The sequence below is a fragment of the Trachypithecus francoisi genome, unplaced genomic scaffold, assembly GCF_009764315.1.
Source record: "Trachypithecus francoisi isolate TF-2019V2 unplaced genomic scaffold, Tfra_2.0 Lachesis_group0, whole genome shotgun sequence".
Taxonomy (NCBI): Eukaryota; Metazoa; Chordata; class Mammalia; order Primates; family Cercopithecidae; genus Trachypithecus; species Trachypithecus francoisi.
The window spans coordinates 149783040-150936472 of record NW_022681453.1 but is presented as its reverse complement, the minus strand read 5'-3'; the positions used below and the strand labels follow the sequence as shown (position 1 = coordinate 150936472).

Genomic DNA, 1153433 nt, shown 5'->3' with positions numbered 1-1153433 from the left:
GTCCTACCCTTTTGCAGTGCCCACTCTGACACAACTTAGGGTCCATATATATGATGGCAGCAGTGGCCCATTTGGAGGCAGCTGCTGCAAAGACGCTGGCTGCAGCAGTGGAGGCATAGACAGGGCTGTGCACTTAGCAGAGCCAATGGGAGCCCTGTCCCCTTTCAAGTTGCTGGGGCAGGAGCCCTGCATTCCTGGGTGCAACTGCAGCCATCCAGCTGTGGCTGCAGACTCAAGCATCCCTGTGCTCTCGGGGGCCTGGGAAGATTCCTGGTGTTATTGCAGGCTTGGAAGTGCCTGCTCCCCCTGCCTGGACTCTCCCCGCTCCTGGCGCCTGCTCCAGTTTTGAAGCAAAGTTGTGGCCGAGCCTGGGTGCTGTTATGACCCAACTGGGTGTGCAGGTGCTCAGGGTGGCACTGACATGGCAGCCTCCTGCTACTTCGGCCCCTTCTGGATTTTGGGTGCTGACAAGCATGGAAGGGAGGCTGAGATGGAGCTGAGGGCAGCCTGGCATGGACCTGCAGGTGCCCCTCAGCATGAACGGCCTGGGTGCTCTGAATGGTGGCAGGGAGTAGACAGGTTCCTGGATGGAAAGGGGTAGGTCCCCAGTGAAACCCCACCTTCAAGCCAGGGATGGCCTGAAGTTTGGGGGCCAGGCTGCCAGTTCCATGGACTGGCGTGAGAACGTATGGTGCCTTTTCTGGGCCTGCCCATGGCCACCCATGGACCAATCAGCATGTACTTCCTCCCCTCTGAAGCCCATAACAACCCTGGACTTAGCCAGGCTCAAGCAGATGACAGAACAACCTGCCTGTAGAGAAGAGCTACTCACTGTGGGTCGCCTCTCCACTGAGTGCTACAGAGACAATAGGATGACCTGTCTGTGGATAGGAGCTACCTACTCTGGGTCTGCCCTCTTCTGAGGGCTACAGAGCTATTGAGATGTCCTGCCTGCAGATAGGAGCTACCCACTTTGAGTCTCTCGAGAGCTGTACTGTTGCTCAATAAAGCACCTCTTTGCCTTGCTCACCCTCCAGTTTTCTGCATATCTCATTCTTCCTGGACATGGGACAAGAGCTTGGGACCCTCCAAATGGCAGGCCTGAAAGAGCTATAACACAAACAGGGATGAAACACATTCCCCTGCTTACCATATTGCAGGCAATGAGAAGAAGAGAAGATAGAAGGAGAGAAGTGCTGCGGCCCTTTGGGAAGCCAGACCTAGGAGCTCCCCAAGCTAGGGGTGTGACACCCTCTTTGAGGTTCTGTGGTTCCTGGTGTCTCCAAGCTTCTGGGCACCACCACATTACCTGGTGCCCACAGTGGAAGCTGCTTGCAGTATGCCTGGTTCAGCTATAACTCTGCAGGGAGCCGGTACCCATGCCAGTGCCTGGAGCTGCCCACCCCGCCACAGCTGGCATGCCTGGCTGTGTGCAGTAGCCAGACTGCATACTTGCTCACTCACATACCCAGTACTGCCCTATGCCTGGCTTGCCCTTGGCAGGTGTGGGCTCTGGGCTGGTAGTGCAAGCTGAGCACAGCCCACCAGGCTAAGTGGGTGGAATGAGCCCAGTGGACCCAAGGAAAACTCAGACAAATGCGCCACTGGCCACAGAGGTTTCCTGCTGGCAAAGTGACACCCCAAGGATCCTGAGACATATACATGAGTCTGTGATAGAGCTGCCTGGTCTATTCTAGTCCATGGTCAATTTTTTGTTTCTACACTAATGTCATATTGTCTTAATTATGAGAGCTTTATACCAAGTCTTGATATCTGAAAAAGTAAGTTCTCCTACTTTTTTTGTTTTGAGGTTCTCTTGGCTTTTCTTGACCCTTCATGTTATATATCCATTAACTTTTGTAGTCAATGGTATGTTGATCTAAATAGGCAAGTTTGTCATTAGTCAAAGCAGAACATTCTTAGTAAAAAACTTTTAAAGATTTTGGCTGTCATAACAAATGGCTCTCTGGAATAGGTGATACCAGTGTGTACTCCATAAGCAGGTTGTAATAAGATTTGAAATGGAAAATGACTATATCAGGCTAGATGTGTGTTTTATGATTTAATTTGGGGAAAAATGTCTACTTCATGCCTCTAGTATTTCTCAAAAAACATGTTGAATATGAGTCTTACTAGGTTTTGCCTGTTTGGTGAGTAAAAATGCCAAGACTCATGAGAAGCAGAATGTATTTTCTCTTTTATTGTAACTGCATGTACAATACCTGCTATGGACTGAATTGTGTCCCCTCCAAATTCATATGTTGAAGTGCTAACCTCCAATGTGGTAGTATTTGGAGACAGGGCCTCTGGGAGGTAATTAGGGTTAGCTAAGATCATGAGGGTGGGCCCCCATGATGGAATTAATGGCTTTATAAGGAGGGAGGGAGAGAGATAGATCAATCGATTGATAGAGATCGATCAATTGATTGATCAAGAGAGATCTCTGTACCACCTGAGGACAGAGAAGGTGGCTGCCTGCAAGCCACGAAAAGGACTCTTGCCAGGAACTGAATCAGTGAGCAGCTTGATCTTGGACTTCACAGTCTTCAGAACTGTGAGAAATAAGTGCCTGTTGTTGAAATCACCTAGCTTACAGTATTTTGTTAAAGCAGCTCAGGCAGACTAATATAGTACCCGTGTGACTCTGAATTTAGAAAATAATTGATTATAAGTTATTCTGAAAAGAAAGTCTAGATATCCTTAAAAGCAAAGCAAAGTAAGAGTTTTTAAAATTCTTAATAAAAGCAAACTATATACATATGTAGTTTATGTAAACATTTCAAAAGAATTCTCTAGTTTTGGGTGCATAGAGATTGCTATCATATTTTGCAATGCTCATGAGCCAGGAATGGAAATATTTAACATTAAGTTAATAAGAAAATAACATGAAAAAGTTGTTTAGTGAGCTGGAGTCAGAGCTTCAGGTAGAGTGAAACTGCTTTAGGTTTCATAGCTGTAAACACAAACCTTCAGGTACAGAGAAGCTAGTGACTGCAGGATTAATATTAGACATACAACCCTAAACCAAAACCCAAACTTAAAAGCCAACTAGTGGCTCCAGTAAACAGTGTGGTTCATGACCTAGTGTAAACCAAAAGGATGATTTGGCATGCAAGATGGGACGTGTAATAAAAAAACAAAAAATCCACTTCAGCCACCATAAATGACCAAACTGACTGCAATCAAATCACATACAAATCAGGTGCTGTCTACTTGCATTGTGTAATTGGAACGCAGCACATGGGAGAAGGAAATCATAGGGCAGAATTTGTGTTGTGCTAGGGAGACACTGGACTGAACCGCTAGAGGTTAATGGAGCAGTTAGACTGAGAAAAGGTACAAAATCAATTTTACAGCCAGGATGTTTGTACATTCCTTCCTTCATTCCCTCAACAAATATTTGTTCAGTGCACTCCACATGCAAAGCACTCATGCTAAGTCCTGAAGTGGTTTTAAAGATGTACGTGACGGTACTAGAAAATGTCCACATTAATTTGTTATGCAGCAGTATGTCTACCTTTGAATCAGAATAGCTCCCGTAATGCACTACCCTTGTCTGTGAGAAACTTTAAATATCTGGGACAGGGTTTCTTAAAGACTAGGAACCCTACTACTTACTCATGAGGTAATTTTTGGGAGAATGAGAAATGATTTTCAATTTTAGTTTGGGGTATTCTGTCTTTAATGCTTTCTAAAAGCTAATCTCCCCCTCCTTTAAAAAAATAAAACAAGGAACATGTCTAAGCCTTTTATAGGCCATAATCAAACTAGAATTTTATAACTTTTTCATTTTTTGGTTACTTTTCATTTCTGGAACACGAAATGGTTTCAATTAACTGTGGTGGTATATGATTTTTATTTAAGATAAACATAAATTAGGTCTTGAACAGAGTGAGTCAGATGAAAGAAAATACTAAACAATAGGACAAGTGCAGTCTGCTTATGGTGAAAGAGAGTAAAAGTGGTAGAGGAATGAATGAGGTTTAGGAACCCGTATAAAAGGAAATAAGACAAGCACATGCATCTCTATAATATCAGCTAACTCAGTGGTTGAAACGTGAGTTCTGGAAGGAGCTCTGGGCATTAGCTCCTGCTTTTTCCTGTAGTAATTCTGTAAGTCTCCCTGGAGGAGGCTTTCTTTGGGTGGAGATTGGCATGGGACCAAGGGACTTTCCAAATGGGGGAAAAGACCATGAAAAGCTGAGTCAAGGTGTGTGCTGCTGCCACGGACCATGGTTCCTCAACTTAAGTGTGTACCAGAATCAGCTGGAGGGTGTTTCCAACAGGCTCCCAGTACCCAGCCTTGGACATGATGATTTATGGGAGGACGGGGAGTGTTTAAATTTCACTTTAAGAAGGTCTTTGGACCACTTGAAAGAGAGTGTGACTCTGGAGAATAAACACAGAACGCGAGGGCAGAAAGAAGCTCCTGAGTGTGGACTCGGCATTCCTTTTGCTGTCACTGGCTTGCAGTACCACTGGGCTGGGTCAGTTTATGTATCTCAGTTGTTTATGTATCTTATTTGCCATGTTTATGTATCTCTCATGTTGCCCATGAGACTCACCTGCTTATTTGCTACCAACTAGGTGGCATTTCTGTGGGAGAAGTGGGGAGGAGAATGACTGGATGTGGGAGGATAGAGAGGAGATCTTCTTTTCTTTGTTCTCTGTTCAGGTTCTCTGTATGAGCAGTGTTTAGGCATTAAGTAGTCCTTGGGAGACACTGAAATAAAGATGCTAAAATTCTGCTGGACCTAGTTATTTATGGGCAAAATTAGTACCACATGTTCAGTCTTCTTAAAATTTCCATCCTTCTCTCATGGGAGATATAAGGACTAGTATCTGCAAGTTGCTTTGAAAGTAAACCATGCAAGCTGATGACATTATCTGCCTTCCTTTGACAGCAAGAATCAGTGATGTGGGAGGTCTTGTAGGTAAATCAAGACTTTGAATCAGGAGGAACCATGAGATTAGACTAAATGTGAGCCCAAATAAACACAGTGCATATTCAGCACTTTGCCATAAATAACCAGATGGATAATATTCTATTGGGGGATTACAGTGTGGGTTATTTAAAAGGATATAAAAGATTGCTGACCCAGGCTGGGACCATGGGAAAGCTGTGGGCACATCTGCAACTATTGAGCACGTATTTCTAAGGGTTTCCAGCAGAACATAAGTAAATGATTGCCTGCCTGAGTGAAATGGGAGCTTCATAAAGGCCGTAAACACCAAGCTGATGGCCATGATGGCTGGCCAAATCCAGCTGTTTAAGAAACAATGCCATTCACCCAAAACATACCAACTGCCACCGTCTCTCTTAGGTTCCTCTCCAACACAGCACTCTAGCAGAAGGGCACCATTTGAGAAATGGATACCCAAGAGCTGTGATCTGGTGACACCAGCAAAAATGCTCCAAATATGTAAAGATGTTGTGGCTTCCACATTACTGTGGACAGAGCTAAACAAGCCAGAGATCCAAAAGCTTCCAGAGCAGTGCCATGCATATTAACTGAGAAGAATTAATTTTCACCAACAGGATAGTGTTTCCTTCTGTCATCAGTAACTACTATTTGCTTCTTTGATGCTGCCGTTCTGCCAAGCATAACACCACGTGCCATGATGTCGTACATCAAATCTGCATTCTTTGGGCACGGAGTCCAGGCAGTGGCAATGGCTGTACATTTGCATGGCTCACTATAATGAATATACAATGATTAACTACAATGACAGGTCAAAATCACACCAGTCTCCTGGTTCTAGGCAGATGAGATACTGAGGAAAAAAGAAACAAAATATCCAGCATCAAAATAATGATGGGAAAATAAATCTAGATGAACCCAGGTACTTGTCATAAAAATCAAAACAGTATCTCACTACAATAAATTCCTAATTTATGCTGCAAAAAATTTCATTGAGCCAATTAGATCCTGAAATAAATGACAAATGAGACATTGGCTGGAGATTAAGAAAACAACATATTTTCATAGAAAGGCTAGGCGTTTAGGTTATTTGTTTATGGAATTTGACCTGTGGCATTACAATGCAGATTGTCTCCAAAAACTGCTGCTTTCTGGTTAATGCAAGTAAAGCAGCTTTTTGGGGCATGGATTTGCAGAAGATACTTTTCTGCATAATAAGTTGTGTCCTAACAATAAAATCAATGCATAAAAATTGACAGCTAACAAGGCAAAGCAAAGAAACAGTGCATGAAATCAACAAAACATTTTGTGCTCTAGAAATGGATGTGGCAGAAACTGTACTTGAGCTGAAAGGTTGTTCCTTTGAAGTAAGTAGAACTACATGTAATTTTGTGACTGAGAAAAGAGAAACCTATAGAAGGACGAAGATATATCATCTGAAAACTAATGAGATGTTACATTTTGAACCAAAATTGCATCTAACTTTTCAGCGTGTAACTAGGCAAGGTCTCAGCCAAAGTATAAAGAGTTGACATAAAACTTCGGTAATATGGCTGGGTGTGGTGGCTCACACCTAAAATCCCAGCACTTTGGGAGGCCGAGGCAGGCGGATCACCTGAGGTCAGGAGTTCGAGACCAGCCTGGCCAACATGGTGAACCCTCATCTCTACTAAAAATACAAAAATGAGCTGGGCGTGGTGGCACGTACCTCTAGTCCCAGGTACTCAGGAGGCTAAGGCAGGAGAATCACTTGAACCCGGGAGGTTCAAGTGAGCCTGGATCATGCCACTGCAGTCCAGCCTGGGTGACAGTGCAAGACTGTCTCCAAAACAAACAAAAAACAAAAAACTTTGGGAAATCAGAACTCAGCAACTGTGATAGAAGATGAAAGGGGAAAAGAGACTAATAATAGAACTGAGAAGACGCAGAATGAAACCAACTAGATTGAAAGCTACTTTCTTTATTCAGTGTTTTCCCCTGTGGAATTTTTTATCCTGTGATGCCAAATGATATCTGTATGAAATTGTACATTCCACTTCACTCACCAATACACCATAGAAATTACACACACAAGCACAGAGATCACCTGTGGAAAATTCTATGTCTCTGCATAAGAGTTTATAAGTTACAAGAATAAGAGATAATTTTGCCTAGAATAGAATTTGCTTGTGTGTGTGGCAATGTGCACTGTAAGATTCACGACGTGCCCAGAGTGCTTGTCTGTCTTCATAGAGAGCCAGTGTCACAGTGTGTTGCTACTGTAATGAATTATGGCTATAATTTCTTTTTCTTTCTGGTTAATGCAAGCAAAGCAGCTATTTCTGTTGCTTTTGGTACATGTGGAAGTTTAAGGTGATGGGCTAATTTTGGGGAATTTTGAAGCATTATTTAACTTATTTTTATAGGCCCTCATACAGTTGTACAGGTTATATATGGCACCAAATATCCAGTTGTGCCGTGAGTGCCACTGAAATCCATCCTGCATCTGCCCTCTGGCTGTGTACCCTGGTGAGGGGCTGCATAAGAGAGAGGAGGGAGACACATCTCTCTCTCTGTGTCGAAGTATTATGAAGTAATTTATTATTTTATGTTATTATAATGTCATTATTATTATTATTATTTAGATTGAATTTCACTCTGTTGCCCAGGCTGGAGTGCAGTGGTGTGATCTCAGCTCACCACAACCTCCGCCTCCCAGGTCCAAGTGATTCTTCCACCTCAGCCCCCTGAGTAGCTGGGACTACAGGCGCCTGCCACCACACCTGGCTAATTTTTTGTATTTTTGGTAGAGACAGGGTTTCACCATGTTGGCCAAGCTGGTCTCAGACTCTTGACCTCAAGTGATCCACCTGACTTGGCCTCGCAAAGTGTTGAGATTAGAGGTGTGAGCCACCATGCCCAGTCCATTCCTTTTTCATTTCAAGTTTTATTTTAGATGCAGGGGGTACATTTAGGTTTGTTACATGGGTACATTGTGTGATTCTGAGCTTTGGGGTATGAATGATCCCATCACCCAGGTAGTGAGCCTAGTAACCAATAGGTAGTTTTTCAACCCTTGTCTCCCTCTTTCTCTCCCGCCATAGTAGTCCCTAGGACCTACTGTTGCCATCTTCATGTCCATATGTGCCCAGTATTTAGCTTTCACTTGTGAGAGCATGCAGTATTTGGTTTTCTGTTCTTACATTAATTCACTTAAGATAATGGCTTCCAGCTGCCTCCATATTGCTGAAAAAGACATGATTGTGTTATTTTTATGGCTGTGAAGTGTTCCATGGTGTACATGTACCATATTTTCTTTAACCAATCCACTGTTGATAGGTTCCTAGGTTGGTTCCTTGTCTTTGCTTAGTGCTTTGATGAAACATGAGTGCATGTGTCTTTTTGGTAGAATGGTTTATTTTCCTTAGGATATATACCAAGTAATAGGATTGCTGGGTCAAATGGTAGTTCTGTTTCAAGTTACTCGAGAAAGCTCCAAGCTGCTTTCCAGAGTGGCTGAGCTAATTTACACTCCCACTGAGAATGGCAGGAGGCAGTCAAATGCCTAGGCAGAGACGGTTGGGTCTCCGGTGAAACGCTGCCTCCAAGCCAAAGGCATTTTAAAGCCTGAAAGCCAAGCTACAAGTTAAATCCTTGGACCAGATTGAGAATTGTCTCCTTATTTGGCATGCTTTCTTCTAGTTGATCTTCACCCTTCACCTATTTTACATATACTTACCCTTTCCTCATTGGTGTTCTACACAATCATGCCCACCTTTGAGTGGTGTCTTCACTTTAACCATTCTTTTCGCATACTCACAAATCAATCAGCACATACTTCCCATTCTGAGTCCATAAAAGGCCTCAGACCCAGCCACACAGGGGACTTTCCTGCCTTTGTGTCAGGGGCCCACCCCCGCATCCCCTCTTTGCTGAAAGCTGTTTCATCACTTAACAAAATTCTCTGCTGGCTGGGCATGGTGGCTCATGCCTGTAATCCCAGCATTTTGGGAGTCCGAGGTGGGCAGACCATGAGGTCGGGAGTTCAAGACCAGCCTGGCCAACATGGTGAAACACCCTCTCTACTAAAAAAAAAAAAATACAAAAAAATTAGCTGGGCATCGTGGCAGGTGCTTGTAATCCCAGCTACTTGGGAGGCTGAGGCAGGAGAATCGCTTGAACCTGGGAGGCAGAGGTTGTGGTGAACTGAGATTATGCCACTGCACTCCAGCCTGGGCAACAGTGTGAGACTCCATCTCAAATAAATAAATAAATAAATAAAATAAAATAAAATAAAATTAAATTATCTGCCCTCCTCACCCTTCAATGTCAAGCATATTCTCATTCTTCTTGGGTGTGGTGCAAAAGCTTGGGAATCACTGAACATGGGTACAAACTATAACACAGGTGAGCTGGGGCATGCCAGAGTGGCCAAATAGGGCCCAAGTGGGAGGTCCCTGGCTTGCAAAGTGACCAAGAAGAAAAATCCTACATTATTTTGGGGGCTTGTCTGGGGTACCTGAAGAGCGAGTAAATGTGAGCCTAGACTCTTCACTTTTTTCTGAGGCTTCTTGTCCTCAGACATTTTTTCTGAAGGCAGACGAAGTACTGAACCTCTGGTGAGCCCATTAAGAATGAATGGCATAGCTACAGAGGACAGGGTGCTGGAGAGGACCCCAACCTCCCACCCCATTGCTCTCAGGGTTTGGGAATGTTGGCCTTGTTCCAATCCAGCAGTCTTTTCTATGGTATTTTTCTTCTTTTCTGGGGGCTGTCACAGTGCCTATTCTTTTCTAATGTGAAGGGTGTTGCATATTGCAGAGATATTACTACGTAGAATGAACATTTGGCCCAGCCATCAGGTATGCAATTCAGAACAATGTGGTTCCTGCCTGGCAAGGAGGGTACGGTGATTAAGAGTTTTCCCCTGCTGAAGGAACCCATTTTCATAGATCAAGAGGCTTTTTTCCCCAGGCATCTTCCCTGCTGCACTTAAGGTTTTTTTTTTTTCTTTTCTCCACCATGTCAGGACTTCACATAGCCCTGCAAATACAGGGGATTTTCTATATGAGAGGTTTTTACCTTTTGAAAGGTGTCTTACTAGGCCAGGACCCAATTCATGGGATTCCCTAACTTAATGAGTCTATGCACCCTCCTGAGACAACTTTTTGTCCCAAACCCAATTCCAAGCTTCAGGTTGAAGCCCTAGAAAGAAAAGCTGGATCTGAGGGATCCAGAGGCAGACAACAACGGAGGTAAAGGGGAACAGTGCAGGTGAGCATGACTAATTCCTGTTGATTAGGCACCCCCCTCCATTTCATGGATAGAGGTCATGTTAGTATCCATGGCATAAATGAGGTCTGGGGAACTCAAAGGTTACCGACAGTATGGGGTACAGGTAGTGAGTGGGTGAGTGCAGATAATTCCCACCACCTGGGCCTCCTGTTAAGATGAGTGAAAGCTGCATTGGCACCCATGGGCAGCACCCTGACGAGGTTGCCAGGACTCGGGATATAAGGATGGAAGAAAGAAGGGGGATGCCTTTTCTTTCTCTCCCTCACATACCCTGGGTGTTTGCTGGGAAGAGAAAGGAACTAAGGAACAGTTTCCCCTTCCTTTTCAAATGGGTAAGCAATCGTCTTCAGTCTGTATTTCTCTCAAATGCCCCCTGAATCACTGGGACTCCTTTGCAAAAAAGCACTTTTATTTTTTTTCCTTTTCTTCCTCTGTCTTCTCTTTGTGGATAGGTAATTGTGTCCCTGTACCACAGTACACTCCCCTCAGATGCAATTCCCAAACAGGGAAAAGCTGATTTCCCCAAATCTTAAACTGCTTGGCTTAAAATTGAGCTTGAGGGAAGGGAACCCAGAAGCCTGACATGCTGGCAAAGGGTAAAGGGTTTTTTAACAAGTCGGACTTCTGACCTTTCTCTCCCTGTGCAAACTGGTAAAGGAATGGTAAAGATCACTGTAAAGTTTTGAAAAAAACTAGATGAGGTCTCCATCTTGTTTTACATCCTTGGGAGCTTGACCTTGTAACATGTGGCAGTACTTTCTTTTGGTCTCTGCCATTTTACAATGGGAATGAGTACTTTCTGGTTAATATCTCCCCTTCATGAACAACTTCTAACTTCCTTTCTTAAATCTTCCTTTCTCTGAGCTACCTTTAAAGATTTCAGATTTTGTGAAAACTGCTTACCACCTATTTGAAAATACCTTGTATGCTCGCAGTTAAGTCATAACCTTAGTTGAGGCTTGTTGGTTTCACCTGTGAGGTTACTTTTGGTAAACTTCAAAAGCCAGAAATATTGGCCACTTGGCTAAAGTTGGATAGAAAGGGATTTAAAAGTATTTTCTTAAAGAATGTTATAGTTAAAAGCCAGCTTAACTAAAAGTAGATATCCAAGCTATAGGTATATTTAAAAGATCTTCATGTTTTTTTTTTTTCTTCTTATTGGATCTTGTGTTGCTGGAAAACATTTTTTTCTCCTCAGTTGACTGAATTATTTTTCTCCATTTTGTCTTGCCACTCAATGCACACGTAAGAGGCCCTAAGGTAACTTCTGAGAGCATGGGACTCCTTGGGAAAAACAGAGAAGGCACCACAGACTCTGTTTAGGAAAAAAGACCTCTGTTTTCCTCATGAAGCCCCAGGAATTAAAAGCAGATATATCCCTCTCAAAGTCTGTTTTTGTCATCTAGCTATACCTGTTTATTAGGCCCTAGAAACTGCATGTTTTCCTAGCCCTGTTTCTTTAAGGGCTCCACCATGAAACCACTAATCCAATTAGGAGATTGGGGCAAATGAAAAAATCCTACAACTATTGGATCTTCTTCTGTCTGCCTGTGTAATTATATATGTGTTGCATGTGTGATGTTTATTAAAAAAGAGCTCTAATTCATTGGCCTAAAGAAAAATAAGCACTTAGATCAATTTTTTTGAAGAAACAAAATAAAAGCTGTAATGCCTTTTTAGTTCATGTGACTTTCATATTTGAGAAATAAAAACAGCTTTAAAGATAATTGGTAAAAAACAAGTGTCTTCAAAATGTAAATATATGGTGTAGATTATGCAGATCAGACACTAGGTTTGCTAAATGTTTTAAGGTTATAAACTGTTTCTTTGGCTTTTGAAAATTTGTTCAACTTGCCTGCTTTACAGTTTGGTAAGGCCTGGGGGCATATGGAGTTAACTACGCCCCTGACTATGTTGGGAAGTGTCAGACTTTAGCTATACCTAGCACATAATTAAAATAACTTACCAGGTTTTATATTAAAATTAAAAATTGACAAGAGTTACCATTATAACATGTAATTGAGACTACTGAAAATAGATTTACATGCAAGGTGTGTAAGAGAAGTAAAACATGTTTTTAGTAAAAATTATAAGAAGGCATGAAAATGTAAATTTTTGCATAGTTTAGAGGGTTACAAGATTGTTTTAAATTAAATAAGATAAAGCTAAAGGCTTAACCAAGTTGTGGAAAGTTTGTAAAAATTAATCTTGTAAGAGAAACTCTGTGAACATATTGACTAAATTCAAAAGGATATTATATGGTTTTTCCATAAATTGAGCATTGAAATAAAAGCACAACAAGATTTTCTTAAGGCACTAATCTGCTCTTTAACAAAAATTTATCAAGGGTTATAAAAGGTCTATAAGAATCTCACCTCATGGCCAAACTAGTTAAGATTGGATATAATTATTTATAATTCATTAAAAAATGTGGTTGATGTTAATAGCAGACTAACACAAGGGTGACATCAGATTTTCTCTCTTTTGAACAAGATTTTCATATAATAGTAAAGGATAATGAAAGGTTTTTGCCTTTTAAAAAATTCTTGAGTCATCATTTTGGCTAAATAAATGACTTGCGGTAACCTGGAATTTTATTTCATACTATCAAGTGTTTTGAACATTTAGTGTGTTTGATAGGCTTCCCAAAATCAAATTTCAGCTTCAAAATGGTCTTTTCTAATCCCTAACTTTTGGATGCTACAGAGGGCCCCTGGAGCATCCAAAAGAGAGGTAAACAGGATTATTTGACATGTTTATTTATTTGGGATTGCCCAAATAAAAATAAGGTTTAACCTTCAGGTTATATTTCAGTGAATAATATTAATATATGTTCCAAAATTGTATGGGATTTCTAAAATTCTAATATGTGAGTATATGTTATCAATCATGATTAAGGTTATATTATTATAAACCATAGAAATAAGCAAATTCCTTTGTCAGTCATATTTTTGACTGTGACTACCCAAAGACATTTTGTCATTCACAGACAATTGTTGCCTTGTTTTGATCCTCTTCAAACTATGGTTTATAATCAGCTATAGGACTTTGACAGGTGATCTCAAAAGCAGGTTTCTGATAGCTTTGGATATTGTAACATTGGAATAGAGGAAAACATACAGGACTCATGAAGAGCTGAAATGTTCATGAATATCAAGCCAACAAGAGTTAACTGAATGGACTGAACTAACATAAAACTGAAGTAATCTTTTTAAACTTTTCTGCTTAAAACATTGCTGATCTTTGTTTTGTTTTTCAGAGCCAAGGAAACTTTTCTTTTGAGCTATCTACAGCTTTTAACAATTGAGTAAGATAAACTCCTGTGAACAAAATTTGAGGCATATTTGTTTCTCTCTGCCTGGTTTCTCTAGAATTTGGAAACTATGAGTATTCTTAACTTATGGCAACATAGCTATTTGCATCAGTGCAATCAATAAGAATCCATTTTGTTTTGCAGCAGGATACAATTGGAGAAACTGGTTGTTTTATCAAGGCTTGGACTGGAAAGGGCATGCTTCTCTTAAAAAAATCAAGTTTGACTTGCAGAGCCAATAAAAGCCCCTTGGGAAAACCGGCCTCATACCTTGTCTACCTAGTTCCTATACAAGGTTCCTAACCTGTGGTGAGGAAAGAATGTCACTTTCTAACAGGCCCGGGAGCCCCATGTTATCTTGGGACCTCAAGAAGACAGGAATTTAGTCTGGGTGCAGTGGCTCATGCCTGTAATCCCAGCACTTTGGGAGGCCGAGGTAGGTGGATCACTTGAGGCCAGGAGTTTGAGACCAGCCTGGCCCAAATGGTGATATCCCTTCTCTAGTAAAAATAAAAAAAAATTAGCTGGGCATGGCGGCACGTGCCTATAGTCCCAGCTACTCGGGAGACTGAGGCAGGAGAATCGCTTGAACTCGGGAGGCGGAGAGGGCAGTGAGTCGAGATTGTACCACTACACTCTAGCCTGGGCAACAGAGTGAGACTCCATCTCAAAAAAAAAAAAAAAAAAGAGAGGAATTTATCCAACTCATAGGTATTTGAGGGTACAAACCCATGGCTGGGCTCAGCTTTAAAAGGTCTTATCTGAGATTCCTGAACAGAGTTCCATCAAAGCCATTTTTTTTTTTTTTGAGACAGAGTCTTACTCTGTTGCCCAAGCTGGAGTGCAGTGGTATGATCTTGGCTCACTGCAACCTCTGCCTCCCGGGTTCAAGTGATTCTCCTGCCTCAGCCTCCCAAGTAGCTGGGATTACAGGTGCCCATCACTGTGTCTAGCTCATTTTTTTGTAATTTTAGTAGAGATGGGGTTTCACCATGTTGATCAGGCTGGTCTTGAACTCCTGACCTCAGGTGATCCACCCGCCTCGGCCTCCCAAAGTGCTGGGATTACAGGTGTGAGCCACCGTGCCCAGCCCCATCAAAGCCAACTTTAAAAGCCTATGTGAAAAATAATTATTCTTCTTGTGCTTGATGCAAATAATCAGGCCAAGTATAAGACTAAAGCTTATTTTGCAAACAATTCAGTCCTGTCATTTTTTTTTTTTTTTAACTAAAATGACGACTGGAGAGAGAAAAATTATTTTTTTTAAAAGGTATATACTTGTTATTAAATTCTAGTCTTATAAGTTAAAATTTTGCCTACATTTTAGACTAACTCTACCTATTCCTGTGAACCAACCAGTGATCTCCAGCTGCAGCTCAGAAGAAACAGAAAGGGTGGGTAATGTAAAAATCTGGATCAGCCTTCTAGTTCTGGGCAATTATCCTGCAAATCCTGTCGGGTGATAGGTGTAAATAGGGTGCAGTACAAGAGCTCAGGAGTGGCCCAACGCGGGCACAAGCTCTAACACAGGTGAGCTGGGGCATGCCAGCGTGGCCAAGTGGGGCCTGGGAGGGGTATTGCTGGTCAGAAGTCCCTGGCTTGCAAAGTGACCGAGAAGAAAAATCCTACATCACTACCAATAAGCATTCCCTTTTCTCTGAAGCCTTACCAGCATCTGTTATTTTTTTGCCTTTTTAATAACAGCCATTCTGGACCTGGCTCTCTAATTTTCACGAGTGCACTGCATGGGTTAGCAGCTGCTCCAGAAGAAGCCTTTACTATGCACCTGATAATCTCATGCAACAGAAAGGTAGGGGGTCTCAGTTCACCCACATGGACAACACTGAGTTATTTACTGTGGAGGTTTACTCAACATTAAATACTATAGGGGCTGCTACCATGCTTCCCAAACTTGAATGTGAACCAATCACTCAGAGGTCTTGTTAAAATGCAGATTCTGACACAGGAGGTCTAGGCCCTAAGATTCTGCAGGTCTAGCAAGCTCTCAGGTGACTCCAATTCAGCTGATCCACTGACCACACTTTGCACGCAAGACCAAGTGGATGTCAAGACCAATGAAACTCACAGGTGAACTGGCTGTGAAGGGCCCCTTCCTCTCTGTTAATCATCGAAATCTCCTCTCCATCTTTCTTCCCTTACAAACCCCAACCCTCCCTGCCCCGCCAAAGGACTTCACCAAACCAAGTCCCCAATGTCCTTATCAAGAAAGGGGTAAAGAAAGTGCTATAGCATCCTGATTCTTGTAGATCCTGAATTCTCCTTTTAACCGGCTTTATCTCCTCCCCAGGAAAAAGAGGCTCTTAGCCCTGGGCTTTCCCTGGGAGTTGGGGCAGGAATTATTATTTCATAACTAGTCAGTGCTGTGACATGACATATGCTTTACTTCTGAGCTCTCTCCAGGTTTTCCTAGCCATTCTATGAGACAGCTATTAGCTCTGTATTACAGATGGGGAAAACTGAGGCCTGAAGAAATTACACATCTTTTCCAAGAACGTAGCCCTGGAAAGTAAACCTGTAGGGAATTAAATCTAGGGTTGATTCCAAATTCTGTACCAGAGCCGATATTGTTTCTGAATTTCAAGGAACTTAATTTTTTCTGTCAATAAAGAGATTTTCCAATTGGCAACCCTTTAAATCAGATTCTGCAGTACCTGATGTAGAAGTGACATTGAAGGCATGGGGTTATCACAGTAGACATTGCTTTATTTGTTTTAAACCAGATTCTATTACTGCAGAGCCATATGAATGTCTCTTGGAGTTTCTACTAATGTGACATTTTCTCTGCTTCCTCGTGACAGTTGATTTTGGTGACTGGTTACTTATTGTATTTTATTTTATTTTTTTGAGATGGAGTCTTGCTCTATCACCCAGGCTGGAGTGTAGTGGCGTGATCTCGGTTCACTGCAACCTCCGCCTCCCGGGTTCAAGTGATTCTCCTGCCTCAGCCTCCCAAGTAACTGGGAATTACAGGCGCCTGCCACCACACCCGGCTAATTTTTGTATTTTTAGTAGAGACGGGGTTTCACCATGTTGGCCAGGCTGGTCTCAAACTCCTGACCTCAGGTGATCTGCCCGCCTCAGCCTCCCAAAGTGCTGGGATTACAGATGTGAGCTACTGAGCCTGGGCTGGTTACTTATTTTTAAAGCATTTGTGATCACCCACTAAAACCTCAGTATCAAAGCTTCTCCAGGATTTCAAATGTTGTATTTCAAAATACGGCAAGGCTTATCTCTCCTGAGCCATTAGGACCAGGTGGGAGAATAGCCCAGAATGTCCACAGTACATGGGACGGCCATCTCTGTGAGCGGGTACAAGGAGGTCTGGCCTGTAAGCACCCAGTCATCAGGGGCAGGCCCCCATGGAGAGAACAGGCGTGTTCCAGGGAAGAATGAAGCTGGAGCTCCACACAGAGGTGAGGGGCAGTGGTCAGAGCAAGGCACACTGGACAGAGCCGACTTCAATCCTATCTGGTGGGTTCATAACTCATGAATCATGGGAAACTGAGGGGAGAGCCCAGGGGAAAATTGAAATAATTTTCAAAATGCTCCAAGACCACTTTCTATTGAGGGCAGCACAAGATGCAGCTTCTTCTGCTGTTGGGAAGGTTTGGCAGGGAGCTGTGGAAAGAGGTGACAGAAACTAAGTCTCCTGCTTCTCTGCAGGAGTTTCTCCAAGAAGCCTCTTCCTAGAAGCTAGTCATCCCTACTTACTTTGGCATGAAAATAGCTTTGCAAAGCATGCTCAGATGAGTCAGCAGGCCAGACCTTCAGAGTGGTGGATGTAGTCCACACGAAATTGCCTTTGGTGAACTGAGCATTGATGTTATGCCATTTGATTGCACTGATTTTGTTTATAAGAATCAGCACATCCCTAGCTGACTCTACAGTTGTTTTTATTGTAGAGATATATTGAAGGACATAGTCCACTTTCTATAACACATAATTCTTTTATAAGGGGCCAAAGTAAGTCAGTCAATAAATATGTATTGAGCATTTATATACCAGACACTGTGCTATTCCCTTTATTGGGAATAAAGCAGTGAATAAAGAAATAACATGAGCGAAGCTCACATTATTGAAGGAAGATAAGACTTTTTTCTTGAGTCCCTATGTCAGGCAAAGCTGTGAATCTCTTAAGCGATTTTCCCATTTTCTTTCTTTCTTTCTTTTTTTTTTTTTTTTTGAGACGGGGGTCTCACTCCAGCATCCAGGTTGGAGTGCAGTGGTGAGATCTTGGCTCACTGCAACCTCTGCCTCTCACCTCAAGTGGTTCAAGCGATTCTCCCATTTCAGCCTCCTGAGTAGCTGGGGTTATAGGCATGCACCACCACGTCTAACTTTTGTATTTTTTGGTAGAGACAGAGTTTCACCATGTTGGCCAGGCTGGTCTCGCATTCCTGACCTCAAGTGATCTGCTTGCCTTAGCCTCCCAAAATGTTGGGATTACAGGTGTAAGTGACCATGCCCAGCTAATTTTCATTTTTTACTATGATTACTGGGAAACTCAAAGCTGTTTTGTTGTTGTTGTTGTTGTTCACCTCTAGCAAATGCAAAACCTTATGGAATGAATTGTTACACAGACCATACCCCTGGATTTATGTTATTTTCCCTTTAATCAATTTTTTTTTTGTTTTTTTCTTTGTGAACTACCTCACATACCTACTATCTTAAAAAACAAAAGATAGAGGGGGCTATAAATAAATAACAGTAAAAGAACCCAGAAAGTCCTTGGGACAGAAATCAGGAGATAATGATAACGATAATGAGATGTGGTTTTGGAAGTAAATCCAATGAGAAGAGTATACTCGTTATTGTAAAGGCAATCCCGGCTGTCAGGGGTCACAAGGGAGCAGCCCAGCCAGTGATGGTGACAATCAAGTCCAAGGAAAGATGTGAATGATGAGGCCACTGATGTTGATGTGGGGCAGAGATGGAGTTCCTTAGCATGGCTGGCTCTCTAAAAACCAGAATTTAAAAGCGGGGATTCAAAGAGAAAGCCCTGTTGTAAGGACAGATGGAGAACAAGGTACAGTGACAAAAGCATGAATGACACCAGATCTGTAATTAGGCAGCAAGCCAGCCTGTCAATTAGATTTTTTTTTTTTTTTGAGACAGAGTCTTGCTCTGTCACCCAGGCTGGTGTACAGTGGCACAATCTTGGCTCACTGTAACTTCTGCCTCCCGGGTTCAAGCGATTCTCCTGCCTCAGCCTCCCAAGTAACTGGGATTACAGGTACACGCCACCATGTCTGGCTAATTTTTTTGTATTTTTAGCAGAGAAGGGGGGGGTTTCATCGTGTTGACCAGGCTGGTCTTGAACTCCTGACCTCAAGTGTTCCACCCGCCTTGGCCTCCCAAAGTGCTGAGATTACAGGCGTGAGCCACTGCACCCAGCCAGAAATTTTTGATTGTAAATAACAGAAATGGATGGTGGGTAACATAAGCAGGAGGAGAAAGGGGTTTGGGCAAGGATTTGGGTTAGCTCACAGACTTTAAAGAAAGAACAAACAATAGTCTTAAAAAGGGTAGGGTCCCTTGTGAGCGATAATGAGCCATTGCTTTAGGGCTCTGCTGTTGGCCTGAGAGGGCAGCAACCATTTTCCTTCTTATGAATCTCTCTGCTGAAGATTCAGATTGCCTGGCACATGGTGGCAGCTCAATACATATAGCATGACTGAATGAGTGACTGAGTGAATGAATGAATGCAACTTTCATGGAGAGAACATCTAATTGGTTGAGCTTGGGTCAGGTACCTGCCCCTTGGGAGGAGGGAAGAAGCAATTTGGCTGAAGGTCCCACCAAATCCACGTATGATGGGGTGTGTTGGTTCAGACACTGTTACCACAGAAAAGAAGAATGGATGTGGGTCAGGCATAACCCAATAGGATGCCTACAACAGGGAACAGAGCAATGGCTGGCGGGCTAGAGGAGTCAGTGGTTCTAGCTGGGGTGGTGGAGCATCTCCAGCTATAACTGGTCCAGCTAGCTAGCTCCTGTCCTCTAATATCTGGAAGGAAAAAACTGTAAGAAGAAGCCACAGGTTTTGTTACCAACCTTCCAGGCTGGGGTCAGACCCAGGAAGTAGATAGCTGGGCTAGGTCTCAAAGGTGAAGATGCAGAAAGGCTGAGGAAGTCCAGGTGGAGTCTGAGGAGAGAGTGGTGCTCAGACAACACCAGAGTGACACATTTAGAAATTAGCTACATATGTTCTTAGAGAAGCAAACCTGTGTGCCCTTCTCTCATAACATCCTTTTTGTGCTGCTTCTTTTTCTTATTCCCCCTTCCTGTCCCCTGCCACCGCCTCTTCCTCTTTTTTTTTGAGACAGAGTTTTGCTCTATCACTCAGGCTGGAGTGCACTGGCACCAACATAGCTCACTTCAGCCTTGAACTCATGGGCTGAAGTGAGCCTCCCACCTCAGCCTCCAGAGTACCTAGGACTACAGACCTGTACCACTATGCCCAGCTAATTTTTAGTTTTTTTGTGGAGATGGGGGTAAGGGGTAGTGGGAGGGTATTGGGGGGCAGGTCTCACTATGTTGCCCAGGCTGGTCTCAAACTCCTGGACTCAAGTGATCCTACTGCCTTGGTCTCCCGAAGTGCTGGGATTACAGGAGTGGGCCACTGTGCCCAATCTGTGTTTCTCAACAAGTTGCTTTTTAAAGTCTATGTTAAGGAAACCCCTTCAGGTTTTGTAAACCAGGTATACCCCAATCAGGTAGACAGCATAATTGCATTCACTGGGCTAGACCTCATCCCTACTCAAGGCTTCTGCACTTGCAGTATCGTCTGCATGCAATTCTCATCCCTCAGTTTTCATCTGGATGTGTCTTCATTCTTTGCAAAGGTCACCCCTCTCTTTGCAAACCTCACTTTCCCAATTTAAAAATAGCTGCTTCCAGTCACTCTCAATCATTAATATTAATATTTTATTTCCTCTATAGTACTTACCACATATTCCTGGGATAAGCCCAAATTGGTTCTAGTTTATTGTCCTTTCTTCCCCACTTGACTGGATTTGTTTTGCTGATATTTTATTTAAGAGTTTTATGTATATATTAATCAGAACAGGACCAAATTTCTTCTCTGAAATCCCTCTGTAGTTGTTATCCCCTTTGAATGAGTTGGGGGAAATATGCCCTCTTGTTCTCTTTTCTGATAGAGATGAGACTGAAACAATCTAGTTCTTGAAGGTTTGGTGGAACCCTCCTTTAAATCCCTCTGGTAATAGTGTGGTTATAATTTATAAGTACTGTTTTTCTTCTTCTTCTTCTTCTTCTTTTTTTTTGGAGACAGAGCCTCATTCTGTTGCCTAGGCTGGAGTGCAGTGGCGTGATCTTGGCTCACTGCAACCTCTGCCTCCCGGGTTCAAGCGATTCTCCTGCCTCAGCCTCCCGAGTGGCTGGGACTACAGGTGCATACCACCATGCCAGGCTAATTTTTGTATTTTTAGCAGAGACGGGGTTTCAGGCTGGTCTCAAACTCCTGACCTCAGGTGATCTGCCCACCTCGGCCTCCCAAAAGTGCTGGGATTACAGGCGTGAGCGACCGTGCCCAACCTTTTTCTTTTCTTTCCTTTTTTTTTTTGAGACTGGGTCTCACTCTGTTGTCCAGGTTGGAGTGCAGTGGCACCATTATGGCTCATTGCAACCTTGACCTCCTGGGGTGAGGTGATTCTCCCATCTCAGTCTCCTGAGTTGCTGGGACTACAGGTATGCACTGCCACACTCGGCTACTTTTTTTGTAGTTTTTGTAGAGATGGGGTTTTGCCATGTTGCCCAGGCTGGTCTCAAGCTCCTGGGCTCAAGTGACATGCCCACCTCAGCCTCCCAAAGTGTTGGGATTACAGGCGTGAGCCACCGTGCTCGGCCATAAGTAGTCTTCTTTCTTTTTGAGATTGTTAAAGCAAGTTTTTTTTCTTCCTCTTAGAACTTTGTCATCTCATCTAAGTTTCCAAACTAAGTAGAGCGGTTACTCTTGGAGGTTTTTGGGCTGTGTAATGGGTTCATGCATATTCATTATATGAACACATAGGACATTTAAAAGGGCCACCCTTGGACTAACAATGGCAGCATATCTTAAATTAAGGATTATGAGTAACCTGAATCTATAATCTCAAGTTCTACTGAAAATGCATATTTGTTCAAACTATGAGGGAGTGAATCTATCTTGGTGCCCAGGGGCAAACATTTGGAAGAAGATCCTTGAAGATCTCTGTAATTTTCCACAGTCTGGGTACTGGGCCTACAGCACCCCAGAAGGTTAGGCCCCCTATTTGTCCAGGATTAAGAAAAAGCCACAGCAAGTTTCCAATAGAACATAACAGACAGCAGAGAAGACAGAGACTGAAGGAGCTCCTGGGGGAGATGGAGTTGTGACAAACGAAACCAGTGAGCCGAAATCAAGGCTAGCCCTGTGGCATGACTGGCTCTTGAGCAAGTGACATTATTATGTGACGTATTATATGTCTGGATCATTACTATGCTAAAATAAGTAGATTAAAATGAAAGGATTTTCCAAACAAATGCGGGAAAGAAAGCATTATGAAGTTTTCAGATATCATTAGCTATAACAAACTTCAGAATTAATCATGACACCATGCAAAATGGGAAAATATTTGCAAGCAAGGAGAGGGTGGAGATGCCAGAACCTGTAAATGTATGCCAGCTGAGCACTCACTGTGGGGGCACTTGGCAAATGGATTTACTATTTTGCCAACACCAGTAAAGTGTTACAAAATTGCAACAGAATTTCTATGCAAACAACTTTGTAAAAAGGGTCCCTACATCGACTAATGCAATTCAGTCTTTTCCTGGGTAAGCACAAAGCCAGAAACTAAATGAAAAATACTAGAAATTATTTTTCTTGGAAGCATGTTGAATATTAAAATTGAGAATTACTTTCCTCCCCAAATCCCTCTCTCTCCCATCAGTCTTTTCATGCACCAGTGTAACTTTAGTTTTCGTGGGAAAAGTGGTGAGTGAACAAGGGGCATGGGCATTTGAGAGAGCAGGCGAAGAGGAGGCTAGGGGATCCAGAAAAGGAAAAGATGGGGAGTCGTTCAATTGAACTCTGCCACCTTCATCTGTTAACAGGGATTCTTGCCTGTCTCGACCCACTCCCAGAGGCAACGTTACATTATTTGAGAAAGCTGGATATAAAATTTGAGCTCTACTGTCCCTGTCCCAACCCCCCTCCCCAGGAGAAAAAATTAGCTGAACTGTACTCATGACATTATGGGTTTTTCTGGAAAACAAGGATAAATCAAGTTCTTTGAACATTTTTCTCCCCTGAAACTAAATCCATAAAAGGAGTGTTAAAAACCCATGGAAAGCGAGTTAAGTGACTTTTCGTCTTTGTACTCAGGGAATTCTGTAAGACTCACAGAAGAATAATGGCTCAAACAGCAATATTTTAATGTTGGAACCGTCCTCTGAAAAGTCTGCCCAAAATGCTACAAAGATAATTGTGCAGTAACTTTGATAAACTTCTAAAAATTCTGTTGGGACATGAGGCAACAAAACTCCTCCAGATCAGCGAGCGTTCTGTTTATCCGAGGGTGCTGAGCCTGAGGCCCCGCAGCGATTTCGGCACTTGGAGGCCTGAACTCAGGTCTAATCTTCCGTGTGCGCGCTCTGATGACTCAACCACCGTTCAATCTCCGGAGGCTGTTACAACTGTCCCCATTCTACAGATGAAGTTGAGGCTACGGCTTAGTGTTCTTGGGGAGGGAGGGAGTTGCGGGGAGAGAGAGCTTTTCCTCATAACCTTAAACAAAAGTACTTAAACCCAAAGCAACTGAAAAATGATTTTCTTTCAACAACGGTGTTTCCTTTGGGGTCAAGTTCTTTGATCTCATCTACAAAACCAAGAAGCGGGACAAGTATTTTACTACAAATTGGAATGGGGCGTTCCCCTCCCCCATCACCCCAATTCCAGAGGACGTCAATCACAGTGGACGCAGCACCGCGAGCGGAAATGCGGAGAGCATCAGCGTGGGGCACAATGAAACAAGAGCAGCCCCGGCCAGAGGTCCAGTAAAGCGGAAAGACGGCCCCACCCGCATGCCCCTCCGGAAAACTGAAGCGTCTCCTCTGACCCCCAAGGTCAGAAAGATTTATTACTTCCTTCAAGAAGGAGCAGCCACAGACCCGCTAGAGAGGGCTGGCAGGGTGTCGGAAGCCAGAGGACGGCGCTCCGCGTTCTCCCACTGCTCCAGGGCGCGGGGGGTGTCCTCAGTGCCCGGAGAGGCTGGCAGTGTCGGCCCTGAGGGAAGCAAGGAGCGGACGGCCGACGGGATTTCTGCCCAAACTTTATCACCAACTCTTTCTGAGAGCAAAAACATGAGGCCGAGTCCGGCAGCTGCACGCAGAATTCAAGCCTCTGGCAGCTCTCGGCCCCGACGCGCTCCAAATCCCGCGTTCGCATCCCGGCGCTTTGCACGCAGAGAGCTACGTCTTCGGACCCGTGGACTGCAGCCCCAGCGCATCGCGGTAAAGCGGGTCACATTTTCATCCCCGAGGCGGCGGCTGTGGGAGCTGGCGCGGCATTGGGGGCGGGGGCGGGGCCGGCGAAGGGGGTGGGCCGCGCGGCGGAGGGGAGGAGCCGCGGCGACAGACGGCGGCGCGCACCAACCGGGCGCCGGCTGGCAGTAGCCGCGCAGAGGCTGGCCCGAGCGCGTTGCGGTCGCCCGGCGTAGGGGGAGTCGGGTAGCAGCATCCTCCCGGGCGCCGCTTTCGCGCGGCGGCGGCGGCTGCGGCGGGGTCTTTCTTTGCTTAGAGATCTCGTTAGCTAGAACCGGCTGGTACCGGGGGCGGGTCGGGTCGGGCAGTGCTGCCCACCTGGGTTTTCTTGCCTAGCGCTGTGTGTTCAGGGTCCTTTGGGCCAGTCGGAGGCTGCGGAGCGGCGGGGGTTGACTGCGCTGCCCGCCCTGGCATCCTCCCGGTGATGGAAGCAGCTGCCGCCGCCGCTGTGGGGTCGCGCTGTGCCCCATCCACCGCTGCCAGAGAGGTGGGAAAATTCGCCGCACGGAGGCCGAAAGCGAGAAGGGCTGCGCCGCTATGCCGGGAGCTGAGTCCCATATAAGCAGTCCCCAGCCATCGCCCCCAGCCGGCTTCATTCCCCTGAGCGAGGCAGGAAGCTGCGGTCCCGAGAGAGCAGAGGAGACGTCGCTGGAGCCGGGACGCTCCGGGTTCGCTGGAGCGCTGAGCGGGGCTCCGAGCCGGGTGAAAGTTTTTCTTCCCGAGCGGCAGGGCGCCCGCTGCCCGGAAACTCTGCCCAGGGATAAGTCGGCGGACTCCTCCGTCCCCTCGAAGGTGCGGGGACCCCCAGCGGAAGCGAGAGGGAGCGAAATCGAGGAACCAGTGACATCCGGACAGTCCGCCGGGCGGTGATCCGGGGCCGCTCCTGGACGCGCCTTCGGCTGCAGGTAAGTGGAGGAACCGGGCAGAACCGAGGGTGGGCGTTACTTAGGAGGAGAAGGCTGGGAGGGAGATTGGGGCGCATCCGCTCACTCCGCTTCCCCTCGCAGGTCCTTCCCGGAGCCGCTGCCATGGGAGAGCCAGCCTTGGGCGCTGGGGACCAGCCGCCGCACCCGCCTCGGAGTCGCGGCCCGAGTCCCGGCGCCAGCAGCCAGCCCGCTGCGTTGCACCCTTCCCGGGCTGCAGGGCTGCCTCCGCCGCGCCGCCGGCCCGGATTGTGCCTGTGATGAGCCGCAGCCCGCCGCGAGCTCTGCCCCCGGGCGCGCTCCCTCGGCTGCTCCACGCTGCGCCTGCAGCCGCGCCGCGTGCCCTGCTCCCGCAGTGGCCCCGGCGCCCAGGACGCCGCTGGCCCGCGTCCCCTCTCGGAATGAAGGTGTTCCGTAGGAAGGCGCTGGTGTTGTGCGCGGGCTATGCACTGCTGCTGGTGCTCACCATGCTCAACCTCCTGGACTACAAGTGGCACAAGGAGCCGCTGCAGCAGTGCAACCCCGACGGGCCGTTGGGTGCCGCAGCAGGGGCAGCTGGAGGCAGCTGGGGGCGCCCGGGCCCTCCTCCGGCCGCGCCGCCCCGTGCTCATGCCCGTTTGGACCTCCGCACTCCCTACCGCCCTCCTGCTGCCGCCGTCGGGGCGGCTCCTGCAGCCGCGGCAGGGATGGCGGGGTTTGTGGCCCCTCCAGGCAATGGCACTCGGGGCACCGGGAGCGTCGGGGACAAGCGGCAACTGGTGTACGTGTTCACCACGTGGCGCTCTGGCTCGTCGTTCTTCGGCGAGCTATTCAATCAGAATCCCGAGGTGTTCTTTCTCTACGAGCCAGTGTGGCATGTATGGCAAAAACTGTATCCGGGGGACGCCGTTTCCCTGCAGGGGGCAGCGCGGGACATGCTGAGCGCTCTATACCGCTGCGACCTCTCTGTCTTCCAACTGTATAGCCCCGCGGGCAGCGGGGGGCGCAACCTCACCACGCTGGGCATCTTCGGCGCAGCCACCAACAAGGTGGTGTGCTCCTCACCACTCTGCCCCGCCTACCGCAAGGAGGTTGTGGGGTTGGTGGACGACCGCGTGTGCAAGAAGTGCCCGCCGCAGCGCCTGGCGCGTTTCGAGGAGGAGTGCCGCAAGTACCGCACACTAGTCATAAAGGGTGTGCGCGTCTTCGACGTGGCGGTGTTGGCGCCACTGCTGCGAGACCCGGCCCTGGACCTCAAGGTCATCCACCTGGTGCGTGATCCCCGCGCAGTGGCGAGCTCACGGATCCGCTCGCGCCATGGCCTCATCCGTGAGAGCCTACAGGTGGTGCGCAGCCGAGACCCGCGAGCTCACCGCATGCCCTTCCTGGAGGCGGCGGGCCACAAACTTGGCGCCAAGAAGGAGGGCGTGGGCGGCCCCGCGGACTACCACGCTCTGGGCGCTATGGAGGTCATCTGCAATAGTATGGCTAAGACGCTGCAGACGGCCCTCCAGCCCCCTGACTGGCTGCAGGGCCACTACCTGGTGGTGCGGTACGAGGACCTGGTGGGAGACCCCGTCAAGACACTACGGAGAGTGTACGATTTTGTGGGACTGTTGGTGAGCCCTGAAATGGAGCAGTTTGCCCTGAACATGACCAGTGGCTCGGGCTCCTCCTCCAAACCTTTCGTGGTATCTGCACGCAATGCCACGCAGGCCGCCAATGCCTGGCGGACCGCCCTCACCTTCCAGCAGATAAAACAGGTGGAGGAGTTTTGCTACCAGCCCATGGCCGTCCTGGGCTATGAGCGGGTCAACAGCCCTGAAGAGGTCAAAGACCTCAGCAAGACCCTGCTTCGGAAGCCCCGTCTCTGAAAGGGGTTCCCAGGAGACCTGATGCCCTGTGATGATACCTATAAAGAGGATTGTAGTGTGTTTAAACAAACACAGTCCAGACTCAAACGGAGGAAGCCCACATATTCTATTATAGATGTATAAATAATCACACAGACACTTGCTGTCAGTGTTTTGAGTCAGTGCATTTCAAGGAACAGCCACAAAATACACACATACACCCCTCAGAAAAGGCAAGACTTGAACGTTCTGTCCGGGTGCCCCTCTTCTCCTCTCCTTTGCCTTCTCTTGTCCTCTTTCTCCTATTTCTTACCCTGTCCTCCACCTGCCTTCCATTTTGAAGTGGGATGTTCATGAAATCAAGTCCCAGTAACCCAAATCTTGTTTACAAAATTTTCGTGGTATCTGTGAACATGTAAGAGTAATTTGGATGTGGGGGTGGGGGTGGAGAAAGGGGAAGTGGTCCAGAAAGAAAAAGCCCCATTGGGCATGATAAGCCGAGGAGGCATTCTTCTAAAGTCGACTTTTGTGTAAAAAGCAAAGGTTACATGTGAGTATTAATAAAGAAAATAATAAATAATATTCTTTTTTATATTTGCCTCCATTACTTTGGATTCACCTGTGTTACTTGTCCTCAACTTCAGATAGAATCTCCTTCCCCTCCCTTGTTCCCATTTTTCCAGTCTCTTTCCTGAAAGGCAGCTAAACTGGGTGGGAGCAATTTTTGTCTCCTTGGTAATAACCTGGGGGATGTTTTCTCACATGTAAATCTCAGCCTGTTAGGTACCCAGGAATGAAACACATCTTTGAATTCTAAAGGCAGAAACCAAACAGGGCAGTGGAAGAAAAAGCTCACTCTTTTCTTCAACTTTGAACACAGCGAGAAGCAACTCCTTCAGGACTTGAAGGCATTTGGTTTTTCATTCCTCTTCAGTTAAGATGGGGAACCTTGAAGCAGAGACCAATGTTTTGGTGCTGAGGTTGGTTCAGAAAAAGGATCTTTTAAAAAAGTATGTAATTGTTAAAAGTCTGATTATTAGAACACAGACCTCAGGAAGTAGTGTGAACATATTGCTGGCAATGGTAGCAGCTTCTTTGGTTTAGCAAAGTGACAGAAGTATCTGTTTGGAGTGTTTTTCTGACTATGACACGGTGTGTGGAGGTGGATGAAAGCAGCGAAGTTTCATCTGAGAACCGTAAGGGCTTTCCCTTTTCTTCCTTGCTTCCCATTTAAATTAGTGCAGGAGAGAATATGAATTTATAATGTTTTACTTGGGATGCCTGTGGAGTATGTTGCTTTTCTTTATCATGTTTCCTGAAAGTAAATTTGCAAAGAAAGTAACATGCTGCAGACAGTATAAGGCTTCAGCCAAGAGCTTCTTTTAGATATGATAATGAATTGTGGTAAAGAGGAAATGAAAATGAACTAGTGTGTAGGATTTTGAAATTTGGTATTTTCCAAGGAGAAAACCATTAAATTTTCCTGTAGTGGGTATGATGTTGTTGTGTCCTGAACCCATTTGGTACTGAAACATTCTGCGGAATATTATAGTATGAGAAGAAATTATGAAGCCCAAATGGGAACAAGAGACAGTGTAGTTGTATATTACAGTAAATACAGTACAAGTTCATTATCATCATGATTTTATTTTACTATGATTTTTTATGAGATCTCTGAAAACCAACATGTATAGGTTAAATGCTGAGAAATTTATTTTAGGGAAAAGATGATAAAAATAATATGTATGTGGGGAATACTTCAACACATGATGATTCTTAGGTATAATTACCATTGCAATGCGAAATCTAGCTACACTGGTAAGAATTCCAAGATAAAGAAGCATAAAGGTTTAAAAAGGGGTGTATTTAGAAATGAATTTTATAACACAATCTAGAATGGTTATTTCTTAATTTACTGAAATAGTTTTTAGTATTGTGTTTCTGAAGCCAGATTACAGCTCTAATACATTGATCATGTTTTCCATATTTTTGTGGTAGTGCCTATGCTGAATTAGCTTCACCAGCAGTAGAATATTTGTAATAGATTTAATTTAAGAATACTTTAAAATTAAATGAACAAAATAATTAATGTCAAATGACTAGATGAAACAGATTTAACAGGAAATTAAGAGAGCAGCATTAAAAAGCAACCACTCTGAATAAAATAACCATTTATAAACAAATTTTGTGTGGCATTAGAATCAGCTCTTATCAATCACAGTGAAATTCATGCCTAATTGTTGAGTGAAGGATTTTCAAACAGTGAATTCATTCTTCTTTCAGCCTATCTAAGGACTTGGACTGTGTTAAAGTAGAATTATGATGTTTTGGATCTTGTATTTAAAACAATATTAGATGCTAGATAGAGCTTTTGCAGCTGGCAGAGCATTTGTGGCCTCTTCTCAGATGAAATTTTAAGCTAAATACCAACAGATCCTCAGCTTGCTCTGTTTGAACAGGGTTTCTGTTCATAATCTCCTTGTTTTGTAGCAGCTGCATTCTCTCCACTCTGCCACTCCTGTGCTCTGTAATTTGAAAAGGTGAATTGTTGCTCCTGGAGATTTGTACCTAGCTTCCTTCTAGGAAAGTGAGACAGGTGTTGTTCCCACTAAGGGCTGAGCTAGTCATATCAGTGACATTCAGCTTCCGAAGGTTTGAGAAGGAGAGAGTAGCATTTTTGGCGTTAACAAGCTTCTGTCAACCCCTAGTACAAGCAGACCTGTGCTATGACAAATTGCAACAGAGCCTGTGACCATTTTTGAGGCAGCAAATATGAAAGAGATGCTTTCACATTTCCCAAGCTGGCAATATGTCCATCAGCAAGAGAAAATATTCTTTAGAGCAGGTTGTCAGAGTGATTTTCATTTTCAAATTCTGCTCAGCTGATAGCACTCCTGACTTACCCCTTGACTTTGGAATGCCTTTGTTAATGAGGAAGCTGTATTTATAAAACAAAGTTTACGCGGTGCATTTGGTCAACAAATTTGAGTTTGGAACAAGGCAGAGGCACAGGCTGAGAGCTTAAATTTCAATGAGCTCAGAGCCACTCAAAGACCTCATTCAGACTGGCAGTGATACCTTGCAGGCAGGGGCCAGAGCAAATCTATACCCTTCAGTGTCCACCACATAGTGCATGATAAATATTTGTTAAATAAGTGAATGAAATATGCCACTACTAAATTTTGAAAATACTTGGAAGGGAGACAGTGGAAGAATGTATTATGTGTGTGGAGAAAATGCCAGACCGTTCAGTAAAGTTTGCTGAAGGAAATAAGCCATAGGCTCTAATTAGATGTGGGGAGTGAGCAATAGGAATATCTTCAAGATTTCCAGGGCAACTGTTTATAGACTGTTTCCCACCAATGAATTAGAGACAAAATGCAGAATTTCTAAGTGTGGAGAGGTAAATGTTTGAAGTAAGGAATTTGATTGTTACTGTTTTCCCAGTTGCATGAACACCATAAGGGTGGGGATCAGAACCAACCTGCAGAGCAAATGTTGTCCGGGTGTCTAAGGGAGGGCTAAAAAGCTGTTTATTTTTGCAGAAGTCATGTGGCACTTATTGTTTTGAGTGCTGTGAATGTGTAGTTTGATGGACTGTGATGTTGGTGCAAGCATGATTGTGGTTTTTGTCATTGAAAGTAATGGCAAAAACTGCAATTACATTTGCACCCACCTAATAGATTTTCTGCAGGTATAGGGATGGTTACTTTCAGGAAGTTTGTCCTAGTGTGGATGCTGAATGAGACAATGGCTGCCTGTTTCCGTACATTCCCTGCTTGGACACAGCCGGTTCTGTCCAGGATTTCTGTTGCAGACAGTACAGTTGCAGCTGGATTATGTGACTGGTTTAAAATTAATGTGAATTTGGAGGAGGTTATTAAAGTAATATTCCCTGGGTCTTGAAACCCAGACTCTAGAGATGACTAGGAAGAACAACAGGGAAATGAAAAGGCGTGTCTCATCATGTAGGCATGGTAAATAAGGACAAGGTGTCACTTAGCATCCTCCCCCAACTTTCTTTCTTCCCTACACACAACACACATGCACACACACATACAATTGAATTTATGCATTGTCTTAAAGAGATGTGGATGAGAGAATGTTCTAATTCCAGCTAACAGATATGTGATGAGGCACACTTTTGATCTCAGGCTTCTGGAGAGTGAGTGGTCGGCCAGTTGTTATATTAGAAAGCATGACAGTTCTGTGTCAGGATCCAACGGGGATAGGTAGAAAATGACAATCACAATTTGAGGAATGACTTGAGGTGTGTGATGGGATGTCCTGAGGTAAATGCATGGTTTATAGATCTCTTTTGTCCTTCACCTTCAGGAGACCCTTTTCAAATCTGTCACAACTAAGAAAACAGTTCATTCAAATACATTCCCTGCTTTCGGGACATTCAGTTGCTACTTTTGCAGTTCAAGTATGAGCCACTGAGCTGCTCAGGAACAGGCTTTGGTACAAGTATTTAATAATTGAAATTACAGGCCTTGACTTTTATTACATCTGATGCAATTCTGCACATCCTTAATCAAATTATGCTAAGAAAATGTTAAACTTTGCATAACACATTAAGTTTATGGAATTGGAAACTGTATGAACCAGTGTTTGGGGTAGGGGGTGCTGGTATTGTTTCTAAATGAAGGAGCTTTGAAGGAGCAAGAGCCTGTCTGTACACATGGTAACAGGATGATAAAGGATGGCCATGGATAAACCTTAACTTTTGGTCAAACCAGTTTTATCTGTAATCAAGTGTCAAGAGTATTTTTGGGCTGCTTGAACTTTTAGGTTGGTAATAATCAACCTACCAAGTGAATGGCAATAAAAATGACCACTGGGGCTAAAAGCTATACTCAGAACCAGTCTGTAATGGCTCCCATCCCAGGTGTAAAGACAAGGCTTGATGGAAATTCACCTTGAAGCAGTTAGTCTTCTAGACAGGATCAACTACATAATTTGCAGGGCTCAGTGCAAAATGAAAATGCAATGCCCGGCCGGGCGCGGTGGCTCAAGCCTGTAATCCCAGCACTTTGGGAGGCCGAGACGGGTGGATCACAAGGTCAGGAGATCGAGACCATCCTGGCTAACACGGTGAAACCCCGTCTCTACTAAAAATACAAAAACTAGCCGGGCGAGGTGGCGGGCGCCTGTAGTCCCAGCTACTCGGGAGGCTGAGGCAGGAGAATGGCATAAACCCGGGAGGTGGAGCTTGCAGTGAGCTGAGATCTGGCCACTGCACTCCAGTCCCGGCGACAGAGCGAGACTCCGCCTCAAAAAAAAAAAAAAAAAAAAAAAGAAAATGCAATGCCCTTCTTGAAAAAACTATTAAGCCTTTCAAGATGGCAGCAGCAGAGAATGAAACCAAGTATGGTGTCCTTCTGAGTGGGGGGGCCTATGTAACTGTGCAGGTTGTATGTCCCTGAAGCTGGTCCTGTCTCCAGATGCAGAGGATGAAATGACTAGCTATAGGAGACAGCAAATAATGGTGTCCTACAAGTTCTTGGAAAATGAGTGCAAAGGTATGGGTTGTTATGGGTAACTATAATGAAAGCAAACACAATCACACTTTGCATGATGGAATTCCAAAGAGGTCAGTGCATACATGACAAATAATCCTTGATGATTGCAGCAAGAGATTGACAATGCCCCCTCAATCACTGGTTGGGCTTGAGAACACTCAGAACTGATCCGGCTGGAGACTGAGAGAGCATTTGCTGTTCCTGGGATTCCTCTCACAAGAACAGGTCAGATGTCTAGGATGAGGATGAAGAACATGGTGTCCTTGTCCTCTGGCTGTTCCCTTTCTTCTGTAACTTTTGTAAGGCTCTCGCTTGATTTGCATAGTATATAATAGAGACAGAAAGTCTATGCATGAAAAAGCAAAAGGTCAAGTCACAATAAGCTCAAGGAGTAAATGTACAAGATGTGCTAAACAAACACTGATATACCTCTTTATTATGTTAAGTATAGTCAGCTAAGTTTTTTTTATTACAGGCTTGATATGCCCCATTTTCCTCTGAATAACTTCTCTATACTCTGTCTACTGCACCCCCGCCTCCCATTTTCACTTTGTGAATCTCATTATTAAGACCCTGGATCATTTTGAAACTTTTATTCATCAGCCCACTCCAAAATGCAGAAATGCCTTTCAGTCCTCTTATTCCCCCTGACTACCTCCTGCATAGATCTGTCCGTGTGTGCTGCTACAGATTGGAATTGTTTGTTTATAGGCCCATTTCCTCTCATGTCTTGGACTTCATATGTATGGGGCAGACAGAAGCTGAAAAAGCAAGGCAAATTAATATAGACAAAAAGGAATACCAAATAATGCCCATGGAAGGCCTCAAATGTTTTTCCACATTAATGTTTGAAAGAGAGAAACAAACAAATTGAAGGCACCAAATGAAAGGTAACAACTGAATTACACAGTCCAACATATTTTTTGAGTCAAGTAGGAAAATATATTACTGTCATGTTGGCTGAGGCTGTATTTGTTTTTGACACATAGAGGTCATGGCCAGTATGACTGTCTTTTAACCATTTCAGGAACTGAAAAATTTTTAAGAAACAATGTAGAAGTCTAAATATTACATTTCCATTTTCAGATGTCCCAGTTGCTCTGGCAAACTCCCAGTCTTTCTATGAATGAACTAGCTCCTGGGAGGAATTAAAATCTTTCATTTCTTATATTGGTGCTCAGTATTTTTACATGAAGGATGGTGTTATATTATTCCTCTCTAAAGGAAAATAGGAATGAAAACACATCTTCTTTCTGAGATAATGACATTCATATCAATCGTTTTTAGTCCTGTTATTTAACCAGACCTACTTGCTGGTGAAACCAGTATTCTCCCAAGGATGTGAGTTCTGAGTTCACATTATTTAGGTTAGATCTTTACTTCACATAGTTTCTCATTTATATTTTCACATTTCCCAAGTGACCTCTTCATGTGCTGTGCTCTTTATAACTTTCTGTCACCATGTTCATTTCACTTTCAAATGCCCTAATAGCAAGAATGATGATGTACCAGTCAATGTGCAAAGCATTTTATAAGTGTGATTCCATTGGATTCTCATCACAATTCTAAGAAATAGGTATCATTATGGTCCCCATTTTACAGAAGGGAATGTAGAAGGTTCAGATGGGTAATTTTCCTAAGGTCACACAGCTAGTGCATGGCAAAATCTATTTCTTTTTGCTTAGTACATCAGAGACTACCCTATTTCCATTTAAGGGATACCAACAAAATAGCAAACCCTTTTTGTGCCAGTCAGTGCTTTCTGAGAAACTCATCCTAAATGCCTATGGCATTATGCCTTCAGCCAGGGAACAGGTGTTACCGGTATCTTTAGAGATGCATTTCTGTGCAGCAGAAAAAAAAGTAATTGTTAGTTTAAGTGCCTTTGGCCAAAATTCCTCTTAGAATGACTTTTGTTTAGCAAAACACTGTAATAGGCTGTTTTAGTGGTGGAAACAAGCTCTGTAAAGAACCCAAACAGGAAATTTGGGGGTTGTGGGAAAGAAAGCTTGAAAGGAGTGGAGAAGAGGTAAAGGGTGGAATAACAGGGAACAAACAAGACAGGATACTGGAACCCAAGAGGGGAGATCACAGTGGCTCTCCCCAGAAGAGAAGAGAATGGCCAGTGACTGGAAGAGCCAGGGCCCATGGTGGAGTTGTTTGCTCAACTGTGCTGCCATAAAGTCACCTTGGTTGCCCCAAACCTCCAGTAAAGGTTTCCACATACCTAGCCTTGAATGAGTGGTGCCTTGAAAGTTGAAGGGATCAAGGTAGTGCCAAATGGGATGACGTGGGGCAAAAACATGCCAGTTCCTACATGGAGGTGAAAGGTAGAGAGGCGAATGCAAATTCACCAAAAGGAACTCTGGAGGTAGATTTGGTCCATGGAAGTGTTGGTTTACCCCAAGGGGTGTCTGGGAGGGAGAAAAGTTTCTCCCCAACTGTGAGATGATGATTCTAGGCAATCTTGTTTAAATTTTACAGGACAAGGTGGCCTCATCAAAGCTTAAGGAGCAGGGGATGTCCAGGAGGTTAATATATGGCTTGCAACTCTAAAGGCTACACAGGCAGGACTCAGTGAGCAGGTGGAGATGTAGCGAAGTTAGGAAATGTTGGCATGCCATAAAAGCTGTGTGATAGTGTCAGCTCGGTCATGTACAAGTGTGGTGTAGGTGTAGAAAGTGAGGTGTAGAAAGGCTGAATGATGTACTCAATGTCCCATTCCTAGTTAGAGAAAGAGCACAAACTAGAAATTACAGCCTCTGCTTCCCAGTTGGGAGCGCTCTGACATGCTCTCACCCTGAGACTTTTTATTTCCTTGGTTCTTACCAGTCTTTTGGTCATTCCAGTATTTATCAATGTCTTTACAGAATGGGGATCAGAGAAGAAGTGCCCTTTGGGATTCTTGTCAAACTTTAGTAGGAGATGAGGTTGAAACTAAAGCAGACAGCTGAATAGGGTGGTCTGAGAGTGTTAGTTCAGGTTTTTTGGTGCAAAACGTACTCAACTAGATTGAGAAAATCAGGAAATTAGCTGGAAAAGATGGGAAAGCCCACACAATTGGAAGAACAGTTGAAGAACCAGGTGGGATACTCTGGTTTCCTCCCTCCCTCCCCAATCCCTCCATCCCTGCCTTCCCTCTTCCTTCCATGTTTCTTTCCCCTTCCTCCTTCCCTCTCTTTCTTTGTTGTACTTCACACATTTAGAACTCAAAGTCCTGGAAGAGAGAGTTGGATCAGCTGAGGCTGGGTCAGGTGTTTGTGCCTTGGTACCTGAGCAAGGTACCTTGACTAATAGTCCCACAAATCTGCACACAATGTAGACAAGTGATTTTCCATAAGAAAATCAGGCTGCAATGATCAAAAGTAGGAGAAGTGGATGCTGGGTGGTCTTAACCAATAAATGTCTTCTGTATTCATTAATATACTTTATTCTCCTGCTACCTTGACTAATTGGGGGTTATTTTCTTTAGAGTCCACTACATACAAGGTTTTTCACTCTGCATTGCTATGTTAAAATGTGGGCAGAGATGTGCCTTGCCTTAGTAGTTAATTGGGCAACCATGCTTGTTGGATATAAATAAGACCATTCACTTATTTTGTCTTAAGTAATGCAGATAAATGGGACACCAGATGGAATTCATGTAGTGAAATTCATGCAGATACTGTATTTTGTGATATGCTTTCTTTCAGGTTTTAATGATCATGCCGCCTTATACTTTTATAATGCTTTGTAAGTTTACCAAGTATAGCAGACATTGCTGATTTCCCACCCACTGCCCATTCTCCCCTTCTTTCTTATTCACAGAACCTTGATTTTGTTCAAGGAGGCAATATGCTCAGCTAAAAATATTTCCCAGTTTCCCTTGTAGGTAGGAATGATCACGTGACAGCCAATGAGATGTAAATGGAAGTCTGCTGGGGATATCTGGGTAAGTTTTATATATCTGATATAGACAGAGCTTTTTCTTGCCTATTTTGTCCTTTTTCTTTTTTTTCTTTTTTTCTGGCTGGTCTGCAGATTGAGTATGGAAGTGGGGCCTCTACCTTGTGACTGAGAGGGAGCCAGGGGGTAAAAGCTGCTTGCAGAAAGAGGAGCCAGGGATACTGATGACATCATGAAGCCACTTCATCATCGTGGACCACTGGTCTCCAGAATACCTGTGATGTGGGAACAATAAACACCGACTTGTTTAAGCTGTTGCTGCCAACTTTGTTACTCATAGCCAAGTACAGTCCTAATGAATACAGCAAATATTCTCATTAATATTTTATTAGATCATTTGAAACTTATGATTACTGGGCAGAAATAGGATTATGCTCTTTCTCTTATGGAAGAAGCTGAAACTCAGAGAAACTAAGTGACTTGCTCAAGGTCACAAAATATGGTACATATCAGATTTGATGCCCAATTTAATGCTTTTTCTACTCAGCCAGTGGTTCTCAGCTGGATGTGGGACTGTCCCTGCAATCTGGTTGGGGGAAAGATTGGGAGACAACCTTTGGAATTTTTTTTCCCATGACTAGGGAATGGGACTGGCATTTAGTGGGCTGGAAGCAATAATGCTGAATGTTCTGCCTTGCTCAGGACAGTCCCGCATAATGAAGAATTGTCCTGCTCCAAATGTTAATAGTGGTCCCCTTGAGAAATACCAAGCTAAATTAAGCCAAAGGAAATTACGCACTGACTCAGAACTGAGAATAAGGCTGTCTCATAATGATACTCAATAAATGTTAATAAATGATATCACCAAGGTTGTCATCAGAATCATTATTGCTATTTTGGACATTTGTGGCTATAATGAATTTAAAGGTTGCATGATTTTTTTCTAGCTACATTCTGCTGCTTTTGTTCAGGTGTGGAGAAGATCGTTGTATGATGGGTAATGGATGGGGAAAAAGTAGGATGCTGCCCAGCATCCAAGTCCTGATTTTCTTTTGGAAATCTGTCTCCTGCTTCTTTGGTGCATGTGGTTCTGTTGGAGCTAACTGCTGGACTGGACTGGAACTCTCTATGAGATCAGATATTTGAAATATGTATATATGATTATGGTACGATAGAATGCAGAAATGTAGTGGGGTAAGAATTATTGGAACCTACATTTCTGGGGGTGGTGAGGTTGTCACTGATCAAGAACAAGAGTAGCTGTGTTGAATCAGAGCATGAAGATGATAAGAAGCTGAAGGGCCAGGATGTCATATGGGTTCCTAAAATGGATATTGAAGTCATGAATAATGGTAGAAAGGGTCATGGTGGAGAGGAAGTCATTGATCTGGGCACTCACATCTTGCAATTATCCTTGTTTTTGAAGATGGCACTGTCCTATGCTACAACTCGTTTGGTCTTTTCTTGTTCCAGTGCATAAACCATCTCATTATTGCATCTGTTTGTTCAATGCCTGTGGAAGCTTCTATTCTAGCCCACACCATGCCTCCTTTCTCTGAGCACAAATTAGCACTCAGCTGCACAGTCTTTTATATTGACCTCAAATTACTAGATGTGTGTCAGTCTGGTCTATATGGCAATTTAATCATTTTGGGAGCAATTAAACCACACTTTTCACTTCTTATGTCCTGCACAGGAAGTAGTGAATGAACTATTTCTGAAGTGACTGATTTGCACCATGGTGGAGGTAGGGGTGGAGGAGAGTTGACTTAAAAGCCCCCAAGAAACCAATCAGCAGTCCTTTCTAGACTGGCACTGTGTGTACTTTGCCACTTTGCCCTATATCTGGGGACACGCACACACACACACACACACACTCTCTCTCTCTCTCCTCTCTCTCTCTCTCTCTCTCTCTCTCTCTCAGTGTTTATCAGGTACCAGTGTCTTTCTCCATGCCCTCATTGCCCCCTGCTCATGCTTCTAAAACACCTCTTAGCGCTGACTGTGGAACTCTAGCTGCCCAGCATCCAAGTCCTGATTTTCTTTTGGAAATCTATCTCCTGCTTCTTTGGTGCATGTGGTTCTGTTGGAGCTAACTGCACACACAACTCTAGCATTTGCCATTCTGACTTTCCAAGACCAAAATGATTGGCTAAGGACTGAGCACATGACCCAATTAGAGCCAATGAGATATCTTGATATTTTTGCTGAGATTTCGGGGTTAGGCAGGCGTTCTTATTTAAAAAGGAGAAGACATAAGGACTGGTATCCATGGTGCCTCTAGAAGAGAGTCAAATTGTGGAAAGCAGAGCCAAAAAGCATGGAGAGAGAAACCACAGCCTGGTGGACAAAGGGAAGCTAGGTTCTGGTGAAGTCATTTTAGCCCTGCTAAAGTGGATCTGAAGTCAGCCTTACTCTTGGTTTGCAATTAGAGGAGCCAGTTACATTTCCTTTTTGTTTGAGCCACTGTAGATTGGATGTTTTCTTCCTTACAGTGCAAAGAATCTCAACAAATGCAGAATTTACCCAGTGCATTATGAGCTGTTTCTCCTATTATAGGACAAGCTCCTGTAAGGCAGGGCTCTTGTCTTATCTGTGTGCCTCCAGCAGAAGGCACAGTGTCTGGCATGCGGGATGCCTCCAAACCATGTTTATTTCACTGTGTATGGAATGGTCTCACTTTACAACATTGCTCTTCAAAGTGGGGTCCTTGGACCAGCAGTATCAGCCCCTCTCTAGACTGCCAGATCGTAATCTGCATTTATTTATTTATTTATTTTTAGAGATGGGGTCTCTGTCACCTAGGCTGGAGTTCAGTGGCATGAACATAGCTCACTGTAGCCTCCAACCCTTGGGCTCAAGTGATCCTCCCAAGTGATCCTCCCATCTGTGTTTTAATAAGATCCTCAGGTGATTCCTGTGCTTTTGGGAAGGATTGCTCTACAGACTTATAGTCAATTGCATTTTGCGAACATCTGGCCTGGAGTGGTTGTGCTGGCCTAAAGAGCACTGCCTCAGTTCAGTAATTCTGGCTGCATTTCAAGACTCTTCCAGTAGGTATCTTGCCCACAGGATTCCATAAATGTACAGATAAGATGCTCAGAAACCCAGGTGTGGCATCTGCAGTAGTCCAGTCCCACCGAGTGAGGGAGGTGAAAGACCCCCACAGCTTCACCATGGTTGCCTGGATCCCTTCCTGGCACCATGTCCTGGCAGCTTGCCAAAGGACTGAGCATTTGTTTACTTATGAATATGTTAACAACCCACTAGATTCTTGGTTTTGGGAGCCTGGAGAAGGCTAAGTGAAACTTGAATTCTGTCACAGTCTGGGGAATAATACATGTTAAAATGAATTCTGGGCTTCCATCCTGCAGCATTTTACCCATGTGGCTGGGTCCAGAATTCGATTCTTAGAGTCTTTTCGAGCATATAATATTAGGAGGGATGAAGGCAAACAAGCATTGTATAAATCACATAAAAAGACTAATATTTCCATTTCTGAGCTTGTTTTTGGGTGATGAGAAAGTTTGGTTAGTCAGACCCCCTACAAATTACATTAGCTGTAAATGACAAGGTAAATCTATTCTTCTCTGATTTCCGTTTATCCCCTTTAGTAAAAATATATTTCTACCCTAAGAGTTTTACACCCAGCTATAACACATTAATTTTGAGTGAATTTAAAAAACAGGGTCTCATCTAAGGAACATATATGCATGTTTCCATACATATGCATATTGACATAAATGATTTGCATGACTTTTAATAATGTGAGGCAGAAAGAATGAGTCATTTCTTTCCTGTAGCTTAAGAGTTTGCTTAAAAATGCATGTTAGGAAGCTTCAAGCTGGGGGCAGGAGAGGAACACATTCATATCCCTTGTAGCTGTGGTTTGCTGTCCTGGAAGTGGGAGTGATGACTAACAGCATTGTCTCTATGGGGATGTGGTCCCGGCATTGCCATTGACAGTTGCCCTTCCAGCCTTTTCAAACCATCTTCAATAACTTCTGTCTTCTGGTCTTCACTTCTTCCAGTCCCTGTTCTGCAGACTGTGGGTCAGTTCTCTAAGTTACAGTAATGTTGTGATTCCCCTTCTCCCCCCAAAATATCAGAGGACTTCCAGGAGGTCTTAATTGCTTATAGATGGTTACCTCACCACTCTGATGAAAGTATTCCAGTGGTAACTTGCATTTTAATATCCAACACATTACTCTTTCTTTGTTTCTTTGTGGCAGGTTAAGTACCTTCATTTATATAATTTTTGACAGCCAGCGTGGTCTATAACTCCAGTAAATGGCAGAGAACAGAGCTACCACATACTAAATAGAACACATTGTGGAAAACACTAGACTTGGAGTATCCTGGAGGAGCACGCATTGGGCAAGAGTAATTTCTACAGTTGGCCACCCTGGCTGTCACCACTGAGTGTGGGGAAAAGTCCACAGAGCATGGCAATAGATGGTTAGCTATCCATTATATCTAGTTCTCTAGACACACACACACTCATGTGTGCACAAACATGCATGTGTGTGTGTATTTGTAAGGAGGCTGTCTCATAGACAAATAGTATTTTAACGTATCAGAGCTGTGCAAGGTGAGGCTAAACAACAGGGCTCAAGTGCACTTAATGGCCAGCTGGTGCAGATGAATGCAGTTTTGCTCAGGGAGAAGTACCAGCCCTTTTAGATTAGCTAAGATGATGGTTTGTTCACTTTTTTTTTTCCCAGACGGAGTCTCACTCTTGTCACCCATGCTGAAGTGCAATGGCGCAATCTCTGCTCACTGCATCCTCTGCCTCCTAGGTTCAAGCGATTCTCCTGCTTCAGCCTCCCAAGTAGCTGGGATTATAGGTGCCTACCACCAGGCCTGGCTAATTTTGTACTTTTAGTAGAGATGGGGTTTCACCACATTGGCGAGGCTGGTCTCGAACTCCCAACCTCAAGTGATCCGCCTGCCTTGGCCTCCCAAAGTGCTGGGATTACAGGTGTGAGCCACTGCGCCCAGTGGTTTGTTCACTTTTAAAAAGCAACTTTATATTGGCAATGAATGAGTAGAAAATATTTTCCTTCCTTTGACATCCAGAGGATGATTGTTTGCAACCTTGATGTAGCGCCCTGCTCTAGCCACTGTGCTGTGCATATATTTAGTCCTCACAGTGACCCTCTAACATAGCCACTGCTCATATCCTTGTCTACAGATGATGCAGAGAGGAGGAGTAAACTGCTTAAGGTCACACAGCTAGTAATTGGTATAGCCAGTCCATTTCATCCCAGAACACATGCTCTTACTATTCAACTTTATTTCCCTGTTAAAGGGGTTAGGCCAGGCACAGTGGTTTATACCTGTAATCCCAGCACTTTGGGAGGCCAAGGCAGGAGGATCACTGGAGGTCAGGAGTTCAAGACCAGCCTGGCCAACATAGTGAGCCATCATCTCTACAAAAAAAAAAAAGGAGGCCGAGGTGGGAGAATCACTTAAGACTAGGAGTTTGGTGCTGCAGTGAGCTATGATCACATTACTACTGCACTCCAGCCTGGGTGACAGAGTGAGACCCTGACTCTAAAAAGAAAAAAGAAAAAGAGTTTACAGTTGTTCTTATTTTAGATTGACATGGCTGCATTGCCTGTTGTCAAGTTAAAAACCTAGAATAGGTCTGGTTATTTGCCAAGAAGAAAACATCAGAAAATTTCTCATATGTGGATAATACTGAAGAATCTTTGTTTTTCTTTTTTTCAGTTTTTTTCAAGGATACTTTAAGTTATCTAACCCAAATACCCAATTAGGATATAATTTTTTATTTGAATAATTACCACATATCATCTATATTCTAAAACCAGTGAGCAATGTTAATAGAAATGTCCTATCTAGGGGCATGGGGAAAGCAACTATTTCCATTTTGGTAAAATTTAGAATTAGCTGACATGGAATGATTAGGAAGACTATGTGCTTATTTTCTTTTCTTTTTTTTTTATCTGTTCTTTTTGTCTTTTTATTTATTTATTTATTTTATTATTATTATTTTTTATTATACTTTAAGTTCTAGGGTACATGTGCATAACGTGCAGGTTTGTTACATATGTATACTTGTGCCATGTTGGTGGGCTGCACCCATCAACTCGTCAGCACCCATCAATTCGTCATTTATATCAGGTATAACTCCCAATGCAATCCCTCTCCCCTCCCCCCTCCCCATGATAGGCCCCAGTGTGTGATGTTCCCCTTCCCGAGTCCAAGTGATGTCGTTGTTCAGTTCCCACCTATGAGTGAGAACATGCGGTGTTTGGTTTTCTGTTCTTGTGATAGTTTGCTAAGAATGATGGTTTCCAGCTTCATCCATGTCCCTACAAAGGACGCAAACTCATCCTTTTTTATGGCTGCATAGTATTCCATGGTGTATATGTGCCACATTTTCTTAATCCAGTCTGTCACAGATGGACATTTGGGTTGATTCCAAGTCTTTGCTATTGTGAATAGTGCTGCAATAAACATACGTGTGCATGTGTCTTTATAGCAGCATGATTTATAATCCTTGGGTATATACCCAGTAGTGGGATGGCTGGGTCATATGGTACATCTAGTTCTAGATCCTTGAGGAATTGCCATACTGTTTTCCATAATGGTTGAACTAGTTTACAATCCCACCAACAGTGTAAAAGTGTTCCTGTTTCTCCACATCCTCTCCAGCACCTGTTGTTTCCTGACTTTTTAATGATTGCCATTCAAACTGGTGTGAGATGGTATCTCATTGTGGTTTTGATTTGCATTTCTCCGATGGCGAGTGATGATGAGCATTTTTTCATGTGTCTGTTGGCTGTATGAATGTCTTCTTTTGAGAAATGTCTGTTCATATCCTTTGCCCACTTTTTGATGGGGTTGCTTGTTTTTTTCTTGTAAATTTGTTTGAGTTCTTTGCAGATTCTGGATATTAGCCTTTTGTCAGATGAGTAGATTGCAAAAATGTTCTCCCATTCTGTAGGTTGCCTGTTCACTCTGATGGTAGTTTCTTTTGCTGTGCAGAAGCTCTTTAGTTTAATGAGATCCCATTTGTCAATTTTGGCTTTTGCTGCCATTGCTTTTGGTGTTTTAGACATGAAGTCCTTGCCCATGCCTGTGTCCTGAATGGTACCACCTAGGTTTTCTTCTAGGGTTTTTATGGTATTAGGTCTAACATTTAAGTCTCTAATCCATCTTGAATTAATTTTCGTATAAGGAGTAAGGAAAGGATCCAGTTTCAGCTTTCTACTTATGGCACTATGTGCTTATTTTCTTAATCAGAAGTACAGCCATGGGACCTCAGTGACCCCATTGTTAATAAAGATGCATACTTAAAACTTAGTCAAACACGGATATCATTTTTTAGAGATCAGGTCCTCAAGGCATTATGAAGACATCCTGTGATGTTCAGAGTAGGTTGGGGAAAATCCCCCCAAAAAACTCCAAACCTGTCATCTTCCACAGTATCATGTACTTAAAAATAAAGACATTGCTTGTGTGTTTGTGTGACAACTATTACTATTTCATGTAATAATTCTGTGCTCACTGTCAAAGGAGACAGCCACAGAGCACAGAGGTTATGCATCTCTCAGAAAGTACACTGAGCCTCACTGGCCTGTTGAACAGCCAGTAAGAGACAAGAAGTGAGGGAGGTGTTGATGAACAGAAGTGTTACCAGCTGATGACATTGCAGTCTAGTATGGGCCAAGGAACAAGAATGATCTGTGGGCTTTTTAATGTCTTTATGAAAGAGTTCTTGGGTACTCCTTAACTTTCCCTAAGTATTCAGATAAAACATTGTATCTTTTTCTTTTTCTTTTCTTTTCTTTTTTCTTTTTTTTTCTGACTCTGTCGCCAGGCTGGAGTGCAGTGGTGTAATCTAGGCTCACTGCAACCTCTACCTCCTTGGTTCAGGCAATTCTCCTGCCTCAGCCTCCCGAGTAGCTGGGATTACAGGCATGCACCACCACGCCCAGCTAATTTTGTATTTTTAGCAGAGATGGGGTTTCTCCATGTTGGTCAGGCTGGTTTTGAACTCCCAGCCTCAGGTGATCTGCCCACCTCGGCCTCCCAAAGTGTTGGGATTACAGGCGTGAGCCACTGCGCCCGGCTGTATCTTTTTTAATGGCCTCTTTTCCAGATGGTGCTGTCTGATGAGAAGACACTGTCATGTACCAGCTAGTCACTCTGAACCTTGTTTTGTAACCTTTATGTAGTTGGCAAGAAAATTAAATGAGAGGAAACCCCTGACATTGCCCAACACCTAGAATGCTTGGTGTTCTAATATTGAAAGAACTCTACCTTCCTCACACAAACAAGAGCAAACCCTTAATCCACAAACTTTTGTTTAAAATTCTGCTTTGGAAGTGAGGAAAACAGCATTAAGCAAAGAAACGAGAGTAAAATAGAAATTCTAAGCCCAGTAATAGAACTAGGATTAGATTTCGGATTAGATTGCATTGCCTTTAACAGGGCAACTAAGCATATGATTACTTCTCTTTATTCTTCCATATGGGCTTGATATTCTTCTTTCTCTGCCCCTTTGTGGAACTTTGGGTAAGGAAAACAACCAAAAACCATATCCTTCACTCTCCTTACTCAAATAAACAAAAACAAACCTCAAATCCACAAACACAAATTTAAGACTTTGATTTGGAACTAAAGGAAATAGTATTAAGCAAAAAAAAAAAAAAAAAAAAAAAATTAGTGTTTTGGTTGAAATGCTCTTTCTCCTTGGCTCACACAGTTTTGCCTAAGGCTCACAGGGCACCAAAGGATAAATTAATCTGGAAAAAAAAATCAAAGGCTTTTAACATTAAACAGGCTTTTCATGTTCAAAAAGCCATCTGTGCTGTGACTTCAACTGGCACAGTCCTAATGCTGCCACACCAACTCTCCTTGCTCAAGAAGTGCGCAGGTGCCGTCCCGAGTCCAGGGACAGCACCTGGTCTAGCTGATTTCCTTGTGGGAGGTGTCAGTGATGGGTCTCTGTTGTCCTCCAGCTCAGCCAGGCAGAAACATAAGTCAGGAGCAGGAAAATGCCAGGTCCACAACATCTGAAGTCCTTTCTCTCATAAGCCGTGGGTCTGATTTCACAGGTACCTTCTCTGTTACCTGCCTGGATCTGACGTAGAGTGGCCATGTTTATGCTGAGAATATTCTTCCATTGGGCAAAGCTTCAGTAGCTTGGAAATTCAATTACAGATTCTCAAAAGTATGTACTTGATAATTCAGCAGAAATTGAAAGAACTGTAATGTGCAAGGGACACATAGTCTCTGCCCTCTTGGAATGTATGTTGCAGTAGGAGAGACAGACAAACAGTTCAGAGACAGTGTGACAAATGCTACTGTAAGACAAGTTCAAGGAGGGAGGAGGAGCTAATCCCTGCTGGGTGGTTGGGGAGGGATACTCAAGGAGGCTTCACAGAGAAAGTAACATCTCTCCTGGGGCCTGAAGGGGAAACCAGAATTCTCTTAAGTGGTGGGGTTGGGGCCCAGGTAGGGTACCAGACAGAAGGAGCAGCGAGCTCAAAGGCCTGGGAGAAGTCCGGTAGGACTGGCATATAGAATGTGAGTGATCAAGCTGGAGAGATTGGCAGGATTCCTGGTGCCTTCTGAATCGCATTCTTCCCTTCATCTATAGTCACAGGACCACCAAGTTTCAGAGAGGCATGCGACTGCCCAGAATAAAGACTACATTTCCCAGCCTCCCTTGCAACTGGATGTGGTCCATGTCCAAGTTCTGGCTAGTGAGAAGAAAACAGCAGTTATGTGTATATTCTCAGGGCTGTGTCCTTAAAGGGCGTGTCCTTCCTTCTTGTCTTTTCCGCTTCCTGCTGACTGGAATGTGGATGAGGTCAGGAGCCTCTGGGAATGGCCCCACCCAAGACAGGAGCTGGGTCCTGATACTGAAGGCATCTTACAGTCATGGACTGCTCATATTCAGATGTGGTTCTGTGAGAGAGAAATAAACTTCTGCCTTATTTAAGTTACTGGTAATTTGGATCTCTGTTATAGCAGCTAGATCTCTGTCCTAAATAATTCAGCTGGGGCCAGGTATTTTTTTCTTCCATTTGAATAGTGTGCTTGTTGAGTGCCCACTCTGTGAAGGCATTGTGTGAGGGGCCGGGGTTACAGTGGTGACGGCGCTGGACAGAGTGCCTCTGGTGAGGCTCTCTAAGCAAAAAAATAATGGTGAAGAAGAAGAAGATGATGATTAGAGTAGCCAGCGTTTATCAAGAGTTTTCTCTGTGCCAGAAAAGAACCTTACACGTGATTTCAGGTAATCCTCACAATAGCCTTATGACTTAACTGCTATTATTTGCTCTGATTTGTAAATGAAGAATGAAGAAGTTAAGTAACTTATCCAAAACCCCAAGGCTGTTCTCTATTTTGAGAGCAGTTGCAAGTAGGGTGGAGTTGAAGCATCTGTGGGTGATATAGTTTGGCTCTGTATCCCCACCCAAAGCTCACCTCCAATTGTAATCCCCAGGTATGGAGGAGGGGCCTGCAGGGAGGTGATTGGATCATGGGGTTGGTTTCCTCCATGCTGTTCTCATGATAAGTGAGTCAGTTCTCACGAGATCTGAGGGCTTTAAAAATGGCAGTGTTCCCTGCTCTCACGCTCTCTTCCCTGCCACCATGTGAAGACATACCTTGCTTTACCTTTGCCTTCAGCCGTGATTGTAAGTTTCCCGAGGCCTCCCTAGCCATGCGGAACTGTGAGTCAATTAAACCTCTTTTGTTTAGCAATTATCCAGTCTCAGGTGGTAGTCTTTATAGCTGTGTGAAAACTGACTAGTGATCAAAGGTATGGAGTAAAGTTGTCATGTTAGTGCAGGGACTAGGTTTTATCTGAACCCTCAAACCCTCAAGTCACCACTGTCCCCTATTTGTGGCTGACTTCTTAGCTCTATGATGGACCATACGGTCTGATCTCTACACAGCTGGTTCTAATAACACCCTGCCACTAATTGCCAACTCCAAGCATAACCTCAGCCAGAACCACTAGAAACATTTTCTTTATTTTTTAATGCTTGATTTTAAAATAATTTCAGACTTACAAAAAGTTGTGATAGTAAAAAGAATTCTCACATACCTTTCAACCAAGATCCTCCAAATTTAACATTTCATACAACCACAGTAAAACTATAAAATAAAAAAAAAATTGATGTAATACTGTTGTATAATCTGGAGATCTTATTCACATGTCTCCAATTGTCCCTCTAATATCCTTTTTCTGGTCCAGGTTTCAATTCAGGATAACATGTCACATTTATTTGTTATATCTCCTTAGTGTGTCTTTTAATATGTGACAGCCTGCTCCTCAGTCTTTGCCTTTCATGACCTTGACACTTTTGAGAGTACTGGTCAGTTATTTTGTGGAATATCCCTTAATTAGGGTTTGTCTAATGCTTCATAATTATTAAATTCAGGTGATGCATTTTGACAAGAACATCACAGAAGTGATGTTGTCTCCTTCTTTGTGCAACATATGAGGAGGCACATGAGACTGATTTATTCTATAACTGGCAATATGAACTCTGATAATTTGGTTAAGGTGGTGTCTCACAGGGTTCTCCACTGGAAAGTTACTATTTTCCCCTTTGTAATTAAATAGGTATTTTATGGGGAGATACTTTGAGACCATGTAAATATCTTGTTTTTCATACTTGTGCCCATTAGTTTTAGCATCCACTGATACTTCCTGCCTGGAATAATTATTACTGTGATATTTGTCAAATGATAATTTTCTATTTCCATCATTCCTTCTACACTTATTAATTAAAATTCTACTGCAAGGAATAGTTTTCCTTTCTCATTTGTTTATTCAATTATTTAAGTATGGATTAATGTATTTTATTTTATTCTATCCTATCTAATATAATCACCAATTGCTATGATTAGTTCTTTTATTGTTGAAATTGTCCTGAGAGACAGGACTATCTGGATTTCCTGGGCTGACTGAGAATTCCTAAGCCTAGCTAGGGAAGGTGACCGCACCCACCTTTAAACATGGGACTTGTAATTCAGCTCACAGCCGACCAATCAGGTAGTAAAGAGGGCTCACTAAAATACCAATTAAGCTAAAAGCAGGAGGTAAAGAAACAATTTAAATCATCTATCACCTGAGAGCACAGGGGTGGGACAATGATTGGGATATAAACCCAAGGCATTCAAGCTGGCAGTGGCAACCCCCTTTGGGTCCCCTCCCATTGTACGACAGCTCTGTTTTCACTCTATTAAATCTTTTTTTTTTTGTTTTGTTTTGTTTTTGAGACGGAGTCTCGCTGGTTGGCCCAGGCTGGAGTGCAGTGGCGCTATCTCGGCTCACTGCAAGCTCCGCCTCCCGGGTTCACGCCATTCTCCTGCCTTAGCCTCCCGAGTGGCTGGGACTACAGGCGCCCACCACCGCGCTCCACTCATTTTTTTTGTATTTTTAGTAGAGGTGGGGTTTCACTGTGTTAGCCAGGATGGTCTCTATCTCCTGACCTCGTGATCCGCACACCTCGGCCTCCCAAAGTGCTGGGGTTACAGGCGTGAGCCACCACGCCTGGCCCACTCTATTACATCTTGCAACTGCACACTCTTCTGGTCTGTGTTTGTTCCGCCTGGAGCTGAGCTTTTGATCACCATCCACTACTGCTGAACGCAGCTGTTGCAGACCCGCCACTGACTTCCACCCCTCCGGATCCAGTAGGGTGTGCGCTGTGCTTCTGATCCAGTGAGGTGCCCATTGCCGCTCCGGATTGGGCTAGAAGCTCGCCATTGTTCCTGCGTGGCTAAGTGCCTGGGTTGAGGCTCGCCAGTGTTGCTGGGTGGCTAAGTGCCTGGGTTCGTTCTAATCGAGCTGAACATTAGTCGCTGGGTTCCACGGTTCTCTTCCGTAACCCACGGCTTCAATAGAGCTGTAACACTCACCACATGGCCCAAGATTCCATTCCTTGGAATCTATGAGGCCAAGAACCCCAGGTCAGAGAACAAATGGCTTACCCCCATCTTGGGAGCTCTGACAACAAAGACCCACCCTTTAACAGTCCCAGATTTGGCCAGTTGGTTCCTGTGCATTTTGACATACCTCATCATTTTTCAAGCATTTATTTTTAGAAGCATAATATGGTCCAAGGTTATCTTTTCCTTTCCTTTCTTTATTTTAGAATCAGCCATTATTCCAAGGAGCCAGATTCCTTTTTATTGGAGAATGGTATTTAGAAATTAACATCTGGATGCTGTGTCTGGTCATTCAACCAGAACAATTACCTCAATACAAGAGGATTTTGTTAAGGTGTTGCCTTATATTTTTCATTTTTCATTTTCATTCTTTTACATTTTTCATTATTTCTTCTGTTATCTCTTTGTTATCAACTTATTTTTATGGCCTGTAAAGTATCAAGGCGTAAACTACTATTCTAATAGAAATTTCAGTGTGTATATATATATATTTTTTACTTACTGTGTTTTAGCAAACATTTATTGAATATTTACTGTTCTAACAATTCATCTATTTACTTGTGAGTACCAACATTTATTGCTGCCACAGCTGAAAAGAGAACAGATTATGTATAATATAACTCTGATTATATACTTGTATGTTTTGGGGTGAATGTATCTATTCAGTTCCTTCTCAACTGGTTTTCTTAGTCCATTTTCTTAAGCCACTGGTCAGTTTAGTGGAGCAAAAATCAGCTTGGCTAGTTGATTGGCATTGTTAGATCTTAATTAACTATCCTTTTTCATTTTTTAAACCATTGTGCTGTTGTGTACATACGACTTCAGTTAAAGATTCAGTTTCCCAGTTGGTAATACATCTGCCAAGATGGTTGAATCATATCAAATCTCAGCAGAGCTGATATGCTGGAACACCCATTTCTCTGAGGGATATCATAGAGTTATATGCATAGTCAACAGGTAAATTTATGAACTCTAAGGCCAAATCTTCCAGTGCAAAAGCTAATCTGTTCCATTTTGGTGAAGGATGTCTCTCTTTCATTTTCTATGGATTCCTCATCAAAATCACTCTATACATCAAACAGGAGTGCAGTGAGAAACCCTTGGAACAGGATTCAATCATGTTGATTTAGTCAACAACTTCCCCAGGGCTAATGCAGTTAGAGTAATCATATAAATCAAAACACCTAATTCTTCTTATCTAGAATGTCAAAGACTTTTCTACATTGTGTTCGATGTAGTTGGTGCAAATGATAAAGAAGGCAAAATGCAAGATTTCAAGAGAGATGGTAGGAGGAATTCTAAATATTTTCATAACAATGCATTTTCTTTGGCGTTGCTGTTGCCTCCAGCTAGTTCCTCAAAAGGTGAGCAGTTTCTGAAGTGATCAAACTTGCGTTGTTATAATAAAAGTAGTTACTGTTCAAGGGATACATCTGAATTGGATGTATACCAGACTTTACAGTGACACTGTCCTTCCAAAGGGAAGGACATCTACAACAGACTTGGAAAAGACAAACAGATATCTCTATTACTTCTTGTGCATTTTGAATGACTCTTTCAACAGAACCATGCTTCTTATGTAGTTCTGTCCTTATAATTGAAAAAAGTAAGACTCATTCAAGTCTTCCTCTCTAGCCTCTCAACACACAGCATGATATCATTTGGAAGCCAGTTGGGAGCATCATGTCTTCACCCAAGCCCCTGATAAAGAAGTCAACTTCCCTCATCCTACGGAGACTCATCTTCTTATTGGCTCCTGCTGCCCAAACTGGCAGTCCTCAGCTCCAATTTCCCTTTGTAGATTAAGGTACTGTTGCCAGCATAAGAGGTATGGGGCAGGGGAAAGCTTGTGACTGACCCAGATCAGCCTACTTGGCAACAGGGTGTATGATTCTTCAGTATTTCTTAAAAACAAACAACCTGATGTTTGCCAAACACCTTCTCAGAACTCCTTACTGCCCTCCTCCCCACGTATGCTTCTACTTTGATTCTATGTGTGGTTGCTGCTTGTAATTGTCCTGGAGAATTCAAAAGGGTGTTGTTGATTAGTTCTTGCACCTAGAAAACCAGCACTTACATTTCCCTCCTCTCTTGGGATTCTGTGCCCATATGATCCCCTAGCAGAATGTCCATTTCTTCAGTAAGGTGGCCATTTTCTGTAGGAGAAACATGCCCACGTTCTGCCCTGAAGTACTAGACCATCTGTTGGAGAAATGCTGCCGTGAGAAGATCTGATGTGCCATGGACCTACTTTCATGGTGAAGGAAAGGAACGTGGCACAGGCTCATCTCAGGGCCTTTGCACTTGCAGTGCCCTCTGCCTAGAATGCTTTTTACTGAGATCTCTGCATGGCTGTTTCCGTTTTGCCACATGTCTCAACTTAAACATCCTCTCCTCTGAGAGCCTTCTCTGACTACATGGGTACTCTCTTTTCCAACTCCAGTTTTATTTTCTTCGCTGTACTTACCATTATCTGATATTTTGTTGGCTCATTTGCTTACTGGATACATGTGGCTAGAATGGGAGGCCCTTTAGAGCAGGGACTTTGCCCGTTTTGGTCACTAGCATTCCCAGGGTCAGTATAGGAATAACAAATCTGTTTTAGAACAAGTCTGCAATGCCTGTGCCAATTAACATCAACTTTACCTAGAAGAAACAAGTCTAGGCTGGGTGAGGTGGCTCACACCTATAATCCCAACACTTGGGGAGGCCAAAAGGGGAGAATTGCTTGAGGCCAGGAGTTTGAGACCAACCTGGGCAACATAGTGAGACCCCCTTGCTCCCCCCCCAAAAAATTAGCCAGGCATGGTGGCATGTGCCTGGAGGTGTGTGCCTGTGGTCCCAGTTACCCTGGAGGCTGAGGTGAGGGGGTTGCTTAAGCCCAGCGGGTGGAGGCTGCAGTGAGCCATGGTAGTACCACTTCACTCCAGCCTGGGTTACACAGTGAGACCTTGTCTCAAAAAACAAACAACAAAAAAATCCCTAGGTGCTTCTTTATTGGCATGCCAATGGTTTCATATATGTCTCCAAATTGTAAATCTGCACATTCCCATAGCTGTTTGTCTTCTGGAATCTCATTATCATGATCACCTTCTCTAGAGGTTAGAAAAGTTGGATTTTGGTGGCAAGTGAAGAATCATTTGCCTCTTGTAAGTAATTCCATAATGCAGGAGTTCGGATAGGGTTTGCCTTACTATGAAATTCCAGGGCTGGCTGCTGCTTCTGAGGGGACAAGGGGAGTCTGTGCTACTTGGCTGCCTCATCATGCAAGCTGGACTGAGGCCTGCCATCTGACATCTCTCTCTCCCCACCCCAATTAATATCATGAAAGGGCCATGTTTATGCAAAAGCACATGCCGAGAGGCCTTTTGCTCCTAATTTAAACTATTAAAATGCCATTAAGAATTGCACAGCACTGTTTTCCTTCATTATTTCTTGTTGAAGAACAACCATGTGGAAAGGAATGCATTTTGTTTCCATGCAAGTGGGGCTCGTTTTTCAGGACGGTTTACAGTACCTACTGGTAGAATTTATAGTCCGCAGTTCAAGCCCCCTACCCAGAGATGGAGTTAGCAGATACAATTTCTGACAGCAAAAATAAGTACAATCAATACAGATATACCAAGGCATTTATTTTAGACATTTGGCTGAATAAATCATCGTGGCCACCATGCCGAAGATTTCAACCACCTTCATTTCAACCATGGAGCGTTTTTGGAGCCTGTGATATTTCTATTCTATTTGCTTGTTCCTTTTCAATAAAGCATCAGCATTTACTGTACCATGGCAAGTACCTCATCAGAAGTACACTCACCAAGTACCATGGCAAGTACTTACATCTGCTGTCCGGATGCAAGGCTGGTTATCCAAAGACTCGTTCATATGTCATGGGAAACTTTTCATGAGCATAGAGTCTACCCACAAGGCTTGTTATTTTTGAAATTTTGGTCCAATTTACATTTTTTGGAGATTAAAACACACACAGTTTGATCTCAGCTTTGACCTTTTAAATTGCTACAAGTTAATCTTTGACTAAAAGCATGGAGAGCGGGAATAATTATATTTTGTGAAAGAAGCAGGTTATGTGCACAGAGGGTGACCGCAGTTATGGTAATGTGTCTCTTAGACAACGTTTTGATGCTAGAAATGGCATAAACAAAGAAAAACAGTATTTTCATGCATTTTTACTGAAACACTGTATTTAGATTCTAGATGGCTGCTTTGCAAACAAGCTGCTCCTGGGTGTTTTCCTTGGCCTGGCCTTCCTCCGTGAGTGATGCTGTTCCTCGGCAATACTGCCCACGGCTGCTCTGGTGGGACGTGGAGATGCGTCCCAGCTCCTGCACTCTGCATGATTCATTGAGGGAGACCGTGTGGTTCGTTAGGTCTGAAGTCACAGTCCCTTTAGGCAATGTCTTGCTGACCTTTGAAGAAAGAGCAATTTTTGGCTTCTCTGCCCTGTTAACTTTCCACAGCTGGGCGGAAGTTACTCCTCTGGGACCCTCCAGCTGGAAGGGACAGAAATAATGGCTGAGCTTGCTCAGTGCCACCGCTGTGCTCAAGGCTTTGTTTCCATCAGCTCCTCAGGCCCTGATGCCCACCCCTGAGGCATGACCAGTTACCCCCATTTTATTGGTAGGGGAACTGAAGGTATTTACCTGGTAGGTGGCAGAGGTGGGAGTTGGTTCCAGGTCTGTCTGACCCAGAGCAGATTCTGCCATTGTGACAGGCAACCTGTCATCTAAGGGACCCAGAATGTCCTTTAATCCCACCATCTGTTTGATTGAGGAAATGAGCAGAAATTCTAGAAATCTCTAAGTCTCTTATGTCCAGGGAAATCAATTCTACAAAGAGAGTCTGATGTTTTCTCCCTGGGGATAAGAACCACCAAGGTATCACACAATGAAATCTCATGAGTTGTGACTGTGAAGTAAATCAGCTGTTTTTTTAAACACCTGGTGCTGTAGCATCCCCCAAAGTCACACCTGAGCTGATGGGCTTATTCCAGTGGTGCTGCCAATGCCCACCACGTGTTTTCTCTTATTCCTTCATGTCCTGTGCTGGACCATGGAGCTTCTCTTAGAAATGGAGGAAAGAGCACAGTCATAAGATGATGGTTCAAACATGGGCTCCACAGACGACTAAATAAATGACCTCAGGCAATTTACTTAAACTCTGAGTCGTCACTTCCTCTAAATTGGAGATAATTATACTCTTGTCATCGTCTCCAGTGATGGCCCAGTCTTAATCCTTTGAGGGTGGGTTTGATGTTTTGGAAGAGAGTTAAAAACCCTTTGCAGAAAAGAGCTGTTGAATGAGGTGAGAGGTCTGTCTGCGAGAAGTTGGGCTAATTAGATGTGACTACCGAGTCATGATGTTCCTTTCCTCTTGAGATTTGCGAAGTGACTCTGTAATCCCAGTACTTGGGAGGCTGAGGTGGAAGGATTGCTTGAGGCCAGGAGTTTGAGAGCAGCCTGGGCAACATAGCGAGACCTAATCTCTACAAAAAATTAAAAAGTTAACTAGGCATGGTGGTGTGTGCCTGTAGTTCCAGCTACTTGGGAGGCTGAGGTGGGAGGATTGTTTGACCCTGAGAGGTTGGGACTGCAGTGAGCCCTGTTTGCACCACTGCACTCCAGCCTGTGTGACACAGTGGGACCCTGTGTCCAAACTAACAAACAAGGCCAGGCACAGTGGCTCATACCTGTAATCCCACCACTTTGGGAGGCTGAGGTGGGTGGCTCACTTTGCGGTCAGGAATTCGAGACCAGCCTGGCCAACATGGTGAAACCCTATCTCTACTGAAAATGCAAAAATTAGTCAGGTGTGGTGGTGGGCGCCTGTAATCCCAGCTACTCAGGAGGCTGAGGATCTTTATTTTCTTTAAGACCATGGTTGAGAGTTTATTGCCTCTTAAGTTTTCTTTTCTTTTTGAGGACCTCAGCACTGGATAGGTACTTAATTTATCTGAAAAGCATTCAGCACACTGCTGGCATGAAGTAGGTACTCAATAAACAGTAACTAATGGGACCTGTCAAAATTACATCTGTTGTCATTGAAATTCCTGAGCAAAAAAGGTAACCATTTTTCATAGTTGGCTTTAAAATGTATGTTATTTCCAACCAACTATAACTTTTGCAAGAAATTAAGGACTTTAATGCATTTCAAAATAAACCTTTATCAGTGCCTGTTTTGTGCCCAGTTAATGAAGTATTGAAGGAGATCTGAGGTCAGGACAAGTGGTAGGAAAGTGAGGTCAGAGAAAGGAGAAAAAGATTAGTAGGTAAACATAACTGCAGAGCTGGAGAACTATAATAAGTTCCTATGTTAATGTGTCAGGAAGAGTAGACTGCTACAATCCAACCCATTGTGTTGTGGAAACTTCCACAACATGGATGCAGAATAACATAATGGCTAACATCACAGCTCTGGAGCCACTGTCTGAATTTGAACCCCAGCTCTGTGATTCACTGTGCAATCTTAACCTCTTTAAGCCTCAATGTTTTCATCTGAAAAACAGGGTGACAGCATTTGACTTACATGATTGCTATAAGGTTTAAATGAATTAAAATGGTCAAAGCATTTTGAATCATGCCTAGTAATAACTCAACAAATGTTTGCTTAAAAAATCATTGAACTGACATTCATTTAGCATCTTCTGTATGCCAGGCACTGCTCTGGGCACAGGATAGTACTGGCAGAGCACCTGCTGTTATTGAGTTTTAGACACGTAAGAAATACACGTATAGCAGCTCCATGAAGGAAAATAAAGGAGGACAAGAAAGCATTGAATGTGTTAGGGAAGGTGGCCGGGGATGGCCTTCTGAGAAAGTGACATTTAACTTGATGTATGATAAATGCTGGGTGATCTTAGAGCCTATATCAACAGTTGGAGGTTGAGAAAGACTAACTTTAATAGCATTTCAGACCTGTGACACAGTCCTGTGGCCAGGAACTCCAAGGATTATTATGTTGTTCCGTAACCATTCCTGTGAATGGAACTGGAAATTGGGTAATTATGGGAGCAAATAATCACAAGTGGTAGGCTGTGGGTAGCTGAGGAGAAAACTTAAATTAGCTGCACATCCCACATTTTAAGGAATGTTATTTGCCTGTTCTCTCCACCAAATAATTCCAACTCTGCTTAGATCCATTTTATAGATTTGAAAAACTGAACTCCTGACAAGTCTAACCCACATACAAATGTATGAACGTTATACATTTGTATAATACATTAACATAAAGTGCCCGTGTTCTTCACACTGCTGTCCTGTAGATGACAACACCTGCACTGAATGGCAGGCTCATTGTCTTGGCTGCTGCTTGTAGTTGTGTGTGGCATGGTCAGCTCACCTGCTGTGGTGGTCTTGCCAGTTGTCTCTCCAATATATATTTTCACTTTAGTAATAGAATGTTGATTTTGTTAAGGGTTGGCAGTATGTCCAGCTAAAAAGGTACACCTCTCAGACTCTTTCATAGCTAAGAGTAGTCATGCGACAACATTCTGATCACCGAGTTGTAAGTAGAATGCTTCTAAGGGATTTTTGGAAAATTATTTGTTTTCTGGCGTAACAAATGTTATGCCTTTCAATTTCTTTCTTTTCTTCTTGCCTGGATGTAGATGTGATGACTGAAGGTGCAGCAGCTTTTTTGGAAACATGAAGCAATAAGCACGAGGATGGAGGCCTAAAATACAAGGCTCCTGGGGCAGAAAGAAGAGCAGAGCTGGAGCCCTGCTGTCAGTGTTGAGTCTCTGAGCTATTGCTAAGACTGCCAAACCCCAGACTGCTGCTTGCATAAGACCAATACATGTACATTCTTATCTGTTTAAGGCCCTGGAAGTCAGGTTTTCTGTTAGTTGTAGCAGAATACATTTCTAACTGATACAGATAGCTTCCATAACAATGGGCTAGTGAATGCATATAAATTTCTCCTTTCTGAAATGGGCACTAGATTTTATGTGAAAACAGAAGATGTGTGAGCAGATAATGAAAACAATATACTGTCTAGTTCTCTGTAGAACTGGCCTTTCTAGCTACAGCTTTGTCTTAAATTATGGCATCTAGTCTCCTATGTCTTTTGTTTCTTAAAAATTTAAACTGAAGCAATCTATTGTGAAGAAGCAGATGGGCCACTTGTGTCTCTAGATCTGGTTGGCCTTAGTTCTGCTCCTACTTGGCCTGATTTCTTGTCCTGGCTTTTTTTCTTTCTTGGTCACACTCTCCAGTTTCTTCCTGGCTCTATTTGTCATATAAATCAAACACTGCTCTCTCTGTAACTGTGATTTCAGAGCAGTTCTTGCTCCATCATTTTGGCCAAAAGTGACTTGACCTAAAGCTGTGAAAATGGCCAGAGAGAGACCATCCGCAGTACTATTTGCTTGTTCTTGGCCCTTTAGAAAAAAGTTCTTGATCAATGCATCCCAAGGTAATTGTTTTTTCTTACCCCAACTCCCCTGGCTTCAGTCCTCAGTTTACTGGAGGAAGAAAAGGGGCAGGGTTTTAGGCAGTTGCAGCCTGGAATTGGACGCTCCCCTGCTCATCCCTCAGTGTAGCTTGGAGAGAACAATGGAAACAGCACATGCACATCCTTTAGCCATCAGCAAACAAGGACTCTATGTCTGCCAAGATATGACGGAGCCTTCAGGCTCCTCTTTGCTGTGTCCACATCTGCTAGAGATTTCCCAGAGAAAAGAAACTTGGATATTTCTTCTCCCAAAGTGGTGATGGTCTTGTGGAGAGAGCATGGATGAAATGGAGAAGTGAATATGGTAGTCATGAACTGCTCTTGCACCTGGGAAATAATCTCCCTCTGAGTTCTTCCTTTTCCAGTAAACATATAACTACATCCTAAATCAAGAAGTGCCAGTACTGCATACCTGCAAATACCAAAAATGGTAAAAACGTTAAAATGAAAGGGACCTCTCCAAAGCCCTGCTGCTGTCCTGTGTACTCTGGCAACGACTGGCTGCTGCAGGAGAGATCACTGTCTAAACTCCTTGTTGTAAAAAAGAGATATTTTCCCTCCTAGTCTTCAGTTTCATTTTCACCCCTTTGTCCTTGTGTTATTTATGGGACAAGGCCCAGGAGTGAGTTGCTGAGCTACTTTTCTGCATATGCTTCATAAGTTTTATGAACCTCCATTGAATTTGCTTTTTTGTCTCCCCAGTCTAGGCTGAATAACTCCTTTCGGAAATAGAACCCATCAGCCTGCTGAAGACAGTGAATATGAAACCCCAGTCCTCCAGTTAGCCAGCCTAGAGCCTTCTCAGTCATTGATTTACTTCATTTCCTGACATGAGGGGGCACCTGAAATTGGGCACCCTGCTTCAGCTGAGATGAGTGGAAGAGGGCATCTATTGTCTCCTGTGCTTCTCAGCTCATGAATTCTACTGCTCACTCCCTCTTCAGAAGTCAGGCGGCCTCTTCTCTGGGGAGCATCCCTCCCTTACACACTTTGCAAAGTGCTAAGCTAACTCGAAGTGCTCAAAAATCAGGAGCAAGTCCATTTGCTAGACCCAGGCAAATGGACAGGCAGGTTGGGGCTCTTGTTTACGAGTCAGGCAAAATATGGAGCTGAACCATCCAAGTGTCGTTGCCGTTTGTCACTGAGTCCTCTTCTTATTTGATGGAAATGTTACTTTGTTGGGGGATATTAGAGAGAGGCAGGTCCCAGAGACCCTTGATAAAACCAACAAGAGGGGCAGATACATCTTATTCTTTACGCTTTATTTGTTTGGAAAATAAGATGCTTGTTTTAAGATTTGGAATTTTCAGAGAGTCATGCAAGGATACAGGGTCTGCTGGAGGTTAGCTGCAGCAGACAGAACCGTGTGGCACTGGCCGTGCTGGAGATGACCTCATGACACCCTACGTGGGAACTTGGCTGTGCTCATGGCTGCCCGGCCTCCCATTCTCTGGCTGTTTTCAAAGCCTAGATCTTCAGTCTTGCAAACAACTCAAAAAGTGTGCATATCATTTCAATATACCCCCTTTGGTACAGCCTACAACCTTATCTGACACACCAAAGAAAAATTCAGTTCTCTCCTCCCTCCCGCCCCAGTCCTCCAGAGCAAAATTATGAGAAACTGGCCTGCTGTTCCATTTCAGTCATCATCTTACCTGAGAATGGACACCGTTTCATTTCTCATGTGATAGGAATGTCACTACTCCTCCAGCCCCATCATGATCTGAATTAAGTGCAGGTTTGTTCTCTTTAATGCATTTGAGGAAGGAGTTTGAAGGAGGTGACCAGTTACTGATGTTTTTACCACACAAGTTATACATGAATGCATTCTTCTCATGGAAGATTCCAACAAGACAGGAATATTCAGGGGAAAATATGATAGAGTCCTCCACTGCAGGCCCCCATCACTCTTGCTTTACTCCAAGGAGCAAGCACTATGAACACTGTTTTGCATTTGTTTAGTCCATACATGTTTAAAACACATAAATAGGAATACTATGAATTTTGCTTTGTGACTTGTTTTTTCAATGAACAATTTGGGATAACTTTCCATAAAGGTTCAATATATTCTTCTAATGACTGCATAATATTTTTATACTAAATTTTATTTAATCTCTTCCATTTGGGAGTTCCTAATTTTTCATTAGTAGAAAAAATATTCTCATGAACACCTTGAATATTTATGTTCATATGTCAATTTTTTTTCTGGAATATATTTTTCTAAAAATTGAGTTTTTTCTAGAATGCAATTACTGAATCAAATATAATACATGTTTACAGTTTTGATAGATGTCATCCAACAGCTTCCCAAAAAGTCTTCACCAATTTACAATCCCTCTAACAGAATGGCCCAGAGCTCAGTCCTGCAGCCCTTTCCATGACTTTATAGGCATCTAACATTTCTGCTTAAAATTGGCAAAGTGTTTTTGATTTCCTGCAACAGAACTCTGCCCAAGATACTGTGCTATGATCTTATGATTCCTTTGCTTAAAACACTTCTGTGACTACCAAACACAGATCAAACTAAAGCATTATATGCTTACCTTGAGCTCCATCTTTACTTAAGGATCCACCACAGCTGCTCTTGCCTTTGCCATCAAGAATGACTCAGCCTGCCTGCTGCGTATGTGGCTCACACCTGTAATCCTAGCACTATGGGAGGTTGAGGCAGGTGGATCACTTGAGCCCAGGAGTTCAAGAGCAGCCTGGGCAACATAGCGAAACCCTGTCTCTACAAAAATACAAAAATTAGCCGGGTATGGTGGCACACGCCTATAATCCCAGCTCGTTAGGAGGCCGAGTTAGAAGGATTGCTCAAGCCTGGGAGGTCGAGGTTGCAGTGAGCTGTGATGGTGCTGCTGCACTCCAGCCTGGGTGATGGAGCGAGACCTGGTTTACAAGAAAAAAGAATCCCTCAGCCTGTCTTTCAGGTTTTCCAGAATTTGGCTCCATTCCCTGTTAGTCAGTACGGTTCCCCTTGTTCCTCACATCTATTCCATGCTCCAAATGAATGTGTCTCCCACTGGTCTGCTGTATCTGCAGTGTGGAACTATCTGGTACCCACCCAGATATGCTTGTATCTTCAGGTCTCTGCCTCTTCCTGTCCTAGGCTCAAGTGCCTCTCTCAGCCCCCAACCTTTTCCTTTTTTTCTTTTTTCCTTTTTTTTTTTTTGAGATGGAGTCTTGCTCTGTTGCCCAGGCTGGAGTACAGTGGCGTGATCTCGGCTCACTGTAGCCTCTGCCTCCTGGGTTCAAGTGATTCTCCTGCCTCAGCCTCCCGAGTAGCTGGGATTACAGGTGTCTACCACCAGGCCCGGCTAATTTTGTGTATTTTTTAGTAGAGGTGGGGCCTCGCCATGTTGGTCAGGCTGGTCTCCAACGCCTGACCTCAGGTGATCCACCCACCTCAGCCTTCCAAAGTGTTGGGATTATAGGTGTGAGCCACTGCACCGGCCACCCCCAGCGTTTTCTTATCTGTGCACACCAAGCTCAGTACAGTCCCACTCCTTTGAAGGCTGCCCCGGGGATGCCAGCTCACATTTCTCTACTTTTGTGTGTGCTGTGCTCTGCTGCACACTGTCCCACTCACTACTGGATCTTGGCACTTGCTTGTAATAGAATGTAAAGCTATTATTTGATAATTATTTAACATATGTGTACCTTTTGTCCCAATTTAGATTATAAGGCCCTTATGTGAAAGGTACCATATCTTGTTTTCCCTTTGTAGTGTTAAATGTTTAAAACAAGAGAAAGGAAAGGATATTTATTGAATACCTGCCATGGATTAAGTGCTTTTTAAACCATGACCTTATTTAATATTCGTAACAATCCTGGAAAGATATTTTCATATTTCAGAGATGTTAAACAACTTTCCCCTGAGAAATCCCCAAAACTGTTCAGAATTGATTCAGTCCAGTGCCATAGTGCTTCTTAAATGTGATGCCTGGCCAATTACCCTCCAGGCCTTTATCTACCAGAGTGGCAGAAGTGGTGGTCACTTACTATGGGTAATTAACTAATGAAAAGTGAAAGTATGCCTTATTTGTCTAGAAAGATATTTCAGGACTCCCAATGTATTTACTCTATATGCTTTTATTTTCCTTCAGATATTAAAAAAACTTTTATTTTGAGATCATTTTTGATTTACAGACGAGTTATGAAAATAGTACGGAGTTCCCATATACTCCTTACCAAGCTTCCTCTAGCATTAAAATCTTATGTAACTACAGTATAATTATGAAAACTAAGAAATGAACACTAAATACTATTAACTAAACTATAGGCTATATTAGAATTTTCCGAGTTTTTGTTTAACTGTCTATTTCTATTTCAAAATCCAATGCATCATATCAGTCACTCTCACTACTTCTATTTAACACAGTACTGGAAGTCCTAGAGCAATTAGGCAAGCTAGAACAACTAGGTAAGAAAAAGAAATGAAAGGCATTCAAATTGGAAAGGAAGAAGTAAAATTATCTCTGTTCACAGACGACATAAACTTACAGGTAGAAAATTTTAAAGATTGTACAAATAAACTGTTAAGTAATAAATGAATTCTGTAAACTTGCAGGTTACAAAATCACCACACCAAGAAATCAGCTGCATTTTTACAGACTAGCAATGAACGATCTGAAAGGACCATTTATATTAGCATCAAAGAGAATAAAATAGTAGGAATACACTTAACCAAGAAGGTAAAAGATTTGAACATTAAAAACTATGATACATTGCTGAAAGAAATCAAAGAAGATGTAAATAAATGGAAAGATATCCCATGTTAATGAATTGGAAGACTTAATATTGTTAAGATGCCCATACTACCCAAAGTGATCTATGGATTCAAAACAATCCCTATCAAAATCCCAATGGCACTTTCTTCACAGAAATAGAACAATTCCAAAATTTATATAGAACCACAAAAGACTATGAGTAGCCAAGTCAATCTTGAGAAAGAACAATAAAGCTGGAGGTATCCGCTCTGAAATATTTCCTGATATTTTAAAATCAGGAAATACTCCTTACACCTCACACAAAATTTTGAAATCACAAAATACTTCTTACACCCTGCACAAAAATTAACTCAAAATGGATCGAAGACTTAAACATATGAGCTAAAACTATAAAACTCTTAAAAGAAAACACAGGAGAAAAGCTTAGTGTCTGGATTTAGCAATGATTTCTTGGATATTATGCCAAAAATAGATAAATTAGACTTCATCAAAATTTTTTGTGCATCAAAAGATAATATTGAGAAGGTAAAGGCAACCCACAAAATGGGAGAAAACTTTTGCAAATCATATACTGGTAAGATATTAATATCCAGGATGTTTAAAGAACTCCAAAAACTTAGTAAAAACCACCACAACAAAGCAATTCAATTAAACATGAGCAAATGGCTTGATATTGATATTTCTTCAAGGGAGATATACAAATGGCCAAGAAGCACATGAAAAAATACTCAACATCAGAAATCATTAGGGAAATGCAAATCGAAACCCCAATGAGGTACCACATCACACCTCTTAGGATGGCTATTATCCTCAAAACAGAAAACAAGTGCTGGTGAGGATATGGGGAAATTAGAACCCTTGTGGATTGCCCTAGGGAATGTAAAATGGTGCAGTCACTGTGGAAGACAATATGGCAGTCCCTAAAAAAAGTGAAATGTAAAACTACCATATGACTCAGCAATTCCACTTTTATGTATATACCCCAAAGAATCAAAAGCAGATACTTGGCCAGACATTTGTACTGTAAAGTCCATAGTAACATTATTCACAATAGCCAAAAGGTGGTGGAAGAAGCTCAAATGCCTATTAATGGATGAATGGATAAACAAATGTGGCATATGCATACAATGGAATATTATACAATCTTAAGGAATGAAGTTTTTATGCATGCTGCAACATGCATGAACCTTGAAAACATGCAAAGTGAAATAAGCCAGACACAAAAGGACAAATGTTATGTGATCCCACTTACATGAAGTATCTAGAATAGTCAAGTTCATAGAGAAAGAAAGACTGGTGGTTAGTAGGAGCTGGATGGAGGGGACAATGGGGAGTTATTTTTCAAAGGGCATGAGCATTTCAGTTCGGAAGGATAGAAAAATTCTGGAGGTAGATGGTGACAGTTACATAATGATGGGAATGTACTTAATATCACTGAATTGTACACCTAAAAAGGATTAAGATGGTAAGTTTTATGTTATGTATATTTTACCAGAAAAAAATAAAATAACCATAAGTTCACACTGCTACCTCTGGCTCCAATCTAACCCCACAAGGTTGATTCTAGCCATCTCCCTTTCTTTATTGATAATTTCTTCCTCTAACAGAAAGAAACTTGGTTCTCACTATCTATAATATATTTACTTATAATGTTCAGCACTAGCACACATACAAAGTAATTTCAGAATTGCTAACCTGGCACCCCTGTGAGAAACAAATTTACCAACTAGAGTGCAGTATTTATGTACATTCTTTTTGTCTTTAGCCTTATAGTGTCCAGTCAAGTTACTGTTTTCCAAAGTGACTTAGCTCAGATCCTTTCTTCCTCACCTTCTTCAATGTAGTTATGTCATTCATTTGTAATTCAGTTAAGTTCATTTGTCACAGTGCCTACTCGACAGCCAATGAGATCATGCATTTGGAGTGCCTAATGCACTACCTGGCATGGAGCAGGGCCTTAAGAAATATGAGCTGAACCTGAATTTGTGGCACTGATTAGTGCTGTCCATCAGCCTCATTACTTTGGCTCCATGAAATGTCAAAAGAGCTTTAACCAGGTTTCAAGTGTCTGTGACTCAGAACTAAGGTAACTGGCCCACAAGGGTCAAGTCAGAAGTGCTGCCCTCATTAGCATCATGTTCTAGACAGCTGAGTCATTTATCATAGGACAGCAAATCTGGGGGTTTAAATGGTGAATAACAGTGAAAGATGTGAATCATGCAAGGGACAGAAGACTTCAGGGGTGTAAAATTGTGCAGAAACCCAATGCAATCAGAGCTGATTCCCTCATGTCCTTGTCTCCTGAAATAGCCTGCAGTTCTCCTTACATTAGCTGTTCCACATTATAGTCACCTCTTGATTTCTGTAGTGGATTCTGATGCAATTCACCAGTGCCAAATGATGCATCTCTCTGGTCACTTGAGATTCAGTTAGGATTTTTTTGGTTGCAGGCAACAGGAACCAATCCTAGCTAACCTAAGGGGAAAAGGAATGTGCTGGAGGTAATGAGGCAGCTCACAGAATTGAAGGAGCAGCTGTTGGATTTTGTTTTAGAACAACATGACTGGGGAAACCCCAGGAAGCACAGTAGCAGGAACCAGCTATCACTGTGTCCAGGGCATGGCTGCCAGGATGAGTCAAGTCCAGAAACTTCTTTATGTGTCTCTTCCCTCAAGATTCAGTTCTTCAGAGTGTCCCTTGGCCATAGCCTGGGACACATGCTTATCTTTGGTGGGAAGGCAGAACACCTTGAATAGAGAGCCCCCAGTGGGAGCAGTTGGTAAACCCCAAACAGCAGATGTTCACTACACTTTATGAGGTACTCATCTTCCTCCCATTTAATGTGAGAAATAATTTATCAATAAAGCAACAAAGCAATAGATTCTCCTTTTCCTTGTTTCCTACAAGTATTAAATTCCAATCCTCACTGCCAGGGCTGTTATGAGCAGGTGGGGTTGGCTTTGCTGTTGTCTGAGTGCTGCTCTGGGCCATCCTTCAGGGCAGTACAAAACCTATGGTCAGGACAGGTCCCTCAGACATCTATCCCACCTCTTTTCAGCCAGCCCTTTGCCATAGGGCTTGGGTGTTGGTTTGAAGCACTAGGATTTCCCCAATTTCACATTTTATGAAAACCTCAAATAACATCCAACTGGAAATTAGGTTGGATATGAGAGTCAATTGAATCCAATACCAAGCTTAAGAGTGTGAGCTTTGCCAAGTAGAGTGACTGGAGTTCAAATCCTGATGTGGCCACACACCAGCTGTATGTTCTTTGATGTTATTTCACTTCTTTAGGGCTCAATTGCCTAATCTGTAAAATATGGAGAGGGTCTAGCAGAGTCAGAGGCAGGAGCAATGGGTTTGGATGCTTGGGTTGATTCTCTGTTGCACACTCATTAGCTATATGATTGTGGGCAAGTTACTTAGTGTCTTTTCATCTTTTCCTTATCAGTAAAATGGGATAATGGTAGTACCTCCATCCAATATTTGATCTGAGAACTAAATGAAGTAAAGTACATAAGTTGCCAGTGTTGTTATTAACACTGAGTTTTCTGGAGGATTACATGAGCTTCTGTATGTGAGGTGCTTGTTGTAGTCCTTCCTTGCTAGGGCAAGATCTTAGTAAATGGTGGCCACTGATACTGTGTGGCTTTATGGCTGTTTGTGAATTTCCTGTTTTTCCTTACACTGGTAAGGAAAAACAAAATCACATTGGTCTGGGTAACTGAGTTGCTGTGTGTATACATATATATTTTAAGCAATTGCTTCATATCTGCTAGAAGATTCCCTATTGCTGTTGTTTTCTTCAGGTAATTCTAAAAGATTGCAAAGACCTGTGGAGACTTTTAGAAAAAGGTTTATAGACTGATTTGATTTGACAATCAAACTGCTTCTCGAATTTCTGAAATGGTGAGACTTGTCCTTCCCTGCAAGGCTCTTTTTGTTTTTCCAAGGTAGAGCTGAGAATGTATCTCGTAATTGAGATGAAGGAGACAACAGACAGCCCTTTTTGAAAAAGTCCGAGTTCTTTGTCCCTGGTTTCCCAATAGATTTGCTGAATTCTCCACTTAACTTTGCTTGTGGAAACAGAAATTCTTGACTGTGTCCCGATACTAGGGGTCACCCACAGATCCCACGAACAGGATTTGGAAGCTCACCTTCTCATTGGCTGTGGAATCAGGAGGGTTTCTCTTCAGGTGACCTGGATTTCATATCTACATCACATGCTCTGCCATTTCGCTTTTTAATTCCTTCTGAGTTGCCTGATGCTGCTGTCCGTCCTCACCCGGCGTGTTTCTCTATAGGATACCTGACCTCTCCCCGGGGACTTCGGTCTCTCACAACCGCCCCATGATTTCCTGCTGATGGTGTCCTTGGGATGGAGACTGCTCTAAGGGACAAACTGTTTTGCAGAATTACTTTAACCTCTCAGTCACTGTGTTACCCCCTTGGTGGGCCCCAGGCCTGTGGCTTTCTGGACTCCCAGACATTCCCGTCCTCCAAGGGCACTGCTTCTCAGCTGCATTTCCTGGGGTCCTTTGAGCTTCCAGTGTGGACCTCCCCACCCACAGCTCAGCTCTATAAACTTACATCTTCTGGGGAGATTTGCTTTTTAATTATTCAGAACGACATCTTCAGGACTCCTTAGAAGCTGCCTTGTCTGACAGTGCTTCAAGATTCACTCCTCAGTTTCTTTTGTAATTCCTGTGTGTCCAGTAGCTCATACACATTTCATATTTATGACAAAGCTATGGTTTTCTGGCAAATTTAGTTTACAAAGCAGCTTGCACACACTGTCTCCACTGACCCTCATAAGACAGATGTGAAGCAGGCTGAGCAAAGCTGTGTCTTAGGTGAGGGTTCAGATTCTAAATATAGTACATAAGGTGAAAGTGGCACATGTCCAGAATTGCCTTGGAAAATACTGAAATCATCTGTAAAATGTAGCATCCTTGGTTAGGGTATACAACTCTGTGTGGTCATATGTATATATAATTTTGTGTGTGTGTGTGTGTGTGTGTATATATATATATATATATATTTTTTTTTTTTTTTTTTTTTTTTAGACAGAGTTTAGCTCTTGTCACCCAGGCTGGAGTGCAATGGCATGATACTGGCTCACTGAAACCTCCGCCTCCTGGATTCAAATGATTCTCCTGCCTCAGCCTCCCAAGTAACTGGGATTACAGGTGTCCGCCACCACCCCTGGCTAATTTTGTGTTTTTAGTAGAGATGGGGTTTCACCATATTGGTCAGGCTGATCTTGAACTCCTGACCTCGAGTGGTCCATCTGCCTTGGCCTCCCAAAGTGTTGGGATTACAGGCATGAGCCACTGCGCCCGGCCATATATTGTTAAATATAGAAGAGAATCAAAGTACGTATGTAGAATATAAATTTATAGCATTTTAATTTTTAAAAAGTATTATTCTTATTGCTTAACCTATGTAGTTGGAATTGTCTAAGAAGGGCATGATGTGCCTCTCCTAGGTAACAGCTCCTTTATGAAGGAGAAACCTGGAGCGTGGATGGGTTAAGGGACCAGTGCACAGCTCTGCAATGTGGAGTGGGGCCTTGAACTCATGCCTTCTGACTCTGATCCTGGTGTTCTTTTTTTCTTCTCTTGCTGCCTCACTGTGGCTGAAGGGGAGTTAACTATTATTTTCAAACATTCCTTTTCCTTAACCATTTGTTGTCCATTTCCTTGCTTTCCAAGGTTTACATAGGAAAATTCTCCCACATTTGTTGCCAATTTTTCAAAATAAGTCCAGTGTTAGACTTCTGTCCTGAATGCCTCTAAATAGGAAACTGTCTATTAACTTCAGGAAATGTTGTGTTGGTGAAACCCCATCTCTACTAAAAATACAAAATATTAGCTGGGTATGGTGGCACATGCCTGTAGTCCCAGCTATTCGGGTGGCTGAAGCAGGAGAATCGCTTGAACCTGGAAGGCGGAGGTTGCAGTGAGCTGAGATCGCGCCACTGCACTCCAGCCTGGGCAACAGAGTGAGACTCCATCTCAAAAAAACAAACAAACAAAAAACAAAACAAAACAACAACAACAAAACATAGAAAAGGAAAAAAAAAAGAAAAGGAAATGTGTTGTGGGGGAAAAGTCGTATTTGTCAAAATATAACTAACTTTAGTTTTGCTTATGAACTATTTGGCAGTTTGAAAGCTTCTTGAAATTCATTCCCTTGGATTTCAAAAATCCACCATTCTTCTGCTAATCTGTAGTATCACCTGGCTACCCAAACAGCTGGGGACACAAACCTACCTGAACACTTGGGGACTGGGGCAATGAGGGGACTGTGCTCTTGTCTTTGGAAATCCTTTTCTGCATCTCTGCCTCAGAGAGCAGCAACTGTGTTCGTTTCTGGGTGAACTGAGTCTGGATCTGGTGAGACTTAACCTAAAAGTTAAAGTACCTTGAACAAGGTAGGAGGGGCACAAAACTCACTGTTCAAATGAACACTGACTTTCCCATTCAGAAAAAGAATTTATTGAGCACCTACTGTGTACCCAGCACTGTGCTTGGTGATATGGAAGACATAAATTTAAAACCTGGCTTTGCTAACTTCAAAACAATATTGTTGAAAAGGGGAGAATAAATTTTGGGAGTTGACCTAGGAATCAATTAGAAAATGATGTAAGTGGCTGTAATGACCACCATCACTGTAGCTAAATGCAAAGTCTGAGTGCAACTGGAATTTAGAAAAATGAGGTAGAGGAAGAAGAGATATGTTAGGGAAGTCCTCCTGGGTCTTTGAAGGCTGAAGGCTATATAGTATGATGTCTAAAAGGATGGCCTTGATATACAGTAAGACTTGAGTATGAATCACAGCCTCATTTTAGAAGCTGTGTGACATTTGTGAGTCACTTCATCTTTCTGAGCTTCAGTTTCTCAGTATCTAAAACAGGGAGAAGACACTATAGGCTTGCTGTAAAGATTAAGTAGGAAAGCATGGATTGATGGAGGTGCCAAGTTAGTTCAATGGGAGAAAATATGGTGTTTTCAACAAACGGTGCTGTGCATTTTATTGTGTGTAAATTATTCCTAAATAAAAAAAAGACAGCATGGGAAAGTACATAGTACATGGTACCTCCTCATTAATGGTGGCTGTGGGTAATACAGGTGTGAACAACAACACTAGGCGTTTTAGTTTTGACCTCCTACCCCATTAAACCAGTGGCTCCGTCAGCCATCTCTTAGGGGACTCATACAGGACTCTTGCCAGATGCTGTGATGTTCTCATTCTCTTACCCCCAATGATGCACTTTGCCCAGACAGTCTTTCTGGATAATTGCTCAGGAATCAAATCTCTCTCTCATATAGATATATATGCACATAATCATGGATGGTCCTTCCTTCCTTCCTTCCTTCCTTCCTTCCTTCCTTCCTTCCTTCCTCCCTCCCTCCCTCCCTCCCTCCCTCTCTCCCTCCCTCCCTCCCGTCTTCCTGTTTATCTATCATCTTTATCCTATCTCATTCCAAAGCCAGTTTAATGTGGCTTATAAAAATATGCCAGCCTTTAGACAAATTAGTATAGGAAACAAATGTAAAACCAAAACCACAAAGAAAGACACCAGTTGGTCCTGAACCCTTGCTGTAGGCAGGCAACAGATTTGGCTCTGAGCTTCCTAGCCACAGCAACAAAAAAGGGAAGTATGATTAGTTGCTAAACAGATCACAGAGCAGATTCGCTTTATCCCAAAGCAGCATCTTGAGCTGGTATCTGTTATTCAGAGCTCCAGGTTTCCAATTTGTTTGCTTGAGTGGTGGATTAGTGTAAGGAGAGAAGAAACCGGAGGTTTTTTTGTGCTTGGCTCAGTTTTCCTGGCAGGGACACACTGAGAGTTTCCTTCTGGAAGTGAATGGCGCTGGGGTTCTCCCTCCAGCAGAGACAGCATTATTTGTTTTCTGAGCCTCTGTTGTCATCCGTTGTGTGGATTAGCTACCTCACTGCACAGTTCATCCTCATGCTGTTTTTCTGAGATCTCAGTTTTGATGCTGACACCTTTTCTTGAGTTATATTCTGGCAAGACAAGCTTGTCACTGAATGGCCGATCCCAGCAGAGGTCTTTTTCATTCTTCTTGGCTGTTTTTCTTTGAATGTGGTAGACATACTTATTCCCTTCTCCTTCTCAGAGTTATTTTAGACTTTGAAAACTCATCTGAGGGTTTTAACTGGAGCTATCAAGCACATAGATGGAGACACATTTTAGATAGAAAGCCCTTTCCTAGTGACCCTTCTAAAAGTGGGCTACCTAAGTGTAGGCGGTTGCTGGTCTTGCAACGTGTTATAGATCCATCTTCGGCTTGCCTTAAAGAGTCGCTTCCCTTAAGAGTCTGCCATTTGGTAGCTGGAAATGAGATTTTCAGAGAGAGTTCAATGGAATTAAATCTTGACTTCAAAGAAGGGGCAACTTGTAGTATTAAGTACATTGAGGATCAAGCCTGGGTTTTGGGGGAAATGGATTCCAGACTAACTTCTGGATGTTAGGCAGTAAGAGAACCTTTCTGAGCCCTCTTTCCTTACAGTGCAATGGAGGAAGTAATTTCGGAAGATTGATGTGAAGGCCAAACAAGATGTAACACTTGACGGTGCTTTGAAAATCCCAGGGTTTTAAATTGTAAGTGTGTAAGGGAGAAGACAAGAGATAAATATTTTCTAAATTTGAGCACCAGCATTGAATCTATAGTAAAAATGCAAAACATTTACTCGAGACCTATGTGAAGTAAGTGTGTGTGTGTGTGTGTGAAGATTTTTGGGGCTAGAATTGTTCCTTCAATCTTTCTCTAAATACTGAACTTCTTCCTGTTGACACTGATATCAGGGCATTTCGAAAATGTCTCTTTTCTTACCTCCCTTGAGTAATATGTTTCACATAATGAGAGTTTCATAACTCCTCCTGTTTTCCTCTTTGCGTTGGCTACCAGCAACCTCAGAGCTATATTGCTTTTTCTAAATAACCATGATAGCCAAGATGCTTGAAGCATTTCCTTTTTGCATCTTCTTTTTCTTGTCCTTCTGATTTTTTTGTTGTTGGTTTTGCATTTGAATGGCCTTATTGAATATATCTCTTGTTATAAGTTGTTGCAGATCTTTTTTGGAAATAAGTACTTTATATAAATTAACTTGAAAGTGTAAATAATGTCAACAGATAACAGCACATTACAAACCCTGTCCTGTGGGCAAAATGAGTTCTAATTCAATATCGCTTTTCTTGTCTTGGTGGCTGAGAAAAGAGTTCTCTTGAATTCTAAGGCAGCTGTAGCAATCAGTGGCTTCCACTGAAGGAATTGGGTGCCAGGTGGGAGGCAGCAGGCACTTGAAAATTCTCTAGATTTGTAGAGAAGGACAAATTTGGGCCAGTTCCTTACCAGCAGCTTGGAATAGTCTCCTCAAGCAGATTTCCCTGTCTCCTTTTGTAAACATGTGTATAGTAAATGCTTGGCACTGAGACACATACTTCTAAAACTTCAAAATGCATGTAAATCACCTGGGGATCTTGTTAAAATGCAGATTCTGATTCTTATTTCTGGAGTGGGGCTCGAGAATCTGCATTTCTAACAAGTTCCCAGGTAATGCTGATGCTGCTGGTCTGTGGCTCATGCTTCGACTGGCAAGGACCTAGAAATCACTCAGCTCAATCTGTTGAATGGAAGAATCTGACTTGTTCATGAGTCATACTTCCCAGTTTCAGAAGTGGTCATATCAGTGCATCTGCCTTCTCTTAAAAATCTTAATTCTTCATAGTTCCTGATTTCTAATTATCTTCCAAGAATTTTCTGCTAAAAATTTATTATCTCTTCTACCTTGCAATGAGCTTCCTCCTTTCTTTCTCCAGACCCACACCATATTCTGAAGTCCATTCCCAAAGAGGATATGCTTTGAGCTGTAGTATCATTAGATAGGAGATTGCTCCCTAGTCTTGGAAGTCAACTGGCTTGTACTTTATCATAGACCTGGAGGATCTCACAAGGCCTTGCACCTATTGGGTGCTTCTTAGATGTTTATTGACTGACTGATAGACCTGTGATTCCAAATGTTTTCGATACAGTCATGTACTGCAAAACAATATTTCAGTCAACGATAGACCATATATGTAACGGTGTTCTCATAAGATTGTAATGGAACTGAAAAATTATATTGCCTAGTGATGTTGTGGCCATCCTAGGGCCACAGTGCAATGCATGACTCACGTGTTTGCAGTGATGCTGGTGTAAACAAACCTACTGCACTACTAGTCCTATAAAAGTATAGCCTATACAGTTATGTGCAGTACATAATGCCTGACAATGAAAATCAACAACTATGTTACTGGTTTCTGTATTTACTATGCTATACTTGTAATCATTGTTTTAGAGTGTACTTTTACTTATAAAAGAAAGGTTAACTGTAAAACAGCCTCAGGCGGGTCCTTCATGAGGAATTCCGGGAGGCATTGTTATCACAGGAGATGACGGCTCCATGCGTGTTATTGCCCATGAAGACCTTCCAGTGGGACAAGATATGGAGGTGGAAGGCAGTGAAATGGAAGATCCTGACCCTCAATAGGCCTAGGATCATGTGTTTGTTTGTCTTAGTTTTTACTTTTTTTAAAAAGTAAAAAAATAAAAAACAAATCTGAAGTAGAAAAAAACCTGTATAATCAGGATATAAAGAAAGAAAACATCTTTGTACAGCTGTACAATGTGTTTGTGTTTTCAGCTAAGTGTTATTACAAAAGAGTAAAGAAGTTGAAAAAATGGAAAAGTTTGTAAAACAAAAAATTTACGGTAAGCTAAGGTTAACTTGTTATTGAAGAAGGAAAAATATTTTTTATTAATTTCATGTAGCCGAAGTTTACAGTGTTTCTAAAACCTACAGTAGTGTACAGCCATGTCCTAGGTCTTCACAGTCACTCCTCACTCCTTCACTGATCCACTCAGAGCAACTTTCAGTCCTGCAGGCGCCATGCTACCCTACACAGGTGTGCGCCATTTTTAATCTTTTACACTGTATTTTTACTGTGTCTTTTCTATGTTTAGATGTGGTTAGATACACAAATACCATTGTGTTACAGTTGCCTACAGTATTTGGCACAGTAACATGCTGTGCAGATTTGTAGCTCAGGAGCAATAGGCTATATCGTATAGCCTAGGTGTGCACTAGGCTCTACCATCTAGGCTTGTGTAAGTACACTCTATGATGTTTGCCCAGCGACGAAATAGCTTAATGCTGCATTTCTCAGGTTATATCCCCATCATTAAGCAACGCATGACTGTAATTGAGAGGAGTCCAGGAACTTGACAAAAATTGGTGACCCTCCATCAACCTCCCTGGCTTGCAGAAGCACGGTTAATGTATACTGCAGCTGCCCCAATCTTCTAATAATTTACTGTGAAAATTAAGACCCTAATCTTCAAGAGACCAAGAGGTGAAGATGGGTATTTGTGTTCAAGCACTAGTGAATTTGAGGCCAACTTTCAGAAAATGCCCATAATGCTGGTCACCACACATGGGGCAATGGAGACCAAAGGTATTCACAACACAAGGACTGTGGCTGGAAAGTGCTACAAAGTGTGCTGTGGGGTTGCACGTGTGAAGCCACTGGTACCACCCCCATGCCACATGCTCTTTGCTGTTGCCTTTTCCCACTCTCTTGTTCGCCATTGTTTTCCTTCCTGCCTCAGTCAGAGAAGTGAATCAGGGATGCCAGGTGCAATGAGCCAGATTTCTTCCCTGCCCACATTGATAGGAGATTTAGTAATACACAGTATTGCTTAGCACTGACATCCTAGAACTTATATATCCCTATAAATGGACCTCTCTTCCATTATTCCAGTTAGTCACACTGGCATATGATTATAATTGCTTGAGCAAAGGATGGGCTCCATATATGTAGCAAAGCATCACTTGGGAGGTGTGTCAAAAGAAACTTGTTATTTGTCATGCTTCAAGTATCCAAGTTTGTGAATAATATATTTTAAAACATAAATTAGAGTAGATTCAGATTTCTGTATAATAATTTCATTCTCTTTGACTTGCATTTGACATGATTTTATGAATGAAAGGGACAGAAAGGGTTTATTATAAGTAGTGGGTGGTAATCTGTGTATACAACAGATGTTGAATGACACTTTTGCTATCTTGAAATATTCAGTTGAAGCCCCAAAGCCAATAATGATTGGATAAGAAGCTCCCAGGGAATTGGCGCTTGACAGGTCCCTGTAACATCTAAGAGATGACCAAACCAGCCCTGTGATTGTTAGCTCAACAAATATCTCCAACCTGTGCAAAGAGAAGATAAAGATTCAAGGGGCATTATCAAGGAAATGAATCATACACTCTGGGGGAGAAGGCTTTGGTTCTTCCTCCTCAGCCGAGGGTGGGAGCTTCCCGAGGCCACCAAACTGGGTCATAAGAGCACCAGTCAGGAAGCTTGTGTGCCCACTTTGCACCATCATCCTTTTCCCTGCTCCAACCTGGAGGAGGGACAGCTGAAGCTGGAGATGCTGTAAAGGGGCAGTGGAAGTGCAGACCACTCTATCTCCATGCAGGTCAGGGCAAGACTGGGTGGGATAGGTTGGGTGTTGAGGGTGAGGAGGCTGAGCATTGAATCCCATGGGATGGATTCATGGGATGGATATTTTGATTGAGACTGGAACAGGCCTGAGAGTGAGTCTTGATGACCAGAATGAAGCTTGTTTGTTGAACTGACAGTGACTGGAATGTTTTGGGATTTGTGAAGTTGTGGTCCAGGGGCAGAGAAGGGAAATCTGATAGGGCAGGTCTGAAGGCAGTGGCTGGGAGAAAATAATGAACCCTGATTGATTCAGACTGTCTGATAAGCTGGTTGTTCTCATGATCCTGGGTGCACCATGGAGCACATTCTGTTGGGGCCCCCATCTGTGCTGGGTGTCTTAGGGGAAAATGTACTGAGAACCTTTGGGCTACACCTTCTTCACGTGCCCTCAATAAGCCTCAAGAAGTGCCATCTTGGTGTTCAAGGAGTGGTCTGAGGAGTGTCTGGAAGCCCCTGTCCTAGAAATGTCCCTTATTCTCTCATTTAACACTTCTCTCGCTGAATTAGCAGAGATGTTTTGCTTTTAGGAAGTTTTCATTTGCAATATAAATATTTACATTTATATTGAAATAGTCGCTGAGGCTGTATCAGTCAGTGACTTTGTGGGATTGCTTGATGGGATCTAGTCTCTACACCTGCTCAGAAACATTGCTGGCTCCCCAGTGCCTGAGTAATTCACTCTGCACCAGCTAGCCTGGCAGCAGGGCCCTCTGGGAATTGGCCCCACTGTCTTCTCACTGGTCTCCTCCTAATTTCTCCACCCTGCCCCAGACATCAATGTATCCAGCTCTTCTGGAGTCCATGTGCTCTCTGGAGCATGCAGCTCACTCCCTCCATCTATTGCCATCATGCCCTTCTCCCCAGTGCCACATTAGAAGAGTCTACTCTGGGCTGGGTTCTGAGGCCATCTCCTACCATCTTCTGAGGCCGTATTCCTTGAGCCTCCCAACTGATTTTTTTTCTCCCTTAATATCCTTAATGCAGAAACCAGCCCCTGTCTTGATAAGATGACATTACATATCAGGAGTAGGAAAAAGAGATGCGGAATTTAGCAAAATGACAGCTCAGGAAGGTTTTACTGGACAAACTCTGGGACTTCTTTCGAATATATGTTATCAACAACCCCTTCCCCTATTTTTTATTTTTAGGTCTAACATTCGCCTTTCCCTCTCATATTGAGTCTCATGAGATCTTCCCTGAGTGTTGTGAGCCCCTGCTGCTGACCCGCGAGGTCCTCCCTCAACAAGCCTCGTGTGTTCAGGAACTGGCTGATGAACGCTTGCCTCCTTCTTCCTGCCCTGCAGACCTTCATAAACCACAAGGCTTTAAAAAAAATTCCGATGCCTGTAGGCTTAAGCTTTACACCATCCTGTAGCTTTGTCTGTGTACAAATCGAGCATACTGCCAGACTCAGAATTTTCAGTCGGGTCCCACTATAGATTGTATACTTCTTGGCAGTTCCTTCACTTGTTCGTTGGTTTCACACATTCTACTTCATGCAGAGTACTTTATGCTTTGTAGGTGCTTAATAAACATTTGGTGAGTGACAACCCATGACATCTGAACTTACAGAGAAAACATTCCAGAGGGAGGTAAATGAGGATGAAAGGAGGCTGTTGGCAGAGGTGAGGAACTAGGGGCTCTGCAGACCGGCTTCCATGATGCTGCCATTTGGCCTTAGATGGACCTAGAATCAGCTGCACCATTCCCCTTCACATAAGGCTACAAACTTTGGGGAAGGAGAATTCTTCTCCCTGCTTTACCTCTATACATATTCAGGCAGCTCTGTGTGTGTGTGTATGTATGTGTGTGTGTGTGTGTGTTTGTGTAATGGAACAGGCAGCACAGATGAGGGCTTGGCAGTGAGAGAAACTGTAGCTTTGACCTCTTACTACAAAGTGTGATGAAGAAGGCTTGAATTTTCAAAGGATTCAACTGTGTCTAATACCAGGTGTGTGGTACAACATTCTTCCTTGGCTGGGTGGTAAAATGTAACATAAATGCTACACCCAGAGCAAAGGGGTAAAAGAGACACACTAGTGTTTCCAGGGTAAAATTCTCCCTTCTCCACAGAGCCTTCCAGATTCACACAGTCCACTCAAATCTCTCCTTTGTAGAAGATCCTACAGCATTTAATACTGGATGCTGCTCAGTTTAGCCCTCGATGATAGCGTCTTGCTATTTTTGGTTAGTTTATTTACAAATATAACTTCTGTCTTCCATTTACTTAAATCTCTTCCACGGCTTCTTTGCTTCTTGTTACATGAAGCAGTGCTGAACACAGAGGAGGAACTCCGTAACTGTTAATTGTTTTACTCTCTAATTAGGCCCGCTATAGAGTAGATACTATTGGGTGCTGGTCTTTAGGGGTATAGGAAAGGAATCTGGGGAGTCATCTTCGAAGATTAAATGTGCAAATCTTAAAAAAGGCTGCCTCTCTCTAGTGGCCTCAGGGACTTGAAGCAAGATCAACTGACTTTTAAAGAAATAAACCACAAGTAGTTAAGAAACACAAAAGTTCAATTTGCATCCGGTGTAACTCTGTGAGAAAATTTCTGCAGCAGAAGGAAGTCTGTTATTCTTGACCTGAACTTTAGTATTCTGCAATAATGTGGGGCTGCAAAAATACTCCTAATCCTGACAAAGTTACATTCTTATCCATATATCATAAGTGAAATGAGAGGAATTGAGTGATAACAGAGAAAAAATTTCCCCACTTGGCACATACAGACAGTGTATGTATATGTGTATATATATATTTAAATCAAAGTAATTGGTTAGTGTAATGGAAATTTAATCTCACTTTAAAGTGGTGTTTCTTCTTTATTTGATGTGCATTATTTTAAAAACACAGCAGAGACATAGCCTTTAACCACCTCCCCCATGCCTCTGACATGATTCGTACTGAAGTTTTCAACTAGCAGACTTGGAAAGTGCTTTTTAACTACAGCTCATATCATTAGTGTTTCTGCTGTATAAGCAGAAAAAATTGGGATGCAGCTTAGCAAAAGGCTTCAGGAAAACATAAAATACAAAGGGTAGTAGATCTATTTCTCAAACAGTTTTCCTGTGTAATGCACACCCTAATGATTTTTTTTTTTAAATTAAAATATTTTCACCAGTCTCAGAATGAGTAACCCAGGACTATGTTGTTGGGATAGTCTGTGTTTCCTGAGATGTGTTAACTTCAGGGTCACTGGTCTTTATTCACTTCTTGCTCTGCCAGGCCACAGGCTGCCTCTTTCTCTTCTTTGACCTCACAGCTTGGTGTCAGCTCCTGATTTTGCATATGGGCTCTAAACCATCAGCTCCCTGATGGACATTTCAGAAATATTCTATTGATATTTCTAACTCAACAAGCCTCATGATATTATCCTTCTGTTAACATCATTGTGACATCCTCCACACACCCAAGTCAACTTGGACTTATTTTTCTGTCTCCTATAAGTAATGGCTGCTAAGTCCTGTTGATTCTGGCTTTGAAATGTCTAGAGAATACCCTCTTATGTATTCACTTCTATTTCTGTTGCCCTAGTTCAGGTCGCACTCTCTCTTGCTTGCCTGGACCATGACAAGTAGCTGTCTAGTTGGTCTCATGGGCTGCTATCAATTTCTTCTCAAGAGTACCCTCAAAGTTGCCCCAGAGTGCTCTTCCTAAAGAATGACTTGGTGATGTCCCTTTCCTACTGAAAAAACTTGTGGTGAGTCCCAACTGCCTACCAAATCAGTTTCCAACCTTACTCTTCAGCCTCATGTTCTGCAACTCCCTGTCATCTCCCCACACTGAACCCCAAGAGACAACTCACGATTGCTCGAGGAGATGTCTAATTTCATTCCTTTGTGCCGTTGCTTGGGTTATTTCATGCCTAGAAACTTTAGCAAGACAACATGCAAATATTCTGCAGCTTCTCTGTGCCCCCTCACACCTGCCTGCTCCAAGCATCATTTTTCCTTTGCAGTTAAAAAAAAAAAATCCCTTTTGGCAGGCTTTATGCAGAATTTGTTTACATTTCTGTCTCTCCTACACATGAAACTTGAACTGCTAGACAACAGAGATAATGCAATTTATATATTTGTTTCTTTAAAGACTCAAGTTAGTGATAGATACGTGTTAAGTGCCCAATGAATTCTTGTTGAATAAATTAATTGTTGCCTTCTTTGTCAATCTTTATCCAATTATCTGAAGCAAAAATTATTTTGTATTTATCTTCAAGTTTTTTCTCTTTGTATTTGGTTTCCAGCAGATTTCCATGATGTGTGTTGGCATGTTTTTCTTTCTGTTTATCTTCATGGGAATTTAAGGGCTTCTTTTTTTTTTTTTTTTGGCATATACGTTTTATTTTATTTCTTTTTTTAAAATTATACTTTATTTTCTAGGGTACATGTGCACAACGTGCAGGTTTGTTACATATGTATACATGTGCCATGTTGGTGTGCTGCACCCATTAACTCGTCATTTACATTAGATATATCTCCTAATGCTATCCCTCCCTCCCCCGCCCACCCCACAACAGGCCCCGGTGTGTGATGTTCCCCTCCCTGTGTCCAGGTGATCTCATTGTTCAGTTCCCACCTATGAGTGAGAACATGTGGTGTTTGGTTTTCTGTTTTTGTGATAGTTTGCTGAGAATGATGGTTTCCAGCTGTATCCATGTCCCTACAAACGACACGAACTCATCCTTTTTTGTGGCTGCATAGTATTCCATGGTGTCTATGTGCCACATTTTCTTAATCCAGTCTGTCATTGATGGACATTTGGGTTGGTTCCAAGTCTTTGCTATTGTGAATAGTGCCGCAATAAACATACATGTGCATGTGTCTTTATAGCAACCTGATTTATAATCCTTTGGGTATATACCCAGTAATGGGATTGCTGGGTCAAATGGTATTTCTAGTTCTAGATCCTTGAGGAATTGCCACACTGTCTTCCACAATGGTTGAACTAGTTTAGAGTCCCACCAACAGTGTAAAAGTGTTCCTATTTCTCCACATCCTCTCCAGCACCTGTTGTTTCCTGACTTTTGAATGATTGCCATTCTAACTGGTGTAAGATGGTATCTCATTGTGGTTTTGATTTGCATTTCTCTGATGGCTAGTGATGCTAAGCATTTTTTCATGTGTCTGTTGGCTGCATAAATGTCTTCTTTCGAGAAGTGTCTGTTCATATCCTTTGCCCACTTTTTGATGGGGTTTTTTTTTTCTTGTAAATTTGTTTGAGTTCTTTGTAGGTTCTGGATACTAGCCCTTTGTCAGATGAGTAGATTGCAGAAATTTTCTGCCATTCTGTAGGTTGCCTGTTCACTTTGATGGTAGTTTCTTTTGCTGGGCAGAAGCTTTTTAGTTTAATTAGAACCTATTTGTCAATTTTGGCTTTTGTTGCCATTGCTTTTGGTGTTTTAGACATGAAGTCCTTACTGAAGGGCTTCTTGAATCTGTGGCTTGATGTTTGTTTGTCAGTTTTGAAAAATTCTTGGTCATTACCACATATTGCTTTGCCTCCTTTCTTTCCCTCCTCTTTTGGGATTCTAATTCCATATATGTTAAATTTTTAGGTCCCATAGGTCTCCTATATTTTTTTGAATCCTTTTTCTCTGTGCTTATTCTGAATAATTTCCATTGTTTTATCTTCCAAATTGCTAGTCCCTTTTCCAGTTGTGTCTAATCTTCTGTTAAATCTATTGATTGAGTTCTTACTTTATAGTATCAGTTTAGATTTTTCATTTGATTTCTTTTTTGTAGATTCTAATTTTCTGGTGACTTTTTTTTCAATCTTATCTATTTTTATCAACTTTTCAATCACAGGCATTTGAAGGTATCTATGTAACTCCTTGGATTTCTAGAGAGTCTATTTCTATAATCTTAAAAAAAAATTTCTTGGTCGTGTCTCTTGATATGTTTGTTAACATTTTATTGAACACCAAAGGTGTATAAAAATAGCAGAGATTATGAATGGTACTTTCTTCTTCCAGGGAAAATTTAAAAAATATTCCAGCACTATAACACTGCTGATAGTCCTGCCCAGCTTCTTATAGTCTCAGAAGCCACTATATGCCTCTCTATAGGTGCTTCTTATGAATCAGTAAATGCCTCAAGGGGAAAAATGTTTGCCTATATGGTTGGGCTCATTTCTTTCTGCTTCCTTTCTCTCCTGGATCTTGGCCCTTTAAGTCCTGATTATCTTGCTGGCCCTGGACTGTTAGGTGATGAATGATGAAAGTTCCATTCTGCTGGTTTTTTTTTTTTTTTTTTTTTTTTTTTTTTTTTTTTTGCTTCTTAGCAGCTGCTTTCTACTTGGCTTCTCAGTCCTTCCGCACATGCTGCATATGAATCAGAAAATGCTCTGAGGAGAAAAGTGGTGAGTTGGGCTCACCTCAGTGAGTTTCTCTTTACTCTGGACTCCTGGCCCTGAAAATCCTGGCTTCCTTGAGTTTCCAACATCTTCAAAACAGGTTGTTTTTGTTTGTTTGTTTGTTTTCCATTTTATCACACCTTTGTGGTTTGTTCACTGGGATGGTTGCACTGGCATAAAGTAGTTTGCCATGGCTAGATGTGGGAGTCTGTGTGTTCTTCTATTATGATACTTTCTTCTACTATAAATTTCCAGGTGTGTTTCTTTCTTTCATTTGTGAGTTCCGTGAGAGCAAGGATAGTAAATTTATTTCATTTATCTCTTGTAAAATGCCAACTCATTCATTAATTCATTCAACATGGGTTTTGAGCACTTACTATGTTGCCAAGTGCTGAGGACAGAGCAGTGAAGAAGATAGACAAAGTCTCAGCTGTCATAGGGTGCATGTCCCAGCATGGGACAGGGCACACAAACAAACAAATAGCAAGAATATCAAATAGTAAAAGACATTGTGTACAGGATTAAATTCAAATGCTGAGGGAGAAGGTGGGTGACTACTTAAAGCCTTCTCTAAATGGGTAGCCATTAAGTTGAGGTCTGAATGACAAGAAAAAGCCAGTCATGAGGAGATCTAGGGAATTTCCAGGCAGAGAGAGGAGCAAAGGTGAGGGACCAAGGAGTTTGCTAAAGTGGATTAAATTTGTGGGATTCTAAATTAAAAATTTTAACATAAGCTTCTTTTTTTAACCTGTGAGACTATATATGTATATGCAAATATCCTATTTTTGTTTAAAAATGAGAATAATTAGGATTTACATAAAATTGTTGTATTTTTATCAGAGCTCTGTTACCAGTTAAGGTCTTAGCAAGAACCAATCCAGTTCACATAGTTCAAGAGACTGCAAAGAAAAGGCTCCTTAAGGGGTGTAGACAGGGTTAAGAGAACAAGCAGGGTTGCTGAGGCACCCAGAGACTAGCAACAGTGGGAGTCATTACCACCCCAGGCCTGAAGGGATGAAGAACATTGCAAAGTGCTTTACTCCAGTCTGGTGGGAGCTGAAGTCAGGGAGGGATGTAGTTGCTACCAGAAAACATGGTACAGGGCAGGATGCGAGCAGGAAGGCAACATCTTCTCTTCTCTTTCCTCCTGCCTCACCTTGAGGGGTCTTCCTTGGCCAAAACCCAACCAAGAGCCAGCTGGCGGTGGAGCCAGGTTGATGTGGTCCAGTGGAGGCAGTCTCCAAGGCTGCACAGAGAGGGGCAAGAATGGGCCTGGGGAGAGGCGCAAACCAACCACACTAGCAGGTGCATTTTTGAGATGACAAGCGAGAATGAATTTGGAAAGTTTATAGGCTTCTTTTGTAGCTTCAGCCTTACTAGGACTTACATGATATAAGGTGCCTTTCCTACATTGAGAATAGGGGGTCTGAAGGGTTTTCAGTCATTCATTATGTCTCTAAGGACAGAAAATTTTTTTGAGGAAACCTGCAATTAGCTTGGGAGACTATGAGGACATGAGAATATGTGGAGTTTTGAAGGAAAGTTTTAAGGCAGAGTCTGGCATTTGTGCCAGTAGGAGGAAGAGACAGACCCAGAGAGAGACTGGGGACAAAGCTTTAAGTCAGAGAGAGGTCAGAGAAGAAGGTGCCTGTAGTGGAACATGAAATCCTCAGTGTAAATTCACTGATACCCAAAAAGAGTCCTTTAAATCTAGCCATATACTGAAAATCTGTCTGCTAACAAAGGGTTCATGATATCCATGCAAATGTGGTATATGACCCAGAAATAGCTATTTTTTCAATTCAGCAACTTAAAATAGCAAAATCTTGAAATTTTATTGCCCAGGATATGCAAAAGTACTCATACATACTTGTCTGCATACCCACCTACACAAAATGTCAATGTGTCCCCAGGCCTGGAGACCATGTGCGATTAGGCTAAGTTATGTTTAGTTCCTATTTAATATTTTCCCCTAAAATATTCCAAACTGAACAATCCCTCATTTCTACATTTGAATATTGTATAACTCGCCAGTGAATTTTTTTTTGTTACTCTCTAAATTTCCACTGTTTCTTTTTCACATGGAAAATAGGACAGTTCTTAGATGGGGAAAGGCAACAGGATAAATCTGTGGTTCAAAGGATATAAGCACTATTTTATTACTGAAAACTTGAAATGACTTATTATATGGCATATTATTCTTCTCAAAACCCTCGTTAGTATTTACCATTTTAAGAACTTTATACATTTTTAACTTATTAAGTCTCACAGAAACAATGTGAAGCAGATACTAATGTTATTATTGTCATTATACGCAGGGAAAGCTGAGAGCTGTGGCACAGGGAGGTGAAATAACCAGCACAAAGCCATACAGTTGACAAGCGAGGAAGCCAGGATTCAAATCCAGGAAGTCTGGCTCCAGAGTCTGTGGGCTAAACCACTATGCCTAGCATTCAATGGAGACTTGAATTTATGATAATCTCGCTGCTGTAAGGTCCAGATTTGCATATTATGAATAAAAATGTTTATAAATGTTCCAACCAATATTTTCTTTTTTTCTTCTTCAACTTTTATTTTAAACTCAGGGGTACATGTGTAGGATGTACAGGTTTGTTACATGGGTAAATGAGTGCCATGGTGGTTTGCTGCACAGATCATCCCATCACCTAGGTATTAAGCTCAGCATCCATTAGCTATGCTTCCTGATGCTCTCTCTCCACCACCCCCTCCCCTGATAGGCCCCAGTGTGTGTTATTCCCCTCCCCATGTGTCCATGTGTTCTCATCATTCTGCTCCCACTTATAAGTGAGAACATGCAGTGTTTGGTTTGGCTTTCTGTTCCTGTGTTAGTTTGCTAAGGATAATGACCTCCAGCTCCATCTATGTCCTTGCAAAGGACATGATCTCATTCTTTTTTGTAGCTGCATAGTATTCCATGGTGTATATGTACCACATTTTCTTTATCCAATCTATCATTGATGGGCATTTAGGTTGAGTCCATGTCTTTGCTACTGTGAATAGTGCTGCAATGAACATACACATGCACATATCTTTGTAAAAGAATGCTTTATATTCCTTTGGGTATATACCCAGTAATGGGATTGCTGGATCAAATGATATTTCTGCCTCTAGGTCTTTGAGGAATTGCCACATTGTCTTCCACAGTGGTGGAACTAATTTACATTTCTACCAACAGGGTGAAAACACTCCTTTTTCTCTGCAACCTCACCAGCATCTGTTGTTTTTTGACTTTTTAGTAATAGTCATTCTGACTGGTGTGAGATAGTATCTCATTGTGGTTTTGATTTGCATTTCTCTAATGATCAGTGATGCTGAGCTTTTTTTCACGTTTGTTGGCTACATGTATGTCTTCTTTTGAGAAGTGTCTGTTCATGTCTTTTGCCCATTCTTTAGTGGGGTTGTTTGTTTCTTGTAAATATGTTTAAGTTCTGTGTGGGCTCTGAATATTAGACCTTTGTCAGATGGATATATTGCAAAATTTTCTCTCATTCTGTATGTTGCCTATTCACTCTGACAATAGTTTCTTTTGCTGTGCAGAAGCTCTTTAGTTTAATTAGATCCCATTTGTCAATTTTTGCTTTTGTTGCAACTGCTTTTGGCATTGCATTTGTCATGAAATCTTTGCCCCTCTCTATGTCCTGAATGGTATTACCTTAGATTTTCTTCTAGAGTTTTTATGGTTTTGAGTTTTACATTTAAGTCTTTAATCCATCTTGAGTTATTTTTTATATATGGTGTAAGGAAGTAGTCCAGTTTCAATTTTCTGCATATGGCTAGCCAACACTCCAAGCACCATTTCTTAAATAGGGAGTCTTTCCCCATTGCTTGTTTTTGTCAAGTTTGTAGAAGATCAGATGCTTGTAGGTGTGCAGTCTTATTTCTGAATTCTCTATTCTGTTCCATTGGTCTGTTCTTGTACCAGTATCATGCTGTTCTTGTTATTGTAGCCTTGTAGTGTAGTTTGAAGTCAGGTAGCTTGATGCCTCCAGGTTTCTTCTTTTTGCTTAGGATTGTCTTGACTATTTGGGCTCTTTTTTGATTCCATGTGAATTTGAAAATAGTTTTTTTCTAATTCTGTGAAGAATGTCAGTGGTAGTTTAATGGGAATAGTTTAATGGGAATCTGTAAGTTACTTTCGGCAGTATGGCCATTTTCACATATGGATTCTACTTATACATGAGCATGGAATGTTTCTCCATCTGTGTCCTCTGATTTCTTTGAGCAGTGGTTTGTAATTCTCCTTAAAGAGGTCCTTAACTTCCCTTGTTAGCTGTATTCCTAAGTATTTTATTGTTTTTGTAGCAATTGTGAATGTGAGTTTATTCATGATTTGGCTCTGTGTTTGCCTGTTGGTGTAAAATGCTAGCAATGTTTGCACATTGATTTTATATCCTGAGACGTTGCTGCAGTTACTTATCAGCTTAAGAAACTTTTGGGCTGAGATGATGGGATTTTCTAGATATAGGATTATGTCATCTGCAAACAAAGATAATTTGACTTCCTTGTTTGCTATTTCAATACACTTTATTTCTTTCTCTTGCTTGATTGCCCTGGCCAGAACTTCCAATACTATACTGAATAGGAGTGGTGAGGGAGGGCATCCTTGTCTTGTGCTGGTTTACAAGGGGAATGCTTTTGCCCATTCAGTATGATATTGGCTGTAGGTCTGTCATATATAGTTCTTATTATTTTGAGGTATGTTCCTTTAATACCTAGTTTATTGAGAATTTTTAGTATGAAAGGATGTTGAATTTTATCGAAGGCTGTTTCTGCATCTATTGAGATAATCATGTGGTTTTCTCTTTAGTTCTCCAACTAACATTTTCAAAAGTGTCCAAGATACAAGTTTTCAACTTAAAAATATTGTTCAATATTGTGGATAGCATCATAAGAGAATCTATTACTCTTTCTTTGGGTCAATAAAAGGGAAAGATCTAATCTAGCCTTTCTCAAAATATGTTCCCTGAAAAACTGGCCCTGCAGGACATTCCCTCTTAAAAAAGGTTTCCATCATCAAATAACTTTGGAGAATATCACATGCTATGTCCATATATTTGAGAGTCATAACACACATATTTAAAGCACCAAGGCTAGGTGCAGTGGCTAACACCTGCAATCCTAGCACTTTGGGAAGTTGAGGTGGGAGGATTGCTTGAGCCCAGGAGTTCCAGACCAGTCTAGGCAACATGGCGAAACCTTGTCTCTGCAAAACACACACACACACACACACACACACACTAACCAGGCCTGCTGGTGTGTGCTTGTAGTCTTAGTTACTCAGAAGACTAAGATGGGAGGATCACTTGAGCCTGGGGAGCCCAAAGCTTCAGTGAGCCATGATCACTGGATTGTACCACTGCACGCCAGCCTGGGTGACAGAGTAAGATCTTGTTTCAAAAAAAAAAAAAAAGTACAGAAAAGTACTTAAGTGAAGGTGCATGTTTAGCTTTTTTTTCAACCTATAAGTTAAGTTGATAAACTGTAAAAATAATTCCAAATAATTATTTTTCACAAAGCACTTGTTAACATCCTATAGACTAGTGTTGTACAATTTTGACCTGGTTCCTTAAAGTGAAATCATAGGCTCTGAGATATCTAGAAGGCAAGTGGAAAGTGCTGGGAAAAAAAAAAAAAAAAAAAAAAAAGAAAGAAAAAGAACTAACAAGGCAAACAAGGCTATAGACTGTCATTTTCTGTCTATGGTGTCTAAGTTCACCTTTTAAGCTTTACCGTAATCTACTCAATGCATATTTCACACCATTGAATTCCGTTGCCTTGTCAGATTTCCTTTTGATCTTGGGGAACTTGCAAAGTGAGTTTAGAAATACAGTGTTGAGCCTTACTTGCCCTCACGGTGTGTGCTGCGGATGTCTCCTCATATAGCCCTGCTTTGTTTGACATTTTAGAGTGATTTCTGAATGCTCAAAAAGGGCAGATTCTAAATCCAGATCTGGTAAGAAATGCTGTTACTTATCTGAGAAGAGCAGCCATGGGGTGCACACACATACGTGAAAAGGAGATCTTTCAAAAACACAGAAATACGTGAGGGAAGGAGTGAGGGAGGGAGAGAAAGAGAGAGTGAGAGAAACAGAGTAAGGGAGAGAGATAGAAAGAGACAGAGAGGGAGAGACAGAATGAAAGAGAGATAGAGACAGAGAGAGAGAGAGACAGACGGGAGAAGAGAGAGACAGGAGTTCAAGATTGACGTGGGAGTTTATTATTTATTGAAGGCTTTGTAGTCATCGTCATCACTCCATGTGCTGATTTATCTATATCTGGGCTGGGGTTCCCAACCACATCCTATGAATATGGTTAAGCACATTGCATTTCTTCTTCCCCATCATGCCATTCTCTCTCTCTCTCAGTACCAGTCAGGTTTGGTTGATTGTATTTCTGGACAACTGGTTCTGGCTCTGGTATTGGGACTCTGGCTCTGTTCTCTCTTCCCACACCTTCCAAGGTGGCCCTCCCCCCACTTCACTTCCAGTCTTTTGGTTCCTGCTGGACAAGCTAATAGTCCCAAGAGCAACAAGAGAGAACAACTTTGGCTTCTCACAGCCAGTTATTGCTCATGTTTCTCTCTCCCTCAGCTGGGCTCCCGAGGCCCAGGTCTAACAGAAACCACTGTTGCATGGACCCTCAGTACTGTGCTTCAATTTTTCCATTAGACTTGGCCTGCTCTGGTGGGGAGGAAATTGCTCTCTGGAAGTAAACTTGTGACCTGTGCAAAATGAATTCACTCTTCCACGGCACCAGAGGACCATTTAGTAAATTACTTTCATTGCACAGAATACTACCTTGGTGTCCTGGAAGATGGAATTGGTGTCACACGGGTGAGCTATTTTCTCCCTGAGAAAAAGTGTTCTTATACAAAGGGCTCTGGCGTGTCGGCAGAGCCCAAGTCCTGTGGGTGAGTAGACTGAGGGCAGTGTGGCTGAGGGTCTGCTGGCACAGGGCAAGACTGCCTGAGGTATGCTGCTTGTATTGGGGTTGTGTTTTGTCCCTGAAGGTTCTAGAAAGGAATCAGGAGAGTTCTGTGGGTACTCTAAAACTGAATTCCTGACCACAGTTTGCTACAATTGCTATCATTAACATCAATTAACAACAACAACAACAACAACAACTGTTTATTTAGCTCCTATCATGTTCTGGCACAATGGAAGATAGTTCACACATATCATGGCACTTAATTTAGCAACAACAGAATGAGACTTTTTTTTTTTTTAATGTCACCATTTTATCAGTGAAGAAATGTCACTTTAGAGAGTTCAGGTTCCATGTATAAAGTAATACACACAGACCACTGCTATGGATTGAATCTTTGTGTACCCCCAAAGTGATGATATTAGGAGGTAGAGCCTTTAGGAGATGAGTAGGTCATGAAGGCAGAGCCTTGGTGAATGGGATTGGTGTCTTCACAAGAAGAGACATAGAGCTTGCTTGCTCTCTCCCTGTTCTCCACCATGTGAGGGCACAAAAAGAAGATGCAATCTTCAAACAGGGAAGAGGGCCCTCACCAGATACCAGATCTACCGGGCCTTGATCTTGGACTTTTGGTTTCTGGAACTGCGGGAAATAAATATCCAGCATAAGGCATTGTGCTATAGCAGTCTGAATGAATGAAGACACACATGATGGAATGAGCATTCACATTGATTCATTATTCAACAAATACTTATGTTCTAGATATAGTTCTAGATGCTGGGGATAGAGCAGAAAACAAGCCCTTAAAAAAAGGAGTGCAGTGTATCAGGCGATGGGAAGTGTAATAGAGAAAAATAAAGCAAGGTGAGGAGGTAGAAAGCAGCTGTGTGGATGACACTTCTATTTTATGTGGAACAGGCAAGGGAAATCCTCTCTAACAGGTGATATTTAAGTATAGAGATAAAGGTAGTGCATAGGAAGCTGTGTACATATTCCAGAGATAAGGAAACTGTAGGTACCAGAACCCTGTGGTAGGAGGGTTCTTGTCATGGTCAGGGATATCAGGCGATGAGTGTAAATGGAGCAGAGAGGATGAAAGAAAAGGGATAGGAGATGAGGAGATAGGTGGCCAACTCATGCAAGGACTTATGGGGTATTGTGAGGACTTTGGGACTTACTCTGAGTGATATTGAAACCTCTGGAAAGTTCTAGCAGAGGCCTGGTGTTGATTTACCTTACACTGTAAAAAGCGGATGTGTTGAGTATAGATGGTTAGGATGCAGGGCAGGAGCTAAAAGACCTACTATGAAGCTATTGTAACAGTCCAAGCAAGAGACGGTGGTGGGTGAGACCAGGGTGGTAGCACTCAATGTGACGAGAAGTGTACGAAGGCAGAGGCTACAGGATTTGCTGAGGAATGGGAAAGGAGAGGAGTTGAAAATGATGCCAAGGTGTTTGGCCTGGGAAACTGGAGGATGCCACTGTCATATATTGAGTGAAGCAGGAAAGACTATAGAGGATCAGGTTTTGGTGGAGAGAACCTGGGAATGGCAGATAAGGAGTTCAGTTGGACAAATTAAGTTGGAGATGCCTGCTAGACATCCAAGTGGCAAGACTGAGTAGGCAGATGTATGTATGAGTCTGAAGTTCAGGGAAGAAGTCTGAGCTGGAGATAACAAATTCAAGATCTGCAATGTATTTTAAACCACGAGCCAGATGAGATCACAAGGGAGTGATTAGAAATAGAGAAGAGAAGAGGTCCAACGTGAGAGCTCCAAGCTAGGGACATGAGATGGACATGAACACATGAGACAGAGGAGAGCAGCCAGGGGTAGAAGAACCAAGGAAGGGTACTGTCCTGGCAACCAAGAACAAAGATGTATTGAAGAGGAGGGTGGGATCTTCTGTGTTTAATGTTGTTAATAGGTCCAGTCAGATGAGGACTGGAAACTGACCATGGGATTTATTCATTCAACAACCAGTAAATACACTCAATGCAGAAAATATGGGGTAAGTGTTGGATCAATATGCTTGAGTAGGCAGAAAAGGAGGACAATAGTGTGTCCCAGAGGAGAAGCTGGTCTTGGAAATCTGGATGGCTCATCCACTGCAGCAGAAGGAAGGCAGAAAATATGGGTTTGGTGTGGGTATTGATTGGGAGTTATGAGCATGTGGAAATTCTGTGAATGATTCTACTTCCTCAAGGAAATTGTAAGCCAGGTCATCAACAAAGAAGGAGGATGGGGAGGAGGTGCTGGATGTTGGGAGAGAAAAAAGAGGGGAGAAACACAGGAGAGTGGGAGAGTGAGTGGCCTCTGGAAAAGCAGCAGGGATGGCATGGCATCAAAGCCTGTACATAATGGTCTTGACTTTAAAGTGAGACCTATGGCACGGTTGTGTGTTTTTCTCCAGCCACTACCAGGAGAAGTAGTGGTTGGTATAGCTGATGGCATGCCATTCAAAGCTGGGGGTTTTTAGGAAGAAGGGAGATAGCAATGGAGAGCAACCCCCAGACCTCATGATATGAAAATTATGAGAGAAAAAAGCAATCAGTTGTGAGGGCTGGAAGGGAAAATGTGTCCTCAGAAGAGAGTCAGTTCTGGTTGGAGTAGGGAGATGACAAGAAGGCTCAGAAAAGACATTGAGATTCAGAACTTTGTTAATGTGCAGTGAGTCACAGAGGACACAGTGGGAGAGTTCCAGGAGTTGGGGAGGAGTGGGAGAGAGAATCAGACTAGGGGATCCTAGAAAGAGAGCTGGGATGTAAGGAGTGACCTGGAGTCGTGTGTCTTATGGATACAGACAGGGATGAGAGGTGTGAGGGATTAATCCAGATGGCCTCTAAGGCAGCTAAAGAAGTTAAGACTGACAGTGTTGGGGGTGGTAGGAGATGGAAAGGTATGTGGGATCTTTCCTGGAATACTCAGAGCTCTGGGGCCCCCACTTGTTTCCTGTTAGTGAAGCTGGGGAGATATGAAGCTGTTGGCTTCCTTTTCATTCCTGCAAATGGAGGAGATGAACTAGGAGCCAGAGTTTGTGCTTTGCCCTAGGAATGCAAGCTGGATCAGTGGGCTCCTGCCTTACTCCATGGTGAGACTAGACTGTCATATGTGGGTGACCTGGACAGGATAAATCATACCATCTGGGCCAGGCACACTGGCTCATATCTGTAATCCCAGCACTTTGGGAGGCCAAGGTGGGAGGATTGCTTGAGCCCAAGGGTTTGAGACAAGCCTGGGCGACATAGTGAGACCCATCTCTACCAAAAAATTTAAAAAAATTAGCTGAGAATGGGGATATATGCCGGTAGTCCCAGCTACTCAGGAGGCTGAGGTGGGAGGACTGCTTGAGCCTGGGAGGTGGAGGCTGCAGTGAGCCGTGGTTGTGCCACTGCACTCCGGCCTGGGTGACAGAGTGAGAGAACCACCACCACCTCAAAAATATATATATATATCTCATCCGGACACTGTCTCTCTTCATTTGTTGACTCTGCTTTCTTCTAAGTTGTCTGCATTTTCAGGCAGATTCTCTCCATACCATGATGAAGATGGACCTAGCAGTACCAGCCTTACATCCATTCATATAACCACCTCTTAAGAAAGAAACCTTTTCCCAGTGAGTCTCCAGCAAGATACCCTGAGCTCCTCTCTCTGATATGGCTTGGTTCATGTACCCATTGCTGACTCAATCACTCTGGCCAAGAAGATGTGGGGCTGCAATTTTCCAGGTAGGTCCTCATTCTTGGAGTTAGTTTATAAGAGTGAGAGTGTAGGAGGATGGGTGCCCAAAGGAAAAAATTAAAAGGTCTTGTACCAGATTTATTCGGAAGAAATCTGAGTGAGGAGGTGGAGGACATGAGGACAGTGTTTTCAGCCTTCTTCTGTTATCCTGAGTAATTCTACATTGGCCCAGTCTTGCATATATGTTCAGCCAAACAAAAGCCCAGCAGTTAGCCAGGCCCACCCATGGGATATGGGCACCTGGTTGAGTCTGTAGCCAGCTGTGGTATCCTTGGTATGGGCTATGTGTACTAAGAGGAAGTAAAGCCTTTTTATTCCTATAAAACACTGTGTTCTGGTCAAGCCATGTACCTGGGAGGCTGCATCAGCCAGAAATAAGTGTCTTTTCTTGATTTGTATTAAAGCAATGTAAAGGCTAGTAATGGTCCTTTTTCTTACTATGGAAGATGTCGACACCTGGTACCCTTTAATTGCTCAGGGCCAGGTGACCCAGCTTCTTTGCCCCTGGAAGAGAATACTTACCCTTTGGGTTTCCATAAATGGATCACTGATGAATGCTCTAATTCTTCACCTTTACAGCTAGAGATAGATAGGAAAAATACCCCTTTACCAACACCACCTCCCAGATACCTTTTAAAGCTTACCTAGGGAAGTGAATTGTCCAGCAGAATAGCCCTGAAGTGGCTCCCGCCCATCCTCCCTACCCACATACCATGTTTCATCACAAGAATGGACACAGCTCGTCCCAGGTCCTCCCACATTTCCCCTTGGGAGACTTTCTAGACCAACCCCATGTGGGTCATTAAGATTTTTGCCTTAATCCTTAATCCCCATTAGATAACCCAACACTGCATGTTCCCTTATCCTCACACTGCTCTGCACATCCTAAAGTCTAACCTTCTTCCATTCCTTTTCATCTGTCCAAACCCCTCCACTATGTTCTTAGGAGTTCATGGTCTGTCACCAGCAGATGCAAAATCTCATCTCTTTCTCTGAATGTCCCTTTTACCTTCTCACTCCAACTGCAACCTTGCTCTCCCCAAGGACACTGCCTCCCTGCAACCCTTTCAGGTAGACACCTTTGATTTTATACCTCATGGACCTTAAAGCCTGGAAAAAGGGTAAATCTCTTCCTTACTGTCCTTTGCTGCTTCTAATTAATCATTTCTCTTACTTTCAACTTCAAAGACCTCAGCCCCTTTGAAGCACATCATCAGATGTTACCACCTGCTACCCCACCTGGCTGTCATTCACTGACCTTAGTCCTTGGTTCCTCTGGCACTTGCTTGCTGCCTTTATCTCTACTGCCAATGATAATGAGAGTTGGCATTAGTCAAGTGCTTTCTCTTCTCCTGGAACTCTTCTAAGCACTCTGAAAGCATTATTTTGTTTAATTCCTGCAATGCCATGAGATAGTTGCTATCATCCTCATTTTATAGATGTGTAAACTGAGGTGTAGGGGGATAATTTGCCTAATAGCACACACAGTTAGTGACAGGATCAGGGTTGGAAACAGTCTGACCTCACGACATGTATACTATAACACTATATTAAGCTGCTTCCTTGTTGGTGTTCCTGGCAACATTAACATCTATGCAGTTGATACCCTGGCCTCTCTGTCCCGTGACCTCCTGGTTTCTCTGCCCTATTACAGCCACCCAACCCTGTGGTCATACCCATGATCTTGTCATCAGTTACAACAGCACCATCTCAAAATACCAATTTCATGTTTTCTCTCTTTGGTGTCACCTCCTGTCTTTACAACTCTTCAATTGTAGTCCTCCCACTTCAGAAATTCCCTGGCCTTTTTGAAAATCTCAAATCCAACAATTCCATTGATGCTGTCACTATTTCACTTTTATCAACAGCTCTGGAACTCTTCCTTCCCTTTTAGTGGGTGATGGCATCTGAGCGGCGGGAATATTTCCTGATCCAGTTATATATTACTATGTAGCAAATCACCCTGAGGGTGATTCCCAACAACAATTATTTTATTTGCTCACAACTCTATGGGTCAGAAATTTGAGCAAGGCTTGGCTGGATGGTTCTTTTTTTCTCTACATGGCATCAGCTGTGGTGTTTTGTGAGGTTGTAGTCAGATGGTGATTGAAGTTGAAGCATCCAAGATGGTTTCACTTACTTGTCTGGAACCTTGGTGGTGATAGCTGGGATATGTCTCTCTCTGTCACTGTCTTCCTACAGGGCTGCCTCCAAGTGCCTAGCCCGGGCTTCTTCACATGGCACCTAGACCTCAAGAGTGAGTGTTCTAATTATCAAAGGTAGAAGCTGCGGATTGCTTAAGGTCGTTCTCCAGAAGTTACCCAGCATCACTTCTGCTGCATTCTATTTGTCAAAACAGGATACATGTTGAGCCCAGGTCTGAAGAGGGATGAAATATACTCCACCCAAAGACTGTACTGCAAAAGAGCATGTGGAATGATGAGGATTGTTGTGCCATCTTTGGAAACATAATTTAATAGTGACACAGCACTATGATTTCTCCTTGCAAGCACTATATCTCCCTTATCCTCTCCTCTTTCCTACTTATGTGGCAATATTCCTGACCTGGTCAATCCCAACTATCAATGGGCTCCATGCCTGCAATTGAGAAGTTGAATGTTTCTGGAGAAAAATCACACAATTTCCCTAAGTATTCTGACTTTTACATTATTACCAAATAGTCTCTGAAGACTGCTAGACAATCTTACCGGTTTCCTGGATGTTCACTTTCCATTTTACATCTTGTCTCCCTCCTTAAATCCCGAATAGCACTCCACTCCTCTAGCCTATAGTAGTTAACTAGGTAACTAACCCACTCCTCTAGTTAAGCCTACACTGGGGTTAACTTTGTCTCACCATTTATAGAGAAATAGATACAATCAGATTAGAAGTACCTTATTTTTGTACCATTATATCCATCAATTTATGTGACTGCATTTGCAAACTTTGCCTTCTGTTCTGCTGAATGAAGTGGAAACATAATTTCTGATACCATCCAAGGCAAACCCTCCCACTTGAACATGGTATCCTCCATCTTTTCTCATCTGACCAAAAATTTAATTTCTACGAATATCTCTCTTCTCTCCAATATCATCAGTTTGTCTCTATGTAATGGATCATTCTCATTGGCATACACACAGTCTTAATATCATCACTTTAAATGAAACAAATGAGTCAAAATAAAACCCCTCTTTGACACCAAGACATATCTCTTCTTCTCTTCATACAACTTCTCCAAAGAATTATCTATACTTCCTGATTCTAATTTCTCACCTCCTGTTCCCTTTGCAACACTTTCCAATTGAGCTTCTGTCCCCACACTGTGGAAACTGCTTTTATCTTACTGAAGCCTATGGTCAGCCCTGTGTGTTCATGTTACTTGATCTTTCAGCAGTATCCAACAAAACTGACCTTCCTGAAGCATGTTCTCTTGTTTTCAGTGGCACACCAACTCGCCTGGTTGACTTCCTACCTCATCAGTCACTCCATCGGAGTCTTTGTTGATTTCCTGTCCTCTTCTGGGTCTCTGAATGTTGGAGTCTCCCTGGGTTCTCTCTGGGCATGCCTTCTTGTTGGTGCACTCTCATCTTGGTGATCGCGTCTAATCCCATGGCCTTAAATGAAATCCTTCCTCTGATGACTCCTAAATTATATCTCTAGTTAGAGCTTTTCTCCTGAATCCCAGACTTGGCATATTCTGCTGCTTATTTCATGTCTCCTTTTGAATGTCTAACAGGCATTTTAAATTCAACATGGCTAAAACAGAACAATGGGTTTTAGCTCCTATTTATACCCTAAATTGCTGCCTCTCACCTTTTTGCTTGAGCAGAAGGCCCCACCATTCATGTAGTATCTCTCAAAAATCTAGCAGCCACAGTTGATTCCTTGCTGTTCTCAATACTCTGCATCAATCCATTCTCAAGTCATTTTCTTCTACCTCCAAATATATTCTAAATTTGACTGTTTTTCCATCTCCGCTGCTATTGCCCTAGTCCAAACAACCACAATACCTGGCTGTCCATGTTACCTTCACTTTCACTGGTTACAAGTTACTCTGTTACTAATTGGGAAAGACATTAGGAAGTGGTTAAAATCATAGCATGTGGCATAAGACTGCCTGATTCAAATGACAAACTTATTAAAGTGAGAGTCAACTTATTGAAGTGAATATCACATCATAGTACTCTCTTACTTAAAACCCTTTAATGACTTTGCATTGCAATTGAACAAAATAAAATTATTAATCATGGCTTTAAAGAACCAATAACATCTGACTTCCTGCCAAACTTTTTGGATTCCACTATTGCCTCCCCCTTACCCACTCCATTTCAGCCAACCGGCTTTCTTTTGAGCCAGTTGGAGTGTAAACACTCCAAGTTCCTTCTGGTCTCAGGACTTTGAATGTGACACTTTTGCAAAGTTTTGAGTGGCTACTTTCTCTTCATTCACATCTCAGTTCAAATGTCACCTCATCCCAGAGTCTTCTTTTGGTCACCCTGAATAAACTGAATTCCACATGCCCCCTTTTGTAGACACTCTTTATAACATTACCTAGTATTCTTCATAACAATTACTCTCTGAAATTAGTTTACTCAATGATATAGTTTGGCTGTGACCCCACCCAAATCTCATCTTGAATTGTAGCTTCCATAATTCCCACATGTTGTGGGAGGGACCTGGTGGGAGATAACTGAATCATGGGGTTGGTTTCCCCCTTGCTATTCTCATGATAGTGAATAAGTCTCATAAGATCTGATGGTTTTATAAGGGGAACCCCTTTCGCTTGGCACTCAGTTCTCTCTTTGCCTGCCACCATGTAAGACATGCCTTTCACCTTCTGTCTTGATTGTGAGGCCTCCCTAGCCATGTGGAACTGTGAGTCCATTAAACCTCTTTTTCTTTATAAATTACCCAGTCTTGGGTGGCTTTATCAGCAGCATGAAAATAGGCAAATATATTCATCAAATTGTTTCCATGTTTACTGTTAGTCTCACTGACCAGAATGTTACCTTTTTGAAACTAAGGACTGAATTTTGTTAATTCTCAGAACCCCAACAAGGCTGGGCACATAGTAGGTACTCCATAAATATTTACTGAGTGACTGAACCAGTGCCTTTTGATTTTTTGAATACTGTAAATTTCAGTTCAAATTTTCATGAGAAAAATCTCAAATAGAATCAAGGCATAAAATAAAAAGGAAAGTTATAGTTTTGTCTACTTTCAGGACCTCCTTTACCAGGTCCTACTCGCTAGAACCAAGTTGGCTTTAGAAGTTACAGAATTTAGCACTTTACGTTACCCCTCTCTTCTCCTGACATTAAAAACTGTATGTTATTGTTTAAAATGTCTTCTTTGGGTTACTTTATAATCATAAACAGCATGCTTAAACCACTATTTCTTGGATACCTATTATGTAAGAAGAGAACATGTATGCCTCGTACACTTCCTTCTACTCTTCTCTGACCCCTCCCCCTCAGCTTTGATCATTACTTTTACATGATCAAGGTTTATTACATTTATATTCCAATCTGTAACTATAATTAAGTCTTCTGTGCTTTGACGATAGGTTAGTTTCTTAAAATTGAATGCCATTAAATAGCAATTGGAAATTATGATTATGTAAATATTATTCAGTGGAGAACCAAGTAGTTTGATTAGACTTGTAGAGAAGGAAAAATAATCCTAAATCACCAAACCCATGGCATTCATAGGCAAAAACTTCAATCTTCAAGGTCAAATGGATTTTCTATTTTCAGCTTCATATTCCTTCTTCATTTGCTCAAAATCATACTGCATTTTAATTTGCTTTGACTTGACATAATGACATTTCTTGACAGCTTTGTTTTGTTTTTCAAAATCTTGAATTGTCTCTTTTCTTGTTGATACAAAAAATACAATAATAAAAACCAACATTTATAGAGAAGTTACTGAGAACCAGACACTAAATATTTTACATGTATTATTCATTTAATAGCCACAATGACCTTATGAAGTATAAATTATTATTATTATTTTTGAGGCAAAGTCTCACTTTGTTGACCAGGCTAGAGTGGAGTGGCACGATCTTGGCTCATTGCAACCTCCTGGGTTCAAGCAATTGTCCTGCCTCAGCCTCCCAAGTATCTGGTTCTACAGGCATGCACCATCATGCCCGGCTAATTTTTTTTTTTTGTATTTTTAGTAGAGATGGGGTTTCACCATGTTGGCCAGGCTGGTCTTGAACTCCTGGCCTCAGGTTATCTGCCTGCCTTGGCCTCCCAAAGTACTGGGATTGCACATGTGAGCCATTGCACCTAGCCCCGAAGTATAAATTATTTTATACACATTTTTCAAATAAGGAAACCGAGACACAGAAAATTTAAGTAATTGCCTGAGATCACATACGTAGTTTGTGATTTGAGTCAGGCAGTATGGTTCTGGAGCCTGAGATTTTCACCACACTGGGATATCTTTACTTGATTAGTAAGCTTATCAAGCTTCTTAGTTATACTATTATTGAAGTAAATATACTATTATTACTTCAATAATAGTATAGCAAGTATACTATTATTGAAGACCTTTTTAAGGGAGGCTTCTGACTTCCTGTTTAAATTTGTACTTCCAGTTTTGATACTGATGGATGGCTGTCATTGTGAGATTTTATTTTATTACATTTCTGGTCGCATCCATGTCTTTCTCTTTCTTCCATTTTATTTAACTTTTAATGGACATCAAATGACAAATAAGTTTTTCAGAAAGGGTAACTGGGAAGTAAAATTTCCAAGTGCTTGCATGTTTGAAAAGTCATTCTATTGTCCTCACATCTGAAAGATAGTATGGCTAGCTATAGAATTCAGGTTGAAAATGAACTTCTGTCAGAACTCAACCAGCATTGCTTCATCTTCTAACATCCAGTATGATTGATGAAAAATCTGATGCCAGTTCTTTTGCATATACACACACACATATATTAATACACACACATACACATATATATGCAAAAGAGATATGTATCTTGTTAATTCCCAGAGCCTCGACAAGGCTAGGCACCTAGTAGGTACTCCATAGATATTTATTGAGTGCATATATATATATATATATATGAGGCATATATATATGCCCCGCTGGAAGTTTTACTTCTTCTGTTTATCCTTGATGTTTCAAAATCTCGTGAGAATATATTTAGGTGTCGGCCTTTGTGTTCATTAATTGCAGCATCCAAGATGGCCTTGCTACTGCTCTAGGAGTTTTTTTTTTTTTTTCTATGGGTGTTTTGATTATTTCCTTTCTTCCAACTCCTTTTTTTTTCCTCATCTTTTGGAACTCCTGTTGGGTTGGTTTTAGAATTCCTGGAATGAAGTTAGAGCTATGATACAGTTTGGATATTTGTCCCCACCCAAATCTCATGTTGAATTGTAATTCCCCAATGTTGGAGGTGGGGCCTGATGGGAGGTGTTTGGGTCATGGGGGTGGATTCCTCATGGCTAGATGCTGTCGTCCCAGTAGTGAGTGAGTTCTCACAAGATCTTGTTGTTTAAAGTATGTGGCACCTCTCTCACTTTCTCTTGTTCCTGCTTTCACCATGTGATACGCCTGCTCCCACTTTGCCTTCAGCCATGAGTAAAAGCTCCTGAGGCTTCCCTAGAAGCCGAGCAAAGGCAGGCACCATTCGTTACAGCCTGCAGATGTGTGAGCCAATTAAATCTGTTTTCTTTATAAATTACACAGTCTCAGGTATTTCTTTATAGCAATGCAATAATGGCCTTATACAATCTATCATATCATTTACGTTTTTGTCTTCCTTTAAAAAAATTTCTTCCTTTTTTTATTTTTATAATCTGTAATCTTTCTTTGACTTTGTCTTCTAGCTCTTATATAGATTTTTTATTTTTAATTTTTGTGGGTACATAGGTGATATATTTATGGTGATATACTTATTTATATATGTTTGTGGGTAGATAGGTGATATATTTATGGGGTACATGAGATATTTTGATATAGACATACAATGTGTAATAATCACATCAGGGTAAATGGGGTATGTATCATGTCAAGAATTTCTCTCTCCTTTGTGTTACAACAATCTAATTATATTCTTTTAGTTATTTTAAAATATATAATAAATTATTTTTGACTGTAGTCACCCTGTTGTGCTATCAAATACTAGATCTTATTCATTGTATCTAACTATATTTTTGTACCCATGGTTTTTATTTTGACAGTTATTTTTTAATTTGCAAAACATTGTATTTGTTCTCTGTCCTGTGTTGAAGTGTTTGGTTCTGTTTTGATGGTTGTAGTCTCTTTTCAGTCTGTACATGCATCCTTGGTAATCAGTCATTCTTTTTGCCTTACGGATTCACTTATAAGCTGTTGATTTCCCTTAAACGTTTGTTTAGCCTTGGTGGCTTGTTCCTATTTGTAATAAAAGGATTAGAATGATTAATATGGACCACTAAGGCAGTTTTAAGGTTTTCTTCTGTAGCCAAGTTGATCCATTTCCACAGCAAATCTTACCATATTTCCTTTCTTAAAAAATGCTAAAATAGGATGGATGTTATTATGCAGAACCACCACTTATGTGAAAAAGTCAGTGTTCTCAAGGCGCTGTGGTTTCAATATTTTTGCCCCCTCCAAAATTCATGCTGAAATTTGATCCTAAATGTAACAGTATCAAGGTGTTGTGGCCCTTAAGAAGTGATTAGGCCATGAGAGCTCCCCTCTGGTGAAGGGGCGTAGGTGCCTTTATAAGAGGGCTTGATGGAGGGAGTTTGTTCCTTTCTGTCCTTCTGCCTTCTGCCATGTGAGGACACAGCATTCCTCCCCTCTGGAGATCACAGCATTCAAGACACCATTTTGGAAACAGAGACAGGATCCTCAGTAAACATCAAACCTGCCTCTTTGCTCTTGGACTTCCCACCCTCCAGAGCTCGGAGAAATACATCTGTTCTTTATAAATTCCTCAGTCTGAGTCTCAATTTATAAATTACCCAGTTTTTATAGCAGCACAAACAGACTAAGACACAAGGGAAATATTCAACATCTTTATATGACAGAGCATTGGCTTTATGTGGAGGCCAATCACATGACTGACATGTTCACTAATAAACGTGGAAGTGAGAGATGTAGGTTTGGCTGTTTTGTATTCTGCTCTTTAATCACTCTGATTACAGCTCCCAGATACATTTTTGCTCCCTGAACCTTTTACTCTGAGCTTGGAGATTCTCTGCATGTCCTCCAGGAAAAATGGTTCCAACTTCTGCTTGAGCCTTATTTTCTTTGCATTCTGAGATTCAGTTTTCTATGCACCATTAGCTTATTCCCTAATAGAGTCACATCTACTTTTGGCTTATATGATTTCATGAAAGTCTCTGGGCTATATGTATTTGGGGGCCAGTTTCACATTTTATCTAAGTGAAATCAGAATAAAGTGAGTATCATGGGAAGACTTTAGGGGAAGACATCATGGAAAGTCAATATGTAGCTTGAGGAGAAGATGTGAAGGGGAGTCTGTCTTATAGATGATAGTTCTCCCATGGGTTAATGAGGCTGATTGTAAAGATTGTATACATTAAATACCCTACAGAAAGTTTGTCCAAGCTGTGGCCCATGGGGGCTTTGAATGCAGCCCATCACAAATTTATAAACTTTTAAAAAACAGTATGAGATTTTTTTTGCAATTTTTTTTTTTAGCTCATCAGCCATAATTAGTGTTACTGTATTTTATGTGTGGCCCCAGACAATTGTTCTTCTTACAGCGTGGCCTAGGGAAGCCAAAAGATTGGACAGCCCTGCCCTAGAGGGTTTTTAATGGGATAAATTTTATTTTATTTTCTCCCGCAAACACCAGCAACATGAACTATCTCCTTTAGCTGCTGAGTATCTCACAGAGTTATTCCCCAGCCATAACCATTAACGGTCCAGTGGACCTCCAGGACTCACAGCGTAGAACAATTGTTTATATCTATATTGACTAGAGAAGGGGCTGGGCATGCTATGCTTGGACCAGTTCTGACATCTTTCTAACTTGGTATTCTGTGTTTATTTTACAATAACATAGTTTTCTCCTGTAAATATTAGTTTATTGTGAAAATTTGAAAAATTCAGAAGAGCTAAAATATTAAATATCATTCAATATTTCTCCAGTCAGAAAAGGTTAACATTTCAGTGCATGTCTTTCTGACTTTTTGAGAAGAATTGGGTAGCATACAATATATAGTTTTTATTTGACTAAAAAATTTATAGCGCATATCTTTAAATATTCTTCAAAAACATGATCCTTTATGGTTACATGATATTTTTCACATGGCTATTTATAGTTTATTTAACTGTTCTCTCCTTTTGATGTTTGAAATATTCCTGAAGTTTTTCTATTATTAATAATACTATGAGGAATTTCTTACTCATAAAGCTTTTTTGGTACATTTATTAGTTCATTGGATTAATTCTTAAAATGGCAGATATAGGCTAAAGTGTTTCAATACATTTTGGGGCTTTTGATACATAATGCAAATTGCCCATCTGTTGAGAGTATATCACTGGATACCATTTCTGTTAGTGTGTAAGAATCCCCTTTGCCTGAACTAGCATCTAAACTTTATTATCTTAAAAGAAAAGGGCTGGGAAAAAAGATTTTCCATTAGCATGATAGGAGGAAATATTTTTCAATGTTTTCCCCTTGCATTTTTTTGTTCTTAGTGAGATTAAACATCTATCTATTTCATTTGCATTTCTTCTTTTGTGATTTTTCCCTGTTCAGATCTTTTGCCCATTTTTCTGTCAGCATGCTTCTCCTTTACTAATTTATTTGTAAGGCTTTTATAGATGAATAATATTGACTTCTGTTTTATACATACAAATAGCTATAGATATACATGTATTAATAAGTATAAACAATTTTTAAGTCTATGATTTTGCTTAGAATTTTAGAAAATTGATCAGTTTAACATTTTTTTTTTGGCCTAAGTACTTTGTATTATGGATTTATTTGCTTTGGCGTTTTTGACAGTTAAATCTTTAAAACATCTGTAATTTACCTTTGTGCAAGTGTGGTACAGAGATTTAACTTTATTATTTTAACAAATGGCCAGTTGTACAGGTGCTGGAGAGGATGTGGAGAAATAGGCACACTTTTACACTGTTGGTGGGATTGTAAACTAGTTCAACCATTGTGGAAGACAGTGTGGCGATTCCTCAAGGATCTAGAACTAGAAATACCATTTGACCCAGCCATCACATTACTGGGTATATGCCCAAAGGATTATAAATCATGCTGCTATAAAGACACGTGAACACGTATATTTATTGCGGCACTGTTCACAATACCAAAGACTTGGAACCAACCCAAATGTCCATCAATGATAGACTGGATTAAGAAAATGGGGCACATACATATACACCATGGAATACTATGCAGCCATAATAAAGGATGAGTTCGTGTCCTTTGTAGGGACATGGATAAAGCTGGAAACCATCATTCTCAGCAAACTAGTGCAAGAACAGAAAACCAAGCACTGCATGTTCTCACTCATAGATGGGAATTGAACAGTGAGAACAGTTGGACACAGGAAGGGGAACATCACACACCAGGGCCTGTTGTGGGGTCAGGGGAGCTGGGAGGGATAGCATTAGGAGATATACCTAATGTAAATGATGAGTTAATGGGTGCAGCACACCAACATGGCACATGTATACATATGTAACAAACCTGCACGTTGTGCATATGTACCCTAGAACATAAAGTATAATAATAATAAAAAAATAAAAGTCTAAAAAAAAAAACAAATGGCCAGTTGTACCAACATCATCCACTGAATTATATTTTATTTACCCACCAAATTGAAATGTTATTTTTGAAATATAACTGAGCATCAAGATCTGCTTCAGTGATATCAATATTTTCTAACCTATGCACCTGCTTCTTCCTAAAGCAGTACTATAATTAATGTATTTTTATAATTTATTTATAAAAATTTATTAATTTATACTGTATTTTTATAATTTATTCTTACATGTGGAAGACTTACATTTTCCAAAAATTTGAAAGCAATTAGTGACTGCTTATTCTTTTGCATAAACTTCAGAATAATTTAACTGTACTCTTCCCTGTCCCTAATCTATGGAACCTACTAAATTAAGCCTGTAAATTAATTTAAAGAAAAGTAACATGTTTATACTGCTCAGTCTTCTCCGTCCAAAATGGTCTATCTTTTCATTTATTCAGATAGTTAACTTGTTTTTATATAATTAGTAAAATATCTGCAATATAATATATTAAATAAACCCATAGAATAATGCAGCAATGTGGATTGGCCCAAGCAGTCCTGGACTAGAAATCAGAAAACCTGAATTTTTGCCCCAGCTTTACCACCAACTGGCTGTGTGAACTTGGACAGGAAGTATCGTTGGGCCTTTGTGTTTTTGCCTGTAATATGAGGAAGCCTTGATTAAGTTCTCTTAAGATTTCTTCCAGCAACAACAGTCTGTGATTCTATGAATCATGATGCAAAATTTGTATAGCATGTGTCCCCCAAAGGAGGAGTAATGTTACCATAGTTCACTGCACCAACGTCACAGGCATCCACAGAAACTTGATTGGACATATTTACTCCTTAGATGAAATTCACCAAGAAACAGAACTGTATATACGATGGAAATAATTGCATTTCATATATTCAGCTTTCAGTGCAGTAATAAAAACAAATTTAAAACCACCCCACAATGCCATTGTTGCAGTTCCAAACCTTGGGTAAGATGTGAGCTCTCAATGGGAGGAGGTGGGCCTCATGTAGGAGGCGTGAGCTGTCACCATTTTGCAAAGCTCCAGGGAAGCAAAATAAAAGAAACACAACGGCTTTGATGGTCTCTGCCAAACTCTTCTTAAGAGCAATAGAATTAGGAGGAAAATGTAGCTTCTAAGAGCATAACCAAGAATTTAATACTCCCCCTTGGAGCCTACAAAACAAAAATATAATCATCTTCATCTCATGGTTAAAAAAGAAAACATGAAGCACAGTGGCTTTGCTTGATCTCTTTAATTGGATTATAAAGCTGAGATGGAAATTCTTTTGCAATGAAGTGGCCCAAACGTTATGGCCAGGACAGAATAACTCAAAGCAGAGCTTCAGGTCCACCCAGGACTTTTCATTCCTGGAAAAATGGGGTTTAATTTCTACATCGTAAATGGTTTTAATCTGCAAAACTTTTCCTACTGCTTTTTTGAAACAATTCAATTTTAGGAACAATGAAGGCTTGAACTCAGCTTGGTTGTGGCCATTAATAGCTCTCATTTGGATAAATATTTTTGGAAGCTCTTTTTTTCTCTTATAAAAAATGAACTGATGATGCATAAGCAAATACTCAAAGAAGGGTTTAATATATTGGCAGATAGAAACACAGGACACACTGATGGAATGTATTATGGACGTAAGCCATAAAAATGTTTTTAATTTCTTTTGGTGTTAAGATACGGCATAAGAAACTAGTCAATTTCTGGAGTCTCTTGAGGCAATTTGCATATAGAATGTTTATTGCAGGATGGCAGATGTGACTTTGAATAAGTGTAACCAGTTCTGAATTTTGCCTCCCATCTCTGTCCAGGCTACTGGCGTCTGGAGGATGTGGCCATGCTGCATTAAGAAAAATGATTCAAGCGATTGAGAAACAGCATTAGGCCTTCCTCACAAAATTTATATAATTTTAATTTAAGTTGTAGCAAATTGGTGTAACAATGCTGGAGGTTTCTGTGAGATGAGCCCCCTTGAGGAACTCTTTCAAAATCAAAAGAAATTTTTGGTTTTCTTCCAGCCCCAGAAACCTTTAATTTTTTTTAAAAAAGATGGTATAACATAAATTCACTCTGTTTGTATACATTGAGATCTTTTCCCATTTTATTGTGAAAGATAGCTTACTGCGAAGCCTCATTTACAGCCAGATTCTAGGAAAGCATTTAATTATATGCCAAGGGATGAAGTGAGGGTTTATGTGGGTGAAAGAGTGATGAAGATCCTATGAAAAGCAATAAGGATTGAAAGAGATTCATTTGCCAAATTATAAAACCAAACAGATAATTTTCTTCGACTTCCTTCCTACCTAAGAAAGATGGAATGTGAACCAACCTTCCTGTAAACAGAACAATTGTTTTCTCTAGGGGTCCTGGGAAAGGGGAGGAGGGGTAGAGAGAGCTCCACAGGTTACAGTTCATTTCGGACTTTTCATTGTAAATGCAATGGTGGCAGTGGATGAGGTGCACTTTCTCTTCCAGTTGCTTTTGTGGCTATGCCCTAATGCTGCCCATGCCCACCAGCCTCTGCTGTGCTGGTCACTTTTCCAGCCACCTTCCATGGGTTCCTAGTGTTTCTCAAGAGCAAATGTTACCTCCACAGGGAGGCCTTCCATGACCTGGTCATGTAAATGAGATGTACCAGTTGTATACGCTCATGACATTTTGTGGCTGTTTCCTTTTCAGTTCCCACCACTGTCTGTAAATGCGCATTTATTTGTGCGCTTAATTGGCTTTTCTGGCCAGGCTCTACATCCCAGTCAGGGTTCACTGATGCCTTTCCAGCATCTGAAACTGGCCTGCCACAGAGAAAGTGCCCGGTAAATCCTTGGGGACAAATGAGTAAGCCTTGTGACTTTCCAAGGAAGACTGGTCTCTATCCCCCTGCCTTGTCCAGGCAGAATTTGCCCCCAGCTTGATTTCCATCTGTCTCCTTTTGACTTTCTCTTTTCCTTTCTCTGCCTTTCTTTTCTTTCCCATATTCATCTGTAACAACTTTATTGGTTTCCTTGTTTTTTCTCTCATGTTGCTCTAGAAGAAAACAGATGGGTAGAGGATTTCAGATGAATACTGAATATCACATCCCCATTGATGAGATCATTTCAGAATTTTCTAAAATTATTCTTCACGGTCACATGGCCAGGGAGAAAATATGCCTGGGTTTTTGAGAGTTGGGATGTTACTGTCTGGCTTAAATCATTATTAAAGAGACAAAGGCCCACCAGGATAAAATTGTTGGAAAGTTTTCTCTAGCAGGAGAGTACATTCAATAAATAGTTCTCACCTGGAGGAACATGGGGTGAGAGCTCCTTCTTTTGTGTATGTGTATAATTACTTGTCACTTTATCTAAATGTCATATCTGGGAGAGCTTATCTTTCTTTAGACATTTAAAGTAATATTGGCTATGGGACTGCCAACAGATTGCTTGGCCTGGGAAAGACCTTTGAACAGTGCAATGTCAATAGCATGAGATTTTCCACTCTTCCCTTTATAAAAATGTGGGCAAATGTGTCAGAAGGGCAATACCATGGCTTGAGCATAAGAAAGGCATTCCAGGTATGGAATGTTTGCTGTGTTTGATTATCTCCATCCTTACTCTCTGGAAAATGAAGTGCATGTGGATTTGGCTCTTCCAGATAAGCAATCTGATCATTGTCAGGGTTAAGCTCATCAGTTGGCTAGCATGATATGATATTAGAAGCTGAGTTGTTGGATTCACAGAGCAAGCAAACACAGTCATAGTACCTGGAAATTGGCCTCTCTTCCTAGTGATGTCCATAGCTATTTGGCTGTAGGTCAACTCTCTCCCCACCTACATCTCAGCCCGAGAAAGGCTGCCCTGGTGCAAAGCCGCAGCAAGTCTCAGCATCTCAGTGCAGGCAGGGAGGTCTGTCAGTAACCTAGCAACGTGACAACAAAAGCATCCCCGTGCTGTTCAGCTTTCAAATAATGAAATGATAGTCACAACATTTTGCATTTAAACAGCACAGTTTCCAAGGACCTTAATGTCAGCTGTGAATAGAGGAAAGAAATCACAAGAACCTGCTTCTCCAGGGCTGGCCAACTCCATTATACAGACAGGTAAGCAGAAGCAAACAGGGCACAGGGGGCCATACCATGTGAGCAGAATTAGTGAGGAAGTATACAGAAATAATTTCTAACTACTAGAAAAAACTAAAGGAAAAGAGCTGTAAGCTAGCCCATTTTTTTCTCATTAAACTTTACAACTCTAGGGAGCAGAGATTGTGTTCCTCATCCATTCTGAAAAACACTAACCTTACTGATTGTTAAATTATGGATGAATTCAGTGGGTAGGTGGTCTATCTTACAGCCTAGCTACTGAACAGAGAATTAGCTATAGGAGTCTACAAGACATTACTAATTTTCTAAATATGTGATTATTCTGTGATCATTTTCTGAAAATGTAACTAATTTCTGGTCCAAGGGTAGATACTGTTGTGTGTCTAGTCCTTTGATAACAGTGGTGGTTTTAAGAAATAATCAGAATTTTTTGGATACTTTTTCCATTGAGGCATAGGGTCTTTATACTCTCTCCTGGAGTCTGGGTAGGCTTAGGACTAATTCATCCAATAGCTTAGGACTGACTCATCTAACAGAAGTGATGCTATGTAGCTTACTAGGCTGAATTATAAAAGAGGATCCACCTTCTTCCTTCTTCCTTGTTCAATGGAACACTCATATTTGGAGCATGGGGAAGCCATATAAAAAGTCTGATTATCATGAGGTTACTTGCTGTTTGGAAGTCCAAGCCACACAGTGAGGGCATGTGTGGGTGCTCCAGTTAACCATCCCAGCTGAGCTCAGCCTTTGAGTAATTCCCACTCAGGTACTGGACATGCGAGTGAAAAAGCCTTGAATTATTCTGCACCCCCCTAGCCATTTTAATCTTCTGATCTGAATTCCCAGATGTCATAAAACAGATGCCAGCCACCATATGGCCTTGCCAAATGACCTATGAGCATAATTAAATTGTTGTTGTTTTATGCCGCTTAATTTAAGGAATTTTCTTAAGCAACAATAACAACTGGGACACCAACAGAACCCCAATTGTTCACTCTTCTCTGCATGCTTATGTCCTGGAAGAGGGACTGTAGCCCTTTCTCAAATCCTGAGGGCGAAAGTTTATTTGTCTAAGGCAATATGGTCATTTCATTTCTTTTATAACATGTTTATATTGGGTATCAACAGGTGATGCAACTCAGGCCCATAAGACAAGTGAAGAAGTTCATTGGGGCTGCTTTGGGAAAATTCCCTTTGGTCTCAATAAGATTTACAAGGCGGGATAGATTTCAGTGCTACCTTTGAATGTTACTGTTTGCACATAATGTTTATACCTGTGGTACCCATCTTAGGGCTGTCAGGGGAACCACCAGTCTAGGGGACAGGTTGAAGAGAAGAATGGAGAAGCTATGTCCTTGATGTTCAACACTGAGGATGCTCAATCCTGGAACTATCTCCACCTTTGAACTTCTTGCTACATAATACAATATTCTAATTATTTAATCCTTTTTGCAGAGGGTTTAAAGAGATTCAGCCAAAGCTTCATAACTGATCATAGATGTTTCAGAGCATAGGTTCTGGTCCCAGAGATCTAGGTTTAAATTTTGGTTCTGCCACTTATTAGCTATGAAATTTTGAGTTGCTCTGTCTCTGTTTCTTCACCTGCAAAATTAGGATAAGAATGTTTTCATTACTAAACTCTTAGAAAGATAAAATAATTCATTTATTAAGTACTTAATCAGTGCCTGCTATGTGCCAGGCATCATTCTTGGCACTGGGGGAAATAACTTTGAGTGAGACAAGCTTCCAACCCTCATGGTGCCTAGATTTGTATAAGGAAGACATAAAAAATGAGTAAGTGGGCAAAAACAAGATGGCCAAATAAGAACAGCTCCAGTCTACAGCTCCCAGTGTGAGCGATGCAGAAGACAGGTGATTTCTGCATTTCCAACTGAGGTACTAGGTTCATCTCACTGGGACTTGTTGGAGAGTGGGTACAGCCCACAGAGTGTGAGACAAAGCTGGGCGGGGCATCACCTCACCCGGGAAGTGCAAAGGCTCATGGAATTCCCTTTCCTAGCCAAGGGAAGCCATGACAGATGAACCTGGAAAATCGCGTCACTCCCACCCTAATACTGTGCTTTTTCAATGGTCTTAGCAAACGGCACACCAGGAGATTATATGCTGCACCTGGCTTGGAGGGTCCCACATCAATGGAGCCTTGCTCACTGCTAGCACAACAGTCCAAAATTGAACTGCAAGGCTGCAGTGAGGCTGGGGGAGGGGCGTGCACCATTACTGAGGCTTGCGTAGGTAAACAAAGTGGCCTGGAAGTTCGAACTGGGTGGAGCCCACTGCAGCTCAACTAGGCCTGCCTGCCTCTGTAGACTCCACCTCTGGGGGCAGGGCATAGCTGAACAAAAGGCAGCAGAAACTTCTGAAGACTTAAACGTCCCTGTCTAACAGCTTTGAAGAGAGTAGTGGTTCTCCCAGCACAGAGTTTGAGATCTGAAAATGGACAGACAGCCTCCTCAAGTGGGTCCCTGACCCCCAAGTAGCCTAACTCAGAGACACCTCCCAGTAGGAGCTGACTGACACCTCATTCAGCCAGGTGCCCCTCTGAGACGAAGCTTCCAGAGCAAAGGTCAGGCAGCAACATTTGCTGTTCTGCAATATTTGCTGTTCTGCAGCCTCCCTGGTGATAACCAGGAAAACAAAGTCTGGAATGGACCTCCAGCAAACTTCAACAGACCTGCAGCTGAGGGTCCTGATTGTTAGGAGGAAAACTAACAAAAGGAAAGGAATAGCATCAACATCAACAAAAAGGACATCCACACCAAAACCCCATATGTAGGTCACCATCATCAAAGACCAAATGTAGATAAAACCACAAAGTTGGGGAGAAACCAGAGCAGAAAAGCTGAAAATTCTAAAAATCAGAGTGCCTCTCCTCCTCCAAAGGAACACAGCTCCTTGCCAGCAACAGAACAAAGCTGGACAGAGAATGACTTTGATGAGTTGACAGAAGTAGGCTTCAGAAAGATTGGTAATAACAAACTACTCTGAGCTAAAGGAGGATGTCTGAACCCATTGCAAAGAAGCTAAAAACCTTGAAAAAAGATTAGATGAATGGCTAACTAGAATAAACAGTACAGAGAAGACCTTAAATGACCTGATGGAGCTGAAAACCATGGAGCTATGTGACGCATGCACAAGCTTCAGTAGCTGATTTGATCAAGTGGAAGAAAGGATATCAGTGATTGAAGATCAAATGAATGAAATGAAGTAAGAAGAGAAGTTTAGAGAAAAAAGAGTAAAAAGAAACGAACAAAGCCTCCAAGAAATATGGGACTATGTGAAAAGACCAGATCGACATCTGATTGGTGTATGTGAAAGTGGTGGGGAGAATGGAACCAAGTTGGAAAACAGTCTTCAGGATATTATCCAGGAGAATTTCCACAACCTGGCAAGGCAGGCCAACATTCAAATTCAGGAAATAAAGAGAACACCACAAACATACTCCTAGAGAAGAGGAACTCCAAGACACATAATTGTCAGGTTCACCAAGGTTGAAATGAAGGAAAAAATGTTAAGGGCAGACAGAGAGAAAGGTAGGGTCACCCACAAAGGGAAGCCCATCAGACTAACAGTGGATCTTTCAGCAGAAACTCTACAAGCCACAAGACACTGGGGCCAATGTTCAACATTCTTAAAGAAAAGAATTTTCAACCCAGAATTTCATATCCAGCCAAACTAAGCTTCATAAGTGAAGGAGAAATAAAATCCTTTACAGACAAGCAAATGCTGATTTTGTCACCACCAGCCCTGCCTTACAAGAGATCCTGAAGGAAGCACTAAACATGGAAAGGAAAAACCCGTACCCGCCACTGCAAAAACATGCCAAACTGTAAAGACCATCGATGCTAGGAAGAAACTGCATCAACTAACGGGCAAAATAATGAACTAACATCGTAATGACAGGATCAAATTCACACATAACAATATTAACCCTAGATGTAAATGGGCTAAGTGCCCCAATAAAAAGACACAGACTGGCAAATTGGATAAAGAGTCAAGACCCATCAGTGTACTGTATTCAGGAGACCTCTCACATGCAGAGACACATAGGCTCAAAATAAAGGGATGGAGGAAGATCTGCCAAACAAATGGAAAACTAAAAAAGCAGAGGTTGCAATCCTAGTCTCTGATAAAACAAACTTTAAACCAACAAAGATCAAAAGAGACAAAGAACACCATTACATAATGGTAAAAGGATCAATTCAACAAGAAGAGCTAACTATCCTAAATATATATGCACCCAATACAAGAGCACCCAGATTCATGGAACAAGTCCTTAGAGACCTACAAAGAGACTTAGACTCCCACACAATAATAATGGGAGACTTTAACATCCCACTGTTAACATTAGACAGATCAACAAGACAGAAAGTTAACAAGGATATCCAGGACTTGAACTCAGCTCTGCACCAAGTGGACCTAATAGACATCTACAGAACTCTCCACCCCAAATGAACAGAATATACATTCTTCTTCGCACCACATCGCACTTATTCCAAAATTGACCACATAGTTGGAAGTAAAGCACTCCTTAGCAAATGTAGAAGGACAGAAATTATAACAAACTGTCTCGCAGATCACAGTGCAATTAAATTAGAACTCAGGATTAAGAAACTCACTCAAAACGATTCAACTACATGGAAACTGAACAACCTGCTCCTGAATGACTACTGGGTACATAATGAAATGAAGGCAGAAATAAAGATGTTCTTTGAAACCAATGGGAACAAAGACACAACATACCAGAATCTCTGGGACACATTTAAAGCAGTGTGTAGAGGGAAATTTATAGCACTGAATGCCCACAAGAGAAAGCTGGAAAGATCTAAAACTGACACCCTAACATAACAATTAAAACAACTAGAGAAGCTAGAGCAAACACATTCAAAAGCTAGCAGAAAGCAAGAAATAACTAAGATCAGAGCAGAACTGAAGGAGATAGAGACACAAAAAAACCCTTCAAAAAATCAATGAATCCAGAAGATGGCTTTTTGAAAAGATCAACAAAATTGATAGACTGCTAGCAAGACTAATAAAGAAGAAAAGAGAGAAGAATCAAATAGATGCAATAAAAATAATAAAGGGGATATCACTACCGACCCCACAGAAATACAAACTACCATCAGAGAATACTATAAACACCTCTACACAAATAAACTAGAAAACCTAGAAGAAATGGATAAATTCCTGGACACATACACCCTTCCAAGACTAAACCAGGAAGAAGTTGAAACCCTGAATAGACCAATAAGAGGCTCTGAAATTGAGGCAATAATTAATAGCCTACCAACCAAAAAAAGTCCAGGACCAGACAGATTCACAGCCAAATTCTACCAGAGGTACAAAGAGGAGCTGGTACCATTCCTTCTGAAACTATTCCAATCAATAGAAAAAGAGGGAATCCTCCCTAACTTATTTTATGAGGCCAGCATCATCCTGATACCAACGCCTGGCAGAGACACAACAAAAAAAGAGAATTTTAGACCAATATCCCTGATGAACATCGATGCAAAAATCCTCAATAAAATAATGGCAAACTGAATCCAGCAGCACATCAAAAAGCTTATCCACCATGATCAAATGGGCTTCATCCCTGGGATGCAAGGCTGGTTCAACATATGCAAATCAATAAACGTAATCCAGCATATAAACAGAACCAAAGACAAAACCACATGATTATCTCAATAGATGCAGAAAAGGCCTTCCACAAAATTCAACAGCCCTTCATGCTACAAACTCTCAATAAACTAGGTATTGATGGGATATGTCTCAAAATAATAAGAGCTATTCATGACAAACCCACAGCCAATATCATACTGAATGGGTAAAAACTGGAAGCATTTCCTTTGAAAACTGGCACAAGACAGGGATGCCCTCTCTCACCACTCCTATTCAACACAGTGTTGGAAGTTCTGGCCAGGGCAATCAGGCAGGAGAAAGAAATAAAAGGTATTCAATTAGGAAAAGAGGAAGTCAAATTGTCCCTGTTTGCAGATGACATGATTGTATATTTAGAAAACCCCATTGTCTCAGCCTCAAATCTCCTTAAGCTGATGAGCAACTTCAGCAAAGTCTCAGGATACAAAATCAATGTGCAAAAATCACAAGCCTTCCTATACACCAATAACAGACAGAGAGCCAAATCATGAGTCAACTCCCATTCGCAATTGCTGCAAAGAGAATAAAATATCTAGGAATTGAACTTACAAGGGATGTGAAGGTTCTCTTCAAGTAGAACTACAAACCACTGCTCAACAAAATAAGAGGGCACAAATGAAGAACATTCCATGCTCATGGATTTGGAAGAGTCAATATGGTGAAAATGGCCATACTCCCCAAGGTAATTTATAGATTCAATGCCATCCCCATCAAGCTACCAATGACTTTCTTCACAGAATTGGAAAAAACGGCTTTAAAGTTCATATGGAACCCAAAAAGAGCCTGCATTGCCAAGACAATCCTAAGCCAAAAGAACAAAGCTGGAGGCATCACGCTACCTGACTTCAAACTATACTACAAGGCTATAGTAACCAAAACAGCATGGTACTGGTACCAAAACAGAGATATAGACCAATGGAACAGAACAGAGCCCTCAGAAATAATACCACACATCTACAACCATCTGATCTTTGGCAAACCTGACAAAAACAAGAAATAGGGAAAAGATTCCTTATTTAATAAATGGTGCTGGGAAAACTGGCTAGCCATATGTAGAAAGCTGAAACTGGATCCCTTCCTTACACCTTATATAAAAATTAATTCAAGTTGGATTAAAGACTTAAATGTTGGACCTAAAACCATAAAAACCCTTGAAGAAAACCTAGGCAATACCATTCAGGACATAGGCATGGGCAAGGACTTCATAACTAAAACACCAAAAGCAATGGCAACAAAAGCCAAAATAGACAAATGGGATCTAATTAAACTAAAGAGCTTCTGCACAGCAAAAGAAACTACCATCAGAGTGAACAGGCAACCTACAGAATGGGAGAAAATGTTTGCAATCTACCCATCTGACAAAGGGCTGATATCCAGAATCTGCAAAGAACTTAAACAAATTCACAAGAAAAAATCAAACAACCCCATCAAAAAGTGGGCAAAGGATATGAACAGACACTTCTCAAAAGAAGACATTCGTATTGCCAACAGACACATGAAAAAATGCTCATCATCACTCGCCATCAGGGAAATGCAAATCAAAACCACAATGAGATACCATCTCATACCAGTTAGAATGGAGATCATTAAAAAGTCAGGAAACAACAGGTGCTGGAGAGGATGTGGATAAATAGGAATGCTTTTACACTGGTGGTGGGACTGTAAACTAGTTCAACCATTGTGGAAAACAGTGTGGCGATTCCTCAAGGATCTAGAACTAGAAGTACCATATGACCCAGCCATCCCATTACTGGGGATATACCAAAAGGATTATAAATCATGCTGTTATAAAGGCACATGCACACGTATGTTTATTGTGGCACTATTCACAATAGCAAAGACTTGGAACCAACCCAAATGTCCACCAATGATAGACTGGATTAAGAAAATGTGGCATATATACACCAGGGAATACTATGCAGACATAAAAAAGGATGAGCTCATGTCCTTTGTAGGGACATGGATACAGCTGGAAACCATCATTCTCAGCAAACTATCACAAGGACAGGAAACCAAATATTGCATGTTCTCACTCATAGGTGGGAATTGAACAATGAGAACACTTGGACACAGGGTGGGGAACATCACACACCGGGGCCTGTTGTGGGGTGGGGGGAGGGGGGAGAGATAACGTTAGGAGATATACGTAATGTAAATGATGAGTTAATGTGTGCAGCGCAGCAACATGGCACATGTATACATATGTAACAAACCTCCATGTTGTGCACATGTACCCTAGAACTTAAAGTATAAAAAAAAGATGCAAAAACAGCAGAATAATAAAATTATTGAGAATGAGAATAGTTAACACATATTACATTCTTTCAATGTGCAAAAAAATAAATGAGTAAGTGAACGAGAGAATCTTAGATAGTGGCAAGTACTATAAAGATTAAGTGAAGTGAGGTATGCAAAATGCTTAGCATGGGCCTGGCACACAGCAAGCAAGCAGTAATGTAACTTAGTTGGGGCTGCTATAACAAAATGCCATAGACTGAGTATCTTAAACAAAAAATGCATTTATTTCCCACAGTTCTGGAGGCTGGGAAGTCCAAGATCAAGACACTGGCAGAGTTGGTGTTTGTTGAGGGCCTGCTTCCTGGTTTATAGATAGCTATTTTCTTGTTGTGCCCTCACATAGTGGAAAGGCAGTCAGAGAGCTCTCTGGGTTCTCTTACAAAGACACTATTTGCATCCATAAGGTCTCCACCCTCATGATCTAATCACCTCACAAAGGTCCCATCTCCTAATACTATCACATAGGAGATTAGGATTTCAATATATGAACTTTGAGGGGACACAAACATTCAGCCCATAGCATTGTACCCCTAGCTCCCCAAATTCATGTTCTTCTTGCATGCAAAATACATTCATTCCATCCCAACAGCCCCAAAAATCTTAACTCATTCCAGAGACAACACTAAAGTCTAAAGTCCAAAGTCTCATCTAAATATTGTTTAAATCAGATATAGGTGAGACTCAAAGTATGATTCATCCTGAGGCAAAATTCCTCTCCAGCTTCAAACCTGTGAAACCAGACCAATTTTGTGCTTCCCAAATACAATGATAGGACCAATGTAGGCTATTGCATCCCAAAAGGGAGAAATAGGACAGAATAAAGTGGTCATAGGTCCTCTGTAACCTGACAGGGAAAACAACATAAAACCTTAGGGTTTGAGAATAATCCTCTCTGGCCCCATGTTCTACTCTCTGGAACCATAGGGTGGTGGTCCTGCCTCCATGGCTATCCCTCATTGGGGTTGGGAGGGCGATCACAGGCCCCTGGCTCTCCAGGGCTTGGGTCTCAAGATATAAAGGGGTCTATTATTTTTATTGTTAATACTACTCAAGTCATCATTATGGAAAGGGAGTGACAAAGAAGGCATGAGTGAAGTTTGACTTTGGCTTAAGGATGGTAGAAAAATGAAGCATGTTTCCCCTATTTCCACCCATTAGGATTAAGTAGTTGAGGCCTGTCCTCTGTAATGCACTGGTCTGAATTTTTACTGCTTAGGATCACGGAACTGGCTCTTTCTTTGGTTCTGTTCCATCTCAAATAAGCTGGGGGGAGGAGAGGTGTGTGGCTATCATTGGGTGGGGCAGAGCCAAAGAAGGAGCTAATTCATGATTCTAAGCATGTGAGGGCTTTGCTTGTTATAAGACTATTTTAGCCTTTGCAGCAGCAGTAGTTCTAAATATTCCAAATACCTAGAAATTGGAAAATAATGACAAAAATAACTCAGTGTGAATTTTTGTAGGAAGGTATGAGCAAGGCATTTATAAAGTATCTTTAAATTGTAGTGATGTCCAGGAAAGGTTAATGTATGAAATGCCTTGACCCCCAGCTGAAAGGGGTAGAGAAAATCCTTTTGTAAAATGGTCCACTTCTAATCCTCATTATTGACAGAGCCTGGAATCTTTTTTCCCTTTTTTTTTTTTTTCGGCACTGTCTTATTTATTTCTGTAGTAATGTCTCCAGCGATGCTTTTCAGGTTTACTTTTGTTCCCCTGATATTCTCAGCTTGTCAGTGATAAATGGTGCTTAAGAACAATTTTGGTACCCACATACTTCCAGCTGAGAGACTTAGTTGAGGGGTTTCTTTGCCTGTGTGTTTTGAAGCATTGCCTATGCTGTGTGCTGGTTATGCTGAAGAATAACTCGTTCTCACATTTCAGTTCTCTGAACTGGGTTGGAATTCAATCTGGCTGGCTTGCTGGGCAGCCCTTTAGACTGGGCTGAGGTCTTCAGGCTGCTTCAAGCCCATGGACTGAAAACAAAACAAAACAAAAAACAAAACAAAACAAAACAAAAAATCCGAACAACAACAACAACAACAAAAAACAAGTAATGTCTGCCCAGCCCTGGCTGCCAGGCTTTTGAGAACTGCAGCTGTGTGGCCATCATGTCATGAGTGAGAGGCCATGGCCACTGAACTGTGCAAAGTCTCACCTCCAAAACTGCACACACAATCATTTTTTTTTGGTGTGTGCTCTTGATTCTGCTCACTGAGGCATTTCCTTGAAGCTCAAGATGGTGCATTTTTTAAAAAAGGGGATTGCCTTTTCCAAGTGCTTTTTGCAGTTTTGCAAAGAAAACCTGCTGAGTTACCAGGGGTGGGCAAATACTGTGGTCAGAGCTGACATTTGATGGTGGTTTGATGGAGGAGGCCACCTACAGTTTAATCGTTCAGGCCTTTGAGAAGGAGTGAGTGGGTTCTTCCTAAAGAGGAGTAGGTAAGTAGTTGCTTTCTGGGATCCTATCTTTCAACCCATCTTTATCACTTCCCTCTTTTGGTTATCAAGAAAATAAATGGGCTCATGAATCAGAGAGATTTAAGCTGAATTAGCCATTTAGATACTGTTTGACTTTGGACGAGTTACTTAACCTCTCTGAGTCTGCCTTTTTTTTTTTTTTTGTGAAAAATGGAAATGAAATAATACTTAACTCACGAGGTTGTTGGAGGATTAGATGAGCTCACTGCATGGCACAGTGCTCAATAAATGCCTCATTTTAGTTGTCTTCTTAGAAAATGCAAGTGTCACATTAAGGATTCCCCTAATACAATGAGTGCTTATCAATGAGTACTCCCTGCCTTAGTCTGTACAGGTTGCTATAATGAAGTACTATAGACTGGGTGATTTGTAAACAACTCAAATTTTTATCACACAGTTCTGGAGGCTGGATATCTGGGATCGGGGTACCAGCGTGGTCAGATTCTGGTGAGGGTCCCCTTCCAGGTTGCGGACTGCTGACTTCTTGCTGTGTTCTCACATGGTGGAAGGAGCAAGAGGTCTCTTTGGGACCTTTTTTATAAGGGCACTAATCCCATTCATGAGAGCTCCATCTTCATGACCTAATCACCTTTTAAAGGCCCAATCTCCTAACACCATCACCCTGGAGGTTAGAATTTCAACATGTACATTTTCGGGAGACACGTAATGCTCTTTTGTCATCTAATGATAATTAAAACAAGGATTGACAGGAATTGGGTGGAATTCCTAATTAGGTAGAATTAGGGTCCAAGGGGAGAAACAGGATCTTGCAGGGTGATAATACCATATTAGTAATAGTATTATATATTTAAGAGTTCTAAGGTGCATACTTTTTTTTCAGTTTAAAATCTCTGAATTTATGGCATTCATAATTAAAATGTTTAAATGGTCTGTGAAATAAGAATGCATCGTATAACTGATAGCATCTTAGTTTTCATAAATATGCACTACATTTAATAAACAACCATAGTTTCAGGAATCTGGGGTCTTTGTTGGGATTCCTTAGACCTGCACTGTCTAGCCGCGGGCCACACACATGTTTCAAGCACTTGAAATGTGGCTACTTCAAATTGCGATGTGCTACCGTGCAATATACTCACCAGCTTCTGAAGACTTAGTGTGGAAAAATAATGTTAATCTATCTCATTAATACTTCTTTCATTGACTACATGTTGGAATGATAATATTTTGGATGTATTGGATTAAATAAACTATATTATTAAAATTTATTTTACCTGGCTTTAAAAAAATTTTTACTTTTTTATGGTGGCTTCTATTAATGTTTCATGTGTAGCTCACATTACATTTCTCTTGAATGGTGCAGCCTTAGAACACAGATGCCAAAGATTATCTGCAGTCACTGTGTAGAAACTGGATGGATTCTCACCCAAAATTTGGTTTAGATGTCAAGGCTGATATGCTGCACACATATCAATAGTGTAAGAAAAGGTTAGTTTCTTATATAATGAGGCTTTCTGGAGATGGCAGGATAGATCCCCAAGGAGGTCCCAAATGGCTTGAGAGCAGGGAAAGAAGACTAGCTTGAGTTTTTATGGTGATTAGGGGACGGGGCCAGGGCGAGGGTTCTGACATGCTAGCAGGTGCTTGCATTGCTTGAAACTCCAAGGGAGTACCTGGGCTTTCTTACCAGCTTTCTTAGATGGGGGACAGAAGCGCAAGAGGGAGAGGGAGGCTTAAAAGCTGTCAGTTTCAAGGGCTGATAATAAGTAAGTCTTATTACATTATCTAACCCTGTGCCTTCATTTTACCCATGAGAACTCAGAAACAGAGAGGGGATGTGACTTGCCCAAGGTCACATAGCTAGCTAATGCAGTCCTGGTGCTGGAATCCAGGTCTCTGGAGACCAGAGATTTACCCTGTCCTCCACAGCACCGCATGGAAAGCCACTGGGAAGACAAGAAGATTGTTTCTCCAGGGGCTACTTGCCATATTTTGTGAATCTGTTGAGAAGGAGAAAGTGCTGAAGGATGATGGTCAGGCATAGAGCAACCACCAGGGTCTCTCTCTTGCTAGGCAGTCTTGGGTCAACTTTGCTGATACTGATGACAAGGTGGCTCGAGAAAGTGACTTGAAACTTAAAATACTAACTCAACATAAAATGAAAAGGAAGTCAAGAGTCTGAAAAAAAGCAAAAAACAAAAACAAACTTGTGAGAACAGAGTGGGCATTGTGTACTCATTTCTTTTGACATTAAAGTGGCTTTGACTTGAGCCAGGAAGTTCACACATCTACATCTTGCTTGAGGATTAAAAACTTCCAAGAGAGGTTGTTAGTCCAGGGACAGAGATCTCTCATTGCAGGAACAGAGCTTAAATGCTTTACAAAGAAAAGGAAATAAACTCACTGGAATTTGTTTTGATCCTTCCAGGAGAGTCGTTTTGAGAGTACAGTGTGCATTTTGGAAGCCCTGACTGCTTGAAAACATACTTGGGAAGGAATTGGTTTTAAAATCCAAGTCTTTGCCTGGCTCTTGGCTTCTCTGAAGTGTCAGTAGGTTAGTGTTTTGTGTTTATTGTACCACACAAAAATAAATCTGGATTTGTTTTGATTTTTCTGATTTTTTTTCTACCCTGGAAGTAGAGGAGATTTCTCAGTGAAAATGACTTTGGGTAAAGTCTCAAATAATTAATTGCTGGTTCCAGCTGACAGTCGCTGGAATGCTGGAACACACTCTATCCACTGCCTTCCAGGAAGAACAAGGATGGAAGGAGTTGATTGAGAACCAGATAGAGCTTCCTTTACCATGGCCAACCAAGAGAATTTCATAAATACCTGCACATAGGTTCACAATTGTCTGGTGAATGGAACACAATGGACTTAGAAAAGTAAAAGCCATGGACAATACCCAATTATATATATTTAGTTTTGAACTGTCTTTTATTTGGTACTGTCTTTTGAATCTGGGGGATTTTATGTTTAAAATAATACCAACATAAATGAAGTACAGATTCCATGCCAAGCCTGTGTAAGGGAGTTTTGCATTGGTGATATTATCTCTATTGATTCTCTTACTTACTCTCTTTTGTCTTTGGAGGGGAGCACTCACTATTACCTAGCTGTGTCAGTCTGTTTTAGAATTGCTGTAGAGGGTTACCTGAGGCTGGGTAATTTATGAAGAAAAGAGGTTTAATTGGCTCACAGTTTTGCAGGCTGTACAGGCAGGATGGTGCTGCCATCTGCTTCTGGGGAGGACCTCAGGAAACTTCCAGTCATGTCAGAAGGTGAAAGGAGCAGGCGCATCACCTGGCAAGACCAGGAGCAAGAGGTTGGGGGAAGAGTGCGACACTCTTTCTTTTTTTTGAGACAGCGTCTTGCTCTGTTGCCCAGGCTGGAGTACAGTGGCGCTATCACCGCTCACTGCAAGCTTCACCTCCCGGGTTCAAGTCATTCTCCTGCCTCAGCCTCCTGAGTAGCTGGGACTGCAGGCGCCGGCCACCATGCCCAGCTAAGTTTTTGTATTTTTAGTAGAGACGGGGTTTCACCATGTTAGCCAGGATGGTCTCGATCTTCTGACCTCGTGATCTGTCTGCCTCAACCTCCCAAAGTGCTGGGATTACAGGCGTGAGCCACCACGCCTGGCCACCACACTCTTTAATCAACTAGAACTTGCTTGAACCCAGAGCAAGAACTCACTCATTCAGGGAGGGTGCTAACCTATTCCTGAGAGATCTGCCTCATGATCCAGTACCTCCCACTAGGTGCCACCTCCAACATTGAAATTTGCACGGGACAAACATCCAAACTATATCATTAGCTTTCCTCTGATGCTCAGTTTATTCACTTTTTGGGTTTAATGAAACAATAAGCATTTCTTTAATTATTAAATAACTAATATTCCTCTAAATAAACACACTACTTAACACCGAATCTGCCAAAACTTAGGAGTTTGAGATGTTTCTCCCCAAACATTTAAACGCAGATTAGCAATTTATTTAATTAACCCCCTTTCAACAGTTAATTTTCACAGGTCTGATGTATCCCATTCTGTCAAACACTGTAAACACCCTTAAGAAGGAGATAAAGCATGCAGTGACTGAAGATCTTGTGATACGCTTACACAGTGGACTTAAATGTTTTATTATTTCTGTTCTATTTGTGTCCTTATTTTCATTTTCATTCTCACACCTTCTCAGAGTAGCAGTAATTTTACCTTACTAACTTAGACGGTAGATTTCAGGATGTACCAGCTGATTCTTGGTCTGGACATAGGACCTTTTGGTTTTTAAGTTCAAAATCATTTAAACTATAGCCCTGCTTAGTGGCCCTGGCTGGGTTCACTTTTTAAAAAATTTGTTTCTTTTAGTAATCATGAGATTTTAGGTTTTTGAGGTTTTTAGGCTTTTGATACTCGACTTTCTCACTGTCCTCAATTGTCGTATGTTGGCTGGGTCTTTCAGTATTATTGGAAACACAGTTATACTTCCTAGTATCTCATTATTATTAATAAGTCCACTTAGAGGATTAAGCTTGCATAGTAAATTATCTGGGCTATACAGTGGATGCTACACGTGCCTTTCAGCTCCATTCCTCAGGACTGGGCACTTATTCCCCCAGTGGCCCATTGCCTGCTAATCGCTCATAGCGCTGTCCTTTCCCTGAAATTGTCCTAGGATAAAGGGAGCTGCCTTGCAAAGTGACAAGTTGAAGTGGGGGTACAAATGCCGATCCCCTGGCTTCAATATGGGACATCTCTGAAGAGCCATTTCAATTTCAGAGCTCCCTATGGGATCAGCTCAGGGGTCTGTTCCCACTGCATCACCGTTCAGCTTTCCTCTCTGCTCCATCACTGGCTTACAGGAGCTGTTCCCAAGAGGACACACAAGGAAACCTCCATCTCGGAGTTTGCTTTGAGGGAATGCACCTATGAAGGTTGGTGCCAGGTACAATTTTAGGAAGCAAAATCCAAACTAGGATTTTCAAGCTGAACCACTGACTACATGGTGGTAAATGGCTTGCCTTTTTGGTCAGAGGTCTGAAAGAAGAAATATTGGAAGAATGGGGATAAGGAGGTGCAGAAAAGTGGCACATAAATGGACCTATGGGAATGGTCACAAAGTGTAAGCATCTCTTTAATGCATGTTGATGGCAACCAGAGGGTATCCCATGAAAGAAGCACTAAACAACCATGAAGACAGAATGATGTGGTCAGTTGTCACTGGGCATCCTTTTTACTATTTACCTTAGGGCGGACACAATGCTGTCATGTGATTATATCCACAAGGATGGAGTAGCTGTGGTCACTGAAATAGAGGCTTACACATGGGCCCAATGGCAGATATTCCCACTTACCATGGCTGATCTAGCTACTGTCACTACTGAATGTGCTACCCTCCCGCAACAGAGACCAACACTAAGTTCCAATATTGTCCCATCCTTTGCTGGCAAGTTGACTACATTGGGCTGCTTCCACTGTAGAAGAGGTGGAAGTAATTAATTTTAACTAGAATTTACACGTATTCCAGGTACAGGCTTGCATTTCCCACAGGGCTCAGCCAGCATCACTATCCAAGCAAAACTGAGTGTTTTGTTCACTGACATGGGATCTGACATAACAATTCACTGGACTGAGGAGCTCACTTTATAGCAAAGAAAGTATGAGAGTGGGCACATGACCATGGGACCTACTAGTCCCGTTGTGTACTGCATCCTCCAGAAGCTTTTAACCTGATAGAACAACAAAATAGCCTTTTGATGGTACTGCTGAGGTGCTAGCTTCGAGCAGATACCCTAAAAGTATAGGGTGACATCCTCAAGGATAGAGTATATGCCCTAAATCAATAGCCATTATATGCTATTTCCTTAATAGGTAGAGTACATGAGTCTGAGAAGTCAAGGGTACATATCATGGTGGCACAGTTGACTGTCACTTCCAGTGGCCCATCTGAGGGATTTTTGCTTCCATCTCTACTCTAGGTCTACAGGTCCTGAGTTTGTCCACTAGGCAACACTGTATAAGTCCCATTAAACTTTAAACTATGAGTGGCACCTAGTTAGTTGCTTTGGAATCCTTATACCAGGAGACCTGCAAGTAAGGAAAAAGAGTCACCATTTTTGCAGAGTTAATTTACCATAATAACCACGAGGAAGGACTAGTGTTTCACAGCGGGGCAGGAAAGAATATGTTTGGTACCCAAGAAATTGAGTTGGGTGACTCTTGTCTGGCTAATTTTGAGGGTAAGTGGTCAAGTGCAGCTTGATGGCCTAGGAAGAGCATGGTAACCAGGAATTTAGACCTGTCAGGAACAGAGAACTCGAGATTGGCAACATTGCTAGCTGATGGTGTGGGACATCTAGAATAGGAAGTTGAGGTATCAGTTGAAAGGTTCTGCCAAGGTAACAGCCCTCCCAGTTTGCCCCAGACTATCCTGGTTTTATGACTGAAAATTTTGCATCCCAGGAAACCTCTGTGTTCTAGTTGCACACTGGAGACCAGCTGCAGTGATGGGACCTGGTAAGTTTGCCCCACTAACCTTTCCCTTGCAAGCTTTCCCAGGAAAAGAGACCAACTGAAATCCTGGAGGAGTTGCTTCTAAATGGGATAGACTTACAAATATGAAGGGAGTGGATTTGAATGGCACAAGGTGTGGAGTGTAGGGACTGCTGTAGTGCACCCAGATCCTTCCTTCCCTATCAAGGAACTTATTCCCCAGAAATGTTGCCTGCTTGTAGCTCATAGATGAGTCCCTCAAGAATTTCCCTCTGGCAAAGGGAAGCTGCCTTGCCCAAGGTCATGATCTAGGATAAAGCCTGATTTAGTAACTGGTCAATGCAGGGGTAGGAAAGCCTGGCCTATTACTTCACCGTGGGCCACTTGGAGGGCCATCCCAACTTTGTGATTCCCCACCGGATTGCCTATGGCCTTTCTTGCAATTGCATTTCATTTCAATTTCTTCCTCTGTCCTGTTTCTTTCACTCTCTTATGGGAATTGCTCCCAAGAACACTCCACAGTAAACCTCCTGCCTGCCATCTCCACCTCAGAGTTTGTTTCCTGGGAAGGCTAGTCTGCAACATGCCATTTCATCATCTTATTGCACCTAGCTGGACCCTTTGCAATGGGTCACTGTATGTAACCACCATAGTTAACAGATGTGATGTAGAACAGAAGCTCCCCATGTCTCTGGTTATGATGCATGGCCACTGGTCCTGCCCCATCCTTCCTCTTCCTGATCTAGTTTCTAATTTTTCCATTATTTTTTGGCTTACTGACAACTTTTTTTTATGTTCACTATTTCCTGCCAACCCACATTAAGGGAAAAAATGCATGTATAGTTGCCTTATAATCTCCAAAACACATTAAAAACACTCAAAACACATTAAAAACACTCAAAACAATACTTTGGTTTTATACTTGTAATAAATCAATACAGATTAAGCATAATTTATCATGTTCACCTTTCTTTTTCATAACAATTGCCATTTTGAGTAATTTATATTAGCATTTTTGTTTTGAGTGTTATTGAGAGTTCATGGTCTTTCATGTACACACAAAAACTTGTTTAAATTAACTATAAAGTGTGATATCAATCTATGCTCAAATTATCACAAGTTCACCAGTCAGAGTCTCCTCACACAGGTTCCATTTACTTTTAATACTGACCATAACACTCTTTAAAGCTTCCTTACTTATTCCAGACTCGTCTGAATTTCCTTTTCACAAGATATGGAATCTTCTACCCTCAAAGGATCCTGATTCTTCTTATAGACCAAGATTTGAGTGCTAGGGGTAATACCTGAGTTGCTAATTGGCAGGATGCAGCTGTTGCCATTGGACCACTTTCAGAAATGACAACATTGGAGAAGATAAATTTGTGACCTCAACTTGATGTTACAAATTTGACACTTCATATTATTTTACCTTCTTTACTCATGGTTCCATTGATCACTAAGAGTTTCTATCATATTTACAGCCTTATTTAATTTTTATGACAATTCTCTGAGGTAGGCATTGTTATCCCATTTACAGATGAGGAAAACAAGGCCTATAAGTTTAAGTGACTTGTCTAAGGCCAGAGGAACAAGTGGTTGAGCAGAATTGAATCTTAGCTTTTCCAAGTCATACTGTATCTACTGGCTTCTAGCATTCTCCAGTGGCAGGTGTTAGAATTCATAACACTCGACACTAAGAAATGACCTCTTCTTTTGAAATTCCCGCCGTGGGTGCTGGATTACATACCATTTATTTGTTCTAACCAGCCTACCTCCATGCTGGATATGGGAAGTGTCATGGATAAATTCAGTTTTCTTTTTGTTTCCCAAGCTTTTTTTTTGACACAGAGTCTTGATCTGTTGCCCAGGCTAGAGTGCAGTGGTGCCATATTGGCTCACTCCAGCTTCTGCCTCCCAGGTTCAAGCTATTCTCATGCCTCAGCCTCCTGAATAGCTGGGATTACAGGCGTGCACCACCATACCCGGCTAATTTTTCTATTATTAGTAGAGATGGCTTTTCACCATGTTGGCCAGGCTGGTCTTGAACTCCTGATCTGAGGTGATCCGCCTGCCTTGGCCTCCGGAAGTGGTGGGATTACAGGTGTGAGCCACTGCACCTGGCCCTGAGCTGGTTTTTGTCCTGGCTTATGCCTTCCTAGAAGCAGGTAGGCCTTTGTATGCCTAGGGTTAAAATGACTTTCCTGATAGTTTGATCCGAATGTGAGGATAAAACCCCCAGCCTCTCTTCCTGTGGGCTGGGGTAGTGTTCAGATGATTGTAAAATAACTACTCATCTTTTCTTGATCTATTGGCGTTAGTATTAAGGTTTGCCCCATATTGTTGACAAAAGTTGTTGTGTCCATTGTTATTAATCCTCACCTGCATAATCTGAATCTTTAATCTATGAAACATGTCCAGAGATGGCCAGGGTCACCTATATATTTATATTATTTGAGGTAGAATATCTTATCCTTCTTTTATTGAGACTTGAGGAGCTACTTTGTTTCACCATCCTCCCAGCTCACAATAACACACTTTCTTGTAGGACTATACTTTTATTCACAGGGCTGAAGTCCCAGAAGCCAGGTTCCCACTTCCAGACCCTCCCTCTGGTCAGAGTTGATTGAACCAAGAGTGGATACCTCACCCAAGCTGGACCAATTAGATTTGTTTCTTCCAGGAACTCAGAATTAAGGATATGACCTAGTCAGTCTGGGCTAGTCTTTTGGAAAGAGAGGACAGAGTCTTGGGAATTGATATAGTTACCTTCAGCTCATACGTGTACAGAGACGCATTAAGGCTGGCCTGCAGAAAGAAAACAAGAAGCAGATTACCAGATAGATCTGCTCTTTTTGGCTTCCATCCCTCCCTTATTGCACCTTCCTTTTGACTCCTGAGATACTCCTATATCTTCCTAAACTTCTTTTTTTTCCATATTGAAGCCAATTTGAGTTACTTTTCATTACTTACAACCAATGAGACTTAACCAAGACAGACGTCCTCTTGTCTGGTCATATTTCTGGTGCTCAAATATTGCTGCGAAACCTTTTCTCCCTGTCTCCCTCCTCCCTTCCTTCGTCATTTCTCCCTTCTTTCTTCCCCCTTTCCTCTTTTTATTTTTTTCCCCCAAGACTGCGTTGTAATTGTGCATTCAGATTACAGAGAATTCCTGTTCTAACCCAAAGCCATTTTCCTGCCAGGAATCCCAGAGCTATAAACCCTCAGCTTCAGAGGGAAAGTGAAGCTGAAGAGTTTACCTCCCAGAATATAGCTTATAATCTGTTGTCTGAAGAAAATAAGCAAAGTCATTTTTCTTCCCTAAAGGCAGCCTCCTCTTAGTTAAGTAAGTATGTCTAGTTCTATTTATGTGAGCGTCTGCAGCTCCTTTCACGGAGAAGGAAATAACAAGCACCTAGAAGACAAGAGAAAACAAGACAGGATTGTGGCTTTTTACATATGTTTTGTCATCCTTCTTCAAGAGTCTTTAATATAGAAGAAGAGAGACTTGACAGTCCCTCCACCTGTTAGTCAAGAAGAGTTAAAGTGTAGTGGGTTTGTTTAAATGTATTTGGTAATTCCCACTCAATTTCAATACTCTTGCTTGCTGTGGCAAAGGGAAAACAAAAAGAAAACTGGAAATAACCCAGATTTTTGGAAATAGGTGAATGGCTGGGCAAACTATGATACAGCTGCACTTTAGAAAGCTGAGCAGTTATTAAAAAGAATGATTTACAGCAACATGTATTATAGGAGGAGCTCTATCTGGGGCAAAGCCTGCTAGTTACACCTCACCTCCTAGCTCCTCATAAGTCCACCCCTTTCAGTGATTTTTCACTGGGCACACAGCTGCCAGGAAAAAAGATTACACTTCCCAGTTTCCCTTGCAGTCAGCTATAGCCATGTGATCAGCTAATGAGATACGAGGGAAAGTGAGATGAGCAACTTCTCTGCTGTGTTTTTAAAAGGAGGTGGAGAGTGGGGTAGGATGCCCTTTCTTCCCCCTTTCCTCCTCCATCTTATTTCCTGGAACATGGTTGTGATGGAAAACTAACTTACGCCATGTGGATGAGGGGTACTGCTTGGAGAAGGTAAACAATAAAACAGAAAGAGCTTGGATTCTTCAATATATGGCACAGAGTTCCAGAAAGTCCCTGGACTTCTGTTAAGTTAGGCAGAAATACACTCCTTTTTTAGAAAAAAAATTTAATTTTAATTCGAATTTTATTTTTAGAAAAAATTTCTGTCTTGTTCATTTGAATCTGTTACCTGGAACCAAAGCCAGAGTCTAATTAATACCTTATCTAAGTAGAAATAGTAATTTAGTTGTGCAGTAATATGTGTAGTATAGTATCTTTAAAAATATCTGTGAAACAAAGAATCTACTTTGTACATATGCATATATGCCTGTAAACATTGAAATGATCATGAAAATGGTGGAAAAGTATATGGCCAAGTTTCTAACTTTGATACCCTTAGGGGTGGGGAGGGAAGAGGGTGTTCCCATTTTTCTTTGACATCATTTCTTGTTGTTTGACTTGTTATAATAATAAAAGCTCTTTTAAATTTACAGAAAAACATTATTTCAGGTCTTCCTGAAATAGGAGCAGCTAACATGAAGTTGCTTATTTAAACCATGCCGTTGAAGGCTTTGGAGGCAGAGAAGCCCACCCAGCATGTTCTGCTGTGGTAGGGAGCTGCATCTGTCCTAAAGATTTCTATCTGTAAGGTCGTCGTCTCAAACTTGCTTCTAGGTAGAGGTCTTGCTGGTTCTTTTATGTGGTTGGATAAGTGCTATTGGGGGAAGACTGATTATTTTGCATTTTAAAAGAAGAACTATTGTGTTTTTCACAAAATTGTCTCTAGATTTGCTTCCACTGTGTAGCGATTATGGGAAGAGGTGGAGAGAATGAGTGAAGGGAATAATTAAGCTGTGGGAAGGCATCTTTCTAGTGATTCCTGACCAGCTGGCCACATGGCCCAAGCTCAGGGTAAGAAGCTCAGGGTGTGTCACACAGCCTTGCATTTACTGACCATGATGAATACAACATCACCCACAGGGTGCAGAGACAGTTACACCTTTGTTGATACGGCCTCAGTTGGAAATGAAAATTTGGAAATCATAGGCATCTTCCAGGTCAGTGAGCAGCAATAAAAGTTTTCAAATGCCTTTTCCAAGCATTGTTAGAATTGTGTGTGTGTGTGTGTGTGGAGAGAGAGAGAGAAAGAGAGAGAGAAAGAATACATTTCAGACTTTTAAAGTATCAGACTCAGTTCATCTCTCTTAGATCCCAGAAAGACCCAGAAAGGAAAGACCTGGCTGCATTAATGGAGATTCTCTATAGATGCAAATTTTCCCCACAAAAGACAGTTTTGCAAGACCACTTTAGTCTGTTGGCACCCATTTCAAAATATGTCAAAGAAACATGTTTTGGGGTAAAGTATTTTGATTTCTTTCAGTTCCCACTTTGAACTTTAAAAAGTTCCACATATTAAATGCCAACCTGATAGCTTTGGAGAAATTTGAGTTAGAGGTTGTTAGATAATGACAAAGGAATGGAAACAAATTGAGATAAACAAAAAGGAGCAGTTTTTTGCTTTGTTTTGTTTTATTTTTGAGACTGAGTTTTGCTCTGTTGCCCAGGCTGGAGTGCAGTGGCATGATCTTGGCTCACTGCAACCTCCACCTCCCAGTTCAAGCAATTCTCCTGCCTCAGCCTCCCGAGTAGCTGGGATTACAGGTGCCTGTCACCACGCCCAGCTAATTTTTGTATTTTTAGTAGAGACGAGGTTTCACCATGTTGGCCAGGCTGGTCTCGAACTCCTGACCTCAGGTGATCCACCTGCCTCGGCCTCCCAAAGTGCTGGAATCTACAGGCATGAGCCACTACACTTGGCCAAAAGAGCAAATTTTAATATATCATCCCACGTCTTCTTTAGTTGGTCTCTCAGTCCTGATAATAGATCACTTCAGTTAAACAGTTGTATCCCATTCCAGGAGGTGGCATTGCAGATGGGCAAGGCCTTTGTACAGGATGCCGGCAAACAGATCTTTAATAAGAGACGTTTCTATAGAAACAATGTTAATGTCTGGTGAAATCTACAGACTAGTATTTCTAGAGTCTCTGAAGCATCTTCAGATGACAGTGGCAATCTAACAGATTCTTTTTGGATTGGAGTTTGGAATCAGGCGTTCAAGTGAACTTTCTGAGAAGTCCATACATTAGTAGGCAAGAAAGTTGTTTATGTGTAAGTTGCTGTTATTTCTCCTGAAGTTCAAGTTGTCTAGCTTCAGTCTGAGGGTCTTTAAGAAAAGCATAGTTTTAATTTCTAGTGATTCGAAAGGACTATATTTTGACAATGGTTAAAATTGCATTATAGGAGCATAGGAGCGAATTAATTTTCCTCCCACTTTATCAAGGAAAGGGAAACCAATGGCTTCCTTTGGCATTTCGTTCCTTCATAAAGTAGGAAAAAAAAAAAAAACCCTTGATTTCTCTTTTCTTCATAAAGTAGAAAAAAAGACAGTAAGAATGGAAGGGCGTGGCTCATACACATTTGGAGAGGTATCTCTTTTAGGAAAAACAGAAGACTATCAAAAAAGTATTAAATGAATTTGAACTGATATCCTTAATTTTACATTGGTAGAGGTTGTCTGCCATAATAAAAAGAACATGGATTTTAGGATCAGGTAGATCTGGGTCCAAACAGTTAATTTCCAAGCTACATTAGTGTAATAGGATGTAGAAGTAAAATGGTTTTTTTTTTTTTTTGCTATTAGTTTCAGCTAGACCCTCTAGACCACGATATAACTTACATTACAAAGTGAGGTATGAGACTGCCATGCAGGGCTTGAAAAAGGAGGTGTTTAAAACCAGTTTTGGATTTCTTATCTTCTTCAGCCATCAAGATTATAAAAAGGTTAAATAGAAATTAGAAGAAGATTTTTGTTGGGAAAGTTGAAGCATTTTTCTTTTAACTCCAGCCTAGGGAGAAGGTCTTCAATGGGGCAACCAGCGGGCTTGATATGTGGCCCAGTGGACAGGCACGTGAGTCATTTTCGAGGCATCAGAAAGGCAAGAGACTATTGTTGCCTTGCTTCTCTGAGAGAGGAGTGAAAAGATATTGCTGCAAAGGGGATGACTTCACTCCCCAAGTTGACTGGGGCAGAGAATATATGTTTCCTTTTTTTGTTGGTGAAAGAAAATGTTCTACTGATATGCTTCCTTTTGACCAGATGTTGCACAGGAGTGTGAGAAAACTGATGATGCGTTCTCTTAAATAGCAACCAAGAACACTGCCTGGAGGGGCAAGTTGAACCCAGCAGAGAATGCTGTTGGGTGCTGCTGAACTCAGTCTCACAGCAGAAACCCAGTACGGTGGGGGGCGGGGTGTCTCTGAAGAACCCACAAAATGCCCCTCAAAGAGTCAGTTGTTTGTAGCTATTAATCCTAGAAAGCACTGACGTCAATCACACTAATGTGGCCTTTGGGGCTTACTACTAAAGAAGACTCATAGGACCCCAAATGGCAATACCTATGGATCTATATTCTATTATAGGAAAAGGATAAAATATAGCATCAGCATTAAAGCAAGGATGTACATCTCGGGCAAAGGCTACCTCCCAGCAAGGGGTCTAGACACACCAGGGGCAAGCTCCAATTGTCTTCCCTCTGTAAGGCCATGGCAGGCTGCACTTGCTCTCTCAGATCAGGAACCACTGATGTGTTCACAGAATACCTAGTAACCAGGGAGCCCAAAATGGAGTTTCAGCTGGGGTTTCTTATACCCTGCTGATGATACAGGTATATTTTTGCTGTGCAACCAGTTGCAATGGCAGAGGCTTTGGGGTGGGGGGTGGGGGGCACTCTTACTAAGACTGGGTTCAAATAATCAATCCTACTGCTGTCAATAAATAATGCTGACAAGCTGATAAAAAGCACTCCAAAACTCCTTGGACATGTGGTTATAAAGTGACATTATTAATCAGCTGTTGACTGGAATTGTGCCATGCTGGTACAATTCTTGTGTGTAAAACAGCTCAGGCTTACTCCATGGCTGTTGGGGTTAACCTTCATAACTTACTAACTCATGACAGTATCTATTTAGTAAGAACATTTCTGCTCTTTACTTCTTGCTGCTCTCTAAGCCAAAATGAGGTGGAAGTAGCCTAGAGAACAGAGAAGGAGAATAGAAACTCCAAATGGGGAAAGAGAAAAAGAGTTGACCCCACCTATTTTTTTTTTTTTTCTCAAAGCACATCTTATTTGGAGGGCAGGTGGATTTAATTCTAAATGAAGTTAAATCTTGTGACTATTGCATAGGGCTAGGAATAACCCCCCCCCCTTTTTTTTTAACTAAACTGGGGAAGTAGTTTAGTTACAGTCACAAGTAGCTGGAAACTTTTAAAATTAATGATGAATGACCATAAAACCACGAGACTTGCCTTAAATTTCATCTAGAGGGCAGGGGAAAAATTACCCTGACAAAACAGGTTTGAATGGGTAGGAGGAGAAAATGATCAAGCCATTTGTTGATTATATCACAGGAGTTTTATCCTTTGAATATATCGTTTATAAGATACATTGAAGATAAAATTGGAGCAGTGTTAAGGAATGTTCAAGCAAAATTAGAGATGTTAAAAACAAATAAGTAAATAGATAGATAAAACTTCCCCCTTCCTACTCCTAAACCTAACTATAAACAAGCATTGGAATCTTTTTGCTCTCTTAATAAAGCAAAATGTTTATATACATCATTTGGTCTTAGGGTGAAGGATAAGGGATTAAGGTACAAGTTTCATGAGCTTAAGAGCTGATTAGCAGGATTAAGAGATATCTTGCACAGCTGAGAAGATTGCAGGGTTGAGCCCTGAAATATGCTCTTCTGGGCCATTAAGGCAAGCAACCAGAGGAAAATGTCAGCTACTTTTTTTGCAGCTCCCTTACAGTTAGTTTGGGACTATGTGACTGGGTTCTGGCCATCAGATGAAGGCAGAAGTGGTGTAAGCTACAGACCTTGGTTTTTAAAAGCCTGCTGGGTGGACCCTCCAGGTTCCTCTTTCTCTGCCACTGAGACCTCTAAAGGTCATGCTTTTAGATGGAGTAGCTACAAGACAGGAAATTCTGATCTGTATAGGGCTTTCCAAGAGCACGTTAAGCCACAGAAATGTTGGGTTAAACATAGGTTAAACTATCCCGACTATTTCATGGGAAAAGAACGATGAAGAAAAGGAGAAGGAACATGAAACAGTTTTCACAAACAAAAGTCTAAAGGTAGAATCAATATTTCTTTTAGATCAATACTTGATGGAGAGAAAAGGGAACAGGGAAAGAGAGAAGAAAAGACATTAATAACTCTATGGTTGTATTAAAAAATCTTTTAAGGAAGAAAAACATGCACATGCATATATATATATATATATAATTTTCACAAGCTGAACATGTCATGTAACTAGCACATGAGTCAGAAAGCTATAGCCTTACCAGGATCTCAGAAGCTCCCTTCATGGCCCCTTTCAGTCACAGCACCACAGGAGCACCCACCATCCTGACCTCTAATCGCTATGGCCGCAGGTTGACCTTTGCTTGACCATGTGGTTAAAAAAGAATATCACTCTCCAGCTCCACTTAAGTTTCTGTATTACCCAGAAACCAAGCTTCTTGAAATTTCTTAATTTTTCTAGTTTTTTTTTTTATTATTAGTAGAGAATCAAGTAAAGACAATGAGGAATTAAATCAAACAATGATGACACTGATTTTGATTCTTAGCAAATTCTGTTTTAGTTTAATTTTATTTTCTTTGAATAAATCTTATACATTTTTGTGTGTCCATAAGAATTTATAAAATTAGTTATACATATTTCCACAAAAGACCTCTTATTACATTTAAAGTTAGAGATTTTATGAGGCAAGTTGTATGGTCATAATCCAATACAATTATAAACAAACAAATATTGGAAAGTAACCAAAATGCCACTACATGGAGAATAAAAATAAATAGATAATACTTTGTTCAACTGGAAATAAAAATGGAATTTACAATCTATTTAAAAGCAGTAAAAATAATACTTTATATAAAAACTTTAATGATCACTGCAGAAGTTAGTCTCATAAAAAAATTTATAGCCTTACATATCTTTACTATTATAGAAGAAAGACTGCAGCTAAACATATTCCCTATCTTAAAAATAGCAAAAAATATAAAGTAAACCAAGAAGTGAGGATTACCATATCTCATCAATTCAAGGCCTGCTTTATTTTTTATTCTGACATCTCTGAAACCAGGATGTGTCCTCAATTTCTGTTGACCACGTAGCAGTGTGACCTTGTTGTTATTGCCTATGCTTGTAAGAACCTGGCTGTCTTTCCTGGTGACATGATTGAAATCCCTTGGCATGTCAGTCAAAAAACCATTTAAGCACTGTTTGGGGAGGGAGTATGAGTACTGGTTGATGTCTGCAATATTTTGAATGACACTTCCAGAAGGAGATAACTAGCATTGAAACTTACAGAGTAAGTATCAACAGTTTAGAATAAATCTTGGATGCAACAGCATAATACTCTTAAGAAATACTACATCACCAGCACAGAGGACAATATTGTGTGTAAAATATGAACACTGAAGGTTGAATCCACAATGATTTAAAAGAGCTGTACTCTCAAGGAGAAGACATTTTAGAAATACCTTAAGCAAAATTATTTTTTCCTTTTATGGATGCACAAAAGGCATGATTAAAATTCATGCCTAAATACATCTAAAACAGCTCTTCTAATAAGTACAAATAAACATTTTAAATGATAAGAAGGCCTTATGTTCTAGATTATGTGAAAGCACTTTGTCTTTCTAAGCACTATCCAAAATAATGATGAAATGTGATAATATAGCCAAAAGCCATAGTTAAAGAAATAGAACGTTAAAAGAGTGGGATGCATAAATAAATGTGAAAACTAGTGTTTTGAAAAAGTTAGGCTCTTCATGAGTCTGGTTAAGAAAAAAGTGTGGGAGCAAAAACAGATAAGACTAGGAGCAAGAAGAGAGAGCTACAGATAAGGCAAAGATTAAGACTGTGAGAGCATAAGACATGTAGCTCATTGGCAGTCTATTTGAAAATCAAGAACATGGACTGGCACACTTTTTCTGTTGGAGGGTCACGTAGTAAATATATTAGCATTTGTGAGCCAACAGGTAAAATCAAAGCCATTACGTGGTTATTTAAAATGTAATCATTAAACAATTTATAAATCATTCTTAGTTCAGTGGCTGTAGAAAAACAGGTGGTAGGCCTAGACTTGGCCCATGGGTCACTGTTTGCTAACTTGATCCAGAGAAAAACAGTGATTTCCAGATAATTAACATTTCCAAAAATGACTCAAGAAGAGGTAGAAAATTTGAATAGAACAATTACTGTGGAAGAAGTCAGAAAGGCACTTAAAGATTGCCTAGTAAAAACACATCAGGATTGGATGATTTTACAGCTGAATAATATCTAATCTTTAAAGAAAAAATAATGCCAGTGTTACTCCAGATCACAGAAAACTATTAAAGATCATAGAAAAAAGATGAAAATCTCCCAAACTTATTTAATGAAGCCATTAAATTAACATTATATCGAAACGAGTTGTTGCACAAATAGTACACAAAATATATAGACCAATGTTGCTTATGGATAAAGCTGAAAAAAGTAAAAATGAAATATTAGCAAAAAGAATACAGCAAAGTATCAAATGGACGGTACATTATAACCAAGAAGGGAAGGCAAGAGTGATTGGATATCAATAATTGATCATATCAACAAATTGAGAAAAACCATACAGCCAGAGCAATCAGTGCTGAAAGGCATTTGATCAACAAAAACAACAATAAGAATGGTCCACAGCAGTTATTTATACCAAGGAACTCTAAATGGCAATAAAGACAAACTACTTAAATATGATAAAGACTATTTTTGAAAACAAAATAGAAAATACCATTCTAAGTACTGAAATGCTAAAAGCCAATCAATTAAATTCAGAAATGAGACAGTGGTGCCAACTATTACCTTTATTGTTCAATATTGTTTTGGAGGTTCTAGTGAATACACTAAGGCAAAATAAAATAATACACACAAGCATGGTGGAAAAAGCTAAAATGATCATATAATTTTACACCTAGAAAAATAAAGAAACTCTAGTTCTAAACATTTCTGCAACAGTTAAGAGAATTTGAGAATGTTGGATACAAGCTTTTCTTTATTCTAGAAATAAGAACCTAGAAATAGAAAGGGGAAACATTTCACTTACAATGCCAACAAATACGGCATTTTAAAATATGGATAAGAAAGTTCAGAACCTATGTGACATAAATGATAATATCAAAACGGAAGAATATAAATTAACATTTGAATAAATGGAAAAACTTATGTTCTTAGATGGCAAGAGTTAATACCATACAAAATCAATTATGTCAGTATTAATACAGAAATGCCATGGGAGGTGGGTAATTGATGATGATGATCTTAAACTTCATATTAAGAAATTTTTCATCATGGAAGAAAAATGTCTGTGAACAGCCAGTAAAGGTGCAGAAGGAAGCATAATGCAGAGGCACCTGCTTTACTAAGTATTAAAACACTAAGAGCCATCATAATAAATCAATATAGGCACAGGGATAGCTCTATAGATTAGAACACAGGTGGACAATTCAGAAATAGATCCCAAACTGTTATGTTATAGTAATAAAACAGCACCAGACTGCCCATGACAAGAGTTCTCTGAGATATTCAGCCTTCTGCTTGAATAAAGGGAACCTGAATATCCAAAATCCTGATTTTTACCTGGGATATTAATGGTTTCCTTATTTTTTTAAGCCCCCAAATATCTATAATATAACTTTATTACAAATCTCAAACTTACATGAAAATTCTCTATATGAAAATGTGCTGTTTCAATTCAGTAGAAGAAGAATGGTTTATTTAATAAATTATGTGAGTGAAACAGGCTATTCATCTGGAGGACAGTTAAAAATGATTCATGTCTAGTATCATTTATAAAAATAAATTCCAAATAGATGAAAGGAATGAGACTTGTAGGGTCTGTTTAACCTGGTGGACGTCATATCTTGAAAGTCGGCTTTAACTCCCACGTCTCAAGTTATCCTGTCCCAGATCCTCACAGGCAGAAACAAGGGATGCTGGCAGGACAACAAGTGTGGCCAGTCAGAACTGCTTTGCTGTGAGGAGCTTGGAAGTGAAGGGCTTCAACGAGAAGGAGACAAGGAGACTGGATATTGAGTAGGTGACTGGCGGTGTCTGCTAAAGAAAACCAGTTGCAGAGACAGACAGAGAGAAAGAAAGTCTCTATTGGTATATTTTGGGCATTGGCTGGGATCAATTGCTGTTACTACCAGACAGCATGGTTTACACTTGCTTTGATTTGCTTTGGCTCCTAGCCAGCCCTTTACTGTGGTACCTTGCAGCTGCCCCTGGAAGGACAGGAACACAAACTTCTGTCTTAGGGACAGTGGGGAAAAAAAGTCCAAATATATTATCTAGGAATCTCCCCAGCTTTCCAAGTACAGCTCTTTGGCAGGAAAGAAAAAAACCATAATTACAGCTGTCTCTTCACACTTAAGTAATTTTCAAAAAAGAGATGAAAGCTAGAAAATGAAGCAGAAAGGCCAACTGCTTTCTTCACCCACTCTTAACAGACCTTAGCCCTGTTACCAGAGACAGGTGCTGAGGTTCGCACTCATTTCCCAGCAGCCTGTGGAGGAGGACCCTCAGGGAGGGAGTGCTGGGAAGGGAGAAGCTGAGACTGGGGATGGCCTGAGATATGTCCAATTCCCTGTGCTTCTGGTGTCTGGCTCTGCGGGACAGTCAGGCCCACGTGTCACCTGAGAGAAGCAACGGGCGTGCGGAGGATGGCTGTGCGGCAGGGCCCAGGAGGCCTGTTCACTGCCCCTCAGGCCTGGTGCTGGCTGGGGCTGCTGGGAGAAGAGCTGGCCTGAGCTGTGGCCTCCAAGGGAGGAAGTGGCACTTTTCCAAGCTGGCTAGTAAGGTGGGAGACATTGAGCTCCCACCTCAAAGCATCAAGCATCGCTCAGCCACGATGCCCATCGGAAGGAGTAAAAGGTGCTGGGGGGAAGGGGCAGCCATAAGAATGCCCTGCCTCAGAATCCAGGTAACCCTGCCCCAGGCGAGAGAGGTGTTTATTTAAAGGTGAGGTAAGTGAGGATGAAGACAAAGCACATCTAGACCCTTCAAGGCCACTGTCTGGAGTTCTCTGACAGCCAGCTCTGAGTGGGGCTGTGTCCCTGGGTAGTGACAGAGGCATGGTACTAACAGCACAGCCCCGTCTCTCTGGTTCTTGCCAACCACTCCTGTTGACTGAGCTTCCCCAGCATGACATCCTCAGGGTGGCTGTCCCTCAGGAAGGGTGTCTGAAGGAAGAAGTGTGGCTTTGGGGTCAGACAGCCCTGGGCTTGAATCCTAACTGGCTCACTCATGTACGAGCTACCTGACCTTGGGCAGGTGGCCAAGCACTTGAGGTTCAGTTTCCTTGTTGTTGTTTTTTTTTTTTATTTTTATTTTTTTTTTTTTTTATTTTTTATTTTTTTATTTTTTATTTTTTTTATTATACTTTAAGTTCTAGGGTACATGTGCATAACGTTTATATCATGTATAACTCCCCAATGCAATCCCTCCCTCCTCCCCCCTCCCCATGATAGGCCCCAGTGTGTGATGTTCCCCTTCCCGAGTCCAAGTGATCTCATTGTTCAGTTCCCACCTATGAGTGAGAACATGCGGTGTTTGGTTTTCTCTTCTTGTGATAGTTTGCTAAGAATGATGGTTTCCAGCTGCATCCATGTCCCTACAAAGGACGCAAACTCATCCTTTTTGATGGCTGCATAGTATTCCATGGTGTATATGTGCCACATTTTCTTCATCCAGTCTGTCACAGATGGACATTTGGGTTGATTCCAAGTCTTTGCTATTGTGAATAGTGCCGCAATAAACATACGTGTGCATGTGTCTTTGTAGTAGAGTAATTTATAATCCTTGGGTATATACCCAGTAGTGGGATGGCTGGGTCATATGGTACATCTAGTTCTAGATCCTTGAGGAATCGCCATACTGTTTTCCATAATGGTTGAACTAGTTTACAATCCCACCAACAGTGTAAAAGTGTTCCTATTTCTCCACATCCTCTCCAACATCTATTGTTTCCTGACTTCTTAATGATTGCCATTCTAACTGGTGTGAGATGGTATCTCATTGTGGTTTTGATTTGCATTTCTCTGATGGCGAGTGATGACGAGCATTTTTTCATGTGTCTGTTGGCTGTATGGATGTCTTCTTTTGAGAAATGTCTGTTCATATCCTTTCCCCACTTTTTGATGGGGTTGTTTGTTTTTTTCTTGTATATTTGTTTGAGTTCTTTGTAGATTCTGGATATTAGCCCTTTGTCAGATGAGTAGGTTGCAAAAATTTTCTCCCATTCTGTAGGTTGCCTGTTCACTCTGATGGTAGTTTCTTTTGCTGTGCAAAAGCTCTTTAGTTTAATGAGATCGTATTTGTCAATTTTGGCTTTTGCTGCCGTTGCTTTTGGTGTTTTAGACATGAAGTCCTTGCCCATGCCTATGTCCTGAATGGTACTACCTAGATTCTCTTCTAGGGTTTTTATGGTATTAGGTCTAACATTTAAGTCTCTAATCCATCTTGAATTAATTTTCGTATAAGGGGTAAGGAAAGGATCCAGTTTCAGCTTTCTACTTGTGGCTAGCCAATTTTCCCAGCACCATTTATTAAATAGGGAATCCTTTCCCCATTTCTTGTTTTTGTCAGGTTTGTCAAAGATCAGATGGCTGTAGATGTGTGATATTATTTCTGAGGACTCTGTTCTGTTCCACTGGTCAAGACAGGGATGCCCTCTCTCACCACTCCTATTCAACATAGTGTTGGAAGTTCTGGCTAGGGCAATCAGGCAAGAGAAAGAAATCAAGGGTATCCAGTTAGGAAAAGAAGAAGTCAAATTGTCCCTGTTTGCAGATGACATGATTGTATATTTAGAAAAACCCATCGTCTCAGCCCAAAATCTCCTTAAGCTGATAAGCAACTTCAGCAAAGTCTCAGGATACAAAATTAATGTGCAAAAATCACAAGCATTCTTATACACCAGTAACAGACAAGCAGAGAGCCAAGTCAGGAATGAACTTCCATTCACAATTGCTTCAAAGAGAATAAAATACCTAGGAATCCAGCTTACAAGGGATGTCAAGGACCTCTTCAAGGAGAACTACAAACCACTGCTCAGTGAAATCAAAGAGGACACAAACAAATGGAAGAACATACCATGCTCATGGATAGGAAGAATCAATATCGTGAAAATGGCCATACTGCCCAAGGTTATTTATAGATTCAATGCCATCCCCATCAAGCTACCAATGACTTTCTTCACAGAATTGGAAAAAACTGCTTTAAAGTTCATATGGAACCAAAAAAGAGCCCGCATTGCCAAGACAATCCTAGGTCAAAAGGACAAAGCTGGAGGCGTCACGCTACCTGACTTCAAACTATACTACAAGGCTACAGTAACCAAAACAGCATGGTACTGGTACCACAACAGAGAAATAGACCAGTGGAACAGAACAGAGTCCTTGTTGTTAATATAGAAATGACAAGCCCTCAGAAAGCTGTCAGAAGGATTACACAAAACAATGAAATGGGCCAGGCACAGTGGCTCAGGCCTGTAATCCCAGCACTTTGTGAGACTGAGGTAGGCAAATCACTTGAGGTCAGGAGTTTGAGATCAGCCTGTCCAATATGGCAAAACCCTGTCTCTACTAAAAATACAAAAATTAGCTGGGTGTGGTGGTGCGTGCTTGTAATCCCAGCTACTTGGGAGGCTGAGGTGGGAGGATCACTTGAGCCTGGTAAGTGGAGCCTGCAGTGACTTGAGATCGTACCACTGCATTCCAGTCTGGGTGACAGAGTGAGACTCCATCTTAAAAAAAAAAAAAGATAATGAAATAGCCCTAGGCACAGAATTTGGCACAAAGTAGGCCTTGCATCCATGTGAATTTTCTTCATTCTCTGAGGAAGGAAGGGCAGCTCCCAGGAGCCCATGTGGTCTACTTCCCTTCCGTCAGGCTCTCCTGGACGCCCCTCAGGCCAGGGGGTGAGTATGGCTTGGTGAGCTCTATTTTAATTCACTCTTTCATTACACTGGTGTCTGCTACTTTAACTGTTTTACTGCTGTATTCCTTTGCCCAGAATAGTGCCTGGCACATAGTAGGTGCTCAATCAGTATTGCTGAATGAGTGAATTCATTAGTTTCTTTTATCCTTAGACTACTTTGAGTAAAACCCTAAAAAAACTCGTAATTTTCACCTGAACAGTTATTGTCAACTGGACAGTCGTCTCCTTTTTTCAGTTTATAGTTTTTCACAAAGAACTGCCACATTCCAAAGCCAGTGCCAGGCTTCAGAACTCACATCACCTTATATATTATCACCTTATATATGTAGTATCACCTTATATATGTATTAATACACATATAAAGACTGCATCAAAAAGATATATACTTAGATGTAAAATAAGACAAAAATTCTGTATGATTCTTTAGAAATGACTGGCTACTGGAAATTTACTTAATTGGCCATTTGTTATTCTTTCTTGGCAATCATCATAACTCGCTCAGGAGTTTTGGCAAGGTGAGCAAATCTAACTTTAAAATGGTTTTCAGATGTAATGAACTTTTTATAAAAACTAAACTGAACAACTAATGAGGTTAAAATAATATGATATTTTGACAATAAACATTGATTAATTTATATTTTCCTAGTTTATTTTCACATTTGGGAGCCAGTGGTTTTATATTGTGGCCTCAAACATTTTTGTAGGTCCCTGAAGAACTCACACGACATGGGCATTGCACCTAGAGTGCCCTGATGGATAAAATAGTCCCATAGAATTGTAGATGCAGCATGTTCATAATTTATTCTTACATAGAGTGGTTCTAGGTGTTAAGGACATCTGAGGACTCTTCTAGCTCTGGCCTCTTCTCCATTGAGTCCTGATTCTCTTTTTGTGTCCTACTCCCACCTACCATTTTTTAGATTTCACCCTCTATATTGAAACTGTCTAACACATCAAAGGTACAGTTCTCAGTTAATCAGACATACCCATCTGCATTACTAAATCATTCATTTTTGTATTCCCTTAAGGAGGCAGGTTCGTGAATGTAAGCCTAAGGTCAGAAATAGTGGATGAATTCTTCGCGTCACTCAAGGGCATCTTCCTTTCCCAGGTAACCTGACCGTCCCACGTGGCCTCTGGTAAAGGTGCTTTTGTCTGGAAATCCCCTCGGTGTCTCTCCTCCTCATTTGGCACTGGCTTCTCATCTCTCCAGTTCAGAGAGCAGATGGCAGAATGAGGTTGGAAAGGAGTGGTCAAAGGGCAGATATTTAAGACCTGGTTACTAACTTCCTTAGTAGATTTTTGCTACTCAGACTATGGTCTGAGGCTAAAGAACCCCTGTACCACCTGGAAGCTTGTTAGAAAAGCAGAATCTCAGGCCCTGTCCCAGAGCTGCCAAGTTGAAAGCTGCATTTTAACAAGATTTCCAGGTGAATTTGTGTGCACATTAAGGTTGGAGAAGCCCCGTACTAGATAACATCACTTGGCTGTACCTTAGGCACCTCAATATGAATCTGACCCAATCATCTGCTCCTACAGCTTGTCCCTCCTCCTGAGTTTCTTCTCTTCTTCTTCTATCTAGGGTGCCTTAAACATAATTATATCATAGAATTTATTTATTGTATGTTATATTACACTTTTACTGCTTTCTCCTGATTAGGTTATAACCTTCTTGAAGACAGGAATTATGTCTATTAATTTTCTGTCACCAGTGGCTTGCGCTGAGCCTGAAATAAGTTTTTGCTTCTCGGGCCGGGCGCGGTGGCTCAAGCCTGTAATCCCAGCACTTTGGGAGGCCGAGACGGGCGGATCACGAGGTCAGGAGATCGAGACCATCCTGGCGAACACGGTGAAACCTCGTCTCTACTAAAAAATACAAAAAACTAGCCGGGCGAGGTGGCGGGCGCCTGTAGTCCCAGCTACTCGGGAGGCTGAGGCGGGAGAATGGCGTAAACCCGGGAGGCGGAGCTTGCAGTGAGCTGAGATCCGGCCACTGCACTCCAGCCTGGGCGACAGAGCGAGACTCTGTCTCAAAAAAAAAATACAAAAAAAAAAAAAAAAAAAAAAAGTTTTTGCTTCTCTAGACCTCAGTTTTCCTAAGTATAGGGGCTGGGCTTCATCTTAAAGACTCCTTCCAATCTTAAATTCTGTGATTCTATAGAGTGCCTGAAAAAAATCAGAACTTTAAGGTTAAGAAGCACCTTGGAAGTCACCCAGCTCAACACCTTCCTCCACCCATGTCTTGCCTCACAGTACCCTCATTAAAGTGTAAGGCCTTTTGGCCACACCCACATCAAATGATTGTCCAACTTAAGCTTGGACATCCTAGTGATAGAGAATTTAGTACCTTTGTAGCCAATATATTCAATTTTCAGAAGGCTCTACATTTTTAGAAATGTGTTCCTATATTTGTGAGGCTACATTGTCAAACTGAAAGGGAATGGGTATTGAAATAAAATAGAATAAAATTCCACAAGAGCCACTTACCAAGTGTGAGTGGGGCAGACACTAAGGTGACCCCAGGACTTTGGCCCCTGGTGTTCATGCCTTTGTATTATATAATCCTTTTCCTTTGAGTTTAGGTTAAGTCCTATGACTTACTTCTAACCCACAGAATATGGCAAAGGTAATGGATTGTTAATCCATTACTTTGTGATTACATTATATTACGTGGCAAAGATGATGCCATTCCCATAATTATGTTACATTATGTAAGTCTCCATGTCTCTAGTGTATTGTCTTGTTATGTCCAGTGGTGGCTTTAAAGAAGCAAGCTGTCATAACTTCTATAGCCACAGGGAATAAATTCTACCATCAGCCTGAGAGAGCTTGGAAATAGTCCCTTCCCCAGGCAAGTCTCCAGATGAAAACCATCTCTGACTGACACCTTGATTACAGCTTTGCAGAGGACCCACTTAAGCCATTTCTGGCCTTTTGACCCACAGAAACTGTGCAATAATATATGTGTGTTATTTTAAGCTGCTAAATTTGTGTAATTTGTTACACAGCAGAGAAAATGAATATACTGTATAATTTTAGGCATGGTTCTTAACTTCACTGAGTTTCTTTAAACCAGAGATGGTAATATCTACTACCTAGAGTTGTTGTAAAGATTGGAGACAATTTGGTGGCTGATAGTAGAAAATAAACGGCAACTTTTCTGCTTGTTGTTATTGCTATTTTCTCCTTGCATCTCCTGAGCCTCTTCATAGCCAATGTCATGAAAGAGTTGTCCCCATAAGCCATCTCCACTTTCTTGCCACTCAATCACCGGTCAGCCTTCTCCCCTCTAGTCTTGTCTGTACCACTACATTGAAACAGCTCTTGTCAAGGCTACCAGCAACCTCTAGTTTATAAATCCGATGTTACTTTACTCTGTCATCAATTTACTTATCTTTCAAATGATTTTGCTGTAGCTGACAGACCACTCCTTGAAACATCTGGTTGACTTCCATGATAGCATGCACTTCTGGTTTTTCTCTTTGTTGTTCTTTCTTTCTTCTTTTTCTTCTCTCTCTCTTTTTTTTTTAACTGTCTTTGGCTAACATCCTACCTCTACCCAGTCTCTTGGTTCCACAGGGCTTGGTGTTAAACCATCTTTTCCTTACATACTTTTGCCTTATATGAATTCATCCCTTTTTAAAATCCACGTGTTTAAATAGCATCCATAAGTTAATGGATCCCAAGTTTGTAGGTCCTTTTCAGTACACTCTTCTGCGCTCTAGACTCATATATCCAACTGCCATCTGGACTCCTCCAGTTGGCTATTTCACAAGCATCTTAAATTAACATATCTAAAATGGAATACTCCATTCTCCACCCTCCCAGACCTTTTCATTCAGCCTTCTTCTTTGACAAATGGTACCACCTTCTCCCAATTTGTTTCAACCAGAGATTAGGGAATCACCCTTGATTTCTTGCTTTCACTCATTCTGCCTGCCTCTGTCGGCAAGTCCTACATTATAACTAAAAAATATGTCTTGAAACTGTCCATTTTTCTCCATCTCTACTGCCATCACTGCAATTCCTGGAACAGTGATGACATTCCCCTAAGAACTAATTTTCAGACCACAGCCAGTGATCTTTTAAAATTTTAATTTGAATTATTCAACTTTTTAAAGACTTTTCATGGCATGGCTTTCCTTTGTATTTAAAATAAAATTCAAACTTTTAGATGGCTTAAAGCTCTTTACTATGTGGGCTCCCTCACCATTTTCCTGTTCTTTCCTTTCCTCTATGTCCTCATTCAGCCATGCACTCTGGCTGCTTTAGTGTGGCCCAAATGTCAAATGTCAAATTTCCACCCCAGTCCTGTTTTTGTGTGTCTTTTCCACACATGCAGTAGTTCATTGTTTGATTGCCAATATATAGAACAATATTTTTAGGGTCTTATAAATGTCATTGAAACTCAAAACCTATTATTGCAAACACATACTTAACTCAGTTGAAAGGATGACAACATAAACAGTGGTGACCACATTTGCCACTCAGAGGCAACGACAACCATACGACAATTGCCTTGATTCTAAGGCCAGGTTCTTTCTACCTCAGGGCCTTTTTACATGCTGTTACGTCCCCTGAAATGTCCTTCCTGCTCTCTTAGCATCTTTTCATTGTTTAGGTCTCAGTTGAAATATAACTGTCTCAGAAATATCATTTCTTTTCCTTTTCTTTCCTTTTTTTTTTTTTGAGACAGGGTCTCGCTCTTGTCACCCAGGCTGGAGTGCAGTGCTGCAATCTTGGCTTACTGCAACCTCCGCCTCCTGGGTTCAAGCAATTCTCCTGCCTCAGCCTCCCGAGTAATTGGGATTATAGGTGCCCGCCACCATGCCCAGCTAATTTTTGTATTTTTAGTAGAGATGGGGTTTCACCATGTCGGCCAGGCTGATCTCAAACTCCTGATTTCAGGTGATCTGCCTGCCTTGGCCTCCCAAAGTGTTGGGATTACAGGCATGAGTCACCGTGCCCAGTCTAGAAACGTCATTTCTTATTGTGTGATTTACTTTAGAATTCCTTCCCTCTTCTCTCTTACAGCACCTTATTTTATTTCCTCTACACATTACACTTTGTAAGAATTTATTTGCTTGTTTGCTTGTCTTCCATCTGCCCCACCAGATTATAGGTTTCATGAGGGCATGTTCTGACTGTTAGGTCAATAAAACTTTGTTGATAGAATGTATGAATTACTAGGTTGGTGCAAAAGTAATTGTGGTTTTTGCCATTACTTTAATACAAGACTGTATCCTAGTTTTACACGTTGGAGCCATTCAGAAACAATGTCATCCCTCTTATACAGCCTGCTCCTTCAATTCCTGGAAGAGATTCTGCTCCCCTATCCCAAACAAAAGTTGTTTTTCCCACGAGATAAAATATTTTCAACCCTCTCTTTCTCACATGATTTTGATATTACTTTATCATTCTGGCAATTTATTCAACAAATGTATTCAATAAAATTACAAATACCAGATTGTTCTTTTGGACAGGTTCCAGTTGTATTTTGTCAGTGTTTTTCTTAATATGTGACTCCCTCATCCCTCAAGAAATGTGAGGTCCATAGAGTCGAACAAACTCTAGTAGATATTTTTTTTTTTTTTGAGACGGAGTCTCGCTCTGCCGTCCAGGCTGGAGTGCAGTGGCCAGATCTCAGCTCACTGCAAGCTCTGCCTCCCGGGTTCACGCCATTCTCCTGCCTCAGCCTCCCGAGTAGCTGGGACTACAGGCACCCGCCACCTCGCCCGGCTAGTTTTTTGTATTTTTTTAGTAGAGATGGGGTTTCACCATATTAGCCAGGATGGTCTCCATCTCCTGACCTCGTGATCTGCCTGTCTCGGCCTCCCAAAGTGCTGGGATTACAGGCTTGAGCCACCGCGCCCGGCCTCTAGTAGATATTGACTGTCCAGCTCAGTTCAGAGTTGACCATGCTTTCATATTCTTTATTTTAACGTGCATATTTTATTCATTCATCCCAAGTGGGAGTTTCACAAAGTCTAGAGGAGAAGGTGGCTTTGTGGCAGTAGTGGGGACACTGGACTGTATCAATTAAGGGTCTTTGGGTGCAAGCAACACAAAACTCAATTACTAACAATGAGCTGAACAATAAAGATGCTAAGTGTCTCACATAACCAGAAGCTAAGGTTTTAGGCTTGGTTAAAAAGTGGCTTAGTGATGTCATCAAGGATCCAGGTCCCCCCTCTTTTCCCTCTCCGCCGTCTTTAGTGTGTGACTTGTTCTTCAGGTAGCCTCTCTCATAGTTTCAAGCCGGCTAAAGTAGCTCCAGGCATCACCAAGCCCAGAGGTAGAAAAGAGGTTTCTTCTCATGCATCTTTTGTTTTCTTTTTTTAAAGATCCAAGAAATCTTCCCCACCCTCTCACTCTCATCCCTTCTCATCTCATTGCTCAGAACTAGGTTATAGGCCCACTTCTAAAAAACCAGTGGGAAAGAGAAGAGATTGAAATTACCATGATGGGATCAATTCATGAAGAGCCTCTGGGGTGGAGAAAGGCCAAGTCTCCTCTGAAGCACAAGAGCCCTAAGCCTTGAATCAATTCAAAGTTCTGTTAGCAAGAAAGACAGGGTGGGGAATGGCAACCAAGCACATCTGCTACAGGGTGGTGATGCCTTTGGGTGCTCGGAACCTAGCTCTATCTCAATCAAAGTTAGCAAGTGGATACTATCTCATGAATGAGAGTCACCCGTTTACAAATTCTCAAGCACTTTAAAGGGAGTTATGTGTTTTCCTGGGTGTGAAAGTTGTTGTGGTCATACTATATTTCATCAAACCTAAGAAACTATCTAGATGTACTACTACTTTATGAATCTCTAAGATTAAAAAGTTATTTTAAATTCTGACATAATATCTTAACAGTAGTTCTGCATGACTCTTGAGTCCGTAATACGGGCCACTTACTGCTTGGAAATTTCTTTCCTCTCTTGTGAGAGACCTGGCAATTACTCTTACTTTCCGTTGCATTGCTTGATGTGGAGCAAATGTAACTGCTTCATTTTTTGTGGATTTTTTTGTGTTATTAGGTGTTATGAAACCATTTGTTGTCGCTTTGTGAGAAAGTATGAAATTGTATTTGTTCCTATAACAACAAATATTCGCCTCACAAATGTAAAATTTACATCCCAGCCCTGTTCGACTTTCTGCATACACAATAGCTCGTTGTTTGAATGCCAATATGTAGAATAACATTTTGAGGAACTTTTAACCATCACTGAACCTCAACACCCATTTTGTAACCACATATTTAACTCGGTTGAAACTATGACAATATGAACAGCAGTGACCAAGTTTGCCACTCAGAGGCAATGACAACCATACCATGATTGCCTTGATTCTGAAGCATATTGTGATTTTAAAGATGTTAAAATGTGGGCAGAAAAGCTTGTTGTAGAATTGATAAAATATGGTACATCTGACAAGCTTGCAAGTCTGTGGCTTAATGAAAACTATTGATGGCTCCGTGTCCCTCATGAATGCCTGAGAGAGCATGAGCACTGCAGCATGCGGAAAATACAGAAGGCAGGTCGCTCGTGGCATGAGTGGTTCTAATTAGATCAGCGAGACGTGGAGCAAGGCTCTTTGCTGAGCTGGTTGTTCAACATGAGTGGTCACCACCCGTGCTTATAATTTTCTTATTGCTAATTGGACACATGCTTGTGTCGTCTGTCACTTCCTGCATTTGTTTTCAGCTTCACTGCACTCTTCATCAAGGCAGTAAGATTGTGCTAGAAAGGAAGGAGTGTGTGTTCGTGTGTGTGTGTGAGAGAGTGACAGAGAGAAGATGAGACACACATATACACAGAGAATGAGAAAATGAGACACACACAAACAGAGAGAATATTGGTCAGTCTTGTGTTTAGTGAAGAGAAGAAAAACACTCACCTTAAAAAAAACCAAAAAAACCAAGAAACCAGTTCCTGAGCTGATTGGCTCCATGAGCTGATTGGCTCCAGTCAGCCATGTGAAATGAAGGAGGAAAACACAAATCCTTTGTGGGATTCTGTGGAAGGCTGCATCAGCAAGGTTGCCCTCAAGGACCCCCTTTCTGAGATGAGGTCAGGCTCCTGCCGAGCCTGTGTCTGAACACCGCAAGCTGTGGAAAACAAAACCAGGCCCAAGCCCAGACCTCCCTGCTGTGATACAGATTTCCAGGAAATAAAAAAAAAAAAAGGAAAAAACATCTGAGAACCATCTTGTCTGATGTCAAGGAATTGAAAAGGCACTTTCGGCTGGGCGCGGTGGCTCAAGCCTGTAATCCCAGCACTTTGGGAGGCCAAGACGGGCGGATCACGAGGTCAGGAGATGGAGACCACCCTGGCTAACATGGTGAAACCCCGTCTCTACTAAAAATACAAAAAACTAGCCGGGTGAGGTGGCGGGTGCCTGTAGTCCCAGCTACTCGGGAGGCTGAGGCAGGAGAATGGCGTGAACCCGGGAGGCGGAGCTTGCAGTGAGCCGAGATTGCGCCACTGCACTCCAGTCTGGGCGACAGAGCGAGACTCCACCTCAAAAAAAAAAAAAAAAAAAAAAAAAAGAAAAGGCACTTTCTTTTTTGATGATTCACTGAAGAAAATAAGCCCTTTTGGCAAAGTTCCACCCTGCCTTTAAAGTTTATTGTTCTTTGGCATCTTGGTCCCTGGACCACCCATTCTGCATGAGTCTTTCCCATGTGGCATGAACTAGACTAAAATATCATCTTACGCTTGTTACATCTAGAAAGGAAGAATGGTACTGACTGACATCTGTTCTCCACGTTGTCCTTTCCCCCCCAAAACACAGGCAGGCTGTGGCCAAGGCAGTTTCTGATGTGATCTTAGTGAACCATGTCTTTTTTCTTGTTTCTCCTAGCCTTCAAATCATTAAGTTTGTTATTTTAAAGTTTCATTTTAAAAATTATACCACTTTTCTTGGCAAAGAGCAGAGAAAAAGAAAAATTCTTTTTTGTAAGTACTATGTGGTATTGAACCACCACACATTAGTTAAGATTTGTACTCTGCTGAGTGATAAAATGAAGTTTAAAACCTGGCTTCTTCACTTTGGGCCAGTTAATGCATCACTTTGGTTCATTTTGTTAAGCTCTATAAATCTCAGTTTTATTTAACTGAAAAATGGGGATAATAATGGAGGAACCTTCCCCCAACCTTGTTTTGAGGATTAAATGAGGATCACTCATGCACAGCCATGCACTGCCTGGCACCTGAAAAATGTTTCATAAATGCTACCACCACTGGTACATTGAAATGTTTGCTGGGCTTTAAGTTCCTCATTAGGCTTTAGACATTTCATCACTGTCAACCCATATATTCCCAGAAAGAGGATTCTGGCCTTGACCATGTTTCCATCCCACAAACATGACTTCCGTGGGCAATTGCCTCTACCTCCAGCCTGTATCACTAGTCTTGTGCTTGTACTGCTGGTCAAGCTTCACCTCCCAGCCCCAGATTGATAAATTCACTTGCTGATGAAACCCAGCTTACAACTAATACTAAAATTTAACTCATTGATCTTGTCCCAGATGTGGTTTTCCTCTGAGGTTTCTCTCTTTCCATCACTTACCAGTCATTTATTTTTTTTTTAATTTTTTAATTTATTTTAATTTTTATTTTTTACATTTTTTTTAAAATTATACTTTAAGTTCTAGGGTACATGTGTATAACGTGCAGGTTTGTTACATATGTATACTTGTGCCATGTTGGTGTGCTGCACCCATCAACTCGTCAGCACCCATCAACTTGTCATTTACATCAGGTATAACTCCCAATGCAATCCCTCCCCCCTCCCCCCTCCCCATGATAGGCCCCAGTGTGTGATGTTCCCCTTCCCGAGTCCAAGTGATGTCATTGTTCAGTTCCCACCTATGAGTGAGAACATGCGGTGTTTGGTTTTCTGTTCTTGCAATAGTTTGCTGAGAATGATGGTTTCCAGCTGCATCCATGTCCCTACAAAGGACCCAAACTCATCCTTTTTTATGGCTGCATAGTATTCCATGGTGTATATGTGCCACATTTTCTTTTTTTTTTCTTTTTTTATTATTTATTTATTTATTTATTTTTATTATACTTTAAGTTCTAGGGTACAGGTGCATAACGTGCAGGTTTGTTACATATGTATACTTGTGCCATGTTGGTGTGCTGCACCCATCAACTTGTCAGCACCCATCAATTCGTCATTTATATCAGTATAACTCCCAATGCAATCCCTCCCCCCTCCCCCCTCCCCATGATAGGCCCTGATATGTGATGTTCCCCTTCCCAAGTCCAAGTGATGTCATTGTTCAGTTCCCACCTATGAGTGAGAACATGTGGTGTTTGGTTTTCTGTTCTTGTGATAGTTTGCTAAAAATGATGGTTTCCAGCTGCATCCATGTCCCTACAAAGGACGCAAACTCATCCTTTTTTATGGCTGCATAATATTCCATGGTGTATATGTGCCACATTTTCTTAATCCAGTCTGTCACAGATGGATATTTGGGTTGATTCCAAGTCTTTGCTATTGTGAATAGTGCCGCAATAAACATACGTGTGCGTGTGTCTTTATAGCAGCATGATTTGTAATCTTTTGGGTATATACCCAGTAATGGGATGGCTGGGTCATATGGTACATTTAGTTCTAGATCCTTGAGGAATTGCCATACTGTTTTCCACAATGGTTGAACGAGTTTACAATCCCACCAACAGTGTAAAAGTGTTCCTATTTCTCCACATCCTCTCCAGCACCTGTTGTTTCCCGACTTTTTAATGATTGCCATTCTAACTGGTGTGAGATGGTATCTCATTGTGGTTTTGATTTGCATTTCTCTTATGGCGAGTGATGATGAGCATTTTTTCATGTGTCTGTTGGCTGTATGAATGTCTTCTTTTGAGAAATGTCTGTTCGTATCCTTTCCCCACTTTTTGATGGGGTTGTTTGATTTTTTCTTGTGAATGTGTTTAAGTTCTTTGCAGATTCTGGATATTAGCCCTTTGTCAGATGGGTAGATTGCAAACATTTTCTCCCATTCTGTAGGTTGCCTGTTCACTCTGATGGTAGTTTCTTTTGCTGTGCAGAAGCTCTTTAGTTTAATGAGATCTCATTTGTCAATTTTGGCTTTTGTTGCTGTTGCTTTTGGTGTTTTAGACATGAAGTCCTTGCCCATGCCTATGTCCTGAATGGTATTACCTAGGTTTTCTTCTAGGGTTTTTATGGTATTAGGTCTAACATTTAAGTCTCTAATCCATCTTGAATTAATTTTCGTATAAGGAGTAAGGAAAGGATCCAGTTTCAGCTTTCTACTTATGGCTAGCCAATTTTCCCAGCACCATTTACTAAATAGGGAATCCTTTCCCCATTTCTTGTTTCTCTCAGGTTTATCAAAGATCAGATGCTGTAGATGTGTGATATTATTTCTGAGGACTCTGTTCTGTTCCGTTGGTCTATATCTCTGTTTTGGTACCAGTACCATGCTGTTTTGGTTACTGTAGCCTTGTAGTATAGTCTGAAGTCAGGTAGCGTGATGCCTCCAGCTTTGTTCTTTTGACTTAGGATTGTCTTGGCAATGCGGGCTCTTTTTTGGTTCCATATGAACTTTAAAGCAGTTTTTTCCAATTCTGTGAAGAAAGTCATTGGTAGCTTGATGGGGATGGCATTGAATCTATAAATTACCTTGGGCAGTATGGCCATTTTCACGATATTGATTCTTCCTATCCATGAGCATGGTATGTTCTTCCATTTGTTTGTGTCCTCTTTTATTTCGCTGAGCAGTGGTTTGTAGTTCTCCTTGAAGAGGTCCTTTACATCCCTTGTAAGTTGGATTCCTAGGTATTTTATTCTCTTTGAAGCAATTGTGAATGGAAGTTCCTTCCTGATTTGGCTCTCTGTTTGTCTGTTACTGGTGTATAAGAATGCTTGTGATTTTTGCACATTAATTTTATATCCTGAGACTTTGCTGAAGTTGCTTATCAGCTTAAGGAGATTTTGGGCGGAGACATGGGGTTTTCTAAATATACAATCATGTCATCTGCAAACAGGGACAATTTGACTTCTTCTTTTCCTAACTGAATACCCTTGATTTCTTTCTCTTGCCTGATTGCCCTAGCCAGAACTTCCAACACTATGTTGAATAGGAGTAGTGAGAGAGGGCATCCCTGTCTTGTGCCAGTTTTCAAAGGGAATTTTTCCAGTTTTTGCCCATTCAGTATGATATTGGCTGTGGGTTTGTCATAAATAGCTCTTATTATTTTGAGATACGTTCCATCAATACCGAATTTATTGAGAGTTTTTAGCATGAAGGGCTGTTGAATTTTGTCAAAAGCCTTTTCTGTATCTATTGAGATAATCATGTGGTTTTTGTCTTTGGTTCTGTTTATATGCTGGATTATGTTTATTGATTTGCGAATGTTGAACCAGCCTTGCATCCCAGGGATGAAGCCCACTTGATCATGGTGGATAAGCTTTTTGATGTGCTGCTGGATTCAGTTTGCCAGTATTTTATTGAGGATTTTTGCATCGATGTTCATCAGGGATATTGGTCTAAAATTCTTTTTTTGTTGTGTCTCTGCCAGGCTTTGGTATCAAGATGATGTTGGCCTCATAAAATGAGTTAGGGAGGATTCCCTCTTTTTCTATTGATTGGAATAGTTTCAGAAGGAATGGTACCAGCTCCTCCTTGTACCTCTGGTAGAATTCAGCTGTGAATCCATCTGGTCCTGGACTCTTTTTTGTTGGTGGGCTATTAATTATTGCCTCAATTTCAGAGCCTGCTATTGGTCTATTCAGGGATTCAACTTCTTCCTGGTTTAGTCTTGGGAGAGTGTAAGTGTCCAGGAAATTATCCATTTCTTCTAGATTTTCTAGTTGATTTGTGTAGAGGTGTTTATAGTATTCTCTGATGGTAGTTTGTATTTCTGTGGGGTTGGTGGTGATATCCCCTTTATCATTTTTTATTGCATTTATTTGATTCTTCTCTCTTTTCTTCTTTATTAGTCTTGCTAGTGTTTGATCAATTTCGTTGATCTTTTCAAAAAACCAACTCCTGGATTCATTGGTTTTTTGGAGGGTTTTTTTTGTGTCTCTATCTCCTTCAGTTCTGCTCTGATCTTAGTTATTTCTTGCCTTCTGCTAGCTTTTGAATGTGTTTGCTTTTGCTTCTCTAGTTCTTTTAATTGTGATGTTAGAGTGTCAATTTTGGAGCTTTCCTGCTTTCTCTTATGGGCATTTAGAGCTATAAATTTCCCTCTACACACTGCTTTAAATGTGTCCCAGAGATTCTGGTATGTTGTGTCTTTGTTCTCATTGGTTTCAAAGGACACTCTTTTTATTTCTGCCTTCATTTCGTTATGACCCAGTAGTCATTCAGGACCAGGTTATTCAGTTTCCATGTAGTTGAGTGGTTTTGATTGAGTTTCTTAGTCCTGAGTTCTAGTTTGATTGCACTGTGGTCTGAGAGACAGTTTGTTATAATTTCTGTTCTTTTACATTTGCTGAGGAGTGCTTTACTTCCAATTATGTGGTCAATTCTGGAATAAGTGTGATGTGGTGCTGAGAAGAATGTATATTCTGTTGATTTGGGGTGGAGAGTTCTGTAGATGTCTATTAGGTCTGCTTGCTGCAGAGATGAGTTCAATTCCTGTATATCCTTGTTAACTTTCTGTCTCGTTGATCTGTCTAATGTTGACAGTGGGGTGTTGACGTCTCCCATTATTATTGTATGGGAGTCTAAGTCCCTTTGTAAGTCTCCAAGGACTTGCTTTATGAATCTGGGTGCTCCTGTATTGGGTGCATATATATTTAGGATAGTTAGCTCTTCCTGTTGGATTGATCCCTTTACCATTATGTAATGGCCTTCTTTGTCTCTTTTGATCTTTGATGGTTTAAAGTCTGTTTTATCAGAGACTAGGATTGCAACCCCTGCTTTTTTTTGTTCTCCATTTGCTTGGTAGATCTTCCTCCATCCCTTTATTTTGAGCCTATGTATGTCTCTGCATGTGAGATGGGTCTCCTGAATACAGCAGACTGATGGGTCTTGACTCTTGATCCAGTTTGCCAGTCTGTGTCTTTTAATTGGAGCATTTAGTCCATTAACATTTAAGGCTAATATTGTTATGTGTGAACTTGATCCTGCCATTATGATATTAACTGGTTATTTTACTCGTTAGTTGATGCAGTTTCTTCCTAGCATCGATGGTCTTTACATTTTGGCATGTTTTTGCAATGGCTGGTACTGGTTTTTCCTTTCCATGTTTAGGGCTTCCTTCAGGGTCTCTTGTAAGGCACGCCTGGTGGTGACAAAATCTCTTAACATTTGCTTGTCTATAAAGGATTTTATTTCTCCTTCACTTATGAAACTTAGTTTGGCTGGATATGAAATTCTGGGTTGAAAATTATTTTCTTTAAGAATGTTGAATATTGGCCCTCACTCTCTTCTGGCTTGTAGAGTTTCTGCTGAGAGATCTGCTGTTAGTCTGATGGGCTTCCCTTTGTGGGTAACCTGACCTTTCTCTCTGGCTGCCCTTAAGATTTTTTTCTTCATTTCAACTTTGGTGAATCTGGCAATTATGTGTCTTGCAGTTGCTCTTCTGGAGGAGTATCTTTGTGGTGTTCTCTGTATTTCCTGAATTTGAATGTTGGCCTGCCCTACTAGGTTGGGGAAGTTCTCCTGGATGATATCCTGAAGAGTGTTTTCCATTGGTTCCATTTTCCCCCTCACTTTCAGGCACCCCAATCAGACGTAGATTTGGTCTTTTTACATAATCCCATACTTCTTGCAGGCTTTGTTCATTTCTTTTTCTTCATTTTTCTTTAGACTTCTCTTCTTGCTTCCTTTCATTCATTTGAACCTCAATTGCTGATACTCTTTCTTCCAGTTGATCAAGTTGGTTACTGAAGCTTGTGCATTTGTCACGTATTTCTCGTGTCATGGTTTTCATCTCTGTCAGTTCGTTTATGGCCTTCTCTGCATTAATTATTCTGGTTATCAATTCTTCCACTCTTTTTTCAAGATTTTTAGTTTCTTTGCACTGGGTACGTAATTCCTCCTTTAGCTCTGAGAAGTTTGATGGTCTGAAGCCTTCTTCTCTCATCTCGTCCAAGTCATTCTCCGTCTAGCTTTGATCCGTTGCTGGCGATGAGCTGTGTTCCTTTGGAGGGGGAGATGCGCTCTTATTCTTTGAATTTCCAGCTTTTCTGCCCTGCTTTTTCCCCATCTTTGTGGTTTTATCTGTCTCTGGTCTTTGATGATGGTGACGTACTGATGGGGTTTTGGTGTGGGAGTCCTTCCTGTTTGTTAGTTTTCCTTCTAACAGTCAGGACCCTCAGCTGTAGGTCTGTTGGAGATTGCTTGAGGTCCACTGCAGACCCTGTTTGCCTGGGTGTCAGCAGCAGAGGCTGCAGAAGATAGAATACTGCTGAACAGCAAGTGTACCTGTCTGATTCTTGCTTTGGAAGCTTCCTCTCAGGGGTGTACTCTACCGTGTGAGGTGTTGGTTTGCCCCTAGTGGAGGATGTCTCCCAGTTAGGTTACTCAGGGTCAGGCCCACTTGAGCAGGCAGTCTGTCCGATCTCAGATCTCAACCTCCGTGTTGGGAGATCTACTGCTCTCTTCAAAGCTGTCAGACAGAGTCGTTTGCATCTGCAGAGGTTTCTGCTGCTTTTTTTTTTTGTTGTTGTTCTTGTTGTTGTTTAGCTGTGCCCTGTCCCCAGAGGTGGAGTCTACAGAGACTGGCAGGCCTCTTTGAGCTGCTGTGAGCTCCACCCAGTTCGATCTTCCCAGGGCTTTGTTTACCTACTTAAGCCTCAGCAATGGCGGGCAGCCCTCCCCCAGCCTCCCTGCTGCCTTGCAGTTAGATTGCAGACTGCTGTGCTAGCAATGAGGAAGGCTCCGTGGGCGTGGGACCCTCCTGGCCAGGTGTGGGATATAATCTCCTGGTGTGTCCGTTTGCTTAAAGTGCAATATTGGGGTGGGAGTTATGCGATTTTTCAGGTGTTGTGTGTCTGAGTTCCCCTGGCTAGGAAAAGGGATTCCCTTCCCCCTTGCACTTCCCAGGTGAGGCGATGCCTCGCCCTGCTTCAGCTCTTGCTGTTCGGGCTGCAACAGCTGACCAGCACTGATTGTCTGGCACTCCCTAGTGAGATAAACCCAGTACCTCAGTTGAAAATGCAGAAATCACCTGTCTTCTGTGTCACTTGCGCTGGGAGCTGGAGACTGGAGCTGTTCCTATTCGGCCATCTTGCTCTGCCCCCCTACCAGTCATTTAAGGCAGAAGTTGGGCCTTGCCCAGTCCCCCTTCCACTGAGTCTCCATGTGCCGTGTCCCTCTGATTGTCCCCTGCCCCTCTGCTCTACCCTCCTTTCTCCTGTCTTGGAGACCCTCGATTTCCTTGATTACAGTTTTGCTGTAATGAACTTTAAAAAAAAAAACATATATATTTATTTATTTATTTGTTTATGAGATGGAGTCTCGCTCTGTCGCCCAGGCTGGAGTGCAGAGGTGAGATCTCAGCTCACTGCAAGCTCTGCCTCCCGGTTTCACACCATTCTCCTGCCTCAGCCTCCCGAGTAGCTGGGACTACAGGCGCCGGCCACCACGCCCGGCATGCCTGGCTAATTTTTTGTGTTTTTAGTAGAGACGGGGTTTCACCCTGATAGCCAGGATGGTCTCAATCTCCTGACCTTGGGATCCGCCCGCCTCAGCCTCCCAAAGTGCTGGGATTAGAGGCGTGAGCCACCACGCCCAGCCTGTAATGAACATTTTTAACTGGCTCTCCTTTCTATTTTCTCCATCTTCCAATCCATCCCTCACTCCGTGGCTCTATTCCTCACACGATGCTTCAAACCTCCAGTGGCTCCACATTACCTTCAGCTTAAAATCCAAACTCTGTAATAGGCCTGCAAAACCCTTCCTGATTTGGTCCGCCCCTTTAGCTTTGCCCATCTCTCTCACTTTAAGTTCTTCATACTGCAACCGTATTGGAATGCGTGGAAGCTCTTCCCGATCAAAGGACATCCCTTAATATTGTATAAATGCTTCCCTTTAGAATGCACTGTCCCAGTTTTTGGGGGGATGGTATTCATTTCTTCAGTGTTCAGCTCAGTTGATACTTGTGTACAGCCTTTCCTGACCCTCACATGTGTGTTAGGCTTCCCTCTCATTGCATTCTAGGCATTTCTTAATCACAACTCTTACCATACTCCTGGAATGAAGGGAATTTGTTGGTTTTTTAACAACTCTGTATCCATCATACTTTTCTTCAGTCTGTCACACAATAGAAAACAAATGTTTGTTTCCTGAAAGAGTGAATGGAAGAAGGAAGGAAGGAGAGGATAAGATGTTAACCATTGTTTTGATGGGACTAAGTCTAAGAGTTAGATTGTCTACTAAGGTACAATGTCTATACATTGACACTTGACACAGGGGTCTTTAAATTATGAAATGAAATGTCTTTGCTCCATCTCAGTTACCTGCACATGAAGAGAACTCCAGTTGTTCATTATACTTATTAGAATCAAAATAACATTGCCCACTAAGGCTAGGTCCTTAGGCCTAGAAGGAATTAACTAGCTTGCTTCCCAGGTTCTGTCCTTCTGACAATGGAGCTCACATAAAGAGTTTAAGTCCACCGGGTGCAGTGACTCACGCCTGTAATCCCAGCACTTTGGGAGGCTGAGGCAGGCGGATCACTTGAGGTCAGGAATTTAAGACCAACCTGGTCAACATGGTGAAACCCCATCTCTACTAAAAATACAAAAAAAAAAAAAAAAAAAATTAGCCAGGTGTGATGGCAGGCACCTGTCATCTCAGCTACTTGGGAGGCTGAGGCAGGAAAATTGCTTGAACCCAGGAGGTGGAGGTTACCGTGAGCTGAGATCACACCACTGCACTCCAGTCTGGGCAACAAGAGTGAAACTCCATCTCATAGAAAAAAAAAAAAGAGTTTAAGTTCACCTTCTCCACCTTCTCAGCTACTTGTCTTAGGAGTCCTGAAGATTCTGAAAGAATAAATGCCAAGATGCATTGGTATGTCAACCTTGACTCTAGTCTTTCTCACTGTGTATTATTGTTTAGTTTTTTTTTTTTCCCCCCTTGAGATAGAGTCTTACTCTGTTGCCAGGCTGGAGTGTAATGGCATGATCTCGGCTCACTGCAACCTCCACCTCCTGTGTTAAAGTGATTCTTCTGCCTCACCCTCCTGAGTAGCTGGCACTACAGGGACATGCCACCATGCCCAACTAATTTTTGTATTTTTAGTACAAAAATCCAACAGGATTTCACCATGTTGGCCAGGATGCTATCGACCTCTTGACCTTGTGATCCACCAGCCTCAGCCTCCCAAAGTGCTGGGATTACAGGTGTGAGCCACCACGCCCTATAAACTATTGTTTAGTTTTTATGTGCTAGTTTTCATTGTCAAGTGGCTTTGCAGTGGTTAATACCATCTCCTCCACTTCAGTTTCATTATTATTTCCTGTTTCTCTGTAACAAAAAAGAAATTTTGACAACACACAAATACATCTGTAGATCTGGGGTACTCTTTGAAAACTTGTGGGTTTTTACACTTTTTAACAGATTAAGACTTTTGAATTTTCAATTTACCCTGAACATAATTCAGTTCTGAGTATCTCTGATTAGCTTACTTTTCAAAGTGTTTATCTTCAGCGCACTGGGGGAACCTTATATTCTCTACCTAGTTTGTTGCATTTCCAGAATTTTTGTACCTTGTTTATTTAAGTAACAGAATTAAAGCAATGGGGAGGGAGGTAAAGGTAGCATTTATTAGGAGGACTTGCCCGTCTCTTCCATTAACTTCTGCTGACTATTTTTTCATTCAGTTATTATAGGTCAAAAGTTAGTTTTAGATAGTGGTGAATGTCTTTTGTTTCTTTAAAGGATCTCTTAAGTACCATGAAGGCCATGCTCATTCCTTAAGTTAGTAAATTGGCAAGGGAGGGTACTAGATGTATCCAAGGGCATATAGCAAATGAGCATCCAAGTCTGGGAAGAGTGAGCATGTTGACGTGTTGTCACTGCAAGATTTTGCTAACTGTACCCGGGTGATCTGATCTGTTATACTTTTTGTAACAAACTTCCTCTATCGGTCATTGCCCTCCTTTATGACTGGACAGAGTTTTGTTTTTTATTTTTTTTCTCATAAGCACGAAAATTTGACCTCTTTTAAAGCTGACTCAAGATCCTTTAATTCATAAACTCATACTCCTTACATACTCAAGACACGATAAATGGGACTCACAGCTCCTCAGACTTTTTTCCCAGGTGATACCAGCCTGAAGATGAATCATAAATGCTGACTTGGACTCAATGTCCCAAGATCCCCAACATCTTCTCCCAGTAGTTCTCAACTCCTCTGCACACTTGAAAGAAAATTCCGGAACTTAGGCCCCAAATCCAAAGATGTGTGTTTAATTGGTTTGGGGCGAAGCCCAGGCATGGTTATTTTAGAAAACTTCCTTGAATGATTTTCATCTGCGGCCAGGGTTAAGCATATTTTTGGCTATCTTGCCAATTTGGTACAAAACCATTTCATCCTGAAAAGCAGGCTATGTAGAGCCATGGCCAAACAGGTCAGAATTTTGCTCTATTTTTAATTTAAGCCACATTTATTTTACACTGCAGATGCCAAAGCAGAATCCTTGGCTTATCCTTGGGAATTACAGACTGATGATATAACTCGTCTATAAGGAGACAGACGACGCAAACAGAATCACTCAAACGTCTTCTAAAGCAAGGGGTTGGGTGGAATTTGAACAGAACAAGCTGGCATGCCTTGGGAGTGGGTAAAATTATGCTTCTTGAACCTGTCAGAAGTCCTTGAAATAAAGCAGTAGATAAAAGGAACTAATGGTTATAATTTATTTAGTCTTTCCTGAGGCCCTTGGTTGTTCAAAAGAAGGGGACTCGGTCACCATGGAAGGAACTGGAGAGCTATTAGGGATTAAGGGCTGATTAGGAGATGGGATGCTTTGAGTCAGGAACAAATGGCCATTTTCAATGTGGTCAGGTTTGGTAGGGGCTCACACAATAATCTGATCAACAAATGGATTTTTAAGATTCTTTTCTTGTTTTTATTATCCATTTTCAGAGCATCCTTTGAGAAACAAGGTGACTCAAGCACGGGGGTTATCAGCTCTCTGACCTCCTTCTGCTCACCTGTCTTAGCCCATATCCTTCCCTTCATCCTGCTTGTCCATGACAGAGCAGCAAGGTCAAATGGCTGTTTGACCTTGCTTAACCCAGACCTTGATTCACACTCTGAGAATGTAAGCTCTTCTAAAGTGCTCTTTATAGCATGCTGTTCTTTATAAAAAAAAAACCATGGACATTGTAGGAACTGTTTTGAAAGGCTGATGGGTTGTGGTAATCCACTTAATGACAGGCAGACAAAGCAAGAACTGTAACCTGAAGAGCTGCTTAGAAATTACATGTCTCTCCTCCCACCTCCAGGGCCTGCTACACTGGCCTGGAGACCTCATGTTGCCAAGCTGACCCAGGCCCCCCATATGACCCAGGCCCCCGTCTTCTGGAAGATTTTGCTTCTCCAGCATCTGCTTCTACTTCTTTTAATCCTATCACTGTTGTTTTGGCAAACTCCTCATCCCCCAACTCTCAATCCATGGAATTCGGATGGGAGCTGATACTATTTCTTCTTCCCCTCAACATATATATCTAAGCTGCAAGGGTGGGCATGTTCCTTGGCCTGGCGAAAGCATACTACATTCCTCTGGCTAACTGACTGGTCTAGGGATGGTTACCTGTTTCAAAATGGTTCAGTGAATTTTGGCCCATGGATCTTGTTGGAACTATTGAGAAAGAGGCTCTTTCTGTGCTAAGCTGGTGACCAGGGACCATCTGAGGGGGATAGCTTCTTGACAAAGAGAAAGAGAACAGAGGAAAGCAAAGTAAAAAGATAGAGCAAGACACAATTCTTGACATCTTTTAAATACCTGGATCCAGTCATATTTACCAGATATGCTTACCGGATTTTTCTGTTATATGAGTCAACAAATCTCTCACTCTACCTTTTTCTTGTTAAGCTTGATAAAGCTGTGTTTCTGTCACTCATAGGATCTTTCAGTAAGAGGCCCTTAGTAGACATCTTCTTGCACACCTTAGTGTCCTGTCCCATTGGAAGCAGTTTCCCCTGTCTCCTTAGGGGCAGGCTAAGGGCAGGGGTACATGTTGAGATAATCTGAAAAATGAGTCTATGCCTCTGAACCGGCAGGAGAGGGATAGGGTGGGGTGGAGGGTTGTCTCAGGTGAAAGGTTGATTTTGACAGCAGTTTCCTGGAGCCGATGGTTCCCCCTTTTTGATAACCTCAACAGAGTAATTGTGAGGATGCAGGGAAAGAGGGGATTGGGAATGAATCCGTACTGAGCATCTTCTAAGTGTCAGATACTGTGTCAGGTGCTTAACATAAGGTACCTCACTCAGTTCTTACAACAATCTTGTGTGTATCATTATCCCAGTTTCACAGATCAGAAAAATGTATCAATAACAATAGCTACTATTCACTGAATGCTATGCTCCAACATTATTTATAATTCTACTTTATCCATTACAGTCATAATGCAAGATATACTGTAGACATATTTTATAATATAGATTATTGTCTGTATTTTATAGATGATGAAACTAATGTTCAGAAGAGTTAAGTAAGTTGTTAATGGCCACGTGGCCAAAGAGGACAAGTGTGTATTCAAAGAGACCTAATTTGGAAGCCAAGCTTGATATGAAACAGATTTTGACTTACAGTCTTGTTACAAGTGTGGCTGGAGAGATATTCAGGCTAATGAGGGCCTCTCAGCATGCCTGACATCAGAACGGGAGGCACAGTCAACAGGACTGTCATGTATGGCGTTGACCCTCAGTGCCACCTCGGACCTCGGCATGGTGACCACCAGCTTTAGTTAGGACCTTTGGTTAGGTTACTTGCAAAACGAGACCTAAAGGAATTCTCTACCTAAGGAGTTCTTTACCCAGGACTCCATGAAAACAAGAAGAAGAAATAATTAAGAACACCGTGTAGAACACAGCTTTCTTTTCAGTTTATAGATTGTAAAATAAAGCCACATAGATCCTAAATATGCTACGTGCTCTTTATGTTTGAGAATCTGGTGTCAATTACTCATTAAAATATCAAATTGGCTGGGATTGGGAGGTGTCTGTTGGGCCTTATTAGTATTTTCTCCTTACATTGCGCCAGTCCTGGGAATTGTGTTGGTCCATGTGAATGTCCTGTGGTGACCTGAGTGCCACACTAACCCAGGCCAGCCCACTTCACATGTGTATCTTCTTCCTGAGGCAGAGTTGGTATCTAAATTACAAAGACTTCTCTTGTCTTTGAGAATGCAACCATCCGGAGCTCAGCCTTTAAGGATTAGCAATTGTATTTCAGTCGGCCATTTACTCCTGTTCCCACCCATGGCTATGACACTTGTGGTGGGCTGAATAATGGCTCCCAAACATGGCCACATCTAAATCCCTGGAGCCTGTGAATATGTTACCTTACACACTGAAAGGCCCTTTGCAAGTGTGATTAAGGCTATTGAGATGGAACTAGTAGGCTGGAGCATCCAGGTGGGTCCAATGTAACCACAGCGTCTGTATAGAGCAAGGATCAGGTGATCCCAGTTAGTAGTAGGAAACGTGATGACGGACGCAAGAGGTTGGAACGATGCGAGGAAAAGGTTCTGCGCCAAGGAATGCAGCTAGCCTCCAGAAGCAGATAAAGGCAAGGAAACAGACTCTTCCCTCAGATCCTCCGGAAGGAACCAGCTCACCCACACCTGGGCTTTAGGTCAGTGAGACTGATTTTGGACTTCTGACTCCTAGCACTGTAAGGTAAAAAACTTGTGTTGTTTAAGTACACAGCACAGAAGATCATAAACTTGTGTTGTTTAAGGACACAGCACATAAGGTCATAAACTTGTGTTGGGTAAGTACACAACACAAGTTTATTACCTTGTAGTAATTTGTTACAGTAGCCATAGGGAACTAAAACAATGCTTCAGACCAAAGCTTAGGTGCTGGAGGAATTTTTTTCCTCCAGCAAATACCTTCTGCAACCACCTGCCACACAGTGTTTTAATTACACCTTTTTGTGAAGACATACAACTGACTTCCCTTGTTCCAGGTGGATGGGCCTCATGCTTCCCTCTGGCTCTAAGGAGGGAAATAATAACTTTTGATTTGCGTGCATCCTCAGAAATCTTTCCCTTTACTTACAAGGCCTTTACCCTTCTTTTGCTGCTTGAGTTGTTCTAGTAACTACTTCCCCGACCACAGCAGGTGCAGGTAAAAACTGTCCGCTTGCTTGTTCACTGGGTTTTACTGTGATAGAAGGGTTCTTGTCAGCTGACAAATTCAACGTTAACCATTTAATTCACACTTACATGTTGCAATGTGAAGATATCTGTAGAAGGACAGCCAGTGGGTCACTGAGTGTCTTGAAGGGGAGACAAATTTATCAGAGGGCTGGCCTCAGCTGGACAGGAGGGTGACTTGACTTGGAATGTACTTGGGTATTGGAGCCAATTAGACTCAGAAGAGACTGATTATGCTACATTTTATGTCTGCAATTGGACATATTTACTGTAAGTGACTAACATGAATACTTGCCATTTGGGAGCCTTCTTCTCTTTAGTAGGGGAAGAATTATCAGAAGGTTGCTTAGTAGCTATGAAGTTAGGGCAAAGGGAAGGATTAATAGAGAAGACAGTCTTGGAGATATTTAACCCAGGACAGCTATTGTCAGATGGAGGCACTCTTTTTTAAAAAATGAAATGTTCAGTGAAGACCTGTATGTGGGAGTTATCAAGGGAGAGCTGCTCTGGGTACTGCAGGGGTGGGAGTTCCAGAACAGCTACAGGGTTCCTCCCCCTCACATGCAGTGGCCTCTGAGTGGCCTGATGGTTCAGTCCCGCACCATGGCAGAACAGATGTCCTTGATGTTACGGAGCTGGACAGGCCCTGTCGACCAGGGCTCTTTGGGCTCCAGGCCACCCACTTCCCTTTGTGTTCCAGAGTCTGTTCTTAAACTGGGTACAATGAGATTGATTCAGATTTATTTTGCTAAATTACAATCACATTTGAGTTTTGTTTCTCTGAAATCACACCCTGGCCCCCTTGATTGGAGTTTTCAACATTCCCAATCTTTTCAGTCACAGGTTTACAATCTTTTGGTGTATTTCCACAGATGGCTGAACTCATGCATTATGCATGGGTGTTGCTGGTGGTGTCTCAGAGGGAAAATTCATCTTTGAGTGTTTTCTGGGTACCACAGCCACTGCCATGTTTTATGCACATGTGTGGTGATGGTGCCCATTGGGGGCGATGCCTACTCTCCTAACAGGAAACCCACCCATCAGCCTAGCAAGAATGGGGGAGACAGAGAAAACACGTTTCATGTTTTCCCCAAATTCCTGAATGAGGAGGGATACTAAGTGTTGAAATTAGATAGTGTCAGAATCAAACTCAGCTTCAAAATTTGAGAAACTCGAGTTGTGATTCTCTTTGTTCTGCAGCAGTGCAAAATCCTTATGTTTCTCATAAACCTAAATGAGAAATACAATCTGAACGTTCTGGCACAGCTCAACCGACAGTGAGTGCCAGCATCTATCTTCCATATGACTGCACTAACTCAGCTTTGCTTAACATCATACCCATATTCTTTACTCCATTCAGTTGCTATTTCAGCTATAGTTGGTTGTGACTTCTTTCTTGTAATTGTGCTTAATAGAAAATGATGTTGAAGCAGTAATTTTCTTTTTGCCAAGTGTCCCTCAGGGGCTGCCCACGTATTACAGCTTCTGGTCTCCCTCTTTGCTCCCTCTTCCTTCTGCCCATGACCAGCTCTTCCCATACCTGGTTCAGAATTCCTATGAATGGTGGAAGAGGAACCACCTGTGTCCCAGAGGAAGAATAGTTAGGCCGGCACACACCTATTGTGTGTGTGCGCACGTGCGCACATGTACATGCATACTTTGGTTATGTATCATATGGTTTAAACTGTTGTCCTGTCTCCCAGGGAATCAATATTTGTTCAGAGATCCTCAGGCCTACCCCTCTCCCCACAGAGAGCTCTCTGCAATCTTATGCAGCTGTGCTACCTGCCTTCAGCACTTGAACTTGACCTGCTCATGCTGCCTTCCAGAAGATCAGCCCAGCATGGGAGATGCGTCAATGGGCTAATTACATACCATGGAGGAAAGTTTACCCCGCAGAGCAGGAACTCTTTTAAGGTTAAAGCCACCATAAGTGCTTGTGAAATGCTGACGCCTGGAGAGAAAGAGCTAATAATTCCCCTGTCATTTCCAGGCCACCAGAGAAAGCCAAATCTAGCTGGTGTTAGAGGGAGGAGCTGTCATTGTAACAAGTGTGATGACTAGAGGTCATCTTAATTGAGCTGCTAAATGGAGTTGTGTGTATTTTTTTTTTTTCCTTTTTAATGTAGAAGGGTCATTGTTTTTATGGCTGTACTTGTTTCATCTTTCTTATAACTGGCTTGGCTTATTGGCACAGCTGAGTGTTGTGGACTGAAAATTATTAGGAGTATTTTTTTACCTTCAAGTGGAAAGCTGCCTGTACTTCTTCCTAGGCTATCTGTTAAAGGTACTTAGTATAACGTGACTTGCGGTAGGTGGGAGAATGAATTGGATTTGCTTGCAGCTTCTTGGCATGTGTTTCTCAATGTTAGCACTATATGAGCTATCTACCAGGAATTTGGTGTACCTGTAGACCACTATTAGCAAGGGAAAAAGAATTCACTACTTCTTCATTGTAAAATTGAAACTGCTTTTAAAATGCAACCATAATAGTGTTGTGACAGTCAGAAACATGATATAGTTGATGGTCTTTCACCGATATGTCCATGCCCTGTTTGGTGGAGAGTGAGAGACACAGATGAGTTTTTCTATCTGGTTCATTGCTATTCCTAGTTTATACTTCTCCTGAATTTGAAAATCTTTAAGTTGTAATTATATCTTTGGTAATGAAGGGACATGGAGGGTGGCTCTGTCAGATTATTCTGAGTATCCGAAAAGTGCATGACCTCCAAATTCCAGAGGACTATCTCTAGTCTTGGTGCCCACCAGCCCTCACTATCCTACTGTAGAAATCTGGATGTTTCAACAAGGAAGGTGATGGTGAATGGATCCCTCATTTATTCTTTGGTTGTATTTGTAACTTTTCTTCCAGTTCTATCATATTTAGATGTGGCTTTGAAATATGCTCATTAATAAACCATATATTTCTCTCTCTCAGAAGACAAGAAAATAGTTTTGGAGAATAGCCACTTTCAGGGATGGAGTTGTCTGCAATTTGATTTTTAAAACTCCAGATGTCTTATCCCCAACGTTAAAAATATGGTATCTCAGCTCTTGAAGTGATAGGTTCAGGACACCGAATGTAAACTGTTGTATGTAATGTGAGCAACGCAGTTGAAATAATTAGCTTTAAGAAAAATGATCTCTTGGCATCCAGCATCATGAAGTACAAAGTTATATCTTATCACCCGCTTAAACTGTGAGCCCCTTTCCCCCTTGATATTTAGATCATTTTGGTGAGTCAATGCCCAGAAGATCTACTGTCTATTCTTCACATGGCATGCTGAAAAACTCTACACTCAGGGGCCACGATTTTGTGTGATAAACAACTTTAATATTAAATCAAGATCATGGCTTAAGATGCCATCTACAAGCAAGTGATTCCTATGAAAAGAAAATTTCAATTGTAGCCTTCTGGTCCCAAGGAGGCTGGGAGGTGGAGCAGGGAGGAGGAGCACTCATCCCCATTGAGATGGCCTCAGAGGACCCAGCCTAGATCGCAGAACTCCAAGTGACACACAGACACATGAGCTAAATAAATTCTTACTGTTCGTGTTGCTGAGATTTTGTGATTGTTACGTAGTTGACCCAGATACCTTATTTCTATTACTAACTCTGGAGTCTATTTTCATGCAGCAGCCGGAATGATCCTTTTAGTCCTATTTTGTCAGTTACTTATTGCCCCTGTGATTGGCTGAAATTGGTTCTCATTTCACTATGAATAAAAGCAAGGACTTTACCAGAACCTGCCTGAACTGCCCCTTTCCCCTACTGGCTTCCACTCTGACATCCTTCACAGCTCTCCCCACTGCATGCTCTGCTCTGGCCATGCTCTTTCCTTGTTGTCCTTGAATGTTCCGGACAAGTCCAGATACATCTCCATGGTTCACTCTCTCATTTTAAGTCTTTGCTCAAATGCAATCTTCTCATAGAGGTCTAAACTGATTGTCCCGTTTCAAATTCCAACCTCCATACCACTTCCTATCCTATATTTTCTTACGCTGCTATTCCCCCAACCTCACTGTGGTGCTATCACTTAGTAATATACCATATAACTTACTTTATTCATCTGTTTTCACATTGCTATAAAGAACTACTGGAGACTGGGTAATTTTTGAAGAAAAGAGGTTTAGTTAACTCACGGTTCTGCAGGCTTAACAGGAAGCATGACTGGGGGGCTGCAGGAAACTGACAATCATGGTGGAAGGCGAATGCAAAGCAAGCACGTCTTGCCATGGTGGCAGGAATGGCAGGGGATGGGTCGGGATGGGACTCCCACCCCTTCACAATTTTAAACTGTCAGATCTCCTGAGAACTCACTGTGATGAAACCAGCATGCAGAAAACTGCCCCCATGATTCAATCACCCCCCCCACCAGGTCCTTCCCTTGATACACGGGGATTACAATTCGAGAAGAAGTTTGGGTGGGAACACCGAGCAAAGCCATATCACTTAGCTACATCATTGTTAAAGTCTGTCGTCTTCTGCTAGAATGTAAGCTTTATGTGGGCAGGAAGTGCCTGGCACTTATTAAATATACCTCTTGACCTTTATTTAGTCAACGAATATTGGTGACCACTGAGATTACTCTCTCTGACTAAAGCAGGGTGTGGAAACACATTTTCATTTGCCCAGCAAAGACCTTCCTGGCCACCCTAACAGCACTTTGTCAGGATGATCCCAACACATCTTTCCTGGTCTGTCTCACCAGCATGGAACAATCATCTTCAAAACGGAAAATATTTTCTTCATGTCTGTAATCCCAGCACTTTGGGAGGCCAAGGCGGGTGAATCACCAGAGGTCAGGAGTTCAAGACCAGCCTGGCCAATATGGTAAAACCCCATCTCTACTAAAAATACAAAAATTAGCAAGGTGTGGTGATATGCACATGTAGTCCCAGCTACTCAGGAGGCTGAGGCAGAAGAAGAAGGTTGCAGGGAGGTGGAGTTTGCAGGCAGCAGAGATCTTGCTATTGTACTCCAGCCTGGGCAACAGAGTGAGACTCTGTTTCAAAAAAAAAAAAAAAAAAGCCTTTTCTGTAGCAAGGTGATATGGTTTGGCTGTGTCCCCACCCAAATCTCATCTGAAATTGTATCTCCCAGAATTCCCATGTGTTGTTGGAGGGACTCAGGGGGAGGTAACTGAATCATGGGGGCTGGTCTTTCCCATGCTATTCTCGTGATAGTGAATAAGTCTTATGAAATCTGATAGGTTTATCATGGGTTTCTGCTTTTTTTTTTTTTTTTTTTTTTTTTTTTTTGAGACGGAGTCTCGTTCTGTCGCCCAGGCTGGAATGCAGTGGCCGGATCTCAGCTCACTGCAAGCTCCACCTCCTGGGTTCACGCCATTCTCCTGCCTCAGCCTCCCCAGTAGCTGGGACTACAGGCGCCTGCCACCTCACCCGGCTAGTTTTTTTTTTTGTATTTTTTTTAGTAGAGACGGGGTTTCACAGTGTTAGCCAGGATGGTCTCGATCTCCTGACCTTGTGATCCACCCGACTCGGCCTCCCAAAGTGCTGGGATTACAGGCTTGAGCCACCGCGCCCGGCCAGGGTTTCTGCTTTTGCTTCTTTCTCATTTTCTCTTGCTTCTGCCATGTAAGAAGTGCCTTTTGCCTCCTGCCATGATTCTGAAGCATCCCAGCCATGTGGAATTGTAAGTCCAATTAAACCTCTTTTTTCTTCCCAGTCTCAGGTATGTCTTTATCAGCAGCATGGAAATGGACTAATACACAAGGGCTTTCAGTAACAAAGAACAAAATGTTATTGTGCATTTTTACTTCACTTATTTATCTCACATAAGCTAAGAGCTGATTTATACTCATTAGTGGTTTTGTCCAACTGAAAAGTGAAATACTAACTTGCAAACAAACGTCATCAAAAAGGCTTTTCAGCTTGAAAATTATGTCCTGGAGTTCACTTTTGTTTCCCCCCTCTAAGCATAATCTTTAAACTCGTTCAATAGACTTTTTGGCAAAATTCTAGCTTGGCCCATTTTTGCTGTTATACAACTTTGAATAATATTCCTATGGCTTAGGGCTCTTCAACTTTGGGCCAAATTTGTCAATTTATATTGGAAAGTATATTAGTTCATTCTCACACTGTTATAAAGAATACCTGAGACTTGGTAATTTACAAAGAAAAGAGGTTTAATTGGCTCCTGGTTCTGCCGACTGTACAGGAGGTATGATGGATTCTGAGGAGGCCTCAGGAAACTTTCAATCATGGAGGAAGGTGAAGGGGAAGCAGGCATTTCTTACATAGCAAGAGTAGGAGGGAGAAAGAGAAGGGGGGAGGTGTCGCACGCTTTTAAACAACCGGATCTCATGAAAACTCTATCATGAGACCAGCACCAAAGGGGGAAATCTGCCTCCATGATCCAATCACCTCCCACCAGGTTCTGCCTCCCACATTGAGGATTATAATAGAAGTCAACATGAGATTTGGGTGGGGACACAGTATTATTTTGTACTTGCTTGAGAAAAATTCTAGAGTCTTACCAGAGTAGGTAAGAGAAGATTCCCTCTGTGCTCTAAAGATGAAGGCAAAGCTTTACTAACCTCATGCCCACTTCTGGCAAGTTTCATAACAGAGGATGTCCTGTAGGGGAGAGGGGTGTACTGACAATCATGGAGTTCCAGATACTTCACTTTTGTGGTTGCTTATGTGCAGTTGACCTCCTTGTGCCTTCCCCTGCCTGGCCACCAGAATCACAGCCTATGCTCTCACTGAAGTCTTGCTTACTATACACATCTAACATTCTGAATTGTAGTATTTACACTACTATTGCCATCTCTACTTTTATGCGCCAGTGAACTACATTTGAGTCATAGACCCGTTTTTATTATGGTCAGTATTAACAACCAAAATGCATACTTGACAAATGTAAACAATAATGTCAAAATAAGGTGAAAGTATATTGATCAAGATTGAGCTGTGCCCTGTTAACTGAAAGATTAGCTGGGACAAACTGACCAACACCATCCTGATAATGCATAGACAAACTTTAAAAATAGAAGGACTGCTGGGCAAGGTAATCCCAGCACTTTGCAGGGTCAGGCAAAGAGGATTGCTTGAGACCAGGAATTCAAGACCAGCCTGGGTAACATAGCGAGACCCTTATCTCTACAAAAAATTAAGGTTGCTGGGCGTGATGGTGTGTACCTGGAGTCCCAGTTACTTGGTAGGCTGAGGTGGGAGGATCGCTTGAGCCCAGGAGTTTGGGTCTTCAGTGAGCTCTGATCATTTCACTGCACTCCAGCCTGGGTGACAGAGTGAGACTCCCTTCTCCTAAAATACATATAAAATAGAGGTTTCTGTGAAAATCAGTTAATACTGCATATCAAATGAATGACATGACTGGATGAAATAGTTCTGTTGCTTTATTTCTGAGGTTGTCAAATTGCCTGTAGACCCTTGACAGTTAACCAAGCCTGATAAATACTGCTCCAGCCCAGGGTTACTGGAAGTATAGTCCAAGGACCAGCAGATCAGCATCACCTGGGAGCTGGGTACGACTGCATACCCTCCAGTCCCACCCAGGGTTTCTGAATCTGCATTTTAACAGGATCCTCAGGGCATTCAAAGGCTCAAAGATTGAGAAGTGCTGCTCTATTTCTGATTATGATGGATAACAGGAGGGCTGACTTACTCTCTTAATAGAGAAAAGCAGCAGGTCTTTAAGGACGGCAGTAAACACCAGCTTAATTGGCAAATCCTAATTGAATCGATAATCATCTCTTCATTTCCAGCTGGTGCAGACTGTGGGGTAAGGCCGGGGGACAGAAGGGGATTCCTGGTCAAGATTTCACCAGGAAAAGGGTGCCCTTTGAAGACCCATAGCCAGGGATAACTGAGCCAGGGTTGAGCCAAATTGTGATGCCGTCCTCATCTTTGGATCTGGTGTTAATGAAAGGGAGACAATTGGAAGTAATGTGGTGGATGACGTTGCATGGTCACGGGGGCTTGAAGGGAGCAGTTATTTTTTTTCTTCTTTTGTTCAGGCAGCAGCTGTGGCTCCCTAAAATGATATCTCAAATGTGTTGCATGCCAGGGATTTAGAACTTGATGATTCACAGGTTTTGTGAGTTGGTGCTTTTAGAGCCAGACAGTGGTCTCGGTAATGCATGTAGTTACAGCCTGAGGGTTCAGAACTAGAATATACATGATAGCAGCATCTTCATCACTTTGTAGCTACTTTTTAGCCGAAATGCTCCTTATTGTCCCAGCAAACATGACAACACTTCTGCAGTCACAGCTTGCTCATGCTCTTCCTTTCTCCTACCAGTCCTACCTAGCTTTTGAAATCTGTATAGCCCATCCCAATTACTTGTTCCTCTAGGAAGCCTTTGATTTTCTCCAAATGATATCTCTCTCTCCTGAAAAGTCTCTCTAATTTAGTGGCTCTCAAACTGGCTGCACATTTTAAAATCACCTGGGAAGCTTAAAAAAAAATTTAGGCCACAGCCCAGGCCAGTTAAGTCAGTCTCTGAGTGTGGGGCCCAGACATGAGTAGGTTCTACAGTGCTCCAGGTTGAGTCCAACATACAACTGATGCAGGATTTTTTGCTCCTTAGTTCAGCTAAATCTGGGGTCTTGTCTCACGACCAGGAAAAATGAGGCAGGCAGACACATTGAAGGGTGAGGAGGGTAGAATTTATTAAGGGAAAAGAAAGCTCTCAGCAAAGAGAGGTCTCCAAGCAGGTTTCCCCCTTACAATTGAATACAAGGGCTCTCACTTGTGAGCTGAAGAGGTCAGGCTCCTCCCTTGCATAAGGTGCAAATTCCTGGTGGCTCCACACCATCCTTCCAGTGTGCATGTGGGCCCTTAGTCTAAGCCACTCCACATTGATTTGTTTCCCTTACTGCGCATGTGTTAAGGGATGGAATTTTTCACCATGGGCATGTTTAGGAAAGGCTCCTGTGCACAATGACCTGGGCAGGTGGGAGATTCTCCAGGGACCCTCCCCTATCTTCCTAGGCATTTGGCTATCTTCTGCCTGTATCACAACTAGGGTTGTGAACCAGTACCATAATCCTTTTCCTTTTGAGCTTCCTTGTAACCCTAACTTGCTATGATTCACATAATTTTTACTTGATCCCTATACCCACACTGAACTCCCAGAAGTCAGGAGTAGATCTTTCTCCCCCGAGTCCCCTGCAGCCTCTAGCACGTGGCTCAGTGCACTTGTACACTGATTCTCCTTCCGATCATTCACCCCACTGTGGGACCCTCTTCAGGGGCGGTGTGGTTCTTGCTGCTCCTGTCACCTCCATTTCTGGATTCAAGATCAGGGGTGGGCAAAGTTAGATGTGGGTATGCTGGAGAGCCTAATGCTTCTAGGAAATTTGTTAAGCAAAGTATTTTACTTTGCTAGAAAAAGCATGCTTAATGGTATGGATGGCTACAGACTTCTTTTTGTCTGTCCAGGAACTTTTCGTTAGAATTATCTACTGCTACATAACAAACTACTCCCAAATTTAGTGGCTTAAAACAATAGTAAACATTTATTTCATGTAGTTTCTGTGGCTCAGGGATCTGGGAGCTGCTTAACTGGGTGACTCTGGCTCAGGGTCTCTTACAAAGGCGCAGTTGCAAGATCAAATAGGGCTGTAGTCATCTAAAGGCCAGACTGGGTGGAGGACTCACTTCCAAGGTGTCTCACTCACATGGCTGACAAGTTGCTGCTGGCCGTTGGCAAGAGGCCTCAATTTCCTGCCACATGAACTCCACGTGACTACTTGAATGGTTCCTCCCAGAGTGAAGATCCAAGAGAGCAAGGCGGAAGCTGAAATGTGTTTTATAATTATGAACCATTATCTCCATGTATCCTGTTAGCTACACAGGTTAACATGGGAGGGAGCAACACAAAGGACTTGATGTTTGCTCACTGCAGGAGTCATGGATGAAAGTGTTCTGCTTGATCCTCCACAGGACGGGCATATGCTGTAGGCTGGCAGACCCAGTAACTGCCCCTGGGTGAATATGACTGGTGCAGAGGTGGGCAAGTGACCCAACCTGGCCAATTACTGCAGTCCTAGGATTTTGCTAGAGCAATAGGGAGAAAGCCACCCCTATGGTGTCATAGTTTGGGGATTATTAACTCTAAGAATAATGAGAGCTCGGAGCTGCTGGTGGACATCTTTGCCACTGCATTGAACCTTTTGAGAATGAAGCCAAAATGGAGAACAGAGAGAGGCACAGCATCTTAATGACCTGGTTTGGGTCTATAAAGACCCAAATTCTACAAAGACCCAAAAATTCAGCTGTACCAAAGCTAACTTCCTGAACTTGTAACTTATGCAAGCAAAGAGTTTCTTCAGTTAGACTGATTTTGATTTCTGCCTCTTAGTATCAAATGAGTCTTGGCTAACCCTGGCCTGGAGGTCGGGGGCCTCCTTGCTCAAGAGAGGCCACTGTCCTCTCTTCTGTGTGTGGCCATTCTTCAGTCTCTGGTCTTACCGCTGTAAACGCCATAAACCTAGGGTACATCTACCTAGTTCCCTGCACCAATGCTGGGGCATTAAGGGTTCTTAGTGCATATTGACAGACTTGTGGTAAATTTTCTAGTAGCCTCGTATAGTGGGGAAAAAACTGTGGTCTTTGGGGCTATACAGTCCTGGGTATAAAACCTGCTCTGTCATTAATCAACTGTAATCTTAGGCCAGGTACTCTGTATGTTTCCCCCAGGTTGTGTACATAAAGAAGGGCTTGTGATCTGATGTTCCCAGGGTGGTTGTGAGGATGAAATGAGATCATATGTGGAAAAGTGAGGCTCATATCAAAGGCTCAACTAATATTTTTTTCTCTTATAATTTTTCATTTCCCCTTCTAGAGATAGTAGCTGAATGCTACCTAGCCAGGATTTAATTTAATTCTGCTTAATCAGCATATTCTGAATACTTGCCATCTGCTAGATGACTGGACAATGGGGTGTCAGGAACGGTGACTTGATAATTTTGCTTAACTGAGCACTGCCTATAGACCAAGCATGTGATTGATGAGTTTCACAGTATGACTCTGTATTGCTTTTGGCCACATTATTAAGTAGGGGCATTTGAATCTGATTCCTTATGTTAGGGTGTTGCTGAGGTGCTCTTCTCCCACTGACCAGTTCCCAGTGGGGAGTGGGGCATGCAGGAGGATGCTGCTAGGCAGAGACACTGGCCACTGTAGTATTGCCTTCAGATAGTCCAGTCCCTCCTTTACCTATAGGCTTGCTTGTTGGAGCTCCCCTTTCCTCCCCATTCATTGCTAAAACTAATCAATCTGTGTGATGAGGTGGGTCATGATATCTGCAGATTAATGTACTTCTGGACTCTGTCATTTCTCCTCTGCTCCATCTTCATTTATCCCATTAATGATGCCAGCATCAGCAATTCCTAACCTTGATTATCAGCAGTACATTTTAAGGGTTTAATAAATGTTTCTTGAACAGAATGAATGACAGGTTGATAACAATATTGGAGAGGCATCTGGAACCTTCCAAATTAGGCAAACATCTTCCTTGAACTGCCTGTACACCTAGCCTAACAGTTGCCCTGCCATGAATGATGAATGTATCTGAATGCTTCAAATGCTTCAAGTACTCCAAGATTTTGCTTCAGGGCCATCCTTATGAACATCATTTCTCCTTGAACTGTGCTATTGATGGAGAAGGGGCAGGAGATTGGATCAAACTATAAGTAAATAAAGATACAGCATGGAATGTGGTTTTATTTTATTTTATTTTATTTTTTATTATACTTTTAAGTTCTAGGGTACATGTGCATAACATGCAGGTTTGTTACATATGTATACTTATACCATGTTGGCGTGCTGCACCCATCAACTCGTCAGCACCCATCAATTCATCATTTATATCATGTATAACTCTCCAGTGCAGTCCCTCCCTCCTCCCCCCTCCCCATGATAGGCCCCAGTGTGTGATGTTCCCCTTCCCGAGTCCAAGTGATGTCATTGTTCAGTTCCCACCTATGAGTGAGAACATGCGGTGTTTGGTTTTCTGTTCTTGTGATAGTTTGCTAAGAATGATGGTTTCCAGCTGCATCCATGTCCCTACAAAGGACGCAAACTCATCCTTTTTTATGGCTGCGTAGTATTCCATGGTGTCTATGTGCCACATTTTCTTAATCCAGTCTGTCACAGATGGACATTTGGGTTGATTCCAAGTCTTTGCTATTGTGAATAGTGCCGCAATAAACATACATGTGCATGTGTCTTTGTAGTAGAATAATTTATAATCCTTGGGTATATACCCAGTAGTGGGATGGCTGGGTCATATGGTACATTTAGTTCTAGATCCTTGAGGAATTGCCATACTGTTTTCCATAATGGTTGAACTAGTTTACAATCCCACCAACAGTGTAAAAGTGTTCCTATTTCTCCACATCCTCTCCAACACCTGTTGTTTCCTGACTTCTTAATGATTGCCAATCTAACTGGTGTGAGATGGTATCTCATTGTGGTTTTGATTTGCATTTCTCTGATGGCGAGTGATGATGAGCATTTTTTCATGTGTCTGTTGGCTGTATGGATGTCTTCTTTTGAGAAATGTCTGTTCATATCCTTTCCCCACTTTTTGATGGGGTTGTTTGTTTTTTTCTTGTATATTTGTTTGAGTTCTTTGTGGATTCTGGATATTAGCCCTTTGTCAGATGAGTAGGTTGCAAAAATGTTCTCCCATTCTGTAGGTTGCCTGTTTACTCTGATGGTAGTTTCTTTTGCTGTGCAGAAGCTCTTTAGTTTAATTAGATCCCATTTGTCAATTTTGGCTTTTGCTGCCGTTGCTTTTGGTGTTTTAGACATGAAGTCCTTGCCCATGCCTATGTCCTGAATGGTACTACCTAGATTTTCTTCTAGGGTTTTTATGGTATTAGGTCTAACATTTAAGTCTCTAATCCATCTTGAATTAATCTTCGTATAAGGGGTAAGGAAAGGATCCAGTTTCAGCTTTCTACTTATGGCTAGCCAATTTTCCCAGCACCATTTATTAAATAGGGAATCCTTTCCCCATTTCTTGTTTCTCTCAGGTTTGTCAAAGATCAGATGGCTGTAGCTGTGTGGTATTATTTCTGAGGACTCTGTTCTGTTCCATTGGTCTATTTCTCTGTTGTGGTACCAGTACCATGCTGTTTTGGTTACTGTAGCCTTGTAGTATAGTCTGAAGTCAGGTAGCGTGATGCCTCCAGCTTTGTCCTTTTGACTTAGGATTGTCTTGGCAATGCGGGCTCTTTTTTGGTTCCATATGAACTTTAAAGCAGTTTTTTCCAATTCTGTGAAGAAACTCATTGGTAGCTTGATGGAATGGCATTGAATCTATAAATCACCTTGGGCAGTATGGCCATTTTCACGATATTGATTCTTCCTATCCATGAGCATGGTATGTTCTTCCATTTGTTTGTGTCCTCTTTGATTTCACTGAGCAGTGGTTTGTAGTTCTCCTTGAAGAGGTCCTTTACATCCCTTGTATGCTGGATTCCTAGGTATTTTATTCTCTTTGAAGCAATTGTGAATGGAAGTTCATTCCTGATTTGGCTGTCTGCTTGTCTGTTACTGGTGTATAAGAATGCTTGTGATTTTTGCACATTATTTTGTATCCTGAGACTTTGCTGAAGTTGCTTATCAGCTTAAGGAGATTTTGGGCTGAGACGATGGGGTTTTCTAAATATACAATCATGTCATCTGCAAACAGGGACAATTTGACTTCTTCTTTTCCTAACTGGATACCCTTGATTTCTTTCTCTTGCCTGATTGCCCTAGCCAGAACTTCCAACACTATGTTGAATAGGAGTGGTGAGAGAGGGCATCCCTGTCTTGTGCCAGTTTTCAAAGGGAATTTTTCCAGTTTTTGCCCATTCAGTATGATATTGGCTGTGGGTTTGTCATAAATAGCTCTTATTATTTTGAGGTACGTTCCATCAATACCGAATTTATTGAGTGTTTTTAGCATGAAGGGCTGTTGAATGTTGTCAAAAGCCTTTTCTGCATCTATTGAGATAATCATGTGGTTCTTGTCTTTGGTTCTGTTTATATGCTGGATTACGTTTATTGATTTGCGAATGTTGAACCAGCCTTGCATCCCAGGGATGAAACCCACTTGATCATGGTGGATAAGCTTTTTGATGTGCTGCTGAATCCGTTTGCCAGTATTTTATTGAGAATTTTTGCATCGATGTTCATCAGGGATATTGGTCTAAAATTCTCTTTTTTTGTTGTGTCTCTGCCAGGCTTTGGTATCAGGATGATGTTGGCCTCATAAAATGAGTTAGGGAGGATTCCCTCTTTTTCTATTGATTGGAATAGTTTCAGAAGGAATGGTACCAGCTCCTCCTTGTACCTCTGGTAGAATTCAGCTGTGAATCCATCTGGTCCTGGACTTTTTTTGGTGGGTAGGCTATTAATTGTTGCCTCAATTTCAGAGCCTGCTATTGGTCTATTCAGGGATTCAACTTCTTCCTGGTTTAGTCTTGGGAGAATGTAAGTGTCCAGGAAATTATCCATTTCTTCTAGATTTTCTAGTTGATTTGCGTAGAGGCATTTATAGTATTCTCTGATGGTTGTTTGTATTTCTGTGGTGTCGGTGGTGATATCCCCTTTATCATTTGTTATTGCGTCTATTTGATTCTTCTCTCTTTTCTTCTTTATTAGTCTTGCTAGTGGTCTGTCAATTTTGTTGATCTTTTCAAAAAACCAACTCCTGGATTCATTGATTTTTTGGAGGGTTTCTTCTGTCTCTATCTCCTTCAGTTCTGCTCTGATCTTAGTTATTTCTTGCCTTCTGCTAGCTTTTGAATGTGTTTGCTCTTGCCTCTCTAGTTCTTTTAATTGTGATGTTAGAGTGTCAATTTTAGATCTTTCCTGCTTTCTCTTGTGGGCATTTAGTGCTATAAATTTCCCTCTACACACTGCTTTAAATGTGTCCCAGAGATTCTGGTATGTTGTATCTTTGTTCTCATTGGTTTCAAAGAACATCTTTATTTCTTCTTTCATTTCGTTATGTACCCAGTAGTCATTCAGGAGCAGGTTGTTCAGTTTCCATGTAGTTGAGCGGTTTTGATTGAGTTTCTTAGTCCTGAGTTCTAGTTTGATTGCACTGTGGTCTGAGAGACAGTTTGTTATAATTTCTGTTCTTTGACATTTGCTGAGGAGTGCTTTACTTCCAATTATGTGGTCAATTTTGGAATAAGTGCGATGTGGTGCTGAGAAGAATGTATATTCTGTTGATTTGGGGTGGAGAGTTCTATAGATGTCTATTAGGTCCGCTTGGTGCAGAGATGAGTTCAATTCCTGGATATCCTTGTTAACTTTCTGTCTCGTTGATCTGTCTAATGTTGACAGTAGAGTGTTGAAGTCTCCCATTATTATTGTATGGGAGTCTAAGTCTCTTTGTAAGTCCCTAAGGAGTTGCTTTATGAATCTGGGTGCTCCTGTATTGGGTGCATATATATTTAGGATGGTTAGCTCTTCCTGTTGAATTGATCCCTTTACCATTATGTAATGGCCTTCTTTGTCTCTTTTGACCTTTGATGGTTTAAAGTCTGTTTTATCAGAGACTAGGATTGCAACCCCTGGTTTTTTTTTTGTTCTCCATTTGCTTGGTAGATCTTCCTCCATCCCTTTATTTTGAGCCTATGTATGTCTCTGCATGTGAGATGGGTCTCCTGAATACAGCAGACTGATGGGTCTTGACTCTTTATCCAGTTTGCCAGTCTGTGTCTTTTAATTGGAGCATTGAGTCCATTTACATTTAAGGTTAATATTGTTATGTGTGAACTTGATCCTGTCATTATGATATTAACTGGTTATTTTGCTCGTTAGTTGATGCAGTTTCTTCCTAGCCTCGATGATCTTTACATTTTGGCATGTTTTTGCAATGGCTGGTACCCGTTGTTCCTTTCCATGTTTAGGGCTTCCTTCAGGGTCTCTTGTAAGGCAGGCCTGGTGGTGACAAAATCTCTAAGCATTTGCTTATCTGTAAAGGATTTTATTTCTCCTTCACTGATGAAACTTAGTTTGGCTGGATATGAAATTCTGGTTGAAAATTCTTTTCTTTAAGAACGTTGAATATTGGCCCCCACTCTCTTCTGGCTTGTAGAGTTTCTGCCGAGAGATTTGCTGTTAGTCTGATGGGCTTCCCTTTGTGGGTAACCCGACCTTTCTCTCTGGCTGCCCTTAAGATTTTTGCCTTCATTTCAACTTTGGTGAATCTGGCAGTTATCTGTATTGGAGTTGCTGTTCTCTAGGAGTATCTTTGTGGCGTTCTCTGTATTTCCTGAATTCGAATGTTGGCCTGCCCTACTAGGTTGGGGAAGTTCTCCTGGATGATATCCCGAAGAGTGTTTTCCAACTTGGTTCCATTTTCCCCCTCACTTTCAGGCACCCCAATCAGACGTAGATTTGGTCTTTTTACATAATTCCATACTTCTTGCAGGCTTTGTTCATTTCTTTTTCTTCTTTTTTCTTTTGGTTTCTCTTCTCGCTTCATTTCATTCATTTGATCCTCAATTGCTGATACTCTTTCTTCCAGTTGATCGAGTCGGTTACTGAAGCTTGTGCATTTGTCACGTATTTCTCGTGTCATGGTTTTCATCTCTGTCATTTCGTTTATGACCTTCTCTGCATTAATTAGTCTAGCTGCCAATTCTTCCACTCTTTTTTCAAGATTTTTAGTTTCTTTGCGCTGGGTACGTAATTCCTCCTTTAGCTCTGAGAAGTTTGATGGACTGAAGCCTTCTTCTCTCATCTCGTCAAAGTCATTCTCTGACCAGCTTTGATTCGTTGCTGGCGATGGGCTGCGCTCCTTTGCAGGGGGAGATGCGCTCTTATTTTTTGAATTTCCAGCTTTTCTGCCCTGCTTTTTCCCCATCTTTGTGGTTTTATCTGTCTCTGGTCTTTGATGATGGTGACGTACTGATGGGGTTTTGGTATAGGTGTCCTTCCTGTTTGATAGTTTTCCTTCTGACAGTCAGGACCCTCAGCTATAGGTCTGTTGGAGATTGCTTGAGGTCCACTCCCGACCCTGTTTGCCTGGGTATCAGCAGCAGAGGTTGCAGAAGATAGAATATTGCTGAACAGTGAGTGTACCTGTCTGATTCTTCCTTTGGAAGCTTCCTCTCAGGGGTGTGCTCCACCCTGTGAAGTGTGGGGTGTCAGACTGCCCCTTGGGGGGGATGTTTCCCAGCTAGGCTACCCAGGGGTCAGGGACCCACTTGAGCAGGCAGTCTGTCCGTTCTCAGATCTCAACCTCCGCGTTGGGAGATCCACGGCTCTCCCCAAAGCTCAGACAGAGTCGTTCGCGTCTGCACAGGCCCCCGCTGCTTCCCCTGTTGGTCTTCAGCTGTGGGCTGTCCCCAGAGGTGGAGTCTACAGAGACAGGCAGGCTTCCTTGAGCTGCTGTGAGCTCCACCCAGTTCAAGCTTCCCAGCTGCTTTGTTTACCTACTTAAGCCTCGGCAATGGCGGGCGCCCCTCCCCCAGCCTCGCTGCTGCCTTTCGGATAGATCCCCGCAGACTGCTGTGTTAGCAATGAGGGAGGCTCCGTGGGCGTGGGACCCTCCCGGCCAGGTGTGGGATATATTCTCCTGGTGTGCCTGTTTGCTTAAAGCGCAGTATTGGGGTGGGAGTTACCCGATTTTCCAGGTGTTGTGTGTCTCAGTTCCCCTGGCTAGGAAAAGGGATTCCCTTCCCCCTTGCGCTTCCAGGTGAGGCGATGCCAGCAGCTGACCAGCACCGATTTTCCGGCACTCCCTAGTGAGATGACCCCAGTACCTCAGTTGAAAATGCAGAAATCACCGGTCTTCTGTGTTGCTCGCGCTGGGAGTTGGAGACTAGAGCTGTTCCTATTCGGCCATCTTGCTCCGCTAGAATTGGAATGTGGTTTTAAGAAACAAATTCCTGGAATGTTCCTTTCAAAAACATTTGAATTTGTCAAATCTACTTTTTAAATTTTTGTGAACATTCTTTTTACAGTGTTCACCCTGCTCTAATCTGAAGGGTGAGAGAGGGAGAGATTTATTGCAAGGAATTGGTGGCTTATGTGATTGTGAAGACTGATGAGGCAAGTTTGGTATCTGTAGGGCAGACTATCAGAAAGGGCAGGCTGGAACTTTCTGGCATGAGCTGAAGCTGCTGTCCAGAGATGGAATTTCTCTTTCTTCCCAGAAATCTCCATTCTGTTCTCACAGCCTTTCAACTGATTGAATCAGGTCCACTCAGATTATCTGGCATAATCTTCTTAAAGTCAACTATCTACAAAGTATACTTCCACAGCAACACCCAGATGAGTGTTTGATTGAATAGCTGGAGACTATATCTTAGCCAAATTGACACATAAAAATGGCCACAATAGGCCATGCTTGTCAACTTGGCACCCATATATGTCACATTAAATCACATTTAATCTCTAAATAAAGACAATAACAAAGTCATACTTCCTCTTAATGCTGCAAGTATCCTGCATACAACTGAAAACACATTAACCTTTTCTCCAGAAGAGAATCAAAGTTCTTGCATAATTTTCATTTTCTTTGGATTTTCTATAACTTATTACTGTGATATAACTATTAATGTGTCTTGCGTTAGATGATGGCATAAGAGAGGGAAGAAAACAAAAGTATTTGCATAACATATTTATATTCATAACAAAATAAGAAATAACTATTAAAGTCCTCATTTCTATAACTGGTCATATTGCTGTAGCTGGTATTTATAATTACCCTTTTCCACTATCTATTCCATATTCTATTTGCACTCAACTAGTTGTGGTTCTTGGGCTCACATATGAACCCCAAACTTCATTCCTGAAGAGTCTGAGTCTTTATCAGTTTTGCCTGAATTGGATTGTTGTAGTTTTCCATTAACTTTAATCACAAGATATGGTAGTATTAATAGATATCCTAAGGGATCTTCATTATTCTTTTTTACCTCCATTGTGGAGTAGGAACCCAAATCCTCCTTAGCAATCAGGATCAATAATTCCAGTCAATACAATAACTCCCTTCTTTGTTGATTCAGATGCATGAGGACTCTAGATTGGTCTGGTGCAGTCTCAGCTTCCAGTCCTGGTGGAAGTATTTCTCCCATTAGAACTGACCTCTATGTTGCTGGTAGCAGCTAGCTAGGACCCGTGTCACAGACAGTAAAGGTATTTACCAAGACAGTCATAGGTAAAGAAAGGCAGATTTATCAGAGGAAGTATGAAAATATGTTGTAAGGTTGCAATAGGTAGCACAGCAGAGAAGGGGCTATATGCAAAGAGGCAGGGACTGGAGGGAAGTTTTATAGAGCCATGCTGGAGGGGGCCACATGCATTCCAAGTTTGTGTTGCTGGGGCCACCACAGAAGGAGGTCGCTGTACATGCAGAGGTGGCTGGGGTTGTTTGATTAGCTATGGGTCAGAATAACTGTTTATTGTTCTTGCCCACCTGGGGCCCTCCCCCACCTGGGGCCACTTCTTCATTGTTACTTTCTTATCAGGACTCCACACTCTAGACCAACAGAACTTAAGGTTGAGAGAACAGGAAGCAAACATTTTGCTAATAGATCACTAGGGATAATAGTGGTAATACTACCATTTTCTTTGTGTGATCCCTGGACCCATGAATCCTAGCTGTGGGAGAAACACTGCAGATTGGATGCTGATTTAGAGCAGTCTCCTGGAGGATGGTGCCCTAGCCCTGCAAGGTTTTTTCACATAGCTGAGGTTGTAACTGAGTCTTCAAGGGGCCATTCCTTGAACCTCCATCCCTCTACCACTGTGGCTAATCACGGTGGCTACTTTGTTCATGAGATCATTCTATTCTTTGGTAGGTCAAGCTGCTGGCTTCCAGATAAAGGGGGAACAGAAAACCAGTGAATTCCTTGAGCATGAGCCTATTTTTGTACCTCATTTGCTGTGAAGTGAGTTCCTTGATCAGAAGCAATGCTGTGTGGAATACCATGATGGTGGATAAGACATTCCATAAGTCCATGGATGGTAGTTTTGGCAGATGAATTGCTTTCAAGGGAAGGCAAATCAATATCCAAGCAAGTAACTGTTCCAATAAGAACACAGTGCTTCTGGGCGCGGTGGCTCACGCCTGTAATCCCAGCACTTTGGGAGGCCGAGGCAGGCAGATCATGAGGTCAGAAGATTGAGACCATCCTGGCTAACATGGTGAAACCTCGTCTCTACTAAAAATACAAAAAATTTAGCTGGATGTGGTGGCACTTGCCTGTTAGTCTCAGCTACTTGGGAGGCTGAGGCAGGAGAATCGCTTGAACCTGGGAGGCCGAGGTTGCAGTGAGCTGAGATTGCGCCACTGCACTCCAGCCTGGGTGACAGAGTGATACTCAATCTCAAAAACAAACAAACAAAACAGTGCTGTCCTTTCCATGATAAAAGTGGTCCAGTATAATCAGCCCACATCAGATACCTGGTTGATCACCTTGGTGAATGGTGCCATTTGGTGTTGGTCTCTGCTACTGGTGGAATGGGCACTCAGCAGTGGTTGTGGCCAGGTTGGCCTTGGTGAGTGAAAGTCCATGGGCTCTTACTGAGCCCATGCAGAACCTCTATCCCTCTACCACCATGGCTACTTTGTTCATGAGATCACTGGGCAGCCCAGTGGCTGGGGAAAGAGGCTGGATGGTATCACAGAAGAAGTTACTCTTTTTGCTTGACTATTAAAATCCAACTCTGCTGAGGTCATTATTTCATGAGCATTCACATAGGACACAAATATCTTTACAATCTTTGTACATTCAGAGAGGTCTATTTACATACCTTTTTCTCAGACTTCCTTGTCTCCATTTTCCAGTCATGATCTTTCTAACTCTTGACCAGCCAAAGCACTGGCCACAGCCTATAAATTAGTATAGACTCTTACCTCTAGCTGTTTCTCCTTCCAAACAAAATGAACAACCAGATGCACTGTGCACTGGGATTCCTCTTGAGCTCTGTCTTTTAGGGATGTTCCAGAAAGACTGTAGTGCTGTGGTTTTCTACTTTTGGGTGGTACCAGCATATGCAGAGCTATTTGTAGGTCAGACCTGAGTTTTCTTTTCCTCAAGCAACTGCTCCTGTGGAACTCCCCATGAGGCTATTATGTGCAGGCTGGGAGAGAAAAGGTAAAAATAATAGCAGAAAGACTATGGACATTTGGGCCACTTCCTCATGTAAATTATACATGCTTTCATATAAATTACACATGCCTGCAAGAGCCTGATCTCTTACATATACTATTTCCATTTAATTATGAGGTACTGCTGTGTAGGCTCATCTTTGTCTCAGTGGGTCAGATAACATCCTGTTCATTATGGGCAGTTCAGAACACATGGCAACTTTGTGGTCTATGGTTAAGTATTCTGTCTCTACTAAGGCCGAGTAGCAAGCCATGAGTTGCTTCTCAAAAGGGGAATAGTTACCTGTAAAGGCTGGCAGCGCTTAGCTCCCACATTCTAAGGCTCTGTACTATGATTTATCTAAAGTGACTGAGTGCTGGGTGCAATGGCTCATGTCTGTAATCCCAGCACTTTGGGAGGCTGAGGCGGGTGGATCACTTGAGGTCAGGATTTGAGACCAGCCTGGCCAACATTGTGAAACCCCAACTCTACTAAAAATACAAAAATTAGCCAGGTGTGGTGGCAGGTGCCTGTAATCCCAGCTACTCTGGAGGCTGAGGCAGGAGATTCGCCTGGACCTTGGAGGCTGAGGTTGCAGTGAGCCAAGATCATCCCGTTGCACTCCAGCCTGAGTGGCAGAGCGAGACTATCTCCAAAAACAAAAACAAAAACAAAAACAAAAAAAAACTGACTTACCACAGACTTGAAACAGCATCTCAATTTCTATTCCAGTTTCAAGTACCATCAGATCTGCTGGATCATGTCCAAATGTCAGAGCAGTTTGCACTGCACCCTGGATCTGTTGTAGCGCCTTCTCTTGTTCTGGGCCCCACTCCAAACTAGAAAGTTTTCAGGTCACTTTGTGTATTGGTTTTCTAGGACAGTTGTAAAAAATTACCATGAACTAGGTAGCTTAAAACAATAGAAACTTAATCTTTCATTGTCTTAGAGGCCATAGTCTGAAATTAAGGTGTTTGCAGGGTTGGTTCCTTCTGGAGGCTTTGAGGAAAAATCTGTTCCATGCCTCTCTTCTAGCTTCTGTTGGGTTGTAGCAATCCTTGGTGTTCATGGGCTTATAGCTGCGTTATTCCAATCTCTTCTTTAATTGTCACGTGGCCTTCTTTCCTGTGTGTGTCTTTCTCCTTATAAGGATACCAATTTTGATTTAGGGTCCATTCTAATCCAGTACAACCTCATCTTAACTCGATTCCATCTTCAAAAGCTTTATTTACAAGTAATGTCACATTCATAGGTACCATATTTTTTTTGGCGGGGGGACGTAATTTAACCCACAACCTTGGTAAATGAGCGGGAGTAGCAAATGAAGAATATGTTGCCTCAAATTTAAAGCCACTATGCTTCATGCCTTTTCTGGTTGTAGGAAGGCAGATGCCACAGCTTATTCTTCACCTTAGAGGGGACATCTCAACATGCCCATACCACTAACAATTTCACTGGGTTGAAGGCCCGTTCATTTTTGTCAGAATTATTTCCCAATCTCTGACATACAAATAAATACCTTACCAGTGTGTCTTGAGTAATTGCTGCTACTTCTTGTGAGGTGCAAGTAACATCAATGCAACGGACCAGGCATGATGGTTTGAAGGGAAAAGTGATCAAGGTCCCTAAGGACTAAATTATGACCTAGGACTGGGAAGTTGATATATACCTCTGAAGTAGGAGAGCGAAAGTGTATTGCTAGTTTTGCTAGCTGAAAGCAAATGGTTTGGGTGGTTTTTACTAACAGGTATCCAGGAAAAGTGCATTTGCCAGATTAATAGCTGTGTGCCAGGTACCAGAGGATATGATACTTTGCTCAAGCTGGCCATTTGCAACTGGGAAGTAGTGTTACAGGTAGAGGTGTGAGTGGGGCAGGAGAGGGCTCTCCCTGCACCCACTAGAAATATCGGGTGATGATGTGACATTTATCACACTGCCTCTCTAAAAATGATAATTCTGCAGCCAGGGAGAGACAATCTCCTGATGGTCCATGCCTGTTAACATTAGAAGTGCTAATTGAATGCAGGCTCCAGGGAGAACTTCCTGGGCCTGTGTGTTAAGAGACAAAATTGAGTAAAGTATGATCTTCCAGGGGTTCATTCCACCTGAAAAAGGAAGAAAGCCTCAGATGGGCATGCGTCTACCTCCCTAAACACACTGCACGTGCTCACTTCCCAAGGGTAAGGAGGGCTCTGCGCATGCAGGCAGCCCACCCTAAGGGAAGAATCACGGGAAAGACTTGAGCTTATAAAAGTCCTAGGATCAGGATTAAACGGGGCACTTGACCTTCTCTCTTTAACCTTCATGTGCCCGCTTGCACCTTCCTTTTTCTCCTGTTCTAAGACCTTTTAAAATAAACTTCCATTCCTGCTCTGGAACTTGCCTTGGTCTCAGTTAAATTCATTCTTCTGAGGAGGCAAGGACTGAAGTTTTTACAGCTCCTTATACATAGGCCACTGGTAACTTGGGGGTAACTCAGATCTTTTCCACTGGTGACAGGAGAGCAGGTGTGTGAGGCCACAAGCACAGCAACAGCAGAAATCAACATTTCTGATTTCCTCCAATCTGTTCCTCCTCTCAATTCCTGTTTAGTAAGTGAAATCATCAATCATCATCTAGACTTTAAACTTGGGATAATTCTGGGCCCTTCCAGCTTCCTTAATTTCCATATGCAATCAGTTACCAACTTTGTAGATTTAATTCGGAAACATCTAGAACCTGTCTTCTCCATCCTACCTGATATTGCCTTAGTTGCATCTCTTGTCACCTCTCTCTTGGGATGAGATCATGTCCAAATGTCAGAGCAGTTTGCACTGTCGCTGGTCTTACTAGCACCCCTTCTCCTGACAACCTAGGCAGTTATCTTCCTTGCCTAAAATATTTCAATAGCTCCCCATTCTCACAGGATTGTGGCCCAGACTCATGTGGAATAGCGTATAGGTCCTCTAAGATGCCAGGCCGCTTCCTGCAACTGGAAGGCCTTCACTGTACTCTAGTGATCCAGCTCCACCTCCTGCCCCACAGACCAGCACCAATCATGTCTCCTTGCCTTTCAAAAACTCATCATTCAAGACTTCACTCAAATGTGACTACTTCGAAATGTTTCTTGACCATGCCCCCTTCTCCTTTCCACTCTCCCATCTTGAAGGCAGGACGGCCCTCAGAATAGACATCTTCTTTCATGGGTCCTCTTTACTTAGACAGAATTCAGCAACAGTGTCCACATTAATCATTTACATTTTTCATACCTTTATTTTAATAAGCAGAGAACACATGCATATAGTGTTGTTGTAGAAAATTAAAGTAATATAGATAAACCAAAAAGCATTCTTGATCTAGTTTTCCTAATCCTACACTGTTTGCTAATTAGACTATTATTCTAGACTGTTTTTTCACCAACACATCTTGGAAATATTGCCATGTAAATGCATGCATATAGACCCATTTCTGTACAGAGTATAATTGCCACAGAGTATTCCCTAGTATTGGTGCTTTGTTGTTAACTTTTCTTCTATTATTGAATATTTTTCTTCCTCCTAGTTATTTAAGTTGATAGGAGCTTCATCTCATTTCCATCTGGTGTGTCATTATTCTCTTCCTTCTCTTCTAGTGGTTTGCAGTAACAAACAGTGCCACAATGAATACTGTTTTGTACACCTTCTTATGTATAAATGCCAAGGACTTATTTTCTGGAGATACCTAAAAGTAGAAATTCTGGGTAGAAGATGTACATATTTAATTCTACATATTCTTGGCACAGTTTTGTACTTGGTAGTTTTTTCTCTTCTCATACGTTGGTAAGAATTCTTTGTATATTCTGAGGAATAACCCTCAGTCTGATATACAACACAAAGTGTGTATACATATTTTTCTCCCATCCTGCTTTAAAATTTGGTTTCTTATGTCTTTTGTCCTATTTCATATTTTTATGTAGTGAATTTATTGTTTACAGTTTGCATCTGTCTTAGGAAGACTGTCCATATGCCAAGATTTACCGTTTGTTTAGCTGTTTATATTACTTAGAGTTTAGTTTTGTATATGTTAGAGGTGATTACCTACTTTTATTTTTCCAAATTGATAGTTGGCCCATTAATTCCTACCCCAAATTGAAATGCCATTTTAATTAAGTTTCTAAATATAGAAATTCATGGGACTGTTTCTGTACCTCATATTAGGTTTGTTTTGATTTTGTTGCTTATTTCTGGGTCAGTACTACATTGTTCTAGTTATTAGAGCTTTATCATCTAGTTTGCTATCTAATAAGAAATCATTCATTTTTTTAGCTGTCTTCTAGATGTTTGATGGATGGGACTGAGTCATTTGTCTGAATTTCATGACTTTTTATATAGTTTGCATCCGTGTACGTTAGATGATATAAATAAATAAACCCAGAAGCTATTGGTGCTGCCCTTTGTATTTTCAGGGTCTCCAAAAGTTTATGACAAAAATAACAGCTTTTCAGGTTTTTACTCCTTTAATAGCATAGTACTTGGAATGAGTTATTTCATAGTAATCTTACGTATGCAGCACCAAATTAAATAATGCATATGTGAGTACAAAGCTCAAAAGGTAAAAAAGAGAAAAGTCAGGTCCCCTAGTTCTTAAAAGGCAATGATGCTACCAGTTTCTTATTTAACCTGCCAGAATGGTCGCACATTATTCATCCCTATTCTGCAACTTGGTGTTTTCATTCAACAATAATGTCTTGGAAATCATTCCATATCAGCACGTATGCTGTTTTGTAAAATGGCTGTGCTATGATTTACTTAACCTGATGGCAATTCATTTGTTTTAGTAGATACCTTTCATATATATACTTTCTGGCACATCTAGAATAAAAGTTCTGCACATGAAATTGTCGCGTCAAAGGGTATTTAAAATTTCAGCTTGGATTTATATTAAATTGCCCTCTAAAAAATTCCTTGAAATGTCATGAGTGAAGACCCTGATGTCACTTGCTACCAGGCTTCAGACTTGCTCAGACATGCCCAAGCACCACAGGGAACACCATAGAGGCCGTAGCTGGGAGCCCAGCAGAGGAAGTGAGTGGAAGTATGTATGCATGCACCCATGAATGTGTGTATGATGTAAATGATAGGAAGTTAAGGGGAGACCTGTAAGTCAATGAATTACAGTCCTGCTTAAAGCTCTAGTAATCAGCAGAAGAATTAGTGGTTTGCATAAGGCTCTTTTGCCTTTATTATTCATTAAAACTGGCAGTAAATAATAGGTTTGAATTTTACAGTCCTGATGCTAATCAAAGCAGAGACCTTTTCTTAATATCATAAATTATTATCCTTACAATAGGAGCATAAAGGGAATTTGGTTTTATGAATTGCTAACTGGGACACTAGCCTCTGTTTGGGTCTTGGACTGATATAGAGGGAAGAAGGCTGGCAATCACATCACGAAGCTGGAACACTGTCTTACAGGTTGGGTGGGGCACAGTTTACTCAGTCTTATATCGTACCTACCTGAAGTTGGCTGGGATACCTGAACCAGCCCAGATTAAATAGCCCTTCATTGTCCATGTTAGCAACAGCTCATGATGTTCAGAGGGAAAGAGATTTTTGCTTCCAAGTAGGAAGAGGGCTTTGCCTGTGGGGCAGGAGGCTATTTTTGCTACACCATCTTAGCAAGTTGGTGCTAGTTTTAGATTGTGTACCCTCCCCTCCCCACTTGATCTCATTTCCATCTGGTATGTCATATTTCTCTGCCTTCTCTCCACTCCTGCCCCCTACTAATGTTTGCCTTTTTTGGGTGGATCTTTTCTTTCCTTGGTGTCATTCTCCACACAAAGAGAAAGAAAACGCCAAGTTTGCCTCTCTTCCTTTTAGCATGAGAGGGACAGAAAAAAAGATGAAACTTTTATCTTTTTGCCTTTCTTTTCTTTCTCCTCTAGTAACTAACTCCTTCCTTTATTTTTGCAGCTTTTGTGAACCCTGGTCGTCTCTAGTGGGAAAGGTGGTATCTGCGCCCCTCTGCTTGACTCAGGTTTGCCTTCTCTGGGATGCCTCCCAAGCCCATTCCTGCTCTCTTCATTCCTTCAGTGACTTGTCCTGCTATTCCCTTGGCTGTTCTTGGCCCACAGGATCCCTGCATCTCCCATACATTAGCTTTCAGTGCCCGCTTCAGCCAGCACTCTGAGTATAAGAGCTTAGAACCACCGAGTACTGGAAAGAGAAAATGACTTTAAATAAAGCATTAGCCAAACACAATCATACTTTATAACAAAAATTTATTAGGATTAAGTCAAATTAGAAAACTTCATGTTTCACCACTTATCATATTTACCTGAAATGACAAAATTATACTTAGCTTGAGTATAAAACAACTTGTGCCCCAGAGATTCTGTTTGGAAAGAAAGAAAAAAAAAAAAAAATGGATGCACATAGCAGTGTGCCTGATACCACCACGGTGAATGTTTAAGGCCTAACAGTGGTCAGCAAAGCATACATTACTTTTAAGCTTTGGGTCCAAGGAAGATGTCATTCCCTACCTCCTTCAAAAGCAGACTCATCATAGCCTGGGCACCTAGGCCTGGAGTCTATTTTCTGGAGTGTAATATGAACATCTGGATTTCAAGAGGCGCTAGACTTGAGGTATCTGTATGGCTTAAAAGGCACAGGTCATGCAGCTGAATTAAAAGTTATCTTGTTGATCTCTGGAATGTAGGCCATGAGCCATGTCTTGTAAGGGGAAGTCCTGAGGGCCTGTCTTTGGCTCCTCAGTGTAACCCACACATCATTGGCTCCGTTCCTGTCGCCCTGCTCTTGCACTGCTCATCAGCTGTGAATGCTGGAATTGGAGGACAGGTTGGGGTTCCTGCGCAGTATGCTGCCAGGTGGAGAGCAACGTGCGCTGCAGAATCCTACCTTCCAGCATACGGAGATGGGGGGACCTCCTGCACAGCCAAGAAGTGACTCACATGCAGGCAAGGAGGGGAAGCCTTGTTCTTCAGGCACAATGTGGTATGGGGAGAAGAAACCTGCTTTTCTTGGAATGGTCCTACCAAGCTTGAAAGTGGTGCTGCATTTAGTGCAGAGCACACCCGGCCATAGGCAACCCCTTTGAGCGATGGGAGAAGTAGCATAGGAAGGATGCCAACAAGAACAATAGGTTCTTCAACTCAGCATGGACTCTGGGAAGCCATCAGCAGTGGGGACGGAACACTTCTCTGGGCTCTGCCCTGGGGTCACTGAGAACAAATGGGAGTCAAGTCCTCAAAATAAGAAACTTATCACTTACTAAATAGCTGTACATTCCCTTCAGCTTAGGAGCAAAATGTTTACTCTCAGAAGCTTTCTTTTCTTATTTTTAAACTCACCCTAGTGGAGGGAATAAAATCCAGAATAGAAGTGAAGGACCTGGAGAGCTGCATACGCAGCAGAAATGCCCTGAAGACCCAGCACAGCTGTCCCATCCTCCAGCAGCTAAACGCCTGATACCCCCATCCCCACCCCAGTCGATCCAGTAATCAAAATGGCTGCTGTCAAAAAACTAAATTCATTTGCATAATAGAGAGGGATAATAAATTCTCATTTCTTCAGGCACCAGAGGATCCATGTGACAAGGCTTTGATTCTCTCCAATTTATGCTCTTAATACATTTTCCAGCCTCGCCCCTATACTGCCTCATCAGCTTGGCTTGTATTCCTCAGTGAGCCTTGCATTACTTGTGATTACATCTGTACTCTTCATGCCAATTAATTCAACTGGGATTGACCCGAAGTTTGCTCAAGCTTGAGTTCATAGCCTCCCAGGCCGAGGTCTCCCTCATAAATGTTTTCCTTGCCTGGCGTCTGGGGTGAAGCTTTCTGGTCCAGACCTAGCCTTGCAGGAGGACTGCAGGGTGAGGAGGCTTGCTCCTGGTAATGTATGGCTAGTTCATCCTGGTTCACAATGCATTCCACATCATCATCTTTTAGCTGTTCCTGGTTGGGAAAAGAGAGAGAGGTGTCACTTCATGATGAAGGCAGAAAACAATAGCAGTCCTACAATGTGTGTGTGTTTTTTTTTTAATAGAATGCATGTTTTTCTTTCTGTAACTGCCCTGTCTGGCCCTGGCTGATGTTTCTGCTGCAGGCATGGTACAGCCTTTCCTTGAGTCAGCATTGAATATCTGATGCTGTACAGCCATAAGGGGTGTCTAAGCTGAGGTAAGAGGTGTTGAAGAGCATGCTGCTTACATTCCTCCTTGGGTTAAGGGTGTTTCCATCACTGGTATTAACTAGGGTTGACAGGAATTAGGAGTTAGCATAATCCTATGATCTCACAATACGGGAAGATTCTCATGTTGGTTTTGTAACATTCCTGCCTATCAAAAAATCCTCGAAACACAGTTATTGCTACTTTTTTTTTTTTTTTTTTTTAAGACAGAGTCTCACTCTGTCATCCAGGCTGGAGTGCAGTGTTGCAATCTCAGCTTACTTCAACCTCTGTCTCTGGGGTTTGAGTGATTCCCCTGCTTCAGCCTCGTGAGTAGCTGGGATTACAGGCGTGTGCCACCACCACATCTGGCTCATTTTTGTATTTTTAGCAGAGACGGGGTTTTGCCATGTTGGCCAGGCTGATCTTGAACTCCTGACTGCAAGTGATCCATCCGCTTTGGTCTCCCAAAGTGCTGGGATTACAGGCATGAGCCACCTCCACTTTGGTCTCCCAAAGCGCTGGGATTACAGGCGTGAGCCACCATACCTGGCCTCCTGTTACATTTTACCTTAAAAGTGTATCTTCTTAGCATATTTCTTGGGATTAGTACCACAAGTCTAGAAATGGCTGGAAGTCACCATAGTGGATAATGCTAGAAGCTAACTGGATCTGACTAATAATAATTTTTCCCATACAGAGGTTCCCTTGAAAGAATTAAGATCCCAATTCTTCTTCTATTGGCTTTGGGAAGGCCATACTAAACTACTTGTAGGATGGGCCCTCGCTGGGGGATTTTAGGGCAGTGGTTTCCAACTTTAGCCTGTCCCAGGATCACATGGAGGGCTTGTTAAAATACAGATCATTGTTCAAGCTCAGCGCTTCTGAGGCAGGGCCTGAGAGTGTGCATTTCTAGCAAGTTCCCAAGTGAGGCTGCTGCTTTGGAGACTACTGTTTGAGAACCACTGCCTCAGGCTTCTGTGCCCTGAACACACCTGAGATGAGTTTTTGTTTGTGTACAGGGGTAGCCAGCTTGACACGTCTAAGGGCTCTTGCAACCCTAAGACTGTGCACTTCTCCAATTCCCTGACCTCTGATTTATTGGTAATGATTCTAAGTGCCTCTCAGCATTTTTCATTCTACTCCCTTGAGTCATAAAGCACAGGCCTAATATTCAAAACCTCAAAACACAGCAGTTTGTGAGAATGCTTCTTTTACATTTTCTAAGGTCATTTTATGGTTAAAAATATTGGTAACAATAAAAAAGAATAAGCCAACATCAGCAACAATTGATAAGAGAAATGCTTCCTGGCGCAGTGAATTTTTAAAAAATGCTTCCTCCTCAATCCTGCAAGTAGCAGGCTTTTTGAGGTTCCTGGGCTCATCGATATTCACCACGTCTGTCCCACAAGGGATACCTCACCCCAGAGGCCTGAGATTTACTTACCCCATAGGCTTGAGGACTGGTAAGCAGCCTGGAAATTGGACCACACCATTCAGGTAATGTTGTAGTCAGCGGGGGACCAGAGTGGGTTAAAATTGGTTTCAGATATCTGGGAGGGCTGTTAAGGAATACTTGTCAAAAGGGAGTTAGGATTTAGGAATCTCACACAGCACAAACCTTTGTATGCTGAGACAGCTACATTTGCCTTTAAATCCCCTACTGCCTCACTTAGGAAGCACTTTATAATCTTTGCTACACATACTCTTCCAGCCTTCCTGATAGCCTTTAATCATGAAGAAATGGTGAATGGCCCATGCTGCATTAGAAGTGTAAATGTGCTCTTCCCATCCTATCCCCGACTCAATGTCTCACCTGCTTAGAGAATGCATTCTTAAGAATTACCTTAAATGATAACATAAAAGATTGTCTTTTCTTAAAACTGCACACACACATAGCTTAAACTGCCAGTAAGTTTTACAAAGATGCAAGAGGTATTTTACAAAATGTTCAGTTATTTTAGAGCTAGGTAGTGAACATAGATTGTTTTCCAAAATACTTAATTTTCACTATTCAACAGTCACTTTATACTTCATACATCAATGGATTTCTATACAAAATTATGTAAATAAGTTGGTGCTGGGTTTATTCTATTGTCTAGCACCCGTCTTTCTCATCTCTTCATTCCAAAGTGCTCTAACAAGTTAAGAGAAAAACTTGTTCAGCTAAAGCCGTTGTTTCCCTCCAGTCTATCAATAATGAAATCCCCAGAGCTGCCTCAGGTTGCCTTGAGTTTTTTTGCTCAAAGGAAAGCAGTGGAATTATTTCATCATTCTACCAGAAATGCCTTTTAAGCTTTATATGACTTCCTCTGCTGGAGAATATTTCACTTCATCAACTTTCCAAAAAGCTATGGTAAATAGGGAAACGGAAAGAATGGAGAGGAGTGATCACTGGTTGGATTGTGAAGATCCGCAGCTGTGCTCAGGCACTCAGGGCATGAGAAGATCTTGGAGATGCCTCTAGTGGAGCCCATCCATAGCTGGGTAATTCACATGCCATTCTCATGATGCCCTGAGCATGTGGGCATAGAGGGAAGATGCAGCCCAATGGAGGCCAAGGAGTCTGGTACTTCTGGCTTGATGCATTTGTCACCAAAGCAGGCCATGCACCTGAATGAAGCCTTGTGATGCGAGGAGAGTGACTGGGAAGATGTTAGGAGGGTCCGCAATTCCAACTGCAAACAGAAAAGTTGATCCCTCCTTTCAGATGGGCAGCTGTTGTGCCCAGTTAGGCAAAGATATTAAAGTTCAGAACCTGGTATTGGGTGTAGTATCTTGTAAATAGATCTACAAATCTGAAAAACTCTTGATGTTCTTTTAATTTTCATTAGTGTTATTTCCTTCATTTTAGGTATGAAGGAATTAAGGCCTAGGGATATATTTTAAATAATCCAAAGGCTCCCTCTGCTATTTGAATCCTCCAATATCACCCCTAGAAGACAATTCTCAGGGCAGGGTCATGGTTTGCAACCAGCTGGGTTTTTCTGGAGAGCAAAACACAAGATCTCGCCCCTGCTGGGGAGCTGCAGACTCAGGCTGGGGTATGTGATCTTTCTGGGGTTTATAGATGATGGGTCAATAAAAATGTCTATATGGAGGCGAGGTAGACAAGATATATGTACAACTGGAGTACAAATTTAAAAAGCCCAGCCAATTTTCTTTCCAGGTGGAAAGATGGAAAAGTAACAGCAAGTAAGCAACATTTTTAGTGATGTCATGTTAAAAGAAACAAAAAAAGTTTGTCAAGGCTCTGAGCTTGAAAGAGGCCTGAGCAACTTCTACTGAGAGGCTCAGCATACTGCAAAAGCCAAAATAATGTTACAAAAGTAAAATATAAGTTTAGGATTGTGTGGTGAACACCCTTAAAAAATCCTGATGAGGTTATCTCTTTAAATCCATGCATAGTAGTGCTCTTTTATTTATGGTTTCACTTTTCATGGTTTTAGTTACCCATGGTCAACCACAGTCCAAAAAAATTAAATGGAAAATCCAGAAATAATTCACAAGTTTTAAATTGTGCGCCATTCTGAGTTGAGTGATATCTCACACAGTCTATTCCAGCCCACATGGGACATGAATCATCCCTTTGTCCAGTGTACCCATACTGTCTACACTACCTGCCTGCTAGTCACTTAGTAGCCACTGTGGTTATCAGATTGAAAAAGCATAGTGTATACAGAGCTTAGCATATGTGAGGTTTCAGGCATCCATGGGGGTTTGGGAACATATCCCTGGCAGAGAAGGGGGTACTACTATATAATGCTATTGGAGTAAATGCTTAAAGGCTAAATGTGTAGCTTTTAGTTACTGTGAGGACTAAACCAAACAGGATCACTTGGCTCCCTCTGTGCAGGCTCCAGGATTTTGACTCATACCCCAGGCATAAATGCCAGCCCTGCCACTTTACTGACCGTATGGCCTACTTATTTATTCTCTGAGCCTCAGGCTTTGTTGTGAATATTGACTGAAATAGCCTATGTAGAAATGGTTTTAAACCTTGATATGCTATAAAAATGCTACTTACTTAAAAAAACTGAGTAATGTTTTCCAGAGAAACTGGTGTCTCATTGTTCGATAATGATGGGAAAATGCTACTGAAGGTAGAGATAAGAGTTTTGTGCTCCAGTCAGTTGGTGTAGCACCCAGATTCATGGACTACTAAGTGGATGGAAAATTTAAAGTGGTTCAATCCTCCTAAACAGCTATTTTTGTTAAAATTTACTGTACGGGGGCTAGCATGAGGTGGTGAGAGGTGGGTAGAATTATTTGATATAAGACTCTCCTGAGAATTATGTGGCATCATTTTGCCTGTCCTGGTATCTCAGTAGCTGTGAGTCAAAGGAGGCATACCCTCTGTGGCTGTGAACGGGATACACAGGGCGCCGTCTGCAGCCACAGAAAATGTGGAGCAGTCTGTTCTCCAGCATCTTGGTTTGCCCAGTGCTTGCTATATATTATGTGCTCAATGGATGTTTGGATTTAGAATATAGGGAAATATTCAGGGGTGTATGAGGGATGGAAGTAGATTTGGAGGAACAGTGCCGGAGAAGAATGAAGGGGCAGATTACAGCCAACAAATGAGTTTTCTGAGTGCTAGAAACCTAAGAAAGGTGCAATCAAAGTTGAACTACTTGGGCCTGAGTTATCAGGCAAAGGCGACCTTAGGAAGAGTGGTAGTGGCGTAAAATAAGGCGATTTAAAAAACCGTTTTCTTTCACTCACTCATTCATTTGTTCCATCATACACTCACAGGTTTTGTTTCATGTGCCAAGCCAGTGAGGAACAGAGACAAGGCACCCACACAAGGAAAGGAACCATTACATTACAGAATGGAAAATTCCCTTTTCTCCGAACTGTGGTCTCCTGAAGGCTGTCCCCTTCACCTGGATAGTGTGGTACTTCTTAGATACTTAAGAAATAGTAGTTGAATTAATGAAGGCAACAGGCTCAGAGAGGGTAAATAAATTGTTCAATGGAAACTGCTGATTCGTTTATAGCAGAGCTGGGCCTGAATTCAGGGACTCTTCTACCACACTGAGCTATCCTCCTTCTGTTACAACAACACTGAGTAACGGAACTTGCCTAATTGGATAACCAATTTGGAATTGGGGACATCCTGAGTTCTTCATTGCTGAGCAATGTCTGGAAAGTGGCTGGATCTCCAGGGTTACCTGAATTATTAAGAGGTAGGAAAACTCTTCTGATCTATTAAAAAAAAAAACCCAAACTGCCGATTTCGCAAAATGTGTTATTTTTCTCATCAGCTTCCAGAATGGGGAGGGAGGTTCCCCATTGGGAATTTTTAATATGACTAGTTTTGCTTCTCTAATAAGCCAGAAATGCATTGAGACAAAAAATGTTCAGCTCTGGGGGAAAAACAATGACTTTTCTCATCTTTAAAGGGCATAAGTTTGAGAATAGCAGTGTGGTTCAGGAGGTGTAAGTAAAAGCTGGAACTCTACCCAGAATTTAACTTGCGTGAAATAGGAAAGATAGTTAGCAAGTGCATTTTCTCCTTTGGTCTGGGCTATCAGCAGGTCCAGAGTTAAATTTGGTGTTTAACTGAATAACATCCAAAATACCTAGTGACGTTGATTTATCTTTTGTTGTTGTTTGCTTTAAATCATCATGTTTTGTTCATTGTATATTGCTGAAACCAATGGGCGCACAGCTTGCTTAAGCCTATGGCTTGTATGATGTGGCTTTGCATAGGTTGGTGAAAAGCAAAAACCCCAAAGATCCAGCTCCACAAATGAGCACCTGGTCCTTTGAAGGACTAAGCCCCATTGCACCTATGTAGACTGAATGTCTGCATCCCCCTACCCTCTAACATAGCTAGGGTTATGTTGAAGCCCCAGCCCTAAGGTGTGGTATTTGGAGATGGGGCCTTTGGGAGCTAATCAGGATGGGGCCCTTATGATGGAACTGATACCTGTAAAAGAAGGGATGCTGGAGAGTTTGTTCTCTCTCTCCCTCTTCCCACCTTCCACAAAGAGGTCATGTGAGACCACAGCAAGAAGGCAGCCATCACCAAGACCTGACCACTCTATTCTTCCAGCCTCCAAAATTGAGAGAATTTCTGTTGTTTAAACCACCCAATCTATGGTATTTTGTTATGGCAGCCCAAGTTGACTAAGACATCATTTTTCTTGGGCCCTCTTTAAAAATCTTTACTTTTAGAACCCTGTGGAGCTGTGTTCTATTTTTCTCTGAACTTGCCTCATCATGAAAATCATCTAGAACATTTGTTAAAAATTCAGATTTTAAAGACCTCTTTTGGAGATTCTGATTCAGCAGATCAGGGAAGTAAACTAAGACAGTGAATTTTCAGCAAGCATCCCACGTGACTGATCAGGTGAGTCTGGAACACAGTGGTCTCTCTGGAGTATTACCTTCCATATAAGATTCAAACCTTAAATAGTAGACCATGTTCTTTTTGTCTCCCTATGTCCATAAGCCATCATTTTTAGGGTGAGGACAGGTATAAGGCAAGCCATAATCCCATTTGTCTCTGAACCCAGACCTATATAATGGTCTCTGCCAGTTGTTGCATCTTGTCTGAGGGCTGGGATAGATACTTGACTCAACAAAATGAATACTCAATGTTATACTTGGGAGTAGATTAACAAATGATCACATCTCAGCTTGTGGAAGAAGACTTTGTGCCTATTGGGAGCATTTGCAAGTGTTTATAGACTTGATAAACGGTCTTGTTATAAGGATAAAATGCTTGTCAGCACACAGCTGTGTAAAGAAGCTGTGTTTTGTTTCTCAGGAAATGTGGCCTAACAAATTGTACTCTCTATCGTCTTTTTGGATATGTCAGATTCTGTAATTGGACATTCACTGTCACATTCATCTCCATATAGGATTTTCAGGAGTACTCTACCCTACGCCCTTTCATTTATATAGCATTTCCATATGTCTTATTTTCTCTTTACACTTGTAGGTGTATAGTCCCATTTTACAGATCAGGAAATGTGTAAACAGATGGCTTTTCTATTCCCTTCTATTCTTACCTCCATTTCTAAAGTGCTTTTTAGCTTCTAATGCCAGCTTGCTACCAGAGATGGTCAGGGATCAGTGCCCGGTGGGTGAGAAGGATAAGCGCATCCTGGAGTGGACACCAATCTTGCTTTCCAAGTCTGTACATTCCTGCACAATAACCGGGTCCCACTTGCTGTGCCTCCACGCTGTTGTTTACACAGCACCCAGGAACAGAGGACACCTCAAATTGTCCACATCCCATTGCTCTTTGATTCCAATATACAAATTGCACCCCTTCCGTTTTGTTTCTCAGGAAATGTGACCTAACAAATTGTACTCTCTATCGTCTTTTTGGATATGTCAGATTCTGTAATTGGACATTCACTGTCTTGCCTTCTTGGCTAAGGGTGTGAAGAGCTATTCTGGTGTTCAGGGGTCAGGTCAGGAAGGCTTTAAGAGTCCAACCAAGAAGCCTTAAGCTCTTCTGTGCTTGGAGAGAGAATTCAGAGAGGAATTCCAGTTCTACTCTGAGTGCTTGTAGAGAGAATCTGGCTGGGTGTAGAATTCTGTCTTTGCTGCAGCTGCTCTATTTCAAGAAAAAGTTATCAAGATGGCACCTTCTCTTAGATTATCCATTAAGTTCTGGTTTAAAAACAAGGAAAAGGCAGAGACACTAGTTTATTCACATAAATATGTGAACATGTGCTCCTTTGGCTGATAATTGTTACCTTTGTCATTTTAAAGGAAATTGCTCTAGACAACTGCAGGGGCAGAAAGGAAGCAACCAATGCTGCAATAAACAGTGACGGGTGCAGAGGGCTGCCTGGAGTAACTGTGATGTGACCCCCTGCAGCCTGGGCTGGGCTTTGTTACTCCTATGCCATTTGGAGAATGGCTCTCTCTTCAAGGCCAGGCTGGTGTGTCCCTTCCTCCCAGAAGCCTCTTTGGACCTGCCATGCTAAATAAACTGTTTCAGTGCCACACTGGTTCCAAAGCAACATGTATATACCTATCTGACAGCATTGATCACATTATCTTGAAACTAATTGTTTACCTCTCCATCTACTCTTTTTTTTTTTTTTTTGAGATAGAGTCTTGCTCTGTTGCCCAGGCTGGAGTGCAGTGGTGCAATCTCGGCTCACTGCAAGCTCCGCCTCCCGGGTTCACACCATTCTCCTGCCTCAGCCTCCCAAGTAGCTGGGACTACAGGTGCCCGCCACCATGCCTGGCTAATTTTTTGTATTTTTTAGTAGACATGGGGTTTCGCTGTGTTAGTCAGGATGGTCTCGATCTGCTGACCTCGTGATCTGCCGGTCTTGGCCTCCCAAAGTACTGGGATTAGAGGCATGAGCCACCGTGCCCGGCCCCATCCACTCTTTAGACTGAGCTCCTTGAGGGCAAGAATGTGATTATATTTTTAAAAAATTTTTTATTGTAAAATGAAACAGCGAGGCGGGGCATGGTGGCTCATTCCTGTAATCCCAGCACTTTGGGAACCCAAGGTGGGAGGAATGCTTGAGGCCAGGAGTTTGAGACCAGCTTGGGCAACACAGCAAGACCCCATTCCTATAAAACAAAACAAACCCCTTCCCGTTCCAAAACCAACAATGTGGTGGCATGCACATGAAGTCCTAGCTACTTGGGAGGATCACTTGAGCCCAAGAGTCTGAGGCTGTGGTGAGCTATGATTGCACCACTATATTCTAGCCTGGGTGACGGAGCAAGGCTCCCCCTTTTGTGTCTCCAAAACCACCTTCGAGATACAGCAAACCTTACAAATCCAAATTAAGGCAAGGAAACGACCCAGAGCGGGAAACATAACTTTGTCACTCACTCCAAAAGTCCCTTGCAGGTGTCTTATCCTAATCACAGGTCTCCCCTTGTCCCACAAGAAACTACCATCTTGATTTTATACCAATCACTTCGTAGAGTTTATATTATAGTTTTATCACCCAAATATGTATTCCTATGCAGTACAGTTTGGTCTTACCCATAAAAATGTTTTGTCTTTTAATTTATAAACTGATCCTTCACCCTTTTACTTTCTTTACAATTTATCTGAAGAATCTGGGCTATTTGACCTGTGGAATTTTCCACAGTCTGGACTTTGCTGATTGCAGACTCACGTGCAGCTCAGCATGTTCCTCTATCCTTGGTATTTCCTGCAAATTTCCAGCTGGATCCAGAGATCAGATTCAGGTTCTGGTCTATCCCTTTAGCAAGACTAAAGAAGGAAATATTATCTGGCGGTCTCTTTGTGTGATCTGAGCAGCTGTTGATATGTAATGCTTATATTTGCTTACTGGGAATTGCAAAATCGTGGAATTGTAATTACCTATTATTTTCTTTTTTCTTTTTTTTTTCCTATGGGTTCCCCCCCTACCCCAGGATTGGGAGTAAATCTGCTGTGAACATTCTTGTATGTGTCTTTGGGTGGGCCCATACTCTCATTTCTATTGAGTATGTTCCCAGGAATATAACTACTCAGTCATATTCATATGTTTTAGCTATTATTTTCTTAGGTAGAATACTTTTGTAAAGAGACACTTTTCATTTACTCCATCAGGATATTCAGTGGAACAGTTGATATAGGAATGGCAAGATAAATGCTTGCTTCAGTCCATATATTTATCAGCCTTCTTGATAACGATTTGTTCCCTATCATTCTCTGAAGATGACTCATTCTTTGACTTTGTTTGAACATGATTGTAATGAATTTCAATGTATTTTATTGCAGTTATTATCATTGTTGATGCTCAAATTGACCCTCTTTGGTCAGTGGGAGTTTTTTTTTTTTTTTTTTCCAAACTGGCTTGAGTCCTATTGACATGATGCCAATATCATTACAACTTAAAAGTGTATTTCTTAGAGACAGGATCTTGCTTGGTTGCCCAGGCTGGAGTGCCATGGCTTGATCATAGCTCACTGCAACCTGCAGCCTTGAACTCCTGGGCTCAAGTAATTCTCCCACCTCAGAGCTGCCTGATAGCTAAGAAAAGACTAAAGGTATGTGCCACTACGCCCGGCTAATTTTTTTTTTTTTTTTTGGTAGAGATAGGGTCTTGCTATATTGGCCAGGCTGGTCTTAAACTCCTAGCACCAAAGTGATCCTTTTGTGTTTGCCTCCCAAAGTGCTGGGATTACAGGCATGATTCACTATGCCTGGCTGTATCTTTATAACTTACCTGTGTGACAAGTTGTTCTAGGCTTCTCATATGATTCTTGTCTCAGACCTTAAGCCAACCATTTCTCCAAAATTTCCTGTTTTTTTTTTTTTGTTTTTTGTTTTTTGGTGTTTGTGTGTGTGTGTGTGAGAGAGAGAAATGGTACTTCAAAATTACGATCTGGACACTAAAGATTGCTATATTCTGTGGGGTGCTGGCAGATGGTTTAACAATTGACTCTCTGTTGGGGAAGATAGGCTGGATTTGTAGCAATTCCGGGTTTCCATGGTGTATAAATACTCCCGTCATGGCTGATTTCAAGCTACTGACACAAAGTTACTGACCATGGAGTTGAAAAAAGTGTACAAACTGTTGGTGTGAATTGGCTTCACCATGCCACTGGTTCTAGATCTCATGAGTTCTTATAGATATTTCCAATTCAAGTATTTCTGTTTTTCAAGGACACAAAGAATAAAATGAGAATATTCCACAATGATTCATTTGCTTTCTCCTAGATCATAGACACAGCAATCTCAGAAGAATACTGATAATGCCATCATAATAATTACCTAAAGCATTAAAATATTTGTGGCATTTCCTTGCATTCTGACCTCCCATTTACAAAACTCCTGCGGTATAACTATAGATAGTTGTCATATATTTATATTGTCTGGACATATAGCCATTACAGACTATATTGTTGCCTTCTGAACTGTCATTTCGTCCTAGCTAAATGATCAGGTGACTAGTGATCTCATGCCTACCTCCAGGTCTTTTGTCAGTATCTCTCTAGTCAGCTTGATTGTCTGAAGCTTGTTCTTCAGTAGAGTTCTTAGCAAGGGTTCATGGGAACAATATTCTGAGGTCTTGTATGTTGATAATAGTTCGTGCCAATTTTGAAAGTCATTTTGCTGGAAATAAAAGCATCGGCTTATACTTGGAGCAAATTAAATATATTTTCTTTTGACATGTAAAGTTGTTCCTGAAAAGTCTAATGAACTTGTGGAACTTTTCTTTCTACCATAAATCACATGCTTCCTCCCTCCCCCCAAGATGCCCAAATGACTTTTTCTTTAAAGTTCATTACTTTTGTTAAAACTTATCTAATGGTTGTTCAAGGCTGATGTCTCAGGTACACTGTGTGCTCTTTCAATGTATAGTTCCAAGCATGTTATTTCAAGATCGTTTTTAGGAGCATTCTATTTCCTTGCTTTGTGTTTCTTCTTTAGGGACTCCTGTTTTCCAGATGTTCAATTTCTTTATGTTCAATATGTGTCACTTTGTCTTGAATCATTTTTATTTCTGATTAATTTTTTTCTTCCTCTTTACCTGGTATTTCTTTTAAGATATTATCCATTGTGCTTATTCACTTTTGTACTCTTTCTAGTGTAAACTTGATTTATTTAATTTTTTTTTCTATTTCTGGAGCTTGTTTTTCTAATTCTTTCATGTCTTGTATCATTTTCTTAGTCTCTTACTCTTAACTTGTTTGATATAATATGTTATAATTTTGATCTATTTTATGAGCATGTCTTCCTGGCATGTTTTCATTGTTTGTAGGAGTATTATTCTATTCCACATCCTCATTTTTCTTATAATAGCTCTGTTGTAGGAATTGATCTCTATTCGTTTCTGTTATTCACTTTTATGTGAAATTCATTTTCCTAAACTTAGAGAATAAGGCAGGATTTAGAAAACTTTCTAAGCTTCAGAGTTCTCTCTTTGGTTGTTTTTTCACAGTGTGAAGTATGGCTGTTTGCATTATGAGCTTTCCTGCCGTTTCCCTGCCTAGCTGATCTGGACCTTGTCTGTCTCTCCTGTCTCTCCCTTGTCTCTACTGACCCTATTCTGCTCAATTCTAATTCCTACAGGCAGTTTCTCCTCAGTATAGGGCCCTGTCCTAGGAGGGAGCCCATGTGGATCTATTTTGAGAGCTCTCAGGGGCCTTGACGACTCCAGCCCTTGTCTACCTTACTGAGACCCTCTAGTTACTACTGTTAGAGAATGTGACGGCCCCAACTCCAGTTTTAAGGATGTTTTGAAAAACATTCCAACTATACTTTTCAGGGAATACTGTTGAGTAATTAGAGGTTCTCCTGTCTTCGGGTCCATCTGATGCTACTCCATTGCTTCCTTTTTCCTGCTGTGTATACTTGTGGTATTGGTAGTTTGTCTCCACCCACTTGTAATTTCAGATTTATGAGAAAACTTGCCCCTAGTTTTGTTGTAAATGTGTCTCTGGGTTTTTGGTTTTGTTTATTTAATTGTTCTCCCTGTTTCTATGGTAGGGATTTGGAGGGATTGAAAGACTATGCTTGTGATGCCAGTGCCATCTTCTTTGTTGACTAGTAAAGTGTCTAGCATATTACCAATGAATAGGAGAAACATGGTCAAGTTAGATTTTGATATTGATTTCTGTAGGGGCTGCTTAAGCTGACTAGGAACTGTCCATGAGGCAAACGATGTAGCTTAGAATTATCAAAATGAACTTCCTATATCACAACCAGGTGAGTCAGATGATATCTGAAACCATGGTTCTTAACCTTCACTGGCTGTGGACTTTTGTCAAACAAACAAATAAAAAACTCCAAAATACTGCCTACATGCATATTATTTGCATACAATTTCACATGACATTTCAGAGAGTTTTCAGATGCCTTGAAACCCATCCATAACCTCCTAGAGACCTGAGATAGGAAACTCTGGTCAGGGGTGATTAAGTATTAATAATGAGAGCAGATTAAAGGCTGATAAAGTGGTATGCTTACTATCTTAGTTGTATTGGGAGTTGGTTTTAGCAATGATATCTATAGGATCTACCTATCAAATGTTAGGATAATACTATTTGGCTCCTCAGAGCCAGCCAGACAAGGGACAGAGAAAGGGAAATGGAGTTGGTTGGAAAAGTTAAAGGAAAGAAGGTGGTTCTAGCACACCAAAGCAACCAGCTTAAGTAGGGCGAAAGGATACAAGATAAACAAGGGGCCAAAATTGGAATCATGAGGCTGGAGGAAACCTGAGAGTTCATCTGATCTATATCCTGGGATCTTAATACAGAAGAAAGTTGAAACCCAGTGTTTCCCTAAGTATAGTCGCCTGACCATCTGCATCAGAATTTCCTCTTGTGCTTGTTAAAATACCATTCCTGGGGCATTGAAGCTGATCTCCTTGGGTAGGACCTAGTAATCTGCGTTTCAACAGTGTGCTGAAAACCACTGGAGCAGAATGGCATCTGGTCTCTTGAAAGGCTCTGAGTTTGGAAGTGTTGCATCTATGAGCTGCATAGTGCCATGATAACAATATACATTTTACCACTATTAGGTCTTTAAAACTTTTCTCTTTGGACACACAGGTCAACAGATTTCCAGGGATCTTTGCCACCTACCAGATACAGATGAAATCTATTTGTGCCATATGGAGTAGTGTTACATTTGGCTCAAGTTGTTTTGAAAGAAAACATTTCTGGAGAAGAATGTTGCTGCCACTTGCATAGTGTGAGTCTTGGCTTTTAGGGCTTTCTGGTCAGAGGAAGTGCCACCAGACCTAGATGCCCTCTGTTAGCTCATGGTGACTTTGACAACAGGCTTTTGAAGGTCACTTCCCTGACAGTTTGTCAGAGAAATGGACTCTGAGAAGCAATTGTGCTCCTCCATTCCAAGTCTTCTCTCTGGTTTGGGGAGAAATTTCCACCTGATTTCTGCCCCCAACACTGACTGGATGTGGTCCTAAAAGCACTGGAGTTTTAGCTGGCTACCCTAGAGCTCACACTTAAGATGAGGGTGGCAGCTCATCCCGTACTCCATGGGGCTAGGTCTACCGCTTGGCTCCCAGAATGGAGTGTGTGCCTCAGAAAGGACTCATCCCCTGCATGGGCAGGGATCCCAGGGAGATGCATAATCATCTCCTACCTCTGAAAAGATGGGAACCATTATGTCTGCACCAGCAACTGCAGTGTAGGCCCCACAGGTTAGGATTGTCAGAGCACTAACTCAAAGAGGAAACTACCTTCAGTGCTTACACGGGGAGGAAGAAGGCAAACACAAAACTCAAAGGGCTGAGGGTCTGGCTGTTGTGCCTGCTGCTCAATTTGAGCAAAAGTCTTCAAAGCTTTATGCCTAGATTTTTCTCATTATTAAGGAGACGCTAGATGCCGTGTTAGATCTGGTTTGGTAATTATTTGGAGATTGTGATTACTTTGTCTATTAGTTTCTTAGGGCTGCCATAACAAAGTACACAAACGGAGTGGCTTAAAACTGGAAATTTATTGTCTGAGTTCTAGAGGCTAAATCCAAGATTTCTGATGGCTGAGACCAGCAATCCTTGGTGTTCCCTGGCTGGTAGATGCATCGCTCCAGTCTCTACTTCTGCCTTCACAGGGTGTTCTACGTCTTGACATGATCACCTTCTTATAAGCAAACCAGTGATGTCAGCTTAGGGGCCCACCATATTCCAGCCCGACCTTGTCTGAACTACATCTGTAAGTGAACCTATTTGCAAATAAGGTTGCATTTGAGGTACAGGGAGTTAGGACTTCAACATGTCTCTGTTGGAAGAAACAGTTCAGCTCACAACACCTTGCTACTTCTAAGTAATCCCAAGTTTTCAGTTTTCTTTTTTTTTTTTTTTGTAGCAATTAAAAGACAAGCTGAGTTTGAAGCATAGCTCTGTACTTATTATCTACAAGTAGGCAAACTTCCTAAGCTCTTTGACATCATAAAATGGAAACACCTTACAGTAGTGGCTCAATATAGGAGAAGATACACTTTCTAGCACAGTCCTGGGCACATAATAATCATTCTATAAATGTCAGCTAACATTTTTTTTCACTGTGTCCCTTGAGTTACAGGTTTCAGAGATATATTTCAACTATCCCCAAGTCAATTTACTAATGTAACACCTTCCACATGCCCTGCAGAGTTCACAACATTTCCTCTTCTGGTTTCTGGAGCCCTAGGAAAAATACTGCCAAGTTTCTCCCTGAAGGTTCGCTTCTCTTCTCGGAGCAGTGCCCACATGGAGGTACTAGGGAGGCACTGCTCATTGTTTCATGACTGATGTCACAGTTTCACAGCAGGATTTCAACTGAGAACTTAATTAGGGTCCTGCCATAGGAATGACCCATGTTTCCACACAAGTGGGGTGTTTACTTAGAAGGTGGGTGTCTTCACGTTGGGCATCAGATTTTTAAATTTTTTAAAAATTATACTTTAAGTTCTGGGATTCACATGCAGGTTACATGGGTATACATGTGCCATGGTGGTTTGCTGCATCATCAACCTGTTATCTACATTAGGTATTTCTCCTGATGCTATCCCTCCCCCAATCCACCCCACAAAGGGCCCTGGTGTGTGATATTCCCCTCCCTGGGTCCATGTGTTCTCATTGTTCAGCTCCCACTTATGAGTGAGAATATGCAGTGTTTGGTTTTCTGTTCCTGTATTAGTTTGCTGAGACTGATGGTATCCAGCTTCATCCATGTCCCTGCAAAGGACATAAACTCATCCTTTTTTATGGCTACATAGTATTTCATGGTATATATGGGGCATTAGATTTTTAATGTCACCTTAGGGCAGGCTTGGTTTTTTTTTTTTTTTTTTTTATTATACTTTAAGTTCTAGGGTACATGTGCATAACGTGCAGGTTTGTTACATATGTATACTTATGCCATGTTGGTGTGCTGCACCCATCAACTCGTCAGCACCCATCAATTCATCATTTATATCATGTATACCTCCCCAATGCAATCCCTCCCTCCTCCCCCTCCCCATGATAGGCCCCAGTGTGTGATGTTCCCCTTCCCGAGTCCGAGTGATCTCATTGTTCAGTTCCCACCTATGAGTAAGAACATGCGGTGTTTGGTTTTCTGTTCTTGTGATAGTTTGCTAAGAATGATGGTTTCCAGCTGCATCCATGTCCCTACAAAGGACGCAAACTCATCCTTTTTTATGGCTGCGTAGTATTCCATGGTGTCTATGTGCCACATTTTCTTAATCCAGTCTGTCACAGATGGACATTTGGGTTGATTCCAAGTCTTTGCTATTGTGAATAGTGCCGCAATAAACATACGTGTGCATGTGTCTTTGTAGTAGAATAATTTATAATCCTTTGGGTATATACCCAGTAGTGGGATGGCTGGGTCATATGGTACATCTAGTTCTAGATCCTTGAGGAATCGCCATACTGTTTTCCATAATGGTTGAACGAGTTTACAATCCCACCAACAGTGTAAAAGTGTTCCTATTTCTCCACATGCTCTCCAACACCTGTTGTTTCCTGACTTCTTAATGATTGCCATTCTAACTGGTGTGAGATGGTATCTCATTGTGGTCTTGATTTGCATTTCTCTGATGGCGAGTGATGATGAGCATTTTTTCATGTGTCTGTTGGCTGTATGAATGTCTTCTTTTGAGAAATGTCTGTTCATATCCTTTCCCTACTTTCTGATGGGGTTGTTTGTTTTTTTCTTGTATATTTGTTTGAGTTCTTTGTAGATTCTGGATATTAGCCCTTTGTCAGATGAGTAGGTTGCAAAAATTTTCTCCCATTCTGTAGGTTGCCTGTTCACTCTGATGGTAGTTTCTTTTGCTGTGCAGAAGCTCTTTAGTTTAATGAGATCCCATTTGTCAATTTTGGCTTTTGCTGCCGTTGCTTTTGGTGTTTTAGACATGAAGTCCTTGCCCATGCCTATGTCCTGAATGGTATTACCTAGGTTTTCTTCTAGGGTTTTTATGGTATTAGGTCTAACATTTAAGTCTCTAATCCATCTTGAATTAATCTTCATATAAGGGGTAAGGAAAGGATCCAGTTTCAGCTTTCTACTTATGGCTAGCCAATTTTCCCAGCACCATTTATTGAATAGGGAATCCTTTCCCCATTTCTTGTTTCTCTCAGGTTTGTCAAAGATCAGATGGCTGTAGCTGTGTGGTATTATTTCTGAGGACTCTGTTCTGTTCCATTGGTCTATATCTCTGTTTTGGTACCAGTACCATGCTGTTTTGGTTACCGTAGCCTTGTAGTATAGTTTGAAGTCAGGTAGCGTGATGCCTCCAGCTTTGTCCTTTTGACTTAGGATTGTCTTGGCAATGCGGGCTCTTTTTTGGTTCCATATGAACTTTAAAGCAGTTTTTTTCCAATTCTGTGAAGAAACTCATTGGTAGCTTGATGGGGATGGCATTGAATCTATAAATCACCTTGGGCAGTATGGCCATTTTCACGATATTGATTCTTCCTATCCATGAGCATGGTATGTTCTTCCATTTGTTTGTGTCCTCTTTGATTTCACTGAGCAGTGGTTTGTAGTTCTCCTTGAAGAGGTCCTTTACATCCCTTGTAAGCTGGATTCCTAGGTATTTTATTCTCTTTGAAGCAATTGTGAATGGAAGTTCATTCCTGATTTGGCTGTCTGCTTGTCTGTTACTGGTGTATAAGAATGCTTGTGATTTTTGCACATTAATTTTGTATCCTGAGACTTTGCTGAAGTTGCTTATCAGCTTAAGGAGATTTTGGGCTGAGACGATGGGGTTTTCTAAACATACCATCATGTCATCTGCAAACAGGGACAATTTGACTTCTTCTTTTCCTAACTGGATACCCTTGATTTCTTTCTCTTGCCTGATTGCCCTAGCCAGAACTTCCAACACTATGTTGAATAGGAGTGGTGAGAGAGGGCATCCCTGTCTTGTGCCAGTTTTCAAAGGGAATTTTTCCAGTTTTTGCCCATTCAGTATGATGTTAGCTGTGGGTTTGTCATAAATAGCTCTTATTATTTTTGAGGTACGTTCCATCAATACCGAATTTATTGAGCGTTTTTAGCATGAAGGCTGTTGAATGTTGTCAAAAGCCTTTTCTGCATCTATTGAGATAATCATGTGGTTCTTGTCTTTGGTTCTGTTTATATGCTGGATTACGTTTATTGATTTGCGAATGTTGAACCAGCCTTGCATCCCAGGGATGAAGCCCACTTGATCATGGTGGATAAGCTTTTTGATGTGCTGCTGAATCCGGTTTGCCAGTATTTTATTGAGAATTTTTGCATCGATGTTCATCAGGGATATTGGTCTAAAATTCTCTTTTTTTGTTGTGTCTCTGCCAGGCTTTGGTATCAGGATGATGTTGGCCTCATAAAATGAGTTAGGGAGGATTCCCTCTTTTTCTATTGATTGGAATAGTTTCAGAAGGAATGGTACCAGCTCCTCCTTGTACCTCTGGTAGAATTCAGCTGTGAATCCATCTGGTCCTGGACTTTTTTTGGTGGGTAGGCTGTTAATTGTTGCCTCAATTTCAGAGCCTGCTATTGGTCTATTCAGGGATTCAACTTCTTCCTGGTTTAGTCTTGGGAGAGTGTAAGTGTCCAGGAAATTATCCATTTCTTCCAGATTTTCTAGTTGATTTGCGTAGAGGCGTTTATAGTATTCTCTGATGGCTGTTTGTATTTCTGTGGGGTCAGTGGTGATATCCCCTTTATCATTTGTTATTGCGTCTATTTGATTCTTCTCTCTTTTCTTCTTTATTAGTCTTGCTAGTGGTCTGTCAATTTTGTTGATCTTTTCAAAAAACCAACTCCTGGATTCATTGATTTTTTGGAGGGTTTCTTCTGTCTCTATCTCCTTCAGTTCTGCTCTGATCTTAGTTATTTCTTGCCTTCTGCTAGCTTTTGAATGTGTTTGCTCTTGCCTCTCTAGTTCTTTTAATTGTGATGTTAGAATGTCAATTTTAGATCTTTCCTGCTTTCTCTTGTGGGCATTTAGTGCTATAAATTTCCCTCTACACACTGCTTTAAATGTGTCCCAGAGATTCTGGTATGTTGTATCTTTGTTCTCATTGGTTTCAAAGAACATCTTTATTTCTGCTTTCATTTCGTTATGTACCCAGTAGTCATTCAGGAGCAGGTTGTTCAGTTTCCATGTAGTTGAGCGGTTTTGATTGAGTTTCTTAGTCCTGAGTTCTAGTTTGATTGCACTGTGGTCTGAGAGACAGTTTGTTATAATTTCTGTTCTTGTACATTTGCTGAGGAGTGCTTTACTTCCAATTATGTGGTCAATTTTGGAATAAGTGCGATGTGGTGCTGAGAAGAATGTATATTCTGTTGATTTGGGGTGGAGAGTTCTATAGATGTCTATTAGGTCCGCTTGGTGCAGAGATGAGTTCAATTCCTGGATATCCTTGTTAACTTTCTGTCTCGTTGATCTGTCTAATGTTGACAGTGGAGTGTTGAAGTCTCCCATTATGATTGTATGGGAGTCTAAGTCTCTTTGTAAGTCCCTAAGGAGTTGCTTTATGAATCTGGGTGCTCCTGTATTGGGTGCATATATATTTAGGAGAGTTAGCTCTTCCTGTTGAATTGATCCCTTTACCATTATGTAATGGCCTTCTTTGTCTCTTTTGATCTTTGATGGTTTAAAGTCTGTTTTATCAGAGACTAGGATTGCAACCCCTGCTTTTTTTTGTTCTCCATTTGCTTGGTAGATCTTCCTCCATCCCTTTATTTTGAGCCTATGTTTGTCTCTGCATGTGAGATGGGTCTCCTGAATACAGCAGACTGATGGGTCTTGACTCTTGATCCAGTTTGCCAGTCTGTGTCTTTTAATTGGAGCATTGAGTCCATTTACATTTAAGGTTAATATTGTTATGTGTGAACTTGATCCTGCCATTAGGATATTAACTGGTTATTTTGCTCGTTAGTTGATGCAGTTTCTTCCTAGCCTCGATGGTCTTTACATTTTGGCATGTTTTTGCAATGGCTGGTACCGGTTGTTCCTTTCCATGTTTAGGGCTTCCTTCAGGGTCTCTTGTAAGGCAGGCCTGGTGGTGACAAAAATCTCTAAGCATTTGCTTATCTGTAAAGGATTTTATTTCTCCTTCACTGATGAAACTTAGTTTGGCTGGATATGAAATTCTGGGTTGAAAATTCTTTTCTTCAAGAACGTTGAATATTGGCCCCCACTCTCTTCTGGCTTGTAGAGTTTCTGCCGAGAGATCTGCTGTTAGTCTGATGGGCTTCCCTTTGTGGGTAACCCGACCTTTCTCTCTGGCTGCCCTTAAGATTTTTGCCTTCATTTCAACTTTGGTGAATCTGGCAATGATGTGTCTTGGAGTTGCTCTTCTGGAGGAGTATCTTTGTGGCGTTCTCTGTATTTCCTGAATTCGAATGTTGGCCTGCCCTACTAGGTTGGGGAAGTTCTCCTGGATGATATCCTGCAGAGTGTTTTCCAACTTGGTTCCATTTTCCCCCTCACTTTCAGGCACCCCAATCAGACGTAGATTTGGTCTTTTTACATAATCCCATACTTCTTGCAGGCTTTGTTCATTTCTTTTTCTTCTTTTTTCTTTTGGTTTCTCTTCTCGCTTCATTTCATTCATTTGATCCTCAATCGCTGATACTCTTTCTTCCAGTTGATCGAGTCGGTTACTGAAGCTTGTGCATTTGTCATGTATTTCTCGTGTCATGGTTTTCATCTCTGTCATTTCGTTTATGATCTTCTCTGCATTAATTAGTCTAGCTGTCAATTCTTCCACTCTTTTTTCAAGATTTTTAGTTTCTTTGCGCTGGGTACGTAATTCCTCCTTTAGCTCTGAGAAGTTTGATGGACTGAAGCCTTCTTCTCTCATCTCGTCAAAGTCATTCTCTGACCAGCTTTGATCCGTTGCTGGCGATGGGCTGCGCTCCTTTGCAGGGGGAGATGCGCTCTTATTTTTTGAATTTCCAGCTTTTCTGCCCTGCTTTTTCCCCATCTTTGTGGTTTTATCTGTCTCTGGTCTTTGATGATGGTGACGTACTGATGGGGTTTTGGTATAGGTGTCCTTCCTGTTTGATAGTTTTCCTTCTGACAGTCAGAAGGACTGTCTGTTGGTCTGTTGGAGATTGCTTGAGGTCCACTCCCGACCCTGTTTGCCTGGGTATCAGCAGCAGAGGTTGCCGAAGATAGAATATTGCTGAACAGCGAGTGTACCTGTCTGATTCTTCCTTTGGAAGCTTCCTCTCAGGGGTGTAATCCACCCTGTGAGGTGTGGGGTGTCAGACTGCCCCTAGTGGGGGATGTCTCCCAGCTAGGCTACTCAAGGGTCAGGGACCCACCTGAGCAGGCAGTCTGTCCGTTCTCAGATCTCAACCTCCGTGTTGGGAGATCCACGGCTCTCCCCAAAGCTGTCAGACAGAGTCATTCGCGTCTGCACCGGCCCCCGCTGCTTCCCCTATTGGTCTTCAGCTGTGCGCTGTCCCCAGAGGCCTTTTTTTTTTTTTTTTAAGAAAAACAAACAGGGTCTTGCTCTGTCACTAGGCTGGGGTCTAGTAACAATCATGGCTCACTGCAGCCTTGACCTCCTGGGCTTAGGCAATCCTCTCACCTCAGCCTCCCGAGTACCTGGGACTACAGGCATGTGCCACGATACTCAGGTAATTTTTAAATTTTTTGTAGTGACAGGGTTTTGTCATGTTGCCCAGGCTGGTCTCGAACTCCCGTGCTCAAGCAATTCTCCTGCCTTGGCCTCCCAAGGTGCTGGGATTATAGGCATGAGTCCCTAGGCCCTGCCTAGAACTCCCCTTTCTTATGTTTGTTTCTCTGGTCTCTGGGTGTTCTTGAGGCCACCTTCTAACTTTCCCAAACTCTATGAACTCCTGGCCATTTAGCAAATTCATTAGAATGGATATCCTGCAGCTCTTTTAGGAAACAAAATGAATACACACACACTTTCCACCCCAGCAATGTTGACTGTAGCCCATCGAGTTTGTTATAGGAATCCAGGTATGTAACATTGGGTTATTTTTGAGCTATGGAATGAAGACTGTTCAGAAGACTTCAGAAACTCTATTTTCTTTGAGTAGACACAAAGGAGAGCCCTTTGTTTTTATAGGGTCACATGTCACAAATCTCTTCTCCTTCTAGACATACTTTTTTCCTCAGATGTAGTCCCTTTCAAGCCTTTTAAAAACATCTGGCCTCTACCTAGAACTACAATTTTTTTTTTGATGGAGTTTCACTTGTTTTTGCCCAGGCTGGAGTGCAGTGGCGCCATCTTGGCTCACTGCAACCTCCACCCCTGGGTTCAAGCGATTCTCCTGCCTCAGCCTCCCCAGTAGCTAGGACTATAGGTGCCCGCTGCTACGCCCGGCTAATTTTTGTATCTTTTTAGTAGAGACAGGGTTTTGCTATGTTGGCCAGGCTTGCTATGTTGGTCTCGAACTCCTGACCTCAAGTGACCTGCCTGCCTTGGCCTCCCAAAGTGCTAGAATTATAGGCATGAGCCACCGCGCCTGGCCAGAAATACATTTTACAATTGCTATTTAGTACATGCCTCAACATTTCCTCAACTACATACATATAACTCTAAAATACTTCTGTGATGCACTTAGATCTATTCTGTTCCATTCCATTTGTCTTCTACTCTGTTTATACTGGACATTGCTAGCTAGTATCTGCCAATATCCAGCTCTCTTCTTTCAGGTACCTGAAGTAGGTGCGGCTTTAGGACTAATTCTGGCCATGTGCTATGGTTATAAAGGGATAGCATCACTTCTACACTGAAACACAGGAAGCCAGCAAGCTGACCCTCTCCCTGTTACAGTGACCCAGGGAGGCCTCAGGTGAAGGTGGTGAAGCCACAGATCAGAGCTGTTTGGATCACTGAGTTGCTACATGGAGGACATTTGCCCTAGAGAATCACCACATCCTTAGCAGCCTTTGAGAGAAGATAAAACTTTGCTTGATGAGCCACTAAGAGTTTAGAAATGTTTGCCACAATGTAGTCTAACCTATTCTAATACAGTGTTCTATTTCATTTTAAAAAATGCTGGTTCTGAGTTACCTAAATGATTCCATGACCCATAATGGGTAGTCACATACAGTTTGAAAATCATTCTCCCACAGAATCGGCCACATCTGTAGCCCCAAAGTGGAGACAGGGAGCACCACAGAAGACGGAGAGCACACACTAGCACTGCCTTCCCTCAGGGTCCCAACTCTCTGGGATGAGTTGACTTGAGGACTACACAGTGTGTGACTACAGAGAGTTAGATTGCAAATGCTTTGGCAGGGGAGGCACCAGTGATGAGTCCAAAACTGAGTGGTGGTGGACTTTGTCTTTCTGTAAATCAAGATTCAGGCCTCATGGATCCTGTGTTTTGTCAATAGGCCTATGTGCATTGAGAATCCAGACTACAAGTGCAACCTACTTTTTATGAAAAGAAACTGCAGTACAAAGGCATGATTGCTACTACTTCGCTCAAGTGGTTGAGATCATAGACCTCCATCGTGGTTATGTCCTTGGCTAGATACTAGAACTGCACTGTCCTCCATTGATCCTGCCCCACTTACCTTTCCTATCTTATTCCCCACACCGTTTCACAAACTGTAGTTTCTCATAAAGGGGAATCAGGCTCAATGTCACTTACGTTTCACTATCCCTCTAGGCCTTTGCAAATGCTGTTCTCTCCATTTGGACAGCTTTTCCTTTCACCTCAGTGCTTGGAAATCCTAAATCCATTCAGTATAGCTCTACTGTGATTGCCTGTGAAGTCCCATTGATCTTTTAGTTACCACTCTCTTAGGACTTGTCACTCTCTCTTGCATTCTAATTATTCAAGTACAGTTCTCTTCCTATTGCACTTTGGACCAGAGCTGCTTCTCTTACCTTTATTCATGGTGGGGTTCCACATCAGCAATAACCACAACACATATCCCCAAACCCACAACCCACTCAGAAAAATAAGATTTACTAAGGTTGACCTGGAAGGCCTTTCTAGAGTTTCCAATACCCACCTAATACTTGACAGACTTTTATCTTTGCATGCTTTGTTCCTACTACCAGAGATGTCCTTCTTCTCTTTGTCTTTCTGGGAAGCCCCATTTATTCTTGAAGCCTGTTGCATAGATTGCTACTTACCGATTCAATATCCAGTCTCCCTCTCCTCCTTACAATATAAGCCTGAATCTATGGAGGTGTTCTATTTCCTCAGAATGGGTGGCCAATGAAATAGCAGTTCTTGAGTGGAATTCTAGAGAAGCCTCTCAAAGCATCAATTTTGCCTTTTCTGCCTTCCTGTCTGGAACTGTAATGGACTGCCTGGAGCTCCAGCAGCCATTTGGGGCCCAAGAAGCAAACTTGAGGATAGAAGCTATATAAAAAGATGAAATATAGAACAGTGGTGACATATGGAACTCTGTTACTAGCCATAGATTGTCTAATACCAGACTTCTTTTAGTGAGATTAAATACTGCCATTTTCATTAATTCATAGTTATTTGGATTTTTCTGTTATACATAGTCAGACAATAATCCTAATGGATACTGGATACATGACCCAATTCAAATAGTACCTCTTCTTTGTCACTATTCCTGTACCCCAAACACAGGATTTCTTCACTGGGGTTTCCACAGACCTTTCTGTTTCCATTGATTATATCAGAATTATGTGACTATATGTCTCCTCTCTTGTTAGACTGTGAGCTCCTTGAGGGAGGGGCAAGTCTCATTCCTCTCTGTTTCCACAAGTGCTTAATGCCCAGTAGGCAGAAATGAGTCTCCTCAATGTTTGTTGAATTGAGACTTGAAAGGGATTTAGGGCTTTATGTTAACATACAAATTCTTCTGGGAAAGGTATTATCTGAAACCTCCATCTTATTTTGGACTTAATTGGTAGTAATGTAGTCAGGAAGTGGCACAAGATGGTGGCCTTAGGGACAGGGGTGTAAGAGACGGGTGGGCACTGGGCTGGACACTAGAAGGAAAGGTGGGAAAAACAGCAGCCATGGATCTCAGCCTGTCTGGATTTCCCTAGGGCAGTTCTTGTTTGCCCTTTTACTTTCCTGTATATACAATCTCACTCCCCCGGAAAGCCCTAGAGGAGACTACCTGCATTAGAAATGCTTTACATTGCCCTCCAGCCTCACGGAGAGGCAGAGCTGCTCTCCTGAGACTGGGTATCACAGATAACCGGCTCCTCGGGCATACCTGCGAGTCTCTCCTGCAAGCCTCAACCCTGTCCCCTTGGTCCTCCCAAACCACTTTGGAAGGGTGCGTCACTCTTGAGTTGCAAGATTAAATGAATGTGTTTTTGGATAAGATGCTTTCAGGCCCAAGATCAAAGCCTTCACTGGCTGAGGTCTAGACCCCTTTCAGCGTGAGTATAAAACCTCCCTTTAGGGTGAATTATGGGTGCAAACAGAAAGTTCTGCCCATATCCACCGTATCAACACATCTTCTCAGGAGTAGAGCTCAGATGGCTCCTTGAAAACTGGCATGCTGAGAAAATGGAAAGATGGACTTTCTATTAAAACCATTCAAGTTTTGTTGGCATGAACAAGTATGGTCCTTTGGCTAAATAAAACCACTAGAGAGCAAATTAAACCATGACTCATGATATGATCATTCTCTCCTTGTAAAATAATGTTTTGGTAGTTTGTTGTGTGTCCACTTTAATAAATAGTTCCAGGACGTTTTTTTTTTCTTTTTCTTTGGTAAGGCACAGACCTGGATTTAAGCCGAACCAACAGCAGGAGCTGTCCTGCTTGCCTTGCCACAGAAAGCAAGAGAAAGCATCGAGTCATTACACAACTTCACCCTCCTAAATCAAACCTTCCATTTACTACGATTATTTACCATTGCTTTGTAATTGTGAACAGACAGCTGAGTGAAGCTGGAAGTCTATTCATTCTTTAAAGTGACATAAAGTGGCACTTGGAGTCCCAAACGATAATTGTTCTTTTCTCCTTGTTAATATCCAGCTGCTGTTAGGAGTTCTGTGAAAGAAGATTCATTTAATGCCAGCTCCAGAAATTTCTATGGGATTTGGCCCCTTCTATTTTTTTTTTTTTTTTGAAATCCAATTTGAAATCACCCTCAGGAACTGGGAAGGCTGAATTGATTGTGACCTTCAGCCAGAATTCTTCTCTAAATATTTTAGCAGGATGGAGAATTTTCCCTCATTTGTATCCCACTACTACTGTAGTGGCCATGGGTGGGAGGTATTGACAGTTTCTAAAATATAATTTCTTTGTAGACATTTCCAACTCAACCTGAGTCTTAGGAAACTGGAATTTGGAAAGGAAACTGGATCTTATGAGATTTCTACTTCAACCTAATAGTCCCTCAGTGTCTAGACATTCTCCTAAGCATTTAAACACTTTTTAGAAAACTTGAAGTCTTATGGGAAGCAGCCTGCAATGCTGGGAGGGTCTCTGCTATTCAGCCATGCATTCGGGGGCTTCCCTTACCTCAAAATGAAGTCATCATTTATGGTTAATCTTCCAAGCTCAGCAGTACTTGTGACAAAATGATACAGACAGCTCTATATGAAGTTTCAAATACCTTTGATATTCCTATTGATATATCACAAATGGGGCTAGGGAAGGTAAATATGTGCTGATATCAATGATCCTTTCCATACTATTTCATCCATACTATGGATGAAGTCCTGCTATTCTCATCCGCAAAGTCTGTTCAACTTTCTGATGTTCTGGCTCAGAACTATACTATATTTTTTAAAATCTACGATACATGTGCAGAACGTGCAGGTTTGTCACATAGGTATACACGTGCCATGGTGGTTTGCTGCACCCATCAACCCGTCTTCTACATTAGGTATTTCTCCTAATGCTATCCGTCTCCTAGCCCCCCACACCCCAACAGGCCCTGGTGTGTGATGTTCCCCTCCCTGTGTCCATGTGTTTTCTTTAGAACTACACGATTAATGGTGTCTAGCATTTGTATTGGAAGCTCTGTTCTAAGTACTTTACATGAAAAAATCTCCTTTAATCCTAGGAGATAGCTTTATCATTATCCTCATTTTATGGGTCTGGAAACTGAGGAATGGAGAGGCAAAGGCGCCAGCCACGGCTACATAAGTAGGAAGTGGTAAAGCCAGGATGTGAACACAGGCTGCTGCACTGTAGTCTAACATGCCCCCTCTTTAACTCTGGAGCTCAGTGCAGCGTGATCCCTTCCCTAGGCTTGAAAAGAGTTTACAGAGGCTCCTCTGAGAAAAGACCTCCACTTTTCTGCATTCTCTGAGGATGCTTCAGCAGCATCATACATGAAGCTGCTAACCCAGTTGACAATAACTTGGGAGCTCAGTGGCATGATTCATGGGGCTCGGATTGGTTGGGAGCAGAACTAGCTGCAACTTGTTAGTCAAGATTTTCTATGAAGCGGGGAGGGGTTATTGGAGACTTCCATTTGCAATGGTGGCAGGGTTAATATTTTTGCCACAGGTGTCCAGGATTTTTAAGGAAAAAGAAGGGGAGAGGACCATGGAACAGGAGCTGAGATCTCTCATTTTCCCCACTTTCTGTTAAAGTTTTGAGGAGGTTCTATTCATGAGCTGGGGTGTTTTGAGCATTTTATTAACTAGAACACAGTTGAAGTATGAGATGTGGCTTATAAACCAGAGCCTAGGAGAGGCTGGAATATCAGGGTTAGTAATATGCCCAGAGTTGAAAGATTCTCTTCTCTTTCAACCAACAAAAGGGAGGTCAAGGTCATGGAAAAGGTGATGGTTTTAGAGGCTGGGAAATTTTCATATTCCATATGCCATCTGCTGACTGAATGCTAGTTATTTTCTCCTAATTGAGCTTCCTTTTTCTGTTGGTGATTTTAAGAGTGCTTTCGAAGGAGGGTATATGTGTGCTCTGGAGGCAGTAGTGGTAGGAAGGGGCGGGTGTCTCAATAAACCTTCCCAGGACCTACTTGAGAGCTTTGATAAAGCCTTGGGCCGGTGCACACAGAGCTGGTGGACATACAGGCTGTGACCTTCCTGCAGATTCGGAGAAGGCCAAGCCAAGCATTGCCAAGCTCCTTCTGTTGGCTTTGCAGGGTCACAGGAGCCCGATGCCATTCAGAGCTCTTGGAAGAAATCTGACGTTTTGAAAGGAGTCCAAGGCATTCTCAGTACAGTCAGAGGCCAGGGTCTCCCAGATCATTCTTGTTTACTGCCTGGTGACATTCCTTCCAAATCCCAACCCGCCTTTCAGCTGGGGCCTCACAGAATGTTCTTGCTCAGACTAAAGCTGCCATTGTTTTGTGCTGTGGAGCTATGTTCTTTTCTATTGACGCTTCCCAGTTTGGGGATGCAGCTCTAGATCTAAGTGGAGCTGGAAAGCAATCACACCAGATTTCAATGCCTGCAGATAACCATCAGAATGGCATCTTTTGGTGTTTTCCCCAGGAAGCAAATAACTCAGATTAACACCAAACTTTTTAGCATAATACTTCCTAGTGTCTGACAGACTGTGAAACTGGTGCCAGTGCAGGTCACCTTTGGGTCATGATAGCCCATGTCATTAGGAATCTTGAAGCAACACGAGGCTCCACTAGTTCTGGACCTCACGAGGTGTGCGTCAGCAAAACTCTCCATGTCTCAGACCCTTCTCTGTCTCAGTACCTTGGTCACCACTGTCCCTACCTACCTCTTCCTCAGTAATTCAGAACTCAAAGGTTGGATTCTCTGAGACACTTTCCCTCCTCCTTCCTTCTGGTCCCTCATGTGTGTGTATGTGTGTGTGTGTGTGTGTGTAGCGGAGTGCAGAATAACTGCTGGCAAGTGTGGAAGGCCCAAGAATGCTCAGCAAGACAGCTCAAGATCTGTGCTGACTGGTAGGAGGTGGCAAAAGCTGATAACTTTTCCTATTTTGTAGTTTGACCTTTGGCTTGGTAAGTTCACATCTTGAGTAAAGGTTTTGCTTTGCCAGTTTAGAAACTCACTAATAAAGCAAACTGATTTATTTGATGACTCAAAATAGCCTATCATGGGGTAGACATCAAAAAGTGCTATGGACAAGAAGGAAAAAAAAAAAAAAAAACCACCCAAATTCCTTTACTCCATCTTTATACTCTGAAAGTCACCATTCCACTGCTTGCCTTTGCTAGCTTCTCTTGTCATTCTGTTTCATTTGTATGATTCACAGGTTACTGAAGCTGAAAGAACCTGGAACAGATAGTCCATTGTTCTGAGTTATTCTAGTAAATTCTGTTTCTTTGCCCACACAATGAAGGAGCTGACTATATAGCTATTCCCTTAGGGTTTGGAATAATTCCCAATGCTGCTATTCATGAAGTCCAGTACAATTACTTTCCCATTTTCTGCTCAGCACCTTGTCCTTCAGTGCTAATGGAATAACAGTGAGTTCATAGAATTGTTACACCTACAGACCTTCTCACTGTAATTAGGAATGGCCTAGGTGAGGAGGGGCATTCACATGAAGTGAACTGCAAAGGAGATTTTAGAGATTAAAAAATTTCCCAGAGATAAGTGATTTGATTTTTCAAGAAGGGCTCAAAATTACACCAACTGCTTACGTTCAAATATAACTAGGATGGTATTCTCCAGTAGATTCTGGTCTGCAGAGAAAAAAAAAGTCTTCCTGGAAAAAAAAAATTAGGCTTTTGATCAATTTGTTTTTATTCAGAAAAGCTGAAGTGGAATTAATTTTAAATGTGGAGAACTGGTCATTGCTTCTACTGCTGACAATACTACAATAGGAAAAAATGGAACATTTCCTTCTGAACAGAATTGTAGTGAATTGAGAACTAAAGAGCTTATGGAAAATAGCCTTCAAATGATTATTTTTGTTTGCTTAAATGCTTGATTATGATGATTGCAATTTCAGCTATACACAGAGAGAGTATGGAGAAAAAAAAAGCCAAGCCTAGGCTCCTGTTATAAAAAAAGAACAAAACAAAAAACAAAGAACATATCACATTATAAAATCCAAATGCCCATAGGTTTCCTGGGACTGCTACGTATAAATACACAGCTCAGGTTCTACTTGTTTGCATTTTCGGGGCCCAAGAGTTCTTTCAGGATCTCTTTAAAAGACTGCCCTTGGCCCTGGGTCATTTTAACAACTTAGAAAGGAAACCTGAAGTTTCTCACTTTGTGTACAAAGGCTAGTCCTCTGAATTACAAAAGGAAGACTTTGGGGGGCAAATAATACATCTTCAGCTGGCTCAGGTTCTAGACAGTGGGCTCATTCTGGTCACTGACCCAGCTGGTTGTAGGTGCAATGATTTCATGATTGCTATAGACAGCAGATGCCTCCTGCTGTAGCACCAGCTACCAAGCAGAGCCCTATTGGCAGTGATGGTCCACAAAGATGTTTTTCTTCTTTGCTTGGAAAGAGTACGATCATTATAGAAATGTGGTCACTTTAATTTCTCACACCATGATCAAGATGAATAATATCAATAAAACTTGAGGCCAAGAACATACAGCCAAAAATGGTCAGATAGAAGACTAGAGGACTCCAAATGACATTGGAAGATCCAAGGACTATCACAGCAAGTTAAAGCTCTAATACCCTCTTACCTAAGGCAAAACAAATCCCATTGCCCCTCCCCTCTTCCAGCCTGCAAAATGCCCCCTGCAAAATGCCCCTGGTATATCTGGTGCACAGGGAAGCAGTGGCAAGTGAAGAAACATGGCTGGTGGGTGACATAGGGAGCTGGTGAATGACTGAGAGCATCCACTGTCAGACTTTAAATGCATTTTAGCCTGAGGCAGGACTGAGACCACCTGATGACAGCTGAGCTGTCAGTGGTAGGGATGACGGAGGCCAAGGGCTCTGTGATTAGCGTGGGTGTGAGGGATGCTTACAGGGCCCTTGTCTACACCAGCTCTGTTGTGGGGCTAAACAGAGGAGCTTAGCATTGGAGGCTCAATTCACTGCATCCCAAACAACAGCAGCCAGTGATTCATCGTGCCAGTAACAAGGCTGCTCCGGTACAGTTTGACTTGGCTTTTTGTTTCATTTAGTTTCAAGAATGTTTCTGAACCGTTATTTTTTTAAATGTCCCTTTGTCTTTACCCTTCCAGCCCTTAAGCATTGGCAAAGGCTAAGGACTCTCAGAGATGCAGCAAGAGCACTTTATATTTGTCCTGTACAAAACGAAGCTCACTGTATCGCTTTCTCCTGGATCTGTTTCTCCCTCTCATGCCCCCCGTCTCATTGAAAATGTCGTCATCCACTTTCATGCTCAACCATGGGCACTACCTCCAACTCTTTCCTCTCCCTTCTACACAACAGCCAATCCATCCATCAACAAGTTCTGTCTACTCACTTGCCAAAGACCTCCCCCATCCATCTACCCATCTGTCCATCCATCCATTCATCCATCTACTCCCTTTATCCCACAGCTGCTGCCAGCACCCCTCCCTTAGGTGGCTGCAACCACCTTCCACTGACCTAGGGGCTCTGCTGATGGGGCCAGCTCCCTGCTCCAACTCTCCTCCCATTCATAGCCAGAGAGGTTCTTCTGCAATGTTGACCAGATCATGAGACTCCCTGCTTACAACCCTATCAAAAGCTTCCTGTGGCCCTTAGAAGGAGTATAAACTCCTTATCCTGAGACCTGTCTCCTTTGTAACTGCATGTGTTGACTCCTCTCTCTGCTCATCATTTGTACTTGCTACTTCTTCCACCTGAGTGTGGACTTCACTGTCCCTAGCTATCTTGTCCTCAGTAATTCAGAACTCAAGGGTCAGATGCTCTGAGAAACCTTCCCTGACCCTCCCTTCTCTGGTCTTCTATAGCCTGCACCCATTATATCTCAGGGGGACGAGGGAAACCATGTAATCTATTGTCAAAACTAGGACAGCGTTAAAGGGGACACCTATACATACCGTACATAAACAATAGGCATAAAATGGGATGGTCCAAGGCAAACCAGGATGTGTGGTCCCTCCCTAATCATGGCATTTGTCACACCTGCCAGGCCTCCTCTACCTCACTTGGCAGACTGCAAGTTCCTTGATGATAGGGAATGCCTAGTTTTTAATATAGTTGCTTCCATAGTTTATGTTCGATACATATTTGCTAAATAAGTGAGCACAGGGATGAATGTGGCTGAAACAACAGGAATCTGGTGACGCGTTCCCAGACTTGAGTCTGATGGGAAGCTATGTGTCTGTAAACGCTGCCTGCAGGCCTCTGTATCTCATGGAGCTAGGCCTTTTCTGTTTTATCTCTGATATGCTATCAGCCATCACACATAGCATAGAAAAGGGATGCATCAGATTGCCTTGCTAACACCCCCTGAATTCTGAATTCCAGAGCACATCTGGCTGAAATAAAGCAGACGAATGGGTCCCAAAGTGTGTTCCATGGCAGACAACTACGTTAATAGATGTTAAATGGGTTCTGGGTCCAAATAACTTAGGAAAATTAAGCATCTTTCATTATTGCTGAGACCTTTCTAAACACTGTGAAATAAACACTGTTCCTTAAATTTAGATCCAGCACATATGCCCTGCATGTCCCAGAATTCATGTACTATGGAACCTACTATGAGAATCAGTAAAATCATTTTGCCCGGGCACCTCTATGTTAGGTGACAGCTTGGAGTCTTTCAAAGGCAGGGCCATGCTTTATCTCTTCCCAGTGCCTAGCAAAAGGACCTGACACACAGATGATGCTCAAAAATGTTTGTTGCATGTGGCCTGGAATGTTGTATATTTAACTGAGGGCAGAAGTGCATGGGATTGGGTGAAGCCATGCAACTCTGCCAGGCCAGCACTTCAGGTGGCTTAGGAACAGGGAGGATTCTGACTTGCCCAAAAATGACATGGAGAATAGGGAGGTCGCTAAAGCTCATCTTTCACATACCGTCACCCTCCCTTTGAGCAGCACTCTCCTTGTCATCATCCCCTGTTCTGTCCCCATCTTCCCCGTGTCCACTCCCAGTTGATTTGGCTGTCAGTTTCTGCTCACCGAAGTGCTAAGCTGATGAGACTTAGCCTCATCCAGCCACATTTCCCTTAGATGGTTCCTGCTGACTAAAACCTTTCTGACCTCAAAGGAGAAGAGCTCAGGTGGTGGAAGGCTGGGAGGCAGGGTTTATTCTAAGCAGGAACCTGCCCACCATACCCTCACATCATCTCTCACTCTACCCACTTGTGAGGCTGGCCTTAATCATATGCCAAAGTCATGGGTTCTCTCTCTCCACCCGAAGGGGACAGTCAGGGGGCCTCTCAGGTCAGCGCTCAGAAAGGAGCAAGAAAAGGCTATTGGGCTGGAGACATCAGGAAAGGACAAATCCAACTTAAAATATCTAGTAATGGAGGAGAAAAAGATAACAATCAGAACGTAAATCCAGCTCCCATGGACCAGGTTTAAAAAGTCTGTCTTGAAAGATTTTTTGCTACATCACTTTACTTTTAGTTTTTCTGTCTGAGGTGCCATTCCTTTTTCCAAATTGATTACATGTTACAGAATGACAAAATTCCATAAAGGCACAAGTGGAATGTCCTCCTTTTCCAATGTCCCTTTTCTGTTTTAAAAAGAGGAGAAAAGTCAGGAAATGCCACAGTGAAATTTTGCAGCTGAGCCAATACGAGTTTTAAATGAGTCCAGCTTGAGAGGCTCTGACCCTACACCTCTGCTCTAAGCCATGGGGATGGGCCCAAGAGGAATCCTCCATGTATCCCTGTGCTCTGAAAAAGAAGAGCCATTCTCCAGGCTTGTCCTGGTCTAACCTGCTACTCCAGCTGGATGAGTGGCCATGAGCCAGAAGCTTTAGAACCAGCAGAAGCCTCTCCATTGAGCTTGTGGGATGAGGACACAGAGCCAGAGGCCTTATATTTGGCATAGAAGCCCCTTGCTGGGTACTGACATGGTGCTTGGCTACCATGGGACAAGTAATGATGTGTATAGCCTCCTATTACTTCAGGTCAGGTTTGACCTCCAAGTAATTCCAGTTCTAGTCAGATTTGGCATGAAATGAATTATGAAACACTTTTGGTTTTCAGTACTGTTTGGGTTTCTGAACTACAGATAACGGCCTGTGGACTTACACTACTATTTCCATCGTACGGATGAATAAACTGAGTTATCAGAAGAGTTAGGGAATTTGCCTTGGTTCATACAGTTGAGATCTGAACCCAACTTGGCCTAGTTTCAGAGCCCATGTTTTTTTCACCATGTCCTATATCCTGTTACTTCTTGGCCACACTGAGGTCCTCTACTCTCCTGTGTTTGCTGAGCAGCCCCTGTAGCTGGATGTTGTATATTTAACTGAGGGCAGAAGTGCATGGGATTGGGTGAAGCCACGCAACTCTGCCAGGCCAGCACTTCAGGTGGCTTAGGAACAGGGAGGATTCTGACTTGCCCAAAAATGACATGGAGAATAGGGAGGTCGCTAAAGCTCATCTTTCACATACCGTCACCCTCCCTTTGAGCAGCACTCTCCTTGTCATCATCCCCTGTTCTACCCACTTGTGAGGCTGGCCTTAATCATATGCCAAAGTCATGGGTTCTCTCTCTCCACCCGAAGGGGACTAGAGCTGTAAAATGAGGTGTGTGGATTAGATAATCCCTTCCTATAATAATTAATTCATTATCAAATTAATATGAGGAAGGGACCTTATAATAATATGAGGTCCCTTCCCAACCTCATTTCCATAATGCTATGCAAACACATATTCTACTCTCTAAGATGGGCTCACAGCTGTGTGGACACCTAGGAAGAGAGACATGACCCTTTAAGGATCTCTTGCAAAATGTAGCACCCTGGTGCCTTTTGGACCAAGTGGCATATATGATCCTTGAACCCTCTGCACCTTGATGACACTGTTCTGGCTGCAGCATAGGTGGTCTTAACTGAGACACATGCCTGGGGCTGGTTAATGCTGCTGCTGCTGGGGACATAAGGAAGACACTAATTACACTAAGGCTCTTATTTCTCTTTTATTGGGGAGTTGGGGCAGGGCAGTAAGGAGAGAGGGTTGTCCTTTAAATTAGAGCATATGTAGGTATAAGTCTCTCTCCTATCTATCTATATTTTGGAGTGTGTTTAAGGAAACACATTATATGCATTCCTCTCCCTATATACCTCTATGCTTGTATCAATTCATAAATAAAATATACAGCTGCTCAGCTAAAATGTATCACTTGTCTGCAAGATTCCTCCTGCAGGTTAATGTCTCCTGCCAGGGGAGCTGCCCCGGTTTTCATTGACTTTCAATGACCTACTTGTATGCATTGGTTCAGGCAGGGCTTAACAAGTGGCCTGGCAGATATGTGCGTCTGCACGTATTCTTCATTCTTACTTTATTTTAGTATTATATGGCTTTCTTCGGCCAAAAATCAATACTATGTGCACAAAGTTAGCTTTGCAATCATACCTTTTAATATGAAACCTGATATGAACAGAAATTTTTGGAAATGGCTGGGCAGGGGAGACTAATTCACACTGTTTATCATTCCATGGCTGTTCTGATATTGTCATAATTGGCATTTTCCCTATAATTGCCTTCAGTATTGCCAGTACTTATAGGAGAGAGGACTTTCAAAATGAAATACACCTGAGGACTGGGTATTATTTTGGAAGTTCACTTTCTGTTGAATATGATCTGAGATGGAGTTTGGAGACTGAATTTTAGTATGTTACTGTCAATCACAGCTTATCTGGGTCTTACTTGGCCTGGAATTGGAAATTCTTGAATAACGTGACACTCAAGCATTGGGTAGTCTCAGAGTCAAAAGCTGGTTTAATCACTATGATCAGATTTTAAAATAAGATTACTACAGTATTTACTAATACTTTTAGCAAAAGTCAATGTTTTGAATGTCTCTGTAACCCTTGCAGAAAGTATTCATTGTTAAAACCAAGTATTCAATTAGGAACCAGTGTTAAAAAAATGAATCTCATACACATCTATAAAAACAAATAGAACAAATACAATGAGATAATAAAAAATAAATTCATGTAAAATGTTGTAGAATATACTGAGCCCTAAGTCAAGCACTTGGTGCACTGAGAATAATTCTTTTTCTTAAAAAGTAAATTACAAAAAGTTGGATAAAAAAATCAATGGACTATTATTTAGGTTCCATTTAATCTAGGTGCTTTAATAATGTCTTTCTGGCCAAATACAGTATTGATTTCTTATTGTTGTGGGATTCACTTAACCTCAAATAAAACTAAACTAAACTAAACCCAAATCGCCTACTCTTTCTTGCAATTGTTGTTTACAGCATGAAAGGACACACTGAATTTAGGCAACTGAGGGAGGAAGGGGGAGCGATTTGGGAGCCTTGGTTTCTGTCTGCTTTCAACTGACAACAACACCTATAGTAGGGCAAGGCTGAAGTTCTTACTGTGCATTTTCAAATCTTGACGAGGCAAGGCACTCAATACGTATGCAACAAGGCAGCATAGAAATCTATTAAAAGAGCCTGCTTCAGACAAAATGAGGAGTTCCAGTTTCTATTTTATATGAACTTGGTGAGGAAATCAACTGGATCCTAAATTAGCTATCCAAATGATGCAAGAAAATAAATTTATAGACAAAGGAGGGCCTGGTGGGGTAGAGGGTAGGCAGTGGCAACCCCTGGGGGTTTGAGCCAGCTCCCTCTGATAGACCTTGTATATAATAACTTCTAATAATTGCCCCTTTTAAATCTTACTTCCACTGAAATTCCCAAGTCAGTGTTGCCATTCTGCAGATGAAAGAACTGAGTGGTTAAGTTACTAGCTTTAGGTCACACAGCTCAGGACTGGGATTCCAACCTTGGTGTGCCAACATGCAGGTTCTTTCTACACATAGCCCAGGCAATAAATAGGATTATGTGTAAAGTAACATTATCATGAGGATTAATATTTATAATTTCAATTATTGTTTATGACAGAAAATTTTTATCTGCAAAATGAAGAGCCTGATCAGAAGACCATGGAAGGTCCTGAATAATCTCATTTAATGATTTGGCATTACTGGTTTAGAAAAAACTGACGTTACCTCTCGCATGCCCATGAGCTGAATCTGGTTTGCAGATTACTTTTGTTTTTCCTGCCTGATGTTTAAGATTGTTTTGGCCCAAAGTTAAAATAACAGGAGAATTTATGTAAAAATCTGACTTCCAGTTTTTCCTGACAGATCAACTGAGACTGCACTCTTTTTTTTTGAGACGGAGTCTTGCTCTGTCACCCAGGCTGGAGTGCAGTGGCCAGATCTCAGCTCACTGCAAGCTCCGCCTCCCGGGTTCACGCCATTCTCCTGCCTCAGCCTCCGGAGTAGCTGGGACTACAGGCGCCCGCCACCTCGCCCGGCTAATTTTTTGTATTTTTAGTAGAGACGGGGTTTCACCGTGTTAGCCAGGATGGTCTCGATCTCCTGACCTCGTGATCCGCCCGTCTCGGCCTCCCAAAGTGCTGGGATTACAGGCTTGAGCCACCGCGCCCGGCCCGAGACTGCACTCTTAAAAGGTGAGAGTGAGTTCTAAGTAGCAACAATCTAAGACATCTCTTTAGATGTCTGCAGTTCTCCCCTTTGCCATAGTTCCCATCAATCCTTACTATACTCTGTTACTTGTTTCTTTTCTTCTTCTCAAAGTTATTTGCATGCCTTCCTTGCCCTGTAGGCATTTTAAGGTGGCTTTCCTGATGCAGACAGCAGTAAAAGCTACCAGAACAGGCTTGCATTCAAGAACCTGCCATTCCAGTAATCAGGTCTATGATCTTGGGCTAGCCCATTAACCACTCTGAACCCGATTCGTCTTTTGTTATTAATACGTGGGAACAATGAATGGTGTGGAGATGATTAAATAAAATAGTCCATGAGGTTATACTCAGTAGATGTTAACCGACTCAAGACATTCTTAGAAAAACATTTCTTAAAGGTTGCCCCTATCACCAACCCACAGAGGATGTCATAACTGACAATGAGCCTTCAACCTCTCATATCCATCCTCATAGCTAACCTTTATCATCACCCACACCCTCTTGTAGGTCGTTTCTCCCTTCTTTCCTTCCCTCTCATTCATTTGGCTGAGTGACTTTTAATTGTGCTTTCAGACCATTTCCAATATTCCTGCAATTACATAGCAACATCTTTTCATAATACACAGTGGAAAAAGTGAGCAGAGAAGTATGCAAAGTTTCCTGCCCTCTCCTTAGTACCCTTTTACACAGCTGCTCATGGCACCCCTCCCTTTCAGAAATGAGTCCCCCATACTTTCTGGTATTGTGGATCTCTCCTGCTTCCTTTTCTTATCACTCCTGTTTAAAGTGCCTGCAATAGTTAATAATGTGGCATTGCCCATCAGAGCTGGATAACTTTTTTCTTGAATTAATTATTCTGGTAAGAATTCTTAACAGGAGGCCTACCCTCTTCAGAAATCTTAAGTGCATAATAGTAGTATTGTTAACTGTAGACACAATGATGAATGATGAGTAGATTTCCTAGATACTATTCATCTTGTATAACTGAAGCTATACCAATTAAATAGCAACTTACCATTTCTCCCTCCGCAGCCTCTGGAAACCACTATTCTCTCTTTTTCTGTGAGTTTAATTATTTTGGATACCTCATATAAGTGGAAACATGCAGTATTTGTCCTTCTGTGAGTGGCTTCTTTGGCTTAGCGTAATGTCCTCCAGGTTCATTCTTGTTGTCCCATATGGGAAGATTTTCTTCTTTTTTAAGGCTGAATAATATTGCATTGTATGTATATGCTGCATTTTCTTTAGCCATTCATCCACCGATGGACACAGCTCAATTTCATGCTTTGGCTATTGTGAATAATGCTGCAATGAACATGGGAGTGCAAATATCTTTTGGAGATTCTGCTTTCAATTCTTTTGGGTATATACCCAGAAGTGGGATTGCTGGATAATATGGTAGTTCTGTTTTCCATAGCAGCCGCACCATTTTACATTCTCACCAACACTGTACAAGAGTTCCAATTTTTCCACATTTTTACCAACACTGGTTATCTTTCTCTCTTTTTTATAATAGCCATCCTAATTGCTGTGAAGTGATATCTTATTGTGGTTTTGATATGACTTTCCCTGACTATTAGTGATGTCGAGCATTTTTTGTTAATATACCTGTTGGTCATCTATACATATTCTTCAGAGAAACATCAAGTCCTTTGACCATTTTTAAATTGGGTGTTTTTTGGCTATTGAGTTGTAGGAGTTCCTTATATATTTTGTATATTAGCCCTTTATCAGATACATAGTTTTCAAATATTTTCTTCCATTCTACAGGTTGTCTTTTCCTCTGATTGTTTCCTTTACATGCAGAAGCCTTTGGATATAGTCCCACTTGTCTATTTTTACTTTTGTTGCTTTTACTTTTGGTGTCATATCCAAGAAAGCACTCTCTAAACAAATGTCATGAAAATATCTCCCTATGTTTTTTTCTAGGAGTTTTACAGTTTCAGGTCTTACATTTAAATCTTCATTTTGAATTGATTTGTGTGTGTGTGTGTGGTGTAGGGATCTGACTTCATTGTTTTGCATGTGGATATCAAGCTTTCCCAGCGCTATTCATTAAAGAGTGTCTTCTTCCTCCATTGTGGGTTTTGGCACAATTGTCAGACATTAGTTGACTGTATATGCATGGTTTTATTGTGTGAAAACATATAGGCCAGAGGATGAGAAACTCTCTATTTTGGTCCATTTATCTATTTTTATGCCAGCATCACACTGTCTTAATTGCTCTAGCTTTGTTGTATAATTTGAAATCAGGAAGTGTGATATTTCCAGTTTTTTTCTTTTTTTCTCAAGATAGCTTTGGCTATTCTTGGTATTTTGTGGTTCCATATGAATTTTGGGATTGGCTTTTCTATTTTTGTAAAAAATGCCATTGGAATTTTGCTTTGCTAATATGGACATATTAGCAATATTAAGTCTTCTAATTCATGAACACAGCCTGTGTATACATTTGTGTCTTTTAATTTCTTTCATCAACGTTTTGTAGTTTTCAATGTATAAGTCTTTCACCTACTTGTTTAAGTTTATGCCTAAGTATTTTTTGATGCCATTATAAATGAAATTGTCTTAATTTTCTTTTTGGCTAGTTTGTTGTTGCATAGAAACACAACTGGTTTTTATATCCTGTAACTTTATTGAATTCATACTTGACTTTAATAGTCAGCCATGATTGTGATGTATATGCCCGGAAAAGGCAGTGGGAGTAGACCTTGGAATCCTAGAAGTGACAAGTAAATGGTAACTGTTGGGTTGGATGCAGGTTTGCAAGGAATCTCAGGTCTGACTTAACCTCAAACAAGAGGAAAAAAATCAACCATGAAAGCCCTTACAGAAAAACTGAGTTGCATTTTGTCAGTGCAAAGAATGGCTTTTTTTCTTGCATGAATGAGAAAGGCTAAGACAAGATTTTTACTTTCCCTGTTGAGTTCTATATTATGTTTAGCCATTTGGACCAAGTGTTGGAGGGGCTTCCCCCAGCGTTGATGTTCAGGTTAGCCACTATGTGTCCATTCTGTGGAAGAAGATGGTGATTGGGAATTGGGTGTTGAGAGGTTGTACTGGGGCAAACACACAGAGAAGGAAGTCCATATAGATCTGCAACCTAGCCCATGTAGACCCTCAATCAGGTGTCCATCTCTGCCTACGATTGAGTGAGCCAGTGACCGTTTTGTTCTCCTTGCTGGATCATAGTCCAGAGCCTTGATGCATTTAGTGGCATGAACACAAGCTCTTACTGGGAAGGATGTGGCTCACTAGCACTATCTTCATTTCCCAAGTCTGAGGTGTGGCAAATATATTCCCTAGTCTTCTAAAACCAAAGCTCAAGGCTGCTCAGTAGGGCATTGGCAATGCTAGACCTGCTGCCTTGGAACAGATGCTGCTGGTTAAGAATAGATTTCTAAGTGTTTCAGGATGCTCAAGTATAGCTGAACTATTTCACTTTTCATGGCTGGTCTATTCTTATACTTTGAGAGCAGCTTCCACAGTGAAGTGAGAACACCGAACATAACAGCACAGGACCTTTCCCAAAGACAAAGAAGATTATGGAGTTAGGCATCTCTGGGGCTTTGAGTAGGCAGATCTTTTATGAAAGCTTGCTCTGGGATTTCTGGAATCCAGTCATTCTAGATAGTATGTGTTTTAAACTTTTTACCTTTTCTGCTGGAGGGAAAAGAATGTAGGTGTACAGGCTATGGAACAAATCCTGAGGCCACCATTGCCACTTTGTGATCTTATTCTAGTCACTTCATCTTCCTGGGTCTTAGTTTCCTCACTTCTCAGAGATCATTGTATTAAATGCAGTGATAGGTGAGCAAGGTATGTATGCCTGTATTATTGTATGCTTGGTTCCTGGCATACAGTGGGTGCTCAAGAAATGTCAGTTCTCCTTTCTCTTTCTGATGCTTACATTTTTACTGCCCAAGCAGAAAGTGGGTTGAAAATGTGGAAAGAGCATTTAAAATTTTATCTGTTAGCCATCATTTACTTTCTCCTTCCCAGAGCATTACAGCTCTTTCCTAAAGGGTAAAAAAAAAAAAAAAAAAAAGACCCTAAGAAGATTAAAACCAGCATGTAAATTTCAGCTTAGTTCAAAGCTAAGCCCTTTAAGAAACCTTTATTTGTAGAGCAGCTCTGCTTAGGAGCTCTGAGCAAGCGCAGGGCCATCTGGGGCTGCTTGCCTTGGTGGACTGGTTCTCAAACTGGCAACCATCAGAATCACTTGGAGGGCTTTTGTTAAAAAGCTTGTTGGGGGGACCTACAAAATTTTTTTTTTTTGAGACAGATCTTGCTCTGTCGCCCTGGTTGGAGTTTTGTGGCGCGATCTTGGCTCAACTGCAACCTCTGCCTCCCCAGTAGCTGGGACTACAGGTGCCTGCCACCTCGCCTGGCTAATTTTTTGTATTTTTAGTAGAGACGGGGTTTCACCATGTTAGCCAGGATGGTCTCAATCCCCTGACCTCTTGATCCGCCTGCCTTGGCCTCCCAAAGTGCTGGGATTACAGGCGTGAGCCACCATGCCCGGCCACACGTTTTAATTTCTTACAAGTTTCCAGATGACACAAAGCTCCTGGTTATGGGCCCATACTTTGGAACCACTGCTAAGTGGGAGGAGGCATGCAGGCAGTTGGGACCCCTGGGTTCTGAGCCTTATCCTGGCTTTAAAGAGCTGGATGACCTCAGGCAGGTCACTTAAACCTTAGAAGACACAGTTTCTCTTTTGTCCAACAATTGGCAAAAAGTATGATTTGGGAAAAGCATAATTTAGAGCAGAGCTCCCTAATCTTTTTTCTGTAGTGGGTGGCCATCCCAGATTCTGTTTGAGGGCTGAGGGGAACAAATGTCTTGGCACTTGTGGCCCATTTGGAATGTTTGGCACACGGGTTGAGAAAGTCTGAGTGGTTAAAAGCATGTGCTTTTAAGTCCTGGAAGCGTTAGGGTAAGTCCTCACTTTGCCTCTCCAGGTGGTATTTTAGCTGTTTTACCTAGATCTGAGCCTCAGTTTGGTCATCTGTGAAAAGGGACAGAGTATTTGCACCTATATCATAGGGTTGTGGTGAATATCAAGAGATAATGCATGTAGAGCACTTGACATGCATATTAATTCTTATTAGCTGTTTTCACTTCTGCTTCTAAAATTCTGTGATTTGCTCCTGTGCCCATTCTGCACCTCACTGGAAGAAGGAGATGAACCTCTCCAGTGTTTGGAAATGTATACACTTTTATAGGGGGAGTAAGGAGTACTTTAAAGGAGTGCTTTAAAAGAGTGCTTCTCAATGTTTAATATGCATTCAGATGCCTGGGGATGTTGTTATAATAAAATGCAGATTCTGATTCAGTAGGCCTGGGGTGGGGCCTGAGATTCTGCATTTCTAAGTAGCTCTCAGGTGATGCCTGTGCTCCTGATCCACAAAGCTATGCTTTGAGTAAGGCTATGCTTTGAGCAATAACTCTTAAACTCTATTGTACATCAGAATCTTTGGAGGGAACTTTTTACAGCCCAGGCCATACCCAGAACTAAATCACAATCTCCGGGGTGGCATACAAACATTATAGTTGAAGCTTCCCAGACGATTCCAGTGTGTACAGTTGGAGTACCATAGTACTGATTCTCAAAGTTGGCTGCATATTGAAGTTTGAAAAAAGAATGATGCTTTCATCTCACTGCTAGAGTCTGATTTGGTACAGGGTGAGGCCTGAGCATCAGGTTTTTTAAAAAGTTTCTCAGCAGCCACGTTGGAGTACCACTCTTTAAAGCACTCTTTAGTAAAACATGGGGAAAAGTTGAATTGATTTGTGTTCCAGAAGCTGGAAGTAATTAATTTCCCTTCAAATAGGTCCCCCTTTCCCTAGGAGATTTGCACTGAAATACGGCCAAAATAAGAACTTTCAAAACCTTTATTTTAAAGGCAAAAACCTGTTTAACATCTGCATTCAGGAAACTGTGTTGTCCAGTAGCTCAGAAATAGGCCCAGGAGAAAGAGCATTCAGCCCATAGTCCTTTCCGCTACTGCCTTCACCATGACCTTGGGAAATCTTTTCATGTTTATGTTTCCATATTTTCTCATTTGCAAAACTTGGCTAATCCTACAGAGTGGCCACAGGATGTGTGTATGGTCAGATGCAGCTTTAAAATCACTCCTGCTGCCCATCTCCCAAATTGTTCTGATTTGCTTACTGAATTTTGACATTTGTGCAAAATGCGTACTCTGTGAGTCTTGGAAATTGGTAATATTTAAACTATAGTCTTCTATCTCTCTCCCTCTTTTAATAGTACCAACTGCTTCCTCTTCTATTCACACACAGTTTAGGCTTAATGTACCCCAGAGCTGCAGAGAAATCAGCAAGAGGGCGGAAATGATTTTTTAAAAGCTGTGGCACGAAGATTGGCCTTGCAGGATTAGCCTTTTTCTTGGCCCTCTAGTGGAAAAGTCCATCTATACTTGAGGGTGGAGGTCATGCGGACAAAAAGGGTTCAGTAGGCAAGAGTAGAATGGAATAGCTGGGTGTTAGGCCCATCCTCTGCAGGAGATGAGACAGAGGCATTCTCCAGCAGCAGTCCTTAAACTTTGGTATGTATCAGAATCACCTGGGGATCTAGTGGCGCCCACAGAGACTCAGGCCTTTGAAGTAGCGTAGGGCCCAGTCCCTGTGTTTCTACAAGTTCCCCTAGTGATTCTGACACTGACCAAAGTGTGAGAACCACTGTCCTACAGTGTTCCACTTTCCCTTGGTATTTTTCAGTTAGTGTCTTCCCAATCACATTTCTAAACCCACCCAAAGCTGAAAAGCTTTCTTTTTCTGATATGCAAAATACTAGTTGCATATGTTAATTTTCAGGCCACTCATAATGTCAGTGGAGGTATTTTTTATAAAACCAGGAGAGGCCAACCCTCACAGAACTGCAGAGTGGAAATAAGAGGTTCAGAATCCTCATTATCTCAATTTGTCCTCCTTCACCCTTGGAAGAGTGAGAGGGCTAGGGAGAGAGGTGTTGCTAGCTGCCGGCCGGGTGTGTCTTACCTAGCACCTCTGCTAGGGGCTTTAAGACAGTGTTGTCCCACCTTTGTCACAGTGGGCCAGGAACCTTTGGAAACTCTGGATTGTGATGGAGAGGATGAGGAGCACGTTGTCTTCAGCATTAAAGCTGTGGTGGGTGGGGGATGCTGGAAGCGTCAGCCCGCATTTCCTCTGGATGATTGCCTATGCCCTAGCATATACAGGCAATAGGCTCATACATCTTTTCTTCACTAGCACTCAACATACCGCCCAGAATACAGTAGGTGCTTAACGAACGCTTGTCTAAAGAATGAATAAAAGATGGAAAATAGGGTAGCTGAGAAGAGCCAAAAAATGCCAGAAAACAGAAAGAAAAAAACATCGAAGGGGAAAAGTAGGTGAAAATGAGGTGTTGGTATTAATAAATATTAAGAGGCATGAATTAAAGGGCTGAAAAAGCCCAAGAAAGGAGAGGCAGGAAAGGCTGGGAGTCCTGAGTGAGGTCTGTGTGGAGTGGGGAGGAGGAGAGGGCTCCTGAAACAGCCAGATAAGAAGTGAAAAATAGCAGGAGGGAAGGAAATAAGAGCAGTGATGAGGGACAGAGGAAAGGAGTAAAGAGTCAGGAAGATGGAGAGAGGGCGAGCCGGCAGAAAGGACAGACTCTCTAACCGGCCAGCAGGTTTGGTCTTATTCCTTACTGGGAACAGACAGAATGACTGTGTTTGATGAGGAGTGACTCAGGCTCAAGACAGGCAGAACTGGAGGATAAAGCCAGACGGCTACAAGTGAAGTGGGTCACTGTCAAGAATCATCACGTTTTCTGGAATTGGATGTTTTCAAATTGCATAATCCTCCTTGTTCTCAATTATCCTCCACGAGAGTATGGAGTCCCTCCCACGTTACAAATCCATCTCAGTTAAGCCCCAGACATGCACTTCCAATACCATGGAGGACTTCTTGGCAGCCTTCCCTGCCCGCCTTCTCCACATCCTGCCCTTCCCCTGCAGAGGGACAACCGGCTCTCCAGGCATTTCCCTTCCGGACTTCCAGGGTGACACACACGCTCTGGCCGCTTTCCTGTCCACATAGACTCTTTCTTACTCCTGTGGGACCACTGCCAGCCTAGTCACAGCCTTTGTACAAACTAGAGAGGCCCACCTGGATCATGGGCAGATGAATGAGAGAACAAGGCACAGAGTCCAAGACTCAAAGAAGTAGCTGTGTGTTTGTGTTGGGGCGGGGGAGGGGTGTGTAGAGGAGTGTTCAGGGAAAGTTTCAAATAGAAAGTGATATCTGAACTGAGTTTCCAAAGATGAACAAATGTTTTTCCTGTTCCAGGTGGGGATTTGTTTTTTTCTTTCTTTTTTTCTTTCTTTCTTTTTTTTTTTTTTTGAGGGAAGGAGGGCAAGGCCTTTTAGGGGGCTAGAACAGCATGTGCAAAGTGGCGGAGGTGTGAAACAGCATGATATCCAATATTGCTGGTGTGTTCTTGCATGAGAGGCAGCGAGAGGAGGACTAAGTGATGAGGACGAGGTTAGACTAGGCAGGAAGGGCCAGGTGTCTGGTTTTAAGCAAGGAAAAGACACAGTGAGATTTGTATTTGAGGCTGATTACTTTGGAAAGATATTATTTGCTTTTTACATATGAGCATACTAAACCTCAAAGAGGTATTTATAAGTGACCTGCTTCGAGTGACACAGTTAATAGCAGAACTAGAACTTTATTCCACCTTGTGCTAAACCAGAGTCTCCTCACCTATACTTGAGGTCTGGATGACCTCTGAGATTTCCCTTGCAGAACTTGCCAGGCCCATTTGACTCCTCCCAAAAGCCAAAAAAGACTTAGCTTCAGGCCAGCAGAGACACTGCCTTTGGTCCCCTAAAAAGATGACTTAAAACATCTGTTTTCTCCATTTCTTAACAGAGGAACTTTATTCATTCCAGATTAGTCTTTAGAAAGCAAAACCAAAATACTACACTGGACATTTACTGGCATGGATTTCCAGAAAACATATTTATACTGAATGGGGGAAAGAGGATGAAGAGGTCTTTTAGACTTTCGTGGGGAGATGGCAACTAGAGTCACTTCTTAGTCACCTACTGGAATGGTGGATAAGTCAAATTGTATCCATTGTTTTGGGTCTGTTCCTGCCACATAACTTCATAATAGGCCTGCTAATGATAAAAATGTAATTATTTCAGTATTTCTCCTTTTTCTGCCTCTCATACATAGGTGAGATTTCTCCTAGATAGATGGCCTCAGGGAGAAGAGAGGTGAAAAGAGCCATTAAAATCCAGACTCTGGTTGTCTGAGCCATCCAAGAAACACCCACTTAATGGCTGTGCCTATAAGGCACATATGTTTGACTCCGGAAGCAACGAACACTCTGGTTAGACGTGGGATGTATTCCCCTGTTAAGACACGGAACTGAGAGAGGAATCCAAAGGCTCTTGATAATTTTGAGTTTCACAAGAGAGGCACTTTGGAATAAGAGGGGATGTTATTGCCTTGTTCAGACATGGCTTCATCTTGGCGGCATTCAGGCCTTGGGTTAAGAACTTGGTTTCGAGTTGACAGACTTGATAAAAGTCCAGCCAAGGCTGGCTCATAAACGAGACACCCAAGATCTATCTTCAGAAAAGTCAATACATTTCTATTATCACTGCTGATAAGGCTGAGTCTCTTGAAGTTTAATAATGACTCTTCCAAAAATGTTCCCTCAGACATTCAAAATCCATCTTGTAGTAGTCTTTCTAAAGGCTGGTTTAACATCCTCCCATTCCTATTACAACTTAAGTCCAGAGGTATTAAATGCCTCAGTGTTGACACATGGCTGTGTTTACCTGCAAGCCAGGTGAAGAGCACCATCACCCTTAGGGCTCAGCACCCCCATACGCTTTTCTGCAGCCTAGCTCCTCCTGCTGGTGTTTATAACTCAGGGTCAACAATTAATTTGGGTCTATGAATAACTTTGGAGAGTACTTTTATATTCTGATAACTGATCCTGAACCAGATATCAACATTATTATTAATTTCTGTGATTGAGAAAATGATTCCCTTCCATCTACTAAAGGAGAGATAAGGCAAAATCACAACTTCTATATCAATATCTGTTTCCTCAAGAATCTTTTTTTTTTTTTTTGAGACGGAGTCTCACTCTGTCGCCGGGACTGGAGTGCAGTGGCCGGATCTCAGCTCACTGCACGCTCCGCCTCCCGGGTTCACGCCATTCTCCTGCCTCAGCCTCCCGAGTAGCTGGGACTACAGGCGCCTGCCACCTCGCCCGGCTAGTTTTTTTGTATTTTTTAGTAGAGACGGGGTTTCACAGTGTTAGCCAGGATGGTCTCGATCTCTTGACCTCGTGATCCACCCGTCTCGGCCTCCCAAAGTGCTGGGATTACAGGCATGAGCCACCGCGCCCAGCCTCCTCAAGAATCTTAAATGCCAACTGATATGGGGCATTTGGGTAGGCTGAGAAAGGGAGAGTTGAGGGCAACTTTTCGAGAAGTCATATTAAGCATTTCTTCGTTTCCTTATGTTCCAGCAGGTGACTCATGTTCCCTCCTCTTAACCCCCTCACTGAATCGCAGTCACTTGGTTAGGCAGCTGCTGCTGATGGGAATAAGCATGCTGAGTGCTAAGCCCTTTATGTTCGTTACCTCATTCATTCTCCTTGACAATGATAGAAGGTGGATAGCATTTCATAGCTGAGGAACAATCATAGGGAAGGAAATGTCCTAGAGTCACACAGTTCATAAGTGGTGGCAACTAGGACTTGAGGATTTGAACAAGGTCTTTTTGACCTTAAAGTCCCAAAGGCAATATTGTTGCCTTGATAAAAATTCACAACCACTGGGGTTTCAATGTCTTTACACAGGGATGCTGTGGGGGAAGTGAGTTGACAGGAAGAGTCTAGAGAAGAGGCTGCCTATGAAAATATAAATATTATCATGTGGAATGGTCTCAAGGAAGTCTTTTGGCAGATTTGACAGATCTGTTTAATGAAGATCAACTCTATTTAAAGCCCCTCATCAAAACCAACTGCCCATCTCTTCATTAAAAGAGAAATGACTGAAGATAACAAGGAGTGTGTCTTTGGCCCAGAAGTGGGATGGCTGGAAACACGGCTTGAGTTACAGAACTATCTCCTCAGCTTCTTTCCTGGCTTGTCTCAATTTCTCAGCTGTCGAGTGGTGGAAAAGAATGCTTGCTAGTCATCAAATTTATATTTATTTGCCAATGGACAAAACAGTCTAACAATTTCCTTGTGGGATATTCTAATTGACAATTTAAGCAGATTATGAACATTTGATTTTTTTCCCCCTCGTATGACCTGAAAAATCATAAAAATTGAATTTCTTTAAAAAAAAAACCCTCTAAAATGTGAGACTGACAAATATGAACATTATTCTCCTTATTGTTCTAATCTAGCCTTTCTTCCTGGACTGGTACAATTCTAATGCACCATGAGAGAGGCTGTGGGGAACATAATGGGGCCACTGGACAGGAAAGCAGAGGTTTATTGGCAGAAGATTGAGGCCTCCCCAGGGGACCTGGCCTTTTCTGCCCTTATTCTCACATCCACACACCTTCCTGCCACCACAGGCTCACCTCATAGAAAGCGCTGACAGCCAGGGAAGATGCCTATACTGCAAACCTGTCTGCTTTCAGTTTTCCACCGACTGTCTCAACCAAGGGTAACATTTGAATCTATCCTCTAGAACTGCTGGGAGAATGAAATGAGATAATGCATGCAAAGTGTTAAGTACTGTGCCCTGCATGTAGTAAGCACTTGAGTTTATTCTTATATCTTTAAAAACATGTCTTGCCTGTAAGCTCCATGAAGGCTAGGACAATGTTCTTTTTGATGAATCACCAGGGTCTAGCACAGTGATAGGTATGTGACACAAGCTCAATAAATGCCTGTTACACAAACACATAAAACCTGACCCAGGTCAGCAGCACCTTCTGCTTGGAATCCTGCCATCACCTGATCTCCCTGCTTGCCCTCTTGTCTCTCAACACATTCTCCACACTTCAGTCAGAGTGATGGTTCTCAAATATAAGTATGCCTATGGCTTCCTGAGCAGAAAATGCAGCTCTAGAATATGGCAGACCTCACTCCTACACTCTCTGGTATTTGCGCTTCTCAGCCCTGTCTTTCCCTGCTCTAGGCTTTTCTCAAACATGCTTTCTCAGGGAGCTCCTCCCCACTCTCTGTCCGAGACACATTGCTCTGTTTTTCTCTCTGTGTCCTTGTCTATGAAACTTATGGTGCCATAGTTTGTCTGTTCTTTCTAACAGAGGGTTAGCTCAGTGATTGCCTGGTTTAGGCTCTGCAGAGATGATGATGTACAACTCATCCCAATACCGTATTCGGTGCTTCTATGTTGGCAGATTGATATTAGCTATGGGGCCAATGTTTATACCATGGAAACTGGCATATGCTACAAAGCAGTTTTTACTTTTTCTCCAAATAACTGGTTGTTAAACACTTGTCAGCACACCATTGGTTAATCCCATGAGAGCAGGAGGTATCTCTAATGTGTCCCACAGAGACTGGCTTATAATAGACCTCTGTAAATGTTCATGGATTTAAACAGAAACTGACATGGCCATACTGAATTCTGCACAGATGATCTCTTGACAATGATCTTAACGCAATTCTTATTTTTCAATTGAGTACATTTAGGCTCAGCAAAGTGCACTAACTTGCCTAGGTCACAGAGTAAGCTGTAGATGACTTGAGCCTGCACGCTGGGTCTTTGCCTCAGCCTATTGCCTTCTGCTCCTGTCTGTCTGCACCTCTGTACCCACATTGTCTCTAGCCTGGCTTGGGTCTCTGAATAGGCCCCGCAGCCTCTCTGTTCCCAGGCTGACTGGTCCCTCTGGCCTCTGTTGCCTGGTCCTCAGTCTTGCAACGATAGCCAGTTGGCTGCTCACCCACTTTCTGCCTGGATCAAGGTCTCTAGCCTGACCTGTGGGTGGGTCCTGCCTTTATGGACGTACATGCAGCCCACTAGGCCAGGACATGGAAAACAGGTAAGACCAAGAAGGCTCCAACCCCATGTCTGTGACCCAGCGGTAGGCTAACCAAATCTACCCAGTTTGCTAGGAGCTTTCCTGACTTTACCACTGGTAAAAGGGGATTCCCAGGATTCTCTACAATCCTGGAAAAACCTGGATGGTTGATCACCCTACTTTGCCATGTGACCCATGAGCACACAGGGTTGAGGCCATCAGAAGAAGGGAAATCCCAAAGGGGTTTTGAAATCACAGCATCCACTTAGCCACTATGGTAGCTGAGCAGTGTGTCTGCCTCCACCTTCACCCTGACTGCTGATTCTGTTTCTGTGTCTCCATTTTGGTGAGTGGTTGGGACCAAGAGTGAGCAATTTAACTTTTCTAGGCCTCTGTTGACACATATATAAAATGGAGATAGTGAGAATCAGCTATATAATTTGTAGGGGTCAGTGAAAAGTGAAAATGGGGGACCCCTTATTTAAGGATTTTGGCCGGGTGTAGTGGCTCACGCCTGTAATCCCAGCACTTTGGGAGGCCGAGGCAGGCAGATCACGAGGTCAGGAGATCGAGACCATCCTGGCTAACATGGTGAAACCCCGTCTGTCCTAAAAATACAAAAAATTAGCCAGGCGTGGTGGTGGGCGCCTGTAGTATCAGCTACTTGGGAGGCTGAGGCAGGAGAATGGCATGAACCCAGGAGGCGGAGCTTACAGCGAGTGGAGATTATGCCGCTGCATTCCAGCCTGGGAGACAAAGGGAGACTCTGTCTCAAAAAAAAAAAAAAAAAAAAAAAGATTTAAAGGTGGTGACCACAGAGCATTAAACAAAGCATGGGGCCCTTCTGAATGGGGGTCTCTACATAACTGCACAAATCTCATGGCTGTGAAGCTCGCCCTGGTGATAATAATACCCATGATTGAGTTCTGGGGGTTAAATGGCCAAATCATCAATAGCATTGAGCACAGTGCGTGGCCCAGGGTAAACGTTCAGTATACTGGTGGTGGTGATTATTTCTGAGGTTTGACCTGGTTTCCCCTGGCTTGCTTGGCCTCTTCCAGAACAGACACCTACATTTTTACCTTGACACTGAAGTGTATCTGGTTATCTTTTGTAATTCACTTCAGCTTCTCTTAGGCTCAGTTTTCCCCACTATAAAACATGGAGGTTGCAGGAAATCTCTAAAGAGCTTACGAGCTCTATATCTATTTTGGCCAACTCCGTGACATTTATACACATGAGCAAGGTCTTCATGTTCTTTTCAAAGCAGCTTCTTCCTCCCTAGGCTTGCTAAGATTCTATTTGGACCTCAAGTTCCATTGATATCAAAGAGTCTCTACTTCCAACCCTGAATACATAAATCAAGGATTCTTAGATTATTTCTAAAGTTCCTCTAATTCAAAGGTCAACCCACTTTACACATGAGCAGTCTGAGGCTTGGGAAGGTGGAATGACTTGCCTAGGGCCATATAATAGGATAGGCAGATGGTAGGAGTCAAAGCCAGGTCCTCCACAGTATTACATTCTTTCTTTCCTGGCTAAGGAAACACCACAGGGTACCTTTATGATTGTGCTTTGCAATTATTCTTTGAGTAATTTCTCATAAAAATAAACAGAAAAGCAAAAAAAAATGTTACTTTTCATTTGGGGTCACGGAATGATTTTTTCCAAGTATGTCTCCATTTTTCTCAAACCCTGGACACCTGACTCGGGCTTGGTTTCACGATTTCTCAGTAGTTTTTATTTAGCAAGGATAAGGGTTTCCTCTCTTCCTAGTTGAGTGTAGGATTTCCAGACCCTTTCTTCTCATGTTTCTGTACTCTAGGGTGAATTAGCAGATGTTCCTTTAAAGGGGCATTTTCTTAACCTTTTGTTTCCCTCTATCTCAAGTGGTCTTGTGGGGATATCCAGTCATTCCCTTAAAAGAAAAGGTTGGAAAGAAGGAAGAAATGTTCTCAGCCATTCCCTGGGTCTGGTTCATGTGAATTCCCACTAGGCCTCTCCTGGGGCGTCTGGTTATGTGCCTGGTGGTTGGAAATTTTTGAACTTTTCCCAAGGGTGAGAGTGAGAGGGAAAAAAATGTCTCTGTCCCTTGAAATCCTGTTGCGTGCCCACCCTCGTCTATGTTGCTGTTTTCACTCATGGAACCCTGACTGGGCAATGGATCTGGCTCACTTTTTAAGTGATTTATTTTTTAAGTTTGCACTTTTCACATGAACTGGCTCAGGACCAGCCAAAACATGTGTTGCTTACTTGGGAGTAAGAATGTGATTTTTTAATTTTTAGGCTTGCTCTTAGTTTAAGCCAGCCTTCTCCTGCTGCAGTGCTGCTGAACTGACACAGGCATCAGAGTCAACTGGAAAGGACTTTTTGGTGCTCCCCTCATCATTCATTGCCATCTAGAGCAACATGCCATTTTCTCCATTTTCAAGCAGCTTAGAAAGGAACACTAAAGGCTCAGATTTGAAGGGACTACGATTTTTCAACCAGTTTGAGCCTGCCTGCAAGTGAGGTTTGTAAACTAAGAACAGTTTCCAGTACACACTTTCTTCCTTCTCCATAAGGCTGGGTAATAATCTCCTTTCTAGAAGAAAGTCACGTAAATCTGGGGCTGCTATGAATTTTCAACTGGTGTCAGACCAACATGAGAGCTAAATTTCTCGCAGCGAAATGCGGGGATGGTGTGGCCTTTACAAAACAAAACCAGAAAGTCTTATACCAAAAAAAAAAAAAAAAAAAAAAAAAGCCCGAATTTAGAATCTAAGTTTGTACCAATTTTTAGAAATGGAGACTTGCTGCTTTCTGCCCACTTTCCTACACAAGAGAGGCATTCTACCTGTAGAACTTTTGAGCAATCATTGAATAGGGTGTGTAGGTAGATGGAGCACACACTAGAGGGACTAAGAAAAGTAACGGGCATTATCCTGTGTGTGCAGAGAAGGCAGTGATGAGAACTGCGGTAACCAGAAAAGATTCTGTTTATGGGCCTCTCCCATGCTCATGAGATTATATTAACACTAATTGTGAACAAAGAATCAGAAAGAAAATTTAAGTTCTAGAAAGATATTCTGGGTCTAAAATCATTCAGAGCTAAGAGTCAAACTGGATTATTTGGGAGGATGTCTGAAGTCCTCAGGTCTCTCATTTTGGAGATCAGGAAGTGGGTGCCCAGAAAGGTTAAGTTACCCAAGGTTGTAAAAGGGAAGAACTTTGTAAACAACTTGATTTCCAGGGAACCTTTCCCATCCACGTCAACCAAGACTAAAACTGGCTTCTCAGCCCACACAGTCAATGGGAGGTGGTGGTCTTTTCTTTAAAAGCAAGTCCATTGTGTATCAGTTGGCCCTTGCTCAATGGCTCTTGACTTGTCTACCACGACCAGGCCTCCTCTTAAGCTGCCCAGTGTCCCTCCATTGGGTAAGGGCATTTATACTTTAGCAATAAAGGAAGGATTTGTATAGGATTTCACAGTTGGCCAGACTTTTCATACACATCATTCGCATGTGTCCCAAACATCTGTTTTGTGAGGTATGTTGTTCCCATTTTAACAGATAAGGAAATTAAAAACATAGGAAGGAATGACTGGCTTAAGGGCATACAATTAAGAGGCAGATGTGGGGCCTGAACCCAGAATTCTTATTCCAATTCAAAATTCTTTTTTGCCACATGATAATTCAAGTTGTCCAGGACATGAGAAATTCTTCTCTAGGAGCTAGGTAAAAGCAGATTTCCTTCCTGGGCAGGCTGGGTGCTTCTACCCTAAGTAACTACACCTTTTATCTTGCAGAACAAAACAGCAGTAATGGGGAGAATTAGGACCAGGTACAATTGTATTAGAAGCAGGTGATATGTCAGGTCTCATTACATAAAATAACAGTATTGTGAAAAAGTCTCTCCTTTCTTAGAGCATGTTTTCTCTAGATGCACATCTAATGATGCTGACAAGGGTGGGGAGAAGAACTATGTTCTGAATGTTCTTTTGTCTCTGTGTGATTCTCATCGACTTTGCTCTCATGTGTACTGAAATCAACCTAAGCATTATGAGAATGAAGAGTGAGGACTGTTATTCCACATTTTAGTTTCTCTGAGAACTTCCTAAGGTCAGTCTTAGAAAATATTTTGAAAATCCATTACACTTCCCTATTCAGTGGGGAAAAGATTAAATGGGTTAGATTTTTGTGAGATAGAAACATTCTATTTGTCTGTTAGACAGAGAAACAAAGCATTAAGCTCAGATTTTTATGGAGAACAAAACCTGGATGCTGAGAATTTTGTCTGTTACATCTTTTTTAAGTTACGGGGATTCAAAACACTGTAGGAAAATAATCAGTTGCCCTCTCACACCATCAGAGGATGTGGCATAACCTACTTGTCATTTACTGAACAAGAACTAGTGTGTGTGGTGGATGGTTAAAAATGTATTGCCACAAGGCTCAATCCAATAGCAAGTCAAAAGGAGTGGGAATAAACTTGGGAGGAAAAACAAGTGGTTTTTAAATGGTTGACCCTCAATTGCAATGTCACAAAAGCACCTCTACCAAAGGTCTGGCCTTGCTATTAATGCAAGCATGAGCACTTATATGGAAAGAACTTGATCTGCTCAAACATTAATCCTTGACTATCTCTGAACCCAAACATTAATCCTTGACTATCTCTGAACCTGTCCCAGAGGAGAGAAGGAGGTGAGCTGCTTGATGATATATGCCAGAGCAGTGGGCATGGCCCTTCCAAGTGGGACACTGGTTTACCAGGCCAGAGGGTGAGATGGGATCCAGTGAAGCCATCTGTTCCATCATTCTGCTTTTCTTTCTAGTAGTTGAAAACTTACCCTGCTTTACACAGCTGGCAGAGAAGTAATTTTCTACATCTTCCTTCAGGCAACTCTCTCCTAGGGTAGCATCCCCAGCCTTCTCATTTTCAAAGCTGAGTCCCTCATGTTAGAGTTTGGCCACCACCTTATCCTTCAGTACAGCTGATCACGATTTTCTAATCATGTCAGTCATTTGAGGACTGAAGTTGTTCCCAGGTTTTGTCTCTTACACTTCTGACCATTGCTTAGGCCAAGATGGCATCCCAGCTCTAACCCTCGCTTTATGTCGCTGATGTCAATTCCCTACTCTTCCATTCCCAAGAACATGCTCTTCTTTAGATAGACACTTTCTCTCTTTTCAAATATCAGGTCACTCTCTGGGCAAGAAAGCTAACTAATTCCTCGTAGGAGACCTTGAAGCTATAGTATTACACAAGAACAGAACATAGGCTGAGGAAATTAAAAAAAGAAAAACTCAACAAAAATACCTATAATTAATCTATCTCTACTGTGGAAAACAAGTACCATGCGAGGGACTCCCACTCATACCATCAAGTAAACCTAATGGAGTCCTTCAAGGTAGGTTTGGCTGCGGCCACTTCCGTGGTTGAGACTGTAGAGCCTGAGTCTGCTGTGAGTGGAGGAACTGCAGTTCACTGTCTTGCAGATTCTAAAGCTGTGGTCAGACTACACAGGCACTCACAGAGGGCAGGGACCTGGTGATGGGAAAGAGTTGCATCCTGCAGATTAAATCATGTGCCTGCCTTTTTCTTTCATTTTTTTTGTTCTTCTGTAGCCATAGGAACATAGCTCCACAGGTAATTCACAAAACACACCCAGGACCAGTCAGTTTTGGGATTGGCAGAGTCATCTAAGCTACAGCCCTGCTCCTTTCTGGCAGCTACAATGGCTAGAAACACTCCCTTACCCCCTCCCAATCCCATCACCTCCTCACAGCCTTCTTGGTCATAAGATTTCTTTATGACCTCTTGCCAGAATATCAACAGTTCCATTTGCTCCCTGAATCCTCCCTAAATATTCCAAGTTTGATTCCCATTCTGCATATAGAAATACCATGTCCCGTGAGCAATGGAGGACTGAAAGTTCGCAATCTTTTTACCTCTTGGCTTTGGAAAAGACTCAGGTCTCCCTGCTTCCACCATTCTGGCTAGAGGACAGGCAGCATCTTCCTCTCTGCCTAGATGCTGCTGGGGAATGGCCCTGGTTGGGGTGCCGGCTTTGCAAACGGGCCTGCCACTCGTGGGAAGCACCACAGCACAGAGCAGGGAAGTCAACAGGGAGTATATTCCACCTCAGTTTTACAATGGGCAGAACCCATTTCTAGGAAGTGATCAGGCCAGGCGCAGGCATGGCTGACCATGCCCTCCATAGCTGCCTCTCTGTGGGACTGCAGATGTGAGGGCGTGGGTGGGGTGGAGAGGGAGTTCAGCAACCCTCCTCTGGGCTCCCACTGCGCCTGTACTCATCTCCATCCTACTTAACTCTCTGTATTGTGGTTTTAAGCCTTTGTATCCCCCACTGAACTGTGAGTTCCTTGAGAATAGGGTCTACATTTTCTCTTTTCCATCTCTAGCCCATGGCAGTTTGCTAGCACATTACTAACTGTTCAGTAAATGTGTATTGGACCAGTGGAAGGAAAAACATTAATACCTTATGTGGATCACGTTCCTTGCTGCCGGGATCACAAACGGCTGTATCTCATCAAATGTCAGGGTCCTGTGCTCCTTCCTGCTCACAATCCGCCCTCCACACTGTGCTGACCCTTCTCCCTCTGACCTGTCCCACAGAGGGGGTTAAGGAAGCTGGCAGACAGAGCCATGCCGACAAGGTTTAAGGGAGGGGCGAGGATGGTTTGAATTATAGTTTTCTAGGGCTTGAAAGGGGATTGTGTGAGTGACACAGAGCAGCTGTTTCCACTTAAAATTGATTAGCAAGTATCGCTACAAATGAACTCAGAATTTAAAACAAAGCTCCATGGAAACGAATCATTCTAAATCATCCTAAACTGGCTGAAGTAAAGAAGTTTCTCCAGCTGATGACTAAAAAGTTCTCCTTTGGCCCTGCTTCTCCCCACTGGCCAGCCCTCTTCGAGGCTACACAGCAGAGATGGAATGAATCCCAATTCTTCCCTGCTGGCTGCTTGTCACAAATTTTAACTGGCCCCAAGCAAATGCCCTGGTGCTGTCTGCAAAGCTGGAGGTAAAATATCACCTGAGACAGAGGCAGCTGGGTTAGCCTGATTCTGCTTTGGGGCAAGAGCCACACTCTTGGTGATTAACCTCAGAGCCACCCTTGAGCCTCTTAGAATTGGTCCATCACTGCACTCAATAGTTTGTAATTGATTGGATGGTGGACAGTGCTATTTCCATTAGCCCTGCAACACCTGGGAAGTTAAACATAAAATACTGTTTGGTTTTTGAAATGTTCTCATTGGAGAATTAAGAGTCTAATTCACGGAAACAAATAACCTAAGGTGTGATACTCAAGGAAATTACAGAATCCTTCATGGCATGCAATCAGGCAGTCTTAGAACGTCTGATACAGGAGGTAAACCAAACAAAAAATATCAGTTTTTGGGGATAAATTTAAAATGCCTCAGCTATAAGCCCCAGTAAAGACAAATTGTAGGATATCTTCTGGTCATCTAACTAATGGAAGTCACATTTTTTTCCCATTATACTGGACACATATTAGCAAGCTCTGATCTCTCTAAAATTAGATCTTTGCAGAGATGGAGTTGGCTTATCCTGACAGGGCTGATGGGTGGTGAGGGCCTCTAACAGCAACATGCTCCATCTGGGCAGATTCTGTTCAGCTCAGCTTTATAAAGTGTTCTTTGTGCTTCAAGAGGTGATGTACTGCTATGTGGCATGACGAAACAAAACTCAGTGGCCTACTTATTTTTCCACTTCTGCTTCCCACACAGAATAAGCCCATAGCTGGTCCTAGCTAAACATCCCTATCCTCCCAACAAGAACTGAAAGATGCCATTTAGTCACTTTCCTACGTTTAAAAACATGTGATAAGATCATGGCTCAGGAACCATAGATAATCAAGACCCAGGGGGTTGTATGTTCTTTGGTCAAAGAGATTGAACAACATTCACTCAGAGGCTGTACCAATTTTAGGTTTTTACATTATCTTTTTTAATTGGAAGAATTCCCACTTGGGCAGAATTAAAATAAACCCAATGTTTAATGCTTCCCTGGGGTAAAGCTAAAATGTGTATTAATTGTGGAATGGTGGCACGAACACAATCCCATGGCCCTATGCTGTGAAGAGCAGGGAAGGAAACACGGCCTGATCTGGAGAGAAAGGTCTACAAATGTCAGCTGGGGAGGATCTTTAGCTGGTGAAAAGAGGAAGCAGAGTGGGGACATGGTGACACCCAAGTCCCCTTGCCCAAACCTCTATAAGGTTCTGTGATAATGTGTCTGGGTTTCTGAGCAGACAAGTTGTATTATACTTGGCTGACACAGCCAGAGTTGAGGGACATTAGGGATGGGGAGTTGGAGGGCTTGGAGCTTCAGATATACAAAAGAAATGGCCCAGGCGAAAATATTTCCCACATCTTTAGCCATTAGAAATCACCTGTCACTCATGAGATAAATTTGGCCACATGGGCAAAGAGGGTTGCTGGTTTTCTTTCATTTTCGTCATGAATCCATCCAACATTTAAAATATGTCAAGGAGTTTGCCACCAGTGAGCACACAACTGTAATTATGGCATAATTTCTGCCCTCAAACTTGGTCCTATTTTGGGGAAGACAAAGTAAACAGGCAGCTTCGATTTCTTGTGCTCAGTGCTCTGAGAGGGACTGGATGGGAAGCTCTGGGAGCATATAGGACTGGCAGATATTACAAACTTGGTGGCAAGAGGATCTCTCTATATTGTGGTGCTTCCCAGAACAGTTGGCTACAATCAGCAAAATATATTCTGTGCAGTGAATTGCCTTGGGGATATACAGGATGGCACTGACAATGATGTATCACAATGATGTTAAGATACCTTCTTGGCCCTATATCAGGCACATAAATATGAAGTAATGCACCCTGGGCATTGGATAAACTCTGACCTTCTGATATGGTCCAAAAATACAACTCTGGGGAAAACTAGACCTGCTGGGAATCAGTAGGATATAATCAGGGAATGAGAAGGAAAAACATATTGACAATATTAAGAGCAAATTCATACTGAGCACTTAACACATTTTACCACTGTTACTGCATTTGATCCTGTCAACAAGTCACTGAGAAAGGAGTTCTTATTATTTCCATTTCATAGATGAGTAACTGAGGCTCAGAAAGGTGAAGTAGCTTGCACATGATCACACAGATACTACGTGGTGGGCGCAGGAGTCAATCTCAGTTCTGATCTTAGGGTTGCAGTGAGGATTAAATAAGTTAATACTCGCAAAGTGCTAGGAACAGGGCCTGAAATACAGTCAGCACTCAATAATCGTTAACCATGATTACTAACACAGATAAATCTGTCACACACCTCCTCTAAGAGAAAAACAAATGATCTCCCCTCAAAGAACCAATCTAATGTCAACCCCTCAGTGATTAAAAACACTAATTATCTGCGTGAAAAGGAGTTAAAAAATGAGCCAAGAACTTGCCAGCTCCCTCTGTCCAACCAGCCGTCAGGTCCACTGAGAAACGAGAACATGGTCACTGCGGCCAGGGCAGCCCTCGTCAGAGACAAGCTCCTGCTGGAGGAGCCACTGCTCCTACACAATACGGCGACAGCCCTCCCAGGAGCCCACGGCGAAGGAGAACTCCTGCCTCATTGCCCCTCACTTTCCTAGCCGGCTGGATGTCTCAGTGTTACTGAGATTCAAACACTTTCCTCAGTGAAAATCCTGATTCCCACAGCAGCAGGAGGGTGTGAGGTCTTTATGGGGCTGAAAGGTGAGATTTGGTGAGTCACACTTTCCCTCCTCCCCGCCCCCACCCCAAGATGTAGATCCTCTGGTTACAGGGATAAGCAGACATCTATTTTCTTTCTTTTAAAGAAAGCAGTATCTACAAATTTCCTTATGGATTTCTCAGGTTTGAAATGTTCTATGTTCCATTTTCTTTTTTTTTGTTTTTGAGACGGAGTCTCGCTCTGTCGCCCAGGCTGGAGTGCAGTGGCACAATCTCGGCTCACTGCAAGCTCCGCCTCCCAGGTTCACGCCATTCTCCTGCCTCAGCCTCCCAAGTAGCTGGGACTACAGGCGCCCGCCACCGCGCCCGGCTAGTTTTTTTTTTTTTTTTTTTTTGAGACGGAGTCTCGCTCTGTCGCCCAGGCTGGAGTGCAGTGGCCGGATCTCAGCTCACCGCACGCTCTGCCTCCCGGGTTCATGCCATTCTCCTGCCTCAGCCTCCGGAGTAGCTGGGACTACAGGCGCCCGCTACCTCGCCCGGCTAGTTTTTTGTATTTTTTAGTAGAGACGGGGTTTCGCCGTGTTAGCCAGGATGGTCTCGATCTCCTGACCTGGTGATCCGCCCGCCTCCGCCTCCCAAAGTGCTGGGATTACAGGCGTGAGCCAAGGCGACCGCCCGGCCTCATTTTCTTCCTTCTCTCCCCATCCCAATCTCTTTAGAGCCCTTTGCATTCCAATGGGATTTCTAGTAGATTGTTACAACCACCAGCAGTGGAACTGGATGTTGATGTAGTCTTTTTATTTTTACTATTTCTCAAGCTACTTTCAAAAACTACACCTCAGGTTGTTTCACCATTGACTAATAAATGTTCTTAAATACATTTTACCCTTCTCTCAGTAAATCAAGGCTAGAATATTTCGACAGGAAAATGAGAAATAAACAACTGAAAACGATATTAGGAAGAAGCTGTCATTCCTGCAATCTTTAAAATAAAATAGATAAGCAAGAATTTTTGTGTTATTTCTTTGGAGAACTCAAAGTAGCATTCAATTAACCCTGTGAAATAAATATGAGAGAAATATTAGGTGCATTTTTTCTCATGAGAAAAACAGGAAAAGTGATTTGCTTGTTCACAACACATAATGCAGTTAAGCAGAGCTTGTAACTACATACAGACCTCACCATTAGCCAGTAAATGTAATAGCTAACCATCGGGAAGCATGAAGTGACCCAAATAATACAAAATAACCCATCTGTCACAAATGGCTGCTATTTGTGGGGTATGAACTTGTTCTCACCAGTTCTCCCTGACATGGAGTGGGGTCTCGGTGGCCATTCCTGGTCCTTTACTCAACCTGCGATACCCAGTTCTGCTACCTGCCTGAAGGTATAAGACCCCCCTGTCTACACAAATGTAGATGTTGCTTGAATCCTGGAGACTTGTTGCATGGGACAGAGGCGAGGCAAAGAGGGTTAGTGATGAGAGATGCTAAAATTAACTGAAGGTCTCTTGGGAGAGATGGGCTTGAGCTTGGCCATGCAAAATGTGTTGTCAAGGTGGAGAGGAAAGTAAAAAGGTGTCAGAGAAGGCCACTAGCTCTAGGTCTTTAGGTAAGTCTCTTATCTTGACCTTGATTTCTTATAACAAATAACTTTGATTTATACTAAATAACTGTCAAACTAAAAACAAACCACCCACTAGGTAAAGATAACAGAAATTGCCACAAATTTGGCTTCTTGAAGTGGCAGCTAATAAAATAAATATGGGAGCTCATTCATTGCAGAGCCAATCAATAACTGAGTGCTAGTCTAATAACCAGGTCCCTGGTACCTGATTTGACAAAGTCCCTCAAAGCAGTTTGAGAATGAAAGCCAAAAAAGAGATTATGGTCCTCAAGGTGTGCCCCAAAGAGTCCAGGCCACAGGCTTCCTGAGTTCTTTCCTGGGGAGTCCCATAAATGTCTTCATGACCTTGGCAAACCACTTGGACTGCTGCCTCGTGTTTTCTATCTGCAAACAGTAGCTAATAAGTGATACCTTCCCACGGGGTGTGGGATGGATTAATTAGTGAATGTCTGTCATTTGCTTTGAAGACCGGAGCTCTACCTAACGTAAAATGAGAAGTCAATTCCCTGAGAAAAAGAGGCTGCCTCACAGGACAGTGGCTGCTCTCCATCTGAAGGGATAAGATCTTCCCTGCGTTTTCATCTGTCAGAAGAAAGGGGTTTGTTTAATTAGCAGGCAATGTTTTTCTGGAACCAGCCTCTGTGAATTAGCAAAGAGGCTGCAACTCCCAGTGTATTATTATCATTTGTCTTTTCTGCCGTTGACATTTGCAGTCTGTTGCAAGTCACAAATTCCTAAAGGATAGACGTACTGGGGGGAAAGCTAAGTGGGGAAGGTGACAAGCCACTAAGGATGTCTGCTGAAATTGAAATTTAAAACCTCACAAGAAACATCTGCAAGCTTATCTGGGCAAAATGGCAGCAGAGAGTCAAGGTCTGGCAGGACTAGGGGTAAACGCCTTCCCATTTTGTGTTTCTATTTTCCTGACTCTGAAATAGGATGATGGTCTTCGGCTTTTTGTTCCCTTGGCATGTTATATGGGCTGGTGCTGTCACTTGTGTCCACTGCTTCAAGATTTTTGCCACAGCTTGCCCTATAAACATGAGTTGTTTTTCCATTGGAGATAGAGCCCACTTAGTTCCCTGCCACCTGGATGGTGTCTTTGGAGTGGCAGAGATGATGGTTTTTAACCACTGTTATTTTGCTTGTTTGCTTATTGATATGCTGCCACTCTCTACTGTACCAATGGTTCCATGAGGGCAGGCCCTTCATCCATCTTACTATTGTATCCTCAGTGCCTGGAACTAGCCTGGTGCATATAGTTGCTCAATGAATACTGTTTGAGTGAATTACTGCCTGTCCTCTGTACACTACTGCTCCAGTGACATCAGATTCTTGTTTAGAAGAGGAGGACGTTTCCATATCCAAAGCATTGTGGGTTGAATTATGTGTTAGTCCATTCTTGTGTTGCCATAAAGAAATACCTGAGGCTGGGTGATTTATAAAGAAAAGAGGTTTCATTGGCTCACGGTTCTGCAGACTGTCCAGGAGGCATGGCACTGCCAGCTTCTGGTGAGACCTCAGGGAACTTTTACACATGGCAGAAGATGAAGTGGGAACAGGCACAGCACATGGTGGAGGGTGGTGTGCCACACTCTTTCAAATAACCAGATAGCATGTGAATTACCAGAGGCAGAACTCGAACTTGCTTATCACCAAGGGGATGGCACTGAGCCATTCATGAGGGATCCGCCCCCATGATCCAATCCCCTCCCATCAGGCCCCACTTCCAATACTGGTAATCGCATTTCAGCATGATTTTGGAGGGGGAAAAACAATCATATGCCCCTAAAAGGTATGTTCAAGCCTTAATCCCTGATACCTGTGAATGTGACCTTATTTGGAAGTAAGATCTTTTGCAGATATAATTAAGATAAGATGAGATCATAGCATGGGTCCCTAACTCCAATATAACTGGTGCCTTTAAAAGAAGAGAGAAATTTGTACATAGAGACACAGACACACAGAGGAGAATGCCATGTGAAGACAAAGGAAGGGATTGGAGTGGTGCATCCATAAGTTAAGGGATACTAAGGATTGCCAGCAATTGTCACAGGATGGAAAGGCAAGGAAAGATTCTTCCTTAGAGCTATTGGAGGGAGCATGGCCCTGCTGACACCATCATTTCAAACATCTAGCCTTTAGAACTGTGAGAGAATACATTTCTGTTGTTTTAAGCCACCCAGTTTGTGGTACTTTGTTATAACAACCCTAAGAAACTAATACATGAAGGTTATCACAGTCTAACAAGAAACCCTTTGGGGAATGAAACAGGAAGCCCTGCTCACCATTGCTTAGAAGCTCAGTTTATATGACCTCCACTGCAGAGCAAGGCAGTGTGTTTTTAATCATAGCAGATTTGTCATAGTGGTAACAGATTATGGATAGGAAGGGAGGGAAACAGGTAGAATTATCAAACCTTTCCCTTTGTACCGAGGAACCTCCTGGCCCTTGCTGGTCTGTCTTCAAGTATGGCCACCTGAAGTCCTTCCCGCATTTCTCTCAGGGTTAGCTTTACTTGGCACGTTAACCCCCATGAATACTACCAGCTCTTCACTGGCTGCCTTTCATTTTGAGACTTTGTGTTCTACTTTGTGTGGTCTGTATTCTGTTTCTAGTGAAACCACTACAGCCTGAGTGACAGTTATGTTTTAGGGTATTTTCTCTTATACTTAATGGTTACATTGTCAGTAAGGTCCAAAGAGTCAGCTGAAATGGTACATCCATTGCTCTGAATTATACTTCCTTTTCTAACTAAGGAATATTTAAGAATTCAATTCAAATATATAGGGAATATCAATGGTTCTTGGTTCTGATTTTTAGCTCCTTAAGGAAGACTCTATTCACTCTAGAGTGGTGATTCTCAAACTTGTTTAGACTAGAGACCCTTTGGGAATCTGAGGATGTTATAGAGTCTCTTCCCAGATAAGTGAACATCCACACAACATCTGGATGAGGCCTTGTGTCCCAAGTTAGGAATCCTTGTTCTACTCTAGCTGGATCATCTTTTTCTTCATCCCAGCTTGGCAAAAAGGGAAGCCACTTGGCCCTTCCAATGACTTCTCAGGAGAAGGGCGAGTTGTGGGAAGACAGAGGAGTCCTGACCTTTTGGTTGCTTTCATCTCTTTTTTCTTTTTTTAGATAATTCAACAGTGTGATTACTAATCTTATGTATTAACTTGACAGGGACATGAGGTACCCAGATATTTGGCCAAATGTTTTTCTGAGTGTGTTTATGAGGGTGTTTCTGGATGAGATTAACATGTAAATCAGTAGACTGAGCAAAGCAGATGACCATGATAATGTGGGTGGACCTCATCAGTTGAAGGCCAGACTAGAACAAAGAGATGGAGTAAGAGAGTCTTCAATCTGTCTCGCTTAGAATTGAGGCATCAGTCTTCTGCCTTTGGACTGGAACTTATACCATTGGCTCACCTGGTTTTCAGAACTTTGGATTCAGACTGAGCAACACTATTGGCTCTCCTGGACCTTCAGCTTTTCAGGTGTAGATCTTGGGACTTCTCAGTCTCCATAACTACTGCATGAGCCCATGCCTTATAATAGATGTATGTATGTATCTATCTAATCTCATTGGTTCTGTTTCTCTGGAGAAATGTGACTAATACAACCAGGGAAAGAGGCAACAGGATCTACACCTCATTTTACTTTTGAACTAGTTCTTCCTCAGTGGTTCTTGGTGTTTCTTTCTTTTGTGTGTGTTCAAACCAGAAACTCCTATGAACATTTTTGGTGTATTAACTAGTATAAAATAGGATGCTTGCAGATTTTAAGAAAAAGTCTACCAGACTAGGGAGGCTGACATGGTCTTCACACAACTGTAATCATAAGAGGTGGTTTTGTTTTACTCACAGCCAACGGATCTTTGATAAAGCCAATAAGAACTAACATTGGGGAAAAGGCACCCCCTTGAATAAATGGTCCCAGGAAAATTGGATTGCCACAAGCAGACAGATGAAACTGAACCCCTATCTCTTACCATATACAAAAGTCAACTCAAAATGGATTAAAGACTTAAAAACGTAAGCTCTGAAACTATATAACTACTAGAAGGAAACCTAGGCAAAGAGTTTGTGACAAAGACCTGAAAAGCACAGGCAACAAAAACAAAAATAGACAAAAGGGACTTCATTAAAAAGCTTCTGCATAGCAAAAGAAATACGTGAAGATTGGAAGAAAATAGTTGCAAACTATTCATCCAAAAGGAGACTAATGTCCAAATATACAAGGGACTCAAACAAGTCAACAGGAAAAAACCACAAATAATTTCATTAAAAAGTGGACAAGGGACACGAATAGACATTTCTCCAAAAAAACAAAAAAAAAACAAAAAAAAAACATACAAATGGCCAGTAGGTATATGAAAAAATGCTCACCATCACTAATCCCCAGAGAAATGCAAATCAAAACTACAATAAGATATCTTATTCCAGGCAGAGTGGCTGTTATTAAGTAGACAAAAAATAACAAATGTTGGTGAGGATGTGGAGAAACGGGAGCTCTTATATACTGTTGGTGGAAATGTAAACTAGAACAGCCACTGTGGAAATTGCACAAAAATTTCTCAAAAGACTGAAAATAGAATTACCATTGGATCCAGCAATCCCACTACTGGGAATCTACTCAAAGTAGAAGAAATCAATATATCAGAAGAATACCTGTACTCACCTGTTTATTGCAGCACTATTGACGATAGCAGAGACACGTAATCAACCTAAGTGTTCATCAATGAATGAATGGATAAAGTAAATGTGGTGTATATACACACGATGGAATACAATTCAGCCATAAGAAGAATAAAACCATGTCCTTTGCAGCAACATGGATAGAACTGGAGGTCATCATCTTAAGTGGAATAAGCCAGCCACAGAAAGACAGATACTACATGTTCTTACTCATATATTGCAGTTTAAAAAATCGATAACATGGAGGTAGAGAGTGTAAAAGATAGACAATAGACACTGGGAAGGGTGAGTGTTGGGAGGGGGAAGATGAAGAGAAGTGAGTTAAAGGGTACAAAGATACAGTGAGATAGAAAAAACAAATTCAGTGTTTGATAGCAGGGTAGGGTGACTATACTTAACAAAAATATATTGTACTCATGTGATGAACACGTACACATACTGACCTGATTGGTACACATTAAATACATGTAACAAAATTTTAAATGTACTCTATATTTGTACAAATAAAACCTAAAAAAAGATAAGTTATGTTTGCTTTATTCCCTCAACATACAGCTTCATTTATAATACACATGCACCCTGAGGATACTGATATTTAAAAAAATAGATTCTTGAAACTGGCTTATGTTAGTCTTCAGTTTGTCACTTTAAGAAAAAGGTTACCTAATCTTCCAATTATTTCGTTGGTCGTATATACATGGTCCAAATGTATCCATTTTCTTTTCTACTATATTTGTCGGTCCACTCTTGGTGGTAGAGATGACAATCCAGGTGGAAGTTACTTCCCTCTGAGAAGAGGCAGCTGCTTTTTACTATTATCATCACCACTCTCCTTTACTTGACCTAAAGTACCTGCTCTATTGTGAGGGGGCAGAGGGAGGGGCAGAACAGCACCAGCCTTCCTTGAACAAGAGCCACTGAATTAGTGGGAGCAAGGTGGGGTCACTGCAATGCTCCCCAGGCAATGGGTGAGCCTGGTCTAAGTCCAGAAATCTCTCCCTCTGCATTCCCACAGCCCATCCTGGGTCCTGAAGCTCCAACCACAAGCCTAGTGGGGAACCAGTCTTGCATCAGACCAATCTGGTTTTCAGTTGCCGCCAGGGACCTTCCTCCTACTAGTGTGTGACATAGAATACGTTCTTTAATCTCTGGAAGCAGTGCATGCCTAGGGCTGAGTGAGGATGACAGTAAATGGAAAGGACTTGAAGGCAGTGCCAATGCAGTGTGGATGCTCAGTAAATAGTAGCTGCTGGTTGGGTGCAGTGGCTCATGCCTGTAATCCCAGCACTTTGGGAGGCTGAGACGGGCAGATCTTTGGGCCCAGGAGTTTGAGATCAGCCTGGGCAACATGGTGAAACCCCATATCTACAAAAAATACAAAAATTTAGCTGAGTATGGTGGCATGCACCTGTGGTTCCAGCTACTTGGGAGGCTGAGGCAGAAAGGTCACCTGAGCCCGGGAAGACGAGGCTGCAGTGAGATGTGATTGCACCACTACACCCCAGCCTGGGCCATAGAGGAAACTCTGTTTTTTTAAAAAAAACAGTAGCTAATTTCCCAGCAATCTGCACTAAAACTCCCATGGCAGGCTTTTAAAGGGCCTCCTTTCCCTTCTGCCTCTCCCACCTTGTACACTAATGTCAGCTTAATCTTTTAAAAATAATGTCAGTTCCCTGAACAAAAATTTTCCATGGAAAAATATGTAATAATGTCCCAAATCCTTTACTCTGGCTGGTAAGATTGCATATGCCTAACATTTTCTTCTTTGTTTCTATATCTTCTTATTAACCAGAAAAAAAAAAAAAAAAAAAAAACCTTCAACATTTTTCCTTTTTCCATCGTAGTGAGAACAGTCCTGAGATCACTCTCTGGTGGCCTTCCTTGAATTTGTCTTTATTGGCTGTGTCGCCATGTCACTTACCCTCCCTCCCTCAATCCTAGATTCTCCACAACTGTAAAATACAATTCATTACAAGGATTGAATGAGACAATGCATGTAAAACACCCAACATAGTGCTTAAGCAATGGAAATTTGGGCACCGAGAAGCCTGTCATACTGGCCTTGTTAAGTATTTGTTAATAGATCAGTGGAACATAATCAACTACTTCTCTCTCATTTCTTAACCTTCTATAACCTAAAACCTTACCCTTGGCCTCAGTTCAGGCAGAGTTCACAGTCAGATTGGGTTTTACTTGGGTAGGGTTAGCCTGGCTGTCCTTGTGTTTTCATCTGTCTCTGACTGCAGGCTTCCAAGGCCATGGCACTGTCTTCCATACCACATGGGCAAATCCAGGAGTAAAGGCTTCCTGGATTTTGTTCAGGGTGAGAGTGTTGTGCATAGGAGAAACTGAGGGCCAGAGACACTCTTGGAAGGCTGTGGCCAGTTCCACAGGACATGTCCCTTTGGGCTGTATGGGGTTTTCAAACCTTTGGACCTCATGCTGGTCAGTACTATGAGCAGCAGCCTCAAAAGGGATAGCTGTGGACTATCTATTGGTGCCTTGTCAGTTATTATTTAAAGGAAGTCCTGCAGACCTGCTTTCTGCCTCTAGGATTAGCTCAGGGCAAACAGAGGAGAAGATCAGGCATCACTTGTGCATCTTCTGGAATGTGCAGACATGCCCTCAATAAAGAGTTAGGCATCATAATATGTCCTGGTTCAGTATATTGTTTGTATGTTTTTTAATGGTTGAAACTCTCATATCACTTGGTATTGGTTTTCTATTCATGCATGCAACTGCTCTGCAAAAACTTTATTCAGTTGTATGTGAATATTTGTAGAAAACTCAATACAAAGTTATTAGCAATAATGGAAAGAAAAAGTATAAAAATCTTGGATGTGCAGTGAAAGGAGATTTTGACTATTTTCAGACCCACACTAGATCTCAAGGCATCAGGATTCCTTGAGGCATCGAGGTCACCATTGTCTCTTGCCTAAAGGAACAGCCTGCTAAGTGGTCTCCCAGACACTACACTTGCTTTCCTGCAGTCCTCCACAGGGCACCCAGAGTGATCTGTAAAAAAGTCAATTAGGTCACATTATTCCCTTGCTTAAAACTCTTTGATGGACACTTAGTTCACTTAGAACAAAATCTTCCCCCTTAGCCTTGCCTGCCGGCCCTGCATGATCTGTCTGCCTCACTGCTTTCTTCAGTCTTCCTTCCTCCCTCTTCTCTCCCTCTCACCATTCTTCAGCCACACTGGCCTTCTTTCTATTTCTTCAATGCACTCAGCTCCCCTGCCCAATGTGCCCTCTCCCCCCAGGCCTTTGCATGTGCTGGTCCTTCTGCATGGGATGGTCTTCTCTCAGCTGCTCATTGAGGGTGGCTCCTTCTCATTTTCACTTTTAGAAAGCCCTTCCCCAACTACCTTCTCTAATGTAGGTCCTCCCCTCCATGACTATTCTCCATTGTGGCAAATAATGATCATACTGTGTAATTATTCTGCTTGCTTAATTTGAGTTTTGTTCCCCCACCTCCCATACATTGTTAGATTGTAAACTGCATGGTAACAAGGGCTGTGCCTTCTATCCCCAGGAGCTAGTACAGTGCCTGGCACTTAGTAGGCACTAAATAAATATTTGTCAAGTCAATGAAGTGTTATATCTTTGTGCACTTAAAATTAATGGTCACTGGAGTCTATCGGGGACCACTTTCTCTTGCCCTGTGCATATATCTTGAGGCGAAATAAAGTAATTTTTTTCTCAGCGGTAATGATCTCCTTTTATTTGTCAGTAGACGGAGTATATACACTCAAAGATAAGCCTTCTTAGGATAATTCCAGTTGAAATAGCTCATAAATGGTCCCTTCAAGTATTCTGAGAGTACAGCCCGGAGACGGAAACACAGTCCTCTAGAGTTTCAACTAGAACTAACTTGTAGAGGCTCTTTCAAACAGGAGAGAAAGAGGAAGGAAGTCTAAATTCTCCAAAAATGGCAAATGATAAAGCCAAGTGAAGGCTACACTTCCTCTCTTAAAAAACCACTACCTCCCACAATTAGAGACAAAAAAATCTTATAAAAGTAGACTTGTGGAGGTGGCACAGAGTCAGGGTGAATGAATGGTAAAGGAACTTTCCTCTTAAATGTGGGAAAGAAGAAAAGGAAAATAAACTTAGACACTGGACCAGATAGTCCAAAAAGGAATCCCTTAGCACATACCATATGGAACAATATGAGTTTTAATTCAAGAGGAAAAGGAGACAGATTTTGGCAGTGTTACTTTTCCAGCTCCTTTTACTACTAGTAGATTGATTCCATTTCTTGTGCCCTGAGGCTTTTCCTGCTTCCTGTCATTTGAACTTAGAAGCATTTTCCTCTACCCACCCCTACTCGTAGCCCTCTCCCCTTCCCTATTTTTTGTTCTTCTACAAACATCTTCCGTCTATGGCCACCTACTGGAGATACAGAAATATCTTCTAAGATTGTTCTTTTTCTACATGCTAGGGGGTAATATTCTAAATGTAACAGGATTAACAGACATTCTGACTTCAAAATCTTGATGAACGCATTCTCATACTGTTCAGCAATGTGGTACTAGGTGCAGATTTTCCAGGCTAAGGGAAAAAATCAAGTACATGAGATAATTTTTATGAAAAGCAATGCAAATTCTTTCAAATTCATTCTAAATTCATTGAGCACTAACTAATCTAATTCCTCTTTCATGTTCCACTAGAAGTTGCAAACTTAGATAAGATTTTCAACACTCTTCAGGATATCATCCAGGAGAACTTCCCCAACCTAGTTGGGCAGGCCAACATTCAAATTCAGGAAATACAGAGAACACCACAAAGATACTCCTCCAGAAGAGCAACTCCAAGACACATAATTGCCAGATTCACCAAAGTTGAAATGAAGGAAAAAATCTTAAGGGCAGCCAGAGAGAAAGGTCGGGTTACCCTACAAAGGGAAGCCCATCAGACTAACAGCAGATCTCTCGGCAGAAACTCTACAAGCCAGAAGAGAGTGGGGGCCAATATTCAACGTTCTTAAAGAAAATAATTTTCAACCCAGAATTTCATATCCAGCCAAACTAAGTTTCATCAGTGAAGAAGAAATAAAATCCTTTACAGACAAGCAAATGCTTAGAGATTTTGTCACCACCAGGCCTGCCTTACAAGAGACCCTGAAGGAAGCCCTAAACATGGAAAGGAACAACCGGTACCAGCCATTGCAAAAACATGCCAAAATGTAAAGACCATCGAGGCTAGGAAGAAACTGCATCAACTAACGAGCAAAATAACCAGTTAATATCATAATGACAGGATCAAGTTCACACATAACAATATTAACCTTAAATGTAAATGGACTCAATGCTCCAATTAAAAGACACAGACTGGCAAACTGGATAAAGAGTCAAGACCCATCAGTCTGCTGTATTCAGGAGACCCATCTCACATGCAGAGACATACATAGGCTCAAAATAAAGGGATGGAGGAAGATCTACTAAGCAAATGGAGAACAAAAAAAAAGCAGGGGTTGCAATCCTAGTCTCTGATAAAACAGACTTTAAACCATCAAAGATCAAAAGAGACAAAGAAGGCCATTACATAATGGTAAAGGGATCAATTCAACAGGAAGAGCTAACTATCCTAAATATATATGCACCCAATACAGGAGCACCCAGATTCATAAAGCAAGTCCTTAGAGACTTACAAAGAGACTTAGACTCCCATACAATCATAATGGGAGACTTCAACACTCCACTGTCAACATTAGACAGATCAACGAGACAGAAAGTTAACAAGGATATCCAGGAATTGAACTCATCTCTGCACCAAGCGGACCTAATAGACATCTATAGAACTCTCCACCCCAAATCAACAGAATATACATTCTTCTCAGCACCACATCGCACTTATTCCAAAATTGACCACATAATTGGAAGTAAAGCACTCCTCAGCAAATGTCAAAGAACAGAAATTATAACAAACTGTCTCTCAGACCACAGTGCAATCAAACTAGAACTCAGGACTAAGAAACTCAATCCAAACCGCTCAACTACATGGAAACTGAACAACCTGCTCCTGAATGACTACTGGGTACATAACGAGATGAAAGCAGAAATAAAGATGTTCTTTGAAACCAATGAGAACAAAGATACAACATACCAGAATCTCTGGGACACATTTAAAGCAGTGTGTAGAGGGAAATTTTTTTTTTTTTTTTTTTTTTGAGACGGAGTCTCGCTCTGCCGCCCAGGCTGGAGTGCAGTGGCCGGGTCTCAGCTCACTGCAAGCTCCACCTCCTGGGTTTATGCCATTCTCCTGCCTCAGCCTCCCAAGCAGCTGGGACTACAGGCGCCCGCCATGTCGCCTGGCTAGTTTTTTGTATTTTTTAGTAGAGACGGGGTTTCACCATGTTAGCCAGGATGGTCTCGATCTCCTGACCTCGTGATCCGCCCGTCTCGGCCTCCCGAAGTGCTGGGATTACAGGCTTGAGCCACCGCGCCCGGCCGGAGAGGGAAATTTATAGCACTAAATGCCCACAAGAGAAAGCAGGAAAGATCTAAAATTGACACTCTAACATCACAATTAAAAGAACTAGAGAGGCAAGAGCAAACACATTCAAAAGCTAGCAGAAGGCAAGAAATAACTAAGATCAGAGCAGAACTGAAGGAGATAGAGACACAAAAAACCCTCCAAAAAATCAATGAATCCAGGAGTTGGTTTTTTGAAAAGATCAACAAAATTGACAGACCGCTAGCAAGACTAATAAAGAAGAAAAGAGAGAGGAATCAAATAGACGCAATAAAAAATGATAAAGGGGATATCACCACTGACCCCACAGAAATACAAACAACCATCAGAGAATACTATAAATGCCTCTACGCAAATCAACTAGAAAATCTAGAAGAAATGGATAATTTCCTGGACACTTACACTCTCCCAAGACTAAACCAGGAAGAAGTTGAATCCCTGAATCGACCAATAGCAGGCTCTGAAATTGAGGCAACAATTAATAGCCTACCCATCAAAAAAAGTCCAGGACCAGATGGATTCACAGCTGAATTCTACCAGAGGTACAAGGAGGAGCTGGTATCATTCCTTCTGAAACTATTCCAATCAATAGAAAAAGAGGGAATCCTCCCTAACTCATTTTATGAGGCCAACATCATCTTGATACCAAAGCCTGGCAGAGACACAACAAAAAAGAGAATTTTAGACCAATATCCCTGATGAACATCGATGCAAAAATCTCAATAACATACTGGCAAACCGGATTCAGCAGCACATCAAAAAGCTTATCCACCATGATCAAGTGGGCTTCATCCCTGGGATGCAAGGCTGGTTCAACATTCGCAAATCAATAAATGTAATCCAGCATATAAACAGAACCAAAGACAAGAACCACATGATTATCTCAATAGATGCAGAAAAGGCTTTTGACAACATTCAACAGCCCTTTATGCTAAAAACGCTCAATAAATTCGATATTGATGGAACGTACCTCAAAATAATAGGAGCTATTTATGACAAACCCACAGCTAATATCATACTGAATGGGCAAAAACTGGAAAAATTCCCTTTGAAAACTGGCACAAGACAGGGATGCCCTCTCTCACCACTCCTATTCAACGTAGTGTTGGAAGTTCTGGCTAGGGCAATCAGGCAAGAGAAAGAAATCAAGGGTATCCAGTTAGGAAAAGAAGAAGTCAAATTGTCCCTGTTTGCAGATGACATGATGGTATGTTTAGAAAACCCCATCGTCTCAGCCCAAAATCTCCTTAAGCTGATAAGCAACTTCAGCAAAGTCTCAGGATACAAAATTAATGTGCAAAAATCACAAGCATTCTTATACACCAGTAACAGACAAGCAGAGAGCCAAATCAGGAATGAACTTCCATTCACAATTGCTTCAAAGAGAATAAAATACCTAGGAATCCAGCTTACAAGGGATGTAAGGACCTCTTCAAGGAGAACTACAAACCACTGCTCAGTGAAATCAAAGAGGGCACAAACAAATGGAAGAACATACCATGCTCATGGATAGGAAGAATCAATATCGTGAAAATGGCCATACTGCCCAAGGTTATTTATAGACTCAATGCCATCCCCATCAAGCTACTAATGAGTTTCTTCACAGAATTGGAAAAAAACTGCTTTAAAGTTCATATGGAACCAAAAAAGAGCCCGCATTGCCAAGACAATCCTAAGTCAAAAGGACAAAGCTGGAGGCGTCACGCTACCTGACTTCAAACTATACTACAAGGCTACAGTAACCAAAACAGCATGGTACTGGTACCACAACAGAGATATAGACCAATGGAACAGAACAGAGTCCTCAGAAATAATACCACACATCTACAGCCATCTGATCTTTGACAAACCTGAGAGAAACAAGAATTGGGGAAAGGATTTCCTATTTAATAAATGGTGCTGGGAAAATTGGCTAGCCATAAGTAGAAAGCTGAAACTGGATCCTTTCCTTAACCCCTATACGAAGATTAATTCAAGATGGATTAGAGACTTAAATGTTAGACCTAATACCATAAAAACCCTAGAAGAAAATCTAGGTAGCACCATTCAGGACATAGGCACGGGCAAGGACTTCATGTCTAAAACACCAAAAGCAATGGCAGCAAAAGCCAAAATTGACAAATGGGATCTAATTAAACTAAAGAGCTTTTGCACAGCAAAAGAAACTACCATCAGAGTGAACAGGCAACCTACAGAATGGGAGAAAATTTTTGCAACCTACTCATCTGACAAAGGGCTAATATCCAGAATCTACAAAGAACTCAAACAAATATACAAGAAAAAAACAACCCCATCAAAAAGTGGGGAAAGGACATGAACAGACATTTCTCAAAAGAAGATATTCATACAGCCAACAGACACATGAAAAAATGCTCATCATCACTCACCATCAGAGAAATGCAAATCAAAACCACAATGAGATACCATCTCACACCAGTTAGATTGGCAATCATTAAGAAGTCAGGAAACAACAGGTGTTGGAGAGGATGTGGAGAAATAGGAACACTTTTACACTGTTGGTGGGATTGTAAACTAGTTCAACCATTATGGAAAACAGTATGGCGATTCCTCAAGGATCTAGAACTAGATGTACCATATGACCCAGCCATCCCACTACTGGGTATATACCCAAAGGATTATAAGTTACTCTACTACAAAGACACATGCACACGTATGTTTATTGCGGCACTATTCACAATAGCAAAGACTTGGAATCAACCCAAATGTCCATCTGTGACAGACTGGATGAAGAAAATGTGGCACATATACACCATGGAATACTACGCAGCCATAAAAAAGGATGAGTTTGCGTCCTTTGTAGGGACATGGATGCAGCTGGAAACCATCATTCTTAGCAAACTATCACAAGAAGAGAAAACCAAACACCGCATGTTCTCACTCATAGGTGGGAACTGAACAATGAGATCACTTGGACTCGGGAAGGGGAACATCACACACTGGGGCCTATCATGGGGAGTGGGGAGGAGGGAGGGATTGCATTGGGGAGTTATACATGATATAAATGATGACTTGATGGGTGCTGACGAGTTGATGGGTGCAGCACACCAACATGGCATAAGTATATATATGTAACAAACCTGCACGTTATGCACATGTACCCTAGAACTTAAAGTATAATAATAAAAAAAAAAAAGATAAGATTTTCTAAATAGTTTGCAACCCATGTCAACAGGGCATTTTTCTATGTGGACATTTTTTCTGTATGCACGAGTACTATCTATTTTCTCTGCTTACATATGTTTGATAAAGAATAGATCTCTATAAATCAGAATCTGAGCTTTCTTTAAATAAACAATTACATATGATAGTATAATGGTAGACACATGTCATTATAAATTTGTCAAAACCCATGGAATGTATAACACAACCTCAATGTAAACTATGGACTTTGGCTAATAATGTGTCAATACTGATGCTTATAACAGAGGAAATTATGTGTGGGACATATGGAGTATATGGCAACTCTGCACTTTCTGCTCAATTTTTCTGTAAATCTAAAACTGCTCCAAAATGTAAGGTCTATTAATTTTTAAAAATATGAAAATTTATAATCCCTTGGTTTTCAGATATTTGATGATATCAAAGATTGTTTTACTGAACTACTGTAAACAGCCTGAAAACACAGCAACAGTGAACCATAAAGAGGCATGTAAACTTCCACTATCTTAATGAGATGCTGATGTAACACTGAAGCCTGGATAACCCTAATTGTGTCTGACACATTCCCTTCTCCATCTTCCAGATTCAAAACCCTACACGGTATACAAAGCCCGGTGCAACGCTATCCCCTTTATCAGAACCTCCAACCTTCCACCTGGAAGTAATTTCTGTCACTCCTACACCCTGGTGGTAATTTGCTTGAACTTTTCCAGCCTTCACATGTTGTACACAGGCCTCTCCTGTTCCCCTCACAAGATGTCTTTAGCTGCTAGAAGATATTTGGATTGTTCTCCTTGATTAGCTTGATTGTTCCCCCTAATATTCGCTTTGTTATGGACCCCAGGGGTTGGTAACAATGCCTGGATCATTCCTCTCTAATAACACTGTTCTTGCCTATCTGCAAGTCTGAATGTTTTGTGATGTTTCATATTCTGCTGTCAGTTTTGCTTGACTATATCTGACCCATTTAGGGATTTTGCCAGAGTCCTGAACATATAACTTATTGCCTACTGTGTGCCCTGAACTTTCCACTCGAGTTGACCTCTGTAAGCAGTACTTGCTCTAAAAGGGTATCAAAGTCAAATGACCAACTTTTAACAATCTAACTACATAAGAACAGGGAGATGTTTCCCAGCCTTAGCGCTGCCATAACCCAAACAACACATTGCTCCATAATGCTCACAATAAATCCTGTATATTGCATAAAGGATGTTTCCCATTAAGGGCAACCTTACAACTCTGGCAATGTTTTTTGTCCATTGAAGGTGAGTGAAGGTGTGTATGTGTTTAGGGTGGAGGTGGCGGTAGGGGAGTTAGTTGATGGGTGAGTAAAGAAAACAGATGAGAATCTGAGACCAGGGGCTGATCAGGGTACTCAGTAGAACAAGAGGGCCAAAATGAAAAAATAAAGTTGTAGAACCCGTACAGGAAATTCTCTTTTGCATTGGTAGCATCAGATCCCCATTGACATGAAATTTGAAATCACTAGTTAGGGAAACATCCCATGGAGTTTTTGGGGAAGGGGTGCAAATAACATTGGTGAAGGAGGGCTCCTCTTGACTCTGTCATCCTCCCATGTGGCAGATGTGTAGGCCACCTCGGCCTCCTGCGCGGTGCTGCTCCTCATGGGCAGCTGCAGTCCGCCCATCGTCCCTGGGGCTGATAGAGACATGCTCCCCTCTCTGGCAGAGGGAGCTTCACTTCCGTTCCATTCACCTCCCTGCGGCCCAGCAGTTCCTCCTTACAGAGACTGCTGTTCCTCTCCTCCTCCCGGGCTGGGAGCCCAGGCCCCCCGGCCACGTGAGTCTCATGCGCCAGTGCACAGCAGCCCCGCTCCTGCCCAGCCGTTAGCGCTCACTTTCCTCCCAGCTTTTGTTCCTCACCTTTCCTCCCTACAGGTTCTGGCACTGCGCCCTGCTGCTGACTTGTATTTTTTTTCTCCATGATACAGAAGGGAGGGTAATTAGGAGGAAATCCTGAGAAAGAATCTTCAAAATACTGGAAAAAAAAAAAAAAATGCTGGCGGCGCTATTCATGGAAAGTGGAACTTGGCCTGGCTGTGACCCCCCCCATGCCTGGCTTAGACTCCCTGGTGGAGGAGACAGATGGTGAGGTGAGGAAAGCTGTGTGACCTGATCACTGCCGGTCAGAGCAATTGGCAGCAGCAGTGAAGAGCAGATCGTTTTAAAGCAAACATAGACTTTACAGCAGGAGAGTAGAAGGATAAATCTTTATATATTGGAAACCAAGGCATTTCTGAATGGAATGAACTTAGTTTTATTTTAAATTCAGCGCCAAGAGGTAGAGAGTGAGTGAACTTGACCAGCATCAAATCTCACATTCAACACTAGGGACAGCTAGCTCAGAACCTGAAAGGGACAGTCATGGTCCCTTTCTAAGGAAATGTTCCCAGCAGTTAACTAATCCGATCTGAATTGTGGAATAAATGGTGCTTTGAAATATGTTTCTCATTAATCTTCATTTAAATGTGGACAGCTAAGTGGTTTGGATGTTATTTTGAGAGTGTCTCTTTAACCAAAAATTTATTATTAATGGTAAATATTTTAGGGCATGGTTAGCTGAATTTTCCTGGGTGTCAAACACATACTGTTTCCTGAAAAATCATAAAATATCCTCCTTCTGTTCCTAACAGAAGTGACATATCCCATTGTCTTGTTTCCACAATGCTCAACTGTGTTATAACAAATGTCAATAGCGAATTAACTATCCCTTTGAATGTTTCAAATGTGACTTTTAATTAAGCATATTAACCTGATATATCATCCTTTGAGCAGCAACTAAAATAAGATTATATGAATTTTAAACTTTGGGATGCCCGCAGAACATGAAAAACACTTTATGAGGCTTGCATTAATGCATATTTCATTATAATGTAATTCTATATTAGATATTCCATTTATGCATAGAGCCAAAATAGTTTCCACTCTGTAGTGACGCTGATTTAAATGAGTAAATCACAAGGAATCAAGAAATCTTAACTCTTTGGGAATCTCAGCATTATCATGCATATAAAGAAAGTCTTTGGGGGCAGAATCTTACCTTTAGTTAATAGAGTACAGCATTTTTTATTCAAGTGGGATGGGGTAAAAGACGATGGATGAACTATTTCTTCCGTATAACATTAACCGATTAGGGACAATCCTGAGCATTCCCTGAGCATTTTTCATTTACTCCACATACAGCAGCTGATCAGTTTTGCCACACAGAGCACTCAATAAGGCTGAACTACACATGAGAGGTTGTGAGGGGCTGGTGGGCTGCCTTGCCCACATGGGTAAGGAGAACATGTGTAATATTAATGCATAAAGAAACTCTGGGAGCTAGATGCGTGCTACTCTGCAAGGCTGCCTTAAAGTATCCTGTGTAATATTACTAATAGACCTTTTACAATTTTTATAGCTTCCCGAGTTATTTTTGAGTCAGTGCTAGCATTCAATTATTTCCTGTTGAATAGGGAACAAAACAGACCTAAAGACTGAAAGGAAAAGCTGCTGTGGGGAGCGGTCTCTCCAGATGGAAGTTTTCTGGCAGATTGTGATTTGTGACTCAGAATGAGCCCAGATTACTGTGCCATATGGGTGGCAGCAGTGCCTGTAGACACTATTCAGTTACTCAGTAGGCTCCTCCTGAACTCCTACTATGCGTTGGTTACTCGCTGGGCACTGGGAAACAAAGATGAGTAAGCGATAGTATCTGCCACTTAGGAGTCCGTTCATGTATTCATTCATTCATTTAACCAACAGTTACTGAGCATCAATGATGTGCCTTGTATATTAGGGGAGTTGTGCATGTAAACATAGAGTAAATTACCATATGGTGTGACAAAATTAGTTATAGGAAAAAAATGCTATGCAGCTTAGAGGTGGAGAGAGAGAGAGAGAAATTGTATTTGGGACAGTCAGGAATCCTCACAGAAAAGGTGACATTCAACATGAATCTTGAAGTAGGATTAGGAAATTATTGGGAAGAAAGAAGGACAAGGTCATTCCAGACAAAGAGAACAGCATGAGCAAAGTCAGGGAGTTAAGGTTTCAATCTTGGGAGGAAAAATAAGAAAATAAGAAATTGATTGTGGATATAGCTTTTGGTTCTTAGGGAGGAAATGCAACTAGAGAAATAACTTATGCAGGATCTTTTACATCATGTTAGAGTTTGGCATTATTCTGAATGTTGGGAATGGAAAATCCCAGAACTCCCTCCTTTCTATCCTCATGGTACATATCCCTAATCTGGCATGAATAGTATTATTTCCTGCTGAGTCCAGGCCAACTCTTGGAATCTTTCTCTACGTAGGGTTCTAAAAAGCCTCAACCAACTTACTGGAGTTGGTACAAATAAGAAGTATATTCACCATCTTGGCCACAGGCAAAGGAAGCAAAGGTTTTTAAATAGGGAAATGACAAGTGTGTGCTGTCATTCTCTGTCCTAATTTGATTATTGGGAAGACCATTTGAACCAGTGCACTGGAGAATGAATTAGAGTGGGGAGAATATTGAATCAGGAAAACCAATAGGAAACTGTTTAATAGTTCAAGTCATTGGTTCTTTGATGGCCCATTAAAACATTTGAGATGCTTGTTACAAATGTCTAATATCTAGGTTTCACCCTTGACCAATTAATCCAGAATTTAAAACAAAACAAAAGCCAAGTGGTTCATTTGTGCCCAAAGGTTGAGATCCACTTGTCTGCACATCCAATCATGAAAACATTTATTTATTAGAAGAGGTTTTATCTCTTTTAATGTATACTTGGAGAGGAGAGTGGATGACTTCAGGAAGATGGGAAATCATTTGCTTCCGTTGGGCCTTTACTCATATAGTACTACCCATAATGGCTGCTTTCTTGATCATCATCTATATCTCTGCTGACTTATCTATAGATATTTCATTTAATATGAAATAATTTCATATTTCATCCACCATATCAATAGTTTGAGTATGTATTTTTAATCCCCAACTTACAGATAAGGTAACAAAGTGTCAGAGACTTTAAGTAACTTGCTTAATATCATAAAGTAATTGATGCCAACTACAACTGCCAATACATCTACTACTGTAGTTTTTTAAGGGGAAGACTGGTGAGAATGTGAACGTTTCTCTCTGGTTCAAAAAAAGTCATCCTTATCCATCAGGAACTGTGCATTTCATGTTCTGATTGGCTCAAATCCTCACTGTACGCACACTGCACAATTGCTCTGCCTAAGTGTGCTTTCATGCTTGTGATTTCTGTGAACAAACAGTACCAAGAACCACCAGCCCCCACCCCCCGCCCAAATCAAAGACATGTTGGCTCACTTTAAATATCCTTTTAAAAACATCCATACAAATTGGATTTCTTTCCCTAATTGTTATTTAGCAAGCAAATAATGCTCCATGGCTGCCTAATTATTTGGATTGTTTCAGAACTAGTAAGCAGAAAACTAGTAGTAGCAATAGTATTCACAGTAAACACTAGGTTCTTACTTTGATTGAAACTTCTATTCTAGAGTCTCTCTATACAACCAAGGCAGTTCTCATAGCCAGCACCCATGCTATGCATTTAATTCAACAATGTGGGTCTCATTTATAAGCCAGAAGGCTGCTTTCTGACCTGGTGGATAGACCATGAAAGTTTGGCTTTAGGAGGGGCATGCTACTGCAACCAGGTGAGGCGCATGGCTTGCCTGGCAACAAAGAATGCCAAGAATAGAATGCCCAAGAGTGAAGAATTCCTAATTTTGAATCCAGTGCTTTCAAATACCAGATTGTACTAATTACTAGAAATGAAACAAAGTAAGAGGTGCTTTATTTACTTTGGCAAAATCTTATGCATTATGGTAGCATCTTCTTTTGGCAAAATCTTATGCATTATGTTAGCATCTTCTTTCTTACTTGTCATTGGAAGGAGACTCTAAAACCTTGTCTTCCAGTTGTTTTCTGTGGAGCCCCAGGAATTCTTAGTGGATGAAGGAAACTTCAGTGTATATCATGGGGAAGTGAAGGTGAAGTTGCACTCAGCTCTACAATTTCCATCCCAACTTCGACTAGAATAGTTTTGCTTTTATTAATTTTGTATTTGAAAAAATAATCTGCTGCAATTGGTACAAAGAGCACTGCACTAGACATAAGAAATCTCTGGGTAAAACATTTGCATATGCCAATGTATTGGACTTCTTATTGTTTTTAATAATTTGAAAATTCAAAATCCAATTTTGATCCTGTACATGTCTGGAAAAAGTGGCATGAATGTAGCCAAAGAGAGTTTTTATAAAGCCCATGAACTTGTCTCTTAGGAGATGTCTGGATCCACCTATAGGTGCTCAGTCATGGCCAGTGGAATTAAAATGAGTTTTAAAGATAAGGTTTCTGATCTTACAATCCTGGTCATTAGATTTCAAGAAAGAGCATATATTAGCAGAGGGCTGTTGGAAGCTGACATGCTGAAAAGTGATAGATGCCACAAGGGAAGATGCGAGTTAAGACTTAGTCACCCACTGCACTGGAGGGACTATCTCATAGTGAGTAGGAGTGTGGACTCTGAAGTCTGACAGATTTTGGTTCATGACCCAATTTGGACCCTTACTTGCTTTGTGATTTTGAGCCTCAGTGTTCTCTTTCTCTTCTGTAAAACGGGCATAGTAGCAACACTTACGTCATAATGTTATTGTGTATATTAAATGAAATCATGCATGTAAGGTATGTATCAGTTTCTGGAAGACAATAAAGGCTCAGTAATAATGTTCTGATTATAAAGTGACCTGAGTCATTTTTTTTGTAGAAGCCAAAAACTGTCGAGGAAAACAGAGCATTACAACTATATATATATATTAGCTAACTCATAAAGATATGCCAAGCTATGCCTAATGAGAAGACTATGTAATACATTTCAGAAAACTTTCCAAATAAAATCATGTTTAAAATAACAAATTTTAAGAAACAAGGCAAGGATGTTCATTTTGCCACTGCTATTCAACATAGTACTGGAAGTCCTAGCCAGAGATATTAGGCAAGAAAAAAAAAAAAAATAGTACCCATATTGGAAAGGAAGAAGTACAATGACCTCTGTTCACAGATGACATAATCTTATATATAGAAAACTCTAAAGATTCCACAAAAAATCCATTAGAGCTAATAAATGAATTCAGAAAAACTGCAAGATTCAAGATCAACACAAAAAAGTCAGCTGTGTTTCTATTTCCTAACAATGAACATTCTTAAAAGGAAACTAAGAAAACAATCCCATTTACAATAGCATCATAAAGAATACAATACTTAGAAATAAATATAACCAACGAGGAGACTTGTACATTGAAAAGCACAAAACACTGATGATGAAAGAAATTAAAGCAGGTGCAAATAAATAGACATTCCATGTTTCTGGATCAGAAGACTTAATATTGTTAAAATGTTTATACTGCCCAAAATGATGTATAGATTTAATAACATTCTGGTCAAAATCCCAATGGCATTTTTTACAGAAATAGGAAAAGATTCTAAAATTCACATGGGATCTCAGGGAACCCCGGATAGTCAAAACATTCTTGAAAAAGAAGAACAAAGCTAAAGGTTTCATAATTCTTGATTTCAAAACATATTACAAGGCTATAGTATTCAAAACTGTGTGGTACTGGCATAAAAACAGACATTTTGACCAGTGGGACAAAATAAACACCTAGAAATAAGCTCTTGTATGATCAAATGATCTTTGATGAGTCAGGATCACACATGGGGAAACGATAGTCTCTTCAACAAATGGTGTTGGAAAACTGAATATCCATACGCAAAAGAACTAATTTGGACCTTTATCTTACACCATATAGAAAAATTAACTCAAAATGAATCAAGGACCTAAGTATAAGACCTAAAACTATAAAGCTTCTGGAAGAAAACATAGAGGAAAGCCTTTACGATATTGGACTCAAATGATTTCCTGGATATAGCACCAAAAACATAGACAGTAAATGTTAAAAATAGACAAATAGTACTACATCTTCTACATAAATTTAAAAACTGCACATCAAAGGAAACAGACGACAAAAAAGGCAACCAATGGAATGGAAGAAAATATTTGCAAACCACTGATAATAGGTTAATATTCAGATTATGTTAAAACTTCTACAATTCAACAATAACAAAATAACCTTATTGAAAAATGGGCAAAGGGCTTGAATAGACATTTCTTCAAAGAAGATATGCAAGTTAACAAGCATATGAAAAGATGTTCAATATCGCTAATCATTAGGAGACTACATAGTGAGATAACACCTCATATCCATTAGGATGGCTACTATCATAAAAACAGAAAATAGGTGTTGATGAGGACATGGAGAAATTGGAATCTTTGTGCACTGTTGGTGGGAATGTAAAATGGTGCAGCTGCTACGGAAAACAGTACGTATGTTCCTAAAAAAATTAAAAATAGAACTAGCATATGATTTAGCAATCCTATTTCTGGGTATATATCCAAAAGAATTGAAAGCAGGAGCTCCAAATGATATTTGCACACCGGTGTTCATTGAAGCATTATTCACAATAGCCTAGAGGTGGAAGCAGCCCATATGTTCATCAGTGAGTAAATGGATAAAGAAAATGTGGTATGCATAATACATACAATAGGATATTATTCAGCTTTAAAAAGGACAGAAATCCTGTCACATGCTACAACATAGATGAAGCTTAAGGACATTACGCTAAATGAAATCAGCCAGTCTCAAAAAGACAAATACTGCATAATACCCACTTATATGAGCTATTTAAAGTAGTCGAATTAACTGAAACAGAAAGGATGGTGGTTGCCGGGGGCTAGGGTAGAGGGTTCAATGAGTATAGAGTTTCAGTTTTGCAAGATAAAAAAGTTCCAGAGATCACTTGTAAAACGATATGAATATAGTTGACACTATTGAACTGTATACTTAAAAATGCTAAGATGGTAATTTTTATGTGCTTTTTACTACATTAATATTAAAAAATTTTTTTTAAATACAGAAAATCTTAAAGTGTTAGCTTCAGTTATCTGGAAAATTGACACAAGGAGCACATTGTTACGGCAGGGACCATGGTTTGCTACACAGTTCATTTTTAAAACTCCAAATTATTCCAAATTGGATGACTAAACTATAGCTAACCTATATATTTTAAAGGAAACGATTTATGGATAGTATGGGAGAGAATACAATTTTATTAATAAATACTTGAGTCCCTACCATGAGCAAAGAGCTATTACATTGCTTGCTCAATACCAAGGATATAACTGGCTTTTCTCTCCCTTGAATTGAATTTTCAACCTCAAAGAGATCAGAAGCTTCCCTCCTTCCACCCCCACCCTCATTCAGAACTGGCCACTGTGGATTTTCTGAGGCATTTATGGCCTTCTCTAAATTGTATTTTGTCATGTGTACTCTACCTGTATGTCAGCTGATAGAAAACATCAGCTGAAATCAGTGATGAAACTGCCTACTTCCAAAGAGTTAAAGATAACTCCTTCACTCCTCTTGCTTGTTTCTTTACTGGATCTGATCATTCACATGTCCCCTGATTCAGTCAGGCTCAAATCTGGCAGAGCAGCTCCTTCACAGGACTGTGGACTTTTCCGGAGCTTTCCTGATGACCTGCTGTAGCAGAATTCCCTGGGATGCTGGAGAAACATCCGGCTCCCTTGGCCCTATCCCCAGGCTGCTGGAATCCCAATCTTTAGTGTCAGTGAAGTGAACGCTAAACAAGTGCCCCAGGGGATTCTGAACTGCTTCCATCCTTGGAAACCTCCACTTTAGAAGCTGCTTGGCAAATCGGGATGAAGGTTCTTGGGGGAACTAAAGACAGGGAAGGGGAATCTGTAGCCTCTGGTGACTTGGCCTTGTGCCCAGACCCTTTCTTCCTAGACTTGTGTCCTTTGCTGGTGGAGGAGCATCTGCCTGGGTTCTTCTTGCCAGAGCTGGAGTGGCACCAGTCATGGTCCCACGATGGACAGTAACATGCTTTTAGCTATTCTAGCCTTGAGGAAAGAGGTAAAAGAAGAAAGGAGGGATCCCTGAATGCGATTTAAGTGACTTTTGTATATAAGAGACGAACATGCATGTCTCTTTAAATTAAAAGCCCCATTAAAACATATACTCACATATCTTTGGAGACATACAGAGTGTGTACTTCTTGTACCAGGCTGAAAAACTGGCTTTGTTATCACAGTGGTCTCAGGGCGTTTCAAGAAACAAAAGAGCTCTCATTGTGACCGCAATGTCAAAGTGTTATGGCCATCAACCCAGTCGTGCCTAAATACATTTTAAGAGGATTCATTATAAGTAAAAGTAAATTGTGTTTTCTGTAATATTTCAGCTTGCACAAGGAATGTGACAAAGAGAAGGACATTGTAAATATTTTTGGCCTTATTTGGTCTCGGTATTTCTCTGTGTCAGACTGATAATCCTGACAAGCAGACGGGGCAGTGTTATATTTAACAAACACCTTTGTGAAACCCATGGAGAGAAAGAGGGAAGGAGAAAAGCAGTAAGCAAAAGAGCTAGACAGCTCGGATTAATCATTTATTTCCGATTGAATCATTCCCAACCAAACTTGTATGTACGGATCTTGGGACATAAATACATATATTTAAAAGGCATTCTTTAAAAACAATGCTACACCTGACTGCACCCCAATGGCCTTAGGGGTGCTTGTTTTCACTCACAGCAACCACTGGGTAGAGGAAAAGAATCAGAAAGGTCTAGGGCAAATCAATCATCTTTATGTTAAAAACAGCTTAAAGCAGGCTGGGGATTATATATCCAGGCTTCAAAAGTATTACCAGAGTTATGAATGTGAGTATGGTGCCTGACACTTTCTCCCATTTTAAATACTAGAAAACGAATGGGGAGAGGGGGACGGTTTGAACCCATGTGTTTTGAATCCATGTTACTCAACATCACACCGCCTTTAACTTATTGCATAAAAGAATGTTATGTGAACTGAAAAATTCTTCACTTCTGTTCTCTGGTAAGCATTCCTGGCTTATTAATAAATTACAGCCGAGGAGTGGTTGAGAAAGCTGGGACCCTTCAGATGCCATAATTTAAATCTTATTGATGTCTCCTACACAAGGCACTGTGTCAGCTGACAGCCTGAGGGATGGAATTTTGGTTTCTCTGTGCCACCACCTGCCACCAATGGTGGCAGTCAACATCAATAATTATTTGTGAGTCTCCTGGAATTCTGCTTTGCTCTATCTCACAATATTCTCATTAGAGCTCCCTCCTGGTGTGGAGGGTCATGGTGTGGCTCCTTGGACAGTGTCCCTGAGCCTCCCTCCTAGCTAGTATGTATTGCCTGTCATCTTTTTCTTTCATAATTAATTGCAATTTGCACAGCTGCATATGAGGTGAGTGGCTGGAGGGAAGAAATGCAAAATGCAGCTTCCAGCTCTCTTGCTTACCTATCCAGCTCAAGCCTTGGTTGAGGATTTTCTCTGCTTGAATCCCAAGCTGCTCATTTCTCATACAGTAGATAGCATTCCTTTTCCCTGCTGTCTCCTTTATGTTACATCCCCACCCCCTCTACACTGGCATATTATGTTGTTCCTTAACATAAATAAATTACTCTTCAGATTCTTTTCCCTGATGTTCTTAAGGCTTCCCATCACATTATATTGCCACATCATTTAAAAATGTTGCAGTAGCTGGTGAACAATAGTTAATGACTAAAAGAGCAGATTGTTGGGAGCTGTACTCTGGAATACTCAATAATCACATCTACTCTGATAGTTTCTTTTCCTGTTCCAAAGCTGAGCTGGGCTGTATTCAGTTCTGTTCATTAGGTTCACATTAACAACGGTTGCTCAATTCACTGTTTTTCAAAATAATTATTAATACAACTCTGGGAGTGACAAGTGCTTCTGTAAAAGGATGCTGCTGCCTGAATGATGGGGTGCGCTACACACAATTATGGCTTCCAAAAAGGTATTAACTGACATAAAAAAAAAGCAACCAAGTCAAAGACTAATGCATAGGAGAAATCTCAAAAGCACTAAGAACACAACATGAGAACTTTTTGCATCGTGACACTGTAAACACAATAATAAGTGACTTGGAATCACGGTTGATTAAACTGATGTTAGAAGCCCTCAGTACTATTATACCATGCTTCATCTCCTGAGCACCCTGTGCCTTGTTGTCAGCCAACAAACTATAATTTCATGCCTGACTGGCCTAATACAGTCTTAGGTTCCAGATTCTGTGCACAACCTCACCAGACCACAGAAGTTAAAGGAAAAGAAAATAAATAAATAAAACAGTGGGTAGAGGTCAAAAGACAATGCCCAACACCAACCTGAAATAAAGCAAGTCTCTCACAGGAATACATTCGGGATATTACTATCATTTAACTGAAGGACTATTTTGATTACCTGCTGATTCAACGTTAACTAGACATTTATTAGAGCACCTGCCTTGTGCCAGGCACAGTGGTAGGCCTGGAAGCTACAGAGGGAAAATAAAACAGGTACTAATGAGTGGCTGGAATTTCTTAATGGATAACAAGATGATTCTCTATTGCAACCACTCTATAGCTAGTGGAGGCTTTGAAGAGACTCTTAGAGTGGTTTTAGTTCAGATCTTTCCTGTGGCTCACTGTTGTACCTTCTTCAAGATTTCTCTTGGAAAGGGGCATTAACTCCTTATTCTATCTTAGATGCAATCATATTGAGTTTTTGCCCTTACCATATTCACCAGTTTATATTTCTGAATATACTCATAAAAGCTCTCCTGGTCAGGTCTTATCTCCACTCAGTAAAGATTCTCTTAGCATCCAGAAAGCTATCTCCAGACACCCTTTTATGTGCTCTTTCTAGAGTGACAATACAAATGAGTTGTTACAAGAAATGTGAAAAAGAGAGATTGGAAATTTATTGAAATTTGCTAGTCATTAGCGCAAAAAGCTTTATTCACTTCCACATAGTTTCTGCAGTTAGGATCACCTGAACTTTATCACTTTTGCTGGTAGCAGAATAATTAAGCTGAATAGGACCCTTAATTCTAAGAAAGTTCTAAAGAAATCCTTAAAATTGTTAAGACTATCCCTCTCACTATCCTTTAGGCTGAAAGTCTGTCCAAATGTCTTTTGGCACTTATATTGAACATAATAAATTCCTTTCTCTGGATGTATCTCAGGATAGAATTAATTTGGTGTGATCGGGAGGTGAATTTCTTTAGGATCTTTTTCGCTGTTCATGTGCTTCTTTTGCAGTTCCTTTGGAGTAGTGGGGGCTTAAGGGGGCTTAGCTTTCATAAACTTTTGGTCTTGAGAATATATACTTGAGATGGGGTCAGTTTGGGAGCCTCCAATGCCTATCAATTTGGGAACTCTAGAGTAGGATTTTATAAAAATAATCATCCATTCATAACTGTATTGAGTTACAAAGGAGGGCAGGAGAGTCATCTCAGGTCATAGTTGTACAATGTAAATTTAGACCAAGGGATGAAATGTGTTGGATGAAATGTGCTGTAATAATCATTATTGGGTATCTGTGAATTTAACACACTTTTCAGAAGGGGACAAGTTGCTTGCCATGGTAGGAAAAGCTGTGCCAAATGTTTGAGGAGAAATGTGGAGAGGAATAACATTAGCTTCAGATACCAAATTGTGAATTAAACTTCCTGAGGAATTTCTGAACCCTGTTCAAATAAATTAAAATTTTGTTTACCAAAATGACTCCAATATGCAAATACAGAATACAATGTTATATAGGTGCTGGGGATTGAAATTTTTTACAATCATATAATTTGTTGTAATACTTATTATAAGACCATTAGTTTATCATATTTTCCCTATAGTGTTTACTCACATGGACAGCGATAGATCCAGATTTCATGAAGTGAAGTCTGAAGGTTACCTAATTTAGGCAGCCGTTCTTAATAAAAAGAATGCACACTTTTGAATATCAACACTGGTCCCTTACAAAGGACCCATGCAGATGAAGAGCCCTGAAAGCTGAGTTTCACTGATTCCGGGTGAAGCTGCCTCTGGATGTGGAGCTGTGTCATGGGAATCCCATATCAGAGGCAGGACCCAGATCCAGTGCCACCTCAGTAGGAGGCAAAGGTGGAAACGTGGGAACTATGGTTGTAAAGCTCCTATTTTACTGACCATCACAGAAGCTGCTCGTTAGGTCCCTTAGGAAGGGATCTCTCAATGAAACAAACACCGGAACTTCTTATTTTTTTTGAGACAATGTCTCACTCTGTCACCCAGGCTGGAGTGCAGTGGCACCATCTTGGCTCACTACAACCTCTGCTTCCTGGGTTCAAGTGATTCTCCTACCTCAGCCTCCTGAGTAGCTAGGATTACAGGCATGTGCTACCATACCCAGCTAATTTTTGTATTTTTAGTAGAAACGGGGTTTTGCCATATTGGCCAGGCTGGTCTTGAACTGCTGACCTCAAGTGATCCACCTTTATGACCAGCAGACCCTTGTCTAAGAAGCTGGATGATTCCTCATGAAGTCACTCATAAACCTTGCTGATGTATTTCAATTTATTATTGGACTATCTCAGATTTTAAACACCCCACCCAATGCCGCCATCTATGTAGCAACTAGAGCAGCACTCACAAATAAAATAACCTTCAAGGCCAAACAGCTGCCTATAGCCAGATTTGTCAAGATGAACTTAAGCAAGGTTTTAAAATCAGGCAGTGCTTGTAGACACCAACCCCTGAGGGCACCATAAAATATCACCTTATTTCAAAAGACTGAGAAAGCTGAAAATGACCTGCAAAATTCCTATTGAGTGATCTATTTAATCACTCAGGTGGGGTATGGTGTGTCTGGCGCATGTTCAGCCTTAGGTGCACGTGCATGCAAATATACACACGCCACGCTTTTAAACATGTATCTCTCTTTGAAAAGATCATTCCTTCTTTCTTATCTGTATGTGAACAAATTGTCAAAACAACCTCAAATGCTAGATGATATAATCCTCAAATGCTAGTAATATAAAAATGACTGTAATAATACAAGTGATATCATTGCTATCTATAGCACCACACTTTTACTGTTTCTCAAATCTGCAACTATCTTATTTTCTAATCTTTATTCCTTTATTCACTGAAATGACTGATATGGGCAGGTTAGACACCCAGAGGAGGAGATAATGGTTTTGATTCTACTAGATGGTTTGACTCTGCAGAGTGTATCCTATAGACTTAATACCAATAGAGGTCGTGGATGTTTTTTCCCCATTTCTTTTCCTCTTTATTGTTAAGGAGACTAATTGTGTGTGAGTGTGTGACAGGAAATGTTAAATTCCTTTTGACTTTTTTTGTAGTGGCAAGAACAGGAGGGCATTCTTTTAAAAATCTTTTCTTTTTCTAGGCAAAACGTGGGAATGGAGGATGAGAGATAGTCAATTATCAGAATAAGATGTTCTACCAAGATGTAAAGAGGGGAAAAAAAGTAATTTTCAACAGCTAGGCAAGAACTGCCACAAGCAGTAGTCGAAAAAAATCAATGGCATGGTTTCATAATGTGGTCTTGGATTCAGCAAGAAAATACCACAGAGAGAAAACTGCAGGAGTCCCTATTTTGTCCCCTTAAAATGAATTAAATGGTCTGCTGGAAGTTGAAGGACTCTGAAGGTGGTGAGTCTACCACTGATTCTTCAGATGGTGTCAAAGATGATTCCTAGTTAGGTATAAAAAGCAGCACTTTTGTCTGCTATTCATACATTAAAAATGGCAGAGAATATACACCTAGAATATTTACCTAGTACTGCTGCCTTGGAAACATGGTTCCAGGTCTCATGAGTTTACCAACAAGGAGTCTTTCTGCTCTTGAGACCTCAACAATGTACTGAGCTGACTACCTCAGCAATATTCTATCTCAACTAACACCCAGGTATAGTGATCAATGGTCTAACCAGCTTGCAAGTTATGACTGAAATAATGGTTTACCTATCAAATCCATGTAACTCCCAGAATAATTATGATTCCATCTTTTGGGCTGGCAATTATTTAAATAAAAGATTATTTACAAAGGAAACAGCAGGGAGAATCATGTAAATTAGATTCATTAAGTGGACAGATTCACTTACAGTTCATTTTGGAATAATTTATGACAATTTTCTCTGATGTCATCTGTTGTTCAGGTTAACAATTAGCTCATTATTAACTGACAAAGGTTACTTTGTATATTGGCAGAGGAAGGCATATTATTTGGGAAAGCTTCTATGACTATTGAGCCTTCATATGGGTGCAAGAGTTTATTTGCAAAAGTCCAGCTCTTATTTTCTCAAACAATTCAATATCCTGATGCATTTATCTCTGTATTCTCAGGAGACTTTGCAGAGGAATATATTTCTCTTTGCTAGTGTACAAGCAGTCAAGACTAAAAGAGAATAGGGCAAAATATTCATTCCAACTCTGTATTACTCTCTGCTTTGAACTAAAGATAATATTTTCTAATATATTAAGAGACACCTCTTTTACAGGCCAAGTTACAGATCTCTTAAAAAATCCAATATGATGATGCCCATTTATAAAATTTTATGATGAGAAAATTAACTTTAAAACTCTTTTACAACTCTACCAAATGTAAGAAATATACGGCCCTAAGAAGGAAAGGCATTAGTCCATTTAGACCTTTTGAAATTCTTACTGTTGCTTGCAGTCTTTTACCTGTCTCAGCACTGTGTAGTTTAGTGACTCTGACCTTGAGGAGGCAACAGAAATGGTGCCTACTATTAATGTGGTTTTTCTTTTAAAAAAACAAAATGTTTCCTGGCATGTAATTGTTTTTTTCAAAAAACACTTGACCCTGTGCAGTATTTTACACTTACATCATTTCCCCATTTATAATTCTTTCTTGTTTTAGTGTGTTAGAGGAAAAAAAAAAGTGTTATGTAGTTCTTTAAAAACATTCAACCAAATAATAATAAACAATTGTAACATTCTGAAATATTTATCGTGAATGTAAACTCTGAAAGCAGTAAAACTGGTAAAAGGTGAGTTCCATAATAACTGGATAAGGGAGGGAGGGAGGACCCAGGAAAAATCTAGCTTTTTCCTTGCATAACAGAATGAAGGAAATGCTGAACATGGATTAGGTTTGGAAGAGAATTCCTGAGTTTGGTTTTGGATATCATGACTGTGTCTTTGAGTCATACAAGTGGAAATATCAAATAAATTCCATCTATATGACTGAAATATAAATTTGAGTATAAATTTGTTTTTGTTTACATGTTACTGTAATCCAAGTATATAGATGGAATCACCTAGCAATAGAAGACAGAGAAAAGAAGGGTGCCTTGGATAGAATCTTTATTAATTCCAGTATTTAATGGAAAAGAAAGATGAACCTGAAAATGACCAGAGAAGTAGGGGGAAATTCAGAGTGCTGAGTTAGGGGAGATAAGGGGAAGAGTATTACAAGGAGGGAGCAATCAATAGTATCATATATGTTGCTAAAAAGACACATCAGAGGAGAACTGAAAAATATCCACCTGGTTTAGCAATATGATGGTCATTGCTGACCTAACAAGCTGCTTTAGTAAAGTTGTTGAGATGGAAGCCAGATAAGTGGGTTGAGGAATGAGTAGAAGGAGAGCAAATGGGCTGGGCGCAGTTAAGGATAAAAATGAAGAGAGAGGTAAAGCAGGAGAGTTGGGTAGTGTGGGTCTATTTGAAGTTGTTGATCAATAATATATAAGGGAACCAGTCTCTGCAGGTGTGTAAATCTCTCCAACAGGACTCATCTATGCAGATATAGTGTCCCCAAAAGCAACATATTGGCTTCGTCTCTGCTTAGGGTTTTTCCAGATGGGTATAACAAAAAGATAATGGAATCTAGACTGTTTGCAAGGGTGATACAGAAATAAGGGAGAATGGATTCCAATCTGAATAAGTAGGAAGGTGGAGAAAGGACAGACATTAGTGAACTGGAGTCCCTATCAGGTCAAAGATGGATCTCATTTATTCATATGCCACCCTAATACAGCTTGTCTATAGAAGGAGGAAAATAAATGTCCTTTTTAAAGCTACTGAATACAAAGCTTTTTTTTTTTTTTTTTTAAATTAAGCTAAAGGGCAAAGAGACATAGGTCCAGTTTTAACAACTCCCTCTTCCCTAGACTTTGTGGGAGGGCCCAAGCACAGACAACACAAATTTCAGACAAACCCAGGCGTATATATATATTCTTACCTGAATATAGATTTCTCCCAATATGCCAGTTGCAACTCTCTCAGCATAAAAAACTTATGGAAAAAATACTTTTGCCTTTTCACTTGGCTAAAAGAAGATTATTCTATAAAAAGAACTGTAGTCCAGATGATTAAAAAATGGAGGGAGGTGATGAAACCAAAACTTTACTCAAATGGAAACCTCCTTAAGTTTTCCCATTATTCTTAATGAAATAAAGCTAAGCTAACTGCTAGAGAAAACTGATTATTGATGTTGCAGAAAATAAACTTAAAAATAATCATTCTAAAGTCTTGTTTCTTTTTCTATAGTATGTGTATTTTCTGTTCTATTTTAATATTGTCTCATTTTAATAAAACCTTTGGTTAGGGCGGGTGCAGTGGCTCATGCCTGTAATCCTAGCACTTTGGGAGGCTGAGGCGGGGGGATCACTTGAGGTCAGGAGTTCAAGACCAGCTTGGCCAACATGGTGAAATCCCATCTCTACTAAAAATACAAAAAATTAGCTGGGCGTGGTGGTAGGTACCGGTAATCCCAGCTACTCGGGAGGGTGAGGCACAAGAATCATTTGAACGTGGGAGGCGGAGGTTGCAGTGAGCCCAGATAGCGCCATTGCATTCCAGCCTGGGCAACAAGAGTGAAACTCTGTCTCAAAAAAAAAAAAAAAAAAAAACCAAAAATGTGGTTAAAATGAAAAGGGAAAGAAATAAAATACTAACTATATAGAAAATAAGAGAATAAATAGTGAGGAAGAACTTTATATTCAAACTCTACAAAATTTTTCAGATGACTTGTCAATTTTCTTTATCAAATAATAAATAATATTATGCTCAAGAACAAGTCTAACTTTCCTCTATTTTTCAGACAGAAAAAGAGAAGCAGATGAAAGGAAACAGAATTTTCTATTTTCTCCTCACCATCTAAGCCTCAAATAAAAAACATCTAACAATTCAACGATCTTAACTTGGACCTGGTAGGAGACATACACTGAAGCAGTGGCTAGAACTCCAAAATATACCAATCTGTGAGGCTAGGAGATGACAGATCAAATTTTCCTCAGAAGAAACATCCTAGCTATATTTCATCATTGAATGTGGCCATGTATTGGCCCAGTAATCTTCACAAACATCACAACCAATTACTTAGGGCTTTAATAAAGAAGGGACCTTATGTAGAGTTTAATCAGATGGCAGTTGTGGGAAAGAAACAGAAACAGTTTTGTTTGTTTGCATTAACAAATGGATGGTGAGAAAGATAAAAGGGGAAATCAAGAAGATAACCCAAAGGAAAAAGATAAATGGAGGAGTTAAAATGAAATTCAGTCTTCCCCCAAACAGAATCTGGCATAAGAAAATGCAGGCGTTTTTGGCTAAACCAGAAATTAAATGGTAACTACATCTCTTTAAGGTCCAGAGCTATAAAGCATAGGGTAAGGAAAGGGCACCCAGATAGGGGAATCCTATGCACTGGGTTTTAGTCCTAGCTTTGCTGAGCCTCCGTTTCCTTACCTGTAAGGAGAGACAAATGCTTCTTGCTCTTTACTATAACAAAAAGACCACCAATGTTGTCCCCTGCCCGCACTCATCCACAGTTGTTCTGATCGACTTGGGACAGCTATCTTTTCAACTCTCTCTTCCAAATACTTGAGATGTATTTTATAGATTTATGAGTGAGCAGCTATTTCTAATTCTGTCTTGAAAGGATTATTCCAAAACCAAGACGATGAAGGGGATGCCATTAGAAAAAAATATTTGTAGGGTGACAATCAATTTAAATTATCTCATAAAAAGATGAGTTCATGGCATATCATAAGTGAGGTAAGATTGCTTCCTTGTTTCTATCAGAAATAGGGTAAAACCAGCTCATGCTGAAAGCTGGATAAGAAGGTAAGCAGCTATTTTTTTTTTTTTTTTTTTTTATAGAGGGAATCTCACTCTGTCACCAGGCTGGAGTGCAGTAGTACGATCTCGGCTCACTGCAACCTCCACCTCCCAGGTTCAAGCGATTCTCCTGCTTCAGCCTCCTGAGTACCTGGGACTACAGGCGCCCAGCTAATTTTTGTATTTTTAGTTGAGACGGGGTTTCACCATGTTGGCCAGGATGGTCTCGATCTCGACCTCGTGACCCACCCGACTCGGCCTCCCAAAGTGCTGGGATTACAGGCGTGAGCCACCGCGCCCGGCCCGAAGCTAAGCAGTTATTGATGGCAGTCTGTTGGATTTTATTCCATTTATTTCTTTCGTTTTCACGTGAGCTTTCTGTGACTGAATCATAGGAAGTTAATATGCTAATGATTTACTTCCTGGGAGTCTAAGAAAGCACCTTTATTTACTATATGCCATCAAACAGAGCTATTACATTTTGTTGAATTTGTAAGGATAAAAACCATGACAACTGCACCATATTTCTAGAAAATAGATTCCAAGTGTATAACAGAGGGCTAGGCATCTCTTATTTTTCATATAAAACCATAAGTGAACGTACACTCCTTTTTTATAGAAGTGTCTTTCATTTGGTGAATAAAAGGCCGAATTCTTACAGAATACTTTGTTATAAGCACTTCCATGGTGCAATATAGTTTTGGTTGGAAAGGTTAAAAAATGAACTCTGCTTCCCAAGCCTATCAACAAATATGGAGAATACCATATGAAAGTCATGGATTGTCAAGGTCTTCAGAGTTCATGAAATTGTGTGTAGAACACTTTGGGTACAGGGGAATTGCTGTTGTGGTTAAAAAACAAGGAGGGGCATTTCTTTTACTTTACAAATGAAACTGGAGCTTAGAGAGACTGGCTCAAGCTCATGTGGCCTGCAAAGCCTGGGCTCAAAATCAGAACTTCTGATGACTAACCTTGCTGCTTTGTGACCGCTGGGGTTCAACTGCATGTTGAGATTCCCAAGAATCCCCTGATCTTGGAGCAGGAGGAAGCCAGCTGCCCCAGGTCTCTGCTGACTACAGCCAGGGGGACCTATTCCCTCTTCAGTCTCCAACTCTCTGCCCCCAGCTACTGGCAGACGGGAGTAACACGCATGTAGCAGTCCCATCTTTGCCTGTTTCTTCTTTGTGAGGGACACTTAGCATTTTCAGACCATCCCTGAGCTGGAACAAAGTAATTTTGTCTGAAGAGCCTGAAGCTGGGCTTAAAGGTGCTTACCCGAATGGAGACAGGCAGTGATAACCTTCTTGCTCCTAAAGAGGTGGGTCCTGCCAGGTCAGCCCTGGAAACGCCTTTCTTTGGACAGAACCGGGACAAGCCTCATCCCACAGAACTAGGGAAAAGCTTCAGCACGTGGTTGTGAAGGAGGGTGGGGCCCATCAACTCATGTCCTTTAATAATAATGACAAGAGCAGCCCTTTATCAAGGGCCTAATTTTTCTAGGCCCTATGCTATGTATGTTAATCATGCGGATCTCACAAACATCCTGCAAGATAGGTATTATTGTCATTGTCCCCATTTTACAGATTATGAAATCAAGGTTCAGAGAGTTCAAGTAATTTTCCCAGTGTCACACAGCTAGTAGATGACAAAGATCTGAACCCAGCTATTTGACGCATGCTCTGTGCTGTTGCAGGTGATCGAGTCTGAACTTGATTGGTAGGATGTGGTATATCAATGTTGTATTCATAACATAAGTTAACCTGGGGATTAACTTAAGTGACGTCTACAGATAGAAGACAAGTTGATGAGACTGAATTAGCACAAAATACTAAAATAAGTATTCTGCCTATTTTTGAGTAGGATATTAATGGTAGAGCATCCCCCTATGAGAGAGCCACTCAGAGAAACACAGGTTCACTCGGAGGTTTACAGAACTCCATCTGTGAGGCAAGGCTGGGCAAGTGGCTTGTTTATCTCAAAGAACTGGCTCAGTAGGTAAATGGAGCAGGTTCATATAAATAGGATTCTACCTGGAGATAGGGAACCAACCACACACAGTGTCTCCCCACAAGAGTAGTCTTTCTGCCTTTCCTGTTTCTTTGACTGGCATAAGCAGAATTCTAGTCATGAGGGCTGGAACCCCACAGTCACCTTGGGCTCCTACTTCCTCACAACTGGCACCTGCCTGCCCCTTCCTCTCTGTAGTCCTGATGCCCCCAATAATGCAGCATCAGATTCTATGGATTTGAGGCCAGAGTTTTCTAGCATCTGTACTTTTCCTTTCTATTCCCATTGCAACTACCATAATTGAGGCCCCCGTGACTTCTCCCTAATCACTGCTGTTAGACCAATCTTTCTAAGACAAGACTATGTCACTCTTATGTCTAGAAATCATCTGATTCCTCGTTATCTACTGAGTCAAATCTAGACACCTTCACCTGATACTCAAAATCTTTTCAGATTTCCTTGAACACATCTTGTTAGTCTCTCCTCCTTGGCCAATCTTATATGTGCCAAGCTGCAATCCTCACTTAACCCCAAGCACACACAACAGTTTTCCATATTTGCACCTTTACTTGTGACCTTTGCTTTGTCTAGAAAAAGAAAACGTGTATGTTGTGTGTTTGGTACTTCCTAGTGTTCAAAGTGGTTTCATTCACCTTTTTCCATTTGAAATTTACAGTTACTCTGTGGGGCAGATATGATTATACTCATCTTACAGATTAGAAAATAGTGGCTCAGGGCAGGCCTGGAACCTAGAGTTTCACAGCTGAGGGGCTGAGGGATGACTAGCAGCTAGATCTTCAAACTCATTGCTCTGTCCACAGCTCCATGTTGCTTCTCTCTCCCCCGAATCTGGCCTTTAATTCGGCTTCTTCCAGTTGCTATTAGTAAAATTCCATCTTTTTCTCAAAGTCCAGCTCGAATCCACCAACAACTGTTAGCTTTTCCAAAATAAACCTGGATTTGAGGGTTCTCTCTCTTTGTGTTCTTATGGCTCCTTGCTCAACTTGCTGGGTGCTTAAAGCAATTAGGGAAAAGGCCTGAGAGTTCCTACACAAGAATTTTATGCCAGCAATGATCAAGGTTTTAAAAGCTTTTAGATTTTGACCCCATTAAGGCATACATGTTATATCACAACCCAGTGTACATGCACACACCCCTGAAACAAGTTTTATGAAATAAAACTTACTTCTAATTTCTCAATGCACTGTGATATTTTCTCTAGTCTACTATTTATTAAGAAGTGCTGGTTAGGAACCCACTAAATTGCTTGTGAGAACCACTAAGGAGTTATAATCAGCAGTTTGAAAATCCCTGATTTAAATATTATTATGTCTCTTCTAAATGGCCTAGACAACATTTTCAAAGGTTTGCAAAAGACTGAGCTAGCAAGAAAGATAGGTGCATTCATCAGGGATTTAATCTGTAGTTCCCAACAGGAACACAAACAGTTCTTACAAAGGCTAGGCCAGGAAGGAAGGGCCTCAGCTGGAGAGCATCAACTTCTGTTTGTTGGAAGGTCAAGGAGAGGGATTCTTGGTGAACAGTTGATGGTGGAGGGGAGTACCCATTCCACAGTGGGATATCTTCCAAAGAGTGGGATTTGTAGAAGCTGAAGATTGAGGTGAGGAAGATTTCTCAATAAGGCATATCTGTGGACTGAGAAGAGACTTATGTGCTCATCATAACCTTGAATATAGCAGGAAATCAGCTAGAATTTAAAAATAATAAAAATGTAATAAAATTCTTTGTTTATATCTGCAAAATGAGTCTGAAGGCCTTCAGGCCTATAAACCTGTCACTGAATTTAGTATCATTTTAACTTTATGAGGCACTTGATGTTTGCAAAGTGCTTGTACAATTACCAATTACCATAATGTTCATCTTCTGAATATTTCAGATCAGAGAAGGCCTGAGGACTTTAGACTAAGGGGGAAAAAAAGGAAAAAAAGTTGGCCAAGCCAATTAAATACCAGACTTCTCAGCTTGTACCGCTAGAGTTGTTTACCATGTGGGGCACTTGCCTAGGGGTACTTTGGGGACATCTCTTCCTTCAGCACCCAGAGTCTGTGGTGCACACAGCCAGCCTTGGTCAGCCACCCCTCATGACTGACACCCACTCGCTGCTCTTGGGCATTCCAGGTGTAATTCTGTGTCTACATGAACCTGTGGAAGGAAAGGCAAAGGGTTTGACACCTGTAACCCAAGGGCTAGTCCATAGCGAGGGATGTGGGAAGAGGTGTTTGCAGTTGCTGGGACAGGGCAGTCAGGAAATAAAGCTGCTACAGTCTTTCCTGTTTGAGGTATTAAACACATGTTAAAGGATTAAGGGAAGATTTGCTTAGCAGCCTGAATGAGCTAGAAATCAGTTCTGGCCATGTTTATAGGCAACAGGTCAGTGAAACCTAATACACTGGTAGATTTCAAGGAATTCCAAGGAAATGGCTTCAAGGGATGTCAAAGGCAATGGTTTCAGGATGTGTCTGTTTCCTTTGGAAAAAGGTTAGCTCTCTGATGCTTCTCCTACATGTAAAAGGTCACAGTGCCAGTCACTATTGGCAAGAGGCTGCCCCAGGAAGCTGAGTGTGGCTCAGGGGCTGGTGGCATTCTAGTTTATCAGTTTAAGAACAAAAACAACTTTTTATTTGAAAATGAATTGCAATTCAGATACTTTTGTTAGATTAGTTAAAACCTTTTGTTAGATTAGTTGAAATTCTCCAGTTTCTGACTATGGACAGGAAACTGAAATATTAGAAGACAAGCGTAGAGACTGATCTGGCTTTTTAGCTAAAAAATATTCTAGTGAGACCCTGGTCCTAACAATGACACCACTGGATAATTTTCAGTAGTGGAAATTTAAGAATCAATCTCTTAATGATACTTTTATATATTAACTCATTTATATTGGGAACACACTGAATGCTCTAAACTAGTTTTCAAAGTAGAATGAAACATATTTGTCTACATTTTTATCCACACAGAAAACTGGTGGGTATTTCGCAGGGAAGCTGTCCTGGATCATGGATTATTTTCAGTTTATTCTTCTCCCTGTCAGATCAGCTTCCATACAGCCACCAGTTCTCTGCATTATAACAAACAGGACTCTGTGGCTCTGTGCTTAAAGTGCTGCATTGGTTTCCTGCTGTCAATAAATAAAATCCATTTTCTTAACCGTGACGCATGTAGTCCTCCACAAGCTGTGCACATGATACTTCCCTGGTTTCCCTTCCCACTAGTTGCCCTGAACTTTTCATCATTTTCTGAACACTCTGCACCCTGTTCAGGCTTTTGCCTGAGCTGTTTCCTTGCCACAAAGTCCTTCACACTCTCAGCCCTGCTTCTCACAGATTCTTATTCTTTTATTACCCACTTCCCAAGTCACTTCAGTGTGGCTTCCTGGCTTCTCCAAAGCTGTTTAGTTGGCTGTACCCCTCTCTGGCTTCCATAGCACTTACTGTGGTATGAATGTTTGTGTCCCCCTAAATTCACACATTGAAACCTGACTCCCAAGGTGATCACCTTAAGAGGTGGAGCCTTTGGGAGGTGATTAGGTGATGAGAGTTCTGCCCTCATGAATGGGATTAGTGCCCTAATCAAAGAGGCCTAAGAGAGCTTGTTTACTTTCTTCACCACATAAGGATAGAGCAAGAAAGTGAATTCTGTGATTAGGAAACGGGTCCTCACCAGACATGGACATTGCTGGGATCTTCATCTTGGACTTCCCAGCTTCCAGAACTGTGAGAAATAAAATTCTATTGTTTATAAGCTACCAGTCTAATGTATTTTGTTATAGCAACCTGAACAAACTAAGAAAACACTTTTTTGCTCAGAACTTTGTGATCACTCCCAGCATTGGTGGATGGTGCCACCAATCTACCTCATTAGGATGCTGGCATCTTAAAGGCAATCACCATTTCTTTCTTTATCTTTGTGGCTTAGAAGAAGGCAGAAGCCTTTTTTCCCCCTAAGGAAGAAGTATTAAAATTCAATTTAGTTAAAATAATTGAATAAAATATAATAGAATAATTATCTTTTTCTGGGGGAAGAAATATGAAAACTAATCGAAGCCTCACAGCAGTAAGATCTGTGACAGAAAGCAAACTTGAAAGGATAATTTAGCCTGTACCACATCACTCTACCTTTAGCCACCTGAGTAACCAAAAAAATGTAAAATATTAACCAACAAGAGAGAATTCTGATCACACCAGGCACTGGGAATAAGGGTTTCACGCTTGACTTCAAAGGCTTATTCATTGCCCCTCGAGTCTGCCTCTTTTCTCTCTCCTGTAATTCTGACTTTTCAGGTGGGTCATTCAGGCTCTCTCACATCTATTCATGCCACACTCACCACAGGACCTTCCCCATGTCACTCCCTATTCTTAGAAAGCTCTTCCTCCCTTCTGGTTTTTTAATTTCATGTTAGGAAATCCCAGTTCCTCTATGGACCCTTTCCCACATGACTGGAAGAAAAGCATTTATTTCTTCAACAAGCTTTTCCTCTATTAATCACCAGCATAATAATCTCTTTGCCTGCTCTTTCTCATGAGTTGGTTTGACATACGTTGAGAATCACCACCTTGTGAAGTGAACGTTAATTAGGGAAGAGACATGTCTGCCCAACACTCTGTGTGATGTCTATCACAGCTTCACATGCAGACAAATGCTGAATAACTGCAGTCTGTGAGCTAGACCCAGGACTGTGTCTCACTGGCAGTGGTAATATGTGAAGCTGGCAGCCATGGCCCATGCTGATAATGTGTCTCTGGTAGCTCATAGCTCGTTGGCAGCCTGCAAATATCTTGGCTCCTACAGTTGAAAAGGAGTGACCAAGTAACAATTAAAGGACATTTAAACATTCTACTCTTTTTTCATGAGAAAGAAATATTAAAACTAAATTCAATACTGGCAGTATTAAGGTAGTACACATTTTTTAAGCCCTATCATCTTTCCTTTCTCTTTTTTTCCTAATAAAACGATTCAGTACTGACCTAGAAATCTTCAATATAACACCACACTGCTAATAACAAAACACCATGGCTTCACCTGAAAGGTGCAATTGAAAGATTTCCTTTATCACAGTAAGGTACAAGAGGAATAATTATCATCAAAGGCTTGTATTGCTTTCATTGTGGAAGAGAAAAATTGCTGCACTTCTCTATCAAGTCAAAATTGCTATCTGTAGTATAATTTCCAGAAAAATAACTATGAGATGATGGACTATAAGTTAGAAAAGTCATAAATGAAACAACTGCATGTGCAGAACAGAGGACACAAAAGAACAGCTTAACACCCAGCTCCATCCATTTACTCAAAATCAAAGAAGAAGAATTATGTCGGATTTATAGCCCAAGTGAAACCTTTCCTTTATGGAAACTAAAGACTTTGAAATGGTATTAAAATACAGCTGTTGCAACTAAAAATTATTACAGTATATAAAATAATGGAAATTTTAGTCACTCAGATAATAAATGACAATATTATACACATTACATGATGCCTCTCTTTAAGACTTGTGGAGGTAGAAATAATAATGATAATGTGTGTATTGAGCACGGCTCTAAGTGTTTTGTGTTAATTCATTTAATTATCAAAACAAAGCCATGAGGTGGGGACTTCCGTTATCCCCATTTTTCAGATGAGCGATGGAGACACAGAATGGTTAAATAACTTTCCTAAAATTACATAACTAGTAAGTAGATAGGCTATAATAGCAAATAAATAACTTCTGGCCACAGAACAAGACTTTCTTCCATTTGATAAAAACCACTAGAGGAATGTCTGTGTCTTTCTTTATACCATAGATGTGTTCCTGAAAAGATCTCCGTAAATCAGAAATTTTGAAACAGAACCATATTGGAATGATAGCTCTGTGGGAATTTCTTTACAGGTGCATCACGAGTGCCCAGGATGGTGCCTGGCATGTGGTAGACTTGATAAATGTGATACATGAATGAATAAATGAATGAGGAAAGTCTAATATGGTGTTTTGCTCTTAGAAAATAATAAATTAATTTGATTTAAAGGAATTTATTTTATCCATTCTACAAGGGGAGGAGCAACCTTCTGATTTCTTATTTGTGTAAATCTAGATCTTCATATCATTTGTGTAAAGTGAAGTTGAAATATGAAAGCATTTTCATTTAATAGAAATATTATTAAAACTTTTCCAGGGAAAAAAGCAAAACAAAGCAGAGATGCCAAAGCTTATGTAGCATCCCAGGATCATTGTACGAAAATCAGTTACTATCTTGGGACCCCAAGATTTTATAATCACAGTGGGGAATCCATTGTATTTAGGTAACAATTCATAAAGTCATACTTGTAGTCACTTGTCAGGTCTCCGGAAGAGTTTTATACTGACTAAAGAATAGTGCAATGTATTTAGGCCATAGAGTCTTGAGAAAACTGCACTATTTTACTGTTTTAAATGTGTTGGTTCTGAGAGGCCAGTGAATCAGTTGCCATCAGTAGGAAGCTGTTTTAATAACTAGCCAAATTTTCTGATGGATTCAGCCAAAACAGAGGATAGTATGTATCATTCCTATTATGTGGAAGAAAAAATTATGGAAGATCCAAGTTGTTACCTGAACAAAAGACTGCACGTGTTTCCAGACACTATTAAAATTCCCCTGTGTTGATTCCTACCCAAAAATCATAAGAACTCAGGAGTCCAGGAAGAAGCTGATGTTTTCTCCCAGGATTTTTTAAGAGATAGATTCTCACTTTGTTGCCCAAGCTGGAGGGCAGGGCAAAATCATAGCTCATTGCAGTCTTGAACTCCTGGGCTCAAGTGATCCTCTTGCCTCAGCCTTCCTAGTAGGTAGGACAACAGGTGCATGCTACTATGCTCAGTTAATTTTTTTTTTTTGTAGAGATGGGGTCTTGCTATGTTACCCAGGGTGGTCTCAAACTCTTGGGCTCAATTGATCCTCCTGCTGCCACCCCCTAAAGTGCTGGGATTATAGAGTTGAGCCACTGAACCCAGCCTCTTTCAGGAAGCTTTAATTCCACTTCACTTAGGTGCTAAGTCAAAGACTTTCTATGAGATTTTTCTACAGCAGCACCCATGAGGATATGGATGACCAAAAGCCAACCTAAATACCCCCAAATAATAATAGTATTCTAGGTGTTATTAACCAGGGGATGGGAGTGATGGCTGCATTGCAGCCCAATGCAAGCTGGGCTCCTCCCTACAGCCAGTTTCCCGGGAGAAGCAGTTATCATGCTATGTGCATATTCACGTGCAGATGCCATCAGAGAATGTGTTTAGGAAAAGCCTTTAGGAAGCTGATTGCTTATGTTTACTTCAAATATTCTGAAATTTCGTTGCTTTCTGAAACTACTTGTGGAGTTATCTTTACATTTTGCAAGTGAGCACTACCAATGATTTTAATTTTTGGCTCCCCTAAAGAGTTCATCCCCCCATGAAATTCTGATGATGCCAGTGCCTTCCTTTCCGTGCTAGGGACCACCTGTGATTTCAAAGGACTTTGCCACCATGAGGTACAAAGCAAGACTTTGTGAGGGTCAACCATGACTATCCTCAGTACCTAGTATACTGCCTCCACATAGTGGGCAATCAAAGTATCCACTGAACAAAAGATTACTTACATCCTCTGCTATCTCTCCTGCTTGCTACTGAAAGTAAAACACACCTCTCCTTCAGACGGGGGAGGCTTTTGCTGAACCACCAAAGAAGTTATCAGACTAAAACAACCAATTATACACTAGGAACACTTATGAAAATAGCATCACACTCATGTTCAAGCTACCAGAACTCACCGGATGGGCCACCTGAACTGGCATCCTTGGATTGCTTAGGTGGACACAGCCTGTTCTCTGCTGATTACAACCACTGGCTCCAAGTCCATCAGTACCCTTGGATGTGCCTTTTTCCTCTCTTGGGTTCAGTTACCTCATTTATAAAACTGGGATCACAGAAATAACATTCCTTGTTCCTCTGAGAGTTTTTTGTGAAGTAAACTCAAGTCATTCACAAGGCCACAGCAAACGACCCCAATAAATAATTCATGGGTGTTTCAGCTAGTCAGGATAGGGAAAAAACTGCAGTACAGGATCATTATTTAAAATGGAAATTGCTGTTCACTATATTCATACCTATGACTTAAAATAAGCATGACTGTGTGGGATATAAAAAATTCTGTCAAGTTTTAGGAGGGGAAGGTTTTTCTTTTCTTTTTTTTTAGTTAAGACTAAAATGCCATTACATTTAAATCTATTAATATGTGGTTTCCAAGTATCATTTTGAATGCCCCTGATATTTATGTTTACATTTCTTGAGGTGGATTCCCAATCTGCCTTAGCCTGTACAAGATGGGGTCTGGTACCTGCCACTTTCCTTGCCAGACCCTTTAGAATGGGAAATGCAAGCATTTTCAGCATCCACACATCCTGCTGTGGGCTTTTCATTTTGTTGGCAATACCTCAGCACACCCTTCATTCCAACCAGTGATGGGAAGGAAATCTCCATCCATGTGGCTTTATGTAATTCTGTCACTGTGTCAACTTGCCAATCCATTGTTCTTTGCACTTTCTTTACACTTATAAAATGTTGGCAACCACATAATGAATCCTTATTTTCAATTGATGTTGGCATACAGGAAATGCTAAAAATGATGTTAGGCTGCCCTTTTTATTTTGGAAAAGGTCATTCTTATCCTGTGTCATTCACATTTGTAGGGCTAATTTATACACATGTTTAAGGGGAGAGATGGTAAATGAGAGAATGGAAAGAGACTCTAGAAAGGAGATAGTCAAGCAACATCATTAGTCACCTATGAATAAGGCAACATGAGGTTCTCATACCAGCTGTAACACTGCGAATCCATGCAAATAATTTTATCTGATGTCTTAAAACATGAATAAGGGGGCATTGATTTCTTCTTGCTTCCTCATTATGAGAGATTGCTAGTGAGGATGATAGGTGGCTTTACAATTTTGAGTTTGTTATAATAAAATCAACATGATTGGTGAGATAAGACATATGTATTCAACGTCACTCAGAGAATGGCTTCTAAGCCAGAGCTAGGCTTGAATGTGCCAGATCGTTGTACTAATCAAACCTAACAAAGGAGGGACCAACCACAGGAAGGAGGTCAGCTCAAGCAATAGGGATTTAAGTCTGCTGTGAGTGGCTGTTCCTGTCTAGGGAGTGAGACACTTAGGCTGGGGGTCTACACAGGGTAGCCTGGATGAAAACATTAATATTATCCACTCTTTCTTGCTCTGCTTTCAGACTCACTTAGCGCCTTCTGATAATTAATTGGATTTTCCTGCTACATCAATGCCTGAAATGAAGGTGCCCTGGATAGAAAATATTGCTTGCTTGCTTAATTGATTCATTCATTCCTTCAACAAATATTTATTGAGTGTTCACTCCCTGCCAGGAATTCTTCTATGCCCTGATGACATACCAGGGAATGAAAACAGACCCAATTTCTGTCTATGGAAGGCACATATCCTGGTTGGAGGACGCTATTAAAACAAAGTCCATTCTGTATGAGATGGTGGTTGAGTGTTACGGTGAAAAAAATAAAGCAGGAAGGAGTGAGAGAGTTAGCTCCTTTTAGACATTTAGATATACAGCCAGGAAGGTCTCACCGACAAGCTGAATTAAAGAGGTAAAGAAGGAAGCAAGCAAATGCCTGAGGGAAGAGCCAGTGCAAGGGCCTGGGTGCAGAAGTGTGCTTGGTGTGCCTGAGGAAGGACAGGGTAGCTGAAGCAGAGTGAGCCAGGGGGAAAGAGTAGGATAGGAGGGGCTCTAGGGATCAGACTGACTTGAGCCTTCTTATGGCTGAAGAGTATCTCCCCCTGCCCATACCTCCCCTCCACGATGGGGATTTGGCGATTTAGGAATTTGGTGTCTGGTATGTACTACTGCCTCCTTTGAGCTTGGCTACAGTGAGTCCATCTTTTATCAGACTGAACCACTCTTGGAGTCTTTGAATATTTAACTTTCTACCCCTAAAAAGTTGAGGATCTGATTCAGAAGTTGGGGACTCCTTCATAGTGGTGCTCTCCGGGTGACCAACAAAAACCTGTAACCTTGTTATCACACCAATATATTGCCAATAAATGTTCAAGATGTGAGCTCTGGACTGTATCATGTAAGGAGTCCTAATTATTCATTGTTTTAATGGTGAGTTTATGAACATACCGAGACATGAGGATTTGTAGGTAGAGTAAGAGGTATCATGGACATAGAATTGTTAATAATCAAGTTTATTTAGGTGTCTTGATGGACTTTAGTGTGAGACTAATCTGGGCTTGAATCGTGAAATTGACCCTTACTAGCTATAGAAACAAAGTTATTTATCTGGGAATTTGTTTCCTCCACATCAAAGAGGGTGGTTGTAAGAATTAAATAAAACAAAAAGAGTGCTTAAATGAAGAGAACTAAAATAACATGCCTGATGGCAAAGCATCGCTACTCAGTAACATTAGTTCCCTTTCTCATCTCCCCATTTATCAGTGTCTTCTTTGTACTCCATAATTTGGAATTAGTGCCCACGTTGAATCATAATGAATCTTAATTAATCATCAGTTTTGGCACCATAGGCTTCCTTCCAACAGGGGAGCCCCTGTTGCAGCAGAGGCCAACCCAATCAGTAGTACACTTGTGTTTTTACATCTCTAGACCCTCCCAGCCTCCTGCAGAGCTGGGGAGGTGGAATGAAGTAATAAATGTAAAGCACTGAACACAGTGCTTGGCATTGTTCATCATCATTGAATATTAAGTTTTATAATTTTTATTCTGTAGTTTTTGGAAAACTTTTAGGGGAAGGTATGTATGTACTACTTATGCTATGAAAAAGAAAAAAACAAAACTACGTGAGTGACTGGTTTTATTGATAATAATAGTAAATTAAGAGGGGTTTTCTACCTTTGAGTCTGAATATTAAGCATTAATTGAATATAAATTCAGTGATGTGACTGTTAGTTTTATGGCTCAACCTGGCTAGACTACCCAGTTATTCATTTAAACCCTAACTTAGGTGTCATTGTTGACACCTAAGGTATTTTGTAGATGTGGTTAATATCTGCAGTTGACACTAAGTAAAGGAGTTTATCCTCAATATGGTTTGTGGTCTCATCCAATCAGTTGCATGGACTTAACAGCAAAACTTAGGCTTTTCTGAGGAAGAAAGGATTCTGCTTAAGGACTGCAGTATTAGCTCTTGCCTGAATTTCCAGACAGAGCGCCTGCTCTGCAAATTTTGGACTTGCCAGCCCCCACAACTGTATAAACAATTCTTTAAAATAAATCTGTATGTATAGATATGTAAAGCACTTCTGCTGACTCTGTTTATTTGGAGAACCCTGACTGATATAGGTGTGTATGAAGTTATATATTCTTCTTTTTCTTTTGTCAATAATTATTTGTGATACCTCATTTGCATGATTCATTTTTACTGAAATGAAACTTTAACAGCTCCAAACTACACAGCCAGTTTCTTTCAGCCTTGTGACAGTTTCTTTTTGGTTCAGGCCAGCAAACTGATCTCAGGGTGAGGGGCTAATCTCCACACTGGTGGTGGCTGGCATAGCCTAACTTACGAGGTTCAAAGGACACACTGCCTGGATTCTGGGTGAGCAACAGAATGAACATAAATGCCAAATGGATACTTTGCTCTAAAATAACAGATATATTTAGAGGCCACATAGTTGAAACTGTTTGCTTGCTACTCTCTAGGTATAAATTCAGAGCATAGCTAAGATACAAAAACTTCATTATCCAAGTGAATATATATTTGTGTAGTGGTGGCAGCATAGCAATTTCTAGAATGAATGTACAGGAGGATAAACTACCATGAGAAGAGATATGACTGAGAGTGTAAATCTGCTTTTATTTGTGCTAGTCTGTCTATAATCATATGGAAATAAACCCCTAATGAAAAGTGAGACAAAAACTATGACATCATCTGAATTTAGTGTCACTGCCCTAAGCTGAAATTTTTGATGGGCTCCAACTTTTATTTTCTTTTCTTCAAGGTTTGTTTTTCTTTTTCCACTTTATTCCTTTTCTTCATTGTAAAGCTTTCTTCATAGCATTGTCAGAATTTGAACAAACACATCTTTTATCTCATTTCTGATTTACTGAGTTCTTTCTGTACATCTCATTGTGTTTACTCTTTAGTCAAATTTTTATAATTTTGAACAAACTGGGTTATCAGATACTTAAAAGCAATGGCAGGGGCAAATTCTACTTCCAAAGAGAGATCAACCAGGAGCAAAAACCAGCAATAACTTTCTAAGAACTAGATTCCCTTAGAGAGATCAGAAAGTTTTCAGGTAGTTAATGAGATACCAGAACCTTTAAGAAATAATTAATGGCTAAGATGGACTTCTCTCAAGATGGTGGCAACCTACATTTGTCCATAAAACTGAAGACTGAGCAAGAAAGGGTATCTGGCCATAGGTAACAGAGCTCTGAAGAAAACCAAACTCTAACCTCAAAAACCCTCTATCTTCCACATCACCATTTCATAATTCTTGGAATGCTCTACTTTTGCAAAATTGCTTTTTAATTCTCACATTGTTTTACTTTTGCTTATCTCTGCAATCTTCAATTGGTTTCTCTTCACTTCTTTCTTAATTTTTGCTTTCTATTTTCCAGTCATTCCTCTAATTTGCTTTCCTTTCCTTCCTGCTGTAAATTTCCTATATTTCTCTTGCCTCCTCTCCCTGTCCATTTTCACCTCTTTTTCTTCACCTATTCTTTGAATTTCCTTTCCCTATTCTTAATTCTTCCTCCTCTCCCATTGATCTGTTGTGGTTTTAATCATTTTTGCTTAGGCACTTAAAATCATCCAGTGACTGACATTTTCTCATTGAAAGGAGAGGGATTTGTGACTGGAAAACTAGTTACAAAGACCCAACACATTCAATTTACAGTGCCGTTCTTTCCTTTCTTCCTTGGAGCTTTTGCCTGGGATTAGAGACAGACTGCTTACTGCAGCTCACAATGGCAAAACACTTCAGGCCTGACTTAGCCCCACGAATCACATGGCAAGGTATATCTGAGCTACTATGTTTACAGTGATTGCCAGATTTTTAAAATTGCCCTTCACTGGAAAAAGCTCATTCAAGTCTGCCTGGAAAACAAAGCGGTGCTATTTTATGATGAACTCTGATGAACTGGATTCATCTCCTTGGCCCATTTATTTTTGTCCCCTGTCCCCACTCCTTTCCACTCCTTCATTTTTTACAGCATGAAACAAAAGCACACCAATGGCTTCCTGGGAGAAGGGTGCAGGAGCTTTGGCTGGGTTACCCTGGCCAGAGGCTGCTGAAACTGTTCATACAATGCCCTTAATCAAGCAGGCCGATTTGACCAATTTGACCAGAAGTAGGAGCTTTACAAAGGTAAAAACAGCAAAACAGCTTCTTCAGGACTATATGATTTTATCAACTGGCATTATAGTCAGGAAAACACTAGATAAATTTGACTCTGAGAAGTTTCACTTTAGCTCTCTGAAACACTTAAGTATGGACTACCCTGCTTTTTATTTTATGAAATCATGCCTTGTTATAAGTTTGGCTGTGAATTCACTTTACCTTTCGGTGTTTCTTGAAGAGCAGGAGTGCACACTTCAATGATTAAGAGCTTAAAGTAATTCTCTGCCTGCAGCAGGATCTGTGAGATTGTTATTATCAAAGGATACTTGTGGTCGAAGCCATACCACATTCTGAAGAGCCGAGCACTCTCTGCTTTCGTCGTGTTTTTATCCAAGTTATTTGCTTCCTGGGGAGAAACAATAGAAAAAGGCAATGGGTAAATAGTCAAATACATTTTAATATAAAAATACATGTCAAACCAAATTAAATTTAACTACATTTAAAAAAACCTTTCTAAGTATAGGCATTTTCATCTAAATGGTGAAGCAGTTGCCAGGCAAATGAGCTCATAAATCTTGCTATGTGGATGAGACCCTTTTGGAGTATTTCAACATTTACTTTTCTTAATAATCCCAATTTTATTAAATAGCTAAGAAAGGCTATTTTGACATCAATAAAAATGACATTTCTGTTATAGTGCTGTTGTGGGAATTTTACAGTTTACTTCTGTCAAATTTGGAATGATATTTATTTATGGATTACCAAAAGGTCAAGGCTAAAGTGAGGATAATAGTCTAATAAGTGTTATGCTATATTTTATTCATTTTATTTGATAGATTACTGCCAAAGGCTATGGGTTGATTTTTGATATATTTCTGCTTAGATTATGAAGAGTTTTGAAATAGACATTCCTGATGAGAAGACTGCAACAATTGAATGTGCTTGCCTATCTCTTTTTTTTCTTTCCCACAAGGGCCATAAAGGGTGAGAGGATGATAAGGAATTAAAGACAAAAGAGGAAGAGAAAGTGTTTGATGGGTGTTTTTGTGAGAGAAGAGGATGAAATGTGGAAAGAAAGGGAAAGAAAGTAAAATTTTGTGAGCTTTAGAGACAGATAAAAAAATATAAGGAGGGTATCCAGTGGCATTTTTACTGTATTCCATTTTGTGTGTTAAGAGAATTTCAATCAGTTGTAATTATCCTCATCATTAAAAACATTTATATATCTTAATGTGGGCTTTGTTGCTATGTCTGGACCCCCCGTTTTCATGCCCAAACTGTGTCATGAATTGCAGTCCAGTAGTAATATGAATAGTCTTCTGAGGATATAATGACCCACGGAACACAATGAAAGTCAACTGGACGCTCCACAGCCAGCCCTTAGATGAGCTCAAATTGATTTTTTTTTTTTTTTTGGTCCTTTTCTAGTCAGTCCATCACTGATTAATGATAAATAGCTGGACACAAAAGGCTGTGTTCTACCCCTGAAACATATGTTTACCAGTAGATGCTGCTGTTCTGTTCCCCACAAGAAAGCAAAGTGTGCTTCGCTTTTAGTCAGCCATTTATTCTTTGTTTAAAATGGCTGAAGCAGAGACTCACAACGAAATTAAAACTCAAACTTTTCAGTGTCTTTTTCATTGATTGTCTTAAGATCTCTGATTTTTCAAGCCTTGCAGTTTACCAGTGTCTCCTAGTGTATCACTGTTCACTTGATGTTGATGGAAATTTTGTGCTAATCATTCAGGAAAGGATGGGGTCTACAGTGTTAAATAGGTTTCTTAAATGGAGGACTTCTCATTCATTGCAGCACTATTCACAATAGCAAAGACATGGAATTAACCTAAATGCCCATCAATGGTAGACAGGATAAAGAAAATGTGGTACATATATACCCTGGAATAATATGCACTCATAAAAAGGAATGAGATTACGTCTTTTGCAGGAACATGGATGGAGCTGGAGGCCATTATCCTTATTAAACTAATGCAGAAAGAGAAAACCAAATACCACATGTTCTTATAAGTGGAAGCTAAATGATGAGAACACATGGACACAAAGATGGAAACAATACACACTGGGGCCTACTTGAGGGTGGAAAGAGCGAGAGGTCAGAAAAAAACAACTATTGGTACTAGACTTAGTATCTGGGAGATGAGACAATCTATATCACAAACCCCTGTGACACAAGTTTACCTATATAACAAACCTGCACATGTACCCTTGAACCTAAAAGAAAGGAAAATGTAGAACTTCTCAGTCTTTCATTTATAAATGAGCATTGTAAATCTTCAACAGGAAGTGCGTCTCAAAGTTATTTGGCCATGGAATCCATTCCCATTCCCAATCCCTACTGTGGGACACTGATGATCTTTTCCTGGACATTAGAGTTCCACAGGTCTCTGTTTTCTGATAGGGCTGGAGTGCCATGTCTTGTTATCTATAGTCAGAATTTATGCATATTTCCTCAAGAAAGGAAACCAGGGTGTCTGGTTCAATTTCTATCCTTCCCCATATCTTTCTCTAAGCATTTCTACTGGAGCAAAGGTGTCAGATTTGCAAAATCACTGTTGCACACACTGTTTTCCTCATCATCCTCAAACGTCTGCAAATTGTTTCTGAGCCACTGTTTCTCAATAGCATGTTGGGGTTCATCTAGCAAAGCAAAACTGCTCATGTTGAGCTAAACTAGTTATGAAAAAATCAGGGGTAAGGGTGGGGACTTTCCTTTTTTTCCCACCCTTTCCTTTAAGAATAAGGATACACAGATTTTTATCCATCAATAATCCTAGGTGATTTTTGACAGTGGATAATATCTACTGATGACTAGAAAGTCATTTAAAAAGCTGATAAAAAGGAATGAGAGCAAATTCCCATTTTTTTTTGTTTTGTTTGTTTTTAATGTAAGGGTGGGGAGTGTTGTGGTGAGCTATACTGGCAATCAGGGGTCGGGATTCTGGCAGCCAGTCGGCAGCGCTGCAGCTGAATGATGTTCCCAATAATGATGGGCCCAAGCTATTGAATGCCCATGAACTCCCAGGCAGAATGCTAGTTACATTATCCAGTCATTAAGTTTTTCAGTCATTATTTTTCAGTTCTCACAATACTCTATCAAGGTAGGTTGCATTGTACCTATTTTGCACATAGGGATTTTAGAGAGTCCCAGAGAAGGAAAGAAGTGAGTTCAAAGTCACACAACTAAAAGGTAACAATTGGAATTTTAGTCTAGGACTGCCAGACTCCGGAGAGAATGTTTTTCTGCAGGTTTGTAATTCAGCCTTTAATTCAAAAGCACAGACATTCTATTAATAGGCTACGTAACTTCGTTGGGCTGCAGTTTCCTTGTCTGTAAAATGAATTGAGGAAATTGGACTGGCTGGTCTCTTAGGTGCTAATCATATGGAAAAGACTTTTTATTAATGGCAACAGCAATAGCTGTACTTCTTGAACACTTACCATATGCCAGACACCATTCTAAGTACTTTTCATATATTAACACTTCAGATTCTTATAATTATTTGATGAAGTGTGGTCTATTATTATTCCTATTTTACAGATGAGGAAACTGATGTAACTGGGATACATATAGGTTTCCAAGAATACTGAGGCCCTAAGCAGGCAAGATTTCTCTTACCTAGATGGGGCCCCAGGATACAAATGGAGAGCAAACTAGTGCAAAAGGGGAGGTCAGAACAGTGGAATGCTCCTCCTGCAGGCTGAGATATAGCAGGTATACATACCCTGAAACATAACTAAAATGCAGGGCTCCCCTCAGCTCTCCTCAAAGCCAGTGGCTTTGAAAATGTCCCCATAGAAGCTTAACTTTAGTGTTAGGAATTTCTTTAGACTTCTAGATACTGGTTTCAAGGGTTTCCCAAGGTCTTAGAAATCCTCTCTTTCTCTCCTTTTCTTCTCCTTTTTATTTCCCGAGGGGAATATATCAGAACTCATAAGCACTTCTGAAAGAGCTTATACTCTATTTTTGGCAAACCTTCCAGGGATATTTATGGTCAGCTGATGGGAGCAACACACGTTAGGTAGTGTTTTGGAAAATTATTAACACATGCAATCTCTTTTTTAAAAACCTTCATTTCATGTGGGTGACTGGAGATGCTATTCATTTCAATACTTTATGAAGAATAAATTTGGATCTAATTAGAATAAAACATCTGTGAAATATGTTTTCCCAGGTGGGGAAAATACCACTGATGACCCACCATTGACATTTATACCGATCCTAGATAAAATGTTCAGAATATGTCTTAAATATCTTGACCCAGTTCCGGATCCATTAGTTTATTTCTCTGAAGTTATTGATGACTTAATAACTTGGTTATGAAAGGCCATCAATAAATGAGTAGAAATAAATGAGTTAGTCTAGTGTATGCTCTGCTTGTGCACTGGGGGTTGAAGATAAATGTGCTAAGGGAAGGCTGGCCTTTGAAATCACCCTGGAACAGGGAAGGTATCTGATGAGGCAGCACAGAGAGCCAGCCCACGGGAGGGTCCAGATGGGCAGCAGACAGCAGGTAGCATCAATCTATCTGGATTCTTCCGAAGTAGAGATCAGCTCACACCTCAAGGACAATAGATGTGAGCAGTCATCACAAGTTGAATCTGGAACTTGATGGTATTTTTCTTAACATTAGCAATATTTCTTCTCTTTTGAGGATCTTTATTCCAGAGGGGATATGGTGTGCATGTTAGAACAAGCATAGGTTCCAGAAACTGAAGACCAATATTTGAGTTTAGTTACAACATTTTAGTAATACTAATACTAATAACACCAACTTTGAGCCTCATGTTTCACAGCTATAAGTGGGAACTGGTGGGTCAAGCATGTGGAATCTCAACTTTTATTTAACTAGATACTGTAAGCAGCAGAATGTTTGATACATGGGGATTTTCTGGCTCTTTTATTAACCTCTTTTTTTCTGGGAACATTTTAAAAATGACTGGGGTATTTGATATCTTTTTCTCCTTAAATAAGGCAATAGACCAGAGGTTGGGAAGTGGCTGAGAATAGCAGGCAGTGGGTAGTTTTCTTTTAGGTGATCCCCTAATATTTAACACCTCTAGAGAGGGAGCAACAGAAAAATTATGATGGTACTCTGTTTTGTGCTTATTTGAACCCCTGAGAGAAAACAAAGGTTCTGGCAAGAAATCTGTGGAAAACAGACAGCAAAGCAAGAAGGGATTGTCTATTGTAAACTTTGATGAAAAATAACTAGACAAACGTAAATACGTTCCTCTGTCAATATTCAAATATGAGGACTTTGCTAAGTGAACTGGATGAATTCTGCTTTGGGATAATCATATGGGATTGCTCCTCATTTCAGGGGGATTCAGTGGATTAAGTGAGAGAGGGAGGATTTTCCTTTCTATTTCTCAAGATTTCATATTCAATATTAATGTCAGTGGAAGTTACACCAAGTAATAACAAAGACAAATAATTACCATAACAAATCTGCAGAGCTCTTTATGGGCTTGAAAGCACTTTTTAGGGTAGTACATGTGAATAGAATTTGTTACCAATACATTTGCCCTACCGTCTCCTTCCAAATTGGAGTATATTTATGTAACAATTTCAAATGTATTACATTGATTTTCTAATTACCAAGGAGAGGATCAGATTCCATGCCTCTAAAGAGAAAGAATTCTGGGTTCTGAAGAGGGAACATAGTATATAATCAAGAGGCAAATAGAAATTTTTTTTCAAATTTACATTTTAAAGGGTGAATCATTAATTCTTAGCCTCTACATAGAAAGCACTTTATAAAAATATTCTCACCATCCTAATGCCCAGTTAAATTCATAAATGTTACCAGGAAGATACAGTCAGAAAATACATGCCTAGAGAGAAGAAAACTGAGACAACTAGCCACAGATGGATAAAACTGTTAAGATGACACAGAGATCTCACAGATTGACCAGCAGATGGACTTGGCTCACGCTTTAGCTACAAAGAAAGGGCTTGGTCCAGGTAACTTTTGGGCTTGGCTCACGCTTTAGCGACAAAGAAAGGGCTTGGTCCAGGTAACTTTTGGGCTTGGCTCATGCTTTAGCTACAAAGAAAGGGCATGGTCCAGGTAACTTTTGGGCTTGGCTCATGCTTTAGCTACAAAGAAAGGGCTTGGTCCAGGTAACTTTGTATAGTAGATCCAAGTTAATCCAGAGGTAAATAAATTCTTTGGTTCAGGAAAATATTATATGATATTGTGGTGGTCTTAAAGTTCATATCAACACATTCTTTGATACTTTTTCCTTTAAAGCATGGAACTTACCTAGAGGTAGAAAGTAGAATTGTGGTTACCAGAGGCTGGGAAGGGTAGTTGGGAGGGGAGGATAGAGAGAGGTTAATAGGTACAAAATTACAGCTACATAGGAAGAATAAGTTCTAGTGTTCTGCAGCACTGTGGGGTGAATATAGTTAACAATAATTCATTGCATAATTTCAAATAGCTAGAAGAGAGGATTTTAAATGTTTCTAACACAAAGAAATGAGAAATGTTTGAGGTAATGGCTATGCTAATTATCTTGCTTGATCATTACACATTGTATACGTGTATCAAATTATCATTCTGTACCCTGTAAGTATGTACAATTACAACATGCCAATTAAAAATTTTAAAATTAAAAAAAAATCTCTTTGAAGGTTAAAAAAAAGAAAAAGATAGGGCCTAATTTCTCTTCCTGTTGGGTGTGGGTCATACTTAATGGCTCATTTTTAATAAATAGAATATAGCAGAAATGATGGTGTGTCATATCCAAGATTAGGTCATAAAAAGTCATTGTGGCTTTCTTTTTTGCTGTCTCTCTTGGACCACGTGCTCTGAGAAAAGTTGGCTGCCCTCTTGTGAGGACACTCAAGAAGCTCTGTGAAGAGATCCATGTGGAAAGGAATTAAGTATGCCTGCCAATGGCCAGTAAGGAACGGAGGCTTTCTGCCAACATGGGAGCAAATCCTCTAGGCTCAGTCCAGCCTTCAGATGATTCTAACTTTAGCTGACATCTTGACCGCAATCTCATGAAAGACCTTGCATCAGAAACACTCAGTTAAGTTGCTTTCCAATTCCTGATCCATAGAAACTTTGAGATAATAAATGTGGCTTGTTTTAAGCCACTATATTTTAGGATAATTTTTTTATGCAGCAATAGAAAATACAATGATATACTGGAATAATAAATTCTAGATGTGAAAGGTATTGAAATACAATTTGGAAAGATAATATGTTGAGGCCTACATTTGCATAGCTTTTTACAGTTTATGAAGTGCTTTCAAAAAAGTAACATTTGTGGTATAGAAGACATATGTTCCCTCTTAAAAGTATATCAAAAACTGTCCTGGGTCCAATATACCCATCTTACAGATTGAAGATTAAATACAAAGACAAAAAGTGATGGACCAACTTAGAGGAGGAAGTTCACAGCATCTCACTGTACCTGCTTCATCATATTCTTAACTAATACCTGACACATTTCATAATTCAGTTAGTGTGATAACTCATATATACATGTTCACAAGCACATGCATGTGTGCGCACATACACACACACGCCCTAACAAACAATTTTCCCTGGAACAAGAAGATCCTGATTCATGCTAATAACAAAACCCAGAGACACTACTGCCATAGTAAAGATAAGAGTCTCACATTTAGATTTGTGATTCCATTTTTTAGTATTTTGTATGTGTCTAAAAACAAAGCAAAACAATATGTCTTCCTACAAAAACCACTTCAACATCACTTTCACAATGGCTAGCCATGACAGAAAACTGGATCATAAACATATGATAGGATTCAGGTATTGGATAATTGGCAGCAAAGGACTGTGATCCTTGAAAGAAGGGAACAAATGAGGTGAGCCCTCTATTCTCCTTGACTTGCTGCCTGTAAGTCCTTCCCTTGAAGGTAAGGAGATAGAGTTCAAGCAGAGAACAGCAGTCTCACTGAGTTGAAGAGCTAGAGATGGGAGCTAGGGTACCACTGGAGTGGCTGTGTACAGAGAGGAGGAAACTGCACAGACAGGACACCTAGAAGCCTATGGAGATGTTTCCCATAGGTCCTTGGTTGAACACTGACCTGTACATGCACAGGTTGAGGTTTACAAAGGCTTGCAGGGAGAAACTCTTGTGAAACTGAGAAATAAATGGAGAGATTGAGATCATATGGTGCTAGGAAACACTGCAGTTTGGTCCAGCAAAAGCCAAAAGTCAGCTATTCTGTTGAGACCTCAGAAAAAAGCATGCTTTATGAGTAAACACAATGTTCTAGAATAATGACCATGCCCTAAAACCGAGGATGAAATGAAAATGTATCAAGGAAGGCAAGCATAGAACTAAGGCTTACAAAAATTTAACGGATTGATTGAATAAAATTCAGCGGCCTTTATAGAATATTCCACACTCCATTCAATGTAATATTCATAATGTCTAGCATGTCACAACAACTGCTGGACATGGAGGAAGCAGAAAAGCATGACCTGCAGCCAGAAGAAACGTAACTTATAGAAACAGAACTTCAAATGGCTCAGATGCTGGAATTAACAGGCAATGGCATTAAAATACTCTAAAAAATATACTAGGTACTTTAAAGACAAAGAGACAATGAAAACACAAGTGAAGATTTCAGAAGGCTGTAAATGGTATTAAAAGAACAAAATGGAAATTCTAGAATCAGGCAAGAGAAGGAAATAAAGGGCATCCAAATGGGAAAACAAGAAGTCAAGCAGTTAACTGTTCACTGAGGATATGATTGTACACCGAGAAAACCCTAAAGACCCCTCCAAAAGACAACTGAATTTGATAGAGTAATTCAGTGAAGTCTCAGGTTACAAAATCAATGTACACAAATCAGTAGCACTGCTGTCTACCAACAGTGACCAAGATGAGAATCAAATCAAGATCTCAATCCCTTTTACAACAGCTTCAAAGAAAGATAAAATACCTAGGAATATACTTAACCAAGGAGGTGAAAGATCTCTATGAGTAGAACTACAAAAACACTGCTGAAAGAAATCATAGATCCAAACAAATGGAAACATATCACATAGTTATAGATTAGAAGAATCAATATCATGAAAGTGACCATACCGCCTAAAGCAGTCTACAGATTCAATGTAGTTCCTATCAAAATAACTATCATTTTTCACAGAATGAGAAAAAACAACTCTAAAATTCATATGGAACAAAAAGAGCCTGAAGAGTCAAAGCAATCCTAAGCAAAAAGAACAAATCTGGAGGCATCCCATTACTGGACTTCCAATTATACTACTAAGGCTATAGTTACCAAAACAGCATGGTACTGGTAAAAGAGTAGATACATAGACCAATGGAATGGTCTAAATGGTGCTGGGAAAATTGGATAGCCACATGTGGAAGACTGAAAGTGAACCTCTCTTTCTCTCACCTTATTAAAAAAAAAAAAAACTGAAGATGGATTAAAGACATAAATCTAAGACCTGAAACCATAAAAATTCTAGAAGATAACCTAGGAAAAACTCTTCTGGACATTGACCTAGGCAAAGAATTAATGACTAAGACCCCAAAAGCAAATGCAACTAAAACAAAAATAAATGGGACCTAATTAACCTAAAAAACTTCTGTGTAGCAAAATAAATTGTCAATAGAGAAAACTACAGAATGGGATAAAATATTTGCAAACTATGCATCTGACAAGAAACTAGTATCCAGAACCTACAAGGAACTCCATCGGATCAAGAAAAATAATCCCATCAAAAGGTGGACAAATGACATGAATAGACATTTCTCAAAAGAAGAAATACAAATGGCAAAAAAATATGGAAAAATGCTCAACATTACTATTTATCAGGGAAATGTAAATTAAAGCCACAATGAGATACTACTTTACTCCTGCAAGAATGGCCATTATTAAAAAGTCAAAAAACAATAGTTGTTGGCATGAATGTGATGAAAAGGGAATGCTTATACACTACTGATGGGAATTTAAATTAGTGCAATCTCTATGGAAAACAGTATGGAGATTTCTTAAAGAACTAAAAGTAGATTTACCATTTGATCCAGCAATTCCACTACTGGGTATCTACCCAAAGGAAAATAAATCCATATATCAAAAAGACACCTGCACGCATCTATTTATTGCAATACAATTCACAACTGTGAAGATATGGCACCAACCTAAGGGCCCATTGGCCAATGAGTGGCTAAAGAAAATGTGGTATATATATACCATTGAACATTTCTCAGCCATAAAAAAGAATGAAATAATGTCTTTTGCAGCAACTTGGATGGAGTGAGAGGCCATTATTCTAAATGAAATAACTCAGGAATCAAAAACCAAATAACTTTTGTTCTTACTTATCAATGCAAGCTAAGCTATGGCTATGTAAAGGCATACAGAGTGACATAATGAAATTGAGAGACTTAGAAGAGGGAGGTTGAGAGGAGCTAAGGATTAAAAATCTCCACATTGGGTACCATGTATACCACTCCAGTGATGGGCGCACTAAAATCTCAGACTTCACCACTTTATAGTTCATCCATGTAACCAAAAACCGCTGTATCCCCAAAGCCACTGAAATAGTAAAAAAAGAAAAAAAAAAGCCATTAAAAATTTCTAGAACCAAAAAGTACAATATTTGGAATTAAAAATTTACTAGATCAGCTTAAGGGCAGATTGGATACTAAGAAAAAAGTGTCAGTGAACTTGAAAAGAGATCAGTAAAAATTATGCAATTTGTAGAACCCAGAGAAACAAGATTAAAATAGACTAATACCTAAGTGATATGAGAAAAAAATATTAAGTAGCCTAATATATATAAGATTGGAGGGCTAGAAAGAGGGCAGTACGAACATGGAGAACAAACATTTTTCAAAAAGCAATAGTTGAATATTTCCTAAATTTGATGAAAATATCAACCCAGAGTTCCAAGAAACTCAGTGAAAACAAATTAGGATAAATTTTAAGAAAGCTAGGCATATAGGAATCAAACTTCTAAAAACTAGAGATAAAGATAAAAATCTTAAAAGCAACCAGGGAAAGATGGAGCATATTATGTTCCAGGAAATTAAAAAAAATTCAACTGACTTCTATCAGAAAAAATGGAGGCCACAGACCGGGCACGGTGGCTCATGCCTGTAATCCCAGGGCTTTGGGAGGCCGAGGTGGGCGGATCACGAGGTCAGGAGATTGAGACCATCCTGGCTAACACGGTGAAACTCTGTCTGTACTAAAAATACAAAAAATTAGCCAGGTGTGGTGGCGGGCGCCTGTAGTCCCAGCTACTCGGGTTACTCGGGAGGCTAAGGCAGGAGAATGGCGTGAACCCGGGAGGCGGAGTTTGCAGTGAGCCGAGATGGCTCCACTGCACTCCAGCTTGGGAGACAGCGAGACTCTGTCTCCAAACAAAACAAACAAACAAAAAAAGGAGGCCAGAACACAACAAAATGTGATTTTCAAATCGTTGACTTTCAAAGAAGACAACCATCAAACCAGAATTCTATATCCGGTGAAAAGCATATGAAGCACTATTTTAACAGATAAAGAAATAGGAAAATTCCTAATTATAATTGGAGGTTTTATTTTAAATGTTTAAATTATTTTTTAAAACCATTTTTGTGGGTACATAGTAGGTATATATATCTATGGGGCACATGAGATGTTTTGATACAGGCATGCAATGTGAAATAAGCACATTATGGAGAATGGGGTATCTATCCCCTCAAGCACTTATCCTTTGAATTGCATACAAATCAGTTACATTCTTTAAATTATTTTAAAATATACAATTAAGTTATTATTGACTAGAGTCACTTTATTTTGCTATCAAATAGTAGGCCTTATTCATCTTTTCTATTTTTTTGTACTCATTAACCATCCCCACCTTTCCCACTTCCCCAAACCCCTACTATTCTTCCTAGACACATCTGACCATCCTTCTACTCTCTAGATCCATGAGTTCAATTGTTCGATTGGAGGTTTTATCAGTAACTGATAAAACAAAAACAAGTTGACATAATTTGCACTTACTGAGCTATGCCAACTGGATTCTGCAGTTGTTTGGTATAGTATTGAAACAGTTGCAAGAATACACATTGAAGTACACACGGAATATTCCCCAAGATATATCAATTAGAATCAATAAAAGAAGTATCAGTACATTTCGAAAGTCTGAAACTGTACAGATTACTATAAGGTCCAAACCGTTGACCTTGGCCCATGTGACCTAATATATGGCAGATTAATTGCATTAGAGGTGCCATTTTTTCATCCCTGTATCCACAGCCTTTTCCATGTAAATCTGCAGTTCTTTTGACCAACTAGGAGTCATTTATTCATACATCTGTTTTTTAGGATGACCTTGTAATTTTCTCTGCTCAACAGAATGTAGCAGCAGTGCCAACATATCACTTCTGATGCTCAGCCTCAAGAAACCTTGCCTGTTTTTGCTTACATTCTTGCCCTCTGTCATGGCCAGGAGAAAGACACACTCAGGGTAGCCCATTGGTCCCAGATGAGATGAGAATCATGTGGTACACAGCTGAGGCACTTAAGTCATCCCTATTAAAGTTATCCTAGATCAGCCGACAGCTCTCCAACTCCAGACATATGAGCAAGCCTAGCTAAGATCAGCAGTTATCTAGCAAATTATAGCTGACCCTAGATATATGAACAAGTCCACTGTAGAAAAACTGAACCCCAAAGACTTGTGAGACAAGTATTTATTGTTCATGCCTCTGAGATTTTGTTTGTTATGCAGCATTATGTGGCAATAGATAACTGATCCTGCCTATATCTGTTATAGTACTCTTGGTGGCTCACTGTAGCTATACTTGCATCTATGCTATTTCTCGAACAGGTAGGTATATTCCTGCCTCAGAACCCTTGTCTTGTCTGGTATGTTCTTCCTTTAGACATCTGCATGAATAAGAGCTAAAGACTCAACCCTTGATGGGAGGAAGTAACAAGCAGAGAATGATGCAGGTTGGCCCTCTACTCCTGGGAGACAGTAGAGCCTGCTGCACTGTGAGTGAAGGATGACACACTTTGCAGTAGGAAAAGACCTCCTAGACAATGGACCCATACTCACAGCCTGCTGGGTTTGGGTGAAGGGAAGGATTCCAAAGATGAGGAATATACTCTAGCCTCTTGAAATGAGAATATGCTTGATACTCTCAATAGGGTTGGGAAACGAGGCTGGCCAGGAGTTAACGGGGAAAGGATTACTCAAATGTTGACTGACAGGCTATCTTACTGGGAAGAAGGAACACATTAATAGATTGGATGTGGTGCAATGGTGAGAATGAAACAGCTTTGGCCTTTAGTTCTGGTTCAGCCCATCACTGGTTTGTTGTCTTGGGAAAATTAATTCTTTGAACTCCAATTTCATCATTTGTAAAATGGGAGTGATATAGGTATCTTGATTGGTCAAGGCAAAGATTAAATGTGATTATGTATATATACATATATGTATATAATTGTTAATCACTTAATATATAAAAATGCTTATTAAAGTATAGTTACCATCTTCCACTTCTTCCTTGTTATCATTCCTACTTTCTAGAACATGTACTTGCAGGAACTACTGGTAAGATAAAAATACATCTAAAATCCATAAGTAAGTATAACGAAAATAAATTCAATGTTGGCCAAGGGAAAACCCAAGATATTTTCTCTGAAATGTTTATTTTTCTCAAAATACCATTAATTACAATGACATTGGAATGACATGACATTACAAAAACTCTCACCTAGGTCACATCAAATTTTGAGACTAGTATTCTATTTCTGAAATATCTGTAGAAGTGCAGTGTGAAATTTACATTCTATGAGACTAACTCCAACAGTATAGGAGCAATAAACGAAAAAAGTATGGAAAAATGTTGATAATTGTTAAATTTGGGGGATGGGTATGTTGAGATTCATTATTCTCTTATCTTTCTGTTTATTAGGAACATTTGAAAATATTCACAAAGAAAAATTTTATTTAATGACCATGATGACCCCACTATCTACTAAATTAATCTCTTCCCTTCTTGAACCTACTTATATTTCCAAGTCTTGCAACTCTGCATGACTGTGAATAAGAACTATCAATTGTGCAGAAGAACAAATACTTCTATTATTCACCCATGGCCTCTTCCAGGCTTCAAAGGTATTCCAGGTTATGGTTTTCTGGGAGTTAGCAAACAAGTCTTCATTCACTTTACACCTTTCATATTTTCACAGATACTTTGTTGTATTCCTTCTTTGTTCTAGTCTTTCTGATGGAAAAATCCTAATCCTTTTAATCCCTGTTGCTCTGACAGCAGGTCCCTCTGTCAGTTATTGAAGTTGCCCTTCTTCAGACCTTTCTCAGCTCTGCTCACTTTCATGCGCTGCAGTGACCAGAACTGATCCACCCAGGTTACACACAAGAATAAAGGACAACCAAAACCAGAATTTCAATGAAGGGACTTTCAGAAACAAAAGAAATTTGGAAGGTAACATTGAGAAACCATAAAGAAACAAGCATAGTGTTAGAAAATGAAATTGTATGTAAAAAGATGAAAATTATCCTTATCATAACAGCTGGCAGGGTGGAATGGGGAGACAGTTTTTTTTAATGGGCTACTTCAAACCATTAAGGGAGTCTATCACATTAGAAAAAAACTCAAACCTAACACCATGGGCAATGGACTGGCCCCTGCCCCTGTCTGTTTTTCCCACTTTTTCTCCATTCGCTCCCACCCTGCTTACTCAGCTCCAGTCATGCTGGCCTTCCTGCTGCTTTTGTGCACACCATAACCCATTGTGACTCCAGTTCCTCCATACTTGCTGTAGCCTCTGCCAGACCACCTGTCCTCAACCCCTTCTCACATGGACTGTTTCTTCCACACATCATTTGGCCTCTGATCAAATGCCACTTCTACCCTGACCAAGTAGCCTCCTCCTCTGTTCTCTATCCTCTGACCTGCTTTACTGTGATCATGCTTTGAATGCACAGAATGTAGTTTACCTTTCTCTTATCAGTGTCCCCCATTACAGTATATACTCTGGGAGGAAGACAACTTTGAATTGGTAACTCCTGAATCCTCACATCTAGGTTAGTGCCATAGGAGTGGGTACCAAGAATTACTTATATGAGTAAATGAATGAATATATGCGTGCATCCCAGTTAAGTGGAAACTCCGGAACCAAACTGTCTGGGTTCAAATTCCACCTCTCCCTTCTGTGTGTTCTTGGGCAAGTTTTGTCTCTGTGTACAATTTCCTTATTTGTAAAATGCATATAATTATAGTAGCCACTCAGGGTTATCTTGGAAATTAAGTGAGCAAACGCATATTAGGTGCTTAGAGCAGTGTTAAGAATAATAGCCAGTGCCCAAAGAATATGGGAATGAGTACGATCAAATGGCAAAAGGGAAAAAGAGAAACAATACTGGCAGCCTTCCTTGAGTAGCAGGAGTTTTCTATTAAAAGACTGAAGGCAAGTATGGTGCTCCAGTGACAATCACCTACTCTGAAAAGGTGTGCTTTCAAGTACAAGGAGTCAATTACAAGGGAAACTTCCTGTTGTGTGGGAGGCTACCTGAGGGTTTTGTTTTTCACGTTTAAGAGGCATGAAATTCACAACTGCAATATCTTCCAGTTCTCAAATTAGCACATTTGCATGAAGTATACATCCAGAGTGTAATATCTGCATATGGAACATGCTCTCTAAAGCTTTTGTGCCTGATGCAAATAATCGTGTAACACCATTCACATTCTAAAGGTATTGTATGGCAAAAAGGAAAGTTGTGACATTAGTAGTTAGCCACAGCTACAAGTTCACATTCCCAAAAGTTATTTTACTTTCCACAACAGAGAACAAAGAAAAAATTTAAAAACATATTAGTATATATAATTTTAAATATATATAATTATATAGTTTATTCTTGATTTTGAGTGTATAATCAGTAACAACTATAACTACCTGCAAAATTTTTAGTTTTTGGTAAGTAAGAGGGTCTTTTGTTTATGTGTTAAGCCTGCCCATTACAAGGATTAACCTATTTGTTAATGCAAACCCAGTTTAATAAATGCAAATCAAGGGGAAACATACAATCCTCCTAAGAATTGGGATTACATTATATAATCCAACAGAACAAGAGATGTTGATAATAAGACAGGTGTTGCCAGGCAAAATGAGAGCAGAGAGGTTCTTGACAGTTTGGAAAGTACCAAAAAATGGTCCAGGTTCAGTGGCAGCTGTGTGGACACTATAGCTTGTTACCTCCCATCAGAGCCCACTGTTTCCTGTACTTGATACTGAAGATAAGAATTATCCCAATATGTGGAGAAAACCTCTTTCTGAAACGTAACTTCTTTGGTAATCAAACATTATCATGAATAAGAACACTTATAGGATACTTCTTAAAAATAAAATCATTTGTAGGTAGCAGCAGTTCAGGAGGAGCCATGCCAATGATAATGCTACTTACTTAACATTTAGGTAGTGCTTTATGTGTCCTCTACAGGAGGCCCCAAGTCAGAGATTTCTTTAAAAACATAGTGATGTTTTGTATCACTTGAGGAGAGGGTATGATTTTTCCTTCTAATGATATGAATTTAATAAATTACCAATTATTATTTCTTTATTTCCCCTTTGGCCATCAGAAAGCTTACTTATGGTTTGACTACAGCAAGTATGTAAGGCCTTATGATCTGCTTATTCATGATTCTTTTTACCCCTCTGGTTTTGACTATCTGCTCTTATTAATAATTTTTACTGATTTTTAAAATTCTATAAAAATATTTACTATTACTATATGTGGTGGTTTAAGCTGCCTCCAATCATTCATAAAATGAGATGGGTTTAGCTTAATTAAGTTGGGTCATTTTCATAAACCCCATTTCCCTTATCATAAATAACAGCCTGGAGAGGTAGACGTTATCATTTACATTTTATAGAGAGGGAAACTGAGACCCAAAGGCGTAAACACTTTGCCCAAGACCCCAAATATCACAGCGTTTTCACTGTTCTATGTTATGCTATCCTATTTCTTTAATAAAAAAGTGACTTTTATTGCTATAATATCTTCAGGTAAGAGTTGTTACTGATTTAATAATGATGAACTTTGTTTTAAAGTGTCACATGAATGAGATAAAATAAAATACATTTAAATTATAAAAGAAAGCATTTTGGGCTAGTAGGAAATTTTTACCGATAATGGTATATATGATTGTAAAATATTAGGCAGTTAGAAGATAGAGAATTTTATCTGATGAATTTTATAATTGTGTCTTTTCTTCTTTTAAAGAAAAAGGTATGCAAGAAGGACAAAATTTAGATAAAAGTTTTGCTTGAAGGTAGGAGAATGAATTATTTGACCGATACAAGATGAAAATGCTTTTTAAAAATCAGCCACCACCAGACATTACTGACTATTCATTATAGCCCACCAGTGTAAGGAGATGGGCTTTGATCTCCTTTCTAAGGTCACCAGGCTGGCTCTAATCCCAGTGCTTTGGGCACCCCTGCTGTGCTCCATCCTGCAGTTAGGTGTGTTTCCTGGACAATGGAGTCTGTGGAAACTGCCTGGCCTTGGAACACATGTGACAAAAAAACTCAAAGTACATGAGAGCCAGGATCATCACCAACTTAATTTCCCAGCCTTTTCCACAGAGCACGGGCTCCTTTCTTTGTCTCATCTGTGTGTGCCAGGAAAGCAGTGTCTTGCCCAGGAAAACTCACCAGTTGGGCCTCATTGATGGCATTATTGGAAAAATAAGCATGAAATAAAAGAGAGAGGGAGTCCCTTAGAATACAAATATGCTCATAACACAATTCATTAAGCAATATCACTTATTTATGATATTCTCCTATTACATCTATGTCTGTCTACTTCTAATTTCAGCAAAAAGGTGTAAAATTTCCCTGCATTTGCTTATTTGTGTCAAGTACTGAGTTTAAAATGGCTAGTGCAAAACCGACAATGATAGATTCTACTTTGACGTTTGGTTCAAATTCAGTTTGGAGAATGCACTTCCCCTACTTGAGGTGATATGGTTTGGCTATGTTCCCACCCAAACCTCATCTTGAATTATAACTCCCACAATTCCCATGTGCTGTGGGAGGAACCTGGTGGGAGGTAGTTGAATGATGGGGACCGGTCTTTCCCATGCTGTTCTTGTGAAAGTGAATGGGTCTCACTAGATCTGATGGTTTTAAAAACAGTTTCCCTGCACAAGCTCTCTCTTTGACTGCCGCCATCCACGTAAGATGTGACTTGCTTCCCCTTGCCTTCTGCCCTGATTGTGAAGCCTCTCCAGCCATGTGGAACTGTAAGTCCATTAAACTATTTTCCTGTATAAATTACCCAGTCTTGGGTATGTCTTCATCAGTATTGTGAGAACGAACTAATATATATCAGGGAAGAGCTCATTGTTCTAAACAATTACCCCAAAGGATTTTCAGGTCTCTGTAGATAATTGTTGCTCAATTAAGTCAGGAATGGATCACCTAGAGAGTTTCTCGGGCCTCAGACCGGATAAATGAGAAGCCGTCCAGGAGAAATAAGTCAATTTGTTGTTTGTGCAACATGCATTGGACATACTTTGTGTAAATTTCACTGAGTCGGCTAGCTAGCAAGTTGCTGGGTAGGGATTTTAACTATGGAGTGCGTCATTCTAAGAGCCATCATGGTATTGCTTGTACTTTGTAAAGTTTCCAGGCTTCCTGCTGCCATAGAGAGGCTTGCAAGTACATGCTAGTTCTAAGCATTCACATGCTAGAAGTTATCAACACCCTGAATTCCCTTGTATTTCATTGTCATCTCATTTGTTTTATCAGCAGAGGAAGCTCCGTTTAGAAATAGCTCCTTGGTCACATGCTGGACAAACATGGAACAGCCTATGGAACAGAACAATCATATCTCTATATTCTGTGCATTGGTTTCTTTGACTTGCCTGGTGTTGTGAGGAGGGATCCTCCTTCAGATTTTCATCCAGGTCCATGCCAACTCTGTTAAAGAAAACCGAAAACTGGTCAATCCCCTGCTACAGAAGGAATGAGACAGTCTTGCGTTCAGATGACCTAACCCAAACACAGTGTGTATCTGAGAAAAGATTTGGCAGAAAACTATCCTACCTCTTCTTGAATCAAAAGAACCTCAGATTTATACCAAAATAAGAACTTGAACAGCTGGGCCTCAGGATGCTGGAGAAGTTAAGCATCAACAGCAGCTCTTCACTACTGTCTTTCCTGGCAAGGTAAGCATCCCTGAAACCTAGGATAGCAGCCATCAGGAAAAAGACCTCCATAGCCCCAAAAACACACATTCTGGAGAGAAGGTGGCCTGGTACCTCGGCAACCACCCATTGACCAAAATGCCCTGGGAATGTGTGTGCCCAGCCTGGAGCAGTGTTTCCTGAGGCAGAGTAAACAGAATGTTTTTCTAGAGACTTCCCCATAGGGAGGATTCAGACTGTGGAGTCTGAGGAGTATACAGTTTGGGGACTCTCTCTTTAAGGAAAATAATACAAAAATATAAATACAAAATTGGGAGTGAAAGTGACTCTTCAGAAGGATAAGTCACAAAAAAATTACTATGCTTTTAAAGCTGGCAACTGCAATAGACCTCTCAAAGCCCAGGACAAACACAAAACATTTTAATTAATTAACTGTCTGACACACTGCTAAAATAACTTTCTTCTGGAATTTTTGCCTCCTAACTTTGCTACTCTCTTTATATGATAATGATTTTGTATTAGAGAATAAAAAGATAAGGCAGTCTTTCCTCTAGCAAGACTGATAAAAATTGTTGATAGTTGAAAGGCATTAAGGCACGATTTCTTACACACAGACACGCTTGCTATGTGCCTCACTGCTACAGGGTAAGGCCCCGCAAATGCAAGATTTCTGATAAATTTTATTTTATGCAATTCCCATAAGCAATGCACAGTGTACTTATCAGTGTACATGCTTTGTCATTGAATATATTCCTGAATTTCCATTTTGACGAGGCTTCAATGAAAACTGCATTTTATATATCTCATGATTAGAAGAATTTTCAACAGAGTCTCCAGCCTGGCTCAATGCATCTCAAACCTTGTTTTTCCTTCACTAACCACAGACTTCTGATGCCAGGCACCATAGGACACGTTTATATTTAATTCAGACTTGTGCGTTATTCCTGTAAGCCATTCCTACTCTGGGGTGGACAGCAGTGGCTTAGCCATGCACAGAAGTGACTGCAGCCCACACGAATGTATCCCATTCAATCTAAACTAAATGCACTCTCAATTCAGTTTCCCCTTAGTTGGATCCCCCAAATGCCCACAGCTATTCCAACACCATCTGATCAGAGGAGCAGTATGAGGAAAAGGAAGCTGTAGTGGAAAGAAACAGCAGTTGAACCCAACTGTGTTGAAACTATGTATTTTTTTTTGCAAATCTTACAAAAATATAAGACCATGGGAACACAGTACTGGGGATCTTCCCAGGGCCTTGGAGGGCCAGACCAAGTGAGGGGCCCTGAAACTCAAACTTCCTTTGTTTCCAGGGAGCGTCCCTCTGCCTGCTTCAGCTGGAGTGGGGCAGGGTGGAAGGGCTGGGGAGAGGTCTGGCCCAAGCTCCACCAGAGTCCTTCCTGTGAATCCACATTTGCTAGACATTTAGGGACTTTTCTTCAACTCTTGTTTATCATAAACACCTCCGTAATCATCTTCCAGGCCTGCTGTTGGGGTGGGGGAAGCAAAGCCACGTGAGAAGCCTCCAGTCAAGCAAATGTGTAACTCTTTATAAGGAGAACAGTAATGGTAAAGTCCCACCTGTTTAAAATACTTCTGATTCTTCACAGGTAAGTGTCTTGTGGACATGAATAGCCCCATCTCTCTAACCAAGGGGGGCAAATTCATAGCTATTTATTCTGTGCTGAAGTTTTTGCCTTTAGGGCACTGGGAAGAGCCTCTGGAGGGGAGGAACCTTTGATTCTTGGAGTAGGAAAACTAGCAATTTGATCTATGTCATCTGAGAAGGAACAAGAAAGGAAAGGGGAGGAGAGAGGGAAAGGATGTCAGGGAGGAGAAAGGAGAGGGGAAGGAACCAAGGGACGAAGGGACGAGGGGAGAACAGCAGTGTAGAGAGGGGTGGGGATGGCCTGCCTCCGACAGTGGAACCCCGGTGTGGAGGCTCCCAGCCCACTTCTCTTACGGGGCTAGGGCACTCTCACAGCTATGTGGTGGATCAGAGCCCTCCGGCAGGTGCTGGCTGCTCCCTAGAGGCTTCATTGCTGGATAAGCCCAGATCTCACGGACGAAGCTGCTGGGCACCCAGGTTGGCAGTGAACTGAAATGAGGGTCATGGGGCTCCCACCACTGTATCTGCTTAGGGCCTTTTCCTAGGTCTCTGTCTAGAAACTTGGAGAGGACAAAAATAGAATTTTACAAGAAGCCCAACATTTAACGTTTGAGGCAGTACTGAGGCCTTTCACTAAAGTGAAAGTTTTCTTCACAGCAGCAATCACAGCAGACATTCCTGCACAGCTAGATGGGGTGGAGGAAGTGGATGAAATTCTTTCAGTTGATGGGGACTCAGTGGAAGGCATCTCAGAGGCCTGACTGGGAAGAAGCCTGTACCTCCTCCCACATCTCCTCTCAGGGCAGGTCCAGAGCAGGACAAATGCCACAAGTGGCTTGAGGAAAGACAACCTCCATGAAAGGTGCTTCCCTCCTGGGGAAGCCAGGGTGAACACGGTCCTTGCCTGCACAGGGCATACAGTTTGGGAGGTTCAATGAGGATAATATAAAAAAAAGTACCACAGCTTAAGTGCCATGAAGGAAACAATGCCTTCTTTCACTTGTGATATTAGGTACTTTTGATGAAAATCTGGCTAATATATGTTTCTTGGCTACCTGCCTCCTTAAATAGGGTGTAAGGGGGATATTCTAATCTTAACTGGAGGACTCGACATTGCAACTGGTCTCATAAAGTCTAACACTTGCTGCGTTATAACGCTTTCCGAGAGGTGTATGAACCTTTTTATGACCACAATAAATGGTACCTGGCTACTGTCAATTTTTTTTTTTTAATTCTTGTATCTGCCAGTTAGATTGCCTTTATTTTTCCTGGCTGTGACAATATGTCAACATATTGTCCCTATGACCCCCACCCCTTTTAATTTATTGTAGGACTAACCCTGACAAATTTATTTTTATTTTATCTGTCTATCTATCTATCTATCTATCTATCTATCTATCTATCTATTTCAAATATTATAGGAGGACTTACAATCACACACAATTGTTCTTATAATACCCTTGCACACCCTCAGACCAACTTCCATTGCCTTGGAGGGCAATTTTCTGCCTTTTCTCGATTGTGATATATGACATAGACATGCATGGCACCTTCACACAGCATCCCAGGGGGTATGCAAACATGCCAACTACATCTGTATCTCTTACTCTCCTCTTCAAGAAAGCAAGTCAGAATATGAAACTGATGTTATTTTAGGGTTAACCATGTATCCACTCACTTTCAAAAACTTTGTACAGCTCTTTTTAATGCATGAACATCCACTTCTGTGCACAAAAGATCATTTATATATAATGAGTTTTTGAGAGATTATTAGAAAGCAGACATAATATCGTCCCAGTTTGTGGTGTTACATGTATATAGCAGCCCCCTAGGTGAGATCACAGTATGAAGTCCAACCTCCTTAGGTGACATCCAAGGGTCTTTAACACCTCTCCCTCAATGTCAAGCTAGCTACCCTTTCTGCTCATCTGATCTGGACAGTGTCCTGGGTTCGGTAACTGGACTTGTCCTTGTTTCTGAGCCCTGGTACCAAATACAGTCCCTGAGCTCTGGCCAAACGATAATCTGCCAGTTTCTCTCCCATGGACTGGACCCCCTCCCTCCAAACTCCAGGCTGGTATTTTGGGCCATGCTGGCTACCACTGAACTTGTGAGATACCCTGCCTGAACTCCAAGCACTGTCCTCCCTTCTGTCTGATCACCATCTTGGCCCATCCACCACGATGCCCTTCCTAGGTCTCAGATCTCCCATCACTAGAAGTTACTGAGACTTGGAGTGAAGTAGCTGTACTCCTCCAACTCTACTCTCTGCTCCCAAACAGAATCCCTTCTGGGCACCAGAGATCACCTTGTTTTGTCTGTGGCAACCCTGGCTCACCCTTTGCTCACCTGTCTGGTTATACCCAACCATGCAGGGCAAGCTCTACAGTATACATTGGCCCTAGTTGGAATCTGGCCTTCATGATTACCCTGTAGTTGTTGAAGGGTCAGTGAAACCCAGCTGTCAAGAGGGTGGTTTGTAGCCAGACTGCCTGGGTTGAGAAATGTGGCTCTGCTTCTCACTTGCTTCGTGACCTGTGTCACTCACTCTGTCTCCATCTTGGTTTCTTCACTAGCACAATGGGGATAATTAGAGAACCCATTTCACAGGGTTGTGGTGAGGACTAAATGAGAACATTTAGGACCTGTTATATAGTAAGATTTTAAGAATGTTAGCAGCTATTATTGATATTATTTTTCAGTACTTATCAGTGGGGCCAGAGCTCAGTTACTTATTACTTTCAGAGATAAACCCTCCTAGTACTTGTCTCTGCACTGGGCAACCTTTGAATATATAGCAACAACCACAACTGAGCCACAGGGAGCAGCCAGTGTATAGAAAGGATTTCTGGTCTCATAGCAAAACATTGTTTCTGTTTAAAGAGGGCCAAGCTTCCTAGGTTTTGATTTTTTAAAAAATTTCTTTCTTTTGTTTTTGAGACACAGTCTTGTTCTGTCACCCAGGCTGGAGTACAGTGGTATGTTCTTGGTTCACTGCAACCTCCACCTCCTGGGTTCAAGTGATTCTTTTGCCTCAGCCTCCCGAGTAGCTGGGATTACAAGCGTGTGCCACCACATCCAGCTAATTTTTAAATTTTCAGTAGAGATGGGGTTTTGCCATGTTGCCCAGGCTAGTCTCGAACTGCTGGGCTCAAGTGATCCATCCACCTTGGCTTCCCAAAGTGCTGGGATTACAGGTGTGAGCCATTGTGCCTCGCCTGGTTTTGAATTATTTATAATTTATTGGTAGACTAGTTAGGGTAACAAGGCCACAAAGAAGGAAAAGATGGTGTCTGAGGAGCAAGGGAAAAGAAGGAAGAGGGAAGAGCTGAGCAGAAAGCAAGCAAAGAAAAGGAAGGTGAAAAGGGAAGGAAAGAGAAAGAAATACATTATTATAAAGAATAGGTGCCCGTGGTGGATAAATAATTGTAAAGGTGCATGCAGCCTTAGAAAAGGTGAGCCGAGGGTGGAGGGATAAATAACCACACAGCCCAAGAAAATATAGCGGAAAAAATGTAGAAAAAATATAGGGAAATAAAGAACCAGTAAAGAATTAGAAAGCAACTAAAAAGGCTGGTTAAAATTTTATATGATGTTTTGCATTCCTGATGTACCTTTTAATTTTAAGCAAGTTGAGTGCTGCCTCTATGGTATTCAAATGGAAATGAAGGCAAGCTTCACACATATTCCCAGCTGTGCCCTCATACATCTCACTCCGGGTTCCTCATTTACAATGAGCATCAAGCTCCATTTTCAGAGCAAAACACATCTCTTGTGCACCATAATGCACCCTCCCTTCCTATTGCGCTTCCATTCTTTGGTGAGTTTTATTAGACATATTAAAATCTCGGGATGCTCTTATACCCAACCATAGTTTAAAAAAAAGTGCCCCAAAGTTGAGTTTTTCTTAGAGGGAAAGCAAGGTAACTAACAAAAGGCTCACTTTTCCCATTAAAGCCAACAAATTCCATTCTGATTATTATCACTTAGCACCTCTGAAAAGGCACTGAAATACTACTAGGGCTTAGTTTCATCGTGTGAATTCCAGTAGTCTTAGGTGCAGTTTTGATTCTTTTGAGCCCCCTGCTGACAGGGCCTGGGTGATGGGGAAGATACATTATTTCCTCTAAGACCTGCTTTTGATGGCAAAGTCTAAAAAATGACATTTTCAGTAAGGGAAGAGTGGCTGGATAGTGAGCACATAAATTCAGCTTGAAATGGAGGAGTCTGAAAGATACCCACTGAGGTTTGGGGACTATTGTGTAGCTATGAGAATATCACTTGGGGGCCAACATCTGCGACTGTACCCTGTATTATTTGACTAAATAATCCTGGAGCTTGTGTAAGACCAACATTAATACAGTTAATAATTCAAATATTTTAATTTCAATTTGGGAAACAAGAAAATGAACTAAAGTAGGTGGAAAAACTCACTTTGGTTCCTTTTGTAATTTAAGTGTGGCACAGTAGTTAAGAATTTGGACCCTGGAATCAGGTTGCATGGATTCAAATTTCACTTCCATTATTTACTACTTGCATAACTTTGAGACAAATTACTTAATCTTTGCAAATCTCAGTTTTCCCAACTATAAGTGGGGATAAGCATGTATCTGTTTCATGAGCTATTATAAGGATGAAATGAGTTAATAAAATATATAAAATATTGGCTGCCATCTAGGAAGCACTCATGAAATATTAGTTGATGCTCTCCTTGTTAGTGCTGTCATTATTAGAGAAATGGATGTACCCTACATTGAGTCATAAATACAATATAGGTTAAAGACAAGAGTGGCTTTTCCATAAATGACAGATGCTAGGATATAAAGGTCAATGATAGGATTCCTGCCATCAATGACCCAAGATTTAATGGGAAAAACAGATCGGAAGCAAAGAACTACAGTATGGTGTGATAAACATTGTACATTAATTATCTGAACACACCAACAAAGAGCCCAATCAAGATGAGCTATGGAGCATTTAGGTAAGTTTCACAGAGGAGATGGACACTGAAAAGTGAGAATGAGTTTAATGGTAAGAGAGAAGTTTAGGGGAGGGGACTCCAGGCAAAGCATGGGCAAAGGCATAGGGGAACAAACTAGGTTGGAACATCATAAATAACTCTGTGTGGCTAGACTGCGAGGGTCATAAACATGGAGGTGAACAGAGTTGCTTTGGATGACACCAGAAAGTAACATAAGGCCAAATTATGAAGAATCTTGAGTGCTATGCTTAGGAAAGCATTTTTTGTTTCTCTGTAGGCAGTAGGGGGTGAAATAATTACATCTGTGTTTTAGAAAGATCACTGGAAGTATACATTATGATATTAAGAAACTGGTGGTTGTCTTCAGGTTGGGATAGAAAAGAAGAAAAAAAAAGAAACTGGAAGCATGGAGGTCATTTAGTAGTCTACTGCAATGGTCCAACCAAGAGTTCATTAGGGTTTAACTAAGTTAGCAGTGGTGGAAAAGGAGAGATAGATTTCAGAGATGTACACATGAAGGGGTGGTGAGGGCCATTGTGCATGACAGGCTCACTGTGGGAAGAAGAGGAGGAAAGTATTGAGGTGATTCTGAGTTTCTACTCCAGACACTTGAATGGTTCGTCCTACCATTAGCCATATTAAAGAAGGAGAAGCATGTGCATGGGAATTTCCCCCAAGGGACATCCTATTAGAAAGATAAAACTGAAACTCAGGGTCAGTAAGATCGGATATGAGCACTTCTATTGTGAGTGAAGCAAAGTCAGCTCTCTACATTGTTATCAACTCAAGAAAAATAGCAACCCCCTCAGAGTTTTGTCTAGTTGCTTGTCTGAAGTGGAGATTCTGACCAAAAGGTAAAGTCTAAGAATAAGGAAGGGATAATGAGTTCTTCAAGGTCAAGATAAATGGACTAGGAATATTCATGGAAGCTGGAGAAGGGTGTGGCATGTCAAGTATTTAAAGACAGTTTGGACATCTTATTTAAGAAGCGTTAGAGGGAGAAGAAGGAAGAAAGGGGGGTTCTATAATTTGGGGACATGAAGTATGTGATATGATTGTGAGCCCCCCCACAGGAGATGAAGATGCAGAGCTGGGATGCTGCTGAGAGCAGTGATGCCCCTCTGGGTTTCCACCACTGCACGGACACACTGTCATTGCCTGGTACTCACATGCTTTGCTAGGTCCATTTTTCTACCCCTGGGACTTGTCTGATTACCAAATTGAAAACAGCTGGGTCAAGGATTCATGCACCATTCCTGTCCTGGTATTCCAAGGTTGCCCATATGCCATTTACTTTTCTCTTAGAGATTATGGAGATGGAATGGATTTCATGAAACTCTATCGGGCTGACTAGACTAAAGAAGGGTCAGGTCTCTTTTTAACTCTTTGCTGACACGGTTGACTGAAAATACTAGGTAACAGCTAAGAAGAGGCACAGAGCATGAACATTAGGAGTTAGACATTCTGACTGGCTGTTCCCATCACTTCCTTGTGTGACTTTAGGCAGGAAACTGTACCTCGGTTTCCTTTTCCACAAAATGGAGATAGGAATGGTAAGTATGTCATAGGCTGTTGTGGGACAATACATGTAAGGGGCTTGGCACAGGATCTGGCCCCTAGAAAATACTTAGAAGCAGTAGCTGTTGTTCTTGTTGTGGTAGTGGTATTAATAGATATTGTTGTCTTTGCTACTTAGGCCTCCTGAATAAAAGATTTAACTGTCAAGATTTCCAGCAAAACAGTTATGTTTTACCTTTCCTCACCTGTGATTTTCCTTGTGATTTCTGATTCCAGTGGAGGCTTGTTTATGATGCAGGTTTTGGAGTGTAAAAACTAAGAGTGGGGATGTTCTGGCTGCAGAGATAAAAATGTGTGACCGGTGTTTATATGTGTCTGACAATTTAGATATACATTTTGGAGTGTATAAGTGTGCTGAAAACATTATGTTCTTTGAAAAATAAACATGAATAAGCAAGTACATGTCACAGACACAAATGCAGATCTACATCCTGTGCTTTATGTTTGGCACAACTTCCTTTGAGTTTGGAGTACTTAGTTCTGCCAAGATGTAAGCTAATTTCAGGCTACAGATAAGAGTCCGTTAGAAACTAGATTGAAAATGAATACACAGACTGATTTCTTTTGACCTAAGCTGCAAGCATACTGACACCCTTTGGTAGGAAGACAGATGTAATAGCTTATCAAGGCATCTGGCCTTTCTTCCCCAAGGCTTCACTCTGGGTGGCCTGCCTGGGCAATGAGGGATTTATCAGAGTCAAATGCACATCCCCAGAAAAGCCATCCTTTCAAGTGGATTTGCTTTTTAAAATTCTAGTGTTACTGGGTGGGGAGTCTTCACAATGTCAGACTGAACAAGTTATATGGGCAAAAAGAGGGCATTTTATTACCGAATATGAAGTAGTTGTAGCAGCTTTATATGTTGATATGAAACCATAAATGGTTGAAAAACAAATCCCAGACTGTCAGGGTGTCTGAGCAAGAAGTGGAAACCTAAAACCTGAAAATCACTGTGGTTATTTCACAGTTAAATAAACAGAATGATCTAATGCCAGAAGTGCATCTCCTTCCCTCACTTTCACTGTCCCAAGCTATGAGAAACTCCAGGCAGAACTGTGGCCTAATCCCAGCTTGCCATTAAAGACCATGCTTGGCGTGCATCAGGGGTCAGCAGTGAGATCTCAGGGTGAGTCTCCACATTGCTGCTCTTTGATGTGCTCAGGCTTCAGTGGGAAACCTGGAAGGGAAGTAGCCTTAATGGGAATGTGTTCTCTTGATGCAAGGAGCATATTCTCCCCATGAACATCATCTACAAAATCACAAGTATATTTTGACAATAAGGGGGGAATGCATGGAATATATATATATATATAATATATTTAAAGAACTGTAAAACTCCTCTATGCAATAATCCAGAATAACATTTAACCCAGCCAAAGCAAATATTTTTGTGGAGTGATATCTTGGAAAGAATCCTTAGAAGGGAACAACAAAGCTTTGCAAAATTGATGGATATGTACCTACAACACACTAATTCAAAACATAAAATTCTAATGGTTGATGCTGAACTGCCCCCTGCCCCCATTCCCTTACCACCATATCAGCTTTGCCTATTAATAGGGAAAGATGGTTTATAAGACGTTTTGAGAAAGCTTCCTCCCAAATCATGACTTTCGCTAACTGCCAATGCCTAGACTTCCTTAGCACAGGATAAAGCTCTTCATTCCTCATTGAAGATTAGGCCTTACAAGGCAAGGACTTGGGAGAGGTAATATTTGAGCTTGTATTCACACCAGATACAAGTGAATCAGACTTATTCCTGAGAGCAGAAAGAGATGGGAACAAAAGCCTAAGGTCAACAAAGGTATCTTCACCATGAAGCATGGAAGGAAGGCAGCGGGTGAAAAGGGAGCTGGAGACACAACATTATTATAGTAACAGCTAATATGTAGAATCTACACTAGGTAATATTCATGTATTATATAAAACATATGGAGTTTGGGAAGAGGATTTGAAGTTATTACAACACCATGTGTTTTAGTAATTAAAAGCAAAAAAAGAGAAAAATTTATAACCCACTTCTTTAGATTAACTATTAAAAAGCACTTGCAATTGGTTTCTTAATAATTTTGCACCAGTACATTTGTTGCTTCAGGCTATCCATCACCAACAGCCTGGAGATGGTACAGAATTACTAACCAAGTGGACTGAAAACATGAAAAAATAGCCAAAGAAGATTGTTTCACCAACACTAATATATCACTAAAATTAAAATTAAAACAGCTTTGGGATATATAATGGTTGCCAAAACTGTTGTTTAAGCCCACAATTGGAAGCAGATTTGATTTACAATCTCTACAAATAACTGAAATCTTATTTTCATTTGGAGCAGTTAACATTCTGTAAGACCATATTATATTATAGACCATATTAAGACCAGATGCTACTAATTCACAGATGTTGTATACACACACACACACACACACACACATATATGTATACCCACATATATATCCATATTTCACTTCTATTTTTACTTTAGTGAAAAAACTTTTTCCCTAGTCCCAGAAGAGAATCAAGTCAGAAATGTCTTAATAATGCATTATCTTGGTTTTTGCTAAAAATGAATAAATATCGTAATTTTAAAAGGAAAGCTGACAGAAAGACAATGGGTAAGCTAGGAAGCTGCTACTGCATGACACATAAAAAGAGATGAAAATCATTTCAGTTTCTTGCTGAGATGGATTAAAGTAAATCACTAGAAAAATAATGTTTTTCTCTGGTCAAGTCTGTTATTAACCATTGGGCTGAAGTGCATGCTTGTGTGCATGACTATGTTAAAAAGAAATTAAATACTTAAAATTTTAAAAGGGAAAGAATTTATGGTTAACACTAGAATTACAATGAAAACTGCACCTTGATTTTGGAATCAATGGTTTAAAATCAGGAAAGTGAATGAAAATTTGCGACAATACTATTGGGAAGAAGCTGTCTTAGAGCAGAAGAGAAAGGCAAAGAGGAAAAGAGTAGCAAGAATATGTTGTAAAACAGGTTCTGAAATTGTTATGAAGACTACGGAAAGTGCACAGCATGGAAACAGAATTAGCATTAATTTGGCAGAAAATGACATAATGAAAGTTAATTGGATGCTCGTGGCTAATGTAACATTCAGGTTGTTTTGGCCTATCATTCTAGGAGATCATGATGACAGCTTAAACAACTATTGTATATGAACTGATATTTTTCCTGACACCACACTATCCACATCCTAAAAGCAAGGCAGGTAGACTATTTCATTAATTTTCTCCTTCACTCACGAACTCACCCACTCATTCATTTATGAAATACCGGTTGAGAATATATCAAGACCATTAGTATATGCTAGATATCGTGGTAGACATGAAAAATTTGTTACACTCATATATATCTTCAAAGTACATACAGTAAGTTTCATCAAACCTAGATGTAGTTAATAAGGCGTACTATTACTTTACGTACATCTAAGAAGAAAAATGCTCTTAATTATATTTCTGACACCATTGATTATGAGACACACTTGACTTCAAAAATGCTAAAGTGTGAAAAAATGTGCAGCTGGAATAAATGAATACCCACACAAAATAATAAAAATCTAGGGTTCAATAATAATGTCAAGCCATTACACATACTGGCCTCTGGATACTTCATATATGGCTAGTATGTTATTTGCTGTCCTTGGAGAAAAATTCAAAAGACATATTTTGAAATCTTTCAAACAAAATGTTCTTTTTATGCTTACAGATTAAAAGATAATTCATTCTCTGCTACTCGGCCACAAAGAAGGAAGGAATTAGTGGCATCTGCAGCAATCTGGATGGAACTGGAAACTATTATTCTAAGAGAAGTAACTCAGGAATGGAAAACCAAACATTGTATGTTCTCACTCATAAGTGGGAACTAAGCTATGAGGATGAAAAAGCATATGAATGATACATTAAACACTGGGGACTCAGGGGAAAGGCTGGGAGGTGGGTGAGGGATAAAAGACTACAAATTGGGTCCAGTGTATACTACTCAGGTGATAGGTGCACCAAAATCTCACAAATTACCACAAAAGAACTTACTCATGTAAGCAAATACCACCCGTTTCCCAAAAACCTAAGGAAATAAACAATTTTAAAAAACTTTTGACTGAATTAATGCCAAAAAAAAAAAAAAAAGATAAATCACTCCCTTTTAAAATTCTGTGTCAAGCAACTTTTAGTCATCACTGGGTTGAATCAGAGCCAGGACTAGAGTGAGGCAAGGGAGACATCCTGTCTCTCAGGATCATGCAAGTGCTGAGCATTTTTATGAGTCCAAGAGTGAGTGCCTCCTTAGATTTTGCGTCCTAGGTACCTTGTTTGCCTCCCCCAGTCCTGATCCTGGGTGAAATAACAACTTTGCAATTGTTTTTACTATTTTACCCTTGGATCTTCTGGACTGCTGACCTTTTCATTTTTCCCTCTGCATCTACTCTACTCCCTTTTCTCCACCTTATCCTGGACCCTGGAATGCAGACCAATGTAGATGACATCATTTGGGTTATCGTGCTCTTTGGTCTTGAATTGGTTTAGCCAATAAGAAGCACTGGCAGGATATTGGAAGGAGAGAGGAGAATGAGACAGGGTGTCTATTTCTTCCTTCCTGCCAGGTCACCAGGCTTGTCTGTATTCTTCTATCAAAGCCTCAGCTCCTTAATCCCTCTCTATTTACCCTACCCAGCTACCCTCTCTGGGTTCTGGTAAATATTCCCATTTGGGTATAGGGTGGTAACTGCTCTCCATTGATTCCAGTCCTGGGGTACTGCACTATTCCTTGTTTTCTAAAACCAGCTCATGTAATAGTTCCTTACTAAGTTCCTTTAATTTACTCAGCTTGAATGTGCCATTGTTTTTCCTACCTGGCAACAGACTAATGTAGAAAGCTATTCACATTAGTAAGCATGCAACAGTAAAAAGGTTTCACTTAAACTGGAAACTAAGTTTTCAGGGACTTGAAATTTCTTAAGAAATCCATAAATATAATAAATCTTAAACATAGCTTTGTTTCCAGCCTTAATGTCAGAATTGTGTCTTTAAATGTTTCTCTAAGGTACTTGAATATTCATGTACAACTTGACATAGACTGTTCCTATTCCTAGGCTGGATCAGGTTTTCACAAGAAATTCACATACAAGTTGTGGCATCTGACAATGGCAGATGTTAGGAGTGCAGATCATATCATAAGCTATAGTAGGACCTACACAGGAGGAATGAAAGTGCTCCTGAACAGAATCCACTTATGATGCCTTCAATCAAAATATGCTTTATTAAATGCTCCAACTTAAACCTATGAATTCCATATGAACCAAGGTTCATATGGGGTTCATATGTTAAGAGTTCTCAGAAGTCTTTCTAGAAGCTGAAATTCTACCCTAGTGAGGTACATTTCACCATCTCAGATGGCGAAATCTAGATTCTAGAAATCTGGCTTTCCTGATGATTAGCTTGGTGAAACAGTTCATTTTCATGGTGAAAACGCCAGTCTCAGAACTGTAAGCGGAGGGGCGCTCAGATGATACCACCCTACCATGTCGTTTTAAAGATAAGAACACTGAGACCCACAAAGATTAGCTAATTTGAGAGAAGTTACATTGGTAGTAAGCAACAGAAGAATTAAACAGTTTTTAAAAAAATTTTAATTTGACATGCTGCCTACCTTAATGAATAAAAAGAAAATATAAAAATTTAAAAATCCTTTGGCATGAATAGACTTCTATGAGAAGATTTAAGTGTAGAAATTATTGGAACATACTTATTGCTCGAGATGTCCATTTATAACAATGCAAGTGATGTCCATATATAACAATGCAAAGTGAACTTGAAATCTGCAAATATTATTGTAGTGTGGTAGAATGTGGCATTTCTCAAACTCGAGCAATTTACTTAGCACCTTTGTGGGTTTTCTTTTTTTTTTTTGTAGAATTGAAAGATATTTTAATGTTTTTCTTTCTGTCAGTTTTTGCTTCAGGTATCCTGGGACTTTGTTGTTGAGTGCATCTATGTTTATGAATGTTATATATTCCAAGTGAATTAACCCTTTCATTATTATAAAGTGTCCCTTTTTGTGTCTCATGCTTTTTCATAAGTCTATTTGTCTGATATTAGTATACTACTCCAGATCTCTTGTGGTTATTGTTTGCATGGTATATCTTTTCCCATCCTCTTTCCCTTTCCATTTCCCTTCTGGATATTTGTATCTTTGAATCTAGGTGAAATTAATTTTTTTTTTTTTTTCAATTCAGTCTGACAGTGTCTGCCTTTTGATTACATTGTTTAGTTCATTCACATTTAATGGTATTGCTATAGTTGGATTTACTTCTTCCATTTTGCTATTTGTATATGTTTACTTGTTGATTTTTAAAAATAATTTTGTTTTTTTCTTAGTGGTTGCTCTAGGGGTTACAATATACATGTCAATTTATTAGACTCTGCTTTGGATTTATAATAACTCAATTCCAGTAAGATGTAGAACATTTGCTCCACTCTTACTTCCTGAATCAGAAATAAGATTTAATAACATCCTTTGTGCTGTCATATATATCACATCTATATGTTATAAACACAATTCAATGTTATTGTTACTTTATATCAATCTTGCATCTTTTTAAAAATTGTGAAAAAAGTATATTTACAAAGTTTTTCTTTTAATCCTTTTTACTACTTCTGTTACTCTTTATCTCTTCCTGTGGATTTGAGTTACTGTCTCATGCCACTTCCTTGTTCCACTACAGCTTCCTTTCCTTGCTCCTCATTTGTGCTATTATTGTCAAATACATATCTTTATATCCTATAGACAATTTTATATTGTTTTTAATTTTAAAAAGAAAGGAGATAAAATATATACTTATGCTGTTTTTTATAGTTAATGTATAGTTACCTTTGCCAGCACTTTTTTTTTTTCCCATGTGGATTTAAATTATAGTCTGGTGTCATTTCCTTTTATTAAAAAATTTCCTTAGTAATTATTGTCAGGCAGGTATGCTAACAACAAATTCAGTCTTTATTTGGAAATGTGCCTTTGTCTTCCTTTTTGAAAGATAGTTTTGCTGGATATTGGGTTCTTGCTGTTGGGTTTTTCTTTAAGCACTTTATGTTATCTCACTGCTTTGTAGACTTCATTAATTCTGATAAGAAGTCAGATATTCCTATTATTGGAGTTCTCTTGTGTGTGATGAATAATTTCTCTTATTGCACTCAAGATTTTCACTTTGTCTTTCAACATTTTGAGTATAATTTGTCTTGATATGGCTTTTTGTTTTCCCTACTTGTAATTCATTGAACTTCTTGAGGGTATAGACTGATTTTTAAAAATCATATTTGGGAGGTTTTCAGCGATTATTTCTTGGATTATTTTTTTCTTCCTTTTCTCTTCTCCTTCGAAAACTTCCATTACACACATGTTGGTGTTCCAAATGGTATCTCAGAGGTCCCTAATTATCTGCTCATTTTTTTCTTCTTGTTTTTCTGATTATATACTTTCTGATGATGTGCCATCAAGTTCAATCACTGACTATTTCTTCTTCTAGCTCAAATATATAGTTGAGCCCTTTTAGGAGATTTTTCATTTGTTATTATACTTTCACCTCAAGAGTTTTTAATTTTTTGTATAATTTTTTTTTTCCTTTTTTGGAGACAGAGTCTCACTCTGTCACCCAGGCTAGAGAGCAGTGGTGCGATCTGAGCTCACTGCAACTTCTGTCTCCTGGGTTTGATTCTCCTGCCTCAGTCTCCTGAGCAGCTGGGATTACAGGCGCCTGCCACCATACCCAATTATTTTGGATTTTTAGTAGACAGTGTCTCACCAGGTTGGCCAGACTGGTCTCAAACTCCTGACATCAGGTGATCTGCCCACCTTGGCCTCTCATTTGATAAATTAGCATTATCATACTTTCTTTTACTTCTTTAAACATGGTTTTTGTTAGTTCTTCAAACATATTTCTAATAGCTGCTTTGAAATCTTCGTTCCCTAAGTTCCACATCTGTGCCCCCTCAAAAGGAGTTTGTATTCCCCTAGCCCGCCCCACACATAATCTTTCTTTTTCCTCTTTGTTCCTGTACAAGGGTTGTACTATTCTGCTTTTCATGTATATATATATTTTTGGTCAAAAACTGGACATTTTAGGTAATACACTGTAGCAATTTTGGATTCTCATTAGCCTCCTTCCCCACAACCAGGGCATGTTGATATGCTGGTTTTGTTAGTTTATTTAATGGCTTGCCTAGATAAAGTGTTGAAGCCTATTTTCCTTGCCTTGTGCAGCCTCTGATGTTACTGCTCAGTTTTCTTTCTCCTTTGTTTTGAAGTCTGGGTCAGCATAGCTTAATGTTCAGTTAGTGTTATTTTGGTCATAAGTTATGCGTAAGCCTCTTAAGTCAGAAAGTCTTTTCCTCTTTGCTGATAGATCTTTGTGTGGCTTGGGGAATGCTTTCAAAACAGCCCCACTTTCATCCAGGGACTAGCAGCTCTCAGGGGCATCCAAGGGGGTGTAACCTAGTACCACGTGTACAGTCTTTGGACCCCCAGGCATGAATGTGATCCTAGAAGGGCCCTTTTTATCTGTATTTTTCCCTGTTTTATCTGTTGAACTTTGGCTGGTCTGCCTTTTTGTTTGTTGCTAGTTGTTTCAAGCGCTATTAGTCTCCACTTCATTGCTTGCCATTGAGATGTCTATTCATTTCAAAAAACCTGAAAGCATAAGTTCCTCACTGTTCCATTCCAAGTAAAGCCAACTCTCTTGGCAGGGCTGTGGAGCTATAGACCTACTATTTTACCTCTCTTGGAGTGATAATATCTACCTTACAAGCAAGCCGTTGGGGAGAGGATGGTGGGCCCCATCTTCCTGGCTGGGCCTACTTTTGTGGATACTCTACCCTCTGAGCAGAAGCTGGGAGGGGAGGTGACAGCCCCACAGTCTTCCCAGTTTTTCCCTCCTGTAATGGCTCCTCTGCCTATAAGTAGAAGCTGAAAAGGTGGTGATTGGGTACCCAATATTCTCAGCCTGCTGCATGTGGGGTAGAACCTCTATCATATATGTGGGAAAAGGGAGCATTATTTTTTTAAAACTGCAACACACTCAGAGCATCTGCAATACAGAGCTGAGGGTGGGATGGGAAACACTGGTAGTCTGCCTCTCCCAGGGTGAAACCAGAGCTCTCTGTTGGGGAACTGGAGGAGTTTCTGTATTCTTGGTTGTATTTACTGGGAATAGTGTTTTCATAACATTGAAAGAGCAGTGGAGGGAGAAGAGCATATTCTGGCACAAATGTCACGAACTTGACATTCTAACTAAAATTGAATAGATTTTCTTGAACAAATGCTTCTGGATTCTCTGCATGCCTTTAGATCAATTTCTAGAGACTTTAAACGTTTTATTTTATAATTCTCACTGGTTTAAATGCCCTTTTTGTTGAGGAGAATGTGTGCCAAGCTCCCCACAGAGGCATTCTGGAAGTCTTGCTTAATTGATGTTTTACAAGCTTCGTTTTATTTTAAAAGCAATAATGTCTATGAAATAATGGTTTGATGTGCTAATGTGTTAATACCTCTTAACCATCAGTGTACTATAAGAATTCATTGGGCCTATTTTAGTTTTGGGGTTTCTCTTTTGAGTAGTTCTACTTGTAAGTAAGTATTGATATTTTATGACTTTTAAAATTATTTCCCATAAATCTTTCAAAGCACACAGAGAAAGCTTAGTTATTTAAAACAGAGAATAATACTCATTTTGTTTTGTAATTACCACATAGATCCATTGGACCATTTTTGAAATCTAAGATACATTATAAAATCTTAGTGATCCCATTTTTCCTGTGTCCTTTTTTTTTTTGAGATGGAGCCTCACTCTTGTCACCCAAGCTGGAGTGCAATGGCATGATCTTGACTCACTGCAACCGCTGTCTCCCGGGTTCAAGCGATTCTCCTGTCCCAGCCTCCCGAGTAGCTGGGATTACAGGTGCTCGCCTTTGTATTTTTAGTAGAGACAGGGTTTCACCATGTTGGTCAAGCTGGTCTTGAACTCCTGACCTCAGGTTTTTCCCGTATCTTAAAAAGTATGCTATTTCTTCATTCTAGGAATTATTTCATCATTACTCATTATTCCCAATGATGCTAAAAAAGACCAAATTAGGCCTGGCATGGTGGCTTATGCCTGTAATCCCAGCACTTTGGGAGGCCGAGGCGGGGAGATCACCTAAGGTCAGGAGTTCGAGACCAGCTGGCAAAATGCTGTCTCTACTAAAAACACAAAAATTAGCCAGGAGAATCACTTGAACCAGGAGAATCACTTGAACCTGGGAGGCGGAGGTTGCAGTGAGCTAAGATCGTGCCATTGCACTCCAGCCTGGGCAACAAGAGTGAAACTCCATTTCAAGGAAAAAAAAAAATTAGCTAGGCACAGTGGCATGCACCTGTAATCCCAGCTACTAGGGAGGCTGAGGCAGGAGAATTGCTTGAACCTTGGAGGCAGAGGTTGCAGTGAGCCAAGGTGGTGCCACTGCACTCCAGCCTGGGCAACAGAGCAAAACTGTCTCAAAAAAAAAAAAAGATCAAATTAATATGAAAATAAAAAGATTAATGGTACTACCTAGATATAATAGTGAAATGAATCATCTTTATTATCCTTCAGTTTTATTATGTTGCCTAAAGTATCACATCATCTGTCAAAAGGATAAAACAGGAAATATTCTCTTTGTAGTCTACTTTTAGCTTTCACAGAACACAATTGAGAATTCAGATCTCATTTCTCATTTCTTACCTATATGGCAAAAATAAAATTTACAAAAAATCCATTTCAAAATTATTAGACATATGAGAAGACAAAGGCAAAGATACAGCAGGACTCTATATTGTAAGGATAGTCAAACTGTTTGGCAAAATCTTAGGCTATGACACTGCAGCTGACAATTTCCTAGGTGATTTTTTTTTAACTCAAGGTTCTATGCATCTGTAATACAATTCTAAGAGAAAAAAAGGAAATATGCCATTCCTATCCAGTTATTGAACAAATCTTTATGTAACATTTTGTAATATCCCGTGTTTTTAAAAGAACATATCCATTATCCTTTTATTTTTATGATGCTTTTGTGCACTTGTTCATCTTTAGCCAGGGCCTATGGGTTCTCTCCATTTCAGAGAATCACAAGTTGAGGCTGACAAGGATCTTCAGAATCAGAGTCAGATCCTAGAGCTCATTTCAAAGTCCACTCCAGTTCATGTCTCAAGTTCCTCCCATGGAAAAAGTGATGGTCAGGATAGCGAAGGAGTTTAAATAATGTCATGATCAAAATGAACTACAGCAATGTTCTTTTGAAATTTTAATACGCATACTCATCACCTGAGGATCTTGTTAGGATAAAGACTTTGAATCAGTAGGTATATTAGCAGCTTGAGCTACCATAACAAAATACCATAAACTGGAACTGGATGGCTGAAACAGAAATTTGTTTCTCATAGTTCTGAGGATTGGGAAGCCCAGGATCAAGATGCTGGCCAATTAAGTTCCTGGGGAGGGCTTTTCTTGTGGGTTGCAGATGGGGCCTTCTCATTGTGTGCTCACATGACTTTTTTTCTTTGTACACACATGCTCAGAGAGAGAGCACTCTCTTATAAGGACACTAGTTCTATCAGATTGGGGCCCAATGTTTATGCTTTCATTTAATCTAATTACCTGTTTATAAGCCCTATCTTTATAGTTACATTGGGCATTGGAATCTGGCTGGGAGATGTGATTCAGTCCATAGCAGTAGGTACTGTTGGGGTCTGAGGTTCATTCTGCATTTCTAACAAACTCTTAGGTGATGTGGATGCTGGTGGTCTTTGGACCACATTTTGCATATTGGGGCTCTGAAGCCAAAGGCCCCAGGTTCTGCTATAGGACAGAGTGAGGGTATTCAATGATGATGGGCAGGACATCTCAAAGCTAGCAATGTTCATAAGGGCTGTTCAGAAATAATGCTGCTGATATTAGCACTGTATAATACTTATATGTAAGATGTCACCAAAGAAAGCATGAAGACATGAAGAGAATCCCACAATGGTACCCAATTATTCAAGAAATAACCCCAGGTGAAACCGCCTTGAGCAGGGTGTCTTTCAGATATCTGAACCTTTTCTAAGCTATGTGAAATTCTCTAGATTAAATGCTCCACCCCTACAAATCTGAAAGTCTATTTCCAAAATCCCCTTCTCTGGAACATTATTAAAAGTATGTTTTCAGCTAACGCAAAGAGACAAAAACATGAGTACTGTAACAAGAGAATAATATTAGCATATAGAAGGAAAAGAAAACCTTGCCTAAATTTCCACATTGGTACTTTCATTCACTCTAAAGAGGTATGTACAGCTTAAAAAAAAAATCAAGAATCAGGCCATTTTGCCATCATTTTATTTGGACTGCTAATGAGCATCACCAGCCAGGAAACATGGGAACTAACTTTACAAAAGATCTGTATAAAAATAAAAGGAAAAGGAAAAGAAAAAAGAACGCCTGCTGGGATCGCATTTTAACAATTTCTTGCAAGAGAGGCTAGTTAATTCTGGGCTCAGAAATACCAGTTTTCTCTAGTGATTATGTCGGTGGTTCTCAGAACTACTTGGGATGTCTGTGCCTTTCTTTTCCTGGAGCATGAATTGGGCTTGTTTGGATGTGAGGTCAAGCCATAGTGCCCATATTCAGTTACCACCACTGGTATTAACTCAAAATAATGCTCTGGAGGCTTCAACTGTAAATGGTGTAATATCCTTCTATTTATTCTAATTGAAATATGGCAGGCATGAAAATAGTTATCTGACCTTCCATGGCTTGAACACGAGGGAATCCTTTTTGGGATAATGCACAGGCATTTTCAGGCACAGGTGAAGTAGAAAGAAGGACTAACTTGAGGTCTCCATATTATAAGCACCTCTGAGAGTCTAGAATGAATGATGGCTTAGCTGCTCAGTCCTTTGTTTCCACAGCCTCAAACAGTACACCAGAAAAGCTTAAAATCTGCTGCCAGTATTCAAAGTTTCCATTTCATTCCGCTTAAACCTTACCAAGGGCTAAGTTAACAAGGCACAAATCAGTGGTAGAGGATTAAGCAAATATACTTTGCCTGAAGCTATCCTTCTGCATCAAAGAGAAAGTCAACATGGCCTAAGTAGAAACACAGGATAGAAGCGATTCTTTCCAGCATTTTCTCTGCCTGGCTCTATTTTCCAAGTGAATATTATTATTGAGCTGCTGCTTTTCCTAGAAGCTATGCAGGAAGATTAACTTGGACAGAAGCAAGAACATTTGTTACCAGATTTGTTTAAAAGAGTTATCTTAATATTAAGAGATCTTGACCAGCAATTCTTTTGATTCCCAAGATCGAAATTTCCTGGTGATGTGTTGCTGGGGTTCTGGGCTACAGGAACAGCAGGAGAAGAAGGACAATGAAAACATAAATTGAGCTGAAGTGCTGCAGTTGAATTTAATAGTCATTGAACAGCAACTGAGACTGTGTTTAACTACTTCAGGGACATGTCTCTTGAGAAGTTCACTTGTTTCCTAAGTAGGGCATTTGAGTTGAATAATAAAGCCCATTTGAAGAAATGTTGACCTTGTTTGTTTCTTTCTACCCCTCAATGCCCTGTCCCAATCTCCTAGGATAACCCCTCTAAGTTTAGTAGAGGAGAGGGTTGGAGAGGATAGAGCCTTCTCTCTCACTCCAGGGCCCGCACTGGACTTCTCCATGATCAGCCTAAATTAAACATACAGTTTTTTGCTTATTTGTTGCCTTGAGAGGCTAACTGCAGCCCTGCACTGGTGACACAAAAATCTGGGGTAAGCAGGGCCATAATCAGATTTATAGTGAGTATGGTACCTCTTACAGCCCCCTGCCTGCTTCAGGCATCTCCAACTCCCTATGTTCAAAATTCAACTTGTCTGACCTCTCAAACTTAGTCTTTCTTCTCCATTCTCTTATGTATTAATAATATCACCTTCCACTTAGTTACCCAAGCCCAAATTCTTACTCATCTTCGACTTCTCTTACTTCCTGTTTTCTATTTCCAGATGTCGGGATTATTTCACTTCCAAAACAGCTTCTGAATCCAGCTCTTCATTTTGATCCTATTGCTTCTGTATCTCAGAACTTTATTATATTGCTGCAGAATTATTTCTACCCTTTATCTTAGGGCATTGCTGCCAGAATTGTCTTCTTTTGCCTTTGCTATTCTTCTAATTCCTTAAGTGGGATACATAAGTTTTATTTATTTTCAGTCTTTTCTTACTTTCATTTTAATTTCTCTAATATACTAAAAGTATTTAAGACTGTACATTTCCCTTTGAGTACAATTTAGCTGTGTCCTATATACTTTGATATGAAATGTTTTCTTTTTCTGACTCAATAGCATAAAATTTTAGTGAGGATTTGCCTATTTTTCAAGAGATAATTTAAAATAATGTTTTTGAATTTGCAAGTAATTAAACCTTTTTTGATAATCATTTGTTGTTGATGACTTACAATACAACTGGATTATAATTAGAGAATAGGGCCTGTAATATCACTCTTTCATCCTTCCAGATGAATAACACTTTGGCTGGATGTAGAATTTTAGAATTACATTTTTAACAATCCTTATAAATTTATTAAGAATTTTTCTTTATTTCTACAGGTGTTATTTCAGTGTTCTCTACATTCTAGTGTTTTAGATAATCAGTAAGTAACCTGTTCTATCAGAAGGTCTGTAAGATTTTTTGTACCTCTTTGAAATGTGGGAATTTCACCAAAGTATGTCTTAAGGTTTGTTTGTTTTTCCTCTTAATTCATCCTCTAAGGCTCAGTGAGCCTTTTAATCTGAGGGACCAAATATTTCTTTAGTTTGGGTCCTACATTCAATTTTTCCTTCGACTTTTGGCTTACCACTTTCCTTCCACCTGCTACTTCATACCTTCTGCATTCCCATGGTTAACATGGTACATCCTCTGAATTTGTTCTCCAAGTCTATTTTTCCACAATTTCTACTTTTGAGGGCTAGTTCTGTGTCTTGAGGTATTTAACTTGATCTTCTAGAACACGAACTCTATTCTCAGCAGTGAGCATTCATTTTCTCAATTGGTCGACTGAATTTTAAAAATTCAGAAATATCATTCTTAGTTCTAGAAAGCCTTTCCTGTGCTCGAATTATATCTTTGTTCTAATTACTTTTATTAATATCTTCTCTCTTTCCATTAGTTCTACTATAAATAAAGCTGCCATCCCTGGTTGCTCAGCCAAGTCTTTCTTCCCCTGGTTACAAGAGTCCTCTTAGGTTGGTTGCAATTTTTAATTGTCTTTTCATTGCCTACTCATTTTGTGTGCTCCCTCAATACCTGTACAGGTCTGCCTGTTGGGGTCTTCTATCAGACAGGGCAGGGGTCCAGAGGCAGGAGGCATGCCAGAATCTATTCTTGTGGGTCAGTGGTCAACAAGCAGGCAAACTGTTGTCCTTCTGCTGAGGCACTGATTGCTTCCAAACTGGGACCAATACTGCTTATCAGGGAAGTCCCATTTCAGTCCAGGAGGGCCAGTAGTCAGTATGACTTGGTAACCTCATCAAATTCCACACCCTATAGTTAGGAGAGACATAGTCCCCTACTAAGCGGACAGACAGATGAGTTCCTTCAGGGAACCACAAAATCTAAGACCTTCTCTTTGAAGAAGGGTGAGACTCCTCCTCTGCCGCTGGCTGCCAGGTGTTGCAAGATGCAATGGAACTGAAGTCCTGAATTTGCTTTCCCTGTCAGGTCTCTGGACTCTCTAACCTCGCTTTTGTTGATTCCAGAGAAGGAAGTGAAAAGGACAGGGGGCAAGGGCTGTGCTTTGTCTCTGGCAGCCATCTTCTCAGAATCCATGTTATCTTCCTAAAGTGCAGGTGTGATGACTCCAACACCCTCGGTGACCCCGCACCTTCTACAGCATAGCATCTGAACACTAACGCTTTTGAGCTATGCCCTCCCCTGGCTGGAGTTATCAGACCAGGCTCCTTCTACTGTGTTTGCCATCATGCCAAGCTCCTCACTTTCCCCAGACCCACACTGCACATCCCTCGGACTCTCTGTGCACAGTCCCCCACATCTCGAAGTCCCATCACTTTCCCTGTCTCTGGCTTTTGGGATTCTTTTCACTCTCTAATCCAGGTGCCACCTTTTACAGGAGGTATCAGTTGGAATTTATTCCTCCCTCTTTAGCGCCACCAGAGTTCTTGTTTGTTCCTTAGTGGCAGCACGTCATCTGCCTTTTCTTAGATTTTCTGTGCACCCGTCTCCCTCTTCCACCCCAAACTCTAAATAACATGAAGGCAGGTTCCAGGTCTAGATCTTTCTTCTTTCTTCCCACAGTGTCTTACATGAAATGGGTGCCCAGTCTCTGTAGCAGGAATTGACAATGGCAAGCAGTTACACTGGACATTAGTGGACTAATTCTGATTTTTTTCTTACTCTAGGTGGGAGAAAAGGGCCAGGAAGCTCTGGCTAAAGTTTTAAACAGAGGAACTGGTCCTGAGCATCCAGGGATTTGTGGGCTTTCCCTTACAGAAAAGGCCTCTGAATCCTACAGGAGGAACTTCCAATTATTTTCTGCTACCTCATAGTGATGTCATTGAACAGAGAGCAATGGGGTGTGGAATAACAGGGACTGTGGTCCTCTATAGCTGCTGAATTGCATGGAGTGCCTCCTTCTCAGTTGCCTGGGAGTGTGAAGGGCAGTAAAGCAGAAGATGGCTGACTTAGGAAAGACCCAGCCCAGAGGTGTGTGCTTTTCCAAAGACTTCTCACATTGGACCACAGAAGATGAACTGCGAGGGGGAAATGCCTCTGACACTTCAGGAAGTTTGAAAAGATGCATTATGCTGAGAGGTACAGTCCTGGGGGATGCTCAAGAGTTGGGGGTTGCCATTTCAAAAGAGGCTCATTATACTAAAACAAGACTCAACCACTTGTTCCCGATTATGGACTCCCACCTCAGAGAGATACGCTGGAAACGGTGGTGGAGCAGTGGGGGCCACTGTATAAGAGCGGTCCTGTGGGAGACGGGGAGGTAGCTGGGGGAAAGAGGAACCACAACTGTAACTCTAGAGAACTCTTCACCTATCACCAGACCTCTATGTGATTCGGGAATGAGCAAAGGAAAGACTGCTAGCTCTGTCCTTGACCGAGTCTCAACCATGGCTCTCCTTGTGAGCCCCTTGAAGTAGTTGTTCTCACTGTACCATTTTCTTGCTCTTGCTCTGGAAGCCATATTGCAGGCACCAAAATACAGAGATCAGTATTATTAATCGTGTGTGTGTGAACGTGCGTGCACATGCATGTGTGCTATGGTAAAGGTATGTTAGTAGGCTCTAAGCAGCCTTCCCTGGCTGAAAATATACTGGCTCTTTCTGGTGAGGGGCCTGTGGACCCCTTTAAAAATCCCATTAAACACACCGTCACCTCAAATAGACCATTTAAAGGCAAGGGCCAGTGCCTCGCCCAGGGCTAGACACATAGCAGGCTCTTGAAAAATGTGCTGAAAATGAAATAGTCAGTGATTGGTGGAAAGGCAGGAAGTCAGTCTGATTTTTTTCTTTTCAGCTTTCACATGATTTATCAATTGCATTCCAATTCCTCTTTCCCTTTTCACAATTCCTGTCACATGTGTATGTGTGTAGGTGTGCATGCATTTGTGTGTCTATTTGTACATGTGTGCATCTGTATAGAAGTCTGTGTATCTTATGTATGTCTATATATCTGTCAATATGTGTATATGTCTGCAAAGCTACGTATATCTGTATATTTTCATTGTGTGTGTGGTTCTGTATGTATCTGTGTACAAGCAAATCTTGTTTTATTAAGTTTTGTTTTCTTGCACTTTGCAGATATTGCATTTTTAACAAACTGCAAGTTTGTGGCAACTGTATGTTGAGCAAATCTATTGGCAGTATATTCCAATAGGATGTGCTCTTTTCAGGTCTCTGTGTTACACTTTGGTGCTTTTAGTGATATTTCAAACATTTCATCATTATCATATCTATTATGGTGATCTGTGTCCAGTGATCTTTGATGTTACTGTTTTGTAATTATTCTGGGACACCACAGACATTGCCCATGAAAGATACCAAACTTAATGGATAAATGTGTGTGTGTTGTGACTGCTCCACTTCCTGACTGTTTCCCTATCTGTCTCTCTCCACAGGCCAGCCTATTTCCTGAGACAGCAGTATTGAAATTAAGCCAATTAACATCACTACCATGGCCTCTAAGTGTCTAAGTGAAAGGAAGAGTCACATGTCTCTCACTTTAAACCAAAAGCTAGAAATGATTAAGTTTAGTGAGGAAGGCATATTGAAAGCCAAGGGAGCTAGGCCTCTTACACCAAACAGCCAAATTGTGAATGCAAAGGAAAAGTTCTTGAAGGAAGTTAAAGGTGCTACTTCAGGGAACACACCGATGGCAAGAAAGTGAAACAGGCTTATTACTGAAAGGAAGGAAGTTTTAGCCGTCTGGATAGAAGATGAAAACAGCTACACCATTCCTTTGAGCCAAGGCCTAACCCAGAGGAGGGCCCTAATTCTATTCAATTCTGTGAAGATTGAGAGGGGTGAGGAAACTGTAGAAGAAAAGTTTGAAACTAGCAGAAGTTGGTTCATAAGGTTTAAGGAAAGGAGCTATTTCTATTACATAAAAGTTAAAGGTAAAGCAGCAAGTTATCCAGAAGATCTAGTTAAAATCATTGATGACGGTGGCTACACTAAATAGCAGATTGTCAATGCAGACAAAATGGTCTTATGTTGGAAAAAGATGCCATATAGGACTTTCATAGCTAGAGAAGAGAAACCAAAGACTGGCTTCAAAACTTTAAAGGACAGGCTGACTCTCTTGTGAGGGGCTAATGCAGCCAGTGTCTTTAAGTTGATGACAATGGTCATTTGACATTCTGAAAATCCTAGGGCCATTAAGAGTTATGCTAAATTGACTCTGTCTATGCTATATAAGTGGAACAACAAAGCCTGATGATGTCACATCTGTTTACAGCATGGTTTACTGAACATTTTAAGCCCACTATTGAGATCTACTGCTCAGAAAAAGATTCCTTTCAAAACATTGCTGCTCATTGACAATGCATCTAGTCACCTAAGAGCTCTGATAGGGATATAAAAGGAGATTGATGTTGTTTTTGTGGCTAATACAGTATCAGTCAATGAATTAAGGAGTAATTTCAACTTTCAAGTCTTATTATATAAGAAATACATTTCATACGGCTATAGCTGCCATAGTGATTCCTCTATCACTATCTGGGCAAAGCAAATGGAATATTCCTCTATCTCTATTTGGGTAAAGCAAATTGAAGATCTTCTGGAAAGAATGCAGCATTCTGGATGCCATTAAAAACATTCATGAATCAGGAAAGGAGGTCAAAACATCAACATTAACAGGCATTTGGAAGGAGGTGACTCTAATCTTCATGGATGACTCCTGGAGGGGGGTGGGGGAGTGAGGCTCAAGGTTTCAGTGGAAGAAGTAACACAGATGTGGTAAAAATAACAAGAGAACTAGAATTAGAAATGGAGCCTGAAGATGTGACCAAATTGCTGCAATCCCATGAAAAAACTTGAATAGATTAGGAATTGCTCCTTTTGGATGAGAAAAATGTTTTGCCGAGATGGAATCTACTCCTGGTGAAGATGCCGTAAACATGGTTGAAATAACAAAAAAGCATTTAGTATATTATACAAACTTGATTGATAAAGCAATGGCAGGGTTTGAGAGAGTGCTCCAATTAGGAAAGAAGTTCTATATGGATAAAATTCTATCAAGCAGCACTGCACACTACAGAGAAATGTTTTTTGAAAGGGAAAGTCAGTTGATGTGGCAAACCTCATGATTGTCTTATTTATAGAAATTGCCACAGCCTCCCCAGCTTTCAGCAACCATCACCTCAATTAGTCAGCAGCCATCAACATTGAGGGAAGACCCTCCACCAGCAAAAAGATTACTACTACTCACTGAAGGATTACATGATTAGCAGTTTTTAACAACAAAGTTTTTTTTTTTTTTTTAAATTAAGGTCTGGATATATATATTTAGACACACTGCTATTGCATACCAAATAAAATACAGCATTGTGTAAACCTAACTTTCATATGCACTGGGAAAATAAAAATGTTGTGACTGGGTTTATTGTGACATTCATTTTGTTGCAGTAGTTTGAAACTGAACCCACAATATCTCTGAGGTATGCTTGTACATCTGTATGTATATTTGTATATATGCACATGTTACATGTATATATCTGTATATATGTATGCGTACGTGTGTGTATTTGTCTACATGCATTTGCACATGTGTACATATTGGATATCCACTATGAGCGGGAAATCAAATAATTTCATCATAGGAACTAGACTGAAAAGAGTAAATGTCATCTTGCTTGAGTGTATTCCCTAAGTCTTGCAGCATTGCTGGAGAAGGATGGGGAAGGGATAAAGAAGAGGTAGTTATTTTGGTGGGATAGGGTATAGGAGAACATATTGGTATGCTTACATTTGCCAACCAGTCTAAAGGGAGATATTGAGTATAGGACAGAAGGAAGGGATAGCTAAGTAAAGTGAGTGAGAAGGGAGAGAATCCAGAGCTCAGTGGAGGAGTCTGCCTTCAACAGGAGAATGGGCGAGTCTCCTACTGGGTTAGGAAGCTCTTTCCCAGTTGGGTGACACTGCTTCACTGCTCTCAGGACAGTAGAAACTGTAGTGGCAGACTTTGAAATGCCCCTACTATGTACTGAAATTTGCCTTCCCCCCAAAGTTTACATGTTGAATTCCCAACCCCCAACATGCCTGTATTTTGGGATAGAACTTTTAGGACACAGTTCAGGTTAAATTAGTTCATAATGGTAGGGTCCTAATTTGGTAGGACTGATGTCCTTATAAGAGAGAGGGAGGGGAAGAGAGGGAAAGGGAGAATGGAGAGGGGGGCAGAGGGAGGGAGAGGGGAGGAGAAAGGGATAGATGGAGGGAGGGAGAAAGGGATGGATGGAGCGAGGGAGAAAGGGATGGATGGAGCGAGGGAGAGACGAAGAGATCAGCCCCTGTCTCTCCACATGGAAGCACCAAGAAAAGGCTGTGTGAGGACAGTGAGAAGGTGGCTGTCAGCAAGCCAGGAGGAGAGCTCACACCAGGAACAGACTCCACCAGCACTTTGATATTGGTCTTCTCAGACTCCAGAACTATAAGTAATAAGTGTCTGTTGTTTAAGGCACCTGGTCTATGGTGTTTTGTTCTGGAAGTCCCAGAAGACTAAGGCATCCTTCAATAACTCCCCCCATATGGCCATGGAACTATGGAAGAGTATCCTTCAAGGCCTACAGAGCATCTAACTTTGGGAAAACCACAGCTTTCCTTTATCTTATGGCCCTAGAGAAAATGGGAGACTCTCAGAGAAAGGAGTATCAGGATTCTGTAGTTCTTGCTTTCCAGTTGAAAGAGCCTCATTCCGTGTACTTCTTGTGGTCTGCTGCCATCTCATTCTACTTGGGTACTCAATCCCTCCATGTACTGCATCTAGAAAGCAGACCTAGCAAGAGAGTCTGCTTTGAGCATCAAACAGTTGACATACAAATTTATGTCAAAAGTTGGCATACAAATCTCTGGACCAGATGCCCAGATTATCACTCACTAGTCACAAAACTGGTAAGTGATAATCCTGGCATCTGGTCCAGAGATTGAATTCTTAACTCCATGCAGCCTTACCATGAAGACTAGGTAGCAGATGTGGGAGGAAGAAATAAGGAATCATAACCTTAAAGCAGATTAAACTCTCTGTGCCTTAGTTTTCTTGTTTGCAATGTGGGGACAGTAATATTATCTTTTGAGGCTTGTTGTAAAGAATAAGAAAGTTAATGTATATATGGTAAACAGTGTTGGCTCTTTTTTGCTGCCCCTCTCCCTCAAGTTCATTGCAGGTGACCCAAGGCAGTTTCTGGAGCAGAAGCAAGGACATCTGACGTCTGAACATGAACTTTTAAAAGAAATTACTTCTTGATTGTATCAAGAGAAAGAGATGGGAACAAGTGAAGTTGGGTGGCAGGTTTGATGGTAGAAGGTGAGGGGGGTTATGCCTGTTGGTTTCTGTATTCTTAAATCAGTGTGAGACAAAGTCCTCAGCCGATGAAGAGCATGGAGAAGTGGCCGTGGTTGGTTTGTAAAGGATGGAGAAGGAATAAATTATACATCTAAGGGAGGGGGAAAATGAACCTTCTAGAGAAACCTAGTAAGCTTGCTGAGCAATATTGAGTGCCAATTTCAGTCTTGAGATCATGAATTTAAAGTGAAAACAGAGGCTTGATTGTGTGAATTTCTTCCAACATCCAGCGGCCCAGGTGCCGGCAGGAAGAAGGCATGGAGTTGCTTTCTGATTGATTGTCCTCGTTTGCAGGGATGTGTGCCCACTGTGTACTGAAGTCTGCTTTTATACACAATGATTGTGCCAATTTTTCATAATGCATTATGTTAATAATGAAGGGAAATATACTAGAGTTCTCACCTTGCTGCAGCTTCATTTTCATTTCCTTGTCCCTTTCCCTTGATACTACATGTGTACATTACCAGTTTATGGTAATTTAATTTGTGGAATGCTTTGGACTGAGAACCTATTTTCTTAGTTTAAGTGACTTTGGTTACTATATTTTCTTTTCATTAATCTCTGCCAAAGCAACAAAGGCACAAGATGGTAATGAACGCTGATACTTACAAAGCACTTACTATGTGCCAGTCACCGCTCTAAGCACCTCACATAGAGAAACTCACTCATTTCTCACAACAATCCCATTTTGCAGGGAGGGCACAAAGAGCTTAAGTAACTTGCAAAAGGTCACACAGAGAATATCAGAGCTAGAATTCAACCCAGGCAGCCTTGCCCTAGAGTCCATGCTCAGTACTTCTTTGTTTCTCTAAGTTACTCTTGAAAATAAGGTAAAACATTTGTGTTTCTTTAAAATATTAACTTCCTAGAAAATTTATAATAGGCCCCATCTACCTCTAACTGTGCTATCTCCTTCTGTTTCTATCAGTTTATGTTTATCTCCCTCTTCCCCATATCACTAAGGATAAAAATTACCAGTACCAGTACCATCCATCCATCCATCCAGCTAGCCAGCATGTATTTATGAAGCCCTACCCTATGTTAGCGTGGGTGAGATGAAGTTGACCAAAACACTCTCCTTATGTCCCCAGAACTCACAGTCTAGCTGAGGATCCAGATAAATGAACAGACAAGTTACAACAAAGGATGCAGATAAACCCCCACAGACACAAGGCCCTATGAAAAATAAGATACAAAAAGGGAAAGAACAGGTTGATGATGCTGAATTTATTTCAGCCTCTGTGGGAGTCCTTTTAGTCTCTGAGCAGATGCCAACTTATCTGATTGTGTTGGAGAAATACTGTGGCAACAAGATGCCAAGGACTGTGGTCATTTTGTTCTTGCATTTCCCGAACACAGGGAGTATAGAATGCTGGGAACTAAAAGTGATATTCTGAGGTCACTTTGAGAAATTTTGTCTCTTTGTCTAAATGGGACATGGCCAGAGTTCCATGAATAAACTGGACAGGGTCATGTCCTAAGTGTGTTTCTGGCCATGATGGGTAATGTGACAGTGGGCTGAACAGAAAGAAGGCAGATTCTGGAGTTCCTTGCACATTGGGTCCAATCTGCACCCAGACATTTACTGGCTGTGTGGCCTTGGAGAAGACATTTAAGCTTTCTAAATGGCAGTGTTCCAATTTATGAAATGAAGAAAGTAATATCTTTCTTTAGGGATGTAGTAAGGATTAACAATGAGTTTGTAAAGTTCTTAGTGCAACAGGCATCCAGTCAACCGAAGCCATCAATATTTATTATTACACTTAAGCATGACAGTTAAAACTCTATGGCAAAATTTTCTTAAATAGATCCTTTATTGCCAGAGCAGTCAACTACCATCCTAGTTCTACCTCATCTTGGGAATATCAGAAAGGGTGAAAATGGCATCAATATGCAACTTATTATACTCAATTCCTATCTTTTGAAGATTATATCACTGGGCTGTACTTAAGAAGTGGCATGATCATTTTAACTTGTGTTAGGCTTTCTGTTAACCTACACGATTACAGTTTATTATTACTATTATTATTACATAATATTCTGGTGAGAAGAAAGGTGAAGGAAATCAACCTTTGATTGTTTCTATCTATGAGGCATTGTGCCAAGTGGTTTTACATATATTTAAATATCACAGTTGCCCTGGGAGCTTGGTGGTAGCATTATTCATATTTTAAAGATCAAGAAACAAAGCTCAAACCAGGCAGGAGAAAGAAATAAAAGGCATATGAAAAGAAAAAGTCAAATTATCTCTCTTCACTGAAGATATGATTCTATCATCAGCAAAGAAAATCCTCAAGAGCCAAAAGGCTCCTAGACCTGATAAACAACTTTGGTAAAATTTCAGGATACAAAATCAATGTACAAAAATTAATACATTTCTATACACCAGTAATGTCTAAGCTAAGAGCCAAATCTAGAATGCAATCGCATTTACAACAGCTAGACATAGATAAAATACCTAGGAATTCATCTAACCAAGGAGGTGAGGTGAGAGATCTCTACAAGAACTACAAAACACTACTGAAAGAAAGCAGAGATGGCACAAATGGAAAAATATTACATGCTAATGGATTGGAATAATATTAAAACGGCCAAAGCAATCTACAGATTCAATGCTATTCCTATCAGACTACCAATGCCATTTTTCACAGAATTAGAAAAAACTATTCTAAAATTCATGTGGAACCAAAAAAGAGCCCAAGTAGCTAAAGCAATCCTAAGCAAAAAGAACAAAGTTGAAGACATCACATTATCTTGCATCAAACTATACTATAAGGCTATAGTAAGCAAAACAGCATGGCACTGGTACCAAAACAGACACATAGACCAACTGAAGAGAATAGAGAAGTCAGAAATAAAGTCACACACCTACAACCAAAGTCAACAAAAATAAACAATGGGGAAAGGACCCTCTATTTAATAAATGGTGCTGGAATAACTGACTAGCTACTTGCAAAAAATGAAAGTAGATCATACTTTTCACCAATACAAAAATTAACCCAAGATGAATTAAAAAATTAAATGTAAAACTTCAAACTATAAAAACCCTAGGAAGAAACCTAGGAAATACCACTCTGGACATTGGCCTTGGCAAAGAATTTATGACTAAGCCCTTAAAAGCAAGCGCAACAAAAACAAAAATTGACAAGCAGGACTTAATTAAACTAAAGAGCTTTTGCACAGCAAAGGAAACTATCAACACAGTAAACAGACCACCCACAGAATAGGAGAAAATATTTGAAAACCATGCATTCAACAAAGGTCTAATACCAGAATCTATAGGGAACTTAAGCAAAAAACAAATAATCCCATTAAAAAGTGGGCAAAAGACATGAACAGAAACTTTTCAAGAGAAGACATCCAAGTGGACAATAAACATGAAAAAATGCTCAACATTGCTAATCAGAAAACACAAAGCAAAACCATAATGTGATATTATCTCATGCTAGTCAGAATGTCTATGATTTAAAAGATAAAAACAAAAACAAAACAGATACTGGCAAGGCTGCAGAGAAAAGGGAACTCATACACTGTGGATGGGAATGTAAATTAGTTCAGTCACTGTGGACAGCCGTTTGGAGATTTCTCAAAGAACTTAAGACAGAATTACCAAATGGTTAACCCAGCAATCCTGTTACTAGGTATATATCCAAAGGAAAAATAAATTGTTCTACCAAGAAGACACATTCAGTTGTATGTTCATCACAGCACTATTCACAAGAGCAAAGACATGGAATCAACCCAAGTGCCTGTTGATGGTGAATTGGATAAAGAAAATGTGGTACATATACACTATAGAATATTATGCAGCCATAAAAAGAATGAAATCGCATTTCTGCAGCAACATGGGTGCAGTTGGAGGCCATCATCCTTAGTAAGTTAACATAGGAACTGAAAACCAAATACCACATGTTCTCACTTACAAGTGGGAGCTAAACACTGGGTATACATAGACATAAAGATGGGAACAATAGACACTGGGAACTACTAGAGGAGGGAGGGAGAAGGGAAGAAAGGGCTTAAAAGCTACCTATTGGGTCCTATGCTCATAACTTGGATGATGGGATCATTCATACCCCAAACTTCACCTATACTCATGTAACAGACCTGCATGTGTAACCCCTGAATCTCAAATAAAAGTTGACATTATCAAAAAAAAAGGAAACAAGGCTCAGAGTAGTTGTGTCACTGTTCAAGGTCACACAGCCAGTGAGTATCAGAGCCAGAGTGGCCCAGGCCCTGTGCTCTGTCCCTATACAGCCTTCTGAAACAGGTATTATTGTCACAGCTATTTACAGATGAAAAATGGCAAACCCAGAGTAGTTCAAGACTTGTTTAAGGTCATAGACATATTGGAGAGGAGATCCATGACCCGGTCCCTGCAGTCATCAACTTTTTCCTTGAGCCTCCTAGTGGCAGACAATGTAGTAGAATGGTTAAGAACACAGGCTGTTGGGTTTCTCACTGCCAGAGAAGGGAGTTAAAAATATGGAAAGGAAAAGACTAGAATGAACCCTGTGATATTGAACTGGAATTGAAGGTTTTAGAACACACACACAAATATATATGTAGAAATGAACATATGTGTAAATCTCTTTACTTACCCTCCCTACACACATGTACACACGTACACACACACACACACACACACACACACACACACACACACACACACAGAGTTCCTAATTCTTTTCACCAAGAGGGTCATCCTTGAAGCAGCAGTGAGCACACCTAGCACCAGATCTTGGTTTCTAAATGCAATTCTTCATGTAAAGGAACCAGGGATCCTCAACAAAATGATTGATTCCAAGGTCTGGAGCAAGTAAGGTGCAAGATGAGCCCAAAACATCTTATTGTGCCAATTAACAATAAAAAGGCTTTAAAATGATGAGAACATGTTAAGGGCGGAGCAGATAGATTGAAGGGGCTCCTAGCGGCCAAATTAAAGACAATTTGAACATCAAAATAAATAATCGTAGTTACAAATGAAAGTCCATTGAATAAAATGGAAAAGCATGAGTCCATGCTGATATAAATGAATAAATGAATGACTTGAAAGTTGATGAGGACTGAGATAATTATATAGCTTCAAAGTTCCTTTCTACAAAATATTTATTAATTATGGGGGGTAAAAAGAGTAACTTTCAGCAGAGAAACCTGGTTGACAGCATCTTAATTAAGTGATCAAAATTCAGGTCACCAGTAACAGGACATGTCCAAATCACATGCCAACTGATGGCATGTGACAAGAAGAATTCAGCACTGCTTCTGTTATTCCTGTCAGCAATGTAAACTCTGAATGTAATCACAAGGAAGTATCAGACACACCCAGAATAAGAGATCGCTACAAAGTATCTGACTTGTAATCCTCAAAAGTATCAGGGTCATGAAAGTTAATGAAAGATTTAGGAACTGTTCCAGATTAAAAGGGACTAAAGGGACCCAAGTAAATGTAACATATGATTCTGAATTTCAGCCTTTTGATTTAAAGGGCTGAGCAAACACGTAAAACTTGAATGATTCTGGTGGTTGCATTGTGGTTACGTAGGATTCTGGTTTGTCATAATTGGATGTTAGTGTATTTGAAAGTGAACAACTTACGTGAAAAATTCAAGAAAAAAGTACATCATACTTGAAATCTTTTTTTTTTGTTTGTTTGTTTTTGTTTTTTTTTTGTTGAGATGGAGTCTTGCTCTGTCACCCAGGCTGGAGTGCAGAGGTGCGATCTCAACACATTGCAACCTCCACCTCCTAGGTTCACGCCATTCTCCTGCTTCAGCCTCCCAAATAGCTGGGAGTACAGGTGCCCGCCACCATGCCTGGCTAAATTTTTTGTATTTTTAGTAGAGATGGGGTTTCACTGTGTTAGCCAGGATGGTCTCAATCTCCTGACCTCGTGATCCGCCTGCCTTGGCCTCCCAAAGTGCTGGGATTACAGGCGTGAGCCACTGTGCCTGGCCTAAAACCTTTTAAAGTCTGATATTTTTCACAATAAAAAGTTATCTTCCCAAGAATCAAAAATCTCAAAACAAAAGCAAGAAAGAATACAGATATTGAAACAGGGAGGGGAGTGAAGTCGTTAAAAACACAGGCGCGGGTTTTAATTTTAGCTTTGCCACTTTCTAGCTATATGAACTTAGGCCTTCGTTATCTGTGTCTCCATTTCCTGGTCTGTAAAATAGGGATGATAATAATAGCAGCAACCTAGGGTCCTTGTGAATTTAATGAATTGGCAACCACACAGTACTTAATAGCATGAGTTCTACAATCCATGCTGAATACTGTTTATTGTTTTTATTAGAGGGAGGCAGAATATGGTTCTATGTGATCCGTTTTCCCGTCAGGGCATTTGCCAGGGAGAACAGTCTGTTGTGCTCCTTCTGACTTGTTCAGAAGAGTACACTTCAGCTAAAGACACTTGCCATGTGGTCAACCCAATTATTCAGCTAGCAGGTTATATATACAGATTCATAAATGGAGGAAGTTTAAAATTAACAGATGTGTTTATAATCTTTTGGTGTACACTTAGTTTTGATGTGGGGACCAATGAGGCTTAGCTTTTTTTTAAACTATAATCATCATATCAGGACAAAATATTGTATTTGGAATAACCTGGGCATCAGGATGAAGAAAAAGTGATGGTCAATTGACAAGATGTCTGTTAAGCTTTACAAATATATATGTATGGTTATTTATAAAGAATTAAAATATATCCACTACCAAGAATGGCTGTCAGTTAAAAATGAAAGTTTTTAAATGGTAATTAAAACAATGTACTGGTTGGAATGGAAATACAGACAGCACTTTGATGTCGACTCTTTAAAATTTATTCCTTTTCTGTACTTAATGATTAACTGAAAAAATGAAATATAAGGGGCTGTTTGAGTTTGAGAATGGGTAGTGAAGCTAATATTTTGCAAGTCCTTTTTGATGCACACTTTTTTGGTCCGTCTCCACTAATCAAATTCAGTTTCAAGAACCCAGAGTTCTTTTCCAGTTAGCTTCGGCTGACATGAGAGCAGATAGCCTCTGACAAGGCCTTTTTGCTCTCTCATTTGACTGTCTTAAAATGTTACTTTAAAACATTTTATAAGGTTCACAATGACTGTTGCTAACATGACAAGATGTGCTCCACCTACCCCATAGAAAAGGGTGAAAAACTCCATCTGGAGCTGAACTCTGACCTTGACCCAGGGATACATCCTTCTTGACTATGTACCTACTCCACACGAAAGAGCCACAATGGCTTTTTTTTTTTTTTTCCTAAAAAGACAGAATTTTTTTGATGTACCTTCAAGATTCCATTTATATCAGTGACATAATGGTGTCAGCTCTTTGAAGGAAGAAAGAACAGGCAGAAACTAGTATTATATCGTTAAGTGCCCAAGAATCAATTACATCCTTGCTGCGACAAGAGGCAATTTTCCCATTTAAACTTCACAGATGTACGGACTGGCAAATTATTGTTGGGTTGTTGCTTCTTTTATTATAATTAACAATTAAAAAACCCATGTTATAATGTAATTAGCTGTTTACTGGCTCTTATTGGCACAGGTTTTAGCAGAGACTTTGCTTTCAAGGATATGAACTACTAAAAAAGTATTTTAATCAACCCTTTTATATTCAGTCACTAATGTGGAACTATTTTGGCCCCTCACAATTAAACTACTGGAAATTTCCAGGCTCATCTGGATTTATAAGAAACATCTTATGGAAGCCTATTGTTTCCTTTCTTAAAATACCCAGCTCAGAGTTTATTGATTCTCCATTTCTGGAAAATGTAGTAGCAATTTTTCTAGCCTTTTTCTCCTCCCTTTTGTTCTTGTTCATCCCCAAATAATTTAAAAATATCAATTTAGGCTCGTATTTTTAATGTTTTTCAAATATACACTGCATGCAGCATGCAGCAAAAAACGTTTTTGCTCAGGGTCAAGTAGGCATTGTTTGGTCACCCAGTGCCATGCTGGAAAAAGGAAGTAGAAATGGGAATTATTTAGGTTAATAGACAACTGTTCATAATTATGAGAGCTAACATTTACTATGCACCAGGCACTGTTTTAAGTACTATACTTGCTGTTCACATATTAACTCATTTAATCCTCACAAGGATCCTCTGAGATAATTTCTATTAAAATCCACAGTTTACAACAGAGGAAATGGAGCCACACAGAGGCTGAGTGACTAGGCCATGGCTACAGAACTTGTAAGTGGCAGAGCTGGGATTCAAACCTAGGCAGCTGACCCCAGAGCCCACACTTGCAGCTGCTACAGTCTACCGGTATCTACAAGGCATTATTGTGACTGTTAAAGCAAGACCCAATCAATGTTTGTTTTTAAAAAACAAATCATGAAAATAAAGTAAAAGTTTAAAAAGCAACTTCTTTGTATGCTGACTATCAGCACTGATGGGATTGTTGAGGAATGTTTCACTTGCTTACTCTGTGCCAGGCTAAAGCATGACATAGGTTAAAATGCCTAGAATATATCTATGGAAATGATGGCAAAACTTACACTTGTGTAAAGCAGTCATGCACATAACAGGTCACTGAAGTTGTCCATATTGCCTTATGTGGTCTCAGACTCTAAGTCTAAGAAATGATACCACTATATTTTTGCCACATAATTAAAACTATTTAGATATAAATATTTAAGCTACTTTCCGGATATTTAAAAAAACTATTCTGAAATCATCTTTCTACTGCATCAGGGCATCTCATGTAGAGAAGCAAGTGATCTCTAATAATTAGCAAGTAACCTACTTCTTACTTGTATCCCATGCTTTTACAAAGTAGGACTTGAGGCAACTCACAAGAAAAGATTTTGAATAAGGACAAGCATTATATGCAATTTTTAAAAAAATCATGGGAAGTGGGCCATATAGAAAATGGTGGTTTCAGAAAACTTAAGACTGGACATAGATACTACAACTGAGCCTGCCATTTCATCCCTAAAGGGCCACAAGGCAATGGTGTGATGTTGGTGAAATGTGCCTTAGGTTTTGATATTTCATCTTTTATCCTTGTTCCCCACCAGGCTGCTAGCACTTAACGCTGATATTTTTCTCAGTTATGTCTCCTGGGGTTGCTTCCCTCAGGGTCTCTTACTTGGCTGTCAGCTCATCTTTCAGAAACCACAACTTGGTATCTGCACAAGAAACTACCCCTCCCCTCATGCAGAAGACTAAAACTGGACTCCTGTCTCTCTCCATATATACAAATCAACTCTAAACGAATTCAAGACTTAAATGCAGGACCCAAATTATGAAATGACTAGAGGAAAACATAGGAGAAATGATTCATAAAATTGAGCTGGGCAAGGATTTTTAAAAATAAGAAAGCACAGACAACGAAACTAAAATTAGACAAATAAGATTACATCAAGCCCAAAAGCTTCTGCACAACGAAGGAAACAAAGTGAAGAGAAAACCTGGAGACTGGGAGGAAGTATTTGCAAACTATACATCTGACAAAGGGTTAATAGCCACAGTATATGGGGGATTCAGAACACTCAATAGGAAAAATTAATCTGATTAAAAATGGATAAAAGACCTGAATAGACATTTTTCAGAAGAAAATATACAAATACTAACAGACTTATGAAAAAATACTGAACATGCCTAATCATCAGAGAAATGCAAATCAAAACCACAATGAGATATCACCTTACCCCAGTTAGAATGCTATTATCAAAAAGATCCCCCACCTCCAGAAAAAGTGCTGGCAAGGATGCAGAGTAAAAGGAATTCTTTATACACTGTTGGTAGAAATGTAAATTAGTACAGCCATTATAGAAAATAGTATGAAGGTTTCTCAAAACACTTAAAAGTAGAACTACTATGCGATCCAGCAACCCCATTAGTGGGTGTGTGTCCAAATGACATGAAATCAATGTCGAAGAGATATCTGCACACCCATGTTTTCAGTGTACTTCACAATAGTCAAGATATGAAATCAACCTAAACGCCCGTCTACAGATGAATGGATGAAGACACACACACACACACACATACACGGGAATATTAACCATAAAACAGAATGAAATCCTGTTATGAGTGGCAACATGGATGAACCCGGAGGATATTACATTAAGGTAAAGAAGCCAGACAGTGTGTGATCTCACTCATATGTGGAATCCAAACAGTTGATTTCATACAGGTAGAGAGTAGAATAGTGCCCACCAGAGGCTGCAGAGGGGTGGGGGTGGGCATCAGGAGAGGCTGGTCAATAGGTACAAATGTTAGACTTAGGAGGTTTTGCTGCCCTATTACACAGTAGGGTGACTACACCATGCAGCGGTGAAGTGTACATTTCATGATAACTAGAAGAGAAGATTTTCGATGTCGTCACCACAATGATAAATGTTGAAAGTGATATGGTAATTATCCTGATTTGATCATAATACTATGTATACATGCATTGAAATATAACATTGTGCCCCATAAATATGCATAATTATGTATCAATTATAAATTGAAAAAGAAACTACCCCTCCCAGGAGAGCAAAGAGAGTAGATGAGAGCATTTGAAAAGGTGTTACAAATATTTATTGTTAGTATAAATGGGATATTTAACAGAGAAATTGCTTTAGGAACTGAATCAAAGGGTAACTCAGGCAGCTATGGTAGGCTGTGAGGATGTTTGGATGACATCTGGGGTAAGAGTCCAACTTGAGATGTCATAATATGACTGTGTGCAAGCAGCTTTTGCCTGATAATAGGAAGAGAAAAGGAGGGGAGAAGGTAGAACAGATAAAAGGCAGAGCCCTGCGGAGCCTATTTGTAAGGAGAAGAGTGGAAAGAGAAGTCCATCCCTGCTACTTTTCTAACCACAGTTCAGGCAGTACTTTTTTTTTTTTTTTTGAGACAGAGTCTTGCTCTATCACCCAGACTGGAGTGCAGTAGCACGATCTTCGCTCACTGCAAGCTCCGCCTCCCAGGTTCCTGCCATTCTCCTGCCTCAGTCTCCCGAGTAGCTGGGACTACAGGCGCCCACCACCGCGCCTGTCTAATTTTTTGTATTTTTAATAGAGATGGGGTTTCACCATGTTAGTCTGGATGGTCTTGATCTCCCGACCTCGTGATCCAATTCTTAAAGTGAAAGGCCAAGTCCTTACAATGGCTTTTAAGGCTCTATATGGTATTCCCACCCCTTACTTCTCTAAACTCAGCCCCTCCTACTCTCCTACATGCTCACCCTTCAGCCACACTGGCCCACTTGATGTTCCTCCAATTTGCCAGCTACGTCTCACCTTACAGTCTTTACATAAGCTATTGCTACTGCTAAAATGCTCTTCCTCCTCCCAGTCTTTACTCAAGAGATAACTTCTCATTGAGGCCTACCTGGACTACCTAATTCAAATCACAGCCCAATCCCATCCCTATAACCCAGCCTCTATTCTCTCTTCCTCTGCCCTATTTTTTTTTTCTGTACCATTTATCACCTGATACACTATATAATTTGCCCATGTGTTAAGCTAATTTCTTATGGTTTATTTTCTCTTGCCAGAATGAAAACACCCTGAGCACAGGCATTTTTGTTTATTTCAAATGCCCAGAACAGTGCTTGGCATATATGTATTTGTTAAGTGTGTGAATCAATTGATTGGAATAAGACTACTATGCACCGAGTAATTACCATGTGCTAAACTCTCTCAGCTCCTGATGATGCAGTGGTACAGGCCCTGGAAAGGCTCTTAGCGCAGTGAACTGTTTGCCCATTCCAGTTACCCCAACTAGGCTAGGCTCATTAATAGGCACAGGGCAAGTATTATCAAATACAGGAAGAATGAGGACTGCAACATTGATTTCTGAAAAACTGTCTCATTACAATTACATTCCTACTTCATGCAGAAAAGGAAAACTGGATTGGTTCCAGGTTTTGGAGAGCTTTACTCAGAAAAGGTTGTTAATACAAGCAGGCTGCCCTGGAATCAGCATTTGAAGGGCTCTCTTCCCCCTAGAATGGTGGCCACCTGGCTGATCTTGCCCACATTATTATTTTTTTGAGATGGAGTCTCTGTCGCCCAGGCTGGAGTGCAATAGTGCGATCTCAGCTCACTGCAACCTCCGCCTCCCAGGTTCAAGCGATTCTCCTGCCTCAGACTCCCAAGTAGCTGGGACTACATGCACACACCCCCACACCTGGCTAATTTTTGTATTTTTAGTAGAGATAGGGTTTCACCATGTTACCCAGGATGGTCTTGATCTCCTGACCTCATGATCCCCCCACCTCGGCCTTCCAAAGTGCTGGGATTACAGGCATGAGCCACTGCACCCGGCCTCTTGCCCGCATTTTATTCCAGCTGAAGGCACTTCTTACCTTTGGACTCAAAACATGCTCTGATTAGACCAATAGCACCAATCATCCCTGGTGGTGTTTCAAAGAACTTTCCTTCCTTTGAACTTAACATTGAAAGGGAGGTTAGCCTTAACAATGAAAGGTTATTTAGATATATCTTTTTGGCCAACCAACCCTTTTATGCAGATCTAACTGCACTTGATGACAGGAATCAATCTTGATAAGTTTGCTCTTGATTTCATGGAAGGGTGGACAGTTCATGTAACAAAGATTTCTTTAGTTTACTGAAATGTTTCAGGGCAATAAGAAATCCTATTGACTTTGAAGCTTTTTAAAAGAGATGGTTGCTGGGTCCTTTTGGGGGAGTTTATCCCATAAACAGCATGAAGATTTGTTTATTTTTATTCAAAAAATTGTGAATTTTTTTTTGACTCTGCTTATCTCTTCAATGGAAAAGTACTTTGTAACTGATAAGCATTTCAGCAGATCAAGGAAATTCATTACCCTGGCAGTTTTTCATTTTCAGATAGAAATGAGTAGAAATTATCCAATTTCTCTTTTTATAATAACGTCCAATACATTTAGTGTTCAATTTCACACAGTCCCTTGATTTATAGCATTTGCCAGATTAATTGAGATCTGGTGATATTATAAAAGGTGGGGGGGTGTTCTCTTAACCCTTTCAGCCCAGGAGGCAGGCATACAGAACACCACGGGAAATACATTGACTCTGAAATATTCTCCAGAAAGCAATTAACTTATGTTCTATTTACTTGTGTTTCCATCTTGTCCTACCCTGCTCCAAATCTTGAAGAAACAGGCAGATTCTTGACAGCAGCAGAGTCTCTCAGAAAGGAGTCTCTCAGAAAACTTTATTAGAACCAACTGGAAAGTAAGTGGGAAGCTGCATATGAAACCTTTAGAATTCTGATGGTTTTGAAGTATAGATAACCTATATCTTCCACACCTTTGCATGCCAGGTTTTCATTGAGGATGACTTGCCTCTCACTGTCTACCTCTCTAGGGGGTGCTGTGCTTTGGTTGAGGCTTTCCTGGCTCTGTCACTTAGCGCCTAACTTCATCTCTCTGGGTCTCAATTTCCTTATCTTTAAAATGGACACAATAAGATGAAAAGTAAAGTATATGGCACATAGTAGCACTGTATAGTAATACCCCCCATACACTAAATTTCCCTTAATTTAGGCAATGTTTATAGCTCCTTTCAAGTCCTAGCATCTCTCTCAAGGTGGCTCTTGAACTAAAGGATGTGATGGTATGCAGACATGTGAATACAGTTGTGTGCAAATATATTGAAAATCATTTGATGACACAAACTAGGTGTTAAATTGTGTTCCTTTGGTTTCCTATATAATGTAACTGCTTTGTAGATATTTAGTGATGAATAACTTGAAAGAGAAAGAGGGGCAGAAGGAAAAAGAAAAAAGAGAAACCTCATGGGTTATCCTTTTTGCTTATTTGAAAATTCCCTGTTTAGATTTCATTATGCCGGCAACTCGTGCAGTTCCTCTGGGCTGAAGAAGTCCTCATGGAAGAGCAACCTGTAATTTTCCTTTCCAGTGTTCAATTGCAACTTCTAACCACCGTAGCCCCTTCATGCCAGCTTCAGCCAGTCTGAGGGCACAGGCTGGAAAAAAAGAATCCTTTCCACTCCTTATTTCTCCAGAATCTGCCTATGCTGCCTCTGAAATACCTCCTGCCCATCCTCCTCATCTCACAGCTACTGCCCTAGGTCATCTTATCTCACTTGGGTTCAGTCCCATAAATGCCTCTTTCCACCCTGGTCCATGCTAACCTCTGCTGCCGGATCAGTTTGATTCAGGTATAGCTCCTTTGACTGCGGAACTAAATCCCTCAGCCTGGTCCCCATCGTCCTCCATGACCTCACCTCCTCTTCATGCCTTCCGTACTTTATCCTAACCAAGCTCATGTGGTCCACCCCAGGAACCCCTTCTGACCTCCCTGCCACTGCTCATTTTAACCTATTCCCTGGTTGCCTAAATCGACCTTGTCTGCAGCCCAGGCCCTGATTTCTTTCAGGCAGGGCTCTCATGCCCCGCACTCATCAAGCGTTTCCATCCATCAGCTGGGGGAAAATGCTGATATCCCTTGACCTTATCAAGACCTCTTTTAAAGTATTTATCCTTCTCAATTTTGTCTTATATTTTATAAAATATTATGTAATATTTTATATTACTAAAAGTTGTATTTTCAGATGCCTTCTCTCTCCTACCTGACTATACTGTAAGCATCTTGTGGCCAGAACTCATGACTGGTTTGTCTTGATTTTTAAAGAAGTCTCTTCTGTACTATAAACCCAATTCACCTGATTCTCTGAGTTGGAGGAAAGCCATTGGTCGGTCGTGAGAGCCCTTGGGTCCAATGGCCTTGTGTTTCTTAAGAAGGTAACAAAGTCAAAGTTTTCAAGTAAACAAGCTTTAAATACTTAAGAAAAGTAATTTAGTTCTTCAAAACTATTAAAATGTGGCTTATATATTTTCACTTTCAGATATAGTTCTATGGCAAACTTTACTATTCAAAAAATTACTGACTCGTTACAGAAAATTGGGAAATGCAGAAAAGTGGGAGCAAGGAAAAATGTCTTCACCTTGAATCCAACATATTGCCTGACACGTTAGACTTTCCCTACGTTATCTCGAAGGCATGAATCAATGAGATCAAATTTTGTGGGTGACATGGGGCTTTGGAATGAGAGGAGAGTATGCTGGGGTGGGTTTCAGAAGCAGCCAGTTCAGTGGAAGGATTTGTGGGGTGATAGGAAGCCCCACTGAGACCTGTCCCCAAAGCCCCCTAGCTTAGTGCCACACAATCTGAAATAGTACACAAGTGTCATCCTCTCCACTCTGCTCTGCCAACTCCGTAATACACCTGGGGGGTTAACAGTTACACACAAAACAGGATTGCTACCCTCCCTGCAGAGTCCGGCTGGGCCAATGACAGAACTGGGAGAAACCATGTAGAAAGAAAAATTACAGACACAACAATCCTTTACCCGGCTTTTCTATCTAACCAGTCCCGCGGGTCCAACCCATGTTTCTCTGCCCTTCCTCATCCTCAGGTCAGGCCTTTCCTTCTGCCCTTCTGCTCTTCCCCTGCTCCGAGTTCCATCAAATCAGCCCTCACAGTACCTGTCCAGACACCAGGGCTGGGGGTGCCCACTGGCACAGGGAGAAGTGGGTTTGAGCCTCCACGAGACTTCCACAAGCGACCTCGTCTTGCGAGCACCAGGCAGTGGTCCAGTCCTACTGCTGGCAGGATCACCACATGGCCTCCTTCCCACAGGCATGCCCCCTCTCCTGCCCCAGCAGGCTAATGAGCCAGACCGTCGCCGGTGAAAATTTATTATGAGAGCACTTAGTATTAGCACTAGGAGGCCCTGTTGCTCATCACTGCTCACAAAACATTTTGAGGTCTTCAGCTGGAAAGTGCTAGCATTGCAAAACAGCCTCAGCCAGATCTTGTTCAGTCCATCAGAAATTGATAGGTGAGTTACTGTTCTGTTCTAACGAGTCCCTTCCAATTCGGTCAGATGATTTGTGAAAATCAGATCAGAGGCAAAGTCTTGCTTTCTTCCTGGTACAGATGGAAGAAGAAACTGTGAAAGTGAGGCTGTCCTGGATTTTGGTATAACACAGCAAAATAAAACATTGCCTTGTTATGGACTGTAATTTGTGGCTAATTAGGTATAAATGCATTCTGGCTAGCCAGCTCTAATCTAGAGGTTAGCTGGTGTGTTTCCTAATGGACCAGCAAGAGAGAAGGCAAACGCTCATCACAGGGAAATGAGTGTCCTCAGCTGGGATGACTCAGCTGTGTCTTCGTCAGCATTGCCACTCTGTCTGGGTGGGGTCTTCCTGAAGCCCTCCCCATCTGAGTTAACTCTTACTTTTCTTTGATGTGTCCACTCAGAAGTCACTTTGTTCTCAAGGCCTTCCCTTCACTCCCTGGATTGTGTACAACCAGGCATTGAGCTAGATTTCCCTGTTGCATCTCAAACCATTATGCACCATTCATGTAAAGCTCATATTAGAGTATTAACATCTCACATTTTTGTGAAGAGTTGATTCAACCTATTTCCCCCACCAGACTTGGCCCTTCATGTCAGCAGGACTAGGTCTACTTGAGTTCCCCACTATTGTCCCAACCACAGCTGCTGCCACATAGCAGGGGCTCCATACATTTTGAAAGAATCACAGACAGCGCTGGAAGAGACACTGAAGCTTCCAGAAGTGACACGATTGGCCCAAAGATACAGTGCTTCTGTAGCAAATTGTATTTTCTTGATTCCTAGTCCCACGTCCCTTGCTCTGTTTGCTTGCAAGCGCCCCCCGCCCCCCCTCCCCCCGCCGCAACCTCAGAAAGAAGGTTGCTCCCAGAACAGCCCTGGTCCTTGGCCAGACAAGCTCAGATCCCACAACAGTCATCAGTGGACACAGGATGGCTGGAGGAAGTGGTGCCTGACAAGTGGAGCTTGTCATACCCAGCTCCCTCAGATTTTTACTACATCCTGCTTCTTTTGAGGCACGATACTGTATTGCCCTAAAGATCTAAGACTTTAGCCCAGAAAACAGCTGATATCTACTAGAAGAACATTTGAGGCCCGAGGCCGCTCAACAGGCAGGAAAGTAGGTCAACTTAAATTCTATACACAGGGGGATAGCTACAGGTAAATGATGGGAGACATGTTATGATCCCACTGTTAGGGTCTTGGGGAAAGAATAATTCCCCACCCCCAGTCGCTAAACTGGCAGTAGAAACAATTAAAGACCTTAGTTACCCAGGAACATCTACTTTGTTCAGCGCAGAAAAATAGCACTTACGAGTGTTCATGAAATGATTTCAATCAAGAGCAAGACTATAAACTTAACAGCCTGAATGATATAGAAAGATAGAGCCAGGTGCACCAGGAAACACACTGTCTTTAAGTTAAATGGCTAGACTCTCTCTTACAGTCACTAGAAAATTATAGAGGGGAGTTGTTAGCTTGGCATTTCCTTTTTCAATAGTAAATCCATGAATCCTTCATTTTTGCTAAATTGTTTTCCTGCCCTCCAGGGAAAATACGACACAAGCATAATGCAGATGTGGAAAGGAAAGGCCAGGCTGGGACAAAACATTTAATTAAATCCCCTTTTATAAAACAACCTTCCTTCAGCTTGAAAAATGGATGAAACAAAATGTGCTTATACAGGCAAAACAACCAGGTCCATAACAGTTTGTAACTAGCATGGATCAATCGCAGGTGGTAGTTCATCCTATTGTACATCGTGTGTGTCAGGGCAGTTGGTAGAGGAGGCAGCGAGGAGCTCAGTCTCAGAATGGGGGCCTCAACTCCCCACTCCCCTTACAGAGCAGCAGAGGCTTGTGTGGAAGCTGGCAGTGCCCAAAGTTCTGTGTTTAAGGAACAGTGTGGAGACAGGTTCCATCAAGGATCTCCCTGGCGTGTCTGTGTGTGTGTGTGTGTGTGTGTGTGGTGTGTGTGTGTGTGTGTGTGATGGAAGCTGGAAGAGGAGTGTGGGGGAAGTCTTCTCCCCGTTCCAGCCTGAGAAATCTAGTCCAGTCATTCCCAAACCTGTGCCTGAGATTCACCATCATCTGGGGAGGTTTTTAAAAACACAGAAACCCTATCCCATCCCAGACAGTGGAATCAGAGTGTTCCAGAGCAGAGTCAGAATATTCTACTTTGCAAAGCTCTCAGTCTGGAAACACCAACAAGGTGTGGGGCTCTCTGCTCCATCCAGTGCCTGCTTTGACAGCAAAGGAAACCAAGTTTGGGCATTGCTCAAGCCATATGGTTCTTGAGTGGGGAGTGGACCCGAGTTGCCAGTGACTGACCCAGGAGACCGCAGCTGCCTATGCTGCCTGCAGAGCCACACCCCACGGACTCCAGGCATGTCGGTGCCCAAGAGGACTCAGGGTCTTTATGGATCCAAGAGCCCAGGGCTTTTGCTGCAATAATATCCTGTGTTCTTACTAAGGTCTGTTCATCTGTTGATTTGGTCATGTATTCATTTCTTTAATTCTTCAGCATTAAACTGTTATGCTTGTCTACTTCATGCCCAGCTGCAGGTGATGGGGTTATAAATGAGCAGTGTCTGTACCCTGGAGAATCACACAGCTTACCAAGAGTGACAGCCTATAATATATGATAATTCTAGGCAGTTACTGCATGCTAGGCACCATTCTGGGCCTTTTGCCTGGGTTAACTCAGTTAATCCTCCTCAGTGACCATGTGCAGTAGGTGCTATTGCTCTCATTTTGAAGATGATGAAGCAGATGTGCAGAAAGGTAAAGTAACTTGCCTGAAGTCAAACAGCTAAGAAGGGGAGGACCCAGGATTACACTTTGGTGGTTAGACTGCCTCTGAGCCCATCTTCTTAGCCTTGAGCCCATGCTGCCTCTGGCTCCGCTCACTGTACTTTCAGAGTTCAGTGGGGCACAGGGAGCAAGGGCTCAGTTCTCAGAGGGATGAGGAAAGGACCGTGGAGGAGAAGTCACCACACTGAGCACCAGATAGAAGGCAGGGTAAGAAGAAGAAGTGGGACAAGAAGAGCATCCTGAGCCATGAGGGCTTTGGGAGCAAAGACCTGGAGGCACCTTGCTGTGGGTTACCTGTCACACCTGGCTTGAGAAGTCACAGAGCCTTCACACATGTGACTTATCCCTTCAGTGAGGGGCCAGCTCCTAGGATCATGTCATTCTTCCCTGTATCCCCAACTCCCCTCATTCTCCAGAGGACCCAATGAATGAAAAGAGACATGCAAAGAACACAAGGACCTGGGCTCTGAGAGGAGCCTGGAGTAGCCTCTTAAGGGCTCTGGGAGGTGGAAAGGAGGTGGTTCAGTGGAATGTGTGGCCATGAGGATAAAGCAGAAGTTAGTCACGTCAGAGGTGGAGGTGGCCCTTCTAAAGCTCAGGCACCAACCTCTGGGCCTTAAAATAAAGCCCTCAGCAGTTTTTTTGCTTCAGGAGTTCAGAGACTGCCCTGGTGCTGAATTCAGCCTGTCTCTGACATTGCTGGTTTTCCAGAGCAGCAGAATTAACCAATGCATACTACATTGTTTTCATGGTCACTTAAGCCACATTCAAACTGTGCTTACAGCAGGTAAGGGACAGTTAAGAAGGAGTGAATGGTGCAGAAAACACAAGGAACATATGCTGACGGTGGCTGAGAATGTATGTGACTTTTGTTTGCCACTCTCTTCTGCAGGGAGACCCACCTAGGGATTTTACAAGTGCTGAAAACATAGCAATTTATAATGTTTCCTGTGGGAATTCAACGAAGTCCTTTAAGGCATTTGAATGGTATCTTTAATCTCCACTGTGCTAATGCTGCTTGAGTTCTGGGAGGTTTCCCTTTTGCTTATCATTGGCAGAGTAAGGGGACATACCCTATTCGCTGGGTGCTCTGGAGAATGAGGAGAGTGGGGCATACAGGGAAGACTAACGTGGCTCAAGGAGTTTGGCCCCTAACTGGGGGGACAAGTCACATATGTGAAGGCTCCGTGACTTCACAAGGCAGAGAAGAGATACAGGCAATCCAGAGTGAGGTGCCTCCGGGTCTTTGCTCTCAAAGCCCACATGGCTCATGATGCTTTTCATGTTCCACAGGGTATCCCACCGGGTAAATGAAGCTGTATAGGAAACGAGCTGTAGGAACCTGTCAGTGTCAGCCAAGGGCCACAGCAAGCCTGTGCTTACCAATGCAGGTCTTTACTGAATGTAGTGATACTCTCTTTGATGTGAAATTCCAAAATGATAACAGCTTGGTGGTAGAAAGCCACTTGAACAGTGTACCCCTCAAAGGAGCTTTGTTGGTAAAACTGAAGCTGTTTAAATATGTTCATGGACAAGAGGCTTTAAAGCTAGCCTGACGTAACTTTGGGGGCATTGTTATTCTACAGAGCTTGGTTTAGAACTACAGATTTAAAGATGCTGTTCTTGAGAATTCTATTTACTGACTTGAGGCCAACTTTATTTTGTGACACCAGGAAGTTCATCCATTTTCTGCACTGGGCCCTTTCAGGCAGGCTTACCCTCCTCCAGGATCTTACTGTGCTGATATATTCTTGTTAACCCAGTTTTTTTCTTTTATCATTCTCACCTTTCCATCCTTCCTCCCTTTCATCAAAACTTACCCATTCTAAGTTGCATTTTCTCAGGGCCCTACTTTTTGTTTGTCAAAGTGGTAAACAGTAACTGAGAATATCATGAGTATTCATGAGTAAATAGAATGAGCTAGAATTCCTCTTGACTCCTCAACTCCTTCCTCTACTTTGTGGTAGAATATCTGCTTAACAGATATTCTAGGTACGCTTTGGAGCTTTAAAGGGCATTTCAGGCCATGTGAAAAAGGCTGTGAAGCTATGCCAGGGTGGGCGGGAAGTGTACTTATGAATAAGGTGGGATCCTCACAGAAAACCTCAGATAAACACTTTTAACACAAACTAATATTCCTACTGCATCAGATACCTTAGCATGTATTTATAGTCACTTTCTTACTAGCCATTCATCTCTCTACTTTTATCAAGAGTCCAAGAGTTAGTCAAAGGCATCTTGGCAGTTAAACCTGTGCATCCTTCAAGCATTTAGGACAACCTAAGACTGTGATTGCTAATTTCACATGAGCCAGTATCTGCACTTTTTTTTTTTTTTTCCCAGAAGCAAACCTTGTTATCTTTCAATGCAGAGTTACATTGAAGTGATCAATGTGTGCTCTGGATGGGCTGTGGTTTCTGTTTTCTATGCCAGCCTCCTTGTGGGCCCTTCTTTCAGAGTTCCCCAACTCCGCCCTGTACTAGTAATTTGGCCATATGTAAAGTGTCCTTTAAAATATCCTCTAGGCAGTGTGTCGTTTACTCATCCATCCATCCATCCATCCACCCATCCATCCATCCATCTCTACTTATCCATCCATCCAGCCACCTACCCACTTAACCACCCATCCCCTAATTACCCATCCATCCTTCTACCCACCTGACTACCCATATTCTTATTACCCATTCATCCTTCCACCCACCCATCAGCCCAACCACCCATCCCCTAACTACCCATCAATCCACCCACCCACTCATTGATCCAACCATTCTGGGTGGTTTGGCCTTAATGAAATGGGAGAGGGAGATAGGTTGCTGAGGAAGGTGCCTGCACACGGGAGCTCCACCTTTTACCATCAATGTAGAGCAAAATGAGTATAAAGTAACAATTTTATACAAACAAGATGGGCTTCCTACAAAACAGTTTCTGAAAAGACTCATATACTGTTACAGAGCAACATCTCAGTGGAGATATGCCCTCACATCGATAAAACAGACAATATATTTTCAGTTCCCAGGTTCAGAATGCTCACCAAGCTCTCACATGTTAAAAAACTGGACAATTATAGCATCATTGGCTTGTGTAAATTGCTTGCTACCTATGCAAATTCTAACTTTAAACTCACATGGGCTGGGCACGGTGGCTCATGCCTGTAATCCCAGCAGTTCGGGAGGCCGAGGTGGGTGGATCACCTGAGTTCAAGACCAGCCTGGCCAACATGGGGAAACTCCGTCTCTACTAAAAATATAAAAATTAGCCGGGTGTGATAGTGGGCGCCTATAATCCCAGCTACTTGGGAGGCTAAGGGAGGGAGAAGTGCTTGAACCCGGGAGGCAGAGGTTGCAGTGAGCCGAGATTGTGCTACTGCACTCCAGCCTGGGTGACAGAGTGAAACTCCATCTCAATAAATAAATAAATAAACTCACATGTTGCAAGTAAGTATTAGCACTAGAAACTGAAACGGGACTGGTGAGTTCAGTTAGTTGAGACTAACAGAGGCTTGCTTAGGCATAAAACAAGACTGGAGAGGACATGATGTTGTGCAAGAAAACTGCCAGCCCATGGGGCCCGGTGGGGTGGGAGCTAGGGATGAATGACAAAGATTTTCCTATGAAGTTGGAAGAATGTTCTCTGAGGTTATGGTCCTTTGATTGTTTCTAGTACTTAAGCGTGATCAACTGCCATTTGAGCTACATAAAGTATGACTAAGGACTCCATTTACAGCCTCTGGGAAAGAAAGAGGCTTTTGAATCCTCTGTAGCCTGCTCTGGCTAAAGAGACACATTAAGGTATGGTATAAAACAAGCCACCCCTGTAGGTGAAGAGATTAGAGCTTGGGGGGTAGGGGCTGGGGGCCAGAATATTACATTTGAGATACAAAATTACATTGAGAGGAAAGGTTTAAAACCATTTGTCTCACCACATGTTTTCCATTTGTGACTTCTCAAAGCCACAACAAAGGCTCTCCCACTCCTTGCCCATGTGCCTGCTATACTGATAAGGTGAACAGTTTTTTTTTTTTTTCTAAAGGTTTTCAGCATAATAGTGTTTTAAGACGTAATCTCATTTGCTGCTCCTTTAATTGCTGTTTTGTAAGGTTTTATCTATTTTAATTACTGTTTTAATGTGCTGCTTGTACCCTGAGGTGCTTCTGTGAAGGGTACCATTTTAAGAAATGAAGAACTAGATAAACAAATAAATCCACAGGTAAGGGATCATACTACTCTACCCTGTGTTTGAATGAACATTTTTAATTTGCCTGGGATTGAGTATTGACTAGCAATAGTCTCTCTTTCATGTATAAGGACAGAGGTATGATGTCTAAGGTCCACTACAAAGCATACGTCGAGCTGGGAATAAAAGGCAATATTCCCAAGGGCTGTCCTAATTCCCAATAACTAGAATTTATGCTATCATGTTTAAGTTTGATCTTATGTTCCCAACAATTCTTTAAAAGTAACAATAGCTCTAATGAAGGCAAAAGTATATATTTTCCACTTAACTCTAGTAGCAATTGAATTGTAGTTTTCTTGGCCGGGAAACAAATTCCATAGACCCCGTTCTTAACCTGAGTCATGTTACCCTTAGTCACATACACGACATGATTGCATTCCTTGGCTTACTAAAGCAGGAAAAGGACCAGTGGCTTGGGTTTTCCTGACTGGATAAGTAGGTGGTGTAATGACTTAACACCCCTTCACTCCCCCACGGCCACACCCAGATTTTTATTTCCGTATTTAAGCACAAGCAAGGTCAAAACAATAGATGAAATTTAATAAAACAGTAGTAGTGACGCCTCAATGTTTTTACTGACTTCCTAAAAATGCTTTGGAATCAGTTTCAGCTGCATTTATAAATGCAGAAGGAAATGAAGCTCAACACCCCAGCTACGAAATTGTTTGGTCCTAAATTGGCCAGATGCCTAGATTTCCTTTACGTAAACAGGGTCAAATGTGAGGCCAGCCAATTGTAAACTAAGATTCTAGCCTCCCATATTCTCATAGTTGAAGATGTCAATGAAGTTGCCAGGTTTCCACAAAGTTGAAATTCAACCTCTTACTATCACGAAGCCCAGGGAGATGCAACCAGCTCAGGTAATGACACAGAAGCCTAGGCCACTTGGAACAAATGTGGTTCGTGGAGTGCAAAAGAAATAACTTTATCATGCCCCACTTTTCCCCAAAACACCCCCACATACCTGCTTTTCAGACTCAGGAGCGGGGTCCTTGACTTTTTATTACTCTCAGATAGTTCATTTTTAAGTCCTCTGGTTACTTCTAATCACATAAATAGTCTCAGCTTGGTAATATGTAGTAATAACAATCTAAATTTCAGTTGGAGGGAGTCTTCCTCCCTCACCAGCTTGGGCCTACCGCCAGGGGCGAAGGGGCAATCTTCTTACTTTCCTTCTCTTCCTTACCCCATTCCTGCTTGCTAGCTTGACTTCTCCAAGGTGAGGGGACAGAGGAAAAGGAAGAGGTAAATGGGAAAGAAAGGTTTCATTCTATTGGCATGACTGTGGCATATTTCCCTTTGGTTGTGGTAGATGTTGGAAGCTGGTCCATGTGGGCATTTGTGAGGTCTCTTCAGGGGCCCATCTACCCCTGGGCCCTCTGATCTGCGGTTTCCTGATACGGACTGTGTGTCCCATCCACCACTGTCTTGGCCCCTGAACCTCTAACTGCATAGCCTCGGTTTTCTTCTGCTGCAGTCTTCTCACCCCTTCAGGTAACATTCTAGGTCAGAATCTAAGCCACCTCCACAGAGGCTCTCTCCATTACATCACACAGGTCAATCAATAGGAAACACACTCTTTAGATATATGCTTGGTGGGAATGTAGCAACTTCTCAAGCTGTGGCTCCCACTCTGCTGTTGTAGACCACTTCAGCTAGCTTTTGACACTTGAGATTTCTCAGATGTGAGTCAGACAGTGAGTGTATCACTGGGTTCCCCAGTCCTTTGAGGACATGCATGAAACTTGTCAATGGTCTCACTGAAGCCGTATCTCATGGGCTTAAGATGAAGACAAACAACTTATTACCCCTTTCTCATAGGAGATGTGATTCACAGGTTTACTTTGACCAAGGGAATGTGAGTAGACATGATACATGCCATGTCCAGCAGAAGCTCTTGAAAACTTTGGAAGTTTCAACCCTTTTGCTCCTTTCCTCTTCTACAAGAGAATAGTGTGCTCCAGATGGGGCTGTTCCTTTAGCCTGGGTCTAAGAATGAGAAAACAGATGGCACAGAGCTCCAAACAGAGTCAAGCTGAGCTCAGCTGCAGATGAGCCCAGCAGAGTCAAGCAGATCTCTAGCTGACACCATACTTATGGAATTTGAATGAAACACTGATCTTTGTGGTTGTGAACCACTGTGATATTAGGACTAGTTCCTGCAGCAAAAACTGGCATATACACTAGCCAATATGTGGCCAGGGAGGTATGAGATTCAATAGGTGGAGTGTGTCTTAGCATCCAAGTGAAGAAAGTGTTTCAAGTAAGATCAATTATGTTAAAAGTTTTTGATTGTCCAATAAAATGCAAAGTAAAGCTTGACCATTGGACTTAGCAATGCTGAGGGGAGTATCAAGACAAACAAGAACAGCTTTGGTGGAATGATGGGGCTACAGCCTGCTCAGAGTAACTTTAAGAAAGAGTGAGAAGAAAGGATTGGTAGACACTATGAGTTAGAACTCTTTTGAAGGATTTTGCTGCAAAGGACAGCAGAGAATGGGGCTGTAGCTGGAGAGAAATGTTTTATTTAAAAAAATAAAAGTAATTAATCTGGGTTTTTAAATTATTCAGTGAAAAGGACAAAATAATGATGTGAGGGAAAAAAAGAGACAAATACTGGAGTAATATCTCCACTAAGTAGAGAGGATGTGATTAACAGGCCAGTAGAAGGGCGGGCCCTCACTGGAGTGAGGCCAGTTTGTTGGTTGTAATATGGTGGAAGGTGGAGTTTAAGGGCACTGATGCAGGAGGTAGATACACTGGGGACCTTGTGGAAGTTATCTTCTGACTGCTTCTATTCTCTTATGAATTGGAAAGATGATCTGCTTAAAGAGAAGGCTAGGGAAGGGGTGATAGGGCCTTGAGGAGAAAAAGTTGGAACCTGTTGCCCAGCAGAGCGGGAAGGTGAATGGGTTAGGGCACTTCAGGATGACTGATGAGCAGCTCCCAAAGGCCCTGAATGCCTACTGGGTGCCAGGCACTGTGCTAATAGCTGAGAGTCAGAAGGAAGAGGTCGAGACCTCACTTTTACCCTCAGGAGTCTCACAGTCTAAGGTGGAAAGTTGTCATTCAGATCCATTAGTGAACTCCTGGGGGATGTAATCTATCAGGATGGGAAATGTGGGACTGGCATGGGAGTACAAAGCAGGAAAGTACCTTAGCTGGGGCAGGATGCTGCTAATGGGTGAAAGGTTCCCAGGAGAGATGACTGACTCTTAGTGTGAGGCATGGAAGAAGAAATAGGTGGTGTGGCACGTTTGGGGGAAATTAAAGTGCTTCAATATGACTGAGATATAAGGTAGGTGTGTATGTGTGTGTGTGTGCACACAATCATATGTGTATGTACTCACATGCATGTTCAAAAGAGGGTTATGTGTGTGACAAAATGATTCCCAGAGACACAAGTGTTGAAAGCCATGATCAATATTCTGCCTTCCTGTTTCCCTGTGACATGCACCACACACTTGAAACTACCACCTTATCCCCCTCTAAGCCTCATCTATTGCAAATATACCTGGAGGAAGCCCAAGTTATAATGTTGTTATTTATTTTTACAGCATGCTTTGGGAGCTATGAGACACACTGCACAACCCAATGAGAAATTAATTATGAAGATGTAAACACAGGCCAGATTTCCAGTTCACCTTGGTGCCCAACTGGGTTACACAGACTGAGAATTTGGCTCAGTGACTGAAAAAAATTTCTAAATGTTTGTGTTGAGAACTGGAAGCAAAAATATTAAGTAAAACAGAAAACATCAAAAACAATACTATTATATCCTTAATGTTACAAAATACATTTACTCCTACAGTCTTGTGTTTCCTTTGTTGCCAGTAGAATAATTTTCTCACTGAAAACCATTGCCTTAAAGTTAACCTTGAAAAAATAAAACAGGGCAAGTTGTTTTTTGCAAATGCCTTGTATCACTATTTGAAATGGTTTCCAGTTAGCATTCCCTAATGGCGTTCCTGCTAACTTCCTACTAAAATCCTTTTCAAGGCCCAGAAAAGGCAAACAATTCCAACACTACTGAAAACACTATGCAATGGACAAGCTTGTGTAGAATATCACAGGAGTTTTCAATACTCATAATGCTGACAATGGTTATTTTGAGAAAACCAACCACAAGAATAGAGCATTCTTGTTTGTCTAAAGATGGCAGAAACATACTTTGTTCATAACCCCACTGTCTGCCCCAATTTAAAGAACATGTGCTTGTATCAACCAAAAAACCTTTGACAACATGTCATAGGGCAGGAGTGAAAGGTGAATTAGGGATGTAGTGTCAGCTACAGAAAGGCAGGGATTTCTATGTTTTATTTCTGTCTTTTGTTCTATGCTTTATTCATTAGCTGGCACACAGTAGAAGCTTAATTAATATTTGCTGAATAAATGTAGGAAGGAATGGGGGATGGAGGATGGCATTTTCAAAGACATATTGCATCCTGAGGGACGAAATGTCTCATTAATAAAGTGGTAGCCATGGGTGGAGATCCCAGGAGTAGAATGTGCTCCATTGGCCAGAGAGCCTGGAAACTAAGTGGTAAGTACAGCAGAAAATTCTGTGCAAATAGGGCATAGCTTGAAAGATGAATGTTTGCTAGATCCTCGGCCCTGGGTAATAAATGTTGCAAACTGACCTGGGCCCTGGGTAATAAATGTTGCAAACTGACCTGCTAGCTATGGCTCCAAGGAAAGAATGTGATGAACAACCAGATGGGCATTGAGGGGAGCCAGGGGCAATCCACACACCTGTCCATTGGCAAGCACTGAGTCTGGAAAGATTTCTCTATAGTCAAATATTAGCAAAGACAAGAAAATTAGCACAAAGCTTATCAAGATGTTTTACTGAATGAGGAAAAAGGAACATCTTCCTGCAGACCCAGAAAAAATGAGCTTCTGGAATCAGGACAAAGTTTTAGAAAATTGTTAGGCATCCTCAAAAGCATGCAATTATCCTGGACTAATAAGAAACCAATTGGAAAGCCACCAAGGAGAGAATAGATTACATTGCTGGTGTTTAAGTTAACTCAACCTTACTGGAAGGCAATTTGGCAAAATGTATTTTGAACTTTAAAACATATTCTACCCTTTGACTTCCTAATTCCATTTTTAAGAATCTGTCCTAAGACAGAAATTAGAGATACAAAAATTTTACTTGAATAAAATAATCACAGTATCATTTATAATAGTCTAAAATTATTCTAGTCTAATATGCTTTAATACAAATGTAAATAATTTTGAATTAAAATTTATTTTATAATTTTAAATATATTATATAATATATAAATTACATATAACTTATATATCATAAAAATTATTCTAGTCTAATACGCTTGAATACAAATTCAAATAAATAATTTTTACATTATTTTGCTATTCAGTTCTTGAAAACAAACTCAAGGTAGCTAATAAGATTAGAAAGTGATCATGCTATTTTTAAGTAAAAAAAAAACAGAATGTCTGAATCTTATAAAAAGCTGATTGCCAATAAAAAAAGGCTTTAGAAAAATGTACTCAAGTGTTAACAATAATTATTTCTGTGTGAAAAGACTTCAGGTGAATTTTATTTTTTAAAATAATTTTCTAGTTTTCTCATTTTAGTTAACAAGCATGTATTATTTTACACTCATAAAAATTAAACACTGCTGAAATGCGTCCTATTGGTAAATGAAAAATAAAGATTACTGTTTGAAACATACGCACGCCATCCTCCTTTCCTTTGAGAATCCCACTGAAATGAAAAGGGCTATACAAAATTGAATAGACCCATGGTGACTGAATTAACAAAGGATGGGCTTATTTTGATGGCTAGGTCAGAATAAACTGCCACCCACACGGACACAGGCTGCAGTGGTGGCAGCAGAGCTATAGGGGTAGGTGAAGAAACCCACAGCAGGCTGTGATGGCCATCAGGTGGGCTCAGCAAACACACTCCCAGCACTGCAGCTGAGCTGTCTCAACAAAGAGAATGGTTTATCTTAGGGGGGACGCATGTGTGGGTGCTATGCCTGAGAAGAAGAGAGAAAGGAGACCTGAGGGGTCATGAGGCGACCCCTTATGTCCAAATTGCATCCTATAGATAATAAAAGAAAAGCAGCCAGTGCCACCAAGAAGAAAACTGTTGGAAATGCTTTTGAATCATCTCCAAACGTGGGGCAGCTTCATTACTGGCCAACTACAATCTCTACTGCAAATCTAGCACTGGGAAGAGTGGTATTAAAAAAAAAAAAAGAGGAAAAGAAGAGCTAATTTTCATCCAAACATTCCTGTAGTGTTTTTGCAAAACAGCTAGCTGTACTGAGTACAATGAAATCTGCATTAAAGCACATTTTGCCTCTAATGGGCAATTCCCTGTCTTCAGCAGTTTCTTCCAAGCGACCCTTTATGGTGGAATCCAGTACTTATTTTTAAAAACTTTAGTTAAAATCTCATATTTTGGTTACACAATTAATCTTTAGGGTAGATGCAAAATACGTGTTTTATTGCAACCCTTTGGATTTTACACAGTCACTTTTTTAAACAGTTTCATTAATGTTTAAAATGCATACTAGTAAGTAAAAGACTGTAATATATTAAAACATAAAGCTTTATGTTTTAAAAGAGCAGTTAAGGACCCCAGGGAATTCAATAATGTAATCAAAACACTGAAATCTGTTTCAAAGCAATACTAGATCACCGATAACCAAAAAAAAAAAAAAAAAAAAGGAGAAAAGGGGAAGTTCCCCCTGCTTAATGCTTACAAGAAGGACTTTTCTATATTGCTTTAACACTACATTATAGGTTTCCACATTTACCAGGACTAGAGAATGAAAGAAGGGTATGAACGTATACAGAGGATATGACCATTTTAAGTTTTACTTTTGGGATAAGACATATCAGACTAACTCAAAGGCAAATTTGAGTATTTCCTCTCATAACATGATACACATAGCCAAATATATACATACAATTAATAATATATATGATTAATAATATAGAAATGTAAGGCCTTGATTACAAAAATTATACTGGGAAATTTAACATACTTCTTTCAGAATCTGATACATCTAGTTAAAAATATAAGTAAAGATACAGACAATTTGAGTAACATAATCAAGAAACTCAATTTAATACAAAACGGAATCATCCTAAATGTAATAATTGAATCAGATGATGATTATTGATGGATGCTAAAAACAGTGGGTGAAAGATTGTTAGAAACAGGATATTTATACTGTACTGAAGTGTCCTCCCACAGATTAAAAACTAATTACAAAGGTAAAAATATACCTTTGCAACTGAGGTTACCACTGTCACCATATGAACAAACTTAGCATTATCAGTGGTGGAAGAACCTGACCTCATGTGTCCATTAGCACACAACATTATCGATGAATATTCTTGCCAAAAAAATTCAACCTGAATTTCAAGCCTTGACCTAATTTCTAGTTTACAGGAAATATAGCACTGAAAAGAATACATTAATTGTTGCTGTGAGGAAAAAAAGCAAGTCCAGGATGTGGAATAATGTATGAAACAACTGACCTGGCTTCTTCTGAAAAAACAAAAAAGAAGAAAAAACTGAAAAAAGACCAAATGCAACACATTATCTTGATTGGATCCTGAATTTTAAAATATCTTATACGTTTTTGCAACAACTGGAAAAATTTAAATATGTACTGATAATACTGTCAATTGTTTAAAAAAATTTCTAGGTACAATAACGGTACTTTGGTTATCTAAGAGAATGTCCTTATTTCTAGGTACAATAATGGTACTTTGGTTATCTAAGAGAATTTCCTTATTCTTAGAAGACGCATGCTTTAATATTTAGATAAGAAGTGTGTGATGTCTATTCCTACATTCAAATGGTTCAGTGAAAAATAAAGCAACAAATAAAAAACATTCACATATAATTATATTTAATATATATAGGGAAAGGCAAGAATGCAAAATGGGCAATTTATTAATAATGGGTGAAACTAGGTTAAGAGCATATAGATATCCATTTTACTATTAGGTTGAACCACATGAAATTGCCAATACTTGACCATTTTTTAGCTAAAAATGACAATTTTACCTTGAATACACAGATTACCATAGGAGACACTAGAAAGGTGATAGAAAATATACCATTAAAAAAGACTGAAGGAACCAGAAGGCCTCACAGTTGACTTTGATCTAGGTTTTAAAGACTAGATTATTTCTATATTATGTCATTTCAAATATGAAAAAATAGAAAATCCTTTAGTTCATGTTATGAATATAGCATATTCTTAATAATACCTAAACCCAGTAAAGATAGCTCCCTCCCCACAAAGGGAAAAAGAAAGCTATAAGACTAATTTCAATTATTATTATACATACAAAATTTTAGGAAAAAATGGTTATCTTGAGAGTGTATGGATAATTCGGTATCAGGACATCTATTAACATATTTCATCATACTAACAAATTAAAGAAGAAGAAAAAAACTATATGATTATTTCAACATATTCTGAAAATGCTCTCTCTATATAAATAACTCACTGACATTTCTAATCAAAGCTATAAGTTAAAATAGGATTATTTTATGAGTGCTGAGCACTGCTCAAAGGACATTAACATGAATCTTTTCCCATTTAATCTTTATACATTTAATCTCCAGAGATAGATGCAGTTATTATCCCCATTGTACTTTCTAGAGTAACTGCCTAGGAGAGAGAATGCTGGGTGCTATGGTTTGAATGTTTTTTGTCCCCTCCAAATTTCACATTGAAATTTAATCCCCAATGCAACAATATTAGAAGTTGCAGCCTTTGGAAAGTGAATGAGATTGGGTGCCCATATGAAAGGGTTTAAAGAAGCAAGTTTGTCCTTCTTGCCCTTCCACCTTCTGCCATGTGAGAACACAGTGTGTTTGTCCCCTCCAGAGAAGGCAGCATCAAGGTGCCATCCTGGAAGCAGAGAGCCACCCTCACCAGACAACTGAACCTGCTGGCACCTTTATCTTGGACTTCCCAGCTCCTAGAACTGGGAGAAAATAAATTTCTGTTCTTCGTAAATTTTCCAGTCTTAGGTATTCTGTTATAGCAGCGCAAAACAAACTAAGACACTGGGTCATATGGTAATTGTATTTTTACCTTTGTAATACACTGCTAAAGTGATTTACAGATTGGCTATATTATTTTAGATTCCCACCAGCAATGTATTCTCTCTAAGCGTGTACTTTTGTATTTTCATTCTCTGAATGGTGTCTTTGGCAAAGTAAAGTATTTTCATGATTTTTTCTTTTATGGATGACGCTCTTCATATAATATCTAACAATCCTTTGCCTAATTCAAGGTCATAAATATTTTCTCTTATGTTTTTTCTAGAAGTTTTATAGTTTTATGTTTTGATCTGTGATCCAGTTTTAGTCAATTTCTTTGTAAGTTCTGAGGTTTAAGTCAAGGTTCATTTTTTGGCCTATGGATATTGTATTTGGTTTCTATTGCTGTATATCAAACTACCAAGCCTTAGCAGCATAAAACAATACCTATTAGCTCACAGTTCTGTAGGTCTGATCTCTGGCATAATGTGACTGGATTTTCTGATTAGGATATCACAAGGCTGAAATGAAGGTACTGGCTGGGCTAGGTTCTTGTCTGGAGGCTCTGGAGAAAAATCTTTCTAATCTCATTCTTGCTGTGGGCAGAATTCATTTCCTTGAAGTTGTAAACTATGACTCCCTTTTCCTTTCTGGCTGTCAGCCAGGAGTTATTCCCAGTTCTCAGAGGCTTCCAAAATTCCTTGCCACGTAGCCACTTCCATCTTTACACCATGATGGTGCATCAAATCCTCCTGAATGTATGAGTTCTTCTTCAAAGACTTGCCAGAGAAAACGCTTTTCTTATAAAAAGGTTCATGTGATTAAGTCAGTCCCACAAGGTAATCTTCCTATTTCAAAGTCTACTGTGCCATATTAAGATAATCCATCATATTTGCAGTTCCAAGGATTATGCAAGGCATGTATATCAAGGTGGCGAGGGGCAGAAAATGTTGCGAGTCATCTTAGAATTCTACCTACCACAGATAGACACTTATTCTAATACCATTTGCTGAAAATACTCTCCCTATGCCATTGAATTGTTTGTTAACCTTTACAAAAATCAATAAGCCATAGTTGTGTGGGTGTATTTATGGATTTTTCTTCTGTTTAGTTTATATGTCTATCCCTTTGCCAATATCACATTTTTTGGTTACAGAAATGTTAAAGTGAGTCTTAAAATCAAGCAATCTGAGTTTTCCAACTTTATTATTTTTGAAAATTGTTTTAGCTGTTCTAGTTACTTTGCATTTCTTTCTAAATTTAAAAATCAGTTTGCCTATATCTACAAAATGTCCTGCTGGGATTTTGATTAGAATTGTATGAACTCTCTGGATGAATTTACAGAAAATTGATGTCTTAACTATATTTAGTCTTCTAATTCATAAACACAGCATGCCTCTCCATTAATTTAGTTCCTTCTTGGTTTCTGTTACTGGTATTTTGTTTTCAATACACAGATCCTGCATGTAGTTTGTTATGTTATTCCCAAGTATTTACATTTTTTGGAACTATTAGAAGTGGTATTGACTTTATTAGTTTCTGTTTCCAATTGTTCATTTCTAGTAGTTAGATATGCATTTGATTTTTGAGTACTGACCATGTATCGTAAAACCTAAAATCACTTATTTCTAGAAGTTTTTTTTTTGGTAGGTTTCTTTGTTCTATATAAACAATTATAAAGGCTGAAAATTGGGCAGTTTTATTTCTCTCTTTCTACGCTGTATGTATCTTATTTATTTTTCTTATTTTATTGCACTGGCTAAGATTACCAAGACAGTATTGAATTAGAGTGTCTTCCTAAAATTAGGAATATTTGTCTCATTCTTAATATGAGGAAGAAAGCATTTGACCTTTCACCATTAAATATGATGTTAGGTGTAAGCTTTTTTAGATGTATTTTATTAGTTTAAGGAAGTTTTGTCTTATTCCTGGCTTGCTAAGAGTTTTTTTTAATCATGAATAAAAATTAATTTTTATTAAATGCTTTTTCTGTATCTATCGATATGATCATGTTTTTCTTTTATCTGCTAATATACATTTCAGTGATTGATATTTACCTACTAAACCAGACTTTATTCCTGGGATCAGTCCCACTTAGTTGTACTGTGTAGCCTTTTTAAGTATTGCTGGACTTGATATTCTAGTATTCTGTGCAAGATTTTTGCATCTATGTTTACAAAAGAGATTGAACTGTAGTTTTACTTTATTGTGATGATGTTTTACTTTTGTATTAGGGTAATTCTGGCCTCTTAAAATGAGTTGGAAGATATTGCTTTTGCTTCTGTTTCTTGGAAAAGATTGTTTAGAATTAGTGTTGTATCTTCTTTCAAAGAATTTGCCAGTGAAACCATCTGGGCTTGTAGTTTCTTTTTTGGAAGGTTTTAAACTCTAAATTCTATTTCTTTTTGTTGTTTCTTTCCTTTTCTTTTGAGACAGAGTCTTACTCTGTCACCCAGGCTGGAGTGCAGTGGCACAATATCGGCTCACTGCAACCTCTGCCTCCCAGGTTCAAGTGATTCTCCTGCCTCAGCCTCCTGAGCAGCTGGGATTATAGGCGCCACCACCACACCCAGCTAATTTTTGTATTTTTAGTAGAGACGGAGTTCACCATCTTGGCCAGGCTGGTCTTGAACTCCTGACCTCGTGATCCACCCACCTTGGCCTCCCAAAGTGCTGGGATTATAGGCGTGAGCCACCACGCCTGGCCAATTCTGTATTTTTAATAGATACAGGATGATTCAGTTTATATTTCTTCTTGAAAGGGTTTTGGTAGTTTGTCAAGAATTGTTACATTTAATCTATTTTGTTGAACATATATGCAGGGAAAATTGTTTGTAGGATTCCCTTATCATCATTTTAATGGCTTGAAAATCTATCATGATATTCTCCTTTCTTGCTCTGTTGCCAAGGCTGGAGTGCAGTGGTGTGATCATGGCTAACACTGTACGTTATCATTTCTCTTAAATTAGAAAAGGTTTTATGACCTATGCTATTGGTTATTTTGCTGTAATTGTAAGCACTTGAAAAGAATGTGTATTATGCTGCTGTTGGGTAGAGTGTTCTATAAATGTCAATTAAATGTAGTTGGTTATTAGAATAGTTCTTCTGATTCCTTGCAGATTTTCTGTCTACTTGTTATATTAGTTACTCAGGGACAAGTACTGAAGTTTGTAACTATAAGTGTTAATTTGTCTCTCTCCCCTTTCAGATTTATCAGTTTTTGCTTTATGTATTTTAGGGCTATATTCTTAGGTGCATACCCATTTTATATAGTTCTGTCTTCTTGGTAAATAAACTCTTTTATCATTATATAATTCCCTCCTTAATCCCTGGAAAATTTTCTTGCTCTCAAGACTATTTGATTTAATATAGCCACTCCAGCTTCATTTTGATTGGTATTTGCATGGCATATATTTTTTCATTCTTTTACATTTAACCTACCTATATCATTATATTAAAGAATGTTTCTTATAGACAGCATATAGCTGAGTCTTGTTTTTAATCTGCCTTGACAATCTCTTTTAACTGATGTCTTTAGGCAATTTAGATTTAGTGTAATTATTGTTACATCTGTATTTAGGTCTACCATTTTATTACCTGCTTCCGGTTTGTTTTCTCTATTTTTACCCCCTATTTTCCTCTCCTGCCTTCCTTGAAGTTATTTTAATTGATTTGTTTTCCATTTTAATTTACCTATTGAACTTTTGACTATATCTCATTGTGTATGTGTTTTAGTGGTTAATCTAGAAATTACAGTATAAGTATATAATTTTTTACAATATATTTTGAATTAATAGTTTACCACTTCAAGTGGAATGTGGAAAACTTACCACTTACAGGTCCCTCTACTCATTTTCCTTTTTGAGAACCCCATAAGATAATGTTTTTTCCTTCAACAACCATATATATTTTTAAAACCTTAAGAAAATATATTAAACAGATATTTACTATTTCTATTGCTCCTCCTTCATTCCTGCTGTTCCAAGATTCCCTCTAATATCATTTTCCTTCCATGTGAATACATTCCTTTGTCATTCTTTTTTTAAAGAGCAGATCTGCTGGTGAAAAATGTCATACTTTTGTTCAGATTAGATAATTTCTTATAATCTTCAAATTCACAGAATCTTTCATCTGTCATTCTTTATTTTGTTTTTAAGCTAATTAAGTGACTATTTAGTTTTGGTCATTGCATTTTCCATTCTAAGTTATTTATTTATTTATGTATCTTCTATTTCTCCACAGTTTTTGTTTTCATTTTTCCATTTGTTTCCATTGTGTATGCTCTTACTTCTTGGGGCATGGTTATAATAGCTGCTTTAAAGTCTTGATTCATTAATTCCAATATATGTGTCCATATTGGGTTAGCATCTTGTGAAATATTAAAATTCTTCCTGGATCTTGTGAGATATTAAGATTTTTCTGGGTATTCATACGCTAAAAAAATTCTGGAAATTTGGATATTATGTTAGATAACTCTGGATCTGGGATGTTAAGTGACATAGAGTTTTCCTGGGGAGAATGTTGAGATTTTGTTTTATCAGGCAATCAAACCAGATTTGGTCCAGAACACAAGTTCTTATCTGCATTCTGTTGCCTGTTGTTCCAATGTCAGTTAAGTTTGAAAGTCTATGCAGTTGCCTTTAGATTTTTCCTGCATATGTGACACCCAGTGTCCAGTTGGGGAGCTGGCTAATGTTCTGACTTATAGCTCATTTCTCAATGTCTTTGGTGTGTGTTGTTTAGGCTCAGATACATGCATATACAGCCCGATTTTGTGCTTGAAAATTTATAGACAACTTTATAGGGTCGCTTTCTCAAGCTCCCTTCTCTCTACACTCTTCTCTACATTTTCTAGCATCCCAAAGCCCCTTTTCCTGGTCCTCTGGCTAAAAACTCAGGGTTTTAATTTTCCCACACAGCTGCATATTTTCTATGATTTTCCCATAATATTGCACCTGCTTCCAAGGCTAATTGGTGAGAGGATTATGAGAAAAACAAATACAATGGAAATTCTTTCCCATGATCTTATGACCAAAGTTCCTCTGGTTGACATTTTAGTTGCCTTTGTAAATGTTGCTGCCATCGTCACCTGCCACCTTACAATTGCTAGGATTGGGGAAGAGAGAATAAAGAAAACAATAACAAATCCAAGGCATATGTCCACTCTTCTGACCCACAAATGTCCCCTTTCCTTTATCTTGTTCCAGAAACAAAGAATTTATCTTCCAGCATGCTCTGTCTCTCTCTTTCTTATTTTATAATTCTGGTCTCTAAATTGTCTTTGAGTCCAGGCCAGGAGATTCCAGAGAGGAAACAAAATGAAAACTCACCACCAGTTCAATAGTACTCTGAATTCTGGTTTATTCCCTGAATATGTCTGCTACTGTTTACTTTTTAGAATCCTCATGTAACTGCTACATGCATTCTGTTCAGTGTTTTTCAGCTGCATTCAGAGGAAGAGAAAGTGGGTGGAGTAAGTATGCTCACTCCATTTTGACCAGAACTGGTACCCTTCTCCACAGACTTTGAATAACAAGTCCCATCTACTTTATTCAAAATCACTTTTCTTTTTTTTAAATGTTGGCTGTTACCTAAAGTACAAATACATCTATTACTTAAAGTAAGGACACCATATTGGACAATGCTTTAAGATAACAGGCTAGTAAATCTCCTTTAATAGACCAGAACGTCCATTGTTTGGTAAACTTAGTAAATGAGAGAAGCTTATTGATACTGATATTCTCAAGAGCACCTTCAGAGAAGATGACTAAGAACATGGCTTGTGGAGGATAGCTGGCAATTGTGGAGATAAAGACTGTTATCTCTGGAACTGAGACAATTTGGCATGCAGAAAGAAAGCGTATTAAGGAACTCAGATGGCACTGAAAGCAAATTTAGGAACTGTTAATTCATAACAATTGTTATAAACCTAGAATATTTTTAGGTTAAAAATAGGTTACTACAGTTATCCAATATCTTTAATGTAACAAGTCAAACTAGATTGATTTAAGCAATAAATATTTAGATTTATGAAATGTATTGTAGAAAAACCTAAAGAAAAAAGAACATAATATTAAAAGGCAGTACCAGGTATGGAATATGCAGTATAAATCTACATTCAAATGAGTAAACTGGTTTTCCATGTTTCATGGGAGAGCATATTTCTCAGGTCTGTCGATTGATATGAATTGATATGAAGTATACAAATTTGTACAAAATCACTACAAAATATAATACAATGAATACAGCTTGATGAAATGTTATAAATTAAATATCTAAAAAGTTCCCAAGCAAAGATTATGTTAAGAAGGAGATAGAAGCATGTTTTAGAAATAATCTTTTTGAGCTATTGGATAATATAATCCTTTTTGTTAGCATTTTTCTTTATGGCGTTTATCATTTTGAATGCAGAAATAGGAGTTGCCTGTAAAATTGGTGAGTCTCGTTACCAAGGAAAATGGACTAAACTTTCCAGAGACTATTTCTATTTTCCATGTATACCATGCTTTCATAAATATAATTAATTAATAATAGTTTATATATGTATGGGTTTCAGGGGGAAAATTATACAGTATTTGGGTAAGAAAAGGCTCATAGGTATCTTTTGGGTACTGTTATAACAATATTTGTTGAGCACTTACTGTGTGCCCCTAAATTCTGTACACACAGAATACTTAAACCTTATAACGTTCTAAAGTGGTAGATATCATTATTTCAATTTTACAGATTAAGAAAGTTGAGGCATAAAGACATTACATTTATTGCTCAAAGTCCTACAGCTTTAAGAGAGGGAGGCAGGGTTAGGACCTGCTCAGTCTAACTCCAGGGTATGTGTGTGTATTGACAGACTACATTAATACAACAACGAAGCAAACTGTTAAACCCGCATGAAACTTCGAATGCTAGAAAGGAAACCAAACAGAACACAGTTAATATTAAGATAACTTAATGATATATATTCCTCCATCATATTAAATTAACATTTCCTCACCTCAATAATAAAGGAAGTCTGTATGTAAGCAGATATATTTAACTCCGCTATCATTTAAGACTTAAAAATATTACTAAGGACAGTTCTCTTTTTATCTTTATATACATATTGTGATGGCTGTTATCTTAAAAATTTGTAGCCAATGAGTATAAATGATAAATAAATTACTTGAGAATGGCTTTTCGTCATAAACCAAAAATTGAATTTAAATATTTAACTAAAATATTGATAGTGGGCTCACGTGGTGGCTCATGCCTATAAGGCCAGCACTTTGGAAGTCTGGGGTGGGAGGACTGCTTGAGCTCAGGAATTTGAGATCAGCTTGGTCAATGTAATGAGACCTCATCTCAGCTAAAAGTAATTTTAAAAAGATTAGCTGGGCATGGTGGTGCACACCTGTAGTCTCAGCTACTTGAGAGGCTAAGGCAGGAGGATCGCTTGAGCCCAGGAGATCAAGGCTATGGGGAGCTATGAGTGAGCCACTGCACTCCACCCTGGGTGACAGAGCTAGACACTCTCAAAAAAAAATTAATAGTAGAAGCATTGCACTATCTAAAAGTTACTCTCGCTGCAATAGACGTTAAGTCAATGTATGCAACCAAATTATTTGGTTGATTTGGGGAAGAGGCTGATGGCAGAATAGTTTGGGATCCTGAATAGGATTGGGAGATGAGCGTGAGGGTAACAAATTCCTATAAGTCCTGTAATTCTAAATTCCTGTAATTGAGGAAGACAATCTTCTCCACTTGGCTATGTTGGACTAATCTCATTTTATTTACCTATAACTGTCCCAGGTCAAAAAGAAAACCTGCACTGAAGAATTTCTGTGTTGTATGAGCCAGTCAGCCCAATCACTTGTGATGGATGAAGATTTCCTGTGTTTGTTTTTAACAGCCCTGTCATGGTTTAAAAAGCACATCTCTTTCTTCAAAGGATTTGTTAATCAGGGTCGATTGCAGGCATTGACAATAAGCTCATTTATCAGGGTGCCAGAAGAATGCACTAGTTGGGTGTGTAGGCCCTAGGCTTAGGCTCCCTGGATTGGATCCTGGTTCAGCAGCCTGATTGTGGTGTAACCGTGGGCCGTGGTGGCAGCTGCTATCATCATCCCCATGTTATAGGTTAGAAGCTGAGTCACAAGGAGGTTATATGCTTTGCATTTTATTATCTGATATCTGGCACAGAGTAAGCACTCATTACAAGTCAGTTATTATTGTTAGAGTGTTTAGAGGTCAAAATTTGAAGCTGTAAAGGTTATCTTGTTGAGGGTTCTTTTCTAATGTCGGCTAGGATACAAGTTCTGTGTTACTCTGGCATTCAAGGCCTTCCACACTGATTCAGATACTGTGAAGAGATGGGTCCTACATTCTCATTTGGGGAGCCCAGGAAAGGTTTGCACTGTGGTATAGGCTCCTTTCTCATGAGCTATTTGCTGAAAGTTTGTTAGCTCCATGTGGTGCCCTACCCTAAGCTACATGTAGTGCTCTACCCTAACCCCATTCTTGGCTTAGAGAATGGGGTTACCGTCTCGAAGCTTATTATCTGGTGCCACTGCCAGAGAGCTCTGCCCTGTGGTCTTTAATGTTTATTTGTAAGCATGTGCAACCATTTGGTCAATAATCTTGTTTACTGGCTTTTGTAGGGCAAAGCCTAACACCTTTGGTCTTTTTTGTTTCCTGGCTAACAGCAGAGCTAGTCCTTGGAGACTCCTGTTGGGTTTTCCTCACCGCCAGTATTAATGTATTCTACAGAAGGGAGGAGATCCAGATTTTAATCAAGAAACCATTCTACTTTATTTTACATGAAAACCTCCAAAACAATGCTGGAGGAGTCTTTTCCTTTCCTCCAGAATTTTAAAAAGCAAAGGTCTGATTTATTTTCAATGCTGCATTACAAACATTTTATGATTATTTTTAAAAAGAAAATACAACAGCTCTGGGACAAGAAATTTGAATGGTGCTTAGGACAAGACTCAATCAATGGAAAATTTGTTTCACATATAAAGATCATTATTTGTTTCTCTAAACATAGGATCATTGCTGTTTTAAAGTCAGTTCCATCAAAGTGCAATTCATATTAATACTATCAATTTTTGCCTTATATAAAACATTTTCTTCGCATCCTACTGTGGTAGTTTGCAGCTGAATGGCAAATTTTATGGGGATTAAAAAAACTAATTCAAGTACATATCAAATAATTTCAGAGAAAAAATATAGACTTAAGAAGGGAAGGCCATGTAAAGTATATAAACAAATCACATTCCAATTGAGGGTATTTGGGTTCATTCAATATCACATTTGTCTTTGCGGCTCTTGCATTTCTCTATTTACGTCATTTTATTAAAGTTCCAATTTACCTACTTCATGGTGTGTTTGGGGAAAAGTCTGACAGGTAAGTCGGTTACTGAGACGTAGCTCTGTAAACAAGCAAGGCCTTGCTAAGTGGAGTCTAAATGATGGGCGACTAGGAGTTTAAAGCCATAATGGAATTGATAATCTCTTTGACAACATTATAAACCATGGTAGGAAAGTGGAGCATATGATGGTGTCACTACAAGTTACTGTGTATTTGTATACACACAGTGACATAGTTTTATTCTTTACTGTTTATTCTGTTACATCCTATTTCCCGCCCACTGATCAGGGCACAGTGACTCTTCCTCTTTAAGTGAGCCCCTCCTCCCTTTAGTATAGGTGCGAAGGAATCTACACTGCAGGCTCAGGTGTGCCTGGCCCTTGGCAACCCCAGCCACATCCGACAGTATCAATATTAGCCCCATCTCCACTAGGGGTAGGAAGTCTAAACCAGCAGTTCTCAAAGTGTAGCCCTGGGACCAGCAACATAGGCATTTCCTGGATGTGGTAGAAATACAGGTTCTCAGGCCTTGACCAAGACCTACTGGATGAGAAACTTGGGCTGGGGCTTAGTAATCTGGGTTTTAATGAGCCCTCTAGGTGGTTCTGATGTTCATTCAAGTTTAAGAGCCAAATTGGTCTTAACTTATTCTGCCCTGTATCTATCTGTCTGGGTTTACTTCCTGGGTGCCCAGAAATCTATGAACTTCAGTTTTTCCCCATTAGTTTTCTCATGAATGGGTCTCTGGTCTCTCTGACTGGGTTTCTGCCCTGATGTCAGATTTATACTCTAGTTCCCAGCTGAGATCATCACCTTGCTCACTAGACTAGAACCCTGTCAGCTCAATTCCCTAAACACATCACAGTCCTGCCTTTACCCATCTCCCTCCCGGCTGGTGGCCAAGTCTGGCACTGAATTGGTTGGGCCATTTGGAGCCAGTTCCCACTGGGGCATCTTCATGACCTGGTCGCCCCATGCTGTGCCCCCTGGTAGGCTGCCATAACACTGGCCGGGCTGACTACCAGGCACTTCACCCCTGGACACCATGGTTCACATTAGTATCTTTCCTTTCTTACTAGGCCTTGTCCTATAACCTGGATAACTATCCTAAGCTGTTTAAAGCCCTACTATAATACTCCCCTCTCCCTGCTGAATCAGATATTAAGGGGCTGCATAAGTTATGACACCTATTTGACTTCAGTGGGTGCTTTTGGAAAACACTAGAAGAGAGCTAGGTAAATACTTTAGGATAAAACATGTTACTGATTTGGGGACAACTTCTTTTAGAGTAAAAAAAGAAACAGTAGAAAACAAATTATGGGGCCGGGCGCGGTGGCTCAAGCCTGTAATCCCAGCACTTTGGGAGGCCGAGACGGGCGGATCACGAGGTCAGGAGATCGAGACCATCCTGGCTAACACGGTGAAACCCCGTCTCTACTAAAAAATATAAAAAAATTAGCCGGGCGAGGTGGCGGGCGCCTGTAGTCCCAGCTACTTGGGAGGCTGAGGCAGGAGAATGGCGTGAACCCAGGAGGCGGAGCTTGCAGTGAGCTGAGATCCGGCCACAGCACTCCAGCCTGGGCGACAGAGCGAGACTCCGTCTCAAAAAAAAAAAAAAAAAAAACAAAAAAAAAAACAGAAAACAAATTATATTTTATTGCTTTAAGGAAATCCTGATATCACTACTTTATGTTCTGAATATTTTAACTCACCTGATAGGGTATTTAGTACTTGTATTTTGTGGGGACCAGCATCCTCTAACTTGGTTTCCAAGCCCTAATATTTCCATGCAAGGATCTACCTACTGAATTTTATTTTTCAGAAACCTAAACACACCACTGTCTTACTAACAGTTCACAGGAGACCCAGTGCTATAGAGTTTAATGCAATCTGTGTACTCATCCATGGGAGCCTACAGGTGACAACCACTGTGAAAGAAATTGCAAGTCACATTTATGTGCTTAGGAAGTAATTCAAGAAGCATTTCAAAACACTCTCTATTCACCTTTAGTCAAAGCCTTTTTTGTGTTTAGCAATATTCACAGTACTTTAAGAAGCCCTTTTTTCTTAGAATTTGGTTTAATGCATAGTCAGTTGGCCTGGTTTGAGCATAAGTTTTCCTATACTAAACTTGTGAGACCTGCAGTAAATGGTGAATGAAAGTGTTTACATTTGTGGTTATATTCATTTAACTTTTCATGAATTATGTATTCAATCCTACTGTATGCCAGGCACTATACTAGGTGCTGTAATAACAGACTCTTGACTGTAAGAATCTTCTTGGAAGTCCTTTTCCAGTCAGATGGATCTTTACGTGTTGAATGTAGTAGGTATAAATTTGTCTTATAGACAATGGGTAGGAACCAGGAAGTGACTGCATGATCATAAAAAATGTATAGATTTGAGAAATAAAACGTGGTTTGCCTAAAGCACTGTTGTTACCTCCTGGGATATGAAAATGAGGACCCAGGTCACAAGAACATTAAATAAAGACAGCCACACTTTAAAATAGATTTACCCATTTTCATAATTGACACCAGCGACCCATTTTTGTCAAAACGTCTGCTCCTCTCGTACTTCAGGTTTATAGTAATCGTCTTCCAGAACTGCTTACTGGAGGGCCACTGACTGAAGCCTTTACCCCCTTTTCCTGTATGAAAGTGTCTAACTTGCGTCTATAGCATCCCTCTGGCTAAGCATATGGCTCACTAAGCAAGTATGTTTAAGCATTTCCTATGTCCCTGTTTCTGTTGTAAGTGCTGTGAGGAATTAAAAAACAATACATTCACTTTATCCTTCATATTATAGCTTTTTCTATATCAGTCTGACTGGATTGTATCTTGAGGACAAGACCTGTGTCTTATTTTTGTAAACTCCATAGTATACCGAATTGTACTGAATACAGATTGTTGAATGGAATAATTGATAGATGAATAAATAAATTTCTAGGGACAGACTATAAACAGACATCATCCTAGGATTTGGAAGCCTTCTGGAAAAGTCATTGCAGTTGGTACTACGTCATTCTGTTTCACCTGATGAGTGAAGGTCAACTTGACTGCCAGGAAAGTTAGGGTAGGACATGCCATTGTACTGTTGACTAAGTCAGCAATACCAGAAATTGAACAGCGCAGTCATGCTTCGTAACGATTTCCTTTGCTAGACATTGTCACTCACCTGATCTGAAGCCAAGTCAGCATGGGGGTTGTTCCTCCTCCAAATACCCAGACAGTGAAGAACACGAGGAGCAGTGTGGTGGTAAACATCATTTGTTTGGGCTGAGATTCTGTGTTCCGAATAGCTAAGGCAAATGCGATCGCTCCTCGCAAACCTTGCAGGAAAAACCAAAGGAGAAAATAAATACCTTGCAAGTGTCTTTTTCGTTTCAATGGATTCATCCTTACAATTTGCTGACACCATTTTTTAATTAATCTTTTTATTTTGAGATAATTATAGATTCATAAAGAGTTGTAAGAAATAATACAGAAAGGGCCGGGCGCGGTGGCTCAAGCCTGTAATCCCAGCACTTTGGGAGGCCGAGACGGGCGGATCACGAGGTCAGGAGATCGAGACCATCCTGGCTAACACGGTGAAACCCCGTCTCTACTAAAAATACAAAAAAACTAGCCGGGCGAGGTGGCGGGCGCCTGTAGTCCCAGCTACTCGGGAGGCTGAGGCAGGAGAATGGTGTAAACCCGGGAGGCAGAGCTTGCAGTGAGCTGAGATCTGGCCACTGCACTCCAGTCCGGGCGACAGAGCGAGACTCCGCCTCAAAAAAAAAAAAAAAAAAAAAAAAAAAAAAAGAAATAATACAGAAAGACACTGTGTACTATTTCTTCAGTTTCCCCTCAATGATATCATGCAAAACTATATAGCTCAATATCTCAACCAGAATATTGACATTGATCCAGTCAAGATAAAGAACATTTCTGGCTGGGTGCAGAGGCTCACACTTGTAATCTCAGCACTTTGGGAAGCTGAAGTGGGAAAATCACATGAAATCAGGCATTTGAGACCAGCCTGGGCAACAAAGCAAGACCCTGTCTCTACAAAAAAAAATTTTTTTTTAATTAGCCAGGCATGGTGGCATGTGTCTTTAGACCCAGCTACTCGAAAGGATCACTTAAGCCCAGGAGTTCAAGGCTGTAATGAGCTAGGATTCTGCCATCACCCATGACAGAGTAGGACCCTGGCTCTAAAGAGACAGAGAGAGAGAAAAAAAAACATTTCCATCACCACAAAGATCCTTCATATTGCCCTTTTATAACCACACCTACTTCCCTCCCACACACTCACTCTTTAATTCCTAACAACCAATAATCTATTCTCTGTTAAGATGGTTTTGTCATTTCAAGAAAGTTATATAAATGGAACCATGCAGTATATAGTCTCTTGGAACTGCCTTTTTTTTAACCCAGCATAATTTGCTGGATAATCATTCAAGTTGCTGAATTATTGGTAGTTGTTCCTTTTTATTACTGAGCAATATTCCACAGTCTGGATGTTCCACAATTTATTTTACCACCTGTCTGCTGAAGGATATCTGAGTTGTTTTCAGTTTTTGGCTATTACAACAAAGGATGCTAAAATTTACATACAGATTATTGTGTGAACGTAAGTTTTCATTTCCCTGAGATATATGCCCAGGAGTACAGTCACTAGGTAGTATAATATTTCCATATTTAGGTTTTTAAGAAATTACTCAATTGTTTTCCAGAGTGGTGTAACATTTTACATTCCTACCAGCAATATATAAGTCATCCAATTTCTCTGCCTCCTTGGCAGATTTGGTGTTGTCATTATTTTTCATTTTAGTCATTCTGATAAGTATGTGGTGATGGTTTGTTGTGGTTTTAATTTGCATTTTCCTAACAGCAAAATGGTCTTGAGCATTTTGAAATGTATTTGTTTGTTATCCATATACCCTCTTGGGTGAAATGGCCCTTCATGTCTTTAACTCATTTTTAAAAATTGGATTGTTGAATGTTTATTGTTGAGTTTTGAGAGTTCTTAACAATTCTACATAATAGTCCTTTGTTGGATGCATGGTTTGCAAATATTTCCTCCCACTCTGTGGCTTCTCTTTTCATCATCTTAAAAGAATCCTTTGTAGAGAAAAAGTTTTTAATTTTGGTGAGGTCTAATTTGTTGATTTTGCTTTTTATAAATTGTGCTTTTGGAGTCATGTCTAAAAACTTTGTGCTTAGCTCTAGATCTCAAAGGTTTTCCCTATTTTTTTCTGAAAGTGTTACAGTTTTACATTTAAGTCCATGATCACTTTGATTGAATTTCTGTATAAGGTGAGAGGTTTAGGTTGAGGTTCATTTTTTCACCTATGGATATTTAATTGCTTCATTGAATTGCTTTTGGAACTCCATCAAAAACCAACTGGGTATATTTTTGTGGGTCTATTTCTCAGTTCTCTACTTTGTTCCTTTGATCTATGTGTCTGTCCTTCCAATAGCACACTGTCTTAATTATTGTAGCTATATAATAAGTCTTAACATTGGGTAGAGTGATTCTGCCCACCTTAATTTTGTTTTCAAAATTGTTTTAGCTATTCTAGTTATTTTGCCTTTCCATAAAATTTTAGAATAATATTGACTGTATATACAAAAGAAACTTTCTGGGAACAATTACTTTTTAAAAATCAAATGTGTCAGACAACAAAGAAAACTAAGCTTATGGACCACTGAAAATTAAATACTTAAATGACATTTAAAATTACTCTAGAATGATTACATAGTTTTACAAAATCTATAAACTAATATATTAAAACCTGATTTTTCTTCTTATTTTACTTTTTCTTTTGTAATAATATGCTAATTGCACTTTTATTAATCCATATTAAATATATTTGCAAGAGGTATTAAAGATAAAGGGCTGGGCATGGTGGCTCACGCCTGTAATCCCAGCACTTTGGGAGGCTGAGGTGGGCAAATCATGGGGTCAGGAGTTTGACACCAGCCTGGCCAATATGGTGAAACCCCATCTCTACTAAAAATACAAAAATTAGCTGGGTGTGGGGGCACACACCTGTAGTCCCAGCTACTCGGGAGGCTGAAGTAGGAGAATTGGTTGAACTTGGGAGGTGGAGGTTGCAGTGAGCCAAGATTGTGTCATTGTACTGCAGCCTGGGTGACAGAGTGAGACTTCATTTCAAAAAAAAAAAAAAGAAATACTAGAACTTGAAGTTGAAGTGTGATGACACTAATAAACATAGAAATGTAGACTTGGAAGAAGAGTAAATAAAAGCACAACTAGTAAAGGAAAGGAGCTAAAATGGAAGGTCTCTCTTGGGCAACACACGACGTGCAAGACATTTATAGTCCCTGTTATATTGTGTAATAGGACAAATAAAGATTTATAATGACAGCGAGTATAACCCAAAGAGGTAGTGATTTGGTTATTTTTATTGAGAGGTTTAAATCATACATATACAATTTCAATCATCTACTTTTTATAATATTTATTATAGCATTTAGGTTTCTAAATTTCTAAATCTGTATTTGTACATTAAAGGAATTTTAAAAAGTAGATACAGGGCAGGACGAGAAAAACTATAACCATACTGGTTTTTGTTTCTAGGTTCTCAACTTAGAATATAATGCTCCTTTCTTATCTCCATGCTGAGACTATTCAAGAGACAAGTGGCATAACACAAGATCTACAGGATTCGACTAGAGAGACTTAATACGTTTTGCCAGAAACAAGGAAATCTCCGAAAGAGAGAAGAACATGCACTCTGATTATAAAATACCTTCAAGGAACAAAACGTAATGGAGGAAGGAAATTATTCTAAGTCTCCTTGTGGACATGGAAATGGCCTATAGATAAGGAAGATACCATTTGAAGTAGATATTAATAAAAAAGTTCTGGCCGGGCGCGGTGGCTCAAGCCTGTAATCCCAGCACTTTGGGAGGCCGAGACGGGCGGATCACGAGGTCGGGAGATCGAGACCATCCTGGCTAACACGGTGAAACCCCGTCTCTACTAAAAAATACAAAAAAATTAGCCGGGCGAGGTGGCGGGCGCCTGTAGTCCCAGCTACTCGGGAGGCTGAGGCAGGAGAATGGCGTGAACCCGGGAGGCGGAGCTTGCAGTGAGCTGAGATCTGGCCACAGCACTCCAGCCTGGGCGGCAGAACGAGACTCCGTCTCAAAAAAAACAAAACAAAAAAGTTCTTACACATCAGAAATTCTGAACACTTGAGATGGCTGCACTCAAGAAGAAAAGGTCCCACCAGAAGTATGAGTGCATTCACACCCAGCTGGGGATAAGAGTGGGGATATTAATAACCCTTAATACTGGCAACTATTTTAATAGTGTTCTCACCAGGAAATACAAATGGGATCATTAGGGAATGAGAACTCAAGGAAACAGTCTTACAATAGACTTCTGTATCTGAGGAGAGAATTTATAGGTCAAGGTAAAGCTCCTAGCAGTGTTTAGTCACAGTACAAGATTAGAGCTAGCTAGAAACTGAACTTTCCAGCTGGGGGAGGAGGTGGCTCACACCTGTAATCTCAGCACTTTGGGAGGCTGAGGCAGGTGGATTACCTGAGGTCAGGAGTTCAAGACCAGCCTGGCCAACATAGTAAAACCCCGTCTCTACTAAAAATACAAAAAATTATCTGGGCGTGGTGATGGATGCCTGTAATTCCAGCTACTATGGAGGCTGCGGCAAGAGAATCACTTAAACCTGGGAGGTGGAGGTTGCAGTGAGCTGAGATCGTGCCATTGCACTCTAGCCTGGGCAACAAGAGCAAAACTCCAGTTCAAAAAAAAAAAAAAAAGAAAAGTGAACTTTCCAATTTCTCCCTTCTTCAAGCTCATAGTGATAGGTCCATAAAGCAGCACCATGGCAAAGTACTTAATGTTAGAAGTATTAGACAATGAGTTGCTAAGTATTAATAGTTCTCATTGATATAAATATTTGTAGGTTTTTAACTTTGTGTCTTTGTGACAAAGATGAGAAACTAGAATAAAAATTAAAAGTTGCAATAACATGCCTACTATAAACTCTTTCATGCTAGATATTAAGGGCAAGGAGGTAAGCAATCATTAATCTTACTAAGAATGTTTAATAATGTCATTATGAGTTATACTAAGAATGTTATTATGTTAAACTAGGGTAACTATGCTCTTAAATCTAAATTATCTATACATGAGCAATTCTTGGTTTAAAAATATACTCAAATATATGTTATGCTGACTTCTGAAACAATCTATATCTATATATAGAATACCCTATATTTACAGGAGATGCAATGTACAGATTTCAGAAACAGATGGAAAAGTACAGCCACTGTCTTGTGGCAGGTTGAGAAACATTGTTAATCCGGGCCAAACCCCAGGATGTTCAAAAGAGGATGCCTTCTCAATGTTATAACCACCTAAAAAAACATAGATACAGGGTGGTTTTAGAGATGGGATCATCTGTCCATAGCCCTGGTAACATGTGGCACGCATGGCACTGTGGCACTGGAAGCACTGGGATGGACATGAGAATGGTGAGGCTGCCAGGTGGACAAAGTGAAGCTAATGTAGAACTCCAGACGAGGTGGACTACTGTCTATGTCCTACTCATTCTTTATGACTCTGAAGTTGCTTATCATACATTTGGAGCCTAGAGAAATGTGAAACCAATGCATTCATTGGTTCATTTAATGTACATGTATTGATTACCTCCTATGTGGAGACTCTGGGCATACTGATCCTATCCTCTTAACGCTATGGTTTTGGGCAATAGAGGATTTTAGGATTGAAATAGATGATTAGGGTACCAGCAAAATACTAAAAATGGAAAATGAATATTGACTTCGGATTTTCTTTTTAGTCAAACATTATTTCCAAAAAACACAAACCATTTCTCTTAAAAACTCAAGAAATCTAGAACTTGTCAAAACTTATATTTTGTATTGTTTTATGGATACTTTGAGTTTGAGTCTTTGGGTTTTACCTTTCTTTTTCTCTTTGTTTTGGCCAACTAATCAAAATAATTTTATAGTTTTGAGGGTTGATAGACTATACCTTTTCATTTTAAATGGCTTTACTTTGCAGAGATTTTGACATATTTCATATGCCCAGTTGGAAATTTAGCATCACCTTGGGGAATAAAGGAATTACCTGCAATTAAATGTGGTTTCATTTAAAATTGGCCTCTAAGGGATTCTTATGTTAATTATGTTGATGTTCTATTCATAACAATAGGAAACTATTGAACCAAGGAAAGCTTTCTAGCAGGCACTCCTGCTGCAGAAAATGTGCAGCTTCCTGTTTATCTTTAAAGGGCAAAAGTGAAGCTTTTAATCAATTACAAATTTGCAAATGTGTTCTGAATAGCTGAAGGTCAGACATAGCTAAACTTAAATCACAGGAACATAAATATTTCTTAGGGCATCTTTATTTAAGGTGCAAAGCAATAAACTAAAAGCATCTCCTGAGCACTCACTATATGCTAAGCTTTATCCCAGACACAGTGCGAGGATGACAGAGTTTGGCTGCTCTGCTCCAGTGTTCGTGGTCCTACAAACATGACTCTTTTAAAAGGTAAACTGTAAGAAGGTGTATTAGAGATGCGAAAGAGGATACTTTGAAAGTACAGTTTGATGAGGAAAAAGATTGCTATACCTCATGAGACCCAAATCGTGACCATTGTCATGAACTGATGTGCAGCATTTAAGGCACTGAAATAAATGGTGAGGCAAAAGAGACCTTTGCGCACATAATTTTCTATGCCCAAATCTTTTTTTCTCATCTAAATTTTCTCTAGTTCTTTCTCCTGTAACCCTCACCAAAACTTCACCGAATTCCAACTGGTCTTCAGAGCTCAAATGAGACACTGTTTTCTCCACAAAGCCTCCTCTGACATCTGGGTCTGGGTTAGGCTAGGTTATATTCCTAATACAATCCATGTTTGCCCTATCAGAGCCCTTAGTACTGTATATTGCAGTTGGCCAGTTCTGTTTAGCTATGACATCTACAGCAATACTAAGCACATAGTAGGCACTCAGTAAAGATTTTTCCAACAAATCAATGAATGGATGAATTTTCTGATTCTTCAATAATGTCAGGTTACATACATAGATTAATGTAATGATTTCGGAATAGTTTCTGCAAGTTCAGTTTCAAACTTTTTATTATTTATTGAGATCCTTTAAAACCTTATTTTGAGAGTCAAGAGTTCTGGTATCTGCCCTCAGGCCTGCCCCACAGGCTGCATGACCATAATCAGGTTACCTCATCTAGATTTCTGTTACCTCATCTCCAAATGGAGGTTTACAACTAGACTTGTTTTTTTTTTTTTTTTTTCACTAAGTGCACATCAGAATCACGTGGAACTTAAAAATCATGTAGTCACTCACGCCAGCATCCCGTCTAGAGATTCTGATGCAGCAGAGGATGAGGTACATGAGAGCCCAGCTCCTCTCATTTCCCACTGTACCACCTTGGCCCAAGACCCATCTCACAACCTGCCTGTGCTGCGAACCACTCTCTGGTCTTGGCCTCAAGCCTCTATTCTCTTTGTCTTCCAGTCCATTCTGCTGATGTTCCTCAGAACAGCTTCCTCAAAACCTAGCTTAATGAGGTCATGATTCAACTCAGCAAGCACAACCCAGTAGCTTCCCATAGCCCAGAGATACCTTTCACTCAGAACCCCACCCTACTTTTCCTGTATACTTCCTCTTCTCCATTGAGAACTTCCATAAGCAAGACAGGTTTCTCTCCTCCCATAAACTACTGTTATCCCCACCTCTGTGCCATGGCCTCACCATCAATTCCTTGCTTTAGTGCTGGGTTTCTGCCTTTCCTTTGTACTTCTCCAAACTTCACCCATTTGAACGATCTTTCTTCCCTCATCCCACTCCTATGATGTTTTCCTGGAATACTCTAGTCCACTTTATTCTCTCTTTCTTAGAAATCTAATGAAACATACTGCCCATGCCACTTGTATTATTAAATCATTGTCTGAAATGAATCAATACTTTAATGTGGTCTTTTTCTCCAACTCCCAGTTTTTTAAAAGTTTGGAGTTGTATCTTCCTTACATAGTTCTTAGGTTTTTCATAATACCCAGAACACAAAACTCAGTAAATGCTTTCAAACTGAACTACTGCAGTGGTTTCAGGCCCTCTAGATATGGGATGGTGATATTCACATATTCATTCACTGATTAATTCATTCAGGTGGCAAATAAGACCTTAATTTAAAGGTGCTTCTAGATTATGTCAGGTGGTATGAAGAAAACCAAAGTAGGGTAAGGGGATAGAGAGTATTTACATGTGAGGGGAGAGATGTTAACATGGTTAGGAAAGCCTTTCTGGTTAGGTGACATTTGAGCAGAGAACCTAATAGAGGGAGAAGCCATCTGGGTATCTGGAGGAAAAGCGTTCTAGGCTTCAGAAATAGTAGGTACAAAATCCTGAGGCAGGCCTATGACTGGTGTGCGTAAGCTGTGGCAAGGAGGCTGGTGTGACGGGAGTAGGATAAACAGGGTGGAGCTGGGAGGCAGTAGAAGGAGATAATGCCAGAGAGGTGACATAGCCAAATCATACTGGGCTTCTGAATCGCAAGGCTTTTGAATTTTATTTTGAGACAAAACTTTAGGAAGGTTTTAATGCTAAATAGTGATAGGATCTGTTCTATGCTTAAAAACTCTGACTCTGATAGGAAAACAGGCTGGTGATAGGAGGCCAGTGAGGAGGCTGCCTTTTTAGTCCAGGCAAGAAGTGAATGCAGATCAGACCATTGATGACAGCACGGTAGGTGCTGAAAGTATGTCAGAGGCTGATGTTTGTTGATGGGTCAGATGAGGGGGATGAGGGGAGAACTCAGCACTGGAAGAATTGGGGAACCTAGCAGAAGAGCATGTTTGGGTGTATAAGGGCAATCAAGGGTTGTGTTCCCATCATATTACATCTGAGCTGCCTATTAGTCTTCCAAGCAGAGAGGCTGAGTGACTAGATGTGAGTGCGGAGTTCAGGGGAAAGGTTAGGATCTTTTACTGAAGAGAGTGGAAAGATATGAGGATAGCTGGAAGAATGAAAAATGTAGGAATTGAAAAATGTACGAAGATGAAGTTTATTTTGAATCAGATTTGTTCTTGCCTTGAGGCCTTTGTAGTTGCAGCTTCTCCCACCTGCAGTGCTCCCCTGAGTCATCCCGTGGCTGTGCCCATCATCTCAGTCCTCAGAAAGGCTGCCCTGACCATTAGATCTAAGTGCTCTCACCTTCACCCAGGTTTTTTATTTTTCTATTTTTTTATTTTTATTTATTTATTTACTTTTTAGACAGAGACTCACTCTGTTGCCCAGGCTGGAGTGCAGTGGCACAATCTCGGCTCACTACAACCTTCACCTCCTGGATTCAAGTGATTCCCTTGCCTCAGCCTCCCGAGTAGCTGGGACTACAGGCACACACTACCACGCCTGGTTAATTTTTTTTTTTGTATTTTAGTAGAGACAGGGTTTCACCATGTTGGCCAAGATGGTTTCGATCTCCTGACCTTGTGATCCACCCGCCTCGGCCTCCCAAAGTGCTGGGATTACAGGCATGAGCCACTGCGCCTGGTCGTTTGTTTTTCATTGCACTGATCACCATTGGAAATGATCTTGTTTATATTCTAGTCTTTAAGATCTGTCTCTCTATGCTGGAAAGTATGCTTGGTGAGAGCTGACCTCTGGTTTGCTGCCTCTGCTGTGGCGTTTCCAGAGCTAGATGGCGCCTCTCATAGCGTAGGTGCTCTGCAAGCATTGGATGAATGCATAAGTGAATGGATAAGAGGAGGTCATTTTTGTGTTTAAAAGCACAATTGAAACCCCAAAGACAATGAGCAGTAGATGGACAGGGATGCAGAACTATCCCTGATAAATGGATCTATCTTTTAAAAGAAAAGTCCTTTAGATGCATTATTTTGCTGCCTGTCTTTCCATTTGGGACACGATCCATTGCAATTCCTTTTTTCCCCTTTCACTTCAAATACTCTGAAGAAGTTGACTGAAAAGATTTAATACAGTCTTATTATTAATCAAACCCTGGTTTGGGTCTAGAATTGAATTACATTTCATTTTTACCCTTACTGGAATCCTGTGACCTTGCAAAGGTACCTACTTTCAGCAAAAATGTCAATCTGATTTCAAAATGTTCCAGGATAATGCAATCTTGCTATGTGGTTCCATTTTCAGTTCGACATCATTTTATCACATGGAAGTGAAGCCAACAGATTGTTTTCAGTGGGAAAATCTTCTGCATTCAAAAATAAATTGAGTTTTTCTGGAAACTAAGCCTGTGTTAGACAAGTAGAGCTTTCCCTCGTCTCTCTTCCTAAACTTGAATCATTTAAACTTAAGGCTACTAAAAAGAAATGTGATATAACTTCTGTGTATTTTTACATAAAGAGAAGTTTGTTTTTAGAAGCCCTGGGTAGCCAGAAAGGGTAATTGTAGATAGGATTAGCTCTGTCACAACTCTGAAGTCAACAAGCACAGATGCCTCTGGCTTTGGAAGTTTGTTTTTATGTGGGTAAGGTGGATGTGATAGTAAACTGTGGAATAATCAGAATAATCCTCATTACTGGCAGAGAGTTTCAAGAGAAAGGCTAACATAGATCAGAAGAAAGTCAACATTCTAGGAGTATCCAACTTATGGGCAGCTTGTGTTCCAAAGATCAATTTATCAATTTTCTCTTGAGGCCAGTGGTTTTTTTAACTGGAGTGATTTTGACCCCTAGGGAATATATGGCACTGTCTGGAGATAGTTCTCATTGTCCACAAGGTGGGAGGGAAGAGTGGGGAGGTGAAGGTGCTACTATTATCCAGTTGGTAGAAGCCAGGGATGCTGTTAAACATTCTGCAATATACAAGACAGTCTCCACAACAAAGAATTATCTGCCCCAAATGTCCATAGTTGCTGGGGTTGAGGAAACCTAGCATAGGTTTCCAATTTGGATCTGGAATTGCTTTTTCCCATGTGACATTATAAATAATGACAATATTCCTACTGCAGAGGGCTATTTTGGCAAATATGACTATCCACCATATTCTATTTTTATATGGTCCATGATGTGCTGTTATAACTGCATAAACTATATTTTCTAGCAGCTCTTGCAGCTAGGTACAGTCACGTGACTGGTTCTCACCAGTAAAATGAGAGCAGAAATGATGTGAGTCACTTCTGGTCCAAGGCTTTTAAGCAGCAGCTTCTTATCCTCGGCTTTCTTTCTCCATTCACTAGCTGCATATAAATTATGAAGTGGTTCCCAAACGTTAGCTATATCAGAATCACCTGAAGGGCTTGTTCAACGCCCCCCCCTCACCGCCCCCCGCCAGATTGCAGGGCTGTATTCTGAGAGTGTCTGACTCAGGAGGTTCGTGCTAGGTCTGAGAAGCTGCATTTCTGACAAGCTGCCAGGTGATACCAAGACTGTTGCTCCACGGACCACACTTCTAGAATCCTTGCCTTAGGGAGTTCTGAAGTCATAAGATGGAAGCAGCCTTGTTATATCTGAATCACCATCTGGAGAAGAGGCATCCCCCCGACCCCACCCAGTTTCATGTTAATATCAACCCTGGCCTGTGACATCAACCAGAAAGCAATGGCTACTGTGATTAAACTGTTGAATTTTGGGAGTCTGTGCGTCACAGAAGCTTACATTATCCTGTGGTTCTGTGTCTACCTATGCTATGTGTCTCTGTAGAATCACAGAATATTTTTTAACAGCTGAGGAAGTAGGTGCTGGTAGAGCACCTATTCCAGGTTATCCCTACTGACTCACCTATGACAAAGCTCAAAAATCATAGAGTAAGAATGTGAGTTCTAAGGACAGCTGAAGAAAATCTCCTGCTTCCCTCAGCAAAGGGTCAGTCCCAGGCAGTGTGCTCAGCAGGTGTTCAGCCTCTTGCCCACTCCCTAACTTTCTGTGTCTTTCTCTTGGTCTAGCTCTGCCCCTTTCTGCAGCATCACTGGCACTTGGGGCTTTCATTTGGCGCCAAGTTCTCCCCAAGCCACCCTAATCTAAAGTGATGTTTTTGACTCTCCAGTGGAAACTTCCAGCTCCTTGGGCAGCCAGAATGAGCTTCACGACAGGAAGAAGGCAATTGGAAGAAATCTGTTAAGGAAGGATAGCTCACAGTCCTTCCTGAGAAGAGTGCATTTTGAATACTTGTTAACACACATGCTTTCACTTCGACTTGTGGAATTTAAAACAGCTTCAAGAAAGTGCAGTGAAATATTTCAGCCACTGTAGGAAAGGTGGTGCGAGTGACCAGGTTCCTCTAAGAGGAGGGGAAGCCTGTGAATGACACACAGGGCACACACTTGCCCTGGGGTCTCCTCCTTCCCTCACATGGAACCCCCAGTCCTCGAAGGTGCTTCTGGAGCAGTCTTCCAGGCAGAGTCAGCAGGAGGCTGGGAGGCCGGGCTGGGATCCTGCCCTGCTCCACAGAGGCTGGGAAGGACTTGGCCGACAAAGCAGCATTTGAACCTCTCCAATATATCAGAAATAATGCTGAAAATTCTTAAATTCCTTAACAACCCTATGGATGGATACTTAGCACAAGGCATTTTAAAGTGTAACTGCTTCTTGCTCTTTTGCACATATAATTTATTTGAGTCAATTTTACTGACTTCTCTTGAACTCTGTCCACAAAACCTGAGGGCAGAATTAGAGGGATTTGTGCCCGGCACAGATAGACTAATTTTTTGAACAAGGTTTGCTTGCGTTAATAGTTTTCTAAGGTTTTGTCTACCCAATGCCAACACAAGCAAGCAATTAATAAATAAATTCAGGCAGAATACAGGGAAAATAATGCAGTCCATTTGTTTGCCTCTGTGGACATGTTAATTTGGTTAGAACTCTCAGATATTTGTGATATCTGTGACACTATGGATATCCTGAAAGTCTAAATGTACATAGAAGGCTCCTAAACACAGGGAGAGGTGACACACATTCTGGACTGTCTCCTTTTATTACTCAGTTCTCTCAGAGGCTGGCACGTTCCTGTCGTCTGCACCACCTCAATACATAGGATGGTTTGATTATCCACAAGATCTTGCTACTGTCTCACACTCAATAAATGTCTAAGTAGATTGTGACAATTTATATGTATGAACCAGTCGGGAATGGGGGGGACAATATATTTTACTCACAGTAACTGGTATTTTGAGTCACAACATTTTTTATTTTATTTTTTTAGAGACAGGGTCTCTCATTCTTGCCCAGGCTGGAGTGTGGCAGTGTGATCATAGTTCACTGCAGCCTCCCACTCCTGGGCTCAAGTGGTCTTCCCACCTCAGCCTCCTGAGTAGCTGGGACTACAAGTGAACACCACCTCCCCTGCCTAATTAAAATTTTTTTTTTTTGTAGAGATGGGGTCTTGTTATGTTGCCTAGGCTGATCTCAAACTCCTGGCCTTGAGCGATCCTCCTGCTTTAGCCTCCTGAAATGCTGGGATTATAGGTATAAGCCACCATGCTGGGCTTGAGTTACACATTTTGTTTCATGTATTAATGCCAAAAGTAAGTCACTGCTGGAACTAAAAGTAAAATATCAATGATTGTCCTTAAATGCAGGGAGGAGAGCAGGAGCCATGGGCCTTTGTCTTCTACAAGGATGTCATGAGCCCTTAGCTTTTACCTTAGATTGTCCTCAGCAGTGATTTGACAGTCAAACCTTCTTTGGAATAAAACCCTCAGTCTCTGATAGAATGTTTTTCCTGACACCAGGTGTGAGATTGAGTCCTATCTCTATGAAAGCACTAAAGGCCGTCTTGTCATCTCTGGTGGTTAAAGAAAGTAAAAGAAACTCCCATTTTGAGTGTCTCCTAGGTGGCAGTTCCTGTGCCAGGCATATTTTAAATATAGATTCTAGTTTGGTTTTCAACATTGATCATTTAAGGTAAGTATTAATATCCCCATTTTACAGCCTAGGCCACTGAGGTTTGAACAGGATTCATCACACAGTTCCAGGTGGCTGAGCCAGCTTCAAAGCCTGAATTCATTGTACTTCATCAAAACAGTAGTTCCCATCTAAAAAATATTATGATATGCCAAATAGCAAAACCTAACTGGCTGGTCAAAAATGCAAGAGCAGGTAATTTTTATTGTAAATTTATTTTGGAGCAAAGTGAAAAATGATGATGCTTGGACTTAATAATGGGAGAAAACAAGTGTATGGGGCAGGCCACAGTTCTAAGCTATTTCTCAGATATTCTGAATTCATCATAATCACATAACCTTTTCTCAGCATTGGAAACTATGAGGACTTAATGGGATCTGCAATTCATATGGGTCTACTATAGCTGTCTGCTTCGTCACAGCAATGTTGCTTGTGGTTATTCATTAGCCAAGAATGACTTTTCCTTGTGATTGCTTGACACAGTTGTTAAAACATTTTTTGCGGCTCATTTCCTGCATAAGCTGGTTAACCCTATCCCATCTGGAGACCTCAGAAAACCTACTCCCATTGCTTTGCTCATTAATGCCTGCTCCAAGCTGCATGGGGCACCACCTGGGAGAGATGGAGGCTTGGTGGAAGTTCATCTTCTCAAATGGAGAAAGTCCTGACCCTCTGCCCCATTAGTTTGTTAGTGGCCTTGTACTGTTGAGGAAGAGGCAGTGGCATAAAGACACAAATATGCCTAGGGTAGGAAGGAAATGTAGCATGGGAAGGTAAGAGAACACTGGACTCTAGGCAAAGGGGCTGCAAAGAGGAAAGCTTGGACAAAGGATTCCTGACAGCATGATGGTGTCAAATAGGCTAAATCAAGGGAGGGAAGGAAAGAAAAGTCCAGTTTTTAGAGGGGCCCAGACTCTCAGGTAACTCTTGTAGCTACATTTAAAGAAATCTTTTTTCCTAAGCTGAAGTTGAGGTTAGCCTGATTCTTGACTGAGTGAAATGTATAATTTTAGTTAGGTGTATCATTCATTCACCTATTTATATATCAAATATTTGTAGAAGCCTACTCACCTTCAAGTAGCATACAGGGTGCTGAGGTGTAGAGATAAGCATTTTGTCTTCACTAAGCTTTCAGTCTAGAGGGAATACAGGCAGGCAAACCAAAAATCATGGTACAGTGTGATGACTACTAGGGGAGGAGAAGTATTGGGAGCTATGGAAACAGATGAGAGTGACAGAAACCCAGACCAGAGAAGTTACAAAGGCTTCTTATCAGAAGGGATGTCTAAACCGAGATCCAAAGAATAAAACAAACAAAGCGAGTGAGGGTGGGTGCATGTGGAAAGAGTTCCAGGCATAAGGACAGCGTGAGTGAATAGGGAGAAAGACCTTAGCATGCTGAAGGAACCACAAGAAATTCAATAACTAGATAAGCAGCATTATGCTGATCAGATGGCAAATGGAAGAACAAGAGGCAAGGTTGGCATCTAGGAGGGTCTAAAGCCAAATAGAATGAGATGGGAGAAATGTATTGAAGAGAGAGGTTCGGAAGAAAAACCATGAATTGTGACTATGTTCTGAAACATGCTTCTCAAACTTCCATGTGCACAAGAATTACCTGAAGATCTTGTTACAATGCAGATTTGGATTCAGGGCTTTTAATAAGCTTCTAAGGGATGCCAAAGCTGCTGGCCTAAGGACCACACTTTTGGATATCAAGGATCAAGACAGCATGGAAGCATCACCTTTACATGGGGACTGGTAATTACTGTGGGACAGTCCTGGTAGCTTAACTGAGTTCCATTAGCCTGGATAGCCATAGACATAGATTCTTATTTCTAGGCACTGCTGAAACGATGACCTTGGTTCTTCACTTTCATGAGTTTCACTTATGTTTCCTTTCTGGCTGTCACTGATGTCAGCTGGATAAGGTCACTTTGGGGTCAATGTCTCACATTGGATTCTCACCATGGCTTGATCAGTTGGTCACCCAAAAGACACTGGGAAAGGTGGTCTACACCTTGGCAGGGGCTCTTAAAAACTGCTTCCATAGAACACTGGGGTTCCATGAGCTGCAGAACAGTGCTCCACAAAACTTGAGTAGCAATGGCAGTCTTTTCACAATTGAGAGGGGAAAAAGTACATGTTCATGAAAACATTTTCTGAATTTAAAGTTTGTCTTCCATGCCTTTTTCTTAATCCTTTGGTGTCAGCAGTTATTTGAATGTGAATGAGTGCTAGTGCACAACAAAATGAGTCAGGAACACTAGTAGCAAAACCTGGCAACAGTTGGTGCTGTTGTTTTATGGCTATGTGAGCTCATGGATGAAGTTTTGTATAAATCCATGTACTGTGGTCACATTTTACTGGTTAAAACTTTTCGTAGTTTTTGTGATAGGACAGATTGGGGTTTCAATGCCTTCTCAAAAGTGCAGCAGAAGTCAACGAATTTGAGAAGCAGTGTTCGCTGACCTATCATCTGACTCCTACAACCTTCCCAGGTGCTTTCCTAAACTCCCTCCTAGTTAGATAAGCTCAGCAGCTCTGCACCGTGGCTCTTTAGCCCAGTAGTTCACAGTACCCAAGTCACAGTGGCTTCAGGAAGGCTGCCAGGGCTAAGTTGGGCTTGGCATTTCTCCTCCTTCCAGCAACTCCTGGTTCTTATTTAGTTTTAAATTAAATAAAAATTGCAGCACATAGATTTGAATGAAAACAAGTGGACTGATCTTTGTAATATGCACCACATCAATAGGGAAGCTAATTTGTGCAAAGCACATCTCCTCCTTTAATTTAAACAACAGAGTGCTGCCTCTTTGGTTTCAAGGGAACTGAGAGCTGAGGCGGGGCTATTCACTCGTGGCATTAACTAGGGTTATGCTCAAGAGCAACAGGAACAGTTTCAGGGGAGCTTAGCATTCCTCTTAAGCCCTTTGTGCTGGGTGTCGCACGATACAGCAGAGCAGTTATGGCCTCCTGACCTTGAATTTAAAGAAGGTCTTAAAAATGTCTCAGGGTAAGCTCTCCTAATCGACTCTTAACTGCATTGGAGATACCAAGATCAGAATTTGCATTATTCAAAACTTCTCAAGACAGAGGAGACAGATTCCTGAGCTTGACACCCATGTGGCATTTTCATGTTCCAAGGCATCATGTGTGTAGATGATTAGTTTACAGAAAATAAATCAGGTGGGATTCATGCTAGGTGAGTTTCATTGGCTCTAGCGGTAATGGGTGGAGGTGGGGGTGGAGAGTGGCAGTAGAGTCATCCGCGAACAATGTGAGCTTTACTCAAAAACATTACTGAACTGGAGTCATCTACACAGCTTCAAGCCCTTGCTTCAATGCTCACCAAAGGCCTTTCTCACCACCAGGAGATGAGTCAGAAGTAGCTAAATCTTTCTCTCTCTTTCTTTCTCTCTCTCTCTCTCTCTCTCTCTTTCTTTCTTTTTTTGAGACGGAGTCTCGCTCCTTCGCCCAGGCTGTTGGAGTGCGGTGGCGCGATCTGGGCTCACTGCAAGCTCCGCCTCCCGGGTTCACGCCATTCTCCTGCCTCAGCCGCCCAAGTAGCTGGGACTGCAGGCGCCCGCTGCCACGCCCGGCTAATTTTTTGCATTTTTTTTTAAGTAGAGACGGGGTTTCACGGTGTTAGCCAGGATGGTCTTGATCTCCTGACCTCGTGATCTGCCCGCCTCCGCCTCCTAAAGTGCTGGGATTACAGGCGTGAGCCACCGGGCCGGCCAGCTAAATCTTTCTTAAACTTTTACCTGCAGGTGCATCCAGATTTGGAGGCAGGTCTGCCTCAGGTTTGGTGGGGCCTGAAGCTTATAAATTTTGAGGCCTACTTTAAGAAAAATAGTAAAAAATATCTTACTTATGCAAACTTTATATGCTCATCAGAACACACTGGTAGGGCCCCTCTCAGGATCTTGGAAAGGGCCATGTGAAAGGGATCCTAAAGCTTAAGTTTATTAACTTCACAGAGGATCCACTTCTGCTTGGAAAGCTTCTCTGCCCAGTGCCAAAAGGCATTAAGAAGTTGAGGGTAAAGATAATGGACAAGCATTTATCATATGGTAGGTGTCACTGACTAAGACAGAAATTTTAGGTTCTTATTTGGTCTTTGAACCCCTGAGGTGTGCTGCCTTACTAACTCAAACTTGAGCCAAGCCCAGCTTTCTCTTAAGGGCAAGGCTCTCATCTTTGTCTTGTTCACACAAATACCTACCCAAGAGAGTGCATCAATCAATGTCTGCTGAATGAATGACTATCTGGATGACTGTGAATGAGGAAATAAAGAAAGAAATTCACATTCATTGTTTAGATTGAGTGTCATTGTTTACCTTCTCCAAAGAACTCTTTTCAAAATGTTTTGAGCTATGTGAAGAAAGGCTTCAGCTAAACTTATTTATGAAGCAGGCCAGCTAGATTGTGTCAGAGGGTTACTAAAGTCATTCTCTTATTGGATGAAAAAATACTCTAGTCATAATTAAGAAACATTAAACTATATTTATAATCAAATATTCTTTAAGGGGATTGGCTTTTTTTCTGGGTTGAGCGGGTTTTGCTCTCACACACCTAGAAAAGGCTAGACAGTGTGTTGTTTGATCTATTTTGTTAACCTTCTCCTCTGGCTTATGTTACCTTAAGTTGACCTTTCAAGTGCTTTGTTTTCTGGCAAATATATTTAAAACTTGAGGACCGAAGTAATGTATAGCTATCAGAATTCATGCAGAAAATCAAAGCTGAGTCTGCAGCATTCTCTTTTGAAGAAAAATACCACCCTGCGTGTGATGACTTCACCTGATACGTCACCCGATACCTGATGGGGGTCAGTGGGTGCAGTGTAGATCCTAAGCCTAGGGCTGGGAGCGGGTGTTGTCCACATATTGGCTTTGTTGTGAACTGGTTGGGGGTCAGGTTTGCATGAGGGACACATTAGACATGCTAGGGTTGGCCTGGATTAGAAAGGACATGATTTTGATTTAACTTTTGTTCTCATGACTTTGAAGGCAAATCTGAGGTTGTGTTATGTAGAAGAGAAGTTTCTAAGTTCAAAATCGAGAGGCCTGGGTTCAACTCAGGGTTAAGAGATTGTGAGCAAGATACCCAAACTCCCCTTGTCTCATTGTTATTATTTTTTAATCTGTAAGAAGAGACCAATAATGGGATGCTGGGAACAGGGCAGAGTAGGAAGTACTAGAAATTTGTTTCCCCACCTAGGCAACTATTATACTGGCAGAATCTGTATGATGTAACTATTTTGGATTTCTGGAGTATATTGAAGGATTGCAACTTCTAGGAGAAGGCTTGGGAAGTAATTGTGGTTAATTTTGGTCAATTTTAGTTCTTAGCACAGTAGCAAGTATTCCAACCCTCACCCTTCAGCCCTGTGGCAGGCAACTGTGCCAAGTGTTCCTGGAGCAACTTGCAAACAGTTTACAGGAGCCAGGGTGAGCAAAAAGGACTCTGTTCTCCAAATATCAAAAATCTGTGCTCTGATCACTGATGCTGGTTCTGATCAAAGAGATGTAGACAAAATCGCCACCATTGCTATTGCACCTCCCCTTATTGGGAAGCTCCTCCCCTCAGCTGAAGTGACTGTCAGGAGATTTAAAGGGCCAACATCCTTTTAATTTTTTCACCTTTGATTTTCTTTTTCTCCTTTTGGGGGCCTGACATTAAAGATTAGGTCATTAAAAGGTAACTACATATACAGAGAAATTAGGACATGACTTTGCAAGCCCAAGGAAAGGCATGGGCTTAGAAAGGACCTGAGGAGACCTTATGTTTATATCTCAGGCTGATTCCCAGAACAGAGACAGTCTATAACAACAAAATCAACAACAACAAACAAACAAACAAACACCCAAATCCAGCAAACCCTGGGAAAGGGGAAATGTGATTTCCAGAGTTACCAAATATTAGACTCAAATGTCAAGTTTTTAACAAAAAATAACAAGTTATACAGAGAAACAGGAAAGTGTGGCAATTCAAAGTAAAAAAAAAAAAAAAAAAAAAATAACAGAAACTATCCCTGAAAAAGACCTTATGGCAGATATACTAGACAAAGACTTTTAAGCAGACTTCAAAACAACTATCTTAAAGATGCTTGAAGAACTAAAACGAAAATGTGGAGAAAGTAAAAAAAAAGATATATAAACAAAAAGGAAATACCAATAAAGAGATAAACATGAATATAAACACCCAAGAAGCTTCACGAACTCAAAGAGATGCGGACCGAAACACTTTCAAACTTTTTAAAGAATGTTGAAAGCACCAAGAGAGAAGGTACTCACACATATAAGGGATCCTTAACAAGATTATCAGCAGATTTCTCAACAGAAACTTTAGAGGTCAGAAGGCAGTAGGCCGATATAATCAAAGCGCTAAAATAAAAATATAAAAAAATAAAAAGAAAAACAAAAACCACTTGTCAACCAAGATTTCTATATGTGGCAAAACTCTTCTTCAAAAGTGAGGGAGAAATTAAGGCATTCCCAAGTAAACAAAAGCTGGGGAGGTTTCATTATCATTGAACCTATCCTTCGAGAAATCCCTCATGAGAGTCCTGCAGGGTGAAATTAAAGAATACTAAGTAGTAATTTGAGCCATATGAAGAAACAGAGAACTCAGTAAAGGTAAATTCATGGACAATTAAAAAGCTAGTATTATTGCACGGTTTGTAACTTCACTTTTTCTTTTCTATGTGATTTAAGAGATGAATACATTTAAAAAAGTATCAGTATAAGAGCTAATATTATTATAATTTTGGTTTATAACTCCACAGTTTGTTTTCTACATAATTTAAGAGACTAATGCATATTAAAGAATTATTAGTTTGTATTTTTGGTAACACATTGTATAAAGATATAATTCTGTAACATCGACAGACAAAAGGGGTGGGGACAGAGTTGTAAAGGAGGCAGAGTTTTTGTATGTTTTTCATGTTAAACTGGTGTAAATTTAAATTAGAATGTTGTAGCTTTAGGATCTTAAGTGCAAACTCCATGGTAACCACAAAGAAAATAGCTATAGAATATACACAAAAGAAAGTGAGAAAGGAATTTAAACATTTCACTACAAAGAATCAACTAAACACAAAAGGCAGTAGTGTAGTAAATGAGGGACAAGAATGCTGTAAGGTGTATAGAAAATATATTTCAAAATGACAGAACCTCTTTCTTACCAGTAGTTACTTTAAATGTAAATGTATTAAACACTCTAAGCAAAAGACAGGTTTGGCAGAATGGATGAAAACATATGATCCAGCTATATGCTGTCTGAAGAGACTGATTTTAGGTCCAATGACAGAAACAGATGAGAGGAAAAGGCTAGGAAAAGATATTCCCAGCAAATACTGACCAAAAAACAGAAAGGAGTAGCTATACTAATATCAGACAAAGTAGATTTTAAGTCAAAAACATTTACAAAAGACAAAGATTAATGAAAGTTTCAATACTGCAAGAAGATACAACAATTATAAACAATTATAAACTTTTACATACCTAATGACAGACCACCATAATATATGAAGGAAAAACTGACAAAATTGAATGGAGAAATAGACAATTTTACAATAATAGTTGGAGACTTAAATTCTCAATAATGAACATAATAGCCAGATACAATATAAGTAAGGGAATCGAAAACTTAAACAGTATGATAAACCAATTAGATCTAACAGACATATACAGAACAATCTACCCAATGACCACAACATACACATTCTTCTCAAGTGCATATGAGACATTTTCCAGGATAGTCCATAGGTTAGACCACACATTAAGACTCCCTAATAGATTTTTAAAAAATAAGACCACAGTGGAAGTTAGAAATCAACAAAGATGTAAAACTGGAAAATTCATGCATTTATGGAAATTAAATAACATACTTTTAAATAATCAATGGATCATGAATAAAATCAGAAGAAAAATTAGAAAATACTAAGAGGTGAATGAAAAGAAAACACAACATACCCAAACTTATAAGACATAGTGAAAACAGTGCTAAGACGTACTTTAAACACTTACATTAAAAAACAAGAATGATTTCAAATCAACAACCCAACAACCTAACTTCACAACTTAAATAAACAAGAAAAAGAAAAACAAATTAAACGCAGAGCTAGAAGAAAGGAAATAATAAAGATTAGAGATAAATAAAATAGAGAAAAGAAAAATAATGGAAAAAATAAATGAAACAAAAAAATGGTTCTTTGGAAAGATCAATAAAATTGACAAACCTTTAACTAGATGGACTAAGAAAAAAGAGAGAAGACTCAAGTTACTAAAATTAGAAATAATACTGGTGATTTTACTACCAATTCTAGAGAAATAACAAGAATTAGAGAATAACAAGAATAAGAGAGCATTATAAATAATTTTATGCTAACAAATTGAATACTCTAGATGAAATGGATACCTTCCTAGAAATACAAAGCTTACCTAGATAAAAGCAAGAAGAAATAAAAAATCTGAATTAGACCTACAACTAATAATGAGATTCAATCAGTAATCAAAAATCTCCTCACAAAGAAAAGCTCTGGATTTCATGGTTTCACAGGTGATTTCTACAAAACATTTAAAGAAAAACTAATACTAATCCTTCACAAACTTTTCCAAAAACTTGAAGAGGAGGAAGCGCTTCTTATCTCATTTCATAAAGCCAACATTACTGTGATATCAAAGTCAGAGAAAGACACAATAAGAAAACCACAGACTGCTATTCCTTATGAACATAAATGCAAAGTTCTCGACAAAATGCTAGCAAATTGAATTCAGTAGCATATTAAAAGAACTATACACGACGACCAAGTGAGATTTGTTCCTGGAATGCCATGTTGTGTACAACACGCAAAAATCAATGAGTGTAATACACCACACTAACAGCATGAAGGAGAAAAGTACATGATCACCTCAATTGATACAGAAACATCATTTGATAAAATTTAACATTTCATGATTAAAAAAACCAACCAATTAGGAATAGAAGGAAACTATCTTAACATAATAAAAACTGTATATAAAAAATAGCAAATATCATACTCCATGATGAATGACTAAAGTCTTTTACTCTAAGGCCAGGAATAAGACAAAAATGCCCACTGTGACCACTTCTATTTAACATCATATTAGAAATTCTAGCCAGAGAAATTAGTCATGAGAAAGAAATAAAGGTATTCAAATGGAAAAAGAAGAAGGAAAATTATCTCTGTTTATAGATAATATAATTTTATATGTAGAATTTCCTAAAGATTTCACAAAAACCTGTTAAAACTAATAAATGAATTAAGCAAAGTAGCAAGATATAAAGTCAACATGCAAAAATCAATTGTATTGTTATACCCTCACAATGAACAATCTAAAATTAAAATTATGAAAATAATTCCAATCAAAATAGCATCAAAAATAATAAAATACTTAGGAATTAACTTAACCAAGGAGGTGAAAGACTTGTACAGTGAAAACTACAAAACATTACCAAAATAAATTAAAGAAGAAATAAATAAAGGGAAACATCTTATGCTTATGGATTAGGAGACTTAATATTGTTAAGTTGTTAATACAACCCAAAGTAATTTACAGCTTCAATGCAGTCCCTATCAAAATCCCAATGGCATTTTTAAAGAAATAGTAAAACTTATCCTCAAATTAATACAGAATTTCAAAAGGCCCCAAATAACCAAAACAATCTTGAAAAAGTACAAAGCAGAAAGACCTGTACTTCCAAATTTCAAAACTTACTATAAAGCTACAGTAATCAAAGCAATGTCATATAAAAAAATTAACTCAAATGGATCAAAAACTTAAATGTAAGGCCTAAAACTATAAAACTCTCAGAAAAAAAATAGGACAAAAATGTCACAACATTGGATTTGGCAATCATTTCTTAGCTAAGACTCTAAAAGCACAGGCAACAAAAGAAAAAATAGACAAATTAAATTTCATGAAAATTTAAAAAATATTGGGCATCGAAATACAATGTAAACAGAGTAAAAAAGGCAGCCCATGGAATGGAAGAAGAGATTTGCAAATGAAATGTCTGATAAAGGATCAGTATTCAGGAAATAGAAAACCCCTAAAACTCAATGACAAAAGACCCCATTTATAAAATAGCTTAAGACTTGAATAGAAGTTTCTCCAAAGAAAATACACAAATGGACATCTTTTGGAGGGGTGCGCCCAAGATGGCTGAATAGGAACAGCTCCAGCCTCCAGCTCCCAGCATGAGTGACACAGAAGATGGGTGATTTTTGCATTTTCAACTGAGGTACCAGGTTCATCTCACTGGGGAGTGCCGGACAATCAGTGCTGGTCAGCTGGTGCAGCCCAACCAGCGAGAGCTGAAGCAGGGCGAGGCATCACCTCACCTGGGAAGCACAAAGGGGAAGGGAATTCCTTTTCCTAGCCAAGGGAAACTGAGACACACAACACCTGGAAAATCAGGTAACTCCCACCCCAATACTGCACTTTACCAAGGGTCTTAGCTAATGGCACACCAGGAGATTATATCCCACACCTGGCCCAGAGGGTCCCACGCCCACAGAGCCTCCCTCATTACTAGCATAGCAGTCTGAGATCTAACTGCAAGGCAGAAGTGAGGCTGGGGGAGGGGCACCCACCATTGCTGAGGCTTAAGTGGGTAAACAAAGCCACCTGGAAGCTCGAATTGGGTGGAGCCCAGCACAGCTCAAGGAGGCCTGCCTGCCTCTGTAGACTCCTCCTCTGGGGACAAGGCATAGCTAAACAAAAAGCAGCAGAAACCTCGGCAGAGGTAAATACCCCTGTCTGATAACTTTGAAGAGAGCAGTGGATCTCCCAGCATGGAGGTTGAGATCTGAGAACAGACAGACTGCCTGCTCAAGTGGGTCCCTGACCCCTGAGTAGCCTAACTGGGAGACATCCCCCAGTAGGTGCAGACCGACACCTCACACCTCACACTGCGGGGTACACCCCTGAGATGAAGCTTCCAGAGCAAGAATCAGACAGCAACACTCGCTATTCAGCAATATTCTATCTTCTGCAGCCTCTGCTGCTGATACCCAGGAAAACAGGGTCTGGAGTGGACCTCAAGCAAACTCCAATAGATCTACAGCTGAGGGTCCTGAACATTAGAAGGAAAACTAACAAACAGAAAGGACACCCACACCAAAACCCCACCAGTATGTCACCATCATCAAAGACCAAAGGCAGATAAAACCACAAAGATGGGGGAAAAGCAGAGCAGAAAAGCTGGAAATTCAAAAAATCAGAGCGCATCTCTCCCTTCAAAGGAACACAGCTCATCGCCAGTAATGGAACAAAGCTAGATGGAGAATGACTTCGACGAGTTGAGAGAAGAAGGCTTCAGTTGATCAAACTTCTCAGAGCTAAAGGAGGAACTATGTAACCAGTGCAAAGAAACTAAAAACCTTGAAAAAAGAATGGATGAATGGATAACTAGAATAATCAATGCAGAGAAGACCTTAAAAGAATTGATAGAGATGAAAACCATAACATGAGAAATACATGACAAATGCACAAGCTTCAGTAACTGACTCAATCAATGGAAGAAAGAGTATCAGCGACTGAAAATCAAATGAATGAAATGAAGCAAGAAGAGAAGTGTGGAGAAAAAAGAGTGAAAAGAAATGAACAAAGCCTCCAAGAAATATGGGATTATGTGAAAAGACCAAATCTACGTCTGATTGGTGTGCCTGAAAATGACAGAGAAAATGGAACCAAGTTGGAAAACACTCTGCAGGATATCATCCAGGAGAACTTCCCCAACCTAGTAAGGCAGGCCAACATTAAAATTCAGGAAATACAGAGAACGCCACAAAGATACTCCTCAAGAAGAGCAACTCCAAGACACATAATTGTCAGATTCACCAAAGTTGAAATGAAGGAAAAAATGTTAAGGGCAGCTAGAGAAAAAGGTCGGGTTACACACAAAGGGAAGCCCATCAGAGTAACAGCAGATCTCTCAGCAGAAACTCTACAAGCCAGAAGAGAGTGGGGGCCAATATTCAACATTCTTAAAGAAAAGAATTTTCAACCCAGAATTTCACATCCAGCCAAACTAAGTTTCATAAGTGAAGGAGAAATAAAATCCTTTACAGACAAGCAAATGCTTAGAGATTTTGTCACCACCAGGCCTCCCCTACAAGAGATCTTGAAGGAAGCACTAAATATGGAAAGGAACAAAAGGTACCAGCCATTGCAAAAACATGTTAAAATGTAAAGTCCCTCGATGCTAGGAAGAAACTGCATCAAGTAGCGAGCAAAATAACCAGCTAATATCATAATGACAGGATCAAGTTCACACATAACAATATTAACCTTAAATGTAAATGGACTAAATGCTCCAATTAAAAGACACAGACGGGCAAATTGGATAAAGAGTCAAGACCCATCAGTTTGCTGTATTCAGGAGACCCATCTCACATGTAGAGACACATATAGGCTCAAAATAAAGGGATGGAGGAAGATCTACCAAGCAAATGGAAAACAAAAAAAAGCAGGGGTTGCAATCCTAGTCTCTGATAAAACAGACTTTAAACCATCAAAGATCAAAAGAGACAAAAAAGGCCATTACATAATGGTAAGGGATCGAGTCATCAGTAAGAACTAACTATCCTAAATATGGATGCACCCAATACAGGAGCACCCAGATTCATAAAGCAAGTCCTTAGAGACTTACAAAGAGACTTAGACTCCCATACAATAATAATGGGAGACTTTAACACCCCACTGTCAATATTAGACAGATCAACGAGACAGAAAGTTAACAAGGATATCCAGGAATTGAACTCAACTCTGCACCAAGCGGACCTAATAGACATCTACAGAACTCTTCACCCCAAATCAACAGAATATACATTCTTCTCAGCACCACATCACACTTATTCCAAAATTGATCACACAGTTGGAAGTAAAGCACTCCTCAGCAAATGTAAAAGAACAGAAATTATAACAAACTGTCTCTCAGACCACAGGGCAATTAAACTAGAACCCAGGATTAAAAAACTCAATAAAAACCGCTCAACTACATGGAAACTGAACAACCTGCTCCTGAATGACTACTGGGTACATAACGAAATGAAGGCAGAAATAAAGATGTTCTTTGAAACCAATGAGAACAAAGATACAACATACCAGAATCTCTGGGACACATTTAAAGCAGTGTGTAGGGGGAAATTTATAGCACTAAATGCCCACAAGAGAAAGCAGGAAAGATCCAAAATTGACACTCTAACATCACAATTAAAAGAACTAGAGAAGCAAGAGCAAACACATTCAAAAGCAGCAGAAGGCAAGAAATAACTAAGATCAGAGCAGAACTGAAGGAGATAGAGACACGAAAAACCGTCCAAAAAAATCAATGAATCCAGGAGTTGGTTTTTTGAAAAGATCAACAAGATTGACAGACCACTAGCAAGACTAATAAAGAAGAAAAGAGAGAAGAATCAAATAGATGCAATAAAAAATGATAAAGGGGGTATCACCACCGATCCAATAGAAATACAAACTACCATCAGAGAATACTATAAACACCTCTACGCAAATAAACTAGAAAACCTAGAAGAAATGGATAATTTCTTGGACACTTACACTCTTCCAAGACTAAACCAGGAAGAAGTTGAATCCCTGAATAGACCAATAGCAGGCTCTGAAATTGAGGCAATAATTAATAGCCTACCCACCAAAAAAAGTCCAGGACCAGACGGATTCACAGCCAAATTCTACCAGAGGTATAAGGAGGAGTTGGTACCATTCCTTCTGAAACTATTCCAATCAATAGAAAAAGAGGGAATCCTCCCTAACTCATTTTATGAGGCCAACATCATCCTGATACCAAAGCCTGACAGAGATACAACAGAAAAAGAGAATTTTAGACCAATATCCCTGATGAACCTCAATGCAAAAATCCTCAATAAAATACTGGCAAACCGAATCCAGCAGCATATCAAAAAGCTTATCCACCATGATCAAGTGGGCTTCATCCCTGGGATGCAAGGCTGGTTCAACATACGCCAATCAATAAACGTAATCCAGCATATAAATAGAACCAAAGACAAAAACCACATGATTATCTCAATAGATGCAGAAAAGTCCTCTGACAAAATTCAACAGCCCTTCATGCTAAAAATTCTCAATAAATTCGGTGTTGATGGAATGTATCTCAAAATAATAGGAGCTATTTATGACAAACCCACAGCTAATATCATACTGAATGGGCAAAAACTGGAAAAATTCCCTTTGAAAACTGGCACAAGACAGGGATGCCCTCTCTCACCACTCCTATTCAACATAGTGTTGGAAGTTCTGGCTAGGGCAATCAGGTAAGAGAAAGAAATCAAGGGTATTCAGTTAGGAAAAGAAGAAGTCGAATTGTCCCTGTTTGCAGATGACATGATTGTATATTTAGAAAACCCCATTGTCTCAGCCTAAAATCTCCTTAAGCTGATAAGCAACTTCAGCAAAGTCTCAGGATATAAAATCAATGTGCAAAAATCACAAGCATTCTTATACACCAGTAACAGACAAACAGAGAGCCAAATCATGAATTAACTCTCATTTACAATAGCTTCAAAGAGAATAAAATACCTAGGAATCCAACTTACAAGGGATGTCAAGGACCTCTTCAAGGAGAACTACAAACCACTGCTCATTGAAATAAAAGAGGACACTAACAAATGGAAGAACATACCATGCTCATGGATAGGAAGAATCAATATTGTGAACATGGCCATACTGCCCAAGGTAATTTACAGATTCAATGCCATCCCCATTAAGCTACCAATAACTTTCTTCACAGAGTTGGAAAAAACTGCTTTAAAGTTCATATGGAACCAAAAAGAGCCCACATTGCCAAGACAATCCTAAGCCAAAAGAACAAAGCTGGAGGCATCATGCTACCTGACTTCAAACTATACTACAAAGCTACAGTAACCAAAACAGCATGGTACTGGTACCAAAACAGAGATATAGACCAATGAAACAGAACAGAGCCCTCAGAAATAATACCACACATCTGCAACCATCTGATCTTTGACAAACCTGCGAAAAACAAGAAATGGGGAAAGGATTCCCTATTTAATAAATGGTGCTGGGAAAATTGGCTAGCCATAAGTAGAAAGCTGAAACTGGATCCTTTCCTTACTCCTCATACGAAAATTAATTCAAGATGGATTAGAGACTTAGATGTTAGACCTAGAACCATAAAAACCCTAGAAGAAAACCTAGATAATACCATTCAAGACATAGGCATGGGTAAGGACTTCATGTCTAAAACACCAAAAGCAATGGCAACAAAAGCCAAAATTGACAAATGGGATCTAATTAAACTAAAGAGCTTCTGCACAGCAAAAGAAACTATCATCAGAGTGAACAGGCAACCTACTGAATGGGAGAAAATTTTTGGAATCTACTCATCTGACAAAGGGCTAAGATCCAGAACCTGTAAAGAACTCAATCAAATTTCCAAGAAAAAAACAAACAACCCCATCAAAAAGTGGGCAAAGGATATGAACAAACATTTCACAAAAGAAGACATTCATACAGCCAACAGACACATGAAAAAATGCTCATCATCACTCGCCATCAGAGAAATGCAAATCAAAACCACAATGAGATACCATCTCACACCAGTTAGAATGGCAATCATTAAAAAATTAGGAAACAACAGGTGCTGGAGAGGATGTGGAGAAATAGGAACAGTTTTACACTGTTGGTGGGATTGTAAACTAGTTCAACCATTATGGAAAACAGTGTGGTGATTCCTCAAGTATCTAGAACTAGAAATACCATCTGACCCAGCCATCCCATTACTGGGGATATACCCAAAGGATTATAAGTCATGCTGCTGTAAAAACACCTGCACACGTATGTTTATTGCGGCACTATTCACAATAGCAAAGACTTGGAATCATCCCAAATGTCCATCAGTGACAGACTGGATTAAGAAAATGTGGCACATATACACCATGGAATACTATGCAGCCATAAAAAAGGATGAGTGTGTGTCCTTTGTAGGGACATGGATGCAGCTGGAAACCATCATTCTCAGCAAACTCTTGCAAGAACAGAAAACCAAATACTGCATGTTCTCACTCATAGGTGGGAAATGAACAATGAGATCACCTGGACACAGGAAGGGGAGCATTACACACCGGGTCCTATTGTGGGGAGGGAGTTGGGGGGAGGGATAGCATTAGGAGATACACCTAATGTAAATGATGAGTTAATGGGTGCAGCACACCAACATGGCACATGTATATATATGTAACAAACCTGCACGTTGTGTACATGTACCCTAGAACTTAAAATATAATAATAATAAAAAAAAGAAAATACACAAATGGCTAGTAAGCTCATGAAAAAAATGCTTAGCATCACTATTAATGAAGGAAATACAAATCAAAAGAACAATGAGCTGTTACATCACACCCATTAGGATGACTACCATAAGCAAAAAAAAAAAAAAGAAAAAAGAAAAACAAAAAACCAAAAAAACAGAAAATAATTTTTGGCCAGAATGTACAGAAATAAGAACATTTGGGCACTGTTGGTAGAAATACAAAATGGTAAAGTTACGTTAAAACACAGTATGGCAGCTTCTCAAAACATTCAAAATAGAATTACTATATGATCCAGCAATTCTACTTCTGGGTATATATTGAAAAGAATTCACAGCCAGGTTTTGAAGAGGTGTCTGTGTACCCATGTTTACAGCAGCATTGTTCACAACAGCTACTATGTGGAAGGAACCCAAATGTCCATTGATAGACGAATAGATAAATAAAATATGATATATACACGCAATGAATATTATTCAGCCTTTTTAAAAGGGAGGAAATTTTATAATATGCCATAATATGGATGACCCTTGAGGATGTCATGCTAAGTGAAATAAACCAATCACAAAAAGACAAATACTATATGACTCCACTTATATGAGGATCCTAAAGAAATCAAAATCATAGAGACAGAAGGAATGGTGGCTGCCAGGAACTGGGAGGAGGGGGAATGAACTGTTTAATGTGTATAGAGTTTCAGTTTTACATCATGAAAAGAATCATGGAGGTAGACAGTGGTGATGGTTGCACATTTTGAATGTATTTAATAACACTGAACTGTATTCTTAAAATGGTTATGATGGGAAATTTTATGTTATGTGTATTTTACCACAATAAAAAAAATGAAAAAAAAGAGAGCATAATGGCTATCCTATCTCGCTGTGGCTATGAGTTTCAAAGCAGTGCCAATGAAAGTGCTTAGGAAGGTATAAAGTGACTTTTGAGCATGGCATCAATGATTCCATTACATATATATGTAACATTACTATCTCTTCATTTGAAAGCTAAGAAGACAGCTTTTTAGTGCAAAATCCAATGTTATTTCTACCATGTAAAAGAGTACTATCAATTTTAGCTTTTAATAAAACTGACATTAGAAATATAAAGAAGAAACTCAATCTCTTTGATGTTCAGATTCATTTCAATGTGAGAAGTGTACAAAACAAAAATCCAATCAAATACATAAAAGAAGTGAACCTTGGCCCAAGATGGTTGTGCCCTTGGGTTCAAGCTGCTAAGTTCTAACTAACAGTGCCAATGCCAGCAGGTGATATGGATGCTCAATATGGAAGGCAATGGGTGGCATTCTCTGGACATCAGAGTCATATGTAGGTAGCTGTCCTGAAAATTTGGCATGTTGTCTTTTTAATGATGGGAACTGGCTGATTGGCATTCTCCGAATTAAACTAATAATTACAACCCCATTAATATGATAGGTTTATTGTTTTTCTCCCAGAAGGTAAGGATACTTCAGAACAGGGCCAGAGAGTAATATTTTAGGTGTTTTTTTTTTTTTTTTTTTGAGACGGAGTCTTGCTGTGTCACCAGGCTGGAGTGCAGTGGCGCGATCTCGGCTCACTGCAAGCTCTGCCTCCGGGGTTCACGCCATTCTCCCACCTCAGCCTCGGAGTTGCTGGGACTACAGGCGCCCGCCACCACGCCTGGCTAGTTTTTTTTTTTTTTTTTTTTTGTATTTTTAGTAGAGACGGGGTTTCACCATGTTAGCCAGGATGGTCTTGATCTCCTGACCTCGTGATCCACCCGCCTCGGCCTCCCAAAGTGCTGGGATTACAGGCTTGAGCCACCGCGCCCGGCCTATTTTAGGTTTTATGAACCACATGATTACATATGGTTCACAACTCTGCCACTGTATTGCAAAAACAGCCATAGACAATAAGTAAACAAATGGATTGGGCTGAGTTCCAACTTAATAATATTAACAAAACAGCCATGGACCAGATTTGATTCAAGAGCCATAGTTTGCTGACTCCTGGCTTTAGAATATCATAAAGATAATAAATTCTGGACCTTCTCAGCCCCTGGCTGTATACATCATATAATTGGCCTCTATGAGGTTTTAATGCAGCTACAATCCTACGGTTAAACAAACTTAGAAGGTGCCAAAGCCTGGAGAAACCACCAAGCCAGGTGGCCATTTGGGCAGACAATTCACAACCTAACATGATTATCTAAGGCCTTACATTTTTCTCAAAGCATTGTTTGTCAAATAAAGCAATGTTTAAAATGTAATACTGAAGCTTTGAAAATAAACTGCTGTTCTCCAGAGTAAAGTTACTGATGTTTTGATGAGAAAGAAGGAAAAGTGCTTTCCAATTCCCAGAAATGTTTTGAAAAAATGCAACCCAATGCTGGCTTCCCATTTACGAGTGCTCAAGTTTACCTTTTGCTTTCTCATAATAAAAGTCAACTCATTGCCAAAGTTTATTACTGTTCTAATTCAAAAATAACCTACGACTCTAACTTCTCACCTTCCTCATGACTCTCTCTCTCTTACCCTAACATGTCTAGAAATGTAAGGAAGTACTGTCAGAGGCCTTCAATAGGGCAAATTTAATGTTGTATCTCCATTTGTCCATATTTGAATCGATGACTCACTCTCAGCTTGGGAGCTGCCCCTTTAACCATATGGACCAGTCTAGAATGGCACTGAAGGCGAAACAAGCCTTTTACTGCTCTCAGGAATGTGGATTTTGAGACACTTGGTTGGGTTTAGGTGGAATCTCACAGACATGGGTTCAAGAATACTTTTGTTCTTGGCCAAGTTTCATAACCTTTTTGAGATCCTGAACCTCAGTTTCTTCATCTACAAAATGTGTTAATATTTGCTTCACAGGATTAATTAAAAAATAGTGAGTGACAAATGGCAAATGCTAATAAATGTTCATTTCTCTCACTTTCTGTGTATGCCCCTATGTACCCTAAATTGTATTTGTTCATGCTGACAGCAGGTTTGATTGTAAACTCTCATGTATCCCCAATAACTGCCTCTGAGTACACTGTAAGTGTACAGCTACATAGGAATCATGTAAGGATCTCTGCAAAAGGTCTTTGAACAGGGAAAGACTGAGGGTAGGAAAATTAATTGACTAAAGATAAACCATAATCCCCAGAGTTTTTCAAGGTCAGAAAATTCATTTGGTTTATTTTCTTTTGGAAAGGAGCCTTGAGGTATGGTTTAAGCAATTAGAACACAAATGTCTTGAGAACAGAGACCTTGTCAGTTTCATCAATCAGTGCTCAGAACGCATCTCAGGCACCTGGTGAGTGCTCAATTAATATCTGTTTTCTCAACTAACAACTGAGCATACTTAGGTCTGATTTGCTTTTGTATTAACCATGAGGAGTTTCTGGAGCTTTGCATAAAGAAGGAGCAGGGTTTTTATGGAGAAGGAACATTGAATAAGAGTGGCACCATTTACAAACTATTTACCCCGAGCATGCAATTTATGAAATTATAATTCAAATTCCCCAGTATGAAAAGTTGATCTGAAATGGGTCAGAGGAAAGCCTAATGTCCACTTCAGGCCAATTTCCGACCAGATATGGTACCTTGAAGCCATACCAACAAGATTCCCTCTAACTTCATTTCCCACGTGGAAAGAGAAATCCTGCTGCTGCTCAGCACTTACAAAGAATCAGCATAGTGTTAGGTACAGTGGGGTAAAGAGAAGTTGTTTCCCAAAAAGGGTTTAAATTTCCTCATGGTTTTTCATGTTCTGTAAAAGTGTGAGAGAACCAGCAGCACTAACACACAACGTAGTTCACATACCTGAAAACATCATCATGTGCTGAAAGTTCCAGGGGATCTTCTGTTTTCGGCCTAGATTCAGGAGGAAGGAGAGGGGATATATGTTGCAGGCTCTGGCAACAAAAATTGCTAGCTGTAGATAAGCACAGGGAACCATTGAGGAAAATGTTGCTGCAATGATGGTTTGAATCCTTGAGCTTAAATATTATATCCTTAAGCTTCTCTACATTATGACCCAAAAACCAGAAATAAACATGTCAATTCACATTTGTCCAGCTTGCTTTCAAAATTTATATTTCAATGTCGTTATTCCCAGAAATAATAGAGAATTCTGTCTTTCTTTGATACTGGCTTTAAATTTGTTAGCCCAATACCATTTCAATCACTGTAAATTTTCTAATCACATTTATATTGCTGATGACTGACTATCCTCAATTCTGCTGTAAAATGTGAGGCAGAGACCATTCAGATGCTGTAGCATTATCTTCCCAAATGGCACTTTAGAAAGGATAAATGTGCTTCTGTTCATGTTTACCATCTTCCTTCTTATCAGTTTATATTCCCTATATCTAGCAAGCTTTGCATACCTTTTTCTTTTGGTGAATTAATTTTGAGAGGAATTACCTGTCTAATTACCTAATACAACTAACTGTTGCTTTATGTGGCAATTTACTAAAATCAAAGTTTTATAAGTAAAAGTCTTTGAAAATATTGGTGCTCTTCACCTTTCCCTTTTTGTTGTCTTTGACTCCTTCCCCGATGGGCTATTCTAGTTTGTCCTCAATGGGACGGAGTTATTTGGGAAGAGGTAACTTCCTTTTAAAATCCAGGTTTGGGATGAAACCTGGGTTCAGCTGAATGCTCAATGAAAAGAGACTAAGAAGCAAATGCAGATGTGTAATTGGAACACAGTTTATAGAGAGGAATTGCCTCTCCTGGCTGTTAGGATTATCTGTGATCCAAGGTGGCCTCAGCCCATCTTCCAAGTGGGAAGAAGGACAACAGTTGCTAACTGTCTTTGGGGACATTCCTAATGGCTCAACATCCTTTTGGATAGATATCCATTCCCACTGGAAATACCTCCTGTCCCAGGCCTAGAGCTAGGAAAAACTCCTGCATTAAAAGTGAGGTCTAGATTTTATCTGTCTTCATAGGAAAGGAAGGGTGCCATCTTATTCAAATGAACCTACATTTGAACAATGCTTATGATGTTGAAAGCACATGCATCATGCTCATTTCATTTGATCATCTGTCCTATTTTTGAAGTCCTCATTGGAAAAGAGATTTCATCATCTTGCAATGAAAACATTTCCAAAGCTGAATAATCCTGGATGCTTCCTGATATACTCTAATGCAGATTAAGTCTGTTTCTCTATAAAGAATACACTTACATAATTTTTATGTAAGTGATTCGTAATTATAGTTAAACATATTTTGACTTGAAAAATATCTTTTCCTTTAATTTCCCCCTTTATTTCCATAGTTCTTTCCAAAGATCTTATCCTGAACCATAATTATTTAATGGAGGTCCTAATTTCTTAGGATGCTTTTCTCCCCTAACTAGAAATCATATATCTGCCTTGTGTCTGAACCTTGCAGTGGAATTTAGGAAACTGCTTTAACGATTTAACAGAATAATCAGTAAAAGTAAGTCATTTGTTGTTTTCTCTAATCACCCCATGTTCTGTATTTCAAAGGATACAAAGGCTCCAAGTATAAAAAAAGCATTAAAGATATGATTCTGGAATGTGAACAGTGCCAGGCCCATGTAACAGAAGATGACGTTCTCTGCCAAAAAGTTCATAAATTCAAACAACTGAAACAAAACATAAACAAAAAACCATTAATTATAACTCAGGTTTGAGTGCACTTACTTTCTTATAACTGTATTTGACAACTGGCTGGGTCTCCTTTATCTGGAAGTCCACCCCTTTGGCCTTGTGCTTAGCCTCTGAAGGAGGATGGAGGCCCTGGCTCATGACCCAGCGACAGATGCCACAGCCACATCAGCATCCCATTCTTTCCAACTGTAAGGCTGCCAGAGATACCCCCGGATAATATTAACCAGCGATCCTTCCATGGGACAATTCATACTAAGGTGACAAAATAGTCCCTGTTAAAGAAACTGAAGCTAAGTGATTTGCTGAAGGTGTACTGTAGTAAATGACACAAAGATTGTTTACTCTCTGTGAATGTTACCCAGTAGATCCACTTGACTTCCCAGGCACTGAACAACTTTTTGTTTTTAAGCTTAAACTAAATTACCCTTCTCAGGCAGGCAGGAGGGACAAAGTTGGAAAACTTAGAAACCTGAAATAAGGATGAATGTCAGTTACATTTTAACATTAGAGTGATCAGTATATTTCAAACCCTAGACAATGAGACTCATTAAATTGACTGATGTAGGTATATCCATTAAATGTCTACAATTTCTAGCTGCTAAAAAGAAAATGATTAATCCCAGGGATCGGTTTTTGCAGCAAGAACACAATAGATACATCAAATTCAGTCAGAAGAACAGAGTAATAACATGCTATGATGAGGGATGTTCCCAAGAGTTATTCTTAGACCATTAACTAAACAATTTAAGTTGAACATGAAAAACATTCTCCAACTTTCAGATTAAAAGTAAAATGGAAATGTGTCCAGGGGCTACAACAAAGACAGATTTGGAAAAGACTTTATTTTATGTTCCAGACTTCTCATTTGGAAGTTTCTGAGACTTCATTCCTGGACCTACATAAATCACCATGTTAGGTAAATATCTCTGGAGGCATTTCTCTTGACTTTTTAAGGACTCATTAGTTTTTCGTGTAATGTATTTACAGCCCCACAAATAATGCCCAATACTGTTCACTGACAGTTGACAGAAAGAAAAGTAGAATCTTGTCAGAAACATTATTTAAAACCAGTAATAGAAAAAAGGATTAAAAAAAAAAAAAACCGGCCTTTTGGTACAAGACAGATTTTTCTGCAGGGGCAGCCATCATCAATTATCCTGAGTGCTTGCTTTACATTCCAGGCTGGCTCATGGAAACAAACTCTGTCACCAAAATAACCACAGAAAATTTGAAAACATCAGGAAAAATGTAGGAGATAGGGAATATTTCTCTGCCTCATTATATCTTTACTTTTTCAAAAAGTGAGATTTGGCTATTGTCTTAATTTCCTCAGGCTGGTGAAATGAAATACCATAAATTGAATGGCTTAAACAACAGAAATTTATTTCTCACAATTCTGGAGGCTGGGAAATCCAAAATCAAGGTGCCAGCTGATTTGGTGCTGATACGAGTCCTCTTCCTGGTTTGTAAAAGGCCATCTACTTGCTATGTCCTCACACCGAGGAGAGAGAGATCATCACTTTTGTGTTTCTTCTAATAAGGGCACTAATTCAATTTCTAAGGGTTCTATTATCATCATCTAACTCCCCCACAAGGGCCTCACCTCCAAATATCATCACAATGGGGATTAGAGCTTCAACATATGAATTTTTAGAGAACAAAAACATTCTGTCCTTAGTATTTAGTTTTTTAATATCAATAAACAAATATCAAGGTTAAATTTGTAGCGCCTCTCTTTCTTTTGTCCCCATCCCAACTGTATTTTACCCTAGAGTGAACACTTTGCCACCTGGACTCTATTCAGTCTCTCTTTAATGGCCTTACCCCAATTTCCGCCTGGGGAGCCCACTTCATTCCCTACTCTCAGCCCATGTGTTCATGCCTCCCTAGCTCAAATATGGAGCATATAATTTAGGACTAAACCACTCAAATTGGTGCATTTCTTTAGGCAGCATGTTTGACTCAGAAATGAGTGTGACATGTTTGGGCCCCCAAAAATTCCACTTTAATTCAACAAATTTAATGCAGGGAATGCTGAGACAAAGGCCCCCACCTTTTCACAGGGTGAGATATCAGAAAGATGCTTGCCAGGAAGCTGCTGGCAGCCATCTTGGAATTACAGAGGAAATGACTGCTTGAAAGAGAAGCCAGTTCCTGATAACAGTGTTTAATCTTCTGTATTCCATCTCTCCCAAAACAAAATTTACCCTTGGATTTTTGCATTGAAGAGATCATAAAATCACTTTTTGATTTGAAGTGCGGTTCTATCATCACTCTTTTACAATCCTGTTTTAGTTAAATGAACAAAACAAAACACTTTTTCACTCCAGACAGATTATAAACAAAAGGGCGTGGGGTCAAATTTTTGTCTCTTTTCAGATAATAAGAAAGTCTGTTACCTTTGTCCCCCCTCACCTCCACCATCCAATTTAAATCTATGCATCATCTTAAAGAAAGAAGTATATAGGAAAAGTCATTTTGTTTTGATTTTTTTCTATTTGTTATTGAGATGTGATGGGAATCTTTGCTCAACATTTTACATGGAGGCCTATAATTTTAAATATTTGTTCTAGTGATTTGCTTCCTTTGAATAACTAGGATTTTAACTTGATTTACTCACTCAACTTATTGATATCTAAAACTTCCCAGCATTACAAGTAACTGTGTACATACACATAGTACAAAAGTTTTGTTTTGCATTGAGGTCCATTTTTGAACCTGCTCTTTGTTCCTGTTGTTATCTATTCTGCTGTCAATACTGCACTCTTTTAAATTAATGTGGATCCATAATACATGATAATATTTCATAGTCTAAACTGTTCTCACACCCCACATTATTCAGAATTTTCCTGGTTATTTTTGCATGTTTAAAGAAATGTTGCAGCCTGGCCAACATGCTGAAACACCATCTCTACTAAAAATACAAAAATTAGTCAGGGATGGTGCTGTGTGCCTGTGGTTCCAGCTACTCTGGAGGTTGAGTCAGGAGAACAACTTGAACCCGGGAGGTGGGTGCTGCAGTGAGCCGAGATCACACCACTGCACTCCAGCCTGGGCAACAGAGTGAGACTCTGTCTCAAAAAAATAAATAAGAAAGAATGAAAGAAAGAGAGAAGGAAAGAAAAAAAGAAATGTGTTTCTTGATGTTTAATCACCCAGGAAAATGCATACATCATATGTTTATAATTTAAGATTAAAAAATATTACCAGCATCCCAGAATCACTCTTCTCTCTCACAATATCTCTTTCCACGATTTAACTACTATTAGCACCTCTACCGCCACAAATTAGCTTTTCTTGTTTTTCAATTTTATATGAATGGAATTGGATAATACATACCCTTGCATTTGTCATCTTTGACTCAGCAATATGTTTGTGAGATTCTTCATGTTGTATTTAGTTCATTTAATATTAATGTATCACAATGTACTTATTCATACTACTACTAATAGACACTTGGGTATTTTCTAGTTTGGGGCTATGATAAATTTTGCTGCTAAAAATACACGTTTGCCTTTCTGCAGAATTGTTGGGACATAGTGCCATGCAGTTTCCCAAAGTGGTGGTATCAATTTGCACTCCAATCGGCAATTCTAGTAGCTTTACATCTTGCCAACACATTTTACTGATGTTTTCTGAAATGACACTTTTGCCTCTTGATATTGTCACTTGAACTTAGGAATCAACTTTTCAATTTCCGCAAAACTTACCTATTGGCATTTTAGTTGGAATTGTATTAATTTATAGATAAATTCAGATAAAATGTACTTCTTTTTAATATTGAAGCTTTGGATCCATGAACATCATATATCTTTATAATTATTTTGGCTTTCTTAAATTTTCGTATAAGGATTTTTCACATCTTTGTTTAGATTTATTCCTAGATATTTGATGTTTCTTGTTATTATTGTAAATAGTACCTTTTTCAAAGTTCCTTTTCTAATGTTCATTGCTAGATTCACATATACAATTGATTTTTAAAATTGACCTAGTATTCAGGGCCTTATTAAATGTAGTTAATAATTCTCATAGTTTATTGGTAGTTTCTTTTTGATTTCCATAGTCATGTTGCTTTCAAATAAGGATAGGTTTTTTTCCTTTCCAGTCATCATACATTTTGCATCTTTTTGTTTGTTTCATTACACTTGTTAGGACCTCCAGCACAGTGCAAAATACAAGTGAGATATGGGCATCTTTGTCTTTTTCCCAGTCTCAAAATGAACATTTTCAATATTTCGTATCAAATTTATAGAAATTCTAAACAGGCTAAAGAAGTTCCCTTTTGTTCTTAGTCTATCAGAAATAGACCCTAAAAAGGTGTTGGTTTTCATAAAATGTTTTTCCTTTACCTATTAAGATGATCATATAGTATTTGTTTTTTCACTTTTAAAATGCTGTTAATTACATTAATTGATTTTCAAATGCTAAAGCAATCTTGCATTCCTGCAATAAATCTTACTTGGTCATTATATATTAACCTTTTTTATATACCACTGGATTTAATTTGCTAAGATTGTGCTTAGGATTTTTGTGTCGTATATTTTATACAGTTTTATCAGGTTGTATTGTTAAAGTTACTTAGGTATCACAAAACAGGTTCCTGTTCTCTTCCTTAAATGTTTAGAAAAATTCTGGGCTTGGAGTTTTCTTTGTAGGAAGATTTTTAATTACAGATACAAATATTTTAATAAATATGGGTTTAGTCAAATATTCTATTTACTTTTGGATCAGTTTTAGAAAGTTACATTTTTCAAAGAATTTGTTATTCCATCTACATTTTCGTATTTATTGGCATACAATTGTTTTTAATATCCTCAATATTTGTTTCTGTAGTTATATCTTTCCCCATGTTATTAGGAAATTGTGTTACTTTTTTTTATTCTGGATGAATCTTGTAAGGTAAGTTATTCATTTTGTGAGTGTTTGCAAGAAGCAACTTCGGCTTTGTCGATTTTTCTGTATGGTCCCCTCTCTTCCCATTTTATTAATTTCTCTCTTTATTATTTCCTGCCTTCAACATAGCTTAGTTTAACCTGTTTTTATTTAGCACCTTGGTCCTTCAAGTCCTGGATGTCATGGCTGCTCATAGCAGACACCTGCTTTTCTGTGTATGACACAGCTTTTCTAGTTGCTTTCTGAAAGAGAGCTGTCCTGACATCTGCAGTCTTTCCTAGCTAGCTCTTCTTGTATGTATATTTTTCCAGGTGAAAACCAATTTTTGTCAGTCCTTCCTACCTCCCAACCATTTTATGGTATTTTATTTTATGGTATTTGTAATATTATGGTATATATAAGATACCATAAATACCATAAATTTATAAAATATCAAAAATACCATAAATACCACAATTTATGGTATTTATAAAATATAAATGCAATAAGATTTGAATTTTATTGTACCACAATAAAAATGTATATCAATTTAGAACAAAATAGGAGTTTTATAATATAGTTGGGAAAAAAGATAGATTGTTTGGAAAGATTTACAGTAAAAGTTGACTACTTTGGGTAAAAATAACCAGAAACCAAAGATGGATTCTAGCTCACTCCTTATACTCAAATGAGAGAAAATAATCAATTTAAAGGAGAAAACAAAACCTACTTATGAATTATTCAATAAGTCATCAGTAATTTTGTACATACGTTTTCAATCAAGAAATTTTATAAGAATTGTTTGTAGTATAAAAACCTGGAAACCAATATCCATAATATAAGATATAGTTAAATAAATTATAGTATAATACATTCATATAACAGCCTGTATTTTAGGGAGTTCTATATGAACTAGTATAGAAAGATATCTGAGATCTATTGTTAAATAATAAGGATAAATCTAGCTGAGTATTAACATGTACATATCCATGTAACTTTCACTCACTTTATGGACATCTGCATAATTTTAGTTATAATGAGGATAATTTTAATTATGCAGATGCCCATAGAGTGAAAGTTATATAAAATGTCTTAGATAAAATTCCTGACATGAGTTGTTCTCTGACGAAGGGTATACGTTAATTTTTCTTTTTAAGCATACTAAAAATCTGCCTTTCAGAAAGAATGAACCAATTTGCATCTCTACAAATTGGTGGAGAGGGTGCCCTTTTCCCCATACTCTTGCCAAAGTATTTTTTATCAGTTTTTAAAAACCTTTGACAATATGATAGAATAACTTATTTTAAATTGTAGATGGTTGTTGGCATTTTAAAAAAGGCTTCTTTCATAGCAATGCGACAGTCCTGATTAGCACTCCTTTGTGTATTTATATCATATAACAACATTTCTTTGAATGAACGGGCTTCATAATAATTTCCTTCTTGGGGCATTTAATGAGAATTTGTGGGCAAATTCAATTTTGTTTCATATGCCAAAATCTCCTGAAGACATGTTTCAAAGGGAGAATCTATACAGCAAGGCCAGCTGACAGAACCAATTTGACCATTAGGACTTTATTGCCTGAGTCTGGCCCGAAGGAGTAGGCGATCACTGAGGGAATAAACTTATTGGTCAATTTTGGATAAAATTTTAAAAAATGAAAAAATTCTTCCACCCCAAAGCCAATAATAATCATCACAATAACAACACATTTCAAACTAGTCAATTCAGTGTTCAATACAAATAACTTCAAATCTACTTCCTCCCCACTCAGGGTCAGTAAAAAATAACTTGACTCAACTTTTTATTTATCCAGTACAGTAAACATTTATCTTGTTTCCATTACTTCACAGTTTGTGAGCATTTGGAGAGGACCCAAGTTAAAACTAATCTTTGCTTAGCAGGGCTTTTTTTCAAGGGGCAGGGGGGAAGCAAGTTAATAGTGCAAACAAGACTGGGGAAATGTTTAAACTGCCTAAGAGGACAATCTGTGTTTAAAAACTCTGAAAGTTCATGGTAATCATTCATATGTTAATTAAGTGACACAATCTAGTTAGCAAACCATGTTCTCTGAAGACTTATTGGATACTATGCTTTTTAGTCAGTTACTGTATTTACTAGAAAGTAAAAGAAAAAGTCGTATCTATTTTATAAAATACGTTTATCACTAATTCTCATTGACCTTTTTCTTCTATCCACACAAAAAATGTAATTTTACCATATCATTATGATTCATAGAGAAATATTACAGCAGTTCAATATACCTAGCTAATACTAATTAAATTCACATGAATTCCTCAACGTAGCTTTTATGAGGCTCGACACAACCTACTGACTTTCATCTACTTGTCCATGAAATGCACTGAAATTCATTGTAACTGAGATGTTAAAGAATCTCAAAACTGCAATGAAAATTAAATGAAATGGTTATTTTCTTTAGAATTGTATCTCAGAATTAATCTTGGCTTGTATTTTCATTTTACTTATAAAATTTGTCTTTATTCCTAACTGGGACCTTTCTATACAGAATAGCTCAGACTTCATTTTTATATACTATTAAGTATGTCTATAGTTATTTTGAACAAAGCTGGTATATAGGTGAATAATTTTTATTCCTGCGTTGGGGAATTTGCAAATAAACTTTACAATAAATGCTATTGAAATGATAAACTTTTGCTCCTAGGATTTCATTTAATTAATATTTTCGCTGAGTATGGGGACTCTATTGATGGTGCAGGTCAAAGTGGGGCTTTCTAGGCTCCTCTCATTCTTCACCCATTCACAGTGGCATGGAAACTATGTCTAGAAGGGGAGATTCTCAGTGTGGTTGGGGATACTAAGTGGGGCAGGGACTGCACAGCAGCTGAGGGCCTCTCTTTAACTCTCATGTTCTCACTGGGGCTGGTGGTCTAGGAGGCCATGTGGACTATAAGGCCTACCACCCTGTTGCTGTAAGCAAATTCATGGTCATATCAGGAAATGAGCTTGACAAAGTGGTCATTGAGAGCAATGCCAGTCCCGGCATCAAAAGTGGAGGAATGAATGCCACCATTAAAGTCAGAGGAGACAACCTGGTGCTCAGGATGCTCAGGATGCCCTTGAGGGGGCCCTCCAAAGCCTGCTTCATCACCTTTCTGATGTCATCATATTTGGCAGGTCTCTCCAGATGGCAGGTCAGGTCTGTGACTGATGTTGGCAGTGGGAACATGGGAGGGATATGCCAACGAGCTTCCTGGTTCAGCTCAGGGATGACCTTGCCCATGCCTTGGCAGTGCCAGGATATGCAGGGATGATGTTCTGGAGAGTCCTGCAGTCATCACACCATGGTCTCCCAGAGGGGCCACCTACGGTCTTCCAGGTGGCATTGATGGCATGGACATGGTCATGAGTCCTTCTGTGATGCTAAAATTGTCATGGATGGCCTTGACTGGGAGGCTAAGCAGTTGGTGGCACAGAAAGCATTGCTGATGACTGTGAAGTTGTTTTTGCACTTCTCATGATTTACGTCCATCATGAACATGGGGGCATCAGAGGAGGGGGCAGAGATGATAACTTTTTTGACTCCCTTGTCTAAGTGAGCCCCAGCCTTCTCCATGGTAGTTAATATACTGGTGAACTCCACAACATAATCAGTGCTAGCATCGCCCCCATTTGATTGGGGTAGGATCTCGCTCCTGGAAGATGTTTATGGGATTTCCAGTGACGACAAGCTTTCTGTTCTCAGCCTTGATGGTACTGTGGAACTTGCCATAGGTGGAATCATACTGAAACATGTAGCCCATGTAGTTGAGGTCAATGAGGGGGGTTGTTGATGGCGGCAATATCCACTTTGCTAGAATTAAAAGCAGCACTGGTGACCAGGTGCCCAATACAGCCAAATCCATTTACTCCGGCCTTCACCTTCACTGTGGTGTCTCAGGGATGTGGCTGGGGCTGCATGAGAAGATGTGGCTGTCTATTGAATGGAAGGAGAAGAGAGCTACTCCTCGGATTTTAATTTTCACTCAGTTCCAAGTACTCAGGAAATGTGTTTGAGGTGAAACCAATAATTCCCATGGGCTATAGAGGTGGCATAGGAGATGAATTATAATAAAGACCTTTACCATCAGAACATAAGGATTCTGAAGATTTTTTTGCCTATGAAGGTCACGGTTCCCAAATGAGGCTTCCTCTCTAAAGTTGAAGATTTACAGTTACATATAGGTAAAGTGCAATCTTTGGAGATCCTTCTACATCTAAAGCATTATAGTAATATCAATATTTCTGCTTCTAAAATAGTAACAATACTAATGAAATTTCTATTTTTTAGGACCTAAATTGTACTAAGAAATGTATTAAAAGGTTTTACATACTTTAACAATTTTTAAAAACCTTCATGTTATAAAGTCAACAAAACCCAGGAACTGGTAATAATATTCCCACTTTACCATTGGGAAAACTACATTCAAAGGCATTAATGCATTTGCATTAATTACACAGTAAAGGGAAGAGGTCAGTTGTCCTGAGTTTTGTCCAAGGTTCACACCATTTCTGCCAGATTAGGCAGCCTCCCCATTGTATAAGATTCAGGCTCTCAAGTGGCAAGATGTTTGAATATTTGTAACACTTTCAAGTTTGCAAGGCATATTTTCATACATACATCTTGTTTGATCATCGGAACAAGTCAGGGGTTGGCAGGGAAGATATCAGTGACTCTGACCATATTTTTCCCAGGTTAAAAAAAAAAACTTAAAAGGTAAATTTCTTTGTACCCAATTAGTGGAAGCAACAGGGTGTGGCTTGAGGCAGGGGATACTTATCCTCTCCCAAATATCTATCACCACTCACCCATCCAAGCCAATCCCTCCTACACTCATTCTCTCTCCCTGCCCCACAAAGGCAAAACCAAAGCTCTTGCCATGTATTTGAAGTTTTAAGACAAATCCCTTTCCAAATAACCCTCTTTTCAACCCAATTTCTTCTTCAGAGAAGTTCTGTGTTTTGCTCTGTGCCCTACAGTAACATGATAATGATTATATATAGCTTTATATATGCACATAAATTATACCTATAGATTATGTATATGCCTAGAGTAAGACAAATGTCATCCAGTTTGGCAGGCTGGGCTCCAAATCCAACATCAGATTCTTCAAGTTGTTTAGGACTATCCAGTCCCTATAGTAGAGGAGATGTACCACTTAAGTGTTCAGAGAGCTGCTCTTTATCATATATTTCTTTGTTTGAGAATTTTGGGGTTCCCTATGCATTCCTGCTTGCTACCCAGCCCTCTCCCATCTCTTGTATTTACTTGTCTTCTTTTATACTTAATCTTGCTTTTTAAAAACATGAGAATTTCAAAAGCACAGCCTATAAAAACACAACAAAACACATTTTAGGAAGATGAATAGGCATCATTAAGTAAGTAAAGTTAATATAGGAAATAAATGTAGTTACAGCTACAAGGAATTGAGCTTCATTAAATTGAATAAATACTGAACAAACACTGTAGCGAGATTTCCTTGAAACCCTCAAGCTTATAACTTAAGGGGAAGGCCATTTTCTCTGAAATTACTTAATTACTTTAGCCAGTAAATACTGATAACAGTATTCGTATTTCTGGAAGTGTTCCACTTTTGACTCTTTCCTTTAAAAATTTTTTTTGCTATTAAAGTAAAAGTCATTACAGGATTTTGTAAGGTTGCATTTAAGTTAATATACCGTTAAGAATAGCTTCTCATGTTTGCACCTTCACAGAGTACTTATCATGATACTACTCAGAGATATTGGTCATGAAATAAGATAGGCCTTCGATCCATTTTGATGAATTTAAACACAGGTACACGTATGCACACAGAGTTTAAACCATAAGACTTCAAGAATAGAATTACTTTGTAATGTATATAGTCCAAACATCCATCCAAATGCTTGATTGCTCCTAGATGCTTGTTGAGGGGCTACTCAACCTGGAACTGAACATTGCCAAAGTCAGAAACCTCACTACTTCCTAAGGAAGTGAATGGCATTTTTGGACCTATATAACTGTTAGAAATCCTTCCTTATGTTCAGCTAAAATTTGGCTATTACTTTTAACCGCTTCTCCTATTTCTTTGGTTTACAGAAAATAAGTCACATAGGGTATCATTTTATTTTATATTGCTTGGCTCTAACAGCAGAGAGAGGATTTTTATCAGAATAGTTGCAGCAGTAGGCAATTCCACAGTTTAGGCAGCAACAGCCACTTTTCATTCAACAGTCTTATTAGTCGTGAAAGTAAATATTTTGCTGCTGGTAGTTTGTGGCTGACATATGAGGTCCTGAGTCTAGAATATCTGCAAAGGCTGGGGGACTCTTTTGGAGAACACTTATTTGAATGTAATGCTGGTTACATTCAAATAAGGGTCCTGCAAAAAAATTTTCTCAGTAAATCTAATGGTACCGGTCTTTTGAAAAAATAAAAGTTGTAGAATAACACAATTAGTTTCTCTGTAGTTTTGCCAATAAATACTAACTAAAGAAAATTGCCTAGTTGAAACAATATATTTTCTGTGCAGAAATTAAAATTGTGTCTTTAAAAAAAATCCCTTAATGAATAAGCCAAGAAAAACATTGATATTAATATTAGGTGCTGATATGGAAAATTCACACATTATCACAGTTTTCAAAGGTTAACAGTCCCTTTTCTTTAACTTTTAAAATTTAGCTATTCCTGACCTCCTTCCTTATTCATCTTTTGCGTATTATCTTAAGATTTTATTTTTTAGAGCAATTTTAGGTTCATAGCAAAATTGAGAGGAAGGTGCAGAGATACCCCATATACCTCCTACCCCAACACATGTATAGCCTCTCTCATTATTAATATCCCTCATTAGAGTTGTGCATTTGTTACAGTTAATGAATCTATGTTGAAGCATCATTATCAGCCAAAGCCCATAGTTTGCATAAATGTTCACTCTAGATGTTAAACATTACTTGTGTATCTTTTTGTCTTTGTAATTAGCCTATGCTAAACTCTTAGGTGGGAGTATGAATAATACATGTCTTAGTTCTGGCTTCTATAATAAATATACCACAGACTGGGTGGCTTAAACAATAAACACCCATTTATCACAGTTCTGGAGGCTGAGTAGTCCAACATTAAGGTGGCTACAGATCTGGTGTTGAGAGCTCATTTCCTAGTTTGCAGATGGCTCTTTGGTTGTATCTTCATATGCTGGAGAGCAGAGAGAATGAGCAAGCAAGCTCTCACGTCTCTTCTAATAATGGCATGAATCCCACTAGTGAGGGCTCCACTGTCATGACCTAATTACCTCCCAAAGGCCCCAACTCCAAATACCATTAAGTTGGGGGTTAAGTTTCAACATGGGGGATACAAACATGCAGTCCATAGCAACACATGAAAAAAGGGAAGATTTCTAATTATGATTTTTTAAGGTGTCTGAATTGAATACCAAAATCCTAGCCATTGCCAGTCAGATGAGTAACAATTGTTTAAGACATGACTGAGGAACTCCACTCCATCCACTATGAGAACCATGTGCTCTTTCTAAATTAACATCTACCGCTGGAAACAGAATATTAAGTCTCAGATATCTTGAGATGTGTTTGATCTCTTCATGCCAACCCAATCCCTTGATAAAAGTATTGCAAACTAAAATACGCAGGATTGAGAACATTATTCAGTGATGTTTCATAATCAGCCATGTCACAGTGGAATGCGTTAGATCATCAGGACAAGCACAAAACACTAGAATCAAACCAGTATTCATTCAAGCAGGCTTTGTCACCACCAGTGCTGCACCTGTCTGAAATAACAGTTTCATAACCAGCTCGAAGATTTCAAGAGCTTACTTGTTTTATATTATGTTATTCCCAATAAACATTTTCATTTGTGTTAGTGTATGTTATATTGATATTCCTTCGAAAAACTTTCTGAATTTGGTAGTTTTATATATTCTACTGTAATGGTACAACAGTAGTCAGAACTTCTCAGAAAAATTTCTTTACCACGTATCCCCCATCTCCAATTTATGAGGAAAAAGAATAAGAGGACTAATTAAACTGATTTACTATTTAACCTGACCAAATTCATTGCTCAACTTTTCCTTTTGCTTTTGGGTCATCTTTTGGGTAAGATATAAAAGTAAATATTTCACAATTTAGAAGGTGAAGAGGCACAGATGCTTTCCTTGTGCATTGCAGTAAGATTTAATAAGTGGACATAGCACTCAACTTTATACTATATGTAAAAAGTGATATTAAAACTCTTAATTTTTTTTCTACAGGTGGTTATAAATTTGCTTGATTTAACTAACAAAGAAAATAAAAAGCTACAACAAATGGTTAAAAATCGTTGTCATTAGGCAGATGACTTTGAATTCAATTTCTGATCTATGGCAGAGTGGGCTACGGAAAGGCATGCAACAGAAAGCTTGAAGCTTAGAGTAGAATATTGATTCTTCCAGGACATAATAAGAAATTGGAGAGTGTAAAAGAGGCTTTATAAATCAGAGAGATCAATGAAAATGAAAGACAAAAAATATGTGACATTTGGATAATGTCATTCAATTGGAGAATAGGCTATCAGATAATTTTTATAAAGGCATGGTTATAAATAAATCAATAGCTGATGAAAATTATATTTGCTTGACTTGTTCCTTTGTAATGGATAGTTAAAATACAGTGACTGTAGATTGTCAGTGTTTATATTAAACTCCAGAAAATTCTTATTTTACACCGATTAAGTTTTTTTGAGTTTTCTTTTGATGAGATTTATAAAGCTGCCTTCTGTAAAACCTCTGTATTGAAGCTACTGCACACCCTTGACAATATAGGCAAAATGTCAAAAATTATAAATTATTACAGTGTAAGAGTGTATTTCTCTTTGTTTCCAAGGAAGAAAGTTATATTTCATATAAAGACCATGCATGCATAAAACAGCTCTGAAAGAGAGCTTTAACTCTGACTTGTTTCTGTGGTTTAGGGTCAATTTTGTTTTTGTTCCAATCTATTTAGGTCCTTCAAAGTCACCCTACAAAGATCCCTGGGAAAGTGCTCTTGTATATGTGTATTTATGATGATTTTCAAAAATTAGTTTATTTCCAAAAAATTGTATACATATATATGGAGAAAGACTGTACTATAGATATGTGCTAGAAGCTCTTAGCTTCCACTCTCTAGATTAATCCTGTATTTGTTCTGTAAAACATGCTGTCTAATGTCCTCTAAACACTAAATGCTGATGGTTAGTAAGTTGCGCTCCAGTGTGCCCAGGTAACTTCTGCTTCCACCACATGAATTTTATGCTTAACAAGAACCATGCTTGTTCCAAAATTTGTTTATGTCTACTTTAAATTGATATTTGTAATCGCATAATTTGTATAGATTAAATGTGAATATGAAAGAAAGTTTATGTTTTTCAAAAAACTAAGTTAAATATGCAGAAAAACTAGATAAAATTAAATTGCTTAGAAAATATTACTAAATGAGTAGTGAGCAGGACAATTGTAAAATGTTGCAAAAATATACATCCAAATACAGATGGATTCTTATATTTGCCAATGTCTTTAATCTCAAAACTAAAGCAACAGAAAAACTAGAAATTCTGGTTGATATATTTGTGGTGTACTTTGTGAAAGAAAGACAACTAAGAACTGTAATATTCAAAGAAAAAACACTGTCTTTGTTAAAAGATTGGAAAATGAATATATAATTTATAAGTGAAAATTAAATACCTATTTGTGTCATTTTATGGAATGATTCTTTGCTTTAGCTGACTTTTCCATTAAGTGGTTGGTTCCGATTCTGTGTTGGATAAAAGTACCTAGGCTTTGAGTGCCTATTATTTCTCTATTTCGATTTCTGAAAAAAACTGAATTCATCCAGTTCTTATTATGTCTTCTTGTACCTGCTTCATATTACTAACATTCTCCTTTATCTGTTTAAGGATACTAATTATGTCTATTTTAAATTCTTGGTCCATATGTTCCAGTAATCTTGCTTCATGTTTATATTCTATGTTCAGCTTTTGGTCTGTTTTCTACTGGTTGTATGCATTGAGCATCTTGCTGTTTTGCCCTGTGAGTCACATTTTCCTGGGGTCAAACTTGTTACGCAAGGTGTATGAGGAAAGGCCCATATACACACTGGACTATCCCCTCAGTAATTTTCAGAAGGAAAAGGGTAAGCTCCAGGGTGGAGAAAATCTTTAGCACAACCAAATTTTTGACCATCAATGTCTGTCTGTTCACTTCTCCAAGAAATTCCTGTCAGGAATTTGCCCTTAAATCTTTAGAATGAAGCAACACTGAAAAGACACGATTTCTTCAAGTCCTCCATCTTCCATTAGCCCAGAGAATTTGGGGGTGCAGAAGATCGAGAAAAGAATGCCCACGGGCGATTCTCGCACTTTCATCAAGTTGTTTAGCCCCTGACACCACAATGGATGCCTTGGTCTGGTGCACTGGGGGTTGGTGAATGATCACCCCAAAACAATGAGGTAAAGAGGGGAAGGAAGAAGTTAAAATCTTTGCCTGAACCTCTCTTCCTACTTCTGTTTCTGGCTACTGTCCAAGCTGTGGCCATGCTTTCTCTTGCCCCCACCACCTTTAAGACAACCTTGGCCTTTCCAGGTGTTCTCGTAGTTAATTATTACTTCTTCAGCTCCCAGTTTCCTCTCAATTATGCAATCCCTCCAGGTTTAATTGGGGAGGAAGGAGCCAGCAGCTGAAGCTATTTGCTATCTCGTCAGCACTGATTTGTGTACTCTTTTTCGAAGTTGGAATTGCTGATTGAGAATGATAAATGGTATTGAGGTGTTCTCTACAGGGAAATATGCTGAGTTTAATTTGAGTGAAATTAGAGCCCACGTAGGAGTACTAAGCCAAGGCTCAGTGGCCTACGAGGCAGACCACTTGTGCAGTATTAACTCGACAATGTATTACCCCAGCAATACTGGAAGACCTCGTCTGGGCATAACTGGGGGTATGATGTAGTCTATGGCCTAAGCCCTCAGCCTCTCTGTGAAGTGGCACACTCTCCTTTCCTTGGATGAAGAAATCATTCATTTCAGATTTCTTGGGACTGACCTATTTTCAGACACTTTGCTCTTTTATCTGCATCTATACACAATTGTCTTTCCACCATTTGTTCTATATTTGGTCTAGAAAAAAATAGTCATTCTACCCAAAGACATATCATTTCTTATATGCCTTATGCTTGAGATGCTGAATACCCTGGAATTTCACCTTTTGGTAAATCAAACTGAACACTCCAAACAAAAAGGGTAAAGTCACAAAACAGGCAATTTCTTAAACAACATCTGTGGATAGCCCAAAAACTAGTCTGTGAGCTCAGCAAGAACACCAACCATATTTGTTGTGTTTGTCACTAACCTCAACTCCCAGCAGAAAACTTAGCATATCATAATGCTCCATAAATATCTGCTGAATGAATAAAATTAATAAAAGGCAACTCTCAGGAATCACTTGGTGGCACTGAAAGTTTGTATAATTGTCCTGCATGGAGATTAGGAATATGTAATAAAACTTTATAGAATCTAAAACCTTGAAGTGAGCAATTACACTTACTAGAATTTATCCTAAGGAAATAATATAACAAGTAGACATAGATTTACATTTAGGATGTTAACTACTTAAAATGAAAAGGGTGGAAAACCACCAAAACATATATCAAAAAGAGAATACATAAACTACAGGCATACTACAGGAGATATTGTGGGTTTGGTTCCAGACCACTGCAATAAAGCAAATAGAGCAATAAAATGAGTCACACACACTTTTTGGTTTCACAGTGTATATAAAAGTTATGTTTATACTGTAGTCTATTAAGTGTACATAACATTATGTCTAAAAAACAATGTACATGGCTGGGCACGGTGGCTCACGCCTGTAATCCCAGCACTTTGAGAGGCCAAGGTGGGTGGATCACGAGGTCAAGAGTTCAAGACCAGCCTGACCAAGATGGTGAAACCCCATCTCTACTAAAAATACAAAAATTAGCTGGGTGGGGTGGTGGGCGTCTGTAATCCCAGCTACTCAGAAGACTGAGACAGAGAATTGCTTGAACCTGGGAGGCAGAGGTTGCAGTGAGCCAAGATTGTGCCACTGTACTCCAGCATGGGTGACAGAGTGAGACTCTGTCTCAAAAAACAAACAAAACAAAAGAAATGTACATGTCTTTATTAAAAATGCTTTATTACTAAAAAATGTTAACAATCACCTGAGCCTTCAGTGAATCATAATCTTTTTCCCAGTGGAGGGTCTTACCCAGATGTTAATGGCTGCCAACTGATAATGCTGGTGGTTGCTGAAGGCTGGGGTGACTTTGGCAACTTCTAAAAATAAGGCAACAATGAAGTTCGCTAAATTGAATGACTCTTCCTTTCATGAAAGATTTTTCTGTAGCATGTGATGCTGTTTGATAGAATTTTACCCACAATATAACTTCTTTCCAAATTGGAGTCAATCCTCTCAAATTCTGCGGCTGCTTTATCAACCATGTTTATGTGATATTCTAAATCTTTTGTTGTCATTTCAACAATGTTCACAGCATCTTTACGATGGATTTTCTTGAAAATCCATCTCAAGAAACCACTTTTGTTGTTCATGCATAGGAAACAACTCCTCATCTGTTCAGGTTTTATCATGAGATTGCAGCAATTCAGGCTCTCATTTTAATTCTAGTTCTCTTGCTATTCCTACCACATTTGGAGTTACTCCCCCCACTGAAGTCTTGTACTCCTCAAAATCATCCATGAGGGTTGGAATCAACTTCTTCCAAACTCCTGTTAATGTTGATATTTTGACCTCCTTTCATAAATCACAAATGTTCTTAATAGCATTTAGAATGGTGAATCCTATCCAGAATATTTTAGATATACTTGCTCAGATCCATCAGAGGAATCACTTTCCACGGCAGCTATAGCCTTGCAAAATGTATTTCTTAAATAAGAAAGTCAAAATTACTCCTTGATCCATGGGCTGCAAAATGGATATTTGTTAGCAGGCATGAAAACAACATTCACCTCCTCGCACATACCTATCAGAGCTCTTGGGTGACCAGGTGCATTGTCAATGAGCAGCAATATTTTGAAAGGAACATTTTTTTTTTTTTTCTTTTCCTGAGCAGTAGATCTCAATGGCAAGGTTTCTTCAAAGAAACCATGCTGTAAACAAATGTGCTGTCATCCAGGCTTTGTTGGTCTAGAGCACAGGCAGAGTAGATTTAGTATAATTCTTAAGGGCTCTAGGATTTTCACAATAGCAAATGAGCATTGTCTTCAACTTAAGTAATCAGCTACATTAATCCCTAACAAGAAGGTCAACCTGTCTTTTGAAACTTTCGAACCAGGCATTGACTTCTCTCCAGCTATAAAGTCTTAGATGGCATTTTTGTTCAATTAGAGGCTGTTTTATTTACACTGGACATCTGTTGTTTAGTGTAGCCACCTTCATCAATTATCTGAGCTAGATCTTCTGGATAACTTGCTGCAGCTTCTACATCAGCACTTGCTGCTTCACCTTGCACTTTTATGTTAGGGAAACAGCTTCTTCAAACCTCATGAACCAATCTTGCTAGCTTCAATCTTTTCCCCTGCAGCTTCCTTGCCTCTCAGCCTCTGCAGAATTGAAGGGAGGGTCTTGCTCTGCATTAGGCTTTTGGTTTAAGGGAATGTTGCGGCTGGTTTTATCCTCTATCCAGACCACTGAAACTTCCTCTATATCAGCAGTAAGACTGTTTTGCTTTTTTTGTTATCATTTGTGTGTTCATTGGAGTAGCACTTTAAATTTATTTTAAAAACTTTTCCTTTGCAACAATAAATTGGCTGTTTGGTGCAAGAGGCCTAGCTTTCAGCCTACCCTGCCTTTGACATGCCTTCCTCACTAAGCTTAATCATTTCTAGCCTTTGATTTCAACCAGGACATGTGCAACTCTTCCTTTCACTTAAACACTTAGAGGCTATTTTAAGGTGATTGGTTGGCCTAATTTCAGTGTTGTTGTGAATAGGGAGGCCAGAGAAAAGCAAGAGAGATGGGGGAATGACCAGTTGGTGGAGCAGTCAAAACAGACAACTATTAAGTTTGCCACCTTATACCAACATGGTTCATAATGCCCCTAAATAATTACAATAGTGACATCAAAGGTCATGGATGACAGCTCATCGTAACACATATAATGAAAAAGGTTAAGATAGTGTGAGAATTACCAAAAGGTGACACAGAGACATAAAATGACCACAGGCTGCTGGAAAGATGAGGCAGACAGACTTGCTCCAAGCAGGGTTGCCACAAAATTTCAATTTGTAAAAATTGCAATATCTCTAAAGCACAATAAAATGGAGTATGACTGTCTGCAAAAGGCATTACACTTCTGAAGGCTCACCAGCATATACAATGCTTTCTACAGTTTTTTTCCCACTAGATACTGTATCAGATAGAGGAAGTTCTTCCCTTTTATAACTTGCCAAACATTTTTAAATTAATATGTCTTGAATGTTTTCTATTAAATGCATTTTCTGTATCTACTGAGAGATTATTTTCTCTTCCTTTGTTAATATAGTAAACTATACTCACAATTTTCTAATATTATTCTTATATTCCTAGGATAAATGCAGGTTAGTCATATGTATTTTTTTACATTGACAAATTTGGCTTATTGATTGTTCATAACCTTTACATCTCTGTTTATGAGATTGGCATATATTTTTCATTTTTGTTACTGACATAAACTGATTTTCATTTCTGGAGTAATATCCTAGCCTCATGAAATGATTTGAGGTGCATATTTCTCTTTTGTCTTTTATCTTTCATGGTTTCTATAAAATTGGAGTGCTCTATTCCTTGAAAGTTAGGTAGAACTCACCTAGGAAAAATTTTGGGCCTTGTGTTTTTGGATGAATGGATTTTTAGCTACTGACTCAATTTCTTGAATGATTGCAGGGCTATTTAGGGTTTTTTTCTCTCTTCAAACAGTTTAGTCAGTTATACATTTCTAGGAAATTGTCCATTTAAGTTTTCTGATGTTTTTGCATAAATTGTACATGACATGTTCTTACTTTTTAATCTCCACAGCACCTCCAGTCATGCTCTTCTCTTATAGCATTGCTTATTTTTGCTCTCTCTCTGACTTATCAAAATTGTCTATTTTATTTGTCTTTTCAGTGAAACAACTTTTGACTTGGTTAATCCTCTTTATTTCAGTTTTGTTATCTATTTCTTTTTATTTCAGCTTTTGTCTTTATTTTTTGCTCAATTCTGCATTCTTTGGATTTGTTCTGTGTGTTCTTTTTCTAACCTCTCACACTGGTACCTTAACTCATTAAATTTAAGTCTCTTGTGTCTTTTAACATAAACATTAAAGGATATAAATGCCTAATTTCATTTAAATGCTACATTTAATTAGCTGCATCTGGAAAATTTGGGTATGCAGCTTTTATCGTATTTATATTATAAAATTAATTACAATCAAGCAAATACATAAATCTGCTTTTAAAAATTAGAGCATTACAGATGATAGAGTCTCCTTTGATTACCCTTCTTTGCTTCCTGTCTCTCCTACCCTATGTAAAATATTTTTATTGAGAGAGATATAGTCATTAAAGTAGTAGTATATTTTCATGTGTTTTAAAATAGGTATCATTCTGAAAATATGCTAAGGAGTAAATTTGCTGGTCATAGGTTTGTACATGATTCCTTTTTATAGATACTACAAAATTGTCCTTTAAATGAGAATATAATTTTTCATTTCTTGGATATTGTGTTAGAATATCTGCTTTCCTAAAACCTTATCAATTCCTCATCTGATCAACTTAATTTTTTTTCAGTCCTATGAATATTATGTTATAATCATTTTAATTGTAGTCCCTGGTTAATAGTGAGTTTGAGCAATTTCTGTTTATTGAGCAATTGAAATTCTTGTCCAATAAATAGCCTGTCCATTTCTTTAACCATTTTCTTTAGATTTTTGTGTAATATTATTTGTTATCTATTGAGTAGATATTATGGAATGTTTATAGCTGTGAAATATTAAAAAACACAACAAATATCTATATGCTCCTCATACAGTCGAATAAATAACATGACCTTTATATTTCAGAATTGCTCTTTACTCCTCTAGGATTCCATCCCATCCTGTCCACTGCTGCAGTAATTACTATCCTAAATTTTGTGTCCCTGATTACCTTGCTTTTCACTATACTTTCATTGCATATCTTAGTAACACAGAACAATGTATTGTTTGTTTGTTTTCCAAATATTACACAAATGAAATAATGCTGCATATATTGCTCAAAATTTAGTTCTTGAGATTCACCCACATTGTTTGGCTATAGTTATGATTCACTCATTTTCCTTGCTATATGGTATAAATAAGTGGAAATGTGTTTCCACATATCTATTCTATTGTTGATGGACATTTTGATTGTGTCTAGTTCTTTGCTATAACAAGCAGTGGAATAGTGGAACATTGACTATTCTTGTACTTGTCTCCTGATGTGCATAGGAAGCACTTAACTAGACGGTATCTACTAGGAGTGGAATTCCTGTGTCATAACAACACTTCTACCTGTAGTATGTAAACAAATGTTCCAGTTGCTCCACATCCTTGTCCAAACTTGACATTTGTTCATTTATTTATTCATTCATCCAACAAAAAGCAACTGAGGACCTGCTGTGTGCCAGCTACTGTTGTAGGTGCTGGAGATGCAGTAGTGAACAAAACTGACAAGAAAATCTGCCTTTTTGGAACATAAATTGTGAGGAAGAGCCAATAAACAAGACAAGTAACTTAAAGATCTAGCATATTAGATAGTTACAAGAGCTAAGGTAGAAAAATAAAGCATAATGGGAGATAAAACGTTGAGGTAGGTGTTGAAATTTTAGGTAGTATGCAACAAAGGTATCACTGAAAGGAGGCTTATTTGGCTTTTTTTCCCTTAAAAAATAAAACAGTGAGAGAGCAAGCCAGGTGGACATTTGGAAGAGGGACACTCTAGTTACAGTGAAGAGCAAGATAAAGACCCTGAGAAACATCAAGGAACCTAGTAAGGTTGGAGCAAGAAGTAGAATGGAAGAAGAGGAGATCAGTGTGGGAATCAGGAACCAGGTGACCTAGGAACTGATGAGACTTAGTGATGATTCTGGCTTTTAGTTTGGAAGAAGGGAAGGCACTAGAGGGTTCTGAGGAGTAAAGTGACATGATCTGATAATGCTTTAATGCCATCATTCTAGCTACTGTATTAAGATAGGCCTAAAGAGGGTCAGGGCTGAAGTAGAAAAGCTGGTTAGAAGGTTATTGTCACAGTCCACGTGGAAGATGTTAGTGGCCTGGACCAGCATGGGGGCAATAGGGCTACTGAGAAGAGACACAATTCTGTATATATTTTGAAAGTAGAGAGAGGTGAGAGGATTTTTTGAAGGACCAAAGTTGGGATGTAAGAGAAAGAAATCAAATATGGCACCTGCATTTTTGGCCTGAACAAATGGAAGAATAGAATTGCTTCTAATGAGGAAGTTAATGCTTGAATGGGTTTTTGGGTGAGTGAATAGGGAGGAAAGGGGGAGCCAATTTTGGACATGTGAAATTTAAGATGCATAATAGATAGAGAAGGCAAATGGATATGCAAGACTACAGATTCGGAGATGACTCCAGGCTGGAGATGTATATTTGGAAACTATCAGTAAATAAGTGGTATTTAAATTTATGAGTCTAAATCAGATCACCTAGGAAATGAGTATAGACAGAAAACAGAAGAAGTCCGAGGGCATCCCATAGTCATAATTGCTAATATAGTGCTATGGACTGATGTTTGTGTCTCCCTCAAATTCGTATGTTGAAGCACTCACTAATCCCTACTGTGATGGTATTCATTTGTGGGGAGAAGAAATTAAATTTGAATGAGATCATGAGACAAAGCCCCTATGATGACATTAATGTCCTAATAAGAATAGACTTGAGAGAGACCTCTCCTCTGTCCATCATGTGAGGATACAGCAACAAGGTAGCCACCTGCAAACCAGGAAGTGAGCCCTCGCCAGATACAAATCTACCAGTACTTGGATCTTGGATTTAGAGTATAGAAATGTAAGACAAAGATGTTGTTTAAACCACCCAGTGGTATTCTGTTATAGCAGCCCAAACTCATGAAGATAGTTAACAAATAGATCTTATAACACGCCAGGTCCTGTTGTAATACTCTATACATCATAACTCATTTAATTATCACAATAATTCCATTAGGTAGGAAGAATCATTAACCTTACTTTATAGATGAGAAAACAAAAGCCCAAAGAAGTGCAGTGACTTGCCCAAGAGCACAAAACTAGTATATGGATCTGGGCTATGAACCCAGCTAGTCTGACTCCAGTTTGTGCTCTGAACCTTGTACTATATATTTCATTTTTCCTAATCTAGTTGTTGTGGTTTAATTTGAACTCCCCACATGACCACTGATGTTGAACATTTTCTGATATACTGATGGTCATTGAGATTTCCTCTCCTATGAAACACCTGCTCATTTATTTTGCTGATTTTTAAATTAATGGGTAGCTTACCTCTTATCAAATTGAAGGAATTCCTTATTCTGGACACTGATCCTTTGATAGTTATATGTCAAATGGCAACTTTTTCTACTGTTTGCGACTAGAATTTATATTGTTTTAAAAATGTATTTTGATGAACAAAAGTTCTTTATTTTAAGGTAGTCAAATTGGCCAATCTCTTACAATTTTTTGTGCTTTAGAATTCTTTCCAAACTGAAATGATAAACTCTCTCTTCTAAACATTTTATGATTTTTGTTTTTCATATTTAAATCTTTAATCAAATCTAGGTAAATAAATGAAAACTAATCTATACTTATAGAGTCAAGATAGTAGCTACCCTTTTTCAGGAAGAAGGAAGGGGTCACTGAAAGGGGCATGAAGGGGGCTTCTGAGGTTGCTGGTAATATCCTTTGTGATCTGGATGCTGGTTACACAGTTGAGTTCAGTTTGTAAAAATTCATTAAGTTCCATACATATATGCACTTTCCTTCATGTATAATTCAATAACAAGTTCAAAAAGTAAAATCTACAGTCTTTCCCTTTTGATGCATGAGTTTAATTCATTTATAATTTTGTTTACTATTGATATATTTGAATTTATTTCTACCACATGCTTTCAAATTACTCTGCCTTTTTGTACACTTTTATATTTGTTGCTGCTTCCATTTCCTGCCTTTTGTATTGATTTTTTCTTTTTTATGTCTCCACTGTGTAGAAAGTTATACATTCTATTATTATACATGCATTTTGCTTGGGTAGATTACTCTTAATACCCCTTATAAGTACTCAAATTCCTTCAATCTATTTGCTGTTTATTTTAATAATTTGTTTCTTATGTTTTTGTTTTCATCTTTCATTTCTTTATGTACATATATAAAAACTTTATAATCTTTAGTTATTATATTATATACAAATCTTGAGGTCTAATTCTGTTGTTTGCCACTCTGCTGTCTCTCAATGATTTGTTTCTTTGTAGATTTTAGATTTTGGATTGTGAGCTCGTGTTGGTGGGGCTTTAGTGAAGGCGACATCTTTGTGCTCTGGGCTGAGAGTGTCATCTTCCAAAGATGCTTTTTAACTGTGTTTTAGCCAGTTGTTCCAAGAGTACTCCCAACCTAAGATTATGTTTTAAATTGATTTTTCAGTTTGAGTCTCTTGACCTCATAGCAACATAAACTTAAACCACAAACCCCATAGTCAAACTGGAGGTTTAAATTTCTTAGGAATACATCTTCTCCATCTAGAACATACCAATACTTTCTGAGATATTGTAGATACAGTTGTTCACATTTAAGAACTATTTATCAAACAAATATATCCCAAAAATCAGACTTGAAAAGAGTTTAAAACCATTATTTTTACCCCTTTAATTCAATCCCTATTTATTTCTAAATATTAGTTGACTATCTACCTTGTGCCAAGATACACAATTCTTGTCTTCAAAGATTTATGGTCTTTTTACACAGAAATAGCCAAAATCTAATATGGCCACCACAATTTTTCCTTCCTATGCTCACGACAGGTATTTAGTTGATCCCAGCTCTTTTTCCATTGATTCTAGAAACTGTCACAGACTGCACCTTCACAACATACTATCACTTCGTGAGTTGTCACTTGGCATCCCCTATCATCTCATCTTCCCTGATCTAGGAGCAAGATCTGTATCATCTAGTATTCCCATCAAATATAAATAAACCAGCTTCCAAGATCACAAAAGACTGGGCATTTTCAGGGCAGCAGGAAAACAGCCAGACCTACTAAAGACTTCCCTTTGCACCTTAACATCAGTCCTTATATCTACCTATACTAAGACGCAACCTTGCCTCCTCATGCTATTATAATCAGTACACTAGACACCTATAAAAATGTAAACAACTGTAAGAAGAAATATGCTAAAAATTCCAATGAAACACACCCTAAATCATTACCCTGAAAAAGAGAGAAAGGTTAATAGAAAGAAGAGACAGAGTCTGCTAAGTGTATCATTAGGCCCACTGCCTGCCTCTCATTACATGTACCTCCTGATTCTCATTAGGCCTTCCCTGATTTCATTTGGGTCCCAGGTCATTGCTTATTTTCATATGGGAACAATATAACAAGGTCTCTTCCAGTCCCAGAATCCCATGGGGGAGAAAAAGAGAAAATGTCAATAATTAATGAGCTGTCAGGGAGAGAGAGCTTTAGCACCTCCAGAATCATATAAAAATCCCTAGTCCATTTGTCTTGGGAGTGACTAACAAAAGGCCAGCATTGAACTTTTTTGAATAAATTATTGTTATTATTTTTACCAAACAATGCTTAGCTTTGCTTTCAAAGTGTATGATTTTATAAGGCAGGAAGAAATCAACTTGTACATTGAAATGAAAAATGTGTTCAGAAATAACTTTTTGTCTTTTACAAAACTCCAAAACCCTGAAGAACTTCATATTTTTGTTAATTTCAGAAAAAAATCAATAAATAAAAACAATTATATAATTAGTTTTATCAAAAGTTCAAGCTAATCATAGTAATCACTCCTCCTCATAACTTGTACCTGTTAAGATCTGTTGTACTTAGTGTTAAGTCATGTAAAGAAAGTGTTGAGGTGGGAAGACACAGCGTGAATCCCAGCTCTTTGGTTGTATGCTGTGTGAACTTGTGAACTTGAAGTCCCAACGTCATTTTATGTAAAATTGGAGAATTTAATACCTACTGTGCAAACTTGTTACATATTTCCCTTTCTGGCAAACATGAACGGATCAATGAAGGGTAATCATTATCATCATATTTTTCCACAATCCTCTTAATGTCAAGCCCATAGGGATTCCCAATTATTAATCATTGGAAGACAATAAATCATGACAATATTGTGAATATTTTCTATACCTGAGGTAAGTAGGCAATAAAAATGTAACAAAATATTGATGGTACACATATTTATTTTTAAGTCTGCCACATAAGCTATATAAAAAGAAGAAAGAATTGAATATAAATGTCTCTTCCACCTAAGTCAAACAATGATATCTAACGGTACTGTTATTTTCTGACATGCTGAAAGAACAGGATTCTGGGATCCTTTCTGAATGTAGACTTTAATGCCTTAGTAGATCAGATAGAAGACTGAGAAAGGAAGACCAGAATGTAGAAGGAAGATCAAGAAAGGGCTGGGTGTTTCAGAGAAATCAAATGAAGAGAGGGGTTTTGAAGAATGCTCCTATTATCTACAATAAAAAATGCTACACTGAAGATAAAAAAACACGAGAAATCTAAGAGCCTGAAGATACAAATACAAGGGGTGGGGGATGGACAGGATGACCCAACTCACTGAGATCCAAGACCCTGCTGAGATAGAAGAGGAAAGGGATAGAGGCTGAACTGAGATGGGAGATCAAGGTTAATAGACTTCTTATCCAACTGATGACCTCAGTTGTCTCTGTCAAGCTGAGGGCAAGATGGTCAGTGAATATGACCAGAGAGAGATGAGAACAGAGAAGATGCAGAGAGAGAAACAGATCAGCTTTAATAAACAGAGAAGATCGTGCCATGACTACATTTTCTTTTTTATATGTCAATGGCCATTTTGAAAATGTTTGACAGCAATAAAATCAGCTTATGCATATTTTTTTGAAATGAGGCCCTATAATTTAATCTACACTAAATCATTTGGACTTTCCAGAGCCCCTGTCATTATGATTTCTTAAGAGTCTACATCTCTATCAAGATGAAGCTATGATTTGAATATGGTTTGTCCCCACCAAAACTTATGTTGAGGCTTGGTTCCCAGTGACACAGTTTTGAAAGGTAGTGACTTTACAAAGTGATTAAAATGGATTAATGTCTGTTTTTCAAGACTGGGTTAGTTCTCATGGGAATCGGTTGTAATAAAGTGAGGCTGCCTCTCCTGTTTTGCCTCTTTGTGCATGTCTATTTCTCCTTCTGCTTTTCTGCTATGTTGTGATGCCATAGCATGAAGCCCTCATCAGAAGCTAGCCAAAGATGGCTGCCTGATCTTGGCCCTCCCAGCCTCTAGAATCATGAGCTAAAAAAAGTCCTTCCCTTATAAATTATTCAGTCTCAAGTATTCTGTTATTGCAATGAAAAATGGACTAAGACAATGAACAAAACATATTGAATGCTATATAGATGTCAAAAGAAATAGCCTAGGCAAAATATCGGTTACCTATGTAAAAAATACTAGCCAAAGGAGGATGAAGTTAATTTAAGAACTAGTTCTTATCTTTTTTAGACTTATGTTAAAAGTTATTTCTCTTTTTTAAATAAATTATCATTGAAATTAATATAGATCAACTATGAAAAGACCTCATTGTGAACAGTGAGGACGAAGCTTCTGTAAGCATTGATTATATGCCAAATGATATCCCTGTGTGAGGTAGATACTATCTGATCCATTTTGCAGATGAAGCCTCTGTGGCTTAGGAGAGTTAAGTGGCATATTCAAGGTCACACAGCAACTAAATGGCAAGTGCAGACTCCAATATGGCTCTGTCAGCCTAGTGACTGATACTTTCTCCAGAAAGTGGAGGTAGCATATGAGTCTCACCTTCCCAATCATCCCACAAGTTGCTCTTTGCTCTGTGTGTTTCCTGGGGAAGTATTTCATCATTTACTCTGGAAATAGCATTCAAATGTCATCACAACCTTGCAGCATATTTCTGAGTCTGTGAGTACCAAGGAACATGTTATCCCTTTCAAACATGCCTCTTCACTTAGATAATGTCAGTGAGTTTTTGTGGAATCTGATTTAAATTTATGCGTAAACAGGAAAGAATGAAATAATCAACATCCACAGGTTGTGAGAGAAGAAAAGTAAATGATATCTAGTTACATTTATTTGACCAATAATGACAAAAGAAAAAAGAGAAATTAAAATTGATGGGGAAATTCTTAGTTATAACTGTCAAGCAGACAGCACAGGATTCAAAATTGTACACATATAGTTTATTCTTGATAAATGAAAATAGCTACAAAAGACTGGAAGGAAAAAAATGTCAAAATATTAGCAGTTACAGTGGTTGCCTTTGGTTGCCTTGAGTCTTATTATTCTGTTTTACATTTATCAATAGAGTATGCAATAATGTCATTTTTATAAACAGAAAGATATAACTAAATCAAAGCTATCACTGAAATCTTTTGGCCAGTAGCTGTGATGTCTGGGTCTTTTAAATCCACAGGGGAAGCTAAACCCTCAAACCACAGTCATATCTTCTTGTCTGGGGAAGACAGTGGGCAAAGCAGATGACTAGAAGCACCAAAAGAAAGTCTTTAGAGTTTGTTTTCTCCTTCCAAAGAATGGAGCCATCTGCATCTCTGCACATGGAAGTTTCAATTCATGTGTGTCAGAGCCATGAGGACATGAATGGCTGCCCAAGAATGCTTAGGGGCAGGCTGCTCTGTGGGCATTTGGTAATACAAGAAAAGAGGTGGTAACAGCCCAGCAATTCCAGCTATTTTTAATGCAACTCCAAGCTAATGTACTTTTTCCCTACATTTTAGCATCTATACCAGGTTTAAAGAAACAGACCTGCCCATAATTTAAGAGAAGAAAGGCCCCATCCTGCCCCCCACATTGTCCCTCCCATCATCCCTCACAGTGCTGCTGCATCCTGCCTCCTCATAGCAGAGCTCACCTCGAGCAACCAATTCCATTTCTAAGGAGACAGAGAACAATTTATTCAGCTTCAGTTTGCTGAGAGGAGAAACCTCCTATTCTCTAATATTAATTCTTGAAGCCGATTCAAAAACAATTTTCGTTCCTTGCCAGGGTTTGAGGCTTTGAAAGATATTAATGTAGACAGTCTTTGAAATATTAGGAGTTCGCAGCCATTGTGAGGATCCTGAACTTAGCAAGCATAACAGGAAGTCTTAGGGCAAAGTATATGTTATTCTGTGTGTTGAAATATATATCAAGCTTCTTGTGGGGTAAGGGGCTTAGGCACCCCTGGGGAACTATGGACTATATATAGATAAGTGTGGCATTTTTAAAGCAGATCTGCCCTGTGAGAAGGACTAGGGTTATTGGAGAGCTCTTTTCTTATTTTAAAGTAAGTTTTTTACACCTCCAGTTCTGAAACACCCTCTATGCAGTTTTAGACATATATGACTTGGAATCCACAAGCCTATAGAGAACAGTGATGAGATGATAGCACATTTTGGTGCCTGCAGTTCTCTCTCAAAGATTCAATATTTTCAGTTTAGCTTTTTATTTTTACCATTTTTCACAGATAGCATGTAATGTATTTCCACTGGTCTTCTTCCAGCTTTACTGTAAGATTCATAAACTTTAGCATTTTAACTGAACACATTAGTCATACTGAAGCACAGTAGGCTCTAATATGGTGAAAGTGTTTTATTGACACGTGACAAAACTTGACCACTTGTATTTTTTATTATTAGAATTTTCTATTGGTTCCGGAGAGTAAAAATTAGATAACAGTAGTACAAGGCTGAAGGAACTTCATGAGGTTGAGTTTGTCAGTTGACTAGTTGTCTTGGTGCCACACAGTATGTGCTTAGTGGCACTGTGTCAAAATTTGTCAGGTCTCATATAATAAAGATATTCCTATAGACTCCCTGCTCCAGTCCATCTTATATTTTATCTTTCTAAAACACAGATGTGCTCATGCCATTGCTTGTAAATCTTGGTTGGCTCCTTCCTGTCTACTGAATAAAAGCCAAACTGCTTAGCACCACATTCAAGACTCAAGACTCTCCAAGACTTAGCAATAGGTCCACATCCCTCCCAATGTTTAACCCTTCTTCCCTCGGCACCTCAGCCGTGGGGCACAGCCAAAGGGCTATAAGGACTACAGAGAAGACTGCTTTGCAGGAAGCAGTGGTCCAGGTAGAGGTAAGAGGCAGGATTAGTAGGACAGAGCAAGGCACTTGATGTCAAGAACTGGGTAGTGTGCACTTGGAACAAGTTAAGAGGCATTGTTACCAGGCTAGGCTGGATCGTGGTACAGCCAAGGCTAACTGGCTGTAACTGGAAGTAGATCTTTGGAGAGTAGGAGTTGGAGGACAAGGAAGAAGACTCAAAGTCAGAGAGAAATGGAGAAAATCATTTCCATGTCTTTTCCTCCAGGAACCACTTCCATAGGCAGGCTTTGTAGGAATGACAGTTACTCAGTGTAGAGAAAAGTGGACATCCCTCTTTTAGACTTATTTTGGACTCAGATTCCCGTGTTCAGTTCTTTCCTCCACCACTGTAGGCTCTGCGACCTCAGTCAGGTTACTTTGCTTTTCTGTGCCTTCTTTTAGTGACCAGCAAAATGGAGGTAAGAATTATTGTTGGAATTAAGAATTATTAGAAGAATTCAGAATTATTGGAAAGATTAAACCAATTAACTCAGTTGTCTGTACATGATAGGCCCTCAATAAATCTTACCTATTACCACTTTATTATGATGAGTTTAGAAATTTTTTCCTTTACACATTTAGGAAATAAGAAAGCACAGAAGGCAGAATTGGACTGCAGTGTGATAAGCGGGTGATCAACGAATCCAAGTTTGTCGCGATCTTTTCCCGTTTTAGCACTGCAAGTTCTATATCCCAGTAGTAGTTGGTCACCCCACAACCCTATGAACAACTCTGTGAGGGTGGGAACTCTTTGTAAACAGAACGTCAAGCTTCTTAGCCCCATGAAAACAGCGGAATCACACAAAATTACCTTTTCTATAAGGTGAACTATCAAATAGCTGCAATTGCATATGCAATTTCATAGCTGCAATTTCCAGTAAAAAGTCCTGGAAGAAGGCAAAGGAGAATAAGCCACCCTCTATACATTAACTTACGTCTGGGTATTTTTGTCCTTCTAGCTCAAAAGTAAAGAAAAAAAAAAAAGTGTGACAAATATACAAATAGGTCTTAGGCACTTACTCTGTGCCAGGCATCAGACTATCTGATAGATCAGGAGTTTATTATCTTTACTTTGATTGATCTTCATGACTCATAAGTTAGGAGAACCAACAATATGAAATAGTGGAAATGTGAAGCCATCAAGAGCATTAACTCTAAAGAGAAGGAAATAAGTCTAAAGGAGAACATGTTTATCTTATGGATGAGAAGGACAGTGCCGGGGCCATGTGGGAGGAGACCAAGCTGCAGATGAGGAGACTGAGTCACCCTGTGCCAACAACTGCGGGGTGAGCTAAGGTGCTTGAGGGTAGAGATGCAGTCAAGCCTCTCGAGCAGAAAATGCAGCAGCTAATTTCAGAGTGGGAAATGCCCCTCTGGGAGGAAGTCAACATCTTATGATCAGAACCACAATACTGAGATAGCTAAGAAAACACAAATTCAACTTTTAAAATGTTTTTATAAAAACACAGGAGAGAGAAAACATCCAAGTTCACTTTGGCTTTTGGAAAAGACCCAAAGGATTTCTTAATTCATACGAAGCATTTTGGCCTCAGTTCTATTAAAACATTTTAAATTCTTTGATATGTAAACCTCTCTGGGGGTTTGGATAAAACAAGGGCATTATGAAGTTTTGTTTAGGGGATGTCATCCCATGAAAGTATTCGCCAGTGGATTTTGGAAGGATTCAACACTGTTTTGTTGGATGGTTTTTTATACCAGGTGAACTGAACACATGAGAGCAGGGATTTTTACTCAAGAAAACTTGAGAAGAACTGTAACAAAGGGAAGAGAATAGAAGTCATAGTTTTCAACTCCAAGGACTCAGTAACCCATCAATGATTACTGGCTTCTAGGGAGAGAGTTAGATGCCAGAGTATTTTGTTAAATGTTTTATATTTATATAAATGTACATAGCCATAGTACTTATTAATATTTTATAAAGTCATTGATATGTACACTACAAAGAATTGAAAAATAGATTAGGAAAATTGGACACTGTATCTGATGCTGAATTTCTACCAAATTTAGAAAATAAAAAGTCTATCAAAGGAGTGCCCTATTTTGTTTCTGAATTTCAGATGAGAAGAACAGAAGTCAGTCCTATGACTCTAGGAGGGAGGAATGAGAATGAGGAAACTGGGGTTGTGTTTGCTTGGAGTCTAACCTGTGCACCACCTGTTATTAGAACCCCGAGAAAGCAACCTACCATCCAATTTTAGGTTTGGCTTATTGAAGCCTGCATTTATTTTGTAGTATGCACTGCACTGAGGGAAGGAAAGGGATACCTGCCTTCGAGTTTAGAGGGCTGTGGCTAACAAGTGGCTATAAGCAAATGAATTATCATGCTTAATAAAATATTCAAGTGATAATTACTAACTTAGTGATATAGTGTGGCTGTGTCCCCACACAAATCTCATCTTGTATTGAAGCTCCCATAATTCCCACATATTGTGGGAGGGACCCGGTGGGAGATAATTGAATCATGGGGGCTGTTTCCCCCATACTGTTCTTCTCGTAGTGAATAAGTCTCACGAGAGCTGATGGTTTTATAAAGGGAACTCCCTTTCACTTGGCTCTCATTCTCTCTCCTGCCTGCCACAGTGTAAGACTTGCCTTTTGCCTTCTGCCATGATTGTAAGGCCTCCCTAGCCACGTGGAGCTGCGAGTTCATTAAATCTCTTTTCCTTTATTATAAATTACCCAGTGTTGGGTATGTCTTTATCAGCAGTGTGAAAACAGACTAATATAGTTAGTAACGAAAAACCTTGACCAAATGGAAAAGTGTGCATGCATTATCTCAAGTCCATCAGAAATCTGAAAAAAAAAAAAAAGAAACCTATTCAAATAGTTTTTGCAACATGAAGAAAAAAGAGACAAAATCAGACAACTGATAAGGGTTGTATCTGGCTTCTCACTGTTCTGTCAAGATGAGAGTTTCTGATTTAACCAGTGTCATATTGGTAGCTACTCTAACTGAATTCATTGAAAAATTGCCATAGTATGAGTCAGGGTTTGCCTCTGTCAACTTATCTCCTTTTAGCATTTTATGTTTTATTTCATGGAATAAAATAATCCCATTATAGATAAGAAGCTTGAACTGGAAGATATGATTATCAGTCCTAATTCTGGCACTCAGAAAAAACACAACAAAATAAGTGAAACAAAACTTACTTGCATATAGTGCTCATTATGAGCCACAAACACTCTGTAAAAACTAATGCATGAAAACTCATTTAATCTTCACAACACTATTCATTCAACAATGCTACTTGGTGAGTACTTTTATAGATTCTGGTGCCATGAAGTAGAAGCTATCATTACCCCCGTTTCTGAGTGAATTCGATACATCAACTCATGCCTCCTCTTGAGCATTTTGGCCTTACTTAGCTCTTGAGATTTCAAATGCTCCCCTGGCAAGGAAAGCAAACCACATCCCCAAATTTCCTTTATCCTGATCTTCATTTATAAGCCTCTAGGGACCCTGGTGAATATAGCTGAATTTTATTTATTTGAATTCATCTCAAAGCAGTGGTAGGGCATCTTTTCATGTCTTTGGAGATAGGGATTCACATGAGGGAGAGAAGAAGCTAAAACCATGAGCTATCACGGAGTACATCTTCCTGCTGGAAGCAGCACTAAATCAAATAAGACATAATGTATAGGAAGTTTGTCTCAAAAACCTTTAGGAAGAAGGCAGTCTACACAAATCTTCACTGAGTTCCTTCTCATGTCCTCTTAATTTTCTTACTTGTCGTATAATACAATATGTGGGTGTAAATTAAGATAAACATTAGGAAAAATAAGACCAAATAATCTAGGTAATTGTTATTTAACATGTATGAGTCTCATTTTAATGAAATAGGTCAGTATCATGGCCCATGACGTAGTAAGTTTAAAAAGCTAAAAACAAACAAAAAAAGATAAAAAGTAAAAGGAAAGAAACTTACGTGTAGGGATGGTTCTCAAAGTATGACTTATTGACCTCTGAGACTCCATGAGACTCTTTCAGATAGTTCATGAGGTCAACATGATTTTCAAACTGTTACTAAGACATCCTTTGCTTTGTTCATTCTCATTCTATCCTGAGTATACAAGGGAGGTTTCCAGAGGCTACATAATGTGTGATAATCACAATGGATTGAATGCAGAAGCAAATCTGAGAATCTAGCTGCCTTCCATTAAACCAGAAATCAAGGAAATTTGCAAAAATAGAAAGTGTGATTTATGTTAACATGCAATGGATTTATCATTATTTTAAAATAAATTACTAAATATTTCTAAAATCCTCATTTTAAATTTCTAATATGATAAACATTGATACATGTAATCAGTGGTATGCTGCTAAATGTTTAACAACTGGCTCTCTGGGGGGACAGGGAGAGCCCTGATTTGTAGTGCAAGCTGATTCCATGGTGTAAATATTCCCACGATGGCAGATTTCAAGCTACCACTGAACCTGGAGTAGAGAGCTGGTTCCAGCTGGCTCCAGCACACTACTGGATATAATTCACACAAACAAAAACTCTTTGGGGCCTCAATAGTTTCTAGAAGTGTAAAGAGGTCCCGTTCTCTGTCGGGGTCCTTTGTTATATAACCCCACAGAACCATGTTACTCCCCTCAGAGAACTTAATCCCGTGTTGTGTGGGCTCCGAGGGGAGCAGGGCCCATGGAGGTTTTCACTAACTGTCCATGGGGGCCTGGGCCTTTACAGAGAACACTGCAACTCATTTATTCACCCACAAATAAAAAGTGATGACCTACATATGCGGGGCACATTTCTAGACATTGCAATATAGCTGTTAACAAATGAGACCAAGTCCCTGCTCTCATGGGGCTGACATTCCCTGGCTCACAGTGACCTGGGGTCTTGCTCCAGGACATACCACAAATGCATGAGCAGACCCAGGCTGAGAACCCAGGTCTTCCACGTCTAGTTCTTCTCCCCCTACTTGCCTTAATTCCCAGATGCTGAGGTTGTATAAAGACTGACCTCAAGACACACAGAATAATTCAGTATTTGTATCCTTTGACTTCTGGAAGACATTGGGCCAGGTATTAATAATTCCAAAAGTCAGATTCAATGCAGAAGAAGCTTCAAAAAAGATGAAGTCACAAAAATCTGGAAAAATGCAGTAAGTGAGGCCACATAGATGAAGTAGTCAGACACATGAGCATACCATACGCGAAACACAGCAAAGCTGACCTTTGTTGTGTTACTCATGCATAACCATAAAAAAACCCTACATCTTTAGATATCATATATCAGAATCATTCGGAGATAAGGGTATTTTAAAAAACGTGTCTGAGAAAGAGAGAGAAAGAATTTAAATAGGCCATTGTTGCAAATGCGCCTCTGTCAGGGAAAGGTCTTTGTAGTTCAAGTGAAATGGCATTTCTTTGTTAATGAGGTGAACATTTATGAAGAGCTCTATGTACATTTTTCAGAAAACAATAATGTAGGTATCTCCTACAATGCAATACATTTCTAAGCTTAGTCCACCTAACCTGTTGTCTAAAATATAATGCAGTTTCCAACATAAGCATCCATGAATAAATTCAGTCACATCTTGCAAGTTGGAATAATTTACAAAGCTATGGCAAATGCTTTTATTAAAGATTTCATATGGTAAAAAGTGGGTATAGTAATCACCTTGCCCAGATTTCACTTAAAAAACAGTTTATGGGAAGAAAGCTCACATTTTATACACTGAAAATTAATCCAGTTATTAGATGATACTTTGAAACTCAAGATCAGTTTATAGTAATTATAGTAATTAAAAGATATAATGTTTCATGAATCAGGCAAATCTAGAAGTCAAAGGAATATGAAAAAGGATGTATTGGTGCTTTTCGAAATTTGAAAATAAATTCTAAAATGATTTTAAGTAAGTGTAACTTCTGCCCAGCAAAGCTACAAATCAAAGCATTTCTCTGTTCACCTAGGTCAAAGTTAAAAAAGTGTGACCATGCAGTTTGATGGACTGTACAATGTGAATATTTTGTACTGGTTTCCTCAGAATGGCTGCCCAGAAGTCTCACATTCATTCCTGTGCTAATTGCTCTCTCCTGGGGCTCACTGCATTAGATGCCTCACCCAGAGCTCTGGAACTGCTACTCTCCAGGGTCAGGCAGTGACGCTATTTGGATACAGATGGTGGGCGTTTTTTAGCAGGTAGACCCCTGGCTGATGTGAAGCTGCAGGGCATTCTGATACACAGGGTTTGGGTTTGGGTTTACTCCTAGGAAGTGGGAGAAGGGCAGAGTTGGGGTCCTGGCACCTACCTGAGCCCCATGTGCTGACCAACAGAGCAGATTTAATAATTTCTTAATGACCCAAGTGGGTGCTAGGCTTGACATCTGGAAACTCTGGTCAACCAGTTGGGATGCTGAATAGCGGGATCAAAAAGATGTATTTGGAAAAATACATTCAGTTTGGCTTGAGATTTTCTTTAAATTGCAACACTTATTGAAGTCATTGGGAAACTATACACCTAAAATTTTGCTTTAAAAAAAAAACCTTAAAAAAAGTCACTCTTTTGAATCAAGCATTTTTTTTTTTTTTCCCAAATAGAATTCCAAGGTTGAGGCCTTAAAACAAGTGATAGAAAAAGTAACTTTGATCACATGAATCATATACATGTTTGGGTGAACAACAGAAATCAAACCATTCTTCTTTTAAAAGGAGATCTGATACCTAATTCCTATATGTTACCACTTAAATCATAATCCTTGACTAAAGAAAACATTCAGGAAATAATAACTTAAAAGCACTGAGAAGGCATGTTCAAGTTGAAGTAAAATTAAGCTATTGATGAATAGACAGACTGGAGCAAGTCTTAAAGACAGGTTAAAACACTTTAGTGTTCTGTCATGAAAGTTGGAATATTTTCTATATCACAAAATCCACTAATATATAATGTTTCTGAACAGAAAGGTACATGTTAAAAGCTAAAAACTGGAGTCAGGTCATATCTTTTTGCTTTCTGACAAAGATATCTGAGCAGTATATTTTAATGTCCAGTTGAACATTATCAGTACATTTATATTCTTTATTTTTTGTTTGTTTAACTTTGGAAAACATTGTGTAACTTGTTTAAAATTAAGTAGTAAAATGAACTTTTGGAAATAGGATTTTCTTTATCTATTACCAATTAGCTTAATATGTTCCTTATGGTGATAAGAGATTTTAGAGTACTTTTGACTTAAGATACAAAGGTGCTTTTCATTGGGGGAGGGATTTGGTGAGTGGAATAAGGTATTGTAAGCTGAATGCTCTTGAGAATGTTAAAGATTCTACAATTCCTAACCCAAATATGTATAATAATATTTGCACATAGATTATAACTTTAAAGACACATTTGATTCTTTACATATTTACTCCATTATATGTAAAATGTTCCACCCATACACAGTCCTGAAAATTATCAAAGTGTACCTTAGCTATAGTTTCTAAGAAATAGACAAGATGAGTTTTCTCCTAATTCACACATGTAGAGAATGCTAATTAGAAACACTGCTGATGAGATTTGATTACAGTCTCCTAAACCTCCAGAGAATTGACACTGAGAAGATATTACTTACTGGGATGCTAAATAATTCTATTTATTTGGTGGGAAAAAAAGTGAAGAAATTTTACTCTTTTCTAGAATTATCTATGGCATAATAGAATAGATAGCAAAGGTTCCTAGAGATTCTATACCTAGTAATTTTCCAGATGTGTTTCATGAAATGCATCATATATAAATTACTATATGAAACTGAAACTGGAAAGTGAGAGGTATCTGGAGGTTACTTTCGGCTCAATAGAGATGAAAGAAAAGTAGCCGGGTGAGGTGGGTGAAGAACTGGACTTGAAATCAGTTCCAGTCCCATTTTCCCACCCATGTTTACTTGTATAGACCCATGTAAATTACTTATTCTCTCTGCACCCCAGCTTCCTCTTCAGTAAAATAGTTGCCAATAACACCTAGCCCACTGGTTATTGTGAGGGTCAAAGGTACTAATTTTCACTAACTGGCACCTATTAGTCCATAAATATTAACCAAATTTGTATTTTACTAAGTTAAAGATCAAAGAAGTGAAAGTAGATTCCCATTTTTTATGCAGCCTAACAGTTTTACATGCTACAATTACTACAACGAATCTATGCTTCTTAAAGTGAAACCTCCATTTGTGAGCTTCAGGTAGGCAAACAAGTCACTGTAGAAGGGAGCTTGACAATTGTTCTTTTTGGTTTTGACTGTGGGACTGCCTTCCCGCCTTCCCAGATCTAAGAACTGTGGGAATATAATGTCTTGGAAACATCCTGCCTGCGAATATAAATGTATTTATACAAATAGCCAAATCTTGATAGTTCTAAGTCTCCACTCCTCATACAGAATATAAAATTCCTTGCAGAGTTTTCTTTTCTCTTTTTATGGGACTCCCCAAAGGGATCCTCATGAGTGACATTACTGTGCCCTAGGTCACTGGTTCTCAAGCGCTGCTGCACATTAGAACCATCTGGGAAGTTGGAAGCAATCCTGTTGCCCACGCTGCACCCCCTGCCAATTATATCAGAATCTCTGGGGAAGCCACTGGCCAGCAAGATTTTTAAAATTCTCTAGAGTCCCAACTCCCAAGCCTATCAGCATGTGGTTTCCCCTTGAACTCACTTGGACAGTTTGGCTCTGATCTGCTGAATCCAAAACCCCTCCTGCCAAATGACAGGACCTCTGCCCTTCCCCATCCAGCATCTGGTGTCTTTCTAGATGCTCAACTCTGGCCACTCATTAGAATCACTTAGGTAGAGTTTAAAATACTGCAGCTGAAGCCCTACTCCAGACTAAATAAATCAGAAATCCTGGGCATGGAGCCCGGGTATCTGGGATTTGTAAAAAAATTCTAACATGTAGCCAGGATTGAGCATTACTGCTCTGGGAGTTTCTGAGAGGAGGGAGCTGGGTGGCACGTGTTGTCAGAGCCTGGAGCTGACCATCCCTCACTGCCTGCACCAACCTGCCCTTGCTGGGTTCCAATGGCAGCCTGTGCTCCCTCCCCACTGCTGCCCACTCTGCTGCCACCTGCCACCTGCAATTTCAGGACTGCCTCACACCTTAGGGTATCTGCTATGTTTTCTGCCTCTGGCAGCTTAATCTCCATATTTGACTGTCTCCTGGTCTTGACTACTTATTTCTCTTCAATCAGCAGGAAAGTACTTCATTTTTATGTGTTCAGTTCTTTCAGAGATGGTCCCTTAGAGTTGAGCATCCACTCAAATTCTTTCAAGTTTACATCTCAGCATTCTGGGGATGGGGTGGGCTCCAGCAAGGTCACTTATGTTCCCAGGGAAACAATTTACTCCCCCCAGAATTTTACTATTTAGTGCTCCCCTTCTCAGAGTGCAGGCATGCCAGCAGGCAGGTGGGTTGGGAGGGCCAAGTTCATTCTCACAGTGTCCCACAAGACGATGCTGGCCCTCAGGCTACATCAAACTCCTTTCCATTTATAGGAATTTTCCTCTTAAAGGTTTAGTTATCCTTTCCCGTGTCTGACTTCTTTCATTTAACCCCTTTTCACACATATATCACTACATGTCTAAATCCCAATTATGGATGAAATTCAAGTTCCTTCTTTTGGTTTGCCTGGGTCTCAGGTCCACGAACATTCCAGAACCTATAATAAAATGTTTTCTGCCTAGAAAACAGGGGAGATCCTTAAAGAGTGATGTTACCTCATTCTACAGGCCAGTATATCCGAGTCCTACAAACAGCCCAGAAATTACACGAAACATTTGTCAGGGCCAAATGAGGAAAAAAAAGTGCCCTTAAAATCAGACTATTTTCCCCTGGAAGGTTAGATTGTCTCAAACTCTTTTAGTCTCTAGTATGCTTGGATGAAGCAAAAAATCCCTATAGACCTCAACTTGGTACTATAAAAGCAAGCCAAAACCCAAACAATAGATCAGTACAAAGGGGAGGAAGAATAGTAGTGTTTTCCCTAGGGGATACTGTAAATTATTAATTTATACAGAAATGAATACAGGCAGTATCAAAATAATGGATCGCTATGACACCAGCCTGCAGACCACCATTTAAGAACACCTGTATAAGGACATAAAAAGTTAAAACATAATTTCTTTCGTGGCCCTAGGGAAGACCTCGGCTCTACTCACAGAACTTCACATTAACCATTCAGAAATGTGCTGTGTCAGAATTCAGAATATTGAAACTCTGCCAGGACTCATTCCAAGTGCTAGCTCTGATCCCTGTGTGCCTGTCTGTTTCCAGTTGGCCAAGAGATCTTCTATCCCGGCCCTGTGTTATAGGCCCCCATACTATCATCAGAGCAACATCTTCAGAAAGAGAAAGCAAGTCAAGGGCTGGGGTATGAAGTAATTGTCCCGGAAACAAGACAAATTATACATTACAGTGTGTCCAAATCATACTTTCTCCAGATGTGTCTCAGTTATCATGTTTTCACAGATCTCTAGGGGAAAAGAACTGTGTGAATTCATGTACTTATAATGACTAAGGCAAGGTTAGACATTTTTTCCCAACAGAAGCATTCCTTTATTTTTCAACAGGTATCTTTTCCCTTCTAGTTTGTTCTTGAAAATTTAATTCGAACAAAGCAAGACATGGCACAAACAGGGAAAAGAAACCTGTTTTAAAGCCGAGATTTTTTTTTAACAGTTAGAGCCAGTGGAAAAATACAACAGCAATAGTTTGTTACCTAGGTATTCACTGTTGAGGCAGGTCCATCATAACGGTTATTTATTTTCCCTTAAGAAGAGGTTGGTCACTGCTGATTCCAATCAAGTCCTTTTTCAATGTAACCCAGAGCAATTGCATTAAGTGACTCTCCTAAAACCAAACTCTTGTTCTCACTTATTAGATTTCTCTCTCGGGTACTTTATTCAGAGTTATATATCATATCTCCACCGATGGGACTCTTTGAATTTTTGAGCTGTGCCTCCAGAAGCAATTCAATTTCTTTTCTGAAGGAATTGCACAAAGACTTAACATTTTATTAAATACAATTGCTGCATCTTTCAAGATTATTAAGGAAATGGCATCCTTAAATTTGGCAACATTCTTTAACAAACACATGCTCAGGCACATATATTCAGCCTTGATGTTTTCTGTGTTGCATCAATAAAATTTAATTAAAACGAGTAGAAAAATTACAGTAATTTCCATTTATCATTCTAAAATGCCATTATGAGACTGAAGCCCTTCATACTTACACCTATCAAGCAGGATGATAAAACTGTAATGGGCTATTAAAGGGGGTTATGCCATTGCCATCCTTAGAAATTTTAAGGTAATAATGGCCAACCATCTGTCTTGAGTGTCATCAAAGCAGGTACCAGACCAGCTGATCTCCTAAATTCCATTCAGATCAAGTTTTCCATTATGCATTGAATCAGATCCATACATAGAAGGACATGAAATTTATATGTTGATATCCAAGCACTGATGATGGTATTTTTTTGTTTTCTAAAAGTGAAAAATAGAGAGAGAGAGAGAGAGAAAGAGAGCACACCAGTGAGCACTATCTTTTTAAGGAGTTGGGGCTCTACATAGTGAGAAAGAATACAAAACCATGATTTGGGGGAAACTATAATAAAGAAAATTAATATTTAGAAAAGGCTAAATGAGGTAGGTATACTTTCTTAGGGTTTAGTGGGGATGAGAAAGAAAAATTAAGGGAAGACTTTGGAAACTTGTTAGTAAGAAATTTAAAGGTAAATTAGTACGTGCCACCAAGACATTGCCTATTGGGTAGAGGTAAAGACAGTCCTGGGGGGTGATTCTGATACAGAGCCTTTTATGACGGTGATGAAGAAGCAGAATAAAATGACAATAATATTATTCAAGTACTCTTAGTTAGGTAGAATGCTGATGAATCCTGAAGAAAGCAAGCCAGCAGAGGCAAAACGGAATAATATATCTGTCATAAGATAAATAGGTGAACAGGATAGATGATGAGACAGCACCAACACTTTGGTGAAAAAAGACTATTGTTGGCTGTATCTATTAAGGCTCTCTCAGGGTTGTAGTAAAGCAGGGAAATAAAAAAAAATGGAGGAGAGTAGTGATCTGCAGGAATGGGGTTTCCTTCATCATCCTCTGTTAAGGGGACAGGGAAGAAAAACAGAAAGCCCAAGGAGAAGAAAAAGAATGGATTAGTGATAAAAGGAGAAAACAGTGGAATGCATAAATAAATTGAAAATGATCAGGATAATATGTAAAGTTTCATAAATTTAATGAAAGGGGGAAAGACATGCATGTAATTTTCTGTAAGAAAAGGTCTATAATCAAACATATACAAAGGACATTAAAAACAACAATGACTTGTGATGCACTACTCTATTCTTTGTGTGGCCTTAACATCCCTAAGACTATAAAATCTGATTAATAATAGTATTCACCTTGTAGATTTTATGTGAATATTAATGATAAATTACATGAAACATATATGTTCAGTGTCTGACACAATTGTGTTCAACAACTGTTGATACTAAAATTTTTAAAAACCTGGATAGAATAATTGTTTACTAAGAAAGTGGATATGGCTAAAATTGAATGAAGAAGCAGAAAACCCAAATATTCGATCATTACGAAATTAAAAGCACTATCAAACATTACTTCCAAAAGTGGCACTGGGCCTCCTCATACTTTAAAATGTCCATAAATTATTTGACACCCCTTCCCCCACCACCACTTCAAAATGTAAAGCTTAATTTCCCTCCCATTGCACGTGGTCCAATTTTAGGGAATAGATTCTAACAAATAGAATATGGCAGAAATGACAGTAAATAACTTTAGAGACTAGTTAATCAGAACCATTGCTTCTTTCTTTTTGCTCTTGCTGGTTTCACTTGCTCTTGCTGGCTCTGGGCAAAGTAAGCTTTCACATCATGAGGACATCCAAGCAGCCCTGTGGAGGACACAGGTGGAAGAACTGAGGTCTTCTGCCAACAGCCCATGTAAATGAGGCTCTTGGAGAGAATTCTCCAGCCCCAGCCAAGCCTTGAGACACGGAAGCCCTGCCCAACAATTTGTCAGCAACCTCACAAGACCCTGAGCCAAAGCCAACCAGCAAAGCTGATACTCCTGGATTCTAGGACTTCACAAATTATACAAAATAATAATACAAGTTTGTTGTTTAAAGCTGCTAAATTTGGGAGTAATTTGTTACACAGCAATATATGACATATATACCAAATGTTGTTTTTAGAGGCAGGTGCTGTGTATTTTTAATTTACAGTGCATATTCCTTGATCAATGACCCATGTCCAGGTTGACCCTGGGTTGGAAAACTGGCCCAAGCCCGCAAAGTCATTGAATTTTCCTGGGTTTCAGTTTCCTCCAAGAAAATTCTGGGTTCAAAAGTTTATCTTTATAGTTTCCCTTAGCTCTGAACTTCTTTGATTTCATGACTTAAAATTTCCAACTGCAATTATATGCTATGATAAACAGATTTGTGGGTGAGAGAGTAGGACAGATTTAATTGAGAAGTTATAGTCCAACTATACCTTTGTCAGAGAAAACAATTTACATAAAAACTTTTCAAGGAGAAGCACGGGTGTCTTACTCATCTTTATTTCTCCCTGGGTCCCAGTACCCAGGACATAGAAGGTATTCACTATTGAAGGTGCCAAATATTTATCTGTGGCTCCTACTATAATACGTGTTGGTTGTGGAGTAAAGCCTTCTCAAGTAGGGAAATAATTCTTTTTGGGCACTGAAAGTACAATGTGTTCTTGCCATGATGTGGGAGCTCCATTCTCATTAGCATTTAAAAGGAAACACGTATTAGCTGAACTACTAAATGTCCTTTATACAATATAATGAGTTTCATTGAAAAGAATCACCAGCTTAGCTAAGGAGAAATTGAAACACTTTGCCATCATTTATAAATTCAGCCCTTCTAGGATGGTATTTTTAAAGATATTTTGAATGAAGGAGAGAAGAAAAGTGGTAGAAATCTTGACAAAAGAAATGTAATTAGAGTAATTTTAAAAAGGCAATTTTATGCTTTATGAAGATATCTTTGATCTTCTCAGAAGCCAGGGAGGCAGGGGCATTGTTGCCCATGACATTCTCTCTCCACCGTGCCTTGGAACAGGTAACTGGGATGGAACGTGACTGCTTTTGTTAAAAGAAATAGAAAAAAAATGCACAAAACCATAATCAAAAACCCACTGTAATGCAAATCAGTAAGGCATGGGCACACTGCAGGAAACACGCAAGTAATGGAATTGTACTTCGTCTTTCTTTCAATATCTCAAGATCACCCTAGACATTTGCCTTATGCATCCAACTCATTAAATTTAAATTAATGCATCATATCAGAATTAAATAAAACCATTAATTAGCATATATTCTCTTCTCTATTTTTTATCTTGGAATGTTAATGGTCATAATTCATTCACTCATTAATTTATTTATTAATTCAGAAAGAATTTATCTAGCTCCTAAGTTCAAGGCAAAACCAGACGGTAAATTTCCATAAACTTTTCATATAGATCACAATATCCTAAGAGGTTAAACAGTACAAAAATATGTCTGGAGTCACAGAAAGTTAAGATAAATTTAGATGTTATATATGTACACAGTTTACTAAAAAGAAGTGTGGTGAGTGTTAAGATTGATGTCGTGGAAGTCACTTACCATATTTGCTCATAACTAACCCTTAAAACCACTAACAGAGACAAAAATACTATGAATTGTCCAGTTTTTCCTCAATGATGCTACCATGGTTATCTGCATAAGGCAGAAATCTGATTATTATCATTATCTCTATGCCTAAAAGGCTTAACCAATTATTACCCTTATAGGATAGAGTTCTCCCAAGGGGAGCACACTGAGACACTAACAGGTTCATCTGGACTTACCTCTCCATTTTCATTCTCAGCTGTCTTCCACACGCTTCCCTTCAGTGCTCCCCAACCTATACCATTGGCCTACCCCTACCTACTTCTCTGAGGCAACCTGGCACCTAGTCACAGTGTGTTACTTCTTTGTTTCTGGGACTTGTCAAGCTTTTTTTTTTTTTCCATTTTTATTTTAGATCGAAGGACTACACGTGTACTTTTGTTATATGGTGTATTGCATAATGCTGAAGTTAGTGGTATGGCTGATCCTGTACTTAGGTAGTGAGCACAGTACACAATAGTTGTATTGTCAACCTTTATTCTTTCCCTCCTGCCTTCTAGTAGCTCTTAGTGTCTACTGTTGCCATCTTTATGTCCATGAGTAACCAATGTTTTTCTTCCACTTACAAGTGAGAACATGTGGTATTTGGTTTTCTGTTCCTGTGTTAATTTGCTTAGGAAAATGGCCTCCAGCTGCATCCATGTTGCTGCAAAGGACATGATTTCATTCTTCCTTATGGATGTGTAGTATTCTGTGGTTTATATGTACCACATTTTCTTTATCTAATCCACTGTTGATGGGCACCTAGATTGATTCCATGTCTTTCTTATTATGAATAGTGCTGCGGAACATATGCATGCATGATTTTTCATAGACTAATTCATTTTCCTTTGGATGTATACCCAGTAATGAGTTTGCCAGGTCAAATGGTAGTCCTGTTTTAGGTTCTTTGAAAAATCTCTAAACTGCTTTCCATGGTGACTGAACTAACTTACATTCCCATCAGCAGTGTATGAGTTCTGTTTTCTCCACAGCCTCATTAGCATCTGCTTTTTTAAAATAACAGCCATTCTGACTGGTGTGAGATAATATCTCACTATGGTTTTGATGTGCACTTCTAAGTAGTGATGTTGAGCATTTTCTCATATGTTTGTTGGCCACCTGTATGTCTTCTTTCGAGAAGCGTCTGTTCATGTCCTTTCCCAATTTTTATGGGGTTATTTGTTTTTTCGCTTGTTTAGTTGTTTAAGTTTCTTATAGATTCTAGTATTAGATCTTTGTCTGATGCATAGTGTGTGAATATTTTCTCCCATTATGTAGGTTGTCTGTTTACTCTGTTGATAGTTTATTTTGCTCTGCAGAATCTCTTTGGCTTAATTAGGTCCCACTTGTCAGTTTTTGTTTTTGTTGTAATTGCTTTTGAGGAGTTTTTATAGCTTAAGGTCCTACATTTAAATCTTTAATCCATCGTAAGTTAATTTTTGTATATGGTGAAAGATAGGGGGTCCAGTTTCATTCTTCCACATGTGGCAAGCCAGCTCTCCAGCACCATTTATTGAACAGGGATTCACTTCCCCATTGCTTATTTTTGTTGCCTTTGTCAAAGACCAGATGGGTGCTGGTGTGCAGCTTTATTTCTAGGTTCTGTATTCTGTTTTATTGCCCTTTGTGTCCATTTTTGTACTGATACAATACTGTTTTGGTTACTGTAGCCTTATAGTATAGTTTCAAATTGGGTAACTTCATGCCTCCAGCTTTGTTCTTTCTGTTTAGGATTGCTTTCAAATTCTTTCTTAGTTTTATATTTTTGCATACTCTATTCTTTTTGCTTTTATTCTCCATGAAATCTGGGTGACAATATCCTAATTAACTCTATATCCAAACTCCAAAACACCCAACCCAAAAACCAGCTTCCCAGGAAAACCTTCCCTCCAGTAAGCAATTCAGTTCTCTGGTTTCCATGACATGTTGTGCATCCCTCTATGTTAACATCTGCCACATGTGGTTGTGCATGTGAGTGTGTGCATGCATATGCATATATATGTTTGTGTGCAAGTGTATGTCTTCTGCTATTTTAGGACCTCCAAAGGACAAGAACTATGTGGTATTTGCCCTTGTCTCCCTGGCTTCCAGCATGGTACCAGCCATGCAAGTACTGTAGTTCTTAGAACACAATTAGTCCATGCTTGAAAAAGCTGTAAGGTTCTTCAGTCATATCCTGAGATGCTGAGTTATAGCAATATAAGGTTTCTACTCTCTACCCTAAGGATGCAGGCAATCTTAGGGAAAGCCATCACAACCATTCACCTAGCAGCTGAGAGTTTTTCCAGGAAGAAGCATGCAGCCCTCAGTATGAAACTTTTTACTCCAGTATGAACCAGGGACTTTGGTTTTTGATTGCCTCATCCTTGGATTTGCTTTGACAACTTATTGAAATGGTATACCCAGTGATTTGGCCTCAAGTTAAATGGTAAACTCTAATTCCTCCTCTCATCTGTATGCATTGCAGTCTTTAATCAAGTGATCCCTACTCAATTGTAGTCTAAGAGAAAGAACCAGACACATGCGTTATGCTCCATGTCAAGTAAAAGTACATTAGATCTAGAGCATGATCCTTAAAACCCCATCATTTAATTCAATCATTCATTTTACAGATGGAAAAAGTGAAGCTCATGTGTGTTAAATTAATTATCTGAGGCCATACCATGAGTACTAGAGGATGGGGGCAAGACTCAGTTTTCTAGACTCTTAGCCAAGTGTTCTTTCCACTATATCTTTCTGCTCCCATATTCCAGATCCTTTATTTGAATTTTCAGAGTCATGCACAGAACATATAATTTGGCTGCCATTGTCGTCTTTTATTGGAAATTTAAATTTGGATTTGCATTGCTGCTTTTCCGTTCAACGGCGATAAACACTATAAATATCATCTGGGGGGAATGGAAATAAAATAAGCATCTGGAAAGAATGTGCTATAATGAAGATGTCATTGTTTGCCCATAAATGCTAGACAAAGAATCTGGCTTTTCAAAAGCAAATACATGAAAACATCTATGTCCATCCCAACTTGTATTTGTGTAAAAAATTAAAATGCACTGAAATAGGTAGATTTTCAAAGATAACAGAATCAAATACTATATAAAATAAATGACTAATTATCTGAATTAGCTGAAAGTATAATAAATATGGCCAGAGATTCATTTGTTTTTCCTTCCACCCATTCAAGGTTTACTGAATAAACGATGCCCCACAATTGGTACTATCCCATCTAGTAACCAAATGATATTTAGTAAGAGGGAAAACAGTTTGAACCACAAAGTAAAAAATCTGAGTTGAAATCTGCTACTTATGAGCCTAGAAAAAACTTGAATACATCGTTTTTTTCTTTACTGTTTCATCTCCTCAACATACAAAAGCACTGTTATTTTTCCTACCTTAAAAATAAAAAGATATTTTCTTTGGTCCTAATTCTTCCTCCAGTGATTATTTCATTTCTCTGCTGCTCTTCAGCAAAACTTCACTGAAGGACTTGTTGATACATGAGGTTTCCAATTTCTTTCCTCTTATTCTCCCTTGAACCCATTCTATTCAGGTTTTCTGCCAACATGGTTCTTAACACTGTTATCAATGGTGTTCATTTTCTTCATTTTACTTGAAATTTCAGCAGCATTTGTTATAATTCATCATGCTCCTTGAGACACTCTTCTTTTGACTTCTAGGACGCCATACTTTCCTTTTCTTTTCCCTAATATCTATTACCTTTCAGGCTCATTTGCTGATTTTGGATTTCTTAACATTGGAGTACCTTAGATTGGTCTTTGGACCTCTTCTCTATCACTGCCTTAGAGATTCCATCCCGTCTCATGTTCTCAGTATCATCTCTATATGATATGCAATTATCATCTCTATATGTTAGTCATATGCTGACGACACTCAAAATTATATTTTTCTCCTAGACCTCTCCTCTGAACTCCAGAATTCTCCATCCAACTGGCTATACAACAGCTCCACTTGACTAATACACATCCCAAACTTAACAAGTCAACCCTGGGCTCATAATTTTCCCCCAAACCTGTTATAGTCTTCCCTAATTAATAATGGACACTTCCATTCTTTAAAAATGTATGTACATGCCTGTCCTTAAAGGTCTCAAGTGTTTCCCCACCTCATTTGGGCTCTCCACGACCTGTCCCTTCTCACTGCTCTGCTATTTCTGTCATACTCTCCCTTGTTTGCTCCATACCAGCCACATTGGTTCTCCTGCTCCCCGGAGCCTCTGTATCTGTCATTCCCGATTTCTCTACAGCTCTGTCCCAAATGTCCACATGACTCCCTCTTTTACTTTTTTCAAATATCACCTTGCTGAGGCCTTTCCTGGATACCCAATCTAATATTACAAGCCTGCCTTCCCATCATATATTCCTAGCTACCCATCCCTGCTTTATTCTGGCCTTACGTCTTACCATGAGTGCACTGTATACTTTGCTTATTTATTTTGACTGCTATGAAGCTCCTCAACTAGAAATTCTTTTTTTGTTCACTGTTGTACCCCCAGTACCTTGAGCAGTGGCTGGCACAAAGTAGGCTCTCAAAAAAAATTTGTTCAATGCATGAAGGGAATCAGTGATAATAAGAGTTACCTCTAAGGTAGAAAGGTAAGTAGAAAGTAAATGAGATAAGCACTTTGTATGTGTTAATGCACAGTAAATGTTAATTATTTACATTTATTTCATATACCCATGTGTATTTGTTGGCAATAATTTTTGGTGGCAACTATGTGAAGGGAAGGAGAAATTCTAATTAAAAGGGATGCTATGGAAGTACATGGGTTTGCAAGTTAGCCTCAGGCAAGGTAAATACAGCTGATGGGAACACCCTGGAGTTTGGCCCAGGTAACAAGCTCCCAGGCCCGCCTAGGGGGTGAGGGAATGTGGGAGGAAATGTGTTGGAGGAAGGCTGGAAATCATCTGAGTGGGTTCTTGGGGTCTGTACATAGTCTTCTGGATGGCTCTGGGTGAGACCTCCGGGCCATACTGCTGTGTGCTGATGTCCGTCTTGAGTATCCCTAGCAGTGCTCAGCTCCCAGGGTAAGAGGCTTACAGTATCTGTCTGTCTCTAGGACTTGATGTGCACACCCTAAAGCAACAAAGAACTCCAAGTCCAGGGAAATGAATTGCTGCATATGTTCACACACTCTTTAATAGGATGCTTTGGTATTCAAAATACAAATCCTTATGTTGGGTAACAGCATCATAGTGCCTCTATTATACTGCTTTTTGCCTAACACATAGTGATGCTACATGTGTTTTCATAGGTTGAAGCAAAAATGAAGTTCCTACATCTAAAGGGTCATTATCATGGACGAAATATATCTTAAAATGAAAAAATACAACTTTAAAAAGGCACTCTAATTCTTCAAGCTATAAAGAATGCATAATTCTCTAAAGCCTTTGTATCCAGATATAGCTATTTGATTAACGGGTATAGACAGAGTTGAATAGAACTCTTTTGTAAATCATGTCATCTTTGAATTTTATAACTCAAACATGATTTACATGGATTTCCCTGAGTTTACTAATTGGCTTCCTACACTCTCATTAAACAGTCCCGGCAACAGAGGCAAAGAAGCTGTGTAACTGCTACCTCCCCGTTGACAGTGTGAACACAACCTGGGATATGTAGAGCCAGATACTGTGTCCTGTAACCATGTAACATCACAGAATACTGCAAAAACCTTTCCCAGTTTCAGAGAGGACACAGTGGCAACGTCTTTAGTACATGCCTCAGTGTTTCTCTACAATTTAGAATTCGTTTCCCACGAGAATTTCAACTCTGCTTGTTATACTAGTGCAGGGCCTCTGGTGTGGCTGCGAGCCTCTGATTGCACTCTTTCAAAGTGGGGACTTTAGACTCTTTATACTAGAGTATGGGATGTGCATGTGTATATGCATGCATAGATATGCAAGTACGTATAAATATGTACATATGCTGTGTATGTACATATTATAAGAAGAAAATGAGCAGAAAATGACAGATCCTAATAGAAAAGAAGTGAGGAAAGGGATGAAAATGAAGTGGAAGGGAATTAGCATTTATTAAGCTTCTGCTACAAGGCCAGGCATCCAAAAAAGAAGGCAGTGTGGGGAACAAAGATGGGGATATGCAGTTACCTAGATGTTAAGGAAAGAACTTGTAAGATTATCTTCCTTAAAGGAGAGTGATGTAAAAATGAATGCTGGCAACCTGTCAGGGAGGGCTTGTCAAGCCATTCAGAGGGAGAACAGAAGGCTATGGGCACTGATTTTAGCTTTGTCTCCCCTAGATGCTGGGCTGCTGTCTTGCCATGAGATGAGTTATCTTTGAAGTTCTACTGAGCAGTCTAGATAGAATGACTTAAAAGTGCAAGTCCCTAAACAGGGTTCAGCTTCCCAGCATACAAATATGCTCAGAGAACCAGAAGAGGTTAGGAAAAAAACAACCCAAGACATTTCCCTTTAAGCCTTAGGAAAAGCTAGTAGTATTCAAAATTAAAGGGATTCTGAAAGACTATATGTTGGAGGTTTCTGGATATTGGTATCAGTTTTTTGTTTGGGGGGCTTTTTTCTTTTGTTTCACTCAGGGGGCCTCAAGATTTCTGTAATTGCATCTTGTGATTCCTCTGAGGAATTTGAGGTGATGGGCAGAGGGGAAGGGTGACCTTGCAGAGTCCCTGGGCAGGTAGAGGTAGAGTCAAGCTTGGGATGTGACAAAGACAGAGGGATGAAAGTGATAGCTCATTCTGGAGAGCTTCAAAGTCCTCAGGAAATCCTGTTTAGGAATTTCTGGCCAATTACAGGTTTTGCTTTGGTTGCTTTTGCTTTCTCTACTCTCACTGCCTTAATATCAAATCAGACGTCTTCAGTATCACCATGTTTATTACAAGAGACCTCTCTACCTCCACTTGCATTTTGGGTTAGATTGCATCATTCAGTCCAATTCTCCATCATTGTCTATGTCCACACTCTTTGCCACATAACTTTGCAGTGCTCTCCCACTGTGGTCAGGGATTGGCTTGGCCTCTGTACACTGGACTATGCCATATAATTTTCCTTGGCCAATGAGATGTTTAGAAGATATGATACAAGCACAGCATGGAAATGGACCTTCTTCAACACTGGGGCTTGCTTTTCTATCAGGAGAAGAATGACAAACATGTGGCACTAGCAAAGCCTACCAGTCCAGCCTACTTTAGAATAGAGCCCCCAACAAACCAACAGACATATACATAAGCTCAGCTGGTACGAACAGATGCACCCAGTCCAACTCCGATCAAAATGGCTAAAGCTTGCAGGTGTGTGATCAATACATGATTACTGTTGGATGACCCTGGGGTTTTGTGAAAAAGCTAACTGATACAAGTGCTGTTTGGTCCATGTTCTTCATGTCTGCCAGAGTCATATTCCTAAAATGGAACTACAATGATCTTAAAATTATTTTGCCTAGGACCCTTCAACGACTTCTTGTTATGGGCTGAACTGTGTTCCTCCAAAATTCATATGTTGAAGTCCTAAACCCCAGTAGCTCAAAATGTGACTGTATTTGGAAATGGAGTCATTGAAAATGTAATCAGCTAAGATGAGGTCATACCAGAGTATGGTAGGCCCCTAACTCAATATGACCTGTGTCCTTATAAAAGAGGAAATTTGGTGGTAGACATGCATGTAGGGAGAATGCTATGTGAACACAAAGGCAGAGATTGGGGTGGATATGTCTAGAATCCAAAGAACATGAAAGATTCCAGAAATCTTCTAGAGGCTAAGAGAGAGAGAGAACAGATTCTCCTCCACAGCCCTCAAAAGGGGTTATCCTGCCAATACCTTGATCTCAGACTCTGGTCTCCAGAACTGCGAGACAATACATTCCTGTTATGTAAGCCACTCCCCATTATTTATAGGTTATAGTCTAAAGTCCTTCGCAAGATACATAAGTCCTTTCATGAGTTTGTCTCTGATCTCACTGTATCCCACTTGCTTCAGCCTTGCCTCATTCACAAGCCATGCTGAACTATTTACAGAGCTTCCACTGGCTGCTCAAGAGACATTGTGCATGCTGATCCCTTGGCCTCAAATGCCCTTGTGGTTACCTTCTACCTTCTAGTAGACCCCAGATCTTTACCTAGTTAACTTCTATTTATATTTCAAGCTCCAGGTTGGACACCATCTCTGGAAACTTTCTCCTGACTTTCTCAATCCTAACTGTAGGGTGATGTCCTACTAAAGGTCCTTATGCACACTATAGAGATATTTCTATGACAGCAGTTATAAAACTGTGGCAAGTTGTTAGCTACGCATCTGTGTCTTCATCAGCAGTATTGATAATGAACCTCTTGAAGCCAGGGTCATAAACTATCTGTTCTTGTATTCCTAGTAGCTAGCATGGTGTTTGGCACAGAGTGGCTGTGCAGCAAATGTCTGTGGAAAGAATATGTGTGTGTTTATGTGGAAATATCCAAACAGATGTGTTCTTGGCATAAGGGAGATATATTCTGCTTGTGTGACAACTGGCAGTTGAGTTTGCTTGGCATCAAAAGCACCCAATTAAAGACCAAACCTCACTTCTTTCTTTTTCTTCATTTCCTTCTTTCTCTATAACTACCCAATCTCACATGCTTTATAATGCTTTTAGATGTAAGTGACTGTGAATTCTTATCAACTGTATGTCTTTCATCTTTAAGACTGACAGTCTAAGTTCAACATCTCTCAGGAGGGAGAGACTATTATAGCTATATTTTTGCTTACCAAGAGAATTGTTAATGGTTATCCTGGAGGGAAAAAAATCTATAAATATCCAACTCGTAAAGAAGCCTTAAGCTTACATTCTTCCTTTACTAATGAAATTCTTTCTGACTATACTGCCAGAATTGCTACATAACCATTTCACTGAGAAAAGAGACCAAGTCTGTAGTAAATTTTTTCTTTTACCTGTTTAGTTCTTATTTTGGAATCCAAAGACAGATTGTTGTAGGTATAATGTGCTTGTGTGACTCCACAGAAGAGAACAGCAACTATTCCTGAAATTAAAAAACAGATCAGTCAAAACCAATTTTATTTTCCATCCAAGTCAAAGGGTAGGGCTATTCCCGCTGGAAAATAGACTTGGTGTCAGTAGAGTTAAAATTGCTAGTAGTTACCATGATAATGAAACCTAGGTAAATCTTGCTACTTGCTTTAAACAGGGTTTAAACAGGGTCCTGAAGGATTAAACCTAAAGAAAAACATTAAGAAGTAGATTCTTCCTGGAGATAAACAGGTCCCTGTTCATGAGCTAGAAAAGTTATATTTGAAAACATGAACAAAAGACTGCATAGTCAACCCTGGGTTTTTTATAGCCAATGCCAACTACTTGGCTGGATTTTAAACTAAATACTGGCTTATTTTCTGAAAGATATTTGCTTTCCACTGTATACTTTGGGTAGCCTGAAGAGGTTCCTGTCATACCACAATTTAGTATTAAAAGTGACGAGTGACAAACCTAAGACATCTACAAGGGTTTTGCTGCCCCTGCCAATGCTCCTACTTGCCAAGCAAGAGAGAGGAGACCTTGTTTGCTCCTGCGCCTCTTTGGAAAGGCTAGGTGCTCTGTCCTGCTGCCGAACATACCGAAGGCATTCACTCCTTGAAAGTAAACTGGCGGCCGGGCGCGGTGGCTCAAGCCTGTAATCCCAGCACTTTGGGAGGCCGAGACGGGCGGATCACGAGGTCAGGAGATCGAGACCATCCTGGCTAATACGGTGAAACCCCGTCTCTACTAAAAATACAAAAAAAACTAGCCGGGCGAGGTGGCGGGCGCCTGTAGTCCCAGCTACTCGGGAGGCTGAGGCAGGAGAATGGCGTAAACCCGGGAGGCGGAGCTTGCAGTGAGCTGAGATCCGGCCACTGCACTCCAGTCCGGGCGACAGAGCGAGACTCCGCCTCAAAAAAAAAAAGAAAGTAAACTGGCCTGTTCTTGTGTGATTCCTACCAACAGTGGACCTTCAGTTGCTTCTTGGCGTCTGCAGGGTTTATTTCTTAAATCACACATCAGCTTTAAATGCGACATGAAGTCACACATACACTAGATGCTTTCTGGAGACAGAGGAATAGCGACCCTGAGACCGATGTGCTATCTGTTCCCGGGCTCTGTTATTCTCTGTGTTATTGTCCCTGGGCTGGAGTGGGGAAGCAGTGGGAGCTTGCACTGTACTTTGGATTAAAGATTAGCTCAATTACGGGAAATTGGGCATAGAGGAGGGCTTTGGGAAAAATGCAAGATATAAGTATTCCTCGACTCAGACCAAGGGGATTGAATTGAATTTTAAGCAGCAAAATCTTTCCAACCAAAAACACTCATAAATTAAATGCTGATGATTCTTAAGAATATAGAGATATGTGAACTGAATACTGACATTTCAAGTGAATCTGCAACAAAGAATTTTAAAGAACTGAGCTTTTAAAAAAATACGTAGACTGTATGCTTCCACTTACATGTTGGTTATTTTTCAGGTGAGCACAGGATAAAACATTGCTAACACATATTTACATAAGTGTGTAGAATCCACATGACTTATTGTCTTTTAACATTATGCTTCAAAATTTTAGACAAAAGAATAAAACAAGTAGGAAATTTTACCATGAAATATCTATTCAGTAGGTAATTCAACAGATTTTTTGGTAACTTCTCAGTTTCTTAGCATCTCTTTAGAAATTCTAAGGCAAAAATGCTTATAAAATATTTTACTCATCATAGAATTTCTATTTTAAAAAGCAACAAATACCAGGGGAACTTTCAGTATGCTGAAGCACTAAGTACTTCAAAGCACAAAGAGGATTACTCTGTATACTATTTTGGCATAAATCATTTCTCTTTATTTATTTAAAAATGTGACCTATGTCTATCTAGTGTGTAGTCTATTAGGGGTTTTTCTGGGTGAGGTTTGGCTGACCTGTTCACTGTTGTGGAACTGTTTTGACTACATACTGATCTGTAGAGAAGTAGTGAATAAAAGGGCAGGTGTGTCTGTGTATGGATAGCAAATAAATTCATTGTAAGAACAAGAATAGGTAACAAAGAAGTGTTATTGTTACAAAGGATAAGGAAGGGACTAAGATTGTCTGAATACCTACTGTGCGCCAAGAACAGTGGTTATTTCATTTACATCTTGTTTACTGCAGTGAGTTACTATCTCACAACAGGTTCACAACGATTAAGCAGTCTCTCCCACTGCCTTCTTCTTTTTAGTAACAGCATTCATTCTTTCTGCTGCCCAGGGGGAAACTTTGGGACCATCCTAAGTGCGCCTCTCACTGCAAATCAGCAATTTTGTTTACTTGTCCTTCAAAATACACCTTGAACCCAAACACTTCTCAACATCTCCATTCCTAGCATCCTTTTCCAAGCCACCATAACTTTTGGCCTGGATTACAACAGTAGCTTCCTAACTGGTCTCCCTGCCTCCCATGGTAGCCCCTAGCAATAATGCTTCTTGAAGTACTAGTCAGACCATGTCAGGCCTTTGCTCAAAACTTTGTAATGGATTCCTGTGGCTTAAAAGGTACTGCAAGATCTGTTCCTGCCCCTTCCCCACTCCCCACAACTTGCTGACCTCTTCTCTGACCACTCCCCTCCCTCCGCCTTACCTTTCAATATCCTCTCTAAGCATGTTCTGCCAGGGACCCTTGCACTTCCCTTCCAGGTCCTACTGTTTGGAAAGCTCTGCAGATATCCACATGGTTCCCTCCTTTCTTCAGATATCTGTTTAGATGTTATATGAACAGACAGTTCTTCTTCATCCACTCTGTACACATTGTTCACTCTCATCGTTCTCTACTTGCTTTATTTTTTTCCTGTATTATATACTGCTACTTGATATTCTATATATTTATGTGTTTATTTTCTGCCTTCTTGAATGATATGGTTTGGCTGTGTCCCCACCGAAATCTCATCTTGAATTGTAGTTCTCATAATTCCCACATGTTGTGGGAGGGACCTGGTGGGAGATAACTGAATCATGGGGGCAGCTCCCCCATACTGTTCTCTTGGTAGTGAATAAGTCTCACGAGATCTGATGATTTTATAAGGGGTTTCCCCTTTCACTTGGCTCTCATTTCTCTCTTGTCTACTGCCATGAAAGGTGTGCCTTTCACCTTCCACCGTGATTGTGAGGCCTCCCCAGCTACGTGGAACTGTGAGTCCATTAAACCTCTTTTTCTTTATAAATTTTCCAGTCTTAAACATGTCTTTATCAGCAGCATGAAAACAGACGAATACACTGTAACACAAGGCAAAGCTCACTGAAGGCAGAGGGATTCCTAACGCTTAGAGCAGTACCAGGCACATGGTAGGCACTCCGTATTTGTTGAATACATACAAATACAGATTCAACATTTATTTGTTGAATAAATAAGTGAACATTCCCATCTCTATTGAACAAGTAATATACTAAAGTAATTTACTCAAGGTCACCTCTAAAGTGACAGAGCTGAGATCAAATAGTCCATAGACTCCCTGTGCCTTTCTGCCTATATTAGACCATCTGTGAATGTTTTAAGGTGATCTTAAGCCATCTGAAAAATACCATTTCTGATATCCCAGGAACTAGCCAGAGATTTTATGAAAAAGATTGCATATCTGAACTAACTGGGCTTATCATTGGAGAATATTTTCCCTAGTGGCTGCATTGGTTATCATTTCCTTGCCTCCAGTAGAAAACTAACAGGCTATGTTGTTGCTAAATACCTTTTGAGTCTTGTATGGATGGATATGTCATATAAACAACAAACAATGGAGAATGAACCCGTATGACCAGAGGCTTGGTGTTGTAATGAAAATAAAACAACAAAATTGATCTGACCCTTAGTATTAGCATACACAATCATAATTCCATAGCTTAGTAATTAATTCACACAAATTACTGCAATTAGTATGACTCTTACAAGCCAAACACATTTTGAAAATGTCTCATCTAAATACATCTATTATCTATAAAATTCTCCACCACCGAAACAAATTCAAAATTGACTGTTTTTCTACCTAACGAAAGAACATTTTAATTGTCACTATGTTTTTCCATACTCATGCTTGTGAGCCCTAGCTGTGCTGCTGTTACGTGAGGTCCTAAATAGTTCTCTTAAATTCTATGAACCTCAGATTCTTGTGTGTAAGAAAGAGGGTGAGGGGGACCCTCAAGGGATCCAGAAATGCTTTTTGTGCCAGTCATCAAACTAGTGTCTCAGCTCCAAATCCACCCATCTTTACTGGCTCTGTGATCCTGGCACTGGGGTCCTACAAACCATGCTTCCCTTTGCCAGTGCTGTTGGATCCTGCCAGTATGAAGTGCCAGAGGATGACTAGAACCCAGTGGAGGAGAGAAGGGCTTGCTCCTTCCTATTTGCCTGCTCTTCCTGTTAGCTTCATCTCAGCAATGACACACCCCAGAGAGGGCAGCCAGGCAGTGTCCTTAGAATTCTGGATCCTAGCCCAGTTGTTCCCTCCTAGGGGCTTCTGGATTCATTTCCCTTTGCTCCTCCTACTCCTAGGGTTCACACTTGCTTCCTGTAAATATTACCTCTCTGATAGCTTTGTGTACACTTTGTACCTTTTGAGATCTCCACCAACTCTCTACCCAATTTCCTGAATTAAACTCTGTCAATAGCCAGATTGTTTTCTTTTTTTCTGAGTGAATCCTGGCTGATATTCTCTTGTGGGTATCTTCTCTTTCTAAACTTTGATAATTCTTGGAAACCACAGTTTTCCATTTGAAACGAAAATCCAACTCATATCTTCCCTGTCATAACTGACACAATGAGGAACACTAGGGGCAGGCAAGACCCTGTGTGGTCCAAGAGAACTGGGACTCATCCTCTTTTTAATCCTACCTATGGTTGGAATTGGTATTTTTAAAAAGCGATGTGGTTATATGGTTTGGCTGTGTCCCCACTCACATCTCATCTTGAATTGTGGTTCTCATAATCCCCATGTGTCATGAGAGGAACCCAGTGGGAAGTGCCTGGACCATGGGTGTGGTTTCTCCCCATGCTGTTCTCATGATAGTGAGTGAGTTCTCACTAGATCTGATGGTTTTATATGTGTCTGGCATTTCCCCTGCTTGCACTCATTCTCTCTCTTGCCACCCTGTGAAGATGTGCCTTCTGCCAGAATTGTAAGTTTCCTGAAGCCTCCTCAGCCAAGCAGAACTGTGAGTCAGTTAAACATCTTTTCTTTATAAATTACCCAGTCTTAGGTATTTCTTCACAGCAATGTGACAATGGACTAATACAGTAAATTGGCATTGAGTGGGGTGGGATGTTGGTATAAGGGTATTCAAAAATGTCGATGCAACTTTGGAACTGGGTAACAGGCAGAGGTTGGAACAGTTTGGAGGGTTCAGAAGAAGACAGGAAAATGAGGGAAAGTTCAGAACTTCCTAGAGACTTGGGGGACTCAGAAGACAGGAAGAGATGGGAAAGGCTGGAACTTCCTAGAGACTTGCTGAATAGCTTTGACTAAAATGCTGATAGTGACATGGACAATGAAGTCCAGGCTGAGTTGTTCTCAGATGAGGAACTTGTTGGGAACTGGAACAAAGGTGACTCTTGCTATGCTTTAGCAAAGAGACTGGTGGCATTTTGCCCCTGCCCTGGAGATCTGTGGAAATTTGAACTTGAGAGAGATAATTTAGGGTATCTGGTGGAAGAAATTTCTAAGCAGCAAAGTATTCAAGAGAACTCAAAGCATAAAACTTGGGAAAATTTGCAACCTGACAATACAATAGAAAAAAATAAAACAATTTTTCTGCGGAGAAATTCAAGACCACTGCAAAAATTTACATAAGTAATGAGAAGCCAAATGTTAATCACCAAAACAATGGGTAATATGTCTCCAGGGCATGTCAGAGACCTTCACAACAGTCCCTCCCATCACAGGCCTGGAGGCCTAGGTTTCATGGGCCTGGCCCAGGCCTGCCCTGCTCTGTGCAGCCTCAGGACGTGGTACCCTGTGTCCCAACTGCTTTAGCTCCAACTTCTACATGGTGTGGAGACTGTGGGTACACAGAAGTTAATAACTGAGAATTGGGAACCTCCACCTAGATTTCAGAGGATGTATGGATATGCCTAGATGTACAGGCAGAAGTTTGCTACAGTGGTGGAACCCTCATGGAGAACCTCTGCTAAGGTAGTATGGAAGGAAAATGTTGAATTGGAACCCACACAGTCTTCACTAGGGCACTGCCTAGTGGAGCTGTGGGAAGAGACCACTGCCCTCTAGACCCCAGAATGGTAGATCCACTGACAGCTTGCACCATGCACCTGGAAAAGCAACAGACACTCAACACCAGCCCATGAAAGCAGCTGAGACAGGGTTGTACCCTACAAAGCCACAGGGTCAGAGCTGCCTAAGACTGTGGGAGCCCAAGTCTTGCATCAACATGACCTGGATGTGAAACGTGGAGTCAAAGGAGATCATTTTGGAACTTTAAGGTTTAATGACTGACGTAATAGATTTTGGACTTGCATGGGGCCTGTACCTCCTTTGTTATGGCCAATTTCTCTCATATGGAATGCCATGCCTGTACCCTTGTTGTATCTAGGAAGTAACTAACTTGCTTTTGATTTTACAGGCTCATAGGCAGAAGGGACTTGCCTTGTCTCAGATGAGACTTTGGACTTGGATTTTTGGGTTAATGCTGGAATAAGTTAAGATTTTGGGGGGCTGTTGGAAGGACATGATTGTGTTTTGAAATGTGAGATATGAGATTTGGGAGAGCCAGGGGCAGAATGTTATGGCTTGGCTGTGTCCTCACCCAAATCTAATCTTGAATTATAGTTCCCATAATCCCCATGTGTTATGGGAGGGACCTGGTGGGAAGTAATTGGATCATAGGGACAGCTTCCCCCATGCTGTTCTCATGATAGTAAGCGAGTTGTCACTAGATCTGATGATTTTATAAGCATCAGGTATTTCCCCTTCTTGCACTCTTTCTCTCTCCTGCCGCCCTGAGAAGAGGTGCCTTCCGCTATGATTGTAAGTTTCCTGAGGCCTCCCCAGCCATGTGGAACTGTGAGTCAATTAAATCTCTCTTTATAAATTACCCAGTCTTGGGTATTTCTTCACAGCAGTGTGAGAATGGATAATATCCAGCCTTTATACTGGAACAAGTGGTTTGGAGAGAGAAATATGTTAGACCTGGAACTATTAATGAGGCATAGCCCAGACATGGATTTATGTCTTCCAATTCCCAATCCCATAATCCTTTCAAAACACAAGCACTATCCTATGGTAGAGTAGCTACTGTGACGTGTAAGTGTAAAAATGCAGTTCCCATTGTATGTTTGAGCTGAAAGATTATCTGCCAGCATTGTAGTAGAAAGGATTCTTTTTCTTAAAGTCTGGATTTCCTCCAATTCTGAAGGCCTGTCATTTTCCTTTGTATTACTTCATTTATCCACTAGGATGAACCCTTCAATTCAGTCTTTTTTTTTTTTTTTTTTTTTTTTTAAGGTCAAAGAAATAATACTGGTTCCAGATGAAACTTTTAGGCATTTTGAATAGAGGCCAATTTTCTCAATAAGTGAAGACAAGAAAAACTTACCGGCTTTCAAAATTGTTTCAATTTCAAACAAGTCTAAAGTAAAATTTAAAAATATATTGTTACCATATCTTCTACTCATAAGAATTTAATTTTTTCAAATAAGCTATGAGGTTTAAAGAGAAACTCCAAAAGTCTTCTCCACATATAAAAGGATGTTTTTAAATCTCTAGAACACAAACCTTCAGATCAAAGGGCATAGAAAATAGTGAGTTCTGATGACTCTGCCCAAGTGACAGAAGTAGTTCACCCCACAAAGGAACCTACTCCCTCTCTCCTTCTCTCTTACTGCTGTTTCTTACCATTTTGCCTTGCCTGTTCTTGTCACTTCCAGGCTTTGCTTAATTTACAGCTTATATCACTGTCCTCTCCATATATCAGAAGCCACTTGACTGCACTTGGAAGTGCAACAGTGGCCCAAGAATCCACGAGGCAATGACTCTGTCCAGTGTTTCTTGAATATTAATGTACATGTGAATTGCCAAATCACCCGGGGAACTTGTTAAAATGCAGATCCTCCTTCAGTAGGTTTGGGGTAGAGCCCCCAATTCTGCATTTTTATGCTATTAGGGGATGTCCATGATGCTGGTCCTTGGACCACATTTTGAGGAGAAAGTCTCTCACTAACGTCTGGGTCTAGGTATCAACTCACCCTTGCTAAGAGTTGGCTCTGATCTTGTATGTCTCCAGAAGAGATTTTTCCCTTATTCTTGACCTTTTAGCATTTTGGAACAATTATAAGACATCTTCAAAGGAGTACCATCATTTTTGCTACCCTTTTTTTTTGGCTTATAAATATCTTTTGCTAATTTCAAAAAATGTTTCAAAATTATATTTTTGTGTTTTATTCTTTGGTTTTCTTTTTCTAGCTTTCCAGAATTGACATGGTTCTGTGAAGTCATTTTAGTTTCAGAGAGTAATTATATCAAGAAAATCTGAGAGGTTTTAAATTTTTTTTACTTTACTTTAAAATTATTTCCTTTTCATCCCAACAATATTGGAATGTGAAAAAATTACATAAAATAAAATTGATGATATACTTTACCACCAAAAAGTTGAATAAAACTTTTTCTTTCAAAAAAAAAGAAACAAATAAATCACATCTTTTGATCACAATGTTATAAGGCTGTCATATTTTTTATCACAATGTTATGAGACTGAAAATTAAAAAAGCATAGGCTAAACAAATGTATTCACTGGAGGCTTTAAAATGCATTTTTTAAATTAAAATTTGAGTTGAGGCCAAACGCAGTGGCTCATGCCTGTAATCCCAGCACTTTGGGAGGCTGAAGAAGGCTGATCACCTGAGGTCAGGAGTTCAAGACCAGCCTGGTCAAAATGGCAAAACTCCGTCTCTACTAAAAATACAAAAACTAGCCAGGCATGGTGGTGTGCACCTGTAATCCCAGCTACTTGGGACGTTGAGGCAGGAGAATTGTTTGAACCCGGGAGGTGCAAGTTGCAGTGAGCTGAGATTATGCCATTGTACTCCAGCCTGGGCAATAAGAGTGAAACTCCATCTCAAAATAAATAAATAAATAAATATATAAATTGAGTTGAAGGTGAAATCAAATGTGAAATTTCAGATTACTTATACATAAATAACAATAAGTTTATACCACATACCCTATCAAAACCAATGGGATAAAAATCAAATAATTATTTAGTGGAAAATTGATAGTCTTATGTGCATTTTATTAGGACAAAAAGATTGAAAATCAGTTGACTATTTACCTCAAGAAAGTGGACAAGGGACATAAAAATAGACCCAATGTAAGCAGAAAAAAACTTGACAAAGAAAAATGAAAAAGCAGCCAAAAAAGAATATATGAAAAAGAAGACGTGGCCACTAAAATAAAGAGCTGTAAAATCAGCGGTCCATACCTCTCAGCCCCTGTGGTATCTTGGGCCTCAATGCTTCCCAGGTTGCCATTCTCTGGCCATGGCTACAGGCATAACACGATGATGCTGGCCAATAGCTTCACCCTACTGAGACTTAATGTTCTCATCTGGCTAGTGGCTACCAGTCTCAGAGGTCTGTTTTTAGTGTAATGCAATATAATGGATATTAAAATGCTTTACAAACTCAATACTCTTAAGTAAATATAGGGTTTTGCCATAAATATTAGGAGATGAAACGAAGAAGACAAGAAGGAATAACTTGGAGAAACTCATTTCAGGGATAAACACAGCAACATTTCCTATTTAACAAGTGACTGGGAGATAGTACATGCTTTGCACATTCTATGCCCTTTTTCACCTTTGTTGTCTTCTCTTCACCTTTAACTCCTGCATCAAGGAAATCAGGTAGAAATGTGCTTGCTCTTCTTAGTAATCTAAACTTAGACAATTCTCAGTAATGTCACAATTAAGTTACCAGACTTACATGAGTGAGTTTGGTATCTGGTATTTTTCCACTCAATTGCTAGTTATCTGTTGAGATCCTATACTGAGTAAAGCACTGACCATGGGTATTAGGAACACAAGAATGAATAAAGCAGGCCTAGGCCTCAAGCGGCTTTATGTCTCCTAACAGAGACAAGATATATACAAAGACATCTAAAACTGGGTAGAATAGTGGGTGATAATAAAGGAATTCTCAAAGGGAGTAATTTCTTTAAGGCTAGAAAAGCTGAGAGAGGGATGAAGAATGTTTTCCTGAAAGTGGCAGAGGCATTTAGATCTTGAAAGATGAGGAAAATTTGGGAGTGCAGGTTCATGGGGAGGGACTTCAGCAAGAGCAAAGGGAGAGAGGCAGGTGATTGCGGGGCATATCTGAGAAACATGCACTTTACCAGCACCCTTGGGCTTATCCATTATAAGTAGGGAATAAATACACATGAATTAATTTAAAAAATTTTTGAATACAAAACTTAATAGGAGAAACAATTAATAAACTCTATGCTTAATTGTCAAACTATTTATTATAAGCACTAAGGTATTTATCTTGCATGTTTTGTTAGGCCTGGTATACAAAAAATTAGAAATATAAAATACCTAGTATGTCTACCCTCTGTTGGCAAAATAGTTCTTCATTTGCTTTCCCAGTAAAAATAAAATCTGATCATTCTGTTTCCATCTCTGCTGGAAAAACAAGCAATCCTTAAATGCAACTCTTGTGTTACATGTCCAAGATCTTAGATTTAAATTGCATGTATGGGGCCCTGCAGCAATGATGAATGGACTCAACTACATACATCTGGGTTCATGTGGAGTGGGTCATGCTCAAAAATATCTGGAACCTCAAATAAATAAGGGACTCTGAAAGAAATCAGGAGGTGGCCTACAAAAAATAATAAGAGCATCTGACTCATGTTTGTGCACAACACTGCCTTTCAGTGTTTGTACAGTGAGATTTTAGTGGTGGGCAAGAGCCCAAAGGATTGACTGCAGGGACTCATTTACACAGTTTTGGATAAGAACTAGAACCAACACTTTTTGATGCTATCTAAAAGAACTGTTTTGAAAAACCACAAAGAGGCACATGGTTAAACTCAAGTTAATTGGCAAGCAAAAAATTTAGGAAACAGCATGAGGAGATCTATGATTCTTGGGGAAAAATAATGATTCTGCTGACAAGTAAATTATTTCCAGAGAGATCAATTTTCAGAGAACAATTAATTCCTTTTGTTTAACACAGTACCGTTTACATAGTTCTCCATGACTTCCACTTCTGGACCCTCTCAGAAAGCATTAGTGCTACTAAATATAGTATGTCTATTTACTTGTTGATATGATCAAACTTCAATGTGTGGTTGTAAATTATGTAAGAAAAATTGTGCAATATTGGGTCAGAAAACATAGGATCTATCTAGTCATAGTTCAGACACTTTGCTAGTTTGATGACTGGTGCAATTTAAATCCATTGCCTCGTCCATTGCTTCCTCCTCACGAAATTGAGGAAGGTAGCCTGTTCAGTGGTTTTCAAATAGGGGTATATAAGACAATCCAAGCAAGGAGGAAGAAAACGTAAGATCATCATAATTTTAATTAGTACTTTTGTATATTCTAAGGTAATATAATTACCCTTGTGGGCAAAAAATACCCAAAACAAACATTAATGTATAAGCATTTGTTACATAATAAATCTATTTTATTTCTTGCCAATAAGGGTCAAGAAACTCTGGCAAGCATTGCTCTAGATGACCTCTAAGCACCTTCCAATTGTAAATGTCTGTGATATAAATGGTTCCGTTTTTACATTTGCTTCAAGGTCTGCATACATGGGATTGAAGAATTGCATGGGGTTTAACAGCTTCACTTGACTTCCTGTCAACTAGATTACCCAGTGTCTCCCTCTTGACCTCTATCTCCTCAAGAGCTAGGTTCCTGACCTGCTGTATTATCGCTGACCCATAACAGTGTCCAGCACATGTCAGGTACTCAAATACACATCTGTCAAAGGAATGAACTTCTACTTCAAGAAACGTTTATGTGCTTTGAAAAGAGAACACATGGAGATTAACTCTAATTCTTACATAGGAATAAATGTTTATGTGAATTTATTCCTGGCAGGGTCCATTGTCTTCTAATAAATTTTCTTATTCAAGACTATTGTCACATACAGTCTCTGCTTCTGATAACATTACTCCAGAATTCTTTACTCATTAAAAGTTGATGAAGCCATCAGATACAGAAGTAGAAAAATAAGTGTCACATGAAGCATGCTTTGCCTTGATATTAAATGCAGACTTGAAGAGTTTCTAAGACTACAGAATATTGCATTTTTGGACAGGAATATTGATTTTATCACCAGAACACAGAAAAAGAATGAGTAAGAAAGAAAAACAAAATGTGTCTTGCACTCAGATGGTCCTCTGAGGGGTTTAAGAGGTTGATGGGTTTTTCATGTCACATTTTATTTATTTTTGGTCTACTAAGAAGAGAGATTTCTGACAGGTTTCCTACAATCACTGAAAGTGAACCTGGAACTGAGAAGTCAAAGATTTAACAAAATGGAAAAATCCTTCAGGCAATATGAAAGTATCCAGCTTTCCAAAGAGTAAAATTACTGTCTAGTTCACCATATTTGGCAACTCCACAGTTGGCAGATTAATAATGCATCTGTGGAATATAAGAGCATCAATATAGAAAACAGCATGAATCTATGTTATTTCTGATTCCTCCAATGCTGAGTATAGATATGCACTTAAGTGTTACTTCAAATCTATGTTGCCAGGTTTAGACATTTTTGTTTAAAAATATCCTCTATGTAAATTCTTCATAACATAGTAATGAGTACTTATGCAAATTATCTTGAGGTCTGGAGAAGAAGGAAAAACCTGTTTTGCTTAGATCCCTGGCATGGCACCTCAAGTTTTGGTGTTCATTAGGCTTACCCTCCTTACCCTGGTCTCATTCTAGTTCCCGTTTCCTTGGAGTCAGCTAACACGTTTACATCAATGTCACCTAAACCTGTGATCAGCAATCTCACCCCAGATGTCCAGGCCAGTTGCCCACTGTACTTTTCCACGTGAATATTCTACCTTTCTGTGGAATTCTGAAGGTCCTGGAATGAACTGATTATTGTGTCTCCTTTTGGCTGCATGTATTCACTCACTTGTATTCTCCATTTTGGTGAAATGAACCACTGACCCAACAGACATAAAAACCTGGGAATTATCCTTGACTCCCTTTTCTTCTTCACCCATATGTTATTTGTGCCATCTTCTGACAATTTTCTACATGCCTATGCAGAATGTGGTTCTTGGGAAATAATTTTACCTCTTTCCCTATGTCTTCTGGCACCACGAAGAGTTGTTAAATAATGATTGAAAACATTTACAGTGAAGAAAGCAGGGGTAAATTTGTCCACTACTTTAGCTACATGTGCAGGTTGTTTGAATATTGAAATGAAGAGCTATTCGGTTCAAGGAAGTGCAGGTGTGAGTTAATGAGTTATTATGTGAGAAGACATATTTTACACCTGTGTTTATTGAGATGGCATCATTGCATGTTTGCCTTTGGTTCAGTGTGCTGGTTAACTAATCCCCTTGAGAATTATAGGCACTATTTCTGCAGCTTAAACGCCTAATATTTTGAGCCTCAGGGTTTTTTTTTTTTTAATATTTTGAGCCTCAGGGTTTTTTTTTTTTTCCCCAGCTTGGAAATCACTCTCACCTCACCTCATTTGTTGGTGGATTGTTGGTTAAGTTGGATTCACCTGGTTCTGTCAATAAGCAAGCAAACCAGTTTTAAGGTAAGAGATGCTGGCGAATGACATGTATTTGGAGGCTAAAACTGGCCAGATTTGTTTTGAGAAACAATTCAAACTAAGTCCCCTCCTGGAGATTTGTTTTATTTACTGAGCTCCAGAAATACATTTCCCATTCAGTCATGCAATGCATCAGTGGCCAGCCAAATGGAACACATTCACCTTTGAGCTAAAAGCCTTCTTAAGAGTTTGAAAACAATTTTTGCCCAAGTGAGAAATGATGAGATGAGAAATAATAAGCCAACTTACTCAGACAAGTGAAATCTCAACATGTCCAGTAATAGTCATTTCATTTGGAAATCTCTCCTCCTTATCTATTGCAAAATAGACTTTCTCAAGATCCCCTTTTTCCTCACTGCTTACTCTACAAAAGCCTTTTAAGAACGGACTTGACAAATATATAGCACCTGAGTTTCCAAGTGCAGCTTTTCCTATCATGGCAATGTAATTAGGCCCTTGTGATTTGAGACCAGTAGGAGAACAGGCTTGAGGGAAGGGATTGAGATGATTTAACTGTTTGTGTTGTAAACACAACTTGCATGTGCTAAGCACTTCTTTCTTTCAGACATCTTGGTCAATTCCTTAATGAATGGGCCAGGGTGTTACTTGTTTTTAACTTTCTACACTTTCATTGTTTTTAAGAGTCGTTTACTTTCTAGAATCAGACTACAAAGCCCAGCCCCTTTACTTAATGATCAGGACTTTTTTTCCTTCATATTTCTGGATTCTTGTTTTCTTAAATGGAAGTTATTCTAAGCTGAGTAAATAGTGTTCTATACTGTTTAACTTTTTGTATGAGAAAATGAGGTATGCCAGTGGCCCTTTTCCCCTCCTTTGCCTCCAATGAACATAAAATTGCCCTAGGAATCTAAAATGGAAGCTGCCTTTATTACAGCAATGCCTGGAAGCAGAGAAATCATTAGACATGGTGTCAATGTTGCCATTAGAAATCTTACTCTTTGGGTGTTTAATGACTGTCCCTAAAAGCTTGCTTCTGGCGAAAACCTCACCCCTAAAGTCTCAGCTGGGAAACAGAGTATAAAAATGAATTTTCAAACAATCTGTCCAGCTGTGCTTCTCCGTTATCTTCATAAACTGGAAAGCAGCTTCTATGACAGGATTCAATTCCATTAGAGATTACACTATAAATAATACTGCTGAAGTATTTTCAATATTCATTTTAAAATAATGGCTCAGTAACCTAATGACTTTTAGAAAACAGGTCTCTGCACAAGAAAATTCTACCTGATCCAAAATTAGGCAGTCATGCATACCAGGTACCTCATGGAGAGAATTCCTTAGGGTCATGTATTTACCCAAAAGCCACATTCTGTATGTGTACAATGTCCTTCTATTACAAAGTAATAAATTCCTTTGACTTTAGCAATAAGGAAGATAGAGATGCCAATTATTAGGATGACTTATTCCAATCCTTTAGCAAGTCAGCTAAGATCCAGAAACCAGAGACACATGTCTCAGTGGCTGATTTTGTAAGGAGGGCAGACACATCCGTATATGTTCTCTTCTTTCTATGCTCTCTGGATTTGTGAGAAGTCCCTAATGTCCGTTTCTCTGTGCATACTCTCATCCTCCATAAAGACTTCTCACTTGCATTTTATATTCTGCCCGATCTTCCCAAATAAATGTTTTCTCAATGTGCTTGTATATTTCAAGTAGCAGAGATTCAGATTTCTGGGTAACAGAAACACCAGCCTTCATTTGCATGTCTAAAAGCCACTTGTTTCCATAAAACCAAGTTCTATGTGACTATTGAACACTGGCAGGTGCAATTTCCAAGAGACTGAGATGAGGTGGCTGCAAATGTGGCCCTTGAAGTAAAAGATGATCAAAATAAATCAAATGATCATCATGAAATTAGTAACAACTGAAAGTGAACACAGGCGATGTGTTAATGAGCAAGCTGCTTACACTGAAGTGTTCATGATGAATCTGATAAGAAGCTGAATTGGAAAGGATAATGAACACTGCAAACTGTCTTTAAAAGCTTGATTCTTTTTGTTTGTTTTTCAGTATGCACCTGGCATAAGATGGCCCCAAGTATCCTAGCCTAGAGGCTGTGCTGTCTTTGAGACTCTCTTCCCTTCTGATCTGTCACAAAGTTATACAGTTTCCTCTGTTGAAATACCTAATGGACTTTTCCTTCCTTTGTACCATTTAGATTTCTTTGTTTGCAAGTAATAAAAACAGACTCTGGCTAACATAATCAGAAAGGAATTTATTGGAAGGAACTGTGATAGCTCTTAGAAAGGAGGCATCATGGCTGCTCCAGGGATCTGGTGGCAGGAATAAATAAATAGAGGTTCTCAACAGGGCTCTGCTATTGAACAGGTGCCAGCAGTTATACATCCTCCTCTCTCCCTCCTAAAGTTTTACATACCAGGGGAACAGTGTCTAGTTGACCTAGCTTCAGATGTCCTCATTCTCTTTTTCAGGGGAGGGTGGGACACATTGATTAGATGTTATCCATTGGAGTCGGGGGTAGTTTCCTAAGAGATATCAGGATGCTATTACTACTGGAAGTAAGAATGTGTGCTGGGCAGCCAGAACCAACACATGTCCACCACATTCCTCTAGACAGAGCTCTTCCTTTCATGCCTATATGTCTTCATTTTTTAACTTAATAGTTGGGAAAATAAAGTTACAGATTAATGAAATTTATGATATATCATTTACTTGATGTATGGATCTGCTGTGAAATATTTGGACCAGTGGATGTGTAAAATCTGTAGGAATATTATCAGGCACAGAACACTTACTACCTTATAAAGTGATCTGTTATTCAGGGTTTGGGAGTTTTTTTCTTTTGTTGAATGAAAAGTATTCATTCCACTGCTCAAACGATATTTATTTTGTGCCTACAATGGTTCAGTCATTCTTTTGATGCTGATAAAGCCCTCCTGAACTTGACAGTCTAACTTCTGCCCATTAATCCTAATTCTACATCAGCTCTAATTTTGTACTTTAGAACTAGAGAGAGTAAATCAAACAGTGCAGTGCAATCTAGATGCACATATATGAACAATAACCAGTTAGAAACTATAAAGAAAGAAGTTCTCATTTACTATAGCACCCCAAAATATAAAGTAGCTGCTAAAAAGGTACTTAACAAGAAATTTGTAGGTCTAATGTGAAGACAACTATAAAAATTTACTGAGAGCCATAAAATATGACTCAAATAAATGGAGAGTCATAACATATTCCTGGGTGGGAAGACTTGATGTTATAAAAATGCCATTTCTCTTCAAATTAATCTAAAAATTTAATGTACCCCAATTATAATTCCAAAATTATTTTCTGTTTGGAACGTGTTATTTTCAAGTCCATCAGGAATAATAAATACATAAGTATAGCAAAGGAGCTTTTGAATATGGGGAAGAGGAGTGAAAGATTGACCTACTAGATATTAAAATAAACCACGAAGCTGAAATAATTGACACAGTGAATATCAAACATTCAGTGGAACAAATGAAAGCCCAGAACATACAGATACACATACACATACATGTGTGTGTACATACACAGACATTTTAAGTAGGTAAAAGTTGATGGGTGTTAGGACAAGTGACTTATCATCTGGGAAGAAAATCAAATCACTACTATACCCCACACCTCATATCAAAACATATTCCAGTTGGTTTCTGATGCAAAAACAAAATCAAACAAGTTTTAACAGAAATTATACAGTACCATTAAGAAACACTTGGGTTTTCTACACATTTTTTCTTTTTTATTATTTTTTAGGCTGCTAAGTTTGTAGACATACCATCCACTTGGGCTTTCTAAGGAGGCGATATAATTAAGCACATAAAACTTGAAAATGCCTATGCTAACCCCTTTCCCTTACCCAAACGAACAAAACAGAACATAGTTAAAAGGTACAAGTACAAATTGGAGAATATTTATAGCCTATATGACAGTCAAAGGTTAATTTTCTTTTCTTTTTTTTTTTTTTTTAGTGACAGGGTGTCTCTTTGTTGACCAGGCTAGAATGCAGTTGTGTGATAGCTCACTGCAGTCTTGAACTCCTGGGCTCAAGCAATCCTCCTGCCTCAGCCTCCCTGGTAGCTAGGACCACAGTGTGGGCCACCATGCCCACATAAGTTTTTTTTTTTTTGGTAGAGACTGGGTCTCACTATGTTGTCCAGTCTGGTCTGGAACTCTTGGGTTCAAGGAATCCTCCCCGCTTGGCTTCCCAAAGTGCTGGGATTATAGAAATGAGCCACTGGTCCTAGCCAATTTTCTCCATAGATAAAGAGTAACTAAACTATAATGTGACAAAGATAAACATCTCAACAGGAAAAAAGTAACAACAAAAAAGGTAACAAAGGGCATAAACTGGTAGCTCACCAAAGAAGAAATACAAACAGCAAATGACATGTAATTAAAAAAGCTTTTCCTTCATAAAAATATAATAAATGAAACCAGAAGAAAATGGAACTTGATTATCAAATTGCTAGTGATTAATAACATTGGGGGGGGCTCACCCAAGATGGCCAAATAGGAACAGCTCCAGCCTCCAGCTCCCAGCGTGAGTGACACAGAAGATGGGTGATTTCTGCATTTTCAACTGAGGTATCAGGTTCATCTCACTGGGGTGCTGGACAATTGGTGCTGGTCAGCTGGTGCAGCCCGACCAGCCAGAGATGAAGCAGGGTGAGGCACTGCCTCACCTGGGAAGCACAAGGGGGAAGGGAATCCCTTTTCCTAGCCAAGGGAAAGTGAGACACACAACACCTGGAAAATTTCGTAACTCCCACCCTAATACTGCACTTTACCAAGGGTCTTAGCAAACGGCACACCAGGAGATTATATCCCACACCTGGCCTGGAGGGTCCCATGCGCACGGAGCCTCCCCCATTGCTAGCACAGCAGTCTGAGATCTAACTGCAAGGCAGAGGCTAGGCTGGGGGAGGGGCACCCGCCATTGCTGAGGTTTAAGTGGGTAAACAAAGCCACCTGGAAGCTCGAATTCGGTGGAGTCCACCGCAGCTCAAGGAGGCCGGCCTGCCTCTGTAGAATCCTCCTCTGGGGACAGGGCATAGCTAAACAAAAAGCAGCAGAGACCTCAGCAGAGGTAAATGCCCCTGTTTGATAGCTTTAAAGAGAGCAGAGGATCTCCCAGCACAGAGGTTGAGATCTGAGAACAGACAGACTGCCTGCTCAAGTGGGTCCCTGATCCCTGAGTAGCCTAACTGGGAGACATCCCCCACTAGGTGCAGACTGACACCTCACATCTCACACGGTAGGGTACACCCCTGAGACGAAGCTTCCAAAGCAAGAATCAGACAGCAACACTTGCGGTGCAGCAATATTCTATCTCCTGCAGCCTCCGCTGCTGATACCCAGGCAAACAGGGTCTGTAGTGGACCTCAAGCAAACTCAACAGACCTACAGCTGAGGGTCCTCACTGTTAGAAGGAAAACTAACAAACAGAAAGGACACCCACACCAAAACCCCATCAGTACGTCACCATCATCAAAGACCAAAGACAGATAAAACCACAAAGATGGGGAAAAAGCAGTGCAGAAAAGCTGGAAATTCAAAATATCAGAGTGCATCTCCCCCTCCAAAGGAACGCAGCTCATCACCAGCAACAGAACAAAGCTGGATGGAGAATGACTTTGATAAGTTGAGAGAAGAAGGCTTCAGTCGATCAAACTTCTCAGAGCTAAAGGAGGAACTATGTAACCAGTGCAAAGAAACTAAAAACCTTAAAAAAAGAATGGATGAATGGATAACTAGAATAATCAATGCAGAGAAGACCTTAAAAGAACTGATAGAGATGAAAACCATAATATGAGAAATATGTGACAAATGCACAAGCTTCAGTAACCAACTTGATCAACTGGAAGAAAGAGTATCAGCAATTGAAGATCAAATGAATGAAATGAAGCGAGAAGAGAAGTGTGGAGAAAAAAGAGTATAAAGAAATGAACAAAGCCTCCAAGAAGTATGGGATTATCCGAAAAAACCAAATCTACATCTCATTGGTGTGCCAGAAAGTGACGGGGAGAATGGAACCAAGTTGGAAAACACTGCAGGATATCATCCAGGAGAACTTCCCCAACATAGTAAGGCATGCCAACATCCAAATTCAGGAAATACAGAGAACGCCACAAAGATACTCCTCGAGAAGAGCAACTCCAAGATACATAATTGTCAGATTCACCAAAGTTGAAATGAAGGAAAAAATGTTAAGGGCAGCCAGAGAAAAAGGTCGGGTTACACACAAAGGGAAGCCCATCAGACTAACAGTGGATCTTTTGGCAGAAACTCTACAAGCCACAAGAGAGTGGGGGCAACATAGTGTTGGACATAGTGTTGGAAGTTCTGGCTAGGGCAATCAGGCAAGAGAAAGAAATCAAGGGTATTCAGTTAGGAAAAGAAGAAGTCAAATTGTCCCTGTTTGCGGATGACATGATTGTATATTTAGAAAACCCCATTGTCTCAGCCCAAAATCTCTTTAAGCTGATAAGCAACTTCAGCAAAGTCTCAGGATTCAAAATCAATGTGCAAAAATCACAAGCATTCTTGTACACCAGTAACAGACAAACAGAGAGCCAAATCAGGAATGAACTTCCATCCACAATAGCTTCAAAGAGAATAAAAGACCTAGGAATCCAACGTACAAGGGATGTAAAGGACCTCTTCAAGGAGAACTACAAACCACTGCTCAGTGAAATCAAAGAGGACACAAACAAATGGAAGAACATACCATGTTCATGAATAGGAAGAATCAATGTTGTGAAAATGGCCATACTGCCCAAGGTAATTTATAGACTCAATGCCATCCCCATTAAGCTACCAATGACTTTCTTCACAGAATTGGAAAAAACTGCTTTAAAGTTCATATGGAACCAAAAAAGAGCCCGCATTGCCAAGACAATCCTAAGCTAAAAGAACAAAGCTGGAGGCATCACACTACCTGACTTTAAACTATACTACAAGGCTACAGTAACCAAAACAGCATGGTACTGGTACCAAAACAGAGATATAGATCAGTGGAACAGAACAGAGCCCTCAGAAATAATACCACACATCTACAGCCATCTGATCTTTGACAAATCTGACAAAAACAAGAAATGCGGAAAGGATACCCTATTTAATAAATGGTGCTGGGAAAATTGGCTAGTCATAAGTAGAAAGCTGAAACTGGATCCTTTCCTTACTCCTTATATGAAAATTAATTCAAGATGGATTAGAGAGTTAAATGTTAGACCTAGAACCATAAAAACCCTAGAAGAAAACCTAGATAATACCATTCAGGACATAGGCATGGGTAAGGACTTCATGTCTAAAACACCAAAAGCAAAGGCAACAAAAGCCAAACTTGACAAATGGGATCTAATTAAACTAAAAAGCTTCTGCATAGCAAAAGAAACTACCATCAGAGTGAACAGGTAACCTACTGAATGCAAGAAAAGTTTTGCAATCTACTCATCTGACAAAGGGCTAATATCCAGAACCTATAAAGAACTGAATCAAATTTCCAAGAAAAAAACAAACAACCCCATCAAAAAGTGGGCAAAGGATATGAACAGACACTTCTCAAAAGAAGACGTTCATACAGCCAACAGACACATGAAAAAATGCTCATCATCACTCGCCATCAGAGAAATGCAAATCAAAACCACAATGAGATACCATCTCACACCAGTTAGAATGGCAATCATTAAAAAATCAGGAAACAACAGGTGCTGGAGAGGATGTGGAGAAATAGGAACACTTTTACACTGTTAGTGGGACTGTAAACTTGTTCAACCATTGTGGAAAACAGTGTGGCAATTCCTGAAGGATCTAGAACTAGAAATACCATTTGACCCAGCCATCCCATTACTGGGGATATACCCAAAGGATTATAAATCATGCTGCTATAAAGACACATGCACACGTATGTTTATTGCGGCACCATTCACAATAGCAAAGACTTGGAATCAACCCAAATGTCCACAGTGGCAGACTGGATTAAGAAAATGTGGCACATATACACCATGGAATACTATGCAGCCATAAAAAAGGATGAGTTTGTGTCCTTTGTAGGGACATGGTTGCAGCTGGAAACCATCATTCTCAGCAAACTATAGCAAGAACAGAAAACCAAATACCACATGTTCTCACTCATAGGTGGGAACTGAACAATGAGATCACTTCGGGAAGGGGAGCATCACACACTGGGTCCTATTGTGGGGAGGTGGTAGAGGGAGGGGATAGCATTAGGAGATATACCTAATGTAAATGATGAGTTAATGGGTGCAGCACACCAACATGGCACATGTATACATATGTAACAAACCTGCACATTGTGCACATGTACCCTAGAACTTAAAGTATAATAATAAAAAAAAATAAGATATGGGGTGGTGAAGATGGGAGTGAATGAGTTTGCTTTCAGATTGCTGGTGGGAGTGCAAGGGGATACAAATTTTCTAAAAGACAATTGGGATATATTTCTCCAAAAATTTAAATTTTAGTCTTTTAATTAAACCAGACAGACATTTTATTTTTAGGCAGTTATATAAATAAAATTTTATATCTCTAGCTATAAGGATTATCATTGCAGTAATAAGAAGAAGATTAAAACCTGTAAATAATCAAAAGGTTGTTATAATAAATTATGGCAAGTTCATATGATGGAGTATTTAATGTCTTGAAAAACATTCACTATAAATTTTTTAATGCTCCATTCATGGCATTTTTTTCATTATAAATTGTTGAATGAAAAAAGTAAGTTACTTAAGAAATATATATATATATGTATGCATGAGTATATTTAGGTAGGCATATTTAAGTGTATATATGTGTGTATAATTATATATATATATAGTTAGCTTGACACAGCCAAATATTAACAATTGCTGTTAATATTCAGTAAGAATATAAGTGATTCTAAATTTATTTCCTTCTGTAAATCTGCATTTTCTAAATTTTCTACCATGAATATGGATTACCTTGGGGTAAGAAAAAATAAAACATATTTAAAAACAGATGTGCTTTCTTTAAAGTAGCAGAACATTTTTTTTCAAATAGAATTGTATGTGAAATCCTAATTTCTGAAACCAATAAAAGGGTGAAGTATGGGTAGGTGGCCGAGAGCTCTGCTCAATAGGCAGGTGTCCTTGAGGGCCCACTTTGAAAGGTCAGGGCCTGGGGAATTCTGCTGGGAAATCATTGCATGTTAATACCATCTTTAGGAGCTACATTAAGTGTTTTTAGTGAACCCATACAAGGTGCCATGATTGCTCGTTACCTCTGTAGTTACTCATAAACTATTTAATAGCTCTTTCCATTTTAGTTTACTATATTCATTGTTGTCTATTCATTCAGAAATAATTTTTTAAAAGTTTTCTAGATTTTAGTTTTGTATCATATTAGTTTACCTGTGCATTAGAACTAAAATTATTTTATTATTACATGGAAATAATTCGAGAATTATAATTTGATGCCGCACCCTCAAGTTCTCTTGAAAGTTTATATGAGAAATGATCATATGAAGAATGAACCTCCATCTTCCCTAAAATTATTGTTAAATACACTGTCTCTTCTGGTGTTCAAAGTCCCTTATATACAGATGCATGTGATAAATTCCCCTAAAATTTTAGTGTGAAAAATAAAGTTTGCCCACTTTAATAAGCATGACTTTTTAAAAAAAATATAATGCTGTATTATTCCTATATAACTCATCATGTTTCCCTTTTGGCTTTGACTGCCAGAAAGCTCAGAGCTATATTTATTGCCAAACCACAGCAATGAACAGCTGCCTAATTTTGCAGAAAAATTCTGTCCCAGAGCATTTGAGTGTTTACCCTCAACTAAATGGTCCTGTGATGTGTATGGCTTATGTTATGAGTTGTCACAAATCCAATTTGGAAATAGGCAAGGATTAAATAATAAACAACAAACAAACACATAAGTAATTTGGACTAAGCAGGCTTGGTCTTTGGCAATGGAAAATGCTCACACCTAGAACTTGGTGCGTAGCAAATGTCTGTTAGGCACATTGCCTAAATCTAGTGGACTACTCTGGAGTGAGTCTGCCCCTGGGTGCAGCCGTGGACACTTGGGTGTTTCTGTTACTGAGGTTCACACTAATATTCACCCATCCCATGATGCTGGCTCCTTAGAAAGTGGTCTGTGTGGCAGCTCAGTAAGGATATCAGGTTGAAAGGGTGTGAAAGAGCAAGGATCAAGCAAACTATCAATTTATTCAGTTTCCCATGGATCTTAGGCTTTAATGTAGTTGATAGAACAAGATCTTGCTGAAATGGACAAGCAAATAGACAATTTTTACACAAATTGACAATTCTAAAGCAATGGGGTGTGTGTGTGTGTGTGTGTGTGTGTGTGTGTGTTTATTATAAGATCCAACAGTAGATTAAAAAATAAGGTGAGTTAAGATACTTTCTTACATTTCTAGAAGGTCAAATATTTTTTCTTATTATTAATATTACTTAGATCATTTTATAAGTTAAACTTGAACAGAATACAGAATGTGGAAGAAAGGGAACTAATGTTTTTTGAATGACTGTGATGTAAATGATCTGCCTACATTATTTCACTGAAGGCACATGCTACTTTTTTTCTGAAATGCATAAGCTTTCCAGCTACCTCCTTAATAAAGAGGCAATGCACTAAAATAACATACTTTGTATTGAAATAATTTAGATACACTGGCCTGGTAGGGTGGAATCCGGTAATGTAGTCTTGATTATAGTGTCATAAGAACTGGTGGGTGGCTTTCTGTATTGGCAATAGACACCCTTGAAGCCAATGGGAATAGCTTGGACTGTGTGGCTCTGCAGTAAGTTGGGCCAGTTGGTTAAAGCAATAGGTTATCATTACTAAAAAGATTTGCCACGGCATTCACAGGAGAGCCAAGACCAGCCAAGGAGTAACTGAACCAGGCAGTTGCCTGGGGCTCTAACTACTTCCCTCCTACCTACCCTTAGAGGTCTGCTTGATATTCCACAGATGGAGTTTCATTTGAGGCAGAAATGCGTGGTTCCCCAGAACCCAGGATCTAAAATTGAATTTCCTAGTTTTAAATCCCAGCTCCATCACTTAAGGTTGGCTGAGTAAACTGGGAATAGTCTTTTACTTTTGAATTTTTCTATAGATTAATGAAATCACTCACGAAAGACAGCTAGCCAGCATCTGGCTCATGGTACACCCTCACTATATGTCAACTTGTATTATTATTTAGACTTAAAGTATCATCTATTAAAATGCAAACACCCAGGGAGGTATACCTTGCTACCAGTTATGAAAGATTCTCACCACTCAAATGTCAGTTGAGATGTAATGAGCAGAAAGGGATCCAGGATTGAAACCTGGGAGAAGCAGGGAATGTGGCTCCAGGAGAGAAACAGCATTAACATTTTGCTGGAAGCCACAGAGATTCTCCTGCGTGGAAAAGCACCCAATCATTGCAGTAACCCAAGCACAAATCCTCACGGATGCAGACAGGCAATCTAATTGCTTAATCCAGATCCTGGGATCTGCAGCCCTTGGGTCTAATGAACTGCCCCCTCTCTATCAACTGTTCCACATCAGAGGACTCTCTCTGTAGACTTTCTGTGCTAAGAGACATTAAACTGTACAGCCACCACATTTGCTATTTGTTTTCCTACGTGCTGTGGAACATATGTGAAGATCTCAAACACCGATGTGTATGAAGATGGGCATACTCTAGAGAGCCAGTTTACATTGAAACCTGCTGTTAAGAGCCACCGAAAACCACCACTCTTTTCTACACAACAGTTGTGGGTATCCTTTCTCACTCTGAATGAAGACTTCCATTTGAAAAGTCATCCATCACGCTATAAATCAGTCTCTTCAACACACCTCCTGTCCAGCCAGGAGAAAAGAGGAAAGCATTTCGGAGAATAGAATACAGAATGGGGAAGAAAGCTACTTAGTACAAAATGGATGAATTACTATTATTTTTTCTCTCCAGGGTACCCAAGAGAGGCTGATTCTCACCCAAACCATCCACATGCACTATTTAAGAGAGACTTCATTTCACCTCCTGCCAGGTCAGGGAGGGGCACACACCGGAGCCACACACATATTCACACACCCAGTTGGCTGTGCAGCATGAAGCACTGACCTGTTAGGCCGGCAGCCTCGGCAGACAGGAAGGCACTCCACGAAAGCAGGAAAAACAGGCCGGTTTCCAGCATCGGGAACTCGCACAGCTTGGTAAATTTGGTCAAGTGAGGAAGACAAGTTAAGGGAAACAACAGCTTTTACAGCGACATCTCCTTCTTGACTGAGAATAAATACTGATCTGGTGATGATAGTTCCAGAGCAAAGTAAAAGAACTGATGTTCAGACCTGACTGGAAGGCTATAATTCTTACTGGGACCTGCTTTGAAGGCCAGCGTGAGTTCCATGCTTCACCAGGGGCTGAACTTGCCTGTAAAAATTCAAACCTGTGTTCAGATTAAAAAGATGTCTTCCTAAGACTATCAATTCAGCCCACTGTGGGCTTAGTCTCATCCCTTGGGATGCACCCCTCAGGAGAGGTGTAGCAGGCATGGAAAAACAAAGCCAAGGAGAGTATGGAGGGATGAGATGCTGCAAGTATGTCAGGACCAAGGAGCGCTGCTCCCTGGGGAGTGCAGTCTGTGGGCAGACCGCTTGGTAGAGTCTTCTCTCCTGGGGATGGAAGTAGGATCAGAAGAAGAAGTTACATTCAGTGACAGGGAAGCTGCCCATGCTCTCTTGGTATAAGTAGGATAAAGAGAAGGTACATTATTTCTAGGTCAGACAAGATGCCTTTGGCAGGCAATGGTTCATTTTGACAAGGATGACACTTGGTCAATGGTCTATAAATTGCAAACAGAACAAAGGGATAGTAGTGATCCAAGTTGGGCAGAGAAGGGATCACAGGGAGATGATTAGGAGTATGTGATCAATGGGAAAGGGTTACATTGCAGTTGTGTCAATATTAGGCACAAAATGCCCTGACAAATAAGGAGATGTGATCGTGTTGCATTTTTATACTGTTAGAACAAAATCTAAAGAAAATTTCACATTAAGAGATGTTTAGCAGGGGAGCAGGGAAGTAAAAGTGTGACCTCTGGAACAGAACATTTTATTCTGATTCTTGACTCTGCCAGTGACTGACTGTGTGATTTCTCAGCAGTATATTAACCTCTCTGAGCCTCATTTCTATTCTACGTAAACTGACAATGAGAATAATACCTGATCCTACATGAGGTAAGTAAAATGTGATGAAGTATGTTAAACATGTTTTGTAAAATTTTAGAAAGAACAAAGGCAAAATAATATCATGGATGGGAGTGTAGTGTTTGGAAGCCAACTCTACCTGGATTAAAATTCACAGTATTCACTTGGACACATCTCTGGATCACTGTGTGCCTCAGTTTTCCTGTCTGAAAACAGGAATAATAATCCTACCTCAGAAGTCTATAAACTAGTTAACATATGTTAAGTACTCAGAACAGTGCCTGGCATGCAACAAGTGATATGAACTTGTCTACTGTGGTCTAATTTTTTTTTTTGGTAAAACATCTTTTTGGGAAATAGCATCAGTAAGGACCTGGAAGCAATTCTTTATCTGCTGTAAAGATCAGGCTGCCCTGAGATCCTTTTACAATATTCCCTTTTGTTACTTAGAGAGAGGTCTTTGTTTCTAGTGAGATTTGTTCTTCTGAATTCAGTCTTCTAGTTTGTTTTAAAGAGAACGTTCAGTGCAGGTGAGTAACAAAATAGCAATCGGCTATCTAACACTCTATTCTTTCTATCTCCTCCAGAAACTAGATCAGGTCTGGGTCAGTCCCTAGTTGCAGAGCTCAGGGGCCTACAACCTGAGGAGACTGCCTCAGAATGAAATAGGTATGCGGTTAGGAAGGTGAGGAGGACAACAGTAAGCATCTATCTTCTTCACAACCTGTGTTTGTAGAGCCTGTTAAAGACCACCAAATACTGCACGATTGGTATCACCACTGTTACTGAGCCCCCGTTTCTTCTGTCTCTACACACTTTCTTTCAGATCTGATCCAATCTTATGCCAGACTTCCAATCTCCAGGAATTTTTCTTCTTCCCTTATCAACCTGTTCACACGTGTTGCACCTTCTCCTCACATCAGGCAGAGAAGAATTCTGATTTTAGTTTCTCCACTTAGTGTAGCCTCCAGAGCCCAAAAGTCTGAGTTTGAATCCTGACCCTGAAATGTCCTAGTTGTTTGGCCTTAGCCAAGTTGTTTAACTTTGTCTGTTTCCTTGGCTGTAAAATTGGGATAGTAACAGTATCTACCTTCCACGGTTCTTGTAAAACTTATCTGATAATCCATGCAAAACACTTAGGGCAATGGCTAGCACATAGTAATGTTTTCAATAAACGTTAGATGATATGATTATTACCGTGCTCACTATTACTTACATGTGATCCAGAGTGAGCTACGTATCCTCCTTGAGCCTCAGTTTCGTCAGGTGTAAGGTGAGGAGGATAATAACTTGTTTTACAGGGTTGATTCAAATGAGGAGATGCATAGAAAGGCTCTGGCACATGTTAGACACTCACAGAATGTTCCTATCCTTGTTGCTATTACTCTACTCTAAACAACACCTGGCCTCCACACAGTTCCAACTAAGAATGAAGAGGCAATAGGGAGAGGTGACTAGAGCATGGTCGTCCTCTTGATTCTCACTCTCTGGGTTTACTGGCTGGCTGCAAGACCTTGGGCAACAGCTTACCCTTTCTAAGCTTCACAACCCATAAAAATAGCATCTGGTGATAGGATCCTTGTGAAGGTTAGATGAGACACCACATGGAAAACACGTCGTAGGTGGCCTGTCACAGCATAAGTACTGGGTAGGTCATTTTTTTCCTGTTGGAAACCAGCACTATCTCTTCTGACTGACTTTATTTCTGTCAATGGAGATGCCATTTTACAAGGTTCTCAGGATGAAACTTTGGAGTAGCCTTTGACTGTCTCCTTTTGTTTGTCTCCAATAACCAGCCAATCACTAAGTCTTAGAGATTTTTCCTTCTAAACATCAGTCCCCTTCCTGATGCTTCCCCCGCAGTTCGTCATCACAGTTTCCCTTGATTCTCGTCTCCTTCCTCTGATTCATCCTTTGTGCAGTTCCTCATCTACATTTTAAAAACAGGACTGTCAGTGTGTCACTCTCCTGAGCAGAAACCTTTGGCAGCTAATTGTGGACTAGAGAAAGAGGCTCAGACTCTTTGAAATACCACTTCAAGATACTCCACAAGCTGACTCCATCCCACCCAAGTACCCTCATCCTCCATTTCTCACCAGCTGGAGCCCTGTGGTCGTCCCAGGCATGCCTTCCAGATGCCATATTGGTCCCACTGCCATGCCTTAGTGAATGCTAGCCTTTGCCTCCTGAGTCACCGACTGCTCAGCCTTTGCCCCTATTCTATCTTCCAGGCCGTGCCCAGAACCCACTCTGCTTATAAATACTGCTTTTCAAATTATTTTCCAGAGTCATAAGGCTGGCCGAGGGTATTATACTATTCCAGACACAATGGCCTCGTCCCAGTTTGAGTGTTTACAGTGTGATAACTTCGATGTAGCTCTGGCACTCACTTTCTATCCCAGTCTTAATGTGGAGCTCATCTTTCCAAGCCTGTTACTCACTGAGGCCAGGGTCCTTGTTTTACACATCTCCTGACTCTTCTTAGATATCCCCAGTAGAATCAAGTTTTTTAGCAGTGAATGTCTGGGTGAGATCCCATAGAAAAAGGCCCCCAATATTTTGCCTTCTCTTTGCCTGGGGCCTTCACCCCTCTGGCACACTTCTTCCTTCTCCTTCCCCTGAGGTCTTTGGTCCTTGATCTTCTGTTCTACCTCTCTTCTGTGGCTCCACCTAACCCTTATACTTGACATTGGCCTTCTGCCCTTCCTCCTCTACCCTGACTTACTTTTGCCCTATCTGAGTGTTCTAAGTGAGCAGCCCACTGGACCAGCTTCTTTCTTTGGCTCAGATTCTCTAGAAACTCTACCTATCATCCCAACTTCCTAACAACAAAAAGGAATCAAATGACATAATTGCTCAGGTATGGCACACATATTTCAGCATTGCTTGCAGGTTCCTTTCTATAAAGTAGCTGTGGATGCTTGTTTAGACCCACAGTGACCTCTGGCTTGAGCTACCCTATAAGCTAGTGATTGAATAAGCCTGAAAAAGAGGCAGATCATACCCAATTTATCACCCTTAGTCAATTGTCTTATTCTTGACCCTAGATCTTTAGTTCTTCCTCTTGACCCTAGTAAGGCCAATCCTGATGCCTCCTGTTCACTAGTTTTCCTAGGTGGTATTTATTTAAGGTTGTTGATGTCCTAGGATCAGATAGTGTCAATAGCATTAGAACTGACCTTGGGCAAGAAGATAGCTTGGGCCCATTTGCCACTGGTACCAACCTTTGCCTCCAGGGATGACTCAGAACCAAGATGGCACCAGTGGTGCCGTATGAAACTTGAACCAGACTATCCAGCCTTTTATGGGCCTGGAGGTTGTCCATCATCAGAAGCATTCCATGGATATTGACTGTTCTTGACAGTCTCAGCTTTCCACATACAGACAAAGGATATCAGTGCTGTGATGATGGCGTACGCAGACCCCATTGCAAATGAGCCAGCGAAGATTCCCAGGAAATTCCCCACAGACTGGAAGAATGCTGCAGCATCAAATGCATTTGGATTCTCCTTGGGACTGTAAATGGATATAGAACTGTAAAGAAAAGAGGGTGGAAGTTAGTTAGTGACTTTCATCTCATAGCCCAGATGGGATTTTGCACCCACTTTGGGGAGAGGTATCTTTTCCTGTAATGTTGGATGCTGGCTGGAAGAGTTAGGGAAAAACAGATACAGAAGGAGAGAGTTGGAGAATGCAGAAATCTTTCTACTTCCTCATAGCCCCATCCCATGGGATCCATATATTGCTGCCAGTCAGTAAACATTTTTAGATTGGAAGGGTCATAAAGAATATTGTTTCTGAGCAGACTAGGCATTAAAACATGGTAGGTGTATAAGGAATCTGCTGAGAAGATAGATAACTGTGAATTATTTAGTGGCCATATGTCTTCAGTGCTGTTATATACTCACAAATGTTCCTGATAAAAAGTGTACTTTTATGGTTTATGCACAAATGGGTGATACAAATCACCGTGTGCACAAAATATTCTGCCGTGATCTTGTCATAAACCACAAAGCATTCTCCAGTGTAACCCTTCAGAAACGGAGCATTGATGGTGTTCAGAATATCACAGTATTAACCCCCAGGGAGAAACAAAACCCTCATTTTCCCACCAAAACAAATGGCAGCAGCTGCAGGAGGTCATCTTTTATACCCCAATTCTGGTGGCTGCCAACAGATTTATTTCCATAGAGAAAAATCAATCCACCAATAGCCAGTCTGTTCACTTAAATATTACTGAGGACATCATATATGCTATTTTTTTTTAAACCAGGGCCTCAGATCCCAGAGTGCGAATATGAAAGATAAGGCACGTCCTATTTTAGGAAATATGAACTGCATATTGAGCATTAAAATGAACATATGTGCTAGATCCACTAGCTCTAGGGAGACTAATGAAATGACATTTCAGATTTTTTTTTTTTTTTTGCAGTTTTTATTTTAATACAGAATTTTAAAAAACTAATCAGGAAAAATCAAGAGTTTAGCAGTGGGTTTTGGAAGAAACTCTAAAAGCAGCAGTGTGGAGAGCAAAAGTACACTAGACACACTGACTGAGATTAGATTGGATTTTACAGAGATGTAACTGAATCTTTCATATTGCCGATGATTAGAGCATGTTAGCTCCCTGACCTGACTTTTTGTACCCAGAGATGACTTAAGAGAGAGCAAGGGGAACCAACTCCAATTCTTCCACAGGAAGATGCATGGCATCAAAAAAGGTAGTTTTAAATGGTCTTAGTTTTTCCCTGGATGTCTTTAAACTCTCAAAGTAGGCCAAACCCTTCTGCTTTGATCCTGTAATTGGATAAGGAAGATGAATGTGGATCTTGAATGAAGCCTTGAAATGTATGCAAGAAAAGGACTGCCTTTGAAGTGTTTTTCTTTTTTGTAAAGTGTTGTGCTTTGCAGGAAAAAAGGAAAAGTAAATCCACATCTGGGTCCTTTGTATCTGCAAGTCCTGGGAAAAGGTATAAAACTCCGCTGGCTATTAGGAAACCTGGTGTCCAAAGCTGTGATGCTTGATGTGTTTGAATCGACATTCTCCAACATATTTCTTCCTTACAATGAAGAAACAATAGTGATGAGAAAGCATTCCATTTGCATTCTGCCCTTCAAACAAAGGTTTTTGCACAGTAGCACAGCTTTGGAAGTAATTCTATTAACCTGCGGTTGCCACTAGTAGATCTGACCCATAGAACAAGCACGGTTTTATCCTTCTCTCCACCTCCATAACTTCCAGAAGTGTTTTCCTAGCCCGGTGCTTCTGGAATTTGGAGCACCCCCATCACATCATTTGGTCATACCCCATACCATTATTTATGCATGTTTTTCTTTAAATCATTTTTATTCAAATTCAGGAGCTTTTATTAAAGAATATCTATGAAATCATAAGTTCGACGTGCTAATTATATTTCTTTTTATTATATGTAAAAGTAGGTAATTTAGAAAAAGAAAGTTCACCTGTATGTCACCTAAAATCATCTGGGTATGCCTACTGATCTGCAGTCTGCACTTTGGGAAATGTTCTCTTCCTTCCCACTCAACAGGGTATGATCACTTTGTTCACCAAACTTTATACCCTTCCTGTGATGTCTGACTTAACTGAAGGCAAAGGCTTAACTCTCCTTGACCTATGGAGATTGTCCATTGAATATGCTGGCCCTCAAGCTCCCCAGACATATGCACAAGGTGCCTGCCATGTGTCAAGTGATGTATTAAGTAGATATAGGAAGTGGGAGGCAGGCAGGGAAGAGCAGAGAGAAGGTAAGCAGAATTTGATCCAATAAACATCTTATTGAACACCTGATATATGCAAAGCATACCTCCGCAGGGAAGCCTGAGATATAGATGGCAAATAGCTCTAGTCCCAGTTTTAAGTGTGATTTTGTGAGAAATACCCAACATTTAACGGTACAAAAGAGAAAAGGGGTACTCTTTTAGAACAAAGGAGGTGGCATTTGAGCAAGGTAGCACGTCATCAGACAGAGATGGGGAGAGAGTATTCCAGGCAGTGGGAAGAGTGTTAAGAAAGGCAAGGAGGCAGGTGAGTTCAGGGCAATTGCAAGACATGGCTGCACCTATGTGGGCATGCGTGGTGGGGTAAAGATGGGTAAGGCAGCATTACTCAGAATCTTAAATTCCATGGTGAGAATATACTAAAGCCCTCACATTTACATAATATTTAGTCCTCTTGTGCCTACAGTATAGCTTTATTTGATCCTATAATAGCTCTGTGAAGTAAGCAAGGCATGTTTTGTTTTCTCTCCTTATCCCTTTCTCTCTCCCTTCCTTCCTTCCTTCCTTCTTTCCTTCCTTCCTTCCTTCCTTCCTTCCTTCCTTCCTTCCTTCCTTTCCTTCCTTCCTTTCCTTCCTTCCTTTCCTTCCTTCCTTCCTTTCCTTCCTTCCTTTCCTTCCTTTCTTCTTTCCTTCTCTCCCTCCCTTCCTTCTTTCCCTCCTTTTGTCTTGCCTTCCTTTCTCTTTCTTTGCATGAAAGACATAAACTAAAAATCAGAGAAACAAAGATCACAATGTAGATTTCTTGTTTCTCCCTTTAAAAAGGTGATCATTTTGTGGGGAAACATAAACTCACATCAGGATAGTTGAGTGACAGTGTGATGCTAACTATAAGGACAACAGGAGTTCAGGTACTAGAACATTTATTTTCATGCCGGGGATGGAGCATGGGCAGCACCTTCCTGTACACAAGCCTAAGAGCAGAGTATGTTGACTAGGGAAACAGCACCCTCTCTCCTGGCCCACTAGCAGGTGAGACTCAGAACTTCTCAGGAAATCCTGCTTTCCTGCCTGGCTTTGCTGAGACTGGACTTGGTCCTGCTTCTCTTTGGATACCCAGGACACAGCCTGTTGTTGGGCACATGGCAGGGTATATAAAGGCTGATGGAAGGAAGGTGCAGGACAACTGGAAAGTAGAAAGGAAGAAGGCTTGCAAAAACTCATTATCTCTTGAAGCAAATCATCGCCCACAAGATTTTTTAGCAGGCATTGACTATACACAGTCACATTGTGGGTACTTTTATGGGTATCAGTCTAATCTTGAAACTGACACCTGTGCCTCTTAATTTGAGCCCAAGAACTGATACTTATTGGCTATATGGCCTTGGGCAAGTTACTTCATGTTCCGAATCAGTTACTTCACCTGTAGAATGGAGATAATAATAGTATTTATCCCCTAGAAATGTTGTGAGAATATGAGATACATTTAGAACTCTTAGATATATCTTGTGGATTACAGTCATTCCTTGAGTACTTATATGTACACTCAAAATGAATACTCAGTGAATGTTATTTATCCTCACCATCATCATCATCATTCTGCTGAGAACTTCCACAAGTCTCACAATAACAACAGAGTGGTCAGTTACAACTATGGGCAAATGGGGTGTGACTGCCCTCAGGGCACATCAAGCTCTGAGGTTGCTGGGGCTGAACTAGTCACTTTTGCATAAGAACAACAGGGTGTCCATGAAGGAAAGTACCAGGCAGGTATCCCAGAGAAATGGCCACAGGAGTGGGGCTAAAATGTTCTCACGTATTTCATGAAACTCTTGGCTCAGGGGATCAACGAGGGAAGGAGTGCCCTCAGCTGTGTGGGCAGGGGTCTGCTCCAGGGACAAGAATAGGCCAGGAGACTCAGCTTGAGTTGCATCTCTTTAAGTTTAGGAGAGGATGTTCTACAAGCCAAATCCTCTGGCTTCTAGTAAGAAATGAGGCAAAAGAAGCAGAAGCCAGGCTGGGCGAGGTGGCTCACGCCTGTAATCTCAGCATTTTGGGAGGCCGAGGTGGGTGGATTTGGATTGCTTGAGCGCTGAAGTGTGAGACCAGCCCAGGCAACATGGCAAAACCCCCTCTCTAAAAAAAGTACAAAAATTAGCTGGGTGTGATGGTGTGTGCCTGTGGTCCCAGCTGCTCAGGAGGCTGAGTTTGAAGGGTTGCTTTAGCAGGGAAGGTTGAGGCTGTAGTGAACTGTGATTGGGCCACTGCACTCTAGCCTGGGTGACAGAGCAAGACCTTATCTCAAAATAAATAAATAAAAATACATATACATAAAAATTTAAAAATAAATAAATTGGAAATAATCCAGGATATTGATTCATTCTGTTCAGCAATAGATTATTCAGCAAAGTTAGTTTGATGGCAGTGTAGTGGACCTATACTCGAAAATAAATGCATGCTGCATCTTTTATTCAAAAATTTTGAAATGTATGAAGTATCCTAAACTCTTTGACAAAAGCAACATGAATAAGGATCATTTTGCTTACTGTATCATTTCTCATTCACAGACATCATTCAGACTTCAGTGTTTCTCTACAGCTCATCTTTTCTTCTGTATCATGCTCCTGCAAGGAATGGATCTCACAGCTTAGGTAGTGTTAAGAGCATAGAATCTGAATCTGAGTTCTGGGTGTAAGTCTCAGCTTACTGCCACTTACTGCCTATGTGACCTTGAGCAAGTTACTGAAACCATCTTTATCTCAGTTTCTATAAAATCATGATGACAATAATAGTACCTACTACACTGGGTTGCTATGAGAATTAAATGGATTAATGTTTATAAAGCATTTGAAATGGTGCATCTCACCTAGTAAGAACTAGATAAGCATTTCTTAAATAAATTACCTCTCTCTTTGAGTGCTTTATTTAGTTCCAAAAGAAGCATTTCAAATAGATGTTCAATCAAAACCTCTATCCAAACAGAACTAAGATTTTACCACCTGTCTCTCACACTCTGACTGTCCCTGGCCTACCATCTTCAGGTGGCAGGGATCATCTGATCATATGAATTGTTTTGTGCAGAATGGTGTGTGACTTATAGTAAAGTGCTCAATAAATGCGAGTAATGAAGAAGGAGGAGGAGGGGGAGAAGAAGGAAGAAAAAGAGGAGGAAGAAGAGATGTTGTGAGTGAAATGCTGCTGATAGTGAACATAAAATAATAGGTATGAAAAATATTATATAGATGGCACCACAACAATGCCCTCCCCTCTGTGGCTCTGGCCGCCCTTCCGCTGTGGCCCTATAGAGTCATCTCTCATCCTGATCATGACACTCTTCCTCAAGGTCTCCCAGTTTCCAACACCATCTTCCCCTGTTATTCTTCACTGGGACTACTGAGATACTTTGCCACACAGTTACCCACAGAAACTACCCAGCGACCTCAAGCTCCTGGTGGCCCTGGTTCCACAGGATGCTCTTCCTGACCAGTCCTCCCAAACCCCACAGCCCACTCACTCTCCTGGGTGCCCGTGCCAATCAGAACAGCCTGCTTCTCCAGCCTCAGTCCAGCCTTTGTTAACATGAAATCAATGTCACTTGAAAGCTTATGAAAAGAATGTATTAAGTGAACATATTGTATCTCTTGCAGGATTTCTATTAATTTAGTCATTACAGAAAAAATGAGAAAATGATTACTATAGCCAAAGATATACAAAAGAACCTTCCATTTTCTCTGCCAAATCTTTAATCCCTAACAAAAAAAATTATTGGCACCAGTTCATTGAAAAGTTCTTGATTAGTCGGGACATATATAAATATGAAATGGTTTACTTTTTTTTCCAATCACTGCTTCCAGCTGTACTATGTCGAGTCCCGCTTTGTGCTGGGTAAGTAGTTCCATTAATGATGTCTTGGTCAAATCCCATTATTGAGTTCCTTTCAGTTATTAAAACTTAGTGCAGCCCAACTTAAAACCTACATCTTCAAAGGTGGATTCCTGTTGTCCCTGCAGAACATTCTAGAGCAGCAGCAGGATGACTGGAAGGGAGGGAAGGCAGCACGCTTCTCCTCCTTGCAGCTGGTGCCAGCGCCTGCTGGTGATGGAAGGCTGGAGGAGGGGTGGGGAGCCCAGTTCTCCTCTTTATATGCCTAACTGCTTCTCAGTGTATAGGGCCCCCGGCCTCAGTCTTGCTGCTGCTTGGTCCTTCTTTTAAGAGACCTCTGTTGACATGGTGGTGCCTCCATTTTGCTGAGAACCCTTTCACAGCTGCCACAGGCTCTTCCAGGTCTACACACTTCCAGCCCATTTCCTTGGGTTGGATCAGTAGCCACTTGGGCAGCTCAGTGCCTGTCACCCCTCAGGAGGTGAAAGGAAAATAAATCTTGGGATCCCAAAATCACTAAGCTAAAGAGAAAAGTCAAGCTTGCAACTGCTTAGGGCAAACCTACCTCCCTCACAATTTGCCCACAAGGAAATTTCTTGTAGACAAAATACAGACAGAACTCAAAGTCATCCCTCTGAGCCTCACCTGAGATAAATGCATATCTGATTGTTTCTGCCCTATAGTTTATATAAAAATGCAGATTCACCAAGCCAGACTAAATTGGGTATTCAGTGGAAGGCTGATCAAGGACTCAAAAGAATGCAACCTTTTGTCTCTCACCTACCTCTAACCTGGAAGCTCCACTTCCAGCTCTCCCTCTTTACAGGACTGAACCAATGTACATCTTACACATACTACACACACATGTCTCCCTAAAATGTGTAAGAGCAAGCTATACCCTGACCAGTGTGGGCACATGTCATTAGGACTTCCTGAGATTGTGTCATGGTTGTGTCCTTAACCTGGTCAAAGTAAACTTTCTAAATTGACTGAGACCTGTCACAGATATTTTGGGTTAAATCCTCCAAACTCCTTAATCTGGGGTTCCCCTGAGTACCTTCCATGGGCCATAGAACACTGGGCTGGGTGGGCTTACCCCCATGCTCTCACAGACACATCAAACCGGAGAGCCTTCAGGTTCTCCTCCTGCCAACTCCTGCTTTCAGAAATCTGTAGGCCAGAAGAGGTGCTGGTCTCTGTGTTTTGTGTGATCCCACACTGTGAGGGCCATGTCCAATAACTCCCTTCCCTTGCTCTGCTTTGAGAGGGCTTTGGCTCCACTGCAGGTTCTACACTGGGGGATGAGCTCACAGCCTCTGTCCTTGTAGGCAGCACCAGCCTTTCTAGGTGATTCCACTACTCCCCTGCCCCTTGGCTTAGGGAAGAGGAAGAACTTCTATGGGAAGGGCTAGCAGGGTAACAGTTTACACCTCAAACACTGCACTCTCCCCAGGGATAACCTTTCCTTCCCCACCCCATCATATACAGATGTGAGGCAAAGGGGATGGGGTGGGGGCAGGGGAAATGAGGCTGCTTCTGTTGCCAATTAAGCCAGTTGAGGGGTTAACATCCTAACTGCTGGGAAGACTTGCTGCTCTTTTTAGTATGAAAACATTTAGCAACTTCTGTTTTCAGCCATGGTCCCTAACCCCAATCTGGTAAACAGGAAAAGACCCACAAGATCATCATGTGACATTTATGTGGGAGTGCTTCTAGTTTCTTTTCTCCACATCTAGAGCTGCCTTGTCATTCTGCCTTTAAAGACACATTTTAAGGACCAACACAACACAAAGGGGCAATGAAAATGTGTAAAAGCTGCTCTGTTTTGTTGGGTCTGGGTGTCACAGGTAAGAAGCAAGTAGATGAAAAACAATTACAGTGCTATTTTGTGTTTAAAATTCTTTATGCCTTAAAAAAAAGAAGTGGATCCTTATCTATTATTTATCTTTTAATAACTGTACCAACCTGCCCTTTCTCAGATAAGTTGCTTAATTGTGAATAAAGAATTGATTTTTATGGGGCCAAGAATTGTGTGTACACATTGGAATTCGTTCTGGCATCTGCCTGCCCATTATTCTGGCTTATGTTCTGCCAAAGGCCAATGAAGCTCTGTCAAGAGAACCTGCTGTAAAACATAATGACTTCAGAAATTGGGGGCATTCCAGGCACCCTGGGAGCTTAGAAGAGCTACTTCTTAATAATAAGAGGTCTTGGCTGAAGTTCACTGAGCTTGAGTAAGAACCATAGGGTTTTACCTTCCCAAGGGCCAAAGACCCTGCAGAGTCAAGAGCTGTGTTTGAGGGGGAACATCAATTAACTCTTTCCGCTTCTGAGGGACTGTTTAATGACTGCTCCTTAAGAATCCAAATGTATACCAGAGAGTGATTTTCCAAATCCTTGATGAATATCATCTTGTCATTTTGATGTCAGGCACAAGAGAAAAAGACAAGAGGAATTCTGTGGGAAGGATAAGCGAGTGTATCACGGCTTCCTCGGGAATAATGCAGTCTCAGGCTGAATTAATTGATTCATTCCATCCACAAATATTTATTGAACATCTACTAAGTACAGACATTGTTCTTAGCACTGAAGGTACTGCAGGGAACAAAACATAACTCCTGATGTCATGTTCCTTACATTCCAGTGGAGAAGATAACATAATGAATAGCTAAGCAAATAAATGTATAATTCAATGACAAGGATTGAAAAGAAAAATAAAACAGCAAGAGAGGATGGGACAGAGAGGATTGGGATAGTCAGGGAAGGCTTCTCTGACACAGATTATTAAATGGAGTCCTGAATGAAATAAAGGCAGAGCTATCTAGGCCCTGAAGCAAAGCTTGTTCAGTGGGTCTGAGAAGCCAGAAGGTGTCCAGCATGGCTGGAGGGAAATGATGGGGAGGACAGTGGTGGGAGTCAGGCTGGAGCTGGGCCAGGGCCAGAACCAGGTCTTATAGAGCCTTTCAGGACGTTGTTAGGATTTTTTTCTAGGGTGAAAGAGCAGGCACTGGAGAGTTGGGGTAGAGGATAGGGGTGTGATGGAATATTCCAGGTGAAGTCTGTGTTAGTCATAGTGGAGGAAGGTGGGTGAGAGACAACACGATCCCATGACACTCTTAAAAGGCTGCAGCAGCCAGGCCTGTCCTCATCAGCCTGGATGCCACCACCTAAATGAGACCTGACAAATAACAGCAGACCATAGGAGAAAAAGTAGAGTGGTGAAGAAAATGATTGAGAGAAGTATGTGAGTTCAAAGTATAGATGAATTTAGCAGAAACAGCTACAGTCAGCATTTGAATGGTGGTTGTGCAGAGGAATGACTGGACTCATTCTTTTTTTTTCCAGAAGACAAGATATAGTCCAAAAGTAACATATCATAGGAAGACAGATTCCCAGTTTTATATTCTATTTCAAAATTTCTTAATTCTTAGATCGGATGGAAAATGGTATGGATACTATAAAAGGGTAGTGAATTCTCTGTAGTTGGAGATGCTTAAACATAGGATAAAAGAGTTACTTGCCAGGGTTCTGTGAAGGAAATTCATGCACTAGAGGGTTATAATGTGGCCTCAAGGAACCTCCCACTCTGAGGGTCATTGACTTGCTATCTATTTTCCAATTTCCTCCAGGCCTGCCAGGAAAGGTAGTAAGGTACCTTGGCCTTCCTGTGCTAACCCAAATCCTGACATTGGAAATGTCTGAGCATGCAGCCACTAAGGAGCAGTACTTCAACCGAGGATGCAGTGAGGATGCAGATGATTTAGGCTGGAGCCAGCTTGATGATGACATGCAGAACAGTTACAAATTTCAGCACAGAATAAAGCCTTTGACAGATTCCTAAGTGGCTCTGGTCCATTAAGTTCAAACTTTAAGGTGACAAAGAGGCCTCTGAGTTTAAAATTGGTTAAAAGGGAAGAAGAGTTAAAGGAGGTTTGTTATGAATTATATGTGCATTTTCTTTGAAAGGAGATCTTAAATTACTTTGCAATTTAGCTTGAAGCGTCTTGTCAGAATTGAATTAGTCTGCAGGCTTTGAGAAATTTTCTCTTATACCTAATATTGAGAGGAAAGTGAATTTGAGATAGTCCTAAAGATAAAAGCAACTTGCAAATTCACTTCTTACTTCTTTTTCTTTCTTTGTATTTCTCTTTAAAGCAGAAATAGGAATTTGAATCCCACTACTGTGAGCCTATTCATTTAAGAAAGAGAATAATTCTCATGGCCTAATGGGAATTTCTACCCTCTCTCCCACTTTTCAATTTCTTTAATCTTCATTAATGAAATCTTAGCTCCTAAGAATGCTGTGAGATGCAAAATTTTAGTCATAATAGATATAAAAAGATATAGAAAAGTAGGTTAATAGCCACCAAAGATGGAAATCCAGCTAAAATTAAAATATAATCATAAACAGGTGCGAGCAAGACCAAATATTAATCCCACAGGTGAAAACAGAGAAGGAAGTCAAGTTCTCCAGTGTTTACTGAGTCCTCAAAATACTATTCCCTGTATTCATTTCTATGAAGCATTCACTATGTATCAAGTAATGTGTTAAGCATTTTTATAAGTATTATCTTCTTTCACCCTCAAAGTAAACCCCAAAGAAGGTGCTACTATTATTTCCATTATAGATAAGGAAATTATGACTTAGATAAAGTAACTTTAAAAATTTCACCTCATTTAATCCTTCCAATTATCTAACAAAAAAAGCACAACCATGCATTGCATAATGACATTTCAATCAACAACAGACTGCATATACAACAGTGGTCCCATAAGATTACAATATGGTATTTTTTTACTGTATCTTTTCTATGTTTAGATACACAGATACTTACCATTGGGTTATAACTGCCTACAATATTAGTAATAATAACATACTGTACAGGTTTGTAGCCTAGGAGCAATAGGCTAAACTATATAACCTAGCCCTGTAGTAGGTTATACCATCTAGATTTGTGTAAATACACTCCATAATGTCTGCATGATGACAAAATAGCCTAACAAAGCATTTCTTAGAATAGATCCCTGTTGTTAAGAGATGCATGACTGTATTGTTCTCATTTCAGAGGTAAATAGACTCAGGGAGGTTAAATCACTTTCCCAAGGTAATTTGCAGGTATATGAAGCATTCTTAGATTCAGATCTCACCAAGGGAAAGCCTGTGACTGGGGAGTGGAAATGCCTGGCTCTACCATTGGAGTGTGCTCACAGAGAAATAACTCGAACATACACCCCATCTTCGTAAGACTGAGGCAAAGTCCACTCTTGGAAGTTGAAAATTTCAGAATTTCTAGTACTCATTTGCAAGAAAAAAAATACATTAGTTAAAAGATCTCTTTCAATATGAGGAATTTAGGTGACAACCTAGTACTACTTACAGGCCAAGATTGCTTAATGGAGACCCTCCTCTATCTTGAGTAGGTTTTAATATGAAACCATATCCCGTATCTCCTGGCATTCATACCAACACCAACTTAGGTTTGCCATCCTATGCAGTTTGTCCTGGTTTTCCAAGTGGCAACTATTGTCTCTTTATAGTAACTACTTATCTGTCTCAGCACCTTCATCTGGAAAATGGTGATAACAATTGTGTTTCCTTCATAGAGTGGGGATTAAATATGTTAATATGTGTATAGTGCTTAAAATGCTACCTACAACATGGAAAGCACTCCAAAAATATTAGCTGTTATTATTGCTATTTGCATTAATATTGTTGGAATGATTGCTATATCTTTCACCATTTGCTCAAAAGAAACTAAGTAAAAACTAAACTCTACTTACTCATAATATAACGGCATTTGGGAATTCCAAGTAGTGTATTAGAACATTATAAGAATCTTTTGGGGTAGAATGAACAATAGGCTTAGAGTTCGATCAAATATTGAATTCATCTTTTTTCTTAATAAGGCCTATAGAGCAGAAGGCTACTAGGATAGTATCAAACAAGGGGATGCATGTAAATTGTTAACAATCACTAAGCATGGAAGATCCACGGTTTTGCAAATCTAACAAAGCTGAACTTTTAGCAGCCTTTCAGGGAAGGGGACACCGAGGTAGACATCCCACAGAAATCCTGTGGCTACACCTGAAGGAAAGTGTGCACAGAGGATGTTTAATAAAGTTGTGTGGACTTGCTAATTAGTCAAGGAAAAAAAAAAAAAGCCATGAAAACAATGGAGTTTGCTTTCATGGCAAGATCACCAATTTACAGCTCGCCACATGCTACATAGAGATAAAGAAGAATCAGCAAAGGGACGCTTGCTTGGATTGGAGCCTGTAGTGTTTCATAAATGCTGTATGCTGAGGGCTGAATAAAATGCTAGTTTCCCCTGGCTGGGTCAAAGGAGTCTTCATAGACAATGGGCTGCCTTCTTAATCTGAGTGCCTTTCATTCTCGAATTAGATAAACCCCACTCCCATTATAAACAGCTGCCTGAGACAGCCTGAGGGAGTTTCACCTGGTGACAAGCCAACTCCTGGAAAATATTTGCACTGATAGACTCATTCCCCCAGACCCTTCCCTGATCTCCCATTTATTGGCAATTAAGTGAGCATCTGGGCCCCCATCACAGTTTAATTTAATTAAGAATCTGTATCCATCTTCTTAGAGTTGCAGATAATTTCACTTTAGTTCAAGTTATCTTTGGAAGGAAAGCACATAGTTATCTTCTTAAACTAATGTATTTCACCAAGGTAGTTGCCTCATTCCCACAGATTTCAGTGTCATGTGTGAAGCATGGGTACTGCAGGCCAGCAAACCTTATCAAAGGAAGTTTTGCTTCTATGTAATATTCTTAACTTATATATTTCTAGGTGTTGCCATGAAGTGTATATTCTATAGAGGAGTCCTCTCTGGCATTAGCTCTTTAGGACATGGCTTTATCTGGAATAAGAATATGGACCTTAAGATATATTTGAATCTCAAGCCAATACAGCTTGTAAGAATTGATGTATTCCTAACTCAAGCAATTAATAGACCTGTCTTGTCCATGCAATAAAGGTAATTACTAAAACTCGAGTCAGAGGCTAGATGTAAGGATAAACAGTTCATCTGTCAAGGCCATAGGCATGCCATGGAGGAGCACAAGATATTGCTTGGTGCCAGGAACTAGGGCCCTGTGTGCTGGAACAGCCTTGAAGAACCAAGAGGATGGTTTTTACATATCGAGTTGAGCAATAGGTCAGAGGCTTGGGGAACATGTAGACTGGAAGACTACACAGGCATTGGGAAGGAGGGAGGTCAGTGGAAACTTCAAGTTAGAAGCAGGTAAACAAGCTTTCATTAGTATGTGAACAACAAGCAAGGGACTCAGGAAATCAATATTCTGGAAGCCTGGGGATGAGTGTAAACTGAACATTTGTAAATGCATACATGCAATTTTCTGGAAGAAGATTCCTTAAAACTTTCATCACCTTCTCTATGTGGTCCATGACCCCCCAAAAGTTAAAAGCCACTGAAGTAGGGATCCGCAAATACCGATGGTAGAACAAGGAAGGAGTGTTCAAAAGCTGAGGCAAACAGCAACTGGCAGAAAGTGAGACAAGAGGAAGAACTGAATAATCAGTGCAAGGCAGATGAAACAAGAGGACCTTGGTGGCTGGACACAGTGGCTCATGCCTATAATCCCAGCAGAGTGGAAGTGGGAGGATCACTTAAGCCCAGATGTTCAAGGCTGCAGTGAGCCAAGACTGGTTACCGCACTCCAGCCTGGGTGACAGAGCAAGACCCTGTCTCAAACAAAACAAAACAAAACAGTGCCTTGGTAATGGAAGAAACCCTATGCCCTGGGCCATGACCTTTTGCTCTCTACCAGCTTGGCTGGGATCAAACGTGGCTGCTCCAGGCTAGCAGACAACATATGTGAGAACACAATTAAATTAATGATAGATCAGAAAGAGTGGCTGTTCCTGACACCTAAGTATATGTAGATAGAAAAGTGAGGTTTTGAGAGTTGTGTGTACATGGGAGTGACTGACAGAGTTGGGAAGTGTAGTGGGTAACACCATGAAGCATACATTAATTTATGGCCTGGATCAGCTCTACTTTCTATTCATCATGTAAACGATGTTAACTGTATTGATTCAATACATCAAAGGTCATGCGTCCAGGACTCACCATCCCTGCCACCACTACCAGGGCTCAGCTCTCTCCAGGTCAACCAGAATGTATGAAATGCTGCAGCTCCCGGTCCTTGGTTAAGTTTACTCATGGCTAGATCTTCAAAAGATCCACTGTCTGCATATACATGTCATTACAGCAAACAGGTGAAACAGGCCTTTGCTCCCCTGAACATGGGGGAGAAGTGTTCCTTGAGGGAAAATTTATGAGATAAGTAACACCTTGGTAATAGTAATTTAAAAAAATTTTGGAATGCAGATGCTTTGTCTAAGATGGGTTAAAACTAGAGAACTGTGCATATGGTTCATAAGGAAGAAAGGATGTAGGTAAGGGATGGGCCAGAAGGAGGAGTTGGTACAAGGTGCCCAAAGGTAGGCCTCCTCCTTGGAGCACAGGTGGCAGAGAGTGAGGACTGCTTTCTGATGCTTTCCCTTATAGCAAGTCTGTCATTTTCTCTCTCTGTAGTTTGTATTGATCAGGTTTTCTTTTGTATTACCATTCTCACCATCTGATGGATAAGATACCAGCTAGTGGGTACTGTTGTACTATACTTCCCAGGTGGAACCAAGGGTATACACAAAAGGTAGAATTTAATAATTATATCCCAGTGTCTCCTCTGGATTAAGTGTATTCATTAGACTTTTATTCAAGCCTATTATCACCTTCCTGGAAAATCCAATTAAAAAAGAATACTTTAGGGCCATTGTTAGGAAACATGCAAATAGAAACAGAGGTGATCCAGTGACAGGAGAGGAGAATGTCATTTACATAAATAAAATAAAGGACTGTGGCACCTTTCAGATCTATTGTGCATGTGTGAAAGGGAAAGAGAAAGAGGGAGAGGGGCTGTAAAATTTATAGTGAGAAATAGCAAAATCCTTGTTTTTATTCATGAAAAGCCTGCCTTATCACTTAATGCTAATGAACGTCATTAAAAGGAGGTTGATGCATAATTAGAGATTATAGCACTTTGACTTCATTTGAAATGTGATGGTGAAGACCCAGGTAACTTCAACCATGGGAAAAGTATGATAATCCCCACAAACCTAATGCCAGAATGTGGGGACTATGATAAAATGGAGTCTTAGGGAACCAGACAAGTACCTCTGCCATCATCCTCTGCCTTGGATTTGCCTGACAATCCTTGGCTATGCCAACAGCCAGTCTGTATTGGTGGCAATGGAGGGGATGGAGGGTATTGGTTCTGTTAAATTATTTACATTAAAAATGTTCAGCCCTTAAAATTCTGGATTTTAAAATAAGAGCTTAATTGGTAAGTTCCCAAAATGAGGAGAGAGAAAAAAATAATTCCTGGCTTTGCAAACCATAATACAGTAAGCTAGTAAGATATAAAAAGGTAATTTGTTAGTAAATTGAGTGATCACCATGTACAATCCCAGCTTAATTTTAGAGTCTTAAATACTGAATTTGTAAAGCATATATGATCTATTTCGGCAAAACGTTTGATGTTGAAATTCTCTTGGACTTTGTGCTTTCTACATTGCAATGTTAACAGCTGCTGTTTATTGAGGGCATCTTGCAAGCCATAACTGTGATATGTATCTTATTTACATTATTTGTAATCTTCACAATAACCGCATAGCAGAGATAATATTATTTACATATCACGAGAGGAAATTGAGTAGTGTTAGTGAGGTGGCCAAAGTCACGTGGTGAGCAAGTGGTAGGACTGGCATTGAATCCTGGTTGATCTGGTTCCAAAGCTCCTCTCCATTTTGATGCTCCCACCCAGAGAACGGTATGTTGGGAAGTTTGTGCATCAACAAAAGTTTGTTGTATGTGGTGGTCCCAAAGGGTAAGTTCCTATCTTGGGTCCTAAGTAGGCCCCACTGGTAAGGTCTCTAAAGTATCTAGTTTAACTTGTATCTGCACATTTTCTTGGCTCTTTGTGTGTTTATTTAATATCAAATAAAAAAAAAATGTGACCCCAAGGACTATTCTGAGAAAGAAGAGCCTTTGAAACAGAAATAGAAAAGGATTAGCTTCCCTCCAGACTTTCCCTTATGCACAACAAAATATTTATGTTTGAAAGGTGGAATGTTTGGCTTGTTATCTGGGAGCAAGCAGTATATCTGTCCTTGGCTGCTACTAAATTGTACAGATAATTAAAACATTATTTTTCTACCAGAACAGAATGTATTGCCAAATGGAGATTTCTCTGGGGGCAAAATGATGGAAACCTATACCACCAAAGCAGACTGGAGTACATCTAGACAGGATGTCACTAAGAAATGGAAACTGGAAGACTTCTCTTTGAATGCATGGTTTCTGCTTTGAAAAACACAAGGATGGGGCGGAGCAAGATGGCCGAATAGGAACAGCTCCAGTCTCCAACTCCCAGCGCCAGCGACACAGAAGACCGGTGATTTCTGCATTTTCAATTGAGGTACTGGGGTCATCTCACTGGGGAGTGCTGGACAATCGGTGCTGGTCAGCTGCTGCAGCCTGACCAGCGAGAGCTGAAGCAGGGCAAGGCATCGCCTCACCTGGAAGCGCAAGGGGGAAGGAAATCCGTTTTCCTAGCCAGGGGAACTGAGACACACAACACCTGGAAAATCAGGTAACTCCCACCCCAATACTGCGCTTTAAGCAATCAGGCACACCAGGAGAATATATCCCACACCTGGCCGGGAGGGTCCCACGCCCACGGAGCCTCCCTCACTGCTAACACAGCAGTCTGCGGAGATCTACCCGCAAGGCAGCAGCAAGGCTGGGGGAGGGGCGCCCGCCATTGCTGAGGCTTAAGTAGGTAAACAAAGCCACTGGGAAGCTTGAACTGGGTGGAGCTCACAGCAGCTCAAGGAAGCCTGCCTGTCTCTGTAGACTCCACCTCTGGGGACAGCGCACAGCTGAAGACCAATAGGGGAAGCAGCGGGGGCCGGTGCAGACGCGAACGACTCTGTCTGACAGCTTTGGGGAGAGCCGTGGATCTCCCAACGCGGAGGTTGAGATCTGAGAACGGACAGACTGCCTGCTCAGGTGGGTCCCTGACCCGAGTAGCCTAGCTGGGAGACATCCCCCACTAGGGGCAGTCTGACACCCCACACCTCACAGGGTGGCGTACACCCCTGAGAGGAAGCTTCCAAAGGAAGAATCAGACAGGTACACTCGCTGTTCAGCAATATTCTATCTTCGGCAACCTCTGCTGCTGATACCCAGGCAAACAGGGTCTGGAGTGGACCTCAAGCAATCTCCAACAGACCTATAGCTCAGGGTCCTGACTGTCAGAAGGAAAACTATCAAACAGGAAAGACACCTATACCAAAACCCCATCAGTACGTCACCATCATCAAAGACCAGAGACAGATAAAACCACAAAGATGGGGAAGAAGCAGGGCAGAAAAGCTGGAAATTCAAAAAATAAGAGCACATCTCCCCCTGCAAAGGAGCGCAGCCCATCGCCAGCAACGGATCAAAGCTGGTCAGAGAATGACTTTGACGAGATGAGAGAAGAAGGCTTCAGTCCATCAAACTTCTCAGAGCTAAAGGAGGAATTACGTACCCAGTGCAAAGAAACTAAAAATCTTGAAAAAAGAGTGGAAGAATTGACAGCTAGACTAATTAATGCAGAGAAGGTCATAAACGAAATGACAGAGATGAAAACCATGACACGAGAAATACGTGACAAATGCACAAGCTTCAGTAACCGACTCGATCAACTGGAAGAAAGAGTATCAGCGATTGAGGATCAAATGAATGAAATGAAGCGAGAAGAGAAACCAAAAGAAAAAAGAAGAAAAAGAAATGAACAAAGCCTGCAAGAAGTATGGGATTATGTAAAAAGACCAAATCTACGTCTGATTGGGGTGCCTGAAAGTGAGGGGGAAAATGGAACCAAGTTGGAAAACACTCTGCAGGATATCATCCAGGAGAACTTCCCCAACCTAGTAGGGCAGGCCAACATTCAAATTCAGGAAATACAGAGAACGCCACAAAGATACTCCTCCAGAAGAGCAACTCCAAGACACATCATTGCCAGATTCACCAAAGTTGAAATGAAGGAAAAAATCTTAAGGGCAGCCAGAGAGAAAGGTCGGGTTACCCACAAAGGGAAGCCCATCAGACTAACAGCAGCTCTCTCGGCAGAAACTCTACAAGCCAGAAGAGAGTGGGGGCCAATATTCAACGTTCTTAAAGAAAAGAATTTTCAACCCAGAATTTCATATCCAGCCAAACTAAGTTTCATCAGTGAAGGAGAAATAAAATCCTTTACAGATAAGCAAGTGCTTAGAGATTTTGTCACCACCAGGCCTGCCTTACAAGAGACCCTGAAGGAAGCCCTAAACATGGAAAGGAACAACCGGTACCAGCCATTGCAAAAACATGCCAAAATGTAAAGACCATCGAGGCTAGGAAGAAACTGCATCAACTAACGAGCAAAATAACCAGTTAATATCATAATGACAGGATCAAGTTCACACATAACAATATTAACCTTAAATGTAAATGGACTAAATGCTCCAATTAAAAGACACAGACTGGCAAACTGGATCAAGAGTCAAGACCCATCAGTCTGCTGTATTCAGGAGACCCATCTCACATGCAGAGACATACATAGGCTCAAAATAAAGGGGTGGAGGAAGATCTACCAAGCAAATGGAGAACAAAACAAAGCAGGGGTTGCAATCCTAGTCTCTGATAAAACAGACTTTAAACCATCAAAGATCAAAAGAGACAAAGAAGGCCATTACATAATGGTAAAGGGATCAATTCAACAGGAAGAGCTAACTCTTCTAAATATATATGCACCCAATACAGGAGCACCCAGATTCATAAAGCAAGTCCTTAGAGACTTACAAAGAGACTTAGACTCCCATACAATAATAATGGGAGACTTCAACACTCCACTGTCAACATTAGACAGATCAATGAGACAGAAAGTTAACAAGGATATCCAGGAATTGAACTCATCTCTGCACCAAGTGGACCTAATAGACATCTATAGAACTCTCCACCCCAAATCAACAGAATATACATTCTTCTCAGCACCACATCGCACTTATTCCAAAATTGACCACATAATTGGAAGTAAAGCACTCCTCAGCAAATGTCAAAGAACAGAATTATAACAAACTGTCTCTCAGACCACAGTGCAATCAAACTAAAACTCAGGACTAAGAAACTCAATCAAAACCGCTCAACTACATGGAAACTGAACAACCTGCTCCTGAATGACTACTGGGTACATAACGAAATGAAAGCAGAAATAAAGATGTTCTTTGAAACCAATGAGAACAAAGATACAACATACCAGAATCTCTGGGACACATTTAAAGCAGTGTGTAGAGGGAAATTTATAGCACTAAATGCCCACAAGAGAAAGCAGGAAAGATCTAAAATTGACACTCTAACATCACAATTAAAAGAACTAGAGAGGCAAGAGCAAACACATTCAAAAGCTAGCAGAAGACAAGAAATAACTAAGATCAGAGCAGAACTGAAGGAGATAGAGACACAAAAAACCCTCCAAAAAATCAATGAATCCAGGAGTTGGTTTTTTGAAAAGATCAACAAAATTGACAGACCGCTAGCAAGACTAATAAAGAAAAAAAGAGAGAGGAATCAAATAGACGCAATAAAAAATGATAAAGGGGATATCACCACCAACCCCACAGAAATACAAACCACCATCAGAGAATACTATAAATGCCTCTACGCAAATCAACTAGAAAATCTAGAAGAAATGGATAATTTCCTGGACACTTAACACTCTCCCAAGACTAAACCAGGAAGAAGTTGAATCCCTGAATAGACCAATAGCAGGCTCTGAAATTGAGGCAACAATTAATAGCCTACCCACCAAAAAAGTCCAGGACCAGATGGATTCACAGCTGAATTCTACCAGAGGTACAAGGAGGAGCTGGTACCATTCCTTCTGAAACTATTCCAATCAATAGAAAAAGAGGGAATCCTCCCTAACTCATTTTATGAGGCCAACATCATCCTGATACCAAAGCCTGGCAGAGACACAACAAAAAAAGAGAATTTTAGACCAATATCCCTGATGAACATCGATGCAAAAATCTCAATAAAATACTGGCAAACCGGATCCAGCAGCACATCAAAAAGCTTATCCACCATGATCAAGTGGGCTTCATCCCTGGGATGCAAGGCTGGTTCAGCATTCGCAAATCAATAAACGTAATCCAGCATATAAACAGAACCAAAGACAAGAACCACATGATTACCTCAATAGATGCAGAAATGGCTTTTGACAAAATTCAACAGCCCTTCATGCTAAAAACGCTCAATAAATTCGGTATTGATGGAACGTACCTCAAAATAATAAGAGCTATTTATGACAAACCCACAGCTAATATCATACTGAATGGGCAAAAACTGGAAAAATTCCCTTTGAAAACTGGCACAAGACAGGGATGCCCTCTCTCACCACTCCTATTCAACATAGTGTTGGAAGTTCTGGCTAGGGCAATCAGGCAAGAGAAAGAAATCAAGGGTATCCAGTTAGGAAAAGAAGAAGTCAAATTGTCCCTGTTTGCAGATGACATGATTGTATATTTGGAGAGCCCCATTGTCTCAGCCCAAAATCTCCTTAAGCTGATAAGCAACTTCAGCAAAGTCTCAGGATACAAAATTAATGTGCAAAAATCACAAGCATTCTTATACACCAGTAACAGACAAGCAGAGAGCCAAATCAGGAATGAACTTCCATTCACAATTGCTTCAAAGAGAATAAAATACCTAGGAATCCAACTTACAAGTGATGTAAAGGAGCTCTTCAAGGAGAACTACAAACCACTGCTCAGTGAAATCAAAGAGGACACAAACAAATGGAAGAACATACCATGCTCATGGATAGGAAGAATCAATATCATGAAAATGGCCATACTGCCCAAGGTTATTTATAGATTCAATGCCATCCCCATCAAGCTACCAATGACTTTCTTCACAGAATTGGAAAAAAACTGCTTTAAAGTTCATATGGAACCTAAAAAGAGCCCGCATTGCCAAGACAATCCTAAGTCAAAAGGACAAAGCTGGAGGCGTCACGCTACCTGACTTCAAACTATACTACAAGGCTACAGTAACCAAAACAGCATGGTACTGGTACCAAAACAGAGATATAGACAAATGGAACAGAACAGAGTCCTCAGAAATAATACCACACATCTACAGCCATCTGATCTTTGACAAACCTGAGAGAAACAAGAAATGGGGAAGGATTCCCTATTCAATAAATGGTGCTGGGAAAATTGGCTAGCCATAAGTAGAAAGCTGAAACTGGATCCTTTCCTTACCCCTTATACGAAGATTAATTCAAGATGGATTAGAGACTTAAATGTTAGACCTAATACCATAAAAACCCTAGAAGAAAATCTAGGTAGTACCATTCAGGACATAGGCATGGGCAAGGACTTCATGTCTAAAACACCAAAAGCAACAGCAGCAAAAGCAAAAATTGACAAATGGGATCTAATTAAACTAAAGAGCTTTTGCACAGCAAAAGAAACTACCATCAGAGTGAACAGGCAACCTACAGAATGGGAGAAAATTCTTGCAAACTACTCATCTGACAAAGGGCTAATATCCAGAATCTACAAAGAACTCAAACAAATATACAAGAAGAAAACAAACAACCCCACCAAAAAGTGGGCAAAGGATATGAACAGACATTTCTCAAAAGAAGACATTCATACAGCCAACAGACACATGAAAAAATGCTCATCATCACTCGCCATAAGAGAAATGCAAATCAAAACCACAATGAGATACCATCTCACACCAGTTAGAATGGCAATCATTAAGAAGTCAGGAAACAACAGGTGTTGGAGTGGATGTGGAGAAATAGGAACACTTTTACAGTGTTGGTGGGATTGTAAACTGGTTCAACCATTGTGGAAGACAGTGTGGCAATTCCTCAAGGATCTAGAACTAGATGTACCATATGACCCAGCCATCCCACTACTGGGTATATACCCAAAGGATTATAAATTATTCTACTACAAAGACACATGCACACGTATGTTTACTGCGGCACTATTCACAATAGCAAAGACTTGGAATCAACCCAAATGTCCATCTGTGACAGACTGGATTAAGAAAATGTGGCATATATATACCATGGAATACTATGCAGCAATAAAAAAGGATGAGTTTGCATCCTTTGTAGGGACATGGATGCAGCTGGAAACCATCATTCTTAGCAAACTATCACAAGAACAGAAAACCAAACACCGCATGTTCTCACTCATAGGTGGGAACTGAACAACGAGATCACTTGGACTCGGGAAGGGGAATATCACACACTGGGGCCTATCATGGCGGGGGGAGGAGGGAGGGATTGCATTGGGGAGTTATACATGATATAAATGATGAATTGATGGGTGCTGACGAGTTGATGGGTGCAGCACACCAACACGGCATAAGTATACATATGTCACAAACCTGCACGTTATGCACATGTACCTTAGAACTTAAAGTATAATAAAAAAAAAAAAAAAAAAAAAAAAGAAAAACACAAGGATATGGGGCAGTGGCTTCTTGTGACCTAAGCTTATCAGCAGAGACTCTGAGTGGAGCTAGTGGACTTGGCCCTCTTTGCTGAGCTTTTGGGGAGATTCTCCCACAACACCATATTTCTTTTGGGTTCAGAGTTCAGCAAAATTGAGTACATTTTTTAAATGAAAAATTAATTATACTAAGAAGTATTTCACTTCAGATGGTAAGGATCTGTTTTCTACCAAAAATCCTTATCAAACATCTGCTGAGGCTACCTTATCCAGGGAAATGTATTGACTTCTTTAAAAGAGAATGGTATCTCCCTTCTTTATTGCTGCATTACTTTCAACATTCCTTTTCCTGAATCAGGATTTATACCAATACATCCTTCAATCTTGCTTAATTTAGTGAAAATAAGATTGTTAGAGTTGTATTCCTCTTGAGTCTCTCAATTAAGATCAGATACAATGCTATGAATAAACTGATTAGGGTGATGTAGGTGAAGTATAGAAACGAGGAAGTGAGAGCAAGAGAGAGCACTGGACAGAAACTACAAGACTGGCAGAAGCTTGTACTGACTGAAAAATTAACCATGACTGGCAAGACAAAGGATATATGGGATAAATGCGGGCAATAAAACAGCAATGAAGATTTCTCTGGAAAGACTCCTTCAAGTGGTGTTCTAATCCCCAATCTGGCATTGTTGGGTGTACAGTTGCTTGGTTAGTTTAAATGAGGAACAGCCTTGGCAGCAGAAAGGAGGGAGATGGGACCTACTCCTTGTTGCACAATAGATTCTAATATGCTGCCTTGTCCTATTAAAAAATAAAATAAAATAATCCCTAGTGGCTGGGCTTTGAGGGGGGAAAGTTTTTATGTTTTACTCATTTTCTGGACCAGGATGAGATGGAGGCTTTTTGCAATATGCTTCCGATAGCTTAGGGCAAAAACCTTCTCCATGGGCTTCTCTACCTCGTTTGACTGATGAGAGGGAAACAAACCAGGGTACAACACAGTTTAGTAAAGCCTGGATCACATGTAAGTTTGGTGGTAAAATACATACTCTAAAGTTTTAGGGCCCATAACTAAAGAAAAAAATTTGGAATAACTTTTTAAAAGAGATTTGAAACTTGTGAGAGATAAAGCAGATAATATAAATCCTAATCTCTTCTCAATGTGTGCGTGTGTGTGCACAAACACACACACACTCATACAGAGAGCCACACACACCTGGGTCATTTCCTCAGGTATCAGAGTTCTTTGGAAGTGAGTGAAGGATTTTGGTTTTGATGGATGTTCTTGCTATGCTCAAGGCTTATTTATCTGTAGTCTTAGAGACCATAGCTTTTTGAAGTTTTACTATTTCCATAAGTTAATATTGATATCATTTTTCGGTTTCCTCATAAATAGATTCTGTCAAATCATTTGGCTGTTTTTATCAATGATACGGTCTATGGGATCATTAAAATGATGTGACATCATGCTCACAGAATATTTTAAAAACTCATTAAAAATTCAAAATGCAGGGTTTCTCTGTACAATGCATGAAGTCTTTTTTTTTTTATTTTTAAGACAGGATCTCGCTGTGTCACCCAAGCTGGACTACAGTGGCATGAACATGTCTCACTACAGCCTCGACCTCCTCGGCTCAAGTAATCCTCCTGCCTCATCCTCCCATGGAGTTGGGACCACAGGTGTGCATCATCACACCTGGCTAAATTTTATTTTTTGTAGAGATTGAGGTCTCACTTTGTTGCCCAGTCTGTTCTTGAACCCCTGGGCTGAAGCAGTCCTCCTGCCTTGGTCTCCCAAAGTGCTGGGATTACAGGTATGAGCCACCACACCCAGACCTTGTATGAGGTCTTAAACATATGTCATGGTAAATCTTTTTTTTTTCCTGTGTGCCTCTTCACTCACCTTCATGTTCGGTAAAAAGAAAGTGCCAGAACATGTAGCATGAGCCATTGTAAGGTACATGGATGTGCTTTGGTCAAGGAATAGGCTGAGGCGGATATCCAGGCCTGGATGAGTCAGTGAGTTTGGTGCGCAGGCACACACCTCCACTTGCTATATAACCTGTTCGTGTAAGTTCATACTTGGCTTGGAGCCACTATTGTCTATAAAAGGTATAACTGTCCTGTTGACGCTGTGCATGGGGCTTAGCTCTTGGGGGGCTCAGCTCGGCTCAACATGGCTTGACATTGTGGGCACGCTGGTGCTCAAAGAGAGAGACAAAGCTGTCCTTCTTGCAGACAGACAGAAGGGGGCCAAAACACAGCTCAGGCTTGCTTGTGCTCAAAGAGAGAAAGAGTTAAGCTGTTGACCCTGAAGGCAAGGGAGAACTGGCCTCGCAGCCGTGGGTGGGGGTGGCCTGTTCAAGCAGCCAAGACAGACCGGACAGTGTAAGAAAAGCTGCTCATGAGAGAGGTAGTTTAAGAAAGCTGTTGATGAGAGCTGCTGCTGAATAAAACCATCTTCACCTGCCTATGGCCCCCCAAGTGTTCCTTCTGCTCATTCACCCACTCCCCTTGGACTTCAGCATGATCTGGACCCAGACCCCAGGATCTGACAGCCATGAAAGATGCTGTTAATGTCAGAATAGAGTTAAGAGGAAATGAAAGCTTACTTTTAAGCTATTTTATACTTGCTGGCAGGCAGGAGCCGGGTGGTTCCTATAGTCTCAAATGTAGAGATTTACCAAGGCTGTAAGGAAGGTATGGTGCTAAAAGGTGCAGAAAACTGGCTTCAATTAACATTCTAATCATCACTGTCAACGCCATTATGCAACTCTGTTCAAGTGGCATATTCGGCACTGTGGGGTTCAACATAAGCAGTGGCCACTGCCTTCCCTAGAATCGCAGTATCAAGAGCTGTTGCCAACAGCTCAACTCAGGGCCTGCAGATAAAAGGTTCTATACCCACTTACCAATTCCCTGAGCTCTCCAGTCCCTGGTAAATTTCTTTTGAACACATTCTCATGCATTTTTCTTTTTTTTTTTTTAAATGAAAATGTTAGTGGGTAAAATCCAGTATAAGGGACACATTATTCTGAGAACATAGCTTTCCCCACCGATACCAGCGTCATTTTCACTGCTCTGTAATAAGTGGCTGCAGCTGTTGCCATGGTGATTTTCATTTTTAAAAACTGTATCCACACAAAGACAGGCAACGCAGCTGTTTCCATGAAGCATCACGAAATAAGCCCAGATGTAATGGCACTCCTGCCTTTTTCCAGAATTAGGGAGATGTGTCTAAAAGTCCAGGTAGAGTCAAAGGATGGGACTGTGGCTGTGCCTTGAGAGGAGCCTCCTGCTTTCACTTTAAGCTCAGGATACTAATGGAGAGTAAATTAGTGGAGCCAGTGGTGTTCAATTTCTATCCAGTTTTCTCAGGCAGATTCTTTGTACCAGTTAATCACTATTTACACTGTGATTATAACTTCCTCCAATCGCCTCCTTTGAAAAAGACACCCCTAAATCCTCACGTAGCTACCCCAGAACATGACAAGAACAAGCACTGTTCACGGGGCTCAGTACTTGTTTATCTGAAGTCCCATGGCCTCCTACCTACACGTTATTAAAATGCTGCAAGCAAGCAAGTCAACACAAGTTTTTAAAATCATTCTCCACCTTCCAGTTAGAGGAAGCGTGCTGCCTGCTGCTGCCCTTGTCCTTTAATATGGAGGGAGTTTGGTTTTCTCTGTGTGTGGTCTGGTAGGCACCAATAAGGACAAAAAGATACCTGTCAAGCTCACCATTTCCTGAACAACGGTATTATCTTTCTTAGGGAACAGGAATCTTTTGTTTGTTTCTATTTTGGTTTTGAGGCCATTGATTTGCTAGCCAAGCCAGATGCTGAAAATTATGTAAGTAGAACCCACAGGTGGCCTCAATCCCTCATTCGAAACAATATTCAAACGAGTTACCCCCTCACTGACCTGGAGAGCTATTTCTTCTGTCACATTGTTGCAGTGCACCAGATGGGACTGTGGCAGCAGAATAGCTAGGTAAAGAAAGCCTACCGTGTGCCTCATGGGGAAAGGATTTTAAAAGAAATTATATTTCCTGTCAATAGTCCCCCATCTCATGTAACTATTTAACTCTTAGAAAACATAATTATGTTTCTGAATTTCTTTAAATTTTGCCAATCAGTTACAGCTATTTTGTTGTTACTAAGAGCATTGAATTATAAACAGTATAAACCGCCAAATGCCCAGGAATCTAATAATAAAAGGACTTTTCCTGGAAAGCATAAGTAGTTCTTTTATTCTATAAGGAGAGCCTTTGTTTGCAAAGAAATACGGCTGTGCTTAACATCTGAGTAGTCCGCCATCTTTGTGGTGGTGGTTGCTGTTAATTGTGGTTGAGATGTGACCTGCAAATAATCCACAGAAGCCGTGGGGCTTTATGAGCACAACAATTGCCTGTGTTTGATTCTACCTTGCCAGGGATACTCTCCATGATCCTGCAAAATATCATTTCACTCCTTTGCACTAATGAGATGCAAATAGCGCTACTGGCTGATCACCGACAAGCTTTATGAGCAATAAGGAATCCAAATTCCTTCAAGGCATCCTTAAACATTAAAATGTCATACATAAACAAAATATGTAATGAACTTCAAATAATTACAACAAACAAAAATCTATGGGTTCCTCAAGACCTGTAAGAAATCAAAGGGTCTCAGAATATTTCATCTGTCTTATCATCGAAGTAAGAAATCAATGCCTCTTTCCATTTAAGAAAAATCTCAGAAACCAAATCAAAGCAAAAAATTATGGAGAATGCACTTGTCCAACATAGAGCAACTAAACAGTCACCGTCCCGATTATTGTTCTCTGGGCTTTTACCTTCCAGCCCGGTGCTGCTTCCAGATGTTTTGCTACCTTTTTTTTTTTTTTTTAATTTTTAAAAACTTTTTTTCTTATACTTTAAATTCTGGGATACATGTGCAGAATGTGCAGGTTTGTTACATAGGCATACATGTGCCATGGTGTTTGCTGCACCCATCCACCCATCATCTACATTAGGTACTTCTCCAAATGCTATTCCTCCCCTAGCCCCCAACCCCTCAACAGGCCCTGGTGTGTGATGTTCCCCTCCCCTCCTGTATCCATGTGTTCTCATTGTTCAACTCCCACCTGTGAGAGAGAACATGCGGTGTTTGGTTTTCTGTTCCTGTGTTAGTTTATCGAGAATGATAGTTTCCCATCAATGATAGACTAAAAAAATGTGGCACATATACACCATGGAATACTATGCAGCCATAAGAAAGGATGTTTTGCTATCTCAAAGAGAAGCAAGAACGGCGAGAAATTCCCTCCGGATGGACTAGAATTCTATAAGTGTGTTAAAAATAAAACAAGTAGAACTCATTAATTTATCAGATTTCAGTATTAACATTGGTAAGCTGAGCTTTAAAGCTAGTAACTCTACTATTTCTAAATATCAGTGATCTGCAGAGATTGGTGACATTCTTGTTCCCTACATGGAATTGAGATCACCCTCCCTAAACTTAATAAATCTGAAAGGTTGATCAGCATGAAAATGTCCATGTTGGGCAGCAACCACGGCTAAGGAAAGAATTAGGAAACTATTTCACAGCCATCGTGAGGAGTTAAGATAATGAAATATAGGAGATACAGACTGTTAAATTAACCATAAGGCTGAAACATTTTCTCCACAAATGTTTTAAACTACTTCAAATCCTCTTTTTCACTGTGCCTAAGGCTAAGTGAGAGGAGACCCACTGGGCTGCCTCTCTCACTCCTGGCAGGGCTTGCTGGAGATCAGAAGAATAATGCAGGGAGGAAGTTCTGTGTGATTTATTTCAACTGAGCATAACAAAGTGGTGAATGGGGATGTAAGCGGAAATGCTGCAAGTGTATTTGTGTAAGCACACATTTCATTTCTCTTAGACATGGGAAGTTGAGGGGAGAAACAGTCTCAATAATAACAGTAGGGGAGTTATTTTTCAAAATGTCTTGTCTTTGATGTAATTCTGATATTAATGTTTCTATTGAGATTCATGTTTATTCATTCAATGAATATTCACTGAGTACCTTCTGAGGGCCTGGCCCTGTTGTAGGTGCTGGAGATATGCAAGTGAATATGACATGGAAGGACTCAGGGATATAGGCAATAAATATACAAATTAACAATCAATCTTTCGAGATGGGAAATCATTTGTAACCCTCCCCACCCCCAAATTTAAAATAATTCAGAATTTAGAATTACAAAGGGACTTCAACAATATCTCCTCTGCATTTCTTCATATTCCTATGAAATAAATTTTGTGGTAAGCTTCATTTTATAGATTTTGGAATTGAAATTCTGTCAAGTGACTTGGCGAAATCCATTTCAACAGTCAATGGGGGAGCCAGCGTTTCTATTCTGTGGAACCTCTGCTCTTTCACTGTATCACACACCACCTCCACAGATTGTTTTTAACATTTGTGCATCCATGTGCAGTTTCAAAATCTGGTATTAAACAGCTTTCCAAATTCATGCATTTAACTCTCCCACCTCTGGTGCCAACTTATAGTACTGCAGATTTCAAATAAATCATTGTTTTCAAATTAAGCTTACTATACAGAATATATTGGAAGGTAATTTGATAAGTGCCTACATCAGATGAAATGTGAACATGACTTTGCATGATCACTACCCCTTCTATAGACTTTTCTAAAAGAAACACCTTCACTGGTCCCAAGACCCTCTCACTTTGTTACCTGGCATTGTGCCATGCCCTCTCACTGCTCCCACATCCCTCCTCCACACTCACTGTTCCTGCAGTACCCCTCGCTGCCATCATCACTGCGCTCACACTCCCCTGGCTCAGACTTGCTCTGTTGTTCCAGGAGAAATTCTACTTCGTTGCCTTTCCAGCCTGTACAGCACTATTCCCATGTCCTTTTTTGTTTAAATTCTTAGCCAATGCCTTTCTTCAAGTTTTAAAAACTAATTGCTCCTACAGGCTTTATTTGTCCTTAATATTGTCATATAATAAATTAACTTTGGTGTTGTGTCATTTATTGTCTCAAATCAGCCAAGAGTGAGAGGAGAGCAGGGCTGTTTGACCACATTGTTTTGGCATGTCCAGGGCTTGTTCACTATGGGACCAGCGGCACGTAGCCCAGTTTGGAGCAAAAAACCTCCTTCCTATGCATGCTCCTGACCTCAGCTAAGGTTCTGGCTCAGACCCAAGAATTCTAGGTCAACACACTTCAAGATCTCAATGTGAGATCTCGGTGAACGTCTACCTCTTAAGATGTTCTCCCCAGTGAGGAAGGCCAGCTGGAACAGGTCAATTGCTCAAAACACTCACTAGCTGCCTTGAGAAGGACTTAGTTAATTTTAACAATTCTTTTACCTTCTAGACATTTTTAATGCTTAAATATCTTACTTTAACTGTTTAATAATAGTTATTGTACTTACTTTAATAAATATTTCATTTATTTTTAATGTTTTAATAATTTCCTTTAAAAGACTAGGAAATATAGACACAAATGGGGCAATTCTGTAGTCTAAAATGATAGAGGTTAACTCTGCTTTTCCTGGTTGAATATGATATCTGATGCTTAGCTCTGTATTTCTGGGTAAGTTGCTGAAGCTACCCGTACAATAAGCATAATGACAGTACTGGACTTCCCCAAAGGAAGCCCTTGAACCTTAGAAAATGGTTCCCTTCATTCAGTTTCAACTCTGTCCCTGAGGGCCATTTAAGATGCAGCCCTCCTAAAAATAGAGCATTTGAAATGGCATTTCCAAGATTTGTGGATAAGAATGCTGGTGACCACATGTGAGCATAATGGTGTTTTTTAAAGCCAAGATTTCCTCTTCTATAGTCTATGTACAGATATCTGCAGCCTCAAGCTCTTAAATTCTTGAGCACATTCAAGTTTCTTTTAAGGAAACTCTTGACTTTATCAATGCAGAGATAGGAAAGAAATATGCAAACCAGGCCTGTACTTTTCATATCATTTGGTCCAGGTACATTTGTCTCCTGGGATTGGAAGTATATACATTTCTCACTGATCAATAACATAAATATTGACTTTCACCCATAGAAGTCAGCTCTGAATGGTCTTCATCCAATACTTAAAAGTGCTCACATCTGAGATTCTAGAAGGACCATCTAAAGTATGTGAGATCCAATCATGCTTCCAGGTTACTGTAGGAGGCAGCCTTCAAGATGGCCCTCAATGATCCCTGACAATTGGTATTCACACCCTCTACATTACTCTCTCACATTGTATTAGGATGGGCTGTGTGACCAACAGAATTGGCCGGAAGTGACAATATGTCAGTTCTGAGATTAGATTGAATCCATTTTGGTTGCTCTTTCATTCTCTCACAATATTTCCCTTGCATTTATTCTCTCTGGGGAAAGCCAACTCTTGTGCAGCCCTGCAGAGAAGTCTGTGGCAAGAAACTGAAGTCTTCAGCCAATAGCCATACGAGCAAGCTTGGAAGTGGATCTTTTGGTCCTGGTCGAGTGTTCAGAGGCTATAATCCTGGCCAACAGCTTGTCTGCAACCTCATGAGAGACCATAACTAGAACCAGTCAGCCTAAAGTGACCCTTAGAAACTGTGAGACCATAAATGTTTGCTATATTAGGCAGCAAAGTTGTGACATAATTTGTTACACAGAAATGGACAACCGTTACTTAGGCTCTACTGTTGTTTCATAGCAGATCACCGGAAACAACTTGACATGACTATTTTAGCAGTGACTTTATTCACTTAGGGGTCACTGCTTTACTTTTCACTTTTACAGAGGGGTGACTTTTAGAAGGTGCATTTGAAGAATTCTTCTGCGTTTTTTGTAAGACTATAATCAAGAACGTTGTCTGTGACGTCACTTCATGCTTTATTTCTCATAGAATTCAATAACAGAAAAAAAACACATTGTTGATGACTTGTGTATTTTCTTTAACTGACCTGCAGAATCATAAAAACTGACGTACTTTCCTTTTCACTTTGTTGCCAGGAGGCTCTGAGTAAAATTTAGTTCTAAATTAAGGTCTATTTTGTGCCAGATATACCCTTTTTTTTAAGAGACAGATATAGTTTTTACTTTTAGTTATCCTTTTTGAAATAAATATTCCTTAGCCCTGAAAGCCCACTCAAGTTCTTGATGGGAGTAATTCATTCAAGGTACTGTGCATTTGTTGATTCCCTGTTACGTGCCAAGCAGATTGCAAAGCTCTGGAAACACAAAGATGAGTAAGACAAGAAGTAAGGTTTTCTTTTATGGAGCTCAAAACCTAGTGATGAAGAGCTATGTGGAGAACCAACCATAAAACTAGGAGACAGACACAGTCTTCATAGAGTAAATGTAGCAAGCTTGGAGTGCTGGTGAGAGAAGATGACTCCTGAGTTGGGATGGCAAGCAGAACTGGGCCTGATGAAGAAGGAGAGGCTGGCATTAAGGCTCAGAGAAAACAATAGTTATCTAGGTTGTGGTGAAAAACTTTAGTATGGCTGAAGTGGGGTGGAGTGAAGGTGGAAGTATATAAGGTGCAAATCGAACACAATTAATATGCCTCTGAGTATGTGGGAACACAGTTTACGTGGAAGAGATTGCAACACAGTAAAAGCTACTTTTTCCACATTAGGTACTGGCCAAATTAATAAATAGCTAACCTACCAGAGAATAATAAAGCCATTTAATAACAGTTTACAGTACTCCCACTCAGCTGTGATATTGTTGAATTCTTGCAAAACAAGAAACAAGCAATACTTTAGAACTGGAAACACGTCCAATTCTTATTCATTGCCCACGGATTCTGGCAAGTTTTCAGTGGGGGCCCCTCTGATTGAAACAAGTTAGAGACTGAATTCTGCAGGCTCTGCTTCCACAGGAACCATTAAGCTTCACAAAGGGACAAATGCACCAACATGAAGCAAAAGTGAAAGCCCCTTTTCTGCTTGTCTCAACCACATGGAGCCCATTATGTTCATAGTGGTCTCTATATTTTCTTTACAGGACTTTAGATTGTTCCCCCAAATAATAAATATATTTCCTTTGGAGCACATCAAAAGAGCAGGGTCAGCATCCTGATCTCAGTGTATTAAAGAAGTACCTGCGTGCTCAAACATTCAGCAGCTAACCAGACTCATCAGCCCTTTACACATTTGGTAGGATTCTAATGGTGACTTCTTTGATGGTACACCATGACTTGTTCTAATCTTTAGAACAGAAGTTGCCAACTCAGGTGCCTGCAAGGCCACACCTATAATGTAAAGGAATAACCTGTGTGTGGAACCCAGGAGAATGATGGGAACCCCAACACACCGAGCCAGCAGCTATTCACACACACTGGTACAGGGCTGCAGTGTTGGAACATCAACTTTCTGATTATTTTTGCTCGTTTGTTTAAGAGAAACTGAAAATCTAAAGCATTATGTAAAATTTGCCAATTTTTAAATGTTGGCCTCGCATATAAAAGATTTAAGCTGTGTGTGGACTAAGTACATCTGCAGATGAGATCTGGCCTGTGGACTACACATTTGTAACTTAAGCTTTAGACAATCATATTACCAGATATTATCTCTGGCACGTATTGAAGGAATTGCACAGAAACCACTTTTAAGGCCTCAAATTTGTTTTTGGTGACCTTGTAACATCATTCGGTGCTGACAGGAGCACAGAGCCGTGTTAAGCAAGTTATGCATCCTCAGAAAGCCATTAAAAGACGGTTCCAGATATAAGTACAAATAAGCTGATATAGAAATCTCTCCTGCATTTGTGTATATAAATTATAACAATGTTTTAAACACACAGCTGAACTCAAATCCCCAGAGGTAAGAAACAGAGGGAAAACCCACAGTGAGAAGGATAAGCTCTGCTCCATGCTATTTATAAAGAAAACCCTCGCAGAAGATGTGTGTGCGCTGCTTTAACTGACCTGAAGAATCATATAAATTAATATTCTTTTCATTTCATTCTAACATTGTCTCACAAAAATATTTTAAACATATTAATAGGCTGGGCATGGTGGCTCATGTCTGTAATCCTAGCACTTTTGGAGGCTGAGGTGGGTGGACCACCTGAGATCAGGAGTTGGATACCAGCCTGGCCAATATGGCAAAACCCCTTCTCTACTAAAAATACAAAAATTAGCCAGGCATGGCAGCAGGCGCCTATAACCCCAGCTACTCAGGAGGCTGAGGCAGGGGAATTGCTTGAACCCAGCGGGGGGCGAGGCAGAGGCTGCAGTTAGCTGAGGTCATGCCACTTCACTTCAGACTGGGCGAAAGAGTGAATCTCTCTCTCTCTCTCTCTCCATATATATATATATATATGTAACCACTCTGAAGGGAAGGCAGATAATTTAAAAACATTAAAAAAGAAGAGCTAGTAGTGTAAAAAAAAGAAAAAAGAAAAAGAAACAGAACAGCCTGAAAGATTTTCTAAAACAACTGCATTTAAATGATTAAAAAATCATTAAATTAACTATAAAATACAATGAAAGAATAAGACTGTAGACAATTTGAAAAAGGAAGAATCAAAATCTAGAGTATAAACCATAGGCAATAAAATTGAAAACTCAGTTGGCACAGCTCAACAGAGAATTATAACAGGATCTGAGGGAATCATCCAGAACACAGGTTAAAAAAAAAGATAGGTAAAATGTAAAAGAATGTTAACGGGCATGTAGAATAAATTAAAAGATAGTCCAACATATATCTTTTGTAGAAGAAAGAAGGGAGGTGAGAGAGGCACTATTCTAAGAAATTTTTTTTGTAGAACTGAAGAAGCATACCAAATTCTGAGTGGAATAAGTAAAATAAACACTCAGATTTGCTGTAGTAAAACTGTACAATACAATACATAGACAGAAAGTAAAATATCAGCCAGAGAGAAAAGACAGATTAGCCAAAAAAAGAATAACAATTGCAGAGCATATTTTAAATCAATATCAAAAACAAAATAAATACAAAACAATATAAAATATAATTGCCTAATATCAATAAAGTTCTGAGGGAAAATATTTGTCAATTTTGAATTCTATATCCAGATAAACTATACTTCAAAATTGAGGACAAAATCGATTTTTAAGCAAAAGACTAATTACTGCTAAATTACTACTAAATTACTACTAAATTCCTGCTAAATTACTACTGCCGAGGTAGTTTACTAATCATATACTTTTACTAAGAGAATCACTAAAGGAAAAGCTTCAGAAAGAATAAAACTGAACACAGAGGAAAGAGTGCATGAAGCATTGTTAAGCAAACAAACTGTTAAACACGTAGAGAAGCCAATGTAGTCACAGATTGTAAAATAATCATGATTACTGAATGGTTAAAAATAAGGTAGAACTAAAACACTAGCAAATTTATAGCACGAATAATGGGAGGGATGAAAAGAATTAAAGCATTTTAATTTACACATAGTGTCCAGGATGAGGCTAGGAATATTTGTGTATTTCAGACCTTTTAATTATGTATTCTATGTTAATTATGTAGGCTAAAATGTAAGGATAATGACTAAAATAACCGAAGAAACTAGAATGAGTCACTCCACAGTAATAGAACAACAACAATAAAAGGGACATAGAGAACTCAATAATCAATCCAAACAAAATCAGGAAAGCGGAAAACAAGAACCCTAGAAAAAACATTTACATTGAAAACACTTCAAACCTGACAAAAACAAGAAATGGGGAAAGGATTCCCTATTTAATAAATGGTGCTGGGAAAATTGGCTAGCCACAAGTAGAAAGCTGAAACTGGATCCTTTCCTTACCCCTTATACGAAAATTAATTCAAGATGGATTAGAGACCTAAATGTTAGACCTAATACCATAAAAACCCTAGAAGAAAATCTAGGTAGTACCATTCAGGACATAGGCATGGGCAAGGACTTCATGTCTAAAACACCAAAAGCAACGGCAGCAAAAGCCAAAATTGACAAATGGGATCTCATTAAACTAAAGAGCTTTTGCACAGCAAAAGAAACTACCATCAGAGTGAACAGGCAACCTACAGAATGGGAGAAAATTTTTGCAACCTACTCATCTGACAAAGGGCTAATATCCAGAATCTACAAAGAACTCAAACAAATATATAAGAAAAAAACAAACAACCCCATCAAAAAGTGGGGAAAGGATATGAACAGACATTTCTCAAAAGAAGACATCCATACAGCCAACAGACACATGAAAAAATGCTCGTCATCACTCGCCATCAGAGAAATGCAAATCAAAACCACAATGAGATACCATCTCACACCAGTTAGAATGGCAATCATTAAGAAGTCAGGAAACAATAGATGTTGGAGAGGATGTGGAGAAATAGGAACACTTTTACACTGTTGGTGGGATTGTAAACTAGTTCAACCATTATGGAAAACAGTATGGCGATTCCTCAAGGATCTAGAACTAGATGTACCATATGACCCAGCCATCCCACTACTGGGTATATACCCAAAGGATTATAAATTACTCTACTACAAAGACACATGCACACGTATGTTTATTGCGGCACTATTCACAATAGCAAAGACTTGGAATCAACCCAAATGTCCATCTGTGACAGACTGGATTAAGAAAATGTGGCACATATACACCATGGAATACTATGCAGCCATCAAAAAGGATGAGTTTGCGTCCTTTGTAGGGACATGGATGCAGCTGGAAACCATCATTCTTAGCAAACTATCACAAGAAGAGAAAACCAAACACCGCATGTTCTCACTCATAGGTGGGAACTGAACAATGAGATCACTTGGACTCGGGAAGGGGAACATCACACACTGGGGCCTATCATGGGGAGGGGGGAGGAGGGAGGGATTGCATTGGGGAGTTATACATGATATAAACGTTATGCACATGTACCCTAGAACTTAAAGTATAATAAAAAAGAAAAAAAGAGAAAAAAAAAAAAAAAAAAGAAAAAAAAGAAAAAATAAATAAAATTAAATTAAATAAAAAAAAAAAAAAAAAAGAAAACACAAAATAAGGTGTGAGATATATTTATATATACATATATAACAGGTGTATATTTAATATATATAAATGTTTGGCACATGATTTATATGTGTTTTAAATATGTTATGTTTTATAACACAAATATATTTAACTTATATGTGTATAATTTTCACAGGAGTACAAAGATATATTCATATACAGAAGGATATTCACATGGCATTTTTGGAATACTGAAAAAATGACAACACTTCAAAGGTCTAGTAATAGAAAATGTGCAAATAAAGTGTAATAAATAATGAAATAATAAACAACAGTTAGCATGAATGAATTGTGTCTAGAATTACCAATATGGATAAATTGTAAAAGATATAATGGTGAAGAATGGCAAAAGCAAGTCGTAAAAGGATAACAGAGCAGACTCTTGATTGGCTACCTGAAAGTCATCAATGCCTCCTTTTAATTTTTCTGGCGATATTCTCTACTGAGGGTGCTGAAAAGCTAAAAGAATCAGCAACTTGCCCTTTCTTGCAGCAAGGGGTACATCAGTTCTAGCAAATAATATGTAGTGAACATCTCTGGGTGTTTTCCCTTCCCAAATAGAAAGATAAAACGTAACAAGAACAAAACTTTAGGCTGTTGTCTTCCCTCTTCATCCTCCCTGGAATATGAACTTCTGAGGTTTAGTTGCTAACTTGCAAGCAACAGGTGAAGAAGAGTCACACATCAGGATAGTAAAGCAGGATGAATAGATGACATCAGCAGGTCAAGGACCACCACAGTGGGCTTTCCCTAGACTTCTTGTTATGAAGACAAACAATATTCTTAGTTATTTAATATCCTGTAGAAGGATTTTTTTCTGGTACTGGTAGCTAAATGCAATGCAACTGAAACAGATAAATACCAGTATAATACCATTTATACAAAATTTTAAAATATAGAAATGTGTTATATATTGCTTACGGGTACAGACAGACATAAGACATATGAAAAACTGGTCAGGAAGAACCCACGTTGATGTTAAGATGTAGTTACCTGTGCAGAGAAGGGTGTTAGAGGAAGGGAAAGAATAGGGAGGAACAGGACTATGACTGTTGCTGTATTTTATTCTTTCAAAAAGAGTTCTGAAGTAACATCAATGTTAAAAAAGAATCCGAGTGATGAGTACTTGTTTTTTTCTGTATACAGTTGAATTATTTTAAAACTTTTATCTAGAACAGAAGAAATTTGAAATTACGTAAACTCCTTAGCTGTCTATGATGGGACACAGTTCATTGTGGGTGGTGCTCTGTACTTCCCTTATCTGATCCATTTTCTCACTCCAGTGAGTGAAAGCAGGGTTGAAGATGAGTCTATTCTCCATCAGACTGTGCTATGTATACATCCACTGCAACCCTAGCAAATGAACTAAGAGAACAGATTCCTGGGAAGCTTTCATGTTGTGTCAGGGTAAGTAAATAAAAGTTCCGGACAGAGTGTTCCAAAAACATTAGATGACTGCATCTAAAGAATGCAAGCAAGAAAACATGGTGATTGGCACTTGGAGTTGGTGAAGACAAAGATATGGAATAATGACAAGCTTGAAGACATTCCAGCTCATGGGTGAATTTTCTATAGAATAGGACAGCCTAGTATCAATACTTTTTCCAATTACATTTAAAAATTGCTTACACAATCTAGTATTTGGGTAGCAAGCTAGGAATGTTGTAGCTACTAATTTTAAATAAATTTTTATCAAAGATGTACGTTCTCAAGGGGAATTTCTTTTTTTAATTCAGAGAACAGAGAGAGTATAAAGTGAAAAGTGAAAGACTTCTCCTCCCTCTCCGACACCCAAGTCCCACTTCCAGAGCTAAATACTGTTACTATTCCTTATACTTCTAGAGATTTTATGCATAGATTAGCAGTTACATCCTTTCTATTTTTTAGAAATGTGAGATAATGCTAAACATATTATTCAATAAGTTGGTTTTTAACTTAACTTATATGTTAGATATATTTCCACATCAGCTCACATAGATGCATCTACCTCTCTTCAACATTTATAAATGTTATATGCAGTTAATGCATTTATTAAACCAGTTCTGTGTTGATGGACATTTAGGTTGTTTTTAATTTTTTTGTTTTATAAATAATGTTACAATGAATATTTTTGAATAACTCATCTTTTCCATGCAGATATGAAAAGTTACTTTATCATATTCAAAATTCCCACAGGTATTTGTTTAGATTTTTCTTATGACTCTATTCTTTCATAAATCTGCCAGCCCTTTCCTTCACAAGCACCAAAGTTTGATGGTTGTGCTTCACAATACATTTTTGTATCTGATAGAGTTCACTCCTTACTGTTACTTAAAATTTTGGAATTTTCCTTTATTTATTTATTTGAGACAAGGTCTCTCTCTGTCACCCAGGCTAGAGTGCAGTGATACAATCATGACTCACTGCAACCTTGATCTCCCAGGCTCAAGCAATCCTCCCACCTCAGCCTCCCCATTAGCTGGGACTACAAGCATGCCACCACACCCAGTTAATTTTTTAATTTGCAGTAGAGATGGGGTTTCTCCATATTGCCCAGGCTGGTCTTGAACTCCTCGGTTCAAGCAATCTTCTCACCTTCACCTCTCACAGTGCTGGGATTGCAGGCATCGGCCACTATGCTCAGCCCACATTTCTATTTGTGAATGCTTATTTTTCCAGGTGAACTTTAGCATCATTTCATCAAGTTTAAAATATCCAATCTGTTTTGCTGAGGAGCCAGCCATTATTGCAGACCCCATCTTGTAGGCTTTCCTGTCTTGAAAATTAAACCAAAAAGGTTCTGGACTAAGGACAACAGGCATGGAGGGAGCAGGAGTGGGATGCAGCACTGACAAGAGTTTGGTGAAGTGAAGTCTATAGAAGGAACTGTGAGAACCCCAGGCCCCTTTCCACACAGGGCTCCCAGAATGTTGGCACTCAATTTATACCTCCTATGAGAGAAATTATCTGGAGAAATAGACTGGTTCACAGATAACGAGATTTAGAGGTACCTTCAAATAAAGGCCAGATTTCTTAGTTGTCCTACAGTGAGGCTCACCAGTTGATGAGCTTAGAACTTGCCCCCGCTCCAGTCCCTCTTTCTTTTTCCCCTCACTCTTAAATATGGTTACTCATTCTGGCCTTTCTACAGAAGTAAGGAAAAACAGAGAATCAAAAAGACTGAAAAAAAAATTGCAGAAAACAAACACAATTTAAGGTGCCAAAAAAATCTTCTAAAAACTATTATCAATATTTTCAGAGGCAAGAGAAGATACTGCATTCATGTAAGGGAATAGGAGGCTAGAAAAAAATTCAGAAAAACAAAAAAGCTTTTAGAAATAAAAATACAAGGGTTGAAACAAAAATTTCAAAATTGGAACATAAAGTTGGGGAAATCTTCCATAAAATACTTATATTGATAGAATATAGATAAAAAGATGTTTGAGTGAGTGACATAAAGAATTGAAAAGTAGAAGAGAAAAGATGAGGAGGTCACATCAGTTGGTCCAATAATTTTATTAAATAGGTTCCATAACAAAGAGAAGAGAGAAAAGATGTAATTATCAAAGGAATGGCATGAGAAAATTTTCCACAATACAAGATGTGAATTGGTAAATTGAAGGACCCAAACATGAAACATGATGAGTAGAAATGAGCATTATACCAGGCACGTTATTGTGATATTTCAATATAAAATAAAGAGAAGAGTCTATATGATTTCTTGAGGGACAAAAGATAAATCACAAATGCAGTGATAAAAATCATACAGCACTAGATTTCTGAAAACAGCACTGAAAACTAGAAGACAATAAAATTTGTCTCAATTACGGCCTGGGAGCATGAATAAAAATAGTAGGCAGACTCAGAGTAGATCTTGGATGGAAGATCAAGAAATCAAGTACAATAATGTTATACAAAGTACCTGGAGATTAAAGGAAAGAACCCCCTTCTTTTTTGAGACAGGGTCTCACTCTCACCCAAGTTGGAGTGCAGTGATCCGATCATGGCTCACTGCAGTACCGACCTCCCAGGTCTAAGTGATCCTCCTGTCTCTGCCTCCTGAATAGCTAGGGCTACAGGAACATATCACCATACCTGGCTAATTAAAAAAAAATTTATACTCTACTACAAAGACACATGCACACGTTTGTTTATTGCGGCACTATTCACAATAGCAAAGACTTGGAATCAACCCAAATGTCCATCTGTGACAGACTGGATTAAGAAAATGTGGCACATATACACCATGGAATACTATGCAGCCATCAAAAAGGATGAGTTTGCGTCCTTTGTAGGGACATGGATGCAGCTGGAAACCATCATTCTTAGCAAACTATCACAAGAAGAGAAAACCAACACCGCATGTTCTCACTCATAGGTGGGAACTGAACAATGAGATCACTTGGACTCGGGAAGGGGAACATCACACACTGGGGCCTATCATGGGGAGGGGGGAGGAGGGAGGGATTGCATTGGGGAGTTATACATGATATAAACGTCATGCACATGTACCCTAGAACTTAAAGTATAATAAAAAAAAAAATAATAAAAATAAAAATAAAAATAAAAATAAAAAAAATAAAAAAAATAAAAAAAATAAAAAAAATAAAAAAAATAAAAAAAATAAAAAAAATAAAAAAAAATTTAGAGATAGGGTCTCACTACGTTGCCCAGACTGGTCTCAAATTCCTGGGTTCAAATGTCTCAAGCCAAAGTGTTGGGATTACAAACATAAGCCACCATGCCCGGCCTAGGAAACTTTGAAGTTAAAGCCTTGGGTCAGTCATCAATGTCAGAAACATCTTAAAAGATAGATAGTGAGTACTAGACTTAGCCAAGACAGAATCTTAGCTTGATCCTATAGAGGGTGGGTCTCTACAGACAGGCATTGACCCTAACCCCCTGCAGAGACAGTGATTGCCATTGTCAGTGTCAAGTTTGAAGAGAAACAGATGTCACTACAGCAGCATAGAAGTTAAACTTTGCATTTTCAACCTTTTTCTTTCAAAGTCTCAAACCTTGAACCAACATGAACTTTCATGAGTGTAACCCATTTAAATGGAATATTGTCTGGGAGGAAGAACCAAACTCCGTGAAATCCTGTGGTCCTTAGACAGTCTCTCTCTCACTCATGGGATAACCCTAGGTGAATAAGAGCTGGCGTGACTTGAGCTCACACTGATCTTCAGGGTGGTACCCCTGTATTCCAACATGTTCCCAAGAGGCATCTGGGTATTCGGATGCCAGACCACCAACATGGATGCCTGATTGAAAGTAGAGGTAAATAATTGCTTCTCTGAAGTGATTTCAAGTTTCTCCAACAGAACTATGTGTATGTATCAAACCTTTATTTCATAGCATCCCTTTATTTACAGCAAAACAGACCAAAATACCTGCAACTAGTCTGAGCTGATTTGAAACCACAGGTATGGGAATTCCCAGTTGAATTTGCACCAACTTACATCTTCATACATCCCTAAGGGCAAATTTTGTGACATTTCTCATTAGAATGTTCCAGCCTGCCAGACAGAGGTGACTACCTTGATTTCAACTTGAATATTACACATAAACAAAAAGAATTATCTCAATAGCAACTTGCTTAAAGAAGCATCTTATAAACCTGAAGCACTTTAAGAATGCTAAATTGGACTGATACGGACTTTTTCCCCTAATGTAGAAAGATATATATATATATATAAACACAGCAGGGGCTGAAATATGTGACAAAAAATTTGGAAACAGCTGTGCTGATTGCAATAGCCTCCCAATAATATACTGCTTGTATTTTCTTCTCAGTTTGATTCTTTGACTCCAGGAAGTACTGGAAAGATACAAAACATTTTTCTATGGCAAACTGCTTTTAACATGATCAATTACCTTTCTACCTTTATGCTGGGCTATGGTTTAAATTGCATGATTAATCTTTAACTCAAAGAGGTCTGAGGTGTGCTCTGTTTTCCTCCTTTTCTTTCTTTTCAAAAAGTATCTTAGAATTAAACAAAAATGTGAAAAAGGAATTTCAAATATCAACAGCAAGTGGTTTAATTTTTAGCAATTATAGATGTTAGCTTACTGAAAAGAAAATTAAGACTGTTGTGAAACAGTCTGTAATTTTTATATGTTTAAGGCTCTGGCAACCAGAATCTCCAGAATATGTTGAAACTTCTCAAATTTTGCAATCTAATTTTATGATCACAAAATCTTCCAGAAAGATATGTTAAGTGCTTACCAGGTAGTATTAAGTAGTAGTAAGTCTGGTATTTCTTACATTTTAAAAATCATCTGGAATTTGTTTTCATGTGAAATATGATGGTAGAATTAAAACTTTCTTCTGTGTTTTTATAATTGGACAGCTAAATGACTCAACTTCATCTCCTTCCTCTCTTCTCACTGAATTATAATGCCACTTTTAAACATGGAGTGCATGTGCATGACTGTCCACAGACATGCCTCTTTTTTTTTCTGAATGTTCTATTCTGTTCGTTTGAACTCTCCATTCCTATCCCCATGCCACACTGCAATAATTATAATTTTTATTCCATTATTCCTTCTTTTGCTAAATTGCTTTAGACCTTATTGTAACTCATTTATTCTTTCATGTGGAATTAAAATAATTTTGTCCATTCTAGAAAAAAATAGCTCTATTATTTTTATGGGAATTGAATTACATTTTAAAATTCATTTTGGGAAAATTAGCACTTTTAATGTTGAGTTTTCCTATCCAACAACACAGCATATCTCTCCTGTGTTCAAATTTTATAATTTCCTTCCTACAGATTCTTTATATTACCCCTGCTGTGCTTTTAGTTGTCCCTCAGCTCCACAGCAGAAACACACCACCAAAGTGAACCTTAGTCCCTCTTTAGTTTCCTCTGGGAGACTTCACCAAGGCAGACAATAAGGGTACCATCTCTGAGGGTTCAGACTGGTATTTCTAGTGTTTCCTAGGCTCAGTTTCATGTTCCTGCTTCTGGTTAGCTCTCTACACAAGGCTGTGTACTCATTTCTGGTATGCCTGCATCAATTTTTCATCCTTTTTCTCCTTCTCACTCTTGCTATGCATCATTTGGCAAGCTTTATATTTAGTCCTTTGATCAGTGCCTTGATTTGATCAGGATTGCAACCATTTCTGCCTCTCTTTTATACTGAGCCACAAAGCTTATTCAAGGATATGTCCGGCTTGGGGGAAAATAGGCTGTATAGAGCTCTCTTCAGATTCCAGGCACTTTAATTCATAGTTCTCCAACAGACAATAGAGTACATCTAACTGACTGTCTAATAAAAAGAGGAGAAATTGCTCTCTGGATGTGCTATAATTGGATCATGTCTTTACTCACATGGTATTCAATAGGGATCCAAGATGATTTAAGGTTTTTATCTCTTTATTAGTGTGAGAGAGATATAAACCACACTTAGGAAATCAGAAACTTTCCACTCCCATGATGGGGAATGGAACAAACAATTCAGATTCCACATTTATAGTAACCTTTTATGTGTCAGGTGGAGTACTTGGTGTTTTCTGAGATACTATCTGACTAAGCGTTTCAAAAGATGGCCATGAGCCCAGAAATTTGAAATTTAAAAAAAGGTTATGAAAGCTTAAGTCCATGTACTGAAATTATGACAGGGGATAACTGTCATGTTCAGAGTTCTTCAGAGTCCTTCAGAGTGCGCTGGTCCCCTTGCAAGTAAGAAGAGACGGGGTCCTGGGAATAGGTCCTTATGGACACTAGGGGTGTGACAGGGAGACAGCATGGCTTCTCCAGGGGTGTACTACCCACAATGATGCCTGCTGGGTGCTGCTGGCAGCAGCCCATGAACAACATACACAAGTCAGCCAACTTGCCTCAGAGTCTCGTCACTAAACCTAGCTGACCCAGAGGCCTGTGAATTTAGAATGATAATCCCAAGTGCACTGGCCACACCACAGGCACTGACAGTCACCACTAGGTCTATGTATAAGAAAGCAGGTGAAACATTATTATTGGCTCAATGCAAGTGTCATGAGCCTTACAACAAAGCCTATCCTTCCAAGAATAGTTCAAACTCACTTTATGAATGAATCACCTGGTAATTGACCCAGATTGCATATAGGTATAAGAGCAGAAATCTTCCAAACCAAAGAACGGTCTACAGATGGAGACCCTCTCCATCAGGCAGCAATCATTTGGCCCGGACTGTATCTTGCCCATGCCTTTATGCCACTTGCCTCTCCTCTCTGTCTTGTAAGAGCACTGGCAGAACAAACCGCTTAGACTGTGTCTAAGACTCATCATTGGAATTGGATGGAAGAGGAAAAGCATCCCCCTGCAACCTGATTAACTAGGACCATTAAAGAGGCCTGAATGTGACAATAACTCAGAGTCAATAATAATAGTAAAATAAATGTAGCAAGTATCATTTGATGCATTTTGTTATTAGGTACTATAAACAAATTTATCGTCATTGACTTTCAAAACAACTGCATGAGGTATATATGATTATCCTCATTTTATAGATGAGGAAAATAGGTGCTCAAGGAGATTAGGCACCTTCTCCAAGGCTGCACAGTGTAAATAACAGAAGGCAAAATTGAGTCTTCATCTGAAATTTATAACTTTAAATTTTGTGTGTGTGTGTGTGTGTGTGTGTGTGTGTGTGATGAAGTCTCGCTCTGTCGCCCAAGCTGGAGGCAGTGGCATGGCACAATCTCGGCTCACTGCAAGCTCTGCCTCCTGCGTTCATGCCATTCTCCTGCCTCAGTCTCCCGAGTAGCTGGAACTACAGGTGCCCGCCACCACGCCCGGCTAATTTTTTTTGTATTTTTAGTAGAGACGGGGTGTCACTGTGTTAGCCAGGATGGTCTCGATTTCCTGACCTCATGATCCACCCGCCTCGGCCTCCCAAAGTGCTGGGATTATAGGTGTGAGCCACCACGCCCGGCCTAAATTGCGTATTCTTTACAGTACAGTATTCTGCTTTCATTCACTTTTACCATCTGCACAACTCTGAGAAATTTAGAGAAGGTTGGTTACCTGATTTTCTAATGTAAAACATTAGAAACAGTGAATGAGAAGGAGTTGGGAGACTACTAGAAGTATAAAAACTCATGACTGAAATTGAAGGAGGAGAAAACTTTTTAAAAAACATCCCCAAACACCTAAAACACCCCCAGAAAATTCCTCAAAACAAATAACTTGGGGACAGTGAATGAAGAGGCAAATAGTTCCATACGTCCCTCAATAATCTTTGAGGTTATCACTGGATTATGGCATTAAAAGGGTTAACCTGTATACAGTCTATGCTGCTTAAAATGTTGAGAAAATTTCCCAGAGAATTTTGGGAATAGAAGGAACGTTTAGGGATCATGATGCAGAGCTGACTTATGGACATAAATAATCGAGGTCTAGAAGGTGACAGAGTTGACTCAGCCAAGTGCTAGTCATTGGCAGAGACCAGCACAGACTTCACTTTCCATAAATCCTGGCCTAGGAGGCTAACAACTCTTCCTGGCTTCTCCCAAGGATCTTTAGTGACACCTTAGAAACTTCTCATAAATATGGACAAAGAAGAGATTCCTTGTTTGACATTGTTAAATTAGATGTCTAAATTGTACTTGTATCTTTTATCAATTGCCCATTTTTGCTCAATAAATTATATACTAGATAAGTGCCTGCCTGAGAGATGATCATGCTCCAGTCAGAGAAACAAAGAAATAGAAAGCACAGTGTGATAAGAAGAATGCTCAGGATGAAATGGGAGCCAAGGGGGCACCGAACACAGCTGGGCTTTATAAAGAGTCAGACATGTTTTCCAAGACAGGTGTTTTTGCATTCAGTCTTGATGATGGATGCCTAGGGAATGAGCCAGGTGAATGAAGGAGGAAATGCCATTTTGGGTAAAGGGATAGAATCTATCATCATGTGGAGTCTCTAGTGAAGTATCAGATATCTTACTTTGATTAGGCAAGAGTCAGCAAACTGTAGTCAGCCTAATCCATTCTGTTGTTATAAATAAAGTTTTATTGGAACACCAGCCACGCTCATTTATTGACCTAGTGCATATGACTGCTTTTGCACTACATCTAGTGTCAAGTAATTGCCATCAAGACCCTATGGCCCATAAAGCTCAAAATATTTACCATCTAGCCATTTACATGAAAATATTGACTGAACCCTGGATTAGAATAGATGGAAGCAGGGGGCAGATTGCACACTGGTGGCCCGTGGGCTTCATCTAATTGCTGTACTTTATTTAGTCTTCTCATTTTCTTTTCATTTATTAGTTTAAAAGAAAATTTGTTTAACATTTTAAAATTAGGAGAATTCACATAGAAAATCCAGATTTTTAACTTTTTTGAAAAATCAGATCTGTCCATTCAGGACCTACTTTTCAGCATGGCAAGAATTAGATAGAGCTAAGCAGCAGCAGTCACCTTCAGGTGGGGAATGGGCTTTCCATTTTCCCATTGTCCTTCCCACTCTCTCCCAGCCTACTACCTTAGCCCTGTAGGAATCTAAGTTTACAAATTCCTGAAGAGGCTGGAGACAAAGGTAGTAGTGATTCAGTGAAGGGCTAGGAATTATTTGTTAAGAACTTTCAACTTGATCCTGAGATGCCAGGCAGCCACTGGCCTCTGGCCTGACAAGACTGGTCTTTTAGAGAACAAGACAGTTAGCAACATAAAGAATGGACTAAAAGAGAGAGAGTCCAGAGGCAGTGAGATCACTTATGAGGCTTTTGAGTAAGTCCAGAAAGGATCGAGGAAGACCATAAAGTGGTATCAGAGTGAAGGTAAAGAGAAAATGGATCCTAGGAATATTTGCATGACAGCCAAGAACACAGCTGAGACTGAGATACAAGTAGGAGATCTCACAGTGCTGGAACCATGGGAGGAAAAGCATTAATATCGACCATTTCCTGAACCCTCTTAGGGAATTCTCAACAGACTCCTAAAATCAGTAATGCATAGGGCCTACTTTATGTGGCCAACTGATTGAACTTGTGTCAAGAGAGTTTTATATTAAATACATTGGGAGCTTTGGAGATTGGAAGTTGAAGGAGTATAAAGAGGGTCTTTGGAAGAGAGCGTAAAGAAAAGTATTCGATGCCAATGGTCAGAACCTTCCATAATAGGAGTAGAATATTAGGGTAGCTGCAGAGAGAAGGGGCTTTGTCTGGAGTCTCAGGGCCCAATGTTCATTCCAGATTTGGAAAGTCTGGTAACTGCAGAAAACCACAGAGACCCAACAGGGGCTCAAAGACAGTACAAAATTGATGTGCTGCTTCCCACTCTTCCCTAATACTGTCTAGAAGACCAAAGGTGGTTCCTGATGGTGAGAGAGAGGTGGCCTTAGGACCAAACTGGCACAATGACAGGAGAATGACCATTCTTCTCAGCCTCCTTTGATACACTATAGGGGGAGATATTTCTTGCCTGATGAAAAGATCCTGATGGGCCTTCAAAGATATTCTTATCTAACAGTGAGAAGTATCACCTTACAAAATTGAAATGCCACTTTCATCTATGAACACAGAAATAATATCAAAATAGCTATTTATGTGAAGGAGAAATAAAGCAAGCAGGTAGAATTTCCTATCTACTTGGCTTAGTGAAAGACTCAGAGGGTTTAGACCATTCCTCTGAGGAGAGAATTGGCAGTTTCCATGGAGCATCACATCAAAGGGACTGCAGAACCATGATACCCTGCATTTTGAAAACTGGGATAGCTTCCCCAATCAAGCTCATCATAACAGTGAAAACAATTTTACAGAAGGGAAAGTATTGTTCTTTAGGAACCCACACACCTCTATCTAACTCATTCAGAAGAGCTGCTGAGGCAATTTTCTAAGCCCTGTATTTTACTGATATTGTAGAGAGATGTCGAAGAATGTCCACAAGGAGTAACTGAAACACAAGAGGAAAATCAAGGAAGTTAAAAAGAAAACATGGAAGATGCTGTCACTATAAAGATTATATAGTTTCTCAAGCAAAATCCCAGACAGGGTTCAGTTTTTGAGAGAACTTGTCATAAATGCTCTAAGCAGAGTAATTCTGTTTGTGTAAGGGGGAATAAAGAAAGAAAAAGCATTTCCAAACGCTAACTAATACTTAGAAAAAAGGAAGCTTACTCAAAGCAAACCAGAACCATTATGCTTGTCTGATGAAAATGGGATTTTCAAATTTGCAAAAATTTACATTGTATACATAATGCAGACACATTTTCCATGCATAGCAGTCAAATATTAAAATCTTTACAGAAGCTTTTATTTTGTGTAATGCATGTATACAATGTTTTGCAATGCCCTAGATAAAAATTCATCTCATGGTGTCATGCTGTGTCAATCCCGAGGAAAGGCAAGTAAATCCTCATTTTACCAGGACAATAGCTTTGGGTAAGAGGATAAACTAGCTCTCATTAATCTCCACTCTTCTCCAGCTGAATCCAGAGAACCACCCACATGGACAGCAGTTTAAGAAAGGACTGAGTGTACCCTTTTCTTTCTCGGTATCTCAGCAACTTCTGGTCCCACCAATAGAACAGGTCAAGTAATAAATACCATTTTTATCATATTTTACAGTTTACAAAGAGCCCATCTCATTAAGTTTTCACGAAGCTGCACCTGTATTTTGTTGAAGATCAAATAGGGTAAGAAACTTGTCCAGGAACATGAGGAAGTGGCAGAGGTGGAGCTTCAACCTGGGTGTCTTTGGGTCAACTAATAACCTCCCACTAAACCCCTTATCACAGCTGTATCTTAGCCACAGAAGAGAAGTGAGAAGCTGAGAGAATTCTTCTTCTTCTGGTAGCCCCTGCCTCCATGAGTCATGCTATAGTCCTTTTGTTCATTTGCGGGGAGAATCCTACTTTTATAAGACTTTTTTGATCTATTTCATTTGACATGTAATCCATTTATGTCACTTCAAAATATACCATACATCTGATCTATCCTAAATTCCTTCACTTTCTAGCTGAGGGCTTTTGACAAGTAGTTTAACCTCCCTGAACCTCAGTTTTCTTATCTATTAAATAGGATGAGAAGTAAGTAGAGCATAGTTGTTGGGAGGATTAAATGAGCTGGGATATGTAAATCACTTATCAGTACTAACACATAGTAAACACTCAATAAATTTTAAAATTTAAAAATCAGCAGGGGGCTGGGCTGTGTTGGGTGAGTGGAGTATTGCACCTGTACAGAGCCCTGTGGTAGTGAGCTCAGAAAAGCGCCCGGAGGTGGTAGACAAGCACCAGGGAGCCCACGTGGGTACGGGCATCCAGAACACTCCTCGAGTAGACTCAGCGAGAACTCAGAGGGCACCAGAGTTGCTCTAGGTGGTAACCAGCCTTTGAAAAAGGAGAAACAAAAAAGGAAAAGCTACTATCCCATGACAGACAACTGACCAGCAAGAGGGTCAAATTTTGGGAGACTGCACTAGCTCTCTCTTTTTTTTTTTTTTTTGAGACAGAGTCTCACTCTGTCACCAGGCTGGAGTGCAGTGGTGTGATCTCAGCTCACCACAACCTTTGCCTCTTGGGTTCAAGCAATTCTCCTGCTTCAGCCTCCCAAGTAGCTGGGACTACAGGTGCACACCACCATGCCCAGCTAATTTTTGTATTTTTAGTAGAGATAGGGTTTCAGTGTGCTGAGCAGGCTGGTCTCGAACTCCTGACCTCGTGATCCACTCGCCTTGGACTCCCAAAGTGCTGGGATTACAAGCGTGAGCCACTGCGCCCGGCCAACTGCACTAGCTTTTGAAGGCTGTAAGGAGATTTGGGATTTCTTGAAGGCTGCTGCACATGTTTTTGATAGAAGTTATTATGAATTCGCACAAGCAGTCATTGATAGTGCAAATGTAACCATTATAAATGGTGCACTTACAGAGTGCTATGATGAACTGGGGAATAGATATCAGCTTCCAATCTATTGCTTGGCAGCAGCAATCAACATGACAGAGGAAAAGAACATAGAGACTCTGAACGTTCCTCAGCCACCACCCAATTCTAGATATTAATGTCAGCTCCATTTGTGTCTTCCCACAGGCAAAGCCCTCAAACTTTTGGTGTGCAGCACAGACACAGTATGCCACATGCAGAGGCAGTGACTCGCAGTAAAAGGAGTGGAACTATATAGTCAGCGGTGGTTCTTTTCCGGTAGACCTCTCACTAACAAAATGAAATTGGAAGAGCCAGAGATCCCAAAGGACTGTGCTGTACAGGTGAGAGTGAGGCAACCTTTTCAAAACCCAACACCAGTTGAGAACTGAATTGGTCCCATTGGCTGGTCCCCAGGCCCCTCCTGCTCCTTTTCATTGTTGCTGTCATTTCCTACTCTATGGTGTGAAATTTATTTGCACTGCTCTGAATTCCCTATGAATGGATTTAGTTCTGAGGAATTACAGTGAAAAATTTCATCTGTGAATGAGACCAACACAAAGAATTAATAAAATACAAAGAGCTAAAAAATATAGCTGGAAACTGGTAATGAATGAGCTTGGGTGGAGGTGAACGTTTACTTCTCCAATTAAACTGTGAGCTGCCAGGAGGGCAGGCCATTATTTACTTAATATATCTGTATTTATTGTATTTCACTTATCTAATTTAATGTATTATGTATTTTACCCTTCTAAACACCATTAGGAAAATATGGCTTTCTCACTGTAACTGCCGGGAAGGAGCATGCTTTTGTTTAGAATGTGAGCAACTAGGGGACAGAGGCTATTTTCCTAAGGGACAACTAGATGGAGTATGGAGGGATGGAGGGATAAAAGGAGAGAAAGTGCACCTCTACTTATGATGGGGTTACATCCCAATAACCATGGTAAGTTGAAAATATAGTTAAGTCGAAAATGCATTTAATATACACCTAACCAGTGGAACATCATGGCTTAGCCTAGCCTACCTTAAATGTGCTCAGGTCACTTACATTAACCTACACTTGGGCAAAATGGTCTACCACAAAGCCTATTTTATAATAGAATGTTGAGTATCTCGTATCATGTATTGAATACTGTTCCAAAAGTGAAAAACAGAATGGTTATATGGGTACTCTTAGTATGTTTCCTACTGAATGAGTGTCGGTAAACACTCTAGTATTTAGAACTGACAATACTGTAAAGTTGAAAAATCATTATGTCAAAGCATTGTACATTGGAGACCATCTGTATTATAAACACTCACTCTATAATATTTAATGTTAGTAAGATGAACTATAGAGACATATTTGAGTCATTTAAATGATTATATTTGATTATTTCTGTTAGAATAATCATTTTTTGAACTGCAAAATAATTTTATGGCATAAACTTTGGTGGTATCAGAGTTACATAACATAAAATTAGAAGACATTTTGTCAACAGTCTCATTTTATGGATGCTATGAATCAGGTCCAAGGAATGTATTTAAATATGTATTTAAAATATTATAGTCAATATTGTTTTATTTTCTCCCAGATTAATATATACAAAACTTCTTCTCGAGCAAAAATAATAATAATGTAGTTCAGTTAAGTATATATATTTTTTCCAAAAAGAGTAAATCAAACAGCAGAGGAGCTACACTATCGACATTTAACTGGTTAATCTTTTTGGGGTAAATTATGACCACCTCCCTGTTTTCCTCTTACCTTTGTGGTGACATCAACAAGAGATAAGATAATTTTTTTTTTGAGACGGAGTTTCACTCTGTCGCCCAGGCTGCAGTGCAGTGGCGCGATCTCCGCTCACTGCAAGCTCCGCCTCCCGGGTTCCCGCCATTCTCCTGCCTCAGCGTCCCAAGAAGCTAGGACTACAGGCACCCGCCACCACGCCCGGCTTATTTTTTGTATTTTTAGTAGAGACGGGGTTTCACCGTGTTAGCCAGGATGGGCTCGATCTGTCTCATGATCCACCCGCCTGGGCCTCCCAAAGTGCTGGGATTACAGGCATGAGCCACCGCACCTGGACGAGATAAGGTAATATTTAAAAATTGTAACTGACTGTAATCAGTAACCACATGGGGGAACCACTAAATAAATAAATGGTCTGTTCACCCAAATAATTTATCAATTAATAATCTTAAGCTTGACAGCTTATCTGATGTCCAAACTACTGATTCAACAAGTACGTATTGAGTATCTACTAGTGCAGACAATTGTGCTAAACGATGGGATAGGTTGGTGAGGAAAACAGACATTGTCCCTGCTGGCATGGAGTTTAAAATATATTAGGGAATAATAGACAACAAATGAATAAACAAAATAGAATTACAAATTACGATAAGTGCTACGATCGGGGCATTGTATTTAGAGTTGACAATATTAAATACTTAGACATTATTCATTATTTATCTGAAATTCAAATTTAACTGGGTGTCCTACATTTTTATTTGCTAAATCTGGCAATCCTACCTGTGTGTGTGTGTGTGTGTGTGTGTGTGTATGTGTGTGTGTGCATGCGTGTGTATAGTGGGGGGCAAAGAAGAGAGATCTACTAGCTATAATACTCTGGCAAAATTCATGCCCGGACACTCCATTTAAATTGTCATTTGACAGATGAGAAAGAGCAGTGCAGGAAAGGAAGGGGTTGGAATGGTGGAATGTTTTAGCTGGTACTGAGGGCAGAGAATTCCAGACAAAAAGAATAGCATGTTTAAAGGCCCTGAGATGTTCATTCACTCAACAAGTGTTTATTAAGAGTCTATTATGAGCCAGGCATTAGGTACTGGGGATTCAGCGGTGAGCAGAACAGAAGCACTCCTTGTCTTCTTAGAGCTGTAAATCTGAAGGACCAGTTGAGGATGTCAGGACACAGCAGGAGAGAAATCATTTTTGGCAAGGAGATAAAAGATAATCCAATTATATTATTTTTACTTCCTTAGTGGCTAATATGAGGCTCAATGAAAAAACAAAAATGTGTATTTTTTGTTAATTCAGCAACCATTTATCCTCAACTTGGCCTGGGGGAAAAAGAGAAAAAAAATCTGACAGATAACCTTTTGTTATCCTTTATAGTAATTATCTTTGGGTTATTCATCAAGGAGATGCTTCAAACTCAATGAGAAGTGAAGTGAACTGAAATACAGAGATTTCACATTTATTTAAATAACTCCTTAAACCAAGCCATTTAAGCAGGGAAAAAAGGCAAAACCCAGAGAAACAACAGCAGAGAACAACCACTTGTCTGGTTGATTGTGTCTCAAGAATGGCAGAGCTGCCCTAGCAATGTAACCACCTTCTAAGAAGGTGCAGGAGAACCACAAGTACCTTTCATTTTAGTGAACTGTCTTTTTGCTCTGAACATGCCAGTTTATTTGGGGTGAAGAAATTATTCTTGTGGATAAGAGCACAAAGCCTTTTCTTTTATCACAGAAGCTAAGGTAGATTCTTTCTGCCTTGACTATTACCGGTGAGATTTTTCAGATAAGATCAATTTTGTTAATGACAATGCAGTTCATGGGGAAAAATAATCAGAGTTTAACTCTCAGGCCCTGGATTGAGTTTACTAAGTGAAAATTTGAGGGGGAAAATGGAATTCTGATTTATAGCTCCTTTTAGAATTTGATCATTTGAAAAAAATTTAAAAATAAACTCATATTCCAATGTTTTTTCTGAATATTATAGACTTTGCTTACAGTATATTTCTTTGGAAATGCCGTTACCTAAGATTATTTATCAGTTAATAGTTTAAAACAAAATCTGGTAGGATGATTAAAATATAATTAATAATTCAGAGACTAGTTATGTCAAACTAATCTTAAATACACAAGAAGTTTATTTTTCCAGCTCATTGCTATATTTTGGGAATCTTGATATTTTATTTAGTATACTTGCTATAACTGTCAGATTCATATCAATTGCAAATTTGACAAGCCTGCAATCTATCCCATGATTTCAGTCACTGATAAAAATATTAAACAGGATAAGTCATTAAATAGAGCTCTTTGCAAAGCTACTAGAAACACTGGATTTTATTGCTAAATAAATCAATACCCAATTACTTAATTATGCCTACATCTAACTCTAACTCCTTCAAATTAGTCCACAAGTTGCTGATGAGAGGCCAAGTGTCTTGCATAAATCCAAACAAAACTTAATAGGGATTAAAAATAATCCCTGCATTTGGGTCAAAAATTCTAATGCACTTTAAAAAATATAGAAGTAAACTTGTTCACAGGAGAGCAACTACAATGATGAAGGGAATCAGAACTTTATCTTATATAGAACTGAAGTAGGAACTTGCATAGGAGACAACATTTAATTCTTTTTGATAGTTTTACTTTTTCTATTATTTAAACGACTTTCATATCAAGGAGAGGGTACTCTTGTTCAATATTATAGGTGGCAAATTCAAATTTCCACATGGGTTGGGCAGGCAATGTGAGTGAGGAAAGTCTTACTCTTTCACATTTCCGTCTTTCATAGAGACATAAGCACAAAATATATTGCCTTTCCTCTTATCTCTTTCATAAAAAGCCACTGTTCAAACTCAATACTCCATAGCAAATGGTCCCTAGGCTCAGTTTGGGGGGAGTGTTGTGCCTGGGTTAAGGGGAGGGATAGCCACTTCTTAATGCCAGCTTCGTTGTTGTCAGAGAAGATGTATCTACAGTCTCCCAATATTCCTACATCTTCCAGTTTTTTCAAAAGAAACTGGAAATCTGGATTTTTATGTTAGTTCTCTTGATTTTTTAAAATTTGGACAATAAATTTATATTTTTCTAAAAAAAACACTTTGCTAGTCAATACTGGGCAGGTGCAACAACACATAGGCTGCTCCTGACTCTATGATTCCCAGAGGCTGGACCAGAACCAATGACTTGAAGATATAACGAAGCAGGCAAGAGATGAGTGGAAGGAAGCACTTGTTGCTCCTCAACTGCCCGCCTTCTCCTGAGATCATCAGATCTAAGCAGAGCAACCTCATGTGATCATACTGGATATCATTTATATCTGTGACTAGATTATAGAACTTTAACTCCTTGTCTCACTTTGAGAGTCAATGGTTCCAAATAAAGCATTCTCTGGGGATTCAGGGGAGAAAATCAGTGGCTGGCAAGTTCTTGAGACCGCCCGAAAGGTAGAATATGATCTCAGCTTTGCAAAATGATTGCCATTTGGAGGCAGATGACTTAGAGGGAATTTCTGGTTGACAAAACAGCAGACCCAAAAGAGTAAATGTGGAAAGGAGAGTGGCCTGGGATGGGGGTCACAATGAAAAGATTCTAATGGAACAGAGGGTTTATGGCAATTAAGCCTGGGGGTCACAACTGGCCATATCCAATTAATCACATGTTTTAAAATAAAAATTGAACCTGAGGCACTTTTTGAGGGCATGTACCCTCCACTTACCTACTGACCCCATCACTTCTTTTCTTGTATCCTGGACCACGACACAGTAACATTACCCAACTGATCCCCAAAATTCTTAGATCTTCCATCCCAACAATAAATTTTGATTTTATGGAAATTTATTTTCTTGAGACAAGTTTATGGTACATATATTGAATACCTCTTGAACATTATTACATGGTTAGTAATTTGGAACTTAAAGAAAAAAATATAAATAATAAATTTGAGGTTTGGGTTGCAGCTAGAGGAAAGTTTCATTATATTTTTGGAAGTCCACACGTTAAGTGATAAATCTCATATTTGTTTGATTTTATAAGCTGTTCCTATGGTTTGGGAGATGGACGTAACTGTTCTACAAACATGGACACAATTCCGAGCAGGGGTATTAGGGCTCCGTCAGGTCTGGTTAGGCCTATCCTGTTCCAAGTCACCAAACTAATCAGTTAAACAACTGGTTGGTAGGCGAAAAATTTCACTTTTCAGTCAATTGTCCTGGCATCAGAGACACATGCCTTTCTAGAGTTTTACTCTCATCACTTAAAGTCAAGTTTTGCTGTCACACAAATACCTTATGCCTTTTACAAACATCCTTTCATTGGATTCTTACTATGTTCCTATCCATTCATTCATTAATAGGTAGAGACCCACTAACAATAAAGAGTCAACTATTATGCTAGTTATAGGTGATCAGGATACAGCGTAAATACAACTTACAACATCTATTAGGTGAGCAGGGAGATTATTTCATTCCAATTAAAAAATGCATTTATTTCTTAAATCATTTTTTATTACAGAAGTAAAAGAGTAATGTATTTTCTGCCTTAAAGATTAAGGCAATGCAAACGTATATAGAGTAAAAATCCTTTTACTTACATTTATATGCATTTCTAAACAGATATAATTTTCATATAAATACTATTATATACTATACATTTTCAGAAACTTCATTTTTTAACTTAAAATGTCTTAGAGGGTTTTTCAGGCCATAGATTTCTTTAAGGCTCCAAAGTATGCCATTGTTTGTGTGTAGCACAATATATTTAATCTTTCTTAGAGACATTTTGACTATTTACATTTTTTTGTTATTACAGTGATACAATGTGTAAATATCTTTGTTGATGTAAGCAAATATTTTGTAAGGTAGATTGCTAGAAGTACCTTCACTGAGCACATTTAAAATTTTGGCTGATACTGGCAAAAATATTCTTGAAAACATTGAACATATCTATAGCTATACATACACAAGATCTATAAAATACTGTCTATTTCTTTATTGTTTCTAGAATTCAAAGTTTATTTAGGAAGGCTGTTAATATTCAAAAATTCTAAAACATGCTTCCAATGTTTTTGTAGTTTTTCTTAACATTTAGCTCTATAATCCTAGTTCCATTTTAGGAATAATGTGAATTAGGCATTTAACTTTACTCCCAAAGGAACAGCCCATTGCCCCACACTATTTATTAAAGCACCTAATCTGTTGCCTTTATATTGGAAGAACAATTTGGCTTGAGTTTCACATTCTTTCCCTCAGAAGTGAAAATGTGCTGCCTTTCCATCTTCTGAAATTGAATGTCACTGTGGTCAAGTCGAAGGCCAATCTGATTATTTCTGCTCTTGTAAGTGACTTGAATTTTCTGCCTATATGCTTCCATAACCCTTTCTTTAAGCTTGAAATGCAGTAACTTTTTCAGATTATCTTATGCTGTTGATGATTCCAAATGAAACTTTCCTGGAATCTAGTGGGTCCTTTATGTCTATCTATTTATTACGTTGTTTCAGGAGAATATTGTTTTACGTCATGTTCTTATGACATTTTTCCATGTGTTTTCTTCTTCAAAACTATCCAACTATCTGTCATCCATTTCTGTCAGATTCTCTGGAGTCATTATATCTTTGTTCTTTTCTACTTTGTTTTGTGTTATTTCCCCAAATGCATCTTCTATGTATTTAACAATATTTTCACAATATTTTCAGAGAAGTTCATTGTATTTTTGCGGCTTCTAGAGTGTCTTTTGTCTCTTTAGTGATGTTATTTATCTCTCCAACTTTTTCCCTGAGTATTACCAGCACACTTTTCATCTCCCTTAATTATTTTACATCTCTTCTACAAAATTTTAATCTTTACTCTGAACATTTTTGTTTGCTTGATACTTAAGAGCATTTGCTTGATGTTTATTACTTTACATACACACACACACACACACACGTATGCACACACACACATATAGAAAGACACAGACAGAGAGATCCATATTTTCTGTAAGTCCTTCAGAATAATGGAGAACTCTTTGTCTACAATTTCTCTGAAATATTTTGATATATTTGTTTGGGGATAATGGGCTCTTCTTTGGCTTAAATTCCCTCCATTATTTATAAAAAATTACTTTGCAGTTTTCATGAATATGTACTACTCCCTCCTTTTTGATTGTAACTCATCTTTTTAAAAGCCTGACTATTATTTAAATAATAGTACAGGGAAAGAGGTGAAATAGGGTAGAGTAAGCTGAGGCTGACTGCTCTTTTAATTTGGGTTTTGTCCTGGTTATCCATTGTTGCAGAGCAAACCACCCCACAACTGAGTGGCTTAAAATAACTATCAGTTGTTTTGTTCACATTTCTGCAAATTGGGCAGGATGCAGTGGGTCCAGCTCATTTCTGCTCCACATGGTATCAGCTGGGGCAGCTTGAATGGGGTTGTAGGATCCACTTCAAAGATGGATCGCCCACATGTCTGGCAAGTCTTGCTGGCTGTCGCTCCCTCTCCAGGTGGAACTCTCCACAGACTGATTTGGCTTCCTCACAGCAAGGTGGCTGGGTTCCAAGAATAAGTTCTCTAAGCGAGAGGAAGTGGAAGCTGCTAGTTACTAAAGGCCTGGACCTGGAAACTGGGACAGCATCCCTTCTTCTGTATTCTATACATTGAAGGTGGGGCATAGATCCATTTCTAGATAGGAGTGTCAATGAATTTGGGGGCTATGTTTTAAAACTGTCACAGGCTGTCTCAAGCATCTGTCACCAAATCTGTTATTTCCTTGCTATTGGGAATACATCCTTTTGTAGTTTATGGCATTCAAATTGAGGCAGCATAGAGAAAAGCCCCCAAAGTTGCAGATGAATTATGTTTTAATTTGAAAATTTTTGCTTTTCTTCCATACAGATAACCTCCAGCAGAGTCCTTGGCTAGGAAACAAGAATGTGTCAGCATGATTTCTATTTGGCTGCTGTTTTGAGGGGTCAGATTATTTCCCCCATTTGCCCCTGACCCATCCACCTGATCTTAACTGCACTCTAAACAACAGAATATTGGATGTTCCTTTTGGTAGTGTGATGTGCTGTCAGGTCTGAGAGAAACAGACTTGGCTCTGCATCTTCCCGTCTTTTGTTTAAGATTTCACATTATTCAGCAGCAATATTTCATACTTAAATATTTCATAGTTTATAGTTTGGAGTTGTGAATACTTTCCTGTTTCAAGGGCTATGTTTTTTTTCTATTTTTCAGTGTTTTTCTTAGTTTTATTTTGTTTTCAGGGAGTCTAGTAGAATAAAACTATTTTATCCTGTCTTAAGCAGAAGCTCCACATGATCTGTAGAATCAGCTTAAAAATATTCATTGCGATTTTAGAAGTGAGTTTACACTGAAGATACAGTTTACTTGTGGGAGAATTGAATTTTGAATCTCCTCATCCTGTCTCATAGTAGGTCTTACTGTTTGTGGTATCTTTTTGGTCCTTTACTACATTTAAAATTTTTCTTCTCAGATATCTTGTACATTTATTATTTAATGTTATTCTAACTGTGTTAGATTTTAAAGATGCTATTGTGAATAAAACCATTTTCCATTACATGTTATCATTCATTGTTGCTGAAGTCCTGGAAAGCTATTGATTTTTGTCTGTCAGTCATCTGTCTAGCCAGACTTCTGATTTCTCTAATATTTTGCCATTTAAGTCTCTTGCATTTTCTAAATAGACAATCATCTCAGCTCATCTATTAAGTATTTTATTTTGATTTTCCCAGCTTTAAATTTTTAAATATTTTTATAGATTTAGGGGGTACAAGTGCAGATTTATTACATGTGTATATTGCATAGTTGTGAAGTCTGGGCTTTTAGTGTATCCGTCACTCAAATGGTGAACATTGTACCTAATAGGTAATTTTTCAGCCTCATCACCTTCCACCCTTCCACCTTTTGGAGTCTCTAATGTTTATTATTCCACTCTTTATGTCCATGTATACCCATTATTTAGCTCCCATTTATAAGTGAGAATAGACAGAAGTGCAAAGCACTGGGGAATGAGGTAATCTCCTGAGACCTCTACTTCCCCATCTCTGCAGGAGACGGTGAGCCTGACAACATGCAGAGTATACCACTACTATAACCTACAAACAAGCAGTATTTGAGCAAGCCACTACACTAAGGCTATCTATAACCAAGGAATTCATACAGAGCCTTAGGCCCCACCCCCAGGATCACAAATTAGCAAAGCCAAATGACCCTACCCAACATACGCAACAGTCACACCTTCAAGGGGAAAAATAAAATCCCACTAAAATGAATGTAAATTCAAAAATAAGGAGTGACAGTTTCTCCAGACAAGAAGGAACCAGCGTAAGAATTCTGGCACCGTGAAAAAACAGTGTTGTAACACCCCTCAAGGATCACACTAGCTCTCTAGTGATGGATCCCAACCAAAATGAAGATTCTAAAATGACAGATAAAGAATTCAAAACATGGATCATAAGGGAGTTCAATGAGATCCAAGGGAAAGTTGAAAACCAATACAAAGAAATCTGAAAAACAATTCAAGATATGAATGAAAAATTTACTACAGAAATAGATATTTAAAGAAAGCCCAAAACTCTGGAAATGAAAACTTTACAGAAGGAATTACAAAACATAGCTGAAAGCTTTAACAATAGATTAGACAAAGCAGAACAATTTCAGAGCTTGAATACATATCTTTTAAATTAACCCAAACAAAAATAAAGCAAAAAGAATTTAAAAACTGAACAAAGCCTTTGATAAATATGGATTTTCCTATTTTAAATATCTATGATTTATATTTCAAGTTTCAGCTTATCCCTGTTTTGTAGATATAATAGCCATTTATATTGACCTTAGTAACTATATATGTTTTGGGCTTTAGTTTTCTATAGTGTTGTTTCCCCTTAAAGTTGATCTTACCTGCTTTCAAAATCCATAGCTTTAGTGCGACACACATCTAAAATCTCAACAGATTTTTATTTTTTAAAGGTGAGAATAGATATGTATCCTAAAGCTGCCATCTTGATGAAATGAGAAAGCCAACTTAAAGAGGTTGGCTGACTTGCTCATTGATATAAAATGAGTAAATACTAAAGTCAGAATCCAGACTGCCAACCGAACCTTTACGTCTCCATGGAGAAGTAAAACACACACTATCCACATCTGAGGTGTGTTCTAAGATTAAAGTTTTTCCATGAAAACTTTTATTAGAATTACTAATGAAAAGAAAGTCAGCTGCATACATGGGTGTATTTTTCTACTTTTCATAACTTTTTCTTATAAATATGCTAATGAAAAGGCAAAAAGTGAACAACTATAAGAACGATAAACAAAGTCTGAAAATTTAAATAGTTAACTGTTACGTAAGTAAGAATTAACTCTGCCAAGAAGATTTTCTGAGCTCCATAAAAAGTAAAGTAGGTGGGTGAGAATGGGGGGTAAAAATGAAAAAGGATAAACCTCAAAACATATTATGGTAAGAATTTAATTTAATGGCCCAAATTATCACATGCTCACCTTAACATCATTAGATCAAATTTTACCATTCAACTGCCATTCTGAAAATAAGCCATTTGGCACAGACTTTAGAATTTGACTTTCATATATCCAATTTGAATTAATTGCCTTTAGAAAAAACAGATGAAACTACATTATGATTCTGATACTGCAGGATAATGCCAGGAAGAGGGGAGTCTAAGTTCTATGTGAGTCATTTCATCTAATAATTAGTGGACATTCACTCTAACTTTTGAAATGAGAAACTCTTGCTATTAATCCGTGAAGAACATCTAAACGGTGAAAGAATTTCTTCCTTTTCCCTTCAATACTGCCTGCCATTCTGGCAATGGGAAAAATGATGTATTTGAGGACCCCTGGGGCAGGAAAATTGATAAGAGCTCCTGACTTCTTTCCCATAAACAACCAATATTTTAAAGCTATTAACAAGGAACCGGGCATTCAAAGACAGTTCATTTATCTTCCAATAGCTGGCAAGAGTGTCAGGCCCTGCAGTCAGGCACAGAAAAATGGGTCCAGAGTTTACCCTCTATTGCTGAACAGCTGCTCTTTCCCAAGGTTTTAATCAGATTCCCTAAACATCCCATGCCCCAGTAAGGCAGAGCCCACATAAAACTGCAATAAGCCTACCATGTAAATTCATTACAAAGCTCAAGTAATATGAACAGATTATATCCTCCAGGCCAAGAGAGAACTTTTAATTTAGACCAAAATTATTATTGCATATTGATTTGGCCCCTTGCTCTCTGGAAAGTTTTTCTTAGAAAAAACTCAGACTTGGTCACCTGAAATAAAAGACATTTTCTTGGTTGTTCAGAATGAGAAGTCAGGTTTAAGTGTATTACAAAGAAAATATGTCTTCAGATGAAATATTCTTAATTCAGAGCTCCTGAAACTATTTATAGAGTTTTGTCTTTTTGTTTAGCTGAAGTGAGAGCCACAGCTTCCTTTAACTCTTTTGACTTCTGACCCAAAAGCTTCATATGCGGTAGTTTAGATTATGTTATTAGAAGTGAGTGTGGCAACCTTTGGAAATCTTTCCTTGCATGAGGCAGAAGTCAAGATTGGTTCTTCTCATAGACAGCCTGATGCCTAGCTATCAATTACTATCTGTTAGTAGGCACTAGCGTGGGCATTCATGCCGCCAGTTACAACAGAGGGAATGAGAGGGAGTCACTACGAACCCCGACCAAATATTAAAGGACATTAGATAGAGACAAATGACACTGATGCAGATGACAAAAGTACACTATATTAATTAGAAAAAGGATTGGGTAGTCATAAAAGAATCACAGAATCAAACACTGCTAGTCTTCTTTCCAGCTTTGTGTAGTATTGAGAGGGCCAAATTTTATCATCTTACTAAAAGTGAGTAGTTTTTCATTATCCTGAATGTTGGTATGGATTTAGGAGGTCATTACCAAACACTTCAAAATTTCTAAGACCCATTGGATAAACAACAGCTTTTGTGTGAAGGATGAGGATAAACATTTGATACATCAGTCTACCCTTCATCTGTCCCTATGTGGGTTTACCATACAACCCTCTGATATTATTTGCTTTCATATGCAGGCCTGCCTATGGGAAAGGCTGCTTTTATCATGTGGTATTTGGGGTACTTGAAATCCCGATGACAGTAATTTTCTGTGGTGAATTAATAAAGTGGATGCTGATTATAATTCATCTTCTTAAGTACCTTGACAATAGAAAGACAATGAACTGATCATACCAGCATGGATATTCTAGTCCCTGGGTCAGTAATTTATTTTCTTTCTTTCTTTCTTTCTTTCTTTCTTTCTTTCTTTCTTCTTTCTTTCTTTTCTTTTCTTTCTTTCTTTTCTTTTTCTTTCTTTCTTTCTCTCTCTCTCTCCTCTCTCTCTTTCTCTCTCTCTCTCTCTCTCTCTGTCTCTCCCCTCCTCTCCCCTCTCCTCTCCTTCTGTTTTTTGAGATGGAGTCTTGCTCTGTCTCCCAGGTTGGAGTGCAGTGGTGCAATCTTGGCTCACTGCAAGCTCCGCCTCCCGGATTCACGCCATTCTCCTGCCTCAGCCTCCCGAGTAGCTGGGACTACAGGTGCCTGCCACCATGCCTGGCTACTCGTTTGTATTTTTAGTAGAGATGGGATTTCACCTTGTTAGCCAGGATGGTCTCGATCTCCTGACCTCATGATCCGCCTGCCTTGGCCTCCCAAAGTGCCAAGATTACAGGCATGAGGCACTGCGCCTGGCCCTGTAATTTCTTAGTTTATTATGTTAGCACCTTGGTTCCACTTCTGTCTCATGTGTATTGTATTTAGTACAAGTCATTCTCTTAGTACATGGCTGTCTATATTGGGCCCAGACTAGAAACCATCACTGGGCACTCCAAACTAGAGAGAGAACATTTCAAACAGAGGGATAAAATGAATGAGGAGCTACTATGACGGAGTGATGGTATATAGCAGAAGACAGAATTACCTTCTCCAAGTTTCTCTCAAAACTGATTTTAGGCCAGGCATGGTGGCTCATACCTGTAATCCCAGCACTTTGGGAGGCCAAGGCGGGACAATTGCTTGAACCCAGGAATTCCAGACCAGCCTAGGCAACATGGTGAAACCTTGTCTTTACAAAAAATACAAAAATTAGCCTGGTGTGGTGGCATGCACCTGTGGTCCCAGCTACTCAGGAGGCCGAGGTGGGAGGATCCGTTGAACCTGGGAGGTGGAGGTTGCAGTGAGCCAAGACTGTGCCACTGCATTACAGCCTAGGCAACAGAGTGAGACCTTGTCTCAAAAACAAAACAAAACAAAACAAAATAAAACTGATTTGTTGCCAGAAAAATCATCTCAAAGTCATCTGTGCACATAAAGAAAGATTTTTAGAGCATCTCCATTACACAGCATGACAACAGCTGATGTGGCAGAAAATGTCCCTTGTGTACCACCCACAGAGGTAACTTCTCCCCAGAAATTGGAGAGAACTGAACAGGTGGATTCCTAGTGTGGGTTGTAAATCTGATGATAAGAGAACATGAGGATGTCAGAACAGAGTAAGAGAAACTAGGAAGACAAAGTGAAAGATGAAGAGAGCTTCCAGAGAGAACATGACATGTCCACAGTTGGAAACAACACATCCACAAAGAAGAGAGCCTCAAATTCCGGAGAGAAAAATGGAGGGGCTCCGAAGAAGATACTTTACCAGTTTCCTAATAAATAGGTATTCTTTGCACAGTCTGAAATTGTTAAGGACTACCTACAGTCTCATAGCAGATATGAACTGATTTCAGCATTTCCTTACCAAATTAAAAAGGATTATCTATTGTCACAGTTTTTTGCATCATTTGGAGAAGAATTCTGGTGAAGGTAGCTATTGGAGTGAAAATTGGATTGCTCTAATAAACAGGTCTTTTGCTGTGTCTCCACTTTCCCCCCACTTTCTCTATACACATTATTTCTCCCTCCATGACCATTCAGTGTCCCCCATCTTTAAATGTTGTAGTGGATTATGAGTAATTGTTTCTAACTTATTTTGCCCACCACTCCCATTAACTGTCATCACTATTATTGTCATAGCCATTCCTTATTAGCTTCATGAATGTTTCTACCAATTTCTCTGCTCAACTCTCCTTGCTTCTCCCTTATTCTGAGTTTAGTTTCCTATTTCTACTCAATTATATTCTTCAGAAATCCTATCATTGATGAGTGGTAAAGTACCTGAAAATGTATTAATCTTATTCTTAAATGATATTTTAGTTGAATTTAGAACCTGGGCTGTCAATAAATTTCCTGCAATACTTTGAACCTATTATTCCTCTATCCTCTAGCAGCTAAGCAGCTGTTGTTGCCAATGAGAAAACTATTGCCATCCAAATTGTAAGTAAGTGTAAGTAATCCTTATTGAAAATAAACCATCTCCCCTCTCTGGTTGCTTTTAAAATTTCTTCTTTCTCTTTGGTGATCTCACATTTCACAACAATAATCAATCAAATGTTTTCTCTGTCTTGCTTCCTCAAATATCTTATAAAAGCTTTTCCCCTCCTCTAGGTGAAGGCTCAACCACTTGAGGTCTGGAGCTGCTTGATTCATGACTCACTGTTCCTCAAATAGACTCTTTAAAATGAAAAACACAACAAAATAAACCTAAACACTGTAATGTATTTGAATGTGAATTAGTGTTAATTTATCCAGCTCTAGACATAATGTGATGTTTCCATTTATCTCTTTAATTTCGGAAAATTATCAACCATTATCATTTCAAAATATTGCCACAATTCAATTCTCTTTAGTTTCTCCTTTTGAAATTTTTATTGATGAATTCTGGATTTTTAAAAGTGCTATACTCCATGTCTCTTACCTAGCCTTTCATATTTTTTTATCTGTACTACATGCTGGGCCATTTGTCAACTCTATTTTCTGTTTCATCGGTGGGTTTAATATGACATTTCTGTCATTCCCTTTAGTTTTTAATGTCAATATTTGCACATTTCATTTTGAAAAGTTCCTTATTTCGTATTATCCCATTCTTTTCTGATTTTTCCCCACTCCACCATTTACCTCTTTAGTCTTTTTAGTGTGCTCATTTGATAATCTTTCTCGTAGTTTTATATTTTTTTGTTTAGTTCTTTAGGGTGCTTGTTCTTCTGATTTATTTTTGTTTTGCTTATCTCCCTTCTTTCCTTCCTTTACTCAGCATGGTGGAGTTATTCTCTTTGTGGCCTGTACATTTTTTATTGTGAGCTCATTTTCAGAAAAGATTGTGTTTTTTAAGTGGGATTTCTATGTATCTGGGATGTGAAAGTATCACTTCAGGGCAGTTTCAGTGTATTTGGAAATAGGAAGAGGGGATATGGCTGGGGCAGTTGTTTCACTAGTCCTGAAAACTGTCCACGTTAATTTACTGGCTTACATTTCCTGTATCACAACTGCCCAGGCTAGGGATTTTGACTTCTCAAATTCCAGATAGATGGCAAGTTTCATCGCTATTTCTTAAGGCTGCTCTACACAGTGTGTGTGACTGAAGGAACACTTTGAAATTGCAGGCCTTATTCAAAGAGCTTTGCTCAAGATGTATTACTATGAGTGAACATTTAGACAGGGTTCCGATTTCCATATGGAAATGGGATTCCAGCTCCAAAACCTCTGAGCAGTATATGCTATGTAAAATCACATGGCCACTGACAGTGGCAGCTTCCCACTCTTGCTGTGATTTTTCCCTTGTTTCTCACACTTGGAGAACTTCCTTTTCTCTCCTTCAGAATCAATTCTACATTTAGTAATGTTTGCTTTTTAAAATAAAGCCTTTCTTTGAGTTTTTAGTGCATAGGCCCTATCATTTTAATCCACCATGTTCTGAACATTCTAGGATCATGAAATATGGGTGTTATTATTCTTACTTGTCCTCCAACCACTTTCTTCCAATAATGGATTCCATGTCACCAGTCACAGGGATGGGAATGTGACTCAGATCTGACCAGTTACCTTGTTCAATTCCCTTTGAGTATTATGTGATTGGCCTATGGGTGATCTCCTGATACAAGCAGAGGCAAATGGAATCTTCATGACTGATATGCAAATATTGGGAGAATGAAATGTTATTTTGAGCTTAAAAAAAAAAAAAAAAAAAAAAAAAAAAGTAAGCCTGGACATGCCATTAGTCAACTTCTCCTGCTTTTTAGAGTAAGCCATCTATCTGCACCATGAAAGAATGAGGCTAGCACTCAGAGGCAATCGGGGCCAATAGAGAAAAAGAAAGGATAGACAGCCATGCTTGAAGTCTTAAGCCTGGCATGTCCAGAGTCAGCTCAATCCCTGTTAAACACGCCAATGAACAAATTTTGCTGAAGCTAATTTGAATTCGGTTTCTATCACTTTCATCACCTGCATCTGACTTATACACCAATAAATTAAAGTACATTGGAACTGAGATAAGAAACCGTCAACATGGATTTCTTTTATTTATTTTTGGTAGGCCAGTTTGTCACGCATGACTTGACATGAGCAAAGCAAGTTCTAAGTTACGGGGCTGAGTTCTGGAGACGCTGCCAGTGAATGTCAGATCTCATCCGAGAGACAAAAGACAGAGTCACAGAATATAATCAAGGTCAAGTCCCAGTAATCGGAACAGAGACATTAACAGGTGGGGTAGGGGAGATGCCAGAGTCAGGAACCAGGGAACAGGAATGAGAGAAAAACAAGCAAGACAGCAGCAGCAGGCAGGGGTGTGGGCAGCACACCGAGTGCACAACTTAAAGCTGGAAGCCAGCTGAGCACTGCTTCCCAGGGTAGCCTTCCCATTCCTGCCATGTGATGTCACCTGGTGTCTGAAAAATGAAGTCAGCATGAAATTGACTGCCAGGACAAGGAGTCCTTAAGCAAAAACGGCCTTAACGTTTTTTTTTTTTTTTTTTGAGACGGAGTCTCGCTCTGTCGCCCAGGCTGGAGTGCTGTGGCCGGATCTCAGCTCACTGCAAGCTCCGCCTCCCGGGTTCCCGCCATTCTCCTGCCTCAGCCTCCCGAGTAGCTGGGACTACAGGCGCTGCCACCTCACCCGGCTAGATTTTTGTATTTTTTTAGTAGAGACGGGGTTTCACCATGTTAGCCAGGATGGTCTCGATCTCCTGACCTCGTGATCCGCCCGTCTCGGCCTCCCAAAGTGCTGGGATTACAGGCTTGAGCCACCGCACCCGGCCAACTTTTTTTTTTTTTTTTAAATTATGTATCACTCGAGTACCTAGACAGGCATCAAAATAAATGAGTTTCATGCTGATTATCAGTTTTCAAGGCAAATATCAAAGTGAATAACCTTCAGAAAGATGTGTCAAGATATAAGATACTTGTTTCTAAGTTAAGCAGATTCATGAGAAATATACCTCTGGTTGTGATAACAATTTCTGTTAATTCTGATCAAAAGGGGACAGCTTCTTATCACCTCTGTGTTTACAACTATGGGTCAAATTGGAGGAGCACTAATGAGGGTTTCTAACAAGGCTTTTCAAAAAGTTGGAAGAATCAGAATGAACGTTGAATATCTATCTCTGGAATAGGTTTTAATGATTAGTATTATAAAATGTCCCCATCTGCTTCTGAAGGAGTCTATCAACTCATTCATTCAGTAGTTATTGGAGAAACTACCAAATAATTGCTTATGTGTTGTGAGGAATGGAGAAAATTTGCCTTTAAGGAACTCAAAATCTACTTCAAGATGATGTTACCAAGAGAAAAAATGGAATTATTTTAGGAACATCTTTTTATAACCAAACCCTATACATGTAAGCTATTTTCTGAGATGGTTTTTAGGGTTAGGTTTTGTTACGCATATTAAATCCCTTTATAGCTACTGTTTGCCTACTTCAGTGAGGGATTATTGAGGGCCGAGATGAGGGGCTATGCCCATCCAATCTATATCACCAACACCTGGCATAATGTCTAGCACATACCGATCCTCAGTACATTTCTCTTGAACGGCTGGATGATAGTTCAAGTTTCCCCTCAGTTCCACGGTTGCTTGAGTCCCATAGCCATCCAATTACCTTCCATATTAAATTTCCCTTAAGATACATGGGTGGTAAGAAATGTAGTCTTTCAAAATGCCACTCAAAGTGTCAAGCATTCACTGGTATCACACTTTAAATGACATTATCTAGCAAGAACTTCTCTGCAGCATAACAGTCTCATTAAAAAGTCAAAATTGGTGCTCCATTTCTTCATCTTTTTAAATAATCGACATCGAATTTCCTTATAAGCATTTACTTAACAGGGAATAAAGACATCTAGTATGTATTTATTGTCATCCAAGAGTCAGCTGTTTAATGAGATACTTATTTTATCTCTAAGAAAACCTGGAGGCATTTGCACACTGTGGAATTATTTTACAAGTAGGTTTCAGTACCACAATGGCAATATTTCTGTTTTGCAGATAAATGGCCCAAAACATTCAACATCCTCTTTCTCTTCTATCATGGGTAGAAAAAGAATTTCAGACTTCTATCTCTGTGCAATCTGCACTTAAATGAAGGTTGCCAATTATTAAGTATGTTAATGGGGATTTTCGGGACCAGAGTCTATCATAAGTAGTTTGCTCTATTTTAAATAAATATATGCAAGCCAAAAGAAAAAAATAAAAATCACTTGTGATTCCACATAACACTTCTGACTCCATATAAATTATATATAAATAATATAAATGTTATATGTTGTTTATATATACAGGTATAATAAAATATATAAAATTTAATCATATATAATTATATTCATATATAATACATATAATGTATATTAGTATATATAACTTTAGATGCATTTGCACATATAAATTTGCCTGTGAATTTTTAACCAAGCTAGATCTTATTATATACTAAATTTTCTTATTTAATACTTATTAAATATAAATATTATATATTAAATATTCCTATTTACTTAAAAATGTATTGTGAATATCTTTTCCCATTAACATAAACATATTTTTTCTTTATCATTTTTTAAATGACTTCATAGGGTTCCATGATATTAATATATTATAATTCACTCAACCAACTAGTAACCATTGTGCACAACTTCTTGCTCAAATCAATGGAGAGACTCATTGCTCAACTCATCTCTATGAAGAGACTGTTGCACATGCCCATAATTACTTCTTAGAACAAATATCTAGAAATAAAATTGCTGGATCAAATGATTCACAAATTCTAATGACTCAGTAAATATTGCCTTTGTAAAAGTATTATCACTTTCCTTTTTCACCAGTCATATAGGAGGGTTCTCAATTCCCAAACTCTGACTTACTCCAAGTATGATTATTCTTTTTTGAGTCCTGAAGATTCAAATATTTGCCAGGTAAAAATAGTACTCCATTGTTGGTTTAATTTGTTTTATTTCTTTATTAGTGAAGCTGATCTTATTTAGTACAGCTATTGTCCATTTATGTTTCTTCTTTTGTTTATTCACTATTTATATCATTTGTCCATTTTTCTATTATGCTTACTTTTTATTATTGGTCTTTGATGATAGGAGTAACAGCAACAGCTAACATTTAATGTGTATTGAGCATGACGCACTAGGCCCTGATTTAGGTGTTTTATGTTTAAACTCATCCTGTGAGGTAAGTTCTATTACTGTCTTTATTTTACAAATGAGGCTGCCAAGGCACAGGGGGATTGAGTAACTTGCTCAAGGTAACGTAAATAATGAATTAGGTATAGTGATGAGATTAACAATTCATCATGTATATTACAAAGACTATTAACTGATCAACATGTGTTGAAAATGCTTCCCTTGGTTTATCATTCGTCATTTAATTTTTTTGTAGTGGTTTTTGCCTGCTAGGTTTGCTTGACTCTGTTGCCATCAAACAAATGGGGTTTTATTTTATAGTTTCTGCATTTGATAGCTTGATCACCTGAAGAATATATAAGTAAATATAATGCAAACACATTAAAAGCATTCAGACAGCATAGAAGAGTATAAAATAAAGAGTTAACTTATTTTTCATCCTTTGCCTGTATCGTGATCCTAAACAGCAAAGGTATCTGATTTTAACCATTTATGGGTTTATTTTTTCTGATTGTTATTCTATGACTCTTAACAATATGCATACGTTTTCATTTCATGACTTAGCAACTCCACATAGCATCTGTTCATTTCCTAGTATGCCAGATGCAGAATTTTAGTTAGCTTCTCCCTTCTTTTCTTTCTCCTTTTTTCTGCTTAACTTCCACAAGAAATATCAGTTTTGGTTGTGAGCACCTTTATAAGTTTAAGTAACATATTAATACTTCAGCCTCTATTTCTTGATTTATCAACTTTAGACAGTATGTCTTAACTAAGTGATTCATTCCTAATAGAGGAAATCACATGTAAAAATGGTTATTCTCTAAGTTTCCTGGATCATAAAATGCCGTATTTATGAAGAAATGCTTCACTAGAAGCAGATTCATCTTTACTCATTTTAATAAAACCAGAGAGATCTCTGTAAGTAGAATGAAAGATATTGATATAAATAAGGGTAGGAATTATATTTATATTTATATAGCATAGGCTATGTAGATTACAGGGCCTTTACAACCATAATTACTTTATTACTCAGAATACTTCCGTAATGTATATGGAACAACTATTCTCACATTTTCTAGATCAATAAATTAGCATAGGGAGTTTATGGCCATACAAAATCACAGTAGTGGTCATCTAGGTCAGCAGTCCCCAGACTTTTCGGCACCGGGGAACTGTTCCGTGGAAGACAATTTTTCCATGGATTGGGGGAGGGGATGGCTTCGGGATGAAAGGCATTCTCAGGCATTAGATGCTCATAAGGAGTGTGCAACCTAGATCCCTCACATGCACAGTTCACAATAGGGTTTGTGCTCCTAGGAGAATCTAATGCCGCCCTTGATCTTACAGAGGCGGAGCTCAGGCAGTACTGCTCACTGGCCTACTGCTCACCTCCCGCTGTATGACCCAATTCCTAATAGGCCACAGACCAGTGCTGGTCCACAGCCTGGGGGTTGAGGACCCCGATCTAGGTTTTGTTTTGTTGTGTTACTATCCAGCATCCACTTTTCCTTTATCATGGCAGTATTACCTGAGCAATAATTCCACCTTGCTCCAGTCTCAGCTCATGTGCTTCCAATGAAGCTGATTATATACCCTTGAACTCATGGAGCAGGTGACTTAGACCCAAACCAATAAATGCTGTACCTTTACTGGCCATAGTGATTATTCCAAGAGAAACTGCATCAGAATCTATGAAAGGTACTAAAATTTAGTCTGGGAATGGTGGAACAAAAATTCTTGATCAAATCTCCTGAAGAGATAGCCCTCAGAAATGCTGGCAGCCATCTTGTAACTAGAAGAGGGCGCTAACCATGAAGTTGAGCAAAGAAAGATTCCTGTTCATTTCATTGGATCCTTGACTGAGCCATTTCTATTACTGGTTGTTCAGTTACATCAGCTAATACAGATTCCTTTTTTGTTTACCTCAGTTTGGGTTGGTTTCCTGTCAGCTGTAGTAATTGCTCAGTTAATTAGTGGCCATTTTGACACCAAACCTTCTGTCTTTTAACCTAGGCTTCTTTCTACTCTATTATGCTGCCTCCGAAATTAAGGTTTTTGTTCAGGATTCAAAAACACACCCCTTGAGATCTCTTCCATATATCTTTTGCCATCCTTCATAGCCTATTAAATAACATTTAGAAAAGCAAATGTATCATGTGGAATTCATTTGTGAGGCAGTATGCATACATGTTTGAGCATGAATTCCCTTTATGTTTGAAATAACAGTATGAGTTAGGGACAAGCTAATTTCAAAACTTTCATGTTAAATAAAGTTATTTGCATTTTAGCACAAACAATTCTGGATCATTTTAAATCACAGGAGCATGATATAGCACCCACCAGCTGCTGCTACGTACAAGAGTTGTGGCCATCAAATTTAATTATGTTAGGTATCTGAAATTCAGAGCACAGTTAAGCCAAGAAACAGTATTATAATTAATCATATGCTTCTTAGATTAGCAAAGAAAAGCTGCTTTAATCTAAAATGTGGCTAAATACTAGAGCACTGTATTGCCACAATACTATTAAAAGTGTAAAAATACTAAAACTAAAAAAGATGGTTCTTAAGCAAGAGGGTTTGCTGGCAGATGAGAAGGTAAATAAAAGTATATGGCTATTTCAGAGGAGCTCTGGGGGCTTGGTCAAGGGTTATAGTCATCAATAATTAGGTTTCACATCAAAATGGAAAACTTTTTTTTCCCATGACACAAGAGTAACTCTATCACTGTTCTTAAACTTCAAAACCACACAAAGATGGAAGAAGAAAGGGAAAACACAAAAGAGGTTTCCATTTGTTCTTCCAAGACACACTTCAAGTACCTAGAGTCTGCTTTCAAAAAGTTACTATCTAGAAAGGCAAATATATATGTAAATCCAATGCTGTGCAGGGGTGAAGCAGAAGCTCAGCCTGTGGGCTGGAGGTTCCCAAAGAAGGAGACTGAGGGAACAGTTGAAAGACTTGATTAGACAGAACCAGAAGCTGAATTGGTGAACCCAAGAGGAGTGAGCCTTGTCCAAAGGCAGCGAGATACCACCCAGAGAGTTGTGTCAGGGTGCTATACAGGGTCTAGTGTGAAGAGAAAGAAAAATGGAGAGACAATGTTTGAACTTTTAGACTGAAAGTCATAGAAGACCTTTAAATGATATGTAAATATGGCTTTCCTAAGGGAACCAGAAAATGGTTGGCAGAGAGTGTGTGGAGATAAGGCATTGCAAGGAGAGGAAATATACCTGTGTAAATAGATGTACAAAGAGAATAGTATGTGTGCTATAAATTAAGTTTAAGAAGCAAATGAGCAAGTGAGAATAAGTGAAGAGAATGGCACACGGAAATGTGCAAAAAGGAGGAAATGGTGAGCAGCAGACAGCACTGGTAGACAGCCTGGGCCAGGACATGTGCTATAGACCACTCAGTAGAGCTCATGGAAAGAAAGAGCTGGTATTCGAATATGTAAGCTTTGGAAGTGAAATGATTTTACTTAGGATTACCCTTTATTTTACATTGGAGCTCACTGGGATCACTGTACGATACCAGAATTGCCGAAGCTGAGGAGTACAAGATTTCAGCTAGAATGGCAACGTCTCATTCCTAGAAAGGAAGAGCTCTTGCCAAGGTGCAAAACACATCTTCTTTTATTAAGACATTATGAAGACATGGGTAGAGAGGTAGGAGAGGCACCTGCAATACCAACCATGTATTGACCTGAGGAGATACTACATGGACTATTTCAAATGCTCCCAGGTTGGTGCTCAACAGCATCAACATTTATCCTTAGCGTCTGCATTTTTAGTGGAAAACTACTGTGAATGGTAGTCCTGAAAGCAGAAAGGCCAAACCTTCCCTGGTTGTGTCGGCATGATTCTTTCCCAAGCTCATTTGCACTTTAGTGGTTTTGCTGTGCTTGGTCTTTTCCAACTTGGCAGCTCAGGAAGTAAAAATGAGGAACTCAGCAGATTTTTAAACAGTTTTATTCCAAATGTTCTTTTAACACTAGTATTTCTTGGACAGGGATTTCTGATGTCCTAATTAATTGTTTTTGGTGTTTCTTTAAAAGCATCCTTTAGCATTTGTGAATCTGCCTATGGCTTTTGCTCTTAATTTGCACTCACTGATATTTTCATTTAAAGCAGGAAAGACACTTCTCCGTGGCCAGGTGAAATGTAAGTATATTTGGAGACACACTTGAAAGTTGTTGAATTCACTGACAACTTTGGGGCAGCAGCCTTAAGAAATGTCAACTGGCGAAAAGAAAGAAAAAAAAAGAGTAGTGCTGCTCTGTCATTTCCTACTCCCCTCTGTGAGATCTGACTTTTAACAATCTTTTGTTACTTCACAATACATTTTCAACTGCTTTCGAAGTAATTAACACCCAGAATAGAATCTTTTTGTCACATTTAATTATCAGATATCGACTTTCTTTTGGGATATCTGACAGTTGCCCAAAATGCTGGTCTTAATCTAAAACCAAGACGAGACCTCTGGCATAGTGAAAGCCACTGAAGTGGCATTTATTAAAGATAAATGGTAAGTGTCTAAAGGTGAGGTAAGGAAAGAGCACTGGCTCTCATCCCCCCACCCTAAAATCCTTCCAGCACAAAGGGAGATTGCACTGGTGCTGAGCTGAAGCTCCATCAGTTTCATCCGTCATGTGATTTTTTAAAGATGTATGCATTCTATACCGCATTACCTTTGCATTAAGAAATAAAGAGTATTCTGACCCTTAGATTCTGGCTCCAATCTGCCAATCTGCCCATAAATACAAGGGTTTCTATTAGTCTATTATCTGGAAAGTGACTTATATAAGGCAAAAAATTAAATGACATTGATTTGAAATGAAAAAAGCTCATTTATGTGCATTTTAGGAACCTTAAGTGAATCAGCTAAATATATGCATTGAGAAAAATAAGTTACCCTCTAGGTAATATCTTGTAATAAGCTGGAAACATAAAACCCATTAATAGTATTAGAAATTAGATGCCTAATGAATTGTGCCCATTATGGAGATTTTCTGTGATAACAATTCCTTGAAAAAAGCTAGAGACTGCCTGTAACTCTATGACATAAGAGAAAAGATACAAGTGAAAGCACATTTCACATGGTTAAAGAAACATAGGCCAAGTTCTGGTACTTACTATGTAAGGACTATGGCCACTGCATCGTTCAACACACTCTCTCCAAACAAGAGTGTGTACAGGTCAAGGTCGACGTGCAGTTCATGGAAAATGGCCAGCACTGTCACTAGGAAGACACACACAAACATGCAGTTAGCTGGGATGCAGGCATGGAGTTTTCCTTGGCTATGGTCACTGCTCAAAAACATTAATTAAATGCTTATCTTCTCAAATCCAATGACTATACTAACACCAGACCTTTATTCAAAAAATATCTGATGCTTAGAGGCTTGTCTTGGCTCCCTACTGCTTAAAGACAAAATTTGAGCTCCCAAGTACAAGTCTCCTATAATCTGCACCTTGTTTACCCTCCAGCCTCATCGCCCTCTGTCCCCTTTGCCTACCCTTTGCTGCCTTTCTCAAGTCACACTGAAATTGCCATAATTTCCCAAACACACTGTGTAGTTTCTTAACTACCTTTGCATTTTGATTCCTTCTACTATGGCAGCAATTCCCTTCTCATCCACTTGCTGCCATCCTCCTATTCCTTAAACACACACACACACACACACACACACACACACACACACTTCTTGCTACTGAAGACTCATTTTTTTTCATTCTTTAAGAACCTTTCAAGTGTCCCCCTCCCAACGCTTCGACTGCCTCAGCAGAGACCTGACTCACTCCTTTCTGGATCCCAGCATTTGGATCGAATCACTGAACTTACCACAGAAAGGACTGGGAGCTCCCTGGAAATGGGGTTCATCTGTGGACACATGGTATTAGGCCATACTCAGTAACTGCTTGATGCATGAATGACTAAATGAATGAGTGAATGAATAAATGAAGTTGTTGCAATGGCCTACTCCTGTGAAGGGAGGAATGGTTCCACCTGGGTCTCATTCTGTCCGGAGATCACGCTCACCTATAAAGATGGACTCAGTGTTCTTAAGAATAGGACATGAGGATTTGTTTCTGGTTGCCTGCTGCATGGCCTGCTACTATATGCCATGTTCTTGTATTGAGCCTCTTTGAGTACATTAGGGCAGTCAATAATCACATGCTGATTATCTGTGTTCATCAAAACTATTCAATATCTTGATATTTAAAACAGTTAAGCAGAGTGTGAACAGCAATCATTAGGAAAATGATCCATTGAATTAATTGCCAAGGGGGAAAGAGATAGGTTGAAAATGATACTGATGGAAATGTTTAAGGCAGAGTGGGTATTTTTAATTCTGTTTTTTCCTATTTCATGGATGGTGAGGTTAGTAACTGTGTTGTACAAAATGGTGCTACGAGGGAATAAAAGCAAGAAAGTCAAGTTGACTTTGAAGGTTTTATAGGTAGGATTAAGAAGTCTGGAGCTTGTTCTTTCATAATAGAGAGTGATTAAGAGTTTTAATAAGACAAATGACACAATCTGAACCTTGGAAATAAAGTTCAGGCAGAAGGGCAGAGGGCAGAATGGACTCATGGCTGGAGGCTTTCCCAGTAATTCTGGTAAGAGATGAGTTGTACCAGGACAGGAAGAGGCCCGGATTCATGCTCCCAAACTCTTACATCTTCATTGTCTTGGGTTCTAATAGACCAATGACCACCGTGCTTTGTACTTCACAAATGTACCTCACTGGTTTTCATCTTCCCTGTGTGCCACAAGCCCTTAGCACAGTGATGCAACATCATAAGCCTTTAATGAGTGAACGAATAAGAGATACCAACAAGGAGGATATAGCAGAGGTGACAGCACCCAAGAGATATTTGAGATGGAAAATTGGTGGGTGTTGGTGCTTGAGAGGCAGCAAGGAATGACTCTGGATTTTGATCTATCGTACAACATTAAATATAGTCGATATTAAATAGCAATGTATTGTACACTTCATTGCTAAGAGAGCAGATTTTAAGTGTTCTCAGTACAATGACAAAAGCATGTGAGCTAATACATACGTTAATCAGCCTGATTTAGCTATTCTGCAAGATATGCATATTCCAAAAAATTCTGCTGTATACCATAATATATACAATTTTTGTCAATTAAAAAGTTTTTTTAAAGAAGCTACTGCAAAATCCAAAAAAGAAAGAAAATGCCATGAATTGACATGACAATTGGCCAGATCCAATTTTATCAGGCATAGAATCAATTTTATTATTCTAGTTGAATAGGTCCTATTAATCATGATAGGTAAAATGGCAGAGATCTGCTTTCTACTAGCATGAAGCTGTTAACATTTGCCACAACCTTTAGACATTGCAGGTGGTGGGAGGGAGGAAGCAAACACTTCTGCTAAGTAATGTCTTTCTCCTTTTTGGATAGAGTTAAGACACTGCATCTACCTAAAACAAAAAGGTTACAGTGGGATTTGGTTAGCAACATTTTCATTTTGCTAGGATTTTGTGGAATAAAAGTAACTTTTTAAAACTAGAACATTCTATCGTGGCCTCTCTACTGTTAACTTTAGTCTCTGTAGCTGTTCATTTGTATCATCAAGCTCTGAAAAGGACTTGCAGCCCATCTCCACTTCCATGGAGGTTTCCTAGGCCCACGAAAAGGAAGGTAAGGCCCTTACCCCACCTCCCCACTTACGGAGGCCCTCTGCCCTATGGGGAAGACTCTACATCTGTCTAACGAAAGCTTTGAGCTTTGAAGAGGAAAGGCTTTTAATTGAATATCCAGTTTTGTTCACAACTGCTCTGACATTCCCACAATTCCTTTTGAACAAAGAACTGAACTCCATTTCATAAACGATGTCCCACACACAAGAGAAAACTGTTACTTTGCACATTCTTGTCTACCCTGTGAAGAAATGGAATAGTTTTTAAATAAAGCTAGGCAGTGTGTCCTACAAGAGGGAGTATTTTGCTAGGAACACAAAGAGTCGAATAGGTGAGTCAGGAAATTAGTCACCCACTCTGCTGCTGAGCTTGGAGCTTTTAAAAAAAACTCATTTAATTAGCTCCCTCGCAGGGCTCAATCTTATATGCAATGTCCAAGACTCTCTGCAGCACCTCCCCAGGAGAGAATCTTTGGGACAGCCGTGGACATGCACATAGCAGCTCTGCCCACACCTTGCTAGGTTGGTAAGGATAACCTAGGTCCAAGGCAGGACTAAAAGTCAACGCCCATGTAAATGAGAGTTCTTGGGACCACAAGAGGAAAACACTCTGGACATTGTGTGGATAGGAAGGGGAAAAGATGCAATCCGATTTCTTAAACTTTTGCTTTTATCAGACAATTTGGTCATTTTGTCTTTATCTTACTTTAGTTCCACTCATCTTTTAGTGGCAGATTCTCATGCTTCACTTGTGGCTTGGAGTTCCTTCTCCTCTACATACCCTCTTCCTACCTGATGTTGTAGCGAGAGAAAAATTCACTTTGTCTTTCAAATTGATAATAAAAGATACAAGCACATATGATCTTATGCTCAAGTAGATGAACATGCATGTACACACACACACACACACACACACACCCCTACCTCTAGGTAAGCATAGTAGAGGAATGTGATAACTGAGAAATACTACTGAATCCCTGGAGATCTCTGAGAAAATAATTTCAACCATCAAATGCTAAAGGTCTTTGAGGGGAACGAGTGAGGAGCCAGTGGTGTGGACTGCACTCTGAGAAGCTTTTGATAAAGGATGAAGAGAGAAAAATCCATAACCTATGAGGTCTAAGTGAGGCTTTCTCTTAGACATCTAATTTATAGGTTGACAAGAATAAGCCAGAGGAAAGAGAGGTTGAAGACAGATAAAAAGGATGAGAAAACTGCTGGAGCAAGGTCTGGAGAAGGCAGAAGAAAACTGAAAGGCAGATGGGGAATGCATCTTTTCAGGAAAGTAAGATCATCTGCTGAGAGTCAGGAGAGAAACACATGAGTTAGAGGCTAGAGGAGGGTTGAAAATATGCAGAATACCTTGGAGGCAGAGAATGCAAGTTTCATGAAACACTGCTAGGGTCAAACACAGGATAATTTTCAATCTGTAAGAGAAAACTGTAACACTAAAATGATACAATATTTTGATTTCTTCATCATACCAAGGGTCTTTTCCCCTACTACAACTCTATTACAGCATCAAAACTAATCCTTTTTCATCTCAAAGATGATAACCACACCACCTAGTGATAAAAATACAGAGAGTGACTACATGACTCCATGAGTATCTCAATGTATTTACTCTTAGATGTTTTACAATTTTTTTTTAAACTGCTGTCTTTTCAACTGACCACTTTCTTGATGCCCTTTCAGAACTTCCAAGTCTTTAGGGTGATTTAGTGACAGACCCTTCCCTAGAATCTCCATTAGCAGCTCTGTGACCGCTATTTTCTAAGTGTTTTATGAGGAATTTAAATTTCAAATGATATTTTAATGTGGCAGCTCTCAGCAACCTAGCACAAGATCTGCCTGGGTCGAAGGACAATAACATGGAATAGTTCCTACCCCCGTCCTCCTAAGTTGTCATTCAGCATTGTCAAAATGCTGGTTCTCCCTTGGAGAGTGCTCTCTGTGGTTTTTCTGTGCAAATCAGTATGTATGACACTTGTCCATGACACATAGAGAATCAAAAACATCTGAAGCTTTTGCAGCTGAATCGGTATCAGGCCTGACAGGTGTAGAACCTTGGTATTCTCATAAACAAGGTAGCATTTTTCCATTTCCAAAAAATGATTATTGTGAAAATGTATTTTCTTTTTCTAAGAGGGAGGATGGAGGAGGAAATTCTCCTGTAACTTTTCCTACTTTCCTGAAATATTGTATACAGTGAGATCTGAAGGAGAGGCTTTCAAAAAAATTGTGGTATCTGGGTGCAGGCTGAAATATGGGAATTATTTTGAGAACTATTAAATTCTCAGCAAAGATTCAGCAGCAAAATTGATGCATGGATTGATTTTGCCAGTCAAGTTTTGTCAATCGTAATCCTAGAATACAAGTGAAAAGACTAACTCTTCTGAGTCAGAGAAACAATACCAGATTACAAAGCTAATGACTAGTTGTTCAATTTATTGAGGTCATTCTAAATTTTAAGTTACACAAAACATCATGAAGAATTTAGCCCTAAAACTTTGCAATTTTATTTTAAACATCAATATGCTATATCATTTTGGTACTGAGGTAATAATGGAGAATATATGATATGCATGCACACATTTGTAGCCTTCCTCAAACAGGGTTCCTTGGGGAAAACAAGCTCTTAAGCCCAAGAGCAATGGCTTCAAAGTGTGGCCCAGGGACCCCTGGAGGTTCCTGAGACCTATCCAGGAAGATCCTCAAGGTCAAAACTATTTTCATAATAACATGAATATGTTACTTGCATTTTTTATTCTAATTCTTTCATTAGTGTACAGTGGAATTTTCCAGAGGCTACATGATGCAACAGATTGAATGCAGAAGCAAGATACGAGAATCCAGCTGTCTTCTATTGCACTATATGTTAAAGAGCTTTGCAGAAATGTGAAACAATGCCACTCTTCTAATTTTTTTGTTTTGGAAAATAAACTTTTGGTGAAAATATGTTATTTATATTAACATGCAAATGTTTTGCGATTGTTATTTTAAATACATTAATAAAAACATGTTTTAGAATTTGTTTTAATTTCTAATATGGTAAATATTTTTTATGTATTCATTTTATTTTTTGAGACTGAGTCTTGCTCAGTTGCCCAGGCTGGAGTGTAGTGGCGCAATCTCAACTCACTGCAACCTCTGCCTCCCGGGTTCAAGTGATTCTCCTGCCTCAGCCTCTTGAGTAGCTGGGACTACAGGTGCCTGCCACCACGCCTAGATAATTTTTGAATTTTTAGTAGAGACGGAGTTTCACCATCTTGGCCAGACTGGTCTTGAACTCTTGACTTCAAGGGATCTGCCTACCTTGGCCTCACAAAGTGCTGGGATTACAGCATGAGCCACTGCGCTTGGTCTCTAGTATGGTAAATATTGATAGATACATCTCACATAAGCAAAAACTCTTGGGGGTCTTTCTTAATTGCAAAGGTTTCGATACCCAAAATCCTGAGAACCACTGCCCTAAGCCATTTGTTATATGCAATGAATTAACTTGTTTCCTCTCTGTTGAGAATGATACTAGCTAAGCACATCCTTGAGATAAATGAGAAAATATTCCCTCAAATCATCTTCGGTAGAGCTTAATTCCCTTGTTGAGAAGGGCTCCTGAGATCTTAGTATCTTTTGCCATGCAATAACCAGCTGATTCTTTTGGTATACATGTAGGGGATTTCTAATAACTTTTAAATGAGGAAAATTATTCTTTTTACATTAACTCCACTATCTAGAAACTCCATTTCTAGAATCATATTTCTGTTGCTGGTATTTATATCTGTTTAAGCCTTTTTTTTTTTTTTTTGAAATGTAAGTGCTTTGTGGGCAGAGATTTATTATGGGTGCATAATAAAAATACTGACAATCCCACCTCTATCCCTTGACTTCAAACATGGCTGAGTGGTGTTTGAGAATAACCAATTTCCTTTTTTTGATGAAAAACCAGAAATATAATCCCTAGCAGTCACTGAGAGTAGAAAAAGGTAACCAGAAGGTCATGTGGTTTGGCATTAAGAAAAGTAGGATATATTAAGACTGGAAAGGGAGAAACCGGAAGATCAATCCAGGTGGGGAATGTTTTCCAGGTCTTATATCTGGGAACTTATGGACTGAAATCTGTGGGCACTTTACCTAGTGTTTTAAAATCTTCCCCAAGGGTACCTACATCAGAGATATTCTAAATTTAACATTAGCAAAGAACATAAACATTTAACAAAGATTCAATTTTCTCACCAATGAGGTTTAATGAGCCATGGTGAAGTTTAACAGGGAATCTGTGCAACATGCCCAGTATCTGAGTGATGATGACTCATCCCTTCATACAAGCATTTTCCAATTAGGATTATCACTTCAGCATTTTTCCTTTCTAAAAATGAAAACGGTGGGCAGGGGCTTATTTACAAATCATGAAAAAACATTAAACAAAAGCTCTATGGAATAAAAAAGCAGCAGCCATAGTTAGGATGGGTCACCAAAAAAAAAAAAAAAAATCAACACTTGGAGGTAAAAATATCACTGTGACCCATGACATGTAAGAACTGTGAGGAAAGAGACATGTTCAAAAGGCAACTGTGTTAGTCATGATCATGGTACACACAAAATAAGAGGGCTTCCCAAACAAGTTTTTTCTCTTGCTACAAAAAGATATGAAACAAGCAGATTTCTTGTACCATCACTTCCCAACCAGTGGATCAGGACCTGGAGGGACATTACAGAACTGTTTCAAAGTGGAAGATGACCATGCCGGTTCCCTAAATAGATTAGAAAGTTGCCAAGGGTAAACAAGAGTAATATTGAAAAGAGTCAACATTGGGCCTGTATGAGATACAGGGAAGAAAAAAGACAGAAAGAGATTGGTCATATCATAAATCTCCTATCCCTGTCATCACCCTACGTAGTAAGCTGAAGAATGCACTCATCCTCAGAGCATATGAATATATTGCCTTGCATGCCAAAAGGAGCTTTGAAGGTGTACTTAAGGTTATTGATATGGTTTGGCTGTATCCCCACCCAAATCTCATCTTGAATTGTAGCTCCCATAATTCCCACATGTCATGGGAGGGACCCAGTGGGAGATAATTGAATCACGAGGAGCAGGTCTTTCCTGTGCTGTTCTTGTGATAGTGAATAAGTCTCACGAGCTCTGAGGGATTCATAAAGGGAAGTTCTGGTACACAAGCTCTCTCTTGCCTGCCACCGTGTAAGACATAACTTTGCTCCTCATTTGCCTTCCACCATGATTGTGAGGGCTCCCCAGCCATGTGGAGCTGTGAGTCAATTAAACCTCTTTCCTTTATAAATTAGCTGGTCTTGGGTATGTCTTTATCAGCAGTGTGAGAACAGACTAATACAGTTATGGACCTTAAAGTAGGCAGATCATGTTAGATTACCTGGGCAGGTCCAACCTAATCACTTGAGCTCTTAAGAGCAGAAAAAGTTTTTAGGCTATAGTCAGAGAGATGTAACTGAAGAAACGTGAAAGAAAGGGAAAGTTGGGAAGATCCCAAGTGTGAGAAGGATCCAACACACTGTTCCTGGCTCTGAGATGTAGGGGATCACTTGCAAGGGCCAGAGAGAGAGAAACCTCTTGGAGTCAAGCGTGACCTCAACTTTCAGCCCCAAGGAAATAGAGACCTTGGTCTTCTGATGGGAAGAAACTGCATTCTGTCAACAACCTGAACCTAGAGCTTCCTGATGAGAGTCCTACCAGTCAGTAGGTTGATTTTTGCCTTGTGAGACTCTAATCCAAGAACCCAATTGAGCCAACCTGGACTTCTGACCTATGGAACTGTGAGGTAATACATTTGTGCTGTCTTAAGCCACTAAGTTTGTGGCAATTTCTCATAGCAGTTCTATCAAACAAATATACTCTGTTCCTCTCTAACGGTAAGAATGACAAAATGGTGGGGAGGCCAAGCTCCCAGACATTTGACTTTTCAATGAGTTAATGAGTGAGATGTGGCTGGAATGTTCTCTTAGCTATAGCACAGCCTCTGCTCCCCTTACCCCACCACTGGCAGGAAAGAAGTAAGTCACTTAAACAAATCCATGTTTTAGGTTATGCTTAGCAAGGAAAAACCTGGACCAATAACAAGGCTGTAGATTTTCAAATATGTGTGCCTTTTAGGTCCTCTGTTGCTGATGTAATTATCCATGTGTATCCTTCTTGGTGCCATCGTCACAGGCCACAGATCACTCATTTACTCAGAATGCACCATTTTATAGCTCATCAAATCACTTTATTTGCCAGTTTTTACCCTATCTGGGCTACACTGTTGAGTTCAATCACTATGAAGAATTGGTGATGAGATGGGAATGGTGAAGTCCAAACTAGGATGGAAGGTTAACAAACCCGGCAAGCCAAGTCTAAGGGGAGCAAGCCAAAAGTCATAAAGCAGCTCTCAACATAGAAACAAACAATGGCCATTTTAATTTTCTTTTTGAGCCTTTTTGTATTTTCTAAAATTTCTACAATAAATGTGCACTATTTTTAGAATTAGAAAAGACAGCAACCTACTTACGAAACTGGTAAAACTTAACAAGAACATAAAGCATGGAACTCAGAGTCTCTTCCTCATGGCCCCACATGCTGTCTGTGAGGACCTGGCCTTCCTCAGGATTTCTCCCTGGGCTTCCACACTGCTTGACCCCACTGTGGGACCTGGCACTGTGAACCCTTCCTGTCTCTCTAAGTGCTTTCCTCCTTTGTTTTGAGGAGACTAGCCCCTTGTGATTTTCCTTTAACCCGTCCAGGTTTTCTTCAGTCTCCTTTGTAAACCCATCCCTTTAATATAGGTGTTGCCCAGGAAAACATCTCCAATCCCCTTCTCACTTTGTAAACTCAACCTGAGTAATTTCATCAACATCTGGTGATGTCAATCTCTAGTCCATCCCTTCCTCTATTTTTAGTAGAGACAGGGTTTCCTTATGTTGGCCAGGCTGGTCTTGAACTCCTGACCTTGAATGATCCACCCATCTCGGCCTCCCAAATCACAGCTGGGATTACAGGTGTGAGTCACTGTGCCCGGCCTCCTCTTCCTCAGCTATAGACTCCCATATCCAACCATTGCCAAGACAACTCCAGTGGGTGTTGTTCTACCTGAACAACTACTTATCAAGCACCTGTTGTCTGCCTGGCACTGTGCATAGATGTCTTACAGATTCTCTACCCGCTAACTAGCCTCAGCAACTCTGCTGCTCTTATACTTGAATTACCATCTCAAGGAGTGGAACCATCACTGATCCACAAACTTTATGTTTGTACTTTTTAGTGGTGTGATTTATCTTATTTACAATAGAAAAATCTCCAACTTTAGAGAATATAATATTAAGAGGCAAGCCACATTTTGTAGTTCAGTGTTTTACAAGGTCAGGCAAGGAGAGAAAAAGAAACCAGTTTCAGAAATGTTCTATTGTACTAAATACTGCAGCATAAACTAGCTCTGTCATTTCTGGAATTTTAGCCTTATAGTAATCCTTTCTGGACTGAAAAATAATATAAGAATGAAGACGTTCAGTTGTAGATAAAATACTTATATGAAAGTAGCATTTTGAGATCGTTCCAACATGGCCAAATATGAACAGCTCCAGTCTACAGCTCCCAGCATGAGCAATGTAGAAGACGGGTGATTTCTGCATTTCCAGCTGAAGTACCGAGTTCATCTTACTGGGACTTGCTGGACAGTGGATGCAGCCCACGGAGTGAGCTGAAGCACGATGGGGCATCACCTCACCCGGGAAGCGCAAGGGGTCAGGGAATTCCATTTCCTAGCCAAGGGAAATCATGACAGACAGTAACTGGAAAATTGGGACTCTCCCACCATAATAGTGTGCTTTTCTAGTAGTCTTAGCAATCAGCACACCAGGAGATTATATCCCGCGCCTGGCTTGGTGGGTCTTATGCCCACAGAGCCTTGCTAAGTCCAAGATTGAACGGCAAGGTAGCAGCCAGGCTAGGGGAAGGCGTCCACCATTGTTGAGGCTTGACTAGGTAAACAAAGTGTCCGGGAGGCTCAAACTGGGTGGAGTCCACCGCAGCTCAAGGACGCCTGCATGCCTCTGTAGACTCCACCTCTGGGGGCAGGGCATAGCTGAACAAAAGGCAGCAGAAACTTTTGCAGACTTAAACGTCCCTGTCTGGCAGCTTTGAAGACAGTAGTGGTTCTCCTAGCACGGAGTCTGAGATCTGAGAACTGACAGACTGCCTCCTCAAGTGGGTCCCTGACCCCCAGTAGCTTAACTGGGAGATACCTCCTAGTAGGGGCCAACTGACACCTCATACAGCTGAGTGCCCCTCTGAGACAAAACTTCCAGAGGAAAGATCAGGTAGCAACATTTGCTGTTCTGCAATATTTGCTGTTCTGCAGCCTCCGCTGGTGATACCCAGGCAAACAGTGTCTGGAGAAGACCTCCAGCAAACTCCGACAGACCTGCAGCTGAGGGTCCTGACTCTTAGAAGGAAAACTAAGAAACAGAAAGGAATAGCATGAACACCAACAAAAAGGACATTCACACCAAAAACCCATCTGTAGGCCACCATCATCAAAGACCAATGGTAGATAAAACCACAAAGATGGGGAGAAACCAGAGCAGAAAAGCTGAAAATTCTAAAAATCACAGTACCTTTTCTCCTCCAAAGGATCGCAGCTCCTCACCAACAATGGACAAAGCTGAACAGAGAATGACTTTGACGAGTTGACAGAAGTAGGCTTCAGAAGTTCGGTAATAACAAACTTCTCCGAGCTAAAGGAGGATTTTCGACCCCATCGCAAGGAAGCTAAAAACCTTGAAAAAAGTTTAGATGAATGGCTAACTAGAACAAACAGCATAAAGAAGACCTTAAATGACCTCATGGAGCTGAAAACCATGGCACAAGAACTGCATGACACATGTGCAAGCTTCAGTAGCCAATTTGATCAAGTGGAAGAAAGGGTATCAGTGATTGAAAATCAAATGTATGAAATGAAGTGAGAAGAGAAGTTTAGAGAAAAAAGAGTAAAAAGAAATGAACAAAGCCTCCAATAAATATGGGACTATGTGAAAAGACCAAATCTATGTTTGATTAGTGTACCTGAAAGTGATGGGGAGAATGGAACCAAGTTGGAAAACACTCTTCAGGATATTATCTAGGAGAACTTCCCCAACCTAGCAAGGCAGGCCAACATTCAAATTCAGGAAATACAGAGAACACCACAAAGATATTCCTCGAGAAGGGCAACCCTGAGATACATAACGTCAGATTCTCCAAGGTTGAAATGAAGGAAAAAATGTTAAGCGCAGCCAGAGAGAAAGGTCTGTTACTCACAAAAGGAAGCCCATCAGACTAACAGTGGATCTCTCAGCAGAAACTGTACAAGCCAGAAGAGAGTGGGGGCCAATATTCAGCATTCTTAAAGAAAAGAATTTTCAACCCAGAATCTCATATCCAGCCACACTAAGCTTCATAAGTGAAGGAGAAATAGAATCTTTTACAGATAAGCAAATGCTAAGAGATTTTGTAACCACCAGGCCTGCCTTACAAGAGCTCCTGAAGGAAGCACAAAACATGGAAAGGAACAAATGGTACCAGCCATTGCAAAATCATGCCAAATTGTAAAGACCATCGATGCTAAGAAGAAACTGCATCAACTAATGAGCAAAATAACCAGCTAATATCATAACGACAGGATCAAATTCACACATAACAATATTAGCCTTAAATGTAAATGGGCTAAATGCCCCAATTAAAAGACACAGACTGGCAAATTGGATAAAGAGTCAAGACCCATCAGTGTGCTGTATTCAGGAGACCTGCAGAGACACACACAGGCTCAAAATAAAGGGTGGAGGAAGATCTACCAAGCAAATGGAAAACAAAAAAAAGCAGGGGTTGCAATCCTAGCCTCTGATAAAACAGACTTTAAACCAACAAAGATCAAAAGAGACAAAGAAGGCCATTACATAATGGTAAAGGGATTGATTCAACAAGAAGAGCTAACTATCTTAAATATATATGTACCCAATACAGGAGCACCCAGATTCATAAATGAAGTCCTTAGAGACCTACAAAGAGACTTAGACTCCCACACAATAATAGTGGGAGACTTTAACACTGTCAACATTAGACAGATCAACGAGACAGAAAGTTAACAAGGATATCCAGGACGTGAACTCAGCTCTGCACCAAGCGGACCTAATAGACATCTACAGAACTCTCCACCCCAAATCAACAGAATATACATTCTTCTCAGCATCACATCACACTTATTCCAAAATTGACCACATAGTTGGAAGTAAAGCACTTCTCGGCAAATGTAAAAGAACAGAAATTATAACAAACTGTTTCTTAGACCATAGTGAAATCAAATTAGAACTCAGGGTTAAGAAACTCATTCAAAACCACTCAACTACATGGAAACTAAACAACCTGCTCCTGAATGACTACTGGGTAAATAGTGAAATGAAGGCAGAAATAAAGATGTTCTTTGAAACCAGTGAGAACAAAGACACAACATACCAGAATCTCTGGGACATATTTAAAGCAGTGTGTAGAGGGAAATTTATAGCACTAAATGCCCACAAGAGAAAGCAGGAAAGATCTAAAACTGACACCCTAACATCACAATTAAAAGAACTAGAGAAGCAAGAGCAAACACATTCAAAAGCGAGCAGAAGGCAAGAAATAACTAAGATCAGAGCAGAACTGAAGGAGATAGAGACACAAAAAATGCTCCAAAAAATAAGTGAATCCAGGAGCTGGTTTTTTGAAAAGATCAACAAAATTGATAGACCGCTAGCAAGACTAATAAAGAAGAAAAGAGAGAAGAATCAAATAGATGCAATAAAAAATGATAAAGGGGATATCACCACCAATCCCACTGAAATAAAAACTACCATCAGAGAATACTATAAACACCTCTGTGCAAATAAAGTAGAAAGTCTAGAAGAAATGCATAAATCCCTGGACACATGCACCCTCCCAAGACTAAACCAGGAAGAAGTTGAATCCATGAATAGACCAATAACAAGCTCTGAAATTGAGGCAATAATTAATAGCCTACCAATCAAAAAAAGTCCAGGACCAGATGGATTCACAGCCAAATTCTACCAGAGGTACAAGGAGGAGCTGATACCATTCCTTCTGGAACTATTCCAATCAATAGGAAAAAACGGAATTCTCCCTAACTCATTTTATGAGGCCAACATCATCCTGATACCAAAGCCTGGCAGAGACACAACAAAAAAAGAGTATTTTAGACCAATATCCCTGATGAACATCAATGCAAAAATTCTCAATAAAATACTGGCAAGCCAAATCCAGCAGCATATCAAAAAGCTTATCAAGTTGGCTTCATCCCTGGGATGCAAGACTGGTTCAACATATGCAAATCAATAAACATAATCCATCATATAAACAGAACCAAAGAGAAAACCACATTATTATCTCAATAGATGCAGAAAAGGCCTCTGACAAAATTCAAGAGCCCTTCATGCTAAAAACTCTCAATAAACTAGGTACTGATCGGACATATCTCAAAATAATAAGAGCTATTTATGACAAACCCACAGCCATATCATACTGAATGGGCAAAAACTGGAAGCATTCCCTTTGAAAACTGGCACAAGACAGGGATGCCCTCTCTCACCACTCCTATTCAACATAGTGTTGGAAGTTCTAGCCAGAGCAATCAGGCAGGAGAAAGACATACAGGCTATTTAATTAGGAAATGAGGAAGTCAAATTGTCCCTGTTTGCAGATGACATGATTGTATATTTAGAAAACCCCATTGTCTCAGCCCAAAATCTCCTTAAGCTGATAAGCAACTTCAGCAAAGTCTCAGGATACAAAATCAATGTGCAAAAATCACAAGCATTCCTATACACCAATAACAGACAAACAGAGAGCCAAATCATGAGTGAACTCCCATTCACAATTGCTTTCAAAGAGAATAAAATACCTAGGAATCCAACTTACAGGGGATGTGAAGGAGCTCTTCAAGGAGAACTACAAACCACTGGTTAAATAAATAAAAGAGGACACAAACAAAGGGAAGAACATTCCTTGCTCATGGATAGGAAAAATCAATATCATGAAAATGGCCATACTGCCCAAGGTAATTTATAGATTTAATGCCATCCCCATCAAGCTACCAATGACTTTCTTCACAAAATTGGAGAAAACTACCTTACAGTTCATATGGAACCAAAAAAGAGCCCACATTGCCAAGACAATCCTAAGCCAAAAGAACAAAGCTGTAAGCATCACACTACCTGACTTCAAACAATACTACAAGGCTACAGTAACCAAAACAGTGTGGTACTGGTACCAAAACTGAGATATAGACCAATGGAACAGAACAGAGCCCTCAGAAATAACACCACCCATCTACAACTATCTGATCTTTGACAAATCTGACAAAAAAGAAATGGGGAAAAGATTCCCTATTTAATAAAAGGCGCTGGGAAAACTGGCTAGCCATAAGTAGAAAGCTGAAACTGGATCCCTTCATTACACCTTACATGAAAATTAATTCAGGATGGATTAAAGACTTAAATGTTAGACCTAAAGCCATAAAAACCCTAGGAGAAAACCTAGGCAATACCATTCATGACATAGGCATGGGCAAGGACTTCATGACTAAAACACCAAAACCAATGGCAACAAAAGCCAAAATAGACAAATGGAATCTAATTAAACTAAAGAGCTTCTGCACAGCAAAAGAAACTACCATCAGAGTGAACAGGCAACCTACAGAATGGGAGAAAATTTTTGCAATCTACCCATCTGACAAAGGGCTAATTTCCAGAATCTACAAAGAACTTAAACAAATTTACAACAAAAAATCAAACAACCTCATCAAAAAGTGGGTGAAGGATATGAACAGACACTTCACAAAAGAAGACACTGATGCAGCCAACAGACACATGAAAAAATGCTCATCATCACTGGCCATCAGAGAAATGCAAATCAAAACCACAATGAGATACCATCTTACACCAGTTAGAATGGCAATCATTAAAAAATCAGGAAACGATAGATGCTGGAGAGGATGTGGATAAATAGAAACACTCTTACAGTGTTGGTGGGAGTATAAACTAGTTCAACCATTGTGGAAGACTGTGGCAATTCCTCAAGGATCTAGAACTAGAAATACCATTTGACCCAGCAATCCCATTACTGGGTATATACCCAAAGGATTATAAATCATGCTACTATAAAGACACATGCACACATATGTTTACTGCAGCACTATTCACAATAGCAAAGACTTGGAATCAACCCAAATGTCCATCAATGATAGACTGGATTAAGGAAATGTGGCACATATACACCATGGAATACTATGCAGCCATAAAAAAAGATGAGTTCATGTCCTTTGTAGAGACATGGATAAAGCTGGAAACCATCATTCTCAGCAAACTATCGCAAGGACAGAAAATCAAACACTGCATGTTCTCACTCATAGATGGGAATTGAACAATGAGAACACTTGGACACAGGGTGGGGAACATCACACCCCAGCGCCTGTCATAGGGTGGGGGCATGGGGGAGGGATAGCATTAGGAGGAATACCTAATGTAAATGATGAGTTAATGGGTGCAGCACACTAACATGGCACATGTATACATATGTAACAAACCTGCATGTTGTACACATGTACCCTTGAACTGAAAGTATAACAATAAAAAAATGAAAGTAGCATTTTAAAAAACAACCTCCCAATAGATAGGTTATAAATATTTTGACTTCTTTTTTTCAATAGAACTTTTTGGCTAAAAAGTTGATTATCACTGGTATTAGTTTGTTCATCTGTGTATTTTTCAATGCCTTTGATAGTTTCTGGCAAGCAATAGGCAATTAATTCTGTTTATTGAATAAATGAATTAACAAGTGAATGAGTTGCTGAAGGTCACCCACCATGTGGTTAGCACCTCAAGGACCAGAACAGCTCCTTTTCTCTTGTATTGTCCTTGTAATCAGTCACTCCTTTGCCCACTCACTGACCTGACAGAACTTGTTTCAAAAAGCTATCTCCATTTCAGTGCAAAATAATAAATTGAACAACACAATTCCTTGTCTGTAGCACCAAGACAAAAGGTCAGTTCCTGTCCTTTCTTGGCTGCTTTTCAAGAAATCCTGCCCAAGAGGCAACTGTGAGTCTTTCTGGAACAAGAGGACCAAATCCGAGTCTGGGACTAGTGGCTGCTCTCTCATCCTAGGTACCTTTCTCTTAAGAAAGCACTCGCTTTTAGGGTTGTACAACTGCTGATCCTGCATTTACATAATCCTGAGAGTGAGCGCCTTCTTAAATTTTACTCCCTAGTTGCCTCACTCTTCCATGGTTTTGACCTCATCAACCTGGCTGAGTCCTAAAAAGAACCAGACAGCAAGGAAATACTCTCTAAGAATTACTGAATCCAATTTGTCTCAATGTACAATGTCTTCTTTAACACATAAATGGAATGTGTGGGCCGGACACTGACTTTCAAAACTTCCATCCTATATGTCTTTGAGCATTACCGAGAATAAACTGCTTTCATTTAAACAGAGCCATTCTGTTCCCCAAAGCAGTGAGCCAGAGAGGTCTGTCAACCACAGCTGTTTCCCAGCTGTCCATGGAGCTGCTGAATTGCTTCAAATGGTTTTCAGTATGTTCTTGAAATTTCATCTTCAGAACACCTGGAGCCTTGCTTTATCCACTTTCAATATCCTGAAGCATTTATATAGTTGGTTGTTATCTATTATTGTGTCCAATTCTGTTTTGTGGAGGTGATTTTCCATAAGTAGGCTTCCAACTTCTGAAGCAAGACCTTTGTGCCAAGACCTTGCTATTCACAACTCTGCACTAAAGTAGAAAACAGTGGTTGGAAACTTGACTCTGATGTCAAACCAACCTGTGTTCAGATCAGACCCCAGCTGTTATGCAAATGAACTTGGTGATCTTGAGCAGGCTACTTAACCTCATTAAGCTTCAAGTAAGCTTCCTTGGTAAAATGGGGATAAAATAATCCCTTTCTCAGGTTTTTGGAGAATAATTAATTGGAGTTATTTATGCAAAATGTCTGGCATATTGTAAGTGCTTAGTCAGTGGTGGTTACTGTATTGTTATTGTTCATGCCACCAAAACCATTAGTGGGTCAGTCCAACATAAAATGGAATGACAGTTTCTTCTTGTTTATTTTTCCTTTAACACTTAAAAATAACTTCAAATGAGAAAAAGTAGATATTATCAAGCAGAGAGGTCTTAAAAACTCTTCTCTATCTCTCTTACTTTCTCACAAATTACTCCCTTGAACTTCTGTATTTGGAAAGAACAACTATTTCGTATTCTGTGTGCATTTACTTTGTCTTTCTGAGTCTTAGGGTCTTCATCTAAAAATGAGGACGTTGAGCAAGATTGTCTTTAAGGGCCTTCCACATCTAAAATTCTATAGGTCTCGCTCCAAACTCCAAACTGTAGTCTCCAGATGTGGAACGTGTATATTTTCCAAATCATGCAGATGGAGCCCGGATGCAGTGCTGGGATCAGGGGTGTGTTTGCAGGGTTACAGAGCAGCATGTGCAGTGGGCAGAACAGTGTCAAGAAAAGTGATCATGAGTTTAACTCTTCTCTGCATGAATGAGGGCAGGGCTGTCATAATTTCAAATGCATACGCCCTGTTTTGACTCTGACTCTAAGAGTTACCAAGACAGGACACTCCAAAGAGTATCTGAGCCCAGGCAGACCTTGCTAATGTTCTGCAGGTCACGTTGTCTGTGGCCCTGGAGAGAAACATGGCTCATGGTTCTTCCAGCTGACCTGTTATCTTCTTCAGCCAGGCAAAATATTGGCTTCAGTTACAGGAGACCTTAAGCCTTCTCCCCACCAGGTAGTACTCTGTGTTTACAAAACTGCCTGGATTACCTCTGTCTTGTCTTTTAAACTACTGCCAGTTGTTGTATCTACCTCCTTCTTTAGACTAGGAGCATGCTGAGTGCAGAACCTGTGTCTGGTTTATTATCCCTTCCCTCAGTAGATCCTACAGCACCTATGACATAGCAGGCAATGAATAAATGTTTGTTAAATAAAATCAGTTACAAAGTGGGAGTTTGACTCTTGACTCTTGGATTTCATTTTCATCCAAAGCTTGATTGGCACATCACTGTTCTAATTTGAGAAACAGCAATGGTTTAGGACAAAGAATATTGGACCTGATTTGTCTCCCATCTCTGCCACTTACGAGCTTTGTAAATGTAAATAATCCACTTAAGTTGTTAGAACCTCTGTTGCTTGGAATGGAGATAATTCATTGGCTGTGGTGATGATCAAATTAGATGATATATTTGTACACACTTAGTTAATGGCTGTTATCACTAGATAACATACTCTCTAGTAGAAGTATTCAGATGGAGCTTTTAATTTGCTGCCAATCCATGGCTTTGGGTTGCTTCTACATATTGATTCAAGTACAGCCATTGCTTCAATAAGTAGAATAAGGACATTACTGATTTTAAAGCTGGCTGCAAGTTACTAAAAGTCAGTCAGATTTTTTTTTTTTTTCAGGTAGTCGTTAGTGTTTAGTATCCAGCAAAAACACAGTCTAGACATCCAAGGAAACAGAATTCCTAGCTTCCATACTTATATTTCATTGACCTGCTGTGAAACCTTGAGATAATCTTAAAATTTGGTGCACCTCAATTATTTCACCTAAGAAATGGGTCTTCTCTACCCAAGACCACAATGTGAGAATAACTGAAATACCGTACGTAGAAGCTCTTTGAGTTCTTTGAAGTCACACAATCTAAATCAAAGCTGTTATTTTTATTTCTGAGTAAATTTGCTCAAGAATAGAATTTAAGTGTATATGATGGTGTTTTACAGACACAGGTTTATGTAGAGGGTTTTAAACTGATGCTATTCCATTGTGCTTAATATTGAATTGTAAAGACACAGAAAATACAGCCAAGTACTGTTAAATGACACAGTGTGCAGGTTTGGAACACAGATTGCATAGTAAAAATGGCTGGTATGTCTGCGCTCTCTGGAAGCCTGCTGGCTTCAGTGGGAGGTACTCTGGTCTAATATTGTCTGACTCTCTCTGAGGTGTAATTTCTCCCCCCTTGGAATTCATTGAAAACATATGAATATCTCTCACTGCTTCTGTTGTCTCACAGCAATACCAATGCAATCTTTCTCTACCAAATATTTGATGCTAAAAGTAGAGTCATCCAACTTTCTTTATAGATGACAGAGCAAATAATTCAGGAACATAAACTTTATACTATATGTGAGCAGATTTTTTGTTTATAATATGGCATAAAACCATCTTGATCTCTTCCTATGCTGCTTAGCAGATATTAAATGAATGTTGTCTTTGTTCTCTAAGCCAGCCCTGGTACTGAAGGAACTACTTTGTCAATTACATCTTAAATTTATTTTTGTCCGTGAATAGAAAATTATTCCGTTTTCTCTTGAATTCTTGTGTAGAATATTGATAACACCAGTGATGAAAAACCACAAGTGGAATATAGTCTAAAACTAAATGCAGAGGCAGAGAGGGCCAGAAGGTGAAAAAGAACAATATACATGATTTTAAAAAGATGTGATCCAAACAAAAGAAATAAATGAAGAACACAATTAAATATTGAAATACAACAGTGATTAGAGAGCATGATCAGAGAAACTGAAGGGAAACAAAACTGAAAAATAAAAACTTTTCTGATTATGCCAATGTGAGTAATCATTTCTCCTGTGTTAAAAAGAATTAAATATTTAAACCTGGAGTTCCACAACTAATGAAAAATATGACAGTCCAATTAAGTCACCCTTACTGAAGAGGGTTTTCTCCAAAAATAACAGTCCTGCTTTTAATTATAGGTTCTTGGGTCTGTTAATCAGCCATCTTCCTCAAGGCTAAGCTTGGTGCAAATAACAGAGAAGGATTCAGCAAAATGCCCTGTTTAATTAAAATGAATTTAATTAAAAATATTTTTATACACATGACCAATCACCATTATTTATGCAGATGTTCCCACATAAGTCTTTGAAAAGGCATTTCTCCCTGCCAGCCTTTAAAAAATATACTGTGCTTCTACAAGAACTACCGTGAAATGAAAAGCACTATGACTGGTAGTTAATACCTATTTTTATCAAAACAGCAGTGCAGCTCACACATCACCCATGCAGCCGTAACCATAGTAACCCCAAATAGAAAGGGGCTTCAGATTATCAACACGATCAAAGGTAAGATAGTTCATGTGCCTGTGGAATAGTTACACTGCAGCAAACTTTAAAGGATAAAGGTGGCTTTTATTCCGACTACTTAAATGTTAAATGAAAATAATGACTTGCAAGTACAGTGTACAGAAATGCCTTTCATTTTGGAAGACTCTTGTTTCCTCAAAGTGTTAATAATAGAAAAGATGAAAACTCAATGCTACACATTTCTCTGGTGCTTCTATTTGATTATACCGAGGGGACAGCAATCATCATTTTGCCAAGTTGGAGAATTCATACAGAGAAAACCCCACCCACAGGAGCCCTGCAGGATGAGAAGCTGGATGAGAAGGCATATTCTGTGTCCATGCACTCAGTGAGAGGATGGCTATGGTTAGTGATGATTGTCAACACAAATTACCTGGGATAAGGTATAGATGGTGACTTAGGGTGTAGACTGGCAGTCAAATCACAAAGAAAATGGACATTTAATTAGAGAAGGAGTGGAATTGGTTTGAAATATCAGTGAAATACCAATCCAAATACAAATCTGTATTTGGCTTTATAATTCATGGCTGGCGTAGGATGGGGTAGGGAAGGGTGGGAGGGAAGGGCGTAAAAGGCTAGCAAGACCATATTTATTAATTATATTGTTAATTAATAATATTAATAATATTGATTATTCTATCAGAGGAATTATGATCTAGATAATCCAAAACAGAGACTAGTAGAAAAGCCTTTCTGACAACATTTCCTAATGTTCGATATGTCTTGGGGGGCAGCATCGGGAAACATGGAGAAAATATTCTAAATTTTAAATACTTCAGTGTATAGTGGCTATTACAAAAAGCAGAAATTCCACATGAGGATAAATATAATTTTATTATTTTTTTCTTTTTAATCTCTTTACATTTGAGATTTACCATGGAAGTGGATGGACAAGTAATGAAAATGTAAGAAAACAAATTCTTTCATTATGGCCATGTAGGAAGAAAATGGTATCTGGAAATTTTATGTTCAGCAATAAATAAATAAGAATGTTATGATAGTGTTATCTAAAAATCCAATAAAGTACCTGAGAAGAATTCACTGTTAATAAAAATTTATTTTAAAACACTTAGCAATTTACTGATAATTTTCTATACAGTACTTCATTTGATCTGATAAAAATTCTTTGAAGAAATGGAAGGTACTTTCTGTTTTGTTTTGTTTTGTTTTGATAGTCTCTATTTTAAGGAAGTGGAAAGTGAGGTTCCAAGAAGTTAAAGCATTAAACTGTGATGCTCCATTCACCCATGACACTAATCTTGCCTTAATGAACAGACGCTTTCAATATCCAGGATGCTCTGACCACCAATCCCAACCTCATTTTTAGGAAACTTTTCTACCCCTATTACATGCTTATTTTATTCTTAGTGGAAGGCTCCTCTTGGGATTAGTTTATGAGACATCCCTAACTGTGATCCTTTTACGCAGGCAATTTCCCAGGGCCTCTCTTAGATGCTTTCACCCACAAACACAGGAGCAGTGCCAGCGCCCTGGTTCACACCTCCTGCTGAAACCAGTGCGCCCCAGGATTAGAGCGACACCTAGCCGTGATTTTAGGTAGTACATGCTAGGAAAGCTTATTTGGGCAAGGAAGACAGACAAGAGACATCAGGACTGGTGGCATCTCAAGAGGATACTACTCCCAGAGGTGGAAATCTCAGAGGTTTTTTAACAGCACTTTCTACTAGGAACCAGGACTCCTGCAGTTCACATTCTCTGAGGAGGAACTATATGATAAGGGAAGTTCATCTTTATTATAATTATAATAAAATGTAAGATGTACACCCTTGAAATTACATACAGGTTCTACCAGTGCAATAAATGATATCTATTTCAGATTAAACATATCAGTTCCAAGCCTCCTTCATCTCAATAATTCATGACATTTACTCAGAAAAGCAGATATTTCATTCAGTTTTTATATTCATCAGGACTGTGGACTAGTGCTACTAGCATCAGTGGGACACTTGTTAGAAATGGGGTGTTGGACTTGACCCTGGACCTACGGAATCAGAATTTCAGGAGGCAGAACCCCCTAATTAGTACTTTCGGACTCTCCAAGTGAGTTTTATGTTCACTCACATTGGAGAACCTACTAACATAGATCAAGAAGTAATCTTTAAAATCATGTAATTTATCTAGGAATATATTAGGCAAACAAGGCCTAGAAAGTTTAAGTGGCCACGTTGAATTTTCCCTGCACATCAGGAATATGCCCTGTGCATAGTAACAGGGATTGAACTAGACCTGAGGTCTCCTAACTCCCAAAAATAAAAATAGCATAGTGCTATGACACTTGTCAAGTGCAGGCTGGTTGGGCAAAACATTAGCTAAACAGAGACTTTGACTTTGTATCTATATTCCTCCTGGCTTCTAATTTCAATAAGCGAATTATCATCCATGCATTTAATTTAGGCACCAGACAGGATAATGCCACAGTAAATTTTCTAAATTCAATTAACATGAGCCAGTAGTAGTCTCCTTATGAAAGCCAACAACAAGGGCTCAGGGCTTCATCAAGCACTTGGGATTCTTAGCACACTTTAGCTACTGGAGCAAGCAGAGATGTGTGACTTACATGTAATATGAGAAGTTATTGATTTTTTTTTTTTTCACTTCACGGCAGACACAATATCATATTGAGTTTGAAGATTTTCCTTTAAGATTTTCTCATTATACTTCAGAGTGATTTACTAATATGATATAAAAAAGATTGGTTATTTTCTCACTTTTATGAAATTTTGAAGTTTTCAAGTATACAGATGTGTTTCCACATAAATATGATCATAATATGCATACTCTTTATTTAGTTGTTTGCTTTAATAGTCTTTTTTTCTGCCGGATGCAGTGGCCAATGCCTGTAATCCCAGCACTTTGGGAGGTCGAGGAGGGTGGATCACAAGGTCACGAGATGGAGACCATTCTAGCTAACATGGTGAAACCCCATCTCTACTAAAAACACAAAAAAATTAGCCGGACATGGTGGCAGGCAGATGTAGTCCCAGCTACTCGGGAGGCTGAGACAGGAGAATGGCGTGAACCCAAGAGGTGGAGCTTGCAGTGAGCCAAGATTGTATCACTGGACTCCAGCCTGGGCAACAGAGCAAGACTCTATCTCAAAAAAAAAAAAAAAAAAAAAAAAAAAAAATATATATATATATATATGTATATAGTCTTTTTTCTTTTCCTTTTTTGGTATGTCTCTCTTTTTTCCACCTCTTCTTCTCTTAAACTCCTATCTCCTCTCTCCCCAAGTAACCCAGTTTTACAATGTGGTACAGAGGTCCTCAATGTTTTTGGCATCAGGGACAGGTTTCTTGTGGGGAATGGAGAGGAGGGTGAGATAGGGATGGTTTTAGAAGGAAACTGTTCCACCTCAGATCATCAGGCATTAGATTCTCATAAGGAGCACACAACCTAGATCCCTTGCTTGTGCAGTTCACAATAGGGTTCACACTTCTATGAGAATCTAATGCTGCTGCTGATCTGACAGCAGGTAAAGCCCAGGTGGTAATGCTTGCTGGCCTGCCACTCACCTGCTGCTGTGCAGCTTGGTTCCTAACAAGCCATAGACCTGTACCCATCTGTGCCCCAGGGGGCTGGGGACACCTGACCTAGTATATGTCCTACCAATTTCTCTGTATACTAAAATTCTCATTATAGCAATTACACACACACTTGTAACAGTGTTAAATTAGATGTTTAAAATGAGAAACAAAGCAAAAAAAAAACCCAAAAAACATGTTATGTAGTGAGATGTACAATCTTCAAAGTGGCCAAGTGTGGTGGCTCATGCCTGTAATCGCGGCAATTTGGGATGTTGAAGTGGGCAGTCCATGAGGTCAGGAGAGCGACACCATCCTGCTCAGCATGGTGAAACCCCATCCCTACTAAAAATACAAAAATTAGCTGGGCGTGATGGTGGGCGCCTGTAGTCCCAGCTATGCGAGAGGTTGAGGCAGGAGAATCGCTTGAACCTGGGAGGCAGAAGTTGCAGTGAGCCAAGATTGCGCCACTTCACTCCAGCCTGGTGACAGAGCAAACAAACAAACAAAACAAAACAAAAAAACCCAGCATGTGTCTGAAAACCAGTTACATGACTCCATTGAACCTCTCTACCATTTAAGAATGTGACAGATCCTAGACTAGAGGTTAAGATTTGTGAAGGGAGTTCTTTTACTATTTGTGAGCTGTAAATCTCAACTCCCACATGGGAGGGTTGTTTGCACACCTCAAGCCTGTGAAAATGGGAGGGTTGTTTGCACACCTCAAGCCTGTGAAAAGAGACTTCCCCTAGACCATCAGTAGCTTAAGATGACACACATGGAGTTTGGGGACACAGTGGACTACTGTTTGACTCTCGCTTTGCATTATTACATGGGATTGCACAAGTTCATTACTGAGTTGAGTCTGTGATTACAACTCACAAACCAAATATGTTTATCCAGCAAGTCAGAAAGGAGTAGTCCCACACAATACTTTTAACGGGAGACTGGGAGAAAGAAAAGCCGTTTCTGTGGCTATACCTCACAAGTCCCACTTTTCAATATAAGAGTTACACACAGACATACATGCATGGGGGTTAATTACCTACACATAAATTTATAGGGGTGACCACTGCTTTTAAAAATGTGAATCATATTTTTATATAGATTTTTGCATTTTACTTAAATAGTCAACAATGCCTGCTGGAAAACTCTCAAGTTAACTGGAAGGGCACTAATTTATTTTTTCAATAGATACACAATATTGTGCAGATGTCCTACAATCTATCCTCTTAAAAATGTTGCAGTACACATTCTTGTTCATATATCCTCAAGAACTGGTGGTTTTACTTGTGTGAGATAGCCTCCCAGGAGTCAGATTGCTGGGGCAAAAGGGGCTATATATTTTAAGGTATAATAGCTTTGCCAAATTGCTTTCCAGAAGTCTGTTAATGATTTCAATGTTCTCTAGAAATGTGTAAAAGTCCACTCTTTCCTGCATCCCCGCCAGCAAGGACTGTTACTTCGTATTATAATTGTTGCCAAATTGCTAGGGGTAAAATGATATGCTGTTACTTTATTTTACATTTCCATGACTTCTTGGGAGTTTGACTAACTTTTCACATTTGTGGCACAAGTGGATTTGTGTGTCTATGAATCGCCTCTTCATGGTCTTTTTTTTTTTTCTTGAGACGGAGTTTCGCTCTGTCGCCCAGGCTGGAGTGCAGTGGCGCGATCTCCGCTCACTGCAAGCTCCGCCTCCAGGGTTCACGCCATTCTCCTGCCTCAGCCTCCCGAGTAGCTGGGACTACAGGTGCCCGCCAACTCGCCCGGCTTATTTTTTGTATTTTTAGTAGAGACGGGGTTTCATCATGTTAGCCAGGATGGTCTGGATCTCCTGACCTCGTGAACAGCCCGCCTCGGCCTCCTAAAGTGCTGGGATTACAGGCTTGAGCCACCGCGCCCGGCCTGCCTCTTCATAGTCGTTGTCAATGTTTCTGTTACTTATTTCCAGATTGTCATTTTAAAGTGTTCTTTGTGTATTAGAAATAGTAATATTCTATCCTCTGTACTTACATAATTTTTCCCCACTGTGTTGCCTATCTATTGACTGTTTATGGTGTCTTTCCCACTTACATGTATTTTCTTTTTATATAATCAAATATGTCTATATTTACGGATTCTGGTTTTCCATTCTTTGTTAAGAAGAGTCTCTATATCCTTAATCTATAGATATAGATTTACAGATTTTCTTGCAGTACTTTTTAAAAATTTCATTATTTACATTTTAATTCTTCTACATATATTTTTGTAAATGGTTATATGTGTTCGATTTTATAATCTAAATGGATAGCAGATGAGTTGTGCTAGTAGCATTTGTTAAATAAACCATCATTTCCCCATTGAATTGAAATACCACCTCTGTCAAATTATCATTTTCCACTTAAATCTGTGTCTGGATCATCTATTATTTTTTACTGGTCTTGTGCTCCCTAGGCCACTACCGCACTGATTTGATTATAACGGCATTGTAGCATATTCTTACATCTGATTAGGTAGGTTACTTCATGGTTTTATTCCACTTTATAAGCTTTAAGATAATTTTATCCAATTTCAATGTTTAAAGTGGTAAGTTTTCATTGAAATTACATTAAATTTTTATATGAATTTGGAGGAAAGTAGAATTTTTATGAAAGCTTTTTTCTCATCACCAAGATGGTGAATTGTAATAGCATCGGCTACTGCCTTCCTCCACAAAGTCAGTGATGAAGAAAGTATGTAGAGAAAAGTGGAATTGAAATTAACAACAACAAAAGCCATGAGACATCCCCAGGGAGAAGGAGCACTGTTTTGGATTGGTGCGTGTGGGAAAGAGGTCGGGGGTGGGGGGTGGGAAGAGTGCAGCAAATCCGGCAATAGGTGGCTACACACAGCAGTAAATAAAAGCAAATTAAGAAAAACAAACAAACAAACAAACAAAAACTGTTTAAGCTCTACCATTTGGCTTACTTGCATTTCCATGAAGTAATCATTGCTTAGCTCCTTGCCACACAAAGCATACACAACTGGCCAAACACTGGGGCAGGTGTTCATGGGGGTTATGTCAGGAGCAGTGCAAAAGGTCTTTTGGGGTAAGGAGTTGATAAGAACAGGGAGAGACTGAGCAGCCTTAGGCATTCTCTTTCCCTACAAATCCTAGGCTAATGGATTATCAGTGTTGTTTCTCCCTTAGGGCCTAAACCCCAACCTGAGAAGTTGGCTAGGGCAGGGTTTCTCAACCTTGGCACTATTGATATTTTAGACCAGACAATTATCTGCAGTTGGGGGCTATCCAGTGCATTTTCAAAGTTTAGCAGCATCCCTGCCCTCTACCTATCCAATGCCAGTAGTACATTCCCCCAGTTGTAACAAGCAAAAAATGTCTCCATAGTTAATGTGTTCTGAGGCTTAACATCACTACACTGGGTTAGTGGGATGACAGCAAATTAAAATGATAACTGTAGTTTTGAGGCCCTTCTCCAATACATATTGCCAATTCAATGGTTGATACTCCTAAAGGAATGTGAGCAAACCTGAAAAATAACTAGACACCTGAGGGTTATAACAACTTAGAGAAAATCAACAAACAAAAAACAGAAGTACTAGAATAGATAAACATTTTCAATAAGTATATTAAATACACTTAAAGAGACAGAAGAAATTTAAATAAAAGGAAATATCAGGTATGAAAAACATAGCAGTTGGAGAAAAGATGATAATAGATGGAATAAATAGGATGATGGATACAACTGAAGAAATGAATTAAATAAATAGGAAACCTGATTGAGGAACTCTTCCAGCAGGAAGCAATAAAGATTGAAGAGATAAAAGTACCTTTTCAAAATGTTGAGACATGAGAGATAAAAATAGAGGTGCAACATAAATAATGAGTACCACTAGATTAAAATAAAAAATGAAGAGAAATAAATATTTGAAGGAATTAAAAAAAAAGAAAATAACTTTGAATCTATACTTTTATATCTAAACAAATTACTATTGAATGTGAGGGTATAATGAGAATTTTTCAGGCATACAAGGCTTTGGAAAGATTGTCACACATAAACTGACATTAAAAACATTTTTGAACGATGTATTTGAATAGAATGAAAAATTTAGAAACTGCTGGAAGGTTTATGAAAAGTAACAGGGATTATATCGTTTGCTAAAGTTTTTCATTGTTTGAAAAGTACCCCATGAAAAAAATCTAGGAGAAAGGAAAAGATAAAGTATGTCCACAATAAAATCTTCCCATCCTAGAACACGTCATGACTTTTCATTTGTTCATGTCTTGTTTTATATTTTATATCCCTTAAAATGTTATGTTTATTCTTTATTAAAATTAGTATCAAATAGTTGTAAGTTTTATAGATATTGAATTTTATTTCTAGAAACTTGCTGCTAAATTTTTTAAATGCTATTAGATTTTGTATATTTATCTTATACTCAGGCACCTCACAAAATTTTGTTTTTAATACTAATAGTTTTTATTAAATAGAGTAACATCAACAATAATGGCAGCTGTATTTCCTAATTTCTACTTGTATGAGATGTTTTATTTTCTTTCATTTTCTTAGTGAATTTGCTAGAACTTCTATGCCAGTATCTTCCATTTTTCCCTTTACACATTATCTGCTTTGGGACACTGACAATGTACACTACATCAATAGGTTCCCACGCCCTCTAGCTTGGATTTAGCCAATGAGAAGCCCCAGAAGAGATCAGAGGAGGGACAGAAAGGAAGACTTACATATTTATTCACTGACATTTTCCCCCTGAAATGCTACCTTGAACTAAAAGTGTCCCTGAACAGAAGGTTATTGCTGTTCACCAGGTGACGTATTCCACAAGCTTTCTCCCACTGAGTTCTAAAGATCACTCTCTCTTATTGCTTTGAACCTAAGAGTGATAACTGTTTGGTTACTCCCAAGCTCCAGATGTCTGCACTATTCTTTGTAGTTCTTCTACAAATACACTTTGCAACAAGTCCTCTATAAATAAAACCTTCTTGAATTGTCCAATTTCAAGTTTTCATTTAGAATAACATTTGGTATTAGATTTTGGTAAATACTTTGAATTATGTTTAAATAGTTTTTTCTTTTTTTAACTTAGAATTTTTACTAGTAATGCTGCTGCATATTATTAAATGTCTTTTCCTCACTGATATGATTATATATTTCATTCTCTTATAATGTATTGATGTAATAGATTATGTTAATGGGTTTCATGATATTGTGCCACTCTCACTTTCATGGTATATTCTGCCTAACTAGCATTATTATTCTTTTCATGGACTTATTTATCTGACAAGTATTTACTGATAGTCTCCTCTGAGACAGCTTATATTCTAGGCATTGTGAATATATTAGTGAACAAAATTTCTGACCACGTGCAACTAACATTGCTGAGTTCTTTTTATAAGATTTCTTATAAGGTTGTTTGAATTCTATTCTATTTCAGGAATTTATTTCCTGGGTATGTGCTCTGCTTATTCTGACCAGTCTTTCTCTCTCAGGCTGCTGAAAAGTCTTGATGTGTTTTTATCTTTCTTTGTCAGCTTTTTGGAGTTTAAGACTGTTGGACTATCTTCTGTGATAGCAGTCCTGTGAGTGGCAGAAGATAGGCTAGTGATGGAGAAGCACGTGGGCTACCCTTCAGGTACCGAGGAGACAGCTCCCTTACCCAGTAAGCAAAGAATCAAACTCACTCATGCAGGCTAATGTCAACTACTACCACCTTCCTACCATCAACGTCCACAGATTTCTACAACTCAAATCACTTTTCAGGATTCATAGTTTTCCAGTCTCCATCTAAAGACTTCTTTGAAACTGGTATCTAGAGGCTCAGGCTACTCATGGTAGAGAAAGCTCAGTATCTGTTATTTCTGTAGGGTTTGCACAAAGCTCAAGGCTTCATCAGCACTCAGTTGTATATAGGAACCAACAGCTCTTTGCCTTAGGAAAATCAGATAAATTACAGCAATAAAGGGCAAGAAAGCCAAGTTAAGGTCACTACTTTCCTAGAATCCACTGCTGACCTTCATGAATTTTTTAAGTGATTGTAATATTAAATTTTGAAATGACCGTCCTAGGGCCAAGTCACTCACCTCTAAACCTTAGTTTGCTCTTCTATAAAACGAGGGTGGTAAATTAAAAGAAGTAGCTCTTTCCACAAAAGTATCCTACAATTTTATTATTTTAAATCATTCATTTTATATCTAAAAGCATTGTGCATATACATTGTCTGGATCAATGAAAGCAGCTATAAAAATTTGTATAAGTTGGGAAATTTTAGCTAAACTATATATTTTATAATATTTAAAATTATATTAGTTTGCCATTTTTGTTGAAACAAATTATCATACACTTAGTGGCTTAAAATAAAGCAAATTTATTATCTTATATTTCTGTATATTAGAAATTCAACACATATCTCAGTGATATCAAATTAAAGTATTAGCAGAGCTGCATTTCTTTCTGTAGGCACAAGAGGATAATCAGTTTCTTTGCCCTTTCCAACTTCCAGAGGACACCCAAATACCTGGGCTCATAGCCCCCTTCCTCTATCTTCAACGTCAGCAACATTATATCTTTCTGCCCCTTTCTTTCATAGTCACATCTTCCTCTGATTGCAGACAGGAAAAGTTCTACAACTTTTACAGACCCATGTGATTAAACTGGGATCATTCAGATAATCCAGGGTAATCTCCACGTTTCAAGGTCCTTAATTTAATCACTGTTGTAAATCCCTTTTTGCTATTCAATGTAATATATTCACAGGTTCTGAAGATTAATGTATGGGCATCTTTGGAGGGCCATTATTTTGCCTACCATGAAAATTACTATTAATGTTTTAGGTGTGATGATGGAATTGTGGTTATGTTTAAAATGGCAATTTATTTATGGGTGCATTATTTGACCAAGGGTCTAGATAAGATCTGTACATGCCATTTAGATGATATAAGTAGTAGCTTAAACTAATAAGTATATAGGAGAGTTTTGCTGCAAGAATAATCTAGCTAATAATTTGGAAGAAGTGATAGAATTAGAAAAGAATCCCATTTTGTCAATTCTAATGAAACTAATAGGTTCAAACAATCAGCATCAATGGATGAAACCACTGTATGAAAGTTTTATAGGGAGATTTACAAGGAGGGATCAGGCTGTCACCACCTGAATTCATTGGTCACACTTACCATCAGTAAAAGACAACACCTAGACTTTTAGTCATTGTGTGACTAGTCAACACCGAGACTAAAAGTCATTGTGTGACTTCTAATATGATGCAATGTGATCGATCAAACATCACTTATTGAATATTCTTGCAAAAACGGATGAATTTGAATCTAAGTAATCAAGACTCTCCGAAGCTAACTTGCACTTACAGAAATATAAAGATACAGGAAAAGTTAAATGATACCATGGGAAGCGACAAATCCAGAATGTGGTACATCTTATAGAACTGACCCAATTTTCTGAATAATAGCATTTTTTAATAATGTAGGAAGGAGCACTGCTGTAGATAAAAGGAGAATGCAGAGAAGAGACAACTAAATATCACTTGTGAAACCTGTTTGGGTTATCAAAGGCAAAGGGCAAAAATCAGGAAAATTTCAGTGTGGATTGGTTATTAGATGATACCAATGGATTATGGAACAACTTTCAGGTTGGATAGTGGCTTCACGACATATAAGAACTATGTCCTTAATCTTAGAGATGAGTATCAAAGTACACAAGGGTAAAGTGACAATGTCTGAGGTTTGCTTTGAAAAATTACTACCTCTCATCTATAAGAATAGATGTCAAAGTATATTTGTGTTTTATTCAAAGCAAAATTACCACATTACATATATTACACTCCCAACTTTAACCAAGCAACTCACAAATGAATATAGTTGGTCCCGGGAGAACTAACCAGGTAGGAAGAATCATGGAAATTCATTATTATCACAAAAACAAGAAACAATGTACACGTCTCACTGTGTTATACTGAAGGAAAAATAGCAGCCCCATCTTAGTGCAGCATAAAAATAATGATGACAACATAACAATAAAAATAAGACATATTATCTTAGTTAATCCTTACCAAGAGCCTTTAAAATAAATCTTGTATTCCCAGTTTATATTTGGAGTAACTGAAGCCAAGCGAGTCAGATAAAATGAAGATTTAAGCATGACTGTCCCACACCATGAACAGTGTTCTGAATCAATATTCAATGACGGCTCCATTTATTCGGTAAGTATTTATTATGCACTGTGCAGAACTCAATGGGCCTTTTATATTGTGAAGCATCTGTGATGATCTAGTCATTAAATATTATCTAGTGTTGATGAAATAGATCCTACTAAGCACTTGTGAATTTTGCCTTGTTTGGTGAGAGAACTGAACTCATAATTTACGTCAAATAGATTTTTAAAATCTAAACTTGATGAAAAAAATTATGGACTATATCTTCCAACTGGCTATGCAGGTTGTCTCCATTTACTCATTTTAGATAAATATTTACTTTTGATATTGAGTCTACCCAATTTAGGAATATTAAAACCTAATACTGAAACCATGCTTACATAATATAAATATCAAGTTTCTTGAATCTGTGACATGTTACATAAGACAAAACAGTAATGGGAGTTCCAAAAACAATGCTGACATTGTCAGGCTTTAAGAACTTATTTATATTCTTACAAAAAGAATACAGTTGAGACATTTGGACAGGAGTTTATTTAATCCACTGTCCCCAAGTCAGAGGCTACAGTATTCACAGTTTAAATGGCACATATATGATATTTGAATCATATAGATATTTACTCTCTTTTATTTCTGAAGCTTGGGTGTAAAGTAGTTTATAGGTTATTATGCATCAGAGCAGAAAAATGAGACTGGGAGGAAGGATTTTAGAAAGAAAATCTCAGACATATTAACTCAATCTCATAAAAATAAATTGCCTATATTTTACCTAATGCCATAATCTATGCAGTGCATTGTATCTATACTTAATACTGTATTTGTATTTAATACTCAATTTTAAATTATTATGGTATTTCTATTAAGGATCATGGTTTGGTTTCCACAGTTTTATTTCTATATATCTTTATAGCAGTGCTGTCCAATAAATATATAACTCAAGCCATATATGTAATTTTAAATATTCTAGTAGTCATCTTAAAAAAGTAAAAAGAAAACAAGTAAAATTAATTTTACAGAATATTTTATTTAACTCAATATTAAGTGAATATTATCATTTCAACATGTAATTAATACTGTATAAAATTATTAATGAGATGTTTCACTTTTTTCAAATGATGTCTTGGAAATGTAGGGTGTATTTATATTTGCAGCCCATGTCAATCTGGACTAGTCACATTTCTGGGGTTCAGTAGCGACATGTATCTCGTAAGTATATCAGACACAGCAATTCTAGAATGTGGCCTATCAACTGTTACCTAAATCAAGACATCCTGGATTAATTATCTACAGGGAAAATTGGACAAGTCTCCGAATTAATAACTATTTTATAGTTTTGAGTACTGGATTAATACTTCTGGAGTTCAAAATAGTGCAGCTGTACTTGAGTCTCAATGCAGCTGCATCATGTAAAATGAAGACACTCTAATCCAAATAGGAAACAGGGAAATTGATGAAGCAAGAAAAATGCACAGAACACATGTACTTGAATGATTGGCTTCCTGAAGACCTTGGAGGAAATGTCAGTTCTGTAAATGCCAGGATGAGTTTCTGGCATCTTCTGGGTGATCATTTAATACTTGATGCAATGTACTGAGTTTTTCCTTTTCCTAAAGGAAGCTACTATTTTGAACATCTTCCAACTTAGAAAAAACACATAATTATAACTGCTTCTTGCAAGTCTACAAACCATAGCTTGGCATGCTCTGGAAAATGTTCAGCCACTGACCATCAGATAGACAGAAGAAAGAAATATCTGCTACATGACTGGACAACAGGAAAGTCACATATCTTTGTTTTAGTTAAATATATCTTCTTTAGCGGACAGAAAGTGATATTGCCACTCAGCTATGTACTAGAAGTCCAGCTATGTGCTAGAAATGCAGCTACGTGCTGCAAGTCCACCCTCATCTTGGTAGAATGCCCTTCCAGAGGCCACGAGACATCTCATTTCCGAGGGTGATCTGGGATACTCAACTGCTTCACATTGCATAATTGAAAAGAGATGCCCTTCCACACTCCACACTTTGCCCTAGCAGTTTCTTCCTCGAGTTGCATTAATTCACTGATTTAACAGGTATTTATTAAAAACCCGCTGTTCTAGATATCAGAACTGTAAGACTGAAAAGATAGGAAAAAATCCAGAAAAATAGGAAAAAACATCTCCCACACACGAGACAAAGAAATAAGTAAGTAAGTAAGTGAGTAAATAAATAAATAAATAAATAAACTGATCACTAGTGATTAGTAATTAGTGATGTGGAGGAAAGTAAGGCATGGACAGGGGACAGAAAGCTTTGTGATTAGGGGCGTCTTGGGGAAGGGGGTTCAGTATTTGATAGGGTGAGCAAGAAAGGCTCTCACTGAGGTGATGGTTGAGCATAGACCTGAAGAAGGTGAGGAGGGAGCAACAAGAGAAAATACACCAAAGCAGCCACAAAACTGGTATGTTCAAGATGCACGGGTATGCTGTTATCTCCATGTATCTTTACACATCTTAAGGACTCCCCTCTTTATCTCACCTACCCAATATGAAAGGACATTTCCTATTTGTTAATCAAAATTGTTATCTTGGATAGTTAAATTTACCAAACGAGAACCCAAGACAACAATGAAAAAGGCAAGAGGATAGTATGAGGCTAGACAGCTCCTTGACAAGCTTTGGCCGATCGCAAAATGAGAGCTGTTAAACAAATCATCTGTTTGGACTTTTGCTCTCTTGAGTTTTGTTTATCTTTCCTCTCCCATTCCCCATCCTCCTAGTCTCTGTTTTTTGCACACACCAGAAGAGCCGGCTCATTCATTGAGCCCTCTGTGTATTTCTCTTTCCCTGTCCTGCCATTTTTTCATACACTGTCTCTTTGATTGTTCTGCCTTTCATTATCCACTTGTTAAGTACTGATGATGACTTTTCCATCATCAGGAAGCTCTTCATCAGTAAGGAAAGGAGGAGATAAAATGAATCAAATTATAGTCAAATAATCCCAAATGGAGCTAAATCGAAAATTGGCTGAGAGTCTGAAACGTGCAGGAAGAATTAGATTAAAGACCAAATGTGTATCCATAAAAGATGAATATGAAGGAAATAATAACACTAGCTAATATTTAGCTAAGGCTAAATGGGAAAGAATTAATTTTTAAAAGGCCAAGAAATATCAGACCTGAGAACATAGGTTTCCTCTCATAAGTGAGTGAGTCATAATAATTTAGGCAATAAATGAATAATTATGGGGTAAGATTAACTAGGTGTTTTAAGGTTGTTGAAGATCTTAAATTGCACCAATTTAGCAGAGAGTGGGTTCAGCATGTTTTAATATAACGATTAGTTCCCAGTAAAAGAAGAGGATTTAGGGTTCCTATTTAAGTGCGGGTTTCTACCTTATGAGATATCTTTAGCATTTGTTGATTTGAGGTTGGAACTTCAGAATATAAAGTTAGCAGGTTTTGGGTTGACTTTTATTTTCCCTAAAATAAAACTTGTTTTAAAATAAAAACCACTCTCACAGGAGTAAAAATCATGGGATATTAGATCTGGAAGGATATTAGACCTTTAGCGAAAACTTTTTATTTTACAGATGAAGAGTCAGTTTTGTCTATTAAAAAAAAAAAAGAAGTTGGAAGCAATGAGAAACACCGTCTTCTACTTCCAATAATGTATAAAATCTAGAGAGGCTAAGTGGCTGCCCAAATTTGCATAGCTGGTCCATGCCAAACTTGAAAAGTAGACCGGGGCCTCAGGATGCTGTTTATGGTTACGAGCCAATATTGTATTTTAAAAAATCCAGTCCGCTCAGGTGTTTGATACAATGCAGATAAATAATCATCTTACGAAGCTGGATCCCTCCCTCCCTCTCTTCCTTCCCTCCTTCCTCCCTCCCTTCCTCTCTCTTTCCCTCTTTCTTTCTTTCTCTCTCTCTCTTTTTCTTTTTCTTCCTTTCTTCCTTTCCTTCTTTCCTTCTTTCCTTCTTTCCTTCTTCTTTCCTTCCTTCCTTCCTTCCTTCCTTCCTTCCTTCCTTTCTCTCTTTCTCTCTCTCTTTCTCTCTTTCGAGATGGGTTTTGCTATGTGGTCCAGACTGATCTAGAACTGTTGGCCTCAAGCAATCCTCCTGCCTCAGCCTCCCAGAGTGTTGGGATTACAGGCATGAGCCATTGTGCCCAGCCTGGATTTATTTTCCGTTTTAATTGGTTTTCCTGTGTTATCTAAACTTCAGGGGCATCACCTGCCACGGAAGGAGCAGCACTTGAATATAACTCAACTGTGTTTAGAGCTAGCTGAGTCACTCAGTAGAAGGCAACAAACTCAGCCTTCAGTGTTGGGACCAGGGAATGCTGGTTGCAGTGCTTCTGAACTTGAAGATTTGTGCAAAGGTGATGCAAAGTGAGGCCTGACCCTGAAAGGCAGAATATCTACATATGGCAGAAGAGAACAACCTTAACTAGCTAGATTGGCTGAAAATATATAGTCTTGAGTCCATGATTCCAGTGGCTGCTAAGGGACTTCTGCATTTCCCTTGGGCTGTGTGAGGGTGAAATCCTAGCAATGACATAGTGACCAGGCCATTCCTAATCCTGGGGATAGAGCAGTCTATCCCTGTATACTACTCTGGGGCTCTGATCTTCAATCTACACCATGGGTTCCAAACCTAAGACTCACTTTCATTTCATGTTCTTTCAATCAACCTCTCATACCATAAGCAAAACAAGACATGACAAACCAGGAAAACTATTTGTAACTTATATTACAGAGAAAAGATTAATATTCCTAACATATTAAGGGCATCTAAACATTGAAATGTAAAAGTTTAATGACTCTACTGGAAAAGGGTGTCTTATAAATAGAAAAAAATAGATACATAATAGAAATATATATGTATAAGAACTTTTTTCTAAAAATTTCATATCTCCTAAATATATGAATCTTACTCATAATAAAATACAAAAATACAAACATACGATCTTACTCATAATAAAAGAAGCACTAAGTCATGCTATAGGGATATACAAATCCTCACCTTTCCTATGGACAAACCCCCCAAGTTTTGATTGTCTACTGCACTGACAAGACTGTGAAGAACAGGTATTGTCATACCTTGCTGGTATGAATGCAAAATGGTACAAAGTTTATGGAGGGGAGTTTGGCATCTAGGAAAATTACAAATACATTTACCATTATCTCCTTCCAGAAATGTCTCCCAAAGAAACACTGTCAAAATGCAAAAAGCTATTAATTTCAACATCATACATAACTGCAGAAGAAAGAACCCAAATTTCCATCAATAGAAGACTGATCGAATAAACCATGGGGGTACGCTTCAACTACTAAAGATAATTAGAAAGATTATTATTATTATTTATTTTGAGACAGGGTCTTGCTCTGTCACTCAGGCTGGAGTGCAGTGACATGATCATAGTTCACTGCAGCCTCAATCTTCTGGGCTCAAGTGATCCTCCCACCTCAGCCTCCCAAGTAGCTATAGCTGGAACTACTGGTGTGCACCATAAAAAGATACCAAGCTATCTTTTTATTTTTTTATTTTTGGGGAGACAGAGTTTCCCTATGTTGTCCAGGTTGGTCTTGAACTTCTGGGCTCAAGTGATCCTCCCACCTTGGCCTCCCATAGGGTTAGGATTATAGGCATGGGCCACTGCTCCCAGCTGAGAAAGATTCTTATATGTTGTTATGAAGAGATCTCCAAAATACTGTTAATTAAACAAAAGTAAGGTGAAGAACCATGTGCATAGTAGCATATAGAGGAATGTGTGCATGTTTGTGTATTTGCTTAAATTTAAATATAGAAGGGTAAGCCAAAAACCAATCAAAATCGTTGGAAATTTAGGGTAAAGGAGACAGGGAGAGAAGCTAGATTTCTCTTATTTCGTTCTGTGATTTTCTTTTTAGAATCCTATATATAATCTAGTTTTAAAACAAAAATTAAAAACAAAATAAAACAAATGAATATTATTATATATCGACTTGTGGCTTAACCACACAGAGAAGTTATTTCAAGTGATTTTTAAAAAGGGAATAATTTTTAACTGTACCTCACTAGTGGGATATATCCACAGGTTAAAAATAACCACAATAAAATCTTAAACAGTTTTTAGTTATCATATTTTTAGTAACAGTATATATATTATACTTTTGAGAACATATGTTTTAAGCAACTAAGAAATTATATGAATGTGTATGAAGACAAAGAGTAGGCAGAAGAAAATAAAAATGAAAATAAAAATTCAAGGCAGTTAAGTTCCTATAATACTAAATTTTAACTGAAAATATTATGAATTTGTGATATAATTTCTCCTTTTAAAAAAAGGTCTAAAAACAATTACCAATTCAGCAGCAATGCAATCTCTTAGTGCCCAGATTATGGTCTCTAACTAAATTTCTCTCTTAGAAAAGTCAAGGCTTTTCGGAGAGATAGGTAATTCCTAGGTAGAGTGCAGGAAATATACAAGATAAGATTGAAACATCTAGTCTTACTCAAAAGCAAGAAACCTATTGAAAACTGTCAGGATTATAATAAAAGGATACAGGGGAAACTTGAAGAGGCTCCCACTTGTCAAAAATGGAATCTTTTGATCATGAAAAAGAATATAATGACAACAGCAGATTGAAACATGTCATCTATGTAAAAATCCATGTGCTCACAGTGATACGGTTTTTTGTTTTGTTTTGTTTTGTTTTGTTTTGTTTTGAGACGGAGTCTCGCTCTGTCGCCCAGGCTGGAGTGCAGTGGCTGGATCTCAGCTCACTGCAAGCTCCGCCTCCCGGGTTTACGCCATTCTCCTGCCTCAGCCTCCCAAGTAGCTGGGACTACAGGCGCCCGCCAACTCGCCCGGCTAGTTTTTTGTATTTTTTAGTACAGACGGGGTTTCGCCGTGTTAGCTAGGTTGGTCTCGATCTCCTGACCTCGCGATCCACCCGTCTCAGCCTCCCAAAGTGCTGGGATTACAGGCTTGAGCCACCGTGCCCGGCCACAGTGACATGTTTTTAAAAGTTCATCTCATTGGTCACATGTGCAGGATGCTACACAACACATTCTTTTGAAAATTAGTAAATAAAGAAAAAAAATGGATCATTTGCCCTGCTTTTGTTGTTTAAATTATACCATTGGGTACTGAAATAATTGAACTGGAAAACTACTTCATTAAGGAGAGTACCACCAGCTAATAAATGCAAAAGGTAGGATTAGATTAGCATACCACTAGTTTGTAACCCCTAATAAATACTGGCTTAAGCAAAAACTATCAGTGGGTACTAAAACCATTGGATAAAATTGGGTAACTCCAAAATGTAAAGCTTTGCAAACTTTAATGTGCATATCAATTTCTTGAGGATACTGTTAAATTCTAGCATCTGATACTAAGTCTGTGGTTGAGCCTGAGATTTTATATTTATAACAAGTCACTATGTGGTGCCAATCCTGCTGGCCTGAGAAGTGATCCTCCCACCTCAGCCTTCCAAGTAGCTATAGCTGGAACTACTGATGTGCACCATCACACCAGGGTATTTTTTAAATTAAAAAAAAAATTTTTTTTTTGAGAGACAAGGTTTCCCTAAGTTTTCCAGGCTGGTCTTGACCTCCTGAGCTCAAGTGATCCTCCCAACTTGGCCTCCCATAGGGTTGGGATTATAGGTGTGAGCCACCGCTACCAGCTGAGAAAGATTTTTATATGTTCCTAAGAAAGAGAAAAGTAGCTCGACATTCAAGAGCTGGCCTGATACTCTTAGCTAGGCCTTGGTGTTCTCCTGTTGAACAAAATCAACTTCACAGAATGACATCAGGCAAGGTTATTCTGTGACCATGATGGATCCAGACAAAAACAGTACTACTGTGTAATGATGTCTAAACACAAATAATGAACATTGTCCAAACCACAAAACTGACCAAACATCCCCCTATCCTGGCTACTATGAGTGACCACTGCTTCTTCACCAATTGTAGCTTTAGGCTCAATCGAGTCTTTCCTCCTTCTAAGTAAGACTTAACTAAGATGCCCAGTCTTGGAGTTATTCCCACTTCCTGACAGCATCGAATCCAGACCAAAGCCCTGATGCCTTAAACCCTCACTAAAATAACCAAACATAAACCCAGGTCCTATAATAAGTCCTTTCTAACATAACATGATTCCCCATGGTATTCACTTTCATTACAACGGGTAATAAAACCATGTTGTTCAACCACAGGTTGTGTTCTGGTAGTCTTTGCTACAGTAACAATCAATAATATGATGGATCAGCTGACAGCTGAGTCACCAATCAGTATTTGCCTCCTGAGGAGATGCAACAGAAGGCTCACATAACCATCTTTAAAGTAATCATACCAAAAAGGTTGAACCTGAATCTGATTAAATCTCGGATTCTAACTATCAGTTTTATAAGAAATACAGGGCACTGAGGAATATTTTAAGGAACTCTATTCAATTCAACCACAAGACAAATTGCCACTTTTTTAAAACAAATAAATGACAAGAAAATAAAAATAAAAGGGAAACTTCTAGATAAAAAGAGGCTCAACAATCATATCAATCCATGGTAATATGCTGCCCTTGTTTGGATCTTGATTTGTACAAACTGCTATACAAATGAATAATGACAATAAGACAATTAGGAATATTAAAACAATGAGAAGATTTTGGACATCATTAAAGAATGATTGTTAATATTTTTAGGTCTTACAATGACAATGCTCATTTTTCAAAACATTTACAAGGAAAATAATATGATTGCTAGAATTTGCTCTAACATAATCCAGTCATGATGTGAGAGAGTGCGTGTGGAGGGGGTATAAATAAGACGATTGCTCGTACTTGATAATTGCTGAAGGGCGTATGCGAATTCTTTTTACTATTCTCCATATGTTTGATATGCTCGAAAAGTACCATAGTAAACATTTTAAAAATATATCTTTAAACCATTTAATTTAATACATCGTTCTCAAAAGAAGAGAAGACATATTGACTGGAGAAAAATTCAGGATGATAACTCAAACTGGTTACATGTTCTAGAGCAGGGGTGTCTAGAGCAGGGGTGTCCAATCTTTTGGGTTCCCTGCACCACATTGGAAGAAGAATTATTTTCTTGGGCCACACGTAAAATACACTAACACTAATGATACCTGATGAGCAAATTAAAAGGTCTGTGCATAAATCTCATTATGTTTTAAGAAAGTTTATGAATTTGTGTTGGCCAGCTTGCAAAGCCATCCTGGGCTGCATGCAGCCCATGGGCTGCTGGTTGGACAAGCTTATCTAGAGAAATAAACTATAATGACTTTAAAGATCTCTCCCACTACTGAAATTACTTTCTAACCAATTTCTTTAGCACTATTAAAACATTCCCCTTTTCTTTTCTTTTCTTTCGTGATTACTAACAGATATGTCAACTGCAGATGAAGAGGAATATAAATTATTATGTAGACTCAGGTGATAGTCTTGGGGAGAAACATTCAATTTAAATGTTTTTTTTTTAATGTTTGATTTTAAAAGAAGAAAATAGATTATTTGAGCAATTACCTGGATCTGTAGCAGACATCAGTGAACCAAAAAATAAACAGTCAGTGAAATGAAAGTCTCCATTTTTCAACTGGCCAGCATGTATCATAGCCTTCACAAAACCATACATAATTAACCTGTTGAAGAGAAAAACATGACCTTCAAACATCAAGATGAACCCCGTGTAAACCCATGCTATCATAAGCCACATGCTAATGTTTTTCCCGAATACGTATCATGCACAAATTGCCACCGCCCTGCCAAATGACAGTCATGCTAGCTCTCTGTACGCTGGAATCTCTTGGCTATGAAAGACAATTTTACCAAATATCACAATTTATTCACCTGGTAAAAGGTAATGGAACAGTTTATAGTATACTCCAATGAAAACAAGATAAATCTCAAAGATATAAAACATAATCTGTCAAATGTGGCACAGCAAATCATATCCAAAAACACAGCAGCTGTGCTGACATCTGTAAATGTATGGCTTTTCAGTTTTCCTTGTTTTGTCTGCTGGGGGTGACTGAAAAGGGTTCAAATTTCAAGTCCATCACTGTGATGAGAAGGATATTAGCCAATCACAGGGCACTCAGTCAACCAGTCACCTTATAATAGATGAGTCTCTGCTACTAGTGGTGTCAGGACACTTCCACGCCGGGTAGAGAATCACTGTTAGGTTCGAGCATGTAACTCCAGCTCACTGTTTAAAATGAATACTGAAATAGTTGCATTGTGATCTTTCAAGGAAAGAGTCTATAACCTTACTGTCCTCACACCATGGCATGCTAATTGTCTGTTTTGGTCATCATTTGCCATCCTATAGCTTTTAATTGGTATTTAATTATTTAACTGACTGATTGATTTTGCTAAGATCCTAGTAGAGGAAATGGAGAGGTGGGTGAACTGGATCACAGTGTAATTTAAGAATTGTAAGAGTCTTTAGAAACTACAGACCATGAAACCAACAGATGGATGTTTAAACACTCACATGAACTTAAAGTTAGTTTTGGGCATAGGTAAAAAGGCTAAGAGTCAGATACTAAAAAACGTCGATAAGAATGCAGATATTTCAAATGATGTTAAGAAAAGTATCTCTATGAGAGAATATTTCAGACCTACCTGCATTTAAATCCAGGCTCTACTACCTACTATCTATATGATTTTAAGTTATTACTAAAACTTTCTGAACCTGAATATCCATGAGGTAGGGATAACAGTAATATCCCACATAATTGTTTTAAGGATTAACTGAGATAATACACATTTCGTGTCTGGCACATAGCAAATTCTCAATGAGGTCATTGAGGCTAATAATAATGATAAAGATAGTAGGTAACATTTACTTACCATTTTTACTTGTACACATGCTTTAACTCATTAAATCCCCATATCAATGGTAATATTTTTGTATTTTTTAGCAAGAAAACTGAATATAGTGTGATTAAGCAATTTGCTTAAAGTGACACAGCTATTAAGTTGTGAAGCCCAGATGTGAATTGAGAGGGTCTGGCTCTAAAGTCTAGGCTTTTAACCACCACACTGTATCGCCTAGATCAACAGTCCTATATTTTACATGATATGTTAGTTCATGTAATATACCCTCAACCACACCATGAGGTAGTTGCTCTAGGTAGTCCAAAAGACAGCAATGAAGAATCCCTAAGAACTTAGAAATAATTCTACCCTCTGAATTGAACTATTAAGTCAATCCATAATGGTTTAGAGCACAGGGGCCCAACATTGCTTTGCAAAGCATGGATTCTAGAAGGAGAGGCTGAATCTTAACCAGGCTGAAGGTATTAAATATCTGAGAAAGACTATCAGTGGGACACAGCATGGGATATGGGAAAAGGCAAATCTAAGAGGCCTCATTCATGGCAGCTCATTCACACTTATCCAGAGGACAGCACACTGCCAGTCACCAGGTGCAGTCTCTTGATAAGTATAGGGTAGCTTCATTCAGCTTATTTATTCATTCAAAAGATACTTTATTATTATTATTATTATTATTATTATACTTTAAGTTCTGGGATACATGTGCAGAACATGCAGGTTTTTTACATAGGTATACACATGCCATTTTGGTTTGCTGCACCCATCAACCCATCACCTACATTAGGTATTTCTCCTAATGCTGTCCCTCCCCTAGGCCCCCACCCCCCAACAGGCCCCGGTGTGTGATGTTCCCTTCCTGTGTCCATGTGTTCTCATTGTTCAACTCCCACTTATGAGTGAGGACGTGTGCTGTTCGGTTTTCTGTTCCTGTGTTAGTTTGCCAAAAATGATGGTTTCCAGCTTCATCCATGTCCCTGCAAAGGACATGAATTCATCCTTTTTATGGCTGCATAGTATTCCATGGTGTATATGTGCCACATTATCTTTATCCAGTCTATCATTAGTGGACATTTGGGTTGGTTCCAAGTCTTTGCTATTGTGAATAGTGCTGCAGTAAACATATGTGTGCATGTGTCTTTATAGCAGAATTATTTATAATCCTTTGGGTATATACCCAGCAATGGGATTGCTGGGTCAAATGGTATTTCTGGTTCTAGATCCTTGGGGAATCATCACACTGTCTTCCATAATGATTGAACTAATTTACACTCCCATCAACAGTGTAAAAGCATTCCTATTTCTCCACATACTCTCCAGCAGCTGTTTTTCCTGACTTTTTAATGATTGCCATTCTAATTGGCGTGAGATGGTATCTCATTGTGGTTTTGATTTGCATTTCTCTAACGACCAGTGATGATGAGCTTTTTTTCATATGTTTGTTGGCCGCATAAATGTCTTCTTTTGAGAAGTGTCTGTTTATATCATTTACCCACTTTTTGATGGGGTTGTTTATTTCTTGTAAATTTGTTTAAGTTCTTTGTAGATTCTGGATATAGCCCTTTGTCAGATGGATAGATCACAAAATTTTTCTCCCATTCTGTAGGTTGCCTGTTCACTTGATGTTGATTTCTTTTGCTGTTCAGAAGCTCTTTAATTAGATCCCATTTGTCAATTTTGACTCTTGTTGCCATTGCTTTTGGTGTTTTAGTCATGAAATCTTTGCCCATGCCTATGTCATGAATGGTATTGCTAGGTTTTCTTCTATGGTTTTTATGGTTTTAGGTCTTATGTTTAAGTCTTTAATCCATCTTGAGTTAACTTTTGTATAAGGTGCTTCTTACTTATCCCCTACTATGTGTCAGGCTCCGTGCTAAAGGCATAAATTGTATCAGTGAACAAACAAAGATCTCTGCCGTCATAGGGTACACAGTTTAGCAGGATAGACAGCAATAAGACACAATCAGATATTCAAATTATAACTGTTATCTACATTACTTTCTAATCAACACTGGGACATTCTGGACAGTCATGGCATTAGCAGAGAAATGATCCTCAGTATTCATCTATAATGAGCCTCTTCTGTCTCTTCTGGCATTAGCCCAACTTCACCTTGGCCCTTTGTCACTTGAACTGCAGTTCAAATATTGAATATCAATTGGTTCTGGAATCAGTATAAACTTTGTGATCTGTCACTATATTTCTGAATTCTATACCCATTAATTTGCACGTTAGGAATCTGAAGCTCAGAATTAAAATGACTTGTTCCATATTGTACAGAAGCCATTAAATTGGATATTATAAAAAATATATGTATACATACTACCTAGGTATGGCAGGGTTACATGGAAACTAGAAGCCTCATATACTATTGCTGGAAATGAAATTAAAGTTTTTATGGAAACCAATTTGGCAATCTATTCTAAAAGTATTAATTTTAGAAAATATTCTATAGCTTATTAAATGGTTTCCTATAAATTTATACCAAGAAATTAATAAAACATGTACCAAAAGATGTGAATTTAGATTAAGATTCCTATTATTTATAATAATAAAAAATTCAAAGCAATCTACATGTCCAATGAATGAATAGCATAATACAAATGATGGCAGACTAATATGCAACTATTAAAACTCTATATAATAATATATATTAAACACAGAAAAGTAAATTGATAACACAAATTATAAAGTGATATATAAAATAAATTACATTGGACACAGAAAAGTAAATTATTAAAACAAGTTAATGATTATATCTAACTGTATAAAATTGAGTATATTTAGGCATACATATAAACAGAAAAAGTTAGACACAGATAGCCCTGTGTTATTGTTAATAGTGGTTATATAATAGAATTAAACAACTCCTCCTTTTTACTTTTCTGCATTTTTCCAGTTTTTTAAAATAATTGCTATAATAAAAACAAAACAATGTACATCAGTGAGTACTATTATGGACACAATAGTTATTCATTGTGTTACTTAATCCTCTATGAGCTATGTTCTATAATTATTCCTTTTACAAATGAGAAAATCAAGACTCAGAGAGGTTAACTAACTTACCTAAGGTCACAGAATTAGCTTGTGACAAACCAGAGTTTGAATCCAGGCAGCTGGACACCAAAGCCTACATTCTTAACCAGCAACTCTATAGCACTTTTGAAATCAGGAGAAACATGCATGTGTGTGAGTACACACACACACACACACACTCACCCCACATACAGTTTGCTTTTTCAAAAAAGAAAGGAATTACTTATTTACTTGAAATCAACTCCTTGACCTAAAATAACTATAATTTCAGTCACTTCCTTGAGCTAATACAAGAAACAAAAATAAAAAGCCCAGTTCAGTTCAAGCTCATTATGGTAATTGTTATTATTACTAATATAGCAATGGCCACTATCATTGCTAATTATAATAAACCAGCAATTACTGTGCACCTACAATGTGCCAAGCATTCTTATAATGGTAGCTATTGTTATTGTTGCTACATTATTATTAATAAAAACCAATTAGTTATAAATACATTAACAGGGAGGCTAAAAAATGAAGCCACCTATTACCAGCCACCATATCCTCACAGAGAGGTATATTCTTTCTGCCATCACTTCATAGAAGGCACGATGGCTCAGGACAGGGCAGATGCAATTTCATGGGAGAGGGAATCTGGTGAAGTCTAGCGCATACAATGCCCTGAAGATGGCAAACCTGAGTTAGATGTCCTCCCGTGGACACTCTGAGGTTAGTGACAGCCTGAGTTACAGGGGTGGACAGAAGCAGAAACTGTATCATAAAAAGTAAAATCATTAATAACATTGATTTCAGCAAATATTCAATTAGTAATCTCCTTTGAAAAACAGAGTGCTGGTGCTATAGAGCACATAAAGACAGAAATCCATGACTTGCTCTCAAAGACTAGAGACTCACAGCATGGCAGTCATAAATTTTACTCTAATAGAAGGCATTGCATAAAAGGGGATTTGGGAAAATGCTTAACATACTCATTTCATTTAGAGTTATGACGCATACACTAATTTTAAATTTCATGAGCCAGTTTCACACTATTAAAGTCCTACACTTAAAGCTATGTTGTAAAAATGTTTCAATACAAAAAGTTCCAGAAGTTTTAATTGTTTGGATGATTTAAAAATATAGCACCTTAATCTCAGTATTTTTTAAAAAGGAATCCTCCTCCTCCTCCCTCTTCTTTTTTAAAAATAGCCTTCACTAAATTATGAATAGATCACCAGAAAAGGCAGTTTTTTGAATTGTTAGGGATAAGCAAAGGAAGTTGTTAGTTTGGAGACAAAGCTATGTGGACCAGTCCCATTAACGGTCAAAAAAGCCACATCCCTGACTGCAAAACCATGTGAAATAGGCCACTATGTGGAGCTTGCTCTGCAGTGGGAAAACTCAGGATCTACATGTGCTGGAATCAGTATGAAAGTTATGATCTGCATCTAGATTTCTGAATTCTATACCCGAATGTCCTTTGGGAAAATACCTTTCCCTATTTATTTGTGCAGATTTTATGGACAGTTTCAGCCTCACATCTTTTTTCCAAAGCACGTGTTTAAGGGCAATCCCTCTCAGAAGAACTCATAAACTGTGCTAGGCTGAATAGGATTGGGAAGTTCCCATAGTGAAATTCACTCATTCATGTATTCATTAATTTATGCATTGACTCATTCATTCAACAAATAATTAAAAATATACATAATTCCTGTCTAAAAGACTTTATATTTTGAGATAGAGGTAGAGGAAGATGGTAGAACAGAAGGCTCCAGTGATTGTACCCCCCACAAATATATCAATTTAACAACTATATACACAAAAAGAGCAACTTCATAAGAACCAAATAGCAGGTGAGCACTCACAATACCTGGCTTTGACTTCATATAGCTAAAAGAGGTACTGAGGAGGGTAGGAGACAGTCCTGAAATGCCATTGCCACTCCTCCTCCATCTCCTGGCAGCAGCAGTGTAGCATGGATAAAGAGAATCTGTGCATTTGGGAGAGGGAGAGTGCAGCAACTGTAGAACATTGCACTGAACTTCGGTGCCCTGTCACAGCAGAAAGCCAAACTGAGCTGAACTCAGTTGATGCCTGTCCGCAGAGGAAATATAAAACCAGCCTTGGCCAGAGAGGAATTCCCTATCCCAGCGATTAGAACTTGAGTTCTGCCAAGTCTCCCCACTGCAGGTTAAATTTCTCTGGGACCCTAAATAAACTTCAAAGGCAATCTAGGCCACATGGACTGAAACTCCTAGGTGATTCTGAAGCTCAATGCTGAACCGGGCTCAGAGTCAGTGGACTGGGGGCATGCGACCTACTGGAACACCAGTCAGGGTGGCTAACGCGGTGCTCGTGTGACCCCTCCTTCAACTGTAGGCTGCGCAGCTCATGGATCCAAAAGAGATCCCTTCCTTCTGCTTGAAGAGAGGAGAGAGAAGAGTAAGGAAGACTGTCTTGTACCTTGAATATCAGCACAGCCATAGTAGGATAGGGCACCAGTCAGAGTTGTGAGGCCCCTTTCCCAGGCCCTAGCTCCCAGATAACATTTCTAACATTTCCTACACTTAAAGCTATGTTGTAAAAATGTTTCAATACAAAAAGTTCCAGAAGTTTTAATTGTTTGGATGATTTAAAAATATAGCACCTTAATCTCAGTATTTTTTAAAAAGGAATCCTCCTCCTCCTGGGCCTTCTGGCCCACAACCTGGGCCAGAAGGGAACCCACTGCCTTAAAGGGAAGGGCACAGTACTGGCAGGACCCATCATCTGATGACCAAAGAGCCCTTGGGCCCTAAATAACCAGCAGCAATACCCATGTAGCATGTCATGGACCTTGAGTGAGCCTCTGAGACTTGCTGATTTCAGGTAAGACTCAGCATATTCTCTGCCTGTGGTGGCTATGGGGAAAGACTCCTTCTTCCTGAGAAAAGTAGAGGGAAAAGTAAAAGGTATTTTGACTTGCATCTTAGGTACCTGCTCAGCAACAGCAGGACAGAGCACCAAGCAGACTCTTGGGCTCTTGGACAGCATAGGTGGACCTGCCCTGGGCCAGAGGGGAGGCCAGTGCTCTGAAGAGTGAGTCCTAGGTCAGGTAGCATTAACCACAAGCTGACTGAAGAGAGCTTGGGCCTTAAGGGAACATTGGCAGGGGCTGGGAGTACTTCCTGTGGGCCTATGGTGGTGAACATGGGGTGAGGGTCCCTCTGCCTGTGGAAAGGAGAGGGAAGAGTGGAAATGACTATATCTCACAGTTTGAGTACCACTTAGTCATGGTAAAACAGAACATCAGGTAGACTTGTAAAGATTTTGACTCTAGTACCTGGCTCCCACATGGCACATCTGGACACATCCAGGGCTTAGGGGAACTTGCCACCTTGTAGGGAAGGATACAAGACTGGCTGGCTTTGCCACCTGCTGTTGGTGGAGCCCAAGGGCCTTGAGCACACATAGGCAGCAGCCAGGGAGTGGTTACAGCGGGCCTTGGGCAAGACCCAGTGCTGTGCTGGCTTCAGGTCTGACTTAGTACAGTTCCATTGGTGGTGGTCACAGGGGTACTTGTTTCACCTCAACCTCAGGTCCAGGCAGCTCAGAACAGAGCAAGACTCCATTTATTTGGGAGAAAGTAATGGAAGAGAACAAGAGTCACTGCCTGGTAATCTGGAGATTTCTCCCTGATCTTATCTAAGGCCTTCAAGGCAGTACCTCTTCCAGTCTGCAAAAACCATAATGTTACTGGGCTTGGGGTACCCCCTGATGCAAATATGGCTTAGATAATAACACCCAATTCTTTTAGAATACTTGTAAAGCCTTTCCAAGAAATATGGGTACTAACAAGCTCAGGCTGCAAAGACTACAATAAATACCCAACTGTTAAATGCCCAGACAAAGACAAACATCCACAAGCATCAAGACCACCATGGAAAACATAACCTCATCAAGTGAATTAAATAAGGCACCAGGGAACAATCTTAAATCAACAGAGATATATGACCCTTTGGACAGAGAATTCAGAATAGCTGTTTTGAGGAAACTCAGTGAAATTCAAGATAACACAGAGAAGGAATTCAGAATTCTATCAGATAAATTTAATGAAGAGATTGAAATAATTTAAAAAATGAAATAGAAATTCTGGAGTTGAAAAATGCAATTGACACATGAAAGAATGCATCGGAGTCTTTCAATAGCAGAATTGATCAAGCAGAAGAAAGAATTGGTGAGCTCAAAGACAGGATATTTGAAAACACACAGTCAGAAGAGGCAAAAGAAAAAAGAATAAAAAACAATGAAGCATGCCTACAGGATCTAGGAAATAGCCTCAAAAGGGCAAATTTAAGAGTTATTGGCCTTAAAGAGGAAGTAGTGAAAGACATAAAGGTAGAATATTTATTTAAAAGGCTAATACAGAACTTGCAAAACCTGGAGAAAGATATCAATATCCAAGTACAAGAATGTTACAGAACACTAAGCAGATGTAAAAAAGAAGACTAACTCAAGGCATTTAATAATCAAACTTCCAAAAGTCAAGGATAAAGAAAGGATCCTAAAAGCAGCAAGAGAAAAGAAACAAATACCATACAAAAGGGCTCCAACATGTCTGGCAGCAGACTTTTCAGTGGAAACCTTACAAGCCAGGAGAGAGTGGCATGACATATTTAAAGTGCTGAAGGAAAGAAACTGTTACCCTAGAATAGTATATCTGGTAAAAATATCCTTCAAACAAGCAGGAGAAATAAAGACTTTCCCAGACAAACAAAAACTGAAAAATTTCATCAACACCAGACCTGTTCTATAAGAAACGCTAAGGAGAGTTCTTTAACATTAAAGAAAAAGATGTTAATGAGCAATAAATAACCTGAAGGTACAAAACTCACTGGTAACAGTAAGTACACAGAAAAATACAGACTATTATAATACTTTATCTGTGGTATATGAACTATTCTGATCTTAATTGGAAAGGCTAAATGACGAACCAATCAAAAATAATAACTACAACTTCTCAAGACATAGATAGTACCATAATGCATAAATTGAAACAACAAAAAGTTAAAAAGCAGGAGGACAAAGTTAAAGTGTAGAGTTTTTATAAGCTCTCTTTTTGCTTATTTGTTTGCTTTTGCAAACAGTGTTGTTATCAGCTTAAAATAATGGATTATAAGATAGTATTTGCAAGCCTAATGAAAACTACAAATCTGCTGGGCGTGGTGGCTCAAGCCTGTAATCCCAGCACTTTGGGAGGCCGAGGCGGGCGGATCACGAGGTCAGGAGATCGAGACCATCCTGGCTAACACGGTGAAACCCCGTCTCTACTAAAATATACAAAAAATTAGCCGGGCGAGATGGCGGGCGCCTGTAGTCCCAGCTACTCGGGAGGCTGAGGCGAGAGAATGGCGTAAACCCGGGAGGCGGAGCTTGCAGTGAGCTGAGATCCGGCCACGGCACTCCAGCCTGGGCGACAGAGCGAGACTCCGTCTCAAAAAAAAAAATAAATAAATAAATAAAAAAATAAAAAGCAAGAAATTAAAAAAAAACCACCAGACAACATCACCTTCATTAACAGGAAGACAGGAAGAAAGGAAAGAAGGAAGAGAAAGTTTTAAGATTTTAAGATTTATTTTAAAGTTTTAAGATTTATTTTGTGATCTAACATATGTCCTATGCTCAAGGATAGGACATATGTTAGATCACAAAATAAATCTTAAAACATTGAAAAAATTAAAATAATATCAAGCATCTTCTCTGACCACAATGGAATAAAACAAAAAATTAATAACAAGAAGAATTTTGGAAACTATACAAACACATGAAAATTAAGCAATATGCTCCTGAATGACAGTGGGACAATGAAGAAATTAAGAAGGAAATTGAAAAATTTCTTGAAACAAATGATAACGGAAACACAACATACCAAGATCTATGGAATACAGCAAAAGCAGTACTAAGCAGGAAGTTTATAGCTATAAGTGCCTATATCAAGGAAGAAAAAAACTTCAAATAAACAACCTAATGATGCATCTTAACGAACCAGAAAAGAAAGAGCGAACCAAACTCGAAGTTAGTGGAAGAAATGAAATAATAAAGATCAGAGCAGAGATGAATGAATTTGAAGACAACACCACAAATGATCAATAAAACAAAAAGTCGGTTGTTTTATTTTGCCCAAGAATGGGCAAACCTTTAGTCAGACTAAGAAAAAAAGAGAGTGAAGACTCAAATAAATAAAATTAGAGATGGAAAAGGAAACATTACAACTGATACCACTGGATTTTTTTTTTTTTTTTTTTGAGAGGGAGTCTCACTCTGTCGCCCAGGCTGGAGTGCAGTGGCCGGATCTCAGCTCACTGCAAGCTCTGCCTCCCGGGTTCACGCCATTCTCCTGCCTCAGCCTCCCGAGTAGCTGGGACTACAGGCACCCGCCACCTTGCCCGGCTAGTTTTTTGTATTTTTTAGTAGAGACGGGGTTTCACCGTGTTAGCCAGGATGGTCTCGATCTCCTGACCTCGTGATCCGCCCGTCTCGGCCTCCCAAAGTGCTGGGATTACAGGCTTGCGCCACCGCGCCCGGCCTACCACTGGATTTTGTAAAGGATCATTAGTGGCTACCCTGAGCAACTATATGACAATAAATTGGAAAATCTAGAAGAATTAGATAAATTCCTACCAGTTGTCATACCTACCAATATTGAACCTTGAAGAAATCCAACAGATGTTGGTTGGTCCTAAACAGACCAGTAACAAGTAACAAGATCAAAGCCATAATAAAATATCTCCCAGTAAAGAAAAGCCCGGGGAACCCAGTAGCTTTACTGTTTCTATCAAAAATTTAGAGAACTAATGCCAACTCTGCTCAAACTATTCTGAAAAATAGAGGAGGGGGAGGGAATACTTTCAAATTCATATTATGAGGCCAGTATTATCCTCATAACAAAACCAGATGACACATCAAAAAAAGAAAACTGCAGACCAATATCCCTATAAATATTGATGCAAAAATCTTCAGTAAAATACTAGCAAACTGAATTCAATAATGCATTAAAAAGATCATTCATCATGATGAAGTGGGATTTATCCCAGGGAAGCAAGGATGTCTCAACATATGCAAATGAATTAATGTGATGCATATTATAAAGAACAAAAACCACATGATCATTTCAATTGATGGCAAAAAAGCATTTGATACAGCTTAACATCCCTTCATAAGAAAAACTCAAAAAACTAAAAAACCAGCAATTTCACTTCTAGGAATATACAAAAATGAAAGAAAATCAGTATATTGAAGAAATATCTGCACTCCCATATTTATTGCAGCGCTACTCACAATAGCCAAGATTTGGAAGTAACCTAAGTGTCCATCAACAGACAAATGGACAAAAAAAAAAAAAAATGCGACTGGGTGCGGTGGCTCACGCCTGTAATCCCAGCACTTTGGGAGGCCGAGGTGGGCAGATCACCTGAGGTCAGGAGTTCGAGACCAGCCTGACCAACATGGAGAAACCCCGTCTCTACTAAAAATACAAAATGAGTTGGGCATGGTGGCACATGCCTGTAATGCCAGCTACTCCAGAGGCTGAGGCAGGAGAATCGCTTGAACCTGGGAGGCGAAGGTCACAGTGAGCTGAGATGGCCCCATTGACTCCAACCTGGACAACAAGAGTGAAACACCATGTCTCTCTCTCTCTCTCTCTCTCTCTCTCTCTCTCTACATATATATATATATATACACACACACACACACACACACACATATATATATACGATACATATACACAATGGAGGTCTATTCAGCCACAAAGAAGAATGAGATCCTGTCATTTGCAACAACCTGAAATGGAGCTGGAAGTCATTATGTTAAATGAAAGAAGCCAGGCACAGAAAATTTCACATGTTACCACTCACTTGTGGGAGCTAAAAACTAAAATAATTGAACTCACAGAAATAGAGAGTAGGAAGATTATTACCAAAGGCTGCAAAGAGTAGTGGGGGTGTGGAGGAGGGGAAGTGTGGATGGTTAATGGGTACAAAAAAAAGTTAGAAAGAATGAATAAGACCTCATATTTGTTAACATAACAGGGTGACTATGTTGAAAAATAATTTAATTATACATTTTTAAATAACTGAAAGGGTATAACTGGATTGTCTGTAACACAAAGAATACATGTTTGAGGTGACGGATCCTCTATTGACCCTGATGTGATTATTATGCATTGCATGCCTGTATCAGTGAATTACATGTAACCCATAAGTATATACACTATGTATCTCCAAAAATTAAAAATAAAAAATAAATTTTAAAAAGAGCTTGTATTTTATTGGAGAAGTCAGTTAAAAGGCCTTTTATGATTTGTCATTTTATTCATATTGTGGATAAGTGCTATGGAAAGAAGTCCAGAATGCACACATACTTCTACCAGCTGGGGAACATTGAACGACGACTTTGTTTTACAGAAGTGATCGCAAATTCAGTTTTAGAAGTGTTGAGATGAAGGAGCTGATGTGACAGACTGTTGGGTATACAGATTTGAATCTCAATGAAGGGTTTTCTTAGGGGACAGATTTGAGAGCAGACACTGTGTGGTGTGTTCTTGCAATCTTGGGTGTGAATAAAAGTCTAGAAAGAACATAGAATGAAAGAGGGCCCATGATTGATTGCTGGGGAACTCTGGCATTTGGAGGGCATCGAGGAGAATAAGGCAGCAGAGGATCCTAAGAATGAGTTGACAGAGACACGAGCGGGAATCTACTAGAAGGTTACAGAAGTCAAGGGAAGAAAGTGTTTCAAGAAGGGTATAATGAATAGAGCTGGATGTTGCCAAGAGAGCATTTTATTAATATTTGAGCCACTAGATGTATGGGTGCTAGAGCAAGATTACAATGGGTTGAAGAGTCCATGGAAAATGAGGAAACTGATATAAGCAACATACCCAACCCTTCTAAGAAGTCTGGCTATAAGGGGAGCCAGGTCTTTCTCCAAACAGAAAAATGGCATTGAGGTGAGACGAGTTAGTTGCAAAGGAGTGAGGAGAAGCTACGAAGAAGCTCACATCTCGTGGGGCTTACAAACAGGAGTGGTATTACAAAATGATAGTTCTACTTTATCAAGATTAGTGGCAGGAGGTGGTGAGTCTGAATTGGGGTGGTGGAAGGATGCGGGCCTTAGAGGCTGTGTAGGACCATGTGGCTCCTACAGGTGTCAAATAAATGACTCCCCTTTTTCATCACTGTTTCTTATACCCCGTGTGTGTGTGTATATGTACATATATATATAAACACACACACACACACACACATATATATATATATGATACATATACACAATGGAGGTCTATTCAGCCACAAAGAAGAATGAGATCCTGTCATTTGCAACAACCTGAAATGGAGCTGGAAGTCATTATGTTAAATGAAAGAAGCCAGGCACAGAAAATTTCACATGTTACCACTCACTTGTGGGAGCTAAAAACTAAAATAATTGAACTCACAGAAATAGAGAGTAGGAAGATTATTACCAGAGGCTGCAAAGAGTAGTGGGGGTGTGGAGGAGGGGAAGTGTGGATGGTTAATGGGTACAAAAAAAAGTTAGAAAGAATGAATAAGACCTCATATTTGTTAACATAACAGGGTGACTATGTTGAAAAATAATTTAATTATACATTTTTAAATAACTGAAAGGGTATAACTGGATTGTTTGTAACACAAAGAATACATGTTTGAGGTGACGGATCCTCTATTGACCCTGATGTGATTATTATGCATTGCATGCCTGTATCAGTGAATTACATGTAACCCATAAGTATATACACTATGTATCTCCAAAAATTAAAAATAAAAAATAAATTTTAAAAAGAGCTTGTATTTTATTGGAGAAGTCAGTTAAAAGGCCTTTTATGATTTGTCATTTTATTCATATTGTGGATAAGTGCTATGGAAAGAAGTCCAGAATGCACACATACTTCTACCAGCTGGGGAACATTGAACGACGACTTTGTTTTACAGAAGTGATCGCAAATTCAGTTTTAGAAGTGTTGAGATGAAGGAGCTGATGTGACAGACTGTTGGGTATACAGATTTGAATCTCAATGAAGGGTTTTCTTAGGGGACAGATTTGAGAGCAGACACTGTGTGGTGTGTTCTTGCAATCTTGGGTGTGAATAAAAGTCTAGAAAGAACATAGAATGAAAGAGGGCCCATGATTGATTGCTGGGGAACTCTGGCATTTGGAGGGCATCGAGGAGAATAAGGCAGCAGAGGATCCTAAGAATGAGTTGACAGAGACACGAGCGGGAATCTACTAGAAGGTTACAGAAGTCAAGGGAAGAAAGTGTTTCAAGAAGGGTATAATGAATAGAGCTGGATGTTGCCAAGAGAGCATTTTATTAATATTTGAGCCACTAGATGTATGGGTGCTAGAGCAAGATTACAATGGGTTGAAGAGTCCATGGAAAATGAGGAAACTGATATAAGCAACATACCCAACCCTTCTAAGAAGTCTGGCTATAAGGGGAGCCAGGTCTTTCTCCAAACAGAAAAATGGCATTGAGGTGAGACGAGTTAGTTGCAAAGGAGTGAGGAGAAGCTACGAAGAAGCTCACATCTCGTGGGGCTTACAAACAGGAGTGGTATTACAAAATGATAGTTCTACTTTATCAAGATTAGTGGCAGGAGGTGGTGAGTCTGAATTGGGGTGGTGGAAGGATGCGGGCCTTAGAGGCTGTGTAGGACCATGTGGCTCCTACAGGTGTCAAATAAATGACTCCCCTTTTTCATCACTGTTTCTTATACCCCGTGTGTGTGTGTATATGTACATATATATATAAACACACACACACACACACATATATATACACCTATACCAGTAAAGTATATATTTACCTGACTTTGAGTGTGTGTGTGTGTATATATATATGGCATATGTACACTTCACTATATAATTAAAGTGTATATATACTATACTATATACCTAGTAAAGCATGCCTTTACTATATACTAGGTATATAATAATGCAAAGGTGAGTCAGACACATGGTTTCTGTTTTCCAGAAGGAGAGAGATGTCATCTACATAAGCACAGCACATGGTGGAAAGTGGTAAGTGTCCTACGAGAGGTACAAATCATATCCACAGAAAAACAACTCTCTTTTACTTGGGGACTTAGGAAAGGCTTTGAGAGGAACACAGCATATTTACTTAATTTTAAAAATACAGCCAGGTAAGGAGAATTCATCTATACTTGGAATTGCCCATACTCTGAATTTTTCCCCTGGACTGCAAAACCTTTCCTACTGAAGGTGGTTTCTTTAAATAGTATAAAACCCAACAGACAAAATATGAATAAATAAAAAAGAAATCCTTCTCTAGTAATCCAGGGAACCATTGCCATCTGCTACCCATTACAGAGATAGGGGAGCGGGGCAATGCCTGTCCTGATTGAGCTGTAGCTCTGCTTGCGGATTTGCCTTAGGGCCCAGTATGGGCTGTTCTTCCCAAGGAGTGTAACAGGCTCCTGGAGTACTGTTGTAGATAAAGCGGATGCTCAGATCTCACAGTAATATTTCATCCATTTGGCCCATTGTCCTTAGACTTTGTTCTTCCTGTTTAATTGGAAGGTTGTGGAGAAAAAGAGGATGAAGCAGTCAATTTGATAGCTTATGGCATGTTAAAGCAAAAGAGGGAGCCAGGTGAAGCCCCATTCAGCTCTGCTGTGGCGACATGTGAGTCCCCAACCAAATCCTATCTATGGGACACCTATAGGCCCCATATATATCCTATATGGTATCTTGAACAAGGATCCATGAAGACTGCAGATTGCCTGGCCTTAATCCTCTCTCCTCTGTAAGAGGTGGAGGGAGACAGGCTTTAGAGCAAGCTTGTCCAACTCACAGCCCACAGGCCACATACAGCCCAGAATAGCTTTGGATGTGGTCCAACACAAATTCATAAACTTTCTTAAAACATTATGAGATTTTTCTATGACTCATTTTTAGTTCATCAGCTATTGTTAGTGTTAGTGTATTTTATGTGTGACTCAAGGTAATTCTTCTTAGAGTGTGTCCCAGGGAAGCCAAAAGTTCGGGTACCTCTACACAGAAGAAGGGGAAAGTTGCCTCCAATTTTTCCCCAGTCTGAAAGAGGAGGCTTGTTAGTGAATGGGGTGGGGGCAGTAGGAAGATGGAGAGCAATGGGGGGAAGGTTCATTGTTAGGAGCATAAGAGAGTGTGTTAAGTTTGGGAAATTCTGTGCCAGGATATTTGACCACCCCAAAATTTTGTTTGCAATGGCCATCACCCAAACAACTACAACCCCACAGTTCTCCTTTTCCCTGGCCTCTACTGTCTTCTTAGCTGTCTTCTATCCTGTAGTTCTCAGGACACTTATCTGTCATTGGAAGGGAGTTCCAGTATTGAAAATTTAAGACTATGGTATGAATAAAAATACATAGGGAGGGATAGAAGGAACAGACAACTTTTGAGTACCTATTCTGCGTCAAACACCATCTTAGTACATTTTATGTATTTTAAAATTTACACACACACACACACACACACAAACACCCCCCCCCAGCTGGGAAGCCATCATGATTCCTATTTTATAAACAAGTAAACCCTACAAGTGATAGAAATTTGACTTAAACAAATGTTTTTTCTACTTGTTACTATTTAATACTAAGTAACAAACCTGCACGTTATGCACATGTACCCTAGAACTTAAAGTATAATAATAAAAAAAAATTAAAAAAAGAAAAAAAAAGAAAATTTAAGATAGCTTTACCTTTGTTTCCCAAATATAAAGTCAACTACTACGTTCATTGTTCCTAGTAAAATATCTTTGACAGAATATCATAATGAGATGAGCTCTTCAAGCATTATGGATAATCTATTAGATATTCCCTTTGGACATTTAACTTGGCTGTAAGAGGATATGGAAAACATTGTGTCTTTCATATTTCCCCTGCAAGCCAGTTCAACATCTGGTGTCACGTGGGTCTAGAAGTGGCCACCAGGTTGTTTTAAGAACAGAAAAGACTACAGACAGAAGGTTGTGATGAAATAAACTGTCCTTTAATCATGGTTGTGGTCCCAGGGTCCAGGACCCTGAGACATTTAGAACAAAGTTAAGTGAGCGCATTTCCCACACATTCTGCTGCCCACCTGCCTCAAACTTGTCACCTTCCTGGGCCTTCCTAGAAGCCCTCACTCACCCTTGCATGTTTGGGCCAGTTTCTGCTGCTATAGCAACCTATACAGCTGCCTGCAGGGGATCAAGCCTCCCTTCTGTGGAGTGCTTCAAGGTTCTTGGAGGAAATGAGATATAAATTCCAAGCATGAATATGGAATGGGCATAAATCACAATGTTGACATGCAGTGGGAGGCAGAGATCTACTCAAAGATGAGCTAAACATAGGCAAGAACTTGACTAGGCATCCTGATTATGTGTTTATCATATCCACTATCTGGGAGCATGCCAGCCCATTCAGTTGTGAAAGGGGATCCCTTCCACAGAGCCCCACTTGGCCCACTCTCTGACTTACCTAAAGCACACCCAGGAGAGAAGAATGAGAGGAGCAATGAAGGCAGTGCAAGACTCATCACATTCACTAAAGGCAGCATGTACCTCAAATGACAACCTCCTTTGAAGAACTGGTCAGCCTGTACCACCATCCTGAAATGTGTGGACACTAGAATGCTGTGAGCTACCTCCTCACCTCTGTCCTCTCTGGGTATCCCACCTTTTCCCATGAGAAAACTATGCTTAGTACTCACTGGATGTAAGCATTCCTTTCTCACTGCCATTCTTCTCTCAACCTGTATCCCCAGTCTCCACCCACTGATCAGTTTGTAAAGCTCTCTCCTTTATTTCATCTAGGTCCTAAATTCCACTTACACACCATTAAACCCTTAGAAGATGATTCTCAGAATATTCTTAGGTGACTAATTTAGAGAGACAACACATTTGGGCTATTCTGCCTCCTGTCTTTTCTGTTCCCATCTCCATTCCATGTACCCATTACCCAGTCCTGCTAGGTACTAAGGGGTTCAGAAGATGTGGCTTCTGTCCTCCAGGACTCACAGCTTGGGAGGAAGGATAAGACTCAAGTGCAAATAACTGACTACTAAGTGAAAAAATAACCAGTTCAGTAAGCAGCTAAAGCTAAAGTGATAAAGGGTTCAGAGGAGGGAAAGACAGCCATAGTCTGGGGAAGAAGACATTGAAGGTGAATCTATCCTGAAGAGCAGATAGGATTAGACACGAGTTATAGTAGGAGGAGGAGGAACAGGGGGAGCCATTACTGGAAAAAGTAACACGGACCACCAAACACAAGTGAGTAGTAATTCGCAGGTGTGGGCAGAAAATGTTGGGTAATTTATTGGTGAATTCTTCTACTATGTATTGCTATATTGTATAATTTAGTGATCTCAAATTCTGCTGCATATTAGAATCTCATAGGGAGTTCAAAATCATGATGCCAAGGCTGCACCCCAGACCAAGTAAATCAGAATCTTTGTAAGTTTAACCCAGGCATCAGTATTTTAAAAAGCTCCTCCACTGTTACAAAATGCAGTCAGGGGCCAGAATAAGTGCTCTAAATCAATATCTCTGGGCACTCCGAAGTCCAGACTAAGCACCTGGGGATCAGGAGGTCTGGAGTGGGGCCTGAGATTCTCCATTTCTAGTCAGTTCCAGGTGGTATCATTGTTGCTGGTCCCAAGCCACACTTTGAGCATGAAACTCGAAATGAGGGTGCTGTTTAAGCAAAATAGCTCAGCCATTAGTGTACCCCGATGGTAATTTCCTTAAGGGGCAGCACTTTGAATTCACAAACGGAGCTGCCTGAGATGCAATTAATACAGGTCCACAGATAGATAAGCACTCAATACCCACGGTTTGGTGACTTGGCTTCCCTGCTGATTTGTGGCTAAGAGACAATGATTATTGAATAGCATTATTACTGAACAGCATGTGAAGATTCAAGGCGTAGTTACCTCCTGACTCCAATTTGAAGCTCCTCGTAGTAGGAAATGAAAAAAGGAGTGGGAGAGGGGGAGTGAGAGAATGTGTCATCCACTGAAATTAACAGACCTCCATTATTCCTTTGATCTGTGGCTCCACAGAGACTTGTTTTTTAGGACAGACACCCAACCTTCCCCGATAGTAGAGAAAGAGACAGATGGGGCCGGGCGTGGTGGCTCAAGCCAGTAATCCCAGCACTTTGGGAGGCCAAGGCGGGCGGATCACGAGGTCAGGAGATCGAGACCATCCTGGCTAACGCGGTGAAACCCCGTCTCTACTAAAAAAATACAAAAAAAAAAAAAAATATATATATATAGCCGGGCGAGGTGGCGGCGCCTGTAGTCCCAGCTACTCCAGAGGCTGAAGCAGGAGAATGGCGTAAACCCGGGAGGCGGAGCTTGCAGTGAGCTGAGATCTGGCCACTGCACTCCAGCCTGGGCGGCAGAGCGAGACTCCGTCTCAAAAAAAAAAAAAGAGACAGATGGTTGTTTTGGTGTCATCACAGGTGATGCTCAGCACTGTAATATCCTACCTAGTTTTAAAAAGTGGCAAAGAGAATCTTCAAATCTCATATCAAATATTTTAAAAATCCCAGCAGAAATTGCATATTCATTAAAGAAAAACAAATTTCTTTGCTTTGGGATGAATTGTATCAACTCAGAAGCTCTAATTGGCAGCACAAACATGGAGGGGTGAGTGTGCATGTGTACAAACACAAACATATACATTTATATACACACATACATGTACATATAATCTTTCAAGTAAGGAAGCTTTCAAAAGTATCTCAAAGTATAAAATTCAGCCAGGCAAAAGCAGCAAGAGGGGATCCTGCTACCCTGTGCATGCACACTCAGCCATCAGCCATGATTTTTCACCTTTAAAAACACATGCATGGTTGTGTTTTCTTATCCTTCCTGGAAGGTGAATAAAATTGAGACCCATTATTCTCCTTCCACAGCCAAGTAACTAGCTCAAGGGGCTTAGAGGCTTATTTACAACCCCACAACCCATGTGCTGCCATTTCTCCTCAAATATGAATCTGCAACACTGCTTGGAATCAGTTGTTTAGGTTTGGGGAGAAGCCACTTAGAAATTATTCAGCCCAGAATTCCTTATTCTAAAACTATAGAAACCATGACCCAACCAGGCTTAGTCACACAGAACCTGGTTGGTAGCAGAACAAAGACTAGAATCTCAGTTTTCTCCTAAAGAGAGTTTATCAGGACTGGAAAATTTTTGCAGACTCTCTGCTGTCTGGGATTTCAGCAAAGGGAATAAAACTTGTGATCTGAATATAACTTGCCTAATCTATCACTCCAGAAAATTTTCCATCCCTTTTCATATCCCCTCAGGTTTATTTATGTTCTTCAGCTATAGCATTTGGAAACAGAAAGCCCACTGCTGGTTGCAATAGAATGTAAATAACAAGAAAATGCAACTCTCTGGATTTTCCCCAATCAGATCAATTTTCCAACAAGTAACAAACTCATAAATAATGTAGATGCTTTAAACATATTTAACTCAAATTAGGATGTTACACTATTTACTCTTCGATTGATGGCTTTAAAATATGTTATTATTAGTGACAAGATAGAATGAACAATTTATCTTGTGAGTGATAAAAATCAAACATCAATTCCTTGCCCTGATTCTTGGTTTTCAACCATATAAATATATTTTTGAAACCTTTTAAATCTAGAATGGAGAGTTTAATATGGTCTGTTTTGTTTATGAGGCATGTAATACAACTTGTTACTTGAAATTTCTTTGCAGTTGTAAAGTGAACTTTTGTAATATTTTGAATCACTTTTCAGAGCACCCAGACTTTTTATAGGCTTCTCTTATAATAATAGGTTTTACTCACCAATCAAATATAGGAGAAACCACCAAAATGCTTTAAAGAACAATAGAAGGTTTACTCTTTTAAAAAAAAAAAACTAAAAATATTTTTTTTCTTAGAGACAAGATTTCACTCTGTCACCTAGGCTGGAGTGCAGTGGTGTTCTCAGCCTCCCACTCCTGGGATCAAGGTATCCTGTCTCAGCCTCCTGAGTAGCTGGGACTACAGGTGAGTGCCACCACACCTGGCTAATTAAAAAAAAGCAAAACATAAACTTTTTTTTTTTTTTTTTTTAAGAAGAGGACTCAGCAACTTGCACAGGCTGATCTTGAATTCCTAGGCTCAAGTGATCCTTCCCACTATGGCCTCCCAGCCTCCCAGAGTTCTGGGATTATAGGCATGAGCCACCGCTCCAGGCCAAAACATTTATAATTATTTCCTTATAGATCTTGAGCTTTGAGATCACTGCTCCTGTTTCTCACCACTCCAGCAATAGAAGTATCTGTTAAGGAAGGTAATTTGATTTGCTAAGCCTTGTTATTCACAAGTGTCTCTGACACAATACTAACTGACCAAACTCCAGGGCTAGAGCTACATGGGGCTAGTTCTGAACAATCTGTGGAAATATTTCTAACAATCACCTAGCCATCTGCTCTACACAATACCAGACAATTGTTATAACTTACTCTTCAACTATGGCCCTGCAACCTGCCCACTAACCCCTATCACTCCGACATATGGACTGGCTTTACACTGTTAGCACTGAACTGAAATGTACACCATTCTGCAAGTCCCCATTTGATTTGAGTTGAGCAGGCTTTGAATTCAGTTGTAAGGCAGAACCTGGCCTTTATTTACAGATGGTTTCATGAACCATCTGCAGATGAGGGTCAAGAATAATAAATGGCCCAATAGTTGATGATGTGATTTCTTAACAATTCTATTTCTCTGGGGAAAAAAGCACCTGCTATTATCAAGCTTGATTTGATCTTTGAGGATGCAGCACAGAAAGAATAGGTGCCTCTTCCTTTATGAAACTGAGGTTCAGAGGAAGAGGAAAGAATTAAGTTTATTAAGCCATATAATAGACTTTTAATTGAGTGATTAATATATGCCCAGCACCTTGGCCAGTTGCTTGACATAGAATGAAAAAAGATAATGGGCAATCTACTGGGGGTAACAGAGAAGTAAACAAACTATTACAATCTAGTGTAGAAGGCCATTTTCCAGCTCTTTGACCCTAGGCAAGTTAGCTATTTCTTCTTTCCCTCCATTTTTTGGTCCATAAAATGGGCATAATGTCCTCCTTTATGCAGACAATCACTGCTAAAGGACTCAATGGATTCTTTAGTTCTTCCAGCTATTACTTTCTTTGGGAAACACAAAAGATGACTTAGCATTAACCATCTCCCTCAAAGAACCAGTGAGTAGAGAACAGCTCCAATGTGGAAGCTGTCAAGAAAAGCCTTTAATAAGTTGTTTTCAGCAAAGAAACATATGTGTTTTTTAAGAAAATCTAATTGCTCTACAGAAAATTGCCAAGACCTTGTTGGGAAGAAATTACTCCTTTAAGTGGTTCGTTGTATTGGATCTTGGGAATTTATGGGTGGTTTTGTTTCAGATGTGTATCAGAGTGACCACTTCTCCCAACACTACCCACCACCACATTTAATCTCAGATCCCCCTGAAGAAAGTAGAGGAAGAACCCAAACAGAAGATGGTAAAGGCAAGCTTTCCAGGAAGTCACAAATACCTTAACGGGTTTAATCCTTCACATCAGAAAAATATTCAAACAACACAAAATCCCGAAGACTCAGTGAAGTGATAAGAGAAGTTGAAAAAAGAAGGCAGATCTATCACAAAAGGAGTGGTAGGATGGAAGGAAGAGACCTGTATCAATGGAAGGTTATTGTGCAGACATTGGGACATACTAAATCCAATGTATTCAACATTGGCTGGATCTCAGCTAACACAGTTTCTTGTTCAAAACACCCTGTAGGGAAAATGCCTCCTAAGATACTGGAGGTTAGAATCATGTTAGGTGGGCAAGAGTTGTAGGACTGTGTTTGCTGGCTGGGAGAAAGCCAAGAAGGAACATGGTATCCAGAGTTTAAAACTGGAGGGTGGTCACAAGGAAGAAAGAAAAAGGATTTAATCTATGTTGTTCTAGAGAGGCAGGGGGAAAAAAGAGGTGGATATTACAAAGAGTCAGAGCAGCCTATTGAAAAATTGTCCAAAGAATGCAGTAGAAATGGATAATTGTGAGAAGTAGTGAGCCTCCTTCCCTGAAGAAATTTAAACATTACTTAAGTATTCTGTAAAAAGGATATTGATTTGTTCTATAAAACAGAAAACAGATACAGGTATTGTTCTTGCCATGGTCAGGGGTGAGTAGGATGAAATAAACAAACAAAAAACAGATACAGGTGTACTTGGGGGAGCAAATTTGGGAAATAAAACTAGATAACTTTTAAGGTGATTTCAAACTAAAATTTTATGGTTTTATAAAAAGCTGAAGGAAGAAATAAAAGCAGAGACTGAGAGAGGAAGATGGGAAAATGTATAATTAACAATATTTTCTAGCATTTAGTCAGTTATCAAAGCAAAAATTTTTAAAAGGTTGACAGGACTCAAAATCTGGCACCAGATACTGATTTTGTTAACCAGCACTATTTTTCCAAACTTGACAGTGGCTTCTTCACAAATTCTCAGTTTGGGATTAGAATGACAACAGATGAAGTTATTCTTGTCTGTGTCGAAAAACTCAACCTTCCCAGTAGATAGAAGGTGGCATTTGCAAAACTCATTTAACTCTTCCAAATTGGGACACAACCCATTTTGCTTTCCCAGATGACCCGACGGAAAGTCCAGCAGCCTCCCTATCACATTTAACATGAAGGATCCTTTTCTGACTTTGAGGAGGACCTGCAGGTACCTGAAACTCACCAGCTGTAAGTCTGAACAAAGGCTTTTATCCAGAACCCTGGCATTATTCCAGTGTCTCTTTTTTTCATGAAGGCACCAATTCCTACCCAGAAAACTGAAGTCATTCTGAACACATCCCTACCTCCTCACCTTATGTAATCTGGTGTTAAACTGCCATTTTACATTTTGAATTGGTTTCAAATTCAGGCACTATCGAGTCCAGTCTAGTACATCTGTTCTGGATATTTCTCTAGCTGCTGAAATGGTCTCCCTGTATCTCACTTCCCACCAATGTGTAGCCAGAATGGTTATTTTAAAACACAAATCTGACCATATATCTCCATGCTCAAAACCCTTTTATGACTTCCCATTACTATTACATCAAATGCCAAAATACTTGACATGGTTATGCCCTCCAAGATCCATTCTCCATCCACCCTTCCCACCAAACCATGTACCCCAAGAGGCTGATCTATATAGGCTCCATCAGTGGATAACCTTGCTCTTCTGGCTTTTAGTTAGATTTGATCAATGGGGGTGAAGGGGCACTGGCAAGAGATCAGAGTGGGGAATAAGAGTCAGGTTGGGGCAGGATATGGTTCGGCTGTGTCCCCACCCAAATCTCATCTTGAATTCCCATGTGTTGTGGGAGGGACCCAGTGGGAGGTAATTGAATTATGGGGGCAGGTCTTTCCCATGTGGTTCTTACAATAGTGAATAAGTCTCACGATATCTGATGGTCTTAAAAATGTGAGTATCCCTGCACAAGCTCTCTTTTTGCCTACTGTCATCCATGTAAGACGTGACTTGCTCCTCCTTGCCTTCCACCGTGATTGAGAGACCTCTCCAGTCATGTGGAACTGCAAGTCCATTAAACCTCTTTCTTTTTTGTAAATTGCCCAGTCTCAGGTATGTCTTTATCAGCAGCGTGAAAATAGACTAATACAGGTTATTTATTCTTTTTCTTTCAGTTCCCTCTCTTTAGGGTCTGTATGGGCTTCCTTTGTCCTTTGTTCAAAGGCCACTGCTCCAATTGGGGGCTCCTGTCCACACAGTTCTCTTTCCAGGTTTCTAATAATGACTTCATCTCTTTTGACTTCAGATGTTAATGGTATTTCACTGTTACTAGCCCTGGGAAACTGAACTACTTCTTATGTTTTTTGCTTTACCCTGCCCGCATCTTTCAAATAGTCATCAAGCATCACTCTCTTAAGGAAACCATTCTGGACTCTCCTGAAAGAATATGATCTCCTTATTAAAAGCTTTTATAATGCCTATGCTTCTTCATAGCACTCAGCATAGGATAAATGATTAATTGTGTAATTGATTGTCTTGTGTCTGTCTTTCCTGTTAGGATGAGGGCAGGGAACATCTCTGTCTTAGCCATCTCCAGATCCCTAGATAATGGACACATAGGTGATCAGAAGCTACTTGTCAAATGAAAGCTATGATGAGAGTGCGGAGAGGAAGAATTAGGGAGGAAGGCCAAGGCAGGAAGGAGACAGCCCCGGTCAGAGTGACAAGAAACATAACAAGCCAAGGGCTCTGAGACTGCAAAACCAAGTGAGGGCAGCATCGAGCGTCCTCTCAGTGTCATAGAAAACCTGGGGAGGTATGACACCAAAACACTGTTTTGTAGGTCACATTGTCCAAAGAGGTATGATTTGCCAAAGAGGACATCTTCAATTAATTGCACTTTCAAAATGTGCAGTCTATACCCAAAAGAGTAAATTCTCTTCTGTCTTACTACACACCAAGCCACTATCGATAGCAACCTGACTGTATTTCACATAAGTGTTACTTTGAGCCATTTTCAAAAGAGAAATGGTGCTTTTTCTTTGAGACTTAAATGTCATTTTTTTTTGAGACGGAATCTTACTCTGTTGCCCAGGTTGGAATGCAGGGGCACCACCATGGCTTACTGTAGCCTTGACCTCCTAGGCTCAAGCTATCCCCGTCTTAGCCTCCTAAGTAGCTAAGACTACAGGTGTGTGCCACCATGCCCAGCTAATTTTTTATTATTTGTAGAGATGGATTCTCCCTATGTTGTCCAAGCTGGTCTCAGACTCCTGGGCTCAAGCAATTCTCCCACCTCAGCCTCCCAAAATGTTGGGATTACAAGCATGAGCCACTGCACCTGGCCTTTTTTTTATGTCAGTATTTTTTTAAGGGAAAAAAATCACATACTTAGTTTCTTATTAAGTTTTATCAGTTAATTATCAGTTCATCAAAGAAGAGATGAGTTAGAGTGTCTTATCCCAGATTCTTGTCAAGTGGAGAAGAGTGGCCAACATTGGTCAGGGAGATTAGGCAGGACTCAGGCAAGTTTATCCTTTCAGGAGGTTGTGAGAACCAAGAGGAAGAAGGATACTCAGAAAGAGCACCCTAGGGAAGTAGTAGGTCAAAGTTAGGAAATCAGTCCAGAATAGGGTTGCCAGTTCAAATGATGAGGGACAAAGTATTGACACAAAAACAAAACAAATCAATCCTCAGATAAGTAAACAACCAAGATGACAACCACAGGGGAGATGCTGAGTGAGCAAATATGCAGCAGGGAGAGGGAAAGAATAAAAGAGACAATTTCCAAGGGAGAATGTAGGATGGTACCAATGCCATTTATGTGGCTCTTTTTTTTTTTTTTTGAGATGGAGTCTCGCTCTGTCGCCCAGGCTGGAGTGCAATGGCTGGATCTCAGCTCACTGCAAGCTCCGCCTCCCGGGTTTATGCCATTCTCCTGCCTCAGCCTCCCGAGTAGCTGGGACTACAGGCGCCCGCCACCTTGCCCGGCTAGTTTTTTTTTTTTTTTTGTATTTTTTAGTAGAGACGGGGTGTCACCATGTTAGCCAGGATGGTCTCGATCTCGTGACCTCGTGATCCGCCCATCTCGGCCTCCCAAAGTGCTGGGATTACAGGCTTGAGCCACCGCGCCCGGCCTATGTGGCTCTTTTGCTGTTGGCTTGCACAACAGAGAGGTCTATGGGAGGCAACAGCAATGTGTTCACTGACCACAACTCATGAGACCAGGTATGGGCAAAGAAGGAAGGGCAAGGAAAGGAGAGATGGAGAGGGAGGACGGCAAATGACTCACAGCCTACAGCTGCTTCACAATCAGTAGCTCCTAGAGTTTAAAAAGGCCTCCCCAAGAGCCTCACAGGGTGGGTATGCCATGGCAGAAACCCCTCTGGGATATCAGGGATGTCCTTACAGTAAACATAACCTCATACAGATCAGTGTTTTTCCAACTCTGATGTGTATATCAATCATTTAGGTAATCTGGACTATTGTTCAGTAGATCTGTTGGGGAGGCAGGTGCTGAAATTATGAATTCTAATACAGTCCCAGGTGATACCATGTTGCTGGTCACTGGATTAGATGTTTTGTGTCAAGGTCGTAAACTAAGGTCAAGCTCATTTCCCAATGAATGGCTCTGAGTATGGCTTCTCTCTTTAATTCCTCAGCTATGATAGAAGTTGAAAACTGGTTGTTGAGTGGCAGTGAGTGTTTATGAAATTGTTAGAATTAGTTGCTGACAATAAACAGATTATACATGAAAATTCAGACTATGAGCTTCTCTTGGAAAATAAGAAGATCTGTCAATGTTGGGCCACTGTTTTCTCATGGAAACAATGGAAACAATCCATTGGAGCTCAGTGGTGGCTGCCTGGCTGCCTCCTTTTGATAGGGACACTTTCTACACTTGCCAGACTGAACCACCCTTGTATCTAGGTGGTTTCAATCTTTTACATCACCGGTCTAGTCCCTTTTTGCATTTGTGTTTGTGAATTCTGATATACTAGTTTGAACCAAGATGCACCCCATTTGTTGGAAGGGTGTTTTTTCTTCCAGTAAAGTCCTTTTAGTAGTCAATGCAATTCTTCATTTCAGAGAGAGCTATATCATTGGGATTGAGGATAGAAACAAGTCCATACACACACACAAAAATCACATTTTCTGTTACAAATGGCCTTGTCCATTTGCAGATAAGGAAAGGAAAAATGAATTGCTATACAGAGGCAAGGTTAAGTAGATCTGCACTTCACAATGTGGATGCAATATTCTCAAGTGGCCAAAATTAATCAGCTGATCATGTTCAACAACAACTGAAGAATCCAGATGGTTACAGAAAGTTCAAGCCACACAAGTTAAAAACCAAATAGGTAAGGTGGAGTTAAACAGGAAAAAAAAGATAGTGCATTCTACCTAAGCCATTTCATAAGAATTGGCACGTTTACCAGGATCTGACTTGAAAACATTAAGAACAAAAGGAAACATTCAGAGAGAACAACATAAAGCTGAAATAACCTCTTTTTCCTCTTTGCAATCTTTGGATGTGCAAACTCACCTACAGGTTTGATTTGCACTGTTTACTTACATTTTTTCTCTTCCTCTTACATATTTCTCTCCCCCACACACAGGATTTTGAGAAGAAACTCAGGGGAAAATGTTTTCTTTGCCTACTTGTTTCATGCTTTTTTTGAAACAGTATCCATAACACCAACAGCATCCTCACAGAAAGAACATTTCTGCCTTTGTAATAGAATGAAGAGGTTTGAATTAAAGGCACAGACAGCAACGTGCCAGCGAGATTGGATCAGGTTCAGCTGTGTCCCAGCCATCCCAGCAGCTCTCACCTGGAACTGAAACCCTCATGGAGTGAAATGCTTGGGTTCCACCACCTTCCTGGCCCCTTCCCATGTACCTGAACAGCCAGGTTCTGCTATTGCTCTTTAAGCCCTTCATAGCGCCTCCCACAGGCTTTTCCGGCTCAGTTCTGCGGCTGCTCACCCGGATCAGCCCATGCAGGGAATATCTCGTGTATTGAAAATTTCCTCTTTTTTCTCCTTTTATCAAAAATTATCAGTCATGAATTCCATTCCTTTAGGGCTTTAATTTCTGAGTTTCGAGGTGACAATTGAATATGAGGTAAAGAGCATTTGACTTGAAATCAGAAACTCCGAGTCCAGCTCTAAGCATTGCTATTTAGTAGCTACTTAATCTAGGACAACTTAGCCCCTCAGTTGTCAGTCTCTTCCTCTGCACAATGAAAACAATACCAACCTAGAGGGCTATTATGCTTACTTCACAGTAGGTAGCTCAATAAATGGTTGTTTAATCTTAAATGGATAAATGGAACATTAACTTCTCAATGTGTTCTATAAATTTGTATTTGGTTCTTATAGGACACAACACACACTTACCGAGAAGCTTTAACTGTGGGCATTTCTGTTCCATGGAAGATAAAGGGCTCAGATTTTCCTTGTGCGGACAGATCTTTGAAGTTAGTTGAGTGACTTGCTATCTTATAGTCTACAAACTTTGGGGTAGGGCTCTTAGCTTCCTCAACACACCTCCATTGCTACCAGGAAACATGTGGGATGCAGCAGCCCGGGGCACCAACTGCACAGGCAAGAGGCCTAATGATGAAATCAATTGTATATTTAAACCCTGATTTTACTTGGGAAAATGTTACCTTTTCTTGTGTCTTTAATAAAAATCCACGATGAAAGGCCCCAACTAGGGCCTTTCAGGGATGGGAGAAATTCATTAAAAGAGTTCTGGGTCCTCAGCATTTAGTTGCCTTTGCCCCAATTGATCAAGACACTATTTTATTTGAGGATCTGCTTGCTTTCCCTAACAGGGAGATGGTGAGATTCTTTACAATGATGTGGCCTAGAGCAGGTATCATATATTCTTCTTCTTCACATCTTCAACGCCTAGGTCAATGCCAGGCATGTAACAGGTGCTGAACAATTCCTGGTTAAGAACATTTATAATAAATGAAAAAGAAGCCATACTGCTATAGTAGTACTGAACTATCCCCAGTTCTGATCCTGCATAAGCTTTCCAATCTAAATATTACCCTTAATCCTTCATTCATCAATCCATATGCAGATCAAACAGGTAATACCTTTGCAGGCCTTTGTGAAGAGGCCTGCAATCGGGGAAATCAGAGAGACCTTCATACAGTGAGACCCTTTATAGCTTCCTCCTGAAAAACTGTTCCCACAATTGCTCCCACTATTGAGTAAATGCCCAATCATTATTCAATTTATATAACGAATTTACTTTTTCTCTCATATTTTGCTGTAATTCCTAACCCTAATAGTTGAAATTTTAAAAAGACTTCCAAATGAATGTTCTAAACTAAGACCCATTGATTTTTGTAAAGATTCTGATACTACATATATAATACATATTATATATGGTATTACATCTCATATCTTATATAATATATAAATATATGTAGTTATATAAGATGCATATATCTTACTAAAGTATGTGTGTATGTGTGTGTATGTATTATATATATATATATATATATTTCACACTTGGGTTCTTTACTGGAATTGCGAGGCACATATTTCAAGATTTCTGTCCATATAACTATACACATGGCAAGTAATTTGAAAAAGCAAAACATTTCTACCTAGGTTCAGGGTTGTTCTCTTCTATTCTTCTCCTGCCAATCAAAGTCAGAACTAGGACTATGAGGCTGGGGCCACGTGAGGAGAATGCAGTTGGCTGCCAATGCCTCCGGCCTCACTTGCTGAAGAAAGAACAAATGAGCAGGTGCAGAGTTTTATTTTTTCTTTCCACCCAGGTGTACCGAGGTGTCAGGAAACCAAGCTTTCCTTCCAATATAAGCCTCCTTGAAATGTCTCCTAGGCCTGTGGGTGTCCTGACACCCCCTTTGTAACTGCAAAGAGCCAGTATCCCTTTCCCTCTCCACCTTCTGTTACTTCCAGCAATCTCTCTCAGCTGCCCCTCCTAACCTCCCCAGCCACCTGTCCTTAAGGAGTGCCTGTAATCTTCAGCTGAAAAAAATGGACAGAGTGCTGGAAAGTGCCTGTCTTAGGTTCTCACATTCAAATCGCTTTTCTGGGTCCAGTTTAGGAAGGCAAAGGAATAGCAATGAAATATCGGCTGTTCAGGGATGGGAATGACCAATTTACTATTTTAAAGCTCTTGCCCATGTTCAGTCCTTAAGTATTTTCCTTAAGCCTTACCATGGTTAAAAGAACAAAGTCCAAGGCCTGCCATCCCAACACTTTGGTAGGCCAAGGTGGGCAGACCACTTGAGCCCAGGATTCGAGACCAGCCTAGGCTACATAGTGAGACCTTGTCTCTACAGAAAATAGAAAAAATTAGCCAAATGTGGTAGTACATTAGTACATACCTGTAGTCCCAGCTGCTTGGGAGGCAGAAGTGGGAAGATACCTCAAGTGTAGGAGGTCAAGGCTGCAGTGAGGTGTGGGTGACAGTAAGACACTTCCCCCACCCCCCCAAAAGAAGTCCACATTACCAGGTATAATCTTTGTACCCCAAAGAAGTCCTCTCTTTAAGTGCCTCTTTAAAATCCCCCTGACATCTCCTAACTGCAAGTCCAGGCCAGGTCCTCACAGCATGTGGGAGGAAGACATACACATCAACCAAGCCAGAAACCCCTCATGTGGGCAGACAGGAGTTCAACTGGGACTTCCATTTCTTCATCTCTTTTATGCCATGGAATAAACACTTTGAAGTGCTGAATTTTCCAGTCTGTGCTACTCCAAAAACTCAGTGGTGCCTGCGCAGGTGCAGCTGTAGGTAGGCAGTCTCTGGAGAGGCGGTCATCAAGAGTAAAGAGAAAGATCTGGAGGTGAGCCCTGATAGTCTTCCCCTGGGCACTCAGGAGGGTGCTACATTATACAGCTACCTCCCCAGAACTTTCTTTTTTTTTTTTTTTTTTTTGAGGCGGAGTCTCGCTCTGTCGCCCGGGCTGGAGTGCAGTGGCCGGATCTCAGCTCACTGCAAGCTCCGCCTCCCGGGTTTACGCCATTCTCCTGCCTCAGCCTCCCGAGTAGCTGGGACTACAGGCGCCCGCCACATCGCCCGGCTAGTTTTTTGTATTTTTTAGTAGAGACGGGGTTTCACCGTGTTAGCCAGGATGGTCTCGATCTCCTGACCTTGTGATCCGCCCGTCTCGGCCTCCCAAAGTGCTGGGATTACAGGCTTGAGCCACCGCGCCCGGCCCCCAGAACTTTCTTAAAGCAGCCACGGCTTTACAGAGTCCCTCACACCAGCTTCGGGCAGAAGTGACGGGTAGATTCAGAAATGCCTTGGTTGCAAGGCTCAGCAGTAGTAGAGAGGGAGGAAGGAGAAAAACAGCCACAAGGTAACAACTCAGAGCAAGAAGAGAAAGTGGAGAGCTCTTGCTGAGGTGAACTTTAATACACTTGGAGTCCAATCGACGTCAGACAGAAGTAAATGAGGAAAAGCCTAGCAAACACATTATTATTTTTTTAAACAGGAGGTGTTTACATTTCAGCAATCTGACTAGGCAGCATCTAAAACAAAAACATTATTTTAAATGAGGTCAGGAGATCGAGACCATCCTGGTCTACACGGTGAAACCCCGTTTCTACTAAAAAATACAAAAAACTAGCTGGGCGAGATGGCGGGCGCCTGTAGTCCCAGCTACTCGGGAGGCTGAGGCAGGAGAATGGCGGGAACCCGGGAGGCGGAGCTTGCAGTGAGCCGAGATCGCGCCACTGCACTCCAGCCTGGGCGACAGAGCTAGACTCCGTCTCAAAAAAAAAATAAAATAAAATAAAATAAAAAAGATGGCCTTCAAGAAAAATTTTTAAAAGTGAACACAGCTTTTAAAAAGTGAACAAAGGGTAGCAGTATCTGTTAAATTTCACAGAATTTGACGGATGGGGGAGAAGTGTATCAAACTCCAATTCTGTCAGGTTCAAAACTGGGTACCACTTACCATTCTTCTTGATCCAGTAGGGTTTTTTTGCGAGTTAAAATAAGTCATCATTATCAATAAAAATTGATGGCACACCCTAAGGGGAAGCTACTGTACCAAAGCCTGGCTTCTCAGAGGCTCACAAAAGCTGTGGAATTCACATTTGACTTCCCTCCTTTTCTACTTAGTCAAAAATTTCTTTTCTTGTTGTTTCCCCTTCCTTATGTCTGGTGACATTTTCTTTTCACTTCCCACTTCTTCCCAAATTTTCCTTTCATTCTTAGCCAATTTTGTCTTTTGGGGCCACTAATTGGTGCTACATTTTCCAAGACGATTTTCTATTTATTTACCTGTTCCTTCTACATAAAGCTCAATTATTTCTGACAATTGCTATTTTAATATTTGCTGAGTACAAACAGGGCTCAGGACACCAATAACTTGGCTGTCTCCTAATTCTCCATTTTATTTAAAAATGAGTTCCTGTGTGGCCCCTATCCCATATCACCAGTTGTAGCTTTCACTAATGCTACCTATTTTTTCTGTACAACTTTCAAATTGTCATTTTTCCCCTCAGTTTCCTGACTATAGTTTGATGATTACTCTCCACTTCACTCCTCCCTAGTCAACCCAACAGGCTGATTTAGTTCTGGTACCCCTACAGATAAATAAACCCAACAACACATAAATCTGCTCTGAGTTTCAGCATCTGCCTTCTTTAGGTGATAAAAATAATATGTCTCCCTGGGTATGTGATTGATGGAACAAAGATTGCTTTTAGAAATCAACAAACCAATAAGCAGAAAAAAGAAAAATGAAACAAAGGCCTGTGTTTCTGCAAAGCAAGGTCAAGACAAAAATTTGATAAGACTTCTGCACACACGGAGTTAGACACCTTAGAGTCCAGGTGTCCTGGATGGAGGGACCCAAACCTGCCATTGCCTCAAGTTTAAGTCCACTAAGAGGCCAGGATGGTGATGGATAGCACCTCTACACTTGGTATACACTTCCCTAGGGAGTGGGGACAGAAGATGATTTTCATATTTTTCATGTTAATCCAAAGGATAACACTTTTTTTTTTTTTTTTTTTGAGATGAGTCTCGCTCTGTCGCCCAGGCTGGAGTCCAGTGGTGCGATCTCAGCTCACTGCAAGCTCCACCTCCTGGGTTCACGCCATTCTCCTGCCTCAGCCTCCCGAGTAGCTGGGACTACAGGTGCCTGTCACCACACCCGACTAATTTTTTTAGTTTTAGTAGAGATGGGGTTTCACTGTATTAGCCAGGATGGTCTCGATCTCCTGACCCTGCGATCCACTTGCCTCGGCCTCCCAAAGTGCTGGGATTACAGATGTGAACCACTGTGCCCGGCCAGGATGACACATTTTTTAGCCAGAAGGCTAGACTAATGGGTTGGTTGCCCTATTGCAAATATGTATTTTCAATAATATTTTCAGCACTGTCAGAGCACTGATGTTATACTGGACTCAACTTGCAGGAAGCATGTTCCCTGAATATGTGACATTTCGAAACTATAGACCTTTTATAATATAAAGAACTTGAGGGAGCGTGGTCAGGGGACCAGTTTTCCAGATCAGCCTAGTCCTCTGACATCTTAGCACTTCATTCACCCCTCCAGGTGTGTTCCGTGGTCCAGCAGCATCCTGGTTACCTGCGAGTGTGTTAAAAATGCAGAATCCCAGGCCAGAGTACCAACCAGAATCTGCAGATTAATAAGATTCCCAGGTGATTTGAATTTGAGAATCTAAGTTCAACTCAAAGTTTCAGAAACTTTGCCTATTGAAGGAAAATAAACACCCCTGATGGTCAGAGTTACTAGAACAACATTTAAATAATAGCTCAATTATTTAGTTGGTTTCTGGAGATGGAAGTTCTTTCCTTGGCATAATTGAAGCCCACTGCAGAGATTGTTTTTCTCATGTTGATATGGTTTGGCTCTGTGTCCCCACCCAAATCTCATGTTGAATTGTAATTCCCAATGTTGGGGGAGGTGACTGGATTATGGAGGTGGATTTCTACCATGCTGTTCTCATGATAGTGAGTGAGTTCTCACTAGATCTGATGGCTTAAAAGGGTGTGGCACTCCCCCATTCACACACTGTCTCTCTCCTGCCACCACGTCAAGAAGGTGCCTGCTTCCCCTTTGCCTTCCACCATGATGGTAAGTTTCCTGAGGCCTCCCAGTCATGCTTCCTGTTAAGCCTGTGGAACTGTGAGTCAATTAAACTTCTTTTCTTCATAAATTATCCAGTCTCAGTGTGAGAACAGACTAACACACATGTCTTCATTGCCCATCTCATTCCCTGTTTGAGTGTGTCTGGAAATTTAACTTCGTGGAAAGTTCTCTTTAGGTAAAGGTGACTGGCCAACATGGGAAATGATGGACAGTTGAGGACAGCCTCATGTAGTTATTTCCTGGCTGGAAAACATCAATTAACATATTTCTCAAAACTGAAACAAAAAGTCGCTCCTTCAAATTATGTCAAATTATGTAAATAGACTGAAACAAAACTACAATGATTGCTTCTGATGAGAAGAGTCTAATGTATTAAACACGAAAACAATTAACTTTTTTGAAAATGGATTTGGTGAGAGAAGTCAGACATTTTACTTACCACAGAGTATTTAGAGACTTCCTTATGAATGGCACTCCTAGGGACTAGAGCAATCGCCCCTCACATATAATATCAAAGCCTTTCAGTGTTAGGTGGCTCAAGATCCTCATGATATAGCCATGAAAACCAGGACACAGAGTCAGAAACAGAGTTTGCACAAGAGCCTAGGCTTCACATGGCTTGGTACAAGCCTCTTTCGTGCTCCTGCCCCCAGACCCCCAATGCCTGGGTCCCTACAATATATCCTCCAGACTTGAGTATATCACTATTTTTCTGTTGAATTTCTTCAGTGTTCTTTTTTTCCTCCTACTACTATTTAAAGGCTTTGAAGACAGGAGAGGTGTCTTTTTCTTTATTCTAGCCTGGTGATTGGCACATAGTTAGAAACACAGTTCAGATCAACGGCTACTGATGGCCGGGGTAGGGAAACTAACGGCACAGGGGCTCCAATGAAACTCTGCGCATAATGGGAAGGCTCTATATTTTGATTGATGGGGTGTTTAAATGAAATATAAGTTTGTTGGAACGCCTCTAACTGTATGCTTAAAATGGGTATCTTCTATTGTATGCAAGTTATACCTCAATAAAGTTTGTTTTAAAAGGTAAAAAAAAAAAAAAAGGAATACCACCACATATTAATTTTTTTGTCTCATAATGCATCATTAGAATTGTGTTGTCCCTGAGTATTCTGAACACAGTATGTGACACATTCCTTCAAGGGATAAGCTACTTGTCCATGAAATAAGCTGTAATATAAGTATTTTTAGAGTAAGAGGTTACCAGAGGTGAATGTACATTTTGTGGGCAGAGTTCTAAAAAGTATTGACCCAGTTAATTAAATAACATCTTCATTGCCTGAAAAAAAATCTGTCTCTTTTCTAAAATGCCTGAGGGAAGAAATTATATTCTGGGAGGATATGGTTGATTGGAAATATAGTGACCAAGAGAGTAGTTATCTTTCCTTAATTCTTAAGGAATCCATCTTTGCAAAAGCAGCAGCATAAAGTTTAAAGGACTCATTCCAGTGCCTGTATGACTGAACTTACTGCAACTGTGGGGCTTTTTAATAATCACTGGAGGATTGAGATGAATCTTATAAAATTTTGAACAGAAGAGATCCCACCTCCACAAAAAGTCATTAGTAAATTGAAAAAAAAAATTAGCTGTAAGAATAGAAGCCACTTCCCTAATGATAGGACACAATGATAAAAGCCTAAGTAATATGACAAAAAGAGAGCAAACTTATAATTAACACCATCTGGCACATAGCAGGTATTAAATAATAAATATTCATTGATTGATATCTAGAGATTACAAAACAGTTTCCCTGAGTATTCTGAGATGAGGAGACAACCGTTGAAAACCAAATCTTTTCATTTCTAATCAAAGTAGTGCAAATACGTAAATACATTTCCAAATGTAAATGGTGAATGAAGAAAATCTTATAAAACACTTTCTGTAAGAATACTAATTGGGGCATTAATAGAACCCATTCCAATGACCCAGTGCACTGTCCCTTTTAAATTACAAGCATTTCTATTTCAACATATCCCTATCCATGCTGCATTAGCCTATAAGGACCAAAATTTCTCTGGCTACTCTTTAGGACCGACACTAGTTTCTCTTACTATTATTAGATTACTCTTTAGTGAATCATACTTTATTCACTACCGAGGGAAAAGGCTCCTGCCTTTATCCTGCCAAAGTTTTATGGCTGGCAGAGCTCATCTTCTATAACAAAGTAAATCTTCACTTCAAATTTGGATAGTAAAGAGAAAAGACAGCTGAGAAAATAAAACGGATTATTTTACTGAGCGCTTTCTCCTCATAGATGAAGACAATGCTTTTGACAATGACCCATCTATGCTTGGGCTATTACTTTTGCTCACCACTGTAGAGTCTGCTACTACTGCATTATTTGTCTCTGTCAACTTAATCATTTAGCTAACATTAATGCGTTTGACAAATATTTATTGACGTCTATTTTGTGCCAGACACTGTACAGAGTAGCTACCATGGCCCTATGCCTGTTAAGTCACAGTTATGGCTAGGCTTCCCCTTGTTGCCTGCACAGAGTTTTATTTCTTCTCTATGTTCTTCTCCTTCGAATATTGTCCCTGATAGCTGTTTTTGGGTGCTAGTTTAGTGGGTGGAGGTGTTACTAAACTATTAACAGATGATAAATACATTTCTAAGGATAGCAACTATTCTGGCCGAGGCACTCAAGGCTGAGTGTGAACAAAAGAGACAAGGTGCTGCCCTCTTTGGGAATTTACAGACCAAGAGAGGAGGCAGCCATGAATTGTGGTAAGGACACTGGAGAAAAGGACATGCCAGTGGTGGAGAACAAATGGGAGTAAGATGGAGGGAATGGGAGGAGGAATCTAGGAGCGCATCACTGTAGCTGCAATGGAAAGGATGGGAACGAGGAAGTCATGTGAAGATCTAGGAGATGAGCACTCCAGACAGGGAGAGTGGATGGACACAGGCCTTGAGGCTAGAAGGAAGATGACATCTTCTGGGATCTGAAAGGAAGTGGAATAAAGTGGGCAAGGGGTGAGAGGGATGGATGAACACACAGAGGAAGGCAGGGCCTTGCCAGTGGTGGTAAGGTATTTGGATTTTTTCTGAAATGCAAGAGAAGGCATGGAATTTCAAGCAGCATGGGAAGGTGTGTGGCCTGTTTTTTCAGAAGGTTGCTGTGGCTGCTGAGTGGAAGCACAGAGGCCATGAAGGAGACCATTGTCATATTCCAAGAGAAGAATTATAGTGCCTCAGCTTCAGGGAGGGAGCCAGCAGTGAGGACGTTAAAGGGAACAGATTTGAAATATATTTGAAGGAATAAATCTCCTGGATTCCTGACTCATTGGATTAGGGGATGGAGGAGATGGAAACAACAAGTATGACTCTCAAGCTCTGGCAGTGAGATGGATGGTGGTCCCAGTAACTGATATGGTGGAGATACATTAGAGAGGAGTGGGTGATGGTGAAAATGTCCATTGGTTATGTTAGGATTGACGATGTCTGAGCCTCTCCTCATAATCTAAAGGTTGTCGAGCTGCCCCCGCTTCAGCTCATCTTCTGCCCCTCCCTGCCTCATAATGAAAATAAGTGCTTTGCCAACACCCGGTTCTCCTACCACCAGGCAGTTCTACCCTCACACCTTATTCCCTCTGCTTAGAATACCCATTCTTCATCATCTGGCCAACTCTTTCTCATTTTTTAAAACTAAACTTATGCATCAACTCCCTAAGGAAGTCTTCTTTGCCCCCCAGCCTGAGTTAAATACCACCCCATTAAGCTTCCAAACTTCTATATGACTGTGTTGGCCCTGGAATCTGACAGACATGAGTTTGAATCCAGACTCTTCTACATTTCAGCCATGAAGTCCTGGAAAAATTACTTGACCTCTCTACACTTCAGTGCCTCATCTGTAAAATGGGCATAATAGTATCTACTTCATTGACTGATGTAAGGAATAGATGACATAAACTAGGTGCTACGCCAGCAAAGATTAGGGCTTCTCACTCTTCATTACCACTTCTCACTCTTCATTACCAAGATATGTTACATATTCCTGTGTTAAATGACTTTTCATATCATATTATCATCTGTTAGCAAGGCATGAATGCTATAAAAGCAGGGCTTATTTCCAATTTATCTTCATAAATTTCAGCACCTATTGAAATGCCTGGAACATATTGCAAGCACTTAATAAGCAATAGATAAATGGATGACTGATGATGGATGGATGGATGGATGGATGGATGGACAGGGAGAATATAAAGCCTTGCACCCATACCACTACTAAGCTTTCTAAAAAGTCAGCATGACTTAAAAAAAAAAAGAAAGAAAAAGAAAAAGGTTTATCACTAAAGAGGTCATAGGCTACAATTGACAAAAATTCTTGGCTCATATTGCTTATTTTTCAGCTCTGCTTTTTTCATTAGATCAACAGACCGATGTCTTTGTGGTCACAAGATGGCTGCAGTATCTTGTTCTAGCCATTACACAGAGACACAAGAGCCTCCAGAGACTAAAGGGCTATCTCCTCTAGGAGAGAGAAAACCTTTCCCAGAAGCCCGCAAGAGACATCCCCCAAGTCTCATTGGCCAGAACTGGAGTACGCCTGATCACAGTCACTCTCTGGCAAGGGGCCAGGTCTCACCAATAGGGATTTACTATTAAATGAGAGAAGAACCATGTGTGTAAGAGGTGAACACCTAAACAACATAGGGGTTCTGTTAGCCACAGGGAGGAAGAAAGGCTGCTGAGTAGGCCTCTGATCCCCAAGTCTAAGTTCCCAATCAGTTCTCTTAATTCCATATACACACCTAACTAAGGTTGAGTTTGAACTCTACTGCTCCTTCCTAGGCCTCTGTAGGGTCTGTAAAGGGATGGGGATAGTGCTTCTGCTTAGCTATCAGCCCTCACTTCGTTTCCTCTGTCTCTCAGTTCTCTAGTGTCCAGCTCCACAGCTGCTCTCACCACCTTCTCACCAGCAGGCTCAGCCTCCTTACATGTCCTCAGCCATATTTCTGAGCCAGGAAGTGCTTGGCTGTACCCATCCCTTTCTAATATCAAGTATTCTTACTGTCAATATGATATGGAATGTAGCGCCCCGTGACAAACATGATTCTCTTAAGATGTGACAAAGTGACTCTTGCTACATTCCTGACACAGGATATGTCCTGAAGGTCATTGTTTATCCTTTTTAATGCCTAAGCTGCAGTCACCACTCTGTACTCATTGCCCTTTTCTGAACAAGTCCTACTATGTCTTTTTCCTAGGTTATCTTTGAGCCAAATCATTCCTTTCTGAGTGGTAATATATCCCCATGATCTGTTTGCCTCTATCACTCTCCAACTGTCGACGGATGTGAGACATCACTTGAAATTGTGCTCCAATGACTCTTTAAGCACTTTTCTTGCCTGCCATCTGTTCAGCTACTACAATATGTCCAGGAACTGCCTTGATGTCTTAGTCTGGTTCACTCTTAGCACATGAACTGCCCAACAGAGTTTATTTACATGGCTTCTGTTCCTGAGGATTGGATCTACTCCAGGAACCCTGTGTTGGCTAGTGACTAGGGGCTGTCACTTGATGTTTATTGGAGCATGTGTCACTGATTCAGAGGATGAACTTGATGACAACAGAAGGCCCAGCTTTCACACCTCAAGAGGTAAGCACACTATGCCATGAATTTTAAATATTTTGCATTGTCTGAAATTTGGTGCCAGCTTATGAGACTTTGTCAAAAATCCACAAATTCCTTAGTTTAGATCCCCAAGTCCTATTTAGTATTTATTCAGAAATAGTCTTACTTTGGGTTTAATCTATGATCTAATCATGGATAAAGTAAAGAGTCTACCAAGAGAAGTGGAGCAGCTCTTCATTACCCTTTTCCCACATGTCAGAGATACCTCAAATACGATTAGCAACCTGTTTCTCACAAATGAAAGTATGTGTTTATGGCCTTAACCTCAAAGAAAGAGCTTTCTACAATGTTGCCTTCAGTTGCACGTGTGACTGTCTCAATGAGACCCATGAGAATCTCAAGTGTGGATTTGAGGACAACCTCTGACCACTTTGACTTTAACTTCTCATTACAAAACTATTGCTTAAATGTTTAACGTGCAATTTTACAATAGACAAATCCACTCATCAGTACAGTCCATCTAAATACTTTATTAACCTCCTTCCCAGCCACACCTCCTGGGAATCCAAGGCACTGTGGAGTTATCTTTTATAAAGGAGATTTTCTTTCTTACAGAAAATAATGGTGACCAGTTTGTGAACTCCAGAGAAATAAAACTTGGATCAGAGAAATAAAAGTGGTAAAATATAGCACGATTATCATTAGGGCAAACTCTGTCACAATGTAAGACTGTCTTACTTCGAATATGCCAAGTGACTCTAACCAGTATTCTGAGTGGTGCAACTAACTAAGGCCAAAAAGTCATCAAAACCATCAATGACCTGAGCATCATTAGGTAATAAACATACTTTGCCTTATTCTCTACATGAATTGGCTGTTTGCATTTTTCCCAAGTAATTTCTTTCATGAACTATTATTACTTCTGTTTAGTTTCATCTCAGGTCAGTTTAGGCTTCAAAATTCTCAGATTTCATACTTTAAAATGGAAAAAGGTTAGAGGAAAAATGGCTTTTGAGTCTTTTCTCCAAAGCCTAGGATTTGAGTATCAAAGCAAAGGCCATAAAGGACCAGGTCACAATGCATAGACACAGAAGAATAAGACCTCAGCCAAGCCAGGTTTTCAAGTCCTCTCACCCTCAGGCTCAAGGCCAGATCAGAGGCAGTTTTCCAGGCTAGAAGGGGAGAAGAAATGGGGGTAGGAGGAGGGTGAAGGGAAGATTTTACACATTGGTGTGTCCCTGGGCTGGGGGTTGGGTATGCAGATGGGAAGATACACATAGACTTGGAGCAATTTGAGAGCACAGGGCTAATGAATTGTTTTCTAGGTAAACCCAAGCAAGGGAGCCCACCTCACTGAGGTCATAGGTGGGGCCTACCTTGGGAGAAGTAAAGTAGAAAGAGGGGTGTGAAGTGCCCACACAGATGAGCCTGAGGCAACTTTTCCCATACATCCTGGTGTGACTCCTGGTAGAGAGACAGGCAAGACAGCCAGCATACCCAAGAGGGCTTGCTGTATACAAACCATGAGAACATGGTGGTCATCTGCTTGAATCAAGGATGAGAAAGTATCCAGGATGTAGCTCTAGCCTTGAACTGTAGACAGAGGACAATGAGAGAACACATGCCTCCACTTCCCACCAATACTGCAACACCTAGAATGTAGATTATCCCCAAGAAAAGGGAGAGAGAAACACTTTGAACAAACTGAAGATAACTTGAATTGACTTAGAAAATCTTGAGACTGGGCACAGTGGCTAATACCTATATTCCCAGCACTTTGGGACGCCAAGGTAGAAGGATTGCTTGAAGTCAGGAGTTCAAGAACAGCCTGGGAAACATAGCAAGACCCTGTGTCTACAAAAAAAATAGAAAAATTAGTTGGGTGTGGTGGTGCACACCTGTAGCTCCAGCTTCTCAGGAGGCTGAGATGGAAGGATCACCTGAATTCAGGCATTTGAAGTTACAGTGAGCTATGATTGCACCACTGCACTCCAGCCTGGGCAACAGAGTGAGAACTGTCTATAAAGCAAATAATAATAAAAGAAAAGAAAAAGAAAACCTTGAATTGAAACTAAGGAAGATTTTTGGTTTTGCCACCAGGCATAATGGTGATTTGAGTTGAAAAATAAAGTTACATGACTTACACACCTGAGTTTGTTGACTGATTTATGTGTGTGCATGTATGTGTGTGTGTGTGTATGTGTGTGTGTGTGTGTAAAATTTACAGAAAAAAAAATACATGAAAACCCCTATTAAAATCTGGGTGGGGAGGTGATAGGTAAGTAGACTCTAGGCTGGGCATGGTGGCTCACACCTGTAATCCCAGCACTTTGGGAGGCTGAGGTGGGCGGATCATGAGGTCAGGAGATAGAGACCATCCTGGCCAACATAGTGAAACCCTGTCTCTACTAAAATACAAAAAGTTAGCTGGGTGTTATGGTGGGTGCCTGTAGTCCCAGCTACTGGGGAGGCTGAGGCAGGGGAATCGTTTGAACCCGGGAGGTGGAGGTTGCAGTGAGCCAAGATTGCGCCATTGCACTCCAGCCTGGCAACAGAGCAAGACTCTGTCTCAAAAAAAAAAAAAAAAAAAAAAAAGATAAGTAGACTCTTCTATAGAGAGATTCATCAATGTGTTCAAGGTCACAGAGGTGTCAGAGCTGGGAGGTGGACTAAGGTCAAATAACATGACCATGCTCTTTATTCTATCTACTCTTCCTCTCTAGATGGCTAAAGAAAATCTGAGGTAAGTGTCTTGTGGCTAAGGTATAATAAAGACAATCAGATTGTAAATTGTGTTGTCACATGCACTTTGATTGAGATACATTGATTCAATCTGGCCATAGCCCAGTTGGATCCATTTAAGAAATGAGAATAATTAGGATACTCAGATTCAAACACTCACCAACTCCTCTAGGACACAGAATGCAAACCCTGACAAAATCAGCATTAATACATGAGACAGCCACACCTCCTGTCTTCTTGGTAAAATAAAAATGAAAATAAATTATCTTCTTTTTCTCTATTCCCAAAAGAGAAAGCAATCGTTGAGAATCAGCTATTTACCTAAATGAAAATCTTGCTAATGGTTAAAGCTTCTGCAATCAATAACGTGAAGCAGCCGAGTGAACAATAGACCCCTAAAGTCCTAAAATAAAAAGGACTCCTGCCCTTTGGGGAACTCTAGGAATTACTCAATAAACAATATTTTATTCAACTCCAGAATCCTAGATTTAAAAACTATACTATTAGTAAAATTAGTTTTGCATTAACACTTCAGTGAGCCTGGGAAAAGTAAGGTTGGAGATGAAGTCTTTTCTCATGGTCTGCCCAACAAAGGCCAGGGCAAAGAGTGCTGTGAGGCAATGTCCAGCACAGCAACTGACATACACGAGCTCACGAACTGCTGAATGAATGAATGAATAAATGAATGAAGCAATGAGCCAGATAAAAGCTAGAAGGAAAATAGGATTCTGTAAACTCATTCAAACCATAGGCTTCCTTTTGATTTCATGGTCATTTCATGAATGACTAATTTGATTTCTCAGGTATAATAATTCAGTGACTGGATAAACTGAGTGGATGCCTCACAAATACTGCCAACAGTATAACGTTAGTGTATAAAATTATGGGCTTTAGAGTAACGGAGACATGAATTCAGTCCTTGGTCTGCTATTTGCTACCCTGTGACATTGAGCAAGCTACTTAGCCCCTCTAAGCATTATTTTCTTCAACGGTAATTGTAACTGGACCATTTTCAGACTTTTTTTCAGCTTATCTGTTCTTTCCCATGTGTTGTCGTTTCCCTATTTGAAAATAATGGCCATGAAATATCAAATAGTTACGGGTTATGCAAACAACTTCCCATGTTATATTTAATAGAAATGCTCTTATAGAAATCCATACCCTTATATATGTTGTGTTCTTTTTTTGGAACCTTCCATTTGGCTCATTGAATTTCTAACAATTCTTTAAAACCTATGTGTCTCTCTCTCTGGAAAGTTTGCTCTGTTCTTAACTCTCCACCTCCTCCTGACACTAAATTTAGTCTCCCCTTGTCCCACATTCTTCTTTGTACCTGCTTGTAATAATTCGTCACCTACTTCCTTCTATCTATTTGTTTATATGTTTGTTTCTCTTCTAGAACGGGAGTTTTCTAAAAGTAAGAACCATGTCCTCTTTGCCTTTATATACTAGCATTGTGTTAAGTGTTAGATTATTCTTTAAACAAACATTTATTAAGCATCTGCTACATGGCAAGCACTATTTTAGGCGTTTGGATTCACGGATAAACAAGATAAAATCCTGACCTCCTAGAACTTATGCTTTAGTGAAAGCAGATGTTTAGTAAATGTTGAACAGGTACAGAGCACACACTTAATAGAAGGCTCTGTGGAAGTAACTACCCCTCCTCTCATTGTTTACCTAAATTTCTGGGGTATTTTTTTAAACAATAGTGAGAAGATTGGAGATGGAGAAATCTCTTTTCTATTTGTTCTTAGTTCTCATAATGTTCAAAATAAATGACTATGGTAGGTAATATCACAAAAGACGAATATATCACAGTTCTGTGCTTCTGCACACGAAGGCGAGGGTAGTTAATTGGCTCATAATCAGTTCTTGAGCAAAGGGTTAACATGATAATGGGCCAGTAATGAGACGACTCTTCTGAGCTAGGCTGTCAGCTAATCACATCTGGTTTGTAAAGTATTAATCAGCTCTGAGTCAGTGGGTAGGGAACATTAAGAATGCAGTCACTTCCTAAATAAATTATTTCCCACTTACTCTGACAATCATAATTGGTGTATTTGAAAGAATTATTTTAACACACTAAGTAGAGCAAAGTTATAATAATATTCTTTGATTAAAATACCAAATTACAATATTTTATATTATTAAAGATTTATAGTAATAATAACTTAGTAGACTTCATGCCACATTAATAATGTCAAAGCAGTCACATGTTAAGATTTGTTCTGCAAGGAGCATGCTTTCTAGATCTCTTTTGTCATGAAAATAACATTTTCTGCTCCAGTATTTTAATTAGTCCTTTAACTGGAATTTTCTCTCTTGGCTCACTGAAAAATTAGCTCCTTTAATTGTTCTATTACTCGTTATGTTCCAGGTACATTTAGTGTGCTTCCTGTTAGTCATTTGCCTTTTCCAATTTTTACTATGATGTTCTCACAGGAATTGGAAGCATTTTTATTTTTGGAAGACAGCAGGTAGAATAATTAAGATTGAATCATAGAAATAAAGGCTTGATTCAGAATTCACTCAATACCTAAAATAAGAACCCATGTAATGAAGGTTAAAAAAAAAACGAAAAAAAAAAAAAAAAAAAACACTCCCATGAATGGCAAAGCTGGAGAAGACTGTCCTGATAACACATGTTCATCTTGAGTTTCAAATATGTCCACAATAATGTTCTATGTATTTGGTTTGTATAGAAAATATATTTTCCTTATTAGCTTATTAGTTAATATTACAGGTTCTTCTAATATGCTATCCTATACTAATGTTTTATATGCAGCTACAGAAAACATGACTTTCTAGCATTTCTGTTGGTGGTTTGCTTAATTTTCTTTTAAATAAGAATTGTGTTATGGTAGAAAATTCAAAAGTATGAGAAAACTATGAAGCAAGATAGAATATCCAGTCTCAGTCACTCCCGCCCAAGACTTTACCATCATCAGCAGCAGCAGCAAGAATGTATACCCTTACTAACTATGTAAGATGTGTCCACATGCTCTGTTAATATTTTATATACATTCTCTCATTTAAGCCCTATAAAAACCCCATGAGAATGTATGATGAATTTTTAAGTTTTTCACATATTAACATTTTATTCCATGCTTTTCCCTTTATTACAGGGGTTGGAAGACCAAAAACTACATTTCCTAGACTCTGTTACAACTTATGTGCTGCATGCAATTTATACTTTGCCATCTAGTGAGATGCTCTATCGCTAGACTCGGGAGACAGGAAGAAGTCAGAAGCCATTCTTCCTTCTGCGGTAGCAGACATGTGGGCCTTAACAGAAATTACTCTTACAATGGCCTCTGAATTCCCTTCCAGCCACATGCCACAGGGCTTAGGGCAGTACTGGATAGTAACAAGATTTCCTACAGTCCTTTGCCTCTGGATGGGATCTTTAATTCCCTCACTCTCCAGGACACTGATATAAAATCTAGTGGCCACACTTTGACTTCCCCTCTAGCCCTTACAACAGTTTTGTAACCTCCTAAATATTATTACATCCTTTTCTGTTTGTGATACCTAGAGTGGATATGTTTCCCTGGTGAAACCCTTATTGTTATAGTTAAATAATAATATTACTCCTGGGCTGTTTTTACTCCAGCAACCAATTTTCCAATTCTCTGAATACCAAGTAGGTGTCCAACAATTAAATTCAAATTCTGGTACTATCTACCTGGAGTTAGTATCACATCCCACAAGGTAAAGGACCCAGTCCCACAAGACTGCCTCCATTATAGATGCCAGTTGCAAGACTCAGACCACCTGTAGTTCTGACCCACTGTCTAGAAATTGGAAGTCCCCAAGACCCACTTTTCAGATCAAACATTTTCTGGAATAGCTCACAGAATTTAGGAAAGTGCTTTACTTACAATGACTTGTTTATTATAAAAGATGCAGCTCAGGACCAGCCAAATGAAAGAGATGCACAGGAGAAGGCATGTGCAGGTGTGGAGCGTTCATGCCCCCTCTGGATATACTACCTTCCTAGTACATTGATGTGTTCTTCAGCTTGAAGTTCTCTGAACCCCACCTTTTAGGAGTTTTTATGGAGTCTCCAAGCCATAGGCTTGATTGGGTAAATTACTGGCCACTGGTGAATGAACTCAATCTCCAGCCCGTCTCTCTCCCCTCCCCTAGGGTTGAGTGGTATAAGGTAAGCAGTGAAGCTCAAAGTTCAAACCCTCTAATCTTGCCTTTGTCTTTCTGATGACCAGTCCCCACCCTGTAGCTCTCTTGGGGCCCAGCGAGTCACCTCATTACTGTAAATGCAAGTACACATGAAAGAGGACTGTTGTGAATAACAATGAGTTTGTCATCAGTCCTGTCACTCAGAAATGATTTTGTCATCACTCCTATCACTCAGAAAATGCCAAGGGTTTTAAGAGTTCTGTGCCAGACACCAGGGAAAAGATCAAGTATATATTTCCCATTATCCCATAACTTCCATATCATAGTGAAGGACACAAAGGGATTAAAAAACTTAATTCAGACCACCTGGCTAGAAAGTGTTAGCACTGAGGTTTGTGTTATACATGCTAAAAATCTGAGATACTTTTCTATGAAAGAAAAAAATTACAACAAAGATGATGTTGATAATTGTCACTTATTTACAAAGTTAATACATTCTTACTAGTCTTACTTTATTTTATGATTAATAACCACAATAAAAATAAGGAAGTCCAAGGTCTAAATTTCATTTCATTTCATTTCATTTCTCCAACAATTTTATTTAGGCTTTTGCCTTCAGGCAATGATATTTTCTATAATAACATATTCAGGGTTAATCTACCCTTTTGCTTCCCTTAATCTACTGCCTGAACAACTAGACCAGTGGTTCTCAGTGTGCTCTCTATACCCACAGCTTCAGTATCTCCTGAGAATTTGTTAGAAATGAAAACTCTCAGGCCCCACCCCAGACCTACTGAATTTGAAACTCTGAAAGTAAGCCCCAACAATTTATGCCTCAATAAACCCTTCAAGTTTGTTTGATTGTTTTTATCACTGTCCACATCCATGTTGAGATATTTTGGTCCTATCCATGCTCTATCCAAGATGCTATTTCTCCTTTGGGTTTCCATATGGTGAGTCAGAGCAAGAGCATAGCCATCAGGACTGTGTTATTAAAGATGCTGACAAAGTCCAGCTTCTACTAAGAGATCCTGGAGATCTCCAGATTATGCCATTTGAAGAAGCTGCCAACTTGGTGAGAAGAGGAAAAGTTATGGATTAACTGTTGCTTCATGCAGCATAAAGCTGTATGAGACTAAAGGAGGGAGAGAAGCATTGCTACTTTAGATAAAAAATTAAGATATATATATATGCATATATATAGCCAAATTATTGTTTTGAAATGCCAAGAATGTCATAGGTTAGAGATCTGAAGCTGAAGTAGGACTTTCAATGAGCAATGCATTAGCTAGCATGTAAATGGACCCTGTGCATAAATTAATTCTGGATTTCTCAAATTACAGCCATTCTTCTGTCACTGTCAATTTTAATTAATATGGCTCAGTTTTAAAATTAAACACAGTGATATTTGTCCTAATTAATAATTTTCTTGAAATCATAGTTTCAGTAGGCTAGTTGTATGTTTCTTCTAGTAAAATTAAAATACACACATATTTAATAAAATAAATCCATTAAAAACATCTTCCATACAATTAGTGACATGCTTTGATAAATGTAAGATTAATTTATTTAATAAATGATTATACCTCCCCAATGGGAAATTTCAGGAAAGAATGTAGACTGACAAGATAATCTAACTCTATTATAAATGTATAAAACACCTCATTAAAGGGGGTAGGAGAAGAGCTGACCTAAAAGATTTTGGAAATGCAGTCTGTAAGACTAAAGCCAAAGGGAACTACACATTAAGTACTGTATTGTAGTTGATAAAGTAGCTTTCCACAGAGATACAGGTTAAAAATTCTGACACTACTGTTCATGTGCATTGGAGTTAAACAGTTCAGTAAATGGTTTCTCACAGTTGGAGTGAACATTTACAGATCAGCAAGGGGAGGAGGCTAGAATGTAGATTAGATTAGAGTTGGAGACATCAGCTAGAACTCACGTTTAACTTAATATAGGTATAGATGCTTACATATAGAATGATTTATAGATATGTGTATATATGCACATTAGTATACACACATGTATTTCTTTCCTGTGTCATCTGAGAGGGTCTAAAAGAAACCACCCAAGATCCTGGTTTCTAATCTCATTCTCCAGTAAAAAGAATTAAGGCTCTTTGGAGAAATGGCTGTTCCTACCACTGGGTAGGAAATATACAGCATAAGCCTGGAGCATCTTGTAGTGTCAGAAAGTAAGAAAGTGACTCTCCCCCCAAAAAATCACCCCATTATGTCAAAGAGGCACAGAAACCAATAGAAGGAACTACCAATGTCCAAAGCTAAAATAGCTAAAATACTTAGAGCAACAAAATAAATAACATTGGATTATTAATCAAAATATAAAACAGATATCCATAAGTCCATACTGATGTAAATAAAGAATTGAATAAATTAATAAATGGATGGTAAGAGACAAATCTCTTTATGCAGAAGATGTTTCTTCAATACAGATACTCCAGAAAGTTATGTAAGGGAACATAACTTGTCACTTCATAAGTGTGGGTTATGCATAATGACTTCCTTACAAAGAGTACACTATGGAAAGAGGGAAAAATAGTAACTTTACAGTGGAGAAACCTGACAAACACTACCTTAGCCAAGTGATCAAGGTTAACATCAACAGTCATAAATTATGCTGACAGTATGTAGTCTTTGATATGATGTGATGAAAATGGCACTTTACCTTTGTGATCTTCTCCATAACCCACTGAAACCACCTTTGCAAAATTATGACTGAAACAGTGAAAGAGACCTATATTAACTGACTCCATCTTTCTTCTAACCCCCAAGCTGCCCTTGTTCATTCCTGGGCATAGGCTGAGTTAACTTTGGGAGAAACTTAGCTTATACTTTATAGTTTAAACAAAGATGGTAACAGCCCTTTCTCAAAGCAGACCTCCTTCTTGCCTGGAGACTAGATTGCCTTTGTAGGACTAACATTAGCCACAAGATTAGAAATTATGGTTTAGGAGTCAAGCAGCTAGAGGCTACAAGATTCTGACCCTCCTTAAACTGCTCTTAAGATCAGTGCTTGAGATATTTTGCAGACCCTGCACTTGATGGATCAGCTGGCGCCACCTAGAACAATAAACTGGCTCATCTGATCTTGGGGCCCTACCCAGTAACTGACTCAGCTCAAGAAGACAGCTCCAACTCCCTAGGATTTCATCTCTGACCAATCAGCACACCTGGCTCACTGGCTTTCCCCCAACCCACCAAGTTATCCTTAAAAATCTCTGCTCCCCCAATGCTCAGGGAGACTGATTTGAGTAATAATAAAACTCCAGTCTCCCACACAGCCAACTCTGCGTGAATTACTCTTTCTCTACTGTAATTCCCCTGTCTTGATGAATTGGCTCTGTCTAGGCAGTAGGCAAGGTGAACCTCTTACACCATAACCTCGGTCTAATCATGACAAAAATATCATACATATTTCACTAGAGGGCCATTCTACAATATATCTGACCAGTACTCCTAAAAATTATCAAAGTTATCAAAAACAGAAAATGTCTGAGAAACTGTCACAGCTAAGAGGAGTCTAAGGAGAAATGACAGCTAAACATAAAGTGATGTCCTGAATGGGATCCTGGGACAGAAAAAGAACACTAGGTAAAAACTAGGAAAGTCAAATAAACTCTCAATTAATAATATACCAAAATTTAGTTTATAACTAAGTACAATATTTATTGGTTCATTAGTTACAACAAATGTATCAAATCAGTGTAAGATGTTAATAATAAGTGAAGCTGTGGGGTGTGGGAGGGTGCAATGGGGGGTTTGTTTGTAATGGAAACTCTTTGTACTATGTGCTCAATTTTTCCATAAATCTAAAACTGTTCTAAAACATAAAATATATTATTTAAAAATTAAATGTATTACACCTCTCCAAGGAAGCCTGCTGCCTTGTTCCTAGAAGGTCCTCTTCAGATCAATAGGACTGCTTTGGAGGGCTGTGCCAGTTTATGCCAGTTTATGCCAGTTTAGGAAAGTGACTAGGTGCTGAAATTTAGCCACTACTCCACTTCCAGAATCCCTGGCCCAGGTGACAGGCTCCACCAGTAGGAAAGAGACATCTGTATTAATCAGGGTTTTCACAGAGACAGACCAATAGGAAGGAAGGATGGATGGATAGATGGATAGATAGATGGATGGATGGATATATGAATAGCTGGATAGATGGATGGATGGATGGATAGATAGACAGATAGATAGATAGATAGATAGATAGATAGATAGATAGACGAGAGGGGATTTATTAGGGGAACTGGCTCTGTCTGCAAGCTGGAGACCCTGGAATGCCCATATCATGGTTCTGTCCAAGTCCAAAAGCCTCAGAAATGGAAGCCAATAGGCAAAGGATAAAGGCCTGAGAACCCAGCAGGCCACTGGTGTAAGTCCTGGAGTCCAAAGTCCTAACAGCATGGAGTTTTGATGTCCAAGGGTGGGGGAAGAGTGTCCCAACTTCAGGAGAGAGAGGAAATTGGGTTTCTGTTTTGTTTTGGTTTTTGGTTCTGTCTGGGCCTCTAACTGATTGAATTGTGCCTGCCACAATGAGAGTGGCAGTCTTCCCCCTCGGTCCACTAACTCACACGCAAATCTCCTCTGGAAACACCCTCACAGACATGCCTGGAAATACGCTTTATCTGTTCTCTAGGTATTCCTTAATCCCGTTAAGTTGACACCTAAAATGAATGATACAGAACCTTCGTGTGATTGCTATGTGCTATTTGTGCACTAGTTTCTCACGGCGTGCCTAATTATTTCAAGAATGAAGGCATGAGAGTGAGGAGAAGGCTATTTTTTTCTGCTGCACAATTCTTTGGATATGAATGCAAGTGAGAGCTTCAGCTTAATCACTCCCGACACTTTTAAGCCCCTACAGGCAGAAGTTTGGAGCAAATGACCAAAATTCTACTTTTATGATTCTATGGATGCAGGTGACAAGCAGCTAATAGGATTAATAGTATTAATACTAGCTAACCTCAATTAAATATTTACGATGTCCCAGATACTGATAACACAGATTTCAAAGTAATTTTTAGCCTTGAACAGTCCAGAATTTTTAGTGCCCCCCAGCTTTAAAGAATTTTAAAGTAAAAAAAAAAAATTATTGATTTTGCTTTAAAGCCTAACTATGTGCCAGTTGCATCTCTTGCTTCTGGTGTCCTCAGACTTCCACTTTGCTGGTGGAAACTGCCGATACCGCTGTGCTCTTTGGAACCCTGGGCATATGGCCACTTTACACCCCTGTCAAAGACATCCCTCATGGTGCCTCTTGACTGGGAGACTGACTCTCTTAGAGGCTCTTAATTTTAGGACTCCAGGCTGTGTTAATTGGAGATGACAGTCACCCATACGTAGTTGTTTCCCATGCAGGTGTCCTTAACTCAAAACCACTTCAGGCTGAAAACAGGATAATAAACTCTCTCTCCCCTCACTGCCCCATCACTACTCAGCAGCCTGCCTGAGCCCTGCCTGCGATTCTCTCCTCAGTGAAAAAGCCTCCTGATTCCTTTTCTCTCTACCTTATCTAGCATTCTATGCGCTAATGGTTTTAACAGGCTTCAAAAATCTCCACTGGTCTAGAAGCATTTTTAGTTAAAATAATTAGGTGAAAACAGCTTTAAATGTTTCCTGAATTAGGCTAATGAATAATGATTAAATCTGATTAAGTGGAGAATCAGAGGAAAGAGGTGTGAGCCAGGGATAGCTCTTTATACTGGGTATTTACCATGCCAACATCCAGAAGTTTTTAACACAGCAGGCATGAGATGATATTTATCTGAAGTGTGCGCACTAAGAGGACCTGCCTTGGATATGGTAGACAGCCCAGAATGCAGAGGTAGGCATTCATTTTTAAATCAGTCCAAGTCTAATGGCCAATTAAGGCCCATTTGTTCAACTTCACCATCCTCTTTTGTTGTTTACTGCTTCAACTTTGAATGCCAGAAGCTTTTTAAAAAGAGCTTGACCTTTACACAAAGGAGCTTTTTCAATTTAACCTCTAATTTAATATGACTGACATATGAATTATACTAGTTTGATGTTCAGGCAATAACTCATAGAAGAGAGAGATGAGGCTTGGAGACAAAACACAGTATAGAAACTGATAAATGAAAAATACTGATCACTGAGTAGTTTTTAAAAACCAAGATGTTTTTATAATAAGCCTCTCTGATTGCAAAGCACTTGCAGATATTTTTATTGATGAAGTACAGCAGAAGGCTCCAGAGAAAGAAGGAAGAGACATTTTTGAATAACTAGTTTAAATTGTCACCACAATTTTATCTCTTGGGCTGTTCTCATTTTAAAGCAACACTATTTTTTAAAGTTCGTTTTTACTCCTGTGTCATAATTCTAGCTCAGCCTAGGAGTCTGGAAAGAACAGAACACTAATATTGTCCTTTATGAAAACTTTACAGCTGTGCACTGTGACCTTTATGGGATTAAACTCTTAAGCCCACTTAAAATCGCAGGGTGCCAATGGTGCCAATGCCTAGAACATTAGGGCTGCTATGTATTTTTTGGAAATTCTTTTCATTAAGGTGCCAATCTTAAGCCATATAGGTTTTGAATTTTCATATCATTCCAGGTGTCAAAGTTTATATCTATTGTGTGACAGGCACTAGGAATAAAATGTTGTAGAAGATTAACAAGGTCCTGCCTCAAAGAAATTGCATTTCAATGTACGATGAAAGAAAATAAAAAGAAAAGATCACTTTGGAAATTGATAATTGCTGTGAATAAAAACATTGACTGGGAAAGCCTTGTGATAGGGTGGTCTGATGAGTTCCTTCTACAAGGGGCATACTGGAGCAGCAACCTGGATGAAAAGAAATAGCCAGGTTAAACAAGGAAAACTACAGGAGCAAAGGCCCTGAGGCAGGAATGAGCTCTGAGTTTCCAGGAAGGCAAAGAAGGCCAGTGTGCCTGGAAAATGGTGAACATAGGCCAAAGTCAAAAGGTAGGCAGGGTGTAGGTCATGTCCAGGCCAGTAGGCCATGGCTAGTAGACAGACTCTTATTTCCAATATGGCGGAAAACAATTGGAGGCAGAGAAGACATGCATGGATTTGGGGACAACAGTGTCAGCTGGAAGACCAGTGTGGAGGCTATTACAGAAGTTCAGGCAAAAGATAATGGCAGCTTAAAGTAGAGTTGGGGAAGTTGGGGAGGAAAAGCCGGCTGTCCATTTATTCGAATACTTACTGAGTGTCCCCTGAGTGTCACATACTTTCCTAGGTTCTCTTTTTTTCTCCATATGAAACTTTATCTTGAACATTTCAGTCATACCCCTCACACAGCACTTAATACATTGTATTTTCGTTTTCTTGTTTGTTTCTATGTCTCTTTCACATGTTAAATTGTGAGTTCTCTGAGGACATGTATAGGATATAATTTATCTGTTTCCAAAACCTAGCCCAGTGTCTGGCATCTAGCAGTCTCTCAATAAATATGTGTGTGTTTTAGAGTTTAATTGAAAAGTTGAATTGAATTCAAGACTTTTATCTCACATTCTCAGGAAAAAAGCTTGTCATCAGGCCCTGCCGATTTGAATACATTTACCTTTTTTTTAAAGTACTCAAATAATTTATTTTCAGTATGGTGTGGTTTGCTGCCTGCCTATCAAAGATAAAAATAGCACTGATGAATATAAACAAAATTAGAAAAATATTTGGCTAAAATGCCTTGCTTTCTCAGTCATTTGCTGTCAGTTTTCCTCCTTAAACACAGAAAAATAAAATAAAAACTTTTTTCTCATCACTGATGGTATTCTTCATAATGTCCAAGATGAAGATATTTCTCTCTTCATATTAAACCAGGTAATGAGTTTAATTGCTTTTTCCCTCAAAAGTAATATATTTTTAAGCCTTTTTCCCCCTCAAATGCCGTCATTTAAATCATCAGACAATGACAATGCTGTGGTACGCTGAACAATGGGCCCACAAAGGTATCAGGTCCTAATCTCCGGAACCCATAAATGTTACCTTATATAAAAAGAGGGACTGTGCAGTCCGGGCATGGTGGCTCATGCCTATAATCCCAGCACTTTAGGAGGCCGAGGCAGGCGGATCATGAGGTCAGGAGTTTGAGACCAGCCTGGCCAACACGGTGAAACTCCATCTCTACTAAAAATACAAAAATTAGCTGGGTGTGGTGGCAGGTGCCTGTAATCCCAGCTACTTGGGAGACTGAGGCAGGAGAATCACTTGCAACTGGAAGGCGGCGGTTGCAGTGAGCTGAGATTGCACCACTGCACTCCAGCCTGGGCAATAAGAGTGAAACTCCACCTCAAAAAAAAAAAAAAAAAAAAAAGAGGGACTTTGCAGATGTGATTAGGTGAAAAATCTTGAGATAAGGAGATGATCCTGGATTATTCAGGAGGACCCTAAATGCAATCACATCTAACCTTATGACCTACAGGCAGAGAGAGACTTGAATACACCCACAGAGCGTGAGATATGAAGGTGAAGCAAAGAGGGATTTAAAGATGTTGGCTTTGAAGACTGGAGTAATGCAGTCATAACCTGAGGAATGTCAGCAGCTACCAGAAGCTGGAAGAAGAAAACAAGAACAGGTTTTCTCCAACAGCCTCTGGGGAAAAAGAAGCCTGCTGATACCTTGGTTTGGTGATATTGACTTTGGTCTCCAGAACTGGAAAATCATATATTTTGATTGTTTTAAGCTTCCACATTTGTGGTAATTTGTTCCAGCAGCTATGAGAAATGAATACAATCATGCTGTGCTTTCAGTTATTCATTTCTAGAATTCTCCATAGGGACCTGGCCCTCTGTCTATTTTCTGTATCTTCCCACGTTACCTCTCAGCTTGCTAGAAAGGCAACACTGCCCTAAGCTTGGTGAAATGGCCACCTGCTGTACGCCTTGTATGACCTCCTTGGGAACCTTGTCCAGTGGTCCTTTCCCCTCAGGGTAGGGAGCGCTCCCATCTAGGCCACACTCCAGGCACTTGAGACCCTGAAATCTCCTGCTCTGATGGTCCCAAGACTGCTCCTGTGTCTCCATGGACCCCTTTCCTAAGTCTGCGATTGAGCCAGAGTGGATTGGCAGCTAGAGATCAGGGCATCTCAATCCCACTGCCTCTAAGTTAGTTGACACTGAACTTAGTTTCAAGAATTCTAAATTGAAGTAGCCTTCTCAATCATTATGAATGCATATTTGTCAAGACAGATGTATAGAACATGTTTCTTTAGCTGTCTGGTGACTTGCCTTAGAACTTTAGATATTCAAGCCCATGATATGTGCACTCTGTTTGTGCTCTTATCCTGGGCCCCACAAATATAAGGGCCCTGTGGCTAGGTCTGGGCTTAGCCAAGCCAGCAAAACTGATGCCATCACCAAAGACACTCAAATTGTAACCCAGGAGATTTGTTAGCTTGCCACAGCTGTCCTCATTAAGATGCTTCAAGCCCAATGTCTGGACCTCAACTGGCTGCCCTCTGGACTTGGAAACTGGGTTTCCAACTGTTAATATTTGGTTTTCTTTTTCTTTTCATGAAAATTTCCCTCACTAAATGCCTGGCTGCTGCTCTGACCATCCAGCAAATATCCTCTACTACCAAATGGTTCAGCTGACCCTTCGTGAAGAAAAGGTAACTGAATGAGAAAATGGACTTACAATGTTCAAAGGAAAGAAGAATGTCATCTCTTCTTTCTTTGAACAGAGGGACTGACAAAGAGTCTCTTTTCGACCAAACTTTCTAACTGAACATCAAGTCTTTTTTTTCTAGACCTTAATTTTGCTTCAAGAATAATACTAATAAAAGTGCAAATATAGACTACTGAAGAAAATTTAAAGCATGTTAGAAGCATTATAAACACATGGTTTATATATTTGTATAATATTTTAAATTAATATTTATGAATGCTGCTCACATCTTTTTGCCTTCTTTGGAGCATTGCTATTGTGTTGTTAAGAACAAAAATAGTTATAGTATCATTCTTTATTATACAGGATCTAGATGTTTTCTTTCTCTACTCCTGTTTTCTTCCCTTGAGAAAAACGTATCCATGGTTAACATTAAGAAGAAAATTCGCTGTAAAATCTAAAACACAACAGTAATCTAAGAGAGTCACAACCCACTGGAAAAGGCCACAACATCGAACAGCTAAGCTAAAAATTCCATGTCTGGATACTTGGTTGAAATTCCCTCGCTCCCACTCAGCAAAGCATCCCCAGCTGCCAAAGATTATGCATGCCACTTTATAAGGACTAACGTTGAATGCTTTTTAAATTCAGAATTAAAAAGCAAGTCATTCATAAACTTTAGTACTTCATCAGTACCACATCATTTGTGTCACATGTTAACGCTAGAGTTGCGGAGAATGGTTACTTGGGATAAAAGATTTCATCTTTAGTTGATTTCCAGGCCGAAGTGGCTCAATAGTTGATCTGCTTCTTACAATTCTCAGACAGTTTAAATTGCCCTTGAAGTTGTCTTAATTGGTCCATGAGGTACAGCTATCCCAGTTTCAAGAGTATATTCCTATACAGAAATCCTTGGACACACTGAAGTTTGAGAACTGTGGGCTAGACTAAAATCAGGAACAAAAGGAAAGTCTATATGCAGATGTTTAGGCATTTAAATCACTGTGCCTTTTGGATATGATTAAACTCTACCAGTGAGTAGGGGGAGAAATCTAAATTATGCAGGCTCTCCTGGAGATACTACTCCATTTTTTGTTGTAAAGATTAAGCCTCTATGATCTTTATTTGTGAATAGGTTTATCATTGCAAAAATAAAAGCTCCTAGCAGACGCAGAGAAAGAGACAGAGCGAAAGAGACTCTAAAGTCAACTTCCTGGTTAAATGCATAAAGCCGTATTGTCTTGATTCAGCAGTTAAAAGTGGCCCTAAATTCACATGGAAGAGGAAGACAACGCACCAAAAGGGCCTTACAATTCTAACTTCAGTTATAATCATTTATTTTGAACTTTGTTCTAACTTTCAGTGGAGCCTTTAATGACTTCAGTAAATGACAACGTGCTTGAATTGTCATTGGCATTTTCTATTGTCACAAGCTTTAAATTTCTTCAGAGCCCCAATTCTCTTGCATTGTATTTTTTAATGCCTGTAATCAAGGCCTTAGCCCAGGTCCTAAGCAAAGCTAACAAATAATTATCTTTCACAATACAGCTAAAAACAGGAACCTAATTAATTAAAGCACTAATTGAACTTCCCATTACTGATACATTTGTTCCTGCTCTGACATAAACATTAATCAAATTCACTGAATAATTCAGCTCTCCATTTCCCTCAACTGTATAGACAAATCTGCCTGCTGTCCTGTAATGGTGAAAGATGAAAATGTTTCATGATGTCATTTGCTAATGTCTTTGTTAAGTACTATTAGCTGATAATATTGTATAGTCAAATGGGAAGAGGGTACAGAGTAAAAACAAAATGTTGTTAAATATATATCTATATATATACTCACATATATAATTATATATCTTATATATTTATAACAAATATTTGTCACTTCTTTTAAAAAACAAACCCATGGAGGAAAGAACCTTTTGAAAAAATTTTAAAGTATTTCACAAGAACTTCTGCATTTTAAAGAAGTGGGTTATTTAGACTGCAACTGTATGGGGCAGTAGATTTCCTTTAATTATGTGATTAGATAAATATTTATATATTTTTACTCTGTCGAAATCCAAGCTTCCTGTTGAGTATAAATGCTGGCTCTCCCCTCTCCAGCTAGCAGAACCAGTTTTCGGGGCTCCTGGAGAAGATGCACAACAGATGCTGCTGCAAGGAGATAGGAAGTCATTGCTCATGGGCAGTTCTGTTTTGGAAGCCAGGCTAACTGGGACCACAGTTTGATATTGCAGGGCGAGTCAAGAGTGCAGCTCTTGCTCTTGTCTAAACAGGCTCATGCTGTGTGGAGAAAAGGTTGCAGACTCTCTGAGGGCATCGCCTTCTTTAAGTATCTCACTTTAAAACCACTAGGAGGAGGTTACCTGCAGATCCACCTCATTGTTGGTGGTGGATGATACGATGCCCAGCCTTCATCTCCCTTTGAAGATGTCGGATTTAGTCCCCCTACTGTGGCAAAGACAGCCCTTAGCTGTGAACTTCCTATGGGGATTTCCCTGTTTGAAGGAAGCCATCTTTCTTGCAGGGCATGCTGCCTTCCAGAGACAACATCCTCTGCACCCTCCTACCTCCCGCCGCTTCCTTCCACAGGTCGAATCCCAAAAGCACTCCCTAATCTGTGCACAAGAACCTCTGATTCAGAGTTGGCTTCCGAGGGAGCCTATCTGTGACAGAGATGACGGGAACTAAATAGTATGACACTATTCAAGGTCAGGCAGACATGGCATCAACAGGCAAATGCTGAAAGGAAGTGAAAGAAAGCAGTTGCGGGTACAGGGAGAAGTAGACCACAGTGAAGACTCAAATGAAATAGACAATGTTTGCCTTTCTCCTCAGCACTGAGTTGAGTGGAGTGTGATTCTGGGGCGTCCTCAGTGAGCCTGACTGGAAACCTGTTTAGGCCAGCATGGCAACTGGGGACAGGGAAGAACCAGGGTGGGGAGGAGAGGACTAGTGTACTTGCCTCTCAGACACACATCAAACTCTTCAGAAACAGGTTCAGAGTTACTTCAAAGTAGAATTACTTCAAAGTGATGTTGAGAGATTTTAAAATAAACCAGAGTTCTCGGAAATCTCCTCAGCTGCAGCAGCAGAGTGGGCACCACCCCTGTCCTTATGTGGAAAGAAAATGAGATTCTAGAGATCTCTCTCATTAGAAGAGAGAACAGCAGTCCTCCTTTCTCACTGATGATATGGAAACAAACTATTCACAGGCTTCTAGCTACAGCTGGCCCCCATTCCACCTGTTTTGAATTCTCTTTTTTATCGTATTACCAACAGGCAGCCTAGTGAGTCTCCAGATGAGACCGTTTTAGGCACCGTTGCTGATAAAGCTGAGATGATTTAACACAGGAGATGCTCACTGTGGACCAGTGAATAAAGAAAAAACATAGCGGTCTCCATAGGTCTGCCCATCTCAAGGGAGGTAAGGGGGATAAACATTGCAAGAAAGAAAGAAGGTAGGAGCAGGAGTATGGCAGCAACTTAAAAGAATGAGTGTAGTTATAAAGTTATAATACTTGACGTGCTTTTGTCCCCAAAAGCCAGCTCAAGCCTGGCTGCCTGCACAGAGCCCCAACTCTTGAAAGGGTACCAGGAGAGCCATGTGAAAAGGTTTCTTTCTTTCTTTTTTTTTTTTTAAGTTATCTGTTAGATGCTCTGAAAAGAGCTTTTTGTGCTGAGCTTAAGGCAGCTCAGTTTAGCGGTAGGTAGAACATTGTTAAAATGGATAAAAACGGGAGATAAGCTTTGCTCCCATAATCTGCTTCCAACGGATATGGAAAAGAAAAGAAGTGACTCCTTAGAGATACATTGTTGCTGCACTTACTGGGCTCAAAGGCCTTCCTCTGGAATTAATATTTACCTCCAATTACAGTTTCCTGGCGTAAGGAGTCCCTACTGATGATCCTGTTCTGAAAATCTTTGATTTATTGAATGAGTAGGCAAATCCACTCATTTAGGTACCCCATCCCAGAAAGCAGTCAATGAAAAGATTAAAATCGAGCAGGAGGAATGTTTTATTTACACTTCTTTGAAGTTCAGACCTTCACTCCTTCTCTCTCCCCATTCCCTTGGAGCAGAATGGCTCCAAGAAGTTTTGCTCTGATTTTAGAAAGCTCACATCTGCCTCCAGGCTGTAGCTCTGCCTTATTGTATTTTATGACCTTTGGACAGCTTTTCTGCCTCCTTGAAATTGGGATTCGGCCCGCATGGAAAAAAAAAGTGTAGATGTATCGCTTTGCTCACATTAAATGCATACAAGTTGGTGAACAGAGGACTAGCTGGACTTTGCAGGACACCAAACATTGATTAAAAGCTCTGCTTTCTTTTCCCCATCCCCTATTTTTGCAAGGCAGGCAGAGCTCCAGTCCCTTCTCTGGATGGATGAAAGAACAAGGTGGAATTTTATCTCAAGAGAGGAAAAGAGAGGAAGCCAATAGAGGTCTTTCCCCTTGCCTAACACAGCACAAGCATTTTATTCTTTCCTAGGATCCTTTAGGACACTCTGGCTATAGTAATTGAGTTTCACCATGGTAGTTATCCAGAGGCTGCTGCAGGGAGGAATGCTGTGCTGTGCTGTAGCCAGCCAGGGCCCGATTACCCCTCACTGTAGTTGGACGTGGCTGAGTAACAGCATGGAGGGGGCTTAGTCCTCTGGAACGTTAATGCATGGCCAGCCCTAGCCTTTCTGGGATCACATGCATTACCAGTGCTGCCCAGAGGGATGTGCAATGCTAATAGATGTAAGAAAAAGTCTTCATATTAATGTTCTAATACTTTATATAGGAAGGGGAAGAAAAAGGGGATAAAGAAAAAAACATTTTTAATAAAGAGAGAAAAAGTTCATCACATTTAACTCACCAGAGACTGCCTGTCCACAGGGGACAGACCAACAATATGTGCAATTTTTGCATGTCTAGACATTTCAGGATTTCTCTTTCTCCTCCTAGAAGCCAGGAGAAGGGCTTGAGGCCCAGCCATCTCCAGAGTTTTGGATCGGCCTTTCAGAGATCACATCTAAGAGACTCTCCAGACAAAGGTATGGAGAGGAGACAACCAGCTGGTGCGACTAACCAACTGATTCCACAGCAGGGGAGAAGTGTGATAGAGGGAATGAAAAATATAGCAAAACATAAACATGGCAATGATGAAATAAGGAAAAGTGCTCTTGCAGCCATTCTCTGTTTCAGTAAAAGTCCCAATACGGTAACCCCAGGGTTAGGATATGATGCCTTGGGACTTTTATTCTGCTTTTATCCCTCTGAACAGGAGTCAGGTCTATGGCTGGGAAGCTCCTGTCAGTGAATATTTTCTATTCTTTCTTTGTTATGGTTTTCCTTTTCAAGCTCCCAAACAAGACTATTTTGCCAGGGGAGTGTTTTCCTGTGTGTGAAAGGTTTCAGAGATTGTTTGTTTTGAAAAGCATCTGCAGACAATAATTGGGGAATGTGTTAAACCTGCCATCAATTTGCTTTATTGATGTGAGAGCCTCGGTGGGCCCAAGTGCAGAATAGACATTTCCCCATGTGAGTGAGCTACTGAAAAGGCTGTGTTGCTGAAAAGGGCAAGTCCAATAGAGGCAGACGCTCAAGAGGAAAGGACAAGGGGAAAGCAGAGGGGTGGAAACTAAGCCAAAGTCCTGAGACAAAGCCCATGATGATAAAAACAAAAGCTTCTGGAGACGTTTAAAAGGAAAGCTGGTTATCACAGAAACTCCTCCAAAATTGATCTTTTCAGGCATTAAGCCACTTTCTCCATGTATGGTGAGGAGGAACGAGAGAATGTGTATATCAAAAGAACCTCATTTGGGTGGCGGGATTCCCACCTGTTTAGTTTTAATAAAAGTCTCCCCCTGTCCCCTAACATAGCATTTATTTCTGCCATAGAGAAATCCAACCTTGCTTGACTTGGTTTATGGCACCTGGACAAATGGTAATTATCAGCCTGTAACTCCCTGGAGGGGAGTTGATGTTTCAATAAATTATAAGAGCTGAGCTTGAGTGGTTTATGGCACCATCAAAACCTTGATATGGACATATAATCTTATAACCACAACTTGCTAGGAAATAGGTGTTTGCACAATGGGTGATTTAGGAGTCTACAGCACCTCTCAGAGAGGAGGAGACCTGCCAGGATGATCCCCAGCAGCCTCTATGCCAACTCTCAATGAAACCAAAGACACTTCCTCTCTCAAAAGTATGCCAAGGTTTCTCCAAGTTGAACATATTTGGATGTGCACTGGTACACACATCTGTAAGACCTGGTGATCCCCCAAAATAGTTATGTGACCACAGGTATTTTCTCAAATGCTTAACATGTTCACAGGCATCTCAGAGCAAGGAGGAGTTTCCCACATCACATCCAAGGACACAGAGAAAGAGGGGTGCCTAAATCTACATGCAACCATGATCACGGTCATTTCATATTAAAACTTATAAGATCTCCTGTTTTCAAAATGTGTTAGAGCCATATTAGAAGCAAGAGGGGCACAAGATATTCCATAGATATTTACTGTGAGGCTCCATTGTGACCACATAGAATTGTCCAGTTAAATAGTCAGGTGAAAGATAGAAATATGGCAGCATTGCTAAAAAGCACTGAAAACAAATATTATTTCTTTAATTTATTTATAACATATACCTTCTGACTTCCAAAAGGATTTTGAAGTCACTTAGAATACACTGCCATGATGTATATAGATACCAAACATATTGTATTATAAAAAATGTTCTATTGTATATATATGTACAAATAAATTGTGTGTGTGTGTGTGTGTGTGTGTGAGATTTTTCAAATGTGTCAGAGGAGAATTGGGAGAGAATTGTGTTGGTGATCAAAAAGTATGTTAAAGCAACCTGGCTCTAAATTTCTCCTTAAACTTCTTGGAAAAATAAAAGAAAAGAAGATAAACACTACATAATTCTTGGGCAAACTGAGGTTCCAGTAAGAAACTTGCTCAGTATCATGCCTTAGGCAATGCAGTGGTGGCTCCAAGGAACAAGTCTCTAAAAGACAGTGCCAGGTAAATTGCCATTTCTCACCAGTCAGGTCTTCCACCTCTCTGGACCCACACGATGTCAAACAAATCACTTTCATCCATAGACTGTCTCATAAAGAGAAAATATCTAGGGGCCTTTTTGTGCCTGTGGTCACAAAACATGAAGGCCACAATCCCATAACTAGATCTCAGGTTTCAGAAAAGAAAAGCTATTCTTCACAACATTGGTAGTAACCAGGCCTTATAAATCCTTGAAATAAACCAAATACAGCTTTTGACCAGGCAAAGGCTTTAGCACAAAATGAAGGTTACATACCTGTATGATTTCCACACACTACCTAAATCTAGTGCCATGTTTTCAGTGTGCTTTCTAAAAAATATCTGTGCCCCAAGTTGCTTCACAAACTTTGGCATCAACATCCATTTGCCTTATAATCTTTGTCCTATGTATATTAAACATCTGAATATCAATGTCCAAAGAGTTTCAAAAGTACTTATTTTCAAATGTATTTGTTGGTCTTCCACACCTGTGCATAACAGAATCCAGGGCACTCTGGAGAGAATGTTGTTTTGTTGGATAGATAATCTATTTTTATAGGAATGAATGCAGACAGGCTGAAAGTATCAATAGGAATAGTCACATTATAAAACTTCATACAATAAAATATGTTTAGACTTCAATATCAACTCAAGAGGTCTATCTCACCAAAGGTGTATGCTTCTTGTAATTTGACAATAAGAAGTACACAATCCATCCTTCGGTTTATCCAAAGAAGCACAGAGCTGAATTGAACGTCTAACTGAAGTGACAAATTAATCCTGGTAGTTCTACTCCTGTTAATTGATCTCTTAAATGCTTCCGTTTTTATTTTTAATTGTGCTGTTACTGTAAACTGCCTCAAAGCCTTTTAGAAAAGGCATAAATCATGTATAAACAAATGTGTAAAATACAAATACTTTCTACAGGGGCTTAGGTAAATTGTAAGAGGAATCAATAAATTCATATCAGAGTACAAGAGAAATTGGAGAATGAAAGTTTCTTTGTAATGGCCCAGGAACTGCCCCTTGTAAACTATGGCAGAGATGATCTATAAAGTCAAACAATTCACAAATCAAACCAAGACCAGGGGGAATTCAGGGTTTGCTTTTCATTTCAATAATGTAGATTTGTGACACATAAATCAAACTCACCAGGCAGATTCAAATGCCTTCAAGTTCCAAGTGGGTAACATAAATAAGTGATATGATTAATAACAACAGGCAAGTGGGAGCTGGACATTATGGAGAAATGGAAAATGTGCCTCCCCACTATTTAAATTCAAATTTTTATAAAACATGCTTCAGGCCAAACAAAGCATATCTCCTGGCCACAGTCAATCGCTCAATGGCCATTTTGTGATTCCCGATCTAAATAATAAGTCTATTTCACTCCTCTAAATTTTCGCAACAGTGGAACTATTGGCATTTGAAGTACAACAAATTTTTAATGGGCAGGACTTTCCTGCTTATTGCAAGTCAATGGATGTCTGGCTCTCCCAGGAACCAAAAACTGTAATATGCTTCAGACAACTAAAAATGTCAACTCTTCCAACATCTCAAACATGTACCTGCTCCACCCACTTATCCAGGGTAAGAACTAGTGTGTCTAACTCATTGGCTAACTCATTCTATCTCTTGACATTTTCATGTTTCACCTTGTATTTTTGCTTCTTCATAATAAAGGTATAATAGGATTTTCAGGATTTAAGAATAGTATATTAGGGGACCCTTTCCTTTGTCTTACACTGGATTAGAATGGGGAGGAGTATGAAGAGGTTGGCAGGAAATGTTAAGATAATGAGATAAGGAGGAGGAGGAAAGATCAAAGGCAAGTCAATGCAGTCACTAGGTAAAGCAAACAGCCAGAAAAGTATGTGGGGAGGGAGGCTGAACCTGTCATCTTTGTTATTGCTACCACCACACAGTTTTCCAAAGTTGTTCTCTTTTATCCTCTTCTAAGAACTTGGAACTTTCCCAGAATGCCCAATTTGAGAAACTCTACATTTTGTATCTTTGGCCTCTAAATAAAGATAAAATCCTGTCTTAATGGCTATCATTTATAACATTCAGTTCTACATAATGAGGCCATTGCCAACTCATGGTCGATAGCTCACACTAACCCAAGGTTGCCGGTATGGATATAATTAGCTCCCTTAAATGAAAATCTTATGTAGAACAGATGTATTCTAAACTCCTTGTTCATTTACCAGCCAACCTAGTTAATATGCCTATTATATAGTGTTACACTCAGAAATAGAAATTACTTTAGAATGATCACATGTTATAATATTCTTAGTAAATCTGGCATCAATTCTCAAAATTGGGCTTTTCTTGTTTTCTTTTTTTGCGTGGAGAGTTCTTGCTACCTATAGGACTTAATGGCTGTAGGCATTCCCCCTGATGGGGCAGTGGCCCTCACATTTTTAAGGAAGGTAGGAAGGTCTCAGAGATTTGAAGACTTGAAGCTGTTTAGAGATAAAGTTGTTAACAGAGAAGAGAAAACGAGCCAAGATGGGGGTAGTGGGGTAGGTATATGAGTGTCAGACAATTTCAAAATAGAGGATAGCTAGAGATAGGTGAAGCAGAACAGAAGACTCAGATTGGGGGAAAGTCAGGAAGTGTAAATGATTCTAAGCTTGGTTTTGACAGAAGAGTTAAGACTAGCAGGGGTGAGGGGAACATGAAGGAGAAAGAGTCCTCTGAACCTTCCTCTAAGTCTTAGTATAAAGTGGGCGTTTGAATGTAATGTCTACACTTAATGACAAAAAAGGGAGGACTGCAAAATGAGAGGCTACTAACAAGTTTCTACAGCCTCAGAAATGGACTCGAGGTAACTGGATATTTTCTTTTAAAATAGCTGTACCTTTTAATAATGACAGTATCAAAACCAGTATTTATTAGTTATGTTCTTGGCACTGTGCCATCAACTTTACATGGATTCGCTGTTTCCATCTTCTCAACAATGCTATGGACACCCTCATTTTACAGCTGAAGAAACTAAGGAGGTGAGGGTTAAATAACTTGTCTGAAGTCTTGTGAGTGCTAAGGGAGAGAGAAAGGACTTACATGAAACTGTCTGATCACATTAGGCTCCCCAGCCTCCTTCCCCATCTAACACTGCTATTTCCTGGATGACAGACCTCTTGAGAGCTACCATGACATCCCCAAGAGTGGGCTTCAGAAGCCATGTGTGTCCTGTCTCCTCCCCAGATCAGAGTTGTTCAAATCAAGATGGGCACATGGCCCCAAGTCGGTCCACTCAGATTTGCCTCCTTAAGAATTTGGAATTAGTATAGAAATAACCAGTCAGTCAGTCTGATTGGTCTTATTTATTTATTTATTTATTCTTTTTTTGCTGAGAAACTGTCAATGTAGGTGCTATGCAATATCTACCTTATTATCTTCAGGTTTATTGAAAGGCAGAAGGAGAGAAACAAATGGAAGGACGTAGAAAAGAGACAGAAACTGAGCCCTGTCTAAATTATTGATGGGTGTCCAGATCCTTTGTCTGGGTCCTGCCTGAGGTCGGCTCTTTTCCTGCCACCAGATGCAGTGAGACATCCTCTATCCTCATAAGAAACACCCGATTTTTTTCAAGCTATGCTGATTTGGTTTTTGTCACTTACAACGAGAGTCATAACTAAAATACCATACAGACCTCCAAGATGTGGTTTCTGTCTCCCCATATTTATTTCACTATCCTAAGCACTTGTTTCTTTCAACAGCATTTTCTATTGTCTTACAGTTGAGGGACGCTTTCCTAAATCCCACTGAGATTTAGGCTTAGAATAAAAACAATATTATAGGCACCAGCAGACATCCATCTTCTATTAGAAGGACTGGCAACAAAATAACCCAACCAAGCCCACTGAAAGTTGGATCTCCACACCCAAATCTCACACAGTTAATTGTGGGTATTCGTAGAGCACTTTCACATAGGAACTGAACAAATGGATAAACTCAGAGCCATACCTTCCTTTGAAATTCCCCAAATAGTTTACTATCTTGAGTTTGATAGTGTTATAAATATGGAGAATATAGTAAACATTGGCTTTATGGCAGTGGTTCAAAATAATAACCACCACCATCATATGTAATATCTAAATACACCTTTCCTTTGTAGAATGGTATTTGGGGTATTTTGATGGCCTACCAATTTCATTACAATAGAATTCAGTTGGAATCCTTAATAATTAAAATAGCCCCTGATGGAAGATTAACTTCTACATACCCTAATAAATCTTGGTAATGGGTTGCTTTAGTAGTGCGGTGATCACCAAAGCAATTTTCCCAAGTGAACTATCTCTATGGAGATAGAGGCAATAAAACTACCTAGAATTATTTTCTGAAGTTTTCTGAGCTTGCCAGAGCAATTGATAGACCTGTGTATGAACACAGAACAAGGAGATTGTCTTCTCCACCCTCCTCAATTTTCAGACGAAGATACTGAGGCCTGAAGAACAAGAGTCCCACAATATATGGCCAGTGTGGCACTGTCCTCTGATTCTGCTGGTCTCCCTGATATAAAATTCTTTACATCCTACAACTTTGAGAAGACTGTGTAGCTGACTTTTACAGGTTTCATAACCTTAGAAGTTAAGCTTTTCATGGAAGAACTCAGATCAACTCAGACAAACAATGGGGAGCAACTAGTGGAATGCCAGACATTGGGAGGGGACCTTCTGGTCCAGGCTCTGCCATTCACTCAGGTGGGGCCTTTTGGCTCCATTTGTAAAAAAGAAGAGGGATGGAACTATTGGCCGTAAGGTTTTCATGACATCCTAGAGAGTCCTTATATGTCTATAGAAGAGCTAGCTAGTCCCACCGCTTAGGCTTTTGGTGGCAGCTTCTAGTGGCTCTCTTACTCAGTGTGCAGCACTGGAAATGCATATGTTCTTATGACCAAAGGAGTTCATGACCCTCTTCCTTCAGAACCCAGGTAACATGCATAAGAATCAACCCACAATGGCATTCAAATATCTGTCTGTAATTATAGCAAGAGCCATTTAGTTCACAGCCTTAGAAATTTACATCCCTCTACTTTTTTCATCTTGACTTTATCTTACTTACTAGACTATGAACAAAGGAATTTTGAGTTGACAGAATCCAATCATCTGAGTTAAGATAAATGTCTTTATAAACGAATCAGTTCAAATAATTGATATGTTATTTTGTCACTGTGATTTTAAAGAAAAGCACAAGCCCCTTCCAGTTCTCTTTGATAATAAAATACCATCATGGATTTGTACACTCCTGGTTTCTGGTATCAATTCAGCCTCCTGTGATAGGTGTTACTAAAAACCTTAGAAGTACTTGTTTGTACATGCCAGATTTTCTTTAATATACCAACCAATAAGTAATTCTGCTCTGCAGTCTTTCAAAAGATGCTATGAAAAAATGAAGCAAAAAGAGAAATAAAATGTTTGGGTTTTTTTTTTTTCCACATTTCTTTTTGTCATAAACCATGGAAAATGGCTCAGGATCTCCATCTAGTGGAATCTTTAAGGTGAGAACTCTGTTGTAAAATCTCTTAGCACAGGAAAGTTGGGGATGGGGCCATTAAATAAGACAAATAATTTTTTGTACACACATGCATTTATTGAGAGTCTAATATGATAAGTGTGTGTTGCTTCTTTTTATCTAGGAGAATCCATGTTTCCTGGGTTACTATTAATAGGTCAGTCTCTACTAAAGTCTCCAAACCATGAAAGACCATCATATGTCATTTTGCTTACGGGGATACCTGGGTTCTTCCTCCTTCTCTTTCCCAAGCTCATATTGAAAGAGATCAAATGCAAAGACTAAAAGGCAGAAATGAAGTCCACAGGCAAACAGCCCGGGCGGCGCCCTGAGCCTAGTTAAAGATCGACCCCGGACCTAACCGATTAAGGTTATCTATAGACTCCAGACATTGTAAGGACAAACGTTGTGAAAGTCTCTGTCCTGCTCTAATTACCAGTGTCTGCCACATATCTTAGTCCTGGGCCCAGTACAAATACAATCCTCTATTTTGTCCCAACTTCCTGAGCCCAACGCAAACACATCCCCCTCCCCACACATCTCAGAAACACCACCTAGAGAGCCCCTGATAAGGTCACAACCGTTTGTAGTTTTACTAAATGCGCGGGAACAAATAGAAACTGTTAATTGTATTAACCAAATTACCAGTTGTGATGCTGCAACCAAAAGAATTCCTTTGTACCTCTGTAACCTTACATATCCTGTATGCATCGGGCTATAAAAAGCGGGCACATGCATCATTCGGGGCCCTCTTGTATGTTATAGAACGGAGGGACCAAGTTCGAACTTGCATTAAAGATCCTTGCCGCTTGGCTTTGACTCTGGACTCTGGTGGTCTTCTTCGGGGAACAAACGGTCTGGGCATAACAATATTATAGAATTTAACTTCTTTTTTAAAAATCCACTCTGACAAGGTAAGGAAAGGGAAAGGAAAAAACCTCAGGAAAAGTCATTTTTCTTCTAGTTGTTAATTCTCATCAACAGTCTGATGGAGAAAGTTGTTGATGGTATGTAACATATGATGTGAGCTCTCTCAGGTATGTTAAAGAGTCACAATAAGTCATGCCCCCACCCATCTGCTTCTCAGGGTGAACACAGCCTATTTCTGTGGAGCAGACTGGAGAAATGTCAATGATAGCATGTCATTTTCCAGACAGAATATTTCTAATTCTTTCTGTCCTTGGAATGTAATATATGCAATGCAAGTTACATTCCCACAAGCAGTGCCAACTGCTGCCCTCAGAGTAACTTTTGGAAAACTGTTAGATGCACAGTCACCACCTCATGTGGCCACCCCAGTGATCTAGAAAGGCTAAGAATTCCTTCCCCGAATTTTCTATCTTTTCTTCATTACATCTGGGGTTTTTGTTTGTTTGTTTTGAGGCAGGGTCTTGCTCTGTTGCCCAGGCTACAGGGCAGTGGTGTGATAATGGTTCATTTCAGCTTTGAACTCAAGTGATTCTCCTAGGCAGCCTCCCAAATAACAGGGACTACGTACATGCACTACCATACCCAACTATTTTATTTATTTATTTATCTTTTGTAAAGATTGGATCTCACTATGTAGACCAGACTGGTTTCTAACTCCTGACCTCAAAAGATCCTCCCACTGTGGCCTTCCAAAATGCTGGGATTACAGGTATGAGTCACAAGGCCTGGCCATGTCTGGTATTTTGTTTCATGTGTGTGAGTTCATCACCAGTTAAACCAGGAAACATTTCTTTCTTCTTTCTTTTCTTATCTTTTCTTTTCTTTTCCTTTCTTTCTCTTTCTCTCTCTCTTTCTTTCTTCTCTCCCTCCCTCCCTTCCTTCTTCCCTTTCTCTCTCTCTCTCTCTTTCTTGATAGGGTTTCCCCACATTGCCCAGGCTGGTCTCAAACTCCTGGGCTCAAGGGATTTTCCTGCCTTGGCCTCCTAAAGTGCTAGGATTAGAGACATGAGTCACTGCATCTAGCCAAGATTCCTATTTTCTAACTTCTTGGGTTCAGATCATATGAGTGTCACACTGTCAACATGCTACCTAGAAAAGATGGGGACCACTTTGAGTTCAGTAAGGATCTCTTGTTATATTTATGCTGCTCATTAGGTTGTTTATTCATTCAATATATTTTGTAAATTAATGTTTATTAAACTGAATTAAATAACATATAATTTATAGACTAGTTGTTCTTTATTGTAAAAGAAAGCATCAATTGTCAGGTGGCACTAAAGACTGCTCTCTGCGACGAATATAAATTCGTGATTGTTGATGCAAGTGACCAATATAAATCTACACCTCAAAATCACCCGGGTCCTGTACAGTCAAATTCAATATTACTTTCATGTCATAATTAAGTTTTTATTCAGGATATATGATGAAATGATTGCATTAACAGCCACACCTCCTCACCCTTCCATCCTTTTGCCATGTACCTTTGCAGTGTTCTCTCTAACTGTAGCCTCAGGCATGTAGCCTGCTTTGGCCAATAAGATGTTAGCAGACTTGGCTTAAGCAGAAGCCTAAAAAAGCCTTGTAAATTTCCGCTGTTTCTGTCACATCTCAGCCAAAACCACGAAAACACATCTGTCCAGGCAAACCTGCTAGAGGATGAGAGGCATGTGGCCCAGTCATTCATGTCATGCCAGGCAAATACTAGGTGTGGGGAAAAGAAAGAGAGATCAGCCTGTTACTGTGTCTATATAGAAGGAAGTAGACATAAGAGACTCCATTTAGTTCTGTATTTGAAATGCTGTTAATCTGTGACCCTACCCCCAACCTTGTCCTTGCAAGAAATATGCACTGTGGTGACTCAAGGTTTAATGGATATTGGGCTGTGCAGGATGTGTCTTTGTTAAACAAGTACCTGAAGGCAGCTTGCTGGTTAAAAATCCTGCCCGTCCCTGGGCAATGGAACATCTCCGGGTAAAACCCATTGTGTGCTTTGTTTACTGAGCAAGGAGAAAACCGCCTTTAGGAATAAGGTGGGGCTTGCTGGAGCAATACTGCTAAAAGGCTTATGGAGATGTTCGCATATGCATCTCAAGGCACAGCATTTCCCTTTAAACTTATTCATGTTACAAGGATTTTTGTTCATATGTCTTACTGCTGATTTCCTCCCTACAATGATCCTATTGTCCAGCCACTCCCTTATCTTTTTGATGGTAAAGATAATTATCAATAAATACTAAGGGAACTCAGAGGCCGGTGTGGGTCCTCTGTAAGCACAGCACTGGTCCCCTGGGCCCCGCTTTTCCTTCTCTATACTTTGTCTCTGTGTCTTATTCCTTTTCTCAAGTCTCTCGTTCCACCTAACGAGAAACACCCACAAGTGTGGAGGGGCAGGCCACCCCTTCAAGGCATGTGGCCCAGTCATTCATGTCATGCCAGGCAAATATTAGGCACATGAATGAGACCAACTGATACAAGAAGAATCACCCAGCAGAGCAAAGCCTAAAGCCCTGACCTGCAGACTCCTGAGCTGTTATTGTCTTAAGCTACTGAGTTTTGTGGTGTTTGTCAAGAAGCATTATTGAGACAATAAATACCTGATAGATGATGCATACTAAGTTTTGGAATAGCATATAGGTTCTGTTGGACAACAGTGAGCTGTAAACAAAGAAGAACTACAATTTAAAATATAGGATAAATGGGAGTCAAAGAAAATGAAGGTGAGAAACTGCCTCATATTGAGCATAAGTTGACATTTGAAGAAAGAAAATTTAAAAGGATGTAAAGTCAGACAACAAGGCCAGAATAAATATAAACATACTTAGCTAATATGTATGCAAGGAAGAAAGTCCTGATGTTGGAGGATGGCTACCACATAAGATCTACTCTCATTACACATTTAAATATGGGGGGAGGCAATTGCTTTAAATACTAAGGGACTTCTACAACTGGGTCTGTTTTCTTAGCTATGGGTGGAAGGTAGACTGGAAAAGGTTTTTTGTTGTTGTTTTTGAGAAGCAGTCTTGCTGTGTCACCCATGCTGGAGAGCAGTGACCTGATCTTAGATCAGTGCAACCTCTATCTCCCGGGTTCAAGCGATTCTCCTGCCTCAGCCTTCTGAATAGTTGGAACTACAGGTGACACTACCATGCCTGGCTAATTTTTTAAAAAATTTTCAGTAGAGACAGGGTTTCACTACGTGGGCCAGGCTGGTCTAGAACTCCTGACCTCAAGTAATCTGACTGACTTGGCCTCCCCAAGTGCTGGGATTACAGGCAGGAGCCACCATGCCCAGCCTTAGACTGCAAGAGTTCTAAAGCTCTTTCCACATGTCCCAAATATCATTCCAGTGTACTAATGTATTGTTTTGCAAATTTATTCTTAAAAAGTATGGTAGTCATGGCCACAATTGCTGTAAGCAATAGGAAAGCAGTGTCTGTATCATTAATACCACTATGATCTGAGTGTGTTTGAGCTAGAAATCATGAGAATTCTGCTAATATTGTGGTTATGGTGTTTAGAACACATGTTTCACTCAGGAGGTATGCTCCTTGCCTAGATCTCTAGATATTTCTGCAGAGGATAGAGTGAAGCAACTGAGATTGGACTAGAGTAACATGTCTAACTTTCTGCATGTTATTCATGCCAGGGTGTCTTTGGGCAGGACTGGGCAACAAGAGCTTAGAAGATGAATTTCCCATACTGAGTAAATTTATTTACCCATTCCCTATCATATACACAGATGAGATGGCACTGCCTTTCAGGTGATTTAGTTTGTGAAACAGAAAGTGTGTGTGTGTGTTTACAGAAAATTAACTGCAAGGGCGACATTAGCTATTTATTTTGGAGGGAGGGAGGATAGTTTCGTGGACAAATGTCTTATTAACCTCAACTAGAAAGCTCTTTCTGGACTGACGGTGTGGAAGAGGCCCAAGATGGCCGAATAGGAACAGCTCCAGCCTCCAGCTCCCAGCGTGAGTGACACAGAAGACAGGTGATTTCTGAATTTTCAACTGAGGTAGCAGGTTCATCTCACTGGGTGTGTCGGACAGTCAGTGCTGGTCAGCGGGTGCAGCCCGACCAGCGAGAGCTGAAGCAGGGCAAGGCATTGCCTCATCTGGGAAGTGCAAGGGGGAAGGGAATTCCTTTTCCTAGCCAAGGGAAACTGAGACACACAACAGCTGGAAAATTGGGTAACTCCCACCCTAATACTGTGCTTTACTAAGGGTCTTAGCAAATGGCACACCAGGAGATTATATCCCACACCAGGCCCGGAGCTCCCCATGCCCACGGAGCCTCCCTCATTGCTAGCATAGCAATCTGAGATCTAACTGCAAGGTGGCAGCAAGGCTGGGGGAGGGGTGCCTGCCATTGCTGAGGCTTAAGTAGGTAAACAAAGCTGCCAGGAAGCTCGAATTGGTAGGAGCCCACCGCAGCTCAAGAAGGCCTGCCTGCCTCTGTCGATTCCACCTCTGGGGACAGGGCATAGCTAAACAAAAAGCAGCAGAAAACTTGGCAGAGGTAAATGCCCCTGTCTGACAGCTTTGAAGAGAGCAGTGGTTCTCCCAGCACATCCGTTGAGATCTGAGAATGGACAGACTGCTTGCTCAAGTGGGTCCCTGACCCCTGAGTAGCCCACCTGGAAGACATTCCCCACTAGGTGCAGACCGACACCTCACACCTCACACGGCAGGGTACACCTCTGAGACGAAGCTTCCAGAGCAAGAATCAGACAGCAACACTCGCCATGCAGCAGTATTCTATCTCCTGCAGCCTCTGCTGCTGATACCCAGGCAAACAGGGTCTGGAGTGGACCTCAAGCAAACTCCAGCAGACCTACAGCTCAGGGTCCTGACTGTTAGAAGGACAAACAGAAAGGACACCAACACCAAAACCCCATCAGTACGTCATCATCATCAAAGACCAAAGGCAGATAAAACCACAAAGATGGGGAAAAAGCAGAGCAGAAAAGCTGGAAATTCAAAAAATCAGAGCGCATCTCCCCCGCCAAAGGAACACAGCTCATCGCCAGCAACGGATCAAAGCTGGACGGAGAATGACTTTGATGAGAGAAGAAGGCTTCAGTCGATCAAACTTCTCAGAGCTAAAGGAGGAACTACATAACCAGTGCATGGATGAATGGATAACTAGAAAAATCAATGCAGAGAAGGCCATAAAAGAACGGATAGAGATGAAAACCATGACATGAGAACTACGTGACAAATGCACAAGCTTCAGTAACCGACTCAATCAACTGGAAGAAAGAGTATCAGTGATTGAAGATCAAAGGAATGAAATAAAGTGAGAAGAGAAGTGTAGAGAAAAAAGAGTAAAAAGAAATGAACAAAGCCTCCAAGAAATATGAGATTATGTGAAAAGACCAAATCTACGTCTGATTGGTGTGCCTGAAAGTGAAGGGGAAAATGGAATCAAGTTGGAAAACACTCTGCAGGATATCATCCAGGAGAACTTCCCCAACTTACTAAGGCAGGTCATCATTCAAATTCAGGAAATACAGAGAACGCCACAAAGATACTCCTCAAGAAGAGAAACTCCAAGACACATAATTGTCAGATTCACTAAAGTTGAAATGAAAGAAAAAATGTTAAGGGCAGCCACAGAGAAAGGTCAGATTACCCACAAAGGGAAGCCCATCAGACTAACAGCAGATATCTCAGCAGAAACTCTCCAAGCCAGAAGACAATGGGGGCCAATTCAACATTCTTAAAGAAAAGAATTTTCAACCCAGAATTTCATATCCAGCCAAACTAAGTTTCATAAGTGCAGGAGAAACAAAATCCTTTACAGACAAGCAAATGCTTAGAGATTTAGTCACCACCAGGCCTGCCCTACAAGAGATCCTGAAGGAAGCACAAAACATGGAAAGGAACAACCAGTACCAGCCATTGCAAAAACATGCCAAAATGTAAAGACCATCAATGCTAGGAAGAAACTGCATCAACTAATGAGCAAAATAACCAGCTAATATCATAATGACAGGATCAAGTTCACACGCAACAATATTAACCTTAAATGTAAATGGACTAAATGCTCCAATTAAAAGACACAGACGGCCAGGCGCGGTGGCTCAAGCCTGTAATCCCAGCACTTTGGGAGGCCGAGATGGGCGGATCACGAGGTCAGGAGATCGAGACCATCCTGGCTAACACGGTGAAACCCCATCTCTACTAAAAAATACAAAAACTAGCCGGGCGTGGTGGCTGGTGCCTGTAGTCCCAGCTACTCGGGAGGCTGAGGCAGGAGAATGGCGTGAACCTGGGAGGCAGAGCTTGCAGTGAGCTGAGATCCGACCACTGTACTCCAGCCTGGGTGATAGCGAGACTCCATCTCAAAAAAAAAAAAAAAAAAGGACACAGACTGGCAAATTGGATAAAGAGTCAAGACCTATCAGTCTGCTGTATTCAGGAGACCCATCTCACATGCAGAGACACACATAAGCTCAAAATAAAGGGATGGAGGAAGATCTACCAAGCAAATGGAAAACAAAAAAAGCAGGGGTTGCAATCTTAGTCTCTGATAAAACAGACTTTAAACCATCAAAGATCAAAAGAGACAAAGAAGGCCATTACATAATGGTAAAGGGATCAATTCATCAGGAAGAGCTAACTATCCTAAATATATATGCACCCAATACAGGAGCACCCAGATTCATAAAGCAAGTCCTTAGGGACTTACAAAGAGACTTAGACTCCCATACAATAATAATGGGAGACTTTAACACCTCACTGTCAACATTAGACAGATCAACAAGACAGAAAGTTAACAAGGATATCCAGGAATTGAACTAAACTCTGCACCAAGCAGACCCAATAGACATCTAAAGAACTCTTCACCCCCAAATCAACAGAATATACATTCTTCTCAGCACCACATCACACTTATTCCAAAATTGACCACACAGTTGGAAGTAAAGCACTCCGCAGCAAATGTAAAAGAACAGAAATTATAACAAACTGTCTCTCAGACCACAGTGCAATCAAAATAGAACTCCAGACTAAGAAACTCAATCAAAACCACACAACTACATGGAAACTGAACAACCTGCTCCTGCATGACTACTGGGTACATAATGAAATGAAGGCAGAAATAAAGATGTTCTTTGAAACCAATGAGAACAAAGATACAACATACCAGAATCTCTGGGACACATTTAAAGCAGTGTGTAGAGGGAAATTTATAGCACTAAATGCCCAGAAGAGAAATCAGGAAAGATCTAAAATTGACACCCTAACATCACAATTAAAAGAACTAGAGAAGCAAGAGCAAACACATTCAAAAGCTAGTAGAAGGCAAGAAATAACTAAGATCAGAGCAGAACTGAAGGAGATAGAGACAAAAAATCCCTCCAAAAAAACAATGAATCCAGGAGCTGGGTTTTTGAAAAGATCAACAAAATTGATAGACCGCTAGCAAGACTAATAAAGAAGAAAAGAGAGAAGAATCAAATAGATGCAATAAAAAATGATAAAGGGGATATCACCACTGACCCCACAGAAATACAAACTGCCATCAGAGAATACTATAAATACCTCTATGCAAATAAACTAGAAAACCTAGAAGAAATGGATAATTTCCTGGACACTTAACACTCTCCCAAGACTAAACCAGAAGAAGTTGAATCCCTGAATAGACCAATAGCAGGCTCTGAAATTGAGGCAATAATTAATAGCCTACCAACCAAAAAAAGTCTAGGACTGGACGGATTCACAGCTGAATTCTACCAGAGGTACAAGGAGGAGCTGGTACCATTCCTTCTGAAACTATTCCAATCAATAGAAAAATAGGGAATCCTCCCTAACTCATTTTATGAGGCCAACAACATCCTGATACCAAAGCCTGGCAGAGACACAACAAAAAAAGAGAATTTTAGACCAATATCCCTGATGAACATCGATGTAAAAATCCTCAATAAAATACTGGCAAACCGAATCCAGCAGCACATCAAAGAGCTTATCCACCATGATCAAGTGGGCTTCATCCCTGGGAGGCAAGTCTGGTTCAACATACACAAGTTAATAAACGTAATCCAGCATATAAACAGAACCAAAACCAAAAATCACATGATTATCTCAATAGATGCAGAAAAGGCCTTTGACAAAATTCAACAGCCCTTCATGCTAAAAGCTCTCAATAAATTCAGTATTGATGGAGCGTATCTCAAAATAATAAGAGCTATTTATGACAAACCCTCAGCCAATATCATACTGAATGGGCAAAAAATGGAAGCATTCCCTTTGAAAACAGGCACAAGACAGGGATGCCCTCTCTCCCCACTCCTATTCAATATAGTGTTAGAAGTTCTGGCTAGGGCAATCAGGCAAGAGAATGAAATCAAGGGTATTCAGTTAGGAAAAGAAGAAGTCAAACTGTCCCTGTTTGCAGATGACATGATTGTATATTTAGAAAACCCCATCGTCTCAGCCCAAAACCTCCTTAAGCTGATAAGCAACTTCAGCAAAGTCTCAGGATACAAAATCAATGTGCAAAAATCACAAGCATTCTTATATACCAGTAACAGACAAACAGAGAGCCAAATCATGAATGAACTCCCATTCACAATAGCTTCAAAGAGAATAAAATACCTAGGAATCCAACTTACAAGGGATGTAAAGGACCTCTTCAAGGAGAACTACAAACCACTGCTCAGTGAAATAAAAGAGGACACAAACAAATGGAAGAACATACCATGCTCATGGATAGGAAGAATCAATATTGTGAAAATGGCCATACTGCTCAAGGTAATTTATACATTCAATGCCATCCCCAATAAGCTACCAATGACTTTCTTCATAGAATTGGAAAAAACTGCTTTAAAGTTCATATGGAACCAAAAAAGAGCCCACATTGCCGAGACAATCCTAAGCCAAAAGAACAAAGCTGGAGGCGTCACGCTACCTGACTTCAAACTATACTACAAGGCTACAGTAACCAAAACAGCCTGGTACTGGTACCAAAACAGAGATATAGTCCAATGGAATAGAACAGAGCCCTCAGAAATAATTCCACACATCTACAGCCATCTGATCTTTGACAAAGCTGACAAAAACAAGAAATGGGGAAAGGATTCCCTATTTAATAAATAGTGCTGGGAAAATTGGCTAGCCATACTTAGAAAGCTGAAACTGGATCCTTTCTTTACTCCTTATATGAAAAATAATTCAAGATGGACTAGAGACTTAAATGTTAGACCTAAAACCATAAAAACCCTAGAAGAAAACCTAGGTAATACCATTCGGGACATAGGCATGGGCAACGACTTCATGTCTAAAACACCAAAAGCAATGGCAACAAAAGCCAAAATTGACAAATGGGATCTAATTAACCTAAAGAGCTTCTGCACAGCAAAAGAAACTACCATCAGAGTGAACAGGCAACCTACAGAATGGGAGAAAATTTTTGCAATCTACTCATCTGACAAACGGTTAATATCCAGAACCTACAAAGAACTCAAACAACTTACAAGAAAAAAACAAACAACCCCATCAAAAAGTGGGCAAAGGATATGAACAGACACTTCTCAAAAGAAGACATTCATACAGCCAACAGACACATGAAAAAATGCTCATCATCACTCGCCATCAGAGAAATGCAAATCAAAACCACAATGAGATACCATCTCACACCACTTAGAATGGCAATCATTAAAAAATCAGGCAACAACAGGTGCTGGAGAGGATGTGGAGAAATAGGAACACTTTTACACTGTTGATGGGACTGTAAACTAGTTCAACCATTGTGGAAAACAGTGTGGCGATTCCTCAAGGATCTAGAACTAGAAATACCATTTGACCCAGCCATCCCACTACTGGGTATATACCCAAAGATTATAAATCATGCTGCTATAAAGACACACGCACACATATGCTTATTGCAGCACTATTCACAATAGCAAAGACTTGGAATCAACCCAAATGTCCATCAGTGACAGACTGGATTAAGAAAATGTGGCACATAGACACCATGGAATACTATGCAGCTATAAAAAAGGATGAGTTTGTGTCCTTTGTAGGGACATGGATGCAGCTGGAAACCATCATTCTCAGCAAACTACCGCAAGAACAGAAAACCAAACACCACATGTTCTTACTCATAGGTGGGAATTGAACAATGAGATCACTTGGGAACATCACACACTGGGGCCTATTGTAGGGAGGAGCGAGGGGGGAGGGATAGCATTAGGAGATATATCTAAAGTAAATGACGAGTTAATGGGTGCAGCACACCAACATGGCACATGTATACGTATGTAACAAACCTGCACATTGCGCACATGTTCCCTAGAAGTTAAAGTATAATAATAATAATAATAAAAAGAAAGCTCTCTCTGGCCGGTGACTCATCTCATTCTTATATACCTGTAGCATCACGCCTATTGAAAAGAACCACTCCCTGGTTTATATTATTGTGTGGTAAGGAACTTTTAGTACAGTCTTGTTTAAATGGAGGTACAACAGTTTAGAATTTCTTCAATAGCAAATGTGTTTGTCTATCCTTTACAACATGATTTTTTAAAAGTTCAATACATGTTTAAAAATTGCCGATTTCCTTGAAGGAATGGCTATTTAGATGCCTAATTTCCAACCATCTTTATCACTTCATGCGTTTCTATGATCTTTTTGCATCTTATAACCTAATGATTATAAAGAGGAAGTTTAATGATTTAGAATTAACTATACAGGTAGTAATTATATCTCTCACTTCCTCAGAAGTTTTGTAATAATCAAAATATATTTTCTTGAAGAGAGCTGGTATAAATGCTAATGTTTGCTCTGTTTGCTGTAAATTTTGGTCAAGGCAATTAAAGGTAAATAGATGACAGCTATTGAGACGCTTTCCATAACCACTCCCTTTGCCCTTCCAGTTAGACTTTTCCATCTTTCTCACCACTTTCTTTTCCTTCTTATTCCTCACACTACCTCCTCTCCTCACTGTCACACAGGGCTCACTGACTGACTGCCAGACACCCAGGGTACACACATCAGGGGCTCCTCACTCTCAGTTATTCTCAGCGAGGGGGAAAATTTCTACCTAAACAGAATAATGATTCCTGTGATAATAAGTAATCAAAAGAACACCACATAGTGAGGGGGCACTGCGTATCTGGCATTATTCTAAGAGAGTCATGTATATTAGTTTATTTAATCTTCACAACAACCTACCCTGTATTTTATGCCCAAGTTATAGATGTTAAGAAACATTGCTCTATTTTGTTTAAGGGATGAAAGCTTCATCTCTTGGCATGAGATGTACCACATTTCCCTGTGCATGTGACTATAGTGATAGAATACTTATTACAAGGCATTGGAACTATAGGGGATTTACCTCATATAAACATAGGCAGAAACTGTTAAGACATCAAAGAGTTATTTTAGAGAAAATAACTCCTAATTATGCATACAATAAGAGACACAGATTCTGTATGGTATACTACTGCAATGTACAGTGCTATATGCATAACAAGTACCTAACAGGTGTTGAACGAATGACATGGCATATTAGTGTTCTGCACATGTGCCTTCATCCAGCAAAATGTGGAGCCCATGAAGGGAAATGGGATTTCTTGCGAAAGTTTCCAATGGTGGCATCCTAATGCTATTTAATTTAAAACAAGATTAGACCCTTGCCACTGTGCAACAGTGAATATAAATGTTTATATTTTACCACTTTGACAAAATGTTTTATATTGACATATGAAGAGCAAAAATATAATCAGGTCTTTTAGTCTGTCATAAAAGGTTAAGCATGTCATAGTGTTTAAGAGCTTGTTTCTATTCAGGTTGCCCCATTTGCATTTGCTATCTTTGTGACTCCGGTCAATTTATCTACCTTTTCTGTGCCTTAGTTTCCTAACTTGCGTGGGGAGAAGAAACAATATAATGGTATTATTAGGATTAAAGGAGGTAAATATATGTAAAATACTTGGCAAGTTATACATAGTATTCTGGATAGTAAACATTATTACTACTCATAATTAAAAATGATATAAGGAGCTGCCAAAGTAGATGCAAATAAAATTGTCTTTTGTAATCTTAAAAATACATAAAGGGTTTCTCTAACCCTCACTACAATCTAAACTCACCTGGGACCCTGCTCTGGGAAAGCAGTATCTGCATCATATGTTTCTTATACCCAGAAATCTAACTTCTCTTTATTCCCCTTGATGGATTCATGTAATCTCTATCCATGTTAACATTAGCCAAAACAAGCCCATAGTGAATTCAATTGCATAACCAGTCCAGTCTATTTAATGTTTTATTCTTCCGTCCCTACAGTATTCCTCTGAAACAAAAGCCAGAAGTAAATACAAGAAAACTTGAGAACTGTTCCTTTTCCACACTGTTATAAATGTTGTCTTTTGCTATTTTCTAAAAGTAGCCCTGTGTCCCCCAAATCTCCAGGAAGCTATGCGAACTTGTAATGCCATGTGAGCTAAAGAATAAAAAGTCCATGCAAAAGTACAAGAATATAGCAGCAAGTTAGACCCAACATTGACCTGAAACATTAATATCCCAGGAAAAGGTCAATAAAGTACAGCAATTTGTATTAAAGAAGGGCATATGCTCTGACTGCTATTCAAAACCTTTTCTCCTCAGTGTGACTCAAGGATGGATGATGTTTACAGGCAGAACACATTCCCTTTAGTGCAGAGGTAAAATAGGCCAAGGGATATGTGGAATCCCCAGGGAGTTAACTGCAACTGTGGTTCCTTTTTCTCTCATTCAAGAGATGTGTATCTGAATGCAATAAGTATGAGTGCTTATAAATAGCCTAAAACTTATTCTAACTATATTAAAAATATGACTAATTCTCTCTTGTTGATACTTTATCATTCATAATAAATTGCTTGTACCATGCCATATTTTTTGAATAGGAGGACTCATCCTCATAAATATATGAATTCTCTACAAATTAATCTAGAAACATAATACAATCCCAATGAAAACACCTAGTTCTAGATGATCTGGGTGAAAGATTTAACGGGTAAATCCTAACTGAATACTGAAAATAAACAAGCAAGAATAGGCAGAAAAATTCTTGGAAAAAAGGAAAAGACAATAGCAATACTCCTATCAGATATTGAAACATATTTTACAGGCATAATAATTAAGATAGTAAGGTACTAGTGCTTAAAAAAGAAAGACAATCAATAAAATAGAATAGAACTTTCATGAATGGACCAAAATAAACGTGTGAAGATGGTATACAGCAGAGATGGTATTTCAAACCAATGGGTAAGGGATGGATTATTCAACAAGTATTCCTAAAAGAATATCTGGGTAACAATCTTCTGTTGGGAGGAGTCTGGGGGAGGATAAGGTTAGAGCCTTACATCACAAATATCCTACCAGAAACTGGAGACAGATCAAATAATCCAAACATAAACAAACAGACAGATAAGTACTTGAGGAAAACAAGAGGAAAATGTTTAATTTTGATTCAGACTAGGAGAAGCCTTTCTGAGAAAGATCTAAACCTTGCAAAACAAAGGCTTGATAATGTCGGTTATATGAAAGAAAATATCACTGAAAAAATAACTCTCCATAAACAAATGACAAACCAGGAAATATATTTGCAACTGTCATCACAAAGGACTAATCTCATTGATGAAAGAAGAGCTCCTGCAACTTAATAAGTAAAACACAAAAAGACAAAAGATATGGAGAAGGCCATGCACCAAAAAGAAATATAGCTCTTAAGCAAGCTTAAAGAAACCTAGATGACGGGTTGATGGCTGCAGCAAACCACCATGACACATGTACACCTAAGTAACCAACATGCACATTCTGCACATGTATCCCGGAAGTTAAAGTTAAAAAAAAAAAAAAAAAAAAAAAGATGCTCAGCCTTACAATAAGAGAAATGTAAGTAAAAACTACAATGACAGGTTATTTTCTACCTATCCAAATGACAAAGGTGAGATTAAAGGGTCTGTAGGAGGGAAAATGCCTCCCCTGTAGTGTTCTACTTGGAGCCTTGATTCAGAGCACACAGTAACATGAAGAAGCGAGGGGGCCTCCTAACGGGCTTGAGTTGTAAAACTGATGGGACCATCTGCAGGGAACAGGGAGGAGAGTGTTCTCTAAATAGAACCGATGTTCACTGAGTGCCAGCTCTTTAAAATGCAGTTATTCATTGTGATATTTATTTTCTTTTTGTGACATTTTGGGCAAGATCATGATTCAACTGTGTATGGTGTATGATGTTAACCAAAGAAGGAAGGTGCTGGAGTGATTAGATTAGATGAAGGCTGCCTTTCCAGATTAATAATATCTTGTTAGTCACACACACCCACACATAGACACACACTCTGAAGTCACAGAGAGAAGGTACCATGGGAGAAAGGTTAGAATCTCAAGTTCAAGTACAGCTAAAGATACTGAATGGGGATTTATTCTCTACATTTAACTGTCCTGTTTCAGCCTAACTTGTCATCTAAACTCCAGGAAATACCTTAATTATATCTGGGAATTTTATTGGAATTTGGAGTAGACTTGGTTAATAAGACATGATTTCCTCCCTGCTCCTGCTGTTGTCCCTCATCACCTTTCTTGCTGGGAAACGAATGGAGACTGCCCAGGCTTTTTTCTCCTCTTGTCATCACCTGGAGGCAGGAAGCGGAGGACTTCACCTCCTCGTCTCATTTACCAGGGTGTGGAGAAGGGACCACATCTCATTCTTGAGCGGATGGAGAAGCAAAAGCCCCCTTTCCAGGCTTCCTCCAGGTTGAGCAGGAGGACAGAGGAGGAAATGCTCAGGACGGTCAGAAGGTCTTTTGAGCTGCAAATGGGCTTTAAGACTGGGCAGATGGGTACAAGACAGCCTCAGAACACCCCCAGAATGTGTGTGTGTATGTGTGTGTATGTGTGTATGTGTATGCATGCACATTTGTATGTGTATTGGACAATGGGAGAGGGGTGAGCAGAACGTTTCCCACGGCCTGAGAGTGGCACAGACATGCCCCAGTCTGCTGGCACCTCTGGTGCTACTTTGCTGCCAGGACAAGCAGGGTGTAGAAGTGAAGTGTGTGGACACATGCCTGGAATCCAGACTATACCACCTCTGTGAATCAGCATACCCAGCTAACAACCAAGACCAGAGGGCTCTGTCTCTGACACCTTTGTGCTCCAAGGCCTACAGGAATTGGACACGGTCCCAGGGAAAGAGACTTAGTTTCAGTTACCCAGCATAGTAAAGCATCAAAACAGAAAATATTTTTAGTTACAGAAAAAAGTAAGAAAAAATGTATTCTAGTACACTCAGGCTTGAGGATTAAAATGTATTCAAGTACAGATATTTGGGAAGGAAGGTTCTGGTTAGAAGGGCCTCAGATTCCAGGTTAAATCGTGTGTAATTCATCATGGAAGCCCAGAGATTCCATGGATGTTTCTGAGCATTTTCTCTGCCTAGGTGAAGCACAAGCTGGTCCGGGAAGGAACTGTAGCCACTACCATAGCACTTAAACACTATTAGATAAATACCACAGATGCCTTTTCAGCTTAAAGAAGAGACGCGGCAGCTATTGTGAGGTGTGGTCAATAAGCCAAGTGGTTGCCCCAAGTCCGGTTTGTGAAAAACAGGTCACCGAGCTGTGACTGGAAATGCCCAAAAGTCCCACCTGGATGATGCCAATTTCAGAAGCATCATGTCAGCTCTCCATTTCCATCTTCAGATTTCAGAGAACACTGACAACTTTTTAGAAAACATGGTAATTGGGTGGATTTTAACTACGTTAAAGGATGAAACTTTAAGTTATCACACTTGGACACAGGGGAAAAGAAATAACCAAAATCAGAGCCGAACTGAATGAGATGCAAAATTCTATACAAAAGATCATTGTTGGAAATCATGGTGGAGCTGACAGTTTTGTTCAGCCTTTAAAACATTTTTTTGTGTGTATGCATTGTTCAAATTACTGGTCCCATTAGATCAATAATTATATTTTGCTAGAGGTTGCATATTAATCTTCATTGTAACTAGTGGTGCGGTGCTAAATGTTTAATAAGTGGCTTTTTGGGAGGAAAAGCCCTGATTTGTAGCATTTGTAAATTTCCATGGAGTAAGTACTCACACAATGGCTAATTTCAAGCTAGCAATGAGGTCTCTGGATGTGGAGTTGGGAAGAGATGCTCAATAGCACATTCTTACGTTGCATTTCCCCCATACAGCTACAATACATATACACAACCTCAAGACCATGAATAATAATAAAATGTAGAAAAAATTGGGAAGCTATGAGATTTTTGTATTTATTTTGTTTTTAATATAATTTATATATTGCATGTTTATGTAATCTAATTTTCACTTTTTCTTTCTTTTTTCTTTTTTTTTTTTTCAAACAGAGTTTTGTGCTTGTGGCCCAGGCTGGAGTACAATGGTGCTATCTTGGCTCACTGCAACCTCTGCCTCCTGGGTTCAAGCAGTTCTCCTGCCTCAGCCTCCCAAGTAGCTGAGATTACAGGCATGCGTCACCATGCCCAGCTAATTTTGTATTTTTAGTAGAGATGGGGTTTCACCATGTTGGTCAGGCTGGTCTCAAACTCCTGGCTTAGGTGATCTGCCCGCCTCGGCCTCCCAAAATTCTGAGATTACAGGCATAAGCCACCACATCTGGCCCTAATTTTTAATAATGGTTGTGTTTGATGGCTCGTTCACAAAGTTCCTGAAACATTAACCATTAGGTCTCATGAGTGGTACAAGCCACTTCCAGTGTGAAGTTGATTGTATCCCTGGCTCTGGCATGGTGATTGCCACCAAGTAGGGGTTTTACAAATGTTGGTGAATTAAATCGTTCATTAGTTAATGAGTGACTATTAGAGCCTAAAAGTTTTTCAAATGAAAATGCAACAACAGACATGTTTATTTAACATCAAATAAGGGGGTAATTCCCACATTTGAAACAAAAAGCCAAAAAGGCATGTAAGGCAAAAATTCTGTTTTATTGGCCTCAATAAATAATCAATGAACTAGTAAACATCTACTTACGTACTTATGCCACTACATAGCATCCATATAACTGAAGAGTTGGATTTTAAACTTAGCAAGATATAATAACTGTGGGCCAACCATGTCACCTTTCAGGACTTGACTCAACTAAAAGTTACGTCTGGGAAAGGTGTGTGGGAGTCGCCTTTACTGGGCCCAGTGATATGTTTTATTTTTGAAGTTGAGTCAGGGCTTTCCAGGTGTTTGACTTATTATTATGCTACCTAACTTCATACACACACTGAGCATTGTTTAGGGACACAGGTTGAAGCCAGATGGCCTGGGTTCAAATCCCAGCTCTTCTCATTTGCCATGTGATCTTTGGGATGGCACTTACTTCTGGGCTTCAGTCTCCTCATAGGTAAATTGAAGACAACATCGCTGCCCACTTCTTAGGGTGTGTGTGGACTGACTGGATTCGTATATGCAGAGTGCTTAGAGGATAAGACAGAGTAGCCTGTAAGGGTTAGCTTTTAAGTTATTATGTATCATGTACTATATCTTATAACAAGGAAAAAAGTAAGATGATGTTGGAGAATCAAAAGTTGAACTATATAATTGTAATATCTTCTAATTCTAAAATTTTTTATATTATACATATATTCGTTGGCCTATTCAGAACCTTTCAAATTGACCTGGCAGTATCTCTACAAGCCCACGTCAAGGCTGGGTGAAAATGCCCCAGTGCGCTCCCTTGCCCCTTTGGGACCCTGTCTGCTTCACCTCAACTGCTCAGTTGCCTCCTTAGTTCATTTTCTCCTCAGCTTGTCTGGCTTCTCTAATCCCACAGTAGTGCTCCACCACGAACCTGTGTCTTCACCTGGAATAGGAATAGGTAGCCTGAAGTTGGATTTCCCAATCTCACTGCTGATTTTTGTAATGGACTCCAGGTCTCAAGCCTAACCCTAGAGAGAACCGTACTTCCTGGGATCAGTTAGATTAGAACCCCCTCTCTCAGGGGATCAAAAATCACATACTTAAAGCCTGAATATGCAAGTATCAGTAGACCACAGACAGAATTTTAGCCCTGGGAAAACCTTAAAATATCAGAAAATGAAGAGGAAAAGGATTCGACTTAAATCAGAACAGATGAGATTAAATGAACTAGTGCTTATATAGTGTTTGGCACTTAGTAGGTATTCAGTAATTAATATCTTACCTGGGACTCAGGAAACTGAATAATAAATAGCTCACTTCTTTCAAGCCTCAATACTCATTTATTATCTCCAGGAAAAAATAAGAGGTTGCATTAGTTAATACCTAAGTCAACTCTGTCTGGAAAAGTTGTCATGTACTTTCCCTTAGATTGAAGTTTGATTATACACAAAGCCATAAAGCCCTGACATGAGAAACGACAGTCTTACTGAGTCAGTTTAACTGTTAAAATTGTGATTTATAAATTTTCCCACCAGAGGGCGCAATATAAAAGCCAATGGCTGCTGGGCTGCAGCTGGTGTACCGTTCACCATTTACCGGGTGTAACGGTTTCATTCTGTTGATTTTGGAATGGAACTTTAGCTTCCTAGGTGGTGATAGTTGCCCCCTCATGTTTAACGTCCAGTTTAATATAATCCACACTTCATTGTTCACATGTTTAGGGTGTGCTTGACTCTGATATCCGCAAATAATTTTACCAAAATGGCTTTTCACATCTGCTTACTGGAACAGACCTTTTTTTTAAAGTTCCAACTTTTCTTTCCAGTAGGCAAAGAGATTGTTAACTTTGAAACAATCTTGAAATTTAAACTTACAATAACACACTGTGGTGCCTTTAAGAACCGTTAAAATCTAGCTTCAACTCTGCATGGGTGTTAGCGGTTAAAAAGCACTGGGATAATTTTATCAATTGGTTTTGTGCTATGAATCTGGCTTATATGTAAATCCTTGGGACATTGAAGAAACGTACGTGTTCTTTATCATGTTCTAAATAAAACATGTCACCCTCAAAATTTAAAAGTATATTTTTTATATGTAAAATACCACAATTTTCTGGCCTAATTTATGATTGTTTTCTGCTTTCTCCAAATATGTGTTTATTTAAAATATTGGCAGTCTGGCAAGATTTTAATACATATAATAACAAACTGTGTACTATTCCTACTCTTAGAAAGGAATAGTTAGAAAGGTCATTATTAACAGCACTCTCAATCTTTGGGTCAATGATAGAATTTTTCCTTCATCTATTCAAACCAAATCTTGTTAAGGGCATTTACCCCTAGGACTGTGATGTTCTTGATAGTGATTTAATGGACTGATACAGTGGAGTTATAGACTAGTGAGAAAATATTAAATCTAAACAGTGAAGCAGGTTATGAAAACAAACTCTAATGCACTATAAAATCAACTCTTTCATTCTAAGAAATATAATTTGTGATATTCTTTTCCCTGTTTTTGAAAGTGAGAGAGTGGGCAATATGCCATTCAAAATAAGAGCTATTTTTATAACTGTATAGAGAAGGATTTTATAAATTGTCTAATTGGAGAAAATGACTAAAACTGAAATTAACAAAATGAAAAAGACTCAAATATAATTAGGTATTAACTTAAAAATCAAGGAAATTCTATAAAGGCAGGTTATTTTACTAGAACAGAATTCTTTTCTACCATAAATAATGTTCTAAAGCAATATTTTATTTCCCCTTTGACACATGAATGTATTTCACATATAATCATGGTTGGAATATTGCTTTGGTGGAGGAGAATGTATTCCTATATATATTTATTTTTAAAAGACTGTAAATTGTGAACACTTCCTATCACAAGAATTTCATGAATTCAATTAGGGGAATGGTATAATATATTCTCAATATAAAAATTACCTTTTGTGGAGGCAAATAATTGACATTTGGGAGCTGAATATCTATCTGATGAAAGATATGTTAATTTGGGTCTTAGGGAGAACAAAGAGAGTCACTAAAGGGCATTTTGTGGCCTCTTCTCTGACCCCATTGTCTCTGAGAAATACCAGCCTGGTGTTGAAGTACCCATCACAGAGATTATGAATGAAACCCCGTTTTACTGGGCTCTTCCTAAAAATAGCCATTTTTATTTAAAACTGGACAATCAGAGTTACTCAAAGATCAGCTGCCTCAAACAAACTTAGTCCACTTAGAAAGTTTAAGACAGGAAGGAATGGAGGTAACCCAAATTCTAAGTATCAAACTCTCTCTTCTCCCTGACTCCAGTAAAATAAAATTTTGATCAAAGTTTATCTGAGTCAGAATCTTTTTTTTTTATGAAAAACTCCCTTCTGGAGAAAAAATGCCATCACTTAAAAATGTTTAAGTAATTTTCTGATTAACTTGCACAGAATGAAGATTTGTTCTGAGAAACTATTTACCTAGTGAACTATTTATGTATCTAGTGATCTATCTAATGAACTTTAAACTTTTTAAAGCCATAAACTAAAAATGATTTTCTAATTGCTCTCTTTTTCTAAATGAAATGCACCTACCATGAGGAAATCTTTGAATTGGCCTCCCTCAGCACTGTTTCTCAAACTCTCTCTGGTGAAGGGGCATTAATTAATTTATTAATTAGTATCACTATTTCCAAACTATTGTCACTCATACTTTGTTTTTTGAGACAGAGTCTCGCTCTGTCACCCAGGCTGGAGTGCAGTGGTATGATCTCCGTTCATTGCAACCTCAGCCTCCCGGGTTCAAGCAATTCTCCTGCCTTAGCCTCCTGAGTACCTGGGATTACAGGTACATGCCATCACACCTGGCTAATTTTTGTATTTTTAGTAGAGATGGGGTTTCACCATGTTGGTCAGGCTGGTCTCGAAATTCTGACCTCATGATCTGCCTGCTTTGGTCTCCCAAACTGCTGGGATTACAGGCATGAGCCCCGTGCCTAGCCCATCACTGATGCTTTTATAAAATGCAAAAAAAAAAAAAAAGAGAGATGCTGAATCAATGGCATTTTTACATTACAAGATATAAATGTAAATCTTTTATTATTAAATTTAACAGACACAGAATGATTTCAATCACTGTGAATGTTTTTAAATGCTTATTCTCAGGTTTTGTACTTATTCCTCCCAACCTGGGAGCACCGAGCTCACAGACGAGCACTGGTCTACAGACAACACTATCAGTAAGATTGTACTAATGGCCTTTTTCCCTTCTTGTTACAGTCTTGTAACAAAACTTTGATGTATGCTCCCAACTAAATTGTCTGAAGTGTATTAACACTACTCAAAATATGTTTCAACTATCTGAATAGCTATTAACTACTCAAAGTTTAACTGAAGTCCCATTTATTTTTCAGAATTTTAAAACAAATATCTCACAGCAATTTCACTATGGCAAATAGTGGAATTCTTTAATACAGGGGGAATGAAAGCAAAGATGGTTTTCAGAACTGTGTATCAATGCCTAAGTACATCTCTTGTAATCTCATACAACTAGAAGGCAAGGAGGAAGAAAAAAAAGGAGGGTTAGAAGTCATCTGGAAACCATGTAAGAAAATATCTTTATAAGTAGCTGTATTTTCCTAATCAGATATATGGAAAACTAGTTAAATTTAGAAGGAAAAAGAGATAAACCTTTGGGGAGATTTATGTACCTTTTCTTCCAACAGGAAAACCAATTTCCTTACAAAAGGTTATTCACTGGAAGTAACCAAGCTAAACTGCACATCAATGGAAGTAATAGATCAGTGAGTCTAAGAAAAGATCAGAGACCCAGCTCCTGAGGAGTATAATTTGGGCTGCAATTGAGTGAGTTAATGCTGGTTGACTTGCATGCTCTGTGTATGTAATTTTCTCCAGAGATTACCCACATTCAATTCTCCAAACTTCTGTGAACAGAGTGCTATTACCAATGTTAGATTCTTTCAATGACATGAAGTTATACCTCTAGTGTCCTAAACAATTTCACTGGATTTATAATAATTTCTGGATCTTCCTCAGGATGTCTTATAGGGAAGCTTTCTATCCCAGATGCATTAATGGGCAATTGAAATAATCTATGTTTAAATATTCATATATTATACTGTTATTATTTATCACATCTATCATACGTCTCAAACTTTACTGTTGTTTTGAGTGATTAATAGGACAGTCAGCTTCAAGGGAGGGTAGGCCTCTTAACCTAGTATGAAAAGCATTTATAGAGATATAAGAATTAGAATAAATGATATTCTTTTCCATTTGACAAACATTAACTAATAGTATTTGAAAAAGTAATTTAACTTCTTTAATTCTCAGTTTGTTTTGTTTTGTTTTGTTTTTTGAGATGGAGTTTCACCCTGTTGCCCAGGCTGGTGTGAAGTGGCACGATCTCGGCTCACTGCAATCTCCTCCTCCTGGGTTCAAGCAATCCTCCTGCCTCAGCCTCTGGAGTAGCTGGGATTACAGGCATGCACCACCATGCCTGGCCAATTTTTATATTTTGGTATTTTTAGTAGAGTCAGGGTTTCACCATGTTGGCTGCTCTCAAACTCTTGACCTCAGGTGATCCGTCCGCTTCGGCCTCCCAAAGTGCTGGGATTACAAGTGTGAGCCACCACACTCGGCCTAATGCTCAGTTTTAAAATGCATAAAGTATGATAATTCCTGCCCCTGCCTATCTCACATAGTTGTAAAATGTAAATATGGTGAGCTATGTGAGAACACATTGTGAAGAGGGCAAAGATATATTTTGCCCATATTTCTAACATTAGAGTAGACTTCCCATGTATGCAGTAAGGTCTTGAAGTGAAATTATTTCCTAAAGCATGTGCTAACCACAATAAACACTTACATTCTTGCAAATGAATCTCCATTTACTTTGTACTCTTAGAGGTAATATTGACCTTTTCTACACTCTCTATTTCTCTGTGCTGGGATAAGGCTGTAATTGTATTTAGCCCTGTGGTGCTCAGTGGATAACCTGTAAAATAATCAGGTTATTGATTTCTGTGGAGGCCTTAAATTTGTAACCTAGAATAGATATCTTTTTGCTGCAAATTAAGAGTAACACCTTCACAATCATGTAAGCAATTTATCTACATATGTTGGAAGACATAGATTTGCCTGGATAGAGAAGAGCCTAGTGAAGGAATGCCAAATTATAAAAAATCAATAGGAGAAACCAGACACATAAGCAAACCTGAAACGAACAGCATGTAAGACCAGATAGAACCAATTAGTAACAGGTGATGACATAATTGTTAGTATTTGGAGGGAAGAAGACACTGGCACATTACATGCAACCAAAAAATATAATGAAGATATTATGATCATAATGATGGAGAAAATTAGCTTCAGAAATAGAATTATGAATTACAGTCAATTGGGGATTTGATGATACAAAAGGATCACTCATGAAAAGTTTTTATCCAATCATAGCTGTGTTTATAGTGTAGTTTGGACACCAAAAGAGGAAAAACAAACCTCAAGAGGGCTAATATCCATTCTGCAAAATGGAAGATATAAGGTTAAACATGTGCAGTTAAGAAAGCATTGTCTTCATAACACATATTCTAAGGGATTTGAAAGGGAGCCACCATATGATGCTAATCAGACGGTAAGTTTCTCAATGGCTGTCTAGTGTCTGCCTTCTACAGTATTGGGGATGACTAGTTAACCAAGGTGCTGCCATGAAAACTGGCCAAGTGGACAGAGTCCTAGATTCACAGAGGGGCTGAGAATCTTCCATTTTCATCCAGTGTTGGAGCAATAGGGTCATAGGAAATATCTGGTATATGCTATTTGCTGTCAAAGAAAGACATTGTGTACAAAATTTATAATATATTCTTTTTTAAATTAACATACTTTATATTTTTTAGTTGTTTTAGGCTTACAGAAAAATTAAGCAGAAAGTACTCAAAATACATCCCTATGTATGAAATTAAGAAGAAAGTATTGAAAACATGTCCCCATATACTCTCTCACCCCATTTCCTTTATTATTAACATCTTGCATTAATTAGTGTGGTACATGTGTTACAATTTATAAGCCAATATTGGTACATTATTACTAATTAAAGGCCATAGTTTACATTAGGGTTCACTATTTGCATTGTATATTTTATGTGGACACTCTTGCTTAAGAATGCTGTTTTTAATGTAAATTAACAAAATATTCTGCAAGAGTCTATTCTAGTAATAAAAATACCTATAAAATACCTTGCTAACCTCTTTAATATTCTAATGAAAAATTGGGAAATTGTTTCAATAAAAGTAAATTGGGGAAGTTTTTATTATAGAAATAAATACCTATTCTCTTGATGAGAAAAATCTTCAAATGAGGAGTTAGGGGAGTAAATGAATTCAATGCATATAAAGGGCACAGTAGTGGCTGGCACAAAGTAAATGCTCAATAAATGCAGGCAATTGTTACCATTGTAGTCAATATTTCTCATATGTTGCAGAACTTATTTGAGGAGGTAATATAGCATCCATGACAAGCTGAAGAAAAGATTGAGTAAGCTACTTCACAAATCACTGTAACAGAGGTTCCAAGAAAAATCCAGGAAAATGAGAACAAATTGATATAGGTGTTGAAATCATGCTTACATTTTTAGAGGAAACACATGTAACCCCAGGGCAAACAGTCAAGAATTAGATGAAAATAAAGATTGTAGGAACCTATATAATCTAGCAGCAATGACCTTCAAGATTACAATCATTCATCAATGCTAAGGCAATGATGTCATCATTCATGTTCATGATTCTGTTGATAATGTAGCTTGCCTTTTGGAAACTTTCTTTACAGCTACCTCTCATGCAGTGGGAATTAGTAAGTATGGGTGAAATAGAGCAATAAAGCATCGCAGAGCTGTAGTTAAGATTGACTTCTATTCCTTTTTATTGACACCATTTCATTTTTTTTTGAGACGGAGTCTCGCTCTGTCACCCAGGCTGGAGTGCTGTGGCTGGATCTCAGCTCACTGCAAGCTCCGCCTCCCGGGTTCACACCATTCTCCTGCCTCAGCCTCCCGGGTAGCTGGGACTACAGGCGCCGCCACCTAGCCTGGCTATTTTTTTGTAGTTTTTAGTAGAGACGGGGTTTCACCGTGTTAGCCAGGATGGTCTCGATCTCCTGACCTTGTGATCCGCCCGTCTCGGCCTCCCAAAGTGCTGGGATTACAGGCTTGAGCCACCGCGCCCGGCCGAGGCTATTTCATTTTAATGACATTAGAGTATAATTGCTAAATCAGGCTGAACACCTACCATGCTGGAAGCGCTAAAATCCTTAGACCAGAACACTGGACATTTCTCACTGTGATGGTTCTAAGTACCTAACAGTATTCTACCAATTATCTTCTATATGATTCACATACAACATTTGACCCAGATATGTACACAGACACAGCCATATAAATCTTGTGGATATGAATTATACAATTAATTGATTTGGTTTAGTTTCATTGATGCCTGGATAATATGGATTAAATGCTGGTTAAAATTATCTTCATTCCTATAGTCTGTCTGTACTAAATCCCAAGTAAGGTATTAAATCTCTCTACTAGGTTGGGAGTGCAGGATAGCAAATTTTAGTGTGCCTAGGAATTACCTAAGGCTCTTGCTAATATGCAGATAAAGATTCAGGAGCTCTGGGGTGAGGCTTGAAACTGCATTTCTAACAGGCTCCTGGTGCCACTGATGCTGTTGGTCCGAGGGTGCAATTTAAATTGCAAGAGTAAGTTTAGCTTACAAGCTCTGGAGTCAGTCACACTTTGGAAAAGTTGCCTAAGCAGTTTGAGCCTCAGCTTTCTCACTCACAAAAAGGGCACAATAAGAATTACCTATCTCTCCTGTTTATTGTGAAGATTAAGTGAGGTAATGAATGCTGAATGGTCAGTTTAAGGCCAAGCACACCAAAAAAATGCACCTAAAGAGCTAGCTCTTGTTGTCACTTTTGTTATTTCTACTATCTCTTTGTCAGTGAAAGGATATGCATTTTACAAATCTTTTTATGAATTCATCGATTCATTTGACAAAAGTTATTGATTAAAAGCAAAGAAATGATAACTAAGAGGCTAAACCTAGTAGGGAACATACAAAAGGATGGAAAGAAATAGTACGTGAGGCCCAAATTGTGATATATTTGACAATCAAAGCCAGAATGAACTTATGGCTGAAGCCAGAAATTTGATAGTTGCCCATGATGGCTTTAATTGCTCTAAATCTGATCCAAAGCCACATTCTGTCAGTTCCATCATTCAAACAGCTCTCAGATCCAACCAAGTAGCACCCAGGTTTAAACTTTCATAACCTCCTAACTGTTATATTCCTTCCTGCCTTGGCTACCTTATATCCATTTTCATTGTCTGGTCAGAACAACTGTTAAAACTGTGTATCCTCTGTTTAGCATCCTACAACCTACAGAGTAGGATGCAGGCTATAGGATGCTAAACAGAAGATACGTGCTTTTGAAAGTCGAAACTGCAGAACACAGGTCTTAAGTACTGAGCTGTCACCGCCCTCCACTCCATCTTTATCTCTTACTCCCTCCTACCCATACTCTGGCCTCCTTGAACAACAGGCAACACTGAGGTTCTACCTTGCTGCTGCCCTTCCACATGCCTTCCCTCTGCCTGGATACCTTCTCCTGTATCTTTGCCTGGTTCTCTCTTTTTGAAATAAACATAAGGTCTCAGATGAGGAGTCATTTCCCCAGACCCTAAGTGTGGTCTCGCAGTCCTACCCTGGCACAGCACTTATTGACTTATCACTTGATCAATAGGACAAGAGGTAAAGTATGGAATATTCACAAATTTTTATATTATCAACCTGAAGTGGATGAACTATAGCTAAAACTATAACATGGATGAATCTTATAAAAATTGTAAGTGGAGAAAAATGAAAATGGCTTAGCAACACAGAATATAACACTATATTCATAAAGCTCTAAACCACATCAAAAAAAAAGTAACAAAATTCAGAATAAGATTTACCTCTGGAGGTGGAAAGGAAAAGAGAATAGAGGGGAGCAAACGATTATGTTTGACAGTTTGGGTAATATTGTAGTTTATAGTTTGCTGAAAGATTCATGAATTTTCATTTTTAAGTTACTCTCTAAGGCCCAGGAAAGGTGTAATAAAGGCCATGTGGCATAGCTCCTTAAACTTACCTCTCTTCAACTGTTTAAGAAAAGTAAATAAGATGCCAATACTAAGCTTTCACCATCCCCAAAGCTCCATCCTTTCCCAAAGCACCAGCACCAGCCAGACACACATAGATGCAAACCAGAGTTCACACAATTGCCATTGATAAGAAAAATGCAGCCACGGAAGAGATTCCCTCAGCAGTGATGTTGCTGCAATTACAGCTAATATGGCCACACCTCCACATTCTCTGCATCACTGGTGGTAAAAAGATCAACTGAAGTGATCAACTTAAATAAAACCTTCCCATAATTCCCCATTCCAGCTGATCTGAGGTCAAGTTTCCGTGAATACCCATTGCTTTGGTACCATAAAAACTTAGTGAGTCATGCTCTCTATCTCCCTTTCTTTTAGGTTTATGTGTTTTCTCACACAAATTTTATACTCAAACAAAGAACATTATAAAATAGTGCTAAATATACCACTTAAGTCAAAAGGGGAGGAATTCACTGTATACTCGTTCTGGAATGTCAGGATGTCTAATGGAAGAGGCCAGTGAATTAGCCCTTTTATGGTCGACTTGATACTCTGGCATGTTTCATTTTTGTAGCCATAGGTTCCACATCAGGTTTCAAGTCCTATTTTCTTTTTTTTCTTACAAATTTTTAATTTTTTTTTTTTTTTTTTTTAAAGAAGGAAGGTTTTACCATGTTGCCCTGGCTGATCTCTAACTCCTGGGCTCAAGTGATCCACCTGCCTCAGCCTCACGAAGTGCTGGGATTACAGGCGTGAATCATGCAATCTCTTACCTTGGTATCTCTGAAGATATTTTATAGTCCCTTCTTATGGTAGATTATTTGCAAAGATGGCAACTCTGATGGAATAAATGCTTGTGTCACCCCAAAATTATTATACTGAAATCCTAACACCCAAGCTGATTTTATTAGGAGGTAGGGCCTTTGGGAAGTAATTAGGTTATAAGCCCTCATGAATGAGATTATTGCCCTTATAAAAAGGATGCCAGAGAACTCTGTCATCTTCTTTCCACCATGCGAAGATACGCCAGAAGTTGTTCATCTGCAATTGTGAAAAGGCCCCTCACCAGAACCTTACCATACCAGCACCCTGATCTAAGGCTTCTAGACTCCAGAGCTGTGAGAAATAAATATCTATTGTTTGTAAGACACCAGTCTATGGTAGATTGTCATAGCAGCCTGAATTAAGACAGCTACGATCATCCTTCCCCTCCCTGTATGCCTACCCTTTTGCAATGTGACATTATTACACTTCCCAGCAAGAGGTGACGCCTATTTCCCGATGTATTGAACCTCAGCTGCCATTGTGATAACTTGACCAATACAAGGTAGTGAGAGCAATGTTGTCTGGCTTCTGAGACTGGACCTCAAGAGGCCTTGCATTTCCGTCCCCACTCTCTTGGAATGCTGACTTGTGAGCACCATATGAAGAAGCCACTGGGGAATGAGAAGCTACATGGATTAAAGATGAACAATCCCACCTGTGCCCCCCAGAACAATCAGCCAACAGTCAGAACCAATCACCAGATAGGTGAGTGGGCCCATCTTAGACCATCCATCCCAGTCAAGGAACTGGATGACTGTGGTCACATGGGTGACCTCAAATGAGAACCACAGAACTGCCCAGCTGAGCCCAACCTAAATTATTGAGCCACAGAATTGTGAGCTAATAAAACAATTGTCTTAAGCCCATTAAGTTTTGGGGGTAGTTGTGACATAGAAATAGATAACTGATATACTCCCCTAATTTTGTTTTTACCTTTTATCTGAATGGAATTGATGTGTGTGATCATGTGTGTGTAGAAGCAGAGTCACATTTACTGTAACTTGGTTGGAACAAAGTCCATCAGATTTTGGTCAAATCAAGAAAAGAAAATGACTATGTCTGATGATATTGAAGAATAAAGGTGAGCTGAGTAATTCCAAGACTTGAATATTTCATTTAAAAGGAATCTCATATTTGGAAGAATCCTTAGGATAGGTTGTTTAATAATAAGACTTCTCAGATAAATTCTACTTCAGAATAGAGTCTTCTTCAATTATTCTTACACATTTTTCTTATGTTATTAGGCATTTTTCTTTTTTACCACAACAATCTTACATATCATTTTTCAACATTTCCTAATTTGGAGTTAGTATTTGTTCCCCTTTTTTATTCCCTCAGGACTTGCTTCATTTTTCTCTCCCCTGTACTGTTATTCTTATTGCAACATCTCCAAGGTTGTGATAGGCGGCTGGATTAGTGAATGATGCACGGGCTCACACAGCTCTGACGGCTTCACCTCTTTCACCTCTAAACTATATCTCTGATGATCTCCACAGTCCTCTCCATTCTACCTTTTGTTTCTTTTTCCGAAAACTTCACTCTCCTCTCTGCTGCCAGAAATGCAGCCCACGCATGCTGTGATATGCGTATGAGAAACCACGCTGCTATGCAGCTTGGGTTGTATTTGACAGATTAGAGATTATTTTGTCTTATTTGGCTCTGTCAGGGCAGCAGTATATTTATTTTTCCCTTTGACACCAGTGGCAGCTATTACTGTGCCCATTCAGAATCCAGAGAGTAAATGAATGCACAGAGGAAGCATGGGGCCTTCCAGCCTAAGTCAACACAGCCTCCCTAAGCTCCGCTGTTTTGCAGCTGGCTGAAAACGGAATCACAGAGAGCAGCAGCCCAGACGTAGGCTCCAGGGGCAGTGAAGAAGACATGGTTCAGAGAGAAGGGAAGGGAGAGGGGAGAAACAAGAAGAAGATGAAGACAGCTAGGAAAAGAGAATGAAAATACAGCAGCTCTGCAGCTGATTAGAACTGACCAGGAATACTGGCAACATCACTCTTGACACTTTTTCCTCTCTGCTTCTGCCTGCCAACCCGAGTTGTTCTTATTAAAACACACAGACAAAAACAACAGAAGAATCAGAGTTTCCCAGAAATGGAAGTAAGCAACATAATCAGAGTTTTATAAATCTACTAAATAGCTCCTTTCACTCATTGTCTCTCTTATTTTCTTTTTAATATAATGGATACATGCAAGAGAATATATAGAAGATATACAGCTATAAGTTGTAATAATATTTTGAATACCTAGAAACACACCCCAACCCACAAGCCAGAACATTACCAATCACTTACCTTTATTTGTTTCTTTTCATTCCATTCTTTTGCCTCTCCCCCGGAAATAATCATACTTCTGAATTTTGTTTTAATTCCCTTACTTACTACATACATGCATATATACCTTCACAACTCCATACATGCTTGCATGCTTAAACAGAATGATTTAATCTTGGTCATCTGTGAACATTTTGAAAAGATATCATATCATATGTGATATTACAGGACTTGATTTGTTTATTTTACATTGTTTTTAAAATGTATCCATGTCATCATAGATGACTTTATTTCACTGTTTTTCACTGTTGTGTAATATTATGTCAATTTATCTACCTATTCTGTTAATAGAATCTGAGTGTTTCCCAGTTTTTGCTATTGCGAATAGTGTTGCTACAAATATCCTTATACATGTCTCCTTGTGCTCATATGTAAGTGGGTCCCTAAGAAAAATACTTAGAAATAGAGTTATAAGGTATACAAATATATATGAATTATATAAGAATATATTTATAAATGTAAATATATATACTCATAAATATATACATTGGAGTAAATTTATATGAAACAGTAAAGAACTACAGTAATAACAGACAAGGTACTCCTGAAGAAGAAGATCCTCTCTGTCTGATCCTACAAGACATACAGACTTATTATGAAGTTAAAATAATTGAAAGTATGGTATTGGTGCAGGGATAATTACAAACCAATAAAATACAATTAAAAGTCTAGAAACAGATACCACAATATATTATAGAAGAGGTGTTGTAGATCCTGAGAAAAGGCACGTCTAGACAATAAGTGGTATTAGTGTAATTAGTTATCCATTGGAGGAAAAATAATTAATTGGATGTTAACTTTGTGTCGTATACAAAAATCAGTTCCAGGAAATGAATTCACTGTAAAGGGCACAACTTTAAAACACTTTAGAAGAGAATATCTTCTGACTTTGAGGTAGGGGGGCACTTATTAACAAAATACAAAAATTCCAACCACACAGGAAAATATTTATAAATTTGACTACATTAAAATCAAGAACTTCTGTTCACTAAAAGACATCATGTATGGACCAGGCGCGGTGGCTCATGCCTGTAATCCCAGAACTTTAGGAGGCCGAGGTGGGTGGATCACCTGAGGTCAGGAGTTCGAGACCAGCCTGGCCAACATGATGAAACCCTGTGTCTACTAAAAGTACGAAATTAGCTGAGTGTGGTGGTGCATGCCTGTAAGTCCCAGCTACTTGGGAAGCTGAGGCAGAAGAATTGCTTGAACCTGGGAGATGGAGGTTGCAGTGAGCCGAGATCACGCCATTGCACTCCAGCCTGGACGACAGAGTGAGACTTCGTCAAAAATAAAAAAGACATCATCTCTGATGATGCATACTTCATACATGTATAAGCATGTATAAGCATGTATGAAGTATAAGAGACAAACTAAGAAAAAATATTTGCAAAATAAATCAGTATAGATTGTTATGAAGAACATATAAAGAACTCTGGCAAATTAATGAAAAGATGACAAAAAACTCAATAGAAAAATGGACAAAAAGCTTGAAAAGGTATCATGCAAAAATGTAAACAACTTTATTAACAATCAAGGAAATACAAAAGAAGATATAACAAAATGTGATTTCATACTTTCTAGATTGGCAAAAATTAAGAGGGAAAATTGATACCAGTACTTTGGAAAGCAATTTGGCATATTTAAAAAAATAAATTTATTTCTTGACCCTAAAACTCAGCACATCCACTATTAGCTATATATACAGGATGGCCACCAAGTCTGGAAACACAGATAGGTACATAATAAATAGTTTATTGTTATTACCTCACAGTACATGGCAAAATCATAGCATGCCTATCTCCATACTTTATGGCCACCCTGAGTGCATCCTAAAGAAGCCTTTAGTTCTAGCTAAACAAAAAGATATGTAAAATTCTCGCTGTCCTGACTTTCTCTTTGCTCAGGCTCTTGAAAAACATACTAGTTCTGTGCTTTTGTGGATTGTAGCTTCCTAGAGAATCTGATCAAATGGTGGAATCAGTGCAGACTGTCTCCCATGAAAAATTCTCTGCTTCCCTGAAATCCTTCTATGTACCATTTCAGGGTCTCTCTTCCCTAGGTTAGAAACCCTGCTCTAAATCATTCTCTTTCCAGGGTTAGAGCTTAAGGAAAGCACTGAAGTACAGATTGGCGTCCATCTATGAAGGACACATCTTCAGGTTTGGGTTCTAGACCAGTAAACATGTCCCGTCATCCAGGTTTAGAAGTCAGCATTTCCAGGCTACTGAGACTCACCATATCTATCCTAGTTAAGAACAGGTTCCAGAACCTGTTCCAAGGGCACTTAGGTCTCAAGGTCCCCAGTTGAGCAGGCACAATGGTACACAAGAGGGCAGAGGGAGAGCATCCACACAGCCCCCTAACTCCTATGTCTCATGGACAGATTGGGAGAGGTGCCAGGTACAGTCCTATGGTGTGTATATTCAAGAAGCCCAATAAGAAATCAATACTTCTCAAGAATGTGTATATGAATAATGTAAACAACCTCAATATTTATAAATCCATGTTTTCCTGAGTGAGTTACCGAGTCCAGCATTCTAGCTGATATGGTTTGGCTGTGTCCCTACCCAAAATCTCATGTTGAATAGTAATCTGAATTATAATCCCCATATGTTGGGGGAGGGACCTTGTGGGAGGTGATTAGATCATGGGGGTGGTACCCCATGCTATTCTCATGATAGTGAGTGAGTTCTCATGAGATCTAATGGTTTTGTAAGGGACTCTTCCCTGCTTTTCTCTCATTCTCTCTCTTGCCGCCCTGTGAAGAGGTGCTTTCTGCCATGATTGTAAGTTTCCTGAGGCCTCCCCAGCCATGTGGAACTGTGAGTCAATTAAACCTCTTTTCTTTACAAATTACCCAGTCTCAGGTATTTCTTCACTGCAGCATGAGAATGGACTAATACATTAAGCAAGTAAAATGGATTCATACCATCCCTCCAACCACCTTCAGTAAGAAAACACAGGTTTGATTTCCTGTTTGCAATTATATTCACAGACAATTCTGAAATATTTAGATTTTTCATAATTTCTAGCCATAACGATAAAGGTAAGAATCTGAAATTATTGAGGTCTTGGTTTGTCAGACAGATATAATTACTGATATATACTGCCCATTTCATGAAATACTGCAGGACACATGAAATGTCATTTTAGAAGGAGGAGAAGGACAAGGAGATTCTAAGAGCATGTGTTCTAGAGTCAGACTGGCTCTGAATTTACTACCACTTACTGTATAATCTTGGACAAGTCTCAACTGCAGCATCTTCATATGTAAAATGATGGTAATAACAGTATTTACCTCATGGGGTAGTATAAGATAAAATGAGATAATACATGTAAAAAGCGTAAGTCAGTGTCTGGCACATTGAAAGAAATTTTTTAAATGAGGTATTCTTAAAATTAATTTTCTACTCCTGATCATTTAGATTAATGTCCCTTTCTTCAAATAGTTTTTGAAACTGTGGAATTTGTATTAATTCCTCATTAACAGAGAAACTAAGAGAATATAAATTTTGTTGCTCTTAAAAAGAAGCATTTCATAGGTACTAATGAGTTCTTAGAACAAAATGTATGTGCTGACAGTGAGCTTCAGCTAGGTTGTCATTGTGATATATTGACAAGGTGTATAGGGTGGAGACACAGAGTCAAAGATCAAATAATAGTCCCCCAAGATGGAGGACATGAATACAAAAGTATTTCAAACACATGGACTTTTCTTTTTAGGAGGAGATGGATGTAAGATACTACTTCTCAAGTGATAAAGTGGGAGAGGGTACTAGAAAAGGTAGGTGAATTCTTTCAGAGCAATCCATCATTGAAATAAAAAAAGGTTTATTCGACTTTTTTGCCAGAAAGAATATTGTTAAACTTTCCCATGCAATATGAAAAATGGTTTACATCTAATTTCTGAAATAACATGAAATTAATAAAACTTAAAGACCTCGTTCATGCAAATAAGCCCAATGATCTCCATTCCTGTAAAGTATCTGAGTCCAGCTAAAACCAGTATTGCTTAGCTACAGAAGATCACAGCCCACTAGTTGAGTTTTATTCATGTTCCACAGTCTCTCTCCATGGCCTTCACATTCTCATACATTTTGGATGCCGAACTTCATGGCCTTTTGTCAGCTGACTCTAGCATTTTCAGTCCCACAATCTCTGGCGCTGCTATATGAAACCTACTCTCCATCCTGGAACCTTGCACAGTGTTCCCGGCACCCACCAGAACTAATGCACTTAATGGCATGGAAAATCTGACTTCTGTATCCTTCTCCATTAAATGTCTGCCCATGATCCACTTCCTCTATGAAATCATTCTCAAAGAGTTTGATCTAACTTCTGAATCTCTCCCCCTGCCCATTTCATGCAAGTCTGAATATATCTGCATAAACTCAGGCCATCCCTTAAAAATGTGAATTCTTTTTGGATGGACTTCCCAAATAAAAATCTCCCATGTCTATGAGAACTCCTACTGGGATAATGAAGAAATGTGGTATGTTAATGAATGAATATTGATTAATTTATACAATTTCATTTTTTTGGTGCTGATATTCAACAAACAGAAGTAAAGCAGGTTTTGGCATTAAGAATTTGACTCTGGAGCCAAATGATTTAGTTACTAATCCCAGCTCTATTATTTATCACTGTGTTACTCTTTTTAAACCTCAGTTGTTTCATCTGTTAAATGAAGGTAATAAATAGTATCTACTTACTTAATAGGATTATTTTGAGGATTAAATGGGTAATCCATACAAAGTACTTTTTAAAAGGGCATGATATGTATCAAGCACTCCATAAACTGTTGTTGTTCTTATCACCATTTATTTATAAGAAAAATATAGCCAGTCATTTTCTACAGTTTGATTGTATCTCATATAATAGAAGTTACCAAGTTATGAAAGTGTCAGTTCGATCTGAATTTAAGCATGTGCCCTTTTCTTCAGAAGTTCTGAAATTATATATCAAGACTGGCAGCATAAAAGTAAATTCTTGTTTCTGATTATATGGATCCCAAAACAATTGGACTTGCCAATACTCTTCCCTCATTTTTGCCCATAAGACAAGTGTAAAGTCACCCATTACCTCCTAGGGGTCAAATCCAGTGGTACCACAATTCCTATCCCATTTGACCTCTCCTGTGTTAGGTTCTGTGGACCTTCCCTTTTCCTCTTCCTTTGACTTCCAGAACACATGCCCTGTTGGTTCTCTTTCGAGTCCAATACTCCTTGGTGCCTTGTGAGTGTCTCTTCTCTTTCTTCAAAATAGTGGTGTTCCCTAGATCTCTTTCCTTCTCGCTTCACGTACTTGCCCTGGGTGATGCCATATTCTGCCAAGATTTCACCAAGCTAATGACTCCACATTTACCTTTTCTGCCACTAACTGAGTCCAGGTCCTTATCATTTCCAACCTGGCCCATGTAAATTACCTCTTAAATGGTACCCACTTTAAAATTTCTCCTTCACACAGCTACCAAAATGACCTTCCTAAAGTAGGAATCTGACTTTTCATCTTCAAGCTCAAACATTTCAATGACTTCCCTTACTTCACTAGATGAGATTCTAAAATGTTTAAGCTATCTTTCCCTTCTGTACTTTAATGACCCACAATAAGAAAGTAACTACAAATTTTTGTTGCTCGGATTATACCCAGTTCGAACTAAGAACACCGTTCTAAAATTTTTCTTAGGACTACTCTTTTATTCAAATGACTTTCCATTATAAGTTGTTGGACAACCAACAATTTAAAATCTTGTCTTAAAATAAATCAAAATAGGTTCTCAACCCCAGTAAATGAAAATTACTTGATCACTTGAATTGAAATGTTTTAGATAAAGGCAGTTATATACCACACACACACACACACACACACACACACACAGAGTATATATTGGTGCTTTCTTAAAAAAAGGATATTGAAAGATCTAAGAAAGAATTTAGATTTTTCATGATAGTGAAAGCATATAATATAAATAAATGCACTTAAATATACTTAAAACCAGTTGTACCAAAGAAATGAAGTAACAATAAAAACGTACTATTCTACAATTTGGCAGCATTGTCCAAGAGTTTAGAATTTGGATACATTATAAATTTCAAGACTCCATATTATAGAACCACTAAAATAAATCTTTACTATTAACCAAGGAACATTTGTTGTGAGTCCACATGTCTCAGATCCCTCTCTCAATGTGTAGAAACAATGTATAGGGATGTATAGGAATTCAAGAGAAATTGCTAAAGGAAGAGAGAGTGAAGACCTGCTGGATCAGAAGCAGAAGTTCTGAGTTCTGTCTTGACCATCGCCCTGATTCTCAGAAATGGTAAGACTGAGCCAATTATCTAACTATTCAAGATGTCTCATCTTCCGAATGAGAGGCTGTAGTTACATAGATCTCTTAGGCCCCTGAAAAGTTTAGAAATGTGAATATTTAGCTATTGCATACTCACAGAACAGAAAAGCCTTCCTAGAACATGCTTTAAGAAGGATCAAGTACCCTGTGTCTCTCAGGTCACTCACAGTTTAAAGACCACTTGTGTCCAGACTTAATGGGGCTCCCTAATCTATACACTTGCAAACCTCCCTTTTCAGGTGCTAAAATCTTTAATTTTCTCACTGTCTTAAACCATTGTGAATATATTTATATAACATAGCCTGACTTGTTCTAGTCTCCACTCAACAGAAATTTAGCAGTGCATTCAACACAAAATCCCTCTGCTTACAGGCACAAGTAAAGACACCGCCTGACACCTGGTTGGTCTTCAACGGACACACACTAGAAACTCCAGAAGAGAAGGGGTGGAGGCATGAACCGTGTGTATTTTTAGCATCAGTTTCTTGTGTTGGGTTATAACAGCTGTAGACAGTAAAAATCAAGGGTAGAGTTGACTGTATCAGAAAATTGAAGACATCTGCATCATCACAGTCATCGAATCTGGACATTTTTTTTTCTGCAGTGGAGCTTTAATGTATTGGATGGGATTATCAGAGGCTGGATTGCCTTCACCATTTGGGACCACATTTTGCTTTATGATGAGCTGCAAGCCAGAGTGTATAAAGTGTGACTTAGGGCTCAGTAGCATAATCAAGAAAATATAATGAAAAAGAGTCTACATTCTACAAGGTATTAACTGAAAAGCTATCCCAGTACTAAGCAACTCTGTTGATATTTGCACACATCTGTTTCAGACTGCTGTCTTGTAAACTTTCTTTTAGAAAGAAAACACTTGGCATATAGTTACTTTTGCAATCCTGCCAAATACAGGTAAGATCCCTCAATAGAAAACAAAAAAGAATGCAGTGAACATATTGGCATTATTCAAACTAAAAGAAGAATGCAATGCACTTCACATAACTCAAGGTGAGTGAGCCACATTCCCTAAGTCAGAAGTCCAGAATTCACAGAGAAAATCCAGCAATCTTCTAGTTTGCTTTGATTTGAAGCCTTGCGTTTGTCAGAAGCCTCGGAATTAAGCCAGAAAAAAATGTACAAATATGTGATATACTAAAAAAAAAAAAAAAAAAAAAAAAAAAGACAATTTTCCCAGCCAGCAAGAATCCCAGAAGTGTTAGATCCCTCACACAGATCACAGACCCCACAGACACCTGCAACTTGAGCTCCGAATGTCACTTACCCTATGACGATGCAGGAGATAGCAGTTCCCAAGAAGGCATATGTTAAAATAGATCCTAAGTTTTGAAAAAAGTGTCTCTAGGGAGAAAAAAAAAAAATGCTTAATAGAGTACATCAGAATTTTCTCTTAGTACAATAGAAAATAAAATAAATGTATGCAGCTCACAGATCCCTCACTGTTTAGGCAAGTTTTGGTTTTGGAGCCTCATTCCTGGCCTTATTGTGCTAATAGGGACTTAACTGATTTTCATTGCAAAGGACTGGGGGGAAAAGGCAAGAAACAGAAAAAAAAAAAAACCACTGGAAGATGAGTAGGTAGGGATGAGAGAGGCAATTCCCAGAACTGGCTGGACCTGAGAGGGAAGGAAGGAACTGTACAATGTCTATGCCGGAATTGGGGCAATAAGGAAGATAGTTTTCATGAAGTTTCATTGTAAATGCAACTCCTTTAGCATTAAAACAAACAAACAAACAAAAACCATTCTAAGAGTTTTTTTTGTTTTTTTTTTGAGGCGGAGTCTCGCTCTGTCGCCCGGACTAGAGTGCAGTGGCCAGATCTCAGCTCACTGCAAGCTCCGCCTCCCGGGTTTACGCCATTCTCCTGCCTCAGCCTCCCGAGTAGCTGGGACTACAGGCGCCCGCCACCTCGCCCAGCTAGTTTTTTTTTGTATTTTTAGTAGAGACGGGGTTTCACCGTGTTAGCCAGGATGGTCTTGATCTCCTGACCTCGTGATCCGCCCATCTCGGCCTCCCAAAGTGCTGGGATTACAGGCTTGAGCCACCGCGCCCGGCCTATTCTAAGAGTTTTAAGTTGCCTTTTGATTTTACTGGATCTCTGACTTCTCTTATGTCTTCCAAATGTGATGAAAATAAACTTTAAAAATCTACAACAGCCTGCTCATGCCTGTAATTACAGCAATTTGGGAGGCTGAAGGAAGGAAGATCATTTGAGTACAGGAGGTCGAAGCTGCTTTGAGCTATAATTGTGTCTGGGCAAAAGAGGGAGACCGTGTCTCCAAAACAAAACAAAACAAAACAAATCCCCCAACTTACAGCAATTCACTTTATTTTAACGAGTGAGCCACAAAATGATGCTTAGTATTGGGACTGGCAGTGAGGAAGGGTGACCTGAACAAATCCAGCCTTCTACATTTTTTCAACTGCTTGTTTAGGGAAAACTCCATGCCAAGTTTTTGAGTGGGATCTAAGGAGCCAGACCTGACAGCAAGAGGGAGCCTGGAGTATACACAAGAAAATCAGGTCTGTAGTGAACAAGCTGCCTGGTTGCTGAAAATGACTGGTCAAGGGGAGGAAAGCCCCAGGAATCTCCTAGAGTGGGAACTGAGCCGCAGAAGAGCAGTTACATCATCTCTGCCTCTCAAAAACCATGTAGGCTGGAGCCTCACTCTGTGGCTCAGGGGATGCCAGTACTTAAACTATTATGAGAATTACTAATGTACAAAATGTGCATAGTCAGGCTGTGCCCAAATATTGTTGGACAAGTGCATAGAAACTGCAAAACTGGACTTTCCTCTCTATGAGCATCAACAGTATTCTTGAGTTTTCACTTGAAAGGATAAACCCAATGTTAATTAATAACCAAAGTCTTTGGTTACAATCATCCAGAATAATGCTGTCCAATAGAAATATAATGCAAGCCACATATTTAAAAATTTTTTTATTTTCTAGTAGCTACATTAAAATGTTTTTAAAAGACGAAATATGTTTTGATAATGTTTTGTTTAATCCAATCTATCCAAAATACTAACATTTCTACATGAAATCAATATAAAACATTATGGAAATATCTACACTTTTAATAAATAAAAAGTCTTTAAAATCCAGTGTGTATTTTACACTTAAAGAACATCTCGATTCAGACGAGTTGCATTTCAAGAGCTAAATAGTTACATGTGGCTAATGGCCTATATTCAACAGAGTAGGTTTAGAAGAAGTCTAGAATTCTAAGCGTGTCAGGTTTGAATCTGCATCACAAATCTAAGATAATGATACTCTGAGCAATTAGAGAAGCCCATAAAAATAACAGTTTCTCATTAGTGCTGGTAAAATTCTCTACTTAATGATAAAAGAAGAAAATGATCACTATATATTTACCTTCTTTAGACTATATCCTGCATGAAATATAATTGGTGGCAGTAAAACATTGAAGAAGATTTCTGGATCAAATGTCATCTGCCGGAAAGGAAAAAAAGGATAGTTAGAATGATGCTCCTTTGGGTCATTAAAAAAATATGTTTCAAAAACCAGTTATAATTGCTTTTGCTAAGCCTGTATGAGGCATACTAACTATTAACTTGACAGAGATAAAGGTAGGAAAAAATACAAATTTGGAAATTCATAAATATAGTATAACTGTAGCTTCTAAATGTAAAATCTACATACTTCCACACTATAGCTAACAACAACAACAACAACAACAACAAAAACTCAGTGAAATCTCTTTGGGAAAAATGTCTTATTGTGATTATCCATTTTTCATATTTTAATTTATATTTACATACATATATACATATATGTGTATATATGTACATATATGTGTATATATGTGTGTGTACACATATGTGTATATATGTGTGTGTACATATATATATATAGGCTTCTGACAAGGACTTATTTAAAGTTTTCCCCAAATAAAACATTTTTGGAAATTGGGTCTTCGCTTTCCCTATTTTGTCCCATTCCAAAATTTAAAACATTTTCCAGACTCCATGGAAGAACACACTTGAACTTGAAGATGGATTTTTCTAGTATTTGTTTATTGAGTTTTACTTAAATGTTAAAATAAACTTGGCCACAAAGCAAGCATGACTTGGTATGAAGCACAGTGAAATTGTCAGGCCTCTGGGCCCAAGTTAAGCCATTATATCCCCTGTGATCTGCACGTGTATGTCCAGATGGCCTGACGCAAGTGAAGAATCACAAAAGAAGTGAAAATGGCCTGTTCCTGCCTTAACTGATGACATTACCTTGTGAAATTCCTTATCCTGGCTCATCCTGGCTCAAAAGCTCCCTGACTGAGCACCTTGTGTCCCCCGCCCCTACCCGCCAGAGAACAACTTTGACAGAGAACAAATTTTCCACTACCTACCCAAATCCTATAAAACGGCCCCATCCCTAGCTCCCTTCGCTAACTCTCTTCTCGGACTCAGCCCGCCTGCACCCAGGTGAAATAAACAGCCATGTTGCTCACACAAAGCCTGTTTGGTGGTCTCTTCACAAGGACACACGTGAAATTTGGTGCTGTGACTCAGATTGGGGGACCTCCCTTGGGAGATCAATCCCCTGTCCTCCTGCTCTTTGCTCTATGAGAAAGGTCCACCTGCGACCTCTGGTCCTCAGACTAACCAGCCCAAGGAACATCTCACCAATTTTAAATGGGGTAAGCAGCCTTTCTTCACTCTCTTCTCCAACATCTCTCACTATCCCTCAACCTCTTTCTCCTTTCAATCTTGGCGCCACACTTCAATCTCTCCCTTCTCTTAATTTCAGTTCCTTTCCTTTTCTGGTAGAGACAAAGGAGACACATTTTATGCATGGACCCAAAACTCTGGTGCCGGTCACGGACTTGGGAAGACAGTCTTCCCTTGGGGTTTAATCACTGTGGGGATGCCTGCTTGATTATTCACCCACATTCCATTGGTGTCCAGTCACTGCAGGGATGCCTGCCTTGGTCATTCACTCACACTCCCTTGGTGGCAAGTCAATTGCGGGGACACCTGCTTTGGCTGCTCACCCACATAGCAGCCCAGTGCTGTTCCCCACCCCCTTCTCCGTGTCTCTACCCTTCTCTTTAAACTTGCCTCTTTCACTATAGGCAACCCTCCACCTTCCATTCCTCCTTCTTCTCCCTTAGCCTGTGTTCTCAAGAACTTAAAACCTCTTCAACTCTTGCCTGACCTAAAATCTAAGCATCTTATTTTCTTCTGCAACACCGCTTGACCCCAGTACAAACTCGACAGTGGTTCCAACCAGCCAGAAAATGGCACTTTCAATTTTTCCATCCTACAAGATCTAGATAATTCTTGTTGTAAAATTACAAGGGCAAACGGTCTGTGGTGCCTGACGTCCAGGCATTCTTTTACACATCGGTCCCTCCCTACTCTCTGTTCCCAATGCAACTCATCCCAATTCTTGCTCCTTTCCCTCGTGCCTGTCCCCTCAGTCCCAACCCCACGTGTTGCTGAGTCTTTCCAACATTCCTTTTCTACAGACCCATCTGACCTCTTCCCTCCTCCCCAGGCTGCTCCTCGCCAGGTGGAGCCAGGTCCCAATTCTTCCTCAGCCTCCGCTTCTCCACCCTATAATCCTTTTATCACCTCCCCTCCTCACACCTGGTCTGGCTTACAGTTTTGTTCTGCCACTAGCCTTCTCTCACCTGCCCAGCAATTTCCTCTTAAAAAGGTGACTGGAGTTAAAGGCATAGTCAAGGTTAATGCTCCTTTTTCTTTATCTGACCTCTCCTAAATCAGTTAGCATTTAGGCTCTTTTTCATCAAATATAAAAACCCAGCCCAGTCCATGGCCTGTTTGGCAACAACCCTTAGACACTTTACTGCCCTAGGCCTACAGGGGCCAGAAGGCCGTCTTATTCTCAATATGCATTTTATTACCCAGTCCTCTCCCAACATTAAATAAAGCTCCAAAAATTAAATTCCAGCCCTGAAACCCCACAACAGGACTTAATTAACCTCACTTTCAAGGTGTACAATAGTAGAGTAAAGGCAGCCAAGTAGCAATGTATTTCTGAGTTTGCAATTCCTTACCTCCACTGTGAGACAAACCCCAGCCACATCTGCAGCACACAAGAACTCCAAATGCCTTAACTGCAGCTGCCAGAGGTTCCTCCAGAACCTCCTCTCCCATGAGCTTGCTGCAAGTGCCAGAAATCTGGCTACTGGGCCAAGGAATGCCGGCAGCCCAGGATTCCTCCTAAGCTGTGTCCCATCTGTGTGGGACCCCACTGGAAATTGGACTGTTCAGCTCACCGGCAGCCACTCCCAGAGCCCCTGGAACTCTGGCCCAAGGCTCTCTGGCTGACTCCTTCCCAGATCTTCTTGGCTCAGCGGCTGAAGATTGATGCTGCCCAATCACCTCGGAAGCCCCCTAGACCATCATGGACGCTGAGCTTTGGGTAACTCTCACACTGGAGGGTAAGTTTGTCCCCTTCTTAATCAATACAGAGGCTACCCACTCCACATTACCTTCTTTTCAAGGGCCCGTTTCCTTTGCCTCCATAACTGTTGTGGGTATTGACGGCCAGGCTTCTAAACCTCTTAAAACTCCCCAACTCTGGTGCCAACTTAGACGATACTCTTTTAAGCACTTTTTATTTATTTATTTATTTATTTATTTATTTATTTATTGAGACGGAGTCTCGCTCTGTCACCCAGGCTGGAGTGCAATGGCGCGATCTCGGCTCACTGCAAGCTCCGCCTCCCGGGTTTACGCCATTCTCCTGCCTCAGCCTCCTGAGTAGCTGGGACTACAGGCGCCCGCCATCTCGCCCGGCTAATTTTTTGTATTTTTTAGTAGAGACGGGGTTTCACCGTGTTAGCCAGGATGGTCTCGATCTCCTGACCTCGTGATCCACCCGTCTCGGCCTCCCAAAGTGCTGGGATTACAGGCTTGAGCCACCGCGCCCGGCCAGCACTCCTTTTTAGTTATCCCCATCTGCCCAGCTCCCTTATTAGGTCAAGACATCTTAACTAAATTATCTGCTTCCCTGACTATTCCTGGACTACAGCCACACCTCATTGCTGCCTTTTCCCCAGTTCAAAGCCTCCTTCGCATCCTCTGCTTGTATCTCCTCACCTTAATCCACAGGTATGGGACACCTCTACTTCCTCCTTGGTGATCAATTATGCACCCTTTATCATCCCATTAAAACCTAATCACCCTTACCCTGCTCAACACCAATGTGCCATCCCACAGCATGCTTTAAAAGGAGTAAAGCCTGTTATCACTGGCCTGTTACAGCATGACCTTTTAAAGCCTATAAAGTCTCCTTACGATTTCCCCATTTTACCTCTCCAAAAAGTGGACAAGTCTTACAAGTTAGTTCAGGATCTGCACCTTATCAACCAAATTATTTTACTTATCTACCCTGTGGTGACAAACCCATATATCTTTTGTCTTCAATACCTTCCTCCATAACTCACTATTCCACTCTTGATCTTAAAAATGCTTTTTTCACTATTCCCCTGCACCCCTCGTCCCAGCCTCTCTTTGCTTTTACCTGGACTGACCCTGACACTCATCAGTTCCAGCAGCTTACTGGGACTGTGCTGCCGCAAGGCTTCAGGGACAGCCCTCATTACTTCACCCAAGCTCTTTCTCATGATTTACTTTCTTTCCACCCCTCTGCTTCTCACCTTATTCAATATATTGATGACCTTCTACTTTGTAGCCCCTCCTTTGAATCTTCCTAATGAGACACCCTCCTGCTCCTTTAACATTTATTCTCCAAAGGATATCAGGTAACCCCCTCCAAAGCTCAAATTTCTTCTCCATCTGTTACCTACCTTGGTGTAATTCTTCATAAAAACACATGTGTTCTCACTGCCGATCGTGTCTGACTGTTTCTCAAACCCCAACCCCTACAAAACAATGACTCCTTTCCTTCTTAGGCATGGTTGGATACTTTTGCCTTTGGATACTTGGTTTTGCCATCCTAACAAAACCATTATATAAACTCACAAAAGGAAACCTAGCTGACCCCATAGATCCTAAATCCTTTCCCCACTCCTTTTTCCATTCCCTGAAGACAGCTTTAGAGACTGCTCCCACACTAGCTCTCCCTAACTCATCCCAACCCTTTTCATTACACAAAGCCAAAGTGCAGGACTGTGCAGCCAGAATTCTTACATAATGACCGGGACTGCACCCTGAGGCCTTTTTGTCCAAACAATTTGATCTTCCTGTTTTAGGTTGGTCATTATGTCTCCGTGCAGCAGCTGCCACAGCCCTAATATTTTTAGAGGCCCTCAAAAATCACAAACTATGCTCAACTCACTCTCTACAGCTCTCATAACTTCCAAAATCTATTTTCTTCCTCACACCTGACACATATACTTTCTGCTCACTGGCTCCTTCAGCTATACTCACTTTTTGAGTCTCCCACAATTACCATTGTTCCTGGCCTGGACTTCAATCCGGCCTCCCACATTATTCTGGATACCATGCCTGACCCCCATGACTGTATCTGTCTGATCCACCTGACATTCACCCCATTTCTCCATATTTCCTTCTTTCTTGTTCCTCACCCTGATCACATTTGACTTATTGATGCAGCTGCACCGGGCGTCATCGCCACTCGCCAGCAAAGGCAGGCTATGCTATAGTATCTTCTGCGTCTGTCATTGAGGCTACCGCTCTGCCCCGTACCACTAACTCTCAGCAAGCTGAACTCATTGCGTTAATTTGGGCCCTCACTCTTGCAAAGGGACTATGCATCAATATTTATACTGACTCTAAATATGCCTTCCATATCCTGCACCACCATGTTGTTATATATGTTGAAAGAGGTTTCCTCACTACACAAGGGTCCTCCATCATTAATGCCTTTTTAATAAAAACTCTTCTCGAGGCTGCTTTACTTCCAAAGGAAGCTGGAGTTATTCACTGCAAGGGCCATCAAAAAGGCATCAGATCCCATTGCTCTAGGCAACGACTATGCTGATAACGTTGCTAAAGATGCAGCTAGCATTCCAACTTCTGTCCCTCACAGCCAGTTTTTCTCCTTCTCATCAGTCACTCCCACCTATATCCCCACTGAAACTTCCACCTATCAGTCTCTTCCCACACAAGGCAAATGGTTCTTGGACCAAGGAAAGTATCTCCTTCCAGCCTCACAGGCCCATTCTATTCTGTCGTCACTTCATAACCTCTTCCATGTAGGTTACAAGCCACTAGCCTGCCTCTTAGAACCTTTCATTTCCTTTCCATTGTGGAAATCTATCCTCAGGGAAATCACTTCTCAGTGTTCCATCTACTACCCCTCAGGGATTGTTCAGGACCCCTCCCTTCCCTACACATCAAGCTCGGGCATTTGCCCCTGTCCAGGACTGACAAATTGACTTTGCTCACGTGCCCTGAGTCAGGAAACTAAAATACCTCTTAGTCTGGGTAGACACTTTCATTGGATGGGTAGAGGCCTTTCCTACAGGGTCTGAGAAGGCCACCGTGGTCATTTCTTCCCTTCTGTCAGGTGTAATTCCTCGGTTTAGCCTTCCCACCTCTATACAGTCCGATAATGGACTGGCCTTTACTAGTCAAATCACCCAAGCAGTTTCTCAGGCTCTTGGTATTCAGTGGAACCTTTATAACCCTTAGCATCCTCAATCTTCAGGAAAGGTAGAGCGGACTAATGGTCTTTTAAAGACATACCTCACCAAGCTCAGCCTCCAACTTAAAAAGGACTGGACAGTACTTTTACCTCTTGCCCTTCTCAGAATTAGAGCCTGTCCTTCAGATGCTACAGGGTACAGTCCATTTGAACTTTTATATGGACCCACTTTCTTGCTTGGCCCCAACCTCATCCTAGACACCAGCCCTCTAGGCAACTATCTTCCAGTCCCCCAGCAGGCTAGACAGGAAATTCACCAGGCTGCTAATCTTCTCTTGCCTACTCCAGATTCCCAGCCGTATGAAGACAGCCTAGCTGGATGATCAGTTCTTGTTAAGAATCTGACCCCTCAAACTCTACAACCTCAATGGACTGGACCCTACTTAGTCATCTATAGTACCCCAACTGCCGTCTGCCTGCAGGATCCTCCCCACTGGGTTCACTATTCCGGAATAAAACTGTATCCGTCAGCCAGCCAGCCTAATCTCTCCTCTTCCTCCTGAAAGTCGCAAGTACTCTCACTTACTTCCCTTAAACTCACTCGCATTTCTGAAAAACAGTAATAACCCTTATGAGCCTAATACATCCCTTTATTCTATTAGATCTATTCATGCTTACCCTACTTTTTGCAACAGGGCTTTACATAGTCACCTCTACTACTTGAACTGAACCCCCAAAACTAGTCATCTCTACTATCTTCTGTCTAGTCATACTCCTATTCATCATTCTCAACTACTCATAAATGCCCTACTGTTGCTTATACTGCTGGTTTACACTATTTTTCCCAGCCATCACAGCTGTTATCTCCTGGTGCTATTCCCAAACCACCACTCTTAACTCCCTCTTAGAGTGGACAGATGATCTTTGCTGGCAGGGCACCCTCCAATACTTTCACCCTGATGAAATTCTATTATTTACTTTTATACTCACTCTTGTTCTCATTCCCATCCTTATGCCACCCTCTACCTCTCCCCAGCTATCTTCACCACACTATCAACCTTACTCACTCTCTCCTAGCCGTTTCTAATCCCTCCTTAGTGAACAATTGCTGGCTTTGCATTTCCCTTTCTTCCAGCACCTACACAGTTGTCCCTGCCTTACATACAGACTGGGCAACATCTTCTGTCTCCCTACACCTCCGAGCTTCCTTTAACAGCCCTCACCTTTACCCTCCTGAAGAACTCATTTACTTTCTAGACAGGTCCAGTAAGACCTCCCCAGACATTTCACATCAGCAAGCTGCTGCCCTCCTCCACACTCACTTAAAAAGCCTTTCTCCTTATACCAACTCTACTCCCCCCATATTTGGACCCCTCACAACACAAACTACTATTCCTGTGGCCACTCCTATATGTACCTCTTGGCAAAGACCTACTGGAATTCCCCTGGGTAACGTTTCACCTTCTCGATGTTCCTTCACTCTTCATCTCCAAAGCCCAACTACACACATCACTGAAACAATTGGAACCTTCCAGCTCTGTATTACAGATAAGCCTTCTATCAATACTGGCAAACTTAAAAACATTAACAATAATTATTGCTTAGGAGGACACCGTGTATTTCACTCTGTCCTTGGGTACCTGCCCCTTGAATGTCAGACTCTCCTCCCAGGCCCTCTTCTTGTTTACTTATACCCAGCCCCATAAATAACAGTGAAAGGTTGCTTGTAGATACTCAACGTTTTCTCATACACCATGAAAATTGAACCTCCTCCTCTATGCAGTTACCCCATCAGTCCCCATTACAACCTCTGACGGCTGCCGCCCTAGCTGGATCCCTAGGAGTCTGGGTCCAAGACACTCTTTCAGCACTCCTCATCTTTTTACTTTGCATTTCCAGTTTTGCTTTGCACAAGGTCTCTTTTTCCTCTGTGGATCCTCTACCTACATGTGTCTACCTGCTGCTAATCGGACAGGCACATGCACATTAGTTTTCCTTACTCCCAAAATTCAGTTTGCAGATGGAACTGAAGAGCTCCCTGTTCCCCTCATGACACCGACATGACAAAAAAGTTATTCCAGTAATTCCCTTGCTTGTCGGTTTAGGACTTTCTGCCTCCACTATTGCTCTCAGTACTGGAATAGCAGGCATTTCAATCTCTGTCATGACCTTCTGTAGCCTGTCTAATGACTTCTTTGCTAGCATCACAGACATATCACAAACTATCAGTCCTCCAGGTCCAAGTTGACTCTTTAGCTGCAGTTTTCCTTCAAAACCACCAAGGCCATGACTTACTCACTGCTAAAAGGGAGGACTCTGTAAATTTTTAAATGCAGAGTGTTGTTTTTACCTAAATCTGGCCTGGTATATGACAACATAAAAAAACTCAAGGACAGAGCCCAAAAACTCACCAACCAAGCAAATAATTATGCTGAACCCCCTTGGGCACTCTCTAATTGGATGTCCTGGGTCCTCCCAATTCTTAGTCCTTTAATACCTATTTTTCTCTTTCTTTTATTAGGACCTTGTATCTTCCGTTTAGTTTCTCAATTCATCCAAGACCATATCCAGGCCATCACCAATCATTGTATACGACAAATGCTCCTTCTAACAAACCGACAATATCACCCCTTGCCACAGAATCCTCCTTCAATTTGACCTTTCCTAGTCTAGGTTCCCACGATGCCCCAATCCCACTTGAAGCAGCCCTGATAAACATCACTCCATGCCACCCCCCAAAAAATTTTTGCAGTCCCAACACTTCAATATTCTTTTATGTTATTTTTCTTATTAATATAAGAAGGCAGGACTGTCAGGCCTCTGAGCCCAAGCTAAGCCATCATATCCCCTGTGACCTGCACGTATATACATCCAGATGGCCCCAAGTAAGGGAAGAATCACAAAAGAAGTGAAAATGGCTGGTTCCTGCCTTAACTGATGATATTCCACCACAAAAGAAGTGAAAATGGCCTGTTCCTGCCTTAACTGATGACATTACCTTGTGAAATTCCTTATCCTGGCTTATTCTGGCTCAAAAGCTCCCCCACTGAACACCTTGTGTCTTCCGCCCCTACCCGCCAGAGAACAACCCCCTTTGACTGTAATTTTCCACTACCTACCCAAATCCTATAAAATGGCCCCATCCCTATCTCCCTTTGCTGACTCTCTTTTCGGACTCAGACTGCCTGCACCCAGGTGACTAAAAAGCTTTATTGAGCACACAAAGCCTGTTTGGTGGCCTCTTCACAGGGACGCGAGTGAAAGAAATGATGTGGAAATTCGTGAATCCAATATCTATCTGCTCTTTGCTGGGAAATCTGAAAATAAAAACTCACTTGATCTCTAAAACTTTCCTGGACTTATTCTCTGATTTCCCTACTTCTCTTTATCCTTTATTCTTTTCCCTCCCTCTTCCCACATCCCCTACCCCCTGCCCCCCACCCGCACACACAGGCATTCATTATTTTACCATTAAGGGCTTCTCACCATTAGACTCCTCATCAAAATCAAATGTATGGGTTTCACAACTCTAATTCACAATTTTCTTCCCCTTTTAAGCCTGAATTCTTACTCATCTCTCAATCTGCTTCTCAAAAGTTAATTCCCTGTGATATCTGCCTGATTTGCCATTTCAAACCAGCCACTCTGTTCTGTGCTTTTTCAGCACTTTGGCCCCTCTTTTGTGGCATCTGTGTTTCATCGCATACTTTGATGATTATTGGTTTGTATTTGACTGTTTCTCCATTAAATTAAGATCATATCAAGGATCACAGTGATGCCTTAGTCTGCATTGCCTTCTCCTCTGCCAGTGCCTAGCACAATGCTCAGTATATATTTGCTCAACTGGAGGAAAAAAACACTTATTTTTGAGAGTCAAATATATTAAAATAGAATGAATTATACCCACATCACAGGTAAGGATTTTTAAATTAAAAATTTTTTAAAGCCAAAGGACAAATTTTGTATATTTTCACTCATTTCTGTAGCTAAAAGTAGAAACAATTGAAGTCATGGAGAGAAAGAGTAAGTAGAATGATGGTTACCAGAGGCTGGGAAGGGTATTATGGGGTGGGGGTGGGGGGCAAGTGGGGATTATGAATGGGTACAAAACATAGTTATATAGAACGAATAAGATCTAGTATTTGAGAGCACAACAAGGTACTTAGAGTCAACAATAACTTACTGTACATTTAAAAATAACTAAAAGAGTATGATTGGAATGTGTATAGCACAAAAAAATAATAAATGCTTGAGGAGATGGATACCTTCACCACTGAAAATTTTAAAAGCCTCTCTTGGCTTCATGTTTTACCCTGGGCCTAGTTGGGCATTGTCAGAGCCTCCCTTCACCCTTCCTCATACTGGCTCTCTGAGGAAGTGAAATTTGAACTGAGATGCAAAGGCAGAAAAGTGACAAAAACAGGAGATGAGTGGAGGAAAGAGGATCCCAGCCAGAGCATAACAGGCACAGAGATCTGAGGTAGAAAACAGTTGTGTGTAGGCTGGATGCAGTGGCTCTTGCCTGTAATCCCAGCACTTTGGGAGGCTAAGGAGTGTGGATCACTTGAGGCCACAAGTTCAAGACCAGCCTGGCCAACACGGTGAAACCCCGTCTCTACTAAAAATACAAAAATTAGCCGGGCGTGGTGGCTTATGCCTGTGATCCCAGCTACTCTAGAGGCTGAGGCAGGAGAATCGCTTGATCCCCTGGGGAGGCGGAGGTTGCAGTGAGCCGAGATGGCGCCACTGCACTCCAGTCTGGGCAACAGAATGAGACTCTGTCTTTAAAAAAAAAAGAAAAATAAAAGAAAACAGCTGCTATGTTCAGAAACTCAAAGGCCAGAGGGGCTGGATGGAGTGGGCAAAGGCCACAGCATGGGGTGATGGGGCTGAAGAAGAACAAAGTGGAATTGGGCAGCACTGGGAGTTGGTCCCAAATGGAGAAGGTGCCAGTAGAGGGCTGGGTGGGGATGAGAAAACACCTCGGTGCTTTAAGAAAGTCACTTGGGTGGCTGCTGCAGAATCGCGGTGAGAGAGGATGGTGGCCTGGAGTTGGGGAGATAAGGCAGTACCCAAGTATATTGGGGAGGCAGAATGAGCAGTCAACAAGTTAGGTGTTGGGGATAACAGGAAAGGGAGAAATGACTTGTAGGTTTTTTACTTAGGTAGTAAGAAAGCCTAAAGGTCAAATGCCTGCTAAATCATAGCTGCTCATTAAACGTTGGTTTCCTTTCACTAGCACATATTCCATATGTCTAGAAAAATTATATTACTTACATTATGAATCAGACATGATTAAACTTCAGCCATTTCTTTTGTTATACTAGCTGATTCAGAAACCTGAGTAAAAAACTTTGGACTGCAACAATCGACTCAGAAGCTGAAAACGATGATCTCTGCTCATCATATATTTAAAACCAATGTATTACATTAATTTCTTTTCAGAAAATCAATCTAATTCTACTAGGTTTTGTATTTTATAATTGATTCTGGGCTCTTAGTACATTTGACTTTTGGTGTACAAAGCTTGTAATTATCTTTCGAAGAGAAGCACCAATGTTTTGATTCTGTTTTTACCTCACAGACCTCTGGCTTTTAATATATGAAAACGAGGCACTGGCCGGGCGCGGTGGCTCAAGCCTGTAATCCCAGCACTTTGGGAGGCCGAGACGGGCGGATCACGAGGTCAGGAGATCGAGACCATCCTGGCTAATACGGTGAAACCCCGTCTCTACTAAAAATACAAAAACTAGCCGGGCGAGGTGGCGGGCGCCTGTAGTCCCAGCTACTCGGGAGGCTGAGGCAGGAGAATGGCGGAAACCCGGGAGGCGGAGCTTGCAGTGAGCTGAGATCTGGCCACTGCACTCCAGTCTGGGCGACAGAGCGAGACTCCGCCTCAAAAAAAAAAAAAAAAAAGAAAACGAGGCACTAAAGAGAAAAACAAATCATTTTATTTCATGATCTAGGTTCCTTCTGTTATATCAATTACTTGGAGTAGCGTTTAAGGGCATGGACACTCAGAGCCAAGCTTCCTGGGTTCAAATCCTAAGCTCCTTGACTTGGACAGCTATTTAACCTCTCTGTCCTTCAGTTTTCTCATCTTTGCAATAGACATAATAGTGTGGTACCTAATTCTAAGATGTTATAAGAATTAAATGAATTAATATTTGTAAAGCCCTCAAAGCATTGCCTGATATCTAGTAAGCATATTTTATTTATTATAAAAGAAAATAAAATATTTGAATGAATATGTTCAAATTATAGCATTTGAAGAAACTGCCCTATTGGCAGAAACTCCTAAAGGTTACACAACTATGCAAAATTTGAGGAAAGATCTTAATTTTTCATCTAAGTTAATTCCCTTTCTAAGAGTATCAGGAACACCATTATTGATCTATTTTTATGAGGATTCTTTGAAAACCTATCAATGCATATTTGAAAGTTTTTAGCATAGAGATGTATTTCTGAATGCCTGAGGGATGAAGCAGTACAGCTGTGATCATCTGGAAGAGAGAAACACAGTGGCACAACCTCCTGGACAGAAAATCCCTTGCCTCAGCAGTTTTCCTGCAAAAATCGGGTTAATCACTCAACCAGAACATTTCAATGATGAGAATGCTCCACTCCCTGCATGCAGGTTAACTAATATGCTATTGAATTATATTTTCTGGAGCAGCCAGATGAAACTGGCAGGCTGAGAATGGCATGCAGCATGCGAGGATTTATTTGTATATACAAAACAGATTTGTGTTCTTTTCAGACTTGCTGTAAGCTTAGGAACTGCTAAATCAGAGTTCTGGGAGTAAGTCCAAACCCAGACAATTTCTCAGAAATGGCTGGATCTGCTGCTGTACTAACCTCCAGATGGGAATTCCACATGTCATTCTCTCCAGACTTTGTGTTCAAATCATGGCCTTGGAGGTGGGGTTGTTTTTAAGGCCCAAACAGTTAAACAGAAATTATTGTAACATGAAGAGAAAAAAAATCCAAGCAAGGGATGGGTGAGAAGAGCAGAAAGCTAACAATATTCCAACTTAAGCCTTTCATTAGTCTAAGATACAAATCTTATAGACAAGCACTGCCTACTAGAACTTTTTGTGATGGTGGAAATGTTCTTTCTTGTACTACACAATATGGTGGCCACTAGCCACATGAGCCGTTGAGCACTTGAACAGTAGCTAGTGCAAATGAGGGACTGAATTTCTAATTTTAACACTGGTGGCTAGTGGCAATTGGAGAGTACATTTACTAGAATTTAAAATTTACACCATTTCCTTTTTAGATGTTCTGTCATACTACACAAGGTATGACTAATTTGGAGCAACAGACTTCCAACTCCGAGATGGAAACATTATGTATGTCTTATGAAAGCAGTGAGATTTTTAAATATTAAAATTCAACTCTTAAAGATAATATGGATCAGAGAAAAATAATATGTTCACGAGGATGCAGCATATTTTAAACATTATCTCATACGTGCACCAGTATTTGGCTAGCAATGGCCCAGACATATATTTACAGACATAATCAACTTGAACACTTCCCAGAGTAGAAAGGATATGTACCAAGTTAATTTCCAAGTTCATCAAAAGGTTATAGATACAAAATTCTTTTTGGGTCTGAGTATTAAGGAATCCATTGACTCAGTGTGACTTATCTGGGAAGAAATATCAGTGTTCCACTGAACTACTAAATAAATAATCAGTAAAACAACCATCTTAGTGAGAGATTGTGATTTATATAGTATATTCCTTCCAAAGAGGTCTTTTAAAAACATTGTTTCATCAATTCTGACAACATTCTCAAGTGGTAGCTGGCAAATGCAATTATCCCCATTTTCCAGAGACAGGAGAATAAATTAATGGCTTACCCAGTGGCAATCAATAAGACAGGACTATCACTGGGAATTGGATGTATATGCTTGGACAAATGAAATGTGTGCTTTCCAAGGAAACATGAGGCTAATATAACAATTTTAAGCAAGATTTAGGAGTGTTTAAGAGAAGCTGGAACTAAGAAGTAGGCTTTTGCTATTTTGCAATTGCTGATTTTTTTTTTTTTGGAAAAGTAAAAGTGGTTAACAATAACGTGTTAATCATCTTCAATGCTTTATTCATTAAAAATTTAACAATCCTCTTTTTGCTGCAAAGCACTTGAAGATATATGATAGAGAGACTGACTTCATGAAGGTTATAGTCCAAGGAAGGAAAGACACTGTGTAATTGCATCTTAGGCCCGGGGCTAAGCTGTAATTCAGAGTTTTCTATGACAGGGACACCATTCTGGGCTTGCTGATCCCCCAGGAAACTTTGATGTTGAAGCAGCATATGAGTTGGATTTTGAAAAATGGGTAAGAGTCTATTTGTGGGGCGCTGACGTGCAGAACCATGCTCTTCTGCTTGCCCCAGGGGCAGTGGGCCAGAGTTCCCCAAACCACAAAGAACACCGGTAGCTTCCTGGGGTTTCAGTTACAGTTGGTAGCAAGGAATTTAAAATATTAAAATAAATGCAGATATATGAAAAAGTGAAACTAAAAATCTGTATCCGTTTTTAATACAAATAGAAGACTTCAAAGGAAACATCTTGGCTCAGGCAGCTTTGGGTCACACCTAGGGACAGCTCAAGTGTGTGCATTTCTTTTCCTCTGCCTTAAGTTATGCTTTGGTTTGGAAGAACCAGAGTGAGAGAAAAAAGAAAACTCTCAGAATACCTCATGAAAATACACCACCTACTAATTAGATGACCTTGGTCTATTTACTTAACCTCTCTGAGCCTCAGTTTCCTTATTTATACTATGGGCATGAAAATGCTTACTTGCTAGAGTTGCTTCTGAGAATTATATGTAATAATGAATTTAAAGGGTTCTGCTTGGTACCCAGCCCTATATTTCAAGAAGTGTTCACTGGCCTGGCACAGTGGTTAACACCTGTAATCCCAGCACTTTGGGAGACTGACATGGTTGGATCATTTGAGGCCAGGAGTTCCAGACCAGCCTGGCCAACATGGCAAAAAACAGTCTCCACTAAAAAAAACAACAACAACAACAAAAAAATTAGCCGGGCATGGTGGCACATGCCTGTAATCCCAGCTACTCTGGAGTCTAAGGCACAAGAATCTCATGAACCCAGGAGGCAGAGGTTATAGTGAGCCAGGATTGCATCACTGCACTCCAGGTTGGGTGATAGAGAGAGATCTTGTCTCAAAAAAAAAAAAAAGAAAGAAAGAATTTTAAAAAAGAAGTAAAGAAGTGTTCACTAGATCCGAATCTAAATGAAATAAAATATTAAAGCAATGGCTTGAGAATATGAGGGACAAGAAACACTTGGGGAACAGAAGTAGACAACACTGGGTTCTTAAGGAATAGAGGGGAAGGTAAAGTCCAACAGGAGGATACAACCAAGATTGGGGACCTCTCTCAGACCCACTGGATTTAAACTACATTTACTCAAACTTGTTGACAAAATATTTTACACAAGCAGAATTAAATAATAAAATGCCTACTGGGAATAAAATTTGTATTACTCCTAAGAAGGGTAATTTGGTAATAGCTATCAAAATAGTAACTGTTGATACCATTTGATTCAGTAACACCTCACCTGAGAATTTATCCTGCAGATATGCTTGCACATGTGTGGAATAACACAGTTACAAGAGTATTTATTGCAGATGAAATAATGGAAAAAACAAAGCATTGAGGATGATTGGACCATGGACTAGTTAAATAAATTATGATATAATTCATAAAATGCACCTGTTAGAGAAGCTGAGGAAATTGCTTGCCTATGAAATAATGTGACTGTGCTCTAAAATGTATTGTCAAGTCAAAAGAGGAAGGTGCAGAATGGCATGTCTGGCATGTGTTACAGAAATCTCTATGACCTCACAACATCCATTTCCTTTTTGTCCTGGTCAGACATGTAGACTACATTTCCTTGTAGTCAGGTGGGACCATATGACTGAGTCCAGGCCAACTGAATATGGATGGAAATAATATTTATCACTTCCTAGTCCCTAAAATCCCCCAGATTTTCCATGCTTTCTTTCCTTCCTTCCTTTTTCAGCTCACGTAGAGCATCCAGCAGCAGTTATGAATCCCTAGAGACTAACAGAGACACTAGATTAAAGGAAGTGAGAGCCATGAATGACTCCAGGAGAGGAACCCAGTGCCCCATGATTGACCCAGAAAGCCACACTGGATTGAGACATGCACAAGAAATAAACATTTACTACATTTAGCTGCTGAGATTTGATGGTATTTTATTAAAGTATTTGGCCTATCTTGTGATTTGTGTATTTTTTTAAAGAAGGACATGAAATATTTACCTGTGCATAGAAAGAGTAACTATTGGTTGCTTTGGGGAAGGCTGGGGAGAACTTGGTGGTAGGAAGGGCATTTGGCAGAAGACTTTTCTGTGTGTACCAAGTAATGGACAAGGGGTGACCTTCTTTGTGCTGGTTTCAAATCTATAAATACAGAGGTGACCACTGCTGGGAGCAGTACATGCCAGAATTTTCCCCAATAGGATACAAAGAGAAGTGATAATATTGGGTCAATGAGGCTAAATTGGAAGGAAATTAGGGTTCTAATGAGGGTGCTCATGGCTGAAGAGGACAAGTCTGGGGCTCTGCTAATCCTTGATCCAAGGATGGAAAGATCTATATCTCGTGACACACCTGTAATCCATCAGCACACCAGCCTGGGAGTACTGGAAAGGCTTTAACCGCCCGATCCTGGTCCCAACTTTAATTCACCCCTTTTTAGGGAATAGAGAGTGACTAGTCTGATTGGTGAGTTGGAGAAGAGGAATTAAGTGTGTGCCTCTCAGCCCTCTCCTCTGTTCACATTGGAATAAGCCTGCTTGATGAGTGAATCCCTACTCTCCTCCTCCCATCCTCAAGCTTTATAAGAGCAGAGCCCAGCATGGAGGACAATTCTGTCCAGCTGGGTCTCTCTGGGTGTGTAAGTCTTTCTAATTCTGGTGTAAAGGTGAGCAAGACAGCCCCAGACCAAGCCCCATTATTTTGCATTTTGCTTTTGATCCCCATCTTTCTGATTCCTCAATCTATTTATCCACTGGCTACAACATGAGCTAGGCAAAAGAGACAACAATGAATGAACCCTTCAAGATTCTCACATACTCTTTTGTACTTTTTGAACATCAGGTTATGTGAATGTATTATTTAGTCAAAAATATATATATTTTTAAAGAAGATGTCTGTGCAGATTAGTTTGCAGAGACCTCAAGATTTTCCTGGATGAAGGGAAACCATTGCCAGGCTGCAGTTACCAGAACGAGCACAAGGTAATGATAGTGTGAATGAAGGTGGCTGTGATAGAATGGAAAGAAAGAAACAAGACCAGGAGACATCCATTCACTCAACATGTGTTTTCTTAAAATAAGCCAGGCATATGGCAGGGAGGACTAGCAGGGTTTGTGGGTAAAATAGAGGTAAAAATAGAAAACTCCATAAGGAATCTATGTTTCTGTACCCGGGTGAGTGACTGAGAATATGGCTGGGGAGGAGCTGACTCACCAGGAGCAAGAGGGTCAGAAAGGCTGAGGGCTCATGGAGGCTTCTGCTCACTAAGTTGGAGGTGCCTGTACGCCGCTCGGAAGTATGTGCCTGGTGGCAAAGTCAGGGCCAAGGAGAAATGATCCAGAATCATCGGTATGGAAAAAATGAGTTGATGAGCATAGATGGGATATCTGGGAAGTGAGTACCATAAAAAAGAGCCAAGGATCAAAGACAGAATGCTGGGAGGGGATGCAGTGGCCCCACCAGGGAGAGAGACAACAATCAGAAACAGGAGGGGAATGAAACCCAGGGCTGCAGAAAGCCAGAGAGAGGTGGAGGATGAGAAGGAGCTGCTGCTCCCTCATGCAGTGCTCCTAGGCTTAGCAATACAAACACAGGATGCTGAGTGAAATTGGAACTTCAGACAAACATCAAACACTCTTTCCGAATAATTTCATAATATTGCATTTGAGTCATAATTTTCCCCAATCATTGACTATGTATCCGAAATTCAATAAACAGAAAGAGATGTAAGAATGCAAACCCCTAAAGTGGACCTGTTTTTGCACCTGGCTGAGACAATGGATGGGGAGGAACCGACTCCACCTACCCTGCTCTGATGTCAGCTGCTGAAAAAAGGAGTTTAAGGACCAAGGGAAAATCCTTTGGGTTTCATAATTAGGAAGTGGTTTTTGATCATTTCTGACTGACTTACACCAAGAAGTGGGTACAGGAGGTTAAGGAAAAAAATGAGTGATGGCAAGCTGGGCTCTGGGCCTTTCATGGGGCAGGCTGAGCAGTGGCTTTTTCAGGAACCTGATACATGGCTCTTGGATGAACAGGAGGAACAAGGGAGAGGGGAAATAAAAGGACAAAGGCCACAAAAGGGAAGGAAGGAGGTAGGAGAGGACATCAGGAAACAGAGTGGTAAGGGCCAAAATAATGAAGATGTGCTAAGTTAAGAAAATTAAAGAAGTGATAAGAGCAGCAAAATTATAAATGAATGCTTTTAAAATGGGGAGAAATTTTACTCAAGACATTCAAATCTGTGGACAAGCCCAGTTAGGGGATGGTTTCATAGTAAAAAGCATTTTTCCATTTCTCCAGGTGCTTGCTGAAGAGCCCTCGTACGTGGCAGGCACTTGTCAAAGAAATGGGTCATACCTCGTGCAGACCAACAGCCAGTGCCATTGACAGCTAGGCCATTAGAGGGAGAAGCTGCCTTAGAGGTCACCTAGTTGGGGAGAAGGGTGGCAGTAATGGAAAGTGGGGACAACTGCCTCCTCCATTCCTGTCTTAGCAGTTTTGACTTCATCTGCTTGACACACTGTGAAGTCCTTTCTTTGTTAGATTTTCTTTGAATGAAGGGCTTTTTGCCATTTGAAAAAAAAAAAAAGGTTCAAAACCCTGACCTAGTATTGGCTGGGTGCAGTAGCCCACACCTGTAATCCCAGCTCTTTGGGAGGCTGATGTGGGCAGATCATGAGGTCAAGAGATGGAGACCATCCTGGCCAACATGGTGAAATCCTGTCTCTACTAAAATTACAAAAAAATTATCCCAGCATGGTGGCACACGCCTGTAGTCCCAGCTACTGGGGAGCCTGAGACAGAAGAATCGCTTGAACCTGGGAGGCGGAGGTTACAGTGAGCTGAGATTGCGCCACTGCACTCCAGCCTGGCAACAGAGCAAGACTCCATCTCAAAGACAAACAAACAAACAAAAAACAACAAAACAAAAATCCTGACCTAATATAATCCTCCAGAGAGATGGAGAAACATGTGCAAGGTCCAACTTGTTCAGAGGCAGCACCAAGCTTGGAAATTCTAAACCAGAGACGTTTTTCTCTTATTTTGTGTATGTGCTTAACTTCACCTCAAACAAGTTTTAAATTATATGCTAGAGTTGAAGTTCCTCCTCTTCTCACCCAGCCCCGGAAATAATCAGTGCCCTTTCCTTCCATTACTGTATTTATGTATTTCATATGTGTGTGGTCATAAACCATAATTAGTATTGCTTGTGTGTTTTTACTTTACTATATTTGAGACAGGGTCTTGCTTTGTTGCCCAGGCTGGAGTACAGTGGTGCAATCATAGCTCACTGCAACCTGGAACTCGTGGGCTCAAGTGATCCTTCCATCTAAGCCTCCCAAGTAGCTAGGACCCCCAGGTGCATACCAACACAGCCACCTAATTTTAAAATATTTTTGTATATTTATTTTAAAATTGTATCATAAATACTCTTTTACATTTATTGAATATAAAAGGTATCCTCTTGCCTTTTACATTCAACATAGTTTTTAAGATTTATGTATATTAATATACAAGTGAATCTCATCCATTCACTTAAACTGCTGTGTAATGTTCTATGAGATGAATATATCGTGATTTGATTTTTTTCCCTTCTCTTGTTACCATTACTAGAAATGCTGCAATGTATATTCTTATACTTAAGTCTGTGTATACATGTGAGAGTTTCTCCAAAAGTGAAAATACCTAGAAGTGGGACTGCTGGGGTATGAGGTATATAAACCTTCAACTTTAGTAGGTATCACCAAATCAGAGGGGCTATACCAATTTATACTCCCACAGTAAAGTATAAGAGTATTTCCCCAGATTTTAGCCAATACTTAGTATTGATAAATTTCTAATTTTTAGCAATCTGGTAAGTATGAAATGATATCACATGATCATTTACTTAAAATTTTTCATTACTAATTAAAAGAACATATATTCTTCATTTATTGGCCTTTGTGGTATCTAGTGAATTTTCTGATCTCTTTTACTCAGTATTAGTTTTTCTTATTGATTAGCTCTTAATGTAATCTGGTTACTATTCTGCTTTGGTTATTTAGATTTCAAATACATTCTTCTATTCTCATGATCTCCTTAAGCTTTTAAACTTTGTCTTTTAACTTTGTTGATATTATCTTTTTCATGCAAAAGTTCATTTTAATGTAGTAAAATTTATTCCATTTTTACTTTATTATTTATGCTTTTGGTGATATCTTTAAAAAATATTTTCCTATCCTGATGTCATATATATATTTTTCCTAAAGTTGTATAGTTTGATTTTTACTTAAGTCTCTAATCCATCTCAGATTTATTTGCGATAAGATATGAGATAGAGATCTAATTCTTTTTCTTCCATATTGACAGCCAATTGTCCTAGGAAAATTCATAGGTATTCGGTAATTAATCCTTTTCCCATTGATTTCAGTTGGCTCTTCTGCCACTTTTCAGCACTTTTTCAAAGACCCAGAAGACATTCATTCTAATAAATATTTTATAGCTGTTATCTGATATTTAATGTTTAATAGCCTATTTAATGTTTCAAAATATAGGAAAATCTTTATACAAAATATAGGAAAATCTTTATAAATAATACCTCAGTATTCACTGAGATATTATTTATATTAGTGAAAATTTAGAAACAACTACAAAATCAAGCACATTTCCATCCATTACAGTCAATTTTTAAAAGTCTGAGAGAAGGTTTAGGTTATGATAACAAGTAAGTAAAGCAAGTTACAAAGCTTTAGCGACCATCTGATTTAACCTACACAGAAAAAAAATATGTAAAGTGACTGACAGAAATTTACCACAATTTATAGTAGTTGCGTAATATTGTGGGATTATTTTAATTCTTTCAGGTAAAATACTTTCTTGTCATTCCAAAGGAATATCTTGTAAAGTTACCATTTACGAAGTTATTCTACAAATATAATGGAATTACTAATGAAAATCAATATATTTTAAAAATTATCTTTTAAAGATTAAGGGATAATAAAGGCTGAAAATAGAATATAAGAAAAAGTTAAGAACTAGGGACTCAGACTTGTTATAATTTTTTTTTTTTTTTTTTTTTTGAGAGAGTCTCGCTCTGTTGCCCAGGCTGGAGTGCAATGGCTTGATCTTGGTTCACTGCAACCTCTGCCTCCCAGGATCAAACGGTTGTCCTACCTCAGCCTTCTGAGTAGCTGGGATTACAGGCACGCACCACTGTGCTCAGATTATTTTTGTATTTTTAGTAGAGACTGGGTTTCACCATATTGGCCAGGCTGGTCATGAACTCCTGACCTCAAGTGATCCACCCGCCTCAGCCTCCCAAAGTGCTGGGATTGCAGGTGTGAGCCACCACGTGCCCAGCCATGATTTTTTTTTTTTTTTTTTTTTTGAGAGGGAGTCTCTCTGTCGCCCAGGCTGGAGTGCAGTGGCCGGATCTCAGCTCACTGCAAGCTCCGCCTCCCAGGTTTACGCCATTCTCCTGCCTCAGCCTCCCAAGTAGCTGGGACTACAGGCACCCGCCACCTCGCCCGGCTAGTTTTTTGTTTTTTTTTTTTTTTTTTTTTTTTAGTAGAGACGGGGTTTCACTATGTGATGGTGATCGAGCAGGATAGTCTCAATCTCCTGACCTCGTGATCCGCCCGTCTCGGCCTCCCAAAGTGCTGGGATTACGGGCTTGAGCCACTGCGACCGGCCCCAGCCATGATTTTTAAGTGTGATAAAATATCTGAAAAGGCCTAATACAGAATCAGGCAGGTGAGCAATAAACACTCATTGAATGTCCAAACCTATTGAGTTATTTTCATTCTTTTCAAAAATTACTGGAAGTCTGTGGCAAATCCCTCCAACTAGAAAACTTAGTATTATGCATTTTTTTTTTTTTTTGAGACGGAGTCTTGCTCTGTCCCCCGGCTGGAGTGTAGTGGCCGGATCTCAGCTCACTGCAAGCTCCACCTCCCGGGTTTACCCCATTCTCCTGCCTCAGCCTCCCGAGTAGCTGGGACTACAGGCGCCCGCCACCTCGCCCGGCTAGTTTTTTGTATTTTTAGTAGAGACGGGGTTTCACCGTGTTAGCCAGGATGGTCTCCATCTCCTGACCTCGTGATCCGCCCGTCTCGGCCTCCCAAAATGCTGGGATTACAGGCTTGAGCCACCGCGCCCGGCAGTATTATGCATATTACTGCCGGTTAAAAAACAGAGGATTGGCCAGGCGTAGTGGCTTAGGCCTGTAATCTCAGCATTTTGGGAGGCCAAGGTGGGTGGATCACCTGAGCTCAGGAGTTCAAGACTAGCCTGACCAACATAGAGAAACCCCGTCTCTGCTAAAAATACAAAAAATTAGCTGGGCAGGGTTGCACATGCCTGTAATCCCAGTTACTCAGGAGGCTGAGGTAGGAGAATGGCTTGAACCCATTAGGCGGAGGTTGCAGTGAGCTGAGATAGCGCCATTGCACTCCATCCTGGGTAACAAGAGTGAAATTCTATCTCAAAAAAAAAAAAAAGAGGAGGATCACTGAAATATATACATTTTCATTGAAATTCATAGAAGCAAAACTAAATTACAGAGGAACAGTGAAGGGAGAACAATGCAGAGAAAAATAACAAGTTATCATTGAGAATTGGTGAGACTAGAATACCACAAAGCTATAATTACTTTTCAAGTCATTAAAATGCTAGAAGTTAGAAATGTCCCATTGTGAACATTATATATGCAAAAATGACAGATATAAACACTGTTATTTCATTGGAGGTGACTCCATGCAAAATTACGTGGTGAAAAACATTTACATAATTCTAAACATTTAACTTGGCAGCATGGAGTTGTAGAAAGGACATTGAACTTGGAGTCAGAAGCCCTGGTCCTAATCCTAGTTCTGTTGTAAATTAAACTTGGCCAAGTCACTTAAGCTTCCAGAACTTTGGTTTCCTCTTCTGTAGCGTGGGTCATATCGGTTTGTCTTATGGAATAATGGTGAGATTGAATGGACAATGCAAGAGGAGAAGCCTTTGTAAATAAAAAATTTCCATGGAAAAGAAAATACACTGTCATTATTATAATTTGGGTGGGGCTGAAGTTTAGGATTTGACTTCCTCACATATAACCTCGTACATTTACTATTTGCCAATTAATAATATTAGTAAGTAATTTTAAAAATCTTTCCATAAGGCTGTTACAGTTTTAAAATTTCCTTCATACACAGTGTCTCTTTTGTTTCTTTACAACACCCTTTGAGTTAAGTATGCACACCTCATTTTTACAGAGGTGGAACCAGGCTCAGAGTTAAGGCCTTAGCTGTTTACAAGGTATGTCATTTGCCCTAGGTTACCTACCTCGTAAAAAGCCAAGGCCTTGACTCAAATCATAGCTTCTAATTGCAAGTCCATTGCTTTGTTGATAACAACAATAACAAGTAACAGTTAATATACTTTGAGCACTTACTGTGAGCCAGACACTATTCTAAGCGCTTCACATGAATTTTCTCATTTGCAATTCACAATAGCCCTACAAAGTATTTAGGAAATTGAAGCATAGGATGGTTAATTATCTTACCTGAGATCACACAGCTGGTAAGTGGCATTTGATCCAAGTTATATGGCTCCAGAGATTGGCCTTTTAACTTCAGTATCCCATCTCCTACTCATAAGTGGGTTCAGGTCACCCACTCAACTGCTGAATTTGTTCTCATTGGATGCAAATACATTAAGGACATCTAAGTTTTCTAGATTACTGCCATGGCAACAAACCACCAAAGGCTAGAAACTCTCCTATGCTTTGCATGAGATTCTCGATGCACAAACTCACCTTTGCTATCTTTGTGAGTCTTTGCTAATGTCAACACCATATATCCTGGGTTTCCTACCCTTGGACATAGATGCCCAGACTCCAGGCCTTCTCGTTTTCTGCACACTTGAATTGGCTGCTGCTGGTCCCTTGTAGGTCTGCCATTCATGTGAGGGTTGCTCTACCACCCCTCACTAGCTATGGTATTGACATAATAATGTGACTTCAGTCTAAGACTGACATGATACCAGGTGCATGTGAGAAGAGCTTGTTCCTGCATCTCACCAAGAACTACTCATTCCTCAGATGTCAGGAGCCATGCATCCAAAACAATTGAAACTTTGTACATCAACAATGATTTCTTTTTTTTTTTTCCAGTCTAGAATAGATCTTAATATTGGCTATTTTTTTTTTTTTTTTTTTTTTTTACAGGCAAAAGAAACTGCTTTCTATCACTTCAGAATATACAGGAGCATCTCAATCCTAGAGTTTCTTTCTTTGCCTTACTTTTTTTTTTTTTTTTTTTTTGAGTTTGCAGTATCTTTTTCAGATTAGCTTTGAAGTGTGTATACAGCTTCCCCCATCACATGACCTCACCAGGGAGCAACTGGCCTGGGGAAGCTGGACTGGCAAGGGCTGAGTCAGCAAGGACCACAGTCACAACAGGCACCCTTGAGGGGACTGGGGTAAAGCAGGAAGCTGTGTGTGTTGAAATCAGCAGAAAGCATGATTTAAAATTAAATTGATGCATATTTTTTAAATGCATTTGAGCACCATTTTAAATGGTATGATAAAAAGCAACACCTAACTTTCTCCATCATACCCTCCTCAGACTTCTTACTCCAAGGGGAAATCCATGCCCATTAAGGACAGATGTTATGGAAGGAGAAAAGGAAGTAGACTAATAGTTATAACTTGCCTAATTTTAATCATAACTTTTCTCTTTAGTTCTGAAAGAAACTCTCTAAAGTAGCATCAATAATCCCTGCTTTATTGATAAGAAAAAATGTGCTCAGAGAAATTAACCTACCAAAGATTTCAGTGCTAGGAGTGGCAGAGATGAGATTCAATTAGGTCTAATTGTAGAACCTTATGCACTTTGCCATGTGATCTTAGAGGCAGTCAGAGTTTGAGCTGAAAATGTGATGCTCTAACAGTAAAATTTTAAGACAATTGTCAAGTAGGAAAGGACTTTTTGGGGAGGTGAAAAATGAAGTGTTTAAATATTTCCAATTCTCCTAAAAATGAAATTAGGTAAGCCTATATGTAGTGATGGGCTTGTAAACCATCTGCCTGGAGAAAAACAAAAACAAAACCTCACAAGCCCTGATTTGTAGCATTTGCCAATTTCTGTGGTATAAATACTCCTATCATGGCCCATTTCAAGTTTTCGACAGGCTTACAAAATTGTTGAATATTTAATAATCAGTTCTCAAAAGCTGGGACAAGCCTGCTCCAGCACTCCACTGCAAGCATTTTACTCCAACTATGTGTTAACTCATCATCTAGGTGCTGTTCTCGGGTGTAAAATCTAGAAAAAGCTTCCCAGCCTATGGGGGGTCAGTGTGCCTGGTGCTGTGCTGTGCCACCCTAACTCCCCTTCAATGAAGGCTGTGTTGCCCCTGCTGCAGGGAGCACTGTCAGCCCCTTCAGGGATTGCCAAGACCGCAGAGAAGCACCTCACCCACAGTCATGCCCTTTCCAGAGTCACCCACACAAAAGAACAGAGTAATTTGGTGTTTTAGAGGCCTAGCCTTCTGAGTCCAACTGAGAATGACTTTGAAGGCTCATTCTAGCTCCACAGCTTCCCAAGGAGGCAGCCACAATTGTTGGGCCTGCATCTCAGCTTTATTTCTCTCTCTACCCACTCAGGCTTCCTTCCTCTTCTACTGAAAGTGTCAGTCTCAAGGCTACTTGATAAATGTCCTGCTTACTACACTCTACCTCAGGGTCTACTGCTCTTCTGGGAACCCATTTTGTGACAGTTAGAAAGAAAGATGAAGACCACCTGAATTTGCAGGACATTCTTGCTCCACGCACCCCAACCTGGGGCAGAACGTGATAAATCAGAGCCCACTTAGCCCTGTGATCAGAAATGGATGTGAAGGGAGCAGCTGGGAGACTCCATAACTCCGGGCAAGCTTAAAAGGCAACAAGAGATAACCAGCTGAATGTGCAGCTTCGGTAGGTCCCGTCCCTTCCTGTGCCCAGCTGTCTGTGGAGCCTACCTCAGGCTGTATCTGCTACTAACCAGGAGCTTCCTAATGGCCTCAGGAGAGAACAGGGAAATGCAGCTGGGTGGAACTTTAAATAACTACTCACTGGAGACCAGCAATGATAAATGTGCACTCTTGCCACAGTGTAATATTTTAGAAAGAACAAAGCAATGGGGAAAAGAATTGAATTATCTGTTGTAAACATTATTTACTCAGATGTAAAGTACAATGGGATATCTCATTTTTTCCCTTCCACTCTCTCTCTGTTTTCTGTTCTTTGCTCAGCCTCCTTTTCTCTCCCTCTCTCCCTGTTTTGAATCTCTCTCTGCCTCCTCCCATCCCTAAGCAATTATTTGGAGAGCAGACTTTTTAGCAGTTCAGTCCTCTGAGTAGTAAACAACCATCACAGAGCACACAAAATTCACCCTGAGGAGAAATCTGAGGTAGATGCTTGGTTACAAAATAGTCAGCAATTAAGACAGGACAGAGTAGCAGTGAAAAGGAGCTACTGACAAGCAGAGAATGATAGATACCTGGTTACATCATCCATTCATTTATCAAGATCCACAGAGAATTCACCATCTGCCAGGAATCATGGAATAAATGTGACCACAAAACAGACCTAGTCTCTGCCATCCTGGAGCCCACAGTCTAGTGAGACTATAGATAAGTGACATTGAAAAGACAGACATGAATCCAAACATTATAGAAGCAAATATTAACAACTCAGCTAAAATGCCGTGGGGAATGACAGGTGGAGCTATGAGACTGCGACTTATGAGACAAAAGGCCTGAATACTGTAGTAGCATGGGGACATTTGGGGTGAAGATGAGTGTTCTCCCAGAGCTAATCAGCCCCTAAGAACATCCTCACATCAGGCCAACCAGGCCATACTGGTGCTGCAAGACTCAGAATACAGGATTTAAGATTTCAGAAAAGGGCCGGGCGTGGTGGCTCACGCCTGTAATCCCAGCACTTTGGGAGGCTGAGGTAGGTGGATCACAAGGTCAGGAGATTGAGACCATCCTGGCTAACATGGTGAAACCCCGTCTCTACTAAAAATAAAAAAAATTAGCCGGGCGTGGTGGCAGGTGCCTGTAGTCCCAGCTACTCGGGAGGCTGAGGCAGGAGAATGGCGTGAACCCGGGAGGCAGAGCTTGCAAGTGAGCCAAGATTGCACCACTGCACTCCAGTCTGGGCGACAGAGCGAAACTCCGTCTCAAAAAAAAATAAAAAAAGATTTCAGAAAAGACACAAAGAATAAATGCTTGAGGGAATGGCTACCCCATCCTCCATGATGTGATCACTTCACATTGCATGCCTGTATCAAAACATCTTATGTAACCCATAAATACATACACCTACTATGTACCCACAAAAATAAAAAATAAAAATTTAAAATAAAAATTAAAAGTTAAAAAAGATTTCAGAAAAGAGTGGAATTTTTAAAGATAGTTATCAAAAATATTTAATAGTTACAATAAAAATAAAATTTTAACAAAATATAAGATATTATATTGGTCTCTAAAATGAGGTGTCCATATCCTAGAGAATGGAAAGGATGATTTTGGTGTGCAAAGGACATACTGGAACTTCCGTTTATATTTCATTTTATCTCTTCCTTTTAAAAAATTCTAGTTTGATATCTGCTTTAAAATGTATAGAGTATATTGATACTTACATCCAACTTGTAAATAAAAAGGCATATGGGTACATATGCTCAAAGGCATTTTACTGGTGGAGTGCACAATGAAAAGTTTGGAAGTTAGTATTTGCATGGTGCATTCCGAAGGCAAACTTTCAAAAGTGGCCATGGTACCTCATGGCACCTCATGCCCCTAGGAGCAGAGCATCCTTGTGTTTCTAGATTTCCAATCCCTATTCCAAGTTGATCTCTCTCTTCTTCTCTGCCCTTCTCTACTATAAAAAATATTTTTTTTCTAAAACCTTTTATATATAAAAAATGATCTTGGAATATTCATGAATAAAATGGCAAAGAGCTGGCAGGAAACAAAAACAAAAACGAAAACAAACAAACAAAAAACTGCCTTCCAGAAAGCAACAGGCACTTACTATTACTTAGTTTTGTCCTCTGTTTGAAATTTCCTTCTTCCAGATTTCTGCATGGCGTAGTCCCCAGTTCATTAGGTCTCAGCTCCGACTTCACCTCAGTGAGGCCTTCTCTGTAGGACATATCTAAAGACCCTTTGCTCCGAACTTTCTAATTTTGCTAACTTCTCTTCATAGCGCTTGCCTCCACTTAGCTCTGGATTACAAATGCTTGTGCTGAACTTCCTTTGTCTATCCCCCTCCAGGAATCTAAACCCCATGAGCACAGGGACCTTGTTTTGTTCACTGCCATACTTGCAGCACCTAAAACCAATGCCTGGCAAATAGCAAGTGCTCAATAAATAAACATTTTTTGAATGACTAAAGGAATGAAGAAAATCTGTGTTGTTCAATGACTAAATCAAAATCAAGTGGGATGTTTAGAGTCTTTAAATACATTTCTGAGGTCATCTCACAGGCCAACTTTTTGCCAAAAAAGTTGAATGAAAGTGGAAGAAAACAGCTAAAGCAAATAAATTTTTAGTTTGTTTATTAACAGCAGATCTCTTAAATAAGGTTTAGGATGAAAGGAGCTACATCCACCCAAATCGCCTCATCCCATTTAGTGCCAAACTTGACATTCTCTGGAACCATCTCACGTGGTAAGAGCCAAGACATGTCATGACAGAGAAACACAAATCATGAAGCCCCATTCTCTGTGGAAAGGAAGAATAATTGATAGTATCCTACAAATGCTTCTCCAAACCCCCAATGCTGATTTATCATCATGAAGCTTGCTTTCTCTCTGTGTGCCTAGAAAAGTTTTTTTAAAAATTTCTTTTCAGTCCTTTCTTTATCCTCCCCAAGAGTGTCTTAGTGTTAACCGTACATATTTATCTCATGGCCCTGTGACTCTCTCTGCTCAAGCTATTCCTGTTACAGGAAGAGGTTTGCCCCTGGCCTTATTGAAGCTCAAGTAGAGGAAAAGACTAGAAAATGCAAACGTAGTTTACAAATAAATATATAAGAATTAAAATTCTGAATGATGAAAAAATCAAAATCACCATTAGGAAAAGTTAGATAGTGAGAAAAAAAGGACTTTGATTTATTTATTTAAAGCTACAAAAAAATTAATGTATTTATTTAATGCTTCAAAAACAAAATTACTTTAAATGTCTTATGGTTAGCTGTTTCTATAAGGGCTTCATTAAAATATCTCTAAAATATGTAGTATTATCCACACAATTGAAATGAGCTCTGATGACCTATTTGCAGATTGGCAATTCTCTTTATTGAAAGAACAGAAAGAACAGATTGCTCGGCAGTGTAACTTACTTCAAAATAACTTCCTTCACCAAGCAATAGTGTCTACTTGTCACACAGGAAGTGAAGACTTAGCAAAAGTTTTGCTGGGTAGTTTCCTTTGACTTTGTACATTACAGTCAACTTATTTATGAGTGATAAGAAGCATACATTTAACTGTGTTGACAACTTTTTGATAATTTACTGTATCTGCAAGACCTTTCCAGCCAAATGCCCCACTGACCTTTCCAACTGAGTATTATAAACACCTAACATGCTAAATCAATGATGAATAAATTAATGATGAAATAGATTGATTCATTCATTCCAGTTTAAAACCATACTTGTGGCCAGACACTGTGGCTCACACCTATAATCTCAGCACTTTGGGAGGCCGAGGCAAGCAGATCACTGGAGGTCAGGAGTTGGAGACCAGCCTGGCCAACATTGTGAAACCCCATCTCTACTAAGAATACAAAAAGTAGCTGGGCGTGGTGGCACACACCTACAGTCCCAGGTACTTAGGAGGCTAGGGCATGAGAATTGCTTGAACCTAGGAGGCAGAGGTTGCAGTGAGCTGGAATCATGCCACTGTACTGCAGCCTGGGTGCCAGAGCAAGACTCATCTTTAAAATTAAAAACAAACAAACAAAAAAACAAACAGAAAAACCCACCATATTTGTGATTTGTGATTTTCTCCAACAAATCAAATCTAACTTTAAACTTCCACATTTTTGCCTCACCACCTTTCTGTGAACCCACATGACCAGGGTAGCAGAGGAAGCTGTTTTTCTTCTTCTTCTGACTAGTTGGGCCAAGCCCTTCACAACCTTCCTTCCTCATTTTTCTTGCATCTACCTCTTGGTTACCATCCAAGTCTAGGCTTCATCTGTCTCTTTGCTTTCACTCTCTAACCTGTACACAGCAGGCACACTGTCCCTTTGCTTTTGTCAACATTACACTGTTCCTCTGACTACAAATAGAGAGGGCATTACTCAACATGTCATTCAGGGGCTTCCAAATCAAGGTCTGCCTTCATTTTCAGTCCTAAGGTTTCACTGGTCTTCCACACTTCAACACATTGGAAATGCTTTTTTTTTTTTTTTTTTTTTTTTCCTGGAATACTGTCTACCTCTTTTCCCACATCCATATCATGCTTTTCTGTCTGCATGGAATGCCTCCCCATCCCCACCACCCCACACCACACATACCCGTATCACCAGAGTCAATCAACTGCCCGTCTTTGAAATCTTTCCTGTTACCCCTAATAAGAGACCATATTGTCCTGTTCTGGGTGCCTGTGGTTCTTGTCCCACTTTTTTGACACCTGCCTTTAGTGTTACTCATTCATTTATTCATATGCTATGTTTTTCTCTGATTTTCTACTAAACTCCTTGAGACCACATCTTATTTCAGAATTGAAATTGATAGAACTCAGTTCATTTGTGTTGAAAGAATAAATGAGTGAAAGTATGAGAAAGTTATTTTATCATCTTCTCTTCAAAAGCAGGTTTTGAACTTCCTATTGACATAAAATTCAGAAATATTTGGTAGACATTTTGGTATTCCTAAATATTACATAACAAATTGATGCTTGCAAAGCTATCATGTAATAGGATATAGGCCCTAAAGGGCTACAACCAGTTGCAGGTATCTTTTATAGACAGAACAATTTGACAAATGGGGTTAGAAACATTGGCTGAATAGATACAGAGCAACATGGTCTAGTTTTATCCTCTTAGAAGGTTGTTTTGAGTTCATCATCTGCTCATAACATATAGAAGAATACTGTTTTCACCAATCTTTAAGTGAAAATATTTTTCTTTTCTACATTTTTATCTATGTTGAGCATGAACAAAACAAGTTTGGCATATGGTGTTTCCTGAAATTTTTATATGTTTAAACATGGCATAAAATCACAGTGCGTTGCTGTTTATATAAATGCCAACAGCTCTCATATTTTTCCAGTTTTATGCCTTCTTATTGGAAGGAACTCACAGAGCTATCAAACCAGTTCTGTCTCTAAGCACATCAATGCCTAAACATCCCAGAAATACACGTGCTCTTATAAAACCTTCTAACAGGTGATTACACAGCATAAGAAATTATTCCAGCCTCTCCAATCCTGAAGTCAGAAATTTCATCCAAGACGCTAAACCACATTTTTTCTAAGAGTAAAACCCATTTTCAAATCATGTAACTTTTAGAAACAAAGGCCAAGTACTCCCTTTAAAATACATCACAAAGGAAAAGGACCCAGCGGGGCCACACTAATGACCCCTGTGACTCTGCTGAGCCGGACCTCTTCCTCAACTCTGACCTCCCTGCACTCTTTCCAGCACTGGTCATCTCCTTCTGCCTGTCTAACGGTGAAACACCCTAGGTCTCAGCCCCAGGTGTCCTGCCCTTCTCTGTCCATGTGGCCTCTCAGAGAGCCTGTCCAGTAGTGTGGGGTACAATTATTTACTTAGGACTCAGAATTAAGTACTATAGTCCAAGTTCTATCTCTGCTCTAACCAGTAGTGGGACCCTGAACTCACCATGTATTTTCTCTAGACATTAATGTATTTTCCATATATGCACAGCTAAGATTAAAGAATGTGTCAGGTGTCTACAAGCATTAAGCATCCAGGACACTACAGTTCTACCAACTCCATGAGTGATAATTTCCAAATGCTGTGTATTTCTCTAGCCATATGTGCTCTGCCAAGATCTCAGACTCATTCAATTATTTATTCATCACTGTTTAGCAGTTATTAGGCATGGGGCACCAGGATAGGCTTTGGGGATACATTGGTCAGTAAAAGAGGTATGGTCCCTGCCTTTGTGAAGTTTACAGTCTAGTGGACAATAAGCAATGTAAGAATGCTAATAAACAAAACATAAGCAAATACATGTATAATTTATTGCTGAGAGAAAGAGACAGGCACGTACTGACTCCCCCTGCCAGCACCCCCCGCCCCTGCCCCCCCCCACACACACACAGAGAGAGAGAGAGAGAGAGAAGAGAAGGGAGGGAGGATACAGTGTGAGAAAATGGTAGGGGCAAGCCCTCTCTGAAGAGATGGTATTTCAAGCCAAAACTCTAGGAATGTGAAGGTGGCTGATATTCAAAGGGTAGAAGTGAGGCCATTTTAGGTAAAAGGAATGACAGGTACAGAGGTCCTGAAGCAAAAAAGTTCTTGTTGTGTTGAGTGAACAAAATAAAAGGAGCTGGTATATCTGCATCAGTGGATGTGAAGTAAAGAAGAACAAAAGCGACACCTCTCTCCTCACCATTTCACCTGAACTCGAAGTAGGACTTAAATCCCTAACTCATTTGCCCATTAGCATCACCTTGGTGATCTTCTAAAAATTCCGAAACTCTTGATACTCCCTAAATCAGCCAAATGACAAGCCCAGAGGCAGAACACAGTCATTAGTATGTTTTGAAGCTTCCTAATGATTCCAAAGTGCAGACAGTTTGGGAACCACTGACTTAAATTGATTTTAGTGCTTAATTTCTTGTTTTGCCCATCTATAAAATGATGAGGTTCAATTTAATGAGGTCGGGTCTCTTTCTTGCTCTAAATTAGGGGATATGTATGTGCAGATCCAGGGCATTTTCACCCACCCCTTCCTCAAGTCTTTCCTCCCCAAACTTTTACCCTACGAACCTCATATTCTTTCATCCAGGCTTAAAATCCTGGAATCTTAGGCTCTTCTCTTCACACTGTTCCTACAGATTCAAGCAGCCTTTGTTAATCCAAAGCATCCAGGCTTTTCATGAAGCCCTCTTCAATTCTTACCTGGATACTCACTTACTGCTGTCTCACCTTCCAATGCACACTGCCCTGACGGCCTTTCTGAGTTCAATCCCTACTGTCTACCCAAAGCCCTTCTCAAGTGCCATCTCTCCAAGAAGCCTATGTGAGAAGCTCGAGTATCTACAACAACTAATCTGTAAAGTTTCACAGTCCTCATAATTCATGTGATACAATTTAGGACTGAATTATACAGAAATATCCATTATACATTGGTCTTATCTCCCCAAATGAATGTTAAATGAGTTAATCAAATAAATACACATTTTATTAATTCCTGGCATATATTAAGCATTCAAACATTATCTAATAGTAGCAATGGTGGCATTATTTTTGGAGGTAGTGGAAGTGGCAGTGACACTGGCAGTGGTAGTGCAGTGGCAGTAGTACTAATAGTAGTAGTAGTGGTAGTAACAATCGTACAATGTAAAGGCCCCATGTTAGCCAGGCACTTTATATACATCACCTCATTTAAACATTAAAACAATCCTGTAGAATAGGTTTTAAGCTCCTCACTTCACAAATAAGAAAGTTGGGGATTAGGAAGCTTAAGAAACTCACAGAAGGGGGATGGAAGGTCTGTCTAACCCTAATTTTGTTTAACCATTACTCAATGTTCCCTCCTTATAAGCCTCCCAAAGGAGAATTCTCAGTAAGGAAGACAGGCCATGGGTTGTTCAGTTTTGCAGATTAACTAGCGTCCCCCAGCATTGGCACATAAGCAACAAATACGCATTGTGACACACTCCAGATATTTATAAACAAAATCCCTTAAAGTCATGTAATATAGTAAGTATGCCAGTAGATGCCCCTTTCTATACCAGCAATGAGAGGAGGACTTAGTCAGGTTTCTGAGTTACCTATTCCCATCTCCAGGTGCCATGATTGACAAGTTCTTCTAGAAACTACTTGAGCCACTCAAGGGCAAATAAACATTTTATGTACCAAACTTGCAGAGCTCATAATCCACTCACTGAAAACACCAAGAGGGCTCCAGCAACTTAGACGTTTTCTCCATCTCTTGCCTTAAGTTTTCAAAAGCAAACATTTGGCTCTGGATGCTGATGAAGGAATAAATATGTCAATAATTCAATAACAAAATTTCTATCAGACATTTATTGGCAATCCTGTTCAAGAACATAATTGCTACAGCAACAAGGATAATTATCAGCATTTGGTGGAAGGAGAGATGTCAACCTGTTTGAAGAAATAGTGTTGTATAGAAATGCAGATAAAAATGTGTGAGAGAGTGAGGAGAGAAATAATTTATGTCCGGGTACTAACCAAAGGTAAAACTCAAGAATGTATTTTAATTTAAATCCTATGTTGCTAACAAGTTTAAAAAATATTTATTTTAAAAGAGATAATTTTTATTATTATATAAACAGAAAGAAACACATGGAAGAGATAATCCAAAACAGATAATTCAAAAGCAGTGGCAGAGCTAGAAGTTGCTCCTCTTTATTTCAGAAATACGTTATATAATTTTCTTTTTTTGTGCTTCACTTTACTTTCCTAAGTCTGATTTAGGCTAATATTATAATTAGTTTGACTTTCCTGAGCCCTCACCAAGTACCAGGGGAAGTTAATCTAAAAATGTGCTAGTGGAAGATAATATGAAAACAATTATTATAAATTAGTCATCTTGACTGAGAAAAATGGCAGGCCAAGTACCTCCCCTTCTGCCCCAAACCTCTTAAAATGGAAAAAAAAAAAAAAAAGTTGTGTTTGAACATAAAAACTAAGTACATATGGGATAAAAATGAAACAATAGACTTCCATAATGTCAGAAAATTCTCAGCTCTGACCTGAAAAAAAATCTCAAGTAAGTGATGTGAGATCCTGGTTCCTAGTACACACTTGTTAAACAGAAATTCACTTATTCCAAAGACTGATCCAGGGTGTACAAGTCACCACAAAAGGTAACCTCATCTGATTTCTGACCCAGATTCCTGAGAGCAGAAGAAAGTTTTCCTTCCAGTAACTGAAGCAGTTCACAAATTTGTAATTATGAAACTATTTTTAAAAGATGAGTCATTTCACAATTTTTTTCTACCTAAGATTCCCTAACCAAACTGATAGAGTCACGATTTCTTGAGACTGACTGCATGTCAGTGTATTTATAAATAGCCAAGTGGCCAGTGTTTTGTGTTGGTAGCCAAAAGCCAGTCATCCTAGGTTTCAAAGTTTGCAAGTGAAAATATTTTTATTTCTACTCCATTTTCCTTTTGGCTTAAGAAAAATTTGAACTGCACATTCAGCTAGTAATATATACAACGGTGCTTAAAACACATGTGTGAAAACTGGAATCAAATATCAGGAAAGGCAGAGTTGATGAATGTTTTTTTCTTTTAACCAAATATAACTGTGGCTTGCAGAAAAAGAAAAAAAGAAAACCTTTCTTTCCTAATCTCTAGGAAAAAAAATACAGACAACTCAGCTTGTAATAAGAGTTTAACTCAGGGTTTGACTCCCTAGTCAATTAATGTCTCCAATAGAGTGGTGTTAAAATAGGCATGTACATGTGTGTGAATGCATTATATATAAAGTATAAAGGCTCAAAAATGATACAATTATTTATACTGTAAAACAAAAATATAATACCGACAAGATCCTTACCTTTTCAAGTATAGCATTGCCTTGATGAGGATTGATGTTGTGTTGACTTATTTCTCTTTTGTATTTATATTCATAAACTTGGTCAGTGATATTAACCAGCAGAGTTGATGGACTGAAAGTTAGTTTTACACAGTCATAGACAGTTCCACTTTCTATATCAGTTGGTGCTGTAGCATACCGTAAAATTAGTCCCATTATGAGGCCTAAAAAAATAAATAAATAAATAAATAATGGTACTGGAGGAAGGCAATCTAAAATGCCACTATTGGAAACCTATATGATTTGGAACCTTCAGAAGTGACAGGAGAAAGTGTTGGGTTATTGCCTGGTTTAGAAAAGTGTTCACTTTTGCGTAGGTACCAGTTCAACATAACATAGTGTTGAAATATTTGTAGTGAGAACCATTGCTTGAATACTCAGCATATCTTCCCATTTTTTTTCTTCCTAGTGGACCTACCAATTTTGGAGAGAAAAGACACCTAACTCCTTCTATCCATCCAAATCCTTCAAGAAAACCTTTGCTCTGTGGTAGACACTGAGTCATCTAATCAGTTAGGAGATGGAATTCCCCTGGGAGTGTTTCTGGTCCACAGACCAGCACAAATCTCAGTTATCCCCATCAGACTTTATTATGTCATACCCCATGGTTGAGGGGAGAGGTGTTCTTGTTCTTTCTCTCAGGACATGACCAAGGCAATATAGTTCTTTTTTTTTTTCTTTTTCTTTTTTTCGGCTGGCAGGTATCTGTGACCATAAGTAGATCCAGTCCAAGAATGCAGCCAATATACTGAGGAGGGTAAGACTAAGACACTGGCAGAAGACAGAGCCTAGGTGTTGAAGGACATCACAGAGCCACTAGATCAAGCAGCCTGCCTAGAGCTACCCTAACTCTAAACTTCTTGCTGTGTGATGTAATACATTCTCTAATTTTTCCATTTTGAATCAAGTTTCTGGTTACTTGTAGCCAAATGCATTCCAATGATACCACATTCCTTTTCATAAACAATTCAACCTGAGTGGCAGTCCTTGACTTTTAAGTTTTTTAACTCTGGTAAGATGCTCATGGCAATCTGATAACTGCAGGCTTTTTTAATGTGGATTTATTAACAAGCAACAAAGAAACATCAGAAGCCTAAACTCTGTCAATTTAAAATTAGGACTGATGTATGTGTTTTGGGATGAATGATCCAGAGTTCACTCTTTAAAACATCTAATTTTGGAGATTTTACCTCTTTTACGAATCTAGTCATTTAATAATCTTTTATTTCTTTAGTAAAACATTTTTGGGGTGCATATTGTGTACCAGACATTTATAGGTATAAAATAAGAATACAGGTCCAGTCTTACAGGAGCTCGTTTGTATAAGTGAAGATTCATGAGCAAAGAATTATAATACAACATGACATGTGCTGTGACCGCTGGGAAGCACTCTGTGATACATGAGTACAGACAGGAGGTACTCTGAAGCCCTTTGAATTATGCAAAGCTTGAGACGAATCTTAAAAGGTCGCATAGATTTGTCCAGATGAGCTGAATTGGAATGAGTAGGGATCCAGTTTGCACGTGTGGGTAGCAGCACATAAGAGCAGAGACAGCTGAGAGTTCACTGGGATGCTCTCCCTGTGTGTAGACCAGGATCTATGCTCTCCCTGTGTGTAGAGTTGCTATTGGCAAGTGGCTGTTCAGCCAGGGACTATGCTTCCGGATTGTCTTGCATCTGGCTGGTTCTTACCAGTGGAAAAATGATGGGGTACTGTGTAAGAAATCACTAGTGATAACCTTACAAACACAATGCATATATACAGAAAGGGGTAAGAAATCTGGTACATTTAGGGAGTCACTAGTGATGTAAAAAGAATAGAGAGAAAGAGACACAGAGACTCTAGACCTAGACAGTAGGCAGAGCCAGGTCGTAAAGAGGCTCCTCTCTCCTGCTGAGAGGTTTTGATTTTTAACCCAATGGTAATGGAGAACTACTGAAAGATTTTAGGCAGGGGAGAGTAAAACAATCAGACTTTCATTTAACCACCAACACTTTGGCAACAATGTTGAGAACTAATCAGTGAGAGATGAGAATGCAAACAGATTTCTTTAAAGATTATTTTTATTTTATTATTCCTGCTTCAGTGCTTGGCTGACTCCTCTAGAGTAATTAGAAAAATTGTATCCTAATCTCTGGGAGCAAGAGAAAATAAGTGATAGATATGTAACCCTTAGTGAGTGCTTGATCCACCACAGCACAGTAGGCAACCTTCAATGCTCAGTGTTGAATGAAGACAATAAAACTAGTCAGGAGCAAGAAGGGAAGATAGCTCATCTACACTCTACATGGCTTAGGGTGCTTGCATAAGAACATCATTTTTCCAACACACTTTGCCTAGAAAGGATTTAATTCCTAAAAGTTGTTGAGCAAGTACCACAAATGACACCATTACTGCTCTTTCTACTTCTACAAAGAAGGGAAGCACAAGATACTATCCACATGGGGCCCAAATGGAAAGAACCCATATTAATGTCATTTGAAATTCCCAGTGGGTGAGCCATTTTTTTTCTTTTTACAAAATGCTTTCAATGAAACAACAAGAAATAAATATGAAGTGTCCACTACTACTTCCCAAGCAGAGGAAGCAAGTCTTTGTCATAATAGTGACTGCCTGGTACCTAGAGTGGTTAAATTCATGCAAGACCTCCAAACCTAAATGGCCCTGACTATCCCTCTGCACTAGCTCTGGCCTCATCCTTCGAGAAGAAGCACATTGAAGTGAACGGAGGAAGCTGCTTGCTGCTGTTGTGGCAGAGGTGACCAGATGTAATATTCATGAAAGCGTACCTCTCAGATAGATCTCCCACTCTGAGGAGGCAATTGGCCAGTGGTCTCAGCTTCTGTGCTCTGGAATCCATCACCACTTTCACTGTGAGGTCAGACTCCCAGCCGATGACTGAACACAGCAGGGATACTAAGGCAGGGAGATGGGGACTCCTCTGAAGGGCAACCATGGCTCAGTGACCCATCATTAATCTTGCCAAACTTTTCTTAGAATTGCACCACAGCCTAAAGATTTCCTACCCAGCTTTCCTTCCTTTCCTCGCTTCACAGGATTGGGCCTGCATCAAAACCTGACGGCTGTCCTGGCATCCTCATGCTCCCTCCCCACATTCTCTAAAGGAATGAAAATCTTTTGTACAAGGAATCTCTTTCCAGCATCTGCTTCTTGGAGGACCCAAATTAACACACTTGCCAAAAGGCTTCAGCCCTCCTTTTCCCCAGACCCCAAGGGTTGAGAAGAAACAACATCTTACCAAATGTTAAGAGCCAGTGGGAAAATCTCAGCCTCCTAGCACATCTGGTTAAAAAACCCATGCACTCATTTGTGCACCCTTGCTGCAGTAGCAGCAGCTGGAAAATCCTTATTTGTCAGAGGCTACTTACTCATAGAGCCTCATAATGCTTTTTATAGCGAAACATCTACTCAGTGTTTTGCCATATGCTGACAGAAATATGGAGTGTTGAATTAATGTACACTGACACAATATTGTATATGAGTAGGTGACAGATAAAGTAGGACTGCTAGTAGAAAGAAAATGTTTATGAGAGTGGGTTGTTTTTATACCACACAAACATACAAGATTAAGAAAGCAGAAATCATTTGTTCACAGAAGAAGTAAAGAGGAGACTGGCTGCCATGGCTTATGAACAGTACAAAAGCACCACTCTTGTTGGTAAACCACGAAACCAGGCCCCTTCTTGCTGGAGGAGAAAAGAAGCCCGCCTGCCCCTGCAAAGGGATACCCACCCAGTCCATGTGCAAACAGCCCTGGCCCCAGGTTGTGGGTCCCACATACACAACACTTCTCTGAGATCTGTCCCCTGGCCAGTTGGTGGCATCTCCTTCTCTAGGAAGGAACTCTAGTCTAGATGCATCCCCTGCTCCTTCAAGTCTGGGCGTCTGGATACCTAGGGTGACAGCAGGGTGTACCTGTGCTTTCGTGAACCCTGACTTCTCTCCACAGCATACAAGTCCCACAGAAAACATGGACAATAGACTTCATTCCTAAAGCACTCACTATCCTAAAATGTCCCTCTTAAGTCCCACCCGTGGGCACCAGAACCCTGATAAAGTCTGTGCTCATTGAACTCCTTCATCTTTGCATTCTGACAGCATTTATTGTTTGAACCACACACTTTAGAGGCCAGCTTTATAAAGGCATCTTATTCAGTGCCGCTTTACAGATCTTAGCTTTTTCTCCCCAACTAGATGATGAGACTGTTTAACGTAGAGGCTCTGTGCTACTCTTTATCTTTTTTCCTCTAGAAAAACCAAGCACTTTGGGCAGAATTGTAGCCCAACTTTCTTCAAGTCCACAAGCTCCCCTGGAGTCAAGAAGAAAAGGATCCTCCGAATTTATGTAGTCAGTCAGTTACCAACATTTTGAGTGTCACAAAGAAGGAACATCACACCAAATGCTGTGATGTCCCTGTCCTTGCAGAGTGTTCAACATAACTCTTATATAGCACATGCATGGCATACAGTTGATAGCATGATGTTTGTGAGAGAAGAAAGAAGAGAGGGGACAGAAGGAGGAAACAGCCTCAGGAGTACTCACACCAAGAAACATTAGAAAGATGAGATTTATCTTCCTGAACTGACTCTCATTTTATTATCCACATTGAAAATAAGAGGAAAACACCAGTCCCTTACTCTATTACTCCCTTATTACCTGTTCAGGCTGCAGACACCCAAGGCATTGCTCTAGGGCTTGTAGGAGTTATTATAAAAATGAATAAAATATGATTTTGTCCTTAAATATTAAAATATCTTAACCTACCAGCCCCTTCCCTTCTGCCAAATCCTGCCATCCTAATTTCCGGTAAGAATAAGGTATAACAAGTATTTACTAATTTTTTATATGACGTCTGCATTTCATAACCAATTTCCCTTGCATCTTATTGATGGTCATTCTACATGATGCTGAAACATTTTCTTAAAGTGGCTTTTCTTAGAGAAATAAAAGATAGGGACTTACTTTTTTAAAAAGCTTAAAGCAGATTTCAGAATGTTTTTTAAAACGCAAAAATGTTTTAAGGGGATTTTAATCTCTTTGGCTGTGTTCAGCACTATAATTGTGTCCAGACACCATCACAGAGTTGCCCGCTGCTTGGCACAACTCTGGCCAGATCGCTCTAGACTCCATTCCTATAGCAGTAGAGCTTCCCCAGAGTTGCACAATGCAACAAGCACAACTGTATACATGTGCCTAATTAGACTGTTACAAAGGTCTATATTTAAGTGCTACATGATGTTGGAAGAATTTAGGAGTCTAAAGCAAATGTAGTTAACACATAAAGATTGTAGGAGAACTGAGTTTTGCAGTTCTTTCACTCTCACTGCATTGAGTGGCTACCAAGAATAATCTAGATTAATGAGGCATTGCCAATTCCCTAAAATAAGAAGATATAACCTCAAACTACGTAATATTATATAACGTCATATTTCAGCCTGGTAAGTGTATCAGGTCCTATTGACTGCCAGCCCAATGTCTATCCTTGTTTACCCCACAAAGTCCTGGTTTATTTGCTGTCCACCCCTCCACACAGAGCCATATGCTTTGGGGAAGTTGAACTCACTCCAGCTCCAGGGATGTTCTCACTCTCCCTGCTGATAACTGGTTCTGGAATGGGTACGTGACCCTATTCCTGTCAATAAGAAGTGAAGAGAATTTGCTAGGGAGCTTCTTAGAAAGGGTTTCACATCCTACAAGAGAGACACAGAAGAGATGAACTCTCTTCTTTTCCAGTATATTACTGGGCCCAGTTAGGACACCAGGCACTGCCGTAGCCACTTCACTGACAGCCTGATGTTGAAGTCAGCACTGAAGGTAGAAGAACAGAGAAAAGGAAAGAACCTGGGTTTTTGATGACAAAAGTAGGTGCTGAATCAAATAGCTTTGAAGACTACTTTTCTCTGGACTTCCAGTTATGGGAGATAATAAATGTCTTTATTGCTTAATTCTATTTCTCTCAGGGTTTCTGTTACTTGAAACTGAATGCATCTTAACAGATAGAAAAGCCATTGGTTTTCCTCTCACAAAGCAATGTACAAAGTTTTAAGGGACCCTAAAAGAAAAGACCAACTAACCCCACCCACTACAGTATTGGAAAAACTTAATAGAAGAGGTTCTCAAGGATGTGTAAGACTTCACCAAGTAGAGAAGAGGGTATGACATTTTAGGGAGAGGTATACAGAAATCAAGGAGCCCAATGTCAATGATGCATATCAAACAGTTTGGGATGGGCACTTAGGGCAGTGCAGGCAAAGGGCCTTGGCACAACAGAGGACTGCCAAGTGTTCAGGAGGGAGAGGTGGTTAGCAAGGTGGTCTTGAGGAAAAACCGAGTGAGTTCCTTGTTGGGAGACAGATTTGCTCTGTTTTAGAGCAGAGGAAACAGCATTTAGAGATAATTATTTGAAGACAGAAAAGAGAATTGAGGGACAGAGAAGACACAGAGAGGAAGTTAACATTATATTTAGTTTATATTTACATAAGGGACAATTTAGAACATCTGAGTGGAGGAATTTCAAGATGAAAGGAATAACACTCAAGGAGGAAGGTTCTTTACCATCTTTAAAGCAAGACTTTAAGGCAGGGAATCTGTGACATTATTATTTCAGTCACTCAGATTAAAAAATTATGAACTAGGAATTCAAATGTGAGCATAAAGAAGAAGGAAACAGTCTCAAAAATAATCTAAGGAAACAAAATCAGTGAACAACATCTAACTGTAAGGTAATATTCACAAAGATCATATTTTAACTGCGTCTACAAAATTTTTAACTTTTTATTTGATGTTTATCCCTTCCCATTTTAGAAAAGTCTTTTAGAACACGAATTTAGAGAGATAATATGGTTTTGAACTTCAAATACCCAAATGCATTTCCTAATGTTTTCCTTTTTAGCAATTTAGTTTTGCTCTGAGATTAGTCAGGGATGGAACAAAAAGTAACAACATATAATGTAGTAACAACATATAATGCCTTCTGTTTTTGGTGGTGGAGTTTGTTCTTTCTCTGTTCTCCCACCAACCTTTTAAATTAAAAAAACTAAGGAAAGTATAGGTCTTGCTAAAAAGTCGCAATTTATTGCTCTGTGCTAGCTCACCATCAACTTGTTTTGGTGAAGAGTCCCAGAATGATTTCAGAACAGATCTGGAGCACCTGCCAATTAAGAGAACCTTATTAAATTCCAAAGTAGAAAGTAGTCCATGAAGCTAATTCACCTTGTGATGCCTTGTTCAAAGTTTCCCTCTTCTCACAGGATAGAGTCACATGAAAACTGCCAGAAAGTTCCAACCATCAGATCCTCCATCAGAGTGGAGTGTCTAATGTCCACAATCCATCCTTGATTCACAACAAACAACACAACGTACACATCATAAGCACATGCATGCACACATATATAACACACATGTACACACACATGCACACACATAGACACAACACACATGCAAGCACATACAAACACACACATACACGTATACACAATGTACACACTTCACAAAACTCTGGGATTTCTAACAGTATAATAGATAACTTTTCTTTGGAACCTATTTCAACCATCAGCTTATATATAGCTAACACCCTTCCTTGCAATCATCTTAGGAAGTTGACAGAAGAAACGTAGAGATAGAGATGTCTAACTAGATGTATACTGAATAAACAAATGGTTTCTTACTTTGTAATGTTTATACAACACAGTTTATTTTTATCTCAAACCAGAGGTGGAGACATTACAAAGTGTTACAGACAGTGAAGGAAAGACTCTTTAGTAAAGGGAGATGGTCTTCCAACCCTCCCCCTTTCACCATAGGAGAGTAATGGGATAAGAAAGAAATAAGAGAAAACAGAGGAAATGAAACTAGGAACAACATTTCAATTTTATTTTCCTAGCAAAGTAGTTCTCAAACTTCACTGCATCAGAACCTCCTGGAAAGTTTGTTAAAACACAGTTTGCTGGATACCACCCCAGGGTTTCTGATTCCCTACGTCTGGGCTGGGAACGGCATATTTGCATTTCTAACAAGTTCTCAGGTGCTGCTGATGGTGCTGGACAGAAAACACACTGAGAAGCATTGTCCTTTGAGACAATAGTTCCTACCAACATGAGTCCTCACAGTCCTGAAATTCCATCAAAATTCATACCATCTTGGGCTCATGCACACAGGTTTCAGAGCTTGGAAAATCCAGAAGCATAGTTAATGGTTCTACCTTCAGTCTCTTCCAAAAATTAAATTCAGTTTAACTAACATATGATGAAAGCCTGTTTTGCATGATTTATGTACATTCACAGTCCCTTCTCAAACTATTTATAGTACCTGTTGTACCCATTGTTTCAACCATAGGCATTTAAAACCAGAAAGAACATGAACTTGCAACATGACTATCCCTCAAGCTGGGACGATGTTTCCAGGTAGGCTTGGAATATTTCAAATCCAGCTACTTAATATGGATGTATTTTCACAGTATTGCTCCCATTCTGTTTCTCACAGTGGGCTTTTCGCTATAGACAGTGGAACATTTCTGAGGCTTCCAGGTAGAGGAGAAACTTAACTATCTTTGCCCTGAATCATTCCCTACCCTGACTTCATGGGACAGTTACACATCAAGAGCAGACTTGGACGAGAGAACAACTGCAGCCAGAATTTGAGAGTGCTCGCTTTCAAAAGAGTGTTCTTGCCAACTATTCTGGGCAGCGTTGGTTAAGTCATAAGTTTTCTGAGTTTCTGTTTCCTTATATGCAAACTAAAGATGATCTTGCCTGTTCAGCATGGTTGTTGTGAGGATTAGTGATAATGTATATAGTTACATATCTCAATCTCTATCTCTCTTCTGTAAAATTCCTAAGGTACCATCATCTGGCACAGAGCAGTTAATTAAAAAACAGCAATTATTCTAGGACTACATAAGTGATAGAGGTGAAAGAACAGAGGTTATATGTTCTGAATTTGAAGTACAGCCCTGTTGATTATCAGCAAGTTACTTTCTGTCTCTCAGTGTTTGTTTCCTCATCTGTAACATGAAAACAATAACACTCCCTCCTAAACACACACACACACATTTTAGATAGCAGATGACCACATGAATCCAAACTGCTAAAGTTTGAGACCTAGCCCTGGCATTCAGTAGATGTGCAACTTTGGGCAAGTTACTTACTGTTTTAGTACCTCAGTTTTCCTACCTAAAAAATGGTTGTTGTGAGGATTAAATGAGTTAATATATGTAAAGTGCCTATAATAGCATAGTTTATATCAGGAATGCTATTTGTGTTAGCTATTTTTATTTTCGTATATCAACTTTTTGACATAATAGATGTTTAACAAACATCTATTTTAGATGTTTAGTAAATATTAGCTCTCGGGCCGGGCGCGGTGGCTCAAGCCTGTAATCCCAGCACTTTGGGAGGCCGAGACGGGCGGATCACGAGGTCAGGAGATCGAGACCACCCTGGTGAACACGGTGAAACCCCATCTCTACTAAAAAATACAAAAAAACTAGCCGGGCGAGGTGGCGGGCACCTGTAATCCCAGCCACTTGGGAGGCTGAGGCAGGAGAATGGCGTGAACCCGGGAGGCGGAGCTTGCAGTGAGCTGAGATCTGGCCACTGTACTCCAGCCTGGGCGACAGAGCGAGACTCCGTCTCAAAAAAAAAAAAAAAAAAAAAAAAATTAGCTCTCCATATCCCCACTTTGTTAAGTATATAACATTAATTCAATTTAGATTGTCTACAATATCTACATAAATAATTTGAATCATAAATCTATTTTCTTGACATGCACATTCATTAGCCTTTCAAACACTGAAGGGGGAACCTTCGAGGCACCACAGTAGTTCACAGTAAAGTTTCATCTATAGCTTCTTTGAGATTCAGAATATATAGTTTATTCATTTATTTAGTTTATTTATTCAAAATATAGAGGCTATTATTTATTTATTTATTTTTGATACACAGTCTTCCTCTGTCACCTAGGTTGGAGTGCAATGGTTCAAGCTCAGCTCACTGCAACCTCCGCATCACGAGTTCAAGCAGTTCTCCTGCCTCAGCCTCCCGAGTAGCTCAGATTACAGGCGCCCACCACCATGCCTGGTTAATTTTTGTATTTTTTGGTAGAGACAGAGTTTCACCATGTTGGTCAGGCTGCTCTCAAACTCCTGACCTCAGGTGATCCACCCCCCTCAGTCTCCCAAAGTGCTGGGATTACAGGAGTGAGCCACAGCACCTGACCTGGCTATTTTCTTAAAATCAACTTTTAAAAACATACAGAGTGCAGGCCAGGCGCCGTGGCTCACGCCTGTAATCCCAGCACTTTGGGAGCCCAAAGCAGACGAATCACGAGGTCAGGAGATCAAGACCATCCTGGCTAACAAGGTGAAATCCCATCTCTACTAAAAATACAAAAAATTAGCAAAATTAGCCGGGCGTGGTGGCAGGCGCCTGTAGTCCCAGCTATTCAGGAGGCTGAGGCAGGAGAATGGCTTGAACCTGGGAGGCGGAGCTGGCAGTGAGCCGAGAACGTGCCACTGCACTCCAGCCTGGGCGACAGAGTGAGGATCCGTCTCAAAAATAAATAAATAAATAAATAAACAAACCATACAGACTGCAGTATGCCTTTCATTCTTCCAGTATTTTACCTTTCTCTGGCAAATGTATCAACACAAGCAAAACATTGCACAAATCTCTGAAGTTCCTTAAAAATCAAGTTTTTTACACCAAAAGGGAGAAGAAGTTTGGTATGCTGGGCTCCTAATCCTGATTACCTTTCTTGCAGAGCCCTTCAAATTAAACCAGAGCTACTCTTGTTTTCATAAAAAATGCATCTGCAAACTGTGGAATACATAGCCAGTCCTCACTATTCTGGTGGTTTAACTTGTTCTCCTCACCTTTCTGACAGGAACTCAACAGAATTTACTGAGCACTCCTTGCAAAATCAGAGCAGAAGCAGGAAGTACTAACAGTGCTGAAATAACACTAACTAAAATCCTGTCTGAGAGAAAGGACTGGATATCATTATAGGCTGCCATGTTCTGGAAGGAAAGCTTCTGGTTTGGGCTGCAGTGGTGGAAAGATGCCTGATGGTTGAACTCAGTCTTGGCCTGAATTTTGAAGGACTTTTGCAGCTGGAAGGGAGATGTATGATATCTGTTCCTTTCTTCCCCATTTTACAGATGAGAAAAATAAGGCCAGATGTTACATCATTTGCCCAAAATAATGCATCTAGCTATTGAAAAAAAAAAAATCATCAAGATTGAGAAACTTAAACCTCCAGGGTAGCACATCAATGTTTTCTCTATAAAACATGCCACAGTGGAATAAGTAGAGCCTTGGAAGGACCTTCAGCCAGCGGGAAGGGGGTGAAATAGCAGGAAGCATCTCCCGTAGGCCTGGCATCAAGGAGGCTGGCCTGTCCTGGAAGAGGGTAAAATGGATCAGGAGGGTGTAGCCACACATGTCCAACAACCCAATTTAATCCCGAAGAACCTGCAGGGAGTGCTAGGAAGAAATTAATGCCTGCAGAAGATTTTTCAGAGAAGATAATTTTTCAAACCTTGATGATTCACTATGTAATTGTGTTTTCTTTAAATCTTGAAAAACTTTCTGTTGAGTGAATTAAATTGATCCTATTTAACTCTTAAGCACATTCCTAAAGAATCAGAAAACGCTTTAATATGGAAAAATTTAATGAATTCAAAATGTAAACTTTGTGCCTTGAAATTTATTATTTGCCCACTAAACAGTGGCCACAATTTTTACATGAATTCAGAGACTAACTTCTATGGGAAGGCCAGGAAATCAAAGGCAGAAATCTAAGAGGTTTAAATTGCTCCGTCCCTAAGCTCAGATCCCAGACCTCAAATGCACAGGATTATAAATGTCCTGTAAAGTATGGCAGCCCCCAGTGATATATAATGGAATTCTTAATGCTATCAGGGAGCAAGGAGCAAATTTCTTTTAAGAGCACTGAACAGGGGATACAGGCCCTAAGTGAGCAGTACTAAGTGCACCAGCTGCTGTCAATCAATATTTTAACCACTAATTGTCATTTATGCTTTCAGTCCAATGTAAATTAATATCATTATGGCTTATATTTTAAACTAGTTATGGATTCTAATCCTTCAATTTTGAAATGAGAACCATTGAATATCGTAATAGATTACCCATTACTGTTCCTGGTGAAGCAAAAATATGGTTATAAAGCTGCCACTAATTTTTTATAAGCTTCCTATGACTCTTAATAACAAGAAAAAATATTTTCTATATAATGGATTATTTATACTATTTGGAGTACCATATGTATCTCTGATTGACACAGAGTCTAGCCAAATGCCACACAATTTTTCTTGGTCTCTACAACTCTTCATATATTTTAAGGTTAACAACTTGAAAATTATTTCTAATAAATATATAAGAACATTAAACATTCTGCTTGATAACTTTTCTCTGCATTTTTTAAACTGCTCACTTTCTAAGCCCCTGGTATCTAGAATTTTTAAATTGGACTCTCAGGGACATTGATAAAATAGACTCAACATCTATTGAGTCTTCTAAAGAACATTTGACACATGTCAAAGGAATACTGGCAGAAATGCAGATGACAGAATAGGCTGAAGTATTATAGGAAATTGGATGCTGGGGAAAAACATTTATCATTCTCGATACAGGACAAGTGATACATTATACAAATAGTGAGAGCAAGAGCAGTACTCGGTGGAGTAGGGGAGTTGCTAGCCAAATTCATTGATAAGCATTATGTTCAGGTCCACTAAATCTTACACCATGTTTCATTACAAGCATAACAAGCATATGTGTGTGTAGCATGGAGATGACTGTTACAGTCTACTCTCAAATGTTCACATCCTAAAGAATAAGAAATTTTAAAAGTTTTTCCTTCCTTTCTTCTTTTCTTTTTTTTTCTTTTCTCCCTTCCCTTCCCTTCCCTTCCCTTCCCTTCCCTTCCCTTTCTTTTCTTCCTTCCTTCTTTCTTTCTCTCTTTATCTCTTTCTTTCTTTCGACAGGGTCTCACTCTGTTACCTAGGCTCAAGTGAAGGCTGGAGTGAAGTAGCACAGTCATAGTTCAAAAGGCTTAAGTTTTAAACATAGTTTTGTTTCTTTTCTTCCCCATTGGTTATCAGCATGGCCCCTGCTCTTGCAAAAGCTATGAGTTTAATCCTCAAATGGAAAAGGGAATTTGTACAGTGTGGGATGCTGAAAATTCACTCTTTTAGACCTCCTGGAAAAGAGAATCTGGCTAATCCTGAAAGCTTAACCATATGAGGATGCATCCAGATCCCAGAGACACATCCTTTCTCCAGGAAAATTATTGCAATAATTTACTTATTTTTAAATATCTTAGCATCTCTTAGTAAAGAGATGGAGGTTGAATCCCACCTCAACAGCTAACTACATGACTTTCATCTAAGTCTTAATTTCTTTGTCTGCAAAATGAGAATGCTGAATTTATGATCTTTGAGGCTCCTTCCCCATCTATGAATTTCAAGTTCATTTATAACTGTTGGACAATTAATTCACTTGGCATCTCCTTTCCCCTATCATTAAAAGTGTTTACTAGAGTATCCCATCGTGTTCTTCTGGTGCAGTTTCAGACTATTTTATTACATTACTGACAGAAAGTTCCTAATAAGCATTTAAGATATAACATTTAGGACATCCCTGAAGAAGAAATGTGACAAGTCATGAATGCCACCCATATGGAGTAGTTTCAGAAAACATAGGGAGAGTTCTTTCAGGTGAACGTGAACCTTAGTAAGACACACAGAGGAGTGAAGGCACATGGACCAGCCATGAGTGGCTATTCAGTTTTGGGAAGTCCCTTCACTTCTCTGGGATTCAGCTTCTTTCTCTGTAAAATAAAGGGGGCAGAGAAGATAACCTCTAAAATTCTGTGACATCCTAACAATTATGATTCTATGCCAAGAAAAAGTTAAACATCACTAAAATATGTCTTTTCATTGATTTATATAGTCAAGATAACTGAAAGATACTCAAAATTTCTAATAATAGAATACATATACATATGCATATCTTCATAATTTTTATAATCCTTTTACATTGCACTGGTTCAGAATTTGCTTTCAATAACTTTTACATTTTAAAACTCATGAAAGAAGAATAGGAATCAGAGAACCCAACTTAATTCCACTCATAAACTTTAAGTCTTATCTGCCTTAAGAACAGCAATTTAGAGAAATGCTACATTAACAGCAGTGGTCAATGAACTATTATTTTATGATTTCAAGCACAATTTAAAAATATTTCAGAGAGTTTTTCAGGATTAAAGGTAATCTGGAATTTTTCACGTTCAGAAATAAGAGTTACTGTTTGTATTGTGAATGCAAAATATGTCTGAATTTTAGTAGGTTATCAAAACGTTTACAAAAACAATATCCCCACCATTGAACTTGGTACATGAGTCATAGTTCAATCAAATTCAGGGATGTGAAGAAATCTTTCCCTCTAATAAAGGTTGGCAATCTATTAAATCTGCATAGTTTTGCTAAAGCTCATATGTCCCTTTAATATGATATCAAGAATTATATTGTTTCTGGCTTCTCAGATTCTATTCCATATCCTTGCAGATTACTTATTAGTCAAGTCAAGAGAAAAATTCTGTTCACGATGGAGATAGGCAAATGACAGGAACCTAGGGCTTCGTATCTGATGGCATCACTTCCTTTTTGTTTGCTATTTCTCTCCCACCTGATTGTGACTTTTTTTCTCTTAAATGAGAGTTTTCTTGTATCTGTTAAGACCCTCAATACTGGCTGGGAATGGTGGCTCATGCCCGTAATGCCAGCATTTTGGGAAGCTAAGGTCAGAAGATCTCTTTAGGCCAGGAGTTGGAGACCAGCCTGGGCAACATAGTGAGACTAAATTTTAAAAAATAAATAAAACAATACAGCAAAAAATTTTTAAAAGACCCTCAATACCAAGGAATTTAACTCTGTGCTCTGAATGGATCAGCATATCAGCCTCCCGAGCCTGAAACTTCCACCTTATAGCTCAAGTATCTCACAGTGGGATCCACTTAAGGCTTAGGATTCCTTAAGTTCTCAAATCATGACTACACACTGTTAATATCAGGACATCACAGGATTAGCTTATATAATGTGCATTGATCTTGTACCCTGAATCTCAGGCTTAGGAAAGGGTTTCAGGATTTCCAAAATTGCTATAAATTATAGCAATGCCTTGCCTGTTGCCATTGTGTTCAAACTTCCTATCCATTGTCAGGCTGAGATAAGAGCAGCGAAATCAACTATTTCATCAGTAACACCAGTTTATTAATGAAAACTGTTGTCTTTCATTTTACTTTAAAAGATGAGAGTACAGACTAGATAATCTCTGTCAGACTTTATTAAACTTTCTGAAAGGAATAATATGGTAAGTTGCCCAGAAAGAGCAGTACTGTAGGTGTTAAATATTTTTCCACACCTTGGCCTCCAATAAATAAATGAGAGATACATAACAAATAACACTAACAATGATAATCATAAATTAGAACATCTGAAATCAGGCTAAGAAGTAAAAAGTACTGCATAAAGAAACTGTCGTTTCTTTATAACTTTTTATTACAAGAAAATTAACGTTGTTCATATAAATAAAAAGGACTTGGGCACAATATTCTCATAAGAGGGATGGGGTTAGTTTCTGCAAGTTTTCTTTTTGAAATTAGTTGATATAAGAGGATTTACTCCAGACATTTTGAAGTGATGTTTTTTCTAGAACTTTGTAAGTTCATCAGTGCAGCCAGTGAGAGAAGGCTGCTCTTTGTGACTGCAGAGCCATCACTTCCCAACATCATTACAAAAACAAACAGCTCGCCCTCGATTCCCCACATGACAATGGACCCGCATCTGTCAACAGACTTGCATTATGTGCCGTGTGAGAACATGACTATGACATTTGCTCTCGTGACATGGCAAATTTCGGCGGCTTGTCTGGAAAGAGATTAGTAATCATCACGCTGCGGCACCTTTCATCAAGCTAATGACATTTCAATCAGCACATTTTCTCCAGTTTCGGTACTTTGCTATCTGAGCACAAGTCTCTAATTACGCTCAAGCAACAAGTTTCACATCAATCTCCCAATTTATGCACTCACCATACACCATTGCTCCTCCAGTTTCATGCAAGAAGCGGAATCGATGATTTTTAAATAACCAGATTGTCAAAATGGTAAGGATGAGCAAAAAATTGAAGACAAGCAGCTCCACCGCTCCCTGATGTTGAAACTGATACTCATCTTTTTCTGACATAATCCTTGACTGTCTCTCCATTCTCCAGTCTTCTTGGGATTCCTTAGATAAAAACCTGGATAAGGGCTATTTTATCAAGATTTGCCTAAGACAGTCTGACTGCCTGAGAATTTCAGAAGAAACACTGCCACTTTAGCTGCTACTTCACAAGCATTCTGCCCTGGCTTAGTATTCAGATGGCTTCTAGTTACAACTTCCTGTTTCTCTCTTAAAGCAGCCCTGTCTCTTTTCAAATTCCAGAGTGTGTGGTTTCATCACTGACTCTTAATGTCTTTAAATGATTCATCTCATGAAAATATCTTTCATACTGGACAAATCTGCAAGCAATGATTCTAAGATCTTGAATCATGGTCTTCTTGTTCCAAACAAGTCTTCTTAAGCTGCATAAATATGAACCGTAGATTAATAATAAAAAAGGTAGCCTTACACAAGCAACGTTTTCTAAGTTCCAAAAGCCAATTCCTGATTCAACTTCACCTAAATGTAAGATCTTTCCTCTCTAACCAAAACCTGACAAAGTGATGGGGATTGATAGCACAGTTATCAATCAGCCTCTGTGCTCTAAATGGATGAGCATATTAGCCTCCTGAAAAGATATTATACTGCTTAGCCTGAAACTTCCACCTCATAGCTCAAGTATCTCACAATGGGATTCACTTAAGGCATAGAGTTTCTTATGCTCTCAAATCATAACTATACATTGTTTAAGCAAATCTAAAGTGATTTCACAGGATTTTTAAAAATTGTTGTTGTTGTTGAGAAGCAAGAAAGGATTTAGTATATGACTCTGTTTGGCTTTATATAACTGATAGCTGCAGAGCAGCATTTAAACTCTAAATCAATTGTTTTTCTTTTAACAAGAGAAAACAATGAAAGCAAAAGACAAATAAAATTCCATCTCCATCTCTACAATTGTACTGTTTGGATATGTTGAGACGAAAAGGAAAAAAACAAAACACATAACTTTGAAAGAGAAACTCACATAGCCATCCTCAGCAATGCCGCATGCATGGATTTCTCTTTGTAGGGTTCCTGGTCTAGGCATCCAGGACCCACAGAAATCTGCAACAGATCACAACCTCCTCTGTCCTGTGGCAAAACAATGCTGCTCACTGAGAAATGGTTCTGCCACCAGTAATGAAAGCTCCGTATTCACAGGATTCTGACCATAAGAGTGATGATTCTTCAGATCATCTTCCATGTGGCAGGTTGCTTCTGTTTGATTTCATGTTTTTCTACTTTAAAATAGTTCAAGATAATACCATGGTTCTGCAACTTTTTTTCCCCCTTTTCTTTCTCTTTTCTTAGCAAATGTTATGACTTGCTTACTTTTAACACTTGATCCTATAACACATTTGGATATATCCTGGGGTTAAGTGATTTTTTTTTTTTTCATTTTACCATATCATTGGAATTTAGGAGTATTAATCACCTATTATCCCCATTTTGACAGAATAAATACTCAATTTATACAATGTGATTTCTTATTGAGTAGGCTGAGCCCAAATGCATCCTGAAACAATTTTTGTCACTAAAAGCTAAAGGTCAAGCATATAATATTATTGGGAGCTAACTACCTCTTCAACAAACAGTTTCACCATGAGAGTAAATCTGTCAACCCCTTAATACAAAACTCTGCTGTTTCAGCATCTTTGTGCAACTTTTGAAGCTTATTTCCTCTCTGAGTTTAACTTAGCAGAGGGTATTTATGTGTGCTGCAGATGTTCTTCTAACACGCTACCCTTTTTGGCAGGAATATCTGTGATGACTAATATTCATACTGTTTTGAAACCTGTCAGCTAATGCTTGCAAGCATTGCATGGAGCTTTGCTAGCAGGTTCTACCTTTATAATTTTGCAACTCCACAGGTTCAGTTGAGTTGTCAGATATATAAGATAACATAAATTCAAAACCTAGAAACTTCCTGTCTTTTTGTTTTTTGTCATTATGGAATTAATTTGGTTTTCTTTTATCACAGTTATTCCATCTGAGTAGAATAAACATTTTCTGGTTGACCCGTCATATCCAGTTTCACTCTTTTACCCAATGAAACAACTTGACAAAAGATTAATGGCCCATACAATGTTTTGATTGGCTTATACATCTTTTTAAAAGTTTTAGGTTTGATGTCAACACATTCAAATCAGTATATTTAACATTTAAAAAAATAATATGGCTTCTTGCAGGAAAAACTTGTAAGATCTGGCACATTGGGCCCTTCTTACATGGCCACAATCTGTTGGGGTTGAGTGGTTGCCTGCTGCATTTGCAACCAGCTTGCCACAAGTCCATTCATCCCTATTCTTTCATTCATGGTCCCTGTGTGGCTCCTGCAGATGTTTGAATGTATCACCCCTGCTTTATTCCAGGAATGGAGTACATTCACTATTCCATTGTTCATTCCTGATGCCGCTTCACACTGAGGGGAAAAGCTTAAGGGAAAGGGGGCTCAGGAAATGTCTCCAATTCCTCTACCCAGAAAAGGAATTCAGTTCTTCCTATTTTGTGTTTTCTTTTTAGAATATTATTTTTTATTTTGCTGTACCAATATAAGTGAGAAAATAAAATAGAAACATGTAACAATAGAGAGTCTACTATGGACCAGAAAATATGCCAAGAAATTTAATTTAGTCTAATTTAATATGCAATAATCACTCTCCTCCTGGTGAGTAATTTAAGGCTCAGGGAGAGTTGGCAACATAGCCAAGGTCACACAGCCTTTAGCAGTTAAATTACATGTGGGGTGTATTGGCCTTTAGATGGCTTTTCAGCCAGGGTGATCAACTCATCCTAGCTTATCAGGGACTTTCCTGGTCTACTACCGAAAGTTGTGTGTCCCAGGAAATCCCCTCACTCACAGACAAACAAGGGAAGTTGGTCACTCTAACATCCAAAGTTCCTCAAATTCTCAGATCCTGTACTGTCAATAATCACTATTTTTCATGAGATTCCTGAAGGAGATATTCACAGAAAAAAGAATATCAGTTAAAAATTACACGTTGTTTTATGACCTGGTAACCAGAATCCTTAGTTCCAGGTTCTCAGGTGAAATTGGGATGGACTCAAAACTTAGGTACAAGGACCAAAGAGGAATTCTTGACAGTCTCTAAATCTCAATATTAATACCTGCTGGCCACTGCAAGATACAACATGCAAGTGACAAACAGCAAAGAGAAAGAACAGGATGGCCCAGCCTGTTGCAGTCAGTGTGCCCTGTCTCAGCTTGCCCATCCAGCCACAATGAAAGAAAGAACTGAAGAGTGGAACCTCCCAGGCCAGTGTAACTTTGCATGGTGCGGTAATTGCACCCACTAGTGAATGGGACCCAATCAGCTTTACAGAATCTAACCAATCACTTCAGTGCTCCTGGTTCTTGTAAGAGGTCATTGAAGATTGTGGGGTCAGAGTATCGAGAAGCTAAGTTTGCCTTGGGTAGGGAGAGATACTGAGAAGGCCCCTCTCCAGCTCCCTGGAGCTCCACAATGCCGTCTTAGTTCTCTCTCAGCTCTTAGGATTAATAGAGAATGCTTAAGACAACACAGGCCCTGGGTTATAGGAAAATTCCACTGTCTCTTTCATGTGGCCTTTCCCTTACTATTTATCCGTCTTTGAGGCCAGTGAAATGGAAGTTTCATATTTTGCCCCACCCTACTCCAAGCTTCTGAAATGGTCCAGGACAGGACTGTAATTAAGTTTGTTTGAAAGCCACACAATGTCCTCATCCAAAAATCTATCCCCTATCCTATTTTCAAGCTCATCATAGACGTATCTTAGCTGTCCCCACCTGAAAAAAGTCACATGTTAGCATAAATTGCCCCTAAATTTGAGTAATATGGACCCCTCCCATTAGTATATTTCCATAGCAAAATGAAATTTCAAAAATTTCACAGGTGATTAAATCCCATAATAAACACTTAGACAATATTAAGCCCACCCCAAATTCACTGTTCAATGCTGGGTTTCTTTTCTTCAGCTTTTACGAAGTCTGGTCTGTGGGATCCAGGGCCATGAACCCAGGATGGGACCCCAACTCCATGTTCTTTCCACTGCTCTTCATTATAGTGGGAAGGTGAGATTAAAAATCACTGAAAACGAGTGAAATCAGAGAATTTGTATCATTTTATCAAACCATGCAAGTGTAGAAACGTGTGTGGCATGGATAGGGAATCCTTTCCTTCTTCTACCCAACAGGTGCATTCCAGCCATGCTCTGAGGAGGGAAGTATGGGTGAAGACCTCACTGTTTTTCTCTGTGAACTGTTATCTCTGTGTTGATTCTTGATGCTTAGAAGCCCATCACTCAGTGATGACCGGAGAAAAGGGGAATCTTCTTCCACCTGCACTAGAGGCTATTTGGCTGGCCTTGCCCCACCAAACACGTACTGGATGCTATTTAGGCATTTTTGCATTGAAGAGTCCCCAAACTGTATACAGCCAGGTTGAGGCAAATCTGATACAATGCCTGTGATCCAGTCATGTCATCCCTATGTTATCAAAGGGGGGACCGTCATACAGCTGAAGCCTGGGGAATGAGGAGGGTCCCAGATGCAAATCCCTTGACTCCCAACTCAGCCCCTCTTCACCCTGTTTCCTGCAATCCCCTCATTTTGTCCTCAGCTTTCTGTCCACAGCACATCATCTCTTTTCTTTTAGAAATGACACTTCTTCAATAGAAATAACAAACTCCAGTCTATAGGTCCCCTCTTCTGTCTTGCACATCTCGGAAGGCCCATCATGAGAAAAAATATTCACTCACTGGCTTCCTGTTTTGTTCAGTCTCTGCTGGTTCTGCATAAGGCAGAGGTAATGCAGGCTCATCACAGTGGCTGGAACCTACTCCTAACCCAAGATAAAGACTTCAGGGATGAAAAGAAGTGTGAGCTTTGAAGCCAAGGTCAAGAAGGAAAAGATGGAGACATGCTACTCCATGCTGCAACTTGTTTTAGCACAAAATTTCTGAAATAAGAGCTGAGAAAATTCATTTCTTTGATCTCCCATTAAGTGTCCACTTGATAAATTTGCATTCTTCTTAGGATATAACTGCTACTCTATGTCTTACAAAGTAATAATTCTGACCTCACTAGCTAAAATACACTGTGTGTTAAATTATAAAATTTTTGTATAAACTAACAAAGAAAGCCATCATGCCCCTCACCTCTCCCTGATCTCTACATTTTTCTCTAAAGAGAAAAAGAGACTTAGGAGAGAAGACAGAGCTCCAGATTAGGAGAAGTTGAATACGCTTGGAAATATTTTCTGAAATGAAGTATGTCAAAATCAAGCAGATTTGGACAGTTTCACTTCTTAGTTTTTCCCATATCAATTCAAAATCTAGCCTTTGAGGCAGCCTTTGTTAGAGGGTGTCTCTGTTTGAGTTCCCTCACAGCAGACCTTGAGACAAGGACTTGCAGGTAGTTTATTTAGGAAAGGATCCAAGGAATCCCAAGTGAAAAAGTTTGCACAAAGACTAGAAAATACCATTTTTCAAAAATACAATTTTAATTTGCATTGAAGCCTCATTCATTCTTCATTTCATTCAATTCTGTATATGGTCTATGTACTTTGAAACTTTAATAATTTATAGCTATGCTCAAAGTAATCCTTAAGTAGCACACAAGATGAATTTTATTTATGCTTAAGCCAACTAAATTACATAATAAATTCTATGACAAACACTATGGTTATCTTAGATAAGAAGGTAAACCATGTTCCATGGCCAGGAGAGTTAAAACCGCATGTCACCTGTGCAAAGGAAATTCAATTTACTTTGAATACAATTTTCTGATGGTAATACTAGATCTAAAGTATAAGTTTTAAGTTAAAAGTTTAAAACTACTCTGAGACTCTTTGAAGACTGTAACTTGGTGTATCATACACAAACACATACACTATGCCCCACCCTACCACCCAAGATCTTCCTCCAAATGAATTTTAAATCAATAACAGGTGGTTACGTATTCATTTAAATCCAGACCAACAGGTTTAATGGATGTCACAGGACAATGTGATTTTACTTCTATAAAAATGTCCTGCATTGCTGTGGAAAAAAAAAAAAAAACAAATTCACAAAGCAAGATAGAGCAAACAATGACAATTTTTTGGTTACATCATATGTAGCTTCAAGAATGTTTCTTTGTTGGCTAGGCTAAATATGAATTCCCAAATAATGACATTTATACTATCCAGTCAGAAGCTCCAGTATCTAAGTAACTGACTTTCATTTCTAAACTCTAGGTGTGGAAAAGAACTGTTTCTCAGAATATAATCAGAACCTATAAATCTCAGTTAAATCTGTGACAGAAACATTGTGTTCTAGCAGCTGTTGGACAGACTCTTCCAGATTCCCAGGTTCCTCAACAAAATCACTAAAAAGATGATTAATTACGAATATTTGCTTATCCTTTGAATCTTTGCTAAAAAGGTAATTTAAAAAGTTTTTCACCAGGGTATTTGGGCTTCAAAATTGAGGGACTATAAATAACATACAGTTTTTAAATGTTAAAGGAATAATCTTTCTGGAAAAAAAAAAATGTCTTCCTAGCTTCTTACTTAAGCCATGTCCTTCATGGCACTATCTGAGAATTGTTGAAATGGGAAAAAGCAGAACCAATTAATTATCAGCAATTTAAGATTCAAACAGTATTGGATTCCACCAAAATCTACTCTTAAAACTAGATTTATTTCTAAGTGAAAAAAAACAAAATTGTTGTGTTAGAGATTCAACAGCCAAAACCTCAGGCGTCTCCCTTCCATCATGATAACCAAAAGACAATACACACAAAATATACAGCTGACAAGAACAGGGTACACCAAGAATGTAAGGCTTTTGGTGAACTTTGTTTTTTTTTTTTTTTCTTTTTTTTTTTTTGAGACAGAGTCTCGCTCTGTCACCCAAGCTGGAGTGCACTGGCCAGATCTCAGCTCACTGCAAGCTCCGCCTCCCGGGTTTACGCCATTCTCCTGCCTCAGCCTCCTGAGTAGCTGGGACTACAGGGGCCCGCCACCTCGCCCGGCTAGTTTTTTGTATTTTTTAGTAGAGACGGGGTTTCACCGTGTTAGCCAGGATGGTCTCGATCTCCTGACCTTGTGATCCGCCCGCCTCGGCCTCCCAAAGTGCTGGGATTACAGGCTTGAGCCACCGCGCCCGGCCGAACTTTGTTTGATAACGTGGCTTCGACCAGAGGCTTCCCACATCTCACTTCAATCTACAGGAAAGCCAAGGACAGCATACTCTGAGACATGCTTGCTGGGGTAAAATCTATCTGCACAGTGGAATCTACTTCCAAGTACTCAGCCTCTCTAAAGAAGGGTTGCCTTTTGCAGAGACAGCAGCCAGAAAGGGAATCTTAGGGCTCCACCCTCCACCCCTCAAGCTTTTGGGCTCATTTTGACTGATCAGAGAGAGAAAAGGATCAACCTTCTCTGCACCTGAGCCCAGGAAACTTACTTCTAGTAAGGCGTGGCCCAGCCAATGTGGTGCTTGGATCACCCACTGACCATCCCTGTTCCAAGGCATTAAGAGTGGGATATACTTTCTATGACTCTTCCAAGAGGTCAGAAGTGGAGGTAGAAGTTTCCTCCTTCGTGGACCACTGTGGAAATGTAGGGACAGAAGCAGAAGGGCCCCCTATATTTTTAGGTTATTTCGGGGGAGGGGATTTTGTTTTGTTTTATTTGCTGTTGTTCCACGATTACTGAGAAAATTACAGCATTGCAGACAGATTCAAACAGCTCCCTGAGGCATTTTGAACTTTATCGCAACTGTAGGCTGAGTGACCTGCAGGTTGGACAGACTGACAAAGTCCAAAAGCTTCCGCATTTCCTTAGTGTCAGGGTCTACTTCAATGGTCTCCTGATCCGGGGCTGAGATCTCGGGAACACAATTGTCCCTCCTTTCTCTCTCCTTCTGCAGCTTGATGGAGATACCTCTCACTGGGTCCTTCTGAATCCCCTTCATCAGATGCATGACATAGCCTACTATCTTGTTGCGGAGCTTCTTGCTGAGGATAATGGTGATCTCCTCGCACACACGTTTGTTCGTGTGGAAGTCTTTGCCCAGGGATGTGTAGTACTGGTCTATGAAGACCTGGGTGGCCTTCTTTGTGATTTTGGTGCGAATGCGGCCATGTGAGCGAAGGGCTCCCTGTTAACTCTCCCCATGTCTTTTTTCTTTAAACCTGTTGGAGCAGGGCTGGTGCACTCGGGAGAGCAAATCTGCATTGTGTCTGAGCAGGCCTGCTCCTGTGTTCATGTGGATGTGTGTTTTGTATCCTCCTAGGGCTAGTGTGTAGAGTGGCCTAAATGTTGCACTTGAAGGCTGTAAGGAGAATAGGAACTCAGCGAAATTGCCTTAACTTCACCCCATACCAAAGGATTAATATTTCCTCCTATACAATTTTTTTTAATTGTGTTGATCACAAGTTGTGTTTAACCAGTTCAGCAAAAAGTATGCCGTTTTAAAAAATACTCAAAAAATACATTGTAGATACACTATTCAAACACCTAATTTGAATGTTATTTGATTATTAAATTGTGAGAAAAAGCCCTAAAGTTCGAAATCAAATTCCCCTTCCTTCTGTAAGCTAAATTTGAAATTTTTCTGACTGCTTTCTAATTTTGTTGGATTGGGCTCAGTCTCGTGGTGCCAGATTTTCTTCATCAGCTGTGATGTTTGGGGCCATCTTTGGAGCACTAGAATATCTAGGGAGTCTTCAGCAACAACAAAGCTGAATGAACCTAACTACAGATTACTCACACTGAGCCAAAATACAGGAAGCACGAGCAAATCCCATGCCCCTAGAGTAGCTGTCCTAAACCAAATTATCTGTCCCTAGTTTTGCAAATAGTACAATTTGGGGAAAGGCAGGAACATGAAGAAATGCAAAGTTATAGATATGATATTTTCTCTTTCAGGCTGACCAACATAGACATCAACTGGGCATTTGGTCCAGAGGTAATTATGAAAGAATTTAAACCCACAAGAAAGAAATTGTCCATTTATTGTAACATTGAGCTCCCTGTGCCAATGGGGAAATCACTTGTATATACTGTCTTGCCTTAGAGAGTGGCACTTAAATACTTCCTTCTAAAATTTTGAAATGTGCCAGCTTGACACTTCTGGTCCTCCAGTTTTATGCAAGGCTTGGTCAGTCCCCTCTGTGTTCATCGAGTGTGTTTAAAGCCTTTTCATTATTTATTAGTGAAATGATATGACATCTGGACCTTTAACATATTCCCTCATAAAATCTTGTGAGATAAAGTTAAAATGGAAGTAACGACAATTTTATGGTTGCTGGGGTTACATGAGGGGAACGTATGGTATTTTTCTCTCTACTTTTGTGAGTGGTTGAAATTTTTCATAATACAATTTTTTATGTATTTTTATTTCCCTCTTGATTTTCACACTTGGGGGATCCAGTTCCTCCCTGGGCTTGAATGCTGCCTAGTAATGTATCTTCCATTCCCTCTAAAGCACATTCATGATATGCATTCTGTGAAATCCCACCCTCTTTCCCTCTCTGGTTTTCCATATTGAGTAGAATTCCAAGAGGGTTTTAGCCTTGTACTGCAGCAGCTTTTGTCCTGGAGTTCCTTTCATCTGGGAACTCTGTTTTATGGATAAAGTTCTCTCTCATTACCCTAGTGGCCTCATTTGGAGGATTACCCTCAGCAAAGCCCTAACTAAAGCCACTGCGGATATTTCTAAGTAGGAATCATTATGCTCTTTTTTCTTTATCTGTTTTATTTCATTGTTTTCTCTACCCATACATTTTTCTATATTATCATTTACATAATTCAAACATTTTTTTATTTCAATAGTTTATGAGATACAAGTGTTTTTTGGTTACATGGATAAGTTCTTTAGTGTTGATTTCTGAAATTTTAGTGAACCCATCACCCAAGCAGTGTACACTGAACACAGTGTGTAAACTTTTATCCCTCATTCCCATCCCAATCTTCCCCTCTGGGGTCCCCAAAGTCCATTACATCATTTTATGCCTTTACATCCTCATAGCTTAGCTCCCATGTACAAGTGAGAATACATAATATTTGGTTTTCCATTCCTGAGTTACTTCACTTAAAATAATGCCCTCCAGCTCTATCTGAGTTGCTGCAAAAGACATTATTTCATTTTGCTTTATGGCTGAGAAGTATTCCATGGTGTATATATATTACATTTTCTTTATCGATTTGTTGGTTGATGGGCACTTAGTTTGGTTCCATATCTTTGCAATTTTGAATTGTGCTGCTATAAACATGCATGTGCATGTATCTTTTTTGTATAATGACTTCTTTTCCATTGGGTGGACACCAAGCAGTGGGATTGTTGGATCAAATGGTGGAGTTACTTTTAATTCTTTAAGGAATTTCCACACTGTTTTCCATAGTGGTTGTACTAATTTACACTAATACAATGTAAATTACACCAGCAGTATAAAAGTGTTCCCTTTTCACCACAACCATACCAACATCTATTGTTTTTTGAGTTTTTAATAATGGCCATTCTTGCAGGAATCAGGTGGTATCTCATTGTGATTTTAATTTGCATTTCCCTGAGGGTTAGTACTGTTGAGCATTTTTTCATATATTTATTAGCTGTTTGTATATATGCTTTTGAGAAATGTCTATTTATATCCTTTGCTTACCTCTTGATGGGATTATTTGTTTTATTCCTTGCTGATTTGTTTGGGTTCTTTGTAGAGTCTGGATATTAGTCCTTTTTTGGATGCCTAGTTTGCAAATATTTTCTCTCACTCTGTGGGCTGTAGGTTTGCTCTGCTGATTATTTCTTTTGCTGTGCAGAAGCTTGTTAGTTTAATTAATCACATTTGTTTGTTTTTATTTTTGTTGCATTAGCTTTTAGGGTTTTAGTCATGAATTGTTTGTGTAAGCCAATGTCCAGAAAAGTTATTCTAATGTTATCTTCCAGAATTTGTATGGCTTCAGGTCTTAGATTTAAGTCTTTGATCTATCTTGAGTTGATTTTTACGTAAGATGAAAGAAGGGGATCCAGTTTCATCTTTCCATATATGGCTTGCCAGTTTTCCTAGCACCATTCATTGAATAGGGTGTCCTTTTCCAAATTTATGTTTGTGTATGCTTTGTCAAAGATCAGTTGGCTGTAAATTTTTGGCTTTATTTCTGGGTTCTGTATTCTGTACTATTGGTCGGTGTGACTTTTTACACTAGTACCATGGTGTTTTTGTAACTATAGCCTTGTAGTATAGCTTCAAGACGGATAATGTGATGCCTCCAGATTTGTTCTTTTTGCTTAGTATGGCTTTGGCTATGTCACTCTTTTTTGGTTCCATGTGAATTTTAGGATTGTTTTTTCTAGGTCTGTGAAGAATGATGACAAAAACAAAAATAAATAAATGTGACAGTATTTTGATGGGAATTGCATTGAATCTGTAGATTGCCTTAAGAAATAAGATCATTTTTCACAATATTGATTCTTCCCATCCATGAGTATGGGCTGTGTTTCCATTTGTTTGTGTCATCTATGATTTCTTTCAGCCAGTGTTTTGTAGTTTTCCTTGTAGAGATCTTTCACTTACTCGATTGAGTATATTCCTAAATATTTTATTTTTTTTGCAGCCATTGTAAAAGGGAGTGAGTTCTTGGTTTGATTCTCAGCTTGGTCATTGTTGGTGTATGGCAGTGCTACTGATTTGTGTGCATTGATTTTGTATCCTGAAATTTTAGTGAATTCGTTTATCAGATCTAGGAGCCTTTTGGGTGAGTCTTTAGGGTTTTCTATGTATATGGTCATATCATCAGTGAACAGTGACAGTTTGACTTCCTCTTTTCCAATTTGGATGCCCTTTATTTTCTCTTTTCTGATTGTTCTGGCTAGGACTTTCAGTACTCTGTTGAATAGAAGTAGTAAAAGTGGACATACTTGTCTTATTCCAGCTCTTAGGGGGAATGCTTTCAATTCTTCCCCTTTCACTATGATACTGGCTGTGGATTTGTCACATATGGCTTTTATTATTACTTTGAGGTAAGTCTCTTCTATGCCTATTTTGCTTAGGTATTTTATCATAAAGTAATTCTGAATTTTATCAAATGCTTTTTCTGTGTCTATTGAGATAATAATATGGTTTTTGTTTTTAATTCTGTTTATGTGATGTATGACATTTATTGATTTGTGTCTGTTAAAGCAACCCTGCATTCCTGGGATGAAACCCACTTGATTATGGTGTATTATCATTTTGATGTGCTGTTGGATTTGGTTAACTTGTATTCTATTGAGGATTTTTGCATCTGTGTTCATCAGTGATATTGGTCTGTAGTTTTGCTTTTTTTTTTTTCTTTTGAGACAGAGTCTTGCTCTGTCACCCAGGCTGGAGTACAGTGGCATGATCTTGGCTCACTGCAATCTCTGCCTCCTGGGTTCAAGCAATTCTCCCGGCTCAGACTCCCAAGTAGCTGGGATTACAGGCACCCACCACGATACCTGGCTAATTTTTATATTTTTAGTAGAGACAGAGTTTCACCATGTTGTCCAGGCTAGTCTTGAACTTCTGACCTCAGGTGATCCACCCGCCCCAGCCTCCAAAAGTGCTGGGATTATTACAGACATGAGCCACTGAGTCTGGCTGGTCTGTAGTTTTCTTTTGTTTTCTGTTATGTCATTTATTAGTTTTGGTATTAGGGTGATACTAGCTTCACAGAATAATTTAGGGAGAATACACTCTTTCTCTGTTTTCTGGAATAGTTTCAGTAGGACTGATACCAATTCTTCATTGAATGTCTGGTAGAAATCAGCTGTGAATCCGTCTGGTCCTGAACATTTTTGTTGACAATTTTTTTTTATTACTGATTTAGTCTTGCTGCTTGTTATTGGTCTGTTCAGGGTTTCTATTTCTTTCTGAAAATCTAGGAGAGTTGTATATTTCCAGGAATTTATCCATTTCATTTAGATTTTCTAGTTTGTGTGCATAAAGGTGTTTATAGTAGTCTTGAATTATTATATCGTTTGTATTTCTGTGGTATTGGTTGTAACATCTTCAGTTTCATTTCTAACTGAGCTTATTTGGACCTTCCATTATGATTTCTTTCATGTGATTTTCCCCAAAACTTTTCCTTTTCCTGACTTCTGAATTTCTAAGCCTTGAAAACCTTTTTCTCACATCATCAGCAGTAGAACTATTCTCTCAGCTACATGTTTTCCTGCGGCAATGGAATACACCCTAATGTTCCATTTCCTTCTGCTCTTCCACGGATTCTGCAGGATCAGCAGAGCCTTGCTTTCTTCCTCCTCCTCCTGTGTAGCACTGATTGCTGGAGCAGAATTCCTCTCCTCTTTTTTCTTTAGAACCAGATAGTTTTCCTGGAGTCTCCCATATGAAATCATTGAGTTCTGAGTCAGTCAATTGCATTAATTGTTCAAATGCATTCAGTCACCATCACCAACCCAAGTTGGAAAATTCTGTCTATAAGCTATCCTCCATCAGCCCAACAGCTAACCTTGGCCTGGAGTTGATCTCCTTTGCACCTACTGTGCTACCCTTTACTGTGCTTCATCTTCCCTAAACCTTTGCACAGAGTCCTAACTCTATGTGTTTCCAGGAAATCATCCCCCAAACCATGGCCATAGAAATTTTGCCACCTGAAATGACTGTGTCACCTTCAAACTCATCTAAGGATGTTTAATGTATTCTCTGCTAATCTTCTCAGCCCTTCTATAACAAATGTCCAGTGTTCCTGAAATCACCCCATGCAGCTCTTCCATGAAGTTTTCCAACTGGTCTCTTATTCTTTAAACTCTAGGAGGACACCTCTCAAATGCTAGAAAACAAATGACAAAGTTTCCTCAACAAATAAATTAGAAAAAGAAAGGGGGGAGCTGGAGGCAGTTAATAAATAAAAAGAAGTTTAAGGGACATATCAACCAAATGCAATGTGGTAGTTTTCTTTCTGATCTTGATTCAAACAAACCATATATTTATATGGTATTTATAAACAATGGTGAAATTACAGTTGGGTGGTGGGCACACTAGAAGCTCAGACTCTACCACGGAATAATATATGCAAATAAGAAATCTGTACTTGTGCCCCCAAATCTACAAACATTAAAAAGAGAATATGTTACTTTTAAAATGGTGAAATTAGAAAACTAGCTAGATATATAATATGAGGAGATATTATTAATATTTTAGATGTAAAATGATATTGTAGTTAAACTTTTAAAAATTCTTATTTCTTTGAGATAATATAGATGAAATCATATAATGTCTAGGATTAATTGTAAAATACTCCAGCAGGTGCTGGGATTTGGAGGAGGAGGGGGGTGGTACACAGGAAATGAGAATAGCCGTATGTTGATAACTGCTGGAGTGGAGAGATGGGCACATGAAGAGTCATTATATTATTCTCTCTTCTTTTGTGTATGTTTGGAAATTTCCATAATCAAAAGTTTTGGAAAAATAAGAAGAATAAAAGAAAAGACAAACACCCCCTCTCAATAGTTTCCTCTCTCTGGGCTCTCACTGGAGGAATTAACCTAGTGAGCTCTCATGATCTTGCCTCCTTTATTTGATTTTTAGAAGCCCCCCTGCCCTAACACTCCTTAAAAAGATAACAGCTAAAATATTTCTCATTTTTTAGTCCCACATTTTTTTTTAATTCAATCTGTCTCTAGAGGAGAAAACTGTTTACCCACCCTATCTTATTTCTCAATGTGCATACCTTTATTTTGCTTTCATTTTTTCTCATTGTTCTTCTGATTGCAAGACCAAACTTTTTTCAGAGTTTTCTTTCCCCAATATGTCACTATGCAAACCAAATTCTTATTGACAGGGAGTTTTCAGTGGAAAATCTTAAATGGTCCCTCTAAACTTTTGGTCCATAATGAGGGTGGGTTGCTTTGCTTCTGCTTAAAAAATGTGTCATATGCCCTATAGGAGAAAATCTATATTGTTGTTTATCTATTCCCTTGCCCTTCTGTGGTTGAAGCTTCAGTAGGGGGTCTCTAAAATTCGAACCCATGAGCAGACTTTACAAGATACACAGTTTAGAGCCAATTTAAGACTTGGTGATAGAAGTAGGGTATTTCCAGGAGCCTATGTAGGTATAGAAGATGTGATAGAAGTAGGTTATTTCCAAGACCCTATGCAGGAGCCTCCCAAGCCCAAGAGACTATTTAGATCTTGATGTCATTTACAGAATGATAAAGAAGTCTGAATTTGGAATAACTAATCTGGAGATGCTGCTTCAGCCTGACCTTGACAACCTGAAGGTCAGCATGAACACAGAGTATTCCGTGCCCCATGGGAAACTCAATTCCCTTTGCAAGTCTGGCTGAGAAGCACTGTATGGGGAAAAAGACACTATGGAAGTAATAATTATTCTTTTCACAAAACCCTAAAAAACTTTACATAGTGAAGTCCATCTGTTTTGAGGTGGCACTTAACTGGCGCCTTTCTGGGCTCTGATGTACCAGCTGTGGCTATGTTACAAGCCACTGTGAACTGCCCCAGCCCAAGCTGGCCTATATCAAGATCCTCATTCTCCCTGGGTTGCCCTTTGCTGCCCAAGCATTCATCCTATGATTTCCCAGCCTGCATTTTCGCGATCTAGCAGCTCTAAAATTCTCTCCCACTTCTTTCCAAGATGTTGACTGATGAAGTAAACACTCAAAGGACAGACAGCCAACCGTATCAATGGCTTAGCAGGGCTTCTGCTAAAGAAGGGAGAATGCCGCTTAGACACAAAGTATTTTTAGATCCAGAATCTGCACATTCACACTGGGTGTATATCCAAGCCTGCATATAAGACTCTGAGTCCACTCACCCAGCTGGTTGCACAGACTTACTGTACTCTGTCTTCAGCAGGGACTTCTGACTATGGAAGACACTGTCTAGGTGGATTTACTTCATGGTGACAAAAGAGGAGACAAGGCTGTTTGCAACTAAAAGCTCAGGGAGTCAAAGAAAGAGAAAGAGATGGCACCTTCCACTGTTAAGAGCATAGTCCTATAGTGTACACCATGGCCCAAAAGTAGCACACTCTGTTCAGAGGGGATGGCAGAGAGGCACAAGCTTCCTCGCCAGGACTCTTCCAAGAGGACAGAAGTGTTGGTGAATGTATCTTTCTTTCTGGGCCAAACTGGGATCATGTGAAGAAGAGAAAACATTTTTCTCTACAACTCTTAAGTTTGAGGTTTCAAAATTGGAGATACTACACTGAAAAGTTTAGAACTTCAACCAGGTCATCTTATTATAGAAAGTTATACATTTCAGAAGTTTTTCCTTCAAAATACCACAGAGCTCTTTTATTTTACTATTGATATAGTAGATCACTTTGCATATTAATGCTTCTAATAATTGTTTCTGAACTCTAAAAACTTTATCCTTGAAATACAGTTTCATATTTAAACACAGCTGCAATAATAGTATTTACACACAGTAGAAACACTCTATTGTTTTTCAAATATTGTTCTTCTCAAAGTGAGGTATCTGGATCAGCAACATCAGCCTCACCTGGAAACTTGTTAAAATGCAGATTCGTTCACCCTGGACCCACTGTGTCAGAAGCTCTGGTGGTGTAGAGACTGGAAATCTGTGTTTAACAAGTCCTCTGGATGATCCTGATGCTCATTAAAGATTGAGGATTGCTTGCCTAAGAGATGACTTGATAGATGTCTCAATCAATAGAGCAATAAATGACTCATGTCATAAAGTAAATGGAGCCAATACACAAACAAAAAAGTACTAAAGACTGGTTTAAAAATAAGCAGTGTTAAAAGATAAACTTCAGTACGTTAAACTTTTAAATAATTTATTTGGGCTGATGGGAATTCATCAATTTGGCAGCACCAAACTGAGAGTGGTTTAGGCTCCACCAAAGGGGCTTAAGGTAAAAGCCTTTTTTCTCTTTCTTGAGATGGAGTCTCACTCTGTCACCCAGACTGGAGAGCAGTGGTATAATCTTGGCTCACTGCAACCTCTGCCTCCTGGGTTCAGGTGATTCTCCTATCTCAGCTTCCAGCGTAGCTGGGATTACAGGCAGGTACCATCATGCCTGGCTAACTTTTTGTATTTTTAGTAGAGACGGTGTTTCACCATGTTAGCCAGGATGGTCTCAATCTTCTGACCTCATGATCCCCCCACCTCGGCCTCCCAAAGTACTGGGATTGTAGGCATGAGCCACCATGCCCGACCCAGGTGAAAGCTTTTATAAAGTGTTCACATAAGGAAGACAATGAAAATGTTTGGTTAATGTGCAAAGTCCCTAGTTAGAGGTTAGAGGTTAGTTGGCAGTTTCTGCAAAGTCCCTAGTTAGAGGTTAGAGGTTAGTTGGCAGTTTCTGATTGGTTAAGCTTAAGTTTCATTTTATTGTTTACATTGAGTTCCTTTCAGGTTGTTTATGTAGGAACTCAAGGCACTGAAGTTGTCTCAGCCTAATGGATTCCCAATTTTTCTTTTAACAATAATAAAATAACTGGTACATAATGTCACATGTAAATAACTACTATACATACCAAAGCCTCAAGATAACAATTAACTCAGTGATCAATGAATCAGATTCCAATGTGTTCTTCTTTAAGAAAGAGGTGTATGTAGCCAGTGCTGTATTTTTTCTGTTTTCTGTCTTTTCCTTTCCTTTTTTTTTTTTTCTATGCAGAAAGACAGCAAACATCCTGCTCATTCTTACAGGCATTGCATCACTTCTATTCCCAAAGGTTCAGCAGCAACCTGTCTCTGCAGTATCCAACAGAACTGGCTTCTCTCCTCCTTCATAGTTTATCTGATTTCTCCCTCCTCTTTATATCCTCCTCAAAGGGCATCACTGTTTTGAAATAATATTGATTGTGGTTCTGCCTACAGTGCCACTAAAAGCTTTGACACAACAGATACAAAGATGATTAATTATTATCCAGATATTTAGAATAACAAATAGCATTTTTAATCCTCTATATTTTCTTTTCTCCTATCTCTTTTATTCTCAGAAGCTCCTTTAAGATACATTTTTTCCTTCCTTCCTGTATCCAGTTCTAGTACAACAATCTGATCCCAGGTCCCTACTGAAGTCTTTTGAATCCTATGCTTATCCCCTTCTCATCTTTCTTCCCTGTATCTTATCTTATTTGCTTCCTGATTTTATTTTCTGCTTCCCTTCCCCTTGATTTTTTTTCTCATTCCTCTGTACACTCCATCAGATCCTTTTCCTTTCCCTGATGCTTTCTCTTCTTCACCATTCTTTCATCTGATATCGCCCTTCAGCTCAGTTTCAGGCAACAGAGGCTGAGTGGATCTGCAGTCGAGTCACCTGGAAGGCAGGTGGACACACTAAGGAGGCCTTGGGACATGGAGGACACTTGGCACCCTGAGGCTGAAGGGCCCAATCTTTCGCTGGCTACTCCTGGCAATACAATATTTAGAAGCCAGGATGGGTCTGACATTTATGTTCTGTGCATGTTTCTTCAGGAGGTTGCCCAGTTTGACTCTGCCAGTTTCAAGTTCTCAGTTTCTTTGGCCTCATATTCCTCCTGCCTCAACCCTACAGCACTCATGGAATATCTGCTATATGAAAGAGGCAAGATTGTAATCCCTGTTGCAATTGTAATCTTCACTCCCTTGTTCTTACCAGTGTAACACTAGAGCAGAAAAGATAATAAATAAAATAGGCATATACGACAACCTTTAAATCCGCATGTGACAGAGGTTTAAATACCTCACAAAATTCCCATTCTCCCAAGGTGTGCACTGTTCCCATATACTCACAGGCTCCAGCTAGAAATCCAGAGGGCATGTCAGAATTCTACTTTTCCAGTTTTCTGGAAAGTACATTTCTGGGCAGCTGTGTGCTCCTTGTGACGAATAAGAATTTCTCAAAAATTTCTTCCCCCTTTACGGTGGATTTCTGTTCAGGAACATCCTTGTTTTTTGCTAAGCACCACCCTCTTTAGCTCTCGAATTCAGCTGTGCCCCCTTTAATGTCCAGTGACCACTGTTGCCCTTAATATCAGACCAGACCCAAGCATGCTGTTGGTTATTTCTTAAGGATCTTCCTGTGGTATTTTACAAAATGTACTTGAAATAGGCCCTGCCAAGCACTTGATAACAAGTCAAGAGAAAAGAGCTAAGCAATAATCATTTAAATCCCAGCAGGAGCTGGTGGAGCAGTACTATCCTGAAAGTCAAACCAGCTTTACTGCCACTGCAGTCAGGTTAGATGTTCAGTCAGTTTTTATCGTATTTATCTCATGTATCATCTCTTAGTTGTGTCCAATGTTTTATGGATTTTTCAGACCATAATAATGACTAACATTGTTGGTGTTGTACTCTTTCATTCAATTTGCCCAACCACCCAATTTAGTGGGCATTATTATTGTACCCATTTAGTACATAAGGAAACTAAACATAGAGAGAGGAGGTAACTTGGTTAAGGAACCATGGGTAGAAGTAGTAGAGCTGGCATAGGAAATCTTTACATTGGCCTTCTCTGGATTTGAAAATAAAAATAGTAATATAGTCTAATTAAGAGCTTTTTCTATCTCTGTTTCAGCTGCTTTTTCTTTTTTCTGTCATTGATCTCATAATGTAAATCGTATTCAGAATTTCAATAAAAGACTTCGAAATGTGGCCGGGCGCGGTGGCTCAAGCCTGTAATCCCAGCACTTTGGGAGGCCGAGACGGGCGGATCACAAGGTCAGGAGATCGAGACCATCCTGGCTAACACGGTGAAACCCCGTCTCTACTAAAAAAAAAATACAAAAAACTAGCCGGGCGAGGTGGCGGGCGCCTGTAGTCCCAGCTACTCCGGAGGCTGAGGCAGGAGAATGGCGTAAACCCGGGAGGCGGAGCTTGCAGTGAGCTGAGATCCGGCCACTGCACTCCAGCCCGGGCTAGAGCAAGACTCCGTCTCAAAAAAAAAAAAAAAAAAAGACTTCGAAATGTATAAATTTTTTAAAAATAACATCATTAATTAAAGGCCAAATTTCTGTTTCATCACGTAAAACATGATCAAAATTGAGAGAACATTTTCCTGGGTTGAAGGTGAAGGAAGATTCTGAGCTCCACACTTCTAAATAAAGTTTTGGCCATAAATAAATCCTTGCTTCATTTTTAAAGGATGCTCAAGAACCTACTTCCTGTTTAAGCAGGTAGATATTTCCCTCTTTCTTTCTCTCTCTCTCTCTCTCTCTCTTTTTTTTTTTTTTAAGGTGGAGTCTCACTCTGTCTCCCAGGCTGGAGTACAATGGCACGATCTTGGCTCACTGCAACCGCCGCCTCCCGGGTTCAAGTGATTTTTCTGCCTCAGCCTCCCAAGTAACTGGTACTACAGACGTGCCCCAGCATGCCTGGTTAATTTTTGTATTTTAAGTAGAGACGGGGTTTCACCATGTTGGCCAGCCTGGTCTGGAACTCCCAACCTTGTGATCCTCCTGCCTCAGCCTCCCAAAGTGCTGGGATTATAGGCGTGAGCTATCGTGCCCGGCCTGATATTTCTCTTTATTTTTGCTTCTGTTTCAGAGCTACTCTTTTACTGCTTATTACCAGATACATCAGTAAAATAAGAGTTACTCTGACATGATTTATTTTATGCCAGGATTGGGTGAGATTCTTGGTGTACAAATAGACAAGTTCACTAACGATAGAATATATTCTTTCCTTGTCCACTTCTAATGTTGGGCTTATGCCATTTTGTTGGGCTTATGGCATTTTGTTCACATAAGGAATCCCGGCCGGGCGCGGTGGCTCAAGCCTGTAATCCCAGCACTTTGGGAGGCCGAGGCGGGCGGATCACAAGGTCAGGAGATCGAGACCATCCTGGCTAACACGGTGAAACCCCGTCTCTACTAAAAAATACAAAAAACTAGCCGGGCGAGGTGACGGGCGCCTGTAGTCCCAGCTACTCGGGAGGCTGAGGCAGGAGAATGGCCTGAACCCGGGAGGCGGAGCTTGCAGTGAGCTGAGATCTGGCCAGTGCACTCCAGCTTGGGTGACAGAGCGAGACTCCGTCTCAAAAAAAAAAAAAAAAAAAGGAATCCTATATGGTTAACTTGACTTTATTTTGAATATACATGTAAGGTAAAATTTTTAAAAATTCTTAGAGCTTCTGTGGGCTGTGTCATGGCCTGCATATCAAATTTACATGAGAAAGCCAATTACACACTGGACTGTTCAATTCTTTGATTTTTAGTTCTGAGTCTGCCACAGGCGTATGGTGTCTCAAAGAGAGTCTTTGAAAAACGCTGTTTTCACTTCTTCCCTTGTAAAATGAGATTTTACATTCTTCTAGGGAAATTCTGAGGATTAAGTATCAAATGATGGCAAAGCACTTTGAAAGTACTAAATGGGGTTATTAATAATTTAAGAAAGAAGCAAGCCTTCATCTGAGTTGTTGAAAGGAATATGTGGCATATTTGTTTCAAACATTTATCATTTCATTGAAACTTCCTCTATGTTAAGCTTGAACTACTGAGAAAAACATCTGATTCCTTTTAAAACAGAACTTTAAAATGAGTTATCTTTTTATAGTATTTGAAGTACTTTCATACCAGTTATCTTGTTGGGTTCCTACAAAAATTCCGGGAGATATAAATAACATATTTTGTGGAAATGAGGTTGCAACAAATAGGATACCTTACAAACACTTGCTTAAACAAACAGGGGTTTATTATTCTCACTTAAGGAAGAGTCTGGGGCAGAGTCCCAGGGGTGTCATCAAAGATCCAGTCTCCTTCTATCTCTTGTCTCCGCTTTCTTTAGTGAATGGGCTTGTTATCTCATGTTATCAAAATGGCTGCCAGAGGTCTAGATATCATATTTATTTTCAAGGTAGGAGGAATGGAAGGAGAGAAACTCCACTAACCACCTCTATTCCTTTATAAGGAAAACAAAACTTTTTCCAGAAGCTACCTCAAACAGAGTTCCTCTAGAACTGAATCATCTGACCAAGACAAAAGAAGTGAGGGCAGTGAGTGTATGGCTTTCTAGGCTCTGTGGAGGAAGGTGGCAAGAAAAAGCGTGGTTGTGAACCTTTTTGGAGAAGCCCAGTGCTAGTACTGATGAAAGATGAGAGGCATTAAAAAGTCAGTTTTTCAAGGTGCACAGCAGAGGACATTAAAACAGATATGAATCTCTCTGATGAAGCAGAAATATCAAACAGTAACTCATAAAATCTACCGATATTTTTAAAGAGTGACCACATTGAGGGCTAGTCTGGGTGCTCTTACCAGATGACTCCATTGCACCCCCATAACAGTGCTACAGCAAAAGAATGACTTTCCCCCTTATAGACATGATAAACCCTGTTTGCTGTTGTTTTAAGGAAACATTCGTTATCAGCATTCTAACACCTCAGCCGGCTGCTTCCATTCTTACTCTACTGCACTATATAAAGAGAAGCTCTGGAAGTTCACACTGAATAAATTGGGAAAACGAGTCACTTGATAAAGGACTGCCATGAGGAAGACAACTTTTGTGACTCCCTGTTTGAATCAGACAGAATTTGGGTACAAAAAATAAAAATAAAAAGAGCTAAAAGGATGGAATTCAGGGAATTGGGTGCTTATGCAACTGCTGGAGGGGCTGCATGCGTGGAGTCCAGAAATGATTCCCAGTCACCATCAGAGAACAGTTCTGCCAAGGGAGCTGCTACCTTTGACACATTGAGACATGTAGGATTTCAGGAGATACATTTTTGGTTGGTTGACATCAAAATGACTATTAATGCTTGTGATCCAGGGATCAGGGAGTGGCAGCCACTGCCTTCACACCCCATCACAGCTGCCTCTTCAACATACACAAAATTAGTGAGCAGATGCTGGGCTTCTGCTCCAGAAAAAACCAAAGTCCTGACAACCATGTTTGCCAGTAGCAAGAGTCAAAGCAACAGGAAAATGGCCCCACCACGCATCTACCTTAAATACTCTGTATAAATGCACCTGATTGGAAAACCTACTGTGTATTCAGAACACTAGCTTCATGGGAGTTTGGGAAAACTAGGTTTTAGTTCACTGGCCTTTGCAGGATTCTAGGCACCCTTGCAGGAGGTTGGAAATTATGCTGAGTGCATCTACCATTTACGTAACATTTCTGTCTCTTTCAAATATGGACAGAAACAGGAACCAAAGTGTTAGCAATAGAAAGGAGTTTTCCATAGCATATAGCTTTTGGTGGACTTGCTTGCAATGTCTGAATTTACCTTGGCTGTAAATTCTAGAGACAAAGGTTTAATTTAGAATAAATCTCACAGGATATCAGATCTGGTGTTTGGTATACAAAAATAACAGTTGTTATTCACTGAAGACTTCCTGTGTGCCAGACACTGAAATGAGTGTTTTGAATGTAATTTATTAAAACTTACAATAACCCTATATGACAGGAACTGTTATTAGAGCCGATGTTCAGATGAGGAAATTGAGGCACAGAAATATAATTTGCTCAACATCATAAAGATACCAGTGGTAGAGCCACATTTAGCAGTCTGGCTCCAAAGTCCAGGCTCCGAACACTTACAGTATGTTGCTGCTCCACAAAATCAGTTCAAACATAAAACCACTGGATGATTTGCCCTTCACAGTTTTTCTTTCAATTTAGTATTAATGTCCTTGGTAGTGCCATAATTAATGGATCTTGATGACTTTTATAGGAATAATCTGAGGTGATACTGTTATAAAAATTTTGTTCAACTAATTCTATTTGACACTAATTTCTAAATATTCAGATTAAAAAATAAAATTAGAGCTGCATTTTGCTTGACAATCTCCTTGAGATTTAAATTCACACCAAAAGCAATTTATTATTTTGGTAAAAGTTCCTTCAAAGTTAGAAGTGGAGACTACTCGTTTTATAATTTCCCCTTCCCACAAAATAGCACTAATTCTCAGGAGGAGCTCCCGGGGGCCAAGGGAGAAGGACTGGAAAGAAACTGATGGAGGGAGAGCAAATCCTGCAAACGACCAACTGCAGATTCTAGCTGGGGCCAGCTGCATCCCTGACTCTACTTTATTTCAGGAAGGCATCTCAAGGATCTTCTCAAAAATATCCAAAATTTTTTCTTCGGTCTAATTATTTATCACTGTATAGCAACAAACCACCATAAAACATAGTGGCCTAAAACAACATATCATTTATTTTGTTTATAAATCTGCAGTTTGGGCAGAGCTAGGAAAGGACGGGTCATTTCTGCTCTGATCAGCACCAGCTGGGTGGCCTGAAAGTCACATGTGTGAAGGCTGGTTCATTCCCAAGTCTGGTGGTTGATGCTGGCTGTCGACTGGGGCCTAAGCTGGGGTGGTGCAGGGGCACCTACCCCAAATCTTTCAGTGGGGCTGCATGGCTTCCTCACAACATGGTAGCTGAGTTCCAAGGACAAGCAGTCTGAGGGCAGGTGAGAGGAAGACAATTGGAGCAGCTATGTTACTTGTAATGACTTTACCCTTGAAATTCAAATAGTCACTTCCACATGGTCCCAAGCCTAGCCAGATTCAAGGGGAGTGTCAGTGTCACCTTGTAAGAAGAGCATGTGGGATGTGATATATTGATATACTTACCTTTGGAAATTTTGATCTGCCATACTCTGTTTAAGGAGATACAAATTGTGTTTCTTAAAAATAAAAATGTCTGCTCCTTACAAACAAGAGTGTTTTTGAGTTTTGAAATGGATAGTACATTTGTAGTTCAAAATTCAAACATATACATGAGTGTGTGTGTCTGTGTGTGTGTAGATAGATAGAAATATAATGGAAAGTTTCACTCCCTCCTTACCCCCAGTTCTCCAGTTTCCCTCCGTGAGGGCGGCATATGCTATCACTTTCTTGCGTGTCCTTCCAGAGGCAGTTTCTGCTTCTATAAGCAAATACTGTGCATATACATAGACCTCTCCTCCACCCATTCCACGTAAATGGTATCTTTCTCTGTGGTATTTTTTTCCACTTACAATTATAAATCATTATATCTATCTATCATCTATCCATCTCTTCAGTCTTTTTAAGGCTGCTACGTATTCCAATGTGGGGATGTACCATAATTTAGTAACATCAATAAACATTTAAGTCTGTTTCCAATAAAGTGCTATTACAAACAATACTGCAGTAAATAATGTTCCACATCTGCCACTTGGCATGTGTGTGAATATATTTATAGGATAAATTTCCTGGAAGTGTAACTTACAGGTCGACAACTATATGCATCGGCAATTTTGTTCAATTTTTCCAAATCTCGGCATTAATTTTGATAGTGTCTGTTTTGCAACATGTTCCCTAGCACAATGAGTTATCAGACTTTTTGACCTTTGTCAGTGTGCCGGGTGAAAAAAAAAATGGTTTACTGGGGTAATGTGCATTTCTCTTATGAATGGTGCTGAGCATCTATGTTGAGACCTTTATATTTCCTTTTCTTTGAATTGTCTGCTCATATTCTTTGCCCTTTAAAGAGTTATTTGACTAGCAAGACTTCATTTTTATCATTATTAACAATATCATTATTGTTTTGCTTCTTTGCTATGAACTGGTTCTGGCCCACTATCAGACATCTGCAACCACTGCCCTATGCATCTCTCAGTGGAGAAGTCAGAAGGAAGGACAGAGAAAGGACTTACAATGGGAAGGACTTTACAACAAGGGACATCAGAGTAGAAGAAATTTCTTTAAGAGAGTTTTTTTTTAAAAAAAACTTGTTTCATGATTCAATTGTTAAAATACCTCTGAGTGAGCCATTTACTCAGAGTGGCATAGGGAAAGTGGTTCTTCATTTTTAGTAACTTCAATAAAGGAGATATCAAATACATGCCATATATTCAAAGGAGAAAGAAGACCATTAAATACCAACTTAGATGAACTTTTGTAGGGACCAACCCTACGGGGCTTAGCGGGTGTTCTCCCTGTGTGTGGAGATGAGAGATTATAATAAATAAAGACACAAGACAAAGAGATAAAGAGAAAACTGTTGGGCCCAGGGGACCACTACCACCAAGACATGGAGACCGGTAGTGGCCTTGAACAGCTGGGTGCACTGATATTCATTGTATACAAGACAAGGGGGGCAGGGTAAGGAGGGTGAATCTTACAAGTGATTGATAAGGTGAAGTCAGTCATGTGATCATAGGACAGTGGGCCCTTCCCTTTTAGGTAGCCAGAGCAGAGCGAGAAGGCAGCATATGTCAGTGTTTTCTTTTATGTACTTATAACAAAGATTAAAGACTTTAAGACTTTCACTATTTTTTTTTTTTTAATCATTATCTACTACAAACTTCAAAGAGGAACCAGGAGTACGGGAGGAACATGAAAATGGAGAATGAGCATGACCATTGAAGCACAGCACCACAGGGAGGGGTTGAGGCCTCCAGATGACTGCGGGCAAGCCTGGATAATATCCAGTCTTCTGGAAGAAGCTGTGGAGTAGAGTGTTCCCTGACTCTTCCAAGGAAAGGAGACTCCCTGCTAAGTAATGTGTGTCTTCCCAGACACGGGCATTACCGCTTGACCAAGGAGCCCTCAAGCGGCCCTTATGCGGGCATGACAGAGGGCTCTCCTCTTGCCTTCTATGCCACTTCTCACAATGTCCCTTCAGTACCTGACCCTATACCCGCCAGTTATTCCTAGGTTATATTAGTAATGCAACAAAGAGTAATATTAAAAGCTAATGATTAATAATGTTTATAATGACTGATAAGTGTCCATGATCATCTCTGTATCTAATTTGTATTATGACTACTTTTATTTTAACTATTATCTTTATTATACTGAAACAGTTTGTGCCTTCATTCTTTTGACTCAGCACCTAGGTAATCATTCGCCCACAAACTTCCAAACTCTAGAACTTTGTATCTAGGAAAAATGAGATTTCTTGAGCGGTTGTTCCTCCCCTTAGTTGAGCCTTTCCAGGTAAGGCAGAATGGATTGTGGATTGTCTGTTGACTCAACTTTTAGGCAAAATTGTTTTGATTAAAATTATAATGGTAACAATACCTGACTGAAAAACGATTCTTCTAGTTATTTTTTTCTATTGTAAACACCATCTGTGGATTTTTATTTGTTTGCTTGTTCATTTTTATTCACCTTAGAATGTTCCCAAGGTAAAAATATGTTATTTAACTATAGAATAAGGCCAGGCACAGTGGCTCACGCCTGTAATCCCAACACTTTGGGAAGCCAAGGGGCAGATCACTTGAGTATAGGAGTTCGAGACCAGCCTGGCCAACATGATGAAACCACGTCTCTACTAAAAATATAAAGAAATTAGGTGGGCTAGGCACAATAGCTCATGCCTCTAATCCCAGCATTTTGGGAGGCCGAGGTGGGTGGGATCACCTGAGGTCAGGAGTTCGAGACCAGCCTGGCAAACATATAGTGAAACCCCATCTCTACCAAAAATACAAAAAATTAGCCAGGCATGGTGGATGGTGGCAGGCACCTGTAGTCCCAGCTACTCAGGAGGTTGAGGCAGAAGAATCGCTTGAACCCGGGAGGCAGAGGTTGCAGTGAGTCGAGATCGTGCCACTGCATTCCAGCCTGAGCAACAGAACGAGATTCTGTCTCAAAAAAAAAAAAAAATTACCTGGGCGTGGTGGCATGAGCCTGTAGTTCCAGCTACTCAGGAGGCCGAGGCACAAGAATCACTTGAACCCAGGAGGCAGAGGCTGCAGTGAGCCAAGATTGCACCACTGCATTCCAACCTGGGTGACAGAGCAAGATTCTGTCTCAAAATAATAATAATCATTATTATAGAATAGGATTCTCTGGGTTTCTCATCATCTGCTAAATATCTAGTTTGGCATGGGGGTCTCATCCAGCTGCAGTTTGGGGGATGCCTTGTGGCAATGAACCTGAACATGGGAGGAAAAGGGGAAGGGGAAGGTTCCTGTCAACTAAGAGCAAATTGCTGGTAAGGTTCATGATGCAACTGCTTTGGATGCAGCCAACTTTGGATTTTTCTGATACTGGGGACAGTGGGACAGACTAGGAAGTGGACTCCATGGCAAACACAAAGAGAAAAAAAAAAGAGCATTTTTCCCATTATTTCAAGCTTTTCCTGTTGACCTTATAAATAGTGCAAGTAACTAACTAAACTCCCTCCCACTTCCTTGCTCTGCCATGTTCTGAGGAAGTGCTTACAAGGCAGAGATACCCAAATAAACCTCAAACTGGGTTGTCTATATTTGCCTGTGTTTGTGTTTTATAATCTTGCTGCTCCAATTGCCTAGGGGTGGTGGAAGGTAGGAGAAACCCAACCTTCTTGTATATGTCTTAGTCTGGAAATAGAAATAGCAGCACAGAGTTTTTACAGAGTTCATAATGTGAGTCTGAACCCTTTGATATAAAAAGAAAGTGTTGATTATTTCTCTGTACATGAGGAAAACATTTTCTGGATCGAGATACACAAGCAAAATGAAAGATAGCAACTAAGACTCATTATTATCTCTATATAGCCTCCTGACTCCCGCAGATAAATTAAACTGCAAGTATTTTTCTGCATGCCACATAACACAACATTCTTTTGGAGTAATGAGAACATTTCTATTAGAAATAAGAGGTTCAGTTCTGCAGAAAATGCTGATGCTGTCACTGGCCTTCTATGGGCTCCCTTTCTGGGTTCTTCCTCCCACTCTCACTTGTAACACACAAGCTAACTGTAGCTACGATGTCAGCTTTTGATACTTAAGCCTTTACTTCCACCAGTGTGGAGTTTATGTAAGGACACTTTGAAACTCAAGACCCTTCCAAATGCCAACTTTCAACATGAAAACTTAGGCAGCCATAGTTCTGGAGTGTGTATGGCAGGGCCTGGCAGAGGAAACCCCTGAGACAGGAAGGGGTGCTACCAGATGGGTAGCACCCCTTGGTGCTCCCTGCCAGCACCAATCAGTCAGGGTTAAAGAGTGTAAGGAGGCCGGACGCGGTGGCTCACGCCTTTAATCCCACCACTTTGGGAGGCTGAGACAGGTGGATCACGAGGTCAGGAGATCGAGACCATCCTGGTTAACACAGTGAAACTCCGTCTCCACTAAAAGTACAAAAAATTAGCCGGGCGTGGTGGCAGGCGCCTGTAGTTCCAGCTACTCGGAAGGCTGAGGCAGGAGAATGGCGTGAACCCGGGGGCGGAGCTTGCAGTGAGCCTAGATCGCACGGCTGCACTCCAGCCTGGGAGACAGAGGGAGACTCCGTCTCAAAAAAAAAAAAAAAAAAAAAAAGAGTGTGAGGATCAGGAAAATGTGATGACATACCACCAATGTTCTTTCTGTGTAATTCAGGTGGCTTCTCTTCTTCTTCAGCTACATACCGTAAAGACCAACCCAGGAAAGCAAAAAATTGGTAACATCTGAAGTTAAGACTTGTTTGAACTTTTTCCCAAGTTCCTAGCAAGACATTTTTTCTCCTCATAACTAACTTGTGTTAAAGATTTTCTTGATTATCCAAAAGCTGTGTTTTTATACCTTAAGGTCCAAAGCTTGAAGATCAAAGGGAGGAGAAAGGACAGAGCTCTTTCAGGGGCTGGAGGAACAGCCCCTGAAAGAGCTCCCTGAAAGTCCTAGGGAGGGCAATATAACAAAATACCATACACTGTGTGGCTTCAACAAAAGAAATTTATTTCTCACTGTTCTAGAGGCTGGGACTGCCAAGATCAAGGTGACAAGAGATTTGGTGTCTGGTGAGGGGGTGCTTCCTGATGCATAGTCATCTTTGCTATGTGTCCTCATGTGACTTTTCCATGGTGTGTGCTCATGGAAAGCTGTCTCTTCCTCCTCCTCCTCCTCCCCCAGGCCCTCCTCTCCCTCCCCTTCCTCCTCCTCCTCCTCCTCCATCATGAGGGCCTCAGCCTTATGACCTAATATAAACCTAATTACCTCCTAAAGACCCCATCTCCAAGTATTATCACACTGGGGCTAGAACCATAACTTATGAATTTGAGGGGAATGCAAACATTCAGCTCATGGTAAGAAGGCTCTGGAAAGTTTGGGTCATTGTGAAAAGTTCCCTTGTTTCCCTGTAAGAAGCCTGGGAAAACGGCAAGCCTCTCATTCCTGCTTCCAACCCAGCCTGGGAAAGGCAAAATAGCCATGGGTGGGGAGCCTAGGTACAGGTAGATGAGAACACGCTCAAAGGGTCTGATCACTCCAGTAGCCTGTAGAGAAACTGCCAAGAATTCCTGGACCCTTGAGGAAGAGATCCAGAGGAGACTGGAGCTCAAATGAGAATGCTTGAGGGTCTTGACAACTGGGAGCAGTAGCAAGATCCATGGACATTCTGACCTTGAGACTTACAGGCTGTGGACAAGATGCTTGGACTTTCTAAGTCTCCATTTTCTTATCTATACTTACCTCACAGAGCTGGCATGAAAATTACATGAGCTAGGACACCTCAAGGTGTTAGAACAATGCTCTTGTACATACCACATGCTCAATGAAAGCTAGTTGTTATAAACATCAATTGCAAATACTGCCCCAAACACCAAGTGAGACAAGGTGCACTCCCATGGTTCACAGAGCAGGACCCAAGTGACCAAAAGGCCAAGAGACACTGTAGCTGATGTGGCAAGTGGCAAAATGAAGTGACATAGGAAACCAGGGCCAGCAAAGACCAAATAGCACGTCTCTGGAGCCAACTTGTAAATGCTGTTCACCTGATGTATGTCAATCAGAGAAAGACGAGATGGAAAAACCAAAAGTAACACAGAGGAATTACCCCAAACATACGATTTTAAGCTACACCCGATAGAGACCCCTTTAGTTGACAACTCAAGCATTTTCTGTCAAGTGGCATGAGAAAAGGTAGTGTGAAATGTGACCCATGATGGTAAATAAAGAAAGTTCCTTTTTACACACATCTGAGCCATAGAAATGAACTTAAATCTTGCTAAATGGATATCTGGCCTTGCTTTGTAAGGCAATGAATTGAATTTTACGCATGTTTGATTCCTGCTCACCCATCTGTTGGTCCACATCTGTCAGTGGAAGTGCTAATGACCATGAGCATTCATTGAGCGGAAGTTTCCCTGTGAACAACAATGAGTTTTAAGACAAATTATATATACTTTTCTGATTCTAAAGACAATAAAATGTGATATTTAAATAAAATATAAAGATGAAAATTTAAATAACCACTTATCCTAGCAACCAGAATTTTAACCAAAATTAACATTGTAAGGATTTACTGTTTTTATTTATGCATACATTTTATATATTATAATCGTATGATATCTAAGATATTGCTTTTTCCTTTTCTACTTAGCATTGTATCATGAACATTTTTCTAGGACTAGTTAAAGTGAAAATTGGTTTGAACTCGTTTTAATTTTTAATTTTTTAAATTGACATATAACAATGATACATATTTACAGGGTACATAGTGATGCTTCAATACATATAATGTACAGTGAATAGATCAGGGTGAGCATATTCATCATCTCAAACATTTATCATTTCTTTGTCTTGGAAACATTCAGTATCCTCTATCTATGTAAAATTATATAATATTGTTAAATATAGTCAACTGATAGTTGTATAGAACAGCAGAACTTACTCTTCCTACCCAGCTGTAATTTGATAACCATTAACAAATCTCTTCCTATCCTCCCCCTTCTCCTTCCCATTGTCAGCCTTTAGTATTCTCTGTTCTACTATTATTGCTATTATTATTATTATTTTGAGACAGAGTCTCGCTCTGTCGCCCAGGCTGGAGTGCAGTGGCAGGATCTCGGCTCACTGCAAGCTCCACCTCCCAGGTTCACGCCATTCTCCTGCCTCAGCCTTCCGAGTAGCTGAAACTATAGGCATCCACCACCACGTCCGGCTAATTGTTTGTATTTTTAGTAGAGACAGGGTTTCACCATGTTAGCCAGGATGGTCTCGATCTCCTGACCTTGTGATCTGCCCTCCTCAGCCTCCCAAAGTGCTGGGATTACAGGCATGAGTCCTCTGTTCTACTCTTTACTGGAACTGTATATTAAGTGGAATAAGCCAGGAAAAGAAAAGTAAACACAACATGTTCTCATCTGAATGTGGAAGATAAAAAAGTTGATCACATGGAAATCATTTTAATGCCTGTTTAATATTCCATTATGTGAGTAAATCAAAATGTATTAAACTTTTCCTCTATTAAAATGTAAAATTTGAACTCCTGACCTCGTGATCCACCTGTGTGGGGCAATCCAGCTATTCAGGAGGCTGAGGCAGAGAACTGCTTGAACCCAAGAGGCAGAGGTTGCAGTGAGCCAAGATCACGCTACTGTACTCCAGCCTGGGTGACAGAGTGAGACTCCATCTCAAAAAAAGAAAAAAAGTAAAATTTATTACACTATTTCCCTAAGTGTTAGACATTTAGATTTTTTCAGTTTTTTATTATGATTAATAATGCTGTAATAAACACCTTTTAGCTATATCAATAGACAGGTCATATTCTGGATTTCTAGAACTGAAAGTACTAGGTTTTAAAAAGATATGAACTTCATATATTCTACACTCTTACTTTCAAATCGTTTCCCAAAAATGTTGACAAAATTTATACTTCTTCAAGAGTATGAAAACGTCCTTATCAACTAGCCAGTGATGAATATTATCCTTTCTTTAAAAAAAAAAAAGAAAAAAAAAACTCTCGGCCTGGCACGATGGCTTACGACTGTAATCCCAGCACTTTGGGATGCCGACATGGTCAGATCACCTGAGGTCAGGAGTTCAAGACCAGCCTGACCAATATGGTGAAACCCCGTCTCTACTAAAAATACAAAAATTAGCCTGGCATGGTGGCAGGCGCCTGTAGTCCCAGCTACTCGGGAGGCTGAGGCAGGAAAATTGCTTGAACCCAGGAGGCAGAGGTTGCAGTGAGCAACAGAGTGAGACTCTATCTCATAAAAAACAAAAACAAACAAACAAAAAACAGTCATCCATTCACTAATTCATTCATTCAACAAAAACTTAACACATGCCTACTCTGTGCTAGGCACTGTTCTAAGTGTGAGTTTATAACCAAAAACAGAGCCCCTGCCCTCACAAATGAACAGGATACAAATAAAGGCAGAAATACCGCTGGCAACAGATGGGATGGGGCTTTCTGTGCCTGGATGTGTAAGGACTTCAATTTTACTCTAAATGTAATGAAAATCCATAAAGAAAGCCTAAATAGAGCAATGGCATGATATTGTTGAATTTTTAAAGGATCATTCTAACTGTTGGGTGGTGGGTAGAACATAGGAAGGCAAAAGAGGTGTCCATTATTCTAAATCCCTATGCTTCCAGGACAGAAAATTGGTAAGTGTGGCTTGGACAGGAAAGGTGAAGGGCAGACAGTGAGATGTGGATTCTAGATTATTATTTGTGAAAGTATTTTTAAATATAATTATGTTTATTAGCCTCTTATTTTGTTGGAAGTATTTTTCTAGTCTTTTTACTTCTATATTTGCATATGATTTTTGACATGCAGAAATTTAACTTTTCTACAATATATATCAAATCTATTATTTTCATGCTTCAGAATCCTCTTTTGCCTAGAAATTTTCTTTGTTGTGGTTTTATGAAACATGATATCAAAACTTCAATACTTTCCATCACAGTGTTTTCTGAGGCCTGAAAAAGCTGTGATTTTTTTTAAAGGTGGCAAGTACTCCCACATCCAAAGAGGGGTGCCTCTGCAGCACCAGAGAAGGAGTGACAGATACCTCCGTGTAGCACGTAGAAAAAGGCGTAAAAATATTGACTACAAAAAAGCCAAGGGACAGTGGGTTTCTCTGAAGAGAGTTGTGGTGGTGGGGCCCCACACTACACTGAAGGGAGGATTTGGGGCTCTTCACTCTGGGAGCATGGTGTGTGTTTTCATGGGCTACTGTGTACCATGTCTGACTCAAGCCACCCCTCAGTAGTCTGTGGGGACACAGTAGCTGAAGTGACCCATGGCAGCAGAGAGCTGCAATCAGGAAGTGCCAGTGGGTCAGAGTGCTTATTTCCAGGGGCCAGATATGGACAGGAAGAGTGGTGAGGAGGTCAGACTTGTGATGTTTAAAAGGGACCTTCTATGGTGACCAGCCATCCTGGTTTGCCCAGGACTCTCCCAGTTTTAATCTGAAAGGCTCACATCCTGGGAAACTCCTCAGTCTCAGACAAACCAGGGTGGTTCGCCATCCTATACCTTGTGGGAGAAGCTGAGCAAAAAGAGGCAGGGCAACCCTTATGAGAAAAAGGCTGGGGCAAGAGGCAAGAACTAGCCAATGGAGAAGCTCTGCCCCTCAAGGGATCTGCAATGGAAGGGGCCCAGTAGGGAAATCTTAGGGTACCCCCCACCCCCATGAATGCCTGCATAATAAAGAGCCAGCTTTAAACATCTGTGACAGCCAGGGAGCCAAAGCCAAGATACATCAGTGCCTGTCAGTTACATCTTTCCGACCCTTACCACTCCTACTTTTATGACTAAATAAAATAAATCAATGTCACTGAAGGGACTTTTATTACCTAGAAATGGTTGTCTAAATGTTGGGACCTACCTTCCAGGACAGTACCCAAGTACACAAAAGAAAGAAGCCAACATGGCAGGTTTGCAGAGATGGCCATGAGAAAGCATGGAAAGGACTGACGCCCCTGCCTCTTTTGATGCTACAGTCACAATGTGATGCAGGGAATGTGAGGGCCTCACTAGATTCTTCCCCAGGAGCCAGTTTTCATGGGTTCATTTGCCAAGTTTTAACCCTTCTTTTCTAAGTTTGCATATTAAGTTCTGTTTAGGGCTACCTTTCATTCTCTGTTGATTCCTCTGGAAAGATTCCATTTTCATTATTGGAGTTTTGTACTGTATGGTTACATGTTTACTCTTCAAGATACCCTTTAGAAAAATTTCAAAAATTCTCAAGGCTCAGTCCATTAGGGTTTCAATTGAGATTATATTAAAACATATTAATCTGAAGAGGCTTAATGTTTTAAAAAGTCTTTCCAGACTGTCTGGGTTGGATAGCGTTGCCACTTGCAAGCTATGTGGCCACAGGCAAGATATGTAACTTTAAGGCTCAGTTTCCTCATTTATAAAATGAGGTGAATAGTCATACTTATTTCAGAGGGTTGTGATGAGGATAAAAATAAGTTAATAAATGTAAAACACTTGGAGAGTATCTAGCATGTCATAAATGCTATGCATTTGTTTTTATTATCACCCAGGGACATGTTCTATATTTATGTATGGTTGATTTATACAGGATCAATTTATCTCAGGCAGAACTATGCTTCTCAGATTTTCCTCCTCTATATGGTTCTGGTTAGGGTTGGCCACAAGAGAAATTTATGCACGATTAGGAGGGTGGAAATGAAGCAGTGGCTGGATTCACAGCTACTCTAGTTCATGCAAAATCTCCTCCTTCAGCTTCTCCAAAGCTAGGCTGGGTTCATGTGGTACATTCCCCATGGTGAAGGGTGCCAGTTTAGCCTGCATCTCATCCATGTCATTGAGGCTGGAGGTGATGAAAGATGCAAGTTCCATTTTGTCCCTATTCTCCCCAAATTAAGACCATCTTTCTTTTCAATGTGCAAGCTCCACTGACATGACACCAGCACCAGATGCAGAAACAACAAGCATTGACTTCTCTACTGGTTTCCACAATTGGATAAATCTCTTACTCTACAGCACTCAATGGTTCTCCTTCACGGACAGAACCCTGACTGATATTATATGTCTCTCCATTTATTCCATTTAAAAAATACTTCTTAGTAAGATGTTACAGTTTTTATCATGTATGTTCTGCACATTTCTTGATAGGATAATTGGCTATTTTACGTCTTTTGTGACTTTGGAAATTGTATCCTTTGTTTTCTTTATCAGGTCTTCTAATAGGTAAACTTAGAAAAATTATTTACTTTGAAATATTTTATCTTGTATATGACCACTGTAGCAAACTCTCTTATCAATTCTAGAAGTTTTTCAGGTGCTCTTTACATCAATTAGGAAAGGAAAAAGTACTGGAAGTGCAATGCTGCAGCCCTTCCCTTTACTTAGGCATGTCTCAGCCTGCCCTGTAACAAGCCATTTTTGTTTCCCTCCCATTCTTCCTCCCTTTTCACCCTGGCAGCTCTGGATACCAGGAAGTGTTTCTCTCTTCCTGGTTATTCAGCAAAAACTTCAAGCTTTTCTCAGTTGTTCTTGGAAAGATGATGTTTGTGAAACTCATCCATACTAATCTACTGCTGAGAAATAAAAAGAAAATAACTGTTCTCCCGACTCCCAATTTCTCCCTGCTTTACCATAGCCTTTGGGATGGGTTATCCAGCTCAGCCCACATGATAAGTAAAGCTCTTAATGTTTCATCTTAACCAGTGATGATCAGATCATATTACAGGCTGGAAATGTAAATGACCCAGAATCTGAATGAACTCGCCTCTGGTGAAATTTCAGCCCCGCAGAAAATTGGGTCTGGCTTCACTCTGAAAATCTAGCACAGAGCCAACAGAAGCTAAGAAAACTGAAAGAGAGGGCCAAGATTAAGTAAGCAAATCATAAACACTTAGAAAAGGAATAATTTTCCCCAGTCCCTGAGACTATTAAAAATTCACTTCTTAATGACCAGAACATAACACCATTGCTTACATATAAAGGACTACTTTTCATCCACAGTTCTTAGCTGAATCACTGGTATTTAACACGCAACGCAAATCATACTTTAAAATGCTGGAAGTAAGAAAAAGAAAAATACATTGTTTTGCTTAATGAATATACTGTGCTTGCTCTAAAATAGAAGAAAAAAAGCTTTACATTCACTGGGATCTTGGACCAAATCTGATATTGTATGGGCTATAGGCTAAGAATGTTTTTATATTTCTCAATCTTTGAAAAAAATCAAATGAAAAATAGTATTCTGTGACTTATGAAAATTAAGTGAAATTCAAATTTTAGTGTCCATAAAGAAACTTTTATTAGAACACAGTCACCTTTTTTATTTCTACTGTCTATGTCTGGTTTCACATCACCAGTTGAGTAATTGCAACAGAGAGCATCCTAAAATACTTAATCATCAGCTGGGCATGGTGCTGCACACCTGCAGTCCCAGCTACTTAAGAGGCTGAGGCGGGAGAATCACTTGAGCCCAGGAGTTGGAGTCCAGCATGGGCAACATAGCAAGTCCTTGTCTCTAAGATAAAAAAAATAGATAAAATACTACCTGGACCTTTGCAAAAAACAGTTTGCTAACCTCTGGGTAAAGCAGAGTGTTCCAACCTTGGTACTATCAATATTTTGGACCACTCTCTACTCCTCCCATTATAAAACAGGTCTCCAGACACTGCCGAATATCTCCTGGGGAGCACAAGTCCTCCTAATTGAAGCTATGAGGACAATTCAGGTTGCTACAGGATAAGAAAGAAGAGGGAAACTGAAGAGGGGAGAGGAGGGAGGGGAGGGGAGGAAAAGGAGTATATGGGCCCTGGGCCTTATTTCTTTAGGTTCCAGATAGCTCTGCGCTGAAAGAGGATTCACCCTGGGAAGAAGCTTTTTTCCTCAGTATTTTCTCTGGGTTAATCTGTTGAAACTTTCTTGGCCTCAGCGTTCCTGACTTTATGCTTGCTTTGATCCTAAAGACCAGCTTCCTAGCTGTCTCTAGGATTTCCAGCTCGAGTTTAGTCTGGGATGCAGATATGTCTGGCATTTCTGGAAGTTGTAGATGGGCTCAGTAGCAGCGTGTTGGCCTGAGGTTCCTGAGGGAGAACTTATTCTGAGAGAAATAGGTGCCAAACCCCAGAGCTCAGCCCAGGAACATCTGAAAGGAGAGAAGGCTATGAGTACAGTGAGCTGTCTGCCATGTACATTTGTCTCTAGACCCAGTCCCAGTGAGACTGGGACTCATGCCACTAAAATAAACCTGGAAGAGCTATTGCTCTAAAACACCATAAGACAGCAAACATTTTTTCTATTAAAAAAAATGTCAAACATTGAAAAGTGTTTAATTTTCTGTTTTGATTTCCAGAAAGTTAAAGATACAACTCTCATACAAATATAGTGAGCAGGTGTCAAATATTTATCTGATTTAGTGATGAAGGAAGCCACAGAATGAGAAGCTCGCTCAAAGCAGAATATGAAAACCTAATACAGTTGATCCTTATCGTTTATAGATTTTATGCTTCAGAGGATACTCCATGTTTGTATCTTCTTGCTAAAATGTATTTGTAAATGCAAAATCAAGACTCATAGCACATGCAGAGTTCCTGCAGACCTGTATATGTCATGTGCAGCACAGCAAAATGTTTGGGTCACCCAACACACAAGTTCCCAGCTGGATGAATAAGATAATGAGCATTGACTCTATATACATTCAGAGAAAACAAGAATGATGGAATAAAATTGCACAGCTAGATTTTTTTTAAAGCCGGTCAATGATTATTAGGACAATAAAACTTCTGTACTAGACAGAACTTATTAGCTGCTTGTCAATCTTCTCTAAATTTGCATCCCACTTTGCAGAGTCTAAGGTGTAATCAATGTAAAGTCAAACAAAGTTAAAAATCACATAGAGCATCAGATGACTCTTAATCAGGCTTAGTAGACAATGTTGTAGTACAGGGCTTCTCAACTTTGGTAGTATTGACATTTGGGGCCAGTAACTGTTGTCGGGGGCTGTCCTGTATGTTGTATGATATTCTGCAGCAACCCTGGCCTCTACCCACTAGGTGTCAGTAGCACCTCCTCTCCCAATTGTAACAATTAAACGTGTCTCCAAATATAGCCAAATGACTTCTGCAAGACAAAATTGCCCCTGTTTAAGAACCACTCGTTTAGAGTGATTTTAAAAGAAGTTTTTGATGATTTTTCTTGATTTACTCAGATCCGTTCTGGCTGCTATAACAAAATACCATAAACAAGATAACATATAAAAAACAAAATTTATTTCTCACAGTTCTGGAAGCTGGGAAGTCTGAAATCAAGGTGTCAGCAGATTTGGCATTACTGAGGGCTCATTTCCTGATTCATAGATGGCACCTTCTAACTGTGTCCTCACATGGAAGAAACATCACGGCAGCTTTTTGGAGTCCCTTTTATATAGAATGGAGCACTAATCCCATTCTACAGAACATCATCCTCATCATCGATCACTTCCGAGAGGCCCCAACTCCTAATAGCATCACATTGGTGATGAGTTTTCAACATATGAATTTGGTGAAGGGGACACAAACATTCAAATGATAGCACTCCGAAAAAGGAAAAGAAAGGTATCCTTTTCCCACATTTGCAAGCATATAGGTTTGAAATCTTCTGCACATGTATCATAATTTGTAGTTATATATATGTGTATATATATATATCTGTGTATGTGTGTGTGTATATATATATGTGTGTGCATGTATGTGTATGTGTGTGTGTTTATATACATATATATACATATATACTTCACTTGTTTATTTTATGTCTTGCCCACAGTGGGAGAACAAAGCACAGTGCCAGGAACACAGAAGGCATTCAATAATCATTTCCAGTAGGAAGTCATGAAGCTTGACAGTTTCAGGATCGCAGCCTAGGGTGAAGTGTGGGGACTGGGGAGGGGAGCTGCCTGAGGACAGACTGTCCTGCTGAAGCTTATTGCTGCCCACAGGTGACATCTCCCTGTAATCTGCCAGAAGGACTGAGGGGCTGCAATTTATAAGGGATGAGACCCTGAATGAGAAGGAGATGAGAGATCCAGTTGGAAACCTGTCTCCATTTGTACGCATGGGCTGCTAAGGCCTGGGGAATTAGGTGATACTGACATCAGCCAGTGAGGAATTGTCCCAAGGGTGGCTCAGTGAAGATAGCCTGGCCATTAAGGAACTAGGAGGTGGAGACAGAGCAGGCACAACTCCTGACTCCTCCACCGATTAGCTGAACCTCTCTGAGCCTCAGTTTCTCTACCTATAAAATGGGGATAACAATAGGATGACCCTCATAGCACTACTGGGGTGATTAAATGAGAAATATATGTACAACTTCTAGCACAGTGTCTAAGAACACCCTACATTTTAATGAAAAAGGCAGAACCTGAAACCACAGTGAATAGAGGCTGACTGTTCAGCCGACTTGGAAGTCCCTCCAGTACATTGTATTCGTTTTCTGCTGCTAAGAGTTTGGGGATCCAGTGATACATTTACAGCAGCAAAATCTGCTACTTTTGGCCGGGCGCAGTGGCTCACGCCTGTAATCCCAGCACTTCCGGAGGCTGGGGCGGGCGGATCACAAGGTGAGGAGATCGAGACCATCCTGGCGAACACGGTGAAACCCCGTATCTACTAAAAATACAAAAAAATTAGCAGGGCGTGGTGGTGGGCGCCTGTAGTCCCAGCTTCTAGGGAGGCTGAGGCAGGAGAATGGCGTGAACCTGGGAGGTGGCAGAGCTTGCAGTGAGCGGAGATCGTGCCACTGCATTCCAGCCTGGGCTACAGAGTGAGACTTCGTCTCAAAAAAAAAAAAAAAAATCTGCTACTTTCACTAGTTTATTTTGAAATGTGAAGAAATACCAGTACCCAGTATGCAGTTATATTCAGAAATTTGTTTATTTTAATAGTTACTAAAAATGTATTGAACCCAATCTATGAAAGTAGATAAACAATAATACAATGTTGCCTTTTTGAAGAGGTCCTACATATTGTATTTCTTTTATATCATACCTAATACAGCCATACAATGTGTGTCCTAAAAGAGTTCATATACGTGCAGAAACTGAGGAGTTGTGGTCTCCACATAGGTAACATAAAGCTTAGCCCAAGACTAATCTTATCTGGTCCTATATCAAATAGTCATGTGGTCTGTATACAGCAGGATATAAATTAATGATCCAATGTGAAAACTGTACTTTTATAATGGAGACATCTTCCACTTTCATTCGCAGTGGTAGTCCTACTGTCAATACCTGATAAGAATTTAAATCAACTTTTTCCATTGCCATCTCCTCTAAATATAATGACCATCTCCTTCCCTGTTTCTGTGAAAAATGACCAGAAAGTAACTCAGAAAACACACTTGGCTACACTTAGAGTTTCAGTCAATAAAGAGCCAACCAAAGTCCAAAGAAAGTGTAATTTTGAAAGGCACAGGCAAAAGCATTATATGCCACACTCCAGATATTTTGGAGATTTCCCTGATACATGCTTTCCAAAAAACACTTCATTTGCGTATGTGCATGGAAACTGGAAATTTTTTTTGTTTATAATGTTTGGATAGAAAATATTTCTGATTTAGAACATGTGTTTTGAAAAATATTTTAATACATCCTTTTGTTTGGGAGATTTAGGGAACAGTAATAATTTTTGCAAAAAGTTTCTGTCTGTTGTTTAAATGTCAAAGTGTCTGTAGAAGTGCTAATGCAGCAGAGTGTAGTCCTGAGATTCAGAGCAAATAGAGCTCTGCTGAAGTAGAGTGCAGACCACCTCCCTGGTAACCTCAGGACATCTGTGCATTCTGGTTTCAGATGGGAAGAGGCTCAGGGTCATGAGCACAACTTCTGGAAAAAGTTCCTTCTGCCCCAGTATTCTTCCAGATCTAAATCACGTGGGCTACCAAAGTGACCTTTGGAGGTACTTTAAAATAATTTACAAGTATACAGAAGGGTTAATGCCCTAAGAAATTCCTGGCTAGCAATGTGTGAAGCACATAGAAAGTTTACCCTACAGACTCAGGTGTGCAAGAATATCATGTTTATTTAAAGCAAATTCAATTTTAGTTTATGTCTTGATTTGTCAGAGTTGTTGGGAAATTCAATCTCAGGATTATTAGGCCTTCCTATCAGGTCTGGGGTGGTTCTGGCAATCTTATAGAGAGAAGAATGGTTCAAAGGTGTAAGAGGCATTCAGGAGTTTGATCACTCTGTGTTACTTACATGCATTAGCAAAAGCTATATGGTCACTGAAGGTCGGGGTGCTGCTCCTGCTTGGGCCAAGGTATGAGATTCTGATGATATTCATTTTTCTGGTATCTCCCAGGATACCCAAGAGGCCTCAGGTCCTCAAAGATCTCTGCCCCTTTCTCCTCTGGTGAGACTGTTTTGCTTTCTTATGCTGCTTCTGAAGTACCCTCAGAACACTCTTGCCCTGATGAGCCTTTATCACAGTGGTTCTCTAAGAGTGATCCGGAGCCCAGCAGCAGCAGCACCTGGGAGCTTTTTAGAAATGTAAATCATCAGGCCCTACCCCTGACTGACTAAATCAGAATCTCTAAGGGCCCAGAAATAAGTGTTTTAACAAACCCTGTAGGTGATTCTCATGCAAAGCTAAATTTTGAGAAAAACTGACCTATCACAATCCTGTCAATTAACTCAGAGTTTTGAAGATGAAAGTATTAGGCAACTTCTGTTTTCAGCCTTCAATATAGCACTCTCAGCTCTACTCAAGGCAAGGGAAAGGAGAGGCCTGGCCATATTCAGAAAATAGATACTAAATGTAAAACATAAGCATGTTTCATTCTTTCTAACTTTTCTGTAACAGGAAAACAAAAACACAAATTAATACCTCAATAAATATTTTAATAAATTATCCTACCACCTAAGGGTTAACTTTACCAGTAACAGGTTTCTGAAATAGCAAGTTCCAAGCACGAGATGTGGTAGCAGTGTACTGGCTTGGAATTAGGGGTTAGGAATGAGATCAGGAAAGTAGGATAAAAGGTGAAAGAAAGGTGCTACATCAAGTATAGGGAAGAAAGATGGGGTTTCCCTGGACCAGTGGTGAACTCTTAGAGGAGCTGGTCATCCTAACTTTTGTCTCCAAAAGTGAGGTCTCAGAATGGTTTTCAAGCGGTGATTGTAAAAATGTGCTGACCTACGCTGTTGAACCAACACAAGTGTGACGCATAAAGAGCCCTGATTGCCCTGAGAGGCTGTGACAGAGCACCAGCTGTCTACGGGTTTTCACTATTTTCTTTTCTCCAATAGAGTACAGTTGTACCTGGTCATGTGGCCACTTAGCTAGAGACTAACATTTCCTAGGCCCCTTTGCATCTAGATGTAACAAGTGGAGTGTGAACAGAAGTCATGTGTATGTCACTTCCAGGCCTGCACCTTAAAACATGGCACATGCAACCTGCTTTGCACTTTTCCTCCCATGAGGCGGAACAGTGAGGTGCTTGTGACCCACCTTTGACCATAAAAATGAGGGCCTCAGCCTAGAGTTGAAGGAAGAGAAACGGAACCTGGGTCTCTGAATGGCATGTGAGGCAGAGGAGCCCACCTACCTGTCCTGGACCATTAGGTGAGAGATATAATCTTCCTTAATCTACTGATCTGTTGAGTTCTTTGTTGTAGTAACATGTTTTCATGTAACCAATACAAAAACCAAGGGCCCATGTAGGGAATCAAAACCACGCTTACAATTCGCTGAAGGCCAAATAGCACCAAAGCCCCACAGCACCTGGCACTCAGGAGGTGCTCCACAAATATTAAATAGTTACTAAACAAATGAGTATGGCACCACTAGGAACTGTTGAGGCAAGAGATACCCCATTGTTCCATAAAAAAATCTGCCTGAAACTACATCTAAGTAGTGTGCTACAGTTTACCATGAGAAGAGCAAGCAGCTCACTAATAGTAACAGTGGGTTAAAATCAAATGGGAATTTTTGCGTGTACAATGTAGAAATGATTGTTAATTACAGAGAAGTCATTTTAGTGTTTTGTGGATGGTAATCACAGTCACCATCATTTTCTAAAACAAAAGACTTACACATGCACAGACATAAGCAGACAGGTAAATTTTTTTTTAACAAATTTGATGAGACATCATGATTGCTATGTTGCACATAGTCCATAAGAAACTGAAAACCCATTGCTACAATATGCAGAATAAATACAAAGTAGCTTTTTACTTAATCTGTAAAAGGCATTTTTTTTTCAACATATGGCATGACTCCAACTCCATTTGCTGAACATTTTTGAGGGCCTACTATGTGAGAGGTATTGTATTAAATACAATGAGGAATTGAAAGATACCAACAAAAAATATGAATAAAGATTTAGGAGGGAGAGGGTGTTACAAAACACAGATGTTTAGATTTCCAAGAAATGGCTATTAATTGTATTTGTACAGTCCTGGCTCTGTTGAAATTCTCTGTGGTGTCTCTGTTTAATGCCTATTGCATATGTCGTTCTGAGGTTTAAATGAAATAACATACATAAAGCACATGGTACACTGAGTAACTCCCAGCAAATGCTAGTTTCTTTGTTCATACCCTGTAATGAACAAAACAACAAAACATGTTTTTCCCAGTGTTTTAAAATTTTGAAATAATTATCAAATGTTTTCATTGATGATTTATTCTGGAGCCATAAAAAATATGTTCTGCCTGTCACAAGCCCCTATATATACATAAATATGCTCACACACACCCTCATCCAGAGTAAGCAAAGAGTATTATTGCATTTTCCAAGCCAAAGGATAATGGGCTATGAAAGAGATCAATTCTACTCTAGTTAGTTAAGCTGAAAGCTGGTTTATTGGAAAGAAGACCAGTAGCTCACAGAATCAATAGAGAACTGAAAAATAAACACTCATTTCCATTTTCCCCTAGCTATGGGGGCAATTGTTACAATGTCGCTGCTGGCATGGTCACCCTGGAATACCAGATGTGTGCTTAAAAATCTTCATTGGTTTCCTTGACTATCTATTAGTGCCAGACCCTATTTCTGTACCATCTCAGAGCTGCTGAACCCTCATATGTTCAGACTTGTGCCACTCGCCTGGCTTTCCAGGCAGGCAATTCAAGAGAGATGGCTCATGTAATTCCTGTAGTAAGAAAAGCTCCACTGCAAACTGTCAGGCCTCTGAGCCCAAGCCAAGCCATCACATCCCCTATGACTTGCACATATATGCCCAGATGGCCGGAAGTAACTGAAGAATCACAAAAGAAGTGCAAATGCCCTGCCCCACCTTAATTGATGACATTCCACCACAAAAGAAGTGAAAATGGCCAGTCCTTGCCTTAAGCGATGACATTATCTTGTGAAATTCCTTTTCCTGGCTCATCCTGGCTCAAAAACCTCCCCCACTGAGCACCTTGTGACCCCCCACTCCTGCCTGCCAGAGAACAAGCCCCCTTTGACTGTAATTTTCCTTTACCTACCCAAATCCTATAAAATGGCCCCACCCTTATCTCCCTTTGCTGACTCTCTTTTTGGACTCAGTCCGCCTACACCTAGGTGATTAAAAAGCTTTACTGCTCACACAAAGCCTGTTTGGTGGTCTCTTCACATGGACGCGCATGACATTTTGGTGCTGTGAGTGGGATCAGGGGACCTCCATTGGGAGATCAATCTCCTGTCCTCCTGCTCTTTGCTCCGTGAGAAAGATCCACCTATGACCTCTAGTCCTCAGACCAACCAGCCCAAGGAATATCTCACCAGTTTTAAATCGGGTAAGCGGCCCCTTTTTACTCTCTTCTCCAACCTCTCTCACTATCCCTCAACGTCTTTCTCCTTTCAATCTTGGCGCCACCCTTCAATCTCTCCCTTCTCTTAATTTCAATTCCTTTCATTTTCTGGTAGAGACAAAGGAGACACATTTTATCCATGGACCCAAAACGCCAGCGCTGGTCACGGACTGGGGAAGGCAGCCTTCCCTTGGTGTTTAATCATTGCAGGGACGCCTCTCTCATTACTCACCCACGTTTCAGAGGTGTCTGACCACACTGCAGGGATACCTGCCTTGGTCCTTCACCCTAAGCGCAAGTCCCGCTTTTCTGGGGGAGGGGCAAGCACCCCGACAACTTCTCTCCCTGTCTCTACCCCTTCTCTGCTTTTCTGGGGGAGGAGCAAGCACCCCGATCCCTTCTTTCCCTGTTTCTACCCCTTCTCCGCTTTTCTGGGGGAGGGGCAAGAACCCCAACCTCTTATTTTTGTGCCCCGACCTCTTATTTTTGCGCCCAATCCCTTAGTTCTGTGCCCTGACCCCTTTCTCGCTTTTCTGGATGGCAAGAACCCCCGAACTCCTTCTCTCCGTATCTCTACTCTTTCTTTTATCTGGGCTTGCCTCCTTCACTATGGGCAACCTTCCACCCTCCATTCCTCCTTCTCCCTTAGCCTGTGTTCTCAAGAACTTAAAACCTCTTCAACTCACACCTAACCTAAAACCCAAATGCCTTATTCTACAATGCCGCTTAACCCCAATACAACCTTGACAGTAGTTCCAAATAGCCAGAAAACGGCACTTTCGATTTTTCCATCTTACAAGATCTTAATAATTCTTGTCATAAAATGTGCAAACGGTCTGAGGTCCCTGATGTCCAGGCATTTTTTATACATTGGTCACTCCCTAGTCTCTGTTCCCAATGCAACTCATCCCAAATCTTCCTTCTTTCCCTCCCTCCTGTCCCCTCAGTCCCAACCCCAAGCATTGCTGACTCTTTCTAATCTTCCTTTTCTACAGTCCTATCTGACCTCTTCCCTCCTCGCCAGGCCGAGCTAGGTCTCAATTTTTCCTCAGCCTCCACTCCCCCACTCTGTAATCCTTTTATCACCTTCCCTCCACACACACAGTCTGGCTTACAGTTTCCTTCCGTGACTAGCCCTCCTCCACCTGCCCAGCAATTTCCTCTTAAAAGTGGCTAGAGCCAAAGGCATAGTCAAGGTTAATGCTCCTTTTTCTTTATGCTACCCCTCCTAAATCAGTTAGCATTTAGGCTCTTTTTCATCAAATATAAAAAACTTAGCCCAATTCATGGCCTGTTTAGCAGTAACCCTGAGATGATTTTCAGCCCTAGACCCTGAAAGGTCAGAGGCTGTTTTATTCTTAATATGTATTTTATTTTATTACCCAATCTGCTCCCAACATTAAATAAAGCTCCAAAAATTAAATTCTAGCCCTCAAACCCCGCAATAGGACTTAATGATCCTCGTCTTCAAGGTGTACAGTAATAGAGTAGAGGCAGCCAAGTAGCAACTTATTTCTGAGTTGCAATTACTTGCCTCCACTGTGAGACAAACCCCAGCCACATCTCCAGCACACAACTCCAAACGCCTGAACCGCAGCTGCCAGGGGTTCCTCCAGAACCTCCTCCCCCAGGGGGCTTGCTACAAAGTGTCGGAAATCTGGCCACTGGGCCAAGGAATGCAGGCAGCCCGGGATTCCTCCTAAGCCATGTCCCATCTGTGCGGGACCCCACTGGAAATCGGACTGTCCAACTTGCCTGGCAGCCACTCCCAGAGCCCCTGGAGCTCTGGCCCAAGGCTCTCTGACTGACTCCTTTCCAGAAATTCTCGGCTTAGCGGCTGAAGATTGATGCTGCCCCATCTCCTCAGACGCCTCCTGGACCATCACAGATGCTTTGGGTAACTCTTACAGTGGAGGGTAGGTCTGTCCCCTTCTTAATCAATATGGAGGCTACCCACTCCACATTACCTTCTTCTCAAGGGCCTGTTTCCCTTGCCTCCATAACTGTTGTGGGTATTGATGGCCAGGCTTCTAAACCTCTTAAAACTCCCCAACTCTGGTGCCAATTTCGACAACATTCTTTTTTAGTTATCCCCACCTGCCCAGCTCCCTTATTAGGTCAAGATATTTTGACTAAATTATCTGCTTCCCTGACTATTCCTAGGCTACAGCCACACCTCATTGCCGCCTTTTCCCCCAGTTCAAAGCCTCCTTCACATCCTCCCCTCGTATCCCCCCACCTTAACCCACAAGTATAGGATACCTCTACTCCCTCCTTGGCGACCGATCATGCACCCCTTACCATCTCATTAAAACCTAATCACCCTTACCCCACTCAATGCCAATATCCCATCCCGCAGCATGCTTTAAAAGAATTAAAGCCTGTTATCACTCACCTGCTACAACATGGCCTTTTAAAGCCTATAAACTCACCTTACAATTCCCCCATTTTACCTGTCCTAAAACCAGACAAGGCTTACAGGTTAGTTCACGATCTGCACCTTATCAACCAAATTGTCTTGCCTATCCACCCTGTAGTGCCAAACCCATATCCTCTCCTATCCTCAATACCTCCCTCCACAACCCACTATTCTGTTCTGGATCTCAAACATGCTTTCTTTATTATTCCTTTACACCCTTCTTCCCAGCCTCTCTTCGCTTTCACTTGGACTGACCCTGACACCCATCAGACTCAGCAAATTACCTAGGCTGTACTGCTGCAAGGCCTCACGGACAGCCCCATTACTTCAGTCAAGCCCAAATTTCTTCCTCATCTGTTACCTATCTCAACATAATTCTCATAAATACACACTTACTCTTCCTGCTGATCGTGTCTGGCTAATCTTCCAAACCCCAATCCCTTCTACAAAACAACAACTCCTTTCCTTCCTAGGCATGGTTAGGGCGGTCAGAATTCTTGCACAAGAGCCGGGACCGCATCCTATAGCCTTTCTGTCCAAACGACCTTACTGTTTTAGCCTAGTCCTCATGTCTGCACGCAGCGGCTGCCACTGCTTTAATACTGTTAGAGGCCCTAAAAATCACAAACTATGCTCAACTCTCTACAGTTCTCATAACTTCCCAAATCTATTTTTCCCCCCACCATTGCTCAGGACAACGCTTATGCTGATAAGGCAGCTAAAAAACAGCTAGCATTCCAACTTCTATCCCTCACGGCAGTTTTCCTCCTTCACATCGGCCACTCCCACCTACTCCCCCACTGAAACTTCCACCTATCAGTCTCTTCCCACACAAGGCAAATAGTTCTTAGACCAAGGAAAATACCTCCTTCCAGCCTCACAGGCCCATTCTATTCTGTCGTCATTTCATAACCTCTTCCATGTAGGTTACAAGCCGCTAGCCCACCTCTTAGAACCTCTCATTTCCTTTCTATCATGGAAATCTATCCTCTAGGAGATCACTTCTTAGTGTTCCATCTGCTATTCTACTACCCCTCAGGGATTATTCAGGCCCCCTCCCTTTCCTACACATCAAGCTTGAGGATTTGCTCCTGCCCAGGACTGGCAAACTGATTTTACTCACATACCCTGAGTCAGAAAATGAAAATATCTCTTAGTCTGGGTAGACAGTTTCACTGGATGGGTAGAGGCCTTGCCCACAGGGTCTGAGAAGGCCATCACGGTCATTTCAGACATAATTCCTCAGTTTGGCCTTCCTACCTCTACACAGTCTGAAAACAGACCAGCCTTAGTCAAATCAACCAAGCAGTTTCTCAGGCTCTTAGTATTCAGTGAAACCTTTATACCCTTTACCATCCTCAATCTTCAGGAAAGGTAGAACAGACTAATAGTCTTTTAAAAACACACCTCACCAAGCTCAATCACCAACTTAAAAAGGACTAGACAATACTTTTACCACTTTCCCTTCTCAGAATTCAGGCCTGTCCTTGGAATGCTCCAGGTTCCAGCACATTTGAACTCCTGTGTGGACACTCCTTTTTATTAGGTCCCAGTCTCATTTCAGACACCAGACCAACTTAGACTGCACCCCAAAAAACTTTCATCCCTACTGTCTTCTGTCTAGTCATACTCCTATTCACCATTCTCAACTACTCATAAATGCCCTGTTCACGTTTACACTGCTGGTTTACACTGTTTCTCCAAGCCATCATAGCTGGTATCTCCTAGTGCTATCCCAAACTGCCACTCTAAATTCCCCCTTAAAGTAACTAAATAATCTTTGCTGGCAAGGCTATGCTGAACCTCCTTGGGCACTCTCTAATTAGATGTCCTAGGTCGTCCCAATTCTTAGTCCTTCAATACCTGTTTTTTCTCCTTCTCTTACCTTGCATCTTCTGTTTAGTTTTTCAATTCATACAAAACTGCATCCAGGCCATCACCAATCATTCAATATGACAAATGTTTCTTCTAACGACCCCACAATATCACCCCTTACCACAAAATCTTCCTTCAGCTTAATCTCTCCCACTCTAGGTTCCCACGCCACCCCAATCCCGCTTGAAGCAGTCCTGAGAAACATTGCCCATTCTCTCGCCATACCACCCCTAAAAAAATTTTTGCTGCCCCAACACTTCAACACTATTTTGTTTTATTTTTCTTATTAATATAAGAAGGCAGGACTGTCAGGCCTCTGAGCCCAAGCCAAGCCATCCCCTGTGACTTGCATGTATACGCCCAGATGGCCTGAAGTAACTGAAGAATCACAAAAGAAGTGCAAATGCCCTGCCCCGCCTTAACTGATGACATTCCACCACAAAAGAAGTGAAAATGGTTGGTCCTTGACTTAAGCGATGACATTATCTTGTGAAATTCCTTTTCCTGGCTCATCCTGGCTCAAAAACTCCCCACTGAGCACCTTGTGACCCCCACTCCTTCCCGCCAGAGAACAACCCCCCTTTGACTGTAATTTTCCTTTATTTTATTTATAGGATTTAACTCAAATCCTATAAAATGGTCCCACCCTAATCTACCTTCGCTGACTCTCTTTTCGGACTCAGCACACCTGCACCCAGGTGATTAAAAAGCTTTATTGCTCACACAAAGCCTGTTTGATGGTCTCTTCACACAGATGCGCAAGACACAAACATTATCAAATCTCTTATTTTATCAATCTCCTACTTCACAGGTGAAGTAGTAGATCAGGCCCCCCTGGGGCAGGGTTGGGTTTTGCATGGTCAGTATCTTGTCACTATGTCTTCTTTGTCAAGAAGCCAAAGCAGTTTGAGGGCTAGAACAACCTGTTTATAGCTACACAGAACCTTGCCCAGAAGCTGCCACTAAGACAGATCCCATGCTCCCCGACGGGACATGTCTCATATAACTAAGCCAGCAAATTGTGTCTGCTTGAGAGCTGTGGGTAGCCTAGTGATGTACCACTTTGTATTTTCCTTCCCCCCTTTCCTTCCCTTTTCTTCCTTCTGTCTCACTTTCCTTTTCCCTGTCACTTTCACTTCCTTGGAATTGCACCTCCTCAATAAAAACATGGCATCTAAGCTTTTTTGCCCAGGTGTTGTTTCCTGGGGAACATGTGCTAAGTTAGTGTCATATCCCTAAATTTTAAACTTCTGGGCTGGAGCAGTCAGTTGGCTGATACTAGGCTACATGCCACATCCTCACTGCCAGGGAACTGGGAAAAGGAACATCTGCCTCACTTATGATGCTATGAAGAGAGGTGGAGTCCTGCCTCTCATCTATTTGGATTAACCCCAAGTAAGAACAGTGTTTGGATTTTGAACAGGCACAATGGTGACAAATGTTCCCTCTGAATTCACTTGGCCTTAGCAGCTCTCTTCCCGCTCCTGGGTTTCTCTGGGTGGAGTGTCTCCCTCTACGTAGTGTCGCCCCAGGTGTCGCCCCAGGGTATTTCCTCCACTTCCATCTCCTAACCCTGCCAAGTCAGTCTTCATCTGTTGTAGACCCTTTGTTCTAGTGTGCTTGTTTTTCCCATGTTTCCCATTAGACCACATGTTCCATATTGGCTCATTCTTCCTAGCATCCCCATCCTAGAATGCAAAATTTAATTCTCTTTTGCATTTCACAGCCCACAGGCCAATGAGCCAACTCTCACACTTAGCCCTCGCACTGGTCCCTTGTGTGGTTTGGCATTCCAGTTCTTTGCTTCCCGCAAAGTAAGAGGCGATAGTTTCAGATACAAACAGAAAATGCGGGATATTTTACGTCTTTTAAGTAGAGAAAGATTAAGTCAGAACCAGCAGGAGTCTAATTCTTTGGATTTGAACAAAGTGACTAGACATCTTGGCCTTTCTTTTGTAAAGAAGTATCTGGGGAAAGGTCTTGGACTGGCTTCAAAGGGGATTTTCCCGTAACTGTAGATGTCCTGAACTATAGCTCTAGCAATCTATTTTGCAGCCTAGTCTGGGGAAAATGTACACATTATGCAACTGTTTAAAGATATCATTCATTTAGGTAAACAGAAATGATAATGTTCTTGGTCAGCCCTCACCTGCCAAGATTAGGAGGCTCACTCTCAAATCGTACTCAGGATCTTCGTGAGATGTTAATGTTTTGCATTTTGTCTCTCTCATTAACACAGATACTGTGTCTGGTTATGTAGATTCTGTAATGCACAAGGGCACCACATATAAGGGGCATCATTTCCATTATAGACACCATAGATTATTGTAACAATTTTCTGGCAGATGGGACTGAAGGGTTTTGTTTTAACAAATTAATATACCAAATCCATTTCCTGGCAGAGGTAAGTAAAGAGTTACCTTTGAAGAAGAATGGGCACTTTTCCTAGTTCTTAAAAGGATGTTGTAAGAGGTAGAAAGAGCTCTTTCTGTCACTCCTTCAGCCCAGATGAGTGCACATCATGAGATGCCCTGACTGCTCCTAAGCTGCTTTGTCCTGAGAGTAGACAATGTCATTCATATATTTCCCCAAAACTCAACTGAAACCACCTAGAGTGCTGAATGCAACTGAAGGCTTGGAGCTTACAGAAGGGAATTAAATACAGGAAAGGAAGAAGCAAATATCTTTATATTTCAACTCTCTTTCCTTCCCTTGGTCAGGTCTGCTGCCCATTTGTCTCTAGCCCCCAGGGGGATGCCAGGTTTTAGAGATCAGCTTACTGCCTGTACCCATAGGTGTCTTTAACCATGTCACAAGGGAGGGGAACATTATATCCTTATCCCAGCCTATCTCCAGCGTGATGCCCCTTGAATGCCATGATAATCTCTGCAACAATGCCACTCTGACAAAAATGAAGAGACTCCGCTGCACTTGCTAATGTAGCTCAGCTTAGCTTTTTTGTGTCCTGACTTGGACATTCTGAAATTTAATTTGTCTTTACCTTTGCATAACAAAAGGGCCATTAACATATTTTCAAAAATGAAATTTAGGCTACTTCTTAGCCAAAACAACAAATACTTGTCTACATCTCTAGCAGTCACTCCTTCAGAATTACTGGGGTTCAGTCCTTGAAGCCTCTTACTACACATTTAACCAGTATTTAAGGAGCTCCTTCTAGGAGCCAGACCCTGGGCTAAGCACTAAGAATATCAGTCAGAAGCAGGTGTGGCCCAGATTCCCTTCCAGCTTGGAGAAAGTGGCAGGTAAATAAATAGGTTCAAGAAATTGGCAAAGGGGTGACCATGTAACTATGTACAGGTTACAGTTGTAGCATGAGGAAATGGTTCTTTTCAACCATTGGGTTGAAAGCAAAGGATTCTAAAATCTTCAAAAATGAGGAAGTTATAAGCAGTTGGCATGGTAAATAACAGGCAAAGGATATTCCTGTTAGAAGAGCCTACGCAGATGTCGTCAGAAAACCCCAAGTAGCGAGGAATGTCTTAGTATAGAAAGGTGGGGAACTATCTACCAAGAGACAGAATGAAAACCCTAAGATGTTTCCAGATGAGGGCCTTTTATGTTGTACCAAGAAGTTTTGATCTCAAAAGAACTGAGATGAAATATTTGAATAATAAGAGAGCTATGATTGTATCCCTGCTATCTGAAGAATTGACAAGGTCAAGGCACCAATTCCTAGACTGCCATGGTGGTCCAGGTGAAAAATTACCACTTCACGGAGCAGACCCAGAGCATTTCAGAAGCCGAAATAAATGGAGACAGAACATGTTAAGAATTGGGGATCAATAGAATTTGATGACTGGTGGTCCAAGTGAAGGAGAGGGAGATGTGAATATGGTAGCATCCTGGGTTTGTGGGGAGTGGAGGGCTTTTTTGCAGTATTTTTCTGAGAGAGGAAACACATAGAGAAGCTATGCATGGAGTGGGGTTTGTGGGGAGCTTTCAATAAAATTAGAGTAGTTCAGGTTCTAAAAGTTTTATCATTTCCATGTCTTATGCACCTGAATCTCTCTGGGCATGCCACATTTTCTGCCTAAGGAACCCTCAATAAAACCTTCACAAGGACTTGAGAATTGGGACAGGGAATTGTTCCAGGCTTTACCTTTCTACTTCAGGCAGGACAACACCCTGTGCATTTATTGCTCCAATTCCAGATTCTCTTGCTTGTTGTCTTCACTGGCCCACCTCACTACAAGGGACGGACTGGAAATCCAGTTTCCATCCTTTACCTCCACACACTCCCAATATATCACCAGGAAAATCCCAGTAAAGAGTGAATATGCAGTACTGAACTCTAGAATAAATCAAGTCACATAGTAGAGAAAATGTAAGTGATATGGATCCATCTGGGTATAGAAACCCTGGTTTTCACTTTGGAGTCAATTACCACCTCCGCAGACATGTCAAGACAGGCAGATAACAGTTAGAACCTATTGTTACTCAAGCTTGGAGATCAAAAGAAAATAAGCAGAGAAAAAAAATATCAAGGAAAACCCCAAAACCTCCTCTGCTGTAGAAATTTTCTTGTGGAGAGGTTAAAAATTTCCTTTGTCCGCTGGCCGCAGTGGCTCACGCCTATAATCCCAGAGCTTTGGGAGGCCCAGGCGGGCAGATCACGAGGTCAGGAGATTGAGACCGTCCTGGCTAACAAGGTGAAACCCCGTCTCTACCAAAAATACAAAAATTAGCCGGGCGTGCTGGCGGGTGCCTGTAGTCCCAGCTACTCGGGAGGCTGAGGCAGGAGAATAGCGTGAACCCAGGAGGCGGAGCTTGCAGTGAGCCAAGATCGTCCCACTGCACTGCAGCCTGGGTGACAGAGCGGGACTCCCACTCAAAAAACAAAGAAAAAAAATTTTCCTTTGTCTTGGGGTAAAATGTATTCAGAAATTTTATCTTACAGCTTGCAGAGTCATTGCTATTTCTCTTTTTTGCTTTTTTTTTTTTTTTTAACTTTTAAGTTCAGGTGTACCTGTGCATTTCTTTAATGATACAGTTCATCTGAGTTGGTTTAGACATTCTCATTTAAAAAAAAAAAAAAGTTCCAGCAGGGGTCTCTCTTTGCACATGGTACAAAAAATTCTTAACAGTCACAGTGCAATATTTTTATTTTGCTTATCCATCTTACAATGTAAATGGATGTGATTGCAATATGTCAAACTCTTTTCTGATATTATTAGAAAATCACTGAAAAGACATTAAGTTTCATATTATGATCTGGGAGGTGATTAAACAGGTATGTTCCCTATGTGATAAATCAACAAGTAGCAAATTTATAATTTAGGTACTTTTATGTTTACACGTTTTACTTTTAAAAGCTTGTTTTTAAGGGTACAGTTCCTAACTTTACTCCTACTCGTGTTTCTTTGATTTTTTAATTTCACTTCTCATGTATCTAGAACATTGGGAATTTTGGCCATTTTATGTATGTATTTCATTGAGTTTTATACATATTTTATAAATGATGCTTGGTATGTATGTTTGTAGAGAAATAGAAAAAAAATTAAAAACATAGCCACAATATTTTTTAAAAACCCATATTTTAAACTGAGGATTATCCAGTAAAAGGTTTGTACTGGTTTTTGAATCATGAACTCTCAGAAAGAGGCAGTCATTGTTGGCACCCAAGTTTATGGGATGGATCCCAAAGATCAGATAGATGATGGTTCTGTGATGTGATCTGTGGCTTGGTCTGTACTTCTGATGAAGGCAGGTCAGCAGTGCCTCTGGCTGAACACGTGGGCCTTCCTAAAGAGGTTTCCTCATCCAGGCTGTCAACCAGTGGACTTATTCTTAGCAGAAGAAACAATGACCCCAAACCACCCCTTGCCATGTTAGCAAATCACACCCAAAATACAGTGAAAGAAATGCCTGTCATTTTTTTTTTTTTTTTAAATCCTATTATAGGCGGGGTGCAGTGGCTCATGCCTGTAATTCCAGTATTTTGGGAAGCTGAGGTGGCAGGATCACGAGGCCAGGAGATCGAGACCATCCTAGCTAACACGGTGAAACCTTGTCTCTACTAAAAATACAAAAAAAAAAAAAAAGAAAAAGAAATTGGTATGGTGGTGGCGGCCACCTGTAGTCCCAGCTACTCGGGAGGCTGAGGCAGGAGAATGTCGTGAACCTGAGAGACCGAGCTAGCAGTCAGCCGAGATCACAACACTACACTCCAGCCTAGGGGACAGAAAGAGACTCCACCTAAAAAAAAAAAAAATCCTATTATAATTCGTGGGACCAGATTTCTGCAAAGCACCCAGACTGCTGGTTTTATTTCTATGCTTTAATCTCAAACTTGTGTTATTTTTCTCTTGACTATTTATGACTGCACCTATAATTTCTATTTTCATTCCTTTTTAAATCTCTTATGAAAATCATTTCTTAATTATACAAATGAAGTATTGACATTTTAGTGGCATCTTTTAATAAAAATATATTTTCCCTTCCCAAAAAGTTAATATTGGGCCATAAAAACTTCAGTCCTGTCTAACCGATAATAAAACAGAAAATATCAAATGAAGATGTTTTATTCCAAATGACATTGCCACTTACTTTTTAATAGTATTAGAGTAATTCCCTTAATTGTTTCATGGAAAAAAATCCATTAAGATCCTTTAATGAAGAAAACATATATTTATAATGGACCAAATGGCAACGTGCCCTTGTCTGAAGCAATTACACTGTCCAATAAAGGAAGACTCACATTCAAATGTGGTACTTTTGAACACCAAATATTACAAGAATTCCTAGTCAGCAGGATGCTATTCCAAAAGCACTCCACAAATGGTTTTTCCCTTTCTTACTATCTCGTGGCCTCATTCTAAATATCTCTTCAATACTTCTATTAGCATACTAGAGAGTTTCAACATAGACTTTAACATTCCATACTTATCTGACCCTGGGCTGTTAAAATTGGTAAACATTATGAATCTTCTCTTTTGAACATGGCTTTGACTATTCTGTGTTTCCGCGTTTCTTCCTGCCTTACTCTTTCTTAATGCGAGCCACGTCTCTGCCCTCTGTTTGGCTTATTGTTTCCCTTCTCTCTTGTTTGTTCAGCTTCTGTACAATCATTTCTCTTTGCTCTGGCCCTTGCTCTAGCCTCGTGTTCATTTCAGCCTCCGCCTTTTTTCCTTTTCAAACGTCTTTGATTCCAGTTGACAGTTTAAGATTTTTTTTTTCTTTTACTTTCCAGAGGCTCCTGTTGCCATAGTGATACTTGATTACGAAGGCCATGACTGTTTCCATTGGCACTCTGGTTGCTATAACAATGCCAGTTAGCCGAGAATTCTGTGGAAACTTGTGAGAAGGATGCTAGTTCACACCTTTCTGTGGGACAGCTTGCCAGGAAATGTTTCTTATTTAATGGTTATTCCTAGTACTAAAACTTAAGTCCTTAAACTTAAGGGCAGCTCATTCTTCAGTAACTGAAAAACAGAGACACCAATATTTACTCTTCACACCATGTAAAATTCCTCTTCTTCCCTCATTTTGCTTGCCCTCTGTTCCTAATCTATTAATTTTTTTTGTATTAAAAATATGTTTGCTATGGACTGAATTGTGTCCTCCCAAAATTCATATGTTTAAGTCTTAATCCTCAATGTGACAGTTTTTGAAGATAGAACTTTGAGGAAGTAATTAAGGTTAGATGAAGCCATTAGGGTAGGGTCCTAATCTGATAAGTTTGGTGGCCTTATAAGAAGAGGATACATATTTTCAGTTATAAGTGGGAGCTAAACATTGAGTACACATGGAAACAAAGAAGGGAGCAATACACACCTAGTCCTACTTGAGAGTAGAGGGCAGGAGGATGGAAATACTGCCTATTGGGTACGATGCTTATTACCTGTGTGATAAGATAATGTGTACACCAACCCCCCACAGCACACAATTTATTTATAGAATCAATTTGCACATGTACCCCTGAAACTAAAATAAGAGTGAAACAAAAAAGAGGGCACTGCAAGAAAATAGCTGCCTACAAGCCAAGAAGAAAACCCTAACTAGGAACCAAATCAGATGGCATCTTGGTCTCGGACTTCCCAGCCTTCAAAAGTATGAAGAAATACATTTCTGTTGTTTAAGTCACCTATTCTATGGTATTTATGACAGCACAAAATGACTAATATGATACCCTAATATTATTTAACATTAATAGCTCCTAAGTGCTTTTGATTTTAGAGACATCAGTTTCTGGGAATATACCCAAGTAAGAGAATCACAGAGTATTGCGATGTGCATTATCAGTCTTTTGTCTTTGAATACTAGATGAACCAGGAGATAAAAATGGACACATTTAGCCAGGCACAGTGGCTCAAGCCTGTAATCCCAGCACTTTAGGAGGCCGAGGCAGGCAGATCACCTGAGGTCGGGAGTTCAAGACCAGCCTGACCAACATGGAGAAACCCCATCTTAAATCCAAATTAGCCAGGCTTGGTGGCACATGCCTGTAATCCCAGCTTCTTGGGAGGCTGAGGCAGGAGAATTGCTTGAACACAGGAGGCAGAGGTTGTGGTGAGCTGAGATCACCCCATCGCACAAAACAAAACAAAAACCAGTGGAACCAATGGACACATTGATTGAATTTTTGTGATCCTTTTTGTTGTTGTTACAGCTTTTTTAGTCTCAAAAATATAAAGAAATATGTAACTATTTCCATCTTTATAGATACTATAACTCACCCATGAAAAGCTGTACAAAATTTTTCTTTTGTTGCAATTGTGTTACCTCCCTAGATTGTTAAGTTAGACAGCTTGCAATCATTCACACTGGTCCTCCCATTTGTGCCATTCACATGAAGAAAGTGAGCAGCCACAGCATCAAAGCTTGCTGAGGACTCACATAAAAAGACCTTTTTAGTGACACATGTTCTATTATTCAAAGTGCCAGATGAAGGTCAGTAACTGACCATGCACAACCAGAAAGGAGGAATACAAACTTGACATGTTTCAAAGTGTGTTAAAGATATCAAAACACAGAATTTTGCTAACGTGTTATTGGATCAATTTATTCATCGGTTCCTACATTTGCCTCCACCAAAAGTGTCAATCAAGATAACATTAATTTATTGGAGCAGATGTGAAGCACCACAGTATTTTTTTAAAAGTGTCAATATTTTATATTCCCAGGGCATACGTTTCCAGAAAATTAAAGCTGTAAATATTCTGGAATCGTTTAATGATTTCTAGAGAATTTCAGGTAAAATGATGTTGCTTGTAGAGTGATATGAAAAGTAGTTTGTGGTTATTATAATTGTTCTAATTGTGCTACAAAACTAGTTTCTTTTATCATAGAACAAGAGCCCCTCTGTTATTATTAATAACAATACCAACTTCCTATTATGTACCAGGCACTATATTAAGTAAGTGATACCTATTATCTTTCCCCCCCACCCCCCACCAAGAGGGAGTCTTGCTCTGTCACCCAGGCTGGAGTGCAGTGGTGCGATCTCAGCTCACTGCAACCTCCACCTCCCGGGTTCAAGCGATTCTCCCACCTCACCTCAGGAGTAGCTGGGATTACAAGCGTGTACCACCACACCTGGCTAATTTTTGTATTTTCAGTAGAGATGTGGTTTCATTATGTTGGCCAGGCTGGTCTCGAACTCCTAATATCAGATGATCTGCCCGCCTCAGCCTCCCAAAGTGCTGGGATTACAGTTGTGAGCCACCACACCTGGCCAGACACCTATTATCTTTAATTCTCACTATAGACTTGAAAGCTAAGAAACTAGTAGATGGGGAAACTGAAGCTCTGAGAATTAAGGTAACTTGCCTAACTTGGTCACATTTTCAATATTTCCCTTCCAGCTCAGGAAAGTAAACTGACACCACAGCCCAAAACATGATCAGTCAAAGAAGCATACCAGGAAACCTAAGGTTGGCCCTACATTCAGTTGCATACATTCTGGAATCACAATAACTAAATCCAACTCACTGAACAATTGTTACAAATTAACATTATCTTTAATTTGGCTTGTTGGTGGTTTATTTCTTATACTATCTAGGCATCCTCCCCCTCTTAATGAACCAGGTAGAATGTGGCTGAAGAATGCAAATAAGATTTATGAAACATTAAGTTATTTTTAGATTAGGTTTAATTATTTAAGGAAATTTCAAACTGGAAATGTAGAAACTTTGATCTCTAAACTGCTGCGGCTCTGAGTGACTGAACTGCTGAAAGTGTGTGTGTGTGGAGAAAAAAATAGCAAATGAGCAAGAATAGGAGCAGAGTGACTCAAGAGGAATCAGATCTGTTGCTGTATTTTGTAATTTCATTAGTCATTTTATGAGTAACGGATTAGAAATTATTGCAATATATAACCACAACCAATTTGAGGACATCTGCGTATTACTAATTGACATATAATAGAAATCAATGGCCCTTCTGAGTGTTGTGACTTTTCATACACTGTGGTTTCTGGGAGCCCCAAGGTATAAATGATTCCGTCTAATACCTGGGTTTCTTAGACCAAACCTTTCATGTTTCTTAAGGGGGAAAAACCTTCATCAATAAAATTTTCTTCAAATAACTGTCTTTTCTTTGAACATGCTCATGTCATACTGAGTTTCTCCATAGAAATAAGAGGATTCTCAAATTTCTAAGAGATGCTCTCACTGAAAGGATGGTAGAGATTGGAATTTTGGAGATAATATGGAGAAGGGCCAGAGTAACCCATTGGGAAATGAACCAATGTTTTGTAGATTATTGGGCTATTCATCACCTGGTCATTGTTCCCTCTGCTCTAGCTACTTTCATGAACTAACCCCAGAAAGCAAGAAACAGAGGGTGTCTTCTTAGTGCTTAAGTCTTGGGTCATCCAGAGTGCATCCCTCAGTTTACTGTTTAGAATACAGGAGCACTTGCAATAAGAAGCAATAACCCTCCTTGAATTATCCCTAGAAATTAGCAAATTGGGAAGTGCTATGGGTATGGTATGGTAAGAAAAGGAATAGGTGAAGAATCAAGAGGCCTGCTTTCTTATCCCAACTTTCTCATTCTAGGAACAATTTTGAGCCAACTAGTTATTATTTCTGGGCTTTAGCTCCTTCTAAAAATGTAGGGGTGTTTCAGGTAAAGCTTTGACAGTGTCTCCATCACTAATATTATGGCTAATAACTGAAAAATAAACAGTCTGCATTTCTGCTCCTCAGACAAGGAGGATGTGCACTTGTTCCCTGGGGACAGGAAACCGTAAAGCATTCAAGGGAGGAATGGCAACTGACTGTGTAAATGAGCTTCTGGTTCCTTGACTACAGGATCCTGATGCTTTGGACTGTTAAAGATCTTTCTTAATAACTTATTTACACCCCCTTGCTGCAAAAAGTATTTGTGGTGACTTAGATAACTAACAAATTAAAATAATTTGAAGTAATTGGACTAAAAGGAAAATGAACTTAGTCCAAGACCAGCACATCAAATATAAAGAGGTGGAAAATTGGATTCTGATCTTCCTGTAGGTGAATTAAAAAGAATAGTCAACTACAAAATTCATTGTATCTCTAAGTACTGTGTGTGGAAATGCTGGCTGTAGTATAAGTGGAGGTGAGGTACTTTGCTTAGGACAGTTATTCCTATAATTGAAGTAAGAGATTGTATTAGTTCATTCTTACATTACTATAAATAAATACTGGAGACTGGGTAGTTTATTTTAAAAAGAGGTTTAATTGGTTCATGGTTCTGCAGGCTGTGCAGGAAGCATAGTGGCATCTGCTTCTGGGGAAGCCTCAGAAAGCTTTCAATCATGGTGGAAGGCATAGGGTGAGCAGGCATCTCAAGTGGTGTGAGCAGGAGCAAGGGAGTGAGAGGGGAAGCGCTACACTTTTACATGACCAGATCTTATAAGAACTCACTTACTATCATGAGGACGATACCAAGAGGGATGGTGATAAGCTATTCATGAGCAATCCACCCCCATGATCTAATCACCTCACACCAGATTCCACCTCCAACCTTGGGAAATACAATTCAACATGAGATTTGAGTGGGGACACATATCCAAACTATATCAGAGATGTTTCTCATGGTTTCTTACAAAGGAGAGATATGTGATATGTCATAGTGGTTTTCAATTGGGATATGTATAGAAGAGGTCCTTGTTAATATACAGAATTATATGTTAGCATATAGAATCATAATCCTAAGTGACAGTCTCAGGCTTATGATTCAGTAGCTTTGCATGTGTGCATTTGACAAGAGCCTCAATTTTTTTTTTTTTTTTTTTTTTTTTGAGATAGAGTCTCACTCTGTTGCCCAGGCTTGAGTGCAATGGCACGATCTCCACTCACTGCAAACTCTGCCTCCCAGGTTCAAGCGATTCTCGTGCCTCCCAAGTAGCTGGGACTACAGGAGCATGCCACCACACCTGGCTAATTTTTGTATTTTTAAGAGAGACGGGGTTTTGCCATGTTGGCCAGGCTAGTCTCAAACTCCTGGCCTCAAGTGATCTGCCCACCATAGCCTCCCAAAGTGTTGGGATTACAGGTGTGAGCCACCATGCCTGGCCAAGAACTTCAGATGCTTTTGATGTAGTCAAATCCATGGACACGTTTTGGGGAAACCACTCCTCTGAAAAAGATGATGTTGAGTTTCAAGGGATATTTTTTCAATGCATTCTTCAATAGAAGCAGATGACATAATGGCAAAAAACAATTAAATTAAACTTTATGTCGTCAAAAAGAATATACAATCTGGGTACACAGCTCTCTGAGGTTCATGTTTGATTCTATGTTAAAATATAAAATATCAAGAAGGATTAAAATATAGGTCACTCGTTATTGTGAGTTTAAAGGTACTCCCTTTATAATAAAAGGAGGCTGGTAGCAAACAATTGCATTGTTAGACAGACAGAGTTTGTTGAACATCATGTGCAAAACTGTCTTTTATTTTGGTTCAGGTTGATTAATGCAAACCCTACATACTTCACAGGGGAACTGAGATTTAGGATTGGCTTCTTGACTCTTATTTGTCTGCAGTTCCTTAAACACTTGAAGCCCAATTTTTAAATTGTCAAAGTATCTCCATGTGGCCACCCCTCTGAGGTTGGAATTTGGCAAGCAAACTCTTTGTTTCTGATTCTTTCTCTTGGTCCTCCCCTTTCCTGCTATCCCTTGGTCATTTGGTCATTTTCACTGTCAGTTTGCCTCAATTACCACTTTTTTGTGTGTGTGGCAACTTTATTGAGGTATAATTTACATGCCATAAAGTCAGCCTGTTTAAAGCATACAATTCTTTTTTTTTTTTGTTTTTTTTTGGAGACAGAGTCTTGCTCTGTTTCCCAGGCTGGGGTGCAGTGGCATGATCTTGGCTCACTGAAAACCTGATGGGGATCTCACCATGTTGCCCAGGCTGGTCTCAAACTCCTGAGCTCAGGACATCTGTCCACCTCAGCCTCCCAAAGTGCCAGGATTACAGACATGAACCATCACACCCTGCCTAAAACATATATTTCTATGGCTTTCAGTATATTCAGACTTGTGCAACCATTGCCACAATAAATTTTAGAGCATTTTCATCACCTCAACTCCTCCTAAAACCTATATACTTCTCAGCTATTACAATTGGTTAACTGCCCCTTCCCTCCAATCCCAGGACACCACTAGTTTATTTTCCGCCTCTACAAATCTGCATATTCTTGACATTGCATATAAATGTGATCATATAATGTGGACTTCACTTTCTTTTGTGGAGTCTCCCTTCTTCTAACTCTTGTTCAGCCTCTGGTGCTAGTTGGTCTTTCTAAAATTTACTTATTTGTATATATTCATAGAGTACAAGTGCAATTTTGCTGCATTGATATATTGCATTGTGATGAAATCAGGACCTTCAGTGCATCCATCACTGGAGCAACAGACATTGCAGCACTAGGCAGCTAGTTGGTTTTAAATTAGAAAGAGCACTAAGAATGGAAAATGTTTCCAATCCTATTTTAGGAGATACCTGAAAGGTAATTACATTCTCTGTTTAGAAATTTTCTTTATTTTTCCTTCTTTTGGCATTTCTTTTAGTCTGTTTTATTAAAAGGCCTTATCTATGATTATCACCTCAGGAGGCGACTGGGTTCAGGAAAGGTAACGGAGGCACAGGAGGAAAAAATAAAACCTCTGTGTCACAGGGATGATGATGATTATTATTAACGAATAAATTTTATTCTTTAGAGAAGCTTTAGGTTTAGAGGAAAATTGAGCAGAAGGTATGGAGATTTCCCATATAGCTCCTGTTCCCACACATGTGCAACCTCCCCCACTACCTACATCCTGAACCACAGTGGTGGTGCAATTTATACAATTGATGAACTTACCTTAACACATCATTATCACCCTAAATCCATAGTTGAAATTTCAGTTCATTCTTGATATTGTACATTCTGTGGGTTTTGGTAAATGCACAGTGGCATGTATCAACCATTGTAGCATAATACGGTAGCATACAGAATAGATTTATTGCCCTTTCTTACAGCAAAAGTTTTTAATTTTAATGAAGTCCAGCTCAATTATTTCTTTCATGAATCATGCCTTTGGTGTTTTATATAAAAAGCTGTTGCCATACTCAAGGTTACTTAGGTTTTCTTCTGTTATTTTCTAGAAGTTTTATAGTTTTGTGTTTTACCTTTATGTCTATGAACCACTTTGAGGTTTTTTTTTTTTTTTTTTTTTTTGCATGTCAATATCCAGTTGTTCCATCATCATTTTTAACAGGACTATTTTTGGTCCATTGTATTGCTTTCACTCTTTGCCAAAGATCAGTTGGTGATACTTATATGGATTTATTTCTGGGCTCTCTGTTCCATTTGATCTGTTCTATTGATCTAGCTGTCTATTCTTTCATGAATACCACATTATCTTGCTTACTGTAGCTTTATAGTAAGTCTTGAAGTTGGATAGTGTTAGTCCTCTGACTTTGTTTCTGCCTTCAATATTAAGTTGGCTTTCTGGGTTTTTTTTTTTTTTTTTTTTTGCCCCCCATATAAACTTTAGAATCAGTTTGTTAATATTTACAAAATAACTTACCAGAATTTTGATGGGATTAAATTGAATCTATAGATCAAGTTGAAAAGAATTGATATCTTGACAATATTATATCTTTCTATCCATGAACATGGAGTATGTCTCCATTTATTTAATTCTTCTTTAATATCTTTCATCAGAGGTTTATAGTTTTCACACATAATTATAAAATTATAAATATAAAGAAGTATAACATGCAATTTATAATTTAAAAATAATTAATATAATTATAAAATAATATATTTTAAATTATTCTGTTGGATTTATACCTAAGTATAAATTTTTGGGTGCTAATGTAAATGATAATGTGCATTTAGTTTCAAATTCCACTTGTAATTTTTGCCCATAAATAGACAAACAATTAACTTTAATATATTAACTTTTATCCTGCAACCTTGCTATAATTGCTTATTAGTTCCAAGAGTTTTTCACAGATTTCTTCAGATTTCCCATAGAGATGATCATGTAATCTACATACAAGATGGTTGTAATTCTCCCTTCCCAATCTGAATACTTTTTACTTCATTTTCTTGTCTTACTGAATTAGCTAGTACTTCCAGTATGATGTTGAAAAGCAGTGGCAAAAACAAACAAACAAACAAAAAAACTTTGTTTTGTTTCCAATCTTACAGAAAAGCTTCAAGTTCTCACCATTACATATGATGTTAGCTGTAGTTTTTAAGTTTTTTTGTAGTTTTTAGTTTAGGTTTTTTTTTTTTTTTTTGATGTTCTTTATCAAGTTGAGGAATTCCCCTTTAACCTAACTTGCTGAAACTTTTTGTCATAAATGGGTGTGGATTTTGATAGATGCTTTTTCTGCATCTATGTATATTGTCAAATGATTTTTCTTCTTTAGTCTGTTAATGTGATGAATTAAATTAATTGATTTGTCAATGTTGAAACAGTCTTGGATACCTAGGGAAAAATAAATCCCAGTTGGCTGTTATGTATAATGTTTTATATTCATTCTTGGTCAATGTACTCATATTTTATTGGAGGTTTTTGCATTGATGTTGCCGAGAGATATTAGTCTGTGGTTTTCATTTCTTATAATATCTTTGGTTTTGGTAGTATGTTAATGCTGCCCCATAGAAGGAATTAAAAAGTATTTCCTTTGTTTCTCTGTTCTGAAGGAGATTGTAGAGAATTTCGAGCAATTTTTAAAAGTATTGCCTTTGTTTCTCTGTTTGAAGGAGACTGTAGAGAAATTGGTGTAATTTTTTAAAAATTTTTTGGTAGGAGTCACTGATGAAATCATCTGGACCAAATTTTTCAGTTTTGGAAGGATATTAATTATTGATTCAATGTCTTTAATAGATATACAGCTATTCAGATTATCTATTTCTGCTTGTGTGAGTTTTTACAATTGTGTCTTTCAAGGAATTGGTTCATTTAATCTAGGCTATCAAATTTGTAGGCATAGAGTTGTTCATAATATTCCTTCATTATCCTTTTAGTGTCTATGAGGTCTGTAGTGATATCTCCTATTTATAATATTTGTAATTTGTCTCATCTCTTCTCATTTTTTTAGTTAGCCTGGCTAGAGGTTTGTCAATTTTATTTATCTTTTCAAGAAACTATCTTTTGTTTGTTGATGTTCCTAATTTATATCCTCTTTTGAATTTTATTCATTTCTGCTCTAATTTTTATTACTTCTTCTCTGCTTACCTTGAATTGTATTTGCTCTTCTTTTTCTAGTTCCCTAAGGTAGAAGCCAAGATTGTGGATTTTAAATTTTCCTTCTTTTCTAACATACTTTTTTTATTTTAGACGGAGTCTCGCTCTGTCACCGAGGCTGGAGTGCAGTGGTGCGGTCTCGGCTCACTGCAAGCTCAGGATCCTGGGTTCACACCATTCTTCTGTCTGAGCCTCCCAAGTAGCTGGGACTACAGGCGCCCACCACCATGCCCAGCTAATTTTTTGTATTTTTTTAGTAGAGACAGGGTTTCATCATGTTAGTCAGGATGGTCTCGATCTCCTGCCCACCTCAGCCTCCCAAAGTTCTGGGATTACAGGCACGAGCCACCGCGCCTGGCCTCTAACATATACATTTAATGATAAATATTTCCCTGTAAGCACTACTTTCATTGCATACCTCAAATTTTGATGAGTTGTGTTTTCATTTTCATTTATTTCAAAATATTGAAAAAATTTCTCCTGAGATTTATTTGACCAATGTGTTATTAGAAGTGTGTAGCTTAACCTCCAAGTACTTCTGTATTTTTCAGCTATTGCTCTGTTATTGATTTCTAGTTTAATTTCACTGTAGGCTGAGAGCAGACATTGTATCATTTGATTAATATCTACCATATTTTTATTGTTTCTATTAGTTTCTCTTGTTTATTTTTCTACTTTGTCTTTCAGACTATTTCTGCCTTTTGTGGGTTTTATTAGGCATATTATATATTCTTTTTTACATGTCAATTATATCCTTTTTAAAGTAGTTGCCCTAGAGTTTGTTATAAAAATGTACAACTAATCCAAGTTCACTTTCAAATAATATTATAACATTTCACGGATAGTGCAGATAACTTGTAATTACAAAATATTCCTAATTCTCTCCTGTTTCCTCTTTGTTGCTATTCATTTTACTTACACATAAGCATACAAAATTGAATACATTGTTGCTATTTTTTTGCTATGATATTTTGGAAAAACTTATTTGTTAGTTCAATCAAGAATAAAATCAATGAATGTATCACATTCATTTTACCTTCACTTGTTCATTCTCCAGTGCTCTTCCTTTCTTAATATAGATTTGAGTTTCTGACCTACATTATTTTCCTTCTCTCTGAAGAACTTACTTTAACATTTCTTGTAAGGCATGTCTATTAACAACAAATTGTCTCCATTTTTGTTTGTCTGGGTCTTTATTTCCTCTTCACTTGTGAAGAAAAATTCTGCAGCTACAGAATTTTTGGCTGATAGTTTTCTTCTCTCAATGCTTTTAAATATTTCTTTCATACAGATGATTTATTCTACATTTCTTTTGCTTATTTAGTTTCTGGGGAGAAGTCTAATGTAATTCTTATCTTTTTTCCTCTATAGCTAAGGTTTTTCCCCCTCTGGCTTCTTTCAAGACTTTTTTTTTTTGGAGGTGTGGAGCAAGATAGCAGAATAGAAGCCTATACTGTTCATCCCCACTGCTGGAACACCAAATGTAACAACTATCTGCGCGCACAAAAGCACTGTCACCAGACCCCAAAATCAGGTGAGCAATCGCAGTACCTGCTTTTAACTTTCTTTCTTTCTTTTTTTTTTTTTTTGAGACAGAGTCTCACTCTGTCGCCCAGGCTGGAGTGCAATGGCATGATCTCGGCTCACTGCGACCTCCACCTCCCAGGTTCAAGCGATTCTCCTGCCTCAGCTTCCTGAGTAGTTAGGATTACAGGCATGCACCACCACGCCCAACTAATTTTTGTATGTTTAGTAGAGATGGGGTTTCACCATGTTGGTCAGGCTGGTCTCAAACTCCCGACCTCGTGATATGCCTCCTTGGCCTCCCAAAGCTTTTAATTTTCTATTGTGGAAAGAGACATCAAGAAGGGCAGGAGACAGTCTTGAATTGCTGATGCAAGGAGGACTTTATCTTGCATCTTGGATACCAACTCAACCACAGTAGGATAGGGTACTGGGCAGAGCCATGACCCCCTGATCCCAGGCCCTAGCTCCTTGATATATTTTACATACACCCTGGGCCAAAAGGGAGCCTGCTGTTTTGAAGGGAAGGACCAAGTCCTGGCAGGATTCATCACTTGCTGACTAAAGAGCCCTTGGGGGTTGAATACCCATCAGCAGTACCCAGGGAGTATGCCATGGGCCTTGGTCTCTGAGACATGCTGGCTTCAGGAGAAACTCAGTACATTCTCAGCTGTGGTGGCTATGATGAAAGACTCCTTTTGTTTGAGAAAAGCAGAAGGAAAAGTAAAAGCAGAAGGAAAAGTAAAGGGGACTTTATCCTGCTAGCTAGGAACCAGCTAGGCCACAGTGGGGTAGAGTAACACACAGGCTCTCGGGGTCACCAAGTCCAGGTCTAGGCTTTTGGACAGCATTTCCGGACATGCCATGGGAAGAGGGGAGCACACAACTCTAAAGGGTAAGTCCGAGGCTTAGCAACATTTACCACAAACCACATGAATACTGGCAGTGGCCTGGCAGAACTTCCTGTTGACGGGTGATGGCAGTCACAGGGAGAGGCTTTTCTACCTGTGGTAAGGGAAGGGAAGACTGAGAAGGTCTTTATATGGTGGTTTGAGTGCCAGATAAGCTGCTGTAGAATAGAACATTAGGTAAATTTCTAAGGTTTTTTACTCCAACTCTGCCACCCAGGCAGCATCTCTGGACATGCCTAGGGCCTGGGGAACTCACCACCCTAAACGGAAGGGCTTTGGAAAAGTGTCAGTGCTGTGCTAACCCAGCAAGCTCCCAGTGGTGGTGGCCACAAGGGTGTCTGCATCACCACACCCCCAGTTCCAGGTGGCTCAGCACTGAGAGAGGGACTCCCTATGATTAGGAGAAAGAACAAGAGTCTCTGCCTGGGAATCCAAAGAATTCTTATGGATCTTATCCAAGACCATGAAGGCAGTACCTCTATGCATCTGCAAAAGCTACAGCATTATTGGGCTTGGAGCCCAAGTCCCTTTGAATACCTGCAAAGCCTTCCAAAGAAGGACAGGCACAAACAAGCCCAGACTTGAAGATTGCAATAAAGTAACCCTTTGATGACCAGACACTGAAGAACATTGACAAACATGAACACCATTCAGGAAAACATAAAATCACCAAATGAACTAAAGAAGTCACTGGGGACCAATCCTGGAGAAATAGGGATATATGACCTTTCAGACAGATGATTCAAAATAGATCTGTTGAAGAATCTCAAAGAAATTCAAAATAACAGAGAAGGAATTCAGATCAGATAAATTTAAATAAAATATTGAAATAATTAAAAAGAATTAAGCAGAAATTCTAGAGCTGAAAATGTAATTGAAGTGCTAAAAAAGCAACAGTCTCTTAGTAGCAGAAATGATTAAGCAAAAGAATTACTGAGTTCAAAGACAGGCTCTCTGAAAATACATCATTAGAGGAGACAAAATAAAAAATAATATAAAACAATAGGAAATCCTAAAGGGAGTATTTCAATCTGAAAGAAAAGAACTCTAATGAGCAAGAATAAATCATCTAAAGATATAAACCTCATTGGTAATAGTATGCATGCAGCAAAACACAAATTAGTATAACACTGTAATTATGGTGTGTAAACATCTCTTGACTTCAGTAGAAATACTAAGAGATGAACCCATCAAAAATAATAACTACAACAACTTTCTAAGACATAAACAGTACAATAAGTCAAAGAAAAACAACAAAAAGTTAAAAATCAGTGGAAGAACTGAAAATGTAGAGTTTTTATTCATTTTCTTTTGGCATATGTGTTTACACAATCAGTGGTAAGTTGTCATCAGTTTAAAATAATGAGTAATAAGATTGTATTTGCAAGCCTCATGGTAATCTAACACTGAAAAACATCTAATGGATACACAAAAAAAAAAGCAAAAAATTAAAGCACACTACCAAACAAAATCACCTTACTAAAAGGAAGACAGGAAGAAAGGAAAGACTGCAAAATAGCAAGAAAACAGATAACAAAATAAAAGGAACAAGCCCCTACTTATCCATAATAATATTGAATATAAATGGACTAAACTCTTCAATCAAAAGATACAGAATGGCTGAGTAGTTGAAAAACAAAACCCAATGATCTCTTGCCTACAAGAAACACCCTTCACCATATAAAGATATACAGATAATGAAAATAAAGAGATGGAAAAAGATATTCTATGTCAATGAAAACTAAAAAAGAACAGGAATAGCTCTACTTCTACCAGAAAATAATAGATTTCAAAAAAACTGTGAGAAGAGACAAAGGACAAAAAGGTCATTGATAAAGGGGTCAATTCAGCAAGAGGATATAATGATTGTAAATATATATGCACCCAACACTAGAGTACCCAGATATATAAAGCAATTATTATTAGAACTAAAGAGGGAGATATGCCCCAATATAATAATAGCTGGAGACTTCAACAGCCCACTTTTAGCATGGGATAGATTTCCCAGACAGAAAATCAACAAAGAAATGTAGGACTTCATCTGCACTATAAACCAAGTGGACCTAATAAATATTTACAGAACATTTTGTCCAATGACTGCAGAATACACATTTGTCTCCTCAGCACATGAATCATTCTCAAAAATAGACCATATGTTAGGTCACAAAACAAGTCTTAAAACATTCCAAATTTGAAATAATATCTAACATCTTCTCTGACTAAAGTGGAACAAAACTAGAAATCAATAAAAAGAGGAATTTTGGAAAATATACAAACATATGAAAATTAAATAATATGCTCCTTAATGACCAGTGGGCCAATGAAGAAATTTTTAAAAAATTGAAGAAATTCTTGAAATAAATGATAATGGAAACACAACACACCCAACTGTATGGGGTACAACAAAAGTAGTAATAAGATGGAAATTTATAGCTATAAGTGACTACATCAAAAAAGTAAACCTTCAAATAAATAACCTAATGATGCATTTCAATGGCCTAGAAAAGCAAGAGCAAACTCAACCCAAAATTAGTAGAAGAAAAGAAATAATAAAGACTAGAGCAGAAACAAATGAATTTGAAATGAAAAAACAATATAAAAGATCAATGAAACAGAAAGTTGGTTTTTGAAATGATAAAGAAAATTGACAAACCTTTAACCAAATGAAGAAAAAAGAGAGAAGGCCCAAATAAATAAAATCAGAGATGAAAAAGGAGACTTTATAACTGATACTACAGAAATTCATAGAACCATTAGTGGATACTATGAGCAACTGTATGCCAATAAATTGGAAAATCCAGAAGAAATGGATAAATTCCTGGACGCATACAACCTACCAAAACTGCCATGAAGAAATTCAAAACCTGAACAGACCAATAGCAAATAATGAGACTGAAGCTGTAATAAAAGTCTTCTAGCAAAGAAAAGTCAAGGACCCAGCGGCTTTACTGTTGAATTCTATCAAAAATTTAAAGAACTAATACCAACCAACTCAAACTATTCTGAAAAATAGAGGAGGAGGGAATACTTCCAAACCCATTCTCTGAGGCCAGTATTGCCTTGATACTAAAACCAAAGATGCATCAAAGAAAGAAAACTACAGGCCAATATCTCTAATGTATACTGTTGCAAAAATCTTCAACAAAACACTAGCAAACCAAATTCAGCAATACATTAAAAATATATTTCATCATGACCAAGTGGGATTTATCCCAAGGATGAAAAGTTAATTCAACATATGCAAATCAATCAATGTGATACCCCATGTCAAAGGAATGAAAGACAAAAACTGTATGATTATTTCAATTGATTTCAAGAAAGCATTTAATAAAGTTTAGTATCTCTTCATAATAAAATCCTCAAAAAACTGTGTATAGAATAAACCTATCTCAACAGAATAAAAGCCATATATGACAGACCCACAGCTAGTATAATACTGAATGGAAAAACTGGAGGCCTATCCTCAGATCTGGAGTATGACAAGGATACCACTTTTACCACTGTTATTCAACATAGCACTGAAGTCCTAGCTAGAGTAAACAGACAAGAGGAAATGAGGAAGTCAAATTATGCTTATTTTCAGATGATATAATCTTATATTTGAAAAAACCTAAAGACTCCACACAAAAAACGATTAGAACTGATAAATTCAGTAAAGTTACAGGATACAAAATCAACATACAAAAATCCACAGAATTTTATGTGTTAACAGAGAACAATCTGAAAATAATCCCATTTACAATAGCCACACATAAAATTACCTAGGAATCAACTTAGCCAAAGAAGTGAAATATCTCTACAGTGAAAACTATGAAACATTTAAGAAATGAAAGAGGTCACTAAAAAATGGAAAAATATTCCATGTTCATGGATTAGAAGAATCAATGTTGTTAAAATGTCCATACCACCCAAGGCAATCTACACATTCAATGCAACCCCTATCAAAATACCAATGACATCTTCACAGAATTTTTTTAATCCTAAAATTTATAAAGAATCACAAAAAAACCAGAATAACCAAAGCTATCTTGAGTAAAAAGAACAGAACTGGAAGAATCTCATTATCTGACTTTAAATTATACTACAAAACTATAGTAACCAAAATAGCATGGTGCTAGAATAAAGAAAGACACATAAGCCAATGGAACAGAGTAGAGAATCCAGAAGAAAAATTCACACACCTACAGTGAATTCATTTTCAACAAAGGTGTGAAGGACACACACTGGGGGAAAAGACAGTCTCTTTGATAACTGGGGCTGGGAAAACTGGATACCTATATGTAGGAGAATGAAACTAGAGTACTATCTCTCACCTTACACAAAAATGAAATCAAAATGGATTAAAGATTTAAATCTGAGACCTCAAACTATGAAACTATTATAAGAAAGCATTAGGGAAACTCTCCAGGACATTGGTGTGGGCAAAAATTTCTTGAGTAATACCCCACGAGCACAGGCAACAAAAACAAAAATTGACAGATGGCATCACAGCAAGTTATAAACCTTCTGCATGGCAAAGGAAACAATCGACAAAGTAAACTCATCAAACTACTCATCTGACAAGGAATTAATAACCAAATATATAAGGAGCTCAAACAACTGTACAGGAAAATATCTAATAATTGGATTTAAAACTGGACCAAAGATTTGAATAGATATTTCTCAAAAGAATATGTACAAACGGCAAACAGGCATATCAAAATGTCTTCAACATCATTGATCATCAGAGAAATGAACATCAAAACTAAAATGAGATATCATTTCACCCTCATTAAAATGGCTTTTATCCAAAAGACAGGCAATAACAAATGCTGGTGAGTATGTGAAGAAAAGGGAATACTGTTGGTAGGAATGTAAATTAGTAAAACCACTGTAAAGAAAAGTTAGGTGGTTCCTCAAAAAAAATGAAAAATAGAGCTACCATATGTTCCAGCAATCTCACTGCTGGGTATATACCCAAAATAAAGGAAATCAGTATGTCAATAGAGATATTTGCTCTCCCATGTTTATTGCAGCACTGTTCACAATAACTAAGATTTGGAAGCAACCTAAGTGTCCATCAACAGATGAATGGATAAAGCAAATGTGGTAATTATACACAATGGAATACCATTCAACCATAAAAAGAATGAGATCCTGTCATTTGCAACAACATGGACAAACCTGGAGGTCATTAGGTCAAGTGGAATAAGTCAGGCACAGAAAGACAAACATCACATGTTCTCACTTAGTTGTGGGATCTAAAAATCAAAACAATAAAACATTTGGAGATAGAGAGTAGAATGGTTACCAGAGGCTGGGAATAATAGTGGAGGAAGGGGACTGGAAAGATGCTTAGATGGTTAATGGGTTTAAAAGTTTAAAAACATAGTAAGACTTAGTATTTAATAGCATGACAGGGTGACTACGTCAGTAATAATTTAATTGTATATTCTATTTTACTTTTTGAGACAGGGTTTTGCTCTGTTGCCCAGGCTAGAGTGCAGTGACATGATCACAGCTTACTGCCATTTCAAGCTCCCAGGCTCAAGCCATCGTCCTACCTCAGTCTCCCAATTAGATGGGACCACAGGCGTGTGCCACCACGCTCATCTTATTTTTGTATTTTTTTGTAGAGACGTGGTCTTGCTATGTGGCCCAGCCTGGTCTTGAACTCCTGGGATCAAATGATCTGCCTGCCTCAGCCTCCCACATTTCTGGGATTACAGGGGTGATATACCACAGCTAGCCTAGCTGTACAATTAAAAACAACTAAAAGCCTTGAGGGGATGGATACCCAATTTTCCATGATGTGATTATTATGCATTGTATGCCTGTAACAAAATGTCTCAGGTACCTGGTAAGTATACACATCTACTATAATATAGAAATATTAAAGATTTTTTGGCTTTGATTTTCTGAAATTTGTATAAGACTAACAAACACATTTTTGTTTTTGTTCCTTTGTTCATTTGCATTTATCCTATTTGGTGTTCTCTGCGCTTCCTGGATCTGTAGTTTGTTATCTGACATTAATTTGAGGAAATTCTCAGTAATTATTGCTTCTAAATACTGCTGTTTCTCTTTTACATCTCCTTCTTGTATTTCCATTACACATATGCTACATCTTTTGTAGTTGTTCCACCGTTCTTGGCTATTCTGTTCTTTTTTTTTTTCCCCCCCAGTCTTTTTTCTACATGGATATTGTTTTGGGTTCTTTTTTCAGTCTTTTTTTCAATTTTTGAGTTTCTATTGTCATATCTTCAAGTTCTGAATAGTTTTTCCTTAGCCATGCCCAGTTCACTAATGAAATCATCAAAATAATTCATTTCTATTACAGCTATTTTTTGCTCTCATTTTATTCTTAGAATTTTCATCTGTCTAATTACATTATTCATCTGTTCTTGTATGATGTCTACCTCTTCCATCAAAGCCCTTAGTATACTAATCACAGTTTAAAAAATATATGGATGAATAATTGTAACATTACTGTCAGATCTGACTGTGGTTTTTATGCTTGTTTAGTCTCTCTGAAGTGTGTACTTTGCCTTTTAGTATGCTTTACACATTTTTATTGAAAGGTAGACATGATATACTAGGTAAAAGGAATCGGCATAAATAGGCCTTTAGTGATGTAGTGGTGGGACATTTGTTGGAGGGGAAGTGTTCAACTGTCCTATCATTAGGTCTCATTCTTTTGGTGAACCTGTGTCTGGACCATGAACTTCACCAGTACTTCTCAGTTTTTTCCCACCTTAGAGGGTACAGGAGTTTCATCTTTCCCTTCCCTTCCCTCAGGTTATGCTCTGATAAAACCTCAATAAGTGTGGCTCTGGTAACGTTAGTTCTCCTAAGGACAGGTCTTGTTAAGAACAGACTGTTGGGACATATCTCAAAATTGTTACTTTTTCCTTCTTGCCAAACCATGAGGATACTTTTCTTCAATATTTACTGTGAGAATCTAGTAGAGATCCTGGAAGTAAAACTCACAGAAATGTGGGGCCCCTGAAGTTTTTCTCTCTCAGACTTGCCCACACCAAGCTTCCAGTAATGCATCAATTACAGCTTAAGTTTTTGTACACCAGCACTGGTTCCTGTGGCAGTTTCTGCTCAGGGGTTCCTGCTGTGGTATGTTGTGATTCTCTATATCTGCCTCTCTCCCCAATTCTGAGAGCAGCAATTTGCCCTGTGACTTCACTTCTCTGATGAGTCCAAGAAGAGTTGCTAACTTTTTTCAGTTTGTTTAGGTTTTAGTTGTTTTTAGGACAAAGTAGCAACTTTTAAGTTCTTCACATGTTGAACTATAAGTTAGAAGTCCCTGATGAAATTTCTTAGAAATACATTTTTTGTAAGGGCTGAGCCACACAATTCAAGGTTATATGGCCAAAGTGGTACTTCACTGGCAGTATCTGTACTACTAAATACTTATTTATTCAACGTGTATCTATTGAGTCCCCACTAAGTTGTATATTGAGGTCTCTGCAATTGCTGGAGTTACTGGCCATATGACAGAGAACCAGATACGATCATCAAACTCAAGGAGTTAGAGGGAGGCAAGATAGAAGAAAACATGTAATTGCTATTTGAAAAAGAGCAAGTCATTCCAGACCTGATATGAACAAGAATATATTTAGAATAATGTAACTCATGACATTCTTTTGAGGACTGATTAATGCTTAAATAATTTCCTTATAAATTTTAATCAATAAAAATGTGTTCTGGGAAATTAAGTGATTTGCCACCCGGATGACTGTCAGTTAAGAGCCTGGTGATATTTAAAGAAATATTATTTTCTTTTTGTATTTGCTTCAACAATAATTATCTAACGATTCTTGGTAACAATACAATTTCTTACCAAGAAAGAATCTTTAAATTGCTCTACTCTATCACAGACCTTGTTTTCCTGGAAGCAAAGTTGTAATGAAATTTTGACATATGCTCATAACGAAATTGGCTGAAAGCCTTTTTTTAACATTGCAGTGGAAATTACTGAGTTGTGATAAAAGTCAGTAAAATGATATGGGGAGTACTTGAGTTTCAGAGGTATGGTGGGTAGGTGTGGAGGTGAGGAAGTATTCCTCTACAAGTGATATCTAAGCTGAATAGAATGAGAAGAAGAAAGGGCAGTGAGGGATGAGGTGGGAACAGTCTGAGGACGTAGGGAGTAGCAAAGAAAAAGGACCTACAAGAGGAAAGGCAATACCTGTGTAGCAGGCCTGTGGCGAACTTGCCCATGTCCCTGGAGCCTGAACTCTTCCTTGTTCTCCAGCAGTGCACTTTCACCTGCCTGCATCTGCATCTCTACTGGAGGGCTTTCCCCAGGTGGCAGAGGCCACTTTCCTTCTGTGAAATGCTGGTAAAATGCATGAGAGAAATGACATCCTAAGTATAGCTCTCCATCCATGCCTGGCATAGTTGATTTGTAAATATCCAGGTCCTTTTCCCCACAAGTGGGAAAATTCTTAGTGAGTTTTATAATGTTTCCCACTGTTTCCCCACAGGATTTAGTACCAGCCATCCACTGTGAGTTCTGACTTCTTTTCCTGTGTTGCATCACCACTTTCTACCAGTGTTTTCCGTACTTCCCAAATAAAATACTTGTACTCCAGTCCTTCACAGGGTCTGCTCTGGGGAGCTCAGGCTGAGCAGTCTATTGGGGGTATTGCCAGCAGCTAAGTAACAGAGTGAACCTATAATATGCAAAGAGGCAAAAAGTAAGGTTGGGCCAGAATATGCAGGGCCATATTTAGCACATAAAAATACAGAATGCCCAGTTAATTTATTTTCAGATAAAAAAATAATTTTTAGTATATGTGTCCCATGTAATACTTGGGATATGCTTATACTAAAAAAAAAAAAAAAAAAAAAAAAAATCCTTATTTATCTGCAATTTAACTGCATGTCCTGTATTTTATTTGTTGTCAAATAAAATATAAGACATGCAATTTATTTTTATTTCTAGGACTTATTTTTATTTCTAGCTCTTATTTTATGAGACCTAGAAAGAATATGGCTTTATCTGTGGGACAGTTTGGCTCCAGGATGGAACATAGATTTGAGCAAGGTAGAGAGACCCATGAGGAGGTATTACCATCGCCCAGAGGCAAGGCCTGGGCCTGGGGCAGGTAGGAGGATGGGAGAAGTGGACAGAAGGGATAAGGCATTTGGAAAGCTATCTGCAGCTCTCAGACTAGCTGCCAAGGCAACAGAACTATCTCATTAGATAGAATGGTAGGAGGTTGCCAGAAATGAGTTCAAGATGTCCTGAAAATGCATGATGGTTTAAAGAAAGACACCAAGTCTAGTAGTGAAGGTCCTCCCTTCCCCACCTCCGCAATGCACTCACGGCCATGGAGTGAAGCACACTTTCTTAGGCCCAAACATCTAGTACTCTGAATCAGACTGCAGGACTGGCTTTGAATCTGAACGCTCCTCCCAAGCTGCTCTGGTGTCTTGTGTTACAATGAGCTCAGCTCAGCCCTGTCCCCACATGGGCTCCTCACCAAAGCCTCTGAAAGGGCAGACATGGTGTTTGATGAATTACCAACTGTGCATGGCAAGGGGCACTAGGAAAAACAAATTCTCTCGTAGTTCACTTTTTGTCTTCCTTTTCTTTTTGCCTGAGATGGACTTTGCCCTATTAGTCTCCATCTATGATATATTAGAGTTCTTTAGAGGGACAACATGGAATATACATATATACATGTGTATTTTCTTAGTGCAAATATATACGTGCACAAACATGATTTTAACAAAAGAAAGAGGAAATACTCATGACAATTACAGTACCCGTTTCTGCAGCTAGTCACGTGGTTGTAGCTGGTATTGATGACTACCTTCTTCTACTGCCCATTTTGTATTCCCTTTGCCTTCAGCAAGCACCTCAGCAGGTCATGGTTTTTTCCTGGTGGAATGATCCAAACCTTCATTCCTGAAGGGTCTGGGCTATGTGTAGTCCTACCTGGATTGAGCTGTTGTAGTTTCCCATTGACTTTAATCACAGGACATGGTAATACTAAGAAATGCCCTAATGGATCTCCTGTATTCCATGCAAACTCTTCCTTACCTCCATTGTGGAGTAGTGGACTGATTTCATCTCGATACCTGGGTCAATCACCCCAGCCAACACTAACTCCCTTTTTAGCCTGTTAACTTAAAGGCAGGAGGAGCTTAAAGTGTCCAGGTGGCCATCTTAACTCCCAGATTAATGGAATTGTTGTTGTGTCTCCTGGTGGCAGTGTTCCTCCCGCTAGAACTAAGACCTCTAGGCTAGCAGAATAAAATGTCGTAGGAACAGGAAACAAGAATTTTGCTAGTGGATCACTTCCACCTCTTGATTCTTGGACCTATGAATCCTGGCTACGGGAGAAACAGTACCATATATTGGATGCTGATTCAGAGCATACATGGCCTTCTGGAGAACTTTGCCCTGAAAAGTATTGTCACCTAGTTGGCACTATAATTGTGACTTCAAAAGGCCATTCCACCATTCTGTCAACCCAGCTGCTTCAGGATGATGGGGAACATGGTAAGACCAGTGAATTCCATGAGCATGAGCACACTGCCAGACTTCTTAGCTGTAAAGTGAGTGCCTCGGTCAGAGGCAATGTTCTATGGAATACTATGACGGTGGATAAGGCATTCCATGGGTCCACAGATGGTAGTCATGGCAGAAGCATTGCCTGCAGGATAGGCAAACCCATATCTGAAGTGTCTGTTCTAGTGGGGACAACCCTCTGCCCTTTCTATAATGGAAGAGGTCCAATATAATCAACCTACCACCAGGTAGCTGGTTGATCATCCCAGAGAATGGTGCCATATCGAGGGCTCAGTGTTGGTCTCTGCTGCTGGCAAATTGGGCACTGAGCAGTGGCTGTAGCCAGGTCAGCCTTGGTGAGTGGATGTCAATGTTGCTGAGCCCATGTGTATCCTCCATCCTGCTACCATGGCCACTTTGCTCAGGGGCCCATTGGGTGATGACAGGGGTGACTGGGGAAAGAGGTTGAGTGGTGTCCACAGAATGGGTCATCCTATCCATTTGATTATTAAAATCCTCCTCTGCTGAGGTCATCCATTGGTGCATCCTGACATGGGATACAAATATCTTTGCAGTTTTTGACCACTCAGAGAGGTCCATCCACATACCTCTTCCCCAAATTTCTTTGTCACCAATTTTCCAATCATGCTTCCTCCAAGTCCTTGACCATCCAGCCAAACCATTGGCTATAGCCCATGAGTTAGTACCTAATCACACATCCGGCCATTTATCCTTCCATGCAAAGTGCACAACCACATGCACTGCTCAAAGTTCTGCCCACCGGGAAGATTTTCCTTCATGCTGTCCTTCAGGGATGTCCTAGAAAGGGGCTATAGTGCTGCATCTGTCCACTTTCAGGTGGTGCCTGAATATCATGCAGAACCATCTGTGAAACAGGCTCTAGTTTTATGTTCCTCTGTTGACTAATCGTAGGGAGCACTCCATGAGGCCATCAGTGCAGGCTGAGGGAGAGAAGGCAGGGTAGCAGGAGTGGAGACATGGGCATTTGAACCACTTCCTCATGTAACTTACTTGTGCCTTCAGGACCTGCTCAAGACTGATCAAGTATATACCACTTCCATTTGATGATAGAATGCTGCTGTGCATAACCCACTTTACAGCTAGATGGGTCAGAAAGCACCCAGTTCATGATAGGCAGTTCAGGTTGCATGGTGACTTGATGACCCACAGTCGGACATTCAGTTTCCACCAAAGCCCAGTAGCAGGCCAAGAGCTGTCTCTCGAAAAGAGAGCAGTTATCTGCAGAGGATGGCAGAGGCTTGCTCCAAAATCCTAGAGGCTTCTGCTATGATTCACCTATGAGGACCTGCCAAAGGCTCCAAACAGGATCCCTATCTGCCACTCACACCTCACACACCACTGGATTTGCTGGGTCGTATGGCCCAAGTGGCAGAGCAGCTTGCACAGCAGCCTGGACCTGTTGCAGAGCCTTCTCTTGTTCTGGACCCCACTCAAAACTGGCAGCCTTTCGGGTCAGTTGATAAATGGTCTGGAGTAACACACCCAAATGAGGAATGTGTTGCCTCCAATATCCAAACAGGCCCACTAGGTGTTGTGCCTCTTTCTTGGTTATAGGAGGGGATAAATGCAGCAACTTATCTTTCACCTTAGAAGGAATATCTCTACAGGCCCCACACCACTGGACCCCTAGAAATTTCACTGAGGTAGAAAGTTCCTATATTTTAGTTGGATTTATTTCCCATCCTCTGGCACACAAATGTCTCACCAATAAGTCCAGTGTGTTTGCTACTTATTGCTCACTGGATCTAATCAGCATAATATCATCAATGTAATGGACCAGTGTGATATTCTGCAGAGGTGAAAAGTGATCAAGGTCTCTCTGAATAAGATTATGACACAAAAAGAGTTGATATACCCCTGAGGTAGGACAGTAAAGTTATATTGCTGGCCTTGCCAACTGAAGGCAAATTGCTTGTGCTTATGGACAGGAATGGAGAAAAAGGCATTTGCTAAGTCAATGGCTGCATATCAGATACCAGGAGATGTGTTAATATGCCCAAGCAATGAAACCACGTCTGGTACAGCAGCTGCAATTGGAGTCACCACTTGGTTAAGCTTATGATAATCCACTATCATTCTCCAAGATCCATTTATTTTTTGCACAGGCCAAATGGCAGAGTTGAATGGGGATGTGGTGTGAATCACCACCCTTGCATCTTTCAAGTCCTTAATGGCAGTGCTAATCTCTGCAATCCCTTTACGGATGCGATATTGTATTTGATGTACTATTTTTCTAGGTAGAGGCAGCCTCAATGGGTTCCATTTGGCCTTTCCCACCATAGTAACCCTAACTCTACCAGTCAGCCAGTGTGGGGGTTCTGCCAGATGCTAAATACGTCTATGTCAATTACGCATTCTGGCACTGGAGATATGACCACAGGGTGTGTCCAGGTATCTGCTGGACCCACTGTAAGTCAGACCTGAGCCAAATTCCTCAGAGCATTATCACCAAAAATCCTTCTCATTGTGGAGATGAAATAGAAAGCATGTTTGGTATCACATGGCCTTCTCTCTGTGAAGAGCTCTTCAGTTTCATTTCAACTTTCATGAAGGAAATTCTATACCTGTGGGAATCCACTTCAAAAACAACAGACTAAAAAAGAAAAGAAAAATGAAATCCATTATACCAATGGTAGCTTCTCTCTTCTGTTTTGCTCTGTTTCTTCAACTTGTAAAATGCATGCCAAAGACCATTAGGGAATATAATTTGAATTGCTTCACTCCAAAGTTAAAGTGTTGAGAGAAAAAAAAGAGAAAAACTCAGCAAAATGGAAACAGGTCTTTCATTTTCTAACACCTGAAATTGACTCTCACTTTCATTTCTGAAGTTGTATTAAGCTTTTTCCTCAAATTAAATTATAAATACTTGTATCTGATGCTAAAAAGGAACATGCATGAGTGGTTATCTAGAAGTCCCATGTTTCCTGCCCACATTCACATACACACACAGGCACAGTAGTGTGTTTTGCTGTGAAAGCCATGCTTTGCACCCCACGTCCAGCACCACTGGCAGTGGTCAAGTGGGCACCCCAGGGTCTATGAGTCTACTCTGTGCCAAGGATCATTTTGATTATTTAAATATAGTAAATAACCAACTTTCAAATGTGGGAGGACAGAACAATGGTACAGACCTCTGGCCACAGAAGCTTTGGGATCTATTCCCTGTAGTTAAGTGCTTCTTTCTGTGACTGTTTCCCATACCAATGTTGCATACCAAGTATGAGTACCTAGGAGTACTGCTTTTCTCACCCTTGCTGTTATTGAGTATATAAAAATTGGACTGATCTAAAATGTTAATGCTGAAAAGCTGAGGTGGCCCTCACTGACAGCCAGCAGCCTTTGTGTGTTGATATTGGCAAGTTGGCCAGAACTGGCATCTATAGTCATAATTCCTATAATCGTACACTTTATACACTCAATATTTTCGTCAAGCAATTCATTATATTTCAGCTGCCTGTAGGCTCTGCATACTGCTAAGATGTCAAATATCACCAGAAAACTTATGAATATTATAATGATCAGCCAGATGTCATCTGAACCCGTCTCACCTGATGAGGAAAGTTCTGTAATTATATCTCTCAAAAGTGTCAACCGGACTTTCTTAAATGCTATAGTGTCAGGAATTTTGCTGCTTTCTGAAAGAATCTACTACATTGTTACATGGCTCTAAACAAGGATGTTTCTATTTCTGTTTCTTTTGTTTTCTAAACTAAAGAGCTAAAATCTGTCCTATAACATCTAGGCTCTCCCCTTGGTTGAACCCTTGGACAGAATCCAGATTCTGCTGATGAAAACTTGCCCAGAGCAAGTGGTTCTCAAAGTGTGCATCTCACCTCTCCCTGAACTCATCTCTCTCCTCTCTCTGGAGACAGCAGCCCCACCTGATCTTCACATTGAGATCCTATGTGAGATTTCATTTTCAGAATGGGCTCTTGTGTTTCATTCAAAGAGAACCCTGCCTAATCCCATAAGGCACACAGAGAGTGTCCCACCCTGGGCAATCTGTGGACACATGCAGTGAGTGCTCACTCTTCAGGAAGCCTGATGTGATAAACTTAACCTGGTCTATTCCCACAAGCTAACTTACATAAATTAAATCAAGAGAAATAGAACAAAAGTGTAAGATGCTTTATAGCTTGCTTTTTGTTGGGTAATTGACTTTCCATGATTGTGACTTTATAAATTTGGTGGAGAGTAAAGGAAGCTGGCCTATCATTGCACCAGATGAGAACAGGAAAGTTGGACATGAAGTCCTCATCTTCAGTTACCCATTTTGCTTATAAAGAGACAGCTCACCTCAAGGGGAAAGAAAAAGTGACCAGGTTGTATTGCAGAGTCTGACATGGATGACTCCCTTTGAAGATCTCCTTCCTAAGATGGGTTTTTGTTCATTCTTGAAATACATAAAGTAAGGTCTCACCTGTCAGGGCTGAGAAACCAGTACAGGTAATATCTGTTACCTCAGTCTTTCTTGAGTAGAAAATGAAGCAACTTTATTCAGAAACTTGACTAATAACTATCTCTTGGCATTTTGAATGTTTTATTCACTGCCGTATAAAAAGAATCTATTCATTTAGTTGAGGCCTGGAAGAAAACAAAGTCTTCCATTCTGCTAATATATTCTAGAAGAAGGAGAAGAAGAAAAAGCATGAGAAGAGGAGAAGCACGTGGACGAGGAGAAGGAAAAGATGAAGAAAGCAGACAGGGAAGGGGAAGAACAAGGGAATGGAAAGGAAAGGAAACTTTCTAGCTCTTTGGATCTGACAGCTAAACCACTTCAGTTGCCTATTAGGCATGAGTGGTCTGTTTGACTGTAGCCCTGCCTAGATAATGAGCAAATAACAATATTAGTCACATCTACCCCTTGTGTCTCACGATGTCTGCTATATTCTGGGGTTTCACTGTCCTTAGAATGGATCCCTCTAGGCTTTGTAGCCTTCCACTGTGGGATTTCTTAGAGGTCCTTGGTGAGGAAGTAAACCAGGGCATGATCTCTATGTGTCCTCAGCCAGACCTCAAAGCTGTGAGAGGTGACAGCATGCTGGCAGCCCTTGCTCACTCTCGGTGCCTCCTCAGCCTCGGCACCCACTCTGGCTGCACTTGAGGAGCCCCTCAGCCCACTGCTGCACTGTGGGAGCCCCTCTCTGGTTTGGCTGAGGTTGGAGCCAGCTCCCTCTGCTTGCAGGGAGGTGTGGAGGGAGAGGCACAGGCGGGAACCGAGGCTGCACAAGGTGCTCGTGGGCCAGTGCGAGTTCCAGGTGGGCACAGGCTCAGCAGACCCTGCACTCAGAGCAGCTGGCACTGCCAGCCCTGGGCAGTAAGGGGCTTAGCATCTGGGCCAGCAGCTGCGGAGGGTGTGCTGGGTCCCACAGCAGTACCAGCCTGCTTGCACCATGCTTGAATTCTCACCAGGCCTCTCGCCAGGCCTCAGCCGCCTCCCCTCCCTGCAAGGCAGGGCTCAGGAGCTGCAGCCTACCATGCCCGAGGCCCCTGCCCCACTCCCAGCCTCCCTGATGGGCACAAGCCCCTGCTCTATGGCACCCGGTCCCAGCAACCACCCAAGGGCTGAGGAGTGCAGGCACGTGGCGCGGGACTGACGGGCAGCTCTGTTCACACCCTGGCGTGGCATCCACTAGGCAAAGCCAGTTGGGCTCCTGAGTTGGGTGGGGACTTGGAGAACTTTCACCTCTAGCTAGAGACTGTAAATGCACCAATCAGCACTCTGTGTCTAGCTCAAGGTTTGTAGATGTACCAATCCGCACCAATCAGCTCTCTGTAAACGGACCAATCAGCTCTCTGTAAAATGGACCAATCAGCAGGATGTGGGTGGGGCCAGATAAGGGAATAAAAGCAGACTGTCCAAGTCAGCAGCAGCAACCCACTTGGGTCCTTGTCCATGCTGTTGAAGCTTTGTTATTTCACTCTTTACAATAAATATTGCTGCTGCTCACTCTTTGTGTCCACGCTGCCTTCATGAGTGGTAACACTCACTGCTAAGGTCTGCAGCTTCACTTGTGAAGCCAGTGAGACCATGAACCCACCAGGAGGGATGAACAACTCCAGACATGCTACTTTAAAGAACTACAATGCTCACTGCGAAGGTCTGCAGCTTCACTCCTGAAGTCAGTGAGACCATGAACCCACCAGAAGGAAGAAACTCAGACACACCATCTTCAAGAACTGTAACACTCACTGCGAGGGTCTGCGGTTTCATTCTTGAAGTCAGTGAGACCAAGAACCCACCAATTCTGGACACATTTTGGCGACCACGAAGGGACTATTGTTTATCACCAAGCAGTGAGACTATAGCCAAGCAGTGAGTACCATCAGACCCCTTTCACTTGCTATTCTGTCCTATTTTTCCTTAGAATTCGGGGGCTAAATACCGGGTACCTATTGGCCCGTTAAAAGTGACTAGCATGGCTGCCTGACTAAAGACATGGGTGTCAGGCTTTCTGGGAAAGGGCTCTCTAACAACCCCTGACTTTTTGGAGTTGGGAGCATTGGTTTGCCTGTAACCAGCTTCCACTTTTCCTGTACTTCTGGACTGAGCTGAGGGTTGACAGGAAAGCCATGCAGTTCCGGGGTCCTGACAACAAGTTGGTTGACCTTGTGGCCATGAGCAGAACTCTCAAAGGCATGTCACCCAAGCAAGACTCGCCCATCTCTCCTATCTATCCTGACCCTTAAACCCTGGTTCCTAATGCCTAGCAAACAAAGTTCCTCTTGCCTCTCTTCTCTGAGGCTAGTCCCTCTTTTAAAAATCACTCCCTGTCTCTGGTGTTTTTCTAGTTTCTCCTATAAGAATGACTTCTAGTATAAACTCCAGGACTCTGTTACCTACTTTAGGCACGCGGGCTCACCAATCAGAACGACATAATTTTTGCCCAAAGCCCCATTGTAGGGGGTACTATCTGGAATTTTAGGATCCCTCCTCGGGCTAGCAGGCCTAACAAAAGCTATTCCTGAAGCTAGAATATAGGGAGCCTCAGAAATTGTATCCTTCCTATTCATATGAGGACAAAAGGTGTCACTCTTCCAACACTGGCGATCCCTTCCCTCCCTCAGGGTATGGCCCTCCACTTCATTTTTGGGGCATAACATCTCTGTAAGACATGGGTAAGGTCCCAATGCTAACAGGAGAATGCTTAGGACTCTAACAGGTTTTTGAGAATGTGTCAGTAAGGGCCACTAAATCTGATTTTTCTTGGTTCTCCTTGTGGTCTAGGAGGACAGGTAAGGGTGCGGGTTTTCGAGAATGTGTTGGTAAGGGCCACTAAATCCAACCTTCCTCAGTCCTCCTTGTGGTCTGGGAGGAAAACTATTGTTTCTGCTACTGCATCAGTGAGCGCAACTATTCCGATCAGCAGGGTCCAGAGACCATTGCGGGTTCTTGGGCAGGGGTTGTTTGTGCTGCTGCATCGGTGAGTGCAACTATTCCAATCAGCAGGGTCCAGGGACCATTGCGGGTACTTGAGCAGGGGGAGAAACAAAAGAAACCAAAACTGCAGGTGGTTTTGTCTTTCAGATGGGAAACACCAGGCATCAACAGGCTCACCCTTGAAATGCATCCTAAGCCATTGGGACCAATTTGACCTGCAAACCCTAAAAAAGAGGTGGCTCATTTTTTTCTGCACTATGGCTTGGCCCCAATACTCTCTCTCTGATAGGGAAAAATGGCCACCTAAGGGAAGTACAAATTACAATACTATCCTGCAGCTTGACCTTTTCTGTAAGAGGGAAGGCAAATAGAGTGATACCTTATGTCCAAGCTTTCTTTTCATTGAGGGAGAATACACAACTACACAAAGAGCTTACAATTGATATCCCACAGGAAGACCTCTCAGCTCCCCCATATCCTAGCCTCCCTATAGCTCCCCTTCCTATAATTGATAATCCTCCTCTAATCTCCCCTGCCCAGAAGAAAATAAGCAAAGAAATCTCTAAAGGACCACAAAAACCCCCAGGCTATCGGTTATGTCCCCTTCAAGCTGTAGGGGGAGGGGAATTTGGCCCAACCCAGGTACATGTCCCCTTCTCCCTCTCTGATTTAAAGCAGATCAAGGTAGATCTGGGGAAGTTTTCAGATGATCCTGACAGGTACACAGATGTCCTACAGGGTCTAGGGCAAACCTTCGACCTCTCTTGGAGAGATGTCATGCTACTGTTAGATCAAACCCTTTAATGAGAAGAATGCGGCTTTAGCTGCAGCCCAAGAGTTTGGAAATACTTCGTATCTTAGTCAAGTAAATGATAGAATGACAGCCGAAGAAAGGGACAAATTCTCTACCGGTCACCAAGCCGTCCCCAGTATGGATCCCCACTGGGACCTTGACTCAGATCATGGGGACTGGAGTCATAAACATCTGTTGACCTGTGTTCTAGAAGGACTAAGGAGAATTAGCAAAAAGCTGATGAATTATTCAATAATGTCCACCATAACTCAGGGAAAGGAAGAAAATCCTTCTCCCTTCCTCGAGTGACTATGGGAGACCTTAAGAAAAATATACTCCCCTATCACCCAAATCACTTGAGGGTCAAGTGATTCTAAAAGATAAGTGTATTATCCAATCAGCTGCAGATATCAGGAGAAAGTTCCAAAAGCAAGCCCTGGGTCCTGAACAAAATTTGGAGGCATTATTAAACCTGGCAATCTCGGTGTTCTATAATAGGGATCAAGAGGAACGGGCCCAAAAGGAAAAGCGAGATCAGAGAAAGGCTGCAGCCTTAGTCATGGCCTTCAGACAAACAAATCCTGGTGGTTCAGAGAGGACAGAAAATGGAGCAGGCCAATCACTTGGTAGGTCTTGTTACCAGTGTGGTTTGCAAGGACACATTAAAAAAGATTGTCCAATAAGAAACAAGCTGCCCCCTCATCCATGTCCATTATGTCAAGGCAATCACTGGAAGGTGCACTGCCCCAGAGGACAAAGGTGCACTGCACTTCTCCAGGTCAGAAGCCCCCAACCAGATGATCCAACAACAGAATTGAGGGTGCCTGAGGCAAGTGCCAGCTCATGTCATCACCCTCATGGAGCCCTGGGTACGCTTAACCATTGAGGGCCAGGAAATTGACTTCCTCCTGGACACTGGCACAGCCTTCTCAGTGTTAATCTCCTGTCCTGGACAATTGTCCTAAAGGTCCATTACCATCCAAGGAATCCTGGGACAGCCTGTAACCAGGTAGTTCTTCTACCTCCTCAGTTGTAATTGGGAGACTTTGCTCTTTTCACATGCCTTTCTTGTTATGCCTAAAAGTCCCACACCGTTATTAGGGAGGGATATATTAGCCAAAGCTGGACCTATTATCTACATGAATATGGAGAACAAGTTACCCATTTGTTGTACCCTACTTGAAAGGGAATCAACCCTGAAGTCTGGGCATTGGAAGGACAATTTGGAAGGGCAAAAAATGCCTGCCCAGTCCAAATCAGGTTAAAAGACTCCACCACTTTTCCTTATCAAAGGCAATATCCCTTAAGGCCTGAAGCTCATAAATGATTACAGGATATTGTTAAACATTTAAAAGCTCAAGTCTTAGTAAGAAAATGCAGCAGTCCTTGCAACACCCCAATTCTAGGAGTACAAAAACTGAATGGTCAGTGGAGACTAGTGCAAAATCTTAGACTCATCAATGAGGCAGTAATTCCTCTATATCCAGTTGTACCCAACCCCTATACCCTGCTCTCTCAAATACCAGAGGAAGCAGAATGGTTCATGGTTCTAGACCTCAAGGATGCCTTCTTCTGAATTCCCCGCCACTCTTGACTCCCAGTTTCTCTTTGCCTTTGAGGATCCCACAGACCACACGTCCCAACTTACGTGGATGATCTTGCCCCAAGGGTTTAGGGATAGCCCTCATGTGTTGGGTCAGGCACTGGCCCAAGATCTAGGCCACTCTCAAGTCCAGGCACCCTGGTCGTTCAGTATGTGGATGATTTACTTTTGGCTACCAGTTTGGAAGCCTCATGCCAGCAGGCACCTCTAGATCTCTTGAACTTTCTAATTAATCAAGGGTACAAGGTGTCTAGGTCGAAGGTCCAGCTTTGCCTACAGCAGGTCAAATATCTAGACCTAATCTTAGCCAGAGGGACCAGGGCCCTCAGCAAGGAACGAATACAGCCTATACTGCTCTAAGACATTTAAACAGTTGCGGGGGTTCCTTGGAATTACCGACTTTTGCTGACTATGGATCTCTGGATACAGCAAGATAGCCAGGCCCCTCTATACTCTAATCAAGGAAACCCAGAGGGCAAATACTCATCTAGTAGAATGGGAACCAGAGGCAGAAACAGCCTTCAAAACCTTAAAGCAGGCCCTAGTACAAGCTCCAGCTTTAAGCCTTCCGACAGGACAAAACTTCTCTTTATACGTTACAGAGAGAGCAGGGATAGCTCTTGGAGTCCTTACTCAGACTTATGGGACAACCACACAACCAGTGGCATACCTAAGTAAGCGAATTGATGTAGTAGCAAAAGGCTGTCCTCACTGTTTAAGGGTAGTTGGGGCAGTGGCCATCTTAGTGTCAGAGGTTATCAAAATAATACAAGGAAAGTATCTCACTTTCTGTACTACTCATGATGTAAATGGCTTACTAGGTGCCAAAGGAAGTTTATGGATACCAGACATAAACAAGGAGTAGCACCTGGTGCTAATCCTTGAGGGACTGGTGCTTCAAATATGTATGTGCGTGGCCCTCAACCCTGCCACTTTTCTCCCAGAGGATGGGGAACCAATTGAGCCTGACTGCCAACAAATTATAGTTCAGACTTATGCCACCCAAGGTGATCTCTTATAAGTCCCCTTAGCTAATCCTGACCTTAACTTATATACCGATGGAAGTTCATTTGTTGAGAATGGAATACGAAGGGCAGGTTATGCCATAGTTAGTGATATAACCATACTTGAAAGTAAACCTCTTCACCCAGGGACCAGCGCCCAGTTAGCAGAACTAGTGGCACTTACCCAAGGCTTAGAACTGGGAAAGGGAAAAAGAATAAATGTGTATACAGATAGCAAGTATGCTTATCTAATCCTACATGCCCATGCTACAATATAGAAAGAAAGGGAGTTCCTAACCTCTGGCGGAACCCCCATTAAATACCACAAGGAAATTAAAGAGTTATTGCACGCAGTGCAAAAACCCAAGGAGGTGGCAGTCTTACAGTGCCAAAGCTATCAAAAAGGTGAAGGAGAAAAGGCAGAAGGAAACTGTCGGGCAAATGCTGAGGCCAAAATTACTGCCAGGTGGAACCCTCCATTAGAAATACCTATGGAAAGACCCTAGATATGGAACAACCCCCTCCAAGAGATTAAGCCCCAGTATTCCCCAATTGAAACAGGATGGGGACAGAAGGGGCATAGTTTTCTCCCCTTGGGGTGGTTAATGACAGAAGAAAGAGAGAGACAAAGTCAGAGAGAGAGAGAGAGGAAGTGACAGAGAGACAAAGCAAAGAAGAAGTCAAAGAGAAAGACAGAGAGATGGAAGTAGTAAAGAAAAAACAGTGTACCCTGTTCCTTTAAAAGCCAGGGTAAAGTTTTGTCTACCCAGCCAAGGTATATTCTTCTTATGTGGAATATCGACCTATATCTGCCTCCCCACTAACTGGACAGGCACCTTATTCTTTGTAAGTCTCAACATTAACATTGCCCTAGGAAATCAGACCTTATCAGTACCCCTCAAAGCTCAAGTCTGTCAGTGTAGAGCAATACAACTAGTACCCCTACTTATAGGGTTAGGAATGGCTGCTGCTATAGGAACCAGAATAGCTGGCTTATCTATTTCATTATCCCACTACCACACACTCTCAAAGGATTTCTCAGACAGTTTGCAAGAAATAACAAAATCTATCCTTACTTTACAATCCCAAATAGACTCTTTAGCAGCAGTGACTCTCCAAAATCACCAAGGCCTAGACCTCCTCACTGCTGAGAAAGGAGGACTCTTCACCTTAGGGGAAGAGTGTTGTTTTTACACTAACCAGTCAGGGATAGTATGAGATGCCACCCGGGGTTTATAGGAAAAGGCTTCTGAAATCAGACAATGTCTTTCAAAGTCTTATACCAACCTCTGCAGTTGGGCAACATGGCTTCTCCCCTTTCTAGGTCCCATGGCAACCATCTTGCTATTACTCACCTTTGGGCCCTGTATTTTTAACCTTCTTGTCAAATTTGTTTCCTCTAGAATCGAGGCCATCAAGCTACAGATGGTCTTACAAATGGAACCCCAAATGAGGTCAACTAACAACTTCTACCGAGGACCCCTGGACTGACCCGCTGGCACTTTCCCTGGCCTAGAGAGCTCCGCTCTGGAGAACACTACAACTACAGGACCCCTTTATCGCCCCTATCCAGCAGGAAGTAGCTAGAGTGGTCATCGGTCAAATTCCCAACAGCAGTTTGGGTGTCCTGTTTAGAGGGGGGATTGAGAGGTGACAGCATGCTGGCAGTCCTCGCTTGCTCTTGACACCTCCTTGGCCTTGGCACCCACTCTGGTCACACTTGAGGAGCCCTTCAGTCCACTGCTGCACTGTGGGAGCCCCTCTCTGGGCTGGCCGAGGCTGGAGACGGCTCCCTCTGCTTGCAGGGAGGTGTGGAGGGAGAGATGTGGGTGGGAACTGAGGCTGCACAAGGCACTTGTGGGCCAGCATGAGTTCTGGGTGGGTGCGGACTCGGCAGACCCTGCACTCAGAGCGGCTGGCGCTGCCATCCCCGGGCAGTAAGGGGCTTAGCACCCGGGGCCAGCAGCTGTGGAGGGTGCACCGGGTCCCACAGCAGTGCAAGCCCACCCGCACCAAGCTCAAATTCTTGCCAGGCCTCAGCCACCTCCCCAAAGGGCAGGGCTCGAGGCCTGTAGCCCGCCATGCCTGAGCCTCCCCGATGGGCACCACCCCCTGCTCAGCGGTGCCCTGTCCCATCAACCGCTCAAGGGCTGAGGAGTGCGGATGCGCAGTGCAGGACTGACGGGCAGCTCTGCCTTCGGTTCCAGTGTGACATCCACTAGGAGAAGCCAGCTGGGCTCCTGAGTCGGGTGGGGACTTGGAGAACTTTTATGTCTGGCTAGAGGATTGTAAATGCACCAATCAGCACTCTTTGTCTAGCTCAAGGTTTGTAAATGCACCAATCAGTGCTCTGTGTCTAGCTCAAGGTTTGTAAATGCACCAATCAGCACCCTGTCTAAATGGACCAATCAGCTCTCTGTAAAACGGACCAATCAGCAGGATGTGGGTGGGGCCAGATAAGGGAATAAAAGCAGACTGTCCAAGCTAGCAGCTGCAACCCACTCAGGTCCCCTTCCACACTGTGGAAGCTTTGTTCTTTTGCTCTTTACAATAAATCTTGCTGTTGCTCACTCTTTGCGTCCATGCTGCCTTCATGAGCTGTAACACTCACCATGAAGGTCTGCAGCTTCACTCCTGAAGCCAGTGAGACCATGAACCCACCAGGAGGGAGGAACAACTCCAGACGCGCTGCCTTTAAGAGCTGTAATGCTCACTGCGAAGGTCTATAGCTTCACTCCTAAAGTCAGTGAGACCACGAACCCACCAGAAGCAAGAAACTCCAGACACGTCCGAACATCAGAAGGAACAAACTCTGGACACACCATCTTTAAGAACTGTAACACTCACCACGAGGGTCCGTGGCTTCATTTTTAAAGTCAGCGAGACCCAAAACCCACTAATTCCGGACACAGTTGGATCCCCCTTCTTTTTCTTGAACCTTTAAACTCAATCTCGTGGTACCACTTGACTCAGACTCTAATATGGTACCCCCTAGTATTATTAAGAACTACACTAATCAGCCTGGCTCCTCTTGGGCCAGAACTCCCTGCATCTCTCCCTGGTATAAATAAAAATAAATGCTGCTCCTCTGTGCCTGGGTACAGATTTGCTGACATGACTGTCAGTCCTTCTAAGCCAGGAGTTCAAGACACACAGTTGTTATGGATTAAATATGTCCCTCCCAAATTCATAGGTTGAATTCCTAACCCCTATGTGACAGTGACTATATTTGGAGATAAGTCTTTTATAAAATTAAGGTTAAATAAAGTCATACATAAGGCTCTATCCTGATCCAGTAGAGTTAGTTTCCTTATAAGATGAGACATCAGAATTTTCTTGCTCTCTCTCCATGATGTTAGGACATGGTAAGAAGGTGGCCATCTGCAGGCCAGAAAGAATCCTCACTAGAGACTGAAGATGCCAGATCTTGACCTTTGACTTTCCAGCTTCCAGGACTATGAGAAAATAAATTTCTGTCATTTAAGCTATGTAATCTACAGTATTTTGTTAAGGCAGCCCAAATAGGGTAAGACAATAGATGAGTAAAACATATGCCTGTCTCAGTTTTCCAAGGAACATATAAAAATAACATTGGTTTCCAAGTGTCTATCAATGGACACTTTATAAAGGGTTTTCACACTCATTATTAAATTAGATCCTAACTGCTGATCCAAGTGGTATATTAAGGTATTAATTTTACAAAGGGTAAAAGATGGAAGGTGATTTGCATGGTATCATCCAGGGAGTCAAAGTCTGAGCTTGTACTCAGATCACTATTCTTTGCACAACACTAAGTTGCTCTCACAAGTCGACCTTCACATTGTGATACCTTCTGCAAATCTGATAAGGTTTCAATGTCTTCACACAAACATCTACCAAAGTGTTTAAAGGGGGAATTTTTAGTCATGCTTTCTAACCTAAAGGTGACAGATGGGTTTCACCTTGTAGTGATTGCTTGGCATTGGCTGCCAATCCTTTGTATTGACAAAGATTCTGAGGTCATGCAACAAACAGTACCTAGATCAACTATGTCTGTCATAAGCACAGGAAGTAGAGTGTGCAGCTTGAGAACTTAGGAATACTGATGCTACTCCAACCCTCAGGATGAAAAGGGATGTTTGTGGGTGAACAAAAAGAACCTTCCAGTGTGAAGAATAAAAATATTATAAATAAGGTTGGTCAAGGACAATTTTTTTCTCTCTTAGAATTCTTACTTAATTCTCTCTGGTAGCATCTCTGACTTTTCATTCTTCTCTGTTGTTGAGAAAAGTTAGGACTTCAAAATGAAATTCCAGAAGAAATTCCTCCCATGAAGCTTTTTATAGAAGATAATGAGTGTTTGAGGGAACAAAGTCTTTAAGATTTTTACTGTAAATGCAGAAGCAGATTTCATGAAAGACTGATAAGGGGGAAAATTGGTTCTCAAGAACATTCCCAGCAACTATTTCATAACTGGTAGAACAATTGCACATGTAATCAGAGAGTATACAACTTTGATTACAGTGGATTTTACCAAGATACATAATAATTCTACTATGATTATATGTCAGCAGTTAGGCCTCAAAGTCTTTTTTTAGAAAATAATGACTACAAGTTTTACAGGAATAGATCCACGATAACAAGAGACATAAGGAACATGGTAAGAACCCTTTGTGACTGAGGAAGTGGTATCCTGCCCCCTCCACTCCTCCATTTTAAGTGGAGACAAATTCTTATTGCAGAAGACAGTAAACCATAAAGCACATTCAGCTTTTAATTTGAATTCTTATCATTCAGTCTTGCATAAACTAGACTTATGCTTTCAAAACAGATACATCCCTAAGATTATTTAAGATGTAAAGTAGCTTAAATAAGACTGGCTAATTTGGTAATAGTTACTGGCAGAGACAACTTCACATAATTGCTTTTCTTACCTAAAGCTTATAAAATGCCACTTTCATTTACTGAAAATGATGAAGGCTTTCTTATTACAGAAACCAGATATATATTTCTATATCTCTATATAAATAAATATAGATATAGACATGTAGATATATAGAGATACAGATATAGAGATATAGAAATATAGATATAGATAGATATATATAGATAGATGACATCATTTTATGATACAATTAGAATGTTTTAATTTCTCATGCTTTTTTTTTTTAAGTTACGGTTCTAGAAGTTAATACTTTTTCCATTAACTTTTAAAGGCAATTTTTCTAAAGATCTTGCCTGAGCCGCCTTCTACCTAGGTGCTGTGATCCACATGTTCCCTACACCTAATATTTATGCTCCTGAGAAAAGCTCCCTGATAAAGTAAATAATGCAGTTGAATTTCTGATATGGCTCTTTTAAAATGAAGGCAATAACTACAAAATTGTGCGCAAAGAAATTTAGCAAGCTTGTGGCTCTAGCATAAGCATGGAGATTTCATGTAAAAATGAAGGAAGATTCAAATCAATTGTTATCTCAGTGACAGGTTTGTCTTAACTAAAAACATGATGCTTTACCCTTATTTCATAAAATACTTATTTCAAAATAAACAATTGGTTACTCAAATATTCCTTATTTGAAAATAGAGCTCAAAAGATAAGAGAATTAATCTGAATTATAAAAATACACAAATGCCTCAAATTAACTTTTTAAGTCGTAGAATTGGACACAAAATATTCCACTGTACTTATAGAAGATGTTAAATTCTTGATGCAAGTTATCGGATTGAGAATAATACTATCTTAACTTTATGAGACGCTTTAGTGCTCCCAACTCCCACCTGCTTGTAGCCCAAGAATCCAAAAGCTGAAGAACATGGAGTCCGACGTTCGAGGGCGGATAGCATCCAGCGTGGGAGAAAGATGAAGTCCAGAAAAAGACTCAGCAAGTCTGCTCTTCCCAACTTCTACCTGCTTTATTCTATTGCACTGGCAGCTGATTAGATGGTACCCACCCAGACTGAGGGTGGGTCTGCATCTCCCAGTCACAGACTTAAATGTTAATCTCCTTTGGCAACACACTCACAGACACACCCAGGAACAATACTTTGCATCCTTCAATCCAATCAAGTTGACACTCAATATTAACCACCACACACAAGTTAATTTCTTTCTAACTAGCTCCAAGTGTAGCATTTTCAATCCAAGCAGCCTGCTTTTACCGAAATTTTAGCCAATGCCAAAATGAACACTTACTTATTTATGTTCTCCATGATGTAACCACTTATTGCTTTTTCAAGTGACCTTTAAATTTTATTTTCAGTGACATTCAACACTTGCAATTGAACAGTTGTGGTTGGGGAATAATGATTATAGCTGGGTTAAATTTATTTGCCTCCTTTTTTGTAACCAATTCTCTTGGGTAACCTTTATAAACAACTGAAACTAACATTGATTGAGGCTGTTTCAGAAATCTTCCCCAAACAGTTTTTCTGTTGTTCAACATGAAAGTATTAAAAGAATGCCCTATAACATGAGACTTTAAGATTGCTATTTGTTTTTTGAGGAATAAATAATTTTAAGCAAGAAACTGAAACTCACATGTTATGTTCTAGCATATAGGCAATTGTCTCTTAACTTTCTTACTAGGATGAATTGTGATGTCAGTTGTTAAAATTTTTCTTATTACACATAGCAAATTATACCATTTATTCTTAATAACAGTACAAATATTAACCCTATGCTACAGGTGAAAAAACTAAAGTTCCAAGAAATGAAATGACTTGGCTAGCATCATATCACCAGGAAATAAAAGAATTGAGTCAAGTCCATCCAAATGAGTTTCCTCAGAATAAAAGCAAAATACAATAACCTGAGTAATGATCTGAGATCAAGAAGAATGTTTATCTAGCAACCAACTCTGTGATACCAAAAATAAATTCAATCCTAAGCATTATTTCATTACCAAACATTTTCAAATATCCCTTGGAATTCTTGCCAAAGCCTTTCTCTTTTTACCTGTGATAGGGTAATTTACTATCAAGCTCAAGGGTTTAAATAATCATTTTCTCTCAATGTTATTCTTATATTTAAACAATTTGTGCCTATGCCAAAATAAAAATACCAATTCAATACTTACTCTTTAAATCAAAAATGATACATCATTTCAAAGACGTTCTAAGGCTATTTTTGTTCCTACAAGTGTACTGAGGTAGAGGATTTTATTCTCCAGAATCTCAGGGGGACTATTTACTAAGAGAACACTCAGAAACAACTGCTTTTCTCAGAGGGAGTATAGGTCAGAATTTGGGTAGATTTTGAAAGTGGTAGAACCTGAGCTAAAGACTATGAAATGCAACGGGTGTCGATGAGACGATCACTTGCAAAAACATGGGGGTGAAGAGAGAGACTGACTTTAAAACAGCTGTTTCAAGTGTGAAAACTTGGAGCACTGCTTTATGTCGATGTTGTATGATGCAGTCTGAGATTACTGTGCCACCCCTTTAGGAAATTGCAAAGCAAATGCCCACCTTGTTCTTCAAGTCTTTTGTAGTTTATTTGGTTGTTATTTTGTACAGAGGTAGACATCTGACTTTGTGTTTTGTGTAAAAATTCTTTTTGGGTTAAGAGAAAGAGAACATAGAAGTAGCTAGCTAGGTTCTTGAAGTGGAGGCTGGCTGGAGCTCACTGAACTGCGAAATCCTGGCTTTTGGTCAACCTTTTAATATTGAAAAATGCTTTCAATATTAAGCCTTTTTATATTGAAACCTTTTAGTGTTGAAGAATGAGGACTTTTTCTATCTTCATACAGGAGTGATAAGACCTGAGCAAATTTCTTGGTTCCTAAAGTGAATCTCAGCTAAAAGACACTAGAATGTTAACAAGAACTCCCCCTCATGGTTTGGAATGCCTACCTTTCTACTATGGTCATCTTCTCAGCCTGAATTCAAACATCATCAGAAGCCACTTGATTAGTTCACCTTAAGAACCATTATCAAGGGAATCAGAAAGGACCTAAGCCCATTTAATTAGTACATGTGCCCATGTAAGCAACCAAATCAGGAGGAGGCCCTTGTTAGGATGGAATCCTATCAAGCAGAGACACTAACTTAAACTTCCCGATAAGAATGGTCTTGATTAAAACAAAAACAAAAACCAAAAAAAAAAAAAACGCTTAAATGTCCATTGGTTACACTCCCTGCATCTGTAGATATACCAGAACTCATCTGAAAGGAAATACTCTGAAGTCCAACTACTACATAGGTGCTCTATGACTGAGCAGCACCCCCATTGTTGGCATAATCTTTCATTGACTACGATGATTCAGTCAGACTTGGAATTGCCAAGACTATTCTCTTTCCAGTGACTTCACATACCTAAGGGATTATAAATCTCTGCTTTGATCTTCAAGTTTGTTAACAATCTTATATCCTTCGTTTCCTACACCTTGCTGAGACCCAAACTGCAGGTTTCTGAGAAAATACTACAATTCCTTCCAAAATAACAGGGCTATAATTTCTGTATAAGAAGCTGCTAGGAAGGCTGAGGTAGAAACATCACTTGAGCCCAAGAATTCAAGACTGTAATCTAAAAATAAGAAATGAAAAAAGGATTAATATTATAAAAATGTCCATACTACCCAAAGTGATCCACAGATTGAATGCAATACCTATCAAAGTCCCAATGGCATTCTTTATAGTGAGAAAAAAAATTAAAATTCATATGGAACTACAGAATACCTCAAATGGCCAAACGCCATTTTGAGCAAGAACAAGGCTAGAAATATCACATTTTCTGATTTCAAAATACATTACAAAGCTACAAAACAGTATACTGGCTTAAAAACAGACATACAGTCCAACAGAATAGAATTGAGCTCAGAAGTAAATCCATATATTTATGGTGAACTGATCTTTGATAAAGATGTCAAGAAATGCATAATCAAGGAAAGGATAGTTTCTTCAATAAATGATATTGGGAAAATTAGATATCCACGTGTAAAATAATGACATTGGAGCCTTATCTCCTGTCATATACAAAAATCAACTCAAAATATATTAAAATCTGTAAGACCTGAAACTGCAAAACCAGAAGAAAAGACAGGGGATAATCTTCTTGGCACTGGTCTTGACAATTTTTTGGTTATGTTACCAAAAGCACAAGCAACAAAAGCAAAAATAGACCAGTGGGATTGCATCAAACTGAAAATCTTTTGTACAGCTAAGGAAGCAATCAAGTGAAAAGTAAAGCTAAAGAATGAAGGAATGTATTTGCAAACCATATATCTGATAAAGGGTTAATATCCAAAATATGCAAGAGACTCAACTAAATAGCAAAAGAACAAATAATCCAATTAAAAAATGGACAAAGGATTGGAGTAAACATTTCTAAGAAGACAAATCACCAACAGATGTTTTGAAAGGAGCTAAACATTGCTAATCATCAGGAAAATGCACAACTAAAACCACCATTAGATATCACATCGTATTTTGTAGAATTACTATTATCAAAAATACAAAAATAATTGTTGATTAGAATGTGGGGAAAAGAGAATGCTTGTACACTGTTGATACGAATGTAAATTGGTACAGCCATTATGAAAAATATTATAAAGTTTCCTCAAAGTTTAAAATAGATCTTCAAAGTTTTTAAATTGAGCAATGCTATAGGAAATTCAATCGTGCACCAGTATACCCATTAAATATAAGTTATCTACAAATTACATACACGTATTTCTATACTAATATCTTACATATTATGGGAATTCATAAAAATAGCCATTTTAGAGTGAACTTTTAAAAAAAATTAACAAGAAACATATGTTCTAATACTTTCTTCACGCACCACACTAAATCTATTTGCATAGCAACTAAGGTGTGTGCACAGTACTTTGAAGACTACTAAACCTGTTCACCAATGTTTAATGCATTTGACCTTAATATTTAAATAATGAATTTGTAAAGTGAAAGCATGGTCATTGAGCTATTTTACTGATGAATAAATATTTTTCAAAATACATTGTGAATTTAATAAATACATGTCCATATAGGAAAACAACTTAAGAAATATGTTTCCTTAAACTTCAATTTCCCTGAAACAAAATTATGTTATGATTTTAGATTGGTAATTGAAATAATATATGGCATGAAATAAGCATCCAAGTTTGGTATTTTAATGGAGAATATAAATATTTCATCTCATAGCTCTAGTTCTTTACTTTTGTACTAATCAATATGAATTAAATTTAATGACAAGCCAATATACATAGACTATATTCATTAAATAGTGTCTACTACACAGTTAACAAAATATTGACTAATTGTGATTATTTACTAATTTTTTCTTTAAAAGTAATGAATGTCTTATTGTTTATTGTTATAATTCATCTTATTGCTACAGTAATTCTTTTAAAAACTTTTTGAACAAAAAGGGCAACCGCAACAGACCCAGTTGCTGAAGATGTGTTGTATATAAAAATGTTCTATCATTTTAAAATCTTTTAAGACATAGATATCTGTAAATAAATGTATATGTGTGTATGTTTATATCTGTAAACCATAGGGTTTGCAAAAAGAACGAAGTGATTCTACACAGGAAATTCTTGTAGTAGGTACTCAAATCTTCAAGATTAAAGATGAAAAGAAAATATTTGAGGTCAAACGGGAGAAAACAGCTTAAGATGCCTCAGTAATTATTCCCCAGAGCCTTCAAAAGCCTTACTCTAGATCTAACGCAGAATAGGAATATATTAAATGGAAGAAGGAAAAAATTGCCTCAAATAAAAATTATTAGCTAGAACATTTTAAAAAGTAGGGATGCCTGGGCCAGGCATGGCGGCTCAGGCCTGTGGTCCCAGCACTTTGGGAAGCCCAGACGGGCGGATCACGAGATCAGGAGATCGAGACCCACCCTGGTTAGTGCGGTGAAACCACATCTCTACTAAAAATGCAGAGAAATTAACCGGGCGTGGTGGTGGGCACCTGTGATCCCAGCTGCTCGGGAGGCTGAGGCAGGAGAATGGCTTGAACCCAGGAGGCGGAGCTTTCAGTGAGCTGAGATTGCGCCACTGCACTCCAGCCTGGGCGACGAAGCGAGACTCAAAGTCTCAAAAAAAGTAGGCATGCCTGGTATTTGAGAAATCTTGATAAAAGTACTGAACTTCACATCCTTATGAATGGAGAAAAATGATATGAAGAGTTGGGTCATTGATGTTTATCTTATGAATATGGTCCCAATCAGAAGGGATGAACATTTTGGTCAATTTCTTTTCCATATAGAATGTGTCTGAATAGACGGTGCTAAATGGCCAAGTTGCTGTAATTTTTGACTGGAGAGAATTTTGTCATTACCAACCCAGGATTTTCTTTTCTCAACCTTTCCCTGCTGGACAGTTTTAATTTTTTTTTTTCTACTCCCCTCCTCCATACCTTTGTATTTTTATTTTACACCATCACAACCTTCTCAGAGAAGGACCTGCTCAGTTCATTCACAATAAGGCACAAATGGTTACTAAAGATGATTGTGCTTTGTTTTAGGAGAAATTGCATTGAAGATGAAGAAATAAATCTCTAAAGGTAAAATTTCAATTATCAATCCATATATGAGGGAGATATTTTGGCAAGTCTTTCTCAGCTACCACATTTCCTTATCCCTGATATCTTGCCATGTATGAAGTTAACTATTTGGCAGAGGGTAAGAGTGATCCATGAGTAGGTTTTATGAAAGCACTTTGGGAAGTGTAAATCACCATAAAATTTTAACTTGGGGAAATAATTATTACTAGGATACTACACTTTTTTCCTCAAATGCCTTTGCTTATAATTTTTATCTAATAGCACACTGATTTTGGTTTTATGTAATCTCATAACATCTCTATAGTTCCAGAAGGAAATTTTTAAACTTGTAAGTGCTATTTGAAAGCCAAAGTATCCAGTGTTATTGGTTTAAAGACATTGTGAAGTTATAATAGTTGAATTACACTAAATACAGTTCTCATAAATATCTATGACAACTTCTACCCAATCAGCTACCGCTCTCTTCCAACAATCTCCTTTTTCTAGCAATTGCCTCTCTTCCATCAGTTCATTCCCTAGTTCTTCCAGAAGGTTTATTGTTACTACATGAGTCTGCCTTCCTGACCACAGCTCCAGGCAGGGCCAATAATACCTCTATTTTAAATCTTCAGCCTGGCTGCCGCTGATGTAGACAAATCAGTACTTTGTCAGGGTTATATTTTCTATGAGGACAGAAATAAGGACAGAGAAGGAGCTGTGGTGACATTTATTTAGCAGCTTTTGAGTTGTTCCTGTGGCCTCACTGTGATTTTATTGTCCTGGGGCTTGGGGATTGAGTACTTCAGTATCTAAGCAGTAGCACCATTTATTAATAAAGTTAATTTGAACTGGATTTCTGTCAACTGAAGTACTTCTCATAGAACAGTTCCAGGACCAAGCACACCAAAATCAAATTCTTAAATATGCAGATTTGAGACCTAGTTAATAAGAATCACTGGAATGCTGCAGATTAATCTAATTATGACTATTAAAACATTTAATAACTGAGGAGTGACAGACCAAAAATAGGGGGCTTACAAAGAAGAGCCAGGATAAGAGCAGGCTTAGCAACAATGTTTACTTTTAATACGTTTCAGCCTAAAATATCCTTGCCATCTAGCCAGCATTTGGGTATATGTTTTCGCAGGGAAGGGAAAGGGGAGTTGGTGGGAAGATAATGTTAAGGCTAAGGAATGAGTGGTTCATAACTGTACCTACTTTGTTTTCTTTCTGGCAACACAGTTGAACTCTATAAATATTTAGAAAAAACATAGGTAGCAAACAGTCTTTTTTTCCCCCAAGTAAAATGGTAATATAAATTTCTCAGATTTTGACCAGAAGATTTGATTATTATAATTTTACATTGAAATTAGATGGCTAAGTGAGCCACTTACATGCAGATGATCCAATGAATGTAATAAATATTGACCAAGTTTTGGTTGCTTGAAGTACTTTTCTATAAAAGCCATTTCCTATTTCTGTACCTTTGTTCAAACAAAGAAAAGTAATTATTAATTGGGAAACATTTTTAGTTTTGAGTGTACTCAGAAAGTCAATGATTCACCATATTCAATAAAAGGCCATTTTGGAGTCTGTGATTTGAAGTAAAACAGGAGACTGAATGAAAATCAGATAATCGGGTTAGAGAAAATAGTGAGACAACAGAGAAAATTATTGTATACCTCCCCCAAGCCCTTACAATGGCTTAACTTTGCCATACAAAATTTCAGTGAATTTTAATCCTTAAGGCAACACCTAAGGATTAAAAAAAATGCTTAAGGGGGGAAAATGCTTCACTCTTTGTGTTTCTATAGTGCCTCATTGCATACAAATGTTACTACGGATGTCACTTCTTATAACAGTATCTCAGAACTTTTGATATCGGATGTAACAGAAAACCAAACTCTGCCACGGGTTCCTGATGTTCTCCTAAATCTACTTTCTCCTTCTTCCTTAGTAAACAAGTTTTAGCTGGGCATGAAGCTAGACTATATTTTCTTTGTGTATGGACAAAAACTTGGATTGAAATTCTGGAGGAACATCACATTCCATACAATTAACTAGTTTATAAGGGTAATTACTATCCCTGGAAATTAATGATTTCTTAAGGTAAATTAAAAAAATGAAAAGTTAGAAGAATTCTGTAACTCCATCTCATTTTGCTACAGTTTTTTTTGGCAGCAAAAGTGTATCATTTTAGTCCAACCATAACAAAATCCTGCATCTCAGAGATTATAATGTTGTGGCTATGTTTAAGTTACTGATTTTCACACAACTGTTTCAATACATAGAAAATTTGAGAATGTAAAAATAGAAGGGAAAAGTAATATATGGTATAATCTTTATAATATATAATATTATATATAATATAATCTTATAATCTTTATAAGTTCTGAGTACAAAATTCAGTGTTGGGAGTCAACTCAAAACATTTTGTTGTATTTTTCACTTTTTTTTTTTTTGACTCTCCACCAGCACCCGCTGCTCAAAACACAAAGACTATTTAAGATGTCAACCCCTTCACATACAATTATTGAGTGTCTATAAATTCCTAGGCACTGAGGAAATTAAAATAGAAGTACCAACCTTTTCCCCAGATACTTTGCAATCTAAATGAGGAGACTAGACCACTTATTTTTTAAAAATGTAAAACACTTAAACATTATTTTATTATTGAATTATCTAATGAAAAAATAAGAGAATACATAATATATATTATATAGATAATATATGGATACAATATATATGATAATCACATATAGTGGTATGCTGGTAAATGTTTAAGAACTGGTGCTCTAGGAAAAAGAAAAGCCTTGTATCTTTTGCCAATTTCTGTAATGTAAATACTTTTATCATGGCCCAACATCAAGGTACTAATGTGAAATCAAGTGGTTTACAAAATTCCTTAAATTTTAAAAACCTGCTCTCATGATCTGGTACATGCCAGTTCCAGAACACCACTACTTAAATGTCTAGAGAGATTAGAAATGAATTCTACGGAATTTGCAGAATAATTCACTTTATTAAGCATCTACTAAAAGCAAGTACTGTGTTCAATATTAGAAACAAAAACATGATTATAGTCTCTGCCTTCAGATTTTATAGTCTAGTAGGAATGTGATTGGAAAAGTAAATCACTAACTGTAAACCTTACCATTAAGTATTACAATAAGGGAAACACAAAGGAGGTAGCAAGTCACTAAGTAATGGATTCAAAAAGCTTCCCAGTGGTGATACTCGAGTCTGATGTTGGACACGGGTAGGAAGTACTTATTGTCAAGCAGTATTGGTGACCGGACTTTAGCAGACCTAACACTTAGGTTAGGCAAAAGCTGTGTTTACAGACATTTTGGGGAATGTCTTATTATTCTTGTTTCCTTATAAATATTTTCAAAGACAAGCATTTGAAGCAATAAGTATCCATATTCAAATCAATTGATAAATGTCAAAAAACTGAGTGAAATAGTGTCTTTTTTGCTAGAGATCAAAATAAAACATCTTAATACCTTATGCCAGCATGTATTAGTCTGTTGTCATGCTGCTGATAAAGACATATCTGAGACTGGGTAATTTATAAAGAAAAGAGGTTTAGCTGACTCACAGTTCCACATGGCTGGGGAGTCCTCAAAATCATGGCAGAAGGCAAATGAGAAGCAAAGTCACATCTTACATGGTGACAGGCAAGAGGGCTTGTGCAGAGGAACTCCCATTTATAAAACCATCAGATCTCATGAGACTTATTCACTACCATGAGAACAGTATGGGGGAAACTGCCCCCATGATTCAATTATCTCCACCTGGCCCCATCCTTGACATATGGGGGTTATTACAATTCAAGGTGAGATCTGGGTGGGGACACAGCCAAACCATATCACAGCATATACCAAAGTAACTTCCATGGAATGTTAATATCACATTCAAATCAAGATTTCTTGGGTAAGTAAACTGGAAAATATTTAATGAGGAAAGTCAATAGGCTACTGCAATTCTTCCCAGGGCATTAAATCTGCTCCTGTGCATTGTGATCTTTTCAGAGCAGGCTATATGTACAAGATCTTCTACAGAGACTCTTAGAATTAGTGTTCTAAGAAGCAAACTTCAGGAAGAAGTCCAAATGGCTCATTAACATAATTTTAAAATATATATATTTTTCAAGAACAGAATCTTTGTAGACACATAGTCAAATCAGTAACATCTGTAATTGTCTTTAAGAAAACATGAAAAAAATCACTATACCTGAGTTCCATTTTATAATTTTTCAATTATATCATGGGTAATGCAACACCTGAGAATCCACAGAAATTTTAAAATTTCTTTAGAATACTAAAGTATTATCAAACATGAGCAGACATTATACCACTTATTTTTGAAGCTATAATGCTATTTGGTGAGGGAATAAAACAAAATTATGCCCCAAAAGTTGGTTCACTGACAGCATCAAGGTTGACTTTAAGGACAATTATCTCCATGGTAAGAGTCTCCAGAATGGCTCTTCTGCCCTCACTTTCTGCAGAGCAGCTGTAGGTCCCACCTTTATAAATTCTTTTCTTACTTTTTAAGGCATTTCTTGGAGGCTCCTAAAAAAAGAAAGTTCTATCCTGAGGATTAGTTAACACTTAGTAGACTTATCAGATGTTTTCTAAATGAGAATCAGCAGGCAACTTGTCCTGGAGAAATAGAGAAGCAATAAGCTTTAGTTTGGAAGAGAGGAGAAAGATTGGTGCACAGTACAAGATTCCCTCAGGAGACAGCAGTCCACTTTTGGCAAGCAGTGAAGAATCTGTGTCTGGATAAGGCATCCTCAAAGTTGAAGTTTCTCTATCCTCCTGACTTCTCATCTCCTACTGATGCCAACCAAAACTCAAGGGTGATACAGTCTAAGGTCAGCCTTCCAGGAGACAGTGGTGAGTAAAAAAGGGAGAGTAGGGAGGTAGGAGCAAATGAAGCATAAGTAGCATATCTTCAAAGTCAATTAGATTGTGATTGATGCCACCATTTTGAAATTTTCTCTCCCTTATGGCAAATGTTTACTGATTACCCAAAATAAAGTATGTCTGATATCTTCAGTATTTTATACTGGGCCAAACAAATGCAGCTCATGACTGGCTGCTTGCTTTTGTAAATGAAGTTTTATTGGCATCCAGCCACACCTGTCTACTTTACAAAGGTAAAGTTGAGTAGTTTCAAGAAGACTATATGTCCTACCAAGTCTAAAATATTTGCTATCTTGTCTTTGACAGAAAACGATTGCTAACCCCTGGTTTAGACAGACTTTTTTTCTTCCATTCTAATTTACCAGAATGTTTTGGAAGTGACTTAGAGTTTATATTTTTTGAATTGGATTTGTTTTTGAAACAATTCAGAATATTTTACACTAAAAGTCAAATTATTGTTAAGTTTGTAATAGTGAGGCTAGCACATGCAGCTGAAAAGTGGCAAAATAAAATATTTTGAAAATATCTTTTTTTAAGACCACAAACATCTGGATGTTTCCCAAGAGATACAGAACACCATCTGATTAAATCATTTATATTTAGGCAGGTGCATTTTATAAACACTTTACCTAAAAACAAAGCCTTACAGGTAAAAATAATAATTTCATGTAACATCTTTGTAAAAAATATTTCTAATTTAAAATATAAGCTTTCTTGCTCTTTTAAAGTGCACCAAGAGGTACAAATAAGTAGACAACTCTGTCAGAGATTTTGGAAAATTTAAAGAATTTGATATTATCTTTTTTCTTTTCTTTCTTTGGTGACACAATCTGCATTTTAATTATGTGAATGATAGAGGAAATGATTGTGATGTTTTACACAAGGCCTCAAAACTCAGAATAAACAATGTATTTTTCATTTATTATATAGTAGAGTATCAGCCAAGTGGTATGAGGAGTGTTCTGAGTACTTAAGTTGAAATAAAACATATTTCTTGGTCTTTCAATGTCAGTTCTCTTAATGTCAGAATGGTGTTTGGTTCAATATATCATTAGAACCAAATAGATTAATTTGAAAGGATCTGGGGCTTTGGACCCAACTGGGGCTTGACTGTCGGTCCAACTACTTTCTAGCTTGTCTGAACCTAAATTTCCACCCAATAAAATGGAGATAATATTGGATAATGCTTTTCTTGGAGAGGTGGTATGTATAGTGCCTGAAAAAGAATAATGAAATAACTCTTATTTATCGACTGTGTAAGCTCAGTGTCATATACTTTACTGTTATTATACCTAATTCACAGATGAATTAGTTGAGGTGTTAACTTCCAGTTTACAAAGAGCAGCTTCTGATCGTCTAGTGCCTACTGCATGCTGGGATAGGGGAAATTGTATATATTTTCTCATATAGCATGCAGTGCCAGGAGGTAGATGTTATTATCATCTCCAGTTTACAAATAAGAACATTAAGTTTTAAAGAGGTTAAATAGTTTGCCAAAGTTACACGGCTAGTAAGAGGCAAAACTAGGATCAGAATCCAGGAAGATAAATTCCTAGGTCCTTTGCCTTTAACTTTTACTATACTCCTCAGTCAGGCATAGGTATTGTTGTTGTTATTATTATTATTATTATTGCCACAGGTATCAGTTAAACAAAAATCTATGCACTAAAAACCACAGTGAAGTATATGTTTGAAATTTGACAAACATATTTAGGGAACCAAATAGTTTTAAGTATAATCTCTTGAATTGAGAGCATCCAACTTGGTACTGAATTGCAAAGTAGATATGAAGACAACTTCTAAAAGTAAAACAGAACTAAACACTCCACCTCTGGATCCACTTCCCTAAGCCTTCAAATAACAAAATTTGAAATTTTTTATTCCAAAGTTATGTTTGCGTTTACATCAAACATCTTAAATAGTATGTGCTGCTGAGAACTGACAAAGCCCAAAGCTATTATGGGCCTTGTCAATTTTCAAGCGCTGAAAAAGTAAGGTGTAGTAATGTTTATGAAAGAACATGATGCCAGATGTACTTAATGTCAGAAAAATCAGTTTGAGTTCCTGTGTTCTTGTAACCTCACTGCAGATTGTCAGCCCAAGTGATATGCAGAAAATATATAGCTTGCCTGACTGCCTTTACCCAAATAGTCGATATTATGGAATAGATGGATTAGAATTTCTATTTGAATAGACATCTTTTTCTCTTCTGATTTTTTGTTTATTTGCATGGCTGCTAAAATTTCTGTAAATAAATTACATATAGCAGGAAAACCACTGAAGAACTTTGGTTTTTATTACATTTGGACAAGTTTTTAAGAAAATGTCTTCAAATAATAAAATATAGTGTTCAAAAAAAAATCAAATATTTGTTGACCATTCTAAGCAAGCCACTTTGCAAATTCTGCAGGAAGCATAAGACTAGTCCATACCTTGCAACCTGGAAAGAAAATGCTAGAAATGCAAATAGTTAAGGACTAGTCTTTCTTTTTTGTTTTGCATTCTCTTGATTCCATTCTTTCTATACTCATAATGTACCATAATTGACCCTTTGTGTCACCCACTCATTGGAGAATTTCTGAACATGTGAGCATGCCACCTGGTGGTAGATAAGTATTTATCAGGCATTTGCAAAAGATTGATTGAAACTTTTTGGGTCCTTTAAGAAAAAAACAGTATCCTGAGGCTTCTGCTTGCATTATTAATTATTCAACTGATTTGTTCCAATAGTTTTATTTTTTCAGCATCACAGTCAGGTCTTATTCATTATTACCATGTGAATGTTTTAGCAGGTCAGTATAATGAGCCTAAAATAACTAAGGTAAAGTTCTATAGCCTGAGGGATTCCTGTCTTTCTCACATTGCCTAGGAGCATAATGAGAACTGAAGATAGAGTATCTGTAATGCAGTTCCTGATTCAGAGGTCATGTTGAGAGTAGATTTCATAGGTCTTAAAAGCACTGAAATTTCCTTCTTCTTCTTCTTCTTCTTTTTTTTTTTTTTTTTTGGCCGTTTTAGGGTATTAGATTTGACAATTCAAAACCAGATTCTGAAGAATTTAAATTCCAAATTAATCTGGAAAATTCATAATGCACAAGAACTCATTTTTATGATTACTACATTAAAAGCTTTAAAAGGCAAAATTAAATTTATTCCTAAGTGTAGACTGTTTTCATAGTAGCTTTGTATTGTTGAAGATAGAAGAGATTAAATTAATACTTCTACAATATACCACAGTATATTTTTTAAAATTTATAACAACATGCTGATTTTTAGAAGAGAACCTTAGCTGTTCCCTCATCAGTTTGTAGAGTTGCCAGATAAAATACAGAATGTCCAGTCAAATTTTAATTACAGACAAATAGTATAGTTTTTAGTATAAGTATGTCCCATGCAATATTTGAGACATATGTTACTAAAGAGAGTTCCTTGTTTATTTAAATTCCAGATTTACCTGGGAGTCTTGTGTTTTTATTTGCTAAATACGGCATCCGCATCAGTAGGGTAACGTCTTTGAATGGTTTTTCAAGTACTGCTCATGAGGTAAACTGGCCATCAACACTTTTTACATTCACTCACTCACTCATTAATTTATTTAACAGGTATCTGAATACCTTTCATACTGGTGTTAGCATCAGGAATAGTTTTCCACAAACCCCATACTTCATAGAACACATCCGTGATTCTCAATCTTGTAATCTCAGTATTCTCAATCTATTGTAATCATTTGGGAAACTTTAAAAAAAAGTTAATTGTGCCCCAATTGGATCTCTCAAATATTCTTAATTACTTGTTTTTGAGTTTTGCCTACTCATCAGACTTTTATAACCTCCCCAGGTGATTCTAATGTGTGGCCACAGTTGCAAGCCACTTGCTGTAGATGAAGACAAATTAGGTTTTCTTAGGCCTTATCTTTGCAGAGCCTGCACCTGCCACCAGATGTGCCAATTAATGCTTGTTTCACTGAGCAGATCAACTCTTTTCTGAGAAGCAAATTGGCTTACAATTTTAGCCGATTGAAATTTTTCCAAAGCAAAATAACTCTTTATTGAGCTAGCATTACACATTTTAAAATTAAACCATTTTGCCTCAATTCTAGAACTACGAATTATTTAAATAAATGCATTCATCCATTTACTCAAAAATACTTATTTCTATCCAAGCACTGGGCACCGTACCAGGCACTGGGGATGGAGCCACGGAAAACACAAAGCTCCTATTCCTGTAGGAGGGACAATTCATATGAACACAGAAAATAAATACTTGTAAGGAAGAAAATGAATAAAGGGGTAAAAAGGAATTGAGTGGTGGAGAGCACTGCATTTTAAATAAAGCAATCAGAAAAAAGCTTCACAGAGGACACTTGACAGATACATGAATGAGGTGAAGAACTGAATCATGCAAACATCTTCAGAGACAGGTAAAAGAAATAGCAAGTGGAAAGGCCTTGAGACTTGAGCCAGCTAGGTGTGTTCCTAGTAAGAGCTGGAAGGACAGCATGGCTAGGCCAGTGTTAGGAGGACAGCAGTATAAGATGAAGCCAGAATGGTATGTAGGCCCTTAGGCCAAGGTAAGGACATTGAGTTATATTCCAGATGTGATGGGAAACCATTCAAAAGTTTTGGGCTGTGGAGTAACAGGTTATGTTCTAATTTACATAATAAATATATCACTCTGGCTTCCATCTAGAGACTTGGTGATACATAATGGTTGGGTAAAAGCAGGCAGACATTTAGGAGACAACTTCAGTAGGTCAGGTGAGAGGTAACAGTAACTTGGATTAGGGTGGTAGCAGTCAATGTTTCAAGAAGTGCCTGGACTTAGAATAGACTTTGAAAGTGTACAGCAGTACTTGCTGATAGGTTGAATGTGGATGTGAAGGAAAGAAGAAATAAGAATGTTTTCATTGTATCCATCTTCCAAGATGGAGATAACAAGCTGACACACGAGTTCTAGTAGGGCTATGTTAAATTAAAGTTGCATAATGATCATCCTAGTGGGCAGGACCATTTGGCAGATATGTATATCTGGAGTTCAGAGAAGCAATCAGGGCTGCAGAAATAAATTTAGATCATCAGCTATACAGACAGGAGTGTTTTTTTTTTTTCTCTCTCAAGTTTAACATAAATTGGGCTGTTTTTAAACAAAATGGGACAGCCATTTCCTTTCACAGTGAATTACCTTCTCTAGGAGTTATACCTGTGACCTCTAAATTATACTAGAACTTGATAATATAATTACAATTATTTACCACAGAAAATGTACATAAGAGAAACAATTGTCCCCAACAAATTTTAAAATGTTATTGGCAGGCACATGTAAAGCAACTATGAAAAGTATATTGGATGATGCATGAGGTCTTTTTAGACTATAATGAGAAAGGTCTTCTTATGACAAAGAAATGATCATTTTCAGCTATAACTGTGTTTTAAAATGGTTTTATCCCATATTTTTATTTGCAAACAATCCAAAAGTATTTTAGTAAATAAATTATGAATAAAAATTAATTTTTATGTGATTGTATTTTAAAAATTAGTTCATAAAAGTAGCATTATTTTTGACACCTTCAATGGAGAATTTTAATACATCAAGTATATTCTATTATAATAGTCACAAGAGGATATTCAGTTTGTAAAATTGTTGAAAAGCTGCGTTATAGTAGAAAAAAAAGAGAACTTTAATTTCCAATTTGCCACTAAACTGTTGTGTGATTGAAGACAAATTGTTTAACTGCCCAGAACCTCAATTTATTTATTTGTAAAAAGGCAATCTATCTCAAAAGTCTCCTGTGATGATAAGTGAAATAATCTTGTAAAGGCATTTTATAAACAACAAAATTATATGTGACAGAAAGATATAATAAATCAAGGAATACTGTCCACATTCTTTTCTATTAGTAAATGTCATGTATCTTGTACTCAAGAACTCATGGCAAATGGCAATGATGCGACCCTCACTAGGATACATTTGTGGAAAAGTATTTTAAACTAAGGAGCATGAAGTCTAAAAGTCTTATCCGTTTTCTTTTTTGTAATTGTTTCTTTTTTTTTCCCCTCTGTATCCACTCATTTCGTCATTTTTTTTCTTTTTCTTTTTTTTATTATACTTTCAGTTCTAGGGTACATGTGCACAATGTGCAGGTTTGTTACATATGTATACATGTGCCATGTTGGTGTGCTGCACCCATTAACTCGTCATTTACATTAGGTATATCTCCTAATGCTATCTCTCCTCCTACCCTCTCCCCACAAGAGGACCCTTCCTGTGTCCAAGTGATCTCATTGTTCAATTCCCACCTATGAGTGAGAACATGCGGTATTTGGTTTTCTGTTCTTGCGATAGTTTGCTGAGAATGATGGTTTCCAGCTGCATCCATGTCCCTATAAAGGACACAAACTCATCCTTTTTTATGGCTGCATAGTATTTCATGGTGTCTATGTGCCACATTTTCTTAATCCAGTCTGTCACTGATGGACATTTGGGTTGATTCCAAGTCTTTGCTATTGTGAATAGTGCTGCAATAAACATACACGTGCATGGGTCTTTATAGCAGCATGACTTATAATCCTTTGGGTATATCCACAGTAATGAGATGGCTGGGTCAAATGGTATTTCTAGTTCTAGATCCTTGAAGAATCGCCACACTGTTTTCCACAATGGTTGAACTAGTTTACAGTCCCACCAACAGTGTAAAAGTGTTCCTATTTCTCCACATCCTCTCCAGCACCTGTTGTTTCCTGATTTTTTTTAATGATTATCATTCTAACTTGTGTGAGATGGTATCTCATTGTGGTTTTGATTTGCATTTCTCTGATGGCGAGTGATGATGAGCATTTTTTCATGTGTCTGTTGGCTGTATGAATTTCTTCTTTTGAGAAGTGTCTGTTCATATCCTTTGCCCACTTTTTGATGGGGTTGTTTGTTTTTTTCTTGTAAATCTGAGGGCTCTGTTCTGTTCCATTGGTCTATATCTCTGTTTAGGTTCCAGTACCATGCTGTTTTGGTTACTGTAGCCTTGTAGTATAGTCTGAAGTCAGGTAGCGTGATGCCTCCAGCCTTGTTCTTTTGGCTTAGGATTGTCTTGGCAATGCAGGGTCTTTTTTTGGTTCCATATGAACTTTAAAGCAGTTTTTTCCAATTCTGTGAAGAGAGTCATTGGTAGCTTAATGGGGATGGCACTGAATCTATAAATTACCTTGGACAGTATGGCCATTTTCACAATATTGATTCTTCCTACCCATGAGCATGGTATGTTATTCCATTTGTTTGTGTCCTCTTTGATTTCACTGAGCAGTGGTTTGTAGTTCTCCTTGAAGAGGTCCTTTAGATCCCTTGCAAGTTGTATTCCTAGGTATTTTATTCTCTTTGAAGCTATTGTGAATGGGATTTCTTTCGTGGTTTGGCTCTGTTTGTCTGTTACTGGTGTATAAGAATGCTTGTGATTTTTGCACATTGATTTTGTATCCTGAGACTTTGCTGAAGTTGCTTATCAGCTTAAGGAGATTTTGGGCTGAGGCAGTGGGGTTTTCTAAACATACAATCATGTCATTTACAAACAGGGACAATTTGACTTCTTCTTTTCCTAACTGAATACCCTTTATTTCTTTCTCTTGCCTGATTGCCCTAGCCAGAAATTCCAACACTATGTTAAATAGGAGTGGTGAGAGAGGGCATCCCTGTCTTGTGCCAGTTTTCAAAGGGAATGCTTCCAGTTTTTGCCCATTCAGTATGATACTGGGTGTTGGTTTGTCATAAATAGCTCTTATTATTTTGAGATACGTTCCATCAATACCGAGTTTATTCAGAGTTTTTAGGATGAAGGGCTGTTGAATTTTGTCAAAGGCCTTTTCTGCATCTATTGATATAATCATGTGGTTTTTGTCTTTGGTTCTGTTTATATGCTGGATTACGTTTATTGATTTGCATATGTTGAACCTGCCTTGCATCCCAGGGATGAAGCCCACTTGATCATGGTGGATAAGCTTTTTGATGTGCTGCTGGATTTGGTTTGCCAGTATTTTATTGCAGATTTTTGCATCGAAGTTCATCAGGGATATTGGTCTAAAATTCTCTTTTTTTGTTGTATCTCTGTCAGGCTTTGGTATCAGGATGATGTTAGCCTCATAAAATGAGTTAGGGAGGATTCTCTCTTTTTCTATTGATTGGAATAGTTTCAGAAGGAATGGTACCAACTCATCCTTGTACCTCTGGTGGAATTCGGCTATGAATCAGTCTTGTCCTGGACTTTTTTTGGTTGGTAGATTATTAATTATTGGCTCAATTTCAAAGCCTGCTATTGGTCTATTCAGGGATTCAACTTCTTCCTGGTTTAGTCTTGGAACAGTGTAAGTGTCCAGGAAATTATCCCTTTCTTCTAGGTTTTCTAGTTTATTTGCATAGAGGTATTTATAGTATTCTGTGATGGTAGTTTCTATTTCTGTGGTGTCAGTGGTGATATCCCCTTTATCATTTTTTATTGCATCTACTTGATTATTCTCTCTTTTCTTCTTTATTAGTCTTGTTATCAGTCTATCAATTTTTTTTGATCTTTTCAAAAAACCAGCTCCTGGATTCAGTGATTTTTTGGAGGGTTTTTTGTGTCTCTATCTCCTTCAGTTCTGCTCTGATCTTAGTTATTCCTTGCTTTCTGCTAGCTTTTGAATGTGTTTGCTGTTGCTTCTCTAGTTCTTTTGTGATGTTAGGGTGTCAATTTTAGATCTTTCCTGCTTTCTCTTGTGGGCATTTAGTGCTATAAATTTCCCTCTACACACTGTTTTAAATGGGTCCCTGAGATTCTGGTATGTTGTGTCTTTGTTCTATTGGTTTCAAAGAACATCTTTATTTCTGCCTTTATTTCGTTATGTACCCAGTAGTCATTCAGGAGCAGGTTGTTCAGTTTCCATGTAGTTGAGCGGTTTTGACTTTCTTGGTTTTGAGTTCTAGTTTGATTGCCCTGTGGTCTGAGAGACAGTTTGTTATAATTTCTGTTCTTTTCCATTTGCTGAGGAGTGCTTTACTTCCAACTATGTGGTCAATTTTGGAATAAGTGCGATGTGGTGCTGAGAAGAATGTATATTCTGTCGATTTGGGTTGGAGAGTTCTGTAGATGTCTATTAGGTCTGCTTGGTGCAGAGTTGAGTTCAATTCCTGGATATACCTGTTAACTTTCTGTCTCGTTGATCTGTCTAATGTTGACAGCAGGATGTTAAAGTCTCCCATTATTATTGTATGGGAGTCTAAGTCCTTTTGTAAGTCTCTCAGGGCTTGCTTTATGAATCTCTGTGCTCCTGTATTGGGTGCATATATATTTAGCATAGTTAGTTCTTCCTGATGAATTGGTCTCTTCACCATTATGTAATGGCTTTGTCTCTTTTGATCTTTGATGGTTTAAAGTCTATTTTATCAGAGACTAGGAATGCAATCCCTGATTTTTTTGTTTTCCATTTGCTTGGTAGATCTTCTTCCATCTCTTTATTTAGAGCCTATGTGTGTCTCTGCATGTGAGATGGGTCTCCTGAATACAGCAAACTGATGGGTCTTGACTCTTTATCCAATTTATCTGTCTGTGTCTTTTAATTGAACAATTTAGTCCATTTACATTTAAGGTTAATATTGTTATGTGTGAACTTGATCCTATCATTATGATATTAGCTGGTTATTTTGCTCGCTAGTTGATGCAGTTTCTTCCTAGCATCGATGGACTTTACATTTTGACATGTTTTTGCAATGGCTGGTACCTGTTGTTCCTTTCCATGTTTAGTGCTTCCTTCAGGATCTCTTGTAGGGCAGGCCTCGTGGTGACTAAATCTCTAAGCATTTGCTTGTCTGTAAGGGATTTTATTTCTCCTTCACTTATGAAACTTAGTTTGGCTGGATATGAAATTCTGGGTTGAAAATTCTTTTCTTTAAGAATGTTGAATATTGGCCTCCACTGTCTTCTGGCTTGGAGAGTTTCTGCCGAGAGATCTGCTGTTAGTCTGATGGGCTTCCCTTTGTGTGTAACCTGACCTTTCTCTCTGACTGCCCTTAACATTTTTTCCTTCATTTCAACTTTGGTGAATCTGACAATTATGTGTCTTGGAGTTGCTCTTCTTGAGGAGTATCTTTGTGGAGTTCTCTGTATTTCCTGAATTTGAATGTTGGCCTGCCTTATTAGGTTGGGGAAGTTCTCCTGGATGATATCCTACAGAGTGTTTTCCAACTTGGTTCCATTTTCCCCATCACTTTCAGGCACACCCATCAGATGTAGATTTGGTCTTTTCACATAATCCCATATTTCTTGGAGGCTTTGTTCATTTCTTTTTACTCTTTTTCTCTACTCTTCTCTTCATGCTTCATTTCATTCATCTGATCTTCAACTGCTGATACTCTTTCTTCCAGTTGATCGAGTTGGTTACTGAAGTTTGTGCATTTGTCACATAGTTCTCATGTCATGGTTTTCATCTCTATCAGTTCTTTTAAGGTCTTCTCTGAATTTATTATTCTAGTTATCCATTCATCCATTCTTTTTTCAAAGTTTTTAGTTTCTTTCCACTGGTTACGTAGTTCCTCTTTTAGCTCTGAGAAGTTTGATCAACTGAAGCCTTTTCTCTCAACTCGTCAAAGTCATTCTCTGTCCAGCTTTGTTCTGTTGCTGGCGATGAGCTATGTTCCTTTGGAGGGGGAGTTGCGCTATGATTTTTTGAATTTCCAGCTTTTCTGCTCTGCTTTTTCCCCATCTTTGTGGTTTTATCTGCCTTTGGTCTTTGATGATGGTGACGTACTGATGGGGTTTTGGTGTGGGTGTCCTTTCTGTTTGTTAGTTTTCCTTCTAACAGTCAGGACCCTCAGCTGTAGCTCTGTTGGAGTTTGCTTGAGGCCCACTCCAGACCCTGTTTGCCTGGGTATCAGCAGCGGAGGCTGCAGAAGATAGAATATTGCCGAACAGCGAGTATTGCTGTCTGATTCTTGCTCTGGAAGCTTTGTCTCAGGGGTGTACCCTGCCATGTGAGGTGTGAGGTGTTGGTCTGCCCCTAGTGGGGGATGTCTCCCAGTTAGGCTACTCAGGGGTCAGGGCAGGCAGTCTGTCCATTCTCAAATCTCAACCTCCATACTGGGAGATCTACTGCTCTCTTCAAAGCTGTCAGACAGGGGCGTTTACCTCAGCTGAGGTTCCTGCTGCTCTTTGTTTAGCTATGCCCTGTCCCCAGAGGAGGAGTCTACAGAGGCAGGCAGGCCTCCTTGAGCTGTGGTGGGGTCCACCCAATTCGAGTTTCCCTGAGGCTTTACCTACTTAAGCCTCAGCAATGGCGGGCACCCCTCCCCCAGCCTCGCTGTTGCCTTGCAGTTAGATCTCAGACTGCTATGCTAGCAATGAGGGAGGCTCCATGGATGTGGGACCCTCTGGGCAAGGTGTGGGATATAATCTCCTGGTGTGTCATTTGCTAAGACCCTTGGTAAAGCGCAGTATTAGGGTGGAAGTTACCCAATTTTCCAGGTGTTGTGTGTCTCAATTTCCTTTGGCTAGGAAAAGGAATTCCCTTCCCCCTTGTGCTTCCCAGGTGAGGCGATGCCTTGCCCTGCTTCAGCTCTCACTGGTCGGGCTGCACCTGCGGAGCAGCGCCAACTGTCTGACATGCCCCAGTGAGATGAACCTGCTACCTCAGTTGAAAATGCAGAAATCACCCGTCTTCTGTGTTGCTCATACTGGGAGCTGCAGGCTGGAGCTGTTCCTGTTCAGCCATCTTGGGTGCGCCCCCTTTTGTAATTGTTTCTCTGATGATGATAGTTTATTATTTATTTTTGAGCTGTTAATGTGGTTGGTTTTATCCTTTTTTCCTCTCTCATGGAGAAATAACATGTGTATTTGAGATGGACAGACTGAAAATTAACCACCGACTGATGGGAGAAATAAAATAACTATAAAGACATCTGATAAGGCACAAACAAACTGCAACTCAAGTCTCTTTTAAATTCAACAGTATAAACAACCAAATCATATATTTATATTAGTAACTGTGATATGTTTATGGCTGACAGGTTTTTTTTTGAGAGTTAATTTTAACTATCAGTAAAGCTCTATTGTTGGTCAACATTTAGAATACGGAAACAGTTGCATTGAACAGTAATAGTGTTAATTCCCATTTCTACCCCTTGTTTCCTGGAGCTGTGAATCCTGGCTATGGAAGAAAAAGACACCATACTTGGACACTGATTTAGATACAAACATCCTCCTAGACAGAAGTGGCACCAGTTACTTCTAGTGATACACTAGCAAAATTTTTGCTTCCCTTTCTGCAGTAGACCATTTGTGTTGCTGTAGCAGAATACCACTGACTGCGTAATTTACAAAGAATAGATATTTATATCTCACAGTTCTGGAAGCTGAGAAATTCAAGATCAGCACATGGACAGGTTCAGCTGTTTTGTGAGGGCTGCTCTCTGTTTTCATGATGACACTATGTTGCTGCATTTTCTGGAGGGAGGAATACTGTGTTCTGACATAGCAGAAGGTGGAAGAGCAAGAGGGACAAACTCCTTTCTTCAAGCTCTTTCGGCTGGGCGCGGTGGCTCAAGCCTGTAATCCCAGCACTTTGGGAGGCCGAGACGGGTGGATCACGAGGTCAGGAGATCGAGACCATCCTGGCTAACATGGTGAAACCCCGTCTCTACTAAAAATACAAAAACTAGCCGGGCGAGGTGGCGGGCGCCTGTAGTCCCAGCTACTCGGGAGGCTGAGGCAGGAGAATGGCGTAAACCCGGGAGGCGGAGCTTGCAGTGAGCTGAGATCTGGCCACTGCACTCGAGTCCAGGCGACAGAGCAAGACTCCGCTTCAAAAAAAAAAAAAAAAAAAAAAAAGGATATACGATAAGTGGGATTTGAGCATACTCAGGCCTCAGAAACTAGAAAATTACCAGTGAAGAAGCTACCTTCTGGTATAAAAGGCTATGCCCTCTAGAGAAATAAATATAAGTTACCAACTAGATATATTCATATTTAGAAAAGAACAACTTAGTTCAAGCTATCTCCTATGGTCTCTCAGAAATTTTTGTACACTGATTTTCGCTTGTCAAGAAAGTGGAAGATCTCATGAAACATTTTATTGCCCGAACTGGAAGTGGGTATATCACTTCTACCACATTACTTTGGCCAGAATCCAATAACAAGAACATATTCTTATTGCAATTTTGGTAGCTAGTGTTGCTGTTTGCTACTGTTTGGTGAATTTTTTTTCTTTTAGGATTTTAGAAATTACAATTATTTTCTAGGATTATAGAAATTTTTTTTCTACAGGGCTTTTGTTTCTTTTATTTTTATTTTACATCTGTATCTCTTCTCTTCCACAGTGAGAATTCTGGTTCTCATGGTCACAGAAAATGATAGATTTAGAATACAATTATTCATTTGCTTTATCCAATTTTATAATACAACAGGCTTAAGATAACACTATTAATAGCATAACTACAATTATGATTACTGAATGTTAAACAAAAATGGTTTTGCATATGTTTTGGCTATTCTTCACCACTCCTCCATTTAAAAAATATTCTCTACTCTTTCAGATCATATAGCAATTACATACTATAATCTCTCCTTTTAGCTTTTATTTTTTACTTCTAAAAGTAATTGTATTTTTAATGCTCTTTTCCAGTCCTTGGATTGCTCTGTCAAGTCGTTTTGTATGTCCAAGGCTTGCTGTCTGGCAGATTCCCTAGGAAATGCTCATGGGAAAAATGGTTTCTGAGTTCATGTTCTAGTTTGACTCTGCCATTTATACTTGAGATTAGTTTTGCTGGATATAAAATCCTTGGTTCAAATTTTCCTTTGTTGAGTATCTTAAGAAAATTAAGACTATTTGATAATATTGATGTCCTTGCATAACATGTGCTATTTTCCTCTGGATTCCTAAAGAATTATTTTTTCTTTAAAGTCTAGTAATTTTTCTAGGATATGTATTGGTTCTGTTTTTTCCTGGATTGTTATTCTCAGAGAAGAGTATGATCTTTTAATGTGTATTTCACAATGGTATTTTCAGCAAGTTTTAAATAATTGTTCTATTCCCTAGATGTTTTTGGGGGAGGGTGGGGACTTATATAGGTACATTGTATCTTCTTACCTTCAATCTTTGTCATTCTCTCTCAGATCCTTTTTGCTTCTTCATCTTGTATTTGGTTTTTAAAAATCCCCCCTTTTATTATTCCTTAGGAATTATTTGTTGTGTTTGGTGGATATAAGTGTTTTATGTTTTGCTTTATATTTTTTCTGCTTAATTCATTAATTCTTTCTTTTGTGAGCTGTAATCAGCTCATTTCTGAATTTTTCTAATTCTGATTTAATGTTGTTTTTAACGTCTCATATTGTTTTCTCAACATCATTTCATTCATTTTAAAATGATTTTCATTATGTTGAGTAAATCTTTCTAGTGTGGCTTCATTGTCTACAGGGTTATTCTGTTTTTATGGCCATCTTTTCTTTTAGTTACTTGCATGATATTTCACTTCAGTAGTTTTTGTGTGTTAATTTTTGTGTGCATTTAAAAGAATCACATAGCATTTTTAGAGTTGGAAAATACTTATCTGAAATGAAAAATATACTGAATGGGATTAACAGCAGAATAGATACTACAGAAGAAAAGACTGGTGAATGTGAAGGCATAGCAATACAATCTATCCAAAATGAAACACAAAAATAGATTGAGAAAAAAAATCAACAGTGTTAGTGGCTTGTGGGAAAATTTCAAAAAGGCTATGTTATGTGTAACTGGAATCACAGGAAGAGATAGGGGAAAACATTTAAAGAAATATTGGGTAAAAAATGTCCAAATTTGACAAAAGTAGAAACCTACATATTCAAGAAGCTCAATACCTCCCTAATAGAAATGTGAAGAAAACCACACCAAAGCACATAATAATCATATTGCTGAAAACCAGTAATAAAGAAAAAAAATTTAATGCAGAGAAAAAAGGTACATAACATGCAGAGGAATAAAGCTAGGAATGACAGCAGACTTCTCAGAAACTAAGCATGGCAGAAGACAATGAAAGAAAATCTTGTTTTGAAAAAAGGTCAACCTACAATTTTACATGTAGAGAAAATATCTTTCAAAACTTGAGGTGATATGCTTTATCAGACTAAAAACTTGAGAAATAGCATCATTAATAGACTGCATTACCAGAAATTGTAAAGGAAGAAATACAAAAGAAAAATGCACAAGATGGACATTAAATGAGGAGCATGGGAAATAGATGGATCATTGATTTAAAAAGGGAGATAAAAAGAATTGCTGTTTCAACCTGCATCTGCATTATGTCTAACGATGCCAAAAAAAAAAATAAAATTCAGATATAAGAGAGTCATCTGACTCACAGAAGTAAGTAATCTACTCAAATAAACTGGGTATAATGTAAAGAAATAAAAAATATGAGAAAAGCTATATTTTCCTTGCCCCCATCTTATTGTGTCTCATGTAAGAAACCTTTTCAGATAAGTTATACTTTCATTTTGAGATCATAGTTTTATGAAAAAGAAATTGAATATTTAAACAGAGATACACTCCTTAAACCAAAAATTATTATGGCATTTGAAATTACAAGTGAAAAAGCTACTGAAACATTTTACAGGATGAATTATTGTATAGCATTGGCTAGAGTGCAACAAAATACTAAACCATATACGGATTACAGTGTTAAATGCCTGCTGGATGAAATGTCACTGAAAGTAATCATGAAAGCTCCATTTTCCAAACATAGTAACTTTTTGAATGAAAGATTTAATTACAAAAATGAAGACTGGATTGATGTCTTTAGAATTGTAATTGTTTCTAAAAATGCACAGGTCTACAGATTTTGCTGGACATGCTCTTTTGCTTGTATTTGTCTAGTATCAGCATCAAGTAAACATCAAATATCTTTTATTTGAATATTTGGCATTAAATGCAAGTTGCACTAAAACATTAACATGTTAAATAAATATTTTGAACATCATAATTTATTTCAGAACTCCTGTGTTGACATTTGCACCAATGGTTAAAAAACAATAGTGAGTAAAACTGCTAGCATGCATCAAGTCATTGTATTTTTCCTTGAACATAACAGCTATTTAAAAACAAAACAACAGTTTAATTTGAAAATGCCTTTTAAAAGCTTACTAAGATCTACTGGTCATGCACAGTTGCTAATGCCTTCAATCCCAACACTTTGGGAGGCTGAGGGGGGAGGATTCCTTGGGACCAGGAATTCAAGACCCAGCCCTGGCAACACAGCAAGACCCTGTCTGTACAAAAAAAAAAAAAAAAAAAAGAAATAGCCGGGCATGGTGGTGTTCCATGCCTGTAATCTCAGCTACTGAGGAGACTGAGGTGGGAGGATCACTTGAACTCAGGAGTTTGAGGCTGCAGTGAACCATGATTGTAGCACTGTACTCCAGCTTAGGTGACAGAATGAGACACAGAAAAATAAATATTCATTTTATTGAGTGCACATTCTTTTAACATTTTGTGTGAATGGCAAATATGAATAATACTGAAGTACAATATCTTTAGGAAAAGCATTTGTGTAATTCTTTGAGTTGCAATCTCAAATAGGGGCTTTTTTCATAGTTTTAGTGGAAACAGTAAGTATGATTATTTATTCTGAGTATTTAAGATATTTTCTTCAACAGAAATGAAGTCTATTACCGCAAGGAAAATAATGAAAATAATTTGATGACCATGTTAAAAAATCAAACCACAGCTAACTCTTCTCTTTAGAGATCTAGATTTGCCAGACTTAAAATTTACACCGTGTGTGTGTAGAGCGGAGGATGGTAGTGGTGGTGGTTCATATTTAAGAAAAAAATACACAATAAATACAAAATTAGGTTTAAAGTGAGTATTTATTTAGAATGAGAAAACATCAGTGAGGTAATTCAGATGCCTTTCTTCTGAGGTCTCTTTGGGCAATTTAACCAGGCATGTTTACACAGAAATGCTTCTGGCTGAAACCTGTCTTCCACTCTGTACCTAGGACTCATTACTATTCCCAGAAACTCCCTGCACTTACAGGGTCTCGTGAAAGTGAGGGGACATTAAACTGAAATTTTATCAGATGCAAAGTAAATCACTCTGACTGTTTCCATTAGAATATGTTTCTCATGATATTATCTGATAGATGTAAATTTAACTAATGAAGTTTTTAAAACCTGTGAACTGCTTAATTTTTACAAACTGAAAACACCTGCATAACTAATATAACGCTCAAGAAGCAGAACTTGAATGGCATCCCAGAAACTCTTTGTGCACCCTCCACTCACTTCATGCCTCCTGTATCGCCAAAGATAACTGCTATCCTCATTTCAAATTACTGATTTTGTACTTTATATAAATGGAATCACAAGATATTCTATTGTGTCTGACTTTTTCTTAACATTTTGAGATTCATCCATATTTTATAGTGGTAGACCATTTTCATTGTATTGTATTCCACTGTGTGGAATATTATTGTCTTTATTAATGAACATCTGAATAGTCTCCAGTTTTTTGCTATTATGAATAGTGTTCTATGAACATTCTAATTTATGTCTGTTGGCAAATGAATGCATCCATTTTCTTGTGGGTAAACACTTAGAAGTGGAATTGCTGAGCCATGGGATATGCATATATTCACCTTTAGTAGATAGTGCCAAACAGTTGTCCAAAGTGGTTGTACCAATTCAGACTCCCATTAGCAGTGTATGAGAGATGTGATTGCTCCACATCTCTGCCTACTCTGTTACTGTCCATCTATTTCATTTTAGCCATTTTGCTAGGTACGCCATAGTATTACATTATCATTTTAATTTACATTAGGCTGATAACTAAAGAAGCTGAGAGTTGGATATCTTCTTTTCTGAAGTGCCTTTAAAAATGTTTCACCTGTTGTTTACCTCCTAGACCCTCTAATTGGGTTTCTTATTAATTTGTATTAGTGTTTTATATAGTCTGGAAGATACCAGTCCTTTGTCAAATATATTTATTGGAAATACTTTCTTTCACTCTTGTGAGTTGCCTAATCATTCTTTTAATGCCCAATAATTCTATCAACCTTTAATACAGGCCAGTTGCTCATTTAAAAAATCTTTATGGTTATTTTGTCTTTGCCTACATATAGTAAAGGATTGAGCTTGTCCAAAGAAAGCTATGGCCCTTATCCTGGCAGGTAATCTGCAAACCCTTGGAATGTCCTGCTTCATGAGAGTATCTTTGTTTACCTGGATGACTTGGTCCATGCCAGTTGTTAGTTCATTCTTGTACTGCTATGAAGAAATAACTGAGACTTGGTAATTTATAAAGATGAGAGGTTTAATTAGCTTACGGTTCTGCAGGCTTTACAAGAAGCATGATGCTGACATCTGCTCAGCTTCTGGTGAAGCCTCAGGGAGATTTCAATCATGGTAGAAGGAGAAGAGGGAGCAGAACCATCACATGGGAAAGCAGGAGCAAGCGAGAGTGGGGGTGGGGGGTGCCACACACTTTTAAATGACCAGATCTTGCGAGAACTATTGCAAAGACAGCACCTAGCCATGAGGGATCTGTCCCCTTGACTAAACTCCATCAGCCTCACCTCCAGCACTGACAACTACAATTCAACGTGAGATTTGCGTAGGGACAAATACCCAAACTGCATCACCAGTCTATGCTAACACTGTTATTTATGGTTGGGACCTTGGGTCATGTGGTACCACACTGACTCCTGGAGATGCTGGCAGCTCCAAGGTCAGCAATGTGAGGAGCCATAATGACACCATTGATACCCTCGATACTCCCACCTCCAGTCCTCTAAAAACAATGGACACCAAGGTTTAGTTGAGCTTCCCTGGTTCCATTGCCACAAGGTTCCATTACATCTTTGCTAGAAGTAAGCACTGTTCACACAACTCCACTGGGAGAAGACAACTGGAAGCTCTGTCTGGTCTCTCCTGGACCCTGCCCTATATGCTTCCTTCTTTTTAATTTTAATCTATAACCTTTTGATATAGCAAACTATGAGTATAATAACTTTGCTGAGTTCTGTTTGTCTAGTGAATTACTGAACCTGAGGGGGGTTTTGGGGAACTGCTGTCTATCAAAGGTCATCCAAATGTCCTCCTTTTAAGGCTTTGTTGTTATGCACATTTGGTTATACCATCACTCTAGAATCACTTTTTGTGTATAGTGTGGTATGTGAATTACAAGTCAAGATACATTTTTTTCCTTATGTGACATTCATTTCACCTTGCATCATTTATTGAAAAGACCACCTTTTCTCACTGCATTGATGTCACTTTTGCCATAAATCAGCTGATCTGTATGTTTTTATATTATTTTCTATTCTGTTCCATTAGTTCATCTTACTGTTTTGAACAAATATGTCTCAATTACTAATTCTTTATAATGGACTTCAAATCCATTAAATACTCCAGCTTTGCTCTCCTTCAAAATTGGCCTGGCTATTTGTGGCCTTTTGTATATCTATGTAAACTTTAAGCTTGTCTTTTTTTTTTCTTTAGACCAGATCATGCTTTGTCACCTAGGTTGGAGTGCACAGCATGATTTTGGCTCACTGCAATCTCTCTGCCTCCCAGGCTCAAGCAATTGTTCCACATCAGCCTTCTCAGTAGCTGGGACTACAGATAGGTGCCACTATCCTTTGCTACTTCTTTTTTTTCTAGAGGCTGCGTCTCACTATATTGTCCAAGCTGGTCTTGAACTCCTGAGCTCAAGCGATCTGCCCCCTTTGACCTCCCAAAGTGCTGGGATTACAGGCATGAGCCATTGTGCCCAGCCAGCTTGTCAATATAAATATTTTAATCTCCTGGAATTTTGATGAGGGTTATATTGAATTGTAAATTAACATTTTTACATCTGATATCTTTAGAGTATTAAATCCAGTAATCCTTGAAGACAGTATATACTTTCACTTACTTAGATATTTAATTTCTCTCAATACTGACCTGTAGTTTTCGGTGTAGAGATGTTGTACATCCTTCCTTCAGTTTATTCCTAGGTATCTGAAAGGTTTAAAAATGATGCTATTGTAATTTGTAATATAATTTTTTGTATGTTAAACCCAAAAGAAACTACTGTGGTAGTTAATCGTGATGACTATTAACAGCAATTTTCCTAATTGCAAAGACAACATTAAAAAAGCAATTTTATTTCTATATGCCAACAACAAATAGAAAAATTATAAAAAAGGTAGGCTAATATTTTATTTGAAAAATATTTTTCTTTTAATATATGACTTAGACGGATCTGTGGAATTTGAAAGTAATTTTTTGTTTGAGGCAGGGTCTTGCTCTGTCACCTAGTCTAGAGTACAGTGGTAGGAACATGGCTCACTTGCAGCCCCGACCTCCTGGGCTCAAGTGATCCTCCCACCTCAACCTCCCAAGTAGCTGGGACTACTGGTGCGTGCCATCATGCCTGGCTAATTTGTGTGTGTGTGTATTTTTTGTTGAGACAGGGTTTCATCATGTTGCCCAGGTTGGTCTTAAACTCCTGGGCTCAAGTGATCTGCCTGCCTTGGTCTCCCAAAGAGCTGGGATTATAGGCATCAGGCACCATGCCTGGAGGAAAGTAATTTTTAAAATAATTATTTTCTTAGAATTTTCCCTGAAATGTCCTTTGCAATCTATTTCCAGTGTTATGTGGAAAAACAATGTAAAAATGCAATTCATTGGTAGTCATTTTGGTAGGAAGATACATTCCAAAAAAATGGATAGACATTCACGTTAACTATTGAATGATGTAATGATTTTTATAGAGTTCAATGTTCCTTTTAGAACTCCAGTAACTGTGCTTATTTAATCTGCTTACTGATGACTGCAAATTAGGGGTCACTTTATCTTAGAATAATTAAATATATTATGACATCCCAGTTTAATCCATTAAATTGTTACTTTCAGTTTGCCAAGAAGTTCTTATGGTCTGGTTATCTTACGATTAAATCAGCACACAATATATTTCACTTATTTATAATTATTCTAGTTTTATTTTCTAAGTAGCAGGCAAATCTTCAAGGAAACCTAATTATAACAAAACAATATGTCATATTTCTATTTCATTTGATGTAAATTTTAATTCCTGATTTTTCAAAAAATAATTAGAGCTTTACCATTTCCCAAATATAAAAAAAAAAATGTCCTGGATATCAATCTACAGAAAGGCATGAAGCTGCAAAGGGCAGAGGAGTAGGAGATATGTCAAATCAAATAGACCAGTGTATCAATTATAGCTCAAAGATGGAGACTCTCTTGGGTGAACCCATAATTCTACTGGCCATACTCTTTGATTAGACTACACTGGATAATAAGACATCTCTGTAGTTAGTTCCCCAAACTTAGATATCTTAATTATGTGCCTAAAGAGTTTTGTAAGTCCTTTTGTAAGAAGAAAACAAAATGGACATTTCTGGACTATATCATTTTGAACATTAAATACACATTGTATTTGATACCCAAGTGTGACACTTACCTGGCCTCTCTCTCCCAGCTGTGGCTGACCTTTAAAACTGGCACGGTCATTAGATTGAAGACTATAGCAGCTCTTTTACCTATACAAGTGGTTTCCACAAAACGAGCCTGTTAAAGAAAACTGAGTCAGAAACAAGGCAGCGCTTCTGGTATCCAGAAGAATGCTTTTGCTCTGAACAGGCAGCTGCTCTTCTCCAAGATCTCTGGCATGCTTGCCCACAGAGACGAGCTGTGTAGCATCCATCATCCAAATAGGTGGCAGGAACACCATTTGCACAAGTCAGAATGAGGAAAGGTAGGAGACTTAGGATGTGAGGCTTGAGAGAAACACAGTTGACAAAGAAGCAGCAAAATTCTCCTATACACAGCCTATTCTCCTGAGGGGAGTCATATAAATGCAAAGACAACATCTATAGCTACAGGAATTTTGTATTTGTGCTCTTTTAATATTTACTTTTATCTCACTATTTGTCACAAACATGTAATGAACATTGGTATGCATATATCTGCCTCCTCCACTGGACTCTGAGAACCCACATGCCTAGAATCTTGTACACGGTTGGAACTAAATAAACCACACTTTCAGATGTATGCCAAGCTTTAAAATAGACGATTGTAATGTTTATACCTACATACACGACTTTTCAAAAGATCTTAACAAGTGGTACGTAAGTCCCCTCTCAGTGATGTGTTAATTTTTTAAATATTTGTAAATATTGTGTTCTGTGCTGAAACAAACTGGAAAAAAACAAGTTTTAAAAATTTATTGAGCAAAACGAAAATGTGCCTCTCTATTAACCTAGCCAATGTGGAAAACTCTATAATATTATTTGGAATTAATATAAATCATGAATTATATTACAGTTGCATTTGGGCTAATTTGCATTATTCTGACAAGGTCAGAAAATTATATGATTCAATTATTTCAAGCAAAATCATGGTTTTAGTGCATATGTTTGACAATTCTATTTTTACAACCAATGAAACCAACTGTTTGATACAGAATCTGTCCTAGAAAATACCTATGTAGAGAGTTATGGATTTTAAATACAATAAAATGTTTTAAAAATTCGATTAAAATGCTAAACAGCTTAAAAAAAAACGCCATTAACAAAACCGGTCCTTAAGGTACATCTCCTAACACATAAATCAGGTAATTGAAACATAAATGGACACCGAAGACTATGGACACGTGAACTGTACTGGCATCTTCCTCATCCTTTTCCTCTCAGTCTCCCCCATCTCAGTACACGGTGCTAGGACCCGAATGGTTGTGTCAGTTGCACCTCCACCCCCTTGTGCCATAATTCTTATGTTGAGGCCTAATCCTCAATGTGATGGTATCTGGAGGTGGGTCCTTTGGGAGATGACTTATAGTCTTGTAAAAGAGACCCCAGACTGATTCCCTTGTCCCTTCTGCCATGCGAAGACACAGCAGAAACATTTATGAATGAGGAAAATACCGAACACAAAATTTGCAAGCATCTTGATCATGGGCTTGCCTCCAAAACTGTGAGAAAGAAATTTCTGTTGTTTATAAGCCACTACTCTAAGATATTTTTGTTTCAGCAGCCCCAAAGGGCTTAGACAAATGGTAATTCTTACAATAGTTTAAGACAAAAACCATGCTGTGATACCTGATGCTTGCCTTTCTCTCACATTAAAATCTTGAGTAAACCTTGTTAGCTCTATGTTCACAATACATCCAGAATGTGCTAGTTTGTTTTTTTTTTTTTTAAACTAGTTAATACCCATCATTTCTAGTTTGGATTATTACAATAACAGTTAATCTGAAAGTGTTTATTCCTTCAATTGTTCATCTACCCACTACTGGAACAAACCACTTAAACCAGACACTGTTCTGGGTTCTTTAGTACACAGGAAATTGTCTTTTTGGACTCTACAAAATGAATACCTCTTATCCATCCTGAATCTTACTATAGTGCACTGTCCCAGGACATGAGTGCCAGAGCACTAAATATAGTTAATATGAGAAAATCATTCTAATACCCAAGTAAAAAAAATCATTTTCCAAGATGGGCTTCCAGTGCTTTGCTTCTAAATCCAACTAACTTGGAAAACCTAACTGATATGTCATTAATAATATTCTGATGATTGATCACCATCGGTAAATGATTCCAGTCAAAAAGAATAAAAAGAAATGAATGAAATTGCTATATAAACTTTTTTTTCAACATAAATGAAGACGTTTTGGCCCTTACATGTCTAAAAGTGAAGAAGAGAGAAAACTGATGTTAGACTTTGTCTGACTCTAGCAATAAATAATATTTGTTCATGGAAATCTAAGTAAAAAAAATGCCCAAGCGAATTAAGAAATACATTTCAATAAAATGTTACTTTTTGTATTTATTTATTCAAATTCGGATATTTATGTTATTTTGATCAGCTGAACACTAATAATAGTTGTAATGATACAAAAAATTCCTATGTTAACATTTAGAAGATTATGATCACAGGACATGCACAAAATTTAAATACAGCTGTCTGTTGGTATATACCTGGGATTGGTTCCAGGGTCTCCTGTCTACCAAAATCCTGTCATACACAAGTTCTGCAGCCAGTCCTGCAGAACCTGCTTACAGTAAAAGTCAGCTGTCCTTGGGTTTCATATACAGCAAATACTGTATTTTTGATCTTCATTTGGTTGAAAAAAATCTGTGTTTAAGTACAATTCAAACTTGTGTTGTTCAAGAGACAACAGTATACACCTATTTTTTTGCTGCAGGAAAGGATAACCAATAAGGCTTATGACTAAAACCATACTATATAGAATTCTTGTCAGTCAGGGTTTCTCAACAGCACACTATTGAGATGTTGAGTGGGTTAATTCGGGGGTTGTCTTTTGCAATGTAGGATATTTTGCATCATCCTTGGTATGTTCCCCCTAGACAACAGTGGCATCCCATTCCCTAGTTTATGAAACCAAAAATGTCTCCAGACATTGCCAACTGTCCCCTGGGAGGCAACAGTCCCTTGCTGAGAACCACTGCTGTAGAGAATAGAATAGTAATACAATGTAAAACTCTGACTATCAAAATGGTTGTTAGTATCAAACTACTATGGTATTTAATTCCATTTGATAACATTTAAAACAGTGATAGTTATTGTAAAATATTTTACAGTGCACTGGAAATTACATTATTTGACATTATTTAAAATAATGGTCAAGAACTTTAAATGATCCACTGGTTGAAAGCATCCTGTAGTTTATAGGAAAGGTGAGTAATTCACATTAACCTTCACTTAGAGTTTTTTTTTTTTTTGGAAATGGAGTTTCGCTCTGTCGTCCAGGCTGGAGTGCAGTGGCACGATCTCAGCTCACTGCAGCCTCCGCTTCCTGGATTCAAACAATTCTCCTGCCTCAGCCTCCCGAGTAGCTGGGACTACAGGCGCGTGCCACCATGCCTGGCTAATTTTTGTATTTGTAGTAGAGACAGGGTTTTACCTTATTAGCCAGGATGGTCTTGATCTCCTGACCTCGTGATCCGCCTGCCTCGGCCTCCCAAAGTGCTGGGATTACAGGTGTGAGCCACTGCGCCCGGCCCCAATTAAGAAATCTTTTGCAAACCCTAATATGGCACTTTAGAACACTATACGTTTATCTTAAATAGTTCTAAGACTTTTTTCCTTTTGATGAATATATTAAGTTCTTGAAAACTATCTTTCTTGATAAACGTCTACAAAATTTAACTGAAAAGATCAGAGCTTTTAAACAAATGTAAACTACTTAGATGCAAAGCAAACATTTTTCAAAATTCAAATTGCATAGACTAGTAACCGTGTTTTATTTCCATGTTTCAAATGATGTCTATACAATTCCAAGCATCTGGAGGCTGAGAATAGTTTAGGAACTCCAAAGACCTATTCCATACAAAGAAGCAGTACAGGTACCTCCTTAATCCTGTTACTAGTTACCTAAATAGTCTCACTATGCCCCGGTGCTCTCAGCTTAATCAGTTTAATGGCAACTTATGTAATACTTTTATTGTTTTAAACCAGTTCTACATGGATTGTCTAGTATTAATCGAACAAATTTATAGGCAGATAGAAAAGATGTGAGAAAGAAAAAAATTGTAGTTAAGTAATAACTCCCTTTGTTTACAATTCAGCAGCAGCAGCAGCAGCCTCACAGCTGAACTACAGCACAGGTCTCCAGAACCATCACCAAATTCCTTTTCCTAAGAAAATCTCACTTGAGCTTTTAACTCTATATTATATGGAGTTTGGGAATATTTGAAAGCAAGTTAAATAAAATTCTCACCAAAGGTAGCATAAGGCACTAGGTAGAAGCAGCCAAACTTAAGTACAGTAAGTCAATTTCTACAAAGCTTTGAAGATTATTTCAATTTGTCTGTATTCAATGCAAATCGTTACAAAATCAGGTGTTTTGAATTTATTAAATTTCTCAAAGTTTTTTTTCCAAAATCTGAGTTCTTCTAAGAATTTTTTTTTGTAACAAATACCTGTTACAATCAAACAATACTGAAAGCATTGGTATAGATGTTTCTTATTAACCTGCTGTAAAGAGTTGATCTATACATGCCAGTGACCATGGTCTTCTAAAAGCACTGTTCAATCCCTAAAATTAACTCAGTTAAGACTCAGATGTTTTAATAACGTATCAGGAACCACCTATCCCTCAGACTAAAAATCACTTCTCATTTTAACTATTCTAGCACTAAAAGTGAAAAGCATGATAATAATGTAATCTGCTGGCGCTACCCTAAACAGTCTGGGTCCCCTAAAACTTATCCCTAAATACAGTGCTTTCGTGCGGCATCTGCACCTTACTTTCACAGTCTGGGGTGACTGAGTCAATGTAACCGTGTGGAACGCCAAGCAGCCCCGGGTCCCCAGGGCTACCGCCAGGGCAACGCTTCGCGGCCCACTCCTCAGGGACCCTCAGAGGCGGCGCCTGGAAATCTGCCTCGCGGAGAGGAATCGCAGGGCTCCAGGGCCTGGCTGTGGCAGCCGGCGGGGAGCAGAGGCAAGCCTGTCAAGCTCTTTCCGGCTTCTTCGTGGCACTTGAGGCAGACGTCCTGGCGACACCAGGCCGCGTCGGTACCCCTTCATCCTATTTTCCCTTTAGGACGTTGGCTTGAGAACTTTTTTCTGTGCCCACTCAGGAAAATTTTGAATGCTTTCACACATACAACCCCAAAGATGAAGCTCCAACCAGCCAGCCACCACTCGCGCCTTTCCCACCGTGTCCCCGCAGTCCCCACCCCCTACCGTGAGGCGCACGAGCTGGGGGGAACACAAGCCAGGCCGGACCCTACCCGGCCTCGCCCCGCCCCCAGGCGCGCAAGCAACCCATATAAGGCGGGGCGGGCAATCGCGCCAGCTCTGCCTCCGCCTCGCGCGCCGTTCCGAGGAAAAGAACTGCAATAGACTTCCTCAGTTCATTCTTATTCCCTCCTCCCTTAAAGGGCCGTTTCCACAATGGTAAAAGGCAGGCACCAGTAAACCACAATAATCAGAAAAGATGACTGTATCTAAGAGTCTTTCTGAAACCAGAAACCGCGAGTTCAGGCCCAGACTTCAAGAGCCCGAGCTTCGCCCTCACTGAACCGCCCCCACAGCCGCTCCGGCGAGCCCGCGCTTACGCTTTCCGGGCGGCGCGCAAAGCGGTAGCTCCGCCCCTCTGGCCCCGCCCCCGGGCCCCCCTTTTCAGTCTCAGGAGAGCCGACGCGCACAAACGAGGGTGTGCGGCTCTGGGACGTGCGTTCCCGCTTGTGGATGTGAGACATCCCAGCTCGTCTTCCCCTTCCGTGAGTCCCTCCTTTCCTCGCAGACCCCACTCGTCGTGGCTGGCTGCCGCCGCAGCTCTCGTGCCAAGCCGGCAGTGCGCGTGCGCGCGGGCACGGGCGCGCGGCCGTCGGGCCCCCGCGCTCCCTCCCCCTGCCGCTCCTCTATAACTTGGCTGGCGTGGAGGAGGCGCCGCCGGAGTCGGAGGGCGGGGAGCTAGGAGGAGGGAGCTCGAGAGTTGTGGAGACTACTGACTAGGAGAAGTCGCAGCCCGCTCAGGCCCGCGTCTTCCCGCTCCCCGTCTTCCTCTCTCACACACCTACTCCGCCCTCCACCCCAGCCCCCGCGCTCGCTCCTTCTCTCGCCCGGGGTTCCTGCCGGTAGCTCGCCGGGTCTTGGCGCGGCGGGGGCGCCCCGGGGGTGCCCTCGCCCTCCCGTTGCAGGCGGGCGGGCGGTATGTGGCGCCTAGTGCCCCCGAAGCTGGGCCGCCTGTCCCGCTCCCTGAAGCTGGCGGCGCTGGGCAGCCTGTTGGTGCTGATGGTGTTGCACTCGCCGTCGCTGCTCGCCTCTTGGCAGCGCAACGAGCTGACCGACCGGCGCTTCCTGCAGCTCAATAAGTGCCCGGCGTGCTTCGGCACGAGCTGGTGCCGCCGCTTCCTCAACGGGCAGGTGGTGTTCGAGGCGTGGGGCCGCTTGCGCCTGCTGGACTTCCTCAACGTGAAGAACGTGTACTTCGCGCAGTACGGCGAGCCCCGCGAGGGCGGCCGCCGCCGAGTGGTGCTCAAGCGCCTCGGCTCGCAGCGCGAGCTGGCGCAGCTCGACCAGAGCATCTGCAAGCGGGCCACCGGCCGGCCCCGCTGCGACCTGCTGCAAGCCATGCCCCGGACCGAGTTCGCGCGCCTCAACGGCGACGTGCGTCTGCTCACGCCCGAGGCGGTGGAGGGCTGGTCGGACCTGGTGCACTGCCCCTCGCAGCGCCTTCTCGACCGCCTGGTGCGCCGCTACGCGGAGACCAAGGACTCGGGCAGCTTCCTGCTCCGCAACCTGAAGGACTCGGAGCGTATGCAGCTGCTGCTGACCCTGGCCTTCAACCCCGAGCCGCTGGTGCTACAGGTAGGCGCGGAGCCAGGGCGGGGGGCTCCTGGGAGGGGCCGCGCGTGGGAACTGGAGTCGGGAGAAGTGGCTCCGCCCGCGCTCGCCGCCAGTTCGGACTCGGCCCGGCTGGGCCAGGCTGCAGGCTTGGGAAGGGGCGGCTCCGGGGGAGCCCCGGGGCTGTGTAGGGAGGCCGAGGGCGACCCGGCTGATGGAGAGTATCCTCTTGTCACCTAGATTCGGGCGCATTTCGGATTTGACTGCGGATCCCTCAACGCCAGAGGGAGTGCGTCTCTTAACGCTCCCCAAAATGTCTCTACCGCGAGTTTCCTTCCGCTCGCTTCCCTGCCTTTCTGCTTTTATCTGCCGGGGCTTGCAGGTCCGCGGCGCAGACTGTTCACGAGCCCTTGAACCCTTTCTTAGTTCTTCTGAAGTGTTTTACACCGCGTTCGCACTTCTTTTCTGGCGCTGGTGGCTGGCCTAACTTCGGTCTCAGAGTCTTTGTTTTCCCTCATTTACCTGGCAGTCATTTGGACAGCTAATTCGGGGACAAGTTGGGGAGGATGAAGTCGGAGAATGGGATAGTGGCCGGGGTGGGGTTAATCCGTGAGCCGAGCTTTGGGTGGGATTAGAATCAGAGAAACAGGAAAAGTAAGGCAGCGTCGGACTTGGGGCTGGGAGGGCTTAAGGCCAGGAGGACATTTTCATCCTGATCCTGTGACCTGCCCTATTCATCTGGTAATCTAGTTGAAGGGAGATGAAATATTAGGCCAGAACGAGTATCAGGGAAAGAGATTCTTGCCTTTCGCCAATTGCGTTATTTGCTTTCGTCTGACTTTATTCTGAAAAGTAATGTGTCTTTTAGGGGAATAGGATGGAATCTTTTTACTGGTGACATCAAAAAGAGAACAAAAAACAGAAACACTGTTTACTTTCGGAGTATTTACTTGTTTCTGCACATTCCCACCCGGCTTCAGTGCGGTGTCCTTGAACAGTGATTACAGCTGTGGGGTTGTGGTTTCTCTTGCTGTCTTCAGGAAAAGTTATCGTGCTCCTTTCCATGACAAGAGAAAAAAATGATTTAAAGTTCACAAGTAATTTTGGTATACTTCACATTCTTTCTGGGTTGCTAAGAATGTCACTGAGGGCTGGAGGGTTTGTACAGGGTGTTTTTTTTTGTTTTTGTTTTTGTTTTTTTAATCTAAAATACATTAATATGAAAGTGCAGATTTATTTATATTACTTTCTTTTCTCAAGCTCCACACTGTCCATTTTAGCCAAAAGAAACCAGCTTCGTTTGATTAGTTCAGCCAAATAATGTAAAACAAATATTTTGCCTCAAATGAAACTTGAGTGTGGGTCTTAGTAAATTTCAGGACATCAGAGGCTATGTGTATTGTGTTAATTTTAAAGTCAGAGTGTATTTTAAATACTGCTGTATCTCCTAACTGAATGGATGCATAAAACTGGTTAAACTTTCCGTGAAATTTTCTTTATTCAGTAGTTCCCAAACTAGTCAGTCTCTAAAGGTTTAGCCTGTATCTATGATGTACATACACTTGAACTGAAGTTTCTCGTTAAGCTATCTTTAAAAAAAGAAAAAAAGCCTTGTTTATATTAACAAGGTTGGTTCATGGAGATTGTGTTAGCAATTTGCTGAAGTAGATACCCGGACAAATTCTCTGAGACCCAAAAATTTAGCAAAGAGCTATCTTAGTGTAATATACATTTACTGTACTTAAAATGCTGGCGTCCCTACTGAAAGATTTTTTTATTAGGTAATTTTGAATAGTGGTGTACTAGTAACAACTAATAGTAGAATTGATATTTTAAGAGCATTGTGTAGCCAGTTTTTGTAAGTGTAGTCATAGCATTGAATTTGAGAAACTTTGGCATCTGATTTTACGCTAAGGTAAATTTGTGCTTTGTGCAGACATATTTTTTTAAGTTTGAACTTATCATGGCATTCTCAGTTTACTTTGTAGTTGAGATAGTGTGCTTGTATCTTGTTTTCTGTTTAACTTTTCCCTCAAACTTAACTCTTTATCTCTTCTCATCTTTAGTGATGAAATAGCCTTTTTTGAAAATGCACAATTATTTTCTTATATATGACACATAATGGCACAATTGCTCTGAGTGGGTAAATAGATGGGCCATAGGATAAGAATTTGTTTTTAGTATGTGATGAAACATGTCTACACATTTTAGAGTGTGAGATTTGTAAATTACATTTTAAATTTACACAACCCAGTTCCCAAGAATAGTACTAATACTAATATATGTATTATAATTATAGCTAATTATACGGACGGTGTGGTATAATTTAGGGGTCTTTAGTACCAGCCAGTCATATAGGCATGTTATCTTTTTAAAACTGGATTAACAAGCAAGTAGAGGAAGAAGATATTTTTAAGTAAGAGTCTTCGCAGAGCTGCTGCTTTCTTTGTAGAATCACTTGATCTTTGGTAAAAGCTAGTGAATTTACAAGTCTGAACAATATACTTGAGGACTGATGATTGTATAAAACCACCAAAATGGAAGGTATCTCAACATTCTGTGAACAAGTACAAAGGTTGCTGTACAGTAAGTCAAATCATGATGTTCATTACCTTTGTTATCTAGGAAACTACATTTTTAGTATTCATACAGATTTCTATAAAACTGCTTAAAGATGTTTACAGTAATATTGGGATATTAATTGATACTTATAGAAAAACTCAGATTTGGCTGTTTATTGCTTCATGTATTAAAAAAAAATTTTTTTAAGAGTACAAATGTTTTACAGCTTGAAGAGGAACTCATTTTTTTCCTCCAGGAGAGGGAGCTACTTGTCGAATTTTTGAACAGCTGGTGACAAACTAGATTTTTCTAACATTGTCCAAAAATTAACAACTTCAGGGGGAAAAAAGTCTTCGAACTGACTTCATCAAAGTATTCTTAACAAAACTTCCAGTATAGTAAGAATGCTTCAGTATAAGCATGTAAAAATTTCTTTTGATAAGGTGGTTAAGAAAGAACTGAAAAATACTTATGAATTTAATTCATTAAACTCACCTCTTCTGATTTGAAAAAAACAGTAAAATTTGAAGTTGCTATTATTATGCCTTGAAAGGAGAGGTGAAAGATATTAAGTGTCTGTAAGATGTGTACACACGTACCTTATCTATGTAAGGCTGTATAGATTTGTAATATAAATTTCCGCATATGAAATGGCTTGAGAATATGGCTTTCTTCCTATTGTTGGATAGTTTCACTAGTTTGCAACAGTTTACTCATAGAATTATTATCTTCAAAAAAAATGTTTATAAACATCAAGCAACAAGAGAATGCTGGTAGTACCTTTATCTTCTGCTCTAATACCCTCTTTTTTTTTTAATACCTTACTTTACTAAGAGGTGTATGTTAGTGTCAAGTATACTGTAAGACTATGGAGAAAAATGGAGGAGAGGAACTATATTGATTTTTATATTGTGTAAATGGGAATCTTGGAGTATTCAAAAATTGAGTTGAAGTAATTGGCAAGACGACAAGTTATTGTTGATAACTTTTCTATCAGCATTTGTATTTCACCTATTGAACTTACAGAAAGAGACAGAGAAATGCTGTCTGGATTTCTTGAAGTTCAGACAGAATCTCTGACTTTATAACCTGGATGTAGTGAAGATGGTCTTGTTTGTAGGAAATGGAGAAAGTTCTTTGTTTAGGAGGAAGAGCTGGGAGTTTTACTATTTGTGGAACTTCATTTGCCTTACATTTTCTGAATCATGATTTTAGTAGGATTTACTTTATTTTTATAGTATGTGACTATCATTAAGCTATGGCTTTTAAGCTTGTTTTTCTGTTCTTGTAAATGCTGTAATACATGCAAAGCACTTCACGTAGTATCTGACAAATTGTAAGCATTCCATAAATGTTAGATATTGAATAAACTCAAGGTAACTTTAACTGCCTGGTGCATTTGATCAGCTGTTTTGAAGCTTATGTGGAGTATGGATCACCTTAAAAATAACAGTGATTTTGAATATCAACCATACTTTATACTGATTTTTGTCCATTTTTACTTTTTTTTTGTAGAAAACTTCCAATTTTTTTTTCCCCTTAAAAGTAATTTATATAGGGAACAGCATATTTTTTTAAGTTCACTGGTAAAAATAGAGTTTTTGAAGTAAACAAATAGAAGATTATTTAGCTACTGGTACTTTAGAAAAGTTGATAGATTTTTACTATTGGACTCACTCCCCTCTTTATAGAATGAAACTATTGGATTAGCTCCTTTCAGCCCCAACATTCTGGGGCTTCCAAACTCTTGACTTGAGAAATTTGAGTTTTTTGTTGTTGTTGTTTTCTTTTGAACTTGACTTTAACGAGTGGGTTTAATTAAGCTCTTCTGAAAGGGGATTGGGAGTTGGATGCTCTCTTTCAAGCCTTTTTTCTTACCCCCTACACACATGAAATCAGATTAAAACAAAACCAAAACCAAAACCTTCCTTTAAGGGGAAATATGTGGAGTTAAGGGTAGCCAAGGATCTTGTGAGGCAGTAGTGTGCAAAAGGATGTTCCAGATTTTGTCTCAAGAGTTTCTTTTCAAACAACAGCTTAAGGAACCACCTACTTCTCCTTCACTAGCTGTTTCTTTAGTTACTGTCTTCCTAGATTTCGGCTTCAAAATACGTTGGAGATGGTTCCTGGTAGAGCAGTTTTTAATCTAGTAAATTTTGTAAGTTTTTGGACTTTTTGTGGCTTTTCATCTGAGAGTCCATTGACAGTACACTTTTGATTGCCATTCAGGATAATCAAACAAAAATAATAAAACAATTCTGTGTACCTCAAGTCCAAAAAGGGGGTGGGGACTTTTATTTTAGAAAGACCCTAGAAACGGATAATCACCCTTAAGAAAGCATCACTTCCGAATCAGTGGAGCAAAGTCATTTGGCATCCTGGTCTAGTTTCTGGACGTATCCATATCTTTTGACCATTCTGAATTTTGTCCTTTATATACTTTTGTCTAGTCTTTGAGCTATTCTTTATATTTCCATTGCATAGGTTAGCACATATTCTTCACACATGTTGGGAAATAGAAAGCTTGTTTTTATAGGTCTTCTGGACAGGGGTGTCCAGCTTCCCAGGGGATTGTCAAACTGGGTTTTATTCTGTTTTTCTGGTTTGTGGTCTCTGGCTTACTTCCTATTTTTCTGTCATTGCTGCTGACTCTTCACAGAATGCTGACTTTTTCTTTCTTCACTTTCACTCATTACTTATATGTTAAATCATGGCCTTATAATTTAAATCTTGCATTTTTCTAATACACTTGATGAACTTTAGTAAATAGTTGTAAAATGACTGAAAATTATTAGTGTAAGGTGAGGTTAGTATAGGTGATAAGTTGTCTGTGAAATTCTTGGGAACTCTTTGAATTTATAATCAAAAGAACTGAATTTGTGTGTTCATTTTACAATCTGTGACAAGGCATTTGGATTGAAAAGATGGAAAAATGGCCCTAGGAAACAAGTAGCTTACTATGTAGGAGGTAGGTACACAAGTGACTAATTAATACACAATCCATGTAATGTAATAAGCCCTGTACAAAAGGTGTATATATACACTGTCATATGACTCAAGGAGGGACATCTCATTGTATATTGATAGGAATGGTACCAGGGAAAGTTTCAGAGATTTTTGCCAATAGATGGAGGTGGAGAGTGGGAGGAAGGGTGGAGGAGACAGTATTGATAGAGCATCCAGTTCACATTCTGTATTACCACAAAGTTGTTGGATGGTATTGAGCAAGTCACTTAATGTTTCAGATTCTAAGTTTTTTGCATCAGTAAAATGGGGTTGTTAATACTTACTTAACAGGATTGTTTTAAAGATTAAAGGAGAAAGGATTATTCAAGTAATATCTGTTAAATGTTTTCAGCTGTAAAGCTTTTTACAGTGTATTATGTCTTTGAAAATCAGCTTATTCCATTTTTAGTCAGCTATAATAGTTAAAAGTTCTTTAGTACATTATGCTGATGTCTGTCTTAGAAATGTAAAAATCCTACTTTTCTCATTGCAGACATTGAAATGTCACCGTCCTTACATACACATACATCATATGTACCTATTCAGGCTATAATTTTTTAAGAATAGTAGTTTAAAAGGGGGTTAGGGATTTGTCTCATATGAAGTATACTGAATAGAATGAATATGGTAGGAAAGAGGGTTTAGATAAGGATTAAGAAATACAAAGCAAATAGTTTCTTTTTTTCTTCTGTAAATCATTATTATAGTTTAATAATTCTATTTAGTATGTTTGTAAATGGTAGTACAAAAAAACAGGTTAAGTCTGGAACTTCGACTCAGACAGAATCTTAAAATATTTGTAATCTGAAGTATGATGCTTCAGTGTCTTCTTTGTATTTTTTCTTTCTAACGCTTTTTTTGGGGTTTAACTCTGAAGTGAAAAGATTTGACAGTAATTATGTGGAATTGGTTAATAGTGCCAGGAACTGATCTGTACACCCTTGGGACACAGTAAGGGTCAGTTGAGACTAGTAAACTTACGCATATTTAAAACTTGTGAACAAGTGATTTTTTTTTTTTTTTTTTGGTAGGGGCAGCATTTCTTAAGCAATTGATTCTTAAAGATAATGTATTTCTGTTAAATTTAGTTTTTTAAAAATGTGTTTTGACATCAGTTTCCAATTTTAGATACAGCTGTTGGACATGATATTCAGTAAAATAACACAACTTTACTATTTTCAAGGCATTGCTTAATATTGTTGGAATTTGAGGTGGGTGGAAAATGGCATTCAGAAAATTATTTCATGAAATAAATGGGACATATGCTAGGACTTTAAAATCTTGAAATTGTTAAGCTTCTACAGTATTTGCCATGGATTTTGGCTGCTATTTAGCAGTATAAATTAAGAAGCTAAGATCTTAGAGAAATTTTAGCAAAAATTCAGTAACCATTAAATCATCCCAGTAATTTTACTATATCTCCCCCTCCAGACAGTTCACCAAACTGTGAACACATTAGTCTGTCACCAGTACAGTTGACTAATCTTTATGAACAGCTGTTACAACATGTGTGTTCCTACAATGGGATTTCATTCAAATTTGGGCTTTAAAAAATAATTTTAAAACTTAAGTTAGTTCTTTCTTTCTTTTCTGTCTCTCTGTCTTTTGACGGTATCTCTCTCTGTCACCCAGGCCGGAGTGCAGTAGCATGGTCTCAGTTCACTGTAACCTCTACCTCCTGGGTTCAAGCAATTCCTGCCTCAGCCTCCTCAGTAGCTGGGATTACAGGTGCACACCACCACGCCTGGCTAATTTTTGTATTTTTAGTAGAGACGGGTTTCACTGTGTTGGCCAGACTGGTCTTGAACACCTGACCTCAGGTGATCTGCCCTCTTCGGCCTCCCAAAGTGCTGGGATTACAGGCATGAGCCACGGTGCCTGGCTCCTTTAAGCATTTTCTATCCTTTTAATGACAATACTTTGTAAGAGTGTTTTCAAGCTTAAACTTTTTAATTTTTTTGTAGAAATGCCAGTTATGTAGAAAATCGATATTCACATTTTAGATTGTATGTTTTATTAATAGTTTCTTTGAAGTTAGTTTGTTTATACTAAGAACGTTCAACTTTAACAAAAATCAGTCTTGCATGGTAACACATCTCTTGGTCTGTATTTATTTTCTCTCTTAAGGCCAACTGCAAAGCTATGTTCCTTTTAATGGAATCTTATGAGGTAATGAAGTATTATAAAATATTTTATATTGTGTAAAAGGAATTTTGATCTTTTAAATTTAGTATACAATATTTTTGGTCATGTAGGAGAAAAAAGAATGCAAGCACTTTTAAGTAGACTTTATTTTAATCTATTAGTCTCATGTCATTTATTGTTTGTAAGTAAATGAAACCAAAATGTGTTCGTTTATGTATCTTTACTCATATATTCCATGTCCACCTTTTTCATGACTGTGTTATAGCATGATAGAATGAAATGGCCTTATTAACCTGGCAGGATGATGAATATTGATCAAAGGGTATTATTGTGATATTTTAAAGACTTGTTTTTTTAGAATAAATATACACAGCATACTGTTTGATTTCAGTGTGTAAGATAATCTTGAACATTAAGATTTTGACATGTGTTTGTTTTTGCATGACATACATATAGACCACGCTGTAAAGCCTGTGTTGAAGATTTCTGTTTGATTCTGTAAGTCCCAACATGATCTGGTCCTTGCTTCACTCTCCAGATTCCATTACCTCAAGTCATTTCTCCATGCATTTCATTCACTGCAGCTGCTTTGGTCTTTTATTCATTTCTGAGAAGATTTTCATGTGCCTAAACTGCCCCATCTCCAGTCTGCTTAATATTCAACTCATCCTTTAGGTCTCAGCCTAGGTGGAGATCACTTAGGGTAAATAATCAATCTTACATTATTTTTCCAGCATAATGGCTTCTGGAATGCTGCTATGTAATATATAACCTGTTACCTTTATAAAATCTGAAAAATTCTTAAACAGATGGTAAATAAACAAAAACAAAAGCAGAAACAAAAAAACCCAAAAAAGCCACCCCAAACTAATAAAGTTTAACTTCAACAGAAGGATATTGGCTTGAGGGGGGTTGTATTAATCTATCTTTTGAATCCATTTTGACTCTTGCAAAGGTAATTATAGCTTGGCCTAAATTTGCTTCTTACTACCTGTGTGACTTTAGGTAAAGCATTTAACACTGTGCTAATAAGATTGAACGGGGTTTACAATTGAGGTACTGTTAAACTCTAAATTTCTTTGATTTTACATTTATTTTATTGATCACATAAAATATTTGATTTTGATCTTGGTAGATTATAGGTTATTTCAGCATTTGGAATTTGTTTTGTGCTTATCAGTAATAAATAAAAAGCCAGTTAAAATACTGTGTTTATGTGTGTACATGTTTCCAGTTTTTAAATTTCTTGCATTTTTAGTGCTTGTGGATGCTCTCTACATTTCTTATAACATCAGTGGTTTTAAAGGTTTAGTGACTAGTCTATATATTTCATTATGAATTAGAAATTACTAGAGCTCAGTAAAGATGTTTCTCTAATTTAGTGATTCTTCACTGTCTTTGGAAAGGGGTTCATTATTTGTAGATGCTGTTTTAGTAGGTGTTTAGTAGGTGCGTGAAAATAAGCATATCTCTTGATGAATGTCTGGAATTGTTATTAAAAAATTTTAAATAGGGAAAGGTCGGATTACCTACGAAGGGAAGCCCGTCAGACTAACAGCAGAATCTCTCTGCAGAAAGCCTATAAGCCAGAGGAGAGTGGGGGCCAATATTCCACATTCTTAAAGAAAAGAATTTTCAACCCAGAATTTCATATCCAGCCAAAGTAAGCTTCATAAGCTAAGGAGAAATAAAATCCTTTCCAGACAAGCAAATGCTGAGAGATTTTGTCACCACCAGGCCTGCCTTACAAGAGCTCCTGAAGGAAGCACTAAATATGGAAAGGAAATACCAGTATGAGCCATTGCAAGAACATACCAAATTGTAAAGATAATTGACACTGTGAAGAAACAGCATCAATTAACGGGCAAAATAACTAGCTAGCATCATAATGATAGGATCAAATTCACACATAACAATATTAATCTTATATGTACATTGTGTAAATGCCCCAATTAAAAGACACAGACTGGCAAATGGGATAGAGTTAGAACCCACCAGTGTGCTGTATTCAGGAGACCCATCTCACATGCAAAGACACACACAGGCCCGAAATAAAGGGATGGAGAAACATTTACCAAGCAAATGGAAAGCCAAAAAAACAAAACAAAACAAAAAAAGCAGGGGTTGCAATCCTAGTCTCTGATAAAACAGACTTTTAACCAACAAAGATCATAAAAGACAAAGAAGGGCATTTCATAATGGTAAAGGGATCAATGCAATAAGAAGAGCTAACTATATATACTTGCACCTAATACCAGGAACACCCAGATTCATAAAGTAAGTTTTTAGAGACCTACAAAGAGACTTAGACTCCCACACAATAATAGTGGGAGACTTTAACACCCCACTGTCAATATTAGACAGATAAACGACCAGAAAATTAGCAAGGATATTCAGGACTTGAACTCAGCTCTGGACCAAGCAGACCTAATGCACATCTACAGAACTCTCCACACCAAATCAACAGAATACACATTCTTCTCAGCACTGTATTGCACTTATTCTAAAGTTGACCACAGAATTGGAAGTAAAACACTCCTCTGCAAATGCAAAAGAATGAAAATCTTAACAAACAGTCTCTCAGACTGCAGTGCAATCAAATTAGAATTCGGGATTAAGAAATTCACTCAAAGCCACACAACTACGTGGAAACTGAAAAACCTGCTCCAGAATGACTGCTGGTTAAATAATGAAATTAAGACAGAAGTAAATAAGTTATTTGAAACCAGTGAGAACAAAGATACAACATACCAGAATCTCTGGGACACAGCTAAAGCGATGTTTAGAGGGAAATTTATAGCATTAAAGGCCCACAGAGAAAACGAGAAAGGTGTAAAATCGACTTCGTAACATTGCAATTAAAAGAACTGGAGAAGCAACAACAAACAAATTCAAAAGCTAGCAGAAGACACGAAATCACTAAAAGCAGAGCAGAACTGAAGGAGATAGAGACATGAAAAACCCTTCAAAAAATCGATGAATCCAGGAGCTGGTTTTTTGAAAATATTCAAAAAAAATAGACCACTAGAAATACAAACTACCATCAGAGAATACTAATCTCTACGCAAATAAACTAGAAAGTCTAGAAGAAATGGATAAATACTTGGACACGTATACTCTCCCAAGATGAAATCAGGAAGAAGCTGAATCCCTGAATAGACCAATAACAAGTTCTGAAATTGAGGCGTGGTTAATAGCCTACCAACCAAAAAAAGCCCAGGACCAGATGGATTCACAGCCGAATTCTACCAGAAGTACAAAGAGGACTTGGTACCACTTCTTCTAAAACCATTCCAAACAATAGGAAAAGAGGGACTCCTCCCTGTTTTATGAGGCCAGTATCATCCTGATATCAAAACCTGGCAGAAACACAACAAAACAAGAAAATTTCGGGCCAATATTCCTGGGCCAGTATTCCTGATGAACAACAATGTGAAAGTCCTCAATAAAATACAGGCAAACTGAATCCAGCAGCACATCAAAAAGCTTATCCACCATGATCAAGTGGGCTTCATCCCTGTGATGCAAGGCTAGTTCAACATATGCAAATCAATAAATGTAATCCATCACATAAACAGAGCCAATAACAAAAATCACATGATTATCTCAATAGATGAAGAAAAGGCGTTTGATAAAATTCAACACCCCTTCATGCTAAAAACTCTCGATAAACTTGGTATTGATGGAAGGTATCTCAAAATAATAAGAGCTATTTATGACAAACCCACAGTCAATATTATACCGAATGGGCAAAAACTGGAAGCATTCCCTTTGAAAACTGGCACACGACAAGGATGCCCTCTCTCACCATTCTATTCAACATAGTATTGGAAGTTCTGGCTAGGGTGATCAGGCAAGAGAAAGAAATAAAGGGTATTCAAATAGGAATAAAGGAAGTCAGATTGTCTGTGTTTGCAGGTGACATGATTGTATATTTAGAAAACCCCATCGTCTCAAACCAGAATCTCCTTAAGCTGATAATCAACTTCAGCAAAGTCTCAGGATACAAAATCAAAATCAATGTGCAAAAATCACAGGCATTCCTATACACCAATAATAGCCAAATCATGAGTGAACTCCCATTCACAATTACTACAAGGAGAATAAAATACCTAAGAGTACAACTTGCAAGGTATGTGAAGGACCTCCTCAAGGAGAAGTAACAAACCCACTGGTCAAGGAAATCAGAGAGGATACAAACAAATGGAAAAACATTCCATGCTTGTGGATAGGAAAAATCAATATCATGAAAATGGCCATACTGCTCAAAGTAATTTATAGATTCAGTGCTATCCCCATCAAGCTACCTTTGACTTTTTTCACAGAATTAGAAAAAACTACTTTAAATTTCATGTGGAACCAAAAAAGAGCCCGTACAGCCAAGATAATGCTAAGTAAAAAGAACAAAGCTGGATGCATCATGCTGACTGACTTCAAACTGTACTATAAGGCTACAGTAACTAAAACAGCATGGTACTGGTACCAAAACAGATATATCGACCAATGAAACAGAACAGAAGCCTCAGAAATAATGCCACACATCTGCAACCATCTGATCTTTGACAAACCTGACAAAAATAAGTAATGGGTAAAGGATTCCCTATTTAATCGATGGTGTTGGGAAAACTGGCTAGCCATATGCAGAAAACTGAAACTGCACCCCTTCCTTACATCTTATAAAAAAATTAACTCAAGATGGATTAAAGACTTAAACATAAGACCTAAAACCCTAAAAACCCTAGAAGAAAACCTAGGTAATACCATTCAGGACATAGGCATGGTCAAAGATTTCATGACTAAAACACCAAAAGCAATGGCAACAAATGCCAAAATTGACAAATGGGATCGAATTAAACTAAAGAGCTTCTGCACAGCAAAAGAAACTATCATCAGAGTGAACAGGCAGCCTACAGAGTGGGAGAAAATTTTTGTAATCTATCCATCTGACAAAGGGTTAATATCCAGAATCTACAAGGAAAAACAAGTTTTACAAGAATAAAACAACCCCATCAAAAAGTGGGTGAAGGATATGAACAGACCCTTCTCAAAAGAAGACATTTATGGCTGGGCATGGTGGCTCATGCCTGTAATCCCAGCACTTTGTGGAAGGCTGAGGCGGGCGGATCATGAGGTCAAGAGATTGAGACCATCCTGGCCAAACTGGTGAAACCCTGTCTCACTAAAAATACAAAAATTAACTGGGCGTGGGTGGACATGCCTTACAAAGACTTGGAACCAACCCAATCAATGCCCATCAGTGATAGACTGGATAAAGAAAATGTGGCACATATACACCATAGAATACTATGCAGTCATGAAAAGAATGTGTTCATATCCTTTGCAGGGACAGAGATGAAGCTGGAAACCATCATTCTCAGCAAACTAACACAGGAACAGAAAACCAAACACCGCATGTTCTGACTTACAAGTGGGAGTTGAACAATGAGAACACATGGACACGGAGAGGGGAACATCACCCATCAGGGCCTGTCAGGGGGTGCGGGGCTGGGGGAGGGGGATAGCATTAGGAGAAATACCTAATATAGATTACAAGTTGATGGATGCAGCAAACCACCATGGCACGTGTCTACCTATATAACAAACCTGCACGTTCTGCACATGTATCCCAGAACTTTATAATGATAAAAGTGTAAATACTTCGGTAAACAATTCCTTACTGAATAGTGTTGAATGTGCAACGTACTTTTCATATCTTTTTTTCTTTGATCCTTAGATTGCCCTGATGAATATGGTGATACAAATATTCCAGTTTTACAGAGGAAAAAACCAAAGCTCAGAAAAGTTACTGCTTTGCCATCGTTATAGCTAGTGAGATGTAAGGGTGGAAGAGACTTCACAATCTAGCACTGTAATTTAAGATTCATTTTTCTACTTATATACTATATTGGCCATTAAATATAGAAATTTTATGAAATATTGTATTCCTATAAAGAGTATAAAGTATCCAAATTTTCCAGTCTTTAATATTGATTACGTACATTACATATCACCTTCTCTTAAGGCGACGTTAGTGGTTTTGTTTCTGAAATCTTGGCTTTCAGATACTGTCAGTATGTACAATATTGTTATTAGTATTATTTGAGTTGTATGCTATCCAAGAAGTAGGTTGTGGTTTTGTAACCAAATTTTAAAAAGATGCCTAGACATGATTTATATTACACTTCAAATTCAAAACAAATTTTGCTTTAAAAATTAAAAGTGAAAGCATTTAATATTTTTTCAGCTCTTAGCAGTTAACCATGCTGCTTTTCTAAAGACATCTTCTTTAGTTATTATCAACTTAATTTTTTAAAAAAATACAGTTATAGAAAAGTAAATATATAATTGTTTTGGGCCTTTGTACAACCTTTAACTAATATTTACTTTAAAAAATTCTATGTTTTTCACTTTATGTCATATATACAATCCTGATTAAAAGCCTAGCAAAATTAAGTGACGTGCCTCCAATCCAGAGTTAGGATTGATATCATTCTAAATTTAAATGTTCCTTTTTTCATTTGAAAAGTATTTGTACATTTTGTTCAGTTGTAAATAATTTATTAAAATCACATTTTATTAGTTTAAACTATATACTTGTGCTAGACAATCTGAAATATCTGATTTTAAAATTTTGTTTTAAATAGAAAAATGTAGACCTTAGCAGTAAACTTGCTGTCCTACCTAATGTGTTTTATGCACTGTGGGAGTTTGGTAATCAGGAATAAGTTATTTTCTTACTGCTTGACACGTTTAACAAATCCAAGTTCTAACGTATATAAATTTTGTCTCTCAAACTCTGCTTGACCATGGTAATTTGATTCTAAGCCCGAATTGCATTAATCGCAAATTACAAATATTTTGGCTTTCCTTGAGGATTTTCTTTGGACTACAGTGTGTTCCATAGAATTGTATTATCAGTAATGAAATCTGACTTTTGATTAGACAATGAAAAATTCTTATCATCTGAGCAAATGGTGTGAATTCATTTATTAAAGTTCTTCTGAAAGATTAGGTAGCAAACTATATGAAAGAACTATAGTGCTCTTCTTAAAATGAGGAATAACAGAATTTCAGTTAACATTGTCAGAAAGCACTCTATGAATATAAAGTTGTTCAGTGTGACATTTACTCATATATGTTGCCCTCTTCTATGGGGAACTTGGGTAATGAAGTGTAGTTTTGACTGCCGTTTGTCAGTTGGAAAGGTTCCAAAAACAAGGAATCATTTGTACATGTGCAGATGTTGGTCTTGTTCCTCATTTCTCCTGTTGTCAAAGACCATTTTATTTTCACAAAGATATGTTTGTATCTGTTCTACAATATGGCATGTTAATAATATACCAGTAGTGTATGGAGGAGTTTTTTGTTTTATTTTTTGCATGACAAAACTATGTAATCTTACATATTTCTTATTTTAGTGCTTTCGTTTTTATGTCAGGGTCTTTATACATGAATGTTTCTGGGAAATAGTTAAATCTTTTGTAATTGTCTAACAAAAATTTCAAGGTCATGGAGGTGTTTTAAGTTGGGGGAATAGCTGAGAATGCTGTTTGGTTCTTCAACAGTTTTTGTATTGCACATTGGACACAAGTAATCTCTTTTTCTAATTGGACACAAGTAATCTCTTTCTAATTCCCAAAATAAATTTTAAAATTCTCAGGCAAGGCACAAAATTAGGTATGTGTTTACCTCTAACTTCTAAAGAACCAGTACGTATGACCTCCTAACTAAAATGGAATCAACTAAATTACTATAATTAATGATTCATATATATCTAAGTTTTTCATTTACATAATTAGGATTTCATCACAAAGCTACAATATTAAAATTTAAGAGAAAAACGTTATATACACAAAGAACAAGTACAGATATTGTGCGTTGTTATAGTTGAAAGGGAGCAATTGAAATTGGTAATTATGGATAAAGTATAATTCTCGATTTGTTTTTTGTTTTAAAGTTGATAAAATTTTAATGCAAGGATATTGAGTTGTGACAATTTTATAAAGCTCAGGGCAAAATTAATATTGCCTGTTTTCCTAAGAGATACAAGAATAGGAGCCTGACTTTGGGGTCACTAAGTGTATGTAGATTGTTCAGTTTCTAGCAATAGAGTATTGATACAGGCATGCCTTGGAGATATTAAGAGTTTAGTTCCAGACCACCTCAATAAAGCAAACATCATGATAAAGTGAGTCATGTGAATTTCTTGGTTTCCCAGTGCATATAAAAGTTCTGTTTACATTATACTGTAGTCTACTAAGTATGTAAGCATTATGTCTAAAAAATATATAGATACTTTAGTTAAAATACTTTTTTTTTTGGCTAAAGAATGTTAATGATCATCTGAGCCAAATCTTCAGTGAGTTGTAGTCTGTTTGCTGGTGGAGGGTCTTGCCTCAATGTTGATGGCTGCTGACTGATCAGGGTGGCTATGACAGTTATTTCTTAAAATAAAATGACAAATGTAGTTTGTTGCATCAGTCGACCCTTCCTTTCAGGAAGGATTTTTCTGTAGCTTGCCATGTTTTTCATAGCATTTTACCCACTGTAGAATTTCAAAATTGGAGTCAGTACTCTCAAACTCTACTGCTGTTTGTCAACTAGGTTTATGTCATATTATAAGGCCTTTGTTGTCATTTCACTAATATTCACAGCATCTTCACCGGGAGTAGATTCCATCTCAAGAAACCACTTTCTTTGCTCACCCATAAGAATCAACTCCTCTTCTTTTCAAGTTTGATCGTGAGATTTCAGTAATTTAGTGTCCACATCTTCAGACTCCACTTCTAATTGTGGTTCTCTTGCTCTTTTCACTCTATCTGTAGTTACTGCCTCTACTACAGTCTTGAACCCCTCAAAGTTATCCATAGGATTTGGAATCAACTACTTCCAAACTCTGTTAATGTTGGTATTTTGACCTCCTCCCATGAATCCACAGATACACTTCATAGCATCTAGATTGGCAAACTATTTTCAGAAGATTTTCAATTTACTCTTCCAAGATCCATTAGAGGAATTACTATGTATGGCAGTGATAGCCTTACAAAATATTATTTCTTAAATCATAAGACATGAAAGTTGAAATTATTCCTTGATCTGTGGGCTGCAGAATGGATGTTGTTAGCAGGCGTGAAAATAACATGAATCTCCTTGCACACCCCCATCAGAGCTTTTGAGTAGCTAGGTGCATTGTCAGTGAGCAATAATGTTTCAAAAGGAATCTTTTTTCTGAGCAGTAGATCTCAATGGTGGGCTTAAAATATTTAGTAAAGGATGCTGTAAACCATTGTGCTGTCATGCAGGCTTTCTTCACATATATAGAGTGAAGGCAAATCAATTTAGCATCATTCTTAAGGATTCTGGGATTTTTGGAATGGTAAACAATTATTGTTTTCAACTTAAAGTCACCAGCTGCATTAACCCCCAACAAGAGAGTCTGCCTTTGCTTTGAAGCTTTGAAGCCGGGCATTGACTTCTTAGATCTATTTGTGAAAGTCCTAGGAAGCATTTTCTTCCAATAGAAGGCTGTTTGATCTACATTGAAAATCTGTTGATTAGTCACTTTCATCAGTTATCTTAGCTAGATCTTCTGGATAACTTGCTGTGGTTTCTATATCAGCACTTGCTGCTTCTCTTTGCACTTTTATATTATGGTGATGAATTTGTTCCTTAAACTGCATTAACCAACCTCTGCTACCTTTAGACTTTTCTTCTGAACTCTGAGCCTTCATAGAATTGAGGAGAGTTGGGTTCTTGTTCTGGATTAGGTATTGGCTTAAGGGAATGTTATGACTGATTTGATCTTTTACCGAGATCACTAAAACGTTCTCCCTATTAGCAATAAGGCTGTTTCGCTTTCTTAACATTTGTGTGTTCACTGGCGTAGCACTTCTGATTTCTTTTGATAATATTTCCCTTGCATTCACAGCTTGGCTGTTTGGGTTAAGAAGCCTAGCTTTCTGCCTATCTCAGTTTTAGATGTGCCTTCTTCACTATACCATATTGTTTCTAGCTTTTGATTTCAAATGAGAGACCTGCAACTCTTTTCATTTGCTTACTTAGAGACCATAGTAGGATTAATAGGCTTATTTTCAGTATTGTTGGGTCTCAGGGAACAGGGAGGCCCGAGAAGAGGGAAGAGATGGGGGAACGGCTGGTTGGTGGATCAGTCAGAACACACACATTTATTGATTCCTTTTTTTCTCCAATGTTCATTTTCTAATATGTATTTTAGCAGTGGAAAGTACCTTAGACAAAGCCTGTTATTTTACTTAAGGTGAAAATGAGTGTTCGTGGTCATGGAACACTTTTCTTTTGATTTAGGATGATAATCCTCCCAGTAGTTTTAAAATCCATTAGAAAACCTTGCTAAGATGAGAATAATTTTGAGGCTGGGCCAAGGAGAACAGAAAATATGGCTGGGAAAGGGAAACAAGATAAACTTGGACCAGATGTGCTCAGAGTGGAGGTTGCATTAATAGGATATCAGTTTGTCCCTTCCAAACCTTTGGATGTAGGGTAAGAGACACCTCTCAAGAATCTTTCCCTGAATTCCACCCCACCTGCTTCCTGACTAGGTAAGGCCCCTGCTAAATGCTCCCCTGGGACCTGCACCACTGCTTAGTAACTAACACTTTTCGTATTCATAATTATTTGTTTGGTGTCTGCATGCTCTTCTAAAATAATAGCCCATGGCTAAATGGAGACTGTGTGGTTCACCCTTAATTGCCACCATCACACAGTTCCTGACGCCTGGTAAATAACTGCTGGTTAATAGGCTGCAGTGCTATCGGTTTAAATAAAAGGATTGGTTGACTACATTTACACAAGTGAAGAAGATAAGGGAAAGCGTAAATACTTTCAGATTTGGTAATAAAGACAGTATCAATCAAAATATTGATCAATTTGGGTCTTAGATTTTGATAAGCAAGACTTGTCATCCTATTTTAGCTTTCTAGTGTAAAGTTATCTATTTAAATATTTTTCAGGTCCGTGGTACTGGTATGAATTAGGAAAAAATGAATTTAATCTCTAATAAACTGTCGAATGTAGTAAGAACATCCAAAGTCATTCCTAGTAGCAATTTCTACTGAAATGATCTGAGGATAGACCTAGGATATATTCATCAGAATCTCTTGTAATATTAAGATAATTCTTTTGTAGAGTTTTCCGTCTGATGAAGGTTGGCCATTTGCAAAGTATCTTGGAGCTTGTGGAAGAATGGTGGCTGTAAATTATGTTGGAGAAGAACTGTGGAGTTACTTTAATGCGCCATGGGAGAAACGAGTTGACCTCGCTTGGCAATTAATGGAAATAGCAGAACAGCTTACAAACAATGACTTTGAATTTGCACTCTACCTCCTGGACGTCAGCTTTGACAATTTTGCAGTTGGTCCTAGAGATGGGAAGGTAATCATTGTGGATGCTGAAAATGTTTTGGTTGCTGACAAAAGGTTAATTAGACAAAGTAAGTATATAGTTTTTAGATTTTTTTCTACTCATTTTTTCCTATGTCAATATAATGTTTATACTTGTATGAAATGAGCCTTGAATTTCCTCCTTAGATGGCAACTTTACACATCTTTCTTTGCTTTATATAAGCACTGTCAATAAACGAATACAGATCCTCTTTGACTTACTAGGGGATAACATCTTGATAAACCCAGTCTACGTTGAAAATATTGTTGTTTGAAATACATCTAACATATGGGGCATCATAGCTTAGTCTCGCCTACCTTAAACATAGAGCACTTACATTAGCCTACAGTTGGGGGAAATTGTGTAAAGTAAAACCTATTTTATAATAAACTGTTGAATATAATATTCATGTAATGTGTTGAATTCTGTACTGAAAGTGAAAAACAGAATGGTCGTATGGGTTCTTGAAATATGGTTTGTACTTTGTTTTTAACCATTTTGGTGATTCCTGGAACTGCAGCTGTGAATTTGGTTTGACATTCTGATTATTACATCTCACCCAAAACTTTGCTCTCGGTTTATTTTTGAGTTCTTCACAGGACAGATGGATAGTGTCTGAAGTGTTTTGAAAATTAAATGCCATAGAAGTTTTGAAGCATCAGGGACAAAGCCTGTAGGTCTAGAACCAATTCAGTTAGAAAAACCAAAGGGTGTTGCTCCATGGTGAGGGTTTTATATTTTTTAATCCCTTCTTTCCTCCTGATAAAAGTAATATAAATATCTTTTGACAAAGGCTGAAAATTTGTGGCACCTGGGGAAAAGTTTATGTGACAGCCATATATTAGGTTGACATTTACTTTTTGCATGATCTTAGCATGATCCTATTAAATACTTGATTTTCCCACCCCCTTGTTCAGATTTTATACTTACCAGACTACTTCCTGATTATTTATTGACTTGCCCTGTAGATCCTCCTATGGGAGGTGAACATCCTGCTGAAATATTCTACTCTCTATTTACCTCTTCCTACATTTGTGAATATTGTAGCAGCGTATACTATGCTTTCTTTTTTGAAGTGTACACAAGCAGGTGGTTTTTATTATATTCATAGAGTGCAATTTTCCTAAGCTTAAAAAATTATTTCAGTGTTTATAAAAATATTTTTTAATAATTCATTTTATGCAGACATTCCTGGAATAATTATTACTAATTCCTGACCTTAGATGAATCCAACCATATAGCTTCTGTATTCTTACATTTCATACAGTGAGCATTGCTCTAGTGATACTTTAAGTGTGTTCATTTCTTTTCAGATGTCTCATGGGTCCTCTAAGTAGCCATTTTGCAAAAGCCTCTGTCTGTTCATTCACTCCCTTTTCTTTCCACTTTCTAGTAAATTACCTTTATTTTATTTCTTCACAGGGAAATTGAGATTTTGCTGTGGCAACTCCCTCAGTGTCCTTTATTGTCTAAACCTCATTAAAACAACACACATTGGTCTTTCTTTTTCAGATAGATTCTTCTTTGAGAACTTGTTACATCAGTTACCTTCTTCAGTGTCCCACCTCCTTCTTTTAATATCCAACGTTTCTTTTGCCTCCCTATAAAAAGTATATGTAAGATTCTCTTCTGCTTCTCCTTGCTTGTCCACTGTTTTATTTAAAAGTATTTATTGCCTTTCTGCTTCCTCAGCCTCTGTTCATTCCTTAGTCCATTAAAACCTGACATAGACCTCTGCCTTGCCATTAGCAACCACCTAATTGGCAAATTTGTGAAGTGATTTTGACTAGTGTCAACTTCTTGAAGTTGTTTCCTCTTTGGAATAGTAACCTTAAAAAAACATTAATCTTACTACTCTTTTGCTTAAATGGTTTTAATGACTTCCCGTTGTTCTTGAAGTAAAATCCAAACGCCTTGCCAGGGCATAATCTGTAATCTGTGTGACTTGGCTCTCTTCTGATTCCTTTTTTTCTTTTTTGAGACAGGGTCTCTGTCACCCAGGCTGAAGTGCAGTGGCATGATCATGGCTCACTGCAGCCTCGACCTCCCTAGCTCAAGTGATCCTCCTGCCTCAGCCTCCCAAGTAGCTGAGACTACAGGCATACACTACTATGCCTGACAAATTTTTTAATTTTTTGTAAAGGTGGGATCCCGCTAAGTTGCCCAGACTGGTCTCAAACTTGTGGGCTCAAGCAGTCCTCTCACCTTCGCCTCTCAAAGTGCTGGGATTACAGATGTGAGCCCACCCCGCCCATACAGCCTTATGTATGTATGTATTTTTCGAGTGTTTCATTTTTAATACCCCGCTGTCTATTGCCCTCAGTGCTTCTGCTACAATGGTCTTTTGTTTTCCTGAATGAGTTGGCCCACTTCTGGGCATTCCCATATGCAGTTTCCTTTTCCAAAAATGTCTCTTCCTTCCATATACAGCTAGCTATTTGTTTTTCAAGCCTTGGCTCCTTCAAGTACATGTGTGCTTATGTGTTCTCAATATGCCTATTATCCCTCTTACCTCAAACTCATGTTTCAAGTCTAGTTCTAGTTGCACATGTGACGTGCCCACCTGATACCTTTATAGCTCCTTTATATTTATGTTGTCTATATATAAAATATTGACACTATTATGCAATTGTACATACCTTGTCATCCAATTAGAACCTTAAACTTTACCCATATACTTACTTATTTTTGCCTGAAATGTTTCTCCAATCTAACTTTTCATTCTGGGCCCTCTATAGTTGCTGTCATGGTCTTAATCCTTCCAGTCTTCAGGCCAGAGTTATCTTTCCATGAAATAAATTATGGTCATGATTACACAAGTTACGACCTATTTCTCTAGCATCACCTGTATCTCCTTGCCAACTACCTTTCTCACACTGTAGCCACAGTGAACTTATTGCTTCGTCAACCAAATGGACCAATCTCTTAAGTCCATGCCTTTGCATATACTGTGTCCTGAACCTAGAGTGCTATTTTTCCTAGTTTCTTTTCAGATTTGTCATCTTTTAAGACCTAAATCAGATGTTCTCCTTTTTGCAGCCTTCTACAGCCCCAGGGATAAGTGCTAATTCCTCACTATTCCTGTAACATTGTGTCATTTTCTTTATGGCACTTTCTGTGTACGATGGAAAGTCACTAGACTAAACCTGTAAGTGGTAGGGGCCTTTTTGAATCTTTCTGCCTAGCGTTGGTGGGCTCTCAGTGAATGTTTGTATGAATTTATATATTTAAATGTTTAAAGTTATAATATACTTTTACCTGAAAGTATAGAACAAATACTATTAATTAGTGAAATATTCTATTTTTGGAAGCAATGAAAACTATTTAAAAAATTTTTTTTCTATTTCTGCTCTTCCTCCTTTCACAGATAAACCTGAAAATTGGGATGTATGGTATGAAAGCAAGTTTGATGACTGTGATAAGGAGGCTTGCTTATCATTTTCAAAAGAAATTCTTTGTGCTCGTGCCACTGTGGACCACAATTACTATGCTGTTTGTCAGAACCTCTTATCCAGACATGCCACCTGGCGTGGCACTTCTGGAGGACTCCTTCATGATCCACCAAGTGAAATTGCCAAAGATGGCCGGCTCGAGGCCTTGCTGGATGAGTGTGCCAACCCAAAGAAGCGCTATGGCAGATTCCAGGCTGCAAAAGAACTGCGTGAATACCTAGCACAATTAAGTAACAACGTGAGGTAGTCTATGGTGACCTTTTCTTTTTTCCTCCATTTAAACAGCACTGGCTAAAACTAAACCACCAAAAAACTATCTGAAAAAATGAAATTTGGAAGTGTTACATTCAGAGGATGATAAACTTGCACTGATAGAACTTAATGTTATCCATCAAAATAAGACATTACTTCAAAAATCACATGATGCTTCTGCAAATAAGTATGTTCTTATACTTTGGAGGCTTGAGCTGTCATCAGCTGCTCCCCACTACACCAGAATGCTTGAGTGGATTAATGAATATTGTTAAGCTATTGGAAATGAGTCTGATAGTACATTGACTTGTGTATCAAAGGGTACTTGGTACTTAGTTTGCATTTACTATCATGATTTTGTGAATCTCTTGCATTTACTTTGAATGTCAAGTCAGATTGGCCTGTTTTATAGGCCGCTTTTTCCTTCTGATGTGTAGGGTTTTTTCCCTTTTTTTTTTTTAATTAAATTTTGAAAATTCAGGTTACTGTAGGTGTTCATTTAAATTTTTACTAGTTCTCATTCAGTGCTATTTGGTACGTATTTACTGTTAGGGCAGGATTCCCAGGTTTACTGTGTGTGTGTGTTTTTTTAAAGAAAGCTAAATATTATATTATGTAAATACTTCTTTTCACCACCTTCTGTAGTTTCACCATTGCATGGTATCATTTCAGGTTATTTAACAGTTATATTCCTCTATGCCAATAATTACAAGTATACACTAAACATGAAGTTTGGCATATGTTGCAAAATGTCATTTTATCTTTTACTAAAGGCTTTAAGAAGAATATACTAGAATCTGTATCTCGATGTTAATTTTGACTCAGAAAAAAAATACAACCCAGTATCTAAAAAGTGTTAACTAGTCCAAGATAGTAATGCATATGCCAAAGAAATATTACACCTAGTCTCATGTTTAGAATTTAAAATAGAATTGATCACCTACTTATTCTTACCACCCTACTTCCAGTTTTCTAGCTCTGTCATTATTAAATTCATATCTTCCTGATGATTCTTTCTGTTGAAAGTTGAACTACTGCTTTCAAGTAATTTAAAGTTATCCTACCTTTTACTAGTAGGTAGTTTTGCAAAAGTGACATGGTAGCCATTGTGTGAATTTAATTGGGCATCATAACCTTTTATTTGTTGAGGAACTAATCATTATCACAGTAAAGCAGACAAGTTAGCCAGTCAGCCCACTTTGGTCTTCTTTACCTAATGGTTAAACATCAAAACATCAAATTATTTGCATAGAAATGTGTGGGCTCTTTAAAAAATGTTACAGTATGTAAGTTGACTATCACTAACCGGTAATATTTTTCTGTTTGAAGTTGTTACTTTTGTTTACAGCAAAATTTGATGTAGTGTGCAGTAGTGAGCTCTAGACTGATCTTTTTCTAAATCAGAAAGTGATTAAAGTATGCACAACCAAAGCCACGTTTTTCTTTTTCATTTATTCAGCAACTATTTATTAAGCATCAACTCAGTGCCAGGCACGTTACTAGCTGCTACATACTGTCTGAATATGACATATGGTTAAGTAACTTTACAATTATTATCAAATACTTCAATGTAGATATTTCTTAAGTTGAAATAGCATTAACTAGGATAATGCATTCATGTTATTTTATTGTCTTGTGATAGAAATTCAACTTGTACCATCTAAAACTAGGTTGCTATAAAAATAAGAGGATGAAGTCAGTAAAGTTAATTCCAGTTTAAAAACTGGAAGGAAAAGATAAGAGCTCTCCATTATAAAATAGTTGCATTATGTTAATTTTTACGTATTAGTGCATTGCATATATCAACTGGCCCTCAATGAAGCATTTAAGTGCTTGGAATTTTACTAAACTGACTTTTTTGCAACTTTGGAAGATTTTTGAGGGGAGTAGTTAAAATTGCCAAACACCTCTTACTCAAAACTTCAAATAAAATACACATTTTGAAAAGGGAACACCTTTTATATTTGATAAGTTTTCATTATAAACCTTACAATACCAGTCACAAAGAGGTTGTCTGTCTATGGTTTAGCAAACATTTGCTTTTCTTTTTGGAAGTGTGATTGCAATTGCAGAACAGAAAGTGAGAAAACACTGCCAGCAGTGATTGCTACTTGAGGTAGTTTTTTATAACTACCATTTCCCCTCCATGAAATTATGTGAAATTTATTTTATCTTTGGGAAAAGTTGAGAAGATAGTAAAAGAATTAGGAATTTAAAATTACAGGGAAAAATATGTAAGTGAAAAGCAATAAATATTTTGTTCACTTTGCTATCAAGATGTTCACTATCAGATATTTATTATATGGCAGCAATTTATATTTTTAATCATTGCCCATTAATAGACGCAGTAAAATATTTTTGAATCAGACATTTGGGGTTTGTATGTGCATTAAAATTGTCTTTTGTACTGTAAGTTACTGTTAATTTGAATATTTTATCAAACTGTCTCCCTGTGCCTTTATAATATAAAGTTGTTTCTACAACTTTTAATGATCTTAATAAAGAATACTTTAAGAATGACACTTTTCAGACTATTTCTTAATTTCAGATATCCGCATTTTTCTTGAGTGGAAAGTGAGTTTGAGTAGATAAGTTACTAGTTTCCTCTAGCATGCACTTTAATTAGAATTTTGAGGGAACTACTGATTGGGTGTGCACCAGGCTTAAAGGTTGTGTGTGTTTCCTTTTTCTGTAGTAGGGAGTTTTTAAAAAATTTTACCACTAAAATGGAATTAAAAAAAAAAAAAAACCTCTATGGAAATTTTCAAATGTATGCAAGAGAATAACATAATGAACAGTAGTATAACTATCATTACACTAACTTCAAAAGTTAAAAACATGTGGCCAAACTAGTTTCATCTCTAAACTACTTGCTTCCAGCTTATTTTGAAGTAAATCTGAGATGTATCATTAGATTTATATTAGGCATTTTCTCCTAGTAAAACACAATACTATTTTTTTGTTTGTTTGTTTTTTGACTGAGTCTCGCTTTGTCACCGAGCCTGGAGTACAGTGGCACGATCTCGGCTCACTGCAACCTCTGCTTCCTGGGTTCAAGCGATTCTTGTACCTCAGCCTCCCGAGTAGCTGGGATTACAGGCGCGCCCACCACCACGCCCGACTAATTTTTGTATTTTTTGTAGAGACGGGTTTCTCCATGTTGGCCAGGCTAGTCTCAAACTCCTTACCTCAAGTGATCTGCCTGCCTAGGCCTCCCAAAGTGCTGGGATTAGAGGCGTGAGCCACCGCGCCTGGTCTTAAAATATTATTTTACATCTAAAAAATTACAATACAAACTCATTATCACCAAAGGAGGAAAACTTAAACACCATTGTTTTTCTCAGAAACACTAGATCCAACTACAGGGATTCTGAACCACTGGCTGTATAGACGGAGTAATTTCATGATCAGTAAGAGTAATAACTGAAATTGATTCCAACATGTTATTATAAATATGTAAACCTATGCATTGAAAATGCTACTAAAACCAGCAACCACAAACAGCAAACTACCTCGATAACCTTTGAAAGGATATTGAAAAAATCATTCTGAAAACTGCTACATTGGAGAAAAAGAAACATTTATCCTGCCTTACCTCAGGATAATCAAAAGTATCAAGGAAAAATTTTGTTGACTACGTAAATTATTGCAATTAACCAATGCAGAAGTGTTAGAATATCGCTGTTTTTCAATTTCTGTTAAATTGACAAATCTAAGCAATGATCATCAATGGCTTCAGAGGGTATTAGTTGAAAAGCTGATGAGAAACCTTGTAAGGATAGATGAGAATGGCAACACCTGAACCCACTGGTCAATCTTACAGTAATGTGCCTTCTGATAAGACTCAGCAGGTACCCAGCACCACCTATGAAGTGTTTGGCCAAAGTACAAAACCCCTGAATTGAATCAAGCTCCTACACCTATCTGTAAATGGAGAGTGAACAGCACAAAGGAACACATTAAAGAACACCATGGGGGCGCAGTCAACAAAATTCTGAACAGGCGATTCTACGGGATAAATGACTCGGTTTTCTTTAACAAGTTGTAGGGAAAAGGAGGAGGGACCATTAAAAGATTTAAGAAACATAAAAATGCAAGTGTTACCTTTGTATACTTATTTGAATAAATCAACTTTTTGAAAAAGTTGAAATTTGAACAACTGAACAATAAGGTGAATGTCTTGGGTGAGCTCATCCATTTTAATTTTGCATCTTGACATGTCAAAAAACCACAAGTACCTACTTTATATTAAGTAACTCATAGTTTACTAATTTATATTGTTAACTGTAAGTCTAAATTTTGGATAAGAGTATTTAGTAGGGTTCCTTTTTTTTTTCCCCAAAGATTATTTGCCCCTAGTCACAAAAATAGGTAGTAGTAGAGCTGGAGTTCAGTGTTCTGATTGATTTTTTGATTGACTTCAACAATTTTTCTACTGCCCAAGTTCTTCAGCTTGAAGTCCTAGAAGTATATAGTTGAAGGCAAAATCATACAATTGTAAAGAAAAAAAATCATTTCTTCAATTATTATAAATTAGGGGAAGGGAAGATTTGGGAAGGCAAGAAGAGGTAGAATAATCAAGTGACATACAAGATAAAAAGAAAGAGTTGGAGGGGTGAAGAGGGTAGAAAATGAGAGAATTAACATCTCATGAAAAGAAAGGGTAAGATCTTGTTCCCTTTGACCTCAAAACTTGAGGCGTCTCACACATGTATACAGATGATTTAGATTACTCTTCTCAACATGGATCTACTAATGTATTCTATCTCTAGGGATCTACCTCGGCCTTTTCTTTCCCCTTATCTATGAATATTGTTGAAACTGCAGGCCATGCCTTGTACCCTAAGTTCTAAGAGTATGGACTTGTAAAAAAAAATAAATAAATAAACAAAAACTACCTTTTAAAGTGACAGATGATTAAAAATATGCTTGACAGTTATTCAATCAGGCTTGTTATTTGGTTAATGTCTGTATATTAGATGTCTATGTAACTTAATATATTGAAAGAAGTCACCTATAGGCTATTAGATCAAGATAGGAGTAGCAGATGCAGTGCTCTTTTAGTATTTCATTTTAATCCTTGAACAAACCCAATAGTGCTCCAGTATCATTAAGTGAACTAATTTATTTATTTATTTTTTGTACTTGAAGTCGTTGATTACTAGTTTTAGTTTCTTGTCATGTTTTCATTTTTTTTTTAAAGCTACTCTAATTATACTCAACCGTATCCTAAGAACTCCATGTAAATTGTCCTTCTATTTTTTGAAGAATCACTTAGTAATATTTTTGGGTGGGAGGAGTGGTAAGGAAAATATACCCACTCTCACTTATTTTCTGAGACTTACCTTAAAAGATGTGTTTTCAATAGTGTCATCAGCAATTCAGAAAGGCAACATTTTAGAGTTGGTTTTTAAAACAATGCCTATATATTTATAGTATTACTATTGATTGAGTTTCATTGATTTTTTTTTTTTGTCTCATTGGGACACTGTATGTTTCTGTGGTTCTTTAATATTATGACTTTCTGACAAAGTAGTTTCAAATATTTGGGGAAGGAGAATCAGATTACAGGCAGGTTTTGGTCATACAAACCTAAATAGATTGCTATACTCTTTGTGAGATGTAATGCAGTGTTGAGGATATTTCTCTATCTCCCTCTGGCAGCATTTTTTAGTATTGCTTTCATTAAAACCATAAATAGAAATCTCAAACAGTTGACACTCATTTATTTTCAAGGGAAAGAATATTTCTCTGATGCTATTTAATAAAAGGCAGCTAAAAAGAGGAAACAAACATCTTTGAACTGCTTAAAATGAATACTTAGATGTTTCTGAGAGGGAGAATTTGAATTTCTTCTTTGACATTTGCCACTTGTGTTCCTAGACAAATCATTTAACATCTGTGAGACAGTTGTTCACACAGAATTTTCTCTTTGACCCTACTACAGGGTCACTGGACAGATGGGGTAGTGTATAGGAAAGCACTTTGTAAGCTGTGAAGTGCTATACAAGAATAGTTTAATAATATATAAACATTGATGGTTTGCCCAGCGAGAAAGAAGGGACTCCATTCAAGGATTAAATAATTGGTTTCTTGCTAGCTGGCAGGGCACAGCCACCAATGACTTTTACCTCTTTATAACTCAAGACTGTAAACTAGTTTTAGCAGAGGAGAGACATTCAGCATATACTTTTAGAAAACTTCCTGTGATTTAGATGAATTTGCCAAAGATATGATTTGGCGTGAAGATTTTAAGTTTCCAGTTCTTAGCATTTCATAGGATAAGCATTTATAATTATCTGGGGGAAAAATCATACATTTTGAGGGGAGGAGGACTGTTCAAGACTATTAGTATTGTCAAATTATTCTTGAAGTTAACTATCTTTTGTTGAAATATCAAAAGTAAGGAAAAATGTTACCATAAGTAACAATATTTATGTTATAAATTTATATACATATTAAGTATATATAAATTTATATTAAGTTATACTTAAGTATATCTATATAGTTACGTTAAATACGTTACAGTATTTGAAACCAGTAAGTCTAACTTGCATCTTGACATCCTCAAAAGAGACAACACAATAGAAACTAACATGGCAAAATGTGCAAGCTCATTAAAAATCAAATAGTGGGTCACTCCATCTCTACCCTCATCATTGGAAGGAAACAGTACCAGTAAAAATGGTAGAGAATCAGATTGAGTTTTCCTCCTTGGCTTAGCAGAACATGTGTCTTCAGCAAGGAGGTGGTGAAGGGACCAGGGGTGCTATAAGGCAAAGAGAGAAATCCTTTGGTGGATCCAGACACTTCTTTGCCCTTTTGGATGCCTATGCCAAACAAAACTCCAAAAGAAAAACAGGCTGAAGTTGGCCTGTGGGTCATAATTTGCCAACCTGCATTCTAAAGTATTGTATAGTATTTGTACATAAAAATATGCCATACTTCATTTAATCATTTTTCTGGTTAATGTCCAACTTTTCACTATTAAACATGCTATTATGAATATCATTATGCACATGTATGAGTACTTCTGCAAGAAGTGAGATTTGCAGGTCAAAATGTGCATGTTCTTTTCAAATTTTTTATTTTTGAGTTCAGGAGTATACGTGCAGGTCTGTTTATAGGTAAACTTGTGTCACAGGGGTTTGTTGCACAGATTATTTTGTGACCCAGGTACTAGGTATAGTACCCAATAGTTATTTTTTCTGCTCCTCTTTCACCCTGCTCCCTCAGGTAGGCCCCAGTGTCTCTTGTTCTCCCCTTTTTGTCCATGTGTTCTCATAATTTAACTCCCACTTTTAAGTGAGAACATGGAGTATTTGGTTTCTGTTCCTGCGTTAGTTTGCTAAAGATAATGGCCTCCAGCTCCATCCATGTTTCTGCAAAGGACGTGATTTCATTCTTTTTTATGGCTGCATAGTATTACATGGTGTGTACCACATTTTCTTTATTTAGTCTACCACTGATGGACATTTAGGTTGATTCTATGTCTTGCCTATTTTGAGTAGTGCTGCAAAGAACATACACATGGATGTGTCTTTATGATAAAATGGTTTATATTCCTGCAGGTGTATACCCAGTAATGGGATCGCTGAGTTCAACAGTGGTTCTCTTTTCAGCTCTTTCAGGAACTGCCACACTGCTTTCCACAGTGGTTGAACCAGTGAACAGTAGTTCTGTTTTCAGCTCTTTGAGGAATTGCCACACTGCTTTCCATAATGGTTGACCCAGTGTACACTCTCACCAACAGTGTGTAAGCATTCCCTTTGCTTCGCAACCTCACCAGCATCTGTTATTTTTTGACAACTTAGTAATAGGCATTCTGACTGGGGTGAAATGGTATCTCCTTGTGGTTTTGATTTGCATTTCTCCAATGATAAGTGATATTGAGCTTTTTTTTTCTATGCTTGTTGGCTGCATGTATTTCTTCTTTTGAAAAGTGTCTGTTCATGTCCTTTGCCCACTTTTAAATGTTTTTTTCTTGTAAATTTAAGTTCCTTATAGATACTAGATATTAGACTTTTGTCAGATGCATAGTTTGCGAAAGTGTTCTCACATTCTGTAGGTTATCGTTTTTACTCTGTTAGTAGTTTCTTTTGCTGTGCAGAAGCCCTTTCATTTAATTAGATCCCATTTGTCAACTTTTGCTTTAGTTGCAATTAGGTGTGCATATTTAATCAGGTAAACTATTTCCAAATCCTCCTTCAAAGATCTTTGACAACTTAGACTCCCAAAACAGTGTGAGAATGGGCTTCTTATAGGCCGTGCCAACACTGGCTATTTTACTTGATTTATTTTTATAAATATTACCAATATTACCTGTAAAACAGGTAACTTTGCAACTGCTTAGTTTGCAACTACTTAATTTGTTCATGAGGCTCAGAGGAACTAATAACATCCCTTTACTTTCCTGCTTGATTTAGAATAAGAAACAGATGTAGGAATTAAGAAGCTAGGGAATATCATCTATGCTGTTGTTAAAGCCATTAGCGTAGTTTATATACAAGGTAACATAGTTTTCCTAATACTGTGTCCCAGAATTAATCCTCTCTGCTTTTGTCACAGAGTGGGGAAACCACAGACCTTCTGCCATTGGCAATCACCCCTTGAGAAACATACATGAAGAAGCAGATAATCTGTGATTCATGAGACAGCCATCCTGAAAGGGAAGAGAAAGTGACTGACTGCACATGCCCAGTTCCTTTTCTCAAATTCACCCATTAGATGAGTCATTGGTGAAGGGGAAAATACAGATTGAGAGTCCTGCTTGTAGGAAGTCCTTCCACTGGGAAACTTGAGAAGTAGAAATTCAGTATCTTCCCCTAATCTTAGCTCCAAACTTCATGAGGCTCACCATCTCTCCCATGAGTTTGATGGCCATGTAAATTTTAGTGAACTGCTTGTTTTATCTTTTGCCCGTCCTAAAAGCAGTTGTGGTGAGTTCTTATCACTTAGAATTTTTATTTTATACTTATCAATAAAAGCTAATTTAAACTTTTTGTGTTTATTTAGAAGAGAAAATAAAAGTGAAAACAAAATGATTAAGGTATTTGCAAAACATTCTATGTGTTGAGTTCACCTACTGTCTTGACTCACTTTTATGTTTTCTGTCTCACGTAATGATGTTGCCATTATGGCAAAAACAGCAATTACTTTTGCACCAACCTAATACAATGAGGGGGGCATCAATTACATTCATAATGTTGTGTAATCATCACCACTATCTATTTCCAATATGTTTTATCCCAAACAGAAACTCTGTACCCAGTAAGCAATAATTACCCATTTTTCCTTTTTCTAGCCCCTGATAATTTCTAATCTTTCTGTCTCTATGAATTTGCCTAGTCTAGATATTTCATGTGAGTGAACTCATACAACATTTTTCCTTTTGTGCTTGGCTTCTCTTGTTTAGCATAATATACCATATTTGTTTATCTACTTATCTGTTAATAGATACTTGGTTTGTTTCTACCTTTAGGCTATTGTGAACAATGCCACAGTGAATCCTGGTGTATAGGTTATCTGTTTGAGTCCCTGTTTTCAATTCCCTGGGAGTGGAATTGCTAGGTTGTATGATAATAATACATTTAACTCTTTGAGGAGCCCCTAAACTGTCACACATCTTTTATCTCTAAGATATGATTAACATCGTGGGGATAAGTAGGAAGTTGTCCATCCTTGTTGCAGTGCCAGTAAGGAAGTGGCACTGACTGTGAGCGCATTGGGAGTGACCCATCTCTCAACAGTATCCATGCAGGTTTGTCTTACAGTTGCAAGAGCTGCCAGAGGTTCTTCAATTACATCTTTAGAAACAAAGACACTGTTTAAGTAACTCTAAGGAGTAGGCCTATGCCCAGAGATACTGAACAATTCGTTTTTTAAAGGTTTGAAATGGAAGATGGGAAAGCATTAAATGGCTGCTTGAGGAAGGGAGAGAGATTGAGAAACCACAGGCATCATTTGGGGCTTGTAAAGGGTGGAGGCTAGTATGAGGAGGTGGAGAGAGAAGGAGCAATTACTTTAGATTTATTAGCGTCAATATACCCATATAACAAACCTGCACATTTACCCTCAAATCTAAAATAAAAGTTGAAATTATAAAAAATAAAGAATACCACTCCTTACAAGCACACTCTAAGTGACAGACATTGTGCTACATACTTTAAAGCAAGATAGGTATGCTATTTTCACTTTACATATAAAGAAACTATGGATATAGAGATTAAGTGACTGGTCCAAGGCCACAGAGCCAGTAAGCTGCCAAGATGGTATTTGAATTTAGGGTTCTCTGGTTCTTCATGTGCCCAAGCCCTTTTCACAGTGCCACGCAAACCCTACAAGCTCCAGTAATGGAATTTGTTTTTGACCACCACTCTCTGTGTACAGTTGTTTTGGGAAGAGTGAGTCCTCTCTTTTCCCTTTCAGGTTTGCACTGGGACTGGCCATTGTTCTGCTGTGAAACTGCCCAGAGTGTGTTTTTCCTTTAGTGTGTCCGGTGTCTGGTTAGTGGAGCATAAAGCTTCATTCCTAAGCTCAAACTGAGCCTTTGCACTGCTGTTATTTTGCTTTCTTCTAACCTTCTCTGTCTACTTTCGGCGTGCTTCAGTGTATGAGGTATGTCTGCTGAGCTTGGAAGTTCTTCCTCATCAACAAAACTGCAACTCTGCTTCATAAGGAGGCCCTGTGTTTTCACTGGAAGAAAAAAAAGTGGCATACAGGGATGCCTTCCTAAAGTGCCAACATACCCCACCCCTACCCTGTCAACAGATTCCCCATTTCCCTTTTTAATTTATTTTTCATTTTAAGAAATGTTGTCTCCTAGATGCTATATCAAGGGGACTTCTATCTCTGGGTTGCAACTGTAACTACAGGGGTCTGCAGATCTGTTACTCTGAGAGTTACATTTGCACAGTGCAAACACCCTATTACTTATTTATTGATAAATTGATTGTCATAACGTTCTACAGTACACTGCTGCCTCACAATGATTTCTCCTCAAGAACCTGCATTTATTTTCTACTATCCCAAATTTACTCTCTCTTCCCTCAAGACTGTTAGAAGTCAGGAACACCAGGGTGAGGAGCAGTAGCAAGGAGCCTGGATTGAGTGCACATTCATAGGGCTTCAGGACACAGAGAGAGTATCTCAGAGGATGCTAACTCAACAACCAGGCTGAGGTGCTGGGTAATAGTCCACAGAATTAGAAAACTTAAACATCTGTCTAAGGGAATGATTAAAAAAAAAAAAGGATGGTCCCTTCATGCAGTAAAATACTATGTTACAATCTGCCACTTAAAGTGATAATGCAAATATGTATTTATTCACTTAGAAACAGGAGTGTATACAGGTTTTGTGGGACCTGAAGTTTACATAATTTAGAAACTATCTTTAAAAAAATAGGTTCTGATACTTGGAAAAAGCCTATGCCAATGTGGGACTTTGAAGATTAAGCTTCATAAATATGCTTCACGAAGAAAGTAGGTTCCTGAACAGCATATAAAATTTTGTTCTTTGTTTTTTTTTGTTTGTTTGTTTTTGTTTTTGAGACAGTCTCACTCTTTTGCCCAGGCTGGAGTGCAGTGGTGCGATCTCGGCTCACTGCAACGTCTGCCCCCTCCAGGATCGATGATTCTTCTGCCTCAGCCTCCCAAGTAGCTGGGATTACAGGGACGTGCCACTATGCCCTGCTAATCTTTGTATTTTTAGTAGAGATGGGGTTTCACCATGTTCGGCAGGCTGGTCTCGAACTCCTCACCTCAGGTGATCCACCCACCTCGGCTTCCCAAAGTGCTCGGATTACAGGCGTGAGCCACCACACTTGTCCCCTGTTCTTAGTTTTAAATGTATACATAAATAAAATATGTGTATATATTTATATCAGAAGAGCCTAATTGGCTACGTAGAGGACTGTCAGCCAAGGTTATCTGTTGTATTTGTACTTTTGGTGTATTTATTTTCATTTTGTCTCTGCAATGTAGTGATTATACATGTGTGTTATGTTTGTGCCTGTTTGCATTTTGAATGTGCTTACCAACCTAACTACTGTGTTTATGTACATTTAGTCTTTAGTCTTACAGTTTCCAGTCAAAATAGTACTTTCCAAGGTGACTGACATCAGCACCTTTTCTTTAAATGCCAGTTGATATTATCTGGAGCTGGCACTCAAAATATGACTGAGGAAACATACACTAAAGACATAGTAGTTGATTGTAAAGATAGAAGGCCCAATAATTCCTCCCATCTTATGTCATACACAGGTTCCTTTGCAATGTGACTGTTCTCCTCGCATCAAGAGGTAGATTCAGTTTTCTCACCCCTTGAATATGAGACTGGATTTGTTGCTTGCTTGGGCAGATGGAATGTGCCAGAATGGCGAGACTTGTTGACCTAAGCCTCCAGAAGCCTGGCAGTTTTTGCTGTTGCCTGCTTGGCACACTGCTGCCCCTGAGAAGGAACCTGAGGACACTCCCTGGAGACATCTGGCTCAGCCAACAGGCAGCATCTACTGCCAGATATGTCCATGAGGCCATCATAGACCATCTTGTGTTAACTGAACCACCTAATACCTACAGCCACATGACTGACCCCAAGCAAAACCTGCAGAACTGCCCAGCTGAGGCAGCCTAAATTGCTAACCCACTGAACTGTGAGCGTATAAAATGGTGGTTGATTTATGCTTCTATCTCTGTCTTTAAGGTTTGGTGTAGCAGTATATGAATGATCCTGACACTAACCCAGCCTGGGCATTTTTTCACGTTCACGGAGGTTCTTATAACTTACCCCACACAAGTTTTTAGAATATTTCCAATAAGGCTATAGATCAGCTAACTTAAAACTGTTGCAGGTCACATGATAAACAATGCTACTATTTCTTTATACAAATATGAAGTCAAACAATTTTGAAAATTTCATGTTGAATGTATTTCAAATATGAATTTCAAGCAGATTTATATTTGAAAATATCTTGTTTAATTTTACCCACTTTATTTTGTTGAGACATTTAAATCTTACATGATTTTCATAAAGATTCCTGATGCTGGACCTTTAGAATATCAGAAGATAGCCAGAGGTTCCATTTGTAAGTGGCTAGATAGAACTTCCACCTCGTAGCATTTCCTCAACCATCATGACCCCTATTTGGCTTTTTTGTAAATTGAATTTTAATTTTTTGATTCAGCTTTAAAATCGGAAACTTTCTTGCTGGGTGTGGTGGCTCACCCCGAAGTGCTGTAACTGCAGCACTTTGGGAGGCTGAAGTGAGCAGATCACTTGAGCCCAGGGTTCCAGATCAGCCTGGGCAACACGATGGAACCCCATCTCTACAGGAAATACAAACATTAGCTGGGCACATGGCACACACCTCTAGTCCCAGCACCTCCTCAGGAGTCTGAGGCAGGAGGGATTATCTGAGCCCAGAGGGTCCAGACCTACTCTGACTGATTGGTAGCCATCACCTTGTGCATCCCTAGGGTGTTCCCCAAAATAGGTACTTTCTTAGAACGCTATTACTTTGAAAAATACAGTTTAAAAAAATTTCACTGAATCTGGTTCTTCGTTTGGTACCTAAGAAAGCAGATCAGGAATGGTGAAGGTCAGTCTACTCAGGCAATTTGGGCGTTGATGGTAGTACCTGGTCTTGAACCTTGGTATCCTGCTTCAGTTCAGGGCTTCTTTCACATACATCCTAGTTCCCATTCAATCTCCTCTCACTCAGTAATATTTCATAAGTTAAATCTTATTACCAGTATTCGAGGATCTCTTCATTTTACCCATTTTGTTTTGTTAAGATTTATTTAAAATGGATATGCTTTTTATATCTATCATAGTGGGATGATGTATATTAAAAAGGTATAGTGAATAAGAGAAGTGGGTGAGAAAATACTCAAACCTGTAAATATTGAATTTATCTTTCTTTTTTTTTTTTGAGTTGGAGTCTCGCTCTGTAGCTCAGGCTGGAGTGCAGTGGCATGATCTCAGCTCACTGAAACCTCTGCCTCCCAGGTTCAAGCCGATTTTCCTGCCTCAGTTTCCCTAGTAGCTGGAACTACAGGTGCCCACGACCACACCTGGCTAATTTTTGTGTTTTTAGTAGAGATGGGGTTTCGCCATGTTGCCTAGACTGGCCTCGAACTCCTGGCCTCAAGTAATCCACCCGCCTCAGCCTCCCAAAGTGCTGGGATTATAGGCATGAGCCACCATGTCCGGCCACATTTATCTCATTTTTAATGGTAGCCACAATAAAAAATCTAAGTTGGAAGGTATTAAATTTCTCACTTGATTCTTTTTCTTTTCTTGGGATGCATACTTTTCTCAAGTACAGATATTTCAGTGGGAAATGATTTGTCCATTCTTAACTAGATTCATAAAGCTAAGCTCTGAATTATAACTATGCTGTTACATTTTGAAAATTTAGATGAATCTTGGCAATCAGGGGGAACATTGTTAAGCTCTGTAGATCTTCAGCAATACTTTAGTTCCAAAAAGCTATCCAGGCTGTCAAAAACGTATCTAGGTAATTTGGTCCCTGAAGAAAAAGTAATTCGTGTCATGTCTTTGGAAGAAGAAACTCTTTCCTTTGCTGTTAAGTAAACAGTTTAGTTGTTTGATCCCACTTAAAGTTCCCAGAAATTCTTTCTTCAAAGTATTTTTACCAAACTGTTTTGGTTAAGAAGCATTTACTTGCTGCCTTTTTTGGTATGTTTTATGGGAATAAAAAAGGGTCTTTATAAAAGCTATGAATTCAAGCAGTTTTTTTATATTCTTCATGTATGATTTTAATAAATACTCTAAATCTAAAGTTTGCCAACAGCTAAAAGTAATGTTCATATCTGTTTCATGTTTCCTTTTAAAATACTCTTAAGTCACATGTTAGGAAATAACTCATCTTGATGAGATTACCTTGAGTTTACGTGTCCTCTCATTATATTCAGTACTACTTGCAAAAAATTTTGTGTCTGCTGATTTTTTAGCTTTTTTCAAATTTTTGGCAAGATTTCTTTTCTGTGTGTGATTTTTGTTTTTTCTTGACAAGTTTCTGACAACTTGATGTTTAAAAAATATATGTCTGTGATGTGATCTTCAATACTTGCCTTCACCATTTTATTTTTTGACACTAAAAAGTTAGCTTGTACCAGGCCTTGAGCTAAACAAAATGTATTCTCATACGTGTTGCCACATTTTGAGAGGCCGTTCTCCCTTTGTAGGGCATTTCTATTTGTGGATGAATGTACCTAGAGTTACGTATGTGAGATACAGAGAAGAGGAGTTGTGGCGACAGGAAATCATCCTTTATCTACTTACCACCTGTCTTCAACAAGACCAAGAAGCAATGTTCAGCCTGTGACCAAATAAGAGACTGTTGAAAAATCATTCTTAAAAGAGGAAAAAGCATAATCTGAAAATGTGAGACATAGTCATTAATTTTTTTTTGTCTGTTTACATTTCAAGTCCTCAGGAAACCAAGTTCACTTTTACCACTATAAAGTGATTTGTGCTGTCTTACCATAACTAAGCATTAGTCCATTAATTAACATTACATTTTAGGTGGAATTTCCTAACTGTTGAGCTCTTTTCTGAAGAGTATAGGAGTATATTTCGTAACACTTCAAATGCCTCATATACTTGTTCCCTTGCATTGGCACTAGTATCAAGTGATTATATAGATTGCATTGTCTAATATGGAAGCCATTAGCCACAGGAGGCTAATTAAAATTACTTAAAATTAAATAAATAAAAAATTCAGTGCTTCAGTTACTCTAGCCACATTTTAAATGCTCAGAAGCCACAGTGGCTTGTGGCTACTGTATTGAATAGTGCAGATGTAGAACATATGTCCATGTTATTTTCCTGACGTGGTTGGGTAATTAAGTAAAATATATTTTAGAAGAAAGCAATTTTGTACTTTAAAGTATAACACATTTAGAGCTCAGCTTGGAAACTCCGTTTCCCTCTGTAACTTGGAAAATATTTAATACAAAGGGACTGACAGATATAGGTATCTTTAAACAAAACTTCAGGTCAGCTATTCTTTCATAAACTTTGCCTTTCCTTTTCTTTGATTTGCTATTGAAAATATTTTTCCATTTAAAATGTATTTTAATCACATTATTAAAAATGAAGAAATGCTTAGATTTCCCCCTTTCTCCTCTGAGCAGCCACCTTATAAATAATTGTGCATCTCTGGTCAGTAGTGAGATTGGTAGAATGAAAAAGAATGTTTAGGACATTTCTGTGATTTCTGTTGAGAAAAAAACATTTATTTGTGTGCTTTTCTCTGCAAAATGCAAGGATTTTGTCAAATCTTTGACAAAAATTTCCACTGTAATTTCCATATGTACTCTGTGGACTTAAAAGAACTCCTTCTCATCTTTTGCTTTATACAGTAATGTTCCATATTTAAGTACTATCTGTACCCACCTTTTAGCTCCTTTGCTGTCTCTCCAAAGCTGAGTCACCATAAATAATCTCGTTGTCTTTGAGGCTGGGTGAAGCCTGGAGGACAGTATAAGAAAACACTTCATTCTTAAGGTTGAATTAGCTCATTAGATTTCAGAATCAGATATTCTTTGCTGAGAGCTACTGCAATGTCTACCTAAATATCTTCATCTTGGACAATGGATGTACCAAGGTCATGATGGCTGCAACTGCAAGGCAAAGACTGTGTTTATTTCTTTTAAACATGATTTGGCAAAGAAGATTTAAATGCTGTTGCTTGTCTATGATAACACAAGTGGTGCCTATACAGTAAATATAAGGATATACATTGTCAGAGCATATTTAAGCATTTTAAGGATTTTTCTTTAACCTAAATCTTTAAAGATTCACTTTGTCTGCTAGATCATAATTCAGATTATTGAGTTTTAATATTTAGGACATTTATGAAGTTTTAGTGAAAAGAGTTGTGATTTGGATGCGAAGGTATTTATATTTGAACTCTCTCCTTACCAATAATGAGCTGAATAATCTTGGTAAAATCACTCCATTTCTTTGGTTTTTAACTTTCTGCTCTTAAAAGGAAGCAGGGTTAAGTAGGTTTAAATTATTCTTAAGGACAATTTGCAGTTTCCTATAATTTCAAGTTGATATGTTGAATGTGGTCTTTAAAATATATTTACATATAATTTAAGAGTTGTATTAATTTTCAAAGATCTCTGTTCTAAAATAGTAGTTATTACATCATTGGATAAGTCATAGTGAACAAGTCATTAAAAATTGTTGGGCTGGGCGCGGTGGCTCAAGCCTGTAATCCCAGCACTTTGGGAGGCCGAGACGGGTGGATCATGAGGTCAGGAGATCAAGACCATTCTGGCTAACACGGTGAAACCCCGCCTCTACTAAAAAAAAAAAAAATACAAAAATCTAGCCGGGCGAGGTGGCAGATGCCTGTAGTCCCAGCTACTCAGGAGGCTGAGGCAGGAGAATGGCGTAAACCCAGGAGGCGGAGCTTGCAGTGAGCTGAGATCCGGCCACTGCGCTCCAGCCTGTCCAGCCTGGGTGACAGAGCGAGACTCCGTCTCAAAAAAAAAACAAAAACCAAAAATTGTTAAATATTTAAAAATATTATTTCAATAAATATCTATTCCCTTAAGAAACTTGCAGTCTATGAGGGTGATAGTGAACATTCATAAATATAGTGTGATACAAGATGATCTATATTAAAATTTTGCATGAGGATTAGATATGTTTTGTAAACTGTAATGGGTCATGGCAGATTTTGTGAGAAATGTGTTAGTACAAAAAGTAAGACCAATGGATAAAGTTCTTCTTAGATCTGTTTTCCCATACTCCTGGGAGCGATTTTAGTACCTAAATGAAATTTATTTGCTTTCATAGATGTGTGTGTGTGTGCATTTGTGTGTGTGTGTGTGTGTGTGTGTGTGTGTAGTCTGTTGGGGTGGGGTGTGGCACTGATGGAGATAAGTGTAAAGGATAATCTTGTTGCTATGTGTTATCGCTAGAATTTAGTAAGGCTTTTTAAAAAATTATTTATAGGAGCTGTTTATAAAACTTTATAAAATTGTATTTCCTTTGCATATTCTTAAAGTCTCTAAATAGCTATGTGTTCAATTAGATCCCAAACTCATTACTAATCCTGTCATTTTTTTTTAAAGTATTTGTAAGACACAATTATATTCACATTTGAAATAGAAAATACATTTTCCCCTGCGGAAAAGGTGCATTAAATATGACTATACCTCTTTCTAGATTTACTTTTCTCCATGGCACTTTTTATCACCTGATGTACTATATATTTTAGTACTACATATTTTATTTGCTTATTGTCATTGCTCTTTCCCTCCCTTTCTTGATGTGTCACCTCCATGAGGGTGGGGGTTTCATTATATTTATCTTTATTTCATTTATATTTATCACTGTTTTAACCCCAATGACTGGAATATTGCTCCACAAAGACACTCAAGAAATATCTGTTGAATGAATGAATGAGAGTGCATTTCAGAACTTTAAAAGACTATGCTTTACTGTTTTGTATTTAAAAGCAAGCCCCAAACATATAGTAACTCTCATTATCTAGCAAGCATATAACCACAAGGTGCAAACCAAGAAATGTATAATAATTGTATTTTATTCTTATGATAGAAAATCAAACACATTAACAATTTGGGGGATAAGGCAGAATGATCATTACTTTATAATATAAAGTTGTATTTAAAGTCCAGTCAAAAAAAGTATTGTTTGAATGAAGCATTCTAATATTCTCTCTAGGGAATTAAAAGAAATAATTTGGGATACACAAAGCCTCACTTGAAAAACTTCATCCTGGCCGGGCGCGGTGGCTCAAGCCTGTAATCCCAGCACTTTGGGAGGCCGAGGCGGGCGGATCACAAGGTCAGGAGATCGAGACCATCCTGGCTAACACGGTGAAACCCCGTCTCTACTAAAAAATACAAAAAAAAACTAGCCGGGCGAGGTGGCGGGCGCCTGTAGTCCCAGCTCCTCGGGAGGCTGAGGCAGGAGAATGGCGTGAACCCGGGAGGCGGAGCTTGCAGTGAGCTGAGATCGGCCACTGGACTCCAGCCTGGGCGGAAGAGCGAGACTCCGTCTCAAAAAAAAAAAAAAAAAAAAAAAAGAAAAACTTCATCCTTTCAAAATGCTGTTCTGGAGAGATTTTTAAGATCTTGAAATGGCCTTTACAGTAAAAAAGGGGTGCACAGAATAGCTTTGATGTAAATTATATTTTATTCTTGTTTTTTTCCTCACATTTCTTCTCCTGATCCAATCAACAAAGGTCAAGTAGATAGATTTGCATAATGCAAATATTGCTGGGATCTCAGCCCAGTGTGTCCAGAGCATTTCAAAGAGAATGGGGTAAATGGCTAGTGGGCTGGTCTAATCCTTTGAAAATAAACAATCTCATTTAGATATATGAAGTGATTATGTTAGACAGAAAATTAAATGGGGTGGTCTAATGCTTTGAAAATAGTAGTGCCATTTCAATATATAGGCTAAATTATCCCATTACATGCACATTATGGATTGTGAACACCAAAATATGAACACTGCACTTCTCTAGTATTTAAAAAAAAATATACAGATGCTCCTCTACTTATGATGGGGTTATGTTCCAATAAAGTGAGCAAGCTGAAAATATTGTAAGTCAAAAATGCATTTAATACATTTGGCCTATTGAACATTATAGCTCAGTTGAGCTTACTGTAAATGTGCTTAGAACACTTACATTAACCTACAGTTGGGCAAAATCATCTATCGCAAAGCCTGTTTTATAATAAAAAAGTACTGAATAAAGTACTGAATATTTCATGTAATTTACTGAATACTGTAATGAAAGTGAAAAACAATGGTTGTATGAGTATGGGTCTAGTGAATGCATGTCACTTTTGCACCATTGGAAAGTAGAAAAATCGTATGTTGAATGATTGCAAGTCAGGGACTGTCTGTATTTGAAATTAGGGTTTCCATTAGACAACAGTTGCCTAATCATGGTTTGTTATTTTTTTAATTAAAAAAAATTTGTTGGCATAATTAAATCAAATGTAGATGGATTACTAAAATTACATTAGAAAGAGTAACAAAGGATCATTTGTTCAGCTAGGGAAGAGACTTAAAGTCTGAATCTTTCCAACAATTTTTGGTTCCCAATAATTTTTAATTCTATTGAAATTGTTCTGTATACATAAGAATGATGATGGCTACTATTAACACAGAATTTGTTTTCTCAGGAAACCTTTTCTCACTAGGAATAGATTCTAACTTCTTTTTTGTAAAATAGTTTCCAATGTCTCCTTTCCTGAAAAGTTTTAGTGTCAATTCCTGATTTTGCTTTTATTGTGTATTTATTTGTACATGGGATTATAATTGATGGATCTACAATATCCACTAAATACACTGAACTAAATTAACAAGGGGAAGGAAAATGTGACATTTCTTTCACATATTACTGATCCAAAAATAGAGCCTTGACACTTTTCTGCAATAGAATTCTTCATTTGATACTTGCAATAATATTAAGGCAAATATAAGAAAGTTTTAAAAAATATTTATAGGGGAAATAAAACAATAATATTCTAATATCAAAGTGAACATTAAGAAAAATATGCGGGGGGCGGTTCCAAGATGGCCAAATAGGAACAGCTCCAGGCTACAGCTTCCAGCGTGAGCAACACAGAAGACGGGTGATTTCTGCATTTCCAATTGAGGTACTACCAGGTTCATCTCACCGGGGTGTGTTAGATAGTGGGTGGGGGACAGTGGGTGCAGCCCACCGAGTGAGAGCTGAAGCAGGGTGAGGCATCACCTCACCCAGGAAGCACAAGGGGTAAGGGAATTCCCTTTCCTAGCCAAGGGAAACCATGACACACAGCACCTGGAAAATTGGGTCACTCCCATGCTAATACTGCACTTTTCCAAGGATCTTAGCAAACGGCACACCAGGAGATTATATCCTGTGCCTGGCTCAGGGTCCCACACCCACGGGGCCTCCCTCATTGCTAGCACAGCAGTCTGAGTCTGCTGCAAGGCAGCAGCAAGGATGGGGGAGGGGCGCCCACCATTGCTGAGGCTTGAGTAGGTCAACAAAGTGGCCTGGAAGCTTGAACTGGGTGGAGCCCACTGCAGCTCAAGGAGGCCTGCCTGCTTCTGTAGACTCCACCTCAGGACAGGGCATAGCCAAACAAAAGGCAGCAGAAACCTCTGCAGATTTAAATGTCCCTGTCTGACAGCTTTGAAGAGAGTAGTGGTTCTCCTAGCATGGAGTTTGAGATCTGAGAACGGACAGACTGCCTCCTCAGGTGGGTCCCTGACTGTTAGAAGGGAACTAACAGAAAGGACATCCACACCAAAACCCCATCTGTACGTCACCATCATCAAAGACCAAAGGTAGATAAAACCACAAAGATGGGGAAAAAACAGAGCAGAAAAGCTGAAAATATATGGAGTGCCATTTCAATATATAGGCTAAATTATCCCATTACATGCACATTATGGATTGTGAACACCAAAATATGAACACTGCACTTCTCTAGTATTTAAAAAAAAATATACAGATGCTCCTCTACTTATGATGGGGTTATGTTCCAATAAAGTGAGCAAGCTGAAAATATTGTAAGTCAAAAATGCATTTAATACATTTGGCCTATTGAACATTATAGCTCAGTTGAGCTTACTGTAAATGTGCTTAGAACACTTACATTAACCTACAGTTGGGCAAAATCATCTATCGCAAAGCCTGTTTTATAATAAAAAAGTACTGAATAAAGTACTGAATATTTCATGTAATTTACTGAATACTGTAATGAAAGTGAAAAAATTCTAAAAATCAGAGTGTCTCTCCCCCTCCAAAGGAATGTAGCTCCTCACACAACGGAACAAAGCTGGATGGAGAATGACTTTGATGAGTTGAGAGAAGGCTTCAGATGATCAAACATCTCCCAGCTAAAGGAGGAAGTTCGAACCCATCATGAAGAAGCTAAAAACCTTGAAAAAAGATTAGACAAATGGATGACTAGAATAACCAATGTAGAGAAGTCCTTAAATGACCTGATGGAGCTGAAAACCATGGCATGAGAACTACATGCAAATGCACAAGCTTCAGTAACTGATTCGATCAACTGGAAGAAAAGATATCAGTGATTGAAGATCAAATGAATGAAATGAAGCAAGAAGAGAAGTTTAGAGAAAAAAGAGTAAAAAGAAACAAACAAAGCCTCCAAGAAATATGGGACTATGTGAAAAGATGAAATCTAAGTCTGATTGGTGTACCTGAAAGTGATGAGGAGAATGGAACCAAGTCGGAAGACACTCTGCAGAATATTATCCAGGAGAACTTCCCCAGCCTAGCAAGGCAGGCCAACATTCAAATTCAGGAAATACAGAGAACGCCACAAAGATACTCCTCGAGAAGAGCAACTCCAAGACACATAATTGTCAGGTTCACCAAAGTTGAAATGAAGGAAAAAATGTTAAGGGCAGCCAGAGAGAAAGGTCAGGTTACCTACAAAGGGAAGCCCATCAGACTAACAGCAGATCTCTTGGCAGAAACTCTACAAGCCAGAAGAGAGTGGGGGCCAATATTCAGCATTCTTAAAGAAAAGAATTTTCAACCCAGAATTTCATATCCAGCCAAATTAAGTTTCATAAGTGAAGGAAAAATAAAATCCTTTACAGACAAGGAAATGCTTAGAGATTTTGTCAGCACCAGGCCTGCCCTACAAGAGGTCCTGAAGGAAGCACCAAACATGGAAAGGAACAACCAGCACCAGCCAGTGCAAAAACATGCCAAAATGTAAAGACCATTGATGCTAGAAAGAAACTGCATCAACTAACGAGCAAAATAACCAGCTAACATCATAATGACAGGATCAAATTCACATGTAACCATATTAACCTTAAATGTAAATGGACTAAATGTTCCAATTAAAAGACACAGACTGGCAAATTGGATAAAGAGTCAAGACCCATCAGTGTGCTATATTCAGTGCATGTGCATAGACACACATCTCATGTGCATAGACACACATAGGCTCAAAATAAACGGATGGAGGAAGATCTACCAAGCAAATGGAAAACAAAAAAAGGCTGGGGTTGCAATCCCAGTCTGTGATAAAACATACTTTAAACCAACAAAGATCAAGAGACAAAGAAGGCCATTACATAATGATAAAGGGATCAATTCAATAAGAAGAGCTAACTATCCTAAATATATATGTACCCAATACAGGAGCACCCAGATGCATAAAGCAAGTCCTGAGAGACTTACAAAGAGACATAGACTCCCATACAATAATAATGGGAGACTTTAACACCCCACTGTCAACATTAGACAGATCAACAAGACAAAGTTAACAACGATATCCAGGAATTGAACTCAGCTCTGCACCAACCGGACCTAATAGACATCTACAGAAGTCTCCACCCCAAATCAACAAAATATACATTCTTCTCAGCACCACATTGCACTTATTCCAATACTGACCACATAGTTGGAAGTAAAGCACTTGTCAGCAAATGTGAAAGAACAGAAATTATAACAAACTGTCTCTCAGACCACAGTGCAATCAAACTAGAACTCAGTGTTAAGAAACTCACTCAAAACTGCGCAACTACATGGAAACTGAACAACCTGACCCTGAATGACTACTGGGTACATAACAAAATGAAGGCAGAAATAAAGATGTTCTTTGAAACCAATGAGAACAAAGATACAATATACCAGAATCTATAGGACACATTTAAAGTGGTGTGTAGATGGAAATTTATAGCACTAAACGCCCACAAGAGAAAGCTGGAAAGACCTAAGATTGACACTCTAACATCGCAATTAAAAGAACTAGAGAAGCAAGAGCAAAAACATTCAAAAGCTAGCAGAAGGCAAGAAATAACTAAGATCAGAGCAGAACTGAAGGAGATAGAGACACAAAAAACCCTTCAAAAAATCAATGAATCCAGGAGCTGGTGTTTTGAAAAGATCAAAAAAATTGATAGACCGCTAGCAAGACCAATAAAGAAGAAAAGAGAGAAGAATCAAATAGATGCAATAAAAAATGATAAAGGAGATATCACCACTGACCCCACAGAAATACAAACCACCATCAGAGAATACTATAAACACCTCTATGCAAATAAACTAGAAAACCTAGAAGAAATGGATAAATTCCTGGACACATACACTCTCCCCCGACTAAACCAGGAAGAAGTTGAATCCCTGAATAGACCAGTAACAGGCTCTGAAATTGAGGCAATAATTAATGACCTACCAACCAAAAAAAGTCCAGGGTCAGACGGAGTCACAGCCGAATTCTACCAGAGGTACAAGAAGGAGCTGGTACCATTCCTTCTGAAACTATTCCAATCAATAGAAAAAGAGAGAATCCTCCCTAACTCATTTTATGAGGCCAACATCATCTTGATACCAAACCCTGGCAGAGACACAAGAAAAAAAGATAATTTTAGACCACTATCCCTGATGAACATTGATGCAAAAATCCTCAATAAAATACTGGCAAACTGAATCCAGCAGGATATCAAAAAGCTTATCCACCATGATCAAGTGGGCTTCATTCCTGGGATGCAAGGCTGGTTCAACATATGCAAATCAATAAACATAATCCAGCATATAAACAGAACCAAAGAGAAAAACCACATGATTATCTCAATAAATGTAGAAAAGGCTTTTGACAAAATTCAACAGCCCTTCATGCTAAAGACTCTCAATTCGGTATTGATTGAACATATCGCAAAATAATAAGAACTATTTATGACAAACCCACAGCCAATATCATACGGAATGGGCAAAAACTGGAAGCATTCCCTTCGAAAACTGGCACAAGACAGGGATGCCCTCTCTCACCACTCCTATTCAACATAGTGTTGGAAGTTCTGGCCTGGGCAATCAGGCAGGAGAAATAAATAAAGAGTATTCAGTTAGGAAAAGAAGAAATCAAATTGTCTCTGCAGATGACATAATTGCATATTTAGAAAACCCCATCATCTGAGCCCAAAATCTCCTTAAGCTGATAAGCAACTTCAGCAAAGTCTCAGGATACAGAATCAATGTGCAAAAATCACAGGCATTCTTATAAACAAATAACAGACAAACAGAGAGCCAAATCATGAGTGAACTCCCATTCACAATAGCTTCAAAGAGAATAAAATACCTAGGAATTCAACTTAAAAGGGATGTGATCTCTTCAAGGAGAACTACAAACCACTGCTCAATGAAATAAAAGAGGCCACAAAACAATGGAAGAACATTCCATGCTCATGGATAGGAAGAATCAATATCGTGAAAATGGCTATACTGCCCAAGGTAATTTATAGATTCAGTGCCATCTCCATTAAGCTACCAATGGCTTTCTTCACAGAATTGGGAAAAAACTGCTTTAAAGTTCATATGGAACCAAAAAAGACCCAGCATTGCCAAGACAATCCTAAGCCAAAGGAACAAAGCTGGAGGCATCATGCTACCTGACTTCAAACTATGCTACAAGGCTACAGTAACCAAAACAGCATGGTACCAAAACAGAGATATAGACCAATGGAACAGAACAGAGCCCTCAGAAATAATACCACACATCTACAACCATCTGATATTTGACAAACCTGACAAAAACAAGAAATGGGGAAAGGATTCCCTACTTAATAAATGGTGCTGGGAAAACTGGCTAGTCATATGTAGAAAGCTGAAACTGGATCCCTTCCTTACACCTTATACAAAAATTAATTCAAGATGGATTAGAGACTTAAATGTTAGACCTAATACCATAAAAACTCTAGAAGAAAACCTGGGCAATACCATTCAGGACATAGGCATGGGCAAGGACTTCATGTCTAAAACACCAAAAGCAATGGCAACAAAAGCCAAAATTGACAAATGGGATCTAATTAAACTAAAGAGCTTCACAGCAAAAGAAACTACCATCAGAGTGAGCAGGCAACCTACAGAATGGGAGAAAATTTTTGCAATCTGCTCATCTGACAAAGGGCTAATATCCAGAACCTACAAAGAACTCAAACAAATTTACAAGAAAAAAACAACCCCATCAAAAGTGGGCAAAGGATATGAACAGGCACTTCTCAAAAGAAGATATTTATGCAGCCAACAGACACATTAAAAAATGTTCATCATCACTCTCCATCAGAGAAATGCAAATCAAAACCACAATGAGATGCCATCTCACACCAGTTAGAATGGCAATCATTAAAAAGTCAGGCAACAACAGGTGCTGGAGAGGATGTGGAGAAATAGGAACACTTTTACACTGTTGATGGGACTGTAAACTTGTTCAACCATTGTGGAAGACAGTGTGGCGATTCCTTAAGGATCTAGAACTAGAAATACCATTTGACCCAGCCATCCCATTACTGGGTATATAACCAAAGGATTATAAATCATGCTGCTATAAAGACATATGCACACGTATGTTTATTGTGGCACTATTCGCAATAGCAAAGACTTGGAACCAACCCAAATGTCCATCAATGACAGACTGGATTAAGAAAATGTGCCTGTAATCCCAGCACTTTGGGAGGCCGAGACGGGTGGATCACGAGGTCAGGAGATCGAGACCATCCTGGCTAACATGGTGAAACCCCGTCTCTACTAAAAAATACAAAAAACTAGCCTGGCGAGGTGGCGGGCGCCTGTAGTCCCAGCTCCTCGGGAGGCTGAGGCAGGAGAATGGCGTGAACCCAGGAGGCGGAGCTTGCAGTGAGCTGAGATCCGGCCACTGCACTCCAGCCCGGGCCACAGAGCGAGACTCCGTCTCAAAAAAAAAAAAAAAAAAAAAAGAAAATGTGGCACATATACATCATGGAATACTACGCAGCCATAAAAAGGATGAGTTCACGTCCTTTGTAGGGACATGGATGCAGCTGGAAACCATCATTCTTAGCAAACTATCGCAAGAACAGAAAACCAAACACCGCGTGTTCTTACTCATAGGTGGAAATTGAACAATGAGAAGAACCCTTGGACACAGGAAGGGGAACATCACACACCGGGGTCTGTCATGGAGTTGGGGGAGCAGTGAGGGATGGCATTAGGAGATATACCTAATGTAACTAATGAGTTAATAGGTGCAGCACACCAACGTGGCACATGTATACATATGTAACAAACCTGCACGTTGTGCACATGTACCCTAGAACTTAAAGTATAATTAAAAAATAGAAAAATATGCAAACATAATAAAACCAAGAGCATGGACACATTATTATCAACAGGGAAAGTCAGTAGATGAAAGATATGGTATAACAGTTGGACAATTTGAAAGCTAGATGCTGCCAATATCATATTTGAAAAAGAGTATAAGCCACCAGCATTAAGAAATGACAGGCTGTATAGTGAAACTTCTTCACAATCAGAAAGAAACTACATGGGAAAGCTGCCCAAGTGTGGTTACTCATCATTATATTAAATCACTGGGTGCATAATTCAGAACTGGCATTAAGTAGAAATCCATGATAGAGGAAAAATTGAAGTGCATTGTGGGTAATATACTTTGATTGAAAGTAACAGAGAGTAACTCAAACTAGACTGTGTTTGTAATGTAAGTATTATTAGTGCCTCATACTCCAACATTAGAAGGATGACCAGGCTTCAGGAAGAAGTGAAGCTAGGAGGCAGAAAGCATCAGTTTCTTTCTGTCCATTTCTTGTTTCAACTTCTCGCAAGTGTACTTTTAACACAGTGCTAACTCCTGACTGGGAAGACACCTGAAGGCAATTTCTACATAGACTTACAGGATAAAGCAAATGGAGTTCATAGAGTGTTGGTTACTAGCAGAAGGTTGGGCCTGGAGTGGGGACCTCTTCTAATAAGAAACCTTAGGCCTTGTACTTAATACAGCAGATAAGAAAGTCAGTGTCCATAAAATCTAATGTCTAGGAGGCCAGAGGTTTCAGGATGGAATTGGGGGAGTATAGGACCTTACTTTGACCTTACTTCTCTTTTAAGTGGGAGAAGATTCTTACCTGGGCTCCTTATATGGCTGGTATTCAATGTCAGCTCAAATGTCACATACTCAGAGAGGCCTTTTATGACCACCCTATTTAACCCCCACATCACATATAAAGCACTCTTTCATAATTACTCTGTTTTGTCTCCTTTACAAGCACTTGTTTTTCTGGAATTACCTTGTTTGTTTGCTTATTATTTGTTCTCACTTTCCTCTGCCTTTCATGATGTTAGAGGTCTTTTCCAACTTGTTTTTTTTTTGCTCTAATAGCTAGCACAATGCCTAGGAAATTTCAGGAACACAATAAATACCTGTTCAGTGGATGACTAGGAGCACAGATTGCTATTGTAGAATTGGGTCTAAGATCAGGAGGTAATTCCAGGACTTGGAGATCGCGTGGTGCCTTGATGTTCTAGAACTGAGTGAAAATTTTTCTAGTCCTATCATAGGGAGAATCTCCCCTGCCATGTTTCTGGGGCCTAAAAGTACTTAATTATTACATCTGTGTTTCAGTGAAGTTGGGAAATCAAGACTTAGCCAGTTTGTGATCATATTTTAGTATAGAACAGGGGATTATGTACTGAGATTATGTGCCTTGGGCACATCTATGCTCTATAAAGAAAGGCTTAGCTACCTCTGACAGGTTATTGTTACACATCTATTGACTGCCTCCCAGATTCAAGGGAAGACAAATGGGACTATTGGTTAAGGAAGAAGTGGCTGCAGCTATTATTCTGGGTTTCTAATAGGAATTTGTTTTGTCATTGTTGGTCGTGGTAGTTAATGAAGCAGAAATTTAAGTCATCTTCCTATATTTGAAGGATCTGAATTAGATTCTATGAACAGACAGTATATCTGCCTTGAAGCCTGAGTGTTGGTATTAGGACATGAGTTTTTTCTCGTAAAGTTTATCAACATGTCTGATGTCATGAAAGTCAAACAAGGTAGTATAAATATACAGTTTTCTTTATTTTTTTTCTTCCTTTTGGACTGCCTTTCTGAGGAATTAACTTTATAAAAAGATAGAAATGAGTCTTCATTTAAACAGAAGGTGTTTCTTCAAGAAGAAAGTCAGAGTGAAGTTTGGAAGAAGTCAGAGAAGCTGGTTAGTTGTGAGCATTAACATTTTTACTAGAACTTCAAAGCAAATGGTACGTTCTGGTAACACTGCATTGGAAATGCACTGCAACCTGAGTCCCAGCTACTCAGGAGGCTGAGATAGCAGAATCACTCGAACCCAGGAGGCAAAGGTTGCAGTGAGCCAAGATCATGCCACTACACTCCAGCTGGGGTGACAGAGTGAGACTCCATCTCAAAAAAACAAAAAAATGAAAAAAAAAAAAATGAAAGAGAAGAAAAGAAAAAGAAATGCATTAGTCTACGTAAATTGAAAATCATTTTTTTTTCTCTGAAATGGTAATTCTTTTGTTTTGCTCTAAGAATAAACTTGTTTTTACAGAGCCAGAATGTATTGCTCTCTAAAGATCAAGTTTTAGCAATCTTAGACTAAACAAATGAGCTTAACTTTAAGAACTTGCGGCTTTCACCACAGCTTCTTCTCCCTGTACTTATGAGTTCATTATTTATACTCTATTCTGGGGAAAATGAAGCAATGCAAGTAAGAACTGCTTATTCTAGAATATATTAGGAAAGGGGAGATTTTAGCATGTGTTCCTCCTAAGTTCTCTTAGAAGAATTTGCACTTTAGGATCATGCACACTTCCCAGGGCTGGTATGAAAACACACTGAAAGCATTCAGGTCTTCACAGAGATATGTCAGGTACTAATCTCAGCTCTACACCCTCAGTTCCAAATTTCTGTTGAAAGTGTGCTGGGTGAATTTCACTGACCTTTCAGAAAAGCCCAATGCCTATATAGAGAAGTAGGATGTAAGTATCCTAGACCCCTTTTCCTAATAATACATTTCACTAAGGTTGAGGTATTCTGCTAGTTGGTTGATGATGGGAACTAAAGAGGCAAGAAAGTTCATTGGTGGTGATTGCTAGAATGCCAGATCCAACTGAAGGGAGAGAGGAATAGGCAGAGCTGGGTTTCTTCTTCCTTGACTATACAATTTCCATATTTGGGTTCCTTCAAGATCTTTTCACCATCTTTCTACTTCCAGCTAAGATAGAACAATAGAGATTGAACTTACCCTCTTGTCAAAAACGAAAAAGAAAACAAAGCAAAATATATGAAACAATGGTTTTTAAGGCACTGGACATCAGGCAATGACACAACTGTGCTGAAAAAGAAAGCTTAAGAATATTTATAGGAATACAAAACTATGCAGACCCCAAAACTATAAAATTCACAATATTTGGCATCCAATTAACAACTAGTAGTCATTCCAAGAAACAAGAAGCTATGAGTCATAATGAGAAATAATGATCAATGGAAACTGACCCAAAATTGGGTCAAGATAAGGACATCAAAACAATTATTATAGCTATATTCCATATCTTCAAAAAGCTAAGTAAAGTAGCTTTAAAAAAATCAAATCAGACTTCAGGAGAGGAGAGTTATAATGGCTAAAATATTAAAATATAATAAACAGGATAAATAACAGATTAGACATTACAGAAAAAAAAAAGATCAGTACACTTGAAGACATATAATAAAATTCACCCAAAGTGAACAATAGAGAAAAGAAAAAGAGCATGAGTGAAGTTGGGATAAATTCATGCAGCTTTATATGCATGTAATTAGAGTCTCTAAAGGGAGGATAGAAAATATCTAAATAAATAATGGCTAAAAATTTTCCATATTTTTTGACATTTTAAACCCACAGATTCAATAAACACAATGAATTCCATACACAAGAAACCTGGAGAAAAGTACAAGGCTAATCAGAATTAAATTACCTAAGAGGAATGATAAAAGGAATACTTTAAAAGCAACCAAAGGAGACAAGAAAAAAATGCCGTAGATGAATAAAAATAAATGGACAACAGATTTATTTGTAAGAATCAATGCAGAGTATATATGTCTGCTCCAGTGTGGAGGGTTTTGCTGGCTTTGCTTGCTGCTTTGCCTTCTTTGACACTACTCCAAAGGGGATGTTGGAGCACCTCATTAGTGCCTCACAAAGCAGGGTGTCCCAGGCTCCCTACTTAACTTTTGCTGGCATGGCACAGTTTTTTTTTTGTTTGTTTGTTTCCATGGTATTTTTTGTTGAAGCATAGTGATAGTTGTTTAACGTGTTCTGTCTTGCCAGGTTCCTCTCCTCTTGATCCTTTAGGTGAGGAAGGCAGGCTTTTTGTTTGTTTGCACCCATTGGTGTTTCTGGATCACTGGCTTCTTCAAACTGCAAATTTGTGATATATAGGAAAAAAGAAAACCTGTAGAACTCACCAGTTTGTCGTTCTTTGGGTCCTGAGTTCCCTAGGCAGTCTGCCTTCTCTTCACCTCTCAGGGTCTTTTATATTTGCTTTATATAAAATGCACAGGGTTTTTAGCTGTATGTCATTGGACAAACATGAAAGGTACATTTACTTCATTTTCTAGAAGCAAAAGTCTTGACAAGTCATTGTTAACAAAATTGCAAACTTAAATCAGTGAAGAACAATAGTCTTCTCAAAAATGTTGCTGGAACATTTGGGAATCCACATGCAGAAAAATAAACTCGTTCCATAACTCACACCACATAATAAAATTACCTGGAAATGTATTGTAGATTAAAGTGTAAAACCTAAAACTATAAATTTTTAGCAGAATACATAAGAGAAAATATATGTGGCCTAGGCTATTTAAAAATTGTTTAGATATAATACTGAAAGCACAATCCAGGAAAGAACAAACTGATAAATTGTACTTCTTAAAACTTTTTCTTTTCAAAAGTTACTGTCATGAGAAAAAAAAAGACAAGCTACAGAAATAGAGAAAATATTTGTACAGCATATATCTGGTAAAGGATGTTTTATCCAAAACATTTAAAAAATGCTCAAAACTTTGTAAGAGACCAAGCAACTCAAAAAAAAAAAAAAATGGGCAAAGGATTTGAAAAGACGATTCACAAAGGAAACATACAAATGAAAAATAAGCACATAAAAAGGTACTTGTCATCATTATTCATTGGGAAAATAAGAATTAAATTGCAATGAATACAACTGTGTACATATTAGACTGGTTAAAATTAAAAAGACTGACCATAGCAATTGTTGATGACAAACTGGAACTCTCATATGCCTGATGTTCACAATATAAAATTGTACAATCACTTTGGCAAACAGTGATAATTTTTTATAAAGTTAAATATGTTGTATGATTCAACTCTTCCACGTCTTTGTATTTACTTAAGAGAAATAAGGCTTATGTGAATACAAACAACCTGTACACAAATGCTTATAGAAACTTGATTTGTAATAGTCAAAAACTGAAAACTACTCAAATATCCACTAACAACTGAATTGATAAATTGTGGTGTAGCCATATAATGGAATAGTACTCTACTATGAAAGGAATAAACTAAAACATGCAACGAAATGAGTAAATCTTAAAATAATTTCATAGTTGCAGAAACCAGCAAAAGAAAAATAAAATACTGTTAATACTGTTGTGGGTTGAATTGTGTTTCACAGAAAAAGATGCTGAAGTTCTGATCCCATTATGTGTGAATATGACCTTACTTTGTAATAGCATCTTTGCAGTTTTATTAATAATTAAGTTAAAACTATGTCATGATAGGTTAGAATGGGCCCTAGGTCTAATGACTATTATCTTTATAGGAAGAGGGCAATTTGAAGACACAGAGGAGATAGAAGGAAAAAGGCTGTGTGAAGACAGAGTCAGTAATTAGAGTTAGGCTGCCATAAGGCAAGGAATGCCAAGGATTACTGGCAACCACCAGAAGCCAGAAGAGGCAAGGAAGGATAGATACTTCCGTAGAGCCTTTAGAGGTAGCAGAGTCCTGCTGACACCTTTCCTTCAGACTTCTAGTCTCCAGAAGAGTGAGAGAGTACATTTCTGTTATTTCAATTCACCCAACTTGTGATACTTTTAAAACCCTAGCCCCAGGAAACCATTGCAAGTACCTACCATATGATTCCATTTATAGACAAATTTTAGACAATGACTGAAAGCAGATTAGTGGTTGCCTGGGGACAGGGATGAGGAGAGGCAGGTAGGGAGCAGAAGGAGAGATTTCAAAAGGGCATGAAGAAACATGATGTTCGTGGATATATTTATTATATCTTGCTTGTGATGATGGTTTCATAGGTGTGTACACATCAAAACTTAACGAGCTTTATACTTCAAGTAGGTGCAGTTTATTGTACGTTGATTGTGCTATCATTAAAAAGAAAAAGATCTCATCTCTGTGATTTTCAGGACTGCCTTTATCTTTTTCTGACTGTCTTATTGAAGTTAGTCAGGAATTCTCATAGATGGCAGAGTATACCTAAGGGGTTGTAAAGTAATGCCATGTAAGCTAGATTTGGCATGAAGTCCTATTGGCTGGCCCTACTGTATTTTAAAAATCAGGGGCCAGTCATGGTTGCTTATGCCTGGGACTTTGGGAGGCCCAGGTGAGAGGATCACTTGAGGCCAAGAATTTGAGGCCACACTGAGCTGTGATCATGCCACTGCACTGCATCCTAGGTGACAGAACAATAACTTGTCTGTAAAAAAGAAATAAATATATAAATAAAATCAGGAGATTTCACATAAAATTTTATTATTCTTGATGCTTTAAAAAAGTAATTAACTCTAACTACACTAAGTCCTCCCTCTTGTATGGCAACAACTGGCTGTTGCTGGGTAGCCGTTGCCACCTTAGATTGTGCATGCATTTTCCAGTTTTCCTCAGTCCCTGCCTGTTACCCGCCTCTCCTTATAGACATTTGAGTTACATGACTGCTTTCTGTTCTTAAGTTCATAAGGAGAAAGAAACTGATTTTCATTTATCAGGCTGCTTCAGTTACTGTACAGTTTGTATTTCACATTATTATTTAGAGTAGTGTCAGTTTTCTTTACTACTTTCTTGCCCTTCCTTCAGACCCAACTTTCAAAACAGGTACCCTTGTGTCAGCTTGCATAGCTACATATGGTCATCAGTGACTTTGAAATGATCAGTTGTAAGGGCTTGATTAAATACTTCTTTTTCCATAGGCGATTCTTGTATCTGTCTATATCCATCATAATAAAAAGAACAATCTAAAATAACAAGCTCTATAAATAAAAAATTCATATAAATGTTAAGCATAATTTATCTAATTCAAATTAAACTCCTAAAATTGTACTGAAAATGGAATTTATTGTATGTCTCTTTGTTTAAAAATTACTGTCTTGACTCATATTGGACATTAAGCCCTCAATGGAATTTATGATTTGGAATTAATGGTATTGCTCTCTAATGCTGCAGTTATCATACCCTTCGCTTTCCCACAGGAGCACAGGACCTAAAGCCTGTAAGGATAAGCTTCTTGCATTTGCTTTGCAGTCTTTTTTTCTTTATATGTTCAATGTAAAATATGTGCCAAGAATGGACAATATAAGAATATGTAATACTGGGAAAATACTTCCCCTTTGTCATTTTAATTTGGCACTGAGACTTTCATTTCTATCAGCTGGAAAAAGTGAAAACTAATCTTTATTAATAATGTTCTTCAAATTGCATTTTTGTAATGTTTCAACAGTTCACTTGTATCAAGCTATCCATATTAAGCATTTGTAAAACTTTTATATATACATTTTCTAATAAAATATTATTAACTGCAAATTTCTATTTCTAAAACATTTTACTTTTTATTTAGAGAATTGGTTATGTCCCTGGGAAACTCCACTCAGAAAAGTCTACAGTAAATCTTTGTAACCACTGTTGTAGTTCTAAGGGATTTGTTGGGGGTTGAAAGTGACTGAAAATTGTAGTGGCTTTGAAAGCTTTGATTCACATAAAAACCTGCACATGGATGTTTTTAGCAACTTTATTCATAATTGCCCAAACTTGGAAGAAACAAAGATGTCCTTCTGTAGGAGAATGAATACATAAATGGTGGTACATCCAGACAATGGAATATTACTCAGTGCTAAAAGAAAATGAGCTATTATCCCATAAGAAGAGAAGGAAACTTAAATGCATACTACTAAGTGAAATAAGCATATCTGAAAAGGCTACATGTTATGATTCCAACTATATGACATCCTGGGAAAGGTAAAACTATGGACATAGTAAAAATATCAGTGGTTGCCAGCGGTTAAGAGGATGGGAAGGATGAATAAGCAGAGCACAGAGGATTTTTAGGGAAGTAAAAATACTCTATGATACTACAATAGTGGATGCATGTCATTTGCCATTTGTCCAAACCCACAGAATGTACACCACCAAGAGTGAACCCTAATGTAAACTATGGCCTTTGGGTTATAGTGATGTTTATGTAGGGTCATCGATTTTAACAAAGATACCATTGTGTTGTGGGATGTGAATAGCTTCGGAGGCTGTGCATGTGTAGGGACAGGGGTATTATATAGGAACTTTGTACTCTCTGCTCAATTTCACTGCGAATCTAAAATTGATCTAAAAATAAAGTTTATTAATTAAAAAATTGTTGGTAAGCACTTGGGATTAAGAAACTATTTGAGATATTGAAAATACCATGACTTTTGGAATAAAACAGTCATTATTTGAATCTTGACTGCACCAATTTTTTGTCTAACAGCTATGTAATGTAAATTTGCTGGGCCTTAGTTTTCTCATGAATAAAATGAGCGAGTAATATTCACCTTGCAGGATTGTTATGAGGAGTAGACTGAGATAACTTCCAACAAATTCAACAAATGGCAGCAGTTATTTATAATACAGTTCAAGTCTGGCGCCAGGAAATTGATCCTCCATATCAGTGAGAGAAGAAGGAGATATGCCCATTGCTGTCTGACCCCCAGGGGTTGGAGCCTTATGGAGTGAATAGATAAAACTCACACTTTTCAAAAGAGCAGTGTACAGCAGACAGAAACAAGATTAAAGCTGGCCAGTGTCAAGTATATGGCTTTAAATGTTTAGCTTTTACTCTAGCAGTGAAAACGTGAGATCACCTTAGATAAATTGATGCTCTTTTTTTTTTTTTTTTTTTTGAGACAGTGTCTCGCTCTGTCGCCCAGGCTGTAGTGCAGTGGTGGGATCCCAGCTCACTGCAAGCTCCGCCTCCGGGGTTTACGCCATTCTCCTGCCTCAGCCTCCCCAGTAGCTGGTACTACAGGCGCCCGCCACCTCGCCCAGCTAGTTTTTTGTATTTTTTAGTAGAGACGGGGTTTCACCATGTTAGCCAGGATGGTCTCGATCTCCTGACCTCGTGATCCACCCGTCTCGGCCTCCCAAAGTGCTGAAATCGATGCTCTTTAAAGAAATGCCACACATACCCCCACCCCTGAAAAGGCATTGGAAATTATACATGGAAAGCCTTTATTTCTTAATGAATTTTCCCTTCTAATATTAGAAAGTTGACTAATATTTCCAAAACTAGAGGAAAGAAGAATACATACATGAAAAAAGTTACTGGAGGTCCCAGTGTATTAGACCCTGATCACTAATCTTATTGAGAAATTAAGCTTGCAAGTGGTCAAATAAATGGAAATCAATGACAGGGAAAATATTTGGAGAAATATAAAAAGAGAAAAACGAAGGCAATTGTGGGAGTAGGTAACCATAAGAACTGTCAAATGGCTTCTTTTCCATTTTCTCCGTTACTCCACACCAAAGTTTCCCACTTAAAAACCAAAAATAATATCAAGTGGCAGAGCTTGTTAGTCTGCCATAGCCTCCATTCTTTCCTTTCCTCTTTGTAACAGGCCCCTCCCTCCCCTACTGCATCTCCTTTCTTTGTTATTATATTCTCTTTCCCCCTCCTAGCCCATGGACTTCAGGAAAAAAAGACCCTTCTCCCGATTCTAGGCATCGATATCACAGACCTAAGATATTTCCTGTTTAGGCCAATGAGACAGGAGAGAAGGTTTGCTAAGGGCTTCTGAGAAAGAAATTTTCTTGCTCTGAAAAAACACCCACTGAAGGAGACACACTCTCTTCACCTAGTCACTGTGGAGTTGCAGATGAAAAGCTCAGAATTGCCTCAGTTACTTTTCCACCATAGGAAAGTTAATCTATGAACAAAATTAATACACAGTAGAGATCTTAGTGGAGGGACTTACAGAAAAACTGGGCTAGAGTTATTGGCTTGTTCAAAGCCTACATTATGCCCTCCTCCGAATTTCTAGATATTTGAGCCAATACAGATTCTCCTCTGAGTCAGCTGATATCAGTTTATTATTTGCAGCTGAAAGCTAATATCAACCAACTAATGAACCATTAAAAAATGGTTATTTCTGACATGTTGGCTTTTACTGACATTGTGTACAAAAATGTTAACAAAGATATGGGAAGACCTTGATGATCATGGCACAGGATAAAAGAAAATCAGGAATTTGATACCCTGGGAAAAGAGTTCTCAAGGGGCAGCTGGCTTGCCATGTGAAGCTAACACTGGATGATTAAGCCCTTACACTAATGTTCTTTTAATTTACTTTTTATTTGGACAGTTTCGTGAATTGTTATGTGACCTTCTACATATCTGGGTTAGAGACATAGCAGAAACACCATAAATAACTATGTAAGAGAGCTGGAATAGACTCAGTGGAACTTCATCATATCATGGATAATGGAAGGTGAGTAATATTGACAAGTATAGCAAAGTTGAAGGCATATAATTTGGTATAAATGGGTTTAATGCAATGTCGAATCTAGATGCAATAGAATTTTAAGATCAGGCTTATTAACAGATATTTTTAAAAGGATGGAATGTGTTATGAAATTGCGGAGATAGAATCACACTGATATTTTTCATGATATGGAAACAACCTGTCTTGATTTTTCAATACACAAGTAATTTCCAACATACAGGAGACAGCACACATTCTGTAATTATCCTGAATTGACTTTAGCCTGCTTTGAATTTTACTTGTAAATCTTCTTAATGGGAATAGGATTAGAATGTCGTTGATGTATTATCAATGAAATATGTCATTCGTGATGCAATAAGTATATATCTGTTGAATAAATAAATGAATAAATTAATTAATGATGATTATATTCACCCCTGTTTCAATGATTACTTAAGCTACTGGCCTATTTAAGGAGCATCTAGATAGTTAAGATGGTGGATTCTACAAACCACTCTTGAAACTCTTCACATTTCTTTATTTCCGACTTCACTCTACACTTTATTTCTGAGTTCATCTTTTCAGGTACCTATAGAACATTTTCATATGCATGTCCCACAAGCAGCGCAAATGTAAATATCCCAAATTAAACCTACTTGTCATTGTGATCTGCCTCCCATTTCCTCACTCCACTTTTCAGTTGGTGGTATAACTTTCCCCCAGTCACTAAGGAATACATTCTTCATCATCACTGACTTTTTCCTCTTTACCATGTGTCTTAGTTAGCCATGGAGTCCTGCTTATTATTCTTTACAGTGCTCCTCCTTCCTAGTCTCATGGCTATAGCCATCAGCTCACTCATTGTTGTAGACATATAACCCTTTTTTACAGATTCTATTTACCCCCAATTTAAACCACCCTACGTACTTTCCCATACTTTAATCTGTCTGAAACATTGTTTTCACTATTGCTTTCTTTGGTTTGAGGACTCACTGGAATTGGATATTGCTTGAAGTTTGAAATCCAATTGTATTAGACTATTATTCAAGTCTTTTATCATTGGTCTAATATTACACAAAAGTTGTCTTTTAAATATTATCAGAACACACTTTCTGCTATAACTAGATTGGTTTCTACCATGTACAGACATGTTCCCAGTGCCACACCTTTGCTTATGTTGTCTCTGCCAGATATTCATTTTCAAACCCTTATAAAATTCAATCATTTCCCTTGTTCTTTTATCTTTACTCTAACTCTTAACCCAGATACCCATGCCATGCTTTCTTTCAGGTCCAGCTAAATCTTATTTCTGTGTATATTTCTGACTATCTCAGTTCATAATTATTCCTATCTGAAGGAGCATACTCCCTAGCCTAAATTGTCTGGTGTTGTTTCAAGTTGTTTGAAGTTATACAATTAGATGTCAATATTATGCAGCTTGAACAGGAATGAGACTTTAGTCCCATCTCTGGCTGGACCCAGGCAGTGGGGAGCCCTGAAGGCATGATTCCAATTGTAATATAGCTTAGTGGTTATCTACTAACTATGATTGTCCTCTTTGTGGCTTCCCCAATAGGGATTTCTCTAATGGAAAATGGTAATTAAATATTGACTTAAAAAATCCTTTCTTATACTTAAGTTCATTGTAGTTGTATAATCTACTCTGTGGTTGGAAAATTCTTTAAGACAATTTAATAATATGTAGAAAAAAATAGTACTATGTGGGCTGTATTATAACCTGTTAAAAAAAACATAGAGGCCGGGCGCAGTGGCTCACACCTGTAATCTCAGCACTTTGGGAGGCCAAGGCGGGCGGATCACAAGGTCAGGAGTTTGAGACCAGCCTGGCCAATATGGTGAAACCCCATCTCTACTAAAAATACAAAAATTAGCCGGGGGTGGTGGCGGATGCCTGTAGTCCCAGCTACTCAGGAGACTGAGGCAGGAGAATCGCTTGAACCTGGGAGGTGGAGGTTGTAGTGAGCCGAGATTGGGCCACTGCACTCTAGCCTGGGAGACAGAGCAAGACTCCATCTCAAAAAAAAAAAAGAAAAACACACACACACACACAGAATACAAATTCATATATAACAATTTTGAGTATGTAAAAACATATGCACTCAAAAAAAGACTAAAATATCAATATTAGAAGTGGTCATTTTGGGTGGTAGTACTGTTAGTGACTTGCTATCATATAAAATACTTTTTAGTGCTTCTCAAAATGTCTGCAATAAACAAGAATTACTTTTATAGTAATACAGAATAAAGAGTAAATTTAATTTTCAAATACATATTTTAAGTTATCTTCCTTTTCCAGGCACTCAGTGCAAGCTGTCAGTGGATCTACCATTCTGGGATCTGGAGGATGGTGGCTCTCTTCTCACAGTTCCCCTAGGCAGTGCCCCAGTAGAGACTCTGTGTGCAGGTTCCAACCCCACATTTCCCTTCCTCACTGCCCTAGCAGAGGTTCCCCATGAGGGCTCTGCTCCTGCAGCACACATTCGCCTGGACATCCAGGAGTTTCCACACATCCTTTGAAATCTAGGTGGAGGTTCCCAAACCTCAATTCTTGACTCCTGTGTACTCGCAGGCTCAACACCACGTGGAAGCTGCCAAGGTTTGAGACCTGCCCCCTCTGAAACCATAGGCCAAGCTGTACCTTGATCCCCTTTAGCAATGGCTGGAGCAGCCAGGATGCAGGGCACCAAGTCCCTGTGCTACACACAGCATGGGTACCCTGGGCCTGGCCCAGTAAACCATTTTTTCCTCCTAGGTTTCCAGATCTGTGATGGGAAGGGCCACCGTGAAGACTTATGACATGCCCTGGAGGCATTTTCCCCATTGTCTTGGGGATTAACATTGGGGTCCTTGTTACTTATGCAAATTTCTGCAGCAAGCTTGACTTTCTCCTGAAAAAAAAAATGGATTTTCCTTTTCTACTGCATTGTTAGGCTGCAAATTTTCTGACTTTTATGCTCTGTTTCCCTTTTAAAATGGAATGCTTTTAATAGCACTGAAGTCAACTTTGGAATGCTTTGCTGCTTAGAAATTTCTTCAGCCAGATACCCTAAATCATCTATCTTGAGTTCAGAAAGTTCCACAGATCTCTAGGGTAGGGGGAAAAAATGCTGCCAGTCTCTTTGCTAAAACATAACAAGTGTCACCTTTGTTCCAGTTCCCAAAAAGTTCCTCATCTTCATCTGTGACCACCTTGGCCTGGACCTTATTGTTAATATCACTATCAGCATTTTTATAACAGCCATTCAACAAGTCTCTAGGAGGTTCCAAAGTTTCCCACATTTTCCTGTCTTCTTCCAAGCCCTTTAAACTCTTCTAACCTCTGCCTGATACCCAGTTCCAAAGTTGTTTCCACATTTTTGGGTATCTTTTCCACAACACTCCAACCTACTGGTAACAATATACTGTATTAATCAATTTTCACACTACTGATAAAGACATACCTGACCCTGGGAAGAAAAAGAGGTTTAATTGGACTTACAGTTCTATCTGGCTGGGGAGGCCTCAGAATTATGGCGGGAGGCAAAAAACACTTCTTACATGGTGGCAGCAAGAGAAAAATGAGGAAGAAGCAAAAGCAGAAACCCTTGATAAACCCATCAGATCTCATGAGACTTATTCACTATCATGAGAATAGCACAGGAAAGACTAGCCCCATGATTCAATTACCTCCCCCTGGGTCCGTACCACAACACGTGGGCATTCTGGAAGATAAAAGTGAAACTGAAATTTGGGTGGGGACACAGCCAAACCACATCGCTCAGTCTATTTAAATTTTTTTTTTTTTTTTTTTTAAGATTCAGGGTCTTGCAATATTGTGCAGGTAGGTTTCAAACTCCTAGCCTCAAGTGATCCCCCCACCTCAGCCTTCCAAAATTCTGGGATTTCAGATGTTAGCCACCTACCCTGGTCTATTGCTGTGCTTTATCTTGGGTTCTTAGGTAACCCAGCAATTTCACTTCTAAGAATCTACCTCAAAGATTCATAGGCAAAAAGTTAAAAGACATTTACATGCTATTTATTGCAAAATTGTATGCAGTAAATGACTAGGAAAAAATGGCAATGTCCATCAGTTGGGACTGATTGACAAAACCATATTATATTCATGCTGAAAATCCTGTTCAATTGTTTAAGGAAATGAGGAATAACTCTGTATACTTCTATTCTATGTAGCAATATTTGGGATATATTGTTCAGTTAAAAAAAAAACATAATGCAGACAAGGTCATGCTTAATATCAACTATTTATTTATTTTATACAATTTATTTATTGTATAAATAAATAAAAATAATCTTTCCTCCTTCACTCATTCAACAAATATACATTTATTTGTATCGTTAATGACATAGTACATGTATTTTACACCAATGGCATTCTCATCACATTCCCATTAGGAAGATTTACAAGTGAAATTCAAAGACTTGGTGTTATCTTTGATTTTTCTTTTCTTTCCTTGCCAGCCCTTTTATAAGTTGAATCCATAGGCAAAAATTCTGTCAATCCTATATGCAAAATACATTCCAAATCCTGTGACTTCTCACCATCTTCTCAACTATCCTCCCACCTAACTGTTATCTCTCATCTAAGTATAGCAAAACCTGTTTTGTACTTCTTATGTCCACTCTTGCATCATGAAAGCCTATTCTCCATAGAAGAGTCAACATGGTCATTTTAATCCAACTTCTTAAAATCTCCAATGGTTACATAACACATTCAGAATAAAATCTAAACTCCTGACTACGGCCTATGAGACTTGCCCTAGGTCCTCTTATTCTATCACTTATATCTTTATTAACTATATTAGGCTACAAAATCTGGTCCTGCAATCTGGCAAGCTGTCTTGCTCAGAAACTTTGCTGTTCCTTCTGCTTAGAATTCTCCCCTCTTAGATCTTCACTGGATTGATTCTTTATCATTCCCATATTGCTTAAATGTCCTTTCTTCAGCAGGGCTTCTCTAACCACCTTATATTAAATATCCTTCATCTTATTTCAGTTCTGCTCAGTCCCTTTTCTGTTTTTTTTTTTTTTCCAGAGTGATTTTTCCATCTCTGAAGTTATACTAAATTACTAAATTATATTTGTCTCCCTAACTAGAAGCCATGCTTCTGGAGAGCTGACAGGGTCTTTCTCTTGTTGATCACCAAATTCCTGGTTCCTAGCATGTGATAGGAACTCAGTAAATATTTGCTGAGAAAATGAATATATCTTTATAAAATGAGACTGAGTAACTTACAGATGCTAAATGGAGAAGTGGGAAAGGGGAAATGGAGTGAAAGTAAGAAGTGCTCCTGCCACGTAAATTTTCACAGCTGAGAGTAATAGTGAACATCATTGTGTTGTTTTACATCACCACCATCTGGATTTGCCAGCAACATTGCTCTCTGGAGCCCATGTCATTTTTTCCGTGTTTCCAGAGTGATCCCAGGGTGTCCGTGTGTGTGTGTGTGTGTGTGTGTGTGTGTGTGCACGTGAGCATGTATGTGTAGTCAGGCTTCTCCAATAGACATGAAGAATAATGGACTGACAGGTTTTACTACTGCTGCTTCCCTTTTCACAAATAAGATGTTAGTGGCTAAACCTGGTGCTGCATTCATGAACACCACAGAGGCTCAGCAACAGGAAATGGGCAGAGTGGTGTTGGGCCCAGTCTTGGGCCCAACAGCAGGGTCTGAGAGCTAGTTGAATGGCCTGCGTGACTTGTAAGTCATTCCATGCTTCATCATTCCGTGTCCACAATGGTCCAGGCAGTATGCCATCAAGTACTGCTGGGTATCCCCCAACTTCTTATCAACTTTTTTTTTGTTTGTTTTAGACAGAGTCTCACTCTGTACCCAGGCTAGAGTGCAATAGTGTGATCTCGGCTCACTGCAACCTCCATTTCCTTGGTTAAATTGATTCTTGTGCCTCAGTCTCCTGAGTAGCTCGTACTGCAGGCGTGCACCACCACGCCTGGCTAATTTTTGTGTTTTAAGTAGAGACGAGGTTTCTCCATGTTGCCCAGGCTGGTCTTTAACTCTTGGCCTCAAGCGCTCTACCTGCCTCGGCCTCCCAAAGTGTTGGGATTACAGGCGTGATTTACCATGCCCAACCTTTTTCAACTTTTATTCCTCTTATTCTGATATTATATCCATGGGCAAATTGTGGAAATGTATCTATCTATCCATCCATCCATCTATCACCTATCTAGATATGTATCTATCTACCTATTATTCCTATATCTATCTACCTAATATGTATCTAATAGGTAGATGATATAGGCATAAGGCATATCTAGACAGATAGATAGATGATAGATAGATAGATAGATGACAGATAGGTAGGTAGATAGATAGATAGATAGATAGATAGATAGATAGAGGGATAAGGCATGTAACTATTTGGGACTTTGATAAAATAAGCACTCCGAATCTTAACTATTATGATGTTTAGACATCTGAATATCAGTGTGATCACTTCATTCTTTATAGCTAAGTGGTTATATCACATGCAAGATCAAGATGTTGTGACATAAACTGTTTTCTTCTCTGTTGCACTGGAGAATTTTCCACTCCCCTGCTGCTCACCCTTGATATCCCCTTTCCTTTCTCCTGTTGTAGCCTTTGTCAACAGGAGTACTTAAATGCAACTAGTTATAAGTCTCAGTTTTATTTGAAAGACTGATCACATTTGCTATCAAAAAATACAAAATATTTTGATATGTTACATAAAAGTCACCATGACTAGGCCCAAATGAAAATTTCATATACAAATTTTGTAATAGTAATAATTATTATTACATTTTCATTCACAATTACCCTGAAAATAATTCTGAATATTTTTAGGTAAATACTGAGCTCAAAAAAATCAAGGAAGTCATGCATTTGAAATCCCAAACACATTTGATCAGATCGTATTTGCTTTAAAATGTTTTTAAAATAAAATTGATACAGTATTTTTATCTAGATTTCAATGGAGTGGAAAAAAATATACTCCTAAGTGTTCTACAAAAGTTATTGAATTTAAGGCCCAGATACCTGCTTTTTCAGAAACAATTAAAAAATAGGAATAAATGGAAGATCAAAAGTTATTCATTAGGATTTATCAAACAGGAAGACAATTAAATGCAATAAATATTATTTTACTTTGAATAACTAAAGTTTAAAAAGGATGCAACAGAAACAACTTTAAAAAAATGGTAGCTTTGTTTTGCTTATATTATTAAAATTTAAAACTATAAAAAGTAGAGGGAATACTACAAAAACTCCCGTATATCTACCAGTTAGATTTACAGTTATTAAAACTTTTGCCATACTTACTTCATCTATTTTTTTCTGAAGTTTTAAAAAATAAATTATGGACAACATGACATTTCATCTCTAAATTCTTCAAAGTACATCTCTTTAAAAATAAGGACAGTTTTCCAAATAACTATAATTCTATTATCACAATTAAAAATATAATAATAATTGCCTTATTCTCTCTACTGAGCTCATAGTCAAATTTTCCATGTTATTAAAAAATGCCTTCTACAATTGTAGTTGTTGGGACCAGGATCCTCATGAGGGACACACATTGCATTTATTTGTGATGTCTCCTGTATGTTTTAATTTAGAACACTCCCTTTTCCTCCCTTCCTCCTTTTTCCATCTTAATGATATTAACTTGTTAATGTGACTGGGCCAACTGTGTTGTAGAACAGCCTGCTTTTTGAATTTGTTTGTTTCTTGGTGGTGCTGTTTTAACTGTTCTATCACATTTTTCTATAAACCAGAAGCTCAATCTTTAAGGTTGATTATATTCAGGTTGAATATTTGTTCAAATATTCAGCATTGAATTAATGCTTTATGAGTAATGTTACCTACTTTGTGTGGCATCCTATTCCTAGATGCGTGATATCTGGCTGTCTCTCCACTGTTATGCCAAGACTGAACCCTGAGTCAAGGTGGTCCCAGACAGATACTTCTCAAAGCCACATTCTTCCCATCCAATCAACAGTCTCTACAGCAATGCTGTGGCACCACTTATTAGCTAGATTTTAAGAATAATTACTTTTTTTGAAAATAGACATCTTTATATAAGCTCATATTTAAATATACTTAATTTTGAAAAGCCCCTAGAGTATGTGAAAAAAGTCCTTGACTTTGAAATACGGCCATCTAACATCAACTTTTTTAGTGGGTAATAGAAACACTGTCTTAGACTAATCACTTTAACAAATTAATTTTTCCTGAAGTATAAGCTCAAAATTCTTTTAAAACTTTCTTTCCTGTTCCACTAAATACAAATACTGACATGTTTCATTCATGCTGCAAAAACTATGACAGCTTTTGCTGTGTAGGCACTAAGGGGTCCTTACACTGTATCTTTTCTGGGGCTCTCAGGACATGGAACATAAGTGTGCTTTGTGTGCTTTGCTGTGCTTCTCAAACTGTGCCTTCTACCAGTCAAAACTGACCGATCCTGCTGTGCCAGGCTCTCGTGTCGGCTCCTGGGCTTTTGCCAGTCCCTAAACCTGGCAAGAGGACTTGTGTTACAAACTTTGTGTTGTTACACTTCCTCCTCACTTTTAGATCCTGGGCAAATGCATTACTCCTTAATGTTTCTTTGGGAGGGTACTTAGACATTTCTTGTGAATTTTGAACTCTGGGCACATGGACTTTCTGATATATTTTTATAAAAGCTGACATGATTTATGCAATTTAAATAAAGATCTAAATAAGTGATTTTAATCAAAATTGTCCATTTGCTGGGTTTGTCATTGGGCATCATTTACCTATTTAATGGAATATACACTAGATTCATTGGTAGTTTAGCAACATTTCAGAATGGAATCTAGAATGTGGGGCTCTTGAATTTCATAACACTTTTAGTAACATTATTCTTGGAAATTGTTATACACTTAGAGTAAACGGGAGAGTAGATCGATCACTCAGCATTTAACTTAGTAGATATAAATCTCAGGATACTTTCTCCTTGTGTTATTTTTGTATTAAAGAAAATATGCTCTTTTAAAGATAGATTATTGAAAAAATGCAAGAGTGAGAAATACTAAAAAGGTGGACAAAGGAGTGGGTAGAAATAGAAACTGATTTATTTTTCACAGTTAGGAGTAATCTGCTTTCATTTTTAGTTGCCGCCTTTGACTAGAAAAGATGATATAGTGTATGTTCTCCCAACTGTTACGTAAAGTTTTATTTTTTCCATGAGTTCTTAAGCTAGAAGCCAAAACAATGTTTTCCTGGGCCTAAGAGCATTGCTTGATCTTCCAAAGCCTATTTCATGGTCTGCTAGATTCTAATGGAGGTGGTTGGTAATGAGATAATATTTATTTATATAGAAAATAAATTTACAACAGAGTGCAAAAAGCATGTAAGCAAGCAGCACCAGCTTTTAAAAATTCATAGTGAAACCATATGAATGATTCTAGTTTCTCCAAGAGAATGCTTTCTCCACACACACGATAAATTCTTCAGGCACATACCTATAAACATATGTATGTTTCAAACTCATAGGCACATGAGTACTTCAGGGTTTCCTGGTGGGTGTTTCCTGCCATCTAATTAAAGCTGTGGCATTCTTATTATCCCCAGAACTATTCATCAGCTTGCTGCCTTCCTTGAAATAAAGAGGAAATGTTAAATTTTTCTTTGCTTAAAGTAAGTCCTATGTACCAGTTAAGTGATTTATACATTTCACCATCTAAGAACAGTAAAAGAAACTTCTATAGTGTTTTTTGGTGATCTTGATAGCTGATGTCTTAACATTGCCGACTGACAATGTGCAGCAGGCTTCTTGCTCAAAGCTCTGCAGTAATTTATTGCTGCATTGCAGATTACAGTTTAATTCCTTAAAAAAAAAAAATCAGCATTCTGGGGTCCTCAATGATGTTTGGGCTACGGAATCCAAAGCCACAGTCTGCTGTATCTAGGAAGAATCATTCATATAGATAGAACTTAATGTGATTCATAAATATGCTTTATACCAGAAAACGTAAGTGTGTTACCTTGATTAGTGAAAATTCTGGGAATTAATCTCCTTTATAACGAAGTTGGCAGAGTTAAAACTGTGGGAAGCAAAGCTTTGTATGTGGCTAGGTTTGACGAGTGTCTCTACACAGCTTCTACTTGTTCTGCTTAAATAGACAGGACTGCAATGAGCAAAATTGTGAGGCTTTCAAAATATACCTCACCTCTTTTTGCCTCATCCACCTTAGGCTAGTGCCTTCCTATTCTCTTCTACTAGAAGAGATTCTAGTAACTCCTAGTGGACTATGGGGAGACAGAATACTCTTTGGTGAGCAGGTCACAAAGCATTAATCTCTGCCCTGCATTTGCTGTGTTTGGACAGCAAAATTGTTTTGTTTGCTCACACCTGGTTTTTCTGTTTGCTTTGCTTTAATGAAGTAGTTACCAACATTTGAAAAAAGGGTTTTTATATAAAAATTGAGATCAATATCCATTTTGAAATATATGAAGCTCTTGCAATATTTGTAATGATTCAGACTTTTCCTTGGCCACACTCAGCTGAAGCTGGGTAATGTTCTGTCCCCTGCAGACAAGGCATATCCTCTACAGTTACACATCTCTTCCTTTTTTTCCCTCCTCAGTGGCTTCACTCATTTTTTTCACTATCTAGCCCCTGTGAGCATTTGAGTTTTTGACTGTTGAGTGAGCTTTTGACTATTGAGTGTGTTTAATAAATGCCGTACCCTGAATAGCACTATGTCTTACAAACTTAAGTTTTATACCTGTTCATTTCAATTGTGAAGGGAAAGATTTGGTTTTCTCTTAAAATAATACCAGACCTTGGGAAGGAAGTGTGGAAGAGAAGCTCTCAAGGCTGGGAAAGTGAAATTGAGTTACTGCTATTACAAATGAGAGGGGAGAGATGATGCATCAATCTTTTTCCCCAGCATATTCCTCCAACACACCCTCCATACCTCTGTGTCCCTGATGGCAACTACAGGAGTGGCTGGAGCTACATCAAACTGTGTCCATTGAGTGTCTTACTGAAACCTATGCTGCCCTGCCCTTCAACAGGTCAGTTGGTGACCCTTCTCCAACCAACCACTATTCAAACCTTCCACCTGTCTTGACCGTAGAGTTAGTATTGTATTTCTTCGCTAATATCCTTTAGTGTGGTTTCTCCTCATTTATTTATATGCTAAATCTTAAGAGGCGTATTTTATCTTTTCCCCCAGATTTGGTGCTATTTCCTTTAGTATTTTGTCATATTTTCATGCCACATGTCATATTTTTTTTTACTCTCCTACATGGAGTTCTGAGGCTCACACCTCAATCTTTTGTATTTTCTCTGTCTTGCTTATGAAATGCATGATGGACAAGTGTGTCACATTCTCTTCATTAATAGAGGTATTACGGCAAGTGAGTGTTAATGTCCCACTGGAAATAAGCCTGCAGGAATGCTCATATTTTCAACAGGCTTTATTTGTTGAATTTCTCCCTAGTGCATTCTTTCAGATTAAAGTAAGAAAAATACATTTCTTATGCCTGACATTTGGGTCTTATTGTTTTTGTTCACAGTTGTATACGCTACTACCTAAGGCTGCTTTGTAACATTTCTTGTACTAGAAACCTGTTGGTCATAAAATTCTCACTCTGGGCACCTCCATTTGGCCTCAAGTTGGGCCTGCTGGCTGAACAATGGATGTAGACAGGGACCAACCCTGGTGCATTCCTCCAGCTCTAATCAAGGTGAAATCTCCGTGTTGTGTTTCACTTTACCCCATCTGGGGCTTGTGATAACGGGATTTTACTATCAATACTTCTTGGGGGTGTTAGTGGTATGAAAAGAATGTCCAGAGAGGGAGGATATTTCTTTTTCATGTGATCTTAGAGACAAAGGCTTAGTTATTGAAGTATGTCCAGATAAGCGTCCAGATAAGTTCAGAGACTGGAATGTAAACTGAGAGATAAGGAAAACCGAGTCACCAGAGAGAGGGCACTGGATGAGGGGCAGAGGAATCGTATGAGCTTTAAGGAAAAACCTTGATGGAAGTTCAAGGGGGTGTTCTTTTAATGAATCCACTTTTCCTTCTTATTTGACCTACTTCGTAAGTATGTAAGCATTTCTAAGCACTCTATCCACAACAACACCTTTAGTGGAGAACTGATCCAACCAGAGTATTTGGTCCCAAGGGTTCTGAGGGACCCACTTAAATAAAATTTTCAATAGTATGGATTGCAGCCATTAAATATATAATTACATTTAGAAGTATTATGACACTAATACAAATGCAGCAAAGTAAAATTTAATTTTTTGACTGAATTTCCTTAACCTGTGGATACAGTATTACGTTCCTGGTACAGCAATATTGTATCTAACAAAGAAATTAACTTATAAAATCAGCACAAAGGCAACATTTCAGTCAAAATTGCCTTTCAACATCCTTTAAATGTCCATAAAATAAAGTATATATAGCTTTGTATGTCTAGGATTGTACACTAATTCTTATGCATATCGAGTTTGAAACTCTCTGAGTTAGATTAAATGAAAAAATAAAAGGAACTTCTATATGGAAATATCTGAACCTTAAAACAACTCAGGTTTTACACTAAATCTAAAGTTCCTGTAAGTGAATTAGAGATAGGGGAGATTTTAAACAGTTCCTATCTGCCTGCAGATTTACTCCATTCTGCTTTAACATCAAATATCTGTCATAGGTCATATTTTAAAAGATTTGCCATAGTCGTGATGATTAAGTGAAATAATATGGGTACAACAATTGAACTTCTTTTCCACTTTGGATATCTTGTGCTTCATCCAGACCTAACCAACTCCTCTTTAAGATTGTATTTAGGATTACATTACAGGCTTCCAGCACATATCTAGTTCTGGCCCCACATTCCAACTACTGATTAGGTGTTTACTTGGTGGTTCCCTGACTGCCCCTCAAATCCCCACATTGGCCACCTTTTCCTGTCCTCTCCCACCTCCCCTTTTGAGCTTCACCAAGTTTAACCACCATGTCACTGAATGACAATGCTACCCTCTCAGACCCACACATGGTACATCTTCTAGAAAGGAGGGAGAGGGGGTTCCTCTGACCTCTTCCTCTCTCATCTCTTCAGGCACTTGATTAGTCATTAGACTGGATATTACCTGCTTAAATTGGTCTTCCTGCATCCAAGATCGTCTCACTTTAGCCCACTCTTAGCCCACTGTTCTGCTGCCAGAGTCCAGGTAATCCTTTGCCCGGAAGCCTTTAATGATCCTCACCATCTGCAGCATAGAGATCTCAGCATGGCATCCAAGGCCTCCTTAGACACACTAGTAAAATATATTAATAATAGTATTAATAGTTGTAATCATAATGCTTATATTTATATTAATACTAATAATTATATTAATACTAGTATATATTATATTGTATATATTGTATTGGATTTATATTAACACTAATAATTATATTATATACTAGTATTAATATATTAATCTCATTATGTACAATCATGCACTACCTAACAACATTTAGGTCATCAACAGACTGCATATACTGTGGTGGTCCCATAAGATTATAATACTGTAATTTTACTGTATGTTTTTTATATTTAGATACACAAATACTTATCACTGTGTTACAACTGCCTACAGTATTCTGCACAGTAACATGCTGTATAGGTTTGTAGCCTAAGCGCAATGAGCTATACCATATAACCTAGCTGTATAGTAGGTTATACCATCTAGGTTTGTATAAACAAGTACACTTTATCCTGTTTTTCCCTGACAACGACATTGCCTAAGAATGCATTTTTCAGAACATATCCCTGTTGTCAAGCAACACATGACTGTATATAAAATTATATTTAAAATATACGTATGTAGTCTCACAAAAATTATGTGTTTGTTTATATATATGGGGGAGAGAGAGAGAGAGAGGACTGACATATGTTGTTTATGTTTTTATGTTTTGCAGTGCTCAGTACAGTATCTTAAGCATAGTTGATGCTCAATAAATGTTTTTAAAGTTACAGATATCTGGAAATGCATCTTGTCAAAAGAAGTAACTTGACACCTTAAACGTGAGGAAGAAAGAAACAGTATTTTTGGCAGAAAATTTAGAATTTGCCTTATGAAAATGTGGTAATTTAAAGTAAATCATCAGGAAAGTATAAATTTCAAAGCAGTTGAAACAATACCATGTTCAATGCGAGAGTCAAGAAATAAGGAAGAACTAGTAATGAAAATATTTATGTCTGCTAGGGTCTGATTGTCTCAGTAACTCTCAACATACACGTATTTCAGTTCAAGGAAACCCATCAACTTGTGCAATATACTTTAAGCACTGTAATCTCATCTGTCATCACAGGCATAATGAATATTTGTGCAAAATGCAAGAAAAAATATGATTACAGTATCATATATATCCAGTGTAGGAAAGAATAGAAAATATAATCTAGATAAGTAGAAAAGTTTTAAAAAGTTTTCTTAGAATTATGCCACCCACATATAATCACTACTATTTTGTTTCCGATCATATTTTTACACACCACATACACACACATGCACACATTTGGGGGAAGAAGTCTGATGCCAAAATTCTCCCACTTATGTAATATCATGGTTCAGAAAATGCAAGTCCCCAGGCTCTGCATTGATGTTAAAAAGGTTTTATGATGAAAATTTCAGAATATATGCAAGAGCAATCAGAATTGTTTTAGGAATCCCTTACCCCTCTTCAACAGCTGTCATCTCATGGCCAATCTTCTTCCAGTTGTGTCCTCACTCACCCATTCTTTCACCTCGTGTGTTATTTTGAAACAAATCTTGGTATGTGTTTCCAAAAGACAAGAATTGTTTTCTTAAAAACATAACCAAACACATTACCAAAAAATAATAAGATTCCTTCTTGTCATCAAAATCCAGTCAGTGTTTAAATTTCCAAATGTCTCATCAATCACAGTTTTTAATGTTTATTTAAAATTTTATTTGAATTTACTTAAATTATTTGAATCAGGTACACACATGATGATTAATATGACTTTAAGCTTCTTTTAATCTGTGGGTTTCATAATTTTTACCTTTTTCTCTTTATTGATTATTTGTTGAAGAAACTACATAATCTGTTCGGTACCTTCCCACAGCAAATTCTTTATTAATTTTGATTTAGATAAAGCCTCAGGAATTACAGCTACCTCTTACTTAACATGAGAAGAAAACACATTAGAAATTATGGACAGATATAATTAACCAGGAATGTACAGTGTCTGAAGAATTGCTTTTTGTATTGAAATTTCTTTGGCATTAAAATCATACACATAGGATTATAAAATTGTCAACACAAATACATGAGCTTTTTCGGAGATTAATTTCTAAGAGGGCCTATCCTTCAGATGGGTAACAGTACTACTATATCAAATCTCTAGAAGTGCTTGCCAAGGAAATTATTCAGTGCCATGGACTTAAATAATATGCAGGGTTTAAATGTCTTTTTTTGTAGCAAGCTTGTAGAAAAACCAAATAAAACGGTAAAAAACATGCAAAAGAAAATAAATAAGTTGCTCTTTGAAAAGTATAATTGCTCTGAAACTCTCAAAGGCATTACACATTGTGCTCTTGTTCATTTGTTTGCTTGTTTTTTTAAGAAACAGGGATGTGCTCATGTTGATTCAAGTTATCTGGGTTTGTTGTTAGGATACATGGGACAGAGCAGAGGAATAGAGGGCTCTCTGTACAATCCTGGAAGACCTGGAACAGCCGCGTGGTCAGGACTCATTGGGGGACAGCAATTGTCCTGCAGTTAACACAGTACTCCTGCCCACCTAGTGGCCACTCTAGAAGCTGTACCCTTTGGAGCCAGCATCCTGACTCTGGAGGGGCTCCACATGAAAGTGACCCACTGAGCATTGTCTCTGCTTCTATTGTTTTTACCTTGACCAGCGGACTTCTCTTCACTCTCCTTTTGTCATGGTTTTTGATGCCCTGTATCTTCTACCGCCTTAAGACTTCTACAGGATCATAGCTCCTTCTTACTGCTCTTATTCTGAGCATTTCTCCACTTCTGATTATGCTACCTACTCCTGTCTCCCTGTGCACTTTGCACTCAAACACCCCTTCAGAGACTCTGTTTCAGTTATTTCCAATTGTTTTTCTTCTTGTAGAGCATGGGGATCAGGTATGCTTTTTTCAGTGTTTACTTTCTGAGTAAATCTATCTATTTCTATACTCCCTAGCTTAACTAGTGGTGTCAATTATCCAAACCACAAACCTGTGAGTCATCCTTTTTCTCATCTCAACTAACCTGATGGCCACTGACTCCTCTTGATTCTACATCATAAAGAGTTCCTAAATCTACCTTCTTGATGTCCTTGGCTACTCCCTCATTATCGTCCACTAGAATTATTGTATAACACTCCCCCAACAAGCTTTCCTGTCTCTAATTTCTTCTTTTACTCTAACCTTGACACTGCAACCAGAGTGATATTCTAAAACTATAATTTTTTATGTTATTTGGCTGGCTTTTAAACTTAAAAACATACACATATACACACAATAATAACAGCTCCTATTTGCCTGTGGAATAAAATATAAACTCCTTAAAATGCCTGTCAAGGTTCTTCACGAGTCGTCTACATGCACCTGCACCTCTCGGGCCTCATTCCTCACCAGCCTCTTCCCCTGGGTGCTATTCTCCAGCCACTAAGAATTATCATCAGTTCCACAAACAAATTATTGCCTTTCATTCATCTCTGCCCTTCTCGTGCTGTTCTTCCTCCTTGAAATATCGACACCTTCTGCCACCCTTCTCCACCTATTAAAATTCTACTACCCTTCAAGGCAAAAGTAAAGGTCATCTCATCAGTGATTCCTCAGGATGATGGAGCTCTTCACCTGCAGTGTTTCCACAGTGTTTTATATGCTCATGTCAGTCCACGAATCACATTGTTCTGTTGTTATCTACTCCTATGACTGTTTCCACTGCTGCTGTGAAATCTCTTTTAGGATATGGTCTTTGGCTTGTCGTGGTCTCTCCTGATGAGTGCAGAGCCTGGCACTTAGTACGCATTCACTAACATGCATATTTGTTGTGTAATAATAACTGTGAAATTACACTTTGTTTTTGCTGCAGTGTTTAAAACTCATGTTTCTGTTAAGGATGCAAGGCTGTTGAGGTATCATTTCTGAAAAATTACCTTGCTGAAATATGCATAAAATGAAATTGCTGCTAGTGGCAATTCTAGCTGAGGAGGAAATCCATCAGTACTAAATTTTGCTAAACATCTGACCGGCAGGTACCACTAGGACTGCTGCCTGGGAACAAGGGTTTCATTTTATTTTTTTATGAGTGAAAAGTTACTGCTTTCTGATTAAGAAGGGAAAATAAGCCACAGGAATTTTATCATCTGAGAAGCATTACTCTGTTCTCTGCCTTTTTTTTTTTTCTCCCTTGTGGAACAGATAGATGAGATGCTCTAGGGAACTTGAAACTGTGGGAAATGATTCAGCGGCAGGTCTTGAACAAGGAAAATCACAAAAATTATTCTTTGACCTTAACACTCATGACCAACAATTACAAGACCTTTTGAAAATTTTGGTGCTAAATTGTTGTGAAGTTTAACTCCAGAATCTTTCCTCTTTTCATCTGTGTCATATGCCTGTCAAATGATTGTTTTATTATTATTAGCTGAAGGGGAGCTGGTTTAAAATCTTGCAATTTCAGAAAAGGTTTAAACTTTAAATAGAGCTTCTTTGTTTCCATGAAAAATGACACTTTAGAGTCCTCAAGTAGTTGATGTCAACCCTCATGTGACTTTGCTTGTTTAACTGCTACAATCTCAAAATCAAACAATAAACAGAAACTGCAACAATAATTCACTTTATTTTCATTAGAGACAGTTTCTTGTAGTAGCTGTGGAGCCATAGTGCTAGATTTGAATTTTAGATTTGTAACTCAACTATCTGTATGACCTTGGACAAGCCATGTGACCTCTGCATGCCTCAGTTTCTCATCTGTAAAACAGGAATCATAATGATAGATATTTCATAGGAAGTTGTGGATTAAATGCATTGTTATTTACTAATTGCTAAGAACAGTGTCTGGAATATAGTAAGTGCTGTGTTTGTAAAATACATAAATATTCCTATAGGAGTAGACAGTGTATGTAAATGTCATCTGTTATGTGAACTTTGGTAGTAAAAAAACGGTTGAGAAGTGTAGCCTTATTAGTTTTTAACTTTTTGAAGCACTATCATGTATATTTTCTTGTTTGATCTTATGACAATACTCTGAGGAAAGAGAATGAGAGTTAAAAGTGTTAAAATCAGAATGACTTGTGTAAGGTACTACAGATAATTATAGCACTGAGAGAAGTCACACTAGGGTCTCTTGGCTCTCCAGGGGCATATGCATTTTTAAAAAGTTACACTACATGATTAGAAATCAACCCATGGTAGCCAGGCTCAGTGGCTTACACCTGTAATCCCAGCACTCTGGGAGGCCAAGGCAGTTGGATCTTGAGGTCAGGAGATCGAGACCATCCTGGCTAACACGGTGAAACCCCGTCTCTACTAAAAATACAAAAAAATTAGCTGGGTGTGCTGGCGGGCGCCTGTAGTCCCAGCTACTTGGGAGGCTGAGGCAGGAGAATGGTGTGAATCCGGGAGGCAGAGCTTGCAGTGAGCCGAGTGCCACTGCACTCCAGCCTGGGTGACAGAGTGAGACTCGTCTCAAAAAAAAAAAAAAAAAAGGAAAAGAGAAAGAAATCAACCCATGATAAGTTTAAAAAGATGTTATTGATAAAATGACAAAACTTAGCCTGCTTATTTTTAAAATGCATACAAAAGTAGTTAAAGAAGCAAATTTATTGTGCAAAGTGCAAAGTCTGAGTTCTGATTATTGATTAATTTTGATCTACTCCATAAGAATATTAATATTTAACATAGCAAAATAACCTTGTGCTATGACTAGAGCTGTTCAGCAATTTTTAGGCTCTTTCAATAAATATCAAGAGCTTTTGGTTTTTCACACTCTTTGTACCAGAGGTATGTTACAATGAAAGGAAGATCTATGCCAAATTCTACCAAGTGAGCCATTACTTATTAACAAAGAGATACCATGGAACTTATTAGGTCTGTGGGAAATGCTCCACACTCCGTCTTCAAACACTTGCTCAATGGGATACTAGGTTTTATTCCCAGACTCTTCCATGGATACAAGTATAGATTACATTTGGAATCTATTGGTTTTTGGAAACATGGCTCTTATTATCTATTTAAAATCTTCATGCAGGAGGGAAGAAAGAAGAGAGCACATATCAGAATTCAGACACCTTAATTCTTAGGACATCAGTTTCAAAGTGGTTCAAATAAATATTTTGAAAATGAGAATATTAACAATAAATTAGATCAAATATGATTTTTAAAAAATTAAATGTACATTCAAAACCTAGGGACACACCATAAAGTAAATATAGGTGTCAAAATAACTGTAGATATTCTTTGAAAACAACTGGAGTTGTTATTATTTGGAAAAACAAAGAGCAATACGACTTTGAAGGGCTCATGAAGTGTGTTACATAGAGTAAAAATTAAGGATTTTAAAAAATATAATTGAGATTTTAAATTTTAGAACATATATTGCAAGTTTATTTTGATTGTAGGGGAACTAATCTTATCATATTCTTTCCTCTTTGGATATAAAAATATACATATTTATACTATTAGATTATTTAGGCTTACCTCTGCCTTTTAAAATACTGTCATTGTTCACTGTAAGAGACACTGGAGAAGATGGACATGATGAGAAGTAAGTAAGAAGGATCTTTTTGGTAGGCAGCAGCAAACTACAACTGCACGTGAGGGCAAGATGGAATGAATCCTGTAGCCACTGTTAACCCCATAGTTTTTCCAATTTATGTCAGAGTCCTGAAGTTATTTGTCCTGTGCCTTCATGTAGTTCTTCCAGGCTTACATGTTGTGGTGTATACCGTTGTACACTACACATATGCTCTTTTAAAAAATGTACTGAATCCTATTTGCAGTTATTATGCCAATTATTCTATAACTTCAAGAGAGTGGTGAAACCTATAGTCCTGAAATTGCATTATTTTTATAGCCAAATTCTTTTTATTAATTGTATGAGTCTGCAGTTTCCACCTAAATCAATCTCCTCCTCACTCCTGAGAAATATAGTCTGGGGATTTGATGAAATCTTGCATTTTTCTCTATTCTTTAGATCATATCATTCCTTTAAAATATTTATTATTTTAATTACTTTTTAAACATTTTATGTGGTTTTGTCTGACTCCAGGTCATGCCTTATGGAATCTTGCTAATGATATTTCCCTAGAATCAGAAAAAGACTTATAATTGATGTATTTACATTTACTTATTTGTATATTCATCATAATAAATGATTCAATAATATCATCTTGATTTAATACAAAACAAAATAGAAGTATATTTTTTCTCTTCTTCCTTCTTAGGTTATTTTGTTAGCTTTTTCTTTTCCATTGATGTATTTACATTTACTTATTTATATATCACCATAATAAATGATTCAATAATATCAACTTGATTTAGTACAAAACGAAATAGAAATACATTTTTTCTCTTCTCCCTTCTTAGGTTATTTTATGTTAGCTTTTTCTTTTCCATGTATAATTGTGGATTTATGGCTTTTCAGATTTGACGTATAGCAGTCAATGTAGGTCAATTTTGTCTTTTTGATGCTCAGTGATCACAACTTTGGCCAATGGAAGCCCCATTTAGATTGACTTTGTTGTAATTTTGACATGATCTCATAAACTTTGAAAGTTTTCTAGCTTTTTGGCACAGTAAGATCATCTTCATTCACTTCATACCTTCTTGCCTCAAATACAGCATGAGTCATGTGTCTAAGAAGCCTGGCAAAAAAGTACTGGATGTCAGAACCTGAAGCGTGCTTTGTGAGAGTGGCATTATTTCTGGGATATTCAGTGTACAAAACTAAAAAACAAGTTTTTTTTCTTTTTTTTTATTTTTATTTTTAAGATTCTCTGTAAAGACATGAAATCATCTTGCTTCAAAGGCATATTGCTTATGGGAAATTTCTAAACTCAGTCTATCAGTTCCAATCTTAATTCTTGATTATAAAATACTACCTTCTTTATTTTCTCCTATATGATATATAGTATATGATAAATCTTATGGGGCTCTAGGTTCCTAACAAAGTCAATATAAATAGTTATTTACTTCACTAAATGCATAATAAAAATTATTAATATTTACTAATAACACCATAGTGCCAAGATAAAAGTACAACATTAATACAAACAATAAAACTACTAGAATGAAGTTCAAACATGTCTATGTATTTCCTTTTGTTTATAAATTGCATTACTCTAAGGATTTGCAATCAAATTACTTTGTTCTGGAAAGTATATAGTCTTTGTGTGGCTGCATAATTACTTAGTGATGGATAGTTTGGTTCAGTTATTTTCATTAGCTTTCAATTTGAGGCTTTGGCATTCTTACAGCTAATTATATAAATTCTAAGAGTAGGAGCTGTTAGCTACTAGTCTTTTCTTGGTGGCTATCGTCAACTACTGGGAGAGAGAAGAAATTGCTCTGCCATGTGATAAAATAAAATGTAAATAGCTTGGTCTTCAAAAGTTTGTACATTATAGTATCACCAGTATCTTTAATGATAACATAATCATGACTGCATATACATTACATCTTCATATACAAGTATTACTGACTTTTTAGTAATATCAGAATCTGTGTTTTATACATTCAATTAAATATATTTTAAACTCTGCTAAATAATATCTGTATCTTCCAAGCTTTTAAATTTATTTTGTTTCCTTTTCTGAGCTAAATTAAAAGAAAATTTTTCTAATGTATAATATCCCCTCAAGAACTCAACAAGTCATGACTTAAATTGATATACCAAATTTACAGTATAGAAATCCAGATCTCATAATTAGGATCATATGAATTCAGTACAAGTCAATCTTTAATTTTGCACCTGGGATCTCAAGGCAATACCCCATATATTACAATTCATGTAATTATCAAAGAACAAAAGATGGATATATATAGGTACTTAGATTTGCCTCGAATTATGGGTCAAAAATAAGCCTACTGCGTATATATTATTGATATCTTTAGTTTAATGAAAGGTCTAATGTACAATGCCATTTTTTCAGAAGCTTTTAGATAAACACAAGTAGATACCTTATTACCTTAGCACTAATGAATTCAGATTCTAAAATCTAAGAATAAATTTATAAAACATATCAAAGGCTTATCAAAATAAAATGCAATTGGTTTAAAAATTACTGGAAAATGTGAAAGATTTTATACTTGAGAAATTCAGGTGGAAACACTTCTATGGATTAATGTAATTTTTAGATTATCTGGGACCTGTTAGAATGATATTTGTAAAGGACACCGACGTTTACAATTATAACACATTTCAATTGCAATTCATTTCAAAGAAAAGGAAATGTCATCTTTTACATGATATTGACATAAAGCATTAATTGGCTCTTTAGTTTTGGTACAGAACTTCAAATTCTTGTCTGGAAACAACTATGCTGTGCCTGAGATTTCCAATTTCATATCCTGTACTAATTACATTTGTAACTGTAGAGTATAATGTAAAATTATATTCTTTAAAATTAATGTAAACCAATAGAAATTTTATTCTTACTATGCAATATTTTTAAACCATTGTTTGAAATTTAATGATGTCAAAATATAATACTCAAATCGTTCACATAATTCTTGCGTAAATATGTAGTGAGTCAAAGATTTATTTAACTCATCAGTGAAGGAGCCAGCAGGATGACAAAGCTGGGGTCGAAGGAAGATTCAGAAAAGAATGCTGAAATAAGAGCACGAAATTAGGTGAAAAACAGGAAAATAAAGTCCTAACCTTTAGGTTTATGTTTTCTACAGAGCAGAAATTATCTACATCCTTACTAAACAAAAAACATTTATAACTTATCAATTGTCTACAAGTTAATAACTAGCTTTACAAAGTCTGGACTTTAATCAGTAGTAAATAGTCAACTCAAGTCAGCTGACTTTTTAATTTTTATTTCATTTTAATTGAATTGAATTAATTTTTTTAGATAAAGTTTTACTCTGTCGTCCACGCTGGAGTACCGTGGCTGATTACGGCTCACCACAGCCTTGACCTCCCAGGCTGAAGTGATCCTCCCGCCTCAGGGTCCAGAGTAGCTGGTACTACAGGCATGTAGCACGACGCCCAGCTTATTTATTTATTTATTTATTTTTATAGAGACGAAGTTTCGCCATTTTGCCCATACTGGTCTTGAACTCCTGGACTCAAATGATCCACCCACGTGGGCCTCCCAAAGTGCTGGTATTACAGGCGTGAGCCACTGTGCCAGACCCGATGACTTTGTAGACTATGTTCCAGTATGATAATGAAAGGATGGCACACAGCCATCCTTTTTCTTTATTTCCATTTCTATGTATTAGATAATTTTTTTCTTTTTTCTTCTTTTTTTGAGATAGAGTCTCACTCTGTCACCCAGACTGGAGTGCATTGGCGTGATCTCCGCTCATTGCAACCTTCCTCTCCTAGGTTCAAGTGATTCTCCTGCCTCAGCCTCTTGAGTACCTGGGATTACAGGCACCTGCCACCACGGCCGGCTCAGTTTTGTATTTTTAGTAGAGGCAAGATTTCACCATGTTGGCTAGGCTGGTCTTGAGCTCCTGACCTCAGGTGAGCCACCTACCTCAGCCTTCCAAAGTTTTGGGATTATGGGCGTGAGGCATTATGCCCGGCTTGATAAATTTTTTCTAACAAGGCGTTTAACTCAAACAAGACACAAAACCCCTCCCGACTGCGATGAATGTTTTGGAAATAAAATAAAATTGAATATTTTATTAAAGAAGAAAGAGGTAATTAGGTTGCCTCCTTTCCCAGTTTTCTAGAACTGAAGTTTTTGCTATTTGTAGATGTTAAACTGATACTATTTCTTCCTTCCTCCGCCTTTTTACTCACTTTCAGAGCCTGACCTCAGGCTCTAATCTACAATCAATCTCTTAACTGTAGCTGGACTTTATCAGACCAAAGATAGTAACTGTTTTTTGTTTTTGTTTTTTTTTAAATGTTTTATTTGTTTCTTTTTTTTGAGCTTAAGACTCTGCTAGGAAACAAAGAGAATTTTTTATATATTTTTTAGTTTCATACACAGACTTTCAGTGTCTTTGTGATTAAAAAAATCCACTGTCATAGTCAAACAAAATATTCTATAAGATTTGACACATTTAATACTTTTTAACTGCATATATTTTTAAAATAGAAATTTTATATGGTAATGAATTTGGAGTGCCACTTTCTAGACAATTCATAAAAGTCTTAAGAAATTCTCAACATCATCTGTAATTCAACAGGTTTATAATATGTTTATACTTGTTCAAGTAGGTTGTTTATTTCATTTTTTAGTATAATACAGTCTTACTTCAATATAAAAGAGATATTACCTTACAAGTGAAAGCAGTGCTGCTCACAGTTATACCTGTTTGGATTTAAGCATGTACTCACTGTTTTCTGCCATATGAATCATTTTTTCTATTCCACTGTCCTTTGTAATTTAGGCTTACTTGAGGAGAGAGTTTATTTTGATTTACTTCCAATTATTTAAAAGTGATGGAATGGACAGCAGATCATTTTAATTTCTGAAAAACAGTCTTCCTGGGGATCAGTTTTTGTTCCATTTGCTGTAAGTGAGGTGGCCAGCCTTGGCTATTATTTCTAAGGGAGTGACCCCCTTAGGGTTTAGAAACTTGAATAATTATGTTTTGAATATTTGAATATTTAATCTGATATTGAAGTGATTTCACAGAACCTTTCTTGGCATCCCCGAGGAAGGAGATCTGGAAGCTGGTAGGGACTGACTGCAAGGGTGGTTATAAGTCTAGAAACAAAGCACAAAGGCTACTGAGGTAGCTGGGCAGTGATTTATCAATGCCAGGCGTTTCACAGGAGTCCATGCTCCCTAGCATAGTCTGGTGAAGGGACCTGAGCCTCCTCCAAGATGCGAGGATTAGGACTTTTGCCCCTGGGGGCTTTTTAGATACTTTTGCAAGTTTGTCTCTAAATTCTCTCTCTCTCTCTCTCTTTTTCTTTGTGTATCTATTTCTGTCTCTGTTTCTCTGTCTCACTCTATGCTTAGTGAGACTTGCAGCCTCTCCTGGTCATCTGAGTGGGAGTCAATTACGAGTTGGCTTTCTTTTGTATGCGTTTTCCCATAGATATCAGGCTCCATTTGGTCAAAATGGAATTTTTCTATTGGGGAAAAAAAATTCTCTTAGCTGATTCAGGTCGTGATAGTTCTAAAAGCCATCAAGAGAATACGTTGGCTCATCCCTGGTACACCAAATTAATGCAGAATGGGGTCCATTTGATTGAAAGTAACTGTGCAGGTAAAGAACACTCTATCTTCTGATTGTTGGACATGGGAACATCTGTAAAAGGTGGATCTTGAGTAAGGATAAAAATAGGCTGCTTAGAAAAAAATTATTTATGAAACTTCACAGAAATCATGTCAAGTGGTGGAGAGAGATAACAGAGAACAAGCAAGTCAGAAGAACAAGCAAACACAGAGGATGGCCTTAGTATGATTCTACCTAAAATGATGAAACCATGTGAACTGAAAACTCTTCAGGGGAGATTTTCTGGAAAGTAAGACATTATGCGTTTTTCTACCTTTAGGTGGTCTATGTCTTGTAGCTCACCTCTTGTTTTTCAGGACCTGCTCTGTTTCAGGTTATGCCAAGACTACACCAATGTGTGGTGGGCAAAGATGAAGCATGGCATTTGTCACTTTGGGGGAGGAAGTGATGGGACTGACCACCACCAGCCAGAGTCCGGTGACTATGACAAAATTGTTTTTAACACACTACCTTGAAGTCAATGGAAATGTTCATTTCTCAAATTTAGGAGACCGTAGTGAAAAAGTCAAATACACATTTGAAAGGAGAGTTAAATAAACATTTGAAAAACAAGGGAATCATAGCAAACATTTGAAATATAAGGACGTCAAATATTCCTTTAGAAGAACAAAGGAGAGTATGACATTGAAGGAGTCATTTCATGGAGTTTATTCAAGGCAGTAAACACCTGAAGGTTATTTTTACTGTTGGAATATTTAGCTGTTAGAATACAGGACATAATCAAGTTCTGTGGGTTAAGGAGAGCTTCTTTCATTATCAGCAAATTTAGTGACCTCTCTGACACTCGATTTTTTCACGTGTAATATGTAGTTCTGAGTTTCTAACAGAATCGAGAGAGATTGCATTAGCTTCTACGTGTATGAAGCTTAGCACAGTGCCTGACACACAATAAAGATCAATAAATGACTATTTAAAGCTTCCCTCTGATGTGGACACAAATGGTTTTCTGCACCCTGGTGAACTAGTCTACACTCTAGTGCAGTCAGAGGACAGGGTCATCTGGGAAGTGGGGAAGACTCAGAGTCCAGTGGAGCAGTAGGCTTAGAGTGTTTGGCTTGACTTTTTACTACCTAAATTCATTCAAGGGTGGCGGAGTCTGTATAATAATTTTAGTCCAGGTCAACCATCATTGAACAACATTTTTTTGCCAATGAAAGTTATTTTCTAAACATCTCCTATGTTGATTAGCAAATATTCTGGTGCAGATGTCAAGAATGGCATTTGAAGTGCTTATTAGCTATCTCTGAAGTGTAGATTTCTGATTGGTCTTTCAACCACTAACACACCACCACTGAACTAAAAATTTAAATGAATTTACATTTACATATAATACTAGTTATATTTAAAGTAAATTACCACACAAATAATTTGACCTCTTAGTACATATTGAGTGAAGTTCAGGCTCAAAATCAATTATGATCCTGGGATTACCTGTTAGTTTCCTCTGTCACAGCAGACTCTACTGGAATGTTTATAATGTAGGGCCTGTATAGTATTTTTATCATTTTTTCTCTTTACCAAGATTGATTGGAAAAGCTGCATTGATTTAACTTAGGCATCAGGGTGGTATTCATGAAGTAAAATATTATTACAGAAGATAGTTTGTGTGATAGGAAATCAATCATGTGAGCCCTACAAAGAATTTTAAATCTCATTATATCAAAGTTACAATTTTTCATATTTGTGCAGGAAACTCTCTTAAAGGGGACTGCTAAGGACAGATTGAAGAAAACAGTGGCTTGATGCATATTATTTTTCTTGAGAAAGGAGAATTTGAGACTTAAGAATGCAGTTTTGAAAATAGAGAAGCATAAATTCACAGAATCTGCCTTCCTCACTTAAAACACTTTATGAAGGTGAAACATAAATTAATGAAAACTTTTAAAGAAACTGAAGTGAAAACATAATGATGCAAAAGTAGAGAATCTTAAACCTAAGAAAATTTTGTTTAATGTTATTTTAAAACAATTTTAGATTTACAGAAAAATTACAAAGTTAGAAGAGTTCTAATATACCCACATTCGGTTTAGCCCATTATTATCTTACACTATCATGATGTATTTTTATGATAATAAACCAATTTTAATACATTATTTTAATACTTGATTCAGAATTTGTTTTAGCCGAGTGTCCTTTTTCTGTTCCAGGATACCACATTACATTTAGTTGTCATGTTTCTCTAGGCTTCTCTTGGATATGACTGTCTCATGACTTTCCTTGCTATGGATGACCTTGATAATTTTGAGGCGTACAGGTCAGGTTTTTTGTAGAGTGCTCCTTAACTGGAATTTGTTTGATGTTTTTCTCATGACTAGATTTGGGGTTATGGGTTTTTGAAAGGAAGAGTACAGAGATAAATTGCCTTTTTCATTACAGCACATCGAGGACACATGCTATTAACATGTCATCACTGTTGATGTTGACCTTGATCACCTGGCTGAGGTAATAGTGTTTTTCAGGTTTCTCTACTTTTCTCCCCCAATTTTCTGGACTGTACTCTTTGGAATAAAGTCATTATACACAGCCTACACATTTAAGAAATGGGGAGGAAGCTGGGTGCGGTGGCTCACGCTTGTAATCCCAGCACTTTGGGAGGCCAAGGTGGGCGGATCACGAGGTCAGGAGATCGAGACCATCCTGGCTAACATGGTGAAACCCCGTCTCTACTAAAAATGCAAAAAATTAGTCAGGCATGGTGGCGGGTGCCTGTAGTCCCAGCTACTCAGGAGGCTGAGGCAGGAGAATGGCGTGAACCCAGGAGGCGGAGCTTGCAGTGAGCCAAGATCGTGCCACTGTACTCCAGCCTGGGCAATAGAGCAAGACTCCGTCTCAAAAAGAAAAAAAAAAAGAAAGAAAGAAAAGAAATGGGGAGGAAATCTTAAACTTTAAAAACTGTAAAAGTAATGCTGAAAACCAGGAAAATGTGCACACAGAAAAAAAAAAAAATGCCCGTATGTTCCTATTAGTAACTTACTTTTTTTCACCTATGAATATATTGTAAAAATATGTTCATGCTAATAAATATGTTTCTACAACACAATGGCAACAGCTGCGGATATTCCATGCTGCTAATGTACTACCACACATTCAACTGTCCATTGTTGACCATATTAATACAGAATCTCAGAATACTAAAGCCCAAGGACACAGGTGTGCAGTCTTCACAACCAAAGGCTTAGTGCAGAAGAACTTGGGAGAATGTTGTTTGTTATCATTGCCTTTTATGAGTCTCCATTGTGCTATGATGCAGGGAAGGTCATTATTTCCTAATCATATTCTCTACTTTTATGGGAAAAAATACAAGACAGTAAGGTAGTATTTAATTTAGTATCTTTCAAGATGTGTCAGAGATGCAGGACAGACATAGGCTAATTTCCAATATTGTCAGAAAAATTATTTGAAACTGGGAAAGAGGTCAAAGAGATTGCAGGGTGTTCTTTCAGTGCCGTGCTGGGCTTCTACCAACTGGGACATGTACAACTCAATAGGACAAAGGTAAACTTGCCGAATTTTGTCAAGTAGACACTCAAATAATTTCTGTCCAGTGGAACAGATAACCACAGTTTATGGCTCTGTTGGGCCTTAGCCAGTTTAAATCTAACCCAGTAATCTTAGTCTAACATTTCTTTGTTAAATTGCCTACCTTTTCAAATGCTCTTTGGGCCAGTTTTGGCATCTTACCACTTTTCTCATTAAATCATGGGTTAATAAAGTCTTTAACATGCATTCATTCTATATGTGGTTGAGAGCCATAATTTGGCTTTTGGAAAATTATATTTTAACAATATTATATAATGAAAGTTGTTTATACTTGTATTTCAGCACAACTTTAAGATCCTGCAATGTACTTTGCTTATGATGTTTTAGCAGAATATTATTTGCTTTTAATAGAATTTTCTGTATAATATAATAGCACAGTAATATATGACAAATCCTAGTTTAATGAATGCCTATTAATTGAAAAAACTGTTAACCTGATTATATAAGAATTTTTTCATTCCCTACATATTTATGAAAATATTAGTTTAGTGTAATTACAAAATGGAATAGGAATAAACCTCAAATATTGAAGTTTTAAAGTAAATCTTGACAACATTGTTGGACCTGATTTCTATACTGAGGTTTGGCTTTACTCAGGAGTTGAGAAACTGTGGCCCATGAATCAAATCTGGCCTGTCATCTGTTTTAGTTAATAAAGTTTATTGGCTCACAGCCATGTTCATTTTTTAAAGGTATTGTCTGTGGTTGCTTTTCTGCTACAAATGCAGAGTTGAATAGCTATGGCCGTTGAGTAGTTATGGCCAGTTGAGTAGAAGCCATATGGCCCACAAGGCCTAAAATATTTACTATCTGCCTTCTGACAGAAAAAAGTGTGTTGACTTGGGCTTTACCTATAAAAGAGTATGGTTTTTTATATACTGGGGTAATATTCTACTTTACTAGCAAATAGAAGACATTGGCCGAGCATGGTGGCTCATGCCTGTAATCCCAGCACTTTGGGAGGCCAAGGCAGGTGGACCACTTGAGGCCAGGAGTTCAAGACCAGCCTGGTCAACATGGCAAAACCTTGTCTCTACTAAAAATACAAAAATTAGCTGGGCGTGGTGGTGCGTGCCTGTAGTCCCAGCTACTCAGGAGGCTGAGGCAGGAGAATTGCTTGAACCTGGAAGGCGGAGGTTGCAGTGAGCCAAGATCAGGCCACTGTACTCCAGCCTGGTGAAGAGCAAGACTCTGCCTTAAAAAATAAATAAATAAAAGAAGACATTAAGCAGAAAAGTACCCTATACTAATAATAGCGATTTTTGTGTTTTGTAACAGATATAGTTTTAAAAACTTAATCTACCTTTAATATTTTACTGATCAACATAAATATTTATTAAATAAATATACTTTGAACTTTTCATTCATCAGCTAGTCTTATGTAAATAAGCTTTCTAAAATATTTGTATTATAACGTTGACAACTGGTTCTGAGTCATAAGATATTTTAATAGTTCAGTCTGGCAACAAATTGCTTGCCTTGGGCATTATAATGGCTCTTGCTGAATGAGGAGTAAAGAATGCTTCTGTCATTTTATTCTCAACCCACTTTCTGGTGAAGTGATGTAAGGCAATAAATATTTGGTAATATTTTTAAAGCTGCATATTGGTAAGTGTTTTTTGGAACAGAAAAGACCAGATTTCATGTTAGTGCAAAAATAGAAGAGAAATTTAAGTTTTCAAATATTGCATAAAAACATTATTTTCATGAGCTGGCCACTTTCAGAAAGGAAAACCTTGGGCATTATGTTATTTAAGGAAGGAAATTTTTGAAAATGCCATGTCTTTAAAAACCGGCTAATACTGACGGGAGCTTGATTAGTTTCCAAACTCACTAAGCCAACCTCTGTCTACAATTCTTTCTTCTAATTTTTTAAACATTCATAAGTGATTCTGTTGGCTCTTGTCCTTTAATCTATTGAAATGCTCCCATTCTGTGTTCTGGGCTGTGTGCCTTCTCAACAGATGCTCACCGAGAGTTTCTTTGGGGCCAAAGGGTTGAGTGGCATTTATAGATAAAGTAAACAAAAGGATAATAAGGAAATGAGCTTGCCATAGTCATGTTTCTTTCTGTCTGACCTTAACCCTGAACATGACAAAAACCTAACACATACCTTATTGAGGATGATGGAGGGCACCTGCAAGGCAACTCATGCTCAGGAGAGGTGGCTCTATGACTCCAGGATTATGTTTCCTAGCTGCTGGGCAATCTCTGAGTGCAGGCTTCCAGGGGTCTCCACCCAGAGCTGTCTCCAGCTTCCAAGGTCACCAATAGAATTCGAACTTGCATTAGCTTCTCCATTCTTCCTTTCTTCACACCTCAGAGGATGCTGGTGGGAGGCCGTGATGCCATCCTGGGATTCCAGCTCTAAATCTGTGATTTAGGGAGTTAGGAGTTAGTTGGGTATATGTCACTTGCAGCGCATGCTTGCAGTGTGATGCTCCATAACTAATCATTTCCAGCCTGATCCTTTCAAGCCAGAGCCTTGGAGTTGTCTGGGGATCATCCTGATAATTCAAAGTCTCATAGGTGACCAGGGTTTTGTGAGACTGAATATACCAACTTTTAAGACTGGTCAGTTTTGGGTCAGTGCAGTGGCTCCTGCCTGTAATTCCAGCACTTTAGGAGGCCAAGGCAGGCAGATCACTTGAGATCAGGAGTTCGAGACCTGCCTGGCCAACATGGTGAAACCCTGTCTCTAATACAAACACAAAAATTAGTCGAGCATGGTGGCAGGTGCCTGTAATTCCAGCCACTAAGGAGGCTGAGGCATGAGGATCTCTTTTTTTTGGTAGTTTGCTTTCGACTACAATTTCATTTAATAATTAAATTTTTCATTCAGTAGCATAATCACAAAAACAAACCAATTTATCAGGATAGTGTGAAAACTATTAGTCAAACATTGATGGCTTACAAAGACATTTTTTCTCCCACTTTTGTTTTAAACAACTGAATAGAAGTAAGTAAATTATATTGTTAATTATGTTGTCTGGGAAACATTTGTAACTTACATAGATTCTATCTACAATCAATTTTATTATCTGATTAGAGGATTTTAAATTTGAAAGATATTAAAATTATCTAACTTAATAGCACAGCAAGTAAGAAAGATGTAACTAATATTAGGTCTCTTGAATCCTACACTTTCTACCATGTAATTTATAAAGCTATTTATTATATGTTTTAAATTAATACTACTATAATATTTTACTTGATATATTAATTGAGCTTCTGCATTTTCTTTTTTTATACTTCAAGTTCTAGGGTACATGTGCACAACGTGCAGGTTTGTTGCATATGTATACATGTGCCATGTTAGTGTGCTACACCCATTAACTTGTCATTTACATTAGGTATATCTCCTAATACCATCCCTCCCCCCTCCCCCAACCCCACAAAAGGCCCCAGTGTGTGATATTCCCCTTCCTGTATCCAAGTGTTCTCATTGTTCAATTCCCACCTATGAGTGAGAACATGCGGTGTTTGGTTTTTTGTCCTTGCCACAGTTTGCTGAGAATGAGGGTTTCCAGCTTCATCCATGTCCCTACAAAGGACAAGAACTCATCCTTTTTTATGGCTGCATAGTATTCCATGTTGTATATGTGCCACATTTTCTTAATCCAGTCTATCACAGATGGACATGTGGGTTGGTTCCAAGTCTTTGCTATTGTGAATAGTGCCGCAATAAACATACATGTGCATGTGTCTTTATAGCAGCATTTATAATCTTTTGGGTATATCCCTGGTAATGGGATGGCTGGGTCAAATGGTATTTCTAGTTCCAGAATCTCTTGAACTCAGGAGGTGGAGGTTGCAGTGAGCCGAGATCACGCCAATGCACTGCAGCCTGGGCAACAGAGTGAGACTCTGTCAGAAAAAAAAAAAAAAAAAAGACCGGTCAGCTTTAGACTCACAGCTCAGTTAGAGGAGCACTTTCGCTTTGCTCTATCTTGCCCATTATATGGTGTTTAATACGGAGGTTTCAAATTTAAAAATTTAAGCCTGAGATTTTTAATCTCTATTTTTTCTTGTACTGATGGAAAATGAAATGATGAGTTCTAAGATACGAAATGCTAGGAAACACTTCATGTGCCTTTTGACATTCAGGAGTAGAGGCATTGGGTCTGTGGTTGTCAATACATTGCTCTGCTAACCCTGGGATGTGGCTGAGTTCATCCAGTCAGTGTTGCAAAATCAGAGTCTATTTTTGTTTGCCTAACTGAAAAAATAAGGCAATGCTTTTCTAAGTAACCTAAGGTAAAAAAATCATTAAGATCATTAAGGTAATCTTTGTTTAAAGAAGAAAAGTTTGGAGCTACAATCAGAATCCTGCTAGTGGGTTTAGAAGAAAATTCTAGACAAACATTCTCCTTTTCTCTGATTCCCATTCTGGTAACTATCTTATTTTTCATTGCCTAATGATATGAATCACTTTTTTTTTTTGGCCAAATCTGTTCTTTCTGTTTCTACTGAAGTCTAACCTCTGAAAGAGATTAGGTACCCTCATTCAGTTTATCGAGCATGAAACTTTCAGCTGTGCTTCCACACATTTCCCTGGAACAAATGCATCCATATTTGGGGACTGGCAGTTCATCCACAGTGGTACAGCAACAGTTGATCAGGCAATCTTTGAAAATGTCAACTTCAGAATCTCTTCTCATTCTCATCCATGGACATGTATGTTCATGGAGGTTAAAATAACGACCATAAAGAGAATCTTAATGTTATGTTGTAAATGATACTTGAACTTGACAATAACAAAACCTAAATTACACAAGAAGCAAAAATGAAATGACAAGTAATTTTCTAAAGTCAATGATATAGGCCAGCTCTAAATTGAAGGTTATTCTGATAAGGGAGCTTGGCAGGCTTGCCGACACTGTGTTTGAGTTTTGTTTCTGTCAGCGAAATCTCTGAAAGGTGCCAGGTTTAATGGGATTTAGATAAAGACATTCTCATTTCAGCTGAAAGTTGAACATTCCTTTGTGTCTGATTCATCCCTGTAATATTGTCAAGTCTGATAGAATTTCAGAAGCACTTCAACATTTTTAACAGTCCCAGTTTCTGAGTAAGCTGTCACAGCATCTCAACCTGGGGGTTAAGAGAAAATGAGGAGAATCGTAGTCACTGAAGGGAGGTAAACTTGAGAGGTGCCAAATAATGGAAATTTCTAGTATAATAACATTCAAGAGCAAAAGTGAATCAGCAGACACAAGTGAATTAGGGAGCTTTAATGTGTAAGGATTTAAAGAGCCCAGAGAAAGCCCCCACCTTTGTTTCAGAATTGTTCTCTCACTGCCCTTAAATCAATTGGAGATTCATAAAATAAAGCATGGCCCAAAAAGCAGCTATTAATGCTTCATGTGAGTCAGTGGACTAGCTTTCTTTTGCAGTGTTGCAGCCTACATGGCATCCTATATGAGTAGGTTCCTATATACATCAAAAAGATAAATAGATAATGAGGTACTAAGGTAGACTGTACATACGAGGGAAGTTTGAGCAGGTTACTACAGTGGGTAGTTTAGGAGTAGTAATTGGGTGGGTGCTTTGGAGAAAAGGAAAATTGAAAAAGTTTCAAGGGGAAGAGTTTAAAATGCACATGGTCTGGATCCTAAATATTTAAAGAGTGATCTTTCTGGGCCAGCAATATCAATAGTACCTGGGAGCATGTTAGAAATGTGAGACTCAGACCGGCTCAATCAGAATGGGCATTTCACAATATCCCTATGTAATTCATACGCACTCTAAAGTTGAGAAGCACCAGTCTTGTGTGCTTCTTTTGCCAAGGGCCTGTTCAAACAAAATCAGGTTCTCTGATCTCTCAAGGTCACTGATAGATGCTCAGGATGCCCTCTTGAATACGCAGATTCATGGCCCAAATGGAAAATCTGATTCACTTTTCTGCAACTTCATTTCTCTTAACAGCTATTTTAGCAGAGAGAAAGGAAATTAAATCTCATCTATTGCTATGGATAAGGGTGTCTTTGAACTGCTAAAAAGAGGAATACCTGTTAGGAACCAAATCATGTCCTATGTGAGAGTTAAATAATGATTATGGAGAGGCAGGAATTTGCAATACTAGGAAATTTAGAGGTAGATGTCACCGCTGAAGTCTTTATCATTATAAAGCCTTACGAAGGTTATTGACTACACTAAGACAATTTTGATAGTTTTTAGGTTTTATATGAGATTAGGAGAATTTTGTATCAATAACAATTTTTTAAATATGAAAGGGAAACTAGTTTTTAAAAGATCTTTTTCAATATCAAGACACAAAATTAGAGTCAGCTTAAGTGCAATATGAAAAGTAAACTTTGTAAACAGTTTTGGGATGACAGATTCTGATGAGAGAAGTCAGACTATTCTTGATAGGGCTGGCAGGAGAGCCAGATAAGAAGACAAAGCAGATGTTTATTGTGAATAGGTAAAGAACAGAGAGGAGCCAATAAGCATTAAGAAAATGCCTGCATCAATCAGATTCATGTAGAATTCTGGAGCTGATATTTTCTTTTTCTTTTTTTCTTTTCTTTCTTTCTTTTCTTTTTTTTTTTTTTGAGACAGAGTCTCTCTCTGTTACCCAGACTGGAGTACAGTAACATAATCTTGGCTCACCGCAGCCGCTGCCTCCCAAGTTCATGCAATTCTCCTGCCTCAGCCTCCCGAGTAGCTGGGACTATAGGCACGCGACACCATGCCCGGCTAATTTTTGTATATATGGGGTTTCATCATGTTGGCCAGGCTGGCCTTGAACTCCTGACCTTGTGATCCACCCGCCTGGGCCTCCCAAAGTGCTGGGATTATAGACGTGAGTCACTGCACCTGGCTAGGAGCTGATATTTTCTATCAGGTTCCCTGCTAGACATATGACCTTGTCCTGCTCTCCAGTTATTCAAGTGAAGACAATGAACCATAGTACAAGCCAGCTTGTGGTAAGTTGTCCCGACCCGCAGGACAGTCGAACGGGCCCTGGAAGGGGGAGTGGGAATGGAGGAGACAAGAAAACACGAGAAATGGAGACAAGACAAATAGCCTGATCAAGTCTCGTTTATTGAATGCAGGGTCATGCCTTATATAGGCTGGCAGAGGAAGAGGTTGGGCCAGGGCGGTAACGGGGGCCGGGTCTTCTCAAATTACAATCGCGCATGCGCCGTGGGTTTGTACTGGTCCCGGGCGCGGGATCGCGCCTGCGCCCTAGGCTGCATATCTTCCTGGGCGGGAAAATGTTTGCGCGCGCGGGAAAGGTTGGCGCGCGCGGGAACAGTTTAGGCGCGCCCGGGAAAAACTTAGGCGCGCGCGGGAAAAGCTTTGGGCGCGCGCGGGAACAGTTTTGGGCGCGCGCGGGAACAGTTTAGGCGCGCGAGGGAAGGGTTTGTAATAAAGAACCCGGAAATGTGCCGTCTTGTCTCCGCTTTGCGGAGATCAAGCAACAGAGGTCGGCTAATTCTGGGCCTCATGGCTCCGGACAGTAAGTACCATAATGAAGAAGGATGATTTTTTATTTTTAACATCCTGAACCTCCCAAGAAAATTTTGTTCTTCATCAAAGGAAACAAAAGAGTGAAAATGGACAGGGAGAATAGAGGTAGTTGAGGGATGGAGGTGGGGGCTGTTTCGGCCTCCTGGTACTTGAGATATGTAATTTGGAAACTGGCAATGCACTTGTCAGTATTTGGCCCTCTTTTGAGGCTACAAGAACTCTCTAGTTTGCTACCCAATGCCAATAAACAATTTGGCTTGCAAAAAACACCAGGTGTACTATTACAATTCCTCTTTAGCTTTGATTCCTTGTTGTGTCTTGGTTGCCAGCACTTGGTGGTGGTTTAGTAATATTATTCTTAAATGTTTAAATGTGGCACATACTGTTCAATTTTAACATGATTGATGAAAATAAAAGTTAACTCTCCCCCTGTATAGTACTTAGTTGATTAATTGATTGGGCCCTATTAAACTAAATTACCAATAGAAGTAGGTGTTTGAGAGCTGGGGTGGCCTCCAGCAACTTTAAGAAATAAAGAGACTTTGTGGCCTCATCCCTATTCCTTGGGATGTTAAGAAGCCTCTGAGTCTTCAAAGTCTCTCCTGAGTTCAGGTATTAGCATGAAAAATCCCTGATTATTGCTTCCTTTACAGCTAGACTTTCTCATGCTATAATCCACTGTAGTTTTCTCAATCTGACTCTTTCCTTCATCTCCTCCTAATAACCTAGTGTTTGTGTTTCATTTGTTAGTTTCAGATTAATTATTTTCTGATTTTATAAACTAAGAGACTATGATAACTGCTATTATTGTTTTTTCTTCCCCATAGCATACTTATGTTTAAATAGCATCGTTTAAGGAGCATCTATGGTGGGAATTTCAGGTACACTGAGTGGCCTTCAGCAAGTTGCTTTACATGTAGGGATTTCTTATTTCAGAATTGGCAAAATGGTGGCTGAATAGGGGCCACAAACATTTTTTTGTTTGTTTTAACTCTGTTTATTTAAACTATTAGGTGCTAATATGTAAATCTGAAAATTACCCCTTAAAATCCAAAGTTTTGGTTTCTCTTGACGAGTTAGAAGCTCTGGTTTCACTTGGTCCATATTCTCTCTCAGAATGAGTTGACTGCTGCTGTGTTGCAGCTACCTTTTTTTTGGATGGGTCGTATCCTCGTACTGTGTAGTACAGTGGTGTTTTTCTCACATTCTTAACTTTCCTGACATTGGTGGGTATTTGCATTTGGAAATTCTGGTCTAGTCACTCTGTGTTTGGGCTTTTCCCAGATTTGGGGAGCAAGAAAAATCAAAAAGCAAATTAAATATTTTGCCTCTTTGATATCAAATGACAATTTTAAATATCTATCCGCTCTTCAATAATAAAAACATAGTCTCTTGGATTTCATAAGTTGGCGAAGTTTTTGAAAGTCACACATAAGTCCTTGCATTACTATGGCTAAAATTAACCATGATACAGAAACTAAGTGGGTTGTCTGCTGAGAATTATCATTACTTTGTAGATGTATTTTAGAGGCCTATTGGAAACTAAATCCATAGTACTAAAAGAAGATGCTGAGTAAAAGTAAATTATCTTTAAAAAGCTTCTGCTAACCATCCACTCTAATAAAAACTTCTGGAAATCTAAAAGTTGGAAGTGGCACTTAGCAATATTAAAATCTGTCAAAATGAAATGCTTTATCTTAAAAATTGAGGCAAAAAGTCACGTATAACTAAAAAATGATAGGCTTTCAAAAAATTAATGGAATCAGTAGGATTAGTAAGTAAGATATTGTAACATGTTACAGACTTAGCTGTGCTAATTTATGCTTTCCCTCAGAGGTGTAAATATACTTGTGTGTCATTTCATAAAGGTGAGTTTCCTTCTTAGCCTTGATGATTAAGGTGATTACAAAACAAACAAACTTATTATAACTGTGAATTGCCTCAAGTTCTTGTTTTGTTGTGGAATTGCTTTTGAAGCAAGTAAAGCAGATTAAAAAAAAAGTATTGTGATAACTAGTGCTAGAGAAAGTTTGAGGGTATATGACCAGTTGTAGAAGAGAAAACTGCATTTGAATATGCTCAGAATGTGTGGTGTTTGTTAATCTTCACTGATAATTATAATTCTTAATCCCAGAAACCAAAGATTGATTTCTCATTTTAACACATCTTTGTATGCCTGCAATAACTTTTGGTACCAGGTTTTCAATGTTTCTTCAACCCAGGCAGGCATATTTTTGAGGAGTGTGTGTGTGTGTGTGTATACTGGGGGTAGTGGTGGGGCAGTGTTGGGGGATGGTGGTAGTTTATTGAAGATTTGTGTTTTCTATAACTGTTTTATTATTCTGTACTTTTTTTGGGCAGGTAGACATTGTATTTTATGACAAACTTCCCAATCATGGCTCTGAAGCATAACAACGCTGTTGGAGCAGTTTTGTAGTTTTGTTTGTTTGTTTAAGGCAGAGTGGCTTGTCCTAGGCTAGAAACTCAATGACCCATTCAAAATCTACTCTGTTGCTCTTTTTGTTTTTTAGCTGGAAGCTATTAGCTAGATCTCTAAGCCTTCTCTTTGAAGTGTTATTTTTGATAGACAATGGATTTGAACATTGGGTTTTGAATCCAGGAGCCTAGGTCAATTTTTGTTCTTTTCTTTCTGAGGTTATTAGTTTCATTTAGACCACTTTAGAAAGAAGGAAACACAGAAATTTAACTTTTGAGAGTGAGTTTTGGTGGTGTTGTTGTTTTGTTTTGTTTTGTTTTGATACAGCTAGCAGTTTTAGCAGCAGAATCAGCTAAATAAATGAAGATGCAGATGTCTTGACTTTAGAAGAAGAGAGGCTGTCCAATCACCTTTAACCCTGTAATTCTTGCTAAGGGATTCAGAGACAATGGAGAGAGGTAGGCTTGCCTGAGCCTCAAATTCGGTACTTGTAAGAAGCCTTGGAGATCATTTATTTTCCAGTATTCCTCCCAAATTGTCACATGGGTTATTCATTCTCCCCTATCTCTTGCTCATAACTTAAGTTTATTTTATGTAAACACTTTTGGATTAATATTTTCCATATTTTTATTAAAAATATATTGGGCTCGTTAAACACATCATTTGGAATTTATATTTGAATTGTGAAAATTGATTTTAGTGTCAGTAAAAACTCTAGGGAACTCAGAGGTGCATGGGTAGCCTATTATTAAAATATATATCAAGAGGTTGAGGTGAGAGGATTGCTTGAGCACAGGCATTTCAGGATACAGTGAGCTGTGATCGCACAGATGCTCTCCAGCCTGGGTGACAGAGCAAGACCCTGTCTCTAAAAGAAAAGAAAAGAAGTATTTAATGTACAGTTTCTCCTCTATTAGGGTAATAATATACAGTCATAGTAGAAATATTGAGAAAAGTTTTAAAAAACCTAAGTAAATAGAAATTATTCATAAGTTCACACAGGAATAAATTTGATATAGTTTCCTCAAATATATTGTGTGTTCTTTATTTGTATTTTTTTCAAAATTTGAAATCACTATGTTTTTATATCCTGCTTTTTAAAAATTAAACTTTTTTTCATGAAACGTTTCCTGTCTACTTATACATTCTCAAAAAACATTTTGAATGGATGAATAGCATTTTACTTAAGAAGAAACACAAATTAACCACCCAATTTTGAGTTATTTAGATTGTTTCCATTGTTTTCCTATTACAAATAATTCTGTGCCATCTTTTTTCCTTAATGTTTTCTGTGCCTTTCTCATTATTTTCTTGGAATAAATTTCTAGAAGTTGAGTGACTGAAACTGTTTTTTCTCACATACCAATGACCTCCAGCTTGGAAAATTCCAAGGACATTTTCATTCTTATATTCTCCGACTTCTTAGACGCGTTTGACTACAACAATATTTTTAAATCCACAATTCGGCCATTTCAACAGCAAATCCTTTTTTCCCCTCTATTCTCTGTTACCAGCGTATCTGATATGTGACCATGGCTTAAAATATAAACTGGATTGACATTCACTAATTTCTGTTTCCCACACAGATTTCTTTTCTGATCTGTTTTCTGACGTCTTCAGTTTGGATGTCTCACAGGCATATGACACCCCATGTCTTCAGATCTGATCTTCTTCCTTGTTTCCTTCCAGCCTGTTCCTCCTCTGAGGTTTGCCCCCATCAATGGGTGACACCACCATCTATCCATTTGCCCAGGTGGTCAGCTGCTCATGCTAGGAAGCTGTTCTTGATAGCAAACACCTCACATCAAGTTCTAGTACTTCTATATCCAAAATAGATTTCAAGTTTATCTCCTACTTCCAGTTCATTATCTTATACCATTACTATTTTAATTGTGTCAAAGGCAGAAATTGAACAAAGGAGGAGACTGATTTTAATCAGACAGTTAAAACAAAATAAATCGTTCTAATCTCAGCTAGTAATTTATGAGAAAAATAATGGGAAGTTGGAGGGGCTAAAGAGGAAGAGTCTGTGGTGGACGTTGTCACAAATATGGGAGGGAGTCTTATGCTAATCTTATGAGAGTTGTGAACAAAAGTAGCAGGGATTTATGTCTAACTCAGATGGGGAAGGGTAGTTCTTTGTAGTAAACCATTTCCTGGAACACAAAAATTTGAAGAGATTTTGTCACCATTTTCCTGGAGCACACCATTTTCCTGGAGCACAAGGCCGAGGCCAAATTCAATATTATCAGTAGCCTTTTAGTTGATCTTCCTGAAACTTCCTTTGCCTCAAATAATTAATTTTCCATGCAATATCAAAGGGATCATTTTAAACAAGACCAAGTTATTCTCCTGTTTAAAACTCAATTACTTCTTTATTCCAAGACACAGATTTCTTAACATGCCCTACCATAATCTTACTATGTTTTTGCCACAGTCCTTTATTGTATACCTTGAATTGCCAAACTTTACACTTCCCATTCTTCCAGATATCCTCATCCATTTTTCTTTCTTTCTGGAGTCTCTTTCTTGCCCCTTATCCCCCACTTTATCTGGCTACTTGTCCTCATCCAACTGTTTAGCTGTCATTTCTCTGAATCCATCTTCACTACCCCATTATTAGATTAGAGCTTCTCATTATTTTCTCTCATAACAACCTACACATTTTCACTATAGTGCTTAACACCACAAGTGATTGCATAGCTATTTGTAAAACAATTTAATGCTTATTTTTCATAGCAGATTGTAAGTTTTTTGATGTGTGGGATATTGTATATCTTGCTGTCTCCCCAGTCTGTAGCAGAGTATCTGATTTTTATTGACACTCACCAAATTTATCTTAAATAAGTGAAATAATTGATACTGCCAAATGACCTTTCTGCAATGGTGTAATAACTTAAACTTCCATTTGCCATTTAAAGTTATGCCAGTCTTCCTGCAACCTTTACCAAGTTGGTAGGAGAAAAATGGTTTTGTTTTATTTCAATTTACCATTTAAATTATGTTGAAAATTTGCCTTTTAAAGATATGCTGATTGACTATTCTTTATTCTTTTCTGAACTGTCTTATATCAAATTTTTGATCGGAATGTTTACCTTATATTAATTTTGAGTTATTCATATGTTAAGAGTATTAATCTTTTGATAATATGTAATGAAGACTCTCTCGTTTTACTGACTTGAGTCAGGCTCTTCTGAGTCCTCTTTCTGACTTTGCCCCAACCTTAGGGTCTGTCCACAGTCTAGCTGCTTTGTCCACTTAGTCCAGTTTAAGCAAAAATTCTGCTGAGTCAGTTTAGCAAATACCTTGATATCTTATGAAATTTCTTATTCCTCCACCCTCAATATCTTATCTCTTGGTCTGCCTTTAGTAATAACTGTTCTGTTGGTTAGCCAGACTCCTTCATACCCTCGATGTTTCCTCATAGTAATTTCCATCTACTGACCTCTACCCTTCTCCTTGCCTATAAATCTCCACTTGTCCTTGTTATATTTGGAGTTGACTTTGATATCTCTCTCCTGCCACAAAGTCCCATTGTAGTGGGGAGGGCTATGCTTAGAGTGTGCCTTACTGTTCTTTAACAAGTATCAAGAATAATTGTTTCTTTAACAGGTTATAGTTATAGATATTTCCCCATTTTGTCATCTACCTTTACATTTTGCTTATAATAGCATTCTGAAATACATAAAAGTTTTAATATTTATTATATTCCATCAATAATTTATTTTATATTTTTACCTTTGTTTTTGTGCATGCAAATTTTTCATCTTCATATAAGTTTACTCATTTATTTTTTTCTACCTGGTTTAAGTTTAAAATATGTATATATTTAAGTATAGGTACCTATATATATTCTTCACTCTTTTTATCATGTAGATTTTATTTTGGTCAATGGTATGAGATGGGTTTATAATTTTTCTCATATATATTTTCTCATATATATTTTTCTCATATATTTGACGATAAAGGAATATTTTATCTCTTGAATTAATATTAAATATGAACACAAAATACTTGAATTTTTTTCTTTAATGAGTTTAAGAATATCTTTAATTTGTTGTTAAGTATTACTCTTCCTTTTATCATCCAAGTTGTTGTGCATAGCTGTCTTTGATCATGGGTGGAGTGTCTGTGTGTGTGTGTGTGTGTATGTGTGTGTGTGGTGGGGGGCAGCATTCTATTGTGGCTTGCTCTTTCTGTCCTAAGGCCCATATTATGTACTATCAGCCATTGCTTATGTGATAGGAATCCTCATTGCCACCTTTTTCACATGCTGTACATTCATAATTGACTGGAGTTGGAAGGAAACATCACCTTTATTCTGAGTAACGCTTCATCATATTCAAAACACTTTTATGCCGCTTTTCAATTTAAACCTCAAATAATTTATTGAGGTTGGTAGAGCAGGTATTATTAAACCCATTTTGTAGATAAAGAAACAGACAAGAGAGTTCATTTTGCTTGCTCCAATTACCATAGCTTGTAGAGGGTGAGTCTGACATTAGAATCTGGCCTTTTAAAATTCTCTGTCCAATATTGTTTCAGTAAATGGGAGTAATTAAGATAGAACTTTGTAATAATGACCTGCTTTACTTTTGTTGTTGTTGCTCTGTATTGTGAAATGAGAATGCTTATATCTCAAGTTCTGTTGGTTTTGTGTATTGAAGCATTTACTTTTTAAAAAATATATACTAACTTTAGATTGGGAACACTAGTCAAATTCATAGCAATGCATACAAGATTACTCTGATTACTCTAAAACAGACTCCATATTTTCCAAATCTATTTTGTTTCTCAGCAAAATAAATTATCTAAAAATCGAATGTCTTTCAACATTTACTGAGAGCTACCTGGACTTACCAATCTTGGCTCAAAGTTTATTATAGTTAGAGGTTAAAGCTGGAGGCTTTGGCTCTGAGCTCTGTGCTTAAAATTAGAATATAGTCTTCTAAAAATGAAATTAGTCTTCTCAAAGGAAGGAAAATGATTCCATATTTCTAATCATGCTATTATTTCTTACACTGTAATGCCTTTTTACATCAAACTTCTTGAATAGTAATCTTCATTTTTTTAATAGCTGGTGGGTATTTTAATCTGGAGTTCTATTTGGACAATTGTTCTGAGTGTTGGCAAGAGTTATAAATAATTGTATTTTATTCTTGACTGGCTTCTGGTTGAGAAATCGAATGGCACAAATGTTGAAAGACTAGCTTGCTGTAGGCATAATGAAGCAAGCAAAATGAAATCTCCAAAGGATAAAACTGTAAGGTTCTTTGTGTTTTATCTTTTAGGTACAGGCTAATGCCACATCTGGCTTTTTCTGCCATGGGCAAAAAGGAACAAGGGTGAGGGGATGGGGTTTTATAAAAAAAGACCAAAAGTAAAATTTAAAAAACCCCACAACTCCAGAATAAGTGGGAGTAGGTGGGAGGGAACTGAAATCTCAGGCATAGATATCATACTGTCCTTAAATTTTCTCTTTTGAGAATTTACATTTTATTTAAATATCCTTTCAGTGTTAATGAGTGTTGGGTGTGCATGTATTCTTATTTTTAAATGGATAGTTTCTTATAGTTTAGTAAAGTTTGCAGGGGTGAGATCTCAAGCCTGGTTTTAATAAGAGGACTTATAAAAACATTTACGTTGAACTGCGGAGGGATAATTTGAATAATCTAGGAAATTAACACTGTATATGAATATTTCTAGATTTAAAAAAAAATTACAGCAATTTTTATTTTTATTTTCATTCCCATAGCAACACACTAAAAGAGTCTATAGAAAGTCTTTGAAACTAGAAAATAACCTTTTTTAAAAAATTTACTTCAAAGAGTTTAGCTCTTTTTATAGGTAACTTTAAAAAATAAAATTCTCACTCATTATTTAAATGTTTATTGCAGAAATTCTGGAAAATTTAGAAAAATATAATGGAGTAAACAGAAAATAACTTGCAATTCTATTACTAAAAGTTCAGCATTCATTTCTCTGTTATTGTCTCTTTAGTTTTTTCTCTTTTTATATATAAATATAGTTAAAATATTTGAGACAGCCTTAAAATTCTGATTTTCCTTTTCTTCCTCTCAATATTATGCAAAGTTTCTTTTTATATTAATAGTCAATATTCCTCTACAATATAAAAAGTGTACTGAACCAAGGCCAAGCCATTCATAGGTTATACATAACCATAGAACCTTGGAAAACAACTGTAGCCAAGAAGTATTCAATTTCAGTTGGTCTATGGATCATTACATGTACAGGTGCTCAAAAATATTTGCTCAACGAATGTGAGTTTCAATGTAAAATAATAAAATATACTAATGAGAAAATAGCATAATTTTTTCCTCTTTTTCCGCATTTATTATTTTGGGTCCTCTGAGAAGCAGATATCAACATGGGAGAAGATTGAAAGAAATCCATTGGAGGGAACACTTGTAAGGGAAAAATGGGAGGAAGCTGCGAGAGGCTGGAAGAGCTTGAGATTAGGATCTGACCTCTGTGCAGGAGAGAGGTAAGGAAAGAGGATTGGCTAGACTGAGCCTCAAACTGCAGTGTGGCTCTGAGAAAGTTTCAGCAAGAAGTCCTTGAGCCAAAGTCTCCTACCAGAGAAGTACCAAACCTTGCAGGAAGAACTTGTCAGCTTGCCTTAGTGCTCCATCCCATTAGTTATTGGCTGAGAGCAGCCTAAGGGAAGCATAGCCTCAGTATTAAGACAACTGTGGGTTCACAATATCTGGAGGCTTCAGTCAATTATGCTGTCTGCAGCAGGAGATCTCAGTGGCACAGTTTTATGAAAACTACACCACAAATTTGCTTTTTACTGGTTTTTACTACGAAGGTTAAAACTGGCATCTATCCATTCTGGCAACATAGACAATTTGCCATCATAAGTGACTTTTCAAGTCTTTTTGACTTTTTTTCTAACTAGAGTTCAAATACTTTCCTTCTTGTCTCCCATCTACAGTGTGTCAGGTTCTCAGCAGTTCTTACGCAGACTGTTACAGTCACCCTCTAACTGGTCTCTCTGCCTCTAGTCACTACCTCAACAATTTACTATACAGTGCCAGAGAACTCTTTCTAAAACATGATTCATTCTCTTGCTCAACAACTTTTCATGGTTCTCAGTTACCGTCAGGAAAACCCACACCAGGTGTGATGGTGCATGCCTGTAATCCCAGTTACTGGGGAGGTTGAGGTAGGAGGATTGCCTAAGCCTGGGAGTCGGAGGCTGAGCCAGGAGTTATAATCATGCCATTGCATTCCAGCTTGGGCAACAGAGTGAGATCCTCTCTCTAATAAATAAATGAATAAATAATAAAAACAAAATAAATAAAACCCAGATATCATTTCTCCTTTTAGGTCTTCATTGATGCTCTGGTTCAGCTCCCTTGCTTGTCTTCTCATGGCACTCCCTGCATTCCACTGTTACCCCCGTTGTATCAGGCAGTCACCAATTGTTGGTGCATGATTCTTTTATGAACTTTGAGAGGCCTAAGGGTAGAATTTGGCCATTTATTCATTCTTCACTTCTACCTTGATCTCATTTCTCCAATGTGATTGAGAATAGACTGATATCAAGCCATATGAAGTTCATCTTTTATTTTATCTGTGTGGGTGTGGACTTGTCATTTTCATTTTTGGTAGGAAACTTCCTGGTCACAGTGCTTGAGGAGCTATGTAGAAAGGCATACTGTACAAAATTAAGATCTTCTATGTCTTTCCGAGTCTTGTCAGAACTACTCTCCTAATGTGATCTCATTTGCATTGGGGAAATTGAGGCAGTTTACGAGAATTACTTCTCTTATTCTCTTCTCACATTCTCTTATTCTATAATTTACATTGTTATTACCTCTAGAAAACAATGATATCTTCTTAGATGTGCAAATATTGATAAGTTATTTTGTTTGTTTTTCTACAGTTGCCTTTCAAGGTCCTATCTTTCCAACTTCAGAAGGTCAAAACTTGTCACTTCTGGTTCTTCTTATAGGCTCTTTAACAAGTAAATTATACAACGAAATTATATGCCTAAGCACAGCCAGTTAAGATAGACACACAAATATGTGGGGTGGGCTGGGTGCAGTGGCTCATGCCTGTAATCCCAGCACTTTGGGAGGCTGAGACAAGTGGATCACTTGAGGTCAGGAGTTTGAGACCAACCCGGCCAACATGGTGAAACCCTGTCTCTACTAAAAATACAAAAATTAACCGGGTGTGGCGGCAAGCGCCTGTAATCCCAGCTATTCAGGAGGCTGAGGCAAGAGAATCACTTGCACTTGGGAGGTGGAGGTTTCAGTGAGCCGAGATCACGCCACTGAACTGCAGTCTGGGTGACACAGGGAGACTGTGTCTCAAAAACAAACAAAAAACCTCACAAAACAAAAACAAGCAAACGAACAAAATAAATATGTTGTGTGTGTGTCTGTGTGTGTGTGTATATAGAGGTTGTTATTTTAGTATTAGTACAAGTGTTCTTCTTTGGAAGATAAATTAGTTTGGAGGTCAAAAAACAGCAAAAACCTTTTATAAAACACTTGGAATTATATACCAGTCCTGAGGGCAAAGGCTAGAGGAGGACATCCCTCTTTCTTTTTTCCTTACTTCCTTTTTTCCTTCCTCTCTACCTCCTTTTCTTCAAAAATATTTCTTAACCTCTTGCTCTGTGTCAGGCACTGTTAAAAAGTTAACAGGGAAATAATTAAATGTAAACTGCTCAGCCTAAGAAACAAAGAGTAGAAGGGGAGAGAAAGGAAAGAGAGGGGACAGGGCAACAGGACAGACAGCTGGAGCCTGCGGAGATGGGTAACAAGTGAGAAATCCTGGTGCAGTGCCAAGAAGATCTGTATTTTATTTTTATTTTTATAACAACCCCAGTTGAATGAGCAAATGATTGGATGAGCTTTAGTTATCAGCAGCATTTACATATAGCCTCAATCAAATTATTACATTACTTACCTAAAAACATTTTTAAGGGACGGGCACGGTGGCTCAGTCCTGTAATCTCAGCACTTTGGGAGGCCAAAGTGGGCAGATCACCCTGAGGTTAGGGGTTCGAGACCAGCCTGGGCAACCTGGCAAAACCCCATCTCTACTAAAAATACAAAAATTAGCCAGGCATAGTGGCCCACGCCTATAATCCCAGCTACTAAGGAGGCTGAGGCACAAGAATCTCTTGAACCCATGAGGCAGAGGTTGCAGTGAGCCAAGATTGTGCCACTGCACCCCAGCTTGGGCAACAGAGGGAGACTCTTTCTCAAAAAAAAAAAAAAGGTGTTCAATAATGTAAGTGTGATTTTGTAATTATGGTGATCCTCTCCACATCTTAATTGATGGCATACATTTCAGTGTGGGGTGTGTGCTAATCTGAATGCATAAAGTAAATGGAGCGATTCCTGTATTTTAAAGTAGTGACTCTTAACACTGGCTGCACATTTTAATTACGGAAAATTTTTAGAAAATCCTGATGGCTGTGCCCCATCCCTGAGAATTTTGATATACTTGGTCTGGGGTGGGCAGACTGATTCAACTTTCATGAATGCCCACACAGTGATCATATGCCGTGGGTGGACACTGGGATTTTTAAAGCTTCCCCCAGATTATTGGAATGTGCAACCAGGTTGAGAATCATTTTTAAAGTTAATTTTCTATTGTAGTAAAATATACATAACATATTTAATATTTTAACCAGTGTAAAAAGTATAGTTCATTGGCATTAAGTACACTCAACTCACATCGTTGTGTAATCATTACTGCTATCCATCTCCAGAACACTTTCACTTTCCCAAACTGAAACTCTGCACCTATTAAACAATAACATCCCATTCCCCCTTCCACCAAGCCCCTTTGTAACCACCGCTCTATTTCTGTCTCTATAAATTTGACTGTTTTAGGTACCTTGCATAAGTGGAATGGTACAATATTTGTCCTTTTGTTTCCAGCTTGTTTCACTTAGGATAATTTCTTCAAGGTAGCATGTGTCAGCATTTCCTTTTTTTTAAGGCTGAATAGCATTGCACTGTATATATCTTCATATTTTGTTTTTCTATTCACCTATTGACAAATATTTGCGTTGTTTTTACCTTTTGGCTATTGGGAATAATGCTGCTATGGACACTGGTTACTTTTTAAAGTCCTTGATTTCAGTTACTTTGGGTATATACCCAGAGGTGAAATTGATGCATCACATCACTATTTTATGTGTAATTTTTGAGAAACCATTATACCCTTCTACAGAGGCTGCCCCATTTTACATTCCCAACAACACTGCACAAGGGTTACAATTTTTTTAACATCCTTGCCAATACTACTTAGTATTATCTATTTTTTATAGTACTCATTTCAATGGATGTCAGGCAGTATTTCATTATGGTTTTGATTTGTATTTCCTTAGTGATCTATGAAGTTAAATGTTTCATGTGCTTACTGGCCAATAAAAAATTTCTCCAGAATTTTGGAAATATTTCTATTGAAGTCATTTGTCCATTTTTAAATTTTTGTTGTTGTTGTTGCTGAATAAAAATTACCTTTAACAGTTCTTTAAATAAATAATTCTCATTTTTTCCTGACACCAAGGGTGGGGTGCTTTTCTGATAAAGTACAACATTTTCATGCTCCTTCATTATGGTACTTACCACAAGCTGGCTGGTACTATGATTAATTGTCTTCATTTGAACAACTGGAGGGCAGGAAAAAGTCATCTTATGGATTCATACCTGATAAATCTGAGGTCCTTGGGAAGACAGGCAGGGTGTCAGAGTCCAAGGGAAGAAATTAGAGGTGTATGGGTATTTCAGAAAAGCTCTCAGGTATTTTAGGTATCTTTTTCTGTGTAATGAACTACCCAAACAATGGTTTAAAACAATGACCATTTATTTTCTCATGATTCTTTGGGTTGGCACAGGGGTTCTTTTGCTGGTCTTCTCTGGCTAACTCAGGAAGTTGCAGTCATCTAGCAGCTGGGCTGAGGAGGAAGGTTCAAGATAGCCCCAACTACGGCCACATGTTGGGTCTTTGATGGCTATGTCTGGAAGGCTGGGAGCATTCTTGGTCCCAAAATGATGATCTTTCATCATTCAGTAGTCTAGTCCCAGATTGTCTACATGATCTCTGGCTTCCAAGGGGACACAAATGGAAGCTTTAAAACTCTTAAGATCTAGGTCCAAAACTCAAATAGCACCAAAGTTAAAGTAAGGCACAGAGCCAACCCAGCTTCTAATAGAGTGGAAGTATGTCAACCTCTTGATGAAAGGAGGGTGCAGTCACATTTCTGAAAGGACATGGGGATGCCAGGGCTTGTTGCTGCTATTTTGGGACATAATCTACTATCCCAGATGGTTCTGATGTCTCTCTAGATACTGGGGGAACCAGCCCCCAATATTTCACTGTAGGTTCTTTCTATTTTCCCTAAGTGTTGGCTAGTCTGAGAAATAAAGAGAAAGAGTACAAAGAGAGGAATTTTACAGCTGGGCCTCTGGGGGTGACATCACATATCAGTAGATCTGTGATGTCCATCTGAGCTGCAGAACCAGCAGGTTTTTATTAAGGACTTTAAAAGAGAAGGGGGGTGTATGAACAGGGAGTAGGTCACAAAGATCACATGTTTTAAAGGGCAATAAATATTACAAGGCAAAGGGCAAAATTAGAATTATTGATGAGGGTCTATGTTTGGCTATGCATGTATTGTCTTGATAAACATCTTCAACAGCAGAAAACAGGGTTCGAGAGGAGAGAACCAGTCTGACTTCAAATTTACCAGGGCGGGATCTTTTCCCCACCCTAGTAAGCCTGAGGGTACTGCAGGAGACCAGGGAGGGCGTATTTCAGTCCTTATCTCAACTGTGTAAGACAGACACTCCCAGAGTGGCCATTTATAGACCTCCCCCAGAAATACATTCCTTCCCCAGGGTATTAATTATTAATATTCCTTTCTGGGAAAATAATTCAGCGATATCTCTCCTACTTGCACATCCGTTTACAGGCTCTCTGCAAGAAGAAAAATATGACTCTATTCTGCCCGACCCCACAGATAGTCAGACCTTTGGTGGTCTTCCCTTGTTCCCTAAAATTGCTGTTATTCTGTTCTTTTTCAAGGTACACTGATTTCATATTTTTCAAACACACATTTTACAGTCAATTTGTACAGTAGTGGTCCTAAGGTGACGTACATTTTTAGTTTATGAAGATAATAGGTTTAAGAGATTAAAGTAAAGACAGCCATAAGAGATTATAAGAGTATTATTTGTTAACTGATAAATGTCCTTGAAATCTTCACAATTTATGTTCAGAGATTGCAGTAAAGACAGGCAAAAGAAATTGTAAAAGTTATAATTTTGGGAACTGATAAATGTCCATGAAATCTTCACAATTTATGTTCCTCTGCCAGGGCTCCAGTCGGTCCCTCCATTCGGGGTCCCTGACTTCACGCAACACCCTAGGACCGTGACCACTCTGGTGCTTTGAGAGTCACCAGCATGAAAGCTCACTCTAAAGACTGTTCTGTTGCATTTATCTCCCTCCTCTGTAACAACTATCCTGCTTCTGTGCCTGCTGTTTACAGTCTATAAGGAAAAGACCCATGCAAATTGGAACTTATTGTGGGAATGCATGGAACCATGGCAACAGATTTGTAAAGTTCATATATCATAGCTCTGGGGATAGAGCTAGCGCTAAAGAATGCCAGTTTTTAAGTTGGCTGTCTGTAATATAATTTATAAGAGTATTTTTCATGGAAGAAGATAGGTAGATAGCTCCTGGACCAGAATTGGTAGAACATTCATTTTGAGTTGCTTTTACTGATTCACCCACAATCTTTCACTGATAGGCTTGTGGCACACAAAACACATTTATGAGACAGATTCCTGGCTCAGGTGCAGATTGACTGAAAAACTGCACAAAGCAAACTTACTCACTCAAGGATTGTATTGCTTATCTTGACTTTATGACAAGCAGATCAGTGTGGATAACGAGAAAGAACTCAAAATCATGTCCTGTGTTTACTGCCAAGTTGTGGTGTGACCTTGGGCAGGTCAGCTAAGGTACCCTGGGCTTCAGCATCCTCACTTCAAAATGTGCAATACATCTCTCTGGATTGTGAAAACCAAATAAAACAACTTATGTGACAGCTGGCAGTTGCATTACATGCTAGCAGAAATATAGCAATTAGCATTCTGAGCAAGGAAACCAGACATGAAAGTCCTGTTAATATATTATTGTACACTGAGCTCTGATACTGGCCTGTAATACCCAAAAGCAATTTCCAGGTGGATCTTGTATTTGCCCTTGGCCTCTACTCACGCTTATTAAGTCATGGCTGAAATTTGCTGCTGTGGTTGCTCAAACAAGTCCAATTTGTTTGCACTGGTAAATGCAGAATTACAATAAAAAGGAAACGAAAGAATGTAATTTGACTTACAAAGTTTTATCTTAGAATTTGTCACAAGCACATTGTACTGCTATATGTCTTGTGTTTGTGCCCAGTTTCTCTCTTAGATTGGTTAGCCTTTAAGGGGAGAAACTGCTTCCTTATGATCATTGTTTCTCCTGTGTTTGCACCAGCTTCTTCTTAAAATTTGGTGATGATTAAGATCAATAGCTTACTTCATAAAATGTGGCGTCATTCTCCGAATGCCATGAAAATGTATGCTTGAGCTGGGTAAGGACATGTTGAATGAGATGAGTGTATGTGAAACCTCATGAGGCTAATTTCATTATCACATTTTGAGTCTAATACCAGTCTATTTATGTTTAAAGTCCGGTATATTTTTCTGCATAATTCTTAAGTGTCGCTTTACTCACTAGTTTTTAAGGAAAGAAAATTGTGAGAAATTCAAAGCTTGTAAAATTCCAGAGACAATTATACAAATTCTTCATGCCTGGGCTTGCATAACCATCTAGCTTTAGTAAGGAAAGACATAGTCTTATAGCTTTTCTAACACATAAATAAATAAATAAATGGACATGTGTGTGCACATACATGTGTATGCATTGTATGTCATGGGGATGATGGAGAAATTAACTTGATTATGATTCTAAAATCTGTCCCAATTTTCTGTGAGGAAAGTGAGGAGAAAGGAGTTAGCAGGCATTAATATCAGAATGGAAAGAGCCATTTCTTAGTGAAAAGTCACTAGACTGTAGGTGCAGGTTAGAATTATTCTTACTAGAATGTACGCTTTCTGTCCTCACTTCAATTTTGTTTTTATTCAGGAAAAACCATTGCCTTAGCTAAGACAATGAATGACATGAATCTTTCCTTCCTGTTGTAGCTTCTTTGGATGAACTAGTTTAGAAATGACAGTCTTTGGAGCCTATGACTAAGCATGAGGTATGGCAATTAGATTTTATAGAAAGATGTTGTAAGGAATGAGCTCAAAGAAATGAAAACATAAAATTGTAAGGAGAATGCTATTACTATAGTAGGTTTATTTATAAATCTGGGTACCTCACTTTTCCTGGTTTTCAACTTCATGAATGTACATGATTAGTTAAAGAACTGTGGCTTTGTGAGATTTGTTTTTAGAGAAAACGTTGTGTTCAATTTTAAATATTAAAAAATGCTCGTGATATAAAGTCAAGTTAATAGTAGGAGTTATTCTATTTTTTTTTTTTTTTTTGAGACGGAGTCTTGCTTTGTCACCCAGGCTGGAGTGCAGTGGCGCAATCTCAGCTCATTGAAAGCTCCGCCCCCTGGGTTCACGCCATTCTCCTGCCTCAGCCTCCCGAGTAGCTGGGACTACAGGCGCCCGCCACCATGCCTGGCTAATTTTTTGTACTTTTTAGTAGAGACGGGGTTTCGGCATGTTAGCCAGGATGGTCTCGATCTCCTGACCTCGTGATCCGCCCACCTCAGCCTCCCAAAGTGCTGGGATTACAGGCGTGAGGCCCCGTGCCCGGCCAGGAGTTACTCTTGTATAAGATAACAAGAGTATCTGGAAGAATTTATATCTTATTCCACCATTGTTGAGGTGAAAACCACACTGGAACATCAGCAGTTTGTTCATGTATTAACATGGTATAGTCAGCTTTGGTGTAAATGGAACTTTGCCATTTGCCAGCTGTCTGGTTTTGCAAGTCATTTAAATTTTCTGGGCCTCAATTTCCTCAGCTTTTTAAAAAAATGATGATAACTATCTCCTATGGTTTGAATGTTTTCCCTCTCCAAACCTCACGTGGAAACATAATCCCCATGTAACAGTATTGAGAGGCAGGGTCTTTAAGAGGTGGTTGGGTCATGAGGACTCTGGATTGGAATGGATTAATACATTCATGGGTTAATGGATTAATGCAATATCATTGGAATGGGACTGGTGGCTTTATAAGAAAAGGAAGAGAGACTTGAGCTAGCACACTCAGCCCCCTTGCCATGTGATGCCCTGTGCCACTTCAGGACTCTGTAGAGTCCTCACAGCAAGAAGCTCCTCACCACATGTGGCCCCTTGACCTTGGACTTCCCAGCTTCTAGAACTGTAAGAAATACATATTTTTCTTTATAAATTACCCAGTGTCAGATATTATGTTATAAACAACAGAAAACAGACTAAGACACTATTCTATCTAAATTCAAGTGACATACTGACAGCATTTGTTCAAATCTTGGATTTAGGGACTCCTTCCTCTAGGTCCCATGTCTGTGAGGGGAAACACTTTATTAGAATGAGAAAAAACAAACAAATAAAACAAGAAAAAAAAAGCAAAAGAACTGTTTCTGTGAATGATGCAACATTTAAACCAGGAGAAACTTTTCCTAATCCACTTTATTCCCCAGGAGATTGTCCAGACAGCAGCACTTCTCACATAGAACATTTGATTGTGGGATTTCCTTAAGGAAACCATTTCAAAGATGGGAAAAAATTAAGGGTTCTATTTCAGTCCTGCTGAATGCACATTAAAATTTACCCTCTTTGATTTTGTCTGTATTCTGTACATGACTTTACTTTCCTCAAAGCAAGAAATACAGGGAGATCAGAAGCTTGCTTCATGAAACTTTAGAGTAGTTAAGCTTTCTCTTTTATATTGTGACTGCTTCAATAGCTGATAAGAATGCCTATTTCCAGAAAGATACATAGATTTAACTCAAGAGATAAAAGGCAGATCTCTGATGGAAAATTGCCATTTGATGGCTGAATTTTTCATTTATATAGCATAACTTATTTCAATCATTCACATTAGTGTAGTCTTTGAAATATCAAAATTTAATAATATCCCAAGAGACAATTTTTAGATACAATGTACACCTGGCAGAATGATTTATATGTGGTATATATAATTATATAAAGAAATGCTAATTTTTCTAAAATGAAAATTGTCAGCTATTCTAAGAAAATCTCTCAACCCCTGACCCTCATCCTCTTTCTTTGTCTTTTCCTCCAATGGCATTTCTACAAACTTAATCAAGTTGCATCCATTTCCTGAACAGAAAGTAACAGACTAGTGCAAGTAGCTGTATGACTATAGTCCTTATTGCATCACATATTGGCCTTAATTTACTTGCCTTTATCCCTCCTTAGGTTCTACCAAAAGGGTAGGCTACATAGGGGCACAGAGTTTGGAATTTATAAGCTTGGGTTGATGTGGGAGGAACTCAAGGATGGCATACCTTACAAAGATTACTATGCCTGGATCCAGTAGAACAACAAGCCAAGCTGAATCCTTACTCACCTCTGGACATCATTTGATTATTTACTTAGGTACATGAAGTAGAAAGAATAGTTTATAATTTTTTTCCTCAGTATATTGGACTGGCTCAGTAATTATTTTTTTCAAGATGTTTATATAAGGCTTAGAATATATAAAATATGAATGTTTGAAGAAAAAAATCACAAGCATTCTCTTATTTAGATTGGGATAGTTTGAGGGATATTCATAATGATTTATCCAAACCTTCTCTAACAGATGATAAGAAAGGTGCTGAAAGAGCTGCAGTAACTTCCACAAGGGCATGAAGTTGGCCAGTGACAGCGCTGAAATTCAAATCAGGAGGTCTGACTTCAGTGCTCTTTCCTATGAACAATTCCATCTTAGAGCTGGGATTTGAGAATTGTGGCATGAAAGTAGATTCTTTGAATGGGAAAATTCATGTTATTTGGGTCTGGAATATAAATTATCTTGTGTCCCTGGAAAAGGATATTATTCTGGAGTTAAAGAAATACAACAAAAGCTTGACTCTGATTTTTCCTAAAACAGTCAGTTCTATTATTCATTCATGATCTATCTAATAAGCCTCATTTACATTTCTAGCAGTTCCAAGTTTGTGCTAGGTCTTCAAGAGTCAAATAAAACATTGTTGACTTATACTTCAAAGAGCTTATAATTTAGCACTAACTACCCTTCTCCCCACACTGAGGTGGGGGGAAAGATATGAAAACTTCTGATATTGTTTGTTTCCTAATAAATGAAAAGAACATTAGCTTTATGAGAAATTTAGCATACAGATTAGTTTATGTAAATGATTTATAAATCAATATACTTACATTAGAGATGCATATGAAAAAATTTTTACTAATAGGGATGTGTAATCAAAAACATTCGATGACTATATAGTGAGAGAAACAGATTAGGCTATTGATTTTGAACACCTGTATGGAGAAACTATTTTTCTTCAACTGATTTTAATGTTATAAAGGATCGATTCTCAAAATGAGAGGGAAAAACCCTCATCTTAGGCTATGTTTTTTTTTTTAATTTAAGAAAAGAGAGTATAGTTTGAAAAAAGTAGTATTTTGTCCTATTGCTTTAATTCATTTTTGAAATGTGATACTTATTTTTGAATATTGCTATGGGATGCATTTTGTAATCAACCATTAGAAGGTTCATATCTTTGCTCTATTTTTTGGTTCCTGGTAGTGCTGGTCAAGATCTTTAAATTCATTTAATGTCAGCTTTTTTTTTTTAATCTATAAAGTAGTCGTGTTGCCTAGAAAGGGCAAATTATTAGTGCTCTTCTCTTGAAATAAGACATCTTAAGAGTTAAAACCATATCCTAATGTTAAACAATGGCTTCTAAGGATTAAAATTCCATAGGAATCTTTCAGTTCTCTATGACTGACTTTCACATTGCCTCAAGATATTAACTGTCACTGTTGCCATCATGATAAGATCTTCATATATTTGTTCCATAAAGAAGTATCCAAAGTGACTGGCGCCATTGTGGTAAGATGTAAAATTCTATTATAGATCTAAGAATGCATTGAAAGATTGGTAAAGCAAGGAAGAGAAGGTAAGTCACAGCATGAAACTAAATTGATTGTACAACATCTTCACCTTCTTCATTTGGGACTTGAAATGTTCATACTTTCAAAGAACTCTCTGACAAGCAGGGCTGAATGACATGTCAGTTAACAATGATAAGTTATTTAGTCAGGACAAAGATGAGTAAGGCTCTTTAAAGACCCCTGGAACATAATAAATTGACTAGATAATTGTGAAACAAACATAGCCAATTGAGAAAAATAATAGCAGATGAAATTTGATGTAGGCAGGTGTGAAGTAGGGCACAAGGAAGAACATAATGTAAATTTCTTAAACACATTGTATGCATCTAATTGATTGTAAAACTCTTAGGTAAATGAACTAACAGATGTGGTGGATCAATTAAAATAGCAGCTTGCCTGGTACATAAAACCTTTGACAGAGTGAAAGAGCATTTTCTTATTTAAAGCATTATCTGAAATCTTAAAAATATTATATCTATATTCCTTGTGGAATATAGTAAAGAAAAATGGAAAAATCCTTGAAAAATGGCAAGTGGAACTGGGGTAGGGGAGTGGGAAAGCACACAAATAAAATTTTTTGAATATCTAACCTGTGTCAGCCACTGATTACCATAGCGAATTGCATTACTGTCCCTAATTTTTGCCATTTTCTGTATCCAAGCCCTTTGTTCTATTACTCTTTGGTTTCTCCTACTATAGGTGGGTATATTTCCATGCTTTATTAATGTTGAGAGTGCCATGTGGCTTGCTTTAGCTAACTAGATGTTAGCAGACATGATGTCAGCAGGTGCTTGAAATGGGCTTGTGCAGATGGACATATTCTCTTGTGTTTCTGCAATTTGTGTGAGATCGTGCCTCAGCTAGCCAGTAGTCTAAGGAGGATGAATGCTGCTTGCAAAGCACTGAGGTTTTGTAGTTGTGATAGTTAATTTTATATGTCAGCTTGACTTGGCCACAGGGTGCCCCGATAGTTGGTCAAACATTCTGGGTTTGTCTGTGAGGGTGCTTTGGAATGAGCTTAACATTTGATTCAGGAGACTGAGTAAAGCAGATTTTCCTCCCTAATGTGGGTGACCCCCACCCAATCAGTTGAAGGCCTGAACAGAAGAAAAAGGCTGACCCTCCTATGAGTAAAATAGGAACCCCCAAACTCACCCACCAACGAGGTCTTGAACAAAAACTTAAACCATTGGGTATCTCCTGGGTTTTCAGCTTGTTGACTGCAAATTCTGGGACTTTTCAGTCTTTATAATTGTGTAAGCCAATCCTTTATAATTAAATCTCTCTCTCTCTCTCCACACACACACACACACCACACACACACACACACACACACCTGTTGGTTCTGTTTCTCTGGAAAAACTAATACAGTACTTTTTTGTTACATAGCAATTTGCTACATTAACATTGAGTTGATATGGTTACAATATCTGTATGTTGTTACATCACTTAATTTTCACAGTTATCCCCTGTGTTATTTTTCCCCTGTGATCCTTTTTCCCCTCTTTAACAGAGGCAAAAATTCAGATTCTAAGTAATTAAATGACTAGTCTAAGGTTGCGGGGTGATAACACAGGGTGGCACTAGGGTTTAAATCCTGCCCTATCTAGTTCCAAAACCTGTGTTCTGTCCAATATGCTATGTGCCTTCCCGAATGCATGAGAAATTAGAGAGGAGATTAGAAAGTCAACTATGGTGCTATGGTTCTATTTGAAGAATTGTTTTAAATAGTTTTAGTATCAAGCTGGATATCACTTGTTGGTGCTGCAGATGTGGGGCCAGCAGTCTAAGCTGATACAGTGATTGTTATAATTGGGTTAAAAAATGTATAGATGCCTGAGCTACTTCCCACACAAATGTTATAAAAGATAGACTTCTCCTTTATCCCCATCACTATGTATTCTCTGTATCATAACACAACCTGGGTTACTTATGGTTTTATTATATTTAGGTAGCTCTGAGAGGGTTCTCATTAGGAATGAATGTCTCAGGTCACCTGGTATAACTCAAACAGCTTCTTTTCAAGCAGCTGGGAAAGAAAAATACTAACCAATTACAATAGAATCCTGGGATCTCGTATTTGGTGGATTATCCACTATATTTTACTCCAACCTGATTATAGTTAATGCCAGCATAAATAAGAGTCTCATAGACACAACCAATTTACTTACTTTTTCTTTATATTTTGGTTCCATTTGACTTAAAAAATTAGTTTGCTTAATTCTAGATTTAATAAAAAGTGCACCTTTTCCCCTGTTAGACTGCTCTTATATTTGATATAGCTTTTTTCCAGTGGTTAAGGGATAAGATACTGCCAACATGTGTTAAAACATTAGATTAAAATCTAAATCTCAGTTCTAATGCTTAGTGATAGAGTTAGTTAAATAGGGTAATCTTGTATTGTTGAAGCTCATGTTTTCTGTCTTGACACCTTTTCTCCTCAAAGATTTTCTTCATTTCCAAATGTATTTCCCTATCTTCTTTAAGTATACAGAAACATTTTATAGGAGAAGACAGGTAGAATGTGCTTGATTCAACCAGGAATGTGAGAAAAAATGTCTAAATGTTTTGATCTGGAACTATGTAGACTTGAAATAGTTAATTCTTGCATTGTACCTCATGAAGTTTTGTGAGTTGTGATTTTTTTAGTATGAGAACTTCTGAAACAGACCTGGTTTTTAGAGATATTTATATTTAAAAAGTCTTATTAAGGTTTAATAGCAACTTTTATTACCAATTTATTTTTGTATTTCCTTTTAACTGTTTTTATTTCTACTTATAAAAGTTACCTAGACTCCATTTTCTGCATGTGGCTAGCCAGTTCTCCCATTAATTATTAAACAGGGAGTCCTTTCTCCATTGCTTTTTTCTGTCAGGTTTGTTGAAGATCAGATGGTTGTAGTGTACAGTCTTATTTCTGAGTTCTGTATTCTGTTTCATTGATCTATATGTCTGTTCTTGTGCTAGTACCATGCTGTTTTGGTTACTGTAGCCTTGTAGTATAGTTTGAAGTTGGGTAGCATGATGTCTCTAGCTTTATTCTTTTTGCTTGGGATTGTGTTAGATATTTGGGCTCTTTTTTTGTTTCATATGAATTTTAAAATAGTTTTTTTTTTCTAATTTTTTGAAGAATGTCAATGGTAGTTTAGTGGGAATAACATTGAACCTGTAAATTGCTTTGGGCACTATGGCTATTTTCACAATATTGATTCTTTCTATCCGTGAGCATGGAATATTTTCCATTTGTTTGTGTCTTCTCTAATTTCTTTGAGAAGTGGTTTGTAGTTCTCCTTGAAGAGATCCTCCATGTTCATTGTCAGATGTATTCCTAAGTATTTTATTCTTTTTGTAGCAATTGTGAATGGAAGTTCATTCACGATTTGGCTCTCTTCTTACCTGTTGTTAGTGTAAAGGAATACTAGTGGTTTTTGCACATGAATTTTGTATCCTAGACTTTGCTGAAGTTGCTTATCAGCTTCAGAAGCTTTTGGGCTGAGACAATGCCCCTTTCTTACACCATATACAAAAATTAACACAAGATGGATTAAAGACTTAAATGTAAAACCTAAAACCGTATAAAAAACCTAAAAGAAAATCTAGGCAATATGATTCAAGACATAAGCATGGACAAAGATTTCATGACGATGACACCAAAAGCAATTGCAACAAATGCAAAAATTGACAAATGGGATCAAATTAAACTAAAGAGCTTCTGCACAGCAAAGGAAACTATCACAGAATGAAAAGACAACCTACAGAATTGGAGAAAATTTTTGAAATCTATCCATCTGACAAAGGTCTAATATCCAATCTACAAGAAAACTTAAACAAATTTACACACACAAAAAAACCAAACAACCCCATTAAAAAGTAGGCAAAGGACATGAACAGACACTTCTCAAAAGAAGACATACATGTGGCCAACAAACGTATTTTTAAAAGATCAATATCACTGATTATTAGAAAAATACAAATCAAAACCACAATGAGGTACCACCTCATGTCAATCAGAATGTCTAGTACTAAAATATCAAAAAAACCCAACAGATGCTGCTGAGGTTGCAGAGAAAAAGGAACACTTTTACATTGTTATTGGGGGTGTAAATTAGCTCAACCATCGTGGAAGACAGTGTGGCAATTCCTCAAAGACCTAAAAGCAGAAATACTGTTTGACCCAGCAATCTCATTACTAGGTATATACCCAAATGAATATAAATCATTGTATCATAAAGATACATGCATGCCTATGTTCATTCCAGCACTATTCACAATAGTGAAGACATGGAATCAATCCAAATGCCCATCAATGATAAACTGGATAAAGAAAATGTGGTACATATACACCATAGAATACTATGCAGCCATGTAAAGGAATGAGATCATGTCCTTTGCAGGGGACATGGATGGAGTTGGAAGCCATTATCCTCAGCAAACTAATGTAGGAACAGAAAACCAAACACCACACGTTCTTACTTATAACTGGGACCTGAATGATGAGAACACATGGACACAGGGAGGGGAAATACGCACACTAGGGGCTGTTGAAGGTGGGTGTGAGGAGAGGGAGAGCATCAAGAGAAATAACTAATGGACGCTGGGCTTAATACCTAGGTGATGGGATGCTCTGTGCAGCAAACCATTGTGACATGAGTTTACCTACGTAACAAACGTGCACATCTTGCACATGTACCTCTGAACTTAAAAGGTGAAATAAAATTAATATGCCAAAAAGTAAAAAACTAAATTCATATGTTATATTCTCTGTTTAAAAAGTTATATATGCACATAGAAAAATGAAGGAGTATAAACACTATAAAGATCCATTTTTTCATATATAGTCACAATGTAGACTGAATAAATGAAATTGATTATTTTATTCCTACTTTTATTCTATTGACATATAGATGCATACTCTCACATATATCTATGTATATAATGTACACACACACACACACACACCTTATTGTGTTTCTGCATGAAAACATTTCCAGAGTATTTTCCTATGTCTTTATAAATTTTTTGAAAACATTTATTAATCTTTAATTTTCCCTTCATAAAGGATGATGCTCAAACTTAGCTTTAAGTTATCAACTTGCTGGACATTTTGACCTTGACAATCTTCTTTCACTCACTTTAATTTAATAGGTTCCAGACTGTTCTCACCTCCTTCTGGAATATTTTTCTTTTACTATTCCAATCTCCCTGTTAATGGTACTGAAATTTTTTGGGTAATGTAGTTTAACAATTTTAAAATTATCTTGCATTTTTCTCACACCTTTACCCCCTGTTTCCAATTGCTCATTATGCCCCAGTGGAATGATCTTGCCAATGTCAATCATTTCATCTTTTTTCACAATTGCCTTTGGACAAATCTATAAGGTAGAGCCTGTATCAGAGAAGTACTTACTCTGTTACTATGAACACCACTTCCACCTTCCATTGTCACCTCCTTAGGTTAGGCAACCATAATCCTTCTTGGGATTATGATGATATTCTTTTATCATAGCAGACTCCAACTTCAACCAAGGAAGACTGAAAAGTCCATGAAGAATTATAGAATATCATCAGTGAAGAAAGCTTTCATCTGAGAAGGAAAATGAGGCTTCGGGAGACTGAGTAATTTTCCCCAAATCAAGGAAGTATAAGTAGCACTAGAAGCCAGGTGTCCTAACTCCTAGAGTTCTTTCAGTTCCATTGTATATCCTCCAGAGCTTTCTTGGTGTGTGCCAAGTAAACACCCAAAGCTTTAGCTAGCAGTTCAAATCCTTCCACAACCTGACTCTCGGTTAACACTTCCAGCTGACCTCTCATTGTCCTTTGAACAAGGACTTAATTATACCTGTATGGCTCCTGCCACTCCACCTGCCTGGAATGGCATCTCAGCCTCACCATCTCCTGCCCATGGCCACCTATGTTGATTGAAAGTCTTCTCATGAGACAAAACCAAGGTGTACCTAGCTATTTCAATCAAGCTTTTCTTTTTTTTTTTTTTTTTTTTTTTTTGAGACGGAGTCTCGCTCTGCCGCCCAGGCTGGAGTGCAGTGGCCGGATCTCGGCTCACTGCAAGCTCCGCCTCCCGGGTTCACGCCATTCTCCTGCCTCAGCCTCCCGAGTAGCTGGGACTACAGGCGCCCGCCACGTCGCCCGGCTAGTTTTTTGTATTTTTAGTAGAGACGGGGTTTCACCATGTTAGCCAGGATGGTCTCGATCTCCTGACCTCGTGATCCGCCCGTCTCGGCCTCCCAAAGTGCTGGGATTACAGGCTTGAGCCACCGCGCCCGGCCTCAATCAAGCTTTTCTTGAAGCTTCCTGTCTAGATGATATATGTTCTATCCTCTAAACTCCAAAGCACTGGTGCGTACTGTAGTTATCATGTCATAATTATATATCTTTTACATAAAAGTATAGATTTCAACATCCCTACTAAGTTTTAGGCTCCTTAAGGGCAGTGATAACTAGTTCTTAATCCTTTTTTCATTAAAAGCAAGCAAAACACAGCCTTATGTGTAGTTCAGGATTGTGAAATATCTTTTAGATAAATGAAATTATCTAAGTCATTTCATCTGTTTAGATAAAGATATTTATAAATATTATCACAAATTATCACATATTAGAATATGAATTCAAAAATTACATTGTTGGGTTGAGATGCAATCAGGATGTACAGAGAGGAGTCCCATTTCAGGCAATAGTTAATTAAACTGTTCTGGACAACTCTCTTGTTGTCCCCCTATTGTAACTTAAACTGTTATCGTTTTCCCAAAATAGCTGCTGTAACTAAAAATCAGAGAAGTTTTCTTGTTGTCTAGTATTCAAAATAAATATTATGTGTACTTGCCTAAATTGTGATATTGATTTCCATCTTTAAGAAAAAAAAAACAAACTCCATAATGACATGAAGCTTTGAGCTGGTCTGCATCATGGGTCTAATCATATTTTGCTGGTTTGTGGCAGATGAACAAGGGAATTGGGAAATTATTGGATCCTTTCCACCTGAAGGTGCTTCTTGTCAATGGACGACATGGCTGCCTCAGCCGAATATAGGACACTGAAGTTTTATTTCTATACATAATCAATTTCCAGATATACTGTTGTGAGCCAATATCATTGCCCCATATGCATCATAATTAGGGATAGTCAGTAATTAATTAGCCAAAACTGTCATAAATCTACTTGTACACACTTAAAAATTGTTTAAGGTGTTTTTTTCCTGGATATAAATGTATATTGTGGATTTTTTCAACTGATGATTAATGTTACATGAGATGGATGTTGAAGCAACCTCTTCATTTTTGTGTCATCTATTATAACAATGTAAATTTGCCTTTAACATTGAATGAGCAATGCAATCATATACTTAAATTAATTACTTAAAATTAATTACTTAAATACTTAAAATGTAGAAGAATTTACAGTGAACAAAAACTATTTCTTCCAACTCTGACCCCAGTTTTCAAGTTTCCTTTCCCACTGGGAATCAATATAATTAGTTTTTAAGGTATCCTTCATGAGATATTTTATGTAAATACGGGCAAATGTTAGTATATATATTTTTGCTTTTCCTAAACAAATAGTATCATATTATGTGCATTCGTTTAGACTGTGCTTTTTTGAGATATTTTTACATCAGTACATATATGAGCATCTCAGTCTTTCTTTTTTCTTTGCCTTTCCTCAGATTTATATTATTTATCTATATGGATTCAGTATACTATTTTTTAGCCAATCTTTTGTTGATGAACACTTTGACATCTATAGTCTTTTGTTTTAAGAAACAAATTGGTAGTAACTTTTCTTCTTACCAGAGGTACATCTGTAGGGTAATTTCTTAAAAGTTGCTTTCCTGGGTTGGAGAGCAGGTACATTTGTGATACAGAAAGCTATAGGCAGTTTACCCTCCATTGTGACCTCCCCAATTTCCAGTCCTACAAGCAACATACGTGGTTCCTGCTTTCTTGAAGTTTTGTCCCTAGAGGACATTACCAAACATTTGGATGTTTGCCAGTGTTACATGTAAAAACTGGTATCACAGCCTAGCTTTAATGCACATTGCTCTTCTTTTGACCGAAGTTGAGTCATTCTAATATATTTAAGAATCATTTGCATTTTTTCCTTCAGGACCTGTTTCTTCATAAACTGCCCATTTTTAACTGAAGTTTTTCCTAATTGTAGATGTCATTTTTCTTCACTTTTTTGTGTATATGAGTGTGTGTATATGAAATAAGTCCTTTTTCTGTGTATAAAATGCAAATTTTTTTCTAGTTTTTGTTCTGTTTATTTCATCTGAAACACTGCAATTTTAAACCACCACCTTCCTAAATTTCTGTCAATATAAAAACAAGAAATTCAACTAAAGGGAAGAAAAATTTGAAGAGAGTGATACATATTCATAAAGAATAATTAGTAGCAAGTTAAAAATGACATGGAGTTTTTGAAATATGTTATTTAACAGATGAGGACATTATGGCTCATAGACGTTAAGTGTCAGTCATACAAAGTGGTGAGATATTATGCAGCAGGCATTGTTAGTCACCAACCCAAGACCATTCCACTTAAATTTTTGGATGTCCACCCCTACCTCACTGACTCAGAGATAATCTAGACTGGCTTCAGCCAATCATGCAACCCCAATCCCTTTGCCAGGGATCAGTTTAAGAAGGGGTATGTGAATTGCTGTAGTAACTGACTAATGAAACGGGAGGCAAAGTCTGCTGAAGGGTTTCTTCTAAAGGATCTCTGGCTCATGAAAACAGACACACAGGACAGACACCCTTCTTTTTGTCTGCACATTCCTTTGGGATTTGATGCCTTAAGCTGAGGCAGCCACCTTGCCACCATGAGGGGCACTAGACTGAAGGCAAACCAGGACGATAAGGGTGGCAGAGCAGAAAGGTGGAAATTACTGGGGTTCTTGTTCTTGCTGCTGAATTAACCAATTTTGGAAACTTTCTGGCCTGGATTTCTAGTTATATGAGATGATAATTCTTCATTATTTTAGCTAGTTGAATTGATGTTTTCTACCACTTGGAGCTTAAAGCTTTCTGACACAACTAAGAACTTGAATCTCCTATTCCAACCCAGAACTTAAATCGCCAAGTGATGTTTTTAATATGCCTTGTTCTTTGCACATAAATATCTGATACTTATTTTGATGGTGAAATGTGTTGAAAAAATTTTGTTTCAGTATAAAAGCAGTATCAAATGTAGAAATATATATTTAAAAAGTTAAAAAAAAATGCAAAGTGCTTTTCCATGATCTCTCTTCAGGTGGACTAACTCACTTGTTCTTTATTGTAAATATTTTTCAAATGTGTAGAAAAGTTTTGCTTGTTTGTCAGAGGTATTTGTGACATTAAAGTCAAAGATGGTCCTGATGTTTTAATTTGTTGGTCACGTAGAGTAAAAGAACATACCTGTGCATTTTTTCATCATTCTCTTGTTCTTTTCTGAACCTCCCTGAATTCATTTATTAATTTCTAACAGGTGTGTGTGTGTGTGTGTGTGTGTTTGTGTGTGTGTGTGTCTTTAGGGTTTTCTGTATATGAGGTTATGCCATCTGCAAACAGAGATAATTTTACTTCTTTCTTTCTAGTTTGGATGCATTTTATTTACTTATTTTGCCTCATTGCTATAGCTTATATTTTCAGTCCAATGTTGAATGAAAGTAGCAAAGCAGATATACTTGCCTTTTTCCTGATCTTAAAGAAAATGCTTTTAGCATTTTATCACTGAGCATGTTCACTGTGGGTGTTTCATATATGGGTTTTTTGTTTACATGATATTCTTCTATTCCCAGTTTGTTTACTGTTTTTCTAATCATAAGAAGGTGTTGAATTTTGTCAAATGCTTTTTTTCTGCATCAATTGAGATGATGATTTTTTCCCTTCATTCTGTAATGTGGCATAGTACATTGATTGGTTTTCATATGGGGTATATAAAGTAAGACTTCTCTGTGTAGCACTCAAAGCCCTCCATATCCAGCTCAACTTAACTCTCCAACGGTATTTCTCGTATATCTGTTGATTTATTCTTTGTGCCAGCACACCTGAGGTACTGCCCCTCCTCCTCTCAAGACCTCCACACTTATCCTTGCCATTGTGCTCTCCTCTCCTTGTTACTTTCTTTCCAGTGCAGGGCACAGCTTCAAGCTTGTGCTTAAGTCCATATCCCATCCCTCCTATCTCCAATTCCACCTCCTTTGTGAAATCTTCTATAATATCCACTTTCTCTGCTCTCAACCCAGGAGAGGTATTGCTCTTTATTCTGGACTGCCATAGCATTTTGTTTTAGCCTCTTTAACATGTTGATGCCTTGCATTTATCTTTATTGTTTTAATCTGCTTCTCTTCTGACTTTCTCCTGATTTTCAAATATTTCTAAGTTTGCAAGTATGACTTTAAAAATGGAAATATTCAAATAATCTTGAATTCCTTGACTAGACTCTAAGTTCCTTGAGAGAGTATTCATATTTCTTTCAATGTTATAACTTTCCAGTAGTTCTAGGCACTTTCAGTGAGCTTTGCCCATAAGGCATAGCAAATATTTGTAAAATAAATAAATAAATATGTTGGATATATTGTCATATATCTCCTCGAATATTACTTTTCAGCTTGTATGTCTATGTATCAATTCAACTAGCCATCAATAAATCTCAAGAATGGTTTCTCAGAGTTTGGAAGCAAAGAGTCAATCATACTCCATAATTCCTCAAAAAGAAAAAGGTTTCAATAGTGCTGGATAATGTTGGTTGGAGTAACTATAGCTACTTGTTAGCCATAGTGAAATCTGATAGTTAAAGTTGAAATTTTTTCAGAATCACTGCCCTACATCTGTCCTATTTGTTCCTGGGAGATTATGGCAGAACATATATCTACATATCTATGAAGTCACTGAATCTTATTAGCTTTTAGGGTGGAAGGTAGGTTTACAATTATTTTGCTTTCAATGGACTGATCATAATGTGCTTAAAATGTACCTACTGTCATAGTAATATAATTAATTTATATTATAGATTATATTACATTACTTTTATATTCAACTCTAGATTCTAAGTTCCTTTTGGGCAGGAATATTTATTTTCCCTGTATCAATTCAGGTCCTCCAGGAAACAGAAGCTAAGAGAGAAGCAAGTGCTGGAGATTTACTGGGAGGTTACACTCGTGGAAGATGAAGGGTAGCAGGGGCAAGAGTAGGCAGGAAAAGCCTCCAGATAAGGAGGTACTACTTCTATAGCAAGTACTATGACTTGAGAGTCAGTAGGAGCAGGGATTGAGTGGGAAGAACAGTAGGCTATGATGCAGCTGCAAGTCTTGCTCTCAAACTAATGAGAAGTTCTGGTGCAAAGATTTCCCATAGAGAAGGTATATGTTTTGTAGAAATGGCTGGGCCTTAGCACCCCCAGCACACTTATTCATTAGCTGGAAACTTCCCGGTGAGAGCAGCTGTGGCTTGAAGACTGTAGTAGGTCGAAAAGGTACTGCATTAGGGTGCTGTCAGCTACCTGCACTTCTTGCAGCAAGTTTTTTCTTGAAGGAAAAGCCAAGCAGCTCCACTCCATGGCTGTCTCAGCAAGCATGATATAACATATGAACTTGTAAAGAGTAGAACAGTGTTTACTAAAATCAGTGTATACATTTAAAGCAGTTTTTTTTTTTTTTTTCTGTGCTTCTATCAATGTACATGCTATGGCCCATTTATAGATGAGCATGTCTTTCCATGAATAAATATTGCCTTAGACCATTCCTGCTGCTATAACAAAATACCACAGGCTGGGTATTATAAGCAGTAGAAATTTATTCCTCACTATTCTGGAGGCTGGAAAGCCATGATCATGGTGTCAGCAGATTTGGTGTCTGGTGAGAGCCTGTTCTATGGATGGCATTTTCTCCCAGCATCCTGACATGGTGAGAAAGGTGGGAGAGCAGAACGGGACAAAGGTGATGTCTTTGCTTGGCAGAAGAGATGGAAGGGCCAGGCAGGTCTTTAAACCCTCTTCTATAGGAGGACTGATGCCATTCATGGGGGTAGAGCCTTCATGACTTAATGGCCCCTCCTCTTGTTACCATCACCTTGGAGTTTAAGTTTCAACATGAATTTTAAAGGGGCACAAACATTCAAACCATAGCAGGTATTGCTCAAAATCCAAAAATTACCATAGGCAATGATACATTTTCCCCAAAATTTACAAGTGTCTTTAAAGTTTGATTGCAAATCATTGACTTTGAATGACTGAATAATTTTCTTCATTCGGACTGCACCAATATGGAATTTGATTGAAGCTATTCCTAAATTCAAATATGAGCTGAAACGTATACTCTCTTACCTAAAAGCTGGTAATAATAGCTCCAACTTGCTGGCATGTATTATATGACTGCTGTTTATACTTTATGTATGAGTGTGTTCATTGAGCTTTCACCCTGAAAGGTGAGTAATATTATCTAGATTTTATAGGCAAAGAAGCTGAAGCTCAACGTGGGGAAAACTCAAGTCAAGTCACATGTTTAGAAAATGGCAAAACTTGTGATGGAACCAAATCTCTCTTACTCCTTAGCCTGTGGTATTTCCATTGGCTAAGATGCCACATGGTTTTCACACAACTAATTACGTACATCGGATACAACTTAAGGTCCATGCAAGAAAGGAAAAGAGGAGAGTGAAGTTTTGTTGCACCTTTCTTTATTACTGTATAACTTCAAATATTCTAAAGTTGAAGGTGGCAATCTTTAATTTCCAGTACATAGGATTTAACTGAAGAATATTAGCATGGTTTTATTACATATCATGCCAAGTAAAATAATGTGTACAGAAATATAATGGATGCATATTACAAATTGTTGTTAAAAGAAATAGTTACATATTTTTATTCTGTTTGGATTAACACTTTAAATATTTATATTTTCCTTTAACAATTTACTATATTTCTGTTCACCAATGGGTTCTTAATATCAATGGAAAAATTTACTAAAAATCTACAAGTGTGGTGGTAAACAGAATTTGTACTTAATGGAAATTAAAGATGTTGCGTATAGAAGGGAACAACACACACTGGGGCCTTTCAGAGGGTAGAGGGTGGGAGGAGAGAGATGATCAGGAGAAATAAGTAATGACTACTAGGCTTAATACCTGGGTGATTAAATAATCTGTACAACAAACCCCTATGACACAAGTTTACTTATGTAACAACCCTGTATTTGTACTGCTGAACTTAAAATAAAAGTTTATAAAAAAAAAAAGAATGTTCTGTAGAGTATGTTGAATGGAACCAAGTCAAGAAGTCACTTTACATTTTTATTAATCTGTTTAAAAATTATGTTTTTGGGGCCATACTGCCCAAGGTAATTTATAGATTCAATGCCATCCCCATTAAACTACCAATGACTTTCTTCACAGAATTGGAAAAAACTGCTTTAAAGTTCATATGGAACCAAAAAAGACCCCGCATTGCCAAGACAATCCTAAGCCAAAAGAGCAAAGCTGGAGGCATCATGCTACCTGACTTCAAACTATACTACAAGGCTGCAGTAACCAAAACAGCATGGTACTGGTACCAAAACAGAGATGTGGACCAATGGAACAGAACAGAGCCCTCAGAAATAATACATATCTGCAGCCATCTGATCTTTGACAAATCTGACAAAAACAAGAAATGGGGAAACGATTCCCTATTTAATAAATGGTGCTGGGAAAATTGGCTAGCCATAAGTAGAAAGCTGAAACTGGATCCTTTCCTTTCTCCTTATATGAAAATTAATTCAAGATGGATTAGAGACTTAAATGTTAGACCTAAAACCATAAAAACCCTAGAAGAAAACCTAGGTAATATCATTCAGGACATAGGCATGGGCAAAGACTTCATGTCTAAAACACCAAAAGCACTGGCAACAAAAGTCAAAATTGACAAATGGATCTAATTAAACTAAAAAGCTTCTGCACAGCAAAAGAAAATACCATTAGAGTGAACAGGCAACCTACAGAATGGGAGAAAATTTTTGCAATCTACTCATCTGACAAAGGGCTAATATCCAGAACTTATAAAGAACTCAATCAAATTTACAAGAATAAAACAAACAACCCCATCAAAAAGTGGGCAAAGGATATGAACAGACACTTCTCAAAAGAAGACATTCATACAGCTAACAGACACATGAAAATTGCTCATCATCACTCCCCATCAGAGAAATGTAAATCAAAACCACAATGAGATACCATCTCACACCAGTTAGAATGGCAATCATTAAAAAATCAGGAAACAACAGGTGCTGGAGAGGATGTGGAGAAATAGGAACACTTTTACACTGTTGGTGGGACTGTAAACTAGTTCAACCATTATGGAAGACAATGTGGTGATTCCTCAAGGATCTAGAACTAGAAATACCATTCGATCCAGCCATCCTATTACTGGGTATATACCCAAAGGATTATAAGTCATGCTGCTATAAAGACACATACACATGTATGTTTATTGCGGCACTATTCATAATAGCAAAGACTTGGAATCAACCCAAATGTCCATCAGTGACAGACTGGATTAAGAAAATGTGGCACATAGATACCATGGAATACTATGCAGCCATAAAAAAGGATGAGTTCGTGTCCTTTGTAGGGACATGGATGCAGCTGAAAACCATCATTCTTAGCAAACTATCACAAGAACAGAAAACCAAATACCGCATGTTCTCACTCACAGGTGGGAATTGAACAATGAGATCACTTAGACACAGGAAGGGGAGCATCACACACCGGGTCCTATTGTAGGGAGGGGAGGGGGGGAAGGTTAGCATTAGGAGATATACCTAATGTAAATGACGAGTTGATGGGTGCAGCACACCAACATGACGCATGTATACATATGTAACAAACTGCACGTTGTGCACATGTACCCTAGAACTTAAAGTATAATAAAAAAAATGAAAAAATTATGTTTTTGGAACAGATATTAGCCTTTTTGTGACAAAGGCAGTTTAAAAATTACAGATTACTAGTAAACTCTTAGTATTTTTTATTTTGAAATATTATTTGAATTTGTATTTGAAATATTCAACCATGACAGGCAAGTACATCGAATAATATAAGGAACATCTGATACCCACTACAGTGCTCTATCATATTCAAAGCAATTTCAAAAAACAATTTTAACTATTACAAATGATGCCACCATGTTCATTCCTTCTTGTTTCTTGTTCATAGATAGGAGAGTTTCTCAAGGAGATATATGAAGAATCAATTGCTGATTTGAAATGCATGTGCGTATTTAATTTCATTAAATAAGACCAAAATTTTCTTTAAAGTAATTTCATTATGCAGGGCATGAGTTACCTGTTTTCACATTTTTGCTATCACAAAATGGAATTATTAGACTTTCTAATATAATGGATGTGAAATAGCAAAACATTGTCTTACTTTCTTTTCCTGATTACTAAACAGGTTGAACAAGTTTTATATTTTTATTGGCCACTCAAGTTTCTTCTTCTGTGAATTGCCTTCTGATGTCCTTTGCCTAATTTTTCATTTGCTTATTTGTCTTTTTGTTACCAATTTTAAGACATTTTGAAATACAGATACTATGACTTTGTTATTTCTATCATTACAAATATTTTTCTAGTTTGTCATTATTTAGGGACTTTGATTACAGTTCCGTTTTGAAGGAATAGTTTCTACCTTTAGGTAACTGAATTTATCAATTTTCCTTTATAGGTTGTGTTTTTGTCGTGTTTAACAAATTCATTTTTTACTCTGGGACAACAAAAATAGCCTGCATTCTTTTCTAAATGTTTGAAAGTTACATTTCACATTGAAGGCTTTAATTCATCTAGGATTAATTTTTGAAGTGAAGTGACTGGGAATCTACCACTTTTTTTGTATGTGGATAATTATTTGTCCCAGCATCACATTTAAAAAAGCTCTGTCTTGTTGCACTGCAGTGGTTAACTTTGTGTGTCACCTTGACTAAGCCGTGGCACTCAGATATTTAGGCAAACAGTATTCCAAAGGTTTCCATGAAGGTATTTGTTTTTTGGATGGGATTAACATTTAAGTCATTAGAATATAATTAAAGCAGATTACTTTCCATAATGTGGGTTGGCCTTATCCAGTTAGCTGAAGGCCTGAATAGAAAGACTGACCTTCCCTGACGAAGGGGCAATTCTGCCAACAGACTTCCGTCAGACTTACACTGCAACTTTAACTCTTCCTTGGGTCTCTGGCCCACTGATGATCCTGGAGATTTTGAACTTGCCAGCCTTTATATCTGTGTAAGCAAATTCCGTATATAGAGATAGATAGATAAATGATAGATAGATACACAGATCCCTAATACACCCATTGATTTGATTGCTACTTGGTATGGTTTAGCTGTGTGCCCACCCAAATCTCATCTTGAATTGTAACTCCCACAATTCCCACAAGTCATGGGAGGAACCTGATGGGAGGTGATTGCATTATGGAGGCAGATCTTTCCTGTGCTGCTCTCATGATAGCAAATGAGTCTCATGAGTTCTGATGGTTTTAAAAACACGAGTTTCCCTGCACAAGCTCTCTTTTCTTGTCTGCCATCATGTGAGATGTGCCTTTCACCTTCTCCTGTGATTGTGAGGCCTCCCCAGCCACATGGAACTGTAACTCCAATAAACCTCTTTCTTTTGTAAGTTGCCCAGTCTTGGGTATGTCTTTATCAGCAGCAGGAAAATGGACTAATACACTACATTTTCCTCATTGTCAGATATCAAGTTTCTGTGTATGCTTTGGTATTTTTATGCCTCTATTTTGTTTGATTTGTCTGTTTTTCTACTGCTATGCCAATATCTTTCCTACTTTATTATTATTTAATATCAGGTAGGGTAAGTCTTGCCATTTGATTCTTCTTCAAAATTGTTGACCTCTTGTGAATTTTATGATTAGCTTGACAATTTCATTAAAAACCCAGCTGAGATTTTTATTGAAATTGCTTTGAATCCACTGCTTAATTTGATGAAAATAAAGTTTTTATACCACTGAGTCTTTTTATCCATGAGCATGGTCTATCCCTTAGTAAGATTCAGATCTACTATTATATTATTAAGGTAATCTATTATAATGTTTTTTAGTCATCTTTAATAATTTTCTCCATCTTTTATCACATATTCTTTGGCTTTTGGTTGCTATTTTTTAGATTTGTTCCTATATAACATATAATGTAATATTGTTATTATAAATCTTTTAAAATTAAAATTGAGTGACTATCCATTCTCTATTTATTTATTTAGCATGAAATCTGCTAACTTTAATTGGGAACATGGTTTTCTGTAACAAAACCACACTTCCTAGTTGAACTTGAAACAAGGAGGAGACATTTCTCTATGTTCCAGACAACAGGTCAATGGTATGGAAGTGAATGTATTCTGTGATACTGTGAGGAAGTGTCCCAAAAGGGAGGGGTGATGCTCTTCTTCCTCCATTTTTCCTTCTTATTGGCTGGAATAAGAACATGGTAACTGAAGCATTAGGCAAATGGTTTTAAGGTCCTTTTTAAATGCACTGTATACATTTTCTGGATCTTAGCTTCATAGAATGGAGCTTCGAGGTAGTTTTGCAAAAACTTGGTGTTCTTCTGATTTTCAAAGAACTTATAGCTATTTCCTTTTGCCAATAACCCAAAACATTAAGGCTGAGATGAACCTTCTCATTCATTTCTAAAAGTATGCTGTTGAATTTTATGTACTATTATTATTTAGTATTTTTGAATCTATTTTCTTTATTTTTATTTTTATTTTTTTGAGGCGGAGTCTTGCTCTGTCGCCCAGGCTGGAGTGCAGTGACCGGATCTTGGCTCACTGCAAGCTCCGCCTCCTGGGTTTACGCCATTCTCCTGCCTCAGCCTCCGGAGTAGCTGGGACTACAGGCGTCCGCCACCTCGCCCGGCTAGTTTTTTGCATTTTTTAGTAGAGACGGGGTTTCACCGTGTTAGCCAGGATGGTCTCGATCTCCTGACCTCGTGATCCGCCCGTCTCGGCCTCCCAAAGTGCTGGGATTACAGGCTTGAGCCACCGCGCCCGGCTTGAATCTATTTTCATAAGCAACACAGATATAAATTTTCTTTTATAGTACTGTTATTATCCAGTTGTAGTATCTAGGTTATAGACATTCCAAAATGACTTAAGTAGCTTTCTCCCTTTTTCAGGTTACTGAAATGATTTCTGTAAAATTAATAGTTACTTGAAGTTTTGATAGAACTGCCTACATTTGGTAATATTGTCTCAGTCTAGTGTCTTTTTGTCGGGGAAATTTTCTCTCACTGATTCAATTATTATTATTATTATTATTATTTTTGAGACAGAATCTCACTCTGTCTCCCAGGCTGGAGTGCAGGGGCGCGATCTCAGTTCACTGCAACCTCCACCGCCTGGATTCATGCCATTCTCCTGCCTCAGCCTCCCGAGTGGCTGGGACTACAGGCGCCTGCCACCATGCCTGGCTAATTTTTTTGTATTTTCTAGTGAAGACGGGGTTTCACCATGTTAGCCAGGAGGGTCTCTCCATCTCCTGACCTCGTGATCCACCCACCTCGGCCTCCCAAAGTGCTGGGATTACAGGCATGAGCCACTGTACCCAGCCTGATTCAATTTTTTTTAATGGTTATTGTTTGATCTCAGCTTTCCTCACTTCCTCTAGCTCCCCTCCCTGACCCCTCACCCCCAGTCTGTGTGTCCTGCCACTTCTGGGTTTGCTGACCCCACTAACCTGAAGTACTGATCCCCCTCTATAACTACAAGATGCAGTGCACCTGAGATATGACGCATGATGCGTGTTTGGAGCTGCCTCTTCCTGTGCCTGGAAAGGGAGAAGACCAAACAGGCCCCCTTTCTTCCCCTTTCACTCTGTATCATTAATCTCACCAAGATTCACACTCCAAAATGGGCTGGTATAAGTAATTTTCTTTACTGGAAGGCTAGTCTAGCTATTTTGGACTTTCCACTGGGTCTCAGGGAAATCCTGGTAAAGTCTGAGGGACTTTACAACATATTTCAGGGAAGGTTCCTGGTGAGACTTCCGTTTTCATCTGACCTAACAGAGAGTGAACCAGTTAGCCTTGGGCTTCAACTTCCAATCTCCCTGCCCTCACATTCTCCATTCCCATTCCCAGACATCCCCGTCCTTTTCTCCTCATCTGAAAACACTCTGTCTCAAAGGAAGAGGTCTGGGCCCCTGTATTATTTCTCTCTTCTCTCATTTAGTGAATCTTGCTCTCGAGTAAGGGAGAGGAGAGGTTTCCGTCCCTGAATGGAGATGTAGCTTTCCTAGTTTAAGTTTTCCCTTTGATCGTTCCTCATTATGAACTGTGAATCACAGACTCTTAAACTACATACCTAATACAAGAAGCTTGTCCTCTTAAAAGTAAGCTTTAATGTTGGTGAATGGGTCATTTGTTTTTCATTTTTTTTCTGAAAATTTGGTCAATATTGAGGCCTTAGTTCTGCCCTATGAGGCAAAAGTCAATATTACACTGGTGATAAGCATTTGGTTTCTTCCTGCTCATCTAAGAAGCCAATTTGCCTTAACAAAAAGCTTCACTAACTTCTAGTAATGGTTCCCTTCCACCCTGGTATGTTTGACCTGTCTATGTATTTGGAGTCAGCAATCCACCTAGGATAGGAGAGAGAAGTAGGAGAAAGGGGAATTAATAATTCCTTCCATCCTACATTTTTTTTTTTGACTAAGAGTATCACCATTGTTCTCCATATTTCTGGAAAGCATGAGGAGTAATAATAATGATCGTAATAGTGATAATGATAAATATGTACTAAACCCTTAATGATTCTGGGCCAAGAACTTTACATGCATTACTTTATTTAACCCTTACAACAACCTTATAAATTAAAATTGGTATCTCCATTTTATAGATGAGAAAACTGTGGTTTAGATGAGTAAGAGGCTTATTCTTAGGTGCTACAAATTCAATCCTAGGTCTAATTCTAGAGACCACATCCTTGGCCACCAAGGGAACTTCTTCCCTATACAACAAACAACTTGTTATCCCTTTTGAGAGGAAAATTCACATCCTAAAATTAAGATGACTGGCTTCCTGGTGGAAACCCACCTAACTGGACAGCTGTGGCTGCATCCACCCTGAGTCTCTCTCTCCTTGGGAGTGATGGCTGCCACCACAGGCTGCTCTTGGTTGGGGGAGTCCTCTTTTCTCTGGAAAGTTTCATCTGGGTTAGGCTGGCATGAAAAACAAAAAAATATATAATTTAGTCAATAATGAGGGAGTACATGAGAAAAGCAAACTAAGAAAAATCACAGAACACAGAAACCATCCAGCTGGCAGTTTTATGATCCTCCCCTTCCTTGCTTTCTTCTGGGCTTGTGAGCCTGGCCCCCTTCTCCATCCTGCAGGGCATTAACAAAGGAAGAGGACATATTTTTGCTTACCTTATAGGTGCCTTTTAAGAAGTTGATTTTTCCAGTCCATGAAGTTCCTTTTCCTCCAGCAGTCGGCAGGATTTTCTGGTGATTAACAGAATGTTCTGTCCCTGCAGGTATAGACACTTGCCCTGAACCCGAAGGCCATGATATAAAAAAGCTTCCAAAAAACAAAGCAGAAGTGTGGGTGGTGGGGACTGGTGTCTCCACTGACATTATCTGTGGTAAAGTAGTTGGCAGAGGAAGCTCATAGCAGCTTGTTTGTTTGACAAAGGAGGTTGTTCTGTAGAGGGCTGAATGCAGCACCTGGCCACTGGCCACAACCCCAGTGGAGCCCAGTGCTCCCAGCAGGCCTAAGTGGATTTTGCTGGTTCACTTCCTCTGATCTTCTGTCTACTCATTTGCATAGGGCCCAGCCCTACTGAGTGTGGGGAAGACAGAGATCAAGAGGTAGGAAGGGGTGAGAAATGGAGTTTCTAATGGTGCCTCTGCCTATTTCAAGAAAAAAAATGGCATCCTATAAATTGTTTCTAACCTTACTCTTTTCTGTTCCTGATAGCTCTCCCTACCCTGATCTTCTTCTCAGAAAAGAAATTTAGCTGCAATGTGAATCCTCTTTCTCAAGGCAATTGTCCCACATAAGCATCTATTGACCTGTTTATTTTGGGTTCAGCTTTGGCCTTTAGAAATTTCTTGGTGGTGATTGTTATTTGAGGAGAAGATGTTGCTAAATTTGTGTAATTCTAGCATTTATCTGAGCAAAGCACTCATGATGCTGGAACTGTGTTTTACAGCTTCTAGTCTATAATCAAAAATTCCCAAATGCAGTAGAGAATGAGGTTCAGAGAGAATGAGTAATTTACAAAGTGGGATCTGCTGTTTGCTTTCAAAGTGAGGCCTCTCTCTTTGCTTCTTTTTTTCCTTTACTATCCAGCATTTTTGGAGTTCTTTATTTAACCATGCATCCGTAGACTTTAAAGGAATAGAAAAAATTTAGATTACCTATGAAAAGTGTACATGGAAGAGAGGAGCAATGATGTGAGGTCAGGAATTCTGTATGTAGAGAACCATGTTTCCCAGGTCACAAATTATAAACGTATATTTTTTCTTTTTCTTGGGTTTCAAGAGCATCTTAAGATGCTCCAGATTTTTTCTCACATTTGATTCTTGGTTTGTTGCAATGACCCAGGTTGCTGAGTGTCAGGAAGAACTTTGCTCAAGGAAGCTTCCTGTTCAAGGAATTTGAATGACATCTGGGGAGAATCTGGTTCCAACGTGCATTTTGGAGCCAACCTACAGCCTGAATGAAGCAAGCTAAAGAAAAAATTGTACTTATATTGCACTTCTCTGAGTTTTTGGGTACTTTATTATGCAGCATAATTACAACAACAGCTGGCGAATATACCATCCTTCTCTCTTAGTTCTACTTTCTTATGAGAAGCAACACAATTTCTTCACCTTTGGCTCTGCCTCCATTTTACTGGATCACTTGGGTCGCAAAAAGGGTTCTAATATCTCTTTTTCTCTTTAGGACCTCTGTCTTGAATTTGCAGCTGGGAAACAACACAATCTATTTTAGGATGTAAAATATTGTGAGCCTGAGGATATAGGAAACTGAATGTTGTCTGTGTGTGATCTCACATGTCAAGTTATAAAGCTAAAAATGTTGCCTTGTGCTCTGAGAAGAATGTGATCATTCCTTTTGATAGTGGAGTTGGCCTGTCTGGAGCAGTCGCTGTGGTACATCAGCTGCAACAGGGGAGGCTCATCCAGGGCTGCTGGCTCTACAGACTGACAGGGGCCAGGAATAGGCAGGAGCACCACCCTCCTACTGGGTTGGCAAGGGAGGAGCCCAGTGCTACGGGGAGCAGCTGCAGCCACTGAACCGTGACTCTTGACCTGGGCATTCTGGTGCTCCTGGCCTGAGAAGCCCTCCTGTCCCTGCAGACTCAGGAGTGCTTGCTCTTGCTCCCTAGCTTCTCCCTTCTATGGGCTTCAGCTTCCAGATGTTAATATCTGTAAGATAAAAATAGATCGGATGGGGTAAGCATGGGACAATGTTTTGTAATGCATAAGAACTATTCAAATAAAGGGCATGTTAGATTATGAAAATAGAAAGGTATGAAAACAGTAGAGTTTCAACAGGCATTACTCCTGATGGGACCCCCAAATTCAAAATTCATGCCTGCGTCTGAGTCTTAACTCCACGTTCCCTGTTCTGGGAACGGTCTCATCCTCCTCTTTCAATCCACATTCTCCTAGTATTTTTGCCCATCCGAAGTCCCACAATCTCCCATTTTTCCTGACTCACTTTGGTGTTTTTCCTTAAAACATGCAGATTCTACACCTACAAAGAGTTGCATTTTGATTCCAAGGTGTTTTTCAATCCATCTATACATATATGTATAATCTCATCAATAGAGATTAAAAGTATAATTATAGTAAGATACTTTCCCCTGTTCTGTGTGTGTATGTGTGTGTGTAAATATATGTATATCTGTTTTAAATATTATAGACATGTACATATGTGTGTATATATAGTATATAAGTATATATCTATAGTATCTGAAACATGTAAAACGTATTTATATGTACTACTTAAAAATGATACTACAGGGCTTCCGTATATAACTACACAGCTTGTGCACAGTAAACTATACTTAGCTCCTCATACCCAGGTGGCATGGGAACTACTTGTCTATAGTACACACTTTAACACTGTGTTAGTAGTATTCTCTAATTATTTTATGTATTATATATATAAGGCTTGTTTTTTTGACAGTACAAACTTTGAAAAAAATTACCTTTTTTTCTTATAGTGACCAGAGTTAGACACATTATAACAGAAACAAGGTGAGCATGTCTTAATGTCTTTACTTTATTAAGCATACCACCCTTTCACTCTACACCTGCACAGCCACTCTATTCAGGCGTCATGTTCTTCAGCTCCTTCAGGAAGCCTGTTTTAAAGGGAGTTAGGAAGACAAACAATACCCTCTTTGAAATTATTTGGCTGTGTCCCTCACCAGATCTCATCTTGAATTATGACCCCCATAATTCCCACATGTCTAGGGGGAAACTTGGTGGGAGGTGATTGGATCATGAGGGTGGTTCCCCCCATGCTGCTTTTGTGATAGTGAGTGAGTTCTCATGAGATCTGATGGTTTTTGTAAGGGGCTCTTCCTGCTTCGCTCCTCATTTCTTCTCTCTCCAGCTGCCCTGTGAAGAGGTGCCTTCTGCCATGATTGTAAGTTTCCTGTGGCCTCCCCAGCCATGTGAAACTGTGAATCTGTGATCTGTGATCTGTGATCTTTCCTTTATAAATTACCCAGTCTCCAGCAGTTCTTTACAGCAGTGTGAAAATGAACTAATACAGTGAATCATCAAATAGTACACGTTTTATTTCAGTAATAAAAAAATGAAACTCTGTCATAACTTCATACAAGTAAAATGTGTGTATATGTGTGTTCATACTTAGTTTTAGAATATAAAAGTCCAGAAAGACAAGGATGTAAAGTAGCTGCTTTTATTAATACTCAATTACTCCCACCCCTTCAACATCATCACGTATAGCAGTAATAATATGGACAAACAGGATAGTAGGAAAATCCTGGGGCCGGGCGCGGTGGCTCACGCCTGTAATCCCAGCACTTTGGGAGGCGAGGCAGGCGGATCACAAGGTCAGGAGATCGAGACCACGGTGAAACCCCGTCTCTACTAAAAATACAAAAAATTAGCCGGGCGCGGTAGTGGGCGCCTGTAGTCCCAGCTACTCAGGAAGCTGAGGCAGGAGAATGGCGTGAACCCGGGAGGCGAAGCTCGCAGTAAGCCGAGATTGTGCCACTGTACTCCAGCCTGGGCGACAGAGCGAGACTCCGTCTCAAAAAAAAAAAAAAAAAAAAAAGTAGAAAGTCCTGAGATCTACAGAACGGCTTTTCAGTTCTGCTTCTGCCGCATATACAGGGAGGCAGATGATCGCAGAGGACAAGCCCATGTGCTCTGTCTCTGGTCTTGCTGGGTTTGCATCCCCACTTTTCTACTACCTCCTTCTGTGCTTGTGAGCTCTTGACTAGGCTATGAGACCTCTCATTGCCCCATGTCCTCACTGGGTAATAACTTTACCTTCCTTTTAGTGTTGCTGTGAGTACTGAATGAGTTCACATATCTAACAACCAAGATCAGTGCTTGGCATAGTATAAACACTCAACTCAGTGTTAAATATTTTCATTATTTCCCTTCTATGAGCTTCAGCTTCCAGATGTTAATATCTGTAAGATAAAAATAGATCGGATGAGGTAAGCATGGGACAGTGTTTTGTAATGCACAAGAACTATTCAAATAAAGGGCATTATGCCTTTTACAATGCTGCTTTAAAACACAGTGCTAATTTCTTTGTTTTATCTTGGAAATTTCTCTCCAAATGCTGAGTTCTTTGCTTGTGCTATTTGATAGCAGAATCATGTTGGATATTACTTTAGATGCTATTGTTAACATTTAATCCTGATATCTCATAATATACCTATTTTAAGGATGTATCCTTTTATTAATTGAAGGTGAGAGTCATGGTGGTAGGAATTGTATAGTGGTGAGTAAAACCTAACCTGCTTTTTGAAAGTTCAGTGGGTGGCTTAATGCTCTCTGTTTATTCTACACATAGTGCAGATGTTTACAGCTTAAGCCTGTAGGGGAGATTTCTGAGAGAACAGACTTTGCTTTAATATGGGAGTGGGTTTAGGAAAATTTTGACTCTGTCTCTGCTATAAAAGCCAGCAGAAGACTGCTATATGTCCAAGTGGTCCTCCACATTCTCCCATTTGCTAGAGTAGGGGTCCTCTTCCTTCTCAGCAGTCTCCCCAAGCCATCAGCCAGTTGTTCTTTAGTTGACTGAGTATACAATTTACCTGGAGAGGTTCTTAAAATTTAGGTTACAGGGCCTACTCCTAGAGTTTCTGGTTCAGCAGGTGCGAGGTGGGGCCTGAGAGTTCACATTTCTAGTAAGTTTCCAGATGGTGCTGACACTGCTGGTCCAGAGCCAACACTTTGATAACCACTGCCTTGGACAAATCACCAACTCCCTGTACCTACAACTCACCTCTTATTATCATTATTATTTTTGTTAGTCATTATTGCTTTTCCTGGATACCATTCCTTACCATCCTTATCTATCGAAGCTCAGCACTCTTTCTCCTCCATAGCTTATTCCAAATGTACTTCATTTAAAAAAATTTCTCCAACCCACTCCCAACCACACATGCTCCATCCTTCCCTGAGCTCCCATTACTGCTGTGGTCATGGAATGTGCTCTCTATATTACCCTACCAAACAACATGTTCCTTAATGACAAATGACTGAATTTTATTTTTTTCTTTGATCCTTTCAAATTGGTTCTATAAGAGCATACAGCAGATTTCTTAAGTGGGATTCAAGTATACAATTATAGTTATGGTACTCTTGGCTCTGTCTTCTGCCCTTATTTGTGTAAAATCTGATATTGACTATGGTTAGACCCAGTATATACATTTCCCAGATTTTTCCATACTGGGAGCCAGGCTCATATTTGATCCATTATGTGGAAAGGGTGCTATTTGTTGAATGAGCTGTGAATCTCTTTTTTAGCTTTCTGTTTAATCTTTTTAAAAACAGTTTGTGACAGGAAAGGGAATGATTTTTAAATAATCCAAATTTAATTAGAAATGCTGGATACTAAAATTCAATTTATTTTTCCTTTTTATGAGAGAAGCTCTGTCTCATTTTGTCTGCTACTTATTCTACCCTTTCCTCAAACCCCTTTTTCTTTTTGGCCATTTTTCTCTGTCAACGAGTAAATCCAGGGGCTGAATTCCCAGGCATTTTATTTCTCATGGTAGCATGTGGCTTTGGGCAGTTACACAGACATCCAATTACCAGAAAAGTCTAATAAGCTAATAATGACTGCCTGAGGCGTTCACTCAGGAGGGGCTTTGGAGACTCTCTCAAAGCTCTTTCTGCTTGCCACCTGCCCAGACACGGAGCGAGTCTTGTACTCACACATTTTCCCCCAAAGAAGGGTAAACATGGGGGTTTCCTTGGAGATGGCTTTTCCCAGAGTTTGAATACTTGCTTTTCTCACCCTTGTCCAGAGAGGCAGATTGCCAGGATGTTATACAGGGTTAGTTTCTTGGTTATCTAATACAAGAAAAAATGTTATCCAGACTGTTACTGTGGGAAAGAATTAGAAATAATATTTTTCAAATGCTGCTTTAAAATTCTGTCATTCATATTGTTGCTAACTTCCTCAAGGCAGGCAAAATATACATTTTATTTAGATGTCTGCTGAACAGTTTTTTTTTTAAATAAAAAATGCTTAACATTGTTTCATAGTTTATTTGCAGAAAGATTAGCAACCTTTATAAATTAATCCTTCCCACAACAAGTCACCCCAAATAGCAGACCTTCTTCCTTGGTGTGTACACTTGAGTTGGTTTACTGCACATCAGTAAACTTTGGCCATGCACTGTGGCCTCAGAAGGCTTTCCCAGAATCTGGGAGCCCAATTGGCAGGACCTTGCATGCCCTCTCAGTGTACTCAGGCTATTTCTACCTATATTTGTGCCAGATATTTTTCAACCTCTTACTCTATTTTTCAATGAGTGGGGGTTTGTATATGGAAGTAAAATAAGAAAATTACATTATAAGAAAACTTAAAAATTTGATTTATATACTATGTAGTGCTTGTTTACGAGGAAATAATGAAAAATATCTACACATAAAAGTGACTAATCAAATAATGACAAAGAGTTATTTGGGGGAAAAAGGGATCTGAAAGAATGCAATCTCACAGTGAAAAAAATAGCATGAGATACATCATAGATCTGATCATTAAACTTTCCAGAATACACAATTAAATGTTCTAGGCTATATGATTCCCAATACAATGCTCAGATCAGGACCTGAAAGCATAATTATAACAGAAGACCAGGTAAAGAGGCTAAAAGAAAAACATATATTTAAATAAGATTCCTACAGTTCAAAAAAAACTGTTGTGAGTTATTTATCCAAGAAGAAGATATAACTTCAACAAAAGCAATATGGAGGGGTATTGTTTAAAGACAAAGGTGACCAGTCATCAAGTCAGTGTCTGGATACTTAGGTTTTTGGGGGACAAGGTAACCCAGAACTACATGATGTGGCTAGTGGGAACAGGCTGGGGAGGTGGGAGTGGGGATGTGTGGAAGGTAATGTAGCCCTTGTATGGGTAGTGTATGTGCTATGCTGGCTTATGTTTTTATTGCACCTCAAGCCATTTCCTGGTGCACACTGTGATGCTCTGTTTAACTAGATGCCTTTTGGTCTTTCCAGAGTGGCAGCTTGTTTGGAACGGCCTTATGAGCTATGTTCCAGTTCTTTACTTTGATGAGGTCACACCAAAATTCTATCAAGAGTTTACTCATTAACCCGGAATATAAACTGGTTTCGCTGGAAGCTAAGTGAACATAAAGAAGCAGCAACAATCCTTTTTAGGGGGCAGATTAAATATCAGATATTGTTGCTGGGATGCCAATTTAAGTTCTAGAAATAGTTCAGGTATAGGTACCTTGATTGGAATCAATGTCTTTATCATTTCTTCAGCTTTGTAGCTGTTTTTGTTTGTGATGTTTCCCTCATGACCACTAAAAGAATAATAATAAACTCTAATATAAGGCTCCCTTCTCCATCTAATTTTTAAATTACTTAATGGGTATTTGCTAGAAACATTCAGGAAATTTGGGACTAGGATTTACGAGCAGAGTAGGAATGAACTTTAATTAGAGGCAGCATTGGGTAAATGTAAAGACTCAGGATGTAGGCAGCCCCAGGCTTCTAATCTGGCTTGAGACCTGTGTGACCTTGGGCAAGGTAACTATACTTGATGGCCTTTACCTTCCTCATTTGTAAAGCTGGAATAATCACCTCGACCTTACAGAATGCTTTCACACGTGAAATGTGGCATGAATGCCTGGCACGTATGTCACACAGTGCCTGGTCCATAAACAACCTGCAGTCAATATTAGTTGCTTTGCCCCTTCCTTTATTTTCCAATTGTATCAGTGGCAAAGCTAAATACTTTTTTCAGCTTTGGAAATTGAGACCTCTTTTAGTTGGTTCCTGTATCCCTTTGACATATACTCATCATTGTGGACTTTTCTTTTTCCTTTTTTTTTTTGAGTGCATTCTTACTTTCTGACACTACAGGATGCTCCAGGTTTCATTTCCTGCCCCAGTCCAAGAATCAGCAATTTCTCCCAGGAATCTTTGGTGGTAGAAACCAAAATCCAGGTTCTACGTGTACTCACATGTATCATTGTTATTATTAATATTATTTATATACTTTATTCTTTACAACAGTTATAGATTTACAGCAAAATTGCAAAACTAGTCTAGAGAGAACCCATATGCCCCATAATTTCCCCTAGTATTAACATATTATATTAGTATGGTAGATTCATTACAATTAATGAAATATATTAATATTAATATATTATTAACTAAAGTCCATACTTTACTCTGGTTTCCTTAGTTTTTACTTAATGTTCTTTCTCTGTTCCAGGATTCCATCCAGAATACCACATTACATTCAGTTGTCATTTCTCTTTAGGGTTCTATTGGCTATGACAGTTTCTCAGACATTCATTGTTTTGATGGACTTAATAGTTTTGAGGACTACTGGTCAGGGATTTTGTAGGATGCCCTTCTGTTGGAATTTGGTGTTTTTCTCATGATTAGGCTGTGGTTATGGTTTTTAGATGAGAATGTCCAGAGATGAAGTGCCATTCTTATCACACCATGCCAAGGGTCCATACTGTCAACATGATTTATGACTATTGATATTGACCTTGATTATCTGGCTAAGATACTACATGTGGGGTTTCCTCACTGTAAAATTAACCTCTTTTCCCTCTTTCCACACTGTACCCTTTGGAAGGAAGTCACGATGTGCAGCCCATACTTAAGTAGTTGTGTTCCCCTTTTTGAGGGTAAAGTGTTTACATAAGTTATTTAAAATATATTGCATGGGGCCTTTAGTCAATTTTTTTGTTTTCTTATATCTATTTGTACATGCTAGAAATGAAGTGCCTGCTTATACTGGGCAAATTTCAATTAAGCAAATATGTATTCCTTGTTAGGTATTCAGAACCATTGATAGTTGAGAGGCATATTTTTAACCTAATGTTAAAATACTAACTTCTCAGTTATTAAATCGATGGTAATGTAGTAAGCCTGGTTCTGTTTCTTTTACTTGATCACCTGTTCCTTAAATGTCATTATTTCAGCTACAATATACCAGAAATATAACTACTAATTAAATTATTTTTCATTTCGAATATATCTCCTAATTTCTACATGGTGAAATTTTTCTGAGTTTTCTGATGGTTGACCAGGAAAAATTAGACTATGATCTTATTTTACGTAATAATTGACCACTGAACACGCGAATCAAAGATAAACGTGCAGTGAGGAGCACATTTCCCACAATAATTACTGGGTTGTTTCCTCATAAATAGCAGAGTTGTACAGCATCATGTTAAGTATGAGAATGCATAGAAGCTGAGAGGAGTTTAAGGTTAAAAGGAAAACAAATACTCCTGGGGTTTTAATCACTAATTACAGGTCTATAAATAACTATTTCTTGGATTTAGAAGGCATTTGGTCTCCTGGATATGATCTAGTTTGGCATATGGGCTTGCCAGGGTTTTTTCTTCCTCCCTTTGTGATCTGCTTGAAACTGGAGAGGTCAGGCATGAAGACAGGTGGTGAAAACGTTCAGGAGAAAAATAAAAAAAGTTATTGTCTGGATTTGCCAGCAGTTCTATTTAGTGACCTAAAGGAGTTGACCCAGAACTATATTTAGATTTTGCAAGATGGCATGCCACAACACACTGTTTATAGATACTCATTTTCTGAGAAACTATAAGTGTTTCATTGACAAGATTTATATTGATTTGTTGCACCATCTGGTCCATGCAATATACAAGAAAATCTCAAATAGTGAGAAATACTCACTGAAAAATATTTCAACCCAGAGAAGAGTATAGCTGTTTTTTTTCTCTTTTTGAACAAAGATTTCTATACATTTTGTAAGTCAGCAAAACTTTAATATATTTATGATAATAACCATGGATTATTTTGAGAAAAGTGCTATTTTGAAATCAATTTTGCATAACCTGAACAAACCTTATATGTTTATGTGCCAGTATTTGTACTTCTTGCTTTTTATATCATAGTTTTGTGTAATTTAGGATTTTGTCTATTTTGAAGGCCTGCTGGCTCTGGGATTATTATTTATTTCCTACTATTTAAAGATAAATTAACAAACACCCAGATTCTAGTTCTGTCACCTATTTTGATAGAGTCTAATTTCATGTAAAACATAATTAAGGGGATGGGCGCTCACGCCTGTAATCCCAGAACTTTGGGAGGCTGAGGTGGGCGGATCACCTGAGGTCGGGAGTTTGAGACCAGTCTGACAAACGTGGAGAAACCCCTCTCTACTAAAAATACAAAATTAGCTGTGCGTGTTGGCGCATGCCTGTAATCCCAGCTACTCAGGAGGCTGAGGCAGGAGACTCACTTGAAACTGCAAAGCGGAGGTTGCGGTGAGCCGAGATCACGCCATTGCACTCCACCATGGGCAACAAGAGTGAAATTCCATCTTAAAAAACAAAACAAAACAAAAAACAATAACAACAACAACAACAACAAAAAACATAATTAGGTTGGTTTCAAGGCACTTCCTGAGGAATCAGAAAAATCTCTTCATCTTGTACTTCAAAGGAGAGATGGTTGAATGTCTGTGAGTTAAAAGTTCCACTCCAATCAGAAAATTATGCAGTTCCTTTACTTCATAAAGTTCAATTCTTCCCTTAAGGTACTCCATGTTTTACATATATTAGTTCATATTTTTTGAATGTGGACCAGAGTTTTAACTTTTGGTTTTTTACATTATTTAGCAGAGCTTGAGGCACTGAGAGGTTTAAGTCAATGCGTTTGCCAGATATCAAGTTTTTGAATTTTAATCCAGAGTTCATTCTACCAGGATCACATACTAAGATTCTGAAATCTTTAGGATAACAGAGGTAGGGTAATAATTTCCAGAAGACTCTTTGCTTCTGTCTTGATCTCTTCCTACACACTCTTCAATATGATCAACTCTGCAAAAGACAACAAAGAAAATCTGTTGATCAAGCAAGGCTAAGTTTTTTAGACCTTCTGTGGGTAAAGGAAAAAATCACCTTAATTCTTAGCAGTATTTCAGAAGGAGAAGTCAGGGAGGGTATTTAAAGGGCTTTAGAGCCTGGACTGAGTGATTTTATGGTGATTCTTACAAGGCAAGAAATAGGTTGGGATTGGACAGAGTGTATGACACAATAACCATAAGTATGGTTCAAGGCCCATTCTTATGCAGCCAAGAGGGGATTGAAGCATTTCTAGCCTGAGACTGCCTCTCCCAACAGTATGCAGAATGAAACCGAAGCTTCCTGCATTGATGTAGAAAGTCTCTGCATAGTCTGGCCTCTACTGTTCTCTCTGACTTCAACTTGAATTATTCTCCACCTTGGTCCAGTATGGTGCTCTCATAATAAAGGCCTTGCATCTATTCCTGCATTAAGGCTTCTGTATGATTCCCTCAAACTTTTCTTGTAGGTCTGTGCCCCCAGACTTGGATAACTGTCTCCTTCTTGTAATTGTGATCCTATTTCAAAGATATTTCATCAGAGAGAACTTCCTCAACTACTGAATCCACAGTAGCCCCCTTTGCCCCTACCTATTATGTGATCGAATTCTACTTTCTTTATATGATTAGCCATTATTTGAAATTATTTTGTTCGCTTACTCATTTATTATTTTATTTCTGCCTTCCTTTTCATAGAGTGTAAATAGGGACCTCTTTCTTGTTTAATGCTATATCTGCAGTGCCTACAGCATTGCCTTGTACAGAGTAAACATTTAAAAATATTTGTCTCACTCTGTGGGAATTTAGCAGAACACTCTCATACCTTGCTGGTGTACATTTTGGCAATGTCTATTAATAATAGAAATGTTCATGCCCTCTGATGCAGCATTTCTACATCTAGGTATCCTGCAGATATACTTGCGCATGTGAAAAATTAGTTATATACAATAATGTTTCTTATACAGAAAAGAGTTAACATGCTAAGCCTGAGGGTTGGTTCTTGGCTGGCATCTGGGATTTGGCTGGTAAACAATTCCCTGCACTAACATGAAACTTCCCCTAAGTGATAAAGCTGTTTTACTCACTTGAGGACTGAACATCTGCGTTTCTTCTGGAAATTTGGAATGCTTGTAGTTGGTAGGCAGGGGGTATCTGTGTGACCAGTCCCCAGTGAAAACGTTGGCATTGAGCCTCTAATGTGTTTTCTTGGACAAACTTTGCACGTTACTGCACTTTTTTTTACCTGCTGAAGTTAGGAACACACTCAATGTGTCATCCCATGGGACAAATACAACATAGGAAGCCTGTGCATGAATTTCTTCAGATTCTTCTTGGATCTTTTTCCCTTGTTGCTCCTGCTACGTATCCATTGCTGTAATAAACCTTAGCAGTTACTACAACTATATTCTGAGGCTGTGAGTCCTAGTGAATCATGGAATTTGTGAACAGTCTTGGAGGGCCTGGAAACATTCATTGTCATTGTAATTTCCTCCCCTCCCCCAAAACAAGACAAGAAATGTCCACCCATAGAGGACAAATTAGGACACATCCATTAAAAGGAATTCTATATTATATTCCTATATGAGGCAAGCCTGCATACTTATATGAAAATATTAAACACATATCTTTATAAGGGAATTAAACAGGGTTCAGAGCGATCTGTGTAATTTGGATGCTACTCTTTGTGCACATTCACACATAAACATGTTTGCAAATGCATAGAATACCACTAGAAATATGTTCAAGAGTCTGATCATAATGGTTACCTCTGAGGAGAGAAACTTGGTGGCTGAGAGAAAACAAGGGCAAGAGGAGATTTACTGCTTATCCTGCACTATCTATTATGTTTGCTACTATCCACATGCAGCTATTTAAATTAAACTAATTCAGGCCGGGCGCGGTGGCTCACGCCTGTAATCCCAGCACTTTGGGAGGCCGAGGCGGGCGGATCACGAGGTCAGGAGATCAAGACCATCCTCCTGGCTAACACGGTGAAACCCCGTCTCTACTAAAAATACAAGAAATTAGCCGGGCGTGGTGGTGCGCGCCTATAGTCCCAGCTACTCTGAGGCTGAGGCAGGAGAATGGCGGGAACCCGGGAGGCGGAGCTTGCAGTGAGCCGAGATCGCACCACTGCACTCCAGCCTGGGCGACAAAGCGAGACTCCGTCTCAAAAAATAAATAAATAAATTAATTAATTAAACTAATTCAAATTAAATTAAATTAAAAATTTCATTTTTCAATATCATCAGCTACCTTTCAAGGCTTAATAACCACGTGTGTGGATAGGGCTACCACATTGAAAAGCACAGCTATAGAACATTTCCTTCATTGCAAAATAATGTTTTAGACAGCACCCATCTACATGCTTTTTTACTGTTTAATATTTATCCTATGTACAAGTTTTATTATTCAAAAATTGTTTTAAACAAAACAAAGTATTAGCTGAATGGATGAACAATAAATATTGACTAAATAGTCTCTGCTAACAGACTCTTCTGAGAATCTCAACATGTGAGACCAAATCACCTGTTTTTGTGGTGGAAATTTACATCTAGTTAAGGTAGGTAAGATAAACAGCGGCTTAAATTCTCAGTACCTTTTTATGAAAGCAGATCTTCAGCTTAGGGGTTGGAGCCAATTCCAGATCTTGGAATCCCTAGCAAATTTGCCAGAGAGAGTGCCAAGGAGCACAGAGTGGAGGTATTGGCTCCTCCCCTTCACCAGCTCCAGCAAAGTATGCCGCAGGCATTTGGCTAGGTTTAACACACTGGTACGCAGAGTAAAACAGACTTCTTTGCTTCTCTGTCCCTCCTATTTTCCCTCCCATAATAAATAGCTTTTATAACTTATTATAATCAATTTTGTATGCTTGAGTTGGGAGATGTCAGTAATGGCATTATTCATGTTTTTACAGTTCAGTTTGGTGTTTATTAAGTGCCAACTGAATAATAAATGATCTTTGTTTTTGAGATCCTTATGGTTCAGTATGGAAGATGGGAGAAGGGAACAGATTGTGCTGACATAATAGCATTAGGTGGTGCCAATGTAAAGGTTTGCTCAAGGTGCAATGAAACATGGAGAAATTCTACCTGACCCGGTTGTGAAGGATGTGTAAGACATTTTAGGCAGAGAGGATAAGAAGAGAGCTCCAGGTGGGGGCAGGTAATTTTGGCAAAGAGAAGAGGTTGTGCAACAGAATGGCTTGTTGGGAACACTGCAGTAGTTGAATATTAGAACCTAAAACTGCAAGTGGAAATAAGGACAAGAAGTGACAAGAAAGGCACAGGAGGCTTAAGTAGTGGGAGGCTTTGTGCTAAATGCTAAGAAGGCTGGATTTTATTTGGTAGAGGTTGGGAGCCTGAAAAGACTTCCATGAGAGGGGTATCATATTTGTGTATATTTTTCTCAATCCATGTTGAGGAATGGATTTAGTGAGATAAAACCCAGGCAAGATGACCTGTTAGGAAATTCTTATAATTGAGATGAAAGTTGGTAAGGGCATTTTTGAAATTATGCCTTCTATTAGTATTTTTCTCTTTCTTTACCCACTATTTTCTACATCTCCACTTCAGTTTCTTGGGATTATCTTTCAAATCAACTACTTGAACCCAGATCCTTGTTGCGGGGTCTGCTAGTGGGAGAATCCACGGTAAGAAAAGCAGTTAGTAGTCAGTAGAGCCAAACACTACCCAGAAGGCCAGTCAGGTAACAACTGAGAGTCTCCCCTGGCTTCCTCACAATGGAAACCATGGGTTATTTTTATAAAAGCAGTTTCAATGAAGCTGTGGAAGGAGAATCCAGATTGCTCAGATTGCAGGAAACTATGAATGATTTTGAGGGTAAGGAAGAAGAAAATGGGTGTAGACAAAGCTTCTAAAACATTTGGCAAGTGATATGATGATAGCCAGAATGGAAGATAGATCCAAGAGTAGAATTTTTCCACAATAGGAGAGGATTCTATAATGGACATGACAGACAGCACTACAGTCCTTCCCCTCACACAATCACTTCTCAAATAATCTTACCATGGCTTAAAGGATGCCAACATAGTAGAAAAACAGCAGAGAGATGGAGAAAAGTAGATTATTGATAGTCATTTGAGCTTCCAAATCTAATCATGCCTGAAGTTTCTAGATTTTCCAGTGTGCCGTCAGACTTTTGAGTTAAGTGAATAGATTTGCCATCTTACTTGAGTCAAATTGAGTCAGGTTTCTTTAACTTGCAAATTGTGAGTAGTACAAACCTTTCTTCTCTAAACCTTATTGGAATACATTTTTGTTTTTACAAAACACACACACACACATACACAAACACAAACACATTCTATTAAAGTGCTAAAAGGAAAAAGAACCAGTAGTGAGAAAGTGGTATAATGCACAAATAAAGGTGGATAATTGATAAAACAAGGCTCTTTTGAGGATGGTAGATGATGAGAAAAAGAACTTCAGTGGAATGACTACTCCTAAGTATTTTTAAAAAAATTTTATTATGGAATGTTTAATATATACAGAAAAGTTGAAGAACTGTGAAGGTAGCAGTCATGTATATGCCATCTAAATCCTACCATTAACACTTGGCTACATTTCTTATTCTTGCTTTATCACATATCTCATTTATCCATCTTTTCATCTGTCATCAAGGCATCTTATTTTTGTATGTATTTCAAAATAATTTGCAGATGTTAGTACACTTCATTACTAAATACTTCAGCATGCATATGATTACTTGATTTCCAAATTTGTTTAACATTATAAATATGTAATATATTGAAAAACTTATCTACGATATCTCTGTTATTCTAATGACATTTCTTATTGATCTTTTAAAATTTGAGCACTGTTAATGTTTTTATGCTATTATAATTTTAAAGGATGTTTTTGATTTTCCTTTATATTCAGAACATAGTCCTTTAGAAAAAATTTTGAAAATTATAAATCTAGCTTATTCAAGTTGATTTTAATATGTTGCCTGATGGAGAAGTTAGAAATAATCATGCATAAAGTTTGACCTATGTCTACTGTTGTCTTGAAAATCAGTTGTATACCACTGACTCTTACATTGCTGCATTGCCGACAGCTTTACAAATGGCCACACCTGAGATTCAATTAATATATTCTCTGATAGAAGTTGATCCTAGAATTATGAGCCTAGGCCTACTTAGAGCTTTAGCTTTGTAACAGAGCCTGGAAAAATATTTTTTGAGAAAATATAGTTTATTTCATATAGGTAAATATTTTTATAAGAATCTACCTTTGACCTTGTCCTATTCTTTCATTGTATATAAATGCATTTTTCTCTTTATAGTGTAAATCCTTGCTCTCTGAGTTTAATTACTAGAGATATGCATATTTCTTAGTCTGGTACCATATGCTAAATTTCTGCTGAGTCATCCTAGTTGCTAAAAATAATCTATCGTTGCCCCCTCCCTGTAATCCCTGCTTCCTGACCACACAGAATTCTTTGAACAGTGCCCTAAAGTGGCTATGCCAATGACATCCAGAGGAGCAGGACACAGGCTTATAGTGTGGGACAGAAAATAAACTACAAACCTAGATCTTTCACTGTGCTCACATTTACGTGTTTTTTTTTAATCAAGTCATATGCATCATGTGTCTTAGTGTCCTCTTTTCTATGATAAGGTTGAGCAAAAATATTCCATTGATTGAAAATGCACAATTTGTCTGAAAAAGGGTATAGAAAAGGCATTTCCAGAATCTGAGAGCTGACCTTGTCTTTCCTCTTGGCTCACTCCAGCAGCTGTGCTCTGGATCCCTGTTTCTCTTTCCTTGAAGCATGAGTAACATCACATCCTTTAAGTGAAGAAAAAACAAGTTCTTTGGTCCAATATTTTCCTCTGAGAACCATCTTGCCTCTTTACCTTCTTCTTTAACCACATATGCACACCTGCCGTCTCTCCTTTATCTTTTTAGCTCCTTAGATTACTGTGATATGACTTCAATTGTCACCTTCCAATGACAGAGTTATTTTCCACAAAGTCACTAAATAAATGGACAGTTTATAGTCATAATCCTACCTAATTGTACTTAATTTTTTTGCAACTTAAAGCTAATATTTATTGAGGGCTTTTGTGTCAGGCCTTAATCAAAATGCTAACCTCAAAGCAACCTATAAAGTAAGTACTAATTTTATTCTTATTTGTTACAGGAGAAAACTAAAGCAAAAGAGGTTGAGAAATTTCCTCAACGTCACCCATTAGGTGCTGGAGCCAGGATCCCAAGCGGTAAGTGACTGCTATACTTTGAATTTATCTTTTAGAATTCATGTATTAGAAATTTATTCTCCAGTGCAACAGTGTTAGGAGGTGGGGTCTTTTGGGAGATATTTAGGTCATGATGGCTCTGCCCTTATAAATGGATTAATGGAACTACAGAAAGGGCTTGTAGGAGTGGGCTTTCTCCCATTCGATCTTCTGCAACACGGGGCTATTCCTGCTTGCCTTTGTGCCTTTTACCATGTGTGGATGCAGCAAGAAGGTCCTCAGTGGACATCAGATGTCAGTGCCTTCATCTTGGACTTCTCCACCTACAGAATTGGGAGAAATAAATTTCTCCTCCTTAGAAGTTACCCTGTGTGGAGTATTCTGTTATAGCAGCACACATAGACTAAGATAGTGACCTGAGAGCTGCTGGATGTGGGATGACATTGACCATTTTTCCTCTTCTCTGACCAATAAACATCCTTTTTACTCTATTTTTCTTCTCTCCAATCTGTCTGATTTTCTCTACCTTGCTGTCACTATCCTAGTTAGGAGGACACTTACCTTTCACGGGATTATTTAAAATGCTTCCCAATCAGCCACTGTGCTTCCAGGCTTTCCCCAGCCAGCCCATTTCTAGACCACGGTCAGGGTGACCTCCTTGAAGCTCAAATCTGATCACATCAATCTCTCTGCTTAAAATACTTCAATGCCTTCCTGATTTTCAGCTGAAAATACAAGTCACTTTATGTCATCTCAAAGGAACTTCAAGATGTGAATCCTGTCTAATTTAACTCCTTGGTTTTGTCTCTGGACATGCTTAGTTTGCCTTGTGGACTCTAATCTACCAGCCTTGCTCAAGCTAGCTAGAAGGCAGGATTTTGAATGTTCTCACCACAAAGAAATGATAAATGTATGAGGTGATAGGCCCTTTTTAAAGTCTCTCTGTATTTCTCTTATTGGAGAGCTCTTGTCCTTGGTACTCTTTAGTCTGGTCTCCTTTAAGACATCCCTCCTGGGAATCCTTCTCTTGGCCCTTTAGAGCTGGGCTATGTGGTCCTTTGTGTGCCCTCACAGATCCCTCCCTAGATATCAAGCCTAGACCTTCCAATTCTGATTTTTCATTACTCATTGAATATTATCTTCTCCATTACAGTATGTCTTGTTGACTTAGCCCAGTGTCTGCTACATAGTAGGGGCTTATGAAATAGTTGTTGAATGAATGAATGAATGTCAATTTTAGAAACTAAATCTAAAATACAGACCCCTAAATGCATGTTAGTTGGTTTCGTGATGCTTCTGCCCAGAAGCGTCCCTTTCTTCACTTATGAAATGGGAAGTTCTAATATACTTTTATGCTAAATACACAAAGTTAAAGTAGCACCAAGTTTCCTCTCAAAATCTGTAGAGAATTTTTATTATTAGCTAACAAGGAAAAACTGGATTAAATGTTTTATGGAGATTTATATCCACTACCCACCCCCTCATTCTTATTTTACTTTTTAATCTCATTTTTTGTGTGTGTGTGAAGTGGATTGGTTTAGGATGAAAGCTTAATGAATTGAAAGTATGTTTTTTTGTCTGTATAATGAAACTGTGATCCCATAGTTTTCAATTGGTATTTCAAAGGGAATAATGACAGTAGGGTCAGAAAAATAGAGTTGTACATTTTATGTATAGAACAATGTGTCAAAAATAAGGAACTTATACCGATGTGCTTATAAAGATAAATTATTCTATGAACTATTTTTACCTTGCTTAAAGAACTCTAGATAACATAAGGAAGTTTCTATTTATTGAGTTTATGCTTATAGCTCTTGATTCACTCCTTTCCTCTCCCAGCAGATTTTTTTACCCTGAAATTCACAAGTTTAAGGATGCTTTTCTTTTCTTTTTACATTGTTCACTTCTAACTATTCTAGGACTCTTAAAATAATTTTTGCCTTTTTTTTTACTTTTGTAATTTGTAAATGGTTTCCTGAATGGCCAACAAAAGCTTTATCATTTGGCTATATTCATTTGGAAGTCACTATATGTATCAGTTAGAATATTGGATTATGTTGAGGTAACAAGCAACTCCAAGTATCTGTGGCCTCAAATAACCAAGTTCCATTTTGAATTTAGTAAAATCTATTGTGGGTCCCTTAGGGGTTGGGCTCATCATAACACTTTAGGAACCCAGGTTGGCAGAGTAACTACCCATCTTGAATGTGGTCAGCTACCACGTCAGAAAGAGTAAAGAAATCTTGAATGTCTCCTTCTGGTCATTAAATGCTCCGGAAACACTTCATTTGAGCTTTCAGCTCATTGAACAGGAACAGTTACATGGCTCCAGTCATGGGGATGTTTTAAGTTTCTGAGGAGATGGAAAATTGGATATACTTGGCAAGCTACACTGACTACATCAACACACCCCTGATATCTTCATTTTCATAATAATTTGATTTCTAATAACGTCTTAGCATTTTCAAGAGTAATCCTTATTAGTATCATGCTAGGATTCAAGACAGCCTGTATATTTTATCCTAACTCTGTCTAATGCTCCTATTCAAAGGCATGAGGTCATAGTGCTGTAGCATTACTGTGTTCTGACTGTTGTCTGACTCCTGTGGTGTCACTGCCACAATGTCCTGCAGTTCTGACCTGGGACTTATTTTTCTGTTCTGAGAATCAAACCGTCACTTCTACATTACACTCACTTCCTTTGCTCTCTCAAGGGCATCAGCATCCAAAGGAATGGTGATATCCCTTGACTGTGTCCCAACCCAAATCCCATCTTGAATTGTACTCCCATATTCCCATGTGTTGTGGGAGGGATCTAGTAGGAGATAATTTGAATCATGGGGGCAGTTCCCTCATACTGTTCTCATGGTAGTGAATAAGTCTCACGAGATCTGATGGTTTTATCACGGGTTTCTGCTTTTGCAACTTCCTCATTTTCTCTTGCTGCTGCCGTGTAAGAAGTGCCTCTCACCTCCTGCCATGATTCTGAGGCCTCCCCAGCCATGTGGAACTGTAAGTTTAATTAAACCTCTTTTTCATCCCAGTCTCAGGTATGTCTTTATCAGCAGTGTGAAAATGGTCTAATACAAATAGGAAGCAGTTATTTCCTGGGTCTAACAATTTGAACACTTGTAAAAAAGATTTGGGATCACAGAATCATAAGATTGCCTATATTACTTTTAAAAATGTCTTTTGAACCTGGCACCTCCAATCCTAGTATTCTATTAATAACTAGAAGGCAGCAAATGCTGTGGAGCACAAAAGGTATGATGCAATAATTAGAATAGGACTTTACCCCAGGAGGCGAAGGGTCATCTATAACATACAACACTCCCACAGTGCACTGGGTTCGTCTGGTTTCTTTCTTTCTTTTAAATTCACAAGGTGTGCTGTATCATCTGTGACCACCCTTTCATTAATAGGAATTGTAAGGGGGCTTTTTTGGTGTCATTATCATATATATATTTGGCAGTCTTCAGCATTGAGAGTGGAAACATGAATTTATAGTTTGTAATTTGGTTACCTAATCTCCAAATTGTGAATGTCAATTGATTTATTACAGGTGTTTTTTCAATAGCATCCTTAACTAATAGGCCCTAGGTAAACCATGGCTTTAGACAGTTTTGTACACATGTTTGATTGTAGGCACAATGCTCAAAGGTGAAAAGAAGAAAACCAACTTTTCTAATTTTTTTTCATGCTACTTTGGGGTTCTTTCTTACAATGGTCTTTTCAAGTCTTCCCCTCTCCCTGTTTTATAATCTTGACTGAGTTTTTAAAATGTTTAATATCTCCCTGAGCTACATACTATTGTTCTACAAGTTCTTTGCTTTCATCAAATAGTCAATTATATTATCTATGAATACAGGGAGGCAATGATAGAAAAAAGTGACTCCAGGAAGAGGCAGCTATGGGTAAAATCTTCACCAGGATTTTTTCCAAACAAAATCTTAAAATAAATTTGGAGTGTGGAGCAGAGTATAATAGTGACAGCAGGGTGCCTGCTGCCTACTGAAAGTTGAATTCTGTGTCAGGAATGATAATTACCAGCTCTGAAGCAGAAAAAACCCATCAACTCTGTCCTGATTACTAATTAATCAAGTGCTAAAGGCATTTAAACCAGTGACCCTGTTTCAGAGATCGAAGTTACAAAGTGATGCTTAAGATTTAAAGGAACACTGGGTCCATTTCCAAACCCCTCTAAAAATTAAACACAATATTAAAACAATTCTATTAGGTTTGTTTTGTTTTATTCTGTTTTTTAGTTATGTGTCTTATCTTTATGGAAGCAGAATTCAACAGAGAGAGAGTGTGGCTATCTGAAGGCTCAGATTTGAACTACAGAGTGATGTCCTTGGGAAGGTTCCTAGAGATTATAAAATCCCACCTCCACATTGATAAGCAACTCAGATTTATTTTAATCAATGTTCAGTTGTCTTTTACATTGTTTAGGTTCTGTCTTTAGGTAATATATATTCTTTGGTAAAGTTTTAAAAATACAGAAAATAATAAAGAAGTTTTTCATAATGCTACTACTGCCTTACATTTTAATATCTACCTTCCATATACTTTATTGTTTTATTGATAGATCAGCTTATTAAATCAGTATACCTTCCTTTCATAACCTAATTTTTTTTAAACATTTTTTGACATTAAATTTATTTTGTCACATGACTTATTACTGGGTAGTATTTAATTAAATACATGCATAAAAACATATTTACTCAATCCCTACTATTGGATATTTAGATTGACTCCAATTCTTCACTTCTATAACATTGTAGTAAACATCTTTTTATATAAATATTAGTGTACAACTCTAATTCTTTAGGGTAAGTAGTTAGATATTGAGCCAAAGGAAATAAATATTTTTAAGGCTTTTGGCACATTGCTAAATTGCTGTTCAGAAAAACGTACCAGTTTATATGAATACCAGCTGCATATTTATTTTTATTTTTTACTTATTTATATGTTTTTTGAGATGGAGTCTCACTTTGTCACCCAGGCTGGAGTGCAGTGGTGTGATCTCAGCTCACTGCAAGCCCTGCCTCTCAGGTTCGACTGATTCTCCTGCCTCAGACTCCTGAGTAGCTGGGATTACAGGAGCCCACTACTATGCCTGGCTAACTTTTGTATTTTTAGAGAGACAGAGTTTCACCCTGTTGGTCAGGCTGGTCTCGAACTCCTGACCTCGAGTGATCCACCTTCCTTAGCTTCCCAAAATGCTGGGATTACAGGCATGAGCCACCGTCCCCGGCCGAGCTGCATATAAAAGCACTCCTTTCCCTAATCTTCAGCAATACTGAATATTAACCTCTCAACAAGTCTTGATCAATGAATGAGTGAACACGGAAATTTTGTCTCAATTTACATTTATTTGCTTTCTATTAAGATTGAACACTTATGTAGACATCCTATTAATTCTTTTTAAAATTGTAAATAAGTGTTTTTTCCCTATTTTCTCTTTGGCATGCTTAAATTTTTTTATCAATTAATATGAAATTCTCTATATGTTAAAGATATTAGTTCCTTCATCTTATATAATGCAAATTTGCATTGTATTTTGTTGTTTACTCTAGAATTTCTTTTGTCATTTTCGGTGCTTTGAAGTGAGAAATGACTTTCAAATATAATATTAAATATGTAAATAGAGAAAACAATTTAATTTTTCTTGGATTTAGTTGCCTTATTTGTAAAATATATATTAGGAGAGGGATAGAGATGGTTGGCAGGAAGAAACCAGACAGATTGGATGAAGTATCTGTAGCAAGCTTTTCAGATCTAAACTTCTATGATTCCATTACTTTCCCATTCTATCCTAATTGCTGCATATGATCAAGCCTTTTTATGGAACTGTTTTTGATCTTGTATGTTTTGGGCAAGCATTACCACTGCTTATTAAGTTACAGCGCTACAAATTCAGGGTTAATTTTCTTTTAATGAAGAAACTTCTGCATATCCCCAGGGCTTTTTTTTTTTCCTGTTAAATTGTTATAAACCATTTCCATTTAAAAAACAGCAATAGCTTTAATGAGTTAGGCCTGCCACTTTCATGAAATAACAGCTAATGAATGACCTTGCAGACAGAAATGTGCAACACAATTAGAATTACCAAAGTTTTCTTCCTGACTCTGAGCCTATTTAACATTTTCATCATGTGCGTGGACACACACAGAACCTCAGAAATATAAAATAATATTCTTGTGGCTATACTGTTAATACAACAAGTGCTACTGTTTACACCTGAAGCCATCAGCAGTGATGTCTGGTTGTTAACAGACACTTCAGTTTGTTGACAGGTAGTTCTTATGGTGGGGTATAGCTACTGAGCTTAGAGATGTCTGATTTCTAAATTTATGTATTCTATGGAATAGTCTCTATTTTCATATTAATATTTTAGGGGGAATAGCCTGAGAAAGTCCCAAAGCATTTCCCTTGTATCAGAACAATAGGTTTTGCTTCATGGTATTGACTGTGTTGAATAGGAAGATCTTGAAGTTGTATGTGTGTATGGCCTACCTTGATAAATTACAGGCAGCCTCTCCAAGGAGCCAAGTGATTTTCTTTTTTGCCTTTTTTTTTTTTTTTGCATTATTTAATGAAAAATACTTATTGATCATGAACTGTAGAAACTGACATTTCCTGCAGAAAAAGTCTGTAAGGAACCATGACTGCAGGTTGTTTCTCATTAAGCTGCTGTGCTTCCTGTTTTGTTCATTATAGTTTTGAAAGATTCATCTTATAGCCAATTTTCCCAGAAAAGTTTAGTTTATAATAACTTAGAATCAGCAATTTATTTCTAGTTAAAATGTTACTGCCTTCCCCAGTCTCACTGGGAGAGGGTCTGGATCATTTCTCCTTAGGAAATCACTGCCTTCAGCAGGATTTCCTGCTGGAATCCTGCTACTTCCCTGAATTCCAGCCTTCCAATCCAGTATAGTTGTTTTGACTTTTTGCCTTCCATCACTGAGGACTTGAGGATGGTTCTTGTTGTTTTGGGGTATAAACTAGTGAATGAGCATGGCATTTTTGAAAACTTTCTAATTTAGGTCTTCTTTTTGGTAAATTCTCTTCTACCTTGTCTACCATTTGTGGCACAGCCATCAAACCTAAGTCTGATAAGGATTTTATACAAGGGAAGGAAGATAGGAAGAAAAAGTAAAGAAAACTCCTTATAACAGCTTCAGTAGGATTGGGAAAGGAGGAAGCGTGAAGGTAAGAGAGACAAGGGTGGACAGAGAAAGCCCCATTTCCTTTCTCTGGCTTGGCCTGTGCATGGTAATTATGCAAACCAAAGGGAATGCTGTGGACAGAGTTCTCCCTTGACTTTTTGTTTGTTTGTTTGTTGTTTTTTGATGCTATGAGAAGACTGTCTTGCAGCCTGCCCTCCTATTAACCTGGAACAAGTCACAACTGAGAAACTCCATGGCATAGCCTGAGAGGAAGATCTAAGTTTGGGTCTCTGAGCTTCATTTGGCTGGTGTGTGATCTGAACAGAATTCAGACACTCTTGCAAGGTCCTGTGGGAGGTGTGGAGGTTAGCTGGCTCTCTGGCTGCTCACCTTCCTATTGCAACAATAACAATAGTAATCAATACTTATATAGTGCTTGTATGTGACAGATACTGCTTCAAGTATTTTATGTTGATTAACTCATCCTCATAGCAACTCTGACAGGTAGATACTATCATTATTACCCCCTCCTGATTTTATTGATGAGGAAACCCAGTCGCAGAGATTTTAATATCTCACCCAAGGTCACTGGTAGTGAGTGGTGATGTGAAAACAGGCAGTTTGATATCAGAATCTGAAAGATGACCATTGTTAAGAGGGAAGTGACCTATAAACCCGGGCTGCAGGGCAAACTGCCTGGGCCAGATCTAGGATGCCCATAGCAGTGGCAAGGGTTAGCTAGAGAGGACTATGCAATCCTGATTGAATGAAGACGTAGAGAAGTGATGAACTATGTTATTTAATAGTAAATGATAGAACACAAATCCATATAAGCTACCCTCTGCACCTGCTGCTCCAAGAGCATGTTAGTCTACATCTATACCCACTGCCAACTTGAGGAAGAAAGGGAGAGAAGGAGATAGTAAAGACCTCCATGGCAGCTTTTATCACAATAAGACTGCATGACCTAATTAATGGTTCAAATGATGGGTTTGGAGTGAGAATTTTCTGTTGGCTAAAATGTCGTTTTGTGTCTCTGCTACCCTGTGGGTGGGGCTCAGGAAGAAACCTGAATCTCTTACAGACAAGTTAGGGGAGCAACATTTTCTCTGGATATCTGGATGTTCCAGCATCAGTATCCAAAAGACTGCAAGTTATTTTCTTTTACTGTGCACACTAAATTACTAGAGTACAGTTTTGTCATCATCCATAGGGAGATTAAATTAACCTTTGATGTATTATTATTATTGTCCACAAACCAGAATGAAGTATAACTCAACCAAAAGTATCTAAGTATTTTTTGTTTTGTTTTCTAGGTAAAAACAATTTCTACATGAAAACTATTATTCCATGACTCCCTAATTATTTAAGATTACTGAACTGCATTTTTTTTGTTGTTGTTAAGTAACAATTAGAACACAAGTCCCTTCAGCCCCACACAATTTATTCTGGTGGTTAATACAGGAGCTAATTACCTTTTTATTTCCACAGGGGTAGAGAATAGTAATGTCATATGGGAAAATTGCTTAATTTAAGAATTATATCTATTTGCCCTTGACAAAGACTTTCTTGACTGTTCGGCATGGAGAAGGTCCAGGGAATGGGTGGACAGTGCAGTTCAGATGTTCCCGAGCCTGCCTCAGAAGGATAGCGCGAATGCCTGGGGTGCTTCTTGGGTTGTCAGAGGTCCTCAATCACACACCGGGATTCTCAAGCAGAATCTACCCTAACTACTTGAGGGTAGTTTGGGACCTAAACAAGACTAGAATCAAAGTTTTGATGTTATGTGGCTTATGTTCTGGGAAATATGGGGCTTGGATAAAATATTTCATAGAATTCCTAGAGGTTTCTGTCTTCTTAGGGTAGAATGTCCTAAACCTTAAGCATTTCAGGACTATCTTCATTATGACTACCTGTGGTGTTATTTATTTAATATATGTTTTTAAAAATTGATTCACTATGTCAACATAAATACATTTGTTAAAGTATGCAAAATTGTATGATTATCATCAATGATTAAGAAAAAGAAATCTTTGCCATAAATAGGAGGTCATAATCAATATAAATACAGAAATCAAAGCAAAATAGTAATATAAAATCTATTTAACTGCCATTGCCTGCCTGCAAAAGACATTCAACTTGTAGCCTGGCCTCTTGTTTTTATGAAGGGAGATCAGCAAGCATCTAAAAAGTGTTAAAGGACTATTTAGTACCAATTTAGACTTTTTCCTTGATATAAATATGTTTGAAAGACAATTGTAAAGGCAGTATATATTACTTTTTATTTTATTTATTTATTTTTTATTATACTTTAAGTTCCAGGGTACATGTGCATAATGTGCAGGTTTGTTATATATGCATATATGTGCCATGCTGTTTTACTGCACCCATTAACTTGTCATTTACATTAGGTATTTCTCCTAATGTTATCCCTCCCTCAGCCCCCTACCCCATGGCAGGCCCCAGTATGTGATGTTCCCCACCCTGTGTCCAAGTGTTCTCACTGTTCGGTTCCCACCTATGAGTGAGAACATGCGGTGTTTGGTTTTCTGTCCTTGGGATAGTTTGCTCAGAATGATGATGTAAATCATGCTGCTATAAAGACACATGCACATGTATGTTTATTGTGGCACTATTCACAACCGCAAAGACTTGGAACCAACCCAGATGTCCATCAATGATAGACTGGATTAAGAAAATGTGGCACATATACACCATGGAATACTATACAGCCATAAAAAAGGATGAGTTCATGGCCTTTATAGGGACATGGATGAAGCTGGCAATGTATATTACTTAAAATTATCTGAGTAAATTTTTCTGAGAATGGAAATACTGATTTAGTAGAAACTGTACATTTTTTCCCTAAGACAACTGGTTTTCCTCACCCAGCTGGGGGCTCTGGAACTTTGCTGGAACTACTCAAGTGATGGAGGGCTTGGGAGCCAACAGATGGGGGGCCTTCAATTAGAATCCAGCCATGTAGTCGACCCTACTGCCTCCCGACCAACGCAATCCATAGTGTAGTATATCACAAACTCCCCAGCATTTTCTCTTTATTTTGAGACAGTAAACATGCAATTAAAGGGGAAAACAGGCACTTCTCATTTGGGTGCTCCAACAATAGTACATTTCTTGACACATATAAGATGGGTGTCTTTGTGGACACTGAAAAAAATTGCTGATTGGCTTTGAAAGGAGGTTAGTCAATATCTGGTACTGCAATGTGTGGTACTGATAAAGTTAGAGAGTGTATTAATTTCCTGTGGGTTCTATAAAAATTGCCACAAATTTATTGACTTAATACAACAGATACTCGTTTTCTCACAGCCCTGGAGTCCAATGTGGATATCCAGATTTTACTGGGTCAAAATCTAGGTATCCACTGGGCTGTGCTCCCTTCAGAGGCTCTAGGGGAGAATCCACTCCTTGACTCTTTCAGCTTCTGGTGGTTGTCAGCATCCCTTGGCTTGTGGCTGCATTACTGTAGTCTCTGCCTGTATGGTCATTGTAACCTCCCATATTGTGTGTATATTCTCCTTCTGCCTCTGTCATGGTTAGTTGGGACTAAGTTGACACAGCTATAACAAATTTAAGCCATACACAAGATGACTAAAACAACACTTATCTCTGATAGTGTTGAGAAGTCTAAGATCAAGGTGCTAGCTGGCATCTGGTAAGAGCTCTCTTCCTGGTATGGAGATAGCTGTCCTCTCAATTTATCCTCACATGGCTTAGAGAAAAATCATCTCTCTTCTGTTTCTTCTTCTGAGGACAATAATTCTGTTGGTGAGGGCTCCACACCATGACATAATTACCTTCCAAAGGCCCCACCTCCTAATACCATCACTTTGGGGATTAGAATTTCAATATATAAATTTCAGAGGATCACAAAATTCAGTCCTTAACCTCTGTCTTGTAAGAATATTTGCGATTGGACTTAGGATCTACCAAATAACTCAGGATAATCTCATCTCGAAGTCCCTAACTTAAACATATTTTCAAGAACACGTTTAGCAAATATATTAACCTTTTCAGGTTCCAGGTATTAGAATGTGGATGTATTTTGAAGGGTTCATTCTTCAGCCTGCCACAGGCAGGGAGAGTTATCTTGTTAGAAAAGGGAGGTAAGGTTTTTAAAGCTCCCTCTATGAACCAGACACTGCGTTGCATATTTTGTCTGTTAGCTTATTCACTCCTGGCAACTATTTCATGAGATATTGTCCACATTTCACAGATAAGAAAACTGTAACAGAGAGTTTAAAAACTTGTCCAAGATAACAGAACTAGCAAGTGGCAGATGCTTTAACAATCACAATTTTTCAGCAGCCAAGTCACATTATATCACCACTTCACTGATCTTTTGTTACCAGGTGAACATATTCTGCTTTCCAGAGTGTAGTGGACCCAGATGGGATCTGCTCAAGCTCCTTGTTTTCTGCTGAAGCCACCTTTAATATAAACTTGCCATGACAAGCCAGAGTGAGGACACGATTCTAGACAATGTCCTGTAGTCCTGACTGTACTGAATTCATGAGTGAATTTAGACATGTAGACTTTTTAAAATAAAATGAAAAGAAGCCCTAGTGACTACAGCATATCACATATCCTTATTTCATATCCAAGCTGCTTCAGAGTTAATCAAGTGTTCAGTCATTTTGTTGAATTAATCAACCACAATGATAAGCTGTTTATCTTGCCTATAGGAGGCAGAAACATTCAAACTGTTCACCTTCATGCACACTTTCTGTGTGTCTCTGTAAATTATTTTTAGTAGGTGCTGTAATTGCTGCTAAGATGGAGCTTCCTAAGGCTCTTAAACATGAACCTGTCCAACAGCTTTGCTTTGACAGAAGTTTTGCAAGGGTAATGAAACATGCAGGCAGGAACAAACTTGCCTAAGACACTTCATTCAAGGTCTAGTCTGGGGGAGATATTAGCAATGACCTTCACGTGTCCCCCTTCAATCCAATTGAAATTAGAAAGCACAATACGATGAAATCTTTTTAGCACCATCTGGTTGAATGGGGTTTTCTAATTGTCTGTGTCATGGACTAAGCCTGAAAAGGAAGAATGGCAAGAAACTAATTCCCTACAGACAAAAGATGTGTTGATGCTATTTAAAACGCCTGTCAGGGCCTGGTTTCTGAATCCCAAATGTAATGCTGTTTTACATGTAGAGTGGAGTAGAAGTAACCTAGAGATGTGGGGGGCTTTCTGTTGACACAAAATATGAATAAGCAGTTCTCAGGCAGACTTTTCTAAGAGCATTCAGTATTTTGCCCCAAATGTAAACCTTTAACAGCTACATGTTTATTTTTGCAGAGGTGAGTCTAAAACACAAGCAGATTTTGGTGATCATTTGCATAGGAAGAAACAGACTTCACACTTGTGAGTCAGAACTGCTTGCTTTGGAGGGTTGCATTTTCCCTTTCTAAGCTGGGTGAAGTGAGGGTGTTGTCTTTCTCTGTCCCCTTCCTCCTCTCTCCCAAACATCACCTACAGGCAGTTTCCCATGAGAATTCAACAGCTGTTCCTTTCCAATTCCTAAAGGTTTATGCTGTAGCTCTGTATTTATCTTGGATGTTCCCCCCGGGTTGAGCTTATTAACTTATTGCTTTGCCACTGCAGAATTTATTGCATAAAAGGGTTTGCTGCTGGCTGTGAGCTACGAGTAGTAAGTCCAGAGTTTAAGCCCTTATGAATTAGGGTACCAGATGCATAAGTAAGATAAACCTGTTCTCTTTCTAGCCCTTGGGATGAGATTTCTCCTTTTTGAACTCACCTTCCACAGAGTTAACAATTTAGATTAAATTAGTTCAGAACACAAGAAAGTAATTTTCATTTGTAAAGGGATTAGCTATTTTTCTTCTTCTTAGGCAAGAACAACAATCTAAATACAAAGATACATTAAAATGGGATTTCATTTTTTTAAATGGCTTTCACTAATACAAATAATAATGTAAAAAGAAAGCTATTTGGATAATGTTGAATAGCATCTGGCCATGGCATTTTAATAACTGCAGGTAATAAATTTGCAGTTTTAATTACCTATGCTAGTATTTTAATTGCTTTACTGAAGTATAGCAATGTGGACTAATGATGCTTGTTGGGACCCTTCCTCCAGGAGGCTCGCTGAGATATTGATCTATCTGGTCCTAGGGTAATGTCCTAGGGCTGCGCAGAAGGGAACCAGAAAGGAAATAGTTTTTGGTTTAGAATAATTTACATTCCAAATGCATCTTAATCTGTAACAAATTTGGTTGAATGCTTTATACTGGGGAAACTCTTATTCCTGCTATAAAATATAATCAAATGCATATCATGGTAATGAACTACTCAGGTTTAATGAATTTTTCTTTAAATGTGGAGTTAATGTTCTATTTTTGAATTACTTTTGTCCAGTAAGTATTTAAGTGAGTGAATACTCAAAAATTCTATGGAGTTTTTCGTAGACACTAGGAAAATGGAGATAAAATGTGACTTCCTCATTTCCACTTGCTTAAAAAGTACAACTATTAAAAATAATCACTATGGAGATTCTAAAATGTTGAGACAATTCATACTTTTCTGTAGATGTGGTGACTTTTGAAGGAAATCGTGCGGTCTCTGCTTGCCACCTGTTCCTTTGGTCATAGATTAATAACATCTGAGCAAGCATGAAGGCATGCTGGGGCCATCTGCTGTTACACATAGCAGGATGTGTTTCAGCTTTCCCAAGCAGAATTCTGATGAACTACATGATGCCACTCTTAGTCGATAGTTATCCTATTGAGCTGCATGACCCAGTTATTTTGATAACAGGAATTTAGTACTCATCTCGGTCAAATAGGAACTACTTAATCTTTTTGGAGGTGGTTAAAGCACTAGGCCATCTATATAATTTCCATGATAATTATGAGCTTTCTTTTCTATTTATGTAGTAATAGGATGTCACATAAGACCTTTACGTTTGTCTCCATGCTTTGATGTGGTCTGCAGATGTGAGAAAAATAGATACTGAGAACCTCTACATTCTAAGTGAACTGAATTCTCTTTCCTCCACACCAACCCCTCACCTCCCACTCCCTTCCCCAGAAAACCACCCCCACCTTCATTGCCACAGTCATCGCGACTGTGATCACTGTTCTCTCCACCAAGATTTCTTTATATTCTGGCTTTTTATTGCCAAGGAGCCTTGAGACTATGGATAATAGAGAAGTATGCCCTACTTGCTAGGTATTCATGCTGTAAAGGTTCTTATGAGGCAGAGACCCAACCTTTTCTTTGGAATATGGAGGAGTCCCAGTGCTATGATTATTGACACTCCAAAGGAAGCCCATCCAGCTGCCCGAAAGTGGTGAGCCCAATGGAAATGACATCAGCCCAAGGACTAAGAGGACTTGAGCAAACTGTTAACTAGCTGAGCCACCTGGGGCAAGCCATTTGACCTGAAAATGTTTCAGTTTTCTTTTAGTCAAAATTGAAGGACTAGAATCAATGCTTTTAAATTGTGTCATAAAATGTCACAGTTATGTAGGGCAAATGGCTAGACTTCACACCTCCCTTCCTTTTTTTCTGCCACATGCAATGAGACTGATTGCCTGGCAGTGCAGCAGCTACCTTGTGACTATGAGGCAACTAGTGTGAGGATAAAGGCTGGTCCAATTCAGATTGTGGAATTGGCCCCGATGGCATCATTTAGGTGCCATCCCTGCCCTGGACTGCCTTTTCTCAGCTTCTTGCTGTGCAAAACAATAAACTCTTATACAGTGAAGCTACTTTTAGTTGCTTACTGTTGCAAACGGCTGAATGCTGTTCTAATGAAGGCAGCCTTAAACTAGCGCTGTTCATTAGACAGTTCTGAGATCAATAACCATGCTTAGCTTTCAATTATTATTTTGTAACCATCTGTTGTTATAAACGCTGTCTCCATTAGATACTTGAAGGTTTTTTATTTCTTTTAATGGGGAAATAGTTTGCATCCCTTTAGATAATATTCCTTTAATGTTCTTTTATAAATGTTTTGTCTTCAGATTGCAAATCTGAGCACCATATTTATAGTTTACCTTTTCCTTTTATATTGAAAATAGAAAGTGATTCAGAAATCAAAAATGAAGTATTAAATTAGGGAAACTACTCCATTATTGACAACTAGTATAGTTAATTGTGGTGATTTTTTCAGACTAAAACAGAGGTTTGTTCTCTTATACCCTAAAACACCTTGCTAATTTTTAGATAAGGAGACACTCATTCCTTTTTGCCTTTAATAAGGCAAATACAATTATTGCTTACAAAACTGTCTGGGCACGGTGGCTTATGCCTGTTGTATTAGGCTGTTTTTCCATGGCTATAAGGAAATACCTAAGACTGGGTAATTTATTTCACAAAGTGGTTTAACTGGCTCATGGTTCTGCAGGCTTTATAGGAAGCATAGTGTTGGCATTGGCTTGGCTTCTAGACAGGCCACAGGAAGATTACAACCATGGTGGAAAGCAAAAGGGGGAGCAGACATGTCACATGGCAAGAGCAGGAGCAAGAGAGAGAAAGAGAGAGTGGGGGAGACAAGGTGCCACACACTTTCTTTCTTTTTTTTTTGGAGACAGAATCTCACTCTGTTGCCCAGACTGGGTGCAGTGGCGCTATCTCGGCTCACTGCAAGCTCCACCTCTCAGGTTCACGCCATTCTCCTGCCGCAGCCTCCCGAGTAGCTGAGAGTACAGGCGCCCGCCACCACGCCTGGCTTTTTTTTATTTTTAGTAGAGGTGGGGTTTCACCGTGTTAGCCAGGATGGTCTCGATATCCTGACCTTGTGATCTGCCCACCTCACCCTCCCAAAGTGCTGGGATTACAGGCATGAGCCACTGTGCCTGGCCAGTGCCACACACTTTCAAATGACCAGATCTCCTGTGAACTCAGAGAAGAGCTCACTTATCTCCAAGAGGATGGCCTAAGCCATTCATGAGGGATCTGCCCCCATGATTCAAACACCTCCCATCAGGCCCCACCTGGTGGGGGACTACATTTCAACAGAAGATTTGGCTGGGGACAAATATCCTATTTATATCGCCTGAAATCCCAGCACTTTGGGAGGCCAATGTGAGAAGATTGTTTAAGCCCAGGAGTTCGAGACCAGCCTGGGCAAGATAGCAAGATCCCATCTCTATTTAAATAAACAAACAAAGAAATCTGAATACTGAATGATTGGCAATTTTAACTTTGGAATAAAACTTGGATCTGAATTGCATTTTAATCATTAAATTGAATTAATAAGTAAATACATAAAATCTTTAAAAAGCTAAATTGAAATATTCTAACATTTTATATATTTACATCTTGATAACTATCTGTGGATTGCTAAAATAAATTGAAATTCAACTCTAGTCTTTAAGCAAACACAAAAAGCCTTTGGAACAGGATTCTGGCTTGAAATTTGAAAATGTTGAAGACATATTTGGTTGAAAGATGTAGTGGAAACATGTTACCTAGGTTACATGAATTTATGATCAAAAATATAAAATGGATCTTTTAAAGCATATAATCCACCCCCCTCCAATTTAAATATATCTGAAATCTGTTGCCAATTTGATGACTCCTGCTTTATGCCACTCATATTTTTTTATATTGAAGGCAAAACATCTTTCCAAGAGAGTTAATATCCCTATTTCATAAACATAATAGTTTATTTATAACATGCCATTTCTATCATAGGTCATTGGAGACAGAAATCAGATTTTATTTGAAAGAGTTCAGAATGGTAATGAAAACCTTAGTTTAGATTTTTTCCTAATATGTTAAATTTCTACAAAATAATTTACATTCCTACAACAAAAGAGGAAGCGTAGAGTAATAAAAAGGATGTGGCCTTTATAATCAAACAATTTGTATAAGAATTCCTGTTCTCCCAAGTCTACCTGTGGAGGACAGTTATTTGGCTAACCTAACACCCATTCCCAGCCTCCTTCTCTTGGTTCGCGAGAAGTTGAGAAATTAGGATTCCAACTTCCCCAGCCTCCCTTCCAACGAGGCTGTGTGACTCAGATCTATCCAATAAACTGTAAGGGGATGCTGCCAGGGCATTTCTAGGAAATCTTTTCATTAAAAAGAGAGAACAACATGAGGAGAAAGTAATTCTTTTTTTGCCACCACCCTCACTCCCTTTTGTTTTGGACCTGCACATGGATAAAATGGCCACAGTCATCTTAGGACCAAGAGGGTGAGGACAAGATGATACCAGTGACCCTGACCTACTGCCCCTACCTTGTTGAATCACCGGCCCAACCATGGGGTTACCAGCTTTCTGACTCCTTATTAGATGATTTAAAAAATGCTTTCATTGCTTGTAGCCATGATCATTTCTTTCTGTTGTATGACATTTACTATCGTTTGCAAACATTTTAGCTTTTCTGAGCTTCAATTCCCTTTTCTGTACAATAGAAATGACAGTACTTAATCACAGTTTGTAGCTGTCATTGTGTAAGGATTTGTTGAGTAATGTATTTGAGTAGACTAATATAGTAGAAGCTCACTGATAAACATAGTTTGACCATAAATGCTTTAGATGTGTGTGTGTGTGTGGTGTGTGTGTGTGTTTTCAGATTTTGGGATGTTTGCATTATACTGATTGAGTATTCCTAGTCTAAAAATCTGAAATCTGAAGTGTTCCAATAAGCATTTCATTTCAATGTCATGTCAATGATCAAAAATTTTCAGATTTTAGAGTTTTTCAGATTTCAGCTTTTCAGATTACAGATACTCAACTTGTAACTCTTTTTGGTTACATTAATGGAGCTGTGTTGCCTTAACCATTGGTCCAAAAATATTGCTAAGTTTGGTAATAGTCTTTTGAGTGTTAGTTACATATTATATTTCCTCCCAAGGACCCAATGTGCTATCAGTGGTTAAGCGACACCACCCTGTACCAGTTGCCCCACTCCCTTCCAGTGTGAAAGGCCTCATCCTCAGGCTCTGCTGACCTCAGCAGACTTCCTTCCTTAGGATGAGGGCTCCCCAGTAGAGCGACAGAGTGAGACTCTGTCTCAAAAAAAAAAAAAAAAAAGAGACAAAGGTGTAGTCACAGCAAGCAAGGTCACTATAAATGTAAGTGATGTAAATTATTCTCTTTAGAGAAGAAAACTTTTATCCCTGAAAGCCAAGTATCTATGCTAGGGGTTGTCAAACTTCAGTGTGAGTGTGAATTACCTGGTGAGGCTGCTAATAATATAGATTCAAAGCTCCATCCCTTGAGATTCGGACTTCAGGCATTCTTTGGTGGAGGTCCCAGGACCACATTTTTAAAATGTGCTTACAGCAGCCACAGCTGCACCATCAAACACCCAAATATGTTTGCAATGGCTGGATGAATCCATAGCAAAGTGGAATCAGAAGACAGTAGGAATCTATAAAAAGCCTCAGGAAATAATAGGCTTATTTATTATCTTCCAGTCAAAGATAATGCTCATCTCTGGATGTTCATCTAAGAAAATAATATTTTCTATATTTCCTAGTACAATTACTTTCTACATGGTATGAATTCTTATTTCAATCCTTCTGTTATTTGCCTGCTTATAAGTTCTTACAATATTTACTACAAAGAAACTCCACTGATAATCTCTCCAAATTATTCTATGTTGCCAATTATAGAAATCTAAATTAAGAAGATTTCCTCTGTTTCCCTACCTCAATTACTTTATTATTCATGGAAAATAAAACTGTTTGGTGTTTAGAAACCTTTTCACTTTAGTCTTTTTTTAGAATCAGAGGCTTTGTGCCTTTAGTCCCAGGTACTTGGGAGACTGATAAATGGGAGGATTTCTTGAGCCCAGGAGGTCAAGGCTGCAGTGAGTCGTGATCGCACCACTGCATTCCAGCGTGGGTGACAGGGTGAGTCGGTCTCAAAGAACCAAAAAAAAATCAGAGGCTTTGCAAATTATGAACTTCTCATCTGACCACTTATTTGATACAAACTGTTTATAACTTGTTAATAACATGGTCTGCCAATCCAGTACTTGCACTAACTTCTAAAGTTTATGGAAGAGTAGATTTAAATGATCACCTACCCAGGGCAGAGTCCTGCAAGTTACCTGGACCAGTGGTTCTCAAAGTGTGGCACCCAGACCAGCAATGTCAGCATCAGCATGCCCTAGGAATTGCAAACAAGTTCCCAGCCAAGGACTACTAGGAGCCTTTCAGGTGGTTCTGTTGCTTGCTAGAGTTTGAGAGACACTACCCTGTAAGGCTTCTCTCTCTCTCTCTCTCTCACTTCTGCATTTTCTAAGCAACAAGCACAGCGTAGTATCATAACTCCTATTTCTCCTACCAGTTCCCTTCTTTCTCATATCTCAGTAGAAGCCTTTATCATAGTTTATCCATGCTGTGAAAGAAGCCTCTGTATGGCTCGCATCTCTCTAATCTTGCTCCTTCCACTTCAACCCTCCTCAGAGAGCCCAGAGTTATCCTTCTGTATGCTAATTTACCCTTGATTTTTCCAAATTAAAATCCTCCAAATGCCTGCAGGATGAAATCCAAAAACCCTAAATTCTTCATAAAAGCTTTTCATTACCTGGCCTTCCTTTAAGGCTTTATGTCTTGATTAGCAATACACCCTCCCTTATTCTGTTGTCCCTAGGCCTTTGCATATGCTGATCCTTCTGCCTGAAATGAATTATTTAAACCAGAAACCTTGACATATATATAAAAAAATCATTCTCATCTATTGCCTAAAGCAGAGCTACTTTTCCTTAATCTTCCCCTCTGACCACTGCCCTCCATTTCACGCACACTCTATAAAGCAAAAGCAAAATCCTCTCCCTATTCTTTTTGGTATAAATTCAGTAAAGCCTCACTTCTCTGGGCAGCCTCCCATAATCACTCCTTGAAGATAAGTTGCTTTGTCCTTTGTGCTCCAATGCACTCTGCAAGAGAGCTATTTTCAGGCCTTTCATGTACTACTACAATTTATAAATATGATATTCTTTCTATTAAGGACAGGACTGTGTCTTGTTCCATTCTGGAGTCTTAATAACCCCAACACCTAGCACAGTACCTGGTCCAAAGATACCAAATGATGTTGATTGGTAAAATCTATGATTAAATGAAAAAGTAAATGCATGCCAGATAATATGTTTTAAAGAAAAAAGCTTGTACTAATAAGTTATTTGCAAAATGGGCTTCTATTTTCTGCTGCATTACTTTCCAGGTTACAAACCAGTGGCCAGGAATCAAATACTCTCCACGTACATGTCTTATTTTGTTAGCAAGGTGTTTTACATTTTTAAAGATATGTTTAGATGGGGCATGTACCCTCTCTCCAGTTGCAGTCCCTTCCATCCGTTTTTGTCTTGCTTCCACCAGATTCACAAATTCATGTTACCATTTTGGCTCATGAAGGCATGTGAGTTCACCACCAACTTTATCTACTCTTCTGGACTTGATCTTTGGCTCCTGTTTCTAAGCCATAGCTCTTGTCCTCTGTCACAGTTGCTTCCCAAGTCCTCCCCTCTGCACCACCCACCCCCCCCACTCCACATTCATAGATACATGCATGTACATTCTAGAGCTCTCAGTATCTCTCAGTGGTACTCACCTGGGGCCTCTCTGGCTGCAGGTGAAATCTGCTGCTTCCTGGCTTGGTGCCTTCTCATGTTCCCTACTCAGGATTTTCCTAACCCCCAAGGCTTAGAGGGTAATCACTAGGGCACAATCACCAGCTCTGACACATTCAACTGTTTGACCTTGGAACAGTTTCTGTTTCTAAGCCTCAGTTTCCTCATCTGTAAATGGAGCACTATGTCTTCCTTATAGATTCATTGGAAGATTTAAATGAGAAGTAAATATGTTAAAACATATTATGTAGTATTGTTTAACCAGTAGAATGTTATTAAATCCTCCCACCTCAGCCTTCTGAGTAGCTGGGACTACAGGTGAGCACCACCACACCTGGTTAATTTTTTGTATTTTTAGTAGAGACAAGGTTTCACCATGTTGGCCAGACTAGTCTTAAACTCTTGACCTCAGGTGATCCACTCGCCTGGGCTTCTCAGAGTGCTGGGGTGACAGGCGTGAGCCACCGTGCCTGGCCTCATTCCAGCGATTTTTAACATAACTAGGTGAGCTGATTTCCTCCCACTGTGCTCTGATGATGACACAGCCTGAGCCCTTGCAGAACCAAGAGTGTACCTCTGCAGGACTGTGGAGCCTGAGAGTGCTCTAAGGGAGAGGGACCCTCCAGGTAGGAGCAACACAAAGTAGCCTTAAGTGCTTGGTGGAACTGTGGTGAGCATTATGCCTTGAAGAATGCTGATTCCAACTAACAAGGAGACTTCTGTATGTACATGATGACTGCAGAGGTTCTGAGGAGCAAAGCAGAGCAGATTAACAGTAATTCTTGGGGAGCAGCTTAGACAGTGGTGAGTAGGCTTGTGGTTGAGTACATGTGAGATTCCTTCTGGACCCCCTGACACAGGCAGTTTGCAGTGGGCTAGAGGTCTTGCTTCAGTTGGTGTGAGCTGGAACTGGGACAATTGAGGTATTATAACATAGAGTGCTGTATTGCTTAGGCAAGATGCAAATAATTCTCCTTTATTGTTAAAAAAGACTTCTATTTGATAAACTCCATACTTCAAAACTCTGTAATTAAAACTTGAAAATATTGTATAATTTAAATTTTACAACATATACTAAACAATACTACTTCTGACCCTAATGTGCATGCCTTTAAAAATTTGAATTACTAGAGAAGGGACAACAGTGTAAGGTGAGGCAGTGTGCACCGATAATTGTAACTAAATCTAGAGACTACAGATTAATACATAATCTTCTCTATTTTGGACCCTCACAATACTTTGTATTTGTCTTTAGTTCATTGTATGTATATACTGATACACTATTTGATTTACAGACTGTTAAAGCTGGAATATACCTCCTCTGAGATAGTTCTGGACAGGGAAATATTCAACCCAGAGAGAGTAAGTGACTTGTCTAAGAGCACATGGCTTCTCATTCCTCTACTAACATGCCATGCCATACTCTGCAATGCATAGCCCAGTGCCTTGTTCATTTATGGTGCTGTGTAAATCAGCTGACATGAGCCAAACTGATACTTATTGATGTGAGATACATTTTATACAGTAGTCCCCCTTTATTTGCAGAGGATATGTTCCAAGACACCCAAAGGATGCCTGAAACTGTGATAGCATCAAACTCTGTATATGCTATGTTTTTTCCTACACATACATGCCTTTGATAAAGTTTAATTTATAAATTAGGAACAGTAAGATATTAACAATAACTAACAATAAAAGAAGAACAATTAAGTAAAATAGTGTTACTTGAATACAAGCTCTGAGATACCATGATATTTGGTCTGATAACCCAGATGGTGACTAAGCATATACAGTGTGAATACACTAGACAAAGGAATGATTTGTGTCCCTGGCAGGATGGGGTAGGATGGTGTGAGATTTCATCATGCAACTCAGAACAGCAAGCAATTTAAAACCATGGATTGTTTATTTCTGGAATTTTCCATGTAATATTTTCATACTTGTTGACTTCAGGTAACTGAAACCATGAAAAGTGAAGCTGTGGGAAAGCGAGAACTACAGTATTAGAAAATAGAAATAGTACTAAATTCTTGGGAGAAGCTATACTTGAATTTAGAAGCCATTTTTATGAAGAAACTAGGACTTTGTTGAATCCTCTGTTGGGTGAAACCTAAGCAAAAAAATGTACTTAACAAACATTTATGTAGATTTTTCCATGTGCCAGGAATTGTTCCAAGTACTTTATACATTTTTACTCTGTTAGTTTTCATGATAATCCTAAGAATTAGGTTGCCTTATCCTCAGTTTGCAGATAGGGAAGTAAAGCGTGAAGAGACAAGTAACTTACTGCAGATCACACAGCAACACAATGGCAGAGCTGGGATTCAAACCCAGTCAGCCTGGCTCCCACTGCTTCGCCAAAGGTCCAGACTATGTAAGGAGTTCTGGGTAATGTCTGTCTGTCTCTCTCTCTCTCTCTCTCTCTCTCTCTCTCTCTTTCTGTGTGTGTGTGTGTGTGTGTGTGTGTGTCTGTCTGTCTCTCTCTCTCTTCCTCCCTCTCTCTTGCTCTCTCTCCCTCCTTTCCTCCCTCTTCTCTTCCCTTACCTAGCTCCCCCTGTCACCCCCACCTCTCTCTGTGTGTGTGTGTGTGTCTGTCTCTCTCTTCTTCCCTCTCTCTTGCTCCCTCTCCCTCCTTTCCTCCCTCTTCTCTTTCCTTCACTAGGCCACCCTTCATCTCCACCCTCCCCCCTACCCCGTCTCTTTGTCATTGCTGAGGTGCAGTGCTTCCACTGGTGATTTCTGCAGCCTGCTCACAATTACCCTGTGGCACTCCAAGGAGCCAACACTGGCACGGCTGACACATCTTCAAGTCTGTGCCAGCACAGGACCCACCACAATCAAACATGACACAACTGAGGAGGTCCTGGGACTCTTGCCTTAGCAGAATCACCGGGCAGAGTCATAGAGATAGAAGCTTGCGTGGTTTTGCTGACAGAACTTGCTTGCCTCAAGAGGCTTCTGTAGGGGCCAGGGTGGCATGGAAGGGAGTTAAGATTCCCTCTCAGCAAGACATAAGGGGTTATAACTTTCTCTCTGCACCTTGCAGAAGTTGTAATTTATGCTGGGGAAAGTGATGGAACTTCAGCATTAGATCTATGTCCTTGAATAACTTTCCTGTTCCAAGATTTGAACAAAGTACAGAAGTGTTTAAGTTGTTGTTTAGACTTGCCAGAGAACAGAGAAGTGACTGGAATGAGTTGCCATAAAAGGAAAAGTACTCATTTCCAAAGTCTTTGCTGAAATGATTGCTGTACTCAAATTTCAAATTTTCCCTGTAACATACAAAACTAGGCAGATACTTTTGGTTCAAACTGTGCTTGTTTTATCTTAATGACACAGGAGGATTCAACAGCAGAAAACCAGGGAGATTTTATTTCTCAGATGTAACCTAGAATGGTATTTAGTGGGATAGTAAAATAGATTGAGAATAAGTTGTGGGTGGAGAGCAAAACTTAAACAAAACAAAACGAAACAAAACAAACTTTGAAATGTTCCTTCTTGTGATTGTCATGATACACCAGCTTTCAATTCTCTTATTTTAGCCCTTGAATTCCTAGGTGCTGTGATTTGGTCGGAGTAGACAAAGGGGTCCTTCATTAATGTGTAGTAATTTCCCAGCCAAAGCCCCATCTTGGGACAGACTGCTTGTCAGCTGCCTAGTTGTTTCCCTGAGATTCAAAAAAGGGAGCATCTTTTCTGTTATAAAAAGGCAATTCCATTTTGTAAAGGCAGGATAATTGTATACAGTTTAAATCAACCCTGAAATAATATTGGAGCCAGATCAGATTCTGATGTTGAAATAGATATCTTGGGACATTTCAACAGTTTGATGACAAAAGCTCACCTCCTGGGATTTACAGCCTGAGAGGCTTTCATTCAATTTGGAAACAAATTAAATGGAAATACTTGAGCAGAAAAGTGCAGCTGCAAACAATATGTGGGGCTCCCCATTTACCATAAATATTTTAATAACAAATATATCGATCAGCTGTGGATGAATTTAATAAAAAATAATATATATATTGAATTCTAACTAGATGCATGGTAGTGTTTTACAATGTGAATAAGAGATAGTCCTGACCTCAAGAAGTTTAGAAATTAGATCAATTTAAGAAAGCCTGATGGTTTTTAATCTTTTTGGGATCATGACCCTGGACTGATTAGGATTAGATTAAGCTGGAAGTGGCAGAAGACCTCCTGCTAACTGTGGCTGAAACAAGGTAGTAATTTCTTTCCCTTTCTTTCAAACACAAGCAATTCCATAACTGGAATGTAACCTCCATGATCATCAAGGATGCATCTTGTGGGTGTTAATTCACTATTGTAAAATTGTACCTTTGTGTTAACACTGAAATTCTTGGAGATTTTCCCCCATTTGTTTCTCTTGCATATCGAGTTCATGATAAAACCATTTAACAAGGCCGCTTGACTCAATCACTTTGGCTGCTTTTAATGACTAGCTCAAGGAGCTAGACGGCATCACTTTAGGATAAAGAAGAAGGAGCTTCAATACTAGAGTCATCTGTGTTTAAAACGTCTTCTCCACTATCATGCACTAACCTGAAAGAGGCAAAAGCCGGTAAACAGTTTAGTTGTGCATATGCCCCATTATCTGAGAGCAGATTCAGTGGTGATAATTGCTCATCAGACTAACATGTGATACGCCAATGCTCTGTGTTTACGTTCAGGGAGGAAGAATGTAGATTCTACATGAAAAATGGTGACAAAATAGCTCGGTTATTTAAAATGATCTAAATGGAGTTTGGTTACTGTTGTAGAGGTTCAGCTTACCACCTGTCATAAGTTCTTGATTATTTATAACTTAAAGCTTAGGAGTTGTATCATAATTAGAAAGTCAGAAAAATGCTGCACAACTTATGTACAAATGATGAGGCTGCTCAGTGCTGAGAAAACCTCCAGCATGACAATACATCAACTGTCCAGTGAAAATGCGAATTTAATATATCCAATTCCATTTTATCTTTCTTTTTTGAATTATTGAACAGTAAGTGCTGAGAGTTCATTTAATTATACTCTTAATGGCATACTATATATATTGTACTATATAAGGCTTCAATCTTAATTTAATTGCATTTTCCCTCTGTTATCTCCAATCCCATTCTTCTCCTTTATATAAAATTTACTTTAATGTATTTGATAAATATCCTTCAATAAGTCTGAATTCTTGTAAAATGTGTAGGGTTGCTTTGCATATATCTGTATTTTAAATTTCTTTAAACATAACTCTGTAGATCTAGTTATACTCATGTTACTGTACATCCATCTAGTTCCTCATTTCTAACTGTTGCCTTGGATTCCATAGCATGCAACAACACTATTTTACTGACCCCTTCCCTATTGAGCTTTTAGGTTGCCTCCAACTCCCTGATGTCCCTATCAATACGGTTGATAGTCACATTACCTGAGAGACAAAACACAGGAAATACAAGCAAAAATTGTCAGTGTGAAAGTTTCAAGCCCCTCTGGGCAATTGATTTCTTTTTTTCTTTTCATTTTTTATTTCATTTTCATTTTTTTTTTTGAGAAAGGGTCTCATTTAGTCACCCAGGCTGGAGTGCAGTGGTGTGATCTTGGCTCACTGCAACCTCCATTTCTGGGCTCAAGCGATTTTCCAGCCTCATGTCCCAAGTAGCCGGGACTACAAGCACGAGTCAAAAAATACCTAGCTAATTTTTGTATTTTTTGTAGAGATGGGTTTTGCCATATTTTCCAGGCTGGTCTTGAACTCCTGAGCTCAAAGCAATTTACCTGCCTCAGCCTCCTTAAGTGCTGAGATTGCAAGTTTGAGCCACCATGCCGATCTGGGCTATTGGTTTCTATTCTTGTCATTTTCTGTAGAAGCTGGTCAGTGCGTTTAAGGCATTCTCAGAGCTGGAACTGTAAAACCTGCTGGAACGTCAACAAAGCTTGACAACAGTGTCCTCAACTGTAGGTAATTTTGCTTCGGGTTAAGGGACAGTAGGCAATATCTAGAAGCATTTGGTTGTCATAACTGGGGAACATATAACTGAAAATTGGTGAATAGCAGAGACACAGCTAACATCCCACAACGTAGGACAGCCCTCCACAACAAATAATTATTTAGTCTAAAATGTCAATAGTGCTGAAGTTGAGAAACTTTGTTATGCAGAATTATTTTTAGCTCTGCAAGTATTTCCTTTATAAATCCCTTGAGTTTTGATCCGGTTTGGTTGTCTTGCTCTGGCTTCCTTGCTCTACTGTTATACTGATGTTTCTTTTCTTATTTGTCTTCCTTTATTTATTGGCTTTTGACTTGTGCTTTGTCTTGCTTCTCTAACTGTGGTTACCTGTTTGATTAGGTTCATAATATTCTTGGCAACTTCCATCTGCATACCTGCAGATCGGTTTATACTTAAGGGGTTAACTTGATTTTCCATCTCAATTCTTCCTACTCCTCAATATAAGACCACAATATTTCTTGCTGTAAATTAATAACTTGACATTCTGATTCAGACATGCTTTCATCTGTAGAAAAAATACTGCTTACCAAATAATCTCTGTTCTCTACTTCTGCTTTACTAACAGGATATATATTTTATTGCAGGTGAAAGGAGTATTAGGTTGGTGCAAAAGTAATTATGGTTTTGGACCATGAATTTTAAATCAGTGTAACTAGGCTCAAATACATCCTTATTAATCAAAAATGACAATCAACACATTTTTGCCAATGAGAAATAAGTTTGTTTATTCCAGTAGCATAAAAAATTCATCGATTGGGATTCGACGAACTCTTGGAAAGCATTTTCTTCATCCTGCTGGTTGTGGAAGCAATGCCTCATGGTATGGAAAAGATACTGACTTTCAAATCTAGAGCAAGCACTAAATTTCCAAGTTGATCAAGAAAATAGTGAAGAATCATTATTGATTTTAAAAGTCTATTTCAGGAAAAAAATATTTTATTTTTTCTTAGATGCCATCTCTAAATGGTTTGCATTTTTTTGGAACTTAAGAAACATGTAGACTTTATTTAAGGAAGCCAAAAGCCAGTGTTGAGAGGACCTGGGCCAACAGATGTGCTATGTCTTTCATTAAAGGCTTGCTGAGTGATTGATAGGTTAACATTGCAAGACTTTAGTTAGCTGTCTCCATTCTGTCCTAGAAAAAGGTATTTCATATTGCTAAGGATGTATTATGGTGTTACTTTATTTATATCTGTTCTTTACACATTGAAAGGAGGTTGTGCCATTATAGCTAAGGTCATAGAGGGCTACTATAAAGGTGACAGTGATCTCTTCCTCAATTATGATGTTCTTTTGTGAGACTGGGTGAACAATAGCATTATCAGTATCCCTTTCATTCACAGGTTTCAAGGGTTGATATTTTGACTGTAAGACCAACCTCCTAAGGATGTTTCAGAAACTACAAAATAAAAGTAAGAATAATCCTTCTTAGAACACTGCAGTTGCTGAAGTAGAATAACTTCATAGATGTGGAAATACTAATTTTACCACCTCAGAATAGAATATGTACTTAACCATGTAAAGATCTTGCCAGATCAAGTTATAGGGGTGTTACAGGAGCTGAAGGAGACTGGGTTTCACTGTTCCTAGTCCTTGAAGATTTCTAGGCTACGGTCTGAAGCCTGGGGGAGGCCCTTTCATTTCTCTGTGTACCTGAAGTACTGGGGCAGGCCCAATGCTTGGGGCATACTCTACAGAGATTGTTGTCTGAATGAATGAATACCAAGTCTCTTGTGTTTACTCGGGGGGCTTTATGAAAGCCTGACCAGTGTCTAGCTTCGATTCTCTCTCTTTCTATTTATCTGTCTGTCTTACAGCTACTGACATAATCTTGCTGAAGGCATGAAAGAAGTTAGTTAATTCCTGGGACATGACTTGGAAATAGGAACCAGCACATAACCAATAATTAAATGAATGACCTTAAATCTTATTTTGTTTGTTTTGTTTGAGACAGGGTCTCACTCTGTCACCCAGGCTGGAGTTCAGTGGCACAGTCTTGGCTCACTGCAGCCTCGACTTCCCAGGTTCAAGTGATCCTCCTGCCTCAACCCCCAAAGTAGCTGAAACTACAGGTGTGCGCCACCACACCGGGCAATTTTTTGTATTTTTAGTAGAGATGGGGTTTTGCCATGTTGCCCAGGTTGGTCTCAAATTTCTGAGCTCAAGTGATCCACCTTCCTTGGCCTCCAGAGTGCTAGCATTACAGGAATGATCCACTGTGCCTTGCCCACTTTCAACCTTTAAGTCTCTTGAGACAAACTTAATCCTCAAGATTTTAATGAGATTGTTTTGAACTCCAAGCCTGTTGCTCTTCCCAACATCTCCAAAGATCTCGGAGCTTAGTTTTTCTTGAATCACTTCAGTTTTGAGTCCCCACTTCTGAACTGTCCTTTTTCTGTTGTAAATTTCATGAGCAGTCTGTTTACACTCAACATCACCGTGCTAAACATTATCTCCAGCCCTTTATTTTCCAAAGGAAAAGGAAATATGCACTAAGCAGCAACCTTCCTGCGGGAAAACTGAGTTACAAAGTGATTAAGTCATTTGCCCAAATTCACACACTAGTAAGTTAGAAGACCACAATGTGTGCCATGTTATCAGGGGCCTTGCAGTCTGTGACAAGACCAACTATGATCATGCAATGGATGAAAAGTGCTGCAATGGTGGAATGGAGGGTGGTGGCAAGTCACTGTCCCTGGCAGAGCAAGAACACCTTCTGGCAGGGAAGATTGTTTCACATTTGAGACAAGATTTGAAGGACAAACCGGTACTTAAAGGTTGGTGGGTAGAGGCGGTACTGGAGCATGGTGGCATCCTAAAGTACCAAATATGGAAAGAGGAAATGATAAATAGAAGGCTAGTTAGATAAAGGTGTGTCATGCTGAGGAGTTTGGGTTTTATTCTGTGGGCATCAGGAGACCATGGAAGGATTTTTGAATGGGAGTGTGGCATGATTGGACTTGCAGGTTGCACTATGAGTCCCCTGCTCTGTGGTAGTGTTCTTCCTTCTGCAGTCTGTTACTGATGCAAATATGTAACCTGGTTCTATGCACTCAGGAACTGTTTAGCGCAAGGTGAATCACTGTGAAGTAAGCACCGTATCTAGCATGCCATAATTTCCTCCTCAATTATAAGGAAAACACTTTCTTCTCCTTCAGATCTCTGGGTGTTTGGCTATTCCAACCCATAGAAGAAGCTTCAGAACATTGAGCCACATTCTTTCCAACTTTATCCCCAATCTTCCTTTGGAAACAGAATCACAGCTGATGGAAAAGAAAGATCACCTCATCCAAACCACAGGCCACTCACTATATGTGACCCGGTCTCAGTCAAGACTCTATGACCTACCCAATCAAAATCTCTACACTTCTTTATTAGAGATCTTAGGGACCCAAACCAGCAGTCACTTCCCTTTTTTGCAAGTATCTCAGGAATGAGGTTACCTGTTTCACACTATGGCTGTTAAAGGCATAAAGTGTGCTCAAGAGAGACTTTCACTGGTTCTGAGAAACAATGCTCTTTTAAATGTGGTGAAAGTGCTCTCTTATAATTTGTTTAAGATGTCATAAAGTTTCTGCCAACTCTGCCCTTTCAAACCTCAACCTCAAATTCTAAACTGGAGCATTGAGCAGCAATTATCCTAAAATCCTCCTAATCATTTGGCCATAAGCAACCTTTCCCCAGACAGCCTAATAACAAGAGAGTTCTCCTTCAAAGGAAATGTTCCAAACTTTCATTTATAATATGTTTTCCCAGGGCAGTTGAAACTGCCTGTAATATATACAAGGTCTGTAAAATGGAAATAAAAGTATCTTAATAAGTCTTCACATTCATATTGAATTTCTGAAGTCACAGTTCTCTTCCAAGAGTGTTGTGAAGCAAAATGATATTGTAGGAAATATTGACTCATACCCTGTTTTCAAAATGTCTCTCTCCCTCGATGTCTGCTTTGGGATTTTATATCTTTTGGTGACTGTACAGTCATGCATTGCCTCATTTTCATTTTGTGAAACTAATTGCTACTTCACAGGGTTCAGATTTACCCTGAGACCTGGATAAACACAAGCGGGTGGGTTTGGGTGAACTCTGCTCTTCTGTAACGAATATCCATATGTATTCATTAATTAACCTAGGGAGTGATAATATGTGGGGAAATAAAATCCTGATCTGTGTCTGTGATTTACTTTTGGACTTCTATAGACATTCTCAATGGATGTGGGGGCGAGGAAGTCTGACATGAATAATCATAGGATTCTATATGTATATGATTATTTGATTTCTGTTTACCTTTCCCATAGAACTGTTACTACGTGAGGGTGAGGACTATGTCTGTTTTTTTCTTATTATATTTCCAAACTTAGCAGAGGGGACATATGTATAAATCAATATTTGTGGGAAGAATAAAATGGTCTAGAAACCACTTCACACACACACACACACACACACACACACACACACACTCATGTTGATCTAAATGGAAGAGTAGAGTTCAGAGACTGAAAATCTGTGGCAAATTAATAATTTAGTTATCCATATAGTCTTAGATAGTTTCAAGTTTCTAAGACTCAATTTCCTTATATGAAAATGAAGATAATAATACCTGTCCACAGGCTTATAAAAATCAATAATATAAACACAACAATTGACACAGACCTTGTCCATAGCAGGACCTCAATAAACAATCATCTGTCTTTATTTTCCAGTGGTGCTATCCTGGGACTGTCCTCAGATGAGACTGAGACACATCTGAGAAACACTGGTAGGGTGGGATGCTCAGAAGCCTCTTCTCCATGGGAGCCTCAATGGAGGAAGAATCTGGGTATGAGAAAAGGGATTGATGGCATGGAGTAAAATCCTGGCATGAAAGAACACATCACAATTTGTGTCCAGGTAGGAGTAGAAATTTTCCTGAGCATGTCTCCAAGAAATATTTTTTTCCTTTTCCAGTGGATGGTGTCCAATCTGAGCAGAAAAGGGCCAAGGGATGGAGAGATTTGGATGATGAGTGTTAATACAGCTTCTTTGAGGCTGATGAGTTAGTTTGGGGGTGTAGAACTGGTTGGTATTTTTACTGTCTATTTATTGAAGCATACAGGAAAGAAAGCTGGATCTGCAACCAGAAGTTTCACTTGAAGTGAACTTTGTTATCTCAGTTCTGTTACTTACCAGGTATATAAATACCTTTTATTTCCCTCCTGAAGTTTAGCTTTCTTATATGGTTAGATGGTGATCATATATTACCCTAAAGAATGAGAATGCTCTTAAAGATCAAATGAGATAAAGCATGAAGTACCAGGCACATACTGGGCAGTGAGTATGCTGACTGAATTGAATTTTGGGGAAGGCAAGTCTCATAGAATTTTGTACTCTACCATCAACTAGCTGTGTCCACCTCAGCAAGTCTTTAGTAATTGTTGTCTTACTAGATTTTGCCTTGAAACAACTTATCAATCCTACAGATTTTTTAGATCAGCTTCTACCTTGCCTAAGTGACCAAATGTTCTACTTTTTTTATTTAGTTTTTAATTCTTTGGTAATAGTGGTTACTGATGTGACAGCAGCTTCATTCCTGGTAAATAATTTTGAGTGAACCCCTATGATGGTCCCAGAAAGGCAAGATCTTATTGGACTTATGCTAGATCAAACCAGTGAGGGCATTTCCTAAGTGATATTTTTCAGAGGAACTCTGGCTTCATTATTTCTAGAGCAACTTTGGTCCTTGGTTTGGCCATTTACACTCTTTTGTGACAATTTCCTAATTTATAAAATAGATGTTGGGTTGGAGGAGATGAGTTAAAAACAATAGTAACTCAGTGCTAAGACCAATCAGTCCTGAAGAGAACTTCGCTACTGTACTCTGAGTTAGACCCTCCAGCGTTAGCAAACGTTAAGCTTAGAATAGAATAAGTAATGAGAAGTTAATTAGTATCTTGTAGTGTTTTTCTCTGTTGTATGTTCTTTCTAAAGAAATGAGAGGACTCAGTCGGGCTTCTTTCCAAGGTTTGAGCTCTCCTTGTCAATGGAGAATTTGCAGACTTTTTTAAAAATAAAAAATAAAAAAAAAACTAAAAAGTTTTAGTCATAACAGAAATTACTTAAAAAGCAGGAGACAATTCTGGTGCTTTGTGTTTCCAATGTGGAAACTAACCAGCAGGTTGGTTTCACAAACATCCAGTAGGAAAGCAGGAGGGATGTTAGGTTACCCAACAAGGGTCTGCCAAACAGCACCCTGCAGGCCTTGAAGGGAATGGCTGCCTGTGAGTGCAGGGGGCTGGTCACCAGACTCAGTGAAGCTGCCTCTCATGAAGCTTGATGGAGACGCAGTGGAATTACAGGCCTTTAAAGGGGTTTCATAAGTCTAGTCTGTGAACATCTTCATCATCAGCATGGCGGACTGAAAATTAAATGTCTCATTCTTATCTCTGCAGGCTAATGTCCTAGTGTTATAGATATAGAGGCGAGGGAATCATGTAAATTTATGAAATTGGACACCTTGTTGACCATGGTCAGCAGATGCAGGATTTTAGTTATATTGTAAAAGTAAGAAAATGTAGCATGTCTTTAAAATTAAGTGCTGTTGAGCAATTTATATTACATTGGTGCAAAAGTAATTGCGGTTCCTGCCATTATTTCCACTGGCCAAAAAAACCTGCAGTTACTTTTGCACTAGCCTAATGCATGTTACTAGCCTGCCTCATCCTGGAATAAAGAACCACTCCCTCAATAAGTCATTTACATGATTAAATGATGCCGTTCATGAAATGATTTTTGTGTGTGTGTGTATGGAAAATTTTTTAAAAACAAAAATATAAAACAAGCAAAACATCAAATCAGCATATTAAAAATTTAGAAACAGTCTAAGTATTGATTAGTGGATATAAAGTGTGAAATTTTGATGCAATGAAATTCAATGTCAACATTTCTCAAACATCAGTCTGCATCTAAATCATACAGGGACCTTGTTAAAATATAGATTTTGATGCTGTTGGTCTAGGGTCAGTTCTGAGATCCTGCATTTCTAGCTGACTCCAAGGGCCCCTGATGCTGCTAAGCCACAGGCACCACCTCCAGTAGGAAAGTACTATCCAACAGTTAACATGAACCAGAGCTACATTTGCCAAGATGAATAAATCTCAAAAATATAATGGTGTGGTAAAGAAACAAATTGCAGAATGACATGTAGATTATAATACTATTTACACAAAATTTAAATGATTCAAAAAAGTCGCATATTGTTTACTGAAGCTATAATGAAACGAAAGCATAGTGAAATAAAGTACAGTGAAATGAAAGTATGAAAACAAGCACAAGAATGACAAACATTAAGTTTATAATAGTGGTTAACTTTGGGTAAGGGAGAGAGGAAAGTAACTGGGGAGATTACATAGTACTTTGAATGATCTGTTATGTTTATTTATTAAACTTGGTGGTGAGTACAAAGGTGTTCAGAATATTATTTTCTATATTTTTGTATGTCGACATTAAGACTTAAAGGGGTATGTGTGTGTGTGTGTGTGAGTTAATGCAGTAATCCGGTAGATATTCTATATGAAAATGTGAGCCTTTTCTTCCCCCTTATCACTTGTTTCTTAGTTGAACAATTGCAGCTGAATTTACTCTTTGGAGATGTGGAAGATGGTTAAAATACAGTCAACAGTGTTTTATTTGAAAAAAAGAATAAAAAATTCATTTAATCAGAAATACGACATTTTCTAAAATAATTTTAGCAGTTTTTTGTTTTTTCCATGATAGGTAATTCTACACATACTTAATTGTTAACATTTAAAATTTGCCAAAGAATAAATGTTGACATTCTGGTAAAAGAAGAGCTCATAACACATTGGAAGTGTGCTATTTTAAAAAAGCTCATACCGTATCATTAGTCACAGGTAACTGATATACTTAAAATGAAACTATTTCTGTTTAAAATCAGTTTTAATTTTTTTTTCTAAAGGAAATTAAAGAAGGAGTAGGCACTTTAATGAATAAAAATGCATGGCACAAATGGAAAGAAAAGGTAGGACCTACAAGATATAAATGGACAAAAGATACCAATAGAGAAGGAATACAATTAATATACACATATCTAGACTTAAGTTCAAGTTCACAAAGTTCAAAAAAGTGCATAACAAAACAGCTATAAATGATCATTTGACTTATTTAGCAAAAAGCTTTAACGTTTTAAATTATAATATTATGTGGAGAATTGGGCAATGTAAACACTTTAATTTGTTATTGGTGTTTGAGTAAATTGTAACAATTTGAAACAGCATTTGGCAACACATGCCAAGAGTTGTAAAAATGCTCATATTGCCTTGTGAAGAATCTCTCTTTTTTTTAATTTTAATTTTTATTATTATTATTTTTTTTTATACTTTAAGTTCTAGGGTACATGTGTATAACGTGCAGGTTTGTTACATATGTAGCCTAGCTGGGAGACATCCCCCACTAGGGGCAGTCTGACACTCCACACCTCACAGAGGGGAGTACACCCCTGAGAGGAAGCTTCCAAAGGAAGAATCAGACAGGTACACTTGCTGTTCAGCAATATTCTATCTTCGGCAACCTCTGCTGCTGATACCCAGGCAAACAGGGTCTGGAGTGGACCTCAAGCAATCTCCAACAGACCTATAGCTGAGGGTCCTGACTGTCAGAAGGAAAACTATCAAACAGGAAGGACACCTATACCAAAACCCCATCAGTACGTCACCATCATCAAAGACCAGAGACAGATAAAACCACAAAGATGGGGAAGAAGCAGGGCAGAAAAGCTGGAAATTCAAAAAATAAGAGCTCATCTCCCCCTGCAAAGGAGCGCAGCCCATCGCCAGCAACGGATCAAAGCTGGTCAGAGAATGACTTTGACGAGATGAGAGAAGAAGGCTTCAGTCCATCAAACTTCTCAGAGCTAAAGGAGGAATTACGTACCCAGCGCAAAGAAACTAAAAATCTTGAAAAAAGAGTGGAAGAATTGACAGCTAGACTAATTAATGCAGAGAAGATCATAAACGAAATGACAGAGATGAAAACCATGACACGAGAAATACGTGACAAATGCACAAGCTTCAGTAACCGGCTCGATCAACTGGAAGAAAGAGTATCAGCGATTGAGGATCAAATGAATGAAATGAAGCGAGAAGAGAAACCAAAAGAAAAAAGAAGAAAAAGAAATGAACAAAGCCTGCAAGAAGTATGGGATTATGTAAAAAGACCAAATCTACGTCTGATTGGGGTGCCTGAAAGTGAGGGGGGAAATGGAACCAAGTTGGAAAACACTCTTCAGGATATCATCCAGGAGAACTTCCCCAACCTAGTAGGGCAGGCCAACATTCAAATTCAGGAAATACAGAGAACACCACAAAGATACTCCTCCAGAAGAATCTCTTTTAAGAATTTTACTGGAAGTCCAGAAAAATACATATAAATATTTTTTCTTTCTAAATTTCCTTCCTTCCTTCCTTCCTTCCTTCCTTCCTTCTTCCTTCCTTCCTCCCTCCCTCCCTCTCTTTCTTTCTTTTCTCCTTCCTTCCTTCTTTCTTTCTTTCCTTCCTTCCTTCCTTCCTTCCTTCCTTCCTCCTTCCTTCCTTCCTTCCTTCCTTCCTTCTGTCTTTCTGTCTTTCTGTCTTTCTTTCTTTCTTTTCTCTTTCAGGTCTTGTTCTGTTACTCAGGCTGGAGTGCAATGACACAATCATGGCTCACTACAACTTAGAACTCCTGGGCTCAAGCAATCCTCCTATCTCAGATTCCTGAGTAGCTGAGACTGAAGGTGAGCAACACCTTGCCTGGTTAATTTTATATTTTTCTATTTTTATTTTTTTGTAGAGATGGGGTCCCATTATGTTACGAAAAGGATGGTCTTGAATTCTTGGGCTCCATCAATCATCCTACCTTGACCTCCCAAAGAGCTAGGGTCACAGGCATGAGCCATCACATCTCGCCCTCATAAATATTTTCATCACAATGTTATTGAAATAGTGAAAATTTTGAAATAATTATATTGGTTTGTACTCCAAAGGAAGAGGATGGGAAGATGGGATTATACATTTAAGAAATTTAATAGTCAAAATGTGCATAAAAGATAAAGAAGAGAAACAGGAGTTTGGCAAGAACTTTCAGACTAAGATGCAGGTCTGACACCAGTAAAAGGCAAGTAGGAAAGTAAATCATTTTAACAATTTGTCTTTTTTCAATATTTTTCTTATATTTCTGTATATTATTTTATATTTTATAAACAATGTATAATGGGAAATGTAAAGGAATTAACTTCAATCTGTTAATATTAATTAGCTAATGATTAGGATAGGAATGGGGAAGGATGAGCTGAGTAAAAGGAAAAGGAAAAAAAAATATTACAGCAAAAGAAAGAATATATCAAAGTAAAATCCCTCCAAATATTTAGTACTGATATTTAGAAGAAATTCACATTTAATTTTAAATTTCAGGATGTAATATTATTTACATCCTTTTTATGTTTTTTATCACATGATACATTAAAACTAAATTACAGATTATTATATATATATATTTTCAAAATTTAAGGAATTTCAATAATATTAACATGGGCTAATTTTTAACATAAGCCTTTCAGATGACTATACCCTGCCCTTCTTCCACTGCCCTGACCTGCCTCTACTTTTAATAATACAGCTGCTAGGAATTCTGTGGCCTTCTCCAATGCCACAATCTCTCTCTGTAGGTTAGTGCTATTTAAATAAATGACAGCTTTAATATCAGCTACTACAGCAGACTTTAAGCCGTTCCTGATTAATTAGGACCCATGCCACACATGTAGTTTAAAACAGTACTTTAGACTTAAATGTAAAACCCAAAACTATAAAAACCCTGGGAGAAAACCTAGGCAATACCACTCAGGACATAGGAACAGGCAAAGGTTTCATGACAGAGATGCCAAAAACAATTGCAACAAAACAAAAATTGACAAATGGGATCTAATTAAACTCAAGAGCTTCTGCACACCAAAGGAAACTATCAGCAGACTAAACAGACAACCTACAGAATGAGAGAAAATTTTTGCAAGCTATACATCTGACAAAGGTCTAATATCTACTATAAGGAAGTTAAAACAGATTTACAAGAAAAAAACAATAACCCCATCCAAAAGTGTGCAAAGGATGTGAACAGATAGTTTCCAAAAGAAGACATACATGTAGGCAACAATCATATGAAAAAAAGCTCAACATCACTGATCATTAGAGAAATACAAATAAAAATTACAGTGAGATACTACCTCACACCAGTCAGATTGACTATTATTAAAAAGTCAAAACAATAACATGCTGGTGAGGTTGCAGAGAAAAAGGAAAGGTTTTACACTGTTGGTGGGAGTGTAAATTAGTTTAACCATTGGGAAGACACTGTGGCAATTCCTCAAAGACCTAAAAGCAGAAATCTCATTTCATGCAGCAGTCTCGTTACTGGGTATATACCCTAAGGGATACAAATCATTCTATTATAAAGATAGATGCACACCTATGTTCATTGCAGCACTATTTACAATAGCAACGACATGGGAACAACCTAAATAGTCATCAGTGATAGACTGGATAAAGGAAATGTAATACATATACACCATGGAATACTATGCAGCCATAAAAAAGAATGAAGCCATGTCCTTCGCAGAAACATGGATGGAGCTGGAGACCATTATCCTTAGCAAACTAGTGCAGGAAGAGAAAAACAAATACCACATGTTCTCACTTATAAGTGAGAGCTTAATGATGAGAAAACATGGACACATAAAGGGGAACAACACACAATGGGGCCTATTGGAGGGTGGAGGGTAGGAAGAGGGAGATGATCAGGAAAAATAACTAGTGGGTACTAGGCATAATACTTGTGTGATGAAGTAATCTTTACAAAAAACCTTACGACACAAGTTTATCTATATAACAAACCGACACGTGTATCCCTGAACTTAAAATGAAAGTTTTTAAAAACCTCAAAACTAGTACTTTAAAATACAGCAAAACAACATACACACAATCTATAAAATATACAGCACATTGGCACATTTGAGAGTTAAAAAAAATCTGCTTAAACATTTTGATATGAAGTGAACAAATGATAAAAATAGTTCTCGCTTCAAAACCAATCTGCCATTTCCAAAATGAGTTGTTCAGACTCTAGGGGTCTCCGTCCTATGGTAGTGTTTATTTGTATGCATTGGCTACAATCTTGGAATCCCAATGGGATTAAACTTTCAGGTTGCTGTAACAGCCTGGAATTGATCTTTGAGTAACTTAGTTGGTGTGATTTCTGCCTCCTAAATGAAGAGGCTCACTGATCCTCAACCCGAAATCTCTAAATCTGTTTATTTCTTATATGCAAATATAAGTAGAAAGTTGGCATAGAATTTTAACCACTGCTATTTATTTGATGAACCCTCATTACAATCATACTTATCTGGGCCAATTTTGTACTAATTACTGGACTGGATTCTGACTTAGAAAGTTTTTCAAAGAAATTGTAGGTGACCCATTTGCTTATTTTAAAATAGCGATATACTAGCTTGTTTCATAATATTTGGTTTGATTTCATTGTGATGTAAAGGAAATATTCTAGATTCCCTCAGAATGTCCTAGAAATACTGAAAATGGCCAATAGATGTCTCTGGAATGAACCTTAATATTTCTTTTTGTGAAATTTAATCAATAAAATTGCTGTTGACAAGTTAAATATGCTGAAATATCTTTGCTTTGATGTAAAACAAAGTTGATTTAAGTCAAAATGATGATTATAAAAATTTGGGGGGAGGACTGTTGGCTTAAAACGGAACTAAATCCAATCAAACCCACACAAACCAAGCCAAACCATCCAAACAATAATGACAGTCTTATCAATGGCCAATATATCTTATTTTCTCACTAAATATGAGACAATGTTTTATGCTGAATATTATTGGTTCTGAGGTCTCAGACCTGGGTTAAAGTTCTAACTTTGCCAATTACTAGCTGTGAAATATTGTGAAGCTATTTAAACTTCTTAGGCCTCAGTTTTCTCATCTGTAAAATGAGAGTTAGAATGACTAAGTGTAATAATATGTTTATAAAATAGTGACCAATTTAAAATAAGTGCTCCTTGTATAAAATGGGACTTATGAGTCATAAAATACTGACAGGCAGTGTGTACCAGTATCTCATTTATAAAAAACCCATCACCTGTGACTAGCATCTGGACTGATTGGTTGATGTCTATGCCTATTTGGTGTCATTGGTGTATTAGTAATTAAACATTTGTTAATATTATCCTTAGGTAGTTGTATGTTGTGAGACTATTTCAATGCTAGGAAAAAAAAAGTGAACAGAGTAGCCTCTTCATTTTCTAACTTCTACTACCTCAAATTCTGCTCCTCTTACTTTTTAAATATATTTTTAAAATATATTTTCAAAAAACAAAGAAATAAACCAAAACCAAAACCAAACAAAACCAGAAAATCAAATCCAAACAACAAAATACTTCTTTTGGAGACCAATGTGTTGATATTTGTCTAAAGACAACTGTAAAATGTAACAAACAAACAAGAATAGCAAAACACTAAATATCTACTGTTGTTTTCAGAAACTCTTCCCTAAGCTGTTGAACTTTTAGGTACTGTGTATATTTGGCTGTTAGAGCAGTGTCTTCCTTTGCATGTTATACATTGGTTGATCTGTTTTTAAAGCAAAGACTTTCTTTCTTTCCTTCCATTGTTTTGCTACCTTTCTTCCTTTCCTCTGTTCTTCCTCCCTCCCTTCTTTCCTCCTCACACTTTCTCTTTCTCTGATTGTCCGTGGAGGAGGTGACATAGTCATTGCTGAGTTCTAAATTAGGAGACCTTGGTTCCAGTTCTAACCCTGCCATTAACTTTCTGTGTGACTCTGGCCTCCTCACGTAACTTGCCTGGTCCTCAGTTTTCTTTTGGCAGCATGGTGTGTGTAAATGATCACTATTGTGTTTTAATAATGATGTTATTTTGACTGAAGGTATAGGGATTCCTAAGTCTAAACCATTTTCTCTCCTTAATAGCTCACCATTTGAAACAAACAGAATGTAAACCAAGAATAAAATGGCAATACAGATAAAACTAGCAATGGCTTTGGTCCCCAAATTTAGACAGTTCTGCGAATCCAGTTGACTCCTGAGAAAGACTCCTTTTTTTCTCATTTTTGTTTTTTGTTTTAACACGAAATAGGTCAAAGAAATTTTAAACCAGAACTGACTTTCCTTATTTTTTCCACTAAGCATTGCCCTGCTTCTCTTACCTATAGAGCTGAGGATAAGGAGTAAAAGAGAAATCCAACACTCAGCAGCTTGGCCACCTGCCTCAGTGAGAGAGCAGGAGAGAGAGAAGGAGGAAAGGAGGGAGGGGGACTGAGAGGAGAGAGACCAAAAATCTGACAACACTGGTACACATTGACCATTCAGAAATGATAGTGGGAAGGAACAATCTTAAAGTCTTTCATTACTGACCTCTACCTGGATCCAGTAATGACATTGGTACAGTGTGCAATGTAACCTCTTCTGCATGTGCCTGGTGCATGGTGGATGTTCAACATTTGTAGTGATAATTGACAGACCTGGGGAGCTGTGTCTTTTCAGCTGAAAAAAGTCATCTTTGGCTATTTCCCTAATTAGGGAATTAGAAAATTGAAACCAAGGATTATATTGTAATAACCTGAGTTGGATACGGCTTTGTTTGAAAGGAGCTGATGGCTTGGTTTGAGAGTAACAATAGAGAGAATCAATTTTGGGACTCAGATCTCTCTGTAAATCAAATCTGGCACAATTTAGTGATTAAAAGCACAGGCTCTGAATTTGAATCTCAGCTCTGCTACTGACTAGTTATACAACTATGGAGGAGTCATTTGACTTTGTACCTCAGGGTTATTTGCAACTTTAAAATGAGAACAACTACTGTTATCTATCTGTGCAATAAGTTATTTAACCTTGCCCAAAGGGAAGTCTGAACTTTGACCTTAACTACTGGAGATTATCTCTAGGCCCTTGGAATGTCCTGCCTGTTAAGAGTGTCTTTGTTTACCTGGGGGCATTGATTATACCGGAAAGTCTAACAATGTGATTTATGGTGGAGGCTTTGAGTCATTTGGTATTAGCTTGACTTATAAAGGGGCTGGAAATTGAGATTGGTTGCATGGGTAGTTGTCAATAGAGCCCCCGCCCCCACAATGCCCCGAAAAAAGACTCTGGATACCAGAGCTCAGGTGAATTTCCCCATCCAGCAATTCTATGTATTGTCACACACGATTGCCAGGATTAACACTGTCCACAACACTGTGCCTCTTCTCTTGGCTGCTTTTAATTTCTTTTCTTTAGCTATAATAAACTATAACTGTAAGTATAACAAGTTTCAGTGAGCTCCATGAATCCTTCTAGTGAATTAGTGAACCTAAGGGTAGTCTTGAGGGCTGGTGAATTTTCAATTGATATCAGAGATGAGAGCAGTCTTGTGAACTGTTGTATTAGTCCATTCTCACACTGCTGTGAAGAATTACCCGAGACTGGGTAATTTACAAAGGAAAGAGGTTTAATTGACCCACAGTTCCACATGGCTAGGGAGGCCTCAGGAAATTTACAATCAAGGAAGAAGGCAAAGGAAAAGCAGGGACCTTCTTCACAGAGCAGCAGGACAGAGTGAGCACAAGCAGGGAAATGCCACAAGCTTCTAAAACTATCAGATCAAGTGAGGCTCACTCATTATCACAAGAACAGCATGGGAGAAACCACCCCATGAGTCAAATACCCCCACCTGGTCCTAGCCTAGACAGGTGGGATTTATGGTTATTACAATTCAAGGTGAGATTTCGGTGGGGACACAGAGCTAAACCATATTAACTGTGTTCTAAACTCATGCTATCTTGTAGGGCTTTGTAGAAGATTAATTTAGATAATATATGTTAGGGCACTGATAATAGTGCCTGGCACAGAGTAAACCTTAAAAATCATCTATTGTAATTGTTATTGTTAGTTATATCTTCTGAAGTAAGACCATGCTGAGATTGAGGGGCCTGAAAATTCACTCAGCTAGCATTGCCAAATTTCTCAGATAAAAATACAAAAAATATTTATACTATAAAAAATTTGTTCATCTGAAATTCAAATTTCACTGGGCTTCCTGTATTTGATCTGGCAACCTTAAACATTACCCAACTACTTTGTAGATGAAGAGGCTAGTATCTGCAGTGGTTAAACATACCTGTATCCACAGTTAGAATGTGGTTGGTCTAGAATAAGAATGAAGATCTTTTGATTTTCAGGCACTTAGAAAAAAGAAACAAAATGCTAAAATATGCCACAGTTAGCGGAGAATTCCCTTGGGTGGAAGACTAATAAGGGAATGTAAAATCTGGTGATATATAGTGAAGGATTGTAACTTTGTACACCTACAGTCGCTCAATCAGGAAACCCCGGGAAGTCTCATGAGTCTATCTAGGGAGTCATCACTTGACAGTGAAATTTAAATTTTATATGCTAGGACAGGCCATTTGAAATCTATTCTGAGTAGAACTCTATTTCAGAAATCTATTCTGAGTAGATTTTATTTCTACCCAATGTCTTGATACCATAAATGCTTTTCTTGCCTGTTTAAAAGAAATTGGCATTTTCTAGGTACCTGTCATATATAGAGAGTATTGCTGGTGATATTTCCCTATATTTGTTTAGTCCTTTACAATTATAAAACATCTGTACTTCTGTCTCCACTATAACTTAGAGGAGTAGACCAAGAAGATAGTAGAATCACTATTTTACATATGAGGAAACGGGGGCTCAAAGAACTTTTGGCATGCCCACAATTACTATTATGCTGAGCAGAAAGTATTATATCTTCCAACTCCCAGTTCAGAGATGTTTTTCACTATGCAGCAGTTCATGATTCCAGACATATATAGGCTAGATTAGAAATGAATTACACAGCTACTTCTTTTCATTAGGGCTCATTTGTTTGGTAATTCCATTGTTAATGCTGAGTGATGTAATGGGAAGGAGTGAGATTTCTACACCAGACTGACAACATCTACTTCCACCTTCACCATGTAGGGGCTGAGCTACTGGGCAATTTAACCTCCATGAGCCTCAATTATAATAGCATATATCTGATGTGGCTGCTGTGTGCATGAAAAGAAAATGATGTCAGTAAAGTGTCTCACATATGTAGAAGAAACTGTTCAGGTGTTAATATCCTTTCCTTAGATATCATTTAAATAGTGTTTATTTAAGCAATGAAGTGAAGTATTCATCTCGATCACTACATTTTGATTTTGGAAGAGAAGATTGAGAATTTGTTCACCAATCAAATTTTTAGATAATATTTCTTCTAAATTGTTCCCACAGATTGCTAGTTTTTAAATAGCATTTGGTTTTAAATTATACTTTTATAGTTTAAACATTCATGTTTAGCTTGAAGGATCCAAGGAAAGTTATTTTTCGTGTGTGGCCTAAAGCTGACTGTTTTAAATGAAACTGTTTATTTTGCAGATAATTCAGTAACAATCCTGTTTGGACTTTCATACCCTGAATAGTATCAGGTTTTACAAACATATGAGTGAAACATGCTTACGTAAACAACAAAGGTGCTTTCATCCAAAACAAACATAGCCTTCCCGAGAATCATGAGGATCAGCTGCAGACTTGTCTATACACCCTGCCTGACTAATGTCTGTAGCATATTTGGCCACAGAAATTGTTTGAATCATCAACATACGTATATATAAACTGACTTTACAATGTGCTACAGTCTAATTTTTGTGTTTGGGAAAGAATTGCAGGACCACTCTGACCTCATTAAAAGCAAAGCCAGTTGATTTAGATTCATGATTTTGAAAGACTTCAACTTGATTTTAGACATAAAAAACATTGAAGGATGAGAAAATGTTGATTTATCCTCTTAATTTTCTGTGATTTTATTAAATCCTTTGCCCTATCTCCCTGGAATGTTTAAAAGGAGAAGCTTTTATCTCTTTGCTGTTCTCTTTCTTAGAACATTGACTGCAGATTGAATTCACCTGGGTAGTTTTTACTTCCCTGATACCCAATCTTCACTCAGAACAAATAAATTACAACTTCTGGGAATGGGGCACAGGCCTCCATAGTGTTTTAAAGCTCTTCAAGTGCTTTCAATCAAGATTCAACATCTACCTCAGAATAAAAAAGACAAATATTTTTGGTCAGAACAGTAGTTTCACCCAGCTGAATGTTATTGTCACCTGGGGGACTTTGGAGACGCTGTCTGTGCTCAGAGCCCCATCCTAAGGTCCTCTGATTTCACTAGCCTGGGATTTTTCACTATTAGATAGCAATTTCCCCATAATTCATATCTACAGCTAAAACCACAGCTTTGATCCCCCAGAGCAAAGGCAGTAAACTCTTGTTCTTTCCTCTGCAGATGTCCAGATGGCGCTCAGATATACAATTCCCAGGTTTCATTGTATTTTATTGAATACTTTTACTTTCCACTTCCATACATGTGCTCACATTATTAAAACCAAAGAAAAAGATGAGTATTTCCAAAAAGACAGATTGTGCACATAAGAGGAAAAAAAATTTTGAAGGTCATAAATGTTAAACCAACACCAACAAAAACTCAACAGTTCACTTGATTTTGAGTGTTTACAGTCAGAAACTATGCTACATTTCTTGGGCATTCTCTTGTTTAAACCTCATAATTTTGTGAGGTAAAGATGATTGTCAACCTCAGTTTTTAGATGTGAACACTAAAGTTATACTGAGATTTATTTATTTCCAAGGTCACGTACCTACTAAGTGGCAAGGTGTCAAGTCTGAGATTTTACCCTACCCATAAGCTAACATGTTAGCTTCTCCCAGTTTTATGAATGCTGGCAAAATACATGAGACTCTTGTTCCCAAAGGTGTCAAAAGACACAGCAGGCAGCATGAGTCTCATGCTGCTGCTGTTACTCCTGCCCCAAAGTGTCAAGGGGGTAAATCAGAGGTAGATCCAGATGGATGCTGTGCATGCAGTGGCGTTTTCATTATAGCTGAACAACCCCAAGCTTAGGAAATTGCTAAGCTATAGTTTGAATGTGTCCCCTCCAAACTTCAGGTGTTGTCAATCTGATAGTATTGAAAATTGAGGTCTTTAAGAAGTGATTAGGCCATGTGTACTCCTCCCTCATGAGTGGGATCAGGTACCCTTATAAAGGGGCTTGGTGAAGATCAGTTGCTTCCTTTTGTCCTTCTACCTCTCACCGTGGAGGATGCAGCAAGAAGATCCTCAGGTTCTGGTGCTTTGATCTTGGACTTTGCAGCCTACAGAACTTTGAGAAATACATTTCTGTTCTTTACAAATGATCCAGTCTATGGTATTCTCTTACAGCAGCACAAATGGACTAAGACAAACCCCAAGCTTAGGAAATCTCAAACTTTTAATGAGCTATGTGCAAACTTGTTCAACATTTGTCTTGGATGGAGGCATCATCTTTATTATACTAGACAGCAAATCAACATGCTCTCTTGGATTATCTCTGTTATCCAAGATTGTTCACTATACAAATATATTTGACAGGACATTCCAAAATAAAGGCTATATGTGCTTCTGCTGGCAGATTGTGCAGAAATATGAGAGATCCTTGGAAAAAGTTTTCTAACATGGAGTCATAATTTGAGCTCAGATGGTTTGACTTTAGTCTCTGTGCTTTTAACCTCAGTACAGCCTCTCCTTGATAAGCTAAAATAGATACTCAGCAAAGATTGGAGGATGCAGTTCAAGGGGTGTATTTGCTAGTTTTTACACTACTATAAAGAACTACCTGAAGCTGGGTAATTTATGAAGAAGAATGTTTAATCGACTCACAGTTCTGCATGGCTGGGGAGGCCTAAGGAAATTTACAACCATGGCAGAAGGCAAAGGGAAAACAAGAAACGTCTTCACAAGGCAGCAGGAGGGAGAGGAGAGAGATAGGGGAAGCGCCACACTTCAAAACCATGAACTCTCATGAGAACTCACTCACTATCATGCAAACAGCAAGGGAAAACCACCCCCATGATCCAATCACCTCCCACCAGGTCCCTCCCTAAACATGTGGGATTGCATTTCGAGGTGAGATTTGGGTGGGGACACAAAGCCAAACCATATCAAGGGGATAGAGTGGGACACTGAAATAAATGTTAAATTAAGAGATAAATTAAGTAGTTATGTGCCGTTTCCATTTTTCATGTAATGATCACTGACATTTGATGTGAATTACCTTTACCAGCAGCTAATCTCCATCTTATTTCTATTTAGCTTGAGTTTCTGGGGATAACTGAGATTCTTTATTCTCTATACTACTGCTGGCACCTTCAGAAGTCAATGAAAGTGTAGAAATGGAATATTTTTCATGTTAGAACATCATGCCAGGGGATGAGGTCTTGGAGCTTTCTCCAGGATAGAATGACTTTCTTCATAGCACCAACATTGTAGATAAGACATTATTATCAATACGGTATTGAACATCACCAGATTGTGAATCCACAATTATATTGTTTCTCTGTGAAATATCATTTTTGGAAAGGAGCCTTTGAGTGAACTTTGGAATGCCATTCACTATAAATATAAATGATATTTTAGTAATATCAGTTATTGTGTGTGTGTATATATATATATATATAAGGCAAATTTTAAAGTCTAATTTGTTCTTTAATGTAACATTATCAGGTGAAATATATTATCTAATAAATTATTCCATGAAAAAATCCAGCAAATAGCTGAGAGAAAAAAACATCTTAGATACAACAAGGTTGAGTGTATTCTAATATCATGTGGATAAATTACTCAAATGTATAATCTGTAGGAAAATAGAATATAAAGTGAAATGGTGCATACATTAACATGACATGAATTGTATTGTTTTTAGATATAGAGTGTCTGTTTCTCAATTTATAGATGGATACAGAGGTTCAGTGAGTGCTTTCCTGGCTTCCTACTATTATGAAAACAGCCAATAATTATCTTAATACTTCCTGAAATGATCTACAAGTAACTCAAGTTGATGACAACTTGATTGGTGCCAAACGACTTGGCAAAGAGTCAGAGACTTCTTTGAACACGGCCATTTGTGCTGACCTGCTCTGTAACTCAATATAATGTGATCTGACTAATGCTGCATAACGTTAGGCATCTAGTACCAAATTGGGAAGCATTGCTCTCTCATTCTCATCAACGTGAGAAAAAATATGGCTCTGAACTTTGTGTGTTGAAAGGGATTCATTTTTTCTAGCTATTTGCTAGTTTAACATGAGACCATTGAGCCTGGGACAACTGGCCTATGTAAATGAGCTAGATATGCCCAGAGGGACTGTTGATGCTTCACCAACCAGAGGTAATGAACTGGCTGATAAATGACAGAGAGTTGAAAACAGAGACGGGATTTTTTCCAGGTGTAATTTTCCTGTGAAGTGATAATTTAGCGAAATCTACCCCTGTATTCTAAATATCATTGTTTTTTAAGGCTCTTTAGTCTCAACTCTTTCCATTCCTACCTGTTATTAGGGACGAAAAGATAATCCACTTATTTACTTAAAATTATCCTTATGAGGCTGGGCATGGTGTCTCACACCTGTAACCCAAGTACTTTGGAATGCTGAGGCAGGAGGATTGCTTGAGGCCAGAAGTTCAAGACCAGCCTGTGCAACTGAGTGAGGCCCTGTCTCTACAAAATTGTAAAAAATTAGCTTGCATGTTGGCACACCTCTAGTCCTAGCTACACAGGAGGCTACGGCCGGAGAATAGCTTGCGCGGAGGCATTGCCAGCTGCAGTGTATGAGAATCACACCGCGCAGTTCAACCTCAGCCGCAGAGTGAGGGGTCTCCAGAAAGAAATCCAGTGACATTTATGGAAATTGATTATTTCCCTAAACATGCCAATTTAACAATTTTTGCCAAGGAGTAAACCGACATGGTGGTGGGATTTGGGACAGCATGGTATGACTTCTAGTTGTTATCATGGTGACATTTTTGTGAACTTTCCATTTCAATATGTATTACATGGATCAATTTTTTTCTATTTTGGTACAATCTTCTTTTCATTTGAACTTACTTTTCTGAAAAGTATTTTATTTTTAGGTGCTTAAAAAGATCATGTTGGCCAGGTGTGGTGGCTCACGCCTGTAATTCCAGCACTTTGGGAGGCTGAGTCAAGTGGATCAACTGAGATCAGGAGTTCAAGACCAGCCTGGCCAACATGGTGAAACCCTGTCTCTACTAAAAATAAATAAATAAATAAATAAATAAATAAAATAGCCGGGCGTGGTGGCAGACGCCTGTAATCCCAGCTACTTGCAAGGCTGAGACAGGAGAATCTCTTGAACCCGGTAGGTAGAGGTTGCAGCGAGCCCAGATCACACCATTGCACTCCAGCCTGGGCAACAAGAGCAAAACTCTGTCTCAAAAAAAAAAAAAAAAAAAAAAAAAAATCATGTCAATTTTGGGGTTAAGTTTTAAATAGAAGCTATTCTTAAAACCTATTCATTAATATCACTTAATTATTAAACAAATATTAAACATGAATCCACAATGAACCAAGTAGAAGGCTATATGTTGCAGACAAAGAGATGAATTATTCATAGTCTCGATAATTAGGGAGTTTATAGCCCTGCCTATCAGAAGAAGCTTCAGTTCTCCTTGCTATGTAAATCACTTGGAATTCTAAACTAGCTGGTGTAGGTATGAGTTTTCTAAAATTGGGGATACAACTAGATGAAACGTGTTAGATTAAATATGTTCATTTATTTCTGGTCCTTCCTGAAATCCTACTAAAATTACACCAAAGGAATTTTAGAAAGTTAGAAACCCACAGAAAAGAAAGAAAAATGGGAAGATTACAGCAGACTAAAAACGTAAACCAATTTTTTTAAGTGCTGGAAAGGTAGTGGATAAGTCATAATTGACTTATCAGATTACGTAACTCTTACGTCTAAGCCTGCTGATAGGAGAGCTAAGAACCAAGCCAGTTTGTCCTATGGATACCTAAAAAGGCTGAGGAGTTGGTGGTACCAGGTACCTCAGGATGAAGAACATAGGCTTGGACAGAAAGCAGGAAGATCCGTTAAAAGTCTTGAAAGTATCAGAACACCAGATCCCTTCCCTGACTCCAAGTGATTTTCTTTCTCCAAACCATTAAGAAGACTGAAGTAAAGTTTTCTCTCTGTAGGTGCTGAATCAGACAAGTTCTGATCTGGAGAATACTGAACACTCCTCTGATTTGGAGGGTGGCTGTGATGAGCTATATTGAAACCACAGGAATTAAGTGAAAGGCTACGTACTAAATTGCGAGATCCTTATACCATCTTTTCCCTATTTGGTCCCTAGAATGATCTCAGCTGCGTAATGTCTCCAGGAATGAGATGGAAAATTGCTTTTATGGGGGGAAACTAGCCTAATAGAAAATTATTACACATTAAGTTTGCAGTCCCCAGTGAAATGCCTAGGTGTTTTGTTTTTTGTTTTTTTGTTTGTTTGTTTGTTTTAACAGAGTCTCACTCTGTCACCCAGGCTAGAGTGCAATGGCACGATCTTGGCTCACTGCAACTTCCACCTCCCAGGTTCAAGTGATTCTTCTGCCTCAGCCTCCAGAGTAGCTGGGACTACAAGCATGCGCCACCATGCCCAGCTAATTTTTGTATTTTAGTAGAGACAGGGTTTCACTATGTTTGCCAGGCTGATCTTGAACTACTGACCTTGTGATCCGCCTGCCTCCGCCTCCCAAAGTGCTAGTTTTGCAGGTGTGAGCCACCGTGCCCGTCCCTAGGTTTTAATTTGATCACGTTATAGTAAAGCTCACCAACTGTCAAGCTCAATCATGTACTGTATACAGAACTTCTAGTCATCTTTCAATGCCTTGTTCTTAAACGTTAAGGAATAGTTAAAAATCACATTTCAGGGAAACCTCTATAAGAAAGAAAGGCAGGGCCGGGCGCGGTGGCTCAAGCCTGTAATCCCAGCACTTTGGGAGGCCGAGACGGGCGGATCACGAGGTCAGGAGATCGAGACCATCCTGGCTAACATGGTGAAACCCCGTCTCTACTAAAAAATACAAAAAACTAGCCGGGCGACATGGCGGGCGCCTGTAGTCCCAGCTGCTTGGGAGGCTGAGGCAGGAGAATGGCGTAAACCCAGGAGGCGGAGCTTGCAGTGAGCTGAGACCCGGCCACTGCACTCCAGCCTGGGCGGCAGAGCGAGACTCCGTCTCAAAAAAAAAAAAAAAAAAAAAAAAAAAAAAAAAAAAAAAAAAAAAAGAAAGGCAGAAAGGTGGAACAGAGGGAGAAGAAGGAGGAATAGAGAGAAGAATAAAAAAGCCGGATGAAACAGTCTATTAGGTAGCAGGCAAATCCACATACACAGACACATAGACACCTGCACACACACATCCCTCCCACACATATGGTCATTAAAGTTCTCATAGAGATTGAATGCATAAAATAAAAACAAGGGACCATAAAATAAAGAGCAGTCAGACAACAAGAGTTCTTAGACATTAAAAAAATAAGATAACATAAATTAAAATAGAAGGTTGGAAGATAAATTGTAAAAGACCTTTGAAAAGTAGAAGTTAAAAATCTTAAACTCAGAAGGCCCAACTTTCCACTAATATTAGTTCCAGAAGGAGAGAACAGAGGAAGGAAAGGAGAGGAAATTATCAAATTACAAGAACATTTCTCAGTTTGAAGAGCCCACCAATATTCTCTCAAGAAACATTAAGTTCCTAATAACGTATATCATCTGGATATTTCAGAATTTCGTGGTCAAAGTGCATAACATTAACAAAGATTCTAAAATGAAAAAGGTCACATATAAATGAATTATAAATCATAATGTCATTGTAGTAATGTGAGAATCTAGATGAGAGATTGGGAAACTGTCTTTGTCAATAAAATTTTACTGGAAAACAGCCATGATTATTTGTTTACAAGTTGCCTATGGTTGCTTTGGAGCCAAAACAGCAGAATTGAGTAGTTTCAACAATGAGCAGATGGCCCACAAAGCCTGAAAGTTTGATATCTTCCTCTTTATAGAGAAAAATTGCCATTTCCTAAATGAGAAGATAACTGAATGATGCTTTCAAAATTGTGACAAAATATGGTTTATAACTGATCATTTGTTAACACCCACAGTAAAAATTAATTTTGAATGTAGAATAATGGCCTTTTCAGACATGTAAAATTTTGAACACTTACCTCTTGAACGTCGTTTCTCATAAAGCTACTAAAAAAGATAAGGAGGATTTGCAGGAAAATTGATTAAAACAAATTTCAAGATGAAATCTATAGAGCAAACAATATTTGAATCCAGCAGATGGAAGTTTTATCAGGGATATTCAGATGTATAAATATTATTGCTAGAATAGTTGATAAATACATTTAGAATAGAGGTGAAGCCCTTGAGATGACTTAGTGTTAGGTACACACACATTTTAAATCAAATACAAAATAGAAGGCAAGTACACCATCAGAGAAGCAAAGATTTATATAAGAGAGAGAATTTGAGAGCATACTTAGTGGTTTAACTGGAAACAATCTTACCTGGCCTCCTAAAAGATGGTGTAACCATATTGGAAGATGGGGATGAGGAATTATGTACAGTTATGTGTGTGTTTGTGTATGGGGAACAGCATATACAGCAGCTAATCTTCCTCTTCTATGTGAGAATTAGTTAATAGCAATTTAATTGTGTTACTATGACATATAGATGTACATACCCTGAGAAAAAACTAAAATAGATGACGTATTGATATAGTTTGGATATCTGTCCACTCCAAATCTCATGTTGAATCCCCAGTGTTGGAGGTGGGCTTAGTGGGAGGTGTTTGTGTCACTCGAGCAGAGCCCTCATGAATGGCTTAGTGCCTTCCCCGTGGTAATGACTTCACATGAGATCTGATTATTAAAAGGAGCCTGGCACCTCCTCCTCTCTTCTCTTGCTCCTTTTTTCTCCATGTGACATGCTGGCTCCCTTTGCCTTCTACCATGAGTAAAAGTTTCCTGAGGCCTCACCAGAAGCTAAGCAGATGCCAGCACCATGTGTTCTGTGCAGCCTGCAGAACTGCTAGCCAAGTAAGTGTCTTTTCTTTATAAATCACCCAGCCTCAGGTATTCCTTTGTAGCAATGCAAATTCTCTCTCTCTTTTTTTTTTTTTTCTTTTTTCTTTTTTTGAGACAGAGTTTTGCTCTTGATGCCCAGGCTGGAGTGGAATGGCACTATCTTGACTCACTGCAACCTCCACCTCCCTGGTTCAAGTGATTCTCCTGCTTCAGCCTCCCAAGTATCTGGGATTACAGTTGCCTGCCACTGCACCCAGCTAATTTTTTGTATTTTTAGTAGAGACGGGGTTTCACCATGTTGACCAGGCTGGTCTCAAACTCCTGACCTCAGGTGATCCACCCGCCTCTGCCTCTCAAAGTGCTGGGATTATAGGCTTGAGCCACCATGCCTGGCCCAGTGGTTGCTTCTTACAAGTGAGAATCAGTTGTTGGCAGAATTGGGAGAGGGAAGAAATAAGAGAGAAGATAACTTTTTTTTCATTATAAATCTGGTATATTCGTTGTTTCTTAACCTGAGCACTTCTGTGACTCTCATTAAAGTGGAAATTAAATCTTAATTTGAAAAGGGAGATCTAAAAGTTGGCTGTTTACTAATTTGAGCCTATTTGAATATTTTAAATTGTCAGCGTTCATGTACAAAATCAGATGTTCATGCATGCTAAAATTTTTTCAGGGTTAAGTGCTACCATTTTGCAGATTTAAAAATTTCCCCGTTTTCATTACCCACAGCTATTTTAGAATGAAGGAATAAATCTAAATCACTGAGAATTTGAAAATGGTTCACCTTTCTAGAAACAGGTCAAATCTTAAAAGGACAAGGAGTGAGAATATAATTTCTTTTTAGCAGTTCCAGCAATATTTAATAAAGACAATCATTGCAAGATTTTTATAATGTAAAATAACTTTAAGGTAGATGGTTTAATGCCAGAAGAAAGTTAATATTACATAGTTATAAAAGATGAGGATAAATATAAAAATGACAGATACAAAAATCTGTTCATTAGACTGAAATATTAACTATACCTATGATTTTGAAATTTCAGCTACATTCTTACAGAAAGGACCTGGATGCACAGTAGCCATAATAACTGCTGCATCGTTTATGCAGGATTAATAATACACTCTCATTGGTAATCATGATTTATAATGCAATGCATATTTTTTTATTTTTTTATTTTTTTAGTAGAGGCGGGATTTCAACATGTTAGCCAGGATGGTCTTGATCTGCTGACCTCATGATCTGCCCGCCTTGGCCTCCCAAAGTGCTGGGATTACAGGCATGAGCCACCATGTCTGGCTGCAATGCATACTTTTTAAAGTTTCAATCACATATCTTCCCAAAGAAACTTTTTCTCTCAAGTGCACTGTTGGAACTAGAAACTAAAAGTTCACTAATGCTCTTACTAAAATTTACAGAAACATGGTAGTGCTCTTAGAACGACTAGAAACATAATTTACTTGAATGTCCAAGAAGAATAGAAATTTACATATAAATTTCTGGAAATATAAAACAACTATGAGAACTGTGCAATTTTCTTTTTTTTTTTTTTTTTGAGACAGAGTCTCGCTCTGTTGCCCAGGCTGGAGTGCTGTGGCCGGATCTCAGCTCACTGCAAGCTCCGCCTCCCGGGTTTACGCCATTCTCCTGCCTCAGCCTCCCGAGTAGCTGGGACTACAGCCGCCCGCCACCTCGCCCGGCTAGATTTTTGTATTTTTTAGTAGAGACGGGGTTTCACCGTGTTAGCCGGGATGATCTCGATCTCCTGACCTTGTGATCCGCCCGTCTCGGCCTCCCAAAGTGCTGGGATTACAGGCTTGAGCCACCGCGAACTGTGCAATTTTCAAGACTTTTTTGTTGTTGTTGTTGAGATGAGGTCTCACTCTGTCACCCATGCTGGAATTCAAAACTTTTTATTCCTATCTTCAAGAAACTAATTAAAATGATAAAGCATAAAAATATGCAAAATAGTGGACAAAGATAGTTGAGAATCAACATCACACTGTAGAAAAGGCAGTTATTTTTGTAATCTGGTTGTTAGCAAATTCTCAGATTTTAGAGTTTCGTTCTCCTGATTTTGTCTAATTTAAGGTTATTTTTGTAAAGTAGATGTGCTACAACTGCCAATTGCTATTCTTGAATTTCTTAGTAAAATACAGGAGATGCTGTAGTCAAATACACACTCTTCATTTCTGATGTGAGCTTCTCCATTAAATTACCATGCACTCTCTTACCAAAACAAGCTAGATAGGAAATAGAAAATGGAAAGGCCGTATACCTACACACAGCTTTCCATCCATCATGAATAACAGACAGTGTGGAGTTGAGGGTGTTGTCTGGAGCAAGAAGAAAACCACATGACATCTTCATCCAGCCACACCCCCCCTCGGAGAAGCCCTGAGACACGTCTCTGCTTCCCTGACAGACACAAACACACCTTCCTGGAAGTGAATCTGTTCTTCCTCCAGGAAGGAGTATCATTGGGGGATAGTGGCAAGAAGATCTAGATGAATCTCTCAAACTTAGTCCCCCTAGTGCTCACCTTAGTCATTGTAAAAACTTCTTAATAATCAAGTGAGTAGTATGTTTACTCTGATTTTGTAGTCATTTACTGAGGCTCTCCTAGTGCTTTTTTAAGCACTTCTTAAAGAAGGTGGTTTTATTTGTGGGATATACTTCATCCTAGGCTCAAGAAGACACACTTCTCACCAATGCTGTCCCTATTTCTACTATTGAGACTCCCACTTATGAGAGAACAGCTACTAACCTAGGGCATTCATACAGTTTTATACCTCTGTGACCATACAGCTATCTGATAGCAGATTGATTACAATGGAACTTCTTTTCTTCTAAAGAATGCATTTTTAATTGCCTTCGCCTATTGGCTTATTAAGGCAAAAATGATGGATATAACAGTATGATAGAAATATCAGTGTGGAAATTAGAAAACCTGGAGTCAAAGCTCAGCTTTACAATATTTATTTATTTACAATAAGCCCTCTCAGTCACAATATTCTTCACTTTTATAATAAGAAAAATAATCCCTATCTCCAGTGTTGCTATGATCATTAAATGAGTTTTTTTAATGAAAATATTTACAAAATGTAAAACAGCATAAGTGAGCAATTACTATTAATAATTAATGGACCTTTGAGTATATTTCAGCTTGTTTTTCAGAAAACCAATCAAAGAAAAACAACATTTATTCTTTAATCCAATAAACATTTATTAAATTATTACTCTGTGTCTGGAAATACTTTAGGTACTAAAGATAAAACAGTAAACAAAACAAAATTTCTACTCTTACAAAGTTCATGCTAGTGGTCACATAGAAAATAAACAAAATGCAAGTAAATGTAAAAAATTAAAGTTACTTCAGAATTTTTAAAATGTTGGTAATGATGTGGAATAGGGTCATTGAGAGAGTTCCTTTACTTTGCATCTCCAAGGAATGGCTGTTAGAATTAATAAGGAACCAAAAGTAGAAATGAAGAATTTGCCTATGAATATAGTCAAGTAGGTATGCCAGATAAGAACATGGTGTTCAAAAGAGGAGTTTAAAAGAGGTATTCAAAAGAGGAGTTTAGACTCAGACATAAATTTTGGAGTTATCAGCATCTGGAAGCTGTCTAAGGTCATTGAAAAGCATGAAATAAACTAATGAGAAAATGATTTAGAAAAATTAGAAATAATCTCATGTGTGAGTCATGGGAAATTCATGTATTTATAGATTAGATGGAAGAGAAGAAACTGCAAAAGAGAGTAAGATTAAATGGCTAGAGAGGTAGGGGAAAAAACACAAAGTATGAAGTCATGGGGCAAGAGAACAGAGTGTTTCTGGAACAAATAAGTGATCAGTTAGGTTAAATACTGCTAAAATTTTCAGAATTATTAAGAAATAAATGTACTTAGTGGATTTGGCAATACACAGGATATTGGTGACCTCAAGAAAAGCAATTGTATGGAGTTTTAGTGGTGCAATATAGATTAGCTGTCTGAGGAATCAGTGGGAGTGGAATAAAGTTGGATTACATGTCAAAAAGATTACAAAGACAGGTCCAGTAGGTCCAATATCCATGAAACAGGAATTCCAAAAGGCAAGAACTAAAATGATAGAATAGAAAAAAAATAAACATGTAACAGATTAGTTGACCTCAAATACAAATTTGATTTTCAGAATTATAGGACTCATTAACTTGCAGATACTTTTTTCAACTTTTTATTATAAAAAAATTAAACCTAAATAAAGGAAGACAGAATAGGTTAATGAGTCCTCATGTATCATGTACCCCCATCCTCCAGCTATAATTATTAGCCTTTGACTAATCTGATCTACATCTTAACCAATTTCATTCTCCCAAACTGTTTTGAATTGAATTCCAGATACCCTATTATTTCCTCTGTATATATTTTAGTTTTTATTTCTAAGACAAATAAAAACTTTTAAAAAGCATAACCATTATAATTTGCAAAAAATTGAATTGATAATGTTCCTTCTTGCCATCAAATAAATATTAAGTCTATTGCTTGAATTTCTAATGGTCTCATCAGTATTATAATTTTTTTTCAATATGTTTGAATCAAGATCCAAATAAGGCCCTTGCGTAGAAATTGGTGGATATGTGTCTTAAGTGCCTTTTGTAGGTTTCCTCTCTGTTACTTTGTTTGTTTTTACAATTATTTGTTGGAGAAACGGTGCTTTTTTATTCTGAAGCTTTTCATTATGAAGTCTGTCAGTTGCCTACCTGATGTGTTGAATAAAAATATCTTATAATCTTTGTATTTCTTAAAGGTTAATATGGACCTGAAGGCTTGACCAGAAAAAGATTGATGCATTTTGTTTGTTTTGCCAATGCTGCTTCATAAATGCTCCAATTAGGAAGCATACAATGTCTGGGTTTTTGTCTTTTTGTGATATAAAATACAATTGATCATCAATGCCTAGATTCATTATGGTTTGAATAACGGTGGTATTCAGATTCTATCTTTCATTCCTTATTAGCTAGAATACTTCTCTAAGAGAAAATTTCCTTCATTCTTATCTGGTTACCTAGTGGTACAATTATATAGGAAATACAAAGTAGATGTATGATTCTTTCCCCTATTTACTAGTTTTCAAAATTATGAGTTGGTTCACTAATATTCCTTATACTTATTTTTATACCATACAGACTTATAGATCTAAGCATTTATGATGTATTTTAAATCACTTTATTATCTTATCCATGCTCAAAATTTCTATCATTGATGAACATTGCCTCTTTGGGTTGACTCCTAAGTTCTTTTGAACCCTAGTAGTATTAGAGAGTTTCCTTGCTACATGGTATGGCAAAGTACACCGGATTACCTTATATAATTTCTTCTCCAGACCTGAAACCAGACATTTCTCCAGGACCTCTGATTCCTTTGAGTGGAGAACAGTATGTGGTGACCACCAGCTGGGTGCTAAGAGTGTACATTATGAATGGGTTGGTCATTTCCTTCCTGGCATTTTTTAGTATTTAGAGTCAGGAAATACTTTTATTTTTAAAGTAAAATTCATCATAAATTTGCATTGGTACTTTTTGACACAGGATTCTTTCAGTGATGATTTGCCAGCCGGAAATCTCCACGGTCAGCCTTGCCTCTGCCCGGGCTTCACTCAAGCTTGCTGGGCTCTCTCCACCTACTTGGTCCATCAGGCTGTCCTTGGCTCATGCTGTTAGCCTGGATCTCGTACCCGCCATGGTACTGTGCTTGACTGGAGGCTGGTCCGAGTGTCTGTGATCAGCTTCTACTTTCAGCGCCAGCTTCTGGACAAGGGGAACACAGTGGAACCCAAAAACTCAGGGACACCAGCAACCATGGAGCCCCAAAGAGGTGTCACAGCTTCTGCTCAGGGAGTCCCAACCAGGGAATGAAACAGTTCTGTCTCTCATTCCCACCGCTTGCAGGTTGGTGAACACAGGCATGTTATAGCTTGTTCATTCCCTCCTCCCATGGCTTAGCAAACGGGGGAGTGGAGGGCGTGTTACAGCTCTGGCTTGACGAGTCCTGAGGTCGGGGCCCCCAGAAGGGTTGCAGCTCTTCACTCCCATGTCCAGCGAATGGGAGCATGTCACAGCTCTTTTCATTCACAGGGCAGGCAGCTCCACAAGCTGGCCAGGAGCATGTTAGAGCCCTTTTTTGCTTCCACTGTTGGGCGGTTTCTGGATTCTTGTCCCACGACCAAGAACAATGAGGTATGCCCACACTGGAGAGTGAGAAAGGCAGAGAAGAATTTTATCTAGCTACAGAAAAGTCCTCCACAATGAGAGGGGACCTAAAGTGGGTAGCCCCCTGTGTGAGAAGGGGCCTGAAAGCAGGTAGCCCGTCTGTGTGGCTGGGTCTGGAGTTTTTATAGGTTGAATTGAGGAGGCGCAGGTTGTAGGTAGCCTTGGAAGAGGCAACATTTGATTGGTTTAAAAACGTTATTCAAAAAGAACCACTCGGGAAAGAGTGGGAAAACAGGATTAGAAGTTCTCACTCCAGTCATGGACTCTACCTGGAACTGCAGCTTGGTTTTCAGGCTTTAAATTGTTTTTGATTTGAAGGTTGGGTTTCACCGGAGACTCACCCCTGTCTGCCTAGGAATTTGTCTGCCTTCTGCCACTATCACTTTCAATTCAAATGAAAGATTACAAGGGATTTTACTTAACTATTTCATTGTTACGCTTGCATCTCTTTTTACTTATTCTGAGAATTCTCATTCTAAAAAACACAAAGGAATTATAGAATTAGAATATCACATAGTATTCATAATTTTTGTCCTAAAATATACCCACAACAGGTTCAGACTAATAATATCAACAATTCACTTATAATTACTAAAAATGTTTTTTAAAATTTGTTTTAACTCTTTGAGTATATCCTTCTAGGGATCTACAATCAAATTACTGTTCCTTAAAATTAGCTGGAACAACATTATGCCATCAACTAAATGTACAGCAAGATTAATTTAAAGCTTTTATTTTCATGTTTTAAGGACTGCTTTAAAAATCATTTTATTTAGATTTAAATCTAAATAAACAAGATATATCCAAAGAAATTTAGATTCTATTCCTGCCTGTTCCTTTATATTCTTTTTCTCCTTTTAAAGGAAATTACTCTTTTTATCTTATGGTTATTTTTCTATTGTTGCTTTTTAAGACAAAAAAATAGGTATTTGTCTTCATATCTTTCCATTCTGTGCTAATTGATAGCATTCCATATGCAATTTTCTTCACCTTGCTTTTTTGTTTTTGCTTTTTTTAACTTAACAGTTTATCTTGGACATCATTCCATATTAGCAAATAGAGATATTTATCATTTTATTTTATTTATTTATTTATGTTAAGATGGAGTCTTGCCCTGTCACCCAGGCTGGAGTGCAGTGGCACGATCTCGTCTCACTGCAACCTCCACCTCCCAGGTTCAAGTGATCTTTCCACCTCAGACTCCTGAGTACCTGGGACTACAGGCATGCACCACCACGCCCAGCCACTTTTTGTGTTATTGGTAGACACGGGGTTTCACCATGTTGGCCAGGTTCGTCTTGAACTCTTGACCTCAAATTATCCAGTCTCCCAAAGTGCTGGGATTACAGGTGTGAGCCACTGCACTTGGCTCTTATCCCATTTTAGACATGCATAACACTCTACTTTGTAGATGTACCCATAGTTAATATAATTAGCTCAACTGAAAGACATTTGGGTTTCTACCAGGTAATAATCTAGCAATAACTAGCTTTGTGTAAATGACTTCATATTTTTTTCAGCATAACTTTGGGAAAATTATTAGAAGTGAATTGCTGGTTAAAAGGTAATGTATAAATAATTTTACTAGATAGGAACAGATTACCCGCCACAGAAGTTATATATTATGTATTCATATGAGCAATGTATGAGAGAGCCTGGTTTCCCATCTGCCTCATTGATAGACAATTTTGTCAAAGTTTCAGATTTTAATAGCAGGCAAAACTAACAACCATGACACATCTAGAATATATCTTGGTAAAATCTGAGTTTTTAGGACAGAAAGAAAATCTGCACACATTTTTTTGCAGATGGTGAAATTTCCTCCCTCTTGGACTTATCAATCTAAAATAGGTTACCTTCCAGGGAGTTAGGAAACACACACACACACACACACAAACACACACACAGCTACTAAAGATTCTCAGTAACATTAAATGCAAGAGACACTGGAATCATTTTTTTCCAAATTTTTAAGAAGATTATTGCCACCAAAGCATTCTATAATCTATGTAATTATATTTATTAAAGCTTTATAAATAAATTTTAGACAGGCAATAATTTGGAAAGTAGACAAACCAAATAGCTTTCCTGAAAAAATTGCTGGCAAATCTTCTCTAGCTATTTAATAAATGAAGCCAGATAAATATCTACATTATATAAGAACATTGAGTAGCAAGAAATAACATAATTATGAAATATGTGGTAAATGTTAATTTTAAAGAGAGAACACAATTAGAACACAACAACCATGAGTCGAGTGTGGAATAAAAGAAACAAATACACATTAGCTAAATTTCTTATCCTGCTGATGGGAAATTCAAGAATTTCTTTTCCATTTTTTGTTTTAATAGAGAAATAAAAGTTCGATTTTTAAAAGTTAATTTAACTTAAAGGTAAATATTGAAAATAACTATGGGCACATCCACAAAGTAGAGTGTTATGCAACTGTAAAAGGGAATGAGGTCTGGGCAGGGTGGCTCATGCCTCTCATCTCAGCACTTTGGGAGTCCGAGGTGGGTGGATCACTTAAGAAAGGAATGTTGAGACAACTTGAGTCATATAGCAATATTAGAAAAGAGAAATAAAGCAAGAAAGCAAAGGAAAAAAGAAAAAAACTAAACCATAGTAAGAACAGCAACAAAAGGAAACTATGCTATTTGCATCCAACACACATAAGACAAAAGTGATTCACAGAGATATATTAAAAACAAAGGAGTACACATCAGGAATAGTGAATATCTGTTATATTTTCTTGTTATCTAGCAATTTTGAAAACTTTTCTATGCTTGGAGAATTTTCTACTTATATGTTTGGCCTACTCAAAGCAGAAACTAAAATATTCATTTTGCCAGTGTCTCCTGTAGTTAAGGTACAAGCATGTGACTAGGCAAAATTGATTAAACTCATTGGTGCCAGACTGTGGTTCAGAAGTGAACAGTATTAGAAAGGAGGTTCCATGAAGAATCCATTTTATTAACCATGCTAGCCAGTATGGTACTTAAGCACTTGGCTCTCAGAGGTGGATTGCCTCCAAGACTGAATTCCTGGCACAGAATTGTTATCAGAATTAGATGCAAATGAAGTCTTATCACTGGCAGTCCTGTAAATTCTACTCCAAAGTGCTCAGTGTTGGTAGCAATGGCTATTCCCTCATTGGGCCAGTACTATAATGTACTTGTGGGCATTATTTCTGGAATCTTAACCTTTTGCCTATTCCT

General features: G+C 39.4%; 4 protein-coding genes and 1 pseudogene across 4 annotated transcripts; 3 read left to right on the top strand and 2 right to left on the bottom strand.

The window, feature by feature from the left end:
• Window positions 1-23756: 23756 nt before the first annotated feature.
• Window positions 23757-27396, top strand: CHST2 (carbohydrate sulfotransferase 2). Its single transcript, XM_033212403.1, has 2 exons — window positions 23757-24956; window positions 25059-27396. Exon 2 carries the CDS (start codon window positions 25235-25237, stop codon window positions 26825-26827), a length of 1593 nt encoding a protein of 530 aa, XP_033068294.1. The 5' UTR covers window positions 23757-24956; window positions 25059-25234; the 3' UTR covers window positions 26828-27396.
• Window positions 27397-192512: 165116 nt separating this feature from the next.
• Window positions 192513-801298, bottom strand: SLC9A9 (solute carrier family 9 member A9). Its single transcript, XM_033212402.1, has 16 exons — window positions 800915-801298; window positions 784742-784944; window positions 748481-748558; window positions 746367-746443; window positions 637868-637983; window positions 595883-595988; window positions 519861-519999; window positions 515381-515486; window positions 489397-489485; window positions 435388-435501; window positions 433707-433818; window positions 399858-400011; window positions 324827-324881; window positions 306244-306323; window positions 195886-195991; window positions 192513-194224 (listed from the first exon to the last, which is right to left on the bottom strand). The coding sequence occupies exons 1-16, from the start codon at window positions 801087-801089 to the stop codon at window positions 193997-193999; spliced, it is 1938 nt and encodes a 645-aa protein (XP_033068293.1). The 5' UTR covers window positions 801090-801298; the 3' UTR covers window positions 192513-193996.
• LOC117084526 lies at window positions 564261-571397 on the top strand (annotated as a pseudogene).
• A 7380-nt stretch (window positions 801299-808678) lies between the features above and the next one.
• LOC117078753 (40S ribosomal protein S17-like) lies at window positions 808679-814427 on the bottom strand. Its single transcript, XM_033202179.1, has 2 exons — window positions 814236-814427; window positions 808679-809210 (listed from the first exon to the last, which is right to left on the bottom strand). The coding sequence occupies exons 1-2, from the start codon at window positions 814425-814427 to the stop codon at window positions 808791-808793; spliced, it is 612 nt and encodes a 203-aa protein (XP_033058070.1). The 3' UTR covers window positions 808679-808790.
• Window positions 814428-934669: 120242 nt separating this feature from the next.
• Window positions 934670-961196, top strand: DIPK2A (divergent protein kinase domain 2A). Its single transcript, XM_033212401.1, has 3 exons — window positions 934670-935863; window positions 954716-955019; window positions 958338-961196. Exons 1-3 carry the CDS (start codon window positions 935207-935209, stop codon window positions 958667-958669), a joined length of 1293 nt encoding a protein of 430 aa, XP_033068292.1. The 5' UTR covers window positions 934670-935206; the 3' UTR covers window positions 958670-961196.
• Window positions 961197-1153433: the final 192237 nt, after the last annotated feature.

Bases quoted from the DNA above. Each gene is read 5' to 3' on its own strand.
- CHST2 (XM_033212403.1), top strand. From the start codon at position 25,235: ATGAGCCGCAGCCCGCCGCGAGCTCTGCCCCCGGGCGCGCTCCCTCGG.
- SLC9A9 (XM_033212402.1), bottom strand. From the start codon at position 801,089: ATGGAGAGACAGTCAAGGATTATGTCAGAAAAAGATGAGTATCAGTTT. The intron at 637,984-746,366 runs GTAAGTGACATT...TCTCTTCAACAG, and splicing joins ATCTCCTGCATCGTCATAGG to GTTAATTATGTATGGTTTTG. The intron at 306,324-324,826 runs GCAAGTCAAAGA...GTTTCTCCCCAG, and splicing joins ATCCCTCCTCACAACACCAG to GAAGCAAATAACTTGGATAA.
- LOC117078753 (XM_033202179.1), bottom strand. From the start codon at position 814,427: ATGATTTCATATGGGAGACTCCAGGAAAACTATCTGGTTCTAAAGAAA. The intron at 809,211-814,235 runs GTAGCTGAGAGA...GAGAGTTAACAG, and splicing joins CCATTGCCGCAGGAAAACAT to GGAGCCCTTCGCTCACATGG.
- DIPK2A (XM_033212401.1), top strand. From the start codon at position 935,207: ATGTGGCGCCTAGTGCCCCCGAAGCTGGGCCGCCTGTCCCGCTCCCTG. The intron at 935,864-954,715 runs GTAGGCGCGGAG...ATTCTTTTGTAG, and splicing joins CCGAGCCGCTGGTGCTACAG to AGTTTTCCGTCTGATGAAGG. The intron at 955,020-958,337 runs GTAAGTATATAG...CTCCTTTCACAG, and splicing joins CAAAAGGTTAATTAGACAAA to ATAAACCTGAAAATTGGGAT.